This window comes from Hesperophylax consimilis, chromosome 23 (genome assembly GCF_061612785.1).
Source record: "Hesperophylax consimilis isolate HC1 chromosome 23, BYU_Hcon_1.0, whole genome shotgun sequence".
In the NCBI taxonomy this organism is placed as follows: Eukaryota; Metazoa; Arthropoda; class Insecta; order Trichoptera; family Limnephilidae; genus Hesperophylax; species Hesperophylax consimilis.
Genome location: NC_142858.1, coordinates 5,815,611 through 6,874,668, shown reverse-complemented (window position 1 = coordinate 6,874,668; position 1,059,058 = coordinate 5,815,611). Strand labels below are relative to the sequence as shown.

The window sequence follows — 1,059,058 nt, the reverse complement described above, 5'->3', positions numbered from 1 at the left end:
GGGGACGCCCGAGGAAGAATGAATCAAAAAATTATTTGTGCTAAAACGAGAAGGAAAAAATAACGAAGAAATATGGGAAAAGACAATATATTACTTTGAAGAAGACGAGGTTGCCCGAGGAAGACATGACACGATTAAGAGAAACAAATACTTATTAAAATACAATAATATTATTTTCATCTTAAAAAATGCACCCTGTTGTCACGTTGTCAGGTACAGAAGAAACTCCCACAATACCTAAAAACTAAATACCGAAAAACCCAATCCATTTATAAATCCCCTACTATAATATATTATATAAGTATCTCTAATACACTCATAACACAAACTTTAACAAAAATTACAAATTGACAATAACATATTTTCATGATCCCATCAACTTTAAAACATCGCGAAAAGCGTTCTTACTAAACAAATTTAATAGTCACTATATTTCAAAACATCAATGAATGTTAGGTACATATCACAAAGATAAACGTTACGTACGTTATAAAGTACGCGTTTATAGATGGCGTGAATTCTTTTATGAAAATATACTTTTTGCATGTTATGAATGACGAATTATTTGTTTGCGCCCATATATACGCAATATGAATATGAATAAATAGCTTCTCCCGTATACAAACACAATTTTTTCAAGAAAGGCATACAAATACAATATTGGATTGACTCACCGATACGACATTGTATTTGTATGCTTTTCTTGAGAAAATTGAATTTTCATAACGACTAAACTATTTACTCATATTCATATTGTGTATGTAAAAGATCAAACCAATAATCCGTCTTCGTATTTGAACCACAACTTGCAAAAAGTATATTTCAAATTAATATAACGCCATCCATGAATTCGTAGATTAAAACATACGTTACGTTTACCCTTAACATTATTTGAGGCTACAACGTTTTTTATTGTCATCGTTTTTTTCTTCGACTGTATATATTTCTATTCAAGTATGTAACATTTTATATAAGCTGTCAATTATAAATTTTTCGTTTTTCAATTTGAGAATCATTGATAACGTTTGCTACGTTTGGTGAGTTAGCAGGAGTGCCCGGGTTCACGGGTTAAGGTTTGTACATACATTGGTGGTGGATGCCACCCACCAGAGGGAGAAACCGGATGAGGGAGACCCTTGGACCCCTCCAGCTGGACTCTCGACCCCAATGCCTCGCATCGCAGTAGGAGGGATGGATTTATACATCCCTCCTGGAAACATTGATCCCCAGATTCATACCCCCCCCCCCCTAATACCCTTTTACTTCCAAGAAGTTCCTCTCATTGTTTTCCTTAAAAATATCCTCCGTACAACATCCTCACAAATAGCGTGTGGAGTTAATGTATAACAATAAATAAAAAAATTGAATCCTCCAAAACTTTGAAGGTTTATTTTGGAGATGTATTTTTAAATGCCAATACTATGTCGTAAGGTTGTAATGTAATTCGAAGCAAAATTGAGAAATCGTGTTATTGCTAATACAGTTTAAGTTCAACAACAAAGGGATATCAGCAACATGTTTGGCAGACAACCCTAAAATCTTGTATTGATGGTGAAACGTAATGCAGAGCGCTTAAAAGTTGGGAAGCGCGTGGAACCAGAGGGGTTAAATGGCTCTCCAGTACTAAGATGCTTTAACCTTGTCACTGAATTGTTTAGAAACCTTAAGGCAGGTACTTAATACACTTGTGTAAGTAATTGTGGTGAATTTTGCAAGAAGCGTGAAATGTGTAAAGGTGTTGTAAGGCTTTGGAAGCAAATAATGTTATCGGGTCAACCTTTTCTCTTTACCTGACAGATCAACATGTTTTTTTCTCGTAGAATTTTGATAACAAAAAATCTTTAAAAATATTTTAAAAATGGTAGTTGGAATTCAAGACATAGGTGACGCCACATTCACAGTCACACAGAGATGATCCGACGCGCTGTAGAGAACCTGCTTGCACCGCGCGGTGTTAACTGTGCGCCCTAAGTTACTATCAATACTACCTAAACATATATAAAAGAATACAAAATGTATGCGATTGCCAAATTTTACAGACTAACTTCAATCAATTTCATTAATGGTGTAAAAAAATGCTTTATTTTTTTACATTCAGAAACACTATATTCCAAAATTAATAATGATATGTTACATGAATACATATTAAATAAATACCATTATCACAAATTCGTGACTTGGGTGTAATATTCGATGAAAACATGACATTCATTGCACACATTAACGATGTAACCAATAAGGCTTTACAGATGCTTGGCTTCCTTTGCAGAACTTTAATTGATTTTAAATCCTTAGATTGCATGTGAACGCTCAGTATTTCATTAGTTAGAAGTCAAGTGGAATATAATTCACCTATTTGGTCCCCAATGTACAAAGTTCAATCTAGCAATACAGAACGATTTCAGCACAAATTTATTAGGTATATTAATTGTATGTTCAAAATTCATAGGATGCATGATCAAGGCAATACGTTCTGGGGTACTATTGATATATTTACTGACAAAATTTATAGAACTAAGCGTAATCTAAATCAGCACATTTTTTAATCATACAAATTATAGTAGCATTGGTAAAGTATTTAATTTGTGTGGAAACACACTAGTGTTTCTTTAATGTCTAAGGGACGTACTTGAATTTCTTTAACTAGTGATTCCTGACATTATTTGGAGTGTAACATGTAAATGGAATTGGTCTTCGGTAACTCAAGTTTTTTTTTTATTTTATTTCAACAACAATTTCGTCACTGGTCACTCAACCGACACCAAAAGACACCAAAATTTAATTTACATTTTTTAGTCCAAGTAATATCAAATGAAATCACTGTTCAAAGTAAGTCAAATTCGTCTTTTAACACCCTGTGAATGACTGAATTTTTCTTTGTCTGTCCCGTATGCGTACCCTTTACCATTATTCCTATTGCGATAAAACTTTCAAATATTGTTCTTACCAATACCAGTGTTTAGAGAGTGGTTTTGATGGTAGAATAAGTCGGAGACCTCGGAGGAAGACTTTATAGAAACGCATTAGCTATGAACTGGAAAGAGAAACGGAATAGAATAAAGTCTCTGTAATGTAGTATACAACAGTGAGTGATAGAAAAGGTCGGGGACGCCCGAGGAAGACACATTATCTCTGCACTGGAATGAGATACGTAGTGGAATAAAAGTCGAAATAATGGGTTTTTTAATACTATATGAAGCGAATGGTAGTTAAAGTCGCGGAAGTCCAAGGAAGACATTAATCAAGTGTGATAAAATGTGTCATACCTGGAGAACGAAGAAAGGGGTGTAAGAAGATTGTATGATGTGCAAGTTAACGGTAGAACAAGTCGAGAGACATAGCACTATCAAGTGAAACCAAAGATATTAGAAGAACGAGATGTGCTATGAGCAGTTCATACTGCGTGGAATTGTTGTGCCCAGTGTCGCCGGTTTTGTTCACCAATACTACTGCACACCTTCGCTTACGCTAAGATATCCGCACTAATACATGGAACAGATTTCTGTGCGTACACGTCCCGATAGTATTCAAAGTACCCTAATTAGGTAGTACTCCGCCTACGGTCCGGCGGACAACATAGCATATCTCGTTCTTCTAATATCTTTGAGTGAAACAAATACTTATTACAGTACAATTATATTTTCAGGTTCAATAGAATCATCTAAAATCCCGAGCGATGCCGGGTACACGTCAGGTAGTAATAAGAAACAAATAACGTATTATGTCAGGTTTTTAGAGTACTTACGAAATGCTTTTTTTTTTTGTCCATTGTAATTTATTTTTTTATTATTTTTATTATGTTGTAAAATTATATCTCTTGTAAAAGTTTACTACCTACATATGAAAGTCCTCTGGGAGGTAATGATACAACCAATGAACTAAAATGAGATCTGGGATAGTTCCATAGTTTTTTTTACGTTTCACCTACCCCTGTATTGAAATGTCGTGATAGTTAACAAATTAGTTTTGATTAACCCTAGAAGCCTAATCTATTTTATAGTTACATAAAGCCTTAACATACGTCTCAGAGGCGTGCACATGTAAATGACAGCCTGTAGGCCAATATATACCTACTTGTGCCCTATTTTTTGATGGAAAGTTAAGGTTGGTATATAAACTAATAATAAAACACAGTTTTAGCAATGAAAACTACTATCACAGGTATTTAATACAACGAATCAAATCATTATGCTTATATTCAAACAAAAAAATCATCTTTTTAAAAATCAACTTGAACATAATGTTTTTTTTTAAATAAACTTATATTTTTTTAACATTAATTTCTTATTCATAGGGCAAACATTAAAAGTAATCATGCTTTTAGTTACTAGCTTTAATTTTAGAGCAATCTACATAGACAACAACTTTGTGCTCAGAAAATACTGAGTTTTTGCACTTACGGCACTCTAATTACGACATTCTATTTTTTTTAGCAGCAAAAGCTCAGTATTTATGTTTGTTTGGGCTCTGGTTCTCGTGCCTGTAGTTTGTTACCTGAATCAGTAGGTTTTGCGAGAATTTTGCTTATATTTTGCCTTTTTGTCTATACAGGGTGTATCGGCACGTACCCGACAAACTTTAACGAGCTATTCCTTAGCACATTTGGAGTAAAAAATGTTATGGGCATTTTGCTGTCCGGTAACATTTTTTTTTTAATAAAAAATTTATCATTCATATTTTCACCACATGTCACCAATGTTTTATCCTTTGTCAAAGTTTGAAAACCCATCTGGCAATATTTTGTTCGAGTTTCGTTGAATAATGTACGTACGTACCTACGTTGGCGCGCTTTTACAATCACAGCGAAATGGCACGGCACCATTCGTCTCATTTTTAACTATTATTATTTAGTGTGTACGAAAGAGCGAGGACACTTTTTGATACACTTGCTAATAACAGCTGTTGAACACGATGACAGTGACGAAGTGTGGATTTTTTATTTATTTTTTGGTTTTTAATGGAAAAAAATTTTTACCGGACAGCAATGTGCCCATAACATTTTTTACTCCAAATGTGCTTAGGAATAGCTGGTTAAAGTTTGTCGGGTACTTGCCGACACACCCTGTATAAGTCGGAGTTTCAAATCTCATCTCCATCCAAGGCTTAAACCAATCTGTGCTGAGTTGTTTAATGAATTCTCTTTTGTTTGATGGTTTATTTGATCATTTTGTGGCCATAAATTACAGCAGAATTGACAAAAGCCATGTTCAAGATGCCATAGAATACAGTCATTGACCATCTATTACTTTTGCGGCTGCACCACATTGAGGAGCACATTTGATCAAATTTATCTAGTCCTCCTTTTGTTTGGTTCTAGAAATGAATCATGTCTGGTTTGCCACTTGAATTATTAATTATTGCATTCTCATCACAAGATAAAAGGTATACCATATTTGCAGGTGGTTTGTACGATAGAAGTGTCAGAGGGCCATCAAAACAAAACGTAGAATTGCCAACAGGTCGAGATCTCGAGTTCTTCAATTTTTCGTGAAGATCCCGCTTATTTGATCGAATGGTGCCCATTAGATTTAATTTGTAATTTGAGCTGGTCCTCGAGAGGTGCGGACTTCATTCATAGCTGAAATTCTGTGAGATGATTGACCCCTATTTGTTGACCAAACATCCCGCGTCCATTCTTACCGCGAAGAGTATTTCCAGGAACACGATAATTTTCGCCATGAGTTGGCAGATTTCAAAGCATGAGCAGCATCAAATAACATATTAAATAATTATCAAATATTATCAAATAATATATTAAAAATGAGACATGTCATTCAAAAATAAAAACGAAAATTAGATCGTTCTACCTCCGTCAAACATAAAAACAATTAATATTGTGATACCAAGATATCAAGTTGTAATTAAATATATTGTTATAAGCTAATAAATAGAAAAACTGAGAGATTTCTTACAATTAAACTGATTGATCAGTTTTGTAAGATCTAAGTAAGAGAAAATAATGTACAAATAAAAAAAACTGAATAAACACATATAAAAAAAAAAAAAAATGCTAGTACTAATTTTGAAATTTTGAGTCGGCTTCTTCAGTGGGAGCAGATTCTTGTAAAGGAAAAGCCTCTTCAGTTATATATTTATTCTCATCTTCGCTTTGAATTTCGTCCAAACTGGCTGTCCTCGTCTTCAGAAGGTGATTCTCCCAGAGAAAGACTATCTTCTTAGTCTAAAATTTTCAAAATATCGTTACTGTTTAATCTTAGTTAAAAGTTACACAAAGCCTAAACATACGTCTCGCAGGCGTACTATACCTCATAAACTCAAAAATGGCTGGACTTACCTTAGTGATACAGGTACCATCGGCGAGTTCCTGTCGGCCACTAGGTTGATTAAAGAGAACGAGGCGCTAACTTCAACCGTTAGAAAGAGAAATAGAAGATCTGGGATAGTTCCATAGTTTTTTTTACGTTTCACCTACCCCTGTATTGAAATGTCGTGATAGTTAAAAAATTAGTTTTGATTAATAAAAACAATCCTCAAGGCCTCCAAACATAATTTATTAGATTTTGTTTAGCAGAAAAGAATAAAAGTTTTTAGAAATCGGTTTTGTCGAGACTTATCATTAATTTCACCAATTATAACAAGTAATTGATTATTGCTACTGTTATACTCGTAACACATAAATATATTGATGCTAAAAGCCAATGATCGGAAGCTAAATTATAAATTCCTTTAATGAAACGAAGGACCGCCACATAGATGCTAAAACCAAGTCCGCTCGGTACATCATAGCAGCGCCTAAGTAGGAACCTAATTACTTTCACGAGACCTCCAAAAAGCCAATCAGTGCTCCACATTCATTAAATGATAATGATATCCGCCCCTTGATAGAATTAGCCCCCCAACGGGAAGAAGAATACGAAATAAGCCACTGGCTGCATACAAACGCTCTTCAATGGCGAGGAAATCATAATTTTGAACAAAAAAGCAGGTTAATGAAAATTTTATCTTTTCATGTAAAAGCTTCCTGAAGTATTGAGGTAATACTTATTTCTCCCACTCTCTCTTCCCCGGCCAACAAAGTTTAGCAAAGAAATAGCTCAGCTGAAAAAATACATAAATACAAAATTTAAGAAAAATTACACGACCAAAACAGATGCAGGGAAGGAACAGTTTCCTCATAAATTCTGCTAAAAGTACGGCTCATATTTTTGGAAAGTAGGTAACCTACCTTCCTTATAAAAAGTAGTGAAAATGAAACTGGAATATTGTGAAGTTCTTTCAAATTCTTTTAATTTACCGACTTTAAAATTACTTTCATACGAAGTTGAGGCTTTATTGGTAAGTATGTAGACAGATTGGTGTGTAGCGTGTATGATTTCATATATTCGGGGAGCTAAGAAACTTCTTTCAATTTGCGTATTTTTTATTAGATGAGTCATTTTCGTAAAAGAGAAATGTGCACGCCATCACGAGCATCACCGGAAGAGATCAACAAAAATAAGGTAAGGAAGCAATCACAAGGAATATGCACGTAATTAAATACCTGTAAAAACCCAAAATGGCAATGATTTCTCAAGCCGTCTTGTAGGAAAAGCACAGAGGCCTTTTTTCGGACTTCGTTGGAACATTAAATTAAATTAAATGAAATACCTGCAGAGACTCAAAATCACAATGATTAGGACAATCTCCATCTTTATTTCTCAAACCGTATTGCGAGAAAAGCCTTGAGGCCTTTTTCGGACTTCGTTGGAACATTAAATTAAATTAAATGAAATACCTGCAGAAACTCAAAATGACAATGATTAGGACAATCTCCATCTTTATTTCTCAAACGGTCTTGTAGGAAAAGCACAGAGGCCTTTTTTCGGAATTCGTTGGAGCATTAAATAAAATTATATTAAATACCTGCAGAAACTCAAAATTGCAATGATTAGGACAATCTCCATCTTTATTTCTCAAACCGTATTGTGAAAAAAGCCTTGAGGCCTTTTTCCTGACTTCGTTGGAACATTAAATAAAATTCCTGCAGAAATTCAAAAGGGCAATGATTAGGACAATCTCCACCTTTATTTCTCAAACTGTCTTGTAGGAAAATCACATAGGCCTTTTTTCGGACTTCGTTGGAACATTAAATAAAATTATATTATACCTACAGAAACTCAAAATGGAAATGATTAGGACAATCTCCATCTTTATTTCTCAAACCGTCTTGTAGGAAAATCACAGAGGCTTTTTTTCGGACTTCGTTGGAACATTAAATAAAATTATATTAAATACCTGCAGAAACTCAAAAGGGCAATGATTAGGACCACCGCCATCTTTATTTCTCAAACCGTCTTGTAGAAAAAGCACAGGGGCCTTTTTTCGGACTTCGTTGGAACATTTGTTCTATGAGTGGAGTAATAATTTTCACAAGCGGGCAGAGTTCATGCGAATTAATGAAACCATTTATTTGACATTTTTCATTACGTTTCTGCCCAATTTTGTATTCTATATTGTTAAAAATATATGTACGATTATAAAACACAGTTTAAATTATTTTTATCTGTCACTAAAAGTTTTTCGTAACGCCGTGGAAAAAGGCGTGGTTTCATAGTTGTAATTAGAAATTCTTGATATGTTGTTGTTAATATATAATCCATATAATCTTTCTCGTGTAATGATATGTATAGCTTAGAATTTACATAACAAAAATTATGGTATGTTTTCATTAACTCCATGTCTATTTTTCAATGTTCAGCGCAAAGTAGATTTTCTGGCTAGATTATTTGATTTGTTTGTTTTTAATTCTTCATAGGCGCTGCCTTCCTTGATATTAATTCAAATATGGCGGTTCCCTGAAGAAATAAAGGGCAGTTACCATTTTCAATTAAATAAAATGCATTTGCCATTTCGAATGCAGAAGATCGGTTAAAAATTGAAAGATTCTAGGTTGGATAAAGAATATTATAATTGTTTGAAATAAAATTATTTAAATGTTCTAATTATCAATTCTCAGATCACATCCGATTTTCAACTGCTTTTTTTATTTTTTTGAATATTATTATCTAATAATTATATTTTATAACTAACTAACTAACTAACCACCATGTCGTTTCCCCGAAAGGGTAGGCAGAGAGGACGGACCGCCAAACAAATCGGTCTTGGCACACACTCCTTGCCTCACATTCATACATAGTCTCATACATGCTCTTCTATTATTCTGACTCTTTACATGGCCCGACTCAAGTATCTGATTCACTTGGTCGTGCCATTTCTTCCTCGGGCGTCCCCGACTTCTGCTACTATTCACATGTGCATCATATATTCTCCTTACACCCTTTTCTTCGCTTATTCGCTCTACGTGCCCAAACCATCTAAATGTCCCTGTCTTAATCATACTCATTGCGCTTTCATCAATCTTTTACTCTTTGCGGATCTGCACATTTCTCATACGAGCATTCATGGTTTTACCACACATACGACTCAGGGATCTCATTACTACAGCATTCAGTCTACTTTCATCCTTTCTCTGCCAGCTCCATGCCTCACTTCTATACATCAGGGTGGTATTGTATCCTAAATATAAAATTATGTAAATAGATATTTATTAACTGTATTTGTTATTTTGTACATAGAAAAAGACAGTTTTTCATATTTTTTATGTGTACTGTCTTCGCATTCAAAATTAACCATATTTTTCCTATTGAAATTTTTTAAATCGTGCTGGAATATATAAATATATTTTTTTGTAATTATTTTTTATTTTTAATAATATGTTTACATGGTACATAATTCATTTTACATCTTGGGTCTTTTTACTACTCTTCCATTGAAAGCATTTGCTTTTGTATGGAAGGGGAGTGTACATAAATGTTGTTGTTAGTTAGTACTTAAAATAATTCATTGTACATAAATGTATGTTTGCTTTAGTATTTTTTTTGATAGTAGTGAAGGATAATATATTAATATAATAAATTTTAAAAAAGAAAGGAAGTTATGGAAAACTAAGGATATTTGTGAGATTAATTAAGTGACAGTAGTTTTTTTTTTCAGAATATTTTTCAAGTGTCTCTTGACAGAGAGCAGTATTCGGGTTGTATCATTAATGCTTCTGATTTCTTCTGGTAGACGATTAAAAAAAGTTCTTCCCTGGTAAGAATAATGATGTTGTGCAAAAGACGTATTTAGTTTTGGGCATAGAAAAACATGTCTAAGTCGCGTTCTGTTTTCATTTAAAAATTGATATTTATCTTTTTCTTTTATAATTTGGATTAATGAGTTTTTAATATATAGTTCTTTAAATGTAGGTACTTGAAATTCTTCAAACAGACGTTCTGTTGGGTAGTCAAAGGATTTTTTTAATACAATTTTAATAATTGTTCTTTGTATAATTTCAATTGGAAGAAGGTTACATTTATACGCGGATCTCCAAATAATATTGTTTTTACACTTCTAGCCTTCTTGGTTATATAGGTATCTTTGCTTTGAAATTTTTGTTCTCGCTAACTCTACAGCGCGGCTTGATAAATAAAGAAGGCGGTGGCAATACCCGTCGTGGACAACTGGTGGGCAATTCATATCATGTAACCTGAGAAAACAATGCTTAATGCGATGATCACAGAAAAGCAGAGGTAAGTTGGGAGGGTATTAGCTTAACCGTGGATACAGTGTTTGATGACGATTATGCCAATTGTAAGGCGCTCATTTGAATGATCTTAATGTATCTGCACTACCCAACTTCAAACTTACCCTAATTTTCTAAATCTACGCAAGAAGCCTAAAATCCTTTTGCAATACACTAATTTGAAGCTCAGATAATGCAATTCTCACTCTGCACAACTTTTTAAGTTTTGCAGATTGTCTGCAATCCATTAGCATGGTGCTCATTTGATGTCCTCAAAATATGCAGTCAACACAACTTCAAAGATACGCATATGGTCCGTTTGCAAGATACACATTCCAGATAATACACAGTCCTCATTCTACACAACTTCTGTGTCTGAGATTAATTTGCGAGGCGCTCATTTGATGCCTGCAAAATACAATTATGTAATCTACAACTACAATTTCTATGTTACACTCATTGCCTGAATATGAATAGATGATACATAATATCCGCATTTTACAGATCGGACATATAAGTTAATCACATAATTTAAGATCGTTTTGTCTTGTCTCATCAACTGAATAATATGTATGAAAACTATGAATTCATGGGGATTAAGCAAAATGTTATTTTGTACATACAACGCTTTCTACAGACCCTTAAATCATTAACTTTATTTATAAGTATATAAACATTCAAAAAATTTAAACTCACAATGTCCCTTTGCAAAAATATTTACGGGAGACTAGCGACATCTGTGTAACAGCATTAGTGACACTTATTGAAACCTGCCGCACCTAACTGAAATAAAGAATTTTCTTTTTCTTTAATCATTAATAATTTATATAACTCTTTTATTTAAGAATATTTCATTTCAAGACGTTTTTAGTTTTTTTTTAAATTTATTTAGTATTTATAGGTTCAATTCGATTACCAATATGGTTTAAATATTTTAAAGATACTTCGTAACCGGGAACACGTTTTAATGTTTATAAAATCATTCAATAAATGACCAAGGGATGGCGCTGCTAGCAACGTTCACTTCACCCAAGAAAGGTAAGAAACTTGGTAAGTGAACCGCAGTACGATTTTAAAAGTCCTGGCACTCAAATACTGAAATGAAAAGAAAATTAACCCAATAATATTTTCATATTCTGTCGCATACACGAAACGTAGCAATGTAGTTCCAATACACAAACACCTCATCGCAACCTTACCACCTCAAAACATTTGTAGTAATACAAAACATTTGAATTAATACAAGATCTTTTGGAGTAATACAGAGAAAAAAGCTAGTACAAGTATTTGTGTGAGGTGGCGGAACAATTTATGTTTTGTGTGGGTCATTTGTAGTGCATCTTGTATGAGTTACTCAACACTAGGGCATGAGGTTTCCTTAATCTCCCTAGCAACTGGCATATTTTGTTAAAGGAACCAGTAAGTGTAAGCACATGAATTCTTCGTCACTGAACCTCAGTCCGAGAGACTGCCAATCAAACGTCCTGCATACTTCCCTGCAACACTTCTAAACATTATTATTATTATAACTATTTCGCTAATAATATATTTGAAGACCTTTATTTTCAATTTTTAAAAATTAAAAAAAATACTTAATTAAATTTATGTTACCGACAGTGGCGTGCATTGTTTTATGACCAAATGCGGATATATTTTTTTTAAATTTTGGATGAGGATTGTGCATTGAATAGTATTATTTAGTAATTTTCATTATATTATCTATAAAGAAAGTTATTTTTTATAAAAATTACTCTATACCCCCAATACATATAAGGCATACAATGTGAGTAGGCAGTATGCGAGTGCGTACATGTTGTTAGTTATAACTGGATTACATCTCATCTCCGCCAATTGGTGTTGCTTCAAAAATGTAATTAAGATAAAGAGAAAAAAAGTAAATTGCTTCTTAAGGTGCCTGTAAACGATCAAATTTGTTTGTCAAATTTACGTGTTTGTCAAATTATTTGAACGTCTGCGGCCTTGTTTGATGTGTCTGTCAAACAAACTACGTGTTTGATGGTGTTTGACGTGTTTGTCAGAAATTCTGATTGACGGAAAGTTTGATCCGTATCCGTCATTATCAAGAAAAACAAAATACTACACTATTTACCTCACTTCAGACTGGATTCAACAAATGTCAACAGACAATCTCCGGCGAAAGCTGTAAATAAATAAACTGATATTTGACAAAATTTGGTTTGAACGTCTGCGGCCTTGTTCATCAAACACGTGAAGAGCAAACGCAAAATTTGACAAACAAATTTGATCGTTTACAGGCACCTTTAGAGTCTTGATTTGGTGAAGAAGATTATTACTTCTGAAATCATATAGAATCATCCCCCAAAGTTAGCGCACTTCTCCCCCGGACACCTTGTGTATCGGGCGAACATAATTTTTTTTTTGACTAAGCGTAGTGTAGTCTTTTTTCCACTTAACCGTCTTGCGTTACATTTGTTTGTAACTTTGTTTGAACGTTCCGTTTCCATTTCCACATGTTGACCGTTTTAATGGATCAGTAAAGATAATTATTTCAATTGTGAAATCGTCCTCTTTATTTGGTATTTTTACTAGCATTTATTCAATATTACGGTACCTACCTACCTGGCTGAAGAAAATTTGAAAAAATAACATTTAATTGAGATATTAACGTTTCTTTTAAAAAATTGTTTTGGTGATTCCGAGGTTGAATTTTTAAAAAAATATATATAAACTAACAAAAAATTAGAAAGGATCGTTTTCTTAGAGAAGAAACAACCTTTCTAAACTGAACGCCACTGGTAAAAGGCCATATTTACGCTTGAATTGATAAATACGATACTCTCCGTATATTTTATTGATACGATGAAGGTCGCGTTGAATAAAATTAAAAGAGGTACTGGGGCAACATTTAAACAAACAAAATACATATTTGGAAAAAAAATATATTAATCAATAATAAAATAATGTGGGATAAAGTAGGACTTTATCGCTTGTCTTATTTGTTAAGTAATTAAGTAATTCCAATTTTGAAAATTAAAAGTTAGTTGAACTTGAATTGCAAGTCTACATTACGCAGTAATATTTCAAATGACTATCAGCAAGCAACCAAAATTATATACTCGTATATTTAATTAAATTATGTTGTTTATAGCTGCTATTATTTGTTGCACACCCAAATTTTGTTTTAAATGAAACACATTTTTTGTACACCTTTGATAGGCGGTTCCATGATAACTCAACACAGTGACAATTCAACACACTTTTAATAAGTGATATAAAGTCATTAGAAACGATGAAAAAAAAATTAAAACTAACCTAACCTAACCTACTTAACCCAGTTAATAAAGTTTTTGTTTCATCACTTTCCATGACTTTATATAACTTAAAGATGTGATGAATTATCATTTTGATGATTTATCCGGTCACCTTGATAGGCAGGTACATGCCTCTTTTCTCAGTTACTTAAAGCTTCTGTTTATTTTTTTCACGACAAACTACTCTCAATAACAAGAACATTAGCATCACGTATAAGATGCGCCCAATTCAAGTTATTGCCAAAAAATATATCTGTTGGATCTCAAAAAAAGATTAGACGACAAAGACAAATAATATTACGTGCATGAAATAGCTAACATAGATAACAAAAAGACCCAGCAGATATCATTGAAAATAGTTTTCGATTCATCAACAAAATTAATGTGCAGAAAAAGCTTAGTAATTTCCTCAGTATAATAATTTGACTTATCTTCTTACTTCCTACTTCCTACTTAATATAATTCCTGTTTGTAAACAATTGTGGGTTTGTATTGATAACTAAGACAGTAAATACCTATATATAGGATGTAAGTATGGAATCAGGAACATCTCTTATCCTTATCCTTTATTTCTCTTACTCTCCCCGTTACATAAAATTAGTTAATTTTTTTGGCTTAACTTCAATTAACTTCATCTATATTTATCTTTGTTTTCTGTATATAAGTATTGTATTGTATAAATGATATAATTTGATATAACATCTGATCAAGTACCCCGTAATACCTATATTAATAACTGAACGGGGTCATACATCTTAAGAAAATATTTTAGCCGACGAAAGAATGATTATTTCTGTAAAACCTGAACCAGCTATTCTCTTTACCGTCTTACTAACTAGATTCTTATATTGTATATGCCGAATCAACTTTCCATCAACCTAATAACTTTGAACCTGCGAATAAGACTATAAGGTGCTTTAAAATATAAGGCAATTATAGTTTTATTAATTTTAATAAACCTTAGTTAATTTTATCCACAAAAATGTTTGTTGTGTCCTCGAATCTATGATTGCTTACTTTAATAATTACTTGTTGCTAGTGTAGAATTAATTAAATGTGTGAATAAGAACATTAAATGTTATTTTGACAAGTGTTAGAAGATCAAGGTTCTCTATAATCTCCTAAACCTCCTTCACACGTTCAGCGGTTGGTTTGCACCGGATAATCTCGAAACTAAATGCTCATTATGTTTAATTCATGTTGTATGTTTTTTTTTAATTTTGTTTTTCTTATTGGAATGTTTTATCATTAACTAGGTAGTTACTTTGTATTTTATGATGAACGTAGAAATTAAAATTAATGATAAATCAAAAATAAGAAAACCGTGCTGCTGTTGTGTCGTAATGTTGTGTTACTGTTGTTGATGTTGAGTTGGATTGGTTGATGGACATCAACGTATTGCTGTTGGTGTTAATTTCTTTTAAATAACTTATAAAAACTGTGAAAATAACACCACAGTTCTAAATATATAAGGTAAGTGCTCCATCTGCTGCACGGTCTTATAGAACACTGCAGCGATATTCTTGGTATTTACGAGTTTTTTTTCTTGGTATTATAGTTATAGTTAGTTATACCTTAGAAAAACAATTTTTTTAATCAATTTCCTCTCTACGCCATTAAGCCTTTACCGTAGATCTTATTAGTATTGTAATAGTTTTTAATAATAGTATTTTAATCTGATAGCATTATTATCTTAATACTGCACAGTTTAGGATTGAAAACAGAAGTGGCGCCCTCTGCTATTTTCAAAAAGAACCGTTGAATTTTTCAAACCGCAGCAGCGGGTTTTAATCTAATAGTTGTTATTAGTATTTTACTTGTTACAAATTATTATTATTATTATAATTGTTTCAGTATTTTAATTTATTATTATAATTAAATTTTTATTTGCATTATAATAGTTTTTAATTGTCATTAGTATTTATTTTTCCGACTTTATGTCCGGGTTATATCTTCCCCACAGGAAAAACTAAACCCTTCCACACACTTTTCCACAAGTGATCATCTAGTCAATCCACATTATGCAGGTGCATTATATAAGCATAATAAATACAAAACAATACAAGAACAGCACGTCAACTCACCAGAGATCAAATGGGAAAATAATTCACCGACTCCAGATATTTTCATACCGGAGGGTTCGGCTCGGTAGAACTCCCAACTGGACCTATAAATCCTACTGATCCCTCAATATAAATATTTAAAAAATCTTTCGTAATGCTACATGTATTTAAAATGACTGTTTTTTTCATTTTTATTTATAAATTATTTGACTAATCTAATACGCCTAAATTTTGAATGAGAGAGCTAGATATAATGCCAGTAGCCGAAATAACAAATGGTAATATTTTTATATTCTGAGAATGCAAAATTCTTTTAATTGTGATTAATATTGAAACTGTTATTATTATTATATCGGCAAAAGATACGAGCAGTCAATAACGAATCTATATTTGAAATTAAACATAGATCTGAATAGCCAGGTACTTCCCAACCGTCCTCTTCCTCATCTCCTTCACCTACAACTTCATTCAACTTCACATCACACCTATATTGATGTAAGTTATATTTGGTTGATGCTGCAATACCCCATTGTGGATTCATCAGTCCCACTGGCATCGGGCGGTTAAAATAAACGCAGTTTTTTTATTTATTTACAGTCATATCATTTTATTTTGCTTAAGCAATCCACTCTCTTTTTCAAGTATAGGCAATAATTTTAAAAGCGTGGACATTGTGAGACCAATATATGAAATAAAAAAACAAATACTTTTGGGCATTATTTATTCATAATTCGGTGCAATACATGATTAATTCATTTGTTTGTTCGTCATTACTGTAGAGGGATCCCGTAGTTGCTTGCTGCGGTTGCGGTTGCGATTGCGAGTCAGTAGTCCTTAGGGTAAGTGGGGCCCTTGTGCGCGCTCATATCTCCCAGCCTGTGCTTTGGCCAATAGCACTCGCAGCCGGACAATATATGAATCTTGTGATCAATATATTCATTGCTGGAATTTACAAGAAATTCTTATCAGAAAAACACAACATGCAAAATAAAGCTTTCGTTGATTAATTAATTCATCGAGTGCATCCCTCCACTTTATTCTATTTTATTATTCCTCTCCCCTTTGCCAACTTATTTCTTTTAAGGCATAATAACACCCTTTTCTACCGTACATATTTTATTTATTTATTAACTTTATTTTTACTGGCGTTTACATATGAATAAGTATACCATATTCATTCCGTTTATATTAAGACTCGCAATTCAATTCGACAGTGTTATTTTTATTTTTTTTTTCAATTTTCGGATTTTTAATATTTTCTAACATTATTTTTTTTATTCATCCGATACACCACAAAACAAGCAAGGGTCTCTTTAAAAACACAAAAACATCAAAAACTCTTGAATCATACCTTCCCTTGTATCTTCTTGTAAATTGTATGGTTCTATTTTGCTGGAGACACGAAAAATTTAACTTGGAGCATATCTGCAAATAAAGAAACATCCTTTATAATCTGTTAAATTCTGAAGTATTAATATACAGTGGGTAGCCAAATTATTAATCACTCTAGTTAAAAACTTCTTTTTTTTCTTATTACTTAAGAAATTCTTTATTTTTTTATAATTTTAACAATAAGCTTGATAAAAAAAATACCTATGGTAAGTCACAGAACTAGAAAATGAATTGAAATGATCGACTAATTCGTGATATTTGTCTATAAAACAGTAGATAATGTACGACGGAGAAATGTATGAAGAAAGAATGTACGCTAGTTAGAATTGCGTAGGATGAAAATTACAAAGAAAGCCTGAGTTAATACTACTACTACTGACGCCAAGGGAGGTTCTACTAAATATTAAGAGATTTTCTAAACATTTTGTATTGTATTTTTTCTCAAACATGTAATATTTAAGTATTATATAATTCAATCAAAAAACCAAATTATAATGTAAAATCCCTCTATGTAAAAATATTGTACAGTTTCAAACTGATAATAATGTAATTTTTGAGCGTTTAATCAATAATTTGGCCACCCACTGTCTATGAAGAAGAGAGAACATCATATTTGACGAATGATGGGTTAAAGAGAACAGTAAAAGTGGGTGTGGGCAAGAGAAACGTTTCTTAAATTGTGGTACTTGATATATTTTATTCTTTATTTAGTTCCAAATGATTTTTTCGTTGAACTTATTTTTAATAAATTCATTGTATTTTGATAGCTTTTTAAATTATTTTGCGGTAGATCTATCCAATTTCCGTGGAGTACGTACATCTTTACCAAATTTGGTTGAAAAGACTAATCTTGATCAATCAATTGTGCATAGGTTTAAAAAAATATTATGTTGTTTTTATCTTACTTGATTTGTAGGTTCCTTGTTGTACTCGGTCCCCTTACATATAATCTCCGTGTATTTTACAGGTCCGCCTTCAAAATCATCTATCTGAACAGGTATATACCAGGCATCACAAAGTCGTTCGTAAGACTGCAAAAAACATCCATTTCACGAAATGAAAAGATTATAATATTCATCATAACAGTTAGAACATGTAAGGGGTAACATATACAAGGGGTAACAGCCAAAATAATGATGGTGCCACAATCCGTAGTCAAAAGTGAAAACAGAAAGAATTCAGATTGTTGTAGGTGCTACTTTTGGCATACTATTCCTGCAAGTATTAAAATCAGTAAAAAAAAAATCTTTTCAAATCCTTTTCATAAACCATTGTCAATTTGCCTTGAATTCCAGGGGACTTCTTTTAAGTCATTAAAAGTTTTTTTTAATATTTTGAGATACAATAATTGAAAAATGACTTTTGCTAATTTATTAAAAATATCTTCAAATTATTGCTAATTTTGATTAATAGCAGGACTGCAGACATTATGAATGAATCAACAGTTTCCTGATAAACTTTTAATAAATTGCGAATATATTATCATGATGTTGGACTACGAATTCTGGAAAATCCTAATATTTTTGCATTACAACGAAAATTCTCGTATCATCGTAATATATTATCAAGGCAAAGCAATAAAACATTATTAAATTGATGTTTTATTAAAAAAACATGTTAATTTATGGTTAGGGCAAAAATTAATTTCTCTCCGTGTGTCGGATTAGTTATTAGACATGCACATAACTTTAATGCACCATTTTTTTTCCTTGAACATTGGCTTTTCTTTGTGTAAAAGCAGGATTTACTACAGTTCTTTACACTATTCATATGTAAATTAATTTACAGGCGGTAGGTACGTACAATTATCGCACTTTTTGATGAACTTTCCTTCCAATACTTCGAACACCGCCCATGAAGAAAATGCACGCCAAGAAGACAAAGAATAAACCAAAAGTCGTATATTAACACATTTTTTTGCTAATTCAAAATAATTTATTAAAAACTTTATTTATATACGAATGCTTACCGGTAATTTACTCTTCTTGTACTCTCTCTCTTCTCTGTCCCAATTAGGTTCAGGTTCGTATTCGGCGTAACCGGGCTAAAACGATAAAAAATAACAAGAAAGATAGACCAGCATAAATCATAATAGACATATCAAATTACTAAATAACTTTATAGTAGAAGTCGATATTTCTCTATGAAGCTTACCTCGTCTCTATGTTTTGGGTACTGAGGCAGAGACCCATAATCGGTATCATCAATTCCCACAGTAAGTTCTCCTTCTTTCCTGGCTCTCTGCATCTGCATGAGCACGGTGTTCAGCAGCCGGTCAGTGCTCATGATCTGCGAGCTCATGCTATCTTCTTGGCCGTCACCTGCGGACTGAACAAACAATAACATAGCTTTCAGATGAATAAGAGTAACAATACCAACTATCTATATAATGAAGTGTGTCTGCGGCGAGCGGCATGGCTTTGCTTTTTATACAAATATTATTTTTTTTCATAGATTGAAGATTTTTGCACACCTGATATTCAAAACAAAAGAATAATCAATGACTACATGAGATTTCAAAAAATTACTGCCAACCCTTTTCCCACCCCTAAAAGCAGAATGTTGTTTTTCTTGATGAAATTTTGCACACTTGACGTTCAAAGGTAATTATTATACATCAGAGGAAAATTACTGTGTACTTTTTTTTTTTTTTTTTATTTTTTTATATATACAATAATATTATTATTGGGTTTATAAAAACAGTTTATTTTTAAACAAGTTCTGCTGTGTAATTATTATTACGCGTGACAGCTGTTTCGCCCTCTAAAGGCATTATCAAACTGTGGGTAGCCCACTTACAGACGATACATTTATATTATTTCTAGGTAGGTATTTTAATTTCAATTACTGATTTCTTAATTGATTTCTGTGTAAAAATGTTAGAAATTATTGATGGTTATTACCCTAGTAAAGTTTCCCCAATTAGTGTAATGTTTAAATTTGACTGAATGTCTTAATGTTAGTTATTCCCAAACGATGACTCATAGGGTTATTTTAATAGTATAATTAAGTACTTCAATGTGCACTAGGTTTGAAGATATCTAGTAGGGGTGAACGAATTATATTGGTTTGTTCATTAATTAGAATAGCTTTCGGATTATTAGAATTTTTGTTAATTTCTAACTGCTCTAAAAGATTCAGTTTACGGCCTTTATTTTGTACGTGCAACGGAGTTGGTTTATTATTATCATTAAGTGAGTGATTTTCATCTAGGAGATGTTTGGCAAATTGAGATTGTATTTTATTATTATTTTTAAAAGATCTTATATGTTCTTTGAACCTAGTGTTAAAGGACCGGCCCGTTTGTCCAACATAAACAGCGTTGCATTCGTCACACTGGAGTTTATAAATGCCACTATTTTGTAATTTGAGTACCTTACTTTTTGAGTTTTTAAGAGATGATCCTAAGTTGTTATTTGTGCGGAAGGCAATATCTAAGCCACATTTTTTGAGGACTTTGGCAATTTTATTAGATGTCTGTCCGATGAATTCTAAACACCCGAATTTATTATTCGTCTTATTATTAGTCGCTGGGTAAATTAATTTAAGGTTATTTTTGTGTTTATTATTATTAATTATTTTTTCGATGTCTCTACCCTTGAAGCCGTTATTTTTAGCAATAGTTAGGATTGTATTTTTTTCCTTCTCGTATCGTCCTCAGTCCACTTCTTGCAGAAATATTCATGGATTACATTGAAAAACAAATTTTAAATTCAATCTTTAGCAAACACATCATTTACTATGTTCGTTATGTTGACGACATTTTGGTCTGTTGGAAAGGCACCAACAGACAATTAGATCTTTTTGTCACATTTGCTAATTCCATCAACCGTAAAATCTGCTTTACGGTTGAAAGAGAGTGTAATAAGAAAATTAATTTTTTAGACCTAACAATCGGTAGAGAAAATAATAAACATACGTTCGAAATTTTCCGTAAGCCTACGTTTACAGATACGACCATTAATTATAAATCTTTACATCCATGGTCACATAAATTATCTGCCTACCACTCAATGGTGCATAGGCTTACTAACATCCCACTCGACAAGAAAGCATACGAGAAGGAAAAAAATACAATCCTAACTATTGCTAAAAATAACGGCTTCAAGGGTAGAGACATCGAAAAAATAATTAATAATAATAAACACAAAAATAACCTTAAATTAATTTACCCAGCGACTAATAATAAGACGAATAATAAATTCGGGTGTTTAGAATTCATCGGACAGACATCTAATAAAATTGCCAAAGTCCTCAAAAAATGTGGCTTAGATATTGCCTTCCGCACAAATAACAACTTAGGATCATCTCTTAAAAACTCAAAAAGTAAGGTACTCAAATTACAAAATAGTGGCATTTATAAACTCCAGTGTGACGAATGCAACGCTGTTTATGTTGGACAAACGGGCCGGTCCTTTAACACTAGGTTCAAAGAACATATAAGATCTTTTAAAAATAATAATAAAATACAATCTCAATTTGCCAAACATCTCCTAGATGAAAATCACTCACTTAATGATAATAATAAACCAACTCCGTTGCACGTACAAAATAAAGGCCGTAAACTGAATCTTTTAGAGCAGTTAGAAATTAACAAAAATTCTAATAATCCGAAAGCTATTCTAATTAATGAACAAACCAATATAATTCGTTCACCCCTACTAGATATCTTCAAACCTAGTGCACATTGAAGTACTTAATTATACTATTAAAATAACCCTATGAGTCATCGTTTGGGAATAACTAACATTAAGACATTCAGTCAAATTTAAACATTACACTAATTGGGGAAACTTTACTAGGGTAATAACCATCAATAATTTCTAACATTTTTACACAGAAATCAATTAAGAAATCAGTAATTGAAATTAAAATACCTACCTAGAAATAATATAAATGTATCGTCTGTAAGTGGGCTACCCACAGTTTGATAATGCCTTTAGAGGGCGAAACAGCTGTCACGCGTAATAATAATTACACAGCAGAACTTGTTTAAAAATAAACTGTTTTTATAAACCCAATAATAATATTATTGTATATATAAAAAAATAAAAAAATAAAATGGAGTTCTACAAATTAAACTTAATAACAATAAATATTACTGTGTACATTGGAAAATTACGTGAAGTACAGGGAACGTCAGGGACTTCAGCCAGTACACTTGTGAAATGTGACTGTGGGCGGCCTTGCTTTATTTTTCATAAATATACAGATTTTTCGAGATTTGTTCATTTTCACATTTGGTACTTAATTCAAAATAAGTGGAAAAATATTGTCTACATCTTCTTAAAACATTGTGTAAAAAAACTTCAGCTTGTACCAATTAGTTGTCACATATCAAAAGACCAATTTAGTTCGGTCCGGAAAATAATTGTCACATCTCAACAGATTAATTTAGTTCGGTCCAAAAAAATCTCTTGACTTGACGATACATTTTATTTTTTCATCCAGTTGAAAAATATTATATAGGCAGATTTGTTGTATTCTAAAGCCAGGTGGTCGCATGTACTAGGAGGTTTTGGTAAAATACACCTGTTCATATGACTTACCTCAGTGTTTTCAGTAAGGTCAGTCAGTGGTAATCTCTTCCTGTAGGGTGGCAGCTGCTCGAGGAAGCCCCCCTCGTCGCTGGGCCCCGAGAGGCGCGCGAGCTCCGTCAGCTCATCATGCTGCCCCCGTGTGCATATCACCGTCTGAACTACTACCAAGAGCAGCACCTGTAGAACAACACTTTCCAGGTCAACATCTAGCCTTGGGAATCATATTCGGAAACTTTCAATACTAATTAAACAACCTTTCATCATCTTCGCGAAGACGAAATCAACAATTATTGCGCACAGCTAGGGGCGGAGGTTGCCGTAGGTTCCTTCCAAGAGGGGTTAAGTTATTATTACATTGACACAGAGTATTTTTAAAAAATAATCATTTAACAACGCCTTTTCATCATCTTGCATTTTTAAAGTTAGCGTTTTATATAATATATGTAAAAAGATGCATCTTATGGACAACGATTAAAACAAATACTTTTTTTGTATTACTGCAGTTTCGTTTATAGCATCATCAGATACATTCGTTGACATTTACAAATCGTTCTTCACAACTAAAAACATATATACTTAGTTTAAAGATATAATAGAAAGCTTCCAATTCACTAATCTTGTTTTCACTTTTAAAATTATTGGCAAATGTTTTTCAATTTTTCAAGGTTTGGGTTAGGTGAATTTTCTAAAACCCCGGAAGTATTTAACAGATTTCAAAGTTAAAACGGCTGAAAACGAAACAAAAATTGGACATTCTTAAAAAATTTGAATAGCTGTACATCAAACAATATTTAATAAACAGAAACTGTGTCGATTGATAGTGAGATTAATCTATTAAAAAAAGGCTCACAATTTTTTAATGAAAAATTAGTTAGTCAAGGACAAAATTGGTAAAAACTGAAAAAAATTCAATTTTCAGGTTATTTGGATTTTTGTCAAAGATTCGGACGTCTGACGAGGTTGTAAAAATTTTGAAGTTTTTTGGATTTTTGTCAAAAATTCGGAGGTCTGACGAGGTTGCAAACATTTTTAATTAGCCCTCCGTCATGTACAAAATACCAAAAAATCTTCGTCACCTAATTTAATGAAAGGTAAGATATTTAAATGTACTATATTATTATTATATTTTATTTTTATACGCATTTACTTATGTGCTTCGGATGAGCCAGACCCGTCAAGAATAGGCGTTTGATTAATATCTCAATCAGGTTAGATTGCATTTGACGGAGAAGTAGATGAACAATTTGATAAATTATGAAATTTGGATATTTAGGGTTTAAAGTCTTCCCTTAAGTTCAGAGTCCAGAGCGACTTCAACTACATAATCATGCAAGATTACATAGGTAATTGATATTTTCATTTTTATTCAAATAAAATCTTCAATAGCACAATGCGTGCAATGGAATGGGTGGCTGGTGGGTGTCGGTATTGCCCGCATCACACACCACACACTTAGCACACTTTACATCCACAATCACAAGTAGATTTAAGTGAAGTGACGTTTCGCTGTGTGCAGTTCTTACTCTGACTGTGTAACTGTCAGTCTTTGTCGTTTCGTCTTAGTCTCAGAGAGCCCAGTTCAGCCTATAGAGCGACCGCCGGCGCTGCTTTTCCCAATCAGTAAAACAAAATTATTTTATTTATTTTGTGAACCTAATACGAATCTTGTATCATAAAAAACATTAAGTGTTTTTGCTGTGCAGAAAAATAAGTAAGTTTTTAAACAAATTAAATAGTCATTTTACACAGTCAACTTTTTAAAAGTTTTTTATAAAATGTGGAGGTTAACAGTTTGATGGTAAAAATGGATATCTGTATCAGTACACAATGCTAAGGGGAATTTAAGAAATCAAAAATTAAAATAAAAAGCATTGTTTTCATGATACATGAATATACGATACATTTGAAGAAGTCCGCTAAAGGCTCCGCATTGCCAAGGCGCCGATAATACCTAACGCCTAACAGACCTATCACGATTGAGCTTTTTCATGTAAACGGCCGTACCTACTCAAAAATACAGATAATCATCCGAATATTATTGACAACAGTTAGGAGTCTACTGGGTTTGACAAGGGGCGTCAAAATTTTACACGCGCCAGGTGCCGTTTGGCTCAGTGCCGGCCCTGCATACATGTAGAGTAAATTCCTTAACAATTTTAAATACTTTAAACGATTTATATATGCAGGCTTTTAAAATTGTGTTAATTCAAAAATTTACAAATTCATACGTCATCAATTATTATTAATATAAGTCGATTTGAGTTTGATTGTCACTTTTTAGCATTGAAAACAATACAATATTCCATATATTATCATATTCCATTAATTATAAGATAAATAAATCTATTTTAAAAGTTTGAAAAATACTTCAATTTTGGTATATTAATATATCAAAAGTGAAGTATATTTATAAAAATTTACTTCACTTTTGATTTATTTGCGATTCATATATCTCCGATTGAACTTCTGAATTCTTCATAGAGTACATTTAAATGACAATTTTTTATTTAACTATACTATTTTTTTATCATCACTGCCTTGGTTGCCTGAATAGAGTCCCCTCTGATGGCCTTCTCGAGACTGGAGATGTGCAAATATCCCCCATAAACAGCTGTTCACACTCATTTTTGTGTTTATATTTTATCTTTTTTCACTTAAATTCCGCTTTTTTGTGCCCATCGAAATCACCTATGTTATTACCTACCTTATTATTATTTTTATTACTTATTATGTATATTATTTCAAATATGGAATGTATTGCATTGCACTAACCCTGCATACATTCTGGAATAAATAATTATTATTATTATAACATATCAAAATGTATTGCAATAATATATTTTGTATCGACTGAAAGTAGTTTCAAAGCGCACAACAAAATTTAAAAAGTTGAAACTAGTTCATTTAAAAAATTAAATGAAAAAACATACTTTATAATACACCACTTTTTTATTGAATTAATATCTGACAGCCAACCGAGTTTATCGCTTATCTTAAACCTAGTTGGCTGTCGGATAATAAGTTTAAAAAAATTGGTGTATTACAAAGTGAGTTTTTTTTAATTTAATTTATAATTTCACAATCCAAATTATTTGCTTCGTTCGAAAAAAATAAAAAGTTTATTGATTTCAAAAATTTTAACCATAAGAAATAAGAATTTCTTTGCCACGTACCAGGCTTCAAATAGAGGTAACCACGTATTACTGCATTTTCATTGTATGTATATATACCAATATGCGTAAATATACCTACTCATCGAAGCTCTTACATGCATTTGTTGAATTAGTATTTGCAAGGAAAGGTTAACAATATTTTATTGCAAATCAATTATTTATTTGAAACGCTGCAGAATCCCAACTCATGTATTTACACTTTTGTCGTTTTTGCATTACGTACCGTAGGTAGGTACCATACTTTTCCGGAATCTTATTAGCCCGCAAATATTCACCACACAAATATTCGTGAATATTCCACCAGAGATATTCTCAGAATTGCCCTGGAGAAAGACCACCATTCGGGATCGAAACGTTCGTTGCTTGAAATGACTTAAGCCTTGTTTGATGATCAAATATGAATAGTCAGTACTTCCTCTTCCCCATCTCCTTCCCACTTTCATTACCTTTACTACCTGCAAGGACTTCTGTGGATTCCTGCTTTTATCGGATAACTAACTGACTATCTGGCAAATTTAATTGGAAGTTAAGTAGGTACTTACTTATTTTATAAGATTAAATCACGTAAATTCCATATTATTACCAAATCGTGATTTATTCAGATTAATGGTACTATGGTTAACAACAAGAATATTTTTGTTCGTGCCATGTTATGTCCTGTGGGTGACTAGCAGCTGACTATCTACGTTGTGTATTATTATGATACAAGGTAGATGAATTCAGCTGCAAAAACATGTGAGCATGAACGAGGAACAAAATAATGCCAATGACATTTATTGCTTTGGAGTGGAACCTTCAATACGTTCAGAATTCCAAAAAAATTATTTTAATCTAGTTACATTATTGAAAAAAAAAATATTGAAGAATATAAAATCATCAATTATTTATAAAATCATAAAACAGACAAATACACATAAAATTAAAACAAGCCTACGGTCGCAACTGTTTTCTGTTCTTGTATTTAGTGGAGAGGAGAGACAAAATCCTCTTCCATCGTGGGGCCTTCGGGGAAACGAGGGTGAGGGAACTCTTCCTCCATGGGGCCTTCAGGGAACTAAGGAGGAGTAGACTCCTCCATCGTGGGCCCTTAGGGAACCAAGGAGGAGTGGAGAGGAGAGATGATGCCGACTCCGTGAACTCTTTCCTTGTGGGTCCTTCACGGAACCAAAGGGGAATGGAGAGGAGAGATAATGCTCTCTTCCTTTGTGGGGCTTTCAGGGAACCAAGGGGGATTGGAGAGGAGAGATGAGACCTGGGAAGACACATTGTGGAACCAGAAGACATAGCCACATATCCAATGACAACCCTGGTGAACTTATAGAAGGGACCGGGTGACCGTTAAAGGGATGGGGTAAAATGGAAAATAGGACAATGGGCCTATGGCCTAAGTGCACACGGGAACTATATGTAAACCGTCTCCGCTCTATAAATAAATAAATTGTTTCATATGTTCATTCAGACTTTTTGATAATATATTCTCTTTAATGATTAAATATTACAATGACGTGTATAACTTCTATAAGTTATCCCTAATAAAAATAATACAAAAAATGCAAGGCAAAATGAATTATATCGGCAACTGACAAAAAATCATACCACTTAATAAGTTTTCGCATTCTTCCACCGAAGCACAAAAATAAATAGCTAAGAAAGCACGAATTAAACGATATAATAGTGAAGATGCTGCAGGTTTGGTTGTTGGGCCACGCTAATCTTTTGTAAACAATATTTTTACTATAATGAGCATGAAGTTGGCCATAATAGTCGAAGTCCTTGTTAGTTTTTCGAGGCACAATCATTGTTTGTTTCACAAGTTAGGATTTTTATAATGCTACATAAATTTTGTTTTAATAACTAAGCTTAGCGAAGTCCTGTTTTAACTAGACCAATTAGCATGTCGTCTCTTTGTAAATTTGTTTGTACGTTCCTTTTCCGTTTCAAAATGGTGGCTGTTTGAAATTTTCAGTAAAAATTATTTAGTGAAGTTTCTTTGGTCATATTGTACAATTCTTTATATTATTTACTTTATTTTTATATTTACTTACAAAACTTATGATTTTGGTTTTAATTTGTTAAATAAGAACAAATTAGAAACAATTTTTTGGAAGTGAGGTTTACTCTTCACAAAACTACTAGTCTAAATAATGGATACAAAAAAAATATCCAGTCTCGCGAAGCTGTGAGTTTGTATCTGCGAAAAGAACCTATTTTTTTTAGAACGGACTGTGTTTTTGGCTTGGTCACTTTGACCACAGTTGGATCGTTTTCAAATATGGCTGTGGATTTCCGTTCACAAATCCATGCAGTAGACTGTCAAGTGTAAAGTGCCCACTAGACAGTGCGGAGCAAAACATCATATTCTGGAACACAGTGACGAAGATTAAACTGAGAAATGTGGGGGAGTGATAAGTTCCTGCAATGATGAAATAATCACTCAAACTTGTGATGGATGAAGCAATACGATCAAAATTCTATCCTTTTTGTGGTTTCCAGGGACTTTTTTACGTTATTTTATATACAGAGAGTAATTTCTAACGTGCATAAGTACAGCCATAGAATAAATAAGTATATATACTACCAATTCAGTGGGTCCTGTAAAGATGTCTATAATAATGATAGCTATTACGTGCTTTTTATAATATTATTTTATAAATATGTAAATTTTCTAAAAAATATAGTGGGTGTAGCAAAAAAGAATCAATGTTCGTTAAGTTCTAACAATTTAATTGAACAAAATACGTATAGACCAAATGAAATTTTTCCCCTTTCAAAATCATTAATTTCCCCCTGGTAACAAGATTTTTTTTTGTATGCATAATATAACATCCAGTATCTATTTATCTTTCGCAATATTTTTGTTTTTGGAATGTTACCTATTACCTATGATGATTAGGTTAGGTTAGTTTAGGATAGCTCAAAAATTTAACACTCGAAAACAACCATTTTCCATACATTAATGGTTGTTTATCAATTATGTAAAATTTAAACACACTTATTAGTAATTTTTCAAGTGTATTGAAAATCAGAACGTTTAGGTAAAAAATGATTGAAAAATTAAGTGATGTAATTTGGTATAGAAACTTAACAATGTGCATGTTTAAACTTAGGTCACAGGACTTGTTCGGCGTGTTTTATTATCTAAGGTTAGCCGTAGATCGGCACAATCTCCCGTTACGTCCTTGACTCATAACAAATTTTATTGTTATTATTCGTCATAATGCGACTCGCGAGGTAATTGTACAGATGAATAGTGATCATCCACATGTGTACTCAATTGGAGGGCACACCGCGAGAGGCCACCTGATCTGTTCGCAGGGCTAGAAGATACCAAGCATCTATTGGGGCATCTCATTCAGAAATATGTTCAAATGAGAAAAGTCGGGGACGCTCATTTTTCAAATACTACATTCGGAACATTAAGAATTAGAATAACAGAAAATTATGTATGAGTCGATAAATTTGAATGAAGCAAGTTTGCCGAGAATTGTGTGGTGGTCTTTACTCTCTGCCTACCCTTCCGGGAAAACGGCTTGTTTAGAAAGCAACTGAGTGTCATTAATTCTAATTGGAACGGTTCGCAAAAAAATTCCACTTAGGATGGGTTGTCTCATAGAATTTGCACAATTTACCAAATTACAACTTTCATTTACGGCTTCTGTGAAAGTCCTATTCAAGTTCTGTATATATATCATTATAGGCCAGTTACTTGACAGAACTGAAATAATAACAGAACTTGAAAATATCTTTCACAGAACTCGACAGTAGAGTTTGAAGTTTGAATAATTGTATAAATTCTCTGAAACAACCCTTCCCGGAATCTTTCCTTAAAAGCTATAAATTACATAACGGGAAGTAAGCGATATTAATGTTGATCAACTGAGCGTGCATGTTGTTTTGATGTTGAGATACTATAACGATTTTTTTACCATTTTTCGACATAGGAACATTTTATTTTATTTACTTTAATTTTCCGTGCAAATTTGGATTTCCTGTTTTAGGACAACTTTATTTTAGAATATTTTGATGTTGAAAAACGATTTCGATTTTCTTTAAAAATCAGGTTTTCGAAAAATTATAACGATTTTCTACTCATATCCCTTTTTCGTGTAGATGTCAAAACAACGCATAATGTAGAATTTTTATCTACATCCGTTCTGCACAGAAATGTATCTGTATTTAAATATTGTGTATGTTATTTATTGACACCAGCCTTAAGAAGGCGGTGATGCAGCTCACTTCCTTATTTTTTATCCGTTAATGTCAAACCCAAAACATGTATTGTATATTATGTCAATGGTTGGGAAGGAATGGGTAGTTAAGAGTAAGTAGGTGCAGTAGGCGCGCGATGAAAAATAGAAATAGTTCACATAGTTAAAAAATAAAATACTTCGAAAATCGTCAGTCCAGTTAAAAAAATATCTGATTTTGCAATTTAATATTTTACTAATTTTACAAAAATTGTGATAAAAACATATTTTTTTAAATTTGTACAAAGTTTATGTAAATCTTTATTATATAATGTAAAAAATTCTCTGTTGTGATATTGTTTTTTTTTAGAATGGAAACACCCCCCGACGGAAAAAATGAATACTGCGATCAAAATGGGTAAGAATAAAACATTTTATTTTAAAGTAGGAATTAAGTTTACAGTTTTTTATGAAAGTCATTACGGCAAGAAAAATATCATAGTGAAAATATATGCTTGAAGAACCTATAGATTCAGTTTAGCTAATCGTCTGTTCAGCATTGAGTATTTGTACCTACGTTAATACTTTTTTTTAATATAATCAATAATATTATTATTAAATTTACAAAAACACCGTTTATTTATATACAAGTTCTGCTGTGTAATTATTACTACGCGTGACAAATGTTTCGCCATATATATTTTAAAATACGCAAACCCACAAAATGCAAAATGAGTATTTCTAATTTATTAAGAAACTCGCATTTTGTCATGATTTAAAATTTTGTCATGATCAAGGCAAATAATGATTTTACATCATGACAATTTGAATATTTCAAATTGATAAAATTGATAATATATTGGTAATTTAATAAAATTGTATCAGTTAATTTATTTGAAGGCCTACGATTCCGTTTTTTAACCCGATTACCATTAATTTGAAGAGATTCTTAATAAATTAGCAATACTTATTTTTTCTCCGTGCAATACAAGACACAGCAAATACTTATATACCTACTCGACACTCGTAGTATTATGCGAACTTTCTTCATCCATAACTAAATAGTATAAAATAAAGTAGCGTCTGTCTGTTATTTTGATATACAATCGTAAAAGATCAATGGTTTCATTGCTTGTGTGGCACGTAGCGCCGTCTTGTTGAAATTAAACGTTGTCCAGATCAATATCATCCAATTCCGGATAAAAAAATCATTATAATTAGTTAATTGCATCCATAAAAAAATCCCGAGTACTTGTAAATGTGAAAGCATTGAATTAGTTACGGAATATGTCTATCTTGGTGTTACAGTAGATTGCTTTTTCAAATGGGACAAACATATTAAAAAACCTGTAAAAGTTGTACAAAACGCAATTGTAAAATTACTAGTCGTCCCTAATATTTTTAACCAGAGACATAATTCACCGATGCTGTTTCAGAGTGCCAAAATTTTACCTGTTAAGGCTATTCTATGGCAAAAAATCATAATTCAGTATATATTTACCCCGCAGCATAAAGAAAAATTAGAACATAAATACAGTACTAGATTAACGCGCAATGACGGGTTAATAGTTCCGAAATTTAATAATAAATATGGACAGAGAACGTTTGAATACAACATACCGAAGATATTTAATGTATTACCCTTGAGGTGTTTTTGCACAAAAACGGCGCTATACAAGTCATCCAAGTATTATTATTATTATTTATTATTATTATTACCTAACACTATAAAGCAATGTAAGTCTATGAATAAGGTTAAATATATGGTGAAAAATTGGCTATCGGAAAAAAATATTTATTTTAATATGTATGAAAAATTGTATGAAAAAAATGTTGATTCTGTAGATATAAGATGTAAATTATAACTTATAAAAATGTTTATGTAACTAAACTTTAAGCACCTGTTGACAAACCAATTCAATTGGCTTAGCAGGACTTGTTTGTTGATATGTATTAACTATTTATTCAATAAAAAAAAATCATCTCTCGATGGCGCAATCTATTCACCGTAACTGTTGCTCCAGCCTCATTTTCGAAAAAGTAAGGTCCAATGACTCCGCCGGACTATAAACCGCACCAAACAGTCACACGTTGAGGATAGAGAGGCTTTTCAACAATAACTCTTGGGTTTTCTGAGCCCAGATGCGACAATTTTGCTTGTTGACGAAGCCACCGAGGTGGAAATGGGCCTCATCACTCAAGATGATTTGCATTTGATTAACTCATATGAAATTTTAATAATTTCAATGCGTTGTTGAAGCGTGTATCTTTCCATTTTTATTAATGGCGTAGATTCTACTTGTCAAATGTCAAAAAATTACAGCTTCAAAAGTAACTTCTACCGAAATAGCGGGCTATTCAAAATAACACCTCTTATTGGAAAATCCTGTATAATACATGCGTATTATATTAATAGAAAGTAGAGAAAAGTCGAACAACGCCGGATGCATATCAGCCAGAATGCAATAATATGCATATCTATGTATTGGGTAACTACCTCCTCAATCAAATGAAGTAACCCGTAGGTACCGCAGTGCTCAAAGTTGGAATCCATATACCTACCTACGTACGGCAGATCCTAAATTCCCGGCTGACCCCGGGTGACTTTCGCAATTAAGTAATTGACTAATTGTTGTGAAATCTTTGCGCTGGAATGCGCCCTACGTTAATAATAAATTGCCGGTCCCGGCGCTTTTTGGGACTCATTAAGTCTCATAATTGATAGTAATTTATATTTTTAAATAATTAAATCTAATGCAATTCATTTGCTGATGCCTCCATGGCATGAATTGAGGAAAGTTTTGAAGTGAAGGAAAATTATAAAAATTGAATGAGAAGGTTATCAAGTAGTTTGGGAAGAACCAGTCTATTCGGATATAGAAACGGAAAGAAATCATAAAGTTTGATAAGTTATACGATAATATTTGCATGTCAGCATAAACAATACAATTCAAAAACAACGTAAACTGTGAGTTCTTTTCTTGAGTGATTAACTATGTCGCAGCTAAGTGGGGGAGTAGGTAGTACCCAAAATTAATATCCTCCTTATATTAGCTTAAATACTTGACATATCATTTTAGTATTTTACGTATTTCTGCGTAAATACATTAGTTACCATAAAAATTGGCTGAATAATTGGGATTTCTATAGTTTAAAAACCCATAAGACAGAAAAATGCATGGGGTCGTCGGAAGACCCATTTGGTTACAGACGTTTTAATTGGTATCTTGGCCTATCAAGAGTTAAGTAACAAATGCCTATTTTCAATTAAATATATTTCAGAGATTTTTTTACATTTTGATACCACATGAAGATATTCTCCCACAGAAAAATGACTCATATTCTTTCTACGTAGTATGATAGATATTTGTACCTACCTATAAGAAACGCAAAGTGAGGTTAGATAAGGTTATTTTTCATTAGCAGACAAGATAACATGATAATATAATAGTCCAAATAATTCGTTTTAAAGAAGTAGAAACGCATAGTAAATTCGGATGTATAAACGCATATAATGTAGTACATACTACAATTTAAAATTAAATTCGCATATTTTAAGTTTGTGGGTACATAGTACATAGCAAGTACAATACACAAATATCAATAATTTGTGTTAAAATGAGCTGATGTGACTCACCCAATGTGTTGAAAGCGATCGAATTAAATAAAAAATCTTCGATTGACAAAAAACACGCTGAATATCAAAATAAATTAAGAATCAAAAAATAATATTCATCGATTTTTGAAAACAACAAATTAAACGCAAGCATATATTTCGCAAACATTGAGTTTTTAATGATGGAAATAAAAACAGAAAACCAACATGAAATATCAAATATTAATTTGTATAGTGAAATGACACCACAAATTAACAGTTGTTAGCAGTTTTTTAGTATTGATCGCCGTCATTATCACACACGACATTCGCAACCGTTACGAAGTACTCAAAAGATCGGTAAATGATGCTGTTGTATTTTTTACACAACGTTTGAAGTAATAATATATATATATAGGTAATAATAGTAACATTATATTTATTTAGCTCAGTTTTTTGTTATTTCCTTTCTAGTAAGCAGTACAATTTCCGCTGTATATGATATTAATTTTCGCAAAAATACTAAAAATAAATTATTGGTGTTGCAGTTAAATGTTCCGAGAAGATTTGTAAAGTTTTAAATCAAAACATATCTCTGATTAATAGCATTCGTGAATATTGGTACTATCACTAGATATTCTTCACTTAAATAACAATACTCATTTGCCTGAAAAACTGAAAAATATTTTTAATGGAATCGGTTATCAGCAGGGACATTTATATCTATTTTCTCGATTTTCCTAAATTTAATATTAAGGTAACTACATATTCTGCACCAATAAAGTTTTTCAGGGCAGATATTTTTTTAGTTTTATTCTAATAAATAAATGATACAAGAATGACAAAACCGGCATTTTGTCTTATGCAAAACTTGAAAAAAAACGTTAGCCCCTTGATTTGTTTCCGTACATCAGACGCACGACTATGATTGCTACTTGGTCGATGAAAAAAAATGATATATTTTTAATAATATAAATAAAATATTTCATCACATGTTTGAGAAACTAAAAAAAATATTTCTTTCAGGCTTTCGCCGACTGAAAACGGTGAACATCTAGAAGTGAAAGTTCGTAGTGTTCCAGGGAGTATTTCTGCATCTGTGGCTGACATTATAAGGTACGTACCTAGAAATCATCTAATTACTTCATTTCTAGTAAAATCAGATTTATCCATGCAAAAAAGGTTATTTTAAAAGGCCAGTTTTTGAGTGCATTAGGCGACCGAATCAAACTTGAACGTGGTGAACAGTCTGACTTTAACCAGTAGAACAAAGTAGTTACATGCCTACAAAGTTTCACCTGTAGGAAAATTCCTACATATATTTATATCGTTGACTGCTCTGCGCTCGTAGTACTTGCAAGTCAATACCAATTTACTGTCATTACGACTGCAATACTTAGTTCACTAATAGGTCTTCGCTTAGAATTGGACCTTTAGTTAACCCGTAAGTGATGATTGAACACCGTTAGCCCTTATTCGTGTTATAATGAGACGACACATAGTTGTATAAAAAAATGATGCCAACGTGACTCTTTTTCGATTTTTATCGTGATTACAGGTAAATCATTAAGATGGTAAAAAAATAATTTTATTCTATGATAATTTTTTTTAATAACATTGTCAAATTAAATCTCGAGTCTAAATTTAAACGGGATTGGTAAATGTCACTACGCACCTAGTAAATTTGGACTTTAACGAGGTAAGATGGGACTGCGAGCGGGTGTACCAAAAACAAGTACAAAAAACTAATTTAAAATTTTCAATACTACGGGTGTGCACAGACACGTTCAAACATGTCAAAATGATTTACCTGTACATATGTAATATTATCTGAGTAATAATTATTTTTTTTCTTTTTTTCTAAGCAGAAGCAGTGATGAAACCGACGGAGCGACATTCGAATCTGCGGAAAAACCGGTTGACATCAAACACAAGGGAGGAATTCTTTCATGTATTGGAGTCAAACACAAGTTAGTCGATTTGTTCCTTTTTACTTTGTCTTTTTATCGATCCTAAAGTTTCATTAGTCTACCAGCTTGGTAGACTAATGAAACGATATTGATTTTATCATGTTTATGGATGAAAAAAATGGTAGGTATTTTATGACATACCAATAGTTTCCAACATGGGTAAAGGATAATAAAAATAGTTTGTTTTGTGAAATAGTAAATTCGTAACATCTTAATTTTATGGCAACAGTTCAAACTGCACAATGTTTAAAAAAAACTATAAATTTATTTCAAATGCCTAGATATTCAACTTAATTTATTTATTATTATTTTTTAAATATAAATCAAAATTGTGATGAAAATTGTACTCACGGAAAAGAGAACCGCCATGATTGAGAGGGGAGACGTGCACCTGCGAATGATGTCCTTTTCCAGCAATAGGGCCCTTTTATACGCGGGCTTTGGCTTGTGGAGGGGCAACTTTTTTTCCTATTTTTAAGCTTTAAATCAACAGTCGAAGGTTTTATTAATATTACAAATGTTTTCATATCTCCTGGCCTAATGCTAATACCGCATAATCGCCAGTAATTAAATGGAACGGCTAATCCGACAGAGGCGACTAATAAACATGTCGAGTCTCGACACGACCTATCGTAGATACCGGTGAAACAGCCGGAAATACACTGATTTCAACGTTATCCAAAACACGTACACTTTATATTATTATATGTAGGTATACTTACTCGTATATACTAAAAATTACAAATTGAATATCTTGATCGTGTGATTAGAGTAACCAAAACACTTAAACAGACAAAAAGTGTAAGTCCCACACCAAGCACAGGAGCCAGTGTTTTTTTTTTGGTAAGGCACAGTGACAAACTAGCAAACTTTTTACTCCATCCGAATCTTCTGTATACGATAGGGAATCGTTATTGTAAGGAATCTCGTGTAGGTCGCAGAATCCCTATATTTTCAAATAAATTGAATGTAATTCTTGTGTTATTTCACATTTAATTTTTTCAAATTTTCATTCATCTTGAAAAATATATATTTTAAATTGGCGATGTAGTGTGTCTGTCTCCTTGAGAAAACTTGTATTGAGAGCAAACATAGTTTGCAATGGACAATATTAAAAAATCAATAAAAAGTCAATTTTGTCTCAGTATCTCGGCAATTTTGTCAGTCACATTGTGAACATAAGGCAAAAAGCGCAGCCTTTCAGCTCTTTTTCTATTTTGTCTTCGTTGAGTTTTGGGGTAGATTTGGCTCTTATGATTTGCCTTGTCTGTTTTGCGGGGTAACCGTTCCGCTTTAATGCATCGGTTAGCTTTATAAGTTCTGACCGGATTTGTGGTTCCTCACATATTCAGGCCGACAGAATTGCCTAAATACTGAGAAAAGAAATCATCAAGGCTGCCTTCGGTACCACGACAAAAATACAAGACAAGGCCTACAAAAGTCAAATTTTCTCCTGAAACATATGAAATTTATAAACTAAGCTGTTCCTGATGTGACAAGGTTTATGTAGGCCAGACAGAACGTACGAACTCCAAAAGAATATCAGAACACTATCAAGTATGTAAACTCGACCACCCTGACAAATCGGCAATTGCCAAGCACTTAATTGAAACCGGCTATTATTTTGAAATTCATAAAAATCCCATAAATATCAATATAGACGATGGGGCTAAGCTCAATAGTTCTCGGTATCCGATAATTGACGGCTACACCAAAACTAAACGATTTTTTTTTTTTTAAATTATAATGTATTACCAGCTCTTACAGGTTTGGAGCTGACGATACGGTATCACGTCTACATACACGCACACACATCACCACAATCTTTACACATCTGCCCTGATGATGGACATTGTAATGCCGTCCGAAACGTTGTCTAAAGAAGCAGGTAGCGCAACATGGAATGATACCCCAAAAATAAATCAATATTATACTTTTGGCCGTGAAAATCTCATACAATGTCGTTTTATGGATATAAGAAACAATTCAAAAAGACCATCAATGGAGGTAGGTAGTAAACGTATTAGAAATTAACGTATTGCAATAGGAAAATGGGTGATGTGCCAAACAATTTAATGTAGGCAGTTCTTCCACATACATGGTATTTTTTTATTGGATTATAGTAGAGATGTTATCACAGTAGAGAGAATATAGAAGCACCTTTCAAGAACACCTTTTGAATTAGTTTTATTTCTTTCTTACATGTTTTACACATTTATTTTTAAGAATATGACGTCTCTCGGAGGCTCAGCAACAATTTTGCATTTTGTTTCCAAGTGAAAACAATTAAACAAATAAAACAAAGTCACTACACGCCACTGTTAGGTAAGGTTAGCAGAACCGAAATTTTATAAATTATGATTTTTATTTTCTCTCCAAAAAGCGACTTATTTTAGTACTGGCAGAGGTTCGCGTTCGTATTATACTTAGGTGTACAATATTTAGAACAGCACTTCACAATCAACCAAATTCATCTCCTTAATTATTATATTTCTTACCAAAAATTAAAATTTTCATGTTATAATTTAAAAAAATATTCTAATAAAAGAAAAGATTGAATATCTTGCAGTCGTAAAAAATATTAATGTTAAAAATAAAGTAACAGAAAATCCCGCGTTAATCTGATATTATCGCTAGTGACAATTTGGTTAAAAGAGTTTTATAAAAGCAATTCGCCTTTTGAAGTTGTCTTGGAAAATCCTTTAAAGTAGGTGTTTTTAATCATGTACTAAAACGGAGAAGCCTCAACATTTTGTCAGCAGACTTTTGCAAAATAAAACGTTTTCCAAAATTAGTGTAGTGTTAGAATCGAGGGATTGGTTTTTATGTGCAATGTTTTTGAAAAATCAAGTTTTGTCCAGCAGTACCAAGAATCTAGCACAGTCATCGATAAAAGTTTTATCGGTAATTTCGGTAATTTTTCATCATTCCCAAGCACGACTGCAGATCGCCAACGTACAAGCAACAGCTTATACCAAACAATTGTTCATAATTTATTAGAGGTTTTTTTTGTTCGTTAGCGATCTGCAGTCGTGCTCGCGATCGATGACAAGTTATCGACAGTATCGCTAAATCCTTCATCGATCGACCGTGCTAGATACACTGGCAGATGTTTAGCCTGTCAGGATGTAGTAATGGGGGCCTCAGCACTGGTAAACCATCCAGAGAGGCCCAAATAATAATCAATAGTGTATATGAAAAAATTAAAATTATACCAAATTAAAAATAGTAACACACTGGTACTGGTATTCGAGTTAACAGTTAGTCAATATTTTGTGGAACGCAAACCGACATTAAATAAAAATTTCAAATACCTACATACTTATATTTTGTGGAATCGATTTCCAGAGTGATTGTTTTCCAGTATTCAAAACACGGGAAAATCACACACCGACATTAAATAAAAATTTCAAATACATACTTATATTTTGTGGAATCGATTTCCAGAGTGATTGTTTTCCAGTATTCAAAACACGGGAAAATCACAAATCGACATTAAATAAAAATTTCATATAAATACTTATATGTTGTGGAATCGATTTTCAGAGTGATTTTTTTCCAGTATTCCGAATGATGGTAAAAGCACAAACCGATAATAAATAAAAAAATATCCAAAAAAATAATTATATTAAATGAAAATAATCAACTTTTTTTAGATAAGTTAGTTATTTTAATTTAGTTTAAAATAACCTTGAAAATATTTTTTTTTTTTCAAATATCTTACCAACATAACATTTTTTTAATATAAATCTGCACTTAAGGACTCTCAGTGAAATCTGTTAAAGATTTTCTTTAAAAATGTATTTATTTTCTCTATTAAGAACCATTGATAAATAATAATCATTGATTAGCAAGTCCCAGCGTGAGGTCGTACGGAGGTAATCGACATTTGTCCTTTTCCTTCTCACTTTCGTGTTTGCAAACGAAAAAGACAGAAGATATTAGAACGATAGCGTCACTTACTATCTATGGCTGGGACTATTTTAGGTACAGGTAAATCATGTTAATGACACACTTATGTACTATTGCTGCAATGCATGAAAAAAAAATTATTTAGTTTTTTAGAAATGAATCGCTAGGCTAAATTTAAACGACATTAAACTTAAAGGCCTTGCACACCTTCCTGCAATCGGAGGCAATATCGGGGCAGTGATGGGGAGCACCCAAGATCGCTTTCTTGATCACCGCGTGAGTAGACAAATCGGCCTCAAGATATCATTTTTAATGTAAGATATCGATATAAGTTCTTCAGGTGTACTGGTTCCAGTACTCTCACTATATTTGTGTGGCTAAAATTACATATTCTTCACCCAAATCTTCGTTTTCCTTTTTTACATAATTGCATGCAAAGCATTCCTATTTTCTGAAGAAAATGTTGGTGCCATCTTGATCGACGAGCGCTTTTCTGTATGATCAATTTAACACTCCCCCCACTATACGAAAGAAGAAGAAGAATTTAACACTGTGGCAGGGAAGGGGGGTGTAGAGAAGACGCTAATTTTACCCCCACCGCCACTATTCCTAAATCGCCTTCAACTGAGATGAATATAAAACACACGTCCATCATCTTTGGGAATTTGCGGGGTAAAAATGGTACGAAAATCTTTTTGATACTATCGGCATATAGATATATTTAAATGTGTCCTCTTTAAAATGATATACCTGTACCATCCTACTTCAGAATTGGTTAGTTTGTCCAAAGGATTCGCATCCAGGCGTCGCGTCGCGGGTACAAACTTATGACACAAATCCACCATGATTCCACAATGTTTTAGCAATATTTTTCGCTTATAATAATGCTAGTAGTAGGAACTTTTTTTAGGTTTTTAATCTTACTCAATTACTTGTTAATATTAAAAATAATCAATAATTAATAACCGGAATCTTTTGGGGGTTTTTGACTTTTAAATAAATCTTTAAAATTTGTTATAATTCGTATTTTTTTCTCAAATTGTGGTCGAAACCTTTGGTTTCATAGAGGTGTACCTTTTAATTATTCTGTGGTTTACTTCTATATTTGAATATAAAGCTTCGTGTTTTCTCTTTCTAACACCGTTTAGTTCATATTGTTAACAATGATGGTAAGGGAGACACAACGATTTTTATGATACCATATGAGCTGTTCCGAAAAGCGAACAAATTGACTATACGGGTAATAGCTGATTGTTCCCAAAACCGAACAAATTAGCCTGAGGAGTTAATAAAAATAATATGAGCAAGTAAATCATGTCAATAATCCATTTTCGTAATTCTGTTATTGACACAGTCAAAAGGGACATGTGGAATATGAGTAATTTTGTTATCATTTTCGATAATCTGACGAGTTCCTACTTTCACAATAATATTAATCAATTGATTCAGGACAGAGTGTTTACATGATATAATACGCATATCGTCACACATGACATAAATTTAATTTAGACATTTATGGTGTATGGATAAAAACCGGCCGACATTTTTTTTTAAATACGTACATTTGAATTACACTTTTGTTTTACGATTGAATGTAAATAACCCACTAACCAACAACCGATCGAGCTGAAACTCGACGGACAGACTCGCTGTCGATTACAATGCATTATTTTAACATATGGTGGCAATTTCAGTTACATATATCTCAGTTAGATATATGCATTTATATGAAATTGGATGCTGTTACAGCAGTAATTATACGAAATAAATGTCAGTCCTACCGAATCGGGATTTGACCCAGCTGTTAGTGCGGTTGATTCCAGTCCCTGGGGAGGAAGCTTCAATCCTCAGTCAAACCAAATTTTTGTTGTTTTTAAAGTTTTAAAGTCCCTGGGAAGTAAGGTTCAATACATAAATTTTAACATAATGTGTAAATTATGATTTTATTTTATTTTAATGATTTCTATACTATTTATTGTATAGTTAACTTTGAAATCCAACTATCGCAAACCTTGCATAATAAATTAAGATATTTTCTCATGACATCCTTCGTATAGGCATTAAGCGCCCTTTGGGTGTTTTTTTCCTAAAAACGGCGCTATATAAATTATCAAATTATTATTATAGGTGTAATAGGTACATGTTTTAATACACATACCTTAAAATCATAATAAAAGGAGTTCAAATGTTTTGGAGTTAAAATAATGGTATTCTTTACTTCAAAAAAGCACATTGCGTGTACAGCGTATTTAAACCTAGTATGTTGGTGAAAAGTTTATGGAATTCCAAAAGCATTATTGTTAATTTATTTTTCAGACCTCAATCTGATGTAGCCAGCTCAGGAGCATCGGGAATATTTCGGCAGGTAATATTTTCAATTAACCATTATAAATAGTATTCCACCCTATAAACAATGTAAATAGCATTCCACCATAGAAACCATATAAACAATGTAAATAGTATTCCAACATAGAAACCATATAAATAATTTAATTAGTATCCCAACATAGAAAACACCTTAACAATGTAATTAGTATTCCAACATAGAAACCATATAAACAATGTAATTAGTATTCCAACATAGAAACCATATAAACAATGTAATTAGTATTCAAAAATAGAAACCATATAAAAAATGTAAATAGTATTCCAACATAGAAACCATATCAAAAATCAGGTCTTTTTATCTTCGTAGAAACGTATAAATGAATGTACTAATATAATATATGACAAAATACGTACCGTACTTATAAGATGGACGTCGTAGAAATCAAACCTAGTTTTAATATACTGCAAAAATTTTATATAATACAAAAAAATATTAAATAATAATAAAAATAATTATTTATTCTACACAACCCGAATGGCTCGGTGAATAAATGATCAGTAAGCTTCTTGGCACCATTTTTTCTCCACATATTCATTTCTTTTTTTTTAATTTTGTAGTCCCACACCCTCGCCTCATCTTCACTCAAACATTACACCACGCACCACATTTTTACCCATTAGTTGCCAGCAACGGGCAAAAAGCTAGGTAAAGTTAATTGTTAGAAAAAAAGTTAATGATAATACCTTTTTATATTGAAAAATTGTAAAAATGAGAGATTTCTTAAAAATCAAACTGAATACTACTCAATTTTGTAAGACGCTATGTAAAATACAAATGTAAAAACATCTGAATAAAGGAATCATTTTAAATATATATCAACAATGTAATTGGTGTTCAAAAATAGAAACCTTATAAATAATGTAAAAAGTATTCCACCATAGAAACCATATAAACAATGTAAATAGTATTCCTACATAGAAACCACATAAACAATGTTAATAGTATTCCAATATAGAAACCATATAAGTAATATAATTAGTACTCCAAAATAAACAATGTAAATAGTAAATAATAAAATAATATATAAATATATATATAAAATAAATAATGTAAATAGTATTCCACCATAGAAACCATATAAACAATGTAAATAGTATTCCAACATAGAAACCATATAAACAATATAATTAGTACTCCAAAATAAAAACTAAATAAATAATGTAAATAGTATTCCACCATAGAAACCATATAAACAATATGTTTGTTTAACCGTTTCATATTCACCTTCTTCTTTTAGTTCGTTCTATTACCGGAGGTTGATAATCATCGAAGCAATTTCCACTCTGGAGACTGCCGTTCGGAATATTGAACAGGATCACTTATTACACCAATGGCATTTTTCCTGTCTCAAAAGACTTTCAATAGTTTTCTTGGCTTATTTTTAATTCAAACTTATTTCAGCGTACACAAAAAAGGGTTTTATAACAAATCATCCAATGATTGTGCGAATTTCCGAGAATACGAGTATATTGATTAGTTCTTCGATCTCGAATACTTTCTCATTTCCGCATCGCTTCGTTTCTGACTAATTAGAACGAGGGATGCTATTGATTAGGTTTTTCATCCCGCCTCTATGGCTTACAGATGTGATCTAAAATAGGCCATTTTTCAGCACTAGAGACAAGTTGCTTCCCGTTGCTTAGTGAACCTCTGGCAGGTCTACTTCGAAGTGCAACTAACTTAAAGGGAGACTATGCTCGTTGAAACCCTTTTGGTAAAACAAAGGGTTGAGGGGACATATTACGTTCCTTTGGGAGGAAACGATACAGGTGTGACCAGTTTCCTCAATGAACCCATAAAGTGACAGTACAAGTTTATCACTATCCTACTATTGTAGACTTAAATACATATCATACATGCAAATTGATTGTTCCCAAAATAAAGACTAATTGTGGTCACCGTTAAAACTGTGTATTTATTAAATAATCCCGTTACAGTATAACTTATAGGACTGCTTATATTTTAGGCCAACCTTACATTTAGGGTGAGGCCAACCCAGTGAGGCCAACATTACTGAATTAGAATATGAAATATTGTAAAATAATGTATCAACAATAAAAAATAAAAAAATGGGTATAAGAAATAAAAACACACTTGGTTTGGCTAATAGGTCTGCCTATATCGTCTTAGACTCTAACCTAGATATTTAATTAGATGTACATTTAGGGAAGAAGGAATAAATTACAGAATTCGTGTATATCTTTAGTAATTCATTATTATTATGTAATATTTAGGTGGTAGATTTAGTTATGTTTGAATTTTGATGCGATCATTAATATGTTTTGTTGAAGTTTATATATTTATAATCCTGTTAATGTGTAGATACCTTTCAGGTTGTGTATGACACACTTCACAAAACCACCCTGGAAGCTAAGAGGGAAATAATTTGCATTACTTGTCATCTTTGGATATGGTGTGTGTTTGCTATTTGAAGGGTCCTCGATAACCACCGTTTTTGACCTTTTAGCATTTGGTTTATTTTTTATTTTCATTATGACGCTTTTTGACTGACCAAACAACTCAACCCAAAATTTGGCAAACCTCTGTCGGGCTGAAAATTGAAGTTTATCCATCATTCAAACATGAAACAATTTAAAAAGGTTAAGAGGGAAGAGATTAAAATTGTGTGTTTTTAGAAATCTTTTGCGACGGTGGACCGCCAGATCAATGGTGCCCTGTCGTCCATCGCGTGTGTGGCGCGGCAGTCCATCGAGGGCATCGGCAACATGCTGGGTCGGAGGGTACCCGCCGCTGCGGCCAACTCGCTGCCCTGGCCCACAGAGAAGGATGAGTACGACATCCAAGGAATCATAGGTGATACTTCTTATTTAACCTTACCTTACCTAACTTAACTCAAACTAAATAAACCTAACCTAACCTAAACTATACTTACCTACCTATGTATTGACCCACCGAAAATGACTAGTTACGATTACGACATCAACAGTATATGTCATGCTAACCTTACCCAAACTATCATTACCTAAACTATCCTTACCTCAACTATCCTTTCCTAAGCTATCCTTGTCTGAACTCTCCTTACCTAAGCTATCCTTGCCTAAACTCTCCTTCCATTAGCTATCCTTACCTAAGCTGTCCTTACCTAAGCTACCTTTACCTATCTAACCTAATCTGAGCTACCCTTACCTCAGCTATCCTCATATCAGCTATCCTCACCTACTTATCTTTATATTGGCCCACCGAGAAGGACTAGTGAAACATCCGAAAAAATATTTTTATAACCTAACCAAATATTAGACCAACCTTACTTAACTCAAACTAACATAAATTGACTTTGGTAAAACCTAACCCATCTTCTTTAACCTAAGTAGAGTAGGTTAGTTCATAATAATTTTTTCTCCAATAGCGAAGTTACAATGTTTTGGCCATAAATCACTATTTTGATATATGCATATTTTTTGGAATGTTACAAAATAATAAGTACGTAATTATATTTTGCCAATATTGCAAATATAAACTTGTTACCTACTATAATTATGTCGTATGTTCATGGCGTAAGAATAAAATACACTATTATCTATATGTACATACGTATCTCGTATCACCACGTGCGGTACCTATCCACTATGTAAATATCCTCAATCGATCTTAATTGCGCATCCGCGATGTGCGCAGGATGCTCGCATCATCACCGAAATAACTTTATTCACGAATGAAAGGGATCATGGAATGTATTAATTATTACCGTTTTCTCCTATGTTGTTATTGCCAGTTCATCTTTTTATGTGTATATATAATATAAATATAAAGCGTGTTGAAGACGGTTATATAGCATATATTTTAGTATTTAACATTTCCGAGTTAGAAACTAAAGCGTGATGAAGTTGGTTGTACAGAATGTATTTTATTATTTTACAATACAACTTCGAAACTAAGTCGGTTATACAGAATATATTTTATTATTTATCAATTCCAAGTTTGAACCCAAAGCGTGTTGTAATCGGTTATATAGAATATATTTTATCATTTAACGATTCCGAGTTCGAAACCAAAGCGTGTTGAAGACGGTTATATAGCATATATTTTATTATTTAACATTTCCGAGTTAGATACTAAATCGTGTTGAAGTCGGTTATATAGAATATATTTTGGCATGTCGAATGCTTTATTATTTTACTGTTATAGCACTAAATTTAATTAAAATAGTTTATCTGAATGAGATAATCTTCAGGGCAGAATCGAAATGGTAATAATAATAACGACAAGTTGCATCTATGCGCTGTTAGAATATTCAAACACAGTTATTATATAAACTTGCTGTCACAACGCGTAGGCGTAAACGATACAAAGGACATCGCGGGAAATCAATATATATTTTGAAACCATCAAATAAATAATTATTCATTAAATAATAATAGATAATGGAAAACATACCTAAATTGGTAGATGTATACATGTATTATCAGCATCAGCCATTGTCCAATGAATAAATGAGATGAAAAGCAAAATAAACAAATTGTAGAAGAAAGACTGACACAAATAAATCTATTAATAAAGATGCGAACTTAATTCACATTTTTCACTAGCTCCACACAGGAGGCCCAGAGGAAAATAATCCTCTCTAAAAGACCCTCAGAACCTATGTCATCTTTGGGCATGCTGTGTGGAGATATATTAGGAAAGGAAGGGGAGGTAGTTCTGGGAAGGAAAAGGTATGAGAGTTTGGTAGGAATTTGGGGGTCAGTGTGTCCAGGCGTAACGAATGTATACATCCATCCCTCCCACTGCGGTGCAAGGCGATGTTCTGAGAGTGCTGCAGGAGGTCATAAGGTCTCCCTCAACTGGTCTCTCCATGTCTCTCCGTCCCACCACGCAGATGATGGGCAGACGCATCTGTCATCAAGACCATCCTCACCCCACCTTTGAGTGACCTACGACAGAGTTACGCTACGGTTATCCAGTAAATAAGTGCACGTTTCCGCCTCCCAAATTGAAAATAATGAAAACTGAGATTATTTCTCTCGCGATATCCTGCACCCGATCGAACTGGAACCGATATGAATACGACACACTGTAATCTTTCTAGCAACATTATATTACAAGCATAATATACACTTACTGTCCCTCTTCCGCTAGTGACAAAAAGTAGGCTAAAATAAGCAAAGGGCTGTTCCTCGCCAGTGGAAGCGTATACCGATGCACAAACACATTCAACGCTAAGCTTTTTATTGCAGCCATCTTTCGCTGCATTACATTTCTTTTTTCTATGTAGGTACTTACAAAAAGAAAAATATTATTTTCCATCTGGTATTAGCGGTCTAAGTGTAGATGTGTTAAATATAGAACGATTTCTTAAATCTAAAAAAAAATTAAAAACAAATGCCATTAGCCATTGGTAACTGTTCTATGATGAATTTTATTTAATTTACAGTGTAGAAAGATAATAAATACATTTATGACCCTGTCGCGAAGTAATACCTAAAACCTATGAATTTGTTGAATTCCTGCCGAAAGTGTTTGTTGTTTCGATGCACGCATGTAATGTGATAATGGGGTAATTTAATGTGTAATTTACAGTAGTGTGATGTCTAATGTACTAGGTGTTACATATTGTGAGGTGAGGAAGGACCCAATCTCGTAGAATGCGGCCGCGAGTAGAATCAGTGGCCGCTTAGCGTAAAGAGGAGAGCAGGATGTTTGTATCAAGTTGATGTGTTGCGTTCTATTCGCTCCGATTAGTTTATATGAATGTTTGAATTGGTTGAGTCAATCATTGGAAAAATACGATGTACACAAACTTTTATCGTAAACATACACACGACGACGTTAATAAGAAAATATTTCTTTGGAAAGTATAATAATAATAACTTTGCGTTTAATCATTTTAGAATGTGACTTTGTTTACTCGCATCATTTGTTATTCTAACCTTTTTATGTAATATTTCACTAGGCGTTTAGCGACAACTATTTGAGACTAAATCTATTCCAGAATTTTTTGTCGAATTATTGGACCATAAAGAAATCTTCACTGACTAAAACTTGTCGATCATTATGTAGAGCAGAGGTTCCCAAAGTAGTCTTTATGGACCCTCTAGGATCGAAATCGACTTGCTGGGGGTCCATGTCGGGGAGAAAAAAAATTGTGGGTCCACGAAATTCAAATACGAGGGGACCCTTTTTACATGAAGTCATCAACATTCAGGAATCCCGTAAATGACACAATACAACTAACCCAAATAACACAATTTACATAATACTAATAATAGACTGAGAAATTACTTATTCGATATTTGTAATTTTACATTTCGTAAAATTGTTCCTTTTCTTGTCAGAATTAATATATTGAAGCAAAACATTGCACATTGGAAGCCGCGAATATTCATAGTTCCCCGACTTGTTTTTGGAAAACGTCCAGGGTAGTGACGTTTTGGTTCAACATTTAAACGTTCTTCATACAGACTTCAAAACTAAGTTTGAGGACATTTTGACCATGAAAATGGAACGTTGAAGAATATCGTATGACAAGAAGAACTGATCCGAATAAGCACTAATAAAGAAATTAAGGGGCAGTTTTAGCTGTCTGCACAATGTAAAGACAGAGAAAGTACATATATCGCCACCCGGTTATTGGGCAGACAAGGGAAGGGAATTTCATTACGAAAAACTAAATGTTTATCACATGGTACGTTAATAGGTTTAGGAAAATTATAAAAATTCGGCAGGCAGGGGATCTCCGGAAAAAAATTGGCAAGTGGTCTACTGGGCAAAAAAGTTTGGGAACATCTGATGTAAAGTTATAGAGATTTTGTAATTATTACTCTAACGTATAAAGCCAACGCAGATATAACATAGTAATGCGTAAAGCCAATGCAGATATAACATAGGAACGGGTACAGTCAATGCAGATATAATACAGTAACGTGTACAGCCAATGCAGATAAAACATAATAACGTGTACAGCCAGTGCAGATATAACTTAGTATGATTGTGTGCGCTACCTATCTGCGCCTGAGGCAATTCTAATTAGCCACTTAACCTTTATCATTCGAGAATTGTGTTATCCTTAAAACGTGCTCCTAATTCATTGATACCAATACCCAGTATTGAACTAATATTTTTGGTATGATTAGAATACAACTTTTTGGAATACCGCAGGGAAAATATCATAAAAATAGTGATTCAGAATTTTTGCTCTGGAAAATTTCATAAATCGAAGTCTATTCAGATAATTATATAAATCGTATTCACTATTGCTATATCTTTTCCAACTACATGGTAAAAATATGCAGTAAACAGTGACTGTAAAGCTGTGAAAGCCTCAAGTAAGACATGAAAATACTTTCCGACAAATTAAAGCATTTCTTTCAGCATACATAACTTTATATTTCCTATGGACTTAAGTTTCTACTACACACACCATTTGACTTTCACAGTAGTTTCCAATATAAATATAATTACATAAATTTTTTTCATCTTACCTTTTTTCAAAATTGTACCCGTTCATTTCTCAAACCGCCCAACTGATTTCAATGAAATTTTGTGAATGTGTGTCGTTGGTTCCAGCTTTTCATCCAAAAATACATATAACCACAAAGGTTATCATCACTACATAAAAGGCGGTTTGTGGCAGGACCTTATACTCGTATTATAAAATGCATCCCAAATGGTTGAGTTAAATTTTAACTGGTTTCTAATCTTAATAAATTAAAATTCAGCTTGCGCATGCTCGACAAGTAGTCGCCCGATAACGCTGATAATTTAGTTTCTTATTATTAGTACCAGGAGTGTTTAGAAATGTTTAAATGGTAGAAGTTGGGAACGCCTGAGGAATACTTAACGCAATATCTCTGAGATAATGAGATACGGAGTCAAATTGAAGTCGATGTAATGAAGATTTTTAACAGTAATCCTGTTGTATACAGTTGTTAATGGTGAAAGAAGTTAACTTATTTTAATGATGTGAAGCATTTTATAAAAAAATTCTTTCCCTTTATAAATAACCAATTCGGAATACAATGGAGACAACTTTAAAATCGAAATGTTTTGACTTACCCATATAAAAATGTGTTTGTGAGACAATTGAGTGATTCAAAACTAATCATTATTTAATGTTATATATTTACAAATTTACCATTATAGGCAGTGGAGCCACCGCAATAGTGTACGAGGCTTGGTGCAGGCTGAAGGAGGAAAAGTGTGCCATCAAGATCGTGCAGATGGACAAGAATAATGTCTCCATTGATGAATTAACAAAGGAAATTCAGGTTTGCATCATGTAACTCCTTCTATATTTCTATTACGAATACAAAAGTTATGTTGTAATTAATTAATTTCAGCATCAAAATACAGAGATACGTACATCGAGCGAATGAGAATGAGTTTTAGGATTTAATAATTTTAATACCGTTGGAGTTTTTTTATATTTGTACACCTATTTTATAAAAAACATGTATATATTACTACAAAGTCACTCGGGAGGAAGTAGAACAGAAATAATCCTTTGGGGGTTCAAATGTCCGAGAGATCAATTGGAGGAGGGATCAACTGTCCGGTTAATCAACTATCCGGGGGATCAACAGTCAGGTGAATTTTTTCATACTGTGTATCCAGATGAAGAGACGGTTTGTATCGAAATAAGTTGGCACCTGTACAAAAATGTGAATAAAAAGGGTGGTTTATTTGTTGTATAAACTTCAAAAAACTGTAATTTCCAATCGAATTTCGAAATTTTTACAAGATATTTTTTTAAATGTTCTATATTTTATATCATTTTAAAGATGTCGTAAAAACAAATATATTTGAAAAGAAAGAAACCTTCCTATTAGAATATATTATAATAAAACAAATAAAAAACTTTATTCCACTTAATTTTATTTTGACCGTAACCGGTTTCAGCTCGTCAAAGCCATCTTCAGACTGGTACACAAAATTCTTAGTCTACGGTTTATATACACAACATATGGTGGAGGGGGGAGAGAAGTAGAGTTAAGACCATCCCTACTTCAATGTAAACATGTACCCCTTCAATAAGTAACTTTGTAATTAATAAGCTATTAGTATTAGTTGCTAAGTCCCTACTTTCTTAATTCTTATAATAATTTCTCAAATGTAAACATGTATCTTTTCAAAAAGTAAATATAATCCCATCATAAATAATGATTTGATTATAAAATTAGGTCATTAATAATGCATATTACCTGTGATGTTTTTTCCCTAATAAATATTGAAATGAGCTACAAACCCAAGGTAATTAGCTTACTGGAATTACCAAATATTTAGAAATTCGACAATCTTAAACGACTTACTAACAAATAAAATTGATTAAAACCCTATAAACTACCCCTCTCCCCCTCCCCCATATGTTGTGTATATAAACCGTAGACTAAGAATTTTATGTACCAGTCTAAAGATGGCTTTGACGAGCTGAAACCGGTTACGGTCAAAATAAAATTAAGTGGAATAAAGTTTTTTATTTGTTTTATTATAATATATTATAATGGAATTCCACCACGAATTATCGGTCTCAAAAATAGAAACTTCCTATTAGATTTATGTATTTGAAATATTCTTTAGTGTTTAAATATTGCAATATTTTAATTTCAAACATGAAAAAAAACCATAACACAAATATTAATTATGAATGAAAAAGTAGCAAAATTTCACAAAAAAAACAAAAAACACAGACCTTTTATTTAAGAGTTATTATGTTTTCAACTTACATACTTATTTTTTTCATAAATTTTTCAGGCAATGTCAACGTGCAACCATGAAAATGTTGTCCAGTACTATACCAGTTTCGTCGCAGATGATGAACTGTGGTTGATCATCAAGCTTCTTGACGGTAATACAATGTTTATGAAAACCCTGTACAGTTTTTTTAAAGTTTTTCTTATATTTTCAACAATATTACTATTTAATTTATAAACAAAACGGTTTATTTACAAACAATTTTTGCTGTGTTACTATTATCACGCGTTATATTATTGAATCTATAAAATAAAACTTGTGAAAGTAAAGCTCAAATAAAAAAATGTTTTACTACAAAATCGTCTCCAAACGTGATGTAGATTCACGAGACACACTTCCAAACACGGTTTATAATTAATTACACATGCATTAATACAGTGTAAATATTTTAATGAAGTAGTTATATAAGTTAGAAAGAAGGATATAGACAGGCCGATGATTCATCGATCAGATATTTGGTGGAGTTTGCATACCGCTATTACCAAATATTATAAACAAATGGGTTCTTCGCAATAATAATTTTAATTTTAAAAATTGGAATTGTAGGGGGGAGTCTTCGCGATATAATAAAACATCGCCAGCAGAACTACGATTGTGCGAAGGGAGTGCTGGACGAGACTCTCATTGCTACGGTCCTGAAGGAAGTGCTAAAGGGTCTGAGCTATTTCCATAAAAACGGTCTCATACATCGGTAAGCAATAATTAACACAACCGCCTTTATTAATGTATTTCATAATACTTTTATATTGTCCACAAATAATGTGATTGGCGTTTATCAATGCGATTATTTTATTTTGCAGCAATTTATATTTACAGTGTTCATTGCGACATTGCATAAATGTAACAATAATGTGAAAAATCACGGGATATGAAAATTTAAAAAGAGTATTTCCCAATATAAATGTGAAAACAAAAAAAAAATTATCTTCAATAATCGCAAATTCACTTTGCGGCGTCATTCTAATTTCATGAAAATAAATTACTTTGTTTATATCACTATTTAATCAAAATAATCGATGTGTTTCGAAACCAATGGTTCCTTCATCAGGATAAACGTATAATGAAAAAAAAATATGTAAAGAAGAGTATATTGCCACGGCCGAAAATCAAACCCAATTAACTGCTTGGAAGGCAACTATGATAGCCTACGGAGGAAGCCCATTATTTTCAAAAGCAAATCAAAGCTCTATTAATTTCTAATTTATATTGGATAATTAACAATGTGCTGCTTACTTTATTTTGCGATGTTTTCTTTTGTATCTGCCCTTCCGTTGGTTCCTAGCTTTTTTTCCAGTGACAAGAATTTTTTCCCGCCGACCAACCGTTCATGTGCTGCTGGCATTGGAATTTCGCCCTAGCTGACATTTTTTATATGCGATTTAAAGCATTATGCCATGAGAAGTGCGTACAAATTTTGAACAGAATTGCTTGCGCTTGAAATTTTTAAAACTTTATTTTTTAATTTCATTTTTGATTTACCTAAAAAGGGGTATGGTGTTCCAAGGGTTAACTATTGATAGTAATTATTACGCTTTCATTCAAAAATATTACGACAGAAAATAACACAGTATTTCTTAAAGTAATAAATAAATAACTTCTGACTATCTGTATCTGTTTTCCTTCCGCCTGCATTCATAAATTTGAGTAATTTAGTATGTATAAAAATCTTATTTAACTTGCAAATCAATCTAAGAAAATAGCGGCACACGGAGAAAAATGAATACCTATTGCTTATTTATTAAATTATTTTAACAATTTCGGAAAGCATGTTCTTAAAAATCCTAATATTTTTGTATATTGACACGATATATTATCAAGGTATACAAGAATTTACTAAAAATATATTTGATTCTTAATAAATTAGTAACACTCATTTTTCTCCGTGTAGAATAATTCTAGTAATTGATTCCGGTGGTATAATTTTATGAGTCAACTTAAGCCCTTTTTAAAATGCGTTTGTTTTACAAAGCGATTAAAATAAGATGTGTATTTTTGTTATTTGTTTTTGGGGTGTTATGCCGTGTTGCGCTATCTCCTTCTTTAGCCAACGTTTCGGACAGCGTTACAGTGTCCATCATCAGGGCAGATGTGTGATGATGATGGACACCTGATGATGTACATAAACAAATAACAAAAATACTTTTGGCCGTGAAAATCTTAAATCATATTTAAGATGTTTATTGATGACCAGGTTATTCAACCTTACAAGTATTAAGGTCGGGGTGTTTCAAACTTGAACATAACAAAGACCGGCCCAGTGCAGGCGCAATTCGAGCAGTCCGCACGGAGAAAACTTACTGATATAAAATGTTGCTAATTTATTAGGATTCTCTTCAAATTACTCATAATCCGGTTGAAAACGGGATCGCAGGCCCGAATGAATTAATAGGTTTCTTGATAAACTTTTATGTGTTCACAAAAATTCTAATATTTTCGCATATCATCATTTTATATTATCAGGACAAACAGGTGCATAACCACGTGTTCCGATATAATGGATGTAATAAAAGTTTATTATAAAACTGCTAAAATACGTGTTTAACAGCATTTTAATAAATCAGCAAAACTAATTTTGCGTATAAACATGATAAAAAGTCCGCGAGCAGAGCCTCAAATTATGGGAAAGGAACGAAGCGACCCCAACCGGCGTTTTTGTGGCTCGGCTCGCGGAATTTTTCTCATGTTTAACACAATACAGCGCCGTTGAGGTATTTTATAAACCCAGACGCCATCTTTGACCTACTGATCACTGTTAGTAACTAATAACTTAAACGGAGCAAATGTAAAAATGATCAAATGTGATGAAATGAAAATTACATCGACGTGATACATGTTTTTCCTATTTACCTACATTTGAAACGTTTTAACAATTGTTCACTGATGACTGAGTTATCAAACACCATATTTGATTCATGGCATGTTCATAGGGATATAAAGGCCGGAAATATTTTGATTGGAGAGGATGGCCAGGTACAGATTGCTGACTTTGGAGTGTCAGCCTGGCTGGCCACTAACACCTTCGACAAGACCCGCCAGCAAGTCCGACACACTTTCGTGGGGACACCTTGCTGGATGGCGCCCGAAGTTATGGAGCAGGTACGTAAATACCTATGTGTATTTTTAAATCGTTAACTCCACACAGAAGACCCTAATAATTTAACTCGGGGCCTATTTCATCTTTAGGGATGATGTGTAGAGGTCTTTTGAGGAAAGGGGGGAGTGAACCTGTTGTGGGAGGAAAAAGACAAATCATTCTACAGCCGAGCTGTTGAATTCTAGAACAAGTCGTAGAAACGAACCTTTCTCACCTGGCAAATGTTAACTGTTCATAATATTATGTTGAGCTCGCGTTTGGAAGGTTTCCCAACAATACACCGATACCTAGGGGATCAATGACGCTAGTTCCTTCGAGTACCTGCCATTGGAATACCGGTAGAACAAGTACAGCTTTCTCACTTGACGAATGTGCTCTAAAGATTGCAATCCGTTTGTGAAGATTTGAGAATCCATCAAACGGTATTTAAAATATTAATGGCTAATTAGACTTTAAAAAACATTCATACATGAGGGTTCAACCAGTCTGTTCAATGCATCGGACTTAGCCGTTCTGAGTGTGAGATGCATAGATATAACATGTGAGATGCCCCTGTGTAAAATTGACCCTTGATATGAAAATATAGGCTACACTATACTACAGGTTATCATCCATCCAGATATATCGGAACTGTCACCGTTATAGAGCCTTCTGTCCGACAAACTCTAAAATGTCCCGACAAAACCTATTGTTCTGATTTAAACCTGCATAATGCAACAACAGGTTGATATTTTTTTTACTAAGTATTTAATATATATTTTTTTATTAAATAAAAGTAGTGGTGTAAAGAAAGTTTTTATTAATTTTATTTTATTAAAATGACGCCACACAGGGTTTTTGCCATTATTGAACATTTTTTTGTATTCAGGATCGCGGTTACAGCTTCGAGGCTGATATTTGGTCTTTCGGCATAACTGCCATCGAGATGGCCACTGGGAAGGCTCCCTACAGTGAATTTCCTGCCATGAAAATACTCATGCTCACTCTGAGAAACGATCCTCCAAACCTTGATAGTGGTACGTACCTTACCTTTATACGTGTCTTATATCCTATTTATTGTATCATATCTATTATTTGTCGTTAAGTGGAATGCGTTCATTGAATATTATGTAATAAAATTTGTCTTGGTCATCTACTTAAAAACGTACTAACGAACGAAAATAATGTAACTATTATTAGTGAGAATTTTTTGTAAATATCAATAATGTTACCAAAAACAATTACACTGCGCTAGAACAAACAGGTTAACCGGATAAAACTGAACAATTACAAAACAGAACATGATAACATTATAGGTGACCGGTCAGTGGTTGAGTTAGCATCGCGTTTGGGTCCCACCCAGGCGTCGTACGTTCAATTCCTCGGCTGGCTAAGTCTTACATAACGATATGAGCAAGATTTTCCAAACCCACAGCCATATAATATATATAATAAAATACTTTTTAAAGAGCTTTTTGTCTATTTATAGTTGGCAACTACAGAGATCAGTTCAAGAAGTACAGTAGCTCATTCCGGAAGTTGATAGCGGACTGCCTGCAGAAGGACCCAACGAGCCGTCCGACGGCAGACGAACTGCTGCGCTACCGGTTCTTCAGGAAAGCTGACAAAAACCTTATCGTGAACTTTTTTGCCAGACACAGAGCTGAAATGGCCGCTATCAAAGTAACAATAGTTCAAATTATTTTATCTCATTTTATCATTTGAACTTCATGGTTCTACGACAAAACAGAACGCTAAAGAACTGTGATTAAAAAACAAATTTAACCTAACCAAACCTAAAATAACAGTTTTTTATTTTTTTTATTTTACCGTCTTATATTTTGTCAGTGTTCTATTTTGTCCAGTTATTGAACTTCTTTATCATCACATTTGCACAAAATTAACTTTTTATAAATATTTAATGATCAATAACAGCCCTACTTAGTATTTAACGATCAATAACAGTCCTGCTTAGTATTTTGCTTATCACACTGAGCACAATATTTTTGGCACATTTCCTTCATGCTCATTTACATTCGGCATGCTCTATAAGAAGCAAAGTTATTTGTAAACCAGTACCTAATTATTATTTTTATGAAGGACAAAATAAATTAACTATCTTATTAGATCAATATTTATATCAGCATATTCCCACGGTCTCTTATGAACATTCCAAACGTCCGTTGATATAGTTACATACTTTCAGACTTTTTAGTAAAAATATTATCTGCATTTTTATTGTATATAAGTACCAACTCCGCGTCTCTGCTTATTGTTATTTTATAATCCACTAGTACCCGGCATTACTCGGGTTTATGAAGAGTTTGGAATAAAGTTTTTTTTAAATAAATTTAAGTATTTGATTTACTTAATCGTACTTCGGGCGTCGCCGACTTCCACTGCAATTCACTTCCACGTCATAAATTCTCATTTTACCCTTTTCGTCGTTCATCTTTTGGCCATATTTGATGACCTGATCTTAATAGCCAGATACTACTTCATCACCTTTCTTTTTCCCATCTAGTACCATGAAGTATGCCACATCAGATTTCGGTATATTCCTCTAACCTTACATATGAGTGGTAAATACATAAATTTGAGCAATATCGCTAATATCCCTATCATTAAATTTTGTTCACACAAACACTCTTCGTCTTCTTTTATCTACTTGGAAGTGAATGGTTGAAGAAGTTGTGGATGCCCGAAGACGACATGGCACGATCAAGTGAAACTAATACTTATTTGTGGTAAAATGAGGTGTAAGAAACGGATGCTTAGATTGTTTGGATATATATATTGTATCTGAACGTGGGTGTGGATTTCGTGTGGATCAACGGAGAAATGAGTGCAATGAGATTATGAGACGTGGAAGTGAATGGTAAAAGAAGTCGAGGACGCCCGAGGAAGACAAGGCACGATCAAGGGAATTGAATGCCTTAAAAAATTAACTTTTTCAATAATTCTCAACAATTTTATTTTTTCCTACTTACCTGAGCAATGCCGGGTTCACTTCAGCTACTCATTAAATAAATATGGTTATGTTCGTTGGTGAACTGCCTAAAACTCAGGTACTTACTAATCCGATTTAATTGTTTTTAATTTTTACAGGAAAGTAATAAACAAATTAACCACCCATCACAAATGGCCAATAGGGAATGCGAATGGGAATTTCCTGACTTTGAGCATAATAATCTTGTAAGAATATTCTCATAGTAATTATACGTGTAGTAATATATAATATAGTACATGCAAATAAATCGTGATAAATAATTGTAGGGCTTTCTTGAATTAGTCTGCTTTACAAAACACAACAAAACCTTTTCCTCACATTCTTAATATACTAACGCTGGTGTACCACAAGGATCAATTACGAGTCCATCTTTGTTTTCAAGCACATTTGACCTACTGTAGTCAATTGTTTAATATATTAGGCCTTGCGCATTTCTTTTAAACGACTCGGCAAATGCATTCAAAGCATTCGTGTGCAAATAACAAAGTTAACGGGAAAATAGTTTTGTTGATCTCTACCAACCATAGTTTTTATTATTTTCAACTATATATTTTCCCATTAACGGTCCCTCTAAAAATATAAATGCACTGGCAAATTAATAACAAAAATCACCAATAACATAATATTTCATAAACTCTTGTAGGTAAATTATACTTGAGTATCAAATCAAGTACATCTAGCCAATCTATTACATATATATATATTTTATTTTTGGAATAACTTAATGAGTAAAACCTCCAATTGGGATATTTAATTATTGAAGACAATATTAGCGATTCTTAAAAGAAAATTTGAAAAAGAAAAAGAAGATACCACTAGCTCAGTCGGTAGAGCGGTACCCTGGTAAGGCAAGGGTCGTGGGTTCGAGTCCTAGATATGACCGTATCTTTTTCTGTTTCAAGTTTTCGTTTAAGAATCGCCAATAATGTCTTCAATAATTAAATATTACAATTTAAATTTTACTCATTAACTTGTTTCAAAAATAAATTTCATCCTAGACTTTGCAGAAAACGTGAATAGATGTCGCACATTAAAATTAAAATAAGATATATTTATCCAAGACACTGTCTAGATTGCATTTAGTTTGAGTTAAACCTTGTGTATACATAAAGATAAAGTGAAGATAATGTTGGTAGTTCTTATTGTAAGTATTTTACAGTTAAATACGACCGAAGGAGATAGGGTTTCATTAGCTCAGTTGTAGAGTGGTGCCCCGGCAAGTCCTAGGTGTAAACGTATCTTTATCTGATTTTTTTGTTTTAAATTTTGTAAAAATTTCATTCAAGAATCGCTAATATTGTCTTCAATAATTGAATTTTACATCTATGTATTGCATTTTGTGAGATTGGCTTATTTTTTTCTATAAACCTACTTCTAAATAAATTTAGTTAATTTTTCATTCTTTTTATGTATCTTCCAAATTGGGTAGTTATAAACTATTGCGACTCTATTATCGCTAATAAATATTATACCATACAAGTGGTTCTGCTGATCTGTGAGCTCCATGGAAAATGGAAACTTCACTTTAATTTATGCGCCTCTTTCTGAATGTCATTCTGAGAAAGGAAATAATTTTGAGCTATTCACGATAAACCCTGTGTAAAAAAAAAAATTAATAGTTACTTTAATTACAAAGATAAAAATATTAATCTATTATTGTTTCATATTTAGGGTCCCCAACCTGAAAAGATCGACAAAGAGAAACACATTCAACCGTTAGAAAAGCTTCATATTCACTTAATTAGAAGGTAACTAATGTTTTGATAAGTATTACAAATCAACAAATTTTCATCTAATGTAATTTTTTCGCTATCTGTAAATTCTTCTTTAATCATTTGTGGTGGGGAAAACTGATGGGCATAATAATAATATAAACATTTTGATATTCTAAATATATGGATATAATATAATATATGTATTCTTATTCCAGGAACTCCATTCTGGAACTCGAGACAATAGACTTTGATTTCCTCATCGGCAAAGATTCAGCAGATGGAATCGCCAAAGAATTGGGTGCCGCAGGGCTCGTGAAGGAGGAAGACGTTGGGGCCGTCTCCTCAAACCTAAAAAAGCTAATTATGGAATGCCACCCTATGTCCATCCGATCTATCAAATTCCCCCTGGTGAGTAATGAATTAAATTTTCATATTGCATGTTAATGAAGTAAAATCAATAATAGATACGTAAGAACATTAACACAAAAAAGTACGTAAATCATTGCATAAGATGTACTGTGGCGGGGCTAATCGCTAAGCGCAGAATATTAGTCATTTCTTCCATTGTGGGGTTTACAACGGTAAAAAAAACTTCACCCTCAATTTTTATGTCTCGACAGACAGAAACGTTATAAGGATTTCATAGATACCAAACAATGTAATATTTTGTACTTACTTTTTCGACATTTTCATAAATGCACAAACTCACAATGCGTCGAATAATCTCACAGAATGAATATTTTTTTCTAAAACTCTGGTGGTAAGAATCTGAAGTAATCAATGTAACCCATCAGTACTTCAATAGGAATCAAATACGAATTTGCGTACATACCGGAGCAAATTTTAATGACACAGTTTTAAGTAACAAGCAAACCACGGGTAAGTTATTTATAAAAAATCAATATGTAGTAGCAATATCGAAATATGCAGTATAGGTGCCCACCACCCTACACATGACATGTTGATGACTTGTGCGAAATTATCATAGGAGCAATATTGAAATATGCGGTGTAGGTGTCCACCGCCCCTACACATTGTTGATTACTCGTGCCAACTTATCTTTCCCCGGAGTCTTTTGCTGTTGGTTATTTACATTTGCATTATATTATTGTTTTTGATTTTACAGGAATCTTACGGTGACAACAATAATTTTAATAGCAAGTTCTTGCTGGGATTCGCCAAGCTGTTGATCGATTAACCTTAATCCATGACTAAAATGCAGATGTCTATAATATTATATAAAATGTACCAAATTTCAATCTATTCAATGGTAAAGTATTGAATATTGTGCAAGAGCGACTTTGCTATATATTTTCCAATATGTAACTCAACCAAAGATAATACATATTATTATGCAGTGAGAAGAATTTAAATGGAAACAAATTCTATACATTCCAAAAAATACATTTAATATTCTTATATCATTGAAAACAGAATTTAAGTGTTTTGTCAGTCAGAGTACAAAACTGCAAATCTTAATTTTTAGTAAAATGAGATGTTGGTTGAAATATTTTCGTCATGAGTTCCATCAACTTTTCCAATAGAAAGTAAATCATTTAAAAAGCAGTGTAAACACCGATCTACCTGCTAAGAACTTCACCAAATCCGATTTTTGTCTCTTCTGAACAAGACTTTGAAGATGGCAGTTTTGCACACCGACTGACGATATGAATCTTCGCTTATTTATTTTATAAGTATGGGTAGCATTAATCTATTTTAAATAAATTTGTCAAAATATTACATCTTTATTCAATTATCAATAAATATATTTTATAAGTATGAAAATACTGACTTGTGATCTCATGTTGTATGTAATTTGTTATGAAAATGTAAATAAAGATAAAATAATATATTATTTAATGTTGAAACACAGCATGACCTCACTTATCTCATTCTTACACCCCACTCGAGCGATGGCATATTCACAAAAACTTTAGGTTCTAGACTCGCCTGCGTTCAATCAAAAAATCATGTGTCCAAATATCAATACAGAAATATGTTAACTGCTTACTGTGGTTAATAGCCAATGAATTCACCCACGTTTCTGAAAAAATGGTACCGTGTAATACAAGTAAATTAAACGATTTAAAGGGAGATACATGTTTGTAGGTCAGATTTTTTCAATAAAGGGAGCTATATCATTTACACCATTTTCAATTGACGATATAGGTATTATCGTCTCCGAAACACGGAAAACCAAAAAACCTCTTATGGTATTTTATTTAGTCATTGAAAAAAACGAGTTTTAATGATCACGTCCACAAAGTCAAGATGCTTTTGAATAAAGTTATTTTTTAAAAAGCACATTCACAGTTTTATCTTAACCTTACAAACTTGTATTTTATTCAAGTATGGTTTTGGCTGTTCGTTAATTTTTCAAAAAAAAACTTATTTTCAAATAAAATTAAACGAAAACAACATCAATAGCAATGCTTTGGTTATAACTCATTTTTAAACAAGTTTTTTTCACTGCAAAAACCATCAAAATGTAGCAATATCAATACTTTCTTATCAAAGTTAAAACTAATATCATATAACATTTTTAACTGTCATTGTCAGCTGTAAAGTTAATATCATATAATTCATTCCAAATATGCGTGTACGCTTGTGTAACATGTTGTTAAATTTCTAAATTAAAATGTTCTTATTGATCCGCAAGCGTCCATAGTGTATTTCCATAGTGAGACAATTTTGATTGTGATATCACGTCTTTGGTGTACCCAAATATGCACAACACTTTTGCGCATGTGTGGGAATACAAGTTTGTTTGCTGATTTAGTTCCAGTACGGGGTAGTATTGGTAAGGTTGTTGTAAAGGGTAAATGATCTGGCGGGAATTTTATTCATCATAAAAGGAGTGTAATTTTGTACATCAATGGCACGGATGTGCGGCAGTGAATAGATTTGGAATCATGTGAACAAAAGCACTATGGCAGGGACTCCTCTGTTCATATTATGAAGAAGATACTTAGGTCAGTTGTTTCACAGAATTCAAACAATTCATCAAATTTTTAAGTTTTGTGAAAGTTGTTTTTATTTTAATTCTAAGAAACAAATGGCCGATACTGAAAAAATAACAGAATTTTAACTTTGAAATTTTTCATATTCTGTGAAACAACCCGTCCTTAGTGATGTGTCATTATAATCTGTTAAAACAATGATACTCAACCTTTTTCTTCTGCGGGCCACATTCATATATTTGTAAAGCTACGCGGGCCGCAACACTATACTGCTATGACAAAATATATCATGAAACCCACCACCCCCGTTTTAAAAAATTCAAAATGAGTGCTCCCCACAAAATATTTGAAATCCATGGGGGGGGGTTGTTACAGTACTTCGCTGAAAAAAAAATTCCGCACAGCCAAAATCATCATATGAAATTCCCCCCCCCCCACAACAATTTTTCGAAATCCATGGGGGGGGGGTAGCTATTAGGTAGGAATTCCATTTCGAAAAATTCCTCACATTTTTCCGGTCGCAAAAAATATTATATCGCCTTTTAGATTTTTTCGTCGCCGATTCTCGTTCTGAGTAGCCTAAATGGCGATAAATCGCCTTCGGTTGGCAGCACTGGTAACCATTTAACTTTGGAGCTGTCAAAAATGTATGTGTTGCCACGAGCAAAATTATTTGCGTGCATATTTGTCTGTCAAATCTTTGTTTTTTGGAGATAGATCTAGCGTGTGCAGTAGCAACACTCTTATACCAGATCTGATGTTGACACGACAACGGCTATCCTCTTCGGGTTTCAATGTCTGTAAGTCAAAGTCACAATTAATCTCAAATTAACGTGATATAGAATGCCAGATTTTGTAAATCATCTTCCTGATATTAAATGTATTGAGGGCCGCACAAAATAGCTTGGCGGGCCGCATGCGGCCCGCGGGCCGCAGGTTGAGTATGACTGTGTTAAAATGTAAATGTTTGTTGGTTCAAAATCTTAAATCACCGAAAGATCTTCACCGATTGCTTTGAAATTTTGACACAACGTTGCATTCGTATATGTGTGTTTTTATATACCTATATTATATATGTCACCTGTGACAGGTAAAAATATGTTTTTTTTTAAATAGCGCCATCTGTTGGACGTAAAAGCAACATGCGCTATTGTTTCTCTATCTGCATAGACAGACTGAGCAACAGCAACGCGTGGCAGGGTACTGCAAGTTACAATAACTAACAAGTTAAAATAATAAAACAACAACTTTTTTACATCACTTTAATTTTTAACTTCATATGCAAAAAGGAATAAATTTGTGTATGTTTTTTCATGATCACAACATGTAAACTTATGATTAAATGTCATTTAAATAAAATTCCACATTCAGTTTTATGGTGCATAATGAGAAAACTAAATTGAAATCTTCAAAAAAGGTACATTATTTTTTTACATATTACTCACTTTTACCAACTCTTATAAAAATAACAATTTCAACATAGAAAACATAAACATACAATGAAATTTCTATTTATGTTCTAAAATGATTTTATGTTCATTCGATTATTCATGATTCTCCAAATACCTTAGTAACTAAATACCATTGAATTTAGCTCTTTTGCCCTAGTACACGTTGGCACCAAGATCCTTTGATGTGTGCAAGCAAACAGATAATAATCAGGTTGGCCAGCCAATGTTGGCGGCCAACGCGTGCAACGGCCGGGTGGTTCTGTACATTTTCGGCCAGCCCAATGCATTGGGCCAACGTGTACTAGGGGCATAAGGGTATTTTATTTAGTCATTGTAAAATACAGACAAATCTCGTACTATACATTGATAGAACAAAATTATAAATATTTTATATTCACATCAAAATAGTACTATATTATTTCACTATTGAAAAAACGACTCAATCACCATCCAGCCGCAGTTATAAAATATAATACAACAACAAAAAAAACAATAACTTATAGGAGTTCAATAAAACAACATATTATATATTCAATGAAATCACAATTTTGGATAAGCTTATTCTGTAAAAGCTATGCCGTGAATAAATATTATATATTATTTACTACCAATATCAAAAGATGGGTGGCTGGTTTTATTCTTCATAGGTACGGATGAATAACTTTTGTTTTATTTAAGATGAAATTTCACCAAAGAGGAGATAGTTTCACAAAGAGTCAAAGGAAACATTGTAGGTAGATTTATAAAAGAAATATTTCCATATGTACGAAGGCTGTTCAAAAAGTAACCACCATTTATTTGGCTATAAACACGAAACCCGAAAAGATACAAATATTTGAATGCGTGCCTCGTAAAACTACAATTTTCCACTATATTTCAACATATGTAGTCACCATTTAAATTAAAGCACTTGTCCTAGCGTTTCATCAATTCCAAATACCTTCAAGCCTCGGAAGGACAATACTAGCCACAAACATCATATTCCATTATAGGCTATGAAGGACACATAAATATTTTTATCTTTTTTTCTATAATGCGATTTGTTAGACACGTGATTTGTTCGTCGTTGGAAAGATAAATCAATATTTTTTTCAGTTTGTCTCAAATATTTATACACAATTACACGGATAAAATCCAAAAAAATGTCAAGTTGTATGATTACAAATTGGAGGGATTTTTTCATTGACACTTGAAAGTTAAGAGGTTAAGGCGAAATAGGTAGACTTGACCTGAAATTTGGCATTTTTGAGGCCACTTTTAGACGTATGGACACTTTTCTAGAAAAAAACACAAATTGATTTCGAAAGATCGTTATTTTATCTTGTAAAGTAAGATGTAAAATTTTGAAAAATAATATTATTTTCATATCATAATAAAGTGTTACCGTTGGACGATGCGCAGATTTGTTGCATTTTCAAAGGTGAAGTTGTATTATACAGCAAATATTTCAAATCATTGAATAATAATGTATAAACAATCAATAAATTATCTATCATATGTATGTATAAGAATTTTGTTTTTATTTCAAATAAAATTACTAATAAATAAATCCGAGCACGCGTTTTGTGACGAAAATCCCTCAATTGGACTATTTATTTATGGTCTTACAAATTGGTATAGTTCAGATTTTTTTAGAAAAATAATTTACCAAGACATAATTGAAACATTAGAAATAATTTATGACCAAAAAATATATTCTTAAAGTATATAATAGTAATTAATTTCGATTCGCGTTTGTTGTATGTGTCTTGCCCCGGCGCAAGCCGAAATTTTATCATTCCCCGCTGCGACAGTGCGGCGAGCAGACGTCTATTCCACGCCAGTCTACTTGATAACATTTTAAAGAAATTCCTCGCTTAAAAATGAGGAGGAAAATACCCTCGAAAAAAAGTTTTATTAGATAGCACAAATTACGACATCAAAAACGTACGTGGGAGATATATTTTCAGAAAAAACAAAGGTTAGTGATATTTAATTATCCGTGTACATTGTTCGTACTTATATGCTACAGGGTCGTTCGAAAGAATCAGTCAGAATAAGCACATATTTTTATAACATTTGGCGATAATTTTGTGTTGTTTAATTTCCAGGGAAAAGAATCAACTATGGACAGGAGTTTATGTCTGTTATCGTTTTTTCATGTATAAATGTTAAAACTTATGCCAAAGTACGTGAAACTGTTTGTGATTGGTAGTCAAAAAGTGACACGAACCAAATGAATTTCGATTCGTGATGTGCGATTCAAATCATTTTTTTGTTCATAATTTCTATTTTATTGTCCAATTCACTATTACATTGGTATAATTCAACATATTTAATGTTTTTTGTGTTACTTTTTGTCAGTTTCATAATGTCATATTGTGAATTTGAGCTTCTTGTTTTAGGAAAAAAAAAGAAGGTTATTTTTGACATACAAACCTATGATTTTTACTCATGAATTTAATAACATTTCGAAAATTAGACGAGTCAGGTCGCTCCGTTAATCATGAAAACAAATACATGAAAGCGATACAATATTATGCAATCGCATAACTACATATGTAGGTAGGTACCGTAGAAAATAGTTGGAAATAAAACCTAGTTTTAATATATAAACTACTTCAGTTGTAAGGAATAAACCCTATTTTCAATGTCATACATATCAAATCAAGTAATACTTTGAAGATAAGTATTAGAAATAAAACTTACCGGTAATACCTTTCGGACAAACGAATAAATAAGTAAAACAAAAGATTTTTACTCACCTTTGGAAAACTCGTGTAAAATATTTAAAAAAAAAAACAAATTAAACAAATATTTGAAATTTTTTTAAATGTATATTTATATACCTACATATTTTATATCTACCATGTCAACAAACTGCATTTGTATTTATTTATGTTTACGCACTCCGACGTATAATTTACAAATATGTATGTAACTACTTATAAGGAAGAAAGCTACAACCAAGAATTAAACAACAATAATTGTTATTTCATCGGAACCATGCTGTAGTTTTCACTGCCGCGCGAGTGGACGGCTCGCAGCGGAATGAATTCGGTATTTCTGTCTCGGTCTAAAAAAACGTCCGATCGCGAGATCGTCTTCTAACGAAATTTGAATTCTCGTCCGCTGGTTAAATCGCCTTAAGATAAAAGTTAAAGGCTGCACGGGGGACAAGGGATTATTTCAATCTGTTCATTCACATGAAAAAGTTGCTTGGCACTATTGAATGAGAATTTTAAGCTGAAGGTATTTCAAATTGGTGAAATACTATGACAGTGCTCGAATTTAAACGGTAACTATATATGTTGAAATATAGTGGAAAACCGTAGTTTTAAGTGGCACAAAATAAAATATTTGTATCTATGTAAGTTTTTTATTTGTAGCTAAATGGTGGTTACTTTCTCAACAGCCCTTGTGTATTGAGGAATTTCTGCAGCAGAAAAAAGTTACATTATGTACAAGTTAAAAATTAAAAACTGAGTTTAGAAAAAAGGGTTATCTAAACGAATCAGTAGTGATAAATTAGAACACTTAGGACGAGTTGTTTCGGAGTATTTGAACAATTGATCAAATTTCAACGTTCATTTCTGGGATCTGTGAAAGTCCAATTCAAGTTCTGTTATTATATCATTATAGGCTAGTTGCTTGACAAAACTGAAATAAAAACAGACCTTGAAAAAATCTTTCACAGAACTTGAAAATGAACGTTGAAATTTGATGAATTGTTCAAATACTCCGAAACAACCCGTCCTAAGTAACAAGTAATACCTATAGGCATGAGTGTGATAAAAACAAAACTAGGTTAGGTTTATGCTAGTTTATCTTCATTTTCAATTATAATTGCTTTAGATATTTCACTTTTTAAAAGAGTTCTGATTCATCGTGAAACTGGAAAATATATATATTATTATTACCTTTGAAGGTGTCTTTGTATGAAATATTGAACCTTTTTTCTTTTAATCTTTTTGTATATAAAAATATGAGTAAAAATTTTTGTTAAATCAAAAAAGGTCAGAAAATCTAAAAAATATCTAAGATATGACAAACTCTTAGCAGTGCAACCACCACGTATCAAATTCAAAAGTCTGATTGCAAAAAACATCACATGCTGTTGTACACATCAAGTGTAAAGTTGTGAACTTGGGTTTATTGTTAAAAATTTATTGCTTTGGAGAATTGATGTGTGTGTGCACAGTAACTTAGAAAAATAATTTATCCATTCGGCCCAAACTATTTTTTATACGCAATACAAACTCATCAATCCTACTAATATTAGCATAGATAGGTATTATTTTCGGTGTACAGGTTTGTTGTTACAAATATTTGAATACGGGAAACAGTAATGAAGAATCCCATAGGTGTAACTTTTAGAACATTTCATTATCTAGCCTAGTTTGGAAGAGTTTTTATCATTGTCTATGGGTAAGAATTGACACCATGTTTTCATAAATTATTTTGCTTGTGTGAATCCTTGATATATTTATCAATATTTCACAAGAAGTACCAGTCACCCTAAGAAAAAGGTTTAGGAAAATAGTGTTGGTACACCACGAATTGTGAGTTAGAGGTACATTGGGCTAGTGCATGCGTCGGTGCATACTGGCGAACAGTGCTACGGGCACAATGGGGACCAGGGGGGGTATGTTTTGGTCCACCTCCTCTGCCGAGAGCTGCGACTGTAACATACAAATTCAATTAATACTAGTAGTTCTGAGAACAGCTGACTTCTCATGATGTTTAATATTCCGGTTCTCTGGTGGAATAAAAAGGTACTATCAAACACAGCTACCATCTTGACAGGATTGGAAAGACTCGGAATATGCAAACAAATTTACAGACAGACGAAATGCAAAGTGATTGTGTTGAAACAGTACTTCGCCACGCTCAGTCAATAATGCAAATAATTTTGAAAGTTATAAATTAATGGTCCTTGGTAGGAAGCAGTACTAAATACACAACAGGGGCGGTCAGTCCATGTAAGCATTGAAAGCTCTGCTAGCATACCGCCAGCGTAAAAATAGAAAAATTAGACAAGAGCCTGCGGTTCTTAGAAATCAATTGGGGTATGTTGTGAGGCTGAAGATATTGGGGAGGGAAAGAGGAAGGTGGGGTAGTATCTAGGGCCATTTTGGTATACAAAACTAATTTCTAACCCATTCAATGAAAAAGCAAAAATGTAGTTATTTACCTGCAGAGTGGATTGATCATTATCCGATTCCTGACTGACAGTCACAGCTTGTGAAGCATTGGCGAAAATATGCAGTGGCGGCATGACTGGTTCCTATATAATAAAGTACAATTATTGAATATGGGGCCGTTCAAGTAGTACGTAAGCAGATTTATTACAATTATTTACCCCTTCTTCCCCCTTGTCACCAAAAGTAAGCAAAGCTCTTATCCCCCCCCCCTCCCATGCTTACGTAAAAAATGGTACCTATATGCATTTTTCTGTTAATGTATTGTTTTTTTATTGATTCATAAGCAGCACTTATAAAATAGACTTAGGATAGAGGACTTTAATGCACATAATATTCATTTAAACAAACTAAGCGAGTACCTAAACGTATTAATTATTTGTGGGAATGCCCGAATATGTATTCGGTTTTCAAACATAGACAATGTGTGGGTTGCCAATGTGTAAAAAAAAAATAATGCTGAGCAGTGCTGACGTAATCACTATCTCGACCCCCCCACCCCCCCATGTCATCAAAAATAAACAAAACAAAGACCCCCCTGCCCCCCTATAGTGCTTACATAATACTTGAATGGCCCCTATGAAAAATTTTAAATTTTCAAATTATGGAAATTTAAATTCACAGAAAAAGTTTTTACGATTTATTAATTTTAAGTTTAATATTCCCTGAGCACAAATTAATAACCTAAACCTTTGAGCATTAAAGCGACCTACGCTTCTGTTTTATAATTAACACTAGTACGAAAATTGTAAAGCTTCTGCGTAATATAAAAAGGCATATAAAATAGTAAAATATATATTTATTTTTTAATTATATAAATTATAAAAATTATTTATTTAAAGAACTGTGTTACTGGCATGACAAATCATCATTTGTTTTCAACTACAGGTAACTTTAAAAAAATAACAGCTGCCTTCAGAAATTTGGAAAAAAATAAGTAACATAGGTACCTCAGTGCTGGTTGCATTCCCAGTCAGTATCTGCGTAGTAGATGTAACACGAGTGCGGTGCTTAGGAATTTGGTTCGGCAGGTTTTGAGGATTAGCCTGAAAAAGATTACGAGAGATAACTCACACATAAGTAACACCCCACCTGGATGTAGTATACTAGTATTGATTGAATTTGAATGTGTATGTACATATGAGGCGTGTTGAAACAAAGGCAGCAATCTCCACCATTGGTGTAAAATGAGTTAGATATGGCGATGGATAGAGAATCAAAAATACTATCGACTGCTGCAAAGGTTTCGGAGCATAAACGACAATATTCCATACATTTTTGAATTTTAATATTTAGTTCCACAACAAACATGGCGATTTCCTTCAGGTTACGGAACAAAAACAGCAGTTTTTGTTTGAGCCAATCAGAAACCCAGAAATATGATATTTAAAACCGCCACCCCATACAAAGTGTGAACAGCTGGTGTGATACATAAGGTATTGGAAAAATACAAAAAAAAAACATTTATTGCATTTTACTCAAAATGAAAAGAAGTGGAGGTTGCTGTCTTTGTTTCAACACGCCTCATATACACATCATCGTTGTTTCCCACTTTGGTTTTAATGTTTTACAAAATATTTGCTGAATGACATTACGAAACTTATTTCATGCATGTTGGAATTACTTTCACGACACCAAAAACGGGAAATGTACAAAATTTAGTATCACAGCAAAACTTGGCACCATCAGCATCATGCTTTGTGTTGAAATGCACAGTATAATGCATCCCTTCAGCAGATGTATTTTCACTAAACTAATTGAGTCTTTCAAGACATTGGTGTTGCCAAAAAATCACATAATGTAAATTCGACTTTAGTGCTGCAATAGACGAGCAACTAGTAGCCGACGACGGCGCCAGCTCCGTGCAGCTGCATCTCACCAATTTTGCAGTTTTCGTACAAAAATATCGTTTTTTGTTGTCTGCGCACTGTTGAGTCAGCAGCTAGTGTTACCTTACTGCCGCAATGCTGTTGGCTAGTTGTGCGACAGCAACCCAACAACATTTATGCTGCCCACAATGCAATGCGACAAGCTGTTCGTCTATTGCAACCCTTAGATTAACCATTCCTTTTTGTGCAAAGAAGTCTTAATCCATCTTAAACCAAGTGCTTTACGAGGTTGTGAGACCAGTGGTTCTTTGTTCCGCCCGGGCTTCTGCAGCTTCACTGTGGTGAAATCAATTCAATCAAATTCAATCACATTCATGTGATTGTTCAAATGATTTGTTTGAAATGTTTTGATTCTGGCCAAGTAATTGTTTATTTGTGTCTTTACGATTATGAGAATGGATCTTAGAAAATTTACCTCTGGATGCTTTTCAACTCTACGAATATGCGAAGTGCAGTCTATTCCATGAACACTGCGTTTGTGTTGAGTCAGATGATATCCTGTAACACATGAAATAAAATTTTTAGAAACTGTAATAAAGCGGATAATTTAGACAATTCTTTCAAATCTTATCTATATTAAACACCCATCAGATCAGTGCTAAGATACATGCTAGCCCCTTACATAGAACAGCAAAGAATACTGGATTCTTTTGGGAGGAAGATCCCAATAAGAATCATTGGAGCCAATTGAAAAGCTGTCAAAAACAAGAAAAAATTGGGTTATCTCCGCTGGGCGGCATGTAACAAGGAAGAATATAGCCAATGTCGGGAGACTTAAACTCAAGTTTGCCAAATGGTGTGGGGGAAGATAGGATGGGACCAGCGACGGTGAAAGCACTTCTTAAAGGTAAGTATCGTACAATGTACATAGATCTGATGATTAAATAACATAATTATCAATAAAGCTTCCAAGAGAATTAATAATTGGTTAAAGAATGACCTTTTAAAAATCGGCACCGGATAATAGTGATGATTTGATATATTTTAGCATAAAAAGTTGTATAAGTAATACTTAAGAATGTCAGAGCAAATTACAAATGTGGACATCGGAAATAATGTAATGGTAATGAGCAAGATTAAGGGGTTACATACAGTAAGAATTTTCAAATAATCGTTTTTTTTTATCATTTTCGTAATGAACATTTATTTAAGTACACACCGAAAATTTCAAGTCAATCCGGCTATTATTTTAGAAGTTACACATATATCTGTAAAGACGTGTCAGAGCGGAGACGGTGACTCCAAAACGTATTCAGGGGTTTTAAAAGCTGCATCTTGTGAATTTCAAGTCAATCCGGCTATTAATTTTGAAGTTAGACGGTTTAGACATGCCCAGCAGATGAACAGGCAAATGAGCACTAATGACGCAAAAGTGAATGGTAAAAGAAGTCAGGGACACCCGAGGAAGACATGGCATGACCAAGTGAACCAAATAGAAGAGTATGTATGAGACGATGCTTGAAGTTTTGTCCTTCTTTACGTAATCCTGCGGGGAAACGGCGTAATGCTTATTTAGTTAGTTGCAATACCTAATACTACCCTCATGGAGTAACCAGATAAAACAGAACATGATAAAGGAATAGGTTAGGTTAAGAAGTACTTTTTCTTCACCTTACTTTTATATTCTCTTTTGTCACTCTTCTGTTTTGTCATGAAACCATCGTTAGGCTAGATTTTAATAGTTAGATCACCTTGTATGAATCCCTCGCCACATATTTCGCAGTTGAAACGCTCCCCGGTGTGGCGGCGCACATGCGACTTGAGGTCGTTGCCCTGCGCAAACCGCTTGCCACAGTACGAACATACGTACGGCTTCTCCCCCGTGTGTACGCGTAGGTGCACTGTCAGGTTGTACTGTCGCTGGAAACCTGGAATATTCAAAAATATAAGTTAAAAATCCACTTTATGGGAAGAATTAAAATAGACTGAATACTGTAGAAATGAGATCCCTGATTTTTATTTATTTATTTATTTATTTATTTATATATATAATTTGTACATTTATTTATAACAATTACAGGTAATAAAGCCTAAGACGTTATAATTGTACCATTTATGCAGTGTATATGCAATGCCAAAAATCTCGTAAATGCGCTATAGGACACAAAAAATAAATCTAATTTCTTATCTACCGCATTCAAAAAGCACGTAGCTCTCCCCACAGGTGAGTTCATTAATAAATTAGTGCGGCTTGCTCTACTATATAGAAGATTGCGATGATGCGTATTACAAGTGGTAAAATCATGAATGACCGCGTTCAAAATGTGAAGATACGGAAATAAAGCAAGGCTGATGTAAGCGTAATGGTAAAGATTAAGAGAGGGAAGCTAAGTTGGTTTGGGCATGTAGAGCAGATGAACAAAGAGAAATGTGAGAGAAGGAGAATATATGACATTTTTTTTTTTTAATTTTTTTTTTAAAAAGAAAGACAAACATTCCCGGGTTACGAATAACCCAACAATGTTTGAAAATCTCCTACTACCATCACAGAAAGCCGAAAATGTTGCTTGTGTTGTGATGGAGGACTTAGCCAGCCGAGGAATCGAACACGCGACGCTCGGGTGAGACCCAAGCGCTATGCCCACTCAACCACTGACCGGTTGACATGGAAGTTAATGGTATGGGAATGCCTATAGAAGACATGACACAAAGATGTGGACAACAGTAAATTGCATTCAGTGCAGTCGCTTTGCAGACAGAAATAAAGACCTGAAGCATGGTGAATTGTGTGAATGTTGACAAATACAAGTACATTGTAAAAGAATATTCCCTCCACAATGTCCCGATACCATCGACTAGCATAATAAGCTTAGCATCCCATTTTGACCTTTATCTCGCCTTCAACATATGAAGAATAATTCACCTTTGCCACATACTGTGCACAGATGTGTCTTCTCTCCGGTGTGGTAGCGTTCGTGGACAGTGAGGTCAGTGGCTCGGGGGAATCCCTTTCCACAGAACTTGCACTTGTACGGCTTCTCCCCCTTGTGGCGCCGCATGTGAATTACCAGATAGTCATTACGTATGAATCTGAGGAGAGAAAATTAAGGCATGATAGAATATAATAATCACGCATTATATACTCAATGAAAATACATACATGTCAAAAAATCTGGGGAACAGTGGTAAACTCATTGGCTCCTGACGCAGGGGTCATAAGTTAGAAACTCAAAGCATGGGCCAAAAATAAATTTATAAAAGCGTGCTATTTCACATATAATTTTAAAAATATATATATAACATCGTCGACAAAGAAACAATACCACCTAAGCGACATACAGTCGAAAAATCAATTTTTTACATAATTCGATAGAGAAGCGAATTTCGCCTGTCTGTAAACATAGTTCATAATACTACCACTAGATATCGCCGACAGCAGCAAATAAGCAATACATACCAGACAACCGACATCAGTTATATTTTTAATGAAATTAAAACTGTCTATTTCCAATACCCCCGCCACAACATAGTTTTGAGGTGCCATAGAAAGTTGATACTGCTCAAAAGTATTTGTCTCTACTGATCAAATGCATTTGGGCGGTACTATTTATTCGTCGATAGTATGTAGTTCATTTGCACCACGTTTCAGAGTGGCAGATGAATGCATATCGCTCTGGTAAGAGAACACTTATCAGAATCGAAAAAAAATTGCTTGAAATATCTTTATCCCTGTATAATGAGCAGGTTTGAAAAACTAGGTACTTCCCAACTAGCGATGAGTTGTTCATGCGCGAGCTGCACAATTGAGTTCGTTTTTTTTATGAGCCATATTCGTATGACTGCAGGTAAACCATACAACGGCTCAATTAAACAGTTATCCTTTTTTTTAGAAGAAATTTTATATAAATAGCACCATTAAAAATATCAAATAAATAAATTATAATAATATATTATTTGTTATCACAAACTCAGAGACGTGATCGGTGTCCGATAGTCGGACATCTGGACTTTGAAATACAAACTACCTACTAACAACCTAGCATCTTGTATATCTTGTGTTACTAGGCGGTGTACCGGTACCAAGTCGTACGACCATTATTACGCTGGGAGTTAGGAGCAGTTTTGGGCGGGCCGTAGCGGGAGTCGTGTCGTGAGACCCGTATCAGGCGAGTCGAATTGTGTGAGCGCAGTTTTCTCATTGCTCATACACTCTGAACTCACAGCTCCCGTTCAATTGAGTTGAATCTTTGAGCCGTACGAAAATATTGAGCTGGTACCGTGGCACCTGGCTCTTAATAAAAATGAGTTATGACTCATCGCTATTCCCACCATTACTCTTTCCTTCCCTACTTTCTTCAGCCTAATAACATAAACCGGAATTGGTGTTGCCACCCTTCGAAGTTGGGACTAGTGCAGTATGTAATCACATAAACTTGTTTTTTTATTTCACGGAGGAATATGTACATGACAATTTTTTTTACCTTTGACCACATTCTGAACATAGGAAAGGTTTCTCAGCTGAGTGCCACTTGTTGTGCTCTTTAAGGTGCCATTTGGAGTTGAAGGATTTATCACATACTTTACAGGTGAAGGTCTTATCCCCTGTGTGCATTCTCATGTGAGTATCCAAATACTTGGAGGTTGTAAATCCTGCAACAAAATTAAAAAATAATGAATATGTTTTAGGCTAAGATGGCTAGGATAATTATATGCTATATACAACTTTATATTCATATCGGTTGTACAGGTCTCAAAACTTATTGATGTAGTCGGAGGTACTTTAGATATTATGGACACACAAAATCTAAGGTTATAAAATAATTATTTACTGTATTCTCTACTCGTTATCATCAACTCATGAAAACATGACACAGAGGAAGTATTTTACTAGATATTCCAAGGTCCTGGAAAAATATACCTCGTATACGGGATAAAGTAGGCCTATTTTTAATTTCGGTCTTCAATGGATCGAAAAAACTTGTTCTGTGGTTTACAAAACTTATACATATAAATACATATGTGAGTTTCACTGTAGGTACATGGATAGTTTTATTCACGCTTCTGGCAATTCAAAATACAATTTTCACAGCCTTGCATAAATAACGTATTATTCAGAAATTTGAAGAATAAGATGTACATGTATACCTCGGTTGCATATGGAGCAGAAAGCGGTTTTGGGATTTTTCTGCTTTCCTGAGTGTAAAGCTACCTTGTGTCTCTCTAGGTGCTCAGCTTTGAAGAATCCCTTTGGGCACAAGTCACATGTGTAGGGCTTGGTGTCCACATGTGACCACATGTGCTTGTTCAAGTGGTCTTGCCTGGAAATAAATAAAATTTTAAACACAACACAAAAACAACTTAAAGATGTTGTAACTCAAAAAATATCAATTAAGATAGTGAGAATAAGTGGCAGCCTGCAACTTAAAAACAACAAAAAAAAAACTTTTAAAATCAGGGCACCTTAACTTAAAGGTAAAGTTGAAATAGTTTTGATTTACAAATAATTAATAAACAAAAAATTAGATAAAAAGTAATACCAATATTGTTATCTCCGGGATTTCTCACAAGACTATAGAAATCAGCCGATACATATTTTCAAAAAAAGGAATTGGATTCTTTCATATCAAGTTTTAAATAAAATAAAAAAAATATGTGCTTGGAAACTAAACAAAATTCAGTGCTATTATGAATTGTAGACAATTGAATGGTCCCCATTGAGAGTCAATTCTTAGCATCTTTCAAGCAAAACTATCATGTTAAGTTTAAAGCAGTGTCAAGATTATTGAATTTGAGTTCACATTTACGATCAACTTACCGGTTGAAAGATTTATCGCAAGAATTACACTTGTATTTGTTGAAAGATTCATGGGCAAGTTCGTGTCTCCGCAGACGATGGACGTTGTTGAAAGTCTTCTCGCAAATCACGCAGCTAAACAGAATAGTGTCTCCCGTGTGCTTGGCCATATGAACTTTGAGGTTGATCTCAGTCGTGAGAACCTAAAAAATACAAACATTTATTTAATATGAGTCACTTATGAATATGTATATATTTATGCACATAAGGATATTAATTTTAGCTGTGTTTATCTATATGTATTATAATTTGATTAAATATTTTGTCATCAAACAAGACAAATACCTAATAACTTGTAATTGTAATTATTTTAAAAGAAATACAAACATTCCCGGGTTACGAATAACCTGACAATATTTGAAAATCTCCTACTACTACCACAGTAAGCAGAAAATGTTGTTTGTGTTGTGATGGGAGACTTAGCCAGCCGAGGAATTGAACACAATACACCTTTTGTTGTTAAATTTAACAATAAAAACTATACATATTAACCTCTTTCATGTATTTGGGTGACAGAAGGTCTTCAATATGAATGCTTGTGAAAATCAAAGAGTTACTTGTACATATTTACAGGGAGTATAAAAATATGTATGTAGTCAAACAAGAAGAGGGGTTCTAAAACGATTAACTCATCCATGTCCTGTTCTCATAAATTCACGACAACTGAGGATAGTGACTCAACACACTTTTGAACAGTGAAATAATGTCATGAATAGTGATGAAAAAATGATGCTTTAGTTTAGGTTTACAGGTCAGGTTTTTTTTCACTTTAAATGACTTTATATCACTTTTCAAAAGTGTGTTGAATTGCCATTGTTGTCATCGAACCTAAATTCACTCAGGCGTATAATTTATACATGCATATCTCTTTACTGCCTTCCTTCTTTGTGGTATTTAATTTTGGGTAATTGTGAGGTTGAAGGGTTTGAAGACGGGAAGGAGATGAGGTAGAGGCAGGTTAAAAGCAGGGAAACACTGCTAAATCAATTTTAAGTAATTGGTTTATAAATATGCAGAATGATAATAATCTTACCCTGTCACACAAGGTGCAAGGGAATTCACCAATCTCATCAAGCTCTGTTTTAGGCAATCTTTTCACCTTGTGTTTTCTTTTGGGATCGAATTGTCTTTTGCGACCTCGGAGCCCTTTCCGTTTCTTTAGTTGGATCGGTTTATATTCAGAGCAGTCGCTGCGGATTTCCTGGAAGAACATAATAATATGGTTATTGACCGACTAAGCGATTATATGTTTTTGATGTATGTATCTAGTAAATCGAAAATGCACACAAACATACCTCACTATTGTGACCATCCATAGGATCATCTGCTAGAATGTCTGTATAGCTTTCACCATCCTCTTCATAATTTAGATTTTCCCTGAAAGAATATGAAGAGGGGTACATATTATTACATGGCATGTATGTACAAAGATACATTATTATTATTATTATTACACATTTTATATATTGTATAAGAAGTTAAAATGTATTACGCATTTTTTAATTCTAAAACTGAGAACGAAAATTCTATAACAAATCAGCGGAGCTAAACATACATACGCTATCTGGTTAGCGCATTTACTACTTTTTAACCATAAAACAGAACAAGTGTTTGTATGAAGCAGTGAAAACTCTTCTTCTTTGAATTTTTATCTGAGCTTTCAGTCAAAATCCATTAGAAAAAATAGTGTTGAACTCTGTAATAAAATTGCCAGCATTTTTCTACATACCTTTCAGCTTCTTCAAGCAGCTCGTCTAAGGGTTCATCCTTAATTGTAATTTGGGGTAGTAATGTCATTTGAGAATCTATCACTGATCTGAATGTTTTATCAGGTAATCCATTTACTTGTTTGGGTGACAAATTATCAGGCAATTCAATTGGTAATATTTCTATTTTGTTATCGCCTACAAAATCTAAAAAGAAGAAACATTAATGAAATTAAAAATTTTCACAGCCTTTTCATAAATTTGAAAGTGTAAAAATTGCTGCAAAATCAAATTTTACCATCGTCTTTTTCATGAACTAGATTTTTGTGTAATGAAAGAGCTTCAGTGCTTTTAAAATTCTTTTTACAAATCGGGCAATTGTAGACCCTCCCGTTGCACGAGGATAAATGACTTTGGTAATTCTCATATCTGAAATAATCAAAACATCTTTATTAATAAACGATATTGAGGTGTTCTAAAGTCAACAATGTGGTACAACTGTGTAATGCAAACAAGAAACATAAAGTTATGTGGTAAATACTCCAAGGACGGGTTGTTTCAGAGAATTTGAACAATTCATCAAATTTCAACATTCATTTTCGGTTTCTGTGAAAGTCCTATTTAAGTTCTGTTATTATATAATTATAGGCTAGTTGCTCGACAGAACTGAAATAATAACAGAACTCGTAAAAATCTTTCACAGAACTTGAAAATGAACTTTGAAATTTGAAGAATTGTTCAAATAACAACCCGTCCTAAGTATCGCCCTGGTGAAAGACCATATCTGAATGGGTAGATACTGTCTTTTCCATCTTATTCCCCTCTACACGTCCTTCAGACTCACAAAATACACGAAATTGGGGATGCCACAGGCACCAAATATTGTGTGCATAAACACAGATTAAAAAAAATAACCTTACTTGTTATAACCTAGCTCACAATTTTCACAGTTGTAAATCTTCTTCTTGCCATGAACGGCCATGTGTTTTTTTAAGTTTTCACTTTTCTTGAAAGTAAGTTTGCACAGTTGGCATTTTAATAAAAACTGAAAGAAAAATATAAATTACTAAGCAGTAAAATAATTAGAAATAATTATAATTATAATAATTAATTATAATAATCAGCGATATCAGTTATGTGTTTTTCATCAAGAGTTTTAGGACTAGCTTCAAAAAAGACATTGTGTTTATACAATAAATATTTCAGTGGTTTCATTTAGAATAATTTCCAAAGTACAGTAGAACCTCGTTAATTCGAAATCCACCGGACATCAAAAATAATTTCGAATTAACGAATTCCCACGTAATTCGAAATTTTATGAAGAAATAAAAAAAAAAAAACGCCGAAAATCGATTTTCTCGGCCGCCTCTTCAAATCCAGGTGGAATTTTAGTTGTAAATTCGTATTAATACCAATTATTTCTTTATTTTCGCGGCCGATTACCGTAGCGGGAGGGCCTTTAAATTCAGATATTCACAATAAATTCGTAGAAATGCTATATATTTACGCGTAAATCGAGATTTCGCTGCCGATTTCGGTCGCGGCCTACCCTTTAAATTGAGATATTCGTAAAAATACGATATATTTCCGCGTAAATCTAGATTTCGCGGGATTTTTCCATCGCGGCCGGTCCTTTATTTCAAATATCCGAATTTAAATTCGTAAAAATACGATATATTTCCGCGTAAAACGAGAATTCGCGGCCATATTCCGTCGTGGCCGGCTCTTTCAAATTCAGATATTCGAAATAAATTTGCAAAAATACGATATATTTCCGTGTAAATCGAAAATGCGCGGCCGATTTCCATCGCGGCCGACCCTTTAAATACAGATATTTGATGTCAATTCGTAAAAATATGATATATTTCCGCGTAAATCGAATTTTATTGGCAGTTTTTCGTCGCGGCCGGCCTTTTAAGTTCAGATATTTGAAGTAAATTCGTAAAAATATGTCATATTTTGGCGTGAATCGAAATTATTCGGCCGATTTCCGTCGCGCCGTATTTTTTAACTCGGATATTCGAAGTAAAGTTAGTAAAAATACGATATATTTCCGCGTAAATTGAAATTTCGCGTCCGATTTCCGTCGCGGCGGGTCCTTTAAAATTCAGATATTCTAAATAAATTCGTAAAAATACGATATATTTACGCGTAAATCGAGATTTCGCGGCCGATTTCCGTCGCAGCGGGCCATTTAAATTCAAATATTCGAAATAAATTCGTAAATATACGATACATTTACGCGTAAATCGAAATTTCGCGGCCGAGTTTCGTCGCGGCCGACCCTTTAAATTCAGATATTTGGTGTAAACTCGTAAAACTACGACATATTTCCTCGTAAAACGTATTTTCTCGGCACTTCAAACTCGGATATTCGAAATAAATTTGAAAAAGTACGACATTCCAGTGTAAATCGATTCAGATTTACAAGATAATAATACTAATTAGGACGATGTATAACCACGTAAAAATACATTTTTCGGCGTTTTACCGCCACGGCTGACTTTTAGATTCAGATTTACCAAATATTATGATTTATTTTCGCAATTTTTTCGAATTACACGAACAAATTTTCGTGCGCGGACAAAAATAAATTTCGAATTACGAATTAACGAATTTCGAATTAAAAAAATTTTGTATGAAAAAATTTTTCTGCGGAAATTTATTTGGCGAAAATTTCGAATTACGCGTTTTTTCGAATTATCGGGGTTCGAATTAACGGGGTTCTACTGTACAACACTGGAAAGTAATTTTTGCTGATTCAGGCATTATTTTGAGAGAAAACCGTAGGTGTAATTACTCAAAATTATAAATAGAATTACATTATTTTACATCAAAATATACTACATTGTAAAATTATAGTGATTTGTTTTTAGCCAACGTTCGGATAGCATTGCAGTGTCGATCATCAGGGCAGATGTGTAATCTTATTTTATGTGTAATCTTATTTACACATCTGCCCTGATAATGGACACTGCAATGATGTCCGAAACGTTGGCTACAGAAGGAGGTAGCGCAACACGGGCGCAACACGGCATAACACCCCAAAAACAAATCACTCATAAGTTGATCGCCGAAGAGTGCACATTCGAATAATCAGTAAAGTAGAGTTGGATAAAGTAAGGCTATGGTTTGCAGTGCAGACCATCATGGGACTTTTCTGCACAGGACCTGAATGTTCATTTTTAACCAACCGCCTAGCATAACGACATTAAAAATGTATGAGGTGGGTAAATTATAACCCATTTCAAAAAAGTGTCTAAATAAAAAGTGTATCATATTCAATTTTGGAAACAAGCCCGAACTATTGTGTACACAATTTGGGATTAATAGTTAAGTTTTTTGCAGCCAGTAATTTGTGCGCCACTGTAAAAAGGACTAGTAATTCGTAAGCAGATTTTATTTTCAAAGTCTAAATATTTAGTGATTATTACAAGGCGAGTTGCCCTTTTACTGTCAGATTAATTTATTTACAAATCAGGGAAAGGGAGAAGGTCAGGCAGCCTCCCCGCTCTGCGCAACATGCTTTGTTCCCCTTTCCCTGGTGGGCTGGTCTATTAATTTTATGTCTATGTGTAGAACCTTTGTACTTACGTACGTATATATTTGTACACAGATGCTTAGAGCGAAATTTTGTAGCCTGTGTTTTTTGTGCTTATAGCAATCTTTTATTCAAGCCCGTTGACAAAGGTAAGGGAGGATATAAGATGGGCGGAGACCGAGGGGTGAAAAATAGTGATAAAAATTACCAATGACTTCTTTTTAGCGTTAGTAATACCGTGTATCTGAAGCATGTGCTTCTGAACAAGTTCCTGGCTGACGTAAAACTTCCCGCATTCCACACAAGGTTTGGCGTCAGCGGACATGTGCCTCTTCATATGGGAGCTGAGTCTGCAAATAATAAATGTGTATTTAAACAGTATTTCACAGATTAGTAATGAATATATACAAAAAAAAATGGAAAGGGGTATACCCACACAAGTATTATTTGACATTGCAGCTAAGGTTCGCTTAATATTCATTTCCATACAGGTTTTCTCTATTTATGCCAACAGGTGTTCATACATATAGCAAAGAACTTTGAAGGTTTAAACAGAGTTAGTCGATAACCAAGTGGGTAGGTTTCTCAGCCAGCAGTAAGACGGATTGATACTTACAGCAGGTAAAACATACTTGCTTTCAGAACAAGTTATGCTCAGTAAAACTTTCTGTACTCTGAATCATTGTAGGTGAAGTCAAACTTCATCACAACTCAAATTTAAAAAATATCAAAATCATTTTCAAACAAATTGCAGTATTGTTTATAGTATGATTATAAACTTTATGGCTATTTTAGATAAGCTGCTTCATCCTGTTGCGGAAAACTGGTACAACAGTAAGAGTATTTTCATATGCATTATTACCACGTGTGATGTGAGTGATATCTACGTAAGGAAATAGTCATTTATTAAATATTAGATTATTTGCATTTTAGCTAACGAAACTTGACACTTGTAGCCATTGTATTCCCAATCTAATTGACTTAACATAACATTTAAGGACGGGTTGTTTCACCGAATGTTAACAACTCTTCAAATTTCAAGGATGATTTTCAAGTTCTGTGAAGATTCTATTCAAGTTCTGTAATTATTTCAGTTTTGTGAAACAACTAGCCAATAATAATATATATAACCTTCACAGAACTTGAAAATCGACTTTGAAATATGATGAATTGTTCAAAATCTGTGAAACAACCAGTCCAACTATAGTCTCGTCAGATGAAATAAATATACCTTTGTATGTGCATATTATTTCATTATAACTATTTTTTGTCTAATAATAGTGTCTTAATACTTACGAAAAGATGGTTCTAAATTTTTTCTGGCACTGGGAACAGTTATGGATTTGTACAACATCTGTCAGTTTGGTTTGAGTGCATTTTTCATTACTTTTCAATGCAGCGATGACAGGATCCGTAATACTGAAACACGAATATAAATTAGAGTTTTTTTTAATACATTCTTAATTTAATACACATTGAAAATACATGACTTTTTAATTTACAAAAAAAATATCATTGCATATCACTTGAAAGTATTAAAACTTATTTACACTTCGTTTTATCTTTCTTTGTACCTATTAACTTCTCAAACTATTGTGTGTAAGTGCTTGAAATTTTTATGTAAATTAACATTGCATTTAACATATAGCATATTTTTCTTTTTCTAATAGCGAGTGCGGCAGAAAAGTGTGGAATGCAGTAACAAAGACAGAAATATTAACTGCTTCAATAAATAAACTAAAAGTTTTTGATAATAATATCTTAACGGAATGAAAAAGATTTTATTAAACATTAACTAGTATAAACAAAAACCTCTCACTTAATTAAAATTGTAAGTGAGGAAATCTATAATTATTGGTTGTATTTTTTGTGTAATGTAAAATTATGAAATTAAACTGTTGATTTCCCAAAGATTAATGTACAGACATTTAAAGTAGGCAGCATATTAACGTGTTGTACAATGACTCATGGCAGTATTGCAAAAGTTATCCTAGCATTGCACAAGTAAGTGTTTTTAAATAGCATATTTTTATATTATTGTACTATTCTGTATAATTGTAGTACATAGATTTAATAAAATATCTATAATTCAGAAGAGTTTTTTTTATTATAGGAGACGATTGACGTAAGGTTTCCATGAGCACATCGGCCATAGGCCCATTGCGCTATCTCCCATTTTACCTCATTCTTTTAACAGTAATCAGGTCCTTTTTATAAAGTTCACCAGGGTTGTCATTGGATACGTGGCTATGTCTTCTGGTTCTACAACGAGTCTTCCCAGGTATCTGAGCCTTGTTCCCAACAGGGCGGGACATTGGCACAAAAGGTGAATTGGAGTCTCTTCATCCACATCACATTTCCTGCATCTGTTGGTGTTTTCCACTCCCAACAACTGCATGTGTCTCCTGAGATGGCAGTGTCCCATTAGTAGTCCTACCAGTTCCCTCAATGAGTTTCTGTCCATATTGAGTAGTTGTCTGGTTCGCCTTGGGTCTGGTCGGTTTATGAGTACTTTGAATTGCATCATTCCGGGTGCCCTTTCCCATTCCTCCCAGTGTGGAAGTAAGAAGAGTTAATAAAAGCAAATGAAACGATTTGATTCCCGTTTCTACTATTGGTTGTTGTGTTGGCGAGGGATTTTTAACTACGGAAAATAATTAACTGTGTTCATGACGCTATAACTATATTATCATCTCACCCCACATCCTTCTTAACTTCTTCACCATACAAATGTGAAGCCTCATTCAAATCTCTGACTTCTACTTTGATTGATGGCAAATCAGAAGTAAACATTGTGTTGAAGTCAATTATGTCAGAATTCCCAGATGCGGCCAGATGTTCTTCTTTAACTGCTGCAAACAAATAAAGCATTATGTCTCAGTTGAATAACAACTTTACATAATAGATCATTATAGATGATTCAAAATAGACCATGTTAGATTTTGAGGTGCTTCACATCCTCGGGAGCTGGTAATAAATCAGAGGGGTTCAATTTGAATCAAAATTACTCCCTTTGCAAAACAAGTTAAAATTTGGGAAGGTATGTAATGTAAGTACAAGAAGTCTAAAAATCTAGTTTTAAATTACTTGATATTATCTGAAACAGCTACCACTTCAAAATATAAATAAGAATTAACTCAAGATTCGTTTCGTAAGAAAGTCGACTCAGTAAGTCCGCTGTAGATATGCACAATGCATTTTGGCAATGTGAAAAACTCCTTTGGAATCAACATGCATTTGCACGCTGGCCCCTATTGTACATGACACTATGGGAGTTTGTCCACATACACGGTGAGGCTACATTATGTAAACACAAGGTGTGATATGTCCAGCGTGACATATGATATGACGTGGTTTTGTGTTTTATAGTATCTTTAAAAATATTAAATGGGACTATCCAAAGGAATATAATTACTTTTGTAAGTGGGAGATCAGTGTTATGAGAAAAGACCATTGATTGTTTTACTTATTTTTAAATTTTCTGTGCATAATATGCAATTATGTTTCATTTCTTATTGATAATAATATTTGGATGATTTATATAGCGCCGTTTTTGTGCAAAATCACCTCAAGGGCGCTATGATGTTCATCCTAATGAATGTCAGCAACTTAGCACTTAAAAATGACAACTAAAGCATGCATCTCAAAAATGCTAACAGTGACTTTCTCCAGTGTCGTGAACATGGAATACACAAACACATTTCTCCTGCGGTGTTGGCAAAACGTGTCATGTACAAGTCTCTTAGGGTACATATTTATTTCATCTAAGAAATTTAAGAGATGAATAAAAAGAAATAAAAGTAAAAAATTGGTGCACTATAACTGAGATTTAATTTGGGAGGCGGGTATGGGTACCGCCGCCCCGGGAATCATTTATTGGATTACCAACCCAACACCTCTGCCATAAGTCAGTGCCCAAGTGGTTTGCTACGTTTGGTGCCCGGGTTCATGGGGTGAGGTTTGTCTAGATCTTAGCAGCGGATGCATTTGCCCGCCTACTGCGTGGCATCGGGAGAGACTGGTTGAGGGAGACCTTTTGATTTCTCCAGCCGGACTCTCTCGACCCATCGCCTTGCACCGCAATGGGAGGGATTGAATTAATACATCCGTCACTCCTTGACCGTTAGATTCCTACCCACCCCTAAAACCTTTTTCCTTCCCAGAACTTTCTCGCCATTCTTTCCTTAAAAGACCCCTCAACACAGCAACCCCAAAAATGACAGGCCCTGAAAGAATTTTCCTTCGTCGGGACCTCCTGTGAGGAGCGAATGTAAAAAATAAATAAAAATATCTCATTTTCTTATTGCTGAAGTTTTAAAATACTGAATTCGATTCCATGCAGTTTCAATGAAAATTAATATTAATTTATGTTTTAGCTCATCTAATATGTAAGTAAGGGTTGACTTGGCAAACTTGAATTGAAACTCGATATTTCGACTCATCCCCTTCTTTTTTTCTACACTCAAAAGACATTGCAAAAACATACCAATAGGGTTGGCTGTTTCACCCCTCATATAGTCACCTTTTTCCGGAGGTTCAACATTCGATGTGAGTTTCTTGAGCTTCGCATCCGATACCTCGCACATGTGCTTAAAAGAATATGCTGAATACAGTTGGCGCGAACAACGCTCACATATCTGAGAAGGCAGGCCATCATTTTCTCTGATCTGTGGCCAAAACAGAAACACAAAAATAAATTTCAAGTACATAATAAGAAAGTGTTATTTATATCGCACAAGAGAAATGAAGCAAATCAATATTCACTCCGCCAGTTGCTGTCCACCGCAGGTATTTGATAGATTGCTGAAATTAGCAGTACAATGTTATTAAACTCTTTGGACATGTTAACTTTCCTCTTACAATGGAAAAAATTCCACACACTCTGGTGCTGCACACTCCGTATACATTGGAATTTTTGTGATTTTAAGAATATGTGCTGCCAATGATAAAAAACATAAACACATGATGTGTCCATCGGCATCGGCTGATTTACCAAGCAAAAATCCGCATAACTCTGCAAGTTAGAAATGCAAGAATTTAGGTATTTTGGCAAACTTTTGATCGATTTCTCGACAAAATATATTTTTCTGTTGCATTCGATAAATATTCAATACCTCAAATATCTACTCCGTGTTTAGTATATTTTCAGAGATTTTAATAATTAGAGTCCATGGGAACTCAGTTGACAGCACCGAAAAGGAAAGGTTTAATGCCTCAGCAAAGGCAAATCGAGGAGATGACACTAGACATGCCCAAATAGTTTCATCGTCAGACCTAGAAGCGATGTCGGAATCCATCACATCAACAATAAAGCATATCATCAAGCCAACAGTCCTCAGGTTGGGCGCCAGTGGACTGTCGAAGTCCAAAAATAACAAGGTCATAATTACCTGCTCTAAAAAGACAGACGCCGTAAAATTACTGACAGAAATTTCAAACAATAATAAAGGATCTCTAAAAGCTCATGACCTACAGTGATCCTCAAAGGAGTTGCAAATAAAAATAAAGACAATGAAATCCTCCATATGATCATTCAGCAAAATGATCTTATCTATGAAACAATCCAAGGCCGAAAACCAGAAGACTGCATGAAGATCCTTGGAACCATAAACAATCGAAACGAACAATTAAGGAACATAGTACTAATAGTCGACAGAGAAATAAGAAAAGCACTACTCAGTCTCGGCCGTATCAACTTCGGGCATTCCTCCTCTAATTACAATGCTGTAAAAGAGAGGTGTCTCCACTGCGCCGGTGAGCACAAATCGATAGTGTGCTTCAATCAATAAAGATGTGTACTAGCATAAACAAATAGTAGACATTACCCTTATCAGAAAAAATTAAAGAAAGAGCCCAGCATAGAACCGACCATGGAAAATAAGGGCCTTATATAAAAACAAAGGATTCATGTGAATTTTGATATGATTATTCTAACCGAGTGGTGGATAAAAGAAACATACCAACCAAAAGAAATTCCTAAATATAAAGTTTATCACACTGAAAACAATTATATTCAAAATGATGGAGTTGTCGTTTACGTTTTGGAATAATTAAAAATCACAGTTAAAGAGCCTAACTTTGTGGAAGGAAATTGCTTATTAATAAAAATAGGAAATGATATAAATATTGTGACCTTATAACATTCACCATCTTTCAGAAAATCTCGACTTTTTTAAGCTCTTTAAATTCAGTACTCTCAGAAGTAAATGACGTTTAAAATATTATCGTAACAGGAGATACTAATATAGATTTGCTGAACGAAAACCATCCAAATACTACTACAATATATCAATAACGGAGAAAGGCCTAAAAGGTGCTATTCTCCTACCAACACGGGAAAATGCCTGCATTACCACATTATGGTAAGACCTCGTAAAAGAAGCAATGCTATTTATAGTCTGCAAAACTGCTATCACAGATCATTTCCCTGTAATGCTGGCCCTAGAGATGAAAATTATTAGAGAAAATCCAAAAAAATATATCGAAACACTCAAATTTTTAGATAATTAAAGAAGACATGTCATAAGAAAACTGGACATCAATATTGACATCATCAGACGCAAATCTTGCAATGGAAATTTTTGTTCAAACTCTCCAAAATACAATAAAAAAACATGGAACCATAAAACAAAACAAAAATAACAAATAAAGCATTACAACCATGGATTAACACAGGCCTAATAAAATGTATTAAGAAATGAGATAAGTTTCACATGCAATGAAAAACTCAGCCAAAAGAGACCATAAAACTTAATTATATTAGATATAGAAATATGTGCAAAAAACCATTAATTGTGTAAAAGAGGAATATTACAAAAGGAAAATCGAAAATAACTTACAGAACCCAAAGAAAATTTGGAACATACTTTACGCGAACATAAATTGCTAACATAGCCCCAAATAAAATCACAGACATCTCGCAAATTAAGACGGAGCAAATTATAACAAATAACACCAGCCCAGATATAAATAGACTTACAAATACTTTTCAACAATAGGACAGGCACTTGCCAATATGTCCCTAAATAAGATGAAAACAACAACTTGAAACTACAGAGCAGGAAGAAGCCAACAAAATGATGAACAAAGTCTCACAACGCTTAACACTGCCCAAGGATTCTTAAATGCACATTTCATAGTGTTGAAAGAGAAAAGGTGTCGCATGAACAATTGTTTTTGTTTACGTGACCAAAAGGTTAAGTCCTTGTAAGTCCAATACCGCGAAACAACCATTTGTAAAAATGTTCAGGAGGGGAATGCGCGCTCTTGCTTATGTACTGGGAATGGTTCATTCGCAGTATTGACTTTAACACAGGCTTAATAAAATGTATTAAAAAACGAGATAAGATGCACATGCAATGTAAAACACAGCCACACAAGACCATTACCAGCAGTCTATTGTAAATTTTAAAATTTTAAAACACCAATCAATGCAGCTAGTGCTGTTCGACTTAAATCGCCAAAAAAAACACATTTCGAAAGGACTGGCTCATACGCAGTATTAAACGTACACTGATGAAATAAAATTATAAAACATTTATCATACTAGAATTTTAATAACAAAAACAGTAGACGCAAATTGAATATGAATACAAAAACGACATAACTTTTATCATATTTTATCATGGAGATTTGAAAAATACTGAATACATTTCAATACAATTGCATAATAATTGACAACAGGTAATGGGCGCTTATATAATTCCTACGACGAGTTTCATTTATTTGATACTTGTGAAGGGGATGCACGATAATGATTACATTTTTCCTTTGGGGGAAGCAGACATACGTACACCGTTTGTCTCATTTTCAAATACCTACTATTTTTAGTGTGTAAGAAAGAGCTGCAGTCTTATTGTTTAAAGTCATCGCCATGTCATTGCCGCATGAATTATAAATGCGCGTGACGTCTTTCACATCGAAAAAATAAATAATACAGTAAACAACGCCAACGCCACACCAACGCACCAACGCCAAATAAAACAAGCAACACTAAAATAATAATTAATCAAATTGATATTTTTATTACAACACATTTTTATTTATATTATTATTTTGGTAAAGTTTCCATACTCCGCTAATTTCTAAATATGTCCAAATTAACGAAATAACACTTTGTATCAACTTAATTAAAAGAAACAACTATTTATGTCGGGAGATATGTAAACAAAACACACTATTTTTTTTTTTTTTTTTTTTAGTTTGGGTTATTTACATTTTGTGCATATTTAGAAAATTTTGTAAATCGATCTTGTGCAGCTATTTTGGATTTTTTTACTATTAATATAAATATGCGCAAATTTATTATATAACTCAAATTAAGAACCTACTTTTACCATCTCTCCAGACGAAATAGTTTCTTGTAGTAAAAATTGAAACGAAATAATTTAATAATCTGTTCCTATTAATAGTGCGGAGGTTAGGTAAATATTTACGTTTTATATTATCACGCTACCGCACGCAATTTGAACAAATATTTAAAATACAAATAATATTTATTGTAATAAACAAGCCTCATAATTTTGGGTTACTTTTGCAATTACAAAATATTTATAGATAGGTGGATTCATTACTTATGATGGATAATATATTTCATTTTTTAGAAAAAATAAAAATCTGTTTTGAAAAATCAAAAATAAATTAAATGTGAAAATTCTTATGCCAATACTTATATAAAAACAGAGGTTATCGCCAAACCTAGGTAGCAATACAAAAATGTCTTCACGTGATTATAATCAAGTAAAAACATTGTCGCAGAAAACGTAAAGCGGTATAAATAGTTAACATGTCTGAAATATGATAAAGGGGATGATAATGGATTGAATACATCGCATTAGACATTAATATAAACATTAAAATTTAACCTGTATCTGTGTGCTTGACATTAGCATTTCATTCAGGCGCGGCTCGTGCTGCGGTGAGTTTTCATCTATTGTAAACAAAGATCTCAGTTCACCGCCTTCCCTCAGACAGCCTCGGCAGGTACGTTCAACGTCCATCACTTCGCTATCCATTTCGTTTCGCACTGGCTTAATAGCAACTCATATTAAAAGCACATAATAACTCGCAATGTAAAGTGCAGCTGAAGTTGGCTTGAGCGGAATCACCATCACCACCATATTCGGCGACGCCTTTGTATTTTGTATTCAAGATGGCGGACAGTTTGCAAGTACTTTTTTCAAAGATACTGAACAAGTGACTAGAGAACTTTGGAAATAGGTACCTACTCTTTTATATTTTTATTTTGTTATATGAATCGAAACAGGAGTCCCGACTGCTCCCAACTCGTCGCTAATCGAAATGATATCCAGATTTCACGTCAGAGCAACTGTACCTCTTTTGAAGTCAATGGTTTTATTTTTTATTACATACATAATCTCTCAATATCAATAGTACTCTATGCCGAGGGATGACTTTCCGGAATCGAAATATTTCTAGAAAAGAATAATAACTGGTGGGCTAGTGGCTAATTGTACCTTTACAGCAATACTGTCGTCCTTAAGAAGAGAGTGGCTTCTACGAAAAGGAAAATGAAGGCAAAAAACATTTAATGCTCTCTGCCACCGTGTAAGTTACACATATTAATCAGATATATTATTTACAAAATTATTCTGAAATGCTGAGATTATATAAAAAAATATTGAAATTGGAATAAGGAGAAATATCTCTTACTTTTTTTAAATATCAAAATACCTGTGATGTGTCTGTGACCCATTGTTAAAAAGTGGCATTTGAGGATTTGCCACTTTTAATGCAAGATTATTTGGTATAATAAAGAAATAATAAATACTTATCCACTGAAGTGATTTTTTGGAATATTTTACAAAAACGTTTTTAGAGATCGTTTGTCGTGCCATGTTTATAGAGCCTAAAAATATGGAATTAACGGCGAGATCTAGGTAGATTAATTGGCTTTAAGCCGCAGTAGCAGTTTTATATGTTTTCATATAAATATTTAGAGGAATATTATGAATTAAATAATACAGTGAATCTAAATATACGTGTATATATGACAATGTAAATATACGTGTTTATATGTGGTATATTTATGATTGCTCCAGTGGATAATTCATAGTAAAGAAATAAAAGACATTTTCATTTTTAATATTATTGAAAGATGACAAGTGTTGCATCTGAAACTGCTTTCGAATCTCTGCTTCAGATGAACATACGTACATTTGAACATGAACTAAACTATACGAAATAATGTTTTTTGGAATTGGGTGATAGTATGTGTAGGAATAAACAAAGTACGGAAAGAAAGAAAACAGGTTTAAGTTGAAAGAAACCAATCACTTACTGATGTATCTCTGCATAAGAGCAAACAACACAATCACCACACGATTCCATCACGATACCTCGAGGTAATTATCGCCACAACAAAACGAATGATTACTTAAACGATTTCAAAAACTTCCAAGATATTCAATTACCTTATTTTTTATGAGATTATGTGAACGAAAACACCAACACATTGCTTTCAAGATAGTCCCAAACATGGTCCCAAGCTTTCTTCTGTTTTAAAAAAAATGCACTCCAATTTGCACTACGTTCTTCTTATTGTTCAAATTTTCAAATACTTTTCCAGCAAGGTGTGGTTGGAAATAAGTAGGAACTGAATAAATGACATCTCGGTAGTAACGAAGCATATTTTTATTTTAAATTTTAGTTTTTTTTTATGACTGGCGTTACACAAAATCGATAGTAAATCATTTTGTGAAAAAATGGAAATGCCACTTTCTTCACAAGGACGGCAAAATATTCGTGCTAACTTTCTCTCTCTTGTCTCTTGACATATGTTTTATAACATTCCAGTTCTTTATTACTCATTGTAGAAATGGAAGACTTTTTAAAATTTTGTCTGTGTTTATTTTTATTACAATAATTTTCATGATTCACACTTCTTTGACATTCCGTAAAGTTTTGAAATGTTTACAAGGAGATGACAAGGTGTAGCTGCGTTTTAAAAATCGTTAATATCTCAATTTCCGAACCTCGGTTGCACACACAACAACAGCGATAGTTAAAATAAAGTAATTTAGATTAAAATTGTGCACCAGTTAATGCTAATTGTGTGATTTGAAACAATATATTATATACCACAATTACGTTTGATTGCTCGCTTTGAGATGGAGAATCCCCGCATAAAGTTAAAGATCTTGTTGATTGGCAAAAGCGGAGTCGGTAAATCGAGGTATGCATTTGATATTGAGTTAATAATACATTTATGATTGTAAATATTTATTTTGAACAACTATTAATCGGGTGATGTCATTGCGAGTACATGTTTCCATAATAAATGCGTAGCTTGTCTTTTTAAAGACTCCCTGGTGTAAAGTTATGACGTAAATTTGAATCTTATTATGGCATTATTATATTCTTGAACCTAAAGATAATAAATGACCTTTACGCCAGTCAAATCATTGTTCAGAGAGAGGGGAATTCTATTTTAAAAAATCAGTGGAATTTTTAAATATCTGTCATTAAATCTTATTTTTTGATTTTAAGTGTCATGCTCTACAACATTTTTTCTCCCTATAAATCTTTAGAATATTTTGCAAATGTGATTTTGATTGTATGCCTGGTCCCTGAAGTTTGGAAAATTCTAAATGTTTGGCAGTGGCATGTGCCGTGCATTGCCTACAACTAAAAGTAGTGTTCGCGTATTAATTATATATGTAATTTTGAAAATAGCCATTTATTTATAGCCTTCCACTGGTTGTTGTTGGTTTTGTTTTCAATCTACCTACTTTTAGATGGTAAAGCTGTCGTTCATCAGGGTTTATATCAGTAAGCAATCGACGAAATCGAAGAACCTGTGCAGAAAATTCCCATTTTGGCTGTGCTGCAAACAGAATCGAACTTTAATTTTTTGGGCAGTGTCTTCGCTTTATGTTTGCTTACCGATACCGACCCAGTTAGGTGACGGGTTAAAAAAGAATATATTCCACAAAATTTGGTTATATACGGGTTCATTATATGCATATTGTAAAAATATTTTGACCAAATGAATAAATGAGCGTACAAGAGCTCCTTTCCAAATTCACGGAAAAAATACGTTTTGATCAGAATTTGTCCCATTTCAAAAAATTGCTTTATTTAAATTTCTATTAATGTTTCCTTTTACTTTGGTTAGGCACAGCTTTTCAGCCTTTATGGACTGCAGCCCACTGGTGTTTTGATTGTTTTTATTTGTCCTCAGTGTCATGCAAGCCTTCACCACAGGACATCCTGACATGTCTTCCTCTCCAACTATTGGCACTGACTTCAAGCTGAAGAAAATGGTCATCAATGAGGAGAATGTATATCTTGGTATTTGGGACACTGCGGGTTTGGACATGTTCAAAGCTCTGACACCAAATTATTACAGGTGATTCAATCTGTTTGTGCAGACAGAAAAATAATAACGCATGTTGCTTTTATTTCCAAAATATGGTACTGTTTAAAAAAAAACATGTTTGTCCAACAGATTAACTGTTTTTCAAAAAAATCATGTTTTGGTAAAATTTCGATCGCGCTGGCCACGCTTATTATGAATATTTTTTAGATAAAACCTTTAGATTCACCTTAATTACTGTACGACACAACTTTTAACCTTCGGGGAGGTGGAAAATATTGCAATAAAAATTTCAATTACGTAAAATTAAAATTAGCTTTCGTTTTGTGAAACGAGACCGTCCATTTTCAAACTTTACTGTCAAATGTCATTTTGTTTTGTTGGTATTTCTGTTACTATAGGACGAAACGAACGGCTAGAAACATAATCGCGCGGGCGTTTTTTTTTTATGTTAAAAAATTCCGAAAATTAGTATTTACCTAATATGCATGCATTGTGTGCGTTGTGATTGAATTTTATTAGCTGGATTTTATTTTTTTACGTTAAAATTTTATTTAAGTTAACTATTTCTGCGATGTTGAGCGGCTACGCTAAGTTTTTGTAACATGGTTTGTGATTCAAAAGAAAGTGTCCCTTTTATACCGCCTGCTCGCGTCAAGGCAAGAAAAACATCTCAGTTTTCAATTAGTTTAGCGGCTACGCTAGGTTTGTGTAACATGGTTTTTGAGATATATATATATATATATATATACCATGTTACACAAACCTAGCGTAGCCGCTAAACTACTTGAAAACTGGGATGTTTTTCTTGCCTTGACGCGAGCAGGCACTATAAAGGGGGCACTTTCTTTTAAATTACAAACTTAGCGTAGCCGCTCAACATCGCAGAAATAGTTTACTTAAATAAAATTTGAACGTAAAAAAATAAAATCCAGCTAATAAATTTCAATCACAACGCACATAATGCATGCATATTAGGTAAATACTAATTTGACGGAATATTTTAACATTAAAAAAAACGCCCGCGCGATTGTCTCTAGCTACTTCTAGCCGTTCGTTTCGTCCTATAGTAACAGCAATACCAACAAAACAAAATGACATTTGACAATAAACAAATAAAGTTTGAAAATGGACGGTCTCGTTTCACAAAACGAAAGCTAATTTTAGTTTTACGTAATTGAAATTTTTATTGCAATATTTTCCACCGCCCTGAATGCAAAAAGTTGTGTCGTACAGTAATTAAGGTGAATCTAAAGGTTTTATCTAAAAAATATTCATAATAAGCGAGGCCAGCGCGATCGAAATTTTACCCATGTTTTTACCTCTCCCTGGTGAAATCTACATAAAATAGGTACAAAAAAACACACACATATTCGAATGCAACGTTGTGTCAAAATTTCAAAGCAATCGGTGAACAACTTTTGGAGATTTAAGATTTTGAACAAACAAACATTTTTATTTATATAGATTGTGCAGCTGTTAAGACATTTAGATGTGGAAATTGCGAGTTCAACGTCCCTCGAATGGCAAAAATATATCCACGTTCATTGTCTGTGTTTAATTTTTTACTTCCTCTGTATCAAATTATTTGACATTATTGCAATGTTTTCACAACCGTTCAAAACCTGCACCTTTTTTTTGGGAATTTTTGGTTAATGATAGTAATAAAATTATTCCAAAATGTGGGGATGTTAGTGCAATCCCACTCATCCCATAAAGCATATAAAATGAACAATGTCGATTCTACAAAATGATCATTTTACAATTTGGGAGTCGGATTTGGGTACCGCCGCCTCGGGAACCATTTATTGGATAACCAACACCTCTGCCCTAGGTCACCCCAAGTTGTTTGCTGTTTGGTGATTTAGCAGGAGTGCCCGGGTTCATTGGGTAAGGTGTGTTTAGGATGCACCTGCCCACCAGCTGCGTAGTGTGTCAGATCGGGAGGTGCTGGTTTGGGAAATCCCTTTGACCTCTCCAACTGGTCTCCTGACCCATATTATTCACACATTTTTATCAATGCTTTTTGCACTGGATTGAAGTTACAGTATTCTCTTGTAAATCACGGTTACATGATCATAGTTTGTTTTGGCCTCTATATTATACTTTCTTGAACGGTTTCATTCTGCAGAATGATACTCAATCGATGTTTCGTACATAACTCTTTTGCCCCATTCTTGATGTATACAATGAGCTTATTGACATATTTTATAATATAATGAAATTAAGTAACTTTGTATAAATCACTATTTAATAAAAATAATCGGATATGTTTCAAACCAATGGTTTCTTCGTTTTATAATATCTTATATTAACATGGCCATTGGATGCCCCAATTATTTGCATACCGTGTAATGCATCATTAAGGTGAATCATCCATGTAGATTTTTTTTTTTATAACCTTCAGTTTGTCGCCTATTTCACAATTTGATGATGCCGTTTTATGCATATATGTTTTTTTTTCTTTCTTTCTAGAGATGCCCACGGAGCTATCTTGGTGTATGACATATCGGACCCCAGTTCTCTTACCAACCTGAATGGCTGGATTGAAGACTTAAACACCTATTCCACAAAAAACGTAGTCGGACTAGTTCTTGGAAATAAAATTGATAAGGTATGAATACTGCGATAAAATATATGCGACAATGTTATGCGAAATAGTCAAGTAATAAATAATAATTTCCTGTTGGAAATTTAAAAACTTTAAAAATGATTATATAATGCAGTCAAGTTCATTTATAGCGGTATTGGTGATGTATAAATTAGATTGTTAATAATTTGCTAATATGCGGAATAAAATTATTAGTTAACCTTCACTTAACTCAGCCGTAAGTCGCTACATGCAGAACAATGTGAGTAATATTGTTATAAATGAACTTGACTAAGGACGGGTTGTTTCGGAGAATCTGAACAATTCATCAAATTTCAACGTTCATTTTCAAGTTCTGTGAAAGATTTTTTCAAGATCTGTTCTTATTTCAGTTTTGTCAAGCAACTAGCCTACAATGATATAAAAACAGAACTTGAATAAGTCTTTCACAGAACCCGAAAATGAACGTTGAAATTTGATGAATTGTTCAAATTCTCCGAAACAACCCGTCCTAAGTAAAAGTTGCTTGCTTATTTATTTTATGTAAATTTTATACTTTATCTTGCGATGATTGTAAGCGGTATATTTCTATGTAAACAAACTATAATAATTTGCAAATTCTGCTAAAATTTCCTAATGTCCTCAGTATTCCATGACAATTTTTTTTCTTTTTTCTCTGAACATAGAGATACAATAGGAAACCGATGGAGGATTGTGTTTTTCAATTTATCACCTACAAAATCCTGCTTTACTGTATTTGAAGTATTCGAAGGAATATGTAATTTATCAACCATGTTTAATTTTTTTTCAATATTTTTAATGTTATGCTTTTTTTTTGATTAAAAATAAAAAAAGGTTTTTATTTTTAATTTTGTAGTAATCTACGACCTGTAGCTTGATGAAAGTAGTTAAAAAATAAATTGTTTGCAGCTCTATAGCGGAGTTTGGTTACATTTCATCTCAAGTACGCAAACATTCGCACTTCAAGCTTTATTATTAGGAAAAAAAACGAATTAAAATTAGAATTAGAAGTGAACTGAACTGTACCATCATTACAGAAGTGACTTTGAATACTTGATGCGATGCTCTGTTAAGGGATTAGATTTAAAAAACAACAGCACTTCCATATTATATTTTTAATTTTTTTTTATTTATTTAAAAAAAAAATATAAATATATATATATATATATATAGAAGTGCTGTTGTTTTTTAAATCTAATCCAACAGCACTTCCATATATATTCTTAATTTTTATTATTTTTTTTTTATTTTTTTCTTTTAAATAAATATATATATATATTTTTTTTATTTCACTGCCTTTGTCACCATCAATAGTTATTTTTTTATATTAGCAAACGACCATTACGCAGAAAAATTTGTTCTGGGACAGTTCAGAACTCTTTATTTTTTTTAGGAAGATATTGGATTGCTTAGAGACATCTATTTGGCTTACCCATTTTGAACCATCACGATTTTTTAAAGATAGGAATTTGAAAATGTAATCCTTGAACAGAACAGATTTTTTATCTTCATTTTCATTACATAAAATTGTTATTTCATCACATTTCACTTGGGAGAGATTTGGACATAACCCACCTCATGATTCTGTAATATATTATGACGGCTATTTGTCTGATTTCTATTTTAGGTTAGAGCCGTTAGCAGAGAGGAGGGTGAAAATTTTGCCAAACGTCATAGAATGATGTTTATGGAGAGCAGTGCGAAGACTTTAGAAGGAATAAATGAAGCTTTTGAAGAACTAACCACTAAGGTTTGCTTATTATATTTATGTTTATATATTACTTCACTTTTCAACTTTTTCTTGCTTTCTGCATTTGGTCATTGTGGCTGGGTAATTTTATTTTATAAAGCTTAATTCGTTTTATCTGAATCCATATATATGTACATAAGTAATTGATTTTGTTTTCAGATCCTAGAAACACCAGGAGGCTGGCAGTATGATAAGCCGACGCCAAACATAAACTTAGCAGAAACCAACATACCGAAATCTTATTGCTGTTCAGGCTACTTTTGTAAGACGTCATACCACATTTCATTATTCTATTACAATAACAGTCATATTATTTAATACTCATCACAAATACATTTTCTGATTTTAATGACTTGTATTTTTTTTATAGGATATGGCAACATGCTCTAGTCTCCAGAGGAAAACGTACCATAGAATATTTTGGCTAAATGAATATATTTGTAAGTGATATTATGGCAAATAAAATCTACCAAGCATTTAGAATGTAAAATAAATAATAAGAATAATTTGAGGCACTAGAAAAATATCATTGTATCTAATGCATAATGATAATGTGATTCAGCAGCATAATTATTTGGAGAAATATACAGTAAGAGCTAACACACAATAGGCTTTGGCTGAATATTATTGAGAAATTGGACTGAATTATAACTGGCAATTAAAAGCAAAAAAACTCTATGGATCCTCATATGTACTATAGAACTCTTATATCAAAAGATTTTGTCCCACATGTCATTTAAACTCCCATACAAAATTTTTAGTCCAGAAAATATTTTTAAAATCACTTTAAAACCTCAAAATAATATGCTCTATTTATAATAATGGGAAAATCTTGTAGTTTGTTAAAGAAATAAATTATTTTCCCCGAAACACTGTCCTAATGTAGGTAAATAGTATTATGTACATCACATATAATATACTTAACAATCTTATTCAGAAAAACTTTCTTTGTAAGAGAGAGTCCTATAAGGGCATATGTGTCTCCATAGAAAATCAATACTACTGTAATCGTCACACACATACTTTTAAAACTGTATTTCACAGAATTTTTTTCAGTGATTGTTTTGACCACTCGAGCAATAACATATTTACAAAAAAAAGCATTGAGCGGTAGAGGTTTCTGGGCATCCAGTTTTCGATTCTGCCGCGCTCATTTCAAAGATCATACTTCCAATTATTAATACGGAAACATATGCCGTCTTACTCATAATATACGGAGGGACCGCAGCATTAGTATGTGACAGATTATTGAACCTCCAGGATTAGGGACGTATTACTATTGTGTTAAGACGGAGATTGCGGACTTTGTGGTTCATTTGACAAGTATCTATTGGCCGCGCACTAAAAACGTAATTGGCAGCACTATCACAGGGATATTTTAAATTGAAATATTGATTTACTAAAGCAAATACGGAATGCATAATCGAATTGGCCAAAGTTTGAAAGGTGTCTTCAGGCAGACTAGGTGTTACAACACATTTTCTAGAATATTCTGTGAGAAATATTTGACAGAGCTTAAAATAGCGACTAAACATTACCTGATTGTAGGAAGTCTGAAATAAATTATTTTTAATCCATAAAAATCACCTTCTATGAATTACCCAAAATTTGAGTAGCTGTCGCTCGAGTGGATGATAACAATTAAAACCATTTCGTTTTCACTTTGGTGAAAAAATTATTTTGTTTTCAGTGACAACAGTATTATTTTCCAACGATATTTCTGCCCGTGCTGTTAATTTTAAGTTCTTCTGAAAATATATATGAAAACAATTTTCACTTATCGGGCTATAAGGCTTATTTTCTTTAACCGTAATATAATAGAGCAGAAGTGATTGTTATCATTTACTCTTGGTTTTTAGTGTTGATAAATAATGAGAGGTCTGTCGATCAATAATTTACAAATTTAAAAAACGCTCTGCAAACCATTGATTTGAATATTTAAAAATGCCTTACTTTTATATAATAAGAAAAATATTATAATATTATTTAGACTAATTTCATTTAATACAATATGTTTTATGATTGAATTAAAAGTTATATCTATCCTTATATTATCTCTATCCCCACCATGCTTTAAAAAAAAATGCATTTCATAAATATGTTTTTCGAAAAGAATCATTATACCTAACCCAGTAAACTTAATACCTATTCCAGGTGTTCCAAAAGTCTGTATCCCATTTACTGTAATTTTTTCAATTAATTTAAAAAAATATTCATAATATGCATTTATCCACTCGAGCGATTTTTGGCATATTATGGCAAGTTTGCGAAAATGTTTTGAGCGATTGCTTTTCATAATGTGCCATATTTATACTACTCAAAAGTGAATTCATTATTTAATCGCTCAAGTGGATATACATATTACTTTGTATAACTCAGCTATGTATATTTATTATAAAGGGTAACAGTTCATCCTTCTTATGAGAAACACAAAATTTTACTATAAGTAATAATTTTTGACAAATTATCATTTAATTTGTGAAAAAACATAATGTACCCACCTACTATTCGGTTGTTTGACTTCCCTTAGTGTCTATAAATTTATTTTTATTTTTTGTTTGTAGTTAAAAAAATTTTTTTTGTGATTTCTATTAAATAAGAATATTGAGCTACATTATGTTAGGTAAAATAAAGAAAATCATTTATGCAAATAATATATTATTTCATAAGAAGTACATGATGCATCTTTTGTTTGACATATTTCCAAAGAGCCTTTTATCGCCAATGGCACATTGCTTCGCTTATGAACAATTTCACATCTGAATATGTCAAAAGAGATTCAAATTTAATCTCCTTCAATAGAAAACAATCTTCCCAACCAGCTTACCATTAAAATAATATGTTCTTCTTGTAACTTTAAGTTATCAGTTAGGTGCGGGGACTTCATTGTAATCAGAGTTAAGGTAGCTCATCAATTATTGATAGTGCACCAGGTATTGTTTTAGTACCGGGTCGATCACAACCAAAGATATTATACTACAAGGTCAAATGCTGTCAAGTATTTGTACTATGGAACCGTATGTCACCGATTTTGTTTACCAATACTATTGCACGCCTTCGCTTACGCTAAAGTGTCCACTCCTTTCCAAACCTACACATGAAACGTGCCAATTACATTTTTTAATTTTTTTTTAAATTTTTTTTTTTTGAAAAGAAAGACAAACATTCCCGGGTTACGAATAACCCAACAATGTTTGAAAATCTCCTACTACCACCACAGAAAGCCGAAAATGTTGCTTGTGTTGTGATGGAGGACTTAGCCAGCCGAATAAAATAATAATAATAAGCCAATTACATTGACACTAATACTAGAACGGATTCTTATGCTTACACGTTCCGACAGCATTCATCATTAGCAATACTTACAAATGAAGGCTTGTAGGGATTGCATGACACAAAACAGTATAAAAATCAACATTTCAATTGAATTATTCAAATATAACTTTCGTTTGATAAAAAGTCATGGGGCTTTTACATTGGGTAGATTGAATTGTTTACAATTTTTTTACTTAAGGGTTAAAGTTACAAACAAAGGTTGCAAAAAATATTTTTCACATTACAGTGGTTTACAATCAGATTAAATAAAAAATAGTAACTGCAAACTGAAATTATCAAAAATATCTTGACAAAGTGTGTTTTGAACTAATAATAATTGGTATACTCATTTGTTTAACTATGTAGACAAGGAATTGGTGAGTTTGCTACATAATTTGTTTGTGAATGGTAACATTTTAATAGGTCCTTGCGCCTAGTGTGTCGAGTAGGTAGTTTCATGAACCACCTGAAGTACACAGCGTTGCCCTTGGACTTTAGACAGAGTTTTTCGAAATCAGAAACATTTCTCAAACTTGCGTGACATTCATATGCTTTAGACTAGAATAGAATAGAAGTGATTTTAATGATACAAACTGATGTTAGCCTTATATTACACCGAGTCATCAGGTCTCTGACTCCACTGTCGGAGCTCTTTAACAACTATTGTTGAACTGCAATCATCATATTTCTTTTTTTAATCAATTTATGACATCTGTCATTGATTTAAATTTCTTTTGATATCATCTTTTGGTTGTTCCAAGACGTTTTATGAGCAATTTTTGACATCCAATTCAAATTTTATTTTTTTCATTTTATAACTGTAACTTTTTTTCCCTAGGCGAATGTTCAATTGTTGGTGTTTTTGCTGCAGCTGTAGTGAGCAAAGAATAGATTGTGGGTTCACTTGAGAGCTGTAAAATAACAATAAAAATATAGGTTAAAACAGCAGAAACTTGTGCATAAGAGGAGATTTAATTTTTTAACATTAAATCTAAATAATCATAAAAAATTAATGTTGAATTCTAATTTTGTACTTACAGGTGAAATGATATTCCATTTGTTTTGAAGTTCACTTGGCGTTTCGCATTTTCACAAAGTTCCACTAATAATACGGAATTTAGAATTAAACCAGGACGAACTGTACTAGGTGACAATACAAATTCGACTAAATGAACAAATTCTTTACATATTTAAAACACGCTCAGTAGACCATGATCCTCCGACGGTCGGGCATCCCTCACAGCATATCTCCATCCTTATATTCAATTATCTTTGATCACAACCCACTGGCGAAGTGATCTGGTTAAAATGATTCGATTTTTTATGTACCGTCTAGCATGTTGATCTAGAACATAGAAGACATAGAAAATAGAAAAACATGTCACAGATCGATCAATGCGCCATTTACCGTGTTGACGTAGATAATAGTGGATATGTGTAAATAATATACTGATAATTTTTGTACGGAACTGGTTTCTTTTGGAATTTTCGAACATTTGAATTATGCCTTAACCTCTCAGAAAAAGACTTTTATTTACTTTGTGTTCCTTTGCGAACTATGTTTGTGTTATTCACGAGTTTTGTTAAAAGCTTCATAACTCACGTTTTGGGAAACGTAGCCTCATTCTAAAAAATGTTTTGGAAAGATTATGAAATTCACTATCGTATTGTTTTGTTATACGTAAATATTTGCGTTTCTAAATATACATTTTCTGAAAACGTCAAAAATATGTAAAAATCGCTGACCATTATTTCAAAGCTGTGAAAAATGTACTTTTTTCTGAGTATCATAAAGAAATAACACTTTATATATTGAAGAAATATAATTAAAAACTCACCTCAAAATATTAACCGTCCAAACTAAAATATTTTTAATAAATTATTTAGAAACGCAATAAATTATGAACGAACAAGATGACAGATCCAATCGACTTATATAATGCACCTCTACATTCCATAGATATTCTTGAATACAGACGCGTAGCGTTATTCATTATCGATACTCTGTTTTTTAAATCATGGCAATCCGTGTACTAGTGATGGAAATAAATCGATTTTTGTAAAATCTCGCGCGTTTACGTGAAAAGACGTTCTAATGTCTTGACCGCTATTATCATATTTACGTCTTTTGACGTTCTAATGTTCTGAGTGGTTAACAAACATATAAAATAAACAATGTTGGGAAGTGAGTTAACTAAGAGCTTCACAGATGCACTCATAGAGGGCAGTGCAAAGAGCTTGCTTCGAAGTCCGCAAGATGGCAGCTAGTAGCCAGTAGTCGCTAAGGCTGCTTCCAGATAAACTTGGTGTTTGCAGATCTCATTTAGCCAGCTCCTAGTTAGGTCGACTATCAAGTCACTATTGTAATACGCGAAGTATTGAATAAATCCCTGATTTAACCTAAAGAACTTATTCTCTAAAATCTCCTTCAATGACGAGTTGGAGAACTGTTTGTGGGAACACAACAAACAATATTCGGGGGAACCAGTTTTAACCCAGAGATTTACAGCCCAGAAAATCAAAAATCAAACATATTCATACTGATCCGCCTTCCCATTGTCGGGAACCGAATCCAAAAGTAACTGGAAAAAGAAACGGTTCCAGTAACTGGAACCGCAATGATAGCCTTACATGTACATCTATGGTCGTACCACCGCTGATCGGTCGAATAAAATCTTTTATGAAAAAGTTATTTGATCGATCGTTGATGGTTCGTGATCAGTTCAAAGTGATTTGATCAATCACAATCGACCCAGGATTATTATGTTTGTCAGCCATCTATAATCTTAAATCTGAAGTGAGTTCATATTACAGTGTATTGGAAAAGTAGAATGAACTCTACAAAAAGCATGAATACCGCACAAGAGTCCCAACTGCTCCCACCGTCTGGAGCCAGCCAGACTATGGCATCCCGAATGAGAGGTCTAAATGTAATAGGGAGGGGAAGTACCTGACTGTTCAGATCTGGTCACCAAACATGGCTAAAGCCATTTCAATTCTGAATGGTGGTCTTATAATAGGGCGATACTGAAAGTATCTTCCACTCTGGAAAATACTGCAAATATACTATTTATTATTTTAAATTAATACATTTAGAAATACATAACACACATTTTTCAAATAAAATTTTCTGGCGCATGCAGGAATTTGAACCCGCGGCCTCTGGATTGCTAGTCGAGAGCGTTACTCCTCAATCACGGGGGCTAAACTTAAGATGGAATGCAAATATTGTTCTCCAACAATAGACAACAGGTGGGGAAAAAAATTGCCAGTATTTTGATGGTTGATCATCTAGTAAAAAGCATCTTTGTTCCCTCTAAGAAAAGTTTATAAATTGAAAACAATATTGGTATAGGTAACGCAACGAAAGAAGGAAGCAATAAAAATGCTTAGAATTGATGTATTGGTCTATCTGTGTGAACGTCAAGCGCCGCCCACTAACGCGATAAGGCTCTCTGTCTTGCTTACGCTCACTTATTTATTTATTTATTTATTTTTCATGTTCTCCGTAAAACGGTTATTCACCAATACATTATGGAGAAGATTACAAATTAGACAAAAAGTATAGCAAAACACATAAAAAGGTCAGTTTCACTACTTTGTGACATACGTCAAAAGATAATTGTTAAACTGCCTGTAGGTTACGTTAAAAATGTCGATGGTCAATGCAGACTCGTTGAGCAGTTCAGTCGCTCTGTTGACTGGGGCGTTCTGATAGGCAGAAGTCCTCGCTTTTGGAGCATAAAAAAGGGTATGGGACCTTCCACGAGTATACTTGTCTGGGACATATAAGTTAATCTCTTTCAAAATAGGTGGATTATGTATAGTTCCAGAGATTATCTTAAAAAAATGTTTTCCTAAAAATATTTTTCGGCGGGCTTCTAATGTATTAAGATTGAGCATTCCTGCTAAGAATAAGGATGGATACAGGAAAGGGTAGTACATATATTCCCTCATATATAGGTAACGCATGAATCTCTTTTGTACTTTTTCTATTTCGAGAATATGGTTTTGCTCAGAAGGGGCCCAAATAATGGAGCTATATTCCAAGATACTGCGAACAAGTGCTTCATACGTTCTTCGGATTGCGATTCCGTTGGTAAATGATCTTGAATTACGAAGAACAAATCCAAGCATTTTGTTGGCACGGGAGACAATATCAGATATATGGGATTTGAAAGAGAGATTTGCTTCAAAAATTACGCCAAGGTCTCGAATCTCATTTTTACGTGTTAATTCATGTTTATTAATGTGGTAGGGGAACAGGAATGTATCTTTGGACCTTGTAAATGTAACGACACTGCATTTCTGAATACTGAAGGGTAAGTTGTTCAGTTCCGACCATTTGACAAGAGAATCAAGATCGTTCTGCAGAAGAATGGAATCGATGTAACTTTTGATTGCTTTGAAAAGTTTTATATCGTCAGCAAAAAGGAGATATTTTGAGTGGTTTATAGTGTTGCCAATGTCATTGATGAATAAGAGAAAGAGAAGGGGTCCTAGATTCGATCCCTGGGGAATCCCGGAGTTAGTTTTGTATTCGTGAGAGATATGGTGTCCGTAACTGACATACTGACGACGATTGCGTAAGTAGCTAGCCACAAAAGCGAGGAAATTCTGAGAGAATCCGATGTCACTTAATTTTTTTAATAAAATATCATGGTCGACTTTATCAAATGCTTTCTCGAAGTCTGTATAAATCACATCAACAGGTACAAAATTTTCAAATGAATTATTAATATAGGTAATGAGATTCATAAGATTCGTTGAAGGTGACAGTGTGGGACGAAATCCGTGCTGATTTTCGGTGAGTGCGTGTTTTGTTTGGTTATATATCTGTGAATAAATTATGGTTTCTAAAAGTTTTGCGGGTGCTGACAACACAGCTACAGGTCTGTAATTATCTATTTCTGACTTTTTTCCTTTTTTATGTATAGGCGTTACTTTCGTTAGTTTCCACATTTCCGGAAAGATATTTTTGCGAAGTGATAGGTTAAAAATATGTTTTAGAGGTTGAACAAAATAACTTGCATATCTTTTGAGGATTATAGGTGGAATACAGTCTGGGCCGACGGAGTATTTAAGTTTTAGCTTATGGAAAGCTGTAATAATATCGTCATCGTTAATTTCATGAATTTGTACAGGTAAAGAGTTAAATGACGATGAAGCTATAGAGGATATGTCAAGTTTGGGGATATTGTCGCTAAATACTGATTGAAAATAGTGTGCGAAACCTGCGGCGATCTCAGACGATCCATCATATTTATTGTCTTTGTAGTCCATGTGGTTGAGTTTGTCACAGCCGCGGCGTTTATCGTTAGTGTAAGACCAAAATCGAGTTGGGTCTGTTATTATACTGTTCTCGGCCTCACGTGTAAAGTCAGTGTAGGCCTGACCAATTAACCGTTTGATTGATTTTCGCAAAGTTTTAAAGTTAGCTAAGGCATGTTCGGATTTTGTTTTTTTCCAAAGATAGTGCATTTTAGTTTTTTCTCGTATGAGGTGAATGATTTCCCCATTAAACCATTTCGGATATTGTCTAACATCTTTGAGCATACGTGTAGATCTTTTCTTAAAACAAATGTTGAAAATATTATTGAGCTGTTCATAAAACATTTCGACAGCTAGATTTACGTCAAGGCAATCGTAATGATTCCAGTTATGTTGTTCTAAGGCATTCTTAAGTGTGTTATCTGAGCTTTCATGGAAAATCCAACCCATGTTTATGTCTGGAGGCAATGTGTCTGTTTGTATATGTGATTGAGTTGTGTAATCGAATGTGAATGAAAGTGAAGGGTGATGAATATCCTCTCTGACTAATGGGGAGTCATGGCGGCAGATAACAGCATTTTTAGAATTTACATTACTTAATACTAGGTCTAACATGTGTGCATTTATGTTATAAACAGTGTTGAATTGATTTAAGATTTTCACGGCCAAAAGTATTTTTGTTATTTGTTTTTGGGGTATTATGCCGTGTTGCGCTAACTCCTTCTTTAGCCAACGTTTCGGACAGCATTGCAGTGTCCATCATCAGGGCAGATGTGTTATTTGAGGTTGTGTTAAAATGTGAGCTTAAGTATGAGGTTGTGATACCGTGTTGCCAGCTCCAACCCTCTGAGCTAACATTAATGTATCATTTTTTTTTTTTTTTTTTTTTTATTATTTAAAATGGTTTTTCTTCGTTTAGCTCTGGTGTATCCGTCAATTACCGGATACCAAGAACTATTGAGCTTAGCTCCATCGTCTCTATTAATGTTTACGGGATTTTTATGAATTTCAATGGCTTCCGTAATCAGCCGTGCTCTATAAGTTTTGGGTCTCCCCAGGATTTCAGGAACAAATCCAAAGTAATGCCCGGTGTCAATCAAATGCTCGGCAATTGCCGATTTGTCAGGGTGGCCAAGTTTACAAGCTCTGAAGTGTTCTGAAATCCTTTTGGAGATAGTCCGCTCTGTCTGGCCTATATAGACTTTGTCACATCCGGAACAGCTGAGTTTATACACCCCATCTGTTTCCAGAGGAAACTTAGTCTTTGCAGACCTCAGTAAGTCCTGTATCTTAGTTGTTGTTCCGAAGACAGTCTTGATATTTTCCTTTCTCAATAGCCTGGCAATTCTGTCTGTCACATTGTGCACATAAGGCAGGAAGGCACAGCCTTTCGACTCTTGTTCAATTCTGTCTTCGTTTAGTGCAGATTTGGCTCTTATGATTTACATTACTTAATACTAGGTCTAACATGTGTGCATTTATGTTATAAACAGTGTTGAATTGATTTAAGATTTTCACGGCCAAAAGTATGAAACGAAGACAGAATTGAACAAGAGTCGAAAGGCTGTGCCTTCCTGCCTTATGTGCACAATGTGACAGACAGAATTGCCAGGCTATTGAGAAAGGAAAATATCAAGACTGTCTTCGGAACAACAACTAAGATACAGGACTTACTGAGGTCTGCAAAGACTAAGTTTCCTCTGGAAACAGATGGGGTGTATAAACTCAGCTGTTCCGGATGTGACAAAGTCTATATAGGCCAGACAGAGCGGACTATCTCCAAAAGGATTTCAGAACACTTCAGAGCTTGTAAACTTGGCCACCCTGACAAATCGGCAATTGCCGAGCATTTGATTGACACCGGGCATTACTTTGGATTTGTTCCTGAAATCCTGGGGAGACCCAAAACTTATAGAGCACGGCTGATTACGGAAGCCATTGAAATTCATAAAAAATCCCGTAAACATTAATAGAGACGATGGAGCTAAGCTCAATAGTTCTTGGTATCCGGTAATTGACGGATACACCAGAGCTAAACGAAGAAAAACCATTAAAATAATAAAAAAAAAAAAAAAAAATGATACATTAATGTTAGCTCAGAGGGTTGGAGCTGGCAACACGGTATCACAACCTCATACTTAAGCTCACATTTTAACACAACCTCAAATAACACATCTGCCCTGATGATGGACACTGCAATGCTGTCCGAAACGTTGGCTAAAGAAGGAGTTAGCGCAACACGGCATAATACCCCAAAAACAAATAACAAAAAAGTGTTGAATTGTGTTAAATTATAAAAAGAACAAAAGTAATCGAAAACGTCAATTGGGTTTTTCCCTGAGGGAAAGTTAAAATCACCGAAAATAATAATATTTTTTGATTGTAACTTTACACTTTCACTTATAGTTTTGTCGTAAAATAATTGATACTGTTCAGATGTTGTATTTGGAGGAAAATATACAACACATATATAAATGATGACATTTCTATGCGATACTTTCACCCACAAGTCTTCACCTTGGGTTTCTATGCAGTCCATTCTTTCCGCGTGTGAGTGGCTGTCAGCTCGGAGGGCTAGGAGAGTCCCTCCTCCGCGACTGCCTCTATCCTTCCTGTAGACGTGGTATAGGTTTTCGAATAGCTCCGACGAAAAGGTGCTTGAAGTTAGCCAAGTTTCGGTAAGAGCAATCAGAAGTGGTTTCTGGCACATTACGTTTGTCGTGAAGTCGATAATTTTATTATTCAGACTTCGAACGTTCTGGTATACTCCACTAATGTCTATCTTTTTCGGACGTCTTATCGACCGTCCTAGTTTGGGGTCGTGGTCTCCGAAATGACCATTCGTTGAAGGCCACGTTTTCAGGCCAGATCGTGGGGTCCAGGAAAAAGTGGAAGTAATTTTCCGGTATGCCTATTTTGAAGGCAGCATAACGTTCATGCCTCGTAACCAGTTTTTCGACAGTGTAAATTAAATCCGGCTTCTTCTTTTTTAAGAATGAAGATATATTTTCTTCTGTGGTATTCGGGTGAAACATGAATACATGCAGATGTAGGTTTTTGGGAATAGTGACCAAGCTGTCGTCGATAGACCCTGTCCCTTTACAGATTGGCCGAGATCGTCGTCTACCGTTGACGAGGGCATCGCTATACGATGTTATTGGCTGGGTTGGCAGCTTGGGCACAACAGGCTGTATTGTACTCTGTGGTTGTGGAGGAGAAGACGCCGCTGCAGCAGATGTGGAAGCGGAATGTAGATCTTCCTCCGGTTTTCCTTTTTTAGCAGTGGATCTTGTGGTCATTTTGCGGGTAGTGAGCGGCCGGACGCCGCTAACGGGAAGGTGAGTCTGGCCGGCTAGAGCGGCTAAGGTAATAGCAGGAGCGGGGGCGGGGCCGGGGGGCCCGGGCGGTGGAGGTGTCCCAGACAGCTGCTTAGTGATATCGCCGTACGCTGAGCGCACACACACATTTAAGTCTGGCGCCGGCGCTAGTACCTGGGGAGTACCTGCAGTTACGTTGTACGGGTACTTGCATGAAGGACACACAATTTTAGCACTACCGTCACTTAAAATTGAACGAATCGTGGTCAGTTCGCTACCGAAACCCTCGATTTTGCCACTCAAAACATCGACCGTTTTAATCAGGGACTGAATGATATCACCAAACTCTTCCATTTTGTAAATAGACTAGAACGAACGATTAAAATGAATACTATCGAGAGCCGATGACAGAAGACGTGCGTCGCGTGTTGCGTGCGTATTTACATTTATTGTAACTAGTTAGAAGAGAGGCAAGTTTTAACAATACCGTTACGGGGTATACTTACGGGGTGTCCTATTCATTCAGTTCGTAATTTGATTTAAACATACGTGCACCTACATATCGCAAGTGAAATAATTACCAATTTTTGAATTTGAAATAATAAATAGTTTTCATCATTTTTAATTCGAATTAGTAGATTTACAGAGTGTTTTTAAAGTGTGCAAGTGAATATTTATTACGACATCATGGAGTCCTGTTACAAAACGGGACGTGGCAAATCACTGAATGGACAAAGTCGTGAAATTTTATTCCGCGTGTTTAATTATTTTATGCATAATATAAAAAACGGTGGTCAATTTTTAAGCATGACTGACTTATATGATTTGACGTCTAAGGCAACTGGAGTATCGCAGACTAGTATTCGACGTATCGTAACTGGAGTGTCAAAGGAAGCAGAAACACAACCGTCATCATCGTCAACTCAACGACCAACCTTCAGCACACCAGGGAAGAAACGACGCAGACTATCAACCAAATCAGATGTAGATGATTTCGATAAGGAAGTTATTAGAAGATGTGTGTATGATTTTCATTTAGTTCATAAGTCTTTGCCAACGATGAAAAAGATTCATAGAGTTCTGAAAGGGGACATCGACTACGCAGGGTGTATAACATTAAACATGCTTTGTAAAATAAATATTTCTGGTCAGAATAATAATTATTCCCCGAAAAACAATTAGGTATAAATTCCAATTGCCGTAATTTCCGTGAATTAGGGTCATTATCGATGGAAGTTTGTTATGTACAGCATTCTTACATAAATGACTAAGAATTGTTAGCAATACCATTGTCTTTTTTAAGAATACCTACCCATTTGAATTCAATCCTGAAAATTATCACATTAGTTTAGAAAAAAAAATGATAAACTTCAATATTTCAATAACGATGTCGTAAAACAAAATAAGTTTTATGTGACCGACTTCAACACGCTTTGGCTTAGAGTTCTCAATTGTGAAATAATCATCAATTGTTTTTTTTTTCAATCTTAAATCGAAACACGCTGTATGTAAGTTTTGCATCTGTGTGGGTACTGTGATGAAGCCAACTTAACTTGCGAGACCTATAACAATTGTAAATGGACTTAACATACAGAGGGGAATGTCATTATTGTGTTTAATATTCCAATGGTTTTTTATGGTATTACGCTTTGTACTCCATACATTTTTAACCTTGATCGCTGTCTCGACGTCAACGGAGTTTTAAGGGTTGATATGCCAGATTTACGGACATCATTTTTCATATTTTTTTCATTATAATTTACCTACTCTCTAATTACCTGCTTAGAAGGCAAAATGGAATTACTTCAAGAATATGAACATATTTTACTTAGGTATAAGCTGATAATATTTATTGACACCAAATTGAATTACATGCTGTTAGAGTTTGACAAATTAGATTAAATATAGACACAATACTTATAATAAATACATCTTCTCCAAGAGTTACAGTGTTAAATTAATTACGACAGTGCTCTGTATTGTGAACATCAGGGATGTGCATGACTTTTTCAGAACTAGGTTTTTATTTTCAACTTCCACATTTTTCAAAAACATGTATCCGAAGATTAAATGACTAAACACTGACTTGAATAAATAATCTCTATCCAGACAAAAGTGAAGAATCGGAAACCTGGAAATTCATAAAAGCGAAATAAAATATGAACATTGGAACCATCCATTTTGTTAGTTTTCAATAATTATAATTCATTGATTTGAATAAACAAAATATATATGTAATATTATTATCATAGAGCTTGTGATAACACAGTGAAATCATTATTTATAATTTAACCAATGGAAGTGATACATTTTGGTTGCTTTTTTAATAAAGTTTAATTGACATGTTGTTCAGAACTGCAAATGGCATTATGAAATGAATTATGATTTTAAGGATCTCCTTTCTTACTCATTTACTTGGAATGATAGATTATATCAGGCTATTCAATATATTTCTATTAATGGTTTCATTCATAAGAATATATTTATTTTTCCATGCTAACGAATGAGTTGGACACAATAATATACTAGTTTAATAATGATCGTAACACAATTAAATGCAAGCATAAACAAAGTTTATGTTTATCTTAAAAATATATTCATTATTTCCATCTAATTTTTAAGATTCTCTTTATAGGGATTTCCTTTTTTTCTAAAGAAGTGAGTTTGAAAATATATTGCGAATTCTATGGAAGTACTTTTAATTTGAGGAATTGTAAGAATATGCTTTCTTTTAGGCCCAGCTCAGAATAAATTCGTTTTGTACTTTTCCTGCATTAAATTTTCTCTTATTTAGTGGTTTAACTCACAAATTGGAAATGCATCGTAGGCAACACCTATAAAATAATACTTTTACACAATAATTGCTGGTATCAGTTAAATTTATAAGTTATTCTGAAGTAGTTGTGATAGGTTCTCAACTGAAATATTCGTAACTGCACACAGTCTTTCCAAAAAAAAAAACAAATTTAGTCGATTTCAGCTCTTTTTCGTTAAATCAGGCGACACATCGCTAAACATTCCTTTTTTCGTATTCAAAATATCATGATTTCTATCTTAACATGCATAATAATATGTATAGCCAAGAATTACCTCGCAAACTTTTCTTCTAATGGACATTTTTTAAAGTTTCATTTTCGTTCCTTAAGAATTCATTTGCTTCAAGCCATTATGAATTAATTCACCATTCCATTAACAATTTGACAATAATTTCGATTATAACTAATCGTTATGTTTTGCCGATTCGATTTTAAACCATCATTATTCTAATTTACAATATCACATTAAGTTATTCACCACCAAATCACTAGTTTTCCAATACTATTATAGTGTGCAATTTACAATCATATCAGTCTCAAAAAGGAACAGACAACTGACATTTTAAGTGCGTTTTACGCATAATACAGCTCTCCCATTCTTTAATAATTGAACTACCAAATAATATCTTAGCCATAGAGCAGCAGTGTTGAATTGTTTACACTTTCATCTTCTTAAATTCTATCAACTTACATATTTACTGGCTTAACTAAATTATATTATTTTGTATGGATTGGAGAATTTGTGAGAGTTATGAAAGATTTGTGTTTGGGAATATAATTCAGTTTTCACAAAATAACTACCACAGCGGCTTCTAAACAAATAATTCAACTAAAACCAATACATTTTGGTGAAATCTTCTGAACAGAGTTTTGTTTGTTTTTGGCACATGGATCGTAGTCTTTAAAATTTCAAACGTTATAAGTATTTACAAAACAATTTTCACATCAACTTCTTTACATGAGAAATAATTTAATGAATGATAAATATGTAAAGTACGATAATCAAAAGTAGTGGTTCGTTCCAATAACTTTACTATTATTTGGACTTGAATCTCATAAAGTGTTTATAACAAGTAATTTCTTAACATGTAAGTAATTTTCACCCTGGTTTAATAATATTAATTTGATAGTGGTTTGAATTAAAATAAATTGAGTTATTTAGATCTAAATATAACATGCAGATGAAAACAAAATAAGCACAATTTTGTAAAAAAATATTTTTGGCATTGCTTTAAAACAGGTTTCTGAAAAGAATTGGCAACTTTGACTAGAAAAGCTTGTATGCTTCATACCCATCGGCAACACTGGATAGCACAGGTGTGGAAAAATAGATGAAATATTTTCATTTGGCTTTAACGGTTATCTATTAAAATATATGATATTACTTAATATTTTACTAGAAATACTGACTGATTTTAGGAATAATAAATATAGAGTGAAATGGCCATCTGCATGTTTTGGTATATAACTGCTATTAGTTTTGTGCTTACCATAAGTGTGCGGTGGTCAAAGGATCCGGTATGTTAATACATTGACAACATTATTAAATTACTGTTTGATTCACACATTATCCACAATACATAAAATTGACATTTTACATAATTGAATTGAGTAACATAACATTATTCCCAATAAATAATAGTTTTACCTCTGAGTATACAATGTATATTAAGTCTACTATGCAATAATATTAAAATCTATTTTAAATAATTTGTTGACTAGGAGATTTTGTGGCCTTATGAAAGATAAAGTAAATATTGAATTTACGCTATAGATTTATTAAAATGAGATTCTTTGCCAAGTTTTACAGGGTATGTTCAATGTACCAAGGCATTGCAGATGGAGTTGAATCTTAGAGGTCTATTAGTTTATAAAAGCGCATTTCATTCAAAAAATTGTAGATGCATTGAAAATGGGGAGTTGCGTTGAAGGAAGTTAGTTCCTACCAGTATTGGAATTCATACATGGTAAAAATGTTATGGTTGTTTGATAAAAACGGAGTAGATAACCATACAATGAAAAAATGGAATAAAACATATGATTTCCAATTTGAAGTCAAAAGTGCTTAGTTATACGTACTACTACATCATAGAGAAAGACAAGAAATTGGAAACAGCCTAAAAGTGTACAGTTTCTTGAGATACCGTAGCCACAACTGGGTATCTAGCACGGTCGATTGATAAACTTTTTATCAATAACGTCGGTAACTTGTCATTATTTCCTACATGACTGCAGATCGCCAATTAACAAACAACACTTCACGCCGACTGAGTATTCTTAATTTATTTGACATGAACTGTTGTTTGTACGTTAGCGATCTGCAGTCGTGCTCAGGAACGATGACATTTAAAGTTATCGTCATTATCCATAAATATTTATCGATCGACCATGTTCGATACCCTGGAAGGTACTTATTTTAATCTGGGCCTATGCAATTAATGATGAAACTTGAAAAGTACATCATCCAAACATGTTATCTGAAGGACTCTCTCGGGTGGTTCATAATTGGCAAAATTACTTAATTGTATGATAATTGAATGAAAAAAACATACACTTAGTAAGACACCACTTTATTTTTGAATTAATAACAATAGCCAACCGGGTTTCGCTTGTCCCAAGCTTCATCAGGACTAAATATCAACTCTTGTTGATATTTAGTCCTGATGAAGCTTGGGACAAGCGAAACCCGGTTGGCTATTGTTATTAATTCAAAAATAAAGTGGTGTCTTACTAAGTGTATGTTTTTTTCATTCAATATGTCACACCCCAAAGTATTTGCTTCCTTCGAAAATATTGTATGATAATTGTTTAGAAACCAACACGATCCAGGTGCAGACTTTACTACTTTTCACATTTACACTATTTTTCCTAGTAGAAGGTCATTTTCCAAAATTGGCCCATCACATACCATGCAATTGGTAAATTTGGTACTAATCTTGGAGGACATTAGATGAAATATAACTCCCTGAAATTATGTGAAATATCTCAAAATACCATTAATAATTTATTTTTTTCTCGCAATAGTGGCACAATTATCCCACGACTTAAGTTCATTTGCCGGCATTTAAATTATTAATTATTTTTTAAGTAAACATAGATGTTGCAAATATGATTTATAGGTCCGCTGACATCGTAAAATAAAGACAAAAGCATAAATTGAAGAGCACAATCAACCTATTGTTGCAAAAATAAGCAATATTTAACATTAATCAACAACTATGTTAACATTCACATTAATTTATTTGATTTTTAATATTGTTATCTAATGTAGTGTTCTTTGATAGATTAAATAATACATGTTTTGATTATTTTATCAATTAAACACATAACTACTTGAAACATTTATATTTTTCCTACTTGTAACACATTTTTATAAGAATGACAATAAGAATTTTTTTTTTTCCAACTTTTAATTTTTTTATGGTTTTGTATTGTTCATTACATTCATTAAGTATGATTTATGCATTGTGGGATGGTAACATCGAATGGGATTTGGAAAGCGGGCTTACTAATGTTTTATTTACTGTAATATAAGTATCTACATAATCATATATAATGAGAGTTTACTGAAAAGGTCAGCTTTTATATTACATCGCAGTGATGGTACCATTTCTGTTCTTTTAAAATTCATGGGAATGATTCCGTACACACTGACATCAATTAAGAAATGAAGTACTGACATTTGGCCTGCACTCTAAATTACTCAACCTTCAGGAAAATTTTATTCAGAGACAATGAATATCCACTCGAGCGATTAATATTCATTTACCATAATATTTAAATTACATCATTCCTCAAAATATTAATAAAGTAGCATATGAACTGCTTACTGTGGTTTAAAACCAATGAATCTACCTAGATTTCGCTGTTATCCATTATTTTTAGGTTCTATAAATTTGGTAAATTACGACAAGTGATCGCTCAAAATGTTTTTGCAAACTACCCATAATATGCCAAAAATCGCTCCAGTGGTTATGCAAACGTAGATATGTAATAAAGAAATCTTACATCCGCCTTAAGAACTTAAAGACATGGATTTAAAAAATAATACAAGTAACCATTAGGTACACATAATCCAACAGTTTTAATATTCTTGTAAAAACATTATTATGAAAATTCATCTGCTGAACCTCTGCATAATTTTAGTTCATAAGAATGAAGGAACTTAATATTTATCAACGTGAGCGAAGTGAGTATCATGAACTAATAATCAAACGGTTTAAAATAGTAAAAGTAGTGAACACAATCATAATAAAAACTAAGTAAAAAAAATATATTAAATACCTACTTAACAATTGATAAATACATGTTATCATTTTTCAATACCACCACAACATTATAATACCATAAAATTATTTTACTAGACACAAAAATAATTTAATACACAACTAAGTCCAACAACTTAAAATTATAATCGGTTTTAACTTTTACAGAAAATATTAAGATTTTTTTTTAAATCTTAATATTTTTCAATACTCAAGAATGTGATAGATATCTCATACAGATGAAATAGTTTATTGAAAGAAATTCGTATATACGAGAATACTTAAATCAATACTACTGCATAAAAGGAAGCAGATTCTAAAGAATTTTTCTTTGTAATAATTGCATAATCCTATTATGATATACACAAGGATATAGAACTGTGTTTTTAATTACACCTTCCAATATTTTTTTAAATGTTCATACATTGTGAGAAATGTTTAAAAAAAATTGATTTTTTAATGAAGAAATTTATTATGTAGTTATGAAATTGATCTCTCGATATTTTTTGTCAATGGAATTATTCAAAATATCTTTGTAACATGCCGTTACAGTGTAAAACTCTAAACTTTAGGTATATTAAAAACTTCAGTGCTTTTTTAAAGTATGGCACCTGAAATATGAAAATACAATTTGTCATATTATATAAGTTTCTACAAGCTCATAATTCTTTGCACATACATCATTTAAGTAAAGTTACTCTGATACTTTTAACATGCGACACATGCTTAAAGTTTAAACGTTCGTCACACAGTTCTCATGGTCAGAAATAGGTCTCTAAGATCAGTTTTTCTTTACCTGCTAGCAGATTAGTTGAACGTAATCTTAAACAAATGAAAAGTAAAAACTTAATAATCGAAAACTAATCAATCACAGATAGAATGAGGAAAGTTTAATGAATCAAAGGGAAACTGCAGATTTGAAATACGAAATGGAAAATCAAACCAAAATGACATATTACAGCTTATAAACAGCAGTATGTTTCATTAGGGAGTCATACAATTAAGATATGCATTATATGTGCGTTAACATGAGTGCGGTGCTACTGAACATGTGCAGACCACCGAACCAATGCATGCTCCCTTCATTCAACGGCAGGATTGATGAGGTCATCAATCCACAGGGCGATGCCTGATGCCCTAGACTTGCTCGCAGACAAAGATGTCCCCTGTGACCCCCCTCCATACGAAAGAAGAAGAATTAAATAAATAAAATGTTAGAATGTAGGTAATTGGTTAGATTTTCCATATTTTTTCTCGCACAAAGTGATAGGATAGTATAACCATAAACAGGTAAGAAACATAATGTGCAGTTTACATAAGCCTTAACACTATCAAAATAATTTATAGCAGTGCCTGAATTCGTAATTTCATTGAGACAATAAAATCTTAATAATGTAAAAGTTATACTTTTACTAAATTATTATCACACTGAGAGCCTTATCTCTGCTAGGCCGTTGCCAACCCATTCCTTCGTTTAAAATTTGCTTACCATACTTTTATCATTACATTTTATCAACATGGTCCCTCCAAATGTCATAAATACTCATCAAATTCAGTGTTTGACTAACATAATAAGAATTTTGCACACAATACTCCCTACTACCAGATCTTGAAAGGAAGAAATAATAATCCATTAAATGGATTTCTATTTCCGTTGTTTACTCCTTGGCATTGTCTGTAGCCAGGGACTCATCAAATGTTCCTGCAACTGGGTTTTCTATGACTTGAGCAAGGTAATTCTCTGTCGTACATTTTGGGATGTCGATTTTAGTGGCTTTCTTGGGTAACGGCATAGACCTAGAGAGCTTTGCCGGAGGAAGATGTTCGTCAACAGAGGCTCCAGCATTTGCAAAAATGGTGCAGGAGTTAGATGCGTTATCAGGGATCATCGAAATGAATTCGTCATCAATTTGTATGGAGATCTTTTCTCCATCACTTATGACTTTAGTGTTCCTTTTAGGAGGCAGTTTTCCATTGGTCTTCTCACGTGGATTCAGTAGTTTACCCAGCTTACTTATGTTCATGGGAACGGATGATGTGCGGTTCGATTGTTTGATGTCATTCTCGGAGTAGTAACGTGGAGCGGCATTGCTGGACCCGGCGGTCTCAAGGTTCTCCACCATGGAGGATGGCCTCGCTTGCTTCAACTTCTCTCTCGGAATCTCAGTGCACACACTGAAGGTATCAGGGCTCCTCTTATCTCTCAGACTCGTAGAGAAACGGGTAGTTGGACGGTATACTGAAAGGTAAAGAAATACGCATTTAATGCAACAGATTTACATTATAACTACATATAATCATTCATAAAAGCTTCTGTTGGGGTGATAATGATACAAAATATCGATGATCAAATCAGATGCAGACTGTAATTTTACTCTTATTTTGAATGTCAAGTGTGTAAATTTCGTCAAGAAGTATCAGAATTCTGCTTCAACCAGTCGAACAATAGGTATCCATGTTTAAATTTATGGCTGCCTAAATTAGCCTAGCTAGACACTTTTTATGATTTAAAATCAATTTTTTAATAAAACCTACAAATATTTGTTAAGTAATGATTTATAAGTGGATTGATTGATTTAAACACCAGTAAGCAGCATATATTATGTTTCCATATTAATATTAGGAGTTTTGATTTTTTAAATGAGTGTGAGCGAATTCAAAACCAAATGCCCGGAAACCTCCATCGCTCAAGGCATTTTTTTGTAAATATGCTATCGCTCAAATGGTTAAGGGGTGGGAAAGGGGGTGGGTGTTGATTTCCTAATCTCATATAGACAGTAACTTCCTCCTCTTTTGAAGGTCAATGATTAATCTCGGAATAAAACTGTAGATTTGTTTAAAAAACAAACCCACAAACCTACACCATGATATAGGACACTTCTATAATATACATAATACATGTTTTACATTATAAAATAAGAAGAGTGTCTGATGTTGCTTTGTTGTTTATACAAATCTACATACAGTTTTATTCTGAGATGTATGAAATTTTGTATATTTGACCTTAAAACAGGAGGAAGGTCACCATCTCTATGAGATTTAGAAAAACCACATTAAAAACATGAAGAAAATTCTGTCTACATCTGTATTCGAAAAACTAAATAAATTATCACCAGAAAGCATAAATCCTGGGCAACCCCATGTACTTCAGCTAGTTGAATATTTTTTATTTTTTAATTGCCGGCAACCCAGGCGTTTTTTGAAACAAAATTATCATTTACAAACAAGTAAATAACCCGCTTCACTAAAAGATTTCTGTACTGAATATTAAAAAAAATATTTATGTAATTTTGTTTATTAGACATATTGATGTACTCACCACGGTCCAGCACTTCATTAATTATCTTCTTTTCCCTTGGGAGGATGTCGTGGTAGTCTTGCATGAAAGACCAGGAATCATAATACGGTGGCGAGTCATCCTCGTCACCGTTTTCATCGACAACTTCCAACTTCTCGGAGCCGGCGATCATCTCAGTAGTCTCTGAGATTCCCTCTTCGCCAATAGACAGAACTGTCTCAGACACGTCCTATAATAGTCAACAATAATAATAAGTCAGCTGCAGATAACAGTTTCCAATTATGGGTAAAAATAGAGTGCTGGTGAAGAAAGGTATTTTGACTAGGACAATGGGTTAAATTGACGGAAGTAGTGTTGATTGAAGAAAAAGGTTTTTTTTTGACGAGGGTAATTTGTTAAATTAATGGAAGAAGTATTGATTGAAGAAAAGAGTTTTGACTAGGGTAATTGGTTAAATTGATGGAAGAAGTGTTGGTTGAAGAATAGACTTGTGATTAGAATAATGGGTTAAACTGATAGAAAAAGTGTTGGTTGAAGAAAAGAGTTTTGACATGGAATCATCAGAATTTCAATCAGAATACTGAGATCGAGGGAAAATATGGTATCCAACTAAAGATGAACCCAAAAGATTTTTCAGTTTTACGTATTCACAAATACTTCATATGTAATCAGTTGGAAACAATATACAAATTTCAATTACTATATGTGTAATCAGTAGGTAGGAACATACAAATTTCACTTATTATATGTATAATCTGTGGTTAGGAACATACCAATTTCACTTACTACTTGTCTAATCAATAGGTAGGTACATACCAATTTCAGTAACTATATGTGTAATCATTAGTTAGGAACATACCAATTTCACTTTCTACTTGTGTAATCAGTACGTAGGAACATACCAATTTCACTCACTACATTTGTAATGAGTAGGTATGAACATACCAATTTCACTTATCACCTATTTTTGGAAAGAGGGTTGGGGATGGTCCTCGTACTCTTCATATCTTTTCATATTAGATAGGTACCTACTTCTAACGCATTCAATATGCCATACTAAGTAGTAAAAGTGTGGTGAGAAAGGGAAAATACTACCATCCCATGATATTTTATGACAAATTCGTAGAATGTACAAGGTATATGAATAGTGTAATGGACAATATACGGAAAGGGACGCATTTATGATTTGGACATATAGACGAAGAAGTGCCCGGAAAAGAAAGAAGAAAAACATGTCGGTATCTCAGAGTAACTGAACATTTAAAAAAACAATTACAAAATTGTACACTATAGAAAAATAGATAAGGTTAGTTTATTTATACTTCACTTTTCTTTAATATTATATTTTTTCGTGGAATCCAACAAGAAATGTTGAGAATCGAAAAAATCAATGAACATGAGGAGAGGTTGTACATCGGGTGGCCCCTTGTATAGGTTATGGGTACTCGACCCGAATAGGACAAGGGGAAGAAGATAACATGAGATTAATGAATGTGAATGAAGCAAGAAGTATGTACCAGAAATAAAGACAAATGTGCGGCATTACTTCATTCGTGCTTAGCCTTACGGATAAATAGCGTGTTCGATAATTGGTTCATTTACATTTTCGTTAGCCGGTTCAGGAGCGGGTGGTGCGGCGGCCGAAACCATAAGCGGAGTGGCGGCTGAAGTGGCAAAAGCGTTTGCATTGTTGGTGAACCCATTCAGGAGGTAGGTGACCATCTCCCCCTTTCCCTTCACGTTGATGGTGCCGCGGCAAGTCAGCAGATAACCGCGCTCACTGAGAATTTGGTAAACTTCTTGAGTAACCTGGAATAAAAATTAATCAACTTTACTAAATAAATTTTATCCAATGTACTAGGGCAACACCTACACAACAACACTGTTGCTATACTATAGAGATCCTTGCCCGTCATTGCCCTGTATTCAATATCTTCGTAAGTAACGTAATTAGTTCGCACCCCTACAAAGAACATATGAAAACAAATCGATTTTGTAGTTAACCTCTCGGATCTAGACAATAATATAATATCATGTTAGTTAAAAAAAATCTGTCAGATTAGATATTTATTTAGAAACATTTTCGCTTGACATTCAACTTCATTTTTTTTAACGTAGGTATGTAATATTAAATTGTTAAGTTATAAACAAGTACAAAGATAAAACCTGGTGTTCCCTCTGTATCTCGTATATAAGTCAAATAGAAATGAAGATAGTTTTATGAGGACGTGAGTTGGTGAGAGATATATTATAGCGGGACTTTTGATTGATGTTTCGTGACAAATACATCACTCGCGGTCCGAATGGAAAAATAAATACAGCAAGTATAAAATTCAAAATATTGATACAAATAATAACGTTTACCCATATACGAACACTCACAAATACAATTTAATTGGCTCTTACTTATAGTATAAACAATAGTCTTCAACAACGGCGTACAACCCACAAGCCCATTTTGAGTGGCCGGCCCACAAGGGTAAATAAAATTTTAAAAAGTTTATATCATCCTCATCCTGGTGAAAAAAAGAACTAAACATTTCAACAACAGCGGAGGGAAAAATGTTAAATATTTATGAAAGAAATTTTGATAAATTTGAAGCATGTCAAAGATATAGTTTTTTTATGTAAAACCGCAGAAGAGTCCCAATTGTTCCCAACCGTCTGAAGCCAGTGAGGCTATGGCATCCCCAATTAGGGTATATCGTGAGGCTGAAGATAGTGGAGAGGTGAAGGAGATGGGGAAGTGGAAGGTTGGAAAGTACCTGGCTATTCAGATCTGGTCACCAAACAAGGCCAAAGTCATTTCAAGCCACGTTTCATTTCTGAATTGTGGTCTTACACCAGGGTGATACTGAGAGTATCTTCCATTATATTAAATGACTAAATTGCGAAATAACACAAATTGATCAAATAAAATTTATGTGCGCACGTCGGGATTTGAACCCGCGACCACTGTATTGCTAGTCGAGAGCCTTACCCCTCGACCACGGAGGAAAAATAAAATTTCTAAAGATTTCGTGAATAAATTTTTGTTAGAAATCTGAATATTTATATTTTGATTTGACCTTGGGGTCAAGGAATGTCTTGGTTCTTGGCACGCCACTGGTGTCTCCTTACCTTCCATTCCGGTTATAACCCCCGCCAAATGACATTCCTTAATGTCGTAGGTGTCAAAGAGCAATGTATAGACATAATTTATTAAATTACTCACCTGGATCTCGTCAAGAATGCCAGTAGAGTCCATGCGGCTGGCCACGTTGACTGCGTTGCCCCAAATATCGTACTGGGGCTTCCGGGCCCCGATAACCCCCGCCACCACTGGACCGATATTGATCCCTGCCGACAAAATATTTGCTAGCAATACGGTGCATTGAACATTATTTAACGGTCTAAATTATGACATATTACATGCAAACTATACATGTATATTATTTTGTGGAAAAGCACCGCACGCAGTCAATGAAACACATCGCGTAATTAACAACGAATCGACGGTAATTGTTTTGACCGCAAAAACAATATTATTTGTAATTGATTAGCAACATATTTAATTTATCCGCAAACAGTGTAATGACACAAACTACATTGTTTGTATCTGGTTATGTAACTGGTATATTGTATTTCAATCACGTTTAACACAATTAATTAGGGAGGCGGGTTTGGGTACCGCCGCCCCAGGAATAATTTATTGGATAGCCTCTAACACATCTGTCGTACGTCACCTCAGGTGGTTCGCTACGTTTGGTCATTTAGCAGGGGTGCCAGGATCAACACATGTTAATCTAAATTTTAGATTTTTAGTATTATACTGCCCTGATGAAGCTATGGTTGTAGCGAAACCCGGTCGGCATTAAGTATTTACCTATAAGTGATGTTTACAAAGTTATTGTTTAATTTTAAAAGATAAAAAAATAGTTAGTCACTTACTTTAAGACAATCTAGTTATTTTTTTACTTGAATTCTGCTAAACTGCCACACTACTTAGTAATTTACAAACTAAATTATAACTATTTAAGTATTATATTATTCATGTGTCCAAATTGTAAAACATCCGTAAAACCTTGATTCATGTTACATGAAAATACATCCACACTACACAGTGAACTAGAAAAAGTCTAATTTCTCTGTTCGACATAAGTATAAGTTGCGAGAATGTGATAATATCGTATACATAACGAATTAATTTACAGGTCATTTTATCATACTGCAATAAACAGGATCTAAATAATTTTGAGTATTCGAAAATACTGAACCGATGAAAGTAGATGTTTAAAGACCAGTTGAATTTATACGTGATCTGCAAAATCGGTTAAAAGATTAATCTGAGGCCAAACTTTATTGCTCAGTTACGCTTAGATTCGGCGTAAGTGTTAGATGTAAAGAACATTAAATATAACAGATACTAAGTAATGTTTTTAACAAAAGCAATCTTTTCTAAGCACATCGGAATTCTACGAACCAGAAGCAAATCAACGTCTTTATAAGAAAGTACTTGTGTAAAACCACGACGATATATTGTACTGCTTTAGAGGTAGATATTTTTTAATAATGAAAGATTTTTTAATATTATTAACAACAATAGGAAGCGGCCCTGAGGAAAATATTTCCCTCAGAACATACGCCATCTTTGTGTGGGTGGAGGGTCTTTTCAAAGAAAGGAAGGAGAGGAAGTTCTTGGAAGGAAAAAATATATCAGGGGTGTGTATCTAGTGTGTCCAGGAGTGACAGACATTTGAATAAATCCCTCCCACTGGGGCGCAAGGCGATGGATCGAGGACCAGTAAGAGAGGTCAAAGGGTATCCCCAATCCAGCCTCTCCCTATCTGCCACGCCGTGGAGGTGGTAGGCAGGAGCTTTCTGAACATCCTCACCCGATGAACCCGGGTACCCCTGCTAAATCATCAAATCTAACTAATCATTTGGGGTGACCTATGGCAGAGGTTTTGGTTATCTAATAAATGGTTCCCGAGAACCCACCTTTCAAATGGATTGTTTATTAACAAGCAATATAAACGCCCAAAAACAGTAGATATTAAAAATGGTGACCGGATAAATCATCAAAATGATAATTCATCACATCTTTAAAAAGTTATATAAAGTCATGGAAAGTAATGAAACAAAAACTTTATTAACTGGGTTAAGTAGGTTAGGTTAGGTTTAAATTTTTTTATCATCGTTTCTAATGACTTTATATCACTTTTTAAAGGTGTTTTGAATTGTCACTGTGTTGATTTATCATGTAACCATCTATAACATGGTGACCGGATAAATCATCACATCTTAAAAAAGATATATAAAGTCATGGAAAGTGATGAAACAAAAACTTTATTAACTGGGTTAAGTAGGTTAGGTTAGGTTAGGTTATTTTTTTTTTCATCGTTTCTAATGTCTTTATATCACTTTTTAAAGGTGTGTTGAATTGTCACTGTGTTGAGTTATCATGGAACCCTATAACATGGTTAATATTCAAATTATCTTAGCCAACAGTTTAATAATTTTACGAGAGAAGGAAAAACCAGCAGTACTTTTTTATTAAATCACCATAAAATTATTAAATACGACATTAACAAACGATAACAAAAATATCAACTTTTACGAAAAACATAACAATGGTATCTTTCGAAAAAATGTTTTTGTTTGGCCGGCGTTGGTTAAGATATTTTGGAATTTAACCATCGATAATGACAATATATTAACGCACAACAACATTATAAAAATGCAATACGTAATCAATGCAATTTTTTTCCACGCAGATCGCACATACGCAATAAAGGAGCATAAATAACCTGGAAGTAGGAAAATAATTTTATTAGTTTCTATATACTAATGCTTTGCTCTTTGGGTTGTAAACATAAACATAGATATAGATTTTACGAGTAAAACATAATGGTGTAAGGTATTTAAGTATTTACCATAAGAACTACATTATATATTATAAACTTATTCAAACTATAAAATTAATTAATATTATTTTTTATGAGCAATCCAAACAAAGTTAATATTTAGGGGTTATAATTTATAATTTTTATTTTACACAAGGTTTTAATGGACGTACTTGAGTTACTTTAACGAGTGATTCCTGACATTATTTGGAGTAAAATATGTGAAATGAAAATTTGGTCTCCGGTAACCAGTGAAGATATGTGAGAGATATAAAAATAGATTTTTTGAAAAATTAACAAAACATCGAAAAAGTAACCGCAGATCAAAATTTCAATTACACTTTGCTGTCAGGAATCTCTGGTTAAGGTAAGTCAAGTACGTTGATTAACACCCTGTATAGAAAACATCATTCTCCTTTGGTTTTAGGCTTATGACGATTGGACCACAAACTTACCAATGCGAATGCGGAAGTTGTTGAAAGAGTGTTCGTTAACATTTTTCAGCAGTTCCCTCAGCCTTAGGGCGTAGTCAGCCATGGCGGTCACGTGCCTAAACCCGCTCATGTCACACGTGTCCTTGGTGAGACCTGAAACAAGGGAGGACATGTCAAATCTTCCCCTTCCTTACAAATACATAAAATATCTTGTTTGAGTGGGTATATAGTGTAAAAGTATATGGTGTCCGTAACTAGTTGAACAAGCGAAAGTGGTGAATCTAACGTTCTTTGAATCAAAATTGTTGTATTACCTTTTAGTGATTTGAGCTTTAATTTCCAGGTATTTCAAGTTCTAAGTTGGCATTTTAGTGAAAAAATGGGTCGTTGTTTCGATTACGAAAAAAAATCTTGGCTTGCAAAGTTTGCGTCTATGCAAATGACTTTAGTCTTACTTTGCAAACGGACAGGGGTATTGCATTTCACACCAATTTTAGTTGAGAGCTCACCATATATTAATTTAATAATATGTGGATTAATTTAGAAAAGATTTTTCCGAATGTACCTATTTTGATGCATTTAATAATTAGGGCAATAATTGAAATCTAGAATCATTTAAAAGTTGGCGACACCTCTGCAACTTTTGAGGAAGTTTTGAAGATTACTGTATTTACTTTTATAGCCTTGTATAACTTAATTACTATGAACTCCATACTTATGATTATGTTTTATACAGGATGTAACGCAGCGAAAAGCATTTTATAAAAGGGTTTTTTCCTTCAAAAGTCCTGGAGACATGATATTTATATTTCTTCGGAGTGCTCATAAGTTTTCTCCCGCTATGTTAGAGCCTTTTTGAGTAACCACGATGTCCGAGTGAATGAGCCGCGCTGTATACATTTGGTTTGGTGTCTCAACTGGTTGTGCCACCGCGGATCCCGGTGAAGCAGGGGCCATGAAGTTCGATGTGTTATAGCAATCTTACGCCCGGCTGCCGAAGTTACCTTTAATGCGGTATGAAAAGCTGGTAAAAGTTACCACTACCCGAAAAAAATCAATTGGCGTTGAATTTGATGGTTGTAACTTGTAACGTAAGTTGATTTGCGACACGTTTAACTCTATAAACGCACATTATGTATCCTGTATTTAGCAGCGTAACACCCCGTAGGCAGAGTCTATTACCGAGTAGAATACTAATTCAAATGATATTAGTCAACAGTAATTTATTCACGATAGTGAAAACATTGGATTAATATCGTGTGAAATTTATGTAGGTAATTAGAGAATTTATGTTTAGTTATACAGTTACGTTATCTGCTACTCGGTACTAGCGAGGCTATTTTGAGAGGGTTGTAGCTATAAAAAGCTATTTATGAAGTTTCGTATTGCAGACTTTTAGTTCAAAGTATATCCAGGGAGGTAGGGATGTTTAACGAAAAGATGAACAATTTTGTTTCAGAATGACAGAACGGATGACAACATGTATGAAGTAAAAAAGATATTAATAAAATAGTGTTCCAATTTAGTTAGTGATGATAAATAAGTGAATGCGAAAGAAGTAATCGCTGTAATAGATCTTTAATGAAAAAAACGTCTACTATTTGTGAAAAGTTATTCACAAATAATAAAGTTCGCGGTACGAGCGTGAAACACGTTGTAAGTTATGCAAAAAAATATGGGTACTCACTTTTTCACGCATGGAAGTTCACACTGTCCAGTCTTATTAGCGTTGTAGTGGTACGCAACTACTTCATTCGAACGAAATTCTAGAAGTCTCGATCTTTTCAAACAAGCTCTTGGATGTTCTTTTATTTATTTGTTTGGAAAATTCTACATAGCAACCAAATTGTTCCAGAAGCTTCTTCACCTTTTAAAAGTGACAGCATGAAGAAGCTAGTCAGTCATCATCCAGCCATCAGTTAACAAGGTGCTCAACAAGTGATAATCCGCGCACCTCACTTGCGCGAAGGACATTCTTCCCGGCTCTCATCATGGACTCCATAGGGATATCATCATAGCGTTTTGGCCCAGATCGCCGTTCCTGGCCAACGCTACGTGGATTACAGCGCCCTGGTTCCAGCGTCTCTGACCAGCGCTTCATCCACTCACCATGACCACCACGAGGACACGCAGCATCCTCACTGGTCTACCAGCTCCCGCTCAACCGCATACAAGGTCCACCGCACCTTCGGCATTCTCGTCAGCACTGGAGTACTGATTGCCAAGATCGCCAGTGCCTGACAGACAACGAGTCCGGTCACCAGCGCCCGGCGTCGACTCACAGACCCGCGCTTGACCTGCCACCACAGCCAGCATCCGGAGAATACAACATCAGTCCTACGCCCACTCTCATCACGGCCCTGACTCACAAAATAAACACTCTGACCTTCACAACATCTTTCATTCCGTGCCTCCTCACCAGATCACCAAAGCGTAATACTGGTAAAATCATGTTCGTTTTTAGGGTTGTATATTTAATACCTAAAGTTATGATGAATTTGTTATATTTTTGTGATTTACAGAGCGTTCGTATAAACACATCATAATAATTATTATCATTTCTCCCTAATCGGTCAGCCATTCTATTATAGATTTTAAATGTGAGGATGGCCATTTTGTTATAAAAATACGTGCATAATTCGATTACTCTGGACCATTTTGATTACGTTGAATTTCATGGTAATTACTATTGCTTTCTTTAAAATAAAATATTAGGATAGTTTTTTAGCTTATCATGAACCACCCCCAAGAGATTCGCAGTATGAGCATAGGACAAGGTACCTGTACACCATTTTTCAAGAAACTCAACACGACTTACGACGAAAAGTATTTGAACAGAACCTCGTCGTAACTCGATGGATACGCATACTGATATTTCACGTGGTGTATGTTTCTTATCGAATAATGACTTCTGAAGTTAGGTTATGTTAAGCCAAGGAATACCTACTTTTTTCTAAAATATTTAATTTTTGCAAGTCGATGACTTATTAATGATTATGAATATTAAAATTAATCTCTTTAAATTATTCCTAATCCAGTTAAAAACGGGATTGCAAGCTCTTGAATTGAATGAAGTCATATTTTTCTTGATAAATTTTAAATAAAATACGAATGTATTATCATGTGTCGGAACACGTTTTCATAAAAATCGTAATGCTTTTTCATTTTGTCATTATATTTATTATTAATGCAAATGCAGGTGCATGAAAACGTATTCCGATGTGTTAGGATTTTACTAAAAATTTATCAGGAGTTGGCCTGCAATCCTGTTTTTAACCGAATTACCAATAATTTGTGGAGATTCTTAATAAATTAGCAATACTCATTTTTCTCCGTGTAACTAAGTAGAATGTCTTTATGAAGTAGAGAATAATATAGATTATAAATGTACATAAAATTTCCAATGGGGTGTGTGAGGCAGAATGTAGGGGAGGAAGGTACTGTTACGACGTAATCTGACATCATATAATCAATGTGGAGTGATTTGACGTGACATCGTGATTATTTTGTCTTAAAGCAAAATTAGATTAATGTTAGTTCCAATCTAATATCCGCCGACTATCGATTATCTGTTTCCTAAAACTAGTTCCAATTATTTATAATTAATAAAAAACAACGTGAAATATTTTTTCGTAATCTTCGACAGCTTTTCAAACAATAGCGTTTATTTTTTGTAAAAAAAATTTAAACTTTTCTTTGCAACCATTTTTGGTTCATTTTACTGTTACAATAATTGTAATTATTTTACAATTAAGATTAAACGCGACGCTCGTTGTATTCTACGTGTTTATAGATGGCGTTAATTACTTTATTTTATTAAAATAGTTTTTGCAAGGTATTGCTTTACAATAAAATAACAAAAATACTTAATTCTGGTGGTGTTGTACTTTGTCTCGTTTTTTCTCTCTCCTTTTCTATCCCCTGTATTTGTAATCGAGCATAATCTGTTTTTACCAACTTATAACTTGTTGCAAATTCCTACCTTGGCTGTGTGTTTATGTGTATATGTATATCCCTGTTATTTTTGGTGCTTTACAAAGCATCTAAATAGTATAACTATTAAATTATATGCTTGCGCCCGTACATACGCAATATGAATATGAATAAATACAGGGTTTTCCAATAAGAGGTGTTATTTTTATATTCAATCGTAAAAGGTCAATGGTTTCGTTGCTTGTGTGACACGTAGCGCCGTTTTGTTGAAAGTAAACGTTGTCCAAGTCAATACCATCTAATTCCGGCCATAAAAAAATCATTAATTATCCCTCGATAGCGCAATCCATTCACCGTAACTGTTGCTCCAGCCTCATTCTCGAAAAAGTAAGGTCCAATGACTCCGCCGGACCATAAACCGAACCACACAGTCACAGTCAGAAGAGAGAGGCTTTTCAACAATAACTCTTGGGTTTTCCGAGCCCCAGATGCGACAATTTTGCTTGTTGACGAAGTCACCGAGGTGGAAATGGGCCTCATCACTCAAGATGATTAGCATTTGATTCACTCGTGTGAATTTTAATAATTTCGATGCATTGTTGAAGCGTGTATCGTTCCATTTTTATTAATGACGTAGTTTCTACTTGTCAAATGTCAAAAAATGACAGCTTTAAAAGTAACATCTACCGAAATAGCGGGTTATGCAAAATAACACCTCTTATTGGAAAACCCCTTAGTTTTGTTAGTTCAAAAACTCAATTCTTTCGAGAAAAGCATTCAAATACAATATTATATTTGATTTGATTTTTTTTACGGACAAAACTGTTTATTCATATTCATATTGCGTATGGCACAAACAAATAATTTGTCTTAATATTGTAAAGCAATACCTTGCAAAAAGCGTATTTTAATGAAATCAATTAATCAACGCCATCTATGAACACGTAGATTATGACGGGCGTCGCGTTTAACCTTAACATTAAGAATTGAGCTGCAATAACTATTATACCGTTATAATTATTGTTAAGTCAATTCAATATTTTAATTTCAATACCTACATTATAATAATAAACTGTTTGTGTAATTTGTCATACAGATTATTTTCATCGGCAAATACATATACTAATTCGGTTGTCTGTGATGTGCCTAGGTTCTTTCTGCTTGAAATGTGAATTTCGGTTCAATGAAATCAAATTTGATTTTAATTTAAGTGTCATTTTGAAAATTGGAACTGATTTTTTGATTGATTGATTTAGACAAACGATAAAGTAATCATAGAAAATTTTTCAGCTTATTTTCACTAATTCATCAATTATTCTGGTATGATTTGAGATTTTCACAACCAAAAGTATTATAGTGATTTGTTTTTGGGGTATAATGCCGTGTCGCGCTACCTCCTTCCTTAGCCAACGTTTCGGACAGCACTGCAGTGTCCATCATCAGGGCAGATGTGTAATTTTACATCTGTCCACAAAATTACACATCTGACCTGATTATGGACACTGCAATGCTTTCCGAAATGTTACATATTACCCCAAAAACAAATCACTATAATCAATTATTCCGTTTATTTCCGATTACGTGACTTTTAAATGGCCTACGCTTTTTCCATTTTCAAGAAAGCGTTATTGTAAACTACCTAATTATAATTATATTAGGTATAGAGAAAATTGACAATATTTGTTTTTGAAAGGTATGAATTTTAATAAAATGTCTACTAAATTGTTATATTTTGCCTATGTAAGAAGTCAACTTGAGTACCTACAATACTCCTGTCTGGAACCCACATTATAGTATACATGTACAATCTGTTGAAAAGGTGTTCCAGCAATTAAGTTGAACTACAACACTGTTAAATTATACGAATATGCTTAAATTCTCAGACAATTCTCAGAGAAATTTTCACTGATTTGGTATTTCTATAAAAAATTCTAAATGATTTAGTTGATAGTCCGGTATTACTAGAATTTATGAGCTTCCGAATACCACAACTTAATACTAAAAGTCAGGATTTATATCAGTGCAGAAATTCTGGGACTAACTACCATTTGTATTCCTCTTTGCCCAGAATACTAATGGAGAGAAACAATTGTACCAAGTCAGTGTCCAGTCAATTAAATCCTTAAACAAATATAAAATGTTGTTAATGACGCAATTCAGTTATGTACAATAAATAATGTATATTTCTTAATATTTATATGTAAGAGCCCCGAAAAAAAAACGTTAATTAATAAATAATTAAAAATAATAATATCCCGTGATTTTTCACGAGTCTGCTCTAGAGATATCGTAATTAATAAATATTGTTTAATGAAGATCGTTTTCAGAGTAACTTAATATGTGGGTTAAGTGTTATATTCACGGTGTGTTGTGAATATGTGAATGTACCGTGATAATATTCTCTCCTATTAAATTGGGTGTAGGCAACAGAAAGCGAACCGCTTAATAAATAATAGAAATGCCGGTATTTACCTGAGGCAGCCATGTAGGTAGCTCCGGTGCTTTTGATCTTTTCGATGTACTTGAACTGTACTTCGGAGAGCAGTTCATCAAAGTCGGCTATGATTTCATTAAGTAGTCGAAGGCATTCCACTCCCTCGTTGTTGCTCTCCAGTTCCACGTAGAATTCAGAGAAGTTGGGGATAGAAGCGAACATGATGCAGACCGAGTCACATTGTTCGTGGTACAGCTCCTGAAATACACAACCAACCAAACCGATATTACAATTCTCTAACCCATCAGGCAAATTTGTTCGCTTTTGGGAACAGCTCATGTGGTCTCAAAGAAATCTTTGTGTGATGGTGAGGAATATGATTTAAACGGTATTAGAAATAAAAAACCCACGCTTTATATTCAAATCTAGAAGTATTAACATGTACACTTCTATGAAACCAAAGGTTGAGACAGCAATTCGAAAAAAAAAATTAAGAGACTTCATGAATTTTTTATCAATTATTTTTACATGAAACGACAAAAAGTGAAGTGACTGTAATATTTACAAAAAAGATTATCAGTAATTTTAGTTCAGTGTATAGAGGAAAAAACGTAAGGTGAGCCACTTTTAAAAACTTTTTTCATGCCTGCATTCAAAGTTTTATGTATAAAAAAATGAAAGTTTTATCAATAATATTTCATCACCTTTCTAAAATAGTTTTTAGTTTTCGGATAAATTCAGAAATATTCCATTTATTTACATTCTATTGCATAGCGGAAATACAGATTGATTCTGGTAAAATGCGCCAGAGGTCTGGGGGGTTAAAAATCACTAACAATGATTCGTAAATATGCCGGTTGGGTCTAACTCAGGTAAAAAAAAAAACAATATTACATTCCATTGGTTTATATAGACGTTGATATTGGTTAGGTTAGGTTATGGTAGACGTTGATTCAAGTCTCTAGAAACCTTCAGGCTAATTTGTTCGGTTTTGGGAACAAACAGTTTTTGCCCGTAGTCAATTTTTTCGCTTTTGGGAACAGCAAAAATGGTTTTATGGTATCGTGTAAATGGTTTTGTCTCCCTTGCATTCATGATGAGAAATATGACTTAAACGGTGAGAACCAAAAAACATTACCTACAATTTATATTTGAATCTAGAAGTTAACCACACAAGAATTAAAATGTACACCTCGATGAAACTAAGGTTCCGACTGCAATTTGAGAAACTCTGAAATTTCTTTATGTAATTAATTTATTTTTATTTTATGAACGGCAAAAATGTAATGTTTATAATACATTAGTTGAATAAATGTGTTTATTTTATGGTAATCACTAATTTTACTTCCGTTTTTACACCAAAAAACATAACGTGAGCCATTATACAATTTTTTTTTGTGTGCATTTAACACTAAATGTTTATTTCCAATAATAAAATTTGAAAGCTTATTTCATCACCTTTCAAAAACTTGTTTTAGTCTTCGAACAGATCAGAAAAAATACACGCAAATTGTCCGACTGCGTATTTAAGAAATATAAAGGTCAATATACCAGAAGCCTGAGCGGAATAATAACAATACCAAAAACAAAAAATATGATAAGTTACTAATTGAATCAATTACAACTTAAAAAACTTACCACTTTTATTCGAATATAATAATGTACGAATATGTTGATATCTTCGTTGGAAGGTCATTTATTCTACAGTGAAAAAAGCCCGATTGAAACGTATTTCTAAAAGATTCCAAAAAGACTAACAAAACAGTTTGGTATTGATATTTCAATGCTCCGAGGAACTTGATATAATATTATTGTAGTGCTATATATAAATACATAATAGAAATCATAATAAACATCACAAAGAGATCGGAAACGAAATAAAATAGTTTGTACACTACATCCTACGCTTTTATGTATTTGAACAAAATTCTACATTCCTGATTTCGCTCAGCAGTAGAAAATAATCCATTGCGAAGCCGTCTGATAAATTCCGTCACATAAAACCCCTGATTTGCATTGTAATGAACAAGATCACAATTCCGGAATGTTTTTAGGTGGCTTTGCCATGGATGCAAAGTAAAGACGCTATTATCGCAATGACTCAACCCATTTATAAGAATTGAAAATCGTTCTGATTTAAAAATGTGAGTAGGTATTAATAATAGAACACCAAACAGATGAACCGTTTATTTGAAAGCATCTCATATTAAAAATGTTGACCAGAACAAACTACATATAATACGAAACGTATTTGTGCATAAATGATTAAATCGAAATCTATGTCAAACAAATGCCGATAAGCACTGTGATTTAAGTTGCGTAAAGCCGCTACGGTTCACTGAGTCAAAACTATAAAAATCTTCAATCATCTCTCAAGTTTTATTCGCAAAAGTCATTAATTATTAACTATTTTTAAATCTAAAATAATGAAAAAAATTGAATATAAGGCAAAGGCAATTGGCAAATGGCAGCCCTAGTAATATGCTTACATCGATGTTCTTATCGTTGCAAAGGAAGTGCTTAGCGACGTGCGCGGGGAGGATGTTAGCCAGGAGCTTGCCGTTGTACGCCTCCAGGTGCTCCATCTCTTCCTTTTCATCTGAAAACATCATAAACACACATGCATTTTCGGCTATTGATTATATTATCCAACGAAATACAAATGTTATTTACAATGAGATGCATGATTTACAAATGCAATCACGTGAAACACACATATTCCTTATAAGGTTTTTTCTGATTTCAGGAATAAAAAGATTTTCTTTTAAATTCTAACATAGGCATGGAAAACGAAATACTTTGAATGTTAGACAAAGTGATTCTTGGAATGATTGGAATGACTTTTGACGTTTGGCGTACGCAATTATGTACCTTCGACGAGACTCACATATAAGAATGTCGACAAATGTCAGTACTTTCGACGGCGATTGAGAGCGGCCTGTATTGGAAAATCGATACAAAATATTGATAAGAATGTTATCCTACTCCAGTATTCCAAAATTATAAGAAAAAAAACATTGTATCTGTATGCATCCAAAAAAACTTCACGGGTTGATTCAGCTTTTGGGATAACTAATAATTTAAAAACTCAGCTTTTTTCTTCCTGCAAATATTTTACGAAAGAATTTAAGTTTAAATTTTAGGATGCACTGCACTTTTACCCCATTAATTTCTGCCACAAATTCATGCAGGTAATTTCCTTATTCCACTCCACCGAACCTCTTGGAGTAACGTTAATTGTCTCTTCCTAAGATAAACAATGGGGTAGGTACAATAGTGAATTTCTCTGGGGAAATTCTGGCCATAAAGGTACGCTTTGTGTGTACTGCAAATTGTCAATTTACTCAGGGGTGGGTTGGTACAGAACTGCAGCCTCGGGCCAAAGACTGTAGCTAAGAGCCACTGTAAACTTGAGGCTTAATGTCAAATTCTTTTATAATTATTATTATATTACAGTTTCATCGGATAACTATTCACCAAGTAGGCGGAAACAAGTAATATAAAGATGAAAAGTGCCGAAAAAAATAGGTCAGTTTTATGACTTCACCTTTAATAACTTTATAACTTTTCAAAAGTATGTTGAATTGCCACTGTTCTGAGTTGCTATGGAACTGATAAAGATAAACGCATCAATGTGGGTAATCCACGTTACTCATCGGTTATTTAGAAAGATTTTTTTAACAACATAATACTCTGTGGGTACGTATATCGGTATTTGCAAAAAAAAAAATTTAAAGTCCACTGTTCGTCTAAATATACTCGTATATTATTTACTTTAACTTCACACAGGAAGACCTGCGGATGCCAATTTCCCTCAAGGCCTATATCATCTTTGAGGATGCGGTGCGGAGGCTCTTTTTTATGAGAGGAAAGAGATTACGTTCTGGGAAGGAAAAAGGTAAGAGGTGTGGGTATCAATCTGAGGGCCAGTGTGCTCAAGATTGAAGGAACGTATGAATCCATCCCTCCCGCTAGGCGCAGTGATGTTCCGATAGAATCCTGCTGGAGAGGTCAAGAGGTTTATTTCAACCAGTCCCTCCCGATCTGGCCTGCGACGCAGTTAGTGGGTAGATGCGTCCTCTGCCAAGACCCGGACAAGCCTCACTCTATGAACCTGGGCACCTCTGCCAAGTCACCAAACTTAGCAAACCACTTGGGGTGACCTATGGCGGAGATGATGGTTATCAAATACATGGTTCCGGGTGGTGGTATCAATTGCCTCCGACTCCCAGATTGTAAACATACCAAGGTTCTATCTATTTTCAACCATTAGCTGAGCGGGCTTCTATAGGAATTGGTGCTTTTAACGGATGGTAAAATTGAGCTTTTACGACGTTTATGATACGTGTGAGACAGTTATTAATTGTGTGAGCAAGTTAATCACGTTATAAACCACCGAAGCAGGCTGCATTCCTTACATCGATTATTAAGTATTAATCAATAATTAAACTGATGCATAGGTAACCACAGACTACAATACTTGTTCGCCAGTCAATGTTACACAATGGCTGCATGGCTTCTCAGAGAACAATCTCCCGAGGACCGCAATTCAGAACAAAGATCTTTTAAGCCATTGAAGTTATCGTGAAACAAATTTTCCAGTTTATAATATCACTTTGAGAAACTATTCATGATCTATAACTAAATTCTAAAGATGCCCTATAATGGTATTTAGCAGGTAGATTTTTGAAATTGTATTAAGCTGAAAATTGGCGAAATCGAACTAATCCGGTCCTGAATTCATTCATTTGCAAATAATATTCCTTTGCTACCCCAAGAGAAGAAAAAATATTTATATTTTAAGAATAGCTGCCAAAGAGATGAAATGGAATCTCAGGCCGGAATAATGACAAATTAAATACAGGCCATTCATTACTATGTGACTTGATTACAGCTACAGCTATTTACCAATGAAAGTTATGTAGTTATCACTATTTTAAAAAGCTATTTGATTGCATGATGCATTTACCAGTGAAATTTGTGTGGTTATCACTAAAGCTGTTTGATTGCATTATGCATTTACCGATGAAAGTTATGTAGTTATCACTGTTTTAAAAAGCTGTTTGATTGCATTATGTATTTACCGATGAAAGTTATGTAGTTATCACTGTTTTAAAAAGCTGTTTGATTGCATGATGCATTTACCAATGAAAGTTATGTGGTTATCACTAAAGCTGTTTGATTGCATTATGCATTTACCAATGAAAGTTATGTAGTTATCACTGTTTTAAAAAGCTGTTTGATTGAATTATGCATTTACCAATGAAAGTTATGTGGTTATCACTAAAGCTGTTTGATTGCATTATGCATTTACCAATGAAAGTTATGTAGTTATCACTAAAGCTGTTGGATTGCACTATGCATTTACCGATGAACGTTATGTAGTTATCACTGTTTTAAAAAGCTGTTTGATTGCATTATGTATTTACCGATGAAAGTTATGTAGTTATCACTGTTTTATAAAACTGTGTATTGAATGGTGCATTTACCACTGAATGTTATGCTTTTAATATGTCATGTAATTAAGAACTAAGGCGGAAGGCTGTTGTACATAGTTGCGGAAGATAAAATGAGTTTCTAAGGTTTATTTTATATTTTATAGATTTAATTTTGTGACGGGTAACCCTTTTTAAACATATCTATTTGGTCTTACTTACAATGAACACTTGTAAGTAAGACCAAGTAGAGAAGTAAGACAATGAATGAATGCGAATCTTGGAGCGGAAATAACACCACTTCCCGAAATACGATCGTGCTAAAACTCAGCAGATACGTTTACAAGCGCGGACACATTAGTATTTCTCTAAAATCGGACGATATTACAGCAATTACTGTACGAAATAAATGTCGGTCCTCAAACACGATTGGCATTTGGCAAGGCGGGAAGAGCGGTTGACTCCGGTCCGTGAGAATGAAAGTTATCCATACATATCATCAAACATACTCATCTGATCTGAATTTTTTAATGTATTTTAGTGTCATTTTCAAAATTGGAAGTGCTTCCAGCTATAAAATAGGTACCCCGTGATAATTAAAATAAATTTGTTATTGGAACGTAATTTTCGAAGTGTACTTGCAAAATAAAATAAATAACTTAAAAATAATTTGTTCATAGTATTCAGTAATAACGGTTCTTGATATCACATACATTTTTATCTAACTGCAACCCAACATTAGTTAATGTACTTACAAGATTGTTGAACTTACCAGTTGCTTGCAGTTTCCAGATGAAGTCAAGGCGATAAGTGCTTTCGGTTTGCTGTGAGTGAAGGATCAAAGCAATCACGAGGGAGACAACCACAACGATGTCAACCGTGTAAGCGCCGATTCGGTGCAGCCATTCAGAGTATTCCAATTGTTCCAAAGACCTGGATATCAGAATCAGATATCAATCAAAGTTTTCGGTTTATTTATAATCCCCGCCATAGTCTATAGTCCGCTTGTGGTTATTTGGTTGGATACATTATGGTCGGGGATATTTGATTGGATAAAGTGGTTATGGAGATTGGGTCTGAGCTATTTGTTGTAAGTGAAGATTAAATTTGTACCACAATGAGCATTAATTTTATCATGGTATTACATTTCATCACTCCTTACTTATCAAACTTTTCTTTCATTTTAAAAATCTACTGAAATTTCAAGGCCAGCCCTGTGCAGGTGCAATTGGAACAGTTCGCTCAACAGAGTTCGAACAGTTCGAAAGGCCAAGGAGCGGGTGCGCAAAGGCAATTTTAATTGATTAAATTGTGTAAGTTTACAATTTACTAACTTAAAAATAATATATTGTATATTTGTATCACGTTCCATAGTGGAAGATACTCTCAGTATCGCTCTGGTGTAAGACCACCATTCAGAATTGAAACGTTGCTTGAAATTGCTTTGGCCGTGTTTGGTGACCAGATCTGAATAGCCAGGTACTTATCCACCTCATCTACCCCTTCCTACTACATTCAGCCTTACACCATATCCCAATTGGGTATGCCATAGTCTAATTGGCTCCAGATGGTTTGGGATGATGTTGAGAAAAAGAACCAAGGTGCTGATAATACTACACCAGACACATGAGGGTTTTACGAGCGCCACGCGCCGTCAGGGTGTAGTCTTAAACCAGGGAGATACTAAGAGTACTAGTATCGAGGATTCCATGGTCTACAAACCACATTTAATGAAACTCTTTTCAGACAGTTTATTGTAAATTAGTTGATTAAGTCATAAACAACAGTCACAACCTAGATTTACGAGTTCAAAAGTTTTGGCTTATTGGTCAGGGCTGTTTAGTTGAAACTGTTTGAATAAATTTTGGTTTTTGAAAAAGGATTTGTTTGGTTATTTTTGTAAAAGCTGTGTGAAGAGTAAAAAGTTGTCATTTTGTAATATCTTACATAGACAAGAAGTCGGAAGATGGTTCGAAAGCCGGGTGTCTGAAAGCGGTGATGATCAGAAATGAGCCGCAAAGGACGGCCAGCAGAGTTGTCTTCATGCTGGTGATGAGAACTTGGTGAACTGCGCACATACACATCACTAGGAGAGTCAAGTGCATGAACACCTAAAAAAGATATGTTTGATTAAACCTTGATAATTACTGAAAAAAACCGTATTCAGGATAAAAGTTGTGTAACTTACTTCATCGATCATGTTGAAGGGGCAAGTTTTGCCAATTTGCATTCTCGCTGCTTCGGATACATTCATGTACATTCTATCCCCGAATGTCTCGTTTAACAGGCTGCGAGAATAGCAAGGATATCCAACGGGCGCTTGCAACTAGAAATAATAGAAACATTAAATGAATAACTATATATTGCAGATGATTATTTCATTGCAAGACAGATTTAACCGACGCCAAAAATGCATCACTCAGATACAAAAGACATAACTCACGACAAGCGTATCGATCAGCCACTTGGTTAGGATGATCACTAAGAACGACATCATCTGGGCAGCCATTCGGTTATTGTGAATGTAACGGGACCACCTTCTGATTGTGGGGTGCGCTTTCTGCAACAAACATATCTCATACAGAATACAATTGAATAATTAAAAGAAACGAAACTATTGCATTTACCTTCGGGATAGGTTTTTTTGTAGGTACTTTTCGAAGCAGACAATAACCATTGTTTAATCTTAATGAAAACGAAAAAAAATACCATGTACGACAACATCACGGCGGCCATACGTGTCTTTCTCCATTTCCTAATTAGAAAAGGCTCGTTCTGCAACCAGAAAACACCGCATGATAAAGTATCAGATAATTCATAGTAGAAATATAAGTAATTCAACCTGTAACTATTATCGGCAATATAGTTATAATTATTCATGCGATGTTAGAAAACGTATAGAATATAGTATTTTGGCACATGTCTTATAAAATGTACAGAAAATTAAGTAAATAAATGAATGCGCAATGATACACAATATATAAAAAAAAAAACAATATGCTGAGAATATTTTTTAAATGTTGGCATAGTAGAAGCCCTCCCAAACTCTAATTAGAAACAAAATGGAAACCCATTGCCCGCCAAAATTTATCGATAAAGTCTCTATGGTACCTTTATATTAATCGGTAAAACCAGGGTTTGGAAAATATAACATTTTTGTCAGCAGTACTATTCTCGGCAATTTCCAATCATCCGTCGTACAATCTCGTTCGATATGTTAATTCTCAAAAGTAACTCCAGCGATTCGTTGCAATTCTAACTAACCACCCAATCGCAGTAGTCCTCCAGGTGTTCAGCAGATTCGAGTTATTGTATAAACGTATCATATCAAATAAGCATAATATTACTACCACCGACAGTCTATTTGGTTTAACCCAAAGTACACACCAACGACACAATATTATTCGATCGGAATATTATTATTAAACTACAGTTTATGTTCGACAAGATTCCGCAACTAGAGTGTAACATACATACGAGTATAATAGAAGAATGCTATCTGTAGGCCACTTATGTAGGCAGGTAGAGCTGAGAACCTACACCTTCATGTCATGTCATTAAACTACAGTTTATGTTCGACAAGATTCCGCAACTAGAGTGTAACATACATACGAGTATAATACAAGAATGCTATCTGTAGGCCACTTATGTAGGCAGGTACAACTGAGAACCTACACCTTCATGTCATGTCACTTAGTGTGCTCGGCGTAAATGAAATATACCAAAAATAAAAATGAACGAAACCAGACTATGTTAGTTCAATATGCTTCAAAATTACGAAATGTCATTCTTACAATATTCTTAAATAACTTTCTTACGATATTTTCTAAGATTTTTTGATGTTTTGTGTTATTTGTACTACATATCCTTGCACACGTATGTATTTCCTGAAATAAATTATACAATATTAAATGCTCAGAACAAAACAGAGTGATTATGACAGGGATAACTACTACAAAAGTGTCATATTCTACGGCAATGTGCTTGACACCCTCTACCTGCAGACACTTTTGTGAGCTGTATATTCTTCTTGGACTTGAAGTTTTCTTTCCATTGCTATTTTTGAGAGTAAGTATTATATAACATAATACAATACAATTTCATCCAAGCTACTTGAGACGCAAAATACTCTAAAAGAATACCTGCGCATCTGAGCTTCACACTTCACATCATAAGAAAATTAATGTTGGGATCCGAAGTGAATTGTTTTCTTCAAATATTTAAAACACTTAAAAGGAAAATCAACAGCGTACCCTTTTCACCCAAAGGGAAAATATACAAACATTTTCATTTTAAATTCGCCAAAAACGAGAAAGCCCGAAAATGCGAATCTCAATTGAATCATGAAGACATATAATGAAATGATTTAAACGATTCCTCGTGTCGAAACAGATACAAATTGTATCGAAAAAAGTAATTTAATTCCAATATATTGGATGGATGAACATAAATGAAAATGGTAAAACATTTCCTGCGAGAGTTTTACGAAGATAAAAATATTGACCATTTTTAGAGTTTACTTATTTATAAACAGTGTTTTCTGGTGAAAGCGAAATTTTATCTAGTTCTACAACCTAAGAGGAGAGTACTTGCTTAAAAAAGAAATTATACTTTTGCAATGCTATTAAAACAAAAAAATAAATGTAGGTAAGAAGCCCTAGCTGCGGTGCAATGTAATTTTAGCCAATTTTTTATAATGTTGTGAGACGTAAGTATATGAGGCATTGGGCGTTTAAGAAGATGTCAATATATGATATTTAAAAAGCAAACAAAATGAGCATAAAAAAAAATAAAAACGATTGTAAAACAACAAAAAAAATAAATTGAAAAAAAAACTGTTTTTAATAAAGTTATAAGTTGCCGAACTTTCATGTTTTGTAATAATAAAAATCACACCAATAAGTTGTGATTCAGTTTAATATGTTATTTAGTTAAGTTTTGTAACTTACCTCGTCATCCTCAGCAAACACGACGTAGCACAAGAATATGACCACCACACCCAGGACAGAGCAGGTTATCAGATTAAGCGGGGTCCTGTAAAAAGGCAATTAATTTTATCATGGAGACCAATATGTCGGTTTATCGATTTAATCGAAATTTTATTTTGAATAACCTCGCAACTGATTTGGTAAATGAACGAATTAAAAAAAAAAAAACAATCATAGCCCTCGATTCATGAATAATAAACACGGGGCCAATTAGTCGTCAGAACGTCGAAATACCCTTGATTTTTTTTTGTATTTTAAGGTTGTAGGTATGTTTGTGTTTAAGAGCTGCTTGAGCATTGAACAGTTCATTCCTAGAAGTGTGTTGTTTTTAAGAGCTGCCTGAGCATTGAACAGTCTATTCCTAGAAGTGTGCTGTTTTTAAGAGCTGCCTGAGCATTGAACAGTTTATTAATAGAAGTGTAATCTTTTTTAAGAGCTGCCTGGGCAATAGATTGTATATTATTTATGTATATAAAATAACGAATGACAACGGGAAAATAATACTCTAAGTATGTTTAGAGTGGAACCTGATTGTGTCGAATACTTTGTTCGATCATAAAGGTATCCACCAATATACGTGGGAAAGAGGAAATGAGAGGTCAATTATTGATTTTGTAGTAATTGACTCTAGGTTGAGAGCCGTTACGGAGGACACAAGAGTTTTCAGAGGGGCTGAGGTCGAAACTGACCACTTTTTTGTAGTGTCAAGAGTAAACCTCTTTCGCGGTTGGCGCTCTAAAATGAAAACGGTACTAACTCCAACAAGAGTCAAAATAGAAAAACTGCAAAACGATAATGTGAGAAGTAAGTATGTGAATTGTGCATAGATAAGATTGAATGAGAAGGAAATGGATGGTCTAAGCATAGACGAAACATGGAACCACATAAAAGTGTGTCTTTGTGAATCAGCTAGAGAGGTTTATGGAATAAGTACGCAAGGTAGGAAGAAAGGTGATGCATGGTGGGATGATGAGATTAAAGCACTGGTCTCAGAGAAAAAGAAAGCATGTTTATGTCTGATTGCGGCTGGCAGTGCTTCCAGCGAAGAGAAGGATCGAGCGAAAGAAGTATATAAGGAATGTAAGAAAAAAGTAAGAGTTGGAGTGAAAGAACGAAAGAAATGCCTGGAAGAGGAAGAAGGAATGAAAATGACAAACGATTTCCAAGAAAACATTAAGTTGTTTTGGAAGGAAGTCAAAAGGTCCCGGTGTGGCCCAGAAACCGGAAGCATGAAAGTGATGACGAATGAGGAAAAAATAAAAGAGAGATGAATGAAGTATTTCGAGGAAGTCTTTGAATGCGAAGTGTGTTACAGTGATTCTAGCGGCGAATCAGATATGAATGATGATGGACGGAATGTTACCGAAATTAGCATGGATGAGATAGAAAGCTCAATTTAATTCTTTAAAGAATGGTAAGGCTGTCGGGTTCGACAATATTGCTTCTGAATATTTTAAAGGAGGTAGCCGTATAATTCTCACATGGGTGTGCAATCTTTTTAACCAATGTTTAAAGGAAGATTACACGCCTTTAGATTGGAGAAGGGCTGTGATCATGCCATTATACAAAGGTAAAGGGTCACGTATGGAATGTGGGAATCATAGGGCTATTAGCCTGCTAAGTTCAGTTGGCAAGCTATGTGGTAGAATTTTGATTGAAACAGTAAGAAAGGAAACAAAGGATAAAATATGGGATGTGCAAGGTGCTTTGATAAGTGGAAGGGGGTACATAGACCAGATCTTCTCATTGAGTATGCTCACAGAGAAGTTTCTGGCAAAACATCAGAAACTTTTCTGTGCCTTTGTAGATCTACAAAAAGCATACGACCGAGTTGCAGGAAAAAGCTGTGGAAGGTGTTGTCCAAGTGAATAAAAATCTGACTCAGGCAATTGCGTAAACGGTGGTTTGATATCACAAAAGGTGTTAAACAAGGCTGCGTAATGTCACCGTGGTTATTTAATCTAAACATGGATAATTGTATGCAAGAATTGAAAGAGGTGGGATTGAGCGCGAATTTGAATAATTTGAAAGTATGTTGCCTGTTGTATGTTGATGATGCGGTGCTGATTGCTAATAGTATAGATGATCTACAATCTCTCGTGTCTAGGATGAACGAAGTATGCATGAAAAATGAGTTAATGATGAATGTAATTAAGTCTAAAGTAATGGTGTTTGAAAGAGAGAGTACGAAAACAGTGTGCAATATAGTTGTGAATGAAGAATATTTGGAGCAGGTGGATGAGTTTGTGTATTTAGGAAGTATGTTTACGAGAGATGGGAAGGCTGACAGAGATATTGAAAGAAGGGTAAATGCAGGTAATTCCGTTAATGGAGGACTGAACGCCGTTGGCGCTAACAAAAAATTGTCCAAAGAAGCGAAGTTAGCAGTCCACAACGGAGTGCTTGTACCTACCTTGATGTATGGAAGTGAGGCATGGAACTGGCAAAGAAAGGATGAAAGTAGATTGAATGCTGTTGAAATGAGATCCCTGAGGAGTATGTGTGGTAAAACCATGTTTGATCGTGTGAGGAATGTGGAGATCTGCAAAGAGTGCAAGGCTGATGTAAGCGTAATGAGTAAGATTAAGAAAGGGACGCTTAGATGGTTTGGGCATGTAGAGCGAATGAGCGAAGATAGGAGTGTAAGGAGGATATATGATGCAAATGCGAATGGTAGCAGAAGTCGGGGACGCCCGAGGAAGACATGGCACGATCAAGTGAATCAGATACTCGAGTCGGGTCATGTCAAGAGTCAGAATAATAGAAGAGTATGTATGAGACGATGTATGAATGTGAATGAGGCAAGAAGTGTGTGCCAAGACCGAGTTTTTTGGCGGTCCGTCCTCTCTGCCTACCCCTGCGGGGAAACGGCGTGATGGTTAGTTAGTTAGTTAGTTATAAATATCAAGGTCAAGTATAAAGTAAAATATAAAGTACAGTTTTTTAAGAAAAAATTCCCCATATTTATAAAATGACCTTTCGCCTCCTAGGCCCCAAAAAGGCAAATGAATTTGTTTATATGCTAAATGAAGAAAATAAAATAAATTAATTATTTCGATCTATTCATAGTTCGATCAAAAAACCGTTTGTTGTGATGAATGCTTTATTTGTCTAATTGACAACAGTTTCGTCTTAGTAGTAAAAATTGGTGTATCTGTGTATGTACTGCGGTATACTATTTTCATTATTATTAATGTATTCATATTTTACTCTACCTTAACTATAAACTAACTGGGATCACGAATAACAAACTGAATTTAGTAAAATATCATTTCTGAAAAGTAAAAATGAAATTGTTCTCCGAAAATGTGTACCTACACGGAGAACACTTAGTGATATGAAATACTGTTAATTTATTTAAATTCTGGTAAAATAATTAGTTTTTTTTGTTAAAAACGGGACTGCAGGACTTAAACGAATGAATTAACAGAGTTCCTAACATAGTATCAGTTAAAAGCCAATGTTCATACAAATATTGACATTGATATTGACATACTGATGTTGCCGCATTCCGTCATGATATTTGTAAAGAAAAAAACACGTGTTCTCGATATATTCGGAATGACTAATATTTTAACAGGATCATTGTTCCCAGTGCACCTGTATTGATTAAACAAACTTCAGACCTTCGGTTACGAAACGTTCAGAAAGCAAATTAAATTTAGCACAACAAGAAAGAATTGTATCGATAAGAATTTGTAATGATATAATAATTTCAAGGAATTATTTTCGTATTAAGTAGAAAATTGTAATATTTTTTTCGAATAAATTTTTACTTCTGAAAATCTGTGAAGAGTATGCTGAAGAAACAAATATGTTGTATAACCCCGCCAAAACGGCTCTATTGGTCATAAGACATGGGCAAGGCCCGAAAAATATTCCTCCAGCTACCTTGAACGGTGTGAACTTGAAGGTGATCGAAGGAACTAAATACCTTGGACACATAATCACCAGTAATCTGATGGACGATGATGATATCGATAGACAAAGACGAGCTCTTAGCGTTAAAGCAAACATGCTCAGTAGAAGATTTCGCCTTTGCAGTACCGCAGTAAAAAGGACGCTCTTCCTTTCCTTCTGCGCAACGTTGTATACTTGTGAACTATGGGCAAACTACAAAAAGAGTAGTATAGAAAGACTACGGGTCCAATACAACAACGCCTTCCGCACAATGTTTTGTCTCCCCAGATACTGCAGCGCTTCCCGTATGTTCACGGAGGGGCGAGTTCCCGGATATGCAGCCCTTATTAGATCCAGGGTGGCAGGAATGAGGGAAAGGATAAGAAGCTATGAAAATATCCTCACTATGGAAGCCCGCCTCACTCCATCCTCCAGCATTGACGCACACTGGAGAAAAATACTAGCGCTTAATATAGTCACGACTCCCTAAAGGCTTCAACTTTCTATTAATTTTATCATTTTATTGTATTTTATTTTCGATTTATTCTGTTTTTCTGTTCTATTTTTTTGTTTTTGATCTTATATTTATTTGTATCTCTATATGGAATGTGTGGGAATGCACTAACCTCCCCACATACCGGAATAAACACTTTATTATTATTATTAACTCTAATTATTGACGAATAGTGATGAATTAAGTTTTATTAATCAATCGTCCTAGTTTCGAAGCTCATCGTTACATGCGTGTATTATTAGATAATCATTATTACGAACTGAACTAAATCTACACAATTAATACAGTATTGAGGATATAAGCTAAATGTGTCCTGCTACGTTGATTCACACGTGACTAGCCAACTTATCTAAACATTGTAAATTTGTCACATATTTTCTGACCAAAAATAATAATATACTATTAATAAAAATATATTTTTACGATAATTTATGTTGATACATATTTACAAAACCAAAATTAATTTAAATATACATTTATATGTTTAAATTATGGTAACAAATTATGATCCCTAAACCACTAAGCTAGGTCGGCTTATTCCCAACCCGCCTATAATTATAATTCAATATATTCTAGTATTTCATTCAACAATTATTGCTTATTATATTTTTTCACTTTTATACAACCAGCTTTACTGTAGAAAGAACCTTGTCTTGTAAACATTAACTAATGTATCGTTAATAATAATATCGTTAAAAATAATAATATTTGACTTGAATTTTATTTGATTTGAAGCATTCGGAAAATTTAACACTAACAAAGCCTTTCCTACGTAGCTTAGCGGTTTAGAGCATCTGGCCAGAAATCAGAAGGGTGCGGATTCAATTCCCGTCGGTGGCATTTAATTTGTACTTAGGTGATATTTTCAATTTGTATGGGTATTTCAGCCGAATAATTACTGCTGATAATAATTTGTTATCCTTTGTGCTATGCATAAAAAAACATTTGTTTATCATTAAAAATAATTTTATTATGGTGATCGTATGGTGAAAGTAATTATTAAAATTTAGGTGAAAATAATATTTATGAAATTCATACAGAGAGAAATTTAAAATCTTCGAACGGTTTTACCTTAACTTCAATTAAATAATAAATATAATAATTAAGTTTTTGGTGGAATATTATAAAACCATAATTTACAAAACTTTGAATTATTGCGAACGGATATATTTTTCCATAGAGGAATATTTATTTTCCTATACAAAAAAATCAACTTTATAACCTAAAAGCATTGGAATTTTAGTATTTATAATCTTTCTTACTTCTAAAATTATGTAGAATCAGAAGTTAGCGCACTTTACCCCTGAATGAATGTGTCTTTGTTTGTGCCCTATAGACTCTAAAATTATTGGACCGATTTTTCTGTAAATGTTAAAGTTTGTTCTTAATAGCGTCAGGAGTTTTTAGAGAGTAGTTTGAATTAAAGTAGGGGGCGCCCGAGGAATACTTTGCGCATTATCTCTGTCCGGGAATGAGTCGAATTTAAGTCGATAATGTAGATTTTCTTAAGTATCGATGCGGTATACAGTCGTGGTTTGTAGAAAGTCAGGGACTCCCGAGGAAGCCTCTCTCTCTTATTTCTGCACTGGAATGAGTTATGGAGTCAAATTATAGTTGATTGATTTTCGTTTTTAAACAGTAAAAGGTGAATTTCATGATACTACAAGTGAATGGTAGACAAGACACAAGTCAAATAATTATTTGTGATAAAATGAAGAGTACGTGACGAACGAAGAAAGAGGTGTGAGGACAATGTATTACTTGGTTGAAGAAGATGAGGACACCCGAGGCAGATGTGGCAAGTTTAAATTCTAAAAAAATCCGAGTTCATTGAAGCAGAGGTACAATTACAGATAGACGTAGAACCGAAATTCGCATGTTTGATAATGTGTTAATATGACATGAAATATTAGTCAATGTTGTAATATGACATGATAAATTAGTCAATGTGATGATATGACATATTAACCAATGTGGCAAAAAATGTATTATGTTTTCCTAAACGTTGTTTCAATATACTCCTAGGGGTCGCATCGTCATGGAAATGTCTCCATAAGTTTTATGGATTTTATTTATATTTGAAAAGTAACCCATTGAAAACTTATTGAAAACATTTTCAAGTCGATATGCCGAGCACGCGCGCTTTATTTGAAATCGACACAATGAGGATTTTATAGGCACCAACTTTTTACAAATAGTTTCTATTTTGGTTTTTTCAATGAGAGCTATTGTTATTTGACAACACAAATAATGTTTGCCGAGACCGCGAAATATCAATTTTCAGTAGGTAAATTATTTAGTATTTTAAGTGTCATGTGTAATTACTGCATAAAAATATGCCTAAAAAATTAAAAATTAAAGAGCATAATTTGCAATGCGTAAATATGATTATTATTTATACGAATATAGAATTATGTTAAAACATTTTTTTTCATTGCGGTGGTATGTACAAAATTCTAGTTTGGCGTTTAACAGTAAGATTGTATATTTAGGCTAAGCGGGAGATCAATGACCGTCGGAAGCACTATCCCATTGGGACTATAGAGACTCCATTGAAATACTTGCCATCTCTGATGCACAGACACAATGTGGGCATGCTAGTCTATTCTAAAGGTATTTTAATGTAGCCAGCTCTAAGGAGCTAGCAACATAGATTCCCGGTGCACAGGTGCACATGCGCTACACTCGATGTATACGAGCGTAACACTTATTCACAGTGGATGTTTGCTTCATGGGAAAGGGCCGCTTCTTCGATTTTTTTTTTGTGTAAGACAGCTCGTATGTGGAACGATCTACCGGCATCGGTTTTTCCTCCTTCAGCAATCCGGGCGTCTTCAAGACCCGCATTATGAAATTCCTTCCTACAGCGCCTAACTTAACCCGTCTTGCAAGGCTGCCCAATAGGGTGGCAATATAGATCCCCTGCGTTTAAGCCGTGCAGACACTGTGCAAAAGGTAAATAGGTATTAAGTTAAATCTGCAAATCTCCTCAATTTATCAAATGTCCACAAATTGTAATATTGATTCGAAATGTATTCATTATCAATAGAAATTATCTAGTTTTGAATTAATATTCATTGGATATTTACGTTGTAGACGTAGACTATTTAGGCCCTCAAGGGATTTGAATTAATGAAAAGGAATCAAGGTAATGGTTTTAACGTAATTAATTTTTGGGTTACTACCCCGTGTTGCGGTTTCTCCTTATTTAGGCTGGAAGCATACATACGTTTTCCGTATTCGATTTCCGAATTCGTTTTCCGTATTCGGAATTCCGTGAGACTAGCGCAAACGTTCGTTTTTCTTCATTCGGAATGTATAAACGTCAGTACCAGTGTTGCCAACAAGGGCGATATATCGCTATTTAAGCTACTCAGAGCGAGAATCGGCGCCGAAAAAATCTAAAAGGCGACTGGTCGCCAATTAAGCTACTTCAAAAAAAAACATCAATTTTAAACATGTCCCGAAATTCTCTAGCCACGGGCCACTTTTCTGGGGACAAATTTTATTTTTTTGAAATTCTTTAGCCACCCCCCCCCACGAAATTTTTATTTTCACGTAAAAACATCAATTTTAAACATGTCCCACCTAACAGCAAATTCGGCTACTTTACGCTACCTTATGTATGAGAAACGGCGATATTAGGTCAAGATCCGTTGGCAACACTGAATTACGAACGGAAATTTCCGTACGTTTGCGTCGGCACAAACAAACTGTATGCAATAGCTGCGTTCCACATGACGTCATTAGGTTTTTTCCATTCGGTTTCTCCGAACGCGCCGGCTCGCATTCGGAACGTGCGTAAGGAATTTGTTCCGTTCGGAACTAAAACGAACGTGTGCGGCAGTTAATGTATTTTCTACTGATTCCGTGCATTCGGATGTCCGAATACGGAAAACGAATTCGGAAATCGAATACGAAAAACGTATGTATGCGGCCAGCCTTAGCCAGCGGTATAGTGTTCGAAACATTTGTTGACTAATGAATAAGCAACCACAACACGGTATAATAGCCTGATAATGTTTTGGAAAATTTCAAATCATATCCAATGGATTTATGATCCATTGCAATTAACCTATGCTACCGTAGATGACTTCATTCGATTTCTTCTTTTTTTTCACGCGTCGAAGACTTTCACAAGTATACAGTGTTATAGAATTTATCGAAACCTCATGCAGACCTTTCTCTTATTTTCAAAGTTAAGTGTGCAATATTTCATCAACATCGGGATAAAACTGTAGATTTGCATACCAATTAAATCTACGCTGTCCGTCCGCAAGTCAGCTAGCCGCCCGAATAGAATCACTCTCCTTTATACATTAGAAGGTAATCAATCAGAATGCTAACGAATTTATAATGTACTTTTTAATATACCTATTTTTAAAATTATAAGTAACTAAACTAAATGATTCAAAGACGAGATAAACACATTTTTCCAAGCATGACATTGTCATATACACATATATATAGGTTTTCTCGTGTTGTTTATTTTCCCTCAATTTCAAAATTTTCCTCTATTTTACCGATCTTTGCAGATTGCTTGTGAGTTTTTTATTTTTATTTTTTTTTTATTTATTTATTTAATATTTGTATGTTTTTTACAATAAAAATACAATTTATACAGTGTTATAAAGGTAAATAATAATAGCTTTTCCTCACCATAAAGAGACGAGGCTCTTGTGTTTGGTGAGTGAATCCTAGCTCAATTATATGGAATCATGTAAGTAAGTAAATAATATATTTGCAAAACCAAAGGGATAAGTAAGAAATAGGCAAAATTTATCAATAATACAGTTTCAAGATTTGAATGAAATAATAATAAGAGTAAGATATGGACTTTTATAGTAGTTTTAGGTAATTATTTAATTTTATTTTAAATTCCTGAATATCTTCAATATTTTTTAGATATAATGGAAGGATGTTAAAATATGTTATACCTAGATAGAGATAGGTATTTTGTGTGTGCTTTGTATTGAGTTTTGGGATTTTGATAGTTTTTTGATATCTTGCTGATGAATTGAATTGTAAGTTATTTAACTGTATTTCTTTATAAATTTGAAGAATTGAATATTTTTCATAAATATTGTCTATTGTGGGTACATTGAATATTGAAAAGAGAATCTCAGTAGAAAATTTGGATGGTTTTTTCAATATTACTTTAATTATCAATCTTTGAACTATTTTAAGTGGATTTAATATATTGTTATAAGTTCCACCCCATAAGTTCATCCGCCATTTACCCGTACATTTTAGTAGTTCGGCTAATATTTCAGTTAATATCATTAAATTATATAACTCTTGCGAGAAATACAAATGTTTTCATAAAGTAATTTAAATAAAGCATAATTTGTACTTACGGAGCGAATGCAAGTATTTGTATGATGGCGATGGCAACGTAGACAAAGAGGCTGCATAGGAAGTATGTGTTGAGCATCCTGTCGCATTCCTTATTGTACTAGGAAAGGAAATCATCAATAAAATATTAATCAATAAACACCGTTTTCTTCAAAGGTTTCCGCAGCTGCAAATCAAAGGGGAAGACATACTCAGCTTCAAAATCCAACATATTTGAAAAGGAGAGGAATGAAAGAGTTTTACTCCAGAAGGATAACATACACATGTTTCCGAGAAAATGTAATATTATGAAGAACAAAAAATATACAGTGTACATTTTAAAACAACAAAACAAATTTTCAACTATTTTCTCTTGATATCTAATAAAATTACAAATACGCATTTTTGGTATCACTATTTTTTATATATTTTATGACATTGAAGCTAAGGCATTTGCAAATAATATATTCTTGGGTCAACTTTAGCGATTTAAACTCCAGCCTATATTATATATTCAGCCTATATTTTAATCTCAGTTGATTGAGTGAGTTTATTATACACACTTAAAACATATTTTGTATAAATGTCATCAAAATAAACGTCTCCACGTACAGATCAAACGAAACACCAAAAATGGGTTTTTTCATAGAATTTGAACAATTCATAAAATTTCAAAGTCGTATAGTAATAATGTATAATAAAAAAAACTTAGAAGAGAACCTTCACAGAACTAGAAAATCATGTTTGAAATTTGATGAATTGTTCAAATTCTGTGAAACAACCCGTCCTAAGAAACACAGTAGACAAATAAGATTTTATGTAGGTAGGCGTTATTATTAAAACGATTTTGGCCATAAAGATGATTTTGGAATGTAAGAATAAATTCAATTTAATTTAAATTTGATGGATTTTCATTTTTAATATTTTTGGAAAACATTTTGGCGACCGACCGAAATTATATTTCACTCGAAACCAAAACCAAAAACTTTAAAAAAAAGTTAAAATTAACGTCTATCCTGAAATTAGGCATTTTTATTATAAATATGTGAGTTCATAAAAGTGTTAAATGAAATGAAAGATAAATAATACTTAAAATTTTTAAAAAATGGGTATCTTGATCTACTTGCAGCACGTTTGAGTTCGTTATAATGTAACAGTTCTTCAATACGCTAAAGGTATTTAAGAAACTAAACTAAGCTAAACTATGGTAAGAAAATCAATCGTCTTTAATAGTCATTACGTTAGACAATAGTACAATAACTAATTATTATTTAAATATAAATAAACGAACATAAATATATTTTGAAACCATATGTACTCATATAAAATCCTGTACCCACTTATATATATTAAATAATAATAAAAAAACGATAAACTTTGAATTTTTTTTTTAAATTTCAAATACTCTAAGCTTTGAACTTTAAGACTTTAAGTCGGTGTCTCTAAAATAGTAAACTGCTCTACGGCTTGCACCGCAGCCATTGTGGCAATTTTCTTAGCAGGGTCTTCGGTTTTTGTCGATTCAGTTTACCGTTACCGAGCCGACGTGAAAGTGATTCGAAACAACACGAACGCAGAGCAGAAATTTATAGCCGAAACTGAAACTCGTTATTTTCGAAACTAGCCGAAACCGAAACTTCGCTCGTTCACTACAAAACTATATATAATAATATTTAAAAAGCATTACCCGAGGATGTTTGGGTGATATTATATATTGAATATTTTTTTCATACATTATATTGTTTTAACACGAGGGTAAATACCTCATAAAAATTATTAGGCCAAACCACATTTCTGTCAGTGAAATTGAGCAACTTTGTATTCCATTTCTCGGAATAAGGGAAGATATTCACAGTAAACATTAGGATATTGCCTTAGGGTATACATTACATTTGCCTTAAACAATGGGGAAGTGTTATACAATTGTAGGTATATATGAATGTTCATGTCGTATCATACATTATGTTAAACTCAATACGAGAAATTATAGCAAATAGCAAACCTACATGACTTTGATGTGCCAAAACTTTTGAAATTAATGTTTGATTGATGATAAATTATGAAGATTTTTCTTTTCACGCAGCATATTGCTGATCAATATTTACATTATAGAGTTAAATGCTTTCAATATATATTTAATGATGGTTTTCCAGGTACATTATGATTTGATTTGTATAAAAACCTACCTTAATAATATTCTTCAATAACACACTTCAATAGAATATAAATTGTAAGTGCATATTTTTAAACCAATATCTGCTGTTAATGTTGTTTGTATTTGTATTTTATACAAAAATCAAATCGTTTTTACCTTGAAATTCTGAAAATGGACTGTTTTCAAGTAAGCGAACGAAATATTATGGAAGTTACTAAAACATTTTGAGTTCTACATTTGGAAGATTAGACAAAAACACAAAGGTTAGTGATATAATTTAGTTACGGCTTATCCCCTACTCATGGCATAATGGTAATAATTTTTTTTAAATGAGTGAAAAATATTGGTGTGATCTCTTACTCACAATATAGGTAACTACATTAAATTATATTGATGTGCTCTCTTACTTACAAAATAGGTAACTATATTCAATTATATTGATGTGCTCGCTTACTCACAGAATAGGTAACTACATTAAATTATAATAACGTGCTCTCTTACTCACAGAATGGGTAACTACATTAAATTATATTGAGGTGCTTTCTTAATCTCAAAATAGGTAACTAAAAAGAATTATATTGAGGTGCTCTCTTACTCACAAAATAAGTAACTACATTTAATTGTATTGATGTGCTCTCTTACTCACAATTTAAGTAACTATATTAAATTATATTGATGTGGTCTCTTATTCACAAAATAGGTAACTAAATTAAATTTATTGATGTGCTCTCTTACTCACAATAAAGGTAACTAAATTAAGTTATATTGATGTGCTCTCTTACTATATTAAGTTATATTGATGTGCTGTCTTACTAAAAAAATTAAACAACATTAATTTCTTCTCTAAAATAAGTAACTGTTACATAAAATCAATAAATCATTGAAAAGACAGAAATAAGAACAGCTTGCATATTTACCCTTTTCTCGACGTTCGGCGTTTTGAAGGTGAGGGCGAACCCTTTGCAGTGCTCGTGACGGAGTCTGTCAATGGAGCGGGCGTCGATGGCCCTCATCAAGTACTCGTTTACTTCATCCTCAGCGTCCTTCGTCTCGATAGGCTCTCCGAAACCCATTCGGCTGGAAATTCATTCGATCAGATTAAGCAATTCTAAATAAGACCCCGTTAAATGGTAAATTCTCGGAATATCTTTGAAATGATACTGTATTTCAATAACTCACGGATAAGACATGCATGCTAATATTTAACCCTTAGAGAAATTTTGGGAGATATTTCTCCCAGACGTCAAACATCCGTAGAGTCTTTTCGGGAGATATTTCTCCCAGCCTGATGGGGACTAAATTCTAATTCTTTTTAGTATATATTTTTTAATTATAAAATCTGAACCAGTATTTCATTTGCTTTCAAAAACAGTTTTTATTTCATTTTAAATACATTTAAATACAATGAATTTCTCGGGAATCAAATCTAATGCGAAAATATTTCCCGCGCACAATTTTCCAAAAACAACTAGACATCGAACTCAATAATATAACTTATGATCTATAATTCTTTCAAGCAAACTCAAAGCTCAAAAAGAAGCTGTGGAGATTTAAGACTTCCGAAAACAAAGTTGTTTGGAACCCAAAATAATCTCTATTCAAAGGATTCAAGATATTAAATGAACTACCGACGGTTATTAAATAAGCTTAAAGTACCTTGTAGCTTTTCGTGGGTTATGCCTAAATGCTATAAAGAATAAGTTATAGATGTAGTGTCAAGTGTGCCTAAATGTCATGTAAATAAGTTGTACATTCAAGTAATTATTATTATTATTATTATTATTATTATTATTACACGCCCTAATGGGCTTTTACACACCACAAAGTTTAATAGTAGAGTATCACAGTTATTATAGATTCTACAAAATTAAAACAATAAAGGAAACATAATACAACGAAAAAAGAAAAAAAATATTAAATGTTACAACAAAAGCATATAATAAAATAAGATACATTAGTAAAAATGATAAGAAGTCTCACATAAATAGATATTCAAAATAAAAATAAAAATATATATATTGCGGAAATTATAGATGTCTATTTGTGTCTCGATCTATAAAAGAATTGAAATAAATTAAAGGTAGATAAAAAATATATAATTTTATAAAAACATGCAAAAAAACAACTTGTAAGCACTTAAGTGGTACCCATATGATTCAAAATCTGTTAGTTGTAGAAGGTTCTATAATAATTATCTCCCAGTCGAATTGTACAACATTTATGATATCTCTAAATCTAATTCCCGCCAAGCCCATGTAACTAAGTTTTTCGATCCGCGCCTTAATTGCCAAGCGCATACTTACTAAAGCAAATTTTCAAAAGACTAAGATAGCTTTGCGTACGAAGGTACAGTCGTACAATGTGGCAGCACATGGGTTAAATGGTAACACGATCAAGACTCAAGACATTTCAACTCTCATCAGCCTTTTCACCTTGAATTGTGCTAGATTCAAAACCCTTCAAATTCGACGGACCAAGTCAGATAGTCTTAAACTGTGCTCAGTGCCCAAGAACAGTCTCACTTGAGTGTGTATATCGAGACGGTAATATCGATAATCTTTATTTTACTTCTAATCCACTTATTAGTCTATCTGTCTTGCAAGAAGCGGTCGTTGGGTGATGCCCCCGTTCGTCACAAGTTGAAGAAATCTCCCAAATTTACAATATGAAAAATACACAGTATTTGATATGTATCACTCTAAACATGTCTTGTTTTGTTAAGAGTTGGAGCAAAGTACGGCTTACGACTTAAACGTTTTATATTTTAGAGCTTAAAGGATTAGAACTTCTAACTTGCACGGCTAATGGGGTAGATCCAACTTAACGTCTCCTTTGAAAAAGCTAAAAATTCAACACTCGTCGACGAATAATCTATACCGCCCAAACGCCTTTGAACAGTAGAGACAAAAACTTTTTAAGAGTATAACTTTTTGTGGCACGTCAAAACTATTTTGTGGCGAAAGTATCGGAGTTAGGGCCCGTTCCCACTTCCGTTTTCAAATCGGAGGCGGGTCCCGTTTTAAAATTGGATGCCCTATGGCCCTGTTCACACCATCCGTTTTAAAATCGAATCTTACTCTACGAAAAAAAAAAATTGTCGATTCAACCAAAACATTTTATTTTCTCACTCTTCAGTAGACGATCGTGCACAATGGACGACGATGAAGTTCTTGTTGTCATGTGGTACTTAAAAGGAAGGAAAAAAGTGAAAAGAAAATTTTGGGTTCACCCTATCATAGCTGAAAGATTTTCTGTAGGAACTTTCAAAATGTTAATTTGTGAGTTAAGAAGTGATGAATTGATAATTAATATTAAAGAATTAATAATATTGAAGTTCAAGAAAATACAAAATTGAGAGAGTGCATTTGTCATAAAGAAAGGCTATCGATATTTTTGGTAAGAAAACAATAACAACTCAAATATTTTTTATTATGTCTTTATTAAACTAATACGCTCTTGTATCGTTGGTAATTTACCAAAATATTTTCTTTCTTTTTCTTCTAATTTTTCAAAATCCGACAAGAATAAACAACAAACTTCTCGCTTAGCCGATAATTTTAATGAATTATTTTTATACCCTTCTGTTGTTTTATCCCACAGCACAACTCTTTCTTCGACCAATGGGATTAAATTTAAGGGATTTATTTCCATATCCATTATTATAGTTTTAATTTATTTACTTAACAAAATAACCAAATACAACAACGCAGCGTGCCTGCTTCCTTGCGACTGGGAGCGGGCGGGGAGGGGTCGGGGTGTAGCAAAGACTCTGCCGGAACGACTAGGCGGCAAATGTGAACAGCTCCACACAAAACTATGAGCGAGCGATTTCCGATACGATTTTAAAACGGACGCGCTGCGATGGGGATCCATCCGACAAAAAATGCCGGATCCGTTATAAAATCTTGTCAAGTGTGAACAGCTCCATACATCCACTACAGCCGCCAGGGCATCCGATTTTAAAACGGGACCTGCCTCCGTTTTTAAAACGGAAGTGGGAACGGGCCCTTCGGCGGTAATTCATTCGAAATATAACCGATGGCGGTAATCTGATATTGCTTATTTGCCGCTGCGTGTGATATCTAGTGGTACATTATGAACTGTGTGGAATTCGCTTCTCAGAATATATGGAATAATTAGTCGCCCGAAATATCAATACAAATGGAAAATATCTCCTGAGCAAAAATAAATGCCACCAACGGGAAATAAACCCGTACATTCTGATGTCCGGTCAGGTGCTCTAAACCACTGAGCTATGTCGGCTTATTTCCAACCCGCCAAATAATTCAATATGTTCTAGCACCTCAATCAACAATTACTGCTTATTATATTTTTTTCACCTGTGAACAACCAACTTTATTTCTGTAGGAAAAGCTTTGTGAGTGCAAAATTTTCCACTAGATGGCGTCGAGACATATTATATCTACATTTGTTGGTGAAATATTTTGACTTCTCAAATATTATTATTTTTTTATAATGATACACTAATGTTTATAAGACATTGTTTCTTCGTCAACGTCTACCTACCTAGATTAAATTTTCTGGAATCAAGTTGACACTGTTTCTTATAGAGCACGTTTGTAATTATTTGTTATCGTTTATGCTGTGCATTCTTGGGTTCAATTCCTGGTTGTGACTATTATCTTTTTAATGTTCTGCGTCTTGTACTATTTCATGTTTTGATTTATCTTCCTACTCAATGATTTATTACATTGATTGGGTATAACCTTCAAAATAAGTTAAAAAGAAAAAGTTATTCCTGAACGTTATTTTTTTTTATAAATGTATATATAAATATGTTTTCAAAATTATTAGCACACACAACGATGTGACCTGTGAAGATTGAGATTTATAATTAATTAATAAGTTGTCGGTGTAGACGGTTTGCTGCATGGGCTGTATTGTTTCTTCGTCAACGTCAACCTACCTAGATTAAATGTTGTGGAATCAAGTTGACACTGTTTCTTATAGAGCACTTTTGTTATTACATACTGACCAAGAGTTAGTAATTTAAATTTAATACAGCAAGGAATTGTTCCCACGCTGCACCACGTTAAATTGTTGTCATGACACGGAATTCTGACAAATTGAGTTTTCATATTTTGAGAACCTAAATCCTACATTTTTTGCTCGCTTCGACAAAAAGGTTAGCTATAAAGATTTTAACAATAAATATTTTACAATCTATGATATAATAGTGCTTTCATCTTATAAGATGTGGAAGATACCTTCAGTATCACCCTGTGGAATAAAGAATTGAAAAGTTGCTCGAAATAGTAATTTAAACCTATTTGGTGACCAAATCTGAATAGACATATACTCCCCCAACTTCCTCTTCCCATCTCCTTCCCCTCCCGGCTATATTTAGCCTCGCAACATATCCCGATTGGGGATGCCATAATCTCCAAACTATTGGAAGCACTTGGGACTCTTGTGCGGGGTCACAAAAAAACATAAATATTGTGTGGCCATAAATAATATTACAAGTTTTGACTGTACATTATTTTATAATTGTCTTTATTTCAACGACGAGCTACTAAATAAATTGAGGTAGAAAGTTGTTCGTATTGCTATCAATAAATACATCAATTTTCAAATATTTTTTTCTTTTATTAACATTAATTGATATTACCGAAATCGTCCGCATTATTTATATTGTTGTCAAATTAAGTGTTCATAATGATAACATATTATAAGCACGTTACAATAATAAATTTAACACTCTTATTAAAAGTAATTTCTTGATATTTCTTGCGATATTTTAATATAATTAAATGATTGGTTTTGTAAGAATTATTTCTATGAACCGTTTGTTCTCATTTTACAGACATAATCAGTCACTAAGTATATAAAGCTGAAGATAGTAACAAAATGCCTACGCATATCGAATATGCTTGACTGAACCAAAATTTCATAATGAAACCACTTTTTCGATTTCGGTTCTTCAAAGTGGTAGGCATATAAAGCATTTTATCAGACTCTGGGATAAAAACCCCAAGGAGTTGAATAAATACACAAAAAATACAATTAAAACTAAAAATACAATCAGCAAATGTCAATATGAAAATATTTACACTATTTTTAATTAAGTATATAAAACTAAATCTTTTTGAAAGATAATTTCACTTTTCCTAACGAAACATGGCTAAAAATCACTACTACATCAATTTTTCCGGAGAAATTCAAAGACAATTATGTCAGACGAAATGTATCAACGGTATAATAAACGGTAAACATAAAACGAAATTAAATATAATACACCAGATACTCAGATTTCTATTTTATTTATTGAACTTAAAACGCCATCGACAGAAGTTTGCAAAGTACACATAGAGTCCAGTAATTTTAATGGAGATACTAACAAATATTATCAATAATTAAAAACAAAGTTTTGTAAAGCCATAAATTTTACTCAGAAAACGATTTTCACTGCGAATTAATAACGGAGAAACTGTAATCGTAGGACTTTCTGTCAACGGGAGATTGATTTATAGCAAAGTTTTCAATTTCAAGGCAAAGAGAATATTAACCGCACTGAGAACAATTAAGGGTATTTTCTGCTCATGAAATCTTACAGTGGCGAACCACAAAACTTATACACTTATCTACGCGCTCAGTATCATACTGTAACTTTAACTGTTATTTGTTGTGTGGATTATAAAGTCGGTTATTATTCATTACTTACATGTAATGGACTGAGAATCATATGTTCACATCTAGAACAGGAATTCAACATTCCAAGTAGGCAGAGATTGAAATGCCACTGACTACTTCTTGCTATTTATCAAATCTATTTTTACGTCCCTTGACATTTACGCTTCTTGGTACCACTGTTTAACAGTCATATTTGAGGCGGTTCTCAAGTAAATATTGAAAGATTCACGGTGACATATTTTTTCATGAATGAGCTAATTTTCTTATACTAGATGTAACATAACAAATAGGCTTTTCCAAATTTAATTGCTAACTTTTTGGAACGGAAATTTTGTGGACCACCTCATCTAATTGATACAAATCTGAATCTTAATAAGGTTTACTTATACACAAAAACGATCTCTCTCGGGTTACAGATTTTTTTGAAATTGCTGGTGATTTTTTCCAGAATGAGACTAAGGAGAAGAGAAGGGATGGAACAAGTGGTCTGACGGTGCATCATTAATACATATATCCAGTGATATGAAGAAAGTAGTCATACGGCTTCTAGTGCAAGTATAAAAACGGAGAAAACTTACTTGGAGTTATTCTTTCCCTGCTGCGAGGATCCGTGACCCATGACCCTCAGTTCCTTGGCAACGTTACCGTTAGCTGCAGCTTGCTGAGGTCTCTTGTCCTGTGGTACAAAATATATAATGATGAGTATATTTAATTTGGGAGGCAGGTACCGCCGCCCCAAGAGCCAGTTATTGGATAAACAACACCTCTGCCACAAGTCAAACCGAGTGGTTCACTACATTAAGTGACTTGGTACAGATGCCGGGGTTCGAAGTTTGTCCAGGGCTTGTCCACAAGATAGATACCAGTTGGGCGAAACCCTTTGCCTCATAGCCTAGCGCCGCAGTGGTAGGGATAAATTCATACGTCCGTCACTCCTGTACCCACTGACATCCAGATTCCTACCTACTCTATCTACTCATACTTCTATCCTTTCCAGAACTTTCTCTCCATTATTTCCTTAAAGAGAGAAATGTTAAAAATGCCATAATTCAAATTTCCGAAGAAAATAAAACTTGCCTTGCTACGGCTTACGCTTGCTTATTACATAAAAAACTTTATTTTGAGTTTTTTTTATATTAACTCCATACAAGGGGACATCAAGAAAATAATTTCCCTTAGGGACTGTGCCATCTTTGGGGATGACTGCGATGTTATGGAAGGAAAAAAACTGTGAGGGGTGGGTAAGCACTTAAGGGTCAGTATGTCCAGGAGTATGAATCCCTCCCCCACTGCCTACTTATTTGGAAATTAACTCTGTATGTACTTATTTATAGAACAAAAAAAATCTTCTCGAAAAATATATTACAAATTAAAACTTCACATTCATTTAGAAGAGATTCAATGCCATTTTAGTGAAAATAGAAGTAAATAGACCCACAGGCTAGACGAATAAAGCGCCGTACCGTTCAACGTCATAATCAACCATAGATACATTTACCGGCTCAAGTTACACCTGTTGTATTAACCGTTAAAATTGTTCATTTCTACACCATCGGAATCTAGTTCCAGTAAAACGAATAGAGCTAAGTGCAATCCATAAGTGTGACTGTTATCCACGGACTCTGTGCAGAAAAAATTGCTTTTAATTCAAATTTAAACTCAGCATTTATAACCAAATATCAGTGACCCGTGTTAAACTAACTGTCACTCTTGTTTAGACTGCTGTGATTGTGTGTAATCGCCGCCATTTCTTCTGCTGCCTTGTCATTGGCTTACTGCTATTGCTGCTCACTCCTATTGGCCGTGACTGAGGTAAACAAATATCGAATCCAAATCCAAAAGATTATTTGAATAACTTGCAATGCCTCCTAAGAAGCTGCAGTCTGATGACTCCGAAATACTGAAGCATATCGACTTAAAATTTGACAGCTTTCAAATGTCTTTTAAATCCGAAATAAGGGACCTCATAAAAACAATAGATTACATGTCAAAAAAAATCGATGATTATGAAGGAAAACTAAAAACAATGGACCTGGACCTTAAAGAAGAAAAAACAAAATCAGTTAGGCTCGAAGGCGAGATTGCGGAGCTTACGAAAATAGTTAACCACCTCGACAAAAGGAACAATAACCACGACCAACAGCTGCTCGAAAACAACATCGAAATCTTCGGCATCTCCGAAAACACCAACGAAGACATTGCCGACACAATTATTAAAATTGCAACCAAAGTGGGACAAAAGATTAACAGAGAAGACATTATTTACGCCAGCAGGGTAAAAATACGCCTACATCCTCTACCCGATGGATCCGGACTTGCTACCCCTCGCGATACCCGCCACCGAAACATTGTGGCCAAACTCGTTACCAAGAAACTGAAGGACGAACTGATTGCCGCCATCAAGAAGAAGAAAGGACTCGACTGCAGTAGCATAGGTTTAGCCGGAGGGAAAATATTTATTAACGACCAACTCACAAGAAAAAACAAATATCTATTACGTTCCGCGAAAGAGTTTAAAATCGCTAACAATTTCAATTTTTTATGGGTGCGAAACTCCAAGATATATATAAGGAAGAACGATACCTCTCCCGCAATCCTAATATCTGGCCTGGCTCAATTATCAAACTTGTTATAACTTCAAAACCTTCTACCTTGTCTACTCACTTTTTTTATAACTCATTAAATTCAACTTATCCATCATTTACTCCCACGCTCACAACACACCACAACAACACACTCATTCTACCCATAACAGCCGCTAAAATGTTTAACAATCATACCTACACACTTGCACATTCAATATATTATCAAGCGTTACACTCGCCTAATGCATATCCCAGTGGACTTGTGACAGACAACAATAAATCGGTAATTTACTTCGCTCTCTTATGTCCGAAAAATTAATAATTTTTTATCAAAACGCGCGTGGCCTTTGCACTAAAACGAAAGAGTTTTATCATAATGTTTTGTCAAATGAATTCGATATAATTTTAATTACTGAAACATGGTTAGTAGACAGCATATCTGACAACGAGCTCTTCGACCCCAGGTATAATATTTACAGAAAAGATAGAGACACGCCCCTAACGGGTAAAACCAAAGGAGGTGGTGTCGCAATAGGTATAAAAAAAGAATTTACTGTTCACTCACGCGACTCGTGGAGCTCGGAAGCTGAAGACATCTGGATTTCACTAGCATTAAAAGACCCAAAACGCCGTAAATCTAATATTCACATATGTTGTTCGTACTTACCCGGAGTCGGTCCAAAGCTATCAAATACTCAGCGTTTATCCTTTCTCAACAGTCATACGTCCAGAATTTCCGATTTAACCACAAACTATCCAAACGATATCTTCTTATTAATTGGCGATTACAACATGCCTAACATCATCTGGAACACCACATATCATCCCCGTGGTACTGACATCTGCTCCACCACCCTCCTTAACTGTCTATCTTATTCGGATTTAAAACAATACAACCACATTCCAAACAGGTACGGTAGAACACTCGACCTAGTGCTCTGTAACACCACAGTCTGCGTCACTCCTGCCGACTCTCCTCTGGTTCCGGAGGACGCACATCATACATCCTTAATAGTTGAACTCAATATTTACGCCCCCATAACCACTTCCTCACCCCAGACGATCAAGTTATTTAATAAAGTCAACTATGACCTAGTCAATGACGCTCTGGCAAAAACTGACTGGTCTTCTGTTTTAAACGCACAGGACGTTAACACGGCGGTTAACAGCTTTTACCTAATCATCGACGCCTTAATAGATGACTTTGTTCCAAAGAAAGTTGTGAAACCAACCAATTTCCCAACGTGGTACTCATCGGCTCTTATTAACATTACAAAAGAAAAGCTGAAATTCTTTCGAGCCTGGAAACGCCACAAGAACCCACTAGATTACCAAACCTTTTCACTGCTCCGAAAAAGACAAAAGAAAATTGCTACTCTCACATACCACAATTATATTTCACATTTAGAACATTCTATACAAAATAATACAAAAAAAATATGGAGCTTTGTCAAAACGCAAAGAAAATCTCCCTACATGCCGGAACACCTAACATACGGCTCGAAAATCGCACACAACAGTAAGGAGATCACTGACCTGTTTGCTGACTATTTCTCTACCGTCTTCACTGATCATACCCCAAATTTAGCACCTGATGTCAAGGAACCTGATCCGTTAAATAATATAGCCATAAACTCAATTAAAATCAATGAAGACATCACCTACAAATATCTTTCATCCATTGACATTAACAAAGGACCTGGTTTAGATAGTTTGCCTGGTATCTTCATACGTAATTGTAGTAAATATATCACTATTCCGGTCAGCGCAATTTTCAAAAAATCATTAAGTGATGGAACGTTTCCTCATAAGTGGAAATCTGCCGTAATAACTCCCATTTATAAAAAAGGCGATAAACATGACGTTACAAACTATAGACCTATCTCTCAACTTCCTATCTTAAGTAAAATTCTTGAAAAAATCGTTTACGACCAACTTTACCCGACTATCGCTACAGCAATTACACCCAACCAACACGGATTCATGAAAAACCGGTCTACTACATCTAACCTGGTCCTATTTGTCAACTATTTGCACAGCAATATGGACGAAAGGGTACAGGTCGATGCTATGTACACCGATTTTTCAAAGGCCTTCGACCGCGTTATTCACTCAATTCTTTTAAATAAACTTACTCGTCTTGGAATACACGGTGACTTATTTAGATGGATTAAGTCATACATTAGTAATCGTAGTCAAATTATCTCAATAAATGGTGTCTTATCCAAAATAATCAACGCAACCTCGGGCGTTCCTCAGGGTTCTCACCTTGGTCCGCTTTTCTTTAACATATACTTAAACGACATAGGCTCATGTTTCCAACACTCAAAATTTTTAATGTTTGCAGATGATATGAAAATTTATAAAACGGTCATCTCTCTATCGGACTGTAGAGAGCTACAAAGTGACTTAGACAGGCTCTGCAACTATTGCACTGTTAATTATTTGGACCTCAATGTTTCGAAATGCCACACCATGTCCTTCACCAGAAACAAGCATATAATTAACTTTCCCTATTCACTCCGCGATGAACCCGTGATCTCAAAAAGCGAATGTAAAGACCTTGGAGTCTACGTAGACAGTAAACTTATATTTAATACGCACATTTCTTCAATCACTACCAGATCTTACAAAATGTTAGGTTTCGTACTGCGTCTGAGTAAATTATTTAAAAATCCTCGTACGCTAGTAATGCTTTATTCCTCACTAGTCAGAAGTACACTGGAATATGCATCGCCTGTCTGGAATCCCAAATACACTTACTATGTCAATAATATAGAGCGCATACAAAATAAATTCATTAAGTACCTAGGTTATAAATACAACAATAATTATATCTGCACTCTCCAATCCCTGAAATCCAGGCGAACGGTAGCTGACATGACTTTTCTCCATAAAATAATACACAACGAAATAGACTGCTCAGAACTTCTATCCCAAATAAATTTTAACACCCCATTTAAAAGAACTCGACACACCAACCTTTTTTACACAACTAGTAATAATACAAACGCTGCAGCCAATTCCCCTATTTCTCGTATCCTTCAAACATTCAACTCAATTCAAACAAGCACAAACACCGATATATTTTTTGATTCTCTCCCTCTATATAAGAAAAACTTTTTTAGCACACTGAATTCGCCCACATAACACATACAACCACACACAGACACACATGCACACGTACACACACACAAACACTCACACACACCTCTCTCCTTCCCCAGCACACTAATTTAACTTAACTTAAAAATGTAACTTAACCGTAAAATGTATAATATACCTCATATGCATATATGTCAGCAACATGTCATTGGTACCAATTATTGTACTAACTTTTATAATTTTGTAACTATTGTCATCTATGTAATTATGTACTGTTTGTTTCTGCAATAAACAAAATAAATAAATAAATAAATAAAAGAGCGTCGTCCCATCTTGTCACACTTGCTATGAAATAGTCAGTTTAACTCTCCCTAGGCGCCCCAAAATATATTTCACATCAAAAGTATATTTTTACAGTTTCTTTCATTGTTATGTTTTGTTTAAAAACGATTCTTCCTCAGTACAAAATACATCGCCAAAAGTATTAGTGCGTTTATTATCACAGATCTCCGATGAATTCTCTATCCATCAATTATTTGTTGCCAATATATAGTAGTTTTTTTCGGCCTCTAGTTAACGAATCCGTATCTAAAAGCAAATATTTGGGGTTTAATCCAACTGTTCTTGAACAATATACCGTAATCCCAAATCCACACTCCACTGCGTCGAGTGCGATCTCAGTGTGAATTAGCAAGAGTGGCAGACAAGGCTACTCAGAATGGTGAATTCATCCCGCCATAGTACCTAAGTTGGCTCCCCAGTCTGAAAATAGCTGAAAAGGCTGGAGTTCTTTTATTCGCTATTCTCCAGTAGTTCTATTTCCCAATAATTCATTTTCAAGTTACAGTTCAACTCTTGTTTGAGCTACGTTACCTAGAAACCCATTTAAGCGCGGATGAACTAACATTTGAATAGGGCCTTCGCTTTCGTATTGGTGGAAAGCGTTCAGCAGGATGATACATGTTTGATGAGCAAAGGTACGACAAATATAAAGAGATCTTAATGTTAACATGATTAAATTTTTGGGTTCTTATGCCGTGTTGCGCTTTTACCTTTTTAGCTAACGTTTCGGACAGTTATAGCGTCATACCATCAGGGCAGATGTGGATTGTCGTGAAATGTATGTTTGTTTACGTATAATATGAGATAAATTTCTTAAGAGCTTGCGATAAATTTCTTAAGGCTCATTTCAGTATAATATAATTTGTAAAATTAATTCTGTTTTTAAAGTAGAAACAAAATATGAGGAAAATATTGCAGAAACCAAATTAAGAAATCGTTTAAAGAACAAAATGAGATTATTTTTTTTTTTAAAGAATAAAATAATACCTACATAGTATACATATCATATACAACCGGACAAATAATTACATACATATTTCTTAGTTTAACCAACTTAATTATTTTAATCTTATTACTGGGTTTTTATTTTTATTTTCTTTCTTTTATTTAATTTTAATTCATTTAATGCAACATAATTTCTTTATTTAGATATAATTGGTAACATAAAAAATTGGGGCCTAGTGAGGCTCACATCACCAAGTAATATTCAATAAAAAAATACTTGAATGTACTCGTATTAATGAATTAATTAATGTGTTAAGAAAAGAAAATTGTATCGGAACTTATAAAGCTAACCGATACGCTAGCGCGAAACCGGTAACCCGCAAGATAAAGCATCTCGTAAACATAAATCAGAAGGAATCTCAAAAAATATATCATAAAAAAAGTCACATTGAAATTTGAAGTGGTTGGCGAAATCGATCACAACCATTTACCTGTTATCATTTTTTCATGGCCTGTCACTTTGAAAGTGCTCATGTGTCAAAGCAGTGCCAACGCGAAAATTCCGACAGAAATTTCACTCTTGTTAACGTTTCAACATCTGTTGTTGCAGCTTGACCCTCGCGTTCAGATAAAAGTGACAGATATTTTAAAAATATTTTTGTACTAAAATCATTTTCACTACTACATCCCTGAAATGGTTCAAAATGTAAATAATTACTTCTATCGTGTTCCTTCATGTATATTCTTGTGCATCAAATAACTTATTTTTGAGAATATAATATGTGAATTTTTATTTATTTATTTTATTTTATTTATACGCCCATTGGGATTTACATACATAGTTCTTAAGAAAAATATTCTGAAGATTGTAAGTTCACAATAGTAACAGTAATAATACATTCCATATATCCATTTGTCATATTATAACTGCAAGTAAATAGTAAATGCATACAACAATTATTTGTAGGTATAAACTTGAACAAAAATAAGAATATGTATTGTTAACAAAATATAGAGCGTTTGACTGGTTATCGTGGCCTGTTAAATCGAGGGCGATCGGTCTGCCATTTTAAATACATATTTTAAATAGTTTATATAAAAAAAATATTGTGAAGATTATAAGTATAGAATAGTAAAATAATATTAAAGAAATCATTTTTATATTCATCTGAACTCATTTTTAAAGAATTTAAAGTCAGAAAATTAAATACTCTTTTCCTGTATCACGCAACCTTACAAGTTTACAAAGATGATATCCTAAACAAAACCGCACCATTCAAAAACACAGCAAATCTCAGGCAAAAATACATGTTACCAATTCCGATTGGTAAAAAAACTTTGGGTAAGCAAAACTACAAATACTTAGGAACAAATTTCTTCAATAAATTGCCAGAAAATATAAGATCACTAAATGATTGTTTCAAAGAATTCAAAACACAATTAAAAAAATATACTGAAAACCTAAACTAAATAAAAAAACGTAAATAAATAAAAGAAACACAAAAATAAAATTAAAATCTAAGAAACTAAACAAATAATACCTCATCCCATACACACAAGCAATTGTTTATTATGGGAAAACATTGAATAATAATAAATATTAATCATATCATAATATCTTTTATCTTATTACTAGTAAAATATATATATGTATATCACACATTGTAAATTTTTTTATTAAATAAATATAATAAAAAAAAAAAAATAATATTACATTCACCATTTGATATATAAAAGCAAGCAAAAAGCAAATGGAAACATGATAGTTTGTAGGTATAATCCTGTTGTAAGAAATTTTTGAATAAACTTACGGCACGGCACGTGTCATCGGGAACAATTAGGAACGTCTCAATGTTGTGGTCCTTCAGGTAAGAATTCCTCTCTCCTCCGTTACCCGGTTCCACGTTGTAATCGTCGCCGAGACATTGGTAGGTCTCCTTAGTTATGTGAACCCGCCTGTGGGATATATAGATATTATTTAAAAAAAATTCAAAAATTATTAACACTGTTACGTTAATTTGAAAGCGAATATAAGTGAATGATTTAGAAAATTGTGACTATGACTTGCACTCAAAGTCAACTCTTTCCGAGTGGGCGCGTTACCAATGGGGTATTTTCTATGAACACCGTGAAAACAAAATAAAATAGCGAAAATACCCTATTGTGCTACGAAATTCACAACCTAACTAACTAACTAACCATCACGCCGTTTCCCCGGAGGGGTAGGCAGAGAGGAAATAAATCATTTCCTCATTCATATTCATTCAATGCTCGTAATAGACTTTCTTAAAATTACCTTATATGTATTATAGGGTTTTCCAATAAGAGGTGTTATTTTGAATAGCCCGCTATTTCGGTAGATGTAATTTTTGAAGCTATCATTTTTAGACATTTGACAAGTAAAAACTATGTTATTAATAAAAATGGAACAATACATGCTTCAACAACGCATTAAAATTATTAAAATTCACTTGAGTGAATCAAATGCAAATCATCTAGAGTGATAATTGACCGGTCAGTGGTTGAGTGGGCATAGCGCTTGGGTCTCACCCGAGCGTCGCGTGTTCGATTCCTCGGCTGGCTAAGTCCTCCATCACAACACAAGCAACATTTTCGGCTTTCTGTGATGGTAGTAGGAGATTTTCAAACATTGTTGGGTTATTCGTAACCCGGGAATGTTTGTCTTTCTTTTAAAAAAAAAAAAAAAAATAAGGCCCATTTCCACCTCGGTGACTTCGTCAACAAGCAAAATTGTCGCATCTGGGGCTCGGAAAACCCAAGAGTTATTGTTGAAAAGCTTCTCTATCTTCAACGTGTGACTGTTTGGTTCGGTTTATGGTCCGGCGGAATCGTTGCACCTTACTTTTTTGGAAATAAGGCTGGAGCAACAGTTACGGTGAATGGATCGCTATCGTTATGGCCGGAATTTGATGGTATTGTTCTGGACAACGTGTACTTTCAACAAGACGGATCTTTTACGATTGAATATCAAAATAACACCTCTTATTGGAATACCCTGTATTTCTCAACCTAATATAATGTATATTTCCTAAAGCTCTTAACAAACTCACTCCTAATGCGTATTTTCTATATCAAATGTAAACAAATATTTCGATATTAGGGTAAGTTCTCAACTCATTTCTTGGGAAAGGAATATAAATATTTGTATTTGCATCTACCTTTACAATATTCACTTACTAAGATGGTCATGTTGCCAACTTATAAAATAACGCTTCTACTGAGGTTTTGATATACATATATCCACCTTTTTGTATCTACAAAAATCACTTGTAAAGTTAAAATATTTATTTCAATTAATTTTCACTTTGATTCGAACCTTACATTTTCGAAAGCGAAATTTATTTCATTTTTACAGTGAAATTTTCAAAAATTCAATAAAGTAGTGCGGCACGCATTCGCACAAAGCAATGTAACAAAGATTTCATATTGTATTTGTGCCTGCATTCTTATTGAGAACCGGAGAAAGAGTCGCCGTCTTTTGTGTACAATGCAAAATAACACTAGCCAAAGGAAGCTTCGAAAGAAAATAATGTGGGATACGGAGAAAATAAATCAAATTTTATGATTATTATGCGATTAATTTGAAAATTATAGATTTAAATGTTTTGGCCACTAAATAGATTCAATAACATAAAAAGACATTAGTTATGCTTATAGCTTCATTGTAACATCTTCCTTTTGTAAAATTTTCTACAAAGGACACATAATAATATTATATGAGTAAGAACGTTAGAACTGAGCACTTGGTGGCGGTTGGCAACTTTTAGAATTAAATTAAATAAAACATTAAAAAGTAAAATGTATTGCCCAAACTTTACGCAGAGTTTTTTGAATAATAATAATAATAATAATAATAATAAAAATTGGATAATTTGTAGAGCGCCGTTTTTGTGAAAAATCACCTCGCATCAGCTGATTTCAAAAAACTCTGCGTAAAGTAATTAGTAAAACTCTGCGTAAAGTAGACAGTAATTTTTCCTCATGAAACATTTTCATGTTCATTTTTGAACATGAAAAGTCAAGTGTGCCAAATTTCATCAATCTCGGAAAAAAGTGTAAAATTGTATAAAACACAAAGCCACGCAACCCAGAATACTTCTTCATGTATATGTTCTTTAATTTAACTTATTAAGTTAAAAAAAATCAAAGTAAATGGTTAACGTTGGCACAATTCGTAAGTTCATTTTTCTCGTAGTTCGAATATCGGTAGCAACTTAATTTATTAATAAAACTATTCATATTGTTAGAATGTTTCTAATAATAGTTAGAACATATTATTTTAAAGTGATTGAATGAAAAAGTTTGAGAATGTGTGTTTTTGTTAGTGGGTTAGTTACCCAGGTAGCCCCCCGCTCTCCATGTAGTTGGCTAGGGTGACGTCGTTGGACCACACGTCGAACTGCCACTTGCGCAGGCCAAGCACGCCGCAGTGCACGCGCCCGGTGTGGATTCCCACGCGCATGTTTACATTAACGGCCATCACTTCACGCACCAGACTGGGAACAAAACATCAACAAAACAAAATTATTAGAGTTAGAGTTCAGGAGCAGAAATTCTAGTAAATGCCTTATTATCCAAATATCCTTCATAAACGGCTGCTTACACACAATAAATTACTATATATAAATTCTTATTATTATTATTGTAAATGGAGTCTTGAAGAAATGTAAATGTTCTAAGCAAATTGCTCGAGGATTAGAATAAAAAATCAGTCAAAACCAATAACATAAGCGCAACTCTATCTCAACTCAATATTTTATCGACGGTACTAAACTCCAGGAAGTCGCAACCATTCGAGACCTAGGCGTAATATTTGATAAAAAACTAACTTTCACACCTCATATCGACAGCATTATTTCTAGATCCCTGAAAATGCTAGGATTTATCAAACGAAATAGTAAAAATTTTCAGAATCCCAAATCAAAAATAACGCTGTACAATTCCTTCACCCGCAACGTGTTGGAGTACGCAAGTTCTATATGGAGTCCAACCTACAAAGTTCATATTCAGCGAATAGAGCGGGTTCAAAAACATTTTATGTACCACCTAGCGTATTGTGGATAAGCGAGCTCGATCACTTCCTCATTACACCGATAGACTAAATTTCTACAATGTACGCACCCTTGAACAGAGAAGACTAAATATTGGTTTAAATTTTCTTTTGAAAATTGTTAATGCTCTAATAAACTGCCATTTTTTACTCTATCAAATTATGTTCAACGATCCTAGAATTGGTTCCCGACTTATACATTATATTCCGTTACATATTAAAAAATATAAAACTAAGCTGGGGTATGACTCACCTTTACCGAGAATGTGCCGTTATTTTAACGAGACATATAAAAGTCATTCCATTGATTTGTCAATGTCATCATTGGCCACCTTCAAATCAAACGTAAACAAGACTTAAAGCTACCTATCGTGATGATCTAAAAAATAATTACGTTGCTGTTATGAAATATATATGTAAGTGTATGTATGTGTGTATACATGTATGCATGTAGGTGCATACATGTACATTAATGGTGATGCCCCTGGGAAGACTCACTAGGTTAATTAACTCCCTTCCAGCTAACTTGGATATTTTCCATATGTCCTACAACGACTTTAAGCGCGAAATATTGTATTTGTTTTAACTGTATACTTATGTATAATTTTTTTTTCCATATTTTGTTTACCGCTTTTGCATATGTTTTAACTGTATACTTATGTATAAAATTTTCTTCAATAATTTGTTTACCGCTTTTGCAATGTATTGGTTTTTGTACTGTTTTTGCAAATAAATAAAATAAAATAAATAAATAAATTATTCTTTACTTACAGTGTTGTGTTTATCAATGTTGTGTTTGTCTGTAATTAGTGATAGTATCAAACAAGTTTAATCAATGTAATTGTATTTCGAGAGCTTTGATATGAATCACTGTTGACAAACCTAAGAAAAAAAAAAAAAAAAACATCAATTTTTCAAACTACAAATGCCGTCTCATATTGGGATATTTTATAAGAAATAGGAAAGAATTAGGAATTAGTCTTACCAAACCTTTGAAACTTCTCATTAAAAACAAAAAATCTCTTTCATTAATGATCAACACGCATAAAATCTCTAAATAATAAAAAAATAAAGTATTTGTGTCTGTCTGTTTGTAGGTAACCGAATAAATCATCACAATGAACTCCTAACGTGGAGGACAATATACTATACCTTTGTAATACAAATATATTTAAGAATATATAAATGTTAAAAAAATGATAATTCATCACATCTTTAAAAAGTTATATAAATTCAGGGAGAGTGATGAAACAAAAACTTTATTAACGAGGTTATATAGGTTAGGTTAGGTTAAAAAAAATTTTTAATCGTTTCTAATAACTTTATATCACTTGAATTGTCACTGTGTTGAGTTATCATGGAACCCTGTTTGTACGCTTAGTTCTTCTAAACTACGCGACGGATTTTGATTAAGTTTTCACTATCATTTGGAGAATTTCTTCCGAAAGGTTATGTATGTAAAACATGTTATTATATTTTAAGAAAGTCGAGGAACGTCGGATACACGTCAGCTAATATTTAATAAAGAAAATGAAATTCTACAAAACCAGGTAACCCCAGATAATTCGTAGTCGTTCTTGTCCTTTTCTGATGTGAATATTTTTAATACTGTATTGGTTCTTCTCATTATTTTTGTTTTTGAAGTTATTACTAAAATATGTCCCCAGAGGTTTAGTTATGTTGGGTATGCCAAAAAAGATCCGAGTCAAGATTTAAACGGCTTATAGTAGATATTGCATTAACTTTCAAAAGGACTAAGACAAAGTCACGTTGATTCTAAAAGTAAAACATTTTATCGAAAAAATCACTTTATATTCAAATTATTAATGAATCTAGTTTTGTAATTTTATTATTTTCTATCTCATTCAAATTTATATTACTAAACAATATGATTTATAATATTCCAGCAGTTGTGTAAATTTGAGAAGTTTCCAGATTTTAATAGAAAAACAAACTTTCTTTCATCATACAGCGATGTAAAGTCATTACTACAATAATATTTATATAGTAATATGGAAAAAAAAATTATATTTAAAAAAAAAATTATTGTGAAGTATGTGAAGAGTTAGTGTGTGTGTGTGTGTGAGGGTGTGTGTGTGAGGGTGAGAGGGTGTGTGTGTGTGTAAAACCATGAAAATTAGATTTACATTCAAAATAATATTATTTAAAAATCAGAGATTTATTTCAAATAATAAAATATGAAAGCACATTTCATCGTCTTTCACAAACAATTTTTAGTTTTCGGATAAATTCAGAAATATTCCATTAATTTTGATTTTATTGCAAAGCGGAAATACTCAGACCCTCAAAGTCAAAGGAATCATTGTGTTCATGGCGAACTTGTTATTCTCTTATATATTTAAATAAAAATATAAAATTCATTACATTTCAACTTGATTCCATAAATTTTAGTTTTTCTCTATTGAAACAGGATCAAGCACAGCACAATAATTCTTAATTAAATTGAATCATTAACTAGAAATCAACATTTTTCGTCTCCATATGGAAGTAGGTCATCATTATTAATTCAAGAAATGGTCATCAACCCATCCTTATTTAAAGGATGGGTTGTTTCATAAAATTTATACAATTCATCAAATTTAAACGTTCATTTACGAGTTCTGTAAAGGTCCTATTCAAGGTCCGTTATTAAATCATTATGGGCTAGTTACTCGACAGAACTGAAATAATAACTGAACTTGAAAAGAACTTTCACAAAACTTTAAAATTAGCTTTGAAATTTAAAGAATTGTGAACTTACGCAATAGCATCGATCATGTCCAGTCCCATCTCAACACAGCACCTTGCGTGATCCTCCCTCGCCTCGGGCAGCCCGCTCACGCAGTAGTAACAGTCGCCCAGCAGCTTGATGCGCAGGCAGTGGTGCTCGGCTGCTAGACGGTCGAACCTGCGGCATAAACAGCAGCAATTGAGGGTCTTGATTATTCCAAGAGACTTGCCGGTAAAAAGTGTATATAGTTTTATAAATGGCTAGCTGAAGTTTACCCAGCGTTACTCGGGGACTTATTCGGGGTTCGACTTATTCTTATTCGACTTAATCGAGGTTTGCGGAAAAGTTTTGCGGTTATGAATTCTAGATAACTGGGTGCATTTTTAAGGTGGAAAAAATAGTGTTGTATTGTAATAAGTATTTGTTTCACTTGATCGTGCCATGTCTTCCTCGGGCGTCTTCGGCCTCTATTCAATTCACTTTTTCAACCATTAACTTCATAAAGTATCATGAGAAAATGCGTTGAGTCTTTCTCTACCGCGTTCGGGACAAACAAAGAAACGTTCATTTTTATATATCCACTGGAGTGATTTTCGGCATATTATGCTAAGATTTGCAAAACGTCTCGAGTGATCGCACCATTTTTATTAACATTTTATTGAAATATTATTTGAATTTTTCAATCATTCCCGCATGTAACAGTTATCATTGATAGAAAACTGAAATAATGCTTTCATATGTTTTCAATAGATGTCTAATTTCCGCCGGTTAAAGCTTGAGTAGTTTCGTCCATCTCCCTGACAAGGGGAACCCTTTTCTTTTTGTTAAATATTCATAATACATGTGGTCGTGCATGAATCGCTTTGATTGTTAAAGAGACAAGGATTTTTATAACTGTGAGCTTCAAAAAGTAAGCCAGGCCTACGGCACGTTCCAGAGTGGAAGATACGGTCAATATCCTCTGGTGTAAGACACCCACTCATAATTGAAACGTTGCTTGAAATGGCTTTAGCCGTCTATGATGAACAAACCTGAATAGCCAAGTTCTTCCCCACTTTATTCTTCCTCTTTTTTTATTTGGTACAATATTTTTTACATTTTTAGCCTCACAACATAACCCAATTGGGGATGCCATAGTCTCACTGGCTCCAGACGGTTAGGAGCAGTTTGTGGACCCCTGTGCGGTATTTACATAAAAAGCTGAGGTTATCCTTATACAGGGTGTATCGGCAAGTACCCGACAAACTTTAACCAGCTATTCCTCAGCACATTTGCAGTAAAACATGTTATTGGCGCTTTGCTGTCCGGTAACATTTTTTTTCCATTAAAAACAAAAAATAAATAAAAAATCCACACTCCGTCACTGTCATTTGCCTTGTTTCTCGCGTTCAACAGCTGTTATTAGCAAGTGCGTCAAAAAGTGTCCTCGCTCTTTTGTACACACTAAATAATAATAGTTAAAAATGAGACGAATGGTGCTGTACCATTTCGTTGTGATGGTAAAAGCGCGCCAACGTAGGTACGTACGTACAATATTCAACGAAACTCGAACAAAATATTGCCAGACGGGTTTTAAAACTTTGACAAAGGATAAAACATTGGTGACATGTGGTGAAAATGTGAATAGTAAATTTTTTATTAAAAAAAAATGTTACCGGACAGCAAAGTGTCCATAACATTTTTTACTCCAAATGTGCTAAGGAATAGCTGGTTAAAGTTTGTCGGGTACGTGCCGATACACCCTGTATACGTCTGGGAAAATTGACCGAACGTTTTTTTCTTGAAAATAAAATTAATTTTATAGGTCTGCCTAGGATATAGTAGTAGTCGAAAGGTCCTACACAGACTGGCGACATTAGTTTTCTTTCAAATGGTTAAATTACTTTTTGTTCAGTGGGAGAGATGATCGACTATGACCTTTTAAGACTTTTTTTAGAATTTGCCTGGTGATGATGGGAACTAAAGAAAACTTTTTGAGGAAAAACAGCTTATCGTTTATTTCTATTTCGTTTCAGATTTGGGTTCACTAAGCGAGGTTTTCCTGTTCGATTTAACTCCCCAGGCTAATTTGTTCGGTTTCGAGAACAAACAGCTTTACCCGTAGTGTTAATTTGTTCGATTTTTGGAACAGCTATATAGTCTCGTTAAAATCGTTATCTCCTTCACCGTCATAGTAATAAATATGAACTAAATGGCGTTAGAAAAAGAAAACACCGAGCCTTTTATTCAAGTATAGAAGATAATCACGGAATAATTACACTGTACACCTCTATGAAACCCAAGGTTCCGACTTTTATAAAACATTTTTCGAACAAAATGTGTGTTTTTTGGTTATCACTAATTTTAGTTCAGTGTTTAGACTAAAAAACGTAAAGTAGTATCCCATTTTTATAACTTTCTTTTATTTGATTTAAAAATTTGACTATTTCAAAATATTGTTATTCCTAACAATAAAATTTCAAACGTACTTCATCATCTTTCAAAAACAAATTTTAGTTTTCGGATACGCTAAGACTTTCTGACAGCACATTTAAAAGAATATAACGGTCAATATGCCAGAGGCCTAAAGGGTTAGTAATATTCTAGTCTTTATCCAAATGTGAGTATAGTCAATTTCAAGTCAGCCAGTTATGTGACTCCAATATATTTAATCACTCTTTTATAAAAGTTTCATAATATTTATAAAAATAAACGGAGTTCATCAAACTGACTTCTCAAAATCAAATATTCATTCCCCATTGTGATCTCAAATAACAATTTAAAATACATATGAATTAAACATTCTCCACAAGTCTGTCTCAACTTCAACCTTGAAATTCTCCAAGTAGAAGATACCTACGTCTCGCTAATGGTTTTGGGATTACAGAATTTGTGTGAATGGGTAATTGCTAATGAAAATTGTATCAGCGCTTTTGAAGCACGCCTTCATCAGCCTGTATGTGTTTATATGCGGGGACTGTCGCATCTGTCTATTGTCATTAAGCGGAAAGGGAGAAATGTAGGATTACCTCAATAATTGAGACGATGGAATGGAAATGGCTCAACTTAGAGCAACGAGACTTTTCTAGAATTCTTGACGATTAAAATATTTTGTAATGACCGGGGTATTATCAAATATTATCAACCTAACTTAACTTCATTTTTAAATTTTAATGTTAAAAGAGTTATTTTAATAAATGCGAGATTCTTTAAATTGGATTATTAATTGAACATTTAAATGGAACACTTATTTAAAATAAATTAAACGAAAATACTTGGTTTTTCGTCACTTTATTGATATATTTTTTCTGTCTACCGGTTTCGGTACCTCCGTACCATCATCAGGACTGTTATATAAATAATGCTATCAAATACAGAAGTACACATATATAATACATATTAGCTATAAAGAAAGAGACAGTATACTAGAGTGGGATAGTGCGTCAGTCGTGGGAGAGAGGTGGGGGAGGGGAATGTGGGATAAGTGAAGTAATGGGGAACATACTTAGAATTGGGCTGACAGTTAAATTTAATTGGTTATTAATGATTTGAATTTACCGATTTTGTTTGTTTCCAAAACATCTAAATTGTTAGAGGTACCGAAACCGGCAGACAGTGGAAATATATCAATAAAGTGACTTAAAACCAAGTATTTTCGTTTCATTTATTTGAAATGTTAATTCACAATGTGTTTGCTTCTTTTGAAAAATTAACATTTATTTAATTTTCTGTTGCATCAATCAATGATATTTTTCACCATTATAATAAATAGAATCATAATTATTATCTTGGAATAATTGCTGAAAAATTGTTAACCCGTGTGTTATTATTAATAATACGTTAAATTTCACCCGCTACCAAATGCAAAATTAACTGCCGGTGGTTACAGGACAGTCAAATTGTATAGTTACACTTAACATTCAAAGAGAGCATCATTCTCATCAATGCTTTACCAGATCTAAAGAGCTACGTACCTACTTTACGACCTTCCTCTTTCCCATATCCTTTACCCTTACGACGTATCCGGATTGGGGATGCGATGGTACTAATGACTTGAGCAGACTTGGTAAGACAGAATGCTAGTCTTACAATTGTATGTCTGGGTATGAAATCATCACAGTTGCTTGGTCTTGAAATGAGAATATGCTTGGTTCCCACTGGAATGTAATTTATCCAGTTCCTACCTCTCCGTAACTAGCAACCTTGCAGGAAAACGCTATGAATTCGGAACAATTGCAAGAAAATTGTGCAAGTTCGAGTGCGGTTGTGTTGAAAACCGAAAAAGCATTGTAAGTGATTGGTAATCCCGTTTTCCATACCTTGTTCTTTTCTACTCATATTATCACACTATTACAGTACTTAATCACATTACAAAACACTACTTCGTTTCGCTTCTTTTAAAGTATTTATAGCCCGTTTACAAGTGCATCTGAAGCTTTATTTTGTAAGCAGTTTCACATGCAACAACAGTCTTAGTTCAAATTACTTAAAAGTGATTCAGAGGAGTGTCTTGTCGTAGTATAACGAAAAGGTACGAATAACTTGAAAATAAAAATTGAAAAAAAATTAATACCAATTTTTGTATTTTTTTTGACATCCTCAAATCGAAAGTCCTTTTTCCAAATATCAAAAATGATGGCATTGAATTGAGGAATAAAAACATGTAATACGTTTCTTTATGAGGGTTGATAGGGATCGTGGAAATAATGAACAATGATTCGATTTGACCGGAAGGGCGGTAATGACAGGCAGTGGGGAGGAGGGGGAGGGATGGTCCCGCTCGGCTCACTGGATAATTTGAGGACTATGTACTCGTTCAAATTATGTAAATGGTATATTTCACAAGGAAACCCCCCAGTTATTGCCTACCTACACATTTTTGGAAATTGGGTAGTCCAAAATTTATATCGGAATACGATTAGGGAAATATATAAACAGACAAAAAATAACGATGGATTGCAGCCAAAAAACGAAATTTAAAAAAATCTAAAAATATTTCAATTGCTTGTTCAAGAAAACGTTACGTGCGTCTCCCCTCCACCTCGGAACCCATTTCAAAGTGAAATATCTGGGAAGGTACTTATTAATTTTAAAATTTTTGTATTACCTAAGCCACAATTTATTTAGTTTATAAATAAATAATTTATACTACGGAAAAAAAAACAATTATAAAAAATAAAATATATAGGTAAGTACCTTAAGCCTTTGAGTAGTTAAATAAATGCCTCTGAAGATCCAATTTTTTTTGAAACATCTAATATTATTTGGTTTCTTTGAAGATTAACATCGATATAAATATTCCATTTGGGAGGCGGGTAGGGGAACCATTTATTGCACACCTCTTACATATGTCACACAAAGTTTGGTGACTTAGCAGGGGTGTCCGGGATGAGGTTTGTCAAGGTCTATGTCTACCTACGGCGGGCCGGATCGAGACACAATGGTTAAGCTTTGACCTCTCCAGCAGGAGTCAATCGCCTAGTACCGCAGTTGAAGGAATGGAGAAACACCAACCCCCATTTCTGCCCACCTCCTTCCAGTACTTACTCTCCTTTGTTTTCTTAAAAATCCCCCTACACAGCATCCCCAAAGATGAGGAAGGCCACGAGGGAAATTATTTTCCTCAGAGCCTCCTGTGTGGAGCTAATGTTATATAAAAAATATATTGAAACTAGTTTATTGTACATTCAAATTATATTATGATGAAAGCTTTCATTAATTACTGTTATTATTTTAAATGATAAACTAACGTTTACAATACGTGTTTCAGGTAATAATTAATTATTATAATAATTATTTCTTCAAAAAAATAAAATGGTTTTCTTTTTCAATTTCTAGCAATTTATTTAGGTACGTACCTACTTACATATATGAGTACACAATTACGAACTATGGTTTTCAGAATTAAATAATGATGTTTACCCGTTTTATCATTTCCACGAAAACATTCCCTAGTATTACTCTAATATTGTGTTTCATTGAAAGCGTTCCAAAAATGATGATAAATAAATTCCATTACCTTTTATTTGTTTAGTTATAAAGCCGCATTCTTTTCAGGGAATCGTCATTATCTAAGGTCTAGCACAAGTGCCTTATGTTAGTCAAAATTTACACGATGAAGATTTTTATCAACATTTGCAGTGATTAGAATACTTTAAAAAATTCACCCGCAGTGAACTATGACAAAATATAGTTGACATCGACTAAAAGTTTCACAAGTTTATCGTGCTTTTCACTCCATAGATGAAATTAAAGGAATTTAAAAAATAAATTTTATTAAGTGAACTGATAAATTATATTTTGGGAGTTATTAACATTATAAATTAACAAATAATGTTTTTTTGTTATTTGTTTTTGAGGTGTTATGCCGTGTTGCGCTAACTCCTTATTTAGCCAACGTTTCGGACAACGTTACAGTGTCCATCATGAGGGCAGATGTGTAATTGATGGTGGTGAAATGTGCTTAACTACGTCTGTACGATACCGTGTTGCCAGCTCCACTACTCTACGAGCTGGTTTTACAGTAAAAATTTATAATGGTTTTCTGCGTTTAGCTTTGGTGTAGCCGTCAATTACCGGATACCAAGAACTATTGAGCTTAGCTCCGTCGTCTCTATTAATATTAATTGCAAATTTCAATTGCTTCCGTAACTAGGCGAGCTCTGTGAGTTTTGAGTCTTCCCAGGACTTCATGAACAAATAACTTCAGTAACAAATAATGCATTATACCACGTCATACACCAGCTGAACACATGTTTAGAGTTGATGTTGGCTTCATGAGAACGGGCCGCTTCTTCGACTCGAACGAGCTTCCAGCATCTGTTTTTTCTTCTTCATATAATCCAGCTTCTTCGAGACTCGCATTACTAGAAAATCTTCCTACAACCCCTACCTTAACCCGCCTCACAACGATGCCAAACTGGGTGGCACCTAAGCACCCCATTTTCTGTACAGACAGGGGCGCTCTTGTGAGGTGTCACATAAAAAAAAACATTTTTGCAAACAACTGGTTAGACCTTGACGTTTCTAAATGATAAAAGAGTGACTACGCCATGTATGGAATGTTTCGTTGTTGCCATCATAGCGTATATTTTTCGTCATTGAGAAAATTATCTATTTGTTAAGCGGCTCAGCGTTATTAATAAACTAGTCGACGACTAAGTTTTTCATATCGAGTCTAATTAAGTTTCTCGACTGTGTCACCATCGTTCTATGTTGGTTACAAGTAATTTGCGAATAATTATATGATGACGTAAGGTATTACGCTTATTTGATCGACGAACTGAAGGTTGCGGATAATATTTGTCGATGGGGGATAGGTTAAGATATAATTTGCTTATGGGCTGCACGTACTGATTATAAAATTATTGTCTTCAAAATGTATAAAAATGTGTATTGTCGACATCCGAAAGTAATGCTTGTTTTTGATTTAATATAGATATCAAAGAAAATTCTAACATCAAAATATCTTAATTGTAAGAAGACGATATAAAAGCATTTGTCGAAAAAGGTTTTTTAGGTCGTTTTCAATATTATAAAAAAATCTCTTTATTCATAATTTACAGACAAAATACAGTTAAGATAACGCAGAAATTTAACACTTACAGTAAGTAGGTACATGCAATAAATATAATAATGAGAGTTATTGTACTATATTTTTTATATGCTTTTAAACTGCCCATATTATGGTAGTTGAATAAATTAAAGAGGTTTCTATAAATAAAATATTTAATAATTTTTTTTCAACTGGAATTTATCTATAAAAAATAAAAACATAATTGAAAACAGGGAAATATTTGATGTAATTACATTATATTCACACAGGAGGCCCTGAGGAAAATATTGGAAAAATAGAGAAAAAATAATTTCTCTCATGGCCTACGTAATCTTTTTGGATGCTGTGTGGAGGTTTAGGAAAACAAAAGAGAGGAAGTTCTAGGAAAGAAACAGGTATTAAGGGTGGGTAGGAATTTGAGGATCAATATTTAAGTACCTGAATACGTCTGTCTCGACACAAGTGTACCTTAGTGAGACAGATGTCGAAAAAATTATGTAAAAAATCTTTATATTGATAAATAAATTTAAAAAAAATGTTAACGACAAGAGTGACGGACGTATGGATCCATCCCTCCTACTGCGGTGCAAATGATGGGTCGAGAGAGTTTGGCTGAAGAGAAGTCAGACCGCAGTAAGACCTAAAAAAACCTCTCCCCGTAAAACCGGGCGCGTATTTCTTTTCCGTGTTTAATCGGAGACAGTACTAGAGTTCAGATAGAGAATAAACCCGCGCGTGTTTCAAGGCAGTACTGCTTTACTTCCTCCTACTGAACACGGAAAAATAAATACGCAAACCTGTGTCCCCAAAAGTAGCGAGCCTCTTGGGGTTACCTATGGCAGCGGTGATGGCAAGGGTACCCATACCCGTCTACCAAATTGATTAATATACCTCCATGGTGTGCTTGTGTGTATGGGAGAGCAGTGATATCTATTTAGTTACTAAGAACTTATAACTAGTTACATTACTGTTTTTTCTATCATTAGTTAGTGATTTAAAATAGAAGTTTTAATTTTTTTTTTTTTCGTTTTTTTTTGTATTTTTATGAAACCATGGTGAGAATCGTAGGTCTGCAGGCACGTATTACCCACAAAAAGAAGAAATTACGTACATGCGAGATCTAGTAACCTTCTCATATAATATATTTTATCGTTTGCGTTCGTACAATGTGTTCATACAAAATGGCAATATGTATAAAAATATATTTACGAAAAGATAATTTCACTCGTTGGATCATAAAACATAATTATCATATCATAACATAGAAATACTGAACTTTTTGGTACGTTATGAACAAACGAGATTAGGTGTATATAATATTTCTATTCAACAGGGCTTGAAAATAAATTTCTTCTGTCATGTTAAAAATTGGATATCAAACTTCAATGCAGTCTAATTCAAAATGTTAATCAATAATAATAAATTTATAAAGTGAAATTATTCCTTTTAAAAATGGCTCTCTCATAAAACAAAACACCATATGCGATTTATCTTTCAAGCTTCCCGTTTTATTTATGATGATTTGGTTTCAAGGGTGGTTGGTTTCGTTTAACAAACAAGTTTTAAATAACTATTATATTCCGAAACACGTATATTTGTACACAATGCAGGTACAAGAAGGCACACATAAGTACTTTAAAAATATGTATAATACAGGTAAACACAAGCACCCTGAAAATATTTATAATGTAGGTACACACACAAGTACACTGAGAATATGTTTAATACAGGTACAGGTAATACAGGTACGTTTTCTTTTCAAATTGAAAATGCTCGGAGCACCGAGACGATATTAAATTATTCAAAGAAACTAAAAAGAAAAAGTGGATTTAAGATAAATATTTACTTAAAACTGTGGTATTTTTAATTATGTAGTACATATTCGCCGGTAGAAATCTTTTTAACCTCCAACTTTGAAAGCTATTTTCTAAAGAAATTTGTTAAATTAATTTAAATACTTGAAAATTTATTTTAATTTTATGTTACGTCTCATAAGAGGGCTCCTGTCTGTACAGTGTAAAGGCAGAGGAGCTATCTCGCCACCCGGTTGTAAAGTTAGGGGCTGTTGGAAAGGATTTATTAATGCGGGTTTTTAAGAGGTCCTTATTATATGAAGGAGGAAAAATAAATGCGATAGATCGTTCCAAATACGATCCGTCTTACTCAAAAACGAGTCGAAGAAGAGGCCCGTTCTCATGAAGCCAACATCAAATGGGAACGGGTACTCCGCTACACGTTTCACGCATGTGTACTGGCGCACCATTGCTGCTAGCGCCTTAGAGCAGGCTCCAATAAAATAGCAGAACAGATGGCAATAGGTGTATTAACAATGGATTATCAATAATACGGACTGCCCTTCTTTGCATAGAATCAATTAGCAGCAGACACATACTTGGACGGATGACGAACCTCGTGTCCGCACTGTTGGTAGACGCAGTGGACTCTTTTGCTGCAGCAGTTGGTTCAGTTTCTTCACTACCTAGGATTTTTGCTGCAGAGTCTCTATCTTCTATCTTCGTCCAACGCCACAGCGGTGCTGCCAAGGTGTGTTATCTATGTGAGGATATTGTGTCAGCGCTTTATTAGCAGCAGACACATGCCTGGACAGATGACGAACCTCATGCTGGCACTGTTGATGTACGCGGTGGACTCTCTCGCTGCAGCAGCTGGTCGAGTTTCTTCACCACCTAGGTTTCTTGCTGCAGAGTCTCCATCTTCTATCTTCGTGTCACCTGTTCCTGTTCTTCATTTTACTTAACTTAATTTCAATTTATTTTTGTTATATTTATATTTTTTGTAGTACCTGCATCAACTGTAAAGCACCCCTGAGGTGATATATCATAAAAGCGGCGCTATACAAATTGTCCTGTAAATTAATTAATTCATTCAAAAATTTTGTAGAGCTCCAGCCCAGAGAGCTAGAGGTGAAACGGTGTGAAAGTTAGTTTTCAAAACAGACCAGGTCGGTCTTACCCAGGCGCAAACCTTCTCAAGGTGGTGATCAATTTTGCGTCTCTAAACATCGAAGCATATCATATCAAGTGGAAAGGGGCTTGTAAAAAACTTACCCTCATGGAAAGTACTGTCGCATTGCGTCGCAATAAATTGATGCTGATTCAACGAGATCGTTGATGCGCAACAAAAACACCGTTGGTCACTACATAGATCGTTGTGGCACTCCCGCATTAATTTGGTGCTGATAGGAAGAAGAGCCGTCAACTACGGTTTAAATTATTCTTCCAAGGAGAAATTCCGCAATCCAACTGTGCAGGGTTGAATGGATCTTATTTGATGGTAACATTCCGTGAAAGGTTCGGTTTCGGACCCTATCAACGGCTTTGGAGATATCCAACAAGACGGTTTAAGTTTCTTTAAAACGTTACCCAAATATGCGTCACATATTCAAGCAGATTGCCACATGATCGGTTTCTTTGAAATCCATATTGCCGATCTCTTAGGATGTTGTTATTTTCGAGGTACGTGAGCAACTTGATATTAACCACCCTTTCCAATACGTATGAGAGTATAGAAGTGATGGCTAAGGGGTGGTAATAGTAATGATCGGTGCGGTATTCCTTCTTAGGGATGGGCAATCGATTGCCCTTTTCAAAAGATCTGGCACCATTTCACTAATATTTTATAGTACTGCAGTTAATTCTGCAGAACACCTCTTAAGGACCAGGGCAGGTATTCCGTATGGTCAGCAGGCTTAAATCTAATTCAAGACCCGAAGAAAGTCCTAGTCCCGGATCTTTGGTCCATTCATTTGGAAACCGCAGTGCGGTAAAAAACGAGGAGTCTGTAACATAATCGTTTACATCTCCTCCACAACTAGCTCAGAATAATACTGTTGGCACCTAGCATCGTGCTACCTACCTTTATATCCTTTGTAAAATTATTGTGGCCTATCTACCCAACTCCCCTCTCCTCTCCTCTCCTATGCCGACTTAGTTGAGTTAAATATTCGTCCTGTCAACATCGTTTGATTACGGAGCCCCCTTTATCGACCGTGTCGAAAATCAAAGCCATCGTGAGCTCGCGCATGGTGAAATTGTTGTGAACCAGCGCAAAGAAGGATTGAAAACCGTGGAAGAATAAAAAAGGGTAAGTCGGCATTCCGAACTTTTCCAATCCTATTATAATCCTATTATATTCCCAACAAATACTCAAATATATTCTGTTCTGCTTTCTCACCAATTCGGGTCGCTTGGGTGGGGAAAAGAGAGGTGAATTTAATTAAGAATATCTATTAATTATGAGTCTCGATTTTAATTGGGTTTGTCACATTTAATACTAAATTTAAATTATACTTAGATCTACTTACATTTTTTACTTAACTAGTTGTCATATGGTTCGGGTTGCTTCGCCACTATTCACATCGTCATTGGTCACTGTAACTACACTGTTGTCACTGAGTTGGTTCTGTGCGTTGGCCTTAGTAAGGCTGAAATCCTAGGTGGCAGCTTCTGCAGTTCTGTAACTCAGGCCCTCCCGGTCGCGTCTGGTTACCGCACTTTCTTCGCGGAGGATAACATATCTTAGAAATCACTTTCTCGAACTCGACTGTAACTTCTTCATCCACCGCCTAGAATCACACCGCTGGGCGGGGAACGCGTACTTCACCACCACTCTTGTCTCGGTCTCCTCTCTCTCCCCCCTCGATCTTGACTGTCTTCCTTATTAAGCTTGTAGGATCTGTCACTCTACCCCGAACTTCTCACTTTTTTTATTTACAACCCACGTCTGTCAACACTTTCTTTGTCTTTGGGTGCACACTGCGGGAACACACTCTGTTTTTTTTTTTTTTTTTTTTCCATTATTTCTGGCTTTCACCCTTCAAGGGTGTTCTTGGCCATCATTTAAAATTATTGAGAAAGGTGTATTGAAAGGTGAATTTAAATATTAATTTTATTTAAATAGGCAAATTTCAAAATTATAATGAAAATTGGAGTCGAGTTCAGACTTAAAAGAGATGAAATGTTGAATGGAGGGGAGGCAATTTTAGTTAAGGCTTGATAGAAGAGAGTATATTCGTTTAGACACAGTTTTAACACACTCTGTTTACAATTCAAAATTATTTGTGACGAAATATGATTCGTCACAAGTCTCTCCGTTAAAGGGCCGAGTTAGCCAGCCGGTCGGTTTGGTCAGAGGTGGAGAGGTGTTATGCAAAAATTTCTGCTGATTTTAGTAGTCCCAGAAAGGTAATCTAAGGAGCCAATATTCTGAAGTGCATTATGAGCCGTGTTTTGGCCTGACCGGTTCAGAACAGAGCTGTACACTATTTAGTCTTAATTTTAATTTTTCAATGTACAATGTTCCACGTCTGCTTTTTTTTTTTTTATAGTGAATACCTCACAAGAGTCCCAACTGCTCCCGTCTGGAGCCAGTGAGACCATGGCATCCCCAATTGGGGGATGTTGTGAGGCTGAAGGTAAGTGGGGAAGGGAAAGAGGAAGGTGGGGAAGTACCTGGCTATTCAGATCTAGTCACTAAACACGGCTAAAGCCATTTGGAGCAACGTTTCAATTCTGAATGGTGGTCTTACACCAGGGCGACACTGGTAGTATCTTCCACTCTGCTAATCATATATTAACCATAAAAATATTTTTATTTTAAATAGAAACGCAACGTGAGTGGTGTTCCATCCCTTATGCCTGCCCACGAAGAAAAAATAAACGAGAATGCAAATAGAAAATAAGAAGTTGGCTAAAGCCAGAAATTGTTGACGGATCTAATATATTGTTAAAGGAAGAAAGACTATACAAATCAGGTCAATCCTTTTAAAAAAAAAAACCTAGTTGCTCCATCCATTTTATCCATTATAACGTCTAGATTCTGCACGGAGGCTGCAAGTTACACAGACAAGTATCTCGCTTGAAATTAATCGCAGCGTGTAATATTACTCGCAACGGGGAAAAATATGATTGTGTGCCAATAAGTTATTTATTAATCTCAAAAGATGATTTTTCCTTCGTGGAAATTTAATGAAAAATAGCGTCTATCAGTTAACAATGTATTATTTTCTTTTGTAATAAAATCCGGAATGCCTGCTCGTTTGTTGTTCAAATTAAGGAGACAGTTTTCGCGGACTGAATATTTGTTATCAACTGAGACTACTTTTCGATCTCTTTCATGAAATGACGCTGTGATAAAAGTAAGAAATGCCTCTTAATTTGCTGTTTGATCACCCAGAAAATTTGTACAAAAAATGGCAGTTCCCATTATTTATTATAATCCGAACAACCTAGATCTAGAAAATATGACCCGGTCAAAAGAATGTTTAACAGACAAATGTAAATTTCCATCTCATCAAACACTGGGACAGAAATAAAAAGATACATATAGGAATAATAAAATTTTATAGGATGTAAATGATAATTAAAATTACAATTCACTTGGCATGCTTATGGGGCGACAACCTAATCCAATTTAGAAAATCCGCATAACTATTTTCAGTAAATTAAAACTACCGTTAATATTGTAAAATAAATGTAAAATCCTTTGACATTGTGGGCACAAATTGTATATAAACAATTATAGTATTCTATCCGTACTGTGTGTACACGTATTTTAAGTGTGTCGATCGAAGAAAATATAAAAAAATAACAATCCACTCGTCATGTTGATGAGGCAATAACCCAATAAAATAAAGACAAGGCGCAAAACTATTCTCATTGAATTCGAACTACAGTTAATATCATCGAATGAGCGTACAATCCTTTTACATTAAAAGGGCAACAATTGTTCAGGAAGAATTATAGTAAAGATAGAACTAAGTGTGTCCATCGATCAAAAAAACTAACAATCCACTTGTCATGTTGATGGGACAACAACTCAATCCAATAAAGAAAGTACAAAACTTTTTTCAGTAAAATTAACTTTGAGAAAAATAAAATATTGTCTATGATCTAGTACGGAAGAAATCAATCATGTTCAAGTGTCATTTTATAAGCTTCATAATGTTAATAATTTCAGCCATTCATTTATTTATTTGGAAGAGAAACTGTCATTTACTATCTTGCTAGGCGTAGTAATGATAAAGAGTGTCTGATGATAATGAGTGAATGTATGCATTAATCATAACCACGTGTCGTTTAAAATAGGTTAAAAAACAACTTTTATTTAAACCTGATTCTACGTTTAAAGCTTTATTTATTTATTTTTCAACATAATTGTATTTCATAATGTTTTCCCCGCTGGGATTTCCAGTGCTAGGGAAAACATTTTACATTTTTTAATTAAATTTTAATATACATAATCTGATCTAATGTAATCTATTTATCTATCCCACTTTAAACAGTCTGAGTTTGTTTGCAATGTTCTGTCAATTTTGTATCTCCCTGTGTTCCAGGTAGGTACATTATTTTATGAACGCTTCGAATATATTGACAATTGTTTGTTTTTTGTAGGAGAGTGGTACTTTGAGTAGTATTTTCAAGATGGCTTAAATACCTCTAATAGCGAGCATCCATATGTATTTAGCCTTAAAATAAAAGTTATTTTGTAATAAATCAGATGTAATAATATATATATTGCAACCTTTTACCATTATAAAATAACATCATTTAAAAAAAGACATTGCATTAAAAAAATATTTGGTTTAAAATTAAAATAAAATACTTAACAAAATTTCAAATAAAATCTAATGTATTGCAAATAAACTGATATTTTAAAACAACATATAAGTTGTGGCGACGTCTCCGAGTGTACCAAAATCTCAAGAGTCTCAAGCCGCTCCTTTTGTATTGTTGAGTGAGTCGTTCGAATCTGTATCTGAATTTGCCTACAGGAAGAGCGAATATCGCGTTAAATTAGCGTTATCTGAATACGGTAGAAATTGACAAATTCTACTTATTTTTTGAAACCCACAGTGAGTTTACAAGATTTTTGACGCTACGTACTAAATGTATCAAGGGCACTTTCACAAAAAATTAAGTAACGTTATGTAACCTGTAATAATACCTATTGCAATGTCATCTATATGAAAAAGAGCATGCTTTTATTTTCCTTTTACTTAATAAACTAAAACTAAAATAATATGTGAAATCATAAAATTTGTGAAATCATAAAATATGTGAAAGTAAATATTGTAATATACAAACTATGTATTTAATCATATTTATCCTTCATATTCCGTGTACACCCGCCAAGAAACAATTCATCGTAATATTTTAAAGCATGTTGTGCAAAAAGTTTTTTTTCCTAAATATTTTAACTAGCGCCATCTGTATTCGTGAAGATTAATAACATGTGTTTCATAGGGTTGTAAGTAGAGTTTTGTATTACGCTGGGGTCCGGATGAAAAGATTTTAGATAAGAAGAGAGATTGGTTCTTATGTTGTCGGCAACACATTGATACTGATTTCAAGTGTGAACGAATGTCCGGTTAGTTTCTCTTGGGGGTACAGATGCGCTGGGTATCTATGCTGCTAGTTTTTCATAAAAAAGGCTAAAATACCCAACTAGACTGGATGATCTTTGTTTAAGAGGTGTATCAAAAATATCTAGTACACACTAAAAGGAGTATGGATGATTTAAAAGAATACTGTTAAATATGTGAGTGCTTCCCCATTTCCTAATAAAATATTAGTAATTCAGAATATTAAAAAAACCTAATTGTCCTAAAATCATGGACGAAGAGCGACAACATGTGTTCCGATTTCTTCATAACATATTTGGTGCTATACTGATAGTTTGTTACGCAATCCGTCCGCGTTGAAAGACCACCAGTTCCGTTTTAACATTAAAACGAATAATTTGATTTGAACAGATTTTCGATAAATTAACAATATTTTATATCAGTAAGTTTTCTCCGTGTAAAAGTATTATCTGAAGAAAAAAAATAAGATTTTACAGGACAAATACGTTGGTAAATTGCTTCCATGTCCATACTTATTGCTGCGAATTTTCAATTGATCTACTCTATTTTCCCTCCCACTGCGCTTAAATATTGAGGTTATAAACATAATACATAGTGTTCTTGTTGTTGAGGAGTGAAACAGATTTATTGCGAAATAGTTTTACTGACCTAGCAAAGAGTTCATTCAGGAGACGGACCAGTTCTTCGGCGGTGCATTGGGCAGATAGGGTTGTAAATCCACAGATGTCGGCAAACAGGATACTGAAAATAAAAGAAAAATCGTGTTATTCATCATCTTCGTTAATATAAAATTTGTTTGTTGTGAGGTTTTAAACCCAAGCAGAATTCATAAGTGCCAATGAGGAAAATTAAATATTATTATTATATTCGAATTAATTAGCATACATACCAAATGAAAACCCAAAGTTAATATTACACATAAATAACCACTACAATATACACTGCAACTTGGAAAACCAGAATAATTTTTTTCTATGTCATGAGGCCAATGAAATATCCAATTTTAGCCGTTTGAGCCCAAGGAAACATGTCAGAAGTCACCCAAACACTCTTTACCAAACATTTTTTTCATTCAGCAATTTCTTCAATTGGGTAGCGTCAACTTCAGTCCTGTTGTAGCCTGTTCAAATTGATAAACCGCAAATGATTTGGCCAACCCTGCAATAATCCCCTTAAAAATAGCAGACTTGCTTGTGAGATTTCAATATTTTATCATTGTACTTTTGTTCAACATAAAAGAAACACATATTTTTAATTTTATGGGATTTGTGCAGAATACTGCTTTGATATATATATTTTTTTTTAATCAAAGTCACATAACACAGTTTATCTTGAGATACATGCCACTGTTTTGATTAAAGAGAAAAAAAACCAATGATAATATGAACAAAAACTTTATATTTTCAATTATCAAAATATACTGAAAATTACAGTTGCATTACATAAAAGCGATGGTTACATAATAATGAAAAGCACCTTTAGATTTTGAATTTATAATTTTAAATATATTAATTTCAAAATGTAATGTTACTACATTTGCAACAAAAAATGTTACAATTATAGTATTATTTTTATATTATGTGAGATCTACGATCCCGATGATTAAGCTGAGGTTGTGTATAGGAGGTGTGTTATTATAATAATTTGTTTATTTATATCTTATAGTATTGATTGAGTACTTAATTTCAGTGTGTTTTTTAAAGTGACAATTAAAATCTTTTAAAAATTTCTGGTAATGAATTAAAAAAATACTAAAAGTATTTATAATTCATTTTTTTTACTGTGTAATAATAATAATAATATTCACATATAAAATAAAAAAAAGAATATTGTCACTTTGCACTTTTAAGGTTGTTTTTTTTTTTGCAATTTGCAAGGATCGAAGGTTTTTCGTTTTATCCAATATAAAACACATTCTCAACGATTTTGTGATATCAAGGAGTTTGTTTAGGTAGTTTAGCAAACAGTGAGTCATTAGCAGAATCCGAAGCAGGTATCGCACAGAGGATATACGTTTTCAACATTTTATCAAAGGTTTGATCAACTTTTTCTTCCGCCTTCATTTCCTGAGTAAGCTCATTTTTTCAAAATATTTTGCCCTTTATTTTCGTACCCGTATCAAAAAAAATAATACTTGATTCAAAGACAAAGTTTTGGAATAAAGTTGAATTTGGTTGAATTAAATTGCTTCGAGATACTTATTTTACTTACAAGCACACTGTAAGTTGGCATGTAATTCTTTTAGTTTTGCAAACATTCTGAAACAACTTTATACCTACTCGTTAGTTTATGTGTCTGGTTCCCCTGTCTTCAATTAGATACACATTTCATACATCGATATCCATCTAGAATATTCTAGAATAAGAAATTCATTTAGTTTTGTAAATATTATGAAACGATTTTATACCCACTCATTAGTTTTCGTGTCTAGTTACCCTGTCGTCAATTAGATACACATTTCATACATCGATATCCTAGTGCATCTAGAATAAGCAATTCATTTAGTTTTGTAAATATTATGAAACAATTTTATACCTACTCGTTAGTTTTCGTGTCTAGCTCCCCTGTAGTCAATTAGATACACATTTCATATATCCTAGCGCATCTAGAATAAGAAATTCATTGAGTTTTGCAAACATTCTGAAACAATTTTATACCCACTCATTAGTTTTTGTGTCTAGTTCCCGTCTCGTCAAATAGATACGCATTTCATACATCGATAGCCTAGCGCACACATGTGTTAAGTGCAGTTTGAAGTGAAAACAATTACTTATTTTGTAAAGCATTTATCAAAATGACTTATTTTGTAAATAGGTGTTTCTTAGGAAATTTACATTACTTATTTCATTAAGAATGGATTAAAATCTGATATTCACATTAATTTCGTTGCTTCCACCTTATAATTATCCTGGAGTATTCTTGTAAATTGAATTTTTAAATTTTACTTTACGTACATGTTTGCGATATGAACCTCTGTGATTTGGATAGTGGAAGAGAGATCTAAAGCGTAGGGTTTGCTTTATGGGGACTTTCAATTATGTGCTAGGTTTATCATTACTCACTAAACATTTTTCGCTTTTAGTAAGGGAGTTAAAAGAATTTAAATTGTCAGGTAAGGTTAGGTTTTCTTATTTCTTAAAAAAAATTAGAAATCTCTAATATTTTGCTCGAATTTCTGAGAAGTTTCATTAAATGGAATACGTTTTAAACTTTTGCACAACTGAAAGAGAACGAAAATATATTACGACGTATTGGAAAAACAGTAAGATAAATAGCTTGACCGAGGGATCAACCGGCTGAGGGATTTACTTTCCGTGGTCAACTGTCAGGTGACCAAGCGTCACGGAGTCATATCAAAGCTACCTTAAGGTATCAAATCTATAAAAACTTACTTTAATAAAAATAAAACAATTCAGTTACGTCATTTTTCCAGCCTAATGTCAAATTATGAAATTAGAGGGTTCAGGAGAAGATAAGTTGTTTATACGTTGGTTTTTTCACTAAGTTGCAAAATCGGTTTGATAAAAAAAATATTGTCGAAGAAAATGACTGAACTTGCTGTCTAATATTTGACCTCTGAAATGAGCGTACTTTCAGCATTCATTTTTAATCAGTAAAGCTTATAAACGATTTCAAGTTTATTTTGGTGATCATTAAAAATATCTGGAAATAGAATTTTACAATTTGTTTGGCTTACATTTATATCATGAGAAAATCGAGAGAAAAATCGAACTTTTCCTGGTTTCGTAATAAATTGCTTATGGTGGTTTGATCGGTTCCATGATAACTCATCACAGTGAAAATTCAACACACTTTTAAAAAGTGATATAAAGACATTAGAAACGATGAAAAATTATTTTTTGACCTAACTTAACCTAACCTACTTAACCAAGTTAATAAATTTTTTATTTCATCACTTTCCATGACTTTACATAACTTTTTAAAGATGTGATGAATTATCATTGTATTGATTTATCCGGTCACTGGTTTGATCAATGCGAGTTTATATTCCAAGTTTTTTTTAAATTTAGTAATCTATTTCTTTTCTATCTCCTTCCCTTTCCCACCTCAATTGGGGATGCCATGTTCCCATATATATATATATATATATATATATATATATATATATATATATATATATATATATATATATATCGGACAGTTGGGAGCAGTTAAGACTCGGGTTCAGAATATATACAAAAAGCAGCACTGTAGTCACTTTTGTGTGTCTACAGTGTCTACACAATTCTCTTCAGAAAAGTTTTAAATGTATATTCCATTTTAACTCAAAACATACAAGTTTAAATTTTATTACTTTTGAATTGTAAATATAAACTATTCATTTGATCCATGTTAAGACTTATTATGATGCAATGGATGCGTTTGCTTCCAAGGAGTTCAAATTGAAGTAGAAGATATTTGGAAGTTGGTGAATAAATGCATATTTATGTTTAAGGCTGTTAATAGTTTCACGCGTCCTGTCAGTCGATCAACGACGAAGCGCTGACGAGCTGGACCGATGGTTATCGTGCGCAGCAGGTAGTAAATTGCCTGGCACTACAGGTCTTCATTCGTTCACCTACAAATTGCAATATTTCCAGCTGAGTATTATCTGACCCACATTTCCAATAAGGCGATTTGACTATCTCGAAACTGGCGAGATTTTTGTTATATATACTGTACTATCGGTGTTGCCAACTGCAAAGAAAAGTATGTCTATGTTTACCTGACGTTCTCGTGTCTCTGTATGTAGATCTTGTGGAACTGCTCAATCCGCGGTTGTCCTGCGATGTCTGCTTTCATTTCCATTGCAACGTGGCGGGGCAGGACAGAAAGAAGAAGTCGTTCCTGAAACAATGAATAAAATATGTTTAAATTAAAAGCATGATATAAACATAAAACACGTAGTTTTTATTAACTATCAAAAGATTTCTGATGATAGACGAGAGACGCTGTTTACCTTGTACTTTTTTGAGCGGCCCTAACATCATCGAAATTTCTTAAAATGGAACTTTAGATCACATATTTTTTGGTTGTCCCTCTCTAAACAAATATCCTCTCTTCTATCAAGCCTTATCTAAAATTGCCTCCCCTCCATTCAACATCTCATCTCTTCTAAGTCTGAACTCGACTCCAATTTTCACTATAATTTTGAAATTTGCCTATTTAAATAAAATTAATATTTAAATTCACCTTTCATTTCTCAATAATTTTAAATGATGGCCAAGAACATCCTTGAAGGGTGAAAGCCAGAAATAATGGAAAAAAAATGTGCTACTGCAAAACTGTACTCAATGTTTATAATGACTGTACAATAAACATAATTTAGCGGCCACGCTTACAAAATATCTAAGAAAAATAAGAAAAAGGAGATATTTTGTCTTCGAAAAAAGAGGTCTCCACGTGGGGTACCCGGTAAAAGAATGCCTACATATTTATTTATTTGTACGCCTATTGGGCTTTTACATACATAGTCCATAAAAAAATATTTTGAAGATTGTAAGTTCACAATAGTTACAGTAATAATACTCGTACATATAGCCATATCCATTTGACATATTATATCAGCAAGTAAATAGTGAATCCATAAAAATAATTATTTGTAGGTATAAACCTGTTGTACAAAAATAAGAATATGCCTGTATGTGTATGAGGCCTTTGAATTAGAAAGTTGACGAAATAATAATTAAGGATATAAATACACTTATTATTTAAAACAAAATACATTTTTGGTATTAAAAATATTTTTAGTTTTGTTAATATTTATTTTGTTTCATTTCTGAAGGATCCCATTTTTAAATAAGTCTGTTTGAATTTAGATTTTGTTTTCTTGATTGAATGAATGCAGTGAAATCATATAAGTGGAAATTAACCCACTTCCCGACAGACGATCGCAGTGAAACCCACCAGATAGACTCGTTGTCGATGACAATGCATTATATTAACTGGTACTTTTGCACACATACGCACGCACACGCGTATTTTTCTGACATTATATTTAATAAATAACATTTTACAGCAGGTAATCTCCGAAATAAATATCTTTACTATCCAATTAGAATTTGGCTTAGGTGTTAGCGTTATTGACTCCAGTCCCCAAGTTGGAAAACTTAATTTCGATCAAACCAAATTTATGTATGCAAACATATTTAATTAAGTTTCATAATACTTATTACAAGTTCACAACAGAGAAGAGCAAAACCCTAGTGAGGAAGGTTGAATCCTCATTCGACCCAAATAAAATAATGTTTTTAAATACGTTTATTAATAAAAACACATAAACGTATCATGGTAAAAAAAAAAATTTTCTTGATGAGAATATTTTTTTAATGTTTAATTGATTGTCATCTAAAAACAATCAATACGAACTAGATACATGAAGCCTAACAACGCATACTCAAAGTTAGGCAAAGTCGGTGTTGAGCGAAAAACAAATCTTTCATGCAAGTCGCAACTGAAACGAACAGAGCGAATGTGTTTGCCCACGATGTGTGAAGTTTACCACACGGGTTGTTATTAAAAATAACAATAAAAACATAAAAACACTAACCCTTGCCAAAAAAATAAATTATGCCTTAATGTACGTTTTATATGCCTTTTTACACAAATATCTCCCACTTGACAAGTATGACGGCTGTCAATCTTCGCGCCGCGCCGTAATGGCCGACGGAAAGATTCCTGTTTTAACGATCGATATGTTCGCCTTGTTACAACCAGTTTTGAAATGTGGAGCTACCCCAAGGTTCCTAGAAAATGTATACTTAGCAATAAATTTTCTATGAACCTTGGGACTACCCGGCAATAAAGAAACTTTACTCTTCTCTAAAGCAAGCAAGAAGAACAGAGATACATGTACAGTTATAACTGCATTAAACCGCCTCATCTTGGACCAAGACACTGAATCAAGTCAGCCTCTTAGGTGTATTGTATAAATAACTAACCATCTCGCTGTTTCTGTGCAGGGATAAGCAGAGAGGCTAGACCGCCACACGACTTTCACGGGGAATCCTCCTACCTTCATTTACATCAACGTTGCATAATCCAATCTACCTACATCATGAAAACATTTGAAAGTATATACTTACAAATAATATATCTTGTGTGAATAAGAGGTCGAGAGGATCGTGAAATTCCATGTCCTGGCGTTGCGGTAGTTTCGATTATTTTTGTGGAAGTTAAGTCTTTTGTTCTTTTCGTTATGATTTTACAATGAATCCTATTAGAATTTTTTTATATTTTTCTGGTTTACATACATATACGTAGGTACTCAGTACTCAGTTCATACTTATTAATACTTCTCTGGTTTACACAGATATGCGTAGGTACTCACTCCGTACATATTAATACTTCTCAGGTTTACACACATATACGTAGGTACTCAATCCGTACTTATTAATACTTCTCTGGTTTACACACATATACGTAAATACTCACTACGTAGTTATTAATACTTCTCTGGTTTACACGTAAGTACTTACTCCATACTTATTAATACTTCTCTGGCTTATACACACACACGTAAATACTAACTACGTGGTTATTAATACTTCTCTGGTTTACACATAGGTACTCACTCCATACTTATTAATACTTCTCTAGTTTATACACATATACGTAGGTACTCACTTCATACTCATTAAAACCCCTCGATCTCTCAAAGGCATTGTTTTATTCGTTCTCTGAGAAGCAATAAACTGAATATTAACTTCGAGTTCTAGGGAATATGTTGTTCTGCTCAATACGATATTAATATTTCCAGAGAAAAATAAATACAATTGAAAGGTCATAACTATGGTCATAATTATTGTATGAAAGTTTAATACTATTGTGAACGCGGTTGAGTTGTCAGAATATATGAAAACATTTTTACCGCTTTGAATTCATCGATGGCGCTATCTAAAGCAAATATTTGTGTGAATTGTATTTTCTGACAATTTTGTTCCATCTGAGATCTCCTTGGATCATCGTTGAATAGGCCACGAAGAGAAATACAGAACTTAAAACATTGATGGTGACATTGATGACGCAGTAAAATGTCACCATCTCAGAACTCTTACTAACAATTTAATCATATTTTATTAATTAGTAATATGAAGCTATGTTATATTTCCGAATGTAATTTATTTCAACAAACCCGTATTTTTAGAAAAAAAAACTAAAATGAAACATTTTCTGTACATTTTCAATGATTTGATTAAAAAAATGAGGTGGGTAGTATCTCCACACTACCGATACATTATTTCTGTTATAACGTCCCAAGGCATAATTTATGTTTTTCTGCTGACTGTACTTTTTAGGGCACCTCAAGAACTACACGACGATGTAAGGTAACTTGTGTAACCGTTGCGGAGTTATGACTGATTCTTTGGTCGAGCAGACTTCCCCACCTTCCTCTTTCCCTTCCCCACTTACATTCAGCCTCACAACATCCCCCAATTGGGGATGCCATAGTCTCACTGGCTCCAGACGGGAGCAGTTGGGACTCTTGTGAGGTATTCACTATAAAAAAAAAAAAAAAAAAGTGAATTTAGAAGCTTTTATCTGATCCCCCTCCCCACTTGACGTAAGCGCACTATGACGTAAGTGTACGAACAAGCAACGCTTATGAACTTTTTTTAGAATATAAAAACGCTACTTGTTGCCACAACCTTGGACCAAGAGTTATATTGAAATATTTGGTTACAGAAAAAACCTTAAAATAAATACATAAAAAATAGTACTAATAAATGACGAAATAAAAAAACTCAAATAAATAAAAAAAATAAAAGAAAAAAACTTCAAAAAATAATAAATTAAAAAAACTTGAACATATAATAAAGAAAAATAAAATAAAAATGAATAAAATAAAATAAATAGATATAAAACCTTAAATAACCTTAACCTTTGGTTTTCACGTTTTAAAAAAACATTAAATTACTAACTGAAAATAACGCAAATGAAAAATGTATTCAAGTGGGACAGATTAGGAAAATGAAAATAAAAGAAATCTGTTATTGTTTTTTTTTACTTAAACCCGCCTCCCAAATTGTTGTGTGGAAACGAAGCATTGTCTTGGTAGGGTATAAAAATATTGCAATTAAAGTTTTATGAATTTAAACTAGTTATATGTGATTGAGTACACATATTTTTAGGGTTTGACAAAGTTGAAGGTAAGATTTACAACTACTGATGGTGATGGTGCTATTCAACAGATAGTTGCAGAAATATACATGTGATGAGACTGATATTCAAAACGGAGTTGTATAATTGAACTTAATTAAACATACGTGCAATGATAGAGCAATTGAAACAGGATTATGCTAATATATTTTGAAAGCAGTGTTTCCAATTTAGTTGCCGCATTCGAAAACTTTGTCAAAACATCATTTGCGTGTATGACGTTAGGAAACTCGTGCAACAGTTTGTTTGGCGATGAATATTGCGCCTTTACAGCCTTATCCATATCCTGAATGTTTCATACCATCCTTGTTTGTAGAACTGTGGTTATTGCAACTGTTGAGTATTAGTTCCTGTTTTTGCTTTTGTGTACCAGGTTTGCAATATCCCTTATTTAGTGGAGCGAAGTTGAAGGTCGGGAAATTGTGAAATTGGATGTAAAACTGCACAGCATCGGTTCTTGTTGGTTTCATACCACTTTGTTTGAATTGAAATACTGTGATGAAATTTGTTAAGTTGGCATTTCACGTGGAACATTCACTGAAGTCTGTCAACAGAGTTTGAACATATTTGTATTGAATAACAACGCGGAGAACTATTTTAACTAAAGCGTTTTTATGAAAATCGTCACAGTTCATTTTGTTTTATTTAAAAAAAAAATAGCTCCCTACAGTAGTTCTAAAGAAAATTATTTTCCTTCGTGTCTTTGTCTATGTCGTCTTTGTGGATGCAGTGTGGAGGGAAAGGAATGATAGGAAGGAAAGGAAAGATCTGGTAAGGAACAGGTATAAGGGGCGGGTAGGAATCTGGGTGTCAGTGTGTCCAGGAGTGACAGACGTTTGAATTCATCCTTCCCACTGTAGTAAGAGGAGATTCTGTAGAGGTAAAAATATCTACCTCAACCAGTCACTCCAAATCAGGCCCACCAGACAGTAGGTGAGCGGAAGCCTCTGAAAAGACGGATGTATGATCGCAGTGCCTATATTGATACCACATGGGTGCGTTGCGTACACTGTACTCGAACATTAAAACATCAAGGACGTAAAGTGCACTAGATTGGTGTTAAAATTAATTATTTTTTATGGTGCCTATGTTATGGTTGTTTTAAACCATGTCACATATGACATTGTCATGAGAACTATTTTTTTTAAAACATTTAACCGCCGAGTTAAGATCTCCCGCGTTTGTCAAATTTTAGATTTATTTATTTGGCTATCAAGCCTAACGGTCAATAACAGTTTACCATACACTGTCAGGCTGAGAATTGGTAGGTAAATGGGACCGTTGGAAAGAAATATAACTGATTTCTTAGACCTTTGTTGTAGATTTTAATTTTTTATGTAAATACTGTACTAACTACATCTAACCGTCTGGAGCGAATGAGACTATGATATCCCCAATTGGGGTGGTAAAGTTTACTGTAGTGGCTAGGAGAAGGAGATGGTTTAGAGAAACTTTTGGAAGTACTTGGCGATTCAGATTTGGTCACCAAACACGACTAAAATAATTTCAAGCAAAGTTCAAATGCTGAATAGTGGTCTTATAACAGATACTGAGAGGATATACCACTTCGATCAATATACTGCATATTATTTTAATAAAAAAATAGTGAAATAATATAAAATTAATAAAATAGAATGTATTTGCGCCCGCCGGGTTTCGAACACGCGATCTCCAGTGTGCTAGTCGAAAGCCTCACCCCTCGACCACGGAGACTGCCAAAGGATCCAATAATAAATGCGGTGGTCCTTTGTAATGTTTTGTAAATTGACAGCGTACGAACACTGTTTCTACTAAATCTATGCGGTGTTTAATTAATTAACCATTCACGTCAAACTTAGGTTAACATTAGGATGAGAGCGCACTCTGCGTAGATTAACTCACAGATTAAGAGAAAATTTACTTTGTATACAAGGTGTCTGTGGGAAGTTTTTTCTAATGAGGAATTATGGAAGCCTTATAATAACTCTGATAATACACTAAAACTTTTCAACGCAAAATACCATATTTCTTATTAAGAAGATTTATAATACCTACTTACTGTTTACTACCTCAGGAGATACAGTAGTTTCTTTGAAATTAGAGGACCAGGTACCTCAGTAATATTTTTCTCTTCTTTACTGGCCTACTTGCCTAAAGGGTTAAAAATGGCCTCCTTCAAAAGTCCTTCAGTCACCTATCCGAATTTTACTAAGTTTGTCAATGCACCCAATGTCAATGCAGTCGCAATTTAGGAAGTGGGTTTGGGTATCGCCCCCCGAGAATCATTTACTGGATAACCAAAATAGGTTATCCAAGTTGTTCACAAATTCCAAATGTTTGGTGATTTAGCAGGCGAGCCCGGGCTCATCGGGTGAGGTGTGTTCATGATGCGGCTGCCCACCAGCTGTGTGGCGTGCCAGATCGGGAGAGGCTAGTTTGAAGCGACTTTTTGACGTCCGTCTCTTCTGAACGAACTGATACCTAAATGCCCACCCACTCTCATACCATTTTCTTTCGCAGAACTTCTTCTTTTTTCTTTCCTTAAAAAAGACACTCCACAGAGCATCCCCAAAGTTGACGTAGGTCGTGAGGGAAATTACTTTGCTCATGCTTCATGTCTGGGATTAATGTATAAAAAGATTTAGTAACAAATTATTGACACCATCTGCTGATAATGGATATCAAACGATCATGGTGTAGTCAATCTGCTTGCCCAACTGTTCGGGAATTCAAACAGTCACCACGTTATCTTACAACGAATCAACAAAATAAATATTTATAATTAGCCTATAGCTAAAAAGTTGATGTTTTTTTATTGTGTTTTTTTTTTTTTTTTTTTTTTTTGTCTGTTGTTGTTTTTTTTTTTTTTTGATTATACTGATACATTACAATAATATACAAATGTTGATATTTTGAGGCTGATTGCGGAAAAAATATTATTTAATGAAACTGCCCAACTCAATTGAGAAATTATATCTCGTGTTTGAGTTGGGGAGTGGCGTCATTGTGGTTTATAAGTTGTCAAATTTCATTAATTGATGTAGCAAAAAATTAAATTAAATTTATTCTTGTTTTTACTAATGTTTTCTTCTCTGTGAACGAAGTACAATATTTTACACAATCTGTAAATTGAATTCTCGCACAGAAGAGTCCTTTTCATAATTTATAAACATATTTCGTATTATTAAGACAAAACATGATATATAGCTGAACACGGACTTGGTCTCCTGCAAAACTGGCTTAAAAGAAACTCCCTGACGCTTAATGTCAATAAAACAAAATATCTGACATTTTCTAAAACAGCCAGAGGGCAGCCGTCAGAGGACCTTAACATCAAATTACATTCATGCCAAGGAATTTATCAAAAAAATCAAGGCTTATCATGCCTCTGTCCCACTATAGCACACTCCAAAAGCATCAAATATCTTGGAATTGAAATTGATGATAATCTCCGTTGGAACTCACATATAGATGTAATTACAAAAAAACTAACCAGGTACATATACTTCTTTAGAAACATTCGCAATATCCTCAATATAAACGATATTAAAAAAGTATACTATGCTTTGTGTCAATCACAAATAGAGTACGGAATAACTGGATGGGGGTCTGCCTTGAGCACTCACACAGAGCGGCTCAATATAGCACAAAAAGGAGTATTAAAGACTATACTGAAAGTTCCGCTTAGAACTCCGAGAGAAGAAATATTAAAAAACTTCAATGTTTACAATGTACAGAAACTATATTCAAAAAATATTTTATTTAAACTGAAAAAAAACATATCCGAATACTCCACTGCCCAACATAAATACACAACCAGGGCAAAAAGCGAAAATATCCTGATTACTCCCAGTTTGAACACATCCTTTGGACAGAGAAATAATAAATTCCATGCTATAAAATTGTTCAATGCTCTACCAAATGAAACCAAAAAAATAAACGAAATGAGTATATTTAAAACAAAAGTCAAAACATGGCTTAGAGATCAAAGTAATAATCAACTTACAAACATTATGAAGACAATGTAAAGACAATTCAAAACTAAATACAAAAATTTAAGAAAAACTACAGGCCGCCTCAGAACAGGAAACCCTAGTGAGGAGGACTGTGAAAAAAAAAATACAAAAAATATACCTATATTATACTTTAAACCTACATAATGTACAAATTTTGCTATTGATATTAAAAAAAAAAAAAAAAAAAATAGTATATCTGCTCTCACGATTAGAATTGAGTGAAAATGTTATAAGCTCTGTTGTTTAGTTTAATTGTTCGAACCACAGAATATATCCCAAAATCTGATATCTATGCACTGAAATAAACTTTTAGCTCTACATTTTTAAACTTGTAACTCATTTATTTGAATGTTTAATTTAGATTAAGATTAACACTAAAAATATATTTTTTAAATAGACCGAAGCAAAATGAGTTAATTGCGCCTTTCAGAGTAAATGGCCTGGAATAAATAGGGTTTAACCGCCGTTGTTTAAGGCAAAATGTTCCTTTAAAAATCACCGCTGTATCGGTATGTCGCACAGATTGCCCATAAATTAGGCGCAGATAAAGTTAACCAAAACCAGTGTCCTCACGGCAACCTTTACCAGGCCTCGAGTTTCGGAGCAAGCTTCACTGAGCTTCATATAGCCTCGTCTCCACCTGTGAACCGATCTATTAACCTTTCACTGCTATCCATACACATTAAATATATATTAATCTGAGACTGTCAGCCATTTCCTTTCAGAAATTTTAACTAATTATTTTACCTTCCTACTAATATTTACAGAAAAAAACATCGTGATTGCTAAAAATTAAAATGCTTTTGAGAGATTTTTCATGAAAGTAAAACAAAGGTATTTTCATTTAAAAACCATATTCAACACAGGGGGAGGTTATTTGCTAAAAGTAATTTAGTGAGATGCGTGGAGGTAATAATAATCTGCCACGATTTTACCAATGAAAACAATGCTTTGATGTTTGGTATTCATAAAAAATATACAAAATAAAGCGTAGCTTTGTCAAAATGAACAAACGATAATACCTTGCCATACACAATACATTATTTATAAAATCTGGTAAATATTCCAACGAAAGCTTTTGTTAATCAATACTTTTGTATTTATTTTTTGGCACGCTTTCAACGCAGATCAATTAGTTTTTACAATGATTATATTATGTACACAATAGAGTAGATTTATAATAGTGTTTTTGTTTCTTATTGTCATTATTTATAAGATTTGTTGCTATATCCCTTACTAAAAACGCAATTTCCGCGAAATAAAATTCAGTTGTTGCGATTCTCATCTTTGTTTAGAACAAACATTAAATATTTAAAAAAAATGCTGTTTTATTTCAAATCGTCGAGTGGTTTTATTTATGTAAGAGAAATGCACTTGGTTGAAGATACTATTTAGTGTTTTTTTTAATATTTTACAAAAAAAAACAAAAAAATTTATTACACTATTAATGTTTGGACTATTTTGTATTTTTTCTTAATATTTACTTCAGTAATATATTTTTACAGTTATAACAATTTTTCACTATTGTTTAATTATAATTCAGGTATTTATCACGACTTATTTTGATCGCGGTGTAAGAAATCATTGACTTAAAATCAAACTAATGCAACGTAATAATATCTACGAATTTATTGAAGAAAAAACTCAAATAACCTCGTAGATTCTTATTAAGTACATCGTTTGGAATTTCACTTATGTTTTTGGTAATGATCGAATCGGTGGAAATGCATTCTATTAACTTTTGTTGGCAATCACATATTGGCATTACAGAAGTTAATATACGAAATAAATATCACAAGTCCCAACCGATCGGGATTTGGCGCAGTTTCTAGCGCGATTGACTCCAATCCCTAGAGAGAAAGGTTCAATCGTCAGTCAAACAAAAACTTTGAATTTGGCAACTAGCCTGCCCAACTAGGTCGAAAATTGAAAGAAGATTTATAAAAGTAAAAATACTTTGTTACTGACGGGTTGATTTTTTATTAATTTGAAACAAATCAAATCAAATCAAAAGTTATTTATGTTAAAATAAAAATTACAAAAGGTGTAGCTTATGGGTTATTAACATGTTATTCCCAAAGTGGTCTAGGTATATCAACCTTTCACAGATCGATTTCGACCTGCAGGTGCATTATATGTAATTTGGGGTCCACGATAGCGTAACTTGAATATTTGATACCAACGATAACGTTTTGCGTCCATAAGCTCAAAAACAATGCTTGACAAACTTGTAAGGAGATAGGAAAATATTCTGTGGAATTATTCTTCCCGAAATTTTCTAGTCACCCCCTATTCAAGGATTCAAAAAAGTATTGTAGAGAATCATGTACTGAGCATTAGGGAAATTTTTGCCCGAAGTATAGAGAAATAAAATTTTGGGTATCCATCACTGTGTTAAAACAGAAACAGCTAACAAAACAGAAAAAATCAGGGCGTGTTCTATGGGACCATGAAGTTTGGGGACCTCTGATATTGAATTTATGGTAATCTACGATAATATGTTTTTAAAAATTATTCGTGGAATAGATAATTGATTGTTTTATGTTGAAATGTTATTCTCGTCGCTTAGGCATCTCATTATGTAATCCTGATAATATACTTTGCTCAACTGATCCGTATTACGACGATATCATTGCAAGCTTTCTTCATAATATTTCAAAGAACGACTTTTTCTGTTATTTTTTGCGTCATGATCTGAAACACGTTGCATAACAACCGTAATCAAGAATTTTCAATGAATTTTAAAGTTAGATCCGTTGTTAAAAGAAAAATCAAAACGAGTTTCAAAAATTCAATTGAAACCAATCAAAATTTTATTCAACGTGGTTTATAATTCTAACGAATTTGGGGGAAACGTTTTTATTCTGTAATGAATCCGAAAATGATTTAATTAAACTGTTTTATAAAAATGTTCGTTACAAGTAAAGTGTTTTTTCCCTTTAATTTGTCTTTTAAATTTAAGCCGTTCTCACACAGGTGTTTATTTAATACACGGAATAAAAGTATAAATTACACACAAGGCCTTAATAATAAACATGTTTAAAATTTAACATATCTTTTATACAATCATTATTGTAGGATAAATAATTGTTATACCACAATCCCAGAAAACTTTTTTCATCAGGTTCTATGCCTTTTTTAATAATGCTGTGTGGAGGGTCATTTTTCTTGAAGGAAGGATAGGAAGTTCTGGTAAAGAAAAAGGTAAATAAATGGTTCCCGGAGCGGCGGTACCCAAAACCACCTGCCAAATCTAAATCTGTATTACGAGAAATTGAATTACGATGAATTTTAATTTATGTATGTTTGATAATATGATTTGATTTGCCTTTATTTCGACTTGGAAATGATTCGACTAAAAATGGTTCCAATTGAATTTAGGTATCACTAATAAGTGTTCTTTGTGATATTGCACAAGAGACAAATTGCCCGGAGCAAATGAGGCATTTTGATTAAGAGAAGTAAATTGCGAGGTTAAATTGGAAAAGGGAAACGAAAACGTTCAGACTATGGTTTGGATAAAAGCTGCAATTCAAATCTCGTCGCGAAATAGCTTCCTCATTTCTACCAGGTCACTCTACTGAAAAACTTATCTTACAGCCGCAGATCTGGATGGATAATGGTTCTTGGGTTAGTGTAGATATTAGCTTCTAAGCCAAGATGGATATTGGCTCATACGCCTTTGTTGACATTGGGCCAACGGCCGAGGTTCACGCGGTGCGGCGGTGAAAATTCCGAGTAATTTAAAATTAGCCTGGGGTATTTTTTGCGGTGCTTTTCAAAACAACGTTTTTCCGCATTTTAAATCATCTTAGATCCAAGGCAATAAAATAAAAGTACTCTTAAAGGCATGTTCTACTTTCTAATTTTAAAATGTTTCACATTCAACCACAAACCAGAAATCTAATTGTACCAAGCAGACTAATGTGATTTATCCTGTTTATACATTGACGTAATGTTGAAATATTAGAATATTTATGAACACGTGTCTAACTGAAAGTATATTAAGAAACCTATCAATGAATTTGTTAAAAGCCTGCGATCCCCCTTTTAACCGAATTACGAATAATATGATGAGATTTTTAATAAATTAGCAATTAGCAGTTGATATAATAAGCCCTGATGAAGCTTGAGCTAAGCGAAACCTGGTTGGCTGTTAATATTAATTCAAAATAAAAAGTGGTGTTTTACAAAGTGTATTTTTCATTTGATATATAATGTCACATCACAAAGTGTTTGCTTCCTTCGATAGAATTAGCAATTCTTTATATCAGTAAGTTTTCTCCGCATACATACATTTTAGATAATTCTATTTCGAAAACACTAAAATGAAAAAAAAAAACTTAAAGCATCCTGCAAGCGGCTCTTTACCGAGGTAATTTACATTATTCATACATTCACACCTGTAAAAATTGTATTTCCACAAACGTAAATTTGATTTATTGTTGAAAGATAATGAAAAGAGTGGTTCCCACAGGATTAAATTGTAATGGGTTGCCAATCAGCTCTATCGGAATGAAGGGTTTACAAGCCGGAAAACCACCCACGGATAGTTAACATTTCCCATTACAACATGATTAAAAGTACATTATAAGTGTCCACTTTATATTATATTATCTCTCATGTTCCATGCCGTCCAACTGTATAACAAAATGCCGAAGGAAGTTACTGAGATTGAGAAGATGAATAAGTTTAAAGAGGAAATGAGAAAACATATTTTGCTCAAATATTGACATATAATATATACTTACATTTGAATATTTAAAGACCCATTATTTGCCAATTACTGTAATTATTTTATATGTCTCTAAAACGATTAGCACACACGAAGATGTGAGCTAACATAAAATTAATAAATATATAAATATAACCACTTCATTTAAGAGCTAACAAGTGTATATTTTTTATGTGAACAATATTATTTGACACCCACTGTCTCAAAAGTGTGTATTTTTGCTATCTTTTCCTATATAATATGTACCTACTTATAAGTTGACATGTGTAAAAGTATATCTTTTTCCATATAATATGTACCTACATATAAGTTGACATGTAAGTACCTACATATAAGTTGACAAGTGTGTATCTTTTAATATGATAACAATATCAAGCAGTTTATACCTACAAAGTTTTGGACTTGTAATACATTTAAAATGAATATAATTATAAAATAAAAATATAATATAATATAATTATAATATAAATATAAAATTATTATAATTATAATATAATATATTATTCTATTTTTTTTAAATTTGTACAATTTTTCATTAAAATATTTTAAAGGTTATACTCATCAATGCAATAAATCAATAAATAAGAATATAATAATAATAAATCTAAACGAAACATGAAACAGAAAAAGACACTGAAAAATAAAAAAAAATAACAGGCTAAACTGGAAATTGAACCCAGGATCTAAGTTTTACCGGAAGAACGTCTTTAACAACTCGATCAATGGGACCTAATAAGTATGTGTCATTTTTTGACCACTTATTTCAAATTCAGAATTAACAAAATTATCTTACAACTATTCTCATATTTTGAGCAGCTACCTTTTTTAATGATTATGCAGTTCTAAAGAATTGGTTTGTAACGAAGATAGTATATCGGATAAACATATTGATATAATTATTAGGCACACGTTAGCTCCGTAAATTGTTCTGACCTCTCCTTCCTATGGCATAATTTTCAAATATAGCCTGGCTAGCAGATCACCGCGCGTATCGTCGTACGCTTACACTTACAACACATCTGTATGGGATTGTATGGCAAGCAATATGGAGTAATATAAAACGTTTTGAACTCATAACGTGATCTCTCACCCCCTTAATCAATATAAATGCATACAAAAATGACGCGTTTCCAAAGCGTTAGATATAAAGTTTTCTCCAAAGAGAGTCGATATGAAGAAACAAAAATGGTAAAAAAAATTAATAAACTTTTTTTAAAAGAAACGAACATTGGTAAGGCGAAAATTGTTCAATGATTTGGAAAAACAGTGACGACGATAAATAAAACGGTACAAAATTTTTTTCTTTGACACCTGATATTCCTGTGTACAAAGTTTACCCGCCTAAAAGTAGAAAAAAAGTGTTTTGATTTTTAAAAATATTATGTCGGATGTAGAACTGAATGCTTTTGGTTGAATATGAAGTAATAAACACCACAAAAAGGGTATTACTTACATGGACATAATAAATATACGACTTGACAATCGTGGATTCTACGAGGATATAATGTTATAATAATTGCAAGTAGACATAGCATCATATTTCGTACTTTCCGCGTTGGATGCTTTTGCGTTTTATTTCATCATTAAATTGACATTTTTTATAATTCACTACACACCCGTCGAAAATCACGGGATATCGTAAATGTAGGATAAGTGAATTTGAAAGTATTTCAAATATTTGCCTGATGATTTTTTATTGATTTTCATTGCCTTTTAAAAATGAACATTGTCAATTTTAGAGACTATCAGAAATTTACCTTCCAAATAAACACCGTTAGTAAATTTTTAATATCATATAACGTCGGTCAAAATTTGTAGCAAAAGAAAAACACATTTCAAATATAAAATTATTAATCACTCAATTAAAATAAAATCATTCTGGACCAACCTTAATTGTTCCCACAATCAGTTCGAATTTTGAAAAATTATGTTTGAATTATACTTAAACCTGTGACAGTCCATGATATATTCTCGTGGCTTGAAGTATTTCAGCATATCGTTCTTCATATATGCGTATATCGTAATGTGTGTCCACCCCTTAAGCAAAGCTAATGCCAGTACTAGAGTAGATTGAAGAGTTAGAGATAGAATTACAACCAAAATTAGTATTTTTTATTAGATAACTTTCAATTTTGTTTTAATTATCCTACTGCTTTAAGGAATTTAATTTGAAAAAAAAAAGATTAACAAATAGTTGGCTTAGTATTTATATCTCGACGGTGGCACGTTTGGGTCTAACAAAGATTTTAAAAATAAAACAGGCATCCACCATGAAGATCCAAGGCTGCGACGTAATGATCAAAAATTTTAATGGAGAATTTGTTGGTCTTCCCAGTCGGAAATCTTTTGTGGGGATTCCTTCCCATTGAATTCGAGCCATCCGATAAGAAAATCATTCCTTACGAGCGTGGCGCAAAATATTAAGAATTATGAACTTATTCTCCTGCATATACACGCCAGTATCCACGTACATTAGTTACGGAGTTGTGTAGAGTAAAATATATTTTTATGACTCTTGCGCGAATGTTCGTATTATTAATCGAACGATTTTAATAAATCAATATTTAAGGTAATTTATTGTTATTGGTAATGTTTTTCGGGTAATTAAATAAACAGGGGCAAAACCAAGAACCTTAATGTAGTTTTTTAAAGGTAACATTGTGGTATACAGTAGTGAATCGTGGAAGAAGTCGGAGAAGCCCGATAACTAGATCAGCAATAGCGAAGCATTGGGGGGTCCACTAGTTTCATATAAAACTCTCAATCTTCAAAAACATGAATGTACACAATGAAAATATATTTGATAAGTGTTACCCGTTTCCTAATAATCTGTTATTTCAGAGGATTAAAAGTAGGATTATCGAAATTATCGGAGCGTGCATAGTAAAAAATAAGCAGGATAATGGATTTGAAATAAATTAACGTAATAATAGACCAGTCAGTGACTGAGTTGCCATCGTGTTTGGGTCCCACCCAGGCGTAGTGTGTTCAATTCCTCGACTGGCTAAGTCCTCCATCATAACACAAGCAACATTTTCCGCTTTCGGTGGTAGCAGGAAATTTTCAAATATTGTAAGGTTATTTGTAACCCGGGAATGTTTGTCTTTTGTTTTAAAATAATAAAATAAATGTTATTAATTTTAAGCCATAGTGTATATTATCTGTAGTATAGAGTATTATCGACTATAAAAAACACTAAAACAATTGTAAATGTTAATAAGTCCTTTCTTTATCAAATACAGGATGTTCGGGAGGAAATACGTACAAATTTCTGGAGGTGATTATACATGTTGGAAGAAGAAAAAAATATTAAGAAAAGATCATTTTTAGAAATTCTGCTCGAAGAATAATATTTCTATTTAAAATATAATAAAAAAAAATAATTTTCTTTTTACTTGTACTATCATGTAGAATCAACTTCAATCAACGAAGTCCTGCACTTTGCACCCGGACATCCTGTATGTAGGGAAATCTGTATCCCTGTCACTGAAGTTATGTAGGAATAAACGGATCATTAACATTGCTTCATAGCGACAGAATGTTTTGAGACTCATATTAATTCTAAGCCAGTGAGCACTGAACAGGATAAAGGCAAAGTAATGTGGAGCTTTAACTATACGTAATGAATTCATAAAGTGTTGAACAGAGACAATATTACACATTGTAATTTAAATATTTTATTCGTTTTCTGTTAGAAAATAGCCACTTTGTGATTTAAAATTATGCAAGATTTGTAAAAACATTTTCATGTAATATTGTCTGGGTAGTAGAGTAACTATTTTTAATTCTAACCTGAAGAAACTTCTGGGAAAATTGTCAAAGAGAAACTAGTTAACATTATTCATACTTAGAAGGTTTGTTTTCATGGCATGCAATTAGCTTCTATCTTCACAATATTCTATCTGAATTTAAATGTTTAATATTTTATTTATTACCTTTTTATATACAGACTATTAACCAACAATAAAACAGTGGAAATGAATGAAGAGAATAATAGGAATGTAGCTCAAATTTCACATAATCATACTGTGGATGAAAAGTGGACTAATCATCAGTCTTCCTACACTCTATTTACTACCGGGAGCAGCTAAAATCTCTATATTTTCTGTTTGTTGATGTTTCATGGTACATAATTTACACCCGTTTGCGGATGTAAAAAGTCACGGCGTATTATGACAAATATAAAAATCAAAGCATTTTTTAAAATTATATCAAATATATGTAAATATTATTAGCTTGTGACGATAGGAACCGATCTATAAATGAAAGTGACTCACAAACTTTAATGAAAAAAAACCGTTAAAAAAATGAATGAAAGTGACGGCTACAATTGGTATAAACTTCGACCGTTATTTAAAATGGGACAGACATATGGAGTCGGTTAAAGGAAAACTAAACAAGTTGATTTACCTTTTCAAAAACATGAGAAATATACTCATCGTATATATTCTTTATATCAACATATTTGATATAAAGAATATATACCTCGAAATAGCACAATCCATAATGGAATACGGCATTATTGCCTGGGGCTATGCCAGTAAAATACATTGACACACTGTATAAAGCTTAGAAAACCTTAATAAAAGTAATAATTAAAGTACCAATACTAACACCCACTTCAACCATATTCAAAAAATTCCCAGAGTTGAAGATTAAAAAAAATATATTGAAAACAAATACTAACTTTCCTTTACAAGAACCTAAACACATTTAAAACATCACAAATTTCTCGCAATACTAGAACAAGACATGCACAATGCACACCAACTACTAATACCAAAAACCAACACATCCTTTGGACAAAAACACTACAGATTCTAGGCTGTAAAACCCACAAGGAACTAGCTATAATCCTTTTAATATTTATTTTTGTTATATTTCGCATATTTTTGCTAAAACTATGTAAAAATCGATTTTTTATTTTAATTTTAATTTTTTTCTGTGTAACTTATCTCCACTGTAGGTATTGTATACTATTATATAACTTTACAATTGAAAAAGTCCTCCACAATACAGGTGAACTCCTAGCGTGGAGGAAATATACTATATCTATGTCATACTAATATATTTAAGAATAAATAAAATAAAAACAATTCTCATTGTTGTAATGCAATAAAAATAAGCGTTTCCACCACTTTTGATTTTTGAAGTGAAACTTCTTTACGCGCGTCATGCATTTTCGAGGACCGTAGTAAAACCGACTCATGACCGTCACGAAAAACCGTGATCATTTCGCTATAGGAGCCTAGCTAATATTATATACCTAGTTTAGGTCACTCTTCAAACTCAGCTTCGCGGTCTAGAGACAGAGCGCCCGACTGTCGTCGTGAAGAACCGAGGTTCGATCCCCGCTTTAACTAATTTTTGAAATGAAACTTCTTTACGCGCGTTATGCATTTTCGAGGACCGGAGTAAAACCGACTCATGACCGTCACGAAAAACCGTGATCATTTCGCTATAGGAGCCTAGCTAATATTATATACCTAGTTTAGGTCACTTTCCAAACTCAGCTTCGCGGTCTAGAGGCAGAGCGCCCGACTGTCGTCGTGAAGAACCGAGGTTCGATCACCGCTTTAACTATTTTTTTTTTCTTTTTGTGATTTTTTTAATACGAGGAAAAGTGATAAAATGCTCTCGTGCTGCGACTTTAAGATATTTTGACTATATGATATTTTGGTCGAGATATAGCTTACAAATCGAGCCGGTAGAGTCGCTCGGTATTTTGATTAATTATTTTAATTTTGAATCATTAAAATTACTAATCAAGGCCGATAACGCGACTAATTATCCTCGCAGACGTGCGTGACAAGTTTTTTTAGTAAAAAACACAGCCGTAAGTGAGTTTTTCAAAATTTAGAAATGTTTTTCAAATTCAGACTCCATACGGGTATGAGACTGTTAAAACACGATAGATCTTTTCCAAAACGGACAAATATACGGAAATATTTTGAAAAACGACAGATATGACTTCACACTGCCGATATATCTTCGATTCGACCCTATATAAAGCGTTAACGAGACGTTATGTGATATTATTCATTTGCCGTGTTTGAAAACGAAAATTTGAGCGGGACAAGTCAATTGAGGAGTACACGTTGTATACGCGGTTCTCGTTGCGCGAGATACCTCTCCTCGCGGTCTAGAGGCAGAGCGTTCGACACTCGTTATGCAGGACCCGGATTCGAATCCCATATTTTTACAACTTTTAATTTTTTTTTATCACATGCTACTTATAAATATGTAAATAAACAGAAAAAAAGAGAGAATGAAATGAAAAGAGAGAGAGAGAGAAGAATACTGAAAGTTTCACTTCCGTCGTGCGTAGGCTTGCCACACACTGTATTTTTTTTTGTTTTATTAACATGGATTGAAGGTAATTCCATTTTGTTTTTATTGCTGAAGGCTATAAAACTCGTGAATGGTGTGCTAATAAGAAGTAAGAAATCCTAAAAACCCAACTTTTACATACTTTGAGTTATTTGTTTTCAACCACTTTATTACAATTTATGATTCACGTCAACTGGTTTCGGTTGTGTCCCAACTCCCAACCTCCTTCAGGACAGTAGTATTATAAACTTACCTCAGAACATGCATTTACATTAGTTAAAGAGAGAGAGAGAGAGAGAGAAAGAGAGTTGAAGAGAGCTTCATAAAGCGTACTGCAGATGGGTGGAGGGTACGATTTACAGGGGGAGAAAGAAAACAACCTTAAAATTGTAAAAAATTATTCATTTTTTTTATTTATTTAATATTTGATTTGTTATTTCTAATGACCAAGTTAAACCGATTACGTTTTTATTTGAAACATGCCCCCCTGTGTTCCTATTAAAGGTTTGGTCAGTTTTAATTAAATGTGTTTGGAAAATTCAGAAAAGTACTGGTTGAACATCATCTGATGTGTATTCTAATATTTACGTTCCTCACGGTTTTACTTTTATAGATAGCGGAGCAGTCATTGCAATGAAGTTTGTGATGCCTGATTGGCTTGATATATTATCTTCTTTGACTTTGCAACTTGGTAGAGAAAGCTAACCTTATTTCAGATGGGAGTTTTGATGTACAAAAGAAGAACATTTCAATTTTTTATTATTAATATTTGGCTGACTATTATAAAAATTTATTTATTGAAATTCTGCCATGTTTTTGGATGGGATTTTGTCAACTAGATTTGCTGTTAGTTTAATTATAGAGTCCATCAGAAAAGTTATTATTAGATAGTGGAATGGTGACGAGTCGGTGACACATGCTGTGGAAATGCTGTTTATGTGAGATGGGATGGTTGGCGGAGTTTATGTGAGATAAGATGGTTGGAGATATTGTGAATCATGGTGTCAGTGAACGTAGATTATCTGTAAATGTTGAACTTCATCCAGCTCTTAATCTACATAAGTAAAAGGCGATATACGTATGTGTGTGCAGTGCGACTCCAAAACTACTGGACCGATGTCGCTAAAAATTTCAAAGTTTTTTCTAATAAGAACCAGGAGTATTAAGAAAATGGTTTGAATGGTAAAATAAGTCGTGATCGCCCGAAAAAGACTTGCACATTTTCTCTGCACCAGAGTTAGATATGCAGTGGTATGAAGGTCGATATAATGCAATTTTTTAACAGTAAAAAGTTAATTTCATGATACTAAATTAGCAAGGTAATGACGCCCGAGGAAGATATGTAATAATTAATTGTGTTAAAATAAGGCATAAGCGATGAACGAAGAAAGGATGTGAGAAGAATGCATGACTTGGAAGTGAGTGGTGGAAGAAGATGAGGTTGAGTTGAGTTCATTTTTCAGGTACACTAGAATTCACAACCTTAAAACTTTACTCCAAGCTATTCATAACCCCGAGCAACGCCGCATACACCTCAGCCAGTAATAAATAAAGAAAGATGGAATTAATTTCCATATTTTGTGTTAACTGGATTTGTTAATGGTGCAACTGTCCCCGTCCAAAAAAATTTATATGTGAGTGGACTATATTTTTTTGCATTTGGACTGGGACAGAGTTACATTTAAACGCCTTCCTGTTATTCCGCAATTAATTCCATAAACAAAGTTCGTATCGTCTAGTTGAAGTGAATCATTCGCGTCATCTTCGCAAGGATCTGTAAGATCCGGTTCGTTAAGACCACAGACTTATGAATATTAATAGACTAGAAATTAAGGATGAGGGGTAAAATCAACTGTTGAAGAACGAAGAGGGTAAAGCTGACTGTGATTCGTCAATAAATCAATCTGATAGTATATAGGCATCTCGCCTTATAATATCACCATTTAGTTCTTAAAAGTAAAATCTGCTTTTGAATGAATAGACATTTTTACATGGGAGCGCAAATTACTCGCCACGTTATGAACAAATTTGCGAAGTCCAAATTCGGCAAAATAAATTTCTTCTATTTTCAGAGTCGACTATTTCGTTTATGTATTTAGTTAAGACACTTTTATAAATGTTCATAATTTACTTCCCAGCAACCAACCAGCTTTGTGTTTCACGTCCAGACGTGTATCGATGTGATAGTATTATGTTTCTACAACTATCCATATTATACGATGTAAATATGCTTAAAATAAAGTAAAATAATGCTTATATATGGAATGTAATACGACAATTGGGTTTATTCTCTTTTTCAGATCTATTTTTACAAGTTTTCATAGTACAAGTCACCATTTTGCCGTGTTATTTCGTAAAATGAACCGATGATGCCTCGACCATAGTTCGCACAAGAATGATGACGTCACGTTTTCTAAATTCACTTGAGGCCATACGCGAACACAGCCGGCTCCAATGGAACCGGTATGGGGAGTGGGGAATAATACGCTTTTAATCACTTAAGGCAGGTCTACTAATATTCATAATAATAATAATAATAATAATAAGTGTTTTATTATCTTTTTTTTGTGTAACAAATAGATATAATGATATCCTCACTGGGATCTCCCGTGCTGAGGATTTCATTTACTTATGTATAATTTAATTATAAGAAAATTAATATTACATCAAAGTTACAAATAAATTTAATTATGAACAAATATCATGAGTGTGAGTGGTATTTTGTTGTAGAGTGGTATTTTGTTGTAGTATGTCTATGGTTAAGACCAATCTTCACGGTTTGCGGATCTTTGCGAACGGGTGAGCTGGACCTCGATTCTCGACGAAGTCATTCCATTCCACTCGAACAACGAGTGGTTCGACCCACTAGTTGTTCGAGTGTAATGACTTTTGAAGTTTGGCGTATGAGACTCAATAATAAGAATGTCGATCAATGTACGCATTTTCGACGGCGATTGCGAGGGGACTGGATTGGAGAATCGATACCCTGGTGAACCCGATGAGCGAATCCGTGTGGAGCTCACGGCTGTCACGTGACGTTCAACTCTTACTCTCCTTCCGAAATATTTATTTTCACAGCATAATTGTTACTTTATTAATACGCCTTTTTTATGAAACAATTAATTTAAAAATGATATGAGTTTATTTTTTTATTACTCTACATCATAGGTTCTCAAACGTATTTCGACCACCGCCCACTTTGAGATTTAAAAAAAAATCTAGTGCCCCTCATATTTTTTAACTTACCTTTTTACATTTATTGCGTATCTTAAAAACAGTTATGGCAAATATAATAGAAAGTGTGTGACCCAAATCCTATGAATTTTTTTCGGTATTTTTGCCTGAACTTGTGTATTTCTTTTCCGGGTCTTGAAAATAGGTCATATCCTTTGTCTAGATGGGTTCACCGCTTCGTCCGAAAAAGTTTTTTTGCAAATAAGACACATTGGCGATGAAGGATTTGTAGGATTTTCGATAAATCCGTATTTAATATATTCCGCACTGTACTGTCGTCATTTTTTTTTTGCTTCCGACATAGTTTAGACGTGGGTAAAAGATTTGCTTGAAAACCTGCTACCGATGGTAACCGGATAAATCATCACAATGATAATTCATCACATCTTTAAAAAGTTATATAAAGTCATGGAAAGTGATGAAACAAAAAAATATTAACTGAGTTATGTAGGTTAGGTTAGGTTAAAAAAAATTCCATCGTTTCTAATGACTTTATATCAATTTTTAAAAGTGTGTTGTCATGGAACCGCTACCGATATAGTGATGCGATACGCACTAAAATGCGAATGATAATAAAACAAACGTTAAGATTGGTTGGTTGGTTATGTAACACGCACTGACAGGAACAAGATAAACTTGCAAAAACTTGTTTACCTCATGTGAGTAACCGAAATCGTACTGAGATAGAACGAGTATGACAATCATGTCAATTCACGCAGGAATGTAAAAATCGCGTAATTTAACCCTTTCACACCCGCATTATTGTTTCCACACATGTAAAATATGTAATGCTTGATAATACCTCAGAAAATATTTGAAAATTTTCGGCATTTAAATTTTTTTTTTTTTTAGAAATTTTTATATGTTAATTTGGATTAACATTGGGCGTCAGAGGGTATTTTTTTTACACAGTAACGTAAAATAAACATAACACAAAAGTAATATAAATAACTGTTTCATGTCAAAAATGCACATTGACAATGTGGTGATAATCACTAAGGTACAAACAAATAACATTTAAATTAAAATTCATTCATAAATAAAGAAATGATCTAGGATAATAAATCTTTAGAAATTCGCCATACTAGTCGAAAACATGTCCGTCACTACCAGTGTTAATTTGAATGAACATTGAGATTCATTTACAATATTCTGGCAAATGACTGTGATCAGTGAATTAAACTGATGTTATTACTATAGAACACATCTTAATGAGTGAAAATATTTATAATTCGAGTAGAAAATATTGATATCTCACCTTAAATTAAGTAATCAATGACGGCAGATATTCGATGAAACTCATAATCAGCAGATGTCAAAATATTTATCGTTGTTGTTGCGGGAATAAAGATTTCAACCGAGCGGAAAAAATAGATGCCACATAAAAGACTATAAGCTATAAGAAAACAAAAACATGGCTTTTCTAAATCGCTACAGTTACGGTAAAAAAATTCACAAAGTTCATGTTAATTTGAATTGGTTATTGAAAGGGTTAACCAAAACTTGCTAGAACTTGATTTCAACAATCACGGCACGAACTGATGGTGGATAGTCTGATAGTTTTCCATACAAACTTTGGCGAATACCCAGTTTTGTTATAAAATATGTTTTGTCATAAGGAAGCAAAATAAACTACTATTATTTAATTGAGCTAGATTCCCTGGGTTTTTTATACTTAGAATTTGTCTGCCATCGCCCCCTTATTTTCTTTGAACCCCCAGCGCTTACAATGGTGCATTATCGCCCACTTTGAGAAAGACAGCTCTAGATACTTAATACGCAAAACACAAATTGATTTTCATTAAAAAAACACAAAAAATAAACATTAATCGTCTGTCTGTAGATTCCGGTGTAAGATGATGCCCATCTTTTTAATCAACGCTGAAACTCGTGATCCGGCTCGCTAAACTGGGCCGATTCGCCTACTGCAAATAGCTATAGAAATAGGTATTAATTCCGACTATTTCGTGTACAGTGCGATTGTATTCCTCTGTAATCCTTACGATCAATTATGTCAATGTAGTTTCTGGTCGGATTCAACGTTTGCCGCCTGCCCTTCAAATAATGAGAAATTAAGGGAATTGAACAGACCATACAGCAAACCACACACAAAGCCTACACGTGAATACTATTATGTATTTAGTATAATTCTTTCGTCAATAATAAATATAATTTCGTTTATTTATCATTACTACTTGAATGCTAATATGAAATTCTTAAATAGTTTTCTCTCTTAATTGATTTTCTAAAATAAATATCAATATTTTCTTAACACTTAAATTGTGATAAAGGTTATTAAAAAGGTTATTGAAGTCAGTTACAATTACTTCGTGGGGAAACAGAAACAATTTTATGAACTATAAAACGAAGGCACGGTTGTGTTCGAAATAATTAAAGCTCAACTAAAACAATTTTTTTTATAATAACCAAATATATATATATTTTTTTTTATCAATTACATCTTTTTTACGTTAGTTGTATTTATCAATTTTTAACGTTGGAAAAAAAGTAGTTTTATGTGATTATTTGCAGGCAGGTGGAGTGCAAAGAGTTTTTAATCAGGGTAGGCACTAGGAAAAATAGCAAAATTAGTCGATATTAATAAAAATTACCCGAGATATGGTAAGTTTTCGATAAGAATGGCGAAGCTGCTAGCTTTAACTGATATAAGCCATGTCAAATATCCAAATAATCGCTTTATTTATGTGTATATAAGCCAAGTACTGGATCATACAAAAATTTTGGAGGACTGAACGCAGTTTGCGCTAGCAAAAAAATGTCCAAAGAAGCGAAGCTAGCAGTCCAAAATAGAGTGCTGGTACCTACCCTGATGTACGGAAGTGAGGCATGGGACTGGCAGAAAAAGGATGAAAGTAGACTGAATGCTGTAGAAATGAGATCCCTGAGGGTTATGTGTGGTGAACCATGTATGATCGTGTGAGAAATGTGGAGATCCGCAAATAGTGCAAGGCTGATGCATGCTGAGCTTATGCTCAAGAGTAAGATCAAGAAAGGGACGCTTAGATGGTTTGGGCATATAGAGCGAATGAGCGAAGAAAGGAGTGTAAGGAGAGTATACGATGCAAATGTGAATGGTAGCAGATGTCGGGGACGCCCGAGGAAGACATGGCACCACCAAGTGAATTAAATACTTGAGTCGGGCCATGTCGAGAGTCAGAGTAATAAAAGAGAATGTATCAGACGATGTATGAATGTGAATGAGGCAACACCGAGTTGTTTGGCGGTCCGTCCTCTCTGCCTACCCCTGCGGGGAAACGGCGTGATGGTTAGTTAGTTAGTTAAATTGCATGAAAGAAAACCAACATCATGTGACCTTTTCATCGTTACTAAAGATGTACCAATTAAAAGAAATACCAACAGATAGTACTGATTGCCTCATTTGTGATTTGTATCAAAAGGTACGTTTTTAAATCAAACGAGCCGTCCCTTGAATGACCATCGCATACAAATATTCATTTTTTATGTCGAATAAAGACAAAATGTTTTGAGTGTGACGTGCTGTCGTTTGAATATTTAGGTTTTTGCGTTTTAAACCAGTGTCGCGCGGCACTGCGATTCATAGATTACGATGCACTTAGTTTTTAATGTTTAGATTTTTTACTTCGATTTTTATACGAGTGCGGTGGGGTACGGGATGTTTTAAGTTTTAATGTACCTGTAAATACTGTACGTCCCTATTAATATATGTCAGAATAATCTCATAATATATACCTAACAAATTTGATTAAATTTAAATCTACCCAAGTCTACTAAATTCTACTCTGTGTTTTCCACGATTTCAAGTGTATAATTAAATAATAACTAAATGCATTTAATCATACTAAAAGTCTGTTTTGCCCAAAGTTAAATTAAAGCACACAATACAAGACCAGAAGGCACTCATAGGTGCCCGAAATATTCATTAATTACCAATCTGCTGCAGTACTTCACTGTTGCATTCAGGTGCACGCTCATTGTTGCCAAGGTACTGATCACTTAACCGAATAATGATTACTTCAATTTATGGATAATAACCCAAAGATTCTTGATAAAAACGAAATTGCATCAAGTCTGATGATTTATGGTATAGTATATTCAAAGAACTCTTGGGTTACGGTATCAAATAATGATATAGTTGCGGCCCGCTACAGTTGCTACCCGACTATCCCCTGAGCAATTGCTAGCAAAAAATTCAAAAGATTATCGACACAAAGAAAATCAGGAAAGATAAATAAGTCTTCTAAATCGATTGCTTCGGTGAAATTCATTCATTTTGGCGTATTCCGACCACTATCATCTAAAATTATTTCTCCTCGGTTCAGCATTAAATCAGCCTTTAAATAATTTAATTAATCCTGTTATTCAGGAACAACTTTTTCTTTTTAACTTATTTTGAAAGTTAAAACCCATCAATGTAATATACCACTGAAGAAAAGATAATATAAACGAAACATGAAACAGAACAAGACACAAAAAAGGTAGATGTTTCTCGACTAGCAAGCCGGAGGGCGTAGGTTCAAATCCCTTTGATGAATCCCAAAAATGTTGTATGATTAATTTTTTAAATTCACAAATTACTCATTTATAATAATATATTTACGGCACGTTCCAGAAGGGAAGATACTCTAAGTATCGCACTGATATAAGACCACCATTCAGAATTGAATATTGCTTGAAATTGTTTTGGCCATGTTTGGTGACCAGATCTGAATACCCAGATACTTCACTACCTTTCTCTTCCGCATCTCCTTCCTATGTGTTGCCATCATCCTACCCACTACCGTCAGCCTAACAATATACCCCAATTGGGGGATACCATAATCTCACAGACGGTTGGGAGCAGTTGGGACTGGTTTTACATAAACGATCTTACTAACCATATTGTAGAGAATAAAACAATTCTTTCGATGAAGTCTATAATACATTTTACGTTTACGTGTTGAATTCTCCGTATCTATTATACGTAAATATTTGAATTGAACTATTGAACTTGTATTGACCTTTTTATTGAACTTTTATTGTCTTACGGTACGAACAGACTTATTCATAAATAAGCATGCTTGCAAGCACCCTTAAAACTAGCATGCTCTTCAGCTGTATCTACACATTTTCTCGTGTTAAGCATATATATTGAGCACACCTCTGAATAAGTGTTCTCAAAGCAAACAATCAAATACGCGTGCCATTTAAAAGCTAGTAAAAACAGAGAACATGTACACAGTATCAGTTCCCCCCAATAATCAATACTAGCATGCTAATCAGTAAACCTGTTTAAACATGCTAAGCGCACACCCTCTTCCACTGGCGTCTCAGGTAATCAAAAGCCGGTGATATGTGAGCGTGTTCTAGAAAATTCCCCATAATAGCATGCTTTCGTGCTACTAATGAGCATGTCTGTCCGTAACTTAATTTCATATTTTTCAGAACATTTTGTTTACCTTAAGTACACATTATTAACTATTTCATTAATCAAAAGTTTGTATAATTTTACGTAACCTTAATACAGATTTTCTAATTTAATACAGGTTTGGTTGTAAGTACTGTCTTTAACCTACATTATTTTGGGTCCGCAGATTTTCAGAAATTTTGAGTTCCATTTCAATTTGCGCAATCTTGGAAACGCTCACTTCTTTAATAGCAGAAGATTAAACTTGAAAATCGTCACAAATGTGTTAACCAAATGGGCTCTTTTTTATTTTTTAGGATTTTTTCGCCTTTCTTTCGTGCTCGTTTAGCCGCAAACGGACTGTAATATAAATGCGGATAATTCTAGCCTAATCGCCTTTGTTTACCTCGTATTACTAAAATGTTGTAATAACTTATACAGGCTGTTAAGCGACGTACTTGACTTACTTTAACCAGTGATCCTTATGTTATTTGGATTAAAGATGTTCACGAAATTTTTATCTCCGGTTTCTATTTTGATATTTTTTTTTTGTTGTTTTAAATTATTTTTTCGTTAAGAGGAAGCTTCAAGCCAAAAATGTGTATATTCTTGGTATAACTTATCTATAATCTAAAAACGTTCGATTTCGAGCACAAAACTGGTTTTTATTTATTTTGTAAATAATTTTATAAGAAAGCAAAAAATTTAATCAAATAAAACTGTCACAGATAATCTTAGCTATAATACTGTATTTTTTTAAAGTTGTTTCATTTATGTGTTCATACATTTCTATTGAAAAAAATAATTTTCAGTAGTTTACATTTATATTTTTTACTGAACAATTTATTTTTTTATTTGTATTCTATTTAAGCGAAACGATAGGAAAATCTTCAATTTATTTAAAGCATATTTTTTGGTATTCATAATGTACACCAATTAGTTATAAAGATTAATCAAAATAGTGATTTACCACTTAGCTTCGCCTTAAGCCAAAAAAATATCTTCCACATGCCATCACCGATTGTGACCCTAACTGACTAATACGTACCGATTTAAAAAAATGTGTTATGGACAGTTAATTATTGCATTAAATTGTATCATAAATTATTAATAGAACTTTACACACTGATTATTAGTAGTTATGTGAACAGTTGACCTCGCGTAATATAAATAGTCAACAACTGAATGACAATTCGTTTTCAAACTTTCTTAATATTGATTATTTTGATATTTTTGTTGTTGTACATTAACCCCACACATGAGGCATTGATTTGCCAGCTCTTAGTATATGAGTGCGTTGCAGACTGTGTAACAATGTATACACATGTAACATAAACTTCATGTTCTTAGATACGTTCTATAAAAAAGAAGAAAATAAAAAGTAACATACATATTATAACGGGTAACTTGTGGCATTTACACGCCTCTTGAATCCTTCAAGGCTTCAAAATGTCAACAGTCTAGAAAACTTTATTTAACACCGCCATTCCTCGTGTCATACTATGCCGAGCCAGTACATCCGTTTTGATATGTGGGATATATAGCAGATCATGGTGCCGTCCCTGGCTATAGTTTTCCGGTTCGGTATAGCATTCTAACAAAATTATTAATAATTTTATACGCTGTTTTTCTTCCTCGACTAGAGATTTCAGTTGGCAAATCTTTGTGACGTTTGGAAATGGTCCGCAAATCTCTGAAACTAGTTGGGGACATTGCTTGGTTTCATCGATGTTCACGAGTTCAACAGAAGAGTCCCTGCCCGCTTTTGTCATTTAATTTATTAAGATATTTAAAAAATGGGGTCATCTTTGATCCCATCTTCAATCTCAGACAATTTGTTTTTCTTTTTTAAAACCATATCTTTACAGATTAATATTGACATAACTATGAAGATTTTTATGGTATTATGCCGTGTTGCGCTACCTCCTTCTTTAGCCAACGTTTCGGAGAGCATTACAGTGTCCATCATCAGGGCAGATGGTAAACGAAGATTGTGGTGAAATGCGTGCATACGGATATAGATGACATACGGTGTTACCAGTTTCTAAGAGCATACAGTATAATTTTAATAAAACAAATAAGTTTTTTTGCATTTAGTTTCGGTGTAGCCATCAATTACCGGATACAAAAAACTATTGAACTCAGTCCCTTCGTTTTTATTAATATTAATGGAATTTTCATAAATTTCGATGCGATTCGGGTCTTCCTCGGACTTCAGGAACAAATTCAAAGTAATGGCCGCTTTCAATTAAAGTATCGGCAATTGCCAATTTGTCTGGATGGCCAAGTTTACATGCTCAAAAGCTCAAAACGCAAATCAAAAATAAAAAGTTCCATCGAATGTTGTTCGAGTCTATTGAAGATTAGCCTGCAAACAATATATAAAAATAGTCGAGAACGATTTAGGAAAATGACTGAATTCTCAACGTTTTGTGTTAAGTACGGAATTTGTTATAGTTTGAATATATTCCAACCGACAATATTGTGAGGATGCTGAAATGTAGAACTGCTGTTATAAACCATGTGACTGTGGCAACACTTTTCACTGAATAGATATGCCCGAGCTCAACAAACTATGTATTTATATAAATAAAATTTACATAAGTATGATCTTCTAGGAGAAAAATAAATGACAATTACCAGACATGGCGCTAGAGACTATATACGGACTTGGCACTTGAGATGCAAAATAAATTAAATTGTCAACAAAAATCAAGCGTACAGAAGTAAGCATTTTTATTTAATGCTAACTATAATATTAAAATAAAATTCAGATAGAAATTACTAGGTTGATTTTTTTTTGATAGATAAGAAAGTATACCTGGCACAATCATTAATGTTTTTTAATTGAATGTACTTGAACAAAAAAAAGTGTGTTTTCCAAACGACAATGTTTATTAAGTATTTTTGTATTGAAGTTGGTAAATTATTGGCACACACGATGATGTGAGATATAATTCAAGATAAATAAATTAAATAGACTGTTTGCTCTATTTCAACAGATTACTTACTAGTGGGCAATTCTTGTTTATTTTAGGAATATTAGCTATGAGAGATATTACTGAACGAGCTGAAGATTAGATTATGTAGAATTTAGAAATGTTAAGCGATGATTGAGAAGATACCAATTTCTTTCCGTTAAATTGTAAACTTTGATGAATAATGATAATTAGAAACGCCAATGATTTTTTATGACTATACTTCATTTAATTTATGAATCTATTCATTCATAAAATGGTGCATTACAGTGAAATCCTCCGTTGCTAATCTCGCCAGTGAATAACTGTGTCGAGAAGAGCAGCTTACAATTATATTTAATTCAATAAAAGTACATACTACATATCGAATATGGTGTTTCTACGGTGATTTATGACAAAAGCCACGATATGGGTACTCCAAAATCACCACTCTCCGCTAGTATGGAATATTTAAACATTTTCTTGAATAGATTTATTGAATCTATAGTTTTTATATTTTCACTAAGCATATTCTAAAGCAACGGAACTTCAGACGATGTTTATTAGGTATTTTTATATTGAAGTTCTAAGAAAAACTCCTTTGTCGAAAGGACGTTCTGATATATTAAAGAAAAACCCATATAGTGTTGCGCACTTGGCGGTATAACCTATTTTTATATGTTTGTTATATTTTTCACTCGACTTAAAATAATTGTAATAAAATAAAATACTTTTTTGTTTTAAAACCACGATATTTATTAATTTAAGAACCGACCGGTTTCGCTTTACTTAAGCATCATCAGGGTACAAATTAATACTAAACAAGAAATACATAATATGTGTATATATATAACAAAATATAGAGGGAGAAAACATGATACAAATATAAGCAACACAAAGACGGTCATAAAATACATTAACATAAGTGCACAAGTAATGGAAAAACCGCTAGATAATTATGTAGACTAATGGGTTATATCAATAAATCGGGAGAAACAAAGCATCAACTGGCATGGTGGTAAGGAGGTAAGGAGAACTGGGATTTTTTTAATGGGTTTATTGGAAACAGACCTAATATTGGACTACTTGATATGTCTAATTGATTATTAAGTATCTGACTTTTGGTTTTTACAGCTTTTTTAATTTCTAGTGCCTCTAAGTTGTTTAGTCTGTTACCATGCCCGTTTTTATGTAAGATGTTAGCACCGGTGCTATGACAGAATGTATGATCTTTATCGATCAAATGATTTGCGAATTCGGAAAACCCGTTATTATTGAGGCAACGAAGATGCTCCTTTATCCTAATATTAACATTACGTGATGTCTTACCGATATAGAAAGCCGAACAATTATTGCAATTTAATTTATAAATCCCCGAATGACTTAATTTATCGTCCTTATCTTTAGAATTAATTAGAAATTTACCTATATTGTTATTAGTATAAAAGGCCGGTTTGACTTCAGAAGGAAGGTTTTTTACACTTAAGGTAGAAAAGTGATTAATAAATAAAATTCGCCGCCATTGATAATTAATATTATTATCATTGATTTGAGGACAAGGACTAGCAAAGAGGAAGCGATTAATGGCTATTTGTTTTAGCTTTTTATTTAAGATTAAATCTATAAAATTTGATTCATAGCCATTATTTACTGCTATGTTTTTAATTAGTTTTAGTTCACTATCAAAATTACTATCGGACATTGGAATTGTGACTAAACGATGGACCATTGAATGGAATGCGGAGTGCTTATGTGAAATAGGGTGATTGGAGGTGCTGTGTATGACAACGTCAGTATAGGAGGGTTTACGAAAAATGTTAAAATTAATTCTGTTATTAACGATCGATAAGGTAAGGTCTAAAAAATTTAAGGTTGAATTTATGCCTATTTCTAATGTGAATTTAATCTTATTATGAAAAGAGTTTATAAGTTTGAGGAAGGAATTCAGTTGACGCTTAGTCCCTGTCCATATACACAAAACATCATCAACGTATCTTTTCCAGTACAAGACATTTTTAATAAGATGTGAGGTACTAGATAAAATTTTATTTTCTAAGTTATCCATGAATATATCAGCAATCAGAGGACTGGTAGGGCTCCCCATAGCTAGGCCGTCACGTTGCTGATATATAACATTATTAAATTGAAAATAATTTTGATTCAGGCATATATTAAACAAGGAAGTTAAATCTTTTATAAAATCTATAGAGAGATCGGAACTATTTAATAAATCAGAAATTAAACATTTACTCTCTTCTATGGGAACATTGGGGAACAAATTTACAACGTCAAAAGAAATTAGTGTAGAATTACTAGGGAGAATCATATCTTTCAATTCTTCTACTAATGAAAAAGAGTTTTTAAGGGTATGTTTAGGGGAAAAAACATTGGTATTTTGAAACAAATTAGTAATAACGGATGATATTTTAAAATTTGGGGCGTTACAACATGAAACTACTGGCCTGACGGGGCAATTATTCTTGTGTATTTTAAGGAACCCATATAATTTAGGAGTTTTGGGATTTTTAGTTAAAAATTTAACTTTGTGATATGATCCATCTTTGAATATTTTAGTTTTACATGCTTGAAGTGTTTGTTTCACATTTTCTTGGAACTTATTGGTTGGGTCTTTCGCAAGTATTGCGAAATTGTCACTGTCAATGAAGTCCGCCACTTTAGAATTATATTCATTTCGAGGGAGTATGATCACTGTATTCCCCTTGTCCGCTTTCGTGAGGATCAAATCTTCATCCGTTAGTTTGGCACGAATATTCTTCACTATAGTCAACTCAGGATTTGGGTTAGGTTTAAATTTAGGTATTATTTTTTGTAAAGTTTCAGCACTTTTGTAACAGAATTTTTTCGGTTTACCACATAGAGCTGTGTCTATATCCACTGCTACCTCTTCTATTGCCGCATTAAAATTATTATTCGAGTATTTAAGGTTATATTTTAATCCCTTTGCCAATAGGGATATCTCCTCAGGAAGAAAATGTACAGAAGACAGGTTCTGTACACGGTCAAAAAATGTATGGACCAACTCCGGGTTACTAATATTAATATCTGGATTATTTATACGGCACAAGTTCTTGAGTTTTTTATTTACTGTATTAAGTTTATTAAAAGATTTAACTGACACTAGGTATCTCACTTTGTCGTCAAATAAGTCCCATTCGACTGGGTGCAACTCATACACTAGTTCAGTATGTAATAGTTTTAAATTAAGTTTGATATTATTACGTCGTTTGTATTCACATTTTAGATCCTCTTTCAACCACGCCAATTTAGCTTTATACATGGAAGATTGAGGAATTAATGATTGATTTTTGGCGCTTTTGAACTGCGCATTTAAATAGTTAGGAAACACTTTCATTTTCATGCACTGTTTGAAAAAGTATATATTAATACACATCACTTTATACTTGATTGAAAAGTTTTTATACATTTTTGCTTTTTCGGCCGTACTCGCCAATTTAATATTATTGTAGAAAGCAATCACTTTGTGGTTTGACATATTTAATAAAATAAAATACTTTTTTGTTTTAAAACCACGATATTTATTAATTTAAGAACCGACCGGTTTCGCTTTACTTAAGCATCATCAGGGTACAAATTAATACTAAACAAGAAATACATAATGTGTGTATATATATAACAAAATATAGAGGGAGACAACATGATACAAATATAAGCAACACAAAGACGGTCATAAAATACATTAACATAAGTGCACAAGTAATGGAAAAACCGCTAGATAATTATGTAGACTAATGGGTTATATCAATAAATCGGGAGAAACAAAGCATCAACTGGCATGGTGGTAAGGAGGTAAGGAGAACTGGGATTTTTTTAATGGGTTTATTGGAAACAGACCTAATATTGGACTACTTGATATGTCTAATTGATTATTAAGTATCTGACTTTTGGTTTTTACAGCTTTTTTAATTTCTAGTGCCTCTAAGTTGTTTAGTCTGTTACCATGCCCGTTTTTATGTAAGATGTTAGCACCGGTGCTATGACAGAATGTATGATCTTTATCGATCAAATGATTTGCGAATTCGGAAAACCCGTTATTATTGAGGCAACGAAGATGCTCCTTTATCCTAATATTAACATTACGTGATGTCTTACCGATATAGAAAGCCGAACAATTATTGCAATTTAATTTATAAATCCCCGAATGACTTAATTTATCGTCCTTATCTTTAGAATTAATTAGAAATTTACCTATATTGTTATTACCTATATTGTTATTATTATATTGTTATTATTATTATTATTGTTATTATATTGTTACTATATTGTTATTAATTTACCTATATTGTTATTATTTTATGACCGTCTTTGTGTTGCTTATATTTGTATCATGTTGTCTCCTTCTATATTTTGTTATATATATACACACATTATGTATTTCTTGTTTAGTATTAATTTGTACCCTGATGATGCTTAAGTAAAGCGAAACCGGTCGGTTCTTAAATTAATAAATATCGTGGTTTTAAAACAAAAAAGTATTTTATTTTATTAAATATGTCAAACCACAAAGTGATTGCTTTCTACAATAATATTAAATTGGCGAGTACGGCCGAAAAAGCAAAAATGTATAAAAACTTTTCAATCAAGTATAAAGTGATGTGTATTAATATATACTTTTTCAAACAGTGCATAAAAATGAAAGTGTTTCCTAACTATTTAAATGCGCAGTTCAAAAGCGCCAAAAATCAATCATTAATTCCTCAATCTTCCATGTATAAAGCTAAATTGGCGTGGTTGAAAGAGGATCTAAAATGTGAATACAAACGACGTAATAATATCAAACTTAATTTAAAACTATTACATACTGAACTAGTGTATGAGTTGCACCCAGTCGAATGGGACTTATTTGACGACAAAGTGAGATACCTAGTGTCAGTTAAATCTTTTAATAAACTTAATACAGTAAATAAAAAACTCAAGAACTTGTGCCGTATAAATAATCCAGATATTAATATTAGTAACCCGGAGTTGGTCCATACATTTTTTGACCGTGTACAGAACCTGTCTTCTGTACATTTTCTTCCTGAGGAGATATCCCTATTGGCAAAGGGATTAAAATATAACCTTAAATACTCGAATAATAATTTTAATGCGGCAATAGAAGAGGTAGCAGTGGATATAGACACAGCTCTATGTGGTAAACCGAAAAAATTCTGTTACAAAAGTGCTGAAACTTTACAAAAAATAATACCTAAATTTAAACCTAACCCAAATCCTGAGTTGACTATAGTGAAGAATATTCGTGCCAAACTAACGGATGAAGATTTGATCCTCACGAAAGCGGACAAGGGGAATACAGTGATCATACTCCCTCGAAATGAATATAATTCTAAAGTGGCGGACTTCATTGACAGTGACAATTTCGCAATACTTGCGAAAGACCCAACCAATAAGTTCCAAGAAAATGTGAAACAAACACTTCAAGCATGTAAAACTAAAATATTCAAAGATGGATCATATCACAAAGTTAAATTTTTAACTAAAAATCCCAAAACTCCTAAATTATATGGGTTCCTTAAAATACACAAGAATAATTGCCCCGTCAGGCCAGTAGTTTCATGTTGTAACGCCCCAAATTTTAAAATATCATCCGTTATTACTAATTTGTTTCAAAATACCAATGTTTTTTCCCCTAAACATTCCCTTAAAAACTCTTTTTCATTAGTAGAAGAATTAAAAGATATGATTCTCCCTAGTAATTCTACACTAATTTCTTTTGACGTTGTAAATTTGTTCCCCAATGTTCCCATAGAAGAGAGTAAATGTTTAATTTCTGATTTATTAAATAGTTCCGATCTCTCTATAGATTTTATAAAAGATTTAACTTCCTTGTTTAATATATGCCTGAATCAAAATTATTTTCAATTTAATAATGTTATATATCAGCAACGTGACGGCCTAGCTATGGGGAGCCCTACCAGTCCTCTGATTGCTGATATATTCATGGATAACTTAGAAAATAAAATTTTATCTAGTACCTCACATCTTATTAAAAATGTCTTGTACTGGAAAAGATACGTTGATGATGTTTTGTGTATATGGACAGGGACTAAGCGTCAACTGAATTCCTTCCTCAAACTTATAAACTCTTTTCATAATAAGATTAAATTCACATTAGAAATAGGCATAAATTCAACCTTAAATTTTTTAGACCTTACCTTATCGATCGTTAATAACAGAATTAATTTTAACATTTTTCGTAAACCCTCCTATACTGACGTTGTCATACACAGCACCTCCAATCACCCTATTTCACATAAGCACTCCGCATTCCATTCAATGGTCCATCGTTTAGTCACAATTCCAATGTCCGATAGTAATTTTGATAGTGAACTAAAACTAATTAAAAACATAGCAGTAAATAATGGCTATGAATCAAATTTTATAGATTTAATCTTAAATAAAAAGCTAAAACAAATAGCCATTAATCGCTTCCTCTTTGCTAGTCCTTGTCCTCAAATCAATGATAATAATATTAATTATCAATGGCGGCGAATTTTATTTATTAATCACTTTTCTACCTTAAGTGTAAAAAACCTTCCTTCTGAAGTCAAACCGGCCTTTTATACTAATAACAATATAGGTAAATTTCTAATTAATTCTAAAGATAAGGACGATAAATTAAGTCATTCGGGGATTTATAAATTAAATTGCAATAATTGTTCGGCTTTCTATATCGGTAAGACATCACGTAATATTAATATTAGGATAAAGGAGCATCTTCGTTGCCTCAATAATAACGGGTTTTCCGAATTCGCAAATCATTTGATCGATAAAGATCATACATTCTGTCATAGCACCGGTGCTAACATCTTACATAAAAACGGGCATGGTAACAGACTAAACAACTTAGAGGCACTAGAAATTAAAAAAGCTGTAAAAACCAAAAGTCAGATACTTAATAATCAATTAGACATATCAAGTAGTCCAATATTAGGTCTGTTTCCAATAAACCCATAAAAAAAATCCCAGTTCTCCTTACCTCCTTACCACCATGCCAGTTGATGCTTTGTTTCTCCCGATTTATTGATATAACCCATTAGTCTACATAATTATCTAGCGGTTTTTCCATTACTTGTGCACTTATGTTAATGTATTTTATGACCGTCTTTGTGTTGCTTATATTTGTATCATGTTTTCTCCCTCTATATTTTGTTATATATATACACACATTATGTATTTCTTGTTTAGTATTAATTTGTACCCTGATGATGCTTAAGTAAAGCGAAACCGGTCGGTTCTTAAATTAATAAATATCGTGGTTTTAAAACAAAAAAGTATTTTATTTTATTAAATATGTCAAACCACAAAGTGATTGCTTTCTACAATAATATAAAATAATTGTTATTTCAGAATCAACTCAACCCATCGAATGAACAAAGTTTAAAAGTATTTCGCTCTTACTTTCATCGACTACTTTATGACATGAATTTTTATTTATTTTTATTAAATAAGTATATTTTTTGTGACACTTTACTCGTGCTAGCCGTATTTATTCAGAATCGTTAGTAAAATGTGTAATTTTTTTTCTCTAAAACGCCGATTTAACAATATTATCAGCATTGCTCATAACTTTAATTCCCTATTACCATTACAATTACTTCATATAATTTAAGGGCTTAGCATCACAAGGGTCTAACTACAAAAACTGGTGTTTTGAGTTTGGTTTTGGTAATGCCATAATCATATTTTAGTGACGCGAAGCTCTATCTCGTATATACAGCTGGGAGATAAGTGACGATATATGAAAGAACAAAAATGTTTTTTTTTTAATGTCGCCGGAGACGGAGACTTAGAGAGTTAAAGATAGTCAGGGATGTCTCTTGGTTTTCTTTCACAAATTTGAATGGTATTCTTAAAATGATTCACGAACCGCTCGTTAAAACATGCGAAAAATTATGCTTTAAATAATTTAAGAGGAATGAAATTGTCAACGTTTTGTGACATCACTTTTGTTTAATGAATTTTGTTGCTTGTTATTATTAAACCCGTAAGCTGCACACATAAATTCATTTTGCCGCCATTGAAAGGAATGTCAATGTCAACATGCCACCCGAGCGCCTCTAGCGGCCAGTGTTGGTGATCCTGCCGGTATTTTACTGGAATATTATTAATATTACTGGGTAACCACTAACTAGGTTTAATTTTTTTATACATAAGTAAATAAATTTTACAGTACGGTTTATTTAAATAATAAACAAAATGAGAAAAACGAAAGCGTTTTGAAGTAAAAGGTTATTATAATTTTTTTTTTATTGCCGACAAAATAAGGAAAAAGTCATGATACCTATTGAAGTTTTATTTTATTTTATGATTATGTTGACGAATACACTTTCTATACCGATTTGAAATGTGACATTTTTGATTTAACGCCAAAGCGACATGTTCGTTTAAATCAAGAATTCGGCGGCGTTGACGCCACGCCAGCTGTCTCATCAGTGAGTTGCGGTTTCTATGTCATTATGACAATAGGGAATTCTCTTCACACCAAAAAATCACTTGTTATTAATTATTCACATGTAGAAACACTTCAGACACAAGAATACATAGTTTTTATAATTTTCAAAAATCATTTATTAAAGTTATAATGACTTTGAAAACAGGCGCGAACGAAATATTTCAATGCAGCTAAAAACGCCCGGTGATTGATCAAGCGTTCAAGGGCGAACGATGACATCACTGTTGACCGGCCTGAGTAGATCCTGCCAACCGATGGCGGCGGCGGCGGCAAAGGTGTGACGTAGCACTTGTGACGTAGCTGTCAAAATGGCGCATGACCGTTTTCAGAGCCGAAATAGCACGCAATTTTTAAAACAACTACAAAAAATTGAAAATGCATTTAAAAAAAAAGAAAAAAAAGAGGCACATAATAAAATAATTATCTTTATTGAAATAAATTATTTACAAAATGCACGAGAATTCCCTATTTGGCTAGTGTGAACCGTTTCTGTATGTCTTATTAAATCAGTAATTACGAATAAAACATATTAAATTTACACATTTCTTCTAATTACAGAATCAGAAAAATAATCTTTAAATATTTATTTTGTGAAAATACCCCAATGCATACAAAATCATTTAAAAAATTCGTTCTTTATGGGTGCGTATAAACAGGAAAAAAACCATTATGGGATAGATACGAAGCAACCGCAAGCGGCGTTTCGCGCCTTCCTTCCATTCCGTTCCTTTCCCAGAATTCGTAATTCGGCTTTCGCTTTTTGTCTCTTGTTTATACGCAGTAAAACAAGTAATGTTCGTATCAAAATTTTAAATTGGATTAATTTGTATCATATTGATTGGTGCAGAGAAACTTAAAATAATCATAACATAGTCTTATGTATTGTGTATTTGCAGTACCTTATTGCAAAAACCATAGTAGCGCAAAGCTATATAAATTTTACTGTACCTAAAATTTACAATAAACTCATTACAATTTTTGAAATGACGATAGGTCAAAACATTATTTTTTATAAAAAAAACTTATCAAACCTTAGCTAAAATATAAGTCGTCCGTATTTATACTTACATCGGTTGTGTAATGTCATACAATCATGCCCTTGTTTTAGTTTTTGATTGCACATTTTTTGTATTCTTTTATAAAACTTCTTCTTTCTAAAACATTATTAGGTTTTTTTTTATGTCTAGTTTAAAACATCACTGAAAATGTCGCATTTTATGATATTGTTTGTTTAAATTTCACATTTTATTTTTATTTTTGATAACTTCATTTTAAAGCTTTCTTCTTCAAAGAGAATTTACACTTAAACTTATATAAATGATATTTTTTTAGCAAGGTAAACCAACCCTCACTTTTTACTGAGTCTACTTCTCTGTTGGAGATAAAATTGTTCAACTCGAAGAGTTTCTATTTACTCTACCTAACCAGGTCGTTTGGGTAAGTTTTTCGAAGACAGCTATACATTTTAAATAAAACAAACAATATTGGAAAGTTTTATTTTGCAATTGTAGAGAAAAATTTTCACCTTTTCATGCTCGCAGGTGTTTAATATTTTTTAATCAAGTGGAAATGTCAAAAACCAATCTTATAGATTTGATGCAATCACTTATATACATCCATACGTATACATCCGTATATGTAAACATACATATAGTATGTATAAATTCATTGTTATAAACGGTGCAGTCGGTAAGAAAATTGTATACATCCATTGTTATAAATGGTGCAATCGGTGAAATAATTGTATGTATCCAATAATTGATATAGAAAAATTGCTTTAAACATAGACTTATGTTTACTCCATCCAAATAGAGTTACTAAATGTACTATGAATTACTTATGCAGATTCAGCTTTTGTAATCATAACATTATATTCTATAACTATATGTAGGGAGAATTTAAAAGGTATTAACAAAACTAACGATCTACTTTAATACCCGCGCACAGGCTTTACTTCTGTGGGATTTTTCGTTACGTACTAAAAATGTGTTTTTATTTTTCTATTTCAAGGCTGTATCAGAACTTACAAATTTTTTAAAAGCGTCTTAGGAACGTCCAGTTACGCCGCTTTTTAAATTATTTAAATTTAATTTAAAAAATCAAAATGTTGGCTTATATCGCCACCCGCACTAAACACTGCCGCTCGGCCGAAAGGTTTAAGATTTATAAATAGGCCAATTAATTGTACTTTATTATATTTGTTCATCTACAACGTATTCTAATCGAAACAAAAATAAATATTGTATGTAGAGGGCACATACTTCAACCCGACGCTAAGAAAAAAAATTTTTCCTCTCTAATATCCTTTTCTTCATATTTTTGTCCCAATATTTCCTCCCAATATTAAATTCAAAAATTCCGGTTTGATTTTTAAATTTATTGTTTAGCCATAACAATGCAGCTTGGGAGATAGTTTGGGCTTAGCGAGTTGAAAAATATAAAAATAAATTTAAAAAATGCGTATTAAAAAAAAAAATTGCAAAATGGTGACGGTGGTGCTGATAAATGCCCAATTCGCATGTTGTAAGCTTATAAACTACTGTGATTTAGGTTGGCGGTATCGGGACTCGAACCCCTGCGGCCCCGACCCATGTGATGAATCGTCTGTGATTCTACAACATCAGCTACCACCCGGTTGAAGCAACCCGACAAAATATTCAAACACAATGCACCGTTGTTTACATCATGGTCGCGTCATCGTCATCGCGTCATCAATAATGCACATCGGAAAAATTGTATGACAGTATTATTGTCAAGTCGATAAATAATAAAATTATCTACCGTTGCAATTAATAGATGTCGTTAATCAAAAATAAAAAAAATTCTTCGGTCAGTTCAACGGTTGCACATTATTAATAATAATAGCAAAGGTACAAAACTTTAAACTGTATTATCGATAAAATGAAATGAAGTGGTTATTTCTTGTAAGTAAAATTTACATAACTATGGCTTAGAGTTAAAATAATGTGTCTCCATAAATCACAGTATTGAGAGAATAGATATTAAAAGTTAACAAACCTAAGAAAAATTGATTTTGTGGTACCATTTTATAGTATCTGCATCGTATGTTATAATAAGATGTTATTATCATCCAAAGCCTACGAAAAATAAAAAAACTCTGATCACCGGGATTCATTTAGACCAATTTAAAAAAATCTTAAACTTCTGACAGTGACGGACGTATATATATAATGTAGTTATGCCTGTTAGTTCGATCATCTCCAGAAAAGTTCCCACAAAAAAACTCAACACATAAACACAAGGTTCACTGAAAATTTATTAATCCCAAAAGCAAACAAAACTAAATTTCAAAAAGGACCACACTACATGGCCATTAAAGTATATAACAACCTTCCACGTAGCATCAAACAAATAACCGACATACTTAAATTTAAATCATCACTAAAAATATTTGTTTTAAACAAATGTCACTACACCTTAAATGAATACCTTACATAAATTAAATACCTCTAGTTTTTTTTATTTTTTATTGACATACATTTCTTAACATGTAATTGTTGGGTTATTTAATATAATGTGTATTTGTTGGGTTAGCTGGAAGAAATAAGATAAAATCTATAAGCTATACCCTTTTTACTCTGTATTTTTGTGCAAAAAATATTTTTTTGAATTTTATGTTAATACAAATATTGATATTGACTTTCGTTTAGCATATAGATAAAGATAAATTATACTACAATATGTTACAATAAAAACATTACTTGGCGGATTCACAATATATTTTGATATGTCTATATCTTTGGAATGGTAGGTTAAGGACACGCAATATTTGAACCCATTAAAATGTGGTCTATGTTTAGGTAGTACATTTCAGTTCCTAACTTACTTTTGACCAACATATTTTATGTTTAAACTCTAAGCCATTGATAACTTGTTTTGTTTTCTCCGGACAGTTTATCATAATACAAATGATGTATTTTAGTTTGTATATATAGTTTGTAGAATTTCTAAAATTGAAGTCTCTGGTTACCACCCTTAAAACGGAAGTCGTTCGCGTTAGTGTAGTCATAATTATTTTTTAACATTAGTTCAATACAGGAGGTCATGATAAAAATAATTCCCTCGGGGCTTACGTCATCTTTGGGGATGCTGAGTATAGGGTCTTTTTAGGAAAGGAAAGAGAGGAAGTTCTGGGTATGGAAATGAAAATGGGGTGGGTAGGAATCTAGGGAAAGTGTGTCCAAGAGTGACGAAAGCATGAATCCATCCCTCCCCCTGCGGTGGAAGGCGAAGTTCAGAGTCCAGCTAAATATGTCAAAAGGTCTCCCTCAACCAATCTCCCCTGATCTGGCCTGTCACGCAGTTGGAGAGCAGGCGCATTTATCGATTAGACCCGGACAAACCTCACCCCATGAACACGGACACCCCTGCTAAGTCACCAAACGTAGCTTATTATGTTTTACGTTTATAATACAAGCGTGAGTGATAGCTAGAGTGTGTGCCCCTGCTAAAATTGAAGAATCGATAACATTTGAATATTTATTATATAAGAGTAGTAGTAGAAATTGACAGTATCCGCGAAAATATAAAACTCTCCGTCCTGCAAAAGAAGTTTATATTGATCAATAAACAAAAATTAGAGCGTTGCAGACAGACTATTCGACAGCTTATGACGACTTGTAAGAGCCGGTAACTTTAAGCCGGTAACTTTTGTTGTTGTGTTAATATTGTGCCTTAGAGCGTTGCAGACAGACTATTCGACAGCTTATGACGACTTGTAAGAGCGGTATTTAAGCCGGTAACTTTTGTTGTTGTGTTAATATTGTGCCTTAGAGCGTTGCAGACAGACTATTCGACAGCTTATGACGACTTGTAAGAGCGGTATTTAAGCCGGTAACTTTTGTTGTTGTGTTAATATTGTGCCTTAGAGCGTTGCAGACAGACTATTCGACAGCTTATGACGACTTGTAAGAGCGGTATTTAAGCCGGTAACTTTTGTTGTTGTGTTAATATTGTGCCTTAGAGCGTTGCAGACAGACTATTCGACAGCTTATGACGACTTGTAAGAGCGGTATTTAAGCCGGTAACTTTTGTTGTTGTGTTAATATTGTGCCTTAGAGCGTTGCAGACAGACTATTCGACAGCTTATGACGACTTGTAAGAGCGGTATTTAAGCCGGTAACTTTTGTTGTTGTGTTAATATTGTGCCTTAGAGCGTTGCAGACAGACTATTCGACAGCTTATGACGACTTGTAAGAGCGGTATTTAAGCCGGTAACTTTTGTTGTTGTGTTAATATTGTGCCTTAGAGCGTTGCAGACAGACTATTCGACAGCTTATGACGACTTGTAAGAGCGGTATTTAAGCCGGTAACTTTTGTTGTTGTGTTAATATTGTGCCTTAGAGCGTTGCAGACAGACTATTCGACAGCTTATGACGACTTGTAAGAGCGGTATTTAAGCCGGTAACTTTTGTTGATATAAAATAATACAATATGCATTTCGAGAAGCAACTTCATATTTGATGAGATTATGTTTGCACATCGCTAATGCTGATGTGTATTAAAATGGTTTTTAAGACGGTTACTAGATGGCAGACGAGTTTAATAAGAATTTTGATTTTATTTCATAAAATTTTGTTCTTCTTGATTTCCATCATTTTTATTACATATTTCTAAACTGTTTCTGTGCATCCAGTACTAATTTCAACTTAGGACAGTGAAATATACTTCATTTGGCAAACCAGTGTCCATTTGAACGAACTTTTTCTGGTACACCTATTAGATTCGTACAGTACAATTATGTTGCGTGATTTGAATTGTGATACTGAATTTCTCCAGTTTTTTGTTTTTGTACATTATAAGATATAAAAAGTTGATAGGTTTAATTTCCCCGTGTTTTGTGACCTTTACTGGTTAATGGGATAAAGACTTCCCATACGCGATAACAATTTTTTTTTTCAATCTTTCATAGAGTTTAGAACCTATTTTGAATTTCTTTGTACTTTTGATTTTTTTTTTACATTTCTTAATACAATTTAGTAATATGGCTTACACCCGTGTTGAGGCTATTACTTTATTATTGCTGCAAACCTCGGGCCTGTATTAAAGTTTCTTCTTTTAGATATCCATTTAATTAAAATGAACTAAATTAAATTGTTTGGTTATGTAAAATTGATGACCGCACATCCAAAGAGTGAATTTTAGTAAGGCCAAGTGCCTTAATAGTTATAAATCATATAATTTTTTCAAAACTGTTAATAAATTCATTCTTTCTTATAATAAAAATAGACAAAAACAATAATAAAATCGAGTGAAAACTGGGAATCAATAACACTACTTTACTAAGTGAATTGCATAGTAGTAAACAGTGTAAGTGATTTAAAAAAAAGTTAAATCAAAAGTTAACATTTCATTGTCACTTCAATAGTTCACACCATAAGTTATCTCTAAATAATCCCAATGATGACTTCATACTCATAGCTCATAGGAGACTACAATATCTGAATTCAAATCAAATGATTCCACAACCAGCCACCGATGAAACCAGCACTCACGTGATAACAACATAGTTAACTTAAACGCGTTCTCGATCTCGTAATAAGTAATTTGAACTGTGCATTACTGCCCTGCTATACTCCCTTTCTTACTGAATATTCCCATCACAAACCCCAGTTTAAAACTTTTACCACGCCAGGTCTTGTTTCTTTCTTATTATCACACATTCTTTTTACATAGAACTCGTCAAAAGAAACTCCAAAAAGAATGTTACATAAACTATATAAGTAATGACGAGGTAAATATAAAGCAAAATGCAAAAAAAATTGAACTTTCGTGAAATCAAAACAAAACTCTTCTGATATACCTAATAATATGTTCCACAAAATCTTTTCTTCAAGTGATGGGCCACAACTTTCAATCTTTTTAACGATTCAATCTTTTATTGTCCCGTCCCAAACTACAAACATTAGTGTCTCATTATCAATAATAATAATGAGTTCAATATATCTGAATTCGATTAATATTAATAATCCTTACTATTAAAATATCTGAAAAATATTGACAAGAAAAAATGCGCTGGACGTGATAAATTAAGGGATAACAACTTGTTATTCCCGTAACATTACTGTTTACATTTTCTATCTAAGAAGGCGTATTTCCTACTATTTGGAAATTTTTTTTTACTCATATTTTTAAGAAGTGGGATAAACATGATATTGATGATTATAGGCCTATATAAAAACTATGCATCCTAAGTTAAGTCATGGAAAAATCGTTTATAACCAACTTTTTAATATATGTAAAAACAGAATTATCAACCCCCAATAACACTTTTTTTTTTCAAGGCAGATCTGTTAAATCAAATTTGAGGCAATCCACCGATTTCGTTCTTAATTCTATGGATAAAAAGAAACAGGTTGTCTCTGTCTGTACTGATTTTTCTAAGGCTTCCGACGAGGTTAATCATGATTTACTCTTACATAAACTCGAAAATATTGGTATAGGTGGAAATCTCTCAGATGTTTTTCATCTTACATTAAAAACAGAACTCAAACTGTTGCCCTAAAAGGTTACATGTCGAGATAATAAGCATTCCCTTGGGGGTACCTCAAAGTTCCCATTTAGGGCCCCTGCTTTTTACTTTGTACTTCAATGACATCAAACTTGTCATCAAATCAGTCACTCTGATTTTATTCTTTACGCTGACGATATAAAAATATACAAATGCATAAGCTTAGTAGTTGATAATAATAGAAGAAGATTAAAATTAATGAAAATCGCATAGAAAATCAAATAATTCTAAACACAAATAAATGTAATGCGATAGAATTTTCACGTAAAAATCACCCAATCATCCATACTTACCACCTGAACCACACTCCTCTTCAAAAAGTTTAAAAAAATCACAGACCTCGGAGTATTACTTGACTCAAATTGTTTTTTAAAGACAACGTTGAACACATCTTAGAAAAAGCCTACAAAAATGGGGTCCATTTTACGCTTCAAAAAACCATTCAATAAACCTTTTACACTTGAATCACTATCTCTACGTAAGATCTCATGTCGAATTTGCGTCTGTCTTTTGGAATCCTCAATACTAAAATTATATAAACCGAATTGAAAATATTCATGTTTTTACCTGAGGTATCGCTTTCATCAAAATCATAAATCTAACCCTAACACTATACAAACGAAGAAATTTTTTTAACGGACTGTTTCCACATAATATTGTGAAATGACTTATCGACTCAGCAGCTTTATTAGAAAATATTGCATTTCGTTGCCCTGAACGCAATACCAGACCGAATACCTTATTTTGCATACAACAATTGAAATCAAAATACGCCCGAAAATCTTTACTTAGACGTATCTGCAAAAATTTTGCAATATTTTCCATTATATACTTAAAATATTTGAATATTTGATAACCCTTTCCTCTTGAGATTTTGAGAAGAGATTTCAGAAATAGTCGATGTATTTCATTTCTCTGTAATAGCCTTAAAATTTTATCGAATAATTATTTTCTCAAATGTTAAGATTGTCAGAATGAGAAGTTTAACAATCTGCTGTAGAATATTTTGAAATATATATATTTTAAGGGCTGAAATAGAAGGATTTATGCTTGCTATTCAGGATAGAGTCATTGATACTAAAAAATATAAGAAGCATATAATCAAAGATACAAATCAAATTGATCATTTATGTAGAAAATGTTTGGCTTTTCCGGAAACTATAGAACATATTTTATCGGGATGTTCTGAATTAGAGCCGTCCGAGTATACATTTAGGCACAATCAATTTTTATAAATAATTCACCAAAGTTTGTTAATTTAACATAACTTGATTGACTGCCATACCTAATATAATACCATATTATGAATACGAATCAAATTCATTTTTAGAAAACGAATTTTATAAAATATATTATGATAAAACTATACTAACAGACCGAATGATTAGTCATAATAGACCCGATATAGTTTTACATGACAAAATTTAAAAAAATAACTTATATCATTGATGTCGCTATTCCAAATTCCTGTAATATTCAAAAATCTGTTAATGAAAAAATAAGAAAATAAATAACAGATTTAGGAAATGAGATAAAAAGAATTTGGCATTTGTTATTTTGGCTACTGGAATTATACCTAGCTCTCTCATTAAAAATTTAGGCGTATTAGATCTATCAAAAAATTTAAAAATAAAAATGCAAAAATCAGTCATTTAAAATACATGTAGGATTACGAAAGATTTATTCAAATATTTATATTGAGGGATCAGTAGGATTTATAAGCCGTGTTAGGAGAACCGAACCGAGCCGAACCCTCTGATATAAAAATATCTGGAGTAGGTGAATTATTTTCCTATTTGATCTCTGGTGAGTTGACGTGTTCTTGTATTGTTTTGTATTTATTTTGCTTATATAATGCACTTGCATAATGTGGATTACTAGATGATCATTTGTGGAAAAGTGTGTGGAAAGGTTTAGTTTTCCCTATGGGGAAGATTTAACCCTTACACAAAGTCGGAAATTAAAAGAAATATATATATACATATAGTAATATACAAATTATCAGTAGGGCATATCAGTTGGGCATACAGTTGGGCATAGAAGCAATCCAATCTTTATTTGTGTTTATCTCAAAACTATGTTTTTGTAGATAGGCCCCTGTGATACTAAGCCCCCGAAATATTCAACACAATCAGAATTGCTAATCTAAATATAAAATTATTTTTGAATCTGCGTTGATAATAAAAATAAATTTCAGTTAAGTTAGGATGAATTTTCGTAAGTAACCTTAACAATATTTCAACAAGTAAGACCCTACTATACAAATGAAAATTGAAATTGAATCAGCATTATATTGGGCTGTAAAGATGAAAGCTTTAATCAAATTCTAGATCAGATAGCTTTCGCAGTAAACTGGTCTCCTCTGCAAATCTTTTGTATTTAGGAAAATGTATTTTGTAAATATTGAATGTCAGGAAAACATATAAAAAACAGTACCGGGAGAGGACGCGGTGATTATTTCTTGACGACAAAAGAGCAAGACATAAAGGTAATCCGAGATAATAATTAACAAAGGCAAGGTACGTCGGTAGTTCCGAGACAGTCTTAGTAATTTGTCGGCCATATACTCTACATACCTTAAGTTAAATATGGGATAGCAGTATATATTATATGTTAGCTGTCTAAAAGCAATCGTTAGAGAGTACGTATGAGGGTCTATTGTTACGTTATTGAATAAGCCAGCTATGTTGGTCATCAATTAATTGATTCGTTTTCAATCCGCCTTCAAATAATCCGTACACTACTTTATACTATCTCTACACAGGAGGCCCCTAGGAAAATAATTCCCTCATTACCTATGTCATTTTTGGGGATGCTGTGTGGAGGGGTCTCTTTAGGGAAAGGGTTGAGAGGAAGTTTTGGGAAGGATAAAGGTAATTTTGGTTGGTAGGTATCAGGGGGTTATCGTATTCAAGAGAGACGGACATATGAATCCATCCCTCCCTCTGCGGTGCAGGGAGAGAGAGAGAGAGAGAGAGTCAGGCTAGATAAGTCAAAAGGTCTCCCTCTTAACCAGGCTTTCCCGATCAGGCTCGTATTCAAACGAACCTCACCTCACGAACTCGACCCTCTTTTTTGGTCACCAAACGTTGCTGTTTTTTTACTGTACCCTACACAGGAGGTTATTAGGAAAATAATTTCCCTCAAGGCCTATGATTTCTTTGGGATGCTGTGAAGTGGGTTTTTTTAAGGAGAAAATAAGGAGAGGACGCTCTGATAAGGAAAAAAGAATAAGGGCGTAGAAATCTAGCGATCAGTGAGCCCAGAAAGGACGGACGAATGAATATATCCCACCCAGCGCGGCGCAAGCCTATCGGTTGAGAAGCCAGTTGGAGATGTCAAGGGGTCTCCAGAAATCAGGTTTATCCGATCTGGCACGCCACACAGCGTGTTAGCAGCCGTATCCTGAATACACCTCTCACAATGAACCCGGGTACCCCAGTTATATCACCAAACGTAGCGAAGCAGTTAGATGACCTATGGCAGAGGTGTTGGTTGGTTATCCATTAGGTGGTACTTAAACCCGCCTCCCAAATTGCAAGCCCAGGGACCCCTGCTAAATCACCAAACGTAGCGAAACACTTGTGGGAATTTATGGCAGACGTGCTAGTTAGCCAATAAATGGTTCCCCGGAAGACGGCACTCATGTCCGTCTCCTAATCAATCAAATATGAAGTCAGAGAAAAAACTTTTATAAACTATGAGGGTTTTTAAACATGAAAGAAAGCTCAATCATTAAAGATTTCACATTGAAGCTAATGTTTGGGTGTTTCAAACTCTATCTTCGACGATCATTGCCATTATGAAATTGATACTTAACACCTTTTAAATTATCAATCTGATTTCGATCAACAATTTTGTCATGCTTGGCTGTTAATCGTATTTTGATCAGACGCCAAAATGGGTTAGTAATGAAATCATAAACAAAAAGAATGTCGATTTGATGGTCATAAATTGGCATATTATGGCGTGTGATCACTCAAGACGTTTTGCAAGCTCGGCATAGAGTGTTTATGAATCTCTTCTAATTATTCGTAATCCGGTTCTCGTCCTGTCAACCAGGAAGGTCGCGCGCAACTGTATAAAACTGCTGACGTTAAAAACCGATCTTGACACAAAATTACTCGGGCGTTTGCGCCTTGCGCATACGCGTCAGCGAATCATGGACATTGCCATCAAAAACATAAAAGCGGAAATTCAAAACATCAAAACAGTGAAAGATTCAAAAGCTAAAACGAATCTAGAACAAAATGTCTACATACTAGAAGAAATTTGGAAATCTGAACGAATCAAACACCAAGAAGAGATAATTAAACTCCAAAAAAAAATCATCTAAAATCAAGATGAACTCACCAAAAAATAGAAAATATTGTAGAAAGAAATAATAACCGAAAATCATATGCTCAAATTCTAAGTGACAACAATAAATCAGTGGATTCAAATACATTCAATGTTGAACCAAAATATGCCATCTTAATTACTTCAAAAAACACTTTGAAGGCCGAAGACATAAAAATAAAAGTTCAAAAAAATATAAACTTAACGAAACTAAAAGTCGGAGTTAATGGTGTAAAAAAGATTGGTGATCAAAAAATACTAATCTCATGCCCCAAAAAAGAAGATGCAGAAAAATTAACCATAGAAATTAACAAGGTAGTTGGTAAAGATGTATTGGCCGAAGAAATAAAAAAAAAAAACTATTTCTAATGTTGAAAAGACTCCAATGCCAACTGACGGAAGAAGAAATTATAGACGGAATCACACAACAAAATGAAGGAATAAACCAAGAAGATAGAAATGATATTAAACTTATCAAGGAAATAAAAAAACAAACACAATGAAGGAAAAGAAAACGACACCACTTACTACATAATCGAAACAACCGGAAAATTGAGAAAAACGCTAATAGACAAAAAAAAATAAACATAAAATTTCAAAGAATATACATCGAAGACTGTAACCCCATTACACAATGCTTTCACTGCCTGAAGTTTGGCCACACAGCGATAAGATGTCTCGCCAGGACGGAGCCCCCCATTTGCCCTCATTGCGCTAAGGAACACATACTATCCAAATGTGACAACAAAGAACAAGAACCAATCTGCAAAAATTGCTGTATCCAAAACAAAAGGTATAATATGAAGTTTTCCATCGACCACACAGCCAATAGCACTAAATGTCTCTATCGGCAAAAATGCTGCAAATCGCTAGAGAGCGCATCGACTACGAATAAATATGCTAAATTTCACTTATTTAAACTTAAAACTTTAAAATGGATGATTTTTTATGTAACGCTCTAGATAAAATAATGTATATAGAAGAAAAATTATGTCAATCCATAAAAGATTTCAATTTAACCTGCCCTGAAAAAGGATTTAGTCTATTTCATGTAAACATTAGAAGCATAGAAAAAAACATAGAAGAATTAATAATATCATTAAAAGATTTAAATTATTCTCCGGGATGCATAGTGTTAACAGAAACGCATTCAGCCGGGGAATTGAATTATACCATTCCGGGGTATTCATATTATACAACAATAACAAAATTAAACAAAAACTCTGGTGTCGGAATATTCATATCCAACCAGTACAATGTACTCAATATTAAAGAGATTAACAGTGTTAGAAATGTTAACATTTTGAAAATTGAATTTAAGGACATAAATAAACATTATAACGTTATTGCTATTTATCGTACGCATATGTCGATAATATCACAATTTATAGATGAATTAAAAAATATTTTATTCAATTTTAGAAACAAAAATAATGTTATTGTTGGGGATATCAATTTAAATATCGCAAACGGATACTCTAGTATGGATAAAGATAAGTACCTCAATATGTTACAATATATACCTAATAATAAAAACCATATTAAAAAAACCCTATTCATATTCGTCCAAACTTTTATTCAAACAATTTAAGGTCAGAAAATTAAGTGCATTATACTTCTACCATGCAACATTACAAATTTATAAAAACTATATTCAAAATAAAATTGCACCCTTTAAAAATAACAGAAATCTTAGACAAACGTCAATACTTCCTACTCCTAAATGTAAAAAAACAATAGGACAGTTCAACCATGAATATCTCGGAGTTAAATTTTTTAACTCATTACCAGAAAAAATTAGAAACATGAATGCAAATATAAACGAATTCAAAAGCCACCTTAAAAAGTATTCCGAACAGTTGAACTGAATCGTACCAAATATAAACAAATATAACAACACCCCCATACACACAAGCCCTGCTTATTTATGGGGGTACATCGAATACTTATATTATGTAATTAATAACCAACTATATTGTGTAATTATATTATGTAATTGTTATATTATGTAATTCGTGTATCTTTTTTTACTAATAAAAAAAAAAATAAAAAAAAATAAAAAAAAAATAAAAAAAATGTTAGCGGAACTCAACTATTTATCGTGCGTAAATTCATATACTAGGAACGTTCCAGGTCAACGACCTGCATGTTTAGATCATATTTTTACAAATATTCCTGATATCCACAATATAAAATCAGCTGTCATTCATACTAATATTACTGATCATTACGCATGTATGTTTATCCATAAATTTAGCAATCCAATATTGCCATCATTAAAACAAAATAATACCTCAAAAAAAGTATTCGATATGGATACATTAAAAAATAAATTAGAATCGGAAAATTGGATAGAATTATTTCAATGTAATGATGTCAATGTTTGTTGTAAAATATTTGAAGAAAAAATTTCCAAATACATAAATGACTCATCAAATAATATAATACCCAAATCCAAACTATCTAAATTCAAACCTATAAAACCATGGATTACTCACGGTTTAATAGTATCTGTACGACATAAGCAAGCTCTATACAAATTGACTACTCAACAACCAAATAATAAAAGTTAACTCAATCATTTTAAAGCATATAAAAACAAACTTTCTTATATTATAAAACATACAAAAGAAAGTTATTATACACATAAGTTGGATCAGGCTGAAAATGATAGTAAAAGAGTATGGACGGTGATAAATAAAATAATTGACAGAAAAAATACAGGAATAATGAAATCAGTGCTATTAATAATGATAACTCGAAAACATGTTGTAAAGAAAACCCATCAAAAGCTGCAAATATATTTAACACCTATTTTGCAAACGTAGGAAAAAATCTAGCCAATCTTATACATATTGACCCAAATATAACATCTCCAGACTGTAATATTGATGCTGAAAAAAAATGGCAACATTTGAAATCACCACAGAGGACGAAATAGTTTCTATTATAACTGATATGAAAGGAGGTTCTGCTCCGGGCTTTGATGCAATTACAGTTGATATTTTAAAAAACATTAAAAAACTTATTTCTAAACCATTAATGCATATAATAAATACAAGTTATCAAAGCGGAGTATTCCCATCAGTTTACAAACAAACTACCATTACTCCAATATTTAAATCAGGTAATCCAGAAGAAGTAAACAATTACCGACCCATATCAGTCATCTCAAATATAGCAAAAATTTTTGAAAAAATAGTTAAAAAAAGAATGAGCCAATTTATAAAATGCAATAGTATCATTAATGAAAACCAGTTCGGTTTTATGGAAGGGAGAAGCACACAGGATGCAATTTCAAAATTGAGTAGCCTAGTATATAATTCTTGAGATAAATCATTAAAATGCCTTGGAATTTTCATAGATCTCAAAAAAGCATTTGATAGCATATCACATGACAAACTTATAAGTAAATTAAGAAACATTGGATTAAATGGTACAGTTCTAGAATGGGTAAAAAGTTATCTTTCCAAACGACCTCAAGTCGTAAAAATTAACACTGTGTTTAGCTTGCCAAAAACGAGTCAATTCGGCATACCGCAAGGTACAGTTCTTTTTTTTTATTTTATTTTTTTTATTTTTTATTTTTTTTTATTGTTTTTATTTTAGTAATTTGTACATTTAAGTTTACAAATGACTAATTAATTATTACATACAAATATACTATGTTTTTTTTTCTTGCTTGATGTGGCTCCTACACAACATCTTGAACTTTTCAATTGGGGCAGACTTAAGGTTTTCCGTTTTTCATTTTCAAGTTCTGGGTCCGTTACTATTTATCATCTATGTTAATGACATATTCATACAAAAACTAAACGGGAAAATAATATCGTATGCTGATGACACTGTCATAATAATCGAAGGTACGGATTGGAATACTGTTAATAACTTGGCAAATGCTGATATTAATATACTGAAAATTTGGTTTGATAAAAATCTTCTCTACCTAAACACAGAAAAAACAAAATTTATCCCATTTTCAATCAATCAGATTTAAACATTATAATACACCAACACAAATGTGGCAGAACTAACTGCAATCAAACTTGTCCTATCCTTAGTCCAACATCCAAAATCAAATATCTTGGTGTATATATAGATCAATATTTTAAATGGAAAACACACATTTGTGAACTCGTCAAACGGATTAGGAAATGTATTTATATATTTATAAGACTTAGAAATATTCTTAGACTGGAAAACCTAAAAAGAGTGTACTATGCGATTGTTCAATCTATATTACAATATGGTATTATTGGTTGGGAAGGAACATATAATAAAATTTTGAACCCACTTAAAGTTGTTCAAAGATTGGTAATCAAAGTAATTTTGAAAAAAACATCAAAATTTTCTACCGAAATTCTTTTTACAATTTTCAAAGTACCTACAATAGACAAAATGTATCAAAAATATTCAATACTTCAAATTTAAAAAGAAATGCAGTCAAATACTCATAACTTGCTATTCAATACATGAGCAAGATACCAGAAAACTATTAAAATCCCAAAATTTAACACTAAGCTCATTCAAAATACCTACCTATCTTTATCTAGGCATAATTTATTTTAATAACCTTCCATTAAATTTAAAAAATATCGAAAATATTCAGGAATTTCACCTTAAATTAAAAAATTACCTTAAACTATTATAAGTCCAAAATACGTTTACTACTTACATCTAGAAGTAATATTGTTTAAATCTTGTGTTGTTGCTTTATAAATTATTTACCTTAATACTAACATGTACATAATTGAACTAGAATTCCCTCACCAAACACAAGAGCATTGTCTCTTTATGGTGAGGAAAGGCTACTTTAATTTCTATTGTTTTATATCTTTTTTTATCCTGTATACTTATCTATGTAAAAATATATGTTTTCAAATATTAAGAAAACAAAAAAAAAAAAGGGATTGCAGGTCCTTAACGAATGAATTGATATGTTTCCTGATAAACTTTTAGTAAAATACTAATGTATTATCGCGATGTGTAAACACGTCTTCATAAAAATCCTTATATTTTCGCATTTCGTCATTATGTGTTATGAAGGCAAATACAGGTGCTGCAACATGTGTTCCAATATATTAGGAATTTACTGAAAGTTTATCAGGAAACGGCCTGCAACCCCGTTTTTAACCGGAATACCAACATTTAGAAAAAAATCCTAGTAAATAACCTAAAAATTAATCACTTTAATTTTTGGGCGTAATAATGTCAAATCACACCGACGTGACATTGAGTAAATTAAGCTGAAATCTAAGGATGGGTTGGCTGTTACATAGAATTTGAACTATTTATAAAATTTAACAGTTGATTTTCAAGTTATGTGAAGGTTCTATTCAAGTTCCGTTATTATTTCAATTTTATGAAACAACTGGCCAATAATGATTTAATAACAGAACTTGAATAGAACCTTCACAGAACTTGAATATTAACTTTTGAATTTAATGAATTGTTCAAATTCTCTGAAACAACCAATCCTAAGAGTAACAAAGTAACGGTCAACTTCCACTGAGTACTTATTTGTAATAATTTTGGCGGCTTTCAATGATTTCCAACAAAATACCTGGAAACAAAATTGCACCTTCAGCGTTTCCCGTTTATTAGTAAAACAGACACTGGCTCTTTTTGCCGACGTTCGGTTCGGGTAGTCACAAAGTCAGTCACCGCCGGAGTTGGCTACGAATTAGCCGGGAACCTGCGGCTGATATTTGAAACCAGTAGGGAGCTGGGAGAAGCTATTATGGTTTGTAGCGAGTTACCGATTATTTTCTCTTTGTCCGTTGTGCCCGAATACCGCAGATTAAACCAACTGATTAGACATAATACCAACAGGCTACTGGCATATTCGTAAAGGTGTAGAAAAGACGTGTAATACATAATGCGGTGTTGATTTTTAAGAGTATTTTAGATTTATGTACAGTTCTCGTTTCCACGATGAAAAAACTATGGAGAATGAAATAAGTCATGGCATTTGAAAAAGAATGTACGGAAACAGTGTAATTTAGATGTGAATGTTGAATATTTGTACCAAGTAGGTGAGTTTATTTATTTGTGAAATGGCTGTTAAGCGTATTGAAACATGGGAAAATACAGGAAACCCCATTAATGGAGGGCTTGGTAGGCACTAATAAAATATTAAACTTGCTAGTCCACAATGGCGATTTGACGGTTGAAGGGTAGGGTTCTCGACTAGCAAGCAGGAGGTAGCGGGCTCAAATCCCGGCGTGACAAAGTAAACTTTATTTGATTAATTTATTTTTATTTCACAATTTACTCATTTAAAATAAAATTGCATAGAATATATTCTAAGTATCGCCCTGGTGTGGGACCACCATTCAGAATTGAAATGTTCATCATTAAATGTAATTCCGACGATTTCCTAACTAAAATATCTTTTGACCGATACCGACGTTATTAGAATAAATCCCGCGGAATGTTCAATTTTCTAGGACTGCTTGTGAAAAATCGACCGTAGGTCTGTCCAATATGCCGGGCCGCGGGCCGAATATTTTTGTGCACGGCTTCTTCACTTACGTCATCAAGAATCACTCAATATTTTAGAGTAGATTCGGTCGTAGGTCCGTCCAATACGCCGAAGACGTGCGTCGCATATTTCTAAACACGCCTTCTTTACCTATGACGTTAAGATTTTGACTTTATTTTAGGGTGTTGTTGTTGTCAAATTATAGTGAAATTGTGTTACCTAGTCCTTATCTTGGTTTTCCACCAAGTTCACATTGTTTTTAGGTAATTACGTAGTTAAGTGTTTCCTCAGTTTTGATTGGAGAAAGCGGTCGTAGATCGTGACAGTAGGTACTAAAAACTTCTACGATCAGTGGAAGATTTTATAATGTGCTTTGTAAGATGGCACCTAATGAAGTATTATTTTAGAAATAGTAAAAACATTAAAGTGATTGTAGTATTTGTTCGTTTTCTGTATTATGAAAACAATATTTGAGCTCCGCAATGAAATGTTATTTATTATAATTATATTGTTTCAACTGTGTTATTTCGACAACTTTGTCTAGTCTCTACTGGAGACAAGTACAGCCGTCAACTGTTTAGTGCTTAACGCCATTAAATTAGAAAGAAGAATAGGAAAAAGGGTTAAAGAAGAGAATTGGCAACTAAATTCAATTATTACAAAATAGGGAGATATAAGATTCTGAACAACAACGATGAATTCAAATTACTTCTTGAAGTCTGAATTAAAACAATCATTTCTCTCTGCCTTTCTTAAATTTTGTAAATTGTTTTGCGCTTTATAATAAAATACCTTCTAGAGATTCAATATAACTTAAGGTAAAAACGCTTTAAAAATTTAGAAAAAAATCTGTTATGATTTTCTAGAATCTAGCTTCAATCCTATTTCCTCTGAAATATTCAGTCAACTGTAAAAACGTATGGCTAGGCACCAAATTATTTAAATTCAAGTGTCGGGTAGAAAAAATTGACAAACAAATATAAAAGTACAATGAAATACATTTTCGTAAAAAATTCTGTGTTAAATTATTTGGACTTCAATATTTATATGTTTATCAATATTTCAACTTATTTTGTTTCCATTTGTTTCTGGCTTTCACCCTTCAAGGGTTACTTTTGGTGTTCTAGCCTTAATTATTTTACTTCAAATTCTGCTGCTCTAAAATCTAAAAATTATACGCAGTTTTCATTCTCATTAGGCACTTTAACTATAGGCATAACCTCAAAGTAAAGCGGTTCTAGGGAAAGTGTATCTAAATCGAGAATAGGTCAATATTACGTAATAGGCAACGTAACCTCTCAGAAGCAATGTGCGAATTCATAAATTCTTACAACCGGAACGCTCCGGTTTTTTTTATTTAAAGAAGATATTTGGGTGCTTATTTATACTGATCTTCTTAATCACGTTTTCCAATTACTTTAATTATTTTTTTTTGTTTCGTGACGTCATTGGCCGGGCAGCTATGTTTTGTTCCCACCAATCACAGAGCCAGAATTCATACATTTAATTTTGAATCTGCACAATGATTGTTTGAACGCCGCCTGCAATAAGTCTTCAAGTACTTCTTGCTTTATCACGACGTGATAGTTTGATGTGATCGCTGTCAAATGTTCAATATACTTATTGATTGGTCTGTATCGGTAACTATCTATATAGTTCAACGTAATCACTGTGGAAAAACATAATGATCTCAGGTGTCGATCGCCGAGAGAGTTTATTAGTGGTTTGATGTGAACTGTGATCTCAAATCTCTTTTCAACTGAGCACAGTGTGGCCCCCCCACTTAAATCAATACATCCTGATCTAACAAATCTGCTGGTGAGTACGATATATTGTGTGATACACTGAATTGTTGTGGGGCATTACAATTTTGTAACGGTATCACGGGTTTTCATTTGGCAGAGATTTGGAACAATTTCCTTTCCTATGACCCGTAGAGTTGACGCAATTTAGTTAGAAAGTTATTGAACTTCTCAACAGTTCAATTTAAAAAAAATAGCTTTATGCTCTTTTAAAAGCATCACAGCAAGAACAAACATCCCCTTTAAACTTCATGCACATATAATTAACACACAATATTTAATTGTAATAAATGTTTAAGGATGTTAATAATTCAACTGATGAATTTCGTGAACTGCAACGACAGTTCCGGTTTTCTACTGTAAATTTAAAATCTTCAAAGAATCTGAGGGGATATTCCAAGAAGATATTTTATAGCAAAAGCTTAGAAAATGTTTGAATAAAGGCTAAATAATATAAATTTGGTAACCCACGATCAAACATGAATTTACAATGAAAATTTCGAATCTATTACGTATTGCATATTGTAGGTATTATCATCTTTGTCACAGAAACAAACAATTGTCACAGAAAAAAAACTTGACCGTAGGTATTTTTAATGAACTGGAACTTCGTTCCAGCAGGCGGAGGTTGAGATTTATTCAATCGCAGCACTGGCAAGATAATAATAGTGTTTGAGTTCTATTGTTAGGCTTCGGGGGGAGATGGGGGTGTAACGATGCCTCATGTGGAAGGAGGGCAGGATGTATTTGACTGGGAAATCCGAGAAAGGCAGGTAATAGCGCCTTTCAGTCCATTCAGAGAATATCCCGCGTTTCTTGTATCTAGTCGCTGGGGCTAAACAACGCTAAGGGTTCATTTTCACGAACATGCGTTGGCTCGGAAACTTAACAATGCGAAGTATCTGCCACGTATTTTTTGCATACAATTTTGAAGGTAGATGCATATGAACTTTGATTAAGCACCATCGAATACACAACTCTGAAGCAAGCGAATACTTAAAAAAATGTTTTAAGGCGATGCACTACGTCGTGTAATATTTTAAATTGAGCCGCTATCAATAACAACCCTTACGTAGATGGCGATAAGGTTTAAATTCCCGCTTAACACCATCCGCCTGTTTTGATTTATGCAAGAAAAAAATATGGCCAAAAAGTGCCTTTTATTTTATTTTGTGGATGTTCAGGCATAAATATTTAATTTTTTTCGATCATTTTATAAATAACTTAATTTTCTTATCTAAAAAATACTCGATTATTTCAAATGCCAAGGTGAATTCTACTCGCAGTATTTAATTAAAGCATCTGAAACATTTCTAGGCGACCAAATTTTCAAACCAAAAACACATGATTTTGTATTACTACGTATGGCATCGCCTTAAACATTATTGATGTTGCTCTTTTTAAAATAAATCAAATCACACTTATTGCGTTTGTTTGAATTTCAATCATTAATTAAACTTTATGTACATATGGATCATGAAAACACCTTTATAGTATTTATTTATATATTCACTAACAAAAATGTTGTTTTGAATTTATGCTTTGTAATGAATTTGTTTATGGAATAAGTTTAAATTTGCACAACCCACCGAGGCGCAGTTGTATTATTATTAATAATGTTGTAAACATGTTTTTAAAATAACTCAAAAACCATTCACGGAATACATAAACATAAAGTAATTGGCTTCTGAGTTTGAGTGTAATTTGTAACTTGCGAGTTTTAATCTGCCCCAGTGCCTAAATGTTTTGCCGTCGTTTCAATTCACAAATCAAAAAAAAAGAAAAAAAACACAGTTTATATGCCTTCAGATGGTAAAACAGATGCCATGCCTAATAATAATAACATGGCAAAACTTTTATGATATATTAAATAATAATACGCACAAAGAAAATAAGAAACAAACTCGCACCTCAATGGCTAAATTATATGAATGGACTATAGATTTTTTAAAGTTCATTCCTCATTACTGTCTAATATTTCGATGGCATATTTATACACGGAGACAAGTAAGTCCAACGGTCTCCGTGATCGAACGGTAAGGTTCTCGACTAGTAAGCTGGAGGTTGCGGATTCAAATGCCGGCGTGCGCAAGTAAATTTTATTTGATTGTTTTGTGTAATTTCACAATTTACTTATTTAGAATAATATATAACATACTATTGGGACCTTTCAGAGTGGAAGATGCTCTCATTATCGCACTGGTGTAATACCACCATATAGAATTGAAACGTTACTTAAAATGGCTGTGTTTGGTGTCTAGATATGAGTAGTCAGGTACGTTCCCACCATCCACTTCCCCATCTCCTTCTCCTCCCTACTACCTTCATCCTTACAACGTATCATCATTGGGTATACCCTAGTGTTACTGGCTCCAGACGGTTGGGAACAGTTGGGACTCTTGTGAGGTTTCACTTTAATTTTATATTTTTTTCAAATGCTGATTTTTAGTGAGTGATGCATTTTCGTTATGCTTCATATTAAACTATTCGCCCGTTTCAAAAGAGAAAGAAGTTGGTAATCTAGATTCCATTCGAAAAATTCCAATTGAAAATTTTTGAATTGACCTTTTTTGTCAGTTCTTTAAAGGATCATCTACATCTGTTTTTTTATTCACTATAGAAATAGGCCATTATCTTTTACAATCTATTTTACCTTTTATATACAATAGGTCTAGGGTAGCAAAATGTTACATTCTGTCCATACCAGTGGCATATTGTAAACCCTATTGAATGATTGAGGTTTCTCTTCGGTATTCTGGTCGAATGTCCACTATACGAATAATAGTACGTACCTTGAAAAAGGCTATCGGATCAGATATCTCGACTGACTTTATACTTTTCAATCAAGTTGTCAAGGCTTTTGTATTGAAATATGATATTTCATTTTGCTTTATATTTAAATAAAATATTTTGATGACAAACTAATAAAACAATACGTATTTACTCAAGAAGTAAAAATGGTTTTCTGAAGAAGTTGATAACACAAAATCAATAGTTTTCATTTATCGTTTCGAAAAGGTCAATTGTCCGTCGATTTGAGAAATTACTTTAATTGTGAAGATATGTGATTGAATTTTTAGTATCATTTGGGTTTCATAAGACTACTGCTACTAAAAATCAACTTTCTCAAATAATACTAAAAACAAAATGACACTAAAAACATGAGACATGCGAGCTGTATTTAATTATAGTAGGTATTCTAAGATAATTATTATTCAGAAAGAACTAGAGATTTTAATAATTTACAATACCATAATATTTATATTTAAGCCGTTAATAATTAGGAAACCAAATTTGGTCTCAAACATCATATGAATATGTTTTCCTAATATTTAACGGGTTAAGCTTTTGGGGATCAGTGGTGAAGGCACGAAATAAAAGGCGTGTCGTGAAGTTCACTGTGTTTATTGGTGAGTCAGTGTAGCCGTAACGAGAGTTGACGCTGGACAGAAGAATACACCGGATGCTGGCTGTGATGGCAGATCAAGCGCGGGTCAGTGAGTCGACGCCGGGCGCTGGTGACCGGGACTCGATGAAGGTCAGGACGAGACGAGACGGCTGAAGGTGCGGCGGACCTTGTAGGCGGTTGAACGGGAACGGTGTGACCAGTGAGGATGCTGCATGTCCTCGTGATGGTCATGATGGCGTGGAAGAAGCTCTGGTCAGAGACACTGGAACCAGGGCGCTTGTAATCCGAGTAGCGCTGGCCATGGACGTGGCCGAGGCGCTATGATGGTGTCCCGATAGAGTCCATGATGGTACGGGCGAAGCCGGGAATATCGTCCTTTGCGCTAGTAAGAGTTAGCGCGGGTTAACACTCGTTGATCCTTGTAGACTGACGGCGGAATGATGACTGACTGACTGACTCGCTGCGTCGGGCTTATTTATACTACACGGCCGATGGCGACAGTAGGTAGTAAATTCAATGGATTATTCTCGACGCCACAAGCTAAAAAAATGAAATGCACCCAAAATACAAGTTTAAGAATGTAAATTTTAATTCTTCAATACATGGCTACCCCACGAGAAACTGTGGAGATTTTAGGCTTCCCAAAAAAAATTATCGGGAACCCAAAATAATCTCCATTTTAAAGGATTTAAGATTTTTAATGAACTACCGACAGATGTTAAATTTGATTTTAAATAAATTGCATTATTATAATTCGAAACCATGTATTACTAAAACTTTTGTTTTTACCATTATTATAATTTTAATAATGTTTGATTAGTAAACCAAACAGTGAGAAGTGACTGACGCATGGATCCATCCTTCCCATTGCGGTGCAAAATTATTGTTCAAAAGAGTCCGACTGGAGAGGTCAAAAGGTATCCCTTAACCAGTCTCTCTCGATACTGCCCGCCACGTAGTAGACCTAGACAAACCTTACCACATGAACCCGGGCACCCCTGCTAAGTCACTAACCTATGGAAGAGGTGTTGGTTGTCCAATAAATGGCTTCCGTGGCGCCGGTACCACCAGCCTCCCAAATTGATAAACTGTATGAAATTTAGGTTTTTTTTATTTTATTCATAAAGTTTTTGATAGGCAGTGTAAACATCAACCGTAAAATCAAGTAATTGATTAAAACTCAACAACAGTTGAACAAGAGTAGAACAAGAGAGATAGTACAGCAAGAGAAGATCAAAAGAAGAAAAATGTATTGTAATTAAAATAATACAGTAAGAGTAGAATAAAAGCATAGCAGTAGAACTTGAGTACAACAAGAGTATATTAAGAGTATAACATGCTTAGAATAACAGTAGAACCGGATTATAATTAAGTAGTAAGTAATGTAGGTACCTACCTACCTACTTACAAATCTAATGATCTCGTAGGAAAGTTTCGTTTTAAAATAAGAACATATGAGAAACATGATTTTTTTCGACGCGAAGTGTTCAAAGAATTACTAGTCTACTAGACGCTTTATTAACACCATTAATGTATTATTATTGTGCCCGAGTAAAACTTATCATTATAAAACTAAAACTAGATGACATCAACTAAATGCCAAACATAAAACCCTTTCGCCATACTTGTAAATTGAACAAGCAATGATTTATTTGTTAGATTTCAGTTGCCTATAAAAGTTTGAAAAGCACTCTAACGAAGGAAATAGAATGCCGAGATCGGAAGGTGAATGCGTAGAATCAACGGCCTTCGATATTCATTTCCCAAAATGAGCTCCTGTTCTGGAGCCATTAGACTCTCGATGAACTTTGCTAAAGGTCTCAATTGTATTTTATATTTAGAACCCCATATCTAATGGGACTTGAGTCTACACTTACTTGACGGCCGTGGCAGGTAGGACAATATTCTATAACACTGGCGGCACAGCTTTTCAGGCAATCAGGAAGGTTACCCTAGTAGAGTTTGTGAATATAATATGCTGTTGGATTCCGTTATTTAAAATTTACCAATTATAAAAAAAATATTTATTTTTAATTCTAACGAACATATGCAAATCTTGGAAATGCAGATTAACCAACTTCCTGACATCTCAAACTCGGCAGATACACTAGATGACGATGACAATGCATTGCATAAACTTTTGGTGGCATCACGCACGGAGGAAACATACTGATATAATGTATTACCAATTTCTTAAAAATCTCGTGAAATTATTAGTATTCCTGTTAAAAGCGGGACTTTGACGAAATTTTAAAACCATTTTAAAAATTTTATTATTTAAGTTTTATAAGACATTACAAGTTCATAGCAGTTAAGGAGCCAGTCCCTGTGTAGGAAAGTTCTTCCCCCGTTAAACATATTCAAATGAACAAAAAATAATAAATAAAAAAAATCATACGAAATTACTTACAGGCCGAAGAGATGGCGCAACTAGGTCGAAAATTGAAAATTCATGGATTATGATAAAAAAACTTTTTCTTCTATGGTCCCATAATACCGCATAATATGCTCCCATAATACCGCATAGTACCGCGTATTACGGCATAATACCGCATAATACGCTCCCATAATACGACATAATACGCTCCAACAATACGGCGTAATTATCAATATATAACATACTTAATTTTGAACGTTTTATTGAAAAAAGTTAAAATATTAAATTGTTTATATGGAAAAGAAGACATTCTCTGGTAAAATGTTTACTTGTGGAAAAAACATTAAGAATCTTTTTTTATTTCTACCATCATTTTGAATCATCTACCGAAGAGAGTGTCCTTTACGCATTAGTGGTTGGTAGATATTTAATTAATTCCGTCTTCTCTTCTAATCGCTTCTAATTCTTAAGCAACCTTTAAAAAACGCATCCAATTATTATAAAAATCATCCAATTATTATAATAAATATAGATTCTTTATTTTGAATAATTATTATTCAACATTAAAACATACGTCAATATTTCAAAGGAACGTAAAAAACAAGGGGGAAAAATATAGAACAATCATTATTTTCCCTGCATTCATTTTCAACTTAAATGATAATGTTGTTCACAAATTACTGAGTTTCAGAAATTAAATGAGCCGCAAAGTATGGCTTCAAACTTACACAAAAAATGCCCTTGCCCTCAAAGAACCCATACAATTTTCTTTTTCAATTTTGTTCAGAGTTTGTAACCGTACAAAATTACTTAATAGGAAATAATTGTGAAATGAGCCTTAATTACCTTTGAGGTTTTATTAAATAACACGGACTTATTTACCTTAACTGCCCAACAACATTCGCCAAAGAATTTTAAATTGTTTACCCTCTTTGGCCTCGGCAGTCAAGGTTCGTAGACAATAGTATTTAGCGAGGTTGGCTCACACAGGCATTTTCCGGAAAAAAAACGCATCGGGCTCGTAACGTAGATTAAAGACCTGGGCCACGATTCTCGACGAAGTCATTCCACTCAAACAACGAGTGGTTCGACCCACTTTTTGACGTTTGGCGTATGTAAGTATGTACCTTCAACGACACTCAAGAGTAAGAATTGACCAATGTATGCACTTTCGACGACGATTGCGAGCGGCCTGGGCTGGAGAATCGATACCTAGTAGGAGTCCGAAAGTAAAAAATATGTTATTATTTTTTGGTAAAGTTATTTTCTTCACAATTATGTTTGTACATACGAGTCAAATTAAAGTCATTTTTTAACTTTAGGTGCATTACCTCTGCACTGTAATTATATACGGAGTCGAATTAAAAACGATATAATGTTATTTTTTTAACTGTAGGTAACATTGTGGTGTAGAGTAGCGAATAGTAGATACATCTGGAGATAGCCCAAGGAAGATTAACGTATTTTCTTTGCACTGGAATGACATACGGATTCGGATTATATAAAGTCGATATAATGTATTTTTTAACAGTAACAATATGGTAAAAAAAAATATTATATTTTTTTTATGCAAAAAACTTATTAATCCTAAAAGCAAACAAAACTATATTTCAAAAAGGACCACACTACATGGCCATTAAAGTACATAACAACCTTCCACGCAGCATCAAATAAATAACCGACATACTTAAATTTAAATCATCACTAAAAACATTTCTTTTATACTAATGTCACTACACCTTAAATGTGTTTTTATTTTTCTGTTTCAAGGCTGTATCAGACCTTAAATTATTATTATTTTTGAAATATTGTTAGGAACGTCCAATTACGCCGCTTTTTAAATTATTTAAATTTAATTTATAAAAATCAAAATGTTGGCTTATATCGCCACCCGCACTAAGCATTGCCGCTCGGCCAAAAGGTGTAGGATTTATAAGTAGGCCAATTAATTGTACTTTATTATATTTGTTCATCTACAACGTATTCTAATCGAAACATAATAAAAATATTGTGTGTAGCGGACACATCCTTCAACCCGCCGCTAAGAAAAAAAAAATACCTCTCTAATTTCCTTTTCTTCATATTTTTGCCATCCACTTTCCTATCGCCTTACAATATTTCCTCCTAATATTAAATTTAAAAATTCCGGTTTGATTTTTAAATTCATTGTTTATTCGTAAAAATACAAGCTTTGGAGATAATTTGGGCTTAGCAAGTTGAAAAATATAAAAATAAATGTAAAAAATGCGTATTAAAAAAATAAATAGCAAAATGGTGACGGTGGTGCTGATAAATGCCCAATTCGCATGTTGTAAGCTTATAAACTACTGTGATTTAGGTTGGCGGTATCGGGACTCGAACCCATGCGGCCCCGACCCATGTGATGAATCGTCTGTGATTCTACAACATCAGCTACCACCCGGTTGAAGCAACCCGACAAAATATTCGAACACAATGCACCATTGTTTACATCATGGTCGCGTCATCGTCATCGCGTCATCAATAATGCACATCGGAAAAATTGCATGTCAGTATTATTGTCAAGTCGATAAATAATAAAATTATCTACCGTTGCAATTAATAGATGTCGTTAATCAAAAATAAAAAAAATTCTTCGGTCAGTTCAACGGTTGCACATTATTAATAATAATAGCAAAGGTACAAAACATTAAACTGTATTATCGATAAAATGAAATGAAGTGGTTATTTCTTGTAAGTAAAATTTACTATGGCTTAGAGTTAAAATAATGTGTCACCATAAATCACAGTATTAAGAGAATAGATATTAAAAGTTAACAAACCTAAGAAAAATTGATTTTGTGGTACCATTTTATAGTATCTGCATCGTATGTTATAATAAGATGTTATTATCATCCAAAAGAGGTGCCTACGAAAACTTAACTCTGATCACCGGGATTCATGTAGACCAATTTTTAAAAATCTCAAACTTCTGACAGTGATGGACGTATATATAATGGAGTTATGCCTGTGAGTTTGATCATCTCCAGAAAAATTCCCACAGTAAAACTCAACACATAAACACGCTACAAGGTTCACAGAAAATTTATTAATCCCAAAAGCAAACAAAACCTAATTTCAAAAAAGGACCACACTACATGGCCATTATAAATAAATAGGCCAATTATAACAACCTTCCACGTAGCATCAAACAAATAACCGACATACTTAAATTTAAATCATCACTAAAAATTTTTCTTTTAAAAAAATGTCACTACAACTTAAATGAATACCTTACATAAATTAAATACCTCTGTTTTTTTAAATTTTAAATTTAGATACATTTGTTAACATGTAATTGTTGGGTTATGTAATATAATGTGTATTTGTTGGGTTAGCTGGAAGAAATAGGATGTAACCTATATGCAATACCCTTTGTACTCTGTATTTTTGTGCAGTAAATATTTGTTTGAATTTTTGTACAGTAGTGATAGGTAGAAAGTGTCGGGGACGCCCGAGGAAAATGGCGCAGTCATGTGAAACTAATACATAGGTATGGTGAAATTAGGAGGACGTAATGACCGAAGAAAGGGTTGGGAGGAGAATGTGAGAATGTTGGGAGAGAATGACTCGGAATGAATGGCAGAGGATGTCGATTACACTCGAGAAAACGTAGCGCGATCAAGTAAAAGAAATACTAAACTATTTTAATGCATAAATAATGTATTCCACCTTTACTTCACCCAGTTTTCAGGAACACTAGAACTCACAATCTCTAAACTTTACTCCAAACCATTCAATACATGAGCAACGCCGCGCCGGGTACACGTCATATATAAAATTATTATTAATTTTTGGTATATCTTTCCACGCACTTATGATGATTTCTATACAACACTAAATACATCACCATTACATACGTTTAACCACTGTTGAATTTGACAGCCACCTCTGGTCTGGAGCCCCAAAATACTTGAATGAAAAACCTTGACTCTAGTTGACATTATTGGTTTTTTTATGCTTTTTGGTTGACTTTTGGACTTTATTTTATTTTTCATACCCTTGTTAAGATAGTTTGCTGAATAAGACTATAAATTTTAATGTCTTCAAAGGCGCTAATAAATAACCTCGATTCTACATCATCAATGCATTGATAACTGATTTATTTTTAAAATAGTTAGCAAAATAGTTCACACCTATATAAATATAATTTCTTCCCGTTCAGTCAGCTGTTCTAGTTAAGATTTGAAATCTGATGGCAGCCATTTTGTTATCCGAGCACATGCATTATATTACGATTACACTTTTCTGAGATTATGGAATTGGTTGGTAAAAAGGGAGCAACTGGTGGGAATAGAAATAGCATATTTAATAAGATAACGTTTGAGAAAGCACGCTGTACACCAGAGGTCAGGTTCCAGAGGAGGCAAGATTGTTTCAATATTTGATTGTTTGAGTTAGCTCAGCTTTGTTATGTGAGCGAAATTCTTACGTATTTTCTCATTATTTATGAGCTTTTGAACTCGTAATATCTAGTGTTGTACATGTATAATATATTTGGTCTATTCGATATTCTTTCTGTTTGCCAAAGTTCATTCTGCAAAGACCGTTGAGGCGAGGCTCTGACAAACCATTCATTCAGAACTAAATTAATGTTAGCGCTAAAACTTGTTATAACAAATGTGCTCTCCGTTGTGATTTGTAATTTAAATAAGTCCCCACGCATTAGCGAGACTTCTAACTTCTTGAGAGAATGTTTCAAACTCGCTGTAATTTATGGAATATGTTTCATTCGATAAAAAAAAAAATTATTTGTCTCGAGATCTTCAAAAATATTTTAGTAAAATTTTTGATTAGAATCTGTTCCAGAAGAATTGAGCCAATTTTGACTTTGAACGTCTGGAATTTTACCGAGTTGATAATGTTTTAATAAGATTAAAGTTCTCTAAACTAATACATGATGGCAAAATCACTCTTAAACAATTTATTTTATTTAAAAAAAGGCAATGACGCTTTAGCAAAAAAAAATTGTTATTATTTTTGCAGGGCGTGTTTTCTTTTCGTTTACAATGACACTCATAACTTTACTGTAAAATAAAAAAAAAATTAGCAAACGACGGCAAAAATTAAAAAGTAAACAATATTAATGTTGGAATTATTTTCACAATTCTAACATAGCTTTAAACGTGCCAAAACAAACTGTGAAAGGCATGTAATAATGTTTGTAGCTTACTTCGTCATTAAAAAAATAAAATAACCGACGCCGGAAAAGCAAAATGGCGTAAACGACAAATTGGTCAAAAAAGTTTTTGACCTATTCAATTATGAACAATTTTTGACACATTAATTTGTCGCTTACGCCCTTTTGAGTTTGCGGCTTCGATATGATTTCGGCTTTGCCTTCGCAAGAACGAGCGAAGGTCAGGCGTCACCCCAATATAATGACCTTCGCTAAGCGCCCTGGCAATTGAATCATATTAAATCGTTATGTTGTATTTAGGAATAAAATGAAGCAGCGCGACTGTTCCGACCCGGCCCTAATAGGCAATTCTCTGCCGCCCCGGGCCGCCTAGCGGTTGTCAGATGTCTGCCCAACTTTTCTACCATTGCGTAGAGTTTTAACGAATTCACCAACTCTGGATGAACCAATGATACACTCGTATAACAAGCTCGTAAATAATTGAGGGAATCTTGAGGGAATGTGTTATTTTGGACGCGCATAGTAAATTTCTTTTCAACCGAGAGGAATATGAGCTCTCGTACTTTAAACGAAGGAGAGTGAATTCATATGTATAAATTATTATTTTTTTCCACGTTGTTTTTGCTATTTTTTCTAACATTAAAAGTGTTGAAATTAAAGTGAAGGATAGTGAACTCGCTTGTGAAACTATGAAGTTACCAATAAATAGTTTTTTTTAATATCTGTTTCTTATAACACAAAATGATAACATCACAGAATAAATAATTCTAAACGTTTTTTTAAACATCGTGGTTGGTAAAGGAATAATTTGATGAAATATTTTTTTTTTCAACCATCTTGTGAAGAAAGAAGGGGGTTCATTCCTGGGGTAAGGCCACCTGGTTAGTGAAAAGTTTAAGTGATAGGGAATAGGTTAAATGTACAAATTAGTTGTTAAGCGTCCTTGAGGTGATTTTCACAGGAAAACGGCAATACTAAACATTATTATTATTATTAAAATCTCCACTGAAATGCTTTGAGTAGGTAAGTATCTCGGACTGGCTTAATACCTAATATTATGCTTATAATAAGTTACAGACACTTTCTGGCAATTGATATAGTTGTAACAAGATGTCTCGGCAATGGATTACACGAATCCTTATTTAGTTGTCCTTAATTACTAATTAATTTTTCTTTAACTATTTTTGCATTTTCACATATCTATTGTACAATAAATAGGTATGTATTTCTATATGGGACGTGTGGGATTGCACTAACTCCACACATTCTTGAATAAAAACATATTATTATTCTATTGAAACTATATTTGATTTATGATTTTACTTGATACTGCAATATATTATCTGATTTCACTTTCACAATTATAATTAACTCGAGCTTAAACGGCTTCTAGAATTACTTCATAAATTAAATTATCTAAATCCCCAAACCTTGCATTATTTCGCTGTATTTATTTATTTTTCTGAAAGCACTTAAATTCAAAATTTTATATTTATGACATTATATAACAACATTTTGACAAACAATTCAATGTCAATTTCAACATTGATCGAGAAATGCCCATTCTACGCTAATAGTACCAAAAACAATCAATAACTTCGTTCAGATACTCCAAACAACGTACCTACGTCAGCCGTTCTCAACTAAAAAGTAAATTAATAAAATCTTAAACATTGATGTGAAGGCTCGAATACATACCTAATTTTGGTCAAAATTGATTTCATAGAGATGATTTTGCCCTTTTGACTGCTTCATTATTTATTTGATATTTATTGTCGGATCAAATTTTATTGTTTAATACCTTTTTAAATATAAAGACAAGAACTACCTGTAGCTTCCACTTGAACTCTTGAACGATGATTTCTGACATCAGAAAGTGTGCATAACTGGATTTTCTTGGACAACTCATAATTTTTGGCGGGCAAAGTCTCTTTCAACGCTAGTTATGGAAGCTTGCAATATCTGTTATATTTTTCCACTCTTCGGTATGAAAAAATAGTTCTGAATTCTCAAGAAAATCCGGATAGTAAGTAACTCTGTTAGTAAAAAAAATTAATATATTTATAACCTTAAAATATTTTAAATGCTATCAGTAGTGATTAGATAAAATCCATGCCTTTCATAAAAATCTTTTTTGTACATGGTAACGTACGTACCTAACAACTTTCGACATTCCTTCCTGTCCCTTTTTGTCGACCCTTGCGAGGTAAAAATCACTAACGAGCTGATTATAAGCAGAACAAACGATCATTTCTGTCACTATCCACACCCAAATGTAACTAGATGTTGGGTGGCATTCAAGCACCATCCGATATGTGGTTTGTTAGTGTGAAAAAACAGATGCAATTCAAAATGAAATCCGAAGAACGGTGGCTTTCAAGCAACATCCGATCACGTGGTTTGTTAGTGTGGTAAAAGAGGTTCTTCAAAATTATATCTGAGGACGGGTGGCGTTCAAACAAAATCCGATCACGTGGTCGGTTAGTGTAGAAAACAGAGGTAATACAAAATGATATCTGAGTCAATCAATCACCATCCGATCACGTGGTTTGTTAATGTGGAGTTCAAACAAAAATAAGATCTAAGGACCGTGGTTCGGTCCACTGGTGAGAGTTGTTGGAAATACGATAACAGGTGGAATTCATGCAACATGCATGGTTTGTTGATGTAAAAAAATCAGAGCTCACACACATATGAGATCTGAAGACTTCTGGTGGGTTGAGAGGTACAAAAAAACATCTGCAAAAATAGATGTTGGGGGGATTTCTATTGTCTGTATTCAATTCTGGACGTATAAAGACAGATGCAATAAAAATAACACGGTAAAGCTCGTGTGCGATTGTTATTCTGCGAATTCTAGATGCAAGCCTCGTACTTTGCAATCACTCGCCCGTAAACCTGACTGGATGATGGGCTTTATGCCATGGTCTTAATTGTTTAATTTAATATGCGTCCGCGCTATAATTATCAAGAAAGTTTTCTTGATGACAAGCGGAAACCAATTCTTTCTAAGGCAAATAATTTAATGGAGATTTTTTTATTGACAGGTAGGTAGGAATTGTTCCCGCAACAGCGCCTAAGAACTGATGTAATAAAAACTAACCAACAATATTTAGAGATGCTGGTATACCACATCTCTGCCTTGCCACACATTTTGCTTCATCCACATTCATAAATCCCATCAAACATATTCATGTTAAATTACCAATACATTTGAATCAATTAACCGTGCAATATTATTCTGGGACGTCCCTAATAAAATATTATCTCCTTCCGAATTTGTGCGTCAATTATTAACCTCCCGACGTTGCACTAGGACTAGGTAAGAGCTATCGGAGTTCAAAGTTCAAAACACAGAAAATTCACTCAGGTAGATCATTTCTACTGCAGATTTTTGCTATAAATTTGACTATCTGTTGTAAAGTTGATTATATTTTTTATGATATACCTCAAGATCCCTTGACTTGTCGTAAAATAATAGGAGATTGGGAATAATCCCGTTCAGCGACGTAGCGAGATGATGGGTTAAGTTTTATGTCACCGATCTACACAGATAACAATGCTGAACACATTATTACTTTCGTAGTCACTCCTGGCTGAGAAAAACATAAAGTTGCGCCAATGCGCCACCAGTAAATAACCGGACGCGTCTATAGTAAAAAAAATGACATTTGCGAGTGTGTGTGTCTGTGATTGATTGTAATTCTGTAATAACATAACATTTTAAGAAAAAAATGTTTTAACTGTCATTTTAAAAATTGTAATCGACATAATATTTTTTTATCCAGAATTTTTTTATCTTACACGGTGTCCGGAAACTTATATCTAGTACAAGCAGCAAGCTAGAAAATCAAACGTGGATTAGCTTTTGTAGCATTTTTTTGTTATTTGTTTTTGGGGTGTTATGCCGTGTTGCGCTAACTCCTTCTTTAGCTAACGTTTCGGAGAACATTGCAGTGTCCATCATCAGGGCAGATGTGTTATTTGGTAACATAAATAACACATCTGCTCTGATGATGGACACTGCAATGCTGTCCGAAACGTTGGCTAAAGAAGAAGTTAGCGCAACACGGAATAACACCCCAAAACCAAATAACAAAAATACTTTTGGCCGTGAAAATCTAAAATCATATTTTTGTAGCATTATTTTTTTTTGATTCGAGGTTTTGTTTTCTAGTAACTCGAGTCTGAAGTTGGAATTTTTTTTGGTAAATTAGAACGATTGCTACTAAGCGTAGACCCGGTTACAAAAAATTTAATCTCCTTGGATGCTGAATATAGTAAAAAATCGTAAACATTAGTAGCATCGATGTTAATTTATTTTAGTGCTAAAGGAGATTAAGGATGCCCCTAGACGAGATACTTTAGTTGCGACAACTATTTCTTAAAGTAAATACAAAAAAAACTAAAATATCATTAATGTATTAGTAGTAAGTACTTATTACCTAAGAGGAAAATTGGTAATACGTATAAAGTTTGAATTCGGAACAGTCTTCGAATACTTTATAAATAATCGTTCAGCCGTTGCTGTGATGATCAAATGATGCTGTTGCTGCCAACCACTGCTAAAAAAGTCTTCCAACTAAAAAGTCTCTCGAGATTTTTATAGCCGCAACTAAAGTAACTCATCTGCTCTAACATTTTTGTTGGTGGTGAAGTTTGTTGAATGGCAACTATAATGTCCAGATAAAATTTTGAAAGTCTCAATCAAGTCACCCCTATTCGCTTCTTTCTTTTAGCGTCGGTAATTTTAGTTATTTGAGTCTATCTTCATTTTGTCGGTCTCTCTTATTCTTGGTATTTTTGTAAATCGTTTATGTACCTTCTCTATTACATCTATATCCTTGACTAAATATGGAGTCTATGTTTTGAAAGGATATTCCGGGAGAGGTCGCACATATGTTATGTATATTTTAAAGGTCATGTCGAAAACTTTAGTTGTGCATAATATCTTGACATTTTCCTACCTGTTTGTGGTTTTCCCTCTGCATGGTGAGCCTTGCCTCAATGCAGTTACGCGTTTCTAAAAAAGTCTGTCTCTGGGCGATCTCCCTCGGGGAGTGCGTCATCACCCCGCAGATATTGCTGATGCCGAACACCACCAGGTTGCACGCCATCTGTGGACCAAATTATTTACTATTAATTTAACATTATCACATGATTTAAAAAAAAAACACTCGGTTTTAACCACTTTTAACTTTTAACCGATATGTTTCGTAGGCAATGGTTACTGTCTTAAGGTTTTTTTTCCAATATTTTTCACAGTATTTTTTTAATTCATAAATACACATTTTCAGAATAAAAAAATACATACAAATAAAATGTTTAAAAATGTAATTAAAATGGTAGTCATTGCCGGTGCGTGGGTAGTATAAAAATTACCAAGCGAGTTGTTATGTAAATTTTATTGATGTATTGAGAAGTAAGGAAGGGAATTGGGTAAAGATATTGTCCTAGTAAGACACTACTATTCAGAATATAAACTTGATAAGACAATATATTTTTAAAATGTTGTCTAATCTTTATCTCCTCATCTCCATAGATCCCTTCGGCCTCACAGTGCCTTAGAATGGCTTAGCCCTCACTGAGAAATATGAGTAATGCTAATGAATTAAAAACGTGATTGCAGGCCATTAACTAATTAAATACTAGTATATTCAAAATAAATAAGAACGAATGTTCATGCAACAGCGTTTATCCTTATAAATATAATGACGAAATGCGAAAATATTAGAGTTTTTATGAACACCAGATTCGACATGTCATAAAAAATTCATGTTTTAATGAAAGTTTGTTATGTTCAGTTTTAATCAGAAATACGAATAATTTTACTAGATTTTTAATAAATTAGCAATATTTTATTTCAGTAAGTTTTCTACGTGTATGCGCTATAGAAATTTTGTGCGGTAGTCACATACGTATATCATATTTAACACACCTATTGATTCCAAGATTGTTTATTGGCAGGGTAAAAGTTCGTAACAAAAGTATACCTACACAGGTAGATACCCATACGTAATGGCTACTAAAATGGCTTCGATGGCTGCTTTATTTTATATTTATAAAAGGTTCCGTTTTACTAAAGAGAATCATGAATTAACCTTACTTTTGATACCTCTCCGGTATTATAATTCCCCATTTAATAGGCTGGCGGCTTCCGCGCCAGTAACCGCCCTTATCGGATTATGAATCACTTTTATCATCGGCAGAGGAAATTGTCTTACATAATATTTCACTGCACTGGGAGAAGATTATTATCATTGTCGCCATCTACCAAAGAGATAACTAACGAGGAACTCAAGGAGACATGATTTAACGAGACGTAAGTTCCCGCCGCGGCGCAGTTTCTCAATTTATTCACAGTGTTTTATGATTGTACTCCGTAACGCTTATTTAATTATTTGCTTTATATTTTTTTGATCGTCGGATATTTAAATGTGGTACTTTAAGTATGGTACTGTATATTATCTGCCTTTAAAACTTATAAATAAATTAGAATAATAACATAATATATACATTCTAGCATCACGTTCATCAATCAAATGCAATGTATATATTGCTTTGTATTGGTGATCGACGAACCGGTGGATGCTCTGTGGATCTGTAAGACATAAATTGATAATAGTTTCACTAGTCTAAAGTTAGTAATAAAATAGATCATTGTAGAAATAAATTATATATTTGTACAGCACTCTTGAGGTTAATTTACACAAAAAGGGTGCTTTACAAATAATCTAAATATTATTATTTATTTATTACAATTGTTTTTTAAGAAAAAGGTCGCGCAGCCCATTCTGTTAATTAATACTGGGACAATAAAGGTGCGTGGGTGGTCCCTAGGGATGTGAACTCGTTGCCTCCAGCTTTCAGCTTCCAGCCAAGCGTGATTCTGGAACTCCGCGATCTTTAAAGCACTTTTGTTTGCTTGAGGCTTTCTCCGGAATACTTTCTCCGCGTTTCCTAATTATGGGTTAAACATGTTTGCCCACCTAACTAACGAACCACCGCTTCTCTTTCTCCATATTTTTCTTATAGGAAGTCTGAAGACGGGAAGCTATAAAATTCTCTACACATGGAGAAAAATGGCCTGTTAAAAAAGTGACAGCATGCCAACTTCCTGATGATAAAATATTAGTGATTCAGAATATAACGAAAACACGTGTTCTTTTCCTAATATACACTTCGTGACGGAATGCTACAATATCAGTATTTGTATGAACACGTGTTCCGCCGTACTCATAAAACATTCGGTTTTCACTGATATTTTTTTAGAACTGTTTCAATTCGTTCTTTAAAAGCCTACAGTCCTATTTTTTAACAGGAAAACAAATAACTTGACCAGATTTTTAATAAATTAACAGACTAACTAACTAACTAACTAACCATCACGCCGTTTCCCCGCAGGGGAAGGCAAAGATGACGGACCGCCAAACAACTCGGTTCTCGTTCTTGCCTCATTCACGTTCATACATCGTCTCATACATACTCTTCTATTATTCTGACTCTTGACATGGCACGACTCGAGTATCTGATTCACTTGATCGTGCCATGTCTTCCTCGGGCGTCCCCGACTTCTGCTACCATTCGCATTTGCATCATACATCCTGCTTACACTCCTTTCTTTGATCATTCACTCTACATGCCCAAACCATCTAAGCGACCCTTTCTTAGTAAATAAATCTTCAACTTTCTTAATAAATTAACAGTATTTCACATTAGTTAATTTTCTCACTGCAGGCACGCATTCCATGCTTCGCTAGTTTCATGTCTCACAGAACTATATTGTGAACTGCATAGTTTCTCACTGCAGGCACGCATTCCATGCTTCGCTCGTTTCATGTCTCACAGGGTTAGTAAGAGAACTATATTGTGAACTGCATAGTTTCTAACTGCAGGCACGCATTCCATGCTTCACTCGTTTCATGTCTCACTGGGTTAGTAACAGAACTATATTGTGAACTGCATAGTTTCTAACTGCAGGCACGCATTCCATGCTTCACTCGTTTCATGTCTCACTGGGTTTGTAACAGAACTGTATTGTGAACTGCATAGTTTCTCACTGCAGGCACGCATTCCATGCTTCGCTCGTTTCATGTCTCACAGGGTTAGTAACAGAACTATATTGTGAACTGCATAGTTTCTCACTGCAGGCACGCATTCCATGCTTCACTCGTTTCATGTCTCACAGGGTTAGTAAAAGAACTATATTGTGAACAGCATAGTTTCTCACTGCAGGCACGCATTTCATGCTTCACTCGTTTTATGTCTCACAGGGTTAGTAACAGAACTATATTGTGAACTGCATAGTTTCTAACTGCAGGTACGCATTTCATGCTTCACTCGTTTCATGTCTCACAGGGTTAGTAAAAGAACTATATTGTGAACAGCATAGTTTCTCACTGCAGGCACGCATTTCATGCTTCACTCGTTTTATGTCTCACAGGGTTAGTAACAGAACTATATTGTGAACTGCATAGTTTCTAACTGCAGGTACGCATTTCATGCTTCACTCGTTTCATGTCTCACAGGGTTAGGTAAAGAACTATATTGTGAACAGCATAGTTTCTCACTGCAGGCACGAATTCCATGCTTTGCTCGTTTCATGTCTCACAATGTTAGTAACAGAACTATATTGTGAACTGCATAGTTTCTTAACTCAATTTAAGAGGCATCTACTTTCAGTTTTCATCCAACCTACATTACCGCAAAACAACCACAATTGCCCGGAGCCAATTATGACTACGGCAATCCTTCTTTGGTAGATGTTTTTTTTTTGTATTTCACCATCCGCATTATAGTTTATCCACAGGAAAACGTAAATTAATAAATAAACAGATACCCGCAATGGGTAGAAAACTCTGCTATTTTATCCGATTTATATAAGTCAAAGGTTCGAGTGACGAATAGTAAATTTAAATTTCATAAATAAATAAATATTAAATAAACAAAAAATATGTACACTTTATCCTATAAATAAGCTATCAAGAGGATGGTGAAATACCCCCTAAATGACGTAGTAAATAAAGCAATAATACAGGTTATGGAATGTTTGAAAGTATCCGAGTCTTCAGATTTACCCACTTAACACAGCATCAACCAATATACAAACGTTTTGTTTTTCATGTCTATTGACATGAAAAAGAGTGTCCGTGACGTATGACGAACGGGTGTCGCATAGCGGAAACGGGGCGGGCGGCGTGTATTTGATTTGCATACGAATCTACAGTTTTATACCGAGATTTATGAAATTTTTTGACACTTACCCTTAAAAACAATAGAAAATTTATTGACTAAATAAGATTTTGAAAAACACCACGTAAAAGACAATATATTTATAAACTTTATACATTAATTAGTTCATAAAAGAACTGAATTAATCGAATGGGATTTATTATTCCGGAGTAAATCCTCAATATTAATGGGACTTGTCGTATTTATGGTCGAAAGGAATAGTGATGAACCCAAATCTAGGAATTGTGTGGATTAAAGCTACCCTTTTAGTAGACCTTAAACAAATGTTTTAATAAGTAGTCAAATAGTTTCCTTTATTTGCTGGTGTTATATACTCGTACCTTTATTCCTCGAGGTTTAAGAGAACAAAAACATAAAACTGGTAGCGTGTTCATTATTTTATATTTAATACAATATATAATGCGTCAGTTGGGCGATGATTTTCGGCCGTTTATTAGGCTGGCCGCATACATACGTTTTCCGTATTCGATTTCCGAATTCGTTTTCCGTATTTGGAATTCCGTGAGACTAGCGCAAACGTTCGTTTTTCTTCATTCGGAATGTATAAACGTCAGAACCAGTGTTGCCAACAAGGGCGATATATTGCCATTTAGGCTACTCAGAGCGAGAATCGGCGCCGAAAAAATCTAAAAGGCGACTGGTCGCCAATTAAGCTACTTCAAAAATCTATCTTAAGCTACTTCATCAATTTTAAATATTCCCCGAAATTCTCTAGCCACCCCCCCCCCCACGAAATTTTTATTTTCACGTAAAAACATCAATTTTAAACATGTCCCACCTAACAGCAAATTCGGCTACTTTACGCTACCTTATGTATGAGAAACGGTGATATTAGGTCAAGATCCGTTGGCAACACTGAATTACTGAACGTAAATTTCCGAACGTTTGCGTCGGCACAAACAAAGTGTATGCAAGAGCTGCGTTCCGCATGACGTCATTAGGTTTTTTCCATTCGGTTTCTCCGAGCGCGCCGGCTCGCATTCGGAACGTGCGTAAGGAATTTGTTCCGTTCGGAACTAAAACGAACGTGTGCGGCAGTTAATGTATTTTCTACTGATTCCGTGCATTCGGATGTCCGAATACGGAAAATGAATTCGGAAATCGAATACGGAAAACGTATGTATGCGGCCAGCCTTAAGGATTTTTAAGTCAAAGACGAATGAAATTTAAGCATTTATTACAAATCAGAATAGTGTTAACTTATTATAGATAAGAGAAGTGATCATTTGAAGTATAAGCTAAAATATGGAACAATCGAACCTACTGCAGACCGCCTTAATATTTTTATTATTAATCAGAAAAATGTTCATTTGACGTATAAACTAAAATATTGAACCCACGAACCTACTGCAGACTGCCTTAACATTTTTATTATAAATCAAAATAGTGTTCATTTGACGAATAAACTAAAATATAGAACCCAGGAGCCTACTGCAGACCGCCTAAACATTTAAACTATAAATCATAGTATTCATTTGAAGTATTAACTAAAATGAAGAACCCACGAGCCGAGTGCAAACCGCCTTAACATTTTTATTATAAATCATAGTATTCATTTGACGTATAAACTAAAAATATATAACCCACGAACCTTCAACAAACCGCCTAAATATTATTATTATAAATCAGAATAATGTTCATTTGACATATAAAATAAAATATAGAAAACACTTGCCTACTGCAGACCGCCTTAACATTTATAGTATAAACAAGAATAATATTCATTCGACGTTTTAACTAAAATAAAGAACCCACTAGCCTACTGCAGACCGCCTAGCATTATTATTATTAATCAGAATAGTGTTCATTTTACGTATGAACTAAAATATTAAACCCACGATCCTACGGCAGACCACCTTTATATTTTTATTACAAATGAGAAGAGTGTTCGTTTGACGTATAACCTAAAATAAAGTACATACGAGCCAGCTGCAGACCGCCTTGACATTTTTATTGTAAATCAGAATGGTGTTAATTTGACGTATAAACTAAAATATAAAACCCACGAGCCTACTGCAGACCACCTAATTTTTTTTATTATAAATCAAAATAGTGTTCATTTGACGAATAAACTAAAATTTAGAACCCAGGAGCCTACTGCAGACCGTCTTAACATTTTAACTATAAATCATAGTATTCATTTGACGTATACACTAAAAATATATAACCCACGAACCTTCAACAAACCGCCTAAATATTATTATTATAAATCAGAATAATGTTCATTTGACGTATAAAATAAAATATAGAAAACACGTGCCTACTGCAGACCGAATTAATATTGATAGTAAAAACTAGAATAATATTCATTCGACGTTTAAACTAAAATATAGAACCCACTAGCCTACTGCAGACCGCCTAACATTTTAATTATAAATCAGAATAGTGTTCATTTTACGTATGAACTAAAATATTATACCCACGAGCCTACGCCAGACCGCCTTTATATTTTTATTACAAATGAGAAGAGTGTTCGTTTGACGTATAAACTAAAATAAAGTACATACGAGCCAGCTGCAGACCGCCTTAACATTTTTATTATTTATCAGAATAGTGTTCATTTGACGAATAAACTAAAATGCAAATCCCACGAACCTACTGCAGACCACCTAAATATTTTTATTTTAAATAAGAATATTGTTAATTTGATGTATAAACTAAAATAAAGAACCCACAAGCCTATTGCAGACCGCCTATACATTTTTATTATTAATCAGAATATTGTTAATTTGACGTATTAACTAAAACAAAGAACCCACGAGCCTACTAAAGACCGCATTAACATTTTTATTATAAATCAGAATAGTGTTCATTTCACGTATAAACTTAAATTTAAAACCCTCAAGCCTACTGCAGACCGCCTTAACATTTTTATTATAAATCAGAATAATGTTCATATGACGTATAAACTAAAATAAAGTACATACGAGCCTACTGCAGACCGCCTTAACAATTTTATTTTAAATCAAAATAGTGTTCATTTGACGTATAAACTAAAATATAGAACCCACGAGTCTACTGCAGACCGCCTTAACAATTTTATTTTAAATCAAAATAGTGTTCATTTGACGTATAAACTAAATAATAGAACCCACGAGTCTACTGCAGACCGCCTTAACATTTTCGTGCCTTGCTTTCATGCTGTGCATTTGAAATAATAAGTTACATTCCATAAGTTCAAATTAGAACTATTAAAACGGCCACCATCTTGAACCCGGAAAAAAAAATTATCTATCGACGAAACGCAAAACGGTTGAGTTAAAATAGGACCTTTCTAGGCTTTATCAATTAGCTTGGTATGTATTTACTGATCACGTATTATCAACAGAAAAATCTATTCATATGAATTTTTCTTAGCCAACTGAAAACACATGCAAGGGTATCATTGTAATTATTATACTAAATATAATAAGCATTAATTGTCGAATAAGCAGTACTTTTAAATATTGAATTATTTGGCAGGTTGGAAATAAGTCGACGTAGCTCAGTGGTCCAGAGCACCTGACCGGACATCAGAAGGTGCGGGTATAATTCCCGTCGGTGGCATTTATTTTTACTCCGGAGATATTTTCAATTAAATAATAATAATATATTTAACAAAAAATATTCAACAAAACATAATTATGCGGAAACTTTGACTAGCTTACTAGGAATGGATCCTGTTTTAGGCCAGTTAAATTGACAAATTTAGTTGTACGGATATTTCAGGCGAATAATTAATGCTTATTATAATTTGTTATCCTTTGTGCTATGCATAAAAACCTTGTTTTATGAACATTACCTTATCATAAAAAAATATTTTGTTACCATGAAAAAATATTATAATATTAACCATTTCATTTTGGTATTCCTGCTGAGAGTTATCGATAGATGAATTCATCCATTGTTCATTTATCGAGGAATTTTGGAAAAAGATTTTCTGTTACATACAATATGCACGAAGCAATAATGATAAACGAGTAATATTAGAAAATGTACAAATGCATTTTGGTATTCCTGCCGAGGACTATATATTATGCCATTCGATAAATGCCGAATATTTCGAATGATTTTGAAAAAAGATATTCAGTGACAATATCTTATATTGCCATGAAAAGCAATTTATGGAATAATGATAGAATTCTATCAAATGCAGATATGTAGGTATTCCTAGGACCGAACATCGATGCATGAATATATTTCGAACGAGTCATGTAATAACTTCCCTTTGGCGATAAAATGAAACACAATGGCGGGAACGCAACATTATTTTATTTTCAAATGCATTTCATAGAATTTAGCAGAATTTGAAGAATTCATCAAATTTCAACGTAAATTTTCGGGTTCTGTAAAAGTTCTGTTATTATATGATTATAGGCTAGTAGCTTGACAGAGCTGAAATAATAACAGAACTTGAAAAAATCTTTCACAGAACATGAAAATTAACTTTGAAATTTGAAGTATTGTTCAAGTTCTCCGAAACAATCCGTCAAAAGTGAAAGTGACCGAGGGGGGTAGGGTCCCATTAGCTCAGTGGTAGAGCGGTGTCCCGGAAAGACAAGGGTCCTGGGTTCGAGTCCTAGATGTGACCGTATCCTTTTCTGATTTTTCTGTTTCAGATTTTCGTTTAGAAATCGCTAATATTGTCTTCAATAATTATATATTTAGTGAGTTATTCGCTTTGGTACTACTGACCTGTGGCATAACTGTCTTCGGTCTCCCTTATTACGAATACGTTTTACTGGGACATACAACGACATTTTTCTGTTTTAGGTTTGTAGCTTACTCATGATTTTAAAACATCACCTTATCCTGAAAAAGAAATTAGATTTCCTTCACATACATTTACTTTTCTAAATTCATATTATATTTTCCTTTGGTTTATTCTCATAAATGTTCTTTGCATAGCGTGCACACGTAATTTAGTTCGGCGTAGGGAAAACGATTTAAAATTCCAGAGAAATGAGATGATACTGAGTTATCTCATCACCTGGAATACTCATAGAAACATTCATGAAAAATTCCAGGAAACGCTTTGCGTAGTATGGATATTTCAAAACGAGGAATAATATTATATGATATGCTCAATAAAGCGAACACATAGTATAATAACGAATGGAAACAGATCTATCTCTAAATAGTATAAAGCAAACTCACTATCAGCATCTGTTTGTTTGTGTGCTTATTTCTTCAAAACCACGCAACGGATTTTTATTGGGTTTCACTAGCATTTAGTAAATTTCTTCATAAAAGTTGACATATATAATACACGTATATTATATTTGTAGATTAAGTAGTGAAAAAGTTATTATTTTGTAATTAAGTCGTTGACAGAATATTTTCAGGCGCATAGCTAACGTAGCTACATAGCTAACGCTGGCTAGACCTTTAAGATATTAACAATAGAGTACTACGGAATGTTATAGTGATTTATTTATGGGATATTTTTTATCTAACAATTTGGACAGCATTATGCGACACATCTGCCCTGATGATAGACACTGTAAAGTTGTCCGAATTGTATATATTAAAAAAGACCTCACAACCTCATAACTGTACTCCGAACTATTAATAAGTCCCCAAGCAACGCCGGGTACACGTCAGCTTGTATCAAATAAAGCGATGTATGTATGTAAGCGATGTAACGGCCGGCGTGGTCTAGTGGTATATGCTTTTGACTACAGATCCGAAGGTCGCGGGTTCGAACCCGGCGTGCGCAAATAAATTTTATTTGATTAATTTGTGTTATTTCACAATTAATTAATTTAAAATAATATATAGTATATTTGCGGCACGTTCCAGAGTGGAAGATACTCTCAGTATCGCCCTGGTGTAAGACCACCATTCAGAATTGAAACGTTGCTTGAAATGGCTTTAGCCGTGTTTGGTGACCAGATCTGAATAGCCAGGTACTTCCCCACCTTCCTCTTCCCCATCTCCCTCCCCTCCCCAATACCCTCAGCCTCACAACATACCCCAATTGGGGATGCCATAGTCTCACTGGCTCCAGACGGGAGCAGTTGGGACTCTTGTGCGGTATAACTGTAAAAAAAAAAAAATGACTTCAGAGGACTTTACGTGCTTATTGGTTATTCACAGAAAAATCGCATTGCTTTATGATAAATGTTTCGAACAGACCAGAAACCTATTCAAATAAATGTGGGGGAAGAGTTCAAGATGGGGGCGTAATAGAGATGGTGCGTTCAGCTAGAAATATTCATTAAATGTAATCCGTATCGGAAAAGTTTTACGTAAAAATATATGTATCTTGGACTACAGTACGAAATAATTGTAAATGTTAATAACTGTGTTTATGTTTTGTAAAAGCTTAGAAATTCGTAGAACTCCATTTAATATATATTTTTAAATAAAATATAAATCGAATGTAATGGTTTTAGTATCAACCTCTGCAAGTATTTTAGTATTTTGTTATTGTGAGAGGAGTAGAGACATATTACACTCTTGCATGACTTCAGTTTTGAGGAATAGAGATCTAGAAGAAGTTTCTGCACAGGTTGTGGTTAAGCCACTTACATAATATATGTATATATCATTTACATACGGGTGAGAAACAAATTGCTTTTAATTTTATGACCTGTAATAAAGGCGTATGTAATAGAAAAAAAGAAGGAACTTGTTTTTCATTATTGCTAAGTATTGTCTGTAAGTGGCTTCACCTTAGTTTGATATTGCCTTCAGAAGGTGAAACAGTTGTCATCGGTATTTGGAAATTACAGCTGTGTCAAAAAATATTTTGTGATGTCAGGAAATTGCTTTTTAGCTGGAACTGTGGCCACAGTGGAACAAGCTGAAGGTGTGTTATAATATTGCCTTCAGGTGACTTCAGCAACTCTTAAGGATTTGCATTACCTCTACTTCTACTTTCTGCTTCTGGATTAGTACACGGGATTCGACCAACTTCATTGTCGCGGCTATAGATGGATGCTGATGATCCGTTCACCATCCATTCTTTAAAATTTATTTTATTCATTTTAATCTTATGGTTTTATGTTTTCTTGTTATTTATAATTGAACTATTCCCCCCTGCCTCCCTGTGTTCTCGAATATTGCCACCTACTCAAAGCCGAGAGACAACAACCAACAAAGAATATGAAAAGGCTGTAAATAGCTCGTCTCTACTAAAGAATGACATCGAAAAAAACCAGACTTGCTGCCTCGCATAGAGATATAAACGCCAATAATACCCCAAACACTTAGACCGAGTAAAAATAAATACCGTTTTTCAAACTCAAATATTGTAAGACAATAAGCCATTCGCACACAAACATCGGAATTATTTTCTGATTCTGATTGTCGCACTAAAATTGAATGCTTTCAATAAATTATTACCTTCAATATTAACCATTTTCATTATTTTAAATTTTTCGTATTTCTTGTACCATTTTTATATGAGTTTCAGGTTACGCATGTAGAACACGTCTGATACGGTAAATGATAAATGGTTAAAAAATATACATAAAGTAATAAGAAATAATATAAGTAAGTAGTATGCAACATATGATTATTGTTGATTTAAGCAATTCGTCATCGTAATTCGTAATTCGTCATAAATTACATACAACAGTAATATCATTCCAGATGTAGCCTCGTGTTTAGAAAATACTTAGGTACTCCAATCTTGAATTCATTGACGTTTGAAGGTTCCACCTACTCTTTTAATGCCGCTAATAAGAGTTATAAATAGTAAATAAATTTTTATAATTAAATACGTACTAAGCATAACTTTTAAATATAAATAAACATTTTTTAATCAAACAATAATTCAGAGTAAAGTAGGCATTATTAAAAATAAAACTTAAAATGAAAATGAAAAAGGTTTACAAATTAAACTTGAAAACAATAAAACCGAATAAAAACACAGATATTTTCATGGGTTAAACAATTTAAATTCCTTACCTTCTATATTTTCAACAAAAATATTATTATTCTAATGAAATGTAATGGAAACAGACTTATTACCTTTCTAATTGTTTTTTTGTAGATTTTCAAAGAATCGTAAATTATATTTTCTTTATTCCTGACAAATTAATGTTGTTTGGAAGCCACCAATTCTTTAAAACTGTTATTGTGATAAATTATAAAGAATAAATTGTTTATTACTTCAGTGGTATTCAACATGCATTTCAAATTATTCAAGTATGAATTCCATGGGTGTAATTGAAAAAACTTTGTTTTTGTGTCCCCGCATGCAAATGAATGACGTGCTTTTCAACGGTGAAAATAGGCTTAATAAAGGTTTCCGACTAATTAATTTTGTTGTTTCCACAAATAGTCTTTTGAATTCACCTTTATTGTTTTTTCCAAAACAAATTAAATTCAGTGAATGCAACCACATGCCGGTATGGTTATTTTTATAAATAGACTGTATTGTTCTGATTGGAACCTTTTATTTTATTTTTATTCAGTTTTCCGGAATCCAAGTTTTTTTTCGAAATCATTACAGTCATTTCTAGAAATTTTAGACCACTTTTTGGTATTTTTTTATAAACTTTTATTTTCGGCAAAAATATTTTGCAACTATTTGGGTTTTTATGTGTTCTTATATTTTGGTATATATATATACAAAACGACATCCCTTTTTTATGGGTGGTCCAATCTTAGTCCGCGAGTAAAATAAGTAGTAGTGTATCTCCTTTGGGAATGAAGTGTGGTTTGTTGTTTTGAGGAAAAAGAAGGCGTTAACCTGGATCTAGAAGAGATCCATGTTGTTGTAAGACACTAAAATCATTCCAGATCTTAGCTGTTAAGCCCCGAGAACGAGTCTCAGACCGTAGTAGACGTTGACCCATTCTCGTGTGACAAATATCAACATACAGACATGTTGGGAGCGCGTTTCATGTGTTTCCCGACTATGCACCGAAGCCAATTGGATCAATGACGCTAGTTCGTCGGAGCATATTCCATTTAAATACCAGTAGATCAAGGAGAGCGTTCCCAACTAATGCCTATGCTCAAAAGTATTGGTTCCCAACATGTGGGTCCAAACCGATGGGTTTTCCGTTGGGTCACCGCCACAAGAAATTTTTTTTTTTGCATAAAAAAATATAAATTATGGATAACTTCATTACAATAAAATTAAGGTGACCATTAGAACTGGTTTCACCGGAAGGTACCAGCACGTATCTAAATTTAATCGGAATTAGATTTTATCATATTTTTTCTCGATTATGCTTAAGACTTTGCTATAAGATTACCATGGACGATTTTGCAAGGGTTTTGCCTGTAAGCTAAGAAAAAGCTATAAAACAACTTACAACTTACTTTCAAGAATTTTCAAGACATTTTTCAAGAAAATTTCAAGGATTTCAAGAAATGCTGAATTGAAAACAACTCCCAAGTTCAAAGCACCGCTTAGCCATAGTTATGATCTTTTTTTAATTAATTTGATAGTTCAACACGGTTTGTTATATTCGCCATTAAAATATATAAATATTAGTTGTGCTACATACATAAAAAAATCGAAGGAGGAAGGCACCTGCTCAGGACCTTGTCCGAAAGGTGTGCAAGATGGATCGGCCATGTTATACGACAAGAAGGCCTCTTGCATGTCATAATGGAGGGTATGACCGAGGGGACCAACTCTAGGGGACGCCCACGCCGAGAGTACCTGGAGGACCTGCTGGTGGACGTGCGCTGCTCATCATATGCACAAGTCAAAAGAGCCGCACAAGACAGGGAAGAATGGAAGAGGAGATTAGACGAAATTGCTGCAAACCAATCCCAGGATTGAAACCAGAGAGAGAGACATACATCAAAACACATCTACTCACGTTTTGTCCAATGTTATATTGAATTCCAGTGTTACCCAAAATTACTATATTTTTACTTTTAAATGACTTTTTAGTCATTTATGAGATTTTATTTATATACTTTGGGAGAAAACATCAAGAAAGAGTTTCAGTATTTAAAAATATAAATAACAAAATCTAGATGGCTGAATCAGCTGAATTTCTGGAACGATGAGACTAGCGCCATTTTCTGTGCGGAATTCGTAGGTAATCAATTTGAATACGTATCATTTTAATTTACGAATGTTTTTTCGTTCGAACTCCGTTTTTTTTTTAAATAATCACCGTGAGATCTCTTTAAAACTTTGCAAAAGTTATACTATTTTAAAAACTGCACTAAACGAGCAATTTTTTCAAATAACTTGGTGATGGGTACTTAATATTTTTTTACAGTATGAGGAACCGAAGTTAGCTAGGTAAACCTAGATATGGTTAGTTTTAATTTCTATTGCGGTCTACAGCAGGGCTATTCTGGGTTGCGAAATAAAAAAATGGCATCTTAAAATATTGAATTTTGTGGCTGTGGCAATCGAAGAGCTGATTAAAGTTGTCGAATTAAACTAACTTTTTAGTAAAACGTACTACAATATTCTGGTGTATGGCTTAGCGTATCAGCCATAGAAGTGATAATGTTGACTTTTGGGACATCGTTTATTCCCGTCAGCTTAAGTTTAATTTTAATTTTCATCTTTTTTTCTACACTAGCTCCACACAAGAGGCCCCGAGGAAAATAATTCCCTCGGGGCGTATGTCATCTTTGGGAAAGCTCTGTGGGGGTCTTTTTAGGGAAGTAAGGGAAGGAAGGAAGTTCTTTGATAGAAAAGGGTAGGAGTGTTGGGTAGAAATCTGGGGGTCAGTTTGTTCAGGAGTAACGGATGTATGAATCCATTCCTCCCACTGCGGTGCAAAGCAAGGTTCTAAAAGTTCCGCTAGATAGGTCATAAGGGCTCTTTCAACAAAATCAAAAAAATCCGAATAGATTGGATATAATTTTATTGAAAAATTGAGAGAACTAGATATTTTCAAAACAAATTTGTTTTGTTTGTGGAATTTGTAAGAAAACTGTACCTACCTTCTCTTTTATCTCGTTCACATAATAACATGTGAAAAATAATTTGAAAGGTTAACAGTTTGTTATGATAGCGGGGCGAAACGAAATTCACATTTAATTTATCTAATTGATTTGATGCTTTTTTATGTTATCATTAGGTGCCTGCCTATTACGTTTTTTTTCATCTTATTTTTATTAGTCATTGTTCTTATCCAAGAGAGAAATAAGAACAACAATATATATACTATATGGCAGACTGGGATCGTACTACCCTTCTAATCCTGCTGGATTAAAAACTATTAAAAAACTATATAATATTTGGCATAACTTAGTATAAAACGATATGCTTTGCATTCGGATCGATTTTGATCCGCGAAATAGTGGCCAAGCATCTGCTCTCGGCGTAGGTCGCATCAGCGTTGATAACTGCTCGGATCATGAAAAAGGTAGGCATACAATTGTATAAAGATCGTATCTGGGATTTTCGGTCGTAATCCGGGATGTGCCTTTATTATAAGCGGCTCCTATGCCGCTCGCTAGATTGATAATAACCGAGGAACAATGTATGGTACCTGACAGACAATGTGGATTTAATCCTGCTTAATAGGGATTATTCATGTAATAAGCATTATTAAAAAATAATGGTGGCTATGAAGACAAAATGCTGAACAAACACATTAAATTATCATTCTAAATGTCGTGTGTTATCGAGAAGGCAATTAATGTGGTGTTATTTAGGTGATGCATGTGCTACAGTGTAGTTATGAAGACTTCATAAGATAGGACAAATAATAATTACAAGCAATTTTTACGATTAATTATAACCGTGTTAACCCCTCCAGCGTTTTATGTATAACAGGGTATCCATATTTTATTAAAAAATTGCTGAAATGCGTAATTTTTTTTTAGTTAGAAAGAGAAATAATAATGTTTTATACTGGGATCTAATAATAAAATCCTATGAAAAGCCAAAATGAATAATTCATTTCACGCAGCTGTCGTAACAATCGGTTAAACTTTCATTTTTTTTTATTAAATGTAAGAGATAAAAGAGAATGTACAGTTTTTTTACAAATTCCCCAAACAAAACGAATGTATTTTGGAAATATAGAGATCTCCCAATTTTACTACGATTGGAGTACAAAATTAGGTAAAAATGTGTTTTTGACAAAAACTTTCACGTTTGATAGTAAAATGTTATTATCACATTAAAGATAATTTTATCTTGTTTCTAAAACAGTATTTGTTTTTACGGAAATAAATAAAATTAATATAGGGCATATGAAAGAGCAGTCAAGTTGTCGGATATGCGGATGACATCAACATTGTCGGAAGATCAATTTCAGCCATTAAGGAGGTCTTCGACCCTTTAGAAACAGCGGCGCGGGAAGTAGGACTGCGAGTTAATGTTGACAAAACAAAAATGATGGTACAGAGCAGGAACCCTTCGCACAGAAGAAGAAGTAGTGCACTATTTAAAGACAACTACTCATACGAAGTGGTCGATCAATTCACCTACCTGGGCTCCAGCCTGACAGAGAACAATGAGGATCCAGCAGAAATCAGAAGGAGAATCACAGCAGCCAACAAAACATACTTCTCTTTGCTGCCAGTGTTTAAGTCACGTAGTGTCCACAGAAAAACCAAAATAACCATATATAAGACCATTGTAAGAACTGTATTGGCATATGGATGTGAGGCGCTGACACTGACGGTAAAGATGGCTGAAATGCTGGATACTTTTGAAAGAAAGGTGCTGAGAAGAATATGTGGACCCGTGAAAGAGGGCGAACAGTGGCGTATCCGGCACAATATAGAATTGTACGATATATATAAGGCCCCTAGCATCTCTGCACACATGAGACTCCTCAGGCTGAGATGGGCTGGGCATGTACAGAGAATGCCGGATACACGCGTCCCAAAAAGAATTCTGACTGGTCACCCAGGTGGAAAGAGAAAAGTGGGAAGACCCAGACTGAGGTGGGAAGATGAGGTAAGAAGGGATGCAGCACAGCTTCTCCAGGTGACAAACTGGAAGTCAGCCGCTGAGGACAGGAGGAGTTGGAGGCGACTGTTGCAGGAGGCCAAAGCTCGATATGGGCTGTAGCGCCATCGAAGAAGAAGAAGAAGAAAGGGCACTCTCAGGACCTGCCTTGCACCGCAGCGGGAGGAATGGATTCATACATCCGTTACTCCTGAACAAACAATCCCCAGATTCCTACCTGCCCTCATATAATTTTCCTTCCCAGAACTTCCTCACCTTACTGCCCTAAAAATACCCCTCACAAAGCATCTCCAAAGATAGATCCCCACAGATTCTCTATGGAGCTAATGAAAAAAGAGGTTGAAAATAAAATAAAGTTTAAAGGAGTAAAGGATATCCCAAAAGTAAACGTTATCCTTTCGAGGGCTGACACGCCAACCCATGACGGACCAGAATATTGTAGTATGACTAAGTAAAATGTTAGTTTAAATCGACAACTTAAATCAGTTTTTCGATTGCCACAGCCACAAAATTCAATATTTAAGATGCTAATCTTTATTTTGGAACCCTGAGCAGCCCTGCTGTAGAGCACAATCCAAAATAAAACTAACCGTGTCTAGGTTTACCTAACTAACTTCGGCTCCTCATAATGTAGAAAAAATATTACACGCACGCCTGGAAAGTTATTTTAAAAACTTGCTCATTTAGTGCACTTTGTAAAAAAGAATGAAATTTACAAAGTTTTACTTTCGAAAACAATTGTATTACCATATTACTTTAAATTATTAAAAAGAATATTGAAATTAGAATGAAAAAACATTTGTTAATTCAAATGATAAGTATTCAAATTGTTTTCCACCAACACGAATGAAAGTTTTGCATCTTATTGTCTTGTTTAGTAATAAATTCTTACATATTCTTGGATGTTCGAAAACAAAGATAAGCATGTAAAGCTGGGGTGAGACAGTGGTAAGATTTCAAATGAAATATAATTTGCATTGAGAATTGAAAAATATGTAGTCAGGAATTTGGCTGATTCATCTTAATTTTGAACAATTAAATGCTGGTATTACATAACTCCATAATCTCATATAATTTTATTGTAAAATAGTTATCAATCTAACCACAAAACTTACTTTTTTTCGTAGGTATGTAGTTACCGTAATTTTTACTGCACTGTATTTGAGGAAAGATGTAGAGTTTTGTGCTTTAACATTAGATTAGCACTTTTAAACATTGTAAAAACGACAAATTACATAGGAAAATTATTTCAAGGTTTATACAATAAAGCCTACAATCCAGCGATATTTCGTAAATAAAGGTAAAATGTTATACATATTTGACTGTAACAATTTCACATCAATTTCATGTCAGATACATTAGCTTTATCGAAGTCTATTATTATTTCCGTGAATTGCTTTGAGTATTTTTTTTTAGATATTCAGAAGCCATAAAGATAAAAAGTGTTTTTTCAGATAAACATAATATTTCTCCACCTGGAGTAAGAAATATATTGTATTATCACCGTAAAAAAATATCTAAAAATTTACAAAATATTTTAATAGGATAAAAGTGCTTCTCGATTAGCAAAAAAATGATTCATGAAAATAATATTTATCATATTTTAAAAGAATTTACGATGAAAACAATTTATTAATACAAAATCGAAGTTTTCCTTCTACAAAAAGTGATTTTGTATTATCATATCTGAGTTATTGTCGTTGCTATTTCAGATTGGAGATGGTTGTGAATTTCAATTGAAATTACCAGAATAAGGACATACCCAAGTTGAGTCAAAGAAAACAAAATTAGGATTATTCTATAAATTATATTGAATCACTTCCGAAAGAGATTTCCTTGCCAAGAGTCACTTAGAAACAGCATTTCGTCACGCGTACTTACTATTATTAGCAAGAAGAGGATAACATGAGGGTACGCGATAATCGAATTTTAATTTCATTTTCCAACCATCCAAACCATGTGCTTTTTCATTTTCAATGAAACTAATATTATATCTTACTATTCTTATTCGAAGTAGAATAACAAATTTGAAGTATGCCGCAAGAAAGCCATTCATTTGTGTATTCGAGTACTGTATTCGATTCAATTCTGGTTGCAAACTCTTGGCAACCAAAAATTTGGTTGCCAAGCTACAACTTGTCGTTTATAAGGGTACGTATACATTTGCGAACCGAAACGCGAACCGTACCACGAATTGCGGGAAAATAACGAATCAACTGCAAGCGGCGTTTCGCGCCATTTGTGGTTGCTTCGTTTCTTTCCCACAAGTTTAGTTCAGCAGTTCGGCTCGCGGATGTATACTGTTAGGTTCATGTTCATGTTGGAACTAAAAACTGGTAGGGTTTTATTCGGCATTTTGGAAGTCCGTAACTATAACTTATTTGCGTTACGTAACACTAAGCAGCATTAAAAGGATGTGTTTGAGAAGGTAATCAATAAAAAATGGGACAATATTTTGTAATCAATCTGTCTTCTTGATACATTAATATATTTTTACTGAAATACTGAGCATTTGCAATCAGTACAATGAAGTTCTAAATGCTTTATGTTTTTCAACAATAAATAATATTATTTCCGTGTTTTTTGAAGAATCACCATCTTTGAAAAGTTGCACAAATCCATATAAAAAAAGATTACCTTTGAGACCTTCTAAAACAGGACATTATTATTACCCTTCGCCGTGGCACTATAATAATATCACTTACAGTTTAAGTATCAGTCTGCAGGGGGCTATGAAAACAAAATTCATAGGTATGAAGCAAACATGAAATACTCTAGAAAATATAACATATAATATATAAGAGATGTTCTCCACTATAAACCATACAATATAAATATACTAGGTTCAGGAAACTTACGAAAGTAGGAAGTCTGTTTCTACTGACACCTATTTATTACCTACATCATGTCACATTTCAAAGTTATACAATTTCTCTAAAGAGAACGAATACCTCCGTAATTCTTAACTTTAACTATCTAATACCAATAATAAGTAATGCATATTAATATTTGTATGGCCCCAGTGGTCTTAATTCTCATTCCTTCTCCAAAGGAAGATTAAAATGCGATGTGACCCAGACTTTCGCATCAAGGAATTAAATCGAACAGATAGAATATTCCAGCAAGCTTTATCGTGACCACTATTAGGTATACCTATAATTGTACGTAGATTTCAATGGCGTATCTTAATAATCATTGATGTTATAAAGCCAGTGGAAATGGACGAAGGAAGATTAATTTATAGCAGGAGAAGATTTAGATCGAGTTGAAATATCAGGAATAAGAATACAAACTTAATTTAAAGACATGCACAAAGAGTTGATTTTATGATGCGTTGACATTTTTTATGTGGTTACGGCACAATAGTTCCAACTGCTCCCAACCGTCTTGAACTAGTGAGACTATGGCATCCCTAATTGGGTTATGTTGTGAGGCCGAATGTAGTTGGGAGAGGAAGGAGATTGGGAAGAATAAAGTGAGGGAGAACCTGGCTATTCAGATCTGGTCACCAAAAACTAACACCATTTCAATTCTTAGTGGTTTTCTTACACCAGGGCAATACTGAGAGTATGCAAGTTTAAATGTGGTAAGATATTTGACATAGCTACATTATATTTTCTGATTCAATGGAATCTAATGTAAATTTACGATGAAGAAAAAGTTTTTTAAAATAAAATACTCAAATCACTCAAAGGAATATATAGTGAAGGGAATCTTAGAAAAAGTTAGCTTCAGTTAGTTTAGCTTAATGTTGGCTTAGGGTTGAAAAGCTTAGGTTGAGTAGGACATGGTTTTGGCTGACAGCAAAGATTAGAGTAAGTTAGCTTTAGTCAGGTAAGGTTAAAAAATAAAGCAAAAAGTGCTATTAAACAGCGTGTTAAGAGATTTACTTTGACCAGATTCATGACATTGTTTGCAATAAAATATGTAAATGAAATTTGGGTCTCCCTTGAGATTATTGAAGATTTTTTCAACTTAAAACATAGAAAATCCGCATATATTGGACAGCTAGGGTCGATGAGAGGGGTTGGGTGGTTAACGGCTGAGTGACCAGTGACGAAATGTGGAATTTTGAGTTCAATAGTTTCATTTAAAAAACGATACAGTTTTTCAGAGTACTCTTTACATGTGCCATCACTTTTGGCGTTTCTCTGGGAGCAGGAGCAGTTTTAGTCAAATTTGGGTAATTCACTAACCGAACGAAGTAAAGGACAAACATGAATAATTAGCGCTATAAACTTCTTAAAATGGACACCACTGCTGACGAAGCCGTTTAAGTGGTGGCACTACTGCAATCAGAGATGCGAACATGTGATGCTGCGCGACAACTAAACACGTCGTTTTGCCGTTCGATGAGTTTTCCAACGGTTTCCGACTGGTTGCTTCATCCGAAGGCGTGGATCGGACGATCGCTTTTTTGCCTCATAAGATTTTGCAAAGATTGCGATTTTTGGGACAACGAGGGTACTTTAACCTCAAAATCAGAATATGAGAAATCTGTCAACTTTGGCAACTCAGAAGACGAAGTTAGAACCCTTACAAATCAAAGTGACTAACTGCACTGCACCTCGTAAAAAAGATCAACTCAGGATCGCAAAAGGTTCTAAGTGATGTTAAAACTTTGTATGATAATAGAAGCCTTTAAAACTTCTACACGTTTGTAAACTTAAAATGTTGAAAAACCTCGCTACAATACGATACCTGTAATATAATAGAGTGAAAACCACAATAACTACATCCTTGTTCGTCATACAAGTATCAACGGAAATACAGTACAAATACCATAATTGATTTTTGCATTAAAAGGTCATTTAAAAAAAAGTCTGTTAGAACCTTGTCCAACTAAATTTACTTTATGTCGGTTTATCTCTTCAATGTGTACTGACCTATATCCATTTGTGGTAACGTGCCTTTTGAGTCCGACAAGAATAGACGTAAGCACATTTAGGTCTGGCGAGACAAGTACTAACCGCCATTTGCTTTTTCCGAAAATTTCTTTACATAATTATATCCTGCCTTCAAATCTGCTCACGTTAGATCCTGTCCCTTCTCGCAGTGTCCTGACGGTGACAGGTCAGACATCACTTGTCCACATCTGATTTTTACTATTTTCATTTAAAAGGCATGTATTTTAAAAACTCTCACAAAATAAAATAACCATAATAAAATAACAATAGAAAATAACTTTTACAAAAGATTTGAGTTTTTCAGAACTCTAAATTAGTAGGATTTATTATCCGACTTAGCCAGAGATTCAACACTCTTATTACGAAATGTTGATATTAAAATAACTTGCTTATACATCTTGATGTTGAGTTGTGAGATGGTGTAAAGAAAAAAAAGTCATTTTTTGTTGTTGTTATTTTCAGAATAAACGCACAAAAATTTCGTGCCTTAAAGTTAAATAGTATATATTTATATCAGATTTTAAAAATAACATGACTTGGGTCTATTAAGTAGCATTTTGAGATATTGAAGACCATTAAATTATTACAGAGCCATCAGTTATTAACAAGCGTTCGTTTTAAAAAAAATACTTTCAAATACCTTAACTATAATAATACCTTAACTTAATAATAATCAACCTTACTACTTTCGGTTGTGTTTGTACGGGCGTTATTCCCGAATACAATTATTAATGTTCGAAGAACTCAATATTGCTTTGAATTTAAGTGTGATTTTTAAAATTGAAACTATTTGTATATATATATTAAAGAATAATAGAACATAATTTTTAATATTGGAATTATAATATTCTGTACATTTTTACGGGTCTGCGCTAATAAATAACGTAATAATAACATTTAGATTGAACTATTTAAGGGGGGGCTAGGGTTTTAAAATTATTTTTTTTGCATTTTTTTTTAATTTTTTTAAATAAATGCTTAATGTGTTATGAATATTTTTTTCAAATTTCAATTTGATTGGAGCAAAATTGACGAAGTTACGAGTATTTTTATTCCTGTGGGATTTTAATCCCTACCCGACCATACGTATAAGCCGAGCAGAGCAGGAAGCTGAGAGACAAACTAAAGAAGGCAGGATTCGTCGTAGACAGGAGCAAAAAGGTGCTTTAGACATCATGGATGATAGCAACATCCTTAATGGACCTGGCATTGATGATTCAGTGTGAGGTAAGCCGATAAAATTTGCTTATAAACATTTAAAACCTGATTTTTTAGTGTTCTTAACTTTATAGCGTTTTTCCCACAACTCACGTTTTCAAAGTCGGTGTCCGTCATAACTTCAAAACTACTGCACCGATCCTTTTGAAATTTTGAAAACTATTTTTGTACATAATTTACGAGGTAACGCTGGAGAGTTTTTTTCAAATATGATAATGATTATTATTTTACAATAACAAATTAGCCGATTTTTTTCACTAAAAATAGCGTTTTTCCCTTCAAAGTGTTCCAAAAAAGTGAAAAATTAAAATTTCGAAAAACCCTCCCAGCGTTACCTGGGAAAAATTATTATCTAACGAATGGACTTTGATTTTTTGATTTCAGATGACCCAGCACCGAGTTATGAGGGGCACCGCCATTCTACTTTTTTTTGAGATACGTCCGAATAATTGCTGCCATTGCCGTGTTTTTTAATATTTTTCAGTGAAAATTTTATACAACATTCTTAAAATGTCATACTTTACCGTCCTATTAGATTTAATAAAGAGATTTTAACTGTGTTGTCACAAAAAATTCACAAAAAATGCCTTTTTTCGTACGAATTAACCCTATCCCCCCCTTAATTAACATTTTGAACTCACTTATGAATTACTAAAGATGGGTTGTTTTGCAGAATTTGAACAATTCATCAAATTTCGATGAACTTCTGTGAAGGTTATATTCATGTTCTGTGAAGGTTCTTCAAATTCAGTAAAGGTTCTATTCAAGTTCTGCTATTATATCATTATTGGCCAGTTGTTTAAAGACTGAAATAAAAACAAAACTTGAATAGAACCTTCACAGAACAAGAAAATCAACTTATCAACATGAACAATTCTTGAAATTTATAATTCGTCTTTCAAGTTCTGTTATTATTTTTGTCATAAAATAATTAACTAGCAATAATGATATAATAACAGAACATGAATAGGACTTTCACAGAACCCGAAAATGAAAGTTGAAATTTGATGAATTGTTCAAATTCTTAGAAGCAACCCGTCCTTAATGTAATATTTTGAAAGAAATTGAAAATCTTACAAGGTTTCTGAGAGTAACCTGCTTCGTTAACTAATATAATACATCAAAGGCGCTTTATAACGTCACAGCGTCACAAAAAAAGATTTATTAAATTATTTTACAAAATTGTGTGCCAGGTATTTATTGTATTACTACATTATTTTACAACTTCATTTTATTCAAATTCGTTTCTATGAAGAAATACATACTATTACCATGTTAGTTAATAATATTAAGTTACGTTTCCAAAATGACAAAAAAAAGTTCAAAAAGTGGTATCAAATTATTGTTGTGGGTAGAATTTTGCGAAACGAGTTTTCGTGGAAGGATATACGTTGAAACAGCTTTACTTTGTATTTAAATCCTTATTTCTTTATCCATTGGATTTTCCACAGCCTAGAAATCTGAACAATAAGACCTTTTCAATAAAAATATTTTCGCAAAATTATTTGCTTTTAATTAATAATTGTAAATAAGAGAAAACTTTCAAAAACCTTTCAACTCAAATCCCATCAGGAGGTCCTACAAAACAACGTTTTTTTCAGAATGAAAAGGTTATGTGAATGTTGAAAAACATCGCTACAATACGAAACCTTTACTAAAATAGAGAGAAAACCACAATAAATATATCCTTTTTGGAAAATTAAGATATGTGAAAAATAGGAAGACTTATAAAAATCGAATAAATATCACTAACATACGAAAGGAGTTGCATAAGAACTTAGCTCAGAAAGCTTACTATTATTTGCATTCGTCGAAAAGAATAGGGAAATATGTTTTTTGTAATAGCCAATATCTTTTTCTTTTGACAATAATATTATTATTTATTTACTAAAAATCAGCGTAAATACAAACAAGTTCTAGTTTATCTAGACGTAGATATAGTAGGCGTAGACAGAATCACATGGCAGAACTTGTTTATAAATAGAGCTGTTTTTTTAAATCAAATTATGAATATACAAAAGAAAAATGGAGTTCTACCGAAAATTATTGTTAATTAGGGCGGAGACGTTCAGTTATATGGCGGCATAAATTAAGCTGAAAACAATAAGAAAATTCAGTGGTTTTTGCTCGTAATGCAAAACCACAGAAAGAAAAATAGTTTTTAAATCCATTTATTATTGTTTGTCGTGAATTAATGGAAGCAAAACTTGTAAGTGTGAACTAACCCACTTCCCGACATTCGATCAATAAATAGATGTCGATCCAACGCAATTAGGATTTATCTCAGTTGTTCGCCATTTGACCGAAAACCCTTAGATCACAGTAGATTGGAAGGAAGGTTCAATCCCAATTCAAAACAAACAAAAAATATACGAACATCTATTTATAAAAAATCGATGAATGATTTTTTTTACTTGTCAATTTTACTTCACTTTTCACTTCTTTAGTTGCACCAGGTGGCAACAAGTTCGAATATATTTAAATATCCCTTCATGACTTTTTTAGGTGCTTAGTAAATATATTGTATTTATTATTTCAATATAAATATGCATCAAGTAACATTAGTAAGTGAAAATGAAGCTAGGAGACAAAAAATGATCTGAAAACTTTTTTAAACAGAGTTCGAAAATTTAAAAAGTAGAAACGATTCAGAAACCTCAAGAAGGTTGCAGTGATTTATTTTTTTGGGGTACTATGTCATGTTGTCAACTTTAATCCTTTAACAGCTAGTAAAAAAATTTAATTTAAGATGGGTTTTTGCGTTTTGTTTTGGTGTAGCCCACATTATATACCTCATTAATATTGAGCTTATGTATACTTATGCTTACGATATTTATGTGGTTTTTATGAATTTCAATTGCCTACACATACAGCGTGCTCTGACACAAATAAAGAGGTAGCGTAACACGGGATAGTAACCCAAAAATAAATCCATACAATACTTTTGGCCGTGAGGTCTCATATCATACGCTCAAGGGGGTGATTTTTTCTTAGATTTGCTTCGCTATACGAGCGTATATTGCGGTGTACGCCTGTAAGGTACTCCTTAAGTTCGGGTGGGCTCTTACCTGCCTGAGGTTTGCTTACGACTGTCTGCGGCGATGTTCATCATTCCGAGAGTGAAACCTTTTTGCGTCATATTATTAAGTTGAACAGCCCACGCCGTGCCGTGGAAACATTACATTTCCCTACACGTCTTAGTGTCTTGTACAGAAAATTATAATTCGCCGGCATACTGGCGCATTCATCTAGAATTCTAGAACCTTCATGTGGAGAACTAGAGCTTGCCAGCCATCATCTTAACGTGGGTAAGAGATATGTTAAGAACTGAAATTGAGGATATTTGTGCAAATTCCTTATTGTATTATACCTTAAATAATAGGACATTAAGGATTTTTCCAAGAAATACTATCATTATGAAATGCACTCATTTGAGGCGAGAGATGCTAAATGCATCAACTGAAAATAATAAGGAAAAACTTTGTTGAGAAAACTGCATTTGTTAAAAGGAAACATTGTAATTCAATATTTTTACTTTTTTTTTCTTTTATTTAATATATATAAGTGGGTACAGGATATAATATGAGTACGTAAAAAATATATTTATGTTCGCAATCTCACCCATGAAGAAACTGGTTCTTGTGCTTGGTGAGAGAGTTGAATATTTTTTTTTTTATAAAACCTTATTTTTAAGTATAAATACCAGTTGTATACATTTTTTATAGGCTTTATCTCTGAATAGTATAAAATAAAGTTTCCATTTGCATTTGTCTATAAGTGCGCTTAGTTCTTCTAAACTACGCAACGGATTTTGAGAGGGTTTTTATAGTTGTTACAAAATTTTTTCCGAAAGGTTTTTATAAGTAAAAAATGAGTATTATAATTAAAGAAAGTAGAGAAAAGTCGATGTTTTGTAATCAAATCGTAAAAAAAATATTTTCGGGCGCTTACATTGCTTACTCTAGTCCAGTGGTAACGCATTGGACTGCCATTCCGAAGGTCGCGGGTTCGAACCCGGCGTGCGCAAATAAATTTTATGTGATTGATTTGTGTTATTTTCACAATTGATTAATTAAAATAATATATAGTATATTTGCGGCACGTTCCAGAGTGGAAGATACTACCAGTATCGCCCTGGTGTAAGACCACCATTCAGAATTGAAACGTTGCTCCAAATGGCTTTAGCCGTGTTTAGTGACTAGATCTGAATAGCCAGGTACTTCCCCACCTTCCTCTTTCCCTTCCCCACTTACCTTCAGCCTCACAACATCCCCCAATTGGGGATGGCATAGTCTCACTGGCTCCAGACGGGAGCAGTTGGGACTCTTGTGAGGTATTCACTATAAAAAAAATAAATAAAAAAAACCTTATGAGATACGTTAAAATAATGTAACTCGGAATTGTATATCATAAAAAGGCCTACAGAAAAGTATGCAATAGTTATTTGCATCTCCTAAAGTTAGCCATCATAGGAACACATCAGCTAGTGTAAAGTTTGAGGTCATTTTTTACGGTACTAAATTCTTGAGTACCTGACAGATGGGCGCATTTTTAAGGTGTCTAGGTGGAAAAAATATTACTGTAATAAGTATTAATTATTAATAATATTATAAAAAGTATTTGTTTAACTTGATCGTGCCATGTCTTCCTCGGGCGTCGTTGACATCTTCAACCATTCACTTCCAAATAAAAAATTATCTTTACACTTCTTTCTTCGTTCATGTCATTTTCCTACAAATAATTATTTGATTCGGTGACCGGATAATTCATCACATCTTTAAAAAGTTATATAAAATCATGGGAAAGTGATGAAACAAAAATATTATTAACTGAGTTATGTCGGTTAGGTTAGGTAAGGTTAGGTAGGTTTATTTTTTTGTTTTTCTTCGCTTCTAATAACTTTATATTACTTTTTAAAAGTATGTTGAATTGTCACTGTGTTGAGTTATCATGGAACCATTTGATTCATATCTTCCTCGGATATCCCCGACTTTCTCTACCATTAACTTTGTGTAGTATCATGAAATCCTTAATGTTATTGTTAAAAACTACACTATGCCGACTTTCTCTACCATTAACTTTGTGTAGTATCATGAAATCCTTAATGTTATTGTTAAAAACTACACTATGCCGACTTTCTCTACCATTAACTTTGTGTAGTATCATGAAATCCTTAATGTTATTGTTAAAAACTACACTATGCCGACTTTCTCTACCATTAACTTTGTGTAGTATCATGAAATCCTTAATGTTATTGTTAAAAACTACACTATGCCGACTTTCTCTACCATTAACTTTGTGTAGTATCATGAAATCCTTAATGTTATTGTTAAAAACTACACTATGCCGACTTTCTCTACCATTAACTTTGTGTAGTATCATGAAATCCTTAATGTTATTGTTAAAAACTACACTATGCCGACTTTCTCTACCATTAACTTTGTGTAGTATCATGAAATCCTTAATGTTATTGTTAAAAACTACACTATGCCGACTTTCTCTACCATTAACTTTGTGTAGTATCATGAAATCCTTAATGTTATTGTTAAAAACTACATTATGCCGACTTTGATTCGCCTCCGTATCTCATTACAGTGCAAAGATAATGCCTATAAAGTCTTTCTCTAAATACTCCTGACACTAGTAAAAACAAACTTTGAAATTTTCAGCAAAATAGGATGAATGGTATAGGAAAGCGTACGGGACAAACAAAGAAACAGTCAAAATTTTATATATATATATATATTTAAGAAAATTGTGACCTTTCGTACTTGTGGTAAAAAAAACAAGAAAAACAAATCACGCGATATTTTCTTATATTTAATTTATTTATTAATGTTATTTTTTTGTGTGAATAAGTTCCAAATCCCAAGTGCACCCAACCGTCTGGAGCCAGTAAGATTATGGCATCCCCAGTTGGGGTATGTTGTGAGTTTGAAGGTAGAGGGGAGAGTAAGGAGATAGGAAAGGGGAAAGTGGGGCAGTACCTGGCTATTCATATCTGGTCACCAAATATGGTGTATCGGACAGTAGATGGGATGTATCTAAATCATTATTGGAATAATTAAGGAAATAAATATTTATCTGTTATCACGTATTTTACGATGAAGAATCCTTTATGAGGTTTATAACCGGACACCTATAACGTGTCAAAGGAAATTTAACCGTTGCTACGACCCTCGGTTGAGGATGCAGTAAAATAATATTAACTTCCGCACTGCGAGCAGTATTCCAAAAGTTATTTCCTTAGCAGGTGAATTGTAGGGTGAAGGATATCAGAATTGTATCTAAAATGATAGATGTCTTGTGTCTTGGGGTATTGGTAGAAGTTTGATATAAATGATAACTTTGTCATGTAATTTTAATAACGCTATTTCAAAGTAAGAATATAATATTCAATTTAAAGATGGTTAAGACAGTTTCAATTATGAACGAAAGACCAGCTTATGGATTGTACTTCATTAAAATTAAGAGTGAACATGGAGGAACAGCTTCTTCAGTTCAAATACTTTTTTAGTCTCCCAGAATCGTGGAATCGTGGAAGTTTCATGGTCGCTTAAGAAAATGGTTATGAGTTTACTTAATTGATTATAATAAACCAACTTATTTCGAAATGCATGAATTTACAAAATGTTGACGCTAACGGCTTTTGATTTATAAAGCAAAAGGTTGAAATTATAACACCGTAGTAATTAAATTTCGGATATTTTTATTGGCTCTTTAGTGCACTCATGCATCCTGTTTAGAAATAAAAATAAATGTTCCACATTAACACGTGTAGAAACTTTTTGATTTGAATGTTCAATAAAAAAATCAACAACTTGCCCAATAAGGCCGGTGTTTGTGTTTTATTAGAAAATCTTTACCCAAGGCACCCCCAAAGAGGAAGCTGATTTGACAGTCAATGTCACTGGCGTATGTGTCTGGAACACACGACTACAGCCATTTAAAGCAACTATTCAAATCTGAATGATGGTCTAACACCCGAGCGATACTGAGAATATTTTTCACTCTGGAAGGTGCAGCATTTACACTTTATATTATTTTTAATTAACAAATTGTGAAATAACACAAATTTACCAAACAAAATTGACTTGCGTACACCGGGATTTGAACCGGCTCTAGTCGAGAGCCTCACCCTCAACTCATCTTCTATAACCGTTAATATTTTAGAGAGGTTTGCGAATAAACTTAATTATATTTTAGAGCACCGAGTGATAAATATACGAATTAAAAATAAAATTATCCAGGTGAGTTGAGTTGATTAGTTCTATTTGCACAGCCTATATCTGTTTCGTTGCTCTCTACTTCGGTATACTAAATTAAATATTATTCACATAATATAAAAATACGCCTCTGAGAATTATTGGTAGTTACCAACAATTTAGAGATATACTAATTATTGATGAGAACTAATATTTAAAACGGCTGTTACCACTTCAACATCAAACAGAACAATAAAATTTCGCTGTCGGTAGTGGAAGTTCGCTGATGAAGTTGCCACTCAATTTAAATTCAGCCGAACCACCGTTATTTGATTAAGTCAAGCGTGCAGATAACAGCATTTGACACAGATAGGGAATCCGTCGCCGATTTCGTATTAGGATGGGTACATTAGAGCACGGATTGCTCCAACGCTCCAAAGTGGCACGCACCGCGTACTTCATTAAGGGAGCCGAGTCAGCCAGTCTCAAATGTAAAAGTAAGTTTTCTCCGTTAACAGTCAGACCAGGATAGCAGAGCCGGATGGCGGAGCACGATAGCAGAACAGGATAGCAGAGTAAGCGTACCTAGGAGTACGTACATGCGAGACGGTGGTCACTGGTCCCGGGGAGATACTATTTGTCAGGTAAATACCGTACAAGGTTCCCAACTGCTCCTAACCGCCTGGATTCAGTGACACTATGGCATCCTCAATTGGGATATATTATGAGGCTTAAGGTAGAGAGGAGGAGAAGAAGAAGAGAAAAAAGAAGGGCGAGGAAATTCCTGGCTATTCAGATCTCGTCACCAAACACGGCTGATGCAATTTTAAGTCAACGTTCAATTCGGAATGGTGGTCTTACACCAGGGCGATACTGAGAGTATCTTCTACGCTAGAGAGTGACGCAAATTCACCTTATGTTATTTTAAATGATTAAATTGTGAAATAATACAAATAAATAAAATTGAATTAAAAAATGACTTGAATTTGTGACCTCCGGATTGATAGTCAAGAACCTAACCCCTCAACCACGAAGGCCGTAAAACCACATCTCTTCGCCGTGTTTTGTGTATCTTGTATCCAATATATTTATTTAAATTTATCATCACGTTGAGTGGTGAATTAAAAAAAGTGTATGGATATATTTAATTTAATTTTTCAAGTTATTAGTTTCCCGGTTTGTTCCATTTGAATGGTCTCACGTGTCAAAAATGAAAAAAGAAACGTTTAGTCGGGCCAGAGTGCCCTTATTATTTGTTTTTGTCTGTTGTTGCTATTTGTTGTCTCTTGTTCTTGGCCGGAGGGATTGCGTCCGACCGACAGTAAATGTTCCTATTAAATCCACTGTTTACCACGGATCATTAACTTTTACAATGGAAATGAAAGCGCCGTGAGTTTCAACACTTCGTTTATATTGTTAGGGATTATTTATTTGCGGAGTCGTGGTTTCCTTCCATCTTCTTTTTTTAGGGTCTTTGGTTTTACAGTTCCATCTATGTTTTGTTATTTTTTACGAGTATCGTGGTGTTAAATTATTTAATTATTAACTCGCGAATTTCACACACGAATAAATAATCGTACAATATTATACATAACTGAACTGACCCACTAACAGTTATGATTTGAGATTTTCACAGCCAAAAGTATCATATTGATTTATTTTTTGGGTATTTGGAGAGTTGATCCAAAACCTCCTTCTAAAGCCAACAGCACAGCATTACAGTGACCATCACTAGGGCAGACACATCTAGAAGGAGATGGCGCAACGTAGCTTAATACCCCAAAAATAAATAACTATAATGCCTCAGTAACAATCTTTTCACGCAAGAGATAAATAACATTTACAAAGTAATGTTTCTTTGAAGATATTTCTTGCATACAAAAAATTAATTTCTAACTTCTCATTCTGTCGAGGATTCGGAAATATTGTCCATTAGCTAACAAGAGAGTATTTTTTTAGTAAAGTTTATTTGTAACCTAAATCTGTTTTGTGTTCAGTTTGATTTACGAATAATGCAAAATTTTTCTCTCCACAATTTTTTTGCCATCCATTTTCAGCAAAAAACAACATAACGAGCTTTAAACAGCCATTAACTGTCTGCTTCGTGTGTACGATACGTGTGTATGGCGTATCAATGTAAACATTAAAATCCGTGTTCGTCCATGTAAGTAAGTAAGTACGGTAAGTACGAAAGCCTGATTGGAAACGGAAACTAGACATCATTAGGCACTGTCAAGAATGCATTTTTTTTACGTATAACGCACGCAGAACTGTAAAAAAATAGAGCCATATAGTGTGTTCAGCATTTTTCAGTAAGAGTAAAAAATATCGAAAAATAATAATGTTACATATTAAAAGTCTGACGTGGCTTGGAAGTAAAACCTCCGTAAAAATAATTTGTTATCACGTTATTACGTTGAAATTGCGTTTTGTTTTTCAAGTTCAACAAAAATGATTGTATTTTGCGTTTGATGAAAATTGATATTTAACTCTCAAAGAAACATAATTAATGACAAAAAGGTACCCCAGGCGTAATTGGAAAATCATCTCAGAAGTGGTATTTAAAAACAAAAACAATTTTTGCCCCCGGCCAATTACAAAACACTCGGTTTGCATTGCCGGGAGACGCCGACCATTAATCACTTTGACGGAAAAAATACGCCTTTCGCCATCAAAAAACTTCAAGGACAGAATTTTCTTGTTGTTTATTTCGTCAGGAAGAGTTGGTTTATTATGTGCGCGTGTTATGATGTACATTTGTGTGATGAAGATCGCCGTTTCAACTTTCAACGTAATATTTAAAAGAGGAGAATTTTTAGCAGGACGCTCTTTGGTCCTGGCGAAAACTCTACTTTCGCACGGTTCTAGAACAAACATTGGTAGTCAAAGACCGACAATGGCCACCAAAGCATTCCATAAGTAGACGAGCAGTTATACTATCGTAGAGGTTGTTGTTGGTAGTGTAGATTCACAATACCCAAGAACCATGAAATGCCAAAATATGTCAATACAACAACAATACTTATAGACAATTGTTTTGATTACCGACGTCTTGTAGTTCTAGCGATATATTTACGTTATGTAGAATAAATTGTTTTTTTATTCTACAATGAGGCATAAAGCGGCCAACTCCCGATGAAAGCTGTTAAATTCCCGAATGCTCTAATAAAAATTTGATAGTACGCTGTGCTTAGTATGGATTACATTGCGTTGCACAACCTCCGCGTATAGCCCCTAATAAAAGTATTATTATTATTATTAAAACAGAACACTAACTAAAAGTGATGAAAAAAGTACTAATCTCTTATATTATGTTGGTTTTCCACTAATCTGTTTTTTCCGGTTCCCTCTTCGCACATGTAGTGTAAGCCCCCCGCATTCCTAATTTCTAACTAACGTTAGTGCACGTAATATAATATAATATCACGCCGTTTCTCCGCAGGGATATGCTGAGAAGACGGACCATCAAACAACTGTGTCTTGGCACACACTCCTTGCCTCATTCACATTCTCATACCTACTCTTCTATTATTCTAACTATTGACAGGGTCTGACTCCAGTATTTGATTCACTCGATCGTTCCATGTCTTACTCGGGCGTCCCCTACTTCTTCTACCATTCACATTTGCGTCATGTCCTCCTTACACTCCTTTCTTTGTTCATTCACTATAAGTACTCAAACTACATTTTGTTCACTTATTTAATGTATGATAGGTATGAAAAAAAAATCACAGTATATCTTTAAATGCAACATAGATATTTGTCGAGAGATTTTTGCTCTATTTTAAGTGAATCGTGTTTTATCAAATATTTTCACAATTTTCGCTTAATTATTATCATTTATTATTGATTCCTCCTACATTCTCATTTATATATCTCCTTTCCAAACCATCTTCTTCAACTTTTTAACGTTTACTACGGAGCATTAATACATCAATATATTATAGGTAAGGAAATAATTCATTGCAGAGCATTGGATAGCACTCTATATAAACTTGGCGAGATATCATAATTCTCCAAAACATTGCTTTAAATCGATTTGTCTAAATTAGTGACAAGATCTGAATAGGCAGTATCTTTCCAATATTTCTCTTCCTCATCTCATTCCTGTCACCAAAATTTTCAAGATGACATAGCCATTGTGACTGGCTCCGGGCTTTTGGAACCCTTGCTCATTTTCACAATATTAAAAATATATACGAAGAAATATATCGTTGAAAAATTTCACGAAACTATCGACTACACTTTTGCAAATAAGATAAAATTGTATTTATAAAACAATAAAGGATATATTGTCTTAAATACAATTCTTGTTGTTCAAGGTAGGTACCATTTACTATTTACTTTCAAGCCACTACCAAATTTATTGTAAATATTTAATGGAGATGACCCAACCATGTGTGATGGACAAGAAGGTGTGCTTTTACGAACAGAGGTTTGCTTTTAGCGTGGTCATACTTAAAGGAAAGACATTTTATTAGAGAAACAAAATAGCAAAAGTGCTACTCTTACAGTCTAAAGGTACTTACCATTTTTTTTAATAGAGCGTTGCATTAAAATTGACGATGAAATGTCGAAATGCTAAGGTTATTGGTTTTTATTATAACGATATTACTTTTACGCAATTTTCATTAAGCTGTATATAATATACATTTATTTTACAGCTTTTGGTTGCAAACTCCATCATCAAACGTGACATGTACGTATAATTACAATAATATAATTATAATTACTGAATGTTATAAACTGCAACAAGATCTTAATAGGCTTAATGATTATTGTACTGTCAACTATCTACACATGAATACTGCCAAATGTTATGTAATGACCTTTACAAAACATAAAAATAAAATTGAATATAATTACCATATTACAAACAGTCAACCACTCAAAAAAGTCAATCAAATTCGAGACCTCGGTGTACTGATTGACGACAAACTTTCATTCAAGGCACATGTGGATAAGATTGTCAAGAAATCATTGAGCATGTTAGGATTTTTATTCCGTATTGGAAAGGAATTCAACAATATCCATACACTCAAAATTTTGTATTACTCCTACGTCCGTAGTCATCTTGAGTTTCTGCCATATGGAATCCTTTTTATAACATTCACACAAAACGAATTGAAGCTGTTCAAAGAAAGTTTGTACATCACTTGAACTTCAGGATACAATTACGCTATTACGATATGGAAAGCTCTATCAAGCTCTACGGACTTAAAACATTAAAAAGCAGGAGAGACACTGCGGACATGATTTACTTACACAAAGTCTTGAGTGGTCATATTGACTGTCCAGCCCTTTTGTCATCAATCGATATTAGAGTCCCGAGTAAGAAAACTAGAGACAAATCATTGTTTCATATCGAAATTGCTTCAACGAGTCTCAGGCAAAATTCTTTCTTACTAAGAACTTGCAATCATTATAATAAAACTTATTTTGATGCTGATATCCTGTCGTGTACCTTAGGAGCTTTAAAAAAAATTGTTAACAGAGTATTGTAATAACTAACCCTTTTCTAAATTTAATACATTACACTCATCATTTATTCATTATCACTCTTACATATTATTTGTATTTAATATCAAATGTACGTGTGTGTATGTATGTATGTATGCGTATGTATGTATGCAACTATGTATATGTATGTGTGTACGTATGTATTTATATGTGTATATGCATGTGTATGTATATATATGTATGTATGTGTTTATACGTGTATATATATATATATATATACATTTTCTCTTATTATTTCCTTGTTTTTAACATTTCTTTGTTTTTAACCTTTTTTTGTTTTCTTTGATTGTTTATTGCTTTTTAACCTTCTTTATCTTTATTGCATGATGTGAACATTGGTTATTGGGTTGTAACCTAATTCTTTTACTTATTTTTTCTCTCTCTCTATGCATGTTATGTTATAAACCTGTTAATGTTCCTAATAAAAAATAAAAAATAAAAATTGATATAAAAAATGAATGTTTCTTTGGGTATGATTTGAGATTTTCACGGCCAAAAGTATTATAACGATTTATTTTTTGGGGTATTATGCCGTGTTGCGCTACTTCCTTCTTAAGCCAACGTTTCGGACAGCATTGGAGTTTCCATCATCAGGGCAGATGTGTAATCTAAGGTTGGCGTGAAATGTGTGTTTGTGTATGAAGATGCGATACCGTGTTGCTAGCTCCAGCTCTTAGAGACAACACACATTTCACGTCAACCTTAGATTACATATCTGCCCTAATTATGGACACTGCAATGCTATATGAAACGTTGGCTAAAGAAGGAGGTAGCGCAACACGGCATAATACCCCAAAAACAAATCACTATGAATGTTTATTTGATTGTCCCCTACAGACTCAAAAACTATTGTTGTAGACCGATTTTTATGAAAATTTCAAAGATTATTCTTATTAGTGTCAGGAGTGTTTAGAAGGTCGTTAAAATGGTAAAAGAAGTCAGGGATGTCTGATGAAGACATAGCACGATTAAGTGAAATAAAACTTTTCAATTATATTATTTCCACCTTAAATATATACCCAGTTTTCAGGTACACTAGAATTCAAAACTTTACTCCAAACCATTCATAACCCCAATCAAAGCCGGGTAGAAGACAGATACATAGAAATTACCAAAGATGAAATGTTCTAAATATTAAATTCAGTTAGTACTATCCGTACAGATTGAATAGTTCATCTATAACTTCGTTATTGAATGGTTAGAAATTATTATACTTGATGAAGGTGGGAAAAAGATAACTACAATACGTTGGTCATAAATACTTAATTATCCAACTGATTTTATAGAAGAAGATTGATGGAAGACGTGCTAGAGAAAAAAAATTACCAAATATAACATAAAATTTTATGAAAAATACCAAATAGCTTCGAAACATGGTCACTGATCTATTAAGTTATTTTGAACTGCAGTCATCAAGGAAAAGTATACCCAAACAATGGTAGAGGGTACCAAAAGAAAAATGTATAGTACACTATAAATATACCTACGTTGAAAAAATATAAAAAGAAGCCTAAAGCATAACAATTAAAAAACTATTAATTAATTATTGAATGATTAGTCATAATAGACCCGATATAGTTTTACATGACAAAATTTAAAAAAAATAACTTTCATCAGTGATGTCGCTTTTCCAAATTCCTGTAATATTCAAAAATCTGATAATGAAAAAATAAGAAAATACATAGATTTAGGAAATGAGATAAAAATAATTTGGCATTCTCAGACTATAAACATATTACCATTTGTTATTTTGGCTACTGGCATTATACTTAGATCTCTCTAGATTTAGGCGTATTAGATTTATCAAAAAATTTATATATAAAAATGCAAAAATCAGTCATTTAAATACATATAGGATTACGAAAGATTTTTAAAATATTTATATTGAGGGATCAGTAGGATTTATGGGCCCTGTTAGGAGTTCTACCGAGCCGAACCCTCTGATATGAAAATATCTGGAGTCGGTGAATTATTTTCCCATTTGATCTCTGGTGATTTGACGTGTTGTTCTTGTATTGTTTTGTATTTATTATGCTTATATAATGCACTTGCATAATGTGGATTGACTAGATGATCATTTGTGGAAAAGTGTGTGGAAGGGTTTAGTTTTTACCATGGGGAATATTTAACCCGGACATAAAATCGGAAATTTAAAGTACGTAACCATAACTGGAAGAAAATCAACTGCTGAATTTGGAAGCAACATTTGATATAGAGTCCCAAAATACTAGAAAAAATCTTCAACTCTGTGCAGAAATGGACGGTATATTTGATAGATTTCTATTTCTGATCGAGGGTTGAAATCTTTAGACTACAACCTTCATTCTTTGAATTGTAAATTCGGCCTGATTGTAATATTAATTTCACCTAATTGTAATAGTAATTTCTCCCTAATAGCAAGCGTGAGCAGACACAGGAAAAAAACGTTTTATATCTCATATTTATGTCCCTAAATAAAAAAAATCTAGTCAACATACAGCTTTTTGAATCAGCTGCCGATATTCACAATGTTCGTGTTTAAAAAAAATGTCTTTGAGGCAGAGCGATATAAATAAGTTCTTCAATAAGTCATCTACCGTTGACTCTAGGAAATATATTTGGTGTACATATTTATGAAGTTAACTGAATATGAATTAATAAATATAAAAAAAGAATAAACAGAGTTATTACATTAAAAACGGGTAATAAGTATTATCAAGAAAGAAGAAGAAACAATTATTCAATTATTAGAACAAAACGTGTTATTATCATTTTTGCAAGAGATACGATTACGGCTGTGATCTCCAGACTCTGTACACAGACTGTAAGTTATAGTCCATTCATTCATCCATGTATTATATTATTTAGAATTCAGACAGGAATTTTTAATGAAAAACATCGATAACCACTTAGATAGGCAGACGTGATAAAGCTTTTAAACACCCTAATTTCCAACGGTACCTGCCTCACCCACCTTAAAGACATTACATCAAAATTATGTTTTGCCAAAAGAAATACAAATCTTCATTATTTCAATTATCGATTCTCTAAAAGCTTTCCGAGAAAATGTGCTTTTTGGTATTTTAATAAAATAACACATTTAACCTATTCATTTCCAAGATTATTAATATACTTTGATTTTTTTTACATTAACACAGGATGCACTAAGGAAAATAATTTTCCTCAGGGCCTATTTCATCTATGAGGATGATGTGTGGAAGGTATTTAAAAAAAAATAGGGAAAGGAAATTCTGTTAAAGAAGAAGGTGTAAAGGGTGGGTGGGAATCTAGGGATCAATGCGTGCAGTGTGACCAATTGGAGAGGTCAAAAGGTCTCCCTAAACCAGCATCTCCCGATCTGGCACGCCACGCAGCTGGTAGGTAAGCGCATCCCTAGCACCTCTGCTAAGTCACCTAACCTAGCGAACCACTCGGTGTGACCTAACAGAGGTTTTGGTTAACCAATAAATGATTGGCGTTACCCAAAGCCACCTCCAAAATTGCAAATGGATAGTGATGAAAACAATATTTCATATGGTTACACCCAGCATTGGCATTTAAATAATGCAAATAAAAAAATAAAAACAAAAAGATAAATGATAAATTTAACCGTCTCCGGTCGAAATGGACAATTCGCATTCCGGCAATAATTTATTTTTGGTCAAACAATTGGTCGGCGGACAAAGTAGGTATTCGTGTCGTTCCGAGTGACAAATTGAATAATTAAACGATATTTTTGTTGGTGGATAATTTATTTATTTTATTTTCCCGAACCGGTTCAAACAGTATGGATGACTTCCGTGGTTTATCGGAATTCAGAATTGATTAATTCCGGATGTGGCGATTCGTTTCATGTTGATGTTCAAAACGTTTTACCAGAATATTGTGAAATGTACTAAACAGGTTGTTGGGAAAACAATTAAGTTGTGGTGAAGCTCGAGTGAAAGAAATAACAAAAAAATTGTATGTAAATATTTTATTTTTATTACAATACATCTATTTTCAAATTTAGAACTAGTTCCGCAATTTCTTGGGCAGGCTAGAAGCCGATTTCTTACCAAGATTTTTTTTGGTTTGACTGAGGATTGAACCTTCCTCCCCGGGACTGGCTCTTAACTGTTGTTAGCTTTTAAAACTTTAAAACTATTGGTTTGAGTGAGGATTGAAACATTTTTCCCAGGAACTGGAGTCAAACGAGCCGAATCCCGATTGCGTAGGACCGTTATTTTTTGTTTATCTTTTATTAAAAATAAGTATAATGTATTGGTCACCCTGAAAGAGGCACTTGCCTAGTATGATGATTCAATGTATCAATGTCTTGCAAATGTCTTTAAAAAAAAATCGTATATCAACTGATCTAATGTCATCCAATTTCCGCGTGTCTTTTCGTGATTACCAAACGTTTATGGAATGCTTTGGCATCGACAACAAGTCTATCTGCGGAGTTACAGCTCGATTCGCTATCGGGAAGTGGGTAATTTTATATTTCCAAAATTTGCATTCATTCATGAAAGCAAAAGTGGAATTCAAATAGATGTATTTAAAAATATATATATATTTACAAATATATGTATTTTAAAAATAATGATTTTATTTTATAACATGTATTAAATGTATTAAATGTATTAAGGAGCTCAAACGAGTGATTAAAAAGTTAAAAAAATATACGCGGAATTACTTGAAAGCTCTATAATACAGGTGATTTGGTTTGGAAAATAACATAAGGCATATTCCTAATTTTCTCTCATTTTAAATCAATACCAAAATTTCCCCTGAAATCATAAGATTTGGAAAGAGGTTCTTAAAAACCTACCTACTTATTTAATAAACACGAAAAGAGGAAGCATAATCTCTAATAAGGGCGTACAAATTTTCGAATTTAAAACTAAGTTTACTAGAAATTTTAACAATATTAAGTGTATTAGACTGTTATATTTTGTTAGAAGTCAACTTGAATACAATTCTCTTCTCTATCTAGAACCCACTTTAAAATATTCATGTACAAGCAACGGGTATTTCGTTATGGGTATTTCGGCAATTTCGTTAAACTACAACAATCTTTTAAATGAAATGAATATGCATAAATCTGAGAAAAGAATTTTCACTGGCTTATTACTATTTCTACATAAAATTCAAATGATGGATTTTACATCTAGAATTGCTCTGCATTGATAAGCTTTCGATTATCACTACGTAATACTAGAAGTCGATTTATTTCAGAAATTCTGGTACTAACTACCGTATGTATTCTTCATTACCCAGAATACTTATGGAGGGAAATAATTATACCGAGACATTATAATTTTTCACTTAACAATTACAAAAGATTGTTACTGAGACCTAATAATACTTATTACATGTACTTATATACTATTTCGGCATTATTATTTTTTTTTATTATGTTTGTAAAACTACTTCCTACTGGCGTTCATTAAATAGATTTCACATTTGAAAAAAGAATCTTTACTGAACCATTAAAACGGCCACCACCTAGAACAGGAACCGGAATGCAAAATACAAATTTAGAGTCAAATTACATACCAAGTAGTTGAGTTTAAATAGGTCTTCGCTACGTTGTCAAGTACCTACTACAATGGACTTACGTTACCAAAGTAAGAGGAGATAGAGACTCTCGGAGGTTTCTTTTCGACAGGTGTAAAGCGTCCCGGAACCGTAAAGAAAGAAAAAAAATTAAAATTATTTTAAATGTCTACAGAAATTTTATCTCATGTCAGAGGTTAACTATTATCAAGCTTTGCATCGCATTTGTATTGTTTTATAACCGTGCTGTGTCTTCGCCGTCTTACATCAACGCAAAAAAACTAATTTCGTAAACCCGCCCACATCATTATTCAATTATTCTAGATAAAGTATTCTTGATATCTCAGTTTACAATAGTAATTGAAAATCGCGAGTACATTTCTTTAGATATCTTATAACAGTATTTATATGATTTGAGAGTTTGGCAAGCTTCGTAAAATAATGTTCAACGTATTTGCCAATGATTGGATTTTTTCAATTGAAGCGTTTTCTAAGAATCGTAGATCTTGCTAATAATTATAATATAATTTTACAAAAAATTCTTGTAATTAACATACTAAAGTATAGCCGTTTTATTTTACGCATAATAACATAAAAAACTGTACCTCTCTACCAACTAAAATAATAATAACTTTTGAAAGTTATTTATTTAATAATTAACGCCATTTTTGGGGGCTTTTAGACATATGAATATTAAGAAATATACATTATTTATTCTACATAACAGAACTGCATCGTCAACAACATTTTATTTTTCTTTGAAGATAAATTAAAGATGTCCACTGGCTTAGTATTATTGTTTCCCTCCATTAGTGTTTTGGGCTCATAGCCCATAGCTCCCATAGCCGCATTTTTTTCACTAAAGTTAGCCCTGTTTGTTAATTATAAGTATAGTTTTAGTGATTCACTGTAAATATGTTTATTTTTTATTTAAACTAGAGACGATTTTTGACATTTGCACTGCCAAGGAGTATTGTTGTTTAATCGAAAATGTCGGATCAGACACTAGAAATGTCCTATCGGACCCGGGAAATGTCCGCTCGGACACTAGAAATGTCTGATCGGACATTGGAAATGTCCTTTCGGACATCGAAAATGTCCTATTGGACACTGGTAATGTCCTACCGGACACTGGAAATGTCCTACCGGACCCGGGATATATGTCCGATCGGAAACTAAAAATGTCCAATTAGAAATCAGAATTGTCCAATCGGACACTGGAAATGTCCTTTCGGACATCGAAAATGTCCTATTGGACACTGGTAATGTTTTACCGGACCCAGGAATTGTCCGATCAAATACTGGAAATATTTGACTACAGTGCAGAAAAGATTCCAAAACTTGGAAAGAAATTTGTTTTCAAATACAGAATTAAAATCGTAATATGTACAATTTGTACCAGGAACTAGAACACTGAATTGTCGTAGCAAAATTAATAATTCGAAGGTTATGGCAATCCAAGGCTTCCTGGGATGAATTATTACCAAATGAAATACTAATGCCGTGGAGAATTTACACAAATGAATTTAACCGATTGAATGTGTTGAAGATTGAAAGGATGATACCCACATGATGCACAGATGGCCTAAAAAAATCAGCAATGTGTGAATGTGGAGGGGTGGAGACCACCGAACATGTGGTCAACAAATGCCTGCTCCATTCATTCCCCGGCGGGATTGATGAGTTTCACATGGCGACGCCCGAGGCCCTAGAATGGCTCGCAGACCAAGATGTCCCCCTCTGAACCCCCCACCATACGAAAAAAGAAGAAGTATTCTGGGTAAAGAGAAATACATATGGTAGTTAATCCCAGAATTTCTGCACTGAAATAAATTCTGTATTCTGGTATTACGCAGTGGAATCCGGAAGCTTATCAATTGTAGCAATACCGGACTATCAACTAAATCATTTAGAATTTTATATAGAAATACCAAGTATTATACCTACCCATCAATGTAGTATATCATTGAAGAAGAAGATAATACGATAAAACGAAACCAACATAAAACAGAACAAGACACAGAAAAATACCGTTAAAATGAGATAGGGTCGAATAAGCTCAGTGGTAGAGCAAAGCCCTAGCAAGGCAGAGATCCTGGGTTCATTTCCTAGATGAGACCGAATCTTTTTCCAATTTTTCGAAATCAAATTTTTGTTTATGCGTATATTGTCGTCAATTATTAAATAATACAATTCAAGGTCTTACTCCTTAAGTTATTTTAAAAACATTTATTTGTATTATTTATTTAGTCACGCCATGAAGCCTTTTAAATGTATACAATGTTTAAGGTGAGCTGATCAGGAGAGCAATAATAAGCGTATTTTACACAACATAATAGGCCGATTACGGGCAACATAAGCAGGTACAGTACCAGGTATCGTCGAGAGTTATTGTACATTCAAGTAATAGTTGTTTAATAAATAAATATAATAATAAGAGTACAATATAGGTACTAAGAAAGTAGTAGCCGAATACTATCTAATAATAATGTTGACAATAATAAAATAAATACAAATAAATAATACCAGATTGGGTATTATACAGAACATAGCGTAACATTAGTACAGGAATAAACAATAAAAGTTTGTTGCAAAGCAAAATTGGAATCAACAAACATTCACTAAGCACGATTGGGTGAACATTGAAAATTTATATAAATGTAAAGAAAAAATAAGTAATTTTCAGAATCAGTTAAAAATATTCTAATATGTGTAAATATTTTTTTTTTGTAATTTTGGTCGCTGATAGTGGTGGTAAACATCGATTGAACTATAATTATTACCTATTGTGGAGCCGAAGAAATAATGTTCTTCGTATTCATAAAGCGCAGGCAACATGGCATTAAACCCATTTGACATTCCAATTACATAGATAATAGAAGTTTCCGAAGGAAGCCGCAACAAGCCAGAGACAAAGTATAGGATTACCTGAACTTATTCCTTGCGCTTATTACCCAAAACCGCTACTTTCTTGTATACCGGAAACTTTATTTATCGCCTAAAGATGCAACCGTTAGCGTATACCGCGGGCGTTGGAGTAGAAAGCTCTAATGAATAGTTATGAGAGCCTTGGGGACCAACATCCGGACAATGCTGTTTTGATAAGATGGTATTATAATCTCGGATCAAGCGAAACAGTATAATTTATGGCAGACCAGGGTGTCCTTGCTATGTAATGGGCTTCTTTTATACGCACGACGGACGTAGAAAATCGTTGGTGAATCGGGATTCTAAATTTTTTATAATTTTAAACGCTTGATTATCAAACACAAATCAGTATGCAATATTGAGTAAATCTACCTACAATATACCTACGTATCGTCATATTCGTACCTCAAGACGTTGATTTATATGAAGCGGGGGACGACTTTTTAGCGTTAAATTTTGTCATCTCCTGTTCAACTGGTACTCAAGATTTAATCTTTTATTTTCAAGAGAAACCGCACTGCTCCCAAATGTCTGGAGCCGGTGAGACCATCGCATTCCCAATCGGGGTATGTTGCCAGGTTGAAGGTAGTGGGCAGGGGAAAGAAATGATGAAGAGGAAGGTGTGAAACTGTCTGGCCATTCAAATGTGGTCATTAAACACGGCCAAAGACATTTCAAGTAAAGTTTAAACTCTACCACAGGATTCACTTCTATTTTTTCTTCACTTTGGTTCATTCCTTTTTTTAGTTCTTCACTACTAATGTAACAGATCATGGTGCGATATTGCTGAAATTTATGAGATAAAGAAAATAGCCAATGATTATGAAAAAAAACCATCGTAGATTACAATTATGGTCAAATTAAAGGGCGAACGTGGCAGTCAGTCCTGTCATCACAAAATGTTGATAATACAGGTGAAAAAAGGTTTAAAATTATGAAAATTTGTTCGTGGTAGCTATTTTAAAATATATAGTTTACTAATAAATATGAAACTCAATAGCATAACTGAATCATACATTATATTACACCGATAAACGATTTTTAAACACATCTATACAATTTTCCCGATCGCACGTGTGTAGGGCATTAGTTAATTTAATATTCATGTTGAAATAGAAAGCTGCAGTTAATAATGGCAAATGTTGGCATAAAATAATCGATGCCTTATCGGCCACTTCAAACGGATGCCTAGCCTTATATTTAGAGGGCGGCGGAAGTACAGCAGAATCGGACCGACAAGATCTGACGCCGCAATCAGACAGGATTTAAAAAACACTGACCCTCCTTTCTAAGCCAATGACATCTTCTAATAAGCGTCGCCAGTAATAAGCGGTTTTTATTCTTAATCCCAAGGCATTGGAACCAAAACGGAAAGTACCAGAATAATCTTAAATCGCTGACGAAGTAGTGCACTATGAGTAGGAGTTTAGTATTGAGAACGTGGTATCTTTATCAAAGAGCTCATCCATAATAATGATAGTGATCTAAGATTTTCAGAAAATGATGATACTGTGAGATTTTTCGAAGGATACTTCGTGATTATCACTAAGTTATTGTTTCTTTTCCTAAATATAATAAATTGAGGTAGAATTCCTAAAAGATTATTTTTTTAAATTAAAATTATTTATCACTAAATATGTTACATAACATTCTAATTTAATTAATCAGTTAGTAGAGAAATATTATCGGGTCTAACTCGAGAGCTAGTCTATTTACTTAAACTAATAGATAATAAAGGTATATGTACAACATAGTTGATATATCTAATAACAAAATTTTCTCAGACAATTACACCACACTGCAACACCGATTGTACCAGAGCAAAATAAACCATTTTAGTATTTGATAGTTTTATAGAATATTTGTACGGGACGTGTTCGCCTGCACAAGAAAAAACTCCACTCCTACATTTACCTTTGTCCTGTGTAATGATTCAAATAAAGCACTTGAGGTATTTCATTTGAACCATTACAGAGTTATTTAAAATACCATAAAAATGCAGGGAATATCGACTATTGTAATATGTTTGCCTCAATGAATGCGTCTTGAGAAAGACGATATATTCGAAATTTGTAATTTGCTTTTGAAAAGAACGCCTTTATAAAGGCGGTTATTTTTATTGCGGATAAAACTCCTTGTATTCGTCCAAGGTCAGTCAGTAACGGCTCTGTGATATCGGGGCCAGTGAGCAAGACCGCATGCTGGAGGGAAGGCTCTCCGGGACTGGCTGGCAGGCGGGCTGGCAGGCGGGCTGGCTCAGTCGGCAACGTTCAGTCCCCTCGATCCATGGAATATCGACTCTTGTATGTTTGCATAAATGAATGCGTCTTGAGAAAGACGATATATTCGACATTTGTAATTTGCATATTGAAGAGAACGCCTTTATAAAAGCGGTTGGTTTTTATTGCGGGTGCAACTTCTTGTATCCCTCCAGGCTCAGTCGGTAACGGCTCTGCGGGGCGCTGGCTGGTTCAGTAGGCGATGGCAGATCCCCTCTCCGAGGCTGGCAGTTGGGAAGGCTCAGTGAAGCCCGAGGCAGGGGCGCCGCGACGTCAGGGCGTCGTTGGCTTGTCGGTGAGCAGCGAGCTCAGCAGCAGGCAGTTGCAGTAGACAACGGAAGCGGAGCGGGGGGGGGGAACCGGGTTGAAGTCAAACACAGCGAGTTATTTCCCAGCGAAACGAGTAATGGCAAGCCGACAGCGGTAGATGTTGCTCGGTCCAGGGCTTGTGGCGGAATGGTGGTGGGACCGGTTTTTGCGGCGCCTTTATAAGATTCTATAGGACCGCGCCTCCGACCCTTGATTGTATTATGAAATTCCCGTAACGAGCTTGCTTTTTTTTGCTATGAAGCTCGCCACGTTTGCAGGATTAAATCTGTTTATCTCAGAAATATAGGAATATTTTATAATATTAGACCTTATCTGCCTCTGTCGCCCTGCCAAAACCACATCGTCGCAATATTGTTTATTTAGTTATAATAAGACATATTCTACAAGATCTACATCTACAAGTGGTCAAATCTCTGTAACATTTTCAGAGTTTTGCTGAGTACATAATTATCTTACGTGTAACATATTTTATTTCTATTTGAGCTTATTTAATGAACATATAAGTATCTTTTTATATAATTATTTAGTTAACATTGTTTCCTATTATTACAGGAAGGGCTTGCAAATTTGTATTTTTTACAAATCTCTTGGATACACGTGGGCCGCTCAAGCAGGTTTTGTGCTTAGCCAATCGGCGGCTGCCTAGCCAGAGTAAGATGGTTGCTTGAGTTGAAGCAAGACAACTGCCTTTTAGGTCCGAGCGATAAAATTTACCGTTAAACGGCAGGGCAGGTTTTTAAACATGAGTTACCTATATGTAAGGCAGGTTTATCAACATTAGTTTTATGGAAGGTTTTACATAGTTTTCGACAGTGGTAAATATGATGGCATTTTGTTGTGTTTTTTATAATTGATGTACATTTTATATTGATGATGCTGATGACGTTCGATACAATATTATTAAATCGTACAAATACAAAAGTGTGTTTTTTTATTCTTTTAACACAGATTCTTAAATTTCCAATTACTTTCTATAGTGACCCCCAGCTATTTGAAAACTGAGGCTTTCTTCAGGTATCTACACTCGTTACATAAACTCCTCATACATAAAAAAAACTGTGCACTATCATTACAATATTGGAGGTAGGTGCAGAGTCAAAGATAAAAAGGCATACAAGATGTTTTTTTACAAAGTGTTAATATCATCATTCGCATCTACTATCACATCTGTCCATATTATTTCTTCGACAATGAAAACGGATGATGCACCGCGTAAGAAATTAAATTTCCACGAAGAGGGAACTGAACATTTCATTGATGTTTACATGGAAAATTATAGGCCCGATAACTGTGCCTTGTGGAACTCCATACTCAGAAGACATAGGTATCGACACACTATCAAAAGCCTTTTTTGGGTCACTAAATATTAGTCTATCCAAAATCCACATAATCAGAGACGTCAATATCGCAAATGTGTGACAAGTATTTTCAAATAATCTTTAATTTTATTTTTTATGGTTTCTACTGTTATTCCATGGTACCCCGGCGCCGAGTCTCCTCTCAGCGATTAATTATATTTATAACTCCTGATTCCAAGGTGGGTCGAGAAATAACATATTATCTGACGCTAGTAAATTTCATTTCTCTATTTTTGTGATATACTTTTTTCAACATTCGCATAATAATTATTAAATAAATTTGCACATTCAGTCGGCTCAACTTTTACATATGTTGCATTACTGTTTTACGTCAATCTGTGTATTTCCGATGTCTTGCATTTTTTTCTTCAATAATATTGTTAATTATTGGCTACATTTGTTTTTTTATCATATTCTACTTGGGACATTTTCGTTTTATAATACTGTTCTTAAGTATTCCATATTAAATTTGTAAGCAAATTCCGATATAGAATTGAAAGGATTTTTCCTACAAAGTATAAATAATAGTTGTTTTTCTCGTACAAATTTAACCAATTCAGGACTAATCCAAGGAGATGGGCGGTACTTAGGCACTAACTTCTGTAACTTGTAGACGGTAGATGTCTGTAAGTGTTTTGATAAAATTTCCTCAAAATGTCGAGAGCTTTCTAAAATATCACAAGTCTTTAGTACACAAGCCCAAGTTTCCTTACATTTGTTTTTCTATAGGAAGATCTTTATTTAACACTAGTTTAGTATATTTTCTATCTTTTATTTGGTTAGTTTGCGTTATTGCGTTATAATATAATATACATACGTAGTGGTCTGCTATGCTGGTTTTATGAACGATAGACTGAAATCTCATTGAATTATTAATATTTACCCACATGCGGTCAATACAGGAAGGTTTCTGAACATTGCCAACACGAGTAAAATTATTAATACATGATTCAAAATACATCTCAGTTAGCATATTTACTTATTCATCCTTTAGTTGGGATCGATGTGTTTTAGACATAACCGAATTAATATCGCTAAGCAAAACTGTAAACAAGTCCAGATATTCGCGGAGAATTTCTTTTAATTGACATATGAACTGAGAAAGATCCGACAAGGTCCGCTTTTCTTTAAAATTTTACTAACGATATCACTAAAGTTCTCTCTCACACACGCTTCCGGCTTTTTTATGATGATAATAACATTCTTAAGATAATTAAATCCTACCTTGACTGTATACTATTTCAACATGATATTGATTCATTTAATGATAGGTGCAAAATAAACTGCATGAAACTTAATGTTGATAAATGCAATTTTATAGAACAAAAAATCCTGTCCAGTTTTGAGTTCGCCCTCATCTTGAATATGGTATCGTCATTTGGTCTCCTTTCACATCGCACCCGTACAGCATCACTTCCTACAAAGAATTGCTTGGAAGATGGGACTTAAAAGAAGCGACTACTCATATGATGAAATTGAACAAACTTTAAACATTTCTTCCTTGGAAAAACATAGAAAGGACTCTGATCTGATTTGCATATTCAAAATTATCAACAGTATTACTGACACACCTGCTTTGTTGCGGCTCATACAGTTCAATGTCCCTTCCCGTACTCTCCGAAATAATTAAATGCTGTTTCTCAATCAGCATTCTACTAATTATGATTTCCATTCTCCTTTGTCCAAAACGGCGAGACTAAACTTGTCAACTCACGTGTCAAGTCAAAGCATTTAATTTTTTGGTGTAAGCCTGAATAAATTTCGACAGTCAATACGTAATGTGTAATTTTTATTGTAATTGTAATTGTGATTGTCTTGTAAGACTTGTAATTGTCTTCCATCTGTACTTTTTATATTGTATGTATGTTGTCATTGCTCGTCATTTGTATATGCTCTCCTTTCACTGCCATCTCTGTTTCTTGTTCGCGTAAAAAAGTATTATATTGTTAATGGACAATTTGTCCGTAAATAAATAAGTGTGTCCTACAGATGGTAACCAAGTTAATTGTGAGTTTATTTATACGCAATACAACACGTCGACAGTTTAATTTATCATTAACAACATCCTCAATATCCAGTACTGTGAAAGTATTTTTAATAAATAATAATATGCCTGTTGTTGCAATGCAACTGTAGTTTGATATATCAAAGTGGGTATTGTTATTAGAATGACACTCGGTTAACACCATAATTCCAGGCTGTTTTTTTAATTACATAAAATTGCACGAAAAATTCACTAAAATATTTATTCGCACTTCTAACAATAGTATGCAGTACAGCAAACAGCGCGTCACACTTGTAGAGTAAATTGTTGCACTTATCGCTGGTATCACAAACATTTTCATTAATTCTATATAACTGATCAATATTTTGCGTCAGAAAATCATCAATTTTAAACAAACTATTTTTTGAAAAGAATTGACAATATAATTTCTGCTTTTTTAGAAATCTGTCATTGTTGAATATTTGCATTTCAGTGGTCCTTGTTGATTTGGGTTTTCTTGATATATATGTTCACCGACATAATGTGAGGAAGCTAAGTCTTTTGTTTATTTAAACATCTTAGGCTAGTACGGTTAAACAGGCAGTGATAGCGTTGTATAGTTAGACTACAGTCTTCTATCTTAAGTTTTTGATATCTAAAATTAATTTGTTAAAAATTATTTTTCTCATTTTCCATTAGTTTCCATTATGGTGTTAGAAAATTCAGTTGTTTTTCTCTGTATTTTTACCTCCATCCTGTTTAAAGCAGCGTTGTGCTTAAATGCTCTTCAAAAAATTATCAATTACTATTTCATTTATACTCCTAAATAATAAAATAGTACATGGTTTTTTTCTTCACCTCCACTGCCATTATGTTGTTGATATTTGTTGCTTATTTAAAAAAAAATCATTTTTTATTTGTCATATTTACAATAACTACCCAAGGTAGTTACACTCACATTCTTCTGTAACTTTTTTTACGTTCCTTATGTTCCGTGCTGTTATCCTTTGTAGATATTATGAGCCCATATTTAGTTGCGTCCGTTAACTTTGATCTTGATGCTATGGTTGCAGCTGCGTATGACATTTTAGGGGACTCTGTTTTACTCAACTGCACCATTAATTCCATAATATTCATAGTTTTTTTAGCGACTCTTTGCTTTTGTAGTTCCTTGTTAGTATTTCCTGCCCCTGATACGATAGCCATTATCTCCTCAACGCAAGACTTGTGTTTGCTAACATGTGGGTCAAAAGACTAGATTAGATTTTTTAGTGGATTGTAATTTTAATTCTGGTTACCTGAGTGTTCATATACTTGTATTAGGTTAATTACTGATTAACAAATAGGTACACTCTGTAACAAAAATTAAAACGTCTAAACGGGCTATCCGCTGGACTGACACAGAAATACTTTTATATTTACAGATACTTTTATGTATTTCATAAAAATTGTAGATAATAGCTTTTGTTAGCCCAACAAAAAGGACCCGTCAAGAAAAATACAACTAACAGTCAGCTTAAGTATAAGCACAAAGCAAGCAGTTACTTTGATTTAACTGATTTGGTGGCTTAATAACTTAATGCTAAATCATTATTTTGATTAATCTTTATAACGAATTGGTGTACATTATGAATACCAAAAAAAATATATTTTAGATAAATTGAAGGTTTTTCTATCGTTTCGTTTAAATAAAACACAAATAAAAAAATAAAAGTACTCAATAAAACATATAAATTTAAACAAATAAAAATTTATTTTTTTTCAATAGAAATGTATGAACGCGTAAAAGAAACAACTTTTTAAAAATACAGTATTTAACTAAAATTATCTGTGATAGTTTCACTAATTAACTTTTTTGCTTTCTTATAAAATTATTTACAAAATAAATAAAAACTAGTATTTTGCTTGAAATCGAACGTTTCTAGACTCCGTTTGTCAAGCGATTTTAATGCCTATTACCTACGATATAAGATATACCAAGAATATACATGTTTGGCTTATAGCTTCCTCTTAATAAAGTTACGCCATTTCATAAGTGCACCGCTCAACATATTGTAAGCAGGCAAATGCAAATCAATCCAGCTTTGTAATTTTACGTTACTGCGACTTTCTTCAAAATTATTCATAAATAAGAAATTCACATGGAAATTGATGATTTTTTCATGGAAAAAGTTCAGCACTAAAAATGGCCATAAACATAATTTTATAATCTGCTAACTCAAACAATACTACAAATGATTTATGGGAAAATTTTATAATTGTTAGATTTTATAAAATTCATTCAAAAATATCTGTAATAGAAGCAGTTCGAAATCCTGTGAAGCAATTTTCAATGTTTTTACTTACAGTTGTAAAATGTTTGTAAAAGTTCTTAAAGTTAAAGAACTTTTTTTATTAAAAACCTTATACGTTTACCTAACAACCCTTATAGAACTTATATGTAGATTAATCCTATGTAGTATTTCTTGCGCTAGCACACTACAAAAGTGTGCATTTTTGAGTGATGACTTAGTTAAATTTTCCTGGAGTCCGATGACAACTTATTTTTAACTACAGAAAAATATCAATTTCCATACAACCCAAACGAAATGTGGCAAACCAATAATTGGTTTTAATTTCGATATAGAAACATTATATTATTCTTTAGTGTATTTTCATTTATGAAAAATAAGATAATCCCGTAATTTACGATATCAAAAAGCAATCGTAACAGGATTTTTATTATTAATTATTAATATTTTCGAATCTTTTTCTAGTTTTTAAAATCAAATAGGTCTTCTTTATGATATAAATTACATAGTATTACGAGTTTAAACAGAAGAAAAGGGAATAAAAAAATCAGATGAGACCGTTTCAATACAGAAACGGGTGGTCGGTGTTTTTGAAAAGCTAAGCCCGAATAATTATGACATTTCTAACCAAAATGAAATGTTTATACAAATTTGATACCCATTTACTTAATCCTTTTTATACAAATTCTGATATAAATTTCAACCCGTTGAGTTTATTTCGCATAAATAAAATATAAAAATACAAATCGGTACCTCTGCTGTTTATTCAGGATTTTTCTGTGGCCACCGCGCGGTGTTGGTTCAAGAATAATATTTAAAATTAAAGTAGCTTTTGCCAATTGGGATAAAAACATGAGTTCGGGTAGCACATTAAATCAAGGATCTAATATTATCTAAATAATAGAGTAATTATTACACATAGAAAATATGAAAAAAATGTTTTTGACTTTCAAGGGAGTTGACCCAAGTCAAAACCCTTTTAACCTTGGTTAACATCAAGATACACATTTTTCTAAGGCCTTTCAAATGGTTTACTTATGAATTATACACTATAAAAATATAATTTCTTAAATGGCATTGCTAATGGATTCACATTTGCGAAACACATTTGCGTCCCGTTCCATAGTGGAAGCAACTTTAAGTTATCGCTCTGGTGGATAGTCCACTATACGCAAATCGCTACACTGTGTTACCTCAAATAATTATGTTATTTGACCAGGTTCAACAGTCAGGTATTTCTTAACCGTCTCTTTCTCCTTAAATGTTCCTTCCTCTCCTTTAGTTACTTTGATTTCATAATATTTTTCAATACGACATATATCACTCTGGACCGATAAGGTTTGAGTGATATATTATCTGGGATCATTACCATCTTCAGGGTTGTAAGTAAATATTACATGTTATAATGTAAAAATTGTAACCAGTTTATTGAAAAACACCAAAAGACTCGTTCATACATTCGAATTGGAATGCGGAATTAACCATTTTCCGAAGTAAAGGAAGGATTGGGGGTTTCGAACACCAATTTTTCATTAAAATTTAAATAATTTTTATTTTATTTTATCTTTAAAAGTTCATCGTCATCAATGTCATCTTTCTCTAACTACTCGATGAAGAAAAATACTTAATATTTGATCGCAAACTCGCAAAAAGCTTCTTGAGAGAAGGATGTTCACAGTATTGGAGACGTCCAAAGTATCTTTGTTCCTGAGCACAAAGCAGCTCCAAAACGATGAAGCCTGTCACGTGTTTGCAGGCTCATATTTCTGAGTACACGCTGCTATTTCCTACTTCCTACAAGCCAGAGCGAGGATTGCGCAGCCGTCATATTGGCGTTGTAGCGAGACCATTACATTTTTCCGACTCAATTCACCTATTATTATCTCCACTGGCGTCTTCAGGTTGAATTCTCACTTTGATGTCTCGCCCATTTGTGTGGCATAGATAATATTGCAGATGATTTCAAAGTAATAATGGGAATTATTTCCTTTCATGTGATAAAATAACATATACAATACAACAGTAATTACAGCGAAGATGGCAATTGTTTTTTTCAGTGATGCTAAATGAGCTCCCTATGCCTGCTAAAAAATTTGCCAAATAATATCTTATGCATTTTGAGAGAGGTGGAAAGAATTGGAGGAGTGAAAGAGAATCGAAAGGGAATGTTGTAAAAATCTGGTCGTTCAGAAGAGTACTGGGTTAATCGATCATTTTACTCGACCGAGGTCGATTACGACCCACTGGCGAAGTGATCGGGTCAGTAGTACCCGATATATATATATTGTTTATATTAACTCCACACAGGAGGCCCTGAAGAAAATAATTTCCCTCAGGGCCTTATGTCATCTTTGGGGATGCTGTGTGGAGGATCTTTTTGTGAAGAGGAAGGAGTGAACATGGGTCTTGAATAGTCCCATGTTGTAGGAGGGAGGAAACACAGAGGCCGGCAGCTCGTTCCACAGCCGAGCTGTTGAAATTAAAAACGAATCGTAGAAGCGACCCGTTCTCATGTGACAAATGTCAACCGTGTACAAATGTTGGGCGCGCGTTTGGCGTGTATCCCGACTACGCACCGGTGCCGAAGGGATCAATGGCGCTAGTTCCTAAGAGCATCTTCCATTGTAATACCGATTTGATGGGGTACTTTTAAATATAGAGAAAATACCTTAGATAAGTCGATGCGCCGCCGCCATACAGTGCCGTGAAGTAGACAATAGATATATAAATTGTGAAGATTGGGCGATCGTGTTTTGTTCTCACGACACAGAAATGAAGATGGTTTAATGAAATCAACTGGCACTGTGATTTCAGGTAGAAAACGAAATGACAACTTATTTCAGATTTCAGGTAACCATCATCTCTATTTCTTTCGCCCGGTCTACAAAATAATACATCCATGTTCGCTCGTCACGCCCATAACGGGTACAGACTGAGACCTGATAACTAATCTTGGAGCATTTCAATGAAATTTCCGGTTTCGAATGGTCATCTTTCACTATGGCAATACTGATAATTTTAATTAAATAAGTTGGTGGTATGAAAAGAATTGCAGATATACCCCGTTAGAAGAAGAGCAAGAATGATTTTTTCTGAAGTTTTAAAATTAATATGTCACAATTATTAACATAATGTAATAATATACTTTTAACACAATGTATAATATATGATTTACATAATAGACAATTTGTACTAATTATTTAAATTTTATGTAAGAGAAAAGAAATGAAAAAATAAAAAATTAACAGTTGATTTAAAGAGCTGGTCACCCATCAGGGTGATAAAAATTAAATGGAAATTAATTTTAAACACGCAGAACTCAATGAATTATTAACGAACTGTTTGTACAAGGAAAATTAATCATCTATTCATTAAAACATTTATTGTTTCGCAAAATTATACCAAAAAACTAACATCACGTAACACAGTGATGAATTTAAATTATTTAATGTGAAACCTGTCCATTGATAAATGTAACCCATTAAAAATTCATCGATAATATATAAACTCCACTCTTGTTTCTGATTTTTTTATGAGTCACTCACAAACAGAAGCTCTTACGTAAATTGCACTGAAGCTGTTATATGAAAATTGCAAATTCAAATACATTTTTAATTGATTTTACATTTTTTTATATCAGCTCTTTCTGTATTATATCGGTAAGATTCAGCATGAGGAGGTGATTTGAACAGTTTCTTAAATAAAGAAATATCCATTATTAAAATAAATGCATAACCAAATGCATCCCAGTACAACAGTCTTATATCTAACATGGGTTGATGCATTTTGTGGATCGACATACATCAAGGTGGTAACATGTTTGTAGTTTAATATAATAGATTCTAAAAAATGTGTGTCCTTAAAAAAATGCTTTATCAGTTTCTTTTTTGTCCACCTCCGAAGATAAGTAGGTGAAGTTATACGAAGATTGTAACTTTTTTGTTGCTTAGCTGTCACATTATTTTTTATTGTAGGTTTGTACATATTAAATGCTTATTTTTTTTTAAGTTTGTGTTTTTGTTGACTTATTAATATTGGATGTTTAGAACTCTACTATCAAATTATAATAACGCTTTATTATGTATGAATACTGCACTAGAGTTCCATCTGACCTCAACCAGTAACCTGTGACATCTCCAATGGGGACTTGTTGAGAGAAAGGTAGGGGAGAGGGGAAAGTGGAAAACCTGGCTATTTAGATTCGGCCACAAAACGCGGCAAAGAGTTTCAAGCAACAATTTGATTTTAAATGGAGTTTTGACACCAGTTCTGCATACTGCCGTGTAGATGCACAATGCACAGTGTATCTATACGGGATCGAAACGACCGGATTGCTAACATTACAAAAGTGGTTATTCGATAGGGAATATTTTTCATATCCGTCTTATTATTTTGGTCTAGCTTCATAAGTTTTGGTTTTTCTCTTTCATGTTAGACCATGAAAGAGAAAAACAATAGCAATACGCAATCCTAAACTGCATTAAAATCAGTTTGTTATTATGATTAAAAGATTTTTCTAACAATTATACTCTTATATTTTTTGTATCTACGTATGTGAAAGCCCAAAGGGCGTTTAAATAAATAATATTACTTGATCATCGCAAATTTAAATCGCCTCCGAAAATCAAAGCAAATAACATTTTCTAATGTTATAAAATGCGCTTCAAACCTTAAATCTATTAAAATATTAAATGTCGTGCTTCAGTAGGTACTTCAAAAGGTTGTTGCCATGTCTCAGCTTTTCTAAAGAGAGTTATTGATTCCTTTCATAGTTCTATTATACTATTTATTGGTTTGGCGGATTTGATACACAAAAATTTAACAAGTCTTCGCCTTTTGACGTCTCCCGATGAAACATCAACTGTATAAGATATCAATGAGCTTGGATCTTTGATGGTAGGCTTTGGTATTTCTCGTTATTGTATAACCCCGATAGGTCTCCTAGATGGGATTTATTTTGAGATTTTAAACTCCCGCAATGTAACAAAGATGATATATTTTTAATCCACCTTGAAAACCTGCGCGTGCATGCGATAAGCTTATTGAATCAAATCCTAAGACCAGTTGTTTCGCAGAAATTCACGGATGACAAAGCCATTAAATGAAGATTTAGCGCTTTTTGTATTTTTGGCAGTTGAAAGATTCCTGTTAAATGCTGATTCTACGTCCGTTTCAAGTTTTAAATAAATTGTGATAAGCAGAAGCGGACAACGGTTGCGTTGTTAAGCTTTGTAAATTATTACAATTTGATAAAAAGCTGAAACGTAACTTGAATCACCATTTGACGGGGACCTTTCAAATGTTAAAAAAGCATAATGGCGCTGAATCGCCTGATGACGATGTTGTATTTTAATTTTCGCGAAACAATTGGGCATACGATTTGCTGGTAACCCAACGAGGTTAAAAAGTATACTGTTTCCTCTTACTAATAAACCTTTTTTAATTTAAATTTTAAACGACCCTCTTTTACCCTACATCAATGATTGTTTAATGTTGTATAAATTACATCCATGTTTTTCCACTATAAATTAAATTGATTCATTTTCTGTTATAGTTTATTGGGATACTCTGATTATCTTATAGATGTAATTATAATGTGTTTTAGGTTTGGTATATTGCTTAAAATAACAATCAATCATGGAATGAAAGCGAAGTTGATAGCAATCGTGCCATTTTCATGTACTTTTCCTTCAATCCCGAAAGCCTTTGCATTTTAAAGAAGGCTTTGCATCATAGTAGGTACCTACTACACACCAAGTACACATGGAGTTTGAATCGTAAAAATTTCTTCCTGTTTTTGAAGTGCTAATTTAATATTATCAAAGAACTTCATTTTTTATTTATTTCAAAGCCATGTCGCTGGAAAAAAGAATGGATCAATAACGTGAACGAGTAGTTAGTTTCACGGTAGGTAGGTACTTCTCGTCAAGTAGTTCTGAGGTTTGAATCATGCATTTCTCTCTCTACGTTTTAAGCGTTAAATATTTTCTTTTTATTTTGTCGCCGAAAAGGAAAACGTACAAAGTTTTTAATAACTGAAAAATTTCGGGGTTTGCTCTCTAAAAAACAAATATTTGCGGATTCAGAGAATAAGTTACGAAATTTACGTGTTTTGTTCGTACGCGACACTTGGGCTAGGTAAGACTTGGTTCCTCAACACAGTGACAATTCAACACACTTAAAAAGTGATATAAAGTCATTAGAAACGATGAAATTTTAACCTAACCTAACCTAACCTACATAACCCAGTTAATAAAGTTTTTGTTTCAATACTTTGCATGACTTTATATAACTTTTTAAAGATGTGATGAATTATCATTATGATGGTTTATCTGGTCACCGTAAGACTTGTCTTGTGCCATCTTCTAGAAAATGGGCAGATAAGGAGTTAAGGAGTTAGGAGAAATAATTATCTCACAAAATAATATTTACATTGTCTTTTATGTGAAACTGCACAAGAGTACCAACTGATCCCAAACGTCTGCAGTCAGTGAGCGATGGCATCCCTAATAGGGGTACGTTGTGAGGCCGAAGGCAGTTAGGTGGGGAAAGAGGTGAGGAAGAGTAAGGTGACGAAATACCTAGCAATTCTGATCTGTTCACCAAAACGGCCAAAGCCATTTCATGGAACGTTTCATTTTGAATGGTGATACTGAGAGTAACCTCCACTCTGGAATGTGCCGCAAACAACGTTGGGAGGCTGAAAGCATTAGGGAGGCGAAGGAGGTTGGGGAGGGAGGCGGGGAAGTACCTGAATGTTCAGATCTGGTTACCAGACACGGCCAAAAAAATTTCAAGTACCGTTTCATTTCTGAATGGTGATACTGAGAGTAACTTCTGAAACGTGCCGCAAAAATAGTACATATTATTTTAAAATTAGTAAATTGTTCAATTACACAAAAAAAAAATGCTTGCCATTAGAGAGCCTTATCCCTCGGCAACGGAGGCTGTCGGAATTGTTGCTGTTATTATTATTTTGTAAGATAATTATATCATTCAGTTCTGTGAAATTCCCATAGAGCGTTTTATCTGAATTGAAAAAAAAGTATTACCTACTAATTTTTAACAGACATCTGTTATTAATTTACTTATTTTCTTGCTGTGGTCTTTTTCTACAGAGTTGTCAGTTGTTTATACTTGCGGCCTTTGTTTACTACTTAAATAAATATATTGAACATCGCGGTACTTTCTGAATATTTTTGTGCGAAGCTTTTTTATGAAAAATGGAATATGATTTCTTAAATTGGTATATTATTTTTTTAAATTTTGTACATCGAAGATTACAAATGTCTAATTTACAATTAATTACATACGAACATTTTTACTGTTTATTAGATGTACCTTGCCACGCGTTGCTGTAGCTCAGTCTGTGCAGATAGAAATATAAAAGCGCCTGTTGCAACGGAGGGCACTGTTTAAAAAAAATCATTTTGTTCCATTAGATCGCTGTTTTCAAAAAAGCATATTTTAAGCTGTCACATTTTTTAATTTTTTTTATTTTTAATTTAGGAAACAAACCGTCATTTATACATTTAGCATAAACAGCAATTATTTATAATATAAGACCAATAATGTTAAATTAATTCTAGTCGTTGATTCAATATTTTCACTTATACAATATATATTATATAAATGACAAAGAAATATAAAGAATAAACATTATGAGGAATAACAATAAAAACAATTAAAGACAGTTAGTAGTAATAAAGTTTTCTCATGATTATAATAAAAACAATAAAATAAACTAAGATGATAGGATTATTTCACAAAATAAAAAAATAAAAATTATCAGTTTAGTTAGTTGCATTTTATATGTTTTCAAGTTACACTTGAAAATGTCTACATCTCGTGAGGCATTGTGAGTTTTACAGATACGTCATATTTAAATAGTTTTGCGCATATTTGGCTTTACAGTGTGGTGTTCTAGATAAGTCGTTCGATCTGGTGTTGTGTTCAGGGCAACGAAATGCAATATTTTCTAGCAGATATGATGAATCAACAAGACTGTTCACGATTTTGTATAAAAATAGGGTATCAGAATTTTTTCTGCGTTTATATAAAGCGGTACGGTCAAACCTATATATATATAATAGAGGTATATAAAAAAACACGCTCATTCGAATGTAACGTTGTCTCAAATTTCAAAGGAATCGAAACGAACATTTACAATCTTTTGATAAATATAGCTCTTACAATCCAGCTTGTCAATTGGTGTAGACTTCACGGTTGTTGGTAAACCATTATAATATTGCATTCCTTTGTACTAAGGAAGACTTCAAACATTTTCTCTGCACTAGAATGAGATATACGTTATGTAGTTTTTTAACACAACAATGCAGATTTCATGATACTCCACGAAGGAAATGGTATAAAATGTCGGGAAGCCCGAACAATACATGAATCAAAGAATTATTTGTGAAAATATGAGGCGTGTGTGATGAACAAAGAAATATGTGTAAGGAGAACGTGTATGTGAATGGTAAAAGTAGTCGAGAACGCCCGAAGAAGACATGGCACGATCAAATGAAAAAAAATACTTACAAAAATATTGTCAAGTGTTAACAATAAAATTATATTTTCTATCATTAAAAATACACCAAGATTTCAGGTAGATTAGAATTCACCCTCAAAACTTTATTCTAAACCATTCATAACCCCGAGCAACGCCGAGTGCACCTCAGCTAGTCATATTATGCTTTAGAAATACATAATATACAAGTACAACGACTTAGGGGTCTCATATTTTCTCGGTAAGGAAAAAATTGTTGCCTGAAAACCCTACTGAAATTGCATGTTTGTGATCCTCATTTTTACATACTACATACGAGCCTTTTGTTTTATGTTACACAAAAACTAAACGCAGAAATGCATTTTAAATCAATATTTTTTTAATAAAATAAAATACTTTTTTGTTAAAAACCACGATATTTATTAATTTAAGAACCGACCGGTTTCGCTTTACTTAAGCATCATCAAGGTACAAATTAATACTAAACATGAAGTACATAATGTGTGCATATATATAACAAAATATAGAGGGAGACAACATGATACAAATATAAGCAACACAAAGACGGTTATAAAATACATTAACATAAGTGCACAAGTAATGGAAAAACCGCCAGATAATTATGTAGACTAATGGGTTATACCGTTATACCAATAAATCGGGAGAAACAAAGCATCAACTGGCGTGGTGGTAAGGAGGTAAGAAGAACTGGGAATTTTTTTTTATGGGTTTATTGGAAACAGACCTAATATTGGACTACTTGATATGTCTAATTGATTATTAAGTATCTGACTTTTGGTTTTTACAGCTTTTTTAATTTTAGTGCTTCTAAATTGTTTAGTCTGTTACCATGCCCGTTTTTATGTAAGATGTTAGCACGGGTGCTATTTTCCATTACTTGTGCACTTATGTTAATGTATTTTATGACCGTCTTTGTGTTGCTTATATTTGTATCATGTTGTCTCCCTCTATATTTTGTTATATATAAACACACATTATGTACTTCTTGTTTAGTATTAATTTGTACCCTAATGATGCTTAAGTAAAGCGAAACCGGTCGGTTCTTAAATTAATAAATATCGTGGTTTTAAAACAAAAAAGTATTTTATTTTATTAAATATGTCAAACCACAAAGTGATTGCTTTCTACAATAACAATATATTTTTATTTTATATTATAGGCATTCGCTAAAACCTCACTCTAAATTTAGTCGCACATATTTAAATTAATTTTCATTTTATTTACCAAGTTACGTAAAGCCCAAATGAGGAGTGAATTGAAAAGATTTAAAAAAAAATAATTTAAAAGTTCTTTTGCTTGTCTATAAAAGCGGATTAAACATAATGTTAGAAGGAATTTTTAAACTATTTAATTGTTAGTTATTCGTAAAAATTGATTTCAGGGTTAGAAAAGACGAGTAGATAGAAGATAAGTCAAACAATGGTCAAGTTTGTTAGTTGAATGATCCATTGGTGCTTTTTCAGCAATGTAAAACAGGTTTATTTATTAAAATCTCCTTTTTTTAAGTAGGCAATTCAATTTAACAAAATGAATGTATTTTTTAAAATACAGGGTTTTCCAATAAGAGGTGTTATTTTGATATTCAATCGTAAAAGATCAATGGTTTCGTTGCTTGTGTGGCACGTAGCGCCGTCTTGTTAAAAGTAAACGTTGTCCAGATCAATATCATCCAATTCCGGCCATAAAAAATCATAAATCATTTCTCAATAGCGCAATCCATTCACCGTAACTGTTGCTCCAGCCTCATTTTCGAAAAAGTAAGGTCAAATTACTCCGCCGGACCATAAACCGCACCAAACAGTCACACATTGAGAATAAAAAGGTTTTTCAACAATAACTATTGAGTTTTCCGAGCCCCAGATGCGACAACTTTGCTTGTTGACGAAGCCACTGAGGTGGAAATGGGCCTCATCACTCAAGATGATTTGCATTTGATTCACTCAAGAGCATTTTAATAATTTCAATGCGTTGTTGAAGCGTGTATTGTTCAATTTTTATTAATGGCGTAGTTTTTAATTGTCAAATGTCAAAAAGTGACAGATTCAAAAGTAACATCTACCGATATAGCGGGCTGTTCAAAATAACACGTCTTATTGGAGAACCCTGTAGTTTTTTTTAAAAGTATTATTATGTCAAATAGTTGCTCCCAACATGTTTTGGAAGGTTGAACTAACATTGAATATAAAAGCCGTTTTATGAAATCTGTAAAATATTATTTTGTATGTAAATATTATATTATGGCAACAACAAACAGTTAAACGTTTTGTTTTATTAGAGAGCCGCATATTTTTAAATGTGTGCAAAAATTGTGTTTAACTAAATATACAATAACATTCCCACCCGAAAATGTATTCATTACTTTAATAAGCTTAGACCGTGTGTCGCTTAATACAATACCGTTTCAAGAATTTATCCGTTAATAACCATTTAAGAACAGAAGGCGAGATTTTTAAAGCGGGCACTGAGCTTGCGTTATAACTGTGAAGTTAGCATGTTTTGATACCTTCGCTAGCACCGTTATTAAGTTAATTAAAATGCTGTTATTTGAAAGTTTTCAATTAAAATCCAACGAGAATTTACAGATAAGTTTATTTTTAAACGACAAAAATCCTAATTTTAAGGTAATGGTGAGCTATTTAGATTTGTTTGTTTTAGAAATAACTTAACAAGTAAGGTGTCAAATTGCAATATTTTATCATTGAAGACAATATAAACCATTATCTGAATATAGATTTAAATTTTTGGTATTTTTATTTTTATTTGACAGATACCCTATTCATGTAATATTGATAATGCATAGAATAAACAAATAGATGTTTTCACCATTGCAATATTGATGATCGTTGTAGATGCTTATAGATATTCATTTAGGAACAAACCATTATCTAAAAAAATTTCTACATATTGTGAATTTCATAAATCTTTTGATTTTTCGAAATATGTACAATAAAGCTCGATTTAAGCTGGATCCTTCGTAAAAAAAATTTAAATTAGAATTTTTGCCATTCTCCCAAAAACCAAACTTTTTCAGTGAGCGGATTTTAATCTCAACACATTTTTAATGTAACATTTTACGTCATTGATTGTTCATAAAGTCGGCGACACATTACGCTATACGCATCACGGCTTGGCCTATTTCAGCATATCGCTCGCCATACTACCAATAGGAATGTATGAAATAGGCCAAGCCACGAAAATTGAGGGCGCTTATAGCGTGGTCTGTCACAGGCATAAACATACGAAAATATGTTCGAAGGGAAAATAATTTGCCATTTGCGGAAAAGAAAAATCCTCGGAATGTAGATAGGTACAATGGTATGTAAATTGAAAACGAATATTAAAGTGAACGCTAAAAGGCACGCTTAGAGGTTTGGGCTTTTGGAGCGTAACGAGGATATGAAGTTGTAAAAATCAGATGAAGTAAGAGAAATATGTTGGAAGACAGCGGGGGTGGCTGAATTCATTCGAAAAGGGGTATCCGTAAAGAATCATATTGACCAAAATATGGGGTTCTTTCTGATTTCGATACTTTGGGAATTAAGAATCCAAAACTGCTGTGTCTAGAAGTAAACATTTTAACGACCGGCTTTTTTTCTTGAGTGGTTGACATTGATAACCGGAAAGCTTTTTGGCTCCGGACACGTAGATTCAAAAGTTTTCATATTTTTTTGGATTACTAAAAAATATACATGGAAAAATCTACCGCAGTACCTAATTTATCTAAACGTTGTTCCAAATGGCTTAAGCCGTGTACAGTAACCTGATTATTTCAGACCTTCCACTCAGTCATTTCACCCACTTCTCTCCCTCTATCCTTCACGTATTACATTTACGATTTAATAGTCGCTCCGACACTAACAATATAAATCAAGATAAATTTTCAGAATGTATGACAGAAGATAGACAGTTGTCTATTCCAAAGCTCTAAGAGTATCACTTGACTTATCACTGTTTGCACGCGAACAATGTCGGGAGCGCTTGGAATCTTGAATAAGTAGCTTCGTTTAGTAAAAATAGAAAAGACCCTTGACGTGAGAACTGCTGGGGGGATCCACTTGAATCTTAAAACGGTGCGGGAAAGTTGCAGGTGCTCTTCACTGTTTACAGGTGGTAGCACTAAAGAAGGATCAGGAAGAACGATTAGTGCTACAAATACGTGCTCCCTATAAAGGTATATTGGATTGGTAATAATAATAATAATAAATAAATAAATAATACACATATTTAGGAAATGAGATTTTAAGAATTTGGATTCTCAGACTATAAAAATATAACCATTTATTATTTGGGCTACTGGCATTATACCTAGCTCTCTCATTCAAAATTTAGGCGTATTAGAAGTTTTACCGAGCCGAAATCTCTGATATGAAAATATCTGAAGTCGGTGAATTATTTTCCCACTTGTTCTCTGGTGATTTGACGTGTTGTTCTTGTATTGTTTTGTATGTATTATGCTTATATAATGCACTTGCATAATGTGGATTGACTACATGATCATTTGTGGAAAGTGTGTGGAAGGGTTTAATTTTCCTGTGGGGAAGATTACGTAAAGTCGGAAAATAACAAAAAAAAAAGTTTTCTTCGAGAATGTATGCAGGGGTAGTACAATGCAATACCATATGTTAGAATAACAAAATAACGCGTGCTCACCAAGAGGATATTGCATTTTAGTATAACTGACGTGTGCCTGGTGTTTTGTTTGAGAGAAACTGCAAGAAAGAGGGACAACGGTAGAGTTATAGATTGTAGTGACGCTGCAACATAGAAATCTCAAAATTTAAACCTTTTGCTTCTTAATCCACTATGCTGATAAAATTTTGAACACATTTAAAATTCAAGTTCTGTGAAAGATCTGTTCAAGTTTTGTTACTATTATAATTATATAATGGGCCGGTTGTTTCACAGTACTTGAATAGAAATATAACTTGAATAGGACTTTCACAGAACTTGAATGTTAGCTTTGAAAATTTTGTGAAATTACCCTGCATTAATAAGTGCTTAGTTAACTACAACTAACAGTTTAAAAAATTTTAAATTCTTCCAATGAATTTTATAATTAGTAATAATTTATAATTGCTTTCTGTAATTAAATTAATTTAGGTATTTGTGTGCGCTTATTGTTGCATATCATTATAATTTATATCTTACGAGTTTACGAATATTGTCAATTCTATTATTGTTCTACCACAGTAACTTGGCCTCCATAGTCGAGAGGTAAAGCTCTCGACTAGCATTATGGTGGTCTTGGGTTCAAATCAAGTAAATTTAATTAGTGTTATTTCACAATTTTTCCATTAAAAATAATATATAGTTTATTTGCAACACGTTCCAGAGTGTATCGCCCTGGTTTAAGACCACCATTCGGAATTGAAACGTTGCTTGAAATGGCTTTGGCCGTGTTTGGTGACCAGATCTGAATAGCCAGGTAATTCCCCATCTCCTTCTCCCCCCGCTACCTTCAGCTTCACAACATACCCCAATTGGGGATGTCATAGTCCCACTGACTCCAGATAGTTGGGAGCAGTTGGTACTCTTGTGTGGTTTGACATAAAAAACCTGGAACTTCCTCACCTTTCTCTTCCTCATTTTATATAATAAATCTAGAATCAACTCTAATTTACATATTTATGAAGTAAATATATATTTATATATATAATATTTTTATATTCGTTGTTTTATTTTTATTTAACTGTTTTGCAGATATAGTTATGTACATGTACAATTGTACAACATAACATTTTTGTTTTTTTATATTTTCTTTTTTCTTTGTAGTCTCCATCAGGTCAGATGTGTACATTGCGGTTAAGTATGTGTTTTTGTATGCAGAAGTAAAACCGTAAGCCACATATGTTAGGTAAGCAACGCATTGAAAAGACATGTGAACAACAAACAATCCATAAATTTTCTATTAAAATACGTAGTTCTTGTCGGCGTGACACGTGTGAAAGAAAAACGGTAGAGGTGACACACCTCCTAATGATTTCATTTGATGTTTAGATTATGTTTGATGTTATCTGCCAATATGCAGATAAGGGGACCGGCAGCCGGGAACCATTAATTGGATAACCAACACTTCTGCCATAGTTCACCTTAAATGGTTAGTTTTGGTGATTTAGATGGGGTGCCCGGGTTCATTGGGTGAGGTTGGTCCAGTTCTTGACGATGGATGCGACTGTCCACCAACTCCGTAGCTGGCTGGATATTTTTACGTCTCCAGTTGCACTCTCTCGACCCCACGCGCAACGCTTATGAAACTAAGTGGATGGGGTGGAATCATCCGTCCGTCGCTCTTAGACACATTTACTGCCATATTCCTACCCACCCCTCATAAATTTTTCCTTCCAAGAACTTCTTCTCCTTCCTTTCATTTAAAAGACCTCCACCCCCCCCAAAGATGACAAAAGCCAACGGGAAATTATGTTCCTCAGAGCCTCCTGTGTAGAGCTAATGTAAAAAATGTTTATTTTGACGATTGTTGTTTACTGACGTTTATTCCTGTTTTTTTTTGTTAAAAGAGGAGATAAAAACTATTAGAGATAAACTTTACGAAGTGATTTATGACATAACATCGATTAAAATTTGCGTAGCGTGCGTAGGGTAAGTGTGTACGTCGTCCTGGGGGCGTGTTTTGCACGCGTAGCTTAAGTTGGCCCGGTATGTCCTTACCTCCTACCTTAATCCTCTTAGGGCATGTATTTCCGTACAATAATTAGTTAAACGTTATAAAATTGTTTAAATAAGAAGAAAGCACAACACGGCATTATAATCTACAAATTAATCGCTAAAATACTTTTAGCCAAGAAAATCTTAAATTGTATCAGGCGCACAATTGTTTTGTGTCATTTGTTCGAACCACCTTTTTTTATTTATTTTTTATTTTGTAAATAGTTAATACATATCAACAAACAAGTCCTTCTAAGCCAATTGAATTGACTTGTCAACAGGTTCTTAAAGTTTAGTTACATATACATTTTTATAAGTTATAATTTACATGTTATATCTACAGAATCAACATTTTTTCATACAATTTTTCATACATATTAAAATAAATATTTTTTTCCGATAGCCAATTTTTCACCATATATTTAACCTTATTCATAGACTTACATTGCTTTATAGTGTTAGGTAATAAATTAAATATCTTCGGTATGTTGTATTCAAACGTTCTCTGTCCGTATTTATTATTAAATTTCGGAACTATTAACCCGTCATTGCGCGTGAATCTAGTACTGTATTTGTGTTCTAATTTTTCTTTATGCTTCGGGGCAAATATAATGTTAACCTCTTTCGTTAACTGCAGGATTCCGAGAAAATACATTCAATTGACTACTATTCCATAATTCCAATATCATTGTTAACCCCTTGAGTCTTTTTGTGTCCTTTTTTCACAGATTTCTGGTAGCAGTAGAATGAACTTGAACGCAAGTTGAAACGGACTCGTAGAAGTCGTCATTTTGTATTACCGTGAGGTAAAGAGATTTAAGTATTGTTCAAAAGTGGCAGCACTACATTTTAAATTTTCATTTAAAAATTAACCTTAGACACTTCAAATAATATATTCCAAAAAATCGTCTTGAATTTTTAAAGAATTATTTTTATATGAGACGAAAAAAGTGAAATGACCGCTGTATCGTGAGTGACAGTAACCTGCAATTACGTTTATGTAAATATATATATTTTTTTTTTATAACAAGAAAAAACAGCTGGCAAGCGACAAAATAATGGCAAACAAATTTCTTTCTTTTTGAAATCAATTTTTTTTTTATTGTTTTATGTCCGTTTCTAATATTATTATCTGAAAAATCTTTATCCTGCTTTTAAAAACAGTATTTTATTTCAAAGCAGCTTAATCTATTTGAAAATTAATGTCGACCGGGAATGCTTCTAACCAAATCATGAATCTGGCAGATCTTTGGAACTTGCCGCCACAATCTCAAAACACCCCAGGCGTTTAATCTTAAATGCAAAAGGCCATTATACCAAAGGCAAACCCTTTACAAATAGTAACAATGTTTTTGGTGAAAAATATTCAAGTATAAATATGTAACTCTACCTTTTGTCTATCCTTTCTCTATCTTAGTTTTATTCACCAAATTACAATCTTTAAAATAAAAGGTTCTATACAGAGCCTCTGAGGGGTCGTGTAATAATAACTGTTTGGCACAGATAAAAAAATTATAATCGTTGTTATTTTTTTGTCTCTTACTTTGCCGACAAAAGGAAAATGACAAATAATAACATGTTTAATGTAAAATTTTATTTCAACAATAATAAATAACAAAACAAAACTACTAAACGATCTATTATGTTCTGTTTTGATAACAAAGTAAACGATTATTTTAAATTCACAAACGTTCAATAAAACAGTTAGCATTTAGGTTATGGAATATTAAAATAACGCGGTAAATGGGGAAAACATTATGATAAGTTATTGCGTCTAAATGTACGAAATAATCTAAGCGAAAACTCAGTGAATAGCTCCGACCCCTACCCAAGCCCTATGGCGAATTTATATTATAATGGTATTCCTGGATAATAATTTAAGTCTTAGGCAATAAATTATTGAAAGGTATTACCAAGAAAACATATTTCTTGTATTGAATTTGCGGTTAGTGATTTGAATATAAATGAAATAGTCAATGGAAGTGGCGAAGATAAATGAGGTGGAACTGCGGGGAAAAGGCGGTGCTCCGATTTCATTAGTTTTAGTAAAATCGAAGTTATTACGTTGCTAGAGATATTTTTTGTAATGAATTTTGCCCGGAGGTTCTATTGAACTATTGGTATTGAAACGAACAACATTTTGAATGAATTGTAATCAGCTGAAAAGCTTAATATATGACCGTTATGCTTGGCAGGTGATCACAATTGGATTAAAAGCTCAAACGGACCTAAAATCAGAAATTTTAAATTTGAATACCGTCGATCGGTCGGTCATCAAAATGTTACTTGTTAAAATTATTAAGAATTTTTTTGTAAAATCGAGCGAATTGTGATTTCACGACGTTTTTACCATAAAAAAATATTCGTCAAACAAAGACAATCTCTAAAGGCTCCACTAAGGCTTGCCCAAGTGACGACCTTTTTGGAAGATCATAATAATAATACACCATTTGGTCAGGATAGATTTTTTATACTTTATTTGCTAGTTGGGAGCGGTTCACGTGCATTGTACGGGTCCATCTCTAAGAAGCTATTTTTTTGAAATAGTATAGATCGCTTATGCCATGTTGAACTCATAAAATAAATTAAAATTTATCCCAAGTGGTTAACAATTTTATTCACGAGGAACTGAAGGATTCTGTTTGCGTCTTTTTGTATTTTGTTCAACAGTTTAATAAAGTCAAGTAAGTCAAGTAGGTACCTTGCTTCCTTCCATTTGTTTGCTTCCTAATCTCGGTTTTAAAAGTAGATGAACCAGACCATATAGGGAAACCACAGTTCCAATATCTCCGGGCAGACGGATCTCAATATAAATAATTAATCGATCTGTTGTATAATTATTAGCTATTTCATTTTTTTGTAGCCCAATTACTAAGCTTTTGCGATCAACTTGTATCATTAATATCCTTGATCTATTCACAAGAAGTGTGTGCCAAAACCGTGTCTTTTGGCGGTCTATCCTCTCTGTTTACCAGTAATAAACTCTATGCGATTTCAATCGAATCCTAGGGAAAATTCACTAGAAGATGTTTTTATGATTTTGCACAAAAGAAAACTACACTTTTCCAGTTGTCACCCTGACTTAAATGCTAAAGGTTTTGTAAATGATTTTGAACAACAAAACCGACTTTATTTCAGTCATCACCGTTACTGAAACGGTACAGGACTTGTAAATACAAGTTCCGGCGCGACCGGTACACCGGGGGGCGCTGATTTGTTTGGTCTTGGAATATGTGTTCTAAGGATAGGAAGGAGGTTGGAGTTTAATCAAAACCTGTAGGTTGTTTGATTAAAATCCAACGTTGCAGGAGGTTTTGGTTTAACCGATCGGTATAATGGCAACCTAATAAGCCAATATTGGAATTTAAGATAGGTAGGAATAAAGGGATTAATTGAGCGTTGATTTTTCATTACGTTTTCATTCTTCTTGTCTTTTCTTATATTTTCTTGTCACTTCTTGACTCGCTTATCACTTATTTGCTCTTCTCGTATCTTCTTGGCTCTTTTTGTCACTTTTTGGTTCTTCTTGCATCTTCTACATCACTCCATTTCGGCCCACCACCCCTGCTTCAATAGCATTCATACATTTTTTCAATATTTTTGTCTCAACTTTACAAATTTACCAGTTTCAGTTGCCTAGAGCGGATGGACTAAATCAAGTAATTTTTTCAAGTTTTATCTTATATAATTTAAAATTCTTAAATGTGCTTTTGTAGCCATTACTTATTAATAAAGGTTAGATTTCAACGAAAGATTGAATTTATCCGATTTAAGCCATAGCAATTATTTTTTCAACATTTTACCCCCACTACAAACTACTGTGAAACCCCGTTAATAAAAATCCGGAAGCTGAAATAGCTGAGGAATTAATCTTGTTGGCATTGTCGATCTTATTTGCTTTGTTCCAATTCAATTAGATCTGTGGACAAGCTGCACTATAAAATGCCGCAGCGTCCTTTGTACCTTATAGAAATGAGAGGAAAAAATATCACCGGTGAACCATTGTGTGCTAGCTGCCTATCGTCGATGGCAATCTCTGATGAGGAAATGTAAGGCGTATATAAGCATTTAAGCGACTGCCTTTGCTTGGATGTCAGAACCATCATAAAGTACACAACGTATTATGCTGATATAGAAAAGTCTAAGTTCATGCAGGTGAATATTTCGAACTTTGTGCGGGAAGAATCAGATATGATGACTAAGAAGATTGTAGGTTCATGCTGTTGAACTATCTAGTAATCTGGTATCTTCAAATGAGAAAAATAAGCACAGTAGGATGGAGGTAAAACGGAGCGGTATATCTAACTGCAAAATTTCTATTGAGACAACAGAAAATGTAGAAAAATTTTAACGACAGCCAAAATATACCTCGGTCCTTTTCTAGGTTGGTGTATCAAAATCGATCAGCTGTTTGGATTGGCTTTAGATATGTTAAGTGACCTTTTCTGAGTGTCTTAGCACGTTCAAGTTGTACCGTTTCCCTAACCATTTATCTTTCTTTTCCCCTCATTCGTTTAAATAGGCTGTTTTATTCCCAGTAACTTCTGAAATACATACTTGAACATTGCACATAAACCATAGCAAATTTGCAGTATAAAGTGAATGTTGTTTTGTATTGCTGGTCATAAATGATGTTTTGAAGTTAACATAATTTTCATGGACTGTGGTAAAAACCAATAACGTGTTCTGAAACGTTCATTTTATAGTTCTGTGATTGTAAAATATATTTGGTAGCCAGTGAGGATTGTTGAGGGGGAGTGTTTCATTGAAAACCTTACCTGAGTCCACAGGAAGTCCGATCCCCAGTTTGTGTACATTTCGATTCCAATATGCATCGTGCCAATAAGCCCTCCACAGAACACTGCCTCGTGTAGACGAATCGGAAGCATGGCGTAGGTCATGTAGAGGTACAGCACGGTCACTCCGACCCCGGCTGCGGGAGATCTGTGGAAAAATAACAAAACGTTTGTCAATAAGATTAACCGTGGGTAAAACCGATACTGAGGATAGTTCACGTACAGGATTAAACAGGAAATGAATTTTATATCTGATTTTTTTTTAAAGTAACTTTAGCAGATATATTTACGTTGTTCGAATATTTGAGTCTTGAATCACGTTCAAATGTCAGCTCGAGGAAGACGCATAAGCGCAACCCGATTTGATACCAGTAAAAACGTTAAACAGCCGGTAGTCGCAACACAATAACATTGTAATTTGTATCAAGACAGAGAGACACCGTACAATTTTTGATATGTGATTTACAAGAACATGCACCGGTGGATTGATAATGATTATAATAACCACATATTTTTTTAGGATTAGCGTAGACAGGCAAGACTTTGAAATAGGTTTAAAAAACTATCACTATTTTAAAAATACGAAAGATTAAAAAGATATTATGACAGGTAAATCATATCGTGGCCTAGAAAAGTTACTTCTTCTCCCATAACAATTTTATTGACAATATAAATGTAATAATGATTAGTTTCAAAAGTTATTCGGATCAACGGGAGTCCCGCTGTTAGCTAAAATGAGATTCTGGAGACAATTGAAGCAGCTGAAATCCAGGAAGTATTATTATAAATAAGTTGTTACTGCGACCGGATTTTGGGAAGAGATCTACGATAAACATTTGAAATAAAGCAGTATACAGTTGTGACAGTAATAATGTACATATATTCTTATGAAAGAATATAACAGTTAAATCTCACCATGTTTCAAAAAACCTTTAAAACAACTCTCCAATAAGAGACTTGTGCAAAAGGATCAAGTAATGAAACTAAGACTATGTTGGGGTAAACAATGGTTACGTCCACCCTGGCTGCGGGAGAACTGCCAAAAGCAACATGAAGCAAATTGCGGTAAGCTCGGCTGGAAAATGGAAGTTAATTACACAACGAGCTTAAGCCTTATTCACAATTGGCCGTTCATTGCTAATATTACATTCCCGCAAGCCACGGAACGGTCGGCAGCGCCTGCCTACACTGCTCATCGTAGCATTTCGCAACTCGTAGCGCCCTTCTATCCCTTGCGTAGTACACAATTTGACCAGCACGAGTAGATCTTGTCATTTCACAACACTCGTAAAACATCAATTTGAGAATGAAATATTGATTGCATTAACCACGTTGAACGCTGAGTAACATACAAACCAGCTTACGTACTCGTATATAATATGCAAGTCGTAAGTTAGTACTTAGTAATGAAGCGTTTCGTGCGATAAAACGAAACTGATCTCATAAAACAAGTTTAATGCTTTTGTTCATTTGAATGGCTGAAAATTTATGTACACAATTCCAATCATTTATCCTGTTAAACTTGGCTCTAAATTTTAAACAAACAAACAACTGCCTTCATTTAGCGTGGCTTTTCAACGGGGAGGTTTATTTGGGCAATATATAAAGGTTCGGTGATAAAATTATTATACGTAACGGTGTTCTGCTCATCAAATTTTTTTTTTCATAGGTACGTTATCATACTTTCTAAATATGCCTGCCACTCCAATTACACACATTCAAGTGTTTTAAAATTCTGTAAAAAGACATATTTATTTATTTATTTTACAATTCGCACTGTGTGAAGTTAAAAAAATAGTAGTAGTAAAATGCACATTCACACATCATTGCAATAATATTTATTTACCCAGCCAGATCCAGGATAAAAGTATTGTTTGTAAATTTTACATCTATGAAAAAGGGGTTGAAAAGTGAAGAGAAGTATTTATTTCTTGAATTATTTAAAGTGTCGCCTTTTTTCACATTATGGAAGTGCATTACATAAGATATAAAACAATACAAGTACAAAACACGTAAACTCACCAGAGATCAAACGGGAAAATAATTCACCGACTCTAGATATTTTCATATCAGAGAGTTCATCGCGGTAGAACTCCTAACTGAACCTATAAATCCTACTGATCCTTCAATATAAATATTTAAAAAATCTTTCGTAATCCTACGTGTATTTCAAATGAATGATTTTTGCATTTTTATGTATAAATTCTTTGACAGATTTAATACGCCTGAATTTTGAATGAGAGAGCTAGGTATAATGCCAGTAGCCGAAATAACAAATGGTAATATTTTTATAGTCTGAGAATGCCAAATTCTTTTGATCTCATTTCCTAAATCTGTATATTTTCTTATTTTTTATTAAATTAAAAATAATAATTATTTTTATTTTTTATCAATTACTATTTTAAAAATACAAAGTAAAGTAGTTGATTCACAGTCCTCCTCACTAGGTATTCCAGTTCCGAGGCAGACTGTAGGTTGTTGTATGGGTGTTATATCATGTTTTACGCATCTTCATGTGTGTTGATTTACACGAAATAAAAAATAATAAAAAAATATGAAGTTTCATAAATAGGTCCTAATGGTCGAGTGGTTAAGACGCTATCCCGGTAAGACAAAAGATCCTGGGTTCGATTCCTAGTTGTAACCGTCATCTTTTTATTTTATGTATTTTATCTTCTACTTCAACGCCATATTACTTTGATGGGTATTACCTTAAAAAAAAATCTTTTAAAATAAAAATGAATTCGAATTTTATAATTTTGACGATTTTCTCATCTTAGTTGAAAGAATATGACGAATTAGGATAGGTTGTCTCATAGAATATAAATAAAACATCAAATTTCAACTTTCATTTGTGAGTTCAGTGAATGTCCTATTCTTTTTGTGTGTTTTTTATTTAGTTATAAAATTACATTTTATATCTTTTATAAACTATTCAAGTTAAGTTATTATATCATAATATACCAGTTATTTAAAGAATTGTTCAGATTTTCTGAAACAACCCGTTCTTAGTCTTCTTCTGTGAATTTATAGCGAAATCTCGAGACAATCTGTATTTGCACAATGTTCGTAAATTTATTCAGGGTTAGTGCAGGTTAGTGCTGGAACAAATAAATACTCGATGAAAATGTACGTTAATGATTTATCTGTAAGATTTGGTAAGGTAGTAAAGTGGAAATTTTTTGTATTCTTTGGAGTGACACATGTTGCATATCAAAGAAAACATATGAATAATTCTTCTTCTATTCTACCAAATTTCTTCCCGGATCGATCCTCGGCCAATCGATTTTTTTTTGTTGTTTTTCCTCCCCTTGAACACCTGTCTCTAAGACGATTTTTCTTCCACCAAAAAATATCTACGACTTGTCTCTACTTGTTTCTGTATGTAACACTTGTTGCTTCATATCCTGTTTCTGAAGCGTAACATTTTTATTTGATATTTCATTTTCAGGAAATCCCTTTTCGTTATTGAGCTCCTTAAGCTCTTTTGTGACCCGTCCTGTCCACGCTATCTTCAGTAGTCTATTGCACATGACACATTTCTATAACTTCCTCCCAGAAATATAAAAGTATATGTATTACATAGTATAATCTTTCTATTTATTAAATCTGCATATATTGTGTGACTGAAATTTGTCCAGTCATTAGACAACAGTGAAAATATCTTACAGGTCGTTTCGTAATATTTTTTAAAATTATAATCGATTTACATAAACAGTATCTTCGAACAGAGTGCATTGAAGGTTACTATTATTTATTTTGTTCAGAAAAGAGCTTGCTTGTTTTTAGAACCAATGGCTGTCCGAATCAATAAGCGGGATGATAAATAATTCACAACTAAAGTGTCCTCCATTTGCAAGACTGAACCCTCGACCTGTATATATATACATATAATATAAAATATATATAACAAATATTAACCAGTCACAATGCAGCTTAATTAAATTGACCAAATTATTTTAATATTCATTGAGTTTAATTGGCAGCACTTCGAGTTTAAGCATAAATACGTCCCCTTTCCTTTGCACATTTGCTCGCTTGAGACTTTTTCCCTTAACGCTTAATCTATGTACGCAAAATTTTTCTTTGACTTTATAGCCGCCAATAAAAGTCATAGGCAGTGATGCCCAACTTTTTTACCAGAAGGCCAGTTTACCATTTTCTAATAAATTTGCTGGTCGCAGGGGTAGGATACCTGCAGTGTGTCATGGTTAATTTTGCAGTTGGTGGCATCGCTAGTGGTATTTTTAAATAAAAGTCACACTGTTAATACGAATAATATAGGTACAACCAAAAATTTATGTAGGTGCCCACTTAAAATGAGTCGTGGAGTTGCAAAACCAGTTCTGGAAATTTCAACTTCGGACTCGATTTACTCAAAAACGAAAGATCAAACCACAAAATTTATGTTATAAAATCAAATCCAGCGATGTATTTTTTACGATGAGTTTACGGACACCTTTAATTGTTATTATTATATGTTAGGGTTTTCACATGGAAAACTTTTGGAATGTTTAAGCATTTAATATAGTTATTTATTTATTGATACATTACTCTACAGTACTTTACATTTCAATTCAGCAACGTTGGCCTCACTGGGTTGTTCACCCGTGCTGAGGCCCCCATATTAAAATATGCGAATTTATACATTTAAACAAAAAACAACATTAAAATAAAGATAAATTTACAATAAGTTATTTTGGAAGTATCAAAAAGCATCTCATGTGAACACTTTTCCGTCTCCAAGGTAAAACCAATAAATGCTTTTTAAATCAATAAAAACGATCTTTATCAATCTGAAATTTTAGAGACCATTAGCAAAAATGTTAAAATTTTTGGCGGCTGAAACAAAATATTGACTGATTAAGTTTCTCACAATACTCTTTCGTATTTTGGTAAAACAGAACGGGATCCGTTACATATTTTGAACACTGCTACAGAAATATAAAAAAAAACGACTCTTCAGAAACAACAGAATACATGAAAAGAACAAATTATGGGGCACACAGAAAAAGCGCCACAGTCGAAAAAAATTCTACACACAAGGTCAAACCAACAAATTAATGGTGTTGATTTTTATTTAGTCAAGTGAGCCACCGGTTGTGCATCAGTGGAATAAGGGATGTACTTGGGTGTTCGATATCATAAGATGTATGAATGATACTGCAATTTATTCGAACCCAAGTTTATAGGACATGGGAGCAAAAACTTTATCATGTCGGTATGGATCTAAAATTTATGACTGTCTAGATTTGCAATACATAAGCTAGACTTATATTTTCTTATCACCCATCAGCACCTTTTGTGCTATTACTGACTTATTATTTATTCATTTAACTTGCAAATGCAAAGGAAGTTTCTTATACATGTTCAATACAAGTAGTGACAACCTGTAATTGATATTGCTACAGTGTTTTAATGTCTAATCTAAAACTACAGCTACTTTCTTCCCGTGGAACTCTTAATGATATACTTATGCCTTTTAAATTACTGAACAACTTCATAGACTTCCATAAAACGTGTTATAAATATCCGTGTCTGTTTTAGATCTACTCGACTCTGACATCTTTTCTACTGTGACAACCATAGCACTATATATTCATATCACTCCCCACTACAACTGCCAATACAAATACATATTTAAAACCTGCCCGACCTCCATCAAAGCAAAAATTATTAGTTGTAGAATGTAACTGATGTATTTCTGTATTATATTTGTAAAATGATAAGTATATGTAATATCATGTGTGTAAATGATTTGTCATTTCTGTACAATGCTTGTAATTTTTCGTCATGTATTATATTCATCAAATCTCTATGGGCCGTCAATAAATTAAACAAAATAATTTATGAAAAAAATGTTGTTTTTTTTTATGAAACATACAATACATGATTTTTATATTACTATCGCAGAACCGTGAAAATAAAGGGACATTATAATTAAAAATCAAAAACTCTGACTCTACTTGGCAAGATTAACAATAAGGAATTTTAATAAAATAAACATTGTTGTACAACTAATTTTTCACAAAAACCTTTACTCTGTAATTATTTATACACTAGCTTTTATTTATAAGTCAAAGAATAAAATGTTTCTCGATTATATGTTAAAAAGTGCAAATATTTGTAAACGAAAAGTTGCGACGATTTTTTGCTTTCGGACACAAAATAATGTTTGTTATGAAAAGGTTTTAAAATGTTAAATTAACTACCTTTAAATGTAAAAGATGCTAAAAGCCTTGCAAATTATTGAGGGTGGTGTCTTAATGTTGTGAAGAAAATTTTTAGTACATACATACATTACATTACATTAGATTAAATACTATATAAAAAATGTACTTTTTATAAAATACCCAAAGAATTTTGAAATTAAAAAAATACAAACTTATAAAATAAATAACAAAACAAATATGATTTACCTCGGTACGGTGAAGATGACCATAGCAATGACCATGGCGAAGAATGTTCCGACCACGATGTAGGACATTACCAGCAAGTAGACTTCGTTCATGGCGGGGCGGTATAAGAATCCCAAGAGCGCTGTGAACAAAAGATAGATACATTTTAAATAAAAATTTAACAAGAAGTCGGCGTATAAAATAACATGAATACATGACATTCAAATTATTTAAAGAAAACAAATTTAATTTCAGTTGGGTCTGTAACTCAAGTTCAATGTTTTTTAAAATAAATGTATTAATAATTATTCATACTCTCCACGTTGCCATTGTCATTATGGTCACCCTATGATTATGGGTGATAAGCCACCACAGGTACTTTGTAATATTTATGTATTTTACGGTAGAATGTTATTGTTGCTAACTTTACTGCCCATCCGTAATATTACTTTAAATAACTGTAATGATTATTTTTCTAGGTATATATTTTTACTATCGAGGTTCATCCAGAAAGTAAGGTTACAACATTAACTTAGGATAGAAAAAATATTGTATTTAATTGAAATTCACAGGATACTACACAAAAACATTCTTTTAACGTCGAGATCAATACATTTCTGTAGTCTTGTGTAGATTATGGGGTGTAGTGACACATCCATATATCATCCGCCGTCACAATATAGTACAAAAAAGCTTTTCCCTCCTCTACAAAATGATCCAAAAATCTCGTGCGTACTAGAGTTGGTGGGACGCACGATCACCTCTACATCGGAAGAATTAACTGTGACTGAACAAAATGGCCGACAAACATGCGTAACTTAACAAACTGACTGTTAGGATTCCCCGTACACAACAGGTGCGCCACTTCCGATACAAAATAATTACCCGGCTTCGGGAGCCCTTGTAACCTTACTTTCTGGATGAACTCATAATATTAAGTTTATTTGAAAACAAAAAAAACAAAAAAAATTGGAACATATTGACGCAGGAATGCCCTAGAGAGATGAGCGTCTTATGATTTTATTGTATAAAGCGATGCCATACGTAGAAATGCAAAATCGTGTGTTTTTGGTTTGAAAATTTGGTCGCCTAGAAATGTTTCAGATGCTTTAATTAAATACTGCGAGTAGAATACATCTTGGCCTTTAAAATAATCGAGTATTTTTTTTATAAGTCTTTTTATAAGCCCCGAAAAAATAACGTATAATGCCTATGAAAACTGCTTTAAAGTTCAAAATCTCCTACTTACGAACCCATTTTCGGTTATGATTTTATTGTATAATGTGGCAAATTAAGTTATTTATAAAATGATCGGAAAAAAATTATATATTTATGCCTGAACATCCACAAAATAAAATAAATGGCTCTTTTTGGCTATGTTTTTTTCTTGCATAAATCAAAACAGGCGGATGGTGTTAAGCGGACATTTAAACCTTATCGCCATCTACGTAAGGGTTGTTATTGATAGCGGCTCAATTTAAAATATTACACGACGTAGTGCATCGCCTTAATACTATTTATTAATAAATAAGGAAATTAACTTTTGGTTTGATTTTAACTTTAATTGATACCAGTGAAACACATTGAGATGTTAGTAAACAGTGGTAAAGAATTGTTTTCACCGAATGTAAAAAGTTTTCTCTGATCGAAATAAAATATTTTTCATTCAGAATCATAGAGATATACAATCAGAGGCGATATTGCGTACTAATATCCCATCAAAACGTGTTCCACTATTAGTACGCGGTTAGCGAATTCTGTAGTTTTAGTTAGAGCATTGGGAGAGTTGGAGGTCAATTGGAGATAAAAAATTGTAACTATTTTTTATTTTCATGTATCATCTAAATATAATACATGAATGTTCGGAACTCATGTTCTCGTGTTTCGAGTACTACGACCTATGTTTCTAAATATAGTTTATTTAGACAATATAAACGTTTCCGCATTCACTCTAGACATGCTGATAATAATCTTTTATCTTGTATTAAATTATTATTAAGGCGAAAAAATTAGGTTATTAAATTTTGTAGACTTTTAATTTAAAACTTCTTAAAAATATACTTCTTTTACAGTAGGATTTTGTAATAAATGTTTTTCAACTAATTATCAATATTCCAAAAACTGTAATGAAATATTTATGTTGTACCTGTTTGGAATATTCGGCATTATAAAAATATGAATATTTTATTGAATATTAAAACAAATTTACCACGAATATAAAAAATGAAGTCTGTTATTAACGACGCTGTTTTACGTTTCATGTAGTGAACTAGCGTCATTATTTAAAAATATTGTTTTTCATTAGATTATCCGACATTTTTATAGCACCTTTTACAATTAATATCACATGCATTTACAACAATTTAAGAAATCTTATTCAATCACGGAATTTATTTATAGAGTATTTTTTAAAACGTTCTAGCGCACACATTTTAAGTGCAGCTTTAAAAAAATAAGTTATTTATGTTTTGAAGAGCACTTATCAAGATTACGTACTTCATAAATAGATTGTTGGAAATTTACAAGGTTTATTTCATCTAGAATGGATAAAAATCGAATATTCACATTCATTTTATTGATTTACATCTATAAACTAGAGTATTCTTATACATTGAACTTTTAAATTGCACCTAACACTGTTGTACGCAAGGCCATCGATAATATCTGTAGGTTTTTTGGTGTATTGAAAAATAGTGACTAACTAACTAACTAACCATCACTATCGTTTCACCGCAGGGGTAGGCAGAGAGGACGGACATACACTCGGTCTTGGCACACACTCCTTGTCTCATTCACATTCGTACATCTTCTCACACATATTCTTCTATTATTCTGACTTTTGAAATGGCCCGACTCGAGTATCTGATTCACTTGATCGTGCCATGTCTTCTGCTACCATTCGCATTTGCATCATATATCCTCCTTACCTCCATTCTTCGCTCATTCGGTATACATGCCCAAACCATCTAAGCGTCCCTTTCTTATTCTTACTCATTGCGCTTACATCAGCCTTGCACTCTTTGCGGATCTCCAGATTCCTCACACGATCATACATGGTTTTACCACACATATACCTCAGCCGAGCTATTGAACTTAAGAACGAATCGTAGAAGCGACCCGTTCTCATGTGACAAATGTCAACCGTGTACAAATGTTGGGCGCGCGTTTGGCGTGTATTCCGACTACGCACCGGTGCCGAAGGGATCAATGACGCTAGTTCATCAGAGCATCTTCCATTGTAATACCGATAGAACAAGGACAGCATACCTACCTGACGTCTGTGCTCTAATAAAGATTGCAGTCCGTTTGTTAAGATTGGGGAATCTATCAAACGGACCGCCCGTTTTTGCACAGAGTCAAGGGTTTTTTTCAGGTATTTAGGGGCTCCGGACCAGAGATGGCTGCCAAATTCGACAGTAGGGCGCACTTGCGATTTGTACAGGGTCAGCAGTTGTGTGCTATTAAAGTATCTGCGGGCCCTGTACAGTACGCCCAGCTTCTGAGAGGCCAGCTTTACTCTGGCTTCGATGGAGCTCCCGTACCTGAGCTGGTCACTTATAGTTACACCAAGTATATCAATGGAAGGCCTGTTCGGAAGATTGCTTCCGTTGAAGGAGACTAAATTATTATTTAGATCCCTTTTAGACGTAATCAGACAGGATTGGGTCTTTGAAACATTAAATTCGACGAGATTATTTTTACCCCAGGAGATAACAGTCTCGAGATAACAGTCCATTCTCTGCTTCAAAGCCCTCCGAGCCGTTGGAGTTTGTGTGCCTTTTGGGGGCTTGTCAAAAAAAAAGCTATCATGAACTGTACTGTCATCCGCGTAACAATGAATCGGTGCACATGTCAAAAGGTCATTGATGTGCAACAAAAACAAAGTCGGAGACAGAACCGATCCCTGTGGGACGCCAGCATTTGCTCTGATTGTTAAGGGATTAAATACAAACAACAAACAACAAACAATACAATATCATGGCGGGTGCCTGAGGATCCCAAAACTGGGCAAAATATTGAAAAATGTATCATATCGATTCAGTCGAACGTTGAAAACTTATGAATCATTAAAGGTTTATTGTGCAATCCATTTGGTTTGAGGAAAAATATTACATAGTTTTTGCACTATTATCTCATTCGTATGATTAAATCAGTTTGTTATAATTAAAATATTTATATGTAATTATTGAAGACAATATTAGCAATTCTTAAACGAAAATTCGACACATAAAAAGATACGGTCACATCTATGACTTGTATCATATTTCGAATAAGAACCACCAACATTGTCTTCATTTTCTCACCGCACATATTTATTGGCTGCTATCTTTATGTATGGTCGCAAGATTCAACTCGAACTAAATGCAATCTAGACAGTATCTTAGATAAATGTATCTTTTTTTATTTTAATGTGCGACATCTATTGACTTTTTCTGCAAGTCTAGGATGAATATTTTATTTTTGGAATAACTTGAATGAAAAAATAAAAAATATGTTCATGCCATGAATTTTTAATAACCATACTATAATTTTTTAATGTGATCCATTTATTCTACTGCTATATCAATTGAAGGTGATTCCAACGACTAGTGTCTGTAAGTTTGGTAGATATATACACAATTTTATATTTATATTTCACCATAAATCTAGTCATTTTTACAACTTCTACTGTTCAACAGCTCGGCTGTGGAATCATTTTCAGCCTCTGTGTTTTATTTCACAAGATTCTTCCCTTTTATATAAAAGACTATCTCATCTTTGAAAATAATACAAAACTGTTTATAAAATCTATCGCACTTTCGTAACTACACTGTTCTACGCAAAAAATTGAGATAAAGAACCTTAAAGTCTTGCATATAAACTGAGTATCAACGAGTATGGATATAGTTAAAACACGAATAAAAATTTAGCGTGGTTATTTTAGGGGTATCACACCGTCTTGCGCTCTCTTCTTCTTTAATCAACGATTTGGACGGCGTTACGGTGTCCGTAAACAAAAGTAAAGAATTGCTTTCACCTGAATTCGTGAGAGTTTGCTCTGTTTGAAACAATAAGCATTTTTCATTCGAGACTCGTGTTCATATCTTTTGAGTAGTACGTTCTACGTTCCTAAACATACCGCCATTAATATTTTCTCTTGTATTCCTCTTTTTCACACAACCTTTCGGTCAGCGTTTTATTGTCCTTTAAAGAAAAAGGAAGTGCAATACGGAATATTACCCCAAAAATGAATCACTATAATAATTAAGGCGATGCACTACGTCGTGTCATATTTTAAATCGAGCCGCCATCAATAACAGCCCTAACGTAGATTGAGATAAGGTTTAAATTCCCGCTTAACACCATCCGCCTGTTTTGATTTATGCAAGAAAAAACATGACCAAAAAGTGCCTTTTGTTTTATTTTGTGGATGTTCATGCATAAATATTAATTTTTTTCCGATCATTTCATAAATAACTTAATTTGCCACATTATACAATAAAATCAAAACAGAAAATGGGTTCGTAAGTAGGAGATTTCGAACTTTAAAGCAGTTTTCATAAGCCTTATACATTATTTTTTTCTGGGCTTATAAAAAATACTCGATTATTTCAAACGGCCAAGATGTATTCAACTCGCAGTATTTAATTAAAGCATCTTAAAAATTTCTAGGCGACCAAATTTTCAAACCAAAAACACATGATTTTGCATTACTACGTAGTGCGTCGCCTTAATACATATAAGTATGAATTTAGCTGATATTTCTATATAATAATTAATGTAAATTCCTTTTGTGGCATCATTATATTCAAATGAAAATAATTAACATTGTTATTACTAATTTATACAATAATATCAAATTATCTACGATCTACATTTTTAAAAGTACTTTTGTAAGATTTATAAAGTTTTTTTTTGATCTCAAACTGAACAAGAGCCCCAAAAGGTCCTAACCGCCTAAAACCAGTGACACTATGACATCCTCAATCGCAGTATATTGTAAAGCTGAAGATAGTGGGGAGGGGAAGGAGATGGGAGATAGGAAGTACCTGGCTATCAGATCTGGTCAATGCCATTTTAAGCAACGTTTCAATTCTGAAGGGTGGTCTTACACCAGGGCGATTATGAGAGTGTCTTCCTCTCTGGAACGTGCTGCAAAAATAATATACGTTTTTTAAAATGAATAATTTGTGAAATAACAATCAACTTTCGAACTTGGGACCTTCTGTTTGCTAGTCAAGAGCCTTACTCCTCGACCACGGAGGCCTTCAAAATAAATATAAATAACTGTGAACTGTGGCAGTTTAGCAAATTGTGACCATGGAAAAAAAACTATAGAATATTTACTTACGGCTCTGTTATTGAATTACTATGTAAATGATTTAAATACAAATTTCACCGGATCACAAACACAAACCAGAGAAGTTTAATTGAATCTCCTCAAAAGTGGGTGCTATATTTGAACTTCATCCAATAAAGTAGAAGTCATGCGCCAGGTTCGGGCTGAATCCTCAAGTGGCGCACAGAAAGTGCAGCTGAATAGCCGGAGTTATGAAGTTGGAGCGGTGGGGTTCAATTCAAGGAAGCGACGCGTGATAACATGGCGCTAGGTGTAAAGGATAGAATAAGTTGAGTAACTCGAGAGCGTCTTATTCAATCACAGAATGATGAGCCAAAGTCATAATATTCTGTTGCGATGGTGATGTTTCACGAGGGCAAAGCTTGGTTGCACAATATGTATGAATGTTTAACGGTATTAATAGTTTATAGGTAAAAATATATATTTAGCCATCACCGGATGCCTGGTAAATGTGAAATATCGAAAATGAAAATGAGAGTAAGCATATACTTTATTTTTAATGATAAAACAAATATTTTATTAATACTGAAAAAAAGAAATCACATATACTCAGATATCACAAATCATTTGTTTCATCGTTTAGATTAGATTTATTTCCAATTTTAGTGAGAATTTAAGCTATTATCCCGCACAGAGTTTTGGCGGCCGGGCGGAAATATGGCCGAATAGTCACGAGGTTGGGATGAACTGTTGTTCGTTTTGCCACGCTTGCTACGCAAGAGTAGGTTTTACCCACATAGGGGTGCCAAAAGATGTTTCACATCAAAAGTTATTGTGAGATGGTTGGCGACTGATTCGCTGTCTTGTTTGTTGTCGTTGCTACCTTACTGACTTGAGGCTACCTTTAGGGTTAGGTTATGTTAGGTTAGATTAGGTTAGGTGTCGCGTAAATAATACTATCGCACACAGCAATGGGCCCACCTAAATGACATTAAACTGAACTTACATAGTATTTAGGTGCATTATTTTATTTGTGACTTAATTTTTTATAAGACAGTTGATTTAGTTCACTCGATTATATATAGAAATGAAACGCAATCACATTGCAGGCACTCTAATTTAAAAGAATATGCTAACCGGTTTCGTAACTAAAGTATAGACATATCTGCCTTGATAATATAAAGTACAGTCATTCAGTTAATAATATTCTGTAAATAAAGTAAGCGAAACTAATTTAATCACCACCTACCCATTTATAAGCATATTCCATCACCTAGTTACTAAGAGCCATTTTATAAGATTTTTTTAATTTTATGACCAACATTAAAATTATAGTACATATCTAGCATTTAAAAAAACATCTTAGAAGGAAATTTCTGGCCTTTTAAAGCAGAGCTATTAGGCACAACATGATAATAAAATACTCTAACTAACTAATAAATTAGTCTCGGCTGTTGTAGAGGTGGCTTGTTATTTTGCGTTCGAGGCAATAATCTGGCATTGCAGGGAAATACTGAAGCCAGATTTTGCGGAGATAATTAAATTCATAGCTGAGAGAAATGTAGGGGCAGGAATCACGTTATGTTATATTTTTATTAACTTCTCAGTTTTGGGAACAAACCACTAGGTTAGACCGAGGCTATTCGGATCATTTTTTATGTTTTCTTGAAAAAAATTAAAACTAATGCATTTTCGAAAAAAAAATTTATTTAATATTTAGCATTTGACATTTTTATATGTTTTAATTTTAATGATCATAACATAAATTATCTTTAAAAAAACATATGACTATTACTGTAGACCTCTGTAGTGGTGGGGCTACTCGGATCAAACCCGAAAAAACAGTTAAGTATGAAAACAAACAAAAACCAAAAATTGGTTTTAGAACCCATAACTTTTATGAAAGTATCATGACACTTATTACACTCTTATTGGCTTACCCACCGCACAAATAAAAACTTTATTAAAAACTTTCTTATAGTAACATTTTTTGTAGCACCATTCTTTGCAAGAAGAACACTGAATCCAATCTTCCTTTGGAGGATGTACAAAAGCTTCATTGCAATAAATGCAAAACCACTTTTTTGAAGCCCCAGCCGATGAAGAAGATGTTACGGAAGATTTTTTAACTTTAAGTCCCGGGTACCTTTTCTTTTGAACTGTAATTTTGAGCGGTTTTTGGCTAGAGATCTTGAGATTTCCTTTGCGTTCGAGGCTTTTATTTTTTCTTCAGTATCTTTACGAAATTTGGAAAAGTTTACTGGAGATGTAATATGAAAAATTGGCACCTTTGCAACGCGGGAGTTCTTTTGTCGTGTATGGGATTCCGTAGCTCACAGCAGCACTGCGTAATCCCATTTCACCGGATTTTACTTTCCTAACGGTTTCATCCATTGCAATTTTCGACCATGATTGATTAGTCGTCTTTTTTGCATAGTTGCGCACCATCTGATTCAAATAAAAATATAAAACAATCAACGCATCGAATTTTAAAAGCATAAATATATGATCCAAATAGCCCCCCCACCGTCGGTCCGTTAAACCTCACATTTATTAATTTGATATTTACTCAAAATAAAGTACAAAAACATACTAAATGCAATTTATTGCGTTTTAATTCTGTTTACTGTGCATTTGATTGATAAATATATAACATATGAACATGACTGAATAGCTTACCTTTTCAGAAAAAACACTAAGAACGCAGAGAATAATATTACATCAGGCATTTATTTGAGACGTAACTTGTACGATCTTCACACATATCGATTTTTAGCAGTCAACCCACGCAATCTGTAATATCGGTAATTTTACTATTATGACATACGGTAGATGGGGACGCTATGTCCAAATTCTTTTATTGTCGTTTGGTTACAATAGCCGAGATATATCCATATTGCTTAGCTTGATCCGAATAACTCACCCGATCCGAATTGCCTCGGTCTACCCTATTACCGCTGAGTCAATTTGTTCGCTTTTCGGAACTGCTCATATGGTCTTATAGAAATCGTTATGTCTCCCTTACCCTCATAGTTAGAAAGATGAACTAAACGGTGTTAGAAAGAAAAACACCAAGCTTTATATTCAAATGCAGAAGTAAACTAAAGAAAAACCACTAAATAAATATATACTTCAATTAAATCAAAGTTCCGACTGCAGTTTGAAAAAAAAAAGAATTATTTTTATATGAAACCACAAAAAGTGGGATGGATGGCAATAATTATTTTCAGTAATTTTAATTAGATTAATTAGAATTTAAGGTAATGAAAGCTATTTTTTAAACTTTCATATGTATGATTTCAAAACTATGTATGTATTTTTGATAGTTAAGTTTGAAAATGTAATTTAACACATTTTCAAATAGTTTTTAGTTTTTGAATACGTTCAAAAACATTTCATTTGTTTGGATTTTATTGAGAATTAAAAATACGTGCAAATTCTTAGAATTGAAAGGCTTAAAAACTTAAAAATAAAATAAGGCTGCTTTTCGTGGGTTATGCCTAAATACGATAAACAATAAGTTTAAGATGTATTGTAAATTGTCTCTAAAGTAATAGAAATAAGTTTTAGATGTATTTTAAAGTATCTTTAATGTAATTGAAATAAGTTTTAGATGTATTGTAAGTTTTGATGTCGTTAATGTAATAGAAATAAGTTAAAAGGTTTATACTAGATTTATATTTATATATATTTTTTAATGTTTTTATTTAGTTGTAATTTTTTTTAACATTTTTAAAAACAATCCCATTTGGGCAGTGCTAGTGCATTGGTATAACTGGAATAGTTAAGACAGCGTAACAAAATGAAATGTTTATATTATTACATTATACTCGTATATGAGCATGTTCAGATATACATTGTTTCGCTCAAATAAGACTACTTTGAAAAGTATCAAGTAATCATGTATAGATTGATAAATGTTTTTTTTTCAATTGTTTCTGACTTTCATGGGTTCTAGGCCATCATTTCAAATTAAGGAGAGAGGGAAGGTGAATTTATATATACACTTTGTTTAAATGGGCAAAATTTAAAATCGTATGGAAGTTTGGAGTCGAATTTAAGACATAGCGTGGAAGGCAGACAATTTTAGATAAAGCTTGATGGAAGAGAAGATATTTGTTTAGAGAGGGACACTAAAAAAATGTGATCTAAGGTTCCCATTTCTAGACCACAGAATGTACAATCTGAGGAGTGGAGCTCGTGAATTTTATAAAGTAGGTCAGTAATTCTTATGGTTTCCGGCATCGTATTATAATTCTCTCACTCTGTTGAATACACTATTTTGCGTATTGGCTCCTTTTTTGTGGTAGTTTTTTTTGCACTTCCTTGTTGTATGTAATTCGGTTCGAATAATATTTTTGTAACGGGTCTTTATTATTTTAGTAACGGGTTCTTTATTATATTAGTAACGGGCTCGTTATTATTTTAGTAACGAGTTCTTCATTATTTTAGTAACGGAGTCTTTATTATTTTACTAAAGGATTCTTTTTTATACAAATATAATTGCGTTAATGAAAGCTTATGTTTATAAAATTTACTATCTATTTTGCTCTTTTAAAATTTTACCTGCTTTTGAAAACCCTTTCCGTCTAAATATTATTTTTATTTCTCTATTATGGAGAATTTTCAGCTTATTTTTTCTATGTTGATGCACAAGAAAGAGGTCGTAGAGCAATAGTAAAAATGTGAAGTAATATAATGTACATTATGAAGTTTTTCTGAATTTTTTTAACAAACTCTTCATAAAAACTCAGCATGATTTTCAAAGATTTTTTTTTAAATTGAATATAACTTACTCCTTACTGCGTTTTACTATATATCCAATTAATACACAATTTGTCCCTTTTTTGTTCCTGGCCTATAGACGGGAGCTAGGATTCTAGCACTGAGGAACAAATGTAGTGTTTTCTGTTTTCCCGTTCTCTGGATTACATTAAATATAATCGAATGATCGAAGCAAAGTCGAAGAACACGCCGCGTCTTGCAGCTTATAAACTTACATTTTTTGTAGGAATTGAGTTGAGATTTTCAGCTCTAATACAACTAAGTTGAAGTTCAGGGTGAAAACTGCTTTATTGACAGAAAATCTCTGATAAGATTAGACACCAGAAGAAGGAGATAATTATGTTTATTTTTCGGAATAACTTTATTGAGTAAAACCTAAAATTGTTATATTTAATTATTGAAGACAATATTAGCGATTTCTAAACGAAAATCTGAAACAGAAAAATCAGAAAAGGATACGGTCACATCTAGGACCTAGGACTAGTCTTAGATGTAATCTTGACAAAATTATATTAAACTCAATAGAAACAATAAATGATCTAGGTATTATTTTTAACTCAAAACTTTCATTTATTAGCCATATAACTAATATTATTAATAGATCAATGAAGATTTTAGGATTTATTATTAGAATAACCAAACTATTTTGTAACATTGATACTATTCGCATTTTATACATAACGCTAGTTAAAAGCATTTTGGAATATAACTCTACGATTTGGGCTCCACATTACAATATCCATATTCAAGCGATTGAAAAAGTCCAGCATAGATTTCTTAGGTATATTAATTTTAAATTAGGTATTCCAAGAGAATCCGTGGACTATAATTTGTTATTGAACTGGACTAATCTCGTAAATTTATCAGATCGCAGAAACATCTGTGATCTATTAATATTATATAAAATAATTCACTCGGTCCTGGATACCCCTGATTTAATAGAACTAATACGATTTCATTGCCCTGGTCGCGCTAACAATAGACTGACTCTACCGTTCTACTATAATAACACACATACATTATCACATTATTACTCACCAATCAGTCGATTACACATTTTGGGAAATGAATATGCCAACATCGGCGATATTTATTTCTTAAAATTAGCGCAATATAAACATGCACTCAAAAATTATTTTTCCATAATGTAACTTTATATACGCAATATGGACATGTTGAAATGAAATGATGATATTTCTCATTGTTCTTTTTTTGTTATTTTTGGTTGTGATACACAAAATAATTGTATATTATTTTTAAGTTTAAAACTACTATTATGTAATGATATTATTTTTCTTACTTTGTACTCTATTATATGTTTATTTATAAAAGGCAGTATGGCCGTTTATGTATTTAAAATAAAATAAAAAATAATTATGTGTCTATGTCGAGCTCTCTTACACTCTGACACACATTATCATCCAAAAGGATTGCCAAACCCTTGATGGTTTAGTTGTAACTGAAAGGATGGAAAGATTTAAAAAAAAGTAAAATTAACTCCTTGTGACTTCTCTCAATTTTCGCAAGTACGGAGAATGTAACAGAAGGAGGGATTAAAGCAAACGACATTACAGATAAACGAAAAAAATAAACGTTCTTACTTAGGTATACAGCCGTTGTGACGGTGCATGCTGTCAGCATGACAATTTTTCCATTCCTCTCACGGATATATTCATTTTGCAGGATCTCTTCAGCCTTGCGAATGTCCTCATAGTTGTAGCCAGGTTCGACAGGTGGCGGCACAAACGCCTTTCCATCCGCGTCGACATAAGGAGGGGTAGCGGAAGCGTTGTACACGGGCACCGGGGGCGGGTTGAGGTAGCCTGACTTGGCCATTCGCTCGTTGTGCGCGTCGTGCGACTGCTTGGCCAGGACGAGCAGCGTGGTCTGCACCGCGGTCATTACCAGCGTAATGGCCAGCAGCAGGGCCAGCAGACACGTCATATTGGACTGGTTCATGCGCAGGAAGTAGCGCTGGTAAAGCATCTCGATCTGAGGGCAAAATAAAACAATATTAGGTACTTTTGTGTAAACTGTAATGTGTTGCGATGTAAGTTTTATGAAGAACAATCAAGAAGAAAAGAACGCCAATATAAGAATATTCGACGAGCAAATGGATGTTCGATGAAGCCTGGGGCCCTTAGTAAAAGCATGGTACGGTGAACGTCGTTAACCAAATTCTGGGGTCTGGTCATATCAAGAGTTGGTACGAGAGAAGAGTATTTGGAAGAATATTAATAAAACGAGTAAGTGTTAAGTGTTAAGTTTTATTAAATTCATGTTATGGACAAATATAAATGTTTTGTACCAGTCCTATTAGAATGTTCTAATTGTCCGTCTGGACATTATTTTGTCCATGTAGACTTTGAGGAATTTATTCGCTTGGATAGTATTTTATCCATTTGAACAATTTATCGGCCACTTCATTTATCGCCCACTGATAGCAATTTATCCATTTAGGGTTACCAATTTTTGATTTGTCCACTTGGAAGTTTGTTCATTTGGATTTTGTCAAATAAGACAAATAACCCTTTTTGGATGGCTACTCGTATGCAAATATTTAGTCCATTTGGAGAATGTTTTTTTCAATTGGACATTCATTTTATCAGTTTTGACATTAATCCATGTCGACACAGTAGGTTGAATATTCATCGATTTAGAATTTGTCCAGTTAGGAAAACATCAATTTTTGGACAGCACATTGCATTTTTTTCCAGTTAAATTTGCCCATTTGAAAATATATACACTTTAATATATTAATATACTCGCTTAGATATTTAGCAATTTAGAATATGTACACTTACAAAAAAATACATGTACACAGTATCATGTAAGCACAAGGACCAAAATATTTGCCCAGTTCGTATAGTTTTCTAAGAAAATGCTCAAAATATTAATCTCTACCTGTTTGTTCTTATTTATTTTTTTTAAAACCTTTATTTCTAAAACTACTTTATAGCTTTTACACCTTAGTCGTTACTAATCTTCTATCGCTGCAAAGATAATATAAGTGTTAACATTAACACGAACGTAAATAGTAATGCAGGAATTTTTTTGTTGTTGTTGTAGGTAGTCATTAACTATTAGTAATGAGCTAAAAGGTGATTTAGATAGCATTCCAACTCAAATAAAAAATATTCATGCTATAATATAAAATAAAATAAGCCCTGACTTATTAGAAAGAATGTCAACGTAGAAGATTAATACTTCAGTGAACACGAGCGATGCACATGATCGGAAACAAGAAAAGCACGTTTCTACTTCCTGAGTTCATCATTTTTTCGTTTACCCGTCGCCTCTATATTATCTAATAATACTAATTTAGTTAACTTATTCCAAAACATGCATGTTTAAAAAATTTAAATAATTAAACTTTATCAGATACTGCTGTATCGTTTTTTTTTATATTTTGAATTGGTTTGTGTAAACACATTAAGAACTGGAAAAAATACCTCTGTACTCGTACTTGTAAGCTGTATAAATATAATTGTATTTTAGATTATTATAATTATTGAAGTGATTTTTACAAAAACCGGCACTGTACAAATTATCATTATTATAATATTGTCACTATTGTCACTGTCCTTCTCCAAAAATTAGGCGTTTAAACAACAATAAAACACTTTTTTATGTGAACACAGCTTTACAAACCCACTATTTTATAAAGTCCTCGAATTTTGTGAGGCTGAAGGGGGTACGGAGGTGAAGTAGATGAGAAAGGGATAGGTTGGACGTAGCCTGATTATTAAGGTCTTGTCACTTAATATGGCCGAAGAAATTACAAGCAACGTTAGTGATTCTGGTAGTATCTACCATTCTGATAATCTTTACATGATAGTGAATAGATGCATCAATAGAAGAATAGAAAAAAAACTTAAAATTAGCTATATTTTGAAACAATAACACACATCTTAAGCAAGAGCCCACTTAAGAGCATTTCCCGAGTTCTCAAGACGGCTTCACTCGCTTCGCCCAGTGGGACCCAAAGATTCGGGTTGTCTAACTCACTTCGTTGTTTTCTACACCTCCCACTTAGATTCGACAACAACAACAACAGCGATAAAAAAAAATTCGGAAAAGAAATTGTATGAATTCATTGTATTACCTGCCTTCAAATATAACATTTTGAACATGTACAATGTACATGTACTCAGGTAATTATAGTCAAAGAGGTTTTAAGACAATGCGATTTAAAAATAAACATACTTATGTTCTTTTGAAGGGTAGAGTGAGAATATGTCTTTGTTTTAAATACACCATTTTGACATCGTGAAAAAATTTACGAATTTTTACCCAATCGTTCTACAATTGATAACCTAACCTAACAATATCACACATTTATTGGTGATCTTCGACAGTGACGTTTACTCACAAACTAGAATAATATACATTAAATAGCCAGATTTATTTATTTTATTTTTTATTTCATTTTATTAACGCCTAGAAGGCTTTTACATATACATGTTATTGGTTTTGTTGTTCAGTAGCATTATAAAATATTTTAATTACATAGCATAATAAATTGAGTATGAACTTACATAACAATGTGTAGGGTTATTGTTATGGTGTTATTATTTTATAAACATAAGCAAGCAAAGTTTATTGTACAAAGTACGTCGGTTGAATATTTTACAGAACATAGGTTAAACTAATACATAAACTTGAGAAAAATATAACAGATATAGGTAGGTAGTTAAGTAGATACAATTAAAGTATATAGTTACGGTGTTATTGGAATTTGGACAATGAGTTCGATAAGTTTATATAAATATAGTGTAGTTACAAGAGTACAATAATGTAAGTAGGTAATACACACAAGACAAGTAAGTTTGTTATTATTATTATAAAGATAAACACTGCAGTTTGTTGTAAACCATCTTTGTAATCATCAATCTTTATTTTGCCCGATTGGGAATTTTACAAAACAAAGCTTAGTTAATGAAACAATAAAATATGCGTTTGAAAAAAAAATTATGAATCTGTTACAAACATTCTAGTATACTGTATTTTAGTTTGTATACTGATTGGTGATGATAAACATCAATTGAGCTATACTTATTACCGAGTATGTGAAGTCTTTGAATAGGTGAGTTTTGAAAATAATTGTTAGCAGATATGGGAACATTATATAGAGCGGTCTGTCGAGTGTCGCGCGTAGGTACACGGAGCGATATAAGACTCGTCAAATCAATGGCGTCCAGTCTGCCATTCGAAATTTTGAAAAGAGATACTAAGTCGCACACTGTGCGTCTCAATGATAAATCGGTTAAATTTAGTAAGTTCATGAGGAAAGTGTAATTAAGATATTCGTTTGGAATTCCTAATTTATAATTAATAAATCGCAGAAATTTATGTTGCACTCTTTCAATTTTTAATTGGTGAATCTTATAAAATGGAGACCAGATTGTTGAGTTATACTCTAGATTACTTCTAACTAAACCAGTGAATAGCAGTTTGAAGGAATTTATTAATTTAAAATCTTTCGTTGTCCTTAATATAAAACCCAAACATTTCATGGCCTTGTTGGTTATTTCGTTTATATGAGGAACAAATGTTAGTTGCCTGTCAAAAATAATACCAAGATCCTTAATATTCTCAACTCTTTTTAGGAAAATGTTGTTGATGCTATATTGATGCGTAATGGGATTTTTGATTCGGGAAAAAGTTATCGTTTGACATTTATCAATATTGAGAAATAGTTCATTGTGGGTGCACCACTCTTGTAGCCTCACAAGATTAAATTGTAGTACGTAACAGTCATGAATATTTTTAATGGTTTTATAAATTTTGAGATCATCTGCAAATAAGAGAATCATGACTCCATCAAAAATCGTAGTTATATCATTGATAAACAATAAAAATAGTACTGGTCCTAAATGAGACCCTTGTGGGACGCCGGTAAAGACTTCGAACTGGTGTGAATAGTGTGAGTTGAGTTTAACACATATTTTTCTTTTATGCAGATAACTCTCAAACCATCTCAAAATATTCCCTGTTATTCCAAGGGCACTAAGTTTATGTATGAGAATTTTATGTGAGACTTTGTCGAATGCCTTACTAAAGTCAGTATACACTACGTCTGTTTGAAGACGCTTTTGCATTGTATTAAATAGGTATTCCTGATAGATCATCAAGTTTGTAAATCGAATGTCGATCTTTTTGCCATGAAACCATGTTGACGATGTGAAATAACTTTGTTAATCTCAGGCGAGAGTTTAGAAAGCAGAGCAGATTCAAATAGTTTAGGGATTGACGATTGGATACATATAGGTCTATAGTTAGAGATATCTGATCTATTTCCTTTCTTAAAGATTGGAAATAGAAAACTGGTTTTCTATTTTCGTGGAAAGGTACCAATTTTTAGAGACAAGTTAAAAAGTTTAGTTAGAGGTAATGTTAAAACTGATAAGCATTTTGATAAGAAAATTGGAGGAATGTTATCGGGACCAGCCGATTTATTAATATCAAGGGATTTTAATTTAGTTCTAATATCGCTTTCTTTGAATATACATTGGCTGAAATCGATCTTGTTGTCATTGTTAGCTGTAGTTGTATCGAATAATGGAGAGTTGTTTGCAGTATCATAGACTTTGCTGAAAAATTCAGCAAACAGATTGACGACTTCTTGGGGGGTATCGGCCATTTTATTATCTAAATACATGTTTGACGGAATACTAGAGTCATTATTATTGAGCATGTTCGCAAATTTATAAATATTCTGAGGATTAGCTGCTGCCAATTCTTCGCAGTTTTCGATACACCTTTTGTAACATAACTTGGACATATTTTTAGTTGTCTTTCTTAGTTCACAAAATTTTACATAATCTTTAGGATCACGTGACGATTTATAAACTTTATGAGCAATTTTTTTGTCTCTAATTATTTTAATAAGGTCGTTGCTAAACCATTTTGGGTAGTTGTGCACAGTGATTTTAGTGACGGGTACAAACAATTCAATTGCATTATTTAAAATTAAGTAAAATTTGTCTACCATTACATTTAGGTTTTCTTCAAAGTCAAGAAAGTTCCAGTCAGTAGACAATAGAAGATTTGTGATTTGCTTAAAATCAGCTTTGAAAAAGTTTAATTTTGTTGATGGAGATGGATTTTTTCTATTTTTGAACTGTAGCATTCGATCGTTAAAGGAGGGTGATACTTGTCGATTGGGAGAATATCTTCAGCAGATGCGGATACTTTTACAGAAGAAGAATTGGAAAACACTAGATCGAGAAGACGAGCGCTAACATTGTAGACATAGTTTAACTGCCGGAGACTTAAAAAATTTGACATCTCGATTATATCATGGGAACCATGATTGATGTTGTCCGTGCATGAAGTTTTATTGTTTTCTGTGTCCCACGTTACATTAGGTAGATTGTAGTCTCCTGTTAATATCAAAGTGGCATCTGGAAATTTTCTTCGTATTGTTTCAGCTTCGAGGTAGTGGTCTTTGTATAATTGAGCATCAGAAGAAGGGGGTATATATAAGCAGCCAACAATAATTTTTCCTTATTGGTAGACACCATGATGAATAGTTGTTCCAGATGAGTGTAGATGCATTTGAGTTTTCTTGAGTTGAATTTCTTATTTACGGATATTAACACACCACCTCCTCTAGTTTTATTGCTATTGCTTCTATCTTGTCTGTACACTGTGTGTTCAAAGAAACCCAATTCCGTAGTATCAATGTTTTTGTTCAGCCATGTCTCAGTGAAAGCGTAAGAATCGTAATCCAGAGTAGGTAAGGTTGATTTCAGGTCCTGTAATTTTGTTCTTAGTCCACGTACGTTTTGATAAAATATTTTAATTTTAGAATTTAGTTTTTTGGGTTCGATTTGACTATCGACGGATTATTATTTATGTATTTTATCGTGATATCCGTTTCACCAGAAGATTTTCTATTTTCCAATTCTTTTCTTAGGTCACTCAATTTTTTCCGCTGCATAAATGACTGATCTTGGTAAATACGTATATTATTTTTTAATGCGTGTTTCTTGCTTAATAGTATTTTCGGCCATTTAGCTTCCGGAAACTCGATTTTAATTCCTCTTGGTTTATCGGCACGCCTTTGACCCAATCTGTAGATTTTCAAGTCAAGATTTAATGTTGACATATCTAAATCTGAAATTATTTTTTTCACTGACACTATGTCGCTATTTATTGATTCTGTCTGAGATAACGATGTATTCTCCGGAATATTATGAATAATCAAATTTTTATCTCTGTAACTTTGTTCTTTAATTTCGGCGAGGATATCACAGACACTCTGAGTTTGTGAAACTGAGGGGGTGCACACATTAGGGGTTGCAGTTTTAAGAGCTGTTAATTCACCCTCAAGATTCGCCATTTTAACAGCCATTTGGCCAATTGTTCCTAATATGTCATTGGTTCTAGGAATAATTTTAGCGATATGTTCTTTCGTGAATTTATTATTGGGATCCATAATCATGTTGGTCAGTAAGTTCACTGCGTCCTTTGCGAGACAAATATATGCCTGAGCATCCATATTAAGAATGGTTTTTGGAAAGAAAAAGTTGTAATTATTTACTTGCAGATGTGGCTAATGGGACAGCCTAGATATCTCAGCGCACTCGGAACCAATATGTTAGTAGGTACTATACTGGCCAATACACTACTCACTGCGGCTTCGGTATAGGTAGATACCCACAAAGTTAACAATAAAAATACTAAATTGTTTGACACTTGGCGTATTCAAATATTAGTTTTGGATTATTATGAGTTGGTTAAGTGTGAATTAAATAATGCACAATGCAAGCTCTTACACTTCGCCACTTCGAGGTACCAAAATTTTACAGTGAATTTCGGTAAAACTCTTTAAATTTAAATATCTTTGTAATGACAATTTTTTGCGTCTGAACAGCAATAATAATTATATTATTATTATTAATTATAATTATTAATAATTATATTATTATTTAAAAAAATATACTATTAAGCTTCTAAGATTTAAGATAGAAATTTACTAAAATCCTAATAATGAGGACTTAGGTCACTATAAATACAAAGACTCGAAAAAAAATTATAAACGGAATACTACAATAATTACGAATGTATTCTACGATTTTACAAACCAAAATATTATGATCTTTAAACTAAGAAAATGAATCAACGGATATTATAATCCAAAATGCATGGCAGTGGAAATAATAATTATTTAAGACATTAATTTTTATTTACGTAATCTCAAAGTTCGTCATTTTTTAACCCAAAAACGGTCGGGCTTGCGACGAAATCGACGAAATCGTAACAAAGCAAACCGTTGAAACAACTCTGAACATACAGGGTTTTCCAATAAGAGGTGGTATTTTGATATTCAATCGTATAAGATCAATGGTTTCGTTGCTTGTGTGGCACGTAGGGCCGTCTTTTTGAAAGTAAACGTTGTCCAGATCAATACCATCCAATTCCGCCCATAAAAAATCATGAATCATCTCTCAATAGCGCAATCCATTCACCGTAACTGTTGCTCCAGCCTCATTTTCAAAAAAGTAAGGTCCAATGAATCCGCCGGACCATAAACCGCACCAAACAGTCACACTTTGAAGATAGAGAGTCTTTTCAACAATAACTCTTGGGTTTTCCGAGCCCCAGATGCGACAATTTTACTTGTTGACGAAGCCACCGAGGTGGAAATGGGCCTCATCACTCAAGATGATTTGCATTTGATTCACTCAAGTGAATTTTAATAATTTCAATGCGTTGTTGAAGCGTGTATCGTTCCATTTTTATTAATGGCGTAGTTTCTACTTGTCAAATGTCAAAAAATGACAGCTTCAAAAGTAACATCTACCGAAATAGCGGGCTTATTCAAAATATTACCTTTTATTGGAAAACCCTGCATAAATTTGGTACATACTCTTATTGACGCCACTATATGCATCTCTCTTTAACCTTTAACTATGGACGTCGGGTCTCAGAGGCCCAACCCCTTCTTCAATTTCTCGGAATAAACACCTTCCCCGCGCGTGCCATCCCCGCGCGTCTCAGTAGCTTCAGTTTTGGTTGTGTTATGACCAAGGAGGGAGAAGGTCGCGTCACCCGGCACTTATAACGTGAGTAATAATCATTTAAAATTTGATCAGGGCCTGGGAGACCCGTTGACTATAATTTCCATACAAATATACTCGGGCCTATGTGACCCGTCTACTATAATTTTCTTACATTTTAGTATTATAATCTTTTTTAATTTGTTCTAGATTTAAAAACAAAATGGCGGACAGTAGTGAGCCAACTACATCAGCTGTGAAACGTGGTGCCCAACCAACAAATGAACATTGCAGGCGTAAAGTAATGTTTGTAAATGACATGCAAGAAGCCAGTTTGTCTTCAGTTTCCAAGCCTCTATGTTCTGAGTGCCAGTAATTTTACATAAGTTTGATCCTTGTGAAAATTTTTATTTTATTTCTTTCAGAAGTTTTTTTTATGATTTTTTGTTACTGTTTCTTTTATTAGCTAGGAAAAATTATTGGTTTTGATTTTTGTAATACCTACTATAATTAAGGAGCCTTAATATGATCTCAAGTCAATTAAGACTGAAAACTGACTAGGATTGTTAAATTTGGAGATAATTATTAAAATATGAATAAAAGTTGATTATTTTTATTACTCGATCTTTTATTTATAAATACTTTATACATATAAACTCCTTGCTAAAGTCAGATTGGTCCAGGTTTGAAAATTAGAAGAATTTTATGAAGGGGTGTGTGTGACCCGACGTCCATGGGAGTGTGATTTTTTTTTCACGTCCACAGTTAAAGGTTAACATAATTATGTTCCTGAATTCGTCCACCCAATTACCCGTTAATGTGAAGTACTTACATATCTACTTCATTAACAATGTATTACTTATAGCCAGTATGTTAAGTAAACCTGTGCAGTGTAAACATCAAGTGCTCCTTCGGTGCGTTTAATTCGAGTCTTTACGGAAGCTTGTGCGGTGATCACCATAGAATCCCTAATGCCAATAATATCGATAAACGAAAGATAGTTAGATAACGTATACCAAAGACTAGGGTAAGTCAGAATCCCTTTCCAATTCTAACTGTTAGCAACAGCTCCCCAATAGTAGTGGCAAATATTGACAACAGACTACAATATAATCACAAACTGATTCGCATTCAATATTTGTGACTTCATCCTTGCTACTTTCGTAAAGTCGGTTCATGACTTCGCCTACCTGCCCTTGTAATACAATTATTTTCCAGCGGCGGTATTCGACCATTAGAAGCCCGCACGTGTAATAATATTAAGGTATCAACATACATAGGTACCTACCCACGTAATAATATGTTCATGTGAGGTGGGCTTTTCCGACAGCCGGAATTATTTTACATAATAAATACATTTGAAATAGGGGGTATGTTATGCTTATCTTAAGCAGGATAGAAATTCCGAATGCTTACATATATAATTTATACCCACCACAGTGTCTGGGTGTCTGTTTCCAAACCGTGAATTCTTCAGACAGGCACGATGTCAGCATAATTTTACCATTTTTCGTAGAATATTAAAAAAACCCTTTGTAACATTTATTGAATTAAAAATTACATTGAATAAACCATGCACGACGTTGGTTAAAACAAAACAAAATAATTATTAAGTCGGGACTCCAGCGATCAAAAATTGAGTCGAGGCCACAATGTATAGGCTTCAAACATTCACACGGTATCACAGTGTTTTTTTTTTTTAAATACAATGAATTGTTGAAAAGTATTAAAACTTCAAAGCTAAATGATATTGATTGTACATATGGACAGACAATACGGATAAATATGTGTAGTGTAAATAAAATTATAAAAAATAAGGTTACTTAATTTGCAGAAAATATGTTTTATGTACCACGAACTTATTATACTTTTTTTTTCAAGTTTATGGCTTTTACATAGGTATAAGTGGTATAATTTTGAGATGTTACATAATTTGAAACAAAAGAAGAAATAAAATAAATAGGATTATTGAAATGGCGTGGAATTGAATGACATTGCGTGGCGTTGCATGGGTTTGCGTGGCATTGACTAGCATTGCATGGCATTGTGTGGCAATACTGTGCATGCGTGGAATTGCGTGGGATTGCGAGGCATTGCATATGCTCAACAACCACAACACAAGCATTTGCCTAGCTTGGTGGTCTAAACATACCTAATAATTGTAATAACCATGTCACTGGCATTGCGTGGGATTGCGTGACATGTGTGGCGTTGTGTGGAATTGCATTGAATTGCTTGATTTGTGTGGCATTGCGTGGGATTTCGTGGGATTGCTTGGAATGCGTGACATTGCTTGGGATTGCGTGGCAATGCTTGGCATTGCGTTAATTACGCGGGGTTAAGTGGCATGCGTGGCGTTGCGTGACTTTGCTTGGGATTTCGTAGCAAGCGTGGCATTGCGTGGAATTGCGTGTCATGCGTGGTATTGCGTGATATGCGTTGCTTTGTGTGGAATTGCATTGTATTGCGTGACATGTGTGGCAATGCGTGGAAAGCGTAACATTGCATGGCATTGCGTATCATAACGTGGCATTTCAGGGGTTTGCGTTGCAACGTGGTGTTGCATGGCATGCGTGGCATTGCATGGAATAAGGTGCATAGTGTGGGATTGCATGAAAAGCCTGGCGTTGCGTGGAATGAATGAAATTACATGGCATTGCATATCATTGAGTTGCATTGCATGGGATTGCATGAAAAGCGTGGCGTTGAGTGGCATTACATAGCATTGCGTGGCATTGCGTGGAATTTCATAGCGTAGCATTGCGTATTATTACGTGGCGTTGCATGGCGTGGAATTGCGTATAATTACGTGGCTTTTCATGGGTTTGCGTTGCAAGCGTGGTGTTGCATGGCATGCGTGGCATTGCATGGGATGAGGGGCATAGTGTGGGATTGCGTGGTATGTGTGGTGTTGCGTGGAATGAATGACATTACATGGCATTGCATATCATTGAGTTGCATTGAATAGGATTGCATGAAAAGCGTGGCGTTGCGTGGCATTGCATAGAATTGCGTGGCATTGCATGTCATTGCGTGGGAAGGCGTGACATTGTGTGGCATTGCGTGACATTGCATGGCATTCGTGACATTGCGTGGCATTGCGTGAAATTTCATAGCGTTGCATTGCGTATCATTACGTGGCATTGCATGGAATTGCGTGATATGCGTTGTTTTGTGTGGAATCGCACTGTATTGCGTGACATGTGTGGCAATGCGTGCATTGCATGACATTGCGTGGAATTGCGTGGCGTAGCATTGCGTATTATTTCGTGGCATAACATGGGTGTGCGTTGCAAGCGTGGTGTTGCATGGCATGCGTGGAATTGTATGGGATGAGGGGCACAGTATGGGATTGCGTGGTATGTGTGGCGTTGCGTGGAATGAATGACATTACATGGCATTGCAACGGGATTCTCCCAGACATCTGGAGATTAACTAAAATAACGCCTATCTACAAGAAGGGAGACAAACGCGTTATCCGGAATTATCGACCAGTTGCCGTTCTTTTTTTTTTTTTTTTTATTATTGATACATTTTTTTTACAATATTTTATATTTCAATTTAGTAATGTTGGCCTCACTGGGTTGTTTACCCGTGCTGAGGCCCCCATGTTATAATTTAAGAATTTATACATTTAAAAAAAAATAAAAGAAAAGAAAAACAACATTAAAATAAAGATAAATTTAAAATAAAAAATAAAGATTAAAAATTAAAATATAATTATAACACTAAAAGAAAAATATCAAAAGAGAATGTAAATCGGCATTTATAATGATATATGTGTTTGTGTGTGTTGTGTGTTTTATATATTTTTTTTGTGTTGCGTGTATATGTTTTATTCTTTTATGTTATAGTATTTTGGTAATAATGTCTTTTTGTTCTTTAATCCATTTTTTTATTTTGTGTTTGAATTTATTTTTATTTTCCTCAATTTTTGTTTCAAGTGGAAGACTGTTGAATGCTTTAATAGCGTGGTATTTATGGTGTCTTTGTCCAAAGGTAGTGTTTACCGTCGGAGTTTTTATGTTTTCTTTGTACGCTTGTCTGACCGGTCTATTAGTGATATTTTGTGTTTGTTGGGGTTTGTTTTTTTGGTCGAAAATGTAGTTTAGTAGTGTTTTAACATATAATTGGCGTATATCAAGTACGTCACAGCTTTTAAATATTTGGTCTGTGTCGGTTAGTTTATGTTTTTTGAGTATTACCTTTAATATCGTTTTCTGTGCGATTTCTATTTGAGCGATAGCTGCGTTTGTCGCTCCTCCCCAAGCAATTATTCCATATTCTATTATTGATTGGCATAGTGCATAATATATTGTTTTCAATTGTTTTATTTTATATATGTTTCTTATGTTTAGGAAAATGTGTATTGTTCTGAGGAGTCTATTTGTGATTTGTTTGATGTGATGTGTCCATCTAAGATTATGGTCAATTAGGATTCCTAGATACTTTATTTGTTCTGTTTTTTCTAGAGGGGGGCAATCGCAGATGTTGGTGTTTATGCATTCGTGTATTTTTATGGTGTTTGTATTGTTTTTTGGCTGTCCTGTGTTAGTTATGCTGTACGTTGTGAATTTTGTTTTCGATATGTTTAGTGTGAGTGTATTTGAGTCCAACCATTTTTTCACTTGCGTGATTCCTAGATTCGCTATGTTATAAACCTTATTCCAATCCTTAGATTTAAATAATAAAACTGTGTCGTCTGCGTAACTAATTATTTTTCCATCTATTTCCATGCTGCAAAGTTCATTTATGTAAATTATGAAAAGAACGGGCCCTAGTATGCTTCCTTGTGGAACTCCGTGTGTAATCGGCAGTGGTTTGCTAGTATAGTTATTAATTTTGACTTGTTGTGTTCTGTCGCTCATGTAGCTTTTTAATAGTTGTAGTTCTTTGTCTTTGATACCCATATTTTCTAATTTTTTAAAAAGTGTTTTGTGGGATATTGAATCAAAGGCTTTAGCCAAATCTAAATATATCGCTATGCATTTAAACCCTTGATCTAAGTTGCTATGTATATAATCTATTGTACTTGCTAAAGCTTCTTTTGTGCTTCTTTTTTCTCTAAATCCATATTGTTTGTCCGAGATTAATTTGTTTTCTTCCAGGTATTTTATTATTTGGTTTTTTAATAGTCTTTCGAAAATCTTTGATAGAGAGTTTAACAAAGTAATTGGTCTATAGTTAGTTATTTCCATTTTATCTCCGGATTTATACATAGGGATTACCAGTCCTTTTTTAAGAGTATTAGGAAAGCAGGCATGTGTTATGCTAAGGTTGATTAGGTGTGTTATAGGTTTTAATATTTCATTTTTTATTATTTTAATGCAATCCGTTGTTATCTCATCTAATCCAGGAGCAATCTGGTTTTTTAATGTATTTATTATTTTGTTAATTTCCATTTCCGAACTTGTTTTTAATATAAATCTGTGTTGTGTTGGTTGGGTATCGATGTTTGATCTGTTTGTTTGTGTTAGTGTGTTTGTGCTGTGTTTTTTACGATTCGCTAAAACTTTCCCTATAGTTGCAAAAAAGTTATTTGCGTGGTTTGCCATCATTTCTATATTTGTTTTGGCATCTATTTTTTTCGAGTTAATATTTAGATGTTCGATAGTATTTTTTTGTTTGTATTTTTGTTCTATGTTCCATCATGAAAATATTCGAGAAAATTCTACATAAATATATACTTAATCACGTTAATCCAATTCTTGATGACCGTCAATATGGTTTTAGACCCCAGATGTCAGTAACATCAAACCTCTTATGCATCTCAGATTTCTTGTCACAAACTCTCGACAATCGGGGACAGGTGGATGTTGCTTATTTCGACCTGGAAAAAGCATTCGACAAGGTTGACATCGACATTCTTCTAAATAAGCTAGCTTCATTTGGTTTTTCCAAAAGACTACTCTGTTTTTTTGCTTCATATTTTCGAAATCGTAGACAGTTTGTTTATTATAAGGGTTCCAGTTCTTTGGAATTCATAGTTTTTTCTGGAGTTCCTCAGGGGTCTATCCTTGGACCACTTCTGTTTCTGATTTTTATCAACGATATTGGTTCAGTCATCACACATTCGCTGTATTTACTATTTGCAGATGACTTGAAACTATATCGCTCAATAAAAAACCATCTTGACTGTATTCTCCTTCAACGTGACATTGACTGCGTCTCAAACTGGGCCAAAATAAATGGCTTGAACTTCAGTACACCCAAGTGCAATATTGTCTCGTATACAAGATCAAAGAAACCGCATGTATTTGAATATACAATCAATGAAATTATTCTCCAACACCTAAACCAAATCAAAGATCTAGGAGTTATTTACGACAGCAAACTAACTTTTCACCAACACATAGAGAGCTACGTGCTTTTTGAATGCGGTAGATAAAAAATTAGATTTATTTTTTGTGTCCTATAGCGCATTTGCGAGATTTTTGGCATTGCATATACACTGCATAAATGGTACAATTATAACGTCTTAGGCTTTATTACCTGTAATTGTTATAAATAAATGTACAATTTTTTTTTTTTTTTTTTTTTTTTATATTTACTCCACACAGGAGGCCCTGAAGAAAATAAATAAATAAATAAAATAAAAATATCATTGAGTTGCATTGCATGGGATTACATGAAAAGCGTGGCGTTGCGTGGCATTGCATAGCATTGCGTGTCATTGCGTGGGATTGCGTAACATTGTGTGGCATTGCGTGACATTGCGTGGAATCACGTGACATTGCATGGCATTGCGTGCAATTTCATGGCGTGCATTGCGTATCATTACGTGGCGTTGCGTGAAATTGCGTGGGATTGCGTGGCATACGAGACGTTGCGTGGAATTACATGGCATGCGAGGCATTGAATATCATTGCATGGCATTGCATGGGATTGCATGGAAAGCTTGTCGTTGCGTGGCATTGCATAGCATTGTGTGGGATTGCGTGGGATTGCGTGACATGCGTTGCGTTGTGCGGAATCGCATTGTATTGCGTGACTTGCGTGGCGATGCGTGGAATGCGAGACATTGCTTAGGATATCTTGACATTGTGTGGCATTGCGTGTAATTGCGTGGCGTGGCATTAAATTTAAATTAAAATTAAATAAATTTCAAAAACTGCATAAAAATATCACCACACTTCATAACTCACTCGCAAAACACAAGAGCAAACACACACAATCAATTACAAGTACCATATATCAAATCAAATTTTGCAAAAAAACATGAATCTTACTTGGCACCACATATATTCAATAAATTTGTAGCCCAAACAAAGACCTACGTCGCATCTAATAATTTGAATTGGGTATTCAAAAGATTTTTAAACTGGTTGAATGTCAAAGAAAGAAGAGAGATAAGTAATATTCTTAATATCTAAAATTATATATTTCCTTTTTTCTACTCTGTTTTTAATTTCTGATTCTCCTCTTATTTTATTATTATTATTTTTACTATAATATATATATTTCTTTTTTTTCTTTTTTTACCACTTATTTGTTTTTATGTAATTAGAAATTGTTAGTTACCAGCCTCAGAACAGACTTTGTCTAGTGAGGAGGGTAAGGAGAAAAATCATGTATGTACATAAATAATAATAAATAAACGCCCGGGTTGCCGGCACTGAAATTTAATTTAAATGATAAAAATATGTTTTTTTTATTTATTTTATTCTTTGGAAAGGCTTTTAAAATATTTTTGTACTTTGGAGGATTGAGGTTATCGCCAATTTAAATGGGCTGTTAGCTGAACGATTCTGTGGTTCTCCAAATCGCAGAATCCAAGCTTGCGTGATTATTCTCGGTGTGTAAAAATGAGACTTAGGGTATTTTCAATTTAGTTTTTATTTTACCAAAACTCACGTTACAATAATTATATGAACAAAATAGATCGGGTGCGTTAGAGGAGATTAGGAGTATAAACCGGCAGTTAGACCGCTGGAGAGAGAATGAATTATTTGCCTCGCGAGGTATCGCGCACAGGTTCACAGTGATACCAGCCTCACATGAATGTGGATAAAAGTAATATTGTCATTTTTTACGGGAGATGTAAACTCCCTATAATTTACCCTATAGTACCTTTGAAATATGTACATCTTTATAAATAAATATAAATGGATTATATTGAGGTAGAACCTGCAGACAAGCAGCCATGTAGCAGCTTCGCGGGACTACATATCTACTGTCTAAATATATATATTATGCCAAATGTGTTTTGTTAGAAATAAAAAAATTAATAAAAAAATTATGCGTAATGAACAACTGAAACTGCTATTTGGATTTTCAGTCAAAATAATAAAACTATGTTTCCAATAATTTCTAAATTCAATCCAATTTTTCAGTGTTTCTCAATTGCACATGAATAGTTTTTCCAATGAAATTGAATTATTTTTTTATTCTCTTTAAATGCAGATTTGTTGGTATGTACACTGCAGACGTAGAAAAAGAAAATATCAAGCCGTCTACTAAATTGCTTGTCAAAAATACACTATTTCAAGTTTCATCGCCATCATTTTTACGAATCAATTAGTTATTTACTACGTTATTTGAGCAGTAAAACGAAAATCAATATTAGCCAATTGTAATGTTAAATTACTAAAATCTCTTTGATTTAATCACTATTTACAATATAAATATTTATAAGTTTCAGAACCATAAAAATTAAAAATGGGAACAACATGTGAACATTGAATAACGAAATATTTTTTTACAAATACCCATCACGTCAATTGGTTTTCAGATGACTATCCAATAAGTTACCCTCTTTTAAATGAAATTCTATATTATTGAAAACCGAATATTTTTTAAAAGTGCCCGTTATTTATTTATTTTTTTAACGCCCAGAGGGCTTTTACATGAAGGTGGTACAATTTTGATGACAGACAATTTTAAAACATGAAAAATAAATAATAAAATTATATTAAAAAATTATATATGCAAGAAACAAAAATAAAAAGACCAAGAACATAAAATAAAAATATAGCTATCAACAATACCTTATTGTATATTGGTCTTTCACCATCTTCACAAGATCTTCAAATAACTATGCAATGCCACGCAATGCTACGCAATGCCACTCAATGGCACGCAATCCCGTGCAATGCCACGCAATGCCACGCAATCCCACGCAATGCCCAGCAATGCCACACAATGCCATGCAACACTACCCAATGCCACGCAATATCATTTAATTCCACGCAACGCCACACATACCACGCAATCCCACACTATTCCACGCATGCCAACAACACCACGCTTGCCACGCAATCCCATGAAATGTCACGCAACGCCACGTAATGATACCGAATGCTATGCAATGTCACGTAATCCCAAGCAATGTCACGAATTACAAGCAATCCCACGAAATCCCAAGTAATTTCACAAAAATCACGCAATCCAATGCAATTCCACACAACGCCACACATGTCACAAAATCCAATGCAATACCACAAAATGCCACGCAATGCCATGCTTTCCATGCAATCACATGCAATGATATGCAATGTCACGCAATGTTATTCAGTTCCACGCAACGACACACATACCACGCATACCCACACTATGCCACGCATGCCATGCAATACCACACTTGCAACGCAAACCCATGAAATGCCACGTAATGATACGCAATGCCACAATTCAAATTATTCTTAAAGTTAACAATTGGTATTGGAAATTACATTAGGTACTCCTAATCTTAACTAGCAATCATGTAATAACATTTGACATCGCCATGAATTGACAATAAATCGGCTCCATCTGGATTTTTTTATATTTAACTGCTACCCGTTAAACATAAATAAACCACTCACCAGATCTAAATCTTCGGACTTTTTGCATGAAAATTGGGCCTCTATTTCCCCATAGATATTCCAATATATGGACAAATTTTATGCGTGCGATAATGCTACGTCACACACTATCGACGAGTATAGAGGAAACTCAATATAGCCGCTACCATAGACAATATAATTATTCTTAAGAGCCTACTTATTAGCCTAAAATATGAAAATGTTTGAAATGTCAAAATATTACTTCACGACTGGAAAACACGGATACTGTCTGAACAAGAAAATAGATTAATTTCTGCGGTGATGTTAAGTTAAGACTATTACAAATTAGCAAATTCGGAACAAAACAAAGAGATTTTTTGATATGACTTTGGTTACAAACACGCGTTCTACTTCGTGTGCGAGAAGTCAAAATTAAACGTTGGCAACGCGTAATTTCATAACGAACCACTCGGTTTTTTGCTTCCGATTGAGAAATGAGAGCAAATTAACAATATATCCAAATCCGCAAAACCTAAACGACAAAAGCGTCGTTTGAGATCAAAATATCAAACAACAATATATGCACCATTCAGCTAGTACTCAGCTGTCAACAGTTTTTGCCAAAGACATTCAGAGTTTTTCATTGGTGGATGTGTTTTGACGTTATAAGCCATAGAGAAAAACGTTTCTTTTCCACGGTTCCAATTTTCGTTCGGAGTTATACCCCCTTACCGTTAACCGTTGATTCACATCTGACAGCGATTTATCAAATTTTACGTAGGTTTGTTTGATAAGCCATCAATATGATTGGCTGAAAATCGGCAATTAATGAGGACCCTAAAAATGTCAAATAATTCAAAATGGCACTGATCGCGCTTCGTGACCAACTGTCAAACAATAGGTCCTGAGTCCACGAAACGACGAAACGACGAAAACAAATGAATCATGACGCTGTAAGTTTGTGTCATTGTGTCACATCCGAAACACACTTGATAGAATTTATTAATTCACAACAATAAGAATTTATAGAATGGACCTGTTTTAAATATTTATGTTATACAGTTGTTTTCAATTACATTTCTAATCGTCATGTAAAAACCCAACTAACAAATAAGATCATGCTCATTTTGATTTAAAGCGCAATTTAACACCCGTATTCCCTAAACGCATTCCAAAAATTGATCAAACATAACCTTAAAAATAACAGTCAAAGTTCTAAAATTGAGTAGTTTAGTCAAAATTATTTTACAGTTACCGAGTCTCAGTTTGGGCTTGGAGCGACTCGAGTAATCCGTGCCTCCATCAGATCCTGTTCGGAAGGAAGTTCCGCAGTCACACACCAGCAGCCCTAAAAAGTTATTATGACTCGGGATTGAATTAAGGCTCTCCTACCTTAGTAGAATAACTTGATAAGGGATGAATGACTCGAGCCGCGAATGAGGTATGTTCTTACCTACTGCGAGATGAGATCCTTCCCCTCCCTCCCTCTTCCAACCCCCCCCCCCCCAGCATCAACCCTCCTACTGTAATCACGGTCAACTCGCGTCCGGGTTTTGATGATAAAGAAGTTTTTATGAAGATTTAAAAATAAATTACCCGCAAATTATTTTCCTGTTAACTTAATTAAAGACTGATTTTTTATGCTGACAATTAACATCACTCTTTAATTTAATCTAAAAACCAGCGTAATTTAAAACTTTGGCACAGATTTATCATTCGAAATGAAGTTTTTCACAGATAAGTCAGTACCGTTACTTTAACCTTGCACAAAACTTATATTTACACTGAAGAGACAAAACCATAGAATAAGGAAGTTGATTCCATTTTTTTATTTTTTTTTATCAATGTTCGCATTCAAACTTAAATACTGGTTTTTTTTTTTTTTTTAAGTTTGTTTTCATAATTAAATTAATTCTCAAAGTTTAAATTTTATTAAGCCCGCCAAAACGAGCGGAATCCGAGCGGTAAGAGGCGGGGTGTGGTGTGACGTCATTCGAACTGTGAAAACCACGTCGCATAAGCATTTTGTATCGAAAAATTTGTAATTCTTCAACAAGGAATTCCAGTAATTTTTTTACCAATGTTAACCGTCTATTAGAATTGATGTTATTAAAAAAAAGGAAATTGATTAAGATTTCATAGTTAAATTAATATTTTAAGTTAGAATATTTGCTTTTCTCGCCCGGTACGGTACTTGTACTGTATTGCCGTCGCTACTTGTTGACGTTCCCCGCGCGAATTCAGGACCACCGCGCAGAAAAGTAAAGACCAATAGTAAAATAACGGTTTACAGCCCAGTTCACTGTTTGACTTTTCTGGGCGGCCGGCGGCCTGAAGTGTATCACATGCTATGTGACATGTATAATAATAAAAACTTCTAAGTTATGCAATAAACAACATATTATTATAAAGCACTATACGAATATGTATCTTTAGAAATCCATTTCATATAATAATAACAACAAATACGTACATATATTTGACAAACCCAAATAAACCTTTGGCCTTTACACCTCTCTCATCTAAACCGACCATCTCTCATGTAATAGAAAGAGATGCACCATAGGTGATCTGTTGTACGTACAATCACGACACATGTGACGTCAGAATTTTTTCGACCAATCGTGGAGCGTATACAGTCTATTGCTATTGAATGCTTTTTCAAGAACGTTTAACTAATTCTAAGAATAATAATATAGAAATATATTTAGAATCGATATTTTTTGATCTACATGAACATATTTTTTATAAGTCAAAATATTTTTTACAACTTCCTTATTATATTGTGGCCTTGTCCGTGTCATAATTTTTTTTCAAATATCGAACCTCTTTCATCAGCCGAAACTACTTTTATTTTGCCGGTTTTAAAATATAGTTTTCTTTCGAGTTGGTATAGATTCCACTTCTAGGATTTTATGAGCAATTTTTATTATAGAATAAAACTAAACTAATTAGAATTTTTATTCTATTTAGTTTAGATTTTTTTCCGTAAAAATCACGTAATATTCAAAAAATTTATTCAGACATAACAGTTGCAATTTTGAGAATGACAGATAAAATATTAAATTACGGGCAGATACTTGACACTACATTGAAAATTAAATTTAAATTTGGAACCAATCCGAGTTCATTGAGCCAAAGTGTTATCACAGATACCTACACAATGCGTGGGTTTGTAAAATAATTTTCAATGTTTTACAGAGCTTAAAAACATTTTTTTTATTATTTTTAGTTAACCAGGTTTCTCAAACATCTTAAGCTTCATCGGACATTTAAATGAAAGGGGATTATATATTAATTGGCATGATAAAAATGGAATGACAAACACTGAGAAAATCTCAGTCAAGATACAAGTGTTGATACAAGATACACATACAGATAAGTGTTGTGACAAGATACACACTTGTATCTTGACTTCTGGATTGAACAGACACGCAAAAGCGTTCAGTTTGAGACAAAATTCAGGACATAAGGCCTCTGAAGATGGACAGTGAGATCTGTCCAAAACGTCAGGAATTAAAAAGTCCTTTTAAGGACTACGTTACGCGGGTAAACCGAGAAAATCATTCTACATCTTACACCCGTGAAAACCTTAACCATAACATATATATATGTGTCTGTTCTTGTAATTTTTATTTACATGGTATCCGGGGGAAAGGTGCATAAACTTCGGGAGGTAATTCTGTATTGTAGTAGAATTAAAAAATATATATAATTCCATTGTTTTTTTTCCACACAAATATATTTTTCCGTAGAAGAATATTTATTTTTTCCGTACAAACAATCCAATTGTTATAAACTGTGCCTGCTCTCAGCACGGGAATCCTAGTGAAACACACACAGCACATCACCAATGTAAATGTAAAAAAAAAACTTTCACCAGAAAACTACCTTCCGGAAAGAGTTATTATTTTTTACTTCTACCATCAGTTAGAATCACCTCCAGAAATTAATCACTTCACTTCACCTTACCCCCGGATACCCAGCATAAATATAAAAAATATATAATGTCTATGTAATTACGACAGCACATTTATGAAATAGATAAATATAATGGAGGGAGACAAATTTTTATCGGAGGGGTAGGTAAGGAGAGGAGAAAACAGTTTCAGCGGAGTTTTAAAAAAAATACTTAAATATTTTTATTATGTAACACCTCAAAAAAGCGCCCCTGTCTGTACAGTGTTAAGGCAGGAGAGCTATGGCGCCAACCAGTTGGGCAGCGTTGTGAGGCGGTTTAAGGAAGGGGCTGTAGGAAAGGATTTATTAATGCGGATCTTAAAGAGGCCCATATTATATGAAGGAGGATAAACAGTGGTTCAGCATGTAGCTCATTCTACAAACGAGCCGTTTCACACATAAACGAGTCGAAAAAGCGGCCTGTTCTCTTGAAGCCAACGTCAACTGTGAAGGTTGTTCCGCTCGTGTACGTCGAGTTTCACGTCCGTTTTACTTCGAGCGCATCGGGGATCAATGCTGCTAGCTCCTTAAAACAAGCTTCATTAAAATTCGCATGTGTCTTGTATATTTTTCGTTTAAATGAAATAAATAAATAAATTAGATTTTGCAATCTGTCTGTTAACAATGTATCGTCAATCACATGGACCGGATGGATCCCATGTGATGGTAACTTCAGAGATATCCAACCCGACGCCGCGACGGTTTGAGTTTCACAAAAACGTTCAAATACCGCACCCAAATATACGTCACATAACCGAGCAGATCGCCGCACGATTGATTTCGACGAAATATTGTCGATCGCTTAGGATTTTGTTATTCTAGAGGTATGTGAGCAACGGAAGGTTAACAAGGTTAACGGAACTAATTAAATAGCGACGATCAGTTGAATTAATGTAATTATTAATTATGTTTGAGTCTGGATTGATGGCTCTAATTCCTTCTCTATTTGTCTCATCATCTCTTTGTATTGTTTCTTTTATTTTCGTTTCATTACATACATTAAATTAAATCTATGTAATTATGATTACTTAATACACAAACCCTGGCGAAGCCTGAAATCAGCGAAACTTGGTTGGTTATTATTTATTAATTCAATAAAAGTGGTTTATTACAATGTGTTTTTTAATGTGTCACACCTCAAAATATATGCTTTCTTCGAAAAAACGAAAATCAATTAATCAAATCGTCTTTATTAATAAATGACCCACACCAGAAACTAATTACAGTAAACTTTAGTTTTGTTAAACATATCGAATAATATTTCGTAGATAAATATTTCAACTGTTTATTATTTGGTTACATTAAAATATATTTAGAATTAAACCAGAAATTTTACAGTATGATTGGCTTTCGATTCCTGGAAGTCTATATTTGAGAATTTATGACGGACAATTCGTAGAGAAGCTTTATATTTCTGTTCATAGTTCGGCCTATTAAGGCATTCCTCTAGTGAAAGGGATCGAGAACAAATAAAATGGTGTACTATAGTTTCAAATTACCTACGTCGGGTTTTACAGTGTCTATTTATTCTTGTACAACAACGGAATTTGGAAGAACTTTGCTGTAAGGTTGGGAAAAGGTTGACCGCTTTTCGATATCAGACCGACAACGGTCAATACAAAATAAGTTTTTAGGCGCATTCTCCTATTAGGAAATTTAATTTAAAGGTTCCCTTTAGGGCAACTAGTCCCAAAATTACCATTTTAAAAAACCCTTTATTCTATCTTCACAGCCAGAATTTTTATTTTGGAGAGTATTAGCTGCACGGAGCCGGAGAACTAAGGCAACTATTTCGGGAACTTTGTTAAAAAAGTTGAAAGAGGAAAGAAGAAGATGAAAGAAGACGAAGATATGGTGATTGGTAAATAACTAACTATATAGATCTGGTTGTTAAACATAGCTTTTTATAACTGAAACTAAAATAGATTAATTTCGTCAGTATAATGTTTGAGGATGTTTAAATGGAAGTGGTAAGACCGAACTGTTTGACGTTCTTCATTTTTTCTTATCCCTGCTGGGAAATGGCGTGATGGTTAGTTAGGAAATCAATCAGCGCCATTTTGTTGTTATTTCTTACATAGGGGTTCTTTTTCAGGGTCAACCTAAAATTATTCCTAATCTAATCGTTCGTAGATAGTGCTAATTTAATTGTTTGGAAAAAAAATATTGCAAGATATTCTTAAAAACATTGAAATAAATTAGTTTGATTGAACAAGCAATATCTATATAAATAAACAGTTTTATCATTTTACAACTTAATTCTTTCAAAATAAGCATGATTAAGCATTTCTGACGGCCGGCGTGGTCTAGTGGTATACGCTTTTGACTACAGATCCGAAGGTCGCGGGTTCGAACCCGGCGTGCGCAAATAAATTTTATTTGATTAATTTGTGTTATTTCACTATTAATTAATTTAAAATAATATATAGTATATTTGCGGCAAATTCCAGAGTGGAAGATACTCTCAGTATCGCCCTGGTGTAAGACCACCATTCAGAATTGAAACGTTGCTTGAAATGGCTTTAGCCGTGTTTGGTGACCAGATCTGAATAGCCAGGTACTTCCCCACCTTCCTCTTCCCCATCTCCCTCCCCTCCCCAATACCCTCAGCCTCACAACATACCCCAATCGGGGATGCCATAGTCTCACTGGCTCCAGACGGGAGCAGTTGGGATTCTTGTGCGGTAATACTGTAAAAAAAAAAAAAAAAAATACAAAAATACCATATTGTTTCGATGATTAATCCAATATTGTATTTGTATGCTTTTCTTGAAAGAATTGTGTTTTTATGCGGACAAAACAATTGCGATGTACGGGCGCAAACAAAAAATCATCTTAATGTTTTAAAGCATAATTTGCTTAAGCTTTGATTTTTCCTAAAATAATTAAATAAGCTACGAAAGAGCAGCTTATAAATTATGATTTAAGATTTTCACGGCCAAAAGTATTTTTGTTATTTGTTTTTGGGGTATTATGCCGTGTTGCGCTAACTCCTTCTTTAGCCAACGTTTCGGACAGAATTGCAGTGTCCATCATCAGGGCAGATGTGTTATTTGAGGTTGTGTTAAAATGTGAGCTTATCACAACCTCATACATAAGCTCACATTTTAACACAACCTCAAATAACACATCTGCCCTGATGATGGACACTGCAATGCTGTCCGAAACGTTGGCTAAAGAAGGAGTTAGCGCAACACGGCATAATACCCCAAAAACAAATAACAAAAAAAAAAAAAAAATTATTTCAAGTATTCCCTAAAACGCAGATTTTATGTGTTTTTCAGCTATTGAACAAAGTTAGATCAACAGAAAAGCTGTCATGTTATTATACTGTTGTCAGCTGATTACAATTTGATAGACAGCGGAAATGGATATTGAATCAGCATTATTTACCGGGACCTTGAAAATGGAAATAAACAAACATCGAAGAAATAATCAGGTCACAATGAAATAAATTATTAGTTAGAGTGTTGTCTTGGCAAGTTAGAGGTCCTGTATTTGATCCCCATTTGATCGTTATCTTTTGTTTTAGTTTATGTGTCTTGTTCTGTTTAATGTTTTGTTTAGATTTATTATTACTGTCTTCTTCTTCAATGATTAAAATTGCAACGATTGCCTATTCATTGACAGTATAATTTTTTTTTAACACTCCAACCCAAGCGAGGTTCCGATTTGAGTGTCAGTTACCAGGGCGATACTGAGAATATCTTAAGGTTAATACAAAAAAAAACACATTTCTATAAGTTTTTTTTGAAAAAAAATTGAACAGAATAAGACGGAGGTTGAATTATTTATTTGTATATTTACGCCTATTACGACTGTTTAAAACACTTGCACAAAAATAAATGTAAAGTAAAAATATTATTGAATTTGATCCACACAGTGTGTGGGTACAAAATATCAAAAATCAAAAATATTTTTTTTCTTTCAGCCGACAAAATACTGTTAATGTGTTAGTAAATTTAAATAGCTTTATCAAAATATTCCCCCACTTGATGAAAAAAACTTCAATACGGTATGCTTATATGTTGAAATTAGTGTACTAAATATATCAACAACATCGGAGTATTTATTGCCTAGCTGTTGAATCCGTCGCATGGGAGTGTAATATTGGGACGTTAATGTAGAATTCCTACAATAATATGATAGGTACTGTCTTGAAACTGACCTGCTTGGAGTATGAAAAGAGATTACATATAATAAATCAGGGGTACCAAACATTGAATTAATGATTTTATACAAACAGGTTAAATTATGAAGGTTTATCAACCAATATCCACTGGGTCTATAATCAATATCTACAAGCTGTTAATCAATATGTCGGATCTTTGACAAAGAGTGACCCCGAATGAGCTACAAAATTTCTGCCGTATCCTACCAACGAATACTTAAATAGATCAAACCTAATCAAGCTTTTATTAACGTAGGTACCTAGTACTTGTGGTGATCTCCATTGCACCAATTTGTGGTAGACTGGTTCCAGCTTGTAATACTTTAGTGTGGTAGTTCTGGTAGAGATTTGGTGGATGATCTTTGATGTGTTATAATGATGTGTAGACTTAGAAAAACAATGAAGTGGGTACACTATTTACACTGGTTATTGTCACACTAATTGTACAAGTTACTTGAAGGTAGCTCACTTGTAAAAAACACACAATACGAATGCAGACATAACCATTTATACCACGGTATAATCATGCTTCATTTTCATATCTATCATACATTTAAACAAATGTTCATTACAGTACTTAGGTACTTATAGGGTAGGTACAAAAAAAGTAAAAATCAAATGTCACTGTGTTTGTACACGCAAATCTCCGAAACCGGTCAAACGATTTGAATGAAATTTTGAGAAGGTGTATGGCTGGTTCCAGATTGAATTAGAGGATAATTTTTGACCCAATAGGTGGCGCTGTTGTCGAGATATAAAAAAAAAATTTCACCGATTTTTTTTTAACTCTCATAATTTTAAAATACATACAATCCAACTTTCCTATAAAAAAGGCGGTCTGTTTTCTAATTTATTAAATAAAAAAATCAGCCTATAAAAAAGGCGGTCTGTTTTCTAATTTATTAAATAAAAAAAATCAGCCTGCTTATGTTTGTGCTCGCAAAACCAAAAAGTAGTCAACCGATATCGCTGAAAATTTCAAAATTTCTTTTTATTAGTGCCAGGAATGTTTAGAATTGTAGAAGAGGTCGGGGAAGCCCGAGGAATAATTAACGCAATATATTTGCACCGTAATGAGATACGGAGTCGATAAAAATTAAAGTCGATGTAATGTAGTTTTTTAACAGTAACATTGTTATATACAGTAGTGAATGGTGGAAGAAGTTGGAGGCACCAAAAAAATATAAAAACCCGGATCCACTAGTACCTATATAGATGATTACTGAAGTCGCCATACAAACAAAAGTCTTTATTTTCGATGTATTTGTGAAAATATAAAAACACGAACACGGGGAAAATATATGGTTTAATCACAATACGCTTTTTATCCAAAGTGTTTCGTAGAAATATCTCTTAGCGTAGATTCCTTACCACAATATAGTTCTAACGGCGTTTAACACGATGATTTTTTCATACCGACCTAATATGGACACTATGTCAGGACCCATACGAAAAAAACAATAGATCACGTAGCATCTGTCATTTGCCTTTCCCACTTTGCTGTTGCCATCAATAAATTATAAAAATAATAACCAGTAATACACATCACATGAAAATATTTTATTTATAAAATTAATGACCAAAATCAAATGAAAAACCTACCCATTTGGAAACTGAACAATAAAAAACGTCTTGTAAAAGTCCATAAAGCCATTTTAAGTAACGCTCATAATGCCATTGGTTAGTGATCTTTCACCAAGGCGACACTGAGAGTATACAGTACGTTTTGGTTTTATGTTAGATTTATGTGTTCCATAGATATTAAAACATCTATTAAAGATGACTTGAAAAAAATATTGTGAAACCGAACAAGAGTCCCAACAGCTCCCTACCGTCTGGAGTCAGTGAGACTATCCAATCCCCAATCGGAGTATGTTGTGAGGCTGAAGGTAGGGGGGAAGTATCTGGCTATTCAGATCTAGTCATCAAACACGACCAAATATATTAAAGCAACTTTTCTACTCTGAATAGTGGTCGTAAACCAGGGCGATACTGAGAGTATCTTCCACTCTGAAATGTGCATATTATTTTAAACGACAAAATTGTTAATTAACACAAATTTATCAAATAAAATTTACTTGCGTTACCCATTGATTATGAAGGCCGTCAAATTGAAAATAGTTAAATATCTCAATAGGTACAAGTTATTTGCCAGTTAGAACCATATAATAGCAACTTTGAAATTATCTATGAACGTATCTAAAAGATGTGCGAATCAATATTCCTTTTTTGTGGATTCCCTTCTCTGGGTATCGATTTTCCAAAGTGGCGAAAACTGACTTCTGAGTGGTGCTTACTGAGATTGAGGGAGGATCGAGCTAGGGCAACTATCCATTAGTACCTATCAGCGCGTTCTGACACCTCCAGTCAAACAAACCCACGTATTGTGTGTCAAATATATTATATAAATATAAAAAATACAACATTTCCACCATACGTGTCTACCGTCCTCAAACGTTGATTTATTAAAACATGCGTCGAACTCTAAAAATGAATCTTGATAAAATTCGTGCTGCTTTCTTTCTTTATATAAATATATATATATTTCTTTACATAAAAAATAACATTTTTAATAATAATACTGGGCAACGTAGATGTATCTATTTGGTACATATTATTTGGCCAACGATTTAATAAATATTCATTAATTATTAGAAACATTATTTGGATCAAGTTTCACTTCGATTCCCAAGAGAAAAATTTAATAAAGTGTTAATAAAATAGTGAAATGTCAAAAGATTGTATAATTTCTTGTTAGAAATATTTAAAAAAGTAAAAACACGATAATATTTTAAGTACCTATTTATAAATCACATGATTAGAAAGATTCTTTTCGGACGCGAGGTCTACTGGATTTCTACGAAACGAGGACGATGGATTTAATAAATATGTGAAAATTAAAAAGCTTATTTTTGGACGTAGGGTCAACTGTTCACATTACTACTAGTAAATTACTGGCTAATAATAAATGTAACATAATAAGCACACTAATAACATACCTACATGTAACGATAAAAACTTTATGGTGTTTTCAATGTTTTCGATTAGCCGTTCATCTAAGCCAGGGGCCGGAAACCTTTTTGTCGGCCATTTGGATGTCTGTAGTATTACCCGCTTAGACTTTGTTGGAGGGGGGAGGGGTCAGCAGGTGAATCCGCAACAGAAATTTTAAACTCAAGATTGAATCTCATTGTACATGAAAATGATTTCCTCTCTTCATTACAAACACGATAATATTTTCCTTCAAAATGCGTCAACAGATGAATCCACTTCTGTAATTTTATCTTTACAATTTAAACACAAGACTGGTTTTTATTCAAGATTGAATCCTTGGGCAGGTACCCTGCTTTAAATAAAACGACACTCAAAACGCGAAAATTGTATCCTGTAATTTTTTCAGTACATATTCTGCAACTATAATTTTAAGACTGCACTTCAAACACAAGAATGGTTTCATTCTTAAATGCGTCTGCAGATTAATCTAAAACCTCAATAGTTTTATTTGAATTTTACTCGTTATTTCTCAATACACATTTAGTTTATTATTAGTAAAATAGTAAGAAATTACAATAAAGTGAAAAGGGATGTTGGTTTGCCTCTCTGGTTTTTTCAATAATGTGTTAAAATGTATTTGAAACACCGTGACGTTCTCGCGTTCTGACAGCAATTTTTATTCTCTTTTTTTTTGCTCAGCAGGCCGCACCAAAATTGCTCGGGGGCCGCAGGATCCCCATCCCTGATTTAAACAAATATGTTTAAGAGCGCGCCAGTTAATGAGTTCACTGGTTATTCAGTGTCGGATTCAGCGCTTCATCTGATTAACTTCGCAAGGGATGTGATGCCAAATGAACCACTGATGGGTCTGGAAACTTACAAATTTTATGGCTTGTGGATGAGCTTAATATAATTTTGATGATAATATTAAAGTCATGGGTGTTTATAAATTTATAAATGATTTTGTTATAATGAAGATACGTCATAACATACGTTGAAAATATTAAAACATCACATTGGTAGTAAAGCTTTTTTTTTTCACTGAGATGGCATACTCGTTTCCCGGGGATTATTGCTTATATTTTAAAATGGTGAATTTTAAGTAGTAAAGTTCACTGATGTATTCAACACCTTTCCCTTGGATAAAAGCTAGCTCCAAATCTAGATATGCCCTGAGGTGTAGTTGCTGAAATCAGAAGTAAGTATTCCGATAGCAGGAGGCTTTGTCTCATCCTTACACTTAATGTAATTTTACCGTGATACAACTAAACATATAGTGGCCACATACCAATTTTTCGTTTAGCCAGTTGTCAATTAATTGCTTACTCGGATAAATAAAATGTGGAAGGAGTGGCAGGAGAATATTTGATATTTGGCGTGAAATGATAAACACTCTTAATTTGATTTACGTGATCGTGTCGGTGTCAGTATCGTGCTAATAAAAGAGTTTATATAAGATGCTATACGAATGTGAATTAAATAGAAGAGGTCGGGAAAGCCCGACGCGAAATGAGAAACACTTCCAATTTGATTCATGTGTTCATGTCGGTGTCAGTATCGTGCTAGTAAAATAGTTTATAAAAGATGCTATACGAATGTGAATGAAATAAGTAGAAATCTAAGCTTACAATACAAAGTTGAGGGACGTTACATCCTCTCTGTCTATTTCAGTGTAAAAATGGCGTGATGGTTGGTCAAAACGTTCATTCAAAAGTAACTAGAAAACAACAAATGTCGTTGTTTTCATTTCCAAACAACAATTTTTATTCCACTGCAGATCATAAACACTCAAATAAAAACTTTAAAATATCATTAGAATTAGGCGATTGAGATTCTTTGTATGTGGTATGTTGGTGGACTGGGCACCGGCCATTATTGGTAAGGACGCTGTAACCTAAAACCGTTGCCACATTATTTATACCCCTTTGCCCTGTTCCGGGTCGAGTAGCCACAGACCACAACCACACCCCATAAATTAAGTCTCCTCCAAATAAATGTAATCGCATAAAATTTATAACTCCATTCATTATCCAAATTAAGTTTTCTAAATGAAATGGCGGAGATAAATGAGAACGTTGACTCTGACTTTGATGAGAAAACAAACTGCTCACTCTATCAATGACAGCACTAAATGTGAAAGTTTATGGGATAAACTCATAGATAATTTATCAAGGTCATTGTGAGGGATTTCTCTGAAAATATGGAGCGTATTAGACAAATTGTTCTGTGTAAAGCTCTGTAAATTATTCTGGGTACGTTGTTAATAACATGTATTACAAATCTTTAAAGAGTTCGATTAAGGATTTATTTTATAAATCATCGTGTAAGAAATTTATTTATGAAAATGTTTAAATTTAAAATTTGTTGTAAAGTAAAGTGCTGAGGTAGGCATATTTTTCAGTTTGTATATAATTTTTTTTTTATTATTTATGAACGATACTTAAAAGAAGATGTACAAGTGCTTTTAACCGGCCAATAAATGGGTATGGGAAATTAGTAGATTGAAGGTGAGTGTACACCTACTATTATAATCGACTGTAAGAACAATATGTAACATTACGAGGTTTGGTGTAGCGAACATTTTAAAATATGTAATGTAAAATACAGTTTAACTTGTAATTGGTCATTACAACCTGCTTAGGTGCCGTTCATTTGGTATTGTTTTAAGATTCATTTTCCATTTTATTAGTGTCATGCTTATTTTTGTATAGTGTTATTTGAATTTTTGTTTTGTTTTCGGTAATTAATGAATTCAAATCTTGGAAGCGGATACTAACCCACAGTCGACAACCTATCGAACTGGAACTCGGCAGGTTTAGTAAAAGGATGGATAGGTTATAACGGAGCTATAAACGGTAAACCATACCCTTACCTCAACACTAAAAAATACCTACAAACTATTATAAAGTTTTTTTTTATTGATAAAATGTTTATAAGACAAGGTTTTTATTCATAGCACAAAGGATAATAAATTATTATAAGCAATAATTAGTCGCCTGTAATATCAATACAAATTGAAAATATCTAATAAGCAGTAATTGTTAATTGAAGTACTATTACATATTGAATTATTTGGCGGGTTGGAAATAAACCGACGTGGCTGAGTGGTCCAGAGAGTCTGACCGGACATCAGAAGGCCATTGTAAAGCCAGTATTCCTTATCGAAACATCTGTTTAAGAAAATCGTGAAAATCTTAAATCACATCTGTTTAAGAGATTAAATAGGCATAGAATATACATCCATGTTACCAGAATCTATCAGTTCCAACATCCTCGCTCAAGATTTATTTGCTGCCAAATGTGGTGGAACCAATCCAACAAGAATTTGGTTAAGGATGTTTAACCAATCGAGATTGATTGATACGTAGTTGTAAACTAATTTTAATACAATGAAACAATAACAGCGGGAGCTCTTCATTAACGCTAAAATGTGAAAATAATTTCTAAATTCACTTCAATATGCTTTAATTAATGGATTCAAGCAAAATAATTACCGTTATTATGTAAAAATCGCGTGTTTTTGAGCGAATAACGAATGATCGATCACATTTTTCGACAAAGGTTTTTATGTGGAATTCGTACATTTATAAACATCAGAAAAAAAAACTCGCTCAAAATACATTTTATTTTTTTACACAGCTTACGTAAATGATGCTTTTAGATATATTAACCACCGCAATTTTATTTTATTCTTATGGTATATCCATTAAAATCATTTTAAACCATTGCGGCAGATTCGACTTACAGAATATAGGAAAGAGAGTGCAGGGAACAAAAAATCAATAAACGGGCGACCTGTTGGTGGGGAGACTCATATGATAATTTTATTTTGCCATGAATGCTTTTAGGGCTTCTATGCCATGATAAACCTTTTTGCTTCTGAATTCTTCCAGTTTATTTATTTTGCGCGAAAACACATTTTGCGTCATATTAAAGGCATTCAGCATTAAATTGTATTTAATTTTTTTAAATATATACTGTAAATATTATTAAAGGCTAACAAATTATTATAATCAATAATTATTACCTTTTAACAATATTTACATATTATATGTGAATTATTTTCCCATTTGATCTCTGGTGAGTTGTTCTTGAATTTTTTTGTGTTTATTTTGCTTATATAATGCACTTACATAATGTGGATTGACTAGATGATTATTTGTGGAAAAGTGTGTGGAAGGGTTTAGTTTTTTCTTATGGTGAAGATTTAACCCGGACATAAGGTCGGAAATTTAAAAAACATATGTATTATGCTTCGTGCTTTGCATAAAATCCTGTCTTGTAGTAAGATAATTTTGTCTTTAATAAAAAATAGTAAATTTATTTAGTTGTTAAAAAATGTACTGTCTTGTGAAATGTTATCGAATTATTTTCAGTGTTAATTGAAAACCGAAATCAACGTCTTACGGTGTAGAGTGTTTAGCCTTACACGTTTTAAATAATATTTTTTATATTTTATAGAAAGCTCCCGAGGTATTTAAAATGTGCTACGTATTGCTTATTTTTGAAGTTATCGTAAAAATTAACACCAATTATAAAAAAGATAAAATTATCTTTGAAATGTTTGTATTTGAAATAAATATTTATATATATAGGTATTTAAACACCTTCAAAGTATTGCAGTATAGTGTCAGCCTATATACCGCCCCGGATTTCATTTATTGAATAACCAAAACCTCTGCTTTAGGTCACCTCAAGTGGTTCGCTAAGTTTGGTGACTTTGCAGGAAGAATACCTTCTGACCTCTCCAGCCGGACTCTGGACACTGGGAGGAATTGATTCATGCGTCTACACCCCTGGACACATTGACCCCCAGATTTCTAACCACACCTTTTACCTCTTGCTTCATAGAAGTTTTTCTCATTCTTTTCCCTAAAAAAACCTTTCTCTCAGCATCCCAAAAGATGAGTGTAGCTAATGTAAAAAAAAAATACCGCATCGTTATGCATCTTGCTCTGAGGTCTTATATTATGTAGATGTTGCTAATGGTTTAATCAAACTGATAATTCTTGAACAGGGAAGTTTATTATAGTAAAGCGTATGTATGATATGAAATTATGCAGAACTATACTATATAAATGTTATATCATTATTATTTTAAGAAAATTGTTTGCCCAAAACACTAATAAAGTATTCTTCATGTAATTGTTTTGAAAAATAATTTCCGTTATCGATTTGACCGTTCTTAGACTAATATTAAACGTTGCATTAAAAATGGTCGCTAAAAATAAACAGAACAATAGGTTCATGCGGCCCCCGCGCAACTTGAAGCAGCACAAACTGATAAATGTTTCTTCATGCTTGAGTTTTATATCAGAGCGAACTGCGGGTCGGGATACAATGTTATTCCCCCTGGCGGCGATTGGCTCACAAAAAATATATCAAAGGCAACTTGTTAAAAACTCATGATATGGTATCCAAGCCTTGATATCGGATTCTTTTAGAAATTCCTCAGTGATGTTCCGACATAAATGGTATTCGTCCAAATATGTACAGTATATATTTGTTCTTTTATGACAGAATAATTTCAACAAAGGGTAAAAAAAAATACCGGGATAGATCTAATTGCAAATCTTTAGTAATCTTTGACCAGTTTTGCAAAATGAACAAATCACGTTACTTGATTAGCTTTCCTAAGGTTTCGTAGAAAACGCTAGTGTTATTTGGAATTTCGGAGTTAATATATTTTTTATACAGTGCCCTTGAGGTGATTTTTCACGAAAACGGCGCTATATAAATTAGCCAAATATTATTATTATATATTTTGGATAAATCAATAGAAGATACTTTTGCCCTGATGAAGAACATTGAAACGTTGGCTAAAAAGGAGATGGCACAACACAGCAGTATACCCAAACATAAAATACTTGACTGAAAACAAATCTTTGAAGACAATATTAGCGATTCTCAAACGAAAATTTAAAACTGAAAATCAGAAAAAGATTCAGTCGCATGTACGAAATGAATCCAGGGCTTTCTGGGCTTTGCTCCACCACTGAGCTATTTCGCCCTATCCTCTTCGGTCATATTTAACTGTATTATACATCGACTATAATCTATCAGTATTATCTTAAGTATATTTTTACTGACTGTTATCTACACGATTCCTATGTGCGATCGAAACATTTTCTTTTTTTTCTCTTTCAAATTTTCTTTTCGCACTAGTTTCTGTTTTCATAGATTAAATATTACAATTTGAGGTTTTACTCTTTAAGTTATTTCAAAAATAAAAATACACAAAAGAAGCGGTTATTTTTTTTTGAACTTTTAGTATTAATTGCAGGTAAATAAACAAATATCTATTTTAACCACCCTCACTTGAAATAACGCATACAATTTCTGCAGAAAATAAGCAAAAATAATCAAATCATATTTGAAATTTCATTTAAATTTTGATTCCAATTGGGTTTATATCGACATTACAAATTTTACTGACGCCATGCTACATTGATCAAATCGTGTGCGATATTCGTAATAACTGAAAGCAACATAATAAATATTAAGTGGTTATTTTCATCATGGTTCTGAGGATATTTCAAATCATCGATGTCTAACGTTGTACGTTTTTTTTAATAGCGAATATTATTGTCTTTCTCTTTTTTTACAAAAAAAAGCACTGTCGATAGTATTGTTCCCGCTCTATCACAGCGACATCGTCAACAGTAAGTTGCTTATAACGTCTTCCACGTTTGCAGTAAAATCATTAACTACTAAGCATCATTTCTGCATCATTAAGCGATTTAAGCAAGTACATTAAGAAAGAATAAACTTAAAAAGATCGACATTGAAACGGGTGAATAAAATGCTTCAAATAATTGTATATTTTCTGAGAACGATTTAAAATTTGACTTTATATAAGAAACTAATGCATATGACATACATATTGCACTTAATTTTTTTTTAAATTAATATTTATTCACGATTTAATCTGCTTATTGCACCGACACGGCGCGGCGGTTCATATTGATAATAAAGGTTACTTTTTTAAATATTACGTTGCCTTACAAAGATGGCGTTGAAGTTGTAGGAACATTGATAAGACCTTATAAAAATCATTTAGAAAAACCTTTAACTTATCTGGCCAATTAGATGGTAGATTAAAAAACATCAATTTAGTAATTTATTCGATTAATATTGAGAATTATTGACACATTTAAGTTGAAATTAATTAAAATTCGATCGTATCTGAAAGACATCGTGCTTTGATGAAAACTTCACAGACTTTTAATCAAAGATTTTGAGGAAACGGTTTAAAAATGGAGGGAAATGGTATAATTCGCCCATTTATTTCCAAAATGTTTTATAGAACTGTTGTGAAACGACAATTGAGCTGATCGGGTGTAGACCATGTTAACTGTAATTTTTGCAAAAATCGTTTTTTTTTTCGTGTAAACGGTGTTTTTTAATGTCTTCTTTCGCTGGTGGTAGCACTGTTTTAACGGACAATTTGATGTGTGTAATCTATGTATCCGACATACTGTTTCAAGTAAAGAATGGTAAGTGATGCAAGATGGCGGATGGCCGATACATAACATGTTCTGTGTCATCACAATTAATGGATAAGTGCTTGCAAACATTGTACATTTAGTTGATTCTTTTGATCTCACGTTTTCTGCCAAAAACAATAACACAAACTCTTCAAGAAGTGAAGATACGACCACGATAAGTTTTTGATTCATTTCTAACACGTTCCGTGTAAAACATTTTTCTTTTAACATGTTTTACACGCAACAACTTTAATTGATTTTCAAAAGACTTTCAATGGTATCTACATCCCTCTTTACCTGTAAATGTATTTTTTTAAGGTCATGTCCGGTTTTCAATCGATTACATCTTTTGTGATTAACGAGGATCCAGATGATTATCATGGATGCATTTTTTAACCGTCTTGAACTAACGATAATTTCACTTTCAATACACTTACCGTATAGTTTCTACTGAATTTTTGTTTTCTTTTTTTGCAAATATTAGATTTAGTACATTATAAATATGTTATATTAGATAAATTGGTTCTTGTGTTCATGTAAAATATGGTAACCAAAATTTTTTCTCGATTTTTAAGTTTAATTATTTTATAACATAACTTCTTACTGTCATATAATAAAAGTTTAATGAAAAATAAAAACGAACTCTGATTTATTGAGGAATTGTGTTACTTTTATGCATTCAAACATTCAAAATGCTATATTCCAAAACTTTTTTTGTCAGTTAACATGGTCTACACCCGAGCTCTATTATTATTATTCATAATTCTTGGCTACTTAAATTTGTTTGCAAATCTTCTTGAAACCCTTTGTTTATCTTATCGATATTAAATTTTCAACCAGAAATTAATTTTGTGGGTCGCACGTCTTTTGTAAGCCGTCAACAATAAGCACTTTGTCTGTTTTCACTCCAAAAACAAAATGATTGTCTTCAAAATATGGACGGCAAAAACAAAAAAAAATATTATTAAAACTAAGCATAATAATGTACAGTCAATTCCAGTTTCAAATCAACCATTTTGCATTTCATCAATAAGTAAATTTGTCGTGTGTTCCGTGTTTTCAAATCTGTCTAAATGGTAGCCGTATTTGAAACTACCCTTTTTAATTCACCAGAGCGCACGAGCGTTGCGAATTTTGCTGTCAAGTCGGAGTAATCAACACTACGCAAAGTCTACTGTTCGACTATATCAGTCGGCGGATATTCCCTATTTACTCGTTCGGTTATGTTTAGAATAAAATAATCTCGAAAATTTTCTCAAAAAAATATTGAAAACATTATGTTAAAGGAAGCGTAAATATTTATTAGGCGTTAAAAATACAAGTAGCCTCGGCCTCATTAACTTGAATTAACAATGTTGGTTGGATAATCTAATTAAAATATTTGTGAAAAATTACTTACTAAAAATTCATGTTTATTACACAGGTTGAAACCTTAATACTTGAAATTGGTTGATGAAATTTGCAAATCGGATTACGCCAAGGAAACGTTGAAGGGTTTTGTAAATAGGTACCAATAAATCAGAGTATTGTTTAAAAATAATTTATTTATTTATTTACTTTTAAACTTAAATATTCATTTAACATACCTACAGCTTTTTTGAGATATTACAATGAACTATTTATATACAAAAATAAATATCAAATTATTATAAGCATTAACTACTCGCTTGAAATATTAATACAAATTGAAAATATCTCACGAGTAAAAAGAAATGCCGCGACGGGAATTGAACCCGTACCTTCTCATGTCCGGTCAGGTGCTCTGGCCCACTGAGATGCGTTGGCTTATTTCCAACCCGCCAAATAATTATTATTATAATAATTGTATATGTATAATATAATTCAAGTACTTCAATCGACAATTACAGCTTATAATATTGTTTTCTACCTGTAAACAACCAAATTTATTTTTGTAGGAAAAGCTTTGTTAGTGCTGAATATCCCACATTTATTTTACCGCATTTATTTTTACTTGGGAGATATTTTCAATTTATACGGATATTTCAGGCGAGTAGTTAATGCTTATGATAATTTTTTATCCTTTGTGCTATGCAACCTTCTCTTATAAACATTGGTTTATCATATTATTATTTTAAATTCTATATTCCATACTTCAATCAGAGTCTCAAAATTCTTTCAGTGAGAGCAATTCTGTGGTACAAAATTATATTTCAGCACATAAATAACCCTTTATACAGGCTAGAACACAATCATAATACTCGCTTTAACATTAATGAAGGACTTATTGAACCCAAGCGTACAAATAAATAAGGACAAAGAACGTTAAACTATATGATTCCAAGTTGTTTTAATATTTTACCTGGTGAAATTAAAAAAGTGCCCAAAACAAACAATTGGTGAATTTACTGAAGACTTGGCTTATTGAAAGAATTAATTTGTATTAGCTCACAATAATTATAATATAATTTTCTTTAGCTATATTTGTGTAAATTTTTTAATTTGTTTTCATTTATATAATTGTAAAAATGGAACTGTAAAATCACTATAATAAGATTTATAGTGTAAAGAACCCGTTAGACAAACTCCTAAAAAGTAGTTTATCCGGACTTTTTTGCCTTATATTTGGAAAGTGCAAAAAAAAAATTTAAAAAAAACTAGATACAATGAGATTCGGAGTCGAATAAAATTCAATACAATGTAGTTTTTTGATGGTAACAATGTGTTTTATAGTAGTGAATGGTAGAAATGTAAGGGATGTGGAAACGAATGAAAGTCGGTTATTAAGTAAAGTCGATGTGTAGTTTTTTTATGTAGTACCAATATGGTATACAGTAGTGAATGGTGGAAGTCGGGCACGATCACATGAATAAAAACTTATCCATTATTTATAATAATATTATCTTTACCTTAAAAATAGACTCAGTTTTCATGTACTCTAGAATTCACAACCTCGAAACTTTACTTCAAACCATTTATCGGGTACACGTCAGTTACTAGGTACGAGTACTATATAGAAATGAATGTTTGTTCATCCCGTACGCGTTTCTCTATCATTTATCCATTTCATTCAAAATTTCAGTGTCTGTTCTTAAGGCGATCCACTACGTCGTGTAATATTTTAAAATGAGCCGCTATCAATAACAACCCTTACGTAGTTAGCGATAAGGTTTAAACTCCCGCTTAACACCATCCGCCTGTTTTGATTTATGCAAGAAAAAAACATAGCCAAAAAGTGCCTTTTATTTTATTTTGTGGATGTTTAGGCATAAATATTTTTTTTTCAATCATTTTATAAATAACTTAATTTGCCACATTAAACAATGAAATCACAACCGAGAATGGGTTCGTAAGTAGGAGATTTTGAACTTTAAAGCAGTTTTCATGGGCCTTTTTTTTCTGGGCTTATTTATTTATTTATTTGAGGAACATAAACAGTCTTAGTAATACAATATGCATAAGAAGATAACAAAAAAACAGACCAATTATTAATGTTCACAGATAGATATTCAGAAACATAAAACTAACCTGTAAACTAGAATAATTAATAAAAATAGAAAAAAAAAACAGAATATAGCAGCAAATAAGAAAAATTATAATACGAATGTAAATTCAACAAACGATAAACCTATCATATGCCTACAATAAACAGCAATAAAATAAATGTGATTATAACTATACTTAAATAGACTTGGGTTGGAACGAGAAAGGGGAGGAGAGGGATAAGAAAAAGTTGCCACGCAAGTAATATTAAAATATTAGGTACAATCAATTTAACAGTCGTGAATATGAGTTAGAATGTGATACAATGAAATTCTGTAGTGATAGTAACTAGCAGTGAATATTTCAGCACGAGTGTCTATATTTGCAAATTTATTATTATAGTAGTTACATGTCCTTTGCATAAATTCATTTTGATTGGAATTGGTATTGCATCTATCAATGTAGAAAAGGGTATTTTGTCTGCTATATCGAATTGGCGCATGGAAATTTATTTTGTTCAGCAACTTCGGGCCGTCAACTTTTGAGTTAATAATTTTATACAAGAGCATCTGATCAGCGACAATCCTCCTGTTGAGTAGTTGCGTGATTCGAAAACGTTTCTCGATTTCGTCGTAAGAGTTGTATATGTTGAATGATTTAAAATTGAGGAATTCGAGAAACCGTTCCTGAACTCTTTCTAACCTGTTAATATAAACAATAAACAACAATAAAAAGGCTTATCTAAAAAATAGTCGATTATTTCAAAGGCCAAGATGTATTCTACTCGCAGTATTTAATTATAGCATCTGAAACATTTCTAGGCGACCAAATTTTCAAACCAAAAACACATGATTTTACATTACTACGTATGGCATCGCCTTAATAGTGCCAGAAGTGTTTAGAGAGTGACTTTGAAAATTATCTCTGCACTGTACTGAGACACGGAGTTTAATCAAATTCGACGTAATGTAGTTTTTTTAAAAGTAACAATGCGAATTTTATGATACTACATGAAATGAAAAGATAAAAAAAGTCGTGGATGCTCGAGGAACACATGAATCAAATAATTATTGGTGCTGAGATTTGACTTAAATGATGAACAAAAAAAGAAGTATAAGGAGAATGTGTGACTTGGAAGTGAATGATTGAAGAGGTTGACGACGCCCAAGGAAAAAATACTTTAATAATTAAAATACAATAATATTATTTCCACCTTAAATAGGAACCCAGTTATCAGGTACTCTAGAACTCACCACTTCTTTTTCTTCTCAGTTACCGTGTGGGTGTGAAATATATAAATACAACTATAAATAGGTAACTTAAAAATACGTACTATTACTAAGTAACTACTTAAAGTAAAATAATTTTAAAAAAATTAAATATTTTTTCGTGAAAAAAAATTTGAGTAATTCGGATTAATAATGTTAGAAATAATAAAAAGGGCGGCCAACCCCTCTACCAAAATAATGGGGTCACCCCCGGGAGGATTCATAAGACATTACACGGGTTTTCGTGTTTTATTCTCGGACGTTCAGAATGGTGAAGCGAAATTTAAATCGAGTCAAGCTCGTCTGAATATTAAAAGAGTTCATACCAAACTTGGGCGCTTGCTACAACATATAAAATATTTAAAAAAAATTCTTACTAGATCGGAATCTTAAATTGAATTTTTCTCTAAAATATACAATGTAATCTATTTTAACCCTCAGCATGCCTGGCAGGGTCTGACAGATATAGGGCGTTTCAAAAATTTTATCAAATTTATTGTACTATAGATTAATCATCCAGTTCACGATTTCTTATTCAAAAGGTTCATAACATTCGGGAAATAAAAAATAAAAAAAAGGTTTGAAGAGATATTAAACACAAAATAAAAGTAAGTATACTTTAAGAAATTGAGTTTATAAGAGGTATTAAACGTATCTACTATTACATAGAAATTTCATTCAATAACACCATTCCTTTTGTCATCCTATGATTTGGTAGAACATATTTCTGTTATATTGCGTTGTTTAAATAAAATAAATAAATAAATAAATACATATTAATGTTGGTAGCAAATTTAAAAAACAATATTCACGAAAATCAAATTCTAAAACCTATACTACCTTTAAAATAAGAACAAACTTCAATTTTGAAAAGGCTCCTTACAACATCAGCATTATAAAGGTCCAAAGTGATTTCCAGTGAAAATAAAATGGTAGGTGTACGTAGGTTGTTATTATTGTGAACCATTTCGCTTCAAAAGCCTGTAGATGGTAGCATGGAACTATGGAATGAAATAAATTGATCTTTGTTTTATTTTTCGTCCTTTTTTACCGTTTTTTAGCAACAGCTAAATAATAATTATTATTAATTTTCTTGTAAATGCAATTATGTTTACCGACAACTATTCAAAAGTGGGCAGTTACAGAGTGCTGGGAAATTACTTTAAAAGAATTTCGTTGATAACATTTAAAAGATATCGTATTATTATTTATAAAATATTATTGTAATGTCCTATTGACGTAAAAAAAAAATAATTATCTGATATTATTATTGTCCTAGCGTCTGGACGATGTAGGCCCTCTGATTGGTCAAATTAAAATTGTCTGTTTCGAGTAAATTCCGCTAACTTGAAAATTTAGACACGATTTCATACTAAGATAGGATCGCCTCATAATAATACGAGATTTATTCAAAAGCATCGTTTCTGCTCATATAATTTTTGGATAATATCGAAGAAAATATGTTTTAAAAAGTTCATAATCCATTGGATTAATTACATTACAATGAAAATTATCCACAGTTACATGATTATGTTTGACGTTTATAAAAAATCACGCGTTCTTTCAATATGGCCGATACGCACGGCTATAGATGGCCGATAGAGCGCACCTCTGGCGGTATAAAAACGAACCAAATGACTGGCGCGAGTATTTAAATGTGCAGCTCACAATACTTGACTACTTGACCATTAACAAGCGTTTAATAATAAGATTTCTTCTGGAAGCATATCACTTTGTAATGGCATTTATCATTATTATTTATATTTTTTTTGCTTATTAATTATATCTGATTTTATATTGACATGTTTTCTAATTTCTAAAATTTCAAAATTATTTAATTGCGATGCTTTATATCCTGAGTGAAGTATTTTAAGACTTGAATTTTTATCGAAATTGTGATCATTATTCAAAAGATGATTTGCAAACTCAGATTAACTATTTCCATTTAGAGCCCTACGATATTCTTTAGTTCTGACTTCAAAGTTTCTATTGGTTCTACCTTTGTAAAAGAAATAACAATCATCCCAATTGAGTTTTTAAACTCCTGATTTTTTTGTTTTAATTTTGCTATCTTTATTATTAAGAATATATTTCTTCATTATTATTAGTGTAAAACGCCAATTGAATAGTACCAGGATTGTTTTTATATATAATTTTAGAAGTATCGTTATCCACAAACAGAATTATACGCCATTGTTTATTTCTATCTTTAAAAAAACCGTTTGAAGAGAATATGTTTAATTTTTTTTATTTAGTATTTCAACTATCAATATTAGAATAACCGTTATTAAATGCTATTTGTCTTATGAATATATTGTTTTATGGTTATATGCTATTTGTTTTTTTCAGGTCTTAAAATACTTCACTATAAATAATTTTGAAATTTTATAAATTAGGAAACATGTTAATATAAAAGCAGATATAATTAACAAGAATTTTTTTATGAACTCTCTTTTAAATATTTCCCCACTTAACTGGTCTTTCCCGTCTAACGATATTGTAATTCATAATTAATATAAACCCATACTCTTACCCCTCCCCCCTCCTTCTACTTCTTCTTTCCCAATTGCAATCTATATCTAATTTTTGACTTCGGTGTATACACAATAAAATGTAAACATTATATTTATTTATTTATTGGACAATTTGCATAGCGCCGCTTTTGTGAGATATCACCTCAGGGGCGCTATATTGTAATAATCTGCCTTTATATATAGATTTTTACTCTCCTGATGAAGGTGTATATATAATCTAACTTTAAACTTTATTAGATACAGTAACAGTTGTAGGTAAAGAATTACCACCAGTTGGAGTAAAATTAACACCTTTTAATTAAACCGACTGCTAATCTCATCGCACAATTACACTCCTTATATGTAATAATCTATTATTTAAGTCAAATTTGTTTTAATTATCTTTAATTGTGACAAACTAAACGATATTGATTCAACTTATAGACATTGACGGTTGTAACACATATTTTAGCACTGCAAGTCTCCTATGAGCTAATTATATTAGGTGTGATAACTGTTAATATCAGTTGTAGACATGTAGTCAATCATGGTGTTTCATTTGAAATAATCCATCACAAATACGTAAAATTTTATTTATTCAAACAACTGTCATTCTTATTAATAGAATGAATTTAATAGAATCAGGATAATCTACCTACCTACTGAGTCTAGTGTTGACATATTCTTACGTCTGCTATAATTTAATAAAAATCAACATAAAATTGAAGCGTACTAAACTCAAAGATCTAAACTATTAGAAATCAAAGACCGCGCTTCAAATCAGTGCATTTATATCTTGTGAAGTGCTATTTTTTCATGTTTTTTTGTCTTCACAAAGAAACTGCATGTTAACTGTCAAAAAAAAAAACCAAATAATAAAAATAAATCTGTCATTCTGTACTAAAACGAGCCAGCTGTTAAAAAATACAAAAGTGCCTAAACTGTGTTGAAACTATCAATATTAAACATCATTCAATCAATTTTATTCACGGCGAAATCAATTTATTTCAACATGAATACACTGTGCATCGTTTGCGACAAAAATATTGACAGTCCAGCCGAATTCATATCTTGTGTTGTCTGTGATAATGGCTATCATCTTGTTTGTGCAGAGATTGGTGAAAACATACGTGGTGCTCGTAATTCTCAGTGGAAATGTAAAAAATGCTCTAAAGCTTTTTCTAAAAAAAAGACCAGAAATATGAATTATTGTGATGAAAAAATCGATCAAGAACCATCTACCGGCAAACCTACCAAACATCTAACCCAACAGTCAACAGACGCAGAGAAATTTCCTTCATCAACCATAGATGGCGCAAGCGGCATTCTTACGTCAGAAAAGTTTATTTTAGAATTAAACAATTTCAAAAAAACAATAATGGATTTTGTGGAACAAAAATATGATTCGATTATCGCACAAAACAAAGAAATCCTTGATTCATTTAAATTTTTAGCGGATCAGCAAGACCTTCTAAAAAAACGATTAACTGACATTGAATCCTCGCAAGAAAGGTTCATTACTGATATGCTAGAATTAAAAAAACAAAACGCTGTATTAGAAAATACTACTTCTCATCAGGACGACAAAATTGACCGGCTGGAGTACATTACACAGATGTGCAATATCGACATCAGAGGCATCCCTGAAGCAAACAATGAAAATATTATGGAAACTCTTAAAAAGATATCAAAAATCATAAATTATGGAGATACCTCGATACCTTTACATTCTGAAATCAATAAAATGTACAGACTAGGACCAAAACTGTCCGAAAAAAATCCCAGATCTGTAATAGTGTCGTTCAATAGTATTAAATCTCGAGATGACTTCCTACTCAAAATCAAAGACTATAAAAAATCCTCTACCTCCAGTTCAAGCAAACTCAATACAGCAGATCTAGGGCTATCTCAAGAAGCAAAACGGATTTACGTGTCAGATCATCTAACGCAAAAAGGAAAATTCTTACTCTCCCAAACTAAAAAATTCGCCAGAGAAAATAACTACAAATACTCTTGGTCATCTTTGGGGCGCATTCTGCTAAGACATACGGATACATCCAAAATTATTACGATTAAAAACATCACTGATCTTGATCGAGAAAAACGCCAACAACTATGACAGATGATAAAAAGTACCTCAACATTTACTGCACTGCTAAACAAAAATAATCCGGATAATATCATATTCATCGCAAGTTTTCTCATGAGTTATTTCTTTGTCTTTATAAATAATAATGTTTTAATTGAAAATAATGCATTCCTACTCTTTTTAGGAGTTCTTTCATGTAGCAACAATATCAGTGTGAAAATTGTTTATATCAGTATTCACTATTTTTATTATACTTTACCTCCTTCGACTGTATCTCACGTTTCGTTAGCTCTCTCTAAAAAAAAATTATATATCTCCATAAATAATACTTTCACTTCAAGTTTTTATTTGAATATTACCGCTATATACTTTTCACACACCCTAAGCGTAATACCTAATTTTTATCAAAATAATTCATTCTTACTTTCATTAGTAGCTTTCCCTAGTAACATCAAAATTATTATAAAAATTGCGAATCTTACAATTAAAAATTCTAACCATACTCTTCCTCTAAGCAACAAAAACCACGCTGTTTTAGTATTCTTTAAAATATCTGTTTACTGGGTAAATATTATTCTTCCTTCATGTTCTCGTAGGAATCAGAGTAGTAATATCTTATTTACTCACTATATGACGCTCTTATTTTCTTCAATAATCTTTTTATTTTGGCTAACTTTTATTATATTCACTTGTATTTACAGAATTTACATTAACTACAAATGCTCGAGCTCTGTCAAAATAATGTTTTTGTATTTCTCAAAAACCTTTACTACTGTTTTATTTACATATTTTATTCGCACATTTTTAATCATACTTTTGCATTTTTCACATGTTAATAAATTTAATTATTGTCCTTTATCATACCTAACAATTACAATCAGAAGCATTATACACTATAGTATGCACTTTACAGTTAAAATATATTTTAAGTTGGAATACTATGTATCAACATTATCATTCATGTTATATAATGTTCTCTCATTATCTCATAATAATGCACTCTCTCTATTCCCTCTCTCTGTGCTTCAATCAAACTCATATGTACGTATCACAAGCAGCGAGAGTCTTTGTAAGATTATGTTCCCAACAAATCTATGTAAATCTGGAAAAAATCTTAATTTACATAAATATGTCCTAGTATTGGTTCTTCTTTGCATTTTTCGCATGTTATGGTATTTAATTATTGTTTTTTGGCATTTTTTTTCGCATCAACTCCTCTACAGAATCAGCACATACTTTGCATTTGGCCATTTTATTGATTTTATTGTTTTCATATTTTTTGTATTTGCAGCCTTCACGACAGATATCTACATAATCATCAACTGCTTAGATTGCTCTATACGAAACATACCAACACCATCATCTTTTATAACATCTTTTACATCTAATATAATTAGTGGATTCAACTTTCATCTCGAAGTAAAATACGCATCATACTCGAATAATCAGAACTCACATTCTACTATACAATATATTTATAAAACACTGATTAACAACACAGTAATTTACACTTTCGCTTTTAACTTTTTGTTTGCAGACTTTTCGCAAAAGAACTACGGGTTCACCACCACACATCATAGTAAATTTAATCATAATTATGTTTCAGTTACCTTCGGATAATTACAATGATTCTGTAATTAGCATTAATATGAATATAATTCGAGATCTGGAGAATTTAAACAACTATAACTGGGACTCATATAGTCTAAAAATCATACACCAGAATATTAGAAGCATATCAAATCTCGATGACTTTACAATTTTTCTTGATCAATTTAATTCATCTTTCGATGTTATAATATTAACCGAATGCTGGTTAAATAAATACTACACCGTAAAATCAATCCACAATTACTCTGAATATCACACCACAACCAACCTCAATAAATCCAGTGGAATTGTTATCTACATCAAGGACGGAATTAAAGCTCATGTAGAGGAAATTACTTTAGCACAATCAAACTGTATGAAAATAGTATTGAATAATAACATATGCATATTTGCCATTTACAGATCTCCTTCCTTCATCAATATTGACCCCTTCCTTTCTTCATTGCAAGCAATTTTAAACAATGCGAAAAAATTTGAACAGCAAATTATAATGGGAGATTTAAACATTAACACTATCCCTGACTACCACCGTCAATCAATCGATTATCTATGTCTACTCGCGGAAAATGGTTTCACACAGACTATTAACAGCTTTACTCGTGAACAGGGCTCGAGTAAATCCTGTCTTGATCACATCAATGTAAAAAATATTAACTTTATTGACACTTTTGTTATACACTCAACTATTTCAGACCACTATACAACATCTCTTTGTCTTAAAAACAAGCCTCCCACTTCTTCGAAAATTAAATACGTTGCTAAAACTAATTTCAACAAGTTAATTGAGGACTTGAGCGCAGAAAACTGGCTAAATGTTCTAGATAAATCAGATACTGACTTGGCAATGAAAGAATTTATTATCAAACTACACGAGTATATATCAAAACACACAAGTAATACAACCGTATCTAATAAACAAATTAAATTCACACCATGGATCACCCTGGGGCTAGTTAAATCGATTCACAGAAGAAATCATCTTCATGAAAAGGCAAAAACATATCCTGAGAATTTGGTATTACAATGTTATTATAAAAAATATAGGAATTTGTGTAAGAAATTAATTACATCGGCGAAAGAAAATTATTATAAAAAACTCATTTACGAAAACAACTGCAATCCAAAACGTTTTTGGGATACCTTTCGCAACATAACCAAATCCAAAATCAATAAATCTTCTGAAATAAAATCGCTATACATTAACACATCAAACTCTGAAGTCCCCAAAGATATGGCAAACTTTGCAAACAGTTACTTTTCATCTGTGGGTGACACACTTGCGAAAAAAATTCTCGATAAGTGTAAGAAATCAGAAACCGCTCTCGCCAATTTAACTATCCCTAGGATAGGTCACAAAATAGACTCAATCACAACTTCAACTAAAGAAGTCATGAATATAATTGACGACCTTAAGTCATCAAAAGCATGTGGTCCCGATAAGATTTCATCAAATCTTCTAAAAATCATTAAAGTATACATAGCCATACCGATTGCGTTCATTGCGAATCTTAGCTTTAATTCAGGGAAATTCCCTAACCATTTAAAACAGTCAATCGTCATTTTACTGCATAAAAGTGGGGACAAATCACTGATACATAATTACCGGCCTGTTTCCTTGCTCAACTCTGTCTCTAAAATTATGGAGAAAATTGTAAAGAACCGTCTCATCCTCTATCTCGAAAATAACAACATCCTTTCTAGTAGACAATTCGGCTTTCGCAAAGGTTTAAGCACTGAAAACGCCATCGCTAATTTGACAAAAATCATCTCTAATAATCTAGATAAAGGTAATAAATGCATTGCACTTTTTTTAGATCTAGCTAAAGCGTTCGACACTATCTCGCACAAAATTCTGCTGAATAAACTACAGCGAATTGGGATACAGGGTCAAATTTTCAAGTGGTTTGTTAGTTACCTAGAAAACAGGAGCCAAAGAGTGGATATTAACGGTACTCTAAGTGATCCAGCCAATATTAAATATGGCGTACCGCAAGGAAGTACACTAGGTCCCATATTGTTTAATGTTTATATAAATGACTTATGTAATACTTCATTTGCAGACCACATTATTACATTTGCTGACGATACAGTACTTTTATTCGAAGGCAAAACCTGGAATGAGTCTTGCATTAAAGCTGAATTTGGCATAAACAAAGTTAAACAGTGGCTAGATAGTAATCTCCTCACTCTAAACTCGGATAAAACGAAATTCATCTGCTTCAGTTCAACTCAAGCGGGTCAACCACAAGAAATTATTAACATTAGAATACACCATTGTTACGACACTATTACATGTAAATGCAATACCTTAGAATGTGTGGACAATATAAGATACCTAGGAATTATCATTGATAAATTTCTGAGATGGGACAAACACATAGCCTTTACTTCCACAAAGGTCAGGAAACTTACACATCTGTTTATAGCAATAAGAAATATTCTATGTCTAAATGATTTGAAACGAATTTACTTTGCAATGTGCAATTCCATACTAGACTATGCTTCCTTAGGTTGGGGAGGTTGTGCTAAAACCATACTCGATCCTTTAGCTAAATCCCAGAAATCGCTTATAAGAGTCATACTGAAAAAACCTTTCAGGTACCCCAGCGATTCATTGTTCGCAGAGTTTCGTGTTCTTGATGTAAGACAATTATACATGAGGAAAATCATTTTACATACTCAAAAACAGAGGCACTACTTAGCTTCCGTAAACCACTGTCATAATACAAGACATGCAAAAAAAAACCCAACAGTTCCGCCCACCACTTCCTCATCTTTAGCACAGAGACAATTCTCATACTTAGGCCCTAAACTGCTCAATCTCATACCTGATGCATGGAAGGCAAAGAGTACTAATATTCTGCGTATACAGGTAAACAATTGGCTTCTGGTCTTGGGGAGAGTTGAATGCGAGAATATGCTAAAAAACAGTAATTAAATGGTAAATTTTGTTTTTCTTTACATTCTTCTTTACATTTTAACTTATATTGGTATTATATTAGCATTACAGGAACTGTATTTTTACATAAAGAAAGTTCGAAAATTGTTCAATTCTTCGTGATATTTCTCCTTAAAGGAAAAGTTCCTTCTTTACTTTCATTTTTTATTTTTTGTTATTTTTCATTTCCTTTTTTTATATATTAATATTTCTTTAGTTTAATATATCAGCTAAACAATAGTAAAAAAAAAAAAAATGAATGTACATTTGTATTACTTTACCAACAGAATTTCTTCAATTCAGTTTCATTTTCAAATTCATTTTCTTGTTTTTATCTATTAATTCAGCTTATGTTATGTTAATTCAGTTATTATGTCAGCTAAATAATAGTAAAATATGTCGTGATATAACTGGAAGTATTCTAGAATATGAATATACATATGTATTTTTTTTAACAACAGAATAGTCAACACTATAATGTACCATAATTTACATGTAAAAACATTATCATATTGGAATGTCCTAAAACGGGCAATCGCCTAGTTGGACATTTTAAGTTCATTAATTGTATTATGTAATATTTACAAACAAACAATAAATAAAATAAATAAAATAAAATAAATATTATGCGTAAATTTAGCATGTTATTATTAATTAACTCCTTCCTGTTCCTGTAACGTCCAATATATATACTCACCCTCTCTCTGTGAATGTCCTAATATCTATATATTAAATGTAACTGTTGTTAATATCACTTAAAATGGGCGAAGCCCAACTAAGAGCCGCCCACAGGGACTAGCAGAAAAAAACCCGCGGAGGGGGTTTTTAACTGTTAGTTATTATTATTATTATTATGTAATGAGCAGGCAGCATTCTGCTGATGCGCTCATATCTGATTTCACAACAAGTTTGACAGTAAGTTACTGGTAGGTAGTAATAAATCTGATGCTTACTGTAATTAATACAGTGTATTATTTATACCTTAAGTAACAAGCGATGACGAGAAGACATAGGACAAACGTTCATATTATTGTAAAACCCTTTCTTGTACTATGCCTATGCCGTCTTTTTTATACTATAATATAACTCATAATTTGCTCACCAGTACTCTTTTTAAGTGTTATGCAAATGATGAATAAAATGTTATTTTTATTCCCTTAAAACTTTTAAAGTTAATCGTATCAGTCTTGGAACAAAGTATTTTAAAAGTAATATATACATTTTAACGACTTTATTTTTCAACTGCAGGTATTGAAGTAAGGTTACTGAATTAAGAACCAAATTCGAATTGAAGTAAGGTTACTGCATTAAGAACTGAATTCGAATTGATGAGTATTACTATATGAGAAAATCAACATTTTTAACCTTTCTTTGAAAGCCATCTCCAAAGATTAAAATAATTCCCAGAGCTTTGTGGATGACCAAAGTAAGTTTTAACTTTGGAGTTTGCTGAATTATATAAACTTGAAACTCTTGCCAGCGATAATATTTTCATAAAAGTAGTAGTTCCGGTAAACGAAGTTAAAATATGTTGTTTCCGCCATCTTTACAACTTTGTCATTTTTATATTTTTTTTATCAATAATTATATTATTTATTAAAAAAATATTAGAAATAAATATGTGTGTATGTATTAGCAAAAAAAACACATTTAAAGAAATTTTATTTTGTTGTAAAAAATTCCGTACAGCGAATGTCTGTGTTATGACAAAACGCTAAATAAAAACCTTATATTTTCGATATTCAAATAGGATTCCTACGCATTATTTTACGAGTTTTGTCAAAGAACCATATTCTCTACATTTTTCTTTATTTTATTTTAAGGCTTTATCTCGTTTTGCCAATCCATTTGTTCACCCATAACATATTATTTTTGCACGAAATAATTCCACCGCCCATGGAAATATTCCGAATCCCATATTATTTATTAACTTCCAACCGACCTACACATCACATTCACTTAAATATGTATATTCATGTATGTATCGTCACATTCACACAATACTGTATTGTATAAATATACACAACACATTCATGTATACGTGAATTAAAAAGCATACATTCGTAGTATGTTCAGTTTAGGCTGGATCGTCAGAGTATGGAGGTTTTTTTCAGATGTAAGCATAGTTCACTAACACGTCTGTAAGACGTGTATCTTTATTTAGATTATTATTTATAACCTTCTATGTATTTGTATCCAAATTTAAAAGTGCTTTAGATCCTGTACATTTGAATGTCATGTAGTTGAGTGATACATTACTAACATTTCAGCAGTTTTATGACAGAGGTCTAATGGAGAATAGATTTATCTCATATTTCCATATCACTACTCATCTTATCGCTATCTGATATACAAATCTACATTAAAATGCGTTCCGAAAAATCTTATCGGAAAGACAATTTGGCAATGTTGAGGAGGGTTCCTTTAATGTATTGAATTAAACTTTTAAAACAAGTGGGTCTCTGCACTAGTTTAATTGCATGGCACCTGACACCTGACTTGTGAAAAAAAAATTTAACGGCCCGTCTTAATGTAAATGCGCAGGTAAAAGCTTTGACAGCACATCCTAACGCACCAGTTTATGTAGTGTCAAGCTTTGAGAGAAATCAATAATATCGCCCTTATTTCTAAGCCAAACGTAACCAATAATAATAGGTATCCTTCTCCACAGTGAAAAGGCAAATATATTGATGCTTTTCTGAAGGGAGGGTTTATTTTTTTTTACACTAATATGGTTCTGAGGACATTCAAAACAAAAAAAGTGCCATTTGTTTTAAAGAAATGGGTTGTTTTAAACCTTTTTTTAATTATACCTTTAAGGCCTAATTTAAAAAAAAAATAGGTATATACCATAACATTTTTTTGTTGATACGCACACAGATTATATTTATGGTATGAATGAACTGAAAATAGCTGTAATTTTTTTTCAGAGACACAAAAATTTCAAACTTTTCCATTCAACAATTGTTTGACGGAGTATTTTGTTTTGTATTTTGCCATGCAACGGAAAATATACCTTCCTTACAAGTATACTCGTTGAAGATCCCATCTACTTTTTATACTCAAAAACTCCGAATGCGAGAACTTTTGCCTACCGATCAACATGGTTCCATGATAACTCAACACAGTGGCAATTCAACACACCTTTAAAAGGTGATATAAAGTCATTAGAAACGATGAAAAAAATAATAAAACCTAACCTACTTAACCCAGTTCATAAAGTTTTTGTTTCATCACTTTCCATGACTTAATATAAATTTTTAAAGATGTGATGAATTATCATTGTGATGATTTATCCGGTCACCGATCAACACAGCAAGTCAACAGCAATACATCGTTGACCGTTAACATTTTTAACGTCACTTACAATGGCTTAGCGAGTATCTTTGACCACGTCACAAAGTAGGTGCAACACTCTACCCGTGAACTTAGTACAAATACTTCCACTCTGTTGTATTTTCCTTTCAACATTTTCTTGTTGTGTCGTTGTAACATAATAATTATAGCATTTATCGTGTCTTTGGTACATATATATATATATATATATAGCACCCCAATTTTGTACCCAGAACTAGGTTTGAGTCATATATTTTTCGGGAGTTGTTGTTATTACCTTCTTCAATGATTAAATATTACAATGAGGTATAGAGGCTTCGATAAGTCGTTCCTAATAAGTTAAATATAACACTACAATGGATATGTTATTAAGAAAATATTCAAAATCCAAATGAAGGTAATTTTTTGACTAACACCACACAGGAGGCCCTGAGGAAAATATTTTTTTTAAGAAAAGGAAGGAGAGGACGTTTTGGGAATGTGATAAAGAAAATCCAAGTTTGTTGTTTAAAATAACATATATAACTCTTTAATACTGTTATATTATCGATGTCTGCTGTACCACTATTAATATAAGGTTCTGGGAAAGACTCGTAAAATTCTACTCAGAGATTGATTACTACGTTTATTGTTAACCTAGTACAAAGATTACGGATATGTGTTTACTAGTAGCGAGCTGAGATGTGAGAGAGAGATTGGAATGAAACATTGGCTTTTGTACAACTATAATATATTTTTCTTGCTTTATTGTCTCGTAAGGTGTTTAAATTTAAATACCTAATGGGATTTGCATTTATTCGACTTTTGTTATGTATATACGTTTAATACAGGTGAACTTTCAGGTAGGCTCAATTGTTCTTGTTCTGATGTGTCCCTTACATAAACTTTCAGCTCCACAAATCCTACAATTATAAGATCCCGTGATTTTTCACGTTTTCGCACGAGTATAAATACTAATGATTATTGGCGTGAATTTATCTTATGCGACAGGACTGAAGCATAGTTGGCAACGGGAAGTCAATTATAATTTAAAAGTTAGTTCCGGAATCATAGGCTGTGTGATTGCTTTGAGATATAGATGAGATTAATACGTGGCTAGAATATTTATTAACATGAATAATTATAGGGTGGAGTGAAATCTGTATTATTATGTTCCTACATACTATTGCTAAAATTTACACAGTTGTGACAAATGTTGTATTTGAATAAAATATATCATAACTTGACATGGATAACTTTGTAGTCGGTGGCGATATTTGAAAATGGGACCGCTGTGGACTTAATATATATTAAACTATTCATAATTATTGCATGTAGTTGTATTAATTTAAAGTGAAAAAATCAACACGTGAATAACGTTTACAATAAATCTATTTTAAAAATGTTTTTATATATTTATTTTGCTTTGACTAAAGATTAAAATTTTTCCCCAGGATCTGGAGTCATCAATGCTAACACCTAAGAGAAATTTTATTTGGTTAATACCGACATTTATTACGTATATTAACTACTGTAAATTTTTATTATTTTGAAATGTGTGTGAGCGTGAGTGCCACCAGAATTAATAGAATTCATTTTCATCGACAACAAGTCTATTTGCCGAGTTTTAGCTCGATCAGATATCGGGAAGTTGGTTAATTTCCACTTCCAAGATTCCGTTCTATTGCATTCATTTATTTTTCATGACAAACACCAAAACATATTTTTACAGACTCCAATTGACTCAATTAAAGAGTTTCTTCACTCGCCTGACCATTTTTAGTAGGTACTTATTTATTACAACTATGATTTATACACATTATACAGCTGTCCGGGGGTAAAATGCTCTAACTTCAAGGGGTGATAATACATGGCAGTACAAATAAAAAAGATTTTTCGAAATTCCAAAGTTTTATGATAGTTTTAGGTTAAAAAGTTGATTTTAATATTCTTCCATGAAAAAATATTTTGGCCGGGAAAATAAATATTAGTACTTTTACTTTTACCATCATGACATGTAGAATCACCTTCTGAAGTTAGCGGACGCTATCCCCGGACACCCTGTATAACTGATATATTGCTTGTAGCATACTAAAATATTCGATTATAACATATTGATTGCATTCCCGTGTTGCCATCGCCGTGTTACCAATATTCAAATATTGTTTTATTCAAAACCCAAAAACCCATCTATGCACTTTAGCACTTTGCTGGGAATATGATTAATCATAACAACACACACCGTTACCGTCCTGCCGAACGAGCATTGCAAATTTCATTGTTTCATTTCCGAGTGACGAAGAAGGATTATTTCAGTTTCAGAAATAACAACACATATTTTTTAATTGTATTAAATTTATTTTTTAAACTTACATAATTATTTTAGATGAAATTTTTATAATAATGATTAAATGATATGAATTAAATTAAGGAAACAAACTTTGGAACAATGCTAATTAGATAATCTCACATAAATGTTAGAAAATTTCGGAGCAACTGACGTCTTGAGTTTGTTGGGTGTACTATTATTACAATAATAACTTATTATGGTGCAGTTTTGTGATTAAATTACTTCAAAGGATCCTTAATGGATGGTTTTGTTATCCTATTCTACCTCCGATCCGCTTTTAATCGGTGTTTGTTGTTTTTATACAGTATTGAGGTCTTCTAGGATAAATGAGGTAAGTATTTATCCTTTTTTTATTAATTATTTATTACTAGGTAACCTAGGAGATAGACACCATCGCAGACTTAGACTTGTAGGTCTTTCAAGATTAATCTTTATTTCTAATGAACTTTAACATAAGAGACTTCTGTGGCTTGACTTCAGTTAACTTGTATATTTATATCTATTATTGTATATTATATAAAATCTGTTTGTTTCTTACAAAATAAATAAATAAATGATGTACAATTCTCAACAAAAAACACATAAATTTCTTTTTGACCAAGTTACTTTTATTTAATCTCTAACGGGTTCATATTCTCTAGTTTAAATAAAATTAAATTGGTTTACAATATGCAACAAATGTATGTGTTTTTTATTGTAAATTCTGACGAACCACAAAGTTAATGCTTTTTAAAAATACGTAAAATACAATTCCTTATAACATTATTGTGAAACAAATCTCAATGTAAGCTTTCGAAAATATATTTTTCTAACACAAGCAGACAGACGCGGATATCGACTTTTTTAAAGTTATTTAATAATAAAGATTCAGTCTAATTATTTTAATTATTCAAATATATTTCTTCGGAGAGCATTTTCTCTGCGGTAAAAATAATAAGGGGTTATTTTTTCAGCATTGTTGAACTCAATCCCAGTGAAAACTTACGTGGAGAACGGAAAATGTGACCAGACTCTATTAACAAGCACGTATTATGTGAATTTTCCTGGGAAATATAAAATGAAGAAATCGCGTTATTCTAAAGAAAAGTTAAATGGTTTTACCCAAAGGTAATTTATTGATAAAAATTATTTATTGAGAATTTCCGGAGTTTCCAGCAAAATTTTTGCAAATATTTTTAATAAAAACTGATTGAAGGAATAATTTTACGGATTTTCGGGTCAAAATTCAAATATTTCAATTACAAGTTGAATTTTTATTTTAAATTGTACAAAAATATAATGTTAGTGTTTCACCGATTGGAGAGTTTTGCTGTATGAGTATTTATTACATACGTTTTTTTACTTTATGACTTATTTCTTTTTCTTTGTTCGGTAACTCTTTTGTATTTTGATGTTTACTAACGTTTTTTTATTCGAAGCTGAAAAAAAATAGTTACCTTGGAATCGTAAGAGAAAAAAAATCATTTTCATATGTGTAAAAAGTGCGGTGAGTTTTCAAAAACATCGCATAGCTTGACGTTCCAGTGCTCTTTTGGAACTTTGCCATTCAACGGTCCCAAAAGACATCAAAGAAACTAAATGTTTGTTTCTAAGTAGGTTTTTTAAGTGATTTCTTTTTCATTGATGTATTTTCTGAAATGTACATAGCATAAAATCAAAGCATAATCACAACAATCACAATAATTTTTGGACCGTTCAAATACATGCATAGTTTCTTTTCGAGATGTTATCAGAACATTAACCTCTAGAAAACCGTTCGTGCACAAGTGACTTGAATTTTTTTTTCGCCGACAAACCGTTCATGCGCTGCTGGCAATGGAATTTCGCCTTTGCTGGAATTTTTTAATATGCGATTTTAACCCGTATTTCATAAGAAAGTGCATAATTTTTTTTAAATAATCTCTTTCACTTGAAACACTTAAGAGTTCATTTTTGATAAAATTTTTAATTTTCCTCAAATAAGGTCTGGTGTTCCAAAGGCTAAACATCCCATAAAAATAGAATAAATGAATCTTTTTCAATTTCATGTATTTCTGTGGAATTTGTAAATTCCACAGAAGATACTCACAAAAGAAGAAATTTCATTTTGATATGAACTCTTTATTATTTGTAACGCTCAATCCTTTTTTAAGATGAGTACATAATACAATGCGAGTTTTTCTCCACGTATCATTTGTAACTTATTACATATTTAAAGAGACTTGCGTATCATATCAAAGACACAATAAGGATCATCTTCAAAAGATTTGTGATTTTGCCTAATAAGAAAGATACCATAACAGTAAAGAAGTAAATTACATTAATAATGAATTTGCCCGAATGTAGTACGTTGATATTTGAGTAAAAGCTTTTACTTATTTGATATTTATTTTGCTTGATTCTGGAACTTAGCACATTACAGACTTACATTATAAACGGTTTGTGCAAGATTAAAGGTGTTTGATAATCCGAGGCAGGATGTTCGGCTAGCACTTGACCGTACCATGACTTCCTCGGATATCCCAAACTTCTTCTACTATTCACATCCAAGTCACACATTTTCCTTGCACTTCTTTCATCTTTCATCACATATGCCACAGATTACCACATATAAGTTCATTTCATTAGATCGTTCCATGTTTTTCTCGGGCATCCTCGACCATTTCTACCATTCACTACTGTATACCATATTGTTACTATTAAACTACATTATATAACATTTCAGTCCAAAGGTAATGCGTTAATTATCTCTCGGGCGCCCACAACTTTCCACGACGTTCTTCTAACATTTAATCAAGTATTTGAACACTCCTGGCACTAATTAGAGTAAACTTTGAAATTTTCATAAAAATTGGTCTAGTAGTTTTTGAGAACACACAACACACGAACGGATATTGCCTTTTGTTAACGCTTAGAAGACTGCTAATATTTTGTAAATAACGCAAAGCCAACTATAATATTGAAAATATTTTAAATAATTCACAGGCAATGTCAATGTTTTACTCAGGAATTTTCATGGACAAAATTGAAATGCGTTAAAAACTTCTAAAACCTTGCTCTATACATTGAACGGTTCCATTATAACTCAACACAGTGACAATTCAACACACTTAAAAAAAAGTGATATAATGTCACTAGAAACGATGAATTTTTTTTTAACCTAACCTAACCTATCCTAACCTACATAACCCAGTTAATAAAGTTTTTGTTTTATCACTTTCAATGACTTTATATAACTTTTTAAAGATGTGATAAATTATCATTGTGATTTTTTATCCGGTTACCACACTGCACATTGCAGTGCACCTGAAGGTAAGGTGCGTGATTTCACTGAACTAATATTGTAGTTGGTCGCATCCTAAGGGTTAAATAGATGGCCGTACGAGGATCTCTCTTCCTGAATTCAGTAGGATAAAGGCATCACGGTGCGAGACTATTGTGTGACAATAGAAAAATGATCGAAAGAAGTAGTCTATGGATGGTTTGGAACTTCATTATACCCATAAATCAGGTTCGAGTGATATAAAATAACGATGTAGCCATTTTAAGTGGCTTTGAATTCCTAACAACTGCTTCGTAAATTAAATGTTAGTTCTATTTCAAGTATGGTTTATCTGACTGAAATAATTCTGATGGTATAAGAACCTGTCATGGTTTATTTATATGATTTAATTTTCTTGAGAGTACCTGCATAATAATGTACTCAGAAATATCACGAAAGATAAAAATTATAAATAGCGTGATAAGATTCAAGTAAGATAACAATTTAAGGCGATGCACTACGTAGTAATTTAAAATCATATGTTTTTGGTTTGAAAGTTTGGTCGCCTAGAAATGTTTCAAATGCTTTAATTAAATACTGTGAGTAGAATACATCCTGGCCTTTGAAACAATCGAGTATTTTTAGACAAGTCTTTTTATAAGCCAAGAAAAAAAAAAATGTATAGGCCTATGAAAAATTCTTTAAAGTTCAAAATCTCCTACTTACGAACCCATTTTCGGTTATGGTTTTATTGTATAATGTGGCAATTTGAATTATTTATAAAATGATCAAAAAACATTTAAATATTTGTGCCTGAACATCCACAAAATAAAATAAAAGGCACTTTTTGGCCATGTTTTTTTCTTGCATAAATCACAACAGGTGGATGGTGTGAACCGGGAATTTAAGCCTTGTCGCCATCTACGTAAGGTGTGTTATTGATAGCAGCTCGATTCAAAATATTACACGTCGTAGTGCATCGCTTTAAAGGTAGATAATCAAGTTCGTGATATTTAGCATTGCAAATTCAAGTCCAAGGCCTTTTTGTATGCATCCTAATTTCTGAAACTAACTTAAGAAGGTGGTAAACGTAAATATTTTTGATGTTATAATATAGGATTAAGTAGTTTTATTTATTAATTACACAAGTTTCTAATGTAAAATTGAAGAAAAAACCTTGTTTAAATCATAATTCAAATTAAAAAAATATTTATTGCAAAAAAATACATAGTACAAAGGGTATAGCTTATAGGTTACATCCTATTTCTTCCAGCTAAACCAACAAATACACATTATATTACATAACCCAACAATTACATGTTAACAAATGTATGTAAAGAAAAAAAAACAGAGGTATTTAATTTATGTAAGGTGTTCATTTAAGGTGTAGCGACATTCGTTTAAAAGAAATGTTTTTAGTGATGATTTAAATTTAAATATGTCGATTATTTGTTTGATGCTACGTGGAAGATTGTTATATACTCTAATGGCCATGAAGTCTGGTTCTTTTTGAAATAAAGATTTGTTTTTTTGGGATTAATAAGTTTTCTGTGAACCTTGTAGCGTGTTTAGAAGTTGTGTATATATCTGTCAATATTTTGTATCATAGGTTAGTTTTAATATTCTCCTGATGAAGGAAGGGTGCTTCCGAAACCGGTAGAGTGCAATTAAAATTAAAGTGGTCTAAAACAAATTGATAACTTTTATTGTAAATTATGACGAGCCATAATGTAAATGCTTTTTACAAAAATGAAATAAATTTTTATTTAATAACATGGCTGTAGACATTTACGTTTGGGATGATTATTACATTTGTTTGAATCTTTTAGCACATCAACATTTGTTGTTCTCACTTTAGTAAATACCTGCTATATAGTTTGCAAATAAAACTGTATATGGCATCTTAACTTCTCCAACATCTATCAAAAAACAAAACCTGTATTATTATCCAGCCATTCTCAAGTTAAAATCTTTGAAAGATTGCGTCTTGCTTTTGCAAGAACTACAAAGTAAAAAATTATCTTTACAATTCTAACAAAGAAAACACAACGTTCCGCTCTTTTATGAGAATGAAGTATAAATACCATAATCGTTTACAGATTGCCTCCTCACATTCTCAATGGTTGTACCCTTAGCGAATACAAAAGTACATTGCAATATGACCCTTAGCGCGTTGTTAAGAAGTATTGAAAAAAAACTTTCCGAAGGCGAAAATTTTCCAAGGAAACTCGGTATAAGCTCGTAGGCTAAAGTTACATAATATTTAAGATTGCTATGTTCCCGTAACAGATACATTTATGACAGAGTCTATATATTCTTAGCCAACGTTATTAACTTTTCGATTAATTTGTTTAGTATTTATGACTAATATTTTCTGATGAAAAATCATATTGGAAACACTTTCAATAATTGAAAACTCACTTTGGGGCATCATTTCTGCAGTGTAAGGCGATGTTCTGAGAGAGTCCGACTTAGGTCTTGCTCGACCAGTCTCTCCAGATCCGGCCTGCCACACAGTTGGTGAGCAGACGCATTTATTGTCAAGGCTCGGATAAACCTCATCCCATGATCTCGGGCACCCCTGCTAAGACAACAAACGTAGCGAAGCACTTGAGTTGACCTATGGCAGAGGTGTTGGTTACGCAAGAAATGCTTGCGGTACCCATGTCCACCACCCGAATTGAAAAAAATAATTACAAATAGAAAAAAAAATTACAATGAACAGTAATATTAATAATCAACTTAAACTACAAAATTGTTTAAACGGAATGAACTTTAAATTTAAATTAATGTTTTTTATGTTTTGAAGAAGAAATTTGTCACCAGATGTCGACAACACTGTAATTTTTGAGAACCAGTGGATGTGAGAAAAATTAATGACTGGCGTGAAAAATATCATGAAAAGCTATTAATGGCCGATGGAGTGGGTGAAGTCAATATTTTTGTAACATTTCACATAAGGAGCTGTTCGTGGAAGTAGGGCAACTACAGAACTAATAAGCTGAATTCGAAAGAGGAAAGAATTCAATAAATGGAATCAATGTGTAGGAAAGGAGTGCATATGACGAAGATGAGTAAAATAGATTTCATAATGAATAATTATTTTATTATTAATTTGGTAGGCGGGAATGGGTACCGCCGCCCTGGGAACCATTTATTGGATGACCAACGCCTCTGCCACAGGTCACCCCAAGTGGTTCGCTACGTTTGGTGACTTAGCAGGGGTGCCCGGGTTCATGGGTTAAGGTTTGCCCGGGTCTTGGTGGCGGGTGCGTCGGCCCACCTTCTGCGTGGCGGGCCGGTTGGGAGATGTTGGTTGAGGGAGACCCTTTACAACCGGTTACCGCTGTCCGGGCCGCTCAATAGTACAGGGGCCCGACCCTCAGGCTCACGACTAAGGGTGGGCTGCCCCATCAGCGAGTGAAAAAACCCCGCCACTGCTGTTGTGCCGGCTCGTGACCGGAGGGGACCCAGCAGCAGCGTTTGGGGCGCATTGGATGCCCTCTCCAGCCGGACTCTCCCAGCCTATCGCCTAGCACCGCAGTGGGTGGGCTGGAACCAAACGCTCATCACTCCTGGACAGCCTGAACCCCAGATTCCTACCCACCCCTCATACTTTTCCTTTCCAGACCTTTCCTTTCACCTCCTACCCTTACAAAAAAAAAAAAAAACTTAAAATTCATGAACATACAACACAACAATTTTAACATCGTTACAGCGGCGAGTAGCAGGCGTCCCCGGTGCGGGCCAAAACTGTTGGTAAATTTTGCCAACATTCGCGGCCTGCACACAAATTTAAATTCCGTCCTTCACCATCTTTTGTCCCAACGTCCCAACCTTCTTTTCCTATCCGAAACTCAGATAACCGAGCTGCCAGACTCCTCCTATCTGGACTGCCCGGGCTTTACCCTTGCAAGCAAGTTCCGACTCAAAGGAGGAGTCTGCCTCTATAGTCGAGCTGACGTCAACTGTGTACGACTATTGAGTCTGGAAAACTCCAGATTCGACGAAATGTGGATGCGCGTCAATCTTGCCAGTACGGCAAGATTCTACGCATGTCTATACCGCTCACCGAACCATAGCAAATCAGACACTTCCGAACTCTTCAAACATTTGAGCGATACTATTGATGATCTCTTGCCCCGCTACCCTTCGGCCGAGTTTGTTGTTTTGGGGGACTTCAATGTTCATAACAAACCATGGTTGAACTTCTCAAGCCCAACGGACTCGGCTGGCCGACAGGCGGAATCCTTTGCCATTTGCTACGGATTAGAGCAATTGGTTCAGGAGCCTACAAGGGTTCCTGATGTCCAGACTCACCGCTCCAATCTGTTAGACCTATTCTTAACTACTGTGCCACACGGTTGTAAGATTGACGTCACAGCGCCTCTGAGATCATCTGACCACTGCCTAGTGACGGCATCAATCCCCGTTAGCCTCAGACCAACCAATGAGAGGCTGAGGAGAAAAGTATAGGTCACTATAGGTCAGCAGATTGGTTCGGTATGCGGGCCCATTTCAACGCTTTTCCATGGTCAGCTGTTTGTTTTTGGACTTCGGACCCTTCAAGATGTGCCCAGGAGATTGGTGAAGTCATCAAATCGGCGATGGATGGCTTCATACAATCGACTACTAAAGAAACTGGTGTGGGCTCAAAGCCGTGGTTCAGTCGACAATGCTCCGAAGCAGGTCGACGAAAAAACGCGGCTTACCGAGCCTACAAGACATATCGAACGCCCAAAAGCAGATCAGCATACAACAAATCGGCAAAGGAATGCAAGAGAATCATTAATAGGTAAAAATTCGAACACGACCTGCAGATCAGCAAAAAGCTGGCTGCCTGCCCGCATGGCAGGAGAGCATTCTGGTCGCTTGCGGGCTCAATAGGTCAAAATTTTTGCAAACCCAGTTTGCCACCTCTTACCAGACCTGACGGCTCACTAGCAAACACCGCCACCGAAAAGGCTAACCTATTAGGTAAAATGTTTGCGGAAAACTCGACCCTCGACGACGGAAAGCTCTTCAAAATGTCCCTGAAGTGTGGCACTGTGCCCTCTGGTTGGAAAAAAGCGGTCATTCACCCTATTCCCAAGAAAGCTGACCGCTCCAACCCGGCCACCTACCGCCCCATAGCGATCACATCAGTTCTGTCCAAAGTGATGGAACGTGTGATCAACGACAAACTGCTCACATACCTCGAGAAGAACAAAATTATCAACGACCGTCAATACGGATTCCGGCGGAACCGCTCGTGCGGTGATCTTCTCGCGTATGTGACGCATGTTTGGGGGCGGTGCCTGGAACGTCACGGTGAGACCCAAACGGTCGCACTAGACATATCCAAGGCCTTTGACCGGGTCTGGCACCGAGGACTTGTCAACAAATTGCATTCTTACGGACTTCCCGCATCCCTGTGTACGTGGATTGCTGACTTTTTAAGGGATAGGTCGATTCAGGCAGTTGCTGACGGTTTCACCTCTTCCTCACACTCCATAAATGCTGGCGTCCCACAGGGATCGGTTCTGTCACCGACTTTGTTTTTGTTGCACATCAATGACCTTTTGACATGTGCACCGATTCATTGCTACGCGGATGACAGTACAGTTCATGATAGCTTTTTGTTTGACAAGCCCCCAAAGGGCACACAAACTCCAACGGCTCGGAGGGCTTTGAAGCAGAGAATGGACGGTTATCTCGAGAGTATTTCCTCCTGGGGTAAAAATAATGTCGTCGAATTTAATGTTTCAAAGACCCAATCCTGTCTGATTACGTCTAAAAGGGATCCAAATGATAATCTAGTCTCCTTCAACGGAAGCAATCTTCCGAACAGGCCTTTCATTGATATTCTTGGTATAACTATAAGTGACCAGCTCAGGTACGGGGTCCATCGAAGCCAGAGTAAAGTTGGCCTCTCAGAAGCTGGGCGTACTGTACAGGGCCCGCAGATACTTTAATAATACACATCTGCTGACCCTGTACAAATCGCAAGTGCGCCCTACTGTCGAATTTTGCAGCCATCTCTGGTCCGGAGCCCCTAAATACCTGAAAAAAACCCTTGACTCTGTGCAAAAACGGGCGGTCCGTTTGATAGATTCCCCAATCTTAACAAACGGACTGCAATCTTTAGAGCACAGGCGTCAGGTAGTTATGCTGTCCTTGTTTTATCGGTATTACAATGGAAGATGCTCTGTGGAACTAGCGTCATTGATCCCTTCGGCACCGGTGCGTACTCGGGATACACGCCAAACGCGCGCCCAACATTTGTACACAGTTGACACTTGTCACATGAGAACGGGTCGCTTCTACGATTCGTTCATAAGTTCAACAGCTCGGCTGTGGAATGAACTGCGGGCCTCTGTGTTTCCTCCCTCCTACAACATGGGACTCTTCAAGACCCATGTTCACTCCTTCCTATCCACAAAAAGACCCTCCACACAGCATCCCCAAAGATGACATAGGCCCTGAGGGAAATTTTTTTCTTCAGGGCCTCCTGTGTGGAGTTCATATAAAAAAAATAAAAAAAATTGAATTTAATTTAATTAATAAATAGGTCCCGATGGTCGAGTGGTTTAAGACGCCTGTCCCGGTCAGACAAGATATCGTGGATTCTATTCCTGGTTGTAACCGTTACCATTTTAATTTTTCTGTGTCTTGTTCTGTTTCATGTTTCGTTTAGATTTATTAATATTATCTTCAAAATTAGTTTAAAAAAAAGTTCTTATTAATTAAAGCTTTTTAAAGTCAAGGCATCCCATTTAAATTAATATTGGATACGTTTATCCGAGACACTATCTAGGCTGCAAACCAATCATTTTTATAATTATTTCCATTTAAAAAGGTAGATGCAATTTATGTTGGAAAAATTAATTGCAAGATGATTTTGTAAATTCTGAATTAGAAAAATGAGATCGACGAATATGACACTTAATAAAAAGGTCTTAAGTTTAAGACTCCTGGTCCTGGGTTCGATTCATAGCTATGATTGTTATCTTGTTTTGTTTTGTTTCATGTTTCGTTTAGATGTATTTCTATTATTTTTCCCACCTACTAGTGAGTAAGATATTACTTGAATATTTTTGTAGCGCCATTTTTGTGGTACCTCAAGGGCACTTAAGATAGTGTGACAATGTTGAAACATTGGTGATCCTCAATATAATATTACGTATTGTGAGTACACGATGCCAAAAATTACACGCAAAATAAAAGAGCGTTTTTTCAACTAAATTAAAAAGTTACTAAAAATCCAGTAACGTGATGACAGAGATTTAATTGCAGCGTCATAAAATATAGAAAATTGTTGAAAAAAATTTAGGTCAAGAAGTCGAAATGAATAAGATCCAGCCGATGATCGTTGACAGCTCCAAACAAATCTATCCGACACAAATATAAATCGCTGAAGATTTCACATTACCGCGTTTGACAGTTTCTCCCGTGAACATCTGAGAAAAGGAGGTGACCTTGTAAAAAGAGATGTCGATAAATGATGTGACCAGTTAACAGTACCAATTTCATTCTGAAATTTCATAGTATCTACTATAAGGATCTGGAGGAGATAGATGCAAGTTTTTGAAATCTTTTACACCGTAGTACGTGGTTGGACTCCCCATGATTTTCTGGACGATCCAGAGGGAGTGGTAGGATTGATGTAATTGAGATGGGGTGTTGATGAAAATGCCGTATATTCTCAGAACACCACGTAGGACAAACATACTTATCCTACAAGAGCTAAAGACAACAACAAACACCTGTCCTTTAATCGTTATGACTAGGAAGAAACAAGAGGGTTGAAAAACTCAATCACAAATCTAAATTTTGACGGATAATTATTTGGACATCTTTAAAATATTTATGTAAAAATTAATTATTTATTCAAATCGTTACAAATTGCCTACAGTATCAACAGTAGCTATGGTTCCTCATTTTATTATTTTTTACAAATTTTGAATATAAGTAACCTTACTGGGATATAATCATCACAAACTACTCGTTGTGAATTAGAACAACGTTCTTAAAAAAATAGACCCGTAAAAGTTTTTTCTACTACAATACATCTATTTTTTTAATATGACTAGTATAATTAAGACTGAGGATAGAACCTTCCTCCCCAGAAACTTGATCTAAATTGTTATGAACTTAAAAAATATATTTTAAAACTTAAAGAATCCATGTATATATTTTTTTTCCTTTATTTTGACTGAACTTTCCACCTATAGACTGGAGTCAACCGCACTATCACTTTTGGATTTATTTCGTATATTAATTGCTGCAAACTTTTATAATGTCATCCAATTTCGTACAGATGCGTGTGTATACGCGTATGTGTGCGTGAGTGCCACCAAAACTTGATATGAATAGTTGGTAGAATTCATTGTCATCGACAACTAGTCTATCGGCCGATTTCAGCCCGATCGAATGTTGGAAAGTTGGTTAATTTCCACTTCGAAGGTTCCACTTCCATTCATTCGTGAATTTATTCAATAATTCATTCATTCATTTTTCATTCATTCATTTTTCATTCATTCATTCATTTTCATTCATTCAATAATTCATTCATTCATTTTTCATTCATTAATTCATTTTCATTCATTCATTGATGCATTAAATCATTCATTTATTAATTCTTTCATTCGTACATTTATTCAAACAGCTTTATGTTTGATCAACGTCATATTTAAAATATTCAAGTTCAGCCGTAGAAGAGTAGATCTAGATTTGTAAAATCGCACGTCTTTGGGCTTTGAGAGGTTACGAAATAGACAAACATGGATCTAGAGCAGCCAAAAAAGATTTCTCCATTTAAATATTGTATACGTTATTTCCTCGACACATCCAACACTTTCGGCAGTCATTGGACGTTCTGTAAACTAATCTCCATTGTTTCACAATGAGCCCACACACCAGACTATTCCTGGAATCGAATCAAAGTTTACAAAATCAGATATTGAAAAAGAATTAAAACCATTTGCTCTTTCGCAAAACTATTCCAGTATTTAACTTGCCGACAAATATTGGTTAAAACTTGTTGGAAAAACAAGTTTATTTAAATTCATTTTGATAGACTTCTTATGGGTACTTCAAGAATTATTTATATTATTAGTTTTGTGTAATAATATAAAATAATACATTTTAACGAGCTTCTTCATGTGGGTGTGTGAATTCCCACCCAATAATCCCACATTCCATACACAATTGTCAAAGAGCGTAGTATACTTTATACTCATATATATATGAGTGAATGAAGGATAACATAATACAAGATCTTATTGAATAAATGATGATATCAAGGATGTGATGGTGGGAAAGCCCAAAACTGAGATTAAATTCAAAAAGTAATTAAGAATAAATATAATAACACATCTAATTAAGTGGTAAAAGTCGATTGTGATATCAGAAAAAAAAACCTAATTTATACGGGAAAAATCTATGTGGGAGACCAAAGGATCCAGATGGAAGATGCTCATCCTCTAGTGCAATGCTAGCACCGCTTGGGCTTTGGAAATACTTATGTTAGATGTCTTCATAAAGAAAGGGAGAAACCATTGTGTATGCACTGTGCTGGTGAACATTTTTCAGATGAATTATTATTGACTGTAATAATTAAGTGTAAAAACTGAGATAACAAAAACAAAAAAAAATGAAGTGGAATATAGATACCAGTCATACGAACGACAACATTTAATGCAATTTGTAAATAAAAAATTATTTTAATAAAACTATTTCTGCAGAAGTACAAGACCTTTTACAACTTATTTTTATCTATTCAATCACTTTCATTAAATAATATGGAAGTTTCGTCGGCAATACTTATTATTTTTCATTTGGTGTGTAAGTATACGTGTAATTTGAAGAAGCTTGTGATAAGCGAAACCCGGTTGGCTGTCATTTTTAATTCAAATAAAAAGTGATGTATTAAAAAGTGTGTGTTTACATTTAATAGAAAAAATCCTCTCTATCCCCCCCTTATGGTCGGAAATGTTAATGTGACAATAATTTTATTAATTTATTTTTCCACCTCGTGGAAATTACTAAATTACTTCGAAACGCGCCATTCAAGAATTCAATTTCCTTATATCGGATGGGCATTATTTGTAGACTGTCACTTTGCTGAATCTAACCTCGATCAAAATTCGATACAAAAAATAAATGTCGGGAAATATCAGAATACTCAAAATATAACAAAAAAAATGGTCCGAGGTAATGTTGAGAAAAAATAGAATGAGAGAGCGAAGGTTAAAATATATATTTAATGGGTTGATATTGAATGATGAAATTCAATTAGTCTTTTCAATTTTTATTCATCACTTGACATCAAGAAATCATCAAATTATATAAAATAATAACATTAACACATTTTAAATCTACAAAGTATATGATTGTTAAAAGAATAAGATAGAAAAGCGCAAGTGAAGTGAAATAACATAAAACTGCGCTCTACAAGAATTATACTCATCGAAACCGTCAGTGACAAGATTTTCAAACCATTTTTATCTCATGTCACGGACAGAAAACACCGACAGCGAAACAAACTGTGATTAATGATCATAAACATATTAACTACATTTGTAAGTAAAACAGGTGTTGTAAAGTATTGGAAGCGTTTCTAAGCGGCCAGTTTTTTCCTGAAAGAGAAAGGTACTTCATGCGAGTTTTAAAATGTAAGCAACCAACGTCTTCCTAATGTAGCTTTGTTTTAAACTTTTGAAACCCTTGATACAATTACTTTCCTAAAATTGCGCCATGAAAAACATGTAAATTGATCGCAATTGAATAAACACGAAATTATCTCTTACAGCGAACGAAGATCGTCAAATCAATAAGCATATTTGAATTAATTTTCTCAGAGACGCGATCAATTTGCGCCCATTGTTAGGTATTAAATTTTGACGCCTGGAAAAAAGAAAAAGGTATTTTGTTTATTTAAAAGGTTTTATTATGAAGAGTTCATTTTACATAATATATGGGCTACGAAAACTTTTTAGTTTAAATACATATTTTTTATTGAAGTATAAGTTGAAAATTTTGAACTTAATTATGTTTAAATTTTATGATACATTTTTCAGTTGACCAATAAGAGAGTCATCAAAAATTTACATTTCGAATGAACGAATTTTAGCAAGAAAAAAACATGTTTTAAACTACAGAATTACTAATTAATTAAATGATTTTGGTAACTAATTTTCCTATTATATATTAATATCTAGGAATAAATCATATCACATTAAATGTCCATCGCGATTTTTCACGTGTAAATTTTTACTTCTTGAAAGATTTTTTAAAATGCGAAACCTCATAAAAGTCCCAATTGTTCCTAACCGTCTGCAGCTAGTGAGACTACGCCACACCCAATAGGGGTATTTCATGAGGCTGGAGGTAGAGGGGATGGGAAAGAGATGGGAGAGAGGAAGGTGGGGAAGTACCCGGACTATTCAGGTTTATAAGTTTTCTAATAAATCTACTACAATTTCTTTCCTTCCAAAATAATTTGTAAAAATTTTGAATTTGAAAGCTGAAGCAAAAATATTGTAGTTTTTAGATTTTGTTCCGAATGTCTGCGAAAAAAGAAAACTTTATTGCGATACAAAAAAGTTATTCTTTTAGAAATGTGGTTTTAATCTTACTTTAAAAAACAGATCCAAACTATAATCTAGTCTATTTCTGAAAAAGCAATCTTCCCGAATAGAGAAACTCTCAGGAACCATGAAGAGTCCGCATGTGCTATAATACCTACTGCAAAATTGCTGACATATTACAAATCGCCAGCGCGTTTTATAGATTTTTGAGCCACATTTGGTTTTTACTGCTACTAGATACACGTGACTTTAAGTAACATCGGAAATTGGACTGTCCAATTTCCTTATTTTAACAAACATAATTACAAAATGTTGTGTTTTTTCTACCGCTTGCATCGGACCAACTATCGTAAATGAATATATTTAGAAGTTGTAAAGTATTATAGTTATGCAGATATTATAAACGTGGGCCCACTGTTTCTATATATTATATTTGTTGTCGCCCTCGTACAAATTTATTTTTTCAAGACCGACTTTCTCTCCTTCCGCTCCTTTGAGAAGAACCTTCACCCTTCACACAGAATGTCGTACTAAAATCTAGAATAATTTAACTATTAAGTAGAGAAATTTAATCTCCAGAATTATAACATTTCAACTTGCTAGTTAACTTGGTCACGAGCGTTGCAAAATAGAGATTTATCTTCAGAAAACAAAAAAAACCAAGATAATTTTTTTCCATGTATTTCCATATGTATGCTCGATAAGAAAAAATCTTAGAAGAACTATTTAAACTCGGGCAAAGTAAGTAGTGACACCCATTCATAGTTTTAATTTTTAAGAAATGTAGCATTAATTATTGAAAAAATAGCTTATATAGCCGTTTATAGCTAAATAGGATAACGTTAAGAAATGGGAGTCGGCAAGAGGGGAAAAACAAAAAAAATTATCAAAATCACTTGAAACGTGTTTATTGTATTATTGATTGAAACTCACCATGGCACATGTTTCTACAGTAGAGTGTGTCATGTTCGTTCTACGATCTGTCCATACAAGATTATAGCGACTAAAAAATCTTTTTTACTATCACTAAAAACACAATTTATCGCTTTAATTCGCGAAAATATCGTTAATGCTATGAATGGGTATCTCTACCTATAAGTAACTGTTATTATTATTTATTCCTACAGTAATCATTTTTAGGACCATTTAAAAAGGGACAAAAATATCTCCATCTTTTCATTATATGTAGCAATAATTGTATGGTCAGCACTGCGGAGTGAATCTGCATAGGTCGAGCAAAGAACTAACACCACAAAGGAGGCCCTGAGGAAAATAATTTACCTCAGAGCCTATGTCATCTTTAGGAATGCCGTGTGAAGGGTCTTTTCAAGGAGAAAAAGGAAAAGAAGTTCTGGGAAGGAAATAGGTGTAAGGGGCGAGTAGGAATCTAGGAATCAGTGTGTCCAAGAGTGACGTATAGATATACCCCTTTGCGGCGCAAGCGATGGGTCTAGAGTCCACTAGGTTAGGTCAAAGGGTCTCCACAAACAAGCCTCTCCCTATCTTGCACGCCACGCAGCTTGTGGCACATTTTTAACACGCCTCTCCCTATGAACCTGAGCACCACTGCTAAATCACCAAATGTACCGAAATCACTTTGGGTGACCTGTGGCGTATTGGTTTTCCAAAAATGGTCCCCGGGGCAGCGATACCCAAACCCGCCTTCCAAGTATTAATATAATGTTTAGAAAGCCTTATCAACATCCGACAGAACAGCTAATGATCAACAATAACCTATTAGACATAAATAAACTATTCATAAAGAAGATCATCTACAAAAACTGCATAAAAATATCACCACACTTCATAACTCACTCGCAAAACACAAGAGCAAACACACAAAATCAATTACAAGTACCATATATCAAATCAAATTTTGCAAAAAAACATGAATCCTACTTGGCACCACATATATTCAATAAGTTTGTAGCCCAAACAAAGACCTACGTCGCATCTAATAATTTGAATTGGGTATTCAAAAGATTTTTAAACTGGTTGAATGTCAAAGAAAGAAGAGAGATAAGTAATATTCTTAATATCTAAAATTATATATTTTCTTTTTTCTACTCTGTTTTTAATTTCTGATTCTCCTCTTATTTTATTATTATTATTTTTACTATAATATATGTATTTCTTTTTTTTTTCTTTTTTTACCACTTATTTGTTTTTATGTAATTAGAAATTGTTAGTTACCAGCCTCAGAACAGACTTTGTCTAGTGAGGAGGGTAAGGAGAAAAATCATGTATGTACTTAAATAATAATAAATAAACGCCCGGGTTGCCGGCACTGAAATTAAAAAAAAAAAAAAATTAAATGATGTAGAAATGTTGTAAAGTTATTTACGGATAACAATTTATATTCTAAATAAACACACCAATTGCCGGCAATAAAATAAATAACCCGGCCTAGCCCGATTTTTGACTAATTTTTAAATTCATCTAATTATTTTATCTTAGGACAGGTTGTCGGAGAATTTGAAGAATTCATTAAATTTCAACGTTCATTTTCGGATTCTGTGAAAGTCCTATTCAAGTTTTGTTATTGTATCATTGTAGGCTAGTTGCATGAGCAAACTGAAATAAAAACAGAACTTGAAAAATCTTTGAAATAACTTGAGAAATAACTTTTAAATTTAAAGAAATGTTCAAATTCTCCCATATAACCCTTCCTAAGTAATATGAACTCAATGGCTTTGCGTGGTCCAAAATTATGCTTCAAAAACTTCAAAACCAACGTTGCATTAACATAGCATGACAGCGCCGATTATATAAATCTATGCGCATTTTGCACATTTGAGTTGCACGAAAGTCAAAGTTCGGCTTTCAGAATATAGACGCTATAGCTAGATAAGGGAGCCAACCAGAAAAGTCATAAATTTGAGAAAACGGCTCACAAAGATTTTTTTTTCATAAAAGTAACACTACAAAAAGAACAACGGTGAAACTTTGTGATGTTATAGAAGTTGTGTGTCTTATATCTCCAGACCACTGAATATTGTATTTTAGAAGTTATGTGTCTTTTATCTCTTGACCACTGAATATTGTATTTTAGAAGTTATGTGTATTATATCTGTTGACTACTGAATATTGTATTCTAGAAGTTATGTGTCTTATATCTAATATTGGAAGAATCCACTGAATATTGAATGGAACTATTGGCAAGAATGGCACACTTTGTGCGGTAGTCAAAAGGTTAGGTCAAAAGTTGCAGTTAGGCCTCTTATTCCTGTTGACCACTGAGAGTTTGTAAACAAAACACTAAAATTTAGTGGAGATTTGCTGAAGGAAAATCTATTAACCCACTATATTACCACCACACCGTTACCCCGAAGTAGTAACCAAAGAGGATTAACCGCCGAAATACCCGGTCTTGTCACACTCACTGATGGCTTTCTGCACATTCATCCATAACCCTCCTGTTATTCTGACTCTTGACAAAGCCCGATACCAGTACATGGTTAATTTAATCGTGCAGTCAAGTCTTTCTCAAGCATCTTTGACTTTCTTACCATTTTCATTATCTTCATATAATATTCTTTTTACAATAAACTTAGATATCTATATTACACACCTTTCTTCATTTATTCGCACTATATTCCCAAATCATTAACATTTCCTTTTTTAATCTTGCTCATAAGTGAGTTAGAGAAAGGCAACACATCGTCGAATGTGAACGTAGAATCAATGTCGAAAGGGGCGCGCGTGCCCGACCACAAATTTTGCGAGAAGTTTGGGTTGTCAATAGCGTTAAGTCACACGTTATATTAAATTATTCGGAAGCCAAAAGACTTAAGAGGAAGCTACAAGCCAAAAATGTGTATATTCTTGGTAAACCTAATATTGTAGGTAATAGGCATTAAAATCGCTTGACAAATGGAGTCTAGAAACGTTCGAATCCAAGCCCAAAACTGATTTTTATTTATTTTGTAAATAATTTTATAAGAAAGAAAAAAGTTGAAACTGTTACAGATAATATAAGCTATAATAATGTATTTTTTAAAGTGGTTTCCTTTACGCGTTCATACATTTTTACTGAAAAAATACTTTTGCTAGTAGTTTTCATTTATATTTTTTACTGAGTAATTTTTTATTTATTTGTATTCTACTCAAGCGAAACGATGGGAAAACCTTAAATTTATCTAAATTATATTTTTTCATATTCATAATGTACACCAATTCATTATAAAGATTAATCAAAATAGTGATTTGGCATTAAGCTTCGCCTTAAGCGGCTTGTCGTCATAGACTTATTTAATCTATATATTTTAGATCTGTTGGTATCTTAAAAAATGGTATTTTGTTACTCAAATGCATTGACTCAAATTATTATCCTCAGGGCCTCCCGTGTATATACTGTAAAAAAAATCTTTGGTGGTTTTAAAATGCTTTTGTGTACTTAAGTCACTTTCGCCAAATTTGTGGCTTGGCTCCTTTGATATCTACGGCGACGACATTGCTATCGTAAGTCCACACCACTGTACGTTTCGTATTCGTTTCAGTGGTGTCGACTGATTGAAATGTAAGAAAATTGTACGGCTGGTCGACTTTAAAGTTTTCGGACAGGTCATTTATAAATGAAGAAAACTAAAGCAGTGCTGCTAACTTTGGTAATGGGCGCTCAACGGTCTTAATGAATAGACTGAATACCTCTTGAGAGGGAACAGTCGAAACGGTAATACTTTCCTAAACAACTTCGAGTGCGCTTTCCAAAAACCACCTTTTATTTATATCCTACCGGCTGCGCCAAATGTGATGTATGGAGTATGTATGTATGTGATGTATGTAGCGGGCGAAGGTCGTACACAATAATGATACTCTTAGGTGATACTGGTATTTATTGGGGAGCTGCTTGTAACAAAAGAGGGACAATCTTAGTATGCATCGCCTTTTATAGAATTTCGCAAGCTTGCTATTTCGCTTGCACTTACACACATTCAAACAGACATCAGAGTTAGCTTCTTGCTTTCGTGGTAAGGGTAGATACTTTTGTGAAAGGGCACTACTTAGAATCGAAATGTTGTTTGAAATAACTTTAGCCGTGTTTGGTGATTAGATCTGAATAATTAGATTCTTCCCCATTCTTCCTCATCTCCCCCCGAAAAGAAATCCCACGTACAAACGTTTGTAATTCAAAAGGTAAACAATTGTAAAATTCAATAGATTTTTTTTTATTTTAAATTTAACTCTTCAAAAATAACGAAAGTAGCCAACATAGCGAGTAACCAACAATGCACTTCCAGGAGTGGCATTTTGAAAATACCCTGTGTCATGGTGTAGATACTTTTAATTTCATTTTAAAAACTTGAGGTTTTTAAAAAACATATATACAATTTTATCTCAACGTGGAACTTTTTTAAATGCGTATTTATATTATGAACCCAGGAAAACCGGATCTGTGTAAAATTGAAATAATTGTCAATAAATTACACATGATTTTTATAATGTAACGTTTTTCTGTTAATAATACTAATAATAATAATAAAGTGCGACCCGAAGAAGGAAAAATTAAGCTTACTTTGGGCACGACGACTCCCCTACAACACACTTATATTGGTTTATCTCCTCAGTGTTTAGTCCTATTAAACTAATTGGCGACTGTGACTGAAATATATATACGAATAACATATAATTTGTTGGGACATTACTCCGTTGCCATGGCAAGAGTAAAGGGCTCGACGGGATTGAAAACATCTCATAATTATTTGAAAACTGATACTGCGAGCGTTACGATGTTCGTCTCGGAAATGCGGACCGAAATGAAGCTTCCAACACAGATTTACAAACAACGTATTTTAAAACCATGCCCTTTGTTTAGTATGTGTCTTATAAGAGACTCAATAGCCTTACATGTTAGAATATTAAAAAATATTAAAATAAGTTACTTTTATTACTACTGACTATTATTTTTTTGGAATAAACGTCAAGTAATTAGTATATTTTTAAGTTTTCGAAAGTGCACAGTGTATAAAAATGTAGTCAAATTACTCAGTTAAAGTTCCTAAGCTGAAAGGACGTGAGAAATTTGACGATTGGATTTTACTGTGGAAATTTTCCTTATCCTGGAAGGTGTCGAACAGAACAACGGAAAAGCAAGAGCAAAGTTATAATGACCATTGGCCAACTCTTCATGTCCATATTAAAGGTAAAAATACAGAATAAAGTGCATAGAAGAAATTGAAATCTTTGTTTGACAACTCCAGTTTTACACGACTTTAAAGATAAATCGGAAGGTATATTCATCACTATTACATAAATTTATATTTTATTTAGAATAATCACTAGTGGTATTCCGCTACCTACCACTTCTGTTAGACTTCTTTCCCAGACTACTCTCAGATCCTGATTCTCACACACTCACTCTCCGAGATCGACCGTCGATACTCGGGGTATCTGCTCTTTTAAATTAACAATACAAAGAAACACATTAAAAAGGTGACCTTACTAAGACTATTTTGTTCCACGTCTTGGTTGGTGTGTGATATATATTTTTTAAACTAACAATAATTCATTTAATTGAATTTATTTACAGTATCCTAGGAATGCAATTTTTATTTAATTAGTGTTGTTGATATTGGCGTTGCCTTGGTAAAAGGCATCCTTTAAATTATTACACCTTGTGGGCCATAAAGCCGGCCATTTTTTTGGAGATGAGTCCAATACAATTCGGGAAATCTCAATCTAAATAAACATTATTCAAGGGCTACATAAAGTAGGTAGGTACTTAAGAATATTGGTCAATGCGCACGAACCGACACTTAATCATACATTTCACAATGAGAAAAAAATTTTAACTCTAGAATTCGTGAGATCCTTGAAAAACGTTGTGATTATAAAATACCAGACTGTTAGGTGATAAATTATTTAATTTAGGATTTTATTTGTTTGCTTGTTGTGAGGAAACAAAATAATGTTTTGCTAATGTTAAAAATGGTGAGAAAATTAATCTCATATCCAAATTATTTGCAATGGATATTGTCGCATTCATTCTAGAACGAAAACATATTAAAATAAAAATTTAGTAGATATGTGTCAAATGTATTATAAAATAAAGCTGAAAAAACCAACGGTGTTTATTAAAATATTCCTCAGAAGAAGTTTGAGTTTTCTATCATTATTTTCATAATAAATCTGAAGTCTTGATGTAAGAACGGAGAAACTTAATGTGAAATTACTATGTTTAATTCATCTTCTGTAATCAAAGCAAACTGCAAGCATAACAACATTACAATTGTTCTTTTCTGATGACCACAATTTATTCAAAACCCGAAATGGATCTAGAAATGACCTTCCAATTCCAAATGTCAAGAAATTCGAAATAGAGTTGATCGGCCATTTGATAAAAATGTTACATTTTAATTTCTGTGGGACATCCAAACTTAAGTCGAGAAAGACAAGCTTTACAATAATATCTTCCTATTGTGGGCACTGAGCTAAGGCCGTTTTATACAGGATATTACCGCAAATTCCTTCGGGCTTATGACGTGGGTATATCTAATATCCAGGATAAGCTGTATTAGGGATTGCCTTAAATACTCACCCAAAAAATTATGACGAAAACAAATCCTACTGCTGGTCAACCACCAAAATATTAAATGAGACAAATAGCATTAAATCTTTATTTCATCATATGAGTGACTTAATTATTATATGTATTTATATATTTATAAGTACGTATTCATATATGTATATGTATATTCTATGGTTGACAGTTATTCATCCGTTGTATTCTGGGAAGTTTTACTACTAATTAACCTGCATGGAATAATAGATTCATACACACTTTTCTATTAATCCCATTGCTAACATGACCCGACTCACAAATATTTTATTCATTTGATCCTGCTATGTCTTCCTAGAACGTCCCCGACTTTACATGTTATCCACTTTAATATTCTCCTGAGAGTCCTTGCAAGGTGTATCCACTCTCCTTGTCCGTACCAGCTAAGCTTAGTTACTTAACTTAGTTATGCGGTCGGTGGAAGACATAAAGTATATAGTGTATTATACATGGAAATATAATATCTGTTACGAAATAAACATAAATATATACATGCCAGGGATGGTCCAGATGGTTGGTTTATGTAAGCATTGAAAGCACTTCTTACCCACCTCAAGTGAAATAACTGTAGAGCCAGTTAAACGGAGTTATTTTCATTAAAATGTAATATAAACACGGTTGTTAAAATATTAAATATATTTTTGGGAGCAAAGTATCTGCGAGTTAAGTGAGTGGATGTTTGTCATTTAACAGTTTGAGAATAAAAATAAAGAGTAAAAATTGGATATCACTCTGAAAATAACAATAAATTGATGTTCATAATTAAAAGCGTAATGAATTTTGATGTTCTCTTTCAATGTTTTTTATGTAGAATATATTTAAAATACATGTAGAATATACGTAGAATATATTTAAAATACATATAGAATATACGTGGAATAACTAACTAACTAACTAACTAACCATCACGCCGTTTCCCCGCAGGGGTAGGCAGAGAGGATGGACCGCCAAACAACTCTGTCTTGGCACACACTCCTTGCCTCATTCACATTCATACATCGTCTCATACATACTCTTCTATTGTTCTGACTCTTGACATGGCCCGACTCAAGTATCTGATTCACTTGGTCGTGCCATGTCTTCCTCGGGCGCCCCCGACTTCTGCTACCATTCACATTTGCATCGTATATTCTCCTTACACTCCTTTCTTCGCTCATTCGCTCTACATGCCCAAACCATCTAAGCGTCCCTTTCTTGATCTTACTCATTACGCTTACATCAGCCTTGCACTCTTTGCGGATATCCACATTCCTCACACGATCATACATGGTTTTACCACACATACGCCTCAGGGATCTCATTTCAACAGCATTCAATCTACTTTCATCCTTTCTTTGCCAGTTCCATGCCTCACTTCCATACATCAGGGTAGGTACCAGCACTCTATTGTGGACTGCTAACTTCGCTTCTTTGGACAATTTTTTGTTAGCGCCAACTGCGTTCAGTCCTCCATTAATGGAGTTACCTGCATTTACTCTTCTTTCAATATCTCTGTCAGCCTTCCCATCACTCGTAAACATGCTTCCTAAATACACAAATTCATCCACCTGCTCCAAGTATTCCTCATTCACAGCTATATTACACACTGTTTTCGTACTTTCTCTTTCAAACACCATTACTTTAGACTTACTTACATTCATCATTAACTCATTCTTCACGCATACTTCGTTCATCCTAGACACGAGAGACTGCAGATCATCCATACTATTAGCAATCAGCACCGCATCATCAGCATACAACAGGCAACATACTTTCAGATTACTCAAATTCGCTCCCAATCCCACATCTTTCAATTCTTGCATACAATTATCCATGTATAGATTGAATAACCACGGTGACATTACGCAGCCTTGTTTAACACCTTTTGTGATATCAAACCACTCCGTAAAACCACCGTTCACCCTAACACATGCAACGCTTCCCTCATATAGAGACGCAATTGCCTGAGTCAGATTCGCATTCACTCCATACTTGGACAACACCTTCCATAGCTTTTTCCTGTCGACTCGGTCGTATGCTTTTTGTAGATCTACAAAGGCACAGAAAAGTTTCTGGTTTTTTGCCAGAAACTTCTCGGTGAGCATACGCAATGAGAAGATCTGGTCCATGCACCCCCTTCCACTCATAAAAGCACCTTGCACATCCCATATTTTATCCTTTGTTTCCTTTCTTACCCTTTCAATCAAAATTCTACCATACAGCTTGCCAACTGAACTTAGCAGGCTAATAGCCCTATGATTCCCACATTCCATACGTGACCCTTTACCTTTGTATAATGGCATGATCACTGCTCTTCTCCAATCTAAAGGCGTGTAACCTTCCTTTAAACATTGGTTAAAAAGATTGCACAACCATGTGAGAATTATACGGCTACCTCCTTTAAAATATTCAGCAGCAATATTGTCGAAACCGACAGCTTTACCATTCTTCATATACTTAATTGATCTTTCTATCTCATCCATGCTAATTTCGGTAACATTCAGTCCATCATCGTTCATATCTGATTCGCCGCTAGAATCACTGTCACTCACTTCGCTTTCAAAGACTTCCTCGAAATACTTCATCCATCTCTCTTTTATTTTTTCCTCATTCGTCAACATTTTTCCATCTTTCCATTTTATTACTTTCATGCTTCCGGTTTCAGGGCCACACCGGGACCTTTTGACTTCCTTCCAAAACAACTTAATGTTTTCTTGGAAATGGTTTGTCATTTTCATTCCTTCTTCCTCTTCCAGGCGTTTCTTTCGTTCTTTCACTCCAACTCTTACTTTTTTCTTACATTCCTTATATACTTCTTTCGCTCGATCCTTCTCTTCGCTGGAAGCACTGCCAGCCGCAATCAGACATAACCATGCTTTCTTCTTCTCTGAGACCAGTGCTTTAATATCATCATCCCACCATGCATCACCTTTCTTTCTACCTTGCGTACTTATTCCACACACCTCTCTAGCAGATTCACAAAGACTCACTTTTATGTGGTTCCATGTTTCGTCTATGCTTAGACCATCCATTTTTTTCTCATTCAATCTCATCTCTGCACAATTCACATACTTACTCCTCTCATTATCGTTTTGTAGTTTTTCTATTTTGATTCTTGTTGGAGTTAGTACCGTTTTCACTTTAGAGCGCCAACCGCGAAAGAGGTTTACTCTCGACACCACCAGAAAGTGGTCAGTTTCAACCTCTGCCCCTCTGAAAACTCTCGTGTCCTCGGTAACGGCTCTCAACCTAGAGTCAATTACTACAAAATCGATAATTGACCTCTCATTTCCTCTTTCCCACGTATATTGGTGGATACCTTTATGATCGAAAAAAGTATTGGACACAAAAAGGTTCCACTCTAAACATACTTCAAGTATTCTGTTCCCGTTGTCATTCGTTCTTTTATCCCCAAACATACCTAAGGCCGATTCAAATCCGTCACGTCTAATTCCTACCCACCCATTCAAATCGCCTGCCATTATAATCCTTTCATTAATATTTTTCAGTCTCATCACATCATTCACACCAGTCCAAAAATCATCTTTCTCTTCGTCACTCTCAGAATTGACAGGGGCATAACAAACAACAAGAAACACCCTTGTCAAACCGATTTTGAACCTAATCCACATTATTCTCGGACTTACACATTCATACTGCAACATACATTCAATCATTCTGGGAGACAGTAGTGCTGCAACACCCTGACACGCCCTCTCTGTATCTGGTCTCCCAGACCAAATGACGAGCCTATCGTTATGCTGCATTGTACCGCTCCCTTTTTTCATACTCTCTGTTACACAAAGTATGTCCAAACATTTGCTAACCATCGTGTCACACAATTCATTCATCTTTCTTTCCATACCTCCTCTAATATTCCACGTACCAATTCGACATTGTTCGAGTTCCTTCCTCCTCTTTGCGCCACCGAAGGGTTGGCGATGTGATGGATAGCGAGCCTCATCGACACCTGTGTCGGCCATTCCCTTCTACAAACTGCTTATCTAGTCTAACATAATGATACTTAGGTATAAATCACTAACATACAAATTAGTATAATATTTAACTTAATCCTAACGCCATCAAAACTATTCCAGATGTCCAAATGAAAAAAACTTAATTCTAAAACAAAAAGTATTATAATCACTATAACAATACACTAATCACTGCATAATTGTTTGTACTAGTTCATATTGGCAGAAGACAAAAGACGCGGCTTCATTTCGAGCGGAATATATGTAGAATAAATGTCGAATATATGTAGAATAAATGTAAAATATATGTAGAATATATGTACAGTGTACGTACAGTATATATAAAACATATATAGAATATATGTAGAAATATGTATAATATGTATATGTAGAATAACAGCTGTAGAATATATTTTGAATATACGTAGAATATATAGAATATATGTAGAATATGTGTAGTATAAATATAGAATATATAGCAATAGTTATTTTTAAAGTAGTATCACTATTAGTAAATTTTGAGATGAACGAGAATTGCGAATGAAGAAACCCAGCAGTTTATTTGCTCTACTGCACAAGTCATTTTCATTCCTGTGAATTGTTAAGTAAATCTATATGAATTTGCAGGGGGATGCAGCCGATAAGTTTACTGATCATAAGGTATAATTTTAAACAAGTGATGACAAAACCTATATCGCTAATGAAAAGCAGAAATAGAAGAGGTTTTAGAGGAGAACCTTGAGGGACTCTAGATAAAGCCGAGAATACTACTTCCATCTTCAGAGCGGGGACATGGATACTGTAGGTAGCTAATAAAATAAAATACTTAGATTATACTTTATATTCCTGCTGTCGTTAAAGATAAAGTGAGCAAACACTCACTCAAATATTACTGACACGCTCTTTCCTTTTACTGCCTTAAGTTAAAAACACGTCTTCAGAGTGATAAAATACACGTCGGTGCGGATTAAAAATATACGGTAAACATATTTGCCTAACTTTTCAGTTCGGCAACTTTGCCATAAGCTAGGCCGAATAGCTCATACAACAGCGATATTGGTAAAGTTTTTAAATACGGCGCAACATAATCTCATAAACAAAAATATAAAGAACGTTTATTCTGCGACAAGATTTTTTCGCTCAGAGTCAGCGGGCCTTCCCGTGAAAAATACATTATTCTTAAGAAATAATTTGGGCAATAAACGTACAGCAAATATTATTATTTGTACTTATACCACGGCATTTGATAAAAAAAACTGACTGCGCTGTTGTTATTTATCTTTGATATTGTTAGTCATCTAAAATTTACGATTTTATTACGGTCTATACAAAATGAATCAATTACATACATTTTTTTTTCATATTTAAGAAAGAATCTTACTTGTAAGTTTTTGAAACGGTTCACCGTGCAGAATCGCCTCATGATGTCAAACACCCAATTTTTCTTCTTGCGCTTTTTGCGCCGCTTGTCCGAGAGCAAGTTCATCGTCTCACCAGATCCACCTAGAATAAAATCTCCCATAAGCATAATAATAAAATTTATCCCCGTACTTTGGGAACCGAGGATTCATTGTTTTGGAAAAACATATCTAGGTGTCTGTTGTATTACTGGCAAGTCTTCCATTGCACTGCTATTGTACACATTTTAAAATGCAATGCTGTTTGAAAACGAATTGACTCTTTTACCCACCAATGCCGGTATCATTCAATAAATGAAAAAATCTTCTGACATCTTGAGCACAGGCTCGAAATTTCGTAAGCAAAATAGTTACCGTAAGCAAAAAACTTTTTTTGTCGTTATTAAATAGCTAAATTACAATGATAATAGAACTGAAGAGCGTTTTTATAAAGAATTACCAACATTTAATTGTTGTAATTCCATTTCTCCTTCCACCTTTACAAACGAATAAGATGTTGTGAAAATTGGCAATCTTACCAGTTCCATTCTCGATGGTGTTCCTGCGACCGCCTGGGCACAGGGGCAGCTGGATGCCTGATGGACCGGCCTCGGCGTCAATGTCAGTCTGTAACAAAACAAAGCAACTCATTAATTTTAATGATTTTTATTGACGTTTCTATTTCATGTGGGTGATTGCGATGACATCTTAAATCAGAAATGGATGAATTAAAAAAATAACAATATTCAAATATATGTCAATCTTCAACTTGTATAAAACTTTAACCGTAAAATTAGATTTCGGAATCGAATTTTTAAAATATATACACACATATTACGTTATTAGTTTTTGACACAAACATCTGGTGCGAAGTGCTTGACGGGTAGGCAATTTTCAGTACATAATATAGCTCTTAAGTCATAATCATATATAACTACCAGCAGCTTATAGCCCGCTGCGCACTAAAACGGTAAGGAGGCTATTTGTAAAAAAAAATTCATTACATACTCATTTTTTATGTGGTTGTAAGAATTTATGACTCATGAGATTTCATTTATTAGGATGCGGGCGTTTTAATATGAAAAGGGATACAATATTTTCTGAAATCCTAAATCAAACATAATAAGCAACTTTTTAGGTGGTTTTTTACCCGACGACCATGCAACAAAATGGCATGATAAAATAAATAATCTTTATTTCTTTCTCATAAGATATGATTCATACGTTTATTTTTTCGCACCATGAAGGTTTTTACATTTATGTATGCATTACACGTATTAAATGTAAACTGATCAAGAATACAATAATGAGTGTATATAACATAGAATAATAGGCCGAGTACAGACAATATAAGCAGGTATAATTCTATTTGTTTTTGAGAGTTTTTGTACATTCAAGTAATAGTTGTTCAATAAATAATAATGAGTACAAGATAGGTACTATGAAAGTAGTAGTGGAACAATATTTAATAACAATTTTGATGTTAGTAAAATAAATATGAAATGTTTGACAGATTGGGTATTATACAGAAAATAGCTTAACATTAGTATAGGAATATACAAAACGGTTGTAAAGCAAACATGTTATCAAAAAAAAATTTATGTTATGCGGATTAGATTTTTTTGTGTGAGATATTATGTTACCGTTGATTAAATTCTGGAAAGTGATTGGCTTTTTTGCTCTTGCATACAAGGTGACATTAAATTTGGTATATAAAACTTTGTGATGTTAATTTGTGATGCAATTTATAACAATTTGCAGGAGGACGCAGTCGAAAAGTTTTTTGCTCTTGCATACAAGGTGACATTAAATTTGGTACCTATATAAAACTTTGTGATTTCATTTTTTGATGAAATTTATATCAATTTGCAGGAGGACGCAGACGATAAGTTTTTTGCTCTTGCATACAAGGTGACATTAAATTTGGTATATAAAACTTTGTGATGTCAATTTGTGATGGAATTTATAACAATTTGCAGGAGGACGCAGTCGATAAGTTTTTTGCTCTTGCACACAAGGTGACATTAAATTTGGTATAAAAAACTTTGTGATGAAATTTAAATCAATTTGCAGGAGGACGCAGTCGATAAGTTTTTTTGTTTATAAGGGATAGTTTTAAGTCATTTGTAAACATAAAATATTGCAAATGAGTGATGACAATACCTGCATCGTTAGTGAAAAGCAGGAACAGAAGCGGTTCTAGGATAGACCCTTGAGGGTCTCCAATGAAAATCAAAAGTACTAGCTACTTGAATCTCCAAATCTTGGATACTGTACTGTAGGTAGCTATTAAAATTTATCTATATTGTAGGATGTTTTAATATCTAATTCTTTGGTAATTTATTATAAAATTTCGTTCCCAGTTAACTATATGAGTTTTGATACTCTGCCGTTTTGCAACTCATGGGATCCTTTCTGACCTGCTTCTTGTAATATATTTATGGTAAATTTTATTTAACAGTTTCTAGGATTTGGTACACGTGAATATATATAAATAATATCTGACACAAAAAATCTTATATCGCATAACTGATATGCATATATTTTTTTTTTCTAAATACTTTTCTTTCTCTGGCTCAGATCGGGCCAGCGATATGGTTAAGGGTGATTTTGATGTGCCTACTACTCTGGAATGTACCTCGAACATATTATTTACCTACCGTTAAATTATTCACTAAAATATTGTTTCAAACGCATGATGTCTGAATCTGTAGTAAAGTAGCTTAACTGAAGATCACCGAGGCGGATTCGTATTAAAACGTTTTTTCCAGCTGAAAAATATCCTTATCACGTCGATTGGTCACTCTTTTGTGACGCGAGTGAAAGATAAACAAACAGACACATTTTTGCATTTAATTAGGATTCGTAATATTAGTGCGTTTTTCGTTCATCACTATCGGGATAATCAACAAATCTGACTACTGTAGCTTACTTGAGGTTTGCCCTTAATTATTAATCACACCTCTTCTGCAAGAACGTTATTCGATACCTTAACGTGATATTCTCGGTAAGCAAATTAATTACAACCAAACAATGATAAATATTTCACTAGATAGTCATTCCGTTTCAAATTAGTAAATTGTAAATTAGTTATGGAGAGATTAAATGATTTAATTAGTCACTTCATTATAAGATAAAAACAATCTTAATGAGTCCAGTCGCTATTGTAATGTAGTCACTTTAAAGTGTGAATGCCCTTTTATAATGTGCAAAAGCAAGGTTGGCAGACCTGCTAAGGTGGAAGCGGGACAGGAAGTTAAGATGGCGTGGGATGAAGATTTGATGGTCCGGCAGTTGGAAGAGTTTGGGTTTTGATTTTTTCCATCTAGGGGGAGATAGAAGTGTTATAGTGATGTTATAAGATCGTTAAGTGGTCCCACTAGAAAAGTTTTTGCTTTTTAGGCCTGTGACGTCATATTGTGTATCGCAAGGTGTGTCTTAATTTTTTTCTGGTTCCCTATCGTGACAGTTTGTGGGCCGAGAGACTAAATAACTCCAAACGATTGGCGCGATGACAGTGATTTTGGAGGTGTTTCGCTGGGGCCACTTCGATTAATGAACTTTGTTCTTGCGCCAGCACAGGGCTAAAGTTTGTCTCACGTGCGCAACATTTTGAGAGCACCCAACTACCTACCTACACCCGAATTTTTTGAGGGAAGATCGTTGGAATCGTTGGGGGGGAATATCATTAGAGATTGTCAACTGATCAACTGATTTGATTGTCACCTTGCTGGATGGACGCAGAAAAGGAGCCTAAAAGTCGAGGACAGAACCTCAAAACTCACTGCAGTGTTGAACAAGATGTTGAGGAGGCTCTTTTGTCGGGGTTCCAGATGGAAGTCATCGCTACCGACTGAGCTGGAAAATAACCATAACACTATTTTGACAACCTTACCAACTTACTCAGTGTAATCAGATAAAATAGAAGACAGACTAATCAGCAAATCTTTAAACCAAATATTTGGCTAAGTTTCTTGTAAGTTCTGATTTTGAAGAAATTATAATTAATTAAATAATTATCTTACTCAGATGGCGTACAAATGAATGAAAGACTCCTCTCTACCCAAGCCAATCAAACACTTAGTTACTATTGCACCGATGAATGATATTTAGCTAGTTTTAATATCTAATCCTTTAGAAGTTTATATCATTTCGGTCCCAGTTATGTATACGCTCCTTTTGCTTCTCATCGGATCCTTTCTTGCGCGTCTTTTTGACATGTATTTAAGGTCAATTTCATTTTACAGTTTCTAGCATTTTGTGTATGTGGATAATAATATTTTTCATATAGTTTTGACGAATACAATATAATCATAAGAAATGAAGTTTTTAGATTCTCATCGAATACAACCGTACGCTAACAGGGAGTTGCATAGTTCTAAATATGTTTTTCTTCGATATTGTTGTCTAATTATGTTTCGTAAAGCAAAGAATATGTGAATAATTTTCTTACCCTTATTGAACGGGTGTCGATGTGATAATTGTACATATCTATATTAAAATAATGATTGATTATATTCACATATATTGGATATTGTTCACACATTTCAAAGTCCCATATATTCAATGATTTCCGTAGCCAGAACATCTGTCGGACCTTCAGAGTACGAACTCGCCCGGTATTTGATATAACTTAAGACTGAGAGATATATTATTAAACTTACAAACCACTGAAAAAAGAGGAAGAAGGCAACATTTAATTTTAATTACAAAAGCTTAAAGTCAGTGTTACGACGTTAACCTGCCCGTTAATTAGCGTATGAAAAATAAACTGAACCGCTAAAATTAAGTCATTTCCCAAGAAAAGAGGCCAATCTTAAGTTTTCTATACCGATGTTTACATGCACGTTAAATCCTTTGCTTTAGCTCTTCTTACACGAAAATAAACGTTCGTCTGTAAGTTACCTTAGCTGTAACTAAGCCACTGCGATAAAATATATTTGTAATATATCAGATCACTTTATTAAACTAAAACCGTCCACACATTTCACTAAAAAAAATGTGTTTTTCAGAAATATTTCCCTAAATTAGTGAACACAAAATTTACACGCTGTTTTTTTTCCGTGATATTGCTTCCGGGTGTATTTTCATTTTTGGGAGTAAATTTATAACACGCATGAGTAGTACTCTCGGCTAATGGACCATGAAACTTTGTTGTTTTTGGTGGACCAACAAACACAGTGCAATTTTGCGAGTCAAAACCAATTAATTTATTTATTCATTTGAAATGGAAACAAAACAAATAGAGCCGAAAGCGAAAGCATTAAACTGTTAAAATGAAAACAATTCTTAAATCTAATTCCCACGCATTTTCATTAAAAGCCAATTCAGTAGGTTGCGTTTTAATGTTTACATTAATGTTAAAAACATCATTATGGAGAATAAAACAAAATGGTTGTTTAAAGAACTGTTTGCTGTCTTTTTTGTAATACTGGTAAATGTACTATTTAAGTATTTTAGTAAAACAAATACTTTTCCATGGTTACTTTCTCCTATGCCGAAATAGTTTTGAAATTTGTGAAAAATTACAAAATTTAAATTTAAAAATAATTCTTAATTACATTTTTTTTTCTTAAAAAAAATATCACATACCATAATCGAACCGGGATCAACTGCTTGGAAGGCAACTATGCTGATCATTACACCACCAACTTTTGTAAGAACGCTGGGAAAAATACTTTAGAATATATACTGAAAATATAAGAATGACGTAATAAATCCTTCACAGTACTACGACACTTATCAGCGAAAAGTCTAATCTAGTCTAGGAATCTAAGAAAGACCAGCTGGAGAGGTCAAATGGTCTCCCCAAACCAGCCTCACCTGACCTGGCACCAAACGTAGAGAACCACTTAAGTCAGATGTGTTTGATCCAATAAATTAATCCCGGGGAGAGGTTAAATGTATTAAGTTTTAAAGCGTCCTTTAGGTGATTTTCTCGTGAACCTTTAATAAAATTTTCATATTCCTACTTTATAAAATAATTATAATAAAAAATCTTCCCCACAGGAAAAACTAAACCCTTTCACAAACTTTTCCACAAATGATCATCTAGTCAATCCACACTATGCAAGTACATTATATAAGCATAATAAATAAAAAAAATAAAACAAAAGCAACACATCATATCACCAGAGATCAAATGCGAAAATAATTCACCGACTCCAGATATTTTCATATCAGAGGGTTCGGCTCGGTAGAACTCCTAACTGAACCTATAAATCCTACTGATCCTTCAATATAAATATTTAAAAAGCTTTCGTAACCCTCCATGTATTTTAAATGTCTGATTTTTGTATTTTAATATATAAATTCTTTGGCAGATCTAATACGCCTAAATTTTGAATGAGAGAGCTAGATATAATGCAATGGTTGAAATAACAAATTGTAATATTTTTATAGTCTGAGAATGCCAAATTCTTTTAATCTCATTTCCTAATTCTGTGTATTTTCTTATTTTTTCGGAAACAGATTTTTGAATAAAGAACTACAGTAAGAAATATTCCATTGATTGGCTGACACACATCACTGGCAATCAGCCCATCAGATGATACGTCTAGTGAAAAGCTACCGCAGCGTATGTTACATGTTCTAAAGGATATTGACACATTTCAAGAACGAGAGGGAGACAGTTTAGACAAAAGCTTTTATTGCAACAGGCATATATCAAATTACCAACATAAATTTGAATTAATGCGATAAACTAAATTGAGATGGTTTGTGGTTACCAAAATTCTTCATTAATAAAATACTATTTAATTTTGTATTGTTTACTACTTAGATATAATTTAAAACATTTAAGTTTTTTGTCGAGTGTTTGCCGGAATGCCTAAATGGTAGTATTATCAAAAAATATTAAATTTAACATTTACAAATTACTGATATCTTTGTATTGTATACACATATATCTTAATAAATAAAAATCACTGTATTTGTACACACTAATCTCCGAAACCGCCAAACGATTTCAATGAAATTTTATGATTGTGTGTGGTTGGTTCCAGCTTAAAATATAGGTTAGTTTTGCACCCACTTTTAGGTAGCACTGTTCTAATATAAAATCTTTAAATAAATACGATCAAAACATTTAATTTATATTATTACGGTGCATAGATATTTCGTTAAGTTTGGGGCTTCCCCAAATTCTTCTACCATTCAAACCCCTGCCTAAACACTTCTGGCAAACTCTGAAATTTTCTATAAATATAGGGTGAATATTTCTATAATATATCGGGTGAAGGATATAGCGCGTAAGGAACAAATACAAAAATATGCAAACATATAATATTAGCTGACGTGTACCCGGCATGGCTCGGGTTTATAAATGGTTTAGAGCAAAGATGGGCAAACTTTTTAAGGAAAGGGCCAGATAAAATAAAAAAATTATCTAGGCGGGCCGGAAAAAAAATTTAGTAAAATAATTTTTTATAATATGATGGCGGAATTGAATTATGTGTCGTGTATTAACTCTTACACCAGAAACGTCAATGGGCAACGTCCATCATGCATTGATCACATTTTCACAAATATCAAGGATATAAATAATTTAAACTCGGGAATTATAAAAACCTCAATTACCGACCATTACATGACTTTGCTACATTACAATTCAATAATACCTCAGGCGATAAACCAACATTGCGGACAAACTGCTAATAATAAGAAAGAAATATCTCTTGTTAATATCGAATCTTTGAAAAATAAATTGTCATCGGAATTATGGTTAGATATTCTCCGAAGTGAAAACGTCAACGAGTGCTGTAAAATATTTGAAAATAGATTAACAAACTTTATAAATGATTCAAAAAAAATTATTCCAAAAGGAAATACAGCAAAATTTCGTAAAATCAAACCGTGGATAACACATGGGCTTGTTGTGTCCATAAGACACAAAGAATGGCATTATAAAGAAACAAAAAAAAAACCACTAGACATTAAATTAAATGGTCATTTTAGAGAATACAAAAATAAATTAACCACGCTCATAAAAAACACGAAAGAAATTTATTATAAAAACAAACTTGATGATTCTGAAAATGACAGTAAGAAAGTTTGGAATATAATCAATGAAATCATGGAAAATAAACAAAAAACCAAAAGTAATACTATTAAGAGTGTAATACAAAACAATAACATAATTAACTGTATTGAAGAACCTAAAAAAGGAGCAAACGCTTTTAATGATTTCTTTGCAAATATAGGAAAGAGTCTAGCAGAAAAAAATACCGTGAAAAAAATAAATAATATGTATATTGAAAATATTCCGAATATAGAAACTAAACTTGAACTCTTCGAACCAACCAATCCGTCTGAAATTGTACAAATTATATCAAAAATGCGAGGTGGTTCTGCTCCGGGATTTGACGGTCTCACCGTAAAAACACTAAAAATCATTAAAAATTATGTTTCTACACCAATCTCTCATATTATAAACAATAGCTTTAAGACAGGAGTTTTCCCGAGCACGTATAAGAAAACCATAATCTCTCCAATATTTAAGTCCGGTAGCCCGGAGGACATTTCTAATTATAGACCCATTTCACTCTTATCTAATATATCGAAAATTTTTGAAAAAATTGCTAAAAAAAGACTAACTGCATTCTTAAATAAAAACAAAATTATAAATGAAAATCAATTCGGTTTCACAGAGGGAAAAAGTACCCAAGATGCCATTGCAAAAAAAAAAAAAAAAATAAAATAAAAAATAAGTGATATAAGCACTTTATTTTTGAATTTTTACATCATGCATAATATTGAGTATATTATATGCTAAAATGGTAAAAAAGTAACAAAAATTGATTATTCTTTAGAAGAGTATGAAGGCGTATGTGACATATGAAACTGTGGCTGAGCTTCTAAAAGTTTATCATAATCTGGTAAAAACTGGGATGAGCTGATTCGCAGTAGTGAAGCTAAATGGTGGTCAGTCAATCGGTTTCTAACACTGTTTTTGCGAAGCTTCATAGTAGAAAACACACGCATTGCACTTCACATCGCCATGCATTCGCCATGCTACCGATCTAGTTGTGTGCAAACTAATATTAGATGCAATAATACCGTACTTAAAACACAATGAGAAGGAAACCGTTAAGTATTCCATTCTATCTACGTAGAAAATACATTTTGTTCAATTGCGGGCCGGATGGACTAGCCTGGCGGGCCGGACTTGGCCCGCGGGCCGTAATTTGCCCATCACTGGTTTAGAGCAAGGGTAGCTAACACGCGTTAGATATCCTTGCTTAGCTGTCTACTTGGGGCCCGCGGAGCATATGTACACATTTGTGTAAATAAACCTACCAAAAGAACATTTCAACATTCGTAGTTCATATCATATATCATATATGGAAGTATCTCAAAAGTGTTCCTGTAACAGAAATACGGATTTTGGGAAACTTTTCGACAAGGAATTGTCTAACTACCCCTCCTACCCATGTAGTTTTTTAGGTATTTGTTTATAAGTATTTTCAGAATTTTTTAGGTATTTATTCATACTTGTACCAGTTGTTCCAAGTATCATGACTAGCTAGTACGACTCACCTTGTGATGATGTGGCCTATTAGTGTGTTTGATCTCGCATACGTGATCTTTCCAATAGATGTCCGTGCCATGCCAGTTTGCGCTACCTTCTGTGGATTGTGACCGTGGTCCATCACAACCTCTAGTATAGCTCGATAGGAAATCTCATTTCTAAAATCTGTCCCGGCTGCTAAAAAGGTTGGCCACCCATGTTTTAGAGAAAAGTTTTGAGTATGTGGATTCTAGAGTACCTGAAATATTATTCTAAGGAATTGAAAAGTTTTTCTCTCACTTGATCGCTCCACGTCTTCTTTCCGCCATTCACTAGTATAGTAAAAAGAAAAATATACAAGAAGTTCTTTTTAATAGGTTCAAAAGAGGATAACATTAAGAGCTATTCGGGCTTTCTGGACATAACAAATCCATCCATAATTATGCTGAAATTTTCGAAAAGTTAATTGAACATATATATAGTTTCACGAAAACGTTTTTGAAGTGGATTCCATAATAAAAACCGGCCAGAGCTAAAGATGAAACGCTTTTGTTTAATCAAATATTTAAATACATATCATGGCCCAAGGGTTGTGGCGGCAAGTAGCGAGTATATTCTAAAATTATACCACTGTCTATTGCTTGTTATTGCACTAACGTCATCGTGCGCTCAAGATATCGAGCGACGAGGGTGGTCAGACAAGAGCCTTCCAATTCATAATTTAGAAATAATGAGTCATAAATCTGCAACCGAAAGGGTTACACGAGTTATTCATACGTCATCGTGTAGATCTTAAGGTACTCTAAGAAAAAAGCTTAGCGATAAAACATTAATTATGACCAATCATGATTCCCGGGGCGGTGGTACCCATACCCGCCTCCCAAATTATGAAAACTAGTTAAATACCAATAATAAAATGCATTAAATTTAAATTAGATTCTGTTCGTCTATTTACCAAGTTGATGAGAGTGATAGGCAATTATGCTACTTAAATAGAACCATTTTTTTAATATTATGTAATCGTTTTTAACGCTTCAAGCCTCGGAAGGACATTATAAGCCACATACATCGTATTCCATTACTGACTCAAGGACAGATTTGAACAGGGCGTCCATGCATTATAAAAGTATATATGTGATGTCTTCAGATAAGGATAAATTATTATTTTACTCAGTTTTTCACAAACATTTATACACGATAACACGGATAAAATAAACAGTACAAATGTCAATATTTTTTTTATCGACAGTTGAAAGTTAAAAAATTATTGTATAAACGGTATAAAAAATGAAGTGACAGTTTTTTTAAAGTAATTCATAATATTATTTTTCTTATTTTTTTTTTACACGAATTACATAATATAACAATTACATAATATAATTACACAATATAGTACAGTTATTAATTACATAATATTAGTATTTGATGTACCCCCATAAATAAGCAGGGCTTGTGTGTATGGGGGTATTAATTGCTTCACAAACGGAATGTGTTTTCTAAATATCGAATTCCTTCAAAATTATGGACGTACCGAGTCAGAACCTTCCGGTAAGTTTTTCGTTAATATTTTCATGTTTGATATTAAAATTTCAATTAAAAAAAACGATGATTATCACCATTACAAACATTTCAGAGACACTTTTATTTTTTTTTTGTAAAATGTGTTTTTATAACTTAAAAAACAAAAAATATGTAGTATATTTTAGATACCTCATAGCATTCCAAAATTCCATGAAATTTCACCATGTCGTTGGGATTGGTAGGTAAAAATATTTTGATACCTAAAGGTTTAATAGTAAAATGGTTATTAATTTTGTGAAATACAATAATAATAACTATTTCAGCATAGTAAACAAGCCAACAACCATTTATTGTGAGTTTCAAATAAAGGGCAGAAAATGTATGTACATACTAAACGGAGTTGGTCAATCTGACCAACCAATAAATACAGTAAATTGTTTATTTTTGTGTAGTTCTATCTCCCATTTCTCAGCGGAGAAGTAAATATATCTCTAGCAGAATCCTGTTAAATTAAACCGTTACTAAAATGAGACTAGCGTTGTAACCTATTTTAAAATTAAAGAGATATTATTTCACAGCAAAACCGATAAGAAGGCCATTCTTATTTAATAATAATAATAATGGTCTTTATTCCAAGATATGGGGATATTAATGCAATCCCTGACATCCCACAGTGAATATAAACACACATTACAAAATTAAAGTGAGAAAATGTTATAAATAAAAGTAAAATTAAAACAGCGTGTTGACTTGAGAAAATAATAATTATTAATTTAAGAACCGACCGGTTTCGCTTTACTTAAGCATCATCAGGGTACAAGTTAATACAGTATTAATTTGTACCCTGATGATGCTTAAGTAAAGCGAAACCGGTCGGTTCTTAAATTAATAAATATCGTGGTTTTAAAACAAAAAAGTATTTTATTTTATTAAAATTCTTATTAATTAATAATGTCGACGTGGTAGAAACAAGGTGTTAAATGCGTGTAGTTCTTGTGGAAATTGTTAATAGTTGTTTATGAAGGAATTATTATGGTCTGCTAGCAAGTCGTTATGCAAGGATAGCAGTTGTTTTACTTTGCAAGCCATTTGTTGTGCCATAATAGTTATCGTCTGCTAGCAGGGATATTTGTTGTCTATGAAGTTGCGGTGTCTTACGGGTTTACATAAACTTGAGATTTAACGAAAAAAAAATTTTTTTTGCTAGTTAAATTGTTTATAATAAAATAATATTTTAAACATTTAACCATTCCAAAATTAAAATTATTTTCGAAGTGATATCATCAGATCAGAAATGAGAAGTAATTGAAAAAACTGATCAAAAAGAGTCTGAGGATATAGTGAAAGCAATAGAATACCTATATATAAGGTCCAGGAATCGGAAAGGTACATTTAAAAAAAATCGTTTTATGACGCTGACGCCGTACTGTTTTTTTCTTTTATTTTTTATCCGAAACTAATTTTTTCTAATTTTTGTACATCATATCTCAAGATCTACTAAAATGATTACGTTAAAATTTACATACCTACACATATTTTAAATAATATTATTAAAAAATTACGGATTTTTATTTTATTTGATGCCACTTTCATAAGTTATTAATTTTTTAAACACAAAATTTCGTTAAAAATCTGATTTATTTTTTCAAACTGAGTCAATATTTTTTTGTATTCATATTTGTCTATTTTTGTTGGGTGTAACCCCTTAAGGCGAGAGTTTACAATGGTCCACGGAATGGCAGTCACATAAAGTAGTAGGAATCCGAGGCAGAAAATGGTAGTCAGGCAAGTTAGTGTTCAAAGGTTTTCACGTGGTACCTCATCTTCAGAAATTTTTTACTGTTCTGCTTCGTTTTCTCTTGGTAGGTTTCTTCCGTTTTAGGAAGGTTGCTGGATTAAGGCGGAAGATTATTCAGCTTTCGTTTTCTTCAAGATCATGTCAGATTGTCAGACGGTTAGAAGTAAATATCGCGTCGGAGTCACCACTGGAGTCAAACTATCAGCGTCAGCTGAATGATAACACGTAACGTCGAGTGTGTTTTTCGATGAAATAATTTCACCTATCAGCTACTTAAAATCAATTGAATTACGTGTGCTACAATTACGCATATATTAAAAACCCCGTTACTTCCGCTGACAAGTTTTGCCTCATTTGAAATCGTATAATTTAGTCCAAACTACAAAGCCTTCTGATGAACTAGATCGCTTCGTCAGCGGTCTTGGGAAATACCTTCATCCAGGTGATAGGCAGGTATAATCGGCGACCCAATGAATTCTATGAATAAGCTTATTGATGGACACTGGCTTCTTGAGTTTAAGAATTCAAAGCTGATGCACATTTCATTATGTTACCTTCACAGAATAACAAAGCTTTGGCTGGCTTTTGTATAATAAAATGAGACGAGTTATTTTCCAATCCCTTTTAAAGCTGAAAGCACAGAACAAAACATCCGTACGCTTATGTTATGTTATGAATATAGCCGTATGTTTATTTCTCGTGAGCGTTGTTTGTCATTTTTATTCATATAATATGTACCTACCAATTAAATATTTTCTATTGTTGTGGCTTAAATCTTTCTATTGTTGTGACTTAAATCTAGAACTTCATCAAAACCTTGCGAGGTTTTAACTATACAGCATTCGTCTTTCTGATATATTTGTATTTACATTTTACCTATTTGACATTGCCGAAATTCAAGTGTAACCTTTTGAATGTACCTAGTACCCTTTGTCCTATAATTTCTCTTGTTTCCAACTTTTTGTAAGTTATGTATACAGGGTTTTCAAGGGATAATCTAGAAGAGATTCATTTTGGTCTCCGGTGATTTGTATGTTTTTTTCCAGTTTAAAAAAATAAATTTTTTCTTCTTATTCTACACAATATCAAACTGAAAAATTTCACTGTAGACAAATATTTCAATTTCATTATTACTCCAAATAATAAAAGATCGTAAGTCAAGTACGTCCCTGAAAATCAATGGACCATATTACGCAAATAAATAAATACTAAACGGTAAAAACTCACCCTGTCTAATAAGTGGGTGTGGGTAATAAAGCAACTGGAATAAAAACAAAGGATTCGCAATGGAAATTTAGTTTGTTTTTTTTTTTCTATCAAAAAGCAATTTCCTCCAATATTCATAACACATTCATACGAACTGAGTTTGATTCAAAATATTTGGGCGCGGAACGTTAGAGCTTAAACAAAGGGTACTTATTTACACATACCTATAGGCAAACGAAATCTATGCTTCAGCTACCAATTGAGGGCTTCACATCGAAACTCATGCGGAAGTAATGTGATTGAATATGCAGAAGGAATTAATTTATTTGGATTTATCTACTGAAATGATTTAAACTGCATTTCCACAAACTACGTTGGACGACTTTTCCGATACTAGAAACGATTAATGTATTATGTAAGATATTTTTATTAGTCGATCAATCAAAAATATTTTTAATTTAATGATACTCGCATGAAAATTAAATTGTATTGATCGGTATCTCGATTATATCGCATCCAATAATAAAATGCAATTTTTCGGAATAACTTAATATTAATAATAATATAGAATAACAAATAATTTTATTCGGGAAATTTTAGAAGTGTTCAAACAAAGGACTCAATTGATGTAATTAACTCGTAGATTTTTTATCAAAATTCAGGCAATAATTTTATTTTTTTAATTGAATAAATTTCATTCGATTAGGAGATGGGGTAAATGTTGTAAATATCGCAAAGCCAAATATAATATTGAAATATTAACACGCTTCTTCGAAACCAACCTAGCACTACACACTGTATACACTGTGGCGCACTTCAAAGTAGTCACAATGTCACTGGAAATTTTACAGTTGTGGTGTTAACATAAACATTTCAAACTTTCCAATTAATATGTTTACTCTAATATTTGACATAAATTCATAAATTTGCTAGGCGAGTATGGGTACCGCCGCCCCGAGAACCATTTATTGGATAACCAATACCTTTGCTGCATTTCACCCCAATAGTTCGTTATTTTTGGTGCCTTAGCAGGGGTGTCCATGCTCATGGGGTGAGATTTGTCTAGGTCACGGCTGTGGATGCGTCTACACACCTATTGCACGGCAAGCCGGATCAGGAGACTATGGTTGAGGAAGACTCTTTTACTTCTCCGACTGGACTCTCTCGACCAGTCTGACACGTCCTGGAAACAATGACCCCCAGATTCCTACCCACCCCTGATGCTTGTTTATTTTCTTTGATTCCTTAAAAAGACCCTCCACACAGCATCCCCAAAGATGACATAGGCTATTACAGTATTGCTTGTTTGGATACTTTGTATACAATCTGCATCTGAAATAAGCATTATACCTACAGGGATTAAACATAATAGTTATTACACCTATTCTGCCGCGGTAACTAAAAAGACAGTTTTTTCCTCAAGAAGCCGTGTTTTTATTTGCAACGGTAATGTAGGCAGTTATACCTTCTATATAGATAATATCAATGATTCTATTAAAAATTGTCTAGCATACTTAGAGAGCCCATCAAGTAAGTTATAAAATCCTCACGAAACTTAGATTTGGTAAAACTCTAAATTTATAATTGATTTAATTGCAAATAAAAATATTAAACATTGACCAAATCCAAATTTTCAGATTTAATCTCCAAGCGTAGTACCTTGTATAAAGTCAATAACTTCATTGAAAATTCATGATTGAAATACGTAATGAAAAGTTACATTTACTATTTGTACAACATTAGATTTTTTTATGAAATGTTGGACTACGTCTATTACGATTTGGTATAAGTAGCCAATTTAAGAATTGATTTACCACCTAATTGAATTGATCCACCCAGTACACCACTATGTTACATAAATTGGTGTAGTGTGTGGATACTTCTACTTAATTTACATATGTAAGAAATTATATATTTTTGGTTTCGGTGTTTTGTAGGCCCAGTACATACTTATTAACCACTGTGCATTTGTTGGATTGCCAACCCTGGAATTTTTTGACACACTTCTGTTGCCACACGTGAGCTCGGAAGAGAAAACTCGAGTCGTTCCAAATCTAAGCAGTCGAGCTCCTTGTACAACAGTTCAAGCAGTGGACATTGAGAAAACTAGAGATTGCAAAACGGAAGAAAACTGCTCATCGTGGTATCCGCACTGGTATTTCACATGAAAAAAGCTGATGACAAGCAAAAACTACACAAGCAAAGAATTTCTTTAAAACGACTGTACATATGGTATATATGTAATTATAAACTTGCACATGTAAGATATATTTTAAACATCTGGTAAAATATTTTTCTCGGTGGAATACAAAATTCGAAACAACGGCTGTCAATATTATTTCGTAAAAGCTACCAATCAATTACATTTTTTTATCAATGGAGGAAAAATATGATTTTATAGAAAATGTCAAATGCATTCGAAGCTCGTGAATTCAAGAATGATTACTTATTTTAGTGTTCTACTCTAGTTGTCACGTAACAAATCGATTGGTACTCAACGAATGGACTGTTATTTTTTACATGAAAATAAGATTAAACAATCGCATTTATCACAAGGGAAAATAGGAGTGGGAAAGGAGGCTTTTACCTTATGAATGATCTTGCTTCATTTGGAATTTCTGATGTTGGTTTTACATGTTTTGTAGGCATTATAGTTTATATATGTAAATCTAGAATTATTTCACAACACGAATGGGTGTTGTAACACAAATATTTATTATTTATACAACTTTTATTTATTGTATGATGGGCTGATAAACTTTTTTCCGATAATTATTACGAGGGGGTTACAAATATGCAGATATATGCATTAAGGACGAATAAAACATTAAAAACGAAGGAAGCTTTTTTGGGCTTTTTTATTTTTCAAATCTTTTGCTTGCTGTTTTCGAGGGTGAGACTAAGGTAAAATTAAGGAAATGGAACAAAAACGGGAGAGGCCAATGTAGGTAGGAACCGGATTGTTAGGATAACTAATATTAAACACTATTTCTGTTACTTTTTGTAAGGAACGAAAAAGTTTTGTAACAATATTTTTAGGGTTAATTATTTTCCTATACACCTATATCAGATGGTGATTTGTATAATTCCATTGCTCACTGCATTAACGAAAAACACAGACACTTACAAATGTCAATCAAAGCTTTTACCTCGACAATATCGGAAAACAAATAAATAGTTTTACGACACGCCACTTATTCCTCCGAAATAAATGATTTTAAATTAATATTTCAATCTGCGAAATAAACACAAATCATGTAATTGAATGAAAATAATTCTTTAAAAAAATATTATATGTATTTTTATATACATAATTTATTTCTCAATACCTTATATAAAACCTCATTTAAAGTTAAAACACTTTTCATGAAATTATCAAACATACTAATTTATGTTGTCTCTGACATGCGTTATTCCTGCGTGAAATTATTTTATATACAATATTATTGTACGTGTTATAGTAACATTTACAATATTATTAGTATTATAATAATAGTTTCGTGCTGTTTCACTTTAAGTGCTATACGTTCAATGAACTCAAATTCGATTCGAATTTAAGTGTAATATTTGATAATGGATTTGTTTGTGTGAAGAATAATAGGTACTCACGTCTAATATAATATTTCAACAGTATATTTTCATGTATTATATTATCCCTTGCTACGACTCGTAGTCTACAAGTATAATACGATTGCGCGCATTAGAGAAAGCTGACAGTATGTAACAAGTGACATCCATTAGACACTAAACCCTTTTCAAAAACGTATAACCTATAATAATACCTGCCTCTGTGGAAGCAAATAAATAGTAAATTCCAGTCAACAATAATTTATTACCATTCAGGGGTCTACTTCCTTGTGACTTTGTAAACAATATAAATAAAATATTATTTTTTTAATATTCCAGTAGAGGAAAGTGGAAAAGGAGAAATAGTTTATTTATGAATATCTTTTGAAGAATCCCATCATTCTTGTTCACTATTATGTTCACTGCAGAGATTTGGTTTGATGACGCACGAAAGATATGATTATTTATTCAGTCAATCACTTATTCATTTTGCAAATAAAGAAACGGGGCGTCTTGTATTGGTCTTGCAGATTCTTCAATAGTAACCAACTACTAACCTTATATAAATCTGAAGTATGGAATTTGGGAGCCACCTCCGGGCTGGAACCCCACAAAACTTGATAAACCTAGTTGATTCCGTGCAAAGGAGGGCAGACAGTCTAATTGACAATCCATTGTTAACAGACTGATTGCCGTTCGTAATGCATAGACGCAATGTGGGTATGCTGAGTCTGTTTTACAGGTATTTTAACATCATTGATCGACACTGAAATCACCGAAACTCGACACTTGGTGTTGGCTTGACTCGTTTTTGTGTAAGACGGCTCGTATGTGGAACGAGTTACCGGCATCGGTTTTTCCTCTTTCATTATATCAGTTACTTTTCAAGACCCGCTTTAATAATTCCCTTCCTACATCTCCTTAACCCGCCTCACAACGCTGCCTAACCGGGTGGCAACATAGCTCTCCTGCATTTACACTTTACAAAGAGGGGCCCTCTGGTGAGTTTTCACAAATATATATATATATGGTTGACTAGCATGCGAGTTAATGAATTTAAAACCTTGTCGGGGAGCTTCTTAACACTCGTTTTTCCTCGTAGATCGTAATTCCATATTGACTTTAAAAGATCAATCTCTAGGTAGGTACTGATGTACGAAATTTAATATATCTTAGGACTTTAATGTATAGAATTTTCATTTCGCAACGTTGAATAGGGGTAGACACAAATATTTAATTTTGAAATCGAAAAAAGCCTACTGGCAGAAATCTGCGTACTTATCAGTCAACAAAATAAATACTTGCATATTATCCGTCAACCAACTATTAGTCTTGGAAAATGCGATAATAATAAATTCACGACTAATGATAAAATTTCCAAATTTTGGGATACCGTGGTCACGTGGTCACCTGCCTCCGGGAAGTTGCGACACTTGGAGATAAACACATCACTGATTTCGGCTACCAGAGCATGTGTGCATGGGTAAAGTAATTGCGAATTCCTGCGAAATTATTAAATAATGTGTTCAAATATGTAAAAGTATCTCGCCGGCCTCTGTGTTTCCTCCCTCCTACAACATGGGACTCTTCAAGACCCATGTTCACTCCTTCTTCTCCACAAAAAGACCCTCCACACAGCATCCCCACAGATGACATAGGCCCTGAGGGAAATTATTTTCTTTAGGGCCTCCTGTGTGGAGTTAATATTAAAAAAAAAAAAATGGATCTAATAAAATATTTCAAAAATGTTAAAAATATTCAAGTTTACTTTTAATGTTTAAAATTGGAACTGACAAGTATAAAAATTGTACCAAGCAAGCGATAAGTATGTATGTACCAAAATTATATAATATCGTAATTTTTCATGTTTCCTAACATTCGAAAGGTAAATTCTTTTTTTGTCAGGCAAATACTATTTAAAAAAATAATTTCAGCTTCACGAATCCTACATTTATAATATCCCGTGAATTTGTTGCGTTAAAAAAAATTATTTATTTATTTACGCCTTTAGGGCTTTTACATAAAGCAAGACTAAATAAATTCCTTTGGTGCCCAAAAAAGCATGTACAATAACATTAATAGATATACAATTCAATTTATCCATATTGGCACGGTAACAAAAAAAAGACGGCAATAAAATGAATCAACGTAATACTAATCAAACACCTAAAAGAAATACAGAGAAAAGGGAAGAAAAAAAAATATAAGTGTATAGAATTTCTGGATGAGGTAATTTGAGTCAAGTTCATAAATGCTGCAATATCTTTTCAGTTGTAAGTAAGTAGAGATATGAAGAGAATTTTTTTTTTCGATAAAAAATAGTAATTTTGGAGGCGGGTTTGGGTACCGACGCCCCGGAAACCATTTATTGGAAAGCCAACACCTCTGCCATAGGTCATCCCAAGTGGTTCGCGCTTGGTGATTTAACAGGGGTGTCTGAGTTCATCGGGTTACGTGTTCATGATGCGCCCTCCCATCAGCTGCGTGGTGTGCCAGACCGGAAGAGGCTGGTTTGGGAAGATACTTTGACCTCTACAACTGGTCTGAGAGTTATATATTCATATGTCCGTCACTCTGGATACACTGATCCCTAGACTCATAGCCAACCCTCATACGTTTTATCATTCCAGAACTTCCTCTCCTTTCCATTATTTAAAAAGATCCTCCACACAGCGTCCCAAAAGATAAAATATTTTCCTCAGGGTCTTCTGTGTGGGGCTAAATTAAAAAAAATTTAATTATGAAACTCTGAACCCTAATGGAAATAAAACATTCACCCAGAATGATCCTGGAAATGATAACATCCCCTTTTCTTGGAAAATACGACATTAATAACTTTTCTCAAACGAGACTCACCATGTTTAGTTTCCCGAATCTCGAAACCAATTTAATAAAACTTTACTTTCATATCTCCAAAACAACATTTCACAAGAAGGGAAATTACATAACAACGTGCTTGATACATAGTACGCCTACTGTTGTCCTACTTACTTATATCGCCCCAAAGCTTAACAAAAAGAGTGTACCATTATTATTTAGTTGTATTATTTGCGGTGCGATGGTCAGTTTATTTTCAACTATTGAACAACAAATCCGTACACGAATATTGCAGATAGACTATTTACAATTCACAAAGCTCTAAGTCATTGAAAATATTGAATAAAAATTTAAATATTACGAAAAATTTACCGCATTGATTTTTTTTTCAAGTGTGTGGAATAATTTATATGCTTAGTTTTCAGTATGTCCAATAATATGTGTTCGAACAAATCTATGTAGAATTATGCATGTACAGAACAAATCAGTTTGCAATATTCATTTACGTAACGTTGTTTACCGAAAAATAATGGAACCGTAAATTGCATGATGGTGATTAAAATATTCTGTATTAATTATTTGATCAAACCTTTTTTTGTTGACAGTTAACACAGCTTATTTATAGATAAAACCTTCAGAGCATTTCATATTTCCTTCACACCAAACAGGTTAGGTTAGCTAATATGTTGTTGCTAATATTTAAAAATGTTTTAAAATTTCGGTTACGATAATTTTGGTATAAAGGATACCAAATAACAGTTTTAACAGCAAATTCTGACATATTACGCCATATTAAAGTAATAAAGATACGTGTTTGATGACATTGAAATACAAAGTAAATAGCGGGGTCCCTAAATTACAGTATTGTGGTACCCCCGAGGAAATGTTTATTATCTGTGATATGTAACCTTTTAGGGCTATCTAAGACGATTTCCACTCACATCAGAGAAGGTTTGTTTCAATTTCACAAAAGTCCAAAATATTTAAAATTATTGATTATGTTTAACTCAGCTATATGTTCATTATAAATAAATTATATCGGCGTGAATTTATATAGGTACGTGAGCAATATTCTTATTAAAGTTCCTAATAGACGTAATCTAAGGAGTCAGAATATATTCCATCAAGAATTATTTAAGAACAATATTGCATACTTCAATCCATTGTCTCGAATGTGTCGTCTGTACAATTCTATTGAGTGTAACTACATAGATTTATATGCAAATAGCCTCGCTTATTTTAAAAAGCAAATTAGCAATAGATTGTGAATGTTTGCTTGTTTTTTTATTTACTCTATTTGTTTTCTGTATTATTTTTGTTGCTTTTATTTTTTGGATCATATATTTATCTGTATGTTTTGTTTTTGATATCTCTTTTTTTTGCCTTTGCTCACGTTTTGCTGTATATGTTTTTTGTTAATACATAAACTGTGCATGATGTGAACATTTTTAAGTGGACTGTTGACATATACGTTTTTTGCAGCGCTTATCTTATGATTTTTTTTCATGTTAATAGTCTGTAAATGATCCTAAACAATAAATAAATATGTGATAATCAGAATGTTGTGTATATTTTTTAAACTTTAGTTTTTCTTTGATGATTTTTACCAAGCAAGAGATATACCAGACGGGATAATTCCGAGACAGATTAATGGTAGGTGATAAAAGTAATGGTTCTATGGCTGCATACATAATTTCATTGATTTTATTAATTAATTGTTGTATGATAGAATACATACCGAGTTCAGGGCGCTCTTGTTAGGCCTGCCGCTGAAGTGCTCGATGACTTCCCAGTTGGACTTGCGCGGCGTGCCCTGCTCGGTGGGAGTGCCGCTGGCCACCGAGTTGGCCGGCGTGCCGGGCGTGCCGGGCGGGGCGCTCGGGCCGGCACGCGCGCCATCCGTCGTGGGCGTGCCGACGGCAACCGGCTGGTGCCGAAGTGACGCGCTGCGTCGTGACGATCGCGGCGCTATCGGGGTGGAGCCGCCCGAGGAGCCGAATGCTACGTCCTGCAAATAAAACATAGTATTGTAAATGACACATGGAACTGGCAGAGGAAAGATTAAAGTAGAGTGAATGCTGCGATCTCTAAGGTGTACGCGTTATCAATGTAGACACCCGGAAAGAATGCACGGATGATATATTCGATATGATTAAGTTGAATGAAGCTGGTTTAGGCATGTACAGGGTTTTCCAATAAGAGATGTTATTTTGATATTCAATCGTTAAAGATCAATGGTTTCGTTGCTTGTGTGACACGTAGCGCCGGCTTATTGAAAGTAAACGTTGTCCAAATCAATACCATCCAATTCCGGCCATAAAAAATCATTAATCATCTCTCGATAGCGCAATCCATTCACCGTAACTGTTGCTCCAGCTTCATTTTCGAAAAAGTAAGGTTTAATGACTCCGCCAGACCATAAACCGCACCAAACAGTCACACGAGAGGTTTTTCAACAATAACTCTTGGGTGGGACAATTTTGCTTGTTGACGAAGCCATCGAGGTGGAAATGAGCCTCATCACTCAATATGATTTGCATTTGATTCACTCAAGTGAATTTTTATAATTTCAATGCGTTGTTGAAGCGTGTACTGTTCCATTTGTATTAATGGCGTAGTTTCTACTTGTCAAATGTTAAAAAATGACAGCTTCAAAAGTAACATCTACCGAAATAGCGGGCTATTCAAAATAACAACTCTTATTGGAAAACCCTGTAGATTGGACGAACAAAAAAAGTAGTTATGATTTTTTAACGATTAACTAATGTTTATAAGACAATGGTTTTTATGCATGGCACAAAGGATAACAAAATTTATATTTTCAATTTAAATGGATATTTCAGGCGAGTAAATATTGCTTATAATAATTTGTTATTCTTTTTTGCCACGTATAAAAAATCTTGTCTTATCAACTTTAGTTTATCATGAAAAAATAATAATATTCGACATGTAAAAATATTTCACCAACAAATGTAGATATAATATGTCTCGACACCATCTAGTGGGAAATTCAGCAATAACAAAGCCTTTCCAATACAAACAAAATTGGTTGTTTACATGGGAAAAAATATAGTAAGCAATAATTGTTGATTGAATTAATGGGCGTGTTGGGAATTAACTGACGTAGCTTAGTGATTCAGAGCACCTGACCGTTAATCAGAAGGTGCGGGTCCAATTCCCATCGGAGGGATTTATTTTCACTCGGGAGATATTTTCAATTTGGATGGATTTTTCAGGCGAGTAATTATTGCTTTTAAAGATTTGTTAAAGAGAGTAATGCAAAGAGAATATATAACGCGGAAGTTAATGGTAAACAAAATAGAGGACGCCCGCGTAATTATGGCACGAACAAGTGAATCAAATAATACTAGCCTGAATCCATGTAGGTATAACTTAAATAAAAGTGGGGAGGCACAAACTTTTTTTTAAGGTTAGTATTATGTATTTCGACCTACACCTCGAAAAAAACAGTGCAACTATCACCTACGTCAAACTATTATAACATGTCACTGCAAATTCACCGTACTTCATTACTTCAAATAGCCGTACTTCGTTAGTAATGCCGCGATTATCACAAATACAAACAAAACTGTTTTTGTTTTTAATTTACTATTATATGGTTTAACTGTAAAAGCCCAATAGGGCGTTGAAAAATATGTAATTAAATATAATTATTTAAATTGAAGTAACTTTAAGGCTAAGCCTTTTCTTAATGCCTAAATTTGGTGAGGCTTAACACATTAATAATTTTCAATCATAAACAGTACCTAATTTTTTTTAACAATATCTTTTAACTTAATAATTAAATCAATGTCCAATAATATTCCCGAAAAAAAAAATTAACACCTCAGCACAGGGTGCTTCCAAAATACTATAATGTTTAAATCCAACACAAAGCAACGCTGTGTGGTGTAGAAAAAAAAAATACTAATACGAGATGAAGAAGACAAACATATGAATGCCCTATATTTGGCATCGATGACACATAAATAAAAAAAAATTAAAGTTTTAATTACATAAAAAAGTTTTCCATTCATGTCTGTATTTTTTTTCGTTTCAATATCAAAACCAATTCAAATCCATAAAGAAATTGACTGTTAGGAAGTATTTTTATTTTTCACTTACGTATTTACGTGGGAAGATTACGCTGATATTATAGGCCTAGAACTGTTGTGTTTGTGAGAACAGAGCATATGTCGGTTCACTAACTTTTCAATTGCAAAAATAGCAAATGTAAAAACAACAAAAGTATCGAAAAATAAGGAATAATGAATTTATTATGCTTCTGTGATACGATTTCTTCATTTTTATCATACCTGCTCTTCCTAGAGTAACAGATGCTGTCGAATGGAGAGATTGGAACATTAAAATTTACCCAGTTTTGTTCTGTAAAAAATTATCGATTGATCGAAACGAAGTGATAGAATGCGAAGTGAAATTCAAATAGTTGTACTAAAAAGCTTTTGATAAGATCCAAGTTTATTATATTGGTCATCAAATTTAGAAACAGTATTGCCAATAAGACGATTCCCAGTATGCCTTAACTCAATTTCGTTATCAAACTTGGTGTTATGAAACAAACTGGAATATCTATAGTTCCATGCGACTTCATAACTCCCGTCCAGGTGGTTATGATTGCTTATTTCATACAAAACTTTTAGCCTCGGTCATGCGTTCTGAACGGAGAACATTAAGTAAATAATTCGCTTTAATTGTTTTACCATCAAATATAAATTCTAAGATATACTGCATTATTGACTACAAGTGTTTGACTAACAGAAGCGAATTTAGATTTATTTTCATGGTAAATTTTTGCCTTAAAACATGCTAAAAAATTCAATAACCGCTTTGAAACTTTAATCAAAATCAACATGTTCAAAATAAAAAGGAATATTTTTATTTTAAATTTGATTTGAACTGAACTAAAAATAGATGACAAGGATAGATAAGGCTAAGATAGGTAAGGCTCTCGACTAGCAATCCGTAGGTCGCGGGCTTAAATCCCGGCGTGCACTAGTAAATTTTATTTGATTAATTTGTGTTATTTCACAATTTATTAATTTAAAATAATTTCTAGTATACATTCCAGATCGGTAGACGACCATTCAGAATCGAAACGTTACCCGAAGTGGATTTAGCTGTGTTTGGGGATACCATGGTCTCGCTGACACCAGACAGTTGAGAGCAATTGGTACTCTTGTGCGATATATACATATAAAATGAAAATAAAATTATTTGTTGAAAATAATTAGTTGAAATGATTTTCAACTTTTTTGATTTGTTTTTTTTTTTTTAACTTTATATCTATAAAAACGACCTTTTTCATCTCTGAGGATGCTGTGTGGAGTGTATTTATGAGGAGAGGAAGGAGTGAACGTGGGTCTTAAAGATACCCATGTTGTAGGAGGAAGGAAACACAGAGGCTGGCAAATCGTTCCACAGCCGAGCTGATGAATTCGCGAATGAGTCGGAGAATCGTCCTTTTCTCATGTGACAAATGTTAACTGTGTACAAATGTTGGACTTGGGTTTGGCGTGTTTCCAAATTATGCTCCCGGACCAAAGAAAGCAATGACGCTTGTTACTCGGAGCATATTCCATCGTAATACCGGTAGAATAAGGACAGCCTATCTACATGACGCCTGTGCTCTGAAGATTGCAATTCGCCTGTTAAGATAGGGGAATCTATCAAACGGACCACCCGTTTCTGCACAGAGACAAGGGTTTTTCAGGTATTTTGGGGCTTCGGACTAGAGGTGGCTGCCAAATACAACAGCAGGGCGCACTTGCAATTTGTACAAGGTCAACAGTTGTGTGCCATCATACTATCTGCGGGTCCTGTACAGTACACCCAGCTTCTGTGAGGCTAGTTTGGCTCTATTTTCGATGGAGCCTCCGTGCCTGAGCTGGTCACTTAGGTTTACACCAAGCATATAAGCACATAAGGAATGTTGGAAACATTGCTTCAACGTTCATATAAAGTAAATAAATGTGTAGTCAATTCATGGATAATATATTATTTTGAGTCAGTATTATCCTTGCTCCAACCTCACCGAGTTACCAAATTTCTTTGTAGGATAGATAAGATATGTTAGAACTGTATCACTTATTATGTCATTATTGGCCAGTTGCTTCACAAAACATAAATAATTACAGAACTGGCCTAGAACCTTCACAGAACGTGAAAATCAACTTTGAAATTTGATAAGTTTTTCAAATTTTGTGAAACCACCCGTCCTTAGAGTAATATATTGGTTTTACTACATTTGTTATAAAAAAATGAAATAAACACATTCAAAACACGTTAAATATTAGTTCAATATTGGTTTACGGGAATATATCATTTTATACTATTTATTTATTAAAAAAAGTATATTTTTTTCACTTTTCGCATCATTTTTTTTTTAAATTTTTACTATTATTAAAATACCATTTACTGCTTTTGTTTTGTTATTTTAACATATTTGACTGACCGTAGCAAGTTTCTGCTTTGACTCCACCACTTTGAATTTCATCTGTTTGAAATTTTTTTGTGTTTTCCGTGTTTAATTCCATTATTCACAATGCTAAGCTCAAACAAACGGTGTTAAAATAACGTTTAACAAAGGAGCGTACCAAACAGTTTAGAAAGTGGTTAATTGTGAAGTAGAGTAATCTAAGAGATAAATACGAAAGAGTAACATTTGTGAGACGGGACCGCGTGGCGCATAACAAGTGAAAGTTGGATAAATTTCAGGGGGCTATTTCCTCTTGCCGAAAAGGCATTATTGGCAAACGATGCCTTAGGAAATGCTCAGAATCAGGAAAAGGTTTTATAAATAGGTTTAATCAAGATCGGATCTCATTTCATCCAGGTGTCTTGGATAAAAGACATTTCGATGAAATATTACTTCATATGTGGAATGAAAAAAATGTCTCACAATCCATTACAGAAAAAAATGAAGACAATTTTGAAATGCATGTGTTTGAAAAGATTTCTTTTTCACATCTGCCCTGATGATAGAAACAGTAATGCAATCCGAAATGTTTGCTAAAAAATGAGAAAAAAATAATTATAAAATATATCAAGATAATAGTTTTTGGCTATGAAAATCTTAAATATTATTTGTAGTTATACTAAAATTCCTAAATTTACCGTCCAAGAAAAGGTTGATAAAATCATAAAATGGCTTGATAAAAATGTTTCATACTTATAAATTTGAGAAAATGGTCTGGGATAGGGACTTCTACTCTGTTTCGTGTAGTCTACAGAAGATCGAGATGCTGTCAAAATGATTATGCAAAACTCTGCTCACAGATGGCAACTTACGAAGAAGAAAGAGGAATAATAATATGTTTTTTAATAATTTTTACAAGACTTTTGATGGCTCTACATACGTTTGCTGGTAAAGGATCACGACTAGAAGTATCCTTTATATTTATGAATGATAGAAATCTACATTCGAACTTTTTTTTCTTGGTATTGTCTCACTTCCTTTCCGTGTTCACGAACTCAATCATTGACTAAACAAAACTTCAGAGTTAAAATATAACTTAACACTCGATATCAAATAGGTTGGCACAAATGTACTGTAACGCTACTGGAAATAAAAATATTGAATAATTTTGACAACTTTTTACCACAATCAACATATATTTTGTCGTAGATGAACTATATACTATATATGTGTGATGCGATGAATATTCACGTGGGGTTATTTTATATCATATTATAATAATGTATAGGGTGTAAACCAAGTCAATTGAGGCTATTCGATTCGCTAGTTAAAATCATAATTACCTACCCGATACCAAAACCACACCGTGTTGCGCCGTGCTAAATGAGAAGTGAAATGTGCATCCATTGAAAACCAACCTAATAGTAAGTGTCGGATGATTGATTTGGTGACCCGATCTGCCCCGTGTTAACTTACTAGATACTAGAATTTATAAAATATATTTAATGTTTACGATTTTCTGCAAATTCTAAAAAATAAAAAATACAGAAATTCAAATAATTCCCGAAATTTCATGAATTCGTGAAAATTTGTAAGTTACATATACAGATTGACCATTATATGGTTAAGATATTTTCATTTAACGCCGTTTTAAGCTTTGATCCCGACAATAAAATGGCATGAGTAACTAAAAAAAAAAATATTACAATGACCTTGTAAGTAAAATCATATAAACAAGCCATGTTTTCTAGAACCATCCACAAAATAAATGGCACTTCTTCCAGAAATGGGTCCATTAGCTGATATTGTATTTGATAACCCTTCTCTTGATACCATCACAACTTCAATAACTCGAGAAATTAATGACATCATAAAACAGATTTTGGAATCTTAGGTCGTGAACTGAATTTCTTTAAAAACTACATGTCAAAGAATATCACAATTAGTCAGAATTCAAAATAAAACAAGTCATCCAATACAAATCCAAAACGGTGTTCCGCAAGGCAGGTTCTTAGGCCCGATTTTATTCCTGATATATATCAACGGTCTATGTAATCTAAACCGTCACGGCTCAATCATTAGTCCTTCTCATCCGTGAAAAGTCATGGGGAGCTTATTTCTAAAACGCTGAAGAAGAAATTCATCGGGTAAAACAAAGGCTTGATTCAAATTCACTAACATTAAATGAAACAAAAACGAAATATATTTAATTTAAAAACCATGACAAATAGCCAAATTACCTCAACCCCAGTAAAAACTAAAACATAAAAATTATATTAACGTGAACCGAGAAGTTCCTTGCAACTGTCCAAAATTAATCCAAAATACAAAAAAAATAAAACCCCTAAGAATAATAATTTTTTTTTTTTTTTTTTATCAAAACTTAAATTGGAATTCCATAGTTGAAAATATCAGAAATATTTTTTCAAAACAATAAAAAACATTTTTGATATAGAACAATTATATATAATCTATAATATGGTCTTATCGGATGAGGAAGTTCATGTGATTCCACACTAAAACCAGCCCTCGAAGCACAAAAGGCAATTTTAAAATTACACTTAGAGATCAGAACCCCCTACAGACTATGTTTCTAATACATGAATTAAATGTCTTCGAAACAATTATATTGAAAATATATTGTTTATAGAATGTTTGCATTTAAAAACCAGGATAACTTTGCACACACAAACTCGGGTCGGTTGAAATAAATTAACAATATTAAATAATTCAACATAAATTCCACTAACCTACAACTAGAACGACTTTTAGGCGGATATCTTTGCAATATTTTTCTATATGACTATGTTATATCTTCCCTCCTAAAAAATTACAGACTTCAAAAGAAGTATTAAGATATGGATTATGGAAATGTAGATATACTTGTAATGTTGTAACCTAAGAAGTATTAGCGCTATGTTATGTTTTTCTTCCATTATTTTATCACTTACAAAAAAACGAACGAACTCACAAAAAGCTTGACCTAATTTTCAATAACACACAAAACCATGTACAATGTAACCTTTGAATGGGGTACCCCAGTAAGGTCACATTCTTTTCAACATTTGTAAGGAATTGTATGTGGTCAACGAATGCCCGCTTCATTCATTCCCCGGCGGGATTTATGAGGTCCACGTGGCGACGCCTGAGGTCCTAAACTGGCTCGAAGACCAAGATATCCCCCTCTGACCCCCCCCCCCCATACGAAAGAAGAAGAAGAAGGAATTGTATAATAAAATAAAGAGTCCAGTCTTGCAAAAAATATTTAAAAGATATAGATGTATTATATAAAGTTATTTTTGGTGTATCATGCTGTGTTATGCTACCTCCTTATTTAGCCAACGGTTTGGACAGTATAAGTGTGTCCATCATCAAGGCAGATGTGTGATTACATTACATGCTAATTAATGCATTCGAAACGTTGGCTAGAGACGGAGGGTGCGCAATACGGCGCAATACCCCAAAAATAAATCACTAAAACACATTTGACCGTGAAAATCTTAAAAAACATCTGACGTGGGTGACTTGAAAATAATTTAAAATTAGCAAACTTTAAACGCCGTACGTAAAAAATATTTCTACGTAGTTTGTAAATTATTTGAAACAACAATTTTATTTATATCAGCGTTGATTTGGATATCGTCGAATTAACTATTTTTAAGTAAATTATTTATATTTTATGTTACCTAGATTTGGTTCATTCTTATGCGTTTTTATAACTATTATCATTGTAATTTAAAATAAGAAGCCTACTGCAATGTATGTTAAAGCCAACTGGGTGTTTAAATAAAACAAAAAAATAAGTCATCGTAAGTCGACACTCGACCAATTATTATTATAATTCAGTGGGATTTATAGGTCGAGTTAGGAGTTCTACCAAGCCGAACCCTCTGAAATGGAAATATATGGAGTCGGTGAATTATTTTTCCATTTAATCTCTGGTGAGTTGACATGTTATTATTGTGTTGTTTTGTATTTATGATGCTTATACAATGCACTCGCACAATGTGGATTGACTAGATGATCATTTGTGGAAAAGCGTGTGGAAGGGTTTAGTTTTTCCTTTGAGGAAGATTTATCCACGACATAAAGTCGTAAAGAATAAAAAAATGTACAATATATTTGAAACAAATTAATAAAACGAGTGTTGCTTTGGCCTAAATCAATCCTAAACCCTACAATCCGATGTCAAATACGGGGTAGATACAATTACTTGTTGTGTAAGTACTCGTATATCAAGTTAATCTAGGTTAAAATTAAACCTAATAATTAAAACAATAATAATTATTAGTTCAATTCCATAACTGCGCTTAATAATTGTGCTAATTTTGATTATTAATGTGTTAATCTCTACGAGCATTCAGGGAAGTGTTGTACCTTAATCCTAGTTTTGCATGGGAATTATAATGAGTTCCGAAGAAAATATGTAGTTATAATACATACATATACAAATGTTTTAAAAAATATATAAATACATCGGCTCCGATAGGAGGCCCGAAGGAAAAAAAATCCTTCAGAGCCTATGTCATCTATGGAGATTCTTTGGACCATTAATTACAATCGTTTTGAATATGCGCCACACATCGATTGTTCATATTTACATATAATCTCTCTTTCAAACCACTTCTAGTAAATTATTCTTATTGTTGGACGTGTATAACGGAGCCTTAAAGAAAGTAGAATTGGTTTTTACTTTGATTTTGCCAACGATCTTTGTGGTCGGGGAATAAGGTCATTGACTACAAATCCGGAACGGCGCGTTTTGATAAAGGCGAATATAAGTAAATTTGAATTAATCAAATTGTCATCAATTATTTCGGCTTGCATTACTGCCCCAGTAGTTCGGTGTATTCACAATATTTTAATAAGTGCGATTCAATGCACTAAGGTACAGTTATGATATCTGATTAATCATTTTAATTAAAACAAAAAAATTACCAACTATAAAAATTGATAACAAATAATTATAAGCAATAATTAGTCATCTGAAATACTAATACAAATTGAAAATATCTCCCGAGTAAAAATAAATGCCGCCAACGGGAATTTATATTTTCATTTTGTATTAGTATTTCGGATGACTCATTATTGCTCATAATAATTTGTTATCCTTTATGCTATGCATAAAACCTTGTCTTATAAACGTTAGTTTATCATTAAAAAAAAAAATATTACAAAAATGGAGATTGACAGGGATAACTATGCCGTCTAGTCAATTTGGCCCTTTGGGATTTGTATTCCATATGTCGAATATTCTCACTCACGTTCAGTATTAAATAATTAAAATGTAGTAATCAAACATTAATTATGAAGGAAATAATCTCCATACTCTCAGCACACATTACATATTTCAGTAGTTATAAGCCTTTGTCGTACGTCACTAGAAATAAGTCTTAGATGTAAGTTACTAGTTATTAAGATCCTAGTCGCAAGCCAGCTGTATTTAAGCGTGCGCGTTGCTTGAAATGACACTAACTAAGCAACATCTAAATAGTTCCGAACTTTCTCATGCATGGTCCCACTTGCTCCGAAAAATTGGGAGCTGTTAGGACTAGAAAAAAATATTTGAACAGGCTATTATTTTATGGTGAAGCAAACAACGCGTCTTATGTTGGTGGCAGCTTATTCTTATCCTTGCCTTAGCGAAACCTTTCCTAAAACTAGGTTTTAAAAGTGCGTGAACAAAGAGAATAATGATATTGTTAATAATTGAGAATAATGCTGGGTGCACACATTTTATAAGTTGTACCGTATGTATTTGTCGTTTATAATCTCATAAATACAAAACAAATTAAGCGTGAAGAAACCCGATCAACAGTAGTTCTGTGAATAGTAGGCCTGATGTATAAAAAGTAAATATTTATGCAATAATAAATTTGGTGTGATTTAAAATAATGAAATGACTTTGATAGTTAAAATTCTTTGCACTGATCTCGAAAAAGTACATGGAAAAAAATGTGCAAATTTCATGATACAAGAGCTCAATGTTAGAAATTTTTTGCTGCTGCTTGCAAACAGCTTAGATATCTGCTTAAGGTATCGGAGTAGGTACCTTTTTCATTTGTTTTGTACCTATTTTGTGCACTGTTGTCTATTTTACATAATTAAAAATATTCCAGTCATCCTGCCCATCTTCTTGAAGGATCTCCAGCAGTTAAAATGTCCTCAATTCTTCTTCCCTTCTGGGAATTGCTTCCTTTTACGATCATCAATATATTTATTTATACATAAATATCTAACACCCGGCGTTGCCGATTTTTCTCTACTTTCAATAAATATGATATCCATTTATTATATTGTGACAGCTATATAGTCCATACATCTGTAAAATTTTCATACGTATTACCCAAGTTCTGGATTCTATGTTCAAGACTGTTGAATTGTGCGACAGTTGCAGTATTTTTCCAGTAATATGGTAGTGATATTCTTGTATTTCTGGCCGGCCCATTAAGTTAATTAGCTGTAGTAACTCAGGGTTATCAATTTTATTATGTACGATTTTAAATTAAAAAAAAACACTAGATCGGAATAAATTCTTCTGTTACTCAAATTTAACACATTCGTTAATCAAAACAGATACAGAAAAAATCTTGGGATTTTTTTTGTACTCTTTTTATTGTATGACAATGCACGTCGTAGTGGGGAGACCATACAGTGAAGTTATATTCAAGCTGACTCCTCACTATTGATTTGTTTTAATGTTATAACGTTGGTAAAACCTTTGGCCACTCTCAGTACAAAACATAACATTTTGAAGCCCTTCTTTGAAATATTTTGTATATGTGGTGTCAAGTTATATTTGGTTGTAAAAGTTATACCTGAGTCATTTATTGAACAAAATGTGTATATCATATCTATGCATTTATTAAAATTAAGGTAGAGGTTGTTTTCGCTACACAGATAATTTTAACAAGTTCGAATTACTTTAAAAAGCTTTGGATCATCTGCGAACATAAGTTCATCGACGTCTTCAAAAATACCACAAATGCCCTTCACATAAAAGATTGATAAAACATGTCATACGTGGGAACCTTGCGGTACGCCACTGAATGCAAAAAATCATACGTTAGTAACCCATTAGTTTAACACGAAGTTTTCTATTTAAAATGTAGATTATAAACCATCACAGCATATTCCCACCAACTCACCAAGCTTTAAACAATTTGTCTATAAGAATAGCGTTGCAAAATTTTGCCAAACGCTTTGCTGAAGTCGGTATAAATCAATTTTTTTTTTTTTTTTTTAACTTTATTTATTTTCATTTCTTTACATATATTATACATAATAATAGACAGTAAATAATAACATAATAAATATATTACCAGATTGTATACACAAGAAATGAAAACCCACTAAGGCACTGCCTGAGTGTGGGTAATATAAAACCATTACTATATTTCAAGTACCTAAGTATAATATAAATATATAAGTAGAAAAAGTTTTTTATTTTTTGTTTATAGTTATTATAAAAGTAAAGAGAAAACATTATGTACAATACTTTATAAAGTTTCAGCAAGTGAGTTGTAGAAAGGATCAATAAATTTATATAAAAAGCGTTTCAATATCTGCGTCATTCAGCCATAATTTTACCTCCTTAACATATTCTATTGTTTTATTTATCATTTGAGTTTGTAGTGGTAGAAGGTTAAATGTACGAGGACCAATGAAACTGCTATGTGTCTGCATTAATTTAGTATTTGTTTGGGGGGTGTAAAATATATTATTTGTTCTTTTGCTCATTCTGTTTTCATTTATTTTGAAATTATTTTTCTTTTTAAATAAATATTTCATAGTTTGTAATATAAATAATTTACGAATGTTAAATAATTTAGATTCTTTGTATAATAGGTCGGTCAAGAATGTTTTATTTTTGTTATATATGACTTTAATTATGTGTTTTTGAATTATTTGTAGGGGCTTAATTAATGTATCAGGTGCACCACCCCATCCTATTATGCCATAAGTGATTGCAGATTGAATTTTTTTTTGAAGTTTTTTATTAAATTCGCTTTGAAGTTTCTTTCCCATTGCATCGGAAATAAATTTTGACAAAGGATGTAATTGATAAGTGTTGTTTTAAAAAAACAGCTGTTCAGGACATATGCTGTCTTTAAATCTGTCATTGATTTTATTCAGAATCAGCTTCTCAAAAAGAATTAGAATTGTTGATAGTATGCATATCAGCTTAAAATTAGTTAATAAATTTTATCCCCCTTTTTGAAGATTGGTGTTACATAACAATATTTCCATAGATCAGGAAATATACCCTTCGGCAAAGAATGACTAAATAGTATGTAGAAGAGATAAGCAAAAACAGTGACACAATGCTGTAAGAGCGATGGTGGAATTTTATCAGGACCGGCATTTTTGTTGGGATTAAGTAATTTTTGTTTGTTTTATTATTTCGTTAACTTCAATGCATACACGTGAAATGTTTATTTTTGTAGGATTATAGTTAGATAAAGAAAACTGATTAAAAAAAATAACAAATTGTAAACATTCTTGAAGAATTCGGCAAAAAGATCTATAATATTTTTGATACCGTCGGCCTTTCTGTCTTCAAAATACATAATATTCGGTATATCAGAATCAGCACTCCTTAAAGGTTTTCTGCCATCGCTAGAAACGTTTTATATTGTTAAATAAATCATTCTCAGTCAGCTTAACATAGTCGTTATAACATGCCCTTGATATTTAATTACAATCTTTAAAATTTTAAAGAATTCCACATTCCACCTCGTTGTTCCGCGTTCTTTTAAAACCTTATGGGTTTTTTTAGGTTTTATTAAATTTATCAAATCTTTATTATACCAGTCTGGGTATTTTAACTCCTCATATTAAGTGTAAAGGACAAAGTGCTTTGTGTGATTATTTAGAATTAAAAAGAATTGATCAGTATTATGATTAAGACCAGAGGTTCCCAAACTGTTTTACCCTGTGGACCACTTGCCAAATTTTTTTTTTCCGTAGACCCCCTGCCTGCTGAATATTGAATTTCCCTAAAACTATTAACGTCCCATATGATAATAATTATTTATTTTTTATTAAGAAGATTCCCTTCCCTTGCCTGTCCAACAACCGGGTGGCGGTATAGTTGCTCTGTCTTTACACTGTGCAGACAGGGGCACCCTTGTGAGGTATTACACCAAATGAAAATGAAGCAGGATAAACAACGGGAATTTCTTTCTGTAGCTAGCCCTACAGAACTGCCCCTTAAGTTCTTTGTTAGTGCTTATTCCGGTCATTTCTTCTTGTCACATGTTTTCCGATTCTTCAACGTTCCATTTCTATAATCAAAATGTCCTCAAACTGAAGTCTGTGTAAAGTACATTTAAATGTTGAACGTCATTATTACCCTGGACGTTTTATAAAAACAAGTTGGGGAACTAGAAAAATTCGCGGCTTCCGATGTGCAATGTTTTGATTTAATTTATTCATTCTGACGAGAAAAGGAACGTAGACTCTATTTATTTTGACCGGTCGGTGGCCGAGTTGACATCGCGTTTGGGTCCCACCCAGGCGTATTGTGTTCAATTTCTCGGCTGGCCAAGTCCTCCATCACAACACAAGCAACATTTTCAGCTTACTGTGGTGGTAGTAAGAGATTTTAAAATATTGTCAGGTTATTCGTAACCCGCGAATGTTTGATTTCTTTTTTTTTTTTTAAATTATATATATATACCTCAATAAACAACTTTACGAAATATCAAATAAGTAATTTCTCAGTCTATTATATTTGTGTTAGGTATATTGTGTCATTTACGGAACTCCTACATGTTGACTTGAGTTAAATGGGGGTCCGCTCGTATTTACCCCTTTTGGATCTCGTGGACCCCCAAATTTTTTTCTCGCTGACATAGACCCCCAGCAAGCCGATATAGACCCCTGGGGGTCCATATAGACCACTTTGGGAACCTCTGATTTAGACCATCACTTTCCAAGAAAGACCGATCAACCATTTTGAGCGAGCTAAACCAAATTATGGCTTGATCTTTTAGGCTTCAGATTTTTTCGGTTAAAGTCTGTTACCAAATATTTAGTAGAAGATGATGGATGTCAGGGAGTGAATTGTGAATCTCGGTTAAATAGTAAATTTTTTCTAGATCTTGAATTCCTTTCCTCTAATTTGGTGAATATCTCACAGATGTCGGTCATATTATTTACGAGTGAGACATGTAACTGAACAATTGCTTTACCCTTGAAGGTGCTCAGTTCGTCGACTACAATTCCCATAGTAACATCCATCTTGTATTGTACCCAAGAGGTCTGTTGTTTTCGGTGTAACTTAAGCTATTTGGGTTTTCGTGAAATTGTTCGCTGGGTTACCGAAAATAGTTCGGTTATGCTGTCATTTATTATAGAGAAATCGATAGGAATGAGAAAAAACCTTTTCCTTTGTTTTTAAAGATAAATAGTTGCAGTTGAATAGCTTTGTGACAACCCTTCTGCTTAGCGGTCGATTGATAACGCGCGGCTCACTAAGGACGGTATGTTTCACAGAATTTAAAAGATTTTCAAATTCTGTGAAGGTTCTATTCAAAATCTGTTGTGATTTCAGTTTGGTGAAGCAACTGGTCAATAGTTATATAATTATATAACTTGAACAGAACCTTCGCAGAACTTGAAAATAAACTTTGAAATTTGATGAATTGTTCAAATTCCGTGAAACAACATGTCCTAACTGTGCATTGTGCAATATCAAAGGTATCCACAGAGTCGATACTGATTTAAGCTTGTTTACACTGAATTATGCACTAATCATCAAAGATCATTAAAATAACTTTTATCATGCACTCAATCAACAATATTACAGTCGATTGTAAACAGCGCGGCGGCTCGCCAACTGTGCATTGCTTAATGTCAGAGGGATTCACAGAAACGATACTGTTTTGCAATTAATATTGCACTAATCACACACATATCATTATCGCAACTTTAACATTCACTTAACATATTATTATCTATATAAAAATATATTCGAATGTTTAATTATTATGTACCAACAATAAGGTATTTTTAGGTTAATGGATTTTGGTGGCGAATGAACGTAAAAATAAAAGTAAATATTTTCAAATTATTATAGTAAATAATCGATTAAAAATGTTCCATTTTTGATTTGCCGCTAAAACGACGTATTGGTTTTGTTGGTGAATATGGCATTGTTGACGTCTCGCCGGCCAGCGTCGATGATAGTCGTCTTATCAGCCAGTATCGTTTACTGCAACATACTGACTATGAAAACAATTGAAACCTTTTAGGAATGGGTGGATTTAGATAATTTAAAAAACGTATATTTTTAGTTGGTTGATCAATATAAAAAAATAAACTTTAAATCTTCCAGGGTGTCAAATGATTGTTAAAATAACCTATTATGGTATGTTGCACCACCTGTTGCTTCGTAGAGTGGATCCGTGATTTGGTTATTATCTTTTCTCAACACTCGTTAGCGCTCCTAAGAGCTCTACGATCTTACCTCTCCTTGCTCCCTAAAATATGAAATTAAAAAAAGTTTACCATAAAGTGTCATAGTTTCTGCAAAACCTGTACCGGGGAATATCTCATACCTCAAAAACCACGGCAGGTAAGATTCTTTGTTTTCCAGAAGAAAAAAATACCAAAAAGGTAACATTTAAATTTATAAGGTAAGACTTATTCAAACCTTCAAGGGGGATAATAAATTTTCATAAGCAACCAAATGGTCTCCTGAAATTCTGTAAGTTTTTTCATAAAACATCGGGTTATAAAAGAATTATAAAGAAAAAAATAACGATTTTCCCATTACCTACTTAAGACACAGTTAACAGGACATCCGTCAAAGGTTTGAAAGCAACTTAAATGGAAATTAAAATTTAGTCCCAATCCGGCTAAACGGCAACGGTTCGTTAATTTTCAATTAAAAATTATTTTACGGTGCTGAATTTTTTCCATAAAAAAACGTTCAAGGTTATTCAGTCGGGTTCACCGATAATGCCCTTTTTTAATTGCTGGTAGCTTGGAGACTATATTATTATTGTATTGATCAGCATTTTATAAACTTCCATGACAAATCAGATTTGTCAATGTTTTGTTTCTTTCTTGGAGTATGTGGATGAGTTTGTGTGTATGGGAGGTATGTTTAAGAGAGTTGGAAAAGCTAATTTAATATCCAAAGAAGTGACGATAACAGTCCACAATGGAGTGTTGACACTTAGTGTACGCCAGTGAGTCATAGAACTGGCAGAAAAAGGGTGAATTTAGACTGAAAGCTTTATAAATAAGATCCTTGAGACAAATGTACGAGGAAACCATGTCTGACCGTGTTAAAAATGTGACGATCCAGAAAAAATGCCAGGCTGATGTAAACGCAATGGACAGGGTTTAAGAAGGGGACGTTTAGATGGTTTGTTTAAGCAGAATGGATAGGTGGAAGTTAATAGTAGAATAAGTCGGTGACGCCCTAGGAAGATATGGCACGATCATGTCAATCAAATACTTGAATCGGACCATGCCAAGAGTTAGTAGTAAAAAGGGCAGTGGCGACTCGTCACTTTTTATTGATGTTGCATAGTCCAAAACAATTTTTATTTTTTTCCAAATCTATTTACTGTATACGGATTTATTGAAAATATTTTTCGAAAAAAATAAGACATTTACGGTTACATCAATAATACCATTTTAATATTAGCACTCTAGTTCACTCAAAAGTTACGAGCCGCCACTGCATATTCATACGATTTTTAATATGATTGAAACAAGTTATGTGGCGATTTACCATATCTGCCTACCCCCCGCGGGAAATCGAGTGATGGTTAGTTAGTTTTAAAACATCGTTTTACTGACCGTTGTACCTGACGTTCGTGACTATGTTTTTCTTATTATTGCAAAATAATTAATTGTTATGTTAAAGTTCGGTAGGGTGCGGAAGAAAAATCCCAGAACAATTTCATCACGCTAAAACTCATCGTTCACAAGTTGTGGTGAGACATACAAACAAAAATGTTTTGCTTTATAGTGAAACATTAAAACACGACTAGGTGATATGTAGGTATGACCTTCATACCGCCAGATGCCAGATGACTCCTGTTTTAAGATGTTTACATAATCCCACCGGATTTATGTTGTTATCAAATAATTTAAAAATAGAATATTATATATTGTATCTTTCATCTACTGGTAAACGAGTGGTTAATAATTATTAGAAGCAGAATATGCTAATAAAGATCGTGCGCTTTGACTGACCGACTTCTTCGAGTCGCTCGAAATTCAAAAGACATTGCACTTTCTGTACAGAACACCGTTAAATAGATAAAGATGGATCGCTCTGTTATTTATGTCTGGTAATGGCTTCTAGGCAATTTGATTGAAGTGGAAAACTTAATTACGAGAATTGGTTAGGCGACAGTTTGCCAATAATTATTCAATTCGTGTCTGAAAACGCAGTGAACCAGCCGACCGCTTACTTTGACCAGTGAACACGAACAGTTTCGAAAATTTGTTTGTTTCGGAAACATCATTTAATATAGTTAGCAGCTGTAAACTGAAATAAATACCATTTATCTATAATTAAATAGATAAAGATCTATTTACATGATTGTGCAGTAAGTATTCAATCGTTTAACAGGCTCCTAGCATTTTATGTGAATACCGCACGAGACCCCTATGACAAACGAATTCCTTTTAGTTTACATTGAATCCAATTAGTGTGAAAATAACACAAAATAAATAAGTATACAGATAATTTCTAAATACAGCTTCTGAACCCTATTATTTCTTCTTAAATTTATTTGGAAGTTTCTGTAAATAAAGATGTAACAGCTGTTATCCTTTTGAAGTAAGCTCATAATTCCCATGAAATGTTGATAATTAATATCTTCGTTTTGCGAAGCGAGATAAAACTTTAGGTGGACAATCAAATATTTACATTTCAATCAAAATCTGTTCCATCGGCGTCCTCTGAGAATTTCAAGCACGATAGTGATATCCACTCGAGCGATTTATGTCATATTATGGCAAGTTTGCAAAAAGTTTTGAACGATCGTTTGCCATAATGTGTCGAATTTATAAAACCTTTGAGATAAACAGTAAAGTCTAGATGAATTCATTGCCTTTAAGTGTCATCAAGGCGAAGCTTAATGCCAAATCATTATTTTGATTAATATTTATAACGAATTGGTGTACATTATGAATACCAAATATATGTTTTAGATAAATTGAAGGTTTTCCTATCGTTTCGCTTGAATAGAATACATATAAAATTTAAAAAATACCGAATAAAAAATATAAATGTACACCACAAAGAATATTTTTTTTCAAAATAAATGTAAGAACGCATAAAAGAAACATTAAAAAAAAAACAGTATTATAGCTAAGATTATCTGTGACAGTTTTACTTGATAAACTTTTGGCTTTCTTATAAAATTATTTACAAAATTAATAAAAACCAGTGCTTGAAATCGAACGTTTCTCGACTCCGTTTGTCAATCAATGTTATTGCCTATTACCTACAATATAAGGTATTCCAAGAATATACACATTTTTGGCTTGAAGTTTTTCGTATGTTTTAAAAATTAATATTTTGTGGAGTGGTATTTATTAAATAATATGATAATTGTATATTAATGATACCAATCGTACAAGTGTATTTGTACTACTGTATCTTGGTACCTACAAATAAATAGATTGAGTCTCTCGATTGAATACCTACTAAGTGATAAATGGTTCACATAATTATAAGAAAAAAACACTGAAAATGATTGATTTTTCTCCTTATAACATATCAAAGGGTTTAACCGTCTACGCAGTAAGTATTTGTGAGGGCAAAAGTATAGGGGATGGAAAATATGGAAAAGAGGAAGATCAAGATTTGTACCTGGATTTTAAGATCTGATAACCAAGAGAAACGGTTAGGCATTTCAAGCCTTGTTTCAATTCTGAATGATTGTATTTATCCAAAGCAATACATACTTATAAGTACCAAGATACAGTAGTATAAGTACACTTGTGCGATCCGTACATAAAATATATTTACCATATTATTTAATTAATACCACTCCTCAAAATATTAACATGAAAACTATATTGAGTCTACCAATATACTAAATATTATTTTGTGTCTGTGATATAAAACAAATCCATTAAATAAATAGTTAATAATCTGAACCTGCGACATCTGGATCCTAAACCGAGGGTCATCCGTCAAGCAAGACTTGCCAAGTTGTCATCAAACCCTGCAGAATATATGCAGCACAAACGTGTTCACTATTTTATATTTTTGAAATTTATTTTTCCATTAAATTGGTTGGCAAAATAAATATTTCACACGAAAGAGTGCACTTGGGTGTGCGAATTGAAATTGAATCAAATAAAGCTCCAAGATCCAAGTTCATAAAATTTAACAAGCTGGAAAATAAAATTGAATTTGAAAACAAAACATGGTTTTTCCGCTTGTCTCATTTTACGAAGGATTTGAAACCGAACTCATGACATTGCAATCTAAAAGCTCATCACACGGGGCAATTTTGTCGCTACAATGTAGCAACAAAATCGATTAGTGGGAAAAGGTACTCGATGCGAGAGTGTCGACTATCAGTTAATAAACGTAGCGGCGCACAGTGGGCTGAAAATCGCCTTTCATAGACATAGAGACTTGAATTTTCAAGGGTATTTTTTTTGGCTAGAAATGGATACTGCTGATCATTACTATGCTATAAAATGTCGTACGAAGCAATTGCGTGTACAAATGAAGGAGTTATAATTTTTTTAAGAAAAATTTGTATGGCGCTGACATTAAAAATGAGGCTATCTCTGGAATCATAAGGTTGACCATTATATCCTTACACACAAATATACTACTATTTATTTGTATTTTGAAGTGAAACTTCTTTAGGCGCGTAATGAATTTTCGGGGACGGAGTAAAACCGAGTCACGATCGAAACGAAAATGCGGGTACCCCCACCACCGATTAAAGTTCATTTGATCTAGTCAAAGTTTTGAAGTAACATATAAATGCTTCTTAGCTCATCCCGACAACTGGCGTTGGTGGTGTAATGGTCAGCATAGTTGCCTTCCAAGCAGTTGATCCGAGTTCGATTCTCGGCCATCGCACATTATTTTTTTGTTTTTAACGCCTTTTTCATTCAATATCTTATTTTTTAGTAGGTCAGAACATTTTTTAAAAGAAAATAATATTGCAAAATAATAAAAACACTTATCTCACTGTGATAAAACATTACTCCGCTAGAGCGCGCTTTGCGTTATTGTGTTGGATTAAAATTATTATCTAATCCGTATATTATGATAATTGTATTACATTTATTTAATTAATTTATTTATTTTGATAATATGTAATAATTTTCAAAGTTTTGAAGTAACATATAAATGCTTCTTAGCTCATCCCGACAACTGGCGTTGGTGGTGTAATGGTCAGCATAGTTGCCTTCCAAGCAGTTGATCCGAGTTCGATTCTCGGCCATCGCACATTATTTTTTTGTTTTTAACGCCTTTTTCATTCAATATCTTATTTTTTAGTAGGTCAGAACATTTTTTAAAAGAAAATAATATTGCAAAATAATAAAAACACTTATCTCACTGTGATAAAACATTACTCCGCTAGAGCGCGCTTTGCGTTATTGTGTTGGATTAAAATTATTATCTAATCCGTATATTATGATAATTGTATTACATTTATTTAATTAATTTATTTATTTTGATAATATGTAATAATTTACAGAAAAAAAAATTAAAACTATCTCCCTCTGATAAAATATCCGTTCGCTAGAGCGCACTACGCGATCTTGTGTGGGATTCTATTTCTGTACATTGTACATTATTTTTAAAAATATATTATATTGAAGTGAAACTTCTTTAGGCGCGTAATTCGGGGACGGAGTAAAACCGAGTCAGGATCGACACGAAAATGCGGGTACCCCCACCACCGCTCACCGTTCACTGTCCCTCTCTCACCATATGCGCTTGTTGAGGTGGGGGAGCCGCTCACGAACGTTCTCTCTCTTCTCTTCTTTCCTCTCTCTCAGACACCAGCGAACTGCGCCACGCCAAGCATCAGCTGCTTGGTTAGTATACTGCGTCGTGAGTGTAATACGAGTGAAATACGTAATTGATTGTGGTTCATACGGTTTAACAAAAGAAGTTTCACTTCTGTCTTGCGTAGGCTTGACACACCCACTTTTTTTTTTTTTGACATACTTCGTATTGTGGCGAAACTTGTGATTTTTTTTTTTAAATCCTCTAAGTTAAAAAAAAAGCTTTTTTATGTTGAAGATTCATTTCAATGCTTAAATGCTTTACATATGAGTATGCTTTGTCTAGTTTACAATATTTTATTTACACTGCAAGCCTAAAAGCATTTATGCATTAAAATGAATCATCAACATTAAAAAGGGTTTTTTTCAACTGTGAGGATTTAAAAAAAAAAAATCGCACCTTGCGCCACAATATGAAGTATGTCAAAAAATACTAATAAATACTAGTATTATCTGTGTGTAAGGATAGAACGGCCAACCTTATGATTCCAGAGATAGCCTCATTTTTAATGTCAGCGCCATACAAATTTTTCTTAAAAAAATTATAACTCCTTCATTTGTACACGCAATTGCTTCGTACAACATTTTATAGCATAGTAATGATCAGCAGAATCCATTTCTAGCAAAAAAAGATACCCTTGAAAATTCAAGTCTCTATGTCTATGAAAGGCGATTTTCAGCCCACTGTGCGGCGTCTCAATCAGAACATGTTCAATTATAATAGTCAGAACCGCGCGATGACGTGATCTACTTGCCGGTCACGTTACCTAATCGCCGCGCCGTATAACATCGCTACTATGTCGCTTCGTCTTACATCTCAAATCGGTTTTTGTTTTCTCAAGATGTCATCGGTATAAACTGTGGATAAGCTAAATGTGAATGTCTACTAGCGGCTAAAAGAAGTTGCAGCGACAAAATCACCAAGTCTTAAACCAAAGACGATGAATGGTCGATAGGTTTGTGATCGATTGGGATCTTCGTGGAATTAAAGAATGAACTTAATTATTGTATTGGTTTGAATAATTTCAAAATGGTGAAAAGCACAATGGATTCCCAAGTTTTTTCACATATATGTTTTCACATTTTTACCGGAAATGATACGAATATGATTTTTTTTAATAAAACTCAATAAGTAAAATTCTTTCTTTACTTAAAAACTTTTGAAATTTTTGCTAAAGCAAATACATCCCCCTTACTAATAAACATGCTTTAGATTTTACACAACTAACAAACAACCGGTTACCACACATAAATGGTTGTTTATCAGTTGTGTAAAATTTGAAACAAGATTTTTTCGTGTACCTACGATACAATATATTTCCGAACACTCTGTCAATTTCACATAAATAAAAATAAGCATATTTTTGTCTGATTAAGAAGTGACGCCTGCTTAATAATAATTTTGTATTTAGCGTCCCTAGGGTAAGGTATTATAATAAATTGACATTGAGGAAGGGTTATAATTAAAGGGTTAAAATACCAGAGATACCTATTTGGTAAAGTGCTTAATTTTATTTATAAGCATCTTTATTGGTTGACGGCCCGCGTGGTTGAGGGGTAAGGCTCTTGACGATCAAGCCGAAGGAAATCCTGGCCTAAACATTTAAAATAATATATATTATATTTGCGGCACGTTCCAGTGTTGAAGATGTTTTAGTATCGCCCCAGTGTAAGACCACCATTCAGAATTGAAACATTGCTTGAGATGGCTTTGGCCGTGTTTGGTGACCAGAAATGATTAACCAGATACTTCACCACCTTCCTACTTCATATTTCCTTTCCCTCCCTACTACCTTCAGCCTCACAACATACCCCAATTAGGGATGCCATAGTCCCACTGTCTCCAGACGATTTTGAGCTGTCGGGAGTCTTGTTCGGTTTCACATAAAAAATGAGCATTTCAGGTAGATTTTTTAGTAGTCTAATGTGGTTTGTAATGTATTGTAAGCAAGGTTACAAGAAATGTCATAAGGAAAGAAATTAATAATGCTAGGTAGAAACATTAGTAATTCTTACAGGGTGTGGGGATGATAAAATTAGCTTTTGTAGTTACGTGTTTATTATATTTAAAGTTTTTGGGATCACGCAAAACATTTCACGCACAATAAAGAATACCAAAATAAGTGGACAAAGTTTATAAAAATATTTTACACGAATTGCTGAAATACCATAACACCTGTGAAAGTAGCGTAGAAATAATAAACACAACTTCAAAAAAAATACATATATATTTTTACCCTCTTACCCCCCAAATCTCAAAAGATATTGGGTGTTTTAGCGACATTCATCGATTCCGATAAAATTAGACTCACGATTCAGTTCGACGATGTTATTTTTGATTCATTTTTTATCTACCTAAGTAAAATTATTATTAAAAAAAAAAACAATTCTCGATTGAATGAATGAATGAATGAAATTAATATTGTAAGTGGAAAGTTCTCACCTTCCCCTTCCCGAAATCCGAGTTAGCAGAAACTCAGCAGATACCCTCGTTGTCGATCACAATGCATTCTATCAACTTTTTGTGGCACTCATGCTAACACAAACGCGATCGCACGCATTTTTATGAAATTCTATGACGTTGCAATAAATAATTTTTAAAAAATACAACAGTTAATTTACAAAATAATGTCGGTACTATCAAAAAAAAAAATTAAACATGTATTTTAAAATACATCAATTAATAAAAGTAGTCCAGTTCACCACTACACAAGCAAAGGTCTCTATAAAATTAATAATCTATCTGTACATGTTCAACCTACAGTGTATCCAAAACTACACTCCTATTTGTACAGTTCATCCACAATACGGACACATAATAGGTATATTACATATTATTTATTATTAAATGGCTTTTTGGCGGGTACAAGGCGACGAGAACAATTAATCTTTTCTGGCTTTTCCTTGTCGTTTTTTGCCAATTTCGACTGTGACGGGATTTATTTGCCACTTTTCATTTATAAAATGTGTTTTGTGTGATAAACAATGATTTCTCTTTATTTTAAGCTAAGGCCTTCACATATTGCGCAGATCCATCGTTTTTCACTGTCGAGTACGTCAAATCACAATCACTATCAATATAAGTATATATTGTGTGGTTTTATTTATTTCACAAAACTTGGCTTGCTTTAGATGACGATGAAGGTAACTTCAATGTTTTTCGAAAACGTATTATATTTAAGCAAAAATTATTAACCTGAAACATTCGTTCGGAATATGACTTCCGAGAAAAAGTATATGCCACCGACGAGAATGTAACCCACAGCATTCTGATTGCCGATCAAGTGATGTACCAATTGTGCTACGTCAGCTTATTCAAAACCCGAAAAATTATTTAATACGTACTGGGGTTTTTCATTCAAGAAAAATTGCTAATTATTTTTGCCATATTTTTCATTAGAAACAACTTTATATTTGTAGGAAAGGCATTGATAATTCTAAATCTTTTACTAGATGGCGTCGAGACATATGATATCTGATAGTATTATTACGCTAGCGTCTGGACGATCTAGGCCCTATGATTGGTCGAATTCAAATCGTGTTTCGGGTAAATCCCGAATAGGGGGTCTGTAGGCAAAATTCGACCACTCTGCCCACCTGGCGGTATAAGAACGATCCAAATGACTGGCGCGAATACTTAAATATGCAGCTAACAATACACAAAATTACTTGACCATTAACAAGCGTTTAACAAGAAGATTTCTTCTGGAAGCTTATCACTTTGTGATGGCATTATTTATTTTATTAAAACATAAATAACTTTGTTTACATCACTTAATTACGTACAACCCCTATATGTTACATGAACGAAGTTCACCTCATCAGGAGTAAGTATACATTGAAGTCAAAAATTAAATATAGATTACAATTGGAAAGAAGAAGTGGAAGTAGGGGGGAGGGGTAAGAGTGGGCAGAGTTTATCAGAATTAGGAATTACAATATCGTTAGACGGGAAAGACCAGTTGAGTGGGAAAATATTTAAAAGAGGGTTTATAATTTTTTTTGCTTATTAATTATATCTGATTTTATATTGACATGTTTCATTATTTCTAAAAAATATAAATGATTTATTTGCGATGCTTTATATCTTGTCTTCAATTATTGGTGAAATATTTTTACTTGTGAAATATAAGTTATTATCATTTTTCTAAAAGTTTGGTTGAGAAGGAGGAAGAAGCGACATTCCAAAAACAAACAGCATAAAACCTTTCAATATTGCCAATGTGAGACGAATAATAAGGTAATTTAATAATTTTATTTTAGTAATTAAAATGACGGTAGAGTGGAACGAGTACCTTGTTAATTAAATTAGGATGGTGATTGAATTTTGGAAACAAAAAGGGATATAATGAAATAAGTGTTGTAATGACGAACCTAATTAAGTGAGTGGGGGGAAGACTCGTTGGAACAGAATTTTTTTTTCTTAAATAATGAAGAAATTTTTTTTTATATATTTTTAAACTTTTTCAACTCCTTGCGGGAGAACTCTAGATTTCCCTTGGGGCGTGCGTTATATTAAGGGATGATGCGCAGGGTGGGGAGAGATACAGTAGATGTAACAAGAAGGTCAGATATCATATCGCAGTCGAACTGCGGAGCACGAGAAAAACATACAGTGAACATGTCTCAGTTTTATTTCAAGAACTCAGTTTCATTTCATTAATTATTTTATCAATCTTTAATTTTTTTTAGTACAAAGCATTTACCTTGCGGTTTGGCATTACATTTCTTTAATAAAACAAATACTTTGTTTACATAAAACAGTGAACTTTATTTATTATTTTGCATTTCAACCGATTATTATACATGAATATTAATCTTATATTATATATACCTAACAATTTTATTATATATAAGTAAAACTATGATATTATTGTATCCTGGTGAAGCCTGGTTTAAGCAAAACCGGTAAAATAGTAAATAAAGTTCGTGATTAATTTAAAAAATCTTTAATACACGCCCACATCGCACTTCTATAGGTTTATCTTTTCAGTGAATTAATAAATATAGTTCTACCGCTGAGAGCTTCATTTCAGCCCCCTTTTCTGTTTTGTAGGTACTTTTGTTGTTTGTAGCCGTTACGGGACGCATGGCTAGTGTGAAACATCGAAATTGATTGTTATTTAAGGAAGTGAAAATGCAGGTCGTTATTCATATGATAAAATAAAAATGGAACTATTGTTTTATTACTTTTAATAAAATCAAATTAATCAGAAACATAATGCAAATTCAAAATTCATCGTCATTTAGAATAGACCCGTCGCTAATTTTAGTCGAAGGTTTTGGCGGCCAGGCGGAAAGAGCCGAGGAGTCACGAGGCTGGCCGAATGAAGCGTCGCGTCGTTCCGTATTGCCACGTCCCGTTTTGTGACGTTTGCTACGAAAGACTCTGTACTACTCGGTTGAAATTTTAACAAAAAAAAGATGTTTGACATAAAAAAAACATTCGGTCTTTAATGATATTTAATTGAAAACTTATTTACTAACTTCAAAAATTTCAAACTTATCAAATTGGAATCCCATTTTATTTTTAGGTTATTTTTAAATATATATTTTTTCGTCAAACGAGTGATAATTTATTTCCAACAAAATGGTTGGCAACTTCATAATAATTATTATTTCTCTAACACCTTCGGTGCTCCTTAATTCTGGTCTTACTTACATTAAAAATGTTTATAGTCGTAACTAAAGTCAAATCCAACTTTGATTTTGAAACACGTTGATAACGTTTAAGTAAAGAAAATGGTGAATACAAAGTTGGTTATTATAATTTAATAAAATATATTATTTCCACTCACCGCATCCTGGCGACGACTTCCCCTTAGACTCAGCCTGGTCTTCCAGTCTCGCCTGCGCGAAGGAGATTCCGAGCTGAAAGATCGGATGATGTTGGCTTGGGACATGGTGGCACTCGATGGTCGCACAACAATGGATCTTGTTAGTAACTGTTTGCTGTTATAAACTTCACTCCTCCCTGCAACTAGCTTCCCATACGTGCGCTGATCACAGTGATCACGCCCAATTAGGGACCAGTCATCTTGCGAAAACGAACTATCCAAGATAACGATACTGTTTCAATATAGCTTAAAAACTTTAATCCATTTCTGCACGAACACTTTAAGTTATTTTCGCTGTAAATTAATTTATAATTTTAATTATGATGATTTTTTTTTTATTTATACATTAAAAGGATTTTTTTAATTTGATTTGATTATGTGCGCCGCACTGGGTGAAGTGAAGACCCCATTTTACAAAATTTTGTTCGCAAATAAAAATGTACAAAATTGTAATTTCAATTAAAGGAATTTAAATTAAATATTAAGAAAAACTAAGGAAAGTAACAAAAATAAAATGCTTAAAGCAGTTATAAAAACTCAGCAATATAATTGTTGGTCCGGTTGTCTATTATATGTGTACTGTGTAGGTATGTTTTTAATTATTTTAAGATAATTTAGTTTTGTTGTTTAGCCTTTTTCTTCTTTAATACGTATCTTAATTTTGTTTGTGATACGTTTTTTGTTTCCCTTATTTTTATATAAGTACATTTTTTATTGTTGGTTATTATTAATATTACCAATAATAAAAAAATTATCCTACCATGTTGAGCTAACGAACAACTAAAGCGTAGTTCATGCATCGACGTATTCATTAGGTGCAATTTTTGCTTACTTAGCTAGCAACATTGATCCGCTCGACCAACTAAGCCACTCATAAAAAATCCATATAAATAAAAATTAAAATGGTCGTTTGTAAAAATCTTATCTCCAAAAGTTCTTCATCGATTCCTTTGAAATTTTGACACAACTTTGCATTCGAATACGCTTGAGATTTTATTATATAGATGTTACCTGTGGAAGGTAAAAACATGCTTTAAAAAAACAGCGCCACCTGTTGGACAAACATGCTTCTTTGAAAAATAGCGCCATTTGTTGGACATAAAAGCAACACGCGATATTGTTTCTCTATATGCATAGGCAGATCTAGCCATACCAACGCGTGGCGGGGTACAGCTAGTAAATAATAAAATATTAATTTGCGTAATGATTTTTTTTAATTTTGCTTACAAAAACCCCATCTTTTATAGATCAGATCCTCATATTTGGCAGAGAAGATTTCTTGGCTTTATTTTAAGTTATCTTGATGAAATTCTCTAAACATTACCTTGTATTTTCCGTACTTATTGTATTTAAAATTGTTGCCACCTATCCCTCGGTAGATTATTTATTGTGATTAGGTGATCAATAACATTGTTTCAATGAGTACCTATTTAAAACTATATATTAGTCGCCCTAGTTCTCAATTATCCAATCACTCAATTTTCATCTCCATTTTAAAACTAAAATTTACCTTACTGAGAATAACCTAAGCTATTGTGAAAATAGCTTCATCTTAAATATCTATGTTATTGGTTTATTGAAGTATAGAAAAAAACCTCCTGTAAAATTTTTGTCAATTGCTAGTTTCGACAATAAATAATTAAGGCGACGTCTTGTCAATATGATATGTAAATTCATATTATTTTCCAGCTCCCTTGGGTATATTGATCAGTCACAACGATTACATCTATTCGTGGTATATAAAAAAAACTACATTTCTATGGAGACCTGACTTCAACCTTGTTATATTATTTATTTGTTAGTTTTCCAAGACGCCCCTTTGTAAATAAACATTTATCATTGCTAGTTGCGACGATAGATTATTTCAATAAAAGTTCCACGAAGAATACAGTATTTTCTGCCGAGGTTGTTGCTTTTGGGAAGTCTCACAAGTACTTATTGAATAGATTAGTAAGCCGTTTTTTGACAATTTTAACGACACGTCAGTTATAATGACTAAATATAATTATGGCGTTTAGACTTTGTGACTGGGGCTAACATACCAAAGGGGGTTTTTTGCTAAGCTGGGTGGGGTTGAACAATTTGTAAAAAGATATATGTTTTTTATATTGTCAATAACTGAATAGAATATCTAATATTATAATTCAGTCGTATGAATTTTAACGTATAATGTTAATACGTGTTGGTTAAAATAATATGGTTCCATGATAACTCAACACAGTGACAATTCAACACACATTTAAAAAGTGATATAAAGTCATTAGAAACGATGAAAAAAAAATTTTTTTTAACCTAACCTTACCTAACCTACATAACCCATTTAATAACGTTTTTTTTCGTCACTTTCCATGACTTTACATAACTTTTGAAAGATGTGATGAATTATCATTGTGATGATTTATCCGGTTACCATATTATATAAATAACTTTATACACACCAGTATTTAATAAAAAAATGATTTCTTCGTCAGGCTAATGTAAATTAACAAATATAAGAATAGAAACAAATTTTACGTGTTCATAATTAATTATATAATAATAATCATATTTGGATGATTTATATAGTACATTTTTCTTGAAAAATATACTCAAGAGTTAATATACACATAAATGTGTAAATTCGTAATAGTTCTTGATAAATACATAAATTACCATTGACTTGTATGTCTATGAAACTTATGTATATGTTTTGTAATATTTTTATTTATTTCGTATAGGTACTTGCTTGGTTAAGCACAATTATATAATTTAATTTTGTTTAGGTTGGTTTAAAATTTTCAAATATTTTAACTAAGTAACTTAAAGGTTGCTTTTCATGCCTCTATGTATTAATAATATGCAATAATCTGAAAATCACTTACTTTTTCTTGAAAAATATACTCAAGAGTTAATATACACATAAATGTGTAAATTCGTAATAGTTCTTTATAAATTACCATTGACTTGTATGTCTATGTAACTTATGTATATGTTTTGTAATATTTTTATTTATTTCGTATACTTGCTTGGTTAAGCACTATTATATCATTTAATTTTGTTTAGGTTGGTTTAAAATTTTCAAATATTTTAAATAAGTAACTTAAAGGTTGCTTTTCATGCCTCTATGTATTAATAATGTGCAATAATCTGAAAATCACTTACCCAACTGCGTGACAAATGGTTTTAATCTATTCTTCAAAAATAAAACTTAATTGTGTTTTTTCAGTGTCTATTGTCACTTACTGGTATTTGAAAATCGACATTTGCAAGTTTGAATAATTTTCTTCTCACATAGAAAATAATCTGCTGCGCATATTGCATGGGCCAGACGAAAACTTACGATTGCAGGAAGGGATCTTCAACAGGTTAGTGCACGTTTTTATTATACGTTTAGGCAATTCTTGACCATAATCTTTGAGGTGAGAACAATTTGTCAGTTAAACTTCCTTTGAGTATGAAGAACGTTTTTTGAGGGCTATTTACACTCTTCAACACTGCTTTTATTTATTTTTATTAATAATTAATAAATAATTGATCACCGCTCATTGTAATATTTCTGTATAAATGTACTTATATGTCTATAATTGTTTGTCTATTCTTGTAGTTATTAATTTTCACTATACAGACAAAGAAGCCATCGATTTTGAAACATTATTCATATATATATATTTTTTGTTGAATTCGTAGAACTCAATTTTTTTTTAAATTTAATTGAAATCAAATTTAATAATATAATTATTAAGTTCTGAAAGTATTTATATATTATTTTTATTAAATTGTGGTGTATACAAAGTTATGTATTTTATTTAAATTGAAATGACGCCATAAAGTGAACATGCGATTATTGAAGAAGTTTTGTATAAGATAATTGATTAATACAAAATATAGTTATTACAACTTTTAGGTATCTGTGGTTTACCGTGATTTCGATATAATAGTGAAAAATAGTAGTACTGTTCCTGCTTCTCACAAAAATCCATGTTTAATAATTTTTCTATAGAAGAACTTAAAATAGTGTACGAGACACTTTATTATCTTTACATATTATAAAATTGAATTTTCTACCATTTTAAAAAAATTATTTTTTATTTGAACAGTATTTGAAATCGCACGCTCTAAGTGGTAGTTAGCGGTGAAGTGACGCTCCATTAAAACCGTTTGCAGCGTTCGTCGTATTTTTAGTATTAGCGTAATCAAATAGATTCCCTTTAAATACTTTTTTTTTTATCTCAAGCCCCAATGCTTTCAGCAGAACGCCCGCCTGATATTTTCATCTATTGGGTTAGTAGCTCGCATAAAATACCATTAAAACCCTCACAGAATTTACGTCACATTTTCTGTAATGATATTTTAAACTGCAAAATGCGAGAAATTTTCCACTCGACATAAAATTGTGGCTTTTTTCCGTATCGCCGAGAGGTGGATAAGCAAATCTCGTAAAAAGATTAAGTAAGTTTCATTTTTCTAATCTATCTCTGCTGTTATAGCTTGTTTACCAAGTTTTTTTAATTTTAAAAGGGTTCAGTTATAAAAAAAACCACGAATGAAACACCAATTTTACAATTTGCGAGGCGGATATGGGTACCGCCGCCCGCGACCATTTATTGGATAAACAACACCCCTGCCATAGGTAACCACAAGTAGTTCTTTATTTTTGGCGACTTAGCAGGGGTGCCCGGATTCATGAGTTAGGTTCGTCTAGGTCTTGGCGGCGGATGCGTTTGCCCACCTTTTGCATGGTGGATCGGATCGGAGGAGACTGGTTTCGGGAGACTTTTTGACCTCTCCAGCCGGATTCTCTCGACCCAATCTCTCTCACCGCAGTGAGGAGATGGATTCGTACTTCCGTCACTCTTGGAAACATTGACCCCAAGATTCGTACCCACGCCTAGTACCTTTTTCCTTCTAAGAACTTCCTTTCCTTTATTTCCCTAAAAAGACTCTCCATACAGCATCCTCAAAGATTTTCATAGGCCCTGAAGATTTTTTTTCGTCAGGGCCTCCTGTGAAAAGCTAATGTAAAAAAACTTCTATATGATGTTTTCACAATCCCAATAAAATTGACTCTTCTCGCTTTCGCGCCTTTTCTAGGTATATAATTTTAGGTCACATTTTTGGTGGATCTGCCTCATTAAGAGCACTGAAAGGGAAATTAATTTCACAAAATAAATTTGTTTAGGGAGAGTTTCAATTTGACAAGTGGTTAGAGTGGGGCAAATATACTCGCTGATGCGGGCGAGGTGTTTCACAAAATTTTCAATAAACATTGTAGGGTAACAGGCGAGTGAATTATTCGTCGGCTAATGCGTTAATGTGACCGCGTGGTTTTGTGGAACCTGCTGTCCGTCGACCCTTAAAATTAGTGCTTTCAATCAAATCATTTTAATTAAGAATTTTCAAACAAATCTGATTTTCTGATATTATATTTTCTGAATCGGCTCAGCTGTACCTTAGTATTCAAGTACACATACGGTGAATAGAGAACTAATATAGTATTATTATAACACAACCTCCACTTGATTTTTTTACCCTGAAAATAAGTTTCCAATGGAAGCTTACCGAATATAAAAATTAAAGTACAAAATTCTTTATTTCTGTGTTCATCATATTCAAAACCCTCTCTGAGCGGGAATGAAACAATCTAGCAATGAGCAGCTGAAGTCATTGGCGGTTTTCTTTAAAGTGCATTCGTGCAGTGAACTCCCATAAAAAATATCAGAAAAAAACTAATTGTACCAAACTTAAAACAGCGCGCCAAATTTCATGCAAATAATCAACCCTCCAAAAACTGTAGGTGCGTTATGAATATCAGCACCTTATCAGGACCTTCCGTCATATTTCTTAGGTTCATATTAGTGGCGCATTCATATAAAGAAGCCACTAGATGCCTGAGTGCGCAGCACCTATGAGATTTGTACAGAATAGTATTTTGGTGGGATGAGCAGATTTTTTAATGTGATTAACGTGTTTTAATTATTGTGAGTTAATTACTGAAGATTTGTCTTTATAATAAATATCTAGTTGAAATCCCATTGAGATAAGCCACTAACCCCCACCAGCTGTTATGATATACTAACCCACTAAAGAAGTAGAAAGAGCTTGCGAATTTCCGATTCCCATTGAAAACCAACGCGAAGCAAAGAACAATCAAGTGGTTGAAAGAGCACCGTCACACGGCCCGAGTTGAATAAAAAAATTGTCTGATACTAACAATAATATTGCTTACAACCTTAACTTTTACTTAAAGCTCGACCGGATTTTCTTTTTAAAGGTTACAGCAAAAATATAAATCTATTTTTTACGTTGTCACATTTTGCGGTGTTGCCGTTTCTTGACACTGCTCCTCCGGGAGCTAAGGTGAAAGTGAGAGATAAAAATATACACGTAGATGACTTAGATGACACCGATCATTCCTCGCGTTTTAATAAAAGTGCGTATTTTTTGTTGATACTTGTAAATTCTTACATGGTTTTGATTTTTAGGTAGATAATGTTTTAGGCAAATATTTAAATAAATAATTTATTTTTTATTATTTTACTCATTAAACTGTTTTGATATTCAATTTTAAAATATTTAGAAGCACACTTAAAGTTGAAGGTCTTCAAAATAAAACTTTTCCGATGGACTAATTATTACTGCGAAATCCTTGGGTAGGTCGTTCTCGGATCTGAAACAAAAAAAAACATTTTTTTAACCTTTTTTTTTAAAACGCACAAAAATAAATAATATTTAATTTATTTTCTTTACTTGATTTCTTCAATGAGTAAGGAGGTACTTAAATTTTCTACTATTTTTCTGCTTAGTACCTATTCTTTTTTCAATTTGTTCTACGGCGCAAATTTTTGCTGCAATTTGGAAGAAAAACAGAAGGAAGTAAAATAGCGAAGGGATGTACACGACTATTTAAAATCATGACGTATATTTTAAAAAGCGTGATAAGTTCTGAATCTCATTTATGTCTCTCTTTAAAAAAATGCTTTTTTCGATTATTGGTGTGAATAAGAAAATTAAAAACTTCATGAGTTACCAACTTGACTCGTTTTTTAAGCGATGACCTACGGCCCAGATGAAAAAACAAAAACTCGTTTGTACCTAAATTACATGAAATTAGTAATAGGTACGCAGATGTAGCGGTTCTGTTTAATTGCACAGAAGCTAGGTACAAAAACGCTGTACTATCATATCTTCAAAATCATTATTACCAGTATTATCATATTTTGTATCTACTTGTATCTCCTTCTAGAGCTTGTATTAATTTTATACTTTCTGTCGTCATTTAATGATCAAATGCCACAGTTAATTGTTATTTTAGTTTAAATTATTACCGTATTTGATAATTCTTGTTTTCTGTGACGTGTAATTTTTATTTATGGTGTATATATACCGTAGATATTAAAAAAAATAAAAATTAAATAAAATACTCCGCGCTACTAAGGTGTTAGTCATTTAAACATGTTTACAGTATTTTGATTACTTTTTATTTTTATTTTTATGTAATTATAAATTTTCGTAAACTTATTTTACTAGTAAATTAAATCACAAAGGCTATTAACCTCGCTCGTTCATATACGTTTTGTGTTTTTGATAGTCAGTTATATATTGAAACTGTTGAAATAAATATAAGGTAGCCCATTAGAAAATCACATATATTTAAACACGTATTAAAGAAATAATATTTTTGGTTAGACTGAGGATTGAACCATCTCCACAGGGACTGAAGTCAATAACGCTAACACCTAAACAAATTCCAAATGCAGAGTAGCGACATAAGTTTCGTATATTAACTGCGGTGTTTTTATTTTGTTTATTCAAATTCAAAAAAAATATTTAAGCACAAAAATACAGAGTACAAAGGGTATAGCTTATAGGTTACATCTTATTTCTTCCAGCTAACCCAACAAATACACATTATATTACATAACCCAACAATTACATGTTAACAAATGTATGTAAGTAAAAAATAAATAAAAAAAACAGATGTATTTAATTTATGTAAGGTATTCATATAAGGTGTAGTGACATTTGTTTAAAACAAATGTTTTTAGTGATGATTTAAATTTAAGTATGTCGGTTATTTGTTTGATGCTACGTGGAAGGTTGTTATATACTTTAATGGCCATGTAGTGTGATCCTTTTTGAAATATAGTTTTGTTTGCTTTTGGGATTAATAAGTTTTCTGTGAACCTTGTAGCGTGTTTTTGTGTTTAGTTTTTTTGTGGGAACTTTTCTGGAGATGATCTAACTAACAGGCATAACTCCATTATATATATATATGTCCGTCACTGTCAGAAGTTTGAGGTTTTTAAAAATGAATCTCGGTGGTCAGAGTTTGTAATTTTTCGTAGGCACCTCTTTCGGATGATAAAAACATCTTTTATTGAGTTTCCCCAAAAAACTATTCCGCATTTTATCATTGAGTGTACGTATCCATAGTATGCGGTGATTACTGACTCGAATGCAATGTAATTGATATTATATAACGAACAAATCTGCCATTCATTCATTCAAACAAGAACACGAAATCAAAATTCAAAAAGGTGCATTTAAAAAGTCATCACATTTTTCCATTCAGCACGACTTTATTCACAATTAAGGACTGTGAAAACTGTGTCATTATTCTTATACATATACTAAAATAATAAGTTTTATACAATATATAAATTGCTGTATTTACCACTTACATCGTAATCGTATTATCACATATCTTAAATATAAACTAATAAAAAAATGCTACAAACGTTATTGCTTATTCAAATTAAGAATGCATGATTTTTTAATATGAAATCGCACAAGAGTTACAACTGCTTCCAACCGTCTGGAACCAGTGAGACTATGGCATCCTTAATTGTTATTGTATATTGTGAGAATGAAGGAAAGGGGAATAGGAGGGGAAGGAGATGGGAAAGAGGAATATATGGGAGTAGCTGGATATTTAGATCTGGTCACCAAACACGGACAAAGCCATTTAAACTACTACTTTTCAATTCTGAATGGCAACCCACAGCTTGCTAGTCGAGGCCGCTTTTAAAAACATAAAAACACACGATATCTTATATCTTACACGCAGCTTAAAATCCGACAGGCTTAAACCACAAACGCACTGACTATTGATCTGATGATGAGATTTCGATCAGTACAAAATAAAAAAAACGAATAACTTAGAAAAACCACATTGTTGACATGAGTCGAATCTTGTTTCATAGATTGAGTGACGAGTCTTTTATGTGGACATATACATCGCTCGTTCTCGCACACATTATTCCAAGACGTGCGCACTGCCTTACGTTTTTGTTTTTTTCCCCACATCCGCCAAAAAAATATCCTTGAAAGTTGACTATTCGTTAAGACAAATTGTATGGCGTGGTTTTACAGAAAAGAATTTCGTATGTATTTATTCGAAACACACATGTTACATAAAGCATTTCAAAAAATAAAGGCTGTAGAGAATATTGTTTATATTCAATCTCTCAGATTTTTGCCACTATTATTCTTTTATACGAATAAAACTGTTTCTCATTTCTTTATCGCTTTTTGGCTTTATTCAATTTCCTGAAATACGTTTGTTTCAGATCACATTCGGATTTTTTTTCTTAACGTGTTGTATGGGGTAGCGGGAATTGAGAGCGTGAAAAATGTGACGCCACATTTAGAGAGTTTGTTTTGAAGAAAGAAAGGATTTTTCATGTTTTTATTTGATCACTAAAATAACAAAATATTGATCGAAAAATAAAAAAACAATAATAATTCATTTAAAAAAAATTCATAGGTTCGAGAATCGAACGCCGATTAACCGCTTGTAAGGCAACGAATGCTAACCATTACACCACTAACTATTTTAAGGAAATCGGCACTAATTATTCATTATAATTGTATAGAAAAATGGAGTTTAAATATTGAACTATTTATTAATATTACGTAGGAAGGTACCTGGTACTCCAAATCATATCAAAACACAAGCTGAGACCCGTGAAAGATCGCGCGATAGTTTTAATTCTTGTCATAAAAGTTCCAATTATGAAAATGACTCAATAAAAAAATAAAAGTTTTAATATTTTATTATAAGTAGGCACTTTATCGCTTGTCTAAATTCTTTACAAAATCAGTTTCATTTTTGAAAACGATCCTTAAACTCAAGGAGAATTTGAGTTTATTGAACTAAAGTTGTATGTTGAGACACACCGAAAAATGATAGTTTTCATAATAATAACATTTCAAACGTTAAATTTCATTGTATACATCAATTACAAATTAAATTTTCTATGAACACTATTATGTTTGTTATAAAATGTGTATTTAAACTATCTACTCAATATATTGTGTGTACCGTTTTATAATGACGATAACATTTTTATCGACATTGCCCAACTCTTCTGAGGACATCAGTAAAAATTAACACTTAACAAACATTTTATAAATGAAACACTAGCTATGAACAGCCACTATATATAGTGCTAAATTTCAGAACTTATTCAGTAATTATTCTATTAGTCAGAATGCTTTAAAAGTTTTGCCATAAACTGCGGAAAATCATTATTATTACTTTAGTTATGCATGATTTATGAAATTATAGCGAGAGTATCTCACCAATTCACGAAGAAAACTTATTAACTCCCAAAACTTTACGTAACAAACAAAACTGATTGAAATTTAAAATATTCAATCTAGCTTTTGAATTATAATGAAAATTTATTCAATATCTATCAAATTATTTGTTAATGCCATTCTTATTTATTCCGAGACGTGTGTATTGTAAAACTTTGTATGACCGTGAAAATATCGTAAACGGAAATAATGCAAGGCTGATGTAGTGCTATGTTAATGATTAGGAAAGAGACGCTAAGATAGTTTGGAAATGAAAAACAATATACGTTTTACTGCAGAATTAATACCATTTTGCTAGATTCTCTGTAATAAACACTCAGACTGGCAGCGCCCATATAAGTTGTCTTATCGTGTAAATTAATATTGGCGACTGGCAGCGTTTCTACTGAATAGAAAGATCGACCAAAATAGATGTGTAAGTGATGCAATAAAAGAGTAAGTGTTGGATTAAAATATCGAAAAAACGCCTGGAAGAGGAAGAAGGAATCAAAATGACAAACAATTACAAAGAAAACATCAAACTGTTTTGGAATGAAGAAAGAAAACTCCCGGAGTGGTGCAAAAAACGGAAGCATGAAAGCTGTAAAATGGAAATATGGAAAAATGTTGACAAGAAATATTTTCATGAAGTCTTCGAAAGCAACCCGGGTAACTGAGATTTTAGCGGTGAATCGGGTATGCACGATGACGGAGTGAATGTTACCAAAATTAATATGGATGAAATAAAAAGGTCGATCGTATGAAGAATGGTAAGGCTGTCGGTTTCGACAACATTGCTCCCAAATACTTTAAATGTATAATTCTCACATGGTTGTAAAAACATGTAAAGCTGTGTTTAAATGTGGGTTACTCGCCATTAGATTGGAAAAGGGCTGTGATCATGCCGTTATACAAAATAAAAGGAATGAGAGAATCACAGACCTGCTAAGTTTAGTCGGCAAGCTACATGGTAGAATATTGATTGAAAGGGTAATAATGAAAACAAAGGGAAAAAATATGGAAAGTGCAATGCGCTTTTATAGGTGTAAAGGGGTGCATGGACCAGATATTCTCATTGCGTATGCTCACTGAGCATTGCTCATTGAGAAGTTTTTGGCAAAGATCAGGAACTTTTCCGTGATTTTTTAGACCTACAAAAAGCATCCAACCGATTTGACAAGATAAAGCTATGGACGCTTATGTCCAAGTATGGAATGACGCGGTTAATGCTAACAAAAAACTGCCCAAAGAAACGAAGCTAGCAGTCTACAATACAGTGCTGGTACCTACATAGAATTATGGAAATGAGACTTGGAACTGGCAAAGGATGATAGTAGACATAACTGTACTCGTATATTACCTATATAATATTCACCGATATTTAGTGATTTACTTTGGGCGAGAAACTTGTCGGTCTTCGAACCCTTATATAGCCACATAATTTATAGTCAAAATGTGTGAATGCAGTGCGGTCCAGACCCCAGAATAGGCATTCAAAGAATGCCCGCTGCATTCATTCCCCGGCGGGATTGATAAATTCCGACCCAAGAGGCCCAAGACTGGCTCACTTACCTAGATGTTTCCCTCTGAACCCCCGGCCCCCAACATTCGAAAAAAGAGGAGGAACCGATATAATATATAAATGTTACCTTCATATTTTAGCTGAGCTTGTTTGTATGGGTTTGTTATTATATTATCGTTATTTGTATTTATTTACATAGTACGCACCAGCTCCACAAAATAAATTGAGCAAACAATCGCATAAAATGGTGCCATTAAAGAATGTATCTCTCTGACTGCGGTATAATAATAGATCCGCGATGTAATCGATGTAGGAAATGAACATAATTCTTACCGGTATAAATTATAATGCTACAGAAAATGCTTACGTTAAGCCAATATTGGTTTTATATTACTATTATCTTGTAACGGTAGGAGTCAATCTCTCTTCGATTGGGCGTACTTTACTTATTTTAGTAATCAATAACCATGAAAGGTACCGATTTTTATATAACTATTTTGTAACGGGAGTATGGAACCTCTCTTTGATTGAACGCACTTTTTATTTATGTCAGTAATAACCATGAAAAGTACGGGTTATTTATGGTTTATTATTACTGAGTATTCACTCTCTTCGATTGAGCGTATTTTATGAATTTTTGTCATCAATAACTATGAGAGGTACTGCTTTTTTATGTCTGCACACAATATTTTTATGTGACACTTCACAAGAGCGTCACTGTCTGTAGGTACAGTGTAAAGACAGGGGTACCATATCGCCACTCGATTGGGCATCATTTGGAGAGCCCTGGATTATATGAAGGACAAAAAAGGTAAGTTTCCGGTAGCTCATTCAACACATGAGAAGACTTACACAAAAACGACCCGTTTTTATGAATCCGATATCAACTGGCGATCAATGCTGATAGCTCCTTAGAGCAGACTCAATTAAAATATCCACATAAAAGTCTATATTACATCTGTGCATTATATACGGCAATGTTAACAACGTTGACTTTAACGTTAACAATGGACTGTTAACAATTAGATGGACCGCCATCTTTTGCACAGATTTAAGCAGATTTATCAAGTGTTGGGGCTCCATCCAAGAGGTGGCTCCCAATTTCAATTGTTGTGCGTACTTGATATTTGTACAGAGTTAGCAGCTGGTCACTATTGAAGAATCTGCTATTTGAAATAAACCCATTTTCCCGACTACGTAACTTTGAAAACGATAAAACATTGATGTGACTAATAGGTTACAACTTTGTAATTTCGTAACTTTGTAAAAAATTTATGATGTAAATGTTTGTATACTTAACTGTCTCCAAATTGAAAATTCTTTTCTCTAATTCTGTGAAATTCCAAATTGTCTCTCAGGAGATTATTAGTTCTGAAATGCCCTATATTTTTAGTTTTTAAATACTAAATCATCATCATCACTTTTGGCTCTACAACTCCTGGTGGGTCTTGGCCTCCTCAAGAGTCTTCCTCCACTCATCTCGGTCCCGCGCCAGCTCTCTCCAGTTTCCAAGCTCCAAGGCAGACAAATCTTTGAGGACGTTGTCGCTCCATCTTAACCTTGGCCTTCCCAGGCTCCTTCTCCCTATCGGTCTTGAGCTCAGCAGGGACTTTGGTTCTTGATGCTCGGTCATTCTCTCCACATGACCTAGCCACCGAAGTCTTCCCAGTTTTATGAACTTTGTGACATTTAGCTCCTTAAACAGAGTATAAAGCTAATTGTTATAACGTCTGCGCCAAAATCCATTTTCTAGAACCAGTCCGAAGATGCGCCTCAAAATTTTCCTTTCAAAAACGTCCAGAGCTCGCTCATTCTTCTTAGTTAGAACCCACGTCTCGGCTGCGTACGTAAGCACTGGTCTAATTAGTGTTTTGTACACTAATACATTGGTGGTTCTGGAAAGCAGTCTGGATTTTATTTGTTTTTGTAGGCGGAAATAGCAGCGGTTTGCATTCACGATGCGCTTCTGGATCTCCTCTGTAGTGTTGTTATTGTTTGTTATCAGGGAGCCCAGGTATGTAAATCTTGGTACCGTTTCAAAATTTTGGCTTCCACATGCGAGAGATGGGGTTTGTTGGGTACATCCTACGGCCATGTATTTGGTCTTCTGCTGGTTTACTACAAGACCCACATTTTTGGCAGAACTTTCAAGATTTATGAAGGCGTCTTGTAAATCATCGGGATTTTTCGCAATTATGTCGATATCATCAACGTAAGCCAATAGTTGCAAAGAGTTGTCAAATATTGTTCCTCTTTTCTCAATGCCTGAGTCACGAATAACTTTTTCTAAGGCTATGTTAAATAAGAGGCAGGCCAATCCATCTCCTTGTCTCACCCCGTAGAGCGCTTCAAATGGTTCGGACAGATCACTGTCAACCCTGACTCTACACGTTACTGGGGAAATTGTCAGTTTCACCAGATTGATCAGCTTACGCGGTATTCCAAACTCACTCATTGCATTATACAATGCGTTCCTATCAATACTGTCATACGCGGCCTTGAAGTCTACAAAGAGGTGATGAGTCTCGACATTGTATTCTAACGTTTTTTCTAAGATCTGTCTCAAGGAGAAAATTTGATCAATGCATGATTTGCCTGGCCTGAAGCCACATTGGTAGTTGCCAATAATTTCCTCAGACATTGGGAGCAATCTTTTGTACAAGACGTTAGACATAATTTTATAGCCAGTATTTAACAACGTTATTCCCCTATAATTACAGAACTCGAGTTGGTCGCCCTTCTTATGTAGTGGACAAACAATTCCTAGTCTCCACTCTTCGGGCATCTCTTCTTTTGTCCATACTTTTTGAATTAGGTTATGCAGGTATTGAGTAAGATCTCCACCTGCTGCTTTAAATAATTCAGCCACCAGCTCATCTGACCCAGGGAATTTGTTGTTTTTCAGCTGTGTTATTGCCTGTTTCACTTCCTCCAGCAAAGGGAGTTCAGCATTGTCATTGTACGAGTCATCTCCTATGCTCTCCACCGTGTTGTGCTCCACCTCTGCCGAGTTGTTATTGAGAACCGTATCAAAGTGTCTCACCCATCTCCTCAGGATGTCAGGCTTTTCACTCAGTATCACTCCGTTCTCGTCCTTGCATATATTTATTTTTGGCTTAAACTCAGCTCTCGTATTATTCACTTTTTTGTAGAAAAGCCTACTTTCATTCTTATATCTCATAGCCTGAGTGCTTCAGCTTCTCTAATTTCTTTTTGTTAATATTCACGTTTCTTTTTCCTATGCAACTTCTTTTTTCTCTTTTTTACTTGTTTCCCTATAGGTGTCCATAAGTCGTCTTGTGCAGTCTTGTTGTAACGTTTTTTGGTAGAGTTCATTTTTCTTTTTCGTTACTTCTGCGCAGTCTGAGTCAAACCAATGGTTTCTTCTGACAGGGGTTTCTTTACCCAGGGTTTCGAGAGCAGCTGTTGTTAAAAGGTTTTTGCAGGACGTCCATTGTGAGTTGATATCATTTATGTCACACTGCACTATCCTGTTGAGTGTAGTTCGAAACTCCATTATTGTCGCGGGGTCTTGTAATTTGTTTGTATTAAATTTTTTGATTTTAGACCTTGTTGTTTTACCAGCATTTGATATTTTAAACCGCAGTCGACTTGCAACGAGAAAATGGTCCGAGTCAACATTAGCTCCCTTATAAGTGCGGACATCTAGTAGATTGGATTTATGTCTAGCACTAATAAGTACATGGTCTATTTGGTTTTTTGTTCTGCCATTTGGGTGTTTCCACGTGGCTTTGTGTATATTTTTGTGTGGAAATAACGTACCACCTATGACCATATCGTGAGATGCTGCAAAGTTTTTCAGGTGTTCTCAATTCTCGTTTGAGTGTAGGTGGAGACTGTGTTTTCCTATTGTTGGTGTGAAGTCTTTTAAATACTAAATACATAATTTTAATTCGATGCAAAAACATGTGTAAAAATACCAATTGATGGGCGCGATCAAGGGGTAAGACTGTCCACTAGCAATCCGGAGGTCGCGGGTTCAATTCCCGACGTGCGCAAGTGAATTTTGTTTTATTTAATTTGTGTTTTCACGATTACTTCAATCCTGGCGTGCGCGAGTAAATTTAATTTGGTATTTCACAATTTACTACTATTAAATAATAAATACTATAATTTCGACACGTTTTTGAGTGGACTATACTCTTAGTATCGCCCTTGTATAAGACCACCATTCAGAATTGAAACATTGCTTTAGTCGTGTTTTGATTTAATTTGTTGAAATGGCTTTGGCCGTGTTTGGAGAACAGACTTGAATAGCCGGGTACTCTCCCACCTTCCTTCTCCCCGCCTTCATCCCCTCCTTATACTTTCACAGCATTCCCCAATTGGGGGTGCTGTAGTCTCACTGACTCCAAACAGTTGGGAACAGATGGGACTCTTATACAGTTTTAAATTTAAAAAATGGCTTCGTCCGTTTTTGGTGACCAGATCCAAATAGCCAGGTATTTCCTATTCATCAGCTCCTTCCCATTCTCACCACCTTCAGCCTCATAATATACCCCGATTGGGGATGCTGTAGTTTTACTGGCTTCAGACGGTTTAGATTAATTGGGACTCTTGGGCGGTATTCACATAAAATAAGTAACTAAAAGTATGTAAGTTATAAACAATATGAATTTAAAATACTGGGAATATTACAAAATAATTTTACCTACTTGCATATATGCCAAAATAATGGAAAACGTAAAGGTGTTCAATTTATTTATGGTAATAACATCCGTAATAACATAAATAATAAGGAACTTAATTTATTTATGGTAATAACATCCATAACGGTAATAACATCCGAAATAACATAAATAATAAGGCACTGATATTGGTTTTCGAATCCATTCCCATTGCTGAAATTATTTTCCACAAAATTATGGAAACAAACGTGTTGAACTCATCTAAAAAGTCTGAACTCGCAAACTATCACTCCAAATACAATTCTACTCGTATTCAAGCAATTATTCCTACGTGAACAAAACCTGATGTTTTTGCGAAAGTACATACATAATTTATGAATTTGCATTTATGTAAAACATTTTCCATTTGACACTTTGTAGAAAAAACATACCTTGCCACACGCCGTAAACATCGTGTGAGCAAATTTAAAAAATGTGTTATAAAACTTTCCCACGCTTTATACATTGTCTAAAATTAAAAAAATTATTTCATATTTTAAATTCGTGAAATTAATATATCTTAAATTGATATGTTTTAAATACATAGATATTTTAAGTTAATGAAGTACACATGGATGTTTTAAATATGTTAAATTTATATTTGTAAAATTCCATTATTTTAAATCTGTCATAAAATATATCAATCGATGGCGCTCTATAACATTTATTTTATTTCATATAATCTACGTCATCTAATCAGAGTGGTTTTTCAGATTTATTTAATATCTGCTAACTATAAATAATTTCAATTTGGGAGGCGGAATCGGGTACCACCGCCCCGGAAACTATTTATTGGATGCCCGACACCTACGTTTGATGATTTAGCAGAGATACCCGGGTTCATCGGGTGAGGTGTGTTCAGGTTGCGCTTCCCATCAGCTGCGTGGAGTGCCAGATCGGGAGAAGCTGTTTTGAGGACACCTCTCCAACTGATCTTTCGACCCATCGCTTTGCGCCCCAGTGAGAGTGATATATTCATTCGTCCGTAACTCCTGGACACACTGATCCCTACATACTTCTCACACATTTTTCCTTCCCAGAACTCTACTCTTCTTTCTTTCCTTAAAAATACTGTTCAGCCAGCATCCTCAAATCTTTGATGGGCGGACATAACAGTATAACTGCATTTTTGACCATTTAACGATTTATATGAGAAAATGTGTCTTGTGTATGCCGGCATCAATGGTATTAACAGTATAGTTACACCAGTACTCAAAACATAAATAAACAACTTTGTGCCTATTAAACTAACTTAAAATACTTGAGATAATTGGGTTCATAATAATGTTTTTTTGCTCTCCTGAAAAGTTACACTTTTGCAGTTATACTCTTATGTCCGCCCATCAAAGAAATATGACATAGGCCGAAACGGAAATTTTAATAATCTTATATTAACATTAAAATGTTTTACTATTTACCCACAATTTATCATTGTTATCATTACATTTATAACTGAGTAGACAATTTTTAATAAGCCTTAGTGATGATTTTCGGGTGCTTTTATTACTAAACGGCTATATAAATAGTAACTTATTATTAATTTCAACTATTCTTCAATATTTTTTCAACATTTGTATTTAAAAAAAACTTTTAAATATTAATTCTTTAAATTTAATTAAAGCATGTGAAACATTTCTAGGCGACCAAATTTTCAAACCAAAAACACATGATTTTGCATTACTACGTATGGCATCGCTTTAAATACGGCACAAGATAATACCCAACCAAAGCAATTCTGTACCAGCAAAATATGCACAAAATTTTATGTTGTTATCTATGTAATGTAATAATAGAAGCGCATAACCAGTGCAGAAAAAAATACTACTTAGTCATTAAAATGAAATCCACCTGCGATAAAGCCATGAATCAAAAATCATTTAAAATCACATAAAATAAAAATGAAAACATTATTTTTACGAGCATTTAGACAGTAGCAGATAGGAAAATGTGAGAATCGATAAACAAATCAAATTTATAAGAATGTTTATTAATTTAATCTTTCGATGCTATAACTTGGTTAACATGTGCTTTGTTGTGCTTATAAGTGCTGCCAAAATATAATTACCTACCATCACGCCTCGAAGAATTACGTAATGTATTTCTTTGGCTAATGACAACTAATTACTTTTTTGGTTAAAATAGCACTAAGTGATCTTTCACACTAATCAGTACAGCTGTTATAGTCAGACACATATATAAAATTCTTATTTTTGCTATAATAAAAGCTAACGAAACATTTTATTAAGCGTACAAACTAGCAAGGAAACTTGGAGAAGAGAAAAAAGAAAAGTGAAATTAAAATTAAAATTATTGGAAATATATTAAAAAGTGTACGTTTATGAAATTAAAATTCTGTTGTTATTTGACTATTTAAATTAAAAATATGTCTCGTGGGTTCGATAAAAACAACATATTTAATTAAAACTTTGTCGTGAAAAAAAGTGGACTCCGTTTGATGCCGTTTAATCCTGCAACTTAACGTGCAATTTACTGGTGCAGAACTCTATAATTTTCCGTGGTCAATATTCAAGAAGACTTGGAAAAAATAATTAAAATATCATTGCATCCACGTAAATAATTTAAAAAAATACTAATTTAAATCAAGTTTTGTTTTTGAAGATGAATTAATGAAAATCTTAGAAGTGGAAATTGACCCACTTTCCGACATCAGATCGAGCCGAAACTTGTCGGAGAGACTCGTTGTCAATGTCAAAGAATTTTATTAATTTTGGGTGGCAATCACGTACACACACGTGGATGTATACACGTTTCTCAAAAATTGGTTAGTATTATAGCAGTTATTGTATGAAATAAATGTCGGTCCTACCCGAGTGGTCGGTCCGGGGGGTGCGGTAGTCGATCTTCGGTCACAGACAGACCGATCTCCATGCACATTCTTGATGAGACTGCCGGTTGACGGGTGGAATCTACCTTATTATGATCTATTTTTTTTACTAATTTATACTTTATTTTGTTCTATTTTCAGATGCCTACAATTATAACACGACTGTATGGAATGTGTTTATCTTTTTTATTCATATAACTATTTAGTTATTTCTACAGATGGCTTTGTTTTCAGGAGCAGGTATTTATATTACTGTACATACCTTAACGTACTTAACCATGTTTCTTCTGTATACACTGGAATCATGCAGCCTTACCACTGTGCAAGTACATTGGGGGCCTAGATGCGTTATACAATAAATGTAGAGTCGTTTAACAAATTCTTGAGAGAGCCCTGAAGGAGTAACTATATGTTGCTTATATCAGGGGGAGTAAGTGGTTGATAACCTCTAGGTCCTACCCCATCAGCATTTGGCTAGGTTGGTAGAGTTGTTCCAATTCCTCAGTAGGATGGTTTTATCCCAAGTCAAACAATATCTATTTCTTGAAAAGGTATTTCAATTAGATTGATGATTTCTTAACGGCTAAAATGCATTCAAATAAACAAGAATGAAAAATTATGGCATCCAATATCTGGATAGAATCCAAGGGTAATTAAAACATTTCCCTAACACGCCTACATTGTCTGTTAAAAGATCTAAAATATGCTCTCTGGACATATGTTTGCATTCAAACTAGATTTAGACACGATTCGTTTAAAATACTCGTTGAAACTGTTAGAGAGCTTTGTCCAGTTATTTGCGAAAGATTTTAAGTTCGTCGTTTGCGTTTTCATTCCATTTAAGTACGTACGTTGAACGCCGACAAGATGGCAGAGTTTCCGCCTGCATACGGAGTTATGGCATATATTTACCCACTGAAAATTCTTACTTCACTTCATGCATTACAAATGGCTACAGCAGAACACTTTAGATAACTAGCGCAGACCCAAATATTTTTAAGTGATTCGTAATTAAAATTAAATCATTTTAAACTTATATTGAAAAACTGATAAAAGTTTTTTTCAATGTATTTTTATTTTATTTATTTACACCACCAACCATTTTAATATCAGTCGCTTAAATTTTATTTATACTAACGGGAACAGAAGAATATAGCGGAGACCCGTGAAGAGCACGGTTTATTATAATTTCGATTTTGAAAATGTTTGTAAAAAAATCCTGTTAAAATATTTATTTATGGTAGGTACTTAGCTATATTATCGCCTTTCTTAATTTAAAATAATACACCTAAATTAAAATCAAATTTCAAAGCAGTTCATTGATTGTGAAAAAATTCACACAGGAAAATTTCACTTCACGCACCAACAATCGAAATTTGTATTATGGATCAATTTTTTTCTAGATAAAATCAAATTAAAAAAGTGTGTATTAAGCACTTTTCTACGAATAAATTACTTATTATAAATATCCTCCCTATTAATCAAGACCAAGTGTAAATTAAGATAGAACCAGCAAACTAGCAGCCATGTGACAGCGATGCAGGACCACCGTTCTTATTTTTTTATAAATCCTTTATTTTAGATGTCTTAAATCAAAACCATTCCGTAAGTAAATAAAATAAAATTACGATAAAGCCGAAAATTTATATTATGAATTTAAAATAGCCTAAATTGATTGAGACTGTACAATCTACGCACAAATTCATAAAACACTTTATGAAAAAATGTATTAAGAAATCTTTTAGGTTGAGGTATGTGTTAATCCAATAATCAACATACATAAACACGAGCTGCATGTTTATATAATTTTCAAGCGTATGGCTCGTGATAATAATTACTTTGGAATGCCAACGCCTAATTTCAAAATAATAATAATCCTTGATGTAATATCCCGGCGAAGGAAGATAAACCCCCTATAAACAATACGAAATATAATATATGGGGGACTTAGGTACAGAGAACATATTAAACTCGTCTATTGTGGGATTATCTATTGTTGAACGAGTGCTCGCTGAATGTTGGCCCGGCTATTATATTAGCCATAATTATTTTGGGATTGTTAAAAGAAATAATACTGAACGAATCGGTATTATATACAATACTACGATGCGTAAACTTTCGACGTGCCTCTGTTTATCTTAAAAACTTTATTCATCTTTAAACTATGGCCGCAGATGCCATTTAGAATAGATGCGATGAAATAACACAATTATCTACGTTTACAGGATCGGACCTATGTGCATATAAATTCTGGTTCCGGTGGATAAAGTTTAGTGACAACAAAAGTGGTAGCAAGAAGTAAGAGCGTGCATTCATTAGGATAGTGCCGTGACCAGGAGCTAAGACTGCATTAAGAATTACGTTATGCTTTATTTATTCTATTTTTCCGTAGTGGCATAGAAACCTAATAACTAAGCCAAGCACCGAAACGAAAGATTTGAATGAAATTGAAATATGAATTAATAGATGCATAATATATGTAATTAATTTAGAAAATTTTCATCGACTGTCCAAAAATGAAAAATTATTAATTAATTATTAAATTAATAATTAATTATTTATTCCCGAAGGTATGCATTACACGCAAATGTAGTGCAAAGCAATACATTCAAATTTCGGTACACTAAAATCATTTAATATTCAATAACAGTGGAAGTGCCCTAATAAAACCTAGAGAGAAAAATAATCAATTACTTATTAGCATCGCATAGTTGCACTCTTATCTAGCCATCGCGCATCCCTTGTTAGGCAGAGCCTGGAATAGTTTCATCTTCTGTGTATTTTTTTTTAAACTACCATGTCAAATACTAATATGTTCGAATCGTTTGTCCAATTCTAATTCTTACGTGTGACGCCATTGTTGATAATCCATTTCTTTCGAATTGTCAGTCTACTAATTATAAAATATTAAACCTTAAAACCTTAAAAATAATATGAAGTTCATTAAATCAATAGTCAAGATGCCGCGAAATAATAATAATATTTGACTAATTTATAAGCCGCCGTTTTCGGTAAAAATCGCCGAAAGGGCGCTGAACAAATATATTTATTACATAATAAATACAGCTGGCTTACTTAACTGTTTAGTCAACGAGTGTGAAAATATTTTGAAAAAAAACGGGGGATTATTATTTCACAAGAGAAAGTTTATGAAACCATTTCTGTTACATGTTTTAAATGTATTTGATCATTTGGACCTGTTTCAGCGTCTGATATTTAATTATTTTATCAGTTAATATTATATTCGCCGAAGAGTTTATTCTTTGTGACAACAAACCCGGTCAAATTTTAAATTTCACCATCTAAATTAGTAGGCGACATACAAATATGTGCATAGCACAATTAAAAATTCAGAGGCTCAGCGAATGTGCGGCGGGGCCCGGGGCCAACGTGTTTTGGTTTAACAATTTAATTTTAATTATAGTAATGAAAATAATAATTATTAACACCTTCATATTTATATTAGCGGTTGTTATTTTGAATTTATTTTGCTTTTATAATGCACTTGCATAATGTGGATTGACTAGATGATCATTTGTGAACAAGTGTGTGGAAGGGTTTAGTTTTTCCTATGGAGAAGATTTAACCCGGACATAAATTCGGAAAAGATGCAAATTTTAATTAAGCAACATTCGATGATTTATAATATACTAACAATTAATATTTTGACAATTGATAAAAATTTCAAAGTTGATTTTCTAGTAAAGATTAGATTACGATAAGTAAGAAATAATTATTGCTGCCCCAAAATGTCAAGCCACTGAATAATAAACATGACGTTGCAGCAATCTTGACAGAATTTTTGAAGCAAAAGTTTGGACAGAATATTTTATTGTATGGCAATTCCTCTCTTAGGAATTTTAATTAGTAATTGAATAAAACAAGCAAAATTACTACGGCGCTGTATGTGTACATTGTACAGGGTTTTCCAATAAGAGATGTTATTTTGATATTCAATCATAAAAGATCAATGGTTTTGTTGCTTGTGTGGCACGTAGCGCCGTCTTGTTGAAAGTAAACGTTGTCCAAATCAATACTATAAAATTCCGGCCATAAAAAATATTAATCATCTCTCGATAGCGATTCATTCACTGTAACTGTTGCTCCAGCCTCATTTTCGAAAAAGTAAGGTCCAATAACTCCGCTGGACCATAAACCGCACCAAACAGTCTCACGTTGAAGATAGAGAGGCTTTTCAACTATAACTCTTATGTTTTCCGAGCCTCAGAGCCTCAGAAGCCACTGAAGTGGAAATGGGCCTCATCACTCAAGATGATTTGCATTTGATTCACTCAAGTGAATTTTAATAATTTCAGTGCGTTGTTGAAGCGTGTATCGTTCCATTTTTATTAATGGCGTAGTTTTTACTTGTCAAATGTCAAAAATAGACAGCTTCAAAAGTAACATCTACCGAAATGGCAGGCTATTCAAAATAACACCTCTTATTGGAAAACCCTGTACGTGTACGTTTACGTCAAAAGTGGATCCAGCGCTATTATAGATGTACTTGTACGTGTACATCTATGGGGGATCTGGCGCTGTTCATATATATTTTACGCGTACGTCTACATATATTCCGAATCCGGCGCTGTACGTGTATATTTTGTGTTATATCATCATCATTCGGTTGATTTTTCGTTGTTTTAAATTATTGCACAGTTAAAAATCTACTTAGTTAGCAAGTTCAACATGTACTTGCTATGTTAACGTTCATTAAACGTGAATTATGTTTGTTCAAATATCTATTTTGTCGACTCTAATACTGAACCAGCAATAATTGCATTTTAAATATTTAGTGATATTTTGATCAGCCACTATGGCTCACTGGAGTAACAACATTAAACTAACTTGTTTACAACCTGTTCGGAGATAATGTTTCAATTCAAAATGTTGCTAATAAGTTTAAACTAAAAGGTATATTGTAAACCTTGGTAAGTTAAGAGAGTGAGTTAGTGAGGTAAGTTTTTAGATTTTCACGGCCAAAAGCATTATTGTTGTTTGTTTTTAGGGTGTTATCTTATCTTCGGATCTACCGGATCTGCCCTGATGATGGACACTGCAACGCTGTCCGAAACGTCGGCTAAAGAAGGAGTTAGCGCAACACGGCATAACACCCTAAAAACAAACAACAATAATACTTTTAGTGAGTTATTAAACCCCGAAAACAATGGTAAGTATTCCAAATGATATTTTTTTATGGAAAAAGATGCAACTTTGTGTTGGGGTGCTGCAAGTTTGCATCCAAGTTGGCTGAATTTGTGGTTTCACCTCGAAGAAGTTTATGTTTGCTAGTCATTACCAGAGGAGCAAAATTCGGAGCCATGGTCCAATTGACTCAGGCCCCGGAATACCTGATCGCTCAGAAGAATGACTCAGGAACGACTATAATTTGGATTGTTAATAAAAAACAATATTGTAATTATCACTAGTCTGTATGCAAGAATAAGTAATCTAGTAATCGATGGGTGTAGAGGTGTGTAATTAACGTAGGTCGGAGATTAGGAAATAATAGTGAACGTTTGTCTCAGATGAATGTACGACCTTTAGTTTATTGTCCTTTTCCATTTACAAAAACACATTCATTTTGGATCTTATAAAAATGGGTCTGCAGTTACCTTCCTGCATATATGATCTTGTCTATGACAACTGCAGACCTATTTTTATAAGACCTACTATGTATTTTTTTAAATGGAAATGTACAATAAAATACATATAATGTAAAAATTATGTCGAATTTAGAAATTCGTCAACTGTGCCTGGTAACATTTCCCCCTTTTCCTGTGTAGTTAAAGGTGAAAGTGCATATATTAGTTAGGAGATAAACTTTTATCTGCTGCCTATTGCTACTGTAGGCTTTTTTGTAACTTCATTATTTGTAGTCTTTATTTTTCGTGCTTATTTTCATCCTGTTCACTTTCAACTATTAATTTACCAACTTACTTAAGTATAACATATTATTGTTACTCCGAATTATAATCATGAAATAAGACAATAAATCGGCCAAAATTCTCAAAAGGTAAGCTCGGTCGTCATGAAATACTTTGGCTTGAAATTTTTTGTCGACGAATTTTGTTTAGTGCCATAAAATATACATACACTTATATGTCGAAAAGTAATAGAAGTCGCCTATTTTATATAAATATCATATCATATTAGCATTCCAATAATTTTGGTTTCCATTCTACTTCGTCCATAATGTCGATACTTGTAAACTCATCGTCAAGCATTTAATTTTTTGGTGTAAGCTGAATGATTTTCGACAGTCGATACGTAATGTGTAATTTTTAAACCTTCTTCATGCATTGTAATTGTAATTTTCTTGTAACACTTGTAATTGTCTTCCATCTGTACTTTAAATATTATATGTATATTGTCATAGCTCATCATTTATATATGCTCTTCTTTCACTGCCATCTCTGCTTCTCATTTGTGTAAAAAATATTATATTGTTAAGAAGTATTTGTACGTAAGTAAATGAATGACAAAAAAACTTAAATTTGTAATTTATTTAAAACTAGTATGTTATGATTGTCATATCTTACCAGGTATTAAAAAGGTACAATACTATTTCTAATGAAAAAAAAATAAAACAATTTTTCTGAAAATTTCTCATGGTAAATAATAACTTCCGTAATAGTGATTTATTTTTGGGGTATTATGCCGTATTGCGCTTCTCCTTCTTTAGCCAACGTTTCGGACTGTAGTACAGTGTCCATCATCAGTCACACATCTGCCTTATTATTATTATTAATTTATTAATCATTATTTTTCACTAGAAATAGTATTATACCTTAAACTTTCAAAGCTGTTCCGCAATTCATTTTGTTCCTATATTGAACCAACATAACATGCTTATATCTCACACTAGTAAAAGGAAACAATTCAATTATATGTTTAGCTGTGTTCATAAAATAATTCACAATAATAATTCAACTTTCTGGAACTATGAATAGCGACTAAAATAATTACTGCGTAATTACTTTGTAATTATTGATTTGATTGGGCTAACGAAACATTAATTACTTCAATGAGTTTATAGTGATTTCTGTAATAATTGTATTTTATTTTAGAAAGAATATAAAAACCACTTCATAAACATAGCACATACGTGAAATAAAATATAGTTTTAGTTTCTGATTGTCCGGTATAGCTTGATCGTTCTTTTAAAGAAAGCTGCATTTTGCGTAAGCCTTGCGCAGTTGTATTGCATACTGTATTGTAATACCTTTCGTGTGTGCACCCATGCGTGAAAAATAAAGCTGGGCCTGTCCCGTACAAAGCGTACATGTGTAGTGTGTAGTTATCTTCTTACTTAGTATTGAGAGCGGACTATTATCAGACACTCCACACATGCTACCTTTGACGTGACAATCCTCCCGTGTTACGAGCGCTGAGCTCACGGTACAGACGATGGGATATCGTAGATACACTGTAATTACTCACTTCACCAGTTTGCACTAAATAATGCTATTTCCACTTACCAAAATTGGTGACAACAGTAAGATACAACTTAATACGCACCAGGCTTAATTTTATTTACCAAAATTATTTCTTAAACATTTTCTGTGACATACCGCAATTTATATTATGTAAAATATCAAAGTTCCAGAGTATCTAAGTACAAGTTTTTTTTATTAAACTAAGCTTGAAAAAATATTACAAATTATCAAATCACTGGCAAAGGAAATAGAGTTATTGGCTCAACGTGGTTTGAACGCCAAGGTCTAATTTAAATGTGTGTTGAAAAGAAATTAGGGTGTTGCTAACGCGGCGTACCTTGATAAAAGTATTGAAAAATGTATTTAAATGATGACTTTTAAAGAATACTTGTTTTGACGCTTATAAGAATATGTTGTTTGATTTCTCAAATATTTAATTAATAAATTATTCATTCGCACAAGAAAATATATAATTTTTTTTTTTTTTAATTTTTATATTAACTCCACACAGGAGGCCCTGAAGAAAATAATTTCCCTCAGGGCCTATGTCATCTTTGGGGATGCTGTGTGGAGGGTCGTTTTGTGGAGAGGAAGGAGTGAACATGGGTCTTGAAGAGTCCCATGTTGTAGAAGGGAGGAAACACAGAGGCCGGCAGTTCGTTCCACAGCCGAGCTGTTGAACTTAAGAACGAATCGTAGAAGCGACTCGTTCTCATGTGACAAGTGTCAACTGTGTGCAAATGTTGGGCGCGCGTTTGGCGTGTATCCCGACTACGCACCGGTGCCGAAGGGATCAATGACGCTAGTTCCTCAGAGCATCTTCCATTGTAATACCGATAGAACAAGGACAGCATACCTACCTGACGCCTGTGCTCTAAAGATTGCAGTCCGTCTGTTAAGATTGGGGAATCAATCAAACGGACCGCCCGTTTTTGCACAGAGTCTAGGGTTTTTTTTCAGGTATTTAGGGGCTCCGGACCAGAGATGGCTGCCAAATTCGACAGTAGGGCGCACTTGCGATTTGTACAGGGTCAGCAGTTGTGTATTATTAAAGTATCTGCGGGCCCTGTACAGTACGCTCAGCTTCTGAGATGCCAACTTTACTCTGGCTTCGATGGAGCCCCCGTACCTGAGCTGGTTACTTATAGTTATACGAAGCATATCAATGGAAGGCCTGTTCGGAAGATTGCTTCCGTTGAAGGAGACTAGATTATCATTTGGATCCCTTTTAGACGTAATCAGACAGGATTGGGTCTTTGAAACATTAAATTCGACGAGATTATTTTTACCCCTGTGAGGAAATACTCTCGAGATAACCGTCCATTCTCTGCTTCAAAGCCCTTTGCAAAATTCATTCGAATGGTTTCTCGAATCGTATAACTGCTAAAAGTGTAATTTACAATAACAACAAAAAGGTAAAGCTTTCTAGAAATTTGATATGATTCCGTTAATTAAAATCTTGTGTGTTTTCACTATCATTGTTTTGATAATATTAATCAAATCTTGTATTTATTCAAACGCCAGAAATAATATATTATGTTCCTTTAATTAAATTTATTAAAGCAACTTTAGGAGAGATTTTTAAGGGCAACCAATTGAATATTTACGGTCTTTTATATGTACAGTACGTACAGTACAGTACTTGCGTTTATCGGGATAAAGTTACTAAAACATACTATCAACATGATTAAAGGATTTATTCGTGCGGGTCTTATAGAGGTTCGATTGGGATTCCACAAACCTAAGAGTCGTTAAAAACTAGTCTGGGTGACGACTCGTCCCCGTACAACCGATATCAATAACTTTACTGTAAACGAGTATTATTGTTTGCACAATTTTATAGCTGGTTCGTTTTACTCTGAGATCGGAAGAGAAAATACTAAAAATACTAGTAGAATCCAAGAAACAAGTATTAATACTCGTGCGTTAACCCTTTCAGACCTGAATGAATACTGGCCAATGTCTAAATAAAATATTCTAAATTAAAATACCCGAAGATGCTGGCAGTGATAAAACATATTTGATGCTTGATAACACCTTGGTAACTGTGCTTGATAACATTTGGTACGAGGGTATGGTTACCGCGTCACCAGGAATCATTTACTGGAAAATCATCACCTGTTCTATAGATCACCTAAGTGGATCACTACGTTTAGTTACTTAGCAGGGGTGCCCGGGTTCACGGGGTGAAGTATACCTAGGTATTGGAGGAAAATGCGCCTGCGTGGCCGGCTGGATAAGGAAAAACTGGTTTAGGGAGACCCTTTCCCTCTCCAGCAGGACCCTATCGACAAGACCCATTAGCAGCATCAGTGGGAGGGATGGATTCATAGGTCCGTCGCTCATGGACACAATAATCCCCATAACCCTAACCATTCCTTTACCTTCTCAGAACTTCCTCTCCTTCCTTATCTTAAAAAGTCCCTCCACACTGCATTCCCTGAGATGACATAGGCTCTGAGGGAAATTATTTTCCCAGAGGCTAGGGTGTGGAGTTGAAATGATTTAAAAAAACACACCTTGTAGAATTATTTTTAAAATGTTTGTGTAGTGGTAGAAGATAAAATACCTCTCTAGCGAGTGTAAAAATTCTGAAATCTGTATTTTCAAAAATATAAAAGAGTTAAAAGCGTAGTAACAATTGACTTATCTTTTTACTGTATTTCCCGTTTACAAAAGCAATAAGTGAATGTTCTGAAATATTAAATTCCTTCAAACCGGAAATCGAGGTCAAATATTTCTATATATTTCAAGCAAGATAAGCATTTTCCAAGTTATTGATTTGAAAAGGAACGCTTGAAAATTTTTATTAGAATTTAATACGAATTTATGGCAAAATGAAATCGGTTAAAATAACATTTCAATTACCTCATCTGTATACATCAATAACATAATAAGCCTTAATTCCAATAGCACTTCAATCCGCATTACATTTTACTTAGGTACTTAAATAAACTACTAATTACCGAAATGATTAGAAAAATACGTGGAATGAACATAAAAATCACTTGACCCTATTTATTTCCAAGAAAATATTAATTTTTCTTTAAAATTCCACCGATTACTTACAGAAATAGATTTGAACGTGTTTGTTTTGAAAAAAAAAGATGTTTAACAACGCTTAAAAAGCTGTTATAAGTGTGGTTTATTTCCGAAACGCTAATTGAGTTGATGGCAATAAATGAACGTTGGCTTGATGTTGACACGTTCCTTTAGTAGTCTAGTATCGCGTGGTTTACCGCTGGCAGACATGCCAGCTAGCCAGCCAGTCAGCAAGCCAGCCAACAAGTCCAATGCGGCAGTTGTAAAAGAGACCCTGAATGGAAGGTTTCGTTGCTATTGATTTTGGAATATAGCCAAATATGAAAATAGCTGAATGCTCCTGAAAAATATTTAACGGTCACGAGTAACCTTGACCGCTTTGTCGAATCTGCGAGAATGCGTACAAGTTCTTTCTGCAGCGCCTCTCTTTCCTGATTATGTGCCCTCTCCCTCGCTGGGTCGTATTTTAGATTGAGACACGCCAATTTTACGATTGTGGTAGGAATGGAAACGATAGAATAAAGCCAGGGGTTGTTTTGGGGTCTGTTAACATGCTGAAAAGCCCTTTCAATTATATAATCGTTCTGCAGGTAACCGTGAAAAAGCATTTACCATTTTATAAAGACCTCAGCATTTTCACTTTAGATTAAAATGTCATCAGGTTTTATTAATTTAATGAACCACTATAAATAAATAATGACGTATAGGCGTGGAATAAATAATGACGTATGGGCGTAAGAAAACCGAATTTTTTTTTCATAAAAAGCAGTTGTAACAACCAAATACTTGTTTTAAATTTCTGGTGTAATCGCAACCTTAGTTTTTCGAGTCGCAATGCACGTATTTGGATAATATTTGAGAGGAGTTAGGAAGATGTCTAGTGTCAACTGTCAAGAACCATAGAAAAAAAAACTATTTCCACCTTAAAACTACACTCAGATACATTACAATTCACAACCTCAAAACTTTACTCCAAACCATTCATAACCCCGAGTAATGCCGGGTGCACGTCAGTTTTATTTTTTTTTAGTCTGGCGCCCTAAAATACTTGAAAACAAAAAACCTTGACTTATTGCAGAAACGGGCGGTCCGTTTGATACATTCTTAACATAATTCAATCTTCAAATTAACTACAATTCAGCAGACACATATTTAGAGAATTATTATTACAACAATAGCCAAAGTTTTTTCAAATGCTAGATAGTATATATGAACTATAAGTATGTAAGAGTACAATAGATCATTTTACAATTTTAATTTGCTTTTTGAATTGTATATATTTCAAAGGTTCGGTTACATTAACTTTGTTTTTGGACAATAATATATTGTACCTTTTCACGACTAAATACAAGTAGTGGTACTGAGCCGTGGTTGTTCTTAGCATTGTAATGGCTATTAGGCGATTTGTTTTGAATCTATTGCTTACGCTATCTAACGGGTGAATTTTATTGATGAAATATTATTTATAAATTATATACAATGCGTTTCTTTTATACAATTCTGTGATAGTTGGTACATTAAATTCCACAAATATCTCTAAAGCTAGGAAGTCGTATGGTTTCCTGAATTGTTATTATGGGCTGTAAGGTATCTTTAAAGGTCCCACTCCTTCTCCACATCTTTCTATTACACCAGTCTTTATGTAAACATTGCTTATTACCCTGCAATACCAAAATATTATTTATATACAATTGAATTTGATCCTAAGTACCAGAAATTCACCACCTACACCAATAAAAATGTCATTGAACTCTGTTATGACAGAACTATGTATAGATACTGTAAAAATTTCTCACTATCATTATCATTTTTAAACACCTATGGCACCACTTACTCAAATAATTCATATCATTTTACCAGGTTCATCCATAAATACAAAATCATCATAGCTATAACCTCAAGTGAAACTAACCCCTCACACATCAGTGCTCATAACCACAACAAGTCATATGTACACCACTTACCCTCAACACCAACGCTTACGTTCCTTACTTGCGTAACTCTGATTATACATGTAATCCATTCCACCATTATAATCCTGATACTGTTGATACGGTCTCTACTTTATTTTATTCGTATACTTACAAGCTATAAGCAAGCTGTTCATATTATTTCCTCTATTTAAAACCATATTTTAAAATCATTCGCACGATCTGCATTTTTCTTTTAATTTTAACTTACCGTTGAATAAGGTTATTATTTTTATTTTTATTTTTATTTTTATTTTTATTTTTATTTTTATTTTTATTTTTATTTTTTTTTTTTACTTCCGATTTAGTTGTCCGGGTTAAGTCTTCCCCAAAGGAAAAACTTAACCCTTCCACTCACTTTTCCACAAATGATCAGCTAGTCAATCAACACTATGTAAGTGCATTATATAAGTAAAATAAATACAAAACAATACAAGAACAACAACACGTCAAATCACCAGATATCAAATGGGAAAAAAAAATTCACCGTCTCCAGATATTTTCATATCAGAGGGTTCGGCTCGGTAGAACTTCTAACAGGGCCTATAAATCCTACTGATCCCTCAACATAAATATTTAAAAAATCTTTTGTTATCCTACATGTATTCAAAATGACCGACTTTTGCATCTTTATATATAAATTTTTTGATAGATCTTTTTTATTTTTAATATTTATTATTATTATTTTTTATTTTTATTTTTATTTTTATTTTTATGATTATTTTTATTTTTATTTTTATTCTTATTTTTATTCTTATTTTTATTTTTATTTTTATTCTTATTTTTATTTCCTTTTTCGTTTATACCTAGTTATCTTATAAATTTTGAAAAAATAGTCTGTTTTGTCTTCAATATTAATTTTAGTATATTTACAATAAGGAATGTATATATTACCCAATATAGAAGATACACTCCTACACTCTCCTTACCCATCTTTATCTCGCTATCCCCCCTCCCCCTGTACTTGATGCTCACTTTTGTACATTATTCTGTCAATTTAATATCGTACATGTCATTCATAATACACTACTCTTCAGTTTTACTCATATATTATAACCAAATTGTACCCAACTATTACTCAACTAAATTACAATGTTAAATATTATATACCAAAACTGTAGAGGACTACGTACTAAAACTGAGATTTTTCACAATAATATTCTTTTGAATGACGATTGCTTCATTTTCGGTATATCTGAGTCTTGGCTTATTGATTCTATTTTAGATCCGGAACTGGCACCAACTGAATTTTACAGTATTTTTAGACGGGATAGGACAAATAACATTACAATTAATAGCATTAATACCCAATCAGATTCTCGTCGAGGCGGTGGAGTCATGATCATAACTCATAACAATCTTAACGCATACCCTCGCGAAGACTTGGTCTGTAATGCTGAATGCATTTGGGTAACTATTCCCCCGTCTAACTATACTTCAAAGCGTACCATTCATGTTTCTTGTCTATACTTACCACAGGGACATGGATATGAAAATGCTCTCAGTTCATTCCTTTGTTTGCTTGCTAACGTCAAAGATCAAAACCCAGATGATATTATTCTCGTAATTGGAGACTGTAATATGCCCACCATAACATGGAAACCACAAGATAAAAATTCACACTTAACACCTGAAAATTTAAATTCAATTACTTCCTTACTTACTGACACAATCCATTACTCTGAACTGAACCAATACAATTCCATCAAAAATGCCAATAAACGTATACTAGATTTAGTTATCTGTAATGAGGAGTGCCTTGTATCTCAAGCATACAACCCTCTTGTCAAAGAGGATTTACACCATCCATCGCTCAAAATCATACTACAATTAGACACACTTCCAACTATCAATGCTCCAACAAAAGAAATTTATCAGTATGATAAAGCTGATTATGATTTAATAAACCAACACCTGTCTAAAACAGACTGGTCTTTTACTCACGATAATGCTGACGTTGACGAAGCAATTTATATTTTTTATGACATTTTAAATAACACCATTAACCAGTTTGTCCCCAAACTTTTCGTCAAAAAGAAAAAATTTCCCAACTGGTACTCACCTCCCCTAATCAAAATCATAAATGAGAAACAAAGACTACACAAAAAATGGAAATCAAATAATAATCCAGTAGATTACATAGAGTTTTCTATCAAACGAATACAACAAAAACACTTACAGAAACATTGTTACACCCAATATATAAATTCAGTTGAGTCTAATATTCCAACCAACAATAAAAGTCTCTGGAATTACGCTAAGAACAAAAATAGGACAAATGGCATACCACAAATCATGAACTTAAAAGACGAGTCAGGCACCGGTGCTCATCAAGTGTGCCAACTGTTCTGTAAACACTTCCAATCTACTTACGTAAGCGATGAGGGCACGGATGATCCCAGTAATATATATAATTCTACCTGCGTTAATAATGATAACCCGATCGGTGACGTACAAATAAGCAACTCATTGGTCAATAAATACTTGAATGAATTGGATGTTACAAAGGGTGCGGGCAGTGATGGTATCTCGCCATTTTTTATCTCAAAATGTGCCAAAAATCTTGCATTTCCTTTAACTAACTTATTTAACATGTCTTTAAAAAAAGGAATATTTCCTACAAAATTCAAAGAAGCCATTATAATCCCCATCCATAAAACTGGTTCAAAAAGTAACATTGCAAACTATCGCCCAATCTCAATACTTACAGTATTTAGTAAACTCTTTGAGCGTATTGTGTACGATCAAATTTATATAACTATTGTCCGCAGCATACAAAAAAAAGGTCAGTAATAACGAACTTAGTCAACTTTACTGAATACTTAACAAGCAATATGGATAATGGACACCAAGTAGATGTTATCTACACAGATTACTCGAAAGCTTTCGATAAAGTTAACCACTCTATCCTCATTAAAAAATTACACCAATTAGGAATCCATGGCGACTTACTTAGGTGGCTAACTTCATATCTGCAGAAAAGACTACAGTGCGTATCAGTTGAGGGAACTAAGTCTAGTTTCTTAACTGTGCACTCTGGCGTACCGCAGGGTTCCCATCTGGGACCATTACTGTTTAATGTATATATATTTGATATTTATAAATGTTTTTTACATGCTAACTACCTTTCATATGCAGATGACAAAAAAAATATACTTAGTAATCAAATCTATCAATGACTGCATAAAACTTCAAGAAGACCTAAATCGTCTTTTTGCATACTGTAAATTAAGCAAATTAATCATAAACATTTCTAAGTGCAACAAATTATCTTTTACGCGCAACAAAAATAAAATTTATTTTAATTATAACTTTCATGATACACATATCAATGAAATAGAATCAATCCGTGACCTTGGGGTAGTACTGGATGTAAAACTAAATTTTATCAAACACATTAACGAAGTAATCAACAAAGCCAATAAAATGTTGGGATTTATAATTCGTATATCTAAACCTTTTCGCAATATTAAAACCATGTATTCCCTTTACACCACGTATATCCGCCCCCACTTAGAATACTGCACACTAATTTGGGCACCGTCCTACCAATGCCATATTGACAGAATCGAAAGTGTGCAAAACAAATTTTTTAAACACATAAATTATAAATTTAAATTACTCTTTGCAAATAACACCGAATCCTTAAAATTTCACAACTTTACTCCACTTCAAACACGTAGATTAATATCTGATCAAATATTTTTATACAAAATTCTGAATAACGGCCTGGACTCTCCTGAACTCGTAAATTATTTAAGAATTCACATACCTACAAGGCCAACCAGACAAAACCATTTTTTTCATTTGCCCGCGTGCAGAACCAACCTTAGAAAAAATTCTCCAATCCCCCGTATATGCGCGCAATATAACACGCAATTTAACAATATCGATATTCTTAATAATACTCTTGTGAAATACCGAAACGAAGTCAAGCGCACGACCACAAATATTAATTAAATTAATGCACAGTTATAAAAAAGGTACAACATGAGCGTCCCCTTCCCATCTTCCTCTGCCTCTTGCCCTTTCCTATTCCTTCTTCCTTCTAATATATTTGTATGATTTTTTTTTTTTTGTTAATTTCTTTTTCAGTTAATGGTTATAACCAATTACAATCTTGTATTATATCACATTAACCAACATTAGCATAAGAAACTATTTTGGCTTACCTCATATGTAACCTCTTGTATAACTAATCCTGTATAAAATTGCTGTTTGTTTCTTACAATAAATAAATAAATAAATAAATAATTATCTTCATTATTATGATCAAACAAATAAATCTCATACTTTCATTGCATTTAATAACCATTACGATTGTAGATCTTCTATGTATACTTACTTGTTTAATTAATGTTATTCTCTCAAGAACTGTAAAAATTCACCCTCCATAACACAGGGTCATCCCTAGCATGGAGGGTGAAATATCACAAAAACCACATGTACCCTCTAAATCATGTATTAATAAAATAAATAAATAAATATACTGCACATATTATAGAAGACTTGGGTAACTTTCTTGTAATTCTTTCCACTATGAGGTTGATATAGTCTTTCCATTTAAAATTTGTATCTATTAAGATTTATAGATATTTAACGTTAGATTAAGGATTTAGTTTAGCGCAGTCCGTATTATAATCTTTTGTAAATGCATTAACTTGTACTGCAGTAAATTCAAATCTCCCGGCGAAAAATGAACTAATGAAGTAATGTCATGACTTTCTCACCAATCACCGCTCTACTCTTTCGAGCGATCTTTGTCAAGGATATATTTTATATTTATTTAATAACCAACACCCCTGCCATAAATCACCACAAGTGATTTGCTACGTTTGGCGACTTAGCAGGGGTGGTCAGCTTCATGAGGGGAGGTTTGTCTAGGTCATGGCGGCGGATACCTACTGCCTACTGCATGGCGGACCAAGTTGGGAGACTCTGGTTGGGAGAGACCTTCTGACTTCTCCAGCCGGGTTCTCTCAACCCATCGCCTTGCACCGCAGTGGGAGCAATGGATTCACACTTCTGGATACTTTGAACCTCAGATTACTACCCACCCTTAATATATTTTCCTAGAAATTCTTCCTTTCCACAAATATACTCCACACAGCATCCCCAAATATTACATAGGCTCTGAGGCATCTTTTTCTTAGGGTTTCCTATGTGGAATTAATGTAAAAAAACAACTAAACAGCTTGTTTAAAGACTGAGCACGAAAAAATAATATTAATTATAAAGATCATGGAACACGGTGTATAACTATCATGAAGTGTCGCCATCCCTGTTCAATACAGAAATGCACATAGTTCATTTAACAAATTCTTTAAATTTCCAAGAGCCCTAACTTAGTTCAGCATTGTAAGCCAAACTTTTTATTGATAATGAAGAAAAGTTTGTTCTTGCTGCATCCAATGTTACTTCAGTGAAATTTAACTTTCGCATCACTGATCTTAGCGCGGGTTAAAACCGCTTAACAGGACGTAAAAAACTTTGCAGATTTTATTGCAAGGGAAATCCACTTCAAATATTAATATCTTTCGTAGAACTTTAGAATTTTGCAAGAGAATCGATGAATAGGTGGTAATTTCGTTTAAAAGATTATATTTTTAAGTTCCCCTTTCCGCCGGTAAATTAACTATGTTACAGCTTGGCACGTTCTCTAAGGACGAGTTGTTCGTTGAAATTCATGGAACAATTCATCGAATTTCAACGTTCATTTTCGTGTTCTGTGAAAGTCCTATTCAAGTTCTGTTATTACATCAGTATTGGCTAGTTGTTTGACAGAGCTAAAATATTAAAAGAACTTGAAAAAATCTTTCACAGAACATAAAAATTATCATTGAAAATTTAACAGTTGTTCAAATTCTCCGAATCAATCTGTCCTTAATATTGTAAATTCATTTTTATTTTTTATTAAATTTATGTATTTGAATTTCGATTTTGTTTTTTTGAATGCAGTTTAACTGGATAAGGTAGAATGGCAGATAGACTGGATGTTGATGGCAATACATTAAATCAACTTTTAGTGGCATTCAAGCATACACACGTGCATACACAAACGTTTTTTAAAAATTTACAGCAGTATATAAAACATAAATTCGGGTACCATAAAATCAGGATTTGGCTTAAGTGGTAGCGTAGTTCACTAATTTTAACCACTCCCTCGGGAGAAAGGTTCAATCCAGTCAAAACCGTTTTTGTTTTAAAAGACTTTATAAAGTTCACAGCAGCTAAAAGCCAGTCTTTGGGGAGGAAGGTTCAATCCTCAGCCACAAAAATTTTTTTTTCAAATATGTTTTTAATGATCCTTCAAATAAGGAGACGTGTCAAGAAAAAAAAGATTATTTTTCTGAAGAACCTTATTTTCTCGTTTGAATTGGTGATACCGTATCACTATTACTACAAAAAAATAATAAACAAGCCTTCAAAATAAAAGTTTATACTAATCATGAAAGGATTTATTCTGTGGTCAAATACAGGACGTCAAAAAATTATAATCAAATTACAAAAACATAATGCGCGCATAAATACCGAAATCAAATTTCACATCATTACGCAACAAGCAATCTTCAATAATGAAAGCAATATTTTGTTTATATTGTCTGAATATGAATATTTTATATGCGGCCATTACTTGGAACAATTACAGTGTTCCGGGAAAAATAATTTTTTTAAAGTAAGATTTACCATCAAAATATTAATAAATAAGAAAATTTGCAAATATGTAAAGTCTCATGTATTTTTAGGCAACAAAAACAGCCACCGCGACAAGTGATCGCTCGTTTGCACCTTGCCTGGCCTTTGAAACACCATACCCTTTTTGAGGGAAACTAAAAATTAATTCTAAAATGTTTCAAGTGCTTGCGATTCTGTTTAAAAAAATGTATGCACTTTCATGATATACAGATTTAAATCGCATATCAAAAAATTCTACTTAGGCGAAATTCCAATTCCAGCAGCGCATGAACGGTTTGTCTGTGGGAAATAATCTTGTCACGCAGGAACGGTTTTCCAGAGATTAATATTAGATTAAGTCTTCTTAACTTGGCAAAGTACATAAACTAAGTTTTTAGATTTTCCCTAATTCCATTACACTTTTCAATATGAAGACGGAGTTGACATTCGTAACTTTTCATCACATATAAACCAGAAAAGAACTTGATGAAAATTATTAGTTTGAAACATAGAGAACACAAATAAAATGGGTTAAGTTTCTTCAAATTAAATAATTCATTGCTATTAATGTAAAAACAGTTTTTTAAATATAATTTGCTTAAAACTTATTTTGATGGCGAAATATACGAAAACTTTTTAAACGCTCTTTGTTTGTAATTAAATAAATGGTAGCCCCTATAATTCCACTCGCGAACTCATAAAACCGACCGATTTGACCTTCGTTTTTCATCAAACGTGTAACACGACGTAGGTATATTATACCTAGCCATCGATATATCACGAGATTTAAAATCAACCTAATGAATATTTAAGTTTTCTTTTAAAGTAACAGTCACTGGATGCCCGGCAGATGTGAAAATGAAAGTGCAAAAGTCTTTGTATTTTTGATTATTTTGGTTATGACGAATAAGGCTGGCCGCATACATACGTTTTCCGTATTCGATTTACGAATTCGTTTTCCGTATTCGGAATTCCGTGAGACTAGCGCAAACGTTCGTTTTTCTTCATTCGGAATGTATAAACGTCAGAACCAGTGTTGCCAACAAGGGCGATATATCGCCATTTAGGCTACTCAGAGCGAGAAGAATCGGCGCCGAAAAAATCTAAAAGGCGACTGGTCGGCAATTAAGCTACTTCAAAAACATCAATTTTAAACATGTCCCGAAATTCTCTAGCCACCCCCCCCCCCCCCCAATAAATTTATTTTTCGGGGATAAATTTTATATTTTCTTGAAATTCTCTAGCCACCCTCCCCATGAATTTTTTTTATTTTCTGCGGACAAATTTTATTTTTTTGAAATTCTCTAGCCACCCCCCCCCCCACGAAATTTTTTTATTTTCACGTAAAAACATCAATTTTAAACATGTCCCACCTAACAGCAAATTCGGCTACTTTACGCTACCTTATGTATGAGAAACGGCGATATTAGGTCAAGATCCGTTGGCAACACTGAATTACGAATGGAAATTTCCGTACGTTTGCGTCGGCACAAACAAACTGTATGCAATAGCTGCGTTCCACATGACGTCATTAGGTTTTTTCCATTCGTTTTCTACGAACGCGCCGGCTGGCATTCGGAACGTGCGTAAGGAATTTGTTCCGTTCGGAACTAAAACGAACGTGTGCGGCAGTTAATGTATTTTCTACTGATTCCGTGCATTCGGATGTCCGAATACGGAAAACGAATTCGGAAATCGAATACGAAAAACGTATGTATGCGGCCAGCCTTAAACTATTCTTTCGTGACTTTAAAAATGTCACAAAGAAATATAGGTATTATAGATATATTTCTTTTTTTTTGGTTATGACGAATAAAACTATTCTTTCGTGACTTAAAAAATGTCACAAAGAAATATATTATAGATAAATTGTCAATTTATTGAGAACACCGCACGGAGTTATGGTAGCCGGGCAAAAAGAATGAACGAGTTACGAGGCTGGCGAATGAACTCTTCCGTGCAAGAGTGTCGTCCCGTTTCCCTGCAAGAGCGTCGTCCCGTCTTGCCGTGCAAGAGTCGGTTTTACTCTTCAAGGCGCGACCAAAAACTGTTTGACATCAAAAATAATAATAATTAAAAATATCGTTTAAGTCTACCGATCTTCCAACACATTACTTTGTGCACTATTAGTACTCTATTTAATATATCCGTAAACTTATGAGGGCAATTTTGTTTTTATTTCTTTATTTCCTTATTTCAGTTTTCAGTCTCTTTTAAATTATTAACTTTACCATCATACTTCTTTAGCGATGGACAAATAATAACTTATGTATCACTCGAAGGCGAAGTCGTCAAGTTGAGTTTATGTGGAAGAGGTCTGAAAGAGTGTCGCATAGAAATAACGTTGTTCATTCGCAAAGCTTGGATTTTTCGCAAGAATTTATATTGCGTTGTTTGAATCTATAAGGGAGTCAAAAGTAGGTATACCTATTCACAATCAGTAATTAGGTAGGTATATGAAAACATATCAATAAAAAAAGAAACCCTACACGTATTCATCAGAGTTTCAACATATTTTTCCCCATGAAGCATTATCAATTACGGATAAATAAATAATAAGCTGGAAAATTCAAAGATTAATCTATATAAGAAGTGAAAATAATTTATTTTTTCTTGAAATCCGTGAAACAATTTATAAAACAGATGTCCGCTTTATATAGGTATTAAAAACGATGAACTTGTCTTCAATAAGCATAACAAAACATCGATACTCCGATATTTATCCGATAAATGGTTAATTGCCTAAACAACGTATATGTATTTATGTAATTTTAGAAAACTTGTGGCTTTTACTGCACACAAAACAAACAATAACAATGTATCAATATGTACCTAACGGGCTGAAATCTAAATAAATTAACACAAATTATTTGCTCCCGAGTGTTATAAGACTGTTTGAAAATTTTCGGTGGCTTTATGTTTGTTTCTCATTAAAATTACAATTTCATTGTGCGAGTGAACTGAAATGATATTAAATGTTGCTGCCTATTATGTTGATGAAATTCACCAAAGCTGATGAATAATTAACATTTTGTTTGACATATCATATTACGACACATTTGAGCCAAATAAACAGCCAAACAATAAACAAACTTCAAGTGTATCCGAGTAATCTACTTACACACTTTTGACGAGTGTCGCGTATCACATCATAGCACGCGATTTTTCACAAGTAATAAAATATTTCGAACAAGAACTATCTTCAAACTACTTTCAATCATATTGTCGTAGTGACATTATACAATAGGTACCTTCTCCTTAAACACAATTGAATAATAACCTAAGTGTGATATTAATTTAGAAATTATTATATACTCGTATATTGCGATAAGAAAATGTTAATGTTGACATTATACCATGCTATATGTCTACTGATATATTGTACAATCATTTGTACAATATATCAGCAGACTAATAATTCAATGGTCTATGTCTAAGGTCTGTGGTTTGAAGAATGATTCTCGTAAAAGAACAAACGTTAGAATGACACATATTGTTTGTGCACAAAGCAAACATTTTCGGGCTGCGTGGCATTCTGTGGATTTTTCCTCTCAGATTTTCGTGATTTTTTTCTGGAGTGAAATACGTACTCTTTTGTACACTTGTTTAGAAAATCTCTAAAAAATTGAAAATATCACGGTTTGCTCTTTGTGGCTTGCTATTGATTCTGTGAACTTATAATGAAACTTTAATCAAAGAGTACAAACAGATTGTTCATAATCAAATTGAATTCTAAAAAGGTTCCTATCGTCGGGTTCCTGCTATAACTTGTAGAGTCCGTGAACATGTTATAAAATAATCTCTGTTTAGTACTGTATATCGTGAAAAATAAAATGTTTTCTTAAATTTAATCGGGAATCGATAGAAATACAAACATTACCCAGTTTCACACAATATTAATGGCTACTAACTCCAAATCGTTACTTAAACTTACCATATGTTGAGAGAAAACCACAGAACCACTTACCTACTACATAAATTATTTTATTTGTGTTAAACTTACTGTTTGTTCTGTTGATTAAATTAAGGACTTAATACGAATAAAGGGAATTATTTTTATCTTATTTGTTGGGTGTGTGTAATTTATAATGTTTATTTTTAACTTATTTGTTGGGAATGTGTAATACGAGTAAGAGTAGATTTTTGATTAGGTATGGGCCTTTCATATTATGTTTAGTTGTGGTTCAGTAAAAAACTTTTAAAAATTAAATGCTGTGGATTGCTGACTTTTTAAGGGATAGGTCGATTCAGGCAGTTGCTGACGGTTTCACCTCTTCCTCACACTCTATAAATGCTGGCGTCCCACAGGGATCGGTTCTGTCTCCGACTTTATTTTTGTTGCACATCAACGACCTTTTGACATGTGCACCGATTCATTGTTACGCGGATGACAGTACAGTTCATGATAGCTTTTTGTTTGACAAGCCCCCAAAGGGCACACAAACTCCAACGGCTCGGAGGGCTTTGAAGCAGAGAATGGACGGTTATCTCGAGAGTATTTCCTCCTGGGGTAAAAATAATCTCGTCGAATTTAATGTTTCAAAGATCCAATCCTGTCTGATTACGTCTAAAAGGGATCTAAATGATAATCTAGTCTCCTTCAACGGAAGCAATCTTCCGAACAGGCCTTCCATTGATATGCTTGGTGTAACTATAAGTGACCAGCTCAGGTACGGGGGCTCCATCGAAGCCAGAGTAAAGCTGGCCTCTCAGAAGCTGGGAGTACTGTACAGGGCCCGCAGATACTTTAATAATACACAACTGCTGACCCTGTACAAATCGCAAGTGCGCCCTACTGTCGAATTTGGCAGCCATCTCTGGTCCGGAGCCCCTAAATACCTGAAAAAACCCTTGACTCTGAGCAGAAACGGGCGGTCCGTTTGATAGATTCCCCAATCTTAACAAACGGACTGCAATCTTTAGAGCACAGGCGTCAGGTAGGTATGCTGTCCTTGTTCTATCGGTATTACAATGGAAGATGCTCTGACGAACTAGCGTCATTGATCCCTTTGGCACCAGTGCGTAGTCGGGATACACGCCAAACGCGCGCCCAACATTTGTACACGGTTGACATTTGTCACATGAGAACGGGTCGCTTCTACAATTCGTTCTTAAGTTCAACAGCTCGGCTGTGGAACGAACTGTCGGCCTCTGTGTTTCCTCCCTCCTACAACTTGGGACTCCTCAAGACCCATGTTCACTCCTTCCTCTCCACAAAAAGACCCTCCACACAGCATCCCCAAAGATGACATAGACCCTGAGGGAAATTATTTTCTTCAGGGCCTCCTGTGTGGAGTTAATATAAAAATAAAAATAAAAAACTGTTTAATTTTATATGAAGGCAGGAGCACCTGCTATCTTAACCATTAAAGTACATTTTTTATTGTGTTATTTTCATTTTTAATTTACATTTTAATATCGATATGCTTTCGATGGGCTCTAAGAGAGTTCATTAAACAAAGGTGTATCAACCAGAAATGTAATTGAGAATGATGGCGCATGTTGAATGATACAGATAATAATAATATTGTGATCCAATCGGTGAGTTTAGCTTAGTAAGCCGTGCTAGATTAATTGTTAATGAATTGCTTTTGGGTTACGATTAATGTTTGTACAGGAAGCTATTTGCCAAATTAATTATTTACTTTTTCATAATGTTTGATAAATAATAAACCAAGGAGTTTAAGTTTAAGAGCCAAGGAGTTTTTTATGAATAGCACAAAGGATAACATATTTTAAGCAATAATTATTAGCTTAAAACTACTATATATATATATATTTTTTTTATTTACATATATCTATAGTAGTTTTAATTACATGCCGCCGACGGAAATTGAACTCAAAGCCTGACTGCCGGTCAGGTGTTCTATCAATTGCGCTAGCGTCGGCTTATTTAATTAATATTTGACAAGTCAAAATAAAGTTAGTTTTTTTCTAGTGATAAAATCTAGTAAGCAATAATAATTATTGAGTAAATAATACCAGTACAATAATAAGTATAAGTACAGAGAATACAGTAATAATAATACAGAATACAATACAGAGAATAAGTATAAGTACGCAATTATTAGAGCACTTGACCGGTAATCAGAAGGCTGCGAGTTCAATTACCGTCGGCGGCATGTATTTTATCTCAAAAAATTCAACTAATATAGGTGTTTCAGGCTAAATATTATTGCAAAAAAAATATACACACTTATATTTTCAATTTGGTGTAAATACACAACATCTATATTATTGATTACACGTTATCCGATATAAAATCACCATAGTTCAAAAAGTGAAGTTTCAAGCTCATGGAGCACCCCAAGGTTTTAAAACATTTCAACATTTTATTTACAATTTCTTCATAATCCGGGTCCTTATTGTTCCCCAAAAACTTAGTCACAACTTCTTTAAATGATATCCACGCCTCTTTCTCAGCTTTTTTCATCACCTTTTCAAACTGATTGTCTTTCATTAGTTTCCGAATGTCCGGACCAACAAAAACACCCTCCTTTAACTTTGCCTCAGAGAGTCCCGGGAATTTCTTTTCAAGGTACTTGAACGTTTTGCCATCTTTTGGCAATGCCTTGACAAACTGCTTCATCAGTCCAAGCTTGATGTGAAGTGGGGGTAAAAGCACTTTTTTGGGATCAACCAAAGACTCAAAGTGAACATTTTTTTCTCCAACCTTCAAAGTTCTCGTTGGCCACACTTTTTGGCTCCAGTGCTGTGCTTTTGCCCGGCTATCCCACTCACATAGGAAACAGGGGAATTTCGTATAGCCACTTTGTTGTCCAAGCACCATAGAGATGACTTTGAGATCACCACTGATTGGCCATCCAAACTCCTTATATTTCAATTTATCAAGTATAAAAGCCATGTTGTCATACTTTTCTTTTAGATGCGCAGAGTGCCCCACGGGTACAGAAGCGCATTTATTGCCGTTGTGTAGCAAAACTGCTTTTAAACTTCTTTTTGATGAGTCAATAAAAAGCCTCCAATCATCTGACACATGTTGAATGTTAAACATTGGCATCAACTTGGGAACATCAGAACAATATAGGTACAAGTTCGCCATATTGAGAAAAATTTGGCTAAATTGGCGCCGGCTTGAAATTATTTTTCTCTGCTTCTGCACCAAGAGCATGAAGTTCCAAATCTCAATAAGTTCTTTTCTTGAATTCTCAAGCCCAGTAATTCAGCAGACTCTTTAGAAAGCCCTAAATCACGAACGAAGTCGTTTAATTCTTCTTGTGAAAACTGTTGGGGTCAACAGTCTTCGACTTGAAACTCATCGTCCAACCATCTTAGTCACTAAGTAAGACACCTTCCTACTGGGTTTCCATGATTCACACGCTGACTAATAATGTTAAATATACTAATTTTTATCATGTTTCATAGTTTCTGATATAAAACTGTAAAGCCGAATAGGAAAAACAACCTTTTTCGGCATATTCATTGTTCATAAATATACGCCTTAAGGTAGGCAATCCCGCAGAAAAATGCATTTTACGGAAAATGCTTACGTGCTGCAAAAAACTGGGGGCATTTCTGAAATCAGCGCACTAAAATACATAAGAATCACCCATTATTTTAAAGAAAGCAATTTGGTCGCAGGCATACATTTTGCTAATACCCTCAAAAATTTTAGAATTGTTGAAAATATTAATGTTTGTTATATTCTTCAATATAATTTCAACAATTTGTTATTTTGGTGCAATGAAAACAGACTTTACTTAAATATATCAAAATATTAAATATATATATTTTTTTAAATCCAGTATTATCTAATTACAAAATTGATATCAATACTCTTGAGACATTAACAAAAATGATAAACTTAGGCATCACTTTTCAATCAAATCTTTATTTTGTTAACCATATAACGGAAACCTCTAAAAGGCCTTACAGATGCTGGGATTTATAACTAGGTTAATAAGAAATTTCAACAATAAGTGTATTAAACTGTTATATTTTGTTTTTGTTAGAAGTCAACTTGAGTACAATTCTCCCGTCCGGAACCCTAATTACAATATTCATGTACGAGCTATTCAAAGAATTTAAAATAAATTATTACGTTTTCTAAGTTTTAAAACGGGTTCGATCAAATCTGTTGAACTACAACACTCAAGAAATGAATATGCTTAAATTTTTGACATGGATTTTCACTGACCTTACATTTAAATATAAAATTCAACTGATGTAATTTGCTCAAAAATATCGGACTTTCGAAACGAACGGCGACCGGTAAATGCACTCCAGATGTTATCAATAAAATTCTCGGAAACTGGGCAAGCTTGGACACTGGCAAGTTTTTTTACTAAGCCCAGGGCAATTTATTACCCAACCGTCGCTTTTTATTGCGGACAGAATGCACCACTTCAACAATTACCAGGAACAGGATTACATGGAGATAAATGATGGACTTGCCAAACGTCACAGCGGTGCTGCCAGGGTCTCTTATCTATGTGAGGTGTCAGCGCTTTATTAGCAGCAGATACATACCTGGACGCTGTTGTTGGACGCGGTGGACTCTCTTACTGCAGCAGCTGGTCCAGTTCCTTCACCACTTAGGATTCTTGCTGCAGAGTCTCCATCTTCTATCTTCGTAGAACGTCACAGCGGTGCTGCCAAGGTCTGGTATCTGTGAGAGGATAGTGTGTCAGCGCTTTATTAGCAGCAGACACATACCTGGACGGATGACGAACCTCGTGCTGGCACTGTTGGCGGACGCGGTGGACTCTTTCGCTGCAGCAGCTGGACCAGTTTCTTCACCACCTGGGATTCTTGCTGCAGAGTCTCCATCTTCTATCTTCGTGTCACCTGTTCCTTTACTTCATTTTACTTAACTTAACTTCACTCTATTTTTGTAATATTTATATTTTCTGTAATACCTGCATCAACTGTAAAGCGCCCCTGAGGTGATATCTCACAAAAGCGGCGCTATACAAATTATCCAATAATAAATAAATAAATAAATAAAAATGTATTTTACAGTCCAGGATTGCTTGCATTGGTAAACTTTTGGATTCCACTACGTAATACTAGAAGTCGTGATTTATTTCAGTGCAAAAATTCTGGTACTAACTACCATATGTATTCTTCATTGGTAAGAATACTTATCGAGGGAAATACTTTTACCGAGTCAGTGGACATCTTTAATTTATTTATTAAACCATACAAAAGTTTGTTACTGAGGCAGTTTAGTTAGGTATAATAAATACGTACTGTATTAATATATAATTTAAACTATTCATATGTAAAGGCACTAAAAGGGGCGTTAGTAAAATAATAATTAAAATATTAATTTCATTTTTACAAACGGCATAAATTAAACGACCCGCACAATGTACGATGAGAAACAATTAAATTTATGATTATTGGTTACTGATAAATAAATAATTATGTTAAATAATTATAACTATACAAATCCCATCTTAATAGCCTCTAGCTATTTATTTTATGTATCTAACCCAGATACAAAATCATGCATTTAGATTACTTAGCTAAGAAATATTTTAAATTGTTATAGTTAATAAATTATGTAAAAACTGAAAACTTAAGAAAAACATTCTAACGGAAAACTTTATTTTAACCGGAAAACTATGTAAACTAGAAAATTTTAAGTAAACTAGAAAACTTTAAGTGAACTTTAATAAAATTTAAAGACAACTTTAAGAAAATGAAATAAAGAAACCTTAATAAGTCTTGAAATCACATCTAGAGTGTGCAGCTTTCGAATGATTGAATTTCATTTCCACATTCAAGACACCCGCTCTGCATAAAAGAGAGCTCTTGGGATTAATGAAAAAAATGCAATCTTTTAAAGTGATCCCTGTTTATTATCAAAGTGATCGCGTCTCACAGGGATTCTCCATTCCGAGAAGTCAAAACTGCTGTGAGGAATTCAGAAGTACCTTCAGATCGCAATACTGAACTATTTCTAAAGTTAAGACTCATTTTACTTTTGAGCAATTCAATAAATTAAACTCAAAAATTAAGTCTGAAGTTAAGACTAAGGACGGATTGTTTCGGAGTATTTGAACAATTCATCACATTTTCGGGTTCTGTGAAAGTCCTATTCAAGTTCTGTTATTAAAGAATTGTAGGCTAGTTGGTTGAGCGAACTGAAATAATATCAGAACTTGAAAACTAAATTTTAAGAATTTAAATTCTCCTAAACAACCCGTTCCAAGTAGGGCTCTACATCAAATTTCTTCAAATCGGCCTAATTCAGTATTTTTATAAAGCATAATTCACGTTCATAATAATATCATACTTTTGCTGATAAACGTCAGACGCACACATTACGTATTATCGATTTTTATTCCAAAGAATTGCCAAAAAACAGCTTTAGTAAATATTTTTTTTTCTGAATACTTACATAATGATACGTATACGTACAATATAATGATAAACATTTCTTAAATGAGGTAGTTATTAATAAGTTATCACGTTGCCAGAAACATTTTGAAAGACTATTTTAATAAGCAATCATTTTTGGATAAAAAAGTGGTATTTTAAAGTTATTTTGCGGTTAAAAAATAAGTCGACATAGCATGGGGGCTAGTGCATCTGACCGGCAATCAGGACGATGTGGGTTCGATTCCCGTCGGTTGCATTTATTTTTTTATCGGAAGATGTTTCCAATTTATATCGGTATTTCAGGCTAATCATTATTGCTTCTAATAATTTGTTATTATTTGTGATTAACATTAAAACAACCTTGTCCTATAAACATAAGTTTACACTTTTTATGTTCACATAATCTATAAAGTTTACATTTAAACTTTGTTATTAAAATTACCCCAGCGTTGTAAAAGCATTTGCAAAATGTTGGATGAACTTGCAAGCACGATTTACATTTGTTGTGTCTATGTTCTAGGTTGCTCCACTTTCATACAGCCCTGTCTGTTTTTAGTGCGGAATAAAAACCGTTCAAAAATACATTATGCACAAGCCAGCCTAAAGTGTTTTTACCTGTATAATTCCTCCTCATTCCTTGAGGGTGCTGTTTCTGTATTCTTTGAATTTGAATAGTTTCACGTTAGTTGGAGTGTTTATTCAAACAAGATGAGCATAAATAATGGCCTCTCTTCTGACTGAAAACTGAACTTTTATTCACACTAAAAATATATTGTTTCCTAGATCATGTTGCAAAAAACCATTTTACAAATCGAGTTTTCAGCAACTATTGAATCTTCTCACCAAGTGCAAAACGAGAAAAAAAAACTTAAAATAGTACCTGTGTACATATAAATACATTTTACATAGTTGATTTGAATTATATTCAAAAAACTTTTTTTAATGTAGACTCTTTGCATAATTTCTAGATAAATAAATATGTTTATCAGATATTATTTTATATTACCTATGTAAAAATATCGTCCCGAAGATTGATTAATTTTTTTAAATTTATTTATAAATAGACTTTTATTTTATTTACTTGAACAAACAAAACAAAATGGTGGATACAAACAAAATTGTTTTTCATAAAATAAAATAAATATGGTAGTTAAATGTGCACCTATCCTGCAGAATAGGTACATTTGTAACTTTTTGATTTTAGATTTTTGATTGTAACTTTTTGAGTAGAAGTCTCGGTCTAGGTTAAGTTGTTCTCACTTCTTCATCGGTTGGCATAAGGAACAATTGTGTCTCTATATATTTTGTTAAGAAATTATGCAAAAAATACTCGTTATTTTTGATACTGGACGTTCATCTCAAAGTGTTTACATGCAATCCATACAGCTGTTCCTAGTCTTACGTTGTTTTTCCCTTAATTTTTAGATAGACCTAACAACATCAAGATACACTGTTTTTATACAAAATGCATAAATGCATAATTGTACCTATGCCACCATTGTACAATTAATACAAATAACATCAATTGTAATATAGTCTCGACAGTACAGGCAGTAAGTATGTATGTATAGGTGATGTGTCTGCCTTTGTGGCTATTTTGGAAAGCAATCTACTCCCAGGTCTGCCAGGGGACCGGGTTAACTTCAAAAGGAAAATTTGCATTCTACTTTAAATTATTGCAAAGATGTCCCTGCTCGGTGTGTGGTTTACCATCGCACTTACTATTTACTTCCACATTTCACTGGACTACAATTTATTTACTTAATGACTTTTTCCAATACGTGGAGAATTCTATGACTACAACGTAATTTTTTAGACGTGCATCAAATCTATCGATGGTTGAAAACCGTCGCTAAAATAACATGTGAGTTTCGACTGATGTTTAGCGAAAAGTGTTTTATAATCTACCTAAACTTTATGCAATACAAATAAAGAACTTCGAGAGTGGCTGTCACTTTTAAGTGTGCTTAACTGGTAAGGTTAGAAAATATTGTTAAATGGATGTTATTCTAGCCGAAAATATTTTTTTCTTTTTAAAATTGTTGATTTTGGGGTCTACCTAGCTCTGCTTTGTCCAAGAGCATCGTCCCAAAAATACGTAGATCCTGTGTTCATGTCCCAGATGCGTCCGTATTTTTTACAAGTTTTTCGGCATAAAATTTTCGTTTGAGAATCGGTAATATTTTTTTTAAATAATTAAATATGATGTGTTTTTCACCCTTAGCTGTCTAACACGCTCAGGAATAATGAATAATACTAGATGCAAGTCAAAAAAAAATAATTCCCAGTTAAAATCTTCAGCAAGGGTTGTATGCCAATCTTGGAGGCATGATACTTTTAGATCACGTGACAAAAAACAAAAAATTCGGTACTTTCCCTAAGTAAAAACGTGTTTTGTAGGAATATCTATTTACAGCTGGATAGCTACATGTATTTTTTTCTTGATTATTGGTGTTGAGTAGGCAGCCAAAAAATAAGTTAACGACGTCTTCCCGTAGAAAAAATCTTGTTTGTCAAATAAAATTTAACATCTTGAAAAAACGGATCACCATCACTGCACGCCACTGCTTGAAACAACCCTATTTCACATGATGTGAAAAGTTTTGCAATTTGGAGAAGAAATCATCAGTGACAAGTTATGCGATCGCTTTTTGCTTGTCAGTGGTGCAAAATTGCAAAGTTTCGACGAAGTTTGCGCTGAAAATCTTCGATAAACTTTGTTTCAATCCAAAAAACGTTGACTGATTTTTGTACTCGGCTAACTATAAACCTTTTATTATTCCCATAGCTTAAAGCTATTTTAATAGGAGTATAATTTATGAATCGTGTTCTTTCCTCAGCGCGAGATTATCTCCCGCCATAGAACTAAGTGCAAATTGACTCGTGTTCTCTATGGAAAGATAAACTTTTCTTTCTCTTTTACGTTTTTTTTTTACATCTGAACTCAATTATAGGGCCGACCACCATTTTAGAGTAGTGAATACAGATAAGTGAAAATACTATAAAATTTATTTATTGTGGTAGTACCAACGTTTTTTAAAGTATCACTATATTCACTTTACTAGAAGAAGAAAGCATGGTTATGTCTGATTGCGGCTGGCAGTGTTTTCAGCGAAGAGAAGGATCGAGCGAAAAAAGTATATAAGGAATGTAAGAAAAAAGTAAGAGTTGGAGTGAAAGAACGAAGAAAACACCTGGAAGAGGAAGAAGGAATGAAAATGACAAACCATTTCCAAGAAAACACTAAGTTGTTTTGGAAGGAAGTCAAAAGGTCCCGGAGTGGCCCAGAAAACGGAAGCATGAAAGTGATAAAATCGAAAGATGGAAAAATGTTGACGAATGAGGAAAAAATAAAAGAGAGATGGATGAAGTATTTCGAGAAAGTCTTCGAAAGCGAAGTGAGTGAAAGTGATTCCAGCGGTGAATCAGATATGAATGATGATGGAGTGAACGTTACCGAAATTAGCATGGATGAGATAGAAAGATCAATTAAGTGTGTGAAGAATGTTAAGGCTGTCGGTTTCGACAATATTGCTGCTGAATATTTTAAAGAAGGTAGCCGTATAATTCTCACATGGTTTTGCAATATTTTTAACCAATGTTTAAAGTTGGCTTACACGCCTTTAGATTGGAAAAGGACAGTGATCATGCAATTATACAAAGGTAAAGGGTCACGTATGGAATGTGGGAATCATAGGGCTATTAGCCTGCTAAGTTCAGTTGGCAAGCTGTATGGTAGAATATTGATTGAAAGGGTAAGAAAGGAAACAGGATAAAATATGGGATGTGCATGGTGCTTTTATGAGTGTAAGGGGGTGCATGGACCAGTTCTTCTCATTGCGTATGCTTACCGAGAAGTTTCTAGCAAAAAACCAGACACTTTTCTGTGCCTTTGTAGATCTACAAAAAGCATACGACCGAGTCGACAGGAAAAAGCTATGGAAGATGTTATCCAAGTATGGAGTGAATACGAATCTGACTCAGGCAATTGCGTCTCTGTATGAGGGAAGCGTTGCATGTGTTAGGGTGAACGGTGGTTTTACGGGGTGGTTTAATATCACAAAAGGTATTAAACAAGGCTGCGTAATGTCACCATGGTTATTCAATCCATACATGGATAATTGTATGCAAGAATTGAAAGAGGTGGGATTGGGCGCGAATTTGAGAAATTTGAAAGTATGTTTCCTCTTGTATGCTGATGATGCGGTGCTGATTGCTAATAGTATGGATGATCTGTAGTCTCTCGTGTCTAGGATGAACGAAGTATGCATGAAGAATGAGTTAATGATGAATGTAAGTAAGTCTATAGTAATAGTGTTTGAAAGAGAGAGTACGAAAACAGTGTGCAATATAGCTGAGAATGAGGAATACTTGAGCAGGTGGATGAGTTTGTGTATTTAGGAAGCATGTTTACGAGAGATGGGAAGGCTGATAGAGATATTGAAAGAAGAGTAAATGCAGGTAACTCCATTAATGGAGGACTGAACGCGGTTAGCGCTAAAAAAATGTCCAAAGAAGCGAAGATAGTCAAAGAATTATAAATAAGCGGAGAATTATAGATAAGCGAAGAATTTAGTCCACAATGGAGTGCTGATACCTACATTGATGTATGGAAATGAGGAGTGGAACTGGCAAAGAAAGCATGAAAGTAGATTGAATGCTGTTGAAATGAGATCCCCGAGGCGTATGTGTGGTAAAACAGTGTATGATCGTGTGAGGAATGTGAAGATCCGCAAAGAGTGCAAGGCTGATGTAAACGTAATGAGTAAGATCAAGAAAGGGATGCTTAGATAGTTTGGGCGTGTAGAGCAAATGAGCGAAGAAAGGAGTGTAAGGAGAATATACGATGCAAAAGTGAATGATAGCAGAAGTCGGGGACGCCCGAGGAAGACATGGCACGAACAAGTGAATCAGATACTTGAGTCGGGCCATGTCAAGAGTCAGAACAATAGAAGAGTATGTATGAGACGATGTATGAATGTAAATGAGGCAAGGAGTGTGTGCCAAGATCGAGTTTTTTGGCGTTCTGAACTGCTCTCCTACAAATCATCCATAATAATCTTCATAGTACAAATCAACCAAAAGCCATAATAAAAACCAGGTCCTTAACAAATAAAACACTGGACATTCCGATAACACACACCACACACGGACAAAGACACTTTCAATACTACGCAACCAAACTTTTTAACTGTATGCCCATTAATTTGAAACAAAAGTAAAATTAAATATTATACACGTTTTTCAAGAATTATCCAAAAATACATACACTCACATAGAAATGTGTGTTTTTCATGTTTGAATATATGTGTGTGAAAAAAAAAAATTAACTTTCTACCATAACACAAATACCTATCACACTTAATCACAAACACGTTTACACCTCAGCACAGGTTCTCCTAGTGAGGTGTTCACGTAACTTACATTATCAACCACACACAGTTTTACCTATATCAACATATTTTTTGTACCTTTTTTCTGTACTACAATATAAACCACTGTAATCATTTGTAAAATGTGTATTCAAGAATAGACATAAATAAATAAATAAAATTCATTGAACATTAACTGTAAACGGGTATTACGCTCGTGTACGACGAGTTTACACTGGTGCACTGGGGATCAATGCTGCTAGCTCCTTAGAGCAGGCTTCATTAAAATACCTATAGAACGGACAGCGTGCCCACATTGTGTTTGTGCATTAGAGATGGCAATCGGTCTGTTAACAATGAATTGTGAATCAGACGGACCGCTCTTCTTTACACAGAATCGAGTAGGTTTATCAAGTATTGTGGGGCTCCAGCCCATAGGTGGCTCTCAAATTCAATTGCTGGGCGTACTTGAGATTTGTACAGTGTTAAGAGCTGATTACTATTGAAGAATTTGCTAGGCCTATCAAATACATCATAAATAAAGTAGTAGAAATAAACCATCGTCATTTTTAAGACAAGAACACATTACAAAACAACATTAAAATAATAAATACGTTAATATTATGAAAGAAAAATGAATCTAACAGATTATTACTCGCACATATTGATTCTACAATAAAATACATATCCATTATCTGTATGTGTCGGAACTGTAGTTTGATTATACCTCCAAAAGGAAAAACGTCTAAATATAATAAAAACCAAGAAGAACTTACAACCAACAAAGTACTTCTTAAAGAAAGGTATAAAAGTAAGTTATTAGTTCATTATACAATGTTTTTATGTCTGTGCCAGCAACTCGTAACAACAAGAAGTATTTTTTCAGTTCTGCTATTTGTAGAGAATTATGAGTGTCGTTTTACGATTTTTATTTAAAACCATACAATACTCCCACTGTCCGGAGCCTGTAGAACTATGGCTGTAAAATTATAGAATGTTGTAATGCGTAATGAATTGATAATGTAGTATTGAGATGAACTTCTTTTAAAATTCTACATGATCAAAGCCACCATTCAAAATTGATACGTTGTTGTTTGAAATGGCAGTAGCCATGCTCAGAGTCCAGATTTAAATAGCCAAGTCTTCCTCTATTCAATCGCTTCTCCCTTCAGCCTCACAACATGATATCCTAATCGGGGATTTACTCTGGGTGCTTTTAAAACTGTTCTATGGTATTCACACAATATTCTAATCGGAGAATCAATCTAGAAGTTTCAAAACTGTTCTATGGTATTCAGATAATATTTTAATCGGGGATTCACTCTGGGAGCTTTTAAAACTTTTCTATGGAATTTACATGATATTCTAATCGGGGATTCACTCTGGGAGCTTTTAAAACAGTACTATGGTATTCACCCAATATTCTAATAGGAGAATTTTTCTGGAAGCTTTTATAACTGTTCTATGGTATTTACATGATATTCTAATTGGGGATTCACTATAGGAGCTTTTAACGGTTCTATGGGGGAAGAGGAGTAGGAATCTAGTGGTCAAAGTGTCCAGGAGTAACGGACATATGAATCGATTCCTCCCACTGTGGTGCAAGGCTATGTATCGAGAGAGTCCGGTTGGAGAGGTCAAAGGGTCTTCTCCAACAAATCTCTCCGGATTCGGCCCGTCACGCATTAAATGGGCAAAAGCATTCGCCGCCAAGACCAACACAAACTTCACCCGTGAACTCGGGATCCCCTGCTAACCCCTGCTCACCAAACGTAGCTTACCACTTGAGGCAACCTACGGTAGGGGTGTTGGTTATCCAATAAATGGTTCCAGGGGTGGCGGTACCCATACCCGCCTTTCAAATTGAATAATAAAATAACTTGTGCGTAGCTACGTTTTCTTTTTTTCAAACATATTATTTATTTTCTTCACTTAGATTTGAGTGTTTGAATCCATACCACGTTTGAACCATCAAATGCCGATTCTCGGTCCGTTTCAGTTTTTATTAAAATTTAATCTGCTGTCAAGCATAGGGTACTATTATTGACGGCTGATCAACTCCTAAACAAGCTTAATTAGTCCAGTCAGTGGGGAGTTTTACCTTGCAAAAGGTTAGGTAGTAGCGATTTTGATATATGTTGTTAAGATTGGGACTCTAAGGAAAAAAAAAAGTTTTCGACCTTGGGAGGGTCGAGCTCGACCCGCCATCTTGGATTGAAGTTGCCAAAATTTGTTTTTTTCAAAATAATTGTGAAGTGGTCGTTTTTACAACCAAACTGTTCAAGGCAAACTTAAAGACAACTAAATTACCTACATTTTTTGTAGAAAGTTTTTTTTTTTTAGTCTAATAGGTAACGAGTTACAGTGGCGAAAATGTGAATATTTTTCTAAAAAATGATGAAATTCCCAACTTTGTAATTTTTTCGGGTTATTCATTACATAATTATAATAATTTTGCTTACTCATTTCCACACCACCATGAGGTAGAGAACATGGCGCATTTTTTATTGTGGTATCCCCAGTAGATCTACTCCACAGATATACCAGCGATGGTAGATTTCGAAATTATGTTACATTACTATGAATTATGTTACTATAAATTATGTTACTTAATAATAGTCTTCGTCATCAATGTCATCATCTAACTCATTGCCTGTGATACTGAGATTCTGGGCTTCCATTGACAAAATCTCTTCTTCTTCGTCATCGACATCGATGTGAACCTCTGGCGAATTTCGGCATGTTTGACCATTACAGCACCCACATACAATAGAACACTTCAATCCAGCTTTCCTGCAGCTACATGCGACGCCGCATCCTTTTTTACAATTGCATGAAAAAAATAAGTCTCGGGTGCTGGTTTCTTTGTCATTCTTACTGAAACAAGCCCGTTGGTTTCACGTTTCCAGCCCCAGTTTTCTGGATTTTTTTGGATTCCATACCATTTTTGGACTTGATGGTACGTTCTAAATGTATGGTACCATGCAGCGTCGTTCATTGGTGGCAAAGAGGCAAGATTGAATTTGTTTTTTGCTGTCGACTTTGCGAAACGTTTGTAGCGGACTTCTTCCAAGGTTTCCTTATCCATGACACCCCCGTACAAAGCAACAAGAAAGCGTGTTCCTGCAACTGCTATGTCTTCTGGTGTTGCATCATGTTGTTTGAAGATTCCTATCATAGCATTGAGTCTTGTGTCGTTTTGCACAAGCGAACAAAATTTTGTTTTTCCTTGGTTGAAGAAGGACGATGTTGTATCGCAGCCGCTAAAGGCATGAAGAAACAGAATATTTTCAGCCGCCTCTTTGTATTTCACACTATTCGCGGAATACAGTCTTTCAAAAGTTTTGCCTCTCCCGGGTTTGCGAAGATATATACTACTTTTGGGTGGTGATAATGCTGTCAGCAGAACTAGGAGATCAACGTCTTCGCCAATAATGAAAACAGCGTCATATGATGAACACAAGGAAATCGCAGTATTGACAATCAACTCATCAGAATCTTCTTCAGCCTGCTTAGCTGTAAAATCATCCTGTATAAATTGCTTTGTAAGCATCAAAATCAGACGGATTTGGTTATTTTCATTGGCTAAAAATCGTTCTTGTGAAACTTGAACTGGCATTGTTCCATCGAAAAGAACATCTGCAGACATGTGCTTCTTCGATCGGCGAAGTCTTTCTGCGGTTTTCGTATTTTTTTCACCATCATCAAGCGGATATCCATCGAAAACAATGACTGCATGTGATAGTGATTTCTTACATAGTGAACGTACTTCTCGCAAATTGACCCAAAATAATAATTCCGATTCCATACAACTTTATATAAAAGATGTCCTCCATCCACAACATTAATTTTGCTACCTTCAAGTTGCACGCCTTCTGGAAGTTGTTCGAAAACACCATAAAATGATGATTTCGTACCTTTGCGCATTCCTTCTTCAGTGAAAAGCGACAAAGGAAATGGGGCGAGTTCGAATTTAAGGAAATCCTTCAATTCTTCGTCGGATTTCTTCACAATACACATTCTCTGGAACAACATTAGCGGGTTGATGGAAATAGTTGTTTCGCCGACCTTTGCTGCTGTTGACTGCTATTAATGGAATAACTTTGTCCGTACGTTTAAATTTTATAGATTCAAAATTTTCAGACGTGGTAACCATGTTCGACATCCTCTCGGTACCTATTTCTCTGGATAAATGACAATTAATCTTTTCATCCCCGACAATTCCAGTACTGATAGAAAGAAGTGAATTGATTTCGGGGAAGGGACAATGCTGAGAAAACCAATCCAACAGCTTTTTATCAACAAAATTTATCAAGAAAATTGGAGTTTTACAATTTTTTGTCAAAATTTTCTTCTTTCAACCGCTGTAACTCGTTACCTATTAGACTTACAAAAAAAAACTTTGTACAAAATATGTAGGTAATTTAGTTATCTTTAAGTTTGCCCACAACAATTTGGTTGTAAAAACGACCACTTCATAATTATTTTGAAAAAAACAAATTTTGGCACCTTCAATCCAAGATGGCGGGTCGAGCTCGACCCCCCCAAGGTCGAAAACTTTTTTTTTTCTTTAGAGTCCCAATCTTAACAACATATGTGAAAATCGCTACTACCTAACCTTTTGCAAGGTGCAGCCCTTTTTTATCCCCCACTGACTGGACTAAATATAGAGGATTGTTTATTTTTGTATTATATTATGTTTGGCAGCGCTGCCATAGGTATTTATTATGGTTGCTTGGTTTTGGTATTAGAAAAAGCACTTGGAAATATGAGCCAACCCAGATAATTAATTGTATCCGGTCACATTGACAGCTTGATTGCTACGGTAATACTATATAAATAAATGACATTTATAGCTGGTGAAAGCCATGAGTTGTAATTAACAACACTGCCATCTGTTTAGCGGCAATAATTGGATTACAAACAGTAGGAAAATATGTAGACTAAATATTCATGCACTATTTACATTTAGTTTAATATGTTTGTATAGAACAGACGCAAGTCTTTCCGCAGAATAGGAAATATAAACCAACAAATCAAAGAGTTTGTTATAAAAGACAAAAGATTAATTTTTTTAAAAAGAGTATTTAACAGAGTCAAACTTATGAATGAAGATTGAACAATTGATCTATGTGAATTTGATATTTTGCCATGCTTAACTTTATTATGTGACATCTCACAAAAGCGCTTCTGTCTGCACAATTTAAAGATAGCATAACTATGACGCTACCCGGTTGGGCTGCGTTTTGTGACCGGTTAAGGTAAGGGCTGTAGGAAGGGATTTATTAATTTGGGTGTTAAAGAAGCCCGGATTAAATCAAGGACAAAAAACAGATGCCGGTAGCTTGTTTTACCTATGAACCGACTTGCACAAAACGAGTCGAACAAACGACCCATCCTCATGAAGTCAACATCAACTGCAAACGGTTGTTCCGCACGTGTTCATCAAGTTTCACGCGCGTGCATCGGTGCACCACGGATCAATACTACTTGCTTTTTAGAGCAGGCTCCCCCACTTTCGTCTTCCTCATATCCTTCCTCTCTCCACTATCTTCAGCCTCACGACTTACCTCAATTGAGGACGCCATAGTCTCACTGGCTCTAGATTGTTGGGAGCAGTTGCGATTAAAAAAGGCTACATTAAAATAACTGTAGAATAGACTCCCACATTGTTTATGTGCATTTGAGATGGAAATTGGACTGTTAACAACGGTAGCAATCCATCGCTAATGTGATTCCCTTTCCTGCCTCGCGTGCACAGATTGATGGGTCCTCAGAGCTACAGCAAACCGCACTGCATGGAAAGGCACTGAAAAACGACCGCATGCCGTCCCATTTAAGATATTTAGACGAGTGCAACTAATTGGAATATTTGTTCAAGTAAGAACATCGGTATTTTAAAATTATCAATTTCACCAGAAGTAAGAATTAATTACTTACAAAAGAATTTTGTCAGGATTCTACCTCCAGGGTCGTGCTCTGACGCCGGATTACCTTTTCCTAAATCGTTTTGTTGAAATATATACGGGTCACCATTGATTTTTTAAACGTCGGTAGTCACCAATTTTGGAGGATTGAAATTATCGCCAATTTAAATGGGTTGTTGGCTGAATGATCCTGTGGTTCTCCGATCCGCAGAATCTAAGGTTGCGTGATTACTCTCGGTGTGCAATAATGAGAATTCAGATATTTCCAATTTAGTTTTTATTTTAACAAAACTCACGTTACAACAATTTTATGAACAAAAACAGATCGCGTACGCTAAAGGAGATTTTAGGGCTAAACCGTCGGCTAGACCGCTGGAGACAGAATGAATTAATTATTAAAATTATTATTATTTTCGGGAGATGTAAAATCCCTATAATTTATCCTACAGAAACAATGAACTGACTTCGGCCATACGAACACTTTTATCTTTTAATCTCTTCAGTGGTCGTGTAGTGAATAACTAGATAGGTTGGCCGGAAATAAAACAAAAGGATCTTTGAACGATTTAGGTAGATAATATAAAATGGGTATTAAGATTTAACTGCCTGGATTTATTATTCCGTTTAGTGGTGCAGGGAATTAATAGCCGGCAATGCGTTTCCGAACACAGATAGCGAACTTCAGAAGAAGTATATGTAGGTAATCAAATCGCTATTCGGATTCGGGCGGTAAGGACGGTAAAGGAGTTTGAGCGGGAGGTGAAGGCGGCGGTGATTGTTCGCCAAAGGAATGTCCCCTCCAGTAGCCTAGTTCAAATATTCCGCCAGAATTTCAATATAGTTGCGATGAAACTATTCTGTCAATGTCTTGGCTAAAAAAATCTCAACCGCACGTATTATGTTTTGGTCGAAGTATCAATTTTAGTTAGATACTGTATATAAATATGGAAAATTTATTTTATTACCACTAAGGAATTTGAGTGAAAAATATTATTGATTAAAAAACATATATTCATGTAGATTAACATACGCCGATTCTGAATACATGAGTTTTATTTTATGTAATTACACACAGAATTAATAAATCGTAATTTTAAAATGTTTAAGACCGTAAACACACAAACGCCCTGCGATTTGTCGGCGGGTTTTGACAGATCTTACACTGCTACCTCACGGTTCGGTCGGTCGCCTGCATTAGAAAGTTGTGCTGCATAGACTCGCATACAAGTTACCACTGCAACAAACAAATAATTCTAAAAGAATTAATCTTTTTTGTAAATTTTATTAAATATTTAAACTGAAAATTATTGTTTCACACTGACCCGAATGGGATTGACCTGAAGACTTGAATTCCTGTTTGCTTTTGATTTTGTATATATGTACCAATTTAGTTTCACGCGGCAAAAAAAATATTTTTGTAAATTTTCTGAATATTTTTCTATTTTACATGGTCGACCCTTAAAAATATTTATCCCATTTTCCTTCATAATAATCCATTTCAATATCATTCCTATTTTAAAATAAACTCTTTTAATTTTAATTAATATTATTTTTAATACTTTCACAAATGTCACTATAAAATATCACATTCAGATCCCACTAAACTAACTAACTACCTAACCATCACGCTGTTTCTCCGCAGGGGCAGGCAGAGAGGACGGACCGCCAAACAACTCGGTCTTGGCACAGACTTCTTGCCTCATTCACATTCATACATTGTCCCATACGTACTCTTCTATTATTCTGACTCTTGACATGGCCCGACTCGAGTATCTGATTCTCTTGATCGTGCCATGTCTTCTGCTACCATTCGCATTTGCATCATATACCCTCCTTACACTCCTATCTTCGCTCATTCGCTCTACATGCCCAAACCATCTAAGCGTCCCTTTCTTAATCTTACTCATTACGCTTAAATCAGCCTTGCACTCTTTGCGGATCTCCACATTCGTCACACGATCAAACATGGTTTTACCACACATACGCCTCAGGGATCTCATTTCAATAGCATTCAATCTACTTTTATCCTTTTTTTGTCAGTTCCATGCCTCGCTTCCATACATCAAGGTAGGTACCATCACTCCGTTGTGGACTGCTAACTTCGCTTCTTTGGACAATTTTTCGTTGGCGCCAACTGCGTTCAGTCCTCCATTAATGGAATTACCTGCATTTACCCTTCTTTCAATATCTCTGTCAGCCTTCCCTCTCTCGTAAACATACTTCCTAAATACACAAACTCATCCATCTGCTCCAAGTATTCCTCAACTATATTGCACACTGTTTTCGTACTCTTTCTATCAAACACCAAGACTTTAGACTTACTTACATTCATCATTAACTCACTCTTCATACACTCTTCGTTCATCCAAGACACGAGATACTGTAAATCTTACATACTATCAGCACCGCATCATCAGCATACAACAGGCAATATACTTTCAAATTACTCAAATTCGCGCCTAATCCCACCTCTTTCAATTCTTGCATACAATTATCCATGTATAGATTGAATAACTGCGGTGACATTACGCAGCCTTGTTTAACACCTTTTGTGATATCAAACCACCCCGTAAAACCACCCACACTATAATGTTAATAACAAGTTATATTTTAATCTCGACCGTAAAAATCACATCTTTTAACTGTAGCGCTTTGTATTTCGTCTGTCTGTATTTTTTGTATATTCAGTATCCAGTCAATACTGTCAAATTGGTATTCGTGTTGGATAGTACCTTTTTACTCCGCCAGAGTTTGCTTAAGCTTTACGAGCTGTCGGATCGGGATAATCAACATAACGCGAATTCTACTATTCTCAGTAGATCTCTAAAACAAGCATTATATGTAAGACTCTTAAAATTATAAAGCATAAGTAGATGGTATTGCGTTGGTTTTCAACACCTTATTCCTAGTTATACATCACAACCTTATACCATAAGTCCTAATCCGTAAGTTGGAAAGTAAATAGTAAATACCGCGTAAACCACGTCTTAAAATAACGAATTATGTGTTATTTTATAAATTGTGTAGGTGTCTTATATGAACATGTTTGGAGTCGAGACCTTCACGCCCCAATTTCCCCTAAACGAGGATCTGTACAAACACGAATAATCCCATCGCAGGCACCTCTCCTTCCAGGCACATGAAGAAAAATGGATGTTTTACTCTGTCGTACAAAATTTGGCCAGGATTAATAATGTTCCGTGCGGAAAAACAACATAAATGGGGATGAAGAACGATGCGTTTGTTTACCTACGCGAAATAACAACAAATAAGATTTTTATCAAAAACTCGCGCTGGAAAATTGAAATAAAAAAGTAAGGATCCTTAGCACGCTCCCAAAAGTTAAATGAACAACAATAAAATGAAAACTTATGTTGTTTTTTTTTCGATTTGTACATAAATACAATAAATAACTATTTTTTATAATTTTAATCGTAGCTAATTTTTATATATTTGTTCCAATGTACATAATATATAAACTTGTATGTCTATTCTTATATTTGTTAATATTCATCGTGACGTTTATCCTGACGAAGAAAGCATTGGTTTTCATGTCGATTATTTTGATTAAATAGTGGTTTATGATAAGTGATTTATTTTCCTAAAAAAATTATGTATTTTTAGGAAATAATAACTCTTTTTAGTGTACACATGCGTAGAGATAATTATAGTCGATACTTTTCAGTGCCTTGAAATAGAATTGTACAACAAAATGAGGTGATAATTTTTTATGCGTATTTTTTTGTGAGTGTGTTTACTTTTAAAATTACAATATGGATAGTGCCTACCAGATTATCATTTATTCAGTTCATACCTATCTCCAACAATCACTTAGCTGGAAAAGGGTTTGAAATTTAGAACACTAAAATTCGAGTGCATTTTGTTTGAAAAAAAAACACAAGAATTTTTGACGTACTGGAAGCAAATTGTTTATGGTTATCATGTACATAATCTTTTAAAAAAAGGAAAGGTTGAAAGTGCTAAGCATCGTTTAAGGATTCATTCGTTGTGTTTTGGCGATTGTTGCCTCGAGGTATCATTGTGGAACTCTTATAAATTATATTGTATCGTGTGCTACTTCTTAGTATGTGATCAGTCTCCATTTTGTTCTTCTTTCCATATCTTGTTTTATCCCTACACGTACGATCACCCTATTCCAACAAACATTATTTATTTCGTCTCATTGTTAAATGCATATAAAGTCCATAGTTCATGTTCATCTGAAGCTGTAATTCAATAAAGTTTTGTGGGTTATCGCTAAATCATAAATATACCACTCTCTAGATCGATATCTTCGGGCTTTTTGTATGTAACGGAATTATACAGTACTTAACCACAGATATACAAGCAGTACCTACCGTGCGGAGCAGAGCAGTAGACAAGGTAGAGGAAACTCAAGGCCATTTAAAAAAGAGATGCGACCATAGACAACATAATTGCTCTCAGCCTACTCTATTCATTCACTAGCCCAAAAAAACTATTATAAAAATAAAAATGTCCTTGAAGCAGAAAAATGTCGAAATGTTTTCCAAGGGCAAGGTTCATCTGACTAAGAAAATAAACTTTTACAGTGCATTTCCTTAAGATGAAACTTGTTAATCTGAGAAGAAGAAACCCAAAATGACAAGAAATTTGCAAAAACACTTAAGAAAATTTCCAAAACATGATTGTCCGACAGTACGACGAAGAATTCCGACATTTTTCAGCCTCATGAACTCATGGTTACATATGTTTAAAAATCTTTAATTTCACCAAAACAATAAGATAATACAGGATAACACTAATCAATACCATGAATAAGTTTATCGATATAATAAATAACATTTATACGTTGTGGAGGAAGACATATGCCAAGTATGAAGAATTTTTCAAAAACCGAACTAATAACCTAAAAACTGTCAATTCACTTTAAACTTGAACTTACGTAGGTAGTTTGAATATATGTTTGTAACTCGCTAACACTATACTGGCTTATATTGTATTTTTATCACGAACAACTTTAACACGCAATATTTTCGACGGAAATGATAGTATTTCGGCAGCAAATGACAACCCGCGTGTATAAATAAACCACACTCATTTTGTTTGAATGATTTGAAACTGTCAAACGGCAAAATTCCGTCATCTCTTTCTGTTACACGAGTCATTATGGTAGAGAGTGAGAGATCAAACCAATCCTTATTTTTCTCACCAATGAGATCTGAGCTTTTAGCCATATTATTCGTTTTCTATAAGAATTTTGAGGTGGGCGTGGCGGTTTCAAATGAGTTTCAAGGCCAAAGCTTAGTTAAATGCCCCTGCGATAAATATTGATTTTGATTGTGGCCAAGGAGAAGACGATTATTTACAATATCATTTTTAATATTTCTAATTTTAAATATTCTGGGCGATTCTAATTGTCAGTAAGTATGTAAAAAAATATATTAGATATCGATACATTAAATAGGCACTGGTTGGAACGAATATTTATATTGTCAGGTACTTTTCGAAATGATGTTTAAAACGCCACATGAAGCTTCTAAATATTTGTACTTTAATCCTTCCTCGAAAGAAAATATTTAACATTTCATAAATGTATATCTATGTAGGTAAATCAACATGAAACAAGTGTTCTAAAAGATATTATATTTTTATTATAATTAAGTTGATTTTATTCATCCCAATCTTCTTAAATATGTATTTAACATTTTATTTTGTATTTTTTTTTGTGTTTTATATCAGATTAAAAACTCACCATGGTTATAAACTATAGATTAGTATACTAATAATGCCAAAGTTGTGAGTGCTTTTTTCAAATACAAGAAAGGTTTGCTGTCAAAGGGATGAAAAAGTTTGTTTCTATTTCAGAAGCATTGTTCGTCACGAATATAAGTACTGAAATACGTAATCTCCTTTAAATAAACACGACATTTTCTTATCGAAAATTAAAATCAATTGCCTATAAATTTAATTAATGATGAACATTATATGTCATTTAGGAAAAGTAGTCATATGAATAATTACTTTAGGGAGGTGAGTTCAATTTAAAAAAAAACCCTCTGCTATGAAACTATGTCATTATGGTGCGGACAAGCAAAATATTCTAGTACACGCGCCTTCTGCTGCTAATCTCCTGATCTTCCGTCTAAAACGAATACCTTTTATTCTATCCGTAATTTCTCGTAAAGCTTGGGAATCTTGGATAAGCCGTTGAACTAATAAAGGAATATTAATAAAACTGAAAAATAAATTTATCTGCCTTTGCTAAGCTGCTCAGTGTTATAACGTTGGAAATTAATTTTAGAATAATAGAACCGGAAATTCACATTAATTATATCTTGAGGAAAGCGCTTGACGAAGAACCATTTGATTCTTTTGTCTTTATCGCTCCAGAAATTTCTTTGAAATATGAGAACCGCTTCTCATATTACCACAAACATTGAACCAAATGTTTGTACAAACATGAAACATTAGGACAATGTTTTTTGATTTCCGTAGCCGATGGAAAACAAAAAATGTTGTGGCCAGAACTAATGTTTTTGTTTTAGATCGATGTTTTGAAAAAATATCAACATGTTTCAAGATCAAATAGTTATTCATCGGGGTACAAATACGTAAACTATATATAACGCCACCAAGTAATTTTGCAATTATTGAGTAAGTAATCATGGAGAAAAAAATTTCGATGTCGTACATTACCTTCTTTTTGGTTTCATTCGTTCAAAACTTATTATAAAACATCATCATGTATATAAAATGTCTACGAGCACTAAAAACTTAAAAACCATGCCAAATAGCTTACAAATTATTTTAATAATTAAGTGACGATAAACCGTGCCACAAATCTTTCGCAGCGATAACATCCATGTAATTGAAATTGATTAGCTCCATTTTCGTTCGGAACTTTCCCTAAAATGTCACTTTCGCTGTGGAAAAGGACAAGCATTTAAAAAGTTGTTGTTTAATATCTCTTGTAAAGTTCAAACAAAAGGCAATAACTCCCCATTTCTTTATAGCCCTATGTCAATAAAACAGTGAAATATAAACTGTACGATAATTAAAAAGTTCGAAAATAAATTTATTTCTCTCTCGACAAATTAAAAGTTATTGGAACAAAAAGTCATTGCCTATAGATATTACTAAAATTTGTTTAAAATCGAATTAATTTCTCCTTGTTATAATGTTTAACACTTGTAGATATTGATAACTTCATTTAGTTATTTAAAAAAATGATAAACTTTGTAAGTGAAGTATATTATTCTTGAAATTGAAATGCTTTGTTGTGTTGTTGTGTGTTGTGTGCATGACAAAATATGCAGTATGGTGGGTGTATGAAATTTTCGGAGACCAGATCTGTACTTTCGGTCAAATCTCGCAGATTTACTGTTGATTTTCGCATCACCATTACGAAGCTTTTGATAAAATTAAAATAATTTACTGAGCAGGCTGATTGTTAAATTATCGACCTTTTCCTTCAAAGTTTTAGTAATAAATACAGTATTTTTAAAATCCTGTAATGCCGCTTTAGTATTTGCTGTATGGCTGATTTATTAAAATCCTGTTAAAAATTTAGCCATTTCCTAGTAAAACGGTAGTAAATTTAGAATACATCGGAACACGTGTTCATGCAGCTACGTTTATCCTGTTAAATACAATGACGAAATGCAACAATATTGTAATTTTTATGAACAACTTGTGTTCTCACACAAAACACAATCATGTTTTACTGATGGTTTGTTAGAAAATGTTTGTATTCATTTGTTAAAGGCCTTCAGTACCGTTTTTTTAAGAGATACGAATAATTAAACAAGATTTTTAAGAAATTAATTTGTGTGTCTGTAAGTTTTCTCCGTGTAAATAACGGGAAACTCGACGATTTTTAAATTAAATCAAAAATTTCCTAAACCCATGAAAAAAAAATTAATGAAGACCATTTTTTAATTTTTTTTTTTAATTATATGTCTTATATTCCCGTCGAGTATGTACCAATAATAGTGGAAAAAATATTTTTTTAATTATCTTTTTGTGTAGGTTTTTTCCTTTCCTTATTAACATCTCATATCTTTATTTTGTACAATTTATGGTTTGTTCAAGTTTTCTTCATTGGCCAAATATAATATCGTAGAGCAGTAATATGTGGAGCAATTATCGTTTTAAAAATGGGCTCTTTCTGTTTGGTTTATTTGTTAGTCTTCTAAAAAAATGTTTAGTTATTACTTCTTTAGAACGTATTCAAAATTTGCTGTGAAAGATAGTATTAAATCCAATATTATACCTAGTTATTTGATTATATTTATTTTTTCTATTTTTTCATCATTAATTATTAGATTTAATCCTAAAGCATGCGTTTTATTGCGTATTTATTTAGTTTTGTTTACGTTAATTATCAACTTTTTTCAGCCATTTTGTTATTAATTTATTTTATGTATTGCGTCTGTTTACTCTCTCACTAATAGTCGCCTAATAATAATATAAAATTTGCGTAACTTATATTAAATAACCGTTTTATTCTAATTGCACGGATGATTATTGGATTTACCTATTATATCTGATAAGCCTCCAAAGTAGACAAAGGTTTTAAACTCGCCCCCATATAAAACGTCAGTGTCGAGGCTACCTGCGAATACCCTTGGGTGACCTTTGCGATCTTAGTCAATCCAATACATCAAATCGGGGCATTTAACCCCGCTTCACTAACACGCCCCCAGGGAAACTTCTCGAAGGGAATGGTCGCTCTCCGTAATTTAGAACAATTCCATGCTGAACTAAGGTACCGTAATTTCAACTTTTTCTACTTTACTTTACGCCTTTTTTATGTCGCTTTCCCACTACCGAACTAGTGACGGAAAGGTCGGATTTTACACACGGATCGTGTTCCGAGTTTAACTCGATTGAATATTATGTTCAGGATGCCAGAGGGGGGAGCTAGAACAGTAGCAATGTCTGTTGGCTCAGACATTCGTTTAACTTTCACTGTCGAGACCATTTTTTTTATATTCTATTCAGTTACGGGTTTACAGTCTACTAATACCCTACTTGAATAAAATACATTATTTTGTTCAAAAATTCTGAGAACATAATACAAAAGTAGCGATGTTTCGTAATGTTACTTTCTGTATCAACCCAAGAACGCTAAGAATAAAAATTAAAATCGATGTGTTTGTAAATGTTTTTTTTTAACTTGTGATACATCATTTTGCCTTTGCCCTGACCTTATGTGATTTTTCATTAAAAAAAACCTTTTCTTTATAGTGACTTTTAACACATATACGTAATTTCGATATTGCAATTTGATTAGTGTGGTTAAAAGATTGTTCAATTATTAATATTAATCTTCCTAGATGAGTAAAAATTTTTTGCTCGACCACTTTTTATAGGCAAAAATAATATAATCGTTTAATATCTACTCAGAGAAATCAATTAAGATTAAAACGAAAGACTCTCTTTACTACGGGAAATCTAATTTCATCAAAGCGAAATGAATGAAACGCTTTCACCCTGTTATATCGATTGATTGTTCTTGACGTTAATGTGCTCTACTTAAAATTATGTGGAAATTTTCGGCATTTCTTACGCGAGACTAAAATAAATTAAATCACAACTCCGTACAAAATTACCCACCTTACTAGCAAATAAAATCAGATTATTAAGATTAATTGAAGAAGGATAACTGTCATAAGGTCACCGAATGTATATAAAATAGTATGGCAAACTGATTGTTTGAAGAAGGAAAACTGTCATAAGGTCACCGAATGCATATAAAATAGTATGGCAAACTGATTTTTTGAAGAAGGAAAACTTTCATAAGGTCACCGAATCATATAAAATAGTATGGCAAACTGATTGTTTGAAGAAGGAAAACTGTCATAAGGTCACCGAATGCATATAAAATAGTATGGTAAACTGATTGTTTGAAGAAGGAAAACTGTAATAAGGTCACCGAATGCATATATAATAGTATGGCAAACTGATTGTTTGAAGAAGGAAAACTGTCATAAGGTCACTGAATGCATATCAAATAGTATGGCAAACTGATTGTTTGAAGAAGGAAAACTGTCATAAGGTCACCGAATGCATATAAAATAGTATGGCAAACTGATTGTTTGAAGAAGGAAAACTGTCATAAGGTCACCGAATGTATATAAAATAGTATGGCAAACTGATTGTTTGACGAAGGAAAACTGTCATAAGGTCACCACTGACGACACAAAATTTGGACGGCTTTAGCTTTAAATCATCGCAACTATTTCCAGCTCATCCTTATTGTTATTATCCCATTAAGATTTTTTTATTACTTAACTCTAAAGAAATCATACAAAACGCCAATACAATTAATCACTCAGTTGATCACGATAAAACACCTATTATTAAATCCATATTTTTGTATTATTTCATAAGATCAAATCTAGTCGTAAAATAGATTAATGCAGTTTCAGGCGACGCAACGTTTTTGTAAGAGTGAAAGTAAGTACTTCTGAAGAGTGGTCTTTCACTAGGGCATTACTAAGAGTATCTACCGTTTTGGATGTTATTGGTATTTGTCTAAGTAACTACATGTTTTACCGTGCCATCTACCTGGAGCTATTCACCTTCAATTCTGAGTTGTTTTCGAAAAAGTTTAGGATGTTAATTTCACTGGTGGGGCTAATGTACTTTTACCTGTGATTCCTGGTGAACTGTGATTATTGACTTCTTGGTAATCTTAGATCTGTGATTGTTGAAATTCGAAGATCATAATTTGTTTTTTATTCTGAAATCGATAGGTTTTTAAATAATTTTAAATTATTGCTTTGATTTTTTTTTTACCGATTTATCAAATTTTCCAATTGCGAAAGGTTGAATACTTCTTCGGTTTCATCGGAGAAAAAAATAATATCTACTATCATGGATTTACCAATCTATAATAAAAGTTCTGGTGTAGTGTGGGAAGATTCATATTTCAATCAATGTTTAAAAAAAACATGTGCCTACCTACCGATTTTTAATTTTTACTGAAATATTTAAAAAAATATGTTTTTTTAAACATCCACTACTGACTTTAATTTTGCTTGAACCTTGGTCGTGTTAAAGCTAAGATGGTATTTATTAATGTCAACCAATTTAGTTAAAACAAGGCCTTGTTTTTCATTTAATCTAATATTTCCAAAATGGCTTCTATCATAATTTGATTTGATTTAAAATTGTTTTAGTTGTGCTTACTTTAATTTTGCCAGCAATTAAATAACGTTATATTTAACGAAGAATTAATGAGTATTTTGTTACAATCAAATGATTATTTTGTTGTGGTTCGAAAAACAATTTAAATAACGAAACGCGTTACGCATAAATTCTGTGTGTAACGCGTTTCGTTATCGACGAAAAGCATTAGCATTTTGAAAGGTGTTTATTACGTATTTTGAAAACCTCGAGAATGGGCTTGGAGCGGCCGTTGAGGTGAGCAAATGGGTTTTGTATACCATTATATCCCCAATAACAGATGAAAAAGAGTATCTTCTCTGAGACTTGTCACTCCCGGGGTAATAAACGATGTTGTAGGTACGAGTAGTTGCAGCATTACCAACCGTTCAGAGTGTCGCATTGTAACGTGTTTTCTTTTGATCAACTGTCCCTGACACTTTTATATCGGGAATTCTTTTACTGTGTCACGACTAACATTATGGAAAAGCAAGAATCAACATTTTGTTCTATGATGGTGTTGTTGATGTTTTACGGAATTCAATGTGAGTTGGTCGTTCGAATCAATGGTTGCAATTTTTTCATACTTGAGTATTGAAAATGACTTTTTACATCTGATTCCAAGAATATTGTGTGAAGCCCGGGTAACATTTTTTTACTATATAATTTCGTTTTTGGAGAAATCATTTTGACATTATTTGCTGGCACAGTATTGTTAAAGAGTGATTGTATCTAAGGCACTTGTAATAGTCTTGGTGATTGAACAAAAAAGTTCCATTAAAGCTTTAGGTGATTTTAAATAAACTCTTCGAATTTTATGATGAACATAAATTCTGAATTTAAAATAAAGAATTTCTCTCACACTTTATTCATCCACACTCACAAAATCAACCGGCTATTTTCAAAAATTATTGTTCTTAATTTTTTTACATTTCAAAAAATTCTACAATTGTTTCTGATTCACATTATCAAAAGTAATGAGGTACCTACTCGTGAAATGGAGGAACGGAAACTGAACAAAATATTTTAATAATGTAGGCTGAGGGGAGTCCAACAGTGGCGCAGAGATTGCTCGCTTTTCAAGGGCCAGAAAGTTGACAAACATAATAAACAATTAATTTGAAATGCGTCCCACTGATGAATTTTAAAGCCACCTCTAATTTTTTAGTGCCTAGATAACTGGTTTTAAGAAAAGGGGTGATTTATTTGATACTCTTAATATCTTCGTGGAAATGCTGATTTAATATTTTTGCCTACACTTCAACTGTAGTTACTCCAAAGAACTCGGGTGTTTTTATCATTTTATTATAGGGAACAGTCGGAAAGCATCCCAAGCATGGCAAACACGACAACACGGTTTCAGTTTACGGCTTGCATTCGAGTAGATTTTATGCTTATGTGCTTTTGTATTGGTATTTTGTCCATCATTCCGCAAGAATATTATCAAAAGAATCAATTCCTTGAAAAACATTTATATTAGCATCCCGAGAGATGATATATTGATATGGATATATTTAGAGGTAGAGTAAATGAGATATGGATTTTTAATTTATAAACGGTGTCCGAAAACTCTGTTGTACATGTGTGAAACTGAATGTGAATCATCATTTTCCAGTAAATTGAGTCCGCAATTTGAATATTTACATGAAATTTAAAAAATATATATTTTTAAATGCGTTGAAGCTTAAAACCCGGCTCCAAAAGTTTTTTAATGAACAAAAGTTTTTTTAAATGCTCAGATTGTAATTTTTTTGTTTACTACATTTACCAGTTTCACGCTTATACCTACAACTTGTTTGCGGAAACCGTGTATTTTTTAAATATAATATCTTCAAACACGGATTAGTATTATCATTATTAGATATTACTACCTTCTATTATAAGCATTTCTTGGTGAACGTACATAGAATACTTCATGATATGTGTTGTGTTCTGAGGCTTTCTTAACATTGCAGGACAACGAAAGGCTTGCTCAGGGGCTAGAGAAGATGTTCGTTACGCCACTGTTGTCCTCTCAGCCCAAACCACAAAGGTTTAATGAGCGTTTGCTCAGACTTGAGTGAGTAAGACCTAAGGCCGTAATATCAAATTCCAACTATAAATATACGTGTTTAAATTAAAAATGCCTACCGAACTGATTTTTGACAGAAAGCATTAAATATTTTCCAGGATTGTTAACATATGTTGAAGAATTTTCCATGATAAAGCGTTTTGTCGAACTCTAGATGATGAATTTACTCAAGTTTGCTTTGAATCTAAAAGTCATTTTCAAAATTGGAAGTGATTTTTGAAGGATTTGACTATCCCGTTATTTTAACCACCGCACAATAATCCTAACTTTTATTTATTTATTTATTTATTAGATACAAATAATTACATATATATTAAGGAAGCTTTGGCTGTCCAACTAGGAAATTTTCCCGTTTTAGGACAGCCAAATTGCCTGGTTTAGTTAACATTTGTACACGCTGCTGTTATGAATTATATTTCCATACTTTACATTAATAGTTACGCTAGTAATATAGTCTATATACATATATATTTATCAAAGTAATCAAAATAAAAACTTTTTCAGACAGATTTGTACACCCGAATATTAGTTTTTTTTATGAAAACACCTGATAAATTTTATCAAGGTACATGTAATAATATGCAATTAAGGAACACTGTATCAGGGTACATGATAACATATTGGATTAATTCAATTTATAGTTACAATATAAGAAAAATATTAGGTGGGTTTCTTAATTTGATCACTGTTACTGTGCTGTGTATTAATTTACATAATCAAGGTACATATAATATAATATACATAATCAAGAAACATATAAACAAGGTACATGAAAACATATTGTATAAACATTATCAATCACAAAAATTATCATTCGCATTGTATAAATCAGATGCATGGTAGGAATTTTTTATTTAACTGCCAATAACAATGAATAAATGTGAGTACAGAACATTTTTGTTTATCTGTTGGTCATCATAAGTTCGCTTTCGACTCTTCCCAAGTCTAGAAGCCAATAATAAACTAATTTACGCAGAATGCTTATGCTTTTCGATTTCCATAAATCGGGTAAGAGGTTGAATAATTTTGGACCAAGGTAATAGAATTGTCTTTGGGCAAAGGATGTCATAGTAGTAGGTGGAACAACTGGATTCCTCCTTGAATGTCTAGTGTCGTGATAATGATCAATGGAAGGGTAGTGGTGACGTTGTTTTTGAGTGTGTAATATAATTTTTTTTATGTATAGTTGCCTGACATCAAGAACTCGTATCTCTTTGAATAATACATCACTGGGGTACCTAAATGGTTTTTTTAGGATGACCCTTAGCAGTGATTTCTGTGCTTTTGCTAAGGGATCCAGTATTGTTTTGGTACATCCGCCCCATCCCAAAGATGCATATTCAAGTAATGAGTTACACAGAGCATAATATAAACATTTAAGATCTTTTATGCAGAGAATATTTCTAATGCCCAGGAAAAGATGAGTAAGTTTTCTGATTTTTGTGGAAATTGAGTCTATATGTAGGTCCCATCTCAGAAATTTGTCTATCATAATTCCTAGATATTTTATACTATCTACGCATTCTAGGGTGTTACAATTACAAGTAGTTAGGTTATTGCAGTGGTGTATAATAATGTTTTGTGTTTCTTTCGGTTGTCCCGCTTGAGTTGCACTGAAGCGGATGAATTTTGTTTTCTCCGTGTTGAGTGTGAGTAGATTATTATCAAGCCATTGTTTAACACTGTTTATACCAGCTTCTGCTTTACTGTGAACTTCATTCCAGTTTTTACCTTCAAATAACAAGACCGTATCGTCTGCAAAGGTAATAATGTGGTCGGCAAGGGAACTGTTACATAGCTCATTAATATAAATATTAAACAAAATTGGCCCTAGAGTACTTCCCTGAGGTACACCAAATTTAATATTTGCTGAATCGCTTAGAGTATCATTAATGTTCACTCTTTGGCTTCTGTTTTCTAAATAACTAACCATCCACTTTAATAGTTGACCCTGTATTCCAACGCTCTGTAGTTTTTTCAACGGAATTTTATGTGATATAGTGTCGAACGCTTTGGCTAGATCCAGGAATAGTGCAGTACATTTAATTCCTCCATCGATATTATTAGAGATGATTTTTGTCAGGTTAGCGATAGCGTTTTCTGTGCTTAAACCCGGTCGGAAGCCGTATTGTCTATTAGAAAGAATGTTATTATCTTCCAGATATGTGCTAAGGCGATTTTTTACAATTTTTTCAATAATTTTCGAGACCGAATTTAGCAAAGAAACTGGCCGGTAATTATGTAAATGCGATTTGTCACCATTTTTGTGAAGCAATATAACTACTGAATGTTTTAAATGATTGGGGAATATTCCTGATTTAAGGCTTAGATTCGAAATGAACGCGATCGGTATTGCGATTGAGGATTTAATAAGTTTTAACAGATTTGATGAGACTTTATCAGGACCACAAGCATTTGATGACTTAAGATCGTCAATTATTTTCATGACTTCGTTTGTCGTTGTTTGTACATTGTCTATTTTATGACCGAAATTAGAGGTAGTAAACTTAGCGAGATCAATTTCAGTAGTATTAAGTTTATCAAGAATTTTTTTCGCAAGAGTGACTCCAACTGAAGTGAAATAATTATTGGCAAAATTTGCCATAATTTTTGGGTCTGAACAGTTTATATTATTAATGTACAACGATTTAATTTCAGAAGATTTATTAATTTTTGTTTTAGATATATTACGAAAAGTTTCCCACAGACGTTTTGGCGTACAGTTATTTTCGTAAATAATTTTTTTATAATAATTTTCTTTGGTCGATTTAATTAAATGTTTACATAAATTCCTATACTTTTTATAATGAGCTTGTACTAAAATATTTTCAGGACATCTTTTCGCCTTTTCGTGTAATTGATTCCTTCTGTGAATAGATTTGACAAGGCCAGGGGAGATCCAAGGTGTGAGTTTTACTTGATTATTTGTTATGTGTATGTGACTAGTGTGTTTAGATATATATGAATGTAATTTTGTGATAAATTCATTCATTGCTGAGTCAATCAATTTGGTCTAGAACGTTTTGCCAGTTTTCTGATCGCAAATCTTCGACTAAGTTATTGTAATTTGTTCGAGGGACATATTTAATTTTAGCATCAGTGGGATGTTTGTTTTTAAGACAGAGAGCTGTGGTGTAGTGGTCTGAAATTGTAGTGTGAAAAACAAATGAGTTGATTAGGTTAACATTTTTAACATCGATATGGTCTAGGCAAGATTTACTCATGCCCTGTTCTCGAGTAGGGCTATTAATTGTCTGAATGAATCCATTTTCAGTAAGCAGGCATAAATAATCGTTATATTGACGATGGTATTCGGGAATAGTATTAATATTGAGATCGCCTATGATCATTTGACGTTCTATTTTTTTTTGAACTATTGATGATTTCTTGAAGTGAGCTCAAAAAAGTGTCGATGTTTTGGAAAGCGGGTGATCTGTAGATTGCAAAGATACATAAGTTGTTGTTCAAAACAATTTTCAGACAGTTTGCTTGTGATAATAAAATTTCATCTACTTGTGCTTGTATTCCGTCTCTGATGTAAACAACGATTCCACTTGATTTATTTAAACTTATGTTAGTGTGATATTCAGAGTAATTTTGTATAATTTTGGAGGTGTATTCTTTATTTATCCAACATTCCGACAAAATTATAACATCGAATGAGTAATTAAATTGATCAAGAAATAATAAAAAATCATCGATTTTTGAAATGCTTCTGATATTCTGATGAATGATTTTTAGGCTATATGAGCCCCTATTGTATTTGTTTAGATTATTTAGATCATAAATAACATTTGTGTTATAATTTATATCGGAATCATTATAATTATCATATGGTAAACGAAACATATTTAGTATATTTTAAATAAGTGTAGTATTGCGTAACATAGTTATTATATTTTAGATTAACGTGGTGCTGTGATAAACTTTCGCATAATATAAGTTTTAATACAATATCTAATTTAGTTTTATTGACACCTAAAATTACTATGAAGCTGGTGATAATACAAGTTCCTAGCAGGTAGTGGAAAGCAATAGACTTGATGAAGCGGGAACAACGACTAAATATAATAGTAAACAAGCGAGACGAAATATACCTCGAGAGCGAAATTGGTACAATTTTATCACAGTGTTGACAATTTTGATTCATCGGAAATGAGAATAGCATTTGATCCCGCCTCTTTTCTAATATATATGTTCCCTCCTTTAACCCACGCGAATCGAAACATACGTTCCTTGGCAAATTGGCGTGTCTTAAACCAGAGCTGCTTTGATCGAAAGGTCAGTTGTTCGGAAACGTAGATAGGCAAGCGAGGACCGGCAATTCCAATGTTCAATGTGTTAAGTTTGTCTTCGGTATTTTGTTGATTTTTATTGTAATTTTTCACATCCGCTAGCAGCTGATCTCTAGCTAGATTCGTCTTTAATTTGATAACTATTTCTCTCGGATGATTCTGTTTATTATTTTTTTTAGTTGACCGATAGATAGAGTCGATATATTTAGTTTGAATCGAGGATTTTGTAGTCTGGCAGATGTTGAACATTACGTCTTGTAAATTCTCCCCGTTGATTTCAGGAATGCCTCTTATTTCGGCATTATTTGCTTTGAGGGCACGCTCTTGAAATTCTAGACCATTCTCCAGGACCGTAATTCTGGCTTCCAAAACGGCGTTCTTCTTCGTGAGCTCATCATTCCGTTGCTCCATGTTACGAAATCTGGCAAGAAAGTCCTCATACTGCGCACTTATGAATTGGATATTTTCTAGAATTTTATTATTTTGGTCCAAAATATCATTTTGTTTTTTTTCCAAATTAGTCGTTTTATAAATGACTAACTCTTGCAGTTCTTCTAGATTAGTTGATGGTTGGTAGGTGGGCGTTGAAGCTTTGTTGGTCACTTTTTTTGATGGTTCCAATGTTGCGGTATCACTGGTGGTCTCCGTTAAAATAGTAGCACTTGAGGCGGCTGAGCGAGTATCCTTTTTGCACTGCTTGTACTTCTGTTGGGCACGCCTTTCTTGAGTAAATCGACGGTATGTATTCTCATTTATGCCTCCACAGGCTAAATGATAGGTGCCTTTACACGTCGCACACACAAATATTGAATCGTCTGAAAGGACGGCTTCTGGACATACTCTGCAGTGCATCTTGAATAATATTTTTACTTCCCGCCTTATAACGACACTACGATGATAATCGAATTAGGTATATTGGTTGAACTTTATAAATTATAAAATAAAAATAAAATCGCTTTTATTTTATTATTCTGGATTTGGTAAGATTCGATCCTAGGATCATCAAATGTATGCACCAAATTCAGGTGACGCCTTAGACCACTGAACTAACCAAGGCTTGCGGCGGACTGTGGTTTTAACGGCTTATAATATAACCGAGCACCTGTAAATTAAATAATTTACTGTTCTTTTCAATATTATCAGTTCACTTTTGTAATTTTATTATTTTTAAACACTATCACGGGACCAATAATTATGAACACTTTGATAATTAATTATATATCACCAACAGATTGAATTTCAAATTAAACTGGGAGATAATATGACAAATTCACTGTAAAATGACGCTGATCTGTCACCTCACTTCAATATTTGTTCTTTTTTAATCACTTAATTGAAGAATATTTCTTTGTTAATTAGATGTGACACTATAATCATCTGTGGTAAACACGGATAAAACTTATACTTTGTTTTATAAGCGTTTTAAACTTTATATTTTAATTGTTTTGTTCGAAGCGATTGATTTGCGTGTACGTTAGTTAGTAGGTAGATTGAAACTGCTTTAAACGTCCTGAGTCAATGAGACTGTGGCATCCCCAATCGGGGTATTTTGTGAGACTGAAGGTAAATGAAGGTGGGGCAGTACCTCGCTATTCAGATCTGGTCACCAAATACGGCTAAAGCCATTTCAAGCAACGTTTCAATTCTGAATAGTGGTCTTACGCCAGTGCGATACAGAGCGTGTCGCTTACTCTGAAACGTGTCGCAAGTATACTGTATATTATTTTTAAAGGATAAATGGAGAGCTTTACCCCTGGAACACGGAGGCCGGCTAGTTTTATTAGAAAAAAATAATATGTGCAAAATAGTGAAAAGATTCTTTATACAAGATAAGTTCTGAGAGAATCTTTTAAGTTTAATCCTGTATCTCACAGTGCTGGGAATCCACAGTTTCCATTACGCTTGTGCGGGTAGACTGGCGTAGGAAGGTACGAACTACACCCTCAAGAATGTTATTAATTTCACGGAATCTGGCGTTTAAACGTAAAAAATTTCAGTTCATATTCATATTGTTACAAATATTGTGCTCATCTTAGAACTGAGGAGAATTTTGGGTTAAAAAATATTCCGAATCAGACTATTTACATAGAGGTGGTTGGACATAATGACGTCACTGAAACAAATGGAAAGAGGAATCAACTTCTATTTTATGATATATTAAGATTTTTGAAAAATTTCTCCCAAAACTACCCAACATTGCGTATTAATGTAAGAACCATATTTTTATTAAAAGACTAGCTGTATCCTGCCACGTAATGCTGTATATCAGTCTGTCTGTGCAAATAGAGAAACAATGCCGCTTGTTGCTTTTACTTCCATGTATAATATTGGATAAAAACACACGCGTATTAGAATGCAAAGTTGTGTCAAAATTCCATAGCAATTGGTGAAGATCTTTCGGAGATTTAAGATTTTGAACAAATGCTTTTTGCGATTTTATGTCCGGGTTAAATCTTCCAGACAGGAAAAACTAAACCCTTCCACACACTTTTCCACAAATGATCATCTAGTCAATCCACATTATGCAAGTGCATTATATAAGCAAAATAAATACAAAACAATACAAGAACAATACGTCAACCCACCAGAGATGAAATGGGAAAATAATTCACCGACTCCAGATATTTTCATATCAGAGGGTTCGGCTCGGTAGAACTTCTAACATGGCCTATAAATCCTACTGATCAATATTATAATATAATTTATAACATTCACATTTTTATTTATTTGTACATTAAACATGCATTTTGGTTTTACTGAGGATTGAAACTTCCTCCCTAGGATCTGGTTCTTAACTGTTGTTAACTTTAAAATGTATTTAAAAATGTTAAAAAAATGGTTGTTCTGAGGTTTAAGCCTTCATCCCCAGAGACTGTGATCAACCGCGTTAACAACTGAGCCTTAAAAAATATCGATTGAGTAGGACCAACATTCAACACAAGCATGTCCTAGAGAGGTTAAAAATTCTAACGTATAAGAGATACAATGTAAATAAATGATAAACATTTATTTCGTACAGCAATGTTATCAAATTTCAGAGAAATGCGTATAATATGTCCGCATGTGCACCAAATTGGTTGCGACCAAAAGTTGACAGAATGTATCGTCATCAACATCGAATCTATCTACCGTGTTTTAGCTCAATCAAATGCCGATAAGTGGGTTAATTCTCACTTCCAAGATTTGCATTCATTCACGAGAACCAAATTGAAAATCAAATAGATGTATTTAAAATTTGTTAAAACCATTTCTACCAATTATGGTGTGAATTTGGTTCAGACAGACCACCCGCCTCCTGTAAGTTGTTCCAGGATAATGTCAGAGATTACCTTTGATGATAGCCGACTTATTAAATTAAAAGGCACCAATTTAACTGCCATAATCTAAAAGATTTAATTTAAATAGATACAGACTTTATTTCAAATATGATTTAAGATTTTCACGGCCAAAAGTATTTTTGTTATTTGTTTTTGGGGTATTATGCCGTGTTGCGCTAACTCCTTCTTTAGCCAACGTTTCGGACAGCATTGCAGTGTCCATCATCAGGGCAGATGTCAGATGCCAAGACATCTGCCCTGATGATGGACACTGCAATGCTGTCCGAAACGTTGGCTAAAGAAGGAGTTAGCGCAACACGGCATAATACCCCAAAAACAAATAACAAAAAGTCTTTACTTCAATTTTTTTTTACAATTGCATTACATATTTTTACAACTTATGCCTTCTTTATAAGAAGGTTCAGTATTATACAAAATTTGATGTGCTGTAGAAGTATAATCAGCAACGCCTGATGACTTCTTTCTTGCAATATAGCTAGAAGTGAAATAATAGTTTTTGAAAATAATATTTAGGAGTGTGTTATGTTTTTGACATTTCAGTCGTTTCTCTAAGCACTAAATTAAGCAAGAAATATTTACAGAAAAAATAGGTTTTTCCATTTTATTGTACGTATATTTTGTATAATTGTATTATGGTGTTTTTTTTTAATTTAAATCAACAGTTTTATTCCGGGTTTGATGATATTTTTTCACCCTCAGATTTCGAAAGACCACAACCATTCCATTTTCAATCCTTAAAGCAAAATAAAGCCCGGGCAACATAACGTTATTATAATGACTCTTTCTTTGCTTTTTAGCAGAAGCATATCACCAAATCAACCACCACTGCAAACAAACAGGCAGTTTTCCCAAGTGTGTTGCGTGCCATGCTCCGTGCTTAGTATTTAGCGGAGAAGGTCTTTGTAATAACTTACAAATGTAATGGTTTTAGTGGTACTAAAATCATAATATTATTTGTTTTGTTTATAAACTGTTAGGCTTTTCATTAAAGTAATGCGTCATAAAGCATTGATTTCAGATTAAAGGCCATTTCGACTGGAATCAATCCAGCAGAACAGCCGTTTGTGCGCCCACGAAACGGTTTGTATTATTATTGTACGAGCGGTAATAATTTTGATTGGGCCAATATAAACACTCCAAGAACAAAACCTGCGGCCTAACGAATAGTGAGCTGGTAAACAGTTAACTACCCTTGCCTGCCCTCGAGGCTAATAGGTTATGAACACTCTAATGAAGGAGTGAAACATGGCCTTTTCTATACTTTCAAATCAAATAAAGAAACGTAAATAAAGTTATGTTAAGACGTGACAATAGCCTAAAATAAAGCCAGAATCTTCACTTACATGTGAAGCAGTTGTGCACAAAAATATTCGACGCGCGGCCCTTGTGTATTGGGCATACCTGCAGATGAATTTGTAAATTCTCTAAAATAAAATGAGAATCTGAACGGCATAACTGATAAGGTCGTGTTAAAACAATATTCTGCGTGAAGCCTGGCGTAATGGACGGATCTACGGTCGACTTTGCCGTGGCAGGCCTAGAAAATCGATCTTTCCGCGGGGTTTATTTGCATTGTTTCTGATGAACATATTTGGGATGATCCTTCGGGAAGTTACTAATTCATCGTCTATGAAAGTAAAATCTGATGTTTACCGCTAATTTTATAGTTGTAAAACGTTTCATAAAATTTTCAATCCATTCTACATGGCATTTTACATAAAAAATTTAAATGGTAAGGTGTTGTTTTCATTAATATTAAATATAAACCACTTTCATCCGCGGGGATCCCTCTAGAACTATTTAAAATTTCAGTAATATTTTCATAAGAAATAATTAAATTGTCAGCGTCTAGCAAACCCCCGTTGTTACAGTTATATATTGCCTTAAGTTGTTATTTAATGAGAGCTCGGCTTATTATGTTGCTTATAAACAGGAAAAAATGGCGCTAAACGCATTTTGCGGTTACCTATTAGTTTAAATCAATAAATTTATTTATTTTTTCGTTAATACTTTCCCATAATTCGTAATTCAGCGCGAGCAAATTTGATCTCGTTTGTACGCACCCTCACGATGCACTAACAAGTATGAAATAACGTTTAACGGTCAATACGTATGAGATACATCCCACCGAAGTAACAGAAATACTTTTTGGAATTCTAGTAGATGTTTAGCTGAGTATTGACTTGCTGAGCGAATTATACTCATTTTTACTTGGTTAAAATGGGCAGCGCAGGTGGTAAAATTTTTATTTAAATAGTTAATATAAAAAGACTCAAATACTGCTGAAATGTCATTAGTAAATTTTTCACAGGGCACATACTACATATATAATAATAAATATATGTAAAAGTCCATAAAGTTTTTCTGACAAGTGAAAAGTAAAAAGTTTTTATAGTTTTATAATGAATTTTATATACTATTATGTTACGATGTATGTGCATATTGCGTATTTATTTTTTAATGTAATTCTGATTACTTCTAATTACAGTGATGACTAAGATGAAAAATTAAATTAATATTTCGATATTTTCACTTTTGTTAGGCGAACAATACTATAAAATAATTTTTCCATGCTAACTCAACACAGTGACTATTCAAAACACTTGTAAAAAGTGATATAAAGTCATTAAAAACGATGTTTTTTTTTTGTTTTAACCTAACCTAAATTCATAATTCGTGTTAATAATCACCAAAATAATAATTTAAAAAATTATACCAAAGAAACATGAAAAAAATTAAAAAGAAATTTTTAACCTAATCTAGATATATTTTTTTTATATCTAGATTATATATAGCATTTATCATATTTAAAAAAATCAAAATTAAACATTTATTTTAAGGAGTTTAAATGTAGGTAATGTGTTTTGATTTGCATTTATTGCAATTTTCCAGAAGATGTGAAGTTACATCAACGCCACTAGTACGCATTATAATTATTGTAATTTTTAAAACATAATTTATTTTTAATTGCGTAGCGAAGAGAATGAGCGGAGCAATCGGATCTACCGCAAGCGAAGAGACGCAGCGAAAGTGGGAGACGAAGCCGCTTTGGGAGTCATCTACTCGGTTGATGCCAGGACTGGGTCTAGTCCACCCCCTTGATGAGATGAAAAACAATGCAAAATAATGAAATGAGTTCAGTTACAGCTCCTGTGATTAAGCCAGTCCAAGCACAGCAATATCGAATCGATGTTTATCTTATGTGCAATTGAGGAGAAGAAAAATTGCAAGTATAGTTTGTCTACGCACATGGTAAATGAAAAATGCAAAATATAAAAATAGAAAAAATGAAGAAAGAGGAAAAATTAGGATTTTAAGTGGCTGCAGAAGGTAGTATAAAAAAATTTGGTATTCGTTAATACGTAATTAACCAGTTACATAAATATAATACATTTAAAATAAGTTATCCTTCTTGTTTTACGTACCGTTTTATATTCGAGTGTCCCTAAATACCAAGGTATTATTAAACATATAATTTATCATTATTGATTAATATAATTTTGTTTTGACGACTGCAACTTTACTGCTTTAGTCAAATCATAATCTCATCTTAATATTTCTCTTATAATTCTTGTCACTTTTTTCTCTACATCTTAATAATATATTTTTAAGCAACACCAATTGGCGGAGATGAGATGTAATCCAGTTATATAACTAACAACATGTACACACTTTCATACTGCCTACTAAAGCGGTATGTCCGGATATTGAGGGTATAAATTCGTTTTTATAAAAAATATCTTGCTTTATAAATAAATAAAATAGAGTCTTGTAGTGTACAGTGGTAGAAGAAACGACTTGGAAAAGTCGTGGGCATCCTTCAATGACTCCTTCGAAAAAAATGTTATAAATTTATACAGTTTAATGAAATAGTACTATGTCGGTGGGTGGCGTGTTTTAGTGGGATGTTAGGAAATAGGTTTGTTGAAAACCTGGTTATTATTGAGAACTGAGATTGTATGGGAATATTAATTTTGTAACTGAAGGTCTTTAAAGAATGGAATCACTAGCATAAAGTTGACTATTTGACTATACATTGAGCAGCTATAAATTTTCCGATAGTCTGTGTACTTGAAGAATTTGTTGCATAGTTGCGTTTTTTTGTGCTTTTACTATTGTATCTAGAGACATTCATGTATGTGTCTGTGATTAACAGACTTAAGTCGACCGTATTTTAGATTACATGAATACAAAGTGTTTCTTATACTTTATATTGTACCGCTCAGTTCCCTACTCCGCACGCGCATCACGTTCGGGGTAAACTTAAATGGTTTTTAAAAATTCATTTCTTTCGCGAATGCATTTAAATACCAGTAAGCCACCCAGATCAAGCTGAGGTACGTGTACACCTGCGAATGCAGCCAATAATACACGGTCAGAATTACACACTTACCAACAAGAATTACAAATGTTAAAAAAAAAATTTCGTTTAAAAGAACACATGCCTAATTTATGCCGAATCACGCGAGGAAAATACAGTAGACAATTCAATACTGTCTAGTCCCAACTCAATAATACAATAATTATGCCGTAATCTGTACGCAGAACGCAGCGTAAATGGATACGCAACGACGCGCGTTAATATTAGATGGTTTATACCAAAAAGTATTGTATTGTTCCATTTACACGACATTTTTTAAGCAGAAATACGAGTTCAGGGCTCCAAGAGCAGAGATATATACGCGCGGAGGGTATGATTATTGTTCTACTGTCTTGTCCAAGAACGTTTACAGGCGGAAAATGAGGGGGTAAGACACTGTCTTTCGGAGACAGCTTAGCTGTCAATGTCTGGGACAATGTCTTGGTTATTTGTTCTGTCCTCCTTACGTAGGACAATAGGTCTAGAGCTGGCACAAGACAGAATGGTTCTGTCCTCGTGTGAACCCGGAATTTTGATTAATATTTGATAAAGAAATTTTCATTTTCGGATGAGTAGAGTTTTTTTTGTTATTGTTTTAATTTATACAATAGCATTATGTGGCCATCACCGGGTACTTTTTCCGTGTTGAGGCATCCATTTTACAATTCAAATGAAAAATATGTTTTTTTTTATATTAACTTCACTCAGGAGGCCCTAAGAAAAAATATTTCCCACAGGACCTGTGTGATCTCTAGGAATGCTGTGTGGAGGTTCTTTTTAAGGAGAGGAAAGGGTGAACATAGATATTGAAGATACACATGTTGTAGGAGGGGGAAAAGGTACAGAGGCCGGCAATTCGTCCCACAGCCAAGCTTTTGAATTCAAAAACGAGTCGAAGAAGTTACGCGTTCCCATATGACAAATGTTAACAGTGTAGGTATGTTGGTCGCGCGTTTGGCGTGTTTCTCAACTGTTCCGAGTTGAAACAAAAAATACAACAATAAAGGTATTTTTATCTTAATTTAAACTTAAATGTGCAAAAGTTCATTAAAAAAATACAAATTCTGTTTTAAGGGGGAAGAAAAAGAAAAATGGTGCTAGTTTTTAGAAATCTAATGTAGACAGTATCCTCTTTTTGTGAAGGTCAAAGGTGCAAAATTTAATCAACTTGGGAGTACAAACTGTAGATTTTCATAAATATGAAACGATAAAAAATCATAAATAGGAAGGTATATGTAAATCAATGTTTTTATAAAGGTTTTTTTATTCACCTACACTTAAACACCCTAAAATTTAAACATATTTTGCATTAAAAAATTTTTGATGAGAGTAATTGTTCCAGAAGGTGTAATTATCTCCATTTGTAATTTATTCCACGTGTAATTCCGTCCGCGAGTTATTATTCTTGCAGTTAATTTCTTCGTGCATGGTATCCCGTAAGATATCCTGCAGCGCGACGCATGGCTATGAATTACGAAGTTGGATTATAAGAAGAGTCCATATAATATATATTTATACCTAGTCGGAAATAGCTCTTAACACAATTTTAATAATTATTTGACGGCAACAAATCCTTATTGCGGGGTATAATATTCTAGAAGGTACCTCCTTATTATTATTACCCGACCTTTGCACGAGTTTCAACACATTTTCAACAAAAGGAACAATTGAATAGTCTTTCGCCAGAATTGCATATACTTAAGACTTACCAAAAATAATTGAAATAACAACGAGTAAAATACTGGTGAAAGACCACCATTCAGATTCTAAGGGTTGCTTGAAATGGTTTTAGTCTTGTTTGATTATCATATTTTAATAGTCAGGTAGGTATGTACTTCCAACATTCCTTTTGCACAAATCTTTTTTACTTCATATAGTCAAATCTTTCTTTTGAACGTCTTAGTCCAACGGGTACCGTGCTTTCTCGTTAAAATTATCTTGGTATTTTTTTCGTTAGTTTCACACAGGAGGCTCGGAGAAAAATAATCTGCTTCAAAGTTTATGTCATCTTTGGGGATTTAGTGTGGAGGGTCTTTTAAGGGAATCGAAGGAGAGGTAGTTTCAGAACCCATGCGAGCACCCTTGCCAAGTCACCAAACGTAGCGACCAACTTGGAGACCTATGGCGGAGTTGTTGATATCCAGTAAATGGTTCCGGGCGGAGGCACCATACTCGCCTCCCAAATTAACAGTTGTAGTGATGTTTTAATATTCCATGGATTATGAAATAAGTTAAAATTATGAAATGAAAATAATCGACGAAACATAAAATTTAGAGCCAAAAAAGGGTAGCATATGGTTTTTTTTGTATTACCTGCAAAACAACCTTTCACCCTGTATGAATCAAGTAGAGTCACGTGGGGTAACCGTGCGCAATTTTTACATTAAGATTTTTGTATTAAAAAGCTTTAGGTATTTTACTCAATTTTTTTGTTTATTAATATGATCGATTATTAAGGCATCTCAAACAACCATAAAAACCTCATATGGTTCATAAATCAAACAGTTATATAAAAAAGTTTACATGCATGTCGATTGCGTACACTTACCCCGTGTGCGGGGTAAGTATACGCATACCGTAGGGTAAGTGTTCGCACCGCAAGAGTTACCCCCCATTGCAATTATCACACTTAAATTGCCCCTTATCGTAGTCTGTGCAGTTCTCATGCCACCATGCTTTACACACAATACATTCTATCCAATCTTCTGTTGGTGGTTTTCGATATTTCTTCTTGCATTGTGGGCAAAAATAGTCCTTAGAAGCCTGTTTTTGTGCGCTCTTTAAACAGTTATGCACGCTAGAATCTTCCGCCTTACGCTTTGTGATGATTCTTTGTGGTGTGACTTTCTTGAAAAGAGGTGGTCGTCCGATTTCCATGGTTTTAAATATTGGTTTTCGGACGATTTTTGCATCTGCAACTGTCTGCTTCTGCTGAAGTTTCTTTTTATAGGGACTTGAGATAATTATTTCAGACTTGCAAGCATTTTTCAGTTTGCGTAAAACCGCCGAACTTGAACAACGTTAAACCCAATAGCTCCCGCAATACTTTTGGGAGTAGTCTGTCTTAAAGCTAAAACAGGGTTACGTTTTAGAAATCCATACACCCAATCCTTGCCAGCCGTTTTTGTAATGTTGTCAAATCTGTTCTCGATCTTGTTGATTTCAGCATACTCGTAAACAATTTTTCTCATTGTCTGCATAGTAAGGCCGTAGAACATATCTGGTGTAAATGTCGGACGATATCTCCCCATTGAAGTTGCTATTAATTTTAGTTTTAGGCGTTTACGCAGAGTGGCTTCACTGATCCAAACAATATCTGCAGCAGCCCGCTGACTCTTCCCCTCTTTCATAAGCCTTTTTGCAGTTTCTTTTTGCTCTTGAGTGCAAACTGACCTCTCCGGGTGCTTTCTCACGTACACACGTGGCATATTTCACTGTAAAAAAATAACGAGAGTTAAAATATTAAGCTATAAAATCAATTTTATCTATCGGAGTAAGTGTTCGCACTCGTCCAACTGCGAACGCTTACCCCAGCACACTTACCCCATCACACCAAAATTCAATAAACTTTAAAAATCAGATTAGTGGTTATCTTTATTAGAATTATCACTTTGCACCCGTCTAACTAACAATATTTCGCTAAAAATTATCATAGACCACGTCGCTCTGACACAGCTGGTTACACAATAGCAGACATCGGTAACAGAGATGAAAATTTTAAGAAAAGCACGAAAAAAAGTCATTTACCTACCAGTTTTTATTGACAAATCAGCATCCACTGAACACATGTCCTGCTTCGGCGCGATCCAGAAGGCTACTGAATTAAGGAACGCGTGGGCGCTTAACAGGCACAATCTTGTCGGAAACATCACTGCGAACACTTACACTCCGCGTACGGTTACCCCACGTGACTCTACAGTATGCGGGAAGCATATTTGCAATGTGCGGGACTGTTTGCAGCCTGTTAAAATGCTATTTTCAAGAAATTTTTTGTAAATTTTCCAACAATTATAATTAAATCGGGTGTGCAAAATACTTATTAATACATGTTAACCAATATTAATGACACCTTTGTTTGAAAATACACATTTTACCAATATTATTTCAATATCGTGTCATCAAAGTATTTAAACAGGCCGCGGGAACGAAACCGTTCTGGTAAAATATGCTTCGCTTATATTTGGAATCGATATTTTGTTAATTTTTAATAATTTATTAATTTGTCAGATAATCAGCTATATTGCGCTTCCTCCTATTTTTGCAAAGGTTTTGTATTACCTTCCCAAAAATCAGTAATCAATTTAGTTAATAAAGAGAAATCAAATAAAATTCTTAGGAGTAGCAGTAATGGATAGCATTAGGAGAGAGAGAGAAACTCGCTCCAGGGTACAAAATACTATATTAGTATCGCCCTTGTGAAAGAACACTATTCCAAAAATATTTGTGTTCATAATTTTCTGTCAAAACTAGCTGTTTTCAATATTTGATTAATTTTAACCATGAACGTGAAGTTAAGCTGGGTCCTTATAATTTTGATAAAACAAACGTTGATTGAGTCGTAACTCTAAATTTCAGTAACTCTAAATGGAAAGTGTTGCGGAAGGTATTCAACTGTTTTTGATAAGGGGCGTGACCTTTTGATAAAGTTGAACTCACTTGAGTAATAATTATAAACCTACCTTTGGAAGTCCACTAGTACCTGCCTGAGGATTTGTAAAGGTAAGTGTACAAATTTTGAAACAAATTATTGATTCGTGGAACGTTGTTATTGGAATTATCTGCTATTTTATTCGTACCAAATTAAATGTAATGTTTTTCTTTCAAATTTTGTAAGTAAAACAAATCATATTGCTTTCCCAAGATTGCTTACTTAAGTAGTTTTTGTGTTTTATTATGTTGTCGTTGGAATTGTATGTTTCTCGTCTGGTATAATAGAAGGACATTTTAAAGTGACCTGCACCAGACAACATAAAAAATTAGATATTGTTGGGAAAAAAAATAGAAACTCAAGGCACCGTCACACAAAGGATGGAATTGGAGAGGAAATCTAGAATGCCGACTTAAAGTTTTTTCTTCTTCCGCTTTTCTTAAATTGCGCTGATTCCTTTTAGTTCACTTTTCAGAGTCACAAAATCGGGAGCTCAATGGTTTTTCAATGTTCACACGGTCGATAGGAGGCTCCGTAATCAAACACAGCTTAGGATGATTTTTGAGTTTCAACTGTACTACACACACGATCTAGTCGGCATAAAGAGGTATGAGTTAAAAGATAATTTGGTGGGTAGGAAATAAAATTAGGTTTAGGTATAAGGTATAAGTTTATCTTAAAGTTGTTTTTGAATTTGACGGACTAATAAACAGAGCGATCTGTAATTATGTAGGTGATATTTTGTGTTCAAAAAATAGTGACGCATTGGAAAAAGTAATGTCGGAACACGGTCGCCCTGAAAGCGGTAGATCCGGCTTAAAGTCTCAGTGGTACCTAAAACCTTTTTCGCTTTTCTGTGGATTTTTCAATTTTACATTTTTAATTGTGTTCAATTGTATTAAAAAAAAGTAAAACACAATAAATGATTGATTGATAAGGCCCAAGCATATCTTTCATTTATTTGGTGTTATCTTTCATCTTGAACATCCTGCATCTTCATATAATAAATCTTAGGTAATTGAAAATAATAGTTTTTTCAAATGAGCAACTTCCTTAGGCGCAATATAATTAGAATATAAATATGATGACCTTGCAGTTTACAGCGGCATATAATCGTTGCGTAGGTAGTTTCGTAGTTGTATTGTAATGACGCGAATAACTATAATTTCATCAACTGTAGTATTACCTCCATGGCTCCGAATGGGCGTGTAATAATCTTGTCACATAACTCGCGTGCGTGCAATAATTCGTAACCACGTGCAAAGATAAATCACTCTGATGGTATTCAATCGCAAGTTTTTTTTTTAAATCTGGTTCTATTATGCCTTTGGAATTGCTAATAAATAGGTACGTAAGTAAATTACTAACGCATATTAAATTACTTTTCAAAGAAGTTTATTATAGATTTCCCCATTTCATCTCCATAGCAATTACCATTTGATAAGGGTTAAACTGAAACAGATAAAACGAAGTATCTTTAAATATGTGTTAAATTACATTTAAGCTATTGCGCTAACTATAATTTACTCTCCCTTTTTTGTAAGATAAATAATTTCTATTAGTTGTTTACATTAAGGTTCATTTGTAGCATGACGGTACACAACACGACAACTGATTCACTGACCGAAATCCGCAAAAATGTCGATATTGACAACCTATATCCATTCAGATTTTTAACAACTACGAATAGTGTTTAATATCTGTAGAATTATCAAAAGACATAAGTGAGAAAAATTATAGTAGTTAAGAAATGACAAATTTTGATTGGAATCGCTTTTGCCTTGTAATCCATTGCCATAAAAGTCTTTTATGTTATTTGGATTATTTTCAAGGCATTTTGCTTTGTATGCTAAGCCGTAATTATGCGATGGGGACGTTAAATTATAATCTCAAGACAGGCGACAGATTTCGAATGGTTTTATTGAAATTTTGATTGAAATCGCTTCAGCCGTGTAATTCATTGACATAAATGAAGAATGCTGTGATTTAGGAAGAGGAACCGGCAAAGATTTAGTGGAAACCCGACACTTTGGATAATTACAATAATATATTTTAACAATTAAGTTATGTTTATAATCTACATAATTTCCGAGATTTTATGTTGAAATCGTTTTGACTTTTACCAGTTGAAAAAATAATTAAAAACACTGGTTGAAACCTAAGAGTCAGCAAACATTATTTACAGCAAGATGAGCTAACCTTGTAATGTTTGCGGGTTACTGCACAAAATCGTCTATTACTCGGAGTCAAAGGATCTAAGGCATCCCTGATTATTGGTACGTTGTGAGGTAAAAGGGAGTCTGGGAATGTATCTTGTTCTTCAAACATGTTCACTAAACTCTCAAGCATCAACTTGTTTCCTCTTGTTGGTCTCAACTTTCCTCTTTTCTCCCTTATTGATTCCATTGAAACCCGAAATAACCAAGTTATTATTAATTTATAAACGAGGCGAAATGAATTGTTAATTCAAAATATCGTCGGTTTACGAACAACTCGATCGAAGTTCGTATCTCTGCGAGAAATATTTATCTCCAATTTTAAGTTCGCCAGATTACTGCAAAAGTTTAAGTAAGCTGAGCGGGTGACAAGGTCACGCTGAAAATGAACGCTACATTTGGGTTTAGGTTATGTCAGCAAGTTCGCAGCGCGCCAAGTAGTTAGCCACGAACCACCCTTGAGCACATGCACAACATAGCCCTGACACATTATATAGTACAGTATATTAATTAATTATTTTTATTAAAATACATTGATTATTTTAGCATTTATTTTCAATTTGAGTATTCGATTATGAATGAAATTATTGAAAAACAAAACTAGCAAATGGCACGCAATAGAAAGGAAATTATCCACAAAAAATTTTTGGTTATTTAAAATTCATATAATTTTTTATTATTATTAAATACACAGAAATTTAAAAACAGTTATTTTTACCGTCTGAACCACGATGTGGTTCAAAAGATTTATTATTTTAATAATATATTTTTGCAACGGTTTCATTTGAATATATTTTATAAAAAAATTTATAAGTTTTCCTACCACTATTATATTTCTGGTACCTTCCACCATTATTTTCCATTTCTTATTTGGTTTCCTATTTACATTTTCTTCAAAACGTTTCTTAATCACATCAAGTTACATCACGATACCACTAAGAACGGACAATGGACATGTCTACAAGTCTACCCTTTACAGTCACGTCATTAAATAAAATTTTACAAAAATAAAATTTTGTATCCCTCTGCTAAATCAAATTATAATGAAGCATATCAATATATATATAATATAATGCGAAAAAAATCTAAATTAGGTCAATATTATGTGATATATATTAAGTCATAAAAGAACGTTGTAAAAAAGGAAAACTTCTAAAGAAATAAAAACTCACCGTGACAAATATCCACGAACAGAACCTTCACAAATATTTCGAGGGTGGCACTTTTGTAAAAGTTTAGCACCTAGCGACGCACGCTAGGGGATGCGCATTTCACTCAGAGATTTCGCTGGGAAAATGCAGGGCGCTCCGCTTTACCCGAGTGACAGAATGCAACTGACCCTTCAGCAGCGAGACGCGGCCTTTATACCATCATGCGACGGAAGCACCATAGAAATGGGAAATTGCATAGCGCCCTCTACTTAAACTTTCTAAACAACTTTAATTTATTTTATTAGGTATAAAAAAAATACATTTTTTATAAATTTTAAAAGATTACAATTTTGGTGATTTTCACAACTACCATACTCATGCCCGTATGATGGCATTCGTACATGATTTATGTAAGAATAACAAGATAATATTTTGTAGAACAAATAATAAAATAAGAAATGGACGTGTTATGGTAAAACAAAAGTAAAAAATACATATTATTATAGAAACCATATCAGAAAACAAATACACGAGCATTATTTTGTTTTCTTTAACACAAGTTAATTGTGGTACGTACTTATCTATAAATGTACCTATTTACGGTCACATTTAAATTTTGCGTTATAAAAAAAATATATATGTATATAAAAAACTATTTTTAAACAGTGTTAGGAACTCGTAAATTAAAAAAAAAACTCGTCCCTTTTCAAATAGCCAATGTGAAACACGGATAGAAAAAGGGGATAAAGAATTATTTGACTTTATATCGGAGTTCAATGCATTGTATATTTTAGGAGCGATGAACCAGATTTGTCGTTGAGCTATGTTGCTAGTTTTAGTTTTAGGGAGCACGCATCCCACGTATCCCACGTTTGATGAAAAGTTGATATATATATAAACATTGGCTAGACACAAATCTCTTCACGCTTAATATCGACAAAACACAATACATGACATTTTCTATACGCAAACATAATGCTGCCAATATATAATATATTATATATTTATGTAAAACATACATGTTTACATGTATGTTTGGAGGTCTATGTTAAAAAATATTCCAAAATTCAGTTGGTTCGGCAGTTTCGACAAAATGGCGCATAATTTTCGTGTATTTTAATATACCCACAAGGCTTAGATCCACATTCACTAAATTTGATTTTTTTTTGACAACAAAAAATATCTTTTTATCATCTTTGGACCATCATTCTTATATAGAATCCACTTTTTCGATCTATTTGACACCCATCTTATGTTTGAATAATATTACTCAATGAATCATATGTGTGTTTAGTACAGTGTGACAGAAATGCCCGAATGAGAGAGTTAATGTGTGGGTCCAAGTTAACTTGGAATATACTTGCATTTCGAATTTGAGTATCAAGTGACTGGTGGGTTGTGTGTCTAATAGTAAGCCTTACATTGTGAACCGTGGTCTTATTAAGTGGAGCTGGACTTATTATTAATTTACCCTGATAAATCAATGATTCAAGACTTAACTATTATTATATTAAAACAAAAATAACTTTGTTTACATCACTTTGATATATTTTTTATGTATTGTGTTTTGATATAATAAATAATGACATCACAAAGTGATAAGCTTTCAAAAGAATTTTTCTTCGAAAAATTACTAAACTATTACCATATTTGACTATTTCTCTTTAAAATTGTTTTGCTTATTAGGGGGTTTTGAAAAAACGAAAATATTTGGTTTATTTAACTTGTATTATGGAGGAATAAAATCAAATGTTAGACTTTTTAATATTATATCACACAATATCAAAAAATTTAGTACATTTAACAATGAAAAAATATTTTTGGTTTGCATTACTCTCAAACGACGCGCTTTTTAATTATGAACGTTGCACGGAAATGTAGAGTTTTTCTGTCTAGAAATAGAGAAGCAACCAACGCAATGATTTTTAAATATTAATATAAATGGAAAAAACGAAAATATTTGGTTTATTTAACTTGTATTATGGAGGAATAAAATCAAATGTTAGACTTTTTAATATTATATCACACAATATCAAAAAATTTAGTACATTTAACAATGAAAAAATATTTTTGGTTTGCATTACTCTCAAACGACGCGCTTTTTAATTATGAACGTTGCACGGAAATGTAGAGTTTTTCTGTCTAGAAATAGAGAAGCAACCAACGCAATGATTTTTAAATATTAATATAAATGTAAATGAAATAAATTTGAAGAAAAAAATAATAATAATGAATTTCCTGTAATATTCAAAAATCTGTTAAAAAAAATTCAAAAATCTGTTAATGAAAAAATAAGAAAATACACAGATTTAGGAAATGAGATAAGAAGAATTTGGCATTCTCAGACTATAAAAATAATACCATTCGTTATATCGGCTACTGACATTATACCTAGCTCTCTCATTAAAAATGTAGGCGTATTAGATCTATCAAAAAAATTATATATAAAAATACAAAAATCAGTCATTTTAAATACATGTAGGATAACAAAATATTTTTAAATATTTATGTTGAGGGATCAGTAGGATTTATAGGCCCTGTGAGGTCTACCGAGCCGAACCCCCTGATATGAAAATATCTGGAATCGGTGAATTATTTTCCCATTTGATCTCTGGTGCGTTGACGTGTTGTTCTTGTATTGTTTTGTTTTTATTATGCTTATATAATGCACTTGCATAATTTTGTTGATTTGTGGAAGTGTTTAGTTTTTCCTATGGGGAAGATTTAACCCGGACATAAAATCGGATTAGAAAAAAAAATATGGTGTGTCGATTGTTTGAAAATCAGCCAACTTAAAAAAAAAAAAAAAAACAATAAAAGCCGTATTCTTTAAAAATATAATCTAAAATTTTTAATTATACTGACACAAAATCGTTCCTTGAATTATAACCATTTAAAATAAACTTTTAAAATTATAATATTGTTTTTTGACGGACTTAATTAAACCATGTTGAAAAACAACAACAATAAATTTTTTGTTTGTCAATATTTTTTGTGTCATTTTGTATACGGCTTCATAATATTGCTTTTCAATTCCAATTCAAAATTGTCAACAACTTTGATGTTTTTTTAATCACCATTCAAACCATTCGCTTTTGTAGTGATTCGAATTTTTTTTGCAAGTTCAATTTATACAGAATTTTTTTTATCAATACACAACGACAAAAATTCCTTCGAACAACATATGTGGGACGTGGAATAGTGGATTGCCTCAGAGGGATTGAAATATATTTTTGATTTGAATAACTAATATTCCAGATTTCATTTGTTGAATATTGTATTTTTCCATGTTTGGTTAAAATATTGCAATTCCTTTAAATTATCTATTATTTAGCGTATTCTTAACAATTGGGAACGAAATTTATATTACTTATTTTCGATAGATAAGATGCAGACCGATGCACTTTTTTTCTACACTTAATATTGGCTAAAAAAATATTTTTCAAAAACTGTCACGACAAAACTGGATCAAACGGCGAGTTGAGGTTATATGTTAGTTGTTATGTAATGTTCAATGCATTGTATGTCTGAAAAACACGGCTCTGCATAACTTTCATTACAAGTTATGTACTTTTTTCATTAAAAAATATACTGTATACTTTTGAAAATGTCGTAATCACTTTGAAACACGGGCCCAATGTGAATCGTGAGGAATGAGCGGTTTCTTGGGGGGAATAAGAGAAAAAAAGGTAACTTTGAAAAGTTAACTGTATGTACAATGGAGCGTTGCTAAACAAACTCGCCGTGTAAGAGGTCCTAGCCGAGACCCGAACCTTTAGATTGTTTGTTCCACTCCCTTTAGTTCACTCAGCTTTCTTCTGTTTACATTTACAACAAACCCAATCTGGTAAATTCCGTCGTGTTGACATCAATCTTTGGTGTGAAAGTCATTTTCATTCATGTGTTCTTTGTTATTTCCTGTTTGGGATTATTTATTAACAAACAGGAACTTGGCAATAAGTTTTGTATCCTCGAGCTGTTCTCGCAATAATTATTACATTATATGGAAAACCCGTTAAGCGTTAAGCATTAACAGTAGGAAAGTACTCACGATGTCATAATATTTTTTACATTAGCTCCACACAGGAGGTCAGGAAGAAAATATTTTCTCTCGGGGCCATGTCATCTTTGAGGATGCGATATATAGGGTATTTTAAAGGAAAGGAAGTTCTGTATGAGGGTGGGTATGAATCTAGGGATAAGTGTGAGAGGTCAAAGGGTCTCTCCAAACCAGCCTCTACCGATCTGACATGGTGGTGGGCAGGTGCATCCTGAACACACGTCACCCGAAGTAGGTACCCCTGTTAAATCACCTAGCTAGCCACTTGAGATTACATATGACAGAGGTGTTAGTTATTCAATGAATGGTTTTCGAGGCTGCGGCACCCAAACTTGCCTCCCAACTTGTTAAATAATAATGAAATATTAAAAAAAAAATCATGCGTGTTAGATTATTACATGAAAAAAAATGGTTATTGTCGTCAGTGAGAATTATTAACAGAATTTCAGATGCGTTACGCGATCCTACCGGCTGCGCCACTTTTAATCTTCGTGCCGAGATTCCCAGAATATTTATAATGATGGTAGACTGTTAGACTATAATAATGGTTTATTGTAACAAACAAATATTGTACAGAGTATAGTTCTTAACTGCGAGTTGCGAACATAATGGCCTTACTACCTACTACAATGGCTTATACAGCTGCTTCTGTCTCCCCCATCCTCTGTCTCTGTCACATACTGCGGGAGTCAATGCAGACGCTAAAAACCTACCTCACAAGGATAATGTATTAAAATTAGTTGAGCTAGGAGTTTGTGCCAATATATAGTTATTTGACGGATATCCTCTCTGAAATACGTTTAGTAAATACGGAAAATGTTTATTGGTATCAACAGTTTGTTTCAGATTTTTCCGCTGGAGGGATAACCGCTGGCTTTGCTATTCACTACGATGGTGTCGATTTAACTACTTCAAGATCTCGACATGATGTTCAACTTCAGTACAAACGATAACGTATCTTGCTAGGGGCCATTAACGATCGCATGAGCGACTCGGGTCAGTTTTCAACAAGTATTCCTGCCAAATCCGAATTCGGTAAACGGGGAAAGATCAAACACGTGACTTTTGATCTTTTGCGTGATTTGTCACAACCGGAAGCGAAAAAGATTGTAAATGTAAGTGAAACTGTCACGCGGAAAAGGGTTTTATATGTATTATATTGTCAAAGTTTATATGTCGAGTGTTTATTATATTATCATCGGTCATGTGGTAAAAGATCCTGAAAACGGTTCCATAGCAAATAAATTACCACTTTTAACAATTTAACTATTGAGAAATGATATAAAGAAAAAAAAACTTAACCTAACCTAATTCATTGTTTTATTATGGTGTAACTCTAAGTGACCAGCTCAGGCACGGAGGCTTCATCGAAGCCAGAATCAAGTTAGCCTCACGGAAGCTGGGTGTACTGTACCGGGCCCGCAGATATTTTAATAGTACTATGTTACCGGTTTTATTTTAAATTAATGCCATCCAGAACTTTGCAGATATTCTGCGCGCCAATACTCGGTCCTCGAGTAATGTTCGGGATGGGCAGAGCATGAAAACTGTCACCAAGGCATGGGCACAAAAGACTACAGGTTCTACTAATTGTAGTGAAATGAAAGATGATAGATTTTGCAAAGTATAAATCATGGAATATATATTTATGTTAACATGATACATATAATGAGTCGGCACTTACCCCCAGGGATCAAAAATAGGTTTTTAATTCTATCTAAACTGACTAACCACTGAATAACGGGAAGTGAGCGGGGAGCTTCTATCCGGCCTGCGGTGATCTGTCCCAGACGGATCCAGCTGGCACCATCAGGGCTTTGGTCCGAGAGTAACGTGTCCAGGAGACGGGTCCAGCGTCTCCGACAAGGTGACTGATAAGCGACTATATAGCGTAACGGGTCTAGCGTTTATGGAGCGAATCCATCAATTGTGGAGCTGATCGGGCAGATTTTAAATAATAACTTTTAAATAAGACTTAACACCGCTTCATAACAACTACTGTCCCTGTACAAATCGCAAGTGCGCCCACTTTTGAATTTGGCAGCCACCTCAAGTCTGGAGCACCAAAATATTTGAAAAAAAACATTGATTCTGTACAGAAGCGGGCGGTCCGTTTGATAGATTCCCCTATCCTAACAAGTGGATTGCATCTTTAGAGTACATGCGTCAGGTAGGTATGCTGTCCTTGTTTTACCGGTATTACAATGGAAGATGCTCCGAACGAGAGTCATTGATACCTTTGACACCGGTGAATAATCGCCCAACATATGTACACGGTCGACATATGTCACATGAGAGCAGGTCGCTTCGGCTCGGGAGGAATTTCAGGCCTATGTGCCTCCTCCCTCCTATAACATGGGTCTTTTCAAGACCTATATTCACTTCTTCCTCCCCTCTGAAAGACCCTCCACACAGCATCAACAGTGATGAATTAGACCCTGAGGGACATTATTTTCCTCGGCGCCTCCTGTGTGGAGTAAATGTAAAAAAAAAATGTTACTCTTTTGATTAGTACTTTTAGCACGTAGCAAAAAAATAACACAAGATACTTGAATTTATGTTACTATCATAACACTATCTTTTTTCAGTAAAAATGCAATGATACAATGAAACGGATTATTACATTATTATAAATATTCAGGTAATTATTATTCACGCATCTAAAGAAATTAGTACTTTTTATTATTATTATGCTACGTAGATTAAAAAATCGCAGATTGGTTTGAAACGCGTACTATTGAGTACTCTACTAATAAACGATGTTTTCACTATTATATCTGACTAGTTGGCAATTTACAAATTGTAACATTACTACTAACATGTTGAATATCTAAGGCGTCATATTTCAAGGTTCGCTGTCCGTATTTATTGTTATATTTTGGTACAAGAATGACTTCATTCTTTGAAAACCTGATATTGTGCTCATATTTCCTTCACGTTTCAGAGTCAGATATGAATCAATATTCTACACAATAATAAGACGTGCACCGGCAAGAGAGGTAAATTCATTCCGTTCGAGTTTTCTATGAAATACTACCATAAAATTAAGAAATACGTACCTACCTAATATAAATTAGGTTTGCAAGAATGTTCCTAACCTTCAAATAAAACATTACCCACTCTTGCCCGCAGCCCTTTCAAAATTATATTCATTTGTATGTCCTATTTGAAATTGAAAGTCACTCCCATTTTTTTTTCCTTTTCTATTAATGAGTTTTAATCCGCGAGCAACGAAATTTTATTCATTTGACTTTCAAAACAGGAGGAAAGTAACCTAAGTTTGATTATTTTAAAGTCACAAATGGGGAGCTCAGCCAGTAATTTATAATTATTGGTTATTTACATTATATCTTAATTCTAAAATTTCAAATTTATGTAATTATTACGGTAACCAGATAACTCATCAAAATGACAATTCAACACACCCATAAAAAGTGTTATAAAGTTATTAAAAGTGATGAAACAAAAACTAGGTTATTTAACCTAGTTTTTGTAATATGCAACCAATTTAGGTTACATACATAGCTATTGAACCTAGTTTTCTTTTCATTACTTTTAATGACTTTATATCACCTATTGGGTGTACTAGAGTGCTCAAATTACAAAAAATGGCATTATTGTTGTTGTTGTAGCTGAAAACGATTTTTTATTTTTTTTGATAGTTTAATTTTTTGTATGAAGACGGCCAAACTGAAAATTCCTGAAAATCTTCATTCAAAAAATAAAATTTTCGAAAAAAAATAAAATAATCGTTTTCAGCTACGACTACATCACAAATGCCATTTTTTGTAATATTAGCACTCTAGTACTCCCTAAAGTCACGAGCCGCAACCGGTGAATTGTCATTTTGCGGAGTTATCATGGAACCAATTATTACAATCACTTTGTACGTAAATTTTTTAACCCTGTATTATGTAAGAAGAATGATTAGTTTCAAAACGTATTCACATTTTTTGGTGCAATATCTTTATTTGTAACCCTGGAGCACAATGCTTATTAAACATTCCACCCTTCAAACAATTGAAGAAGCAAAAATGCACCTTTACGATACCAATAACAACCTGTTAATATATTATGGTAGAATCAATTTCAGTTTGTAATATTATTTTCCCAACTCAGCAACTCCAGTCCTAAACTGTTTGCAACACTTATCTCTGTATACGCTTAATTGCGGCCGCTCAGCACCAATAAATATGTTAATATCCCCAATATTTTCGAGGAGGCGTTTAACCCGTTTAGCTTTATATCTCGTTAAAGCTTATAGGGATAAGCTACCGAAAACGGGTTATGAAAGCCATTATATTTTTGATTAAAATTTAGATAATTTATGCAAATATTTTATTTCTAATTTTCCTATGAACACTTACAAAGATTTAGAGATAGTAAAAAATGTATTCCTGGTGTCAATTTCATTTAATACAATACAATTTAAAATACAAGAGTCCGAGAGTTAACATTTTTGACATCTTAAAATTGTTTACCGAAAAATAAGGGATCTTTGACATTTGGTGACTGTTAATCGAGTAGATAGAATCGTTTGCTTTGATTTAACATTAATTTTACTTTCTCTATCGACAATCACTTTTTCAATCTACCCAACAAATCATGATTTTCAATTAGGGAAAAATAAATAAATATTCAGTAATTTCCAAATATGAATTTTCATTTTGGAATAATACGATATAATAATTTCGGTTGTCGGTGAAAGCATATATGTATAATTATTTGACTTCAATTTAATTACTTTTATTTGAACTGATACAAATACAACTCTTTTTACTATTGGCTTAAATTGTTAGATCTCCTTCTTTTCCTTAAAAAACACCCTGTACCCTGAACCCTCCACACAGTGTTAAAAAAGATACCATAGATGTGTGACGTGATTATTATGAGTAACAAAGTTTTAAAAAATACATCTTCTATTGAGTGCAACGGGCAAAACACGAATCATTGTGATTCCCAATTTTTTTCATTCCCTTTTCAAACCATTTTCTTTTAATATGAAAATTGGACTTTACAATTTCCGTTCTGAAAGAATATATATAAAATTCATGGTAAAATGATTAAAACAAATAATGTGTAATTAATGGGAGACGATAAGGTTTTATCCAGAACGGGTATTTAATAACGACAAAATGATATTTGCAAAGCAAGTTGGGTTGAGTTATGACCGGGGAGAACCCACTGCAGCCGCAACGCCCGGTGACCGGTGACTAGACTAGTAGAGTCTACGGTTCTGAAGCTGACAGGCCATGGTCCAAGGATTGACCTCAATCGACCAAATCATGTTGGCTCCTTAATTGGTCGCATTTTACATGCTTTATGTACAGCCACAACACATGTTTGTACGTGATTCATAGTTATATATATATCATTATATTAACACATTGTTTGGGGGAGACGCATAAAAGCGTCTTTTGCGTACTGTTGGTAGAGAGCGGGAGACGCTTAAAAGCGTTTTTCGTATTTGTACACTATTGGTAAAGCACGGGAGACGCCAAAATGCGTTGTAGGTACACTTAGAGTAACAATATATTACGAGTAACGTATGATGTTGGTTACTCTGTGAAGTAAAAATTATGCGTCAGCTCTCGTGACACGTGTACTAGGTACCTGGCAATTCGTGGAATTGAGTCGGGTGACCGGCCGACTGTGGTCATAAAACATGCACTTGAAATAAAATAACTGTAAGATAAATATATATTTTTTTTTTAAATCTTTTTATTTCTTCATTGTTAAAGCGATATTGTTTCGTTCAAGACGTTCTCTATTTTCTTTTCTGTCTACATTCCGCTTTAAAAATTTCGTACAAAGTATTTGTGTGCTGTGCTCGAAAATTTATTTGTTACATAATAAAGGGATATTTTTTCATAAAAAATACCCTATAAAATGGACTACGGTAATGATAATCGATTCCAATAAATATATGAAAGGCATTGACCTAGCAGACCAATATCTTTCGTATTATTCTATTTTACGAAAAACCACTAAATGGACAAAAAGGCTAGCGATGTATATAATAAATTGTGCATTATTCAACTCATTTTTTGTGTACAACTCCGTAAAAGAAAGGAAAATAAAATATAAACAATTTTTTAAGGAAATCGCAGAGCACTGGGTGGCTGATCAGATTTCGTCAGATAATAGTCAAGACCCGGAACCAACACCATCAACATCTGGTATCCGAAAAAAATCTTCAAAATCTGATCCTCCATGAAAACTATCGATGAATATGCGAAAACATATACTGGAAAAGATTGAAGGCCCTGGTAAAAATAAGAATCTGCGAAAGCGATGTCGTGTGTGCGCGGTACACAAAATACTTAGCAAAACCCGGTACGTGTGTAAATTCTATGATGTACCTTTACATGAAGGGAATTGTTTCCAACGATTTCATACTTTCAAACAATATTAGTGTTTAGTGGTATGTATTTAAAAAAATATATATACTTTGTTGAATGTGCATAAAATGACTAAATAGACAATACGACAAAAGTGCAGTTTTTTCAATTTTTTTTCAATTTAAACTAATATATCGTTAATTGTTTCTTCAAAAATATAAAAATTTGTAACCAGATCGTGATAAAAAATTTCAAATAAGGTAAAATACTGAAAATTTTATTTAAATTTGATCAATAGTTCAGAAGTTATAGCTATTTTACATGAAACGGAATTTTGCGCGCGAACATGATAAAAACTGCCCGCTTTACGGCGTAGATTGATTAAAGAAACCCCCCGCAAACATTGTGTTAATTAAGTGGTTGCATAGGATCGTTACGAATAGATTACGAGCGGCATTAAGATGATGTCGAATAACATTTGACATTAATTATGTGAACAGATTTTTTCCAGGATGGCAGCATTACTCCTATGATGGCCAACTTCCAGTATATACAAATATATATATATATTATATACCATTTTGTTAGTTTTCAAAGTCGGCTCTTATTAATATCGGGAGTGTTTAGAGAGTGTTTCGAATGGTAGAAGGTGGCAGAGATGTCCGTGGAAAACTTAACGCCATATCTCTGAACTGGAATGAGATACGTAGTAATCTAGAACGCCCAAGGAAAACATGGCACGATTGAATGAATCAAATACAAATAGTGTGGAAAATTGTAGGGTTTGTGATAAAATAAGAAAGGGATGTAAGAAGAATTTATCACATGTTAGTAATGGTTCAAGTAATCTAGAACGCCCAAGGAAAACATGGCACGATCGAATGAATCAAATACAAATAGTGTGGAAAATTGTAGGGTTTGTGATAAAATAAGAAAGGGATGTAAGGAGATTTAATGACATGTTAGAAATAGTTGAAGTAATCGGAAACCCCCAAGGAAAACATGGGACGATCGAATGAATCAAATACGTATGTGTGGTAAATTGTGACGTTTGTGATGAACAAAGAAAGGGATGTAAGAAGAATATATGACATGTTAGTAATGGTTGAAGTAATCGGGAACGCCTTAGAAAAACATGGCACGATCGAATGAATCAAATACGTTTGTGTGGTAAATTGTGACGTTTGTGATGAAGAAAGAAAGGGATGTAAGAAGAATATTATGACATGTAAGTAATGGTTGAAGTAATCGGGAATGCCTTAGAAAAACATGAATTAATCAAATACCTTTGTGTGGTAAATTGTGGCGTTTGTGATGAACAAAGAAAGGTATGTAAGGAGAATGTATGACGTGAAAGTGAATGGCAGGAGATGTCGAAGATGCCCGAGGAAGACTTGGCATGTTCAAGAAAAACAAATACTTATTACAAAACAATAATGTTATTTCCACAATTAAAAGCCCCCAGTTTTCAGATACACTAGAATTCACAACCTCAAAACCTTACTCCAAACCATTCATAACCCCAAGCAACGCCAGGTACACCTCAGCTAGTAAAAAATAATTTATATATATAATATATATATATATGTGTATATATATATATTTTAAATTTTATTTATCAATATAAAGTTTTTTTACATGTGTTTTTCGAAATCTGTTTTCGACATCATGGTTTGAAAATTTATTTATCCAAAAATTTAACTGAAACATTATATATTTCATCTGTGTACTTTTTGATCACTTTTCTCACAAAAATTCGCTGAAACCCGAAAGTAAATCGGAAAATAACATTTGATTTGGTTTTATTTATTTGTATTTATCATTTTCAAAGTGACTTCAACTCAACAGTAAATCATTTTCAAATATAGATATATGTAAATTAAGTATATATGAAGTAGTGCATATACCGTCAAACTCAAGTTATTGATTATTTTAAGTATGTATGAAGTAGTGCATGTACCGTCAAACTCAATTTTATCAAATATCCTCAATTTGTCAATCGGTTCATTGATACGTTAGCGGCGAGGTTCCAGGGCTCACTAAGATTACTTCACGGCTTCAACTTGTCGCAGGAAGATATGGTATTACCTATAATATCATATTTAAAGGATTCAACTATTAAGCCGTCGTTACTCTACCTAAAACCAACATCAACTGTCGTATTAATGTCTCAACATGTTCAAATAATATTATATACCTATTACGTCATCTTAAAATGATTAACGGTGGACCGTATAATGTAGTATATTTGTCGCACGTTACAGAGTGGAAAATACTATCAGTATCACTATAGTGTAAGACCTCATTCCAAGATTATAAAGTTTCTTGAAATGGCTTTAACCGTGTTTGGTGACTAGCTATGAGTAGCCAAGTTCCACCTTCCTCTTCCTCGGCTCTTTTTCCCTCTCCACTACCATCAGCCTCACAACATACCCCAATAGGGAATGCCATAGTCTCATTAGCTCCAGATGGTTAGGAGCAGTTGGGTTTCTTGTGTGGTATTAAAAAGTGGGTTATTTTTATCAAAATTTTACTAACGTAAATGAATTTTTAAAGATGGAAAAATACAGAAAACATGTGTATCTTAGAAATTCTTTGAAATATACCGGTTTAATTTGACCAAAATGAAAAAACTGTTATTTTTAATTTGAATACCGCACAAGAGGAACAGGCATCTACTGAGGGATTACGAGCGTTAAGAAGGGAGAGATGGGGAGAAGAAGAATATATGCAGATCTGGTAAAAAAAAACCGGCTAGTAGATATTCCTTCTCTTCTTCGTGCTATGAATATGATGGTAGCCTGGCACTCTAATACGTCGATATTCGATTAGCGAAAAACGCCTTTAAATACGACTTAACTTTTTTATTCAAAATTCTAAACTCTAAATTCGACTGCTCCGATCTTCTGCAACTCATAAACTACAATAACAACACGACAAAATATACTATTCCACTGCAACACACGTAAGCGCAATTATATTGTGTGTTTCACACTATGGGAAACCAATACTTAGGTGATGTCGATAAATTTAATATTAACTTTGGGAATTTTGTTGATCACGTAAAAGACTTATTCAAACACTATTCCTAAATGGAAGTTGTATTTTTGTAAACCAGTTAAATTTCCGTATTGTTTAATTTATGTTCTGGTACTTTTTTTTTTCTTGCATATATTATTTTTTAATGTTTTATTATTTCTTTCTCATGTTTCAAAATTGTCTGTCATCAAAATTGTACCACCTACGGCACCTACATGTAAAAACCCTCTGGGCGTTAAATAAATAGAATTTTTTTTTAAATACATTTTTTTTCTTCTTTTTTATTAATATATAAGCGAATTATGGATTGTTTCATTATAATGTGATCATTTTATAACGCCAGAGCTTATTTTTCAGAGTGTTGAGTTGCTTCAGCACTTACATTTTACAGCCAATAAAAAAAATGTTCAAAACAAGTATTTTCTGTACAAATAGCTGTTACGGTATTATGGACGTAAATTAATCACGCTAAAATAATAAAAATAAAAGTGGTTTCAAAATACGTGGATTACCTGAACGTTGATTCGTGAAAAATGTGAAGAATTAAACATAATCATATTACGACACGAGGTCAGGATACTGTGAGCCTTTTTTGGAAAGGTCAAAACATTTTCCTTTATTTTTAATTAACGATGAATAAATAAAGTCGATGTTTGCGTCACAGAGATAATGAAACATTAATATTACAACAAACCTAACGAATCCCTTCAACTTTATTCTCTTTGAAGTGGACTGAATTTACGAATTATTACGTTTCGTATTACCGCTATATCAGCGAGAAATAAATTCATGGAAATTACCAAGGGGTGCAGTTTACAAATTTTTAATAATTATACAGGGTGTTTAGGGATCTTGACATTATTTGGAGTAATAAATGTTAGAAAAATTTTGGTCTCCGGTTAATTTTTTTTGGTAGGTTACGCGGCGGTGGTCTGAGTGAATAGTGATGAAAAAAAGAATTTTTTTGAAATTAGTTTTGAAGAAAAAAAAAATCTTTAAAAGTCACTGGAGACCAAAATTTATATGGAATAAATTAGTAGTGTGGTTAACATTTTCAGTACTGATAATTCAAAATAGAAGCATGCGAGCAGTATTGAATTGTATTAGGTATTCTAACATAATTATAATTATATGCAGAAAAAACTAGGAATTTTAAGTGTGAGACAGCGAATAATTTACAATACCTTATAGTATTTATATTTGAGCAAAAAATAAGATGCTTCTGAAGTACATGTTTAAGAATGCAAATTTTAATTTCGCAATACATGGCTACCCCATGAGAAACTGTGAAGATTTTAGACTTCCAAAAACAAATTTGTCATGAACCCAAAATAATCTCTATTTTAAAGGATTTAAGATTTTTAATGAACTACCGACAGATGTTGAAGAAGCTAATAGCTATGCTGCTTTCCATGTGCTATGCCTAAATAGTATAAATATTAAGTTTTAGATGTATTGTAAACTGTCATTAATGTCATAGAAATAAGTTGTTAAAAGGTTTATACTAGTTATAAAAATGTAATTTTTTATAACTAAATAAAAAAATACAAAAAAATGTGTGAGACCGATAGGTGACAGAGTTATAATTACGAATGTAGTAGCTGCTATTTAAAACGTATCTGTAATCTGGTTTAATAAACGCAATAATCCAACTCATTATTGACAACTACCATGATCATAACATCATATAAGTGGCGCAGCCAGTAAGATAATAAATTATTGTTTTAAACACATTTTTCTCCAAATGATGAGCAATCACTGGTGATTTATTTGCACTTATATTTTCATTTGTGATAGTTGATAATCCCTTATTTTTAAGGACCATCAAGTAACTTAACATGATTATTTGAGTAATAATTATTTGATATACGTTGAATAACGTAGCCTCACAAAAGGTTAAAAGCAGGAGCTTAAAATTTTCATCATTGTGATACGTGTGATTTATTGTGCCTGTTTCGTAAGAAAATCCTGTGTTAAGAGCAGACTCAATTTATATAACATTTTAGTTAAAATAAAAATCACATATAAACCTCGTTCATATACAGTCCCAGTGAGAGATCTTAGGTGTTGTCATTGTTGCAGTATCTTTTGTACTTTTGGTTTGTATCCAAGACGTATGAGAAGAATGAGGATGGTTGTCGATGGCGTACGTATGAGCTCTCGCTGGGAGTTGTTTAAGTAGTTTTATAATATCTCGACCTACGAAAGATATGGCATAAAAAACTTCGTGTAAAAACCAAAGTTTTTTTAAATATATATCTATCATATCTATCTTAAAATGTCTTTTAAAACGTCAAAAAAATTTGGTTGACCGAGGATTGAACATTCGTACCCAGGATCTGGAGTCGACAACCTCTCCAAATGCCGATCGGGTACAACCGACATTTATTTCGCATGTTGACTGCTATAATGTTGATTTCAGCAAAATACGTATTTGTCCGAGTGGGTAGGTGATTGCCACTGATAATTGATATTACTCTGGTAAATTTATGGATACATTCATTAACATTCTCTCTAGTACGATTATTCTTTGTTGTTTATTTTTATTTTCACTTTTTTTGCAAGCCACTTTTCATGTGATGGCACAGTTTTTATAAATTGGTAAGGTTTGGATTACATAACTCCCATCAAGCCGGAGCTCAGCGAACCATGACATTCTCAAGGGTTGACGAATTCGGGAGGGAAAGGTTAATCGGAAGAAGGGATCGGAGAGTAAATTCCTGGATATTCAGATCTGGTCACTAATCCCAGATAATAGGAAAAAATCAGGATAGGATTATTTTGGAGAGACCTCCATTCAATAGAGATTTTTTTTATGTAAAATGAAGATACTTTCAGTATTGTGCTTATGGAAGACCGCCATCCAAAAATTGAACATTCATTGAAATTTCGTGATCTGACTTTATTTACTTAATTACCCGCCTCATAATATTCACTCGGAGTGTCTAAATTACAGAATTTAAACAATTCTTCAAATTTCAGAGTCCATTTTCAAGTTTTGTGGAAGTTCCGTTATTATTTCAGTTATATAAAGCAAATTGCCCATAATGATATAATAATAGAACTTGCATGGAAGTTTCATAGAAATTGTAAATCAATTGAAATAATTGGCCCTTGGTCTTTATAAAAAAATTATAGGTAAACAATTTGTTCAAACCATATGTATAGTTTATGGTATGTCCGTGCTTCACGCTTTTTTTTTTTCGAAATCAGACATAGACAGTAATTTTCCTCTTATTTAATTAAATTTAATTTTAATTTTGCATAATTTTATCCAGAAAAACCAAAATTCAAGCTTTAAATAGTGGGAAATGGGGATGGGATTGTTTTTAGAAACCTCATGTAGACACTGGCTTTGAAGGTCAAGTGTGCAAAATGTCATCAATCTCGAAATAAAACTGTGGATTTCAATAAAATGCCACAGACACGACAGATTTTCAAATCTCTTGGAGTAACGGTCACCAAAGGGTTGCGATCTTTAAAATAGTACATAATTTAATATAATGTTGGTTTACGTTGAGCATTGCACCCAGTCAAGCATCTTCATATATTCATATATGAATCAACATCGTAGTGGCTCTCGCTTCAACTCGAGCTAATTAGATTGGCTTTTAAGGCTGGGAAAATTGCAGAAATCCGGTCCTGTATGGTTGGTGAATTAGATGCTTATTTGAAAACTACTTGCTAAAGACGATATAAGTCTGCTTTAATTGCTTTCCCATAAGAGTAATGTCTTTACTTGAAGCCTTTTACATACAAAACTTAAATTTGGATTTGACACATTTGGCACAAATATCCAACTAAACTAAAAACATATTGTTTTCATCAAAAGCTGTAGCAAATAGTTTTTCAAATAATCAAATAAAGTTCATGAAAAAAACGATTTTCACGATTGTTAGACAACTTGGGCAATTATTTTGGAGTTAACATGATCAATGATAATTATTTGTGAGTTAACGTGATTCGTGATAATTATTTGGGGGTTAGCATGATTCATGATTATTATTTGTGAATTAACATGATTCATGATATTTATTTGTGAATTAACATGATTCATGATATTTATTTGTGAGTTAACATGATTAACGATAATTAATTGTGAGTTAACACTATTAATGATAATTCTTTTACAAAATGATTTTGCCCTACTAATTTAATGATAAATAAAATTACAATGAACAAATTATTAAAAAGCAATTTGATGGGCTTAAATTTAAACTGTAAACTACAGATTTACGTTGAAACACAAATTTAAACATTCGACCCAAAAAAACGCAATTTTATTTAAAATTCCATTTTTTTATATTTTTTATTTGTATATTAGAATTATTTTTTATAAAATGTGATTTGGTAATGTGAGCCTTACTGGGTACTTTAAATTTATAAATTTAAATAGTAGGTTGAAGATTTATTCTTTCGTTGCAGTTAAAGATACACTGCTAATTTTTTCATGCTTATAACATCTTAAATAACAGAACAAAACGTGATTATAATAATTTTTGGAGCTTACTTTGCGATTTTTTCTATCCAGGGAATTTCATATAATTACCGTTTCGGAGTAAAAAATGTGTAGGTATATATTATTTTCAAAAATAACATATATTTTTTTAGAAGTTAAAAACTTAAAGAATTAATTACAAACTTGTTATAAATCGGTAGAAATTGGGTATGCCTGGGCTTAATTCACCGTAACAAATTACTGCGGTGAAAATCTGATTCTGTTTATTCTGACCCTATGGCTGCACAGTGCACACCTTGAGAGATTATATTACAATACATTTAATTTCGTTTTGACATGATAAACATAAAGGTTTAGTTAATCGAGCAATCATATAATAATCGTGTTTACTTTTAAAGCGTGGAAAAACCTGTTTAGAATTTCTAGACGGTTAGCAGAAGTGTGATTAGAATTAATTGTTGAGATAATCACTCCATTAATGAGAATATCTCATTTGATTTTTGCAAAGAGAACACTTTATACATATAATGCTGTCTTACGTAAAGTCACAAGGAGGAAATCCGTAATTGGTTTTATTTTGGCTATTTTACTTATGTACAATCTGTAAAAATGTAAACTGTTGATTTCCAAAAAAATGAATAAATAAATTAATAAATAAATAAATAAATATTTATTACTGAAGTAATCTGAAAGTTTGATGGTACCAAACGAAGTAAATCAACATCCATAGATATGTTTTGGTTGTTTCTCGCAGAGACCAATTTATAATATTTCATACATATTTGAAAAATTAATTTTCGCTTAATTTTCACACGCCATTGTGGATAAATCATTAGGGCTTTTTTCTGCAATAAAAATTACCATTATTTTCATTTATTATGTATGAGTATATAATTATGTATTTCAAAAACCTATATTAAACCTTGAACATGGTTGTATGATAGTATTGAAATTGAGCGGTTTTGTGTAGATGATGAGCGACAGTGAGGAAGTGAAAAAATCTGTTTTTGACCACGCGTATTATATTTCCTCTTTTCTCTTTCTGTGTAATACGTCTTGAAGTGCTGTCTTTTTATAAACTAACTTAAACTTTTATATATACTTTTTGTTTGGTACCTACGCATTATCAAATTGAAAGACATTTTAAAATTATAATGTATTTGCCTGAAACACGTGTTTGGAATAAGCCGACATAACGCAATTGTTAGAGCACCTGACAGACAATCAGAAGAATGCTGGTTCAATTCCCGTTGGCGGTATGTATATTCTCGGAAGATTTTTTCAATTTAAGAAGCTGTTTTAGGCTAACAATTACTGCTTAAGAATAATATGTCATCCTTTGGGCAATAAAAAAAACACTGTCTCTTAAACGTAAGTTTATCAAAATATGCGAATTAAAAAAATAAGGTTAATATCTTGTAACAAATTATAAAATCACATTATATAATAATATTTCCGAATCTTCCATACCTAAATCTAATAACTATTTTAGTATGTTTTTCAATCAGCAGAAGTTTTTTTTCGTATCTTTTCATCGCGAATTTCCAGAACAAAATAATTGTTTTTTACTTTTTCTTCTTATTCAAGAGTTGGTAGATAGATAATTATTTTTTAAATATATTTTTTTAAACTGTAGCACAGAAATGATTATTTTAATAAATCAATATTTTCTAAGGTTTATTTTTTCAAATATTTAGTTTACAATAGTTTTATATCGCTGTCCCAGGCAGTCGAAATATTCATTATATTATTTCCTTTAAATTTCGCAATCTTTATGTTTAATTAATTATATCAAACAACTGATTTGTAGCGGATTGAGCTGCTCTAATATTTTGTCATCGATATTTTTTTAAGTAGTGAATTTATGTATTTTTTATTTTATGCTTTTACATAAAACAGAATCCTGATGAGCTATCAAAAATTATACAACAAATTTTAACGCATCCAATGAAACTGATATTTTACAATATTTTTTAAACATGCTATTTAACATGTTTAACAAGCAGTAACAAAAAATAAAAGTGGTATTTGTATTTAGACAACAGTTTTCAGAGCTAGATCACTGTTTGTTTTTATACGTGTTTAATGCAAAAGAAAACTAAATGTCATTTTTATTTTTTGGAAGTATTTCAAACATCCGTGAGAATTTCAAAAATATCAATAAACCTGAAGTTGCTGAGATCCAAATAAACTTTTTTTCCTCTTTTTAATACATGATTTAGTAAATATTATTTTACCTTATTCTACCGGTATTTCAATGGAAGATACTCTTAAGAACCAGCATCATTGATCTCTTTGGCACTGGTGTATGATCAACATATCGGATGTGGAACGATTTTCCGGCCTCTTTACTTCCTCCCTTCTACAATGTGAGTATTTTTAAGACCTACGTTCACCCTTCCCCAAAAAGACCCTCCACATAGCATCGCCAAAGATAATACGAGCTCTGAAGGAATTTATTTTTCTCAAGGACTCCTGTGCGGAGTTAATGTAAAAATAATATTAAAATAAAACAAATGTGTGAGTTATCAGCATTATTATTGAGCCATTTTAATAGAAAATATGTAAAATTTAAAACTATAATATTTCAATATTATTGCAATCATAATAAAATCTGCGATAATCGTTCTATCTCCCGTAATTACATTGCCATCGGTAACACTCTAAAATTCGTTTGAAACACTGCGGAATCTTTAAAAGCCATTTCTCAGATGGTCAACGAAAGAACGCAAAAAAAATCGAACTTATTGCATTTCTGATCAGAATTTAGCATTTGGCACATAGCGACAACTATTGATTATCGATTTCATGTGATATTCATTAAAAATGTAATATTAATAGTTACTTTCACTGATTCACTATCTAAACAGACTATAACATTCCTCCCAGGCGTTTACTTTATATTCTATTTATCGAAGGTGTTCTGATTAACTAGCCTTTTGAAAGTTGAATTGTAAGTTCACATTTGGAATATATTCCAAAATTATATACCCTATATCTACCGAGTACAATTTTTTATATTGTGTTATTTATGTAAATTATATATTAAATATCATCATAATATGTTCAACATCTCGGCTGTGGAATGATTTGCCGGTTTCTGCGTTTCCTCCTTCGTGCAACATGGGTCTTTACATATATCTGTTTCAATTATTTTTATTTTCCTCAAAAAGACCTTTTCCACATCATACCAAATGATAATCTGCCAGGAGGGAAAGGATTTTTCTCTGGTTCTCTGGGGGAGTAAGAACTTGAATATTTGAAAAATGCTTTGGTTTTCTATGTTTCAATTGTTGTGTGGCTGTTTCTGAATGCTCGGTTGCCATAACAAAATAAAAATACCTATCATTGTTGCATCCTCCGTTTTATTCCCGAGCTTACTGTTTTCTAAGTATCAAACCTTTGTGTGTGTCGTTTAAAAGGGACACGTGTGTAAACCTTCAATCTTTTAAAAAGTACATCAAATCTTGGATAAAAAACACTGAACTAGATATTTTTTTCTTATAAGTTTTAGCAAAGCTATCTGTAACATTTATATCCATGTATACATTATTTTTTATTATTTCACATACATACAAAACAGCGGATATATTTTATTGTTTATAATGCTTTGTCTGCTAATTCACTTTTTAAGATGTCTTCAAAAACTAGTATTTACCTTATTTTTTGTGTTATTTTAAAACTTTTACATATTTCATGATTTAGTTTCTTGTATTGCATCTCTACAGTAACTCTTTTAAAATAACTTAAATTTATATTTCATATTGTATCTCCACTTAAACCATAGAAATAAGATAAAAATACTTATAATCCCCACACTCAGGCTTCGCCTTCGTGGGATTTTTTTTAATTATGTACATTTATTTCAATATTTTTTATATACTTTTCAATATTTTATGTAACCATGTATGTTTAAAAAAAATAATTCAATAATAAATAAAGTCTCATAAAAATATTCAGAACTCTCTTGTGTCAAAAAATTTACAGTCCTCTTTTGACCTTAAATATATAGCTCAACATTAACTTTTCAGCTCACGATATGTTTAGCGTAACGAGCTGTATTGCCTTGAAAATGCCTTAAATTGTATAGAACTTGAACTACAATTTTCTTTTACCCAATCATTAATCAAAGCATAACCAAGTTAGTTAGTAAAATGTATTAAAATGTAAAGTTAACCTCGTAAGTACATATACGTTTATATATACGACACGTTTGACTGTCAAGATTCCGCGTTCTTTGACAGAAATAAAATTGGGCTAAACGCCAAAACAGAGAGCCTTTGTTTGTGTCCTTGAAAGCCTGACCCAATAATTTCGAATAATACGTAACTACTTTTGCCCAGACGTTTTGTTTCATCCATTTACAAACAAAATACTAGATATAATTAAAGTATATAGAGAATATACTTTAATTTATTTTATGTATACTTTTAAAATATATATATACATTTATAATAATAATAATACATTTCATATTTATACTCGTGAATACAGAATATAATTCATTGTTTGGTTGCTCTTTGAAGAGATTTCTTAGGAAAATTCTAATGCTATTACCTGGTTACGTACTTACAAAGTAGGACCTCTTATTCTCAATTTAAATAATCCCGTATTCAGTATAAGTAGCCAGATCAGAATGCGTTCCTATTTATATCCAGTTTACTTTATTGCACATTTTACATTTAAAATGATAATTTTCGATGTTTTTGCGTGTTCGAGCACATAAATTGACGGTTTGAGTTCACTTTGCATAAAAAACATAGAATCAATAAATTATTATTAATGAGATTGCTCTAAAAGATTTTCGTATTCAACAATCTCCTTCGATGACTCTTCTCAATTGATTTAACGACTTAATTTCCGAAGGTAGGGAGGAATCGAAAAAAATACTGCCAATAAGTTGGGAGTCAACCGTCAACTGGTTATTTAAAAATAAACTTTGACAAAAATAAGTACAAAAAAACAAGGTTAGCTGCTTATCTTTGACGTACTTGAGATAATAAAAAAACTAGAAGTATTGTCAAATTGTTTGACCCATAGTTATATGCGTTTTGAAGAACGATGCGCGGCACGTCATCTCAAGTTTAACACATAACGGACGTGCTATCATTGATAGAAAACATTACAACGGTTAAGGATTCTAAGCTTAGGTGTATGATTTGCGCTTCAGTTAAAGACTCTAAAGTGAGAAATAACCTAGAATCAACAATCACTTTATTGGAAGAAAAATGGAAAAGGTTATTTAAATTAAATTATTTTAATTAATTAATTAATTATAATTAAATATTTTAATTAAATTATTTCCAGGAACAACTTATCGTCCTCCGGAAAACGATCACAAAGCTTGAAATAATGACTCACAAAAATCATACGCAATGATTCCAAAAGAGCGGTGTAAAGGAATAACCAAAATTTGCAGTCATAATAACTGCTGAAAACAAGGAAATAACAGAAGATATAAAATAAAGAATATTACGAAAACAATAATTATTGTATCTCATTTCAACCGAAGCCGAACATTGATTTTTTCTGTTAATTTGGGGTAGTCTTTGTTCGCGCAATATATATGGGATTGTTAGGTATGCATCCACAGGCTTAATGGACAAGCGTAATGTCAATACAAAATCCTGCAAATGTCCTACCTACCCTTTTACCCATCCCAAAAATGTCACCATAGTAAAAATATTGTTGCGACACATGTAAAATCGGACAAGTGGTATCAGTTGTTAATCAGAATTCATAGTGATAACTAATATCAGACAGGGCGATTATACATATATTGTGAAGTGAAATCAACCAAAACCCCTGGAGACGTGTGATAATCATCAACGGGTGAGTCCATCTTTCCTGCATTCCAATCTGGGCTTATCTTGTGCTCCAAAAGCCCAGATTTATACCTTTTTGACTATTGCACTGTCCATCGGGTTTGTCGGATGCATAAAATCGTCCCATAACCTAGCATTCGGTGTAGTTTGGGACTGGTCCTTTGGGCGTGTGGCATAGGGCTTTGCTCTGCACCACCTCTAAAAATATATAGTGTAGTCGCAGCTTCGCGACACCAGTCTTATTAAAAAAGTGTAGTTTTGTAATTAACTCTAAGAATTATAGGTAATGCAGCGAGAGGTGGCTCCAACAAAAAAAGCTTAGCGTTCAATTATTTGTGCACAGGAACACGCTTCCACTAGCGAGGAAAAGCTCTTGTTTACGATTACTTAATGCGGAAGAGGGGCAGAAAGTGTATACGATGCTTTTAAAATAATATTATTGTGTCTTATATACTGTCCTATATGTGAATACTATTCATATCGGTTCCAGTTGGATCGGGTATATTATATCGCGAGTGTCAGAATCTCAGTTTTTTTATTATTTCAAGTTCATATCTTATTAATATATTTATTTGTGTTGACAAATTCTTGAATAATTTGCAGCAAGTGACCTCACAATTTATTATGAAGTTTGTTACCAATGTTAAAAAATGCTAAAACTTTCACACGCAGGTGGTACAAGCTAATGTGCCAATCATCACATAAACATTTTGCTAAAATGTGTCAACAATTTTAAGTAGGTAATATAAAATATAAATATCACGCGTCCAGTAGTTACATTGCAAAGATAATAATATTATCTACAATCGTTATCGTGTTTGACGAGTATCTTCACCGGTTCAATAAAAGTATATTTTCAGTAAACACACTGTTGAACCTGTGTTGAATGTGAATATAATTTATACTGCTATCGAAATAGAAATCCAGCAATCAACGAAATTCTACCTCCAAAATGATTGTTCATCGGGAAATCAGATTTGATCGGATGAATACATTGATGACATTTCATGTAAATTATAATACTATGAATATTTAGTAAATACAAAATTGCACAGTGAATGTGGCTTGTTTTATTTATAACCATGTAAAACATAAATACATTTTGTTCCGTAACGCTGATTGCTTTTGACAGGCTGTGTACTAACCAATCGTACCGTCAGAATTTAAACTGTATAGTTTAAATTTCGCACACGTCAGCTGCAGTGGCGGCCGGTGGTCAAAATATGTGGGGGTTCACCGGATTATAACATTAAGTTATCAGAGTGGAAGATACTACCAGTATCGCCCTGGTGTAAGACCACCATTCAGAATTGAAACGTTGCTCCAAATGGCTTTAGCCGTGTTTAGTGACTAGATCTGAATAGCCAGGTACTTCCCCACCTTCCTCTTTCCCTTCTCTTTCCCTTCCCCACTTACCTTCAGCCTCACAACATCCCCCAATTGGGGATGCCATAGTCTCACTGGCTCCAGACGGGAGCAGTTGGGACTCTTGTGAGGTATTCACTATAAAAAAAAAAAAAAAGTCATAAAATAAATTAAATAAAGGTAGATAGATACCTATTTATAAAGAAGTTCTATTCTCTGCTCCTTTTGTTTAGCGAAGACCTCTATCAATGCAACACTGATAGTGCGTTCAGTCTGTCCTGGCTCAACATCTTTAGCTTTCAACTGAGGTCATTCCAAAGGTCATGAATGGTGCACAAAAGTTTTAGTAATTTCACAGTCTCGGGAAAGTCTTCTAATAAACAAGTAGATACTATAAAAAAGTTGTAAAATTGATAAAGCGCCGTTAGCTTTTGAAAAATCGTCGCGGGCGTAAATTGCACAGAGTTTACCTTTTACTGATCTTTATTTAGGAAGTCATAAGTCATAAGCGTCACATTTAAATCATGTTCTGGGAAATTTGACCTGTATCGATTTTTATTAAATAGCTCATTATGGTGTTTAACTTAGGCACGGTAGCCTGAATCCAATTGCATTCTGATGTCAACTTTTCCTAAAACCTTTAAGCTCAAAACTTTTTGTAAATGTAAATGACAAGAATTATGTTTTTTGATTTTTTCAGAAAGGTGAGTTACATCAGTAACACCGCTGATTGTCCAAACTGAATCAACATCGTAAATTAAACACGGAAAACAAAATAAACTATTGAATTGATCACATGCACAGAGCTACGAAGCTTTGTTATACAATGTTTTGTTAAATGATCGAGTAAACTTCTTCAATCCAGATTTTCACTCTTGTTTTATTATCAGTTCAGGTTTTGGGTGGAACGGCATTTTTTATTATCACTTTGTTTTCAAAACTCGACCTATTGTTCTTAATGTATTCCACATTCAAACTCATTCTTAATTTATACTTTGAACAAACACAAAAGTAATCATAAATTAGTATAACCTGCAATTGATATGCCTTATTAATAATTGATATACAAGAACGATATAACCTGCAATTAAACATCAAAACTTTCGCAGAGTAAGAAAAGTTTTAAATTCAACAGATAATGCCCGTACCCGGCAACGGCGAGTACTGACTAAACTGATAATGAGTAATCTGACCATCACTCATCTCTTAATGACAAGTTTTATCATGTATGCTTGTATCGAAGAAGCGGAACATTCGCTGAAAAATAGCAGATGGTAAATTGAAACCACGATATCGACAATAATATAAAACATACGCGTTTTAGTTTAACTTTCTACTGAATAAACCGTTTCTTCTGATGTGGTGGTAAAACCCCGAACGCCGTCCTTGATATGGTATTATTTGCAAAGAATAGTATGAACTGGTATGTACCCACGCTTTCGACTGTTCCACAGAATATGCGACAAAGCAGTTAAATTTTGGATCGCAATCGAAAACGAACTGCTACGAACATAGGCACAAGTCAAAGTCGGTCTGCAAGTTAAGCGCGCCTAATAAGTAGGTACCTTTTGAATGAGATATTATAAACGAACCGAGTTTCGTATTGTGATTAGCCATGTCGGAAATCTTGTTGGTTGTTCGGCGCTCGGGAGCACATATTAGCTGGCCGCCACTGGTCAGCTGGATCCACGGAGGCCGTGGGCCGAGCAGTTGCACAAAAACGGTTCGTCCTGTCAACTCTCGATCGCCGGTTGTCTAATCGGAATAATCATAAGACGTATTTTTATCGCAATTTAATCTAAAATAACGAGTGCTAACACAAGTACTAAGTAACACGAGTACTACAACCTCGCTAAACGTCCCAGTGCTGACAGATGATGCTCACTATGCAGATTTCACCATCTACTCCCGGAAAGTTGATTGTGAATTAACGTTATGTATTGTGTTTTTGCATCGCCTGTCACAAGCCATATAATTCATTTATACTTTATCTGTGTGGAATAGCCCTTTAAAGTGCGGCTATTCCAACCCCTGTTCGTTCTTCGAACACATTTAGTCAACTGACTTGTACACCCAAAATTTTTGTTTGAAAAATCAGTGTTTGCAGTAATGTTCAATAAAGCCAATAAATCATTTGTAAAGAGTTATCTATATATTTATACATAAATGAATACAACATCAACTTTACACGGGTGTTCCGCTAGTGTACGTCCTCAGCGATAAACATTATACACTAGCGGAACACCCTTGATGTTGTCTTCATGAGAACGGGCCGCTTCTTCGACACGTTTTTCTATAAGTTGGCTCCTACCTTTACCTGCCAGTACAGACTGTACAGACAAGGGCGGCGATAAAAGCGCAAATATCAGTTTTTTTTTAATTTGCGGGGCTTGCGTAAAATTTTCCCTTTTTAGAAAGTTTAGAGAAAGGTGATTTTCCATAAGCCTCCCGAATATCGTTAAATCGTGTCTCAAAATCGAAATGCTGACATTGGCAGACGGCCGGCATAGTCCAGTGGTAACGCATTGGACTGCCATTCCGAAGGTCGCGGGTTCGAGCCCGGCGTGCGCAAATAAATTTTATTTGATTAATTTGTGTTATTTCACAATTAATTAATTAAAATAATATATAGTATATTTGCGGCACGTTCCAGAGTGGAAGATACTACCAGTACGCCCTGGTGTAAGACCACCATTCAGAATTGAAACGTTGCTCCAAATGGCTTTAGCCGTGTTTAGTGACTAGATCTGAATAGCCAGGTACTTCCCCACCTTCCTTTTTCCCTTCCCCACTTACATTCAGCCTCACAACATCCCCCAATTGGGGATGCCATAGTCTCACTGGCTCCAGACGGGAGCAGTTGGGACTCTTGTGAGGTATTCACTATAAAAAAAAAAAAAAATTAAAAGCAAGCCACATAAATATCAAAGATACTCGAATATGCACAGTTTCAACAGCTAAACAATTTTTAAATAATAATGTTTCAGCTGGTCGCGATAAATAATTATTATTTGAGCTTCTTTGCCTATCTACGAAAGACGATTAAAACACCGTTTACTTAGCTTATCAAGCGTACTGTGTTTATTGGATTAGCTTCTAGTAATGGCCATTTCAATATCATTTTAGTGCGTTACTTAGTCGTATTCCGTATTGGATTAACTAGATAAAGTAGGAAAAAAGTTAAAGTTGGTTCATTATTACGAACAGACCTAAATATATTACTTATTCAATAATTGTAATATTTTTGTCAATGGTACTTGTCTATTCTTACATTGGTTAATATCCATAATGACGTTTATCCTGGTGAAGAAACATTCGTTTTGAAACATGTAGATTATTTTGATGAAATAATGGTAAAGATAAATTTATTTATTTTATTTGAAATAAATAAATTTTTTATTTAAAATAAATAAATTAAGTGACTGATTTATTAAGAAGCTACAAAAGATGAACACGATCATATCTTAAAATGTTTAACAACTTTCTTTTATAAAAAAATGCATTTCTTTTGCATAAAAATCTTTATTCTCACCTTAAGTAAGTAAAATAAACAAATAATGGCTCGTTCAAATCCTGTAACATTAAACGCATACTTTGTAGAGAAAATTTTAAATATAAAAGTAAGTATATGTCGCACATTAAAATTAAAATAGGATATATTTTTTCCAAGATACTATCTTGATTGCATTTAATTCGAGTTGAATCTTGCAAAACATATGTAAAAATAGTAACCAATTAAAATGAACGCTGAGATAATTAAAATAAGTTCTTATTTGAATTATGATACAGTTAAATATGAACGAAGGAAATGGGTCATTAGCTTAGTCAATAGACAAGCTCCCGGCAATGCGAAGGTCCTGAATTCAGTACCGTATATTTTCTTCTTTCATATTTTCATTTTAGAATCGCTAGTACTGTCTTCAATAATTATATAATAAACTTAACAGTTTTATGTTTGCTGGAAAAGATTCTTTGAGGCTTAACTTACCTTGTAAATATTTTTTAATTTAGTTGAAAAATAAAATCTAATCATAAAAGAGGTATATGGTGCACAAGCTAAAACAGAGTTATGAGACGTTTCATGCCTTTTGCCTACGGGTAAATATTTTGAAGGAGAAACATTATTAAAACAAAGTTACTATTTGGTTAATTTAATAAAGTTAAGTGGGAGCATGGAATAATTAATTTTCTTCAGCGAGATCCAATTAAATTATTAAAAAATCTTTCAAAGCAATAATTTATAAAATGTTTTCTTTAAATGTTTTTTTGAAGTTATTTCAACTTATTTAAGCAAATATATATTTTAAAGCGACTAATCTCACTAGGTTCTTAAAAGGGTTGGGAGTTGAGAATAAATCGCGATCCCCCTTTTAATGCCCACGATGTACATTACTGCTTCTAAATGGCACAGTTTACGTTGATGTTGAACGGTGATTATTTTACCGAAACAATTATTATTCCATAACAATTTTCTTATACCTTTGTTCCCTCCTCGCCGGACCACCTCAGCGTTCTGTATGAATTTACAAAAAATATATTTTGAACGGGTATGACCTAGCAATGTTTAATTTGCAAATGAACAACTCGCCATGTAAAAGCCATGGCGCGATGTTATTTAGTAGAAAGGTTTGTGAGTGTGTTGTGAAAATTTTCCAAGGAAAATATTTTCTTGTAGTGATTTCCTTTAATTTCCATCGATTTTTGAGATAAACATAAAAATAAACTACGACATGAAAATGCAGATCTGACTATTGTGAATTCTAAAACCGAAATAATGAACAGGAATACTGAAATACTGAACACATGAATTTGCTTCAAAACAAGACACCAAACCTCATAGAAGTGTATACTAATATAAATATTTTCTGTACTTCCGCGATTTACAGGCAGAAAATACTCCGTGTCGCCCAGGTGAGAGATTATATTTCAGAAACAAAACGTGGCTCTATATATGACCGGTCAGTGGTTGAGTGGGCATAGCGCTTGGGTCTCACCCGAGCGTCGCGTGTTCGATTCCTCGGCTGGCTAAGTCCTCCATCACAACACAAGCAACATTTTCGGCTTTCGGTGGTGGTAGTAGGAGATTTTCAAACATTGTTGGGTTATTCGTAACCTGGGAATGTTTGTCTTTCTTTTTAAAAAAAAAAAAAAAAATGTTTAGTGACTTGATCAAAATTTTCAGATACATCACAACCATTCTCTTTCCTTTCTTCTTCCTATCTTCTTTATCGGTGAGGCTCACAACTCAAACAAGATGACTGTGATTTTGTTTTTAATCTCTGCAATTCTGATTGCTTAAGTTAAAACTGTTATTATTTCCCATCAATTGATCATCTGGTATTAATACTAACTAACTGACCGTACATCACACCGTTTCCCCTCAGGAGTAGGTGGAGAGAACGGACCACCAAAAAATTTGGTCTCGGCATACACTTCTTGCGTCATGCACATTCATACATCATATATTGAATAACCACGGTGATATTATGCAGTCTTATTTTATCAAATATTTGTGATATCCAACCACCCTGTAAAACCATCGTTTACCCTTACACATGCAACGCTTACCTCAACACAGACGCAATTGCATGTATGAGATTTCTTTTTCACTCCATACTTGGACAACACCTTTTTCAACAACACCTTTTCCGGTTGACTCGGTCGTATGCTTTTTGTAGATCTACAAAGGCACAGAAAATATTTTGCTAGAAACTGAGATCTGGTCCATGCACCTTTCCACTCGTAAAAGCACCTTGCACATCCCATATTTATTCCTTTGTTTCCTTTCTTACCCTTGATAGTCCTATGATTCCCAGATTCTACTTGACCCTATACCTTTGTATAACGGCATGATCACAGTCCTTCTCTAATCTAAAGACTTGTAACCCTCTTTTAAACATTGGTTAAAAAGATTTCACAACTTTGTGAGAGTTATACATTTATTTCCTTTAAAATATCCAACAGAAATTTTGTGGAAACCGACAGCCTTACCATTCTTCATACATTTAATCGATATTTTTATTCCAACCATGCTACCAATGCACACAGAAGCGACACTAAATTAATATACAAGTTTTACCTGTCGGAGGATTATTGTTTTATAATATTGTAAGTCAACATCTTTTGTTATATAATATATAATATTGTAAGTCAACAGTTTTCCATAAACATAATACAAGATTCACCCAAAATGAAGGACTGGTGGTCCCGAAATGTACCAATAAATACGGTGAAAGAACCCTAAACTTTATTGTACCCACAATATTTAATAGACTACCAATGACAATTAAAAATATAAACGTTTTTACAGCCAAAGTCAAATATAATCTAAGGAAATGGCTATTAGATAATGTGCATTTATATTGATGCACTACTGAAGATCTTTTTTTCCTAATTGGAATTCACATTCTAGGGAAATGGAAAATCGTTATAAATTTGCATTACCTTATGTTTATTAAAACCAAATAAGTACTTGTTGATTATATTCATTTGTTCATATTAATTTAATTTGTGCTTGTGTTGTTATGTGAGGCTTATTCTGCTTCTTACATATTTATATTTATACAATTCTGTAACTTAACCAACTTATCATTTATTGTTAATTTATCATCAACATATACATACCTACATACTGTTTACCATTGTACCATGTTATTGCAAAAATAGTGTCATTATGTACCTGCTGACAAACTACATAAGTAGTTTAGCAGGTTTAAATGTTAATAAATAAAAATAAATAAAAAAAAACTCTCTTTTATTTCTTCATCATTCGTAAACATATTTCCATCTTTCGATTTTATGACTTTCATGCTTCCGTTTTTTGGACCTTTTGCCTTCCTTCCAAAATAGTTTAATATTTTCTTGGAATTCATTTGTCATTTTGATTCCTTCCCTCTTCCGGGCGTTTATTTTGTCCTTTCACTCCAACTCTTACTCTTTTCTTGCATTCCTTATACACTTTTTTCGCTTGATTCCTCCCTTAGCTCGAAGCACTGCCAGCCGCTATCAGACATAACCATGCTTTCTTAAAAAGATTCACATAGACTCACTTTTATGTCGTTCTGTGTTTCGTCTACGCTTAAACCGTCCATTTATTTATCATTATTTTCTTCTGCATAAATCACATACTTACTTCTCACGTTATCGTTTTGCAGTTTTTTATATTTTGACTCTTTTGGAATTAGTGCTGTTTTCACTTTAGAGCGCCAACCGCAAAATAGGTTTACTCTTGACATTACCAGAAAGTAGTCAGTTTGAAACTCAGCCCCTCTAAAAACTTTCGTGTCCCCTGTAACGGCTCTCAACCTGGAGACAATTACTACAAAATAAATAATTGACCTCACTTTTCCTCTTTTCCACTATATTGGAGGATATAATTATGATCGAAGAAGGTATTCTACACAAATAGGTTCAACTCTAAAAATACTGTCTAACTAAATAAATTCTGTTCACGTTGTCATTCCTTCTCTTATCCCCAAACAAACTAAGGCCGAATGTAATCCATCACATCTAATTCCCACCCACCCATTCAAATCGCCTGCTATTATAATCCTTTGAAACATATTTTTAAGTCTCATTACATCATTCACACAAGTTTAAAAATCATCTTTTACTTCGTTGCTTTCAGAATTAACAGCATAATGCATAATCACACCGATTTTGAATCTGATTCACAATATTCTTGGACTTACACAATCATACCGTTCTGAGACCGTTATTACCGTTCCATTTTGCGCCACCGAAGGACTGGCAAAGTGATGGATAGCGAGTCTCATCGACACCTGTGTCAGCCATTTCCTTCTACATACATACGAATATTTAGGTATAAAGACAATAACATATAAAAGAATACATTTTCAACTTAATCCTAACGCTACCAAAATCTGTTCCAGAGGTACAATCGATGAAACTTAACACTAAAATAAAAATTATTTTATCACTGTAACAAAAAGAAGCTTATCACTGAATAATTGTTTGAAATCCCTCCATATCGGCAGAAAAAAAGGGCGTGGATTCAGTTCGATTTCGTCCTTCCAAGAACGTTGGGGCGCGGGGGTGTGCAGCGGGGGCAGGCGCCAAGTATACTGGAGTCGCCAGTTCTCTTCTATGTTGATGAAAACATGTACGTACATTGAAATATAAATCTGCTGAAAATACATACCCTGGAATGTAGAAGAAAGGCAAGTAAGTTAATTATTCACTCACTCCTGACAAGACTGTTTTGAACTCCTGCACCTACTGAACTTTAGAATAGATACCTCATCGAGCTTGTCGGCAAAATGCATTATTCTGAAACAATCATTCAGGGACTACCTAGCAAAATGCTTCTCGTCAACACACACTTGGAAACAAATTCACCACATGTATCGAAATATTTAAGGTAAGAGTACAGATACTTTAAAGACGTTTTTACGAAGCATATTATTATTAATTAGGGGCATTACCATCGTTGATAGGTACTGCAACTTAACCTTCTGCTGTTAGTATTTGCCGGTATGAACTGCGACTTATCCTTCTGCTGTTAGTATTTGCCGGTAGGTACTGCGACTTATCCTTCTGCTGTTAATATTTGCCGGTATGAACTGCGACTTAATCTTCTGCTGTAACGGTCGCTGTTCCCAACTTTTTAACCGTTATCTAAGTTCGAATCTTTGTTTTTGCTCAGCCAAGCGATTTTAAGCATTTTGTAGGGAACGTTCGATTTGCGTTGTACCCAATCATTTTATCTTAAGAAAATCTTAAGTAGCCCCACACACTACCGCGCATTACCATAGACAATAAAATGAAATCAAATTAAAAACTTTCTATGTTAAATTAATATTAAAGAGTTAATTATTGTAGCTCTTATTAATACACATTACTTCTTTTAAATCCCGTTATTCATAAACTGGTATTTCATATTTTTTAAACTAACGTAATAGTAATAATATATTAAAAATAAAGTGACAACTTGAACGTGATGCCACAATCGGGACCAATCGGGACTTCCCATTTGATTTGGCAGATCGACGTAAGTTAAACAAACCCAAACAAACCTTAAAATGGAGATCAAAGGAAAGCATACGAAGAACTTCACACAAAATGATAGCGACAAATGCAACACAAAAAAACTGAAAGGAGCGCGACTGTCGATTGTCAGAGTGACATTTGATCATTGATTCGCGGTATTTTTTCACTCTGCCGACACTTTTTGTAACTAGTTTTTTCCTTAAATATTAATCCGCGGCTAATCCGTCCGGCTGGCTTAGACTGGGCGGCTTGCTTAAGCAATTATTGTGTGTTGGAATTACGTAGTGCAGTGGTGATTCGCTTAGAATTTGATTATTAGGATTGGGAACAGCGGCCGTTAGTATTTGCCGGTAGGTATTGCGACTTATCTTTCTGCTGCTATTATTTGCAAACTGTCTATCAAAAAATTCAAGATATTTAATAAAATCAAAGTAAATTTTTTCCTTCGTATAGCTATCAGCAGGTTAATAACTTTGATTGTAGAACAAAAAATATTGTATATTAAAAAGTGATATTTGACTTCCGAATTCGAATTTATGTGGTTATTTTGACATAACTAAGAACGGGTTGTTTCAAAGAATTTAAAAAATTCATCAAATTTCGAAGTTGATTTTCACGGTCTGTGAAGCTTCTATCCAAGTTCAGTTATCATTTCAGTTTAATGAAGCAACTGGCCATTAATGGTGAAATAATAGAAAATGAATTTCACAGAACTTGAAAATTAAGGACGGGTTGTTTCGGAGAACTTGAACAATTCTTCAAATTTCCAAGTTAATTTTCAAGTTCTGTGAAAGATATTTTTAAGTTCTGTTTTTATTTCAGTTATGTCAAGCAACTAGCCTATAGTGATATAGTAACAGAATTTGAATAGGACTTTCACAGAACCCGTAAATGAACGTTGAAATTTGATGAATTGTTCAAATTCTCCGAAACAACCCGTCCTAAGTTTGAAATTTGAAGAATTATTCAAATTCTCTGAAATAAACCGTCCGTAGTGCTCTTTGCTCACACGTTTTTTATTTATATCTATCGTCCAATAATTGGCCTATTTTATGGGTAGGTACATACAAAATACCATGTTCGAAAACACATTTCCTTGGAAAATTATGTAGACTCATCTACTTTCGAGACGTAGGTTAATATTAATTTGAAAAATATTCACTTGAACCATAGTACTTTAATTTTACATTCAACCATCTTGGTGTTGTCATTTAAAACCATTTAAACGATCGTCCTTCATTTTGTATATAATTTGTTGACAGGCTCTAAGTTTCGTAGAATATTTATTTAACAAGATTAGCTCATCCTTCCTGCAGGGCGGTGATTGGCTAGAAAGCTGTGGCATAACTAGAAGCCCATTTTCCACTGGGAGATTTGAATTTACTGCAATACAAGTTGCGTGAAGTAACTCGGAATGCATTTGCAATGACTTATTTATAGTGTATCGGTAATATTATACTAATTATTATATTAAAACTAAAGCTCCGAATAAAATAGAAAAGTGTCAGGAATATTTGCAGTGTTACATATGCATTGCTGATTTAGAATCGAGGTTATTTATCAGCGCTTTGTACATATTACCTTTGAAGACATTCAAATTTTTTGATTGAAAATCACAGTCAAGAGTTATACATTGCTAGATACTCTCATTATCTCTCTGGAGAAATACCTCCATTAGAAATAGAAGCGTTGTTTGAAATGGCTTTAGCGTTTTAGTGACCATATATGAATAGCCAGGTACTTCCCCACCTTCCACTTACCCATTTCCTTCCCCTCCCTTTTACCGAAATAGCCCAAATTCTTTTCATCACAACTAAATGGAATAATACAACATAATTATATTGAAATAAGCCAAATTTGGACATGGATTTCAACCGGTATTTTTCAATTTTTTTTTGTTATTTGTTTTTGGGGTGTTATGCCGTGTTGCGCTAACTCCTTCTTTAGCCAACGTTTTGGACAGCATTGCAGTGTCCATCATCAAGGCAGATGTGTTATTTTGTTATTTTACTTCAAAATAACACATCTGCCTTGATGATGGACACTGCAATGCTGTCCGAAACGTTGGCTAAAGAAGGAGTTAGCGCAACACGGCATAACACCCCAAAAACAAATAAAAAAAATACTTTTGGCCGTGAAAATCTTAAATCATAGTATTTTTCAACATCAACTCCACATAGGAGTCAACTTAGTCAACTTCGGGGATGCTGTACGGAGGGTCTTTTTGAGAAGATAAGGTTGTGAAGAGACCCATGTTGTAGGAAGGAGGAAACACAAAAATCTTTCCACAGCCAAACCATTGAATTCAGGATCGAGTCGTAGAACTAACCCGTTCTTGTGAGATAATAATTTTAATAAAATATAAATGCTGTGCGCGCGTTATTCATGTTACCAAAGAATTAACTAAATACTACATCAATGTTCCGAAGGGATAAATGATACTAGTTTCTCGGAGCGTCTTTCATTGAAATACCGATAGAACAAGGACAGCATTCCTACCAGACGGTTCGGCTCTAAAGATTGTAATCATTTTGTTAAGATAGAGAAACCTGCACTGTCAATGGTTACTTTTCAAAGCTTTTTGGGACTCTAGACCAAAGGTCCTAATGCAACAGTGGTTAAAAGTGTGTAATTTTAAAGTATTCTAAGTATGTAGTGGTATGTGAACCAAAAATGATATTTAATAGCTGACGTGTACCTGGCGTTGCTAGGGGCTATGATTGCTTTGTAGTAAAGTTTTGAGGTTGTGAATTCTAGTTTACCAAAAACTCGGTGTAGTTAAGATGGAAATCCTTTTTTTTAAAGTATGTATTTGTTTCACTTGATCGCGTCTAATCTTCCTCGGGTGTCTTCGATGTATTCTACAATTTACTTCCACCATCTTTTGGCTCTACAACCCCTGGTGGGTCTTGGCCTCCTCAAGAGTCTTCCTCCAGTCATCTCGGTCCCGCGCCAGCTCTCTCCAGTTTCCAAGCTCCAAGGCAGACAATTCTTTGAGGACGTTGTCGCTCCATCTTAACCTTGGCCTTCCCAGGCTCCTTCTCCCTATCGGTCTTAAGCTCAGCAGGGACTTTGGTTCTTGATGCTCGGTCATTCTCTCCACATGACCTAGCCACCGAAGTCTTCCCAGTTTTATGAACTTTGTGACGTTTAGCTCCTTAAACAATTTACTTCCACGTCATACATTATCCTTACACCCCCCTTTTCACTGATCACATAACCTAATTTAACCATATGTATCTTGCTTATTTGATTTACTTGATCCCGTCATGTTTTCCTCGGGCGTCCCCGATATTTTCTACCATTCACTACTGTATTCCACATTGTTATCTACTATTTAAAAAAGTACACTATATCGTTTTTAATTTGAATCCAGTGTCATTTCAGTGCAGAGATAATGTATTAATATGTATTAAGTCTTCTTCGGGAGTCCCCGACTTTCTCTACCATTAAAGTTTTATCACAAGCTTTCGAGCGGCCCGATGCGTTTTTTTCCCAAAAATGTTCCTGTACGAGCCAAACGTGTTAAATGCATTTTCTACGAACCTTGGGCTTTACCTGTCCATGCGTGACTCAGATAATGTATTTTCTGTCGACTATTTATTGTTGATTGGAATTGTTTATAAATTCTTGGTACGACACGAGAAGTGAGTTTTGAAAGTCATAAAACAAAACAGCTCGTAAAATGAACTAAGAGTCTATCGATGGAATTTATTTACAAATGAACCCGAAAACATCCAATTTACTGCATCGGATACCGGAGAGGGGATCAATGATGTTCATTTTCGTAAGCGACACCTTTGCTGTTCGTTGCATTAATGTTTTCAGTAAATATATATGTCAATCGATATCTACGACAACGGTCACGTCTTTACTTCGCTCCCGTAAAAAATAACCAAACTGCCTAAAACATCAACATTAATCATAAATTAGTGATATTTAATATTAAGCAGTAGAAACTTGTTGTTTTTAGTGACGTTGCACAAGTGAATTCTGTCGTTCATAGTGAATATTAAACAAAAACAGTTACAACAAAGCGTATCAATATTTTTTGTTATTCTACCCACGTAAATAATATTTTTCTAAAGACATTTAAAAATACAGTGAAATTATAAATAAATATTAATAAAATAAATACTCACGTCTAGTGCTTGAACCAAATCTGTTAAATAAATAAAAGCACTACAATATTAATTAATTTATTTTTTACGATTATTTAACGCCATCTCTGTCTGCATGCAAATAACATTATTACCAAAACAAAATACTGCAGATCTGTTAGTGAATTCACCACATAGAGGTCGCATTTTGAAATAATATTGAAATAAATAAATACTTAATATAATAACAAATAAATACATCATTTTTTTTAAATGAACTGTGGCGTGTGCAAATCCTCTATAACTCAAGGCGTGCAATGCTCGTCCTGTAAGGAAAATCTGCACTACAAGTGTGGAGGTACATCAGAGGAAAATTATAAAAAGCTGAAACTAGACCTGAGAAGTACTTGGCGATGCAGCAGGTGCAAATCTTCAAATATTGCCGTCGGCGTCCACGATCTGACCACCATTATGGAAGATATCAAAAGGATCCAGATGGACTTGTCATCATTCAAGGCACTGCACGACGATATTAAAATCCTCCGTGAAGAAGTACAAGGCGTACAAAAGTCGGTTGAAAGCTGTCACTATGATGTAGCAACATTCGGAAACAAGATTGCCGATATGGAAAATCGACTTCAAAAAGTCGAACATCTGGAGGCAGAAGTCTCCCACCTGAGAACAGAAGTACGTAACATGATCGAGGAATCAAACAGAAAGGACCAATGGGCAAGACTACAAAACCTAGAAATAAGGGGTATCCCGGATAAGAAGGGTGAAAACTTAGTAACCATTATTTCAAAAATCGCTAGTCTGAGCAACGTGGATATCGGCGAAAGGGACATGGAGTTCGTAACACGTGTTGCTCCCAGAGGCCGCGAGACTGGGAAGATAAAAACAAAATCAATAGTTGTGAAATTTACCAGCCGAAACTTAAAAAACCAGCTTCTGCAGGCGGTAAAAGACCGCAAAGGGATCTCCTCGACGGACTTAGGATTTATGGGATTACCGCAAAATGTCTATGTGGGTGACCATCTCACTAGCATAAACAAACAGCTATTTTACCGCGCAAGGCTTCTCGCGAAACAAAAGGGTTTTCAGTTTGTATGGACAAAAAACTGCATAATTCACGCTCGACGAAATACGTCATCAGCGCCCATCATAATCTCAAAGGAGGCAAACCTGAAGAAGATGGACCGCGAGCCTTCGGCCACAGGACCCAACCGAGGAGATGCAGCAGGCCCTCAGCCGAGCCAAGCCTCAAGATAAGACCATTTAAATTGATCGTATTTCATACTAACTTCATTTTAACTATTCTTAATGATTTATATTACTTTAAATGTACCCTTCCCTCCCTCATCCCCATCACCTACCCTAAGGATCTATTCACACTAACACACTTTTCGTTCTTTAAACATTTTGCAAAAATATTTGGGACTTATATAAAAATAAAAACAAACTTAATTATCGATTTTTCTCAGTCCAATGACTCAGTCCAATGACTGAAATAAATTAAATATATATCACCAAAACGTAAAAGGGCTACGCACTAAGACTGACACATTGCTGATGGCAGTTCGATCCAACGAGTATGACGTTATCGCTCTGACCGAGTCGTGGCTTGTTGATGGCATCCGTAATGAAGAGTTATTTGATGATCGCTACGATGTACACCGCCGAGATCGGGACTACGCTTGCACAGGGCAGCGCTTGGGCGGGGGTATCTTAGTCGCTGTTCGTCGTGAACTGGTAGCTCACGAGCGCCCAGGGTGGCATTCGCGAGCTGAGGACATCTGGATATCATTAGCATCTAAGGGATCCAAACACACAAATCTTCACATATGCTGTGCTTACCTCCCTAAAGGACCAACATATCGTGAAAATATGGAAAGCTTCCTCACCCAAATTTCAGCACTTACGTTGCAATTTCCCTCAGATAAATTCATTATCCTAGGTGACTTCAACCTCTCTGACATTTCATGGAATAAGTCTCCCAATAACACGTCCCTTATACCCAGTGATCGCTTATCGCCTGTTAGCACATCATTTATAGACTGCATGCATTTTTCTGGATTGCACCAATATAGTGAAATTCCAAATACCAACGGTCACTTTCTTGATCTCGTCCTATGTAATGACTTCGTCACGGTCTCTGCATGTGATGAACCATTAATTTCAGAAGACCCTCACCACACCTCACTAATCATAGAGTTTCATTTTCGGAACCCGATCCACTAGTGGAGGAACTAAGAAGCGGTTACGTCTTTAGGCGCGGTGATTACGAAAAAATTAATACATGCCTCGACCAGGTAAACTGGCATGAGCTCCTTTCGATTGGTGATGTAAACACGGCATTAAAAAAATTCTATTCACAATTAAATAATCTTATAGACGCCTACATTCCCAAAAAACTATGTAGGAATTCTAAATACCCGCCATGGTATAATTCGGCCCTCATTAAATTGACATCAGAAAAATACAAATACTTTAAAAAGTTTAAGATATACAAAAACCCATCTGACTACGCCACTTTCTCTTTACTAAGATCACGCCACAAAAAACTTAATTGGGAATGCCACAATATTTACTTATTAAAAATCGAACATGATATATCCTCCGACCCAAAAAAAGTTTGGAATTACATAAAATCCAACTCCAAATCCCACAGTGTTCCGAACACTATGACATTTAAAGACGAAAAAGCTGAAAATGGGTCTGCCATCTGTAACTTGTTCTCTAAATATTTCATGTCTGTCTACAACAATAATGCTCGAAACATCCAGATCCTACCGGACAACCCCAAAGAGCTCTGTGTTGCTAGCATTAATAATATTGAAGTCGACCAGCATCATATACAGAAACACCTTGAAGATTTAGATCTCAAAAAAGGCGCAGGCCCAGATAAAATTCCCCCTTTCTTCATAAACAAATGTGCCCGCAGCCTATCTAAACCGCTATCCATAATTTTTAGTCGCTCCCTTAAAGAGGGAATAGTCCCAAACACCTGGAAAACGGCATTTGTAACTCCCATCTTCAAAAATGGCCAAAAATCTAACGTCGAAAATTATAGGCCAATTTCAAAGCTCTGCATCTTTAGTAAGGTTTTCGAAAAAATTGTGTATGACCAGATGTTTTCGGCCTTGAGATCGTCACTCAATAATAACCAACATGGATTTATGAGGGGGAAATCTACAACCACTAACTTAAAGGCATTCACCGAATTCTTACAAGATAACATGGATCAGCGTATACAGGTAGATGCAATATATACAGATTATAGTAAAGCTTTTGATTTAGTTATTCATGATATCTTGCTGAGAAAACTTTTACAAATCGGTGTACACGGAGACCTCCTCAGATGGCTCTCGTCCTATATTGCAAACCGTAGCCAAGCAGTAGTCGTCGGTGGCTATAAATCGAACTGGGAAACCGTGCCGTCGGGAGTACCCCAATGGTCATTATTGGGACCATTACTCTTTAATATATATATTAATGACATTGGGAAATGTTTTCACCACTCCAGAACTTTATTATACGCAGATGACATGAAAATATTCTCCCCTGTTACGTGTATCAATGAGTGTACCCGCGTGCAAGAAGATCTAAATCGCCTAAATATTTATTGTGCAGAACACAACCTGCAAATAAATGTAAAAAAATGTGGCACCATCAGCTTCACCCGAAATAAAAATCCCATTTCTTTTAATTACTCCCTTAACGGCACAATACTGAGCAAAATGACAGAGGCTAAGGATCTGGGAGTAGTTTTAGATCCGAAATTACTTTTTGAGCGCCATATCGAATCCATGCTTGCAAAAGCTTCCAAGGTACTTGGCTTTGTACTCAGAACCTGCAAACATTTTAAAAAAGTAAATACCATGAAAATGCTGTACTTTGCTTATGTACGCAGTTCTCTGGAGTACGCCTCTCAAGTATGGAATCCCATGTATAAGTCACACATAGAAAGGATTGAGAAAGTGCAATATCGTTTTCTACGATACCTTGATTTTCGGGCCTATCGTCCTCATCTAAGTCACGAGGAGTCAGCAGCGTTTTTCAGGATTTCGTCACTGGAAAGTCGTAGAAACTCCGCAGACGTACTATTTTTACAAAAAATTGCCACCTCTGTGATAGATTGCCCGGAATTACTTGAAAGAATTCAATTAAGAGTACCCATCAGACAAACCAGACAAAATCACACATTAAACATCCCTCAATGTAACACGAACTCAAAACAAAATGCTTTTATTCACCGTGCTTCATACAATTTTAATACTTCATACTGTGAATTAGACTTATTTAACTCAGCACCCCACAATTTCAAACCTAAAATCAATAAATAATTATATTATCATTTTTATTTTTTATTACGTACATGCTACACATTACACAGACTAGATCCATCCCATACCCCTCCCTTCCCCATCCCATCCCAATAGGCTAATGTAACTTTTTTTATTACATAAATATTATATATTCACTAAATAATTAAAATACTTAAGTGAAAACCTATTATTGGTTAAATAATTAACACTTAATACACCATACTTTGTAATTATTATAACTGTTGGTTTTCCAAATAAAATAAAATAAAAAAATAACACACTGAGAAATACCAAGCTTTTTATTTACTTTTCAAACTTCATTGCTTACTAGCTGTTGTTTACGTAGTGGTTTACTCGGGGTGGTTTCGTATCAGCTTGGAGAAAAGATGTAATTATTGTGAGGTAGAAATATTTGTGGTTTAAATAAGAATTTTTTTCCAAAAACTTCTTTGAAATAGGTGAAATAGGTGATCACGGTGGAAGTTTATTGTACAAAAATAATTGCCTCTCAAATATATTGGTCCCCACCAATATATTCAAGAGTTGAATAAAATGTATAACATCACAACTGCCATTTTACAAATAATTCAACACTCTTCACACACCAACACTAAACCAGTCTTTAATTCTGACATACACCAGCACAAAACACGATCACAAAATCAAATACATTTATCGTCATCTACTTACACGACCAAATTTGGAATTAACTCCTTACAATACATTGCACATAAACAATATAACGCATTATCTAATAATTTAAAACTTTCGGCAACGAACAAAAAAACATTGGCAAAAGCTCTAAAAAGCTATTTCCTTAGCAGTTTCATCAATGACTAACACAATCTTTCTCTGGAACTCCATAATAACATCTGCGTTTATTTATTTTAATGTATTTTATTTATTTGTCTTGTCCTTTCTAATGTTGTCTTTCCCGAAATGAATTTTATAAACTCACTGGGAATAATACATTATTACTTTGTTATCATTTTGTAATGTATTATCTTGTAATAAAAAATAATAAAAAAATAAAATAAAATAAATATTATCAATATGCAGAATTTAATGATACGGGTACAGTCCCATACGTCTTATACAGATTTTTTTCCATCTGACTTTTGAAAGTGGTAAGTTTGGAACGTTTATTTTTTTAGATTGACTCACAGACAGAAATAAAAGCAAACACATAAAACTGAAACACAGTTTACAAAATGTTAATTTAGATGGAAGTCACATTGGAGTAAACCATATTCCTATTAAAAAAATCAATAATGTTAAATAAAGGCACTCCTTGGTGTCAATGACGTTTATTTCCCACTTTTTTACCCACCTTTCCTTTTATAATATTAAAACACAAGGACGCTTCGTCACAAGCTGTCGATTGTTCGGTTCGAAAATTTGAAGAGAAAAATATGTCATACAAAAAAACAATAGAATAATGGTTACTGTGGTAAAAGAGGAATCTATAATCATTATTTTATTTATAAATTAAAGAGACATCTATTGACAAAATAAGTTATGGAGCAAATCTTTTTTTTTTTTTTTTTTTTTTTTATTTAGGAGAAAAAACAGATACAGATATCAATTGACAAGAATATACAAAACATCAACTAGAGAATTTACCTGCATCCAAACTATTTCTCACGAATTAACTTAAACAGCAGTTAAAAACATTTACAAATATTTTGACTTATAAATAGGGGAAAAATATATACATAAGAATATTATTTTACAAATAGAGATATGAAAGAAATGCGCAATATCCTTATAAGAATTTACAAATTATTTTTGAAAAAATTTAGAGAGTAAAACAAATTTGCTGATTTGATATTATATTTATTATTTTGGTTAGACCTTTACAAATTATTCAATTATATTGACTTTAATTAGTTCCGGTATCTCACACCAGTGCTGAAAACTGCAAAATAATTAAACAAACATACATCCAAATTTCTATATTAGATTTCTACTTTAGAAAAACGTATACCTACATAGGTCATTTTGAATAATAAGTATAAAACATTATTTGAAAACGCGGGGAAGATAAACCAAAAGGAGAATGTTGAAGGCGTATATGTGTACCTAAAATAAGATGAACTTCTCTTCAGTAGATAAGCAATTTCATTGACCTCTCTGAGTTTTTAAGGGGGGGCTAGGGTTTTAAATTTTTTTTTTTTGCATTTTTTTAAAAAAATTTAAAATAAATGCTTAATGTGTTAAGAATATTGTGTTCAAATTTCAAGTTGATTCCAGCAAAATTGACGAAGTTACGAGTATTTTTATACCTGTCGGATTTTAACCCCTACCCGACCATACGTATAAGCCGAGCAGAGCAGGAAGCTGAGAGACAAACTAAAGAAGGCAGGATTCGTCGTAGACAGGAGCAAAAAGGTGCTTTAGACATCATGGATGATAGCAACATCCTTTATGGACCTGGCATTGATGATTCAGTGTGAGGTAAGCCGATAAAATTTGCTTATAAACGTTTAATACCAGATTTTTTAGTGTTCAAAACTTTAAAGCGTTTTTCCCACAACTCACGTTTTCAAAGTCGGTGCCCGTCATAACTTCAAAACTACTGCACCGATCCTTTTGAAATTTTGAAAACTATTTCTGTACATAATTTACGGGGTAACGCTGGAGATTTTTTTTCAAATTTGTTAATGATTATTATTTTACAATAACAAATTAGCCGATTTTTTTCACTAAAAATAGCGTTTTTCCCTTCAAAGTGTTCCAAAAAAGTGAAAAATTAAAATTTCGAAAAACCCTCCCAGCGTTACCTGGGAAAAACTATTATCTAACGAATGAACTTTAATTTTTTGATTTCAGATGACCCAGCACCGAGTTATGAGGGGCACCGCCATTCTACTTTTTTTTGAGACGCGTCCGAATAATTGCTGCCATTGCCGTATTTTTTAATACTTCTCCGTGAAAATTTTATACAACATTCTTAAAATGTCATACTTTACTGTACTATTAGATTCAATAAAGAAATTTTAACTGTGTTGTCACAAAAAATTCACAAAAAAATGCCTTTTTTCGTACGAATTAACCCTAGCCCCCCCTTAAGTACAGATAATTATTATTTTTATGATAAACTAATGTTTAAGAGACAACATTTTTTAATGCATAGCACAAAGGAAAAAATATTATTACTAAGCAATAATTATTATCCTGAAATACCAACATAATTAGAAAAAATCTTCTAAGAAAAACTATTCGCCGAGGACGGGAATTCACCCGCAGTCTTCTGATTGGTAGAGCACCTCACCGGAAATCATAAGGCTGCGGTGTTGTATCAGTTGTCAAATAGAGGATTATGCATAATATTTTTTATGTTAAATATCTAAGCATATAATTACCATTGGTTATGGTGAGCAGGAATTTCTTGAAGATTGGCTCAAAAATTCGGACAGACAAGTCTTATTGCAAATTAAATAAAATACCTTACAGTCAGTTGCGGTATAGATGACTTACACTGGTGATTGACCTACATTTTTTATTGTTATTCGACATACGTTTTTTTAAATCCTCTGTTTATCTGATAATAATACCCATATAACGTAGAAATATTATCTGTTCTGGTATTCAGGAGTGAGTCGTAGATTGATATAATAAGTGGTAGATATATTATTTTATCTGCTGGTTTGCTAATTGTAGATAAAAAAAAGACAATATTGGAACGGACCATTGGGGGAATCGAATCCATTCATCGAACTTTTCAGGATAACGCATCAAAAACTTAATGAATGTGTGAACGTAAAAATGATACAGTGGGCGTGGGGTACCCAAAGAATTTACAATTAAGGCGATGCACTACGCCGTGTAATATTTTAAATCGAGCCGCTATTGTAATTAATATGTTAATAATTATGTTAATTAATATGTTACTTTGTTGTAATATTAATTTCTTATAATTTGTAAATGAAATCCTCAGCACGGGAGATCCCAGTGAGGATATGATTATCTCTATATGTTACTTAGAAAAGAAGACAATAAATCATTATTTTTATTATATTATTATCAATAACACCTCTTACGTAGATGGCGATAAGGTTTAAATTCCCGTTTAACATCTTCCGCCTGTTTTGATTTATGCAAGAAAAAAACATGGCCAAAAGTGCCTTTTATTTTATTTTGAGGATGTTCAGGCATAAATATTTAATTTTTTCCGATCATTTTACAAATAACTTAATTTTTCACATTATTCAATAAAATCATAACAAAAAATTGGTTCGTAAGTAGGAGATTTTGAACTTTAAAGCAGTTTTCATAGGCCCTATACTTATTTTTTTCTGGCTTTATAAAAAGACGTATCTAAAAAAAATCGTTTATTTCAAAGGCCAAGATGTATTCTACTCGCAGTATTTAATTAAAGCATCTGAAACATTTCTAGGCAACCAAATTTTCAAACCAAAAACAAATGATTTTGCATTACTACGTCGTGCATCGCCTTAACCTATTCTAACTGAATATCTGATCTATGAAGATTTTTGATGTGGAACGTCTTTTGACGCGCCTAGGGGGGTAAAATAGACTCCTGCGTAGCAAGTATGACAAGTCGGGACAACGCTCTTGCACGGAACGACGTTTCATTTGGCCAGCCTCGTGATTCGTCTGCTTTTTCCACCCGGTCGCCAAAACTCTGTGCGTTATACTTGCTTCTATTCTGTGATGTTTTGGACATCCACAAAAATAAACGATAAATAATAAAATAACGTGCTCTAAAATTTTTTTGTTTAAACAACGACGGAAGATTTATTGACAGACAGGCCTTGAGTAAACAGATTCCCACGGGAAAGGAGACCGGAGCGACAGTCGAGTTTGGAACTTGGGTGGATTGACAGCCCCGAGAAAGGGATACAAATGAGAAGTGTTGTGTGAAATTGCAGTGAATTAGTGGATTCAGATGGTGTTAATAGTATTGTGGAATTTTGAACTAAAGTGAAATATTATTGAACCGGTTTTGTGCGAAGTGAAAGTGGTTGGACTCAGTGAGAAAACAATTAATAATAATGACAATAATAATAATTGGATAATTTGTAGAGCGCCGTTTTGTAAAAACCCACCTCAGGGGCGCCAGGTGTTGTGCAATCGCGATTGTGTTATAAAGTTGTGTTGATTTAAACGTGATTTCGTATACAGTTCGAACTAGATTGCTTGTCTTAAAAACATGAAAATAATAAAAACATTGATTGCGTTTTAAAATAGAGTGAATGTACTTAAAGGCAGGAAGTGTTTAATCGGGCTAAGTTATTGATTTGGCGAGATGGCATTCTATCCACGGAGACCGAAAACCAGAGAATCAAATAGATTATTAACTGTGGGTTCGAATCCTAACAGATTAGGGAGGTACAATTTTATTTACAGGAATATTTAATTACCCTTTTATAAGCGTAGGGAGGAGGTCGAAAATTAAAGTGATTTAGCTATATAGTGTAACCAGGTAAGTTTCACACGAGGATTTGGAGGTGACTAACAGGGTGAGTTTTTTTTATATTATTTATTAAATTTCAGAGGACCCTTTTAATAATAATAGGATACAACCGAGGTACAGGAACCGAGTTTGCAACGCCTGCAACCCAAATAATCTTCCCATAAGTAGGGATACGCTAGACGCATTGTCAATCAGCTGTGAGCGAGAGACGAGTCAACGACCTTTTCATATATAGGACGAGAGGCGCGGAGTACAGTCAGTCAAAGGGGAAGTTTTGCTAGCGTATGCCGTCCCAAATTGAAAACGATCGGATGCAACCAGACGGAACAAAATGAAAACTTTTCTTCTGTTATTTGACCTTCTAATTTAATACTTTTCATCTATTGTTTGACTTTCTAAGTTACGAATTGGGATGCACAAAAACAAATCTAAAGTCGAAAGAGGGAGATGATAATCTCCGAAATAAAACTACCAACCGAACAACTTTTCTCAACAGGTATCTTTCGAGAGGTAGGCAGCCTCTTTAAATTAAATGCAAAAAATCAAACCAATTATCCGTTTATACCTTACCTGAGAGGATAGGTATTCAGTAGAAGTTACCCATACCTAATACACGAGGATGCTAGTAACCTCATAAAATAAATACTGGAACCAAATATTAAAATACAGACAGTCCTCATCCCAAATTTGGCATGTCGAGTAGACCTTACATATATCTCACATGATAATTGGCTGAATGGGTAGGCACACAACCTATCGTTAATAAGCAGGCAGAATGTCGACAAGATCGTCGTGTGTTATATGTGTATTGACCTAGAAAGGGATGTAAATCCCCGACGACGTGGGAGTTACAACGTTTTCTGGAGGTGGCACGTAACTTAGGACCTTGCGTGTCACATTTTCGCGACTAGATTCGTGACAAGGGATGTCATGGTTTTCCCCTTCTACACTCAGTAAAGTAGTTTATCCTGGAGGTGTTTGAGATTGGGGCAATTCTGAAATTGGTGAAGAGACCTGGTTTTCTTTATTCTGGCGTGAAGGTTGCCGATTTGGAACAAGGGGAGACCCGGCCGGTTGTGATATCCAGACACGCAGATATCGATCGCCTTGCTCAAATTATCATCCATCAGTTTTGTTTGGTAAGCGGAGGAGCCAATCTTAACTTGAAAAAAATTCATTTCCTTTCCTCTCCTTCCCCTCCCAAAATATATACATGGATGGCGCCGACAACTAACACCATAAATTTATCGTATGTATATCACATATATAAAATCTAACACTTTATTATATTCACATTACCCTACGATAGGTAGAATCGAGTAGCTAGGGGGGGGTGAGCAGGCGACTTAGAAGATAAGGTTTATAAAATGGTTTTGAAAAACAGCGGTAATGGATTCAACTCACTCTATCTCAAAAGAACCAAGGGATACCACACAAAACATAAATAACTAGGTTTCTAAACCGAGAAACAAAAACCCAACACAACGTTCGGTGAAGCCTTTTTATACTGAACCGTCACGTGAAATGAGTACGTTCAAGGTCGTACGTCACGTAGACAAACTAGGATGTACACACTTGAAGGGGTGTGTAATAAAGAAAAGACGGCAGGGAGGACCTTCCTACCCCGGATATATATATAACCAAAGCCTTATGGAAAAGTTACCTACGGGACTTAAGGAAAATGTATCGTAGGAAGAAGAGAAGGAAAAGTTTGAAGTAGAAAGGGCAGATCATTACAATTCTCATTAAAATTGGCAATGGGTGAAAATGAAAACGAATTGTCATATATTTCTTGGTTTATATTTTAATAATAAAACAATTGTTTTGTTATCACAAATAGAAAAACATATTTAATTTTCTTCGATATAAATCATTTTCTATGTTTCATATCTGACCTAGATTCCCTTGTCAGCTATTTTTTTAAAATCATGATTTGTCTTAAATATCAAAGTGAAAAGCTAATATTGTTTGATTCAGATATTTGCAAATAAACTATTATTACTAAAAATGGTAGATTATATCTGTTTGCATGTCACACTAAAAGTGAGCAGTGGTATGAAGTAAATAAGTATTAATTTCTGTCAGTTTACAGGTAAAAGCGTTTTTTTTTTCAACTTGCAATGACGTGTAAATTATGATTTAAGAAGCTTTGAGTTTCCGTTTTTAACTATTTTTAAGGGTGGGATTATAGGCAATTTTGAAATGACTTGTATGTAATAATTACCTTTTATCTTACAAGTACCTGATTTACATATTTGTATGCTTTTTGATGAATCGTTGCTGGATTTTCAATATCTGTCATGTGCTTTTTTTTTAAAACAAACATTATCCTAAAGTCTCGCTAGAGTTAGGGATGAAACGCTTTTGCTGCCGTAAAATGTGAAAATATATCTCATTGTATAATCTAAAAATAAAAGATTGCGTTTTCACGAGTGGGGATAAAAAGTTGAGCTCGGTGATAGTTTTTGAATTGCCCGTTCAGATAATATCAGTTATATTTCACTACCCTGTACATAATTAAATGTTATTGTAAGATTCGCCAAAACAACATATGAACATTCATGAAAATTGGACATTCATTTTTCCCATAAATTAAGCCCAGTGACGAACAAACAAAGTAACGGTGTTTTTTGTTAAATCGCTCACCCTAAATTTAGCTATCTTTTTACAGTGTCGTTCTTATTATTCACTATTCTGGTTAACATCTTTATATTGCATCACCTTTGCACCCTTTTAATTTATTTGCTGCTAATAAATATGTCATAATATGTAACGTTAATTTCTAAACCTATCTATACAAAGAAGATTATCCGTAGCGGGCGGGTCGGTTATTTTTATACAAATATACAGTTTTATTCCGAGATTGATGTTATTTTGCAAAGCTTCAAAAACAGAGGAATGCTACTGTCTATATAAGATTGCATAAAGCCTGGGAGGGAGATCATCTAGACAGACCTCAAAGTCTTAACTAACTAACCATCACTCCGTTTCCCCGCAGGGGTAGGCAGAGAGGACGGACCGCCAAACAACTCGGTCTTGGCACACACTCCTTGCCTCATTCACATTCATACATCGTCTCATACATACTCTTCTATTATTCTGACTCTTGACATGGCCCGACTCTAGTATCTGATTCACTTGATCGTGCCATGTCTTCCTCGGTCGTCCCCGACTTCTGCTACCATTCACATTTGCATCATATATCCTCCTTACACTCCTATCTTCGCTCATTCGCTCTACATGCCCAAACCATCTAAGCGCCCCTTTTTTAATCTTACTCATTACGCTTACATCAGCCTTGCACTCTTTGCGGATCTCCACATTCCTCACACGATCAAACATGGTTTTACCACACATACGCCTCAGGGATCTCATTTCAACAGCATTCAATCTACTTTCATCCTTTCTTTGCCAGTTCCATGCCTCACCTCAAAGTCTTTCCTAGCCAAATCCTCCGCCAGTGTGAATAAGTGCTGATAGCAGCTAAACGAGTGAGGATATAAGATAAGGATAAGAATACAAGACCGGGAGCGAGGAAGCCCATTCAGATGGCCGCCACCAGTGACCAGCCAAGCTAGCACTAGGGTTTCAATGCTAAACGAGTTAACAGAGTTTACAGCGGGGCAGGGCTTAGCCTTAACCTGCCCGCAGTGTGAGCCGTGACAAATTACCATAGATATAAACAATTTCCATAAACGCTGCTGGAAATTTTAATTTTTCCTTTTTACCAAGGCAAAGATTACTCTGATAGCATACTTCCGTTATGAGAGAGGAGCAAATGAAAAATAGAATTCATTTTTAGTTATGCAATAATTGGTGTTTATTTATTGAATCTGTTTATATAACACAACACAAAATTCCCGGGCTGCCAAATCTGTGCAATAGATGTTATCGCTTCCGGAGATCAATCTGTCATTATTTATTCTGTGTTTTCATTACAAAAACGTGCTTTTGTATCAAAAGCGCTCTTCTAGAATAGCGGCCAATAGCTATCGTGATATTTGTTTTATCTTAACTGCAAGTAGCCAATCTGTGTACTAAAGCTGTACTGATAAAATACGGTCATGACACATTCATGAATATAGTTTGATATTCACTAGAACCAAAAAAATATATTTATATATATATAAATGGAATGTTTGTGGCGGCCGCGTTGCGGAAACCGGGAGGGCGACTATTTGTTTTCTTTATGCAAATCTTCAGTTATATTCAAAGGTTGATGAAATCTTGCACACTTGGCCTTCAAAACAATAGGAAGATCACTGTTTACTTATCTACTATCTTATTTTTAAACGGCATCGCCGCGCTGGGCATTTATGCTTGAGTCCCGGCACAGTTTTCATGTTTGAATATTCTATTTTAACTCAACTTGTAGCGTTATTTATTATTTAAAAACTCTTGAAACAATGTAAAATGGTCATAAAAATGAGACTTTTTTTCCATGCCATTTTTTTGTCACATAGGTATGTGACATTGCGTACCGACTCGAAAAAGCACCTAAACCAATTGCAATAAAATGTTAGAATTTGAAAACGAAAGAAAACCATTCTAAAAGTTAATCTTGATCTCTTGGTTCTTTTAAACCATTCCCACAATATTCACGGCACGCCTCTGTCTGCGTGTATGCCCACATCCGTAGAAATCAATAGATTAGTTGTTACTCATTTACGTTACTTACTAACTTTCTTTGAAGAGGGCTAAGGGCTATTGGTTGCCTAACTCGGAAGCCGTTCAACGAATATTTTATTTACGTCAACACGTGTAATTTATTTATGTTTTGTATTTAAATTGGTTACATCCTCCAAAGAGTCAATATAGACGATGAAGTGGCTGCAGATAAGCATCCGCATAAATATTACATCGTCTCAGATCTGAGTCTATAAATAATGACAAGCAGTACTTCGACGGCCTCCGTGGTAAGTTCAAATTGCGGCGTTCGCAACCTAATTTTATGTTTGATTAGTTTGTGTTATTTCACAATTTACTCAGTTAAAATAATACCTAGTGTATTTGCGATACGTTCCATAATGGAAGATAATCTTAGTTATCGCCTTTGTGTAAGACCCCATTCAGAATTTGAACAATGCTTTAAAAAACTTTAGCCGTGTGTGTTGACCAGATATGAATAACAAGTTAATTTCCTCCTCCTTATTTCACAACATCCCCCAATTGATATCACTCTCAATCAGACTTATTTCTCCCAGACGGTTGGGAGCAGTTGGGTGTGTGCGGTATTCTAATCGACGAATGTAGAATATGGATATTTGTATTCATTCATATGTAAGAAAATTTGATACAAATACGTTGGAAATGACTGTTAAGATAATATTATGGTTGTATTGTCTGGGGTGGGGAGCCTCGCGAATAAAATTTTTTTTATCCGCTTGTGAAGGTCCATAATTAGAATCATAGTGCGTAAACCCGGTTCTCTAGCGATCAGGTTTTCAAAGAATTTAATTACCTCGATGTTTGTTAAAACTAAATAAAAAAATCGAATAAAGACGAGTCTGAACAATTGTTACATTGTGTTACTTAACACAAAGCACGCTTATATTGAAGCGAAAACAATAATTTCAGAATAATACACCACGCGTACGTAGAATTTGGTTCCTTAGAACCGGCAATCTGTCTACCTAGAAACTAATATCAAAAGGACAAGACATAAGAGCACTTGTACAATTACACTTTTTCAATATTCTCATTATTCTTATTATTTATTATAAAATGTACAACGTTCTGCATAAGCATGTAAACTGAATCTGCGTAGAGTGTGCTACGATAGAAACTTCTTTTCAGAAGACCGTACCCTGCAACTCCTGCGTTCTAAGCCACAAGCTGGACAAGCCAAATATCTTTTTTTATTTATGTTAGAGTGCTCACAACATTTTTTTTGTTATTAATGGACTCAAACGTGTCTCGGTTGCCCAAAATGTAATATACAATCCATCAAAGGGTAAAAAGATTTGGGAACATTAAATATTCAACGCTGGACGTATTTGTGTTGACATAATGATATCAGTTCCGGATCTAAAAATAGACAGATTTATGAATCTGTCTATTTACAATAAACATTTCTCTCGAAGCTCGTGAGCTCTTGGAAACAGAAAGGTTCTTCATATTATCATGATATTACTGAGTGAAAATATTCCAAAAAACATGTCAAGAAAATTACAATTATAAAATCGCATTACTTTGTTATATTATAATATGTAGAAATTACGTACATATTCAGTGTCTTGTGAAATGATTGTAAGTCGATGTAGGCTTTGTAGTAGGAAAACGAACGCCAGGAGAAAATATTAGGTACATAACTAAAAAATATAAATATTTTGATTCCAGGATCGCAAACTTTAGTATTTTTCCAGCTATTTGTTATTTCTCCAGTTTCAAAATGTTCCGTAAATTGTTTAACGATACATAGTTTTGTGTTGCCAGGCATGTTTCAGATAGTCTGGAAGAATTCCGTTACATCCAGCTGTTTTCCATAGGTATTCCTATTTTTGAAGAAAGGGCTATGTCTATATCATCAGCCGTAACGGCGACAATGGTGCTAACCCTAATGTTCACTGGCCATTTTAGCAGCGCCGCCGAAAGATATTTTTTAACCTGGTGGTTTACGGTTAGACCTTGTAGTCGTTTTTGAACTATGGATTAGTTGGTGACACTTGGGTATTGTTTTAGTTGGCTGATCTGCAGCTCCGAGTTGCCTGAATATTTTCACACTTTTCCGCCCTAGTGTTTTAAAGTCATTTATTCCATTAGATAATTCCAGCATTTCATTCGCCCGTCATCCAGAGACTGGAGAAGATCAGAAGCATCCCGAAATCCCATGTGGGTGGAATGAGAAAGGCTTCTCCGATTACTTCTGTCGCGTAGGATGGGTTTTAAATAGTCATAAATCTGTGAATGCGGTTTGGTGCAGAACACCAAACCCATGAACGAAATCAACGAACGCCCGCTGCTTTCATTCCCCGGTGGGATTGATGAGGGTCACATGGCGACGCTTTAGTTCCTGGACTGGCTTACAGACCTAGATATCTCCCTCTGACACACCCTCCCCCCCCCCCCCACTCCGCTATGAGAAAGAGGAATAAAAATATTAAAAACTTACTTTTATTAAAGCTTTGTTTATAATTATTGAACCAAAAAAGAAAATCTTCGTATATTTGTAGGTAGGTACATAATTAGTAGACTTAGGCAAAGTTTATTTTTGTTCTCACACAAAATAATTGTATCTGTGTACATTGTTTTCCTTCCATTATATTTGTAACTACTACCCTTTTCTCCGTTGTTTTTAGTTTTACGACACTTTTATCGCTGTTTTTAAATAAATAAATAAGTTGGTATCTAGCAGGGACGGTCGGCGACTTTTTGTAGGACGGATACTGAACAACATGTATATACCTATGTACCTAAGACCACCATTCAGAATTGAAACATTGTTTGAAAAGTCTTCAGCCGCATTTGGTGACTAGATCTGAATATCATAGTACTCCCCCCAAACTATTTCTTCCCCGTCTTCTTCAAAGTAAAAAGGTACTATTTTAAGTCACGTTTTACGTGGTCAATACATACTTCGTAAATGCAAATATACCCAAACGCGTTGTCTCCAAACAGAAAGAAAGACCAAACACAACACGTGTATTTGCGTCATATACATGGTTAAATATTTGCACAAATGATCCTTAAATGTCTTTTTCAAATCTGTGAGATTTGATCACGTGACTATCTAAGACTTACTCGTCAAAAGATTGGAGAAATCCATATTTGGATAAAACCTTTGTACGGCCGACTAAATTACGTCACCAGTCACATTTATCAATCTTATCAACTTTCCGCAATCTTTTTGAACCGTGAGGTCCCCAACAGTGGTGGCCTTATCTTGTGGACCCAGCTGATATGGAAACCTTAATTAATGTCCATTTCCGAGTACATATAACCGAGCCTAAGACGGCGATATACCTGTTGCTATATAGCTCACAACGTTTGGAGAGACGGGTAGATTAAATCAGGCTGCGCGGCGACGGGTTGGAAAACCACAGAAAGAGTTCTCGAGGACTTTTTGGAGAATTCAACCTTAATCATTTACTACGGAAAACTGTTTTTTAAAATTATCTCCTCACTCTTATCTGTGGCAACCTATTATATAATGGAGTCACATAATGTTTTCTGTTCCAACAACAAAAATAAAGGACTTAATCATGTATTTTTGAATAAAGCCATTATATTTTGGGGTTATGTTATGAATATATAATTTTTATTGGAACAATTTTTGAAGATGAAGTATTATCAAGGTAATACGTCATTGAAGAAGAAGATAATAATAATAAATTTAAACGAAACATGAAACAGAGCAAGACACAGAAAATAAAAATATAACAGTCTGAGTAAGGAATCGAACTCAGAATCTTTGTCTTACCGGGACAAGGTATTTATCCTATCTGAAAATAACCTGCCAAAATATGTGAAAATTTGTTGCAAGAACATTTTTTTAATTCTGTATTTGAAATATGAGAACGACAAATATGATATGAGTATAATAATTAAATCACAATGGTCGAGTGGATTCAGCCAGATGCGGTTCCTTGGTACGTGCAATTTGTGCATTCCACTGCTTGTCTTCAGTCTTCAGATAACAATTTATAACGACATCTGTGCCCCAATCATTGATGTACTCTCCAGCCGTAATTCCCGCTGGGTCATTATTTGAGTTATTTTCTAGTACGCAAAAGCAAGCGGGCCGTGTATATCCCTATATGCACAGAACCATGTTTTACCATACTACTGAAACAGCATCGGGCCGTATCGAGACAGCCCGACCTAGCTGAAACGGTGACATGAACGATACAGATTACAATCTTAACGCCAAATCACGTGTTAGAGCAGTGCAGATGTATAACTCATCCCGTGCATTATCGAAGAGCCTTGACGGCGAGTGAATGTTGCATCAATTTGATCATGCGTAATGCAAGGCGTCTGGAATTTATTTGCTACACACATTGAAACTCGTGTGCGATGAATTCAAACGGTTTTGGTATATTTTTATAAAATGATATTCATTATCGTGCAGCGGCGTGCATTGCTTATTGACTAAAGACGGTGTGTAGTTTTTCAAGTTTGGGTAAGAATCTTTTATAATGGCTATTAAAATATTATCATTTTCATCTGATAGTTGTGGCCAACTCAACAAATGGACATACATGTATTTTTCACTTATTTGCATTTATTATGATTTTTTATATTATATACTTTAATGGTTCGTTTTACTTAAGGTGGGCACAGCTTTTCAGTGCACGCCACTGGCACAAGGAAACTTTTCTCCACAGATGGGTCGGCTTACTATAAAACAGAGGTTCCCAATATTTTTTGGCTCATTGCTCACTTTTCAAGTATATATTTTTTCGTCCCAACAAATTTAGCATTTTAAGATTTAGTTGATATGGAAATTTTCCTGAGCTATTAGGACTATGACATCCCCAAGTCAAGTCTGAAGAGGGAGTCGCATGTGAATTAAAGACCCCGAAGAAGGCGCCGAGGGGGGATTTCTTAGTTTTTTTTCAACCGTTATTTTTCTAGGCCAATGATCCATGGTATCCTCAATAGAGTAACGTTGTGAGACTGAAGATTAATATATTAGGAATTATAAAATTTTCGAAAACACGGAATAACGCGCCGCAAGTGAAATTTAGATCATTATTTTCCACAGTAATATCCCAAATCCAATTTAACCATTGCATCAACAATCGGGATGTAGCGAGACTGACGAGAATGGCATATTTTGTGGAGAAAAACAATCACGAGGATGATAAAGAATACACCTAATACAAAAATGGGCCGCAGGCGAAATATGTTGCTCCAAATATGTTTACATATTAAAACATTTTCTTTATATTTTCAAAGAATCAATTTTTTTCTGTCAACTCTTTTTGAAAGTTCTGGTCTTCATTCAACCCCTCCGCGGAATCCACTTTGGAAATCGCTACTCAATAGTGTTTATAATAAAGAAAATGCACAAAGTATGCCTAAAATGATATAAAATTCCTCCCAAGCAAATAACTTCTGATCACCCCACAAGCTACTTCACGCCCCACACCTGCGGTTCAACAGCGGATATCAACATTTTGGGGCTATGTTCTATGGAGGAACCACTGTGCACGGTGGCGTATACGCGCGTAACGCATGGCGGCTAGAGCATATTGATGTTGTAATTAACATTCAGATAATGCTTTTGATGCACGGCACAAAGGATAAAAATGATTATAAGCAATAATTACTCCCCCGAAATATCCATACAAATTGAAAATATCTCTCGACTGTAAATAAATGCCGCCGACGGGAATTGAACCCGCACAAGTCAAAATATTTCACCAACAAATAGATATAATATGTCTCAATGCCATCTAGTGGGAAATTCAGCAGTAATAAAGCCTTTTCTCTAAAAATTTGGTTGTTTACGGGTGAAAAAATATATTAAGCAATAATTGTTGCTTAAAATACTAGTACATATTGAATTACTTGGCGGGTTGGAAATAAGCCAACGTAGCTTAGTGGCTCAGAGTACTCTAGAGATATTTTCAATTTATATGTATATTTCGAGCGAATAATTATTGCTTATAATAATTTGATATGCTATTTTATTTAAAAACCATATTGTTAATAAGTGTTACTTGACTAAAAAAGACAACTAGTTTTTTTTATTTATTTATTATTATATATTATTCATAGTTTTTTAATGTGGGTAACATTGATTGTGGTTAATTTTACAAAGAGTTTATATAAATGTAATACATTGCACTGGTGGGCGATAGTGCGCAATTTGGGAATCACCGTTCTAAAGCAATATAAACCATGAGTTGAGGATTCAAATCAGGTCAAAATTTAAATATATGTTGCATTTTTATGTGTCTGAAGGAAGCGTACTGAGGTCGCAATTTGTTTAGCTTCGCGGTAATCCGATATCCGATTTGTCGGCAAAGGCACATTGCTTTTACCCACGCACGTTTTATCAAACGCCTTTTTTTAGTACAGAAAAGCACATTGTTTGGTTTATTTTTAAAACTAATATCATATACGTAATATGACCATAGTAATAATATTTATTATTTTGCAAATAAGTGATCATTTGACCAAGTGATCATGATGTGAAAATAAACCATTTTGTAGACAGCATTCCATAATATTTATAAAAGAAGCGAATGTAAAAAAGATAATTATCGTTAAAATTATAATAAAGTGTAGTATTATTTTTAACTTATTCTGACACTTTAGAAATTTTCAATAACCCAAGCTATTCAACAAACCGTTTTCAACGTAACATTGAATAAGTAACTAGAAAAAACATAGAAGAATATTCTCAGAAATAACTTGAAAGTTCGTTATCAAACGATCTCGATTTCATTCTTACAAAAACAAGTCTCGCGATGCAAGTTGAATTATTTTATCTCCCCAATGAATAGCGATTAGTTCTGTAACGTTTTTTAATAATAACGTCGTACATTCGGACGAATGGTAACTAATGGTTCGTCGAACTAATGGTAATCGGTGACATTAACATAGACTTACTCAAGCCCATGTCAATACAGACACTCGATTATATAAACCTGATGACTCAGCACGGGCTTTTTTCTCACATTAATGCCCCAACTAGAGAAACCGACATGACTAAATCATGTATTGACCACATATTCCTAAGAACAAAAAAAATGCGAAAGGAATTGTATATCAATCAACCATAACTGACCACTTCTCAATAGTAATTGGCCTCATGAATAAAAAATCCATTTCCAATTCCTCATGTGAAAATATAATAAAGACTAAGATCAATTTCAAGGAATTCACCTCCAAAATCAAATTGGAAAATTGGCTCTCTACCCTTAATTCGTCAGACGTAAATGTTGCATTTAATACATTTTCTGAAACACTATTGAAACATATTGAGGCTGTTACAGTTGAATCCCCTTTGAATAACTTAAATAATAAAAAACTGAAACCATGGATCACAGATGGCCTAATTTTTTGTATTAAAAAACGGGACAAGCTCCACAAAATTTACTTAAAAATCCAGATACACAAGCTCAAATATTTTATAAAAAATACAGAAACATATGTAACAATCTCATTAAAATCACTAAAGAAAACTATTATAAACAAAAATTGTTCAGAGCCGGCAATAACAATAAAAAAAATTTGGCAAATTATTAAAGAAATATCTGACACTAACCAATCAATACCACCAATCAATAAATTAAATATCAACGGACTAGACACCTCCCTAAAAGACGACCCTGACACTGTGACCAATCATATAAATGAATATTTTTGTAATATCGGAAAAAATTTAGCATCACAAATCTTAAATAAGACATCAACCGATGAAAATTCTCTTGCCAACAAAATCAAAAACTCTGCTTGTGAAACAAATAATTCACTCACACTTAACCCCACTAACTCTACTGAAATTACGCAAACTATCAAACAATTAAAGCCCTTCCATTCATGTAATCATGACAAAATATCCTCAAACATACTCAAAATTATTGAACCTTTTATAAATCAACCACTAGTACATATTCTTAACCTCAGTCTCAATAAAGGCGTATTTCCGAATAAACTCAAATTTGCTCTGGTTCAACCAATTTTTAAGGCTGGAACTCCAACTGATATTTCAAACTATAGACCTATCTCCATTTTATCATCACTGTCCAAAATTATAGAAAAAATTGTAAAAAAAATACTTATTGACCATCTTACAAAATACAACATTCTCTCGCCAAACCAGCATGGGTTCAGAGAAGGGCTAAGCACAGACTCAGCTATTCTAGAATTAACATCACACATAACACAAGCCCTAGATAAAGGTGATAAATGTCTGGCAATATTTCTGGACTTAGCTAAGGCATTTGACACAGTCTCTCGTCCAATCCTTCTAGCTAAACTACAGAAAATCGGAATAAAGAATAAGGCATTTGAATGGTTTGAATCATACCTGACAGACAGAAAGCAATGTATTAAGCTACCATCACAAAAATCGTCTCAACCTACCAGAATTAATTTTGGTGTACCACAGGGCAGCGTACTCGGTCCTATACTTTTTCTCATATACATTAATGACTTATGTAGATTACAAATTGATGGCAATATAATCACTTTTGCCGATGATACTGCCTTAGTAATAAAAAGTAAAACATGGGAAGAAACTTTTCATAGAGCAGAACTAATCTTGAAAATTACTAAACAATGGCTGGATAATAATTTACTCACATTAAATATAAGTAAAAAAAATACCTAACATTTAGCACAAATAATCCAAATCAACCCTCAATTAATCATGTACTAAAAATACATTCCTGTAGGGATATATCTAGCTGTCTATGCAACGCACTGGAACGAGTAGATTCAATTAGATACTTGGGCGTAATAATCGACAATAAACTTCGATGGGAAGATCATGTAATTAATGCCACGAGCCGTATAAGGAAACTGGCATATATCTTCAGAGCATTGCGAAATATACTAAACAAAAACACACTAAAAACAGTATACTTTTCCCTGTGTCAATCAATTTTATCGTACGGTATAATTGTCTGGGGAGGAAGCTCTAAAACTGTACTAGATCCACTAATAAAAGCCCAAAAATTGATAATACGGACTATCTACAAAGCACATTATATACAACCCACGAAGGACTTATTTAAAGACTTTAAAGTTCTTAATATAAAATCCTTATATGTAAAAAATGTTACCTCTTATTTTAAATTCAAATTTACAAAAAAATATATATCCGATTCAAATTATAACACAAGATACTCGAACCAATACAACTATATTATTCCGGCAACAAAAACTTCAATGGCACAGTCCCATTTTAACTTTCTTGCCCCTAAAATATTTAACAATTTATCAATTGAAATAAAGTCAATAACCAAATATCTCACTTTCAGAAAGGCGCTTGATGACTTTTTGATTAATGATTGTGACAGTGTTAATCACTTGTTTCTCATTCTCAGATAGTGAATAAACAACTATGTACAAGTAGGCATGTGTATATGTGTGTATGTATGTATGCATACATATATATATGTGTATGTATGTATGTATACATATATATTTGTATATCTTTGTATGAATATGTATGCATCTATAAATATGAATAAGTGTGTGTGTGGATGTATGCGTGTACACGCGTATTTACGCGCTCATACATGCATGTACACTTACACAACGAGAAAAGAGAGTTATGTATTTGATCTTTTCCTGCATAGTAGCATGTCTTAGACTTCAAAAAAAAAATTTTTTTTGTTTTTCTTTTAATTTTTATTTCTTCTTTATTCTTTTTATTTTTCTTTTTGTCTTCTGCTTTCTACTTTAACATTTTTATTTTCTATTTCCATTATAATTCATTCTAATATAATCTTTCATACTTTAAACATGTATAAATATTTAATTCATATGTTAACACTAGACCTCACATACTAACTATATACCATTGGTCGCCACGAGACAGGCAGTCGCCTAGTGTGGTGATTTAATGTATCACGTGTAAGAAAATGTATTATTGTATTATCATGTATTCTATAAATAAAAAAATAAAAAAACATTTATAATCTTCTTCTTTCGTATGGTGGGGGAGGGGTCTGATGGGGTCATCTAGCTCTGCGAGTCAGTGTAGAGCCTCAGGAGTCCTTTTTTCATATTAATGGTTTTATACATCAGTAAGCAAGCAAGTATTAGAATATTAAATTAGCGCAATCTGAGTGAAATTAACATAAAAAATTACAATAAAGTACATATAAAAATTTATAAAATCATTTAGTTATTTTTCGCCACACCGTTCTTTGAGTTCAAATATTACTGATTTTTACATTATCGGTTTATTCGAGTTAAAATTTGTTGGCATTTGCTGCAATTGAAAGTGTAAAGTCACTGAGTGATTTTAGTGTTATTTTTTATGATGAATTTTCTGAAAAAGTTCGTTTATGAATTCAATACGTTCAATTAAGTCATTTGTTAACATAACGACTATATAGTTATTTTGGTAAATAGGTAAATAAATATAGTTTAACCCGAATCGGATAGTTTATATATGCGATAAATATGTAGGAGGGTTGATGAATTTCGGAAAAAAGTATAATTCTGTGCTGAAAAAAAATGTTTAGGGATTCTTAATACAGTTGTCGATTTTATCCATAAATGCGGGGTTCAAAAGTAAGTACCTAGTTTGACGAATCTAACTAATTTTTATCAAAAATATATAAAATAGTGACTTTTTGCTCCAAGACAACAATTTTTTAAACAATTCACTTTTAAGTATGTGGTATAGGTATTTTCTTACGACACGTTCATAGATACTCGAAGAAATTGAACAATTCATCAAAATTTAAAATTCATTTTTATTTTCTATGAAGGTTCTATCCAAGTCCTTTTATTATTTCGGTTTTGAGAACCTACCGGCTAATAATGATGTAATAACAGAACTTGAAAATCAACTTTGTATTTTGAAAAACAAATCGTTCTTAGTGTTGAATAACGGTTGATTTACTGTTGTTTATTTGATGTGTGTGGATAATCATCAGGTAGACTTCAAATTATACTCCGAATAATACTTCATACAAACAAAAGTAACTCAATAGATGGATCAACTGTGGTGGAGGACTACTATTCAGAATTCAGTTGGCGATGCTTGAATTGGATTTTATAATGACCCCTTGGGCTTCAGTTATCTGCGGAGGGGAAATTGCAAAGTATTGAAAACTCATTCTGTTACATTACTGTTTTAATTCTTCTAGTTTTATATGAAACGGTTGTTCGGAGAAGTGAAGAAATTTTTTTTTTGCTAAAACTGTCCCCGTTGAAACATGTGTTGATAACCTTTTACGGGAATAACATCATGTTCGTTTACAAAACAAACAACTCACCTTTGGTTCCATTTTGGAGTTTACAGAAGAGGAGAATTAAATGATCTCTCCGTTTGTTGTCGGGAGGTCGCAACGGAAGCCAAAACATCCCGAAAATGAACAAAGCACAAGTTAAGTAGTTAAATGTTTTTATTCCAGATTGTATTATATCACGAATACACGAAGTTATAAACAAAAGGCTTTCTCGGACGTAAATGAAACACCCTCGGGCACATGTTTTGTGTTTTCTAGTAATGCCTTTATGCTAGTAGATACCTACTTGTTAGAAGTATTATAATGAAACTCTGTCTGAAAAATTAAGTAATTCTCTTTTCTGTAACGACAGCACAACTTCTTTGAGACTGATATTCTGTGCTTGTAACTTAATTTCTGGGTAAATTTCCCTGATTGTGAGGGAAAAATTGCCCCGTTTTTTTTCTTGAATTTTGGGAATTTCGGAAGATAAAATGTTTTTTTTATCCCATTGACCAATTTGTTACCAAGTTTTGTGGTTTGGTGGGATTAAAGATAGGGGGGCGGTTTAACTTTTGTTTAGAGCGGGAAAGAACAAGGAAGTAGTAAGAATAAATTATAAATATTTACATACAAGCTTATGAACAGGACGTTTTGCCGTGAAGGGCCCAAAATATTATTTTGCCATTTGAAAGGTCGAAAAAAAAAATTTTTTTAATGTGTTTATGATATATTATATAAAAAAAGAATAACAAATACCGCACAATTCCTCAATAGCCACGTTGCCTATGGGACAATCACATCTCCAACAAAAGTACTTGTTGGAGATGTAAGTGACGAGAGCGAAGGGAGGGGAAAATTAGTTACTACTATCACGAACGCACCGTAGACGAATTTTTCCGGAGGTATCCCCTTGGAGATATGTATGTGGTAAGGGTGAAGAGAGTGAAATATAAACTGTTATATTCACAAACACACGGAAAAAGCGCCGCAGGTGAAATTTTTTCTACGGCATTCCCAATTGGGTATGTGGTGTGGGTGAAGGGAGTGGAATATGAATTAATATTAGAATATGAATTCACCAAGACACGGAAGAAGCGCCGCATGCGAAAAATTGCGAAAATACCAAAAAGTGCTACCGATTTTTTTACGGAGTTTATTTCCCAACAACATTGACGAAAATTCTTTGGTACTTTTTTCATCGGAAATATTTTTGTGTACATCATTGCCCAAGGTAAATTTTCTATTTACACAAAATGTAAGTCCTGTGTCCTCAATGTGTACCATTTTGGAACCAAGCCGGGGTGCTCTCCGACGTAACGGCCCCATGAAAAAATTGATAATTTTCACAGCATCCCCAAAGATGACACTCAAAGATGGAACCTCCTATGTGGTGTTAATATAAAAAAAATTAAAAACCGGTCGAGGTTAGGGCTCTTGGCCGGGACCTCTCGAGACCAAGAAGTCGTGTCATAACCAACGATAATTAAGCGCGCGTTCGAAATGGTATCGCGGTGGTTCTCTGAAATCTGGTATTTCTGGGGAAATTCAGCAGTTTACAAAAGGGAAAAAAAGAATGGCCACAAACCATCGTGTTAAATAACTTGCTCGTATTTTTATCATCATCACATACGACCCACCTTCTTATAAAATAAATATAATTAGTTTAATTATACCTACACCCTTTCACATTGATAGTTAGTTCTTATCTAATAAAGTTTTTTATCTGTAAATTAGATTAACTTTTGTCGAGTTAGTTTATGACTACCATGTGACGTTGTTTAAACAGTGACAAAACGGAGCATATTTCGTAGAGTAAGAGATAATATATATATTGGCACAGTTCAAGAATAAGAGATATCTAACTGTAGTGAACTGAACTAACTGACCATGGCGCTGTTTCTTCACAGAGACACAACACAAGTAAGTTTTGTATACCACAAAAAAATTGACCTAATTGAAAATGTGTAGATCTCCCACAAGAGTCGTAAAGTTTATAAAATCGTCGTTCCGAGCAAGAGTGTTCTCCCTTCTTATTATAAACTTTCGGCCTCTTACGGAAGACCTAAGTGTTTTTCAACAGGGTTTATTTTTATAGTATCTATAGGGTCCATAGAGACAACTTTTCATCAAATTTAAATTATAAATTTTGAAAAAAAAATAAGTTACACCCTAATGAAGTCACAATTCTGTTTTCATTTACACTTAATTCAAACATCTTCTGATGCTCTACGCTTTGTAACTGTGAATTTTGTTTTCGGATCACAATTTATTTAATTCAGTTATGTTTGGTTTTAGGGGACACTTTAATTTCATATCTAATTTCTTCGATCTACTTCAACCTTACTACTCTACAAATTCTCTACCTCCCAGCTCTATATGATGTATATGTTACATATTTATATTTTTATATTTCCATCCACAAGCAAATGCTTTTAATGGGAGAGAAGTGTAAATTAAAACAATATGGCTTGTAAACATTGTATATTTATTGTAAAAAATATAAAAAAATATACAACTACAAAGGATACTTACATTTCCAGTCATTAATTTGTCTTTGACGCTTTTATGGACTGGTATCCCGATATTTGTCTAAAATATGAATAAAAAAAAAAGATCTTTTTTTAGTCGAGTATTTGAGTCGAGGTGAGTTGCTAGTTGAGTTTGAATCAAGATCGAACGACATGTAATTTTATAAAGTGGCAAAATGCTAATCTGAATGGATCGAAATACTTTTTAGCTTGGCGAGGCAACTATATACCCAGAATGATTCGACCTACTATACAAATAAAGGTCATATTTATATATCCTTTTCTATCATTTTGGTGAAATCGAGATTCTATAAATTTCAATGCTGCTGTGGATATGCAGCATTTATGTGAAGATATTCTCTTCTGAACCAAGGCAATTCACTGCCTTTAATTTTGGATCAAGGTTCATCATAAATTTGTACAAATTGTTTTTTATTTACTTAATAAATATTAAATAAAAAAATTTAAAATCAAGATCATTCGACAAAGACTGGAGTAATGACTGTTTCACCACCACATCTGTCATTCGAGAAGGAGTTTTTACTGTTTTGTTTGCTGATTGGTGTAGTGAATTGAGCCCTGGAAAAATTCTTTACAGGTTAGGTCTTAGGTTGTTTTTGGTGTTACCTTCCATAATATATGTTTGCTGATTGCAAAATTCGTGTTTTAATATGATCTTAAGTTGTAGCACCATTAACAGAAGTTACCTACTTTTCGGAACACAACCTGAGGTAAGATTGCTCAAAGATTTATTAGTTTCCTTTTCTCACTAAAAAGGATGGCTATCATTAACTATAATTGTTAAATATCCACTACCATATCATTTAAGCACCCAACGTGCTTATCATTTACTTAGTATAACATATACATTTTTTTTTATTTGGTACAATATTTTTTTACATTTTTAAAGTTTTCCATTAATGTTGGCCTCACTGGGTGGCTTGCCCGTGCTAAGGCCTTCATTTTATAATATGAAAATATAATCTAAATACAATCTACACTATGAGATAAAATAATACATTTAATATATAATCTTGTGTGTTTGTGAGTGATGTGTGTTTATATTGGTTTTGTGTGTTACGTGTAGGTTTTATTTTTATTTTATGCTATGATATTTTGGTAATATTGTCTTTTTTGTTCTTTAATCCATTTTGTAATTTTGTGTGTGAATTTATTTTTATTTTCCTAAAATTTAATTTCAATTTTTAGACTGTTGAAAGCTTTTATAGTATGATATTGGTAGTGTCTTTATCCAAAACTTGAATTTACTGTCGGAGTTTTTATGTTTTCTTTGTACGCTCGTCTAACTGGTCTGTTAGTGTTATTTTGTGTATGTTGAAATTTTTTTTTTTGTCAAAAATGTAATTTAGTAGTGTTTTAACGTATAATTGGCGTATATTTAGTACGTCACAGGTGTTGAATATTTGGTCTGTATCAGTCAGTCTATGTTTTTTTAGTATTTCCTTTAAGATCTTTTTCTGTGCGGTTTCTATGTAATTGATAGCCTAGTTTGTTGCTCCTCCCCAAGCAATAATTCTATATTCTATTATTGATTGGCAGAGTGCAAAATATATTGTTTTCAATTGTTTGTTGTTCAATTTTCAACATTACATTTATATTACACAATATAGCTAGTGTCAGAACACCGTTGCGGACTACTTGCCGCATTTTGGAAAATTCTTGTTAGCGATCCATTTTTCTCACCGTCATAAATCATTACGAATTTAAAAATTATACCTAATATTCCATTATAAATAATAAATACGAACCGAGTTTTAAAGTTACCATTTTTCTGGTTAAAAATTGTGTGTGCCCAAATTATACAAATAAGAAAGAAGTGTCAACAGATTATTTATGTTTATATTGTTTAATTTGTAGAAATCCGTTTTAACCGTAAGTCATTCAATGAATATTGCACGGAAAAGGATGATAATACTTATAATTCTAAATGAAACCTCCAACGGTTCTAATGCCATTTTTGTCGATCTCATATATATCAAATTCGGAATAAATAATAATACAGGGTTTTCCAATAAGAGATGTTATTTTGATATTCAATCGTAAATGATCAATGGTTTCGTTGCTTGTGTGGCACTAGCGCCGTCTTGTTGAAAGTAAACGTTGTCCATATCAATACCATCCTATTCCGGCCATAAAGAAACATTAATCATCTCTCGATCCATTCACCGAAATTGTTGCTCCAGCCTCATTTTCCAAAAAGTAAGGTTCAATGACTCCGCCGGACCATAAACCGCACCAAACAGTTACACGTTGAGGATAGAGAGTATTTTCAACAATAACTCTTGGGTTTTCCGAGCCCCAAATGCGACAATTTTGCTTGTTAACGAAGCAAAAAAAAAGCAACCGATGTGGAAATGGGCCTCATCACTCAAGATGATTTGCATTTGATTCACTCAAGTGAATTTTAATAATTTCAATACGTTGTTGAAGCGTGTATTGTTCCATTTTTATTAATGGCGTAGTTTCTACTTGTCAAATGTCAAAAAATGACAGCTTCAAAAGTAACATCTACCGAAATAGCGGGATATTCAAAATAACATCTCTTATTGGAAAACCCTTTACTATCTTACAAATAATATTTGAATTAACAAAATGAAATAATACATTGATGGAAACATCCTTAAAAAGTTATTCAAACAAAATTTATTCCAATAAAAAATTTACAATTTTTTTAATATTTTATTATATTACAAAATATAAAGGAAATATATGTTTGAGTGTGACAGCTGTTTCGTCTTCCAAAGTTTATGTGAAATGCACCTGAATAGAAGAAGACGGGGACACCCGAGGAAGACACGAACGAAGCGATTGAGTGAGTAATTGAAGCAAGTCATGTCAAAAGACTGTATGGCTGTAATAATGCCACGCATAACGTCGGTCGACCGACGACTTGGCGATGACGAGCTGGACCGATGGTCGACTTACGCAGCGCGTGGCACTACAGCTCTGCATGCATGCAAAGAGACATTAGCTTTTCACAGGAAACCCTGAGGAAAACAATTTCCCTCGGACTTATTTCATTTTTGGGGATGCTATGTAAATGGTATTTTTAGGGAAAGGAAAGAGAGAGAAGAAAAAGGTATGAGTGGTGGGTAGTAATCTGGTGGTCAATGTGTCCCGGAGTGACGAACGTATGGATCCAAACCTCCCACTGCCGTGAAAAATGATGGGTCGAGAGAGTCCGGCTGAAAGATGGGTCAAAAGATCTCCCTCACCCAGTCTCTCCTGATCCGGCCCACCACGAAGTAGGTGAAAATCTAGACAAACCTCAGCCCATGAACATGGGTACATCTGCTAAGCGAACAAACAAACTTAGCGCTAACCACTCGGGGTGACCAATGGCAGAGGTGTCGGTTATCCAATAAATAGTTCCGGGGCGGCGGTACCCATACCCGCCTCCCAAATAAATTATGTGCCACGTAACAGATGTACACTTATTTAATAATGTTTTTTATTTATTTAAGTATGTACTATTTCTAATTAAAATATGTTTTGGAGGGAATAGTTTTTGCTGACTTGTGTATCAAGGTCTGAATACTATTTATTTATTGTTAAAGGAGATTAATTGACAAATTAAACCAACGATTTAATATGTAAAACAATTTAAAAAAATCGACTAAGAAACTCGTCTTTGCGAATCGGACCGCGTCTCGCCAAGGCATTAATATTAATTCCATTACAAGGTTCGATTTAGAACTCTAAAATAATCCGCCGCATTGTGCTAGTTGATTTTAGGAATATCTAGTTCGGTGTGAATTTTTGTAAGCCGTGCCACGAAAAATAAATAAACGTCTGGCAGTCTTTTTCAAGATTTTATTATGTTTTTTCGTATATTGACTGCTTTGAAAAATAAAAAGAATTACAAAAAAAGAATTATTGTGATAGAAAACGCTTATAATTGTGGTGTCTGGGAGACTTAAGTTCAACGATTTAGGAAACAGAAAAGATTTTCCTTATTTTTAAAAGCTTTTTCCAAATAATGTAGATAAATAATTGGTTTTTATTTCTCTTTACACATTTTCTTAACAAACACTTCAAATTCAATATTTATACTAGCCTTATTATTCACACTTACAATATGGTGTTTAGGATAACGCATAATGGAATGCCCCACTGATAAGCCCAACTGTGTCTTTTAAACGGCTGTACGAACGAGATAGAGCTTCGTGTCACTAATAAATATGATTATGGCATTACCGAAACCAAGCATAACTCAAAACACCAGTTTTTAAAGTTAGGCCCCTGTGATCCTAAACCCCAGAATATATTTATGATATAAGCCTGTGACAGACCACGCTAAAGCGCGTTATATTTGCACGGCTTGGCCTATTTCAGCATATCGCTAGCCATAAATTTCCATTGGTAGTGTATGGCGAGCGATACGCTGAAATAGGCCAAGCCATGAAACGTATAGCGCAATGTGTCGCCTACCTTATACTTGATCTTATAGGGTTATTATGATAGGATATTTTCATTGTTTTACTTTTTGCTCGACTAGCAATCCGAAGGTGGCGGGTTTTTCCCGGCGTGCGCAAGTAAATTTTATTTGATGTACTTGTGATATTTCAGAATTTATTCATTTTAAATAATGTGGCACGTTGTGGAAGTGGAAGATACTCTCATTATCGCCCTGGTGTAAGAAAACCATTGAACCGTCGGTTGTTGCTCCTCATCTCCTTCCCCTCCCCACAACCTTTAGACTCACAACATACCCCAATTGGGGATGCCATAGTCTCACTGGCTTCAGACGGTTGGGAGCAGTTGGGACTCTTGATTATAAAATCTAGGTTGATCAGTTGGACTCATGATTGATAAAAAACATTTGATTTGCCGCCAAAACGACATGTTATTTCTGAATTATGCGGCGTTGGCGTCACGCCCTGCACCGTTGGTGACAGCAGTCTTGCCAGACATTGGAGTTTTCTATTCCATGATGTTGTAGTCAGTTGGAACCTTTTCAAAGTGTGCGATTTTAGATCGTTTTTAAAATCAATAATTTTGAATGAAAATATTAAAAAACACATTTCTAGTTCAATGATCAGAATCAAAAATAATCCTTAAATCTTACAAACATCTTTACAGTTTATATCACTAATACATTTGTTTATATCTTCATCCTCCAAGACTCTTTACTTCGCGACTCGACGCCTATGTTTTATGGATAAAAATCATCATTAAACAATTTTTTTATGAAATTGCAACGTGCATGTCAATGATCAGGAATATTGAAATTCATTTTAAAAGTTCATCCTTTGTGGATTAAGTTTCAAAGTGAATCAATTTTCAAAGAAAATTGGTCGCACAAATTAATGGGTAGCCTTTGTAAACAAAATCCTGTTTCAGTTATGAAAAAAAAATACGGCGCGTTGGCTTAGTGAGTAAGTGCGCACCACTGTAAATGCAACGGCCATTTGTAATTACAAATTAATTTTAGGATTTGTGAAGCTGAAAGAAATTATTAAAAAAAATACTTGCCACAGTATCATTGTCTTTCAAAAAAAAAATTTACTTGAAAAATTACTACATCTCTCCAACGGCATTATAAAAATGCAAGACACGTTATATACATACTAAACGAACAAAAGAATTAGCAACGCATATGAAAAGAACATCCATTTAAAGAATATGTACATGAACGGACCTCTAAAGTATGTCCACGGGACCTATTTTATTGATACCACGAGCATTGTCCCAGTAACGTATCTTCACTGTCATTTCATCTGAGCATCTGTAAAGCATTTGAACAAAACAAATACGCATTTCAGATGAAGAGTTATTGATTCATTGAATAATTTTGGTAACCACTTTATCGCTTGTCTGGAATTATAAGCTCTTTCAATTTCTGAAGTTAAAAGTTCATTGAACTTGAATAATGTTACGTATTACGCAGGAATATTTCACAATACTCAATCATGCACCAACAACCGTTGTATGTTTATATAATTAGTACGTTTTTGCTTGCAATATTTTTATGCTGATTTCAGATACTCTTTCAGCTTTCACGCACAAGATTTTATTCACAACTTTTATAGTTATTAAAAACACACTTAGTTTTAAAACGTTAAATTTACTTGATACCTACCTGATTTAAGTAGGTAACAATAGAAAAAAAACGTTTTAATGTGCGTAGTTTGCGATGAAGTCTGAAGAGTGCTATGTTTTGAATAGAAGTGACAAACTTGAATAGAACTTTCACAGAACCCAACGACCAACATTGAAATTTGATGAATTGTTCAAATTCTATGAAACAACTGATCCTAAGGACGGGTTGTTTCAGAGAGTCTGATCAATTCTTCAAATTTCAAAGTTAATTTTCAAGTTATGTGAAAGTTATTTTCATGTTCTGTTATCATTCCAGTTCTGTCAAGTAACTGACCTATAATGATATCATAACAGAACTTGAATAGGACATTCACAGAACTTGTAGAAATATTATGAATTGTTAAAATTATATTTTTTAGGGTGATTTGTTTCATAGAATGTGATTGTTCAATCAGGGATTGTGAAAGTTCTATTCTAGTTATATTATTATTTCAGTTCTTTGAAGCAACTGGTCCATGTTGATATAATAACAAAACTTCTATGGACCTTTTACAGAACTTGAAAATTTACTTTGAAATTTGATGAATTGTTAAAATTTTCTGAAGCAACCCATCCTAACTAGTTTAACATTTGCGATATTCAAGAATGTAAAGTAGTACTTATAATGCAAAATTTAATTTTTCATTCATTGACTTTATTATTTTATTCTTCTCTTGCCATAACTTATCAGAAATTCGTTATATACAGTGCAACTCTGTCCGGAAAAAACTTGTCTATCGCGTATACAAATTCCCAGTAAATATGTTTATATTTGTGTATAATTCAAATGTGTGTTGTATTTTTTCAAATACAAAAATATAGGTGCTTTACACAAATATTTTTTCACATAGGGAAATATGCCGCGAAATAATCAAAAGTGAAAATTGATAACAAATCAGTGCCCGCACACTTCTAAATACCCGTCATTTATTTTAATGCTTTCCTTTCTCTCTTCATTTCATTTCCACGCATCATACCTATCTTGACATTATAGCCATTGACACAATCGTGTAGAGTCACGTGGGGTAACCGTACGCGGAGTGTAAGTGTTCGCAGTGATGTTTCCGACAAGATTGTGCCTGTTAAGCGCCCGCGCGTTCCTTAATTCAGTAGCCTTCTGGATCGCGCCGAAGCAGGACATGTGTACAGTGGATGCTGATTTGTCAATAAAAACTGGTAGGTAAATTACTTTTTTTCGTGCTTTTCTTAAATTTTTCATCTCCGTTACCGATGTTTGCTATTGTGTAACCAGCTGTGTCAGAGCGACGTGGTCTATGATAATTTTTAGTGAAATATTGTTAGTTAGACGGGTGCAAAGTGATAATTCTAATAAAGATAACCACTAATCTGATTTTTAAAGTTTATTGAATTTTGGTGTGATGGGGTAAGTGTGCTGGGGTAAGCGTTCGCAGTTGGACGAGTGCGAACACTTACCCCGATAGATAAAATTGATTTTATAGCATAATATTTAATTTTCGTTATTTTTTTACAGTGAAATATTCCACGTGTGTACGTGAGAAAGCACCCGGAGAGGTCAGTTTGCACTCAAGAGTAGATTGAAACTGCAAAAAGGCTTATGAAAGAGGGGAAGAGTCAGCGGGCTGCTGCAGATATTGTTGGGATCAGTGAAGCCACTCTGTGTAAACTCCTAAAACTAAAATTAATAGCAACTTCAATGGGGAGATATCGTCCGACATTTACACTAGATAAAGAGGTAGATTTTTAGATAAATAGATACTCAATTTATCGTGCAGATATCGTTTTTTTGTGAAACTATTGATCTAATAATTATTCATTTATTTTCAGGCCGAAATCGTTGATTATTGTAAAACTGACGAAATGTTCTACGGCCTGACTATGCAGACAATGAGAAAAATTGTTTACGAGTATGCTGAAATCAACAAGATCGAGAACAGATTTGACAACATTACAAAAACGGCTGGCAAGGATTGGGTGTATGGATTTCTAAAACGTAACCCTGTTTTAGGTTTAAGACAGACTACTCCCACAAGTATTGCGAGAGCTATTGGGTTTAACGTTGTTCAAGTTCGGCGGTTTTACGCAAACTGAAAAATGCTAGTAAGTCTGAAATAATTATCTCAAGTCCCTATAAAAAGAAACTTCAGCAGAAGCACACAGATGCAGATGCAAAAATCGTCCGAGAATCAATATTTAAAACCATGGAAATCGGACGACCACCTCTTTTCAAGAAAATCACACCACAAAGAATCACCACAAAGCGTAAGGCGGGAGATTCCAGCGTGCATACATGTTTAAAGAGCGCACAAAAACAGGCTTCTAAGGACTATTTTTGCCAACAATGCAAGGAGAAATATCGAGATCCACCAACAGAAGATTGGATAGAATGTATTGTGTGTAAAGCATGGTGGCATGAGAACTGCACAGACTACGATAAGGGGCAATTTAAGTGTGATAATTGCAATGGGGGATAACTCTTTGCGGTGCGAACACTTACCCTACGGTATGCGTATACTTACCCCGCACACGGGGTAAGTGTACGCAATCGACATGCACGCAAACTTTTTTATATAACTGTTTGATTTATGAAACATATGAGGTTTTTATAATTGTTTCAGATGCCTTAATAATCGATCATATTAATAAACAAAACAATTGAGTAAAATACCTAAAGCTTTTTAATACTAAAATTCAAATGTAAAAATTGCGCACGGTTACCCCACGTGACTCTACTGTAAATAAATTATGTAAGTAAAACAACTTTTTACACAGAGTTAACCTACGTTTTGTATAGGTATCGGATCGTTTAGAAAACTGAAAAATGCCGGTGCAGACTAGTTTGTACAATATAAACATAAGAAAATTCTAAATATATACCTCGATAGTACGGCACGTAGCTAGCAAATAGAAAAGCCCTGAATACGTTACGCGTGCAGTGTTTTGCGTTTAATGATAGGCAGTGTTGTGTAATATTGGTAATTACAGAAAATATGTCGGGTCCTACGGGAGAATGTAGATACTATAATGCCGGAAATATGCCTTCATAACCCAATAGACCTGCCGTTGAGATGCTAATTACCTGTCCGCCGCAAGGTCCCGTGATATATTTGTATAAAACCTAGTAACCTAGATCGATACAGCATAGTTTGAAATCTAAGGTACGTATATTATTGTACATTATTATTGTACGCTGCTGTGCTCTTGATTTTGACTATAAATACCTGTGGTATTATTTGCATATTACAGCGGTTACGTAATAAGGCAAGGTAGTTGTGTCGTGTTAATGGTGAAGTATTCGCGACGAGCTATTGCAAGCGGTCCACTTTTTGATCTAGGCACAAATAGCATCAGCAGTGGAAGGTGCTGACTCATGTAGACAATCACAAAGATGAAAACCTTGGATTCTCAAAGCAGGCTACATCGGAGGCTGCGAGCCAAATTATTTTTGAAAACCTGTGCTATTACGGTTTTGGAAATAAAATTTAGAAATCAAACAACTTTCTTTAATGTATTTTATTATTTACTCATATATGTTTCGGGCAAAGATCTTTACAAGCCAATTGACTGCACATGCCCGTACCATGGTTGACGAAATTTTTGTAAGTTATTAAATTATTAATGGCGGTATAAAAACTTCACATGCGTAACCTGATTAAATATGATGATTTAAAAGCGTAGTTATCTATTTTTTGAGAGAAATCAGTCATTTTAAATTGTCACAAAGTATCACCACGTCATATTCCCAAGAAATGATTAAAAAAAAAAACAAAAAATTAACTGCTATTGATACAATGTAGCGAAAATTTAGCTGCAACTATGAGGCGATGATGCCTCAACTTATCTATGGGCAAATATTCTACCTAGGTGATCGTTACTATTACTCAAATATTGTATAGTAAGCTATTACAAGGACTATGGATAATAAAATAAATATAGCTTTTTGAAAATGACGCCGAAAGAAACAACCAGGCAGGTAACCACTTAGACAATTTATTGAAAAGTCTTCTCGTCTCCATAAATATTACAGCTTTTATAGCTTTTGACGCGTATTGCCCTGAAGATTGATCACATAGTTTTCACTGGTCAAACATTTTATTTAAGTCGAATGTACACTGGAAAGGGTAACGCGCGTTCAAGGATATATCAGGAATTAATAGCTATAATGGAGGATGTTAAGAGTTTGCTACAATTTGTGCCTGTTATTTGTGTAAAGGACAATACTTCTCGTATCTAAGTCCAACTAACACACCCGGCCTTCATCGGGGTTATAAATGGTTTTGGTCAAATGTTTTGAGTTCATGAATTTTATTATACTGAGGGTAACCTTATGGTGGAAATAACAATTTATTAAAAAATGAAAGTGTTTTTTACTAATAATACTAATTAAAAGTTAACGGATTATAACGTTAAAAAGTGTTAGCGTTAGTACTGCTGGTACTGCGGCTATCTTGCAAGAAGTAACAACGATTTTTAGGCTTTCGAAAATAATTTTAACGGGAACACAAAATAATAATTATTACACGGGTTTAAAAAAGGTAAAATAACTCCTTTTAAATGAAAGTAAAATCCTTGTAATTTGTAGAGAAATACGTATTAATGCAGTTTAATTTGAGTGTATATTTCATTCGTAATAATGTTAAATGAAATACACCTAATGCAAAAAAAAAACTCCTTTACCACCGGGCTGAAATTCTTTTACTTGGATAAATACGGTATTTCATTATAATATACTAGGGGGTAAAGAACAACCCCTTGGTGTGGTTCGCAGGATAAAATTAATAATAGAAAACCACCTCCAAGCTTTTATTATACCCTTATCATCCAAAATTTTGTAGGTACAGTTTTCGCATGGATTCGTCTTTTAACTTGTAGATCACACCGGAGGCGGGTTACCGGGATCGGAAGTATATTTATTAGAAATCATAAGTTAATTTAACAGAGTCCCAACTGCTCTCACCGTCAAGCTAGTGGGAGCGTGGCATACCCAATTATTTAAGATTATTGAAAGTGAAAAGTAAAGGTTGGAAAGTAGGTACCTGGATTTTCAGATCTGGTCACCAAATACGAATAAAATCATTACAAGCGACGTTTCAATTCTGAAAGGTGGCTTTTCAGTAGTGCGATTCTGAGAGTAGTTACTTAAATAATAATAATAATTCGACTACCATAATACGGACATGTGTCTAGTGTGATAGTCGAAAAGCATGTAAAAAACTGTATTCAAATATAATTTTATGAATAAAGAAAAAAAAATAGTAATAATAATTTGGATTTTTTTTTATAGGGCCATTTTTGTGCAAAATCACCTCAAGAGCGCTGCACAAATATACTATAAATTTCTACAATGATCTGTTATTTTTAACTATATTTGGAGATAATATACAGATTCATACCTACCTGGTAGGTCACTTAAGGTTAACATTAACAAATTTTTTACAAGCGAAATTTTAGAAACAAGATTTAGGTCATAATTGGAAAATTGGATATAACTGGATTTTCTTTCAGGAATGGTAAATTTAATTTAAGAGTATGACAGCTTAAAAGGTTAGTTTTTAGTTTGGACCTGAATTCTGTTGGGCTTGTTATGGATCTTAGTTCCGGAGGAAGTTTATTCCCCGCCTTCAGCCCTGATACTCCGAAAGCGCGATCACCAAACTTAGTATTTGGCTTGCGCTTAGGTTCCATCAGTCTGCCTACAGATGATGATGTTGCTGATCTAAGAATTGACTGCCTCAGACCAGTATTTTCCGGGACGCATAGTTCAGAAATGTATAGTGGTACTATATTATTGATGATTTTAAAGAACATCCAGCACAATTTGTACTGGATTCTTTGAGGGCACTTGAGTCAGTAAAGGTTACGAAAGTGTTATAAAATGCGCGAATAAATCTTCTCTCTCCGAATACACAAATACGTATAGGTAAGTATGTATTAATATTATTCTACATAAATGTATTATGTAATAACAATGAATGAATTAAAAAAGGGTAATTTATTTATCTGTTTATTTATTTTGCTGATAGAGTAAATAAAAACCAATACTTAATTGAGAAAATTTAAAAAAAAAAATTGGTGTAATAATAGTAGATAAGGTTTACATATGGGAAAAAGTTCTACTTAAGTACACACAGTTAGAGATTATATAATATTTCGTGCTTAGATTCTTTGTAGGAAAATATCCACATATCATTAATTAACCAAGTGAATAATTACTTAACCTAGTACTTATTCCCAGGGGCATCACCATTGTTAAGTTAGATCTTCACCAGGGAAGATCACAAACACGTGTTGGCGGCCTCGCGTGAAATTAATATTTTAGCCAGAATATCCGGTATTGATAATGAACCTTTCAGAAGCTTCTTTTAAGCCTTCAGCATCACGGAGAAAAATGACTATTGCTAAATTATTGGGAACTATACGAAATATTTTAAATTCCGGGTTAAAAACGGGATTGCAGGCCTAACGAATGAATTTACAGGTTTCCTGATAAAATTTTAGTAAATTACGGATGTATTAGATGTCGGAACACGTGTTTATGAAAATCCGAATGTTTTTCATTTCGTCACGATAAACTATCAAGGCAGATGCTAGGCGATTAGCCTAAGTTAATTTATCGTGAGGAAAGCAAAAATTTTCAGATTTTCATGAATACGTGTTGAATTCATGCCCGAGAATGATACGCACTAATCTTAATCTTATAATTACATATGACAAAGCCCAACATCTTTGTGGCTGTTTAATAAGTGGCAGTAGTAATCCACATGGCAAGATTTACCTAGTACCATTTCCATTTTAAGATTGTTCAAAAGTATTATTATTACTATAAACAGTTTTATTACTACTATATACTACTACCACTATACTAATAACAAAAGTATCAATATTACTTTAATTTGTTGTAATATGTTTTCATTATTTGTTAGGACATGTTTTGTTTTATTACATGTCATAAGACATCGTGAACCGATAGCTTATTGTCTTGTCAGCTGGTAATAGTAAGCTGGCATCGAACTGCAGCTCATAAAAGTAGATAATCAATTAGCATTTTTGTGCGAGTGAGTAGAATTATCAATGTCATAAATAACGTAAGTTTTAAATACCACAGGTGATAATAGTTTATTCAACTTACAAACCTTCGCCACGTGTGGTGAAGAACGCAGTTACACATGTATGTTTTGAAATAAAAGTATTTGAATCGGAGAATAAAAGAAAACACAATAAATGCGATGATGGCGTGTTTCTTCATCCAAAAGTCTGACTTTAACTGAAATTCAAAATCAAAGGGAATGGCGAATATAATATTACGTCATGTATTGTGTAAGAGCGACAGAGCAAGCACTGTTGATTGGTTTTCAATGGAAACATCAATTTCCATTAAAATCTACAAGAAATGAAGTTGTATGTGTATAACCTAATAAGTAATTTGGTGTCCCTCAGGGGTCAATTTTGGGACTCATGCTTTTTATTAAATTTTTATAATTAATGAAAACACTTTCTCCATTTTTTCCATGTTAACTCTTGTCATATCTGATGAACAAATTTTCCGCTGCTATTAAATGTATGCAACAAGAGTTAAAGTTCCTAATAAAAGGGTTACATGACGCAGGCCTTATCATAAATATCAGAAAAAAAATGATTTACATATGGTCTCCACATGCTTCAGTTTATTCATCAAAACATTTTTACCCTGCAAATGCGAAAAAATTGAAATGGTGAATGAATACGTTTATTTGGAAGTGACTTTTAATTGCCATTTTAAACGGGACATTCAAATAAACAATATTTGTAAAAGACTGAGTGCGATTGTGGTACATTATATAAACTGAAGTGTTTCGTTTCTGTGAATATTTTTTAAATCATTTACCTATTACTCGCAGAATCAACTCTACGATATGGAATAACCACATGGAGACATTTATGTAAAACTAACTAAAATTACCTACAATCAATCTTTCAAAATTCTATCATTGAATTACTACTTTCAAAAAATATTTTTTCAACGAGACGTAACATTTCACTGTAGCACCTTACCACGGTACAAAATATTGATTCAGCATATGTCTGCCTCTGAACATAAAAATAAATTGTAATATGAACACAACTCTAGGTACACAAAGAATGAAGGCACGATTGTTACAAAATGTAACAATAAATACGGACAGCGAACCCTAGAATATAACTTGCTCAAAATGTTGCAAAGCAACATAAAAAAATGTAAATTCCCAATTGATTCAGGTATATGCTGAAAACATGGCTCATAAGTAGAAATACTAATCATCACCATCAATCAATAATTGCTATTTATTAGCTTGTAGATTTAGTGTTATTTTAGACTGTGTGCCAATAATAATAATCTGACTATCTAGTAGTATATAGTAGTAACCATATTTTATTGGCTTATAATTAGTAATAATATTATGTATACATATTATTATATACATATATTATATTACATATATTATATACATATATTTACATTGTAATTGAACATATTGTACATCCTGTTGACAAACTACTTAGTTGTAGTTTAACGGGATAAAACTTTAAAGAATAATAAAAAAAATAAAAAAACATATTATGTTGTTCTAGGAAACGCATTTTTTGTTTTTTTTTAACTATGTGTTATAGAAATACAATAAACTAACGCCATCCCGCAAAAAACCACCCGATATTATAATTGTAGGATTTTGTTTAAGCTGAAAATATTTAAAATTTAATAATAACAATTTCCAATCACTCATTCACCCACCCACTTCAAGACGTTGATACGAATACAATTTATTTATTGTTTCTTTTCGTTTGAGGTTAACAATACTACCTGTTTATCCATTTTATTCGATCTAACAAAAAAATCCTCATTACAGTCTCGCTACGCAAACAAATTATTTTCAAATGGCATTAATTATTATTTTTCGAGAAAACGACAATTTATATTTTATCAGTTTACAAAACATTAAAATAAAAAATTATATAAAACAGAAAATCACTCATCATAAGAAAAAAAAAATCTTTTTTGGAGTTTTTATCCTTACATAGGTGATTATTGAAATGTTCAAGATGGAGCAAAGGTAATCACCCAATGTTTTTTGGTATTTGGAATTATTTATGGCATTTTCCATCACTTTTGCCAGAACTTCCGGCGATAAGTTCTCGCATTCTTCTGTCTTCTCTTTGAGGATTTCAAGAGTCTGGGGCTTGTTGACATAAGCCCGTGACTTTTGAAAACACCACAAAAGAAGTCTAGAGCGGTCAAATCGGGTGGTCTTGTCGACCCATACCACGACGATTTATTCCGCAAAAATTTGGAAACAATTATTCCGCGTGTATGAGGAGTATAGTGTTCCATGGCTTGTCAAAGTATATTCTTTATCTGTTTACTTCACACATTTCAATGCAGAATTGACATTTACCGCCATTTGCAAAAATTATAGAAGCTTTCAATAGGCTGCTATTACTTTTGCGCCACCTTGTATTTAACAACATTAATCTGTTACATTTCTTTTAAATTTAACACTGTGTTATAAATGCTTATTAGCACTATTTATGCAACTAAATTATGTAATCCTACATATTTTGACGGCATAAAAGCTAATTGACAAACATTTTTTCGATTTTCACTTTCTGATGAAACGTGAAAAAAAACCGCGTGGATCTGTATACTCGAGGTTTACATATGATGAAGATTAGGTACCAATGTTCATCGTAAATAAACCTCAGGTCAACACAGTTCTTCTTTCTGCCGTCGGTATTTCACTTTGAAATTATACACGTACTCATCTGGTCTGTTGATAAATTATTATTAATTGTCTCGTTTGAAAAAAATATATTTCATTCGTTTGTGGTTAGTTAGCAGCAGGCGCTACTCGAGTTACTAAAAACGATTTTCTTTAAAACATGTTATTTTCAAAAATTTTGTTTTGTCTAATTTCAGTATCGTACGGAAGAAAGGATTCACAAATTAAACGTTGTTTTAAATTCTGTTTCCTTTGTTTAGATTAATTGCATCTCTTAATAATAGGTAGCAATAACTGAATCTGTTAAATTTTACAAAAGAAAATTACATTATGTTAGGAAATATAATGAAATTGGAATACTTTTTTGTAAAATTTGAAAACATTTTTGTTCTTAAGGGCATATGTCTCTAGCTCCAAGAGGTAAAATCACCAACCAGACATTTATCCCAGTGCCCCGGAAGAAAGGCATTAACAAACAATTCAATATATAAATAGATAAAAATTCTAGCCCCAATAGGCCCGATTATACAGATTCTTCCTCAGAGCATTATGACTTTAAAATTAAAATTTCTGCAATCGCCATACAGAATAATGTTCTCAACAGCTTGGTTTCACAGTATCGTGCTCTAATTACAAATTATTCAGAAGCGTGAAAAAATTGCTACTCAAAAGAAGAGCTGGGTTTTGCGGCTGCCTTCAAGGAAGGTACTTGATTTCAAAATAGATGCCCTACTCATATTTCCTCTGACCAGCAACATTTAACCAAAAAATCTAAAATTAAAGTAAAATAAAGAGTGTGTCTTTGTTTTTTCATAAATCTTCTGTTTTATTTATTTATTATTACATTCGTTTATAGAGTATCAGCCAATAATAACACAGGACAAAGCATATAAAACGAACTGTAAAACATTAGCTTTGAACTTAGCGAATGGTAGGTATCTAGCTACAAATTGGGTACACCTGAATAAAGCAATGATTATACAAAAACACACATCAGTAATATTATAATTTCCCACCAAGATTTTGATAAAAGATTTTGATAAATTCTAGCTACAGTGTAGTCCAGCCCTGATGAATATGAGGTTATATTGAGAAGTAATAATATATTAATCGTTCTACGTTTTCGACACAACGCAAAGATTTTTGGATATCGTAAACAATGCGTTTTATTTTACTTAAATTAAATGTGTACAAGTGTAATTATGTTTTGTCAGGATATATTCAGCAAATGCTACTGAAAATGCCAAATGAATAATGTTGTAAAATTTTTTATTTTTTTGAAACCATCTACTAGGTGAGTGATTGATATCCCGAGATTGGATAAATTTTGACACTTTTTGATGAAATTTTGCTCACTTAAATTTAAAAATTAGAGGAAATTTACTGTCTACATCTGATTTCGAGAAACTATGCGTAAAGCTCTGGCAATGCCTGAGACTTCAGCTAGCTATTCTTTTTCTTTAGTTCTTAGGTATACTAGATTTTGTAAATTTCCTACAAGGGTTTGGTAAAGTAATCCATAAATCAATTACATTTAATTTACGAATCTTTTTTAGTTTGTTTTATTTTGTTCATTATGTAACCAATTTTATGCAGAATTTCAATAACGGAAACGATCGCTCGTCGATTAGAATCCGACGAAGAGTTTATTAAACAGCTAGCTTTCTTAAAACATCTTCACAACAATCAATGCTTCTTTGTTTATCGCTTTGTTTAGTTTACTTCATGAGCCGAGGTCACTGTTCACGTATGTCTTATGTGGGCGATTCATTCAAAAGCGAACTGCTTCTTCTACTTGCGTTTTGTGGTATTATAACCAAAAAAAAGATTTATTTCATCTCCATGGACTCTACAAGGACTCTAGGACTCGTTATCAAACCAAAGAACGCGAGTAACAGAGGCGGTTTGCTTTTGACTGAATCGCCCACATAAAACATAAGTGAGCAGTGACCTCGGCTACTCCAGAAAATATGCTTCCAGTCCTACTCCAGCTGTTTCGTTTCAGTGTTGTCCTCTAAACTACGCATCCACTTTAAAAGGCCTCCCAAAACTCATTCGACCTGCAGGCTTATTGAAAAGAAGCCTATTTGTTGGTCTACTACATTTTATCATTGATAAATTCTAACTCTATTCATTTTCTTGTCGAGCTTAGCCATCCAATGTTTATAAATCTAGTTACAGATGGTTTTTAAAACAGTAAAGTTTAAGTTCAACCTTTCACGCGGAGTTTTATTTTATGACTACAAAGATTTTCGGGATTTTCTTCTCAAAAATAACCAATACACTTTTGCTATTTTTCTTGAGAGCCCGATTCTCTGAGCCGTGGCTTAACGCTGGACCGGTGAGTGTTTTATAGAGATAGAAATAAAGACTTTACATAGTCGAATAAACATACCGAGATATTTCAATATCCACTGTTTCACTTAGCTCTTTCCACACTGTGTACATAGGATTAGCTAAGGAATATAAACAGCTTACTACCAACACGGCTATTTTCCATTTCGAATGAAATGGTTGTATAATTCTTCCATTTAATTTTTATTCAATTTTGTTTTAATAATACTAATATTTCAGAAATGTTTGCGTATGGTGTAATTCTGTCAGACAAATTGTGTTGGTGTAATATTTTTTTAGTCAGCTAATGCGGCAAAAGTACCCCTAAACATGATATAGCTTCGACAACCTCCTTGATAGAGCGGTTGGTTTTTGAACTTCACTTGGCTTGGGTTATGGATACCCTCAGTATCGCCTTTTTTTAACAGCTCAATTCAGTATCGGAACATTACTTAAAATAGCTTTAACTAGGCTTGTGCCCAAATTTAAATAAGCAGGTACATTAGTACAAGTACCTCTTTCTCTTCCTCACTTCTTCTGTCTCACAAAATTTCACAAAGATCTGGATGCTGTAGTTCAATTGGATCCGGTTAGTTGTGAATCTTGTGTCTAAAAATCTAAGAACAAGAACCAGAAAAGGTATTTTAATCCACATAAAAGACATATTTAAATGGAAATCTACCACTTATTAAAGCTTTCAAAATTCGAAATTAGAAAATAAAGTGGATGGATTTTATTTCGGCGTCGCTTACTGAATTTCGGGTATAAAGCCGTTTCATTCAGTGTTTAATTCTGATCTTTGGTCTCTAGTGGGTTGTGCGAGAACAATGCGTTTGAAAAACGCAGCAGCTCTTTGATTGTTTCAAATACTTTTCATTAAAAACTCCTAAAGTTGAGCCCTCTAAATGAATGTTCTCAGACTTCTTAACGGGTCTCCAGTGTATTTCCGACTAACTACCGTTATTATTTTTTTGCGCCATAAAGAAGCACCCCAGCCATTTTATTTTCCAAAAAGTTATACGTCAACTAAAATCACTTATTTTTCACTGACACTTTCTTTTCCACTCGTTGACGTATTTATTGTTTAAAAGGCAGCATAAATGCAAAAAGGGTTAAATTGCGACAAAGTTTCGAACTCTAAGCCTTTCTATATCCCGGAGGATGCATTTACAAGCCGTGCTATGGAAACCCATTTCCTCCATATCGTTTTCAAAAAAAAAGCAGGAAATTTCTTTACTCCTTGTCAATTTTATGCAGTCATGTTTATGTGCTGGTAGATTAAAATGCAAGAACAAGTGTTGCAGTGTTTTCATATCCTCAATAAAAGGCATAATTTAAACAGTAATGCGTTACGTTAGAGCAGTGATTTTCAATCTTTTTGAACAAGCGACCCCTTTACAGGTTGAAAAATTCTGTCGACCCCATTTGGCCATAGATACAGACAAAAAGTTGATAATTTAAATACGTCAATTATTTTATCTATTTTGGTACCTATATTCATTATTACAGCCTACACTACGCAAGGAAGCTGCGAGAATTTTGAAATTAAGTACGAGGTAAGTTGGTAAGGCTGCGTGCGACTTTGAGTTGGACGCCCCAAAGTGTTGACGGGTTTTGGATGAAAACAAAATTTATTTATTGGACAATTTTTATAGCGCCGCTTTTGTGAGATATCACCTCAGGGGCGCTTTACAGTTGATGCAGGTATTACAAAAATTACAAAATTATAAAAATTACAAAAATAAGTGAAATTAAGTTAAAAATGAAGTACATGAACAGGTGATGAAGTACAGAAACGAAGAGAAAAGAAGAGTATCCAGAGCTGGCAAGAAGCTCTAAAATTATTAGTCCCATTTTCCACTTCATAATTATGTGAACTGACGTTCTCTTCAATGGTGGACATTAAAACAGACTTAACTTAGAAAATGATTTGATTATTAACATATCGAAAATAGCACAACGATTTGAAAAATAAACAAACTCATCCTTATCACTGAAATAGTGTTTTTATAGTAGTTAGAACCTCGCCTTTTTCCTTTTGCCGGCGACCCACATATTGAAAAACACTGCGTTAGAGTATTAGAAAAAATCATACATATATAGTTTCCTGTCCTGTAGAACTAAAGAGAATCTTAACGAAGAATTTTTTGGTAAAAATGTTCAAATTAGAATTTTATCAGCATCCTGGAAAGTATCTATAAATAAATTGCCCTTTAAGCTTTGTAATTAAGCTTGTTTATTTTAAAAAGAAAAAATATATATTCTCATTGGATAAGCTATTTTTCTTCCATTCATTATGCACGCGAATCCCTACAAATTAAACAAAAATAACTGTCAAAGGTATTAGGTAGGAAGAATGTATATGTATAGAGATATCATCTAATTTATTGTAAATTTGGTTATTTATACGCTATACACACATGCGTAATAATGAAACATACCTTTGTATCTTGTACATATTTCATTATTGTTATTTCTCTGTATTGTGTATTGTCATTAGGTACATTGCATTGGATTGAGATGTACAGGATCGAATTAAACTTAATAGTACCAATGTAATATACTTCAAGTTGACCTCAGAGGTCACCGGGTTACTTCGTGTTACTGTTTTTTTTTAGTTTAACTATTTTTTAAAGAGAAAATAAACGTCATACTTACCGAACTATTGAACTATTTTTTCTTAAGTGGGAAGTTTTAAAAATATAAGTTTTGCGGATGTAATATGTTTTAGTCTTTATGTATCTTAAACCCGTTTTAACTAAATCGATTGATGGAACTTCCAACCACCACCACGTAAAATTCTGCCACATTCGTTGACATAATGAAATAGATCTACGAATTCTGGTAAGTAAACTTACTCAGTGAAGTATCTTTGTTGATGCAAGAAGAAACACACTCAATAATGACGGGGTAATTGGGAATTAATTACTATACATAATGTAACCAGCCACTTCCCTTGAACCTATGGTTTTTGCACTTAATTTTCGCGGCTCACCGAGAGTGTTCCATAGGGTGCTCGGTGCTTGGCGCTGGTCCTTGAGCGTTTAGCCTTAACGAGGATACTGAGGAGTAAGGAGCAAGAAATAACACTAAGCGTGGAGCTATAAGGATTGTTAACTTATCTCGCATTACCAGGTGTGTAGCCGGCCGCAAAGGATCAGACACTTCGCTGATCGCTCTCCGATCGTTCACCATTATTGATTTATTTTTTCTGTGATGTTTGTTTGCTTTCTTGTTTGCACTATTACCGTCTCAGACATAATATTTTCTGCTGAAAAATGGCAGTGTTTTTATGCTACATAACACGAGTTGTTTTTTAAACACTTCTAAGAAATATCTGAAGATAATAATGAAACTAACAGAATAAATATTGTGTTTTAAGTTAACTAAGTGTTTTTTATTTTGTTGCCGTGTTGAATCACGAGTAAGGTCATTTGCAGACAGCTTGACATTACTGACATGGTATTACTCTATTGTTGACAGACATTACATACATATTAGGTTCATGTCTCGTTTACAAAATAATGCCCGGATGACAGGTTGAGCAGTGGGCATGTTTGCTCGCAGTAGTCGTGCAAATGCGGTGTGCACACAATAACCGACGTTATTTCCTCGCGCCAACGGGGAAATATTATTTCTATTCCAAGTTCACATGACTAAAGGTACTACTTGTTGCTGGTAAAGAGACCATACAGCTGATTCTACCTGTTTGCTTCAGCACCGTACCCGCATTCATGCGTTGTTGCAATGGTTTTATCCACTATCAATGATTTAGGTCCTCCTTATTTTCACCAGTCGAAACATAGCCTTTTTCTTTAAATCGGGCTAATATATAACATTGTTTATGCTAAAAGAGAGAAGGCTTAACGAAGTACGTACTAACCATAATACCTTTCAGAATTAGCCAGGCTTCCGGAAAACAGCTCATAATTAAAGCTGGGACTTGCGCTTGTGTACAGTACAAATTCGATACAAAGCCATAAATCATTACCAATCCCTGGCGATATGTTGTTTTGAAGTTTTATGAGGTGATGTGTTAAATGGGTTTCTTGAATTTATTATGCAATCAGATACACACTTTTAAACTTTTCTTCAACAATTCAAGGTGAGAATATCAGATAAACTTAGTAAAATTTCAATTGGTAACCCGTTGAGATACAGATAAAAAATTAGTTACAACCAACCTGCAGCCCTGTAGAGGTTCCTCTTCTGTCAAGTTTAAAGATTCTATTCAAGTCCCACTGAGAACTAGTTTTCCCAAAGTTTTCACTTTTTGTCCATCGGTAAGTAGTTTTATTTTGGCATCAACTCGCAGAATATTTACTACAAATTCGTTTCGACAATACGTTTTGTCTGAACTAAGTAATCATTTTTTATCGCGGTGGTTTTCAGATAATAGAATTTCCGACAAAATTGAAATATTGTTGATTGTATAACGCCATTCTTAAAAATATTTTGTTTACAAAAACTGAACGTGAATAAGATGTTATAAATTCATACCTTTGTTAAGTTAGAAAATGATTATTTTCGCGCGTTAAAACGCGAAACGGTAATCGCCCGTTATCAGCAAAGTAGAAAGACCGGCGCTACAACTGCGACCGCTCGCACCGCCTGCCGACAAGTGACTGAACAACCAAACAAACATCGTCCAATCCAACCCAACCGGAGCATTTTCCCAGGAAAATTCCGCAGGTTGTACAAAGGATCAATCAAACACTTTGCTTTAATAAGGCGGCCCTTCTAGATCTGTTCCTTTCCCTGACGGCGATATATAACTTTCACGCTCTGTACGTTGCGTTAAAAAGATACAACAAGCTAGCAATAAGAAAATTGACAGATCTTTGATAACAAAAAAACCACGCATGACTGATTAACCTTAGAATATTTTGGGCAAAGTAGATTCTACTTGCTAAGTGCCGCCAAAATCTAGTTAGTTGCTATTTTTGTGTATATTTAGTATAGCGACGCCGCGACGCGACGTTCCGATATCGCTAAGAGCACAAGTTGAAATCGTGGAAGGTAAGCGGTTTCGTGTAGAGTCACGTGGGGTAACCGTGCGCAATTTTTACGTTGGGATTTTTGTAATAAAAAGCTTTAGGTATTTTACTCAATTTTTTTGTTTGCTAATATTATCGATTATTAAGGCATCTCAAACAACCATAAAAACCTCATATGGTTCATAAATCACACAGTTATATAAAAAAGTTTACATGCATGTCGATTGCGTACACTTACCCCGTGTGCGGGGTAAGTATACGCATACCGTAGGGTAAGTGTTCGCACAGAGAAGAGTTACCCCCCATTGCAATTATCACACTTAAATTGCCCCTTATCGTAGTCTGTGCAGTTCTCATGCCACCATGCTTTACACACAATACATTCTATCCAATCTTCTGTTGGTGGATCTCGATATTTCTCCTTGCATTTTGGGTAAAAATAGTCCTTAGAAGCCTGTTTTTGTGCTCCCTTTAAACAGTTATGCACGCTGGAATCTCCCGCTTTACGCTTAGTGGTGATTCTTTGTAGTGTGACTTTCTTGAAAAGAGGTGGTCGTCCGATTTCCATGATTTTAAATATTGGTTTTCGGACGATTTTTGCCTCTGCATCTGTCTGCTTCTGCTGAAGTTTCTTTTTATAGGGACTTGAGATAATTATTTCAGACTTGCAAGCATTTTTAAGTTTGCGTAAAACCGCTGAACTTGAACAACGTTAAACCCAACAGCTCTCGCAATACTTGTGGGAGTAGTCTGTCTTAAAGCTAAAACAGGGTTACGTTTTAGAAATCCATACACCCAATCCTTGCCAGCCGTTTTTGTAATGTTGTCAAATCTGTTCTCGATCTTGTTGATTTCAGCATACTCGTAAACAAATTTTCTCATTGTTTGCATAGTCAGGCCGTACAACATTTCGTCAGTTTATTTACAATAATCAACGATTTCGGCCTGAAAATAAATGAATAATTATTAGATCAATAGTTTCACAAAAAAATGACATCTGCGCGATAAATTGAGTTTATCTAAAAATCTACCTCTTTATCTGGTGTAAATGTCGGACGATATCTCCCCATTGAAGTTGCTATTAATTTTAGTTTTAGGCGTTTACGCAGAGTGGCTTCACTGATCCCAACAATATCTGCAGCAGACCGCTGACTCTTCCCCTCTTTCATAAGCCTTTTTGCAGTTTCAATCTGCTCTTGAGTGCAAACTGACCTCTTCGGGTGTTTTCTCACGTACACACGCGGCATATTTCACGGTAAAAAAATAACGAGAGTTGAAATATTATGCTATAAAATCAATTTTATCTATCGGGGTAAGTGTTCGCACTCGTCCAACTGCGAACGCTTACCCCAGCACACTTACCCCATCACACCAAAATTCAATAAACTTTAAAAATCAGATTAGTGGTTATCTTTATTAGAATTATCACTTTGCACCCGTCTAACTAACAATATTTCACTAAAAATTATCATAGACCACGTCGCTCTGACAAAGCTGGTTACACAATAGCACACATCGGTAACAAAGATGAAAAATTTAATAAAAGCACGAAAAAAAGTAATTTACCTACCAGTTTTTATTGACAAATCAGCATCCACTGTACACACGTCCTGCTTCGGCGCGATCCAGAAGGCTAATGAATTAAGGAACGCGCGGGCGTTTAACAGGCACAATCTTGTCGGAAACATCACTGCGAACACTTACACTCCGCGTACGGTTACCCCACGTGACTCTACTGTGAAAAATAAGGCTCTTCGGGTATTTTTTATGAGTTGAAGCAGGACGGCCGTATTTCCGTCTTTTAAATAATATTTTTCGACTGTCATAATTTTGCTAATGCTATTAGTGAATGCGGGGCTATTTCTATTGGGTTAATCGTTACAGTTAGTAAAAAGGTAAAAATTGTCATCGGGCCGAGAGATTGTTGATCGCCCGTATGTGTATTTAGTGTTCACAGAACACTTGTAATAATATTTTAGCTAGAACACCTGGGTACTTTACAAAAATAATGACTTTTAACTTGTTGGTAATGAAATAAAAGATGTTTATAAACACATCAATGTTTTCATGAATTATTAATGACACATATCACCCCGGCACCAGATGAGGACGAGCCGTTCAGAATTCTTTGTATAACACTCCATACAGCAACACACACTAATCAGCACGGTAACGGCTTCGTCTCGCCTCGGACAAGTGAAATGAGGCAAGGCGGTGCCGATACGATGCCGAGCTGATACGTTTGCGATAACCTTTATCCTTTTCGGGAAGTGTAGTAGGCAATGCGCCAACCTTTACCTTTATCGAAAGTTTGTAATATACAGGATATCCGGTGGATAGTGGAAACAATAGGGGATAGGGGACAAGTCAGGGAAGGTGTCACTTTTATAAAATTAAAAAAGTACAATTTACTATTAAAAAAACCTTCGGACGTTTAATTAAATATGGTATTCCAATTTCGGAAGGGCCTTGGGGTCCCTCGTCCACAGTGGAAAGGTTATTCCCTTCTTACCGGACACCTTACATAAATGTTTTCAAGTGTTTCAGACATTATTAATAATGGATCGATAGGTTGCTTCGATAGATCAGTGATTTAGAGCAGTCGTCAGTAGGATCAATTCCCGGTCGCTGCAAAACATTATATTCTTCTGAGTTTGTGATGTTTATTTTTTGTATTTTTAATTTACCTAACCAAAAATACGTAATTATTTTCAATGATAGTAAATTTTACCGGAAAAAAATACACATAGAAACAATGTAGAAAATTTCATATTGAAAAATTTCAAACTTTTTTCCACTTTTTATTTCCTACCGTTACCGGATTTTGGCCTCTCACGGCCAGACTGATACATTTTTTTTTTTTAATACAATCATTGTTTACCACCCCCTGTTACCCCCACCCCAAGTTTTGCGTATATTATAATGGCATAGTTTGAGGAAAAATTGTACCAGTCTGAAGATGGCCGTGACCGGCGTTTCGGAAAACCGTAAAGGTCAGAAATAATAAAAGTGGAAAAAGGTTTAAAATGGTTTCAATTGGTGGTTTCATTGTAATAGAATTCCACCACGAATACATTGTCAGTATCAAAAAGAGATGTATGGAAAAAGCTTTTTTTAAACCACCTCAATAAACTGAACCTGTTCTGGGGTAGTAGAAATTGAATTTTTGTATCCTTAAATATAAGAGAATAGGAAAAAAGTGAAAAATATATTCTATCGAAGATAAATCCTTTGTGGACTATATAATTGTATGAATTTTGTGTTTGAGATTTACGTAATTTGTACATTAATTTTTTTCAGTCTTTAATCTATCCTTGGTATTTGTCTTCAGAGTCATGTCATGTTGATGTATATTTCTTGTTTCATAATTTTGTTGTGGAGTATAATGGTTTACTTTGTCTTTTTGTTAATGTATATATATCATTTTTATGTAATAGTTGTTGATAATGTTGATGTTCAGTACAGCAACGTCATTAAATGTCTGTATTATCAAGAGTCTAAAAGGTTTGATTTGTAATATGATATTTAATCAGGGATTTTTTAATATTGATAATTTCTCGCTTTGTCGGGGGGATCTATATTAGCTCTGGAAGCACCACTCCAACCAATCAAACCGTGAGTGATAATTGATTGGGCTAAAGCGTAGTAGGTAAATCATTTTAAGATTCTCGTCGGTAATGTGGTACTTACGTTCTTAAACAAATATATAAGGATTATGACTGTACCCGCCATTATATTTATTTGCTCTTCTCATTTAAAGTTTTCAATAATATCCAAGTACTCTCATTTGATTACGTGGATCCTAGTTAATTTGTTGCACAGGCAGTTTTTTTTCAAATATGCAGTCGTGTGTGGTTATGTTTTCATCGAGTCTTGGTTGAGGTCTGGGATCTACACTAAATGTCATATACTTTGTTTCTTCTGTATTTAGTGTCAGCAGGTTATTGTCTAATATTTTGGTGGTTTCCGTAGCGTAACAGTGAACATAATTTATGATTTTTTTATAGGAAAGTTGAGGGTTCAAATATTCAAGCCACGTATAATAATCGAACAAGGTTGCTAGACTGGATGTCGCGATGTTGATTGTCAAGTTAGAGGCAAAAAAGAAAACTAGCTTAATCGGTTTTAAATTTGAAGTGTCAACTGAATAACGAATGTCCATTAACAAATTATCTTATCAATTTAATGTCATTCTAATAGCATTTCTCAGCGGAATTTAATTTTAATACAATATATTTAATAGAAGGGTATGTTAATACCAAATATATTATAAAACAAGGAGATATGCCGTCAAGTATTTACTATGGAACCGTATGTCGTAGATTTTGTTAACCATTACTATTGCACGTTTTCGCTTAAGGTAAAATGTTCGCCCCTTTCCAGATCTACACATGAAACGTGCCAATTACATTGACACTAAAACTAGAACAGATAGACATTCCGACAGCGTTCATCATTAGCAATACTTTCAAATGAAGATAGGTAGGGATTGCAAGGCACAATCGGTATAAAAATCGACATTTCAATTGAATTATTCAAGTTTAACTTTTATTTGATAAAAAGTCGTGGGGCTTTTACATTGGGTAGATTGAAATGCTTACAATTTTGTATATCGGAGATATATATATATATTAACAAAGGTTGAATAATAGGGGTTATAGTTATAAATAAAGGTTAAATAATAATATTTCTTACATTACAGTGGTTTAACATCGGATTAAATAAAATATAATAATTTAAAAATAAAATCATCAGTTACAATATCTTGACATAACAAAATATCTTTGGAACTAATAATAATTGGTTTATTCATTTGCTATGTACACAAGGTATTGGAGAGATTGCTAGGTCCTTGTGCCTAGTGTGTCGAGTACGTAGTTTCACGAACCAGCTGAAGTACCCGGCGTCGCCAGGGCCTTACAAAGCGTTTTTTGAAATCAGAAACATTTCTCAAACTTCTGTGTGATATTTATATTCAATGGCTTTAAACTAGAATAGAACAGAAGAATTTTCAAAAGTTTTTAGTACGGCAGTACGTTTGGTTTTAACCGTACATCCTGATGTTAGCCTAGCCATAGACTTTTGACTTTGGAGTCATGACTCTACTGTCGGAACTCTCTAATAAATATTGTTAGTCAAATTTCTTTTCATAATGCATTTATGATATCTTTCATTGCTTTAAAGTCTTCTGATATAGCCTTTTAGTCGCTCTAAGACGTTTTATGTGCAATTTTTGAGATCCAATTATTTTTTCTTCAATCAATAACTGCAACTTTTTTTCCTAAGTGAATCTTCCCATCGTTAGTGTTTGCGCTGCAGCTGTAGTGTAATAATATGTTAGTCTTTTAATTGCGTAACACGAATGAACAGTTATATTTTTAGTGTCAATATTGTTCTTTTCCGACTTTATGTCCGGGTTAAATCTTCCCCTCAGGAAAAACTAAACCCTTCCACACACTTTTCCACAAATGATCATCTAGTCAATTCACATTATGCAAGTGCATTATATAAGCATAATAAATACAAAACAATACAAGAACAACACGTCAAATCACAAGAGATCAAATGGGAAAATAATTCACCGACTCCAGATATTTTCATATCAGAGGGTTCGGCTCGGTAGAACTCCTAACGGGGCCTATAAATCCTACTGATCCCTCAACATAAATATTAAAAAAATCATTCGTTCTCCTACATGTATTTAAAATGACTGATTTTTTAATTTTTTTTTATAATTTTTTTAAAAGATCAAATCAGATCAAATAAAAATACACCTAAGTATAATGCCACCAGCCGAAATAACAAATGGTAATATTTTTACAGTCTAATAATTCCAAATTCTTTTTATCTCATTAAAAATATATTTTTATTATTTTATTATTATTATAAGTTTGAAGGGTGTTAGACATTATAAACAAATAGGTAAACAACAACCACACGTTCGATTAACGCTTTGTATGCGGGTGGAATATTGACATCAATTGGCAACAAAATTTGACCACGTGCATCAAATTAAATTAATTATGTTAATCCAGAATTTGCTAGCAAACCGTTGTAAATACTTTTTTCACAAAAATTGTTAAACGCTTTTCCGGGTATCTCCACATAAACGCAAATCAGAGATCATAGTCTCTCGCTCGCGTAAAATGCTATGGATTGTAATATCCATTCACGGTACACAGAACGTCAACCTAATAATAAACGATTTCAAGTGGTCAATTTTTTTTCTCTTCAATATTAAAAGACCGTTCTGTGGCAGAGTTGGCATCGCGTCTGGTCTTCTCCCAGGCGCCTTGTGTTCAATTCCTCGGCCGGCGAAGTCCTCTGTAATGACGCAAACAAAATTTCCGCTTACTGTAATAGTATAAGACTTTCAAATATTATCAGTTTTAACCCTGGTAAGCCGGGATATCTTTTTAATTAGTTTGTTAACATATTTTATTTATTTACATTATACGCCCATACGGGCTTTTACAAACATAATAACAATTTAGTTGACCAGTAAAAAGAAATAAAATTTGCTATTTAAATTAAATGGAACCCATGAGAAGAAAAACATTGTGCTAACATTCATTATAGTGCTGCCAAGGTCTGTTTCTATGTGAGGATACTGTGTCAGCACTTAATTAACAGCAGACACATACCTGGACTGATGACGAACCTCGTGCTGGCACTGTTGGTGGATGCGGTGGACTCTTTCGCTGCAGCATCTGGTCCAGTTTCCTCACCACCTAGGATTCTTGCTGCAGAGTCTCCATCTTCTATTTTCGTGTCACCTGTTCCTGTACTTCATTTTATTTAACTTAATTTCACTTTTACTTTTGTAATATTTATATGTTTTGTAATTCCTGCATCAACTGTAATGCGCCCCTCAGGTGATATTTCACAAAAGCGGCGCTATGCAAATTGTCCAATAAAAAAAAAAAAAAAACAAAATATTATTATGGTTTGTTATATAGCCTTCTTGTAACTATATTCCGTACAAAATTATGGAATAAAATATACAATTTCTGCGAAAGTATTGCCAACAGCATGCAATCTAGGCACAAGCCAATATCTAAATGGCTGTCCTTATTTTGTTGTGGCAACGATTTTAAAACACTAATAAATAAAGTAGCACGTATTAGTACTAGATATTCGCTATTGCTTTTTAATATTTTCAGTTTGGTCAACTATTTTAGCCCCAAATACAAATAAGTAAGTTTTGTATGAAAAAAGTCGCGCAGCCGTTCCTCTTGTAGAAAAGGTAAAACATGAATAATAAATTGCATAATATTATTGTAATTTCCACTGAAAAAAGAGCCGTCACGAGACCTTTGCAGATGTGAAGCATCGAAATTGTTTTTTACATTGTGAAAATGAAAATATTAATATTTTTGAAAATAAAGAAATAATTTCAATAATATTTAAATATTTATATTGAAGGATCAGTAGGATTTATAGGTCCAATTAGAAGTTCTACCGAGCCGAACCCTCTAATATGAAAATATCTGGAGTCGGTCAATTATTTTCCCATTTGATCTCTCGTAAGTTGACGTGTTCTTGTATTGTTTTGTATTAACATGCTTATATAATGCACTTGCATAACGTGGTTTGACTAGGTGATCATTTGTGGAAATATGTGTCGAAGGGTTTAGTTAAGGAAGATTTAACCCGGATATAAAGTCCGAAAAAAAATTTATAAAAAAAAAATGTACACAAAAAAATATACAACGTTTAGAATATATTCATTGGCATAATAGATATTCAGTACACGCTTTCCATACTTATAAGATCGCAGTTTTATACCCGTACGACAAATTCACAACACAAAAATCAGTATATCTGCCGAGTTACAGCTCGATCGGATGCCGGGAGGTGGATTTATTTCTGCTTCCAAGATTCCTTCATTCAATCAAGAAAAAAAAATAATGAGATGTATTTAAAAAAGTTTTTCAGCAATAACCCCAAAAAACTTTATAAACTTTGAAGCAAACCGCGAATGTCTATAAATGTTTAATGTATAAATGTCTACAAATGTCTATAAATCGCGTTCTAAATTATGACAGTTTTGGTTCGGGTAGGTGGCGAACAGAGGCTCACATAATATTATATGTAACAGAGCGAGAAGGAAATAGTTTTGACCCGACAATTTAGTCATAATATCGATAACCGAGCGAATTCCCCGACACGACATCGCTCAACGTATTGACGTTTTAAAGCAATAAATTAGTTGTAAATCAATACATAACAATCTTGTCCGAAATATCGAAAATTTTGATGACAATTTGAGGACAATACAACCGCAACTGTGAAAGTATTTAACAAAATGGTACCATTATATCCATTTGTTGTTAGAGAAAATTATCCTTTAAATACATTCGTGTATCTATGTAGATCGATCAACATATATATTTTTTTTTTTTTTTTTTAAAAAGAAAGACAAACATTCCCGGGTCACGGATAACCCAACAATGTTTGAAAATCTCCTACTACCACCACAGAAAGCCGAAAATGTTGCTTGTGATGTGATGGAGGACTTAGCCAGCCGAGGAATCGAACACGCGACGCTCGGGTGAGACCCAAGCGCTATGCCCACTCAACCACTGACCGGTCATATATTTAGAAAGCTTTAAAACAATACCAAAAAATTCTGAAAAATCGGTTAGGTTGTGTGAAGTTAAAATTAGGTCGGATAGAATACTTTTACCGTATACTCAAAATTTTAATAGAATCCTCTCTGTAAAAATGATTTCAAGCATTTCAATTTTTTTTAATTGCAGGACGATATTAAATAAATCTATCTATTAAATATCTTAAATAAACTAGACCATCATTTCAAATTATGGAAAGAGAAAAAGTGAATTCATCCATTAATTTTGTTTAAATAGACAAATTTCAAAAGTATATGAAAGATTGGAGTCGAATTCAGACTTAGAAGAGATGAGATGTTGAATGGAGGGGAGGCAATTTTATATAAGACTAGATAGAAGAGAGGATATTTGTTTAGAAACGAATAACCAAAAAATATCTAAGGTTCCCACTTTTAGGCCACAGAAAGTACAATTTGGGGAGTCAAGCAAGTGAATTTTAAAAAGGTGAGAAGAAACGGAACAATGCACAATCCTCATTCGATTAAGTAATTAATAACATAAGAGAGAGTTGATTGAATTTCATGTTACGACTGTTTGAGCTCAAACATTAGTTGACCCACATTTTTTTGTCATATAATTAATACTTAAAAGTATAATCACAAAAAAATAATCGGCGTTAGAAATAGTTAGAGAGATTTGTTTATATTTGTTTAAATTTCGTTCATTCGCGTGCTACGAAAGGAGTGGCATCTTTTAAACAAAACAATAGTTATATGGCAGTTGTCTCATCCATCTACATAGAGCTACTAATTTTAACCGCTAGATGTCACTAACAAAATTATTTACTTCTGAAACCATTGAATTAAGTCGACAAAAGCTTTCTGGTTTTATTAAAAGATTGTCCGTTTTTAATAATTTATTATTTCAAGTAGATCTTCGTTTTTGAGTAACTAAATAATAATTTGCTTTTATACAGAAGTTAATTATTGTTGTTTTTTATGAGCTTTATTATTGTAAAATGAATCTGCAGTACCATCGTCTTAGGTATTTTATTGAGTCAATGGGTACCATCAGTTACTTTGGTTGGATAGGGTTCTAACTTCGTCTTACCGTGTTTTTAGATGTTAAAGTTAGCAAAGTCGAATTCTCTTATAATTTATTTTTAAAAATTTGGTTCTGAGATTCAATCTTGTATAACGCATTTTTTTACATATTTTAAGTGAAAATAATATTTAAATAGAGAGTGGCACTATCTTGGAACGATATTAGGAAATGTACCTAGTTAGAACCTTGTGTAATGCACGTGGAAAAGGTGACCGGATAGCTTATCACTTATCACAATGACAATTCAGAACGCTTTTATAAAGTGATATAAAGTCAGGAAAAGTGATGAAATAAAATTATGTTAGTTTTTTCATTAGCTTTAGTGACTTTATATCATTTTTTAAAGGTGTTTTGAATCGTTTTTAATTATCGTAGAACCGTTTTAAAATCGGAATATAAATATAAATCCTATTTAAATATTTTCGTTTTAAAATATTTTACAGAAGAATAAACTATTGTGAATAGATTGCGAAAAATGATATTCGTAAACTTCGACATGTCATATCTCAGAACAAGGTAAAGTGAAGTTGAAGTTATGTGACAATCTCTCAGATGTGACGCTAAACTTTATTAGAAGTTTATATTTTTTTCACAAGGTACGGTACTGGGTCCAATATTATTCATCTTATATGTAAACGGGATATTTTCTCAAACACTTACACTTACGAGTAATAATAGAAAAAACCTAAACTGGAAAGATCAAATCAACCAAACCGTCAACAAAATAAGAAAATTAATTTGTATGTTTTTGAAAATTCGATATTTTCTCTCATTGGAAATTCTAACATCAGTCTACCACGCTTTAGTACAATCAAATCTCCAATACGCTGTAATCAGCTGGGGAGCTGCATACAAAACAAATATACTCCCTGTTGAAATTGTAAAACGTCTAATTATAAAAATAATATTGTAAAAACCAAGATATTATCCAATACACACAATTTTTGAGGAATTTAAAGTTTTAAAATTTAATGATCTTGTCCAAAAAAACTTAATAACTCAAATAATAAAAGAAAAACAAAATCACAGCTTTTCAACTCGTCAAAAACATATATTTCCAACACAAAAATGTAACAACACTTTTGCTCAACATCGTTACATAGGTATATCTAGAGAAAAAAATACTTCAACAGCCTACCCGAAAATATCAGAACAATAAAAAACGATAAACACCTACTAAAAGCAATTGAAGAGGAGTTTAATGTAAAAATACCAAAATGATGAAACTATATTTTTAAGTAATGATAAATTTTAATATTCATAATTACAAACTTATTAAATTAAAAAAATATTCTTAATCTCGATGCTCACCACTCTTCTAGACACAAGCGCCAGTTGCTATAGAAGAGGAACATTAAAAAATCAAAAGCAGTGAAAAACTAATTGTATATATATATATATATTTTTTTTTATGATGTTTATTCTTTGGGAAGGAGACACCAAGTGAAAAAAAAACATTATTAAAACGAATAATTATTGAAACACATAGTTATTTTTGAAAAATACGTATATTTCATACACATTGTTATTTTAAAGATACGGCAAAACACATAGATTGGTAGATTTTGTATCATTTCTTACCTACTTTTACTTTTTATAATATATTATGTTTAAATATCATACATCTTTAAAAATACCGTTTATGGTGTTGATTATTTAACCAAAAACACAGGATACTAATTAAAAAATTTAGAATATACTTTTGCATTACCGAAATACTAATCTTTATTATTTGCACTTGACTTTAAAAAAAACATTGAGAAATAACTCGTAATCACTTAAAATAAGAACAAGACTTTAAATTAAAAAATAATTAACGTTAAATAAAAAATATCACCAAAACCGTTTTGTATCCTGTACCGAAAAAAGTATTTAGATAGTCAAAAATTAGCTACATACATATTTTATAAATTCCCAGCAAACGTATATCTAGTTTTTGAATCCATCTGTCATGGGTCGGATCATTACATTAGTATTGTTTGTTTAGGTCGAGAATTAAATAATAATTTGTTGCTTAATCTGAAAAAGTAACAAAAATAAAAATACAATAAATGCATCTGACTGTTAAACACAGTATAAAATGTGAACTAGGGTATAAGCACTGTATGTAGAAAATAAATATCTAGACTTATAGAAACCTTTTTGGTAAATGAATAGTTTAATGATAAATAAGGATCAGTCAAATGCTTAAAAATAAATCTAAAGTATATATACAGATCACAAAATTTGTTTCTTTAAATAATCACGCTCCCTAACTATTTGAGAAAACACATTGAATGAAAGTTGTTACAACTTACAAATTCGTACAAACTCATAAATGTGTTTTATTATAAATAATTTTAGACATATTATACTTACTGCCTACCATCAAAATATTATCTGATGTAATACAAAAGAAATGGTCGAATAAGTCTAATATATTTGTAGCACGGGACTTTGAGCCTTTCACAAGTTATTGATTTCAACTAAAATCAGAGTTCAGCTTCCTTTGTGCGTTCTACAGGTGTATAACTATTTATTATTATTTTAAGTATAGTATTATTGTAAGCAGTAGTGTCACCCGATTTCCGTAAACAATGGGTTTCCAATACAAAATCTTACTACAAGAAATGACGTCGCCGAAACAATTTTAGGTTATATGAAAATACTTTGTGTACACCACTATTTAATCAGAAACATTGACACGTTTTGAAATAAATGGTTTCTTCGGCAGGGTAATTATAATATAATAATATGTTATAAATTAATATTATTCTGTCGAAGAAACCTTTTGTTTCGAAACATGTCGATCATTTTTGATCATATAGTTATGTAAACAAAGTGTTTCATTTTCATATAAATAAAATGACGTCAAAGAGTAATGATAAATTAAAATGAAAGAAGATATTTTATGTTCATGGTTGCAGCTAATGTGGTTTTTAAATTATTAGAACAAAAATCCATCATATTGCGACAGTTAATTTCACAAAAAAAATTTTTTTAGACCCAAATAATACCTAAACACTATTTTTTAACCATCGTTTTTCATTTCTTAATGACACTTCTATAACACTTTCATCAAAGTGTTACCGGAAACCCTTGTACGAATAAAACTGATTGAAAGATATTTCAAAACCAAAATTTCTTTAATTTTTGAAAATTAAATTTATTTAAGCTTGTGTCAAACCACGCTGTATTATCGTGGCTTGACATATTTCAGCATATCGCTCGCCATACATACCCATTGATAGTGTAGAGCGAGCGATATGCTGAAATAAGCAAAGCCGTGATGCATGTAGCTTAATCTGTCAGCCCATTATTGTTTCAAAACACAAGGATTATGATTGCCGGTTTTGGAATAGCATAATAATACCTATGACATAATAATAAGTACCTATGTGTATTGTGTATGATACAATTCTACACAAATATTATGACAGTTTGAAGTTAATCTTTTCAATGTTTATTATTTTTTAGCAACATGAATGCCATATAAATATTTATAATATTTTTTTACTTTTTATGTTGTTTACTTTTTGAATTTTTAAAAATGTTCGATGTCTTATAGGTACATAATATTAGACGATTACTCTACAAGTGAGGCAAGGTAGTATTCTATGTTGTTGTAGACTGCACGGCATTTGTTATGCTACGGGCGAGGTAGGCTTATGATTTATGATTCAAGCTTCTATCGTTCGAATACGTATTTACTCTTTAAAATATTTAATTAGATCAGCACGGAATGAATGTTAAGGAGATATTACTATTAAGTTTTTTGACAACTCGTTTCGATTTCAATAAAGAAGGCAGAATATTATAGGATTCTAGGCACCACTATTCCTAAACTCTCAAACCTGTAGGTGTTGAGGTTGAATATATATATATATATATATATTCTGAACAATAAGATTATTTGAAATGCCAATACATTGTGATTTTCTTTATATCTTTGGTGCTCTTGCGTGTCTACAATACGAAAGAACAAAACTCAGAAAATGAATGTCCTTACAAAATGTTATATAATATTATTATATACATAGATATATATCCAAATTCTATAAAAAATATAATCACTACATAAAGATTTTTTTGCAATTTTTTTTTCACTCTGCTGTACAGTGATAAGACTTAAGCTTATTGGTTATTTTATGAATACATAATTGATATAATATTATCAAATAAATAAAAAAAATCTTTAGTCATTCGCAATTCTCATTTTCCAATTCCTCACATGGCTGTTTCATAAATTGTTGGAGCTGTCTAATCAGGACTATCATATCAGGAGAGCAGGAGATCAGCGGGGATCATCGTCCGAGTCAGACAGAGTGTGGGGGAGAGGTTCAGCTCCGGGAAGGATGGTTAGGTGCGTGGCGTCACTCTGGAGAGTGGAACACTCGGCTCTCTTCTGGAGCGCTTGCACGAAGCTCTGAAAATACAACATGTGTTAAAAGCCTGACTAAATGGGTTCAAATCTCAATACGTATTAAGCAGTCGATATGTACATTGTCTTAAGCCAAGTTAAAAATAACATGAGGTAGATTCAACGCAAATTCATACGCCCTATTGGGGATCTGCTCCACTAGAATCGAGTATCCTCAGTGGGTCGATCCACTGTGGAGTTTCACTTTCAAGGCAACTCTGATTGATGTTTTCACCTGAGAGATGACGTCCCCGTGCTTAGTCCGCACCTGGTACAAATATCTATATTTCCTTTGTCGCATCTCGGCTCGCTGCTCGCGGGTTCTCGGCCTTTGAACTCCGTTTTTAAGTCTTTTCTTTTGCGCGCTTATACCTTTAATAAATTAAACAAAAAATAATAAATTAAACATCCACGAAGAAAACAATAACATACGCAATTAGCAAATATAAATATTTCACAACCTTATAATGTTGGTACAAATAGATATAATTTTACACCTACGTACTTGAGAGACTCTCAAGAAGAGTAAATAATGTTTGAAAATTGCTGCATACATAGGCGTTACAGCAACAAGAGAAAAATCGTGTTAATTGCTGCACATCTAGACGTTACAGCAACAAGAGAAAAACTCATGGTAATTGCTGCACATCTAGACGTTACAGCAACTAGAGAAAAACTCATGATAATTGCTGCACATCTAGGCGTTACAGCAACAAGAGAAAAACTACACGTAATTGCTGCACATCTAGGCGTTACAGCAACAAGAGAAAAACTCATGATAATTGCTGCACATCTAGGCGTTACAGCAACAAGAGAAAAACTACACGTAATTGCTGCACATCTAGGCGTTACAGCAACAAGAGAAAAACTCATGATAATTGCTGCACATCTAGGCGTTACAGCAACAAGAGAAAAACTACACGTAATTGCTGCACATCTAGGCGTTACAGCAAAAAGAGAAAAACTCATGGTAATTGCTGCACATCTAGACGTTACAGCAACTAGAGAAAAACTCATGATAATTGCTGCACATCTAGGCGTTACAGCAACAAGAGAAAAACTACACGTAATTGCTGCACATCTAGGCGTTACAGCAACAAGAGAAAAACTCATGATAATTGCTGCACATCTAGGCGTTACAGCAACAAGAGAAAAACTACACGTAATTGCTACACATCTAGGCGTTACAGCATCAAGAGAAAAACTACACGTAATTTCAAGTATTACGATTAACCCTTCTTTTAAAATTAGATTATTTTATATCATCTGCAAACAAACATGAATATCAAGTACGCGTTAATTATATTAATATATTCACATTCAATAAAAGCGTTTTTTTACCGTTCCATCTGAAAGTCAAAAAAATAACGTATGTACTGCGCGGTTCACGAGTCAAATACGAATGTAATATTGTATTACATCACTGAAATCAATTAAGTACCTCGATAAACAAAGTAAAGTTTTGACCAAAGTTACTTACATATTATTACTGTGCACCGATGTCATAAAATGTAATGTTTCATATAAAAGCGCCATCGTACTGACCATAGTCAGTATGTTAACGGGAGCAAAGATAATATGTCCTCATTAATGTTGCAAACAAATTAATAATATCTGTCGCCAATCAAATTTTAAAAAGGTCACTTCAGTAATTATCTACTTAATTTTCTTGTGCAAGTTTCTAGGAATTAATATAAACGACTGTACGGCCGTCATACCAAACAAAATTTTAGATTTGTGGCCAAAATACGTAATAAAACTGTTTTTATTTTAAATAAAATTATATGGCTAATAATATCTAGTACATATAATATGTGTCGTATTATTTATCGCGTTCAAATATATTTCATTAAAGAATTCGATTTTTCGTGATCTTAGAGGCAATTTCGGCATTTTTGTGAGTTGAGTGAGAATAGTAAAAACTAAAAAGTACTATGCTAACAAAATGAAATATTATAGTAAAAAATTAAAACTTTAAAAAGGGCGATTTGTGAGTGGAAATTTTAATATGCATCAAATATTTAAGTTAAGTGTCAACTTAACTTAAATAGATCTACAAAATAAATTAATTTTAACCCACCAAATATCTTTAAAATTAATTAATTTTTATCAAGGACTTCATTTTATTTGTTAAGTAGTTAACTCACAAATGAATGCCAAAATTGCGTCTAAAATCGTGAAGAATTCAATTCTTTATTCGCCTGTGTTTTATAATTTAAAACACAGATAAATAAAATGGATCACATCCATACTAGATACTCACTATACCTTTTGATTTAAATAAAATCTGTTCAGTTGGGTATTTCAAATCCAAAATTAAGTTTTGTTTGAAAATGGTCACTAAACTGTTCCTCTCAAGTGCGATGGAATTAATCACTCAAGTTATACACTTATACTATTCACAATAGGCATTTCAAAATTTGATAGCCATTTTTACATCTAGAAGGACAAAAATTAACAAATATTTACAAACCTAACAGAATAAAAAAAAACTATTTTGTTATAATATGCTCAAAATACCACGTCTTTGGGTATATCTACATATTATGTATAAAACCGTACAAATTTTTCTCAGTGTGATTGAATTTTCTTTTTTGGTTGTAATCGAACTGAAGAACATTATATTATAAAGTAAATTGTAATAAAGTAGACATCGTGCTGTCAGTGACGCTTCCAATAAAAACAGTACAACTTACGTTAGTGATTTTCTAAATTCATCATCGTTTACTCACCAAATCATATTTTGAAAAAATTGGCAAAGAATCGAACCCAAATCTTTATGACTCGAAGGTAAACTCAGAACAGAGGATTATCAAATGGGATTTAAATATGACTGCATCTACATTATGAAGCAAACAATTCTATACTGTAAATATAGAAAACAACAGTTTTTGCATGCTTTCTAGAAACACTATTTAAAAAATATACGAAAAAATAAACATGGCTATTTAATAAATACGAAGCTATTTATAAAAATATTTATGCAAATCTTTTAATATGGTTACCCATAAAGAGACATAAGAAAACAATGACGAAAGACTAGACCACCACCTAATATTATTAACCATCGGGAAAACTGGCTCAATATCCCCAGCTCTGCTGGGGAAGAGTATATACCTAACCATGTATAATATATGTAAAGGAAGAAGTACTAATAAGTACCTACCTAGAAACGCCTAGGATTCCTTTGTGTTTGAATTATGAACTTTAATTTTGGAAAACTGGCTCAATATCCCCAGCTCTGCTATATATATACACGGAAGAGTGTATAACCATGTATAATATATGTAAAGGAATAAGTACCTACCTAGAAATGCCTAGGATTCATTTGTGTTTGAATTATGAACTTTTATTTTATTTTATTTTATGCGCTTTTCAAATGTCATTGACGTGTTGTCTTGGTTACACATTAAACAGCATTATTGTTTACACGCTATGTGGCTGACATTTGAGTGATTGAAATATTTAATTTGTTTAATATAAAAAGATCGACAAATAAACTTGAAATGGCGTTTCTTTCTATTTCAGGTAATGTTTGTAACGTTAAGAAAATTTAATTAGTATTTTAGTAAATGTGAAATTAAAAATAAAACTTTCTATTTCAGAAACACATGGAAGAGCTTAGAAAAACAGTAAGTAAAACAAAAATCAGCATATGTTTGGGGTAAAATTCGGTTTATGGGAGTCACTCGAATAACCGAAATTGAACTTGATTTAGACTAATTTAGGGCTGGGGAATCCGAATCTGTAAGAATTAGGTGGGGGTCGGCACTATTAACTGAGTTATAGGGTTTTGAAATGTCGTACGCGATACATAGAAACCATGTTTTATTTATCAATTATGACATAAGAAAATCAAATTAATGACTATATACTTTTGAAATTTCAGTAGTTTATGTTTGGATAATATTAGCTCTGCAGATGATTATGGTCAAACCAGCCCTGTCAACGACTAGCTATGTTCAACAAGAACAATCAAATAACTGCTGGCCATATATACAATGCCAAGTACCTATCGGATAATAGATGGATTTGTTATAAATATCAACATCAAAATTAAATTTTTAGGTCATATTGGTTTCCAAAGATTTAAATAACAGCCATTCCAAACTTATTGCCTGAGCCTGAACTCTTGCGAACATTTGGTCAGATTCACAGTGTCATGAACACGTTTGCAGTACAGTATTATCACGCATTGGTAACGCAGGCAATGTTTGGCCTCCTCAAGCAGCGTCTCGCAGATGTTTAGATGTTTACAGAAGGAAGGGTTGGCTACTTTGATAAACCACAGAGTAGCCAGAACGAATGAGCGCTTCTGGAAATCCGGTAAAACTCTCATCCCGGCTGTAGTCCATTGATAGAGAACTTTAAAGTTAGTCGATCAAAATAAAGCATGCTAACTCTCGTAATTATGAACGGGATTACCATCGACCGCTTCAATTATATTATTACCATTTCTAAATAAAAAAAACTTATTCAATTAAACGTACAACGCCATTTTTTTACACGTCATACAAACCTAAGCACATTGATAAAATAATGACGCATGTTGGTACCTACGCAAATCGTGATCAATTCTAAAAGTAGAAAACGTGATTTTTCTCTTCGTAGTTAACTCACATATTTTATACATATACAATAGTTATTAGGTATTCTTATACATATTATCTGAAGTGAAACCTAACTTGAAAAGAACAAGACTAATAAAGGGACAAGTTTTTACAGCAGTATACATAATAATATTAATACAATTAGAACACCAGTGGTAAACAAGAGAAATCGCAATTTGTGGTAAAAGTAGAAAGTACGCTTACTCTCCTAATTGTGGACTCACGTATTAAGTACGTTGAAAATCAGTGACGGCTCATTACTTTTGGGAGTAATGGAGTCCTAATATTGCAAATGTTGTTGTAAAAAAACCGAAGAAGATTTTTTTTTGGTATGAAGATGTTCAGGAAATCCGCACGGCCATACTGAAATTTCCTCGAAATAAACGAATTTACAAAAAAAAAAAAATTTTTTAGCTACTACATCAATAATGCAATTTTTTGTAATATTAGCGCTCTTGTACACAAAAAATTCACGAGCCGCCACTGTTGACAATAATATTTGCTAATATAAAAACACTCATTTTAATGACATGTGTACATTTCTCGCATACGAATTTATTGCACTTATAGTAACAGAAGTGTGGAGAGATCGCATTTGGTGGTAAAAGTAGAAAGCATGCTTACTCTCCTCGTGGTGTACGCCGGTGCCCGTGATGCAGCTCTGCGTGAGCAGGCCAAGCAAGGTCATGAAGGGCCACACGCCGAGGATAAGCCACGAGAACCAGCAAGGCACCGGCACTGTGGGACGCAGATTGATGCGCTCCCATATCTAAAACATGCAGGGAAAATATAATAGTACACAATATTGTTCAGGTGCCAATTTCGGACACATTTCATGTGTTGTACATAAATGTTTTAACGGTTTTTTATAATACCTATCTAAATTTAAAGACTGTACAGGAATACGTTGATAACAAGCTAGGTAAAGTCAGATGTCATCTTGGATACGGTAAAGAGAATCAAACCCACAATAATTATGTTGAAAGTTTGACCGATGTTTCCAAGTAAATGCCACCTACCAATCGTAGGAAATACAGAAAGAGAAACAGAGAAAAACAACAACGCTCGAGGAAGACATTGCACGATCGGGTGATTCAATTACTAGATTCAGACCATGTCAGTAATCAGAATTTCAAATTATTATCTATTAGATGATTTATGAAAGTAAATGAAGCAAGGAGTAACACATTTCAAAAGTTTAAACATAAATGGTCTGATGATTTCAAAACTGGTGTTTTGTAAGAATACGTAGATAAGAAGCTAAGTAAATTGGTGTTTTTGATGTGAAACATATTTTGGCGCGCCTAGGGGGTAAAGCCGTCTCTTGCGCAGCAAGCGTGGCAAGACGGGACGACTCTATTGCACGGAACGTCGGCTTTAGTCGGCCAGCCCATGACCCACCGCCTCTTTTCGCCTGGCCGCCAAAACTCTGTGCGGTATATATATGCAACATTCTCGCTAAATATAAGACTTGGTTTTTACTTTCATTGTTACTTCCTCCGACCGATGTTTCCAAGTAGATAAAAGCATAAGCTGGCGATCGTGGAACAGACAAAGAAACGGAGTTAGACCACAAACAATATATACAAAGCTGAATGAATTCAAATGACTGACCATGGACAAAGACAAAAACTTTAGAGACAAACCTAAGAAGACTATATTACAAACTTAAGAAGACTTAAATATTACAATATTACAAACTTACGAAGGCTTAAATATTACTAACTGATAAGTCCGACAAAGGGATGAATAAATCTTTGAAAAATCTGCGAAGTAATTAAGTCGTCAAATTTATTATTAAAATATTAGGCTCGATAAAAATAGTAAAATTGGCGATCATTTAAGAGAAATATTGCCAATAACCGGCCGACTGACAAAATTACTGTGGCAATTAGTGACGGCTCGTGACTTTTGAGTGTGATACAGAGTTTAAAAAATACGACATAATTGATATTGTTTAGCCCAGTCTATTTTTTTTCAAAAGTTCTACTTTAATAAGAAGATTTTCAGGAAATTTCAGTTTGGCAGTGAGCTGCTGAAATTCTTCTTAAAAAACCGTATTTCGGAATAAATAATAGGAAACACCCAAAAGCCGCTGGTCGCAATAAGTATGTTTTGATAGATTAATGTATATTTATTTACTTAACGACTAAAAAGGCTTTTACATAAAAGTGATACCTTTATTATATAGGAAATAAAAACAGTATTTAGATGTGATCCTTTTTTAAAGTAGGTACAAAATAGATACATAGAGTACAAACACAAAGAAAAATTATTAGGTGAAAGATTGGCACAATAAGGTAGACGACACATTACGCAATACGCATCGTGGTTTCGCCTATTTTAGCGTATCTCTCGCCATACACTATGAATAGGAATGATGTCGAGCGATATGCTGAAATAGGCCATGCCACCCAAATATAGCGCACTTATAGCGTGATCTATCACAGGCTTAAGGCACGTACTTGATACCTGTAAGATTATTTCTTACGGGTTCAGAAAAATTTCTCGATTTAATCTTTGAAAACTTTTTTGAATCTTGCATGCAATGCTTTTTGTTGATCGGATATTAATTTTTTTTTATCTGGAAGTTAAAGAAAGAAGCACAGCGAAAAATTATTATATTGTATAGAAAGAGAGAGAATAAATACCTACGACTTTTTTAACCTTTCCACACCATTAATTGTTAACATCTTACATTTGTCAGAATGATAATATAAAACTTGAAGTGCTATAAAGATTATAAGTTAAGATATTGAATTTTGTACCAAGAAAAATAATGATGAATTTTACGATGTAAATATGTATGTAACTATGAGCTAAACCACAAGTTTTTTGTAACACTTTCACCAGCTAAGTAAATTAAAAAATTATTTTTCGGAATAATTTATTGAGTAAATCCTCAAATTATAATATTTAAATATTGAAGACAATATTAGTGATTTTTAAACGCAAATCTGAAACAGAAAAATCAGAAATGGAAACGGTCACATCTGGGACTCGAACCCAGGACCCTTGTCTTTCCGGGACAATGCTCTACCAACTGCGCTAATGGGACCCTATCCTCATCGGTCACTTTTAACTGTATCATACTTCGAATAAGAACTACCAACGTTGTCTTCATTTTTTCACCGCACATTTTTATTGGCAACTATCTTTATGTTAAGTTATTCATTTCGGATCGGAGTCAAAATTGTGATTTATAAGCATTCATTTATTTCTAGGTGAAATGAATCGAGGTGTATGTGCAAGTATGGTGTCATTGAATGATGTACTGTCGTGTAGGTGTACGTGTGCTTCTGTATAAGTACTCGTGTATACTCGTATAACGTGTATGTATATGCATGTTAATGTATACTAATATAGTGTACTCATTGTACGAGGTGTGTATATAAGTATGCTCATATATACTCGTACAGAATACTCATTGTATGTCGTATAGCATACTCATTGTACGGGGTGTATATATAAGTATACTCATTTATACTCGTATAGTTTACTCATTGTACGAGGTGTGTGTATAAATATACTATATTGGGATGTATTTATTGTTATTAAGTTTAATTTGTAGAACTCCATTTTATTTTTTTATTTTTTATATATTCAATAATATTATTGGGTTTATAAAAATAGTTTATTTTTAAACAAGTTCTGCTGTGTAATAATTATTACGCGTGACAGCTGTTTCGCCCTCTGATCGCGTAATAATAATTACACAGCAGAACATGTTTAAAATAAACTGTTTTTATAAACCCAATAATATTATTGAATATATAAAAAATAAAAATATATATTGGGATGGTTCATTCATGACGGTAAAACATTATGAAAATAGACACGTTTTGCGTATCCCACTGATCTTCTTGCAAAGTGAGATATAAGGAAATGACTAATAACATTGTTTATTCAGTACAAAGAAAACATTCCTTCCTTATAAGTCATAAGTATATTTAGAAACGTTTATCTTAATTAATAATAACAATAACAATAAACAAAAACATAATTGAGATAAAATGGAATAAAGGAAAATAAAATTACATGAAAATGATGACAGGGAAATAATTGTGTTGCAAGCGTAATAAATTATGAACAAAATAAAGAACAACACGAAGAGATGAAGCAAAGGTGTCGGGACCAACTAAAACAAGCGGGTACGTTTACTACCTACAGTGCCAGCGAACTCGCAAAAAAAGTACATCCCTATCAAAGATTTGACTTCTTTTATGGTATAAACAGCGATGCCTACCGAACCTACCAAAATGTCGGTAGATCTACCGATTTAGCCCAAAATCGCTGAAAAATCTACCGAAGCCAGCGAAAAAATTCTGAATTATGGGCATTTTTTTCCTTTCAAAATTATCTACCCGTGGAAATTTGGGGAATTATTCTTTTAAAAATTTCCTAGCCACCCCCCGGAATTCAATTTAGAAATTTTCTGGGGAATCCAGTACTAAGTGAGAAATAACCAACACAAATCCATTCTCAAATTCCACCAATGCTGGAATCTAATCTACCAATTTTTCACCTAAATCTACCAATATTCATTTTCGCGGTATGGCATCACTGGTTAAAATGATTTGGTTTTAATATCACTTGGTAGTGTACCGTATTATTATTTATAATCTTAAACATCTAGTTCTTGAAAACATTGTTACACCCAAGTATAGTTTTTGTAATTATAATGTGGTGTTTTTGTATATGAAATGTAATTAATTGTATATATTTATCGCGGCTTTTATTAAAGATTGCTTGAAAGTTAATCAAAATTTGACTTACCCAATTAGCCATCGCCAATCGCTCAATAAGAAAATCAAGAGTAGCTGCTAAAATAGCCCCTCCATAAACCGCTGTTCCAAATATCGTCAACCCTGAAAAAAAAATCATGAAAAACATTAGTCATATTTTTTTAATCACCATTGTAATTGTGCTACAGTCCTTTTGATATTATTGATAAATAGATAATTAATTATCAGCAACTACATTGAGACCTGAATCGGTCCTCGCAGAGAATAGGAGCGAGAATTCAATCTGATTATGATGTATCAATCTAAAGCATGAAGTCGGGGGGACATGTTTGGTTCAAAATAACCCATTCAATAGCTAATCAACTAAGTAGTATGGTCGATGGTTTAGAGTTTACCAGGATTTATGGCGGCTATTTTTTTTTTCTAGGTTTCAATCCTTATTCCCGTTTTGACTATTTTGCTTGGACTGGTATCCAATATTATGTCACGTTTTTGTTATGTTATCTTTGTATTTACGCATGTTATACTGTATAAGAGTATCTAAAAAAATTAACAATTGTTTAGATGGTAGGTTTTTTTTTCTTTTAAATAAAAAATAACCCTTTTATGTGTAAGAATAATAAGAATTAAATTTTAAAAATAAAAAAATAGTCGTCAACAATTGTTTTTTTTTAATGTTTATCAAGCACAAAATGTAGAAACAAAAATGTGGTACTGAAAGGATTAAATGTAATGCCTGACATCAACGTCTGAGATGCAAGTTTAATGGTTGAACAATGTAGTAAGTACTGACTATATTATCATGAATGCGAATATGCGAACATAAATAGTTACCTTTTTTCCAACACAGATTGAGAATGGCAAATAAGATTGCTGTCCCAAGAAGGGTTGATACGCAAAGCCATATCTGCAAAGTAAATACATTTCTGGTTAGAATTTTACCGTCAGAACTATAATACAGAAAATAAAATTAATAATATTTTCTAACACGCTTCTTATCTAATTCTCTTTACATTTTTTTTTAATAAATATTTTTTTTATGTGATTATTTTTCTACGAATTGGCTTAGGAAATGCAGAAGAATTTTTATTAATAAGTTTAATGAATAAAACAATCTTCTACTTTATCAATAAGGTATTTGAGTTAAAAAGATTATGGCTTATAAACATATTTTCATAAGATTAACAAACGCTGATTCCGAATATATTTGTTTTGTTATACATTACTATACACAGAATTAATAAAACGTCAACGATTAAGACCGTGAGACACTAAAACGCTCTGTGATTGGTCGGCTGGTTCTGACAACACGTAACCGATACCTCACTTATTGGTGGGCCGGCAATGTTGTGGTGTCCATACTTGTCACTAATGCTGTTTACAATTTTTTTATAAAGATTTGACGTTTTTTGGAAATATTGCTAAATATTTAAATTGTTTTTTTTTTGTCAATCCCACCAGAGTGGGATTGACCTTACTGTTTGTTAACCGACAAAAACGAGTTAAATAAGACGTCACGCGTACCCCGTCACATTTTGATCGTTTTGGCGAGCTTTGAAAAATGACCTTTGAACCTTTGAAAACTATTTTAACTTTAAAATCGACGATCGTAAAAAATTAAAAGAATGAAAATGAAAACTGATATTAATTTAATTTAAGTTCGAAATTGAACATGCCTCATAAAAAATATGTTTTTAAAAATAATGGAATTTTAATATTATTTATTAATTTCAAGAGTCAAATTCCGAAAAATTAGCCTAGTAAATTATCAGAAAAAAATTATTTTTATGTCAATCATCTATGTTCCAAGTAATGCAACATCATTGACCGATTTTCATAATACATCTCTAGTATTATAATATACAATGAAAATGGGTCAGTGTAAAAGTGTGATATCAATCCATTAAACCTGTTTTTAGCTGAACAGCTAAATAACAAAAGTGTTTATTTGCGTGTTTCGACGAAAATAACTTTTAACTGAACTGGTTCATTTGGATAATAGACCCAAACTATGCCGTATAATCGATTTAAAAAATCTTATACTTATAAATAGATACAAAGAAAATAATTTTCTATGAAAAGGGTTTCATTACTGGGAGTTCTTAGTTATTAAATATTTAAGCTAAAGTTTAGTTATGTTTATGTCTTAGAAAGGACAATAATTTATACCGCGGAAGTGAAAGGTAGAAAAATTTTTGGACGCCCATGCTATTCACAGTATGATCAAGTGAATTAAATACTTAAGTTTTAAAATGTCAAATGTCAATAATCATAATAACAAAAGTGTTTACAAATTTCAACGCAAATATCGCACTCCGTTAGAAGAGGGTCTTTCTTTGCTGTGGATGCCTCGAAATACCTTTTTATCTTTTATCTTTTGGCTACGCTAATTTGACAGGTAGGAGAACCACAGGATGCCTGAGGAAAACATGGAACTATTAAGTTAGTCAAGCCATGTAAAAAGTCAGAATTTCAGAAGGGAATGAGACGATTTATGAACGTGAATGAAACTGAGAAAAAAAGTATTTCTAATTGATTAAAAATATCTACAAAATATTGGAATACAAGCCTTTGATTGGATTGCAGGCCTTTAAAGAATTAATGATTTGGAACAGGTTTCCTGTAAAATTAGTGTTGCCAATTTATCTTTGGAGGTGCTGTCTGGGTGGTCTTTTAAAGGAGAGGAATGGATGAACATGTTGTATGAAAAAGAAATCACAGAGGCCAGCAAATTGTTCCACAGCCGAGCTGTTGAACTCAAGAACTAATCGAATAAACGACCCATTCAGTTAGGTATTCCAATATAGCGATATTACAGGTGACCACTTACCGTGTGATGCGTTTTCTCAGATAGATAGTCGTAAGCAGCCAGGCCGGCTATGGCCACGAACAGGCCGGTGTGCAGGCCGGTTATGAACAAGCCCACGTACTGGATCAGCATTGTTATCAGGCCGAACAAGAAGCCGGCTGAGAAAGCGACAGCTGGAAACGTTAAACGCATATTATTATTCAGTACACCTAATGTACCCATATTAGTTAGTGTGTAGATACCTACTTACTTATACACAACGTATATTATGTTACTATCATAACTAACCAGCGTGGACCATGTTCCAATTTTGAAAATGTCACCTGTTCATTGAACCAGCGTTACAGTCACTCACAAACAGTCCCACAACAATTTTTTTTTTAATAATAATGTCGTTGTTTATTAGATTGCTGATTTGTTATTTCGGCTAATGGCATTATACCTAGCTTTCTCATTCAAAATTTAGGCGCATTAGATCTGTCACAGAATTTATACATAAAAATGCAAAAATCAGTAATTTTAAATACATGTAGGATTACGAAAAATTGTTTAAATATTTATATTGAGGGATCAGTAAGATTTATAGGTCCAATTAGAAGTTCTACAGAGCCGAACCCTCTGATATGAAAATATCTGGAGTCGGTGAATTATTTTCTCATTTGATCTCTGGTGATTTGACGTGTTGTTTTCATATTTATTATGCTTATACATATAATGCACTTGCATAATGTGGATTGACTAGATGATCATTTGTGGAAAAGTGTGTGGAAGGGTTTAGTTTTTCCTGTGGGGAAGATTTAACCCGGACATAAAGTCGGAAGAAATAATTTATTGGTACAAAAGAACACGTAAAACGGCGTTTTTTTTTCTTCTCACTATCCTTTTAACAATATCTACCATCAGTGATGTCATGGAAAAATAGCACGATCCAGTCAAAACAGTAGAGACCAGTGGCTGAGCTACCGCCTAAGGTGTATACTTTGGGTTACGTGTCTCAAATAAGTCAATGCCAAGGCATCCATTTATACTCGTATATATTAAAAAAAACTCTATGACAAGTAGGTATCTAAAAAAATAACTGCAGCCCTATTCTTTCCTTATTCTCTCTTATTCTAATTACCTTGGGGAATGCATTGTTTTACACGAAAATTACAATTAAAAAAAATAAAAAATAAATAAAAAAAAAATAAAAAAATTGTGAGCTGTTGTTTTTTAGTTAGCAATTTGCAGTCGTGCACAGGTGGTACGCGAAAGTTGATGGACGTAAAAAAACAGACGTCTAGTGTTTTTGGTGTGTATTCTTCTCCTGGGAGAAGTTAAAAATATTATCCCATCGTGATGATGCAATTGGAAAAATGACATGTTGTGCTACTCCTTTCCAAGTGCCAACGCAATCAATGTTGAAACATTTCATAAATTTAACGGTTACGATTTATTATTAGTTTTTACTACCCAACATTTGTCTTTGTATTATGGCTCAAATAAATTTCAGTCAATCATCATTTAGTCAGTTTGTGTATCAATCATGAATCTATAATCTTTTAGGCGCAGGCGTATCCAACTTACGGCCCTAGTATTGCGGCGCACTTAATCGAGAAGCTTTTTGAGCACTTGCTAGGAATTGTTTTCAAAAGAGTAAACTCAGAACCAAACATTCCGATAAGCATTTTCAGAACTCCTTTCATTCATTACACTAAAAAAAGTCATTATAATACCAATCAAAAGTCATTATAATACCCTTTTCCTGGTGCTCTCTATAGGTGGGTCCTATGAGTACATTTCGTTACTAGTTAAAGTGAGTACAGGTACAAAAAATACCTGGTAGAAATACCGGTTACAAAATACTCAAAAGTATTTTATACCGACCTGATAATTTTTATAATAATTAATTAGTAACTACCCACAACGATTCCCCACAAATTTTCTACATAAAATTGATTCCTCACAGAAATTTTTGAATCCATGGGGGGGATGAAACTACGAAATTCCCTTTCGAAAATTTACCATATTTTTCCTACAAAATACCTATAAAAAGTACCTATCAAAAGTACCTCTAGAAAGAACCTATCGAAAGTACCTATTCAAAATACCCATCAAAAGTACATATTAAAAGTACCTATCTAAGTACTTATTGAAAGTACCTATGAGTAATAAATACTTTTGTAATAAATACTTCAGTATTATGTCACAAGTACAAAGTATCGCATGAAAATACCTTGTACTTTTACTGGGTATGATAAATACGCCTCTCCTCTAGTGCACTCTCCTATCGGAAGTTGGCTGTCATCAGGGATATGTTATTCTTAAATTCTTAAACAACTCAGTAGAACTGTAGTCGTAACTATTCATTGGTTTCGAAGTGCTACGTATTCCTTTTACTCTAATACTTTTATCATCGATCTTTTCCTGGTTTATCAATCGGATAAACCAATATTAGCTATCGCTATGTTTGGCCATTGGTTGAAGAACTTTTATCGTTCCATTTAATTTTTTATCATTTTTTAAACGCTACACAACCAGGTGTATAGGGATAGTGCAATCCCCAATCTGCCATTATAGATACAATAATGTTACGTAAGTTAACGTAACGATAAATAAATATTTATATTATATTATGTGTGATCCAAAAGAATTGTCATTCAATAAAAATGTGGCCCAAAGAATACAAAAGGTTATCAGCCCATGGACAAATGTGTACAGCGAGTTATGTATGTTGAACAGTATTACAGCTTGAATGGATGACTCATATTTTTTAAGTGCGGCAGTTAAGTTTACTAGGAGGGGAACGAAAATATAAACAACTGTATTTGTAACGTAAAAAATACAATGCAGACAGTTATAAAATATATTATATCTCTACAGATGTATTAGAAGGTAGGGAAAATATTTTTTTAAGAGTTTAATCTAGCTGTCTTTTAAATGAAGGAAAATCATAGCGTTCATTTCGTTCGTGATAATTGAACAATAATAATTGTTTTGTCTAAATTAAAATTTCAACGGAATGAATGTATATTTTTATATTTAAATATAAGGTTAACTATGATTTATCATTAAAGAAGAATATAGTACTAATAATAAAATTAAACATGAAACCAAACAAAACACAGACAATAAAAACAAATTTCAATTGGAAATCGAACCGAGAATTTTACCAATATAATAAAATGTCCATTACCCATTGGCCACTGTGATCTGTTTTTTTTTGTTTTTATTGATCTCATAATATTCCAATTGTTAATCACATTGTTAATTCTCAGAATTAACTAAAATTATTTATTAACTAAAGTTCTTTATGAATTTATTTGTAACTAGATATTGTCTCAGTTACATCTTTCGGATTTTTATTTCTATGGGACACCTATTGATTTTTTCTACAATTTTGGAATGAATATTATTATTTAATAACTTGTCAAATCCCTGTGTCCTTTTCAGACAGAGATCCTGGCCCCTGGTTTCAATTCCCAGTTGCGACCATTACCATTTTATTTTGTATTCTTATTATTATGACGGCCGGCATAGTCCAGTGGTAACGCATTGGACTGCCATTCCGAAGGTCGCGGGTTCGAACCCGGCGTGCGCAAATAAATTTTATTTGATTAATTTGTGTTATTTCACAATTAATTAATTAAAATAATATATAGTATATTTGCGGCACGTTCCAGAGTGGAAGATACTACCAGTATCGCCCTGGTGTAAGACCACCATTAAGAATTGAAACGTTGCTTCAAATGGCTTTAGCCGTGTTTAGTGACTAGATCTGAATAGCCAGGTACTTCCCCACCTTCCTCTTTCCCTTCCCCACTTACCTTCAGCCTCACAACATCCCCCAATTGGGGATGCCATAGTCTCACTGGCTCCAGACGGGAGCAGTTGGGACTCTTGTGAGGTATTCACTATAAAAAAAAAAAAAAAATTATCTTACTCAGTTTCGTATTTTGTTTAGTTTGACTAGTAATATCATCTTCTTAAATGATTATATATTACGATGATGAGTATAACCTTCAAAAGTTATAAAAATAGATATATCCCAATAAAATAAAATACCGTTTCAATTGAATTTTTTTCTTCATTTTTGACGGTAGAGTTAGTTGAATTTAATTTAATAATTTAGTTAATTTAATAATTTAGTTAATTTAATAATTTAGTTAATTTAATAATTTAGTTAATTTAATAATGTAGTTAATTTATAATTTAGTTAATTTAATTATTTAGTTAATTTAATTATTTAGTTAATTTAATTATTTAGTTAATTTAATAATTTAGTTAATTTAATAATTTTGTTAATTTAATAATTTCGTTAATTTACTACATTATCTTTGTTATGATTAAGACTATCGATTAATTTGATTCCATGGGCAAACAAGCAATATTAATTCACCACCATTCTGTGAGGAGTACGTCGAACTCAACGGCACAAATTATCACCTACAAAAAACTGCTAACGACTTGGAGTTACAAGGCATGAACAGCGAACACATGAACCGTTCGAGACGCAGTGAAGTGTAAATGATGACATATTAATGGATCCTTAGTATCTATAAGTGGTACTTAATATTATACTCACATGCATTTCCATAGGCAGGCATGAGGTGTTCCTGTAGACATATTAGGTAGACTATAACTGTACCAAACGTAAAACCAGTCAAAAACATCACAGCTTTGAAGCATCGGTATCCTGAAACATAATGAACATAAACATAAGAATCACTGATCAGATTTGCAGATTGAAGAATGTTAAAATTTCCTTACTTCGTATGAAATGTTATCAATATTTGTCACGCACTTTTTAAAAAGCATGACTATTCCAAAAATTACAAAAATACATACGGGCAACGAACATTTCCTTATCCTGTATCTACTACATTGACATGACATAAACCCGTTGAGACAACGTTTTTTTACCATAGTATATACATTTTTATGAATAGATATATTTTTGTGTGTTTTTACTGAAGATTGAACCTTCTTCCCCGGGAAAACACTAAAATGAGCGAACCACGCTATTACTCTGAGTCTTAAATGAAGATTTATTTCGTAAATTTTCATGTAGCAAACATATATATGAACAAATAGAAAGTTATTTTATTATATTTATTTCGCATATTAACTGCAGCAATTTTATGTGATCCAATTTCAGAGAAATGTGTGTTTGTGTGTGCCCTTGTGTTTGTGTTTGAGCGCCACCATATCTATCTGCCGAGTTTCAGCTTAATCGGATGACGTGAAGTGGGTTAGTTTCCACTTGCAAGATTAATTTTAAAATAGTTATAAAACATCGATGAATTTCATGCCTAGGGGTCTAAAAGTTTTATATGAATAAAATTGATGACCTCAGTTTAATTTCAAAATTGGTATATATCACACTTCTAAGGATTTTCTTTTCTTTGGTTTGTACTAAAGGATTAAGTGGGCTTGATATACCCACACATTATAATATTACGTTGCCTGAAGGCATACATTGATCTTGATAAAAGATAAAAATATCAAATCGTTGGATATTTCGAGGAAAGGTAATTTGTGAACTTGAAATGGAGTGATAAAAATAAAATATTTTTTCTCAAATACGTCTCAAAGTAAAACAAACTTTTTTTCTTAACAGGAAGAAGTGATTTGGAAGAGGATTTCAAAAGTATTGAAGAATGGTCAATTCAAGACCAAAATCGTTGTAGTATATTTGTATAGGTGACAAAATCATTTCTTGTGATAAAGCGTCGTGGTTATGATGAACTAACTCACTAACCACTGCACACTTTCTTCGTGCATCCACCATACATGTACATCTAAGCGACTCTCTCTCTTAATCATGTTCATAACTGTTGCATTGAAATTGCATTCCTTTCTGAACCCCGCTCTCGTAATATTCGTGCTGTATCGATGTAGGTAAATGGTTTTAGAGTTTTACCATGCGTACCTTCCGCACTATATTTTGATCAAAATCTTACAAGAGTTCCCTAAGTACTTATTTTTTAATACATTTATTCGAAATTCGATTTTGTTTTCTTGATGGAATGAATAAATTAGTTAGAGAAAACTTACTGATATCAAATATTGTTAATTTATTAAAAATCATTTCTCTTCCTGTTAAAAACGAGACTAGAGGCCTATGACGAATGATTTGACAAATTTCACAACAAACTATCAGTACAGCACGAATATGCTATGAGGAAGTCGGAACACGTGTTGTTCAAAGTAATAATATTTTCTCATCTCGTTCATTTTATTTATTCGGATAAGGCCACCTGCGTTGAACACGTGCTCACATATATTCTGACTGACTATTTTTTTTGGCAAATGGTCATGCAGTCACATTTTTAACAGTACCTTGATAAAAAAGCAACATTCATTTTTCTCTGTGTACAATTAAGCTGACACTCAGCAAATAGACTCGTCGATGAAAATACATTCCATCAACTTTTAGTGGAAATCACGCACCCACGCGCGGGTATATATGTATTTCCCTGAAATTTAAAATTAAATCAAAAAAATTAAAGCAGTTAATTCAGGAAATAAACCTCGATCCAAATTTTGATTTGGCTTAGGTGTTTGGGTTTTAAATGTTCACGGTAAAATAAAACGAAAATAGACGTATTAGGGGAGAGTATGGTATATCGTACCACTTTGCACTTAACTCTCAATACTGTATGATTTAAATGGGTTAGAGAATTGGAGTTAGGTTCAAATAAATACTTATTTTATTGTGTACAATATTTATTTAAATCATATTTTACAGGCACCTGGAATGTTTTCAAATTACACGTTTTATAAAAAATGATTTTCGGTACGATTTAACGAACCGGTATGGTTAATCGTACCACCGGTATGGTAAATCGTACCTAGACCATTATTCCAATTTATATCGAAGAAAACATGGACATTTTTAAGGCATGCATGTGTCGCAAATGTCTGGATTACTGGTGCAAGCTTCATGCACCCATTTATGGCAACGAACGCACTGGATCCAGTCTTCTTAGGGTCCTGCCTTTTCAAAATAATTGTCAAAGCATAGGTGGCATATGTTTTCTTCATCGTCATCATCAATATCCGTATCCGAATCATTCAAAACGACAATACTGTAGGTATCTTCACTATCACTACTAATGCAATATTTCTTACCCTTAATGGGCTTTTTATCAGTTTTAATAATTTTATTTTTCTTTTTTTCAATTTTTAATTTGGTCATTTTGACAGCTGAGCGTCTACCAGCAGCAACTTCTAGTCCTTTTTTATACGGACTTGCTGTTATTTCAGCAGCCTTTTGTGCCGTGCGCGTGTTCTTTTTTCCTTAGTTCTTTGGTATGGGAGAAATCTCAAGAATTGATAGTTGAAAAAATGTCGACGCGTTTGAATTCGTTTGCCCCAATTCAACTTTCTGAACTGCATTTGGTGGTGAAAAGGAAGACTCTGTGGTGGTATGACAAAGTGGTGGTGGTCGCAACAAAGGCTCTGACGAGATCTCAGGTGTTTGTTGTACCAAACTCTTTAATTTAAAACTAGAAAATAATTCACTTAAAAAAAACTAAAAAATTACGGTAAATCGTACCGGTACGATTTACCAGACCACTTGCGGTACGATTTAACAAACTCTGAGTTTTTGTGAAAAAATGACAACAAAACATGCAAACGACGGTGACAAATATGATTTTGCAATAGTAAATTGCAGAATACAATAATGCTAAGTGAACTTAATTTGAGAAAAACTAACATACCTACCTGTGAACACGAAATCACATTACGCAGGATCCGAATAAATTAGATGAAGATTGTGAAAAAACAAAAATACTCCACTGTCACCGCACGCATGATCCAACACTAAATAAAAATGACTGGACAACTATGACGCTTCTAACAGTTGGCAGAGTATTTCCAGAATTAAAAAATAGTGACTCGTAGCAAAAATATCGAGGTGGTACGATTTACCGACCGGTACGATATACCATACTCTCCCCCTATGGTTTGAAAAAACAAATTTACCAAATAAGCAGTCATAGTAAATCGAAAGTTCAGACATTTCTACCTGTTATCTGCTCGTAATTGTAAGTCTTTTAGTGTGGTATCGCGTTCATAAAATCAATATTATCTAGATTCTAGTTAGTAGCTGTTAAGTACCTACTACCAATAATAAAACAACGTCGATGTGTGAAGGCTAATCTACTTTAGCAAAATCGATTTATTATCCGAAAGCACTCCTCTTCCACTTCAATATTACGTTGGGTCATTATTTATACGTAAAAGTAAGTTGGTTACTACTTACGCAAGGTTTTTATTTTATTTAATATTCTTACGGAAGCTGAGCTTCGAATACCTACACTTACAAATTACTTAGGAAAGAACTATGACATAACACACTTGCCTTGGGCCTAGAAAAAAACCGCGATGTAAGGTTGTAAAAAACAAAAGCGCTGGAAGCTCGTTTCATTTAGGTAAATCCCATTCGAAAATTTGGTAATTGTTATCTTCCACTGAAAAAATGACTCATGGGAGTCATTGATATATGTAGATTATCGACGAATTTTTAAAGACATCACCAAAGCTTGCAGATGTTTCAAAAATATTTGTTCTTGTTTGTTTCAGCATGTAATTTCGCTAGAGCATTTGAAACAAAAAAGGCTGTATTTCACGGAGGTAGGTAGGATACATATGTTTTACAAAATACTTGATAAGGGCATTTTTGGTCATATATAAGTACACCATCAGAAAAAAAAAACAGTTCTTGTTCCAGGATAAGAAACTCTCTCAAAAAATACTGTGGTAAAATATCACCATTCAGTATTAAAACGTTGTTTGTAGTTAATATAATATATGTAACATGATCAGAACCCAAAGCCAACTAAAGACGACCTTCTTGTGCCCTTCCATACATCAGTACAACAAATATTCTCTAAAATGGGTATGTTAAGAGGTATAAAGGGTGTTAAGAGGTATGTTTGTGAAAAGGTATGTGAAAAGGTGTGCGAAGAGGTATTTTTGTGAAAAGTGGAGCAAAAAGTATGTATGAGAAAGGATGTGATATGTAATTTTTTTTTTATATATTAACTCCACACAGGAGGCCCTGAAGAAAATAATTTCCCTCAGAGCCTATGTCATCTTTGGGGATGCTGTGTGGAGGGTCTTTTTGTGGAGAGGAAGGAGTGAACATAGGTCTTGAAGAGTCCCATGTTGTAGGAGGCAGGAAACACAGAGGCCGGCAGTTCGTTCCGCAGCCGAGCTGTTGAACTTAAGAACGAATCGTAGAAGCGACCCGTTCTCATGTGACAAATGTCAACCGTGTACAAATGTAATGTGAAAAGGTTTGTGAAAATCGGTGTGAAAATGTACGTATGTGAAAAGAGGTAAAAAGCTAATGTGAGAAGGACTATGAAAAGATCGTAAAGAGGTACGTGTGTGAAAACAGGTAAAAAGGTAATGTGAGAAGGACTATGAAAAGATCGTGAAAAGGTTTTGTGTGAAGAGGTACGTGTGTGAAAAGAGGTAAAAAGTTAATGTGAGAAGGACTATGAAAAGATCGTGAAGAGGTACGTGTGTGAAAAGAGGTAAAAAGGTAATGTGAGAAGGACTATGAAAAGATCGTAAAGAGGTACGTGTGTGAAAAGAGGTAAAAAGCTAATGTGAGAAGGACTATGAAAAGATCGTGAAAAGGTTTTGTGTGAAGAGGTACGTGTGTGAAAAGAGATAAAAATTTAATGTGAGAAGGACTATGAAAAGATCGTAAAGAGGTACCTACGTGTGTGAAAAGAGGTAAAAAGGTAATGTGAGAAGGACTATGAAAAGATCGTAAAGAGGTACGTGTGTGAAAAGAGGTAAAAAGCTAATGTGAGAAGGACTATGAAAAGATTGTAAAGAGGTACGTGTGTGAAAAGAGGTAAAAAGGTAATGTGAGAAGGACTATGAAAAGATCGTAAAGAGGTACGTGTGTGAAAAGAGGTAAATAGGTAATGTGAGAAGGACTATAAAAAGATCGTGAAAAGGTTTTGTGTGAAGAGGTACGTGTGTGAAAAGAGGTAAAAAGGTAATGTGAGAAGGACTATGAAAAGATCGTAAAGAGGTACGTGTGTGAAAAGAGGTAAAAAGGTAATGTGAGAAGGACTATGAAAAGATCGTAAAGAGGTACGTGTGTGAAAAGAGGTAAAAAGGTAATGTGAGAAGGACTATGAAAAGATCGTGAAAAGGTTTTGTGTGAAGAGGTACGTGTGTGAAAAGAGGTAAAAAGGTAATGTGAGAAGGACTATGAAAAGATCGTAAAGAGGTACGTGTGTGAAAAGAGGTAAAAAGGTAATGTGAGAAGGACTATGAAAAGATCGTAAAGAGGTACGTGTGTGAAAAGAGGTAAAAAGGTAATGTGAGAAGGACTATGAAAAGATCGTGAAAAGGTTTTGTGTGAAGAGGTACGTGTGAGAAAAGAGGTAAAAAGGTAATGTGAGAAGGACTATGAAAAGATCGTAAAGAGGTACGTGTGTGAAAAGAGGTAAAAAGGTAATGTGAGAAGGACTATGAAAAGATCATGAAAAGGTTTTTGAAGAGGTTTAATAAGAAGAGAAAGAAGGACGGAAGGAAGGTTGTAAAGAAAGTTTCAACTCACCGAAGAGGGTATAGACGATGCCGAACAGTATGTACATGCAGCATCCCACGGCCGCCAGCGGCTCGTAGTCATAGTCTACATAGTGGCAGTGCGGCGGCTCCACGCGCGGGCCGCCCGGCACGCCGCCGCCCGGGCGCGTCCCGTTGGCCGGCGGCACGAGCTGCCCCGCCAGAGACATGCCGTCTACTCCCGGCGCATCGTAGCTGCCCGCGCGCTGCCAGGTGCCGCCGCCAGCCGCCCCTACTCCATTTGGATTCACCTTAATGCCTCATGCCGGCATCCTGGCAGAGATGTCGAGGGGCCGAGTCTTAACCTGAAACAGAGGACACTTGTTAAATGTTGGTTTCAAATAACAATATTATAGCATACCTAACACAAGAGTTATCACCCTACTAGCTCTACAGGAGAAAAGAAATATTTTGTATTACGCATTAGGGTCGTATTTTGTCAATGACAATCGAATTATTATTTTAACAGATTTGACATGTCCAGTTTTTTGTTTTCGATTGTTAGGACCACCATTACAATTTGAGATACCAGTTTTTCTTTTGTGTTGGTGGTCTTATAAAACATATTGGGATGACGCTACTAGTGCCCACATCGAATGTTGGTAATTTGAAACAGTTAATCTGGTATTAAGCCATAAATAATCAGCATAGTTTTGGTAATAGATTTGAGAAAGTTGTTGACATATTTAGAGATTCGAGATTAGAGATTAAACGCATTCTCTAAAAATACTTTTAGGAAATGTGCAGTACTTTTATTGATTGTTTTGTTTGTTGCATACGTGTTAAACGTGCTTTATGCAAAAAAAACTCATCTGTATGAAACCTGCTTTACGCTAACTACGCATTGTTATGAAACATTTTTGGGAAATATGCTTCACGAAGCAAACTGTGAGAAAAAAAGAAAAATCTTTAAAATAATAAGTAATATAGGTACGTAGGCACAAGATGAAGCTTAAATGTTATATTGTACGTAGAAAGGTAAGTACTTTAAGTTGAATTTTCCCTCGTTTATCAAAATAGTTCAAAAATATAACGGAGCACGACTTCGTCGACTTTACTGCAGTATTAATGGTATGAAATTATCAGTCAAACTTGAAAGAATTGAATAAAAACGTTCGAATTTGTTTCGAAAGTCCATTTTTACAATGTGCAGTACAGCCGGTAGTTTAACCAATCATTTTTATTTAGTCATTGGAACCGCTGACACACCGCCATCTTTATTAATGCAGGCTGTGCTGTAGAAAATGAACTGACAGTTAAAGAGACCTGTTTTGGGATTTTTGCACTGGGTTGGTAAAAACCAGTGCATAACTCTACTAAAACCAGTGCACAGGTCCGAAAACAGGTCACTTTAACTGTCAGTTATAGAACTGACAGTATTAATAAAGCTGGCGGGTGGTGACATAACCAGTTCGCAATATTTTAAATAGTAGCGACTCTATTGATTAAAAATATAACCACACAATAGAATAGAGTTATAGGGTTGACAATAAAAATACATTAGTTTGTTTTAGACCACTTTAAGTTAAGTAAATTATGACGAGCCATAAATGTAATGCTTATTACAAATATAGAATAGGGTTGATCTATCGTTATTTATAAAATCCACATTACTCCGAAAGGTGCGCAACAAAAATTTGGTGCTTTGCTTGTTAACAGCCTTAATATACAAATATGGGCACATAGGTACAATGAGTATCTATTATACTTTCCACAATAGGCAAGTATGTTTTATGTTCATTTAAAAACATATTTTTCGCCAACACTGCGCGGAGAAAAAATAGTATTGCTAATTTAATCTCTTCAAATTATTATTGGGAATCAGGTTAAACATTTGGTAAAATACGAATATATTAACATGATGTCGGAAAACCTGTTGTAAATATTCTAATATTTCACATTTTGTTATTAAATATTATCAAGTGCATGACCACGTGTATGTAAGGACATATATGTAAGGACATACTAAAAATTTAACAGGAAGCCTGCAATCCCGTTTTTAACCGGATAGCCGCTATTTTGATTTTTCAGCAATAAAAATTTATGATAACTAGATTTTTATTATTTCAATAGTAAAAAGTATAATAAACGCTAAATGAATTTATCGGTTCATGCAACAAGTTCCCTAACTTTTAGATTTAGCTCATAAATAATTACCTACCGACTGAGCGAATGAAAACAATATAACAGATCCGTCAAGTAATTGCTTTATTATGAATTGTAAGCATCTCTTTTATGATTTTCTCAGCTAGACTCTCCTGTAAATCACTCAAAATAGACAAGACCTTGGTAAGGAGCGCTGTGTAAAGTGCTTCAACACCGCAAACACAGTGCGCACATATTTGATATGCTAGTTGGAAATTATCATATGAGTCCTTCAGAGTTGCAAATATGATTAAAACGATGCATTATAATAACGATACGCCTTATCTAGGTTTATTTGCACTCTGTGGAATGCGTATTGCTGTGCTTGAAGCGGGCATTATCCATTATACGGAACTTAAATTTGGATTTGCGGCAAAAATTACTAACCAAACTTTATCAAAAGGTACGTCAAATATCTAGTACGAATTTGTGTGCATCATTTATTTGTGTTTCAAATTTTAAATGTTGGCAATTAAAAAAAAACTATTATTCATAATTTTGCATGGAACTGAAACAATGATCTTTTTTTTAAAACACAATTTTACTTTACTACGCAAATATGATTAAAATAAACAAAGACAAAAAAAATCATTTCGATGCGTTTAAATTTAAATCAAAAATGACACTTTTAAGTTGGAACAAAAAAAAGGCTTACACGAATAAAAAATTATACTAAAAATCGTTATATTCGAAATTTTATTTTTCATTATATTAACATAGAAAACAGGTCAATATTATTTCTTTAATAAATACAGTTAACCCACAAATATGTTGCCTGTAATATCATGCAAAATTTTATTCTTTAGAGGCATATATGTATGTATATATCATAATTTAAAATGCAAATAAATAAAATATCACACATTCGTACTAGATATATGTTAAAAAAATAGAGCGAAAATGGCGGCGCAGCTTAATGCTAAATCACTACTTTGATTAATCTTTATAACGAATTGGTTGGTGTACATTGTGATCACCATTAAATATGCTTTAAATAAATTGATGGTTTTCCTATCGTTTTGCTTGAATAACATACAAATAAAAAAATATATACTCAATAAAAATTAAAAATGTAAACTACTAAAAATTTTTTTTTCAATAGAAACGTATGAACGAGTAAAGGAAACAACTTTAAAAAAAATACAGTATGTATTATAGCTATGATTATCTGTGACAGTTTTACTTGATTACACTTTTTACATTTTTACATTGAGTTTCACTTTTTTGCTTTCTTATAAACTTATTGACAAAATAAATAAAAACTTGATTTGTGCTTGAAAACGAACGTTTCTAGACTCCGTTTGTCAAGCAATTTTAATGCCTATTACCTACAATATAAGGTATACCAAAAATATACAGATTTTTGGCTTGTAACTTCCTCTTAAGCGTAAGAAGACCTGACATATGTATGGGCTTTCAAACTCTAAGATACTATAGTGTTTGAATTTTCTTACAAATAGGAAGAAGTTGCTTTACATAACATAGTTTGATTTAAGTAATCGAGTGTTGGGATCCCTCGTTCCCTGGCGCCCAGCGTGAACTCTTCTAATAACCCTCATGACATCATTATGTGCATTGCGATAACTGAACAGATTACAATATGTATTATATTTCCGTAGAAGGCAATCAATTTGTGGTTTTACTTGTTAAATAATGTATGTTTGTTGTGAAATATGTTTGTGCGTTTATTGGAGAAATTACATTGTAAAATTAATTAATTTTACTATATTAGTTTATTCATGCATTTTAAAACTGAATATGTCTAGTAAGCTATCGAATTATACAATAAAATAAAGCTAATTAATATAAAATAATATTAGTAAAACATGTAACAGGAACATAAAATATTATATCATATGAATCACTAAAACTACATTACCAACTCTTTATAAAGTATAAAGGTTTGCACTTATAATAAAAATAATGGTAGTAATATTTCCAAATGGGTTTCAAAGAAGATGAGCAATTTTTAAAATGTTAACATGTTACAAAAATTTAAAAATACATATCTAACCATGTCTTTTCGAGATATGATATCATCTCTTTCAAGATTTCAGGTTAGAGACCATCGTAGTAAGATGCCAATTGAATTTTCCTGATCGAGGTGATACTGTACTCGTAAACCAATCACAATTTTTCGATTCAGGGTAATTAGGTAAGTGTATAAACGAATCATATGGGAGATATTCTTGTTATATAATCTATTTACCGTCATTTTACGTCAATGTAGATTTGCTTGTTTTCGCAATTCGGATGTTAAATAATCTTTTGTGAAATATGTAGGTAACAAAGTATAAAACTTTATGTAGATACGAGTATAAGGGTCAACACTTTCAGACCAAATGATCTGTAAATAAAACACAAAAAATGTACTTCGTTAATCGCACTTGAAACAAACTTTGAATCCATCATAAATAATAAATTATCTTGTACCTACTATCACTGCCATCAGTATTCTGTTGGCAGAGACATGTCAAAAGCCTTGATATTGGATCCTACTGCAAGGCAATCCGAAAAATTGACTCATGACGGTGGATGAAATGAACACCGACTCAGTGCCTCAGAAAATCATCACTTGTCAAACCCTTTTGTTAAAATACTTATCATAACAATGCATGCCTATCTGTATTTTTCAATCTAAAATCAATTCTTTGTGTGACTTCGCATGTTGAAGAATGAGATACGATCTTTTGTGGACTTTCTGAGGACATCCTTCGTTATGGAAACTCATAGCTATATCACTTAGCATTTTTCTGAATTGGTTTCACTTAGAGAGATTGGAATTTATAATTTGCGCGTTTTTCTCGCCCCGTTGAAGTAGATTTCCGTTTAATATTAAAGTCACTTGAATGTTTTTCATTCACCATAAATTGAAATAGATTGAAAAAGGAATTTACAAACTTTTCCATAGACTTTCAAACATATAAAACTTGCGTGTTGAATCTATTGATGAAATTAACCTTAAGCTGAAGTATGTTGTGAAATTCCTTAGGAATAGGAAATATTCTTAAAAAAACGCTCTTATACGAGTATTCTTAAAAAATAATATCACATTTTGTGACTCGCGGTTTTTATGACATATTCATTCAGAAATCCTAGTCATAATACAATTGTGGTCAAAGCCTTAAAACCGATGTAGAGAAATTAAACTTTTTTATATTAATATGGGTGTTTGATGGTAAATATAGAAAATATATATAAAACGATTTTCCCCACAATAAAAAGACAAGGCTATTGTGTTTGGTAAGAGAAATCAATAATTAAGCCATTCAAGTAATAAAATATTGTAAAATGTAAATAAGACGAACCCAAAACTTTTTAAAAATAATAACATTTATGGACTTTTAATAATTATTTTCGGTTATTCAAATAAGTAATTACTTTATAAAGACCATTATTTAGAATATGCTTGGTGTTCAATGATGGGAAATTAATGTTTATTTGATATCTTGTTGATATATAAATTTGTAAGTCGGTTCATTGCTGCTCTTTAAAAGTCTATATTTCTTGAATATTTTTTAGAAACCAATAATGTAGGTGGTAGGTTGTAATGGATATATGGTGTTATTGTGCAGATGACCCTTTTATATTGCAGAAAACATTGTTATTCACTATATAATTTCGATGTATTTTCACCAATTTAGAATAAAACCGAACTTCAGAAAATATCACCAGAAAAATTACTTACGGTATTTTTATCGAGATTAATTTGTAGCATTCCATTTTAATTTATCCTTCAATAATTAATTAATAATTTAGTAATTCAGTTCTATTCAATACTTTCAATAATTCAGATGCAATTTTTTTATTAATTTATAAGCAAGTTCTGCATTGTAATTATTATTACGCGTGACAGTTGTTTTACCTTATGAGAGTTTGATAATGCTTTCAGAATGTGAAACAGCTGTCATTTGTAATAATTATAATTACACAACTTATTTTTAAATAAACTGTTTTTTTTTTTAAATTAATAAAAAAAATAGACCTTCTGAAAAAAAAATTCCTTACTTGTCGATAACCAAAAAAGTTCACTATAACTATTGTGGTGTTATGACAGCCAAGTACATTCCTTAATAAAATCTATTCATAAAATATTTCCCAAGCACCGGTGTAATAACTCTGGTAAAATATTATCATCAGTATTGAATGGTGAGTACATGTATCTTTCTAACTAACAGTAAATGAAAGTTATTCATATTATGCAGAAATCTGATGTGTGTGCAATATTAAAAGTTATATAAGGTTAATAATTCAATTTAACTGATAACTCAAACATAACTGATAAATATTTAGTTACATTATTAATAGTTGAGTCTCTTGGAAGATATAAAAAAACATATATGTAATATTTTATAACTCACGTCACAATCGATTGATGATATTTATACTTCATATGTTAATAATACAAATATGGCTTTTAATGGACACATATATACCCTCTGTGCAGGAAAACCTTATAAGTAGATTCTTCAAACTAACAACGTCATATTTTGTGCGTCTACCATATGTAAAACTGTAACTAGTGAAAATAAATATCTGATTTTCAGGATAATACTGAGTGGTGTTCCTCTGAACGCAAGATCGTGTACATCATTAAATTCCGCATTTGAATTGTGCACTCTTTGTTTAGATGTGTCGAATGTCTACTCAAAGCTAATATTACAGCACGTTTGACACTAAATAACAGGAACCTAATGGTTATTATATTGGACTGGTTAATTACGAAATGACTCGCGTCGACCGCGCAGAATTTTAGTTTTGAAGCCGATATCACGTTCGCAATATATGTAGTTATGACTAAAATTACTTCATTATCATAGTAAAAAATTAAAATCTGATAACATCGATAAGGTCTAACGTTTGAGTTCGCTTAAGCACTCGTTGAGTGATAATTTTTAAACTTTTAACCAATATCCAGATAAGGTAATCTTTTATAAGCCATAAAAACTCTTTTAACGATTTTCTTATTTTTCGCTAGTGTAATACTAGGTAGCCACCTACCATACTAAAAATCATTAAAAAACCATTTTTAAATTTTCATCGAATAAAAAAATACTAATTTTATTAAACATACAAAAAAACATACAGGTACAGTTAATTACAATAATAAAGATATTCTATACAAATTAAGTTCCATTAAATTAATCAACACTCTAACGAACCTGCAAAATATTACAATTAAAATAATAAATAACATAAAATACAGTTTACGCATTATTAAAAACCTAATATTGAAAATAATAAATATGCCAAAATTGTTTATACATAATTTAAAATATTTAAATTGCCAATTTAGTGAGCTGTATTTTTGCATGTTGCTAACAGCTAGTTCTAGAATACGTTTTGAGTTATTACATTGATAAAAGTCACAAAGAGATGAGACAAAAACGATCACAAGAGATCTGGCTTCGTCGACAAGTTTTTGTGGAATCATCTGTTTTCAGGATTTGTATTACAGACAAGTTTAGAAATATAAATCGCATATCCATATGTTTTTTAAAAAATAATGTTTTATTTGTCCATTATCTCGTTTTGGATAAACCAATACACTATGTGGTTTGTAAATGTAACAAAAAATTATGAAACGAATATGTGTGTGTTTTTTTTATTATGGAAATATATCGTTTTGTTATCGCTGAAAGTGAATGTGATTGTTATTTGCCTTGTATTATTTAATATCTATAATTTTGGATCGATAAAGATATAAAATAGACGTAGTATTTTGGAACAAAGGCTTCACTAACCAATTAAGTAAATTTCATGGTTATAAGGTTTGTTTTGGCTGTAACTTTTTTTTTAAATTACAAATTATACTCCATTCTGCATTCGTAAAATTGTTTACATTTTGAGACCATAAACTATTTAACATTTCTGTATAAATTTGGTGTTTTTCCAAGAGATTTTCTATTATTTCGAAAACATGGCCTCCATTTTCCGAGTATTAGATGACTGATTCTCATTAGGCGCCATATTGGATATAAATTTGGATTATATTATTTTGAATGCAATTTTAGGAAACGAGTGTTCACGATGCATAGCCTGGTATTCGCAGAGCACCTCGGAGTAACGATCCTGAAAGATCATAATACGCCTGACACGAGTATCGATTCACACTCTGCGATAACAATGGCAGACAAAGAAATAAGGAAATATATCATTTATGCGGAAATGTATTTGAATAATGATAATTTTCTGTAATGAAAACCAAAAGATAAAGATTGATGACAAAATCGCCGCAAATCATTACAAATTAATAAGATGTATCCACTCACAAGCATTGTTGACTTTTGACGTGGGGTTTGATAGAATCCTGTGTATTTCTCGCGTTTTCTTGTATTCCGCTTCCCGTACACTTGAGAGTATTTATTAAGAATGTTGGTTGAATTAATGCACACAATAAGGCAGAGCACGCCTGGGCGGGAATTGCGGGCAGCGCGGCGCGAGCGCTTCGAGTTACGTCAACTGATTCACTGATTGACTCGACTCGACTACAGGCAAGCCGCAGCCGGCAGACCGCGTTTGCCGTGACAGTAGAAAATCGAAGTGCGCACGCGCAGAAAGGAAAATTCCAATTTTTCCAATCTACGGAGCAACTTAGATGTTCAGTGAACTCTGAACAATTTATTTATTCAATGGCTTTCGCGTTTTAAATTCATCAACTTATTAATAATTTTGTATTCTTAGAATATAAATTTCATAAAATTATGAAGTGAATAAAATACATCGGAGGAAGTTATTAATTTTCATCAAAATATAAGCTAAAAGTATTTTGGGTTGAATCATTGATAATTTTTTGTTTTGTCGGTAGGTACCTACCAAAAGTAGTGGACAAAGTTAATTTTTATTACATCAATCTAATATTAAATTTCTAATTGTAATAAGTAGAAGTTCGTCTGACCTTCCGCGGAATTGGTGTTATGTTGGTACCTGTTAATATTATAATGCGTGGACTGCAAGCTGCAAACAGATAGTTCATTATCTATTCAATGCCCAGCGTTGCCCGGGCAATTAAATGTTGCAGACTGGTATTGTTTTGATATTTTAATTGCTTTATTTGACCGTTAGCTGGTCAGTCACACGATGTGGATTCACTATTAAGGTTATCACTCCGTTCACCTCAGACCTTATTATGAAAGTCACGTGTTGATGGGTTTACCATCCTAATTCATTTCAACTATTTTGCACCAAATAGGAGATGTCGTAATGTAAGTATTTAGTTGCAAATTGCTACAAATACTCTTTTGCATAATTCTCTATTTCATTAAATCCTTGGGTTTTCTTAGATGTTGACGTCCATTTACTTTAAAATTATCAAAAATTGTCAGATATTTATATTCCCGGTCCACATTAATTTTTTTATAAAAAAATACTGTTTTTAGAAATCATATTGAGCAAATTTATTTTTTTTACAAACGGACACATGAATATGTTAATATAGAGAATTTTTTTATAATTTTCTAGATAGCTGTAAAAAATACCATTTATCCGAAACTAAGAAACATATTTAATTATACAAGTGTACTACAAAGGTTACTGTCGATTTACTTTATTTCGTTTCATATTCAAATAACTATCTGTACTCCACTCCGCGCTGCTGTACCTCTGTGCAGATAAAGAAACAAGAGCGCGTGTTGCTTTTACGTCCAACAGATGGCGCTGTTCAAAAAAAGCGTGTTTTTACCAGTCACTGGTGGCATCTATATAATATAGGTTCTCACGAACGACATTATGCAGGTAGTGCCGTAAAGTACACAGGAATACTCTTCTGCTGTCGGTGTACTTTGGCTATAAACAGACCCATGGGGTTAATGTGGACTCAGGTGGTAATACTGTTTGACTCCAGTTTGTATATTATAGCAATAAGTGCTACTTGATTTAGGCCGGTGCCGCCGTGTTGAATTGCCTAACTATTCATGTGTGTGCAAAAACTGTAACTATAGAGCAGAAAATCTGTGTACCAGATCAACAAAAACTAACAAGAGTGATCATCATTTGTAGTACACACACCAGTGAGGCCTATATTCATCAGTCGACGACAGATAGTGATAAGAAAAAATTGAACCATTGCATTAAAATTCAACACTCGATAGTCAATTTCCACCAAATAAAAACTACACAGCGATTCATTTAAGAAAAGTTAATCCACTATTCGAAAATAATCCCTTTCATAGTATTTTTTCCAGTCCAGTGTTGTGATTATAAAGATTTTGTTAGGAACATTGATCAATAAATAGGACATGTTTGAAACTTGTGCATACATTAAAAAACCAAAATCTAACAGTATTCGCACCCTTCATGTATATCCAGTCATAATATAGATCGCAGATAGAGGGTTAAACAAATACTCGTGAAGGGTGGAATACGCAAGGGGTGTCACCCTAATGGCACAATTTGACCATGAGGATTCAATGTAAATCCATTTGCATTGGGCTATTTCATTATTGGCTTCTTTACTTCTCAATGTGCATTTTTTAGATGTATTTTTTCTTAATTTCATAACCATAAATATTAATTAGGTTGTCGGTACATGCTTGTAGTAATGTGATGTATTCCTGACTAAATATATATAATATATTTATATGTTTTCCTTTTTTTAAATTTTTGGCAAATGATTTCTTAAGTTTAGTAACGGCGATAATTTGAAAGATAAATTTCGGAATAATCTCTAATATGTCGTAAATTTCTACGGCAATTTTTTTTTAAGTTCCCAAATTCATCAATTATAGATTTGTCATTTAATCGCATTTAATTGTAACTTACATACAAATATAAGTCATATTATTCGAATATAAATCAAATTCATCATAAAATCAAATACCCACAGGTATTTATAGGAATATGATTTTCCTAAGGGTAAGGCTCTCGATTAGCAAGCTGGAGGTCGCGGTTTAAATCCCGGCGTGCGCAAGTACATTTTATTTGATTAATTTGTGTTATTTCACAAATCACTAATGTAAAATAATATATCGTAAAATTGCGTTACGTTCCGGAGTGGAATATACTCTCAGTATCGCCCTGGAGTAAGACCACGATTAGTTTTCCTGTTAAAAATGGGACTGCGGGCCTAGAACGAATGAATTGAAAGAGTTCGTACCTCGCTACCTTCATCCTCACAACATCCCTTAATTTGGGTTACCATGGCCTCACTGGCTCCAGACGGATATGAAGATTATAGATATAATAATTTTCTGTATAATTGATACATAATATATAATATAATTTATAAGTACATCCTTGATATTTATATAAGCAGTAAAGGTATTGTTTGTTCATTGTTTGTATTCGAGATATTTTGTACACACGAAATAAACAAACACAGAAGACACAATTTATTTAGAACCTTAAGTTTTGATGAAATTATGATTATTTAAAAAAGACTTTAACGTTCTGCTTTCAAATTTATCATAATCTTTTAACTGTTGTATTTAATTGTAGGTTGCATTATTTTTACTTCAACCAACACCTCTAACATAGGTCACTCCAAGTGGCTCGCTACGTTCGGTGATTTAGCAAGGATGCCCGAGTTCATCGGGTGAGGTGTGTTCAAGATGCGCCTGCCCACCAACTGCATGGCGTGCCAGATTTTACTTATTACACTGGTCAACACATTTTTTGTCCCTTTAACGAAAGTAGCCAAATCTGACAGGAAATTTCACGCTGATTTCAGATATGTGATTAGTTTTTTTCTATCACGTCAGGTTTTTATAGGTTTTAAGTTTTACTAAAATGTGTATTAATTCATAATTTATTCGTGAGTTATCATTGATTTTTTTATAATATGGCAACACTAGGCTCGAATGTTATTTGAATTTTACAAACATGAAATAGAACTATGACAATATGAAGCTGATGTAAAATATGTGGTGATCTAAAAGTAATAGGGCTCCTACTAGGACTGCAAGCGGGATACACAAAGTATTGTTCTTTTCTGTGCGAGTGGGACAGTAGAGACAGGAAAGACCACGGACTGGCCTACTAGAAAGCATGTTAAACTTGGCACGAAGAATGTTCAACGAAAGGTGGCAAGGTGAATACTTGGGTTTGATGAATTTTTTTTAAAGGCTTGTCTAAGGATGGAAATGGTATGATTTACTTAAAGCAAAAGTTTCCTAAGATCAGCGACGCAAAAATTAAAGAAGGAATATTCGTAGGACCACAAATAAGGGAGATCTTGACTGATCCGAATTTTATAACAGTGTTGAGAACAGTCGAGCTAGCCGCTTGGTCAGCCTTCAAGAATGTTGTCGAGAACTTTTTTGGAAGTCATAAAAGTGAAGACTATATCAGCATTGTGTCTGAAATTCTCATGGCCTATAAAATTTGGGATGTAACATGTCACTAAAAATACACTTCCTTCACTCTCATTTGAATTTTTCCCCGAAAATATGGGAGATGTCAGTGAGGAGCACGGCGAACGATTTCACCAGGACATTGCGGCTATAGAAAAGCGATACCAAGGAAAGTGGAGTAAATCTATGCTAGCAGAGTATTGCTGGACCCTGCAGAGAGACTCTCAAGATACTCACAAGCGCAAATCAGGAGCAAAAAAAAATTAAATAGAATTAGTTTTGAAATTTTGTTAAGTAAGTACCCGTCATACTATGGAAGAATTATGTAAAAAAAACATTGTTAAATAATAAAAAAAACCTGACCTTTAATTTTTTTTGTTTCATTTCTTGTTTATGGATACTAAATACGTATAAAAAAAATAGCTATGCTTAAGGGACTGCACTGAAAAAAATAAATGTTGACCAGTGTTATCTTTTAAACTGATTTCTCGACCAATCGCCTTACGCCGTAGTGGGAGGGATATGTTCATGTGTCCGTCACGCTTAGACACACTAATCCCTAGATTCATACCCAACCCTCATATCCTTTACCTTCGCAGAACTTCCTCTCCTTCGTTTCCTTAAAAAAGACCTAACATATGAAATAGGTCTTCTGTGTGGGTTACCGTAAAAAAAAATCAGTGAGGTCGCTTTTAAACAGCAACATTACTAGATACATTTATCGAATTTTATTGTGGCCTGTTGTGTGGGTTAGTGTAATAAAAAAGTATAAATATAATGATGAAATGCGATAATATATATTTTTACGAACACGCGAAAATATATTCGTATTTCACTAAAAATTTAACAGGAAACCTATTAATTCTTTCTTTAAGGGTATGCAATCCCGGTTTTTAATCGGATTACCATTTCTTTGAAGAGATTCCTAATAAATTAGCAATGCTCATTTTTTCTCCGTCGTGTTTTCCAATTTGAAAGAAAAATGTTTTCCAAACAAAAGTCGGAAAATATATATATTATATAATATTACAAAATTCTTACATGCAAAAAATACTAACCTTACCTACCAATTAAATTATTTTTACACAGAAAAATCATTAAAAATCCAATAATTCATTGTCTTGTTTGTTGAACGTATTCACATGAGAGAATTTAATACAGGCAGTATGCAATTTATTATGTCCATTCCTGAATTTCTGATATTTAAGCCTAAACCAGTACCATTCCCTGAGAAATTGAATTCCTGGAAGACACGGCAAACAAGTAATATTAGAGTCCCGGCAGTGGAATAACTAGACTAACTAGGCCAGGAGGTCATCGAAATCAAAACTCAACATCCCACTCGTAATTCTATTAACTTTAATAAGTGGTGGCAAGGTGAATAATTTCACAGTCAATAATAATATATCTGTTATACCGATTCCATGTGTAGTCCATAAATAGTATAGAACAAAGTATGTTTGTGCGCTTTGTCCTTCTAACCTATGCAACGGATCTGGATAGGGTTTTAACTATCATTTAGTAAATTTCTTCCGGAAGGTCTGTGTGTAAAAAACATGCACATTATATCTATAAAAATTAGGGAAAATTAGATGTTTTGTAATCTAGTGGAAAAAAATATTTTCGGGCGCTCACATTGCTTACGCTGGCTAAACGTTACGAGATAGTCAAGAGCTAGTTCTCTACATTGGTGTAAAAATACTAAAAAACTTTTATCACTATTTTTTTCTTATGCCATTCACCATGTATTTTTGTAACAATATTATAAATGTTTTTACATGTTATGTATTTTAAAAGAATAAATTTTAAAAATACTTTTTCGAAATAAAAACCATCAAAATAATATACTGCGGAATTGTATTTCATAAAAATGCCCCACAACCCCCAAACCATTTATAAGTCCCCAAGCAACACCGGGTACACGTCAGCCAGTTATTTATAATCTCAGTTAGTTGTTCGGTATTACATCCACTTTCCCGTTTATTAACAGTGACTACCGTGTTGGATTTTGTCTGTTTGAATATTTGTTTGTACGTTCCATTCCCGTTTCAATGTGGTGGCCGTTTCAATGATTTTATAAAGATTAGTTTTGCAACTATTAGATCATTTATTTATTTATCCTGGGTTTTTACAGACGATTACGTCTCACTTACGCGAGAACAATCCAGTTATAAAAACTCAGTTAATACACAAATAGATACAACAATTACCAAAATCTACTCAGCCATAGGACACATTAATTTTCAAATACAAATAAAGATTAAAATATAAAACAAATAAAAATAAAAATTCAAAATATATATGAAACACAAATATTTCAGAAAAGTAAGAGACGCAAGTAAAACATAATATAATCAGTGCAACATATTATTTAACAATTGCAGAATTTTTTTTCTGAATCCATATATATTATCGACAATAATATCTACTTCTGCACACTCAATCTTATTATACAGTCGACACATTTGGGTCAGAGGGCTAAAATAGATTATTTTTGAAAATATTCAGGTGAAAAATGCTATGGTGTCTTAAACAATAGGAATTGGGGACATTTATTTTAATATTGCAAAGACATAATGAGGTATCAAGATGGCCGTGGATAATTTTATGCAAACATATTAGGTCAGTCAATTGCCTTCTTATTTTAAGTGTAAATCTTAAAGTATTCACGACGTGCCTCGTATGATCTAAGATGGTCATGTAGTCCACATTTGACAGATATAGTCTAAACATTTTTTGAACCGATTTTATAATGTTTTCATACTTGCAATAATGTGGATTCCAAATAGTGCTTTCATATTCAAGTTTACTTCTAATTTGGGCATAGTAAAGGGTTAGAATTGATTGAGTATCTTTGAAAGGTTTAGTTATTCTGTAAATAAATCCCATCATTTTAAGTGATCTGGACTTAATGTCATCAATGTGTAAATCAAATTTAAATTTCGAATCAAGAGTAATTCCAAATCAACGTGTCTATGTGGACTTTCAGATTGGAATTTGTTTTTAAATTTTAAAGTAAGTACCAACCTGTCTGAAAAAAATGTTTGAAAACAGAATTGTCATTCAAAAAGCGACTTTCCTTGGACAAATTCCATAAATCCTTATTTGATTTATTTTTTAAAGATGTTACATATAGTACACAATGTTTAAAATTGTACTTAGGTATTTAAGTCTCTACTTTGAACTCTTATAATTTCAAAGGAAATGTTGGTATTGTTAATTAAATAAGAGAGTATTAGAAACACACTGTTTGGGATGCGAGGTCTACTGTTCACCGATCTAATAGTTATCTCTAATTGACCTACATACATTGTAGTCGTAGAGTTCTAAACTATACCGATAATAATTTTAGTGTCCTCTATCAGAAGGGACGGTAGTTAACTTTAACAAAAACCTAAAAAGCCATGGACTTAGTGCGATTTGGTTTGAATGGCAATGAAGCCGAATCTAGGGTGAGGGGAAATTACCTGGCAGACATCTTGCATGACAAACTTTTGAAATGATTTGTTTGCCAAGTGGTGCATTGAACAATTTTTTTGTATTGTTGATGCTATTATGAGGGCATATTATTTTTTGGATATTTGTGAAACAAGGAGTACGTGGGTTTTGCGTGGTTATACTGTACTATGGATATGTTCATGACGCCTTTTGTGTACCTTGTCCATAGTTCGGTAGTGAAAAATATGATGCAGTATGTATGTGAATAATATTTAAACACTCTTGAAAATCGGTTACACTATTATTATACGTACTCACTTCAAGTGATAAAACGTACTAAATATATTCATAGCGCATTCCCACTTGAATTTTTCTTCGTAAATCTATTGTCAATTTATAAAAAAACTTGTTATGACGGTTCCATTTCATTGATTCCATGAAATAGAACAATTGTTATTATCTCAAATTAATATTAAATGATATTATTCAATTATCACTTAAATTCAAATTATGAGTTCTAGAGATACAGACTGGCACACATCCTAAAAATTGGTATTATTGCAAATGTAAAGGATTGTGTACACGACATCTTTTGAAATAACTGAGAACTAAAATAAACTTTCGTACGCACCCCGTACTTATTTTTTGAACGGTTCACAAAGCGTTCCAATAACCACACCTTTTATTGTTTATGATATTTTTCTAAATACGATTGGTGTTGGACATTTTTCTGAAATAATTTAATAATCTACTTATGTTTCTTTTTAAGTTTTAAGTTCGAAATAGTAAATAAAGTAATATTATTATAATTCATCAATTATTATTATCTGATACCCAGTGTATCACGTAATGTATTCTTAACCACTAAAGACATAAATATTCTAATACATAGATTTAAGTCGAATAAAAAAATTATAGACCAATTACTAATATTATCACCTCTTGCTAAGGTTTTTGAAACTCAGATATACAATAATATTTTTTCACACGTAGAGCCCCCTCTGCACTCGACTACATAGGTTTGTTCCTCACAGGGTATCGATTCTCCAATCTAGGCCGCTCGCAATCGCCGTCGAAAGTACACAAATTTATCATTTCTAATCTTTTGTCATTTCGAAATTATATGTGTAATTATTTCTTTCTGGTACACGTGACCATTTTACATCATACGAAATACAATTGGAATCCACATTATATTATTCAATTATCACTTAAATTCAAATTATGAGTTCTAGAGATACAGACTGGCACACATCCTAAAAATTGGTATTATTGCAAATGTAAAGGATTGTGTACACGACATCTTTTGAAATAACTGAGAACTAAAATAAACTTTCGTACGCACCCCGTACTTATTTTTTGAACGGTTCACAAAGCGTTCCAATAACCACACCTTTTATTGTTTATGATATTTTTCTAAATACGATTGGTGTTGGACATTTTTCTGAAATAATTTAATAATCTACTTATGTTTCTTTTTAAGTTTTAAGTTCGAAATAGTAAATAAAGTAATATTATTATAATTCATCAATTATTATTATCTGATACCCAGTGTATCACGTAATGTATTCTTAACCACTAAAGACATAAATATTCTAATACATAGATTTAAGTCGAATAAAAAAATTATAGACCAATTACTAATATTATCACCTCTTGCTAAGGTTTTTGAAACTCAGATATACAATAATATTTTTTCACACGTAGAGCCCCCTCTGCACTCGACTACATAGGTTTGTTCCTCACAGGGTATCGATTCTCCAATCTAGGCCGCTCGCAATCGCCGTCGAAAGTACACAAATTTATCATTTCTAATCTTTTGTCATTTCGAAATTATATGTGTAATTATTTCTTTCTGGTACACGTGACCATTTTACATCATACGAAATACATCTTGAATATTTCAAGATTAATACACTTCAAATAAGAATACAATTCACTCATCTAATGTGTTTACACAAAATAATTTACTGCCATCTTGATGCCACATTATGTTTTGGCAATATTCGCAACATTGAAATAAATGTTCACAATAAATTATTCTCATTCACGTTTCTCGCCAAAATATTTTAAAATAATGTATAATTTTAAAATGTTATTTTATAATATAATGTATAGTTAATGACATTTTTAACAACAGTTTTTGCAGATTTTTGTTTCTATGTGTCTCTATTTGTGAAGACTTTGTCTCTTGCTCCTCTGTACTCGCTATTTGTCATTTGAGTGAGATTTTATTTTTAATCAATTTTTAGGTATATATTTTTTATTTTATCTGTTTTTTTAATCTTTATTTAGATGTATGCAATGTAATGTCTGACTATATTTTTGTAATCTTGTGTACATATTATTGTTCCCATCGTAATACCCAGTAAAAAATGTGAATGCTTCCCCGAGCAAATGCGTGCTAAATACATCAATGGTGTTTTATCGCATAAAAATATTTTTTGCGGCATCTATTGAAATTCTTGCAAACTAGTTTCGAGCAATCGTTCGGCATGTGGCGTCATCCAGGACGCAAACCAAGAGTTGAAAGAAAAGTTCACCCAGCGGCCGTAACACGCGTGGAGCCACCGGCTGCAGAAAATTCAGAAAATCAATTTTTGAGTGCAGCGACTGAATGTTCTCTCAACCCGTCGCATTCGGGAGTTCTTTCTGCGTCGCGAGGCGTACGGTTGTCCTTACTTGCAACGCGTGTTTTTATTTATTTATCGTAATTATGGATATTGTCTATCGGTGAATGTTTTTATTTTGTTTCATATTTCAAAAGTGCCAGTGAACCAAACACAGCCGGCAAACGTGAGTAAACATCTCAACTTGTGCATTTTCAGTCAGAACTTGTTTTGTTTACATCGAGTCGAAAACCTATTTTTATTGTTTTGTTTGAAGATTTGACTGCAGACGAGAATCTGTTGCTCACGATGACTCGTACGTGATTGTTTACAATAATTCTAACTAGAATAATACGTAACTTTGAATATTTAATTAAAACATATCATTAAAAGGTACATTTTAATTTTTTTTTCAACTTAAAATTAATAGTATTAAATCTCGACGATGAAAACTGTGTTACTCTTCATTATTTTTTAAAACATTTTCGTATTTTTGAAGTATAAAAGTCCATGTGACCAAGTGCATTATTGATTAGCAAGAGATGCAAAGAATGGGCTAGTCCCCCTTATCCCGAATTGCATTTCATCTTTCACCTGCATTATATTGATTTTACTACAAAATACAATTGTCAGAAACTATTTTTTCAAATATTTTGGAATCGATTATCTGTTATAAGTTAAAAGTCTCTATTAATACCAGAACAAGATCATATAATTATTATAGTTAGTGCAGTCGGACTTGAACAATTCGTTAAACCCCTTTCATAATTGATACCTAACATATTTACTGTCATCGTCAATATTGATTCCGATCTTCCTCCATTAAACACACAATATTTACGCTTTATTGATTACAGAGATAAATATTATCAATATAACTCGGCATCAAGTTTACACATTTATCACAATATTATTATAAAAATGAGGTATTTGAACTGTACAAACCTTTTTTTGTTCTGATGTAGGTATATGTATTTTGTATATTGCATTTAAAAGAGATAAGGATACGAGAACATTGAACTTTATACTAATTTTGTATTTACTCAAATAATAATTATTAAACTTCGTGACGACTATTCCTACTAATAGTCGATGTAGCCTTTCTTATTACTATAATAAATTCAAATGATTATTATTGAACTCCGTGAAAATTATTCTTACGAATAGTCGATATTGTCTTTTATATTCCAATAATAAATTCAAATGATTATTATTAAACTGCACGACAACTAACTATTCTTTCGAATAGTATATGTTGTCTTTAATATTCCTACAATAATTAAAAACTATTATTAAACTCGGTGACAACTATTCTTACGAACTGTATCTTTCATATTCCTGTAATAAATTCAAGTGATTATTTTTAATCTCCGTGACAACTATTCTTAGGAATAGCCGATGTTGTCTTTCTTATTACTGTAATAAATTTCTAAATTCAAATGATTATTATTAAACTCCGTGACAACTATTCTTACGAACTGTATCTTTCATATTCCTGTAACATATTCAAATGATTATGATTAATCTCCGTGACAACTATTCTTACGTATAGCCGATGTTGTCTTTCTTATTACTGTAATAAATTCTAAATTCAAATGATTATTATTAAATTCTGTGACAACTATTATTACGAACAGTCGATAATATGTTTTTTATTCCAATTGGGTTTCATACATACATAATTAATAACAAAAGTAGAAACAAAAATGTTTAGGAAATTACATTAAGCATACAGTCAACAATTTCTTCGATACGTCAATATTAACTTTAATTAAGAATTTCTTCGTTATTTCACTTTCGTTTTAGCGAAAAAAAGAACTCCAAAGCAACTACCAGGTTCCTGCACTTTTAATCTTTTCCTCACTATTTTTTTTTAACTTTTCAATCTTCTGTTCGAAGCACGCCTCAATCAACAGTGTATTTGTAACACCGTACTTTAAATTTCACATTGTTAACCTGCGCCAGAATGGATTGACGGCCGGCATAGTCCAGTGGTAACGCATTGGACTGCCATTCCGAAGGTCGCGGGTTCGAACCCGGCGTGCGCAAATAAATTTTATTTGATTAATTTGTGTTATTTCACAATTAATTAATTAAAATAATATATAGTATATTTGCGGCACGTTCCAGAGTGGAAGATACTACCAGTATCGCCCTGGTGTAAGACCACCATTCAGAATTGAAACGTTGCTCCAAATGGCTTTAGCCGTGTTTAGTGACTAGATCTGAATAGCCAGGTACTTCCCCACCTTCCTCTTTCCCTTCCCCACTTACCTTCAGCCTCACAACATCCCCCAATTGGGGATGCCATAGTCTCACTGGCTCCAGACGGGAGCAGTTGGGACTCTTGTGAGGTATTCACTATAAAAAAATAAAAAAAAAGAACATAGGGTACTCCGCACAGACAGGCAGAGGGGGTGTAAAGCCATAAACACAATTGTTTTCTCGGTATATGTAGATTATTGTGATTCTTTCTGGGGACACCCTCCCGTCTGAATATTTCAATTCAATTAATTTTCTTTAATTTTATTCTTATTCTCATTTTCAAAATGTTATAAAATGCAGATTTTAACGCGTTTATAAATATTATATATTATAAAGCATAAAAATAATTAATATGAAACAGAAGTACAAATATTAAAAAAAAAACTTTAAATGCTTATAAATGTAACTAGCAATGTTGCCGTTTAAAATCAGCCTCACTGTTTTTTTTTATATTAACCACACACAGAAGGCATTGTGGAAAATAATTTGCCACAAAGTCTATGTCATCTGTGTGGAAGGTCTTATTTTAAACGAAGGATCAGAAGTCTGGGAAGGTAAAAGGTAAAAGAAGGAAGGTAAAAGGTATGAGGTTTGGGTAAGAATCTAGGGTTCAGTGTGTCCAGGAGTGACGGATATATGAATATACCCCTCCTGCTGCAGCACAAGGCACCTCACCCGATGAACCCGGACACCCCTGTTAATTCACCAAATGTAGCAAACCGCTTAGGATGACCTGTGATAGGGGTGTAGGTTATCCTATAAATGGCACCCGGGGTGGCGGTTCCCAAACCCGCCTCCCAACCTGCAGGACTAACTTGCCAATAGTCATGCCGGGAAAACCGAATTGATTCCTTTCTAAAGCAATTGGAAGGAAAGGGATTGCACTCCCCGCCATCGGCAGCCCGGTATGACCATTGGCAAGTTATTTCTGCAGGTTGGGAGATAAAACAGTATATGCTGAAGTGACAGAGATAACCAACGGGTCCATAGAAATACATTTTCCATACAATGACAAGTAAAAACACAGTCTATAGAAAACATTAATTTTGAATTTATGTGTAGGTAATATTTTAACTTCCCAAGAAGCCTAAACGGTTTCTACGTTACTGACATACATAATACAGATGCGATGTTTGCTTCATCCTGTCTGGCGTATATTTTGACTATATTTGTATTAAAAATATTAGTTTAAAAATATATCCATAATATTTTAATGCCATTATTGTATCAATAAAAGTATTAAAAATCAATCCGTTACGTCTATACACGGTGTCCGAAACTCGTAGTACAAGCGGGAAACTGGAGAATCTACACCACATGGGGAACCCAAAAAAACATAAAGTTTTTTGATTTGAGCATTTTCAAAAAAAAAAAAACAAAAAAAAATATTTTTCGGCTATTTTAGGGTTAAAGTTTTTTCTGGTGTTTAGGGTTGAATAACAGATGTTTTAACCCTGCAGAGCAGAAATATTTTATGATTACACCGGTTTAAATGAAGGGTGATTTCAAAATAATGCTTCAAATCCGAGTTTCTTCATTTGTTTTACTTTCAAATAGTTTTAATTAGTTGGGTACTTTGATCTTCAGTAATAATTTATAAGAATTTGATTAAAAAAAAAAAAAAAAAAAATCAACTTCAAACTCGATTTACTCTATAACGAAAGCTCAAATAAAAAAAAATATACTACAAAATCGACTCCAAATGTGATGTAGATTCACCAGTTTCCCGCTTGTACTACGAGTTTCCGGACACCCTGTATAAGCCTGTGTTACACGGAGAAAAATGAGTATTGCCAATTTATTAATAATCTCAAAAAATTATTCGTAATGCACGTGCACTTGCCTTGATAATATATCATGATAATATATTCGCAATTTACTAAAAGTTTATCAGCAAACCTGTTAATTCATTCGTTAAGCCCTGCAATCTCGTTTTTAACAAGATTACCAATCATTTGAAGACATTCTTAAAAAATGACACGGAGAAAAAGAGAATCGATTTTATTTATAAAAATCCGGTCCAAAACGGGCCAGAAGGCCGTTTCCTAATACATTTTTAGTACTCTCCGAATATATCGTAACACGTGTTCATGCATCTGCGTTTGCCCTGTAAATATATAAACGACATGCGAAAATATTATGGTTTTATGAACACGTGTTCCGACGTCGCGTTAATACATTCCCTTTTTACTAAGAGTTTAACCTGAAACTTATTAATGCATTAACCTTTTGTGCCTGCAGTCCCGCTATTACGAATAATTTTAAGCGATTTTTATAAATTAGCAGTATTTTAAATCAGTAAATTTTCTCCGAGTAACTTTATCAATCTATCCTTAATCGACCTTGTCTATTTTTGAATCTACAATCAAAAGATCCTATCAATACTTTTTACTGTCAAATAGACTACACAATTTAACGCTTGGAATGTTAACCGTCCATAAATATATTTTATTATTCCGATAAGTTAAGTTGATAATTATCAAAGGTTATTTTATTATTTACCATACGCTTCGCTTATCTTCTAGATTTGAAGTTCATCTATTACTATTTGTACTAAGAAGAGATAAATTAAATTATGTTTGTCTGATGAATCGCCGCAAAATAGCTGGGATCTCACCTAGCTGCTATAAATACCGTAGAATGGCGAGACTTCGACTTTACCTTCCGACTCATATCCGCGTGGATGTGACGGCGCGCGTTCTTGGAATTATTACATTATTACTCTCCCGCTCCCGTCATGAATGAATTCACTCTTACGACGATGCCTAACTTTGTTATTTAATTTTTTACGAGCAAATCATTTTAAACAGGACGCGATTGAATGAATTTATGCACACCGATAGTTTAAACCAAAAGTTTTTCTTATTAGGTTGGGTTAGGTTAGGTTACCATTTCCACAAAACATTACCACAAACTTTTTCTCAAACGTTCGAAAAGGGGGCGTTCCCATTTTTGTTCGAAAACGCAATGTTTGTATTTTTCGTGACCGATGGAAAACATTCTGGGAAGGCAGGGGAGGGGATTGTTACATTTTTTGCAACCACTGTACTATTTTTGAGGTTATGTGCACTGAGTGAACTTAAAAATTAAGAGTTTGTAAATAAATAATGACGTATTTAATGTTTGTTTTTATAATGAACCCACCTCGCCGAGACAAAACAAAACAAAATTATCAGTATAATAATTAAGGTAAGGGTACCTTTCAAATCATACCTTTCACTTTCGGCTTTCTGTGGTGGTAGTAGGAGATTTTCAAACATTGTTGGGTTATTCGTAACCTGGGAATGTTTGTCTTTCTTTTTAAAAAAAAAAAAATGATTTACCTTTACGATCTATGGTCAAAGATAAGCCGTGTGTTTTTTTATCAGGCCACAATATTATTATCTTCCGCTGATTGTTGTGGCCAATTTTGGTCAAAGCATTTCCAATTATTTTCTTTAAATGGTTTGGTTTTTTTATAGATATACATAGATATGTAGAATGTATCGTCGTTATAATAAGGCTTCTTCGTCAGAAACTTAGTCAACCGAGATATAATTGTGTAGGAAATATGAACCGCACATCACCCATGACTGTACGAATACCTAAAGATTAATATTTATTTGCTAAATTCGGGTGACGCGACAAAACTGAGTTTAATAACAATAATGCGGCAAAACTGCAGAGAAAAAACTGATTTATCACAAAATGGCTTCACACAAAACACGGCCATCTTCTGATCTGCGTTTGATAAAAAAATGAACCGAGCAATTTAATGAGGTTGTTTAGAGTGTTTAGTCCATAGCCTTGATTTTTAAAGCGGCTTTATTAATACCATTTTTACAGCCGTTATACCTTTTACTCATTTATATATATTATTACCACTGAATACATAATCCCAAGAAGCGTGTTTCATACAGAATTGAAAGGAAAATTTTGTCGCCAATTTTTTTAAGAATTAGATTTCAGGCCAATGAAATTGATTAACCGTTTATTTTCTTTATTTTTTAAAATTAAATAGAATAGAAAAAGTGTCTTTAAGTTACCTCAACTTAATTTAACTTCCTGTCTATAAATTACAAGGCATTATGTTTACTTGACAATCAAAGACCACACCTAATAAATGTTGTCAATTTTTTTAATCTATATTATACACTGTTAATAAAGTGAATAAATCGTTATCAAACAATCAGTTTCCTCAACAAAACATAAGGGCTCTGTCTACGTACATAATTTTATGTATGTTATCTTGAATTTCGCTTCCAACAGATGTTCATTGGAATACAATAATGTATATTATATTTATGTCAAATCTGCCAAATACTGACCCCATTGCCCTTGTTAAATGCATCCATTTTATGTTTTCAACAGAAGCTTGACATTTAAATAAATGTTTAAATGTGTTTTCTTCGTTTGTGATATCGTACACGGTCATAATAACTTTGAAACATAAATTATAATTTAATATCTTTAAAATGTGGTCTACCTAACCATCATAGATCATAAGACATATATATGTCTTGAATACTTCAAGATTAATACTTAAAATTAGATGGCAACTAACTGATATAATATATTTACAGAAAATAATTCACGGCCATCTTCAATATCGTCTTAGCAATATTGAAGTAAATGATAACAGAATGTGCTGAAGTAGACACTTTTGTCCATAATTTATACGGATTCAAAAAAAATGTTCTGCTGTTGCTATAGTTCTGATGTAGTTCAATAATTTTTATTTGTTTTGTATTTTAATCTTTATTTAGATGTATCAAAATGAATGTATCCTATGTCTGAGTATATTTTTGTAATTGTTTTACCTATTTTGTGTATTAACTGAGTGTTTGTAACTGTTTTGTTACCACGTCTGTAAAAAACCTAGTATAAATAAATAAATGTGCCATTACTAACGTATGTGTTTATTATGGAACAAATTAGAACATGTTTCAGTATTGCAATAGCAATCAGCAATACGTACATTTATAATTATAATTGTGTGTTTGTATCCACGATGCACTGGCATCCACTTAAATGCATTCGTAGCAGACACTCACTTCAAGGTTAATTAACATTTACAAATCTTGTTTTTACATTCTAGTTGCACTTATGTTATAAATTGATTTTGTGATAAACGAATATTACTCTTTGTTTTTTTTGTATTCACCATTTTTATTAATACTTGTAAGTGTTAAACAGTAAAATAAATAAGTAAAAACAACATGAATTATATACCTAGTTGGGTACAGCATTTAACAGAACTCAATCGAAAAGTATAATTTGCATATTTTAGGAACAGGTTTATTTAAATAAATATTATTTTATAATTTGAACCTGTAAAGGTGGAACTAATTTGTGGGAGTGGATTGGTTGTCACGTCAAATTTTTTTGTTTTTTGATTCGTATGATTTAAAAAACAGTTACTGAGTTAATTTAGCTGATTGAAAGCGAAGTTTTGATGGTTAAATGTAGTATTTTTGTAGCACTTCCCAGAGTTTTAGGACATCTGTAGAGAGTATGAACCATGAAAGAAGCGCTGGGGAATGGTATAGGAGTCGGATATGCCTGGGGGAGTCATGGCACGATCAAGCGAATCAAATACATGGGTCGGGCCATGTCAAGAATAACATAAGAATATCTGTGCATGAATTTCAATGGATCGTGCAGAAAAAATAGTTTTGCTAGAATCTCTTTAAATTGTTGGCAATGCGGATAAAAACGGGATTACAGGCTCTTTCCTGATAAACTTTCAGTAAATTCCTCATATTAAACCTCATAATGCACCTCTGCATTTCCCTTGAAACTACATAATGACGAAATACGTAAATATTAGTATTTTATCGACATCATTATAATACATTCGTATTTTACTCAAAGTTAATCAGGAAACCTATCAATTCATTCGTTAAGGGCCTGCAATCCCGCTTTCAACCGGATTACGATTAATTTGAAGAGATTCTTAATAAATTAACATACTCATTTCTCCGTGTCTTTCAATCATAGTTTTATGCCTACCATCTTTTTGTACAATCTGTCTAAGTTTCCGGCGAAACTGCATGATGGTTAGTTATTATTTACTTAACTAAATAAAATTTAGGATTATTGTAATTTAAACTTAAATACGGTTATGTTAGAGTTTTTGAAATGCAGTATAAAATATAATACACTCTAATTATATTTTCTTCCGAGAATAGGAATTATATATTTAAAATTAAAAGTTCTTGTACAAGCCTTTTTTAATATTTATTCATCTTTAATAATTTAATTTAATTACATGGTTGATGTGTTGTATTTGTCTCACTAGGGATTCCTGTGTGGAGAGAAGACTAAGTTTATAACAAAAGTACAAATAACAACAAAGTATCGTGCCATTGTTATAAATTGGTTTTAATAAAATCTTTGATATTAGCTCTCTCTTGGTTTATTAACCAAGATTTCGTGTCTGATTTAAGTTGAGTTCTGTCTAATCGCAAGTGCAAGAACATCGTATAGTTTTGTTGCAGAGTATTTAAAACTTATTTTAGTTGTTTTAAAACGTTATGATCTTTGGTTCTAGTATCGCGAGCATTTTGGAGTTTGTCGAAAGTAGTTCTGTGTTTGAAGAAATATGCTAGTTTGTTTTTGCCATATAGTTGCCTGATGCCCAGAACACAGATTCTCCTAAAGATTTCATCCGAATTTCTTGTGATGGGTAGCTTTAGGTAGATACATAATTTGAATAGATGTAATAATAGCACTAAATTTAAAGAAAGACACAAGAAGAATGAATAAGCATTATGTCATTATATCGCCAGTGCCCGTGGTAACCACTAATCGGTACTTGTAAAATGGGCTTGTACGCCTTCTGCACCTCCCGACCAGCTGAATTATGAATGTATTCGCTCATCACTTCAGCTGCACGTTTTTGTTACGAGACAATATCATTGAGATTTTTTTTAGAATAGCAAATCTAAGAGCCTTTCCACACGACACATGTGGCGTCGCGACGTATGTTCCATGTCCGCGTCCACTGCTGAACTCCCAAATATAATATAAACATGACATGCATCCAAGTGTGAACAGTATTTTTAGAAATATGAATATTTATCCCATTCGTTCATACCGGCGTGCGCAAGTATTGTATTTTGTATTGTTTCACAATTAATTAAATTAAAGAAATTCATGGTATATTTGTGGCAAGTACAAAAGTAGTAGATACTTTCAGCATCGCCCTGGTGATGACCACCACTCAGAATCAAAGTTTTGCTTGAAACGGCTGTAGCCGCATTTAGTGATAGTATGAATAGCCAGGTACTTTTCCGCATTCCTCTTTTCCATTTATTTCCCTTGCCCACAAACTTTAGCCTTACAACCCAATTGGGGATACCGGTTCCATGATAACTCAACACAGTGACAATTCAACACACTTTTAAAAAGTGATATAAAGTCATTAGAAACGATGAAAAAAAAATATTTTTACCTAACCTAACCTACATAACCCAGTTAATAATGTTTCTGTTTCATCACTTTCCATGACTTTATATAGCTTTTTAAAGATGTGATGAATTATCATTGTGATGATTTATCCGGTTACCGGGGATACCATATAGTCGCACTGACTCCAAGTGAAATGAATTAGTTGGGACTTCGTGGTATACATGTCATATATATTATTTGAAACGTCCCTCCACGATTTATTTTCAGGCTATCTAGAAAAGTTATGCAAAATTAATTATGCCAGAAGTTACTGCTCAGTGCTACTAAATAGTTTTAACTGGGAAGATTGTAATACATGTCTGCTTAATATCGTATTTTATCATCTTATATTTTTATCTTACCCATTTGATTGGACAAGCCCACGTGTTGGTATGTGCATATATTCTATTATTATTTTTCATCGATATTTTCATTTGCTGTGGATCTATTTTTACCAACAATCCGGTTCTGTGACATACTCTTGAAAGTAGGTGTGCGATGGCATGAATCATGTAGACGGTATAGTTATAATAAATACGTATAAGAAATATGCACTGTATCGATTTATAATTTTTACTGTTTATTGTAAAAGCCCCTCAAAAGGGCGTTAATAAAGTAATTAATAAATATAAAATATTCTTAAAGCAAATAATTAACTAACTATTTACATTATAGTGCTCTTTATTACCTCTTTGATATTTATCTGTAATATTGTAACCATGTGTCATCTATGACATCTATGTAATCACTAAAAGATAAGTATTTGTTAAAATTTACAGTTAGGTAGGTTCCGTTAAGAATTGAATGTGTCATCTTTTGACAACTTCCCTTTCTTGTTATTTCTATGACCTTGTTTTGATATCGGTGATCGGTATTATTTTTATTAGTATATAGTTCAAGGTTACAAAATTTTCTTCAAGTTTTTCTTTACACCTCATTCCTGGTCTAGTTCTTTGAAATTACATTTGATTGAATATGCATTCGCAAATGACAAACCTCCATAAGTTCTTGACCCTTATGTTGTGTAGGTACCATAGAATATATTTGTGTTTCTCTTATTCCCATCCTTCTTCCTTCAGGTGCTTCTCTTTTGCTCTCTGTCATCTGAGATAATGGCCTTATTTTATGATACTTGTTTACCTACACAGGGTGTTGAGGGACGTCTTGATTTATTTTAACCAGCGATTCCTGACATTATTTGGAGTAAAAATTGTTAACCTAATTTTTGATATTTTTTTCACCCTACAACATGAAAAAAACTATAGGTATTGGACAGTTAGGATCGGGGTGGGGGGGTCGGTTGGTTACTAAACTGGGTGACCGGTGACGAAATGTGGAAGTTTTTTTTACTTGGTTTTTAAAAAAAAAGGTGAACAAAATATCACCGGTTTCCACAAATCATTTACAATTTTTACGCTAAATTTTACCAGTAATCACTGTCCAGAACAACTAGTATAAAATAAATTACCAACATATAGTTATATAATTTATGATGCTTGACTAACTTAACTTCTTGAAGAACTCAAATCTTTTGTACCCAAATAATTTTTTTAATCATAAATATTACACACCGTATCGGTACAGATTTGAACGTGGCGAACCAATGCAAGTTAAATGCACGATCTCTTAACAAATACAGCAACCCTCCTAGATTTTTTGTTCCAAGTTTCGGTTATTTAGTTGAAGATAAAGAACGATATTGTCCCGCGTGCAATGCTTAGGATAAAGCGGTTCACTGTTCTTGGGATCGAATAGTGTGGACTTTGTATTATGATCTCGGCTAGCAAGCGATCGGATGTAATAACATTTTACCGGTTCACATAGAAATTAATCTCGAACTCGACTATAGTAATAGTACCTACCTAGAAAATTGCTGAGTTTAAAAGCCAACTTTACTCTGGATCCTCAAGATGTATCGAAAAAACCTTTTGATTGTTCAAACGCGGGCAATCCGTTAATTGATTCTCTTATCTTAATGAAAGGATTGTAGTATTTGAGTATCTGTTGAGATGGACTGTTGTGTTAGTTTTACTAACATTTCATTGTTCATTGTTCCCTTAGGCACACAACAGAAAGACACGCCAAACGCATTCACAATTCAATTTTCCACATGTTATGAAGCGCAGTGTTTACTACCGTTACACAGCGGCTATGGATTTATTTAACCTCGTTTACTTTTCCTCCCTTCATTAATTTATCTTCAAAAATACTCTTTTCAAAGCATCCATAATGATGTCCCCTGCGTGAAGTTAGTAACCAATATAAACGACAAAAATGTGAGCAAACAAGATGCAAATTCCCAACACTGAACATATTATTTGGTGAATTTCTCATAATCATTTGACGGATCGACGATCATTGGATCCATGAAATATTTTCCCCGCGTGTTCCTAATCTAATAACCACCCATTAATATATTGTCCTGCCACCTGGTGTTCCGTTGTAACTATATTTCTGTTACATGCCACGTTCGGGCTAAAGAGGGATAGGTTACAAGGGATCTAACGTCACTATATATATTATCATGTTATATAATGTTCATATGTTGTGGTGTTGGCTTCGTGTTTACTGCCCATGTTGTTTAAAATTACGCACATTAGTGTGATATACCGCCTTTTTGTTGGCTGACTCACCGCGGCTCGGAGCTTTAGCTGCGCCCAGCGTAATGCCTTGACGCGTCATAGTCCATGCTAGTTTACTTGTCTATGCCCACTGCTTGCTGATAAATAGACCACATAATCGTATGTAGAAATGGAACGTTCAAGAAGAGAATTAAGTATAATTTAACAGGAGAACGTATCTTTTTTTTTCGGCTTACGAAATATTTCTTACGACCATATTTCTCATACAAAACGAGTTGTGTTAAAAGTGTGAACTGTACCGCGTTGTAAGAAAAATAATGTCATATAATGTTCATAAGATCTTTTTACTTCTGGACTCCAGACATATCGATGAAATTGCTAAACTCTTCAAGAGAGAAATTCGATACTTGGTATTGTTGATTGATTCACTTGAAGTAACAAAAAATTACTGTCGATTCTTGGTCGCGCATATGCGCCCCTAGAGATTTATCTTTTCAGTGTCAGGTTTGAATTATCTTTGCTCCTTTAATTAAAAGCCTTTAATGCTAGTGTTATGACAAGAGAGTCAGCTTGCAGAGGTTTGAATCCGCGATGCCTGAATGCGAACCCAACGGTTTGGACTGCTCAGCTACACACTCATAGATTACAATAACTTTTTGAAAATATCTAGCAAAGAAGAGGTTCGTCTTCAAAATAATAAAAAAACATTGTAAATTTTTAATTGAGATTGAAGAGCGACAACTCATAATTCAACGGAAAATTGGGGAAATATGAGGTTAGAGTAATTCGCCTCACCTCATGGTTTCGAAACTAACGTGATTTACGAGTGCTATTCCGCTTTCCGATTTGCAGTATGTAAGGTTAGGTTGAAGTTCCCTTGATGTTTGATGATGGCAGAATGTATCAAAAGAAATCGAATCTATTGTAAAATCAACATACAAACCCCTAAACTCACAACGCCTACGAAGATGTTATGAAAAAAAATGTCAACGCAGCTTTACGCTTTATCTAGAATCAAATCACTACCCCACAAAGGTCTCATTTTTCACTGTTTCATTATTCCGTGTCTTATGAGCATATAATTATGTCATCTGATTTTAACCTTTCCTGTCAGCTACTAAAAGCTACGCACACAAAAACTTTTGTATTGCAACGCGAAACAGAGAAAGATGTAAAAACTAGATTATTTTTGCAGAACTTTGCAGTAAACAATTTTAAGATTTTTTCGCCATAATTTTAGGAAACTATCAAATGACATTGCTACAATCCCTATTATTTTTCTTGTTTGGAATTGTTGGGTTTTTTGCTTGTTTGTGGTAATTTAATAACTATGTAGTTTCTACTTGATCGTTTGACTGATATATCAACCATTTGATTTACCGCTTCAAGGTTGCAGACATATCCGTGTATAATATTCCCACTTGACCTAGTCGTATCAGATTTCACGATAATGTAATCGATGCATCCGTTTTCTGTCTTTAATAATCTATTTTTGATATTTGACACCATCTATCGATCGATTGATGTATGTAATTTTTTTGATAGTAACGTTTTTTAAATTATGTATTTATATTTCTGACCAACACGATTAGTTTTGATAGGCAGAGGAAGGACTGAATACAGAAGAAATTATAAAATTTAAAACGGAAGCTTTGATTATTTTTATTGACAAATACCTTCTTCACTTGCGGTATTTATTATGAAGAGTGGGAATTTGCAATGACTGAAGAATTTGTATGACTAGGAAAAACCATGGGAGATGTATGATGGTTAGTTAAAGTGTTTGTCCTTTATTTTTAAATCTAGACGTTTGATTCCGACAAAAAATTACACGTAGTTTTCATATCATTGTTAGAAGATACTATGATGAACATTTCAATGGCACTTTTTAATTTTATTATTTTTTGATATTGGTGGTGGATTTTCATATTTTTGACATATTTTGAATTTATTACTTTTAGTACAAATTGTACCTGTATGATGATGTCTGTGATAGGCTAAAACTGATAACTGTAAAAATATGGATAAAATATATCTTTTTATAATGGTCTTTTAGCTGCCACGAAACATTTTTGGAAATATAAATGCAATGGTTTTTTTTTTAACATGTATAACTTCGTGGGTATGCATGATAAAATGACTTAGTTTGAATGCCACTGTGATTGAGTGAGATAATTAACAAGCCGATTCGATTATAACATACAGTATGTTTTATAAAACTCTAATGAAGGCTCAGGTCAATTCGAAACCGGTTGGTTTATATATTATGCTCAAATAAAATGGTATTCAAACTAACTTACTTTATTCTAATTATAAATATTTCGCTCTTTTTATCGGTTTTTCTAAGCAAGTATTCATTTTTAAAATTCGCAATTTCCATTAATTTAACGTTTGCAAAAATATATTTTTTACATTAACCATTAATCGTTGCATATTTTTGTGACATTTTCCGGATAAAAATAAAGCAAGTGTTCATATCGAAAATTGATATTTTCGTTTAAAATTTGAAAAAATTCCAGAAATAAATATTTTTTAATCTTTCCTTAAAAACCACAATGATTTTTGTTATTTATTGTTAAATAATGTTTTGTTGGATTCTTCACATAATGAATATTTCAAAGCCACTGAGAAAAAGCTACAAACAAATTATTACAAGCAATAAATATTAGCCTGAAACGCGTGATTCTATAGCTTTCAGATAGGCTGTGTAAATTTGATTACGCCAGAGCTTACCATTTAGATGTTTCACATAAACCGTTCTTCTTTTATTGGAATATAATTCTTACATTTTAATACAAAAAAGAGATTAACATCTTTTGAAGTTACCACAATGCACAGGTTATTTCTAAAATTACGTATTATAATCAGCATACATTACCATAATGAAGTAATAAAACAAAGTATTGTGTTATTTGATTGTTATATCATATTTATAATGTTGTTTCGTGTATAAAACAAGTCACGCTATCACCTACTTGATGTTCATTAATTCAATATGATGTGTTCGTCGTAATCAAAAGCGGTCAATATAAATGCAGTACCTATCCCGGCTAACAAGATATAAATTGATTTATTTTTTATGTAAATCGGTCCATTCCCCCGGAGGTACGCACTACAGATCTATATATAGTTACAGACAGGCTGTTTCAGAACGTACCCGGCACACTTTCACCAGTGATTCCTTGGCATATTTGAAATAAAAAATTGGATTTATGGTTAAAATCAATCGAGTATTCCTGAAACACCTTGTATATGGAACAAGTATGAAAGACGGAGGTTTTATGCAGTCTGGTAGTGTCGTACCGAGTCGAAAACGCTGTAAAATTTCAATAGTAACCCATTTGATCGGACACGGTTTACACAGCAAGTGGGTATTATTTATAGGACTTTCTATGTGACAACAGGATTTTACGCCTACTAACTGTTTTGTTCATTCAGGTAGTATTGCATTCACGAAAGTCACAAAATCCAGTCACTGTAGAAGCGACGTAATATTTGGAGGTACGTCTATAATTATACAATATATGTTTTTTTATCAATGTATAATTAAAAAATTTCTCAGCGTTTCGATGAGATGGGGTTGAATTAAATTCAATAAATAATGGTAATTTTTTGTAAATGCACAATACTGTATACTTCAAATTAACATTTAATATTTTGAGAAATTTTGCATGTTTTGGAAGTATGTTTACGATAGACAGAAAGGCTGTTAAAGACATAGAACGAAGGGTAAATGAGAGTTATTTTTTAATAAAGATAAAAAAATATGCTTTTTAATGATTCACCCAGCTGGGCTGTAAGCCGAAACAACTTAAGGCGACATGATACTCTAATAACGGGGGTTTGCTCGACGCTCACATTTTAATTATTTCTGAAGAACGTATTACTAAAATCTCAAATGTTTCTAGAGGGATCCCTACGGATGTAAGTTATTTATATTTATGATTAATAAAAATCGGACCTTACCATTAAAATATTTTATCTAAAACGGTTTGAAAATTTTATAAAAAGTTTTTCAACTGTGAAATTAGTTTTAGTTTTCTTTTTGTAACTAATATTTACCTACAATTTGCTTAAATTTGTTACCACGTAGGTTCAAGGTATTTTGATGATGCGTCTATATATTTTATAAATCCACTTTTCACACGCTTCTATATCTTGCATGACATAGGGTATATTGTTTTACATTAATTAACTATCATAAGCATATAATTTATAACCCATTAAGTGATAAAAATTATTTTTTATTCTGAAAAATCTGCCGAGTTTCAGCTCCACTGGATAAATGAGTACGGCTTTTTTTAATCAAGATACTGTTAAAAATGCGACTGCTTGACTTTTCCTAACACAATATTAGTCATTAATAATATATCTGAAACTATGGCCTTGTCCGATTAAATATAATCGACGAGATGCGAAATTATTATTATTTGTAAGAACACGTGTTCCGACTTCCTCATAACACATTCGTTCTTTACAATTTTACAATACAGTTAAAATTTCAAATCATTCGTTTTAGGCCTCCAGTCCCGTTTTTAACAAGAAAATAAATATTTTGAAGAGATTTTTAATAAATAATATTTTTTTCCGTGCACTTCCAAGATTTGCATTAATTCGCAAAAAAGTGAAATTCAATAGATGTATTCAAAAGTATGACTTCAGTCTCGTCCCCTTTTCAACAATACAGTTTCATTTGTCTTAAAATATTATATATTATCTGAATTTAACACCAAATGACGTATAAAAAAGTATTTCTTTGTTTTACTGGTAACACTAATCATAGTTTCCATACACACCGCCTTGGGTGAATAATCTTACTCGAACAATGTCGGTATTGGTTGTAGATACTTCTACGAATGTAGGGATGAAAGGTAGACTGCATAATGTATGCCAGGTTTCGACCAACGTAACTCATCTGAATTTTAAAAAAAAATCGATTAACTTCTCGAGCGATTGGTTGTATATATGCATTTATCATATAATTTAATTAACATCATACCTCAAAACAATAATTTAGAAACACATGAACTGCTAACTGCGGTTTAAAGCCAATCATTAAATAAATTTATAAACAAATAAATTTGGTTCATTATGATAAGCGACCGCTCTAAACGTTTTGCATCTTGCCATAATTTGGAAAAAAACGCTCGAGAAGTATTAAAGATATGATAAAAATAATCATGTCACTAAGTACAATAATGTAATCTTTTAGATTGATATGATGTTTTCGGTAGGGAGATAAAAAAAAAATCTGTTTAACTGCCATCTGCGGCAGTCAACTCTTAGATCAGCGACATCATCAGCTGTAGGCAGACTGATGGAACCTAAGCGCAAGCCAAATACTAAGTTTGGTGATCGCGCTTTCGGAGTATCTGGACTGAAGTCTTGGAATAAACTCCCTCCGGAACTAAGATCCATAACAAGTCCAACATAATTCAGGTCTAAACTAAAAACTTACCTTTTTAAGCTGTCATACCCTTCAATTAAATATACCATTCCTGAGCGAAAGTCCAGTTATATCCAATTATGTCCTAAATCCTGTATCTAAATTTCGCTAATAAACAATTAGTTAATGTTTATTAAGTGTTAATTTCAAGTGACCTACCAGGTAAGTATTTTACTGTTTATTATCTCCATAAATAGTTAGTAATAACATAGATATCTGTAGAAATGTATTGTAAGTTTGTACAGCGCCCTTGTTGTGATTTTTCACAAAAACGGCGCTATCCAAGTCATCCCAATATTATTATTATGGCTTTACACTTGAACATTTAAACATCTGTAGTGTGTGGCGTGTAGCGGGCTCACCATCTGCTAATGCATAGATCAGCGGTCAATAGAGTGGTGAAATAGGCTGCAGAGCGATTTCATAACACTCGTCCATTCGGTGCCACGCTGCATTGGGAGGGCTTGGAATATCCGACCGGTTGTCATTCCCCGTCTCCTCTCCTCTTCTCTCCCCGTACCACAGGCTCTCCACCCTCCCACACCCCCCGGCCGGGGGTGTGGGCGGACCAGTCACAACCAAACAACCGACGCAGCATCAACAAACGAACAAACTGTGCAACCGTGACTTGGAAGTACCCACTCGAGCGTCCTAATTCAAAACGAAGAAGTTTAAAAAATTTATAATGGCCCTTTTAGTTAAATTTCAGTTGACCTGATTAGGTTGGCACGCTGTGTTTTAATGTTGCGGAGCTGAAATATCCAAATTGCACTGTACAACTAGAAAGTATCTAATATTATTGTTAAGGGTTTATGACTCCTTCGAGCATTTTGTTTTGCTGGCGACTATACGTGGCTTTAAATGGAACTAATTGTTCGATATATGCAATTACCCAATTAGATCATTCTCTACAAACCTATGCATTGTACATATAGTTTTGTATTAGTTATCGACAAACCGGTGGATGCAATCTGTTAGCCATAAATTGATAATAGTTTGACTAGTCTATAGTTAGTAATAACATAGAAAATTTGTATAAATGTATCATATACATATTTTTACAGCGCCTTGGAGGTGATTTTTCAGAAAAACGTGGCTCTACAAATCATCAAAATATTATTATTATTATTATTAAACCAAGCATGAAACATCGAAAAGTTTGAAGCTTAGGTACTTAACTTTCAATCGACAAGTGAGGCACAAATTTCAAACGAACATAAATAAAGGGGCTTATTTCTGCGTATGTTTAGTTTTGCTGACTTCCTTGCGTCACTTTTAATAGAACTAGTAATTGACATTATAATTTGTGGTTAGTGGTAACCCATTTGATTTTTCTCCGAAATAAATGTATTACATAATATTACGAACCTTGTGGAACACCCGCAGCCCTTCAAATGGACAGTTAGCATTATAATCACATACCTACCTATAAATAATTCAGTAGGTAGTGGGGTGGAGTTTACGAGTTTCTTTGGGATGGACGTTATTTCGTCCCATGCTTGCGCTCACTTTGCTTCAGTATTCCAGCATCCGAGTCTGATAAAATTCATGTCGAGATATATTATGTACTGTGTTGAGAATAATTTTATATATAAAACTGGGAGACATTGTCTGGGAGTAATATCTTTCATAAGAATGGGACTGGGGAGCGATCAGACCGGGTTGAAGTACGTACTGTCGTATAAACCTCCTACGTGTTTCTTTCAAAGAGCTTTCATCTAACATTAAAGGAGTTTATTTCCTTATTTGTGATAAACCCACATTTCCATCTATGTACCATATACATATTTGCGCATGCTTTGCGTGAGGTTTACACTTTATATATAATATTTTATCGCCTGAAGCGAACGGAATATTTTTCTTAAGTTTACTTTGTTTTTCGAATAGTGATATATATACAATCACCTACGATGGGCAAATTGACGAGTCTAAAATATAGTTTTCAGAACAAAACAAAGTTCTAAAAACGAATTGCGAACTAAAGAAGTTCGTAGAAAGTTTAGTTAAGGCGATGCACTACGTCGTGTAATATTTTAAATTGAGCCGCTATGAATAACAACCCTTACGTATATGGCGATAAGGTTTAAATTCCCGCTTATCACCATCCGCCTGTTTTGTTTTATGCAAGAAAAAAACATGGCCAAAAAGTGCCTTTTATTTTATTTCGTGGATGTTCAGGCATATATATTTAATTTTTTTTCGATCAATTTAAAATAACTTAATTTGCCAGATTATACAATAAAATCATAACCGAAAATGGGTTCGTAAGTTGGAGATTTTGAACTTTAAAGCAGTTTTCATAGGCCTTTAAATTATTTTTTCTGGGCTTATAAAAAGACTTATCTAAAAAATACTCGATTATTTCAACGGCCAAGATGTATTCTACTCGCAGTATTTAACTAAAGCATCTAAAAAATTTTTAGGCGACCAAATTTTCAAACCAAAAACACACGATTTTGCATTACTACGTAGTGCATCGCCTTAAGTGGTTTTAAACTCGAAAAAGAAATAAATAAATGAATCCGTTAACAACAAGTTTTTTTTACTAAAATACACCCATTATTATTAATAGGTGTATCTTTTTTTTATTTGACTGAGGATTGATATTGAAAATGCGTGAACCGCGCTTTACCTATCACTTTATAGAGGTTTACTTCATACATTGATTAACTGCTTTAAATTTTTATAATGTCATCGAATGAGTGCCACCAACAGTTGATAGTCTTCGACAACGAGTGTATCTACCGAGTTTCTGCTCGATCGCATGGTGGGAATGGCGTGAATTTCCACTTCCATGCCAAAACAGCTGTATCAATAACAAAAAATACTTGCAGAACTTATTAATTATATTATTAAATTAAATTTAAAAAAAAATCAATATTGTCACTCCGTTGTACTTCGTTGACGTATGTTCGACATTTTCAATTTGTTTACGTATTCAGCACATTGGAGAAACAACGAGGCCTATCAAACACACTATTATTCCAATCAGTGCGTGTCTAGATCTTCTGAAAATGGTTATTTTTTCCAATATTTTCAGATTAACTTCAGTGAATCTTTCTGCACAATAAGTCTCAAAATGGTCATTCCACGTATATATTTTTTAAATTATACTTGTTATGTGTAGTTATCGCGTAACTTTTATTTTCTCTCGTTTATAATTCCCATAGCAAGCTTTAGCATTAGCGGCGCCATTCGAGCCACGTTTCTGCTGTTTATTTTAATCCACAGTAAACATTTCCTTGGAGACTTGGAACTTTATCTCTTCCCAGCACTCACTGCGAGGTTTGCATATTTTTTACAGTCTTAAGATTTATCATAAATATGTTTTACACTCGCCTCTTTAAACCAGGACGTTCAACGATATTGTTTGTTTCTGCGATGTTACGAACGAAAAGTCTAGGCAATTTAAATATGGCTTTAATTAGTCTTAATACTTTCTTTCTAGTAACAATGGGTTCATGGGTTCACTGAAAAAAATATATTCCGTTGAATTGTTTTGTTCTCTTTTGTACACCATTTGTGTAGGTAGGTACCTACTATCTCCCTGTAATATGGACTTGTCATCATCCAAAACTAATCATGCCAATCTTAAAACAAAATGAAATCTTAATCTTAAATCTGAACGCAGTTGGCGTTTACAAAAAAATGTCCAAAGAGGAGAAGCTAGCAGTCCACAATGCTGGTAACTACCCTGATGTATTGAAGTGAGGCATGGAACTGGCAGAAAAAAGGATGAAAGTAGACTGAATGCTGTTGAAATGAGATCCCTGAGGCGTATGTGTGTAAAACCATGTATGATCGTGTTAGAAATGTGGAGATCCGCAAAGATTGTTGGTATGAAATTAACTGTAATGAATAATCCTACAGCTTTAGTTGGCAGAGGCTTTTTAAACATTTTTAGTGTTGGAATAACGGGAATAGAATATTTAAAGCGTGTAGCAGAATAGTGCAAGTTCTAATTTATAAATAAAATGCTTATCATTTTTTTTAAGTGGTGTAAATCAAAATGACGCCACGAATAATTTTACAACTATTGAAGAAGAAATATACTACTGAGTTATAATTATTGTTGCAGAGAAGATGGAAACACTCGGTCTTGGCACACACTCCTTACCTCATTCGTATTCATACATCGTCTCTTACATATCTTCTCTTATTCTGACTCTTGACGTAGCCCGACTCGATTATTTGGTTCACTTGATCAAGCCATGTCTTGGACGCCCTCGACTTTTTCTACAAAGATGGAAACGAGGTGCAAATGCACTACACACCTTTCAAGTTTATAATACGAGTATATGTAATAACAATTTACCAACCCGAAACCGCGAACCTCTTCATCCAGAGCCGAGCGGTTTACCACAAAGGTCAAATTCCAGGTTCTCACGTGAGAGTCTGAGGATGGTTCTGCCGCATGGTGTTCAAATTCACAGAAAAACCAAGTTTCATACATTACCATTACTTTATTGATTCGGCAAAAACAAACAAGTTAGTGTTTTAATCTGTTTTGAAATAACCGCCGTATTGATAACACATGAGCACTGCACTGAATTATCGTTTTACCGCAAACCACTGGCAGTTGACACAAACGATGTGATTAATCAATAATATTGATCTTTAAAAGATTGTACCTATTTTGGTTCATTTAGAACGTGGCTACTATTAGAATGCTCTAATGAGCAAACAGTCAGATTGATTGCATTTTGCTAAATTGTTCTTCTTCTTATGTCTTTTCCTACCGGAGGATGCGTAATGTCAGGATGTCAATCCCCAAATTGCACCTCCAGTTTCCTGTATTTGAATTTCACCAATTTTTGCGGTAATGTACGAATGTCAATCTTAGAAGCAGAAATTAATCCGCTTCCCGATAGCCGATCAAGCTGAAACTCGGCAGACAGACTCGTTGTAGATAACAATGCATTCTATTAACACACTCGAATATACGCATTTATCTGAAATCAGATGTCATTACAGAAATTATGACGTAAAAACATTGGCGTAAATGCTCTTACTCAGAAATGTATTAGAACTATACTTGTAACGATATTTGTAGAACGATTTGTTAAACGTATATGTAAAACGATATTTGCAAACGTAAATATATATGTTAGTCGTAAATCTCTAGTTTAAGCCGTAGTTGTAAGTCGTACAGGTATTGTGTAAATACCCACTCGGTCATAAAAAAGTTCTGCAAAAGAATAAATATTTTTAGTTCGATCATGCTTCGCGCAGATATTTTCAAATATCGCATAAACGTTTTGGATACATTCGCCTTTTCAGATGCAGTTGGCGCTATGTTGACCCATGTTCAACAAGCATTCATAAGCAAATGCGGGCCTTTGTTTTTACTGAAAATTCAACAGTCTCAATATATCCTCCCATTTGACATTTCTAAAGCAGACAGAAAATATTGACTCACCTTGACGTGGGTGGCGGTTTGCTCGCATATGAAATTAGTTTTAGTATTTTAGAGTTCGTGGAAGCCGCCATTGGATTACCTACGGCACAAAGTTCCCATGTAAATAAATCCGCCGCGTATTGGCGATATAGAAAGTTGTTAAAAGCTCTGGAAGAATCTCGAGGTTCCGGTGAATATTCGCAGCTTGAAAATAACATCACATGAATAATTCTTGATTCCCTATTTTTTCGGTTTTTAACCTTTTAATAACTGCGTTAAAGTTAAACCAGCTATTTTTTCTCCACAGAGGAAGGTCATCTTTTCAAAAGTTGTATGCAAACTTAAATAGAAGAATAAGTGAACAATATGCGGAAGTGTCATAACTACATTCATGTATCCAGTATGTTTGGATTCAAAAAGTTACCCCGATTTGTGCACTGTAGCATTCTGGTTGTCATAATATGTTTTGCGTTTCAATGTTCGCAAAGCCAACGTTACAAAAACACTAGAATGAGACGTACACAACATGCTGAACCGTGAAATAGGAGATTTCGTTAAATTTCTATATAAAATAGGGTACAGGGTACATATAAGGAAGAATTTTAATGATTTTGTCTATTATTTTTTATTGCTATTAGTCGAGTCAAGGGCACCATGTCCTCAGTTTTGATAAGCGCTCGGTAACGGTTGGTCAGTAGATAGCTTGCAATCGCAGGCAAGAGTTGGTGGATTAAAGAACGAATTTCTTGCGTTTCAATATAAAATTTGGAATGGGTACTAGAATCATTATAAGTCGTCCATTTTCTTAACAGAATTAAGTTTAATGAACTGACTACTTACCATTACTCGGCTTTTTGCCCTGTAATATATGGAAAAATTAAGAAAAAAAAAGGGAAATTCTCTTAATTTTTAACATTTAAATATACATCTCTTATTTCTTAAGCTCCATACCTCAGACGGGAATTGACGTAGCAATCTTGGTAGAGAAATATATATTATACGTTGTCCTAGAAAATACAAACAGAAAAAGCTTACATACATTTAAATTTAATGACGATAGAACTTACCTTTCTCGAGTTTTTGCTGCTTCAGGCATGAGGTTTTTGATTTAAATGCAAAGAAATTTATGGAATTTCGTCAATGCGCTTTTGATGGAAATTGATTTCAGAGTCAATTTCCTCATCGCTATTGCTTTTAGGTGCGAAGGTAGTTGAAACGACATTGATTAAATTAAATAAGGATATGATTTTATTTTTACTTATAGAAAGCCTGACAAAAGCACTGACAGAAAGACTAATAAAAGCATTGAACCTTGGAATCATAGTGATTATCGATTAGTAATAAGATAAATTATGTTCAAAACTTGAGAGCAAAGTTTCTTGAAAAGTTTATGTATACACTCTAAAGAAAGAGTTAAAAATGGCTCCTGTAATCCGTAATCATTATTGACCTTATCCTTTATTATGACGTGTACAGTATATTTCTAATTTGCCAGTTCCACGTCATCAATAACTATATCATTGTTGTTAGACGCTTTGAACAGTAAAGGCCCGTTTGCTCTATGGTTTCTTCGTTAAAGATTTCAAAGGACTATTTGATCTATGAACTTGTTTTAATTAGATTTTCAAAAAAATATCCCTCCTTTCAAGTTTACGCAACTTCATTATAATTTATTTGGCATTGAATACGTAACAAAGCATAATTGCAACATCATCGACGTCTGAGAGAAATCAATTAACTCCCGGTAGGCCTTCCCGTTCAATGCAATTAAAAAAAACCCCATTCAATATTTGTACCTGAAAATTTTTTGAAAGGCTCCCTTGCAGAAGTGATGGTGAGAATAAACTTATTCAGGGAAGGTGAAGAATGTATATTAGTGTTCAGCAAATCAGTCTTTTAAAGAAGGTTCTATTTTACAGTTCACATAACCTATTGGTGAGGTGTTCAGATAATTGGACGTATCCAAAGGAAGAAAGAAATAATTTAGAATAATCATAATCTTTTCCACTGAATTATTACTACGTTAAAAAAATAATGTTTTCTTCGTAACATATCGGGGCTTGAGTATTGTGAGCAGTCGTGGCATAGGCCTATCTCATTGGGAGTAAATCCTATGTTGGTTTTTATTAATTATACATATTTTTCCACTATTAAGTAGTATTAACTAAGAAGTTTCATAATACCACTGTACCAGATAATTCGACCTAGCAACAAGATGGCGATTTAGGCGTCTACGGCTAATGAATACTCGTATAATGTTGTAGGTTATAAAAAAATGTCTTAAATTAATATTTTTAACACGATACTGTTAGTTTAATTTTTTTATATAAAAATGTAACATCTTCGGTAATTAGCTTATTTAAGTAACATCTTAAAATACGGTAATCACCGAATAAATCAATTGATTATTGCAAAATATTATTTCGCACAATTTTGGGTTAGTAAATTACACCCTCGCTGCGCACCTAGGTGGCTGATAGATTCCTAAGGTTTGCACACTAGCGCAGGTTACCGCCACTAATATGTTTTGTATGAAATATTTCTTAGAACAGAAAGTCCCTTGGGTGCTGATTATGAAACGCACATATGGGATTAATTTGTACCCGAAAATTAAGTATGGGAATCGAAAGTTTTTATAAAATAATATTTTTTTATATTATAATTTGGTCTTATTTTCTTATCTTATTAGGAGTTCACTGCACAAATGCACTTCAGGGAAAACCGCCACTGGTAAGTGTAAGCTTTTCCACATATGCCTGCCTGCAACCACAAATTCTAGTCAATTTACCCAGGTATTCCACGCACGCCTATTGAGTTTCCATGCATACCTACAGGTTACCTGAGCATATCTAATTAATTCACTTAACTGACCTATATCTACTCCTCTTCGAATGGATATTATTATGATTTGTGGTGCATAGTCCGTTGCCTCAAACCTCAAACTCAGTAAATATGGAAATCCTGTGAATGCTAAAATCGAACTACTGAAAGGTATGAATAGACGTGAGTACCTGAGGTACACTTAGATTAACTCATGATAATATCTAGCTTAAAAAATATAACTTAATCTGTATTTTAAAAAAAATCTAATTATGCACTCCTGAGATTATTTGAAATGTTTAAATTTAAATTAGATTTCATTTTGTTCATAAGGATACCAATGATGTCATAAATTTACATCCAAATTAACATAAATTATTTTTAAATTTAAACACTGTTTACGCCAAATAATGGCTAATTGTCGTTGTCATTGCGAATTGTTTATGGCAATGAATTTTGTTCCTGAACCCCGTTTCCTCTCCTTCATACCTCTCCTCTTTGTCCGGGAATCAGTCAGTGCAAAACCAACAGCCGTGACGCGAAGGGAACATCATTACCCATAACGTATCTTATCGCAAGAAACAATCAAAATCATCTTAACGCATCGCAATAAATAAAATTTCGCTAATACCAAAATTACAGTGGAATCCAAGTGAATCAGTGAATCCCAACAAGTGAATGTTTCTCTACCTCCGTAAGTACCCTTATACCCTTATAAATTCATTGCCAAAAGAATAATTGATTGTGTTATAAAAGGTCCACAGCTAAAACATTTGGTCAATTCGAGCCACATACATTATTATGTAGAGATATGAACCAGCGCATCTCGTAATTATAATACGTATTTACGCATTTATCCACGATATTGTGTTTCATCGTTAAATACGTGTCGAATTATTTATGTGGGTAGGGTATATAGTTTTGTACAGTAAGATCTCGCATTATTTATTTTAATTAAACGATTTATTGTTATTATATTATTTATCATAAAAATGACTAACGAAACGTCAAATGTAGAAATTAATAGAGAAATTAAGTTATTGGAAGCTCGTCAAAATTCATTCTTTTCAAGAGCTCAGAGAATATTTGATAGCATGAAAAATTTGAAGACGACATCGTCAAAAAACACTTTTTGCGCAAACGCCACATTGTTACCAGAGATGAGGAAGGAATTTTCAGAAATGGTTAATAAAATAAACACGCTCAACCTTAAAATAAATCCGGAATATATTCCCAATTTTCAAATGGAACAATCATTTGACGAAATTTACGCCATTATTCAACTAACCGCCCGGCAAATGAATAGTGAAAATATGAATCAGTCGTCATCTACTACCCAACCAAAACATAATCTAAAGTTACCAAAGTTAACGCTACCCGGCTTTAATGGGAATTTAATGAACTGGAAAATTTATTATGAAACGTTTAAAAATATTATTCACGAAAACACAGATCTCTCTAACGCAGAAAAAGTACAATATTTGGTCGGTTCATTGTCTGATAAAGCATTAAATATTTGTGTTGGGATTCCAACAACAGCTGATAATTATGAAATTATTTGGAATGCTTTATTAGAGAAATATGAAGATAATCGAGCACACGCAGCGTATTATTTCGATCAAATTTTAAACATTAAACAAATAACTATTCCAACAGCATCCAATTTAGAAGCGTTTATAGACCAGTTTCATGCGTCAATTTCGGCGTTACAACAGTTAAAAATTCCGAATTTATTACAATATTTCTTCCTTTATATAGGAACTCAAAAATTAGATAAGGAAACAGCTATGGCATTCGAATCGTCAGTAAGGAGATCTGATACACCTTCATATGAAGAGTTCGTGATTTTTTTGCGTGAGCACGCAAAAATATTACAGCGAACATCTGCATTACCGGAATGTAAATCGCAACAGCGCATGGAGAAAAACTCACTTAAGAAGCAATATAGCCAAGCATTTGTTAGTGTAACAAACAGTAAAATAAAACAATACGAGTGCGCTGTATGTAACCTATCAGATCATACATCAATTTATAAATGCCCAACATTTTTAAAAGCATCTCCTAAGAATAGATTTGATATTGCTCAAAAACAAAATCTATGCAGAAATTGTCTTAGTAAAATGCACTTTGCTAATAAATGTAAATCGGAAAACCGATGCAAATATTGTAATCAAAATCATCACTCTCTATTACATTTTAATACAACAGCATCATCGCTAAATCTAAACGCTTTATCTTATTTAAATGAATTACCACTTGCCGATGACGAATTCCACACCCCAGGGGTCATAGATGCAATCATCGGAGCCAATTTATTTGGCCAAATAATACTACCCGGTAAGGTAAAAGGCACACGGTTATTACCAAGTGCCATTGAGACCAGCTTAGGATATATAATAATAGGAAATGCACCTACTATCGAAAGTTCTTATTCCCTTGGTAACTCATTTTGCACAACGACAGAACCATCGGTTGAAGAACTTATTGCAAAATTCTGTCAATTGGAAAAGGTCACAGAGTGTGAATCACAATCACCGGAAGAAAATGTCCATGATGCAATTTATGTTCAATCTACCATCAGAGTTCCGTCAGGTAGATGTATAGTTAACATCCCATTTAAGGATCCTCCAGAAATGCAAGGAGAATCTTATCAAGTAGCTTTACGTCATCTTTTAATACTAGAAAAAGGATCACATCGCACCGCATCGCATCGCATCGCAACAACATGCATCACATCGCACCGCATCGCATCGCATCGCAACAACATTAATCACATCGCACCGCATCGCATCGCTTCGCATCAACAAGCATCACATCGCACCGCATCGCATCGCATCGCATCAACACGCATCATATCGCACCGCAACGCAACGCAACGCAACGCATCGCATCGCATCACATCGCATGGCAGCGCACCGCAACGTAACGCAATGAAACGCAACGCAACGCAACGAAACGCAACGCAACTCATCGTATCTCATCGCAAAAAACTCAAAATAACATCAAATCATTTAGAAGTTGCTGAGAGGGCCATACTATGTGATGTACAAGTAGTTGATTTTGAGAATGACCTAAAGAATTTACAAAAGCAACGTTACTTAGCCCCTGCATTAAGAAAATTAAGACTATTTTTAGACATTATTATTATTAGTGTTGGAGGCAGATTGAAAAATTCTGATCTGAACTACAATTCTCAACATCCGATCTTGTTGCCAAGTAAGGAACACGTCACGACCATCCTCATCGATTATCACCATGATAAATATCTACATGCTGGACCACAGCTTTTAATATCTTTGCTACGTCAAAAATATTGGATACTTTCCGCTAGAAACTTGATTAGAAAACGTGTACACCTGTGCAACACCTGCTTCAAAACCAACCCAAAAGCCAATTTTCCGATTATGGGAGACTTGCCTGAGTGCCGGGTGAAACAATCAAAATCATTTTTACCTACGGGCGTAGACCATGCAGCACCTATCGCAATCACAATGAATCAACAAAGAGGAACTCGTCGCTTAAAGGCTAACATGGGTTTATTCATATGTCCCGTCACTAAAGCCGTGCATATTGAACTTGTTTCTGATCTCAGCACAGATTGCTTTCTAAACGCCTTTAAACGTTTTATTTTACGACGAAGACCTTGCAGTACATTATATTCGGATAATGGAATTTCTTTCATCGGTGCCAAATCATATTTAGATGATTTGTATCATTTACTGAGTTCTGAACAATTTAAAGACGCATTTTCACATACCCTATCAGAATATCGAGTCCACTGGAAATTAAACCCACCTAGTGCCCCTCATTTCGGTGGTAGTTGGGAAGCCAATGTCCGAAGTGTGAAAACACACTTATACCGAGTAATAGGAGAGCAGCTCCTTATCTACGAAGAATTGTCCACTATCTTAGCTCAGATTGAAGCATTATTAAACTTTCGTCCTCTTTCTCAATTGAGTTCTGATCCATTGGAACCGTTGGCACTTACCCCAGCGCATTTCCTCACATTAACCTATTTAACTGCATTGCCTTCTGCAGACGTGTCCCAAGAACCAGTCGGATTACTTAAAAGAAAATCTATGTTAGATCACATGGTTCAGAACTATTGGAGACGTTGGAAGATAGAGTACTTGAATTCTTTACAAACTAGGTTAAAATGGAACACTCCAGTTAATCCTGTACAAAAGGGTACGCTATTAAAGGCTGACAACGCACCACCTCTGCACTGGCCATTAGGTATTATAGATGAAGTTTATCCAGGCAAGGATGGTATTGTTCGAGTGGTACTTGTCCGAACCAAGGCAGGATCTTACAAGCGTCCTGTGGCAAAGGTTCGCCCTTTACCAAATCAATAAGCCTTTATTTTTCATTAGTTAGCCTAGTTATTTTAGAAGTATGCACACATACATCTGATTGTTATTTTTCTAATTACTTTATTTCTTATTTTTTTACATTATTATATTTTTTTTACTCGCAATAGACACACGTCTTGAACAGTGAAACACCATGTTCTATAGCAGTTATTTATTTTGTTTTTGTTATCGTATGTTGGTTTGTTTTGACCATTCTGTCAAGGCGGGGAGCATGTTTACGCCAAATAATGGCTAATTGTCGTTGTCATTGCGAATTGTTTATGGCAATGAATTTTGTTCCTGAACCCCGTTTCCTCTCCTTCATACCTCTCCTCTTTGTCCGGGAATCAGTCAGTGCAAAACCAACAGCCGTGACGCGAAGGGAACATCATTACCCATAACGTATCTTATCGCAAGAAACAATCAAAATCATCTTAACGCATCGCAATAAATAAAATTTCGCTAATACCAAAATTACAGTGGAATCCAAGTGAATCAGTGAATCCCAACAAGTGAATGTTTCTCTACCTCCGTAAGTACCCTTATACCCTTATAAATTCATTGCCAAAAGAATAATTGATTGTGTTATAAAAGGTCCACAGCTAAAACAAACACCAACACAATCTAACTAATATCAACGCATTCTGATTACCATGAAAATATTAAAACATTGACAGGGCCAATCAAATCTACAAATCGACATCGTAACATCCTAATTAAAATCAAAACAATGCAAATACATCATAACAATCAAATTAACATCAACGTACTCAAATTGACATCACAACATGTCAATAAACATATAGGTACTTAACAAATTGAACATAAACTCAGTTTCATTAAATTAATGGCCTGACCATAGACATATGAATATTAGTAGACCTGCCCTAAGTGATTAAAAGCGTATTATCCTCACTCCCCATACCGGTTCCATTGGAGCCGGCTGTGCTCGCGTATGGCCTCAAGTGAAATTTGAAAACGTGACGTCATCATTCTTGTGCGAACTATGGTCGAGGCATCATCGGTTCATTTTACGAAATAACACGGCAAAATGTTGACTTGTACTATGAAAACTTGTAAAAATAGATGTGAAAAAGAGAATAAACCCAATTGTCGTATTACATTCCATATATAAGCATTATTTTACTTTATTTTAAGCATATTCACATCGTATACCTAATATGAATCAGTTGTTACTATCACATCGAGAAACGTCTGGACGCGAAACACAAAGCTGGTTGGTTGCTGGGAAGTAAATTATGAACATTTATAAAAGTGACTCAACTAAATACTTAAACGAAATATTCGACTCTGAACATAGAACCGAATTTTTTTGCCGAATTTGGACTTCGCAAATTTGTTCATAACGTGGCGAGTGATTTGCGCTCCCATGTAAAAATGTCTATTCATTCAAAAGCAGATTTTACTTTTAAGAAGTAAATGGTGATATTATAATGCGAGATGCCTATTTACTGTCAGATTGATTTATTGACGAATCACAGTCAGCTTCACTCCCTTCGTTCTTCAACAGTTGATTTTACCCCTCGCCATTATCTTCTCGTCTATTAATTCCTATGTCTGTGGGCCTGGCGTATCAATCGGACAATCGGTTGATACGTCGGGAAATTAATTTAATTCAATTGATTGCTTTTCTTTGGAGAGTACGCACTTTCCCACATTCCTCCTTGAATATCCTTCTGATCCCCACTCTTTCAGCTTCACAACGGACCCCAGTTATTGGGGATAGATACATAGACTCATTGGCTCTGGGAGCAATTGGGAATCTTGTGCCGCATTCATATTAATAGAATATATAATTAAAAACTGCCAGAAGACGGTGTATAACACAAATCATTTATTATGTTAAAATCCAGTCAATTACAATAATAGGTAGATTCCTACCAACTTTACAGTTGCTACAACGAATTTCGGTACCATCCAATTAGGATTTGGTTTAAATGATAGCGTGGTTCACTCATTTTAGTAAGTCCATGGAAAGGAAGGTTCAATTCTCACTTAAAAAAAAGTATTTTAAACAGTAAAATTTAAAAAAAAACACATGTATTATAGTAAAAATACTTTGTTCTTTTACGGGTTGATTTTTTTTCATTATCCTTTGAATATTATTATTGATTATTCAATTATAATTATCTTTCACAACCTTTTTCCCAGCCGGCTGACCCGAAAGGTTATTATTCCATAAATTTCAACAGTTAATATCCAAAATAGTGAAAAAAAAGAGTAATAAAACTCCCACTTGGAGATTTAATGGCGTATTATCTCGTGAGATTTGCACCACACATGACTCAGTTTTAGATATATTTATTACGATACGAAGATGATTCTGTTATTCTTAGTAATGCCCACCACCTACAAGAAAATGATTTATTTTGATGATACACAGTATTATAATAATACTTAAGATAATTATTTCAAATTTTAAGGTGAGCGTACTCGAAACCCGACGGACACTAGCGCGACACCCGTTCACAGTTGTTGATATTGTCAGAAAGAGAACGAGTCGTTTTTTCTAATCTTTGTGTTAGTTGGCTCGTGTGTAGAACGATCTACCGGTATATGTTTTTCAAGACCCGTATTAAAAAATCACTTCCTACAACCCTACTACAGGGTTTTCCAATAATAGGTGTTATTTTGATATTCAATGGTTTCGTTATTATTTCTTCGTCTTATTGAAAGTATACGTTGTCCAGATCAATACCATCCAATTCCGGCTATAAAAATCATTAATCATCTCTCGATAGCGCAATCCATTCACCGTAACTGTTGCTCCAGCCTCATTTTATAAAAAAGTAAGGTCCAATGACTCCGCCGGACCATAAACCGCCCCAAACAGTCACACGTTGAGAATAGAGAGGCTTTTCAACAATAACTCTTGGGTTTTACGAGCCCCAGATGCGACAATTTTGCTTGTTGACGAAGTCACCGAGGTGGAAATGGGTCTCATCACTCAAGATGATTTGCATTTGATTCACTCAAGTGAATTTTAATAATTTCAATGCGTTGTTGAAGCGTGTATCGTTCCATTTTTCTTAATGGCGTAGTTGTCAAATGTCAAAAAAAACAGCTTCAAAAGTAACATCTACCGAAATAGCGGGCTATTCAAAATAACACCTCTTATTGGAAAACTCTGTACTTTAACTACTACCTTAACGCGCCTCACAACAAACAAACTTGTGAACATAATAATAACTATAACGATATTGATAAAATTTTCCTTTTCCATAATTCAAGTAGGTATTGTGTGATTTCTAGCAACACGGGCGGTTAAAATATCTTGCAAGTTGCAATTCGATTTATAGTTAGTTCACAGATTGCTAAGTGCATCTTCTCAAAGGAAAGACCCAACAATAACTAATCCAATTACTCGTTCGAACGAACAAAGCCACTAATCGGATTAAAAGTCCGGTTAAATTGCACTCTACTTTACTTTAATAAAACTAACATAAATCAGCTGAGTTAAGAACTTACAAGGATCTTTTGTCGACGATAATATAAAAGTAACTATACTATCTTTTAATGTTTTTTAAAATGATTTCTATAAGACATATATTACGATGTAACATTTATAAAATTCATGCAAAAAAAAAAACAAAACATAACTACCCAAAATAAATGAAAAAAAAATGTCTGTTAAATAATGTTACATAAAATTTTATAGTGATTTATTTTTAGGGTATTATGCCGTGTTGTGCTATCTACTTCTTTAGCCAACGTTTCGGACAGCATTAAAGTGTCTATAATCAGGGCATATCTAAAATAGTATATATTTTTAATAAAATAATATTTTTACAGCATAATTCGATTGGCATTTTCACGACCGTTTGGTTTCTTAGAACAGGCAATCTGCCAATCCTGCAACTAATATCGACCTGACAAGACATAATAACGCTTGTACACATTTAATTTAAATTAAATAAAACGCACTGTACACGATATTTAAAAATTAATGCTTTGGATTGAAAAATTAGAATGATTAATGTGTGTTAGCCTTACAAATACACCGTAACTGGAAAAACTTGTGAAATTGCATGAATCATGTACGAGTATTTCATCTCAACTGTCAATCTTTTTTTCAGATGTAGCTAATTTGTAGCTAGATTCCCACCATTCTCTTCGTTCATCGCTCTGACTACAATGCTTACATCACACACATTTATTTCCACTATTTTCTTCTCTTTCTAAGCCACGTACTAGTTTTTATCCCCACTCTGGGTCAAATCAGGATTCATGAGATGTCCAGATGATACAAATGCGTCCAGATTGATTGTTGTTGAATGCAATTGCATCATTTGAAGTGACAAATACTCTGCGTGTAGTATCTTATTGCTGACAATTCGTGTACGAGTACGAACCGATTGTAAAATCGCTTGGCAACAACGGGCAATTTGCCTGGTTAGGAACCAATAATTTCGACCTGATAAGGCACAATAATCTATAATCACTAAAAATATTTTAATTATATCTTGTATCATATTGTACTGTGTGTAAATCTAAAGGAATAAATAAATAAATAAAGTAGCGTAAAATAAACCAATTATTCAATAGTTGTAAAATTACTTTGTAAAATTGTAAATGTAAATGTGATGTAAAATTATTTTGATTATATATAAATAAAATACTTTATTTACACCACTTTTTAAACAATAATAATCTACACGTTTCAAAGCCAGTGGCTTCAAGGGGATTTCGAAATAGCGTTTGCAGGATAACTCTTGAATTTTATCAGAGGATCTAGAAAAGTGAAGGCAAATCCCCCCAGCCTGTTAAACCGCATCCTATACGACTTTGACATGAGACCACCTTCGAAATGTTCTAAGTTTAAATATTCTTCTTATTTGACAAGATTCATCATCATGTTTCTAAATAACAGTTTTTTTACTTAAACCTCTAAAAAAAGTCATTATTCAGTTTTGACGAACTTTGTGACCCTCCCTCGTCTGTTCAATAAGTTTTCTTCAATAGTTGCCTTAATGTATATAATAATAATTGGCCTGTTACTTTCCTATACCCCTAATGCTGAAATGAAAAATCTTTTTTTTATAAAATTAACTTTATCAATGTTTGCAATCATGCACAACCAGATGACTTACCAAAATCGCAGCATCGAAATGAAATATGCAGCTTGAAGTGAAAAATTTGTGCTATACTAAGCCTTACTTGTTATTTTTATTAATATGAAAAATTAGCATCGCAAATTAATGACATAGCTAATGGTATAAATTGTAAATACAGATTGAATACAGGTCCAGCATTACAGAATTCCAATCCTCTAACCTGGGCCCAGGACTTGGCATAATGCCTCATCGAATAGTTGCAGGGAGCTTTGTGCCCAAAAAAGGCAACTGCTCCTTGCTGGTTATCGTTCCCTCCATACAATACTTATTATGGGGCTCTTGAGAATTCACTAGAAGGCTCAGAAGTAGCTCAGTCTTAGTACCTATTTATGGGCTTAGGTTAAAAGCAACGCTCGTTGTATTCTACGTGTTCACAGATGGCGAATTAATTAATTTTGTATAAATACGCTTTTGCAAGGTATTGAAAATAATTAACTTACCGCCATCTATGAACGCGTAAATTATAACGAACTTTGAGCTTAACCTTAAGGAGAACGACGATTTAAATAGTACTACATTTAACTGTTTTATTCTACAGAGTTTGATAAATACTAGGGATGGTACTGATAGAGGTGTTTTGAATTTTACGAAAATATATATTTATTTTAAATTTGTTTGTAGTAATAGTATAAATATTACAAAATCATTTTTCAACCGTATAACAATAGAAACACCGAAAAAGTGCAGTAGGTACCTGCCGTAGATAAATTAATAGAGTGGGGATACTTTACTGAGACAAAACACATGGTTTTACTGAACTAGGTCCAGTGGACATACTTTTACGGCCAATTCAAGTACACACTTTTTGAATGGCTATCCTTTTCTTGAGCGGTGCTCATAGACATATGAATATTAGTAGACCTGCCCTAAGTGATTAAAAGCGTATTATTCCCCACTCCCCATACCGGTTCCATTGGAGCCGGCTGTGCTCGGGTATGGCCTCAAGTGAATTTAGAAAACGTGACGTCATCATTCTTGTGCGAACTATGGTCGAGACATCATCGGTTCATTTTACGAAATAACACGGCAAAATGTTGACTTGTACTATGAAAACTTGTAAAAATAGATGTGAAAAAGAGAATAAACCCAATTGTCGTATTACATTCCATATATAAGCATTATTTTACTTTATTTTAAGCATATTCACATCGTATAATATGGATCAGTTGTAGAAACATATACTATCACATCGAGATACGTCTGGACGCGAAACACAAAGTTGGTTGGTTGCTGGGAAGTAAATTATGAACATTTATAAAAGTGTCTTAACTAAATACGTAAACGAAATATTCGACTCTGAAAATAGAAGAAATTTATTTTGCCGAATTTGGACTTCGCAAATTTGTTCATAACGTGGCGAGTAATTTGCGCTCCCATGTAAAAATGTCTATTCATTCAAAAGCAGATTTTACTTTTAAGAACTAAATGGTGATATTATAATGCGAGATGCCTATATACTGTCAGATTGATTTATTGACGAATCACAGTCAGCTTTACCCCCTTCGTTCTTCAACAGTTGATTTTACCCCTCATCTTTAATTTCTAGTCTATATATTCATATGTCTGTGGCGGTGCTATATTTTTTATTTAATTAGATTGAATATATTCTGGCTTTTACTTTTATAATGTTATTGGTACCTACACACCAGTAAAACATTGAAATTGTGAGCTATAGCAATATTGTGAGTGAGCGACACAGTGAGTGTGTGATTAAGTGGGCTGACATATTACGCTATACGCATCATGGCTTGGCCTATTTCAGCATATCGCTCGCTATACATTCCCATAAGGATTATATGCGATATGCTGAAATAGGCCAAGCCACGAGTTCTAGAAGACCCTCTCGTGATTTGCTTTCAGTGCATGTTTTTGCTCTCCGCTAAGTACCCACTTGTCAGTGCCTTTAAAATGATTTTATGTCAGGTATTTACAAAAATAAATAGCAAGGAATTTTATATTTCAGCGCACGTTGTAATGACTCGTAATGGGCAGGACATCATCTGTTAGCTGACTACTAGCTAGCTAGCTGGTTGACTTAGAACTGTGCTTGTATGTTCTGGAATCTTAAAAGAGTTTGCTGAAATATTTCTTAATTCGTCCATAATTTTCTCATCGGACTTTTCGTACTGGAATACTCATTTATTGTTTTTATGTGAATACCGCAAAAGAGCCATATAAGCTCCCTGCTAATCGGATCCATCCGCAATTGTCATTCAGTCATTTTCAGCAACGTTTCGATTTCAAAATTTTAAATAAATAATAACAAAATATACCTAGAATAATACACAAAGTTTATAAAGCATGAAATTATGTTAAACTGATAAACTAAAAACTAACTCTCCTTCCTTTCAGTATCCCAAAGGATGAAGGAAATCATTTCCCCCCGGGTCCTCCTAAGTTAATGACAGAAATATTTACATAACTAAATTTGGAACAATAGTTGTAAAATATGTAACAGTAACATAAATAAAAACTTTCAGCAATAGAACCTGTTAACCGGGGAGTTCAGTTTTGAATTACGCAGCATATAACGGGCGCGAACTCCTTCACTAGGACGTATCAATACGTCACGCCCGGTGGACGTGATTTCATATATTTATATTTTTTATTTATGCATCAAAAAAAGTGAAAACATCGAATAAAAAAAATAGGATATATACAAACAATTATAAAGATTACAAAACATATAAAAAAGGTTATAATTACAGAACAATAAATAAAAGCACACAGATAAAAGAACAAACATTGAATTTAAAAAATTTAAATATTTAAAAAATAAAAACTCAATTACCGTGTGATATGCTCGGAAATATACGTCCCGCTCGTTCCAGGACGCAACATATATTAATTTCAAGAACGTATTCATACGTCCTACCCGTACCCGATACTTCTTACGTATGACTTATTTATACGTCCCGCCCGGATAACAGGTTAATATGGGACAAATCACTAAAAGTACATTACCAACGCTACTATAATTTGTATAAAAAATCAACAAGTGCTGGTATAGATTTGGCTTATTTTATAAATGGAATCAGTAAATATATCAATACCAAACTTGTTGCCCAGATCATGCATCCCATTAGTTAGTGACGGTGTCTAATAGTTGGTTGTGTATGCATTGCTGAAGAATGTCAGCTAATACTTTAGCCGTCTTACATATTCGATTCTTAGGCGCCAGTTTAGCTTGGTATAAAACCGTCATGGTAATCAGCCAATTTTTTCACTGTTCCGATCTTATGAGGTGGTTAATTTGATGATTATTAAATACGAAAAAGCGCATTGTTACTTTATAGTTAAAATATGCACTTTGCCCTTGATTTTTTTTTCAAGACTCCATGAATTCCTTTTTGAATTTTGAGTATGGACACAAATGCTTTTTTGCCAAGGAATTCACATAATGTAAGTTGTAGACAGAACTTAAGTTGTACGAATATTCATTGGAGTTCTACAAAATATGTTAATTTATACTTTATAATAAAAATAAAATAAACTGTCGTTTTTTTAATTTCCAAGTACTTATTTTATCTGCGATGTAATAATTACGTTTAACCATTTCTCATAATTTTCCTACTATCTACTCCTGTTATCGTCGATTTAAATGATTCATTTCAAGCCGTCTTACATTTCTTGATAAAATTGTGTAATGACTTTTAAGTCGTCCAGTAATAATAGTGTGATCATTTCTGCAGTGCCATACTTATAATATACACCTTTACCCAGAAACAGTGGCGACCAATGATCATATATATGATAATGATCATATATATAGATAATGATCATATCTGATAATATATATTGTAAATTTACTAAAAGTTTATCAGGATACTTGCTGATTCATTCTTTAAAGGCCTGCAATCCCGTTTTTAACTAGATTACCAATAATTTGAAGAGATTCTTAATAAATTAGCAATGCTCATTTTCCTCCGTTCTTAGTACAAAGACAGAATATACATATGAAGGTAATTAAAGTTAAGCTAAAAAAAATCTTGTGTTAAAATTGCTTAGAAATTTACTATGTCTTAAAACTAATTTTAGGTAGGAGAATAAAAAGAGGAATGTAGGATAATGATAGGAAATGCTCCCGATACATTCCATGTTAATTCATAACCATACGCTTATTAATTTATGAATGACTTAATTAATTAATCCGTTTCTTCTGTTCGTGATTTCTGATAGTAAATTCCTGATTAATAAATGTAAACTAAATCCATCCCGCGATCCCCTGGAACGCAATAATATATCGATCATACATATATTATAGTCTTTACTTGAAGATACCAAACATGTAAATGGCACTAAGCGTTTTCTTTAGTTCAAAGAAAGAATTATAATATTTATTTTTACTGTTCTTTAGAGTTTCTTCCCGTTAAACCACAATTAAGCAGTTTTTCAACAGGATTTACATGTTTAATTACACTGTAAATATGTATACATTATATTATTACCAATTATAAATGAACATAATGCTTTTGCTACTTATTAGATATTCAGATTATTATTGTTGGCAAACATTTATCTAAAATAACACTAAATCTATATGCTGATAAATTACAACTATTGAATGATAGTGACGACTAGTATAAAGTAAATAAAGTATTTCTACGTGTGAGCCATGTTTTCAGCATATATCTGAATCTATTTGGGAATATACAATTTTTTATATTACTTGGCAACATGTTAAACATTTTGGGCACGTTATATTCTAGGGTTCGCTGTCCGTATTTATTGTTGTATTTGGATAATGCTAATAATTTGATAATTTAATTTAAGGCGATGCACTACGTCGTGTAATATTTTGAATCGAGCCGCCATCAATAACACTCCTTACGTAGATGGCGATAAGGCTTAAATTCCCTCTTAATACAATCCAGCTGTTTTGATTTAGGCAAGAAAAAAACATTGCCAAAAATTGCCTTTTATTTTATTTTTCCGATCATTTTATAAATAACTTAATTTTCCACATTATACAATAAAACCATAACCGAAAATGGGTTCTTAAGTAGGAAATTTCGAACTTTAAACAGTTTTCGTAGGCTTTATAAATCATTTTTTCTGGGCTTATAAAAAAGACTTAAAATACTCGATTATTTCAAAGGCCAAGATGTATTGTACTCCCGATATTTATTTAAAGCATCAGAAACATTTCTAGGCGACCAAATTTTCATACCAAAAACACATTCAATTTGGTAGGCGGGAATGGGTACCGCCGCCCTGGGAACCATTTATTGGATGACCAACACCTCTGCCACAGGTCACCCCAAGTGGTTCGCTACGTTTGGTGACTTAGCAGGGGTGCCCGGGTTCATGGGTTAAGGTTTGCCCGGGTCTTGGTGGCGGGTGCGTCGGCCCACCTTCTGCGTGGCGGGCCGGTTGGGAGATGCTGGTTGAGGGAGACCCTTTACAACCGGTTACCGCTGTCCGGGCCGCTCGATAGTACAGGGGCTCGACCCTCAGGCTCACGACTAAGGGTGGGCTGCCCCATCAGCGAGTGAAAAAACCCCGCCACTGCTGTTGTGCCGGTTCGTGACCGGAGGGGACCCAGCAGCAGCGTTTGGGGCGCATTGGATGCCCTCTCCAGCCGGACTCTCCCAGCCTATCGCCTAGCACCGCAGTGGGTGGGCTGGAACCAAACGCTCATCACTCCTGGACAGCCTGAACCCCAGATTCTTACCCACCCCTCATACCTTTCCTTTCCAGACCTTTCCTTTCACCTCCTACCCTTACAAAAAAAAAAAAAATTAAATTCAAATGAACATACAACACAACAATTTTAACATCATTACAGCGGCGAGTAGCAGGCGTCCCCGGTGCGGGCCAAAACTGTTGGTAAATTTTGCCAACATTCGCGGCCTGCACACAAATTTAAATTCCGTCCATCACCATCTTTTGTCCCAACGTCCCAACCTTCTTTTCCTATCCGAAACTCAGATAGCCGAGCCGCCAGACTCCTCCTATCTGGACTGCCCGGGCTTTACCCTCGCAAGCAAATTCCGACTGAAAGGAGGAGTCTGCCTCTATAGTCGAGCTGACGTCAACTGTGTGCGACTATTGAGTCTGGAAAACTCCAGATTCGACGTAATGTGGGTGCGCGTCAATCTTGCCAGTACGGCAAGATTCTACGCATGTCTATACCGCTCACCGAACCATAGCGAATCAGACACTTCCGAGCTCTTCAAACATTTGAGCGATATTATTGATGATCTCTTGCCCCGCTACCCTTCGGCCGAGTTTGTTGTTCTGGGGGACTTCAACGTTCATAACGAACCATGGTTGAAGTTCTCAGGCCCAACGGACTCGGCTGGCCGACAGGCGGAATCCTTTGCCATTTGCTACGGATTAGAGCAATTGGTTCAGGAGCCTACAAGGGTTCCTGATGTCCAGACTCACCGCTCCAATCTGTTAGACCTATTCTTAACTACTGTGCCACACGGTTATAAGATTGACGTCACAGCGCCTCTGGGATCATCTGACCACTGCCTCGGACATCAATCCGTGACGTGACGACATCAATCCCCGTTAGCCTCAGACCAACCAATGAGAGGCTGAGGAGAAAAGTGTGGCACTATAGGTCAGCAGATTGGTTCGGTATGCGGGCCCATTTCAACGCTTTTCCGTGGTCAGCTGTTTGTTTTCGGACTTCGGACCCTTCAAGATGTGCCCAGGAGATTGGTGAAGTCATCAAATCGGCGATGGATGGCTTCATACAATCGACTACTAAAGAAACTGGTGTGGGCTCAAAGCCGTGGTTCAGTCGACAATGCTCCGAAGCAGTTCGACGAAAAAAACGCGGCTTACCGAGCCTACAACACATCTCGGACGCCCGAAAGCAGATCAGCATACAACAAATCGGCAAAGGAATGCAAGAGAATCATCAATAGGTCAAAATTCGAACACGACCTGCAGATCAGCAAAAAGCTGGCTGCCTGCCCGCATGGCAGCAGAGCATTCTGGTCGCTTGCGGGCTCAATAGGTCGAAATTTTTGCAAACCCAGTTTGCCACCTCTTACCAGACCTGACGGCTCACTAGCAAACACCGCCACCGAAAAGGCAAACCTATTAGGGAAAATGTTTGCGGAAAACTCGACCCTCGACGACGGGGGTGCTGTTCCGCCGTCGGTTCCTCACTGCGGCTTCTATATGAAAAAGCTGAGGATCCGGCATCGGGATGTACTCCACGTCATACGGGGGCTCGATGTTAACAAAGCTAGTGGACCTGATGGAATACCTGCCCTGGTATTGCAGAGGTGTGCTGCGGAAATAGTTCCAGTTTTGACAAAGCTCTTCAAAATGTCCCTGAAGTGTGGCACTGTGCCCTCTGGTTGGAAAAAAGCGGTCATTCACCCTATTCCCAAGAAAGGTGACCGCTCCAACCCGGCCAACTACCGCCCCATAGCGATCACATCAGTTCTGTCCAAAGTGATGGAACGTGTGATCAACGACAAACTGCTCACATACCTCGAGAAGAACAAAATTATAAACGACCGTCAATACGGATTCCGGCGGAACCGCTCGTGCGGTGATCTTCTCGCGTATGTGACGCATGTTTGGGGGCGGTGCCTGGAACGTCACGGTGAGACCCAAACGGTCGCACTAGACATATCCAAGGCCTTTGACCGGGTCTGGCACCGAGGACTTGTCAACAAATTGCATTCTTACGGACTTCCCGCATCCCTGTGTACGTGGATTGCTGACTTTTTAAGGGATAGGTCGATTCAGGCGATTGCTGACGGTTTCACCTCTTCCTCGCACTCCATAAATGCTGGCGTCCCACAGGGATCGGTTCTGTCTCCGACTTTGTTTTTGTTGCACATCAATGACCTTTTGACATGTGCACCGATTCATTGTTACGCGGATGACAGTACAGTTCATGATAGCTTTTTGTTTGACAAGCCCCCAAAGGGCACACAAACTCCAACGGCTCGGAGGGCTTTGAAGCAGAGAATGGACGGTTATCTCGAGAGTAATTCCTCCTGGGGTAAAAATAATCTCGTCGAATTTAATGTTTCAAAGACCCAATCCTATCTGATTACGTCTAAAAGGGATCCAAATGATAATCTAGTCTCCTTCAACGGAAGCAATCTTCCGAACAGGCCTTCCATTGATATGCTTGGTGTAACTATAAGTGACCAGCTCAGGTACGGGGGCTCCATCGAAGCCAGAGTAAAGTTGGCCTCTCAGAAGCTGGGCGTACTGTACAGGGCCCGCAGATACTTTAATAGTATACAACTGCTCACCTTGTACAAATCGCAAGTGCGCCCTACTGTCGAATTTGGCAGCCATCTCTGGTCTGGAGCCCCAAAATACCTGAAAAAAACCCTTGACTATGTGCAGAAACGGGCGGTCCGTTTGATAGATTCCCCAATCTTAACAAACGGACTGCAATCTTTAGATCACAGGCGTCAGGTAGGTATGCTGTCCTTGTTCTATCGGTATTACAATGGAAGATGCTCTGAGGAACTAGCGTCATTGATCCCTTCGGCACCGGTGCGTAGTCGGGATACACGCCAAACGCGCGCCCAACATTTGTACACAGTTGACACTTGTCACATGAGAACGGGTCGCTTCTACGATTCGTTCTTAAGTTCAACAGCTCGGCTGTGGAACGAACTGCCGGCCTCTGTGTTTCCTCCCTCCTACAACATGGGACTCTTCAAGACCCATGTTCACTCCTTCCTCTCCACAAAAAGACCCTCCACACAGCATCCCCAAAGATGACATAGGCCCTGAGGGAAATTATTTTCTTCAGGGCCTCCTGTGTGGAGTAAATATAAAAAAAAAAAAAAAAAAAAACATGATTTTGCATTACTACGTAGTGCATCGCCTTAATTTAATTATGCCCCCCCAAGATACAACATGCCAACCATATTGCAGCAGAGTAACGCTCGGGGTATGTTTTTGAGTCCGAGCCTAATAGATGCATTATTTAATTATGAACCAGTGATCGGAGTATTTAATTCATTTGTTAGGTGAATTATTGCATAGCCAATGGTAGTTAAAATATTCGGTAATGCGTTGAACAACTGCCCATTATCATGGGACTTCCCTGTCTAGAAGGAATGCTCGGGTCTTCAATGTGAAGTCAAGGTATTAAATGGTAATAATAATAATAACATGGCATTTATATAACGCAGTTTAGTGTCATTTCACTTCAAGTGCCCTTTACTATAACAAACTTAAAAACTATTTAAGGTAATTTAGTATTAGTGGTAATGTTTTTAAAATTATTCCTCCATTGTACCTTACTCAATACAGATCAAATATACTGTTTATACAAAGTGATGACAAAACTTAGCATGACAATAATAGCAGGATAGGACAAAACAAGAATATTAAAACTAAAAACATAATATAAAGCAGGAGGCAGTTTGTGCTCAGAAATGGGAATCTTCACAGCCGACATTTTAAAAAGGTACAATAAGGAGGCAACCGGAACCAAACAATTACCGGAAGTTTTAGAATATGACTTATTATCAAATATTGAAAAGAAGTTTAGATTTATGAATGGTAAGATTTTTTAAATAATTTTCTTTTTAAAGCCCGTTTAAATTCAGCCAAATTCTAGAGATTAAGAGCTAAGGAAAGTCTATTTCAGATGAGCGGGCCTGTTACACGAAATGAGCGATCATAGTAAGCGGCTCGATTTGACAGAGAAAGTTCGGTTAGACGATTACTAACATCTAGATCTGCCGACCTCAAAGTAAGTTGTCCATTGCTTAAGTTTTGTCGAACACATAGTTCCATAAAAAAACGGTAAATTGTTAGATGGTAAAACGTAGATCTGCTAAAAAAATTATCTCGTTAAGATACCTGCTCTTGATATTTGCCTGTCCATTTACAATCGATAATTTGTTCGAATTAACTTTAGCTACGACTAATTTTAAATAGCCGGGTAGGTTACTTCTCTATTTTCCTCCTCCCCAAATCCACCTCCTCCCCAAATCCACCTCCTTCCATGGGTGTATGTCTACCACAAGTGGCATCGCCATGGTATTGAAAATGCCTTCATAAAAGCGAGATATCTCGAGTACACAAATATTTTCGCATGAAATACTTTTGATTTGCCGGTAAGATATACTACTCCAGTGGTCAGTCTAGACTCTCGGTATTCGGCTGGAGATCTGAGTGGATCGCGGCTGAAGAAACGCAGATCTTCCTGCTTACTATGCGATTGTCAAACCAAACAATAGCGGTGCCTGAGACACGCCACTAGTCTCCATTATTGGAATTCCTTCAGATCGTCTGCTGTTTCAGCATTTGGCATTTTCGGAATTTCGATTTTGGACTAATAAATTCTTCATAAACGAAGAATGAATTTCAAGAAATAAGGATTATTTTGAAAGAATGGCTGCAATCTACTCTCATTAAACCTTGCTTTTTGAAAGACCTGTAAAAATTAAATATATAGAAAATCCTCATCGTCTATTTATGCAAAGGAGAGTGTATTTGAGCGGGAGGCGTGGATTTGTTTTTTCAAATCTATAGTTTTACTCTAATATTGATGAAATTTTGCACACTTGACCTTCAAAATTATGTACTATGTACTATACTTATATATTACGAGGAAGGTCCCTATCTACATGTGATTAAAAAAACTCTTTACAAAGCTTCATCTAGTCTTCTTAATATATTAAACTTAAGCCTGCATATGTTTGCTAGTTATAAATAATTATGTAATTGCTGGGATATTTCACATCTATGAAGTTTTATTATCTGGGAAAGTTTTAAAATAATGACATAATGAGTTATCGATACAACATTTACATAAAATAATGACATAATGAGTTATCGATACAACATTTACATAAAATAATGACATAATGAGTTATCGATACAACATTTACATAAAATAATGACATAATGAGTTATCGATACAACATTTACATAAAATAATGACATAATGAGTTATCGATACAACATTTACATAAAATAATGACATAATGAGTTATCGATACAACATTTACATAAAATAGACCCATCGCATCGTGTTTTGAAAAAATGCATTTTTTTAAATATTGGTGCTGATTTTTTTTCTTGGGGTCTTTAACCATATTAACTCTTCTTAGATAATGAATATTGTACAATTACATAATAATTAATTATCATTATTGTTTTACGCGTTATACAAAACTTACCCCAACACTCGCCTTCTAGAGATGCATTATTACGTTACTTATTTGCTATGAACTCTCTTGAAGAATCCTTCGGCTGGTATAACGTTGTTTATACCAGCCGAAGTACATACACATTTCACACTACATCTTCTATAAAAACACTCCTCTATTCTTACTTCAACTTCAAGTACGTCAAACCAACATATTTATTTTCTCAGTGGCAAACAGTAACACATATACACTCAATTTTCTAAAAAAATCTTTTTTCTAATTGCAAACAAAAAACGTTCAGTTCTAATTATTGTAAAAATTTATTAACATTAAAAAACTTTCCTTTTTGTAAACGAACGTAATCTTTATAAGCAATTCTTTCAATTTCCACTTATTTCTAAATAACACCCAACTACATATTTTTTTTAACTGGTATCTTTTATTCTTTGTTTATTTTTTGATTTACCAATGGAATAGCCACGATAGTTACTAAATTTTTCACTTAGAAATTTGCTTGACTATACTGGAAATAGTGTGTAGTTGTCTGATCGATGTCCAACAAAACGATAATGAAAGTGTTTGTGTATCATTTATATCTCAATAGGTTAAAACGTGTAACAATATAGCCTTCTCACAACACACATAACAAGATTTATGGCATATTATAATAAAGATTTATGGCGTCTTATCATACGTAATGAAATGATCGTGTTGCAACTCTCAAACAGGAAAGCCCATTATTTACCTGCTTTGATTGAAAACGATGTTAACAACAGTGAGACTCACCTAAGTGAAATGATCATTCAATATCACCGTGGCAACTGCCCACATCCAACTGCCTGGAGCAGGTGAAAAGTGAACACTTCTAGTTGGAAGGAAATCAGGAAAGGAAAGGCGAGGTACCACAATTCTGTATATTCCATTTATCCTGTAAACAAGTGACAGCGTGCCAATTTCCTGATTGTCATTCAGAATATACTGAGAACACGTGTTATTTTCCCAGTAAATGTCATGACGGAATGCGACAATATCAGTATGTCAATATAAATATTTCTATACGTTTTAACACGTTTTTCGCCGACCTGAAAAAACATTAGCTTTTAACTGATACTTTGTTGGGAACTCTGCCAATTCATTCGTTAAAGGCCTACAGTCCCGTTTGTAACAGGAAAATGAATTATTAGACCAGATTTTTAATAAAGTTTTCTCCGTGTGCACACCCAAACTTATTTCCTATTTTTTTATTGTAACGTGGACGCTGAACCGCTATACTGCTACAAATCAACATACCTACATTATTATGTACTAATTTATTTTTATTTTTATTTGATATGTTTAATTTTATGCATTGCAATAATTAGTTAGGTAGGTACCTTATTTTATATGGTATGCAATTTAGTATAATTTATTTCTTAGTTTTCCTTGTAAGGATTTTCAATTGCCAAGAAAGGAATGCAGCCGGTTTTAGAATTGCAAATAGCTATACTTAAAACTTTGTATCATAACTGACATAAAAATATATTTTTTACATACTTTCCTAAGACCAGCAATTCACAATTTTGGATTCAAGCTGCAAGGTTGGGTGAACGAAGGTTTTTTTATTACGTAACCTTTGCTCCGTGGCTGATTGTAATTTGAAAATGATTGCGTTAGCCTTGAAATTCAATGTAGGAAACCTGTGATATATTTGTAACACCGAAAGAGAGTTTTAGTGGGAGGCAAACAGATTGTTTGCTTTCTATAGACAGCAACCATCATAGAGTTGGTAGATACTGGATTTTAATAATAATCATAGTAATAACATGGTATTTATATAGCGCAGTTTAGTGTCGTTTCACTTCAAGTGCGCTTAACTATATCAAACTTAAAAACGGTAATTTACTATTAGTGGTCTTGTTCTTAAAATTATTCCTACAGTGTGCCTTACCCAATACAGATCTAATATTATAACACTAAATATACTAATTATACAAAGTGATGACACAACTAAGAATAACAATAACAGCTGGACAGGACAAAACAAGAATATTAAAACTAAAAAAATATGGCTTATTATAAAATATCGGAAAGAAGTTAAGATTTAGTAATGGTGAGATTTTTTTATATTAGATTAATAGATACCTACCAACCATCGTAGTGTTGGTAGATACTGGGTTTTTATATTAGATTAATAGACAGCAACCGTCATATTATTAGTAGATACTGGGTTTTATATTAGATTAATAGATAGCAACCTTCGTAGTGTTGGTAGATACTGGTTTTATATTAGATTAATAGACAGCAACGGTCATAGTATTGGTAGATACTGGGTTTTATATTAGATTAATAGATAGCAACTATCGTAGTGTCGGTAGATACTGGGTTTTATATTAGATTAATAGACAGCAACCGTCATAGTATTGGTAGATACTAGGTTTTATATTAGATTAATAAACAGTAACCATCAAAGTGTTGGAAGATACTGGGTTTTATATTATATTAATAGACAGCAACCATCATAGTGTTGGTAGATACTAGGTTTTATATTAGATTAATAAACAGTAATCATCAAAGTGTTGGAAGATACTGGGTTTTATATTATATTAATAGACAGCAACCATCATAGTGTTGGTAGATACTAGGTTTTATATTAGATTAATAAACAGTAACCATCAAAGTGTTGGAAGATACTGGGTTTTATATTATATTAATAGACAGCAACCATCATAGTGTTGGTAGATACCGAGTTTTATATTAGATTAATTTCAGTGGTTGTAAATTTCAAGACAGCAGAGTTTTAGTAAGACGCAAAATCTGATTTATAATTGTCAATTTAAAAATGACTTATCATATTGCCATTTTAATCACTATCACAAATTGGGTCCAGTTGAAAAAATGTGCGGTCTTTTTTTCCAGTCGTAAATATTGATAAATGAAGCATTGCTTAAAGATTGTTAAAACAAATAAACAATTTAGGCGAGTGGTTCCTGATCAGCGGCAAAGACCACTGACGGGTGGTCTCAAAACCACCTCAAACTAGGCCAAGGCACTCAATAAAATCCTCGACTTACACATTTCTATAAGATATTCCTTCGCATGATCAACTGGTCAATCTACGTCGGTTCCTGGTATACCTTTTATGATTTCAGCTTCTTAGAGTAAAGCGTAAAGCTGTCCATGAGAGGTTAATATCAGCTTTTTTAATGTCATTTAAAATGAAAAACTAAACCCTTCCACACACTTTTCCACAAATGTTTATCTAGTCAATCCACATTCTGCAAGTGCATTATATAAGCATAGTTAATACAAAACAATACAAGAATAACACGTCAACTCACCAGAGATCAAATGGGAAAATAATTCACCGACTCCAGATATTTTCATATCAGAGGGTTCGGCTCGGTAGAACTTCTAACAAGGCCTATAAATCCTACTGATCCCTCAATATAAATATTTAAAAAATCTTTCATAATCCTACATGTATTTAAAATGACTGATTTTTGCATTTTTATATATAAATTCTTTGACAGATCTAATACGCCTAAATTTTGAATTAGTTATTATTATTATTTTAGTCATATTGGAGGACCTACTAGAAATATGCGGCCAATTTAATTGTGTCCTGGCCTTGTTTCGGGTGGTTTTGGTGGTCTCCGCTCGGACCAATTAAGTGAAGGCTGAAGACTAATATTGGAGTACCCGAACTGACGAACCCGCAGGGAACGATTAATTAAATAGCTCGTTTTTTTTAATTTATTATGCTTAGTGAAGACGCAACACAATGTTATGCCGAATGAATGTGCAAAACCTCCTGATCTGATTTTTTACCATTTGATCTATGTTTTTTTTTCTGATTTGGGTTACATTAAAATTGGTTTTTTGGGATCTGATTTGGGGATTTGGGGAACACATCTTGGGATACGGCTGATAGTCCAGTATTAACATTTTTTTCGTTTTATATACATCGACGTATGCAACTCGAACATCATTTGTCCAGATACAGAAACGCTATCCAAAACATTTTCTAAAGAAGGAAGTAGCGCAACACGGCATAATACCCCAAAAATAAATCACGAAAATATTTTTGACCCTCTAAATCTTAAATCTTATTTGAATCTTATATGATATTATACATGTGAAATGACCCGTTTGATCAAATCATTGTTACAGGTTTTGATCCGACCAGAGCAAAGAAGCTTACGATTGTTTCACACGATCCTTTTTTCATCCATTTTACACATGGACCGTCGTTTCGGGCGGAATCGGGATGAAAACGGGACGTATTATATTTTGTTACCGATATTCGTACATATTAAGATAGAAGACATTATTTATCATCTGTCGTTTGCAATTGTTTTAGGTACCTAGCGATATAATGTGAAAAAATTTCGTATTTATTTCAATTTATACTTAAAATATTGATAAAAAATACTGAAATAAATGTGTAAGCCAAATAACAGATTCTTTCATATGATCTATGGTTATGTCCAAAGTGTTGCCATTTTTTAATAATTTGGTACCATCCATATGAAATCCACAGTTTTTCGTATGATGATGATCCATATGAAAAAAAAACATAGTGTAAAACGATTATTACCCTCTACCACAGAGGGTAAAACGATCCATATGAAAAAAAAACATAGTGTAAAACGATTATTACCCTCTACCACAGAGGTCGTCCTTACTTCTCAAGGGTACCGCTGATAGCTCAGTTGTAACATCTCCCTCTTTGACAGAAAGATAGGTCAAAACGGAGCTCTCGGGGGCAGACCTATAATTAGACATAAAAGTACACTATTTGCATACATTGTGTGTGCCCGGAAGACGCTAAAATTTTATTATTGTTTTTATTAATATATCTTTATATTTTATTATTATATAAGACAATTAATTAATTAAGTCTCAGTAGTTTTTGGGGGAATTGTTGACCAGGTAAGACATGGGATCTTAGTTTCATTCCCAGATGCGACTACAATTATATTTATTTTTTAAAAATTTTCTGTTTCTTCACTGCTTTTAAATTTGTTTATTTATCAATGGACCAGATACCGATGAGAGGTTTTATGTTATTACGTGATACATGTTGTACCATCAGGCATAAAATTTTATGGGTAAACAATTTATAATAACCAGCAATTTATAATTAATTTGACATTTTAGTATTTTGTTAATACACACAAGGTTTTTCGCAACTTTGTCACGATCGCGATGCCTTTCGGGATCCTACAGTAAATATCTAGCATTAGTACAATTAGATTGTTAATGTTAGTTGTAAGTTTCTACATGTGTAAATATATATGTCATTAAGATAGTCGTTAAAGGCCTTAGTCGTAAGTCACTAGTTTTAAGTCAGTAGTTCTAGTATTAATTTTTTCTCGAAAACGGCGCTATATAAATTAGCCAAATATTATAATTATATGCCATGCATTACAATATTATAGAACGTGACCAGAGATGTGCAAAATGGGTACCCAAAACCATTTGAAATGCAAAATGGAAATGGGTCAAAACTTTTCCATTTGAAAATGCAAAATGCAAAATGGTTTTTAGAAAAGAATTTCAAATGCAAAATGCAAAATGGTTTCTCGGGTCAAACAATTAAAATAATTATAGAATTTTTAAACAATTTTGTCATTTAATAATGGACATCAATGTAGAACAAACATTATACATTATAGTAAATCCAAAAACACCACGACTACAGATTATGAAACCACAAATAATTTGCGCGGGACTAATGTTGCCGACGTAGAAACATAGAAACTATATCTAACATTTAATATAACAGCGTCATGGCCCCATGTTCAGTATTTGAATCAGTATTTTTTGTAATGGTTTCACTCAATTGCCAGAGCTCCTACCAGGGAGCAACTTGACAAATGGAAATTATCTCTCATAGCGAAGTTGAGGACCGACTGATATTTGAGGCTTATGAAAAAAAGATGAGTAGAGATAGTAGGAAGAATGTTGCAAAAAGCATTTAAAATGGAAAATGCATTGAGAAAAGCATTTAAAATGCAAAATGCAAAATGGTTTTTAGAAAAGCATTTAAAATGCAAAATGGAAAATACCCATTTTGCATTTTGCATTTCCATTTAAAATGGATTTATTTGAAATAAAGCACATCTCTGAACGTGACATATTGCTGTGATAAAATAATACTGTCATTGGTCCAAACTCTAAATTCGTTCGAAAACGGAAGCCAAAAATAACATCAATGGAGCATAATTTATATCACAATTCTATAGGTCTTTTATCCTTTTAATCCTTCAAATTGTGATCAGTTCTCAAAATTTGATCCCGGCCCATTGCAGCCTTTGATCGAATTGTAGATAGATATCAGCATTCGATCACACTCTGAAGACGGCCAAGATCAATTTGATCAAGCGCTTCAACAAGTATAAATCGGCTGTCAACTAGTACTTTTCAATTGTTAAATTGTCAAATAACGCTCTTTATTTATAGTGTTTGTCACTATATAAAAATGTAAGAAAACACAAAATGAGATAGTGGCCAAGCTTAATTTCTCCGAATGCATTAGTTTGCGACCACTGAGAGTCGTTTCTAGCATACAGACTATAACTTTTTTCATTCCCTTTTGCCTCTCTACTTGGTACTAATTTACTCTTTGCATTTCAGATTGAAAATATTTCCTTTTGTGTCAAAGAAAATAACCAACCGTAGTAATTTCCATTATCACTCGTATAAAATACCTACAATGTAAAACAGAAAGTAGGCATGTACCTTTGACACGTTAAAGAATGAAACGGAAAATAAATACTCGCTTACTCGCTCGATAACAGTTATGTTATTGTATAGCTCAGATAATAATAAGTTGGCCCTATCAGAACTACCAATCTCAATAGCCCTAGACCTTAGATGGTGCAATCTTATCGAAAACGTTATTCACGAGATTTTTACCTTGTGCCCTTTCCAGGAAACAAGTTTCAGCTATAGACAGACCGTATATTCGCAATACCTTGACTATTTGACTTCTAACGGGGTTCGAACCCGCAACTTACACACCTGCAACTATTTTTTTCCCTGATTTCCTTCAAGTCGTCAGGACTATGTCACCCACAATATTGGTCTATTTTGTGAAGGGAGGAGAGAGGAGGACAACGTGATTTATTTATCTATAAATTCACGCCCGGCTGGGCTTTTAAAAAAATAAATAAAAAACAAAATCAAAGACAAAATTAAAAAAAAATAGAAGACATAATAAAACACAACCTCTTAAACAAAAACAATGTCAAAACGAAATAAAGTGGAAACTAGACACTCCAACATGCAAGATGGAAAAATATAATACTAAGAAAATTACAAAACTTTGGTAAGATAAAAAGAGCTACGTAGTTTCTATAGTTAAATTGGTGACCGGATAAATCATCAAAATGATAATTCATCACATCTTTAAAAAGTTATATAAAGTCATGGAAAGTGATGAAACAAAAACTTTATTAACTGGGTTAAGTTGGTTAGGTTAAAAAAATATAATTTTATCGTTTTTAATGACTTTATATCACTTTTTAAAGGTATGTTGAATAGTCACTGTGTTGAGCATGGAACCATTTTTTTACAGTAGGTTTTTATTGCATTTGCGCACATTGTACTTCGAACCCGCCATATATCTGGAGCCAAGGATTTTTACCACTCGGCCGCGGAGTTCAACGAGGTCAAATCGTTATTGATTTGTATGGATTTTGATTACTGGAACTATTTTCAACCCAAGTTGTTGAAGTTCTGTTAATATTGTATTGTATTCGTAGTTGAAAGTTCCTGATTGTTGATTTCAAGCCCCTGTTATGTTTCGACGTAGCGAATTTATATATTTTTTTGGTTTTTGCGGTATTCCAGAACTAACGGTTTATTTTTAGAATTTTTGCAATCGACGAGTTATTTTTACGCAGAACATTACTTTTTAGAACTCCAAAACATAAAATTTAAAATATAAAAAAATATTTTGTTCATAACATACATTATATATATTATTCTCCCACCTTCCTCTTTCCCATCTCCTTCCCCTACCCACTACATTAGGCCTTATAAAATACCCCGATTGGGGATGCCATAGTCTCACTGGCTCCAGACGATTGAGAGCAGTTGGGACTCTAATGCATTATTAACATTAAAAATATGTATATAAATAAATTAATACAAATTCAAAAATTTTACACATCCTTCCAAAAAAACTACTGTTATTTTTTAACCATCCGGAGATGATGATTGAAATTGCAGGATTTTTTTTAATCTGAAATAATTTTTCAAATAAGATAGAAGAAAAATAATCAACAACATGAGAATAAATTACTGAAGAAACATTAAACAAATTAGCCAAACTAATTAATTGACCAAACATTTTCAGAAACCAAGATTCTTTATGGAATATATTTTATCAATTTCACTGGCCTGCCTGGGGCTTACGCGGAGAAAAATGAGTATTGATAATTTATTTAAAATCCCTTCAAATTATTAATAATCCGGTTAGAAATGGGATTACAGGCCGTTGCCTGATAAACTTTTTAGTTAATTCCTAATATATCGAAACACGCGTTCATGCACCTACATTTGCCTTGGTAATAAACAATGATGAATTGCGAAAATATTAGAATTATTATGAACACGTGTTCTGGCATCGTGATAATACATCCCTCTTTTTCTAAATGATTACTAGGAAATCTATCAATTCATTCGTTAAGGGCATGCGATCCCGTTTAAAACCGTGTTTCGAATAATTTTTAACGTATTTTAATAATTTTTATTTTTCTCCGTGTAAGTCGAAAGGATCTTCTGTCAATTGGTGACACAAGATTTCCTTCAAATTGGTACCTATAGATTACACTTCTAGGAAGGTATTGTTCGGTAGATATTTTATAGAGAAGGAATGAACTAATTTTTTTATAGTTACAAATATTCAAAGGTTTCAAACATTCAAAAATGACTGTAAATTTATTTTTTGGTTGCTGGTTAAATGTTATCAAAATTTTTTTCCTGTAACGTCGCAAAATCATAGATATATTTTCAAAATTCCCCGGATCATATAATACGTCAACACTAAACTTTCATCAAAATCAATCAAAACAATCATCCTTCCTCCGTCTGAAATCGACGCAAAGTCACAGTCATTCAAAGAAGTCGCAGTTCAGCGCAAAGTCGACTCGGTTCAATGCAGATAATCGCCCCATGTCTGCAAGGGCCACCATCTCAATAATCCTAGCCCGGCGATCGCTGAACTAAAAATAAATAATCTTAGAACATTTATTAGCGGTCGCATTATATATATATGAGTAAATATAGTATGGAGGCAACATAATGTACATGTATGTGGATACATTTATTAAACAGCAATAAAATGTTGTATAATAAATGTATCTGTAAGTCTCGTACAGCCCGGAGAAGTACGGCGATATTGACCGAGAATTTATCCAGCATTACATCAGGTAGGCCTACCGGGGCGTGGTTTAACTTTTTAGTAAAAATACTTTGGTATCTGTTTGTTTTATATCTGCAATGATTTCATCTGAATTTTCAAGATTTACATAGAATTAAAATTGAAAAAAAATCTCTGAGAACATGCAAGTAAATAAGTATTATTTTGCAACAATCTATTATGAAGCATTGAAGAAGAAGATAATACTAGTAAATCTAAATGAAACATGAAACAATAACAGATCGGTAAGAAAAGATGTCATTGGTTCGATCCCTAGTTGTGACTGTTATCTTTTTTTTATTTTTATGTGTCTTGTTTTATTTATTATTTAATTTAGATTTATTAGTATTATTTACTTCGTCAAAGGTATATAATCATTTTATATATAATTAATATTTGGCAATTAGATTACTACCGTAGATTATCTAGTAAATAATCAATCTTCAATTACTTAGAAATATGTATATTGGTAACGTATCGTCATATTTAATTTCCGTGTTAAATAAACCTTTTAATTCAGCGTTAATAATAAACTTAGTTGTTGAAAATAACTTACCTACCTACTCTCTAAAACTTAAATAAATCATTTCTGATTTCTGTCCATGCGAAGTATATTTTTGCTTTTCAGAAGGAATTTTAATATATGTATCGAATCTACATAATATTTTATATGTACGTATTGATACATATATTAGTATTCAAGAAGAAGAAAGAGCGACATTCTCAATTCGCTCAGTAAAAACAAAAATTCACGAGAAAATGTAAAAGATTTGTGACAAATACTTCCAGTGTAAAACCACACAGAAACTCGTGCCAAAAATATTTATTTTACATATATTGTTGATTTTCTCGTGATTGCTCCTTTGTTCAATCCAAAAAATTCACTCCAATCAATAACCTTTGTTCCATCTAAAAAAATGGTTTTACGTTGGAGGTTGGAGCCATTTTATCCTGGGAAATTTATAGAATGAATATTTAAATGAGTCTTTTAACATCAATAAACTCATTTAGGCATACAAAAATAGATCAAGGAAAACGTTGAATAAGTAGTAATTGTGTTTTAATAATTTATTGTAAATTATTGCAACTAGGTACAAAATCAATTTTCAGACGGACGCCGGGCACTAAAAGCGTTAATAAATACTTAAGTATGTAGGGTACTTCAATTCTTCGAATCAGCAAGTCATTCGTGAGTATCGTAATGTTGATTGATTTACCGATGATGACAGTTTGTATTACCAGTAAGTTACTAGACTAGCTCCAATGACAAAAACACATGTCATCAGACCTAGATTTTATAGACTGGTTGTAACGTATAATGAAAAGGAATAAATTATTTATGTTTTTTTTAACTAATACAAGATGTTCGGGGGGAAAGTGCGCTAACTTTGGGAGGTGATTCTATAGGATTATGGAAGAAAAAATAAAAATAACTTTTTTCGAATTTATAACATTTTAAGGTAAATAAGTTGAATTGTTGTACGGGACAAAAATATATCTTTTTTACTTCTACCATCATGTAGAATCACCTCCCGAAGTTAGAGCACTTTACCCCCGGACACCCTGTATATTATGACCTGCTGTTTTCTAGTGATGTACAAATAAAGAAAATTATGTCTGCCTACTACTGAAACTATGTTTATTCACTTTGTGTGATCCCCTGGAGCAAGGACTTTTGTCGTTTTTAACTAGGAAAATTTAGTAAGGTAAAGAAAATGGTAAATGGAAGTAAAGTACCTACTAACCTTTGAGAACTTCTAAATCCTTAAAATGAAGGAATGTTTCGTTAACTAGGCGCGAGTCCGGTCTCTTTCAGGGTGAGGAATTGTCCGTATCCTTAAAATGAACGACAATTTCATTAACTGCAATTCCAGTTCTCTCGCATGGCAGCGAAGAAGATGTTAATTTTAAGGTTTAGGACAATTCTTTATCCTTAAGTAGAACCGGAAACGCCCTTCTGGCAATCTAGATCTGATAACTAAACACAGCTAAATCAATTTCATGCAACTTTATATTTCTGTTTGATGGTCTCTCACTTAGGTAATACTACGAATTTTTTCTCTTCAATTCTGTGTGTCAAATAATCATCGCTTAATTAATGCATTATTTTTTATCCTAGCTCTCTTTTTAAGGGTGGGGCACATTTTCTATACGCATAATACATTGACCTATTTCAGCATATCACTCGATATACACTACGCCAAACTAGTGTGATGAAATAGGCCAAGCCACCAGAATATATCGCGCTTGTAGAGTGTTCAATCACATGCGTAACCAGTGAGCTTTGCACCTAGAGCTTAATATCTCACCATTCTGTTATCAAGAAGCATTTCTAACAAAAGACTATATACTATTATATTATTCATCATTCAATAATCAGGTTTTGTCTAAAGACTATATTTGGTCCTTTAATAGACCACTTCCATTATATTTTATCCTCTTTGAGGCTATTTTCCTAAAATAGCCCACACGGAACTACACAATCATTGGGCTGCGTCAATAAAGTTTTGCAGCCATCTGTATACACACATTCACACGAACAACCTCACCTACCGTAAAATGTTCATGAAAACAAACTAATCGTTACTAAAAGGGCTGGCGCTCATCTTGTGTAAATTTACCAGGCTAAAATACTTGTATTCCGACATTCGCGTAAGCTTCGCTTATAGCTCTTTTATACACGTTAACTACCGCCCAGCCGTTCGGTGATTATTCCTACCAAAACTATTTCTCACATTATGATATCGCTCATAAAAAAACTACAACCACACATATTTATTTTTTATTTTCATCAGTTTGTACACATGTAGTATAGCCAAAATAATAACTATTATGGATTTCCTCCTTGTAACTGTACCTTTAATAAGACGAAATTTATAAGAAAATTCTCTAAGAAAGAAGAAAAGTAAGAAAAAAAATGAAGGAGCTTATTTTGGTGCAGGCAATTGAAGGTGTCATGTTAAGTATATATCGTAATGTAATAAATATAATTAAATATATTATTCCGCACGGAGAAAAATTATCCTGTTGAAAAAGTGTCTAACTGATAATTTTTGGGGAACTCTGTCAATTTATTCGTTGACGTCATGCAGTACCTTTTTTAACAGGAAAATGATAAATTTGAACATTTTTTTTAATTAATTAACACTATTTTATATCATTAAGTTTTATTCGTGTAGTCACAGAATACTGCCAAAATTGTCAAAACTGCCAAAAAATAGCTACGGACAAAAAAGTTTAAAAATAAAATATGGAACCTTTGACATAAAGTTATAAATACATGTCAACTAATACCTAATAAACAAAACATCACCATTTCTTGGAGTATTGATTCAGCATTCCAATTTTAAATATAGATAACGGTAATATTTATTATGAAGAGCATTTTATGTATATCAAGTAAGCAATTAGCTATTTTCGTCAGTGGAATCATCATTTGTTGTCATTCTAAATGCGGAATATTCTGTGCGCAATATTCGTCATCTAAATAGACGTGATAGGAATAATCCGAGCGGGTGTCCAGCCTTGTTCAATTATTTTTAGTTGTTTGGAAGACAACCAAACGCAAGACAGCCGGTTCAATATAATAGACATTGATGAATTTCTATTGCCGCCATTCGAAATAAATTAAAAACGTTGGCGAAACGTGGTTTTGCGGATCGCCAGAAAAGTAAAAATTGATCTATATCATCGATTATTCAATAACAAACATCAGAATTATTGTGGTTAACTCAAACTAAAGTTGGCACGATTACTATTTTATAGTCCAAACGTTTCCTACAAAGCTCCGTAAAATTAACAATAAAATTATTCGCTATAAACCTTTATTCGTTAATAAAAACAAACCCCCGTAAAAATCCAGCTGCATTAAATAAATATAATAAAGGTATGCAGTTTATAAATCGAATGACTTCAAGCTTGAAAATATAAATAATTGTACAATTGACTGGCTTTACTACCCGAGATAATATCAACTTCGCACGAGATTCCAACACCACGGGTCTAAGAAACGCTTCCATGACAAAATGTATTTCTTAAAAACTTAATTAAAAAAATAAAACAAATTTCATACAGTGACAAATCACAACACTATTGAAAGGCGATATTACAATTAATAATAATAATAATAAAAATTATCCGAAAACACTAACCTAACCTATATAAGTGGTAGGCTTACTTTCGTGACTTTAAATTACCACTTTTTAAAAGTTTTCTCATTACCTTTTGTCCTTCCTCTGCCGGTTCCATCAGGATCCCAGATCAAGATCTGAAAAAACCTCACCACATAAATTCGGACAACCCTACTAAGTCATCAGTCGTAGTTTGCCACTTAAGATGACCTATGGCAGTGATGTTACCCATAACCGCCTCGCAAAACGAAGAATAGTTATTAATTTGTCCAATTTTTCATCGTTATTTATTTTAACAATAAATTATTATGCTCGTATGTGCCCACTTTTATACCAGTAAAAACTGGCCTACTTGTTCGTACAACAGAACTCTTAAGCGTGTTATTGGTTTGTACGAACCACTTGGGGTTTATCTTCGCCGTGCCCTATTGTTAAGTTTTCTCATTTCTTCCGCGACTACGACTTTCCTTTCGTGCACATTTTCCTTTCATGTATTGTGTTGAAACCTTTCTTCATACTTCTTTATAGCTTGAAGATAAGTAACCGCTACTTCTATTTGACGTTCTACTACCGTTTAAGCGTACATAATTTGTTTTTAGCAGAAAAGAAGCACTTTGTTTTCAGACGTACTACCTAACTATTCAGAAATGAATAAATTAATTCAAAAAATGTAAAGTTCCATCAGTTATTTTGTTATTTATAATAACATTTTGTTGAGTATATAATCGCAAACGTCGTCCTAGCTAAACCATCAACCTAAAAAGCCCTGAATAGAGAATTGGTGTGATTTTGTATGAATGACATTGGAGCCATATCTCCGGGAGGGTTTTGTTGCCAAACTTGTATAACAAACTTTAAATTAATACAAAATTTAAAAAAAAATTGTTTTAAATTTTTCATTATATTATATATGTCGACCGGTTTCTAAACTTTATATATTTATTGTCCTGAAGAAGGTTGGGAACAACCGAAACCGGTTGACGTATATAATAAAATAAAGTGGTTTAAAACAAAAAACTTTTTCATTTTGTATAATGTCAAGCCACAAAGTGTTTCGATAATTTAAAAAAATATATATATTCAAAATTTACTATTTCAAATTTTATTGTAATATATCATTGAAAAAGAAGATAATACTAATAAATCTAAACATAGCAAGATACAAAAAAATTAACGGTCTCACCTGGGAATCAATCCCTGGATTTTTGTCTTACGACGTCTTTACTAACTCGGCCACCGGAACCTAATTATTTTTTACTTATTTTTTTTTCGTATTCATGTTTTATATTTAATTCCAATTTAATTGAACATTCATTTACACTTTTATAAAAAGTCAATAGGTGTCCCATGTAAATAAAAATCGGATATGTTTATCCGGGACACTATTTAAGTTACAAATATATTGCTGATCGGGTAGGACCGCTTTAATATCATCCAATTTCAGAGAAACACATATACTCGTATGTCCGCGTGCTTGTACGTGATTGCATCCAAATATTGTATACAAGGTGTATCGGCACTAACCCGACAAACTTTAACCAGCTATTCCTTACCACATTTGGAGTAAAACATTTTATGGGCACTTTGCTGTCCGGTAGCATTTTTTTCAATTAAAAACAAAAAAATTAAAAAATTTCATACTCCATCACTGTCATTGGCATTGCTTTTCGCGTTCAACAGCTGTTATAAGCAAGTATGTCGAAAAGCGTCTTCGCTCTTTCGCACACACTAAATAATAATAGTTAAAAATGAGACGAATGGTGCCGTGCCATTTCGTTGTGATTGTAAAAGCGCGCCAATATAGGTACACACGTACATTATTCAACGGAATTCGAATAAAATATTGCCAGATGGGTTTTCAAACTTTGACAGAGGATAAAACAGTGGTGACATGTCGTGAAAATATGAATAGTAAATTTTTTATTAAAAAAAACGTTACCGGACAGCAAAGTGAACATAAGATTTTTTTCTCCAAAAATGCTAAGGAATAGCTGGTTAAAGTTTGTCGGGTACGTGCCGATACACCCTGTATATATAAAATCTATCTGACGAGTTTCAGCTTGACCGGATTTATGCAAGTTGGTTAATTTCCGCTTCCAAGATTTGCATACATTATTTCCCGAAAACAATAGTGAAATTCAGTTACCAAATTAACAGTAAAACTTGAACAAAGATACTTTGTACTTTTTTAATTATTTTAGTTGAATAACTACAGAAAATAGTATTTTAGAAATGGTGTTGAAATCTCTTAACCACTGAATATTAAAAGGAACAGATGGCAAGGATATTCCTGGATCTTCGATGGTTTTAAATGCTTTTGTGTACTCATTTTCGTCAAATTAGTGGCATGGCTCGCTTGACATCTACCGTTACTTACTATCTATGCATGAAAGGACTTAAATGCATAATATCAATAGGCAAGTTACGATCAATATTGTTACGTTGTTTTTTTATAAACCCACTTCGGAAGAACAGACAAATAAACTCAATTAATTATGAGTCAAGCCAGTCAAATCATCATTTTGCTGGTCGACATAAGTTGTACGAAATGGGAATAGTATCTACAAATAAATTATTCTTCGTGACAAAATCAAAGATGGGGGTAAAAATTGTTATGATTTTTTTTTTACATTTGGTGGCTATGTAGTTATTAGACTTAACAAATAAAGACATACCGCTGATAGCTCCGCTGTAACCCAAACTTTCACGTATACAAGGTAGGTATACAAAATTGAGATTATAAGTTACAGTGGAGCTTTCAGCAGCAGGACCTTACATCATAGGATTAGAGTAAAAATACTATTTCTCCACAGACATAGGAATTAATAGACGAGAAGATAATGGCGAGGGGTAAAATCAACTGTTGAAGAACGAAGGGAGTAAGGCTGACTGTGATTCGTCAATAAATCAATCTGACAGTAAATAGGCATCTCGCATTATAATATCACCATTTACTTCTTAAAAGTAAAACCTGCTTTTGAATGAATAGACATTTTTACATGGGAGCGCAAATTACTCGCCACGTTATGAACAAATTTGCGAAGTCCAAATTCGGCAAAAAAATTCGGTTCTATTTTCAGAGTCGAATATTTCGTTTAAGTATTTAGTTAAGACACTTTTATAAATGTTCATAATTTACTTCCCAGCAACCAACCAGCTTTGTGTTTCGCGTCCAGACGTTTCTCGATGTGATAGTATATGTTTCTAAAACTGATCTATATTTTACAATGTGAATAAGCTTAAAATAAAGTAAAATAATGCTTATATATGGAATGTAATACGACAATTGGGTTTATTCTCTTTTTCACATCTATTTTTACAAGTTTTCATAGTACAAGTCAACATTTTGCCGTGTTATTTCGTAAAATGAACCGATGATGCCTCGACCATAGTTCGCACAAGAATGATGACGTCACGTTTTCAAATTTCACTTGAGGCCATACGCGAGCACAGCCGGCTCCAATGGAACCGGTATGGGGAGTGGGGATAATACGCTTTTAATCACTTAGGGCAGGTCTACTAATATTCATATGTCTATGTATTTCTCCAATTTTAGCCGAAAATGAGCTAGTACTGAAATGTGTGAAAAAGCCTCCGTTTTTGAGTTTCAAATATTACATATATCCTGAACCTGCCGTTCCAAAGATATAAACATGTTAAAATATATAATCCTCAAAAACATTTTTTTATGAACACAGATATTGTATCTGCTTGCCAATATTAGATTTTTATCTTTATGCCAATGCCAACATATTGTATTTACGTGAGATACAGCATGGCACCAAAAACTTTAACAAAATCTATATTACAAGATTTATGGAAATCCACTTTTGTGTGAGATGTTCTCTCAATATTCAGTGACAATATTTTTTATGTTTTTCCAGATATTTAGAGATCCCCTTGGCCGGGAGATCTGTTGGTCTTCGGCCCCTTATGTAGTGGCATAATTAGTAGTTTGAAACCCATTGACGGTACATATCACATAGCTTACACCTAAATGCATGGATAAACATGAGTTTGAAAAGCAAATTTTATAATAACATACCTTGCACCTTCATCCAATCATGTCTCAGTTAATAGTAATTACATTTACCTACATTAATTTAATCTGGTTTGCCTTTATCAATATTTCGAATTTATAACATTTCCTGTTTACACTTGCAACACCAGTCTGCCTCTAAAGATATACAAATATTTCGAATATTAATTTTCCATATATCAGGCACCTACTTAATATTCAGATTATTTATCGTTATTATTTATTAGTTTTAATTATGGTGTGCGTTTGTGGTAATGAATTTGATAGTGCTTATGTTGGATGCATGATCATTTCGATACAAGAGACCGGTTCCTACGAATATTTATTACATTTCACCCTGAGTTATGCCTCGCTTCTTTTGAATGGGAAATATTTAGGAAATTATTGGATGATTAGGATCAAACAATTTAGGAGGCGGGTTTGGGTACCGCCGTCCCGGAAACCATTTATTGGATAACCAACACCTAAAGATTTTCTTTAGTCAAAAATGAACACAATTAAGTTGGATTAATTTAAGTCGTTCTTTTCAGTATAGACCAAACGATGACATTTACGAAATAAAATTTGTACCTACATGTCAACAAAATTTGTAGGTACCTATCTTACTTTTATTCTGGAAACCAAAGAAACTCCAAACTTAGGCCTACAAAAAATTTAAAAAAAAAAATTACAACGCGTGTATTTTTTTTTAAATGATGAAACTAAAAAATCAATTAACCTCGATGATATCTAGCTAATGTAGGTATCTTACCTACCTAACAGTTTCTAGTTAGACGTTCAATCAAGCAATAAACTTTAACAATTACTACTTCGTTAATTTTTTATAGTACTCTTAGTAGGTATTTATACCCGTAGGTAAGACGAAAGAGTAGCCATTTAGGAACTTAAGTTTTTCGTTCCTTTATTTTCGAGTGTTCACTGTTCACACTATAAGGAGTTGAAGGGGGATTTAAATGGATATTTAAAAATAACGCTGCGAAGTTAGACTAAGGAGAGACGCAATGTTGAAAGGAGGTGAGAAAGTTTATTCCATTCATTTTGACGGCCTCCGTGGTCGAGGGGTAAGGCTCTCGACTAGCAAGTTGGAGGTCGCAGGTTCAAATCCCGGTGTGCGCAAGTAGATTTAATAATATTAGGTACGTTTGAGGCACGTTCCAGAGTGGTAAATACTCTCAGTATCGACTCGGTGCAAGACCACAATTCAGAATTGAAACGTTGTTTGAAATGGCTTTGGTCGTATTTGTTGACCAGGTCTGAGTAGCCTGATACTTCACCATCTTATTCCCATCCCCACTTCCATCATAATAATACCCCAAGTGTGGAATATATATTCTCAATGACTCAAGGCCATTGGGAGCAATTGTGCGATATTTACATTAAAAAAATTAAATTCGAGAGTTTTATCTTCTCGGAGCCATAATACTATGATACCCCTTTTGTGATATTTGCATAGTTGAAAATATTTGGGGAGGGGAACATGAAAGAGAGTTTTGGAGTATATATACCTGATTATTCAGATCCAGTGACTACGCAAAGATATGCTTAACCCATAATATGCAAAAAAAATCACCGTGGATTACTGAAGTTTGTACCCGTAGAGTGCCGACGAATTTACCGCGGATTCGCTAGTAGTTCACTGTATTTGACACGATTTTATTGTATTTGTAACGCAATGACAAACTAAAATGTGTTTTATTCGCCCAGAAAGGAAATAAAGTATCATAATATTATTCTTGACTATCGTTTCGTCACGGGCATATGGCATTATTAAGTACATCTATTTTAATTTCGATTTTGTTTTCTCGAATAAATTAATAAAAATATAAATTAATTAATAAATTCATGAAAGTGGAAATTAACCCATTTCCCGATATCCGATCTAGCTGAAACGCAGCAGATAGACTCGTTGTTGATGACAATAAATTCTTTCAACCAAATACATATTAGTAAAAATATATGATTATAGTTAAAATTACTCTTCCACGAGTAAAAAACTGTGTTTCACTATATTACTGTTCGAACAGAAAAAGTGTTTACTATTTTACTGCTTATCCTTTAAAAACTTTGTTTTTTACTAAATTACCGCTTAACCAAACAAAGTTTTTTACTATATTACTATTCAACCAAACAAAGTGTTTTACTATATTACGGTTCAACCAGTAAAAACATAGTTTTTTTTTACTATATTTATTTATTTACTATTAATTTTCGGGATATCAACAGTTTACATTTCATCTGTTTGTACATAAGTATTATATAGCCAAAATAAAACCAATTATGGATTTCCTTCTTGTGACTTTACCTCTACTGAGACAGCATAATATGGAATAAGTAAATTAAATTTGTAAGAAAGAAATATGAATTAAAAAAATTATACAAAAACAAAGATAATATAAAACGAAAAATTTACAAAACAATACATTTATGGCCATGGAGAGAGGTTGTAGATATAAAACAAAACATAATAGAGATATAAACAATAGAGGCATAAACATTGTTCAAGAGCCATCAGAGAAATATTAAGAAGTAAATATATGTTGATATTACTGTTTGTTTTTTTAAATCAGATTCATAAAATCTCTTTTTCCTAAAATTGTTTCAAGAAAAGTACTTTCTCATCCAAAGAGTTATTGTAAAAAAATCAGGCTTGTTAGTTGAACATAAAAGAAATTGTGAATGAAAGTCTAATCCCATTGTTACTAAGGAAGATTCCAAGTGCCTGCTCCTCTTCTGTTTCCTAACTCAGTTCCTATTCGATTAACCTCGATCTGCCCGGAATCTTCAGCGATCACGTGAAGAAACTAATATACGCTGACAATACTTTTATTGCGCTTGGGCCGATATTTGCTTAAATTGGTAGAATGATTTATACGCGCGGCGCGCGCGTTGGCGCCAACAGCTATTTATAAACCTAATATCTAACGCCTCTGAGGAAACGAAGAGTTATCGCCTACTTTAATGCATTATTTGTTTATAATTTAATGCTTTCCGCTATTCTTTACGACAAATAAACACATAATAGTGCCGTTACTCTTAGCGATAATTGGTAATACCGCTGATAGCTAGTCAATGAAATTAATTGTATTTGTGTATTGGAAATAGAGAGAGAGAGGATTGAATGAATTGTTGTTGCCTAGTGATTCGATATGTAATATTATGGTAGTATAATGATAAGCCTGGCTTTTGCAGCAACAACGGAAACACAAAACCCATTTTTTGTTTTTGCTTGCTTAGCGAAATGCATTGAACAGAAAATCAATAAAAGTGAGAGCTATACGGATTCAAAATATAAGTATTGTGGCCAATTTTCACTAGGCATATACACTAATTGACAGGCCAGTAAAATTGATCGTCTACTCAAAATGAATTTCGGTATTTGGATAATGTTAATCAATTTCCCAAACATAATAGAAACAGAAGGTATGGCCTGACTATCACCAAGCTACGATCAGACTTGCCCGACTATTTGGTGTGAAGGTTTAGTTGCGATCTTTAGTGGTATGGTTGAATAGGTTTTTCACGTTCCCTTGGGGGTATTCCAAAACCGCGTACTCATCTGCAAGCTTTAACTATAACCGTTGCAGACGTAGTAACCAGACTAGTAGTATGTCCGCACTACTGTAACCTTAAAGGCTAAGGCGTAGAGCGCCCTTTAACTTGCATACCACATACATTCTATGATTTTTAGTAAGGGTTAGTGCTTTGAACATTCACCAGATGTGATCATCCCTTCGGCCCTTGCCCCTTGCCCCTTATCCACCCGCACCAATACTGCAAACTCCGCTGTCCGACGCATACAGTGCCGTTATAGAATGTGGGCCATGTGTGTGGGCCATATCATATGACATTGCTTAGGCCACAGAATCGTCGTTTCTCGGAATCTACCCTTAACCCGCACAAGAAGAGAGTCATTTGGCGACTCATGCAACCCCTGCCGCAACCTCCGCTCCCCACCGCTCGTGCGGAATTAAGTTAATTGGCTTTTCTTGGGTTTTCCGTAGTCTCACTTCCCACAGGTTTTGTGTAGTCGGGAACTCTTGTTTGGTGTTTAAAAGGTTATTACAGTTGGGCATGGCTCCTGGTGGATGTATGTATTGCTATCAGAAATAAGCAGTGCAGATTTTGTAATTTCTGAGCTCACTCTTCTAGACAACTTGCTTTTTCACAGAAACAAACGAATTTATCGCAGTATTTGTTAATATAGGGACAATTTAATTCTTAGAGGAGTTTGGGGAGTCCTGGTTTGGAACAGGTGACTTTAGCGGGGGTGTGAATTATAGGGGAGCGTCGGGAGGTGTGGAATAAAGCCGGAATCAACTCAACTAGGTGAATCGAAATGCCAAGAAGTTCAAAACATCCGCATATACAATAATACCTCTATATTTAGTTACGTGTGTACTGTGTATGGTGTATCAACTGACAAAAAATAATGTTTTTTATAAATTTAACAAGAGGCTTGTATTATGCTAACAAGAAAATTATGTTTTCGGAAGAAAATAATTTGCATTGGTCTTGTTTCTTCTGTTGAAAGAAAAAAAACTTTTTTTCAATCCATTGTTAAAATTTTTATAAAAATTGTGTTTTCTAAATGACTACCAGTTACTACCTGTAATCCGTAAGTTGTAAAATCCATAGCTCTCGATAGGAAGGACGTACCAAACGAAATAAAGTTTTGTTGGTTTGGAAAACCCAATCAGAAAACGCTACCTATAAGATAACCCAATTAATTTACATTACCATTTATTCGTAACATAATCTTTTTTTGCTATTTTAAATAAATTATTGTTGTTTGAATTTTATAATATCCATTACTAGTCTTATCTCATTTGATAAAACCAATCAAGTGGCGTAACGCGCCCGCCGGCAGGTAAAGGTTACGGACCATGACCCGTGCTTAATATATTTTAGACTTTTTCGAGGCGCGTGGCAGCTGTGTTCCGCTTGGCGTGTTTCACCTCCTGCTACCCCACCGCTGTAGGCCGTAGTCAGTCGAGACCTTCCGCCCCTTGTCTGGTACGAACCCAGTGCCCACTAGCATACATGCCAACCCCACCTACAATCGGAATATGTATTATCACCGTATATTAGGTATAGCCCAACATCTGTGTCTACTTGCTCCGAACTCACAGAGAGCGGAAAACGGCAGATGTTTGCCGAATAATCTATTTTTTAAAGCTCGGAAAAATGGCTTGCAAAGATATTCAGATTTTATAATATGGCGGCATTTAGCATCTGGTTGTATTCTCTAAATGATGCGTTATCGAAGTCATAAAAACTTCATTACTTTTACTTTTAAAGTCACCAAGTTTTGGTATATTGCAAATGTATGTGCTCATTAGTCTTAGTGTGCTCAAAAATATTATTTTATGTCAGTTCCTAGTTGTGAAGCTGTTAGTTTTAAAGTGTATTTCTAAAAGAAGAATATGCTGTCAACCTAATAAACGCGTCCCCTTCCTGCAATACTAAACTTCTTCAACTAAAAAAACAGGTCTACTGCGAAGCCATTTGTACCTTTCCCTTACCAAGATTAGGTATATCCCAAAAAAAGCTAGTAAATGATTACCATCTCACAGTTTTTATACACATATAAAGTCTCAACTTGTATGGTGTGTTTATTCACATATTTTTAAACACGCATAACGCACCCTAACATTTATATGTCAGTGCCCTAACATATAACGCACGACTCATAACGGGAGTTTCAAAATATTCGCACATTTCAGAACACCTTCGTAACCTTCACTGGCTCAAGTGCCCTGAAAGAATCCAGTACAAACTGTGCTGGATGGTGTTTAAATCCATCAATGAAATGGCCCCACCCTACATCTCTGAACTATGCTTCCCGGAAAACACTGGTCTGAGGCAGTCAACGCTTAGATCAGCAACATCAGCAGCTGTAGGCAGACTGATGGAACCTATGCGCAAGCCAAATACTAAGTTTGGTGATCGCGCTTTCGGTGTATCTGGGCCGAAGGCTTGGAATAAACTCCCTCCGGAACTAAGATCCATAACAAGTCCAACAGAATTCAGGTCTAAACTAAAAACTTACCTTTTTAAGTTGTCGTACCCTTAAATTAAATATACCAATCCTAAGAGAAAGTCCAGTTATATTAAATTTTTCAATTAAGTCCTAAACCCTGTATCTAAATTTCGCCAATAAACAATTAGATAATGTTAATTAAGTGTTAATCTCAAGTGACCTACCAGGTAAGTATTGTACTGTATAAATTCTCCATAAATAGTTAAGTAATAACATTGTAAAAATGTATTATAAGTTTGTACAGCGCCCTTGAGGTGTTTTTGCACAAAAACGGCGCTATAAAAGTCATCCAGGTATTATTATTATTATTATTATTATAACATGAAGGTTATGTGCTAACCCTGGTCAGCTTGTACCACCCTCGCTCCGGTGCCCCTAAGGTCACGATTTCAATAGAAACCTAATTCGTTAGACGATAGATGCATCTTTATTAATTTACCGACTCCCCGGAGTATGAATGTAATGTAGAGTGTTGGGACATTCGTCGGACCTTTAGAACAATGAGGATGTCAACATACGAAGCTCTCCGAGTGACTGAACAACGAAACAAATGAATATAAAGCTTTGTTTATTTGAAGCTGTATCATTCAATTATATTGGACTCTAAAAATTATTTATTTAGAATTTACGACACAAGTGCCATTTACATACAATTTCTTTTTTTTTACATATACATAGTGCAGTATTAAATTTTGATGAGAAAAATTAAAAAAATAAATTTAGTTAAAACATAACAAATAAAATAACAGTAAAGAAAGAAGCAATGACAATAGCCTTTTATGTAGTGACCTCATTAAAATAAGTGGAGTTAAAATTTGTTATTAGTGCAGCTTTATACTTTACTAAGGGAACATTAAAAGTATCTGCGAAAGTTCCCAAGTGTGTGCAATCTATTTATAACTGAGTTATATCCTGAGACTGTGGTATAATTGTCACAATAATACATACTAGAAAACCATGATCTTATGGTAGGTACATGAAATTGAAACAACATTACCATGTTTCAGGGCTATCCAACTGATAATTTATAATTTTTTATAAAAATATAAGACGAAAAATTTTCTTCTATCACTTAACTCAAGCAATTTCAAAGAATATAATAAGAAATCATAATCTATTGTTTCTAAAGGAATTCCAAGCCTAAAATTAATACACCTCAAAAATTTGCGTTGGACTCTTTCAATGGTATTAATGTGATTATTAAAGACAGGTGACCAAATTGTAGAGTTATATTCTAGAATAGTTCTAACGAGAGATGTGAACAGAATTTTTAATGTGTTGATATTTTTAAAATCCTTGGAAATTCTTACTATAAAACCTAACATTTTCTTAGCCCTGTTAGCGATAGAAGTTATGTGAGATGCATAAACATAAAAATATCATAAATAAATTATATACATACATTATTGGCGTACATTAGGCGGGTTAGGTTTTCTTATGTTGAAGTTTCGTCTGCCAACTCCCCGTGCATATGAATACTGTACATGCTTGTGTTGGAATATTATAATCTTGCAGTTATTATAAGCACACAAAGTTCTCTGAGAGGATGGACACCAAAGCAAATTAGTAAAAACTTCTTCAGCAATTGCAAAATTAGTTTGTCGGCGTTATTATTTCGTGTATAAGGACTGGACACGCAGATTTTAGAGTCTGCTGCTATCCAACATGACGTTTCCGGACTACCAACACCACATCCAAATCCGTCAGCCACCTATAAATTGTCAGATGACCAAATAATGAAACTGAGATGTCCAATAAGTTGACGGCCTCCGTGGTCGAGGGGTAAGGCTCCCGACTATCTATCCGGAGGTAGCGGGTTCAAATCCCGGGGTGCGCAAGTAAATTCTATTTGGTTGATTTGTGATATTTTTACAATTTAACTATTTAAATTTCAAAAACTATATTTCCAGAGTGGAAGATACTCTCAGTATCACCCTGGTGTAAGAAAACCATTCAGAATTGAAACTTTGCTTGAAATGGCTTTGGCCTTGTCTTCCCCATTATCCTCTTCAATTGGGAATACCATAGTCGTCCATAGTCTCACTGGCTCCAGACGGCTGGGAGCAGTTGGGACTATTGTGCAGTTTCACGTCAAACAAATCAAATTTTGTAGGCCCATACCCTATTATATTGATTCAATTACCTTTTTGGTTGGCTAACAATCAGGGTCTAGCTATAGATGAGAAAAATTGGATCATTATTTTACATAATCTAATATATCTAACACACAAGTGTTCCAACAATTCCCCCTTTGGAGCATCCTCGTAAAATAACGCGTTATTACACTTACGTTAATTACATTGGAGGTCAATGATCCAATTCAATCCAATTATAAATAATCATTCACAACATAAACAACCAATACAAATTGTAACGGTCTTCAACACAGCTTAAAAAAATATTCATTCTTCTAAACATCAGAAAAATTATAAAATTGAACTTGGATTTAACGTCTGAAAATATAGGAAATATCTGGAATGTTTTAGAGATATTATGTAATTATTTATACCTATGCCTAAAAAGACCTTTACATAATAGTTTTACAAGAATTTTTTTTAAATTAGCAACAAAATAGGTATATACCTATTCTGTTGCTAAAAAAACTCAACTGAGCTTATTAATACAGTGGAAAATAATAAAAATAAAATACAATTCACATACATACCTACAATAATGAATCATTTGATTAGGTTTACAGTAAGAGTTAATTAATTATTGCACGGGGTGTCAGGGGGTAAAGTGCTCTGTCTTCGGGGGGGGTGATTCTACATGAGTAAAAGTAAAGCAAGTAAAAACATAAAAAAAATTTTTTTGAAATTCCTGCGTTTTAAGGTAGTTTTTAGAAAAGAATTTTGAATTTGAACACTAAAAAATTATTTTTTTGGAAAAATAAACAAATAAAAAATAAATATCGAAAAAGTTATTTATCTTTTTACCTCTACCATCATGTAGATGATAATAACCTCCCGAAGTTAGCGCACTTTACCCCCGGATACCCTGCATAATTTTAATGAGTTGATGATGTAGATATATTAATTATTAATTGATTAATGAAGTATCGCATTTAATTTATGTTTTTTAATATTGCTATTTTTATAAACCCTTCTATTTAAAAATGTATTATCCTTTTATGAATATTTTTGACAGGTAAATTAACTTTAAAATGGTAATATCTGTTTATTAAAGCAGTCAATTGTTTTTCTGCGTGGATCTTCTGGGTTAACGCGTTCCCTTCATATCTCCAATTTTTCGTGTTGAAAAAAAAACACAATATACTGTTCAAAATCGGCAAAGTCAGGTAATAATTAATATAAATTAAATATGATATTTTTCAATATTATTCTCCTGTTTCACTGCGAATCCTAAATTTACCCAGAAAACAGTAAACAATCTCTAAATAGAAATCTCTCGCTGTTTTTTGGCTTAGTTCTATAATTTTAATAGGGTTTTCACTATCATTTAAAGAATTCCTTCCGGAAGGAAGAGTTACATATATTATACATGCGTGTTATGTTTATAGAAAGTAGTGAAAAGTCGATGTTGTGTAATCAAGACGTGAAAATATATTTTCTCATGAGATATATCAAAATAATGTACTACGTAATTGTATATCTTAAAAAGGCCTACAGAATAGTCTGCGGTGATGTTATTCTATCTCAGTTAGAATGAACGAAACATTTTATAAGTCTACTTAATTCTGTATTATAAATATTTTTATTCATTGCGTACATATAAATATTGTTTAATTTATGTAACCTTATATCGTTCACTATATTATGAATTGTACAAGATATATAACCACACTTTCGATTCAAGTTAGCCCGATGCCGGATGCACCGGGACACCACATTGTGTAGGTGCATAGTAATGCACTGAGATGACAAGGATCCGTGTCCATATAACCGAATCACACAACCGCCGCGTAACCGGAATGCGTCGTCACCAGAGATGTGCTTTATTTCAAATAAATCCATTTCAAATGGAAATGCAAAATGCCAAATGGGTATTTTGCATTTTGCATTTTAAATGCTTTTCTAAAAACCATTTTGCATTTTGCATTTTAAATGCTTTTCTCAATGCATTTTCAATTATAAATGCTTTTTTGTAACATTCTTCCTACTATCTCCACTCATCTTTTTTTCATAAGCCCCAAATATCAGTCGGTTCTCAACCTCGCTATGAGAGATAATTTACATTTGTCAAGTTGCTCCCTGGTAGGAGCCCTGGCAATTGTGTGATACCATTACAAAAAATACTGATTCAAATACTGAACATGGGACCATGACGCTGTAATAAATGTTGGATAGCAGTTTCTATGTTTTTACGTTGGCAACATTAGTCCCGCGCAAATGTTTTGTGGGTTCATAATCTGTAGTCGTGGTGTTTTTGGATTTACCATCATGTAATATGTTTGTTCTACATGGATGTCCATTATTAAATGACAAAATTATTTAAAAATTCTATAATCCAATTCTATAATTCTAAAAACCATTTTGCATTTTCAAATGGAAAAGTTTTGACCCATTTCCATTTTGCATTTCAAATGGTTTTGGGTACCCATTTTGCACATCTCTGGTCGTCACTCCCCATTCTGCTCTGACACTACGAACTGATCTACGGATAGACCGCGGAGTTGCGCGCTGTATCGGTTTTGTATTTAGCCCCTAACTGTATTGACTAGTCTAGTGTGTTGCATTAATTATGATTGTTTTATTTATTCAGTCTTATGATTAAATAGATGTATTTTTTAGAGAATGTTGTACTATTAAATTGTGAAGTAAAAAAAATTGTTGAAAGCTGTATCTGATTTACACTTTATTTGATTTTTAGGCACGATTCAAATACATACATTTTTCAAATTAACTAAATCAACAATTTTAATTTGTTAACCTTTCATTTTCATTCATGGCAATGAACGACAGAGGTCACTTAAATTGTAACAAATACCAAGATTACAATTTTCGTTTTACTTAAGTCAAGGTGCGTGAAGCTAAAGCTACCCCAGCTAAAGCTACCCCATAATATCATATTATGGGGTATCAACATTTAGCTTAGATGTACACAACCTTCGGTAGGTGAAAAGTATACACCTGACAAAGAAGAACAGAATGGAATAATTTGCGATAATTTCAAAGCTTTTGTGGGTTACCAACTTTTTAATATACCTCCTTCAGAGGACATTTTCCTTAGTGTAATATTAAGGTCGGCTAACTTTGTAGGGGACGATGGCCAGTCTCCATCTCCAATCTCCAAGACTGAGCTATAGTGCTGCGCTTATATAGTTCCGCGTGCGACTTGTGAAGCCGGGAAGGTTCCAGTAGTCGCAAGTAGATGGGTGCGCTTTCGACGCGTGTATAGAAGGTTTTTTGTGTAATGCATGCTTTTCGTACTTAAATTCTCGAACATTCAAGTTTCCACTACGAATTATTCTAGTGGCTTGCCGCTACAACTTATGAAATTTTATTATTGGGATGTTGTCGATCTGAGCATTGTGATGTTGAGTTTTATGAACCCAACAAAAATATTAGCAGTAAATAAATATTATGAAATGAAATAATTTAATCGTTCCTGAAAATATCAGCTTTCGTGAAACTTGACTAGAGCTTCGTGAAACTGAATCCTCTACAGAATATTCATAAATATTTCCAAGGGAGTATGGATGTTGACAGTGTATTGTATTCAAGAAACACAGTTTTGTTTGACATACAAACGCGAGGCGTCTGTGAAAGCATATTGCTTAACATAAATACTTTGTAATACCGGCAACACCTACCGGAAGCGAATCCTTAATACTATATGAGCATGAATACATTCAACCGGGCTTACTGTTCTCTAGGCTCCTGTCTACATAGAAGGTAGTTTATATCTTATCCTTAGCAATACATGTATATATACATATATATGTTTAAGTGTTAATTTTTAGGTACTTCTCATTTCCTTTATAAGCTATCTTGATTATTTCGCTTTATTAATTATGTGTTTCATAGTCAATATATTGGTGAGTTTAATTAGTAAATATCTGTTTTAGGCCATTTAAGATCAAAATCTTCTTTTTTTATGAGGTTTCCTGTTCTCGGTTGCGTAAAATGTATAAAATTTTCCTGTTTAATTCTCTTTAGCCTATGAGATTTACAAGGAATGCCGTTTTCCTTATTCAATTTGCATTCGCTCCCAACGGTCAAATAAACAAAAGTCTATGGGCCTTCCCATCAATGTTTAAGAATGTATTCACTTGCTTGCTGGTTGCGAGCGGCTCAGTACGCTGTGCGGGCGTTATGTGGACGGCACCATACCTCAATATATTATGAAAGTAAGCGTACAATGTGCTTGCCCCTAAAACTCAGAAACGTGTCCCGGTACCATCAAAGGAGTTATATGGTGCAGTAGCACTCTATCCTCCATCCATGAAGATCGTTCCCGTTTTTACCTAATAGGCGTGCTTTTGTAGATTATAAGGGCTGGAAATTTCGCCCTCTAGAACATTCTAGAACCGTCCAGAACATTCGAGATCATTCCACAACATTCCAGAAAATTCTGGAATATTGTGGAATAGTCTGTTCGGGAATAGTCTGGGACGTTCGGGAATATACCAGATCGTAATGAGCTAAAAACGGGATTGCAGACCGTTTCCCGGTAAACTTTTAGTAAATTCGTAATTGAGACAATTCAATTCAATTCAATTAGTTTATTCCTTTAAAAACATTATAAAATTACATTTTAATTAGTTTTTAAGTACATTTGTAACATTTTATTGCATAATAAGTAAGCGGTGTATCAACTATACCAGCATCAATAGAGCTTGCCTTTTAAAGGGAGCTTCACCGATGCTAAATAAGTCGATATCCGAATTGATTCTGTTCAACAGCAAGACTGCTCTCCCCACCGGCATGACCTGCAGGCAAGTTAGTCCTGCAGGCCGAGAGATAAAACAGTCTATGCTGTCGGTGACGGAGATAACCATCAGGAACATAGAGACTAATACTCTCCATGATAGTCGGATTTTAAAACCATCCACGAATCAGTTTGAAGAAGTGTGATACAATATGCACATCTCTTCTGACCCGTAGATGGTTCATACCGAGCATGCCCAAGAGAAAGTCAGTAGGATAGAGTCACGGGTAGTAGCCATACTTCCTCAGGTAGAGGAATCTCAGAAATTTCTTCTGCACTCTCTCCAAACATGAGGGAATACTTCACCTGATGTGCTGATGATTCCAAACCACCGACCCACTCTCAAGCCTACTCCTAACCAAAGCAATGTATAGCACTTGGAGAACCCGGGTGTCTCTAAAATTCCTCGCAGTGCTTAGGACGAAGCCCAGCATTTTCAGTGAAGCACTACACGTCATTTCGATATGAGTATGAAATGTCAGCCTACTATCAAACATGATGGCAAGATCTTTCATAGTGGAGACACGTTTTAAACTTCGGGCATTCATGGTATACCGGTAAAACTTGGTATATCAAAATAGTATAAAAGATAGTCACTATCCGCGTCTGTCTGTTTCTGCGCGTAGTTCTTCTAAACCATACAACGGAGTTTGATAAGGTTTTCACTATCATTTAGAGAATTACTTCCGAAAGCTTTATATACATAATACATGGATATTGAATATACACGTCAGCTAGTTTGTGATAAACACAAAAAACAGTTCATAGCATCTTTACCATCTTCTTACAGACACGTTATTAATGGAAAATCCGTTTAACATTTCCACTTATTTAACTACTTGTCCGCTTTAACTGCTGAAGATTTGGCACCATCGTGGCTGTTTTCCATTGTTTCAAAAAACCGCCCTAGACAATAGTCTTGCTATATTTAGATCGCTCTATAGGTTCTTCTCTTAGAATTTTGCCTGCTTCATCTGCCGGCACTTGGTTTTTTCTTCTCCTTTTTTAGAATGAACACTGAACAGTAGTTGTAAACAATCATTATTTTTTCATGTTTTCTTTTCTATCTATATAAAGTCCAATTAAGCTTCATGGATTGCCTGATTAATGAAATTCATGTAACGGATATTAAAAAAAACAAACTTTTTCAGTTGTCTTTGAACTTATTTATAAAAATGGCCATTAAGGATTTATTCATTCTAAGCTGTTATATTTCATCGATAATCTTCCGTTCGAAGTTCAGAGCTGAATAATATTATAGCCAATAGACGCCAAGACACCAGGAATTAAAATAACTGTCTTGTTTACAGATTAATAATTTTCAACGCTCAGTGCTTTAATTCGTTTGTGTGGTCCCTCAAAGTACAGGATTTTCCAATAAGAGGTGTTATTTTGATATTCAATCGTAAAAGATTAAATGGTTTCGTTGTTTGTGTGGCACGTAGCGCCGTTTTGTTGAAAGCAAACGTTGTCCTGATAAATACCATTCAATTCTGGCCATAAAAAAATCATCCACCGCAATCCATTCACCGTAACTGTTGCTCCAGCCTCATTTTCAAAAAAGTAAGGTCCAATGACTCCGCCGGACTATAAACCGCACCAAACAGTCACACGTTGAAGATAGAGAGGCTTTTCAACTATAACTCTTGGGTTTTCCTAACCCCAGATGCGACAATTTGCTTGTTGACGAAGCCACCGAGGTGGAAATGGGCCTCATCACTCAAGAAGGTTTGCATTTGATTCACTCAAGTGAATTTTAATCATTTCAATGCGTTGTTGAAGCGTGTATTATTCCATTTTTATTAATGGCGTAGTTTCTACTTGTCAAATGTCAAAAATGACAGCTTCAAAAGTAACATCTACTGAAATAGCGGGCTTTTGAAAATAACACCTCTTATTGGAAAACCCTGTAATATTATTAGATGTTTCCAGTCTTTGGTAATGATAATTATTGCAAATGGTACGATTGGTAGGATGTATTAAATATTATTTATTTTGGTGATTATCGCTATAACTTCAGGAACAATTGTTAATTGATCATTTTGTTTAACTCTAAGTAAATATTGCGACAATTATTTATAATTGCCCGATATATTGATTATTTTATGGTCAAATTTTTTTGTTTTACTAAATAATATTATATTGTTTAGATAACGATTTTATCTCAATCACCGATGTCCACTCTTATGGTAGTTTTTTGAAATGCTCTCAAAACTCTGAATATGTAATTAGAATCGAATTTCGGGAAGAACAAAATAATGGGGGAGAAGAAAAAGCATGTCAGATGCAGTGGCGGTTTTCTCTAAAGTGCGTTTGTGCGGCGAACCCCCATTAAAAATATGAGAAAATAAAACATCCTTGTTTTATAATAATATAAGCACATTATAGATAGCACGCTATTAAAATTTCGCCTTCAAAACCCGCGCCACCGAAAAATACGATGCCTATTCCAAATTTGTGCGAGTTAAAATCCGCGCCAAACTCTCCATACAAAATAATCTTAGCCGGTACAGACCCTATGACGGTGATATATACAAAATTTGGTCTTTCTTTGCAAAAATAAGACAAATTGTGTGCGCCGAACACGCGTTGTGATATCACGTGACCTCCGAACATTGACGAATGTAACCGAAGAAACCCGAGAACTTCGCGGCCGACATTTAACCTTTGAACCATAGGGATGCAAGTTAAGTGTTATTTTTTTATGTTATATTATGGTATTTAACTTTGTAGTCATTTTTGTACATATGTTTGTTTTCTTGTTTCTGCATTTCTCCAACCGTTTGCTTATGGCATTTGTAAATCTACTACCTATTTTTAAATTTATTTCGTGCCACCTTTATTTGTTTTTTGATGTTTTAAAATATCTATTATATATTCTACGAAATTATTCTTCTCTAAAAAACAATAATAATTAGCAACGTACCTACATTGAGTGCTATAAAAACATTAAACAATTTAATTCCTATAAAACTTTTCTCATTATCTAATAATTGTGTCTAGGTAAAGTGATTTAAAAACAATAATATGTAGGTACCCCTCCCACTAACTTTATTTAAGTTGTGTGACTGCTGCCGTATTCGACTATTTGACGTAGGACAACAGTAAGTAAATTTTAATTAGATATGTTTATCTTCTCTTGAATTTCTGAACCCCCTGTTAAAAAAACCACGAACCGCCACTGGTCAGATGTAACAGATCTGGTTATGAAATATCGACTTCATGTTGTTACACGAAGGCTTTAAGGTGAAGCTTAATGCTAAATCACTATTTTGAATAATATTTATAACGAATTGGTGTACATTATGAATATCAAAAAATATGTTTTAGATTAACTAAGGCTATACTATCGCTTCGCTTGAGTAGAATACAAATAATAAAATAAATTACTCAATAAAAAATATAAATGTAAACTTCTAAAAAAACATTTTTTCAATAGAAATGTATGAACGCGTAAAGGAAACAATTTAAAAAAAAATACAGTATTACAGCTAAGTTTTTGAGACAGTTTCTAGACTCCGTTTGTCAAGCGATTTTAATGCCTATTACCTACAATATAAGGTATACCAAGAATTTACAAATTTTTGGCTTGTAGCTTCCTCTTAAAAAACATTTCATTTATGAATAGTTCCCTCTAATATTGATTTTTGAATAAATGTCGAGTATGGATGTTGTCAAGGTATGAATTTGAAGTGTCTTGATTCAAAATTGCTAAGCTAAATAAAGATCATCGCTTTGAATTGAAAATAAAACATTACATCGGAACTTGCCTTTATTTCTAACCTGGCATGATAATATCGATTCACATTGGATTCGTACGATTAAAAACTACATTTTTAATCAATGTTTCGTATCGACGATTGGTACTTGGGATGGACTGTATTTTTAACGAAAAAGAAAGATCAAGAGATCGTGTTTATTTATCACAAGGAATATTAAGACTGGGGAAAAGGTAGCCTTTACCTATGGCGCTTGCCTCTTTCGAAACTCTAGTAGTTTCTGGAATGTTCAGTAGGTACTATTAATAGTTCATAGATATACATCTAATAATCACCGTTTTTTCAACAACACAAACTGTATTGCAATAACCACACTATTTAACTTCGCAATGATAATTTACACTATTTTACGAACTTTTCACAAGATTAATTTTTACGTGGAACGAAATATGCAGCATAAAAAAATAGCATTTTTGTTGGCAACCTTTACGAATAGAACAAAAACAAGGGAAAAGGCAATTTGAGTAGGAACTGGAATGTTGAATTATCGAAAAATGTTTCAATATTAAACATTTTTAATGATGAAATGAGAGGCAAAGGGTGGGAGAGCGGTTTTATTTCATTTGAAGACCACTCTCCAGAGGCTTCTCTCTGAAAACCGAAAGAACAGTAATTTAGTTGCCCTTAGAAAAGTGATAAGTGCTGTCTACATGTGCAATTAAGTACGTGATTTAGCAAATACCTATATATATATTTTTTATTTTTTGTATGTAATATACTATAGCTACATAATATTAAAATAACAATAATAATTTTACAAAATGTAACCACAACACATAATAGATTATTCTTCATTAAATTACAATATAATTTCCTTCATTTATCTTAAGATTGAAAAGAATTTTTACTATCGTAGTGATTTATTTTTTCGGTATTGCGCCATATTTTCCTCTTCCTTTTACCAACGTTTCGGATAACATTGCAATGTCCATCATCAGGTCACATGTGTAAAGATTGTGATGAATTTTGTGCTTATATACAAATATATAGATGAGTCTATGTTGAATTTTTTAGATTAACAGGCATACGTATTATTCGTATAATGTTATATTTTCTCTCGTTTCTTCTAGTCATCTTTTCTTTCTTCGTCGGTAAGACGTCTTTTTCTGCCATTTTTTGTGTTTTAATAGGCTTACGGTAAGGAGCTCGTGGAGAATTAAACTTTAATACTCCAAAGCAATTTTTCCACTTCTTTCGACATTTCTTATTTAATGTAACTAATTAAGTTTTAAAACGATTCATTTTCTTCGCTGGAATTTTGAATAGCTTGTGAAAGTTGTTTTTTTTAATGTTGCATAAATTGTACTAAACCTATGAATAAATATACTATTTGGAATCTCGTGTAGATAGATACATACATACATAAATAACCACCCATATTACACAGAGAATAAGAAAAATGATATAATCACTTTTATGCGGAGAAAAAATATTGAAAAACGATTCATAACACAATATTAAGTCATATTACGCAATACTTTGTAAAAAATGGCTGTCCCATATCAGGCGGGCATTATACACGAAAGTATTATTTATTCCCGTTGAAATGTTGTGGAAATCTTTCCGGTTCCAAAATAAAACTGGTCTAGTCAATTTATTGGTTGAACTCAAAATACATTCTTTTGTTTACACTAAACACACATGCGAATATTTTTAAATTTACTGTGGTCCGTGACGCATAGGCACTGGGGCAGGTGCGAGTCGATGGTGATTCAATTTATCAACTCAATAAAGATAGGAGGTATTATTAAACCATAGACGCATTCCGTTAAAATTTTGTTATTTTGTCCTGGAATATCCTGTGATATTCTGGAATATACATTATGCTGGAGAGGCAAACTAATAGATGAGAGTTGTAGACGAGTTGGTGGGACTAAGTTAAAAAAAACTTAGTTGCGGTGGAATTGATACATTTTCAAATATCAGATTTCTTTATTAACCCCTAAGGCCTCTGGCATATTCTGTCAAATGTAAAATCCAAATGAATGGAATATTTCTGAACGTATCCAAAAACTAAGAACTGGTGATGAAATACGCTTTCAAATTTTATTATTATAAATAAACATAATATTTTTGAAATACTTAAAATTTTTGTTTCTTTTAAATATAATTACCGATAAAGAAAAACGTATAAAAACACATGAAAATGTGTCACAAAAGTTTAATTTACCCATCTCTTTGTCGTTTCTAAGTTTTTTTTTTTTTCAAATTACGGTCGGAATCTTTAGTTTCATAAAGGAGTTGATTGATGAACATTTGATGTATTATTTGGTTGACATCTAGATTCCTAACACCATTTAGTTTAGATCATATTTCTCACCACAACAGTAAGGAAGTTACAACGATTTCTGTTAGACCATATGTGCATTGTTTCCAAAAGCGAACATATTAGCCTGATGGGTTAAATAGATTGCAGGAGCCTGTCTGGGGTCTAGGATTCGAAAGGTTTAATTTAAAATGGTGACGTCAGTTGTCTTTCATACTCGTTGTAAAAATATCTTGGATTTACATATTTTTTTGTTACCTCTGAATCTTGCTATTGTAAAGTCTATGATAATGTTTAAACTCTAAACAATGAAGCAATTACTCAATACCAAAAACTTATGGTCAGAGAGTTACGTAATAAAAAATAAGTAACTGTGAGTTTGTTGTGAGTTTTAGACGAAAAAAAAGACGCATTACCCATCTTTATCGCCCGGCCGCGCCATATGTGCGCCAAACCGGGCGGCAGGATGTCATGTTCGAAAATTAAAATGTTATGCGACTTCCTTCCTGCGCCTGCGCTGCGCATTGAGAGCCGAGGCGCGTGCGCGGGATCAGCTTTATTATCCGCGCGATTAATGCGCAGAGCTCACCTGGGGTCCTGTCAGTGAGAGCAATGTTATAACTGCTACGAGAAAGTAGGAGAGTTCTTAACGGAGCCTCGGTAAAGAACTCACCTGGAGTCCTGTCGCCGAGAGCTTCATTGCAAACTCTCTTTCTGTTACTTATGTAGTTTATAGAAAATATATCAAGGAATATGTCAGCAATGTGTCTTAAGTCTTGCTGCTGAGAGCTACTTCTATACTATGTACTCGTTTACTGTAAATAGTGCCACGCTTACGTCGGTCGCGTACGGTAATAAGTAGGCGAATGAATTAATTGCTATAGTGCCATGCGCTGCCATTGGTCCAGCTCGTCGGCTACACGTCGTCGATCGACCTACAGCACGCGTGACACCATTTCCATCCTTTCAGATATAGGTAGTCGCATCCTTTATGACCCCGCTGTACCTTCTGCCTCTTTGCAATAAACGCCATAGAAATAAAGCTTCTAGCGAATCTATAAGGGGTAGGTATATATGCCTACATAAAGAAACTCACCTGCAGTCCTACCACTGAGAGGACTGTTGTTATCGTCTTTCCTTTACACACGTCGTTTATGAGAGACATCATTTCTGCGTAAAGGAATCGAAATCACTCACCCTGAGTTCTGCTGCACAAACGGAGAAAACTTCCAAATTTAATTAAAAATCTCATAAAATTATTCCTATTCCTGTTAAAAACGGGATTGTAGGCCATTATTGAATGAATTGATTGATATCCTCATAAATCTTAAGTATTTCTTCACGATGGCCGAACAGGAGTTGATAAAAATCCTAACAATTTTGCATTATTAAGACAAACGCTGGTGGATAAACACTTATTCCGATATTATTACGAATTTACAACACTTCAGGAAGCGGCTAACAGTCTCGTTTTTAAAAGTATGACTAATAGTTTGAACAGATTTTTTTAATAAATCAGCAATACTCATTTATCTCCGTTCCGTAAGTTGTACCATCTCCCTCTATCTCGTAAATAACTTAACGAGTGGTTACAACAGAGGTACTCCTACATGAGGAACATAACTACTGGCACTGAGAGAACTCTTGTCTTCCTATTACTTGTGTAACTGTAAAAAAGGTTACAACGGATCAGCAAAAGGACTAGGTACATAAAAGGACTATGCTGTTATTAAAGCAGAATGAAATTTTCTTTAATTTAATATAGCATTGTCTAATTATCGGCCATTCGCACTCAATCCACGTACGACAGTTTTATTCGGCCAATTTGTACGGGCGCGCTTACATTACGAATGAATTATTATTTAAAATAATTGCTAACAAACAACTACATAGAATTTTGCTGTAGTATATGATTTAATATAAATAATTGAAAGCATTCACTGCTTACTCATAAACATTTAATTTGCATATATAATTCGTAATTGAACGCAAATTGACAGCATGATTAATTTTAAATACAGGGTTTTCCAATAAGCGGTGTTATTTTGATATTAAAAAAAATGCCATTTTTTTAATATAAATGATAGAATGTTTATTTCATTATAAAGAAGAAAGTATGCCGTTAATAATGATCAGTCAAATGACCACCACGACCACGCCTACAGGACCATATCTTTTTCATGAAATTTTCCATAACCAAATCGCAAAGTGGCTGCCTTATGTCCTCGATAGCCTCACGAATTCCATCTTTGAGGTCTTGAATCAACGCTGGGCTGTTGGCGTAGACCTTCTCTTTCATGTGGCCTCAAAGGAAGAAGTCGCAAGGTGTTAAATCACAAGATCTCGGTGGCCAATTGTGATCACCTCTTCGAGAGATAACACGGTCCGGAAACTTTTCCCGTAAAAGATCAATGGTTTCGTTGCTCGTGTGGCACGTAGCGCCGTCTTGTTGAAAGTAAACGTTGTCCAGATCAATACCATCCGATTCCGGCCATAAAAAATCATTAATCATCTCTCGATAGCTCTTTGAATATAAAAATAACACCTCCTATTGGAAAACCCTGTATAAGAGAAACCGTTAGTTATTATTATTTTCATTTTTTTATTGAAGTTTTAAAAGCCTGTCTCGTCAAACCAGAACGATCTATACGCTGATCAAAATATTTGATAATTGTTGTTCCGGAGACTATTCGATGATTTAATTGCGGTATTTTGCATTTCAGTGTTAATATGAGAAAATTGTAATCAAAACAAGTTCAACATTGTGAATCGAATGATGATTGTGGTGTGTATTCAATTAATATTAACGTTTTATTTGTAAATTGGTTAAAAACCTTGAATCCAAAATTATATCGATGAGAAAGCACAGATTTTTTAAGCACAAGAGTCCCTACTGATCCCAATACTCTGGAGCCAGTGAGACTATGGTATCCCCAACTGAGGTAAGTTGTATGGCTGAAAGTAGGGGGAAGGGGAAGGAGTAGAAAAAATTAAGAAAGTACCTGGCTATTCAGACCTGGTCACCAAACACGACCAAAATCATTTCAATTCCGAATGGTGGTCTTACACCAGGGCGATATTGATCACTTTGGAACGTGCCGCAAATGAACAATATATATTTTAAAAATAAGTAATTTGTGAATTAAAACAAAATAATCTAATAAGATTTACTTGCGCACGCCGGGATTTGAAACTGCGACCTCCACCTTTCTCTTGACCGAGGAGACCGTCTAGGTGATAGGTGTTGTCAAGTTGCTGAATTCTAAAATAAAAACTTCGAATTTATCTTTCAGTCGAGAGTTACTTCAATCTTAACGTTATATTTATAATCCTTTAGTCTATGAAGCCGTAATATTTGTCCCGGTATCATAAATAAATTACCTTTATAACGAAAGCAACCCAATAAAAATATTTTTATCCGAGTGATTATTTCTGTTCACAAAGGCAAGGCCGAGTCGCTAAATGTAGGTAATTTAATACTTTGGAAAATTTGTTAAATTGGGTTATTTAAAAATAGTACCTACCTACCCTCAAACAAAAAGTATTGTTTGTACGTATTTTTACAGATTGTTTTATATAAATAGCTGGTTAATTCTCTTTACTATTGTTTTCTGCTTATAAATACATCGTTTTATTTATATCCTACGCAAAAAGTAATTTATTGTTGTAGTGAAACCAGAATTTCGCTTTAAATAGAATATTATTTCAATAACTGATTCCTTCTTGTTATTTTTGTTTCGTGCGTACGAATATTATTTTATTTATATGCACAAAGGGCAACTTTTGATTGTCGGTTCGTAATATACATTTTCGTATTTACCTGCTTAATTTAGATGTAATCCATAGCTAATCCGAGATACCAAGATATGCTCTGATGTGAAATGAAGCGCCGAAGTCGCGTACAATGTTACCTGTTAGGAAGAAATAGCCCACTCTGAGATTGGATGGGAGTTGTACTGTAGGGTGGACAGTTAATCTTTTTTTTCTTTTATGTACGACAGTAATGCTACCTAAAAATGCTACATAAATAATACTCAATTCCAACTTATTTTCGTCGTCTACCAGAGACCAAAATCTTAAAATATTTTTTTTACTACTCTTAATTCAATAAAAATTCTTTTGTTAACAAAACTATCATACTACTAGTCGTTCCGTGAACAGTAGCCCTCGCGTCAAAAAAAGTATGTTTAACACTACGCTTTGACGTTTGAAAAAACATCTTTACGTCGCTAAATTTTCGCCATGCGCCTGCTGATTGTATTTTTGTAATAACTAACTTGTTATTAGAAATTGACGCTTTTGTAAATTTTACCGTCTTACCACACTTAGAAAAATGAGTACTGCTAATTTATTAAAAATTTGTTATTATTTGTTTCCTGATAAACTTTTAGAAAATTCCCAATATATTGGAACAAGTGTTCATGCACCTACATTTGCCTTGATAATATACAATGACGAAATGTTAGGCTTTTTATGAACACGTGTTCCGATATTGTTGTAATCCATTAGTAGGTACTTTACTAAAAGTTTATTTGGAAACCTATCAATTCATTCGTTAAGGGTCTGCAATCCCGTTTTTATCCGGATTACGAATAATTTTAAGAGTTTTTTAATAAATTAGCAATATTCAATATTAGTAATTTTACTCCATGCAGATAATCTTTTTTGTATATTTTTTGATCGTGTCTATCGGATACTGTAACGCAACATGTTGAAACGGCCGCCACCTTGAATCGGAACGCAACAAACAAATTTACAGAGAGATGTCAGAATGGCTGAGTTAATACAGGTCTTCGCTACGCTCAGTTAATTAAATTTGACATCTTTCGCAATCAACGCATGGATAATATACTAACCTAAAATGTATTAGATATTTGTCTTTTGGCTAAGCAAATTTGACTTTTGACGGCAGCAGGCAATTACAGATTTTTAGTAGAAAACAAAGGAACTTTTAGATGAAAATGAAAAATTAGGTCATCTAAACAGTCAACCTTTGAGGCCCCCTAGAGTAATAACCAATATATTTTTATATATATACGAATATTTCATATAAGAAGAAGATAGTACTAATAAATCTATACGAAACATGAAACAGAACGAGACACTTGATTGAACCCAGATCCTGGGTTAGATTCCCAATTGATACCGTTATCTTTTCTTTATGTATCTGTATCTTGTTCTGATTCATATTCGTTTAGATTTGTTAGTATTACCTTCGTATTCGATGATATATTACTTACATACTTTGGAATAATATTCAAAAGTTATTAAAGAAGAGTTGTTGGAATAAAAAAATTAATGTGCATTTATTTCAGATATTATCTCAAAAAAATCTTCCGAGCATGGACGGCCCACCCTAGTTATATGTGTGTATTAGGGCATAAAAGAAGAGCAATGACATAGAGATATAAATAACACCCTCGTTTGCAATGGCCTAATAAATTACCACAGCGTATTGAACCGGGGAACCCCACATAACTGAACCATAAGCATTTGTCAGAATAAATAACGATGTCGTTTTTACATACAAATTTATTTCTCTTATACGTTATTATTACACGTCCATTTGTCCCGAGCGGGCCCACGTGGCGAAGATATCCCTTGAGATTGGGAGATAGATATCTTTACCCGATGGGGATCTCAAAAAGGTTCAGGTATGGACCCGGACATTGTTACAGAGTCATCGTCGGGGCCGTTTTATATCAAGTTCGATCAAACCACGTCAACCCAAGCCAGGACACTGAATCAAGTTGGCTTCTTATTTATGTTTTTATTCGATCGTTTTGCATTTCGTCTCTCTAAATTAGTGTGTACGTTCCGTTTCCGGAACAAGATGGTGACCGTATTTATTGTTCAGTAAAGATAATTTTTTAAACGTGAAATCGTTGTGTTTATTTGGACTTAATCAAATTTTGTCAATATTTGTAACTGAAGAAATTAAGAATCAAGAATACATCTCTGTCTCTTCACTGAGATAGTTAAGTTTCTGATACTGAAAAATCGTATACATTCTTATTTTAAATATAAAATATATTACCTAAATTTAATCTTAAATCATAATTTTGTAAGTAGGTACCTAACTATAGTTAGTTACATTTACGTTACGTTACTGTATAAATAAAGAGCCAACTTGATTATGTGCACTGGCCTGGGTTGAGGTGCTTATGGTTCGATCAATCTGATTCCCACTCGATGATAATCCGTTATTGATCTTTTTATTATAGACTATCGATACATTTTTATTATCTGTTTTCTTCTTTTGCTTAGAAACTACATTTTTCTTAATATGTTCTTAGGGGTAAATGAAACAAACGTTATAATGTAAGCGTTCATAGATGCCGCTAATTTAATTATTTTACTTTCTTGAAAGAATTTAGTTTTTTTACGAACAAAACTATTTATTGAAATTCACATTGCTTATGCACGATAACTTTCAAAAAGTGTTTTTCCCAAAATATGAAATTAGCAGCATCTATGAAAGATCAAATTATGAATTATTTTAATTTTACCCTTAATAAATAATGAATGTCCACACCTCTGGGGTACCGAATTTCGAACATCGCATATTTAACGGTCGGCATTGTAAACGCAGGTGCATGAACACTTGTCAGAAATATTAGGAATTTACTAAAAGATTATCAGGAAACGGCCTGCCATACCGTTTTTAAACAGATTACCAATAATTCTTAAGTACTTCAAAGAGTCCATTTTTCGCGCATGATTCTACAATTACTAACAGCAAAAACCCACAGTAGCGAACAGCAATTGTTTAGTAACTTCTAGCGTATTACTAAATATTAATATTCATATTAATATATAATACTTCCTAAATCTGTCAATAATATTACAATGAAATATTTTTTATTATACGTTCCTAAACGACTCCTTACGACTGTACTTGTTTTTTCAATTATGTCGCATACGAACTGACTGAAGTGAACTGAATTTGGATATTTTTTCTTGTTATTTTTGTATGGATTGAAACCACCATTACGTAAATGCTTTATTAAAATCAAAATAATAAATGATTTATATGACGCCGTTATTGTAAAAAAAACACATCGAGGACGCTTTACAACTTTTATCTTTATGGACGGGTTGTTTCACAGAACTTTAATCTATATGGACGGGTTGTTTCACAGTATTTGAACAATCCACCTAATTTTCAAAGTTACAATTCAAGTTATGTAAAAGTTCAATTCTAGTTTGGTTTATTATTTCATTTGGGCCGGTAATTTCACACAACTTGAATATAAACTTTGAAATTTGATAAAAAGATCAAATTGTGCGAAACAACCCTTACTAGTGACTAACAAATTTTATTAATAGTGCTGTAAAATCGCAGCACATTAGATTTGGTTCAATTTCAGGTACTTTCAAACATCTTTATTCACCCTAAAGAATAATAACAGTTTGATGATTTGTATAGCGCCGTTTTTTGAGCAAAATCACTTCAAGGGCGCTTCACCTTATCCCTCACGTTCAATTTTACAAGTTTTAGAACTCAAATATGAGAGTAGAATAATCCCGCAAGTTCCGTTGGATGAGCTAATTTTGCTGCGTCACATTGAAGAAAAAGGACTAACTAAAACCAACCTTACAATAATTTCATCTCATTGGATTTAAAACTCTGTACTTTATTTACTCAGAAAGAATCTGTCTAGCTACTAGGCAACTTGTAAAAACTCATTTAGTTTCCATTTCCATTTGCATTATTCAATCCCCGCTAAAAGGCTTTCTGCGAATGACTATCATTAGCCGACCATTTGATAGTTTTAAAGCAATATAAAAAGTTATTCAAAGCTTCCGTAAATCTCCATCGTTCGATCAGCTTGAACCTAACTTTATCCGTAAATCCTTCAGACCTGGTTGTAAAATAACATTATGAGGATGGTATAAGAGGCGTAGCGAGTAGCGACATGGTGCCGGACCCCTGTATTGAAATTTTCTCAACAAATGTAAAAAAGATGTAAGGCATGGACCAAATTTTTGTGACATTATAATATGTAGGTAGATAGATACCTAGAATGCATTTAGTGCACTTTGGAATATCTGTAGATACAAGAAGGCTATTATTATATGATCATAATATCATATCTCAATTAATAAATGCAACTCAACTTATATAAAAAGAAATTAATATTCTAATCTATACTATTTATATACGTTAACGGACATTATTAGCATCTGTGTAGAAAAACTTTGCCACTTATTTTTAAATTGATCTATTTGAAATTCACTTTTGTTTTCGGAAATAAAGCAATGAAAATAAACCCCACTTCCCGACATCCGAATGAGCTGAAACTCGGCAGACAGATGCATTGTCGATGACAATGCGTTATTTCAACTTTTTGTGGCAATCACGGAGACACGTAAAATCGGATGACATTACAGCAGTTTATACACGAAATAAATGTTGGTCCTACCCGGTCGACATTTGGCGATGTTGGTAGTGTTGTGGACTCAAGTTCCTGGGTAGGAAGGTTCAATCTAACCAAAAAAAATAATCCGTTTTTTAAATTATGAAAAGAAATTTAAAAATAGATATACATATTATAGTTTAAAAATACTTACGGCCGTTGTTCCCAACTTTTCGAACGATCAATCTTAGGCTCCTATCCGCCAAGTAATTTGTTCAGTAACGTTGATTCGCTTGTTTCCAAACATTTTAACTTAAGTGGCCCCTCCCACTTTCATAGACAATAAAATGACATCAAAGTAAAAACTTTTTATGTAAAATTAATATTGACTAATTAATTATTGTGTTTATTATTAATGCATATAATTTTATTTAAATAATGTAATACATAAACCGATATTTTATAGTTTTTTAAACCGACGTAAGTAATATGTTGAGAATAAAGTGTTTGCTTGACTTAAATGCCACCGTGTCTTGGTGTCGCCAATATTTTTCACTCTGTCGACACTTTTTATAACTTGTCATTTACTGAGGCAGGCTTAATCTAGTAGTTTGGCTTCCTTAAATTGGTTGATCGCTCAGTCGTCACCTTTTCGTTGGAAATAGCGAAGTTGTGCGTTTGAGCAGTGGTAAGCCAAAATTTCGGCTCAACTATTGATCAGTAGAGTTTGGAACAACCGGCGTTAGTTTTTACGGGTTGATTATTTTAATATTACATTATTTCATGAGCCTTCTGGGGTTCCACTTTGGATCTAATACCTAACTTCATCAGCTTGACCGGTGCTTGGCGACTCTCATCTCTCAAATTGCATAAACTATCGTCAGTACCTACCCCGTTTTTTCCGAGTCATTAATTTTTCAACGTTTTTAGAAAATGAAAATTTGAAACGACTCCTTCTCGGTGAACAGATTAGACTGTAAATATTTCATCATTATGTTATGTCTGACGCATCATTTGAAACTTCTTATGCATTTACGCAAAACACTACTGCTTGGATAGAAAACAGTTCCTATTCATTCACCCCTGCTATCGCAAAAAACATAATGTTGTGGATACTGCCTAATCACTGCAATCTTGCAATATAAATTTACTAACCTATCAACGCTGTTATCCGAAGGAGTGATTCAAGAGGGTATAAAGCCACGAACTATATCCGAATTGGTTGATTAATTACCATTTCATTATCAAAAACATTCGTACAAAACTTCTGATCGATTGATGAAAAGGATTCCACTTAAGTATTTGATTCATAACTTTGATCATATTCAAAGATCACTGAATGCAATACTTTTGTTTTTTAAATATTTTTTTTTATTTTTGGTGGCACGGTTTGATCGTACGAAGAGTAGAAAAACTCTCAATTTATGAGGAAGTAAGTTTTACTTTTTGCGAAGTATCACCTCAGGTATGCATTAAAAAGCAAAAAAATAATGCAACATTTACCACGATAGTAGCTTCTACATATTTATAATAAATATCTTTTGAAATATTGTGTAAATAGAAATTATACAGGTGGAAGAAGACGAGTTTATAAATGTATTTGATATTCAATATTGCCACAAGGAATGTGTTGTGTTTGAACAACAGCTGGGTAAATAGTAAAACAAAATTACAAAGGTACACAAACGTAAGTAATATGTTTGTCGAGCTGTAAAATGTTCTAACAAAATTGTTGCAAAACCAACAATCATGCGATTCAGAAGTGCAGCGCTGTAATAATACGCGTTGGCGATGGGTCTGAATATTTCTGGAGATTAGTGTGAAGAAATAAATTATTTTTTTTAATTCTATTTGTTTATTTGCCAGACCGGACCTCTTTCAAATAATTACGTACGTTCATAATCAGACTGGTACATTTTTGCTGAAAGTTATGTGTACCTACCTTTGTAATTAGTAAATAATTGTAAAATTTAAACAAGTCATTATTGAGCAGCGTCCTCGTTCGTGACTCCAGAAGCCTCCAGTCATGTTGTAAGGCTGATCGGCTTGTTGGCTTCTTTCGTTTTCACGCCAAGGATTGGTTTGCCGTTTGAGAGAGATGGAGAAGTTCTCTTCTAAGTAAAACACTTGTGTTTTGGTATGTTGTTTTGGTATGATATGTTTTAATATGTCACAAACAAGAGGGTAGACTTAAAACTCAGAAAGAGAAGCGAGAGTTGATTGATAATGAATGTAGACTGAATGATAATATAGAATTGAATTCTAATTTGAAATCACCACGCTATTTATAAACAAAACAATATTTGACGTGACCACAGACACAAGATATTATAGACGCGAAATTCATGACAATATTACACTATGACGTGCCATAGACAAAAATATTTAATATAAAAGGTGGCATAGACAGAAAAAGATAATGTAAAAGGCTCTACACATCGAGATTATAACATGAGAAAGAGAAAGAGTTTAGGCTTGACTGAATTTAAATATAAAACAGGACAATCACAAGATACGACACGCAACAATTTTGAATAGAAAAGTTTATTTGGTAATTATCAAATGAATTGAAATTTAAGTACTCGAGCATCTGAAGTGGAAAATTCCTTAAATAACTGCGTAATACTTCAGCAGCTGCCAATCTTTCGCTCTATATTGACTATTTGTAAAATCATCAATTAAAAATTCAATGCTTCCCAAAAATGTTAAGTATTTTTTTATCTTACATTGAATTTTGATTTTGTTTTCGTCGATGAAAGAATGCAATTCTTGGAAGTGAAAAATTAAGCCGCTTCCCGATATCCGTCAAGCCGAAACTCGGCAGATACACTCATTCTCGATGACGACGCATTCTATAAACTTTTGGTGGCAATCACTCATAAACACACGGACTTAAACGCATTGAAATTGGATGACAAAACAGCAATACGAAATAAATTACGGTTCTACCCAACGGGATTTGGCTCAGTTGATAGCGCGGTTGATTGCAGGCCCCGAGGAAGGAAGGTTCAATATTCAGTCAAACCACAAAATATATATAATTATGTATTTTTTAATTTTTCAAATAAATCTGAAAAGTTCCCAGATGTTAAAATCAAGTTCGTGGGGAGGAAGGTTCAATCCGCAGTTAAACCAAATAAAAAGATGTTTTATATTGGTTTTATTATAACCAGTTACTCATTACGATGCAATTCCAATAAGTAGGTACCTACCAACAGTTCAAAATATATAAACTTTAACTGTGTAATAAATATTACATAATTTGAGTAAGAAGGCAGCAAAAATGTTTCTGTTTTTATGACTTTAGTTTATTTACTATCCGGAATACATAGAGTAAAAATCATGGTACGAAATCGAACCCAGAGTCAAATTCATAAACCAATGCTATAAAGGTCAGAAAAACACGCATGCTTTGTATATTTCAAAATGTATCGATTAAAACAAAACCATTTAAAAAAAATAAACGTGAACATGTTGTCATTGTCGGTCCATTATTAAAAATAGTTATCTCGTAAAACACACTTTTTGTTGTTGTACATTTGAATCGCCCCTAATCTGGTTTTATGTGCCAAAAAAGCGTCCGTTGATAGGAGACATACATATTTCATCGTTATCTCCTTCTGCCATACTACTTCCTTACTAAGTTCCTAGATACAGGATTGACGGCCGGCATAGTCCAGTGGTAACGCATTGGACTGCCATTCCGAAGGTCGCGGGTTCGAACCCGGCGTGCGCAAATAAATTTTATTTGATTAATTTGTATTATTTCACAATTAATTAATTAAAATAATATATAGTATATTTGCGGCACGTTCCAGAGTGGAAGATACTACCAGTATCGCCCTGGTGTAAGACCACCATTCAGAATTGAAACGTTGCTCCAAATGGCTTTAGCCGTGTTTAGTGACTAGATCTGAATAGCCAGGTACTTCCCCACCTTCTCACTGGCTCCAGACGGGAGCAGTTGGGACTCTTGTGAGGTATTCACTATAAAAAAAAAGGATGTTACAAGGGTCGATAGTAAATCATGAAGCTTTTTTAAATGAAATTGTTTTGACTGGTTTTACCAGTACTTAGTATGTCTACAGGTAGTTTTTTTTTCCCTACAAATATACTATTTCAGTTAGTAAAATCAGATTTAGAATTAAAGTTCGATCGTTTGTTGGTTCTGCCCTCAAGCCTCCTATAAGCCATTCATAAGAAAAATACAAAGATGGGCATAAAAATGGCTCATGAGAAAAGAATAAAAATTACCTTTTTTCGTTTTGATTCGTTGCTTCCTTTCCAATACATTTGAACTGCTCCAAAAGATCACAAGAACTTCGTTCCTGTCATCTCTATCAGAGTAAATCTTGCTTGTAATATCACATAAGCTATTTAAATACGCATATGTCAAAAAATCCGTCAAAACTTCACGATCATTAGTCACGCCTGTCATTTTATTTATTTTTATTCGTTAAATGTACGCTCACAAGTTGGTTTAACAGCTCAACGACGATACTGACGATCCAAGTTGGTTGACAGTTGGGTGGTTGGAAGTTTGGAAGGTGGTTGGATGATCCGGCGGTACAACCGTTCAACTTGATAGCCATACCACTTATGGCATAAAACGCATCTCCACGCTATTCAACTTTACATTCAACTCATCCAGATTGATACAATAGCTCAACCAAAATTGTCTGTAGTGCCCATCAACGCTAACCGTGTCAAGCTATAATATGTTTAATTAATTATGATATTCACAATCTATTGCAACTATAATAATGTTATGACGGTAAAATGCTCAATGAAAAAAGGAAAACAATGGATGGATCGTCTTTTAACTATTCTCATAAAGTAGTGATTTCGTAAAAAATCTAAATTCATGTTATTAATTTTGATACAGTGCTTATTTATGAATTTAAAAGGAACATCAGTATTTTTTAAATTAAAGTACCTACCTACAAGGATAATTACTAAATGTTTCCGGAAAGATTGACACTGCAAAGTGTCTATCACACAACGAGCCAAGATATTATGGATGCCTCCCTATATTCTATTATATTTGGATGCCTCTATTAAAGATTGCTTGAATCAAATGAATATAGTTGTGACAGATTACGCTATAAGTTAAAAGCGTTTTATATAACACCATGTTGCTCGCCATAGAATCCCTTACTGACCTGTCACACCTAATAATATGATGTGCTTTAAGTGTGGCCGTGGCGACTATATGCGCTGTGATCTGCTAGCCAGACTATATTTTAAAATTATGCGACCCCTTCTCCTACCTATGGCAGGATTTAAGTGATTAGATAATTTACGGAGCGCCGTTATTACACGGCTGTCATCTGTCAAAGTTACAGATCCCATACAAATAAATGATATTTGATGACGGCAGCCCCCTAATTGATCTGACCTCCTCTCCTGATGAAGATTTTAGCGTAATGTATCACTCCAACATATAACACGTACAGTCGTACATGCCATTCCCAAATTAAACGCTCATAATATAGCATAATGCGTCTAAGGCTTAATTATCATCAACTAAAAATAATTGCATTAAATCTATGCTTCTATTTCATATCTCCACTCCCTTTCTTACATCCGTCGTATCACTTATCATTCCATAAAAACAGTTTCATAATTTACCTAATTATAATTATCAAGAGTTATTTGTGGTTTTGAAAACATCGTGTTTGATTAATAAAATTGCACGTTGTTTGCGGTGTACTTTAGTAACTTCCTTTGTGAAATATTATTATTTTTGTTGAGGGTGAGCTTACACTTTGGGGTGCTACGAGTTTTAAAATGATTCCGTAGATATATAAATTTATTTTTAAGGTTCTACAAGATGAAATTATTCAATAAATACAACATAACTTTTCATACTAAGGATGGGTTGTTTCACAGAATTATAACAAATACATCAAATTGAAAATTTCTTCTTATTATAGTTCTGTTATTATATAATTATAGGCTAGTTGCTTGACCGAACCGAAATAATAACAGAACTTTAAATTTTTTTTTTCCAATAACTTAAAAATTAACTTTGAAATTAGAAGATTAGTTCAAATTCTGTGACACAACCCATCTCAAGTATACATATTGCTGAACATTAACCTGTTGATATATATTCACCTTTTTCCCACTTGAAACCACTTTTAAACCAACAATATGTCTCCTTGAATAGTTTCTTGAACGATGAGCTCTGGAGTCATGAAAAATGATCAAAATTATTATCTGTCGAACTTATTGGCCAATACAACTATTTTCAGCTTGTCTTCACAAAGGGCTACAGAGCTTTTAAAGAATGTAGGTAATTAATAGTATTATATTAAATAATTTATTAATTAATTAATGTCAATAATTTTAATGTCCAAGAGTGACAAAATGGTTTTTGGATCTAGGCAGGACTGATTCCGAAATGTTACTAAAAAATGTAATTTGATAATTATTTATCACGAACGCCTTTATCTATCATTGTGTATCTTTTTTATGTATCTTTCCATGTATCTTTTATGTATCTTCGTTTTAACATTCTTATTTTATCTAGTCTTAAATCCTGTATTCGTCTAGGACAGAGGTTCCCAAACTTTTTTGTGTCGTAGACCCCTTGCCATGTTTTTCTGTTTTTGGTAGACCCCCTACTTACCTGATATTGATTTTTTGTAAATTTCTAACTTTAGTGAAGCTTAGTGTTAAAAACTTAAAGTAAAAACACATGTTCAGTTTTATACATTTATTAATTGAATTTAAATTAAAACTACTCGAACTAAAATTTTGTATCTGTTATATAAAATAAACGTACGTAACATAAAATAAACTAAGCAATAAGTAAATGTTTTTAGTGGGAAGGATGAACCTGATGCTTTAATAATAAATTATCAACATTTGGCGTCAATTTTGTAAGGTTTAATCATAAGTCTCCTCGGCTAATGATGTCTAGTCTGTTTATTTTTTTCGTTAGGAGATTGGTAACAGCGCTGAACCCCCTTTCCACTAGGTATGACGATTGAAAGGAAATTAAAAATTTCCTCGCTATATTCCATAATACGGGATAAGTAACGGGTATGTTTTTTTGCAGCCAGAAGTGCTGATATCCGTGCTTAAACTGAACCTTAAGTTCTTCTTTTGTACTTATTTCAGTCAGTTCCTCTTGTTTTATGACATTCGTTTCTTCTATGTCACCATATGGGTTAATTATCCACGGTGGTATTACCATAGTCAAAACATCCTCAAACCTAGTTTCAAAATCTGAATAGAGGGCATTTAAATGTTGAACGTAGGTTGAAACGTCGTCTTCCTGGCAGTTTGTCTGTGACAAATTGGGGAACTGGGAAAATTCGCCCCGTCCAATATTTTGCTTCATTAGTTTAACTCTGGCAAGAAACGCCGATAAGTTGGACTTTGTTTTAATCAAATTTAGACTGTCGCCTTGTAACTGCAAATTAACCATATTAAATTTTGTAAACAAATCTGTTAAATAGGCGATGTCTGTTTTCCACTTCATTAAATTTTCTTTTAAAATTTTATCTTTAGTATCCAGAAATTCTAAAATAGTCTCAAAAAGTGCAAAAAATCTTGTCAAACATAAGCCTTCCGACAGCCAGCGTAGTTCTTCGGATTCGGTTTACTGCATCAATGACTAATTGAAAAGATTCATGTAATCTAACACTCAAATTTTTAGCAACTAAATGTTGTCGATGGATGACACAATGTATTGCTAACACCCCTGGCACATTTTGTTTTAATTAGCTTATAAATCCACGATAACGTCCAACCATGGCAGGTGCTCCATCTGTAGCTACTGACATTATATTCGATAAAGGGATTGCTTTTTCAATGAAGTAATCCTTCAAAACATGAAATATTGATTCACCTTTAGTGTTGGTTAAGTGTAAGTAAATATGTACTATCAGTGTATGTTGAGATCCACTATCGTGGACCCCCATTTTCATTTCATGGACCAACAATTTTTTTTTCGCTGACGTAGACCCCTTGCAGGTTGTCATAGACCCCTGGGGGTCGATATAGACCACTTTGGGAATCACTGGTCTAGGATAACTTGAAACCTGTAAATTTGACTGTGCTAAAACGGGAATACTTCCTAGTTGGACAGTCGAAAGCATAAAAAGTAATCAATAGTATAAAAAGTAAAAAAATAAAAAATAAAAATAAAAATTGTAAAAAATTCACATAAGACCCCCAAATTGTTTGTTCCATAATTTTTCACCAAAATTTCAAATAAAGCCAGATTGTAAAACTGGCTACTAATAAATAAAAGATGATTCCTGATAGAAAAAGAAAACTAACTCTTTAAAATAATATAGAAGGCAGAAAATTTTCAAATCTTGATCATTATCACTATTTATTTTATTTATCGGTAACGCTACATATCCATTGATAATTAAATAATATAATTTCAGCTGTGATGAACGTAACAATCTAAAATTCAAAAATACTTAAAAATTCTTATTTTCTATTTTATATAATATATATACTCAGTTTTTTAAATACTAGGTGGAGTAATGGTCAGCATAGTTGCTTTCCAAGATCGGGGTTCTATTCTCAGTCGTGACATTAAAAAAATATATATACGTAAATTATTTATTTTAACAATTTTTATTTTAAATTTTATACCTCGTGATTTTTCACGTTTTTTTGCTAGTAATTAATAATAATATTGTTACGCAGTTCGATTCCAAGAAAACTACAGCAATAATAAATTAGTGTCCTAGCGCAGCCCTGCCAGCGTGTAGTTAGGAATGATTCATATACGTGACTCGTTCTGTTTTTATTTAAATCTAGAAGCTAATTCGGAATCTTGTATCTCTCGGCGGCAGAAAATTTGACGCACACATCACCGCCACATCAAAAGGTCCTTACTAATATTACAAAACGATTTAATAATGGAGTATTTTGGGTGTTTCCCTTTTTACAAAGTGGTAAGGATTTTGACTGGATGTGATGTTTTTTTTTATCTGGCTTCCGGAGGGACGTCCAAGGTTCATGTCCATTAGGCTGAACCATCATTTTAAGTAGTTATTTTGTTGCTGAAATATCGTTCTCTCGGGGGTCTCAAGAGTGTGTGGAAACAACATATTTAGAATAAAGCCTCATTTTTGATTTTTAGAGTTAATATAGAGGCGTGAATGATCGATTTGAATGTGGTTTGCGAAAAAAAATTATTGAAAAAGTAAATTAATAACATTATCATTTTTTGCATATTTCTTGACTGGGGTGTTACAATCAATGGGTTTCATAAATAGTTTCCATTGTTCTGTAAAAAAAAAATAGCTAATGGCTGGCCACTGACACAGTCATGCATTTCACAAATAATGTGTTGTACTCAAAAACTTAAATAAATATCAAGGTCCTCTAGTATGTATTATTGTGACAATTATACCAGTCTCAGGATATAACTCAGTTATAAATAGATTGCACACTTTTAATATTCCCCTTGTAAAGTATAAAGCTACACTAATAACACATTTTAACGCCATTTATTTTAATGAGGTCACTACATAACAGGCTATTGTCATTGCTTTTTCTTTACTGTTATTTTATTTGTTATGTTTTAACTAAATTTAATTCTTTAATTTTTCTCATCAAAATTTAATACTGCACTATGTATATGTAAAAAAATAAAATAAAAACTTTGTGTGTAAGTGGCACTTCTGCCGTAAATTCTAAATAAATAGATAACACATATTTGAAAATAATAATATTTTTCTGATTTTTAGAGCGCTTTTTTAGTTAAAAAAAATCGAGGGCCCTGTAAAAATTATGAATATAATATATAAAATATTTTTTACAACTGCGGCATATTACGTACGTGTCTAATGTTTACGGAGGATGTTATTTAAATTACAATACTGTAAAAAACATGAGTGATCATGGGGGTAGCCAACAAAACATTTTGAAAACTAAAGAACGAAAGTAGATTTTTTTAAATGTTTAACGCTATTTTATTGCTTAACTTTTGAGATCAGCTTCGATACGGCCCACTCTGACGCCCGTGGACTGCTTAGCATGGATCTTGGATGGAATGGCTAAAAATACAAAATATCCGTCTGGTAGTTGGTACTTGTGGTACTAGAACCGGCACTGGACGTGTAGACGAATCGCGCGACGGTCCCGCGCCGGACAGTGTAAGCCGGGCTTACCGGCGCACTAGGCTGTCACCTTTTGAACCCTTTTATTTTTGTTTCCACAAATGGCTCTCTTTAACCCTCTGGTTGGCTGCAAATGCAAGGGGGGTTTATTTTTGTATCGATTTTCAAAATGCTAAATGTGTTGGAATGTGTGCTTTTGCTGCATTGCTCGAAAGGCAACAAAATAACTGAAGTTTTAGTAAAGCGATTATATTTTCACTGTTAAATGAGTTTCAATCTGTTTTCTGCATGTAAAATAATCGTTTCATTAAGCATTTTTTTCATGGATATGTGAAAAATTTACCTGCAACTTACATTATGTTTTTAGAAAAAGCCTTGGTTTAAGACGCCCTTATACTATGAATACAGCTTTGAGCTGTTTTTATGTTTTAAGAAAATTCCTTGGTTTTGGTGTTACAGGTCATGTTTGGTAAGACGCACTTATACTTAGAATGTTTTGAGCTGCTTTTGAGTGTTCAGAAAAAGCCTTGGTTTCGGTGTTACAGGTCATGTTTGGTAAGACGCACTTATGCTAAGAATGCTTTGAGCTCTTAAAATCATTTTAGCATACACAACTCACTCTATTTGTATGTGGCGTTCAGTTTAAAAAACTTAATTTTCTTTGAGTAGTGCATTTTCCAATCAACTTTCTCATAAATGAACTGTGTTAATTATACATTGGTTGTATTTAAATGACTAATAAAACTATATTCTATGAGTTTCGAACAGAAAATAAAATTCAACTCGTGAAAATAAACTATGCTAAAAGTTATCTCCGCTGAGAAGAGTGAGAGATTTTCGTTGAAACTGAAACTGAATTTAACTGATGTGACGAGTAGCCAAATAACTTGAAACTGAACCATTTTTTGTAATCTCCAGATGGACACCGGCATATCTTCCATCACCATCAGGGACGCAGCCATGGCTCCCTCGTCTGATGAGGACGAAGACAACCCAGAGCAGCTGCTCAACGAGTGGCTAGGAGAACTGGATATCCTCACAGCGGTAAGTTCAAAACACCACTATTCGACCCCTGCAGATAACAGTTTTCCGCCTCCTTTGACAACCTTGTTATGCGAAAATTGGCTGTAAAATGAGTTACTGTAGAACTCAATATATCATAACATTGACTTGTCAGATTTAACCTTGTTAGGCTCGGAGAGCTGGACATCATCACAGCGGTGAATTCTAAACAGCACTGTAATGACCCTTTAGAATAACTAAGTTGTTGTATGATAATTAGCTCTATAAGGAGTTATTTTAGAATCAAAATAGCTCAAAATCTCACGATATTGAAAAGTCAGATGGAATCTTTTTATTTATAGAGATCGGCAGAGCTTTAATATTTTTAGTGTTATCTGCAATTCGTTCTAGGGTGAAAGAAACTAACAGGTGAGGCGTTTCGTCGTCTGTTATTTCTCCGTCTTCACAGTCGATAAAATTTATCTCCAGTGGGCTGGTGTCGTACTCAAGCTTCGGATATTGACAGATATGTGAATCTCGAGTATTTACTCTCAGTTGTCACAATGCTTACGAAATAAAACCGGCCACGATTGTCATAAAAAAATGAAAAAGAAAATTTTTCCTTAACAATGACTTTATTTTAAAAAAAAAAGTGGGTGTGTCAAGCCTACGCAAGACAGAAGTGAAACTTCTAGTTTCAGCTGATGCTTGGCGTGGCGCAGTTCGCTGGTGTCTGAGAGAGAGGAAAGAAGAGAAGAGAGAGAACGTTCGTGAGCGGCTCCCCCACCTCAACAAGGTTTCACTTCAAAAATGCCACAGCCGAGAATCGAACCTCGCTTAACTGATTGAAAGCCAACCACGCTGAGCACCAACTGTAAGCAAAGCCGCATAAATTGATTATATTATGTAGGTTCTGAAAATATGAGAGCTTGTTATGTTTTATAATGTTACCTACATCACACCCAAAATATAATATATTTTTAAAAATAATGTACAATGTACAGAAATAGAATCCCACACAAGATCGCGTAGTGCGCTCTAGCGAACGGATATTTTATCAGAGGGAGATAGTTTTAATTTTTTTTTCTGTAAATTATTACATATTATCAAAATAAATAAATTAATTAAATAAATGTAATACAATTATCATAATATACGGATTAGATAATAATTTTAATCCAACACAATAACGCAAAGCGCGCTCTAGCGGAGTAATGTTTTATCACAGTGAGATAAGTGTTTTTATTATTTTGCAATATTATTTTCTTTTAAAAAATGTTCTGACCTACTAAAAAATAAGATATTGAATGAAAAAGGCGTTAAAAACAAAAAAATAATGTGCGATGGCCGAGAATCGAACTCGGATCAACTGCTTGGAAGGCAACTATGCTGACCATTACACCACCAACGCCAGTTGTCGGGATGAGCTAAGAAGCATTTATATGTTACTTCAAAACTTTGACTAGATCAAATGAACTTTAATCGGTGGTGGGGGTACCCGCATTTTCGTTTCGGTCATGAGTCGGTTTTACTCCGGTCCTCGAAATTGCATGACGCGCGTAAAGAAGTTTCACTTCAAAAATCGAAAAAATATGGATTTACAAAAACTGATGTTATTTTGGCCCAAAAGCCAACGTGACTGTAACACGTGTAAAATGCACATAAATTTAACGTGTTATTATGAATTGTGCCCAAAGTGATGTCTGTAGAGCTTTTAGCGAGACAGGCGCTTTGACACCGGATTTCAATTATTATTACTTTATTAAAAACGTGCGAAATACCTACTACCGATAATACTAATAATTAAGTAAATATTTTCATATTCCATAATGTAGAAAAATTAACTTACCATCAGACCGTTCCCTCGCAGAAGTAGGCAGAGAGGATGAACCGCCACACAACTCTGTCTTGGGGCACACTGCTTGATTCATTAATATTCATACATCGTATCATACATAGGTACTATTTATTATTCTGACTCTTGACGTGGCCTGCCTCCGGTATTCAATTCACCATTGAGTGCTTGCAGGCAAAAAATGTTGGTGAAGTTAAATTAGGCAAATTAAGATCCTAAGTATTTATTTTTTAATTCAACAAAAAATTGACCCGTGAAAAACAAAGTTTTTTTTTTTTTTGGAAATTTTATTTTATTTTATTTTTTTATTTAACGCCCATAGGGCTTTTACATGGTTGGTATTATAATTTTAATTTGACAGATACTTTGAAACATAAAAAATAAGAATAAAATTACGTTTGATAAAAGCTATGCAACAATTCATACAAAGTTGTTTTAATTAAAAACATATATTTTAAAATAAATATATTTTTTTAAATTTGGTTTGCCTACTTATTACCCAGGAACTGGAGTCAAAAACTTCACCAACCTCACCGATACCGATCCGACTGACATTTATTTCGTATATTAACTACCGTAAACTCATCCGATTTCAGATAAATTGGTACATTTCCGTTTGTGTGTACGTGATTGAAAAGTTGTTAGAATGCATTATCATTTACAACGAGTATATCTGCCGAGTTTCAGCTTGATAAGATGTCGAAAAGTGTTGAATTCCGAAATTTCATTACAGAAAAAAAAGTGAAATTCAAATAAATGAAATTGAAAATACTCAGTTTTGATTAGAGAAAGCAACCCTTCATATTAAAAAAGGTTAAAATATAACAGCTGAACCTTAACATATTTAAAAAAATAATACTTAATCAAATTTCACCCACTTACAACACAATGCAACGTGTTTTTACTTTATTATTTCTGTTGGATTAATGTCATTTTGTTTTAATAGTTAAACATCCTTCTCTGTGGGATGTAATGACATGCAACTCCTTGACATTTTGTTTACTTAGTACCTACATAGTAATAATATGTACTATGCTTGTGTTAAAACTATCGTCCAGCGTAGCTCTTTATCCAAGAATTCGCCAAGGTTAATCTGAACGCTGCGCCAATTCAAAACCGCCTCAACCCAGGCCGGGACACAGAATCAAATTGCCCGCTTTTTTCTATAATATCCTCCTACACTTAATTATTATTGTCAGGGCCGTTTCATAGAGAGTTCGACTGAAACCGCCTTAACCAAGGACAGGACACTGAATCATTTTGGCCGCTTATTAATATACAAGATCTTTCGATAGCATTGTGTCATTTTTATTATTTAATCTAGATTTTAATTTTGTTTTATTTTTATATATCAGAATATATAAAAATAAAACAAAATATTATTAGGATACAATCAAATCGGAATAATAGTACATACTTCATCAATCTTATCATTTCAAAGGAAATTTTGGCTTTGACATTTTAAATAAGAGAAAAATTGAACGTCCATACTTTTCTTGTTCACAGAACTATTAGTATTTTAATGAAATAAATAGTTTTATAAGTAAACTGTGGTTTTGTAAAGTGTTAAAGAGGTTATGCATTTTCATAATTGGAATGTAAAATATTGTAATTCTACTTATAATACAGAGAGTTTTAAGGGTTGCGTAATTGCATCATTGGTTTTCTTGAAATAACCTAAATAATTTTACGCATAAATTTGGTGTTATAATCAAAATGCCTTAATCAGCATAAATTGCTATAATTCTAAATGAAACCACTAAAAAATAACATTCCCAATAAAGGCTTGAAAGGCTACAGCAAAACACAGTTATATGGTAAAATCGAGGATCCAACAGAAATAAGAGGCCTATTTGATTCAGTATTCAGGCCATGTTGATGTGGATTTGGCTGATTCTAGCTGTATTTATTAACTTTGGGAATGAATGCGGTGTTTCTCAGTCTGTAGTCTTTGTGCACGAAATGAATATTGATTTTCATCGAAAACTTATTCAAGTGTGTCACGCGACGCTTCCTAAACATTGTCAAGAAATTACCATACTGCGAAAACAGGGAAAGTCTACGTCGAAAACATTTCGAATTTGATAAAAGTTTTATATTTTACCGAAGTTTATTTTCATAGGTAGTATCACCGATAGTTATTTTATTTGCGGAGGGTCCACCGTTTATTGGTTGATCCCTCTGCGAGTTGATCCCTTAAAAAGTGATCGCTGGGAAATTGATCCCCCTGACATCCCTCAATATTTTTTTATGTTTGGTATTACTTAATGAGTTGAACCTAAAATATTAAAATTTAATCATTTAAGACCATATTAGTAATTCTGAAACAAAAATTTGAAACAGAAAAGAGCAAAATGTACGGTCGCATCTAGGAATTGAACCCAAGACCTAAGGCTTGCTGTGGCGCTGCACTACCACTGAGGTCTAAAATTATGGTACCATTAAAAAAGTAACTGTTATTTATTGAAAATCAGCTGAAATTGTTGGGTTTTAGGCAACTAGCTTGTGTAACTAACTTAAGCTCAGTGGTAAAGCAGCGCCCCGGCAAGGCAGGTACTGGGTGAAATTCATAGATGTGACCTTGTCTTTTTCTGATTTAATATTGTCTTCAGTGAGTAAAATTATTAGTCGGGCGTATTAGACAATCCCATATTTTGTATTCTAGCAATTATGTTGAACTACAACACTCTGTTAAATTATATGAATATGCTCAAATTGTCAGACAGCAGAATTTTCACTGACTTGGTATTTCTATATGAAATTCTAAATGATTGATATTCCGGTATTGCTAGAATTGATAAGCTTCCGGATTCCACAACGTAATACCAGAAGTAAGAATTTATTTCAGTGCAGAAATTCTGGGACTAACCACCATATGTATTCCTCTTTGCCCAGAATATTAATGTAACGAAACAATTATATGAAGTCAGTGGACATCTTCAATTTATCTTTAAACAAATATAAAATGTTGTTAATTAAGCAATTTAGTTATAAATAATGTATATTTCTTAATATGTATATGTAAAAGCCCCGAAAAAAGTCGTTAATTAATAAATAAATAAATTGTTTAATATGAACCAAATATTAAAGATTTCTCTTGTTATGGTTTTTTTATTATCGATTCATAAATTTAATATCAGTATAATTACTTCAACCTTATATGTACTTCAATAACCCAAAACTATCGCGTATGAATTCTGATATATTTCAATTTGCAAAGCTTTGTTTGTATGGTTTGTTGGTTAACGCGTATCTCTTCATCCATCATCATCAGTGAAATATCTATATCATAGACTTGAGTTTGTCCCCTATTTTTATTATTTTTAATGAGGAAAAACGTGGAAAAATAGATAGTTATGCTAATAATCTTATAATAATAATAATAATAATAATAATTGGATAATTTGTAGAGCGCCGTTTTTGTGAAAAATCACCTCAAGGGCGCTGTACAATTTATTTCCTAGGATCTACATTTGTTATTTAGAAATGATACCAAAACATACTTACCTGGCAAGTCACTTGGGCGTTATGAAAGTTAATTAATTTCTTTAAAGTTCTTAAAAACATCTTCTCACTTCCATTAAATCATTTACACAAGAATATTACAGTTTTACAACTTCCAAGCGAACAGAGCATTATTTTCCTTCGCCATAAAACGACAGAATCTCCGAGGTCTCGCCTAATTTGATGGAAGGGCGGACATTTTAATTAAATAAAATGAATCGTGCATAATATGCACTAAGATTGTTCCCTTAAACCCAAGAGGATTCATATTAAAAAATAACACGTAATTTCGCTTCGGTGGGATTTTCTGGACTCACCTTACTTTGTACGAGTAGAAAAAGCCATAATTTTTTTTTAATAGCTGTGAATTTGTACGTAGATCCTTTCTGTCTACTTATCAAGCTTATAAAGCCGCATATACACATGCTAGTAACTCTCTCAATACCATGAATGTAGCGGTCTTCACAATATTACAATATTTGAGTATTTATGCGCTACACGAGATTACTATAATGAAGCGCTCGCCCTTGCTGAAATTTTCCTACTTATTAGTTAGGCTGTTGCAAACTTTTGTTCATATTTTAATAAATATATATCACGCCTTCTCCACGGAGAGCAAGAAATTGTATCGGGTGACTGTCCCCGTGAGTAAAATATCGTAGTTGCAGAAAATGATTATTCGAATCACGACTGGGCGTTCACATAATGTAATAATATATAGGTAAGTCGGATCTGAATAGTACAGCGAGTATTGCTGACTGCACTGATACAGAAAACCCTAGATTGGCTACATGATAAAAAATAAAACAACAATACCCATAGTCTTGTAAGTTATTCATGGTAACAATCCACACGCTATCGGTTTCCTTCAATCATGAATAAAGGTTGTAGGCAATATTGTGGTCAAAATATAATAAAACCATAAATAGATACCAATTTTTGGTTAGGTACCATATTTTCATAGTAGACCAAAATAACATACTACGTACAACTTACGTTCCTAAATTTTTGAACAATTAACAAGTTAAAAAATAAGTTTAAGCAGTTTTTTTATAATTGATATATTTTGACTGAGGGATGCTATTTGTCGTGGCGATTTTACTGAAAGTCTCCTCTGTCGTACTCTAAGTCGCTGGCTGGCTGCGTTCAGCTGACCTGACCCCGGTGCCACTACCCATAGTAGCTCGTAATAATAGTAACCGTAAGGCGGTAATCGTATAGTCGGGTGGGTACCGAACACCGAGAGTGCAGCGCAATACGATACCGCCTCAGCAGTGTCCCTTACACTTTACAAGGGACTCCTGTCCACTGCCCGGGTAAGGTGCAATTCACAGGAGAATGAACTAATTTTGCAGTGGTTATATTTAACCTGACAATTTATCAGAAATGAGATTTCTAAATTGTCGAAGAAAGCAATCACTTTATGACTTGATATTAAAATTAAATGAAAAGTAACTTTTGATTTGAGATTTTCACGGCTTCGTGATTTATTTTTGGGGTATTATGACGTTTTGCACTACCTCATTATGTAGCCAACATCTGACACTGTAATGCTGTCCGAAACGTTGGCTAAAGAAGGAGGTAGCGTAACACGGCATAATACCCCAAAAATAAATCATTATTAAGTAAGAAATTTCCATAAATCATAACGGAAAAGGCATTGCGATATGAAAATTGAGGCTACATCAAAAATTACCAACTGGTAATGTGAAATTCACAATGGCGGAGAATATTTAGGCAGACATACGAACAATTTGTTTTGCTTTCCAGGAAATAAATTAGTTACATTTTTTTAAAGGAGTTGGTTTTAAATCGATAATAAATCTTCTCAGGGTAATTATTATCTACTCGGATACTAAACATGATCATTATAATATTATAGCCTATTTCTATACTTTTACATGACTTTTACATGTTGTTACACACCATATGCAATTGTACAGATAATTTTCTTCGATTACTTATTTGATGTTGATTCTATTTTGGTATTTTGAGTATTGATGTATTCATTTAGTCCAACTCGAATAAAATATATTTCAACTCTTCATTTAAGTTTGAAATATTACTAATTGTATATTCTCACCTGATCTATTCTATGGTTATCTATCGTCAATTTATAGAACGAGTTGAAGTCCATTCAACCTTTTGGGTTTCTATTTCATAAAAAAAGCCTGTCATCAGTTCTAAGATCAGATGTGATCCCTAGAGATGCTAGATAGAAAACCATTTGCCCCTACATTATTAACTTATAAATACCATCTAGGCTCACAGCCAAGCTCTGTAAACAAGACTACAAATCTTCGAAAATAAAGCCAATTGTTAGCCCTTAGAACACCAAAATAAATTTTCAATTCACGAAAAATCAGTATTGTCAAAATTTCTAAGAATCACGTTTTCCCACATCCGCGTCCATCAATAGCATCATACTGTAAGTGGAAATTATTAAAAAATTACACAATAAAACAATTTGTGCTGAAATATTCAAAATTCTTCCTGCTTTATTAATAATACCAGCAACTGTCCGTCCAGAATGAACTTTCCAACAGAATGAACAATTTACGACGTGACAAAGGAATATCAAAACCGTTGTCTTAACACTATTATTTACAATTTTTTTATACGACTATCTTTTGCTATCAGCACATGCATCAGCGCTGTTCGGCGTCAAAACAGAGCGTTAAAACATTTTATTTTCTTTTTTGTTGAAATTTAGTTTTTATATTATTTGTTTTAACATCACTTTTAAATCACTTACCAACAAAAGGTGAAAGAAAGATGAATATTAGTGAAAATTTGCTCCAACGAAATGAGTGCACGCGTGCACTCAAAACTTTCTCCTTGTCGTATTGTTCAAAACTGAACCTCATGTTCTATTTTTGTATACGTTTTTATTAACAGTCCAAAATGTGTACTTTTATTAATCTCTTTTTTTCTCACAAGATGTGTACTTAACAGGCGAAAAGTGTGATAGACAAAAAGGTACAATTCAACAAGTTAAGCTTGGTGTTATTATTTAATAAAAAAGTAGAGCCCCACCCACCCACATTATTCTAGTGTTGACGTATTTTTGTATCTGCTTCAAATTATCAAAGAATTAATAAACCAACCAGTAGTGAAACAACTAAAAAAGTGGTCAATTACAATAAACCGGAGATTGCGCAAAGGACAACGTAATTTTTTACCAAAAAGTGTATTCTTTATCTCGAAAATAGGTTTTTTGCCTGGGACTCGTATCACAAATTGTGACATAGTAACCTAAATATAATAGTATACAAGGAATCCTTCACATAAGGAGCAAAAGTGCTACAAAGGTGTTCATATCTTATTATTAGGGAAAACTCTCGTAGAAGTGGTAAAAGCCAACGAAATCTACAAAATTGGAAATGTATAAACACGTAGGATGGGGCCGAATATCTTAGAAAAAATTAACTATCGTATATCTTCAAATCTTTACGAAATATTCTAAATAAAAACACACTAAAGACGGTATACTTTTCCCTATGTTAATCAATTACATCTTACGGTATAGTAGTCTGGGGTGGATACTCTAAAACTATATTAGATACATTAATTAAAGCTCAAAAATTGATTATGCGGACAATCTACAAAGTACACTACATTCACCCCACGAAGGCCTTATTTAAGGACTTCAAAGTACTCAATATAAAATCCCTATATATCAAACACTTATTCTCCTACTACAAATTCAAACATACGAAAAAAATATTTTTGGATCAACCTATAACAGTAGATATTCCAACCAATCCAACTATACTATTCCAGCAACAAGAACCTCAATGGCGCAGTCACAATCTAATTTTCTTGCTCCTAAAATCTTCAACAATTTACCAATAGAAATAAAGTCCAGTGCCAAATACGATAGTTTCAGGAAAGCGCTTGGGGATTTCTTGATGAGTGAGTGTGATATTAAATTTTAATTAAATTTTATTTTATCAAAAAAAATACAGAATATTTAATATATCATTAGTAAGTAAAATACCTACATGTAAGTTAGTAACAATGACATAGTTGAAAAACTAATGTTATAATAATGAGTGTTATAAAGATATGGCATAATATACTATATTTTAAGTTGTTTTGTTTGCGTATACACAATACAAATCCAGTAAGTTTTATCACCATACATACTACAATAACTGTCAGTGACAAGGCGTTTGGGTGAGTGTCGGTAACCTGCTTCTCGTACTCAGATAGAGGTGTATATATTGTTTACATGTGTGAGGAATAAGATACTCGTACATGTATGTAAGCATGTATGTTGTGTGTATGTATGTATATATGCGCGTGTGTATGTATGTACATGTGTGTACTATTTTATATATTTGTGTTTTATGGAAAACTTTGGCAATTTTATGAGTTATTGAAAACATGTTTTTACCAATTTTCAAAATTTTTATAATTCTACAAAAATATGTTTACACTAGACTTAAATTCAAACTAACTATTTCTCCATTGGTCACCATGAAACAGGCAGCTGCCTAGTATGGTGCTCTAATGTATCTTCTCTAAATAAATGTATTAATCATGTAACTCGTACTTATAAATAAATAAATAAATTGTCTGGTTTTGATGATCAAAAAGGTATTAGAAAGAATAAAACATTTTAACTAAGTATAATACGTATAACATCCATTAGCCAATGCAGACTTTTGGGGTTTTAAATATTGGCATAAAGTTCTCCGGCCCCTTTGTCGCATTGTGTTGTGATACGACAATAATAACCGTAACACCTTTCGTCACGATCGAAGGTTTCGTAATAATATTAAGTTTCTTTTTTTAATGCAGTCTCTGCATTGTCACATGATGCTTATTTGACGTGACATTCGGCTCTATATAATTATGTGTTGTATAGTATTGATTGCAGGGAAAGTACATCTAATTTAAAAAGCTGTATATTAAGTGCTTGTGTGTTGGCATACGTACCTAATTATTTAAACTATTTCTTGAAACAATTAATATTTTTGCCTGAACATCACAAAATAAGTGTCCTATTCCAAACCTACGTGGTGCATCGCTTTATTGACAAAATTTTGAACATCTGACAATTTTAAATAATATGTATAGGTATTCACAATAATTTGATATAAATTCGTTAAACCTTAGCAATTCGTCAATCTCATATTTTTTTTTTTTACTCTAGATAAAAGAAAATTACATTTTCACTTATTTAAATAGAAATAACTAATACATTACACATAAATACATTACATAACGATATTATTCACTTTCATTGTTTTGTTGATTGAGCATAAAAGTGAAAAAAAAATTTAAATGTACCTAGACTTTTTTAATTTTTAATTTGGTCCGGGAGGCAATTATATGTGTTGCTCCCCTCGTAACCAATGGATTGCTTGCCATAATGAGTATGTATTGTGTTTAAATGTATTTTATCGTGTTATCGTTTTACCGAGTCAGGATCGACACGAAAATGCGGGTACCCCCACCACCGCTCACCGTTCACTGTCCCTCTCTCACCATATGCGCTTGTTGAGGTGGGGGAGCCGCTCACGAACGTTTTGCTTTGAGTTACGAGCGAGATACGAGTTCGGTTTAGCAGGTCGGCCGGTAGCGCACTTGCGCGGCCACGCCCACCACGGCCAGTGAATCAGTTAGCAGCGTGCTCCCGCTGTGATAAGTTGTGTTCGCGTTTTGTGTTGCGTTTACATTTACATTTATAGTTGTAGTTCATTTAATTAATTCATTTAATTTTTGATGAAATGAAAATAGAGAGAGAGGAATACTAGAAGTTTCACTTCTGTCTTGCGTAGGCTTGACACACCCACTTTTTTATTTTGTAGATAAGGAGACATGTATTATATTCATATAATTTTCTTATTTTTAATAGTTTTGTTTCCATACATTATTTTTTGTGGAGGTTCTAAGTTTGAAGTGAAATAGCTTTTGATGACTTTGTTTTGTGTTATCTATTATTTTGATTTTATTTGCCATTGCTTTATTCGTCAGTATTTAGGTACCCACTTTACATTATATAACACTTCTATTGTTTCTCATTTCGTTTTGTACATATGCTATGGACATATAGGACAATAGTCGGTAAATTTTTTTTTAAAAGAACGAAGAGTTCGCTGGGTCCTACACGATAAGTACTAAACTTGTTAACACATCCTATCACTCAACTGCACGCCCATATTATGTGTTGTATAAGTTCCTACTCATTAAACTATGTGTCCGATTCAATATTGTACTAAACTCAGCGTCCGATTCAATACAGCATTAACTACTGTAATTGGCTCCCATTCAACTAAATAACGCCATTGTGCGTCGCCTCGTTGAGCGATCGTTGAAATAACAGTTCGGTATTATGTTACGTGCTCGCTGGAAGTCAATCAATGTAAGAGTAATAAACCCACTATTGCACAACAAATGGGAATACATTTTTTTTAAATTGATTCATCGTAAATTTAAACAATCGATTGTTGCAGACGGGCAATCCTATAAAGCGTTGTGTTACGTGATAGGTGGATTCTTTTTAACCCTCTCTGTTATTGTATCAAATAAGAAAAAATAAGCGTATAATAGTTTGTGTTGTTAAAAACATATTTAAAACTTTATTCTATATTTCGTTAGTAGATGGTTTCGGTAGCAGCCTGTCACTGTTGTCTTCAGACCAATGAGATAATATTGTCATTTGACAAAGGAATGCTAAATTTCTTTAATGAATGGCCCTGTTGTTATTCATCTATATATCATAAGAACTGAAAGCTCTTTGTAAATGCACATAAAATGAAACAAGCCTTTTCTTTCTGGAATATATATCAAAGAAATATTCATCAGATTACAGCGATATTTCAATCATAAGCCTCGAATTTTTCATTTAGTTGTCAAAAATAGAGACAAAATGATATATTATTGAATTTTTCAATTTTATAAATCGACATCAAATGAAATTCAATGGTTTCAAATGAACAACTTCCAGAAAGCAAATATTACACTAAATTTAGAATATTTGCACAGAGCTCATAGATTTCAAACGATAAAATTTCTGAAAAATTATGTTGCATTAAAACCCAGCGGGGATTATTCAAACGTGCCAGAAGCCTTATCTTAAAATTTTATAAAATCGACGTCGTTCCTTTAAAACTGGTTGAATTATGAAACTATCAACGATATTTCCAAGTTTATGTGTGAATTTAAGGCAGAAATAATGTTATCAAGCTCACAAAACATTTTGCGAACAACGCCTGGTGGTGTTTTTCTTATACTCAGGGGCTTATTAGATTCTGTAGTAAGTTCTTTAGTTCTAGGATAAAATATATGAATTTGTTTGTGAACCGATAGATCTAAAATAGAACAGGTGCCATACGATTATATTGCAATTTGATCGAATGACGAGGTGTCGATTGCAATCTGCCATTTTGCAATTATGTGTCCAATAATTAATTGATTAGGATAGATATTCCAAAATTTGCATAGCACAACCGCAATACAGGTATTGATAAATTTTATGTCCCTAGGGTTATTGTCGTGACATATTAGAACCCACATGGAACCAAATTTTAAGGGAAGTGATAAAAATAATGATAGGAATGCAAACAAGTTACCTGGTCGGCCGGCGTTCGCATATTTATTAATGAAGGCAAGTATCTGACTGACGATCATCCCTAGTCGGAATACAATATTCTGTTAGCATGATTTCTGGTCCATCTCTATAAACCACATTTTATTCTGAAATACTTACTTGTGTTTTGTTCCCTCTGTTTGAGACTGTCTTATAAGGATATCAAGAAATTAATCTGAATATTGAAGATATGCATGTTGTATGATGAAGAAAATACAAAACGGTTATTAGAGTCGAGCTGTTGAGCATATGAACAAGTCTTAAAACCTTCACCTTCATAGCAAAGAAATCCTAAATGCTAAATGCTCCCTTCGATCGGTTCCTTTTTCTAACCCTAGTCCATCCCTTCCCAACAATATTATATTTTCAAATCTGAGGTCACCTACTAAAATATATTTATTTACATTAGTAGCGGTCCGTGACCACTCAGTGAGCTAGAGTGGTAAGATTTAAAAATACGACATTACAGACATCCCCAAAGTGAAAGAATTCTGAAAATCATCATTAAAAAAAAAATTAGAAGAAAACATTTTTTATATTATATTAAATTAAAATGGCATAACCTTTACGAGGGTCTTGTTGTGGATTTAATAAGTGGTTTAAAATTCAGGTATGTTAACAAAATACAATTAAAAGCAAATCAGGAACAAGTAATTGCCAATTTATGAAGTTCCGCACCCACATATGTGTGTTTCCACACACGCCGCAACATACTCCCCCACCGATGAGTTTTAATGTTTGTATTTTAGCGGCGCTGGCTAAAAGCTCGGATGCCTATTCTCTCTCCAATATGCCCAAGCGTTATCTACCTCGCGCCTGAGAGGGGAGTGATCAACCTCAAAAGCTCTAGACTGCCTTTGATTGCAAATTGCAATTTCCTGCGGAATTAAAGTCATTTTCCGAGGCTTAAAATGTATTGGTGCACGATTTGAAGCCTTCCGCGTGGAATAATCTTCGACTCCAAAAAAGAGTATAATTTCCATAGATTGCTCGTAATTAGTGGATCCTTGAAAAGATCCTTAAAGATGCAAATATCAGAAAAAAATTCTTTTTCGCAAAATTGTATCAATTTGTGTTTTATACAAAAAATTGTTCAGAGAGGTTAGAAGAGTTGCCCCAGTAAGACAGGGATTTAATTCCCAGTTGAAACTGTTACCTTTATATTTATATGTGTGTTGTTCTGTTTCGATTTACTAGTATTGAACATTGATTGGTATAATCTTCAAAATTTATCTAAAGAAAATCATTTCGTCTTTTAAACAAAAATCAGATATATTTATCTGAGACATTATCTAGGTTAAAAATAAATTATTTAGAACTTTGTGATCATTCAAAAGGAGAATATGGTTAATTTTGAATTAGAAATATGAGAATAACAATAATGACGTCAAATAATTAGGTTCCAATGGCCGAGCGGTTAGAGGCGATGTCCCGGTAAAACAGAAATCCTGGGTTCGATTCCCAGTTGAGACCGTTACGTTTTTATTAATGTCTTATTCTTACGTTTTGATTTATTAGTATTATCTTTTTCTGTAATGATATATTAACTGATGGGTACAACCTTCAAAATTTATTTTAAAAAGTTATTCCAAAAAAATTGTACATTTAAGTATTTGTGAATCAGTTCATTGAAACTTGTTGTGAATTGTTTCTGCAAGTAGAAAATCTATAAGTTGGTACTTACGATATAACGTGCAAAGTAGGTACCACGTTAGGGGGTGATTGGGAGAGGGTGGTTAGGGTTGTGGATCTAATCAAGGTAAAATATGTTTGATGGGGAGAAACGTGTTGGATAATCTACCTTTTTCGCTGCTAGACATGAGCCCGGAAAATGTTATTTTAGAGAGGTCAAACTGACAGGAACTGTTGTTCAAATTGTATGATGCGCGATAAATCGGTCAAATTTTTGTAGAAATTTTTTGGTCTATGCAATGAACTTCGGATAGGTTTGGTCTATGCAATGAAGTTTTGGTCCATGCAATGAACTTTGGATGGGTTAGAATTGTTTTGGTCTATGCAATGAACTATGGATAGGTTAAAAATGTTTTGGTCTATCCAATGAACTTTTGATAGGTTAAAAATGTTTTAGTCTAAATGAAATGAATTTTGGATCGGTTAGAAATATTTTGGTCTATGCAATGAACTTTGGACAGGTTATAAATGTTTTGGTCTATGCAATGAACTTCGGATAGGTTACAAATGTTTTGGTCCATGCAATGAACTTTGGATGGGTTAGAATTGTTTTGGTCTATGCAATGAACTATGGATAGGTTAAAAATGTTTTGGTCTATCCAATGAACTTTTGATAGGTTAAAAATGTTTTAGTCTAAATGAAATGAACTTTGGATAGGTTAGAAATGTTTTGGTCATGCAATGAACTTTGGATAGGTTACAAATATTTTGGTCTTTGAAAGTAACTTTGGATATGTTAACGGGTGTGTTTGATAACTGCAATCATAACTGTTATATCAATTCAGGACCTTTTGCTGCAGAGACAAGGATTACTAATCCTGGATTAGTTACTGTGGCGAAACACCCGGCTTTTGATAAAAAGAATTATCCTTGAACCGGGAAGCAAGTGTATTACTTATTCAATTGCGAGAGCCGCGTGTAGTGTAGGTATCTACCTTCTTAACATTTTCATATTTTTACGTAAATATTTATATTTTCGTAATATTAATTAATTTTTATCATAATAATCATAAAGTTTACTTACTAAACCAAAAAACGACCAACGAACCAGAATGATCTATTATTAACTATTTCTCAAAACTCCACCAGTTAAACCCATGAAAAATCGAGGAATATTATTTTAGGATACGTGAAAAGGAAAGTGTTTTTAAATGACCTGTCAGTGGCTGAGCTGGCATCTTATTTAGGTCATACCCAGGCGTCGTGAGTAGGATTCCCCAGCTGGCTAAGTCCTCCATTGCAACATTTTCCGCTTACTCTGGTCGTAGTAGGAGATTTTCAAATATTGTCATATTATTCGTAACCTGGGAATATTTGTCTTTCTTAAAAATATAAATAAAAAAACGTATGCCTTTCAAAAGTAATTGTTTCATTAAAATTAATACAATTAGAGAGACATAAAAAATTTACCTTTTGAATGGAAATTATTAGTAAACTTGAAACATCCACTGAAAAATATTTAAACAAAATAAATACTCAATTCATATATAAAATTATCAGTTAAAAATAAATAATCTTCTGAATATGGGTAGGTACCTACTTTATCGCTTGTCTAAATTCACAAAAATGATTAATTTAGAATTTCAAAAAAAAAATTAAAAAATTTGAGTTCTTTGAACATATGGTATTTTCTTTAGTCATAGGTTGAACGATTTGAACGTGATGAATATTTCACGTCATGCACATCATCACAAACAACCGAAATTTCAGTATTATTAGTCTACAGCATGCGCCCGACACCGCGATACTATTAAATGTAAAATAAATATGGACGGCAAATGCTCATTAGCATTTTCAACCGAAACCGCACGACGGGTTTACGTTTCACAAATCTGCCCGAGTGTCGCTGTAGTAGTTTCTCCTACAATGGTACACCTACCTATAATACAAAATCTACTACTAGCCTATATTATACTACTAGCCTTTAAGGCGATGCCATACGTAGTAATGCAAAATCATGTGTTTTTGGTTTGAAAATTTGGTCGCCTAGAAATGTTTCAGATGCTTTAATTAAATACTGCGAGTAGAATACGTCTTGGCCTTTAAAATAATCGAGTATTTTTTAGATAAGTCTTTTTATAAGCCCAGAAAAAAATAATGTAAAGGCCCATGTAAACTGCTTTAAAGTTCAAAATCTCCTACTTACGAACCCATTTTCGGTTATGATTTTATTGTGTAATGTGGCAAATTAAGTTATTTATAAAATAATCGAAAAAAATTTAAATATTTATGCCTGAACATCCACAAAATAAAATAAAAGGCACTTTTTCTTGCATAAATCAAAACAGGCGGATGGTGTTAAGCGGGAATTTAAACCTTATCGCCATCTACGTAAGGGTTGTTATTGATAGCGGCTCAATTTAAAATATTATACGACGTAGTGCATCGCCCTAATACAAACATGTTCCCTGCTTCTAATATTGTGCCCAAAGTTTCACCAGTCTCCTCTTAATGGATTATGTGACTCATGCGGAAAGTACCAATGCTCATCTCTGTCGAATAAACAGAGGAATAAATCGATAAGACTGGGGAGAATTTTTCCACTTTCCGCCCAGAGTAAATGATATTCTTCATTTTTCTTATCTCCGCTTTCGGGATTGCAAATCTCAGCCGCCCAGTGATCTCGTGTTTCGATGGCTTATTTTTATTCTACTTTTTGTATTTATTATTATAAACAAATGCATGCCCAATCTGCCGATCTACACCTAGAAAAATTATCCTGTAAATAAAGTGATAACTTGCCAATTTCAATCAGAATATATCTAGAAAACGTGTTTTTTCCTAATAAGTATCATGACGGAATGTGACAATATCAGTATGTCAATATCAATATCAGCATTTGTATAAACACGTTCCGCCATCCTCATAAAACATTCGTGTTTAACTGATACTTTGTTAAGAGCTGTTAGGAACAGATATTTAATAAATTAAAAGTATTTAATATCAGTAAGTTTTCTCCGTGTGCCTAATCTGCCGATCTAACAGTAGAGAGTTTTATTGCCAATTAATTCTGTGCAGAAATTGTGTGAAACGAGTTGAAAAAGTAATTTTATTAAATTCCTTCTATTGACAAAACATAGCAAAAATTATTAAAAACACATCTGATTCTGTTATTTAACATGTTACAGGAATGAAAAAGTGTGCAGTGTTTCTTTAAATTCTTCTTAATGGTTAGTACACACGCAAAGCTCACATCAAAAGTTAATGTACAGCGCATCATCTTTTCTACCGACACACGACGCTATCAAATATTTGTACCTATGGTAGGAGAGGGGGTCAGTTGAATTCGAGAGCGGCCGAGGAACATAATTTCATCTGTCAAAGTGACAACTTTACTAAGGGAACACGGAACTTAGTTGGTAGCTCCGTAATTAAAATGACCCCCTCTCCTTTTTGCGGCGGAGAGGGGGACGCATAACTTTTCAAATATCGCGTCGGGAGCGGTTACGTAAAATAAATTCGGTTAGCGAAGTTCAGAACCACACTTATAGCGCGTTATCTTTTTACGTGTGTCGGGTCTGTATGGGATTGTATGGCGAGCGCTATTGTGCTTTATATTATCTGTTGATGTGAGCTTTGCGTGTGTACTAACCATAACTCAGATATCGAGAGATTTTGCTCGATTTTAAATTAGTAGTGTTTTATTAAATGTTTGCACAACAGTCGCTTACGTCTATTAATAAAATTTTTTTAACATCCCTCGGTCATTCGTATTTACATATCTCCCCATCAAACCATTTCAGTAATCTTAGTAAATAGATAGTGGTAAAGAGTGCAAGGTTGATGTAAGCGTAGTGAGTAAGATCTAGAAAGGGACTATCAGATGGTTTGGGCATGTAGAGCGAATGAGCAAAGAAAAGAGTATAAGGAGAATATATGATGAAAATGTGAATGGTGGCAGAAATCGGGGACGCCCGAGGAAGACATGGCACGACTAAGTGAATCAGATACTTGAGTCGGGCCATGTCAATAGTCTGGCATGAATTTGATGAGGCGAGGAGTGTGTGCCAAAACCGAGTTGTTTGGCAGTCTGTCTTTTCTGCCTACCCCTGCGGAGAAACGAGGTTAGTTACTTAGTGTTATGGTTAGTACACACGCAAAGCTCACATCAACAGATAATATAAAGCACAATAGCGCTCGCCATACAATCCCATACAGACCCGACACACGTAAAAAGATAACGCGCTATAAGTGTGGTTCTGAACTTCGCTAACCGAATTTATTTTACGTAACCGCTCCCGACGCGATATTTGAAAAGTTATGCGTCCCCCTCTCCGCCGCAAAAAGGAGAGGGGGTCATTTTAATTACGGAGCTACCAACTAAGTTCCGTGTTCCCTTAGTAAAGTTGTCACTTTGACAGATGAAATTATGTTCCTCGGCCGCTCTCGAATTCAACTGACCCCCTCTCCTACCATAGGTACAAATATTTGATAGCGTCGTGTGTCGGTAGAAAAGATGATGCGCTGTACATTAACTTTTGATGTGAGCTTTGCGTGTGTACTAACCATTAGGTTGGAATATTTTATTAGTTTTTAAAATAACATTACTGATAACTGATATCAAACTGTTCACGTTAGTTTTTCTACATAATTCGAAGGTTTTTTTCCGTTACAAAACCCGCTTAGCTTCCGGAACAATTTGTCAGCAAGTCAATTTTAACTCCATTAATATTTTTGCAAGTTTAAATTGGATTCCGTTACCCAAAGCATTAAAAATGTCCTGAAATGAATGCCATAAAGACTCAAAGATTAACAATATTTATTTTGCGTCCCTTGTGCAACTTACTAATGAGTGATAAGTGACGGTAAATATTGGGTTGCAATAACTTTCCCGATAAGTATAAAATAAATCTAGGGAGTATAATTTCCAGACGTGATAATAGTCTACTTGCACAACTCTTCTGCAAGCCAGCTCTCCCTATTCGCTGCCACACCAGTAAGTACATACGTATGCATACATTAACATAGTATACATTATATTATAGAATATACTTGGATATACATTTGCGGCGCAAACTCTACACCCACTACACTGCACATTAGGTACCTATTTCAGTGATCTACAACCTTTTACAGTATAACCTATATCGCTCCCCTGCCCGTATTCCGTCGTGTGTCGAATATGGCAAACTTTTTTGCAGCTGGGTGGATATATTAATAATGGTTCCATGATAACTCAACACAGTGACAATTCAACACACTTTTGAAAAGTGATATAAAGTCATTAGTAACGATGAAACAAAAATTTTGTAACCTAAATTAATAAAGTTAATAAAGTTTTTGTTTCATAACTTTCCATGACTTTATATAACTTTTTAAAGGTGTGATGAATTATCATTGTGAGGATTTATCCGGTCACCATGAATAACATAGAATAAATAATAACACAGAAATGCCATGTGGACGTGTTTTGTGTCCTTATATTTCCAATACAAAACTGGGTTTCACCATGATTACTAAATTCAAATGGGATGACGATATACGATGTCAGGCAAGTGTGAGCGATACATAGCGTATGCTATATAGTTAAATAGTCTAAAACCAAAAGGTGCAAATACATTGGTGACATTTTGTTATTTCCATTAAAACTACTATTTCTTCTTTATTATAAGATTAACACGAATAAAGTTTTTTTGATATACCTGTACATTTCAATTTGAAAGTAAGTATTATTGTAATAGTATTATGACCAACATACACTATTTATTTATTTATTGGACAGTTCGTTTTTTGTGAGATATCACGTCAGGGGCGCTTTACAGTTGATGCAGGTATTACAAAAAATATAAATATTACAAAAATAAATTGAAATTAAGTTAAATAAAATGAAGAACAGGAACAGGTGATGAAGTATAGAAGATAGAAGATGGAGACTCTGCAGCAAGAATCCTAGGTGGTGATGAAACTGGACCAGCTGCTGCAGCGAGAGAGTGCACCGCGTTCACCAAAAGTGCCAGCACGAGGTTCATCATCCGTCCAGGTATGTGTCTGCTGCTAATAGAGCGCTGACACAATATCTTCTCATAGATACCAGACCTTTGTAGCACCACTATGATATTCGACGAAGATAGAGTTTTAATAAGCACTAACCCGACAAACTTTAACCAGCTATTCCTTAGCATATTTGGAGTAAAAAATGTTATGGGCACTATGCTGTCCGAAAGCATTTTTTTTTAAATTAAAAACAAAAAAAAAAAAAAATTCCACACTACATCACTGTCATTGGCATTGCGTTTCGTGTTCAACAGCTGTTATAAGCAAGTATGTCAAAAAGCGTCTTCGCTCTTTCGCACACACTAAATAATAATAGTTAAAAATGAGACGAATGGTGCCGTGCCATTTCGTTGTGATTGTAAGTGTGCGCCAATATAGGTACACACGTGCATTATTCAACGGAATTCGAATAAAATATTTGCCAGATGGGTTTTCAAACTTTAACAGATAAAACAGTGGTGACATGTGGTGAAAATATGAATAGTAAATTTTTTATTAAAAAAAAACGTTACCGGACAACAAAGTGCACATAAGATTTTTTACTCCAAATATGCTAAGGAATAGCTGGTTAAAGTTTGTCGGGTACGTGCCGATACACCCTTTATAAGGGCCAGTAGTTTCACAGAATAAGAACATAGTCACAATTTTAAAAGTTAAGTAATAATATAATAGCATAACATGAATAAAACCTTTAGAGAATTTGAAATTCACCTCTGAAATTGGATGAATTGTACAAATTCTGTGAAATAACTGGAACTAAATGTTTAATATTGTTTTAGAGACATTCTGCTACGTCAAGCTTTCGGAAGAACGAACCATTACACACGTATGGTCAAAAAATATCCCTGACTTCCAAATAACCACTTTAAAGAAATCATTTCATTTCCTAATTTCTTTGTATGTAAAAATTAAATAATTATCGACTAGTTTCCTTTTTACTAGACCTTTTTCATATTTTAGGATAGGCGACATGTATCGCGGTGACTATTACAAAATCCAAAAAAAATCCATATCGTCATGTCGCCACACGTGTGCAGCTCCATACACGTCAAGGTTTATTTTACTATATTGGTAAATTGCGATAACAGATAGATTCCTGGAAAATACAATAATATTCTCTTTTAGGAAAGTGGTGTAAATAATAAGTTATGGTAAGTGGAGGTCCAAGTGGATTTCGAAAAAGCCGTCCAAGTGTCGCCGCGACAAAAGTCGACCATAAGCCCCTTCATACCAAATTACCACTGATTTATAAGTTTAAAAAATATAATATATAAGTTTAAAAATTTGGCTGAAACGATAATTATAAGAAAATTTTCTTGACGAAAAAAAAATCGCAAAGTAAGCTCCAAAAATTATTTTAAAAAAATGGATCTGTTATTTAGTATGTTATAAGCATGAAAAAAATCTTAAATATCTTTAAATGCAACTAAAGCATTAATAAATAGATTTATATTATTTTTTAAACGAGTCGTGTTTTATGAAATATTTTCACAATTTTCGACTATTATCGTTTTTTAATATTAGCGCGCTCCCTTTCTCCCTTTTAAACCATCTTTGAACGCTTACTACGGGGCCTACAGTTTAGTGTATCAATTTGACTACCACTGCCGTCTGCAGAACACAGGCTGCATGGATCCACAGATAATGCGGCGTATAGAACAGTGTGTGTACAACCTGCTCCATCATTGCCGGAACTCGGGGTAGGAAATCGATAACCATTAATTGGCTTCTACTTCCACTCTAGTGAAATTACACATCTTCTCACTGTAGCTCGCAGCCGTGGGTGCGTTGGCCATCGCTCCCGCTAACTTCGATTTGTTTCCAGTTTGACAGTAATTATATTATTGCAATTCCACTTCGCCGTCCTTTCACCGTGAATGCAATACCGATTGCCGAAATTACTAATTTACATTTAGGCTTGGAAAAAATCAGGTGTATGGACGTTTCTACTCAACAACGAAAATGCTAAACATTAAAAATAATATATGATAATATCATATCACTCCACGAATTACTAACTAACTAACAATAACGTTGTTTCCCCGCAGGTGTAGAGGGAGAGGATAGATTCAAACAATTCTTGCTTCCTTTACATTCGTACATCGTCTTATGTTCGTATAGGTTACCCTTCTGTTGTTCTGACTTCTGACATGACTTGACATAAGTCATATGAATCACTTGATTGTGCCATTAAATGACGTAGATCTCTGAATAAGCAGGTTAAAGATACCTACATTAGAATCAATGTTAACTATAATTTATTGTTGAAGAAGAAAATAATTCTAATAAATCAAATCGAAACATGAAATAGAATAAGACAAAGATGCTTAAAGGTAACGGTCTCAACTGGGAATCGAGCCCGATCTCTGCCTTACCGTGACAACACCTCCAACCACGCGTACATCTTTTTTCCACATATCTTTCGTCATTATCGTCGATTTAATATTTCAAACTCAGAATTAACAATATTATCTTCAACTAACTTTTCCATAATTTTTTTAACTAGGATTTTTTGCCCTCCAGATATTATTTTATTTTAACTACGTATTTACGAAATAAATTATTTTAAGTATATAATAATTTTTTTTTATTTTTACTTAAGTTATTATTTTCCTTTCCGGAAAATCATTATGCTAACATTTATTTTTCACCACAGAAGTCTCTTGAGGAACTAGCATGACCACGTTTCTACTTTCTGTGGCCTGATGTCAGTACACAATACAGTTTACATTACGATAGTATGTACAATTTATTTAACGGTGTATAAAAGTGTTAGAGTAAGTAATAGGATCGAAGTTTCAATTACGTATTGCACTAATTAGCGCAGTGTCATGATAAATAATGTTTATAAAGGTAAATGGGTATTTACCTAGTTTGCTTTTATAGAATACATCCGAATTGCACGGTCTAATGAAAATATTGAAGTTTAGTCGTTTATAACTAATAATACTTGTGTGATTCACATAGAGCCATTTGTGTTTAATTTCACACATGTGACATTAACATAAGTAATAATAATGATAGTAAGAATTTATAACAATAGGATATTTTGTGAAATATATTGAGTGGATAGCCAATGAATTGAACAGTAGCATAGAATAAGTTGGAGAGTTCCTGCATGACCATTTAAACATGAACAAAGTGTAGGCGCGTTTGGTGCGGGTGGAAACTTCTCATGCGTTCCTCGAACTTTGTTAAGGCGAGATCTTGCACAAGAGCAGCTGGTCCAGTTTCTTCACCACCTGAGATTCTTGCTGCAGAGTCTCCATCGACGAACGTTACAGCGGTGCTGCCAAGGTCTGGTATATGTGAGAGCATATTGTGTCAGCGCTTTATTAGCAGCAGACACATACCTGGACGAATGACGAACCTCGTGCTGGCACTGTTGGTAGACGCGGTGGACTCTCTTGCTGCAGCAGCTGGTCCAGTTTCTTCACCACCTAGGATTTTTGCTGCAGAGTCTCCATCTCTATATTCATGTCACCTGTTCCTGTTCTTCATATTACTTAACTTAAATTCACTTCATTTTTGTAATATTTATATTTTTTGTAATACCTGCATCAACTCTAAAGTGCCCCTGAGGAGATATCTCACAAAAGCGGCGCTATACAAATTGTCCAGTAAATTAATTAATTAATTAATCTTAATATGTGATGAGACGGGAGTCACCATTAGACCAGGGGTCTATAAGAATCTCTGCTGTGGGTGGGATGGGGAATTAAAAAGCTCCCAGGGAAGGTTTAAAGCTTCAAAGCTCAGCGCGCTATTACCAAACCCATAACCTCAATCTTTCAAGTCAGTGAGGGATTTCTGATGATAGACAAAAATTACCAATACGATAACTGGGGTCTACTACGCGGGAAAACATCTAGCAGAAGAGAAGGGCGAAGTTGAGGCGCGGTGTGATATTGTTTCAAGACAATGCACACGTGCGCAGGTCACAAGGTCCAAAGCGTGGTTTGACGGATACAGGAATGGAAAAAATGGATAATTGAAGGATTTGTCGCCATCTGTTTTTATTTTATACTTCGCATTGAAAAAAAAACAGGGTTGATTTAATGATAAATAAGACATGAAGGCTGCCGTCGAGACCCATTTCTACAAAAATTCTTTTGAATGTTTTTGACCGGTTTTAAGATATTGTAGTGAAAAGCATTGACGTTAATAGAATTTTCATTGAAAACTGAATAATAATAATTCCAATCGAAAAATAGATACAATAAACAACGATTTTAAGGGTTTATTAAATTGTATTTAATAAAAACAATCAATCACTTCGTAAGCCAATTGGAATGAGTGGAAGATTCATTCATTGTGGTGACTGTGAAAAAGCATGAGTCATATTTAAATAGTCGTTGAAAGGCTTTTGCTGTGTTTAATGGCCTGATTAAAATATTCAGTTACTTCCCAGCCTTCCTCAATCCTTTATCCTTTCCCTCCGTCTTTTCCGTTCGCCTCATAACTCCCCCCCCCCTATATTGAGGGGTGTCGATCACACTTAAACTGAGTAGTTGAGCATCGTGTAAAGTTCGAAGTCGCGCGCTTTAAACAAATATTAACAGATTAGCCTGAAACTCACGCTAAATGGGCTTAAAAACCGCACATAATCTTGAGTGAATCTATATTTTCATTTATTTATCGCAAAAGGAATCGTAAGACAAAACAGATTGTCACAACCGACTTTAATTGGTAATAATAATGTTATTATATAAATCAATATCTCAACAGTAGAATATTTTCAAAATTGCTATGCCAACAAAGCTTTTACTATGAATAATTTAAAGCTGCCAAACCAATGATGCCAACCATTTTTTTTAGATTTGTTAATTCTAAGAATATATATATGTATATACATTCGTACACAGAAGTTTCAAGGTTAAGGGCACCATCAGGACCCCAGACGTCATGCGAAATATCACCATGTTATTATTTATTATTTACAAAAAGCTTAGCCATTGTTTGTCAAATAAAAATTAATGTTTTACACCTTTTTTCACTGTTTTTGCTTTCCAGGGTCCTTACACCATCGCACTATAGACGTGTTCTAATAGGGGCATTGGATAATATATTCATATTTTTCACCATCATTGATCGACTCGAATTAAATAAAATGTCTCTCAGACAAAAATAAATATAATAAATTTTTCAATTTTTTGGTGGGTGCTTATCCTAATTTCCAATATTGACTTATTAAGTTGCCATATACACCAGTCGATTATTCTCCATCGTCCTTGCCATCCTCGAAGCATGTGTTCCAAGTTCTAATTAATCATTTCCTCGAGTGATCCTGGCTGGGTGGTACAATCTTATCATTTCGTATTGTATCGAATCAGGTATTACCTTCCTTTAGTCAATCATGACTAGCTTGGCATAGCGGTAGGAATCATATCCTCGGTTGCGGGTTTTTCTATAATAATTGCGTGCGATACTGTCAGTGTTACCCTAGTGAGAAGCGTTGTTTGTAATTTCTCTTGCCACTAGTCTACTAAAAGTCTTCTCCATATTCATCTCTTTCAAAATTTAACACTCTCGCAAACTTCCTTAAATTGGGTATGACATAGTTCCATTAGCTCCAGGCAGTTGAGTTTAATCATAACTATACATACAGGAAAAAGAGACGGAAAGACATGAAAAGCCAGAAACTTACAGAAGCGAGAAGCTGGAGAAGTGGGAAGCAAATAAAAGCGGGAAGCGATAGACAAACGTTCGATTGATTCCTTTATTCCTGCCCTGTTTCTATTAAAACCGGTCGATTAAACTCCAACCTGCTTCCTATTCTCAGAGCACTTGTTCCAAGGCCTCACAATAGAGCGCCCCTGGTATATCGTAATTTTATCTATTTGTTTAATCTACGAATAAAAATTATTTGTGTGTGATAAAAGTTATTTTATCGTCAAACTCAGTAGAACTTAATTTAATCTTCATCAAATAAAATAATTAACAAAACTAATGAAAGAAATTCGTATAACCAGTATATTATTATTATCTATTGCATTGAGATAACCAGTGTTTTCTTACGAAATATTTAGCTTGTAAAAATTTTTGAAAAACAACTCACCAAGCATGAATCCGATATATAAACCGTTTTCTCTTGAAAGATATAAAACCGCGTTGTTTGATTATCAAGTTTCTAAACAATTAGACTAAACGTTTAATTAAAAATCTCCACAACGAGATATACCAAATATTTTCACTAAACACCTTTCATTGGATGTAAAATTAATTAAATCTATAAATTTTAGACGAAAACACTACCATCTAATCATTTCAAAAAGAAATAATTTCAAGTCGGAAAATGTTTTAACAATCAATCATTTCATGGCATTCATTGATTTTTTATAACTCTATCTACCAACATTTAATATTATAAAGTAAATCAAGCTTAGACAAAACGTACACAAAATAGCTTAACGTTTTATTTTTCCGAAAATAAACGGACCCACAACTAGGCTTTTTAGGGAGAAAGCTTTTACAGTACAGCTCGTTGGGTGTCCCCACGATACGTCGTCAATCTTCACGCCCCGTCAATTCAGGTCTTGCTTCGACACTTCGACTATAGTTTAGCTTTTTTGTCACCCAACCATGCCACAATACTTATTTCTTTTTTATTTTGTTTTATCTTTATCACCCGTCTCGTCTGTACGGTGTTTTGGAACAAGGGGGGGCGTTCACGTCATCCGATTCCGGGGTAACAAAATTTATGCTATTTCCATTACATCACCGATTCTACAATTAAGTGTTGGACTATTTTCCACCGTAGAACTTAGTTAAATTACAAACTGTTTTTTATATTTTTTTATAAAAATATTTTTTTTAAATACCTACATAACCCATTTTACATAAACACATAAAAATATAATATAATATAACTCATGCCATTATTTTTGCTATTCACATAGTGCCCAGGTGTTAAAAATAAGCTACTTACAACATCAATCATTTTAAAATTCTACCGCCGAAGTGTAATAAAAAATAATATTTCGGGTTACTGCCATCTAGCGACTAAATATATAAACCGTATTTTCAGAATGGGTGAAAAGCTTTCTGCTTTAATTCATAGATGCCGCACGCGTGACAAACACACAATAAATTCCACAATAATACTTTATCATGATTCATAGCGAAGGGATAAAAGAGATATGTAATTTCTTTTCACCATTTAGGTAGAAAAATTAGATAGCTTAGCAATTACTGTAAAAAGTTATATTTTAATTGTTTTATATTTTTTTGTGTATTTTTACCATATTTTAAAAAATATCCGTTAGGGTACGACATTTTTAATTACATTGGATTTTTTTGTTTCAAAATTCTATATCTGCCTTGTAATATAATTTTTTCTCCTACAGCTTCTAAAATTCCAGAAATATTACAATAAATAAAAATTTAAAATACGGAAGGAGCAGAAGCCAATGGTTCCGTTCACGCGATACCCGCACAACGCGCTGAGCTGCCCCCAACTAGCAAAAGGGCAAAATAAACTGCATTGAAATTCTTTATATTATATTAACTTACTTGCTAGTAGTTTTCTCGTTGGCAGAACCAATGAAAAGCTTTTGTAATTTTTTAGGATAAGAATTATAAAACAAATTTCATCAATTCTTTAATTGAAATTCAATCTGGGAATTCAAATCTAAACAATTATATGATAAAGTCTATGTTCTCAGAATCCAATTATGTGACATTAGCAAAACTTTTAACCTGGAGCAATATTATTAAGTCAGAAATTCAGACGTTCAGAACCCCTCAAGCGTTTTGGGATCATATATGACCGGGCGTCCATGCTTTATAAAAGTATTTCTATCATTCGGAAATATGTAATTTTTTGAAGTAAGAAAGAAAACTAATAATTCTTTCCAATTTGCCTCAAATATTTATAATGGATGCCATTAATAAAATCATAAAAAAAGTCAAAATTAATCATTCATATTTCGCGACGCTACAGTCGGTTTAACTTTAATAATTCATTTAATTCAAGAACTAGAAAACACTCTAAGTTCTTACAAATTCCTTAAACAAAACAAATGTGTTTTAGAAATGTCGAGTTTTCTCAATTTTTATACGATTGGATTAAAAAATTATAAAAATGTGGTTAACGTTTTTGGCAATTATTTTTTGTTTGATATTAAATTTTTATTATTTACAAAACCGGAAAGATAATTTTATCTTGTTCCTAAAACAGGTGAGATAGATGTGGGATGATTCATCCCTTATATACTAGATATACTGTATGTATGTACTGAAAAACATTTGGGGTTGTGCGTCAAAGTAATGCTTCGCCTTTGATTAAAAACTTTATTTATTTATTTGCCCCCTAGCAACTTCACCGTACCGTTAAGGTTATGAATTCACCGATATTATTTATAAATACTTAGGAACATGCGACAAATGGGATTCATCTCACCAATTAGGTAAGGGTGCATGGGGGCCGCTAGGAGATTCTCCCTTCTTCTTCTTCTTCCTAGCACTATCCCAACTCATTGCCTAGGTAGGCTGTTGGGGTCGGCTCTTCTCGTTCTCAGGTTATAGCTTCTTCGGTTCTGAGTGTCGCTTTCATCTAGGCCGTTTCTTTGTAGGATTTTGGAGCATTGGGTCATCCAGGAGTTCTTTGGTCTACCTCTGGATGACTGTCTTTGAAGCTCTATAGACATTGCCTGCTTCACAGTGTGGTCTGGTGGTCTCCGTCTTATGTGCCCATACCATCTTAACTGTCGTTCCTCTAGCTTACTGTTTATGTCAGTGACACCCAGGCTACCACGAATGCGTGAGCTTTTAATTTTATCTTTTAATGATACTCCTGCCGTCCATCTAAGCATTCGCATTTCTGCTGATTCGAGTTGCCTAGAGTAGGAGTTGTACATAGTCCAGCATTCGGAGCCATACATTATCGCGGGTCTAACAATAGTCTGGTATGTCTTTCCTTTAAGTTTTATTGGCATTTTCGTGCCGCTAGGAGATTCTCCCGTTGCCTAAAAATAAACAAAATAGTTCCTTGCTATTGATGTGCTTTCTATAATATTATTATGTATTAGTTTACCCGTGAAAAACGCGGAAAAGTCTGAATTCTTGAGATTGCTGACATTATTTGGAGTACGAAGTGTAATTAAAATTTTTGTCTCCGGTGACTTTTTTGTGTTTTTATTGTTTTTTTAAATCCTCCACGTGTTTACGCCGAGTAACTGCCTAACCCCTCACCTCGACTTTTCTACTCATTACTTTACTCTTTTTAAATGTCATCGGAAACCAAAAACTGATTTAAATTGTTTACTCCATATGATGTCATGAATCACTGGTTACATTATGTCTATAAGTATGTTCCTTTACACCTTGTATAATACCGTAAAATGTGGTGGCTATGTCACACAGAGAAAAATGAGTATTGATGATCTTTTAAAATCCGGTCAAAAACAGGACAACAGGCCGCTTCCTAGCAAAATTTTAACACTTTCCAAATACATCGGAACTCATGTTCATCCATCTGCATTTGACGAAATGCGACAATGTAATGACTTTTATGAATACGGGTTCCTACGTCGCGTTAATACATTCCTTTTTTACTTCAATTTTAACATGAGACCTATCCATTCATTAGGTAAGGTCCTGCAGTCCCGTTTTTAACATGAAGTCGAATAATTTGTATAAATTATCAATATTTTATATCAGTAAGTTTTCTCCGCGCACCTATCGGAGTTGGGCGACTTTATATTTTTTTGTAATGAACGATGAACAATGATATTAAAAATTACATGAAATTCTTATGAATTTATAAAACTTATTAAGATTTATCTCTGCCTGAAAATATTTAAAAAAAAAACAGCTTCACAACTCATCCACGAATATGTTTGAATATAACTAGAAACCAACTAATTTGGCAATTATCTTTGGAGAGTCATTGTTTCTACTTTAACCGAAAATCAACCAAATTCAAAAATCATTAAAAGAAGCGAGTGGTTTTCAAAGTAGCCCCCTGATTCAAAATTTGCTTCATATTTCGGTACCTATACCTAAGAATATTTTTCTATCCGAGGAATTTGACAATTTTGCACAAATAATTTTTTGAAGCGTTGTAAGTTAATTCATTAAAAGTTGTAAGTACCTTTTTCGGAATGAAACAATGAATTTGAATTTTTAATGACAACAGTTTTCCTGTGTAGGTACTCAAAACTTTCAGAAAGTCAGCCACCGTTTGACACGAAATCCTTTAAATTCCGGGCAGACATTTCAATTAAAATACCTTAATGATGTACGATAAGAATTTACCGAGTTGGAAAGTACTCACAGTCCCAATTCTTTCAAACTGTCCAAACAATGTTTCAGTTGAATATCTAATTATTTCATTTTCACACCTACAATCATTAGTGTCAGTAGTCAGCATAGAATTTGAGATATTCCATCAGTTACAAACCTTCCAATTAAAATTAGTTTTAAGATAGACTTTAGTCAGCCTCCATTCTGAGCATTTCTAATTTCCCCTGGGGCGGTTGAATTTGTTAATCAAAAATTTTTTTTTGCAATGACGATCAAAGCACTTTATGCCATAAATAGTTGTCTCCATTTGCTTATTTGGACCATTTGGACAGTTGGCAGTTACCGATACCTACCTAAGCGAAAGCAGTAGGTTCCTGGCACTGTGCGGCCCATAGACATATGAATATTAGTAGACCTGCCCTAAGTGATTAAAAGCGTATTATCCCCACTCCCCATACCGGTTCCATTGGAGCCGGCTGGGCTCGCGTATGGCCTCAAGTGAAATTTGAAAACGTGACGTCATCATTCTTGTGCGAACTATGGTCGAGGCATCATCGGTTCATTTTACGAAATAACACGGCAAAATGTTGACTTGTGATATGAAAACTTGTAAAAATAGATGTGAAAAAGAGAATAAACCCAATTGTCGTATTACATTCCATAAGTAAGCATTATTTTACTTTATTTTAAGCTTATTCACACCGTATTATATGGATCAGTTTTAGAAACATATACTATCACATCACATTGTAGCGATTCTCAAGTGTGCTCATCGTTGTTTACTGGGGTAAGTAAATTATGAAACATTTGTAAAAGTGTCTTAACTAAATACTCTGAAACTAACTACGACTCTGCAAACAGAAGAAATTTACTTTGCCGAATTTGGACTTCGCAAATTAGTTCATAACGTGGCGAGTAATTTGCGCTCCCATGTAAAAATGTCTATTCATTCAAAGGCAGATTTTACTTTTAAGAACTAAATGGTGATATTATAATGCGAGATGCCTATTTACTGTCAGATTGATTTATTGACGAATCACAGTCAGCTTAACCCCCTTCGTTCTTCAACAGTTGATTTTACCCCTCGCCATTATCTTCTCGTCTATTAATTCCTATGTCTGTGGTGCGGCCAAAAGAAAAAACCCTCTTCGTTTGTACTTCAGTCTGATATTTGTTTCTGTTTCGATTTTCGCAAAGCAAAAAGTAGTTTGTAGTATGTAGGAATGCTTGGCGAAAGTTATATAGGGTTAGAAATATTAGAACGCCACACGTTTGTATAATGACAGCGATGGGGTTTTGACTTGGCCTTTTGGCCTCTGATTCCATACGAAAAAAAATACAAGTATTGACATCAAAACTTAGAAAAACACGCACACGAAACACTAACCTTTCTTCATATCCAAACATTCTCATGCACGTCCTTCTAATTCACTTACCTACCTAAATATTTTATGGTTTCATAGATCGTGACATCTTCCCTATACATCTCTTCTTCTTTTTCTTCCGCGAGCTTCTTGAAATAAAATAGGTTGTCTAAAAAGACGTTGGGATGTTAGCTAATTGTAGAAGGTAGACATTTTTTTAAAATATTTGCTAGGCATTCTATCAAAGATATGAGAGATAGATACCTAAATCAAACACAGACAGTACAACTCCTTTTTTAATTGCATTGTTCCAGATTTCTAAGGTATTTTTGTTAATTTTTTCATTTTCACTATCACTTCGCTATTTTTCTTTTATCGTTTCGTTTACATTATTTTATGATGTATTGAGGTATTGAGATTTATTGAGATGTATTAAGATTTTATATTATTATGAGGTATTATTTTAAACACAACTAATTATATTATTTCAAATGTAGTTATATTTTTAATTTGTTTTATCGAGATAAATATGTTTTTAAACAGAAATTTTTACATTTATACTGTTCATATTTACTAAAAAATAAACGTTATTATGAAACTTCACTGGTTTACGCAACTATACGGACATTTGGAACTCCGCAATGTTTTCCATACACTCCTCCTATCTTACTTATTAAATCATTACGCGCCGCTTCAACCTCGGTTTAGTTAAACCGACCATGGTCCTGGTTTAAGGCCTTTTAACCGAGACTTTAATACCGCGTAATTTTTAAAGAGATTTTTTAAAAATAATTGTATCATGCCCTGGCAATGTCGATGTCTGATCCGGCTGGCGCTTTCTTAATCTTTTATTTCATACCATTAAATCATGTATAGCGGGCATTATGTTTTGAATAACTAGTTTGCTTCCGAAAATCTGCAGATGCGCTCGGGCACAGATTGATCTGGCGCGGGTGGCACCTGCGCCAGGTGCGCGGTCCCGGTGCGCAGAGCCCAGTGCGCACTAGGAACCGCACAGATTTACTAGGCAAGTGGCGCAGATGGATATTATATTATGTAGAGAACCACTTCTTGGATGCGAGTATGCGAAGTGAACTGAACTGAAGTTTATAGGGCTTATTATCCTCTTTGGTTATTTTTTTTCTTATTTACATTACCTAAATCACTGATGAAAATTATTTTATTTTCTCTAATATTAAGGATATCTTGCAAGACTTGAAATGCAGATGACTAGAGGTGGGTTGGGAGATACCTACTTTTTCAGATATCTTCCTTACCAAAGATGTCTAAAGCCATTACAATCAACGTTTCAATTCTGAAGCTTGTCGCTGTGCCACGGAGGTCATCATTACTTGCATTACACACGTTGATTACGTTTGTACATTACTTACGTATATTATGTATCTACCTAAGGATTACATTACATTTAGCTACCTACTTTTAATACATAATAGTATATACCTATAGCCTATATTAACATGAGACACCGAGTACAATATCGTGAAAAAATAGTAAATACTATTTACTACAAAATTTTTACAAATAATGTTTATTATTGCGGGTAAGCGTGCGAACGAATTACTGTACTTTCAATGTTTATTTAAGGCGATGCACTACGTCGTGTAATATTTTAAATTGACCCGCTGTCAATAACAACCCTTACGTAGATGGCGATAAGGTTTAAATTCCCACTTAACACCATCCGCCTGTTTTGATTTATGCAAGAAAAAAACATGGCCAAGAAGTGCCTTTTATTTTATTTTGTGGATGTTCAGGCATAAATATTTAATTTGTTTTCGATCATTTTATAAATAACTTCATTTTCCACACTATACCATAAAATCATTACCGAAAATGGGTTCGTAAGTAGGAGATTTTGAACTTTAAAGCAGTTTTCATAGGCCTTTACATAATTTTTTTCTGGGCTTATAAAAAGACTTATCTAAAAAATACTCGATTATTTCAAAGGCCAAGATGTATTCTACTCGCAGTATTTAATTAAAGCATCTGAAACATTTCTAGGCGACCAAATTTTCAAACCAAAACACATGATTTTGCATTACTACGTATGGCACCGCCTATATATCGCATATATTTCGTGAAAACCTCACTAACTCAACTTCAACAATGTTCATTACTTGCTTCGTTACCCTTGGGATTTTTAACAAGCCTACCATGGGTCCGTTCTTTATATAGGAAACCTTTTACGTAGGTTTCTCGGATAAAAAGAGTCCCTGGTGGAAAATAGGTTCGAATATACTTGCCCAAACTAATGTCGGACCTGTAATATCGTTCTTGCGTAAAAATTATTCACACCATCGTACTTTCAAAGGGAACGACGAAAATAAGATCTAGTCATTGATTATACATCAATGGATCTAGCGCAAAAATATTTTGTAGGTATCTCAAAAGTTTTCAACATAAGGATATAATTTTAGGCAAACCAAATAATTAATTTTTTAAATATTGAAGACAATATTAGTGATTTTTAAACGCAAATCTGAAACAGAAAAATCAGAAAAGGAAACGGTCAGAAAAAACAGACATGTAGATGAAATTGGTAGAAAATTTGGTTATAACATTGATAGTCATAATAATGAAAATATAATCAATGATTTATTGGATTTATTAAAACAAAAATTAGGCGTAAATGCTAGTAGATTAAAAAGATATAATTATACGTATAATAAAAAAAATAATAATAGATTATTTCAGAAAAATGAAAAAATATTTTATTCCAAACTTGACGATAAACAAAATATTATTTCGAATAATAATATTCCGTTACCATCTGAATCAGATATGCGCGATTTTTGGACTAAAATTTGGAGTAAAGATATAAAACATAACGAGTCAACTCCATGGATAGAAAATGAAGAACTCAATTTTTCAGGTATTGAACAAATGAGTTTTTCTAATATATCGGTTGAATTGTTAACCAAAATTATTAAAAATACTCATAATTGGAAAGCCACGGGTTGCGATTGGATACATAATTTTTGGTACAAACGTCTGACTACTTTACATCCTCTTTTGGCAAAAAATCTTTCAAAATTTGTCAGTCAACCTCAAAATTTTCCAAATTTTCTAACTAAGGGTATTACTTATATGTTACCCAAAAGCGAAAATATTAATAATCCTTCTCAGTACAGACCCATTACATGTTTACCGACAATATACAAAATTTTAACCTCTTGTTTAACAGATTTAATATATACTCATTTAGATGAAAAAAATATTTTATCTGAACAACAAAAAGGTTGTCGCAGAAAACATATGGGATGTAAAGAACAATTAGTTATCGATTCTGTAATTCTAAAACAGATTCAAACTCGAAAACGTAATTTACATACTTGCTATATAGACTACCAAAAGGCTTTCGATAGTGTCCCGCACTCGTGGCTGATCAAAGTATTAAAAATATATAAAATTAACCCCATTATTATTAGCTTTTTGGAAAATATTATGTCCTTTTGGAATACCAATTTACTTATCAATTTAAAAGGTAAGAAAATAGTAATACCGGGCATTTCAATTAAAAGAGGGATTTTTCAAGGAGACTCATTGAGTCCTCTTTGGTTTTGCTTAGCATTGAATCCTCTATCTAAAATGTTAATTAAAAGCAAGTTTGGAATAAAAGTTAAGGGTAATACAAGGGAGAGTAGTACAATTTCGCATTTATTATTTATGGATGATATAAAATTATTTTCGAATTCTGAACAAAATTTAGAGAAAATGATCGAGGTAGTTAAAAACTTTTCAGATGATATCAAAATGACATTTGGTTTAGATAAATGTAGAACGATCCATATAGAGAAAGGCAAAATTGTAGATGGGGACGAGAGTATATTTAGAAATTTCCAAATTACTAGTATGAAAAGGGATGAGGTTTATAAGTATTTAGGATACCCACAATCAAATAGATTAGACCATAGTAGTATTAAAAATGATATTAGGATTAAATTTCAAACTAGGATAAGGAAAATTTTAAAATGCAATCTATCTGCTAAAAATTTAGTAAAAGCAATAAATACTTGGGCAATACCTCTATTAACGTACTCATTTGGCATAATTAAATGGTCTAATACAGATTTAGATAACTTAGAAAGATTAATTAGAACTACGCTAACAAAGTTTAATTGCCACCATCCAAATTCAGCTATAGAACGAGTTAATTTACCTAGAAATTTAGGAGGTAGAGGTATAGTCAAAATAACTTCTTTGAAACATAATCAGGTAGAAATGCTAAGAACTTTTTTCCATAGGAAAGCTCATAGCTCAGAAATGCACAAAATAATTTGCAAGGCAGATAGAAATATTACACCTTTAAATTTATACGATGAGAATGCCAACATTTTTATAAATCCCAACCAGGAATTATTAGATTCCTGGTCAAATAAAATTTTACACGCAAAACACTTCAATTATCTCAACCAAACGTATGTTGACAAAATTAAGTCAAACAAATGGTTGAGTATTGGAGAGTTGAGCGCAGAAATAGAAGGATTTATGCTTGCAATTCAGGATAGAGTCATTAATACTAAAAATTATAGAAAGCATATAATCAAAGATACAAATCAAATTGATGATTTGTGTAGAAAATGTTTGGCTTTTCCGGAAACTATAGAACATATTATATCGGGATGTTCTATATTAGCACCGTCCGAGTATACATTTAGGCACAATCAAGTTTTAAAAATAATTCACCAAAATTTGGTAATTAAACATAACTTGATTGACTGCCGTAATGTAGTACCATATTATGAATACGAACCAAATTCATTTTTAGAAAACGAATTTTATAAAATATATTATGATAAAACTATACTAACAGACCGAGCGATTAGTCATAATAGACCCGATATAGTTTTACATGACAAAATTAAAAAAATAACTTATATCATTGATGTTGCTATTCCAAATTCCTGTAATATTCAAAAATCTGTTAGTGAAAAAATAAGAAAATACACAGATTTAGGAAATGAAATAAAAAGAATTTGGCATTCTCAGACTATAAAAATATTACCATTCGTTATTTCGGCTACTGGCATTATACCTAGCTCTCTAATTAAAAATTTAGGCGTATTAGATCTATCAAAAAATTTATATATAAAGATGCAAAAGTCGGTCATTTTGAATACATGTAGGATAACAAAAGATTTTTTAAATATTTATGTTGAGGGATCAGTAGGATTTATAGGCCCTGTTAGAAGTTCTACCGAGCCGAACCCTCTGATATGAAAATATCTGGAGACGGTGAATTTTTTTTCCCATTTGATATCTGGTGATTTGACGTGTTGTTGTTCTTGTATTGTTTTGTATTTATTTTACTTATATAATGCACTTACATAGTGTTGATTGACTAGCTGATCATTTGTGGAAAAGTGAGTGGAAGGGTTAAGTTTTTCCTTTGGGGAAGACTTAACCCGGACAACTAAATCGGAAGTTTAAAAATAATTTAATCAATATAATTACATTTAAAAAATCGCCTGCAACTCTCCTTTAACATCAGCCATCTTTTATAATAATTACAACCTCAATTTATGTATTTTACGGCCATTACCAGCGTCAAGTTTTATTCTAGTAGTTCCTTGAACAGTAGTCCTCGCCTCCAAAAAAATATGTTTCTAATTTTCACTTATTTAATAAAATCAAAATCACTTTTATAATTATAAACCATTTTCATTTCAATTAAGGAATCATACATTTTGTGGAAAAATGTCACCATGTCAATGATAATTATTTTTTCAAACTTTCTTAGCCGGTAGGTATTATTGATTATTCTCATTTGACTGCTAGACGGAGAAATATGAGTATTTATAATTTATTAAAATCCTGTTAAAAACGGGAGTAGTAACATTTTGTAGTTAAATATTAGTACTTTCCTAATAGGTCGGAACACATGTTCATGCACCTGCTTTTGCCCTCTTATAATGTCGAAATGCGAAAAAATAATGCTTTTTTTCAAAAACACATGTTCCGATGTCGCGTTAATACATTATTTATTTACAAAAAAATTAACACGAAAACTATCAATTCGTTCGTCCCTCTTCAGAAAATATCGAAACTACCGCTATAGTCATAAATACTTTAAATAATGGTCCAATTAAACTCATTTCAGCGTATAGCCCCCCCAAAAGAAAATTCACTGCCCCGGACCTCGACAAACTCTTTGATAACTCCTTACCCACTATAATTGCAGGCGATTTAAATTCAAAACACGGCTCTTGGCATTCCCGAACCACTAACACTAAGGGTAGAATTCTTTTTAATTACGTAGCCGACAAATCACTCATAGTATCTGCCCCCGATATTCCCACATTTTTCCCCAAAAACGCAAATCATGACCCAGACGTCTTAGATATAATAATAATGAAAAATTGCCCCCTTCTCTACACCCTTCAAACTGTTAAAAAATTATCTTCTGACCACGATCCTATACTTTTGTTTTTATCCGACGGCTCCCTACCTTCAGTACCTTTTCATAGATCTACGCGTAAAAAAATTCAATGGCAAAAACTCCCCAAACTACTAGAATCAGTAAAAATTCAAACTTCAATTACCGACGAAGAAAGCCTCAATTTAGCCACTAAAAATTTCACTAACGACATAAAATCAGCCGTAGACCTTGCCACCGTCGAAGTCGCGAATGATAAACACAGACCCGACCTTCCCGCAGAACTGAAAGAATTAATAAGAGAAAAAAACTACGCCCGAAAGGAATGGCAAAGATTCTCAAACCCGATCGATCGCATTCGTATGAATCGTCTCTCTCACCAGGTGAAAGTCGAACTTCAAAAATACAGAGACGAACAGTGGCACGACTTCATCTCAACTCTCGACGACGACAAAACAGCCTTTTGGAAACTCTCCAAAACTCTTAGAAAACCCCCGACCAGAATAAGTCCCCTTACGGGCCCAAAAGGCACAGTGTACTCCTCTAGAGACAAAGCCGAGACTTTTGCCGACAGTCTCGAAGAACAATTTTCCCCGACCACGACCTACGATGACCCTCAATTCGTTTCAACCGTAGAATCAACAGTCTCATCCATCCTGACAGAAACCCCCACAGACAATCCAATCCCGTTCACAACCCCTCAAGAAATTTCCAAAATTATAAAAACATTGAAAACAAAAAAATCTCCCGGTCCCGACTTAATATCAAATAAAATTTTAAAATGTCTCCCCTCCAAAGCCATTTGCTCTTTCACAGCCATCAGCAACGCATCCTTTAGACTTCGTTTATTCCCAAAAGACTACAAAACTGCAGACGTTATCCTTATCCCGAAACCTGGTAAAGATCCCCTTCAGGCCATAAACCACCGTCCGATTAGCCTGCTTCCCAGTGCAGGTAAAATTCTTGAAAAGCTAATCCTCGCTAGACTGAAAAAAATAGTCGACGATTTAAAAATCATCCCCGACTTTCAACACGGCTTTCGATCGGGCCATTCAACTCTCCACCAACTTCTGCGGGTGGTCGAACAAATTACAAACGGATTCAACTCTCGCCAACACACTGTAGTCCTCTCCCTAGACGTCTGCAAAGCATTCGATAAAGTCTGGCACAGAGGTCTCATTTATAAAATGTACCTCCTCGGTATCCCCCTTTCAATGCTCCAACTCATAGCTAATTTTATTAAAGACCGTAAATTTAGAATCAAATTAGATGGAATTTTTTCCACATTGAGATCGCTAAGAGCAGGTGTCCCTCAAGGCTCGATTCTCTCGCCAGCTCTTTTCAATATATACCTAAGCGATATCCCCCGCCCCAGCATCTATAACTTTCGCACCAAAAAAACCAAAATAGGCAAATTTGCAGACGACACTGAAGTCATGTCGACTTCAGTAAGCGAAATGACCGCTTCACGACGCGTCCAAGACCACGCGTCGAAACTAGAATCATTTTTTAAACAATGGCGAATTAGCATCAATCCCTCAAAAAGCGCCGCTTGTGTTTTCTCCCGTAGACGCCCTAAACGACCCCCTAACATCCACTTGTTCGGCGAAAACGTACCTTGGAAAAAAAACATTAAATACCTCGGAATAACTCTAGACAGTAGATTAACTTGGAAAAAGCATATAACCGAAATTTTAAATTCAGCCAATAGAACTCTTGCAGCCCTTTATCCCATGATATCCAAAAATAACAAAAAATTATCTCCAAGGAATAAATTACTAATATACAAATCCACTATAAGACCTAAACTCACATACGCTAGCCCTATCTGGGCACACGCTTCAGAGCCTCAGTTAAAAAGACTACAAACATTTCAAAATAAAGCCATACGCATTGCCCTGGGAGCTCCTAGATGGATGAGGGTTGCTCAACTACACCGGGACTCTGAAGTTCCCCTCCTTAAAGATCACATCTTAAGTCTCGCGGAATCATTCTATTCGGGCATCCCCACCCACGAAAACGCGTCCATCAACTGCCTCGCACAGTACGATGAAAATGAAATAACTACCTTTAAAAAACCAAAACAAATCCTCCGTAAATCTTAAATCCCCTATATTGCAGCCATGTATTTTGCAAATAAATTTTTCTAAAAAACCTAAAAACTAATTCTATTTTTCCTACAACCAATATTTAAAATCATGATGGAAGAGAAAGGGGCCTTTTTGGCCCGGAGCTCTGTATGCCAATATTTCATAAGTCATAAATCAATTCGTTCGTTAAAGGCATGTAGTCCGTTTTTAATCGGATTAAGAATAGTTTGAATAGATTTTTTAATAAATTTGCAATATTGTATGTAAGTAAGTTTTCTCCGTGTAGTATTAGAACTCTGGCAATATAAAAATGTAGGATCCTACAAGGCCACCATCTTGAACGGGAGAAAGAACATAACAAGCAAATTTACAGACAGATGAAATGCCCAATTGTCGAGTTAAAACAGCACTTCGTACTCTCAGTCAATTAAATATGTACCATTTAGTAGTTTTAACGTAGGTAGATTCAGCGTTTACCTTCATGATTATCAATACTAACACAATTTATATATACCATAAATTGTGCTGGATGGTGTTTACATCCATCAATGAAATGGCCCCACCCTACATCTCTAAACTATGCGTCCCGGAGGACTGGTCTGAGGCAGTCAACTCTTAGATCAGCAACATCAAGAGCTGTAGGCAGACTGATAGAACCTAAGCACAAGCCAAATACTAAGTTTGGTGATCGCGCTTTCGGAGTATCTGGGCCGAAGGCTTGGAATAAACTCCCTCCAGAACTAAGATCCATAACAAGTCCAACAGAATTCAGGTCTAAACTAAAAACTTACCTTTTTAAGCTGTCACACCCTTAAATTAAATATACTATTCCTGAGAGAAAGTCCAGTTATATCCAATTATGTCCTAAATCCTGTTTCTAATTTTCGCTAATAAACAATTAGTTAATGTTAATTAAGTGTTAATCTCAAGTGACCTACCAGGTAAATATTGTACTGTATATTATCTCCATAAATAGTTAGTAATAACATAGATCATGTAGAAATGTATTATAAATTTGTACAGCGCCCTTGAGGTGATTTTGCACAAAAACGGCGCTATAAGTCATCGAAATATTATTATTATTATTATACATAAAACGATTCTTTTTCGAAATAGCCATTTTTATCTTACAATCAAATTTAATGTGCAATCCAATGTGATTCTTGAAAATATTAACGTCAAATCGTCAAATGCGTTGGATCCCGAGAATAAAGATAAATAAGATGTTGGTTATCCTTTATGGTTTTATTTCGAGATTTTTATTCATAATGTCCACATTGCCTGTTCCCCATCGTATTCTATTATTTGTTTTGAGACCCTCACATTTTTCATGAGCCATTAGAATTGTTTTAGTCAAATATTTCAATTTATATAAACACAGCCAGTGTTTGGTTTGAGTGGGAATGGTTCAGTGTTCGCTGGGTTGTGTTCCCAGGTAGAACAGGTGTTTTGCCGGAGAACCATGTGGCAGTCTTAGATACAAATACGAACTGGCTATTATGTCGTCGCTTAATTCGCCTTAAAAAGCTCGTCCTGGGATTGTTATTACATGAAACAGACCTCATTTGTCATCCTTTTAATTTTTACAAAATAATGAATGCAATCTTCTTTATACTGTGCATTTCAGTAAAATGTAGTAATCTGCGATTAATCTTGATTTAAAATCCAACTCGTACTATATTTTAATGTATAAATACCAGGTTTTTTTAGTGTTAAATCTCCATTTAGGTTGTTCTCACAAATGACGATTATTATCCAATTAAGCTTAACTGTCCCTTTTAATTGTGGCTGAATTAACAGGGACAAACATCCGCATCTTCGTCTATTTCTTGCACTTTTCATATGCTGGCCCATTCGCGGTCTTATTTGGGTACGTATTAGGATATTATATTTAGCAATTTACTTGGAATCGAACCAAAAACCTGTAGATTCAGTCTTTTATTTACGCCCACAAGTTGCATTAAGGCTCTAAGATTATTCGTAATTATTTATACTTAACCTAAATAAATTATTTTCATGGTTAGTACCTACTTAGTACCAACTCAGAGTTGAGACAAAAGTGGACCATTGGGACAATAGCCCAAGGCGCCATTTCCGGATTATCAAGGAACCAAAATCGAGCGGTAAGAAACGCATAAAAAAGTGCATAAAATAAATCATAACCAATTAGAGTAAGAATATTACGTTGGATAAGCATTTTGCTTGTGAGTACGGCCCTAATGTAGTTAAAATGTGGTCGCGCATCAGGTTAGTTTTTTTTTAGAATCACATTCGTCACGCGTTACGGTGTACACCTGCATTTTAGATTTTTCATCGCTCAAAGATTTTTTACCCTTACCCGTGTTTAGAACAGTTGAAGACAAAAGGATAAAGATTTTGTGTTTACTCAAAACGTTGGTATATAGAAATATGTAATTAGGTACTCACACTTGAAAATATCAGATATTAACAATTCGTACTCTTTGAAAAATGAGGATTCATCTGACACGGCAATGTTTGCGGTAATAGTCTCTAAAGTATCATTATCGCAGCTTGGATACCTATACCTGATTGCACAAAAATCTTTACTTCAATTTATTAAAAATATATTTGAGGGTGTAGAGATGTTATTCAAAAGCGACTCAAATGTGTTAAAATGAAATTATTATGGTAACCCCCCCCCTCCCCCTTCCCCTCTATTCCTTCTGACCACCTCTCGAAGAGCAACCGTCCACAAACTTTTGTACTCATTTCTTCTCCCTCTATTGTGACGTCCCTTAAATTCTATAGGTACGTCCGTTGCATGGTTGTTATACTTACTTACATATTCAAATTACTTATTTGATTTAGCATATATTATTTAAATATTCCCAATATAAGCACATGACGCCATCCGCCCCTGGCCCGAGGAAGATGGAGGGTAACAAGATTCATAATAATCCTTGTTGCACCTGCCGCATACAGATTTAGTGCGCACAAGATGTGCCAAGTAGGTACCAGGCGTACCCATAAAACCATACCCAGGCGCCTGAAATCCACAGCCACGTGCCCGCAGATGCTTCTACTATCCACTTCCACCTTCCGGGCAGGCCATCACGGCATCAAGATAATGGATGTCGATTCCATGTTTCGTGCTTAAGTCTATTGAGGAGGTGTTTAAAATGCGTAGCAGGTAGCACCGATTTAAGACAGGACATCCTCAAGTCAACTTTTGAAAGTGGATGGTTGATGATATCCTAAAAACTTAATGGTTTCGTCTATTTTCGTACACATTATCCATTAATAACTATACAATTCTGTTGTATTGACAATGCGACCCTCGGCAATTTTTTTTTGTATGATAAGTAATAATTATCGTTGAAATTATTTTACATTGGAATTGGTAAATAAACATTATCTGAGAATTTACAAAAACCAATGGAATATCATCTCAATAATTGAAGTCCGGTTGATGTTCTGAATATAAACTGAATTATAGAGAAAAATATAACATGGGAAATGCTTCTTAATAAATACACATGGTGTCGTAGTAGGTACAAGCGGGAAACTATTGAATCTATGAACATCTATGTACATATATACACAGATTCACAATATATGTATAACAACAACAAAAAATCGAGCGGAACATTTAATTTTTTTTTCTGCAATCAAAGGGTTAAAAAAATATTTGTAACTGGATCCACGCTTCGACAAAACGGAAGCTAAAATCAAAAACAATAACATTACGAAATCGACTTTAAGTGTGATTTAGAATCAATTCCAGTTAAAAACGGGAATGCAGGCCATTTCCTATTAAACTTTTAGTAAATTCCTAATATATCGAAACACGTGTTCATTTTATTGCACCTGCATTTGCCCTGATAATATATAATGTCGAAATGCGAAAATATTATGATTTTTATACGTACGTGTTCCGACGTTGCCATAATATATTCCTTTTTTACTAAAAGTTTAGCAAGAAACCTATCAATTCATTAGTTAAAGGCCTGCAGTCCCGATTTAAACCGGATTAGAAATAATTTTAAGAGATTCTTAATAAATTAACAATATTTTATATCAGTAAGTTTTCTCCGTGTATATTTTACTTACATATTGTGTTGTCCCTTATATTTTTTTGGTGTTTTAAATACATATTTTCTACATTTATTTAAAATTGCGGCAAGCCCTTTTTTAACTTTTTTATATCCTTAACGTATAAGTAAAGCCTCGATTTTATTGTAAATGTAGAATGGCTAGAAGACTGCAATCTTACAAATAAGGCATTAATACGGGCACCCTCACAATCGCGCAGGACAGGTGTAGGTGTTGGTATTATATTATCGCCATTTTAATATAATTTGCATTCTCTCTTCGATTTAATTAATTAAGGAGAAAGTATCTGGGTAGGTACACCTATAATTTTGTAAAATATGGAATTAACCAACACCTCTGCCGGTCACCGTGGCGATGTTCAAATCACAGTGCCGGTGATTTATCAGGAGGTGCCTGGGTTCATCGGTTGAGGTGTGTTGTCTGCACACCAGTTGCGTGGTGTTCCAGAGGTTGGTTTGAGGAGACCTTTCCAACTGGTCTCTCGCCGCAATGATATATTCATATGTCCGTAACTCCTGGGCACACTTATTCATAGATCCTACCCAACCCTCATATCTTTTACCTATTCAGAACTTCCTCTCCTTCTTTTCCAATCAGGAGGTGCCTGAGTTCATCGGTTGAGGTGTGTTGTCTGCTCACCAGCTGCGTGGTGTTCCAGAGGTTGGTTTGAGGAGACCTTTCCAACTGGTCTCTCGCCGCAATGATATATTCATATGTCCGTAACTCCTGGGCACACTTATTCATAGATCCTACCCAACCCTCATACCTTTTACTTCCTCTCCTTCTTTTCCATTGCCATTCTCACAGCATCCCAAAAGATGACAGTCCCTGAGGGAAATTATTAGGGTTAATAAATATAAATTAATTATTAATAAATTGTACTAAATTATTTAATAAATTAATTATTAGTGTGGGGTTAAGGTTAAAATAAATATGAGATGAACAAGGAGAGGGGTAACTAAGCTTTTACAACAAAAATTGTAATGTGCGTAATTTTAATTTTCATCTTGATTATGAAATAGGTTTGTAGGTTCAACTAATTAAACAATATATTAAAACACTGCGCCTCTTCAGTTTCCATTAATAATTATTAGTCTATCCCTGAGTACGGTGAGTATTATCCAACATGTACCTATACCTATTTTTTTTGAAGAATTGAGTATGAAACTTAAATGATCTTCTGCGAAAAAACATAATAATTCAAACAATAAAATGATTATACTGTGTAAACTGACTAATTATGTCATAAATAATTATACTAGCTCTTTAAGTGCACATTGAATAACCATGGAAACAATACGTAAAGAAATAAGAAAATGATAATATGAAGTAAGTCTTTCGATTTCCTGCAATTGTGAGAGTGTGGGCGTAAATCGAAAAAGGCTGTCAACGTAATCGCGATATTTCTAGTTGGTAGATTTATATCATATGATTAATAATATATTCAACCTACACACATACACACTACAAAAGACACAGATGACAAAGCTAAACATCTAAATGCTTTTAAGGAGAGTACCTTGTATAAACAGAATGTAGACATACGTACATCCTACATAATGATGAATATAAAACTAATTATTCGATAGTCTGACCTCAAATAATTTATTTATACTGTTTCTTCTGTATGTCTCAGCCCGTTTCAAAGGGTTTGTTTTAGAGATTGGTCATGATTGCTTACATCGATTTTCAAGAAGGACATACTTACAATCTACACTTTAAACAAGTCCCTATTCAGTGAACTTTTAGCGAATATGAAAGTTAAAGATGTTTCAGATTTCTCCCGCCATTTTACCGTATGATCCCGTAGACGTCGGGCACAATTATTTCAGGTTTCATTTAATTAGGGCTATGCGCGAAAACGTAATACAAAAGTGAGCATGGCAGAGAAAGAAGTTCATGGTTATGGAATATGAGTAGGTACGAATCATTATTTACCAGGTACCTACAAAACATGCACAAGTCGTTGTATTGGAACTCACTTTGTGTTGACCTAAATGAAACTTTTCAATACTTGCATTGATAATACTTTAAAGGAAATCTCACGAATTTTAACTCACAAGAGCATTGACGTTTCCACAGATAGTGATTTCCACAGATTCTAATTTGGGAGGCGGGTATGGGTACCGCCGCCCGGGAACTATTTATTGGATAACCAACACGTCTGCCACCCCAAGTGGAGATTTAGAAGGTGGGCCTGGGTTCATCGGGTGAGATGTGTTCAGGATTTGCTTGCCCACCAGCTGCGTGGCGTGCCAGATCGGGAGAGGTTGGTTCGGGGAGATCCATAGATATCTCCAACTAGTCTCTCGACCCACTGCCTTGACCGTCTGTCACTCTTGAATACACTGATACCTATATTCCTACTCACCCCTCATACCTTTTTCATAAGCAGAACATTTTCTGCTTCCTCTCCTTAAAAATACCTTCCACACACCATCCTGAGGAAAATATTTTCCTCAGGGCTCCTCGAATGAAGTTAAAGTTTTAAAAAAATATCACTGATAGAGCCTTAGTCAAGTTTAGGTTTTTGTCTATTGTTTATTTATTTATTGATACTGGGTTTTTACAGACGATCTCACTTGCGTGAGAACAATCCAGTTATAAAAACTCAGTTAACATACAAATACACATACAAAGACACATTAATTTTCATATACCTAAATAAAGATTTAAAAAAAAAACAAAAAAAACAAAACAAAATTAAAAATATATATGAAACACAAATATTACAGAAAAGTAAGAGACGCAAGTAATACATAATATAATCAGTGCAACATATTATTTAACAATAGCAGAATTTTTTTTCTGAATCCATATAAATTATCGATAAAAATATCTACTTCAGCACACTCAATCTTATTATACAGTCGACACATTTGGGTCAGAGGGATAAAATAGTCATATGATAAATATTCAGGTGAAAAATGCTATGGTGTCTTAAACAATGGGAATTGGGGACATTTATTTCAATATTGCTAAGACATAACGAGGCATCAAGATGGCCGTGGATAATTTTATGCAAACATATTAGATCAGTCAATTGCCTTCTTATTTTAGAACTTTCTTTGTGTTGTTGTATTATTCATAAACGAAAAAAAACAACATAACTTGCATGTGCCAATTCAAAAATAAATAATACTGGTCTGTAAAATTATGATTACTCAGTAATTAACCTTTTAAAGTCAAGTATAAAATCATTCATAAACTGAGTTAACTCAACACAGAGTTCAAAATGGCGGAATGTATGAGAACATATTACACACATAAAGTACATACACTACGGACATTCAGTGTCAACGTCTGTTAACAATAGTCACGTATTCCGGATAGTTGGTTCGCTTGTCCTTACAATAAATCTCTATGAACTACATTTATATAAATATACCTACTACACTGTGTTCATCAGGGTGGGCCGTCAAATATTATTGATATGTCAATTCAAATTCTTTTTTCAAGATTTGGGTAGGTAGATATCATAATACTGAAGAATGCGATTAAAGAAGTCAAAATTAACATAACGATTTATAAATCTTCATTGAACCATCGGAAGCGGAACCTAGAAACAAATTAATGATTGATTTTGCACAAGAACGGCGCTATACAAGTCATCCAAATATTATTATTATTTATTAAATGCAAAAGGTCGAGTTAAAACAGGATTTCACTTGGCTTAGTAAGTGAGGTTAGGATCTGAATACTCAGTAATACGTAACTTTTGGGACACTTGAGAGCGTATTACAAAAACATGTTCGTCTCATTTAAGACCCACCCTAGTGGACATGTACGTGTTTTACAATATTATTATAAATAGTCATGAGTCCACGTTTCTAACATGTCAGATGTGCGCAACGATAAATTAAACGTAAATTATTGATCTGCGAGTTTCTTTTGACGCGCCGATTGACCGAGGCGTTGTAACAAATGGTCCCCTTTCATGAATAGAAGGGTTTTTTACGAGAAAGTCACGTAAAAACCACTTTTACCACTGTTACCAATATTAATAACTCTATTATTATGCTGTCAAAAAGAAGAGTGGACAGAATGCAAACTTGCATAAAGGAAAACACTAAGGAAAGAACTTTTGACGTTGAAAAATATTTCATCAGAAGTAAGATTAAATTCGGGCACACTGACCCAACCATAGCAAACTTTATATTTATCTCATCAGACCTCCAGATTCCAATTGAATAAAAAGAATATTTAGGCAGGTATTTTGATATAAAATAAAAATGGTTCATCTAAATTTACTAAAAACTCTAACTAACCTAATTATTTTTTTCTGTTTCAGGTAAGTGTCCTACTACTAATACAAAAACCTTCAACATTGAGCAAAGGAGCTTTTCGTTCATCTGTCACACATGAATCTAAGATCAAGGTATGTTTTACTGATAAAATTTATATAAGTTAATTTAAAAAACGCAGTTTTAAAATTCAGTTTTATACCTATCCTTTTAAAGCTGAACCCAAAAACTAATATCTGAGCTTCGAAACAGTTTTGCCAGTTGTCGAAGTGAGCTCGCGGATATTCGCGTTCGCATTGATATTATATCTCTAAAGAGTTTTATTACACCTTGCTTGTGGTCTAAAGCGTGTGAGGTTTCGTTGGCAAACTTAAGATATAAAATACGGCCAACTCTCGGCGTTATTCAATCAACTATATATTTAATATTACAGGTGGGTACTACCTATTTGACTGATGATTGAATAATATCCAGGCCGCGTAAAACTTCCTTTCAAAATGTCCTAAAACTTTCAGAGTTTTTAAGTCTGTGTGAAGTACATCGAAATGTTGAACGTCATCTGAAAAATCACTGAACAAAACGGTCTGCCGCATGCACAAATAACCATGCGCGACACGTAAGGTTTACCCTTTATTCAAACATCTGTTATAGTTTTTGTATTTGTGCGCTTAGTTCTTCATAACTATGCATTCTAGAAAATTCTAGAACAGTCCAGATTTTAACTCGGTACCTGCAGTACAGTCCCGTTATTTTGTTAAATGCATCCTGCGGGAACTCTCTACTATATAAAGGTCAGCAGATCTAGATGTTAGTAATCGTCTAATCGATCTAATCATTAACTATTCAAACAATACATAGATGGCGACTAAATCCACAATTTACATCTTTATATAGGTTTTCATTCCAACGAAAGGTTCTCATTCCAACGAATAAATAAATCATAGTAATAATCAATACTATTATTACCCTGGACGTTTTTCAAAAACAAGTTGGGGAACTAGGAAAATTCGCGGCTTCCAATGTGCAATGTTTTGCTTGAATATATTAATTCTGAAGAGAAAAGGAACGTAGACTCTATTAACATACCTCAATAAACAACTTTACGACATATTTATTTATTTAAACGCCCATAGGGCTTTTACAGATAATAATGTACATCGTTATTTATTTATAATTTTTTTTTTTAATTATACAGATCTTATATTATCTTATATGATAAATATAGGTTATATAAAAAATATCCGAGTTAATAAAATATAGGTACAAATAATTTAATAATTTAAACTTATAAGCATACAATAAACAAATAAGTCATTTCTCAGTCTATTATCAGTATTACGTAAACTGTGTTATTTGTGTTAGGTGTATTGTGTCATTTACGGAACACCTAAATGTTGACTTGAGGTAAATAGGGGTCCGCTCGTATGTACCCCCATTTGAATCTTGTGGACCCCTAAATGTTTTTCTCGCCGACATGGACCCCCAGCAAGCCGATATTGAACCCTGGGAGTCCATATAGACCACTTTGGGAACCTCTGCTCTAAACTGTCAAATCATCCGATCGCGTAGCGAAAGTCCCGTTCCGCATCGCACCGCTTGCCGCGTATTGTTTGACACTTCCAAATAATGGCGGTGACCATTTTATATTTTCGCACCGCACCGATTTCGCGATGTACACTCAAGCTAAGTATGGGTTACATCATGTACGTTATATTATATAAAATAATTATTACATCGTTTTTTTATAAATGGTGTAACATTACTTTTTGAATAAATACATTTAAAAATGTAAACAATAATGTATTTGTCGATCCCCTTGATATTTGAGGGAAGATCCGCGGTGTTTTGAGGATGCCCATACCATACAAGAGTTGAAAATAATCAAGGCACTAGCGATGTGTAGGTTCAGCCGGATTGAGTCCTTGAGCCCGAGTCCTTTGCGGGAAGCGGGTCCTACTCCCACTCCTTTTCGTAATCAACCACTCCCAGAGAACTCGGTCTGGGACTCGGACCCGAATGCCTCCAATCAACGACTCCCAGAGAACCCGGACCCGAGAATGCCTCTAAGGTCTTGGACTCGGACCCGAATGCCTCTAATCAACAACTCCCAGAAAACTCGGACTCGGGGTCTCGAACCCGAATGCCTCCCTCCACCACCGGCCTCGCGAGTCCTGCAGTGAGTGGTAAGTTCTGGTGGTGAAGACATCTTCTGTTTACCTGCTTTACAGTAAGTGGATGTTTTGTTTATTGTTTAATATCTAGTACTTATTGGAGTTATTTGGGGTTATGAGTTGCTTTTCTAAACCGATGAGCTAATTAGTTAAATAATAATATCGACTGACATGTACTAATAAATCAATAATAGCAATAAATTATTTGAGTGATGTAAAAAAAAATAAGTTAAGTAATATTTAATTTAATTAGGTGTATAAAAATTAGGCTGTGACTGGGGTTTTCACTTTAAAAAAAATTGATTCTTACCCTAGTATTGTCGATAGTTTTATCAATCAATTCTGTTTCAGCAATCAATTCTGCCATTCGATACAATTAACAGCATTCCTCAAAATATTAGTATTGAAACAATAAGAAATGATTATTGCGGCTTATAGCCAATGAATTCACCTAGATTTTACCATTTTTCCAATATTTTTAGACTCACTAAGTACTAAGGCAAATTTCTGGCAAATGTTTATTTTTAATGATCCTGAGACATATATATGTATATATTTGTGAAACCAAAAGGAAAAATATACAAATCAAGTATATAATATACACAAATCCTACAATAATATATTGAACAAAGTGTGTATGTATTGTAAAAGTAAAAAAAAATGGACTGGAATAAATAGATATTAAAACATGTTGTTAATTGTTAAAATTTTAATAGTTCAATGCTGTACCTAACTACTTCCTGACTTTGTTTTTAAAACATCTCGCCTTTACTGAGTTTCATTTGATAGAGGCTTCGACCAAGTACCTTTATCTATATCGATGGACAGAGATTATGAAAACGACAAATTCTCAACGACAACCGAAATTTATGTTACTACATTTGATTTATTACTGCTTACGCGTGTGCTAAAATTATCATCTGGAACTTGGAACCTAATACTACATCCGTTACGGCCTCGCATTAGCCGTAGCCCAATCAGCTGGAACACGACAAGACACGAATGGATTTCGTTGAACTTCGCCAAAATGTAAACTGCACAACTCGCGACTCGGGTGCGATGGGTGACGGGATTGACTCCGTGTTCTCGTGTGGGTCCGAGTTCTTGTGCGGGTCCTTGTCCTGCTACGGGTCCGAGTTCTTTCGCGGGTTCTATCCGAGTCCGAGTGCCGAGTCCTTGGCCGGACCCGTGCGTCCCGGTAGTCGCCCAGTACCCAGTCCGCACCCAAGAACTCGGACCCGGGACCCACTCCAAGAACTCGAGTTCTTTTAAAAGGAAGCAGTCCTCGGATGCCTCCGGAAAAATGCAGAACTCACCCACCTCTACAAGGCACCAGCAATACATCACGTTTTCTGCCCTTTTCACTGGTAATACACATACTAGGTATTTATATATTTATCGATCTTGCTCCACATAAGCTTTAAGGAACGGGTCTAATTATTTTATAATCACCGACTTCTGGCTCAACTTTCGTCTGTGGTAAATGCTAATTACTCCTTCAATATCCTTGATGTAAGAATAAGAATCATAAGGCATCGCGTATATTCTGCTATGAAGCGAAAATTACCATCGGTAATCACCGGCACCTGCTTCCTGTTGCCTGTTTTGATTACAGTACTAAGGATGCATTTTGGCGAAAATAATTTTGAAGCTTTTCGAAATCTACCGTTATTTGATCAAATGATGTACCAATCTATACAGGGTGTATCGGCACTAACCCGACAAACTTTAACCAGCTATTCCTTAGCACATTTGGAGTAAAAAATATTATGGGCACTTTGCTGTCCGGTAGCATTTTTTTTTCAATTAAAAACAAATTTTTTTAAAATTTCCACACTACATCACTGTCATTGGCATTGCGTTTCGTGTTTAAAAGCTGTTATAATCAAGTATGTCGAAAAGCGTCTTTGCTCTTTCGCACACACTAAATAATAATAGTTAAAAATGAGACGAATGGTGCCGTGCCATTTCGTTGTGATTGTAAAAGTGCGCCAATATAGGTCACACGTGCATTATTCAACGGAATTCGAATAAAATATTTCCAGATGGGTTTTCAAACTTTGACAAAGGATAAAACAGTGGTGACATGTGGTGAAAATATGAATAGTAAATTTTTTATTAAAAAAAACGTTACCGCACAGCGGAGTGCACATAAGATTTTTTTACTCCAAATATGCTAAGGAATAGCTGGTTAAAGTTTGTCGGGTACGTGCCGATACACCCTGTATAAGGTCAGGTTTCATAACACTATAAGGTTAGGTTTCATGACTATAATTATGCTAATTATTTACCTTATTAAATCATTGAACAGATAGATGTATATTTTAATAGTCAGTTTTTCTAGAATCGATTAAAATTAATCACACCAATAACGAATGCTTGTTTTGATATCGAATGATATCTCTACATCTTTTAAAATAACTTGGGATGGGTTGTTTCATAGAATTTGTAAATTTCATCATATTTTAAAGATCATTTTCAAGTTCTGTTAAAGTTCTGTTATTAATTAATTTCTGTGAAGCAATTGGCCAATAATGATATAATAACAGAACTTGATATAATAGGACTTTCATGGAACTTGAAAATTGACGATGAAATTTGACGATGAAATTTTAAAATTGTGAAACAACCCGTTGAACCCAACATGAAAAGTTCCTTTTTTGAGAATATTAAATTTTAAATACATTTTGTTTCAGAAGTTAATTTAAGAAGAAAATAATTAGGTACTTTTAATTCAGAGTTGTGCTATACGTCGAGCGAATCCATGTATCTACGAGTAATTCAAAAAACGTTACCCTCACCTTAATTATCCCATTATTCTTCTTCTTATGGGTTGTCTTGGTAAATTTATTACTCGGGCCCTTAGTCAAGCAGTTAGTCAATAATATGGAAGTAACGGAGGCGTGTTGTTAATCTTTTATCCAATTTTCCTTCAACATTTTGACGTGACTTATTAAGCGTGTACTTCCACTACATTAGATTTAACAGTAGTTATATTCAATGAATCCCTAGTATTGTTGAACAGTTACATTATTAGCCCTGAGCAATAAGGCATACTAAAACATGTATTATTGTAGCGAGTTTATTTTACAATGTAACGTGGCGCAATATTGTTGAAATGAAATATTACAACAAAACGGCATTAACGGTAGATACACATTTCAAAATCAATAATTATGTTAACACAGAAAGTTCACACCATAAAATTAGACGGCTTCGTTGTTATACTATAACTTATAACAAACCATTGTAAGCGAGTGGTGCCTATCATATATTATCTAGATAAAAAACTGTATTGTATACTCTCTTCCCCTCGATCCCTTTGATCCATATCCACACCATATACAGCTAACTAGGTACTTACGTACACGGGTAATTTATAAGATATCAACTCCTACATAGACTTTCTAAAAGTCGTATAAAGGTAATCGTTTGGGTAGTTACCAAAAGCCATTATTGAATTTGAATTAGTCGGCCTTTAGTTAGACATTATTCTGCTTTCATATAATAATACTTACAATGGAAAGAAAAAGTTTACGATTATCTAAGTGCCACGTTTTCATGTAAGTTAATTTATTGCTGTCTATATTAGGTGAATGTAACATATTGTATAGTTGGTACCTAAGTACCCACATTCCTTCTAGATCTCTCCTTTAGTCTCCTGTCGTGTGACATACATTAATTTTAGCTTCCTCTCCAGTCTCCATGCATAAACCTTATAAGGCAAGCTTCACTCTTACCACGGACAAGGTCCTAGAGTCAGATCTAGAGCCTGAGGAATTGGTTAACTTGCTCGTGCCATGTTCTTGCTTATGGTTTATTATCTTAGATAATTTGAAAAATAAAATTATGTGGATGTTTTTTAAACGTAGAAATATGTTCATTTTAGTTACACAAGTATTATGCATAGTTACCTACATAAGAATCTTAAATTATTATATTTTGTTCCTTGTGGTATTTTCTGCGCTTTGTTCCAACAAGTAATGCAAAACCAAATACATAATGTGTATGGCTGAGAACAACAATTTTTTTATGGAAATCTAAATGGTTCGAAACTGGAAAATATTTTTTATTACATTATATTTTTTAATTTTAATTATTCCTATGTTACCTGTTAATCATTCGCGGAATCTTAAAATACAATTTGGAAAGAATTCATCGTGGGCAACGTGCATTCCTTCTTATTGTATTATGACCAAAGTGACAGCAAGATTCGCTGTTTTAGGACATTGTACATGTATGGTCGAAGAGGTTTTGTGAAAAGCAGACCAAAATTTCAAATGTAGTAGATGTGCAGCTTGAGTACTTTGAGGACTACTGTAATAATACTAATAATACCATACTAGGACCACTTCTGTTCCAAATTTATATAAATGATATCTCCCAATTAGATTTAAACGGTGATATTTTTTTATATGCAGATGATACTGCAATTTTCTACTGGGGTAAAGATTTAAACATCTTTCTAGAAAATGCACAGAGTGTCTTAGACAAAATTAACAGTTGGCTCCAATCAAATATATTAACAATGAATTTTAAAAAAACAGGATACATGATTTTAAGCTCAACTCGTAAAATAATTCCTCCTCATGTACCCTTAAAAATTGAAAATAACAACCTGCAAATCCTGATACAGGAGAAATATCTTGGACTGTGCATTGATAAACACCTAACTTTTAAACAGCATATTCAAGATATTAAAGATAAAATCACCCCCTTAATTAGCGTATTCAGCCGGATATCATATCTGTTACCAAATAAAATAAAATAAAAAGTTTTATATTATAGCCTCGTACACTCACATTTAAACTACTTGGTTGAAATCTGGGGAAATACATTTGAAACATATATAAACGAACTACAGGTAACACAAAACAAAGTAATCAAAAAACTATTTCACTTCAAATCTAGAACATCAACAAAAAAATTATATATGGAAACAAAACTATTAAAATTAAGAAAATTATATGAATATAATACATGTCTTCTTATTTACAAAATAAATAATAAACTCATACATACAAATACAGAACTCATTAAAACGTCCCAAGTACACACACACTTTACACGGCAACACGATAAAATACATTTAAACACCATACATACTCATTATGGCAAGCAATCCATTGGTTACGAGGGAAGCAACATATACAATTGCCTCCCAGACGAAATTAAAAATGAAAAAAGTATAGGTACATTTAAAAAAAAATTGTTCAGTTTTATGCTCAATCAACAAAACAATGAATGTGAATAATATCAGTGTGTAATATATTTATGTGTAATATATATGTTATTTCTAGTTAACCCATATTTCGCTGACGGTTCAAAAACGCACCATCCTGGTTGCTTGGTCATATTTTGATAACTTGATAAGGATTCACCGTTATTCTTTCAGGTATTTATAGAAAAGGTTTGACTTTACCGTTAGAACTAAACAGGTAGAAATATATTTGCTTCAGTCGCATTGTAGACGCCCCCAAAGTCGGACAAAATACGACACTCAGGTAAGGAATTTTTAAATAATTATTATATTTAACATATGACTAAAATTCTTAATATATTCTAGCATTTTTTAATACAGAATTGACTCGTATTTAATAATTTGAACACTTTAAAAAAAATAAAAATTTCAAAGGTACCCATTTTACATAGTTAATTTAAGTGGTGCATTAACGCACCGTCGGCGAAATACGGGGGTAAAAACCTTGGCATTATTTTATTCATAATTACCAGCATCAATCGCTAATACTTTGTTTTTTCTTCTGAATAGGATGAATCCAAAGGACTTTTTTACTGCACAAGAGGCTGCTGACTTTATCACAGAGAATTGGAATGTCAAAATGAAGACGGCGAGGAAGATATTCCAGGTGTGGTCGTTTTACCACCTGAAGTCACCGAAGTTACTGATGAAGAGGATTTTGATGACAATGATTTACATGAAGACGCTGCATTTAGCCATACTTTCGGAGATACGGCAGGAACTTTGGAAGTCCACTCCAAGAGGCTGATGAGTGAACCTTCAACAACTCCATCCCAACCCCAACCATCAACATCTTCGTCATCAATGCCAAGGGAAATTCGTTGGAAGAAATCGAAACCTAGTTATTCGCGAGTGCCAAACAACGTTGAGAATAGAAGCGTCGAAGATGTGAAAAGAAAATTAGTGGGTAAATCTTGTACCGAGTTCTTTGAACTATTTTTTAATGATGATCTTATTAACTTAATTGTAGAACAATCAAATGGTTACGCTCTATTAAAAAAACAAAGTAGCCACATCGTTGACGATCAATAATATAAAAACATTTATAGGATTTTTATTATACACTGGGTATCATAGGTTACCTCAAGAAGAAATGTATTGGTCTCTAGATGAGGACATTACAAATCCTTTTGTAAGGTCATGCATGACCAGACAAACCTATCGTGACGGCAAGAGTAATTTACATTTGGCTGACAATTTAAATATCAATACGACTGACAAATTTTATAAAGTTAGACCATATTTATCCTTGTTGAATAAAATTTTTAAACAGTTCGGAATTGTAAGGCATGCGCTGTCAATAGACGAACAAATGATCCCTTATAGAGAAAAACATTCGTGTAAAATGTATATTCATGGCAAGCCAATCAAATTTGGATATAAGTCGTGGACATTGGCTTCTGCAGATGGATATATTTATGCATTTGATATATATACGGGAAAAAACAGAGTTCCGTCAAATACTAATAATTTGGGTATGGGAGGCAACGTTGTGAAGGATCTTCTGAAAAGTGTAGACACTCCAGGAAATCACATTGTTTATTTCGATAACTTATTTACATCGATCCCACTTTTGAAATATTTAAGTGATTATTTGTTTTTCGGTACTGGTACGATAAGAGAAAATCGACTAAAGAACATCGGTACACTAAAAACGACCAAACAAATTAATAAATTAGAAAGATGGGAATATGATTATAGATTCGAAAAAAACAATGAGATACTGGTCGTTAGATGGAAAGATAGTGCTGTAGTTACAGTGGTATCTAATTTTTATAACGTAGAGCCCATTAAAAACGTATCGAGGTATTCAAATATTAAAAAAAGATATATAAATGTCACTCAACCCAGCGCTCTTACCCAGTATAATCGTTTTATGGGAGGTGTTGATTTAGCGGATAATTTCGTTTCAAACTATAGAATAAGGGTTCGTGGTAAAAAGTGGTGGTGGGCAATATTCTCCAACTTCTGTGATATGGCACTTTGTAATGCATGGAAACTATACCAAATGGTTCATCCAGAAGAAAATATGAGCCTTTTGAATTTTCGAAGAAGTGTGGCCACCGCTCTCATGAAGTCGTCAAAAGTAAATTCTTCTTCTATTGGCAGACCCAGTAGATTTGTCTACACATTTTGTCTCACAACATCGAGGTCAAGTATAACAGGGAGTAGTAATTTTTTAAATAAGGGGGAAAATAGAAAAAGATGTCGCATAATATGTCATTCACACACATATTTTATGTGTCCAGAGTGTAATGTGGCATTGCACCATAAATGTAACGAATTATACCATACCGGAAAATAGTGTTTATTATAATATTAATTTGTGTATGCTAATTTCTTATTATGTCTTTTAGAAAGGTGCACTTTCCTACCTATATATACAATATCTTTAATTTTAGTTAATATTAGTAATATGATTTATAAATGAAGAGAAATAAATCCACTTTCAAATAAACTTGTTTGGTTTCATACATTTACTTTTTACCCCCCTATTTCGCTGACGGTGCGAAAACGCACCACCTCATATTTTTGAAAGTATAAGTTTTTTCATTTTTTTAAATTTTTTATTTTCTTAATTGTGTGTTTATATACCACATATCCAAATTTCATCAAAATCTGAACACGGGAACTGATAGCGGCGAAATATGGGTTAAATAAGTGAAAAATGTAATTTTCTTTTATCTAGAATATAAAAAATAAAAAAAATAAATAAAAAAGTAACCTACTAATAATATTTTTATTTAATCATGACAATTTTTTTTTGGCTTCAAGATTAGTACTTTTTTTCTTAAGATAGCTGCTGTGGTGCTACAATGGTTCATAGAATTTATAATTATTTACTAGGTGACATGAACCCGGCGTTGCTCGGGGTTATGAATGGTTTGGAGTAAAGTTTTTAGGTTTTGCTTCCTAACTGGGTGCATTTTTACTGTTAAAAAACTACATTATATCGACATTAATTCGACTGCGTATCTCAATGGGCGCCCCCAACTTCACTACTGTATATCACTTTGTTACTAATATAAAACTACATTATATCCACTGTAATTTTACTCCATCGATACCGCGTTAAGTCTTCCTTGGTCGTCCTTGACTTCTACCAATTAAACCATTAAAACTTTAGCCTTTGAAATGACCGAGTTCCAAAGTCCTATCCAAGTCCCGAAAAAAAAATCAGTCCTATCAAAACTGCCATAAAGTTCTAAATCTCCTACTTACGAACCCCTTTTCGGTTATAGTTTTATTGTATAATATGGAAAATCATAATTCTTTAGAAAATGGTCGTGAAATAAAATAGTATGGTAATAACACTTTTTGGCGATTTTCTTTTCTTGCATAAATCAAAGCTGGCGGAGGGAATTTAAACCGTATCGCCATTCACATAAGGAGTTGTATTATTAGTGGCCGGATTCCAAATGTTACACCACGTGGTACATCGAAATTATTATTGATTCTTGTAGATCATTACACGTTATCTTATATTTATTTTACTGAAACCCTCTAATAAAAATTACTGCATTCCGAAAAGAAAAAAAATCAAAACAATTCAAGTTATCACTATTTCAGAAGGCCACGTTCACAATCCCGAAGTATTTAGTAGTAAACTGTCAAAAGTTCTGCATTAAAAAAGGGCTAATATAAATCAAAGAAAGGTGAATGATCCATAGGTTTCGCACGTAACTTTTGTATTTTTTTGTAACAAATTGGATTAGAAGTTCTAGTTAGTCGTAAGGTGGATGTTCAAGATCCTCAGATGGTGTTTCGTGGAAATTTAACTAAAGCATATAACTTCCAAGGTACAACTAACTTCCCATCGCACAAAACACAAATAAAATCAAAGGAACTTCGCTGAATCCATGAAATCAGCTCAGCGGGTTTTTGCCTGAGACGAAGCGTAAAGGAGCGAAAGAAAGCGTAGTCTTTGATGTCCTCAGTTCCGTTCGTCGCTTTAGAATTAGAAGCAAGAAAGATTCATAAGGGGCCTAAGAGTACAATCATAGTTCCATGTTTGGGGCCATGGAGGAAAGAATGGAGAGGAAATGGTCTTATGAACATTTCCTACAAGACTTGTCGCCAGTTTGCGGTGATAAAGTTTGGGTGCATTTGTGTGGATTTAAAATTGACACGCCCATTCATTTGGCGGCACACCGACGTAACAATAAGCCAACTATTAGATAGGTGGATAGATGGCGGAAATTAAAAATTCAATAAAATCTATTTTTTTAATAAACCTAATTGTGACACGTCACAAAAGAAATAAATAAAATTTCATTTGAGTGAACATAATTTTCAAGACAGGCGTCATTTATCAGATAGTAAAAAAGTGAAAATTATGAGTGACATCTAGCGATAAAAGAAATATTAAAATCAACACGGTGTGTCGATCCTTTGGAATAACAATGTTCCATCTGGCAAACCAATGCTACGCGATTGAGATCTCTAAGAACCCTTTCTTTAATGCCCAATATCGCATAACAATGTTGTATCGTGTACTCCGAAGGAGTTGGCTACCACAAAACGCGAAACAGAAAGTCGTTGCGGAAACGAGAGATATATTATAAAAATAAACAGTAAATATACTTTCACGTGAAAATTGATCTCTAGTTTTTAAGAGGAAACGCGGCCTTCTTCATACAAAACTTAAATTTAGATTTGACGCCAAAATACTGGACTTTCTTCGTGTGTGGTTTTTACAAAATTTCACTCTACACGTAGCAAGCGTACTTTAGTTCATGAAGGAACAGTCTGCTCCCGCCGAGCGGTAAAATCATACTGGCCTAGTAAGCAACGTTCCGTGAAAATTGATCTCTAGTTTTTAAGAGGAAACGCGGCATTCTTCATACAAAACTTAAATTTAGATTTGACGCCAAAATATTGGACTTTCTTCCTGTGTGGTTTTTACAAAATTTCACTCTATATTTCGTAGTTTACACGTAGCAAACGTTGAAGGAACATGAAGGAACAGTCTGCTCCCGCCGAGCGGTAAAATCATACTGGCCTAGCATAAATATACCACTCTCTAGATCGATATCTTCGGGCTTTTTGTATGTAACGGAATTGTACAGTACTTAACCACAGATATACAATCAGTACCTACCGTGCGGAGCAGAGCAGTAGACAAGGTAGAGGAAACTCAAGGCCATTTAAAAAAAAGATGCGACCATAGACCACATAATTGCTCTCAGCCTACTCTATTCATTCACTAGCCCAAAAAAACTATTATAAAAATAAAAATGTCCTTGAAGCAGAAAAATGTCGAAATGTTTTCCAAGGGCAAGGTTCATCTGACTAAGAAAATGAACTTTTACAGTGCATTTCCTTAAGATGAAACTTGTTAATCTGAGAAGAAGAGCCTCCGACAGTACGACGAAGAATTCCGACATTTTTCAGCCTCATGAACTCATGGTTACATATGTTTAAAAATCTTTAATTTCACCAAAACAATAAGATAATACAGAATAACACTAATCAATAACATGAATAAGTTTATCGATTTAATAAATAACATTTATACGTTGTGGAGGAAGACATATGCCATGTATGAAGCATTGTTCAAAAAACCGAACGAATATAACCTAAAAACTGTCAATTCACTTTAAACTTGAACTTACGTAGGTTGAATAAACCACTCTAATTTTGTTTGAATGATTTGAAACTGTCAAACGGCAAAATTCCGTCATCTCTTTCTGTTACACGAGTTATTATGGTAGAGAGCGAGAAATCAAACCAACCCTTCTGCTCTCACCAATGAGATCTGAGCTTTTAGCCATATTATTCGTTTTCTATAAGAATTTTGAGGTGGGCGTGGCGGTTTCAAATGGGTTTCAAGGCCAAAGCTTAGTTAAATGCCCCTGTGGCCTAGTAAGCCAAGTTTATTTGACGTGTTGTGCCCGGTTGCCCTAGTGCTATCTCCTCTACTTTATTTCCTGCATGTTCGGAACCGAGTGATGTTCGCATATTTTACGTCACATTTATCAAAATTTACCTCTGAATTCAAAACTATTTCTTTTGTTCATTTCTCTAACCAAAATAATTTTTAGAGCCATCTGTGTTGTATTTCCGTAGATACTTGTATGACGAAATCCTAATATCGAAATTTTAAAGTTCCCATTTATTTTAAAAGATTCTAACATCACGTTAATCATCTTGTAATCGCCATTTTGTTTGTATTTGATAGTTTGTCGTTGTTATGATGCGTTGCGTTCGTCACTTTGTTTGGATAGGGTTCTAACTTCACCTTACCATGTTCTGAGGTGTCAAAGTTTGCAAAGACGAATTCTTATAATCTATTGAAAAATTTCTGATTTTGAGGTTCAATCTTATAAAAGGTATTTTAATAAATTGGACGCGGCTCTATCTTGGAATAGCGTAAAGTGAAGAACAAAGTAAGGTAAAGTTCGAACTCTGTCCAACCAAAGTGACTTATACTATACGCACGATCTCGGCGGAAAAAACTAAACATTTCTTCAAACAGATCACAATAATATTATATGACTTATCTAGCATGAACATTTTAACTTGTATTTACCGTGAAGGTGCATTGAATTGTATTGAAGCGACCGCCCCAAATTCAATGTTTTGATGTGTTTTTTTTGCGAAATTATATTCTTGCCAATCACTAAAATACCGCGACTGAACACGAACACTATTGACAAATGAACTTACTATTCGGTCAACCGGGTCCCGAGACATGATCCATTGTAACTAACTAACCTCCACGCCGTTTCTCCGCAAGAGTAGGCAGAGAGGATGGACCGCCAAAAAAACTCGGTCTTGGCACACACTCCTTACCTCATCCAAATTCATACATCGTCTTCTATTATTCTGACTCTTGACTTGGCCTGACTGAAGCATCTGATTCACTTGATCGTGCCATGTCTTCCTCCGGCGCACCTACTTCTTATAGCGTTCAAATTTGCGTAGGTACTTTATAATTTTCAGTAGAAACAACAACTTGTAACTTTTATTTAAAAAAAAAAACATGTGTAAAAATTACAAAGTGTAAAACATAGGTTCAATTTATCGAAGTCAGAATAAAACGCGAAAGTTATTTTTATGTTTTAGTGTCACGGCCGGAAAAATCAAAGCAAATATCTAGCAACACTTAAAGATGTTTGAAGATATTTGATTAATTACAATGTTTCTAGGTTGGTGCTGTAAGTACTGACGATGGCATAAGATCGAGAACATAACACTTATGAACAGCGACTTTATGCAGCGAAATTGCTTATTAGGTACGAAGTTACATAAAATGTTTGTACGAATCTTTACCCATTACATAAAAATATTGGACATAATATTTGTATGACTTTGGCTTAAAATATAGACTCCCTATAGGTTATGACTTCCTGCAGGTTCCTAGTGTCAAGATATATATTTTATTTATGTGAATACCGCACAAATCAACTGCTTCTAGCAGTTGATTTGTGAGTCTGCAGCAGAGCCAGTGAGACCATCCCGAATTGGAGTATGTTGTCAGCTGAAGATTCATCATTCTCTTCGTGCCATATCTACATCAGGTATCCACACTGTTTACATTATTCTCTTCGCGCCATATCTACCTCAGGCATCCACACTGTTTCCATTATTCTCTTCGCGCCATATCTACCTCAGGCATCCACACTGTTTCCATTATTCTCTTCGTGCCATATCTACCTCAGGCATCCACACTGTTTCCATCATTCTCTTCGTGCCATATCTACCTCAGGCATCCACACTGTTTCATTATTCTCTTCATGCCATATCAACCTCAGGCATCCACACTGTTTCCATCATTCTCTTCGTGCCATATCTACCTCAGGCATCCACACTGTTTTCATCATTCTCTTTCGCAACTTATTATATTCTCCATTAACTCCTTCCACCACGCTTACGTTTGCTTTATTTCGGGATCTTCACATGGTGTATATCGCATGGTTTATATAGTTTTCAGTCTATTTTCTTCCTTCGTCTTCCAGGTTGATATAAAAAAAAATGTAAAATATCAAAGACAATTTCAACTAAAAGTTTTAATATTCCGATTATTTTGAATTATTTTTGCCGTGTCCATGTGGATTGAATGACAAATGGATTATATTTTTTGCTGGCGAGCCTACACATATGCAACTACACTGTAGCACCTGCCGTCCTGCCTGACCCGCCTCGCTCGACATTGAGGCGAGTAAAAATAACCGGTCAAAATGACAAACCGGCACCAGTATTATCCGGGACAGAATCACAAACTAAACTGAATCCCTGGAATTTTTTCAGATAGCAATATTATAACATATGTTTTGTAATAAAATCACAAACTTTTTAATTTAACTGATTTAACTGAGACTCGAGAGAAGTTCATGTAAAACTGGTAGATAGAAGACAATATATATTTTTTTAAGTACAAATGTGACTTCATAGACTGTGACAATTGTAAAGGTTTAAATTTGAAATTCTCAATGGTTATTTTCATTATTTACAATGTTGTGAAGTTTAAAGATTTCTGAGTTTAGGGATATGATTGTCTGAAAAGATGTGCTCAAAGTTTATCTCTAAATTCTGCCAAGTCTGTGAAAGCTTTCAAAAAGAAAAAAAAGATCGTATGAAAAGTAGATATGTAAATACAAATCTTAGACGGAGCGCGCTAATATAAAAAAACGATTCATTTAAAACAGAGCAAACTAGCATTTAAAACATGTTAAATAACTAACCAAAAGTGTTGTTTATAATTTTCGGAGCATACTTTGTGATATTTTTTTTCCATCAAGGGAATTCATATAATTGTTTTTTTCCGCTCGTCAAATGTATAGAGATTTTCTTCATAAATAACTCCATTTCTAAGAGCTTACGAATTTAAGTTTCTAAGTTATAATTCGGTGGAAAACCAAAATTCGGTATCTTATCATGTAGGAGTTTATTGCTGGTTCTAGGTCCTAACACTCAGAGAGTACCTACCCTCACTGAACTTAGTGCGGGTGCGATTCGGTTCCTTTAACCCTTTCAAGAGCTCATGACGCTGCTGAACAAAGAATACTGAATACTCAGGTGTGCAGACATAAATATCTTTACATATACGTAAAGATAGTAAGTAATACGGGTACACCTTTTGACAACCGATTTAATTAAATTTAAATGCATCCAGAAATCCTCTTTCATGACTGCATTTTGTAATGAACGTTTTTGTCTCTATTCCGAATTTTAAATCAAAAAAATTAATAATTTATCGTGATGAAATTTCTCGGCTTCGATATTTTAACTGGAATATTATGTATATGTAATTCCAGCACCTACTTATATTACCTACAATAACCCTCTGAGTTGAAACGACCACTGAATCAAAGATCAATCTCAAACGGCAGCTCTGTTGAATGGCTTGAAATCTGCAAATCATTCACAAAAATATTGGGTTTTGTGCACACAATTCAAGCTAGTTGACAAATCTTGCAGTTATATTTAGATTAGTTCGTATCATTCTCGCGAGTGGATCTCAGGTATGGGGCTAGAGGACACCCTCCATGTACTAATCGTAGAGAATATTCAAAATAAATTTTTGACCATACCTCTACAGAGATATTTTGGTTTTAACCCATGAATGTTTCCTACTGCATTTATCAGGGAAACGCTTGATATTGCAGGCTTAGTTCTAGTAGAGATGTCGCATAACTGCTGATGGCTTATAAGCTTCTGAGCGATTTCTTATTAATACCTGACATCCTGCTTGAAATAGGATTCTATTCTTTAAATTCATGCGAGGCCGCCAAACCTAGGCTTCTAACTCTTCCCTGGTGCAGAACTAACCTGCCAATGTCCATGAGAAAATTAACTAGGTTAATTATCTGCTTCGCTGGAAGTTTTCCACATGTTTTTCAACAAGTAGCATAAATAATCCTTTATCTTATAACCGTGTGTAGTTATATAAATCTATGTGTCATTTTTTTGTCCTAGTAACAAAAACTAACTTAATTAAAAAAAAGATAATTATCTGACTAACCGCATTTTTTAATTTGAAATTTCTAACTTACTCTTCCTCTTTTCCTGTATATCTTTCTCCTTTTCTTATTTTGTTCTTAATCGAGAAGGCAAAATCCTTTTGTCACCATTATCATTATTATCAAAAAAAATTCCCCACGGGCTAGCCATTTCCTTCAGTTCTCTTAACTTAAATCCCTCAGTGTGCCCCTAGAAGACTTTTATTTTGGTACCCACTTGGACATGATATTCAGTATCCTGTTGTCTGAAATTCTTTCTGAATAGCCACCCCATCACATCACGTCTTTAAAGGTACTCCACATGACTGGTTTGCCCAGTAGATTTAGCCCAATCTGGGCAAAACGTGTCGTGGGGAAGCAAATTCCTGGTCCAGAAAACGTGTGGTCACAGGAAAGTGTGGTCCATCTGTTCTGCGAGGTACTAGATGTAGTATGCCCGCATGTCAAAACCGAGCGTGTGGAGGCAGCCTTAGGGCTAAAAGAATATTACAGTAGGTATTTATATTTTCAATGACCGTTCAATGAAATTTCATTGTTTGCACTTGAATTATTCTTTAAAACAAAACGAAATATTTCATTCGAAGTGATAATTTCTTCTCCAAATATATACTTATATTTCGTATTATTACTAACTACATTATTTTAAGTAGGTTATAACTATTAGTAGTACACTACTAAGATAGTTGTAATTTCACATTTACGAAAACATGCAAATAAATATTTCGCTGCAATATAATATATGTATTATATTGCAGCGAATAATATTATTAATTACTGATAAATAACTGCAATAATTTTCAGTACACTCCTCTTCCAACAAATGCTAATGGTTCCATGGAATAGTACCTATCTAGTATTAAAATATCATAATATGTGGAAATCTAACGTGAATTCTATTTTATACGCAATGCCCTGCAATTTTTTATGAATGAAAAACGTGGTATTTTGCTACACAAATTTATGATGAACTGCGTATAGTCGATAACATGTTGATTAATTAATGCGCATCTATTATTGTCTCCCGCCATCGTTCTCAGTAAAACATTTATATTAATATAATTAAAATTACCATAAGAAAACGAAAATCATGCTAATACAACTATAATATTAATTGTATTGAATGAGAGTAAGACCGTTCTATTTACTTCAGCCATGCATCAAAATGCAATTATTTCAAATCGCAAGTAATACATCGTGGACAATGCTCTGCGCTTCGAATAATAAACCCGAGTCCTTTGATAAATACACGGCTTATGACCATACAGTCGACTCGGAGCATTCCCCAATATCGTTGGGGCTTTTACAAACATTTGTTTAAGAAATTACAAAACAGAACACATGCAGAGTAAATAATATTAGCATTAATATCTTTTTAATTATTTTTTTATTAATGTTATGTAATTATACCCTTCTTGTAACTAAATTACATGCAGTTGAACACATCTTCTATTTCTGAGGAAGTATCGACAACTGCATTCAATCTAGGTACAAGCGAGCATCTAAATGACTTAGTCCTAATATTTTTGCAATTTAAAAATTTAAAAATTCTAGTTTTTCTGGTTGGTACATGAAAGATAATTAGGCTAAGTAAATCAGGGCTGTCTATAATAGCATTAATAATTTTAAAATTAAAAGTCAAGTCGGAAACAAGTCTTCTATCTAGACTTTTAATAGTTTTAATTCCTACGTCATATAGTTGTAATTTGTTTTATTGGTAGACCAAGTTTATAGTTAACATGTCTTAGAAATGTACGCTGAACATTTTCAATGGAATAAGAGTACATTTTAAAGTGAGCGGACCAGATAGATAAATTATATTTGACTTCACTTCATGAAGAGGTGAACTGAGATTTGAACATCGTTTATTTACTTGAACTTGTACAGTATTTGTACATTGAGTGACACACGTGGTTTTTCCACAAATAATATAAAGGTTGGTGAATAAATCCTCGGGACACTTCTTTCAAAAGACGTATTTTAAAATAGAAAAGAGGCCTTTGAAAATACTTTTTTTTAATATTTGCAAATAAATTTCTGTAATGTGCAATTATCACAATTATTATGATTTTAAATTTTGACATAATTCTGAAATTTGTAAAATTATAAGTTTCCCCGGTTTGTTTGTATTGCTTGATTTAGTTAATCATTCGTGTATTCGTAAAGCTATAAAGAACAACGACTGTGTTTGTGGCGGGGTCCTCGCTGGATTCGGGTTGTTCACAAATCCACATTTTTATTACAAGGTTCGTGAAATTTTACGTACTTGAACTTCAAAACGAGAGGAATGTCACTGTAAACATGAAATTTCGAAAAACTAACCCCATCGATTTTCCCAGCCCAAAGCGAAATTTTGTTACTATTCGATGAATGTTTGAACATTTGATGTTCCAAATTAGAGGAAAATTGCCATCTATTACATTAGCAGCTCTCGGCATACAATCAAGTAAAACACGAAAATAAAACAGAACTTGATTTATATCTTTCGTTGAAACAGTTTAAATTTATTTATATAAAATATAAACATAATTGATAACAGAGTAATAATTAATTCGTTTAATATATGCACTAACACATCATTTTATCAATTTTGTATGTACTTAAAAGCTATGCTTGTGTGTATGGGAGAGTCGAGTTATTAAAATTAGTTCTGAAGAAGGTTTTCATTACCTTTTGTTGTGTTCGTACAAACAGGTCTCCAACTCGTCTTGGAAGGAGTTTATAAATAATTGGTTCTTTTAGATTAATCAGGGATTTATTAATGTACGTATATACGTATTATAATGGTGACTCGGTAGTCGACCTAACTAGTAGCTGGCTAATTGGAATCTGAAACAGTAAGTTTCTCTGGGAGCCTTTCCACTGGCCCTGGCGACTACTGTCCACAGGCTCCATCTTGCGGACTTCCACGCTAGCTCTAGGCACTGCCCTCTGTCCGTGCATCTATGAAGCTCTTACTTGTCAACACCTTTCGTCAAAGAATTCCATTTTAATGTGACTTTTGTTTACTAAAAACCTTTATAAAATGTGGAAAAGTTATAAAGTGTTAATAAAAAAGTCACATTAGAGCTGGTATGTATTATTTGATAATTTATTTCAGAACCGCAACGGCCATCCTCGTGTATTTTAAAACAGCGCGACGGTTTATTATAATCACGTAGCTATCACCAGTATCTTGTAAGAGTACCGCTGATGGCTCCATTGTTACTTCCCCCCTTCTCATGAACGTCGAATGTAATCGACAGGTAGGTTCCGGCGCAGCGGAGCTCTCAGGGGTAGGACCATATCTGCTGTAATAAAGTGGTGCAAAACGTATCCTGCCGTCATAGTCGACAGCAACCTATAAAATCTGAAGCCATTAAATAAATGTCACGTCATGTCACGGTGTAATGAAAGACTCTATCTCCTTGGCTTCCTATCATCGTATTAGAAATTTTAGTGAAAATTTGTGGCGAAAAAGTTTGTTTTTCGATGGAAATAGACGAATAAAATATTGCTAATTTTCTTCAAATTATTAGTAATCCTGTTAAAAACGGAACTGCAGGCCTTTAACGAATGAATTGATAGGTTTCCTAGTAAACTTTTACTAAGGTACGAATGTACAATCACAATGGCGGAACACGTATTCATAAAAATCTGAATACTTCCGCATTTCGTCATTGTAAACTAACTAACTTACTAACCATCATGCCGTTTCCCCACAAGGATACACAGAGAGGACGGACATATATACATCGTCTCATACACACTCTTCTATTATTCTGACTCTTGACATAGCCCAACTCGATTATCTGATTCACTTGATCGTGCCATGTCTTCCTCGGCATCCTCGACTTCTGCTACCATCATTTTATTTTATTAAAGCAAATGCAGGTGCATGGACACGTGCTGTATATTAGGAATGTACTAAAATTGTATCAGGAAATGGCCTGAAATACCTTATTTTTAATCAGATTTTAATAAATCATCAATACTCATTTATCTCTGAGTAATAGTTTTTTTAAACAACCGAAAAATCATACAATTATTACTGTGCCTTTTTTGTTTTTGACTGAATCAAACTACATTTTCAAAGCTGGTAGTGGAATTAGTACTTCTAGCTGAAAACCTATAAATTCTAGACAGTAAAAGTTTCACAAACTTCATTCATTTTTCAGTTGCTTTATTTTGTAATCCATTAATCAGAAGAAAAAATTGCTTTTGGCTAAAATTCAAAGAGTAGCAGTTTTCTGACTATTTTCCAGATCAAAAGATTTTTTTCTCCTAAATTCCATTTAAGACATAAATGTAAACTGAAGGAGATTGTGTTCGTACAATTTTATAATTATTGCTTCTGTAGTATTGAATGAACACTGAACGCCATCTTTACGCAGGTATTAACAGTAAAAAAATATTATTATTAGTACATTTGTTGAAATCGATATCATTTCTGCTTTTGGGCAAGAATATTCGGTTTCACGATCTGCTCCGTACAATGAAACAACTCACTGACAATACAAATAATGAGAATGCATTAGACATCATTATTTGTAGTCTTCATTACATAGACACTGTGAAAACACCTGATGGCGTTCACGAAGTATTTCAAAGTAGTTCAATTTTTTTTTTTTAAATTATTTAAGTGATTATTTCTCGGTAATTTATTTTATCTTCGCTAGTGAAAGGAAAGGGATAGGGGAATTTGAATGTGATGTAGTTGAGGTGAGATTCCGATCTATTTAGCAAATATAGTAAGAAAAAAAAATTATATTTGTCACTCATTCTAGATTTTAAAAAAGATCTCTTAATATTTCAATTCTAAATGGGTGACCACTATTCAAAAATTATTGAAACAGTCAAGGTGAGTTTAATAGCCAACCAATTATCAATCTTTCTCTGACTATTCTTGTTCCCCTATTCCACATCCGTCAGACTTAAAATAATTCCCAAATATACAACTATAATTAACCTATGTAAATATTTGTCCATAATTATGTTTCCTCCATTCTATAACAGCTATCTCCTTTCACTTCACGAACACGGAGAAATATGAACTGATATATTAAAATCCTGTTAAATTCATGATTGCAATCCATTTCATAATAAATTATTGGTCCATTCAGAATATATCGGAACACGTGTTCACTGATAAATGTAATGACGAAATGAGACAATATTATAATTTTGATGAACACATGTCCGACATCCTAAAAACATATTAGTGTTTTACTGAGAGTTTGTAAGAAAACCTTTTAATTTTATGTATTTATTTATTAATGGACTAAGTCCAATTACAATACATTACACATTACACGATGTTAATACAATGATAAATGTTACAATACAAGATAATTAAAAAATTACTGCTATTACAAAAATAAAATGGGAACCTAAGCAATAAAGATAATGTCAAGTGAAGGTTTTGACGGAGTTCACGACTTCTGCAACATTAATACAAAACATTACTTGCGTAATGACTGACTGAATTTATTCATTAAAGACCTGCAGTCCCGTTTTTAACAGGAATACGAATAATTTGACAAGAATTTTAATAAATTAGCAATATTTTATATCAGTAAGTTTTCTACGTGCAGCATCCCCAAAAACGACCTAGGTTCTGAGGGAAAGTATTTTCCTCAAAGCCTCCTGTATGGAGGTAATGTAAAATAAAATAAAAAGCATTTTCTAATAGTTAAGTTAACTGTAACTATTTCGTACAGCCCCGAGGAGATTTCTAGAGATAACGATCTTACTACTCTAAAATAAATTAATTTTAACCTTTTATTTAACGATAAATAAATTAACGATCTTAGCACTCATTTTAACCAAATTATAGATTAATATACATACCAAACTTTCATCAAATAATTATTGCTTCATTTTAGCCATTTTTAATTCAACTATTTCCCGAGCTCCGGCGACACCAACCAATATGTTCTAGCTTTGTTAAAGTTTTGCTATTAACTGCATAATTTAAATAAGGTTTTTTTTTTCAAAATTGAAGTGAATTAAAAAATAAAATTAATTGTTTAAAATCTTTGGAAATTAATGAATGCGGGATTTGTTCTTGTACCTCTTCACAGTTGATAGGCATATCACTTCCAAAGCGTGGCAGTGATATTATTTGAGGTTTGGGAGGAGGAGGTATTTTCGTTATTCGTCCAAATGTCACTAATTGGGTCCGTTACGGCAACCGAAACCTAAACCTACGTATATATAATAACATATATCATGCATAGTATATAATATGTATGAATGTACAAATATGTGTTCAAAATAATAAATGTTAAATTTATACATAATCGAATATAATAATAAGCGTTTTATTATTTACTTTTTTTAACGATACATATTAAAATTTTGTAAAGTAATTATAAATATATTGAGTATTAATTTTTTGCTAAAAAATTTTTTTAATTTTTTTTTTATAGTGAATACCTCACAAGAGTCCCAACTGCTCCCGTCTGGAGCCAGTGAGACTATGGCATCCCCAATTGGGGGATGTTGTGAGGCTGAAGGTAAGTGGGGAAGGGAAAGAGGAAGGTGGGGAAGTACCTGGCTATTCAGATCTAGTCACTAAACACGGCTAAAGCCATTTGGAGCAACGTTTCAATTCTGAATGGTGGTCTTACACCAGGGCGATACTGGTAGTATCTTCCACTCTGGAACGTGCCGCAAATATACTATATATTATTTTAATTAATTTATTGTGAAATAACACAAATTAATCAAATAAAATTTATTTGCGCACGCCGGGTTCGAACCCGCGACCTTCGGAATGGCAGTCCAATGCGTTACCACTGGACTATGCCGGCCGTCATAAATATATTACATGTTCCTTTTTTGTGTAGTTGAGTTTTTTGTGTTTCGGTTTGTATTTGGTGTCAATATATTCTCCATTTTTGATCTCCCTATATGTATCCAACTTTTTATTTAAGATTTAAATGACATAAAATTGTTGTGAGTTTTGAAAGAGAGTGGGATTTTGATATTGAGTTTAGTACAAATATTTTATTTGTAGTTGGTTCTTGGATATAATTTTAACCCTGAGATATAGTATTTCTAATATAGGTGTGGGTAAATTGTGAATTTTTGTGTTTTGTTTTTTACGAATGTAAAAAGGTATTTGGAATTTCTTATTTTAAGAACAATGCATACAAGTGATGTAATAGCTACGTACATATGATCAGAAAACAAAATTGTTCACTTCGCTCAATGGGTACCAGAAAGACAAATAATTCATGCTGAAAAACGGGAATAAGGTATATATATATTTAAGATGATTATATGTGGAACTATCTTAAAATAGTTATCACATGTGGGCGGGTGGAGGCAATAATGGTACATAACCTAAATGACATTTAAACGCGTGAATACTGACGTCTACATAATACCGCATTTAAACTTAAGCAACCTAGGCAACTGCCTACGTGGAGAAATATTAGTATAGCTAATTTAGTAAGAATCTGTTCAAATTATTGGTACTTCCGTTCAAAAACGGGATTGCAGGCCGTTTCCTGATAAACTTTTAGGAAATTCCTAATTTATCGTTACACGTGTTCACGAATCTGCATCTGCCTTGATAATATAAAATGACGAAATGCGAAAATATTTTTTTTTTATTAACACGTGTTCCGACATCATGATAATACATTTGTATTTTACTAATAGTTAAGGTACAGGGTTTTCCAATAAGAGGTGTTATTTTGATATTTAATCGTAAAATATCAATGGTTTCGTTGCTTGTGTGGCACGTAGCGCCGTCTCGTTGAAAGTAAACGTTGTCCAGATCAATACCATTTAATTCCGACCATAAAAAATCATTAACAATCTCTCGATAGCGCAATCCATTCACCGTAACTGTTGCTCCAGCCTGATTTTCGAAAAAGTAAGGTCCAATGACTCCGCCGGACCATAAACCAAACAGTCACGTTAAGGATAGAGAGACGTTTCAACAATAACTCTTAGGTTTTCCGAGACCCAGATGCGACAATTTTGCTTGTTGACGAAGCCACCGAGGTGGAAATGGGCCTCATCACTCAAGATGATTTGCATTTGATTCACTAAAGTGAATTTTAATAATTTCAATGCGTTGTTGAAGCGTTTATCGTTCCATTTTTATTAATGACATAGTTTCTACTTGTCAAAAGTCAAAAAATGACAGCTTCAAAAGTAACATCTACCGAAATAGCGGGCTATTCAAAATAATACCTCTTATTGGAAAACCCTGTATTAGGAAACCTATCATTTCATTCGTTAAGGGCCTGCATTCCCGTTTTTAAGAGGAAGCTACAAGCCCAAAATGTTTATATTCTTGGCATACCTTATATTGTAGGTAATAAGCATTCAAATCTCTTGACAAACGTAGTCTAGAAACGTTCGATTTCAATCACAAAACTGGTTTTTATTTATTTTGTAAATAATTTTATAACAAAGCAAAAAAGTTAATCAAATAAAACTGTCACAGATAATCTTAGCTATAATGCTGTTTTTTTAAGTTATTTCCTTTACGCGTTCATACATTTCTATTGAAAAAATGTATTTTTTTAGTAGTTTACATTTATATTTTTTATCGAGTAATTTTTTTTATTTGTATTCTCCTCAAGCGAAACAATAGTAAAACCTTCAATTTTTTCTAAAGCATATTTTTTGGTATTCATAATGTACACCAATTCGTTATAGAGATTAATCAAAATAGTGATTTAGCATTAAGCTTCGCCTTAACTGGATTACGAATATTTTAAAGAGATTCTTAATAAATTTGCAATATCCAATACTACACGGTAAAAACTTCCTGTAATTTTTTTCTAATTTATAAAGGTAACCTGATTAACTTTTAGTAAAATTTGTCTCGATTTTCATTAAAAAAAATTGTATTTCGTCATGATATATTATTATGACAAACGCTTGTGGATGAACAAGTGTTCCAATATTATTATGAATTTACTAAAATCATAAGGTTTGAGATTTTTGTAATAAGTTCATTAGAAGTAATTCAAATATGATCGTCAAAACAACCCCCGTTATTAGATTCTTATGAATACTAAACTTGACTTGACTTGACGTTGGGTCTGAATGAACTTAAGTTCACGAGGTTAATTTACTTTTACATTTGATTATATTTAATCTTCTTGTGTTTATAGAAACAAATATTTAAAATAAAATATTACTCCAAACATTGCATCCCATTAAATTTCTTAATAGTATTATTAAAATTTTTGCCTGAATTTTTAAATAATGTGGTTTTTGTTAAAACGGCTTACAGAAATTATTTTTATCACCGTAAGAAACCATGATAAAATGAAAATAGGATAACATACACGTAGGTATCGGGCCGCCGCCGGTTTTGACTTGCTCGGTTTATAAGATACTGGAGATTGACACAGTCAACTTTTCTGTAGGCCAAAAGAGGAACTGGCCAACTAAAAGTCTATTTTTAAAATGTGTAAAGTGCCCATTTGGAATGTATGTTTTAAAGGTGCTGGGGATTTATTAAAAAAACTCTTTAAATTATTGGTAATCCTGTTGAAAATGGGACTGCAAGCCGCTTCCATGAGGTACTTTTGACTAACTTTTTATCCTGATTAACTTTTAGTAAAATGTTTTGTCTCGATGTTCATAAAAAAATTTCATTTCGTCATGATATATTATGATGACAAACGCTTGTGGATGAACAAGTTAGTGTTCCAATATTATTATGGATTTTTAAAACCTTATTATGTTCATAAAAAAATGTATTTTGTCATGATATATTATCATTACCTTATGATGTTCATAAAAAAAATTATTTTGTCATGATATATTATCATGACAAAATACAATTTTTATTTACGATTTAAAAAAATAGTACCTTATTATTAAAATATTTTATGTAAAATGGTTTGAATATTATATAAAACGCTTTTAAAAATAGCGGTAAGTACCAGATTTTATTTTTCTAGACCTAGACGATGAATTAAAAACTTCCTAAGTGATCTACCTAGAAACATTTGACATTTTGATAATTCGTTCATAATAAATAATTAAATTAAACCCCACGGAAAGATCGAGTTTCTAGGCTTGTTTGGGAAACGTCGACAGTATGTTAGACATTTAGTCGTAAGTCACTAGATATAAGTCTCAGATGTAAGTCACTAGTTTTAAAAAATATATTTATACAGCGCCCTTGAGGTGATTTCTCACGAAAACGGCGCTACATAAATTAGCCAAATATTATTATTATTTATTACGTCGGGCCGCGCGATGAATATTGTTTTTACACGACCTCATCACTTACGTCGTTAAGATTCCCACTTCATTTTAGAGATTTGATAGGGCAAATTCAACTGCAGGTCTGTCCAATATAAAGCGCGCTCTACACTCGCGGCGCGAACGTCCGCGAAGGCCGCGAAACGCGAGTGTGGATCTTGTTCACGCCTTCGCAATCTTCGCATTCGCGCTTCGCTCCATTCCCCGATTTTTGTCGGTTTTTTGGCCCGCGACAAAGGGTTTGCGGTTTATAAAGTCACGAACAAGACTGAAGCTTTGCGAGTGTGGATGGACACAGTTCACGCGCGGATCGCGGCGTATATTCACGGCGTGAATTCACGGCGCGACTTCGCGCGCGAGTGTAGAGCCAGCTTTATTACAGAGCCGCGCGACCCATATTTTTGTGCACGGATGCTTCATTTACGTCGTTAAGTTTCCAGCATTATTTTAGGGAATTGTCTCGTCTAAAACCTCCGCGTCTAATCTAGGTACTGAAGTTATTTATTTACGTTGTATGTACCTACTTACTTTATTGGTTTAAATGGTGTAATCGTATTTTATGTTCCTAAAAACAGATTGAATATATTTATATATTGACAGTATACACATATAAAGAACGCTTAATGTGTTGTGAGGAAAACGCATTTTTCCTCAGTGTGTCGCAGTGTCTCAGAGAAGGTCTTAAGTAATTTCATTTTTTAATTAGAAATAATTATGAAGGTACCTAAGTTAGGACATACAGGGTCTGTGCATTATAAACAACGTATGAAGGTGAACATTGTAATCTATATAACCCAAATTTGCCTTAAAAGAAACATACATTAAGTGCTTTAAATTTTGAACCATCGATATGGTATGTAATGTTATTACTATTACCGTTTTATTCCTTACTTGAGCAGCACAACGTGAAACGTATTGTCCTTTGACAAGTATCACGAGATCACTGACAAAGCAAAATCTCAATTTTCAAAAATTATCCTTACAGTAACACCAAGGAGTTCTTCGCATTTTCACATAGTTTTGATATTTATTCAAAGGAAATACGACTCATAAATTAACTTATAAGGTAAGTAAGCCAGGCTTGATACCAACTTTACCTGTCTCTCCTTTGCCTGTCAAATGTGAGCATTCACGATTTAAATCAGTGTTTGCCTACGGAATGCAAGGCTTCCACTTTCCTCCTCGTGACTTCCTCCCGGGAGAGTCGCCGGGAGAGCGGAACCCTCCCCGCGGTCAGGTCACGTGACAAGCGAGCCTTTAATTTAATTCCACACCAAAGTCCTTTCAAAATCACAGCGTACAACGCAATATAGTGGCATTAATCTGTCTTTACTGCGAGGTGGCTGGCTTTACCTGCCACCTGCCCCGAGGGCGTTAGTGTCCTGCCTCGGCTCGCTCCCGCTGCTCGCGCCAGTCGGTTTTCGAGCGGCAACGAGTTTGTACGCGCGACTCGTCTCGAAGCGGCGCGAAATTCAAAGACGGCGTTCTTTTTGTTTGCTCTTCAAATAAAATGTCTACTATTACGGCGGGTTTTCGTGCTCCTCTGCATTCCGAGTGACCAACTGCCCGTCATTTAGTTATGTGTGTGGAGCAACTCAGTTCTCCCGTGTGAACTTTATGACTCAACTAAGTTTATTTCCAATTACTAACCGCGATGGGTTATTATACCTGAGGTAGTTGGTTTCGGTCGTAAACAGTGCTATTTCCGAAGACGTTCCGTGTTGTGACAGCGATCTCGTGCGGCGAAATGAAATCATAATTGTGCATTAATTGGACAAACGATTCTGTATGCAGTCCTCTTTGTTTACGTTTTAATAAACAATACTCGCCACAAAGTTCAGCAATCCAAAGATAAAATAATCAAACACTTGTGCAATTCTAATACTTGAGTAATTAACTAACTACTCTAGCTCGATAACGCATAATCTATCGGTTTGTATTTTTATCTGTTTTTTTAATGACACACTTTATAACCTTTTGTATACTGAGAATGGTAGAATGTTCCCTTTTATCACGCTTATCATGTTCTTAGTCATACCCGTTACCCATATCCACACTTCTGTCTACACAATCCAACAAAACACACATCTAGGGGCTCTGGGGCTCCACTCCACACTCTCGAAACTCCGCACTTTACGGTTCTAACTCTGAAACGACTACTGTGAGTAGGTACATGATAATATTTATAGTATCTGTATGAACCCTGTAATTTTCCACGGCCAAAACATCTTCGTCTTATCTTCGCGACTCATACAAAAAGAGTTCGTTATCTCCAATGCTAGCATTTCCACACTATCGCCCCGTGCTTTATTTAGTGCTTTGACATTTCCCCTGAAATAAAAGACATAATTAAAACTTAAGTGTGTGCTAGGTTCTGGGTTTGAACGAACGTCTAAAAGTATATTATCTTATTATATGGCAGACGTCGATTGGTGTTCCTCTGCTCGGCACGGAACACGTGTTACCGCGGGACCATCTGGGGACGAGGTATAATGGGTATGGTATGGGGCCACCACCTGCCGTTCCTGATCCCTTTATTCTCTAGCTCAAGCAGCACAATAGACCCTTCACATCTCTTATCCCGAAGCAACCAACCTGACCTAACTAGTCCCAGGACCCGTGTCTTAAATCTGCTATCTGCTACAATACATTATAATTTATTATTATTTTAATCTACCCATTCGAAAAACATAACTACGTAATAGTTATGTGGATAGTAGACCTAACGTTCATAAAACTGTTTATTTTTTTCTCGTATTTAATAAATGTAAAATGAATATTTCCTCTGAAATCATAAAATTTGTAAGTCTGTACCTACTTAATTATAAACCATAGTACAATAAAAATAAAATATCTTTGTACCAACGACTCGACATATTTCAAGACGGTTTCTTAAAAATTAAGAAAATTAGTTTTCATTATCCTGACGAATAAACCATTGGCTTTGAAATATGTCCTTTATTTTCATTATATAGTGGTGTATACAAAGTTATTTATCTTTTTTTTCATGCGGAAACACAGAAATAGAAATGATAATTCTTTCCAGTTTGCCTCAAATATTTATCCTGGAATCCATTAATAAAATCCTAATATTAGCCAAAATTAATCATTCAAATTTCGCGCCGCTACCGTAACAATCAGTTTAACTCTAAAAATATCGAGTTCTTTCAATTTTTCTAAAATTAGGTAAAAATGTGGTTAGGTTTATTTTATTTTCTATGTAGTTTCTAAAACAGTATTTGTTTTTACGGAAAATAAGATTTATATGGCGCATTTGTAATACACAGAAAAAATTGTAAACTGAACAAATATAATGGAAGTACTTAAGGGTTAAAATTGCAAAAGTTCAAATTTACAAAGTGAATTGCAATTATTGTAAAATCATAAAATATTATTTAATTTACCTTTTTTTATTTCAAATAATACAATTCGTTCAAAGAAAGGTCACGTTACTTTTTATTTGAAATAAGGAATTATACAATTCGTTCAAAGAAAGATCACGTTACTTTTTATTTCAAATAAGGAATTATACAATTCGTTCGAAGAAAGGTCACGTTACTTTTTATTTCAAATAAGGAATTATTCGTTCAAAGAAAGGTCACGTTACTTTTTTCACATTATTTAGGCAGGTAGCCTGGTAGGTACCTTATTATATATAAGATCATTTAGAATAGCATGGATGGTGAAATATCACAAAAACCACATGTACTCTCTAAATCATGTATCAATAAAATAAAATAAATTAACCACCTAGTCAAAGGTTTATATCATTATCAAAAGGATGAACTGCCAATCGGTCGAGTTAAAATAGGACTTCCGCTAATAATGTAAATGAATTATTAGATGTCGTGCTTAGGTTGGGGTGCATCGAACTCCATCATAATTGATGACAATCGATTCGATAATCAGCGCCATTTAAAAAATATATTATTATTTAAATTATGATGAGGTTTAACGGAGACCGTTAAACAAAAGTTAATGGCAAAATTTCAAAATCGTCTGAATGTGACGGAGTCTAAAACACCCCAACCAAATATAATGTAGGATTGCGTGCTTAGTAACATTAAGGCGATGCACTACGTCGTGTAATATTTTAAATTCAGCTGCTATCAATAACAACCCTTACGTAGATGGCGATAAGGTTTAAATTCCTGCTTAACACCATCCGCCTGTTTTGATTTATGCAAGAAAAAGACATGGCCAAAAAGTGCCTTTTATTTTATTTTGCGGATGTTCAGGAATAAATTTTTTTTTTCGATCATTTTATAAATAACTTAATTAGCCACATTATACAATGACATCATAACTGAAAATGGGTTCGTAAGTAGGAGCTTTTGAACTTTAAAGCAGTTTTCATAGGCCTTTACATTATTTTTTTCTAGGCTTATAAAGAGACTTATCTAAAAAATACTCGATTATTTCAAAGGCCAAGATGTATTCTACTCGCATTATTTAATTAAAGCATCTGAAACATTTCTTGGCGACCTAATTTTCAAACCAAAAACACATGATTTTGCATTACTACGTAGTGCATCGCCTTAAATAATGCACGAAACATTTAAATTTTTCTAATGTATTCATATAAATTAGTAATTTACAAAAAAATATATATAAATAAACAAGTTCCACTGTGCATACACGGAGAAAACTTACTGATATAAATTATTGCAAATTTATCAAAAAAGCTTGTCATATTATACGTATTCCCATTAAAAACGGGACTGCAGGCCTTTAACGAATGAATTGTCACATTTCATAACAAATTATCAGTAAAATCCATTTAATCCATGCATATTATATTTATAGAAAGTATCGAAATGCGATGTTTGGTAATCAAGTGATAAAAACATTTTTTCGGACGCTTACATCATTACATCTAAACCTTATTAGATACCTAAAAAAATGTACTAAGGAATTGTCTATCTGAAGAAGGTCTATAGAAAAGTACGCAATGGTATATGTCTGAGGAACCCCCAGCAAAACCGGGTACACGTCGGCTAATTTAATAATAATATTGTTCAATATGTAAATGAAAAACTAAAAAAAAAGGAGTTCTACAGATTACACTGTATGAACAAAGAGCAATAAACATTTCGTAAGAATTTTTTGGTGATTCGAAATATTATCCTAATTATTTTTATAGCATTGCAAAAAAGTTTAAGTACAAAAAGGTTATTCTTGTTGTCGGATTGTGCAAAAGTACTTATTGATATAATTAATTATTATTTACGCTGCTATCTTGCATTTTCAGAATGCATGTTTATAAATTACATTAATTGGTAATTAATTTAAATGTTGCATTTCTGCATTTTCCGATTAATATTTTTTATGTATTTTAATTAATGGTTGCTTGTCGTTATTAAATTTATAATAATATACGTTGTTTGTTATTTCAATTTATCTTCTTTTTCAGTTCTTGTACTTGTTTTCTCGTGTAGCGGTTTTTAATTAAAATACTTTTATTATAAGTAGATAATAATATTATTATGTATGACCGTGTGAAAAAATTTATCGCAAGTAACGCGAATCGATGTAATCTTTGTGTGCATGTATATCGAATGATGAAAGGAGTGTATATGACGCAAATGTGAATGGTATAAAATGTTGGGGATGTTTGAATACTTGAGAGTCGGGCCGTAACAATTGTCAGAATAACAGAAAGGATTGTATGAGAGAATGTATAAATGTGAATTAAGCAGAGTCGTTCGGCTATCCGTCCTCTCTACCTATCATTGCTAGAAAACGGCGTGATGGTTAACTAGTTTAACATATCTAGTAGGTACTATCCGACTTTGCTTCACCCGTGTAAGAATAATTATATTATTATCCTCTTCCTTTGAAATATGAGTTGAAAATAGTTGAGTTGGCTTAGAAAAACCGGTTCAAATTTCACACCTCCGGAGCCTACCGTTTGAGTTCTACTTATACATATAAGCAGGGATTTCTGTTGTTCATATTATAACACTAAACTTATTGTTCAAAAGATTTTAATTTGGTAGATAAATAAACTTTCTGTGTTCTTGTTGTATGTATATCTAGAGAATTTACTATGTAACAGTTTCTAGGCATTTTAATTTGAAGAGTTTATATCCCAATGTACACATGTTACTAACAAACACACATGTTAATAACAAACAACATATATTATTATTAATTTAATATCGATAAGCAACCATTAATTAAAATACATAAAAATATTAATTGGAAAATGCAGAAATGCAACATTTAAATTAATTACCAATTATTGTGATTTATTAACATGCATTCTGAAAATGCAAGATTACTTGATATAGATTTTCTAATGTATAGTTTAGATCAATGTAACAAACATCTTATGTATGTAAAAGAGTTTATAGAATAGTTTTCCCGAAGTTTCAGATTTGCCCGAATCAGGACACGCTATCGCCCGAGCGCCGCCAAGAAGCCTAGAATTATTTCGGAAGCACTTATTGTAAATTGTCTGTTTTTGCTTTCTTGAAAATCCTGCATGAATTTGGAAACCAGGGGCGTCCGGTGACCTTCCTGTAATAAAAGTAAATCGCGTACCTTCCTATTTATGTAGACCAAATCCATCGATAACACGCTATGTCATTATAAAACATACAATACACGTTATCAAAATGTAGCACAGCTTATGAAAAGGATAGACATTAAAAAAATATGTGTGTGCTATATTAACGGCCCGCTGAAATATGTCCACTGGACTCAGTTCAGCTCATTTCGCGCGTGTTGCCTCAATAACATACCATTACAATACACGGTTCTTAAATACTTAAGGCGATGCACTACGTCGTGTAATATTTTAAATTGAGCCGTTATCAATAACAACCCTTACGTAGATGGCGATAAGGTTTAAACTCCCGCTTAACACCATCCGCCTGTTTTGATTTATGCAAGAAAAAAACATGGCCAAAAAGTGCCTTTTATTTTATTTTGTGGATGTTCAGGCATAAATATTTAATTTTTTTTGATCATTTTATAAATAACATAATTTTCCACACTTTACAATAAAATCATAACCTAAAATGGGTTCGTAAGTAGGAGATTTTGAACTTTAAAGCAGTTTTCATAGGCCTTATACATTATTTTTTTCTGGGCTTATAAAAAGACTAATCTAAAAAATACTCGATTATTTCGAAGGCCAAGATGTGTTATACTCGCAGTATTTAATTAAAGCATCTGAAACATTTCTAGGCGACCAAATTTTCAAACCAAAAACACATGATTTTGCATTACTACATATGGCATCGCCTTAAATAAACAAAGACACGAATAAGCTGTAAATAAATACAATTAATAACGCGCCTTACTATTGAGTTAGGTAGAGAGATTCAAGAGTTTTTTGGGACATTGTGTTACTTAAAACTAATTAATTCTTTTAAACGAAGTTCACTCAATATTTGTCCATCCGTTATTGAAGGCGCACCAAAATTTAACACATGGGGCAACACTGGAACACAGAATTTTGAATTTTTCAGAAAAAAAAACTTTAATAATGGTCGAAAACCATAAACACTTACCTGTCTATGTACTTATCACTCTATTAGACTTCGGAGAAATGTCCCAGTGCATTGCACAAAGTGACTACCTTACCAGAATTTAATATATGCCCTCCTTTATTCCCATACAAAGTTGTACTCCAACACGAAGGTTGGAGACACTATAGTATTTAGATTGAAGGATTGCACCTCCTGGGGTATGTTTTTGAGTGAGTATATTCAATTGAAATTATCCTCTATTTTACTGATTCGCAAATACTCATTAAACAATTTGCAAGGGCCGCCCCTGGTGGAAACCACATATTTTCTTCACATCTCCTTACGTAACCGATTTGTCAGTGTCCGAGTTAAGTAGTCGAAGACTTTATTGTCACGTATGTAAAACATATATTATAGATGAAAACCATGTTAAGAATTTCAACAGAACAGGGGCTCTATTCCTGAATCGAGGGCGCTCGTAATCGCCGTCGAAAGTACGTACGTTGGTCGCCGTTGCTATTCCCGAAATCGGTCGAAGGTACATACTTCGACGCCAAACGTCAAAAGTCATTCCACACGACAACTACTGGGTATAACCAGTAGAAACAGTGCAGCGAGTGGTAGGTTGTTGGCGTTTCTATGGAATTGGCTGTCAAAATCTAGTCTAGCTGTCAATTTTTGTTTTACCGCGCGGATTCCGCAAATGTAAAAGTGGGTGAAAATTGCCCACTTACTAAGTCTTTATCGGAGCTTACAAGCTCAATTAAGAGTTGCTTTTGGCAATTTGTAATATATGTCCCGCAGCCATTTCTGTTTTGAATAACGAATAACTGTTGTCTGTTTGACAGTCACACCATAGAAATCCCAAAAACATCAGGAACATAGACAATATTCACAGGGGTGCCAATATAATCATCACTTCTACCAACTTCGACCGTTCGACGCTCAAGAATACGTAAAATTGAAACATTCGAAAAAGTTAGTCGCGACGACTAGTAGTTTTTCACTCTAAGACGGCGCATACGAAAACGATTGATCGTTTAACTCCAGAATCGCAGGCCAGGGGTAGTATCAGAGATAGAGAAATATCTTTAGAATCACGCGTACCAATTTTTTAATGCCGTCATACATTTTAGCTGACTTCGTGGAAAGCTTTCAACGCCCGGCTTAAATTAATCTTTGATTCTTCCAAACCGCAGTTTGCAATATTTTTTATGATGTGGTTAGACCGTATTATATTTTAACAGTGTATAAATATAGGCATGTGCTTTTAAACCAGCTATTCCTTTGTTTATACGAAGCCATTATCTGCCTAGGCCGCAAAGTATTCTCATTTTATATTCATGCGATATTAGCTAATTATTATGGTATAAATCAAAAACCGCGAAAAACGTATTAAATATAAGCGTCATGTTAAACCCAACACATGGATTCTCCTGATGATTATTTATTTTAAATTTTTTATTTGAGTTTTGGAAACTAACAATCGGTTGTGATTCAATTAGTAAATAGAATTACACCGATGTTATATGATACTGTTTCAATTCTAACTCATAACGAATCAAAATTTTTGACAGGAATTCACATTGTTAGTTTTTATTCGACAACTGGATGAATGTGTATAATTAAATTAATATTTTACTTTTATTATCTTGTTATCGACCCAAATAGTATCATAAAAGTGCTACTTCTCAAAGTGTTTACAGCTCTTATCAAAGTATTTAACCGACGGCCCTACACTCCGGCAAAGTAAATATTTGGTTAAGCATAATTTACAGTCGTTAAATCTTCGAATGGATAATAAAAATATCCCATAAATCCTCTTTATATCATACACACATATAATAATAATAATTGGATGATTTGGACAGCGCCGTTTTTGTGCACAATCACCTCAAGGGCGCTGTACAAATATATAATACATTTTTACAATTTTCTATGTTATTACTTACTATATATGGAGATTTTATACAGTAGGTACCATACTTACCTGGTAGGTCACTAAAGATTAACACTTAATTAACATTAACTAATTGTTTACTAGGGACGCCCGAGGAAGACATGGCACGATCAAGTGAATCAGATACTCGAGTCGGGCCATGTCAAGAGTCAGAATAATAGAAGAGTATGTATGAGACGATGTATGAATGTGAATGAGGCAAGGAGTGTGTGCCAAGACCGAGTTGTTTGGCGGTCCGTCCTCTCTTCCTACCCCTGCGGGGAAACGGCGTGATGGTTAGTTAGTTAGTTTACTAGCGAAATGTAGATGTAATATTTAGGACATAATTGGATATAATTGGACTTTCTCTCGGGAATGGTATATTTAATTTAAGGGTATTACAGCTCAAAAAGATAAGTTTTTAGTTTAGACCTGAATTCTGTTGGACTTGTAATGGATTTTAGTTCCGGAGGGAGTTTATTCCAAGCCTTCGGCCCAGATACTCCGAAAGCGCGATCATCAAACTTAGTATTTGGCTTGCGCTTAGGTTCCATCAGTCTGCCTACAGCTGATGATGTTGCTGATCTAAGAGTTGATTGCCTCAGACCAGTGTTTGGCTTTGCCTCAGAAATATAATATAATCATAATAATACGACCATACCAGTTAGACTTAGTTTATAATATGTAATCATTCAATCTTTAAACATAACGAAAATTTGTCTAAACAAAATATAAAAGTAAATTTAATATCACATAAGATCAAGATTTATTATTTATTACATCATTTAAATTATTTTTTTCAATCTTGGAATGGATAGCAAAATGATCTCAAAAATCCTCGTTGTATCATTCCCACACAAAATCATCCTACCATGTGACCATACCCGTTACACTTATACCCACATTTATTCGATCTTCCAAATCAGAACGAAAAGATCCCAAAAATCAAACATTATTGACACAGTTATCAAGATTTAGTAACACACAATTTTTTATTTTCTTTTAATCTTCGGGTGGGTATCAAAATAATCCCAACAATCGAACAATCATCGTTGTATTATTGACAAAACGAGATCAATACCTCGAAGTATAACTAACAACATTATATTTTCCCATCTCAATCTAGATTTATAACACCCAGCTCAAGGTTGCGTTCCTACTACAAACCAAAGCAAAAAATGCTGCGATATTTGGACCATTTGATCGTATAGTGTTACCGTTATATCTCGGCCATAATAATAGTGAACCTCGGAGGCCGCAAAAAACTGTCTGGTGAACGAGAATGGCCGCGGAAAGGGGAATGGAATTCTTCTAAATTTTGTGAAATAAAATTCAGTGAATAAAACAAGATGGATCAAGAACGAGAAGTGAAGAGGCCAAAGTCAGGGGGCTTCCTGGCGAGCCTAAATCGCAGCTTCCGCATGAGGCCTGGAACGGGCAGGAAGCTGCCGGAGATGCCGCTTACCGGAGACCTTCTCAAGAAGGTGCAGACCACCGTAAGTTGCTTACCAAATTTAATTTGTACCTACCCGATAACTTATTATTTTTTCTCTATTTTCGTACAATAATCGCTTTTTTAAACTCTTTTGAGGTATTTTTTTTGTCTCAACTATAATATGTTGGCAATTGTATGTGATGCATACATACCGCGTGACAGAAAATACCCTAAATAAAGACAATATTTCCAAACTTCTTACATTCCTTATTGATGTATAGTTAGGTGAGACAACTAGCAAAAAAATAGTTTTCGCTTTTTTACCTCCAAGTGACCTCCAACTCTCCCAACGCTCTAACTAAAACTATCAATTCCGGTCTACTTGCACCGCTTATCGCGTTAAATGTAGCTCTATGCGTTTCCCATACATTCTGGTGACATTATGCTACGATAACTTCTCCTAGCGGCGCGATTTCTGCGGGTTGGTTTTGTTTTGTACATTTTAATGGATTTTTATGAAATATATTTTTTATTTAGTTTAATATAATAACAATATTTGGATGATTTGTATAGCGCCGTTTTCGTGCAAAATCACGTCAAGCGTATATAGTATACGACCTTACTGATGGTTTGATCATACGTAAACAATTTTTTAAACGGCAAGTAATATACATTTATATATACTGAGCCAACAACCGCCGCCAGGTACTATATAAATTCAATTATTTGCTGCCAATGTCTGGAAGGAATGTCAACCTGCCACACTAGTGCCTCTAGCGGCCAGATTTGGGTAAATACTGAAATTATTTTACAGGATTTGAACGCATTCATTGTACCTATTATACGGTATTTGATAACAGTAGGTAACAACAAGGTAACATCGTTGTACCTAAATAATGAATGTTGGAATCCCGTTGTTATGGAAATTGGATGTTGAACCACTGTCCACGTCCGGAGAAATGTTTATTTTGCATATTACACTACTTAAAAGTTTGTTGATGAATATATAATAAACTGTAGCATTTGACGAATTGTGTACAACCGATCCTATGCAAACTTAGGACGCTTTAACGGACGAAATGAATTCAAAATTATAAAAGTCTGTGTGTTTTACTTATTGGGAAAGCGTCTAAGTACTGAATACGTCTTGTACAAATTGTTCGGTAAAACTCTTTCGTATGTCACATAGCTTCTACATTATTCAGTTCTACAACAATGCCTTCGGTTCGGGCCCACTTCGCTGCAATCGGTGTCATCGACTGCTTCTTTGTACGAATGTTTTCATTGATGCAACGAAACCACATGTAAGAATCCAGTTTGTGTAGTTTTTTTAATTAATATTCACGGTGTGACATTTATGGCCGTGTTAATGTATATTTGCCTTGGCATTTCTAAACGCACTATCAATCCTATTATCGCCTGAGTAAGAACCGAATCTTCATTTAATACTGTGTATATTTTTATCTACACGATTCACCATTGCATACGTATTACACACTGAGAATGTATTATTATTTTCCTTCTGGGAGTATTTTGTACAAGCACTTTCCTTCGTCAATGTAATATTTTTTGTTCTTAATTTGTCGTTTATCATTTCTGTGTACCAAAAAGGATTATTTGGAAGTCGGTAAGTATCTAAAGTCGAGTTAACCAAAAAAAAACGATGCGCTATAGTTACAAATCGCAACGCTCACAATCTCGGTTTTGAATCTTATTTTGAGCCCCTAAATAAATGAAAAACCTAGACTATCACTTTGATAGAATCCATTGCCTTAACCGCCTCAAAGCCATAACAACTCAACCCTCAATAGCATTCAATTTCAACTGCAAAAATCATCTGAATGCCTTTCAATTACCAGATTACTTCCCCCATGTCTTTCCATCTGCGAAAGCTTTTCGTTTCTACGTCCGGACCTTCCTCTAAATTCAGTACCAACCTCTTCTCAATTAATTTTTTTTTTCTGCATCGTTTCCCGGATTTACGTTCATTAATATGTCAAAGGAATAAAAATATTATTTTTTTGAAGAAGAAGATAGTACCTACCAATAATTATAAATGAAACTAAAACAAAACAAGACAAAGAAAATTAAATAGGTAACCATCTCAACTGGGAATCAAACCCAGTATCTCTGTCTTGCTTGGAAAATGCCTCTAACCACTAGGCCATTAGGACCTAATTATTTTATTTAATTTTTGTCAATCTCTATTTTGAGACCGTTAGCTTTTTATTATTCTGTGTCTTAATAATAACGATATATTAAGATATTATTATTATGATATTAGTATGATTTGTATAGCGCCGTTTTTGTGCAAAATGACTTCAAGGGCGCTGTACAAATATATATAATACATGTTTATAGTGATCTATGTTATTTCTAACTGTAGACTAGTCAAACTATTACCAATTTATATTATCTTTCTCAATGATGTATAAAATTATTGTGTACAACCTTCAAATGTTGAAATAAAAGTTATTCCGATAAAAATTAAAAATAATATTAATTAGATAATTTTTATCGAGTAGATCGAGGCACATTTACCTACTAGTGCATGACATAATATATCCTGTAAATGACTTTAGGTATATACTAACAGACTAGCTTAATTAATTAGGTTCGCAACTGCACCATTTATGGATATTATTTTCTGAAAAGATGAGTTTTAAGTTTTGCTCTGATTTTTGTCGAGTCTCATTCTTAACCTTCCAGCGGGCGCGCTGTCGTAAAATTTATGACAGACGCGCCTTATCGCTTCCCCCACTCTTACCACTTAGTCGTAAGCATCGAGCTTCGAGCTATGCTAGAATCAAATCAAATGTCAAACATTTACCGCAAGATATAAACGTTTTTCTCAAAGTGAATTACGGTCGGGCAGTTGAATCGATAACAGAAGAAGAAAACAGAAGCTTCCAAAACGAGGTGTTTGTCGGTTATGTGCACTGGATAAGAAAAGATCCTGAGCATCAATGAAGTGTTGCCGTTGCCAGTCCTTTACATGCAAGAACAATTCTTCAGTTGAGGTAGTTTGTAACAATTGTAAGGATGAGAATATTGATTCTGACTAAATAGGTCGATAAAATATTTTGTTTTGAAATATTAACATGTTTAGAGTGTTTCTTCGTTTTTTTTAAGAAAGTCAAATAATTACTGCCTATTATCATTCTTCATTTTCCTTAAAAAAAAATCCCTAACATTTGTGTAAGAAAACACCACTTACATGGAGAAAACTCGATGACGTAAAATTTATGACAAGCGCCCGCTCAAGGGAAATTTCTCAACGCGCCCGCTGGAAGGTTAAATCGTGTGTCAGATTATTGCCTTGTCCTAACACGCTCACCGAACTTTGTATCTGGTATGCGCTTTGGTTCCTTCAACCTTCCGAAAGCTGATCTAAGAATTGAATTGGAATTTTCAGGAATGCATATTTCCAAAATAAATACCATCCGGCAAAGATTGAATTGGAAACTAACAAGACATTTGAGCCATACAATTTTTTTAAACAAATCTCTGGAAATATCGTAAGAGATTAACTTATATGGGCCTATCAAGTGTACTCGTGGGAGATCCCATGGACTTTTTCATACTCTGAAAGCAAGGACTTCTGCCTATCAAAACACGCCAATCAATATAGCGATTCAACTGCTTAACGATTCTGCATTGATCATCGACGTTTTTAACGTCACTTACCGACAGTTCAGCAATTATCTTTTTATATATGTCACAAAATGGTGATGTCTTTTTATATTTACATTTTCCTCATATTTTTGATCTTCTCCGTACTTATACTTACACGAACCTCTAATTTGTGATCTTCTCCATACTTATACATTCATGTACCTACCTCAAATTTGTGATCTTCTCTGTAATATACTCAGTTTTATGGATGAATAAATAAATATGCTGAAGTGCAGCATTTCGCATAGTCACACCTGTTTTCTTTTAATGACTCTTGGCTTTGTTTTGAGAGCTGCAAAAGATTTCAATAATTTAGGAACATTTATTATGTTATATAAAACCCTTGTCAGATGCCAACTTGAGTATAACTCTACGTTATGGTCTCCATTTTTCAATATTCATTCAGATAACATTGAAAAGATTCAACATAAATTATTATTATTGTTTATAAATTATAAATTGCATATTCCTATACAAAACATAAATTACAATTACCTCTTGGATAAAATGTCTTTATTGAAACTTTCAGAAAGAAGAATAAGCACAGATTTAATACTGTTACAAAGAATACTACATTTTAAAATTGATTGTCCCGAATTACTTCAATGTATCAATATCCATGTTCCCAAAAAATCATGCCGACATTTCTTACCTTTTTACTTCAATAACACCAGGACACTTAGCTTACCAAAATTCTCCGATTCCGAGACTTCACAATCTCGGAAACAAATATTCTGATCTGGGTGACATATTTCATTTGAAAACTAATCAGTATAAATGTTGTATATTATATCACTTTTATTCTTCTAGACACAAATAGACCTATGTACCCATATAACTTCTTCGCTCCTACTATTTTGTTTTGTTGAATCTTTTAAATTCAATTATATGCGTGAGGATTCATTTTTGCCATTATGTTTACATTCTTCTTTATTGTATTAATTTTTAAGTGTTTACTCTGATACAAAATGCTTGTCTTTTTTTTTAAGAAAAGCCCACTAGGGCATGTAATAAATAAATACATAAATATTATGAACTATCCACACACAATTTTGAGGATTTTGTGTACAGGTACCTGTATATTTTAAAGATGCGGCTTGTAAAAAGGGTGCATAAATCACGAGTCATATATCTCATCTCTTCTTTCAGTTATTTTTTTTAGATTAACCGTGAGAATAGACGGAGAGACAGAACTACTGCTGTCCTTGAAGTTTACGACGAGCTCTTCCGAGAAATTCATCAAAAATCCCGGGCCTTAAGCTTCAACTTTCTACAACCAACTTCTAGTGCGTGTTGGCTGGAAATACCTATTATAAATTTATTACAAGTCGGAAACTGTTTTCTGGAATTTCTGGAACCAAACCCCTTTGGGTTCGTCAAAATATGTTTTTCTGTGAAGATGTAAAACTTTTTATTGTTCTGAAAATTTTCCATTATTAATCTACTGTTTCGATTAATCCCGTTAGCACAATTAATAATCTCAAGTGACATGCCAGGTAAGTATGGTACTGTATATTGAAGCAATGCAACGCAAATTCGTATTGCGTTACATGTTGCGCTGCATGTTGCATTGCATGCTTCTGAACACGGCTTGACGTAGCATCACGTTCATTGGTTAAATACATTGTACATAACAGTTTTTTTTGCATTATTGATCCACGAAATGGTGAATGAATCTGTGCTTAAGTTATTTTAATATGTATTTGTTGTATATATTATTGATAGTGTATATTAAATAAGTTTTAAGAAAGAGCATTGGAAAAAAATTATACATTCCTATGTACTTGTGCAACGCCCTTGAGGTGATTTAAAAAGAAAATGGCGCTAAACAAATCCACACATTAATTACGATTTTTGTTAATTTATTTATGAACTTCTTCGTATTTCTATTTCTCGGGCATTGTCACACATTCTTATGATTTCATTTTGCAACTCGAATAATTATTACGATTCAGGAAATGTGTCTTGTTCTTTTTTAGAGCAGTCCTCTATTACAATTGATTAATAATAATGCTGTTTCCAATTTTGTAATGTTACCAACAAACTCATGATTATTCAAGTAACTTCATTTAACAAGAGAACGTAAGCAGGAACCGTTGAAGACAAAAACATGCTGGAATTTGGAAGTATATGAAAAGAATCCCTAATAATTAATCTTATCTTGTTTTGAAGAAGAGCATAATGCTTTAGGATAATTTTTTTTCTTACTTCTAGGTAAGTACAAAAAGTTGATTACTTAACCATTCTACTTTAATTAATCGATACTTAATGATTTCGCCGATTGATACTAATTTCGGTTTATCGGTGAATGGGTGCATGGGTGAAGTGATGCATATTCCGAAGTAATAATAATATTTGGATAATTTAAATAGTGCCGTTTTTGTGAAAAATCAAGCTCAAGGGCGTTGTACAATTTATTGCGAGTTTCTAGGCTCTATCTAGTATTATTATTTGCGAATAAATTCATAAAAAACATACATATTACTTACAAACAGATACACAAATACAGTAGTTCTAGTGTTAACTATTAAAGAAATATATTTTTACAGTGCCCTTGAGGTGATTTCTCATGAAAACGGCGCTATATAAATCAGCCAAATATTATTATTATTACTAAGGTCACTTCAGATTACACTGACACTATTATTTAAAACTTTACAACTTTGCACGCAGAGGACACTGTACTAAAAACAACAGACATTGATTTTACTTATGCTATTTTACCCTTCATTACTATTCTGCTTATTCTATTTATTACAAGATTAATGGAAAAAATAGAGTTGATATTTCTTTTAAAAGACTGGAGAATTAGGTCACTTTAGGACTGTAGAATTTGTATGTTACCTTAAACAAATTCTATTTTTTTCAAATTTAGTTATTTACAATGTCTATAAAGGTGAAAGGTTTCTGGCTTTATGAATAGGACTGTCTTAAAAGGTGAACTTAAAGTTTAGCTTTGATTCTGTCGAGTCTATGATCGTTCTTACATCATGTGGCAGTCCATTCCAGTAGTTCCGTGTGGCAGTAATGCGTAATATTATTCATTTTTATTGAATTTTACTTTTCAAAATTGAAACTGAAAATTGAAAATCATATCAGACATGCGACAGTAGGTCCAAGATTATTAATTATTCGTTCTAAATGCGAATTTTTTTGTTAATATTCAACAGATGTGTCGTAGTTTTTCAAAAAATTATTATTTTTATAGGCTTTTTAATAAATTAAAAATTCGTTAAGCTTCATAAATCATACAATTATAATATCTGAAATTGTTCATGGGTCGGCGCTAATCATGTTTTAAAAAGTTATTAGAGCGTTTTTATAATTAGTTTTTCAATGCTTTGTATGTTTGACTTCTCTGTCGTAAATAATAACTCGCTCACGGTGGATAATAGGCCCATCAAAATTCTTTGCATTGCGCGGTAGTCAAGATTAAATAGAGTGGGGAGGGGAGTAAGCCTAATAATCTAGAGCTTTTGACTGAAGCAACGTTTAAGGTTAATTTAACCCCGTTCGTCTTGCCGACCCCAACCATGTTTGCCGTCTTAAGTGATAAAGACGTTATAATGTGTTTGTTTAATCTTTACCCAAAATCTCACGATTACTCGGGATACTATTCCGAGAGCTGAGAGAGACGGTGGAATGCCTCAAGGTCCCAAGTCCCAAACGCGCTATTAGCAATTGTCAAATCTATGAATCTTTCAGTACATACAATTCTACAATACCTACACAGCAGTAAGAACGTGTAGTCCTGCCGCTGAGAACTCCGTTGTAACCTCCATTCTTGAAACTTACCTACAGACTTACATGTTTCGTTCACGAGAAAGAGTTAGATGTTAGAACATTGTTATACATAGTAAGTAGGTACATTCGCATTATTGAAACATCTCCCGGACTGTGATTGAAATGCATAAATCATGGTTTTATGTCATGTCATGCAATAAATAATAATTTATTTATAATTGTTATAGATAAAACTAATCTTGGCTACAAAGCAATCCTGTCAAGTTCAAGCGCTGTATAAGTGTCAGTGGCGTGTTGTATTTTTTTGCGATTGTTCAGAATATAAAAAAATCGATTTTTTTATTGAATGCTACCAAAATTTTCACCCGTTTTGTACACCAAAGCGTATTTTGAGAAATAATTATGGTTAATATCGAAAATTGCAAAAAAAAACTCAGCTGAACGCCACTGCTACAAAGTGTGCAAAAGATAATCTACTTCCAAAAGTAATTAATTTTATTCACAGAAATAGGCAGATATAGTAGATATAGATAGGTAGGTACCTACTTCTACCTATAATATGGAGCAAATAACACTTGCATTATTTTAATTGTAATAAAATTGATTAAAAACGCTCTCCTTTATTAAAAACCGTCTATTGCTAATTTATTTGCGGTGTAATGAATATTCGCACCTTCATGGCTATTTATTTTTTATCGCGGTGTTGAATTTACTGTTACTGGTACGGTTGTTGCTTCCGCGGACTATCATTGTTAGCATAAAATACAAATGGGTCAACTTAAAGGTAATACCACCTTCAATAATTGAACAGGTTCCTACCTACGCTCTGCAAGTCTGCAGGGACGAGATCGAGTACAGCGCGCGTCGTGAATATAATAATATTCTCCATTCAAATAAAAAAAATTTTCATTGAAAAAATAATTGCTCTCTCATTCAATTTTAAATTTCCATTTGTTAAGTTTGGTTTATTTTAGGTAACAGTGCTGCCCGTAATGTTATCCGGGATTTAATGTTTGAAGTGCATATGTATGAGTTTCGATGTACTGAACTGCTTCGTGCTAACCGGAGACATTGAAACACACTTTGACATTGTCTACAAACGTCTAAACCCGTTTTAAGCAAAGTTTCGATTCTGATTATCAGGGAGTAGCTATCCTAAAATGTCCCTTACTACAACAGTTAAAAACCTATTTCAGTCATTATTGATGAATTTTTGACCTGTCTAGTGTGACTCTAAAAATAATGTATCGCAAATATTTACCATTACAGTGACAATATCTTTCTTGAAAATTTCACACAGTTTACATGAACACTGCATTATCCCCCAACTATGATAAAATGCTTAATTTTGTAATAATTTTAACATTTTTTTTACTTTTTATTTGTTTTCGAGATTTAGTAAGTAGGTAATGTACCTACTCTCCCAGGTTCTAGTTGGAGGTAGATTTTTTTCAGTGATTGTAATAATTATAATCTAAAGCTTTTATTCTGGAGAATACCGAACCCAATTGAAATGTCACGGCACGTCCCTGGTATCTTACCTAAAATGTTGTTAGGCCACAAAATTAAAATAAATAACAAAATCTCAGAATCGTAGTAAATACGATAAGATTGTACCGACTTATCTTTTTGCCATTACCTGTGATAAGGTTATCAATGGCATATCTATGCGACTAATACAAAGGCGCCAAGGTTGTGCCTCATATTTAATAATCAGTAGTGCGTTTTGTGTAATTAATAATTATTAAAATATGTATGAAATGCAATACTACTTTTATCTGAGTGTATACAACTCTCTTACTCTTCTTTGTCTGTTTATCTGTCAAGCTACTTACAATGATATCAAGTTCAATTGTCGTCTTTCTCACAGACTTCTTCGATATTTTATCCCATTAGACTCATTAAGGATTTAGTTTGATCTTTCAATGGTCGTTTATTTATAATGTTTATGTGTTCGTCCACTTGATCGACAAATGGAGTTTATTTTGTTTTAATTAAAAACAATGTTATGCAAAGAAAGGATTAAAGATAGCTTACACGACACTTATTTCCTTATATTTATTGACATGGAAACCATATAGAGACCCATTTAGAAAATCTTTAAGAAAAGTCATTGTTTTCATATAGATTTGCAGATATGGTTGCCATTAAAGATGAAATAGTATTGTGGGACGGCAGGTAGTTACTCGTCAAAAATGACAATATCTTTAACGTAACGTAAACGTAACCATTGATCGTAAATAAGTAGGTATCTGTCACAAAATTTAAAAGATATATCATTGCAAAAAAATTACCCGAAATCAGTTATAAACACGGTCTAATTTACTTTTAATATTTTTAGCAATATATTTCATATATTCCGAAATATACACATCAGCCTTACTAATAAACGTTGTAAATTTTATTAAATTGATGAAATTGATATAAACGGCTGCGTATGTAAAAACATTACTAATAAAGAAACTAACATAAAATAATTCATGGAAAGATTATTTACACCGCCAAAGGGGGCGGTCTATCTGTTGTACCACTTGAAATTTATCATTGAATTTTGGCATATTTCAAAGGTAAATGTGCGATATATTTCTTATTTTAAAAAAAACGAATGCCGTTTTAAGACACTTGATAAAATTACCTTTTAAAATGTTGTAACTTTGATATTTTCAAATTGGAATAATTTAAAAATATATTATATAACACTTTTTTTACTCCAAAGGTCGAAATTTTTTTAAAAGAACGTTAATTTATTTAGGGAATCTGAAAGAAAACTGTCGCCTCACTTTATATCTCGTTTATAGAATACAAAAATTATAAAAATTCATCAAAAATAATACGCGTGAAATAACCTCTCTTTTTCAAGACGGGAATTTCACGTGTCAGTCTGCTGAAATGCTACGTTACCGGTTATTTCGGAGGCCAGTTAAAGATTTATTTTATTAGTGCTAACTCGAATCTAAACTTTTACATTATTTATACAATATGTAACGAAAACACTGCTTATCGGGGGTGATTTATTTTAGTAAGGCAGATATCCTCACGTAATACGAAAAACAATGACAGATGTCAAATACTGCAAGCCAAACTGAACGAAAATCACTATCAAAAATATATTTGAATGATTCAAATAAAAATAACATACAGCAATGATAGCCAACAGCATTTCAATTATTGATTTTTCTTATAATATCCAGGAAGGTATAAGGCGCAAGCATACACCGATTTAAAGTGTTAGTGAATATTCAATTTACAAGTAATGTAACATTATAACATAATATATTCAAGAAAGTTCAAGGTACATTCAAATATACTTTTCAGCCATGTTCAAACATGGTAGAATTCGTAACATTCAGGAAGGTAAAAAGTGCACGCAAATACTTAGGTGTCTCATAATATTCATATTTGAATAAGATTCAAACAAATGCCCGCTCATTATATTCAGGATCATAAAAAGTACAAACGAATAAGGAACACTGTGCGTACTAATACATTCTCATCGAAAATATTAATTTTGGTTATTTGTACTTCCTTTGTAACTCTGGTTGAATGAACTCAATTTTCCTTTGAATTTTTAAGTCATTTTCAAAAAAAATTATTGATTATGTGAAGAATAATTCAGAAAAATGATATAATATAGTATCTAACTATTTTTCAAGAATTCCGACTATTTCATGATTTTTCACGGTCTGCGGTAGTCATCATTACCAAGCCTGGTTCAATCAACTCAAACTTGCTTTGAATTTAAATGTTATTATTACAATTGGAAATGATTGAGTGAAAAATTAAAACAAGCGATAAAGTACCTTCCTATTAGTATACAATGAATAAAAAGAAAATTATTTTAATGGTCATTTTCAAAATTAGAACTGATCTGTCAAGAATTCAACTGTTCTGTTATTTTCACCGGTCTGCGCCAGTCATAATAATAATATCTAGATAATATTCAGAAAGGAGTACGTAACAGGCGGCAAGACCCTACTTACAGTATGCAGAAAGGTGTCAGCAAACCCTCGTTACATTCAGTAAGGTAAAAGCAGCTACTCTTTCTCAGGAAGGCGTCATGTCCGTAGTAGTTTCCGCTCTGAACTCGCGCTTTGTTATCGCCTGCTTTCCTCCGGGTTAATCAGAATTGACCCCTGCATTCTCGAGGCCTTGCATTGCATTCTTCGATTGAATCAATGCAATAAAACACTGCTTCAACATTATATGCCTTCAAGACGCAGATTGACTTTGATTCTACGGTTGATAGCTACGTTGTGACTTATCTAACGGACTCTTAAACGACACATAACAAGAAACGTTACGATTGATCTGTCAACGGTAAGTCTTTATACTAGCGGTGGCGCTTTCCAGATAAATTTAAAATAACAATTAAATATGTAGGTACCATAGACATATGAATATTAGTAGACCTGCCCTAAGTGATTAAAAGCGTATTATTCCCCACTCCCCATACCGGTTCCATTGGAGCCGGCTGTGCTCGCGTATGGCCTCAAGTGAATTTAGAAAACGTGACGTCATCATTCTTGTGCGAACTATGGTCGAGGCATCATCGGTTCATTTTACGAAATAACACGGCAAAATGGTATCTTGTGGTATGAAAACTTGTAAAAATAGATGTGAAAAAGAGAATAAACCCAATTGTCGTATTACATTCCATATATAAGCATTATTTTACTTTATTTTAAGCATATTCTAATATGGATCAGTTGTAGAAACATATACTATCACACCGAGATACGTCTGGACGCGAAACACAAAGCTGGTTGGTTGCTGGGAAGTAAATTATGAACATTTATAAAAGTGTCTTAACTAAATACGTAAGCGAAATATTCGACTCTGAAAATAGAAGAAATTTATTTTGCCGAATTTGGACTTCGCAAATTTGTTCATAACGTGGCGAGTAATTTGCGCTCCCATGTAAAAATGTCTATTCATTCAAAAGCAGATTTTACTTTTAAGAACTAAATGGTGATATTATAATGCGAGATGCCTATATACTGTCAGATTGATTTATTGACGAATCACAGTCAGCTTTACCCCCTTCGTTCTTCAACAGTTGATTTTACCCCTTATCTTTAATTTCTAGTCTATATATTCATATGTCTGTGGTAGGTACTTATTTTGATTACATTCCTCCTTGTTATTTTAATTACTATTTCTTTCGATGGGTTTTTGCAATTTTGTAATTGATTATAAATTATCTGAACCTTTGTAGTAATATGTATTTATAACTGACGTTTACCCGGCCTTGCTCGAGATTATGAATGGTTTGGATTAAAGTTATGAGACTTCCTCAGGCGTTCCTGACTTCTTCTACTATTCAAACCACTTTTTAAACAGACCTCTAAACATTGAATTTTTTGAGTCTGTAGGTCACTCACGAACATTAACTTGATTTTTCTTTCTTTGACGTTTTATAACATAATATTTATTTGAATTATTTCATATATTTAACTAAAACGACACTGCGTGATACTAATAACAGGTCCAGTACGATAAAGTTAGTTCTGAATTGTGTCCGTTAAATTTTTTATTGCTCGTATCCCTTCAAGTAAATGTAAAACTTAAAACAATACACAATTAAATCTGGTAAAAATTTATTTTTATTTAATATAACTCCAAACAACTTCTTTTACGATTTTCTTACAAAGGAATTATTGAACACTGGCTGGGCTTTATTTATCATAAATAATATTGATTGCGAATTGTAATGTTATTTCCTTGCAATTTTTTTCAAAGAAGCACTTAAAATTGTACCGTTATAAAATTTATACAACACTGAACGTCATTCTGTATTGATAAATATTCAATAATAATTGATAAGTATTTCGTGGACTACAGAAAAATTACGTTATTTAAAAATTAAAGGAACGCATTCATAAAAATTATTCCGCCGATAACCTTGCTATAAACTATCCGTCTTTCTCAAGAATAACGCATGTAACAGGGAGATAGTAAACAAAATTCAAAAATTACAAAGGGTAGCCTATAGGTTACATCCTATTGCTTCCAGCTAACCCAAAAATACACATTTTATTACAAAACCCAACAATTACATGTTAACAAATATATGTAAATAAATTTAATTTATGTAAGGTATTTATTTAAAGTGTAGTGACATTTGTTTAAAAGAAATGTTTTTAGTGATGATTTAAATTTGAGTATGTCGGTTATTTGTTTGATGCTACGTGGAAGGTTGTTCTATACTTTAATGGCCACGTAGTGTAGTCATAGACTAAATTAGACCAATGAGTGTGGTCCTTTTCGAAATATAGTTTTATTTGCTTTTGGTATTAATTTTTTTCTTTGAACCTTGTAACGTGTTTATGTATCGAGTTTTTTGTGGGAACTTTTCTGGAGATGATCGAACTCACAGGCATAACTCCATTATATATACGTCCATCACTGTCAGAAGTTTAAGATTTTTAAAAATTGGTCTACATGAATCCCGGTGATCAGAGTTTGTAATTTTTCGTCGGCACCTCTTTTGGATGATAAAAACATCTTTGGCGTTTACTGAGTTTCCCCAAAAAACTATTCGGTATTTTTATCATTGAGTATACGTAGGGTTGCCATCCGTCCGGGTTTCCCCGGATTTGTCCTAGTTTAGAAGGCGTCCGGGGAGCGTCCGGGCGGGGTTTCATTTGTAGTCCGGGTTTAAAGTCTTGGGCCGGCCAGCACGACCTCTTGACTAAATGTATTGCTTTTGCTGAAGATAATTGCAATACAAACTTCGGTAGAATAGAACGCAATGGAACCAACAATGTTTTCCACAAGCTGAAAGAAAATCTTAACCAAACATGGTTGGTGTGGGATGCTCTGCCCATGTCATTAACAACGCAGTGCACCACGGATGTGATTTACTGCCAGTAGACGTGGAATCCATAATCTTAAAAATTTATATTTTTTTTGCCACTTATACAGTACGAACCGAAGCTCTTAAAGAATTCTGTGAAACAGCTGAGGTCGAATATAAACAGCTTCTGTATCATTCCAAGACGCGTTGGCCAAGCCTGTTTCCAGCTGTCGAGCGACTCCTGAAGCTCTACCGTCCATTAAAAGATTATTTTGAAAGCATAGAAAGGCCACCTGTTTTAATTAAACAGTTTTTTGAAAATCCTCTCTCGGAGGCATACTTATTTCTCATACACTCAATTATGCACACCGTTCACTCAAAAATACAGAAATTAGAGAAAAGTGATAATTCAGTCCTTGAAACCAGAAGCATACTTGCATCCATAACAAAAATCTTAGATGACCGAATTAAGGAAAGTTTCGTGCCGTTGAATGTTCAGAGTATTATAAATAAAGATGAAAACACGAAACAAGAGTTTATAAAATGCTCGCATGACTTCTACAAGGAAATCAAAACGTACATTGAAGAATGGATACAACCGTTAAAACCACAGACATATGAATATATAGACTAGAAATTAAAGATGAGGGGTAAAATCAACTGTTGAAGAACGAAGGGGGTAAAACTGACTGTGATTCGTCAATAAATCAATCTGACAGTATATAGGCATCTCGCATTATAATATCACCATTTAGTTCTTAAAAGTAAAATCTTCTTTTGAATGAATAGACATTTTTACATGGAAGCGCAAATTACTCGCCACGTTATGAACAAATTTGCGAAGTCCAAAGTCGGCAAAATAAATTTCTTCTATTTTCAGAGTCGAATATTTCGCTTACGTATTTAGTAAAGACACTTTTATAAATACATAATTTACTTCCCAGCAACCAACCAGCTTTGTGTTTCGCGTCCAGACGTATCTCGGTGTGATAGTATATGTTACTACAACTGATCCATATTATACGATGTGAATATGCTTAAAATAAAGTAAAATAATGCTTATATATGGAATGTAATACGACAATTGGGTTTATTCTCTTTTTCACATCTATTTTTACAAGTTTTCATACCACAAGATACCATTTTGCCGTGTTATTTCGTAAAATGAACCGATGATGCCTCGACCATAGTTCGCACAAGAATGATGACGTCACGTTTTCTAAATTCACTGGAGGCCATACGCAAGCACAGCCGGCTCCAATGGAACCGGTATGGGGAGTGGGGAATAATACACTTTTAATCCCTTAGGGCAGGTCTACTAATATTCATATGTCTATGGCAGTGGCGGCCAGCTAATATGTGCTCCCGAGCGCCGAACAACCAACAAGATTTCCGACATGGCTAATCACAATACGAAACTCGGTTCGGTTATAATATCTCATTCAAAAGGTACCTACTTATTAAGCGCGCTTAACTTGCAGACCGACTTTGACTTGTGCCTATGTTCGTAGCAGTTCGTTTTCGATTGCGATCCAAAATCTGCTTTGTCGCATATTCTGTGGAACAGTCGAAAGCGTGGGTCCATACCATTACATACTATTCTTTGCAAATAATACCATATCAAGAACGGCGTTCGGAGTTTTACCACCACATCAGAAGGAACGGTTTATTCAGTAGAAAGTTAAACTAAAACGCGTATGTTTGATATTATTGTCGATATCGTTGTTTCAATTTACCATCTGCTATTTTTCAGCGAATGTTACGCTTCTTCGATACAAGCATACAGGATAAAACTTGTCATTAAGAGATGAGTGATGGTCAGATTACTTATTATCAGTTCAGTCAGTACTCGCCGTTGCCAGGCATTGTCTCTTGAATTTAAAACTTTTCTTACTCTGAGAAAGTTTTGAAGTTTAATTGCAGGTTATATCGATCTTGTATATCAATTATTAATAAGGCATATCAATTGCATGTTATACTAATTTATGATTACTTTTGTGTTTGTTCAACATATAAATTAAGAATGAGTTTGAATGTGGAATACATTAAGAATAATAGGTCGAGTTTTGAAAACAAAGTGATAATAAAAAATGCCGGTCCACCTAAAACCTGAACTGATAATAAAATAAGAGTGCAAATCTGGATCGAAGAAGTTTACTCGATCATTTAACAAAACAATGTATAACAAAGCTTGTAGCTCTGTGCATGTGATCAATTGAATAGTTTATTTTGTTTTACGTGTTTAATTTACGATGTTGATTCAGTTTGGACAATCAGCGGTGTTACTGATGTAACTCACTTTTCTGAAAAAATCAAAAAACATAATTCTTATCATTTACATTTACAAAAAGTTTTGAGCTTAAAGGTTTTAGGAAAAGTTGACATCAGAATGCAATTGGATTCAGGCTACCGTGCCTAAGGTAAACACCATAATGAGCTATTTAATAAAAATCGATACAGGTCAAATTTCCCAGAACATGATTTCAATGTGACGCTTAAAATGACTTAAATGACTTCCTAAATAAAGTTCAGTACCTAAAAGGTAAACTCTGTGCAATTTACGCCCGCGACGATTTTTCAAAAGCTAACGGCGCTTTATCAATTTTACAACTTTTTTATAGTACTTGTTTATTAGAAGACTTTCCCGAGACTGTGAAATTACTAAAACTTTTGTGCACCATTCGTGACCTTTGGAATGACCTCAGTTGAAAGCTAAAGATGTTTCTCAACGTTAAAAAGAATAAAATCTTTTAACACGTTGAGCCAGGACAGACTGAACGCACTATCAGTGTTAAGCATTGATAGAGGTCTTTGCTAAACAAAATGAACAGAGAATAGAACTTCTTTATAAATAGGTATGTACCTTTATTTAATTTATTTTATGACTTAATGTTGTAATCCGGTGAACCCCCACATATTTTGACCACCGGCCGCCACTGGTCTATGGTTAAAACAATTTGAGAAATTTGACTGGATGTTTTTGCCAAAAATTAATAACAACACAGAATGGACTCTTATTGAAGACACTGTTCTTTATTTAAAAGACAAAAACAGATATTGACGACGCAAAATTATTTGACGAGTGGGTGAATTTAAAGACTTTTAGTCAAAACCTAACTCAACAAGATAAGCTTTTAAATTCAAATCAACTTTGGGTACAATTTTTTAAAACACCAATTGCGAATTTATATTCGGAATCGCTGAAAATTGCACAGTATTTTTTTGCATTCCGGCTTATAATGCCAACGTGGAGAGAATATTCTCATTAATTTCACAACAATGGACAAAAGAAAGACATTTACTAAACGTAGAAACAATCTCGTCAGTAATTAAAATTAAATTCAATTTCCAAGAATGCAGCTGCATGGATTTTTACAAATTCATTATAAAAAGGGAAGATATTCTAAAAGCTATCGGAAAGAGTGATAAATACAAAAAAAACTGAAAAGTAAAAAGACAAGAGGCTGAGGAAAAATCTTTAATAGCTAGATAATCAAATAATGTACATACAAGTGCTATAATTTCTATTCATTTTTGTAGTTAAAGTTATGATTGTTTTTATTACGTAAAAGAAACGTAGAATTTTTATTTTTATTTTTTATTATTTCATAGATTTCTTGAAATTACAATTGTTATGTTTTTTTTACAACCATACTAGGCTAATGCCTGTGTTAAGGTAATATAGACGTTGATTAAAATTAAAGGTGATATAAATGAGAATAGTTTTGGATATTTTATGTTTTAAAAAAATAATAATGTAACTTACAATCCAGTTAGTCCAAACTTTAAAAAGGGTCAGTTTTGTTGCTTAAGATTTAAGAAGACTGAATTTAGTTCATATTATGTTAAGAGGTATTTTGTTGTGTAAATGGCTGCTGATACAAATTTAAAGAAGATAATTATTATTCAGTTAAAAGAGTTACCTCAAAAATTGTAAGACTGAATACTAAAATGGTCTCAGTAATTTTAAGATTTTTGTTTAAAAATTTAATTGAATTTTAATAAGTTCAATATTTTAATAAGGTTTAGTTTTCATAACAGAGTATAATAATAACTGATTATGAAAACAATGTATAACAAACTGTAATAAGATTCTGTTTTGTTCGGTACATTTAAAATGATGATAAAAGATGTAAAATTCAATTTTAATGTCTGAAAATAAATAAAAAGGTGATTTATGACAATTTAAACTGTGTTTTAAAAAAAACCTGTTGACATGTCCGGATTATGGGCTCTAAAATCCGGGGTTTTCACGCCTCTTGTCCTGGTTGCCAAATTTTAGAGATGGCAACCCTAAGTATACGTATCCATAGTATGCGGTAATTACTGACTCGATGTTTAAGATGTTTTTAAGGGTGCCTAGAACAAAAGAAAACAACTGATTTTTGCTAAAACTTTAGATACATGTTCTTTCCAGTTTATATTTGCATCTAGTTGTGTTCTCAGCAGTGAACAAGTTTGGAAAGGTTCGATATGATTGTTATTAAAGTTAACATTTATGTTTATAGGTGTAGCTTGTACTGGACAAAATTTTAGAAGTTTTGTTTGTGTTAAGCGACAGATTGTGTGATAACAGCCAGTTTGCTATTGATTGACAAGTCTCGTTAACATATTAACAACCGTGCTCTTAGCAGTTTTCTGTGAATTATTACTACAATATTCGGCGTTGTTCGTGCAATCGTTCGTTCCTTATCTTTTGTAACAAGTGCATTGTGAATCACATAAGTGTACGTTATTATTATGGACGAGTAATAAATTCAAACAAATATTATGTGACGCTTGGAAATGCCTTTCCGAAAGGCCACGCGGGCTGCATACGATTTGCATATAAGAGATAGTTGCATCTTGCATTTTCACTGGATCTTAGGCGTCCGAGTGGCGCCTTCACCGTCTCAAAAACACTGACCATTTTCCAAACAATTCACGGTACGTGCACGAAAAGGTCACAATAAATATACCCCGTGTTTTCCCGATGTGGTGAAGTATCTTTCCCTTTTGCGAAAGTTGACTTAAATCTCAATCCTCCTCTCGAGGCTTAAATCCACGCAAAGCCTACTGGTTGTGGGCCAATTATTTTATCCTCATGTACAGGTATTCTAATAATTATTGTTTGTAATTAGGTACCTATTTGTAACGTGAAAATTATTATAGTGGTTTATTTTTGGGGTATCATGCCACATGGCACAGCACTGTAGTGCTCTCCTAAAAATTGCTAGAGAAAGAGGAAGCGCAACACAGCATAATACCCCAAAAATTAGACATATAGGTGGTGCTAACCGATTCTGACTTCACTATAAATGATTTAATGTCGCCAGGAACCCGCTTTCTGAAAATGCTCGGTTCTGTCTTTGTGGATGGAAGATTTGAAGAGGCTATTGACAACAATTATGGATTTAAACGTAAAAAACGTTTTTAAAAAGGAAAATATATTAAGGTGCCGCCAGAGTTAACGATGAAACGCTTTTGCTGTCGCCAAATAATTGAATATATCTCGGGTTTGGCGCCCATTGGCGTATATATATTCTAAAAATTGTTTATAGAACATAACTTTTTACTTGTTAGTGCGCTTACGTCATCGGTAGGGGATCAAAAGGTTACATGAGTTATTTGTGCGTCGTCGTGTAGATCTTGAGGTGCTCTAAAAAGTAAGTTGATCAGAAAAACATAAATTTAGCCCAGTGACTAACGAAATACCCATTCATTCGTTTTGTGTATTTACTGGTTTGGGATAACAACTAACCGGAATAGAGGACCGAAAACCAGGACTGAACTACTACGAATGTTCGCCTCGTAACTTATTATGTTATGATATAATTTTTAAGTAACTGCTTATAGAGAGTAGATTATCATATCAAAGATAAGATATTGTTATTACTCTAGGTAATATATTATGACCTACTCATTGAGTATTTTATCTGGATGGTACCCATATAATACTGATTATATTTACCTTCCCTAAACCTTTTAATTCAATATTTTCATTTCCGGGAAAAAGTATTCATTAATCCGAAATAATATCTTCATAAATTTTGGCCAAGAACAAATTGTATAAATTTATCAAACCATTTTTTTTTAATGTGAACCCAACCAGAACCAACTGCTCCCAACCGTCTGGAGCCAGTGAGACTATGCCATCCCCAATTGGGGTATGTGGTGAGGCTGAATGAAGGGGGAGGAGAAGGAGATGGGGAATAGGAAGGTGATAAAGTACCTGGCTATTCAGATCTGGTCACCAAACATGGCAAAAGCCATTTCAAGCAACGTTTTAATTCTGAATGGTGGTCTTTAACTAGGGCGATAATGAGAGTATCTTTCACTCTGGAACGTGCCGTTAATGTATTAGATATTTTAAATTAGTCATCTGTAAAACAAATATTTAATCAAATTTGGGAAATATTTTATTACGGGGAATGGATACATTTTAATTAATGGACATGTTAATTCCTCGGTAAAATATTGTGAGAGAAGATTTATAGGAATTTTGAATTCTGTTTGAGGTTGTGAACTCCGGCAGGAATATTTAGATATGTATCTAAATAGTGAAAATAAAACCTACGAGTACATGGTAAAAACTTACTGATAAGAAAATTGTTAATTTATTTAAAATCTGCTCAAATTATTCGTTTTCCTATAAAAATTGGACTGCAGGCTTCAGACTTCAGCGAATGTTTTATGTGGACGGCGGAACACGTGTTCAAACAAATACTGATATGTCATTTGTCTGTCATGATATTTATTAGGAAAAGAACAAGTGTTTTTGATATATTCTGAATGACTAATATTTTATCAGGCAATCACTTTTTTAACATGATCACTTTTCTCCATGTAGAACATAGAAATATTCAAAATTTCGAAAGGAAAAGAAAAATATCGGAAAGATCGAGTTTGGATTTCCGAAAAGATTTTGGAACCCGGTGCCAGTGAGACTACTGTATCCACAATCTAGAGTCTGAAGAAAGTGAAGAAGAGGAGTTGGAAAAGAGAAAGGTTGAAAAGCAAAGTAGGTTCTCTACCTGCCTATTCAGATCTGGTAAATAAACATGGCTCTGAACAGTGGCGGCTCTTGACTTTTTGGTGTACTAGAGTGATAATATTTTTTATGAAGATTATTAGGAAATTTCAGTTTAGACGTGAAATTTCCTAAAAACCTTCATTCAATGAATCGTTTTCAGCTACAATAACATCAATAATGCCATTTTTTGTAATATTAGCACTCTATTAACCCAAAAGTTACGAGCCGCCACTGGCTCTGAATAAGTTTCGAATTTGAATGGTTGTATTTCACCCGGCCGATATTGAAGGAATGTACCCAAAGATATTATAATATCTTTATCTACCCAAACACTGGAGGCATTTACCCAAACATATTATAGATACCTTTTAGTAGATCAATTCTTGGATATCTTTGAATAGTAATTCTATTATTTTTGTATCAACCACTCTTAGAATGAGAAGTACCATACACCGTTCTAGCCAAATTCATCTGTAAATGTTCTTTGTTATAATATTAATTGTAAATTTCGTACGTTATTGTTTTTGTAAGACATCCCAGCAGGAGCGCATGCCGTGAATAAGTCAATATTTTATACTGTATGTACCTTTATGTAATGAAATCCCTGTCAACTTTTGCCCTTTGCATGTGGCACTCAAGCCTCCTCCATATACACGAATAATTCAGTACTTTATTCGCAGAATCCATTGCTTTCGACAAGCTTCACTTATTTGATGTTTTGAATAATGAAAATACAGGCAAACCAGACACGTTATGACTTGGAATGTTTTATTTGTTCAATAAATATAAAATCACACAAACATTTCGGCTCAGATTTTAACTAACAAACTGACTAACCCGCAGATGTAGGCAGAGAGGACGGACCGCCAAACAACTCGGTCTTGGCACACACTCCTTACCTCATTCACATTCGTATATACTCTTATATAATAATAATAATTATAATTGGATAATTTGTAGAGCGCCGTTTTTGAGAAAAATCACCTCAAGGGCGCTGTACAATTTATTATTATTCTATATTCTGTTATTCTGTTAATTATTATATATTCTGACTCTTGACAAGGCCCGATTCAAGTATTTGATTTGCTACTTTAAATTTTATATTTGTGTTAATGCCGCAGCTATATGAATAAATAGTTAATGTTCCATCACGCCGATTTGCTTTTGACAGGCCGTGTGCTGACCAATAGTATGGTCAGATTTTGAACTGTACAGTTTTAAATCACACACGTGAACTATAATCACGGAGTGCCGTGAGCTGTACAATCGTATCGAAACGTTCGTCTTGTAAAAACCAATCTGTGTACTATCGCCGGTTATTTATCGGAATAATCCCTTAAACGTATTTTATCGCAATTATCGCAATCCAATTCAACATAACGAGTGCTACCGTACAACGATCACCGTTCCAGTGCTGACAGATGATTCTCGAGGTGCAGATTTCGTTCGCCACCCGGTAAGCTGACTGTAAATTAACCTTACAAATTGTGTTATCACATTCGCCTATCATAATCCATAGGCGTTATCCATGCTTTATGTGTGTGGAATAGCCCTTTAAAATACGGCTATCCCAACCCTTGTTCGTTCCTCGAACAGTAACTTTGAACGTAAATTGTAGACAATTGTTGACAGTGTAGACCAATTCATTTTATTGTATATAAGTAGTTATTGATAAATTACCTACCACTTGTAAATTGTAGACCATTGTTGACATTGTAGGCTATTAACTTTTATTGGAAATTTGTAGTTATTGATACATTACGTACCACTTGTAAATTATGTTTGTGATAAAAAGTAATTATCTACGTGTATATTTACCCATTGAGTAAAACAATGGCAGGTAATGGAAACTGACGAAGGGATTGCATCAATAATTTCAATATTATTAAAACTGTCGAATGCACTCCTTGTTCAGTCGTGTTCCATCATTATTCAGCTCGATTGTGTTATGTTGATTTTATAATGTCGCTAAATCAACAGTCAAACCCACGAAAATTGAATTAAAATCGTAAGTCATATCAATAACTCTTGGCTTTGTTTTGAGAGCTGCAAAAGATTTCAGTAATTTAGGAACATTTATTTTGTTATATAAAACCCTTGTCAGATGCCAACTTGAGTATAACTCTACGTTAAGGTCTCCATTTTTCGATATTCATTCAGATAACACCGAAAAGTTTCAACGGAAGTTTCTAAGGTTTATAAATTATAAATTGCATATTCCTATAAAAAACATAAATTACAATTACCCCTTGGATAAAATGTCTCTATTGAAACTTTCAGAAAGAAAAATAAGCACAGATTTAATACTGTTACAAAGAATACTACCTTTTAAAATTGACTGTCCCGAATTACTTCAATGTATCAATATCCATGTTCCCGAAAAAACATGCCGACATTTCTTACCTTTTAACTTCAATAACACCAGGACACTAGCTTACCAAAATTCTCCGATTCCGAGACTTCACAATCTTGGAAACAAATATTCTGATCTGGGTGATATATTTCATTTGAAAACTACTCGTATAAATGAAAAGTATAAATGTTGTATATTCTATCACTTTTATTCTTCTAGACACAAATAGTCCTATGTACCCATATAACTTCTCCGCTTCTAATATTTTGTTTTGTTGAATTTTTTAAATTCAATTATATGCTTGAGGATTCATTTTTGCCATTATGTTTACATTCTTCTTTATTGTATTAATTTTTAAGTGTTTACTCTGATACAAAATGTTTGTATTGTTTTTTAAAGAAAAGCCCACTAGGGCGTGTAATAAATAAATAATATATGACATACCAAATGACGGCCTCCGTGGTCGATGTATAAGGCTCATATTTTAACAATTCACAATTTTTAAATTTAAAATAATAAATAGTATACTAATTTATAGCGGCACTTACTAGAGTGGCAGATACTCTCAGCATCCTGGTTTTAGAATTAAAACGTTGCTTGAAATGGCTTTAGACGTGTTTGGTGATCAGATCTGAATAGCCAGGTACTCTACCACCTTCCTATTTCCTATCTGCTTCCACTCAATGGATCCCATATAAACCATTATACCAGGAGGTCATTCTATGTCAAGTGGTGTTTAACTTTTACTGCCTTCGATTTTATCGCTACCCTCTTTTATTCCATCAGAATTCCTTAATGATAATAATAATATCAGAAAAATCACCTCAATGGCGCTGTAGAAATACATTTATTAAATAATTAATACTAGAACTACTGACTTAAATCTAAGACTTATATCTAGTGACTTACGACTAACGCCTAAAAAAAATATTTTAATGACATATATACTTAGATATGTAGAAACATACAACTAACATTAACAATCTAATTTTACTAGCGCCGGAAGAAGGGGGAAGTTCTATAACTTATCGACAATAAAATACAAAACTAAAATGGCATAAAACCATGACTTTGTTCTTTTTTTGTTAAGTTTCACTTAACACAAACATCTTTAGGGAATAAATTAAACTGATCAAAAATACATGTTTGTTATATACGTATAGAGTTATAAACAAATTAAGGATCAGTGAGACAGCGTGAAATTAAAATACAGCATTGTAACAGAGAGTAAGATACAGATAATTTGTACGTACGTAATTTCATATTATATCGTCAAGTGAAGAAGAAAATATTCGTTTTGGTAATTACATACGAAGACAAGTATCGTATCTTTATAATATACGCTGTAGAGACAAGATTTTTTTTTCAAATTATTCTCAGTGTAAGTTACTTACGAATTTTACAAGGCTGGAGATTGCCTTTATTGTAACCAACCTCCGGTAGGCGAAATCATCGGAAGACAATCTCTAATCATAACCTGTAATAATAAGCGATAAGTATCAAAATTGATGTATCTATTTGTTATTGTATAGGTATTTTACCTTTGACTTGATTCCATGCAACGTTTTGTATAATAAGACACTGAATACTTACTAACATGAAATATTTATTTATTTATTTATTTGCGGACAAATAGTCCATTAACAATATAATATTTTTACACGAATGAGAAACAGAGATGGTAGTGAAAGGAGAGCATATATAAATGATGAATGATAAGTAATGACAGTATACAAATAACATAAAAAGTACAGACGGAAGACAATTACAAGTGTTACAAGACAATTATAATTACAATTCATAAAGAAGGTTTAATTACGTATCGACTGTCGAAATTCATTTAGGCTTACACAAAAACATTCAATGCTTTGACTTGACGGTGAGTTTAATATTGTTAAAATCTGGTTAAACTATTAGTTTTTCCTGTTTAAACGGGACTAGAGGCCTATAACGAATGTTTTGACAAATTCCATAATAAACTATCACAGTAAAGTACGAATATATTATGAGGAAGTCCGAACTCGTGTTCTTCAAAATAATAATAATTTCTCGTCCGTTTTATTTATTCACCTGCGTTGAACACGTATTCAGTTATATTCTGAATGAATTCACATTTTGAATAGTGTCTTGATAAAAAGGCTGTACCTACTCATTTTTCTCTGTGCAAAGTTTGTTCGATGGTAAAAGAATTTTCGATAATGCCTCTGGTCGAAGTGCAAGGTATTTACTTGAAGCCACAAGCGTGAACTTCCACAAGCGTGAACTTACAAAAGTATCCAAAAATATAATAGAACATTAAAAGGCACATAAAAATTTGCATAATAGTGTCGTTAATGCACGTTATTGCATTATATACGTTATTACATTCGTGTATGACTTGCCATTGGAATGAACTTTACGTGAATTCATGTCGCTGTGACGGTATTTGACTATTAGGTGGGTACCTACTGATCCAAAAGACAAATTAGCACGTGTTTCGACTTCCTCATAACATATTCGTGCTTAATTGATAGTTTGTTATGAAATTTGTCAAATCATTGTTTATAGGTCTCCAGTCTAATTTTTAACAGGACAACGAATAATTAGACCAGATTTTTAATAAATTAACAATATTTTAGGTCAGTATGTTTTTCAGTGTGTTATAAAAAACGTTGTATGGAATCTAGCCAAAGATAAATAAATAGTCGCCGGTTTTCCTCTTGGGAGACCTAAGTGTAACATTAGAAAATGAAACGTGATTTCTAAGAAGAAAGGTTAGTAAATAACCGACGTACTCAGCGAATTTCATTCCTTTTTATTGGGATAAAAGTACTTAAATGTAATTATTCTTCCCGGGAATGTATGTGAGCGCTATGAACTAATGTCATCATTGAGATGTGCCGACATAAAATATGAAATGCCTAAAAACGTTTGAGAGTATTTTGTTTTCATTTGAAAAGGCTATAAGACACGTGCACATCTATAGGTGATACGAGATGATTTTGTATAAACAATTATTTTTTTAAGATTTATTAGATATAGGTAATTGTTTCTGTCGGCCAAAACACTATTGTTAATGGGGCTGACAGATTACGCTATAAATATGCTGAAACCGGCCAAACCACGAGAATATAGCGCGCTATAGCGTGGTCTGTCGCAGACAAACGTCTTCATAACACTCTCAATTTCCAGCAACGTGTTAATATTGGACACAGTAATACGAAATGAAATATTTTGAAATTCCGCCGTTACGCAAATTGGGGACACCACTACAATGCAATTGAACATGGTTCCATTTATTTTAATGTTTCCAAAACGAAGGGCTGATTAAGATTATCAATTTGTGAATTAGCACATTTGATAAACATATTTTATGTTGAATTGTACATTACGGTAAAGCCCGTACTTGTTTAATTTTGTCTATATTTCATCACCTGCACGTTGAGATAAGCCACTTCCTGCTGACCGCTCATGAAGTCTGCTTTATGTCCAATGGACGCAGACAAGTCCAACATTACTTAGTGCCATCCCCCCCACTAACGTGGCACAGAGTCAAAAAGACATTAGCAAACACTCGTATCATTTTACCGAATGGCATTGCGTGATGGGCACTTTCCATTAGTGCAACAAATTTATTCGACCATGGTTGGAGTATGTCTTTTGTGGGGGGCAATAATTTGCGTCCATTGTTGACTTCTCGATGTAGCGACGGTCATTTGTTTATCATTTAGGCTGATGAATTCAAACAATGAACCATCTACATTCACAATTTGACCCCATCACTATATCTACATAAATAGGATAATATTATAGTGCCACGTCATTGTGTTGAAAACTTTCTGTCACAAATCTCTTTTTTGTCCTTTTCCTAATGTCGTGATTTTCATTTCCAAAAATACAAGTAATAATTTCTCTCTATCCCCTCTCTAACCGTTTCCCTTGTCCGTTGACAAATTTATTATTGTCAGTGGTTTATTTATCAAATATAGAATATATTATATATTATGCTTAGACTGTTTAGATATACCGTACAAATGGACTAGCTTTTCGAGACGTTGCAGATGCAGTGCTTAGATGTTACGGCGTGAGAAAGCATCCAGTGACGCCCACATTACCAAAAATAATGTAATTGTATCAATAAAAAAATATAACAAAAATAGTAATAAGAAATAATAAAAAAATCACGACAAATCCAGTGGGAAGACGTTCAGTTTTCAGTTGGCCGCCCAAAAAAGCTGGGAAAACAAATGCGGAGGCCATGGTTATATAGACTGGATCCGCCATAGCAGCTCATGATAGGGAGGCCTGGAGGCGCCTTGTCAGAGCGATGTGTTCCCGACCCGACTGGGACAAGAGGAAGAAAATTATGATGAATGAACGATGACAGCTTAACAACACGTTGTAGTTATGGTAGGCACTTGTATTCATAGATATTCCTATAGTTCTGCTGTCATAAGCAAAATGGCAGCTTAGAATGTACAAAACGAACGTTCTGATATATTACACGGAGAGAAATGAGCTTTACTAATTTATTGAAAGTGTGTTCGAATTATTCGTAATCTGGTTAAAACGGGATATCAGGCCCGTAACGAATGAATTGATGGGTTTTCTGATACACCTTTAGTAAAATACTATGCAATATAATACAGTATTGTGACGATGTCAGAATACGTATTGATAAAAATCGTAACATTTCGTCGTTATGTCTTTTTCTCGATGATAGCCAGTTGCATGAACACGTTTTCCGATATTATTACAAATTTACTAAAATTTTATCAAGAAAAGGCCTGCAATCCCGTTTTCAACCGAATTATTAATAATTTGAAGATTTTTCTCCGTGTCGTAGTCCTTTCATGTTTATCAAACTATTTTAATGAAAAGTACACCAGAATATGACTTCCAAATTCCTAGCTGCTTTTTTTACTTATGACGAGTAGTTATATGGCATATGAAGTTAATAGCATGCTTGTACTAATCTAGGTAGGTACTTTAATAATTTTAGGTACTTTACCTAATTTTATTTTAAAATTGTGTTCGTGTACATTGATATATATATAGGTCCCAATGGAGCTGTATTTTGTGAAAAACAGATATATAAATTTGAAGGCTATTACAAAATTCAAGTTACCTTTAGCGCCGCTGAAAGTCACTTTACCAAAAGCATTAACAGACAAAGCAGTCAGGAAATACAATAATCATACCTACATTATTCGCAAGAGATTGCCTGGGTACTTTAATGTTCGGGTACCTACTTTAATTTATGGATATTACTTTATCCATTAGAAAATGAATCTACTTTGAAGGTCGAGTCGTTTTTTCTTGCAATGAACCAGCAAGTACGAGTTTCGAGCACCAACTCGGCAAACGGCAATCTAGCACAATTACCCGAGTATAGCTCCGCTGTGAACCGCGCTACACCATTACCAGGGCCTCAGAAAATACTTAAGTATAGTTACTTGATATTACGAAGTACAGACAGACAATCAGAACGAAACAAAACTAAATGTTTTTGTAACTGACGTTAATCTGATAATGATCACCTACTGCAGTAGCTAGATACCTACATAGCTTCAATTTCGCTTTCCGATTATATATCACAGAAATTATGTAATATTATATATAGGTGTTTTTGTTTGTAAAAATCTTTACGCATTCTAAATAATTTATGAAAAAAGTATCATTTTTTCTGGACTAAATCTTGAGGTACATTTTTATCATATTTTTAAATGAATCTGTTTTAAATTTAACTTTTGTTTTCGGGAATGACTGAATGTAAATCTTAGAAGATGAGATTATCCCACTTCCTGACATCTGATCTAGTTTAAACTCGGCAAATAGACTCGTAGTCGATGACAATGCATTCTATTAACTTACGGTGTCAATCACGTACACACGCTTATATATAGACATTTCTCTGAAATTGGACGACATTACATTAGTTAATATATTTTTAAAGACATTTTAAAATTGACATAGATACTTAAGTTTAAAACATTCGTCAGATGTTGATAAAATTCGCTAAAATTTGTGGGAAATTTAATTGTATTTTTATTGTAAAAGGTTCCACTCTCAATGATGAAATTGAGGTTTTTGATACATTTAACATAGGTATCAATAAAACTGTAAATACTTCCAGTAACACAAAAACCTTTTCTTTAATTTATTGACACATTATTTTGTAATAATAATGATAATAATATAAATCTACTTATAACTAGAAAACCCGTTAAAGTATTACCTATTTTACAAACACATTGCATTTAACAAAATAATATATTAACAAATGAACATGTATTACATTTATATAATTATATACAAATTTCGACTACCATAATACGGACATGTGTCGAGTGTGGTAGTCGAAAAACATGTAAAAAACTGTATACAAATATATTTACGAATATATTTCGACCGGTCAGTGGTTGAGTGGGCATAGCGCTTGGGTCTCACCCGAGCGTCGCGTGTTCGATTCTTCGGCTGGCTAAGTCCTCCATCACAACACAAGCAACATTTTCGGCTTTCTTTGGTGGTAGTAGGAGATTTTCAAACATTGTTGGGTTATTCGTAACCTGGGAATGTTTGTCTTTCTTTAAAAAAAAAAAAAATTAAAAAATTAAAGGAAAAAAAATATATTCATATATAGTCATTTATATAGCGCAGTTTAGTGTCATTTTACTTCAAGTGCATTGTAATGTCAAAACTAACAAAACAAGAATATTAAAACTAAAGACATCATTTAAAACAGGAAACAGTTTGTGCTCAGAAATGAGAATCTTCTGAGCAGACATTTTAAAAGGTACAAGGAGGCAACCGAAATCATACAATTACCGGAAGTTTTAGAATTTGCCTTATTATTGAATATCGAAAAGAAATTAAAATTTATGAATGATAATGTTTTTTTTTGAATCCCATCAAAATTCAGCCAAATTCTTTGGTTAGTAAGAGCTGAGGGAAGACTATTCCAGATGAGCGGGCCTGCTACACGAAAAGAGCGATCATAGTATACGGCTCGATTTGACCTAGAAATTTCGATTAGACGATTACTAACATCTAGATCTGCTGATCTTAGTGTAAGCTGTCTGACACATGGTTCCGATATACCTATAGGCTGGCGCCATTCCTTGCAATGCTTTGAAGGTCATTAAGCAGATCTTAAACTCTATTCTTTCAGGGCAACGAAGTCAGTGAAGGCGATCCCTTAGAAGTGGGGTTATATGACAATTCTTAGATTCACCAAAAATCATTCTCGCCGCAGCATTAAAAACTGACCGGATTCTATTGATTTGTTTCTGAGGTAGGCAGGCATATGCACTATTGCAATAGTCCATACGTGAGACGATAAACGAATTTATGAGTGACTTTGCTCCATCACAGGGAAGGTATCTCCTGATTGATTTTATCTGCCTTAGATGGGAAAAGCCGGAACTCACAGCTTTTTATCAGCGTTTTGATGAGATTTTTCCTTGTGACCCCATTCTACAATGATTCAGTAGCCCTTAAAACAATAATCATATAATTATCTAATTATAGCCCAAAGCTAGTGGGAGGTCAGACGAGATTATGATATATGAACGTTAAAAATGTGTTTCTTATCACGCCATCGATAACAGGCCGCTGGTACTACACGCGAAATCGTCGGCCAAACAGCTTGCCACCATTATAATGTCATATAAAATAACACATATCCGTAGTGTTTATGCATACACGCATATATAATTTTATCTCAATGGTGTGTGCCAAGGAGAGTTAATATATCCCGTAACTCTCGGGATATGGAAATCAACATCGGTTCGGCGTGTTAAAGGGCCATAGAGCTTTGACAGAATTGTGTATTCGTTGCGTCATCCGTACTTATGTTACTTCCGCCGAGGAAGGGACACGCTGTATTTGTGATGTGACTTTTTTCATTGTGTTTATTTATATCACGTTTCATTTTATTTATATAACTAGTTTTACCGCCCGGCTTCGCACGAGATTCACATTACAGCATTTCATTTTACAGCTTATGGCTTATGGTATATATATATATTCTAAAAAAAAAAAATTAAAATATATTAATATATAATTTTACAAACGTTCATAACGCGTGATGGGATGAGCAAATTACATCAATGCGTTGCAGGCTTTAAATTATTACGTCCACTTAAAAATTACAGGCAGAAAAGAGGAAGTTACAAAACCTTTTAAAAGTGAGCTATGGCGTTATAAAATTGCCATTGCTTTCCGGTCTGAAAAATCTAGGGAAACACAACTATTTTCATCTGCAAAAGATCTACATATTTGAAATGAAGAGTTTTTTTTAATTTTCATACAACTGTTAAGAATTTAAACGAGACGCCATATGTTTTCCCCTTTTTTATCTGTTGATTGTGAAATATTATCAGTGAAGATTATGAAAGATCAGTGAAAATTTTGATCAGATCACAGTATTATATTATAATGAAGATATAAAATTTTGATCAGATCACAGTATTATATTATTATGACGATATAAAATTTTGATCAGATCACAGTATTATATTATAATGAAGATATAAAATTTTGATCAGATCACAGTATTATATTATAATGACGATATAAAATTTTGATCAGATCACAGTATTATATTATAATGAAGATATAAAATTTTGATCAGACCACAGTATTATATTATGGTGAAGATATAAAATTTTGATCAGATCACAGTATTATATTATAATGAAGACATAAAACGGATGCGCAGTTTCATTTTTGACTTACATGAAAATTATAAAGCCATTAACACTTACGTGTCCGACTTCATCGACATTTGTGGTATCTGTAGTAGCCCATGCACGCTGAAATATATGAGTAATGCTGATTAAAGTTATCCGGTTAGAAACGGGATTACAGGCAGTTTTCTGACAAACTTTTAGTAAATCCTAATAATAACACGTGTTCATGCCTGCATTTAATATTTTTTTACAACTGTTGAAAAAAACGTGACCTTATTAGGGTACCCCGTTCCAAGGTCACATTGTAAATGATTATTTGTGTGAATTAAAAATTTGGTCAAGAATTTTTTAGTATGTTAAATTTTTTTAAGTGATTCTTGTAAGCGTGTCAAAACATAACAAGAGGTAAATTATAAATAGAAATAGTAAAAGATAAACTAAACATTTTACAAGAAAAATATGTAGTGGAAAAACATAACCTTAATCTTTGAAAGGTTTCAACATTTTATCTATATTATTCCTTCATAATCCATATCTTAATACTTCTTTGATAGGTTGCATCATTTTATCTATATTATTCCTTCGTAATCCATATATTAATACTTCTTTGATAGGTTGCAACATTTTATCTTTATTATTCTTTCATAATCCATATATATATATACTTCTTTGAAAGGTTACAACATTTTATCTATATTATTCCTTCATAATCCATATATTAATACTTCTTTGATAGGTTGCAACATTTTATATATATTATTTCTTTATAATCCATATCTTAATACTTCTTTTGAAGTAGGTTATTTTGCTATGGTGTTTATTGCAAGAGGGAGGGAAATAGTTTTGTTGAGAAATATTGAAAAAAAAATTGTTCAAAAGTAGTATAGGTTGTAGGTTGGTGAAATGTATGTTGTAATGAGGATCTTGTGAAATTTATTTTTATCTATTTGCCTTAATAATATATCATTTTTTTAACACGTGTTACATCGTGATAATACAATGGTATTTTACTAAAAAAATATTGGGAAACCTATGAATTCTTTCTTGAAGGGCCTGCAATCCCGTTTTTAACCGGATTATGAAAAATTTAAAGAGATTCTTAGTAAATTAGCAATATTCAATAATATTATTTTTTCTTCGTGCAGTCTCAAATTTAACTAACACATTACCTAGTACTCGACTCGACACAAACTCTTAGGTTGGGGTGTTCCAAACTTCAGCACATTTGATGACCATCAAATCATTGATCGAAAGCATTTTAGACATTTGATTTCGACCCGTTCCACTTTTTTTATCAAATTGTGATCAGCTGACAAATATGACAACATGCTCGTTAACAACAGTAACAACACGACTTAAAAATCAACGATCAGCGCCATTTTTAATACGAACACACCGTTTTTGGTCCGTTTTAGCTTTTGATCAAATCGCGATCTGCTGACAAAACAACTTGACCGTTATCAACAGTAAAAACATGGCCTTCAAATCAACGATCAGAGCCGTTTTGAATATTTCGTCGACTCTCGGCCTGTATTAGCTTTTATAATAACACGACTGTTATGCTTGACAGCCGATTACAATTTGATTAAAGGCTGATACGGGCTGGGAATGTTCCAAATTCAAAATATCGCTGATCATCGATGTGGCGTCGTCGTGATGTTATCAAATGTGAAGGAGTTAGAAACACCCCAACCCAAGCAAAGTGTTTTATGCAATCAAAACATAACGTTTATCGGCGGTCGTAATTTAAAATTACAATTGCAACGGTTAGAGTAATGGCTCGTTACCCCCTCAGATGCGAAGTAGGTGTTGATTGACTCGTTTTCTGATCCTGAGCTATCGCTTGTTCTTATACTCGGTGGCTCAAATAATGAAACTAAACTGTTTTCTTTCCATATCTTAATATTTTCTTAATTAGGTACTTTCATCCTTACTTCACATTACTTACATATATATGATATGAACTTTTTGAGTTGGCCATCGATTAACTTAGAACGTGGTCGTTCTCTTCTGTTCACTTTCCATATATTTTGGCTTTCCAGCGATTTTTGGCGTATTATGCCAAGTTTGCAAAAACATTTTGAGCGTTCGTTTGCCAACTTGCTAACTTAAAAATATAAGATGAACTGTGAAATCTAGGTGGATTCGTTGGCTTTAAATCACAGCAATAAATTTCATATGTTTCGATATTAATATTTTGAGGAATGGTATTACTTAAATAATATGATAATAAATAAATATAATCGCGTGCTCGTAGTTTGTACGTGTTTATTTTCAAATCCATTCGTGCTCATTGTGCCGACGACAACTAATGTGAATAAAGGTTCTGATCTCATCGCCTTTTCGCTGATAAATAATGCTACTAGTTCCTCAGAGCTACATCGTAATACTTTTAAAACAGATCAGTCTGTATATGCGAACGTTTCAACAGTGCTAAGAAATCGATAAATCTTTAATCAAATCATATTATTAGTATTTTGGGGCTTCAGTCCGAAGGTCGCTAGCAAATTCAATTACCATGATAACTGTATAAGATCAATCTTGCTGAATCTGTTAACCTTATATAGAACATCCAGGTTTCTAGAAGCCATATTTGCTCGGGTTTCAAAGGGATCCCGAGTCTCGATACTTGAGCTGATCTTCACACTCCAGAGTCTTTCAAACACCTTATTTTATTTTATTTACAGAACCGTGTATTTTAATATAATATAATAATATTTTTACATTTTCTCTGGAATAATTAATACCTGCTTAATGTTCTATTCGACATATTGCACAAAATATTTATTTAAAAACTAGACATCTTCTTTATGCATTGGAAGAATATCATACATATTACCAGATCAGCAAATACTAGGTTTGTGTTTTGTCGGCTTTTGATAATCACGTTTTACTGAGAAGCTTGCGTACGCATTACTAAATACAGACTTTCCCAGGGTTCTAATTCGAAAACCAATTAAATTCAATTTCAATTAAAACAATTAGTTGGCAATATTTGATCGAGGAAAGCTTACGTATACTAATAATGCATCTGAAAGTCAATCTGCATCTCGTTGAATATTTATTTTCCTGTGACCGAAAATATGTTTTATAATAATTATCATTAATTTCATTGCTGTTTGTGTGGTTTTATATTTAGAATATTATAATACAAACAAGATTATTAGTGTAATTCCTTGGTTACTTCCGTATGTAGGTATCTTTCCTGTCCGTATAACGCAACAAGTATGTAAGATCTACCTGTGTGTCTTTTTTAAATTTTTTTATTGTTGATACATCATTTTACAATATTTCATATTCTAATTCAGTAATGTTGGCCTCACTGGGTTGTTTACCCGTGCTGAGGCCCCCATTTTATAATATAAGAATTTATACATTAAAAAAAAAAACAACATTAAAATAAAAATAAATTTAAACTAAAAATAAAGATTAAAAATTAAAATATAATTATCACACTAGAAGAAAAATATTAAAAGAGAATGTAAATAGGCATTTATAATGATTTATGTGTGTGTGCGTGTTGCGTGTTTTATATATTTTTTTGTGTTGCGTGTATATATTTTATTCTTTTATGTTATAGAATTTTGGTAATATTGTATTTTTGTTCTTTAATCCATTTTTTATTTTGTGTTTGAATTTATTTTTATTTTCCTCAATTTTTCTTTCAAGTGGAAGACTGTAGCATTATGGTGTCTTTGTCCAAAGGTAGTGTTTACCGTCGGAGTTTTTATGTTTTATTTGTACGCTTGTCTGGCCGGTCTATTAGTGATATTTTGTCTTCTTACCTAACTTGTTCTTATCAACCTAGTTGTTTTAATATCATCTTATAACTAGATTATCATTAAATCAATCAATTGTACTGACAGGATGCGAAATGAGAAAACTTTGAACAAGCAGATTAGTTAACGAAGTGTATAGTTTTAACGGCTTGTACGGACATCCACGGGAGGGTATTTGCGGGTAATTCATTGGATGATTATTTGCAGTACGGACTAATAGGAATGTCAAAGGAAGCTGTCCACAAACTGGCACTATTACAACCCTTTGGTAAAGTAGAGGTACTTGGAATTGCCAAAATGAAATGCGCACTCAATGTACTGGAAGAGAATCTTTGTCCTTAACGATAAATTTACAGGCCTTATTTATAAAACATCACTTAAAGAATGTTAAGTCGATTTGCCTTATATCACGACTGTCCAAAAATAATTCGTTGTAATGCAAAAGTATTCGGATTTATATGAACACGTGTTCTGACGTCACTATAATATATTCGTTATTTAATAAAAGTTTATCAGAAAACCTCTTCATTCATTCGAAGGTCCTACAATACCGTTTTCAATAGTAATTTTACTCGGTAGAAATGATGATGATTTTTTACTAACGTACATTGAATAGGGTTTCTAAGTAAAATCGTCTGTATATTCACATAAAAGTGATAACACTGTTAATAACTAAATACCATTTAAATGACTACTGAGTATGTAATCTTTACTTAGTACGTACGTAATTATATTTGTATACATAAATGGATTGTATTTGTAAAATTATTTGGTAACTTTTTTAAATACATAAATTAGATAATTATATTTTTTTAGTTGTATTCTCTGCTAACTGCATCGTTAAGTTCACTTCATACATTATCTTGTTTTTTTCACAAACTTGTTACTACATTGTATCTATGTATAAAATGGTGTACTTTAACTGCTAATAACCTAATATACAATCAAGCCGCCATGGACAGTACAATACAATACAGGTACCACAGCACAGTTTGTTTACAAAATATTACAACTAATCCATACCCCGGACAAACAAAAAATTATCCAGTGTTGGATAATACGGAATACTCTGTATACATTCTAGAATGCATTATAATATGTATTATAATCGGTTACAGCCAAATGTTGTTAATACTGATCCGTTCTACCTGATATTTATATTGATAGTTCTTTTGCACTTTGCAAATAACGTGCTGATTACCACATAGTGCAAATTTATTTAAATTATTTGAGTATTGATAAAACTTTTGGGATAAGAACGGAAAACAAAGAAAAGAATTGTCATAATAATTTATAATGTTCGGTCTACGCATTTTCTTTAAAAGCTTGACAAAGAAAAAAGAGAAAGCATAATCCTGAATAAATACCATTTTGAATATTTTTATACAAACACTGCTAAGGCTGGTGGCCACCTAAGTACATGATTATAGCACTTTATGTTTTGGTAAAAATCTTTATTTCATGCTAAGTATGTTTAATGACTACCACATTGTTTATTACCGGCCTAAGTAACTAGACATTTGTCTTGAACCCAAATTACATGAATTCGCACATTATCGTTTAAAATTGGTGTACTTCTCCCATATCCTAAATATGTTGTTCAATTCACTAACTGTCAAAAAGAATCACTATTAGTTGGATGTGTTTAATGAAATCGGGAATCGTTATGCTTTTCCCCATTTATTTTGATAACATGTATACAATGATTGGCTCAAATAAATCGGTAGTAATGCCTAATGGCTTGGTGGTTTCTTTCACATTTTCAAGATCGATAATTTATTTAATGTGGTTTGTTAATAACAGAGATGTGCTTTATTTCAAATAAATCCATTTCAAATGGAAATGCAAAATGCAAAATGGGTATTTTCCATTTTGCATTTTAAATGCTTTTCTAAAAACCATTTTGCATTTTACATTTTAAATGCTTTTCTCAATGCATTTTCAATTTTAAATGCTTTTTTGCAACATTCTTCCTACTATCTCCACTCATCTTTTTTTCATAAGCACCAAATATCAGTCGGTCCTCAACCTCGCTATGAGAGATAATTTACATTTGTCAAGTTGCTCCCTGGTAGGAGCCCTGGCAATTGAGTGATACCATTACAAAAAATACTGATTCAAATACTGAACATGGGGCCATGACGCTGTAATATTAAATGTTAGATAGCAGTTTTTATGTTTTCACGTTGGCAACATTAGTCCCGCGCAAATTTTTTGTGGTTTCATAATCTGTAGTCGTGGTGTTTTTGAATTTACCATCATGTAATATATTTGTTCTACATTGATGTCCATTATTAAATGACAAAATTGTTTTAAAATTCTATAATTATTTTTATTGTTTTGCTTGTTTTGTTTTGGTTACGAAACCATTGTGCATTTTCAATGCATTTTGAAAATAGGTATTTTGCATTTTGCATTTGAAATGCTTTTCTAAAAACCATTTTGCATTTTGCATTTTCAAATGGAAAAGTTTTGACCCATTTCCATTTTGCATTTCAAATGGTTTTGGGTACCCATTTTACACATCTCTGGTTAATAACAGATATATAACTCTCTCTGACCTGAATTACTAATACAGAAAGGATGGGCAAACATTTACTAAATAAAATTAATTGTTTATCAGTTAAATTCGATCCATTTCTGTTACTGCCTAACGCTAACTTCTACCTTTTTTTATTTGCGGAATTTGAAATTTTTTAAAAAGGATTCAACCACATTCGAATCAACCGTAAAATTAAGAAGAAAACTAGAAGTGTACCCATTTGAATGGAAACAAATGGACCATTTAGCCCAAAAAATACACACTAGCCTGACGTCGTAGATCTCCTACACATTTGAATTTTGTAAACACATTTTGTATTGGATATTTAAGCCCCAATTGGGAAAATATCTGGATTACGAAACACACTCACAAGGTATTTTTTGTGTGCTCATTTATTCTATCAAATCAAAGACGGAAAAAATACAACCTACATTAAAATAAGACATCATGTCTTATGTTTTGGCACAGAAATAGATATTTCACATGTCTATATCCTATTATTTAAATTACTATGTTTTAACGGAAAGCACTGTGGTTCCCTCGAAATTTTACAAAAAGCTGTGCAAAATTTCAACGACGCTAGAGCTCAATACTTGTCAGTTATCCATTGGAAAAAAACAAACTTTTTTTCTGCTGACGCATGTACATAGTTTAAATTAAGTAATTACAGTTGTTTATATTATTTTTTACATGAACATCAAAACCTGCATGTGGTTCAATTTAATGTGGCTACCAGAATGACCTCGACAAATATTTAATTCAACAATTTTTGTTATTGTTCTTAATTAATTCTTCATCCACATTGTTTCACATGACAAGTTTCTATTAGTGTAAGTAAGTTTGTTTGTAAGTTTTGATATAAGTAAGTATGGAACATTACCGTTAACTCAGATTGGAACAGACAATAATCGTTACTGTGCAAATAAACAAATAATATTAGATACACACAATTGTATCTCTTTCCTTAAATTGTGAAAAATACAATTACTATCAAAAACATTAATAGATTTATTGCGGTATTATTATTATAAATTCTTATTTGGTTCAGTTATTGTTGCCAAACAAAGCGTCTGTCTCTACAGTAAATCGCCTCCTGGCAGTGTTATCACGAATTCACGACCGTTTCATGATTACAAAGACTCGGGGCGTTGATTTTGTTGCTGTAACTCTTCCACGGTCACAGGCACTGTGGGTACAACTTAGAACTTAAAAATTACGACCAAAACTGTATAATTTATGTCGATATGTGGATGTATCAATATATTATTTATTATGGTTTAAAAACGGTAAAAATAGTAATAGCCCTTTGACGGATTGATGGATGGATTATATACAACGGCTCCACGCTTCGAATTACATGTAACAGTATAATGTTTATATTACCTTCTGAAGCTGAAGAGAAAGATCATAAAAGCCAGATTGATGTCTCTATTTATAGCCCATGAACACGCAAACAAATGCCAATGCATTCTGCATTTCTTATTTGACCGAATTCATTGTCCGCAATGCGAACGCTTTTATCCAAGCAATGCGCGCCTGATATTTCAAACGGTTATTGTAGTTTTTGGTGTTTGTATATTTTTGTGGCATTGTGTATTGTGTCCAGTAAAGCTATGCCACCGTATGAACAGGGGAATGGTGACTTCATTTTGTCGGCGCAATTTTTAATGTTAGTCGCGTCAATTCAGCCCGGCGATCTAAGATTGAACATAATGGGCCTGCCTCAGTGCAGTTTAGTCTTCGGAAGCTTTCGGTCACGCGGCTCATTGTTCTACTCGACCATTACTTCCTCCACTCCTCCTCCGTTCTATCTGTTCTCAGTTCACTGTTCACTGTTGTATTCTCAGCTGTTATCTGTATCTGCCAGTAACTCTGTGTGTTTTCCAGCACCGCACGTACGAGAAACAAGCTCTGTTATATTTTTATCAGAACGTGTTCGATGTGGTTTTATTGTTGTGACTGATGCATGTGGACTCTCTTCGATTTCGGGTGAATCAAGTATGTGAAAAAATACGTAAAAGTGTCAAATGTGTGACTCAAGACGTTGTTTATGGGATAATAAATTGTGAGAACACTTAATCGTGAGAGATGTCTCGTGGGACGAACTGAGAAACCATGTTTATCTCGGCTGAGAAACATCTATCATGATCTAGCGAGGTTTTGTCATTGAATGAAACATTGTTTCTGTCGCCGCAGCACTCCGAGTTACCGCATTATTCATGCAGCATCACATCAATTGGGTAACTTTTTTTATTTAAATCTTGAACAGTACCAAATGTACACAGTGTGTGGTTTGGATAAAAGTTCACATGTTCAGATAATATACGGAACTTGTATTCCTTGCTTCGTCGTATTATCTCATGTAACCAGTTGCATTTCTTTTCTGTTTATGGTATTAACAAGTACGTTACTACTCACACACTTCAACATTCCTGACATTTTTAACAAATCAATGTCAAGTGCATTGTTGGTTGTTGGTAAACATTATTCATTACGTTCCGTAGCAAAACCAAAATCATATTTAACAAATTATCTAATATTTTGCTAATGAAGCTATCGTGGTTAGTACTAAGCATAGTAATAATTTTTATGTTATTTTTTTAATGATAAACTAATGTTTATGAGACAAGGTTTTTTATGCGTAGCACAAAGGATAACAGGATTAAAGGATACCCGTCGGCGGCATTTATTTTTACTCGGGAGATATTTTCAATTTTTATGGAAATTTCAGGCGACTAATTATTGCTTATAATAATTATTATAATGGTTCACAGAAACAGCAATTTATTAAGTGAACCATAACATTACATTTACGAAGTTAAAATGTGGTTATTTCTTGTATATTCAAGGGACTAATAATTACTGTAAACATTGTTTTTATGTAAGTTTGTTACAAAAAAAAAACTTTATTGTTACTTACTGACCATGTTTTGACTCGACTTCATTGCATTTCGTCTGTCTGTAAATTTGTTTGTGTGTTCCGTGTCCGGTCAATCCTGTCGCGGTGGCGGTTATGTGATTGTGCCTTTTTATTCTCAACGGTTCGAAGCGAAGCAAGGTTTTTTTATAGTGCCTTTTTATTTCGACTTACACTTATATCGCATCTACCAAACATATAATGTAATAATCTTTTACTTTCTCATTGTAATGTACTTACTACAATACGTAAAACACATCATATTATTCATTAGTTTCATTACTTATAAATAAGTACAATAATGTACTGTGCACTCCTCTTCCAAACGCAAGCTAACGCTTCTATGGAAGAGTAGTATTCAAATCTCTTAATGTGTAATAACCAAATGTAATTACGATTTTATATGCAATTACTTTTTACTTTAATAAAAAAATAATAAACAAAATTACTTTATGTTTCCTCGGCAATTTGAATGCTATTAAACGCGAATGCTATTAAACGTCTAATGAATCTTTCCATACAAACACAGCGCAAATAAATCGAACAGCGAATCACAAAAATCATGAACGACGGTCAATAATCTTATATTCTGGAATACTTTCTTTGTTCTTACAACTGCCATAAAATCTTGTTTCTTTATATTTTCAATTATGAAGAGAAACTGATCTCTCAAATAATTGGAACAACCAATCAGAAGCAAGGTCTTGGGGAATTGGGTAAACCATCTTATCCCCAAGGAGTAATAAAATTGAATGAATCGTTTTATTATCAAACGTATTTTATACATAGGTACTACTCGGACATCATACTGCAGAAAGTTCAAGAAGAGCGACAACATATTAAATATATAATAACTCGGACCAAATTATCTTTAGGAAGCTTCAAACTCACCATCTGTGAAACAGATTTGGTTCAAGCACTTATATAGCATTAATTATAGAATATGTATTGTACTGAATTATTAATTAGCAAGAAATCTGTGTTTGTTGGGTTACTCCCGCAACGCACAGTTATTTACCATATTAAACGCAAGGACTATTAATAACACCGGCACGTTAACCATGTTATTAATTAGTTCATAATATTTACCATCACATCTCTCACAAATTAACTAAAGATGTAATTGGTATTTAGTATTAAACATACTAATTTCGGTTTTCTTCGCATGGGTTACGTAATAATATTCCTGCGTAATTCTTAAAATTAAATTGGAACTGGTAATAAATATATAAATCATATCAGACAAGCGATAAAGTGGGTACCAAAATAATTGTATTAATTTAAATGATTTGTATTGTTTAAATGATTGACAGATACTAACATAAGTTAATAGAGTGAAGATATGTTATTAAGACATAGTTATGTTATTAAGAAATAAACAGTGGACATACTTTAGTTATTTCATTCAAACACGCAAATTCTTTGAACGACTATCCTTTTCATAAAAATGACGAGTCTTGTATTTTCACAATGATGTCATATATATGTCGTAATTTTCTTCCGGATGTAAAATAAAGCAGCCAGAAAATGCGTGACGGTGAAAAATGCAATTTGCTTGTGTGTACGTGGAAAGGCCTATATACTGTACTTACTCTAGTATATATGTAATTATATATCAAGATGTAAACAAATTCTTAAGGTGGTCAATGAGTGTATTGATCTATGCAGACGTACTTAAGCGGAAGATATTCGTTAGGATGATCTTCTTGGAAAAGTGTGTTGATAATTCTGTAATGTTTATAGGAAGATATCTTAAGAGCAGATCTAGATGTTAGTAATCGTCTAATCGAACTTTCTAGGTCAAATCGAGCTGTTTACTATAATCGTTCTTTTAGTGTAACAGGCCCTCTCATCTGGAATAGACTTCCCTCAGCTCTTACTAATCTCCAGAATTTGGCTGAATTTAAACGGGCTTTAAAAACAAAATTATTTAAAAAATCTTACCATTTATAAATTTTAACTTCTTTTCAATATTTTACAATAAGCCATATTCTAAAACTTCCGGTAATTGTTTGGTTTCGGTTGTCTCCTTATTGTACCTTTTTAAAGTGTCTGCTCAGAAAATTCTCATTTCTGAGCACAAACTGCCTCCTGTTTTATGTTATGTTTTAGTTTTAATATTCGTGTTTTGTCCTGTCCTGCTGTTATTGTTATTCGAAGTTTTGTCATAATTTTGTATAAACAGTGTATTTAGTGTTATAATATTAGATCTGTATTGGGTAAGGAACACTGCAGGAATAATTTTAAGAACCATTAATACTGAATTACCATTTTTTTAAAGTTTGTTATACGAGTAGTTAAGCGCACTTGAAGTGAAATTACACAAAACTGCGCTATATAAATGCCATGTTATTATTATTATTATTTTTATTACGATGGCACCTCATGAATTACGAACATTGGTAACGTGATTACTTTTATGTCAAAGGCAAACCTGAATGTGAGTATTTTCACCATTAACCTCGTGGGATATAATATGAGAAGGTATGGAGGTACATAATACTTAATTTGGCTCGAAGAATCCTCGAAGGGATGAGGGATACTTGAGTACGAAATGGAACGTGAAATTAACCCGAAAAAAACTGATTGGGACAGTTAACTTAATTAATGGGTGTGATCGGGAACTTTGAAAGAACATCAATTAGATTCAAATGATTTACAGTAATATCGGTAGCCGTGTTCATTAGGTTGCTCGGGGTTACGAATGATTTGGAGTAAAGTTTTGAGGTTGTCAATTCTAATGTTCCTGAAAACTAGAATTTTAGTGTTAGTGTCACTTGAACGTGCCATGTATTCCTCTACATTATTTCGACTCTAATTCTGGAATAAACTCTGATTATTATTTTTATTATTAATTCGACACCATATCTCATTCTAGTGCATAGATAATGCATTTAGTATTCTTCGGGCGCCTCCAACATTTTCTACCATTCTTGTTAGTCTTTAAACTCTCCTGACAAATATAAGAACACACTCTAAAATTTTCAGCGAAATCAGTCACACACACGGACATTGTCTTTTATTTATAAAGATTAGCTAGATCTTTTGTGTCCCTTATTGTTCAACTTCATTCTTATCTCATTCCACAATTGAACACTTTGTACCCGCAGGGCGTGGCTTGACATTCAAATTAGTAATCGTATTTACCCTTGTCCAGTTTAGGAAAGATTTCGCATTAGTTCTTTACCCCGACGAGATCCTTGACTCTGGCAAAAAGATTGCGGGTTCGAAGACCCATCGAATTGCAAATATTTTTTTTTTAATTATTACGGTTTTTATTAATTTATTTAGATAGATTATATGAACGTATTTAGCATTGTCTGCGCTTTGTTGAGAGACTAACACATGCAATCAATAAGCCGTTCACAAAAATCACACTCATTTTGTTATGTTTGGTGGTCAGATTTGACTAAGTCCCACCTGATCTTCCCTTCTGATTTACGTTGCTCCGTTTTAATGAAACATTACCTCAAGGGTGATTCTATTCGTAGTCTGGTCAAAAACGGGATTTCAGGCCTTAACGAATGAATTGATAGGTTTCTTTATAAACTTTTAGTAAAATACGAACGCATTATCACGATGTTAATGTCACGCATAAAAATCCTAATTTTTCCACATTTTGTCACTGTACATATCAAGGCAAACGCAGGTGCATGAACACGTGTAATTAATTACCGTATTGGAATTTACTAAAAATTTATCAGGAAACGACATGCGAATCCGTTTTTAATCGGATTACCAATAATTTTAAGAGATTAACTAATTAACAAGAATCATTTTTCTCCGTGTACCTTTCACTTTAAGAACTAACTGAGAATCATCATCAGGCGACAGGTCTGTTATGATTTTGAGAGAAACAGAATGTGAATGAGGAATACTTGGAGCAGGTGGATGAGTTTGTATATTTAAGAAGTATGTTTACGAGAGATGGGAAGGCTGACAGAGATATTGAAAGAAGGGTAAATGCAGGTAACTCCATTAATGGAGGACTGAACGCCGTTGGCGCTAACAAAAAATTGTCCAAAGAAGCGAAGTTAGCAGTCCACAACGGAGTGCTGGTACCTACCTTGATGTATGGAAGTGAGGCATGGAACTGGCAAAGAAAGGATGAAAGTAGATTGAATGCTGTTGAAATGAGATCCCTGAGGCGTATGTGTGGTAAAACCATGTTTGATCGTGTGAGGAATGTGGAGATTCGCAAAGAGTGCAAGGCTGATGTAAGCGTAATGAGTAAGATTAAGAAAGGGACGCTTAGATGGTTTGGACATGTAGAGCGAATGAGCGAAGATAGGAGTGTAAGGAGGATATATGATGCAAATTCGAATGGTAGCAGAAGTCGGGGACGCCCGAGGAAGACATGGCATGATCAAGTGAATCAGATAATCGAGTCGGGCCATGTCAAGAGTCAGAATAATAGAAGAGTATGTATGAGAAACGGCGTGATGGTTAGTTAGTTAGTTAGTTAGTTAGAATGCCTTAGTTGACATATTTTCGATTGCTTCTAAATCCGATCGTCAAAGATAATGTTATATATAATGTTCTTCCCTACAGTATCATTTCCCAACAGATAGCTTGGGAGAGTAAAAATCATACCGCACACTTATTCCCTTAGTATTATTACGATTCTGAACACTGACACGAGCGTTCCACATCCTTCTGTCATTCGCCGGCTGTCTATCATAATTTGTTAGACCTATATATACCGTCTACGTACATTACAATAATAGTCCATATCAATTTATTTATGAACTGCAATTTGGGCAATTTTATCCTCACTTCACTAACCAAACCAAATAACTAGCAGTTCCGTAAACAGCAAACCTCGCATCTAAAAAAGTATGTATAAATCAAAATCAAAGTTTCCTCTGAAATCTTAAGATTTGTTTAGGTAGATTGTATACCAATATTGTGAAACATTTTCTTAAATTCAAATAAGGAGTTTTACAATTTGTCCAAACATCACTATCTCAATGACAATTATTTTTCAATATTTCTTCGTGCAGGTACGTACCATAATATTGAAAAATATATGAATAAGAAAGTCCAAATAAACACGACGATTCCATAAAAATAATCTTTACAAAACCATAAAACAGCCGCCATATTGAAACGAAGCGGAACTTTTAAACTTAGTTTACAAGTAGATGAAACGCCAAACGGCAGAGTTAAAACAGAACTTTGCTTACGCACAGTCAATAATTGCATAATTCCTCACTGACAGTAAACTGATGTCAGAAAATAATTCATATTTATTCACCCACCATTATTTTCCTCTATTTTCTGTTCACCAAGAAAAGTTAATTTCGAATGAATAAAAACACAGGATCGATATCAAGGTAATTTTATAAACTGTATTTTAGTTAAGCATTAATTTACTACTAGTACAAGCGGTGAACATTACCAGGCTCTTTGTGTTTATTATATTCATTTAATTCAGGAAACTCATATAGGTACATATATGTAGATATCATTATCATTTTTCACAACATCTACCTAAGTCCAATTTATTCAACATTTTTCAAACTAAACAATGAATTGTTAACCCAGCTCAAAGAATTTTATATTATGTTTCTTCTCAAAAGAAAAGATTTTTTTTAATTTTTGTACAGGGTTTTCCAATAAGAGGTGTTATTTTGATATTCAAGTGTAAAAGATCAATGGTTTCGTTGCTTGTGTGGCACGTAGCGCTGTCTCGTTGAAAGTAAACGTTGTCCAGATCAATACCATCCAATTCCGGCCATAAAAAATCATTAATAATCTCTCGATAGCGCAATCCATTCACCGTAACTGTTTCTCCAGCCTCATCTTCGAAAATGTAAGGTTCAATGACTCCGCCGGACCATAAACCGCACCAAACACTCACACGTTGAGGATAGAGAGGCTTTTCAACATTAACTCTTGGGTTTTCCGAGCCCCAGATGCGACAATTTTGCTTGTTGACGAAGCCACCGAGGTGGAAATGGGCCTCATCACTCAAGATGATTTGCATTTGATTCACTCAAGTGAATTTTAATAATTTCAATGCGTTGTTGAAGCGTTTATCGTTCCATTTTTATTAATAGCGTAGTTTCTACTTGTCAAATGTCAAAAAATGACAGCTTCAAAAGTAACATCTACCGAAATAGCGGGCTATTCAAAATAACACCTCTTATTGCAAAACCCTGTATTATTTATGAGAGTAATAGATGATAGTAATAACATATATATTCAAGTTCGTTTTTCCAAAGTCAAACATTATCTTGGAACATTGCAAAATCAGAATAAAAGTCATCAGTGCAGTTGTGTTTCTCTACCTTTCATCTAACCCACATTGCACGCATCTCTCGTCTACTATTTAATATCACGTCCGTTCTGCTTCAAAGAGGCGTAAACAGTCGTGGGTGGTGCCTTCACTACACTTATAATAATTTCGTCATGTTTTATCCGTTTATCTTTATCGTAACACTACTACACCGCAAGTACTTTTAAACAAACTCGCTTCAACAGTTTTCTGTTAACCTTTTTGATGTAAGTAACTGTATTATGTTCGGACTTACAATCTATTTTGTGGACCACCATTGTCGATCTAGCGTGGGTAACAAACTGATACAGATTGGGGAAAGAGTTACATTAAAGTTCAGATGCCATTACTAAACACGGACAGTTTTATGTGGTCAATTTTTCAATAATAATTAGGGTGAACGATACTTAATTAAGCTTCTACGTTGTCCGTACATTAAAAACTTTAGTTAATTATATATATTTATTATAACCTGAGGACAGGCAATCCATCTTACGAATATGTTCGTACAATTATTGGTACCTAGAGTGAAAGAAAAATTTTAGGTATCAGCGTTTTTTTATGTTTACCAAACCTATATAATAAGTTAATATAGATTATTTTCCTGTCAGTATTATTAATATCTATATTATGACTTATATCCAAGAATGAAGTAGATAGTTGAATAGATATAGTTCGAGTGTATAAATGACATACATTACGTTGATTGAATGTAATAAAAAAAGATCATTTTCACACAAGACAAGAGCAAATAATATAACCAATAATGATTATGAAGATCTCTTCAAATTTAAAACAAAAATTGCTAAAAATTTATGTTTCTTATATCATATTAGAATATTTCTTTGAGTAAGGATGAAATTATATTACGTATACGGTACCTGGCTATTCAGATTTGGTCGCCAAACATGGCCAAAGCCATTTCAAGCAACGTTTCAATTCTGAATGGTGGTCTTACACCAGGGCGATACTGAGATCAACTTCTACTCTGTAACGTGCAGCAAATATACTTTACTTTATTTTATATCAGTAAATAGTAAAATAACACAAATTAATCAATACTTGGGCATGCTGGTGAACCCGTGACCTTCAGCTTGCTAGTCGAGAGTCTTACCCCTCGACCGCGGAGGAGATGTGATCAGTGATCAAATCATATACCTATTTGTGCAAAAAATCATCGACCCCATAGACATATGAATATTAGGTAGACCTGCCCTAAGTGATTAAAAGCATATTATCCCCACTCCCCATACCGGTTCCATTGAGCCGGCTGGGCTCGCGTACGGCCTCAAGTGATATTTGAAAACGAAACGTCATCATTCTTGTGCGAACTATGGTCGAGGCATCATCGGTTCATTTTACGAAATAACACGGCAAAATGTTTACTTGTACTATGAAAACTGGTAAAAATAGATGCGAAAAAAGAGAATAAACCCAATTGTCGTATTACATTCCATATATAAGCATTATTTTATTTTATTTTAAGCATATTCACATCGTATAATATGAATCAGTTGTTACTATCACATCGAGAAACGTCTGGACGCGAAACACAAAGCTGGTTGGTTGCTGGGAAGTAAATTATGAACATTTATAAAAGTGTCTTAACTAAATACTCTGAAACTAACTACGACTCTGAATATAGAAGCTGCCTTACTTTGCCGAATTTGGACTTCGCAAATTTGTTCATAACGTGGCGAGTAATTTGCGCTCCCATGTAAAAATGTCTATTCATTCAAAGCAGATTTTACTTTTAAGAAGTAAATGGTGATATTATAATGCGAGATGCCTATTTACTGTCAGATTGACTTATTGACGAATCACAGTCATCTTCACTCCCTTCGTTCTTCAACAGTTGATTTTACCCCTCGCCTTTATCTTCTCGTCTATTAATTCCTATGTCTGTGATCGACCCGCATTCTCAAGAGTAAAAAGATGTCAACGTAAACACTGATTTTGGAAAAGTTTTCTGACTAACAAAAAAACTCCGATATTTTCAAACCATTCAAAACACTATTCTAAAGACATCTAAATAATGAACAAGATTGATTCCAAAATGAGAGCCCAACCTAATCAAAGTACAAATTTTGATAAAGACCAATCTTACAGTAGTGGCCACAGATGAAACGAGCTCTAAGGAGTATTTCGTATTTAGTTAGTTTTGATGCTATGTACCCATTGACTAAATAAGACTACATCAATGTATGTACCGTCTCGACACTTCGTGTCGTGTTGCCTATTACTATTGTACGTAGTATAGTGCTACTTACTACTGGTCGTGATTGCTTTGCAATATGGACAATAACAATGCGTCCCGTTAATCAATGCGGCATTACGAAATGAATGAAGCTGGTAATTAATGGCGTAATTGACGTTTGATTGCCAAGTTGTTCCAGCGGAGGAAAAATAAATGTAGATAATTATTAATGGTAGAATCCGTGCCAGGAAGCGTCTAAAGGCCTGATATCGCCTATCTCGCTGCTTCATTGTAACGTGCTTTCTATGCTATTCGATAAGTTGGACATACTGGTACTTTGGCACCCATTGACAAAGAATTGAGTAGATTCGAATATGTGGTACCTAATATGCCCAAAAATCAAAATGTCTGGAAAGCGTGTTAACCCGATCATCGTTGGTTACAAAATTGTGATGTGGGTAGCATTGTATAAGCCATTTCCATCAAGAATCATTTCAAAGTTTACACAAAAACCTCTTCAGATGTTAATCAAATTAAGTATTGTAATTTTTTTTCATTCATTAAATCTATTTTTCTACCCAGTAGAACAGCAGGACAGTAAAACTATAAAATTTCAGGTTTTATTTCACATTTTTGCATTTTAAATGAAACTGCTTACTCCCAAGTATCTATACTTCTGGGGCTGAAATTTTCCGAGAGTATCAAAAGATATAGGATCAAGGATGTAGGAATGTCTGTGCTGTCGTGCAACAATAGATTTTGTTGTTCGATGTCTGTCCACCATTTGGATACAGCTATTTTTTCCCAAATAAACAAATTTGTGTTTATTAAGACAAGAAAACCCTATTTCATATTTTGTTGATATACGTCACTTGACCTAAAATTTTCGAGTTAAAAATATAGTTCATAATAAAGTGGTATTTAATTTCAGTGAGATAGAAACGGTATTGTCGACGACCTGAATTGGCAAAGCAGTCTTTTAAGGAAAGAATTCGCCGTACTTCCGTTTCTTCCCACATGGCGTTAGGTAGGCGTAGATACAGCACAATAATGATATTATGACCCGATATATCTGCCAGTCCGTATCCTCGCTATGTGCGACATTCCTCGATCAAACTTAAGCGGGCTAAATCGGCCGCTTAAGCCTTGGTAAGCCGCAGAATAGTTCCCTTTTTAGACACCGAAGCGCTAGTAGTAACAAATGTCAAATATGACAGTTTGATAATGGCCTCAAAAGCCGAAACAGCTGTCACATTAAAAAACTGTAAAAATAACAGAAATACTTGCAGAACTTAATATTTATTATAACATTATTAAATTTGATTTATTTTAAATTTATTTAAAAAAATTAAATGGAGTTCTACGAATTAAACACCAGAACAGTAAATAAATAGTCAAATATGACGCTTACATAATTAATTACGTACTTGCATCTTATCTAAATATACGTAAATTGCATACTTGTATCAATATGAACTGTTATATTCATCGGTCGATGAGGGATGTTGATGTTATTAATTGATAATCAATCTAAAATAGACAAATAGTCTGGTAAGGTATTATAAGAGGAATATTTCAACGCCAGGACCGTGTTTCTGCACGTTTTCGGTTTGTTTGTCATAATTTCGTGAATAGTGCATTGACTCCAGCAAAACAAATACTGTGTAAAATAAATATCCTCGCATATTGTACCATGCCGATTGAAGTGGAGAACTTCAAAAATCAACTCGTAAATTACACCCGCCAAAAAAACAGCTTCCAACCTATACACGGATTATGCTCCAGCCGTGCTAAGCTTGACAATTAAGCCGAACTTAAAATCAACTGATATACCAGGCCAATGCCCTGTTCCTAGATACCAGCAAAAACATTAAAAAATGAATTCGACTGCATTTTGTACCTTATGATTTTTATTTGACTGATTTGCATAGAGAAAAGACCTACTGGACCAATGAGACCCCCTGCTCTGTCAAAAATGGGAATGGACGTTTTAAAAATAATTATAATAATATCCTTTGAGTGAAGCTGTCCTATTAACGCGTAGTTAAAATGATATCACATGAGTTATGTCACAAATATAGCCTTTGACGCATGCTTTTCAGATTTAAAATATGTGCGTTGTCTGAATTAAATGTACCAATGTATGCTGTGTGTCGCGCTCCCGCAGTTACACTGCCGTATGTCAACATATGACTTACTTTCATAGTTGACTTTAGACGTTTTGCATCTTCACTACGCATATAAATATAAAATACTATAATATGCTCCCAACAGCGTAAGAGTGCTCTAACCCAAAAATTGCATAAAGAAAAATGAAAATTTGGCACTTTCTTAGCTTCTATACTACGTCGTATTTGTGTTGATATATTCAGAAAAATACTTTTGTAATAGAAATAGTAATAGTTTTAGTTTTTTTAAATTATTTTAGTTTGTTCTGACGGTTAGATTTAGCATTGCAGAGGCAATGTTTATTTTCATTATGGAAATGATGGTTGATGCTTTTACTCATATGGGTAGTTTTCACATGAGACCGGATAAATCATCAAAATGATAATTCATCACATTTAAAAAAAGTTATATAAAGTCGTGGAAAGTGATGAAAAAAAAACTTTATTAACTGGGTTAAGTAGGTTAGGTTAGGTTAGGTTAAAATTTATTTTTTTTCATCTTTTTTAATGACTTTATATAACTTTTTAAAGGTGTTTTGAATAGTCACTGTGTTGAGTTAGCATGGAACAGTTTTCACAAATAGGTCAATTAAATCAAATTGAAGGTTATTTGCAGATTTTTAATATAATTAGATCAGTTGGTTATTAACAAGTGACCTACCAGGTAAGTATGGTACTGTATATTATCTGCCTCTAAAATATATATAAATAAAATAATAACATGTGTACATTCTAGCACAACGTTCATCAACCAAATGCATTGTACATATAGCTTTGTATTGGTGATCGACGAAGCGGCGGATGCAATCTGTTAGACATAAATTGATAATAGTGTCACTAATCTATAGTTAGTTATAACATAGATCATTGTAGGAATGTATTATTTATTTTTACAGCGCCCTTGAGGTGATTTTGCACAAAAACGGCGCTTTACCAAATAGCTTAGCTGATTTGATATAAAATAAATTATCTTGAATGTTTTTTTAATTGTAAAATCGGTGTTAACGTCTGTAGTGACATTTTTAGTTGGAAATGGATACAGGATTGATCGAATGTAGTACTTTCCTAATTTGGGAGGCGGGTATGGGTACTGCCGCCCCGGGAACCATTTATTGGATACCTAAACAACACCCATGCCATAGGTAAATACCAAGTGGTTCGCTACGTTTGGTCACTTAGCAGGGATGCCCGGGTTCAATGGGTTAGGTTTGCTTGAAAAACTGGTTGAGGGAGAGCTTTTTACCTCTCCAGCCGGACTTTCCTGACGGATGGAGAGATGATTCCTACCCACCCCTCATACATTTTTCCTTCCTAGAACTTCATTTCTCTAAAAAGACCCTCCACACAACATCCCCAAAGACGACATATTGGAGCTAATGTATTAAAATACACATACAAAAATCCGTTTTTTGACTTATGGCAGTGCGGTTGTGGGGGTGCGATATATTAATACGTACAAGTTGTTAGTTAGTTATTCCATCTTGCTTATTGCTTGCCACATTTTCAAGTCAAAATGGGTCTTTTGATTAAGCGCGCCGGGCAAATGGGACAAGATGAAATATGTTATAACTGCTCAATACATTTGGCTGATTGGTCTTTTTACCATTGTCATCATCATCCATCACCGGGAAGTGTGTGGATACCGGAGCGGATAGACCGGAAAGCTACAGACAGCTATCCATTGGGCCATTTAAAAGGCCCTCGCAAGACCGTCGATTAGGGAAACGAGCCATTCGCTAAACAGACCCTCGAATCGTATATATCAATGTCGTCGCTACAATAACAAGGAAATAGCTCGAGAAATGACGTCGCCTGATGTGGATTATTGTGAATCCTGAAGATATTTACATTAGGCTTTCGTGTTGTGGGAAATGGAACGCTAAACGTGAAAGAAACAACTGAGAACAATAGTATATCTATAACTGCCATTCGTCATGTTCCTGGTAGTTGGTCTGTACATTACATAATATTTATTATTTGTACCGCACCCGCTTCTACACTGCCGTAAGTCAAAACTAATGTGTTTGTAGTTTTGCATTTTTGCATTTTCAACACATAATAAATATGTAAGTAGATATAAGGTAGGTAGATATACTATAACATTTTTAATGATACACTAATGTTAAAGGGACAAGGTTTTTTATGCATGGCATAAATAATAAATACCTACCAATAACTGAGTACTACATAAATCACCTCGAGGGCGGTGTACAAATATATATATTTCACAATAAATATATCTGGACATGCTTTTGGTTTTGCCCGTGTTGTCAGTGATAAAAAATTTAATAATAAAAAAAATATTAAAATTTTAAAAACATTTCTTGAGGTGTAGATGCAAACATATAACATAGAAGTAGTCGACCAAGTGAATTAGATACTTGAGTCGGGCCATGTCAAGAGTCAGAATAATAGAAGAGTATGTATGAGACGATGTATGAATGTGAATGAGGCAAGGAGTGTGTGCCAAGACCGAGTTGTTTTGCGGTAAGTCCTCTCTGCCTACACCTGCGAGGAAACGGCGTGATGGTTAGTTAGTTAGTTAGTTTTAAGTTATTGCAGTGTGAGGATTCTATACGTACGAGTACATAGCATAGTCTACATATTTTGTACATTGTCTTTTTTATGTTATTATTATATTCTCGTTATTAGTGTCTGAAGAAGGAAGTTCTGTAACATATTTTTCATTAAAGTAATCATAAATATTGACATAAGTATCGGTTGGCGAACAACCAACACTACATTACGAAATACTATTCTTAAACTCCGAGTACGAGTTTCAACTTTCAACCCCATAACAACAAAACTTCAACGCTCGTCTGCCAATTGCAAAACTGTTGACAGTCCCAATATATTTTTCTTTATCATTCAAGTAATCATATTGGCTTTGGACTGTTTCTGTTAAAATCACAATAATTTAACGGGGATAATCCTTTGTTAGAAATTTCGACATAATAAAACATTATGTACAAACGCCGTGTTGGACGCTGGTATCGGTATACACCTGGGTGTGATTATTCATGTATTAAAAATCTAAAAAACATGTTTATTCCGATATACCAATTTTTTATTTAACAATTTTTTTTTTACATTTTGTGGAAAATGTGTATTGTGAGCTTTATCGAATTAACATTATTATTTATAGTATGTATTGTGCTAAAACTTTCTGTATTTGTATTGTTTATATGCAAACAATAATGTATTGCTGTATAGGAACATTTATATTAACATTTATAAGTAAACCATAGACAAAATTCGCGAAAAACTTAACTAAAATTTTTGCCTCAATACAGGTTCGCCTAGTGAGGCATGTTATGCACAATTTAAAATATTATATTATGCTATTTCTATATAACACTCTTATATACATATTTACTTTTTCTTCTATTAGAAACTTCTCTATTATTGTAACAATATTATTTCAACAATGTCATTGTTACTAACTTACTAATGATATATAATATATTCTGTTTTTTTTCTATGAAATAAATAAATTTAATAAAAAAACCCTACTTCATAAAATATCTAAAATGTAAGTTTAGTAGAGAATGAATGTACGTTTGTATTCGGATGAAAATATGAAAATTTTCATTTGTTTTAATTTGGTTTTCCAGAAGAAGACTTTATTTTCATGAATAATCAACCCCAGAAGTTTCGCAAACTAAGCGTCATGCATTATCCATCTCCTAGCCATAATTTCGCCAAATAGTATCTAATTGCTTTAAAAATCATTTACATTTACTTTTAAAAAATGTTCAAAATTATCGCTATAACGAACATATTCTAATTTCGATGATGATATTTTTAACACTCTGAAATTTCTCCAGCTGCTTAGTCCGAGGGTCCAAGAGATGGCACCTACAGAAATAGCAGATATAACGCCATCATGGTTCACATGCCGCCGATGGGAAACGGTGTCCAAAAATACACGACATGTTAGCGCAGTTGTCTTCTGCCCGCAACCCAGGGCCCTGATCGAAATGGCGCCTAGCGCGAGAAAAATTTTGATTCCCCTTGTACCGGCACTTTGATTCACTTTGAATACCAATACGCCTAGGAAGACGAACACTGTAATCGATAATATTCCGATGATTTGTAAATTTGTGTAGCGCTGTTTTTTATGAAAATAATAATCAAGGGCGATGTGTTAGGACTGTAAGATGTTAGATATTGTCAGCGCCTTGGTGCCTTAACAAATCGGCGCCCGGAGCGCACTTCATAGGGCCAGCCCTGCCGCATCCAACGCCATTGCCTTATGTCTCTCCTCTTCGCTCCGTTCTCTGCACTCTCCTCGCTAGTTTCTGTTTTCTACTCTATTCTCTCTGTTATATGCTCTCTCTGGTCTTATTCACTGTGTGCAGCGTGGGCATTGGGCACCTCCTTCTTCCTCGCGCCAGGCGTTGGCAATCTGTTGTTTTAAGAATCAGGTCGAGACTCGAACCCTAACCCACTTGGTTTTGTTTGGTTTATTGTTTTGGGTTACTGGGTTAGGCGGCGCTAGGTTGTTGAGAGGCATGGACTCTCCGAAATATTGTGTAATTATTTATTAAATCGGGAAAATTTTAAATTATACCAGGCCGTTTTGAAGATTATTGAGATAGGTGGGCCCTGATAGTTTGTTTACACGTTTAAAGGGAATGGATGAAGGCGACGAGAGAATGGATAAACGGCGAAGTCGAAGATTCCTTGGGAAGATATACAAGAGTCAGTATAACTGAAAAAGTAGTATTATTTTATGTGAGTACCGCACAAGAGGTCCAACTGCTCCCAACAGTCTGGAGCCAGTGACACAATGGCATTACCAATATATGTATTTATTTATTTGTTCTATTTGAAATAGTTACATTCTTATCTATGCTATTACACAATCCTTATTAATGTATTGTTAAAAAAAACATGGTTAAAACAATTTGAAGCAAAATTTCGATTCTGAATGGTGAATTTCGCTTAAGTATCTACCACTCTGGAACTTGCCTGCAAGTACGCTATTTTTATTTTAAATTACAAATTGATTTAATAAAATTTACTTCCGGAAAAAAGGGAAAATATTACAATATATACTACAATTGTGTGATTTCTATTATCGCTGACTACCCTTGATAAGAAATAAATGTATCCCTTATTTGTGTCAAGGAAGTTTTATTAAAATCCTTTCAATTTTCCTGAATAAGAAAGGTTCAACATTCCCCCGGGAGATAATATCAGTGCCCAGAGACCAGGCGTGCGACACTCGCCACCAAGTACAAAAGACCATAAAACACACTTTTGACCCTCGCAAAATGAGTTATCAACGCGATCCCTTCCTACTTAAACCTCCGAGATCGCGAGATATTCGTTCGCCTTTGTTGTCAAGCGAAAACATTCCCTCGGCCGAATCAGTTTCGTGGTAAGAAACCTCGCAAGCCTAAAAAGGTTAAAATTAATTTGAAGAATGTCGGCTCCATAATGATTTTCTGGGTGTTGCGGATTCAAAGCTTCAATGATACCGGGAACGAGTTTCTGAGAAAGCTCGCGGCGCCGGAACGTGTCAAATTGTTTTGACATGATAGATAGATACCCTAAATACTTAAATATGAAATAAGCGCATGGTCGTGCCGCTTGGGAAGCGTTCGCACAAAGTGCATTGACTCTCCTATTTAACTTTTGGCCTTTGACAAAACTAGAATTAAACGTTCTCAAAGCAAAGCCATGATTCTCCGAAAGCGATGCAATTCCGTTATGGAAACGTAAGAAGAATGGAGACATGAAGCGGAATTGCAAATAACAAATATGTAAATAACATTAAACCCGTGCAATACAATCACCAATAACACGGAATATATAAACCGACAGAAGTGTGCTGTTGGGGTGTCTGGTGTGACTGAAGGTCGATTTTCTTTAATTGGGTGAAATTAATTAAAGTGTTTAAAATATCGAAGTTCTTTGAGACCTAGGAGTCGAAAACACTGAACTTTATGTAAATTATCTTTTTTTTAAATTTTCTTTCAAAATGGTACAGTCACGTTTCTACGTATTTTCTGTTGAGTACTAAGCACACTTTCATGTACTCAAATTCTGTACGAAAGTGTAATAATCCCAATTGCTTCATTCTCCGTAATGGCAGAGAATTAAAAAAAAAAAATAGTTTTAAATCTTATATTATTCTTAGGACGGGTTGTTTCGGAGAATTTGAACAATTCATCAAATTTCAACGTTCATTTACGGGTTCTGTGAAAGTCCTGTTCAAATTCTGTTTTTATATCATTATAGGCTAGTTGCTTGATAGAACTGAAATAGAACTTAAAAATATCTTTCACAGAACTTGAAAATTAACTTTGAAATTTGAAGAATTGTTCAAGTTTTCCGAAACAACCCGTCCTTAGTTCGAAGTCCTGTCGAATATAATTCTTCTATCTGGGTATCGATTCTCGGATTCAGGCCGCTCGCAATCGCCGTCGAAATCACATACATTGGTCGACATTCTTATTCTCGAGTCTCGTCGAAGGTACACACTTAGTGGGTCGAACCACTCGTTTGAGTGGAATGACTTCGTCGAGAATCGAGGTTTACTCTGGTACTTACTCTTTAAAATCCACTCCAATTCCATTTAAATACCTACTTAATTTATTTCTAAAATATATATTAACTTTAAACTTAATGCTATGCAATCGAGGTATAAGCGCGTATCTAATGACTCCTGATATTGTGATTGCAATTAAAAATAAATTTATATCGAGTAGTTTTAGTTGGTATGTTGAAGATTATAAGAATAAGTATGCTCAGTAAATCAAGCCTTTCTATAATTTCGTTAATAATTTTAAAAGTTAAATTCTAGCAGTCTTTTTCGAAAAGTTTGATTAATATTAATTGTTTGTTTAATAATTTTAATTCTTTCATCAAGTGGTTGTAAATTAAAGTTTCAAAATTACCTGAAGAGCGATGTACAAATATATAATACATTTCTACAATGATATATGTTATGTTACTAACTAATTATAGAGATAATAAACAGTACTATACTTACCTGGTAGATCACTTAAGATTAACACTTAATTAACATTAACTCTTAACAGGCCAAGATGCCAAACAAAGCGTCTGTAACCAAGTGGGTCTTCCGACGACCCCATGCATTTTTTCTTAAACTATAGAAATCCAAATTATTCAGTCAATTATTAATGGTAACTTATGTATTTATTATGTACTTTTGTAATACTAAAACGATATGTCAAGTGTTTAAGCTAATATAAGGAGGATAGTAATTTTGGGTACTACCTACTCCCCCACTTGGCTGCGGGATAGTTAACTAATTGTTTATTAGCGAAATTTAGATACATAATTTAGGAAATAATTGGAAAATTGGATATGATTGAACTTTCTCTCTGGAATGTTTTATTTAATTTAAGGGTATGACAACTCAAAAAGGTAACTTTTAGAACAAGGTAGTTTAGAACTGGATTCTTTTGGACTTGTTATGGATCTTAGTTCCGTTATTTGAGGAATGGTTATAAATATATAGGACACCAATCGCTCGATTGGTTTAGCCGAAATAATAAATAAAATTACATCATTTTATGGCGCATGATTTACCAAAAAGAAACTCTCGTGGGTACTCGTTAATTAATTATTTCGCTGTGAAATAAATTAAACCAGCCAGATAGAAAAGCTTTGTAGCGAACATCAAAGCTGGGTAATTACTAATCAGCCCCGCGGAAAGTACTTTTGGTGGATGCGTGTTTGAGATTCATTCCAAAAATAAAACAATTTTTACTAATTAGGCTTTAAATTTGATTCAGTTTTTTTTTTATTTTGAAGAATTTTTACCTCAGCTTTCGCAAAATTCTCCAAAACTTAGCTAAGATTAATTTTCTATGCTAAATTTTCGGAAATTATTGACGAAAAGTGGTGGAGAAAGGTTCTCGACTAGCAATCCGAAGGTCGTGGGTTCAAATCAAATTTGTGTTATTTCACAATTTATTAATTTACAATAAATGTAGTATACTTGCGTCACGTTCAAGGGTGGAAGTTACTCTCAGTCTCGCCTTAGTGTAAGACCACCCCATTCAGAAGTGCAACTTTGCTTGAAATGGCTTTCGATGACCAGATCTGAATAGCCTGGTACTTCCCCACCTTCCTCTACCCTATTTCATTCCCCTCCCCACTACCTTCAGCCTCACAACATACCCCAGTTGGGAGTGCCATAGTCTCACTGGCCCCAGACGGTTGGGAGCAGACTCTTGTGCGGTATTCACATAAAAAAATAAACATACTTCAGATATTATAAAGTTGCTATAACTAACGACAATGACTGATTAACTAAAAGTGAATCATTTTTTTAATTAATATAATACGCCACTACATAAGCAAGAATCTTTTTAAAATGATTCTACTTCTCTAAATAGTATAAAATAAAGTCGCTTTCCGCGTCTGTCTGTTTGTGCGCTTAGGATAGCTTATCTTGATAGGGTTTTTTCTATCATTCAGAAAATTTCTTCCGGAAGGCTATGCATACTTTATTTATAGAAAGTTAAGAAAAGTCGACGTTTTGCAATCAAATCGTAAAAAAATATTTTCGGGCGCTTAAATTCCTACCGCTGGCTAAACCTTATGAAATACATCAAAATAATGTACCACGGAATTGTATATCTTAAAAAGGCCTACAGAAAATTTAACGATGATCTCCTAAGGATGAATCCCAGGAACGCCAGGTACACGTCAGCTAGTACACAATAATAAAATACCCACCACCACTTTTTTAGTAATTTATTCAATAAAATCAGGCAATAAAGTTTTCGTAACACAATTTTATAAATTATAATCGTTCCCGCATCTCTTTCCAACTTCCAACTGTCCCGTTATATCTGTAAATAGTCCAAGTTTACGCATTCTCCGAATAGAGACAGGAATTATCTTCGCAACGCGTGCTCTAAAGGGAACACCTAACCTATACTTATCCGCTCTCACCAATTCTTCGCTCCTTCTTTAAAAATATCCTGTTTCAAGTGTTTTTTTGGGTATCTTGTTAAATATAAAAAATCATATCCTACTTGATTTAACGGGGACTACCAAACTAGCAAGGTATCCCCAACGCACACAGACAAACCCTTACACGCACTGACACACACCCTTACTCGCACGTATTATTGTAGTCGTACAATCCACACAATGTGTCAGGTATTAGAAAACTATGACCCGCGGGTCAATTTCGGCCCGTGGATAAAGAATTCATTTAAACGTTAAATCTCACTACAGGATAACATTAACACATCATGAATATTTAATAATAATATTTGGATGACTTCAAACTCACTTCAAGGGCGCTGTACAAATATACAATACATTTCTACGATGATCTTTGCTATCAATTTTAACGATGGTAGAGATCTCTAACCCAAGTACGGGAAATAATATCAGATGTATATCTATAGGCTATCGACTATCAAGCTGGAGGTCGCAGGTTAAAATTCCAGCGTATGCAAATAAATTAATTTGTGAAATTACTATTTTAAAATAATATATTGTATATTTGCAGCACATCCCAGAGTGGAAGATACTCTCAGTATCGCCCTGGTGTAAGACCACCATTGAGAATTGAAACTTTTCATAAAATGGCTTTGGCCGTGTTTAGTGAACAAATCTGAATAGCCAGGTACTTATCCCCTTTCCTTCTCTTCCCCTCCTTACTACATTCAGCCTCACGACACAATTGAGGATGACATAGTCTCTCTGGCTCCAGACGGTTCGGAACAGTTGGTATTCATATTACATTTAAAAAAAGTTCATTCTGATTATTATTCTTCTTCGTGAGCTTTCTGGTCTTTAGCTTTGAACATAAGTAGGTACATCTCAATGAGACTTATTTTTGCAACAACAACATTTTTTTTCAGAAAACTTTATTTTTCATTGTTATTTAAGTAGGTCAACCTACATACATGTCGTCATATCTTCCCATAAGCCTGCAGAGCCAAACATATTTACCATTTCGTCCCTTACATAAAGTTTGTGAAAACGATTGCTGACCCCTGCAATACATGTAGCGGCGCTCACGTGCGCTCTCTCCTGCATCCACAACACTGAACATCATCCCCCTTGCTCCTGCGACCCGCGCGCCGCATTCCGGGAACGCGAGAAAGGGACGCACACTTTTTTCCTCTTCCGCCTTGTAAGATTTTACCATTTTACTCTCAAAGCGCCCCCCTACGAAATGACGGCCGTCACTGTAACAGACTAACAGTGGTCCGGGATATATCTGTTAGGAGTTAGGAAGCTCGCAGCTTCAGTGATAAATATTAAATACCGGTTTTTCTCCAGTTCTACTTAAGTTGTATCAAATATGATCAATAATGTTGTGATATGTTGAGTGTTAAAGTGAAATGGTCGTAATGTTCCTGCGTTAGAGACCACAGCGAGCTACCACTCGTAACTAGTTACGGTATTCCGTTTTCTAAAACACGTCGGAAGCTTCGGAGCTTCCATAACACTGCAGTGCTTACGGCTTACCACAAATGTAACACTGAAGTGAATCAACAGCCGGTAATTATAACAATAAATGCAACTAAATCTTTATATGAAATAACACATCTCTCATACTTGTTTAAAACAACAATATTCTCGTGTATGTGTTCAATGACTTTCACAATCGTTTGATAACTTCACAAAGTGCCTGTTTATATTATCAATTGAATAAATTATTGACCATATTAACCGTGCAGTCTAACACAAGCGTGTAGACATTTGGCAACATTATGAGTGTGATTTACGTTTGTATATTTGTTGCCATATTATTGTGTTTTATATCGATGACTGAATTCTTAACTCTAACGCAAAATTGTTAATTTCTTTTTATTTACCTTGAAATTAAAGCCCAGTTTTACAAATTAGACTTGATAACAATAAAGACAAAAAAAGTTTATTTTATTTATATATTATTATAATTCATAGTTTAGTCGTATAAAGTTTAAATTTCAATAATGTGACAAGATATGCAGACTGAATAAAGTAATTATTTATTATTATTATTTATTTGACAATTTGTAAAGCGCCGCTTTTGTGAGATATCACCTCAGGGGCGCTTTACAGTTGATGCAGTTATTACAAAAAATATAAATATTACAAACATTAAGAAAAGTTAATTAAGTAAAATGAAGTACAAGAATAGGTGAAACGAAGATAGAAGATGGAGACTATGAAGTAATCTACAAATAAACTGGAATTTTTAAAATTGAAACTTTGTTGAAATGTATTTCCCCTACCACCATTTACATAACATAAATATACATAGACGCATTATTTATGTTTTAAAGTTGTCACTGAGTCATATAATTGATAATGAGAAAAATATAGTAGGTTTCGGTAAACCTACTCTATCGCTGTTTACAATGTAACGGAACATTTATCACGAATATATTTCGCATTGTCTTGTGTCTGTATTACTACTTCTGTGTCTGTATTACTACAACAACTACCGTGAAGGATATGATGGATTATGTTTTCTAGGGAAATGATAATGCCACTAGATAATACATCAACTTCCGATTAACGCATTCAGTAAACACAATCACAAGACAATATCGTTTATATTGTCGATACAAAAACCGGATATCTCTCTTTTTGTAAAGTCGTGTAATTGTCTGTTTTAAACGCCTTTCCGGTGGCGTAAAATAAATGCGTATAATGATGATTCACTGTAAATTGTAAAGATTAATGATGTTTACATTTATTGTGACAAATTTTAATATTTCTGATTGTTTGGTCGATCAGTTAACGCATCAACTATCACAACGCTATTATTGAAATCGTGTGAAACTAAAAAAAATATATGCATTTTCAGTACAAAGAAAGCTTAGATTTATAACTTTAACTCTCCCCTGAAAGTTGTGTAATTTTAATTGTGTATGGTGTGGCTAAGTATATTTATCCGTCAAAAAAAAAAGTATATTATTAATTGTTTCTAATAACATGTCTGTCAGATAGGTTACGTTTATTGTGCGAATATTTACAACAATCTGTAATTTAAGTTTTGAAATGTACGCATAAAATGTTGTTATCCAAATTTTTAGTATACATATATTGATTAGGTTTTTAGAACAAAGTGAATTTGGGGTAGTATTACAAATTTTTATTGAACTTTTTAGTCCGATCGAGTTTTACAACAAAATTTGTTGTAACAATTTCAGGACTGTACAGTACTATTTTTGACGACTACGCTAGAGCTATGCGAGCATTTCAACTGCAAAACCTCAAGTTTTCCATCAAAAGTTTCTAAGGCTATCCGCTCAATTTAAAGTTCTGTGCATACTTGGAAGTCATTCAAACTTTTCTTCGACACTATGCAAAGTTTCCTTTCTACAAATTAATTCATATCGCGCGCACGGTGAGACGCCGTCCAACAAATTAAATATTTGTGTTGCCGGTGAAGCTGATCTAAAAAGTCGTCCAATGGCGGGACTATTCTGTGATACATCGTAAGTTGTGAGATTGTGTGTTCCGGTGTCATGCTTGACTGCTGACTGCCGAGGAAGATGTTCCACGCGTAATCATTTCGACATCGCTTTCCACGAATTTCGACTTCTCAGCTTGTTAACAGAATTTGTATTGTTGTCTTCTATTTTGGTAATTAGCTTGAACCAATCGGATCAGATCTGCGACTTCATAAGGTTTTGTTGTCTTTCTTCGTAATGGTATGGCAGTCGTCAAATCATTTAATTTTGTTTACTGAAGTAGTTACAATTTGTTAGTTGTCGTGCAGCACGAAGGTTCCCGTTAAAATCGGTTTTCTATAAAAGGTTATGCTTATTATTTGTTTCTCGAAATAGCTATGTACTTCCTAACGTCCCTCTTTTCTTTTTTTCATTCTTTCTTTACACCGTTGTCTCCGAACAACGGGATTCGTTTGTATCAATGTTTTTCATTTCATCATTCTCTACATTTTAGCAACCTAAGCATAATTTCAACTAGTTTGCGATATAGGTACCTTCATAATAAATAACGCACATCAATTAGGTACCCTCAACTTACCGTTGACAAAAGGATCTTCCTTAAAATATTGGTTAGAGGGACAGTTGATTTTGTTTTACCCTTTGTCAACGAACAAAGATATTTTTAAACCAAGCCGAAATATTTTAACTCTAATACCAAACCGCGTTTGGACGTAATCTTCGCTCCCTCTTAATTACATCCCATTTAAGCCGGTTCATTAATATTTGAGCACTCGAGCTCCACAAAATAGATATCCGGATTCCCTGCGTTCTTATTTCCCCAATAGCAACAGTTCTGGCAAACATGGCTAAGCACCTAAACAGCCCATGTAATAGCAGGAAAACATCTGAATGGATACATTACAACAGTTACGCCTTAACGTGATAATATTACCTTTTGTTAACTCGGTGTGTCGTTCTTTGAAAACCGCTGAAAGATTCATTGTACTTTTTTCTACGAAGACGACGCATGTAAGGTATCATCAGAAAGAGAAGATACAACAGAGTTCTCAGTGGTAGGATCATACTAAAGTATTTTAATGGAAAACGCCTAATAAGGGTTACCAATTGTTCAAATATTTGGTTTAGTGAGTTGACTGTTTGGTCGGTCCACGCGAGCGCCCGCATAGTGACTAATTAAGCGTGGCATGCGATCCCTCCCTACCGACTGTCATTCTATAATTACAAACTTAACCGAACAGAAAAGAATCCATTTCTAGGGACGGCTGTATCGGAACCACTGCATTTCCGCTGTGGAAAAACGCCGAATTAATTTATAGACACTTAAATTTAAAAATGTCTTGCAGCGCCTGACGGGGAATTGTAGAAGAGCTGCTTTATTGGATTAGAGTTTTCAATTTGTTTCCAACTGACTACAACTACTTATTCTGCTATCGTAACTTAAATCTTGTTTCAAATTTGTCTAGGCGGGTTCATTCTCAGTTAAGTAGATACCTTTATTAGATACAGTTTAATAATACATATTTTTTACGATCGTGCGCTTCACGTGGCTGAATAAAGAATTTATTTTCACTTTAAACTTTTATATCTCGGGAGATGCGGGGTATCTTATTTACGGAGGTTTTTGCGGAACATCTAATTGGATTTTTTTGCGATGGCCCTCCACCCTCAACTTTGCCATTTTATCGTGAGAAATCAGGAGATTCTTATTAGGTAATATCTCCAGTTTACCAACATTCCTTTGAAGTATGTTTATAGTTACATAAAAGCAGTGGCGGTGCGTGACTACTGTGTGTATTAGAGTGCTAATTACAAAAAAGGCATTATTGATGTTGTTGTACTCGAAAACATGTTTTTTTAATCGGTTTTTTGTATGAAGATTTCCATTAAATCCGTGCGGCGCACAGCCAAACTAAAATTTCCAGAAATCTTAATACAAAAAATTGTACGATAAAAAATAAATAATCGTTTTGGACTAAACAACATCAGTAATGTTGAATTTTTCAAACTTAGCTCTGTATCGTACTGAAAAGTCACGAGCCGCCACTGCCTACAAGGTACTTGCCAGAATCCTAAGCGCAAGTTCTATCATAATGTTATTTTTAACACATTCCGTGTCCGTGTTATACACGAGTTTAATTGAATTGCTCTCAATGTTTTGTTATGACATGCCTTGTTGATACGCACCGCAATACATTCCAGTGCAGAGAAAAACCGTTCTGTCTTGTGATCAATCTATGAGCATAGTAGGCCCGCTGGCGTCGGCATAATTATACAGTACATCACTGATCTGGACAACAATCAATCCTGAACTCCGTCGACGTAAATTCGTGTGAAAGAAGACGCCGCAGACATCAGAGTGCGCTGCGCTGCCAAGCAAATTACAACTTGCGCTGCATTTATAATCTTATTTTTATCGACGGGCTTTTACCATAACCGACTTCAAAAAGCTTTACCAAAACTACTCTCCGTATCTAGAAACAATAACAACAAATGAGAAAGAGCAATACAAAATACATACGTATATTTGTACAGCGCCCTAGAGGAGATTTATTTCAAAAACAGTAATATACATCTCATTTAAATAATGTTATTATTATTTCAGAAACGTAGCACGTTGTTAATACGATGTTATGCTACGTATACATACGCGAACCGAACTGCTGAACTGAACCTCAACTTGTGGGAAAAGAACGAAAATGAATATAAATGGCGCGAAACGCCCCTTGCAGTTGCTTTGTTTCTTTCCCGTAATTCGTGGCTCAGTTCGCGTTTAAGTTCGCAAATGTATACGTACCATTATACACAGTGTTCCACGCTCATACCTCGAATCTTTGAGATTATGATAAAATACCTAAATATTTCAACTTACAACATTAATAAAATCAGTAGTTATTGGACAGAGATAGTTGAGGAGAGGGGTTCGTCGTTTACTCATCTAAGTGTCCAGTGACGGGATGTGGAAGATTTTTTTGTTTTTTTAGAGAAATAAAAAAAGTTACTGAAGACCAAAATTTCATTTCCATTTCTTACTCCAAATAATGTCAAAAATCAGTGGTAAAATAAAGTACGTCCCTCAACACCCTGTACCTACATTAAATATGTTTCATTCTCGCGTTACTCTCCACGCTGGACTACTTAACTGCCACCTATCAATTTCTCAATCAATCTTTATTTTTCAACACCCTTGCACACCCGATATTGTCTCATTATTCGCCTCGCCTCGGTCGTCGTTCGCAAGTAACAATCTACCGCTGTTATTCTTTTGAAGAGGGTTTTCGATTTAATAATTCTGATATTGAAACCGACGCCGACTCATGTGTGGAAAGTTTTATTGTAAAATTAAACTATCTTTCTTACCAACCATTTTTAATAACAGAATACTGAAGAAACGACCTCTCATAAGAGATTATTTAAATTTAAGCTGAGACCTAGAACCAAGCAACCTAGAATAGCTTTATAATGAGGAATAATATAATAATAATATCGAATTTCAGTTGGTTACTCGTGAATTCGCAGTAATTATTAAATCATACTGTTGCGTTACCAGCTTCTTGACTTGGCATTGCCCCCCATCTTCGCCCAGCAGTCATTCATTACCCGCATTCCAGATTTCTACCGGCTTATTTCATATTTCTCTTATATTATGATAATCTTATATGATAGTGGCTAAGTTGGCATCGCGTCTGGGACTCACCCAGGCGTAGTGAGTTCAATTCCTCGGCTGGCATCCATCATGACACAAGCAAAATGTTACGCTTACTGTGATGGTATTATGAGATTATTAAATATTTTCTTGTTATTCGTAACCTGGGAATGTTTGCCTTTCTTTTAAATTTAAATTAATTAAATTAAACATATGTATATATTTGTAAAGCTTTAGCGGTAATTATATTAAATTTCGTGGATAGAAAAAAATCTTTTAGACATTTCTCGGGAGTAAGTAATGCAAAATGGTAAAAGAGGTATTAAAAAATCGAGCGTAACTCAAATACACAATACACTATTGCAGCCCTTTCCAGTAAAATGCACTTTTTACGTCCTTACTCGAAGCTTATTTTAAATTGGATAGATATTGTTTAACATCTTTAAAAATAAGTAAATGATTTTTTATGCAGATGAACTACCGAATTGTTTTTATGGATTACGTAAACTGTGATGTAAAACACAACTCTCTTTTGGGGGCTGTGTATTACCTCCGGTTTAGGACAGCTGAAGATAGCAATTAGTAATTAAATTAGACATTTACCTTGGCCAAGCTGAAATCGTGATACTTACGCACCTACCGTACGTCATTTTGTGTTATAATCCACAACTCTGGAGTCGTCCCGCAGTCGCGAATCGGTCAGATAGATAATATCTGATATTTATCCAACACGAACAGTCATCTAGAAACAACACACGCTACTGACGCTTCCTCGGAAACATGCGTAAATTGTGTAATTGGGTGTTAGTACATTCTTTGAGCAATTATATTATTATATTACGATCTTCAAACATCACCCAAACAAATTTGGAGAACCTAGAATATCAATGGTCTTGCAAATTTGAGAAACCTTTAACTATAATTATGGTGTCTTCGTATTAAGACGCATCACGTCGTATAACATTTGGAATCAGGCCGCTAACATTAACACTCATTATGTAGAAGGCTATAAGGTTTATAATCCCGCTTCCCGTTTATGTGGGAAAAAAAACATGGAGAGAAATTCTGTTTTTATTTTGAGAAGATCTTTCACAATTAGTATTTAAATATTTTCGATTTGTTTCTAAAGAATAATTTTTCACATTATACAATAAAACCGTAACCGCAAACGAATTCCTAAGTAGAAGATTTTATTTAAAACATTTTTTAAGGGCCTGATTTTTTATATTTTTCTCGATTATTTCAAGATGTGTTCAACTCGCAGTAAATCAAAGCATCTAAAATATTTCTAAGACATCAAATTTTCATATAAAAAACATATGACGCATTTTTTGTTGTGCTTCGCCTTAAATATATGGGAAGATGAACAAGATTATCGCTAACGTCTTTGTCTGACCTTCATCGCATTCGTGTGGTAATAAAGGGAACTATCATAACTAAACTTTTATTTCTTTTTTATTCCGAAACGAAGGGATATTTTCAATCATACGCATTCCACAAAGTTTATGCATACAAAATACCTACATAAATATAATGAGGCGAAAACAGTGGTCATTCAATTCAATTTTTGCATTTTTTTTCGTGGCTTTTCTTGTGGCAACGAAGACCTAGTTTAACTTCTTCGTGGCTTTATTGTGGCTTCGATTATTATTGGTTTCTTTAATTGCAGCGTTTTCTCGTTATAAGTACTATTATACGTTAATTCGTCAATATTTGACCTCGAATCCTATAACTCGGGCACAAATAACCAACATAGAACATGGTACAGGCAAAGCGAGCAAATACATTGTCTAACTACAAAGACAATCTCCTTTTTGATCGAAAGTTTTTTAATCTCACTTTTAATCAAAATAATAGAATTGTTGTATTCTCCACCGAGAGTTATAAATGCACAAAGGCTGGAGTTTGATTTAGAATTCTGTTTAAGGTCCACAAGCCAATGATGACTGCCTTTTTTAATCACTTTACCATGTTTTTAATCCCAACCCTCATCAGCCAGAACACAGATTTACCAGTTTGTTAACGATCTGATGAAAATTTATGATTATTTCATAAGCTGTTAGAGATTATTTTTATGCCATTGTTCAGTCTTACGCGATAACTTCATTTATGAATATACATGTCCCTGTACGTTTAGATGAATTGATTTTTTTCGTTAAAATAATTCTAAAGCTTGCCAGAAAACAACTGCTCTCCGTATACTAGGCAATCTTTGCTAAGCGACAAACTGTTATTTACTTAACTCTCTTACTAAGAATCTCAGCTCAGTTCGAAGAGGTCACACAACTTTGTCTCCATCTCTATTCAGATGCCGTGTTGAAAAACTAATTATATGAATTTCCTCTGAAAAAATCGCTAAGTATGCTTCAAAAATTATTAAAAACACACCGGTTCTGTTATTCAACATCTTATGTGTATTAAAAGAAATTGATTCTTTAAATACTACTAGGGAATGCAATCCCGGTATACCGGAATCCCAAAATACCGAGATCCCGCAGACATTTTGCAGGACTAATCTCGGTCGAAAATTTTGCTGGATCCCGCTGGACTGTCGGGATTACAGAGAAGCTTCTACAACTGCATCGACGTCCAGTTCTTCTACATCGGCTCATTGTGAACCTCAACCATCAACAAATAAAATCACTGACCATTTTTCAAGCGAAAACAATATCGTCGAAAAGAGGGTATCACGAATGGTGTCTAAAGATGGTTTACCATTCCGAGTTTTCTGTACCTCGTCGGATTTGCGAGATCTTTTTAAAGCCGGGGGTTTTAACTTACCAACATCGTCTAATTCTATCAAATTAATGGTTATGAATTACGGCAAGACACTAAACATGATGGTTATTCAAGATCTTTTAAAGCTGAAAGAGAGCAACTACAGATTTACCCTCACTTACTCTGAATTACTTCGAGTCCGGTGGATTAAAAGGCACATACCTTCAATTCACTTACAATGCGCTAATGGTTATTGTGCCAACCAGCGTGGAAGCTGAAGGAGCTTTTTCAGCCGCTGGCTACCTTGTGTCCAATATCAGAAGACGTTTATCAGATGACACTATTAATACTTTAACTTTTTTACGAAGCTATTTCCAAAATAATGTTTAATTAAACTGACGATGCTCATTGCACAAGAATATTGGTTTATCGTGTGAACGTTATTATTTAAGTTTCAGTTCAGGTTCAGTTTCAGTGCCGGCAATACGGGCGTTTATTTTATTTTCATCAGAGATGTGTTTTATTTCAAATAAATCCATTTCAAATGGAAAAAATAAAATGCAAAAAGGGTATTTTCCATTTTGCATTTTAAATGCTTTCCTAAAAACGATTTTGCATTTTGCATTTTAAATGCTTTTCTCAATGCATTTTCCATTTTAAATGCTTTTTTGCAACATTCTTCCTACTATCTCCACTTATCTTTTTTCATAAGCCCCAAATATCAGTCTGTCCTCAACCTCGCTATGAGAGATAATTTACATTTGTCAAATTGCTCTTTGGTAGAAGCCCTGGCAATTGAGTGATACCCTTACAAAAAATACTGAACATGGGGCCATGACGCTGTAATATTAAATGTTAGATAGCAGTTTCTATGTTTTTACATTGGCAACATTAGTCCCGCGCAAATTTTTTGTGGTTTCATAATCTGTAGTCGTGGTGTTTTTGGATTTACCATCATGTAATATGTTCTACATTGATGTCTATTGTTAAATGACAAAATTGTTTAAAAATTCTATAATTATTTTAATTGTTTGACCTGAGAAACCATTTTGCATTTTCAATGCATTTTGAAAATAGGTATTTTGAATTTGCATTTGAAATGCTTTTCTAAAAACCATTTTCCATTTTGCATTTTCAAATGGAAAAGTTTTGACCCATTTCCATTTTGCATTTCAAATGGTTTTGGGTACCCATTTTGCACATATCTGATTTTCATTCGTGTACATAGATTTCTTTTACCCACCTCACTAGACAAAATCTGTTCCGAGGCGGGTATGTTATGTAAATTTATGTCTTATCTTATTCTTTGCCAATTTATGACTTAAACTTTACCCATGTCTAACTAAAGGTATACCTATTAATAAATCATTTAAAATGTCCCAAAGAACATGTGTTTTATTATAGGTATTAATTTAAAAGTCTAAAAACAAGGTTGGTAGATCGAGGTATTAGGTATTTATTATACGATTGATTAGATATCTAAGTCCACTCTGCTGGATCCCGCAAATACCTGGATCCAGCGGGACTAAGATTGTTCAGTCCCGCAAATACCTGGATTGACATTTTCTTGCAGGATTGCATTCCCTAAATGCTACTTAACTCAGACGTCAATAATTTTTTGATCCATTTTTAATAAGTCTTGTTTTATTAAATATTTTCAGGACGGTCACTTATGCCTATTAACTACATCTAATGGTTTTTTTATATACATTAGGGCACTCCCTTTATCATTTACATATCTCCATTTCAAACATATTCAGTAATCTTCTTTCCCTTTTTGAACACTTAGAATAGAGCCTTAATATGAGCGCGCTCCCGCTAATATTTGTATTTACGTAATATCCCTTTCGAACCACTTTCAGTAATACACCGAAAAAACTTACTGATATGAAATACTGTTAATTTATTAAAAATCTGGTCAAGTTATCCGTTTTCGTGCTAAAAATTGGTGTGCGAGTCCAATGATATACGAATGAATTGAAAGAGTTCCTAACAAAGTATCAGTCAAAATTAAATGTTTTGTTAGGACGGCAGAACACATACTTATATCTACTAGGAAAAGAACACGTGTTTTAGATGTATTCTGAATGACTAATATTTTATAAGAAGTTCGCATGCTGTCGGTTTTTTTTAACGGACCCTTTATTCTTAACTGTTAATTACTTAATTGTTATACCTATTACAATGTGTGTTTGTTTATTTGTCAGGGTCTGGAGACGATCGCCGGGCCGGGCGACGCGTCGCAGCTACTGCGACCGCTGTCGCACGACATCGCGGCGCCGCGCATCGACTCGTACCGCTTTTCCATGGCCAACCTAGAGGACTCTCAGGACGTGGACCTGGACGCCATCCTGGGCGAGCTGTGCGCGCTGGAGACGCGTTGCGACGAGGACACGCGCGCGCTTAGGGCCGGCAACCCGCCCAAGCGAGTCTCGCAAGCAGGTGAGATACTGAATTAGTCAAACACAACCTATCCTAATTTAACCAACCCGCCTAAGCGCGTCTCGTACGCAGATGAGAATCTGATTTACCATCACTGACTTCTAACCCAACAAACCTAATTGAACCAACCTGCCTAAGCGCGTCTCGTACGCAGATGAGAATCTGATTTACCGTCACTGGCTTATAATCTAACCTAATATAATGAAACCATCCTGCCAAAGCTCGTCACGTACGCAGATGCGAATCTTATTTATCATTACTGACTTCTAACCCAACAAACCTAATTGAACCAACCTGCCTAAGCGCGTCTCGTACGCATATGAGAATCTGATTTACCGTCACTGGCTTATAATCTAACCTAATATAATGAAACCATCCTGCCTAAGCTCGTCACGTACGCAGATGCGAATCTTATTTATCATTACTGACTTCTAACCCAACAAACCTAATTGAACCAACCTGCCTAAGCGCGTCTCGTACGCATATGAGAATCTGATTTACCGTCACGGATTTATAATCTAACCTAATATAATTGAACCAACACGCCCAAGCGCGGCTCGCATGCACAATAGAATCTGATTAAGCATCACACAGCGCTGCATAAACTAACCTTACACAACTTAACCTAACCGTACCTAACATACAAAGTTTTCCTCAAATTCCTCAAGGTTTGCGGTTCCGAACTAGTGGACCCCTCAATGCTTTGCTATTGCTAATGTCTTTCTGGGGCGTCTCCGAATTCTTCCAAAATTCAATACTGGTCACGAAAATATAGCGTGGTCTGTCACAGGATTCATCATTTTTGTTCTTTTTTATTTCCTGAAACAAAATCTATAAAAAACGTATATTATTTCGATTCTTCGCTATGAAGCCTGAGTATGGCGAGCGATATGCTGAAATAGGACAAGCCATGATGGGTATATCGCAATGTGTAGCCTACCTGATCCACCTCAAGATTTTCTTCATTTTTTATCGTATCTTATCTTCATGGGAATTCCTCCTTTTTACCAACCGTTCTGTCAATTCAAGAGTTTAGCTGGTTTTAATGGTCAGTAATAATATATCTCTTGTATATAAAGAATATATTCCTTAAACATCATTATTTACACAAAATAGATAATATTATTATCACATCTATTGAAAAGTTTATTATTCACCGAACAATGCTTTTTCTTGTTTTTTAAACATACCTAAAAAGTAACAATGGAAAATATTATTGAATATTCACAGGTGTTTAAGCTATTGCTTTTAAATAGAACACGTAGATTATGTTATTCAGAATAGCTTTGTAATCGAGTTCTGTAGATAAATATAATTTCTTGCCCAAAGCTAGAACAATTGCAAAACATTAAACCAACAAATTAATAAATTCCATTTACAAAATTAAAACTAAATTTACCAACCGAAACGAAACCAGAGTTAGTATTAAACATAAATACAAAATATTTCTCTGGAAAATAATTTTCGATTCGGACACAAAATTTTGTTCAAATTTTTTTTTACTTTGTTGTTATAATAAATGTTTTTCCATTTTCGACAAGTTTCAAAGCGTGATTTATTCTAAAGAAATATTATTTCTTTCAACCTTTTCCCTTTCGGCGCTTTGAATGAAAATAATAAATGTTCAAGATTTATTTTCGAGCTTAAAAATGCCGGAGCTAATTTCAGACCTCATTGAATAGTCGTCATCCTTTTTACGTAACTTGAAACGAGTTTTTTTCTCCGTTTTTTCTTAATTATTCTCTTTGAATTCACCTGGATGTAATATTATCGCAATATTTCCGCAACTTGAAGGCGGATAAGCGGATAGTATTTTCGTTGCCTTTTAGAATTCTTTGATTCGGGAATCTTTTAGGTTGTTGTGTTTGTGATTTCATACAAATAATAATATTGATTGGTTTTGTTTTCTTTGTTATTTAGTTACATATTTTGGTAATGGTTTTACTTACCCACCCAATTCAACCACCCCAATACCCAATACTAACAACAACAATAACTGTGATTTGTGATGAGTTCTGATTACTGGTGTGTGATTTATGTATATATATGACGCGCTTAGGCAAGTTGGTTTAATCATATTAGGTTAGATTATAGGCCAGTGACGGTAAATCAGATTCTCATCTGCGTACGAGACGCGCTTAAGCTTGTTGGTTCAATTAGGTTTGTTGGGTTAAAAGTCAGTAATGATAACACTTGTCAGTTTAATATTTATTTATGATTCATTTGTTTTGCAGGTATATAGGGCCAAGTTATCAAAAACAGATTTTCAAACCAATAATTTGTATTCCCTCCTATCCACTATCTTCTTTAAATGGTAGACGAACTTTAATTAAAATCGATTTGTCGAATGGTGGTTCACTGTATTTTTTTCCCGTAACTATGGATTCGTGGATCCATGAAGGCATACTATTTGCAAGCTTGTCATTCAATTACTCCTCTAATATTCCATGTACCAATTCAACATTGTTCACGTTTCGTCCTCCACTTTGCGCCACCGATGGGCTGGCGATCTGATGGATAGTAACCCTCATCGACACAATGACACAATCGATGACAATATTACATTTGAATTTTTGCGAAACAACTGGGCTTTAGTCTACGGAACCAGAAGCACTATGGCATCTCTAATCGGGGTATGTTGTGTGGCTAAAGGAGATGGGTAGAAAGTAGAATTCAAATGGTATCTTTGACAACAATTCAGCATTCGAAAGTTTTAGAGCACGCTAAAAAATGTTATAGTTAAAATGAAACAATAGAATTCCGCAATTAAAAACTTCAACATAGTATTTCCGGAAAAAACACTATCTGCCTACCTTATGCTGGCTCTACACTCGCGCGCGAAGTCGCGCCGTGAATTCACGCCGTGAATATACGCCGCGATCCGCGCGTGAACTGTGTCCATCCACACTCGCAAAGCTTCTGTCTTGTTCGCGGCTTTAAACCGCAAACCCTTTGTCGCGGGCCAAAAAACCGACAAAAATCGGGGAATGGCGCGAAGCGCGAATGCGAAGATTGTGAAGGCGTGAACAAGATCCACACTCGCGTTTCGCGGACTTCGCGGCCGTTCGCGCCGCGAGTGTAGAGCGCGCTTTATATGCATTAGAGACGAATCCCAGCTCTATGGAAAACATAAAATTTATAACAAAGTTAAGTTTAAGTGGGTGTAATACTAATTAGTTTCTTCAGTTTCAGTGGAAAGCCGCTCAATCGCCAGCAGCGGGTTCCGGTCCCACTCGCGCACCTGCAGTGACGTGACTTCCGTCCCCTCGCTGCACCCCAACAGGACCGACTCGCCCGACAATGACTCCGCCTTTAGTGACACGGTGAGGCTATTTCCGTACTGAACCCCTCGCCCCCTCTAACAACACTTCTAATCCCCACGAAAACTAATCCCAAGACGCATTTATCCAGAAATAGAAGACGGTTTATGCTAAACTGGGATGCATTGGGATATTATCTTATGAGTGGCTTAAGATTGAGACGTGGATCCTTAGCAGAATATATTATATGTAGCTGGGGGTAATGCTAGACGTCATTATGTCAGCTTTGGGTCGTTGGATCAAAATGTACTCAAAAATGTCATTTTGGGCCTGTCACCTGCTCAAGATGAGCGAAATGATGTCCTATATATATATATTTTTTTTTTTATAGTGAATACCTCACAGGAGTCCCAACTGCTCCCGTCTGGAGCCAGTGAGACTATGGCATCCCCAATTGGGGGATGTTGTGAGGCTGAAGGTAAGTGGGGAAGGGAAAGAGGAAGGTGGGGAAGTACCTGGCTATTCAGATCTAGTCACTAAACACGGCTAAAGCCATTTGGAGCAACGTTTCAATTCTGAATGGTGGTCTTACACCAGGGCGATACTGGTAGTATCTTCCACTCTGGAACGTGCCGCAAATATACTATATATTATTTTAATTAATTAATTGTGAAATAACACAAATTAATCAAATAAAATTTATTTGCGCACGCCGGGTTCGAACCCGCGACCTTCGGAATGGCAGTCCAATGCGTTACCACTGGACTATGCCGGCCGTCAAATATAATGTACGTCGAAATAAACACACACAATCACCTTTCCTGAATAAGTCACAAATTTGACATCGCTTCTAGCTTTGATCCACAGATTTGAAAATTTAATTTTTGTTTCAATTTAATTTTGCTTGTGGAAGGACACAGATTTTTATTACAGTACTTAAATAATAATATTTTTATTAATATTTTGTATTGATGTGACAGAAGTCGTAAACTCTATCAAATTGTTCCTGTCATGACATGACATTATCTTTATTGTTTTTGAGCCAAATACTTGTATTGTAACATTTCTCTTTGTATTAACTTCGTGTAATATTTAATATATATCACTTGTGCTTCATAAATAAGTTTCTGCTTTTGTTTTTTGTACACAATGTGCTTTTTAAAGCTTATGTTGGTCTTATCACATTGCTTTACAAGGCACAACGTGATTAGCACCGAATATAATATGAAGATACTTTAATTTATAGTGTTATGAAGCTAGAAATAATAACCAACACATGTATTTGTACTATTTTTATTCGCATAGGTATTTTGGCACAGTTAGTAACAGTTTAAATTTAAAAAAAAAACTTTGTAATACCAACTAAACCGGGAAAAATGTCACTGTGCGCGACTGTCAAATAGATACCTTCGTAATGGTATTATTATGAAATCCTGTTATTGCACGAATAAACACGTTTTGTTGTCTTAATTTCAGGTGTCCATGTTATCCAGTGAATCGTCGGCATCTAGTGGGGCAAGCGCCGGCAACAAAAATCGAGCTTTGCAGTTGAATCTGCACCCTTCCAAAGTAAGCTAAAAATAAATAAAATTCAAACGATAAATTTACCACCGGAAATGTGTAGAACCTCGAATTCAAAAAAGCTCAACATAATTTTTTTACTTATTTATGTAATGTGTAGGTATATAATAATTTTTACGTAGCATTATTGTGTAATGTTAAAGTATATAATCATTTTTACGACACATTTTTATGAAACTCGTTTTAATTAGCATTTTTTTCTTCTCTTTTAGGATGCGGCTTCGCAGCTTAAAGCCGAGAAGATCCGGTTGGCCCTCGAGAAGATGAAAGAGGCTTCCGTTAAGAAGCTCTTTATCAAAGCCTTTTCAGTCGATGGGTCCTCCAAGAGCCTTCTAGTCGACGAGAAAATGACTTGTGGATACGTCGCCAGATTGCTCGCTGATAAGAACCACGTCTCCATGGAGCCGAAATGGGCCCTAGTAGAAAATCTCACAGATTTGTACATGGGTAAGCCAAAATTTCACACAGTTTTTACTAAAAGAGTTACTTTTTAGTATTTTTCTCCAAGTAAACTTTTCACATATTTTTGGAAATTGTCTACTAGCTTGCATCAAACTTAATATGTATATGATTTCATGTTTATTTTTTTACTTTTAAAACTACTTGACCAATCACTATTTCAATTGTTTTTTTTTAATTTATTTATTTTTTATTTGGATCATTTATTTACATTAAATAAAATAAAAAATAAATATATGATAATTAGGTTATAACCCACTAACTAATGTTCATTTCTTGAATAATAAAAAAAAATTTAAAAATGTATAATTATATAGATACTAGAAAAACAAAATAAACAATCATAAAAAAATACAAGTAACACACCAACAGTCTGTCAGTTTTTGTGGTTAAGAAGAAAATAAGAAAAAATAAAAAATTTAAACTGAAAAACACCAGACGAAAAAACAAATTATTATAATTCTTTTTTATTTTTTATTTAAAATACAAAAAAATAAATAACAATTTTTGTAATAATTTATGACTTGTGTTGTATATTATAATATTTTGCCAGGCGCACGCTGTTCGTAGAGACAATACAATGTGAAATGAGCATGCCCTAAGAAAGTATGAATATAGAAAATAAATACCGATACATTTAGGCTGGCCGCATACATACGTTTTTCGTATTCGATTTCCGAATTCGTTTTCCGTATTCGGACATCCGAATGCACGGAATCAGTAGAAAATACATTAACTGACGCACACGTTCGTTTTAGTTCCGAACGGAACAAATTCCTTACGCACGTTCCGAATGCCAGCCGGCGCGTTCGGAGAAAACGAATGGAAAAAACCTAATGACGTCATGTGGAACGCAGCTATTGCATACAGTTTGTTTGTGCCGACGCAAACGTACGGAAATTTCCATTTGTAATTCAGTGTTGCCAACGGATCTTGACCTAATATCGCCGTTTCTCATACATAAGGTAGCGTAAAGTAGCCGAATTTGCTGTTAGGTGGGACATGTTTAAAATTGATGTTTTTACGTGAAAATAAAAAAATTTCGTGGGGGGGGTGGCTAGAGAATTTCAAAAAAATAAAATTTGTCCCCAGAAAATAAAAAAAATTCATGGGGAGGGTGGCTAGAGAATTTCAAGAAAATATAAAATTTGTCCCCAGAAAAATAAATTTCATGGGGGGGGGGTGGCTAGAGAATTTCGGGACATGTTTAAAATTGATGTTTTTGAAGTAGCTTAATTGGCGACCAGTCGCCTTTTAGATTTTTTCGGCGCCGATTCTCGCTCTGAGTAGCCTAAATGGCGATATATCGCCCTTGTTGGCAACACTGGTTCTGACTTTTATACATTCCGAATGAAGAAAAACGAACGTTTGCGCTAGTCTCACGGAATTCCGAATACGGAAAACGAATTCGTAAATCGAATACGGAAAACGTATGTATGCGGCCAGCCTTAGGAAAACAAAAATTTCTTTAGGCATACATTACTTTACGGCCTATATGGCTGCTCACCACGGATCAAAACTGATATTGAAACTTTTGTACAAAGTGAGGAGTAACACATTTAACGATTAAATGACTTGTTTACAGAAAGGGTTTATGAGGACCATGAGTTTCTTGTGGAAAACCTGATGCTGTGGACGAGGGAATCTAAAAATAAAATATTCTTCATGGAAAGACCGGATAAAATATCTCTCTTCCAAACCCCGGATAAATACCTAATTACTGACAAAGGTAAGTAAAAATATTCTCTTTTACGCCCGTATGGTACCGATATTCTGGTGGTGCATACAGAATTCTCAGGAACTGTTGTTCTAAACTGCAGCACCGCGAACCTAGCCTGAAGCCTGGGGACATTTCAATATTTTACAATTTGGCCAATTAACCCTTTGCGCACTAAAGTTTTTTTGCTATGTCCCTACCGCCAATTCGAACCATTTTTGAAGAAAATAAATCATATGAATTGAAAAATAAAAATAAATTATTTTGTTTTTGTGAAATCGGTATGTAATATAAAATGGATATAATAATTGATTATTTGAAGTTTTTCATTGCATTTATTGTTTTCTTAACATAGTTCTGTTATTTCCCAGTAGACCTCAGATGCAGGGGCAATTAATTATTCAATTGAAGTAAAAAATAAATACATTTCATTCAAATGTATTTTTACTGTTTGTTTCCAGGTTCTCAAAATGAGCATGATGAACAATCCCGTTCCGTCCTAATCGAAGAGTTCTTCAGGCAATCCATGCAGCCCCAGATCGCTCATTCCATCAACTCTGTGCCGAATTACTCGGGGAACGCAGTGCCCCCCTTAGAGGGCCCCCTGTACCTGAAGAGCGAATCCAAAAAGGGCTGGAAGAGATACCACTTTGTGATGCGGTCCTCCGGTCAGTACCACAATGATGAAGACTTTTGTGCCAATTTACTATTTGCTAATCATTGTAGCGATTCTCTATACCGTTGTGATTTTGCGTGTGTCAGCTTATCTATTTATTATATTCTAAGGTTGGGGTGTTACAAACTACATCAAATTTGATGACCAGTGCCATTTTGAATTCTTGGCGTTTGAATGATTCCTGTTAAATTCCCAGTCTTTTCACTATGTTGTGATTACATGATGAGCATTATAACTGGTTCATTATGTTTAAAAGCTGATGACAATTTGAATAAAAGCTGAATAGACTGAAAAACGGCGATTAAAGGGGACAGCTAAAATGTAATAATTTTAAAATGGACTGTCAATTTCACAATCATCAAATTTGACCGAGTTTGAAACATACCAACCTTATTAAAATTTATTTATGTTCTCTAATTAATTTTTTTACTTGTCTGTGTATAAAACCCTACATTGCATTCTGTGATAATAAATGAATTCTAATTTATAGAAAATTATACATCGTAATGTAATGATTGTATGTATAAGGGTTTGAAATGCGTGTTTTAAATACTTCACTTTTTATCTGCTACATAGCAAATAAAAATATTGTTTGTCAATCAGACAATTTAAGTGCATTTTGTCGAACATAAGGCTGGGTAAAGTCCGTATTTCGTCGTAAGTGTAATGAAACAATTTTTTTAATTTATCCCACTGGTTTATTTTTCTGACTGTACTGATTTTAGACAATCACGTCCATCTCCTTAAAGCAAAAGTGCCCTGACTTGTGTGATTTTGATGGTTTGGAGTTATGATTGTAGTTTAGTTCGTCATTTGTTAATTTGTTTGAAAATTGTATTTCAATCTTTAAGGAATACATCACATGTGGTCTGAACTTCATTAAAAATAATTAAAAATAGGTTACACACAATTATTTTCATTCCACAAACAGTTATAATGCATTATACTCAATAGTCAACTGTTTTAAAAGTGCCCTTTTGCTTTAGAAAGAGTTATATTTGAGAGATAAACGATCTTTGCAAACCTTGCTTTTCACAAAATTTACTTAGATTGCTGTTTGAATTATAAACTATTTTTTAAAATGATTTTACATGATTAATACTTGTGCGATGCGTTTGCTAATTATTGAACTTCCAGGCTTCAACAGGGCATTATCTTTTATTTTGTTTTCATTTGTTGAGCAGGTCTCTACTATTATCCCAAAGATAAATCCAAAACTATGAAGGATCTGGTTTGTCTTGCGACCTTTGAAGTAAATGACATCTACTTGGGACTTAACTGGAAGAAAAAGTATAAGGCCCCATCCGACTACTGTTTTGCCATCAAGCATCCCAGACTGCAGCAACCCAAGAGTGTTAAATTTATCAAGTTCCTCTGCGCTGAAGACAAGGCATCTCTGGAAAAATGGATGGTTGCGATGAGAATAGCCAAGGTTTAAAGTTTTTTGTATTTAAAAAGTATATTTGTTCACGCTGGTCCTATCAATAAATTATGTTTTATTTAACAAAAGCTGCATACTCAACTGCGAGCTGTAACCATAACCGTAACACATTACCGTTACCAAAAATAGTGGATCGCGGGCGACTCGTGGCGATCCGACACCTGTATAACAACCCAAGCTTTCTCATTAGAGCCTGGTTACTCTGTCTGCAACGATAATGATAAAAGCTTGCAAATGAGTATGCGGCTTTAAAGGTATTCACCCTGTTTAGTTTTCTGCAAGGAAAAAAGCTATGGGTAAATAGTTTGCGAGGATCTTCTTTTGTTATTTGCATACATAATATTCAATTTTGCAAACATTTTTTTGATCAGAATAGGTACATCTTAGATACCTACTTATGGATTTTTTCAACAATCATTTAATAATTGTGTCCTTTTCTAGCAGCAAGTATTTACAAATTAGTGATAAATCAATAAACATACCTAATACTGATTTATTAAATTAATTTGTAGCATGGGCGACAGCTTCTCGACAACTACCGTTCCCTGGTGGACGATCTGGCCCAAGAAGACTTGGATCATTTGGCTGAAGCTAGATCTTGTTCGGTAAGTTCGCATGATCTGATCATAATGTTCAAAATAAGAATGTTACTTGGAAACAAAAGATTTATGGGTGTGAACATAATTTATGCTAAATAAACACTAAGGACGGGTTGTTTCGGAGAATTTAAACAATTCATCAAATTTCAACGTTCATTTACGGGTTCTGTGAAAGTCCTATTCAAACTCTGTTATTTATTTATTTATTAACGGACATCGTCCAAATTACAAAATAATAACACGAATAAAGTAAAATGAAAAATATAGGAGTAGACAAAGGTACATGAAAGCAAAGACATATGGTAGATATAATATTAGAAAATAAAGTGACAAGTCGAATCAAGTCAAGAATACGCCGTGGGTCAGGACCACAGGACACTTAATATTCCGTCACTTGTTTAGAGACTGGCAAAAATCATTTAGACTTATCCCAAAAAAGTTAAGGTTTTGACTTGAGTTGACCAGTCTACACATTCTGGACAATGGTGAATAATATCCATAATTTGTCGAATGATGATTGAGGAAGAGCAGTTCATTATTTCTGAGTCTTTGCGAGGGGATATTGAAGGGAATGAGTTGCAGTAGAGTAGGTGAATCAATAATACCATTTATAATTTTGAAGAAGCAACTGAGGTAATTTCTTTCCCGACGGACTTCCAAAGGAGAGAGGTTTAGAGTTAGTTCAATTTCATCATATGAGTATTTGCCTTTTTCTAAACTTAGTCTCCTAGCAATCCCTCTTAAGAACCGATGTTGAACAGATTCAATGCGTCGAATGTGGACAGCATAAAAAGGAGACCAAATAACACAAGCATAATAATATAATATATTATAATATAATAATTGTTAAGTGGGTTTGACCCAGGGTACAAATAATAATAATTGTATAAACTTTGTTCGGTAGAACGCGCCAATCTAGGTTAGAATTAATCATCTAGAATGTTTATACTCAATAATCTCAGGTGTGAAAGTTCGCAACCAAGGTCGCGTGTCAGTATCATGATAGTTTATTTTTTTTTTTTTGATTTTTTTTTTTTCATAATATCATTATAGGCTAGTTGCTTGACAGAACTGAAATAAAAACAGAACTTAAAAATATCTTTCACAGAACTTGAAAATTAACTTTGAAATTTGAAAAAAAAAGTGGGTGTGTCAAGCCTACGCAAGACAGAAGTGAAACTTCTAGTATTCCTCTCTCTCTATTTTCATTTCATCATCTCTATTTTCTCTCTTAGGTTAGTTTGAAAATTAGAGGTTAAATAATTCAACGACGAAGCATGGATTTGATAGGATATTTCCTCTTGTGCCACTGATGTGTTCATCACCTCTATCTCATCACTACTCATTTTTAACACTGAAATTCTGTACCAAACCGTATGAACCACAATCAATTACGTATTTCACTCGTATTACACTCACGACGCAGCATACTAACCAAGCAGCTGATGCTTGGCGTGGCGCAGTTCGCTGGTGTCTGAGAGAGAGGAAAGAAGAGAAGAGAGAGAACGTTCGTGAGCGGCTCCCCCACCTCAACAAGCGCATATGGTGAGAGAGGGACAGTGAACGGTGAGCGGTGGTGGGGGTACCCGCATTTTCGTGTCGATCCTGACTCGGTTTTACTCCGTCCCCGAAAATCCATTACGCGCCTAAAGAAGTTTCACTTCAAAAAGTTCTCCGAAACAACCCGTCCTAAATCTCTTAAAATTATCTCACAATTTGTTGTTGCAAGTGCAAGTCAAACATAACATTAATGCCTTGTTTTTATATTATTTGAAGGTAGAAATTGTAACTTGCATTCGGCCACGTGTTACATATATTTCTAATTACTATCTAAGATTCAATTTTTTTTTTTTTACATTAACTCTACACAGGAAGCCCGAGGAAAATAATTTCATATTACAAATGTCATATGTTTGTCGTAAATATGGTGGTCGCGCGTTTGGCGTGTTTCCCGTCTACGCACCTATGCAGAAAGGATTAATGACGCTAGTTAAGATAATTGCAATATCGGTAGAACAAAATATATTGGGCCCTGTACAGTACGCCCAGCTTCTGAGAGGCCAACTTGGCTCTGGCTTCGAAGGGTTTATAAGTCTTTGTAATAAAATAAATATTTTAGAATGTTGACAATAAATATTTAAATATATATCCTACGCCTTACATATGACCCCTTTTTTGCAATATTTATGGTGAATGACAGGCACTCTTTTTTTTTTGTTATTTGTTTTTGGGGTGTTATGCCGTGTTACGCTAACTCCAACTTTAGTCAACGTTTCGGACAGCATTGCAGTGTCCATCATCAGGGCAGATGTGTTATTTGAGGTTGTGTTAAAATGTGAGCTTATGTATGAGGTTGTGATACCGTTTTGCCAGCTCCAACCCTCTGAGCTAACATTAACGTATCATTTTTAACGTATCACGTATAAGTGGTTTTCTTCGTTTAGCTCTGGTGTAGCCGTCAATTACCGGATACCAAGAACTATTAAGCTTAGCTCCATCGTCTCTATTAATGTTTACGGGATTTTTATGAATTTCAATGGCTTCCGTAATCAGCCGTGCTCTATAAGTTTTGGGTCTCCCCAGGATTTCAGGAACAAATCCAAAGTAATGTCCGGTGTCAATCAAATGCTCAGCAATTGCCGATTTGTCAGGGTGACCGAGTTTACAAGCTCTGAAGTGTTCTGAAATCCTTTTGGAGATAGTCCGCTCTGTCTGGCCTACATAGATTTTAACACAATTCTCACATTTTAACGCCTCACATTTTAACACAACCTCAAATAACACATCTGCCCTGATGGTGGACACTGCAATGCTGTCCGAAACGTTGGCTAAAATTGGAGTTAGCGTAACACGGCATAACACCCCAAAAACAAATAACAAAAATACTTTTGGCCGTGAAAATCTTAAATCATATTTGACAGGCACTCGTTTAAAATTACCAGCAATATTTATTAATGCATTTACATTCTCTATTTTATTATAGGTGGCCTCCATATCTCAAAACATAAGTATAAGCACGCCTCAGCAAGCCCTCAACAGTCCTGATGCGATCTACAAAACTCAACCGATCTACAGTACCGGCAGCATTGCAGGATCTTCAGATATCAGTAGTGGCAGGTTTGTAAACATAATATATAATACTCACCTTTTACATTTAATGTTTGTTTTTTCACTCCTTTTCTGTTTTTGTTGTTCATATGTTATTTTTAGGTTCTAAATTTGGCACAGTATGGCAAGCGATCGCTTGAGACGGGTTTGCAAATCTGGCATAATATATGCCAAAAATCGCTTGAGTGGGTATACCGCATTGTAAATCTAAATATGCGAAAAAATAATTAATGGACATATCCGCCAAAACACTATACCTTACAAAGTCTTGACATTTACATTTGTAAATTGGAAACCTATAAAGTTAAACTAAATAAATTCATCATACGATGCGAAAATTGTGGTCATTTGACTGTTTATATTGTAATATCTATAGTTTATTTTTATTTTGTTTTTGCTATTAATGTAGTATACATAGAGGTGCTTCATTTAATGAAACTTAATTAATTTCTTATGTTTATTTTACAATGTACATAGTTAACATGTTTATTGTAACTGTTTGATAACTTAATATAATAAAATTTGATACATCTCTTGATAGATGTGTTACATCTCTTAGACATATGTTATTATAATGATGATAATTTTTTAGTCTGGATATTGTTGAGTTCTGGGAGCATTAGACTAATGCTAGGGATTGCTTGGATGAAGAAGACAATGACTAAGCTTTATGACTAGTAACACGATTGTAAAAAGATTGGGACTGCTAGGATGCGAGCATGACCTTGAGTTGATAGGCGCTATGTAGTGTGCTTGAGTAAGGTGAGGGCCCACGACAACTATTAACCATCTTTCTTTAGACTCTTAACCTAACAATGTTGTGTCAATGCGCAGCTATCAAACTTTGGTAATGTTATTGGCTTCCATTGAAATTCTCAGTATAACTACATACAGAAATTATATATATTTTTTTAAAGTTAGCGTGTTTACTTAGGTTGGATTGTTCGTACCAATATCGACATCTTTTTGAATTTCGTAATCATGGTGAAACACGGATATTAGAAATGCCCGATTGGGCAGATATTTGGATTACGAAACACTTACCCATAGCTTTTCTCGAGTTCTTCTTTATTCTATGTTTATATCCCTGTCACATCAGATTGACGATTAGTGTGATTTGAGTTTTTACATTTAAATGGTCGATTTAATTCAATTTTAACCGTTAATCAACGTTTAACGTGGACCTCTTTATTTGTTGTTTTATTGGGACTAATGTTGTTAGATATAATATTTTAAGGAGATAATAATAATACTTGGATGACTTGTATAGCGCCGTTTTTGTGCAAAAACACCTAAAGGGTGCTGTACAAACTTATAATACATTTCTACGACTATTTATGGAGAAAATATACAGTACAATACTTACCTGGTAGGTCACTTGAGATTAACACTTAATTAACTTAAGATATGTATAATCATTCAGTATGAAAATAGCAAGGGCTTTACCAGTTTCTATTGTCTGACCTATCAAACAGCATTTCTCCTCCTTCCTGTTTGAAAATCCTTTATTACCCAAAAACCGCGTCTCTGCAAAAATGGTTAAATGGCTGATCGGGAACTAAATGTAATTGATTGCGATTTTGGTGTAAGATTACATTTTAATGAGGAAATATTGCTACAGCATCTACACATCTTGACATACCTACTGTAATTAAGTGCAATTTTGTAGTAAGATTGCGTTTGAATGCGACTTCTTTACAGCATCTACACATCTTGATATAACTAATATAACTAAGGGCGATTTTGCTGTAAGATTGCATTTGAATACGACTTCTTTACAGCATCTACCCATCTTGACATACCTACCATAATTAAATTTGATTTTGCCATAAGATTGCGTTTGAATATGATTTATTTATGGCATTTACACATCTTGACATACCTACTGTAATTAAACGCGATTTTGCTGTAAGATTGTGTTTGAATGCGATTTCTTTATGACCTTTATACATCTTGACATACTTACTTAATTAAATGCGATTTTGCTGTAAGATTGCGTTTAAACGTGGCAATATTGCATCTTTACAGTCTACACATCTTGTCTTAATCACATAGTTATATTATAGTTTTTGTAAATTTAAGCAAGTATTTATTTGTGTTATTTTGTTGACAGGCATTCATGCGTGTCGTCCAGCAGCTCGAGCGGCTGCATGTCCGATGGCCCATCTGAAAGTGAAGGCAACGCTTTCGATTCTGAATTTCCAATGGGTAATTGTTTTGTTCTAACACTTTTATGAAATATTTAATCTCATTAAGTAAACTTACACTGATCCATCCTAAGAGTGACTGATCTTACACTTTCTTACGGTGGATTTCACCACTAGACTTGATATGGTATCTTAGTTGGAAGTTTAATTTTGATTAGAACCTAAAAATGCAATGTTTTTCAAACACTGCATGTCTTGAAGAAATATAATCTTCTTTCGCAATGCCTATGCCATTGCACTTTCAAGAATGCATTATCTTCCAAGAGTATTTATATATTTTCCCTGTTGTACTTATACACAATAGAGTATGTAACATCATATTGGAATAGCCAATTAATAAAAGGATAATTTTTAATTACAGGAACAATTAAACGGAAACCATCCATGAAACCAAATCTCCCGCTCACATCCATGACCAGACAGCTGAAAGAGATGGTTGATTTGGCTACATCCTCTTCTCACCACAGCATCAACAGCAACAGTGACCATTCCTCAAGCGGATCACTGAACTCTTCTGGTTACACAACTTCAGGTATAATTTTTAACTTATTTGCCAGTTTCCTTTTGTGCCTATTGCACAGCCTGTGTTAAAAAATGTATATACAGCTTCATTAATTGCTTGAGCGCGGACGTATCTATGTGGCTAAAGGCGGCACAATCCAAAAAATTATTTCTTTAGCTTTTCTGAGGAAACTACTTATGGCAGATGATATTCTATAAACACATATAATTAATATATCAATATAATATCAATTATTATAATAATCAATATATATTATAAACACCTTATCTGGTAAGATGTTACAATTTACCAAAACATAATTTTTATTTTGTTATGAAAATAGACATCAAGAGTTAATAATATTAGATACATTATTTTTTTCTAGGTACTTTGACCAGAAGGCACTCTCGGAGAAAGTCTAATCAAGCAATGTCTAGTAATGCTGAAGATGGAAACAACTCCGGCACCCTAAAGAGAATCACTCTTCATCAGCGGGGTTCTGTTGGTAAGTAACACTAGCACTTAGCAGTCACATGTTAAATATATTAATTTTACTCTTATGGTGTTACTGAACCTCGTATTCCTATTACAGAATCTATGTCATCATCGCGCAACTCTAGCAGTGGATGCAATACCCCAACAGTAATGATGCCAAAAACAGAGTCCATCTTCGAAGCCCAATTGAATGGAAAAGTTCCTTCATCCATAGATTCTCCAGATAATACAAAGCCAAATGCTTACTCTGGATCCCTGAACTTACCTGGATTCTACAAGTCGAATAAGGGAGACATTCTGCCAACCACCGGGATACTATTAGGATACATAACGAACACCAACATTGCTAATGGAAACTCGATAAATGAAGGAAGAGATGTCTGGAATCCTAAAGAAAATATAATAAATAATTCTGCTCTTCCACCATCACAAAATGAGAACCACATAACCAATAATTTACAGTTTTCTGCATCTTCTGAAGATCTCTCTGACATGCCCTTACCACCACCCCCGGAAACTCTACAATACAACAGGACTATTGAGCACCTGAGGAGCAAAAATTCCGCTCTGGATCCAATGTTCTGTTCTACCTTCAGCTTGGACTCCCTCCCTCCGCCACCTCCACCAATAGTTGATTCAGCAATGGAAGGTAACATGCATTTTATATTCTTCACTATATTTTTAATAAATTTAAAGCAAACTGAATAATAGCGTGATTATTATTGCGTACATAATGTACCTAAAGTAAAAATTTATCAGTAATATAATATTTTGTCTTTATTACTTTCCAGGATATGATATAACAGGTTCGCAGCTAAGTCTCATGAGTCTACCTCCTCCCCCAGCAGAAGCTTTTTCATCCTGCCCCGAGTCTGCTGACAATGTGACAAAATATACTCCACAGAGTCCAGAGGTGTCCCGAGTTAGTGTCTCTGAAATTGTAAGTTGTCAAAAATTGTCACATTTTCACAATTTGTTACACGAAATCAAATATGTCTTACATTTATTTTTTCCCATGGTTTACGTTTTTACAGCATTGGATTACTTATTGTTTCAGGTCAATCAACTAGTTTCGAGTTTGACCCAACAATTGGGAGTCCAAAGAGATTCTGGAATAAACACTCGCTTGTCTCAGTCCAACAGTAGTCACAGTAATAATATATACGGTGAAATAGAAAAAGATAATCAACAGAACATGACTTCAGGAATCCAAACTAAATCCTCGCATAGTAGCTTGAATTCTGGTATTTACGCATCCTGTCTCGCAGAAATGCAAATGAAAGCTACAAACCAAATAACTAGCCCAGTTATGCTCAGAAAACCTCCAATTCACATTGATGGCACAAAATCTTTGGGTCACGGCAATAAATCTGTGAGTTTTGATGAAAGTACTAATACTCATTATACGGAGACTGGATCACCCGTGGTACTGAGGAAACCCACCAGCTCGGCAGACTACCATATGATTACAGTGGCTCCGTGTTCCCCCAATAAGAAAAATAAAAAAATAACTTTTTCTCTACCGGCAACAGATTTACACTGCTCTTCTCCTCCAACTCTCCCCAACAAGCCGTCGCCTCCTAAGAGAAACGACAACACCAGATTATCAACATCTCCAAAAAAGTTATCAGACTCCACCTCCAACCCCCCCGTGGATTTCATCAAAGACTTGCAGAGAGTTATGAAAAAGAAATGGCAGGTGTCTCAGAAGTGTAAACTCGAACCAACCACGACTCCTCATGAAGTTCTTGGCTTCCGAGAATATCCAGTTTTGACGGAAGATTATAAAGAGGCAAATGTTTCTAATTGGGTGCAAGAGCATTACGGGCACACTGGACTGGTTCCGGCGGACAATCTGTATGAGAATGTCATTAAAGCCCAAGAAGACGATGTTGTGGAATACGCTACCAGCGGCCAAGTGCTGAGTAGTACTGACAGCATCACCCCGTTGGACAACCTACTGCAGAGGGGAACGGAGAACAGAATGTCCATGTCCAAGAAAAGGCCTCCCCCTCCCCCTCCCAAGCGAAGTGATACGACACAGCTGACCACATTACCTGTACAAAAGTTGCGTTAAACTCAATTATTACATTTCCTGTAATATACAATAATTAATACCAATGATGTGCATAGACTTTTTTACTGATTTATTTAAAATTAATTTTCAAGCCAAATGTTTACTATAAGTAATGGTTAAGAATAAGAAATTACTTTCGTAGATAAGATGTTACTGTTTCATATGAAATACAGTGTTTTGTTTTATACGTAAAGTCTGGAAGTAATTCATTTTCATTTTTGTTACAAAGTTTTAACAAACAACATTATATGTTCAGTAGTTGGAGTTATTATGAATTTGTCCTTCCAATTATTATTAAATTAACAGAGGAAAATTACTACTGCTGGTCCATGTTGAATGGTGAATTATACTGAATTTTGATAATTAATAGTTAAGCTTACGTTTTTTTAGAGTCTCGGTTGATTGTTCTGGTGTATTGAATATAGCTAGTTTCACATTATCAATCTGAAAGATTGAATATTGAATCTATAGAATGTGTTAGTTGAAGGAATGGTCTAATAAGACACACACAGGGCCAAATGAATTTATTACTCAATCGTCCCGAGATGTCAAGACTTAATAGTGTAAATATACGAAGGAATTAAGCAGATTCTCATTTTGTGCATCATAGCTGATGTTTAAGAAAGAAATTTTCTTACAAACTGTATTAACAGGGAATTTTTCTGAATTGAAACCTTTTTTCGAATTGCATTTCTTCATTACAACATTATCAAAAAAACAGTTTGTAGTAAATTTTGCTCTAATGCTTGCTTAGTTGTCTACTCCAATTGTTGGATTTTAAACGCTGCTGATTAATGGCAAATAGAATTGCATATTTCATTAAAATTCCCTGCCTTAAAATTTTATATTAGTGAAATATATTGAGAGTATACAAAATGTTATTTAGGAAACTTATGACTGATATATCATAATATTTTCAAAAGTAAAAGAATATTGTACGATGGTGCCCCTTTCTCTCAACTGAAGAATGCGGGTCTGAGGAATCATCAATGTTGAGATCGGAAGAGGACTCGGTACATCGGACTCAGTGTTATTATTATACTTTTCACTTAAAACCGAATCTAGAACTCAACAGCAGTAAAATATTTAGTTAATCTATCATATTATAATGAAATGACTGTTAAAATGATCAGTGTTGAGCCTGTAGCTAAAATATTATAAATTCGCGTAAATAATGAATGGACTTTTAGAAAATCAGCCATTTGGCGTACAATATTGAAAAAGAAATTGTAAATAATTGAATGATTCAATAGTAAATAGAATTGGGAGGGGAGCCATATCTCCATTGTCCTAATTTCAGTTTGCTTTAACTTTCAATTGGTAAAACTTGAAAACAGTCCAGCATTGCGTGTAAATGATATATATTGTATTAATTAATAATAGTTACACAAATATTCCGGTAATAGATGTATCCAGATTTGTGTAGATTACATGATTTGTTAAGGATCATGTCTTCCCCTTAAACAGAAACATTCATGAATATGTAGGACTCAGCAACCGTTTGAATACCATAGACATTCCTCCGGTGGCCGCAGCCACACAATACAGTTCCTTTTTAAATAAAATTCATAACGGTGAAAGATTTCTATCATTGTTTGCTGGGGTTGCCCGATATATATATGTCTTGTTTATAAACAAATGGATTTTGTAAACATTAATTTAATATGCTGTATACTACTATCAACAGTTGACTTTTATACTTAAAATCCTACTGTATTTATTGCTTAAAATAAGTAAAATTCAATGTGATATTCAATCTTTTTTTCTCGTATTATATAATAATGGTGTGAAAGAAGATTATGTATGGTGGTTATTTTAAAGAGATAAAATATATCTTAGGAAATAAAGTAACCTTCTATGAATTAGCATTATCCATTTATCGTCACTCCAGGTGTTGTTGGGTTGGAATAGAAAGTGATGAATGTGATAGACAAAGAGGAAATGGTGGATGGGAGTGTTTGAATTTTTCGATGTAAAGTTTTATATTTATTTTTTATATAAAAAACATATATATTATTAAGTACTTTTACCTTTTTTGTGCCATAAAGTAGACTAATATTGTAAAGACATGTTTATACATAAAAGTTTTTTTTCGGTTATTTGAAAACTACAAATAATAATAATGCTTCTTCTCATTTATAAACATAAGGCTTCTCGTATTTGAAGATCTCATTGTAGAGGTTTATGTGTTAGAGAATAATAATTTGGAAATTGAACAAAAATACCATTAATAAAATGGGGTCAACATAGCATAAAGCGTATCAAATATCTCCCTTATGCTGAAGATACAATTTTATCCTCTTGGTCTCCAATCTGTCACATTCAAACTCCTGGGATTGCATTAGCAGGGTTGTGGAAAAATACCAAAAAAATGTACTCATGTAATGTTTCAATTAAGGCATTCGCTACATGTTGCGTTGTAAGTTATATTTGACATTCAACCCTAGCTAATAACAGAAAATAACACAAAGTTTTTAATCCATTTTTTATCATCCCAGAATAATTGAGACGCTTCTGTTCAATGTATACATCTCTTCAACTAGTGATACTTTCAGGTCAGTTGCAATGATTTTTTATTTGATGCTTGTTTCGAATTTATACGAATACCGGGCACCGTAACTCACGAAGCTAGTTGAAACTAAATGGACTATTATTTTAATAAAGAACGACTCGACATTGAGTGTGTCGGAAAGAAAAGGTGGTTTTCTCAACATATTTAATTATACATTATTATTGGTGTTTTCTGTCTCATTCATATTTTAAATATACGTAGGTACTTGACAAATGTATGATAACAGTTGAATGATCTTGTATTTGCTTATGTTTAAAAATAAATGTTTCGGAATTTAAATAAAATTGTTTTATTTTTGCCACATGCGTAATACTGAAATCACTGTGAATTCAGTGAAGAAATATTATAAAATATTACTGCCTATATAAAAAAAAAACCCACACAGCAAAAAGAAACTGGTCTAATAAGTACACAGTGTATGCAATTAAATCGCACAGTGACATGCGAAATATAGATAGATCCAAGTATTTTGACAACCTTTTTGATTATAAATGAAGGATTAGAGCAGTGGTGCCCAAACATAGTCACCCATGGACCCCTTCTCACAGCAAAATGAACCCCCAAATGAAATAACTCAAATACAAATGCTGTTTTATTTTTCAAATGTTTTTTTACATTACTTCCTCTCAGGAGGCTCTGAGGAAAATAATTTCCCTCCGGGCCTATGTCATCTTCTGGGATGCTGTGTGGAGGGTATTATTAGGGAAAGCAAGGAGATGAACTTCTGGGAAGGAAATGTAAGAGATGAAATGAAATGAGACAAAATGGTAGGAAAATGGGGGTCAATGTGTCCAGAAGTGACGGACGTATGGATCCATCCCTCCCACTTCGCCGGGAGGGATGGGTCGAGATATTCCGACTGGAGAGGTAAAAAGTTCTCTCCGAAAGGAGTAAAACGCATCTTCAGCCAAAACCTGGACAAACCTCACCTCATAAACCCGGGTACCCCTCCTAAGTCACCAAACGTATCGAACCACTTGGGGTGACGAATAGCAGGGGTGTTTGTCATCCAATAAATGGTTCCCGGCGCGGCGGTACCTATTCCCGCCTCTCAAATTGAAACGTGATAAGGCTCGTAACTGAATCCACGTTCTACTAAAATGGAAGACGGGAAAGCAACCAACAGCGGCTTTGCCCAAAAGCCCATAAAGCAGGATTCAAAATTGGTATATGTTTTTGTAACCAGAATTTTTGGTATCTTTGTTCAAACATTGGTTTCAGCTCCACATTTCTGGATAATTCATTAAGTTCCTCTCCTACGCCATAGGTAATCAATTATATTCTTCAACATTTTTCAAACAAAGTTGAGCAAATAATCTCTCTTTAAAGACATTCCTTTTGATTTTATTAACTGCTCTTATGATAAGCTAGTGAGTAAGGAGTTCACAAATAAATTTGCCAACTATCGCGAGAATAGTTGGGATGATGTGTATTATATAATATGTTAGATTATTGGATAATACTCGTATATTAAGACGAAAGAAATTACAGTAATAAATAAAAACAATACAGTAATCAAACTCGGTGTTAGCAAGTAAATTTTATTTAATAATTTGTGTTATTTCACAACATAATCTTTTAAAATAATATAAAGCATGCTTGTGGCACTTTCCAGAGTGGAAGATACTCTCAATATCTCCCTGGTGTAAGACCACCATTCAGAATTGAATAATCTGAATAATCAGGTACTCCCCCATCTTCCTTTTCACCATCTCCGACCCCTTGACACTACCTTCAGCCTCGCAACATACCCCAGTTGGGGATGCCATAGACTCTCTGTTGGGACTCTTGTGCGGTATTCACATTTGAAAACAAAAACCTAACTCTTTTTCCAATTCGAAACTTATTAAACACCCTGAAAATATAAAACATTTTAAATCTAAATGTTTTAAACTTGATGAATCCATCAGATCAGAACTTTGTGGATTGCATGGGACTGAATACAATCCGTCACAGGATGGTGGACATGGTGGATGGCATGGGACTGGAAACGACTCGTCACAGGGTGGTGAACTTGGTGGAGCGCGTGGGACTGGTTACGACCCATCACAGGGTGGTGGACATGGTAGATGCCATGGGACTGGATACGACTCGTCACAGGGTGGTGAACTTGGTCGAGCGCATGGAACTGGACACGATCCGTCACAGGATCATGGACATGGTGGATGGCATGGGACTGGATACGACTTGTCACAGGGTGGTGAACTTGATGGAGCGCATGGGACTGGACACTATCCGTCACAGGGTGGTGGACATGGTGGATGGCATGGGACTGGATATGACTCGTCACAGGGTGGTGAACTTGGTGGAGCGCGTGGGACTGGTTACGACCCATCACAGGGTGGTGGACATGGTAGATGTCATGGGACTGGATACGACTCGTCACAGGGTGGTGAAATTGGTGGAGCGCATGGGACTGGACACTATCCGTCACAGGGTAGTGGACATGGTAGATGGCATGGGACTGGATACGACTCGTCACAGGGTGGTGAACTTGTTGGAGCGCATGGAACTGGACACGATCCGTCACAGGATAGTGGACATGGTGGATGGCATGGGACTGGATACGACTCGTCACAGGGTGGTGAACTTGGTGGAGCGCGTGGGACTGGACACGACCCGTCACAGGGTCACCAATTTCCAGCAGCTAACTAATTATTTTAAATGCACTCGTCGCTGTTTCTTCGGTATAGTTAGCAATTCAAACCGTTTTGATGAATTATTTAAAAACCGTAACCAAACAACTTTTAGCAGGGTGGTTCATTTTTTTACTTGCCTTTTTTGCATTTTTACAATCCGTCTGGACTAAATAGAAGGGTGGTTTCATACAGTAAGGGCTTATGGCATGCTGGCAGGGTGACAACATTTCCTGAATATAATGTGAGCTTTGGTTGTTCGCATTTCTTTTTTTAAATTTATGAGCATTATATTAATACTATTAAAAAATATACTTTTAGGTAAATGGATTTTGACTCGTAGAATTAGGAGTCGCCCGAAGCAATAACATTTGCGAATCAAATAGGTACCAGAAATCGTTGAGTCGGATAGCGAAACAAGCAGTGTGCTAAATACAGATTTCTGAAGGTCATTTGAAATGATGCGTTAATGTACGGTGGTTAGTTAGTTAGTTAATATTGTTTTTAACCCTTTAGATGCCGATAAATACGTTGTGGAGGCTATTATTAGAAATATATAGTTGACGCCTGATTTAAATTATTTTGAAAGGTATCTGTCAGATACATTGATAAAACAGACGCGGATCGCCAATAATATTGGTTTATAAACTCAATCGAGTGCCCCCATCGACGAAATTATTTTGTGTATATTATTATTGAAGGTGAAAACAAAGTGTAGGTACGTTAGATAGGATGATCGGATAAATCATCAAAATGATAATTTATCACATCTTTAAAAAGCAATATAAAGTCATGGAAAGTGATGAAACCAAAACTTTATTAACTGGGTTAAGTAGGTTAGGTTTGGTTTAAATTAATTTTTTTTTCACCGTTTTTAATGACTTTAAATCACTTTTTAAAGGTGTGTTGAATAGTCACTGTGATAAGTTATCATGGAACCAATTGTAACCTATACTGCACACAGCGATTATGAACTGAGTATCTAATTTTTAATACTAATAATAATAACGGGTTAAACTACGAGTATCTGTTTCGCTAGATTGTTTCCCTGCTTGAGAGAGACGCACTTTACGTCAGATCTGTAATATTTTATAAGAAATTGTGCCGTCTAACTGATTACTTACGCGCCGGTTCAGCGTTGGCACACACCTGGCGTAGGGCCGGGTTACTTAAGATGTAGAGATTGCATTCCGGATTTTGGGAGCTTTCCCAATCAAAATTCTTGGAAAAAATTATCCGGATTTGAAATTTTATATTAAATAATTTATTTGCAATGCAATGTCAAATGAAATAAATGCGACAACCGGCAAAGGAGTAGGCATCAGGAATGCAATATTTAATTCAAAGGAGTAGGCATCAGGCATGCGATATTTAATACAAAGGAGTAGGCATCAGGCATGCAATACTTAATACAAAGGAGTAGGCATCAGGCATGCAATTCTTAAGGCGATGCACTACGTATTAATGCAAAATCGAGTGTTTTTGGTTTGAAAATTTAGTCGCCCAGAAATGTTTCAGATGCTTTCATTAAATACTGCGAGTAGAATACATCCTGGCCTTTGAAATGATCGAGTATTTTTTAGATAAGTCTTTTTATAAGCCCAGAAAAAAATAATTTATAAAGCCTATGAAAACTGTTTAAAGTTCAAATTCTCATTCTTAGGAACCCATTTTCGGTTATGGTTTTATTGTGTAATATGGCAAATTAAGTCATTTATAAAATGATCGCAAAACATTTAAATATTTGTGCCTGAACATCCACAAAATAAAATAAAAGGCACTTTTTGGCCATGTTTTTTTCTCGCATAAATCAAAAAAGGTGGATGGTCTTAAGCGGGAATTTAAGCCTTATCGCCATCTACGTATTGTGTGTTATTGATAGCGGCTCGATTCAAAATATTACACGACGTAGTGCATTGCCTTAATTCAAAGACATTCCTGTCTATAGAAATGTGGATAGTTAAATTAGCAATAATAAGATTGTTAACCCAATAACCAAAATAAATAAATTATATTTAATATATCTACGAAGGAAGAGAAAAAATATTACGTTGTCCGATACTAAATATTCTATCCTATATATAATTCAAAAATGTACCCTTATGAGAGTGATTGGTAATTATCACTTTTTTTTAAATTTCAATGTTGCACCCTCTCAACGATTATTTATTTATTTTATTGTACCCCTATACGATTAGTAGTACAGACATATAATATGTTTACATTAGTAATTATTTAAGATGATATTATAGCCTTTTTGTAACTACATCTCGTGTAGTTGAACGCATCTATTACTTCTGCACACAATCTAGGCACAAACTATTATCTATATTACTTAGTCCTGATATTACCAGTTATAGTTAAAAGATATCTATAATATATAAAAACCGTGTTACGTAGTTGTAGTTTCGTTTCGGTTTTTCAAAAAACCGAATATCCAGATTGAAAGTTATACGAAAAATACGGCTTCGAAAAAGGTTCCGAATTTGCATTCCCTATTATGAGGCGGTTATGCGTCAAGTTTATCACTATTCCGACCTTACATTTATAATTAAGAGGGTCGTAGTTTGAAAAAAGTGGAGCAAGTCGTAATTCAATTAAGAGGATCCATGGGACAAATCAGAAAATAAACACATTTCAAACCTCCATCAATGCAACACATTAATTCACCGCGCTTCACTTTTAACATTTCATACAGTAAATTCGACTTATTCAACTCACTACTGCACCTCACAACTTTAAACCTAAAATCAATAACTAACATTCACTCAAATATTAATTTACCCATTAGGTTCAACCCTTTCCCCTCCCTCCCACCATCTTATCCCATAAATGATTCAAACTTTTTTTATTTTGTAATTCACTAATAATGGTTCAATTATCTATATAAATAAAATTCAATGACCGTATTTGCATGGCATATCGACTCAAAAACCACTAAACAGATTTTCAACGTTTGTTCTTATTAGTGACAGAAGTGCTTAGAGAGTGGTTTGAATGCTAGTTGGGATGGACGTACTCATCATCTCTGCACTCGAATGAAATACTGAGTGGAATAATAATAACATTTAGATATGATGTAGGTTTTAATAGTAACAATACGGTATACAGTAGCAAATGATTGAAAAAGTTGGAGACGCCCGAGGAAGACTTAACGCAGTTTTTCTGCACTGAAATGAAATACGATGCCAAATTAAAATCGATATAAAATAGTTATTTTTGTCATTACCAATGTGGACTTTCTGATATTAGATGAAGTGAATAGTAGAAAAAGTCGGGGACGCCCGACGAAGAAATGGCACATTCAAATTAATCAAATACATGTGTTGTAAAAGACCAGTTGTAGTATTAAGACCAAATTAATGTTTAATAGACACATGAAATTGTATTTTTATATGCCCTAGCTAGTTAGAGGATAACGAAAAAATCCATAAAATCAAATCCAAAATCCAAATGTGGTATACGTGATAAAAAGTAATTAAGACATGTGTGTAAGTAGAATGTATGAAGTAGAAGTTAATGGCAGAAGAAGACGAGGAAGACGGGCAAGATCAAGTGAAAAAAACACCATCCCAAAAATATACCAGAGTTTTCAGGTATGCTAGAATTCAGAACCTCAAAACTTTACTTCAAACCATTCACAACCCTGAGAAACGCTGGGTATAAGTCAGCTAGTTGTATATATTTTACTACATCTTATAAAATACGGTTGGTTTTGTAAATTAAATAAAATAACATTTAGATGGTATTGTTAAGTAGTGTTATAGTTCTTGGACGACTGGGGGAAATCACAGTTAAAGTTACTCTACCCTCTACATCTCTAACCTCTGTCTGTTGTGGCAAAAGAAAAGAAGAACAGAAGGTATGCGATATGGGCGTGTTTCGTGATCCAAAAGTCTGGTCATTCGGGCCTTAAATTTCAAATTTAGAAATTCATTCTCTCGGTATAAAATCAATATCAATTAAAACGGAATGTGCGGTGTCCAGCAGTGTAGATGAATTTTCATTTTGGCTTTCTCGGGGCTAGAACCGGAACGCACCAAGTCAGTGCTTACATAGGTTTGTATTCAAATCTGTTTCAAGTATGTTTTCCAAAATATTTTTTTATTGGGACTATCACGCATCCACGATTGCTTTGTCACCCTACAACCTGTGTGAATTTAATGCGTCGGCGCACTCCTCCCGACCCGCGGAAAACTTCCAAAGATCCCATAAAGTCCGGTGCATCTGACGTGAATGCAATTGCGACCTGACTCCCAGTCCTCGCGACTCCCGACTTCAAAAACACCGACGGATCACCATACCGGCATTCACTGTAAATTGTTTGTCGAATTTTGTTTTCGGGAAGGCATAGTATCTGAATATTGCGCGCTAGTATGTAATGGGTGCATTGTGTTGATTTGACTTTTGGAAATCGTGAAATTTCGAAATCATGACGAGCAATACTTCTTTCGCCAACATCGACGTTTTATCGGACGTGAAACATGAACCAGAACATAGGTTAGATTTTCCTAGCACTTCATGTTTCTTCGCATTTGAGTAAGTAAACAAATTAAGTAAATAAATAAAATAGAAAAGTTATTCTCGTCCTGGCTATTTGCGATTTCGTGAAATTTGTCAACTATTACTGCATCATTCATAATGTTATTGTTAAAATGTTGATCAAGTGCGTATGTTGTTGCTTAATAATTATATTATTATCTTACGAATTTTTAAACATGCGCCTAACTTTGCGTAACGTTGGGCTATGTTTTTTTCCTATTACCTTGAATTATGTGTGTTGGTATATGTAATTTGAAACATTTTACAGTTATTCAATCTCAAAATATCCTAAAATATTACGTACTTTTATTAAACGTATATCAAAAACACATATTTTAAAAGCTGTGCTTGATGATTGGACGAAGAACAGAGTTAGACGAAGTCTTTCTTAAGGCGAAACAGCTTTTCGGATTATAATTGAATTGTATAATTAGATGCGTACCAACATTAGAAAAAATATTTATTTAAAAGCGTTATTGAATTTTTCTATATTAGTTTTAAAACTCTAACACTAATTTACAATGTAAATATGTATGTCATTTTAAGTCACTAGTTTTAAGCCAGTATGTGAAAGTCTTAATCGAGAATCACTAGCAATAAGTCTTAGATTGAAGTCGCTACTTATAAATATAAATCTTAGTTGTAAGCCAATTATATTAATTTTATTATATACATATTTATTTGTACAGCGCCTTTGAGGTGATTTTCACTCAAAATAGCGCTATTCAAATCAGAAAAATATTATTATTAATATATATTATATATTGTCAGTTTTACCATTTTTTGTTTGTTTATTGTTCATAACTTCAACTAATTTCACTACGGCATTGACTGCTTTCGCGACGCAACGGTATAAATTGAGTCACATGAATATTTAAATGGCGGTTGATATATTATTAGATGACTCGTGTTAATTAATTATTTCCCTTTGCTTCTCTATTATAATGTATAGGTAATGTTTTTCGTTTGTGGTTTAATCATCATTTTTAAAGTATCTTCTTTCTTTTTCGTTTTCAAACAAGACGCTTTAAAAGAAAGAGGACGAACGTCGATGGTCTTTTTGATGAGAGAAAGTATTGAACATGGGTCTTGAAGAAGGAGGAAACATGGACTTCGGCAAATCGTACTACAGCCGAGATTTTGAACTCAAGTATTAGTCGTAGAAACGACCCGTTCGCAAGTGACAAATGTCAATAGGGTACAAATGTTGGTCGCGTGTTTGGCGTGTTTCCCGACTATACATCGGTGCCGAATAGATCAATGACGCTAGCTATCTTCCATTAAAATACCGGTAGAACTAGAACAGCATTCTCGCCTGACGCGCGTGCTCTGAATATTTCGAACCATTCATTGAGAAAAAGGGGAATATAAATAATATAGGGAAATCTATCAAACAAGTCAAGGGATTTTATAAAGTATTTTGGGACTCTATACCAGAGGTGGCTGCCAAATTCAACAGTGAGTCGCACTTGCGATATGTACACGGTCAACAGTTGTGTACTAAAGTATCTGCGGGCCCAGCATCTAAGAGGCTATCTTACATGACTGTTAGCGATAGTAGAGTTACACCAAGCTTATTAATGGAAGACATGTTGGGAAGATTGTTTCTGGTGAAGGAGACTAGATTGTTAGACTTAAATTCATTTTTGATTGTCTACCTCAGTTGTCCGGACTTCTTCTTTTTTATTGTATATTGAGTTAGTTCATATAACATTTAACTTATATAAAGTAATATGTAAATGGTTACAATTAGTTATTTATAAAATTAGTTTTTTGCAGTAAGCATACATTTTATTTTAATCATTAATTCTTCAGACTCTCGTGCAGTTCATCATACATCTTTAATCTTTCATGCATTAAGCAGTTCTGTTATTCTGTTTTCTCGAATTCGGAAATCTAATTCTATTGACATCATAATCATTAATATTTTTGCTAAATATTATTTCATCCTTAAAGTATTTAGGCATTTGGTTATTCATTATTTTGTGTATAAAAATTAACACACTAAACAGCCTTCTCTTTTTTATTATAATCTAATTCAGCTCCTCTCTCATTTTATTAACCTTTGTATATTTGCCTTTCCTTAGTATACATCTCATTGCTCTATTTTTGATAACTTCTGGCTTGTTCAGGTTGTTCATGGGCCAAATATAATTTTGTGGAGCAGTAGTCTAAATGTGGAGTAACTATATTTTGGAAAATGAGTTTTTTAATGTTTACATTTGATATATTTCATAGGACGGGTAGTTTGGAGAATTTGAACAATTCTTCAAATTTCAAAGTTAATTTTCAAGTTCTGTTATTATTTCACTTCTTTCAAGCTACTAGCCTATGATGATATAGTAACATAACTTGAATAGAAATTTCACAGAACCCGAAATAGAACGTTGAAATTTAATTAATTGTTCAAATTATCCGAAACAACCCGTCCTAAGTCTTCTAAGAAAATTTACTTTTTATATCTTCTTTAGTACATATTCACAATTTGACGTTAAAATTAGTTATGATTCCATTATTACACCAAGATATTTGATTTCATTTACTTATTCTATTATTACATCATTAATTTTTGAATTTAACTCTATGTCATGCGTTTTATTGCCTATTTCGATACATTTTGTTTTGTTTCAACTTAATAATTTTCAGGCGTTTTGCTATAGGTATTTTTTAGGTTATTTCCATTTATTATATTTATTGCGTCTATGTATTCTACACACGAAACATGGATTGCGTATCGTCTGCGAATAATCTAATTTTTCGAAGTTTTATTGTTTTAATTATATCACTTATGTAAATTATTAATAAAATTGGGCCCTATACCGACCCTAGCGGAACACCTAGATTGTTTTCTCTCGGTTCTGATACTGAGTTTTAAACTTTTGTAAACTGTTTTCTTTCATGGAGATATTCTTTGAATAGGTTTATGGCTACATCAGAAATACCTACATATTCTATTTTTTAATAGTTTTTTATTCCTTTGTTTTGAAATCTAAGAATGCTGCAATGGTGATTTTTTGTCTGTTACTTTTTTCAATGTATCAATCACGATGTTCATAGCCTTTTTGCAAGACTTATTGTTCCGGAATCCTGACCATAACAATTTCTAGTATCTGTTCGTATTTTGGAAACATTGGTCTAAAGCTCTTCACAATTCTAACATTCACCTCTTATCATATTTTCTTTGAATCCTTTCAGTGGTATCCAAACTTACACAAACTATAAGTACATAGTCAGAACGATAATCAGCACGTTCAATTGCATTTTTCTCCAAGAGGTAATCAGTCAGTCAAACAATTGTGTTAGATTCGTTACACGTGTGACTTTAATATTCTTCAACTACAAAACGTGTCAAACGGCCGGCCTTACGGAAGGACGAATGAATAAATTGTAACAGTCTTAATGCTAAGTAGAAAACTAAACAAGCGGAATTAGAAATAGTATGCTAAATAAATATATTTAAAATTAATTCATTCATATTTATAATTCCAATAATAATTCAGTTATTAGCTTACACTAACATGAAAGAGATGCCCAGAGAATTTTATAAGAGCAAAAACCCAGAACGGTTCCTCAGAAAAAGTTCCGGAGCTTCACAAAATATTGGATTGTAAATATTATTTTGGGTGTGATTTTTTTAACTAACCCAAACTTTATCAGTTCAATATAGTTAATCGGGTTATTTCCGTTTATAGTCGTGGTTTATGTAACGCATGCTTACTTTTATTTTCAACTGATTCTAATGTTTAACTCACGTTTTGTTTTTAAATATGAACGGAATTCAACATAAAGATTTAACTGAATGTAAAATTGGCTGAAATATGAAACCACCCGGCATGCACATCAATGAGTCTACTTTTAACACTACACTTCTCGATTTGTTCATCCATAATATGAATATTTATAAACATGTAACATAATACACCCTCTTTGTGATGTAATTATTTGGGTCTCATAATTTTCTTGATGTACATAATATTATTTGCAGTTCTCCAAAGGATTTGATTGCCAAGTAATCTATACTTGTGTTTTCTTTGAATAAAGTCACCATTAAACTAATAATTATAAGGCGAAACTCAAATTCGGTTATACAAATATACATGTACGTAGAAATATACATAATGTAATACATATAACTTAAGTCTTTGATCCTTTGATAAACAGTACGATTGACGACAGATAAGCGCTATTTTACGAAATAATAGTTACCTACATCAAAAGTTAATAATTATATATATATGTGACGAGAATAATTTTATTATAATGTAATGCATTTCATGCCAGAAAAGTAAAATTCTTGACTTTGAATCCGGCATTGAGAGAACCCGACATTGAGAGAACCCGACATTGAGAGAACCCGACATTGAGAGAACCCTACATTGGAAAAATAAAATTCATCTGGATGATAATATTATTGAACATCTTTCTCACCTCTTCAGAGACCACTGGTGAGTTAATATAAATTACGTCATCTGAAGTGGATTAATCTATCTTTGGTTACCAAATCTGAATATACTTACAAACTTAATAGTAGAGTTAACGGCTCTTGGTTCTTTGGCTATTGTGTATTATTATTTTTATTATGATACCTCTTGTGGGGTATCACGCCATAAAAGTTTTTAAATATTCAACTTCACAAAAGTAGTAGGTGAAGTATTGCACAATTAAATTATTCTGGTTTATTATACTCGTTTCAAAACTGTAAAATGTGCAAAATAGAACAGTATATTTAAAGTAAAATTATATGTATGATTATTAAAATTATGACAATACATACAAATTATGAAATAACTCGAAACCAAAGATAGCAGAAATAATTTAATTACAATATTTTTGTTTGAAACACTTTAATTCTTAGAAATTGCGTAAGTGATTAGTAAGAAAAAATTTTAAATGTTCAAATGCAAACTGCCGATGCATGCGTTGCATTTATTTCATTTTTGAATAGGTAAGCACATTTCGGAGTTCTCAGTGGAAAAACTTTACTGCACTTCCATAAATCAGTACAACTTTAGCATTTGTTGAATGCGGGTCGCAGCTCGTTAATTTTGTGTTTTTTTAAATTTTTTATAATTTTATCAAAATGTTGAAGATAATAATAAAAAAAGTGCAAGTTGAGCGCGAAGAGACTTTTATGGTAATTCCTGGGTAAGTGTTTTTTGCTTTTTATGAGTTTGTAGGGGATGGATTTAAGTCCAGCCAGTAAATTATTCTGTGATGCCTTTATAAACGTTGTAAACAAGATTAAGAATGGGACGCTTATGTGATTTGAACATGCAAGTTATTAAAAAAGGAAATGATTGACAGCGACATGGAACCATTATGTTATATTTTTGTTATTATTTTTTTTTAATTGAATCTGATGGTGAGAACCGCCAGGAGTCGGCAAAAATAGGAAATTTTCAAAGCGGAAGCCCAGAAAACTCACGAAGAAGAAGAATAATCAGAAGGAACTTTTTTTATGTTGAACCGCACAAGAGTCTCAACGGCTTCCAACCGTATGGAGCCAGTGAGACTTTGTCATCCCCAATTGGGGAATGTTGAGAGGTTGAAGTTAGCGGAAAGGGGAAGGAGTGGGAAGAGGAAAGTGGGGAAGTACCTGGCTTGTCAGATCTGGTCACCAAACACGGCTAAAGCCATTTCAAGCAACGTTTAAAAACTGAATGGTATTCTTTCACCGGGGTGATACTGAGAGTATCTTCCGGGATCTGGAGAAAGAGGAGAAGGGATGCAAAGAAGCTAAATAATTGGTTAATTTACAAATATAGAGTTCCCTGTAAAATTCACCTGAAATAAGAAAGAGCTCCTGTGTTTTAAACTGTCTAATCAACAACTTGGCGATTTCTCCATAGGGGTGGGCAGAGAGGATGTAACGCCACTTAACTCTGTCTTGACACATGCTACTTGCTTCATTCACATTCATGCATCGTCTCATACATAATCTTCTCCTATTCTGGCATGACTTCCTCGGGGATGTTTTATATCAGCATGTAAATTAACTGTTAAATTAAGGTTAAGTTAAAAAAATTAAGCATTACAGATGTTTCGCCTTCCGAAGGCATTATCTAACAAAAAATAAATAACAGTAATTATTATTAATCAACATTAAAATTAAGTATAACTTGAAAACTATAAATACTTATTAATATAAATTTCCTACTCGATTCCAAAATGCATTGTTCCATATTAATGGCTTTGAGTATAAATAAAATATTAATGTTACTATTGTTTCTCCATAAACTATCGAGACACCTAACTGAAGTTCACAGTTTGAACGATATGAGAATTTTATGTGAACATAAGTAAATCATTAAAAATACTAATGTCAGTTGTATGTGCGCCCTGCATAAATCTAGTGCACTGAACTATAATTAGCTTTGAATTTAAGTTTCATTTTCAAAATTGGAACTGATTGTGTGAATAATTCACATAAGCGTTGAAGTGCCTACCGACATTATAATTTATTTGTTTTTAATAATAATAATAATAATAATTGGATGACTTGTATAGCGCCGTTTTTGTGCAAAATTACCTCAAGGGCGCTGTACAAACTTATAATACATTTCTACAGTGATCTATGTTATAACTTAACTATTTATGGAGATTATATACAGTACAATACTTACCTGGTAGGTCACTTGTGATTAACACTTAAATAACATTATCTAATTGTTTATTATCGAAATTTAGATACAGAATGTAGGACATAATTGGAAAATTGAATATAACTGGACTTTCTCTTAGGAATGGTATATTTAATTTAAGGGTACGACAGCTTAAAAAGGTAAGTTTTTAGTTTAGACCTGAATTTTGTTGAACTTGTTATGGATCTTAGTTCTGTAGGGAGTTTATTCCAAGCCTTCGGCCCAGATACTCCGAAAGCGCGATCACCAAACTTAGTATTTGGCTTGCGCTTAGGTTCCATCAGTCTGCCTACAGCTGATGATGTTGCTGATCTAAGAGTTGACTGCCTCAGACCAGTGTTTGCCGGGACGCATAGTTCAGAGATGTAGGGTGGGGCCATTTCATTGATGGATTTAAACACCATCCAGCACAGTTTTAACTGTATTATTTTATGAGATCCCTGGGGCGAATGTGTGGTAAAATCATGTTGATATGACCGCATGAAAAATGTAGTGACCGACAAAGAAAGCGAGGCAAGAAATGAGTGTAAGGAGATTACATGATGCGAATTTGAATGGTAGAAGAAGTAATATTATATATGACTTCTTATTATGACATCATATTATATATGACTTCAATATTTCATAATTTTTGTTTTATATTTCCTTGCGACCTCCGGATTTGTAGTCGAGAGCCTTACCCCTCGATGGATGACGTTCTGACGGATTTCCAGATTGACAGATTTACAGATTGACAGATTGACAGTGTGACAGATTGATAGATTGACAGATGTCATGAATGCCGATTTTCTGAATCGGTAAATTTCACTCTATGATTTTTTTTCAGGAGCTCGTCGCCAATATCAGACAGTGAAATAATGCCGCCACCGCTGCCAACACCACCATCGCTCCGGAAACACAAGAAGCCTAAGCCGCGCAGGTCGGGGAGGATTAGAAATCATCCTCGGATCAACTACAGCGAGGACCAAGCCCCGGCCGTGGAAACTCCGCCACCGTCACCGCCATTGTCGCCTGCACCATCGGACAGACTTTCTCCACCACGGTAAAAAAGTTTTCATTATCTATACTCTAAACAATAAAGAGTATGTAGTTCAATTATGTTAGGTTAGTTTCTTCGCCGCAGCATTATTATTAATTAAAACAAAAATTTCCTCTCATATCATAAGATTTCTAAGTGCATGGGTAGATACTTCATTTCCTTAATTGTAAGTATTAGAATATATGTCTCATTTTCATATTTCAAATGAGGATTCTACCCGTGCATACCTTCTGGAATAAATTATAAATATATATTTTTTTGTGTTAAGTACGTATAAAATAGTATTTACATTTGGGTATTTAACATATTACGAGATTTGAATACTGCTCTTCCAAGTAAGCTCTAGCTTGTAAGAAGAGTACATTATTGTGGTTATTTATCAGAAATTAATAAAACAAGTATTATAGGTATCATGTTCAGTGAGAAAGTAAAAAATAATTCTATTGAATTATCGGTAAATGTGATATAAATGTAAATAGTGCATTACTAGTACTTATTTAACGTAATTAGTTATAATACAGTGTTTTCCAATAAGAGGTGTTATTTTGATATTCAATCGTAAAAGATCAATGGTTTCGTTGCTTGTGTGGCACATAGCGCCGTCTTGTTGAACGTAAACGTTGTTCATATCAATACCATCCAATTCCGGCCATAAAAAATCATTAATCATCTCTCGATAGCGCAATCCATTCACCGTAACTGTTGCTCCATCCTCATTTTCAAAAAAGTAAGGTCCAATGACTCCACTGGACCATAAACCGCACCAAACAGTTACACGTTGAGGATAAAGAAGATTTTAACAATAACTCTCGGGTTTTCCGAGCCCCAGATGCGACAATTTTGCTTGTTGACGAAGCCACCGAGGTGGAAATGGGCCTCATCACTCAAGATGATTTGCATTTGATCCACTCAAGTGAATTTTAATAATTTCAATGCGTTGTCGAAGCGTGTATTGTTCCATTTTTATTAATGACGTAGTTTCTACTTGTCAAATGTCAAAAAAATAACAGCTTCAAAAGTAACATCAACCGAAATAGTGAGCTATTCAAAATAACACCTCTTATTGGAAAACCCTGTATTTAATTATAGGCATGGAAAAATATATTGAAGTGAAGTATTTAGTTACAAATTTTTACTTATCTTTTTCTGTTTTTATTTATATATTGAATTTTTAATGTTCAGATCTTTAAATGATTGTATTTTAAATTATTCGAATAAGCGATCCGTTGGGTAGCGGCAAGTTTTTTTTTATATGATTTAATTATTATTCTCCGTACTTCTATTGGGAGAAAATGTATATTTTGTATTATACGACTCGCTCTTATGTTCAACAGCTGTGCTGAATATCTCTAAATAGTGTAAAATAAAGTCGCTATCCGCGTCTGTCTTTTTGTGCGCTAAGTTCTTCTAAACTATGAAACGGAATTTGATAGAGTTTTCACTATCATTTAGAAAAATTTTCCGTAAGGTTTATAAATATAATTCAATTCATGGCTAAGTAAGATCTATTGATCTTTAAAATATCCAATTAATTCTCAAAACTTGTAAAAGAGATAATTTTTTACCTATTTTTGAAATGTTCAATTAAAATAGACTTCTAAAAATGAGTTTTGAAACTACGGTAAAGTCGGGTTGCGACTAGGTACTAACTATTATCAACATTTGGTTAAATACTAGCACAAGTTTTAATACATATACTAACAAAAATCAATATTTTTCTCTACCGGGAAATCGAAACACTACACTGTTGAAATATGCTTACGGGAAGGACTTTTGAGTCCGCTCCAAGAACTCGAGACCATGAACTTGATATCGGAATCAAGCGAATATTACTCTCAGCACGTAAAAGTCTTCTCCATTTCAGAATGGTCATGTCTAAATTTGTTTATACGTTTTAGACTATATTTGGACTGTCTTATTCGCATTTCTCAACACTATGATACTTACATGCCTCAAGAAAGTTTGAAAAGAGAAAAAAAATTGTTTTGAAAATTTGTATAATTCTTTATTTAAAATATGAAAAATTGTATGGTTTATAATTAAGTCGGTAGGTATTTCAGTACCTACTTACAAACCTTGTGATTGCAGAGGAAATTTAGCTTTTGATTTATTAAATAAGAGAAAATTAGGAACATAATTTTTGAAAGTGAGGATCTCTTCACGGAACTACTAGTGGAATTTTTACCAATTTTACGAATTTTTACCCAAGTGTTTAAATGACCGTAATCAATTTGTATATTACACTAAAGAGAGAATCGACCATTATGCATACAATCTGTTTTACCAAAAAAAATCAATATCTAGTTCTCTCCCACCATTACAGAGTTAATAATACATCAATTTATAATTCTCACAAAACTATATATCGACGTTTTATTCTAAAAATAAACAAGACCATTTGATTAACTTTAGTGAATTTTAATCCTCAATAAAGCCACGGACGCTCGGTACTTACAGAGTAGGTACTGTAAGACAGTTTGTACAAAGATCTATTTACAAAATGCCAGTACTTTATTTCTTTTAGTTTTTGTACCGCGCATTTTTATCCTTTACGTGCCATCATCAGAAATATTAATTTCGGCTTTCTAAAAGTAGGGTAAAGTATCTAAGGACGGTTTGTTTCCGAGAATTTGAACAATTTCTTCAAATTTCAAAGTTAATTCTTAAGTTTTGTGAATGTTCTTTTCAAGTTCCGTTATTTCTTCTGTCTATAATGATATAATATCAAAACTTAAATGGGACTTTTACAGAACCTGGCAATAAACGTTTAAATTTGATAAATTGTATGAAACCACCCGTCCTAACTTTTCATAATATTTTTTACGGAATATTATTTTAATTGTCATTTTTGAAATTGGAACTGATTTTTCAACTATACCTTGATTTTTTTACGGGTGTTTGATAGTTATTATAATATGATAACAATTGTTTGATTGTTATTTTCGAATTAAATGGTATTCTGCCTAACAACTCATTAATGTGTTGTGTTAGACGCTACTTTGGAGAACTTTTTTGGGATTCAAAAATATCAAAATATTTCAAGTATACAACAGTAGCGTTATTTTATTACTCCTGCGCTATGGCGGAGTAAAAAGATAATACCAAACACGGCAACCATCTTGAGAGGATTGACCGGAGAGTGGTCGAGTCAAAACAGCCCACGCGGTCGGTGCGTTGCCAAGTCTAGAGAGAAGTGCTTAGATCTAGGGAGAATATAGGAACTTTGTAATGACAGGTACAACTTTGTATCTAATCGAAGAGAATTGATACCGCCCCCCTGGGGACATTTTATTGGATAACTAACACCTCTGCCACAGGTCACCTCAAAGGGTTCGCTAACTTTGATTAATTTGTATTACTTCACAAGTTACTCTAAAATATGTAGCATATTTGCGGCACGTTCCAGAGTGGAAGATACTCCCCTATCGCCCTGGTGTAAGCCCACCATTTAGAATTGAAACGTTGTTTGTAATGACTCTGACCGTGTTTAATGACCAGATCTTCCAGATGTTGGTTAATTTCCACTTCCAATATTTCCATTCATTCAGTCAAAAAAACAAAATTTATTTATTAAAAAAAATCCCTGATCGACGATTTTGTAACAAAGTTAAATTGACAAGGGTTCAAGCAACTAGTTATCCTTAAGATTGAAGTGTGATAAACTAATTTATACCTTGGCAAAAGTGCAGAGCAAGGAATGTGAAACCTAACCAAATCATTTTTTTAATATAAGAATTAATTTTATATAGTAACAATGTTTTATTTTCTTTTCAGGACGAGACGGTCCACCCGTAAGGTAATGAAATTATTTGAAATACTATTGGTCCAGAATGAAATTGTGCTTAGCCCAATACTCGAATTAATTGTGCTATTCATAGTAATTATTTGGTGTGCAATCATTTCCTTTATTTCTTTTAAACATTACATCCATTAATTAACTAACCAATTTTTTTTTTTAATTAATGTTATTCTTTTGATTAACTAGCATGACATTTTTTTAAGTACTTTAAATTTACATGCTGAGGATATAATTAAATTAATAAAATTCATAAATTTCCTCGAAAAACATTTTTTTAATTTTAAATTTATTTTGATTTTTCTAACAATATCTAAAGATATGTAGGTATTTAATAACATGTTGTATCTTATTTTGTGAATGCTGTTTTTATGCTTAATGTTTGTATTTTTCAAAGCTCCCCATAACGATCGAAATCTGGCGGGGCACGCGCGACGTCTTGTGTGTTCCAGTTCTCGGAATTAAATCAACAAATCCTACAGTAAATAATTAGCCATAACTCAAACCAATATGAATAGTTTATAAATAATTGACATCAAAATCGGGCGAAATACCTGCATTCGTAATGAAATCTGTCAGGACCCGCCGACCAATCACAGGGCGTTTAAGTCTCTTACGATTTTAATCCTTTTTAAATGACCATTTATTAATTACAAGTATTTATAGTAAAATATAAATGTTTTAAATGTATTATTTTCACCGATTTTATTACTATAGACATAATTTAAAATAACATATACGCATAGATAAAATGATACACCTGTACATTTGAAACAAACTTTTATCTTTTTTAACCTTTTTTCTAGCATCGACATCTGCTAAACTTAGAAAATATTAAAATATTTTAGAAAATACATTGCAATTTAGGTATATAAACATAAGACGACATTGTTAAGCATTCTTTCAATTCGGGAAATTATTAATATTTTTTACATTTCAAAGTTTTCCAGTAATGTTGGCTTCACTGGGAGGCTTGCCCGTGCTGAGGCCTTCATTTTTGTACATTTAACAACATTAAAGTCTATTTCCATATTGTATAAATAGACTTGGCCTATTTCAACGTATCGCCAAACACTACCAACGGAAATGTTTGGCGAGCGATATGTTGATATAGGCCAAGCCACACAAATATGACTTAGTCTGTCACAGGCTTAAAGTTTTATTTATCTTATATGTAGGGTTGCCATCCGTCCGGGTTTCCCCGGATTTGTCCTAGTTTAGAAGGCGTCCGGGGAGCGTCCGGGCGGGGTTTCATTTGTAGTCCGGGTTTAAAATCTTGGGCCGGCCAGCATGACCTCTTGACTAAATGTATTGCTTTTGCTGGAGATAATTGCAATGTAACTTCGGTGGAATAGAACGAATTGGAACCAACAATGTTTTCCACAAGCTGAAAGAAAATCTAAACCCAAACATGGTTGATGTGGGATGCTCTGCCCAGTCATTAACAACGCAGTGCACCACGGGTGTGATTTACTGCCAGTAGACGTGGAATCCATCATCTTAAAAATTTATAATTTTTTTGCCACTTACACAGTACGAACCGAAACTTTTTTTTTTTTTTTTTTAATTATTTTTTTTTTTTTAATAATATGTTTACATGGTACATAATTCATTTTACATCTTGAGTCTTTTTACTACTCTTCCATTGAAAGCATTTACTTGTGTATGGATTATTCTATTATGTATTATATTCTTAAAGAATTCTGTGAAAGAGCTGAGGTCGAATATAAAGAGCTTCGGTATTATTCCAAGACGCGTTGGCTAAGCCTGTTTCCAGCTGTCGAGCGACTCCTGAAGCTCTACCGTCCATTAAAACATCATTTTGAAAGCATAGAAAGGCTAACTGTTTTAATTAAACAGTTTTTTTGAAAATCCTCTCTCGGAGGCATACTTATTTCAATTATGCACACCGTTCACTCAAAAATACAGAAATTAGAGAAAAGTGATAATACAGTCCTTGAAACCAGAAGCATACTTGCATCCATAACAAAAAGCTTAGATGACCGAATTAAGGAAAGTTTCGTGCCGTTGAATGTTCAGAGTATTATAAATAAAGATGAAAACACGAAACAAGAGTTTATAAAATGCTCGCATGACTTCTACAAGGAAATCAAAACGTACATTGAAGAATGGATGCAACCGTTAAAATAATTTGAGAAATTTGATTGGATGTTTTTGCCAAAAATTAATAACAACACAGAATGGACTCTTATTGAAGACACTATTCTTTATTTAAAAGACAAAAACATAGATATTGATTACGCAAAATTATTTGACGAGTGGGTGAATTTAAAGGCTTTTAGTCAAAACCTAACTGAACAAGATAAGCTTTTAAATTCAAAACATTTTTGGGTAAAATTTTTTAAACACCAAATGCGAATTTATATTCGGAACTGCTGAAAATCGCACAATATTTTTTTTGCATTCTGGCTCATAATGCCAACGTGGAGAGAATATTCTCATTAATTTCACAACAATGGACAAAAGAAATTAATTTACTAAACGTAGAAACAATCTAGTCAGTAGTTAAAATTAAATTCAATTTCCAAGAAAACAGCTGCATTGATTTTTACAAATTCCTTTTAAAAAGGGAAGATATTTTAAAAGCTATCGGAAAGAGTGATAAATACAAAAAAAAAACTGAAAAGTAAAAAGGCAAGAAGCTGAGGAAAAATCTTTAATAGCTAGATAATCAAATAATGTACTTACAAGTGCTATAATTTCTATTCATTTTTGTATTTAAAGTTATGATTGTTTTTATTACGTTAAAGTAACGTAGAATTTTTATTTTTTATTATTTCATAGATTTCTTGAAATTACAACTGTTATGTTTTTTACAACCATACTAGGCCAATGCCCGTGTTAAGGTAATATGGCTGGTGATTAAAATTTAAGGTAATATAAATGAGAATAGTTTCGGATATTTTATGTTTTAAAAAATTAATAACGTAACTTACATTCCAGTAAGTCTAAACTTTAAAAAGTGTCAGTTTTGTTGCTTAAGATTTAAGAAGACTGAATTTAGTTCATATTATGTTAAGAGGTATTTTGTTGTGTAAATGGCTGCTGATACAAATTTAAAGAAGATAATTATTATTCAGTTAAAAGAGTCACATCAAAAATTGTAAGACTGAATACTAAAATGGTCTCAGTATTTTTAAGATTTTTTTAAAAAATTTAATTGAATTTTGTTAAGTTTAATATATTTTTTTTATTTAGTTTTCATAACAGAGTATATAAATAATTTTTGTTTTATTTTAAGAATGAAAAAATTCTAACTGATTATGAAAACAATGTGTACAAACTGTAATAAGATTCTGTTTTGTTAGGTACATTTAAAATGATGATAAAAGTTGACAAAATTCAATTTTAAGGTCTGAAAATAAATAAAAAGGTGATTTATGATATTTTAAACTGTTTTTATTACACTGACTGTGTTTAAAAAAACCTGTTGACATGTCCGGGTTATGGGCTCTGAAATCCGGGGTTTTCACGCCTCTTGTCCGGGTTGCCAAATTTTAGAGATGGCAACCCTACTTATATGCAGTACCAAGTAGTAAAGTGGAAAAGATCATTCCTATACATCTTTTCAAGTTGCTTATAAAATTAAAGAAGTAGACAATACTAAAAATTCTAAATGAAACAGAACAAGACACATAAAATAAAAACGATAATAATTACAACTGGCAATCGTACTCAGGATCTGTCTGTCTTAGCGGGATAGCGTCTTAACCCTTGACCATTCAGAATTAACATCATTATCTCTAATTTTTGTTGGCTACTTTTTTTAATGATCACAAAATTCTAATGAATTGGTTTGTTACCTAGATAGTGTCTCGGATAAACATATCCGGTATTTATTTATGTGAGATACTTATTGACTTTTTTTCTAAAAGAAGATAAAAGAGAAAAGTCAAGAACCGCTGGGTTCTCGTCAGCTAGTTGATTATAATAGTTTGGATGTAATGTTACTAACTAAATAAATGTTCCATATAGTATTAAGTTAATTTTCACCAAATGTGTGTAATGTAATTTTAAATGTGTAATGTGATTTTATAGTAAATACATGTGCTATTATTATTATTATGTGCTACATGTGATTTATCACAATATTGCTTTCCCGAGAAAAACTATCATATCGTTTTGTAGGCTATACAGAAAACTCCTTGTCTAAGGACTAAGGAGGTTGATGCAATACTAATAAATATCATAAACCAATTGGCAACTAATCAAGTCCAAGAGAGAAAATGTCACTTCAATTCAACAAGTTTTTCATTCGAATCCGTAATTATTGAAATAATTTCACCGTAATTATTGAATTAATTTCAGCCAACTATTTTTGTAGTAAGATAGCATTCCTCAATTTAACCATTACAAATGTTTTACCATTTTAAAAACTACACTAAATGAGCATTTTTTTATAACTTACCACATTAGCGTGGTACATTTTTTTTACAGAATGCGGAGTCGAAGTTAGCTAATAAAAAAGTTTTTAATTTAAAATTAAACAATAACTTTGTAAACATCACTTATAGGTAAATACTTAATGCCGACCGGGTTTCGCTACAACCGTAGCTTCATCAGGGCAGTATAATTGCTGTTTATAAGTGATGTTTACTAAGTTATTGTTTAATTTTAAATTACAATGTCACATCACAAAGTAACCGCTTCATATGAAAAAAAAAAGTTTTTAATTTATGTTTTTTTTTTGGTGTGGAAACATAATTTATAAGTTCTGATCAGTGGCGGTTCGTGAGTTTTGGGTGTTTTAGAGTTTTAATATTACAAAAATGGCATTATTGATGTTGTAGCTGAAGACGATATTTTTCGAATTTTTATTTTTTGTATGAAGATTTTCAGTAAATTAAAATTTGGCCGTGCGCCGAACGGATTTCCAGAACATATTCATACAAAAAAACTATTTATCGAAAAAAAAAAGTTTTCTGTTACAACAACATCAATAATGCATTTTTTTATAATTTTTCACCTTCTAAAGGCATTATCAAACTGTGGTTATATTACATGCAGGCATTTATATTATTTCCATATTAAAAAGTAGAAAGTGAAAACGGTTAATAATTAATCTTTAAGTTTTCTCCACTTACTGCATTGCTTAAATTTGAAATAAAGTGTTTCTAATTTAATAATTACCACGATTGAGTGGATCCTTTTTCCTTGAAACAGCTGTCATGCGTAATAATAATTACACAACAAAACTTGCATGTAAATATATTGAATAATATATTTTTGAATAAATAAAAGAAAAAAATGAAGATCTACTAATTATACTTGAAAACAATAATAAATAATAAAACAAGTAGGTAATGAATCGGATAAAATGTTTTTATTTTCCAAAGGTATAGGCACTGTTAGTTTTATTTTGGTGATCAATAGAAGAGTTTTTCAGGATTTCGTAATAAGAATTATAATCTTAGAATGTGGAAGTATTCCGCGGTGGCACTCGAAAAACTGATCTAAGATGAATTGAATTCACAAAAATGCCAATATCTCAAAACATTTCACTGCAGTTATATTATGATATTTTTGTCCGTCGTGAGTTGGCCAATGAGCTCTCCAAATTATAACGTTGCCTTTTGGGAAACCATGTTGATACGTGGGTACTTACATGGTGATTTACAACCAGCACAGTGGTCGGCTTTGTTTCCGTAGGAAACTTAGGGCGCCAAACTTTGAGTGACAAAGTATGCCGAGCGCTGTGGTAGATACATGAAACCCTCCCTCAGGGATGGGCATAGAGGCTTATTCGCAAGCAGATCTGATGAGTATTAATGAAAGCCAATTTCTCTAATAGGAACAATAACCTCTATTTCATTTATAAGGTTTTTTACAAAAAGGATATTATATAAACTTACCCCCCATCACAGACCGTATATTGTAACCCTATCTATCTAGCTATACTGTGGATGGATGGAGACGCCTTCCTTCAAGGGTCCGCGACTGCTTCAGCGCGGGCGACCAGCCCGCCAACTCCGTCTCTCGTTCAGTCCCAGCCCAGGGACTATCAGCTCCTCCGCAATTAGCGATTAGCGTATTAGCGAAGACCGCAAAGCGTGTGTGGTGAGGCGGGAAATAGGCGATTCCGCTCTCCAATATGATACTCGACCGATAAATTGTCAATTACAGCCTGCTCCTGTCAGGTATTACGCGCGAAGCGAGTGAGGATTGCCGCCCTTTTTGAGGATTACTCTTGAAACGGAATTTCGCACCCCGGTGTCCATTGACCGCGTTTCACTCTCCCGGGTTTAGATTTTGAATCCCGCACTAAACGTAATTACTCGCGGTGTTGCACATGAATGCCATAATCCGCGTTTCAGGATCGGATGCTGGGATCAAATATTCGAGCCTTTGCTCCGCTCGACTTTTAAAATTCACAATCGTAATTAACTTGGCACTTCTGACATTCCCAGAGTCCGAGCCCAACTGGACCCTGTGGGTAAGTGCCAAAACCCGCAAGAATAATTCCTATCGTCCTATGTTGCGCTCAAATGTGATTGTCAAAAAAAACCCATAGACAACAATTGAAGTGATAATCAGTACCTGATTACAATTGTTATGTTTAAATGAACTATTTTCATAACAATGTGTATCAAACAACGTGGAACAACTAGTTACGACAGGTTTCAAATAATGCAATACACCTTATTCACTTTTTTCTAACATTCCTTCAGTTATGTTATATAAGTATGTGGATTGCTTACTTCCCATTGAAAGTGAATAAAAGTTTGAAATAATCATATCACTTCTTTTTAAGGTGGAAACGTCATTAATGTGGTTATTTGAATTTTCTAACGATATATTGTATTATAGCTATAAGTATTGTAATAACAAGGAAGGGATTGTTAACTTATTTGCTTAATTTTTAAACGTGCGACGCGACGGTGAATGTATTGTCAAAGGCCCGGCTGTGCACAAAACCAAAAAACATTAAATTAGATGAATCACTCAATCTGTATCAATGTAACTTATCTAACCGTGGAAGAAGTTGAAATCCAAATAAAATCTCTTGACTGCGATGTTCGAAAAACGCTGGGCCAAATAAAATTCCACCATTCGTTCTTATAAAATGTATTGACTATCTCCACCATTATGCAAGATATTTATACTGTACTATTCACCACCACAGGGAATCTGTACAAATTTGTGAAAATTTAGCTATGTTACACGTACGTATCATATCAACAAATTACAGGCCTGTTTGTCTGCTATCGGCAACACCTATGTTATTTGCGAGCTTATTGCTTGATCACATAGTAACATAGGTCAATTAATCATTTTTCCATGTCAACATAGATTCTCATGGAAATTCAACCCTTACTAGGTTAAAAATTAAATACCAAAATTAGCTGAATTCCCGGCGTTGCCCGCGTTTTACGCAGAGTTTTTCGAAATCAGATTATACAATAATTTTCATCTTGTGCAAAATTTCTTCAAGATGTATCAGAATTATATTGTATCAAAAAATCAAAAATCAAAACCATCCAACATAAATTCTTAATAATATTTTATCATGTGTAATAATATTCTATATGAGGGAAATGCGAACGAATTGTTAATGTTATGAAGAGGCTATTCGAGAAGTTGAATGGCATGTTATTTCACGACCATCCTATTGATCTGATCTCGCTCCATTAGATGTTCAACTTTTTCGTCCCTTATCCTACAATATACATTCTGGACATTTCAATAGTTCTTGGGGGTTATTATTATTACGTCTTCTTAGTTTTCAAAATTAATTCTTATAGATTCTTGAAGGCACTGGTCGTGAAACACTTGGGTGAATATGGTGTATAAAAGATGTTATGTTATGTTGTTTTGTCGAAGGACCTTGAATTTAGTGTAATTTCCACTGCACATGAGACAATAATATGTTGAATGGAAGGAAGGACTCACCATTGGGAACTTTGTCACTCGTTGCTTCCTGTTTGTTCTTCTCACAGAAATGGCACTGAACACGAAACTGTTGATGAAAAGATGTAATAAAATAAACATTGTAAGATCTCGCGCGGATGCTTTTTTTTTATAGTGAGCTATGCGAGGTATAGTAACAGACTGACCGCAATTTGCACAGAAAAGTGTAGGAATCGAAGTAGGTAGGACAAAGGAACAACAATATTCTCTCAGTACAGTGGTCACATGTATGTATATATGTGTATGAGATGTATGTGTAAATTAATGCGTATTGGCGTAACCAGAATATTTGATTTAAAACATAAATAGATAATCATGACAGCAAAGTGTGAACAAGTACCTATGTCTTAAAAATTATGCAACATGCTTTCTGAAATTAAGAATGCAATACAGAGTTAACTTTCAAAAATTAAAAACTGATTCAAATCAAAAATTGATGGAAGGTTTATAATAATAGAATCTATAATTTCGTCAATTCTGTCGCGATTCCAGTCAAACAAATTTTGACTCACCAACCGTAAGTAATGTAGATTGCGTGGTTTGCATTTAGATTTGCCATTTTTGAAAGACATTTATAGTATACATTTAGGAATAACATTAATCACCTTCGCTGGGTGCAACCGGAAAACTGGTACACTTGTAACTCCTACACTGCCACTACGACTTTCAGCCAGTCTCAAGGTCCGAGGGCTGCTGGGTTGGGACTCCAAGTCCAAATCTTGCGAGAACCTCCACGACCTGTAGAACCACAAACTGTATAACTCATAGATAAAATTGTAAACAAAGGGGGATATGCTTCGGGGTTTCACATGAAATTCTGGTTACTCATCAAAGCGGCTATAGGATCAAATTACTCGCTGTGCAAATAGCTATGCGATTTGCAGTAGTTTGGATGATATTGGCGAAACGTTTTGTGTACTCGGTTTAATACTAATAATAATGATACATCGCTTCATGACCCATCTTCCTTGTTTCTCCCATATACGGTATAACACTGTATATATTGTATTTATTGACTTTTTTGTTCAATAAGTATATATATATATATATATATATAAAAATACTAAAAATTAAAAATGGCCAAAAATTGTAGCATGTTTGTGTGAATAAAATCAAAGTCAAATAAGACAAAAAATTACATCAGGAACATAAATTTTATGGAGTCCATAATGTATGTTCCAAGTCATGTTGTCTTTTCCACATTTATTTTACAAAAAACAGTTAAGAAATCAAAATTTTTAAAAGCGACGGCAAATTGTTGGCATAAAGACAATTAATTGTATTTCTATTCTCGCTATTTGGCAAAAATTAGTTACAAACATATTTTCTAAGGAGAACCAAATTTTGTATGTGTAAAAATATGGCATAACTAACTCACGCCATTGCAAAAAAAGTTTAAATTAATTGAAAATTTACGATTAAACTTGCTCGGTATTATTCATATGAAAAATATGGACTTTTTTCTGAGGTAACAAAGGAAATGTCACAAAGGCAACACAATATTTAAATATATTTAGTAGACATCACCCAACAGCTCGTAATTTAAAATTAGGGAATATAAATAAAATTCAAGTACTTTATGTGTACTTTATGAACTAAAATACCAAATAATGAATTTCAATTTGAGAATAATAATAATTAGATTTAATTACCTCCATCGGTTGCAACGAGCAAATGAAAAGTATCAGTAGTATAGTTTTAAACTACAGTAATATTTATAAAAAATCATATTATATTTAGATTTCTATATATAATATTATTTAGACTGATACCTACAGATGTAGGTAATTTATATTTAAGATCAATAAAAACAGTACCTTACCATTAAAATATTTTATGTAATACGATTTGAAAAATTAGCGGTTATCACCAGTTTTTGTTCTAGATGTAGAATTAGTAACTTCCCGAGGTATTCCTTTAGAAACATCTGAGATTTCATCAGTTCATCAGAAATAATTAAAATAAACCTCACCGGAAGATTAATTTTTTAGGCCTGTTAGAGCATATTCGACCATAAGTCCGTCCATTATACCATTAATATTTTTTGACACGACTTCTTCACTTATGTCATTAAGATTCCGACTTTATTTTAGGGTTTATCCTTACTTACCGACGTGCCTTTCTAATATCGGTTTATTGTGAAAACTAGACTTAAACGTTAAAAGCACCCATTGACAAACTAATAAAAAGTATTTTATTGGGACTCTTCTATTTTCTTGTATTATTTATTTTTATGATTATATTGTATACGTAAAAAGTACGTATTGTTAATCATGGGGAGAAAAATGTAAAATGCTGTTAATGTATTAAAAATTTGGTCATTTTTTCCTGTTAAAAACGAGACTGGAGGTCTTTAACGAATGAATTGGCAGAGTTCTATAATGTTTTACGAGGACGGCGGAACACGTGTTCATAAAAATACTGATATAGATATTGACATACTGGTATTTGCGCATTCCGTCATGATATTTATTAGGAAAAGAATACGTGTTGTTGATATATTCTTAATGACTAAGATTTTATCAGGAAATTGGTATGCTATCACTTTAACAGGATTTTTCTTCTCCGTGCAGGCCAAAAACACCGAACGGACGCTTAAGAAAGCTTCGCATTTGAAATCATCTATGTAGATTGGTTGCCCACTATCCATGGGATGTTCTGTTTTATAAATTTCCCTAGACACGTTGTCTCCATCCCTCCTTCCCTCCTCCCTCCTCCCTCCTTCCCTCCTTCCTTCCTTCCGCCCTTCCCTTCTTTCCATCAGCTGTGACCGTACAAACGACGTAATCACTATATGTTCCCAAGTGGGACGACTCGGGGGACTATTATACGTGGCAACAAGTGATGGGTATTAAATGTACCACTGTGGTATTTCCACAAATGAGAAACTCTGAAATACATACAATAGTTTAAGTATATTTTTATTATTCTGATCGTTGAGTGGAACTAAAAATGCAATAGTTACATTGTAATAAGAGAATAATACTTCACAATTTAATGCAGAGCATGAAGAGCCAACCCGTAGTCATTAATCATTATAAACGGACTTTTCTTTTCCCCATCCTCGCACCCAGCGTTTTAAGGTTATTTTATAATAATTCTCCAATCCTAACATTGAACCATTAAAATATTCATATTTTAAATAAAACACTTCACTTTTGCAACTAATCGTATAATAATATCCAATAGTAATCAGGGTAAAATAGCAAATGTAATTTCCAATTTTTTTAAATGTACTCTGCGTGCAATGTCGTAGCTTCTTCAAGCTTAAACTTTCTAATAAAGTGTTTTAATATGAAGTTACCTGCCAAGTAAGTAGTTTTCTATATATGTTTGGAAATAATAAAATTTGATGGAACGTAGGAAATTGAAATGATTTTTCAAAAAAACGGCGCTATGCAAATTATTAAATTATCAAATTATAATTAATATTATAATCTAAATAAATATAGGATAGGTACTCACTTCAACATTTAAACCTGGAATTATAGACAATCAAAGTGCAAAAATCAACAACAAAAATTGCGAATTTTTTATTTCTAAAATTTTCAAAACATTTTTTCAATAATTGTGTTTTGGCTTTCATTCCAATATTTCAATGCAATTTGTTACCTACACAAATACAGTAGGCTCAATAGTACTGATTCAAATTCGGTTTATAATTTTGCATTAGTTTTATAAATTTCCCCGGGGATTAGTTCCAACTGATGTAATGTATCGAATATTTACATCCGGTAATAAGTTTTCACGCGAGAGTCGTCATTTTGGCGCCGATCGAATGCAAATTATTTCATAATTTGTTCGGCGAATGATGAATCAATGTCAAATTTGGTTGAAGGATATTCGGAACTCATGATAATTATTACACAACGCATTTGTATTATATTGCATTATAAAAATCGCATCCCTTGTTAACTTTAACACAATTCGAACATAAAAACGTAGTTTTTAGATAAACGATTTTGATGTTTTAGTGGCAAGCAAGTTTCTGCTGTAATTTCGGTTAATTTATTCAAATTTTATCTTATTGAATAATAATTATTAAGGACGAGTTGTTTCACAGAATTGAAAATCAACTATGAAATTTGATGAATTGTTCAAATTCTGTGAAACAACCCATCCTTAGTTTTGCATATTTTTTCGTTTATTAAATAATTTAAATTAAAATAATTATTATATTATCCCTGCGCAAAGGTTCTTATTGTATTTTATGAATCGTAAATGACAGTGATTAAAGATTTTTTTTGATTTTTGAAATTTTCAAATTTAAAAAAAAAAAATTAAATTGAAAAATTGTTTAAATGTATTTTTTTTTGTAAAATTGTTGGTTTTGCGGTACTTTCTCAAAAATAGTATATTGTACACCGCTACAAAACCAAAAAATCTGGTTTGCAGCTGTGAACGAGAAATCAACTGCCTGGTCAGTATTTATGATAATGTAACTTATCTGTATGTAATAAGTACTGTAAGTTGTATAAATTATTGTTGTAGGTAAAAGCAATATGTAACACGACTACCTTATTTAAAATATACCTATCTTTAAAAATCATATTCAAAAAGCATAAATAGTTGTTTACTTTTGTTTAATAATTATCATTATATTGTGAATATTCTTCAATGTGAGTTTAATGAATTAAATAACTTAACGGATTAATTAAAAAAAAAATTTGAGATATTTTTTATATATTTATCGTTAATATGTTATAAACTTACAATAGTATTGCTTCTAAGCTTCGTCTAATTTTGAGCTGTCTTCTCTGAAAGCGAACCAGCTATCACGAGCGTAATAATAATAACACAGCATAAATTGATATTAATTGAGAAAATTGCTGAACCTGCTATTTAAAATATTTTTTTGTATATATTTGCAAAAAATCCAACATTATTCTACTATGATATAATACCATTGTCTCTGTCTTTACGACGACACCTACACTAATACAATTACAAAAAGAGACTCAAAGGAAAGGGAGGTATTGCATTACATATTAATTTATAATGTTTACGGTACCTCGCCATGAGAGAGTTTGGTTTTTACCCATGGTTGTTTCCGAAAGTATCTCATCATTTATTTCGGGAATGCTGGGTATCTACAGCCTTAGTTTTAGGAGGGATGTTACATTACGGCAGTTGGCTTGTAAATTTTCGAACGGTCGAATATCAATATCAGATATTCTGGCTAAAATAGGATTCTACGTCCCGGAAAAGCAACGCAAGGCCGCCAATACAGGCTTTTGATTCTTCCAAAGTGTGTGTACCTACGTTTAACCTTTTCTTCCCACGTGTATGTGTATAAATGTTATTTTTTTATATGTTTTTTACGCAAAATATATATTTTTTAATTGTCTTGATATCATTTCAAAAGTTAGTCTTACAAGATGGCTTCCAGGCAATTTTCCCTCTCCCTAGATTTGGCTTCAATACCATTCATACAAAACCGCACTGTCCAGGGTTTTTTAGGTTCATGGTTTGAACACTGTTTTTGAAAAAATAAATAAATTAAAAATGATAAGATAGATGTAAACAAAATGCAACTTCGATCTATTCAATTAACTTAAAGCCGGCAAGCGCGTAGGTCCATTAGATTCTAAGAAGAATTATCTCGTGTTACAAAATACACTTAAGCTCGCTAGTGAAAATTAATTCATTGGATAGTTTCCACTTCAGGATAAAAATAATATAGTTACTAATGTTATTAAAATATAAATATGGTGGTCCACTGTCACGTTTTTTTTAAACATCTGATAAAAGTTTGTGCAGAAATAAACAGATTATTTTTTTAAATATATGTATATTAAGAATATTAACTAAACTCTTTTTTATCAATTTTTAACGGTTTTTCACCTTTACCAATAAATGTGTTTTAAATTTTACAAAACTGAAAAATAACCATTTACCACACGTTTATTAGTAAGGCTCTTAGAGTCTTAAAAAATACATGAATCCATAATAACATTCTTCAGTATTTTTCTGTGGACATTAATAATCCGAGTTTAATAATAATATCTGGATGATCTGTATAGCGTCGTTTTTGTACAAAATCACCTCAATGGCGCTGTACGAATTTATAATACATTTCTACAATGATCTATGTATGTTATTACTAACTATATATGAAGATAATATACCTACAGTACAATATTAAATTATGATTATATATTAAATGTTTTATTTTATCTTATATTGTAGATTGTATATAGATTATATTTTCATATTATAAAATGAAGGCCTCAGCACGGGCAAGCCACCCAGTGAGGCCAACATCACTGGAAAACTTTGAAATGTAAAAAAATATTGTACTAAATAAAAAAATACTTACCTGGTAGGTCACTTGAGATTAACGTCACCTAATTAACATTAAATAATTGTTCATTAGCGAAATTTACACCTACCTACAGCTGCTGATGTTGCTGATCTAAAAGTTGACTGCCTCAGACCAGTGTTTTCCGGGATGCATAGTTCAGAGATGTAGGGTGGGGTCATTTCATTGATGGATTTAAACACCATCCAGCACAATTTGTACCGGATTCTTTCAGGGCACTTGAGCCAGTGAAGGTTACAAAGGTGTTCTGAAATGTGCGAATATTTTGAAACCCCGGCTATGTGCCATGCTGCTGCATTAAACACTGATTGAAGTTTGTCAATTTGATATTTTAGAAGGCTGCAGTAATCGAGACGTGAGACTATGTAAGAGTTTATAAGTAGTTTTGTTGCTTCTGTAGGAAGATTTCTTCGGATAGACTTGAGTTGTCTTAGGTGCAAAAACCGGTGCTTACAGTCCTATTTATTTGACTTTTAAACAAAAAGCCTGAATCTAAATTGACACCGAGAAGTTTGACTGTTTTTTTTGGGATGATATCGCTGCCGGATATAGAAATAGGTGAATCGTCTATGAAATGTTGACGGTAATCAATCCTAGGAGTAGTGGTTTCGGATATTCGAAATTTATTTGTTTATTTTTTAATATACGTTATCCCATGGATAAGCTACCAAGAAGATGGTGAAATGCCCCCTTATCACAAATTTATTTTTGGCACCTGCTGAAAAACCAAAACTGCATTCCTTATAAAACCTTTTTATTTTGTTTTTTAATGCAATATCAAGCCCAAGCAAATAAGACCCTTTGACTTATAGTTGCATTTTGCAAGAGAAATATTTCTATCTTCTAAGTATGAATAATTATTTCGCTGGGGCCCTTTCCACGGAGTACTTCGAATGTTTTTGATATATAATATCTAGTCCTGGGTCTGTCGTGAATGACTCGCTCTTTGAAACCCGCTCACAAGCTTCCAAAGAGCGAGCAGGTTATTTTTTCGTCAACACCCGGACCTCGCAACCCACTCTTGCGAGCTACTCTCACGACCTTTCTCGGGACCTGGTTGCCGGGTGTCGGATTTTCGAGGTGAGCGCACATAGATTCTCAGCACCCGGGACTCACGACCCTATCTCTTGACCTACTCTCGAGACCTACTCTCACGATCTTCTCTCACGACCCGGTTGTCGAGCGCTGTAGTGGCGAGGCGAGCGCACATACATCGAGTGCACCCGGGTCTCAAGACCTACTCTTGCGACCTACTCTCGTGATCTACTCTCGCAACCCGGATGCCTGGTGCCGGTTTAGCAAATCATAATATATAATTAAAATAGCTTAATTCATACTTAATTTTTGTATAATATAATATTATACAAAAATCTATGTACTTACGTGTACAAATAAATGTTGATTTAAAATAATATAATTTAACTATACATAAATATATAACTAAACACTTTATTTTTGTTTACTTAGCCCGTTGTCTCACGGGTCGGTAAGCAATCATAAACCGAATGCTGAAAGACCTTGCATAGAAAAACTATACACTGAACTGGGCTGCAGACCGTTACCTTATTATAACGAACTTAATTTTTTTCTTTTCTTGGCCTTGCAACATTCGGTTTATATCGATTGCTTACCGACCCGTGGGACGACGGCCGGTATCGAAATATTTGCAGCTTTTTTAACGATCTTTTCAAGTAGTTATTGTATATTTTTGATGATTTTGCTATAAGTTTATGAAATTTTAAAGGTTGGTGAATATTGAATTCCCCATATTAGTAACAGTACCTACTACCTACCTATGTAAAAGTAGCCGAGCGACGAGTAATTTGTTTTCTTCTTCAGTTTGTAGACAAAGTATATAACCTCTTTTTATAAAAAATAGAAAGATACTAATTATTTTTGTTATTTGTTTTTGGGGTGTTATGCCGTGTTTTGCTAACTCCTTATTTAGCCAACGTTTCGGACAGCATTATAGTGTCCATCATCAGGGCAGATGTGTTATTTGAGGTTATGGTGAAATGTGAGCTTACATATAATGCAATCATTATTAGTATTATTGATGGATATACGTAATGGGAATAATTATAAATGACAATGTATTGATATCGTTGTCAATAAAGTAGATAGAAGTACGGATAATATGGCATCCTTAAGTGACGTTGCCTTTTTTCGTATCTCACGTTGTCCAATACAGGTGCTTCTAAAAACATTTTTTTCCTCATATTTTGAGGAACGTTGGTAATGTGAAAATGTTTTAGAATCACTTATCTAGTTTAGGCGCGACAATAATAGTCACGTGACCTTATTTCCATGGAAAATCTCTTTTTTTATTTGATGTTATTTTCCGTCGCATGAAAGTACTTAGTAAATGGAATAATAATTTTATTTGCAGGAATGATTTATGTCAACTTGAAGGCTACGTTTTTATCGAGTGGGAACTTGTGAATAAAGATGGGAAATTTTTTTATAATGTATCAGCAACTGTGCTTTGTCAGCGGAAAAAATATATTTTAATATTCGGCCACCTTACAAAAAACTTTGTTTATACGTCGATTAAGTCACTACTTTTAAATCAATTATAGTAAATGGTCATTTTGCATTTACATTAAAAATAAAATATATTGAACAAGTTTGAAATAAAAATTTGCATCTATACGAAACCAAAGTTATGACTGCAATTCGAGAAAAAATTATGAAACTTTTTGAAATATTCAAAAACTATTTTTTGTGAATTGATACAAAGTGTGATGACTGTAATATTTATAATACATAATATGTATAAAGAAATATATTTATTTTTTTGGTTATCAGTAATTTTCGTTCAGTATTTAGATTTAAAAACGTAAGGTGAGTTCTTTTTTAAACTTTTTTATGTTTGCCTTCAAAATTTGAAAATTTCTTACATTACGTGTTTTTTTTTCTAACGAAAGAATTTAAAAGCTTATAGGTATTTACTTTCGAAAATACTTTTTTCGGATTTATTCAGAAGTATTCAATTTACTTTCTTTTTATTCAATAAAATACAAATTTCAGACCTTCTGACAACGTCTTTAAGAAATATGTCGATCAATATGCCAGAGGCCTGAGAGGTTAAAAATGATTGCTCACAAAGTGAATCGAAGTTGGTGTTTTTCTAATGGCCGACAGTTATCATCAATAATCAGAGATTTCCTCTAGACCTAGTATTTTGAAAATGAGTTTCGGTGTATCCCAGTAAAGTTAAAGTGGAAATACATGAATATCCCGTAAAAACAAACACACCTCTTAATTATAAACATCATAAATTGGCGGTAAATATCACCATATTGTATCGGTGATCTAGTTTCCAAAGACTACGTAGGAAATTTTATTTCCTTTAATAAACATTTCCGCAATGGTCCCTTTTAAGTATGTAGACAAACACAAGTATAATGGCAGTAACCTCGCTGCGGCTGGCCTCGAATTGCTCGTCAATTTTTTTTTTTGTTATTTGATTTTGGGGTATTATGCCGTGTTGCGCTAACTCCTTCTTTAGCCAACGTTTCGGACAGCATTGCAGTGTCCATCATCAGGGCAGATGTGTTATTTTAAATAATACTTTTGGCCGTGAAAATCTTAAATCATGCTCGTCAAATTGTTTGTTTCATCTTTCACGATATCTAGGATGTATATACTCGTACTATACTAACAACCTGTAAATGTAGTGTGTATAAATAGTTGTGCAGTGTAGTGTACAGTGTTATATATGGTGGTTCCAAGGTATTTTGGGGTGGGTCATGAAATCTTTTTTTCGAATTTTAAATTGTTGCATTCAAAGCTGCACACACGGTACGATATGGATGTAGAATACTAATAAGGAATAAGAAGAACACTTTTATCAACTTACAATTGTCAATTACCTCGAAACGACTAATTCGACTATTAAAATGTAATAATGATATTTTCTTCACAACGAACAATGGAAACCAGCTCCGAAGACAAGTCTTGCCTTTTTCCGGTTCAAAACAAAATAATACGATTTTTCACTTTCAGAAGAAGAGCGTAGCTCTATATTTCAAATACTTTCAAACTAATAAGTGATGAGTAGAAGGTACTTACTATGGATAAAAGACATGACGGTTTGGAACCAAATAAATATATTTCCAATTCGAAATTTAACAAGTAACTAAGTCAGGGGTCTCAAAAGTTCCTCTTTTGAATAAATGCTGATAAAAACCATACTACTAGAGTCGATTTTTTTATTCGGGTGTTCGTTTACATCGAGTTCGAAAATGTTTAACGTCATTTTATTTTAAATAGATTTCGACGCTGTTATCCGCTGTTTAATGTCTTATTAGCGTAAATCCGGCTTCTG

General features: G+C 33.5%; 7 protein-coding genes across 18 annotated transcripts; 3 read left to right on the top strand and 4 right to left on the bottom strand.

The window, feature by feature from the left end:
• Nucleotides 1–16,688: 16,688 nt before the first annotated feature.
• Nucleotides 16,689–36,146, bottom strand: LOC149412273 (uncharacterized). Its single transcript, XM_089645696.1, has 7 exons — nucleotides 36,129–36,146; nucleotides 22,862–23,029; nucleotides 19,467–19,640; nucleotides 19,282–19,356; nucleotides 18,218–18,343; nucleotides 17,272–17,345; nucleotides 16,689–16,862 (listed from the first exon to the last, which is right to left on the bottom strand). Exons 1-7 carry the CDS (start codon nucleotides 36,144–36,146, stop codon nucleotides 16,745–16,747), a joined length of 753 nt encoding a protein of 250 aa, XP_089501822.1. The 3' UTR covers nucleotides 16,689–16,744.
• On the top strand, nucleotides 24,436–61,374 carry LOC149412272 (serine/threonine-protein kinase OSR1-like). 3 transcript variants are annotated; one of them, XM_089646004.1, is made up of 16 exons: nucleotides 24,436–24,563; nucleotides 30,583–30,630; nucleotides 34,834–34,923; nucleotides 35,676–35,777; nucleotides 42,006–42,054; nucleotides 44,715–44,892; nucleotides 50,179–50,303; nucleotides 51,787–51,880; nucleotides 52,333–52,477; nucleotides 54,714–54,882; nucleotides 55,749–55,896; nucleotides 56,349–56,542; nucleotides 57,968–58,054; nucleotides 59,541–59,617; nucleotides 59,800–59,992; nucleotides 60,711–61,374. In XM_089646004.1, the coding sequence occupies exons 2-16, from the start codon at nucleotides 30,584–30,586 to the stop codon at nucleotides 60,780–60,782; spliced, it is 1,770 nt and encodes a 589-aa protein (XP_089502130.1). In that variant the 5' UTR covers nucleotides 24,436–24,563; nucleotide 30,583; the 3' UTR covers nucleotides 60,783–61,374. The 3 variants fall into 3 exon arrangements, with proteins under 3 accessions (XP_089502130.1, XP_089502129.1, XP_089502131.1); XM_089646003.1 differs by having other exon boundaries at nucleotides 35,673–35,777; XM_089646005.1 differs by lacking the exons at nucleotides 24,436–24,563; nucleotides 30,583–30,630; nucleotides 42,006–42,054 and having other exon boundaries at nucleotides 34,866–34,923.
• Nucleotides 61,375–63,838: 2,464 nt separating this feature from the next.
• LOC149412271 (uncharacterized) lies at nucleotides 63,839–91,250 on the bottom strand. 6 transcript variants are annotated; one of them, XM_089645802.1, is made up of 20 exons: nucleotides 90,436–90,472; nucleotides 89,927–90,097; nucleotides 86,592–86,772; nucleotides 84,804–84,957; nucleotides 83,402–83,524; nucleotides 82,314–82,455; nucleotides 79,485–79,609; nucleotides 78,863–78,993; nucleotides 78,588–78,771; nucleotides 78,154–78,235; nucleotides 77,892–78,059; nucleotides 76,820–77,001; nucleotides 76,150–76,322; nucleotides 75,486–75,654; nucleotides 73,928–74,094; nucleotides 72,756–72,932; nucleotides 71,480–71,562; nucleotides 70,126–70,221; nucleotides 69,169–69,261; nucleotides 63,839–68,656 (listed from the first exon to the last, which is right to left on the bottom strand). In XM_089645802.1, exons 1-20 carry the CDS (start codon nucleotides 90,442–90,444, stop codon nucleotides 68,558–68,560), a joined length of 2,709 nt encoding a protein of 902 aa, XP_089501928.1. In that variant the 5' UTR covers nucleotides 90,445–90,472; the 3' UTR covers nucleotides 63,839–68,557. The 6 variants fall into 6 exon arrangements, with proteins under 6 accessions (XP_089501928.1, XP_089501929.1, XP_089501932.1 ...); XM_089645803.1 differs by having other exon boundaries at nucleotides 84,804–84,954; XM_089645806.1 differs by having other exon boundaries at nucleotides 86,628–86,772.
• A 1,734-nt stretch (nucleotides 91,251–92,984) lies between these two features.
• On the top strand, nucleotides 92,985–101,378 carry LOC149412270 (ras-related protein Rab-18-B-like). The gene is made up of 6 exons (XM_089645714.1): nucleotides 92,985–93,299; nucleotides 94,308–94,475; nucleotides 96,918–97,056; nucleotides 98,681–98,803; nucleotides 98,963–99,065; nucleotides 99,174–101,378. Coding segments are annotated over exons 1-6 (600 nt in total). The 5' UTR covers nucleotides 92,985–93,234; the 3' UTR covers nucleotides 99,176–101,378.
• A 16,975-nt stretch (nucleotides 101,379–118,353) lies between these two features.
• Nucleotides 118,354–682,010, bottom strand: LOC149412269 (adenylate cyclase type 6). Its single transcript, XM_089646087.1, has 29 exons — nucleotides 681,896–682,010; nucleotides 499,225–499,557; nucleotides 471,707–471,976; nucleotides 450,091–450,178; nucleotides 449,536–449,657; nucleotides 365,526–365,916; nucleotides 352,881–353,001; nucleotides 346,444–346,609; nucleotides 273,804–273,953; nucleotides 198,174–198,295; nucleotides 194,096–194,188; nucleotides 177,561–177,707; nucleotides 174,087–174,245; nucleotides 171,540–171,684; nucleotides 163,330–163,427; nucleotides 157,015–157,174; nucleotides 153,966–154,063; nucleotides 144,156–144,240; nucleotides 141,650–141,766; nucleotides 141,395–141,532; nucleotides 141,154–141,317; nucleotides 139,979–140,139; nucleotides 136,261–136,370; nucleotides 133,810–134,029; nucleotides 127,426–127,557; nucleotides 124,300–124,424; nucleotides 122,688–122,894; nucleotides 121,107–121,314; nucleotides 118,354–120,026 (listed from the first exon to the last, which is right to left on the bottom strand). The coding sequence occupies exons 2-29, from the start codon at nucleotides 499,327–499,329 to the stop codon at nucleotides 119,446–119,448; spliced, it is 4,683 nt and encodes a 1,560-aa protein (XP_089502213.1). The 5' UTR covers nucleotides 499,330–499,557; nucleotides 681,896–682,010; the 3' UTR covers nucleotides 118,354–119,445.
• Nucleotides 682,011–693,620: 11,610 nt separating this feature from the next.
• On the bottom strand, nucleotides 693,621–727,828 carry LOC149412268 (transmembrane protein 198). Its single transcript, XM_089646202.1, has 9 exons — nucleotides 727,634–727,828; nucleotides 719,209–719,521; nucleotides 713,197–713,307; nucleotides 708,654–708,805; nucleotides 706,658–706,730; nucleotides 705,855–705,946; nucleotides 701,703–701,847; nucleotides 696,704–696,840; nucleotides 693,621–696,474 (listed from the first exon to the last, which is right to left on the bottom strand). The coding sequence occupies exons 2-9, from the start codon at nucleotides 719,384–719,386 to the stop codon at nucleotides 696,343–696,345; spliced, it is 1,020 nt and encodes a 339-aa protein (XP_089502328.1). The 5' UTR covers nucleotides 719,387–719,521; nucleotides 727,634–727,828; the 3' UTR covers nucleotides 693,621–696,342.
• Nucleotides 727,829–737,742: 9,914 nt separating this feature from the next.
• On the top strand, nucleotides 737,743–1,022,089 carry LOC149412267 (uncharacterized). Of its 5 annotated transcripts, none has more exons than XM_089645793.1 (17): nucleotides 737,743–737,884; nucleotides 840,161–840,286; nucleotides 1,000,895–1,001,129; nucleotides 1,004,316–1,004,452; nucleotides 1,005,866–1,005,958; nucleotides 1,006,183–1,006,417; nucleotides 1,008,015–1,008,158; nucleotides 1,008,608–1,008,814; nucleotides 1,010,007–1,010,254; nucleotides 1,010,776–1,010,868; nucleotides 1,013,846–1,013,979; nucleotides 1,016,084–1,016,178; nucleotides 1,016,539–1,016,709; nucleotides 1,017,065–1,017,184; nucleotides 1,017,272–1,017,823; nucleotides 1,017,966–1,018,114; nucleotides 1,018,232–1,022,089. In XM_089645793.1, the coding sequence occupies exons 2-17, from the start codon at nucleotides 840,161–840,163 to the stop codon at nucleotides 1,019,249–1,019,251; spliced, it is 3,759 nt and encodes a 1,252-aa protein (XP_089501919.1). In that variant the 5' UTR covers nucleotides 737,743–737,884; the 3' UTR covers nucleotides 1,019,252–1,022,089. The 5 variants fall into 5 exon arrangements, with proteins under 5 accessions (XP_089501919.1, XP_089501917.1, XP_089501916.1 ...); XM_089645791.1 differs by lacking the exons at nucleotides 737,743–737,884; nucleotides 840,161–840,286 and adding exons at nucleotides 918,606–918,855; nucleotides 927,467–927,836 and having other exon boundaries at nucleotides 1,004,322–1,004,452; XM_089645790.1 differs by lacking the exons at nucleotides 737,743–737,884; nucleotides 840,161–840,286 and adding exons at nucleotides 918,606–918,855; nucleotides 927,467–927,836.
• Nucleotides 1,022,090–1,059,058: the final 36,969 nt, after the last annotated feature.

What these genes read in the sequence shown, in the direction of transcription:
- LOC149412272 (XM_089646003.1), top strand. Translation starts at nt 30,584, where the DNA reads ATGGAAACACCCCCCGACGGAAAAAATGAATACTGCGATCAAAATGG. An exon ending in TGTATTGGAGTCAAACACAA is followed by an intron (nt 35,778 to 42,005) that starts GTTAGTCGATTT and finishes TTTATTTTTCAG; the next exon opens with ACCTCAATCTGATGTAGCCA. An exon ending in ACTTTGAGCATAATAATCTT is followed by an intron (nt 58,055 to 59,540) that starts GTAAGAATATTC and finishes TTTCATATTTAG; the next exon opens with GGTCCCCAACCTGAAAAGAT.
- LOC149412273 (XM_089645696.1), bottom strand. An exon ending in ACCCAAAACATAGAGACGAG is followed by an intron (nt 19,357 to 19,466) that starts GTAAGCTTCATA and finishes TTATCGTTTTAG; the next exon opens with CCCGGTTACGCCGAATACGA. An exon ending in ACAAGAAGATACAAGGGAAG is followed by an intron (nt 16,863 to 17,271) that starts GTATGATTCAAG and finishes TGTAAATTCCAG; the next exon opens with CAATGAATATATTGATCACA.
- LOC149412271 (XM_089645802.1), bottom strand. An exon ending in CTGCTCCATATGCAACCGAG is followed by an intron (nt 75,655 to 76,149) that starts GTATACATGTAC and finishes ATTTTGTTGCAG; the next exon opens with GATTTACAACCTCCAAGTAT. An exon ending in GTGCACAGTATGTGGCAAAG is followed by an intron (nt 72,933 to 73,927) that starts GTGAATTATTCT and finishes TGAATATTCCAG; the next exon opens with GTTTCCAGCGACAGTACAAC.
- LOC149412270 (XM_089645714.1), top strand. Translation starts at nt 93,235, where the DNA reads ATGGAGAATCCCCGCATAAAGTTAAAGATCTTGTTGATTGGCAAAAGC. An exon ending in AGCGGAGTCGGTAAATCGAG is followed by an intron (nt 93,300 to 94,307) that starts GTATGCATTTGA and finishes ATTTGTCCTCAG; the next exon opens with TGTCATGCAAGCCTTCACCA. An exon ending in TTGGAAATAAAATTGATAAG is followed by an intron (nt 97,057 to 98,680) that starts GTATGAATACTG and finishes TTTCTATTTTAG; the next exon opens with GTTAGAGCCGTTAGCAGAGA.
- LOC149412269 (XM_089646087.1), bottom strand. Translation starts at nt 499,329, where the DNA reads ATGTCCCAAGCCAACATCATCCGATCTTTCAGCTCGGAATCTCCTTCG. An exon ending in CTGAATGAACTCTTTGCTAG is followed by an intron (nt 177,708 to 194,095) that starts GTCAGTAAAACT and finishes TTTATGCCGCAG; the next exon opens with GTTCGACCGTCTAGCAGCCG. An exon ending in CAAATACTTGCATTCGCTCC is followed by an intron (nt 144,241 to 153,965) that starts GTAAGTACAAAT and finishes GCCTTTTTACAG; the next exon opens with GACCCCGCTTAATCTGATAA.
- LOC149412268 (XM_089646202.1), bottom strand. Translation starts at nt 719,386, where the DNA reads ATGTCTCTGGCGGGGCAGCTCGTGCCGCCGGCCAACGGGACGCGCCCG. An exon ending in CTGAGAAAACGCATCACACG is followed by an intron (nt 706,731 to 708,653) that starts GTAAGTGGTCAC and finishes TTTACTTTGCAG; the next exon opens with ATATGGCTTTGCGTATCAAC. An exon ending in CGGCGTACACCACGAGGAGA is followed by an intron (nt 696,841 to 701,702) that starts GTAAGCATGCTT and finishes AATTTATTAAAG; the next exon opens with GTATAAGCGCGCAAAAGAAA.
- LOC149412267 (XM_089645790.1), top strand. Translation starts at nt 927,690, where the DNA reads ATGGATCAAGAACGAGAAGTGAAGAGGCCAAAGTCAGGGGGCTTCCTG. An exon ending in TCAAGAAGGTGCAGACCACC is followed by an intron (nt 927,837 to 1,000,894) that starts GTAAGTTGCTTA and finishes TTTATTTGTCAG; the next exon opens with GGTCTGGAGACGATCGCCGG. An exon ending in TTCTGGTTACACAACTTCAG is followed by an intron (nt 1,016,710 to 1,017,064) that starts GTATAATTTTTA and finishes ATTTTTTTCTAG; the next exon opens with GTACTTTGACCAGAAGGCAC.